Source organism: Cydia strobilella, chromosome Z (genome assembly GCF_947568885.1).
Source record: "Cydia strobilella chromosome Z, ilCydStro3.1, whole genome shotgun sequence".
Lineage (NCBI taxonomy): Eukaryota > Metazoa > Arthropoda > Insecta > Lepidoptera > Tortricidae > Cydia > Cydia strobilella.
The window spans coordinates 41,835,554-42,828,833 of NC_086068.1; the positions used below are offsets into that span (position 1 = coordinate 41,835,554).

At 38.7% G+C, this 993,280-nt stretch overlaps 11 protein-coding genes, 2 long non-coding RNA genes and 1 pseudogene across 25 annotated transcripts; 7 read left to right on the top strand and 7 right to left on the bottom strand.

Annotated features, from left to right (window-relative positions):
- Positions 1–569: 569 nt before the first annotated feature.
- LOC134754021 (mitochondrial DNA helicase) lies at positions 570–64,515 on the top strand. The gene is made up of 9 exons (XM_063690082.1): positions 570–903; positions 987–1,487; positions 1,613–1,760; positions 9,928–10,084; positions 10,254–10,403; positions 10,485–10,673; positions 40,145–40,330; positions 49,242–49,328; positions 63,328–64,515. The coding sequence occupies exons 1-9, from the start codon at positions 642–644 to the stop codon at positions 63,613–63,615; spliced, it is 1,968 nt and encodes a 655-aa protein (XP_063546152.1). The 5' UTR covers positions 570–641; the 3' UTR covers positions 63,616–64,515.
- Positions 64,516–97,832: 33,317 nt separating this feature from the next.
- Positions 97,833–103,378, bottom strand: LOC134755132 (uncharacterized). Its single transcript, XM_063691611.1, has one exon. The coding sequence runs from the start codon at positions 103,255–103,257 to the stop codon at positions 101,152–101,154; it is 2,106 nt and encodes a 701-aa protein (XP_063547681.1). The 5' UTR covers positions 103,258–103,378; the 3' UTR covers positions 97,833–101,151.
- Positions 103,379–112,462: 9,084 nt separating this feature from the next.
- On the top strand, positions 112,463–118,030 carry LOC134753930 (protein cereblon-like). 2 transcript variants are annotated; one of them, XM_063689907.1, is made up of 4 exons: positions 112,463–112,861; positions 113,016–113,218; positions 113,290–113,464; positions 117,906–117,961. In XM_063689907.1, the coding sequence occupies exons 1-4, from the start codon at positions 112,729–112,731 to the stop codon at positions 117,944–117,946; spliced, it is 552 nt and encodes a 183-aa protein (XP_063545977.1). In that variant the 5' UTR covers positions 112,463–112,728; the 3' UTR covers positions 117,947–117,961. The 2 variants fall into 2 exon arrangements, with proteins under 2 accessions (XP_063545977.1, XP_063545976.1); XM_063689906.1 differs by having other exon boundaries at positions 112,466–112,861; positions 117,900–118,030.
- Positions 118,031–136,904: 18,874 nt separating this feature from the next.
- LOC134755244 (serine/arginine-rich splicing factor 4-like) lies at positions 136,905–175,917 on the bottom strand. 2 transcript variants are annotated; one of them, XM_063691762.1, is made up of 3 exons: positions 175,739–175,917; positions 141,328–141,699; positions 136,905–139,020 (listed from the first exon to the last, which is right to left on the bottom strand). In XM_063691762.1, the coding sequence occupies exons 1-3, from the start codon at positions 175,764–175,766 to the stop codon at positions 138,191–138,193; spliced, it is 1,230 nt and encodes a 409-aa protein (XP_063547832.1). In that variant the 5' UTR covers positions 175,767–175,917; the 3' UTR covers positions 136,905–138,190. The 2 variants fall into 2 exon arrangements, with proteins under 2 accessions (XP_063547832.1, XP_063547830.1); XM_063691760.1 differs by having other exon boundaries at positions 136,905–139,016; positions 141,324–141,699; positions 175,739–175,916.
- Positions 175,918–178,806: 2,889 nt separating this feature from the next.
- On the bottom strand, positions 178,807–350,993 carry LOC134754810 (GTPase-activating protein). The gene is made up of 16 exons (XM_063691188.1): positions 350,464–350,993; positions 322,440–322,560; positions 267,020–267,827; positions 255,844–255,956; positions 254,652–254,844; positions 254,231–254,379; positions 253,818–254,034; positions 253,109–253,312; positions 241,239–241,382; positions 240,486–240,580; positions 234,189–234,299; positions 230,033–230,169; positions 216,608–216,749; positions 208,457–208,647; positions 191,593–191,725; positions 178,807–182,849 (listed from the first exon to the last, which is right to left on the bottom strand). The coding sequence occupies exons 1-16, from the start codon at positions 350,546–350,548 to the stop codon at positions 181,358–181,360; spliced, it is 4,335 nt and encodes a 1,444-aa protein (XP_063547258.1). The 5' UTR covers positions 350,549–350,993; the 3' UTR covers positions 178,807–181,357.
- LOC134754980 (uncharacterized) lies at positions 238,760–782,490 on the top strand. The gene is made up of 2 exons (XR_010128997.1): positions 238,760–238,907; positions 782,279–782,490. It is a non-coding gene; the product is annotated as an uncharacterized LOC134754980 (long non-coding RNA).
- On the top strand, positions 352,923–356,647 carry LOC134753836 (probable histone-lysine N-methyltransferase set-23). Its single transcript, XM_063689777.1, has 2 exons — positions 352,923–353,974; positions 356,429–356,647. The coding sequence occupies exon 1, from the start codon at positions 353,120–353,122 to the stop codon at positions 353,924–353,926; it is 807 nt and encodes a 268-aa protein (XP_063545847.1). The 5' UTR covers positions 352,923–353,119; the 3' UTR covers positions 353,927–353,974; positions 356,429–356,647.
- Positions 412,853–581,889, top strand: LOC134754824 (inter alpha-trypsin inhibitor, heavy chain 4-like). 6 transcript variants are annotated; one of them, XM_063691244.1, is made up of 21 exons: positions 412,853–413,010; positions 456,301–456,411; positions 465,488–465,765; positions 470,681–470,791; positions 470,961–471,214; positions 486,039–486,142; positions 488,515–488,640; positions 517,778–517,978; positions 518,425–518,599; positions 518,918–519,103; positions 519,831–519,974; positions 520,139–520,305; positions 526,368–526,514; positions 537,982–538,158; positions 540,219–540,306; positions 551,047–551,067; positions 554,479–554,553; positions 557,998–558,105; positions 572,452–572,744; positions 575,762–575,913; positions 581,826–581,889. In XM_063691244.1, the coding sequence occupies exons 2-21, from the start codon at positions 456,307–456,309 to the stop codon at positions 581,881–581,883; spliced, it is 2,970 nt and encodes a 989-aa protein (XP_063547314.1). In that variant the 5' UTR covers positions 412,853–413,010; positions 456,301–456,306; the 3' UTR covers positions 581,884–581,889. The 6 variants fall into 6 exon arrangements, with proteins under 6 accessions (XP_063547314.1, XP_063547317.1, XP_063547316.1 ...); XM_063691247.1 differs by lacking the exon at positions 557,998–558,105 and adding an exon at positions 569,498–569,581; XM_063691246.1 differs by having other exon boundaries at positions 551,047–551,061.
- On the bottom strand, positions 491,957–494,364 carry LOC134754889 (uncharacterized; annotated as a pseudogene).
- On the top strand, positions 602,903–606,743 carry LOC134754096 (transmembrane protein 256 homolog). Its single transcript, XM_063690170.1, has 3 exons — positions 602,903–603,101; positions 603,245–603,520; positions 603,604–606,743. Exons 1-3 carry the CDS (start codon positions 603,030–603,032, stop codon positions 603,745–603,747), a joined length of 492 nt encoding a protein of 163 aa, XP_063546240.1. The 5' UTR covers positions 602,903–603,029; the 3' UTR covers positions 603,748–606,743.
- On the bottom strand, positions 621,799–796,945 carry LOC134754804 (E3 ubiquitin-protein ligase TRIP12). Of its 6 annotated transcripts, none has more exons than XM_063691179.1 (38): positions 796,615–796,945; positions 726,434–726,731; positions 711,504–712,354; positions 711,262–711,375; positions 710,977–711,068; positions 700,872–700,970; positions 695,985–696,090; positions 690,349–690,422; positions 688,585–688,681; positions 687,894–688,151; positions 686,008–686,198; positions 683,420–683,608; positions 682,927–683,075; positions 681,993–682,128; positions 681,415–681,579; positions 669,103–669,277; positions 667,575–667,796; positions 665,993–666,171; positions 664,466–664,678; positions 661,990–662,116; positions 661,531–661,651; positions 661,008–661,192; positions 660,390–660,561; positions 653,298–653,496; positions 642,815–643,017; positions 642,019–642,208; positions 641,548–641,645; positions 640,569–640,706; positions 639,943–640,067; positions 639,483–639,635; positions 636,420–636,724; positions 636,207–636,298; positions 631,169–631,874; positions 630,569–630,757; positions 628,377–628,545; positions 623,137–623,253; positions 622,820–622,999; positions 621,799–622,736 (listed from the first exon to the last, which is right to left on the bottom strand). In XM_063691179.1, the coding sequence occupies exons 2-38, from the start codon at positions 726,493–726,495 to the stop codon at positions 622,540–622,542; spliced, it is 7,038 nt and encodes a 2,345-aa protein (XP_063547249.1). In that variant the 5' UTR covers positions 726,496–726,731; positions 796,615–796,945; the 3' UTR covers positions 621,799–622,539. The 6 variants fall into 6 exon arrangements, with proteins under 6 accessions (XP_063547249.1, XP_063547248.1, XP_063547250.1 ...); XM_063691178.1 differs by having other exon boundaries at positions 711,504–712,357; XM_063691180.1 differs by having other exon boundaries at positions 661,567–661,651; positions 711,504–712,369.
- Positions 796,946–811,349: 14,404 nt separating this feature from the next.
- LOC134753901 (zinc finger protein ZFP2-like) lies at positions 811,350–828,792 on the bottom strand. Its single transcript, XM_063689864.1, has 4 exons — positions 827,835–828,792; positions 816,176–816,373; positions 815,424–815,527; positions 811,350–812,576 (listed from the first exon to the last, which is right to left on the bottom strand). Exons 1-4 carry the CDS (start codon positions 828,703–828,705, stop codon positions 812,103–812,105), a joined length of 1,647 nt encoding a protein of 548 aa, XP_063545934.1. The 5' UTR covers positions 828,706–828,792; the 3' UTR covers positions 811,350–812,102.
- Positions 828,793–850,151: 21,359 nt separating this feature from the next.
- LOC134753820 (uncharacterized) lies at positions 850,152–851,978 on the bottom strand. Its single transcript, XR_010128841.1, has 3 exons — positions 851,509–851,978; positions 850,984–851,099; positions 850,152–850,575 (listed from the first exon to the last, which is right to left on the bottom strand). It is a non-coding gene; the product is annotated as an uncharacterized LOC134753820 (long non-coding RNA).
- A 47,956-nt stretch (positions 851,979–899,934) lies between these two features.
- Positions 899,935–982,546, top strand: LOC134754968 (coiled-coil domain-containing protein 39). The gene is made up of 24 exons (XM_063691463.1): positions 899,935–900,099; positions 900,292–900,400; positions 917,465–917,612; positions 918,431–918,588; positions 919,131–919,250; positions 919,492–919,593; positions 919,919–920,110; positions 920,783–920,908; positions 922,334–922,423; positions 929,191–929,317; positions 932,243–932,331; positions 932,428–932,525; positions 933,748–933,877; positions 944,505–944,699; positions 945,374–945,513; positions 961,567–961,642; positions 964,399–964,558; positions 965,660–965,825; positions 967,636–967,783; positions 969,626–969,801; positions 974,971–975,014; positions 976,168–976,286; positions 976,631–976,655; positions 982,379–982,546. Exons 1-24 carry the CDS (start codon positions 899,972–899,974, stop codon positions 982,486–982,488), a joined length of 2,976 nt encoding a protein of 991 aa, XP_063547533.1. The 5' UTR covers positions 899,935–899,971; the 3' UTR covers positions 982,489–982,546.
- The last annotated feature ends 10,734 nt before the right edge of the window (positions 982,547–993,280 follow it).

A 993,280-nucleotide genomic window follows, 5' to 3' on the forward strand; every position in this document is an offset into this window, starting at 1 on the left:
TCGGAGGTCAGCCATTTTTAAACTTCTTCTTAATTTAGCTGCATAACAATCATGTTAGGGATACCAGATGAAAATATCATAATTTTATGGGTAATTTTGACCTCGAAGTTTTTTCGTACTTCTAATTCCAAAAAATAAATAAACAAATGTTGTAAAGATTAAATGTGGTGTACATTAATTGGTGTGATTGCGATTTGTGATTTCTTTAAATTAAAACCCATAATACATTTTATTTTACGTTTTATTTACTAAACATGTTTAGTTTTGTACCACCTGCGCGAATTATAAGAGGTATTTCATTGTTTATACGCATAAAAAGAACGACCCATTGACATTTTGTTTAACAATTTTTTAATACCGTCAAACAAGCTAACTTTGCCTCCAGGGTAATCGCCCCAACGTGATATCAAATATTGGGGTTATTTTTACCAATATGGTATCCCCACGTTTATGACGTCATCTATGTCTATCCCTTACGGGAGCACGCGTATAGCTGGTCTATGTAATGCTAGGTCTATGATATAAACAAAGAAGTTTGGTTAGGTGGTTAGGTTATGTTTTCATTTCATGTTTAGAATGTTTTGATCAATGCGATTTATTCGTTTTACAAAGTAAATCTTTACTAGTAGTTAAACTTTAAAATGTTGAATTCTCGTAGGATAATAAATTACTGTTATTCAAAATCCATATTAAATGCCATTAATAATTCTCATGGAAAACGTAAATTTCATAGTGTCGAGTTAAATGATATTCCCAAGATAACCGTGACAGATATTCGAAAGTTATTGAGGCAAAAAGGGTTTCCTGTACAAGACGGCTTCACGTCTCTAATAACTAAATGTACAGTATGTGCCGGGCAGAGTACGTGTGGCGAGAGTAAAGTATACATTAACAAGACCACTGGTATGTGTGTAGCAAGTCGGTTCTTTCACAGATATTTTAAATGTTACGTGTTTCATATTCGTAAATGGATGTTACCCTTTTAGGATATTTTTTATGCCCCGCGTGCAACGTGCACGGCAACTGGAGCGTGCTCGAGAAGCACGTGCGGAAGTGTAAGACGGCCCAGGCCACGCGGGAGCACATTGACCGGTGCCTGCAACAGAATGCTCGTTTCCAGGAGGATTGGCTACAACGCGTTAGTAAAACGACGTCTTTAGCTGACCTGACCGTACCACAACTAGAGGACTTATCCAACTTGTTTGAATTTACTACATGTTTAACAAACTGCAATGCCGGCAAGGTTTTGTCAAACATCAGAGTGTCCGATGACCGGACTACACTGTATTTTCCTTTAAAAAACTCTATGGACAATGTTGTGGGTTATCGTAAAATGCAGGCGGGCAAGGAGGAGGAAGATGAAATTCATGGCTTAGCTTCTGCTGGCCTGTTCTGGTGCAGACCTACTAAAGTGAGCCGCGGTGATCAAGCAGTAATAGTTACTAGCATTAATGACATCTTGCATTTATCTGCTCAAAAGGTGCCAGGTAAGTACAAATGTATTGCATATGCATGTACCTCTGATAAGTCATGCTATTTCCTTGTTTTTATCAGTCAACTGCTAAATACAACTGCAATATACAATATTGTATGTGATGCTTTTTACACACAGGCACACATATATGGTTGAACAGCGGTAGCCTGCCTCCAACATTGCTTCCAGCCCTTGAAGGCTACCAAAAGCTGTGTCTTTGGGGAGATTGGGAGAACATGCGGGACATTGCTACCAAGTTAGGTGAAGACAGGTGCTGTTTTGTAAGGTTAGTCTCATCTCTAACAATAAAGGTCTCCAAGTTCTTAAAAAACAAATTGGGCTAGCTTAATAGTTAATGCTAGAGTACTTTTGAGATACTAAAGGTTAGATAATGTTTCTTAAAATCAAGTATCCCATATCTAGTAGTTACTTATTAATTACCAGAGCCCGGAATTATTGTGGCAATTTTGAACTGTCACAGGGAGTTCTCATTTATTGCCTTCCTATACACAAATATTGATACAATAAATAATAATAATAATTAAGCCTCTTTATTTCCTTAATAATAATTTGATTTACAATTATATTGTGATTAAAATTAAAATTAATAAATAACATAAATAATAATAATATTTTTATCAAGGACCTCTTTATAGAGTAAAGGCCTCCTCCATTTTTCTCCACATAGATCTGTCATTCGCTTTGTCTGTCCAATTATTTCCTGCTGCTTTTAAAATCTCATCGAGCCATCTCTCCGCAGGTCTGCCTCTGGGTCTCTTGCCTGCAGGTCCCTTCCATGAAGTTATCTGTTTGGCCCACCTGTCCTCATTCATACGGGCAATATGACCGGCCCACTTCCATTTTAATCTTTTGCTGTGCTCTAGAGCATCAATCAACTTAGTTGTTTTTCTTATGTCTGTGCTTCTCTTTCTGTGTCTCAATTTTAGATTCAGAATGCTCCGTTCCATGGCTCTTTGGGTTGTTAATATTTTGTTTCTGGTTTGTCTGTTAAAAATCCAAGTTTGGGATGCATAGGTAAGTGAAGGTAAGATGCAAGAATCTAATATCTTTTTCTTTAATTTAATAGAAGTATTTGACTTAAGAATTTCTTTAAAGCTCCAAAATTTATTCCAAGCCAGGTTTACACGTCTCATTAGCTCATCATGTTGTCTTGTTTTTTTAAATGACACTTGTTTGCCAAGATATGTATACTCTTGGACATATTCTAATAAGGCACTGTTAATGTGTATTGGTGATTTTTTACTGTTTGTCATAATTTTTGTTTTAGTTGTATTTAGTTCTAGGCCAATTTCATTACTGACATAATTAATTTCCTTTATCATAGACTCTAATTGCGTTGCATTTTCTGAAAAGAGTATGATGTCATCGGCGAATCTTAGATTACTTAGGAATTGGCCATTGATGCTTATGCCTTTGTTTTTCCATTTCAATGTCTTCATGATGTTTTGTAGGACGGTAATAAAAATTCTGGGAGAGAGGGGGTCACCTTGACGAACGCCTCTACATATATTAATTTCAGTGCCGGTTTTGTCTAGTATTACTCTACTTGTGCTTTTCTTATAAATGTCTTGTATGAGCTCTATAGTTTCAGTTGGAATACTACAATCCTGTAAGGCTCTCCACATGCTGATATGGGATATAGAGTCAAATGCCTTTGCATAGTCGATAAACGCCAAGTAGAGCGGGCGTTTCATTTCTTCGTATTTTTCTATGATCAGCTCTAAGGAGTGGATGTGGTCTATAGTTGAATATGTGCTTCTAAATCCCGCTTGCTCTACTGGCTGGTGCTCTTCGGTGTAATTCGCAAGGCGTTTCTCGAGGCAAGAAGCAAACAACTTGTAGAGATTCGATTGTAAACTGATTGGTCGATAGTTGCTTATGTCAGTAGGGTTTCCTTTTTTGTACAACAGCACAATATCTGATTTAGCCCATTCAGTGGGAATTTTTCTGTCGTCTAAAATTTTATTGAACAGGGTAGTTAAGGGTTGTACTAGGAGAGTTTTGCCCGTTAAAATGGCTTCATTCGGTATGCCGTCTGGACCACTGCTTTTTTCTTTCTTTAGAGACTTTATCCTAGAAAAAATTTCTTCGGAAGAGAACCTTTGTATTGTCGTATATTTTTCCTCTAAAGGCAAAGCCTCTATGCTCGTCGATGTTTTGCAAGCGTAGAGATCCTTATAAAATTCAGTGGCCGCCTCTATTATTCCCGATCTAGAGAATGTTTCCTTCGTAGAGGTCTTTTTCAAGGAAGGGATCCATTTCTTAGACATATTTAGCTCTTTTAAACCTTTTTTCATACTTCCTGATTTCTTTAGATGTTTTTCAATTGTTGTCAGTCTGTAGTCTTGATATTCTTTTCTTATAATTTTGTGAATGTTTTTATATAAATAACTTTTCTCATTTTTTTCTTCTATTGTCAAATGTTTTTTATTTGTCAACTCGTGTCTTCTTTTTATGAGGTTTTTTGTTGTGCCTGAGATAATGTAGTTCCGTTTTTTATAGGTCTTGTTATTACATCCGAACTTTAAACTTTCATCGATTGCCTGCTTAATTTTTGCGTAATAAGTCTCTACATTGTCATTTTCTTCCAGTTTTGTATTTGAAATATAAAATTTTAAAACTTCAATATATTTTTCTTGCTCGTCTATAGTTTTTAGTGACAACTTGTTACTTCTATATGTCGCTCTAGATTTTTTAGTGTTGGTTAGCAATAGAGTACTTCTTACAAGTCGGTGGTCACTTGGGAACGATAGATTGCTTATAACTTCAATATTGGTCACTTTGTTTTTTATATTTGTCAGTATATAATCTATCTGACTTTTCTTTTTCTTTGGGGAAAGCCACGTCCATATGTTCTTGCTTTTCTTTTTGAATAGACTGTTGATAACAAAAAAATTATTTTCCCAGCAGAACTGGACTAGACTTTTACCTCTTTTATCTCTTTTTCCGAAGCATGTGTTTCCCAATATTCTGTCCTCACCTTTCATTTTTTGACCAACTCTGGCATTAAAATCGCCCATTACTATAAGGTTTTCACTGCAATGTTTAAGAGATTCCTGTATTTGGTCATAGAATTCTTTTATTTCCTGTTCGGTTGCGTTAGAAGTTGGCGCATGTACCTGGACGATGGATAGATTTGTATTCTCAAGTTTCAGGTTTATTATGCAGATTCGTTCATTGATTGCAGTGAAACTATCTATGCAATTTTTTAGGTGTTTTTTTATAAGGAAGCCTACACCATATTGGCCTTTAGTCTCGCCAAAGTAGCAGAATATATGGTCTTCACTTTCTTCTATATTATAACCGGTACGTCTGATTTCCGATAGACCAATGATGTCATATTTAATCTGTGATATCGATTGCTTGAACTCTAGTAGCCTTTCTTCCGATAGTAATGACCGAGCATTGTATGTGCATATGTATATTGGGTGGAGTGGAGGGTTTTGGTCTGTGGCCCCCGCGGTGACCGGCCGTGATGGGGGACATTGTTGGTTGATTTTTTTATTTTTATTAAATGTGCTTTTGTTGTATAGTGGAGGAGGCGCTGATTGCTATATTATATTGTCATCATTGTCTGTGTCTCCTCCGGTTTTTGACGACTCGGGCCTTTGGAATGTTAAGTATTGCTTAATATTTCGGTTATCTGTGCTCGGTTTGTTTTTCTTTAACGCCTGGCGGTTTAGGTTCTTGTTTACGGAGGACGGTGATGTATCTAGCGATCGTTTCTTAGTCTTACCGGTTCCAGCAGGTGACTTTTTATTACTAGGAGTATTTCTATCGGGTATAATTATTAGCTTATTATATTTAATTATAGCTTTGTTGCCCTTGTCTAGCTCTTTCTGTAAGTCTTCCTGCAGCGACTTTCGTTCTTTTAATACCTTAGGAGGGAAATCTTCCTTAATGTAACACCTAGATCCTTGAAGCTTTGATTTATTCTTAAGGATTCTGATTTTCGTTCCTAAAGTCGTGAAACCTATTATTATCGGTCTAGGTTTATCGCCTTTTTTCCCCAGCCGCCTGATGTGTTGTATGTCGCTTTTGCAGCATTCCACTTTTAAGTCCTCGTTTATTATTTTTAAAGCCACGTCTTCTAGGTCAAAATAGGACCTCTCTGTCTCTTTAATACCAAAGAAAACAAGATTTCGGACTCTAACGTCTCGTTCCAGCTGGTCCATCCTCTTTTCTTGAGCATCTTGGGTTTGCTTAATTTCTTCGAGCTCTTGCTTGTACGCCGACACCTTATTATCGAGAGAGTCTATTTTTGAGCATAGTTTTGTGTCGATCTGTTTTAGTTGCTCGCCGAGCTCGTTAATAGATTTCAAGAGTTGATCCATGTCAGTTTTGAAATTTACGCCCTCTAGTGGTGAGTAGCGATACTACGAGAGGATGTAGTGATAAATCTGATGGTTCAATATAGCGCTCGACGCTCGTTAAGAATCACTGGCGGTGCCCGCTAGATGGCGCTGAAATTACTTATTAACTGCGGTAGATTTTTATTGCAATTTTATTTATTGTTTTCGTTTTAAAGATCTGTCTTCACTAAATAGTTAATAGCACTTTATTTATTTTATTTAATTCGCTAGGTATGATGAATCACAATGCACTTGTTTATGTATTTGAGTTCCTTTGTTCCTTATTATTTGTAGAATGCTCCTTAGCTACCGTCACTATTTACGTTCCTCTGTATTATTTTAGCTGCTACATTTTGAGTTCTGCACTTTATAAAGTTCACTTTAGAAAATGTTTACAATGTTTTCAACCACTTTTCAATCACTATTGTTCACTTTGACTATTTTTAAAATGCAAATATACGAGGAGCCGATGTTTACTCTAGCCAGCGCCACCTATATTTTTTTAACACAAATTGATACAATATAGAACACAAAATATTAAATAGTTATAATATGTTAATGGATATTTGGCTGTCAAAGGAGTAATTTAAGCAGATAATATGGAAAAAACATGACTACTTATTTATATTATAAAGAAACTAATGGAATATTTAGCACTAAAACAGACTTTGAAAAAGAAATTGAAAAAAATATGGAACTGTAGTAATTAAATGTCAAACATGTGCAGAAAATTTTATTAACCAAATAAAAAGGCATACCATCAGATCCACAGCGCAGGCTTTGTCACATTACAATAAGCTCATCCACCTCAGGTTTTGTCAAAACAGAACTCAAAACTATTAATATCAAACTAATATATATGTATATACCTAGTCGGCTCATAAGTTCTGTCACTGGCCTTTAAAATTTAAATTTGGAACTCCTAAAACAAAAACCGTTCTGCATTTGAATTTCGAATCTTTTTAAATATTTGAGTAGTATAATTTTGCAATTTTCTGTTTTCTTCAACATGGAGTGGACGCTTAAAGATAGCCGTACCGCAATAATTGCACTATATCGTTGTGGTCAATCGCCGACTAAAATTTTTAAGCTACTTGAAAATTTAAAATTCTCTCTAAGATTTGTGTATCGTACCATAGAAAGATACAGTGAGGTCTCTAGTTTAAATGACAAGAAAAGAAGCGGTCGTCCGCGTACAGCTAGGACTCCAGCGGTTGTACAAGCAATTAGGGCATGCATTGCCAGAAATCCCGCTAGGAAACAAAAAGTTATGGCCCTCCAGATGGGTTTGAGCAAAAACACGGTGAAAAGAGTGCTTAATCAAGACCTGAGACTTCGTGCTTATAAACGAAAAACTGGCCATCTTCTCAATGGTCGGCTTAAAGCTTTAAGGCTTAAAAGATCTAAAGCTTTATTGAAGAAGTACGCTAAAAATAAGCACCGTTGTATACTGTTTTCGGACGAGAAAATTTTTGACATAGAAGAAAACTGTAATAAACAAAATGATAGAGTGTACGCTCGCAATAGTAAAGAAGCGTCTAATAGCATTCCCCGTATTCAAAGAGGTCATCACCCTTCATCTGTGATGGTTTGGCTGGGAGTTTCTTATGCGGGCGTCACTAGTATGCATTTTTGTGAGAAAGGAGTAAAAACTAGTGCCAAAGTGTACCAAGACACGGTGTTGACTAATATTGTGAAACCACTATCCCATACGATGTTTCTAAACCAGCATTTTGTTTTCCAGCAGGACTCTGCTCCAGCCCATAAGGCAAAGTCTACACAAGCCTGGCTCGCCTCCAATAAAATCGACTTTATACGGCATGAAGATTGGCCCTCCTCTAGCCCAGATCTTAATCCTTTAGACTATAAAATATGGCAGTATTTAGAGGAAAAGGTGTGCTCAAAACCTCATGCAAATCTAGACTCGCTGAAAAAATCTCTTGCTACGGCAGTGGCCAATATCGACATGAAAGTGGTGCGTGAATCCATTGACGACTGGCCACGAAGACTTCAAGCCTGTGTAGATAATTATGGCGGTCATTTTGAATAAATGTTATACATTTAGATTCTCTAGTTTATAAGCTTTCAAACGCTGTACAAATTATACGGAATAAACTTAAACTTTTGATTTTATTTGATACTATGTATATGACAGAACTTATGAGCCGACTAGGTATATTAATGTCAAACTATTAAGTTTTAATTGTTTTTATTGCACATCTCTATTTATATATTTATTGCATTTTCAACTACTTAAAAGTCATCTGGATGAGATCGCTCTTTAGCGATAAAGCCGCTTGTTATTTACCTGCTTTATGGTTGCCAAACATGGACATACACAAAACAATACAACTTAGAATCATAAGAACTCAAAGAGCAATGGAGAGAAGTATTCTAAAGACAAGGAAGATACAAAAAATTAACAGCATAAAAATTAGGCAAAAGACCATAGTAGTCGATGCTCTCACGCAAGCTTTATCCCTAAAATGGCGCCGGGCTGACCAAAGAGGGGTTCACCACTAAGTAAAGGAAAATAAATTTAAATTTCCAAATTTATGCAAACTAAACTTAGTGTAAATAAATGGCTATTTTATTTATTTATTCTACATTGTCACAGAATAAATAATAGTACTAAATAAATAAGAAGTCCCTAATGACAATTCAAACTGCCACGAGAATTTCGCAGTCTGTTAATTACTGGGATATTCTTTTTATAGGTAAGTATTCATAATTATAATTAACACACTGATTAATGATAATGAAGGTTGTTGCTCCAACTTCAGTGAGTTAATGGTAATATAATATCTTAATCAGGGCTTGGAAATCGTTTTATTTTTCAAAATCCGGTTTCGTTCATTTACCCAGGAACGAAAGGGATTTCGTTTCCGTTTGCGATTACCGGTTAAAGAACTGTTCTATTGAGATAACTGTTTATGCCAAATTCGTTCGCCTTCCGTTTTTGTGGAACTAAATTAACCGGTTAAATTTTAAATATCGTAGCGAGAAGTATTGTTGTCTCCTTCACGTATTACAACGAATTTAACCGTAAGCTGAGAGTAACCGGTATTATATCGTCCCCGCGATCCATAAAATTTCCTTCCCTCTTCTTACCGGTTAGGAGAGAACGATTTTTTTAGTTCGCGTTCCATCAATTAACCGGTTTTTAATAATGAACGAAATAATGTAACGGTTGTGGAACGATATTAATAGGTATTTCAATACCGGTTCTGAGCCCTGATCTTAATCATAAAAGTAAAAATCGGCACTACTTTGTGAAAAAAAACTCGTATCTTGTTCTGTCAATCAAAAGAAAAATGTGGTTCTTATCTACCTATATGTATGGGATGCATTCAGAGTTACTGCCTTTTAACTTTAAGTAGTAGTGTGAGATACGAGATTTTTCAAAGTAGTGCCGAAATCTATCTTGCAGGGGTCGTAACCGGTAATTTTTGGAATATCTTTCTTAAATACTTAACATTTTTCTATTTTTTTTAATAGGTGTTTATTAGCCTCAATCTATTAAGTTAAACATTGAATGAACTAAAAAAGTCACGATTTACGTTTAACCGAAATCATTTACCGGTTAATTGTATGAAGGAAATACCGGTATCCGACCCCTAGTACCTATCTTGTATAAAACCAAGTTTTTAACCACATAGAATAGAACTGCTTATTAGAGTTATTAGTAAAACGGTTCACTAAATTTTACCAGATTGATATGACCCAAGAAGTTCAACAATAATTCACAATGGTTACATTACATAATATTTTGCTTGCATCTAACTCGTACATCCTTGTTACTATTGTTGCCGTAGGAACTCTAATTAATCATATCAACTGTACATGGCTCTGTATGCATTATATGATTCGTCTATATAGTATGCCATATTTGTTTGTTGTGGTATTGTATGCAAGTATACAATACAAATACTCTTTATTGCACACCTCAATAAAAAAAAAACAGAAACACAAGCAGAGGTAAACAACAGGCGGTCTTATCGCTGAAAAGCGATCTCTTCCAGACAACCTTTGGGTAGCGGAAATTAATAAATATCCACAATAAGAGTATGTTTGAGCCAGGCCGACAGACGGGCTCGTGACCGCGTCGGAGGCGGCGCGGGCGCAACTGTCGCTGCGCGCGCTGGTGGCTGACGCCAAACCCGCAGCGCACCGCGCCATCACCACCTTCGCCGCGCTCCGGGACGATGTCTATGCCGAGCTCTCCAACATCGACAAGGTGTATTTGTTTTATCCCATTTCTTTCACCAAACCGTTGTCGTATTAATGTAGATATTATATTGTAACATTATTTTCAACAAACTCCAAAATGTAAAATGTGTACAACCCAATACTTGTTGAGCAGAGTCAGAAGAGTCAAGTTCATTAACGTTAGTGTTTGCACCCAGGTGCGGGGTGTGAAGTGGCGGCGATTTCCGGCGCTGACGCGGCTGCTGGGCGGGCACAGGCGCGGCGAGCTCACCGTGCTCACCGGCCCCACGGGCTGCGGCAAGACCACGCTCTGCGCGGAGATGTCGCTCGATCTCGCGCAGCAGGGGGTAACTACACATCATTCTCGTAAAGCTTTTATAGGGTTCCGCGATATAAACTCACTCGCTCTCTTACTTACCTACCTACAGGTGACAACATTGTGGGGCAGCTTCGAGATCCGCAACTCGCGGCTGGCGCGCACCATGCTGCAGCAGTTCGCGGGCGTGCCGCTTGAGCACAACCTCGACCGCTTCACCGCCTTCGCTGACGACTTCCAGAAACTGCCCATTTACTACCTGGCCTTCCACGGCCAGCAGCCCATCAAGGTTGTTATGGAGGTATGTGTTTAGTTAGTGGCAATAAAAATAGAGTGCATATTTAATTGTACAGGCGAATGAGCATAGGATAGACCAAAGATTTCAAAAGTAAAGACAGGCCCGTTCATATACTACCTACCTAATGTCCGCGCGCGAATTCTGTGCACGGTTGAGGAATGTTAGGAATGTTGGGCTTCATGACAGAGTGATGGTGACTGGTGTCATTTTATTTTTGTACGTACGGGCGCGGCGCACACCCCCCACTTCCTCGACCTCCGAATGCACGGAATTTGCACGCGGACAGTACCTGTATTACCTATATTATTAATCAACTTTTATTCAATATTTTTTGTAAATAACTGACATGTAATATTAATATTATACAATAAATTATTATGATTATAATTCCACTCGAAAATGTGTGCACCAACGAACATGTGCAAACGCGATTTGTGCACCAACGAACTGGCCCACTCCGTAGTGCCCTCTTATTAAATATATTACTAAGTAATATATAAGTCATGGGAATAGACGCGCAAAGACTAATGCAGATGACGTTGCTATCGTTAAAAAAAATCTATAAATACGCCAAATCCAAAAAAACTAGGTACAGACTTTTGTTAGGTTCCTGACAGTTGGAAGCAGTTCACCACCACCTTGAGACTGAAAAACCGGCACTCTTATTTCTCTCGGAGACGCAGATAAGATGTCCGGCCGACGTGGCGTACCTTTGCTACCCAGGGTACTCTCTGGAGTACAATTTTAAGCCCCGGGCTGGCGTGTGCGTATATGCCTGCGACGACATTTGCTGTCGGCGTCTCCGAAGCTTTGAAGACCCTTACTTCTCCATGGGTACTGGTGGATACAAGCATAGAGAAGATTCTCTATGCCTGTGTTTACCGGTCGCACAGCGGAGATCGGGAGACGACCAGGCTCACAGAGTATCTAAGTGAGGCGGCGGAGGCCGCTTAACACAAATACCCAACTGCCCAACTAGTGTTGCTGGGGGATTTTAATGCCCACCAGCCCACCACCAAGAGTGGCTATTCCCATACCAAATTACCAACACACTGACCATGCTGGGAGAGAGATGCGAAAACTCGCTCTGGCATTAAACCTTACTCAGCTGGTCCAAGGAGCGACGAGGGTTCCAGATGTTGACGGCCAAACAGCTAATTGCCTGGACCTTCTGGTGACTACCGACCCGGATCACTACGCAGTGTCAGTGTCGTCCCCTTTAGGTAGCTCTGACCACTGTCAAGTGAAATCTGGGTCGGTATATTCCCCACCCGACCTCAGCCCCACAGTCACTAGGCGGATACGGCGACATAAGTCGGCAGACTGGGATGGGTTGCGCTCGTTTTTGGCATCCTATCCTTGGCGGCCCTTGTGCTTCTCTTCGGGTGATCCCTCAGCATGTGCGGATGCTATAACAGATGTGCTGCGCCAGGGTATGGAATACTTTATTCCTTTTTCCGATGCAAGCACATCTCGTAAAGCACAGCCCTGGTTTGGAGCTGAGTGTCGACGTGCTGAAGCACTGAAACACGAGGCCTTCCTTGCCTGGGCTGATGCTCGAAACCAAAAAGCTAGTGACATACCAGATAAGAAGAGAGCCTATAATAGGGCAACCAAGTTCAGTAAAAAGGCTCTACGGAAAGCTTGATTTGATTTGACCACATACGCCAGACTGGGAAAAAACTCGCTGCGCACCCTACAGGTAGTAAAGCGTTTTGGACCCGCCCCTCACTACCACCACATCTGAAACCGGACGGGTTAGACCTGTACCGCTGGCTATATTTTGACCCCTAGGTTATAAAAATATTAAAGTCAATTCTGTTTTCGCTTATGAATACTTTGTTAAGATGTAAATCTTACATTTTGTTTTGTGTCATATATATAATTTGCTTTTCTAGTAATTTGTTAATTTGTGGTAATTATTTTTTATTTTGAATTAAAATAACAAAATTTTCGTTCCCTTTTATGAAACCCCAAAGTAATATACAAAAAACACAATGACAAAAAAAAGAAAAAAAAAAACAAAAAAATCTTTAGGGATGTATCTCCTAAACCAGTGCATGGTAGCGAAAAATAATCAAATTTTCGGTCCCCTTAAGAAGCCCTTAATTAAGATTTAAAAACGTAAAAAAGAAAAAGAAAAAAATCTATATAGGGCTGTATCTCCTAAACCGTGCGTCGTAGCGCAAAAATAATCAACTTTTCGGTCCCCTTTACGTAACCATTCATTTATACAAAAAAACGTAAAAAAACGCAAAAAAAAACAAAAAAACATTTTTTTTATAGGGCTGGATCTCCTAAACCATGCGTCGTAGAGCAAATATAATAAAATTTTCGTTCCCCTTTATGAAACCCCAAAGTAATATACAAAAAACACAATGAAAAAAAGAAAAAATAATAACAATAAAAAAAACTTTATAGGGCTGTATCTCCTAAACCGTCGTAGCGCAAAAATAATCAACTTTTCGGTCCCCTTTTTGTAACAACCATTAATTTATATTTAAAAAAAAACGCATAAAAAACAAAAAAATCTTTATAGGGCTGTATCTCCTAAACCGTGCGTCGTAGCGCAAAAATAATCAAATTTTCTTTCCTCTTTATTCAACCCTTAATTTATATTTAAAAAAAAACGCAAAAAAAAACATTACATATAAATTATTACAATGGGCAATTCCTGTTCTTTAATGAGAAGTAACAATACTAGGTGTACCGTTTACCTGAGGTTGTTGATAGGTGATGAATGCGTTTGCGTTAAGTGTCATTTTGTATGGGATTTTGAGTTTCCAATTGAAATTTTCACTAGGTTTCCTGTTTTAAATTAGTACTAAATGTTGTATCAGTTTTTGTCCAAAATGGATTTAGGTAAATTTTGCGAGCTTTCACTAAACTGCTGTAACTCGGAAACTTAGAATCCACAAAGGGGACTTTACTAAATTATGACACATATTAAAGCCTGACCAGTAATATATGATCATTGTCAAGAGGGCGCTGTTCATTCTCATGTATAGGGTGACAGTTCAGTATAGTATGAAAAAATTAGTTCCAGTGAAATTCCGCAACATGGCGCGTGATCATATATTCCTGGTCAGGCTTTACTTAGATTTTTTTTATATTGATAAAAATAATGTTATCCGTTGGAGACGTCCTGAAACGAAAGCGTTCAATTCATCTTATGTTGTGGGGGCTTGGCTAACGATAATCGCAAGCCATAATTTTGTAACATACTAATATACCAGGTGGGGCCTGTAACTCGATCAAAATAATTAAAACATAATATTCTACTCATCAAATGGCATCGATGGCACTTTTTTTTATAACTCAAATATCTAGGTATTATAAAGTCTTGTATTTAATGTACATCATCATCATTGTAATTTATGTTGCTTGCCACGCTTAAACATAACAAAAATCACAATATATTGCGTCTTAAAATAAACTTAAAAAGTTTACTAAAAATCGAAAAAAAGTAATTTTTAAGTCGCTGATGTAACATTCTCAATCAAAAGGTAGGTACCACTTTGTCGTTTACCATAAAGACGAAATTTGATTATATCTTTATACAAATAACCTGTCAGAGTCATCGACAAAGTGGTACCTTTTGATTAGGGACGTCACAAATGTTGGTCAGTATGAGGAGTGCAGCCTACAGTTTATTTTTAATTATATTTACATACTAGTAGGTATGTAAATATAATTATATTTACATACCTACTACGGTAAGATTGATAAGACAATGTAATTATGCCTCCGAATGAAATAAATACACTGTATCGCAAAACTAAGTGGCGAGACAGCTCATAATGCCATCCCTTTCACTCTTGGTTGATCTTATTAAGGGTAAAGGAGTTAGATAGTATTAAGATCTCAGTCGCCAGCTGATATTGCGGCAAGTATAATAAGCACCCCACCCGCGTAGGTACCCTTCCCCGCGCACGCCCTTCTTGCTCAATTGAGTTTTATTTTGCCAGATAGTAAAAAAACCGTGGATCAAAATGACCCAAATTATGAATGATGTCTCAATGTGGCATTATAATATTGTAGACGTAAACTAAATGATATGAATTTTTTTTTGTGGCAGATACAGGGTGTTAATTAGAAAAAAATTTTTTTTAAATAAAAGCGGTGGATGAATTTGACACAGATTTGTTTGAATAACCTATAACAATGTTCTGTAAAGTACAACACTTCACTTACCGACTCTAATATTATTTTAGGCGTTTTAGGATCAATATTAGGTATTTATTAAATGCCATTATACCCGTGGATGAAAATGACACAAAATGCGTGTGTACGTCGGAAGCCACTTTGCCTTTACAGGGAAACAAAGAATTTCGTCTCTAATATTTTTTTTACAGAATGCTGATTGAAAAAAGAAATACCTAAATTTCTACCTAAGCAAATACCTAGGATGACACAAAATATTATTTTTAGGTTTAGTATATGGTCTGGAAACTATATATAAAAAATAAGCAACATTAATATTCTTATAACCTCAGAAGTTATTGGTACAGGTCTACTTGCCCGCACTGCTGAAGAGAAAGCGAATTTATTTGCTTTTATCTTCGCTGAATCTTCACGTCTAGATGTAACTGGCGCCAAACCTCCTAGTCCACTAATTGGCGAGACTTCTATGGCGGACATACGCATACGTCAGACGGAGGTTCGCAAAGTGCTGCAAAACCTGGACGTGAACAAAGCAAGTGGTCCTGACGGAATTTCAGCCATAGTTCTTAAAACCTGTGCACCTGAGCTATGTCCCATATTGACGCGCCTCTTCCGCCTCTCTATGGCTACCGGCCAGGTTCCGAAGTCTTGGAAGCTTGATAATGTGCAACCAGTGCCGAAAAAAGGTAGCCGAGCTGACCCTGCCCACTATAGACCGATTTCGGTCACGTCCATACTCTGTAAGAGGGTTACTGATGCATTACCGAATTTTTTTTGCCAAATTTTCATATCCCAACTTCCCAAACAATCTTTCCCAAAAATTTAAAACCAGTTGGGTTTTTTAAATTTTCCAACTTGACATAATCCAACCTTTTTTTTTTTTTTTTTTTTTTTTTTTTTTTTTTTTTTTTTTTGACGACCCAGGGGGAATCCTTTATGCGGTCATCGGTCGCTGCAATCTGGGTCCCGTGCTTGTTGCGGGTGATTTTAATGCCAAGTCTGTCACATGGGGATCACCAGCAACGGATGCACGTGGGCGGGAACTAGAGGAATGGGCGGTTGCGGCGTTGTCGACGTAACATTTGTTAATGCTGCCTTGGCCCGTCGTATTCAGGGTTGGGAGGTGCTTGAGAGCGTAGAGTCCCTATCCGACCATCGTTACATACAGTTCAGGGTCTCCGCACTCCCAGGTACTCCGAGCGGCCCAATTAGTCAGTCCCTGCGAGGTGACGGCCCAAGATGGGCGCTAAAACGCCTAGACAGAGAGGCATTGGTTCTTGCTGCTGAGGTCCAAGCATGGAACCCGATTCCCGTGGATCCAATAGATGTAGAGGAGGTGGCGAAATGGTTCGGCGAAGCCATGACGAAGATCTGTGATGCAGCGATGCCCCGAGCCAAGCCTCTTCCTCCTAAACGTCAGGTCTACTGGTGGTCTCCGGAGCTCGCACAACTCCGAGAGTCATGCGTTGCGGCGAGGCGTCTTTATAGTCATCAGCGAAGGCGTAGGCTCCGAGATCCTGCCCGGGAGACAGAATTATATGCAACATATAGAGAGCGTGCAAAAAGCCTGAAGATTGCTATAAAGCAGGCAAAGGAGGACTCATATCGGGAAATGCTCGGAACGTTAAATAATGATCCTTGGGGGCGACCATACAGGATGGTCCGAAACAGACTTCGCCCTTGGGCTCCCCCCCTAACGCGAAGTCTTGAGCCGGATCTACTGCGGAATGTGGTGGAAGCGCTGTTCCCGGCCTGCGATAACTTCGTACCGCCAGTAATGGCAACCCCCGCAGAAATTGAAGGTGACGAGGAGGGGATACCTGACGTGTCTGGCGATGAACTTGGTGCAGCTGTGCTAAGACTCAAGTCAAAAAATAAAGCTCCTGGGCCTGACGGCATACCGGGTTGCGCCTGGGTCTTGGCCAGCAACGCTCTGGAGTCACGAATGCTGCAAATGTTCACAGCTTGCTTTCATCAAGCCAGGTTTCCACGGCAGTGGAAGACAGGCAAGCTGGTCCTCATAAAAAAGGAAGGCCGACCGGCAGACTCTCCATCTGCCTACCGCCCAATAGTGCTACTTGATGAGATTGCGAAGCTCCTTGAGCGCATAATAGCCAGCCGTCTTACCAAGCACCTCGCCCGTGTCGGGCCTGATGTGGCAGACTGCCAGTTTGGTTTCCGCAGCGGCCGTTCAACAGTCGACGCCATTCAGCGTGTTAAGGCCCTCGCTGACGAGGCGGTTTCCCGAGGCGAAATCGTCTTGGCAGTGTCCCTGGACATTGCCAACGCCTTTAACTCCTTGCCTTGGGGCTGTGTTAAGGAGGCCCTGCGGTACCACCAGGTACCAGAATACCTAAGGCGAACAATTGACGCCTACCTGTCGGACAGGTTCGTCACTTACCCGGGTCGGGAAGAGTGGGCAGGATACTCGATGTCTTGCGGTGTTCCACAGGGGTCGGTTCTAGGGCCACTCCTGTGGAATATCGGGTATGATTGGGTACTGCGAGGCGCAAACCTGCGAGGCATAAACCTCACCTGTTACGCCGACGACACTTTGGTGACAACTCGCGGGAAAACCTTTAGGGAGGCCGCCATACTGGCAACGGCAGGAGTCGCTCACGTCGTCGGTCGGATCCGGCGATTGGGGTTAAAGGTGGCCCTACAAAAATCGGAAGCTTTATGCTTCCACGGGCCCCGCAACGCGCCACCGCCGGATGCGCATATAGTGGTAGGTGGAACCCGGATCGGCATCGAGTCCACGATGAAATACCTTGGCCTCACACTCGATAGCCGGTGGAATTTCCGCCCCCACTTCCAGCGCCTGACGCCGAAGTTGCTGGGAGCAGCTGGCGCTCTAGGGCGTATACTCCCAAACACGGGGGGGCCCAAAGCGTCATGTCGACGGCTGTACATGGGTGTCGTTAAATCCATGGCCCTGTACGGAGCCCCAATCTGGGCTGACGTTTTAAAAAGGAAGGAGGTAGCCCTACTTAGGGCACCTCAAAGGGCAATAGCAACGAGAGTGATAAGAGGGTACCGCACGATCTCTTTTGAGGCAGCATGTGTTTTGGCAGGGTCTTTACCGTGGGACCTAGATGCGAGAGCCCTCGCAGCGGCTTACCGTTGGCGTAAGGAGGCGCATCATAATGGAGACTCGCTAGCTCCGAGAGAAATTCTAGGACGACGAGACGCAATCCACCTAGAAATGGTGGAGGTTTGGGAACAGAGGCTGGCGCATCCCAGCGCAGGCCGTCTGACCATCGAAGCGGTTCACCCGGTTCTCAAAAAGTGGCTAGACCGGACCCATGGCGTGATGAGTTTTCGACTGACTCAGATCCTCTCGGGACATGGATGTTTCGGGAGGTATCTAAAGGATCTGGCCAGGAGAGAAATGACCGCAGTATGCCACCACTGCGACTGCCCGGAGGACACTGCCCAGCACACACTGGAAGTATGCCCAGCCTGGGAGGAGGAGCGCCGCACTTTAACAGCTGTGGTGGGCCATGACCTCTCGCTGCCCACCGTGGTCCGAAACATGGTGGAATATGAGAGGTCGTGGCAGGCTGTGCTGGACTTCTGCGAGGCGGTCATGGTGCAGAAGGAGATGGCAGAGCGCGGCAGGGAAAACGATCCAGCTTCCCAGCCAATGCGCCGAAAGCGCGTGGGGCGGCGGCGGCTGGCATATGACCGCCGACTTCCCCCTTAAGGGTCCCTGTGGGCGACAGGCTCGGGGACGTCTGTCGCCTACACAAGGGTCCCTGGGATGGCGAGCACGCTGATAAAAAGGCGCGCTACTAGGGAGGTAGGGGGAATAAAAAATAAAAAAATCCCTCCAGAGTTGGGTCCGGACAGCCGCTGGCGAGGCTGCGGAAGAGTGCTCCAGTGTTCCTGTGGCCTCGCCTTATAGCCCTGAGGCGGTCAAGAGGGGTTTTTAGTGGGTAAACCGTGGGTCCCATGAGCCTATACGGGAGTCCCACATAACCATCCCAGGCCCGTCCCCGCGCCTGGGTGGTATGCGAAAAGCATTTTCCCCTCTAAAAAAAAAAAAAAAAAAAAAAAAAAAAAAAAAAAAAAAAAAAAAAAAAAAAAAAAAAAAAGGGGGGAATCCTTTATGGATCCCACTGGCCCGGGAGAAGCCTAGTGGGTATGTCCGAGTCCCACGGACTAAACCGCCTGGGGTGTTCCGCCGCGCGCTTTGTAGACGAGGTTTCGGGTCTTATGACGAGGGCAGCCTGCCTCCAGTCCTCTGGGCGAGGCCTATGCAGGCCTCTGACCAGCTGGGGCTCGTGTGACTGTCCTGCCCCCGGAAAGTGAGTTTCAGCTAAGAGCTCCAAAGTCTCCATCTCACTAGCAGTGAAGGAGCCATCATGCCTCCTGAGAAGGCCTACTTGATTACTTCTAGCTTTGGAGAGTATCCTGTGAAGTCTCGCTCCTTGAGGCGTATTTTCAATTTCCTCGCAGAACCTCCTCCATGACGCTCTCTTAGCTTTCCTAATCTCTTTACTGTATTCGTTTAGGGCTTTCCGATAGACCTCCCACTCCTGTGTCCTCTTTGCCCTATTGAATAACTTGCGTGTTTTGTCCCTGAGCCTCCTGAGGTTGGAGTTCCACCATGGGACCACACGTTTGGTTGATTTGAACTTGGGAGCACAGTTTTCTTCAAAGGCACTTACAATGCCATTTGAGACCACCTCCACCGCAAGTTCTAAACTCGGTTGTAGACCTCCGACACCCCGTCGGCGTTGCTCTTGCGAACCCATTCTTTGCGGCTGCTCTAGCAGCTTACTTCGTTGAAGGCTCCTCGGAACACTCGAGGGCCTTCCAGCTCGAACCTGTTCATGCGGGTGATGGAACTCCCGACCCATCACCCGCTGGGTCCCGTTAAGGCGGCATTATCCTTGATGCGAAGGCTCTTCGCCGTCTACCTGGTCTCCTTCGGCGCTGAGGGAGCGAGTTCGCGTCGTCCTCGCGCGATCGCTCTGCCGCTTCCTTTTGCGTTAGAACAGTGACGCTAAAGGAAGCCACTGCCGCCCATGCCTCCTCACAGCTGATCATACGGCGTATTAGCGCCGGCAGTGAGAGGTCTCCTCCCATATATTTCATATAGCACTTCTCGTGCTTCTTCCCGCCACTTGCGAACTTCTTGAGGGGCGGGCCAGTTTTCCTCCCTCCTTGCTGCCAGCACCCGCCAATAGACCGCGGACTGAACCTTGGCTTCAAGGTCCCAAGGCGGGCTTCCGGCTAGCAGGCCGGCTGCTGCGTGCGAGTTATCGCGATACGCTCTGGCCACCCTAAGAGCTATGGCCCGCTGCGGCCGACGCAATAGGGCCGCACTTCGAGTTCCCAGGGTGCCCGCCCATATTGGTGCCCCGTAAAGCGCCATTGAGCGCACCACGCTCATATAGAGCCGCCTGGAGGCTCCTCCTGGTCCGCCCAGATTTGGGAGGATCCGCCCAAGCGCTCCGGCTGCAGAAAGCAATTTCGGAGCCAAACGCTTGAAATGTTCCTCGAACTTCCATCTACTGTCGAGTACGAGTCCTAGGTACTTCATCGTCGACCCGACGGCGATGGAAATTCCTCCCACGGTAATTCGGGCTCCCACCGGTGGTTTGTTCCGAGGCCCGTGGAAGACCAGAACCTCGGATTTGTGCAGTGCGACCTCCAGACCTAGCGCCCGAATCCTGTGCACCACGTTTGCAACCCCCTTTTTTTTTTTTTTTTTTGACCCAGGGGAAATCCGTTATGGATCCCACCCGGCCCGGGAGAAGCCGAGTGGGTATGTCCGACTCACACGGACTAAAACCCCTGGGGTGTTCCACCGCTCGCTTTTGGACGGGGTTTCGGGAACGCGGCTGCCAACTTCCGATACCCCGTCAGCGTTGCCTCTTGGGACCCATTCTGTGGTGGCTGCTCATGCAGCGTCCTCCGCTGAAGGCGCCTCGGAACACTGGAGGGCCCTCCAGCTCAGAACCTCTTCAGGCGGGTGATGGAACTCCCGAAATCCATCACCCTCAGGTTCCCGTTAAGGCGGCAGCAGTAGCGGCAGCACTCTGGCTGCGAAGGCTCTTCGCCGCCTTCCTATCCTCCTGCGGCGCTGAGGAAGCGAATTGGCGTCGTCCTCGCGCATTCTTTCAGCAGCCTCCTTTCGCGTCATCACTGCGACACTGAAGTTGGCTACTGCCACCCACGCCTCCTCACTGTCAGCCATTTGGTGAATTAGTGCTGGAAGTGAGAGGTCTCCTCCCATAGCCGTGGACAGGACAGCGCGAGGCTCCGCCCAAGCAGGGCACTCTTCGCGCGTGTGCTGGGCCGTGTCCACGGCTCTCCCGTCACAATGCTGACACTCTGTGGTTGGCTCCCGTCCTACCCTCTCACACAGGTACCAGCCGAAGCAACCGTGCCCCGTCAGCAGCTGTGTGAGGTGGAAGGAGGGTGTGCCGTGTTTACGTTCGACCCATTTTTTCAGAACGGGCCGAACAGCAGTAACTAGATCCCGGCTAGCACCCGGGATTTCAAGTCGCTCCGTCCATTTATGGTAGAGGACGTCGTGCGCCTCCTCCCTCCATTTTCGGACCTCCTGAGGTCCAGGCCAGTTTTCTTCTGCTCTTGCTCGCATAACCCTCCAGTATACGCTGGATTGGACCTCAGCTTCGAGGTCCCAGGGCGGGCTCCCAGCCAGAAGACAGGCTGCTACGTGTGAAACGGTGCGGTACGCTCTAGCTGCCCTGAGAGCTATGGCCCGCTGCGGCCGCCGTAGTAGGGCCGCGTTTCGGGCTCTCAGGGTATCCGCCCATATCGGAGCCCCGTAAAGCGCCATAGAGCGGACCACACCTATGTAGAGCCGCCTGCATACTCCTCTTGGCCCACCCAGATTCGGGAGGATCCGCCCGAGCGCTCCAACGGCAGCCATCAGCTTTGGAGCCAATCGCCGAAAGTGTTCTTCGAACTTCCACCTTTTTTTTTTTTTTTTTTGTCGGAGTGGGAATGCACTTACGCACGGTGTGTGGGACTCGCCGCTCCTTTTCCCTCTCTTGGCGAGAGGGGGGGAGAACTGGCCCTACCCACTAAACCCACTCCGGCGTTTCAACCTCTTGGCCGTTCGTGAGGGCGCAGTGGGATCGATAACATTCCACCACGGCGCCCTCCGGCATCCCCGGCTTGTCGCCAGAGTACCCTCACAATGGAGGGGGGATCAGAAACGCTTGGTCCCCCCCAGACGTACAATGCGGGTTCGACACCCGCTGGCCCTCCTAGGGCTCGAGGCGAGCATATGCTCTCAGCCTTCGACCCTGCCGCCTGCGTCGGAGAGGAAGCGCGTCAGCAGCCGCTTCTCGCTCCCTCTCCGCCTCCTCCTTCTGTGACATGACCTCCTCGCAGAAGGAGGCCACCGCTTCCCATTTCCTCTCGCTACACAGCATCGCCGCTATTATGATGTGTAGCGAGAGGTCCGCCACCCCCGTCGCTGCCCTGAGGGCAGCTCTTTCCACGGCCCAGCGACTGCACACCTCCAGAGTGTGCTGGGCCGTGTCGTCCACCGCGCCACATTCATGGCACTGAGGCCCCGGCTCTCTCTGTATCTTGTGCAGGTAGTGTCCGAAACAGCCGTGTCCGGACACCACCTGCGTCACCCTAAATGTCAGGGCCCCCTTCCTTCTCCCTACCCACATGAAGGGTTTCGCTCTTGGCATTGCCGCGTCACAAACGCGAGTAAGAGCTGCGCCAAGATTTTCGGCTTCGTGATCTACCTGTTCTGTCACTGGGCCGGCAGGGGCTCCCCACGATTCAACAATTGCTGCCTCCTTTGCAAGTTGCCGGTCTAGTTTCCTAGTCACCCATTTCGGACCGTCTCCTGTTCTAGGTTGGGTTTGTCTGTTCGGTGTGGCTGTGGGAGTGGAGAGGTCAAACCGGATATACCGGTGATCGGACAGCGACTCCACGTCTGTTTCTACCCTCCAGTTTAGAATAGAGCGAGCAAGGGCATTGGATGCGAATGTGATATCTACGATTGATTCACCCTGCTGCCTCACGCACGTACTTTCCGCACCGGTATTGATGACATTTAGTCCAAGAGATACTGCCCACTCTTCTAGAACGTCCCCCCGAACGTTTGTAATAGGAGAACCCCATGCTGCAGATTTAGCATTAAAATCCCCAGCGACGATGACAGGGGTGGGGTTCACCTGACCAACTAGAGCTCCAATTTCAGCAAGCATTGTTTCAAAATAAACCAAGGTTTTATTTGGCGAGGAGTATACGCCGATTATGACTACACCTCCTACTACGGCAAGCACGAAACCACGACCCTTCACAGTATTTTCAAAGGGCGGAGATCCCGCTACAGTGGGGGCTACAATGGCCACTGTTTCATCAAGGTCAGAGACCCAGTCATCTCGATTAGGAACGAAATACGGCTCCGAAACGATAGCCACCCCTATACGCCACTCTGCCATGGTTTGGACCATAAGATCTTGGGCCCTGGCGCAGTGGTTGATATTCGCCTGTAGACACGAAAGCGCCATATTATTGTTCGGTGTCCATTGATTCCTCTGTAGCTAGTTGCTGGGAAGATGGGGCGGCTACCGGGCCAGGTCCTGTCTTCTTTCCTTCCCTTGTGGCAGGACGTGCCTTGCCACTTTGACAACCTTTGGCACCAATACGGTGCCCTGCCGGTTTACTAGTAGCCGTGCATATAACACACTTCGCTTCAGCGGTGCATTCTCGGGCTTTGTGGCCTGCAATACCGCAGTTATAGCACAGGGAGCTGCGATCTACACCTCTATCGCACTTTGCCCCAACGTGGCCTGTTTCCAGGCACTTATAGCAGCGCAACGGCTTTGTTTCTAGCAATACCACTCGCGCAGAGACCCAACCCACTCTGAGCCGGCCGGATTCTAGAATTTTCTTAGCGGCTGCAACTGGGCAGCTGAGCCATAGTGATCCTGAACCGGTTCGCCCTTGTGAGATTGTACCTGATTTTATGGCATCCACTAGACAGCAACCTTGCAACCCCTGCTGTGGCTATATAGGCGGCCTCCCTGTAGGTCCTGCCGCAGGCCGAGACGAGGGTGTCATCAGCGTAGCAGGTAATGCTGACCCCCCGTAGAGTGGTCCCGCGTAGGACCCAGTCGTAACACTCGTAACCGATGTTCCACAGGAGCGGGCCCAGCACCGAGCCCTGTGAAACACCACACGCCATCTCCCGCCTCCCCCAGCCATCCTTAGTTGGGAATACCACAACGCGCCCGGCATAGTAATCCGCCACTGTTTTTTGCAGATAATAGGGCACGTTGTGATATTTGAGTGCCGCTTTTATTGTCTCCCAGGGAAGGGTTTTGAATGCGTTGGAAATGTCCAGTGACACGGACATCACAACCCCACTTTGAGAGACCTCCTCCTCGGCAAAATCACTTACGCGGGCAATCGCGTCCAGTGTCGAGCGCTGCGGGCGGAAGCCATATTGGCAGTCGCTCAGACCCGGCTGCATGCTCCTGACGAGACGAGTTGCAATTATGCGCTCAAAAAGTATGCTCATCTCGTCGAGCAGCACTATGGTGCGGTAGGCCGACGGCTGATCAGGTGGGCGTCCGTCCTTCCGAAGGAGCACCAGCTTGCCCATTTTCCACCTATCGGGGAACCGCCCCTGAGTCAGGCACGCGGTGAAAAGGTCTCTGACTCTTTCCTCCATCTCGCTGAGTGCGACTGCCAAGGCACGCCCAGGTATGCCGTCTGGCCCGGGGACTGTCTTTTTGGAGCGGAGTTTCAAGACAGCAGCGCTCATTTCGACCTCTGTGACTGGTGGAACATCCCTTATCATTTCTGGTGGTCTTGTGGTGGACGCCATGGCCGGCGGTACAAACTCGCCCCTTTCTGGACAGAGCACCGACGACTCGCTCCAGGAGATCTGGCTGGAGACTGCTGGTTAGTGGGGGCGCCCAGGGTCGGAACTTTTGTCTTACGGCCCGATACGGCCTGCCCCATGGATCCCTGTTGAGCGTTTCCAACCATTCTTCCCACGCAGCCTCTTTGGCCTGCGCGATAGCAGTCTGCAGTGTTTTACGAGCGGCCCTATACCCTTCGTAAAGAGCATCTTCCTCTCCTTGGATTCGGATGCGCCTTCTTCTGCTTCGCGTGTAGCGACGGCGCGCAGTCACGCAAGCGTTCCGCAGTTAGTGGAGTTCCGGTCGCCACCAATACACTCGTCGCATCGGCGAGAAAGGTTTAGCCCTCGGCATCGCTGCGTCGCACACGCGGATCATTGCAGCGCCGAGTCGTTCGGCCTCATGCTCGACTCTTACTTCCGCTGGACCAATACTGTGCCCCCAAGACTCGACTATGGCCACTTCTTTTGCAAGCTGTCTGTCCAGCTTCGTTACCTTCCACCTTGGGCTGTCCCCTGCAGCGGGTCGGTTTCCCATTGTGGCAGCAGGAAGCGTTACAACATCGAAACGGATATATCGGTGGTCCGATGCCGTCTCTGCATCAACCACCACCCTCCAGTTTTGAGCACGGCGTGTCAATGCGTTTGACGCAAAAGTTATGTCTACTATGGACTCGCCTTGTGGCCTCACGCACGTGCTTTCCGACCCGGTGTTGAGGACAGCCAGTCCTAATGATATCGCCCACTCTTCCAGAACTTCCCCTTTGACGTCTGTCGCTGGACATCCCCACGCTGTGGATTTGGCGTTAAAATCTCCGGCGACCAGCACAGGGATGGGAGATATTTGTCCGACCAGAGCGCCGACATCCGAAATCACCTGCTCGAACTCAAGGAGCGTGAGACTAGGTGGGAAATACACGCCAATGAAAGCGATGCCACCTATAACAGCAAGCACGAACCCCCTCCCTCTCACAACATTCTCAAGGGTTCCAGTTGCAGCGGGTGCTATGATGGCTACTGTTTCGTTGCGGTCCGAGGCCCAGTCGTCCCGGTTGGGGATAAAGTAGGGCTCCGAGACCACAGCCACACCTATTTGCCATTCCGCCATAGCTTGCACCAAAAGGTCCTGGGCCATGACACAGTGGTTAGTATTCACCTGCAGACACTTAAGAGCCATTTTATTTTGTGGTGTCCATGCGTTCCGCCTCGTCCCGTTGAGATTGGTTGCTGGGCCGATCAGCAGGTTGTATCTGGGAAGATCCACTTTCGGCCGTTGTTTTACCTACTTTTTTGCCCTTTTGGGGCTTTCCACCACGGCAACCTTTGCTACCCAGCGAGTGTGTCGCTGGATTTCCAGCAGCCTTACAGACAACACAATACGGATCAGCAGCAGAGCATTCTCTAGCTTTGTGTCCGGGTTGTCCGCAGCGGTAACAGATGCTACTGCGGTCTATACCCCTGTCACATTTCGCACCCACGTGTCCTTCTTCGAGGCAACGGTAGCATCTTAGTGGCCTAGCTTCCAGTAGCACCACCCGCGCCGATACCCATCCCACTTTGAGACGGCCCACTTCAACCACTTTCTTAGCTGCTACTACCGGACATCTTAGCCAGAGCGACCCATATCCACTCTGATTACGAGAGATGACGCCGGACTTGATTGCGCCAACGGCACAGCCGCCCTCCGCAGCCAGTGCGGCTACTACCTCCTCAGCGGTTGCAGAGTCGTCCAGTTCAGTAACGCGAACTTCCGCGCATTTAACGGGTCGCTGAACATGCACATCGGTGCCGAGAACCTCCCTGAGTTTTGCGGCCAGATCATCGGCTGCCTTCTCTGCGTTTACTGTTTCCGGAGGAATTTCGAATATTCGAGCTCGGCCGTCGGCTTCGTTCACAATTGGCTATAGGTTCGATTCCAAGCTCTGCAGAAAGGCACTAAGAGAAAATTATGCTTTTGTGTTTACTTCATGGGTGCTTCATGGGTCATGGGGGGCGGCAGGGACCCAATGGCCCGGGGCGCCAAATTTTTAAATACGCCTCTGGTCTTTACCGTAGTACTTAGATGCGAGAGCCCTCGCAGCGGCTTACCGTTGGCGTAAGGAGGCGCATCACAATGGAGACTCACCAGCACCAAGAGAAATTTTAGGACGACGAGACGCAATCCGACTAGAAATGGTGGAGGTTTGGGAACAGAGGCTGGCGCATCCCAGCGCAGGCCGTCTGACCATCGAAGCGGTTCACCCGGTTCTTAAAAAGTGGCTAGACCGGACCGGACACATGGCGTGATGACTTTTCGACTGACTCAGATCCTCTCGGGACATGGATGTTTCGGGAGGTATATATCTTAAGGACAGAGCCAGGAGAGAAATGACCGCAGTATGCCACCACTGCGACTGCCCGGAGGACACTGCCCAGCACACACTGGAAGTATGCCCAGCCTGGAAGGAGGAGCGCCGCACTTTAACTGCTGTGGTGGGCTGTGACCTCTCGCTGCCCACCGTGGTCCGAAACATGGTGGACTGTGATAGGTCGTGGAAGGCTGTGCTGGACTTCTGCGAGGCGGTCATGGTGCAGAAGAAGATGGCAGAGCGAGGCAGGGAAAATGATCCAGCTTCCCAGTCAGAGCACCGAAAGCGAGTGGGGCGGCGGCGGCTGGCATATGACCGCCGACTTCCGTACAGGCTCGTTGACGTCTGTAGCCTACACAAGGGTCCCTGGGATATGATGGCGCGCTACTAGGGAGGTAGGGGGAATAAAAAATTCCCTCCAGAGTTGGGTCCAGAGTCCGGACAGCCGCTGGCGAGGCTGCGGAAGAGTGCTTCAGTGTTCCTGTGGCCTCGCCTTATAGCCCTTAGGCGGCCAAGAGGGGTTTTTAGTGAGTAAACCGTGGGTCCCATGAGCCTATACGGGAGTCCCACATAACCATCCCAGGCCCGTCCCCGCGCCTGGGTGGTCCCAGGCGCGGGGACCATACCAATGCATACCAATACATACCATACCAATGCGAAAAGCATTTTCCCCTCGTTCGTGCGTTCGACCATTGCCTCCCTGAGCGCCTGAATTTGGGCTCCACTAGCTCGTGAATTGGGTATGTAGCTTTCAACAACCGTAGTGTCATCTGCATATCCGAACGTACCTGGCTGCAGCAGGTCGTTTATGTGGCGCAGGAAAAGGGTCGCTGAAAGCACGGACCCTTGAGGGACTCCGTCATTGATTGCAACCCGACCCGACAACCCGAATCGATCGATCCCTCAAAAAGTCTCTTACCCGGTCACAAAGACTAGTGGCATAAAGTATAACTTATACTAGAGCGGTACTGTCATAGTAAATTTTGTAACCCCAGTAAATTCACTGCCATCTGTCGACACACTTTAAAACTAAAAATGAAGATTTATAAAAATACGATAAAATGTATTTAAATATGGATAAATGATTTTTTTTATTTGCATTAATTATTTTTATGATTTTAGACCGATAGTGGGACCATATTTTTGACCTTAAAGTTATGATAATTCTAAAGAAGGAAAAGTGATGCTTATATGGCAGGGGACATGTTTTTAAGCATATTTGTAATTTAAGACGAAAAGTTAGAACGAGCGTTAGGTATAAATTAAGTATTTATATATTTTGATTGATGCTTTTTGAATATTGAATTAAAGTGCAAAGTTTAAGCTTCATCGTTTAAATTATGTATGACTCTTGAAACTGTTACATTTTTAGAAAAAAATTTAACGTGCTTCTTTGTCAAACTAAAATTAGCTTATTATTTTGTCGATATTGAATTAAAGTTTTAAAAATCCACAATAATATCTCTAAATTCTTAAGTTAATAGACAAAGCCGAAAAATTAGAAAAATAGGATTGCTGCTTAAATTTTAATATGCGTTTTTTGTCCTGTACGGTCCAATATTGAATTAAAGTCTATAAAGATAAGTTTCATACTATAAAATAATATATGCAACCATATTATGAAAAGTAAGAAATTTCTGTGTGTAGCTTCCATTCTTATAGCCAAATCTATTTAAAAAGGCGCGAAATTCATACATACGCCGCGCTGGTCCGTCAAGGTGCCGGCGCGGCACGCGGGAGCCTATCGTAGCATTCGTATCTATCTATACCTATAGGTACCTCGCCCGGTCGCCCCACCCCCCGCTCAGCTTCGTAAGCGCTGCTTGACTTTTCTTGTCATTCATTAGTTTGTTTACCGTGCACATAAATTAGATGCCGATATTACGTGAAATTAATGTAATTATGACTTCAAAATGAGTACAAAATGTTTGTTATGTGGACTGATTATTTGTAGTTACTTAGAGGTCCGAGAGCTGGTAGACATTTTGGAGTAGGTCCTTGAGGCAAGCTGAAAATTTGCCTGATACTTCTCCTATCATACCCTAACTCAGCACTGGAGGTCTGGCTGCAGGGTAGCGGGGCTAAATCAACCCTTATATTTTTTAAGATTTTTTAGGGCTCCAAAAAAGTTCGTGAGGCAATCTGTAATTTTTACAGGTTGAAGTTAAGTATCTAAATAGTCACAAAAAAATAAGCCTGAACATTTGGTCGGGTCTTTGACCTTGCCAGAAGATCTAAAAAGTAACGTATGGCACTTACTCGTACGTAAAATTAAGTTTGTCTACTATAGTAATTGTATGCATTACAAAGTTATTTTTGTAGTACAGTAAATTAAAGACTACTAGGTAGGATGTACAGTCAGCAATACTATTCGCTTAGCACCGTTGCATACAAACTTCTTTACAGGGGTGGTATCTTTTCTCTGCAGCTGACTGTACAATGTGACTGTAACTATGACGATGGTGTATATTTATGATGTATGTTATTTATTGTGTTTTTTGTATGTTACTTAAGGGCTTCTGTTAAGGGAACGAAAATTTGATTATTTTTGCGCTACAACGCACGGTTTAGGAGATACAGCCCTGTAAATATTTTTTTGTTTTTTTTTTCTATTTGTTTTTTTTTTAATGTTTATTAAGGGTCCACTGCAGGCGAACGAAAATGTTTATTATTTTGCGCTACGGCACACGGTTAAGGAGATACAGAATTATAAAGATTTTTTGTGTTTTTTTTTTAATATATTAATTAAGGGTTTCTTAGTGGAACGAAAATTTGATTATTTTTGCGCTCCGTCGCACGGTTTAGGAGATACAGCCCTCTAAAAAAAATTTGTTTTTTTTTTCTTTTTTTTTTTAATGTTAATTAATTTGAACGAAAATTTTATTATTTTACGCTACGACGCTATTATTAAATTGTTAGATTTTGAAATTTTTATATTAAATATATCTACTTATATATAAAGTTGAAGTTTGGTTATTGAATTTTATATTATATAAATATACAAAAAAAGAAATATAGGGCTGTATCTCCTAACCCGTCCGTCGTAGCGCAAAAATAATAAAATTTTCGTTCCCCTTTAAAAACACTTTTAATATACAAAAAACACAATGAAACACAATAAGAAAAAAAACTACACGGCTGTATCTCCTAAGCCGAGCGTCGTAATATTAAAAAAAAAACAAACAAAAATACCAAAAAAATCTTTATAAGGCTGTATCTCTGAACCGTGGGTCGTAGAGTAAAATAATAAAATTTTCGTTCAACTTAAAAGAAAAAAAAGAACAGAAAATTTTTTTTTAGAGGGCTGTATCTCCTAAACCGTGCGTTGTAGCGCAAAAATAATCTAATTTTCGTTCCCCTTTGAGAAACCCCTAAGTAACATACAGAAAACACAATGAAAAACTAAAAAGAAAAACAAAGAAAAAATCTTTATAGGGTTGTATCTCCTAAACCGTGCGACGGAGCGCAAAAATAATCAAATTTTCGTTCCACTAAGAAACCCTTGTAATATATTTAAAAAAAACAGAAAATCTTTATAAGGCTGTATCTCCTAAACCGTGCATCGTAGCGCAAAATAATAAAATTTTCGTTCCATTGCAGTGGACCCTTAGTTAACATTAAAAAGAAAGAAAGAAAAAAAAACAGAAATAGTACATTTCGATGCTAGTGCGGAAAGTATGTCATACTTTACATACTTTCGAAGAATGACATTTCCGCACGTGTATCGAACGACGTTGTTTAATACCGTTGCGAAAAAATAAGAAAAACAACAAGTAAGGAATTCGAAACTTTTATATTATTAATTCTGTGACATTATTGACATTAGACTTATATTGACCGGGATATAGACCGTGATTACCTTTTGTATTATTTGTGAGCTCCCGATATTTCAAAACCACCGTGAATCATTCAAAACTCTAATTATTGACATTGACATTATGAAGAGGTGTTTTTATAGCTTTTATTCGACTAGAATGGATTTTGTTATTCTTATTGAACCCACTTCATACAACATTATACACATTGTATTGTTTTACTAATATAAAATATGTCTGAATCCTCCTCTTTGGCTCTGCAATCATTCTTGCCGGGAATCAAAAGAGTTGACAAAGCAGCTCTCTCTCTATTAGGTGCGCCCATCTTCCCCGAGGGTGTTCGTGCCGCCCTTCGAACTAAAAAGGATGCTCTTGTGGCAGCTCGGAACCACTTGACCAATCTTTCATCTCACGTGTCTTTGACACTACTACGTCATTGCTTCGCCACGCCCCGGATGACCTACATCTTAAGGACATCTCCCTCATGGCTATTCCCTGAAACAGCAAAAGAAATAGATCAAGAGTTGAAGTCGACCCTACAACTCATTCTAAACGTCGATCTAACCGACATACAGTGGATCCAGGCGACCCTTCCCATACGATATGGCGGCCTTGGAATTCGTCGCGTCGAAGACATAGTACTCATTGCCTTTTTAGCATCTGTGAATGGAACTGTGGATCTTGTCACTCGAATATTAGCTCTTAATGGTGGCAACTCCCCGGTTCCATTTATCTCAGAAGCCATGGCAAAGAGGTCCACATCTACGCCGGGCGACGCACGGCCTGACGACCCCGCCGTACAAAGACAATGGGACGACATCTGGAGCAGAGGTGTGTATAACTCGTTGATTTCTGTCGCCTCGGGTGTCGATCTCGCGCGCCTTAAAGCTCTTGCACAGCCAGAGTCAGGGGCCTGGATGCATGCACTGCCCTCACCCCAGCTTGGTACATTGCTAGATAACGACTCCTTAAGAATAGCAGTGGCACTCCGATTGGGGACCAGTGTGTGCGAGGCTCATCGCTGCAGATGCGGAGCAATGGTAGAAGCCAACGGACACCATGGTTTGAGCTGCCAAAGGTGCGCGGGGCGATTTCCTAGGCACCAATCCATCAACGAGTTAATACGAAGGGCAATGGTGTCGGCTAGCGTGCCATGCATATTGGAGCCCCCTGGCTTGAGCCGTACGGACGGGAAAAGGCCGGACGGACTGACCTTGATTCCATGGCGGAGGGGGCGTTGTCTCTTGTGGGACGCGACTTGTGTAAGCACCTTTGCCGCGTCCCACCTGAGGCAAACCTCACGGTGTGCTGGCTCGGCGGCGGAATCCGCCGCTAAGCTAAAGCACACCAAATACTCCGCCCTGGAATCAAGCTATGACTTCGTGCCGGTGGCAATAGAAACCGCGGGGCCCTGGGGCTCTGAGGCTCGGCGTCTGATTGGTGAACTGGGGAGGCGTCTACGGGAGAGGGGCTGCGACCCCCGCTCTGGATCGTACCTGGTTCAACAGATCTCAATTGCAGTGCAGCGAGGGAATGCTGCAGGCATCATGGGGACTTTTGAGCCGGGTACGATGCAGGGTGGAGGCGCATATTAGACCTTTAGTTTATTAGTTTTAGATTATTAGTTTTAATTATTGTTTGTAAATGGATTATAATGGTATAGTATTTTCGTTAATAATAGGTGTGCAGACAGAATACAATACTACGGATTTATGTAAAAATGTCTTTCGAATTCTCAGATAATAATTTTTATTGTAATCGAGACAAAAATTATTAAATAAAAAATGGCGCCCATTTTTTTACAATTTCATATCAATTAGCTTATATAAAATATTGTACTATTATTACCTAAATATCGTTATTAACGATTATTTCAATACTCAATACTCAGTAATCAACATAAAAACCTACTGTTAAAGTAAGAATACGAAAAATATACATATTTCATATTTTATTACTTACCTCTTCATCATTATAACACGTCTATTTTTTTATATATTGAATATTGAAAAACCGTTCTTAATAAGTTGTCTGAATAGAACGGAACCTGTCAAAGGAGAGGCGTTTTTTATTTCTGCTTTAAATTTCCAAAGGCAACATTCGATATTGTTTTTATAAATGTACGATACACAAATAATCGTAATTAACGATATTTGGGTAATAATAGTACAATGTTTTATATGTACAATTGTCTTATAGAACATGCATTTAAAAAAAATCTTTCATTGAAGTGGGTTCAATAATAATAACACCCAGCTAAAAAAACACCTCTTCATAATGTCAATGTCAATGATGTCACAGAATTAATAATATAAAAGTTTCGAATTCCTTACTTGTTGTTTTTCTTATTTTTTCGCAACTGTATTGAAAAACGTCGTTCGATACACGTGCGGAAATGTCTAATAATGACATACTTTCCGCACTAGCATCGAAATGTCCTATTACAGAGCTGTATCTCGTAAACCGTGCGTTGTAGCGCAAAACTAATCTAATTTTCGTTCCCCTTTGAGAAACCCGTAAGTAACATTCAAAAAACATAACGAACAACAAAGAAAAAAACAAAAAAATAAAAAATCTTTATAGGGTTGTATCTCCTAAACCGTGCGTTGTAGCGCAAAAATAATCTAATTTTCGTTCCCCTTTGAAAAGCCCCTAAGTAACATACAAAACACACAATGAAAAACTAAAAAGAAAACAAACAAAGAAAAAAATGTTTATAGGGTTGTATCTCCTAAACCGTGCGTCGGAGCGAAGAGCAAAAATAATTAAATTTTCGTTCCACTTTAAGAAACCCTTATTAATATTTAAAAGATACAACCCTATAAAGAGACCTACAACCCTATAAGCCAGGGTCGGCAGCAGACGGAGCCCAAATTGCCAAGTGCCGCAAATATGCATTTCTAAAAACTAATTATATTTTTGCGGCACTTGCGATTGAAACTTTCGGTCCTTGGTCGTCAGACACCAGAAAACTAGTAAAAGAAATTTCTACCAAACTAGTCTGGGTGTCTGGCGACCTACGAGCTGGCGCATTTTTTGCGCAGAAGCTCAGCCTCACTGTGCAGAGGGGCAACGCGGCCAGTGTCCTGGGAACAATGCCTCAGGCTAATTTAGGTTTAGATTTAGTTTAAACACTGTTTAAATGTGCATAATAATATATTGCAAGACCCTATAAAGATGTATTAATTTTTTGTTTTCCATTGTATTTTTTGAATGTTACTTACGGGTTTCTCAAACGAGAACGAAAATTAGATTATTTTTGCGCTTCAACGCACGGTTTAGGAGAGACAGCCCTGTAAAGATATTTTTCTGTTTTTTTTTTGTTTTTTTTTTTAATGTTAACTAAGGGTCCACTGCAATGGAACGAAAATTTTATTATTTTGCGCTTAGGAGATACAGCCTTATAAAGATTTTTTTTTAAATATAAATAAAGGGTTTCTTAAAGTGGAATGAAATTTTGATTATTTTTGCGCTACGACGCACGGTTTAGGAGTTACAGCCGTGTAAATATTTTTTTCGTTTTTTTTTTGTTTTTTCTCATATTAAAAAAGGGTTTCTTAGAGGCAAAGAGGATATAATAAGATAAGAGTGGTACTGTCATAGTAAATTTTGTAACCGCTTTAAATTCACTGCCATCTATCGACATACTTTAAAACTAAAAATGAAGATTTATAAAAATACGTTAAAATGTATTTAAATATGGATAAATGATTTTTTTATTTGCATTAATTATTTTTATATGATTTTGACCCATGTTCTTTCACTGATATGCGTTAAAATTATAAATAACAAACGAAACCGTCAACGCCATGTATACGAGAGTAAGCCAAAACTAGTGGCGCCCTATGATCGAGAATCAAATTTTCGTGATTTTCGAGGCACGTTTTTTCCTTAGACTGTATCCATCTATTACGGAGTTATATCTATCTTTGTTAGAGGGGAACGAACATTTTACTTTTTTTGCGCTCCGACGCACGGTTTAGGAGATACAGCCCTATAAAAAGATTGTTTTCTTTGTTTTTTTCTTTTATGTTTTCATTGTGTTTTTTGTATGTTACTTAGGGGCTTCTGATAGGGGAACGAAAATTTGATTATTTTTGCGCTATAACGAACGGTTTAGGAGATACAGCCCTGTAAATATTTTTTTTGTTTTTTTTTCTTTGTTTTTTTTTTTAAATGTTTATTAAGGGTCGACTGCAGGCGGACGAAAATGTTATTATTTTGCGCTACGGCGCACGGTTTAGGAGATTAAGCCTTATACGGATTTTTTGTGTTTTTTTATACCTATATTAATTAAGGGTTTCTTAAAGTGGAACGAAAATTTGATTATTTTGCGCTCCGTCGCACGATTTAGGAGATTCAACCCTATAAAGATTTTTTCTTTGTTTTTATTGTGTTTTTTGTATGTTAATTAGAGGTTTCTCAAAGGGGAACGAAAACTAGATTATTTTTGCTCTACAACGCACGGTTTAGGAGATACAGCCCTCTAAAGATTTTTTTTTCCTTTTTTCTTTTTTTTTTATGTTAATTAAGGGTCCACTGCAGTTGAACGACAATTTTATTATTTTGCGCTACGACGCACGGTTCAGGAGATACAGCCTTATAAAGATTTTTTCGTTTTTTTTTTGTTTTTTTTTTGTTTTTTTTTTTTTAATATTAATTGAGGGTTTCTTAAAGTGGATCGAAAATTTGATGATTGTTTTTGTGCTACGACGCGCGGTTTAGGAGATACAGCCGTGTAAAGATTTTTTTTTCTTTTTGTGTTTCATTGTACGACCGGTCTGGCCTAGTGGGTGACCCTGCCTGTGAAGCCGATGGTCCTGGGTTCGAATTCCGGTAAGGGCATTTATTTGTGTGAAGATATTTGTTCCTGAGTCATGGGTGTTTTCTATGTATTTGTATATTATATATATCGTTGTCTGAGTACCCATAACACAAGCCTTCTTGAGCTTACTGTGGGACTGTCAATCTGTATAAGAATGTCCTATAATATTTATTTATTTATTGTGTTTTTTGTATATTGAAAGAGGGGAACGTAATTTTTTTTATTTTTGCGCTGCGACGGACGGTTTAGGAGATACAGCCCTATATATATTTTTTTGTTTATTGTTGTTTTTTTTGTATCTTATATAATATAAAATTCCATAACCAAAATTCAAATTTTTATATAAGTAGATATACTCAATATAAAAATTTCAAAATCTAACATAACTTTTAATAGAAATGTCCTCGTACATCATAAATATACACCATCCTCATAGTTACAATCACATTGTACAGTTAGCTGCAGAGAAAAGATACCACCCCTGTATAGGTTTGTATGCAAAGGTGCTAAGCGAATAGTATTGCTGACTGTAGATCATACCTAGTAGTCTTTAATTTACTACAAAAATAACTTTGTAATGCATACACTTTGTTTAGTAGACAAACATAATTTTGCGTGCAAAAATAACTGCGATGCATACGCTTTGTATAGTAGAGAAACTTAATTTTGTGTGCAAAGATAACTTTGTAATGCATACAATTTGTATAGTAAACAAACTTAATTTTGCGTGCAAGTAAGTGCCATACTTTTTAGATCGCCTGGCAAGGTTAAAGACACGACACGACCAAATGTTCTGGTTTATTATTTTTATGACTATTTAGATACTTAATTTTAACCTGTTAAAAATACAGATTGCTTTAGAACATTTTTTTGAATTTTGTGAAATATTATTTTGCACGCGTCTAGCAAGGTTAGGTTACCCGCTAGCCCGTTGATCTATATACCGTTGATCTACCTATATATCAATACCGTTTGATCGCTGCCTCGACGGCGCACAGCGCGGCGCGCGCAACCATGCCGCGCGTTTGTAATGTAACGTAAATATAAGCACGGAATGCATACGTATCAGTATTTAGTGACGCACAAATTTTATATTTCTAATCTTTTGTGTGGGAACTAAGATCATTGTCATGACCGTTTAATATTAACTCTACAAACTTTAATTCAATATTGGCTATACTGCTTAACCAGAAATCAATATCTAGAGAAGCACATTGTCTACGTTTCTAATTTTTTACAAGTATAATAAGCTGATCCATAATATCGTAATTTTGCAATATCAGCTACTCTAATTATTTATTTACTAAATAATTCATGATTTTAAGTTCATCAGAAAGCACATGTTCCAGATTTCTAAAAACCGAATATTGTGTATAAATTAAAGTGGTATTGAATATGTTAAAGTTTTTTGTAACTTTAATTCTATATTTACAAAGTTATTAGCAGAAATTAAAATATTTCAATATATCCGAACGCTCACCCTAAAAATTTCTAACTTTTTACGAAAGTCTTATTTAACATGCTAACAATGACATATCGAAAAAGAAAAAACTTTAATATTATCAATGCCCATTTTTGTTCCACCGCTGGTCTATTTTGACCCATGTTCTTTCATTGATATGCGTTAAAATTGTTAAATAACAAGTGAAACCGTCAGCGCCATCTATACGACAGTAGGCCAAAGCTAGTAGCGCCCTCTGAATGAGAATCAAATTTTCTTGATTTTCGAGGCACGTTTTTTTCTTAGACTGTATCCATCTATTACGGAGTTATATCTATCTTTGCTAGTGGGTAGAACGAAGAACGGCAGCTTGCTAATAAGGCCCTCGTGCCAAACCCTGTCGAAGGCCTTCGATACATCTAGAGAGACAACTAAAGCCTTTCCATTCTTCTCGATGGCCTGACTCCAGATGTGCGTGGTATACGCTAAAAGATCTCCAGTAGACTGGCCTCGGCGGAACCCATACTGCCGGTCACTGAGCAGGTCATTCGCTTCTAGGTATGCCAGGAGTCAGTACACGTTCCATACTCTTACAGACGGATCCCTTTATTTTGCCGAATTTTTTTTGACCAAATTTCATTTCCCAACCAAACTTTACCAACTGCACGTTTGTCAACTCAATCTTTCCCATATAATTATTTCGCAACCATTTCATTTCCCAACCCCATAGTTGGGAAATGAAAATGACGTACTAGGTTGGGTTAGGTTAGGTTGGATTATGTTTGGGGTGCAATCAATGACGGAGTCCCTCAAGGGTCCGTGCTTTCAGCGACCCTTTTCCTGCGCCACATAAACGACCTGCTGCAGCCAGGTACGTTCGGATATGCAGATGACACTACGGTTGTTGAAAGCTACATACCCAATTCACGAGCTAGTGGAGCCCAAATTCAGGCGCTCAGGGAGGCAATGGTCGAACGCACGAACGAGGGGAAAATGCTTTTCGCATAGACACAATTCATTATTTTTTTATAATGTAGCCTATATATATCTTGATCCACAAATTATAAATGTATAATAGACCTAGCGCTTTCATTATGAAAGTAAGTAAGTTTAGTTTTGTATAATTATGTTTAAGCTAGTTATAAGAAAAATTGCTACACCCCACCGGGGTCCATGTGAAACTTTACATAATTTGTAACATCTATGTACATACCATGGTTTGCAATAAAGATTTACTTACTTACTTACCACCCAGGCGCGGGGACGGGCCTGGGATGGTTATGTGGGACTCCCGTATAGGCTCATGGGACCCACGGTTTACTCACTAAAAACCCCTCTTGGCCGCCTCAGGGCTATAAGGCGAGGCCACAGGAACACTGAAGCACTCTTCCGCAGCCTCGCCAGCGGCTGTCCGGACTCTGGACCCAACTCTGGAGGGAATTTTTTATTCCCCCTACCTCCCTAGTAGCGCGCCATCATATCGGCGTGCTCGCCATCCCAGGGACCCTTGTGTAGGCTACAGACGTCCCCGAGCCTGTACGGAAGGGTCTAAGGGGGAAGTCGGCGGTCATATGCCAGCCGCCGCCGCCCCACGCGCTTTCGGTGCTCTGACTGGGAAGCTGGATCATTTTCCCTGCCTCGCTCTGCCATCTTCTTCTGCACCATGACCGCCTCGCAGAAGTCCAGCACAGCCTTCCGCGACCTATCACAGTCCACCATGTTTCGGACCACGGTGGGCAGCGAGAGGTCACGGCCCACCACAGCAGTTAAAGTGCGGCGCTCCTCCTTCCAGGCTGGGCATACTTCCAGTGTGTGCTGGGCAGTGTACTCCGGGCAGTCGCAGTGGTGGCATACTGCGGTCATTTCTCTCCTGGCTCTGTCCTTAAGATATATACCTCCCGAAACATCCATGTCCCGAGAGGACCTGAGTCAGTCGAAAAGTCATCACGCCATGTGTCCGGTCCGGTCTAGCCACTTTTTAAGAACCGGGTGAACCGCTTCGATGGTCAGACGGCCTGCGCTGGGATGCGCCAGCCTCTGTTCCCAAACCTCCACCATTTCTAGTCGGATTGCGTCTCGTCGTCCTAAAATTTCTCTTGGTGCTGGTGAGTCTCCATTGTGATGCGCCTCCTTACGCCAACGGTAAGCCGCTGCGAGGGCTCTCGCATCTAGGTACTACGGTAAAGACCAGAGGCGTATTTAAAAATTTGGCGCCCCGGGCCATTGGGTCCCTGCCGCCCCCCATGACCCATGAAGCACCCATGAAGTAAACACAAAAGCATAATTTTCTCTTAGTGCCTTTCTGCAGAGCTTGGAATCGAACCTATAGCCAATTGTGAACGAGGCCGACGGCCGAGCTCGAATATTCGAAATTCCTCCGGAAACAGTAAACGCAGAGAAGGCAGCCGATGATCTGGCCGCAAAACTCAGGGAGGTTCTCGGCACCGATGTGCATGTTCAGCGACCCGTTAAATGCTTCCGATTTTTGTGGGGCCACCTTTAGCCCCAATCGCCGGATTTTACACCTAGGCAGCTGCTCGACCTTTACCAAGCACAAGTCCGATCGTGTGTAGAATACTGTTCTCATCTGTGGGATGGCTCTGCAAAGTACCAGCTTGAGGCGCTCGAGTCAGTTGAGAGGAGGGCCAAGGAAATCATCAATGACAGCAATCTGACGAATGCTCGACTCCAAAGTCTGGAGCATCATCGCAAGGTTGCCAGTCTGTCGATCTTTTATAGGATACATTTCAGAGAGTGTGCCGAGGAACTGCACAACCTTATTCCTCCGTCCCATTTTTACCATCGGACTACAAGACAAACGGCACTCCGGCATCGCTTCATGCTAGGAACTCCAAAAATACGCACGAAGCGTTTTGCTTCCACATTTCTCATGCGAACTGCCAAAGAGTGGAATGCCCTGCCCGAGTCTTGTGTTTCCGCATGAGAACTATATGTATTTAATCTGTGGTTTGGTTAACCTAATTTTTTGGTGTTTATTTCTTAGGCAGTGGAGCACGCGCGCTATATGCACGACATCAGCCACGTGGTGGTGGACAACGTGCAGTTCATGCTGGGCCTGGGCGAGCCTGAGGGCGACCGCTACGCGCGCCAGGACGCCGTCGTGGCCGCCTTTCGCACCTTCGCCACCGCGCGACACACGCACGTCACGCTCGTTATGCATCCCAGAAAGGTGACACAGCTTTTTTTTCTTTCTCTCTCATTCATCTGATCTCTCATCACCGCCTAAGGAAATATTGCGTAAGATAGTGAAGACGATACTACGGTCATTAATGTCATTATTTGTACAGGGCGTTTTATTTCCACTATTTCCAGGGGTCGATTGCATAACAACTTGTAACTAATAATATTAGCGGAAGTCTCTTTCCAATTCCTTTGATTAGAAAGAGACTCGCTAATATTATTAGTTACAAGTTGTTATGCAATCGGCCCCTGGAATAGGAGCAATGATTTAAAATATAGACCCTTTACCTAAAGTTTTCAATCAATAAAAATAAAAATAGGGTTACTGTTATTTTCTAACAAAATTAATCGAGTCAGCAATGTACAGCAGCCACACTCGGCAACCATTAACTCACGATCGTGTCTAGTCGGAATACTTCGTTGAACGTGAGACTAACGCGAAACGTGGGGAAGTACTTTTATCTTACGGAAAACCGCAGTCAAATAGCACTAGACATGACTAGACCCTACGCATAGTGTTGTGTTCCTGCCGGTGAGTAAGGTTGCCAGAGCTCAACGAGGGCGCGGGGTGTTAGGGTCGGCAACGCGCATGTCTCTGGAGTTGCGGCCGTCCATATATAGGCTACGGTGACAGCTTACCACCAGGCGGGCCGTATGCTTGTTTGTCACCGACGTAGTATTAAAAAACCGGCCAAGTGCGAGTCGGACTCGCGTTCCAAGGGTTCCGTACATAACACAATTTATCGAATGTATTTTTTATGTGAAATGTCTTTATCAAACCCATAGGGGTCGGATCAAAAACTAACTAATTAAGTCCGACTCACGCTTGACTGCACATTTCTAATAGGTTTTCCGGTGATCTATAGGTAAATATCTATTTTGTGTATTTTTTTCAAAATTTTTGACCCAGTAGCTTCGGAGATAAAGGTCATTTTTTGCCTATTTTCTTGAATAACTTCCAAATTATTAATCTTACAATTATAAAAAAAATATATTTGAGATTCTCACAATGAGCTCTTTCATTTGATATGTAACACGATATAGTTTGACAAACTTTATTTTTTAATTTTCTCATTTACCCCCAAACGTGGCCACCGTGGGTAAAACACAAAAAGGACAAAAAAAAAGTACCTCTGTCGTACCAGTCTCGAACCCGAATCCTCTTGCACGTATTTCCACGAACATACCGCAACGCCATTGCAGCATACTTACACTGCATGAAATTGTCTACTACAAGCATCACGGAAAAACTGTTTGCATGTGTGAGTAATAGTAGGAAATAGCATGACAGAAACACTCTGTCGACATTAAAGGTGGTTTTTGCACAATGAAGTATTCAATGTTTATTATAATAGTTCAATATTTATGTAAAGAGTGCGCTAAACATAATTTTAAGTATACATATACCAACACTATTACACAAAAAATAAAACCTGAAAATTTGCGAGTGACGCCATCTAGCGGGGTTTAAGCTTTGGGTAACTCACTACTGAGGTGAAAAATTATGTGTGCAACACGAGAGCAAAGTTATTTTACATCTCGTGTTTTTGAGTCTCTAGCTACGCTCAAGATTCTACCTTAAAATCACTCGCTTCGCTCGTGATTCAATTATAGAATATTTCGCTTTCTCGGGACTCAAAATAAACACGCGCAAGAAAAACCAACTTTCCTCTCTTGTTGCACAAATAACTATTGTTTACGTTACATGCCCATCTTTGGGTCACAAACTTACATATGTGTACCAAATTTCAACTTAATTGGTCCAGTAGTTTCGGAGAAAATGGGCTGTGACAGACGGACAGACAGACAGACGGACGCACGAGTGATCCTATAAGGGTTCCGTTTTTTCCTTTTGAGTTACGGAACCCTAAAAAATGTTAGTAAAAAGGATGCTCAAGTTCTCCAAAGATTGTAGGTATTTACACATAATATTGGTAAGAATGGAACTATTAAACAATAAAATTACCACAGACTTTTATGTAAATCTGTAGAAAATAACTATGTATAATACAAATATTTAATATCAATAATCGGTAATTTTTGCTTTCAGAGGTACATAAGTAGTTTACTACCTCATTAAGACTGCGTCGAGCAAAATCAGCGAAAAAGGCAGTACCCGTTTAGTCGCTAGCGTTCACATCTCTTAATAAAAAAATATATATAATAAATGTAATTTTTTACCCAAAGAGTGTGTTTACAACGAATCACTCTTGAAAATCTTAAATCTTTACAATACAATAAATACACCTATGCAAATTTGTACCTAAAATGAGATGAACGAATGTCAGCGTTTAATAAACCTTGTATAAAAAAATCTATGCTAAAGTTATAAAATCGTGTGATTTAGAAAGCCAAATAACTGGACTACAATCAATCAGTCTTTTCCTATTTTTCCTCTTAAGGGTCTCCAGCATGCTCGGTTTTCCATACCAACGTAGTTCCGCTCTCATTTTAAAAAGACTAGCTAGATTGCTCTGAAACATTGTAAGTACTTACAATTATTATTATTCTCTTTATTTATCTTTCATCTTAGGCTAGATTTTATAATATGGATATAAAAGTAAAATACAAAAACACTTACAAAACATTACAAAAAATATATAAACACATAAAAAACCTAACCTAGGGTACCGCCGGCAGCGGGGCAAGGCCCAAGCTGCCGGTGGTCAGGGCCGCAGAGAGAGGAACCGGCGGACTATCCGCGCCGTGTCCAAGATCACCGCCTTCTGCATCTGACCCTTGATCCAACCACCCAGCGAGAGTCTCTCTAGGTGTTGGTCGAGACTCTTCGCAATGAGACCGTTCGCTGACACGACTATAGGAACAATGATCGTCGAGTCAACATTCCACATGGCGGTTATCTCGTGAGCCAAGTCTAGGTACTTGCTGGACTTGTCCTTCTCGGCCTTCACGAGATTCTCATCATGGGGGATGGTGACGTCGACGAGCACAGCCCGGCGCTGCGTTCGATCTATCAGCACGATGTCAGGCTTATTGGCTACAATAGTCCTGTCAGTGATGATAGACCAATCCCAATAGAGCGTGGCACGACCATTCTCGAGAACTGGCACAGGTAAATACTTGTAGTACGGTACTTCGCGGTCCACAAGGCCATATAGAAGAGCAAGCTGCTGGTGAATAATCCTGGCTACGAGATTATGTCTGTGCAAGTACTCGCCGTTAGCAAGATGAGAACAATCGGAAATGATATGCCTGAGTGACTCTCCGGGACGGCGGCATGCCCGACAAATGTCGACCGTACCGTCCTTCAGGATATATTTCCGATAGTTGTTCGTCATCATAACTTCGTCCGCAATTGCACAGGCAAAACCCTCTGTTTCTCCGAAGAGGTCCCCGAATCGTAACCAGTTCACCGACGCGAGCAGGTCTACATCGGGTCCCGTGAGGGCCTTGTAGAACCGCCCGTGTAGCTGCTTATCCTTCCATACCGCCTTGCGATCCGCAGTACTTTGTACCACAGGTTTGTGCCAGTTCTCGTTTGCCAAGGAGAGCGGCGTGAGTTTCCTGTCTACTGCCACCACGTCACAATGTATCCCACACTCGTTGTTAAGGAAATAATTCCTGAGATTGCACACCTCGCGGTTGTGGAGATCTTTGGCGTTAAGGAAGCCTCGACCTCCACATTTCCGTGAGATGTACAATCTCATAACTGACGAGCGTGGGTGTAGCATACGGTGTGTGGTGAGCATTAGACGGACCCTCCGATCCAGGGCGTCCAGCTCGGTCTGAGTCCACCTTAGTATGCCAAAGGAGTATATGAGTATGGGCATTACCCAGGCGTTGAAGGTGCGCACTTTGTTGCCTCCTGACAAAAGACTGTTAAGGACTTTTGTGAGCCGACTGAAAAAGCGATCCTTCACCGACCGTCTAATACCCTCTCCCTCAATACCCAACGACTGTGACATACCAAGGTATTTATAGGTTTCTGATTCAGAGATAGATCTGAAAGACATTGTCTCAGAAAGTTGTAAATTTGTTGAATTTACAACCTCCCCCTGCTGTACATGCATAACCGCACACTTATCGACACCAAACTCCATTCTGATGGCGGTACTGAAAGCTTCTGTTGTTTTCAATAGCACCATCAAGTCTTGGTTATTTGGCGCAAATAGCTTGAGGTCATCCATGTACAGAAGGTGAGAAATGACTTCACCCTCTCTCCGAAGCCGGCAACCTGACCCTGAATCCTTCAGCAGGGTGCTGAGAGGATTCAGAGCTAGACAGAACCACAGGGGACTCAGACTGTCACCCTGAAATATTCCTCGCTCGATCCTTATAGAGTCCTGCGGGCCAGGGCGGTCATCTCCACCTCCTGGTTGACGAAGGACTGTGATCCACTGCCTCATACACGCACTTAGGAAGGATACTAAAGCTGGATCAAGTTTATACAGCTCTAATACCCTTCTCAGCCATGAGTGAGGCACCGAATCATAGGCCTTCTTATAGTCAATCCAGGCGGCCGAGAGGGCCCCCCTGTTCCGCCGAACTTGCTGGCATATGGTCATGTCTATGAGAAGGAGCTCTTTAGTACCACGGGACCCAACCCTACATCCATTTTGAGCGGAGGCCAAAATGTTGTTAGCGACAATGTGCGCGTTAATTTTTGCTCTCAAAATGGACGTAAGGAGCTTGTAGAGTGTAGGCAAGCACGTTATGGGTCTGTAGTTCTTCGCTTCCGTGGTACTACCGGACTTGTGGAGCAGGAAGGTTACACCAGTTGTTAGGGAAGGTGGGAGGGAACCGAGCTCTAGGGCTTGTTGGAACTGCGTTGCCAACCGTTCGTGCGAGCATCGAAACCATTTTAGCCAGAAGTTGTGCAATCCGTCCGGTCCAGGACTTTTCCAGTTCTGGGTCGTACGGACAGCACAACTTACGTCATCGGGGCTGATGGTAACTGCCCCCATAGGTCCGATGTTCTCGCACTCACGTTCGACAACGTTTATCCAATCGCCCTCCGTGTGTTCAACGGGCACCGACCAAATGTTACGCCAGAAATCAGTCATGGCAGTAACATCCGGCAGCCGCACGTCGGACACACGAGGATCGGTTTCCTCCCACCTTCGGTATACCTTCCTTTGGTCACTTTGAAAAAGACGATTCTGCTGGAATCGATCCACACGCTCTCTGTAGCGGCGAATACGGTTTGCCCATGCATAGACTTTCTGCTTTAGAAAGTCGATGCGCTCTGTGACATTGGCCATGTAGTCGCGGGGCCTGACATCCGTCCCCGCGAACGCCTGGTTCACAAAGCGCATTACTCGGGGGCGATTGTTGCCCCCCCTGAAGCAGATCAGCTTTGCAATGAGAGTCCTAAACGAGCTGATACGTCGCTCGATCCGCGCTTGCCATGCAGGGACACCTCCGGCGGTCCTAGGTGCACGTTCAGCGTCCGGAAACTTGACTCGAGCAACACGGCACGCCGCGATGGCTGCGCAGTACATGATCGAGTGCGTATCTTCTAAATCTTTACTAGTCCGTAAATGTGGCTCTAGTAAAGCGTTTAGGGCTCCCACTAGCGCTAGATTGCGTCTATTCATAGGCAGACGTGGTAATCGTGGCCTAGAGTTGGTTGTGGCACGATACTGCGTAATCGCCTCTTCCAAAGTCCTCCTCAATTGCTCATTAGCAGAAGTACTCACACTCGCACAGTCCCCATCGTCGGTATTGAAATCAACCCGCGGCACCCCCGGTGCCAGGTCGCGTGCGGGCACCGGATCCGGCGACGTGGCGGGCAGATCTCGCACCGAAGTAGGGTCCGCGCGAGCAGAGAGAGCCTCCTGGCGAAGCTGATCAAGTGTCGCGTCATCCAACCGCTTTAACCGTTGAATGACGCGCACCTGATCCGATAGTCGCTGCTCCGATACGGTGATGGTAGGTTCAAGAGCCTGAAACAGAGGCAGTATCCTTGAACGATACGCGGACAGTCGGGTTCCCCCCATTGTAGCCCCATAGTAGGCGCGCATGACGTTCTCATTCATCGATTGAGTCCATCGCATGCGACGCACTACACCACCGGCAGCGGGAGCCGTGGGCGGGGCAGGATGTCCCGCAGGCCCCAAGCGTGCCGGCAGCGGTGGCCGCCCTCGTCGCGCAGGTGGTCGTGGCGGCGGCGGCCCGCTCTCGTCGCTGGATCCGTCTGTGTCAGGCGCCGTTGCAAACTCGTCGCCTGACGACGATGTGGACGAGGCGGGCGGGGGTGGTGGTCGTGCGCTTGATGTTACCGCTTTAGTTCGACTCCTTGTTATCATTTCCAATTTTGTAGTTTTGCCGGTGAAGTATGACAAATGTCAACACGGTTGTAATGCGACTGCGACCCATGGTCGCGGTGTCTACAATGAAAAATATCAATTGTCCGCATGGTGTAGTAATAACTCGGTTCACACATGAGTATTTATCACCATTTTAGGGCAAAAACCACATTTAAAATATATTTTATCAAAAGAAATGTAAAAGGACGTCTGTCAGTGTCAGCGGATGTTTTTATTATTATTATTCTCTTTATTTATCTCCTCCAGTTTTATCCAGTTTTCTCTGTCTTTTGCTTGGTTTATCCACTCTTTTCCAGCTGTAGCTAATGATGTCATCGCTCCATCGCTTAGTAGGTCGTGCTTGTCGTCTTTTTCCACTGGGACCTTTCCATCTAGTTATTTCTGCTGTCCATCGCTTATCGTTGTAGCGTGCTACATGGCCAGCCCATCGCCATTTTAAACGTAGACAGTAGTGTAGGGCGTCAATTAATTTTGTCTTCTTCCGTATGGATTCGCTTCTTATTTTGTGAATTTTCCTTATTTTTAATAGGCTTCTCTCCATCGCTTTCTGGCAGTTCACTAGTTTTGTTTTTATTCTGTTGTTGTAGGTCAACGTTTGACAGCCATACGTAAGGGTCGGTAGAATACATGTATCCATTACTGTTTTTTTAGGTGGAGCGGATAGTTTATTTCTTTCAGGGACCAATATTTTTTCCAGCTCATCTTTATTCGGCGTTCTACCTCTTCTTTTTGGTTATCTTTTTCGAAGGATATTTCTTTTCCTAATATATGTATTTATTTACGTATTCTAGTGTCTCCCCTTCGAGTTTTGTTATATATGCGGAGCTGTTGGTCATTAGCTTTGTTTTGTCTTTGTTCATCGAAAGTCCTACTTTTTTGCTTTGGTCACTTAGTTGATTTATAATTTTTTCCAGATTTTTGCTGCTTTCTGCGAAGAGGACTATGTAAGTACTTACAATAGGATAAGGTATATCTATAGGTATGTCTGTAATTAGTGTATGTCCACTACCGCTCTTAACTATTTAGGCACTCATAATTTTTTCCATACAATTGTATACAAAATCGACTTTTAGAATTCGCAGTCGGGTAACAGTTTTTTGTGCAGTTTACTTTTTTAATTTAACAGACATATCGAGCTTCAAAATGATGTGCAGAATATGTGTACATTGCCTATTTACCAAATGGCAAGCGTAAAAAAAAACATAAATCGTTTTCCAGTACAAAATCGTTTTTAGGGTTCCGTACCCAAAGGGTAAAAACGGGACCCTATTACTAAGACTCCGCTGTCCCTCTGACCACGGGGACAACGCCGTCCTGGAAACGTCGGAGGTAAATTTAAAACTTATTTTACGCGATTAACCCGTATAATGCCATGTCCCGTATACGTCACAGACAATTTGAACTTTAATTTATAATTTCAAGGTTATTAATTAAACCCTAAAAATGTAGTATGAGTTCTGGTTAATTTCGCCAGAACATTTTTTTTTCATTTCTTTTTTTTTGGTTTTTTGTATGTAGTGGGTGTCAACTTTCTCTTGTCAATCGTTGCCATGGTTACGTTCCCCTGGGTCTCTCTTAAAAACCGGGTTCTATGGTATTTAAATTCACAAAACATGATTTTATTTGGTAGTTATAAACCCTTTCCATAATGGGCCACCTACTAAACATGTTAGTAGAACGTGATACAATACTTCTTTTAACAAACTATGCTAATATTGTCCCCTGGCTGACGGAACAGAATAACGACAAGAAATAGTTGATGTACAGTCAGCTGCACAGAAAAGGTACCCCACGTCCATACTAATTTACAGAATATTGTATGCAGGGGTTGTACATAAAAGTAAATGTTTTTTATTGGTAAAACTATCACTTAAAATAAATTGGTTATGTAGGGTAGAGCTAAGGAGAACACTCTTTGTGTATGAAAAAGTGTCCGTCAAAAAACCTTAAACAGGTGGCGCCACAATACCTAGAATATTTGATTAAAAAAAATTAAATCATTGACAGCGCACTTCACTCCGTCAATAACCACTACGTTCTTAGCTACTCTGAAGAGATTTAGAACTGTTATTTTATAGCTGACAGCTGGACACATTTGCAACTGTTCTCCCGTAGGAACTGTTATTTTATAGCTGACAGCTGGACACATTTGCAACTGTTCTCCCATAGGAACTGTTATTTTATAGCTGACAGCTGGACACATTTGCAACTGTTCTCCCATAAGAGAGTTTTCTCCTTACCTCTACTCTCCATAGAATTGGTACTTTGTTTTTGTATAACCTAGTTTTTGCAAAGTGTTACTTGTCGCTTTTTGATATTTGTCAAATCAAATATTGATTACTAGCCATAGTGGCAACATCGCCATCAAAAAGGTGTTTTGCACTAAATAACAATAATATAATGTTTTTTTTTGGTAAGCACTGAAAATAGGCAAATTCCAGAAAAGTTTATAGGACATTTTAGTTTTTACATATGACCAGGAATACAGTGTTAAAATGTTCCGGGTTCCTCGTGAGCGCGTTGTACTAGAACTAGTATTGTAAATAATGTTGTTTTATTGTGTTAACCACTACAATATAATACCTCTATTTTAATGTACTTTGCCTACAGGAACGGGAATCGGATGATCTTTCTACTAGTTCAATATTTGGTAGCGCCAAGGCGTCTCAAGAGGCAGACAATGTTCTTATTATTCAGGTAGGTATAGAATAGAGGGCACGTGTCCCCTGTCTAAATATCAATAGGTTAATTACCCAGCGGTCGCAGCATGGTTCCATTTTTATCGCTTGTCACTATGCCCGTCACTTTCGCACTTACATACTTGTTAGAACGTGACAGGCATGGTGACAGGCGATAAAAATGCTACCATGCTCAGCCCGCTGGACACAGGGCAGGGAAGTTCCCAGTTCCCAGCCACCACCAGGGGGCACAAGTAGCAAGTAGCACAATATTACATATTCATTTCTCATGCTCTATAAGTGTTTATCAGCTATGAAGCGAGTTGAAAGTGATATGTTTATGCCCTAGGGTTTTTACCTTCCAGGAACGTTATTTTGGTTCTAGTTGGTTCTAAATATATTTGTTGTATAGTTTCCATTCTATTTAAGAGTCCTTATTCCTACAAACGAGAGTATTTTGCAAAATGCATCCTTTTTCATTCAACATTACAACGTAACTATTAGTATTTATTCAAAACCTGTTAACGTTCTTAAATAATCATTTCCTAAACTAGCGGCTGAAATAGTTAAAGTTTTAATTTTCTCTTTTTAAACCTAAAATAAATGAGTTTTCTTGGGAGTATTTTTCAAAATTTGCAATGAGAAGTGTCGTTTCGGTTGCCAATTTTGCAGTAAACAAGAATCATTTGATACATGAATGATTACAATTCAATTCACCATATCTTGTACGAGGGGCTGAAATGATTAAAAATCAGATTCATTTTAAAAAATTGATAAAATACCTTCCGAGCTTTCTTAATTTTTTCGGTGAAAACAGGGTCGCATTATATTTTTTTATCGCAAATTGTACTTATATTTTGCCCTCAAAATAATACTATAGCAAATTCTAACTTCATGTGAACCCATAAAAAAAATCATAACTATAGGATCTATTTTGCTTTTTTTGTAAATATAAATATTTTTAAAAGACGTATAAATCACGCTGCATCGACGCTGCGCGCTCAGTCTCCGCCGAGCGCGCTTAGGGGACGGACTAGTGCTCGATCGTCAGGCGTTCGTTGCGTTCGTAACCAGCGAGCCAGTTCCGAGAAGTGGTGTATACTGCGATTAGAAAATCTTGATCCTTAGGTGATCATAGGTACATTTTATACCACAAATATTAATTTTTTTCGCTTAGGTGATTCGGGTCTGTTCAGGGTGCCTAGCCAAGATGCTAACCGTTTAGGTACCTATAGTGAAAATGAAAATATTTTATTTCATTAATAAAATGTTACATTACAAGGTAGTAGGTTGGGACTTCCTTTTAAGTATATTATACCTGTATCAGGAAGCCCCGCTCCTCCGTAGCAACAAGTAGTATTTAGTTTAACAAAAGCAGAATAGTTTACATTAAAACCAAATCTGTAGCTGGCCTCTGAATGGGTAGTAGAAACGGGTTCCATATGTCTTTCCCTTTCCAGATGACCAAGGTGCCTAGCCAAAATGCCAACCGTTTAGGTACCTATAATATAATTTAATTTAAAACCAAATCTGTAGCTGGCCTCTAAAATGGGTAGTAGAAACGCGTTCCTTATGTCTTTCGCTTTCCAGATGACCAGGGTGCCTAGACAAGATGCCAGTCGTTCGTTCGTTCCGAAGCGAACAATAGCGTAATCTCTCTCTATCACTCTTCCATATTAGTGCGACTAAGACAGTTACGTTTCGTTTGCTACGGAGCGTAAAAGGTTGGCATCTTGGCTAGGCACCCTGGTCATTTGGAAAGCGAAAGACATACTAGCGGAAGCCGCTCGACCCCAATTTCAAAGGAATACCGCAAATCGATGTACAGGTTAGCCGTTTGGTACACGCATACTAGAGGTCGAAACAAAATTTTTGACCCGCAGTTCCTAAAAAAAATTTGCTGGGGGGGTGGTAAAACATTTTTTTTGTATAGAAAAAAATATTCCAAAATCTATCGAGTGTGGTATCATACGAAAGGGCTTTTTAAGGCGATTCTAAAAATATATCACAATATATAAAATAATGTTTTACCCCCCCCAAGCGAAAATTTTTGTTTTGGCCTCTAGTATGTGTGTGCCAAACGGCTAACCTGTACATCGATTTGCGGTATTTTTATACGAACGGGTTAGACTATACGGAACGCGTTTCTATTACCCATTTCAGAGGCCAGCTACAGATTTGGTTTTAATGTAAACTATAGGTACCTAAACGGTTGGCATCTTGGCTAGGCACCCTGGTCATCTCTGGGTACAAGTATGTATATTTTCTTAACATAATAAACTGAATTTACTACTACCATGCATATAAAATGAAATAAAAGAGTGGTTATAACATTAAATAGTTATTTGTGCAACAAGAGAGGAAAGTTGGTTTTTCTTGCGAGTGTTTATTTTGAGACCCGAGAAAGCGAAAGATTCTATAATTGAATCACGAGCGAAGCGAATCTTGGTTTCTTCTATTGTAATTCTAAGGTAGAATCTTGAGCGTAGCGAGGGACTTAAAAACACGAGATGTAAAATAACTTTGCTCTCGTGTTGCACACATAATTTTTCACCTCAGAAGTAAGAACATATTAAAGGTTAAAATGTATTTCGAATTACACAGAATAAACAGAAAAAAAAAAAGTTTTATAATATGTACGATACGATAAGACACGATACGATACGATACGATACGATACGATACGAGACCGAGGTCCGGTCTCGTATCGTATCGTACATATACCGGACCGGACCGTGCCGTACCGTACCATACCATAAAAAAAATGTAATAAAAGTATGAAGTTCATGGCCTTCACTAAATTCGCACTTTCCTCACTCCAGGGAGTAACGAAAGTAGGCTTGTTCGAGCTGCTGAGGTGAAAAATAATGTTACTTGCTATTGAAATCGACAACAATCAAGATTATTCTTCTCTGCGTTCAAAACGCGTTATAGTTGGCGGCGCTCGCGTACCGCGCCTCAACGCCATCTATTGAGTGTTATTTCGTGAAATCGGTGAACGCTCCAGGGAATAAGGGCTCTTAATTTCTGATTCCATAAATAACGATCCTTTTACCTGAATTGTTAATTGAAATTACCCTCAAGAAATACTATACAAAATACAAGTATACAAGGTGTCACAAAAATAGTGGGTATTCGTTTAAGGGCATACTATCGGTATCGTATTCTGATTAGGAAAAATGAGACGAAACATGTGTTTGACGCGAAAATTTTATTTTTTCTATGGGGCAGGTTGTCGAAGTCGGCCAACCCTCCATATGGACTCCTTAACCAGATCCCCATTATTTTTGTTACACCTTGTATATACTTAGTCATATTTTGTGAAATATACATGTTTTGTTTGTGTAGTGTCTTGGGTGAAAAGCACCCATTCTGATTCCCTATATAAATAGGTATCTCGTTAGAAAGGTGCCTTTCATTCCTTGGTTAACATAGGTCTAGTATATTTGCTATAAATTCTACGCGTGCGCCCGTGAGGGACAGAACATACGCAATGCAACAAAATTAAAAACACGTTTTAATATTCCTGACAACATACCAAAAACAACCTACGTAATTTGGTCGGGTTATTTGTTACCCACCATAAACCATACTAAATTTACGGTGGGGAATAAAAAATGTGAGACTGTGACAAGGACAAACAATAATAACGCTTTCTCTGCTACTCCTACTGAAAGTTCCATAAGAGCATCTCGTTCGGTCATCTCCCGGGTCTACCATTTCATCTCTATACTACCTATATTGTACCTCTATGTTGGTTGACAATCTACTATTTATTTTTCCCCTCACTAGCTCGGAAAGTTGACGTTTATCCTTCAATACAAGCGGGGAAAAACGCGTTTTATCCTCTAGTGGGGAAAGTAATTTGACCTTGGATGGAGCGTGTTTAAGTAGCTTGACAGATAACAAAACGTAAAACGCTCATGATAATGGTTCGTTCGATATTAATTATCATTAAATAAAGGGCTTGAGAATCTAATAAAAAATACCAAATTTAGCTTTATTTAATGATTTTAAGTCATAAACCTTAAAATTCCATAAGAAACGTTTGTTTTTTTATAATGATGTTAAATATAATTCTGAACGCACAATTTGAGTAGATGCAATTTCAAAACGCATCGTTGACATTTCATACATCAGAAATGTCAACATTGTCAACAATTCTTTTACTTAAAACCTTTTCTCACCGACTCGCGTAAAAATACACAACTTCCAGAGTTTTCTGTTATAATATCGTAAAGAAATGAGTGATTTCAGTGATGAAGATGATCTAACGCCTGTGGATGTTGCACTTTCCTCGCTATAGTGAGGTGAAAAGTTTTGTGTTACACACGGGCGCAAATGTATTTTACTTTTCGTGTGTTGAAACACTCGCTACGCTCAGGATTCTATTTTAGAACCACTCGCTTCGCTCGTGGTTCACCTATAGAATCCTTTCGCTTGCTCGTGTTTCAATTCTACACTCGCGGGTAAAATACAACTTTGCACCCTTGTATAACAAATAACTATTTTCAGCTATTGAGCTGAGCTGAGCTGATAGTGTGGCTAATAGTAAACACACCATCTGGTATGTTACAACTAAATTAAATACATATATGTAAATTTATTTAAATTTCTAGGTAAATCGGAGGCATCGATTACGCGGCTTACGAGAGGAGGTACACCTCCTGGGGTTTTATGCAAACCAAAAATAAAAAAGAAGATGCAATTAGACGATTTTGACCTATGTGTGATACGTAAGAAAATACATGCATTTTATACGGCAAAAAAGAAGTACCGACTATAAAAAAAGTGTAGAGACCTAATAAATGGGTTTTGATTTTGATTACGGCGAATAAAAGTAGATGTAAGTCAAACGAGTTGCCAATCCACATTGTTAAGACTATAATGAACTGTTGCCATATAAATGAGAACTAGAGACCCGTTGCGGCGTTTAGAAGTTCTAAAAGTTAGGTTGCCTGTCCACTGGAGCGGTAAGCGGGGAAAAAGTCCAGCAATAGAATTTCATTAAAATTACAGAGCGGAGATTTAATGCCATTCAATCGGTGGTTTTTTTCCTCGCTCATCGCTCCGCCACCTCGCTCCGCTCCTGTGGACACGCAGCCTAAGACTGAACGCTTAATGAAATAAAAAAAACTCAAGAGCAATAAAAATGGGTACATAAAGTATCCTATCAAAACATTACATGTAAAAATATTCATAAAATGTTCATTCATTCAGGCATTCATGTGCTGTTGTTGATGTGTAGTAGTTGTTGGTGCTGTTGTTGGTGCAGTAGTTTTGTTTTCTAAAGGGAAAAAGTAATGAAGTTGTACTTTTGGTAGAAATAAAAGATCCGCATGCGAGCACTTCATTCCCGCAGCTCGGCCTTCGGCCTTCGCTGGGTTTCTGCGCGTTGTTTTCTAGTCTTGCCATTTGGCTCTGATGCCTAAAATTTCATAGGGCTAATGTATAATTTTATATTTTCAACACACTTGCTCAAAACGACGTTTTTATTCCACCGATTTTAGGCTCATAATCCTTGATATTATAACACTCGTGCTTTTTAGGGTTCCGTACCCAAAGGGTAAGAACGGGACCCTATTACTAAGACTCCGCTGTCCGTCTGTCCGTCTATCCGTCTGTCTGTCACCGGGCTGTATCTCATGAACCGTGATAGCTAGACAGTTGAAATTTTCTCAGATGATTTATGATAAACAGAGGATATTTCTGTTGCCGCTATAACAACAAATACTAAGAAGTACGGAACCCTCGGTGCGCGAGTTCATGAGACTGAAGTTTACAAACATTCCGTGACATTCCGTGTCTGGGCTATAACAACGCAAATCGAAGTTCAAATTGCGGGCATCTTTTTCTGTCACTCTAATTACGCCTTCATTGGAGTAAAAGAGAAAAACGAGGTTTTCACGGTAGACCCTCTGACCTAATAATAGACATAGTATATACACACGGAGTAGGAGGAGATGGCAAGTGGGCGTTCCCGTCTATCCGACAGTTAGTAGCGACCGACTCACTTTATGCACAGACTATGCTCAGTTGTTGTGTAAACTTCATACTCGAATGACATTCACGTCGTACGTACGCTCGTCTAACAAAAATTGATAATTAAATTTAAAATGCCGTATTGTGCAGTATTAAGCTGCAGAAATCACAGCGGTTTAAAAAATCTTTCACGTGGAGGTATTTCCTATCACCGGTGGTTATTTATTTAAATATAATCCGACAAATACGAAAAATCTGTTTATATTGCATTATTTACGAATGTTCGTTAAGTAAATCTATATTTTATCAGTTAGAACTTAGAGTTCACAATCCTTTGTCACTATTCTTTACGTTTATCTGGAATATTCGCTATCCTAAATGTCAAATAACTTCGCTACTCAGATGCTGCGCAATGTCGATATTTATATCGATAAAGTTAAAGTTACGATATTTCAAGTTTGATGTTTGGTTCGGTAATAAATTATTATTTTAGACACGTTTCTAATTATTATTTGGGATAATCAATGTCTTAGTAAATATGGCAGCTCTGGTCATCAAGCACTAAGTTAAGTCGGGGTCATTTCATGGCAACCTTTCAAACCTTCGTATTCCTTTACATACGTTTTTGTTTTTTACACCCATCATATTCTCATCGTTAATATAATTAGACTAGGTACTTAATGCACTTATGCGTACAATGCATGCAATGTGCCATGAATAAACGTTTTATATTTTCTATTTCTTTATTATTAATTATTGTAGGTTACCACAAGATGCCGATATTAAAAACAAATGGATCAATGCTACTGGGCAAGAAAATTAGTTTCCGCAAAAATATAGCACCATTTGCTAGGAGCATTTCTTAGAGAAAGATTTCTGGGGATAAAATTGCCATAGATCTCATCTAGCGTCCACACGCCTAAAACTTATTTATTATCGGATTAACAATTATTATTATTCAATTAAACGTAAAACTAAAACTTAGTTACTAATTTAGTAATTATTAGTGACATTCGGGCTCACTAAATTAATTAAAAGTGTTCCGTACCACGCAAACTAGCGTCAAATATTGGAATATTGCCGCCCCCCTTCCTGATTTGATAGGTCACAATCTTACAATCAAATCAAGTGGGATCGATGAGCCAGTTTCATGTATGCTTTCACACCATACAATTAATTTGACAATTTAATCAGGTTGTCCCGTCTAGATTGGCCTTAAATGCTGCTACAAGTAAATATATTGTTAAAGACGAATACTTACCTATGTAAGTAATTGCAGATTTGTGATTACAAAATAACAGCAATACCGAGTTAATAGACATTTAAAGAACTATGATTTTATCTGTTTGACTTTAAGATATATTTAATATTCACATTAACAACCTAGTTGGTCAATTAATAAGAAACAAATTTCTAGTTAGATATTTGTTGTACTTTACTACATATTATTTTTCATACAATCACGATTATCACTACCTATATTATAATCATAAATAAAGTATTATCTAAATGTGTTAAAACATACGGTAATGAAATATCAATACCTAACTGAACACACAAATATCGATAAAACACTCCGATTACACTGTCCCCTCCCTATATCGTCGAATGGAAAGAAGTTCCAACGGTTAGCTACTCGCAGGCGTGTAGAGATCTCGAAAACACCAGTGTAACGTGACCGTGAGATCCGTAACAAACCATGCGTAATTAGACCTTACTTATACTGGTTTTTTAGCCCTTTTCTCGCCTGTAATTTTAAAATTATATAAAATAACGCCATCTGGTGTTGAGTAGTTGTATTAGGTGAACGTTGAGCGAGCTTTAGTGAGATGAATGAGATAATGAAAGAGTCGTATGTCATATAGCTTTGACATTATATTTTAAACCGTCACTCATGTAGCCTACAGTTGATATTCGTTCGAGAAATGTCCACCGGTAATAACCTTTTGGTATGGAAAGTTGCTACGAATCAGAGCAATTTTGTAAGTGTGTGACGTATTTTAACGTGGCTATGAATGTGTGAGTTTAGCGACACTGGTTTTCATACTAAATAGGAGTCATTTCACATCCACTAGTTTATTAATTCGTGTATATACACGTAGTTATAGACATGAAACCGAGCGACCAGGGGTAAGAGAAATACATATTCATGTTTCGTGTATGGCAGCATAATCGTTTTTCTCTTTCACTCTTATAAATTTCGGTATTTCGCCATCGCCTCCTTGCTATGATGCCATAACCCGACCATGACAAAATGCCCGGTCGGTGATAAAGACAAAGCATGGCACTATTTTCTCTTTCCTCTTATAGGAATCGCAATAAGACTATCTTTCTCTATCAAAGAGTGTCAGGCCCTTGGACCTAATTTAGTTTTTTTTTATATTTACTTTTTTGAAAGTCTGTACAACGTCTGGACCGCGACCTTGGTACCGTCAAAATATCTCTTTCTCGCTCTCAGCATACGGCGGCCCACCTTAAGCGCCTAACACATTACCGCACCGCACCAAGGTCATTGTGCGATGCACCTAAAGCGCGAGAGAGAAGGCGCGCAAGGTGGTCACCGTACGTACGTTAAGGACGCAGCTTTAAGTTAGAGCGAGAGAGAAATATTATAGCCGTATTTAACAGACTATCGTAAAAGCCGTTAGAGATCTCGCCGCGGCCTTGGTGCGGTGCGGCGCACGTATCGATAGTGTGTACCATGGTCACCGTACGTACGTTAAGGACGCAGCTATAAGTTAGAGCGAGAAAGAGATATTTTGACCGCATCAATACGGCTTTTCGAGATATTCTCTTTCGTCTCTCACTTATGGGCGTGGCGCACCAAGATCGCGGTGCGGTAGTCTGTTACGGCTTTTACACACGATCGCACATATGCCGCACCGCACCAAGGTCGCGGACCGATGCGGAAAATTGGCTGACCTTAAAGATCCGACATCATTTAACATCCTCAAAAGAACAATTCTCGCCGTACGTGCTTTTTGAAATAAATATAGATGCTTTTCCCCACCGTTTTGTATGGTTTATGGTGGCCTGGTAGGCTACAAATTCTGTCCCTCACAGGCGCACGCGGTAGGCCACTAAACTTCTATAGAATCCTACCTTCTATGTGCCAAAGCAACAATAAAATAAACATGTGTCATCTTGATGAGTACGATGTGGATGACACATGTCTGACATGTTTGTCAAACATAATTTTTAGTACTTTTAAATTCGCTATCGCTATCGCTAAATTAGATGATATTTGTATTAAATTACTTTTGGAACGAGATTCAAAACGACGAGGTACATCTCCGACTTTAGTGAACATTTCTGGGTAATTTTTTACAAATTTACATGATTCTATGATATAGATACAAGGTAAGGTTTTGACTGCGTCAGATGGGGAAACATGCTGAGCATGCTCTCTGAGATGGGTGTCCCCGCACATTTAGCACATCTCATAGAAAACCTATACGCCGAAAGTACTGCCAGAGTCCGCATCGAGAATGCACTGTCAGCTCAGTTCAAGCCGGAAAGAGGAGTGAGACAGGGCTGTATATTGTCTCCTAAGCTCTTCAATATCTACGGTGAATACATAGTACGCAAGGCCATCGAGAACTGGGACGGCGGCATATCGATTGGTGGGAAGACGATATGCAACCTACGCTATGCTGACGACACAACGCTCTTGGCTTCCGATGAGGAGGAGATGAGTCGATTGTTCAGACGAATAGAAGCCGAAAGCATCAAATTAGGACTTCACGTCAACCATGCTAAGACCAAGCTGATGTTTGTGTATCGGAAAATACCTCCTCAACGAAGCTTAGAACTAAAAGATCTCGACTGTGTCAGCACCTTCACCTACCTCGGCTCACTTATATCTAGCGATGGTAGCTGTGACGGGGAAATTATCCGGAGGATTCATATAGCGAAGGGAGCTATGGCGCGGCTAGATAAGATTTGGAAGGATCGTAGTATATTAAGACAGACGAAGATTAGACTTGTGCGTTCTCTCGTTTTCCCAATATTTCTGTATGGTATGGAGACATGGACCATCCGAGCCAATTTGACCAAGCGTATCAACGCGTTTGAGATGTGGTGTTGGCGCCGGCTTTTACGAATACCGTGGACGGCAATACGTACCAATCAGTCCATACTGGAAGAGTTGCGCATAAAACGCCGGCTGTCAACGATATGCCAGGACCAAATGCTTACTTACTTCGGACACCTCTTACTTCGGACACCTCTCACGTCGTTCTCCGGATAGCCTGGAAAGAGTAATAATGACGGGCAAAGTTGAAGGCACGAGACCTCAGGGCACTCCTCCCACTAGATGGTGTGCTCAAATTACGGCACCTATGCAACTAAAACTGCACGAGGCCATGCGCTTGGCGAGGAACAGAACCCTATGGAGGAACCTGGTCTTCAGCAGAAGGACATGATGTCACGATCCTCAGTATTGAGGGACCGACTGAAGAAGAAGAAGAAGGTTAGAATACCAAGGTTTTTAAAATGTGGTTTGCAGCTTTCTGGGTGTTTAGTGTTTGAAAGTATACGGATAAATTTTTTTTTGTAAAATGAATTAATCGGCTGCGTCAGTGCTGTTGCCCCATAATATCACGGCATAGCTAAGCCACGCGTGCGCGAAAGCGTAGTACGCCGATAAGGTGGTCTGTAGGTCGATGGTCCTTTTTAGCTGTCCTAGTGCATAATTAAATTGGCTGTATTTTGTTTTTATTTTTTGTACGTGATCTTTCCAATTTATATGGGTGTCGATAGTGATGCCGAAAAGTGGGAACGTGGGGACGCATTCTAGTTCCATGCCGTCGAAGGAAAAATTCATGTCTAATTCGATTTTTTGACGGGGCCTAAATTGCATTATTTTTGCCTTGGTAAAATTTATTTCTAAATTGTGGTCGTTCATCCACCTCACAATGTTTGTAAGAATTTGATGTAATTTGTCATTGAGGTTTATATTATTTTTACATGACAGTAGTAAGGAGAAATCGTCTGCAAACATGACACAAGTTTCGGAGAAAGATCTTGGGAGGTCATTTATGTAAATAATAAAAAGCACGCATCTAATAACGCTTCCCTGAGGGATTGAGTCTAACACGGGTTGGACATCAGATCTAACGATGTTAATTTCTCTCGAGCTTTCGTTCGTATACTCAATATCAACGCATTGCTTTCTATTGTTTAAATAAGATTGGAACCATTTGTGTGTTATACCGCGCACTCCGATACCGTATAATTTGTCTAGAAGTATGTTAAATTTGACTTTTTCATAAGCTTTTGTCATGTCAAACAGTATTCCAATTGCGTACTCTTTCCTGTCTAAAATATTCAAAATCTCGTTTATGTATTTATAGGCTGCTAAGGTAGTTGACCGTTTCTTTCGGAAACCGAGTTGTGAATCGGTAAATATGTTATATTTTTTACAAAAAGAATACAATCGCTTACACATTCTTTTTTTTTTTAATTGAAATTACGGGCAACAAAGCTATCGGGCGGTAGTTGTTTGGGTCGGTTTTATGGTTCTTTTTATGGATGGGTTTTATTACAGCTTGTTTTAATTAAAACAAAAAGAATTTTCGAAACATGGAGCCCAAACTTGGTATGTTTCGAAAATTCTTGTTTTAATTTTTAAAAAAATGGCCGAAATGTAATGATGTGATATATTTTTAGAATCGCCTCAAAAAGCCCTTTCCTATGATATTACACACGATAGGTGTTGGTTTTTTTTGTATGGAAATGTTTTACCACTCCCCCCCCCCCCCCCCGTGAATTTTTTTTAGGAACTGCAGGTCAAAAACTTTGTTTTGACCTCTAGTATGTGTGTGCCAAACGGCTAACCTGTACATCGATTTGCGGTTTTTCTTTATAATTGGGGTCGAGCGGCTTCCGCTATACGGCAAATGTCACCATGAACACTTTAAAGAAGACTAAATTATCAACAAAGTATGTTGAAGTGAGAAAGCAAGACACCGAATAGTTTGTAAGATGCAGGTGTTCAAAAATTACCATAACAATTTTTTTACGTTTTTTAAGTTTTGTCAATGTGGTCAACTATGTGAATTAACCCATTTTACGTCACAACTCCACAAACGTTATTAAAGTACACATCATTCGCAACAGAAAGAGACCAATTTGGTCTATTAGGACCTGATAGTTCTTTAGATACAGCTGTTCCAAGTTGCTGAGGTGAGTGAACAAATTAATATAAGGGTTTGTAAAATGAAATGCGACATAAGAAATAAGTATTATAATTTACAAAAAACCGGCCAAGTGTGAGTTGGACTCGCGCACGAAGGGTTCGACTTCGAGTCCGACTCACACTTGGCCGGTTTTGTGTAAATTATACTTATTTCTTATGTCGCATTTCATTTTACAAACCCTTATTTTATTTTGTTTACTCACCTTAGCAACTTGGAACATATAGATGGTCACGTTTTGTTGTTAATTTAATCTTCTTTAAAGTGTTCATAGTGACATTTGCCGTAATATAAGTGCTTGTTGGTAAAAATTGGCAGAAACTAAAAAAAAGTGTAAAAAAATATATATTGGAAATTTTGCAACTTTTTGAACAACTGTATCTTACAAACTATTCGGTTTATCGCCTTCTCATTTTAACATACTTTGTTAAGAATTTAGTCTTCTTTAAAGTGTTCATAGTGAAAATTGTCAGAAACTTAAAAAAGTCAGAAAATTTAGAGGTTTTTCAAAAAATTGACAATGATCCGCTGGGTTTCCAAGGTCGAAAACTCGGATTTGCCATAACCACTTCATCACATAGAACAAAAAAAAACAGAACTGCCCGATTTCATGCAAGGCAAAATGTACCATTTCAATGGATCACTAATCGTGTTTGGGATTTTTAGAATTGTCTCGATGAATATTAGTTGCCTGTGGAAAAAAAGTACAGTCAGCGATAAAAGCTTGTACCAAAAATGAAATTTTTGCCAAAAACTTATTTTACGTTTACGTTTTTAACTTACGAAGTTTCAGCTCAACTGAATAATGGAAAGTGGGGTTTATTAAGCTTGCAATATTTAACCCGAACAAACATATTAAAAATAATGCTATACGAAAGGTCGGCGTGTACGGAATAAGCTTCTTACCATGAATTTATTTGTAAAAACGACGTCGCTCGTCGTTGAAACCGGACTTGACGAACGAATTTTATGTGAAATTTCATCGTTAAAAGCGGTCAGTCGTTATAAGCGGAGTCGTATAATAAACGGTTGTACTTTCATAGTAGCTTGTACTAAAACCAAACATGTGATGTGCCTTTACTTACGTCGCTATAACCGTTTGGTTGTTATATGCGAAGTCGTACTAACCGGACTCCACTTTTAAATTGTGATGGCGAGCGTACGATTCACAAATGTCCAAAAGGATATTCAAACCACCAACCGATGGGCTCAGCAACACCATATCATCTGCGTAACTTGTATTATTAAAACAGACCCTGTCAATATGGCATCCGACATGTGTGTTGCTGAATTCACCGATTAAGGGCCACTTGCACCATTCACTAACCCGGGGTTAACCGGTTAAACCTGGAGTTACTATGGTTACCAGTACAATTTTACACTGGGTTAACTGGTTTACACTGGATTGGTGCAAGTGGCGCTGTGGTTTACATAAAGATTAAATAATTTGGGAGAGGTAAGCCCCCCTTAGCCCCCCCCCCTCACCCCGCCTCACACCGCACTGCAGTCCATATTCGTCCGAGAATACATCGCCCCAACGGACGCTATTCCTTTGGAAACTCCATCCTGTCCAGCTTTAAGTCATAATTTACGTGGTCAAAAGCCTTCAAGAGATCCAAAAAGCACGTATAGATAGGAGTTTTTCTGCGAGTATAGTACTTGACAGCCTGCTTTAGACAATTTATTGCGCTCTCAGTTGAGTTGACAGACCGGCACGGAAGCCGAACTGGCCATCATGTGCAAGCACTTGTCCAGTCGCAAATTGAGCAGGCTGTCAAGCACCCTAGCCACAATGGTTGCCATCTCTGGCAATAGGTCAAATATGTATGTGTTTTTCAGGACAAACGTTTAACAACAGTGCGCGGCAAAAAATACCTCCAAGTCGCAAAAAATCGGTACAGCGGCGACCTTGGCATCGTACCGTTGGAGTTCGACAAGGACGCGCTCAGCTACCAGGCCAAGAAGAAGAGCAAGGCTAAGTCGGACGAGCCCGACGCACTGCTCCAGCAGTGCTTCGACGAGTTAGCGGTGGAGCCGCGAGGCGGAGCGGCCCGCCCCCGCTCCGCTCGCCCTCGGCCCGGCGATTCCTACTTGAGCGACATTCTTAACCTCAATAGGACACGATAGCGATCTGACTGTGGGGTCGTCTAGGTGCCAGTGCCAGGTGACGAGGCAATCATAATCACATGCGTGCATTGCGCGAAGAGTTAAATTATTCCTGAATGAATTCTTCATTCTTATGTAGTCACATTCATTTTATCAAATTATAAATGTACCTAAGTATATCGATAATCAAAATAATTAACGATGGCACGGATGGCACATGAACCATGAACTAAGTAATAGGCTTTTTTTATATGTGAGCGAAGTGTGCGTTTCGTTATCGGTCTTGTAGGTTTACAGTTCTATGATATAAAACTATAAGTGTCATTTACTCCACACCACGTAATACAGTATAAAAACACACACCACACACACACAATTTTTTTTGCCGAATTTGACCAAAAGTCATGATAACATTTTTTGCTCCTTATTACCTCAGAAATGCGTGGTTAAAATCTGTCGGGTTACTCGAGCCCACGATGTATGTATAGGTAGCTTATACGGTAAATTATCAAGATGAAGGTAAAAGATTGAGTGTAAAGGGGTACACCTACACCAGTAAAAATTGTGAATCTTTTAAAATACAAGTTTTATTGACAAAATATAATGATGCTTAAAATAATCTAAATGTTATTAAGTCCTTATTCCTATAAACGAGCGTATTTTGCAAAATGCCTCCTTTTTCATTCAACATTACGACGTAACTATTAGTATTTATCAAAGATAGATATAACTCCGTAATAGATGGATACAGTCTAAGGAAAAACCGTGCCTCGAAAATCAAGAAAATTTGATTTTCGTTCAGAGGGCGCTACTAGTTTTGGCCTACAGTCGTATAGATGGCGTTGACGGTTTCGTTTGTTATTTAACAATTTTAACGCATATCAGTGAAAAAACATGGGTCAAAATCATAAAAATAATTAATGCAAATAAAAAAAATCATTTATCTATATTTAAATACATTCTATCGTATTTTTATAAATCTTCATTTTTAGTTTTAAAGTGTGTCGACAGATGGCAGTGAATTTACTGGGGTTACAAAATTTACTATGACAGTACTGTATTTATTCAAAAACTGTTAACGTTCTTAAATAATCATTTCCTAAACTAGCGGCTGATATAGTAAAAGTTTTCATTTTCTCTTTTTAAACCTAAAATAAATGAGTTTTCTTGGGAGTATTTTTCAAAATTTGCAGTGAGAAGTGTCGTTTCGGTTGCCAATTTTGCAGTAAACAAGAATCATTTGGTACATGAATGAATACAATTCAATTCACCATATCTTGTACGAGGGGCTGAAATGATTGAAAATCAAAGATTCATTTAAAAAGATTGATAAAATACCTTCCGAGTTTTCTGCATTTTTTCGGTGAAAACAGGGTCGCATAATATTTTTTTTCTACTCGTCGAGTATAATCTGTGTATTACAATTTAACATGCAACACTACAACCTTACTCTTTTCAACGTTGGATAGTCTATGGCACTTCCGACTCGAGCAAAAGAATTTTATCGATACGGTTTAGTCAATTATAAAAATTTTGAAAATAGAACTTCATACATTTCGACGGAGAACTCCGTCTCCGTTTGATTCGCCGGCGGAAAATAATTGTGGTCGAAAGTAACTGTGGCTATGAGTGAAGAATGCGCTTTAAGTGCCTACTAACCTGCTGTGTTATAGTGGACTTTCATTAAGTCCCTGGTGTGAAGCAAAAAAGTCTCTTTTTGTGCGGCGGGTCATTGTGCAACACAAACATTTTCAATCACGAACAAGTTCGCATCACAAACACTTTTGAAACTGGATCGGATACTTTATCGCGACGCGACGTCAACGCATATAATTATTATAACTACTGGCGAGACGTTATCAGTGGCGAATAATCGGTTTAGTACTGGAGTGCAGTGCAGAAACAATCAGGTATTTTTTTTGTGCTAACGTGCGGGTGGATTTACAACTTATGCTGCGCCAAAAACCCGCCGTTATCACTGCAAGTACGGCAACCTATCTACTGGAGGCGTATTTCGGCACGTTGTACAACTACTGTGGTGGTCCCGTGGAGACAACGGCCGGTGATATTGCTTAAAGACGCTAGCGTTCGGGGTTCAAATCTTCGTGGCGGTGATGTTGTATATTTCATTTAATTTTTTAAATAACCTTTTTTTTTTGTTCAATTTATGTGGCTTATGGTTTTTTTTTTTTTGCAAAAGTGTATTTATGTTTTTTTTGTAATGTACAATGTCATTGGAAGATTGTGTAACGAATTATGACAGGGATTCTTGGTTTTTATTGTAAACAATTTTAAATCTCGGACGACAGGTTTTTTTTTTCTCCTTTTTCTCTTCTTTCTTTTTAATTAGGTTTGTTGTAATCTTGTGACATCTCTGTTATTGTACATGTATTTGTGTTTATTTTAAGAATTCACTTTGACATGCGTTTAATATTTACTTGTGTAATTGAACATACCAATTTTAATAATTTGTCTTTTTTTGAGATATTTTGTGTTTGATAGTTTCGACTTTTTAATTTTTATTTATTGCAGTCGTTTTTAACTAGTCTGACATTATTATTATAATTTTGTGTTCATTTTTTTTTTTTAAATTAAAATTTGTATTATTTTCTTGATTAGAAATATAGAAGAATTATTTCAATACATTCCATGTAATCAAGTTAAATAATTGCATCCGTTTTAGTGACTTTTTGAATAGGTTTAAATTCATGTAGTAGTCGTTTTTGCTTGCCTTTGTTTGGGATTTTTATTATTGTTTTAAAATATTGTATATGGATTTAATGCAGGCTCCCATCCGTGTGCGGTGTCCCCATTGCTCTAATTCTCCGCGCACTTTTACCGCCCATGGGCTGAAAGTGCATATTGGGCACTTACACAAAGATGTTCCCCGAACGGCGCTCTCCCCCTCCCCCTCAGTTGCGGTGCAGCAGCAGCAGCGCGTGCTTTCGGATGACAGTGGTAGTACCTCGGGTTTTGATGACCTGGCTACTTTTAGGAAGTCGGTGCGGGTGTTGCGTCACATCCCTAGAGGAGCTCGGAACCTTGCTGCGGGCAAGTTGTGCAATGTGATCGAGAGATGCATCGATACCAATGGTACGTCAGAGTGGTTCGAGTTACTATCCTTTGCCTATTCCGCATTGAAAGCGCCAGAAGCAGCCGGTCCGGGTAACCTGACCACAAAAGTGAAACATAACATCGCATCAGTGGGGGTCATCGATACTTTAGGTGTCGAGGCCGAGTCGGGGTCTTTGAGGCCGCACTCGGTCCTGAGAACTATAGTCGAAAGTTTTTGAGGGCGATCTCAGGGGTGCTGTCAGGGTTTTGATGTCGGACGATACTGTGGCACCGTCAAGCCCTGAAACCCTTGCCAACTTGCAGTTAAAGCACCCTGTCCCATCCCGGCCGTTGTTGTTCCCACCAGAACCAGACAGATCCTGCCCAGCTCTCACAGTCAGGCCGGAGGAGGTTGCGCAGGCTTTAGGTTCCTTTAACAGTGCTTCGGCAGCAGGCTTAGACGGTATTCGCCCATCGCATCTGAAGGAGCTCACTTCAGGTTCTGCTGGCGATAATGGGCTTCGGTTGCTGGAGTGCTTGACCAGACTATGTAACTTCCTCCTTGGTGGTCAGTTAAACCCCTTGGTCTGTCCTTATGTATACGGTGCATCCTTATGCGCGCTGTCGAAAAAGGATGGTGGTTTTAGCCTGTTTTTAGGCCTATAGCTGTCGGCAGCGTGTTCCGCCGTTTGACTGCCAAGCTCGGTTGTTACGCTGTGAGAGAGGAAATGGCTTCCTATTTGCAACCGTGCCAACTGGGATTTGGCACCAAACTGGGTTGTGAGGCTGCCATCCACGCCGTTCGAGCCTTCGCGCTCGACCCAAATAACGCGGATTGCATTATAATTAAGCTTGATATTAAGAATGCCTTCAACTCTTTGGAACGCGACACTCTTCTTACAGAGGTTCTGGAGAGAGCTCCAGCTCTCTACCCTTTCTTGTACCAGTCCTATTCGTCTCCTTCCAAACTCTTTTTTAACGGTTCGCTTATTCCATCCCAGGTCGGTGCTCAGCAGGGGGATCCGCTTGGTCCCCTTATCTTCAGCCTGGCTATTCAAAAGGCCATATCTAGATCTCGATCCCCATTAAATGTGTGGTACCTCGACGACGGCACTCTGGGGGGTAGGCCAGAGGAGGTTGAACAGGACCTGCTTGCGCTACTTCCACTTTTTCGGGAGCTGGAGCTCGAAGTCAACTTTAGTAAATGTGAGTTTTTTCCTTGTAGCGCCAGCTCTCAACCTTCCTTCTCTTTGTTTTGTTCCTTACTCCCCGGCCTCAAGGAGTTATCTACCCAGAATTTTGATCTTTTGGGTTCTCCCGTGTTTCCCGTAGCTATACCTGAAGCATTCATGGTGAGAGAGCAGCTTCTTAGGTCCGCTGGTGAGAGGCTGAAAAAGCTCTCGGCTCATGTGGCACTTACTTTGTTAAGGTCCTGCTTTGCCGTTCCCAAGGTGACATACTTTCTGCGTACTGTACCTGCCTGGCTGCACCCAGGCCACATGGACTCGTTTGACCTGGTATTGAAAGAATGTGCTGAGGGTGTACTGAATGTCTCGTTGAATCCGGACCAGTGGGACTTGGCTTCGTTGCCTATACGGAGTGGCGGACTTGGCATACGGCGCGTGCGGGATGTGTGTCTTCCGGCCTTCCTGGCATCGGCGGCGGAGGTCGTGGACCTTGTCACTAAGATTTTATCCTTAGATGGTGGCAAGGCGGTAATACCTTTTGCTTCCGATGCGTTGTCGGCCTGGGAGGCTCTCAACCCGGGTGCGTCAGTGCCTGAACAGACGTTTCGTCAGCGCTCGTGGGACGAGGTCAATATTAAGCGTCTGTTTGGCTGTCTTTTAGATCAAGCTTCTGGTGCGGATAGGGCCAGGCTGAACGCGGCTTCGGCGCCGGAATCTGGGGCTTGGTTGCACGCCCTTCCCTCCCCGAACTTAGGCACCCTGCTCGACAATGACTCGTTGCGGGTGGCCGTTGCTCTTCGTCTGGGCTGCGATGTTTGTCAACCACATCTATGCATCTGCGGGTCCATGGTGGAGAGCAGCGGGCACCATGCTTTGAGCTGTTGCCAGTGCGCGGGGAGGTTCCCACGGCACCACGCCTTGAATGACATTGTTCGAAGGGCGCTGGTGTCAGCCAATGTCCCGTGTGTGCTGGAGCCGCCGGGTCATAGTCGGTCAGATGCGAAGAGGCCGGACGGATTGACTCTGGTGCCGTGGGAGAAAGGTAAGTGCCTTTTGTGGGACGCCACCTGCGTCAGCACATTCGCCGCCTCGCACCTTGGCCGCACCGTGCGGTCGGCAGGAGCAGCCGCTGAGCAGGCGGCGTCCCTAAAGAGGGACAAGTACTCGGGGCTAACAAACTACTTGTTCGTTCCCCTTGCTGTGGAGACGTCTGGGTGTTGGTGCGCGGAGGCGAAAACTTTTCTCGGGGAGCTGGGGCGTCGCCTGCGGGAGAGGGGTCTCGACCCCCGCTCCGGGTCGTTCCTGGCGCAGAGGTTGTCCATCGCCGTTCAACGCGGAAACGCAGCAAGCGTGATGGGCACCTTTGCGTCGGGAGCGATGCGGGGTGGGTTGTTCGACTAGTTTTTTTAAGGGTTAGTTTAGGTTTAGTATTAGTTAAGTATAATTGTGGTTGTTTTTAAGTATTGAATGTTGTAAAACTATGTTTTCACTTGTTTAGTATAGTACTTAGACCTAAGTTTTAGTTTTATTATAAGTACATTATTTTTTTTGTCACGATAATGTTTTGCAATAAAGTTCTTTTAGCAGGTATCGAAATGAAATGAATTGAAATAAAATGAAATTAATTGGAATTAAATTAAATGAATTGGAACAAATGTATTAGTAATTAGTTAAATTATTAAAATTGTCATTTATTTTCGATCATGAAATTCATGAATCTAGTATTAACTCTGGATTGGTCATGAGGGGTGGGGCGAAATGACCGAACGGGATAGTCTTATGTATCTTTCAGTAGTAGTGACAGAGAGCAATATATTACTTTTTGTCTTTGTCATAGTTTCGCTTTTCCACCGCTGCCACAACCGAAATTGTGGCAAACAAATAAGTACGCGACATGTCATGCTTGTTTAATTATTGTTGTTTTCTATGAAATTGTGCTTTCTCTTATAAAACATAGTTATGGTTAGCGTTTTGAATTGATAAAATAATGGTGAATTGTTCTGTAATCGGCTGTAATAGCCGCTCTGAGCAAAAATATGAGAACATAACCTTTCACACGTAAGTACGGTATTTTACACCTTCCTCTTAACGCAATATGTGAGAATAACATCGTAAAATCACGTTACACTCAAAGCAATGTAGAATCAAACGATTTCAATAAAAATATCACAATTATTTACGCAAATTAACAAAACATTATTTGTAAAATTATCCGCCCAAATTACGTAGGTTGTTTGTGGTAATATGTCAGCTACTCAGACGAGTCTGAGGTCAGCCATTTTTAATCTTCTTCTTCTGAAAATATCATAATTTTATGGGTAATTTTGACCTCGAAGTTTTTTCGTATTTCTAATAAAAATTAAAACAAATGTGAAGATTGAATGTGGTGTACATTAATTGGTGTGAAAAATGTGATTGTGATTTGTGATTTCATAAAATTAAAGCTCATAATACATTTTATTTTACGTTTTATTTACTAAACATGTTTAGTTTTGTACCACCTGCGCGAATTATAGGAGGTATTTCATTGTTCATACGCCTAAAAAGAACGGCCCATTGACATTTTATTCAACAATTTTAATACCGTCAATCTTTGCCTCCAGGGTAATCGCCCCAACGTGATATCAAATATTGGGGTAATTTTTACCAATATGGTATCCCCACGTTTATGACGTCATCTATGTCTATCCCTTACGGGCGCACGCGGTAGGCCGCATCTATTGTAATGCTAGGTCTATGATTTCGATAAAATGTTTCTTGTTTAAGAGCGTTCTTACAAGAAAAGTCGAAATAATGTAAAATTGATGATATTCCCGACAACATTTAAGATTTTACGCTCATTATTAGAAATAAAGAGTACTTGTTCCAGTAAGAGCGTCTTCTTATCTTTAGGAATATCGTTGTACATTGTAGAAAAAGGACTAATTAAATTAGTAATGTTTTTTTTCCTGATGGTCGTTTACGAAAAACCACGTGAAGCACTGAATTGTAAGCTCTTATTTGTAAATTTTGAGAAGTTTACTCTGAAATAAAACTATGAAAACGGATTATATCGCGTATATTGAATTTATAATACATCCCGACGTTTCGAACCCTTTACAGCGTTCGTGGTCAACGGGTGACTGAGGAAAAATTACAAAGTGCAAAAATACCCACATACTAAAATAATGAACAATCATAGACTACAAACTTTAAGGCTGGTTGTACATGCAAAAACGGTTCATAAGGCTAGTTATACACTACAATTATTTTCAAGTAAAGATATATATTTATACGCGATAAAAACTACGCCGGCTCCAACCCTACACCACGGACCCGAGAAGATTTAATTCCCTCCTAAATTGTAGGAGGGTATCCCAATATGGGACCGGCAACAAACTCGGCGGGACACATCTTTTCAAAACATATTATACTCAGAATGTCCAGCATCATCCAACACTAAGGTCTCACAGTCTATGTCTCGCTTGCTCCTTTATCAGATGGACTACAGGATCCCAAGCTGGTGGTAGAGAAAAGCCATCTTCCCTATTAAAGTTTGGATATTTCTGAATCTCAATGGCCTCGCGCAGCATTCTGGGTATGTAACGCTTCTCCTTGGCAAGAACCAGAGGCTTATCAAACTTGATTGAGTGATTGGCTTTATCCATGACATGCTCACAGACTGCAGACCTAGGTCGACGGTGCTTGACATCAGCTATGTGTTCCTTCACCCGAGTGGAAATGCTCCGTTTCGTCTGCCCAACATATGATGGCCACACTCACAGTCCAGCCTGTACACTCCTGCAATCTGTAGAGGGGTATTGCATTTTACAGGCCTCAGGAATTGTGACATCTTCTTCATTGGCTTGAAATATGTTTTTATAGAAGCACGCTTCAAGATGTGGCTGATCCTGTCCGTGACCCCCCTGACAAAAGGCAGAATAGCAGGCCTGCGCTCGACTGTGGGGATCTTAATGTGGGACCTCTGGTTGACCCGCGGTATCCTGAGCTCGTTTGCCTGGAGCGCGCGCCTGGCATGCTGGAGCTCCGCGGCCAGATGCTGGTCATCACATATCCTCTGGGCTCTCTGAAACAAAGATTTGCCTACTGTAACAAGTTGACTGGGATGGTGATGCGATTTGCCATTTAAGTACCTATCAGTATGAGTAGGTTTCCTATACACAGTGCAGTTGACTGATGATGAGATCATGGTCAGTTTTGACGTTCAGTCGCTATTCACAAGCCTACCGGTACAAGACTGCATTGAAATTGTCAAGAAGAGGTTATGTGAGCAGAACATGTCAGAGGAATATGCTAAGTTGTTGGAACATTGCCTTACATCTGGCTACTTGCTATGGAAGGGTGAATTCTACCTTCAAGTCGACGGCGTGGCCATGGGGTCCCCGGTGTCATCTGTAGTAGTCGCTGACATCTTTATGGAGGACTTCGAGGAGAGGGCACTCTCATTGGCTCCTGTGCGACCGAAGATATTTAAAAGATACGTAGATGACACTTTTACTATACTTCCAAAAAATAGTGTTTTAACTTTCTTGGATCACCTAAATTCCATCCATAGCAAAATAAAATTTACTATGGAGTTGGAAAAAGACTGTTCTCTCCCCTTCTTAGATGTATTGGTAAAAAGGAATCCTGATAACACCCTAGGTCGCACTGTGTATAGGAAACCTACTCATACTGATAGGTACTTAAATGGCAAATCGCATCACCATCCCAGTCAACTTGTTACAGTAGGCAAATCTTTGTTTCAGAGAGCCCAGAGGATATGTGATGACCAGCATCTGGCCGCGGAGCTCCAGCATGCCAGGCGCGCGCTCCAGGCAAACGAGCTCAGGATACCGCGGGTCAACCAGAGGTCCCACATTAAGATCCCCACAGTCGAGCGCAGGCCTGCCATTCTGCCTTTTGTCAGGGGGGTCACGGACAGGATCAGCCACATCTTGAAGCGTGCTTCTATAAAAACATATTTCAAGCCAATGAAGAAGATGTCACAATTCCTGAGGCCTGTAAAATGCAATACCCCTCTACAGATTGCAGGAGTGTACAGGCTGGACTGTGAGTGTGGCCTATCATATGTTGGGCAGACGAAACGGAGCATTTCCACTCGGGTGAAGGAACACATAGCTGATGTCAAGCACCGTCGACCTAGGTCTGCAGTCTGTGAGCATGTCATGGATAAAGCCAATCACTCAATCAAGTTTGATAAGCCTCTGGTTCTTGCCAAGGAGAAGCGTTACATACCCAGAATGCTGCGCGAGGCCATTGAGATTAAGAAATATCCAAACTTTAATAGGGAAGATGGCTTTTCTCTACCACCAGCTTGGGATCCTGTAGTCCATCTGATAAAGGAGCAAGCGAGACATAGACTGTGAGACCTTAGTGTTGGATGATGCTGGACATTCTGAGTATAATATGTTTTGAAAAGATGTGTCCCGCCGAGTTTGTTGCCGGTCCCATATTGGGATACCCTCCTACAATTTAGGAGGGAATTAAATCTTCTCGGGTCCGTGGTGTAGGGTTGGAGCCGGCGTAGTTTTTATCGCGTATAAATATATATCTTTACTTGAAAATAATTGTACTGTATAACTAGCCTTATGAACCGTTTTTGCATGTACAACCAGCCTTAAAGTTTGTAGTCTATGATTGTTCATTATTTTAGTATGTGGGTATTTTTGCACTTTGTAATTTTTCCTCAGTCACCCGTTGACCACGAACGCTGTAAAGGGTTCGAAACGTCGGGATGTATTATAAATTCAATATACGCGATATAATCCGTTTTCATAGTTTTATTTCATGAGTAACTATCGCGGTAACCGAAGACAATATTAAGTTTACTCTGCTGAAGTTGGATATTTTGTATTACTAATATCCTGTACTTTAGGAATATCGAACGATATTCTTCCTACATGCTTCTGAGAAAGAGAAAATCAATGTAAAACGAATTGAATTTTCTCTTCGAAACAAGTGTAAATTCCTGCGAAAATCTACTTAGTATCGAAGTCATTTTTATACACGAGCAATCTACAACGTTTGCTTATACTGTTGGTATACATTTGTGTTTATCAACTTCTACTTTAATTTTTTGGCATTTTTTTGAAAACTACTATATAACCGATGACGCGCGCTCGCGATCACAGTACCGCGGCAGAGCTTGAAGAGGTCGGACCTGTGTCGGTCGGCTCCGCACGTTTTCGACGGTGACGACGAGGTTTTTTATCGTTGTGTGCGGCAGGCGCCGTGTAAAACGCTATACTGTGTGCGTGTAAACTGCGACTGAGAAACTTTGATCCGAGTACTGTATTTGTTTTTATAGTATTATAATAGTCAGTATAGTAACATAACAAACTTCCGAACAGCATTAAAAATATTTGAAATGACCAGACATTTCATAGGTAGTAAATTTAAAAAAACCAGCCAAGTGCGAGTCGGACTCGCGCACAAAGGGTTCCGTACTATTACGCACAAAACGGTAAATAAATCACGTTTGTTGTATCGGAGCCCCACTTAAATATCTATTTTATTCCGTACCCAAAGGGTAAAAACGGGACCCTATTACTAAGACTCCGCCGTCTGTCTGTCTGTCTGTCCGTCTGTCACCAGGCTGTATCTCATGAACCGTGATACCTAGACAGTTGAAGTTTTCATAGATGATGTATTTCTGTTGCCGCTATAACAACAAATACTAAAAACAGAATTAAATGTGGTATTTCCTATAAAAAGGGACCTTTTTTGTCGATGGCGCTTACGCCATTATAAACGATGCTCCGATATAACTAAGACTGAACTTGTATAAGTTTTGAGTATGTATTACTCATCCTCCTTATGAACCCTGGCAGTACCTAGTGGAACTTAGGTTTGGTGCAACATAGGCGCACACTGTTTTGGTCATTCGACTTGTCTTGATGAGCAATTTGGGAGAGCAGTACTCATGATAGAGCTGATGCTGAACCCTCGCAGTACCTAGTGGAACTTAGGTTTGGTGCAACATAGGCACACGCTGTTTTAGTCATCCGACTCGTCTTGATGAGCACTTAGGAGAGCAGTACCCATGATAGAGCTGATGCTGAACACTGGCAGTACCTAGTGGATCTAAGGTTTGGTGCAACATAGGCACACGCTGTTTTAGTCATCCGACTCGTCTTGATGAGCACTTAGGAGAGCAGTACCCATGATAGAGCTGATGCTGAACCCTGGCAGTACCTAGTGGAACTAAGGTTTGGTTGACATATCAGTCAAATTTGACAGATTGACAGTTTTTGTCATTTGCAGTGAAAAATCTTTTTGGGATATAATTTAGCACCAAGTGACATTGTCAAGTGTAGAATTATACAATCTGTCAAAGTTGACATTTTGTGACATTTTGACATTTTTGGATCCCAAATCGAAACGGTTTGTCCGATTTTGATAGGACCTTCAACATTAGTCATGGGATGGAAAATGTAGTTTGACACATCTGTCAAAATTGACAGGTTTTGTAATTTTTAGTGAAAATTAACATGTTTTGTTAAAGTTTGGTACTAAAGTGGCATAGTTTAGTGTTGTTTGACATATCAGTCAAATTTGACAGATTGACAGTTTTTGTCATTTTCAGTGAAAATTATCTTTTTGGGATATAATTTCAAACCATGTTAATTTTCACGAAAAAGATAAAAACTGTCAAACTGTCAATTTTGACAGTTTTGACAGATGTGTCAAACTACATTTTCCATCCCATGACTAATGTTGAAGGTCCTATCAAAATCGGACAAGCCGTTTCGATTTGGGATCCAAAACTGTCAAAAGGTCACAAACTGTCAATTTTGACAGATTGTATAAATCTACACTTAACAATGTGCTAAATTCTATCCCAAAAAGATAATTTTCACTGAAAATGACGAAAACTGTCAATCTGTCAAATTTGACTGATATGTCAAACAACACTAAACAAAACATTAACTTCAATGGCCTGCCTGTGAAGCCGATGGTCCTGGGTTCGAATCCCGGTAAGGGCATTTATTTGTGTGATGAGCACAGATATTTGTTCCTGAGTCATGGATGTTTTCTATATATTTAAGTATTTATATATTATATATATCGTTGTCTGAGTACCCATAACACAAGCCTCCTTGGGCTTACCGTGGGTCTTAGTCAATCTGTGTAAGAATGTCCTATAATATTTATTATTATTATTTGTATCTCCGTTATAAACTCTCGGGTTTTCAGGCCCGGTCATTTATAAGGCGTGCGTGGGGATATAGATCCAACACGTAGAGGCCGTTTGGAGAGTTTTGATGTCATGTAGAACGCCTGCTGGAACCCATTCACGGGTACATAAATAGATACCCGTAAACCGGTTTCAGCAGGCATTGGGAGCTATTATAGAAAAGTGGAAAGAGTCCTGGTCTATGGCTTAAATTTGGGTGGAATATAATACTGGGCTATTGCTAAGAGTTCCGGACACCTGCCATAACATAGTGCTATACAGTGCTATCGAGGCAGGTGGTGACTTGCCACTCGCAAGATGGGCACCTGATGCGCCATCGTAAAGACGGCCAGGCGCAACACCGGCGTGAGCGGCTCAGGGGTGTCGAGAGGTGTGCTGCGCTTTCTCCGAAGTTACTCGCGGCGTTATGCCCTTTAACACTTCCACCCCTGGAGCATATAGCTCTTACGACTCCCCTCTGGACGGCCAATGAAGGCAAGTCAGAGCTGAGAGTCCTGCGGGTCCCCTTGGGGTCCACTCCGACCGATGAAGACACGCCGGAGACGGAGACCCTGACCGACTCTCTGGAGCACTCGGGTCCGTGGGGTCGTCACTCCCCAACAGCTCGCCACAAGCTGCCCTTATTATTATTATTATCCTCGGATTTCACGGGCCTATAAATCCCGGTCTTTTGATAGGCTTGCGCGGGGATATAGATCCAACACGTAGAGGCCCCTTGGAGAGCTTTAATGTCATGTAAAACGCCTGCTGGAACCCGTTCACAGGCGCAACAATAGACACCCATGAACCGGTCGCAGCAGGCATTGGGACTATTGCAGAAAAAGTGAACAGTATACCGGTCTATGGATTGAAGTTTGGGTGGACAATGAGACTGGGCTATTGTAAAGAACTCCGGACACCTGCCATAACAATGTTAATACACGTTATCGAGGCAGGTGGTGACTTGCCGCTGACTAGATGGGCCCCTGAAACTGCCATCGTGAAGACGACCAGGAGCAACACCGGTGTGAGCGGCTCAGGGGTGTCGAGAGGTGTGCGCCGCTTTCTACCCAGTGACTGTTAACAGCCACTGTGCCAACTCGCGTCTTATGCATCTTTCACTTCCACCCCTGGAGCATATAGCTCTTACGACTCCCCTCTGGACGGCCAATGAAGGCAAGCCAGAGCTGAGAGTCCTGCGGGTCCCCTTGGGGTCCACTCCGACCGACGAAGACACGCCGGAGACGGAGACCCTGACCGACTCTCTGGAGCACTTTATTATTACTATTATTATTATTAATGGCCATTAACGTCTCAAAAATTTAATTCTAATTAACTTTAATGCAATTGGTGCGTAATGCAATTGGTTAATGGCGGAACTAATGGTTAATGCAATTGATCAATGGTTAATTAAAATTAGGGGTGCAGGGCTGGTAGACCTCCTTGTGGTGCACCCTGGGAGGGGGAGGATAGCCGCTCAGTTGCGCGTTTGCTATTCTCCCTCTGCAAACTACCAGTCACAGTCGTGGCAATGGCAGTCGAGTTTTCTCCTGCGCTGGCTTTAATGCCGTGTTTGTGTGCTCCAATGATCCTCAGGGCTATGCCGGACAGGGCCTCCCAAACCGGACAGGCCTGAGGAGAGGGGTCCCGATGTGCGGCTCCGCGTGTCCCTCTGAAACCAGCAGAGGGCACAGTGCGAGACGCCAGGTCCCACTGGGACGGAGTCGGTGCTCGGAAACGAGCAGCCGTGGGTTGGCGCAGACCGCCCGGTGCGGCGTTGTGGCTTCGGCCACCGTCGGGCAACCCGTAACCCGCACTGAGCGGACCGGGGACCTGCCTCACTGAGAGGAAGGTCACGTGGAGTTAACCACTATAAAAAATCCCCAATCCCAAGGTGTGACTGGCGTGCCGATGGGATGCGTGGCTGGGGGAGCCCAGTCACGAACGTCAGAAGGGGGGGCATACCCCCTAAAAATAGCAAATCATGAGTGGCCAGAAATGGGAAAAACTACCCCAGGAGGTTCCAATCCTCTGTGTCACCACAGAACGGGCAAGTGCCCGCGCTGTGGTGACATGCCGCCCACCGTATTCTGGGGGGGCACACCACTCTAGGACGACAACCAACGACCATGGCAAATGTTTAATGGACACCGATGCATGCGGATTACTGTTAAGGTTGCGCGGAGGAGGGGACGAAGAAGGTGCGAAGAAGGCTGGCACGCCACCATCTCCAAACCCCCCACCGGTGGAGTTCCGCCCTGTCCGGGACAACCGAGGGCGCTTTATAAGCCATGTCGTCCCCGATGGCGAGGCCGGAGAGGAGCAGGCACCAGTGGCGCCGCAAGAATACGTGCGGACCCCCACACCAATCCCCACGAGGGTGTTCTGTGGGAGGAGGGCCCGTGCCGCGGAGGCCATCCTCTCATCACCTGGGAGGGAGGAGTTTTTCTCCCCCACAAGGGTGGACAGCAGTGACTTGCCCAGTGGAGGAGAATTCCTCTCCCCCCGAGAGTCGGACGCCGAAGTCGATGATTCCGAGGGCGCTGCGGAGACAAGCGCCCCGAAGATGCAGTTTGTTGCGTCACCAGTTCGAGAGTGTCGGGTGTCGTTGGAGCGCCTCGACATATTAAATGCTACAGCGCCAGTCACTCGGCTATCTGATTCCGAGTCTTCGGTTTCTAGCATACGTACTGTGCCCTCGACGGAAAACCTTAGAGACAAATTTTGGAAGAAGCCGGAGAAAAGGCCTGCAGAAGAGCTCGCATCCAGCTCAGAAAGTGACATCGGAGCGCTAAGCGAAGGCGCGATCTCAAACTACCGCAAAATTTTGAAACCAACCCCAAAACGGGGCAGAGGCCGGCCGCCCACATCAGGCAATTACGTGGGCTTTGGAAAGTTCCAGGCTGCGATAAGCGAAGAAAAAGCGCACGAAAGGCAGATACAGGCAGAGAAAAACCTGGTTGCCCTTAACGCATCGGCGGAAGCAGCGGCTCGGAAAAGAGCCGAGCGTCTAATGAGTCGAGATCTTCCCGCTGGCAGCCAGTTTGGGGAGCAGACATTGGCTGCAATAGATAAAAAAGTGCAGGATGCCCTTAGTGCCATCATATACGTGACTAATACTTCGGGCCACTTGAAAGGCACTCACCAACAAAAACTCAAAGCCTCGGTGGAGGCTATTGGCGGGGCTTTCGCTCAGGTAAGATCTCGCACTGCCACGGAAGAGGTTGCCCGCCTAGAGGTAGCAAATGCCCAGCTTTCATGGCAGCTGGCAGAATTGCGCAAACAAGTGGACGAGATGCGAAACCAGCCTGCAGCGGTGGCTGAGGCCGACATTCGGCGAATTATGGAGGAAGTATCGCGCTCCACCCGCGATCAATTTAACAATTTGCTAGACGCCCGTCTTGAGGGCCTTGAGAGTCGGCTTCTGCCAGAACCTAGGCTGCGCCCTGCGTTAGCAGCCGACAAAAAAGCAGCGGAAGCTGTTCGTGCCGCACCGGATGAGGTAGGTCCTAGTACCTCGAACACGCAATCCCAGGTATCAGCAACACTAACGGCGGTCACTGGTCCTGCCCCTACCGACGGGAAGGCAAAAACAAACAAAAACGGCAAGAAAGGTAAGAAGGGCAAGCGTCCCAGTATGGCAGCGCAGGAAGCAGCCGCGGCTACACAGACACCTGCGGCACCCACCGTTCAACCGGATCCGGTGCCCGCTAAACAAAATTGGAGTACCATAGGGGGCAAGAAAAGTAAAAAGCCGACAGCACAGGCGGCAAATCGGTCCAGGGTACCCAGTAAGACGGCCCCGCGGAAAATTAAACTTAAGCCTCCCCGCACTGCCGCCATTACCCTGACGCTGAAACCGGAGGCAATGGAGAAAGGTGCAAAATATGATGCAGTCCTGGTCAAGGCCAAGGCTAATATCAAGCTGGAGGATTTCGGCATCTCCCAACTGCACTTCAAAATCACGGCAACAGGCGCTCGAATGCTAGAGATTCCCCCTAAAACCGAAAACGCCGTAAAGGCGGCAGATGACCTGGCCGCCAAACTCAGAGAAGTTCTTGGCACAGACGTGCAGGTTCAGCGGCCCGTCAAATGCGCGGAAATTCGAGTTACCGGACTGGACGACTCCGCAACCACCGAAGAGGTAATCGCAGCGTTGGCTGCAGAGGGGGACTGCGCCGTTGATACAATTAAGGCAGGCGTTATGTCACGTAGCCAAAATGGAAATGGATCACTCTGGCTAAGCTGTCCGGTAGCAGCAGCCAAGAAAGTGGTAGACGTAGGCCGTCTCAAAGTAGGATGGGTTTCAGCACGGGTGGTGCTACTGGAAGCCAGGCCTCTAAGGTGCTACCGTTGCCTGGAGGAAGGACACGTAGGCGCAAAATGTGACAGGGGCATAGACCGCAGTAGCATTTGTTTCCGCTGCGGAAAACCCGGACACAAGATTCGAGAATGCTCTGCTGCTGAAGCGCACTGCGCTGTCTGTGAGGCTGCTGGAAAACCGGCGACACACTCGCTAGGCAGCAAAGGTTGCTGTGGCGGGAAGCCCCAAAAGGGCAAAAAAGTAGGTAGAGGAACGACAGAAAATGGATCTTCTCGATCACAACCTCCTGATCGGTCCAACAACCAATCCCAAGCGGACGAGGCGGAACAGATGGACACCGGACAATAATAATATGGCTCTCAAGTGTCTGCAGGTGAACATCAACCATTGTGTCATGGCCCAAGACCTCTTGATGCAAACCATGGCAGAGTGGGATATAGGAGTAGCTATGGTCTCGGAGCCTTATTTTATTCCCAATCGGGACGACTGGGTCTCAGACCACGACAAATCAGTGGCCATCATAACATCCGCTACATCTGGATCCTTTGAGAACATCGTGAGGGGGAGAGGGTTCGTGCTTGCCGTCATAAGTGGCATTGCTTTCATCAGCGTGTACTTCCCACCCAGTCTCACGCTCGCTGAGTTCGAGCAGGTGATCTCACATGTCGGCGCTCTGGTCGGACAGATATCCCCTATACCTGTGCTGGTCGCCGGAGATTTTAACGCGAAATCCACGGCATGGGGATGTCGAGCAACAGACGTCAAAGGGGAAGTTCTCGAAGAGTGGGCTATATCACTAGGACTGGCTGTCCTCAACACCGGGTCGGAAAGCACGTGCGTGCGGCCACAAGGCGAGTCCATAGTGGACATAACTTTTGCATCAAACGCCATGGCACGCCGTGCTCAAAACTGGAAGGTGGTGGTGGATGCAGAGACGGCATCGGACCACCGATATATCCGGTTCGACGTCTCGACACATCCTGCCGCTGGGAGGGGAAACCGACCCGCTGCAGGGGACAGCCCAAGATGGTTAGTGTCAAAAATGGATAGAGAGCTTGCAAAAGAGGCGGCCATTGTCGAGTCCTGGAATGCCAGCACTGGCCTGGCGGAGGCAGCGCAGGTAGAACGAGAGGCCGAACATCTTAGCGCCGCATTGACTCGCGTATGTGACGCAGCAATGCCCAGGGCCAAACCCTTCAGTCCAAAGCGTCGTGTGTACTGGTGGCGACCAGAACTCCGCCAACTGCGGAACACTTGCGTGGCCGCGCGTCGCCAGTACACCAGGTACAGAAGAAGGCGGATCCGAAACCCAGCCGAGGAAGATGCTCTGTACGACACCTACAGGGCCACTCGTACAAACCTAAAGACGGCAATCGCACAGGCCAAGGAGGCAGCTTGGCAGGAGTGGCTAGATATGCTCAATAGGGATCCGTGGGGCAGGCCGTATCGAGCTGTAAGGCAAAAGCTCCGATCTTGGGCACCCCCATTAACAAGCAGCCTCCAACCAGAGCTCTTAAACCGAGTCGTGGGCGCTCTCTTCCCTGAAAGAGGTGAATTCGTGCCACCAGTTATGGCGCCGACCATGAGACCACGCCAAATGGTGACGGAAGTACCGCCGGTGACAGAGGTCGAAATGAGTGTGGCAGTCGTCAAGCTCCGCTCAAAAAAGACAGCCCCCGGGCCCGACGGCATACCTGGGCGTGCCTTGGCAGTCGCACTCAGTGAGCTGGAGGAAAGCGTCCGAGAGTTATTCACCTCGTGCTTGACTCAGGGGCGGTTCCCTGATAGGTGGAAAACAGGCAAGCTGGTGCTCCTCCGGAAGGAGGGACGCCCACCTGATCAGCCTTCGGCCTACCGCCCCATAGTGCTGCTCGACGAGACGAGCAAGCTCTTTGAGCGGATAATCGCGTCTCGTCTAGTCAGAAGCATGCAGCCGGGCTTGAGCGAATGCCAATATGGCTTTCGCCCGCAGCGCTCGACACTGGACGCGATTGCCCGCGTAAGGGAATTAGCAGAGGAGGAAGTCTCTCAGGGTGGGGTTGTGATGTCCGTATCACTGGACATCTCCAACGCATTTAACACTCTGCCCTGGGAGACAATAAAGGCGGCACTCAAATACCACAACGTGCCCGAATATTTACAAAGAATTGTAGCGGACTACTTTGCCGGACGCGTTGTGGTATTTCCAACAAAAGACGGCTGGGGGAGGCGGGAAATGACATGCGGTGTTCCACAGGGCTCGGTGCTAGGGCCGCTCCTGTGGAACATCGGTTATGACTGGGTACTACGCGGGCCCACATTGCGGGGAATCAGCGTTACGTGCTATGCTGACGACACCCTCGTGTCGGCCCGTGGCAGGACCCACAGAGAGGCCGCCTACATAGCCACAGCAGGAGTGGCATATGTGGTACATAGGATCCGTGCGCTGGGCCTAGAAGTGGCTCTACACAAATCCGAGGTCATCGTGTTCCATGGGCCTCGAAATAAACCACCAGAAGGGGCACATATCACTGTGGCAGGAACTTCCATCGCCGTCGGGTCAACGATGAAGTACCTGGGACTCGTTCTCGACGGCAGATGGAAGTTCGAGGAGCACTTCAAGAGCCTTTCTCCAAAACTGCTAGCTGCAGCCGGAGCGCTTGGGCGAATTCTGCCAAATCTGGGCGGTCCAGGAGGAGCCTGCAGGCGGCTTTATATGAGCGTGGTGCGCTCAATGGCGCTATACGGGGCGCCAATATGGGCGGACACCCTGAGAACTCGAAGTGCGGCCCTATTGCGCCGGCCGCAGCGGGCCATAGCTCTCAGGGTGGCTAGAGCATACCGCGATAACTCGCATGTAGCAGCCTGCCTGCTGGCTGGGAGCCCGCCCTGGGACCTTGAAGCCGGCGTTCAGGCCACGGTCTATTGGCGGGTGCTGGCAGCTAGGAGGAATGAAAACTGGCCCGCCCCCCAAGAAGTTCAACACTGGCGGGAAGAAGCACGAGATGTGCTCTTCGAAAAATGGTCGGAACGTCTGGAGATCCCGGGAGCTAGCCGGGACCTGGTGGCCGCTGTTCGGCCCGTTCTAAAAGAATGGGTGGAACGAAAGCACGGCACACCCTCCTTCCATCTCACACAGCTCCTGACGGGGCACGGCTGCTTCGGCTGGTACCTGTGTGAGAGGGTTGGAAGAGAGCCGACGACAGCGTGCCACCATTGTGACGGAGGAGCCGTGGACACGGCCCAACACACGCGCGAGGAGTGCCCTGCGTGGGCGGAGCCTCGCGCTGTCCTGTCCATGGCTGTAGGAAGAGACCTCTCACTGCCGGCGCTGATACGCCGTATGATCGGCAGTGAAGAGGCATGGGCGGCAGTGGCCACCTTTAGCGTCACCGTCCTGACGCAAAAGGAGGCCGCTGAACGAATGCGCGAGGACGACGCCAACTCGCTCCCTCAGCGCCGAAGGAGGCCAGGCAGGCGGCGAAGAGCCTTCGCAGCCCGAATGCTGCCACCCTAACAGAAACTGCGTGACAGAATCTGCGAGTGACAGAACCTGCGAGTGATGGGTCGGGAGCCCCATCACTCGCCTGAAGAGGTTTCCGAGCTGGAAGGCCCTCAAGTGTTCCGAGGTGCCTTCAGCGGAGTAGGCTGCTGGAGCAGCCCCAAATTGATGGGCCCGCAAGGGCAACGCCGGCGGGGTCTCGGAGGTCTGCAAAGTTGTTCCCGTAACCCCGCCCAAAAGCGAGCGTCGGAACACCCCAGGGGTTTTAGTCCGTGCGAGTCGGACATACCCACTCGGCCTCTCCCGGGCCGGGTGGGATCCCTAACGGATTTCCCCTGGGTAAAAAAAAAAAAAAAAAAAAAAAAAAAAAAAAAAAAAAAAAAAAAAAAAAAAAAAAAAAAAAAAAAAAAAAAAAAAAAAAAAAAAAAATGGTTAATTAAAATTAACAATTACGGCCAACACTGCTACATATAGCTAAAATAGTTTCGCTACCCAAGCTGTCCGTCCGGTTACCCTATACCTGTACCAAATGTAATGACGAAACATGTAAACAAGCGAGTATAATTTCTTTCTAGTATAAAATAATTCTTTTATAATACAAAAGTAAGTACATTTGCACTGGATTTAGTATTTTCGTACCAAATAACAATAGTTAGGATTTTAAAATTTAAGTACAGTTAGTGTCGTTATAATTGTTTTCAGTATGCTTCACGAATGATCAAGATTGTTTAATCTATCATTGTAGTGCGAGCGAACGGGAACACGTGGTAGAAGGGATCGGAATACTGAGCTCGCACAGCCCGCCGCAGCGCGTAAAATACCTAAACCTAAACTCGCTCAACGCCGAAATGTAATAGCGCTCTTAAGGAGACTCGATTCAATGCAAATTAGCCTACTTAAACACGCTGCTACGTCGCATCTGTTTTGTGATTGGATGGCCAACTAAAACATTTTATTTTATGTTGTAGTAGAAATAATTGCTTCATAAGTCAGAAACGCGCATATGACACCCTTCATATAGCAACTTAGCAACATCCATACCCTACGAAAACCGCTTAGCGTTGCTTGTTAGTCTCCATAGGCTACGGTGGCCAAAATCGAGAAAAAAAACTGTCTTAAAATTGAATTTAGCGCGGAGCAGGTACCAGGGCCTCATGAGTTACGAGGAGGTGTCGTTGACCAACCCGCCGGGGGCGTCGGACCCGGCGGCCGGCGCGCGTACGAGTATGAAGGTATCGCGGGCTGCGGCAGCACGCGTATCTTAGCTGTACACTTTTGGTTTCGGTTTGGTTTGGTGGTATGATTCTACTAGTTGAAAGTATTATTTTTTTGTCTCGTAGAAAAAGTATTGTATACAATAGTGATATAATCAAGCTTTTCAATCTCGTACCTTAGTTAAGCAACTCAGCAAGCTTCGTTGCTTAAACACGGTACTCGACTGAAAAGCTCTCTATTATATCAGGATTGTATAAAATACTATTTTATCGCAAATTGTACTTATATTTTGCCCTCAAAATAATATTATAGCAAAATAACTTTATGTGAACCCATAAAAAAAATCATAACTATAGGACCTATTTTGCCGTAAATTTAAATATTTTTAAGACGTATAAATCACGCTGCACGGACGCTAAGCGCTCAGCTCAGTCTCCGCCGGGCGCGCTTCGTCAGGCGTTTGTTGCGTTCGTAACCAGCGAGCTAGTTCCGAGAAGTGGTGTATACTGCGATTAGAAAATCTTGATCCTTAGGTGATCAATGTAATCATAGGTACATTTTATAGCACAAATATTAAATTTTTTCGCCTAGGTGATCGGGTCTGTTCAGGGTGCCTAGCCAAAATGCCAACCGTTTAGGTACCTATAGTTTACATTAAAACCAAATCTGTAGCTGGCCTCTAAAATGGGTAGTAGAAACGCCATACAGTGGCCAGCTATAGATTTGGTTTTAACGTAAACTGTAGGTACTAAACCCGAGTGCCTAGCCAAAATTCCAGTCGTTCGTTCCGAAGCGAACAATAGCATAGCGTAATCTCTCTCTATCACTCTTCCATATTAGTGCGACAGAGACAATTACGTTTCGTTTGCTATGGAGCGTAAACGGTTGGCATCTTGGCTAGGCACCCTGGTCATTTGGAAACCGAAAGACATACGGAACACGTTTCTATTACCCGTTTCAGAGGCCAGCTGCAGATTTGGTTTTAATGTAAACTATAAGTACCTAAACGGTTAGCATCTTGGCTAGGCACCCTGGTCATCTCTGGGTACAAGTATGTATATTTTCTTAACATAATAAACTGAAATTACTACTACCATGCATATAAAACAAAATAAAAGAGTGGCTATAACAATAAAATTAATGTTACTTGCTATTGAAATCGACAACGATCAAGATTATTCTTCTCTACGTTCAAAACGCGTTAGTTGCCGGCGCTCGCGTACCGCGCGTCAACGCCATCTATTGAGTGTTATTTCGTGAAATCGATGAACGCTCCAGGGAATAAGGCCTCTTAATAGACAGCAAATCTTTTATTTTTAATCTGAACGATATGCTTTGCTTAGCAGTTAGCTGCTATGCCCATGCATTTTTCTAAATGATCTTTGCATTGCAGTCCCTAGAGAGCATTACGTACCACCGCCCGCCGCCCGCGCTGATAGCGGACAATTGGTAAAACTTATAGCTAAGAAAGCTCCACCGATGCCCAGTTGGGGCTTGTTGTTACTATCAACTCGCAAACAAAAATATCATTCAATTTCAATATCTAAAACAGATCAGGTACCGTAAACTTTTAACATTGCCAAACATTGCTGAGGGCCTTCCGCGAACCACGTTCGACGTGTTGCCTCCCTGACACACTTACGTACGAATTTACAAGTGCGACAGAGAGGCAACACGTCGAATTTGGTTCGCGGTAGGACCTCTGTTTTGTGACCGATTTCCGTTCACTGCCGTTTACGTCGAGAGTGTGGTAATGTTAAACGGCGAATATGTATCTTCTTCTTCTTCTTTTAAAATTATGGCTTCAGCCCAGTGGGACTATTTCGCCAGTATCAAGGTATTGAGAGGTTGTACAAGACAGTGTACGGTGATTTGTTAGCTCTTGTAAATCGATAGCTAGACTTTACAAGAAGCACGTGGACTACCGGCCGTTGACTCCAAGATGGTGGTTAAACGCGCTTCAAAATTAATTCTCCATTCACTGCACACTACCACATTAGTTTACTGTATAATAAGCTATCGATATTACACTTTAAACATTATTAATAAGCAAAAAACAAAGTAATTAATCACGATGCTAACTATCAAGATGGCGCTCGAACCGGAAGTCCAGGCGAATATGTATAAAACCAGTACCCGTACCATGAACCATGAGCCACTGACAGTGTCAAAACCAACGTACTAACGTCTACGTAGTTTACTTTCTATACATCTCGCTCGCACTAATATGTCAGTACGAGCGAGATGCATAGAAAGTAAGTTACGTTCACGCTAGCGTAGCGTTTATGTCAGTGCCGAACTGATGGTAGCCGTACAGTGCAGAAGCACTTTATTATACTTTATCAACACTCGCGCTTCCGCTACCGCAACGCTTGCCGAGCCCAGGGACCGGACAACCCTTTCCGCGATAAAACCCTTTCAATGGGCGACACTTAAACACGGCTAACACATTGAAAGACTTTCTCTTTTGAACTGCAAGCCCATTCATACCCTTACCTTTGACCTTTGACTAACCCTTACCGAAAAGCTAACCAAAAATAAGGTTACCCTTATCTTTAAGCGCTTTTTATAAAGGTTTCTGTTGTAGTTTGTAACCTCTTTTGTGCAGACAAATCTTTTAAGGTTTCTATTTTCTATTTATTTGATATATTTAAATTTGCCTAGTTACCTTACTTCCAATAAAAACACTCATGTCATTAACATCTCTTTTAACTCTACTTTCACAAATTACTAATTTTTACAACACGTTATCAGCACGAATGCTATAATTTATTATGAAAAGTTTAGTGTAAAGTATATTTCCGTAAAATATTGAGTTATAGTGGTTGTGTGATGAAAATATAAGAATCGCAAAAAATGACACACGAATCGGGAGATGCTTCGAGTGTTTGTAATTCCCATTCAAGCTCATCTATTCCATCGTTTTGCCTGAGGAGCAAAGATGGATACCCTACATGGAAATTTAAGATGCGCAGTTACCTATTGCACGAGGATCTGTGGGAGACAATCGGTGGCTACCCTGAAGGTGACACGACCCCTGCCTCTACAAAGGTACGAAAAGATTCGAAAGCCCTGGCAAAGATATGTTTGACAGTAGATGGTGCGGCAATCATTCACGTTAGAAGTGCGAAAACCGCAGCCGAAGCATGGAAATCTTTGCAGAAAGCTTTTGAGGATAAGGGAATGGGACGAAGACTTGCTTTAGAGCGAAAATTGTACAGGTTGAGTCTGTCGGATTTTTCGAATATGGAACTTTACGTAAACGCAGTTATGTCAACCGCACAGGATCTAGCGGATATAGATGTAGTCTTAGAGGATAAGTCTATTGCTGCAATACTTTTGGGAGGTCTCACTCCAAAATACGAACCTCTTACTATGGCTTTAGAAAACTGTAATGTCGATGTGACTACAGACTTAGTTAAGACAAAACTGCTGAATGAAATGTCCAAGGATGCGGCTACATCACCAGAATCCATTTTTCATGCGAAGAGGAAGCTGAAGTCAAAGAAGAAGGATATAGTTTGTTACGAGTGCAAGATGCCTGGTCATAAGCGACCAGACTGTCCAATGAGAAGCAAGAAGGAGAAAGTAAATTCGGTAACTGTTAATAATACTACATTTACAGCTCTCAATACTTCTGGCAGCTCAAGTAAGGACATGTTTTATGTAGATTCGGGCTGTACTAAACACGACTTCTAGACGAGATTGGTTTCAGAATCTTACGATACAGAATCAAGGTACCGTTACTATCGCAAACGGAGAACAGATTAAGTGCTGCGGAATTGGAAATATTTCAATACACACACCCGAAAACGTGGTCAACAAGATTAGTGATGTTGATTTTGTACCAGATTTAAAAGCTAATTTGTTGTCTGTGTACAAAACTGTTGAGAAGGGTTTTATATGTGTTTTTGATATAAATGGATGTAACTTTTATAAATCTGATAATTTTCGTTTTACAGGTGAATCTGTTGCTCATGCCTCGCCCTGTGGTGGACTGTACGTTTTAGACGGTACTGTCAATGTTCCCCAGAATGTGGCAGATAAATATATGACACAGGATGTGCACTCTGACTGTCAGGATAGTTATAAACTTTGGCATTTACGGCTTGGACATCTGTGTCGCATAGGCATGAACCAACTGAAGAATCACGAGGTAGGCGTAAAGTATTCAGTAGTAGATAAAAATAGTTGCATCGCTTGTGTGGAAGGTAAACAAGCGAGGAAACCTTTCAAAAAGGTAGCGTTTAATAGGGCTACATCCCCATTAGAGCTGATCCATATGGATCTCCTGGGACCGGTGTCTACAACCTCTTTTCAAGGAAATAGGTATATGTTAACAATAGTAGACGATTATACGCGAAAGGTGTTTGCTTATTTCATTTCTTCCAAAACAGAGGTAAAAAATAAATTCTGTCTATTTCAAACTTTTGTTGAAAATCAATTAGACAAGAAAATAAAAGCGATTAGGACAGACGGAGGTAAGGAGTTCGTTAATAAGGAGTTTGTTGATTATCTTGCTTCTAAAGGTATCGAGCATCAAACGACGACGCCTTACAGCCCTCAACAAGTTGGAGTCGCGGAACGCACACATCGTTCGGTTACAGAGAAGGCGCGGACGTTGCTAGCTGAAAGCTCACTGTCGAAAGCATTCTGGGAAGACGCATTCCAAGTTGCCATGTACCTAAAGAATAGGTCTCCTCATCGAGCCTTAGGTGGACAAATTCCTTATGACAGGTGGTATGGTCGTAGAGGTGATCTTAGTCACCTGAAAGTGTTTGGATCTAGAGCACTGGTCCATATACCCTCGTGTCACAGAAGGAAGTTAGATGTCAAGGCACAGGAAGCGATTTTCGTCGGTTATTCAGAAAATCCAGGTACTTATTTATTTAGGGATCCTGCTAACACTCGAAAAATGTTTATGTCCAGAGATGCAACCTTTTTTGAGAATTGTTTTACAGAACTGAAGCAGAGATCACCAGAGCCTGAGGTACAGTCAGATTCTATTTTATTGTTTGAAGATAAAAGAGAGGACGAGTCTGAAACGTGTCAAGATTGTCAATTTTATGACTGTGACGACAGCAACAACGACCCTGCGCCACCGCCTTCACCGATAAATCTAGATAGTGTCGAAGATTTAGTATCTATGGAGGAGCGGGAGCCCTTCAGTGAACCAAGGCTACCTAGTGCGGATGAAGAGCCAGCAATTGTGGAAGAGGAATCTCATCCTGAGCCGAGATACCCCTCAAGAGATCGGAAACCACCAGATTTCCTAACTTACAATGTGTCAACGGTTGATTCTAGCGAACCTATGACATATTATGAAGCTACTCATGCCGACGATGCAGATAAGTGGGAGCATGCTATGGCTGATGAGTATAGTTCACTGAAAAAACTCCACACATGGGATCTAGTCGATAAGCCTAATAAAAAGGTCATACCATGTAAATGGGTTTACAAGATTAAAAAGGATGCGTACGGTAATGTAACGAAGTATAAAGCGAGACTCGTCGTAAAAGGTTTTCATCAAGTCGAAGGAGTAGACTACGATGAGACGTTTGCACCAGTGATTCGCCATTCTTCCCTCCGCACTTTATTTGCTTTAGCTGCAGAGATGGGGTTAAGAATGAAACACTTGGACGTTGATACCGCGTTCCTAAACGGAGATTTAGAAGAAGTTTTCATGAAGCAACCTCTTGGTTTCATCGAAAAAGGAAAAGAAAACAAGGTTTGTTTGCTAAAGAAATCCCTTTACGGCCTTAAACAGGCACCGCGAGCATGGAACAAAAAGTTAAACGAAACGCTTTTAAAAATAGGTTTTACAGGAACTCCTTCCGAGCCTTGCGTATATACGAAACTTTTTGGTAAGGAACTCGTAATATTGGGCATATTTGTCGATGACATAATAGTCTTCTTTAAATCTTATTCGACGTTTGACATTGTCAAAAGCGATTTGTCGAAATATTTTTCACTGAAAGATCTCGGAATATTAAAATGTTATTTAGGATTACAAATTGAATGCAATTCCGAGTGTATTAAAATAAACCAGCGTAATTATATTCTCTCTATATTGGAAAAGTTTAACATGAAGGATTGTAAGACCGTGGATACTCCTCTAGTTAAAAAGAATATGGAAAGAAGACCTAATGGTCAAGAAGGTGAGTCTTATCCGATTCAATACACACACCCGAAAACGTGGTCAACAAGATTAGTGATGTTGATTTTGTACCAGATTTAAAAGCTAATTTGTTGTCTGTGTACAAAACTGTTGAGAAGGGTTTTATATGTGTTTTTGATATAAATGGATGTAACTTTTATAAATCTGATAATTTTCGTTTTACAGGTGAATCTGTTGCTCATGCCTCGCCCTGTGGTAGACTGTACGTTTTAGACGGTACTGTCAATGTTCCCCAGAATGTGGCAGATAATTATATGACACAGGATGTGCACTCTGACTGTCAGGATAGTTATAAACTTTGGCATTTACGGCTTGGACATCTGTGTCGCATAGGCATGAACCAACTGAAGAATCACGAGGTAGGCGTAAAGTATTCAGTAGTAGATAAAAATAGTTGCATCGCTTGTGTGGAAGGTAAACAAGCGAGGAAACCTTTCAAAAAGGTAGCGTTTAATAGGGCTACATCCCCATTAGAGCTGATCCATATGGATCTCCTGGGACCGGTGTCTACAACCTCTTTTCAAGGAAATAGGTATATGTTAACAATAGTAGACGATTATACACGAAAGGTGTTTGCTTATTTCATTTCTTCCAAAACAGAGGTAAAAAATAAATTCTGTCTATTTCAAACTTTTGTTGAAAATCAATTAGACAAGAAAATAAAAGCGATTAGGACAGACGGAGGTAAGGAGTTCGTTAATAAGGAGTTTGTTGATTATCTTGCTTCTAAAGGTATCGAGCATCAAACGACGACGCCTTACAGCCCTCAACAAGTTGGAGTCGCGGAACGCACACATCGTTCGGTTACAGAGAAGGCGCGGACGTTGCTAGCTGAAAGCTCACTGTCGAAAGCATTCTGGGAAGACGCATTCCAAGTTGCCATGTACCTAAAGAATAGGTCTCCTCATCGAGCCTTAGGTGGACAAATTCCTTATGACAGGTGGTATGGTCGTAGAGGTGATCTTAGTCACCTGAAAGTGTTTGGATCTAGAGCACTGGTCCATATACCCTCGTGTCACAGAAGGAAGTTAGATGACAAGGCACAGGAAGCGATTTTCGTCGGTTATTCAGAAAATCCAGGTACTTATTTATTTAGGGATCCTGCTAACACTCGAAAAATGTTTATGTCCAGAGATGCAACCTTTTTTGAGAATTGTTTTACAGAGCTGAAGCAGAGATCACCAGAGCCTGAGGTACAGTCAGATTCTATTTTATTGTTTGAAGATAAAAGAGAGGACGAGTCTGAAACGTGTCAAGATTGTCAATTTTATGACTGTGACGACAGCAACAACGACCCTGCGCCACCGCCTTCACCGATAAATCTAGATAGTGTCGAAGATTTAGTATCTATGGAGGAGCGGGAGCCCTTCAGTGAACCAAGGCTACCTAGTGCGGATGAAGAGCCAGCAATTGTGGAAGAGGAATCTCATCCTGAGCCGAGATACCCCTCAAGAGATCGGAAACCACCAGATTTCCTAACTTACAATGTGTCAACGGTTGATTCTAGCGAACCTATGACATATTATGAAGCTACTCATGCCGACGATGCAGATAAGTGGGAGCATGCTATGGCTGATGAGTATAGTTCACTGAAAAAACTCCACACATGGGATCTAGTCGATAAGCCTAATAAAAAGGTCATACCATGTAAATGGGTTTACAAGATTAAAAAGGATGCGTACGGTAATGTAACGAAGTATAAAGCGAGACTCGTCGTAAAAGGTTTTCATCAAGTCGAAGGAGTAGACTACGATGAGACGTTTGCACCAGTGATTCGCCATTCTTCCCTCCGCACTTTATTTGCTTTAGCTGCAGAGATGGGGTTAAGAATGAAACACTTGGACGTTGATACCGCGTTCCTAAACGGAGATTTAGAAGAAGTTTTCATGAAGCAACCTCTTGGTTTCATCGAAAAAGGAAAAGAAAACAAGGTTTGTTTGCTAAAGAAATCCCTTTACGGCCTTAAACAGGCACCGCGAGGCAAGGCTACCTAGTGCGGATGAAGAGCCAGCAATTGTGGAAGAGGAATCTCATCCTGAGCCGAGATACCCCTCAAGAGATCGGAAACCACCAGATTTCCTAACTTACAATGTGTCAACGGTTGATTCTAGCGAACCTATGACATATTATGAAGCTACTCATGCCGATGATGCAGATAAGTGGGAGCATGCTACGGCTGATGAGTATAGTTCACTGAAAAAACTCCACACATGGGATCTAGTCGATAAGCCTAATAAAAAGGTCATACCATGTAAATGGGTTTACAAGATTAAAAAGGATGCGTACGGTAATGTAACGAAGTATAAAGCGAGACTCGTCGTAAAAGGTTTTCATCAAGTCGAAGGAGTAGACTACGATGAGACGTTTGCACCAGTGATTCGCCATTCTTCCCTCCGCACTTTATTTGCTTTAGCTGCAGAGATGGGGTTAAGAATGAAACACTTGGACGTTGATACCGCGTTCCTAAACGGAGATTTAGAAGAAGAAGTTTTCATGAAGCAACCTCTTGGTTTCATCGAAAAAGGAAAAGAAAACAAGGTTTGTTTGCTGAAGAAATCCCTTTACGGCCTTAAACAGGCACCGCGAGCATGGAACAAAAATTAAACGAAACGCTTTTAAAAATAGATTTTACAGGAACTCCTTCCGAGCCTTGCGTATATACGAAACTTTTTGGTAAGGAACTCGTAATATTGGGCATATTTGTCGATGACATAATAGTCTTCTTTAAATCTTATTCGACGTTTGACATTGTCAAAAGCGATTTGTCGAAATATTTTTCACTGAAAGATCTCGGAATATTAAAATGTTATTTAGGATTACAAATTGAATGCAATTCCGAGTGTATTAAAATAAACCAGCGTAATTATATTCTCTCTATATTGGAAAAGTTTAACATGAAGGATTGTAAGACCGTGGATACTCCTCTAGTTAAAAAAGAATATGGAAAGAAGACCTAATGGTCAAGAAGGTGAGTCTTATCCGTATCAGAACTTAATAGGATGCCTTATGTATCTGACGGTAAACTCACGACCCGATATCGCTTACGCTACGAGCTATTTAAGTCAGTTTAATACGTGTTTTACTAAGGAACACTGGAATGCTGCGAAAAGGGTTCTGCAGTACCTGAAGGGTACTTTAAACTATTCCTTGGTTTACAGGAAGACCGGAGAACCTTTAAAAGGCTTTAGTGACGCGGATTGGGCAAATTGTCCGATTGACAGAAGGTCGTACACCGGATACACCTTCAATTTAAGTGGAGGTCCAGTATCCTGGGAGTCCAAGAAGCAGCCTACAGTGGCTTTATCTTCAGCCGAATCGGAATTTATGGCACTAGCGTCTGCTACGAAGGAAGCATGCTACTTACGTCGGTTTATCTATGAGATAACAGGTAAATTGCATATAGTTAACTTAGCTTCTGACAGTCAGAGTGCCATCAACCTCGTTCGAAATCCTGTACACCACAACAGGACGAAGCATATAGATACCAGGTTTTACTTTAATAGGGAAAAGGTATCTAATAATGTTGTAAAAATAGAATATATTAAAAGTAGTGATATGCCTGCCGATGTACTTACGAAGCCACTAGGACCTATAGTACATAAACGGTGTATACTTAACTTAGGATTAGAAACTTAAGTTTTTTTTTTTGTGTTTTGTGTTTGTCTGGCACAACTTCGATTAAGGGCGGAATGTCCAAGGATGCGGCTACATCACCAGAATCCATTTTTCATGCGAAGAGGAAGCTGAAGTCAAAGAAGAAGGATATAGTTTGTTACGAGTGCAAGATGCCTGGTCATAAGCGACCAGACTGTCCAATGAGAAGCAAGAAGGAGAAAGTAAATTCGGTAACTGTTAATAATACTACATTTACAGCTCTCAATACTTCTGGCAGCTCAAGTAAGGACATGTTTTATGTTGTAAAAATTAGTAATTTGTGAAAGTAGAGTTAAAAGAGATGTTTTGTGTTTGTCTGGCACAACTTCGATTAAGGGCGGCTGTTGTAGTTTGTAACCTCTTTTGTGCAGACAAATCTTTTAAGGTTTCTATTTTCTATTTATTTGATATATTTAAATTTGCCTAGTTACCTTACTTCCAATAAAAACACTCATGTCATTAACATTCTTTTAACTCTACTTTCACAAATTACTAATTTTTACAACAGTTTCCCTTTGCGTGAAAGAGACAGGATTAGTATATATCTACGGTAGTGTATGAAAAGGAAAGAAAATACGTGCCTTAGTCAAAGAACGCCGCCATCGCCGCCGACGATCGCTCGGATTCGAAGTAATGTGTGCTTTATGAACAAGGTAGACGACTTAAATTAGCACGCTTATATGCTAAAAGGGAAGCCCTTTATAAGGCTAACCCTTATAAGCAATATGCAAGGTGTTGGTGAGCGGATGATAAGGGTTTTGTAAGGGTATTTGGGCTACCGATTACTCAAATGTGGTAGCTTTATATAAGGGTTTTTAAAACCAAAACAAAGGGTTTCGTCTGGCAAAGGGTATGGTGAGTTAAGACTTATGCAATACCCTTATAAAACCCCGATAAGGGATAGCGGGCCGGTCCCTGGCCGAGCCATCTTGCTTGCTGTTGCTAGTGGTAGTGTTGCTACAGTAGATATTTGTCATTTGCAAAGATTACCCCGTTTTCGAAGTTATCCCGTAATCCCAATGCAGCTTACCTATTTCAATAGCGTTATGTCATATGGTATTTTACTGTGGGGTGGTGCTTCAGAGATAAATACCATTTTTAATACAGTTGCTCAAAAAGTGCTACTTTTCGTGGCTGTTTAGCGTGCGGAAAGTTGGTTTTCGCGAACTAGTGCTTTTTACTTTTCCAATATTTTTAAATTTATACTTGTTCCAATTCATGACTACTTATTGATGAGTGTTTATATTAGTTTCCTTTAAACGTCGTAATCTACATAAAAACCTACTGTTAATGTAAGAATACGAAAAATACGCATACTCGTATTTCATATTTTATTACTTACCTCTTCATCATTATAAGTATTATAACACGTTTATTTTTTAATGTTGAAAAACCGTTCTTAATAAGTTGTCTGAATGGAACGGAACGCCTGTCAAAGAAGAGGCGTATTTTCTTACTGCAAGAATGTTTTAAGTTTCGATATAGTTTTTATAAATATACGATACACAAATAATCGTAAATAATGATATTTAGGTAATAATAGTACAATGTTTTAATATTTACATGCATGCATTTGAAAAAAAAAACTTTCATTGAAGTGGGTTCAATAATAATAACAAAATCTATTCTAGTCGAATAAAAGCTAGAAAAACACCTCTTCATAATGTCAATGTCAATGATGTCACAGAATTAATAATATAAAAAATTTCGAATTCCATTTCTTAATACTTGTTGCTTTTCTTATTTTTTTGCAACTGTATTAAAAAACGTCGTTCGATACACGTGCGGATATGTCATTCTTCACTCGTCCCGAGTCTTGCCACGCCTACGGCTCGTGGCAAGATATCTCGGTACTCGTGGTGTAATGACATACTTTCCGCACTAGCATCGAAATGTACCATTTTGTTCTGCAGGAGAGGGCTATTCGAGCAATATATAAAATGAACCACAGACTCTTCTTCTTCTTCTTCTTCTTTTAAAATTATGGCTTCAGCCCAGTGGGACTATTTCGCCAGTATCAAGGTATTAAGAGGTTTAAAAACGACAAAAATTGTACGGTTGTACAAGACAGTGTACGGTGATTTGTTAGCTCTTGTAAATCGATAGCTAGACTTTACAAGAAGCACGTGGACTACCGGCCGTTGACTCCAAGATGGTGGTTAAACGCGCTTCAAAATTAATTCTCCATTCACTGCACACTACCACATTAGTTTACTGTATAATAAGCTATCGATATTACACTTTAAACAATATTAATGAGCAAAAAACAAAGTAATTAATCACGATGTTAACTATCAAGATGGCGCTCGAACCGGAAGTCCCACAGAGACTCACTTAGAGATAAATTTAAGGAAATTGACATAATGACAGTGCACTGTCAATATATTTATGAGAATATTCTGTATGTACATAAAAACATTGCCAGTTTTAAGAAAAACTGTGACATACATAAGATAGCTATATATATATATATATATATATATATATATATATATATATATATATATATATACTAGAAATAAGCATAAGCTTGCAGTACCCTTCACTCGGCTCCATAAAATAAAAAAATCATTCAAGGGTAATTGTGTAAGATTTTATAATAAACTTCCAAACATCATCACTGAATTATCTGTTAATAAATTAAAAAAATATGTAAAACGTAAACTTATCTCTAAAGCCTATTATAGCACACAAGACTACATGAATGATGAAACACCGTGGGATTGTGATTGAAAATAATTAATTATTTATTATTATGTTAATAATGATGAAATTGATAATTCAATGAATTCCTATATAATGGTAAGGTCAATGAGGGCATTTCCGTCTTTGGCCGGTCATAACTATGATGATATTTACTTTTTAATAAACCTGATCACTGTAATAGATTAAGCATTTCTTTAACTATATGAAGGTACTCATATTAAAATGCTAGTAACGTTGGTTATTTAAAAATGTTTTTTTACTTAAAACGTGTCAGTTGACGGATTTTCCCTACGGTTTGGGACTATTCCGTCAACCAACGATTTTTCTTGTATCGTGACGTATTACAAACATATCCTTCAAGTGAACAAATACCGCTATACTCTTAATCGAAACTAAACCTTAGCGAACTCAATATAAGCTTTTTTTTCGATTGTATTGCAAAGTATATTTTTTTGGGGCAATTCCGGCCTATTTTTACGATCAGGAGTAGTAAACCTTTTAAAACAGATTCGCAAACCCTAGGGAAAATCCGTCAACTACATGTTTTTAATAACTACTGTTTTTGTGCTCACCAGTTGGTGCCACTGTTGAGTAAGGTCTGAAGTACAGTGTCCAAGTAATTATGGGCGCGACAATATTTTTAATTACTTACAAATCATTAAATAATTTCACGGTTTAGATTCACTTGTTTTAGTCACTCGCGCGACATGTTTCGGAGAGCCTAGGTCTCCTAATTATTTAATGTTAGTATGTCTCACAATAGTTTAAATTCGATTACTTACAAATCATATTTAATACATACAATAACACTATATCTTAATAACTTTCTCCTTCGAAACTGACATGATTGTTGAACCGTTACTCATATTTACGATATAATCCGGTATATTATAAAAAGTCCACAAAATAATGATAATCGTATATGGAATAATCAACACATGCTAAGATGTATACAGTCATACCAGATGTGTATGTAGACATGCATGAAAATAGCTGTGTTAAGCAAACCCACAAATTTGAATTATTTTTATTATTTTACAAATCTACAATACCTAACTTGTTCGGATTAAAAGATTTTCATCAATTTTTTGGGCAAAACTCCTGACTCCCATTATATACAAATAATAGTTTTACGATTTCCTTAAGAAAAACTCGTAACTCCATATTTTCTGGGTTCAGATTACATTTTTTATTAAATAAATGTGAACAATCATTAGCAAAAAAAAATTATATTTTGTGCTATAAAGTTTAAATAAATACATAAATAAATCTGACTGCTTCATTTGAGTTAACATTTTGTAAAAAAACACTAAGCGTCTGCATAAAAAAAATCGACAATGAAGTTTTTTGTGCCTCCTGCAAAATTTGTTCAGGTTCAGTTACGAGGTTTGCGACTTTAGCCGACGATATTAACATTAAATTGAGACTTAAACTCGGTATTTAGTTTCATAGTTATTATTTATGTTTAAATCAAATCAAAAAGGTTGGCAATATATGAAATGGGGAAATTCCGGCACATGACGATTTTGGCCGTTTCGCAATTGACGGATTTGTCTGCTCGATCATTTTGTTAATACGAATATTTAACCACCCATAGTTTCTCACAAACAGCTTATAATTGAAAATTGATAAAACTACCAGCAAGCATGCATATCGAACTATATAATAAACCTACTTACTAAGCCGTAACTTACATTATCTCATCGCACCGTCATGAAACACAGCAGCATACTACACTCGCGTTCGAGCTCGGAGCGCAACTAAACTTTGAAAGCGGTTTTTTTTCCATTCACTGGCTAGACAGCGCCAACTGTTTTGGACTGCGGGTATTAAATTTTCTCGCTGTTTTACCGATCGAGTCAGTAAGTGTGTACTGTTGTTTGTATAGCCGCAAACGCCGTTTGACGGAAATGCCCCGTTGACAGAAATGACCGCATTGACCTTAATCTGTATTTTTTGACATTTAGATTTTTATTCTAGAAAGTTTCTAGACTAGTATTTTTTTATACAATTTTGGTGTTTGACGATCCTTTTGTGAAATTCTTATTAAGTTTGACATATCTATAACAATTCAATGTTTTTAAGAATAATAATATTTATTTAAGCCTTTTATTTACCTTAAATATTCTTTTTTTATTTTATTATATTAAGGACCCCTGTCGGGTATAGGCCTCCATTTCTTTCCACCTTTCTCGGTCTTTTGCCTTGATTAGCCAATTTTCTCCAGCTGAGGCTATGATGTCCTTGGACCACCTTGTTATAGGTTTTCCCACCTTCCTTTTGCCATGGGGTCCTGGCCACTTTGTGACTTTGTTGGTCCATCTGTCATCTGTCAATCTTCCTGTGTGGCCGGCCCATCTCCATTTCGGTTTCAGCACAAACTCGAGTGCATCTATGATGTTTGTTTCAACAAACAAGAATAGTAGTAACTGCATCAATAAATAGCTCTGATATTTAGATTAAGGTAATATTTAAAACTTGACAATTTAAAAGTGCTTGTTGCTAGGCCTTTTTAAATAAAGAACATTTTGAGTTTGAATGATCAGAATATAGTGGAAAAAACTATCCAGATGTTGGAAATTTATCTATAATCTTTTTAGTACTTGTTATATTATATAAAGTTAGACATTCAGACAATGTAGGTACTGTATGCAAGTAAACTAACTCCCTAATAATTAGGTACCTATCCATAATGAACTAAATGTAGTCAGCTGCAGAGAGCTATCTCGGCAGCTAACTGTACACGACACTTAAAGTACGGCCATAGATAAGATGGACACATAGTCATCGGCTAAGGGAATTTCATTATATTTTAAATCCTGATTTGGATACTTTGGATACTTAAGACTAATTCAAATAATGTATTTACTTAAACAGTCAAATAGCTCTTACCTATGCTATATTGTGACCCAATACAATTATGTATGATTTATTCGGTTTATTCCACTCAATATTTATGAGAAAATGTCACTTTTTATGCAATTTACTTTACTAAATGGCCCATTTACATTGCTCTTTAGTGGACTACCTAAATTCATATAAAATCTAAGTTAAATGTATCTAAGGACTTTCATTGGTTTTCTATAAATGATATCAATTAATTCAAGTTTAGTTTACTAATTATGCAAGGGCATTTCTATTGATTTAATACTTTTATAAAATTTACTTATTATTATAAAATTTAAGTGGGACCTTAATGCGTTTTGTTAAATTATGTTAATATCACTAACACCTTATAGAACAAAGTCCCCCGCGCGTTCGCGATAAACTCAAAAACGACTAAACAAATTTTTATGCGGTTTTCACCTATCCATAGAGTAATTCTTGAGGAAGGATTAAGTGTATAATTTATTAACCCCTGCGAAGCCGGGGTGGGTCGCAAGTATAAATGTGTTGTGTATATTCAGATTTTTAACATATAAATAGATTAAAGGTAATTTATGATTTTATTATATGGGTTATTTATTGTAAACTAGGTAACATTGCCATCTCCTATTTTTATAAATGAGGCGGACAAATTAAGCAATATGAAGTAATCACTTTATATGGATAAAATATGTAAACAAGGTTATCATTCATTTAAACTACGTTAGATTCATTTGTGCGATTTTGTTTTCGTTTACATTTTGGACATGGCATATTTGCATTGAAACATTTGATATGAAAGACACTTGAGCACTCATCACAACGATATGTGGTGCTTGTTTCAAATGGATACAATACTTTAGGATCTAGGCAAACTTCACATATAAACCCTTTCTGGCTACAAAACCAACAATCTAGCACATGAGTCTTTGCAAAGTTGACAACTTTCTCTAATTGCAATAACAAGGATCCACTTGGTATCTGGACTAGGTCTGATATAGTGTATAAGTGCACATGATCATATAGATATTCCCTTGGCCAAACTCGCTTCTGCAATTCTTCAATAACAGGTTCTCTACATGAGAATATGTATGCTCTTAGGAAGTTAAGTTGTATTCTTAATTGTTGTAACTGTGCCATATCAGACACCCCAGAATATATTTTTGGATTAAGCTTTTTCATATGGATCCAGGGATGATGCTGGAACTCTAATAAGAACAGAGCTGATTTCTTGGAGACTGGGTATCTCTTGAAGTCCCAGTTGTGTATCACCCGAGCCGGAATTATAAACAAGTTGGCATCCATGCAATTGGAACAATAATATTCCCCAGTATACGCACACACTTTAGCTTTGGATATGGTGCTGCCCAACAAGTCTTGACAACCCTTGCACTGATAATTTTGATGATCCAGACCGTGTTCCCGGGAGAGGCTCCCCAGCTGCTGAATCATCTTCTGAAGTTCCGTGACGGTAAATGAGCCTGTTACTGAATTGGACACAATTTCAAAGCCCAACCCTTGGAGCATAGGGTCCTCAGGTGTAGCAGCTTCTGACTTCAACTCGACAACTTCTGGTTCATCTGTATTTAACTTTAACTCCTTATGGATATCTATCATGATATCTCGCAAATTAGGAGTATTGACACATTTTTCTGTCACATTATTTGTGGTATCCAGCAGAGATGACAAACTTTTTAATTCTGGTGTTTTTATGAGACTGCTGCCATGTGAGGAGTTGGAATTAATAGAACAATTCATTTCATCATTTCTATCAGTATACCATCCTTTACCACACAAAGAGTTTCCAGTAATTACAACATCATTAGCCGCATCCAGTGGATCAGCATCTGTATTTTCTTGGAGACTATTGTTAAGAACATCTTGGTTCTGACTTGTAGATGGCTGATTTAATGATAAAGCATTACTTTCATTGTCATCAATAGTCACAGGATTTTTATCATTTAAGTCATCCTTTCTTTCTGGTTCAATTTGAGGTTGTGTTCCCATGATGGTAATGTTATTAGATACAGAGAGGATAAAATCTAATGCTTCGTCTTCGTTTAGAGCAAGTCTGCCCAAACCAGTTATTCCAACTCCAGATATGTGGGTTGGAGTAGCCACATCTTTAGGCTTCACCTCTTCATCACACATGGTGCTGGCCACGTCGAGGCCTGCACTGATGGGTGCCGCTCGCATTGTCGGCACCCACAGACCTGCCAGCATCAGCACTGGCTCAGGCCAGTGATTAAGTAAACTTGAATTAGTAGGCAAATTAAACTGAATGCATGTCTCTAATCCTTCTATGAGTTTTTGGGCAACTTCTAAAATTTCGGAGTCACACACAAAGGCAGACTTATTATAGAAAGGTCTAACAGCAGATATGTTTTTCAGAAGAGTTGCCATGTAAGAGGATAGAAGACATTCATTGAGGGCAATTCGCAGCCAAGCCCTGCATTGTCCAATCTCAGTGTTGATCTGCAGCAGTGACGAGATCTCGTCGATATTCTGGCGATGAGAAAGCACGAGTACTAGTGGCCAAAAGTTCGGCTGCGGTCTGAGGTCTGGGTCACCTGACAGTACATTTTTCGCCTTTCGTAGAAATGTGTCCTTCAAACCATGTAGAAATACTGCTTCAAGAGCCGTACACAGTGTGTTGGTAGAATCCGTCGACCCAAGAACGCTGTGGAAGTTTTCTTCAAACTGATTATTGTATTGTATGTCTTTTACGCATTCAGATAAGTTATTTATTAGAGATTCTTTCAAAATCGAATCACGACTACGGATGGTGAAACTGGACGCTACATTCTTGAAAAAGGACATGACTAATTATTATAAATTACACGGCTTGTAGTACTTTTTAAAATTAATTTGCAAATATGTAATGCCACAAAGGATTTTATCAGTAAACAACGAATGGGTATCGTATCATTCGTATCGTACATCACTCATCACTGACATCACTGTAGAAGTGTAGAGTAGATTGTAGAATCAACTACAGAAACGTCTTTTTTTTTAACAATTATGGGACAGAAACGTCATTTAGTCAATTTTTTTTTTCTTCTTGTTATGACTTTTGTTAGGTTAGCCAATGTCAGGTTGTGGAGGAATTAAAAGTTAGGGAAACTAGGAATTAGGAAATACGGATAAGACGAAAATTTGGAAAGGATTGGATTTACTGTAATATATATAATTATATTGTATACTATATTTTTATCATTCTTTTCTAAAAATACTGATATAATTTTATAAATATCATAGGAGTTACTAAATAACAAGCAAATTATGGATATAGGAAATGGGATGCGTAATGATTCAAGGCTGGAAAGGAAATCAGACCGATCATAAAGAGGGCATGCAAAGAAAATATGGTTCAGATCCCCATAGTCTCCACAAGAACAATGAGGATCCGGCTTTTTATTTATTACGTGTAAATGCTCCGGGGAACAAACATGCCCCAGGCGCATTCGACACAAAATAGAAGTTACAGTTTTCGAAAAAGATATTTTGCTAAACCATGGTTTCCTTGGAATTGACGGCTGAATATGCCTATAATGTCCACCTTTTGAGGTTTCCTTATTCCAAATCCCATTCCAATCCTCATACAAAAAAATTTTTGACAAATTTATTAAGTCAAGACAATAATTCTGGTATGGCACAATATCTCCCACGTGAATAGCCTCATTCGCCAATTGGTCAGCTCTTTCATTCCCAGGAATGCCCACGTGGCTTGGTACCCAAGCCAGCACGACAGCACAACTCTTCTGTGAACATTTATACAAAAGATTCCTAATATTAAAGATAACTGGAGACTGTTTATGAGACTTAAATGGGAACCTCGTTATGGCTTCTAAAGCACTACGAGTCTAAAAAAATTATGGTTTTAGGTATCTTCAACATAAGTATATATTCTATAGCTTTAAGTAAACCATAACATTCACCAGTGTAGACGGGTGTTTCAGGTGGCAGTTTGATAAGTTATAATCCTTTGTATTGTGAATGGAAAATACCAACACCAACGCAACTCCTATCGCCATGTTTGGAGGCATCTGTGTATAAACAGTGCCAATTAGCCCATTCAATATTAAGAAGATTAATAAATTCCATTTTGGATTAATATCGTTTTTAGATAACCCTATGTTAAATCTAATATCTGGCTCTGTAATGAGACTGTTGTAGTCGTGTTGATATAAAGGAAGAATCGCACTTCTGTAAGTGGGTGCTTCTAAACTTTGATATTTTTTATAACTTTTAACAAGACAAGGAGAATCCTTATGAGCCCAATAATTACAGGATCCGACCAGTTCAGCTAATTGCTTTACTTTTGAAATTAGTGGATGAGAATCCAGTTGCAGCATTCTATTTGTAAGGAACTTATTAGACTCGATTTCATTGCACCTGTAACCAATCTTAAAGCCTTGGACTGAATAGAATCAACTTTTTTTTGATCGATTTCCAGGGTGTAAAAGGAAAGTGCCATAATCTAAAACACTTCTAATCAAAGCGTTGTATAGCAATCTCATAGTAAAAGGGTGAGCCCCCCACCAGACTCCTGTCAGACATCTTAAAATGTTCAGATTCCGTTCACATCTTAATGCAATATTTTCAAAATGAGGAAGTCCAGTAAGTTTACGGTCCAATATAACTCCCAAAAATTTTACATTATCTTTAATTACTAATGGACTACCATTATAATTTATGTTAACAGGTGGAATTTTTTGCTTCCGTGAAAAAACTACAACAGAACTTTTAGACGGCGAAAGATCTAATTCATTATTATTCAACCAATTATTTAAGGCACTCAAACATCATGATAATACATTACTAATTTACTAATGTTTTCTAAAGATCGCCCAGAAACATATGAGAGCAAATCATCGGCATATTGAAGAACATTTACCTGCCCTTCAACAGAAAGTTCCAAATCATAAGTGTAAATGTTGTATAGTAAAGGACTCAAGACAGATCCTTGTGGTCCTTCCAAACTGTTCTTTGAATGACTTCATTTCCAGATTCCAGACTGGTCTAGTGGATAGTGATAAAATTAATCAAAAAGTAAGTTGAATTAACTTATTTTTTAAGATTGAAATGTTGACGTTGTCGTACGCAGCATTTATATCTAGAAAGGCAGCAACTAAAAAGTCATTTCTAAAGAAACTTATTCTGATATCTGTGGTAAAAATGCTTAAACTGTCAAGAGTAGTTTATTATGTTCTATAAACCAACGTAGTGACTTCCGGTTCGAGCGCCGTCTTGATAGTTAGCATCGTGATTAATTACTTTGTTTTTTGCTTATTAATATTGTTTAAAGTGTAATATCGATAGCTTATTATACAGTAAACTAATGTGGTAGTGTGCAGTGAATGGAGAATTAATTTTGAAGCGCGTTTAACCACCATCTTGGAGTCAACGGCCGGTTGTCCACGTGCTTCTTGTAAAGTCTAGCTATCGATTTACAAGAGCTAACAAATCACCGTACACTGTCTTGTACAACCGTACAATTTTTGTCGTTTGTAAACCTCTCAATACCTTGATACTGGCGAAATAGTCCCACTGGGCTGAAGCCATAATTTTAAAAGAAGAAGAAGAAACCAACGTAGTGATTATATGCTCTTTGTATAAACCATTCCAATCGGATTTCAGTAATCAGTAATTTATTGCTTTCATAGGTACAATAAGGTCTTACATTAAAATGGTGATCTCGCTATGAACCCTGTAAGGGCACTGCTTTTAGGCACTGATTTTAACTAAGTGTTCGGCAACTTTAGACAGTACAGTTGATAAAGCTATCGGTCTATACGATGTGGGATCTGAATTGGGTTTATTCGGCTCCTGTATTAAAATTAATGTTTGAGTCCTCCATTCTTTAGAACCAGAGCCTGTTATCATAACATTGTTAATCAAAGAAAGGAAGTAACAAAGACTGTTATCGTCAAATTTTGACAAGAAAGAGTAAGGAATCCCGTCTTCACCGGGTGCAGAGTCTTTAGCTGACGAAAGTACTCCTTTCAGTTCAAAAAGTGAAAAGGGGGAATTTAAAACATCTTCAGCATTATTATTAGATAACATGAGTGGTCTGAGAATCATAGGATGCTCTGGGACGTAAGGTGGACCCAAACGATCCATGACTTGTTCTGCTAAAAGTGGAGATATTTTACTCTGTGTGTCTTTAAATGCCGATCTAAGCCGTCTAATGTTTTTTACAAAACCTATGCCAAACTTTTTTTTTCTAAGTAATTCTTTAGTGGATTTAGCAACTTCTAAGTAGTTATCAAAGTTATTATCAGTCATTTCTTGACAATACCTTTTCTCTGCCTCCTTTTATTGTTTAACCGCAAGAGTGCAATCTGAATCCCACCAAGGTGGAGATGGAATGAATTCTGGACCACTACTTTTCAAAGGAAAGGTTTCATTAGCAGTTGTAGCAAATGTGACAAATGTCTAATATATTCAAATGGCTTATTTCTGGCAAATTATTAATTTACTCTATACTGATGCCATCTATGACTGATGGCATTCTGACATGCCTTTGAGGTTTCTCAAACACAGGAAAGGCAATGAGAATAGGAAAATGGTCGCTACCATAAGTGGAAACTGCAGTTACCAAGATAGAGATGAAGCAAGATCTGGAGTACAAATGGACAGGTCTATTGCACATGGATTTCGAGCAAGTCTAGTTGGAGATCCAGTATTTAATATGCATAAATTACGTGAGCTAATTAGTTCCAACAACTTTTCTCCATAATATAAAGTTTGAGCAGAGCCCCAGAACTCATGGTGAGCATTAAAATCCCCTAAGCATTCAAATGGTTTAGGCAGGACCTTAAAAAGTTGTTCAATTTCTTTAAAAATATTATTATTAGGTTTATTATAATATAATGATACAAAACAAATACTATTTACAACCACTGCTATAACAGATAATTCGTCACTATGTACAGGTAGTGTGATAAAATCATATGTTAATGAGTTTTTGACAAGTATGGCCACTCCACCATACCCATCAGGTCTGTCTTCTCTCAGACAGACATATCCTGATATTTTAAACACTGAATCCTTTCTCAACCATGTCTCTTGAAGACAGATTAAAAAGGGGTCATGTTTATTAATAACATGTTTTAAATCTTGTTTTCTATGGATTAGACTGCGAATGTTCCACTGAACCACTAAGGCTCTCTGATCCATTATTGTTGTTATTTAGTTGGTATAAACTGTATAAAGCATTAATAACTGCTGCAATGTTGGACGGTGATACTGTGTTAGATTGGGACATTAAATAATAAGAGCTTTTACTATAGCATCAATACTAGGTGTTTCTTCTTGGTTTCTATTAAAAACAGGTTTTTCCCTATGAATAACTGGTTGTCTTACTATTTCTGAATGAGCATTCCTATCATACCCTTTGCCTAACTTTACAGGACAGGTTTAAGAAAAACAGTTTTTTTATAGGATTGGTTTTTCAACACTGGTATTATATCCTGATTATTTGGTGAATCATGCTGTTTTTGTGAGGAAGATGACAATTGTGTTGCAAGCAAGGCCTCCGCATATGAGACCCTAGACAGGCGGGTGAATTTTGGAAGCTTCCATGTAAGAGATGCAACTTTTGCTCATAGTTTCTTTAATTTTATTTTATTTATTTATTTTATAAATACGTTTACACGACTTTACAGTAAACCAATACGTCATGAAACTAACACATAACAACATAGAATCATTACACTAAGTATTACATTACATTTCACACACGGATAACAAACATTACGTTACACTCGAGGGCCTAGCGTCCATCACCTCACAGAACCTCAAGCATTCGTTTCTCACAGCCACCCATCGCCATGCAATCAGATCGCCTTCCGGTGCTGACGCCAAGAGCGCATTAAGTAGAGAGAGAGCGCGCGGCAGTGGCGAGTTTCTTCGCAACACAGTTCGCGCAGCCGGCACAGCTAAAAGAACGCGTCTCCGCGGCCTGAGATTTATTCTGGAGACATCTGGAACAAACAGTCGCACGAGGCGGCTCACAAGTTCCGGACAATCTGACTCTCCGCGCAGTGTTCGACACGCAGTAGATAGCAAACTAAAGGTCCGTCTGACTTCTAATGAATTGTATCCAAGGGTTCCCAAGAGATACTTGGTTGGATACAGGAACGGGTAGTACCCATAAATCTTCTTGTACAAAAACCTTAGGAAAGCTTTTTGCACTTTCTCCAGCAGTAACGCGTAAGTTGATTCATACGGTAACCATGCGATCGACGAAGCCTCTAACTTGCTTCTCACCAAGGCGTTATAAACTAGCTTAATAGCCAGTTACGGATTACAAAGCCCAGTCTTCGAAAGCAGTCGGTCGCAAGTGACACTATGTGCTCGTGGAATGTGAGACGAGTATCGAAGACCACGCCTAGATCCTTAACAGAAAACACGATTTATAGGCTCTGATCCCAAAAAGTACTGCGCAAGTACTGGAGCGCGCGAACGGCTGAAGGTACAGACACTGCACTTGGCTGGGTTGAAAAGAAGTTTGTTCTCCATACTCCACCGAAAGACCAAGTTGATGTCCGCCTGCAATGATTCACAGTCGGTTTCTTGCTCCACCCCGTAAACTAACTTCAAATCGTCAGCGTAAAGGAGGCATTGACATGACTTTAGAACAGACTGGAGGTCATTAATCATTATTCCAAACAGGAATGGTCCTAGTATGGAGCCTTGACTGACGCCCGATCGAGTATGATAAGGAGCCGAGACAAAGCAACCATGCCGGACAAATTGCAGTCGATCACGTAGATAACTTGCAAAGAATTTCAGCAATCCAGTAGAAAAGCCAATGCAGCTTAATTTTTGCAGCAAAACATCGTTATCCACGCGATCGAAAGCCTTCCTAAAATCGAGATACAGTACATCAACCTGGATACCTCTATCAAGGTGTTCCGAAATGCTATCGACCAAAATCAGGAGATTTGTGTTTACCGTTTAATAGCTCTTTGTCGGTTAAATTCTAAACATTTTTTGCTAGTGGCTTGATGTGAACCTTTACACAAGCAACACTGATAGTCATCCTCCTCTACATCACAAGATTCACCAGAGTGACCTTGTCCACACTTGAAACACCTTGGTGTTGAGCGGCACTGATTTTTAACATGTCCATAACGGCAACATAGGAAACACTGAACCGTTGGATATATATATAGTTCTACTGGCAAGGCCATGTAGCACATGTACACCCGGGTTGGTAATACTTGCCCATCAAAAGTAAGTATAACGGTACCAGTATTCACAAATTGAGTAGTGTTATTGACAACAATTTTCCTTTTAATTCTTCTTATTTTCATAATTGGCCCACAGCCAATTGGCAAGTTAATAGAAGTGTGTACTTCATCATCAGTCAAGTCAAGTGGTACACCTTTAATCACTCCCATGCGTGTGACATTGAATGTTGAGATGAAAGCATTGTATTTGTTTTTTCCTAAGCTGTCATTACTTAAAAAATTGTTAGCATCAGTGAATGTAGCAAATGCAATGCCGACTCTATTTCTGCCTAATTGCCTATTCTCTTTAAGACTGCCGTTCACAACACCTTGGATGTTATTTTGTCGCATAAATCGACCAAACGTTATGGGATGGAGAGTTGTGCCATCACAGCTGGCTTCTCTTTGAACATGTACAACAAAAGGTGCAATGTCAGACTGTTGGTAGCGGTCAGGACCAACAGGCACATGAGTAGGTGGGGTCGAGATATTATGAGTAATTGTATTTTCAGAATTCGAGTTTACAATGGGATTTGGTTTTTCTGTTAGCTGTGGTTGAATGGAATTCTCTTTTAATTTTGCTTCAGCAACGCTAACACAATCTGTATTTTTATTCTTGCTTGACCCAGATTTGCGTTTTCTTTTATTACAATTAGTACACATTCGTGAAAGAATTTTTCTTTTTAAAGTTACGTCCGCAGAATTTGATACTGACGCATCAGTATCCATCGAAGATTCTATCGCAGAAATGAGAATATCCATTGATGTTTTTGACCCTGAGGGAATCGTTCCCGCATGGTCAGGGGGCTGACCATCCCCCATAAAAATTTACATATGTTAGCAACACTGTTTGTAAGGATCATTAATATCATTATTTATTAATAGCTTATATTTTGATCATTTTTACTTTTACGATTAGCTTAAAAAAGAGTATCAGTTGACCCTTACTTGTCACTGGTTCCCGCCATCTTGAATTGTTATTAAAAGGTGGGTACACTGTGACAAGGGGCAGTTCGTGGACAGACGAGTTACAGTGTAGACGTTTTGGAATATTTATTGTAAATTGGTTGTTATTATGTTGGTAGCGAACCAATAAAGTTTAAATATTGGTAAAAGTATTAGTATTCATCATCAACCCGGTGGTACCCTTACAATCAGAAGCTGGATCCAACAAAAATCGATAAGATTTTGTTTTGCCACGCCCCACGACGGTAGGTTTTCTTTCCGTTTGTATCAGTGAGTAAAACATTATTTACCGGAAAGTAGCACTTACCGATCAATATATACACCTAACTACTAAATAAAATTAAAAACTAAAACTAAATCTACAAATATATACACTAAATACAGACTCCAATCCTTTTGAAATACAATCTCAAAAGTTTAATTACAAAAACCGCGTCCGCCGCGCCCGAAATTTCCCGCCCTTTTTTTTTTTTTTCAAGTCGTTTATTTCATATGAGGCATTCATTTATGTGCGTTCAAGACGTTCAAGATAAGATAAGACTTATGGATGGTATAGAAAGGAAGCCAATCTCTTATGGCAGAATTCTTGCAAGTGACTGCTTTCAGCTTTAAATAATAGTTCCTAATCTTTCCGGTGGCGCTAGTTAGGCTCTGGGACATGAGTATAACATGAACCATATAAGGCAACAAATAACCCGACCAAATTACGTAGGTTGTTTTTGGTAGTATTTCGGTGTATGGTGGCGCCGCCTAATTACTGTTTTTTGATGGACACTTCATACATAGAGATTTGGCTCTCCATGATAAGACTCGTAAAATTTGCATAAAGACCATCAGACCGCACCAGGGTCATTGTGCGACGCTCTTATAAATTTCGGTATTTCGCCATCGCCTCCTACCTATGCTGCCATAACACGACCATGAAAAAAAAACCCGGCCGGTGATAAGGACAAAGCATGGCACTATTTTCTCTTTCCTCTTATAGGAATCGCGATTAGACTATTAACTATTTTCTCTATCAAAGAGTGTCAGGCCCTTGGGTCATACTCATACACAATGTATGACGTTTATCTGACATGGCTATTTTTACGTTACGTATAAATTTGACGTTCCCCTCCCCCGCAGACTTTTTTGTACAGAAAATTACAGACGTGGCGTCTCCATTTGGTTATATCCTCCTAGACCACAGTCTACTACCACGAAAATCAAAATTTCGTTTCCTGCCTCTCTATCGCTCGATTCGCTCGAATATGCAAGTGATAAAAAAGCAATAAGAAATTTCATTTTCAATTTTTACAGTAGGCCCTCTGAACTCACATGGTTTGTTATTGCATTGTGTAGTACATCACTTTCGTTTCACATATTAAGGAAAGAGATGCAAATAGAGTGTTAGCAACATTGTTTGTAAGGATCATTATTTATTAATAGCTTATATTTTGATCATTTTTACTTTTACGATTAGCTTAAAAAAGAGTATCAGTTGACCCTTACTTGTCACTGGTTCCCGCCATCTTGAATTGTTATTAAAAGGTGGGTACACTGTGACAAGGGGCAGTTCGTGTACAGACGAGTTACAGTGTAGGCGTCTTGGAATATTTATTGTAAATTGGTTGTTATTATGTTGGTAACGAAAGAATAAAGTTAAAATATTGGTACAAGTATTAGTTTTCATCATCAACCCGGTGGTAACCTAACAAGAGTAATAAAAATGTCCAGAACACTAGATGTGAAAGAGCCTTTATAAGTTTGACACTGACGTTAGTCACATTAGTGACGTTTCAACCATGTTTCAATACTTTCAATGACACGATCCTGTCGATCCTTGCTTTCATGCATGGAGACTAATACTTTCATGCTTTGCTTTGGTGTTATTATTATTTTGCACGTTTTACCAACAATAATATTGTGATATTTAAATATTTTATTATATATATACCGTCATTGAAATTTGAATTGTCAAACAGAAAAAATATCAGTAATGTTATGTATATTTTGTAGCCTATATCGAGAAGTTGCTTATATCATTATCAATTAAAACTACTTTAGTTTTTTTGTAAGTTCAGCCGGTAATACGAAAGGCGTTATTATGTTCTTTTTATATAAAAAAATTCTAAACCCAGAAATGGTAAAGTTCACATATTCAATTATAATTATTTATGGGTCCCAAATGATGTTAACTCTTGCCGAACAACCTGCAATATCTGAGGAGACAAGACAAGGTCGGTCGACATATCTTTGGTCATATTATATATAAAATATAACCGATATGAATTTATATTTGAATGATATATTTCAATACACTAAATGTGCAAAATTGTATATAGTTGTTACTTGTTGATTGTTGGTGTATAAATCCAATGACTTGTGTAACAGAGCTCCTGCTATGCCGCAAGTGTGGAAGTGACGTGGCCGACTCTTATTACTTATTTAATCAGCAAAGTCCCGGAGCTCGTAAAAGTGAATGGAGAAAATTGTTTGGCAAAAGCAATGTAACTGTGCAAACATTAGTAAATCCATTTGGTGTTCAGTTTGAGATTGTTACTACAGAAAAGGCCAGATGCCACAATATAGGCAATGTAAGTTACCAATATGTTTATATTAGTGAAAATATTACATTGAATGCAATTTAAAACATAATATATTTTAGGCACAAGGTGCTGACTCATGGTTCCCTGGTTACTCATGGCGGATCTGCACATGTCCCCACTGCGGGGCACATATTGGCTGGACGTTCGAGAACTCTTCATTAGGGGTGATGGACAAGTCTATTCCGGCTAACACGTTTCATGGATTAATATTGAGTAACATCTTGGGAGAGAATTGTAAGTATTTAATGGTTTCCTTCTCAGTCACAGTCACTCACTCACTACTTGTTTTAGATAGTTCTTTTATCTTGATAGTAAAAAGATAATTATCCATATTTTAAGTAAGGTCAATGTGGGGAAGAATAATATTTTGGTGTATTCCCATTTGTCCCCGCTACATGTATGGCGGCAGTTACGTGGGGAGGGGACAAATAGAAATATACCAAAATTTTTGGTTGGGAAGACTGTCATAGGGCAAGAATTGTTGTATTTGTGTTGCTCAGATATAGTAAAGAAGGGCTCTGCTCCTTATGCTATACCAACCTTCTGGGGTTATTCCTACTAGTTACCACCAACTGGTAACACAGTGGTAACTACTGGGAATTTTTTTCCCACCCTTTACCACTAGTAACTACTGGGATTTTTTTTTCCCAGTAGTTATCACCAAACCCCACCCCACCCCACACCCCAGCAGGGGGTAACAGAAAATGAAGAAGAGAAGAGTTATCACCAAAATACTGTAGGGTGTTTTTAGGGTTCTGTACCCAAAGGGTAAAAGCGGGACCCTATTACTAAGACTCCGCTGTCCGTCCGTCTATCTGTCACCAAGTCCGACTCACACTTGTCCGGTTTTATTTTGGTCACCTGCAATAATTTACGGGGTGAATATGTAGGTCATACTGAACAGCTTTTACTATGGAACCAATACCGAAATCGCGAAAAAAATAATTGACCCGCATACAAATATCAACATCATACCAGATAAAATGTATGATATATGAAGAGGACGGCTGTTTCTCCATACACTGAAAAAAATAATTAGCCGAACTCGTTGAGGTATTAAGAAAATAACTGAACTTTGAAGAAATGAATTTTGATCAATATCTTACAACTGATTTTGTTGTAACAAACCGACCTGTTGGCTGGTGTAACACATAGTTCGCAAGTCCCAATTTTTGGACAAGTAGTAACAAAATGTTACTACTTGTCCAAAAATTGGGCATGTTATGTTAAAAATTTCCTGGAGAGACAAAGTTTCAAACATTGAAGTTCTGAATAGAATGAACAAAAAACTTGAACTTTTGACCACCGTAAAGACAAGGAAAACCTCATATTTTGGACATATCTATAGACACGACAAGTATAACATAATTCGTAACATCTTGGAATGGAAAATCGACGGCAAAAGGAGCAGAGGAAGGAGAAAGCTAACCTGGATAGACAACATTAAAAGCTGGTCCAATATTAATGACACTGCCAGTTTGTCTAGACTGGCACAGGATAGAACCAAGTTCCGTAAGATGGTCGCCGACATCCGCTGAGGATATGGCACAGCATAAAAAAAAAAAGTAACAAAATATTTTGTTACTGTTATGCAATCATTAATTTTAGTGTACAAACATAGTCCCCATTTCCCTCTCTGGATATTGACATTATGGAAAAGATTTTTGCATAATTGGATGTATGTATATTAACCATTTGACTTTTTTCGATTGATTATGGTAAAAATTAGGAGCGAAAAAAAGATTTCATACAATTTTTTTGAATGCTCCTCTTATAATAATTAAAAATTCTAACAATATCAAACGTAGGGGTGGTGCTGTGTCAAAATATTTTCAAATTGTGTCATTATTTTGAGGACTACATTTGTATGAAAAGTCGATTTCGCGCGGGTCCTCCACTTTCGTCTTAATAAATTATTATAAATTTATCTGTGTTTAATTTCAGTAAACTGCCTTGAAAGTGATTAAAAATACTGAAACATAAAGTGTTTAATAATTACCTATACCTATATATTAAACCGGTTCACTCACGTTTATAGTCGATGATTGCTCGACATGTCTTGGCCGTTTCGCTACCGTCACGTGGATGGAAGGTGAAAAATTGATTCACTATTAATTATTTTTATATAATAGTTCTTGTAGTAACGAAACGGCCAAGCCACATAATTTGACTAAGGTGTAGAGTTTGTGAAGTTAGGGCTTGTAGAGTTAGAAGCTTGGCTCTACAAGAGATCTGATAACTATTTGACAGTGCAAGCCTTATGGTTTCGGCTTGGCAACAGGCAACATTTTACATGAAAATGTTTTTGGTGGGATTTTACTTCTTTTTGTAAGTTGCTTATGACAATCTTCCATCTCCTAATTTAAAGGGTTGAGGGTAGTTTACTATAAAAAATCCTGAAATACGTATACTGGGGACATCTTTTACACAATCTGCTTTTTACTGATTCCCCATACAAACTTAAACCCCCTTTTTCCCCCCTAACGCTCGTTTCCACCCCCTTACGGGGTGATTTTGGGGTTGAATATGCTGGCACGGAATAGAACACGCGGCTATTTTTTGGCGCCAGTGACCTCCGCCCGCGTCTCTCGCTGCCCCCGCGCCTATTTTTCGGTCTCGTGTAAACACGTCGCTGCCAGTCGCTAGCACTAGCACGCCTCCGTGCCGTAAAGTAAATAAGGGTGTAATTAGACTGGCGCAAAACTATAGTCATACTTGTTATGAACAAAATGCTGCACTTGATGATAAAAGCAAGCCGCTTTGCACAGTGATAGTAGGGACCAAACTGAGTGATTTGACCCGCAGCAGCGCAAGTTTCACCCCTTAGGAACAGAGATGGCGCCACTTCTTTAAAAAATATTTCAAAAAATTCTACAAGCAAAACCAATGAACCGATTTACATATTTAATATCTCAAATGAAAACTCCTTATATACATTACTTTTGAAAAAATACTCAGAATATATATACAGAATACTTTCGACAAAAAACGGCATCTTAAGTTTTTTTTTAACTCTATTTATAGTTTTTACTTGATTTCTCAAAAAAAATGTATGAAATATGAATAGTTTAATGCATGTATATATTACTGAATAAATAAATAAACCCGAAGAGGACATTTATGTTTTTTAGGGTTCCGTACCGAAAGGGTAAGAACGGGACCCTATTACTAAGACTCCGCTGTCCGTCTGTCCGTCCGTCCGTCTGTCTGTCACCAGGCTGTATCTCATGAACCGTGATAGCTAGACAGTTGAAATTTTCACAGATGTATTTTTGTTGCCGCTATAACAACAAATACTAAAAACAGAATAATATAAATATTTAAATGGGGCTCCCATACAACAAACGTGATTTTTTTTGCTGCTTTTTTCCGTAATGGTACGGAACCCTTCGTGTGCGAGTCCGACTCGCACTTGGCCGGTTTTTGTTTACAAATGTAGTCACTAAATAAAAATCATTTCTAATTTTAGATTTGTTATATTTTTTTGTAATTCAGCACCAGGAAAAAACTTTATTCAGTTTCTATTTATTTATTTATTAAAATAAATTGGGTGATTTCTTTTCATATGACACATTTAATACTAATATTTTTTAAAGAAGTGGCGCCATCTCTGTTCCTAAGGGGTGAAACTTGCGCTGCTGCGGGTGAAATCACTCAGTTTGGTCCCTACTAGCACTGTGCAAAGCGGCTTGCTTTTATCATGAAGTGCAGCATCCGGGCAAAAAATGGCCATAACAAGTATGACTACTAGCACTGTCGGCTGTGGCGCTGGCGGCGTGCTAATGACTGGTACTGAAAAGGCACCGTGTAAACGACTAGTGTAGGTTTGCTGGTCACTGTTAGGCAGCTGAAAATAGTCATTGTCTAAACGGTCTGAGATGTGCTGTGCGGTAGACACTATAGCGCCGTAATTTAGGTGGCTGAAAATAGTCTTCGTCTAAACTGACCTTTAGATTGATATATAGATATAGGCTTAGATAAGGAAACGATATAATTTGAAGTTAAAATGTCGCATCTACAGCTCTTAGAAAAGAAAGTGATTCACTGTGACCCACTCTCCCCTAATTAAGGTTTATCTTAAGGGGCCCACTGACTATCAGTCCGCCGGACGATATAGGCCGGTCAGTTAGAACAAAAATTTGACAGTTCCGAACAACTGACAGGCCGATATCGTCCGGCGGACTGATAGTCAGTGGGCCCCTTAAGATTAAGTACAAATATTTTATAGTGTATGTTTACCCAGAAATAAATGGCTTTTTTATTTTATTTTATAGAAAAAAAATTGAAAAATGATTGATGTAAACATGATTTTTCAGCTTTATTTTCTTTCTTTATGAAAGTGGCAAATAAGATAAGATAAGATAAAATTTATTTCATTGAAAAATATCCAAAAATAAGAACAATCGTAATACGCTTAAATAGTTACTTAAATACTATAAATGTACAATCATGGTTTAGAAAGGTAAACATAAAAATGTAAGATCTTGTAAGCAAAAATTGTAACTGGCTCTAACATATTTTACATCAATACCTAAACTAAGTAACGTAATAAATCTAATAAACTATAAAACTTAAAAGTAATAAATCTATCTACTTACAAATCATTTTTATAAGTAGATAGATTTATTACTTTTATTCATTTGAGTTACTTAATTGTTTCTTTTTTTAGTTACAGATTCCCTGATAATGATGCCAAATATTTATAAAATGCAATGACTAAATGAGCAATAAATTTGAAATACCCTAATAACCTTTGTGAGTATAGATAGGTATACCAAAACCATTAAATTTAAATAGGTAATCAATTTATGATGTTGCACTGTTGCACTAATTATATCAAAATTTCTTACTGTTTGAATGAGCATCTGTTTGAGTAAATATAAATTTTATTATAAAATATGTGTTTTTGTTATAATATCAAATTAAGGAGAGTCAGCTGTTATACAAGAAGGACGCAAGTAGAAATGTTATTTGATCTATCTATTCTATAGTTAATCAATTTCTTAACGTAGGGCACTGACACTTGATCTGATCTGAGCTCAATGAATTTGGTGATAGAAGTGGTGCTACTCTAGTGTGGCATACATAATTGAGTCTTTATATGTTTTCAGACAAACAAATTAATAAAGTTTTCAAACCTGTGTGACATGATATAGGTGTACTAAAGAGTACACGTAGATGTGTGACATGATACATCTAGGTGTACTTAAAAATTGAGAAAAACCGCGTTTCGGGCCCTTTGCGGTGTCGGGGGCGACGCAGAGGGAGGAGGGGTGGGGAGAGTTGATGAAAATTAACTTTGGTCCATAACGTACATATCTCAATTTTTTTTTTGTTTGATAGCTGGCTTCACTGTGGTGAATTTTAGGTATATTTCATTAAAATCCGTCTAGCCGTTTTGAAAATTATACTGCACGTCGTCAAACGAGTGTGGTTATTTTGTTATTTTAAGGTTATACAAGTACTTATAGCTTGAATACCGTCCAACTTGTATAAAAACACAGAAAGCCTTTTTTGTTTCAAATTTAATGAGGATTAATTCTGTCCTTGACACTTTTTTGATATCTATTAGTTTTCGTGAGAATGTCAAAAAACCACCAACGGGGACACATTTCGCGGAACATACATGATTGTCCAAGAGAAGCTGCTCCCTAGAAGTGACCACGACCCTTAGTGATGAGGAAACCTATGCAAGGAGGTGGGGGAGGGCACTGCACTGATACTTGATCTGATCTGAGCTCAATGAATTTGGTGATAGAAGTGGTGCTAGTCTAGTGTGGCATACATACAGTACAGTCTAGATTTACCCCAGTAGACCTTTAATTTATATTCATTTGAAATTTTATGTGCCCCATTTTTGGCGTGTTCAAACTTTATTTGAACACGCCAAAACGGTTATACCGTTATTCTTTTGTACATGAACGTATACTTTTAGTTTCACTAAACTTAAAGTATACCTTTATGTGTATTGCTACAGTACAGATACAGGGTACCTTGATTGTTTTTTTTACTATAGGTACTTTTTTTTGCATTAAATCAAGGGTAAACAAGAAGAAAACAATCTCGCACAGAATGCCGAAGACTGGGCAAAGTGGAGAAGATAGATATATTATTTATATGGCCATATTAAGATACACTGTCGGAAATATGGCCATTTTCTCAAGTTTTCAAAAACGAATCACAAGATTTATTCCATTCCTTCGAGATTTTTTTCGTGCCTATAATAAGTTGCCTAAATAAATACGATATTAAATAAATACTGACTTGTAACTAACTGTTATACAGTGCGTTATATCTGGCGTCAAACCTTAACGTGGCCATATTCGACACAGGTACTTACCTTACTTTCCCATCGTCACCAATATTATTACTTCGTATAGAACCATCACAGACAACATGTATTTTGCTCCATGCGTTGATGCTGGGCGGCAGCAACTCGTTTTGACAGATTTTTCTCACTCGCCGACGCTCTTAGCATTCGCTTGTGAATCAGCAAAACGCGATAATGCCGTGTTGCGCCTTAAAAACGTGTAAAAATCAATCCACTGTTAAGAAAAAAGATAGTGGCGTAACGTATCATCCGTAAGAGTAAACAAAATATGATGGCTCCTCCCTCTACACGATGGCCTAGCGCGGGGCCAGGGAGATGGCCATGCGATGGTTGATGGCTCCTTTAGCTCCTTCTACACGATGGCCCAGAGTAGGCAAGTCCAAGGGACGCATTGGTGCGTTAGAGGGAGCAAGTGATATTGCTATCTCATTCCACCGCATAGCTGCGTCCCTTGGACTGGCCTACGCTGGGCCATTGTGTAGAGGAACCATGAAACGCAACTACACGAATCCATGTCCCAGAAATAAAGCCTTCTTTTAGAAATATGGCTCAGAAGTTTACAAGATTCCACACAATTTTTTTCGTGGTTGGGTAGATAATGTATAATGCATTCCAATTATTGGTTAAACAAATTGTACAAGTATTTTTTCCGAGTCATCTGAGAATTAAAATTTTATTACATGATTTAGTATACCTTGTGACTCTTGAGACATATTTCTAGAAGAAGGCTTCGTTTTAGGGACATGGTGGGTTCGTATACCTTTTTTGTGTGGAACTTAATAAGCTTTTGTTTCGCCATATACAGTATTCACACTAAACCCAAATATTCGTTTAGAAAAAGAAAAAAACAATTATCACACAAAACCCATAGATTCTGAGAAAAAAACAAAAAAGTGTATACTTTTGCATATGCCGTCTGATCCCCCTGGGTCCCCGAAGCTTAAATTTTAAGACACGCAAAATGGGATCCCAGAAAGTGTCGAATTTGATTACTGTCACTATTGTTTGGACCCAATTTAAGACCTAACATCTGTTTTGCAATCACATTATTTGGCCCTAAACATTTTTCCTCCGTTAATTTTAGTAAATTTGTATTACATAGCTCTCGTGTACCAATAATGGATCTACTGATGTCTTTGTCTATTATTTGGAAATCCGCTCAATAGTTTAGGCGCTAGAAGAAAAAATACCTATGATTTAATATTCGGCGTCCTATCCAGGCGACTGTATTGATTTTTCTTTAATTAAACAAGTGTAAACAGGTTGTGAAGGGCAAGAAGAATCTACCGATACGTCATTTTAAAAAGTCCGTCTAGTATCCTAAGCTACAGGATGTACTGAATCATTAGTACTTAAACCCATAACCCTACTTTCTGGTTAAGTCGTAGTCGAGTAAAATATTAATATTGGGGTCATGTACAAACGTATAGACAAAAGTGGAATTCATATTCCTCTAGTTTTCTATTAAGAGAATGTCCCATACAGAGGGCGGAATTGCTCATGGCAAAAATCAAACGTTAATAGAGTTGGAACGTAGAATTTTATCGACTTTTTTAGCTATCGATAAGTTCAGTCACCTTAAAAAATTCCGGAAATGTGGATTATTAATTTTTAATACAGTTGCTCAAAAAGTGCTACTTTTCGTGGCTATTTAGCGTGCGGAAAGTTGGTTTTCGCAAACTAGTGCTTATAACTTTTCCAATTTTTTTAAATTTATACTTGTTCCAATTCATGACTACTTACTGATGAGTGTTTATATTAGTTTCCTTTAAACGTCGTAATAAACATAAAAACCTACTGTTAATGTAAGAATACGAAAAATATGCATATTTCGTATTTTATTACTTACCTCTTCATCATTATAAGTATTATAACAAGTTTATTTTTATTGTTGAAAAACCGTTCTTAATAAGTTGTCTGAATGGAACGGAACGCCTGTCAAAGAAGAGGCGTATTTTCTTACTGCAAGAATGTTTTAAGTTTCCAAAGGCAACATTCGATATTGTTTTTATAAATATACGATACACAAATAATCGTAAATAACGATATTTAGGTAATAATAGTACAATGTTTATATTTACAATTGTTTCTGTCTTATAGAACATGCATTTGAAAAAAAAAACTCATTGAAGTGGGTTCAATCATAATAACAAAATCTATTCTAGTCTAATAAAAGCGAGATAAATGCTAGAAAAACACCTCTTCATAATGTCAATGATGTCACAGAACCCCCGTTTTTCACTGTCTTTAAGGTTGATTTCCGTCATAAAAACTATCCTATGTCCTTTCCCGGGACTCGAATCTATCTCTATGCCAAATTTCAACTAAAACGGTTTAGCGGTTTAAGCGTGAAGAGGTAACAGGCAGACAGACAGAGTTTCGCATTTATAATATAACTAGTTTTTGCCCGCGACTTCGTCTGCGTGGAATTAGTAATTTGGGTACCTTAATTCTTAAACAAATCTGCTTTTTAATCCACCCTTTTTTCACCCCCAAATTGGTCCACACTATACAGTTCCACCCCATTTTTTACACCCTTAAGGGATGATTTCGGGGATAAAGGTTATTCTTTATCCTTTTCCACAGCTCAAACTATACCCATACCAAGTTTCATCTAAATCGGTTCAGGGGTTATTGATTCCCCATACAAATTTCCACCCCCTTGAGGGGTGAGCTCTGGGATAAAAAGTATCCTATATCCTTCCCCGGGACTCAAACTATCTGTATACCAAATTTCAACTAAATCGGTTCAGCGGTTTAAGCGTGAAGAGGTAACACACAGACAGACAGACAGACAGACAGACTTTCGCATTTATAATATTAGTATGGATAATAACTCAGTGAACGTCACAAAGTCAACGTTATCAGATTTAAACTTTTAAGGTGGATCTCCTTGTGCGAATTTCATACAATTTTATTGGCAGTTTTTCTCTTAATACGTACATTTTGTGCACTTTAAACCTTGATGTTTTGGTAGTCCATATCCATTTATCTATGCGTAATTACGAATAATGACCAGTTATTCAATAATATTATTGAAAAATCCATTTGAAAATTGAGAAGATTTTGCTCTAACGCTTGTTTGTGTGAGTGATCTTTACACTATCCATGTAAAACAAGATGGCGAGGTTAGGTTTAATCATAACCAACAAGATGTCGCTTTAACACAGGTGACCTAACTCAGTAGTGTCTAATTAGCTCGACAGGTGGCAATATCGTAAGGGTATCTAATTCACAAAACATAGTGTACCCGGTTTAGCTTAAAAACCAAAACCGGTAAAATTTGATCCCTTGATTCGTACATGTAACACCTAATCGGAGGTCAAGCCAGATTTGGTTTTCTAAAGGGTCTCCAGAAATCTTCGTTAATTACCACTACCAGTTCAAAACTTGGATTGGTAGGTAATAATTTTGCAATGATTTCATATTAAAATTATTATTTATAAATTATTAGTGCTTCATCATTGATTTACCAAAATGATAAGATTATAACATTTAAGTTTAATACATTATCATTAAGCCCGTCACCGTCAGTGTGAAGGGTACTTGTTATGCCATAGATAACCCTTGCGTTTTTCTGCATTCGTTTTTTCAAACTACCGCTCGCTTTATTTCCCGTTCACCGTTAATTTAACTATTGTGCGGAAGAGTTGTTGTGGTTGTGATTTACTCGCTGGATTTATTTATACGGAAGCCTTAGCCTATAATACTGCTTAAAATTCATTTTACTTTTTAGGTAAGTAATAAATGTCAATTCATTAAATGTCAGTGTGAACATCAAAAGCCTTGTGTTACCTATATTGTTGCCTTCATATCAGGCGACTTGTGAGAATATTAGGAGCCCTTCGGACTTCGGAGGTCAACTTGTGCCAAGCGTTAGTTCATACCCAGAATGTCGTTATGGGGAAAACTAACGGAGGAGAGTATAAAACACATCGGTGGTCCGATGGAAAAAGAAAACGGCGTCAAGTTCAAGCTGCCTTACAACACCATTATGGCACCAATTCGTATGTATTTCACTGTCAATATCAAATCGTACTAATACTCAGGCTCTTTAATTTTGTAATGCTGCTTTTTAGGGTTCCGTACCCAAAGGGTAAAAACGGGACCCTATTACTAAGACTCCGCTGTCCGTCTGTCCGTCCGTCTGTCCGTCTGTCTGTCACCAGGCTGTATCTCATGAACCGTGATAGCTAGACAGTTGAAATTTTCACAGATGATGTATTTCTGTTGCCTCTATAACAACAAATACTAAAAACAGAATAATATAAATATTTAAATGGGGCTACCATACAACAAACGTGATTTTTTTGCTGTTTTTTCCGTAATCGTACGGAACCCTTCTTGCGCGAGCCCGACTCGCACTTGGCCGATTTTTTTAACCATTCATAATATTTGTTGTCCTTGCGGCCATGATTATTATCCACACAAATGGTATGTAATAACAACACTGGAGTAATAAGGATAGACATATGCAAAAACAATAATGTAAGAGTGAGATAGCGCCTTATGATGTCGTTGTTTCAATAACCAATAACCAAGTCCTTACAGTAGCAGTACTAAGTACTATTTCATATTGCAGGCCGAGTAGAAATTAATTAACAATTAATAATTAACTATGATGATTTCAGAAGATAGACTTTTACCTGAAGCGTCAAATGCCCATAAGGTGATAAATAATGGTTCAACTAGTGCTGAGTAAGTAAATTGGTACCTGTTGGTGACGTTCGTAATAATAGGTATGTATTTTGTATTATTTTATTCTGGACCTGGTAGGGGAGAGTGGGGGAATTGGGAACACTTCAAACGCTCTAAAAATATATAAAAGCCGAATTTACTTTTATGCTAACCGTTAGTGTGGTTGTCGGTTTATCTAATTTTACCAAAATAAGTTAATGTTATCCTACTAAATTTGGGCGAAAACAAAAACCTTGCCGTTCCTTTTTACCCGAAACCATATGGGGTAGTCGGAAACAGTCCGCGGGGGAAATGGAAACACTGACAGATTTTCAATTTAGTTTCACTTTTCAAGGAACTTTTTTTTATCTCACGGGACATGCGTATAACAATGTACAAAGAAAAACATATTGTATTTTCAATCAGTATGTAGTAGGAATCATTGAGAATGCAAGGGATAATTGGGAACGCTCTCGTTTCCTTAGTTTCTAAATTAAATAAAAATTATAACAAATGTTGAAAATATTTTGTTCGATTAATTGTGACCACATGTGCGTAGCTTCTGAATCTTACAGTCACTTAGGCACATAAAAGCCTCTTCGTGTTAAACATACTCAAGATATAAAATGGCATAAAATGAACTTCCAGAACGATTTTCACCCATAATAGCACAATCGGATTAGGACTAACCTCGAAATCTCTTGGACAGTCATGAAATTTAGTACATATGTTAATTAAAGGTCTCTTTTTCATGTCCACACTATTTGACATTTTAGGGACCTCGAGAAATCACAGCCATCTTAGAAAATGTGTACCATCCTGGAGAAATTTGCGTTTTATTCTAAATATACGTTATCTATGAATAGATGGTGTAAAGCAACATTAAAGCTTATTAAATTCTACACAAAAAAGTCCTAGATATCTTTGCGGAAAAAATACATATTGTAATAGAAAATAATTGCTGAATCCAGATTTAGCGCTTACACCCTTTCAGGAGTTTATGAGTAGGGTTATGAGTTTAAATACTGATAATCAATACACCCTGTAGCTCAGGATACTGGGCGGATTTTTTTAAATGACGAATCGGTAGATTCCTCTTGCCTTTCACAACCTGTTTACACTTGTTTTATTAAAGAAAAAATAATACAGCCGACTTGAGAGAATGCTGAAAGTAAAATCATATTTTCTTAATGACGTCACACAAAATTCTAGGTTTTTTTCCCCTCTCCCTCCTTGTCACATTTGGCAAACCCCTCCCCACTGGTGTGACATCACATTTTTTCAACAAAATCGGCAAATCGAATTAAGTATTATTAATATTTTATCAAAATATTTTTGACAAAAGATGTGTTAGCAATTTTAAAACCAAAACTGATTAGTAGACCCCGTTATCTTGTGGCACTGACATGATGGCGTTTACAGATTTTGGAAAATACATACAGGTTGAGAGAAAAAGGTAATTTTTGACAAACTTTTTTTGGTGCCAATCGATCCCATTCCTATCCAGGATCAAAACTTTCTATGGGACCAAAAAAAAATAAACGGCTAGAAAAGCCACAAGCCGAGGAAAACTTTTCCCATACAATTTGTATGAAAATAACTTTTATTTTTCACATTTTATTTTTTATGCCAATCGATTCCATTCCTAGCCACTATCAATAGTTTCCTAGGGGTAAACTTACGGTAATGTATTAAAAAGCCACAAATTAAATAAAACTTTTTTCACACATTTACTATGGAGAAAACGTGAAATTTTATTCACAGTTTTCTATCTCGCCCATCAGTCCTACAGTAATGTCTTCATTCAGTATTATGGTCCTTAAACGTAACAGGACTGATTGGCGAACCCGATTGTGTGAGATCAAAAAAATTCATTAAGATTGAGCATATACTTTTTGCATTATATAAACCTCGATATTGAGATAGTCGATAAAAAAACATTCACGCTCTACTAAAAACAAATGTCAGTGCGACAAGATAACGGGGTCTACTGATTAGAAAAGAAAATTAAAAGAATAAAAACGATTATCGTTCCAAAAACTTGTTATTTAACTGTACTGTACAAGTTAAAGTGACTCCTCTCCCCCTTGTCACAACATGTCACATTTTCTTCTTTTCCCCCTCCCCCTTAAACGTGTGATGTAATTAACGTATGACCCCTAAAAGAATATCCCCTGAAAGGGTATATATTTTCTATAACAAGATGTATTTTTTCCGTAAGCCAAGCAATAAGAAGGTATAGAGGGAAATGCTAGGAATACAATTTTTGACTAAGTAACTTTGTTTGGACTAGTTAGGAGATGAACATATCAAAAGTCCCCATCCGTAACCCTGGTGCCGGGGGGGAGAGGGTGGTTTGGAGGTTATGTTTTTCGGTTTTTCACATATCTTGGACACCTTGCGTCTTAGCGACATGACTACTTAAACAAAACGAAAGCTGATTAAATTAGCTACAAGTTTAATTCAGTCATTTTTTTTGATATCGTGAATAGTCTTCGCTTCGAGATATTCTCTATTGAAAGTTTATTTGGGGCTCTAAATTTTATCTTGATATCTACATCAATGAAGCTACTAGGCCATGTTTGGTATCGTTTTCGTATTAATCGGGAGTGCCAAATTCATTTATGGTATCACATTCACACCATTCCGAAGTAAAAACATATAAACTTTAAACAAATTCCTTTTTTTTTAACTCCTCTTCACAAACCGCTAAATCGGTTTAGTTGAAATTTGTAGAGATGTTTTAAGTCCCGAGACAGGACACAAGAAAGTTTTTATCTTAAAAATCATACTTTGAAGGTGTGAAATTTGGTGTGAGGGAAATTCAGCTTCTTCGCCGAAGTTGAATTCCTGAGGTTAATACTGTTTAAGTTAAAATGTATTTTAATAAATTAATTAATTAATTTAAAATTAAATAAATAACTACCTAAACATAGAGTATAAAAATTAAACTAACCTAAAACATAAAACCCAATCATAAAAAAAATGCCCCGTCCAACAGGTCGGCCTGCGGCATGGACCCCATTACGCCGGCGGCGTTACCTCTCTGTACCGCTAGGACGATACGCTGAGAGAGGTACGCACCGGCCTTACGGTCCCCTGTGGAATCGACCAGCCGTGCCGACAAAGCTCTCATAAATGACTTCATGTCGGATGACCAAGGACCCAGAGTCTCTATTGCGAGCGCCGCAAACTCATAGTCGTTAACTAAGGTCGAGTATTTGCGGCGCTTGAGAATCTGGGCCTGGTCAGCCGCAGCGCCAGCCTGGATGCGGGTCGCCCCGATGTGGGACTGTGCAAGGGTGTCAATGCACGTCGCGTCCCACACCAGGGCTCTTCCTAATTTCCACGGCACCAACGTGGCTCCGTCGGGACGCTTGCCGTCGTCTCTAGCCATGCCCACTGGTTCTAAAACTGCAGGCACAGAGACGGTGGCAAGCTCGCGACGGACCAAATCGTTGATAGTGCCATGGCGATACATGCCGCCGGCGCTTTTTGCGCAAGAGAGGCCATGACGGCCCAGCTGGTCCACACCTTTGCCGCAGGCACACGTGTGGGAAACACAAATTCTGGACCCAAGCCTCAAGCCTATTGCTATCCTTAAGCTACTTGGGTCGAGAACCGTGCCTATTGCCTTGGAAGGGAGAGCCTGTAACCAGTGGCCCGACTCGGGGGCCGAAACCGCCAGAATGCGAGCGCGTTCAAAGTCGTCTGGGCTATTTTCTACAACTGAGGCATGGACTACCTCTAGACGAGGGGAGTCCCACGCCCGTTGAATGTGCTTGGCGTCTGGGATGTCCGCACTCGGGCACGACTGGCACCATGCTTCTCTGGCCTCCTTGAGGCTCGCTACCTGATCATCGAGTATCTGTGGAAGGTTTAGAATGACACCGATGAGAGACAGCGAGCCGTACACGGAAGACAGAAAAGCAGGTAAGGCCGAGCTGGCCGAAGTGCGAACTCCGAGCCCCCCAAACCTAATTGGGAAAACCGCCTGGGTCCATGATCTAGAATCAAACTGTATATTTAAAATTTTCGATAGCGTTGTCTGAAGAGAGGAGTCAATGGATGAAAGAATTGAGGGAAATTTCCAAACTGGGCAGCTACGTAGCACATACATGAATTTTGGGGTAAATAGACAGAAACGGATGATGAAGAGAGCCATATGCGGGTTTATTTTGAAAAGTAACTCTGATGTAGTGTGAAATAAATTTAGCTTACAGTTGATAACAGGTGCAATAGCTTCGCCAAAGATTGGTGAGCCTAAAAGAGTGAGATCTGATTTTGATTGAACTGAAATATTTGGTAAAACTTCATTAAAAATTTTCAAAATGTCAGCTTTCTTGTCAGAAGGAAGGTGTTCAGGGAAAAATATTTCACATTTGGTATAATTTAGTGAGAGTCCGATTTCTGTAAACTTTTCTATAATACATAATATATCTTCTAAAACCGTTACAGCGTCTCCTCCAAGAGATCCGTCGTCTAGATACCATATGTTGAATTTTGAATTTAAACTTGATATGATGGGGTGGATGACTAGACTAAAAATGGCTGGCCCAAGCGGGTCCCCTTGTTGGCAGCCCATGCACGATGAAATGATGTTATCTCCAAATAGCAATTTTGTCGGTGCTCCGTAACATTGCCAAATGTATTTGTAGATGTCTGGCAGTTCTTTTTTTACCGCTGCCAGCAATGCACCGCGATCGACCGAATTAAAAGCGTTTTTTACATCTATTTTTACAAAAATTTCGAAATCCGGACCACTTAAAAACGTGCGTGCAGCGTGAACCGCCCGCCTCACATCCCCCTTTTACACCAAATCCCAGCTGCTTGGGCTTGAAGAGATGCGTCAGTTTATCATTAAATTTCTTACAACACAGCTTTGAAGCTAAACGCCTGAACGTGCATCCCACAGCAATCGGGCGAATACCACCATCCTTTTTTGCGAGAGCTACTAGGTTGGCGCCGTACAAAAGTGGGGCTATCTCGGCGTGCACGAGTCCTGAAAGCATTAGATTGATAAGTCCTGTTATTTCCTTTACCAGGGCAGAACTCGTGTCACCTAAAGGTGTAGTGGTTAGGTCCTTAAGGTGCTGGGGAGATAATCCGTCCATCCCGCCGGCAGATCCGTTGGGAAATGACAATATTGCCGACTGTACTACGTCCTCTGACACGACAACTGTGGGATCGTCGGCGGCGGGTGGATCTGGAAGGCTCGAGGAGGCAGCGGGGACTGGGTGTTTTTCCCTCAGGGCGGCGTAAGTCTCGGGAGAGTGCGTAGCTAAGTCGTCGCACGAGAAAAGAAGCCGGGCAGCTCCCCCCACGTCTCCATCCGAAAGTTTATTTTCGATGGACCTAACTTTAAAGGCTAGTGAACTCGCAGGAGTGCGAGTGTTAATGTTACGACCTTGCGAGATGATAGGCGAGTCGGAAATAGAAAACGTATTACTTTTTATTTGAGAGGTGAGTGACGATTTCTTGGATCTATCTGCATGCAAAACTTTGTAAGGAAACGTGAGTAGACGCTCCCATGACTGAAATGAATTTTCAGCAACAACCTTAGCTACGCACTCGGTGAGGCTTCGTGCAACAGTAATGCGTGCACCACGAGGTATCCTTTTTATGACTGGGTTGTTGGTCTTCAAAAGCCCTAATTTATTGGCGAGAGATGATGCATCTGTAGGTGACGTTGATACTGTTGCTGTAGGGCCCCTAGCAAAGTCTGATGGTACGGGTTGAGACGCGCTGGGCAGCGGGGTGTCGACAACCATACGGGTGCCATGTCGGCGACCCGTATGGATGGCAAGCCCCCGCTGTCCTTTGTATTGTTTGTTATCAACACAAATGGGGCAATACAGCAAATCCGACGCCTTAATGCATGGTTGTGAAGACATTTAAAATCTCGGGATATAAAATAAAAACTACTTAATTCTAAACTTATAAATTTACATACAAACACAAGCGGTGAATTATAAAATAGGTAGGTCATAAAAACACAACAACATTTCACCAAAAATTCGACACATGGCACATTTCTTTCATATTCATTATTCAGGATAATTTTATTTATTTAGTGTTTATTTTTCCATCAAGTAAGTAGGTACTTGAGCGGTAACTGAGTTTGCTTCGGAGTAGCGAAATCAATGGCAGTGGCAGATAACTAGAGGCTCCAGGTAGCAAAGCAGGATCGCGGCCGGCTCTCCGCTGCCACGCTCTTGCCGCCATGGCCGGCGTCGCCCGCGCCCGGTGCACGGAACCTGAACCGACCCATTATCACGCTGCACGGAGCAACGTCTGCTACGCTGCTGCTGCGTCCCGGTCCCGGGCTTGAAGCCGTCCTCGCTTAGATCACCACTCCTAACGCCACTCGTCGCTACTCATACGTGGATACAATTAATCGACGGCTTTTCAGGAGATTTTGAAATCTTTTCGAACACTGAAATCTTAAAATTTACGCAAGAAAATTTTTGTCAACCAAAATTTTTTAAGTTTAGGTTTGAAGTCATGATTGGTATCATTTTCAACTAAATCAAACATTTAGACCATCCCAAATATTATTTAAATTGGTTCAGCGGTTATTGATCCCCCACATATACTATTATATTTATATTTTATATTTTTTAGTATGTAATGTTTGACGATCATGATAAGAAGATAAGCATAATTTTGACATTGATGCAAATTTATAGTGTAATTTTTATCCTTAAATAAATAAATCTGAATCTAAATCATACCATCTGCCACCCCACTTTTCACACCCTCAAAAGTTGATTTTGGTTATTAAAACTATCCTATGTAATCCTATTCTATCCTATGTACTGTCCCGAGACTCAAACTATCTCTATACCAAATTTCAACGAAATCGGTTCAGCGGTTTAAGTGTGAAGAGGAGTTAAAAAAAAGTATTTTTTTAAATTTAGTTTTTACTTAGGAATGGTGTCAATGTTGATACCATAAATGAACCGGCACTAGGGTTACGGGCGGGGACTTTTGATACGTTTACCTCCTAACTAGTCCAAACATAGTTTTACATGTCAAACACAGTATTTCATATTTACAACTATTTATATCTAAGTTACAATACCAAATTTCAGGACTGTTCTAGAGATTTCGAGGTTAGTCATATTCCGATTGTGCTATAATCGAAGTGATAATTATATTTTTTTGGAAGCGTCAATTTTGAGTTTGCTAATTTTTAACCGCCTTATAGTCATACTTGTTATGGCCATTTTTTGCCCGGATGCTGCACTTCATGATAAAAGCAAGCCGCTTTGCACAGTGCTAGTAGGGACCAAACTGAGTGATTTGACCCGCAGCAGCGCAAGTTTCACCCCTTAGAAACAGAGATGGCGCCACTTCTTTAAAAATATTTCAAAAAATTCTACAAGCTAAACCAATGAACCGATTAAAATGTTTAATATCTCAAATGAAAGCTCATTATATACATTACTTTCAAAAAAATACTCAAAGAATATATACTGATTACTTTCGACAAAAAACGGCATCTTAAGTTTTTTTTTTACTCGATTGATATTTTTTACTTGGTTTCTCAAAAAAAATGTATGAAACATGAATAGCTTAATGCATGTATATATAACTGAATAAATAACAAGTATTATAAAAAAAACCCGACACCGATACCTCTCATACTTCACGAAATATAAAAGTTTGAATGTGAGTGTAAATTTCTTCAAAATATATTTCAAAAAATTCTACAAGCTTAACTATTTGACTGATTTCAATGTTTAATATCTCAAATAAAAGCTCATTATATACATTACTTATAAAAAAATACTCATAAAACATATACTGAACCCTTTTGGCAAAAAACGGCATCTTAAGTTTTTTTTCTTACTCGATTGATAGTTTTTACTTGATTTCTTAAAAAAATATATTATGGAACATGAATAGTTTAATAAATATATATATAGTACTGAGTATATAAAAGTATTACAAAAAAACCCGACACCGATACCTTTCATTCTTCACGAAATATTTAAGTTCAATTATGCACGTTCTTACAAATAAATCCTTTAAAAGAAATCTTCAACCGCAGTAAGTGCACTGATTTGAATATGAAATGTGTCATATGAAAATAAATCACCCAATTTATTTTAATAAATAAAAAATTTATAAATAAAAACTGAATAAAGTTTTTTCCTGGTGGTGAATTACAAAAAATATATAACAAATCTAAAATTAGGAATTATTTTTATTTAAAGTGACTACATTTGTAAACAAAAAACTTAAATGTCCTCTTCAGGTTCATATTAAATTTCATATTTATTTATTGCAACCATGGTTTTATAGGTATTACAAATTCTTGGCAGTTCCACATGGACCCCGTGGGGGCATAGCAATATTACATGCATACTTAGGATCTAATCTTAAATCTATGTGTATAATATAAAAGTAGGTCAATTTAGTAGTTTTTATACATATAAGCCGAATTGAATCAGATAATTGTCAGATAATTGTCAGTGTATTAAATACAAAAATAAACGGGCAACTAATTATTATTAGGTGATGTCAAATTATATGGTTCACCGGTAGATGTAAAACTGAAAAAGAAAAGTCGTTTTGAAGTACTCGTACCATTCCAATACTACAAAATCACTGATCATACATGAACTGGTTGCTGTAGATTACTGTTGAATTATTTACCATTAAACCTATAATTTTGTGCCAGACCTATAATTAGTGGTCAGCATGCAAAATAACCCTGGATTGAAAATTACATTAACCAACTTTTGATTTGTACAGCCACATTTGCATGATTTACACTGGGCTGTGCATGGCCAGCTGACGCGACGACACCCACAATGCATAGTTTCGCAGCCAGATTTGCAGCCACAATGGTCCAAGAGGCTTAATTGAGACCAAATCGCTGTAACTGCCGACCATTCCGGAGTCCAACTCTCTTTTTCCTCAGTCCATCCAACAAGAAGATGGACTATTCATATTCCATACAATTTTTTTGAGAAATCAAGTAAAAACTATCACTCGAGTAAAAAAACAAACTTAAAATTCCCGTTTTTTTCAAAAGTATTGAGTATATATTTTCTGAGTATTTTTTTAAAAGTAATGTATATAATGCGCTTTCATTTGAGATATTAAACATTTAAATCGGTTCATTGGTTTAGCTTGTAGAATTTTTTGAAATATTTTTTAAAGAAGTGGCGCCATCTCTGTTCCTAAGGGGTGAAACTGCCGCTGCTGCGGGTCAAATCGCTCAGTTTGGTCCCTACTATCACTGTGCAGAGCGGCTTGCTTTTATCATGAAGTGCAGCATTTTGTTCATAACAAGTATGACTATTAAAAAAAGGAGGTTCTCAGTTTGACCCGCATGTTTGTATGTATGTATGTTTGTTCGCTATTACCTCGCGTTTGGCTGACCGATTTTGATGTGGTTTTCAGAAAAGTGTTTGTTACATTCTGGGGAAAGTTATAAGGGGCCCAGGACCAAGGACTATCAGTCCGCCGGACGATATCGGCCTGTCAGTTGTTCGGAACTGTCAAATTTTTGTTCTAACTGACAGGCCTATATCGTCCGGCGGACTGATAGTCAGTGGGCCCCTTTAGTATAGGTACACATGGATGGTTCGAAAAAACAATTGGATACCCGGTATGTGGCGCTGCTATCGGTAATATCGGTATATCGTAAAATTTGATTTGCTGAAACCGATTTGGATGAAAGTGTATTTAGATGGACATTCCGAGTAAAATGGCTGTAACATACGGATGCTTTTAGGGTTCCGTAGTCAACTAGGAACCCTTACGCAGCGTACTACTTAGGCGAGCAACACGCAAACGCGAAGCGCACACAAATAAAAAAAAAACTCCATTTTTTCCATACATTTACTATGGAGAAAACGTGAAATTTTACTCACAGTTTTCTATATCGCCACTCAGTCCTGTTAATACTGTATGAAGACATTACTGTAGGACTGATAGATACTGTAGGATAGATAAAAAACTGTGAATAAAATTTCACTATTTCTCCATAGTAAATGTTTTAGTATTTGTGGCTTTTTAGTACATTACCGTAAGTTGACCCTAGGACACTATTGATACTGGATAGGATTTAGCTGGGATCCTACATTCGATATCGGATCGAACAATGTGAAAACGCTCATAAGCTCAACATTAGTTTTTATCAAGTCATAGAAAACCTGCAGTTATTGCAATATCTTCACTTTTGCAGTTGTAATGTATTGGTGTGAATTGCGATAGATAAGGAATGCGTTCGCGTTCACGGTCTTCACGGAGTCTCTAACGTAAACCTCAAGTGTCAACTCATCGTAATTACGACTATAGGTATGAGTAATTAAATTACGGCGAGACGGAAAAAAATGTCCAAATTAGAAACAGTTAAAATTTTGATATGAAAATTTAGCTAATTTATGTTATTTTTTAGTTTATTTTTAATGTTTGAATTTGTGGTACTTAGTTGTAGACAAACTAACATTTACCAAAAGTTTTAATCTGTCAACCGGCTGAAACTACTTGGTCTGCTTAGTCATACATAACATAAAATAATAATACTCGTATATGTTCTTACAGGCGTGCCTACTGCCTAGCGGTGCAGTTACAATGTTTATCAAGTATGAAAGAGCGAATTCCTCCTATACAAGTTATTAACTTAATTTTGGATTTTTGAACTTGTGATGTACAGTCCCCATCAGATATATCGGCGCGCCCTAGGTGCTCAAAAATATCTGAACACGCACTCTAACGCCTTGACAATAGAGGCGTGTTCAGATTTTTGTGAGAGTCTCGGCCGCTCCGATATATCTGATGGCGACTATACATACCTATTATTTTTTGGTAATAAATATTTTTGAAATTTTTAAATGTTTTTTCATTTCGTTCTTTAGGTACCAGGCGGAAAAGGTATGGTATTGTGTTCCAAAAAATAGCTAAAGCTTGCATTAGGTACTTTCCCGTAAAACATGAATATTTTCGTTCTGCATTGAAATTCAACTTTTTGTCCATGAAACGAATAACGAAATTAAGTAGATCGATAAAAATACCTATTGAATGCGATATCTCTCAGCGCAAGTTTTTGAGCAAGTTCTAAAATAAATAAATAGGTATTGAAAACCTGATTCTTACAAGTCTGGACTTTCTTGGGCTCATTCTACTTAGAATCTCGTCAATTAAAAAAAAATGTCCCAAAATGTCCGTTCCATTACGTCACGTTTTAGTCTGTAAGTAAATTATGTTACTTTTACAAGTGGAAACTACAATTTCCATACGAATGTGGCTTTCTATTAGAAAAGGGTTCTTATGCTTCATGTGTAATAAGGACTTTTTAACAGAATTTCAGATGGAAAGGACCTTCAAAATATTTATCAGCACGGTTTTTACTCACTATTATTTTTAGCCGCCTTTTGAAATACGTCTCACGATAGTTTAAGTGCGGAAAGGACCTTATTGCACTTGAAGCATCAGGACCCTTTTGTAAAGCCACATATTTTTGGAACATTTTTTAAATAACAGGGTTGAATATGCTAGTGATTCAGAGCTGGAAGAACCCAAAAAGATAAGTTGTGATGCTCTTATTTTTTTTTTTGAAAAAGCTCTTTTGGCAATTTTACTGACGCATATATGCTCTTTTGCGGCGTGAAAAAACGCATTTTAGAAAGTATACTTATTATTCACTTATACGTAACCTTTGAAATTTTATAATTTGGAATGTAGGTAGCTGGAATCAGACCAAGCAAACGCCTAGGTACGTAAACGCACGCTACGAGCTACCTTCCGTGACCATAGACAATCCGCCCATTCTGGTGCTAAATTCAGTTCGTCTGGATGCGCCTTTACCATAAATTAATCTTGCTGAAAAATTCATCTCCTACACCGCGCCATCTAGTTTACACTGTTGTCCCTTGTCAGCTAATGAGAGTAATAAGAAAAGCCATCTTCTGAACTAGCGACCTCTAGTCTATTTTGGCGTAATGGTCACAAGACTGACACTGCGGAATGACAGTAGTTATGGTAGTGTGCGTAAATGCAAGAAATTGCAATATTTTGCAGTTTTTACCGGTTTTTGATGAAATGAGACACTGTTCAGTGGAAACATATGTCGATTTAGACGTAATATTTTTTATTGTTTGTGCGTATATCAACACATCTTTGAAAATCGTTTGGGTTTTGAGAGAAATAGTGATAATCCACAATTTGTGCACAATCACGCCATCTTTTGGTGGCTAGTCGGCAGGACATCCCTAGACATCCACCTTAAATATTTCAACATTTTGCGAAACTAAAAAAAAAAAACATTCTGGGAATTCACCTTTCTGTTCCTAAAAGGATTTTATTGACCATAGTGGCGATACAAAAATTTACCAGACTTAGTAAATGTTTTACCTTTCGGACAAACAATTTGTCAGTGTCTTCTCCCTATTTCCTACTTTGTAAGTTCTAATCCAACTACGATATGCGAAAATGCTACTTCGTCACACAAGGTCGGAAAATTTAGTATGGGACCAACCACGAAATCGCGAAAAAAAAATTAACCCTCCCATAGAAAATGGACCAGCGATTCGTGATTTCGGGGTTGGTCCCATAATAAAAGTTGCTCAGTATAATCCCAAATCCTCCCTGGCAACGGGAATGCACTTAGTTTTTGGCCACCCTGTATAAAAATATAAAATTCACAGGTCAAAAAAAAGCCAGATTTATTATCTCTTAAAATATAATTGTTAGATGTTACAAAAACAAAACAAGACCAAAATCTACTAATAAATGTGACATTTTCAACCAAAAGGTACCATATTGTCGCTTGTCAATAAGGTTGATTTCAAATTGAAGCTGTATGGAAATAGCGCCTTATTGACAACCGACAATAAGTACCCTTTTGATTGAAAATGGCACAAATGTACACTACCGCTCAAAAGTATTTAGGCACCCGCAATTTTCACCATACAATTGTATACAAAAATTATTTTCAAAATCATACTGTTCGATCGCAGGCAAATGACTGTCTTACATGTTGGATCGAATTTTTATTCAGGTAAATATATTGAGCCTCAAATTGTTGCCAAAGATTTAAAATTTCGAGTTTACTTTATGCAACGATTTAAAAAACCCTTATGTACTAGTTCATACAAAATAAAACGATTTTGTACTGGAAAACGATTTATGGATTTCTTTACGCTTTCCATTTGGTAAATAGGCAATGTACACGAATATTCTGCACATCATTCTGAAGCTCGATATGTCTGTTAAATTAAAAAAAGTAAACTGCACAAAAAACTGTTACCCGACTGCGACTTAGCGGTATAATTCTGAAAGTCGATTTTGTATACAATTGTATGGAAAAATTACGAGTGCCTAAATAGTTATGAGAGGTAGTGTATGTGTCATTGTGTAAAATGACCATCAACAAAATGGTAAAAGCTATTGCGCCGCACTATTTACTTATTAAAAATGTACGAGCGGTCAGATATTTTAATCACATAGGTATACATACTAACATACTTATATTTGTCTTATCATATTTACTGTACAAATACATATCAAGACGCCCTAATGTACTTATTATAACAATCGATTGCAATCCCATGTTATTTAGAGAAATAAAATCAACTCGAAATATATATCAGTGGCAGCCATGCACTCCACCAGCGTTATTCCTAAAATAGGTACGGCAATTTGCCTTCTGATCAATCAATCACACGGTAACACGGTATACGGCACGGCAGCAGTTCCATTGCCGTATGCCGTTACTCGTTGCCGCACTTTTGTCTGTAAGGCAATATTTATAAGATTGTCTCATTAAGCACGCAAGCAGGAGGAACACTGCATAGCAATGACCGCCGCCTAGGGCCGCCCCTGTCAACATCTAATTAACATAGGACAAAAACAATTGGTTTCTTACTTACACAATACACATGACACTATCTTTTTAAAATTCCTAAGTCTTAGCAATAATGAAAACTAAAAAATCATGAACTAGCAAACCTTTGATGCAAGGTTTGCGCAGTGCTCGCCGGCGTAGGAGTAAAGTTTATTCCTACTGGTGTTTCACTCGAATTGCCGTTCGATGCTTTTCCTTGAATAGCAGCAATTTCTTTCTGCAGTTTGGTATTGAGGACTTGTTTATTGACAAAGTTACGGCTGACTCCCCGACCGCGCCCGCGCCCGCGTCCGCGTCCGCGGCCCCGAGAGCGGGTCGAGCGCGCGCTGGCGTTTGACCGGTTCGATCTATTAGACTGGGTTGATCGGTTGGACCCCACAGAGTAGACGCTCCCGGGCCCGCGCCTCTGTTTATATCCACCTAGTTGATTATTCAGCTGAACGAGGCTCTGTTTATTTAAGTAATTAGGATTGCCAACGCTATTACGTCGACGTCGCTTTGCTAGATCATTAGCCACGCTGACAGTTAACTGAGATGCCGAGGTGAAGGAATTGTTCCTAGACCGAGAATTACTCCGAGACAGTGAGTTATTCCTTGATAATGAATTATTTCGCGATCTAGATCTAGACCTGGACCGAGTAAATGTTTGAGATCGAATGATATTATCCTGAAATAGCAAACTTTGCGTTTTCTTATTATGTTGTTCTTTTAGTATTTGATCAGATCTCAATCCCACCGAAGTGTATTTGTTGCGTGTGGTCAGGCCCCGGCCGCGCTTGGCGATGCCTCTCTTGGCGACGGCGAGCGGGCGGCGCGCGCGGGCCGAGAGCGCGCCGCGTGACACGCCGAGCCGGCTGCGTACGTCGCCGTGCACATTGGAAGTAGAACTGGTACGGCTAACACGATTTTGACCTCTTCCTGCAAAATGATTAATAGATTGTTACCCAAGATTGGCAAGAGACTCGGGTGTAGTACCGAGACATTATGGCGATCGAAAAAGAGAGCGCCACTAGTTAGGTGACATGCGTGTTTTCGCTCGAGTTTTACACTCATTTTCAGGGTACCGTACCCAAAGGGTAAAAAGGGGACCCTATTACTAAGACTCCGCTGTCCGTCTGTCTGTCTGTCACTAGGCTGTATCTCATGAACCGTGATAGCTAGACAGTTGGAATTTTCACAGATGATGTATTTCTGTTGCCGCTATAACAACAAATACTAAAAAGTACGGAACCCTCGGTGCGCGAGTCCGACTCGCACTTTGCCGGTTTTTTATTTCAACTATGAATAAAGTAAAACATACAGTTGTGTATGTGTATGTTTGAAATAATTGTTATACCTTTTCATACAAAAAAATGATTTTTGTGCAAAAAATTAAAATGTTATGTAATTTTTTGTGACATTTTTGGCTGTTACAGTCATAGTGTGCCGATTTACGCTAAATAAAAAATTTGATGATATTGCCCATTTATTCTTCATTCTGGAAACATCATTTCCATTTTTACATCATTACATTTTTTTGTAGTAAGAAAATAATTTATAGCGCGTGGCGGTGACGATTTTCATACAAATGGAACTATGGCCAAAGTTAATGATTAAAAATGTTTACAAGAACACTGAATTTGGCGTTTTTAAAGTATGATTATAATGTTTTTCATGCATTTATGCCCTTTTTTGGTGCAAATTTATTGTTTTTATTTTTCTTACATACAAACTTTCATCCGCCCATTTCACCCCCTTAAGGGTTCATTTTATAAAATATTATTTTATCATAAACTTAAACCGGTCGTATTTAATTGATGTTGAAAATTTCAGCTTCATATCTTCAGTGGTTTAGATTGTATGATGTCCGGGAGTAAGCAGAGTAAGGTAGAGTTTAGTTAGATATTCTAATGTATGGGATATTATGAAATAAAAATGTCTTTAACTCAAACACATGTAGATCCTTAACTACTGAAAATTTTAAGCTGAAAGTTTAAGCATCGATTATTTATAATAAATAAATTTGTACCAAAAAAGGGTAAAAATGCATGAAACAAGCATTAAAACATTATAATCATACGTTAAAAACGCCAAATTCAGTGTTTTTGTAAACATTTTTAATCTTTGACTTTGGCCATGGTTCCATTTGTATGAAAATTATTATTTAGTGCAAATCGCCACACTGTGATTGTAATAGCCAAAGTTTTTAGTTTAAGTTTATTTTTACTTTAGTATTATCATTCAATTTAGTTTGTAATTTGTTTATTGTTTAAGTATCTTTTAGTTTTTATATTCTTACTGTAATTTATTTTAGTTAAATAAATGTTTTTCCATCACCACAACCCATACTAATATTATAAATGCGAAAGTGTGTCTGTCTGTTACCTCTTAACCCTTAAACCGCTGAACCGATTTAGTTGAAATTTGGTATAGAGATAGTTATAGTTATAGTCCCGGGGAAGGACATAGGGTAGTTTTTATCCCAGAAATCATCCTTTATGGGGCTGAAAAAGGGGGTAGAAGTTTATATGGGAAATCGATAAAAAGCAGATCGGATAAAAGACCCACCTACCGACCCAAATTACTAACTCCACGCAGACGAAGTTGCGGGCAAAACCTAGTAAAGAATAAAAGCGCCCAATAAAATAAAAAAATCTCTTTATGCTTGTTTGTAAACCAGGGAGAAAGAAACAAAGCTCGAATGTGACAACTGCCACTCGGACCAATTATAGTTTTGAAAACACAAGTCCCTAATAAAGATAAAATATTTTAAAAAACTTTGATTTGGAGGTCTAATGAAAGGGATGGTTTTATATAGGAGATATGTTTTTCCAGGAAATGATTTCTAGGTTTATATCTAAGTCTAGACTTTTGTCAGGGTATTTTTTTTTCTATGGCAACCCTATCCGAAATTAGGTATATATTTGACAACTACCGTTCGAATTCAGTTCGAAACAAAGACCCCACATGGCCCACATCTAACTATATGACCGATAATTTCATCCTAAGGCTAATGATTTAACTCGAAATAGAAAGGTCTGCATTTACCATCGATATTTTTGAATTTTACGAACCTAAAATACCTTTTGAATGTCTATATATTAAACAGAGTGGGACCTCTAAATTCGACAAAATATCTTTTTTCCGATTCCGAAAGTAGCGTATTTTGCCAGCGGTCTACTCTCACTCAGTTGTTGAATGGTTAAATTTAGAGAATATAAAATATGGAGGACCATAAAAACATACCTCTAAATCTGCCTATTCTGCTTTGTAATGGTACATTTTGAGTTTCTAATCCTGCTCTCCCTCGCGGCGTCAATCCTCTCTGCTGTGAGCGCGAGCGAGACGCTGATCTAGCCCGGGAAGTGGAGCGCAGCTGCTGGCGAGATCGGGACTGCGACCGTCCGCGGCCGCGGCCTCGGCCCCGGCCGCGAGGGCGCACCTGCGACCGCGAGCGGGATCTAGCCCGCACACCCGCGGCCTCGGGGGTCTCCGCGCGAGTCTCCGATCGCCTCCGCCTGACCGCACCGCGGCCGACCCCGCTTCCGCGTCCTCGCCCGCGCATGTTCGTGCCACCTCTCGCGCGACCACGCGACCTACCAGCTCGTATAATGTCATCTGTAAACAATACACATTACATGGTTTTAAATATGTACACAATAAGTGCATATATAACATTGAGCAAGCAAGTCCATTATATTTCAGTTAGCAATATCCTTGTTCACCAAGTTATGCACATTTTTTATCACATTTCTAAGCAATAGAAACTAGTGATGTACCGACTAGTGTTTTGGCCGACTAGCCGACTAATCGGCGCTCAGGTCTCGGCTAGTCGGCCGACTAGTCGGCTAGTCGGCCGAATCCGTAATCATTACTTTCTCTATAAAGTTTACATAGGGATTTTCACTGCAATAACTTTGTCTTATTATGTAACACTAAACTCTCGCGTTTTGTACACATATTTAATGATATTGACGGGTCTACCGCGATAAAAATTCACTATTTTCTAGCTGGTCCAACACAGCAAAAACCATTTGTGACGCGATATTTATCAAATTACTAATTGAAAGATGGTTCCTGCCGATGTAAAGACTTAACGACTGGTCGTGTGGAATAACAATTCAACTATTTATTACCATCCCCAGTGACCATAGGCTGTAGAAGCATTGTGCTCCGCCATTACTCATAACAGTAATAATTCCTCTGCGGCTTGAGTGATATAGAATTTCCTTATGAGATCCGCGTTTTGTAAGGTTGGTAGGTCCTGCCTAGCAGCTTAATTAAAGACACCTAAAGTAATAGAAATAAAATTACCTAAAATTCATATTACCTACTTTCGTAAATGCAACCAAATACAAAATATGATACGGTCTGCGACGACATTGCGATAATAATAATTGTGTATGTACAAAACATTTCGTACGCAACCCAAATAGATATTTATCATTTGATATTCGCTGTTTATATCGTTAATGTCCTGATTTTTCTGTAATTAAGAATAGGCCGACTAATCGGCCATTTTGGCCGACTAGTCGCCGACTACAAATGTAGCCGATTAGTCGGCTTTCCCGACTAGTCGGTACATCCCTAATATAAACCTACATTTTAATAAAAATAGAAAATAGCGTAAGAGCAATAGGGATGTTGACATGAATCGCGAATATATAAAATGTTCTGTTTTTACCATAGCAGGGAATATTAGAATGCTGAAAATCATATTTTGTAAGTGTAATTCCAATGTATTCTCTGTAACCTTTATTTTGTAGTGTGCAATAACGTATTTTATTATTATTATTCTCTTTATTTATTCTTCTTCTTAGGTTAGTTTTTATAATATGGATATAAAAGTAAAATACAAAAACACTTACAAAACAATACAAAATACATATAAACACATTATAAAAACCTAATTGTTACGAATCGTTCGAAAATATACCCAGTTTCGATCCTGTATTCGTTAGGATAAATAGCGAATATTTGTATTAAAAATTAACTTCACAGTTTTATATTATATAATTTATTTTAACGTCTCAATATGTTCACATAATTAATTTAATTCATATTGCATGTTTTTTAACTAAAACATTCAATGATATTATAATTTAAGTCTCAATGTTCTGATTTTAATATGGCAATTTTGTATTCAAGACTTTGACAGTTAGGGCTTTCAAAAACTCACCATTCATTCTCTCGATTCCTAACGACAATTTCACTTTGCCACTTTTTGTACTTCTTCGTAGTTTAGAAAGTAAACCAGAATTTAAAACTACAGTCCACTCTTATTTCACCACCTAAACAACACCTGAGACCAGCGAAGATTTTACATGGTCCTTACGAAGCCTCTGAATTGCGAGAAGGCAAGATTGTGGCATCGAGTCGAGCTCCGCCTATTCAACGGACCTTCTCCAGTGAAGCCGTGAGTCATCTAGGTTGGCGCAGGGCACATCCAGCTACGTGCAAGTTCCAGAGCTGACACTCATCGAGTCCCAGCAGTCAGGATCGACGAGTGAACAAAGCCGTGACGGACACACGGAGCGTCCCATTGCAGCGGGAATCCAGCCGTAACCACCAGACAGTTACGGAATCCAGCCCATCCAGCACCAACCAGACCAGTCCAGGAGCATCCAGTGTGGATCAACATCAATCAACATTCAGATTCAGATCCAGAAGCAGTCAGCACAGAAAGAAGAAGCACGAGAAAGTGAGATCGTTCTATTTCCTTTCAATCCACATTTCCTTTGTTTTGTAGCTGCACCATCAATACATTTCAACCATATCCATATAAGTAATTCATATTCATTACTTTTCCATCTAGTGCAGAAAGTAAATTCATTGATTTCATTGCCATCATTTGATCAGTAGCAAGTAGATATTCACTAGATCACTAGTATTCATTAGCGGCATTTATAACTGTAGGCAAACATAACCTCTTTGTCGCGACAGACGCGAATTTATAACACCCAAGACGAATTTCCTTGCGGCAACACCTAACAGCGCCCTCTAGGTGGAATTGTGGTAAGTTAATCCGCTGTGAAGGTTAAAGCAGTAAAAGACAATATGGCGCGTGTGAATGAGCAAGGCGCGCGAGTTCTCGAAAGTGATATAAAGTGAGGAAGTCTACAGCTGTCCAGAATCATCTAAAGCTAAGTATTTTATCTGCTTAGTGGCTCGCAGTGGTGGTATGGTTTCTCTATACGATTATCTCCTTATTTGTTTCGGCTTGCCACGGTCTCCGCCGTGGAAGCAATAAGTTTGTGTGAGTACAACTTGCTACGGTCTCCGCCGTGGAAGTTGTGTGGAGCCCATCTTAGGTAAGGCGGACTAGGTAATTTATAGATTATGTAGGAGAAGGGTGGCTTCGGCTGCTGACGTCTCCTTTATCAATATGTAAGAGTGACCACAACGGTGGCCGACTCTAGGAGTTCTGTGGCCTTGGCTGCTAGGTTCTCCTTTATCCTGTGCAGGAGTGCAGAGATGACTACGGTCGCTTGGTATTCCATTATCAGCACGTATTATGCATGTACTAAGCATTCTATAACTTTTACACCCATAGTAACATTATATTTGTTGCCGCCTTTCCCCTTTTTACGGTCTCATTTATATACCGTAGGCGGCTAGGGGAGAGGCGGCCACAATGGTGGAGATGCTGGGATGCAGCAGATAAAGAACCAAGGCTTATATTATACATATAAAGAATGCAAAGCATACATCTTCACTATAGGCATACATTTACAATCGAAAATTATAGATGGCGCTACGAGTAGCGAAAGTTTTATATTTGATGTATACGTTTTAAGGTATTTTCTTACGATGTCTGGTTAGGCATTAATTTGGGCTCGATTAAATAAAGAGGCTGGCATTAATACTTACTAATTGAAGATAATTTGAGTAAAAAAGGTCATGTTTTTATTCGCGTAACCGGCAGAAAATAGACATTGTACGGACTGCCAACATGAAGAAATTGCATTATGGTGAACGGAAATGGCAGAAAGACGTTTCTATTAAAGATGTATTTATTTTCCAATTAGAAAGGAGAAGCTAACTAGCAAGAAGAATATACAGAGATAAAAATAAAATTTACTGAAGCATTTGTCTGTATTTATCAATTATGATACTTATTATTTTTATATTAAGTGATACTATTGAGTAATAGTACCTTAGAGTTACCAACATAATCGCAAGAATAGACTAGGCTAGACACCTAGGAAAGGCCCGAAGTCAGCGACAGGTGTTGCCACTTCAGGAAGACTACCCAAGAAGTCGGCGGAAATACATGGATCATCGGGACTATCAAGATAACTAAAGAAAAGGAAAAAATTTAGTTACTAAGTGGATTCGACTTTGAAAAGTTATGCGATAATTAATTACCAATTAGACGGTTAGGTAGTTACGTTGTAGCAAACTATACCTAGTGATAAAGAGGTAATATATTTAAGTTTATGAATTTAAGATAAATTGATTGTTTAATATTTTTAAAAGATTAGCACATTCAAAAGGAGTATGATAAGAAGGTAAAAAAGAATCATAATGACTAATTGGTATCTTATAAGAAATATACGCGTAGTAAATGAGAGTTTGTATACTCTTTATTTGCTTCGTGTATCATATTATACCTTTTATCTGGTTCCAAGAAATAGAGTCTATCATCATTTACAAGGAATTAGCTTAGAAAACGTGAGAATTTTCAACAAGAGTTCGAGATTCGTTCCGTATTTGATAAAAATTTAGGGAGAAGTTGAGTCGACTTTGGCAACATTGACTGCTGAACCTGACACTTTACTCGCTTCGCCATTTTAAATTGTTGGTGGCCGGTCCTGATACAGTCGCAAGCTTCCCCAAGAAGGCTCAAAAGTTAAAGGTAATTATTGAGAATATTGTAATAAAAGGGGCTCCGACAACGGGGCAAGCGTGTATATATGTAGGATCTTCAAAAATGTGTACATTTACGTTCATAGGTACAGGGAATTCGCCGCCGCCAACCATACCGGACAAGACAACCTCGGATTTGACAAAAACCCCTGATTATACAAAGTTACTCGGACTAGACTATCTCGGTAAGTTTTTAAACATTTTCTTTGTAGTGATAGTACCTTATTCTAAAATATAGGTACAGGATCATCATTTACACCGGCGTGGTCGAGGACAACCATGCGGTGGCCATGATTATTTTAAGGTTAAAACAAAGAAAAGTATTAAATTTAATGAAGTTTCTTTCGTTATTGTGTGAATTACGGGTCTATTTCATCCTTTTATTGAATTGTTTTAACTTTCTAGAAATTTACGAGATGAAATAAGCTTATACGGTATGGTAATAAAGTTCAGTCGTAGAAACTTCTAGAACATGGCGGATCTTAATATTTTCACATGTTACAGGACCTTTTAGAACATTCTCACGGGTTCTAAGATAGATAGTTCGGTATTTTTCCATTTCATTATACTCTTATTGGAAATTCAAAATACAGTTAACTTTCCTTCTAATTGATCTTATGAGTTCATAAGTAAAGTTTTATTTGAGGTTATTTTGAATAATCACAGATATGGAAAGATTTAGTACCTGTCATTTGAACTAAAATTACTTGAGGGAATTTATACCCAATTTATTTTACATAAATTAGCTACGAAAGGCCAGGTTATGTTATATTATATCATTCATAACAATTGTGCTGTGTATAGATATAAGCTGACACTTTCTTTGCAGGTATTATAATTATAATTATGTGTTCCTGGATTTATTGAATAAGTGTTTCTTTCAAGTGTTCAAATACCAATAAATAATCAAACAAGTGAAGCAAATAAAATAATAATAATTATTTCAAGAGTTCAAGTGGTAGCTAACGTTAACGGTAGATCTTGTATTGTGGTAACAGTGTACAAACGTCATAGTCACTTACTGATTTTAACAAGGCCTCAGGCTTGGCCTGGTGGAACCTATAAATGATATAAAAAAAAGATAGGTCGCCGAGCACATTCATATGTCAGTATGTATGTTATGTTGTTAATCACTTTTATTTTGTCTTCTTTCATGGTAATTTTGAAGGAAACTTTTATTCGATTAAGTCAATGATTTTAATTAGATAAAATAAATTGGATTCAACTTTATCTCTTTAAGTTTCAAATTTGAAAGGCTTGTAAGGGTCTTTAGTTGAACCTTGATTTCAATATTTGATTTTATTAAAATAAATAATGAATGAAATTACTAAAAAATTAATAAAACTAAATTATTATAAAATAAAATTATTGAGTTGATATCATTAAAATTTTAGATTAAAGGAATTTAGGTTATATAGGTTTGTCTCTGTACTTTACAGGCTTAGACAAGACTAAAGCTTAAACAAAACATCAAAATGGACGACATTCTTTTAAGAAGGCTTAGGCTCATTAACGACAAACTCACTACGGACTTAGAAATAATTCCTGATATAGTAAATTCAGAAAACTTAATGCAGGCTCAAATTGCATACAGTAAATTGGAAGCGTCTCTGAAAAGGCTTGGCAGCGACCTGATAGAATATTTCAGACTAGCTTCGACTCCCGCGTCCGATGAAATCTGCTTAATAAGTGAAGTACAACTTCAAGCCGAGGAGACTTTAGCGGAGCTTAAGGTGAAGATCGACCAAGTGACTTCGACGAACAAACCTTCCGAGAAACTAACAGAACCGAACTCCTCGTGCCGACTTCCTAAACTTCAACTGCCGGTGTACAGCGGGGACGTACTAGCCTGGTGTGAATTCTGGGACGTCTTCAGAAGCAACATCGATTCAAGGAACCTGCCTGAAGTGGACAAGCTATCATATCTTAAGACTTCAGTGGCAGGAGATGCCAAGAAAGCCATTGACGGACTGTCAACTACTAATGCCAACTATGATATCGCAGTTTCGATATTGAAAGAGCGGTTTGGCAAGACGTCTCATTTAATAGATGCACACTATGCTGCACTATATAAGGTTAAGATGGCAAAAGGCTCCGCTGAAGATTGCAGGAAGACATTCAACGAAATTGAGAAGCATCTTAAAATTTTAGAGTCGTTAGGTGAAGATATTAACCACAATCATCTACGATTCATGCTATTGGAGAAATTTCCTTCGGAACTAGTATACGAAATAAAACTAAAAGTTAATGATGAATCTATACAGGAACTCAGAGGCCAGTTAGATAGAATTATCACCGCTAAGGAGGATTCAGAAAGGATCTCGGGCAGGAAACGCCCTCATGAAACGGAAGATAGTACCGTTGGAACTCTTCATATAAACGCAAAACGTGCGAAATACGCAAACCAACCCCAACCACAACACAGTAACCAGAAGAAACAAAACCAACAAGGAGGCTTTGATAGAAGATCGGTGCAGATCAAGAAGTTTATTGGTTTTAAGAAACAGAATAAAGGGAACAGACCGAACCAAACTCAAACTTCAAATAAAGGTCAATCCGAACCTCAGCCAGGCCCCTCTGGAGAGAAGAAAGAATGGGTATGCGTCTTTTGCAAAGGGAATCACTTTAATGACAAATGCACTGAAGCTACTACCTTGGTAGAAAGAAAGAGACGACTAGGAAAACGATGCTTCCTATGTTTTAAGTTAAATCACTTTATGAAAGATTGCAAGATCGGTCGTAAGTGTACCGTTTGCCACGGTGAAGTACTGCATAACCGAGCTTTATGTCCTTTAAATTTTCAGAAGGAAGGCCCGGTGAAGAAACAGTTGTGACTGTCCTAGAAGAGGGTATTACAACGCTCCAAACAGCAATAGTTTATGCAAACCCCTTAGATGATAAAAATAAACAATATAAATATAGACTTCTTTTAGATCCCGGTTCTCAACGCTCCTATGTCACGTTTCAAACGGCCAAAGAATTGAAGCTTCCCGTCGAAGAAGAAAGTCATTTAGTAGTGTTCACCTTTGGTGATGATCCTCCTAAAGAAATACACAGCCCTATAGTCACTCTACAGTTGCTGTCAAGAACAAATAAGAAGATAGTTATACGGGTTAACTGCGTAGAACGTATTTCAAGAGGGTACATACCTAATGTCAAGATGAAGGACTTACCGGAGACATATGTACTAGCGGATGACGGTTCGTTAAGCGGACCAGTACAGATTCTGGTCGGAAACGAGTACTATTGTAACATAACCTATGAGAAGAAAGTACAATTGGACAGTAACCTGTTTCTGATCGACTCTGCCCTTGGTTGGATAATAAGTGGTAGAACAGAATCACAACTTAGTGACGAACCGTACGTAGTGACTTACACTCAGACTTGCATTGAAACGAAGCTTCATCAACCAGACCCACCTCTTTGTGATGCTGACATAAAGAGCCTTTGGGAACTAGAATGTATAGGTATCAGTGATTCCCCAAGAGCAACTAGAGAAGAAGAAGCGATCAAGTATTTCAACGATACTACAGTTAACCTAAATAATCGTTACACGGTAAGCTGGCCTTGGATAACTTATCCACCTGACTTACCTAACAATTTTGGAATGGCCTTTGGTCGCTTATCAAGCTTATTGAAGCGTATGGATCAAGACACGTTACTAGCGTATAGCGATACTTTTAAACAACAATTAGATAAAGGTATAATAGAAATAGTACCTACTTCAAGAATGTCAATGGGTAACCTCGTGCATTACTTACCTTTCCACGGAGTACATCATCGAGGGAAACCTATGAGGATAGTTTATGATGCTAGCTCTAAGAGTAGCAAGGATACGAAAAGTCTGAACGAATGTTTGTACAGAGGACCACTCATGTTAGAAGACCTCACTGGCTTACTTATAAAATTTAGAACCCATCAAATAGGTTTAACCTCAGATATTGAGAAAGCTTTTTTACAGATGGCGTTGCATGAAAAGGATCGTGATGTTACCAGATTCTTGTGGCTCAAAGATACCTCTAAACCGGTATCTCAGGACAACCTACTATACCTTAGATTTTGTAGAGTACCATTCGGCGTCATTTCTTCACCGTTTTTACTTAATGCAACTATCAAACACCACCTGTCCAAAGCGGAAGACCAACAAGTCAAACAGAAAGCGAAGTGTCGGAGCACTTACCACCCGGCCACAAAGAACCATGGCCCATCTGGAAGGCGATAAACAGGCTCAGGTCTCAGGTTGGCCGTTGTAAGCAGAGCATGGCTGAATGGGGACTGCTTCGTGGCCACTCTACCCAATGTGGTTGCGACACAGCACCGCAAACTATGGTGCACCTGCTGGACTGCCCCGCGTGCCCGCACTCCTGCTCTGAATCCGATCTGAGAGACGCCACGGTCCGGGCTGTCAGCACCGCTGCTTTCTGGGCATCCACTGTTTAGGGGAACCTCGACACGAGAGAAGAAGAAGAACAGAAAGCGAATGACATATATGTAGATAACTTTGTATCGGGTTCCAACACTACGGATGAAGCGATGGAGCTCTACAGAAACCTAAAAGGGTCTTTTCAAGATATTTCAATGTCACTCAGGGATTGGAGTTCGAATTCTAAGGAATTCATGAAGAAGGTTTCTGATACATATAAAAAAGATAAAGTAAAGGTACTTGGGTTAGAATGGGACATCAAAAGGGATACTCTTCAGTTGAAGCCTAACTTGCAAGAGGAAGCGGTAACAAAAAGAGGAGTACTGAAGACTATCGCATCAATCTACGATCCATGTGGTTATGCTGCACCCTATACCCTAGCGTCTAAACTTTTTCTACAAAGACTTTGGAAGGCTGGAGTATTATGGGACTCACCGTTATCAAGCGAACTAACGGAAGAATGGAACATAATCCGACAGAATTTGAAAGCCATTGGAGAAGTGTCGGTGGACAGATGCTACATAAAGACACCAATGGAAAGGAACTACCAACTACACTGTTTCACAGATGCCTCTCTACAGGCTTATGCAGCATCAGTTTTTTTAGTTTGCGGTTCAAAGAGAAGTTTCATTATGGGAAAATCCCGTCTGATACCGGTAAAAGACCAGGAGAGTCTCAAGATACCCCGTCTGGAACTTTTAGGAGTACTGATTGGCAGTAGGCTAATAAAGTTCGTTCTTAAGTTTCTTCAGCAGAAGATAGTAAGGCAAGTCTTGTGGACCGACAGCCAGATTGTTGTAGAATGGTGCAAATCTGATAAACTGTTGCCACCCTTCGTTGCCAGGCGGGTAGAAGAGATCAGAAAGAATAAAGATCTGGAGATCAGATACCTTTCAACAGACCTGAATCCAGCAGACGTAGGCACCAGACCCACCTGTTCAAGAGAGGACAGAGAGAAATGGCTGACTGGTCCACAATTTATAGTAGAAGATCCTAAGACGTGGCCAACTACAACTAGCAGTGGACCAACCAGTTCTCTCTTGATTGGGGAGGGTCTTGGAATCCAAGAAGAAGAACCGATGGAAACAGTTGATCCAGACATACCCGATGTTAGTCTGATGGAAACGAGACATAGTGCAACCGCAAAAGAAGTAACCGCACAAGAAAATGATCAGACGCCAGATGATAAGTTTCTAAGGTTGAAAGAAATTCAAGCTGAATACTTTCCTCTAGAGGTAGAAGGAAAAGTAACTAGTTTAAGTTTGAATTTAGGCGTATTTAAAGACATAGATGACTTACTAAGATGTAAAGGTCGTATGAAACATGCAGACTGGTCATTTGATAAACGCTACCCTATACTTATACCGAAAAATTCAGACTTCACCAACGAAACTATAATGAAGATTCATCGAGAAAATATGCATGTTGGCGTGAGTCACACGTTAAGCAAGATAAGGGAAACTTACTGGATACCACAAGGAAGAAGCAAAGTTCAAAATATTTTGAGGAAATGTCCTGAATGTGAGAAACATGACGGAGGGCCATATAAACTACCGGAAACTCCTGCTTTACCGAAAGAGAGGGTTAATTATAGTTCTCCATTTACATACGTTGGCACAGACTACCTGGGACCACTTCTAGTTAACAATGGGAATGGCAGTTGCAAAAGGTGGATTAGCCTCTACACATGTTTAGCTGTAAGAGCCATTCATCTAGAAGTTGTAAAGGACCTAACGGCGGAAGAAGGTTTAATGGCCTTACGTAGAATGATCTCAACAAGAGGAGTACCTTCCTTGATAACGTCTGATAACGCGGCTCACTATAAGTTACTCTCAGAGATTCTTCAGATCCCATACTGCTTAGATAAGGAGATAAGATGGAAATTTATACCACAGTTAGCACCATGGCATGGAGGTTTCTACGAAAGATTGGTCGGTTTAGTTAAGAACTGTATGAAGAAAACTTTACAGAAACATCTATTGAACGACAGCCAGCTCGTTACAGCGGTAAAAGAAATTGAAGCAGTTCTGAACACAAGACCATTAACATACGTGGATTCAGAGCCTGATCATGTACTAAAACCATCAGACTTCCTTACCATGGGAAAGTGTATTACTATGGAAACGTCGAATAAGGATCCTACGTCACAAGGGACGGTGACTAAAGATAACCTAATTAAAGGTTGGAAGAAAGCACAGATAATTCTACGAGAGTTTAAAGAGATGTTTGAGAACAGGTACCTCCTAAATTTGAGAGAAAGATATTCCCACCACCCTAAAGAACCTAGGGTGACTTCAAAGTTAGAACCGAAGATAGGTCAAATCGTGCAGATTAAAGGTGACACGAGGAATAGGATCAACTGGAAAGTTGGGAAAATAGTATCTTTAAGGGAAAGCGCCGATGGATTATGTAGGGTTGCCACGGTACGAGTAGGAGATACCGAATACACAAGATCTATCACGCATCTCTACCCTTTAGAGATCGAAGAGGGAGAAGAACACTGTAAACAAACATCACCTTATAACGAAAACGCAGAAGAACCTCTGCAGCTTCCTGACCTTCCACCTCCATCTTGCGGGAACGTTGACGTCCAAGACGTTGCTGAGTCTCCTTCTGAACAAAGATTCACTCCAGTAACAGCTAGAGATGATCCAGAAGAAGAAGTTCTACCCTATGCCTCGCCAGTAGAGGAAAGGAGTTCCTTCAAACAAGTAGTAGAGTCTACATCTAGTAAGTTAAACGAGCCTAAGCCTAAGTCTATGTCCGAACCAGAACCACTCGCGGTCGTCGACCCCGAGTATTACGACCACACTGATCCCGAGCTACACCACTTGGAGGAAATTGCGCCAGAAGGACAAGAAGACGAATCAAGACCTAAAAGAGCCGCAGCTCTTCGGGCCCTTGAAAAGATTAAAGAATGGACCAGCAATCTAGTCGCTGTGCTTCTGCCTGAGGCGGGGAGTGTCGCGACAGACGCGAATTTATAACACCCAAGACGAATTTCCTTGCGGCAACACCTAACAGCGCCCTCTAGGTGGAATTGTGGTAAGTTAATCCGCTGTGAAGGTTAAAGCAGTAAAAGACAATATGGCGCGTGTGAATGAGCAAGGCGCGCGAGTTCTCGAAAGTGATATAAAGTGAGGAAGTCTACAGCTGTCCAGAATCATCTAAAGCTAAGTATTTTATCTGCTTAGTGGCTCGCAGTGGTGGTATGGTTTCTCTATACGATTATCTCCTTATTTGTTTCGGCTTGCCACGGTCTCCGCCGTGGAAGCAATAAGTTTGTGTGAGTACAACTTGCTACGGTCTCCGCCGTGGAAGTTGTGTGGAGCCCATCTTAGGTAAGGCGGACTAGGTAATTTATAGATTATGTAGGAGAAGGGTGGCTTCGGCTGCTGACGTCTCCTTTATCAATATGTAAGAGTGACCACAACGGTGGCCGACTCTAGGAGTTCTGTGGCCTTGGCTGCTAGGTTCTCCTTTATCCTGTGCAGGAGTGCAGAGATGACTACGGTCGCTTGGTATTCCATTATCAGCACGTATTATGCATGTACTAAGCATTCTATAACTTTTACACCCATAGTAACATTATATTTGTTGCCGCCTTTCCCCTTTTTACGGTCTCATTTATATACCGTAGGCGGCTAGGGGAGAGGCGGCCACACTCTTAGCACATTTCGTAGCAATAAATAAGATTTCATTTCACAATTACACTTTTAACTTGATACCTAACTGTTAGTTGATCACAATATTCATTAATTTATCAATTCACTAGCCTATTTTCTATTTAAACATCACATTCGCACGTAAATACATTAATCAGTCAATTTTTATAGCAAACTGCAGTGTGCCGGGAGCGCGTAAACAAGGTAATTAAGCCATTGCATCATTTTATTGCACCTGAGATCCATAGTGCATAAAAGTTAAGCGCCTGGGAATTTCGCATAGCAAATTTTATTAAAGACAATTTATTTCATTTAAATTTAATTTTGAGTAGGGTCATACATAGTTTACCTTAGTTCACAATGTCTTCGGAACAAGATTTAAAGAAACTTAATTACAAGCGTGGGGCTATCAAAGGCAAACTAACTGCATTTCAAAAGTTCGTTTCGAATTTGGCAGCCGAGGCCCAATTAAGTGAATTGCAGCTTGCAGAATTACAGCTACGGTTTGATAAGATAGTGCCCTCATACGATGAATTCGATGCATTACAGACGGACATCGAGATGTTGTCTGCGGTTATAAGCGGAGATGATATCGGAGAAGAGCGGGCGCTTTTCGAAGATGTCTACTACACGAGCATGTCGTCGGCGCAAGTGCTAATTCAGAAGCATACGAGGCGTAATTCTGCCGTCAATGAGTTAGAGGTAAGCTCTGCAAATACCGTTGTCAGGGCGCACAATGCCAACTTTATCAATTTACCAAAAATCAATTTACCTCGATTTGAGGGTGGATATCAAGACTGGTTAGCTTTTCGAGACACATATCTTTCATTAATTCATAATAATGATTCAATCAACACGATAAATAAATTTCACTACTTGCGTGCGTCTCTGAAAGGCAGTGCGGCACTTATTATTCAGAGTTTAGATCTCACATGTGACAATTATTCAATTGCATGGCAATTACTTTCGGAAAGGTATGATAATCAAAAGTTATTAGTAACCAATCATGTAAACGCATTATTCAACGTTGAGCCGATACATAAAGAGTCGAGCCAGGCTCTGAGAAATATTTTAGATGTCACAACAAAAAACCTACGAGCTCTGCATTCATTAGGTCAACCGACAGATAACTGGGACACATTAATTGTTCACATGATGTCTTGTAAACTAGACTCCGTAACCACAAGAGAGTGGGAAGAGCGTCGCAATGCGGAGTCTACTGTTCCAACTCTGGAATTTTTCAAGACATTTTTATTGCAGAGGGCTGACTTTTTAGAAAGTCTTGAGGAAATTAAATCCAATAAGCAGAAAAATGATTCATCATCATCCTTATCACATACGCAGTCAAAATCTAAGAGTTTTGTTGCCAGTACATCATTTGATGCCGACCGTAGGCCGTCGTACTCGAACGTATGCCCAATGTGTAAAAATAAGCATCATTTATACAGTTGCCATTCATTTAGGAGGCTACCAGTTGAGGTACGGCTCAGCAAGGCGAAGTCGTTTAAAGTTTGTCTGAACTGCCTTTGCCACGGACATTCAGAATTTCAGTGTCGGTTATCGCATTGTAAATATTGTAATAAAAAACATCACACACTCATTCACACAGAGCCAACACAGGGAACAGAGCCAAAGTCAGATGTTCCAAGCAATATTGCAGTGGTTGCTGATCAGTCAGTGTCAGCCTGTAGCCCTCAATCTAAGCGAAAGCTTTTATCCACAGCTATTGTGAAGGTAGTTGACAGCAAGGGAGAACTGCAAACGGCGCGTGTTTTCTTAGACAATGGAAGCACTATAAATTTCATCACAACCGATTTGTGTAATAAACTCAAGCTGCGCACCTTTCCTGCCTTTTCCAATGTGACTGGTATAATGAATCACACATCTAGTACGTCGCAGGAATGTGTCATTCAGATTCATTCATTCGATGGAGAATACAAGGCGGACGTTAGTTGCTCCGTCACTCCAATTATCACTTCACATATTCCGTATACATATATACCCGTTCAAGATATTCAATTGCCGTCAGGGATTCAATTAGCCGATCCAAAATTTAATGAGCCGTCATCTATTGACATTTTAGTAGGGGCCGAGACATTTTGGGATGTGCTAGGTGTGAGGAAAATCGAGTTAGGTACAAATCAGCCCACTCTTCGGGAAACAAAGTTGGGATGGCTAGTGTGTGGATCAATCCTTCAGCCTAAGGTAAACGTACCACAGACATGCATGTTCACACATGAACTGCCCTTAGTTGACATCTCAAGATTTTGGGAGTTAGACTCGATTACACCTAGGCACAAGCTCACGTCAGAAGAAAACGCATGTGAGGAGCATTTTCAAAAAACTACAACACGTGATGCTGACGGTAGATTCATAGTGTCCATGCCGTTGAAGGAGTCGCCTGAGGTTCTGGGGGACTCATATCAGCGTGCCTTGGCTACATTTCTGTCAGTGGAACGTCGCTTGGAACGCAATCCAACCTTGAAAAATCTTTATGTAGACTTTTTAGAGGAATACGAAAATTTGGGTCACATGAGCAAGAGCATAGGTAATGAACGCGAAGTGTCGTGTTTTTTGCCCCACCACGGAGTGCTTAGGGACTCTACCACGACAAAATTAAGGGTCGTATTCAATGGATCCTCCCCCACAACCTCAGGCAAGTCGTTCAACGACATTCAAAGGGTAGGGCCAACTATTCAAGACGATCTGCAGTCTATACTCATGCGCTTTCGTCAACATGAGTATGTAGTGACCGCTGATGTCGAAAAAATGTACCGGCAGATACTAATCGAAGACTCACAGCGGTCTCTTCAGAAGATACTGTGGCGGTCGCATCCTTCACAGCCAATCGCGATATACACATTAAATACAGTGACATATGGCACAGCTAGTGCACCATATCTTGCAACCAGGTGTCTTACTCAGTTAGGGTACAATTCAAATGACGTAAAAGTCAAACATGCAATTTGTCACGATTTTTATGTTGATGACTTTTTATCAGGCAGAGACACGGTTGAAGAAACTATTGCATTATGCCATAATGTTACACGTGAGTTAGAGTCAGCAAAGTTTCATTTGCGCAAGTGGCATTCAAATAATAAAGACATCTTACTTGCAGTTAATCAAGATATCAGTAGTTCCGACACTGTCGATCTTAGCATTGAAGAGTCATCCAAGACTCTTGGTTTGAACTGGTCATGTTTCCAAGATAGATTGACTTTCTCCATCAACGTTAATAATACACAAAATAAAGTTAATAAAAGGTCAATTTTATCCACGATTTCACAGGTGTTCGATCCACTAGGGCTGGTCGCTCCATGCATAGTAGAAGCAAAAATCATTATGCAGCAACTGTGGATTAGCAAATGTTCATGGGATGGGGAAATTCCTGATTCAATTAAAAATGCGTGGGTCCATTTTGCTCATACACTGCCATACTTGAACAATTTGTCAATCCCGAGATGTATTAAATTACTAAATCCTACCGAAGTCTCACTTCATATTTTCACAGACGCCAGTGAAAAGGCATATGGTGCATGCATTTATGTACGTAGTGTAGGTAATGACGGGATAGTCAGTGTCCGTCTCTTAGCATCCAAAAGTAAAATAGCACCAATTAAGCCACAGGCTACAATACCGCGCTTAGAATTAAGTGGAGCTTTGCTTGGTGCAAAGCTTTATACAAAGGTATCTTCATCACTCACTCTAGACATAGATCACTGCGTGTTTTGGTCTGATTCCACAATTACATTAGGGTGGATTGCTGCAAACCCGCTCAATCTAAGGACGTTCGTGCGTCACAGGGTAAGCGAGATTCAGGAGCGTACAGCTGGTTGTCAGTGGCGTTATGTACCGTCGAAAGAAAATCCTGCAGATTTAGTTTCCCGTGGTCTCAGCGCTGATCAGTTAGGTGAAACTTCTATGTGGTGGTCAGGCCCACAATTCATACAATCAGATCAGACACAGTGGCCAATCAATCCAAACAGGAGATCCGACGTTGATCTGCCCGAAACGGTAGAGCGATCTCTTGTTATCAATGAACAACCTGAAAACGTATTTAGTCAGTTAATAAAAGACTCATCCAGTTACACAAAGCTCAAGCGCATCATGGCATACGTTTTTAGATTCGTTAACAATAGTCGCAACAAAGCAGCCAAACAGGCTGGCTATATTACATACAAAGAGCTTGAGTACTCTTCTAACTTTCTTTTGCGTAGGGCTCAAGAAGACTCTTTTCCTACCGAGATTGAGTTGTTAACTTCAAAGAAACCGTTACCTCGGAAATGTAATCTTCGGTCTCTTTCTCCGTTTCTCGGCGATGACAAGCTCATTCGTGTGGGGGGAAGACTGAGCAACTCCAGCTACGATTACGATCTTAAGCATCCAGTGTTGCTCAGTTCCAAGCATCACCTATGCAGACTGATATTCAGGTTCTATCACCTCACGTTCTTACATGCAGGGCCTCAACTTCTTCTTGCTACCGTTAGACATAAGTATTGGGCTATCCGTGGCAGAGATCTGGCAAAGAGTACAGTATATAAATGCGTCAAATGCACGCGATTCAATGGCAAAACAATACAGCCCGTAATGGGTAACTTACCTAGAGAACGTGTTGAGCTAGAGTATCCTTTCCTTGAGACTGGTGTTGATTACGCTGGTCCGGTCATGATATCCAACCGAAAAGGCAGAGGTAGTGTACTTGTAAAGGCATATATTTGTGCGTTTGTGTGCCTTGCAACAAAAGCAGTGCACCTCGAACTTGTTTCAGATCTAACAAAAGAAGCTTACATTGCAGCCTTGCGCCGATTCATTGCTCGCCGGGGTAAGCCGCAAACAATATGCTCTGATAATGCCACGACTTTTCAAGGTACTTGTAACGAATTCGCAAGAATTCTGAATGCATCGTCGTCATCAGAGGTCGCCGAAGGTATCAAGTTTTCTTTTATACCGGCTTATGCGCCACACTTTGGCGGTTTATGGGAATCTGCCATAAAATCGATTAAACATCACCTCCGCCGTGTACTTGATCAAACACACATGACATACGAAGAAATGTCTACACTGCTGATTCAAATTGAGGCAATTCTAAACTCAAGGCCGCTGACTCCAATGTCAGACGACCCAAATGACCTTTGTCCCATTACTCCTTCCCACTTCCTTATAGGGCGATCCACAAATTTCGTGCCACACCCACAGATTACTGCCTCCAGGATTTCATCGCTTCAACGTTGGAACCGCATCGAGCTGCTCAAACAGCAATTTTGGCACCGTTTTTCCAACGAGTACATCCTCTGGCTGCAACAGAAGACAAAATGGCACTCATCCGCAGGAGAACTTCAGGAAGGCGTTCTGGTTGTCGTCAAAGACAGAACTCTGCCTCCCCTTCTCTGGCACCTCGGTCGAGTAGTCGGAGTTATTCATGGCAGCGACGGTGTCGCGCGCGTCGCAGACATAAAGACGAAGAGAGGGGTCATCCGACGAGCTTTCAACAACATCTGCCCTCTCCCTATCGACCAATAATTGAAGCTCTCACACTTCAAAGCCGGGAGCATGTTACGAATCGTTCGAAAATATACCCAGTTTCGATCCTGTATTCGTTAGGATAAATAGCGAATATTTGTATTAAAAATTAACTTCACAGTTTTATATTATATAATTTATTTTAACGTCTCAATATGTTCACATAATTAATTTAATTCATATTGCATGTTTTTTAACTAAAACATTCAATGATATTATAATTTAAGTCTCAATGTTCTGATTTTAATATGGCAATTTTGTATTCAAGACTTTGACAGTTAGGGCTTTCAAAAACTCACCATTCATTCTCTCGATTCCTAACGACAATTTCACTTTGCCACTTTTTGTACTTCTTCGTAGTTTAGAAAGTAAACCAGAATTTAAAACTACAGTCCACTCTTATTTCACCACCTAAACAACACCTGAGACCAGCGAAGATTTTACACTAATCTAGGGTGCCGCCAGCAGCGGGGCAGGGCCCAAGCCGCCGGTGGTTAGGGCCGCAGAGAGAGGAACCGGCGGACTATCCGCGCCGTGTCCAAGATCACCGCCTTCTGCATCTGACCCTTGATCCAACCACCTACTAGCGAGAGTCTCTCTAGGTGTTGGTCGAGACTCTTCGCTATGAGACCGTTCGCTGAAACGACTATTGGCACAATGATCGTCGAATCAACATCCCACATGGCGGTTATCTCGTGAGCCAAGTCTAGGTACTTACTGGACTTGTCCTTCTCGGCTTTCACGAGATTCTCATCATGGGGGATGGTGATGTCAACGAGCACGGCCCGGCGCTGCGATCGATCTATTATCACAATGTCAGGCTTATTGGCTACAATAGTCCTGTCAGTGATGATAGATCGATCCCAATAGAGCGTGGCACGACCATTCTCGAGAACTGGCACAGGTAAATACTTGTAGTACGGTACTTCGCGGTCCACAAGGCCATATAGAAGAGCAAGCTGCTGGTGAATAATCCTGGCTACGAGATTATGTCTGTGCAAGTACTCGCCGTTAGCAAGATGAGAACAACCGGAAATGATATGCCTGAGTGACTCTCCGGGACGGCGGCATGCCCGACAAATGTCGACCGTACCGTCCTTCAGGATATATTTCCGATAGTTGTTCGTCATCATAACTTCGTCCGCAATTGCACAGGCAAAACCCTCGGTTTCTCCGAAGAGGTCCCCGAATCGTAACCAGTTCACCGACGCGAGCAGGTCTACATCGGGTCCCGTGAGGGCCTTGTAGAACCGCCCGTGTAGCTGCTTATCCTTCCATACCGCCTTGCGGTCCGCAGTACTTTGTACCACAGGTTTGTGCCAGTTCTCGTTTGCCAAGGAGAGCGGCGTGAGTTTCCTGTCTACTGCCACCACGTCACAATGTATCCCACACTCGTTGTTAAGGAAATAATTCCTGAGATTGCACACTTCGCGGTTGTGGAGATCTTTGGCGTTTAGAAAGCCTCGGCCTCTACACTTCCGTGGGATGTACAATCTCATAACTGACGAGCGTGGGTGTAACATACGGTGTGTGGTGAGCAGTAGCCGGACCCTCCGATCCAGGGCATCCAGCTCGGTCTGAGTCCACCTTAGTATGCCAAAGGAGTATATGAGTAGGGGCATTACCCAGGCGTTGAAGGCGCGCACTTTGTTGCCTCCTGACAAAAGACTGTTAAGGACTTTTGTGAGCCGACTGAAAAAGCGCTCCTTCACCGTCCGTCTAATACCCTCATCCTCAATACCCAACGACTGTGACATACCAAGGTATTTATAGGTTTCTGATTCAGAGATAGATCTGAAAGACATAGTCTCAGAAAGTTGTAAATTTGTTGAACTTACAACCTTCCCCCGCTGTACATGCATAACCACACACTTATCGACACCAAACTCCATTCTGATGGCGGTACTGAAAACTTCTGTGGTTTTCAGTAGCACCATCAAGTCTTGGTTACTTGGCGCAAATAGTTTGAGGTCATCCATGTACAGAAGGTGAGAAATGACTTCACCCCTCTCTCCGAAGCCGGCAACCTAACCCTGAATCCTTCAGCAGGGTGCTGAGGGGATTCAGAGCTAGGCTCAGACTGTCACCCTGAAATATTCCTCGCTCGAACCTTATAAAGTCCTGCGGACCAGGGCGGTCATCCCCACCGCCTGGTTGACAAAGGACTGTGATCCACTGCCTCATACATGCACTTAAAGCTGCATCAAGTTTATACAGTTCCAATACCCTTCTCAGCCATGAGTGAGGCACCGAATCAAAGGCCTTCTTATAGTCAATCCAGGCGGCCGAGAGGGCCCCCCCCCGTTCGGCCGAACTTGTTGGCATATGATCATGTCTATGAGGAGGAGCTCTTTAGTACCACGGGACCCAACCCTACATCCATTTTGAGCGGAGGCCAAAATATTGTTTGCGACAATATGCGCGTTGATTTTTGCTCTCAAAATGGATGTAAGGAGCTTGTAGAGTGTAGGCAAGCATGTGATGGGTCTGTAGTTCTTCGCTTCCGTGGTACTACCGGAAGAAGGAAGGTGACACCAGTTGTTAAGGAAGGTGGGAGAGAACCAAGCTCGAGTGTTGAAATTGTGCTGCCAAACAGGAGTGCGAGCATCGGAACCATTTTAGCCAGAAGTTGTGCAATCCATCTGGCCCAGGACTTTTCCAGTTCTGGGCCGTGCGGATTGCACAACTTATGTCATCGGGGCTGATGGTGACTGCCCCCATAGGTTCGATGGACTCGCACTCATGCTCAACAACACTCATCCATCTCCCCCCGGTGTGTCCGACAGGCACCGACCAGATGCTACGCCAGAAGTCAGTCATGACAGTAGCATCCGGCAGCCGCACGTCGGACACACGAGGATCGGTTTCCTCCCACTTTTGGTACACCTTCCTTTGGTCACTCTGGAAAAGACGATTCTGCTGGAATCGATCCACACGCTCTCTGTAGCGGCGAATACGGTTTGCCCATGCATAGACTTTCTGCTTTAGAAAGTCTACGCGTTCTGTAACATTGGCCATGTAGTCGCGGGGCCTGATATCCGTCCCCGCGAACGCCTGGTTCACAAAGCGCATTACTCGGGGGCGATTGTTGACCCCCCTAAAGCAGATCAGCTTTGCAATGAGAGTCTTAAACGAGCTGATACGTCGCTCGATCCGCGCTTGCCATGCAGGGACACCTCCGGCGGTCCTAGGTGCACGTTCAGCGTCCGGGAACTTGACTCGAGCAACACGGCACGCCGCGATGGCTCCGCAGTACATGATCGAGTGCGTATCTTCTAAATCTTTACTAGTCCGCAGATATGGCTCTAGCAAAGCGTTCAGGGCTCCCATTATCGCTAGATTGCGTCTATTCATAGGCAAACGTGGTAATCGTCGGGTGCGGAGCGATACTACGTAATTGCCTCCTCCAGAGTCCTCCTCAGTTGCTCATTGGCTGTACTACTGACACTCTACTCGTCGGCACTGAGATCCACCCGCGGCGCCCCCGGTGCCTGGTCGGGTGCCGGCATACAGAAAATAATTTAAGAGAAACTAGAAAAACACGTTTGAAGTTGACAGCGTAATTTTTTTTTTGCTACATATAATAATAATTATTATTATTATTCCTTTATTTATTTTCAGTCTTGGGCTAGGCTTTTTACAATATGAGTATAAAAGTAAAATATAAAAACACAAAACATTACAAAAAAATATATAAACACATTATAAAAAACTTAACCTAGGGTGTCGCCAGTAGCGGGGCAGGGCCCAAGCTGCCGGTGGTCAGGGCCGCAGAGAGAGGAACCGGCGGACTATCCGCGCCGTGTCCAAGATCACCGCCTTCTGCATCTGACCCTTGATCCAACCACCTAGCGAGAGTCTCTCAAGTTGTTGGTCGAGACTCCTCGCTATGAGACCGTTCGCTGAAACGACTATCGGGACAATGATCGTCGAATCAACATCCCACATGGCGGTTATCTCGTGAGCCAAGTCTAGGTACTTACTGGACTTGTCCTTCTCGGCTTTCACGAGATTCTCATCATGGGGGATGGTGATATCGACGAGCACAGCTCGGCGTTGCGATCGATCTATTATCACAATGTCAGGCTTATTGGCTACAATAGTCCTGTCAGTGATGATAGATCGATCCCAATAGAGCGTGACACGACCATTCTGGAGAACTGGCATAGGTAAATACTTACTATTATTACTAATAATAATTATTATTATTATGCGTAATAAATAAATTAAAAATAATTTTAAAGTATTTAAAATAATGCCAAGCATCACGTGACTGCAAACGCAAATCGGAGCGCGTGACGTCACGTTGTGAGAAACACGCACAGACAAGTTGTCAAACCTGGTGGTGAGGACCACCAGGTCAGTGCCAAAGGTGGCACTGACAGCAGTTTGTTTATCATATCGTTACGTCATCAAGATCAGGGGACAGCTTGGTGCGTTTTTGCGCGAAATTTAAACACTGAACTTAGCTGCTGCTGGTAGTGGTCACCGTCTTCGATCAAGCGCCAATCTTTCACTCGCAATTCCATCCAATATGACGCGCACATACAAAAAAAAAGTCCGATAGAATTCATATCTATTTATTTATATTATATGTTGAGTATTTATTTATTTTTATTTCGGGTACATATTTATTTATGTATATATGGATTATTTTATTATTATATTTCTATTTATGTTTATTTGTAGCAATGTGTATTCAAAACTTGATGGTACACTGTTGTTTTTTATTCGTCGTTACTTTTTGTTAAACTTATTTCCTCAAAGGTTAACCGGAAGAGCTCCCATACAGGGATAAGTTCGCCTTGTTGTATTTAATTTACTCTGCGACTGTGTTTTTCGTGTTGTTATTTTTTATGTACAATAAAGTATATACATACTAAAAAGGAAAGATCTTTCGTGTCCAATAGACGCAAAATCTACGGAGTCCCTCAAGGGAGTGTTCTACGGCCCCTTTTATTTCTAATCTATATTAATGATCTCCCTAAACATGTAAAATATCCAATGGTCTTATTCGCTGATGATAGCACTGTAATTATTGAATGTGATAATGATAATAATTATGCAATATTATTGAATGGCTTGCTTATAATAATTTATTAATCAATATCAACAAAACAAAAATTATGCACTTTTATCAACGGAAAATTCTTCTTCCAATTAAATGTGAATACCTAGGAACTGAGATAGAAACTGTGAACTCAACTAAATTCTTAGGTATTAAAATAGACAGTCAATTAACCTGGAAGCCGCATACCGAAGAAGTTTGTAGAAAACTAAATATATTATCATATGCACTATCTAGACTTGCAAAGATAGTCAGTAGGGATGCGGTTATGGCTGCGTATCATGGTTATGTTATGTCTACTTTGAGGTATGGAATTATCTTTTGGGGCAACTCTACTAACAGAGAATTAGTCTTTAAAGCCCAAAAAAGATGCATAAGAGCAATATGTGGCTTAAAAACACTCGATAGCTACGCCCCACATTTCAAAAGATTAAAAGTGCTTACTCTACCTTCGCTCTTTATTTATGAAATTGCTGTCTTTGTTAAAACAAATCCTACACTTTTTAAAAAAGCAACGCATTTACGAAATAAAAGAGTAAAAATCGATTTACATACAGAAGCAGCTAATACTGCCCTTAAACTAAAGAGTGTGATTTGTTTGGGAAGCAAAATTTATAATAAACTACCTGACACAATCTATACATATAATAAAGCGGAAGAGGGTCGAAAGTCTGTACATGGAAGATATTCGAAAAAAAATTGGCTGGGGATGCTTAGAATCGATAACAGAACACGTTCCAACAGTTTTTAGAATTTTTGTCTGTCTGTTTATCTGTTTGTCTGTTTATTTGACCGCGCATCAAATGAAAACGGCTGAACGGATTTTAATGCAAACTTTATTAATCTGTCGAAAAAAACCACGGCCAGGTTATAGGCTATAGAAATTTTACCCCTCAGGGGGTTAAAGAAGGGATGGAAGTTTGTATGGGGTTCAAGATTTATTTTAAGCTAGCAATTTGAAACTTCGTAAAAAGATATATCATTGAAATACATTTCAGCGTTTTTGAAAATTCATCCCCTAAGGAGGTGAAAAAGAGGTTGAAAGTTTGTATGGAGATCAAAATTTTTTTTCGAGTGCGTTACTTGAAACTTTGTATATGGGCATATTATTATAATACAGGAAAAGTGATTTCAGCGTTATCAAGAATTCGTCCACTAACGGGGTTAAAAGGGGGTTGAAAGTGAATCCATTACAAATGCTTTGAAAGTTCTTAGAAAGGTATAATAGACGATTACAAAAAAACTAATTTCGACGTTTTTGGAAATATAACGCCTCAGGGGGTTGAAAAGGGGATGAAAGTTTGTCTTGGGGTGCAAATTTTATTTTAAGCTTGGAACTCATATAGTCCCATGGCTGTGGAATGTGCAATATTAGAGCCAATATCCATTGGAGAGATTTATCGACTAATAAAGCAAATTAAGCCAAAAGCCACAAAGGATGTTTATGAGGTGCCTACTAGGATCTTACGGGAGCTCCCTCCATCGTTTATAGATATTTTATGTTACAGTATAAATTTATGTCTGAAAAACGGGTCTTATCCCGACGTTTTGAAAAAGATCAAAGTTGTACCTATATATAAGGGAAAAGGAGTAAAAACTGAACTGAAGAACTATCGGCCTATATCAATAATACCAGTGTTGTCTAAGATTTTTGAGCTGGGTCTTGCAAATAGGCTTATTAATCATCTGACAAGTAAGGGTATATTGGCAAAGGAACAATATGCTTATCAGCCAAAAAAATCCACAGTAGATGCTACCAGACAACTCATAAAAACTATTACTGGAAAGCAAGAGTTGGGATGCAAAGTTGCATTAGTGCTATGTGACTTATCGAAAGCATTCGACCATTACGGCATTCGGAGGACTTTCCTGAAAGTATTCGAATCCTTTCTAAAGAACAGGCAACAATTATGTGAAGTCGATGTTAATGGCTATAAGGGGAGATCCAACTATCAATAGCTTGATTCCATTTCTGTTCCTCAAGGTTCAGTAATAGGTAATTATTTATTTATTACATTAGTTAATGACTTGTCAGCGTGTACGTCGCATGGTCAACTAATTGCATATGCGGATGATAGTGCTTTTGTTGTTTGGGGCACTAGTTTCACAGAACTGCAATCTAAAGTAAATTGCCTGCTACGGGATGTAAAGCAATGGTTCACTATCAATGGTATGAAGTTTAACCTGGAAAAAAACAATGTAATCCAGATCAACCTTAGGGGTTTGCCACCTCAAGCACTGAATATTGTGTTGGATAATGTTGAAGTACCTTTAGTAAACAAGGCAAAATACCTAGGCTTCACCTTAGACTCTGCGTTAAAGTGGGATACCCATATAGATGAGCTTTGTAAGAGGTTAGGCAAAGCGTGTTTCGCAATTTCGAGACTTACAAAAATGCTGGATGAGCAATGTGTCAGAAATGCATACTATGCTTACTTTCAATCAATTGTAACGTACGGTATTGATATGTGGGGACAAGCAGCAGACAGGCAAAGGGTGTTTATGATTCAAAAAAAGGTAATCAGGATTATAGCTGGGGTGCCCTGGGATACACCTGCCCGTAGCCTATTTCGGAAGTTAAAGATCATGACTGTTCCAGGTCTGTACATATTAGAAGTGGCAAAAGTAGTTCATAAACATCTAAGTGAATTTAGAATGCGTGGTCCTAACTACCGAAATGGAAATAATCTCCTCCCTAACCGACACAGACTAAAAAAGTCTGAACAATGTGTGTGGTACATAGGTCCTAGAATCTATAATCGTTTGCCAAATAATTTGAAGTCAGCTGAATTATCAGACAATATGTTTATAAGTAAGCTTAAAGAATATTTAATAGATAAGGCGTTCTACTCATTAGATGAACTTATGAATAAAAACAATGTTATGTGATTATTATTAAAATGGGATACTGATTATTGTTAATATAAAATAGACACAAGATGTAAATATTTATAATAAAATTGACATGTAACTCTTGTTATGAATAAAGAAACTGAAACTGAACTTGAAACTTTGCAAAACGGTATTATATTAAAAAGCAAGAAAATTACTTTCAACGTTTTTAAAAATTTATCCCCCAAGGTGGTGAAAAAGGGGTTAAAAACTTTATCTTGATAACTATATCATTTAAGCTACTAGGCCAAGTTAGGTATCGTTTTTGTATAAATCGGGTATGCCGAATTCATTTATGATATCAAAATGACACCATTCCGGAGTGAAAACACAAAAAATATGAAAAAATAATACTTTTTTTAAATTCCTCTTCACGCTTAAACCGCTGAACCAATTTAGTTTAAATTTGGTATAGAGATAGTTTGAGTCCTAGGGAAGAGCATAGGAAAGTTGTAATCTCAAACATCATCCTTTAAGGGTATGAAAAGGGAGGTGAAAATTCGTATGAGATTCAATAACCGCTGAATCGATTTAGATAAAATTTGGTATAGAGTCCCATAGAAGAACATAGGGTAGTTTTTATCCAAAAAAACTACCTTAAAACTGAAAAGGAAGGTGTAATATTGTAGGGGGAATCAATAACCGCCTGATCTGATTTACATGAAATCTACGTATACGTCTTTTGAATTAGTAGGAAATGATACTTAACGACTTAGAACCTAATCTTAAACATCCCCACCCCCCTACATCATTCAAAATATTTTGACACAATTAGTTGTGTATCAAACACAGCTATGTCCCGTGTACGTTTGTGTTTTTGGAATTTTTAATTACTTATTATAAAAGTTAGAAGCATTAAAAAATTTGCCTGAAATCAGTTTTTTAACCGACTTCAAGATTTCAAAGGAGGAGGTTCTCAATTCGGTTGTTTTTTTTTTGTTTTTTAATGTTTGTTACTCCATAACTCCGTCATTTCTGGACCGATTTGGAAAATTCTTTTTAATACAGTTGCTCAAAAAGTGCTACTTTTCGTGGCTGTTTAGCGTGCGGAAAGTTGGTTTTCGCGAACTAGTGCTTTTTACTTTTCCAATTTTTTTAAATTTATACTTGTTCCAATTCATGACTACTTATTGATGAGTATTTATATTAGTTTCCTTTAAACGTCGTAATCAACATAAAAACCTACTGTTAATGTAAGAATATGAAAAATATGCATATTTCATATTTTATTACTTACCTCTTCATCATTATAAGTATTATAACACGATTATTTTTAATGTTGAAAAACCGTTCTTAATAAGTTGTCTGAATGGAACGGAACGCCTGTCAAATAAGAGGCGTATTTTCTTACTGCAAGAATGTTTTAAGTTTCCAAAGGCAACATTCGATATTGTTTTTATAAATATACGATACACAAATAATCGTAAATAATGATATTTAGGTAATAATAGTACAATGTTTTAATATTTACAATTGTTTCTGTCTTATAGAACATGCATTTGAAAAAAAAAACTTTCATTGAAGTGGGTTCAATAATAATAACAAAATCTATTCTAGTCGAATAAAAGCTAGAAAAACACCTCTTCATAATGTCAATGTCAATGATGTCACAGAGAAATATAAAAATAAAAAGTTTCGAATTCCATTCCTTATAATACTTGTTGCTTTTCTTATTTTTTCGCAACTGTATTAAAAAACGTCGTTCGATACACATGCGGATATGTCATTATTCACTCGTCCCGAGTCTTGCCACTTGCCTACGGCTTGTGGCAAGATATCTCGGTACTCGTGTAATGACATACTTTCCGCACTAGCATCGAAATGTACTATTTTTTGATTGTAAGTATATACATACAGATTGGTCCCGTTTTTGTCAAAAAGCAGTTCTGATGATGGGATCCATGAGGAATCGAGGGAACTCCTCAAATGTTAATGTATGTATAAACTCTTTATTGTACAAAGACATAGAACACAAATATGGCACAGAAATAGGCAGTACAAAGGCGAACTTATCCCTTTAAGGGATTTCTTCCAGTTAACCTTTGAGTAGATGAGAATTGATGAAGAACGGTAGACAAATATAGCACTGCGTACAATAGACTAGAGGAAAGTCAATAAATTTATAAAAGAGGGCGAAAATAAATAAAATAAGATAAAAATTTGAAGTAACAGTATAACAAATATATATAATACCTACGTTTTATAAAATAAATATACATCCATAGTCACAAACAGTTAATTCTGGTCCGATAGCCACAGTTTCCTTAACTGCCCCTTAAGCGATGCAACGGACCGCGATTTCCTTAAGGAGGGAGACAACTCATTCCAAAGCTGAACCGCTCGTACCGCAAAAGATTTACCATATGCACTAGATTTGTGATGAGGTGTTGCCAGTGCAAGATTTGCACTCGATCGAAGGCGATGGCCACTACCATCTGCCATAAATTTGAATTTTTGTGAGAGATAGACAGGAGAAGAAGGAATAAAAAGAACATTAAAAAGAAGAGAAAGAATATGCAGATCCCTGCGACGGCGGATGGGAAGCCATTTAAGTTGATTACGAAATAGGGAAACATGATCGTATTTCCTTAGACCGAATACAAATCTTATGCACATATTCTGCAGACGTTCAAGCTTGTCAAGCAGTTCCTGTCTCAGATCGAGAAACGCAATATCGGCGTAATCGAGAAGCGGAAGTAGAAGAGACTGAGCCAACATAATTTTCGTCGGAAGCGGGAGGAAATTCTGCAGGCGCCTCAGGGAATGGAGAGAAGCAAAAATCTTTCGGCTGATTTCAGAGACATGAGGATCCCATGAGAGCGTCTGGTCCATAGTAATACCAAGGTTCTTGACAGTAGAAGAGAAAGGAATAGGAGTTCCGTCGAACATAATATCTGGCAAGACCTGGTAAGACATCTTGGAGATGGAGTAAGGACTACCAATGATTATCGCCTGCGACTTTGTGGTGTTAATTTTCAGCCCGAAGGATGATGCCCACACACGGATTGATTCCAAGTCGGAGTTAATTTGGCTAACAAGAGAACTGATGTCATCAAGGTTGGACGCTGAATATAGCTGTAAATCGTCTGCATAAAGGTGGTATGACGAATGCAAATTTTTGGTTATGCTATCAATAAAAATAGAAAAGAGTAGAGGAGATAGTACACCTCCTTGTGGGACACCGGCCGAAAGTTGAGTCCATTCGGAGACCTTGTCATCAACCCGAACTCGCTGCCGTCTCCCAAAGAGGTAACTACGGAACCAGGACAGAGATGTAGAAGAAACATTAAGTCTATTAAGAAATGCGAGAAGTATATCAAAGTCCACAGTGTTAAAAGCGCTACTGAAGTCCAAAAGAACCAAGATAGTGACCTTTTTACTCTCAATATTGTAACGAATGTCGTCGGTGACCTTAACCAAAGCAGTGACTGTGCTATGCCCGGGGCGAAAACCTGATTGTAGAGGATTAAAAAGGTTATGTCGGTTTAGATGTGAGGTAAGGCGTCGATTAACAAAGTGTTCAATAACCTTGGAGAGAATAGAAAGAATAGAAATAGGACGAAATTCAGAGACAGAAGAAGGATACATATCAATGTTACAATCAATGTTATACAAATGTTAAAGGCATACATATAGTGATTTTAGTATTGTCATCAATAAATCAAGCACTTACATTTAAAAAAGTGACATTTGATGAAGTGGAATTGCTGATGATGATCAGAATGGACCCGGACCGAACTCTGACCCAAACTTGGCCCCGCACAGCCGGACTCGGACCCGGAAATGCTACTAGAAAAGTAGGTTAGGTTGGTGGGTGGGTTTTGAACTGCGATTCTCACAGAACAGAACTGCTATCAGAAAAGTAGGTTAGGTTAGGTTAGAGCTGTGACCCTTACAGAAAAGAAATGCTATCAGAAAAGTAGGTTAGGTTAGAACTGCGACCCTTACAAAAACGAAATGCTACTAGAAAAGTGGGTTGTTTTACCTCCTTTTCTACATAATTAGGCAAAATATGCTGTCTTTTTCATTTCATTATCTGGAATCTAAGAGTGCACCATCAACAATAAGTGAACTTTCAGCGGCATCCCCCATTGAAGTCGGTTTTTTTTTCTTAAAAATTATCGCTCCTAATTTTTACAATAATCAAAAAAATCTAAAAAAGTCAAACGTAGAAAACGTAGCATTTAGCTATGGTAAATATACTTCAAATTATGTACCTAAAAATATTTTCATAATGATAGTCTGACTGCGTTTGTATGGAGAAGCGGCCGTGCCCTTTCCTCTTAATAATGGCCACGAAGGTGGGTACTTTAAAAAAAAAATCTTTTTCTATGTCGTTTGCGGAGTAATTGTTAAACGATTTGGGACTTATACGCTTTACCATGCCTTCCCGAAAAAAATCTAATCTTTCGAGAAAGTCTCGCAACGCATGTGGCGCCAGAGAAGCCGTGTTCATCCCGCGCATCCCCCTCATCCCGAGCAACTTCCCGTTCCGCTTCAAGCGCCTACAGGTCCCCGTGAGTGTCTGCTTCGCCATGACCATCAACAAGTCGTAGGGGCAGACGCTGCGCGCCGCCGGCGTCATGCTTAGACTGATTTGACTGGAGGAACGATTTGGATGATATTTGCCATGGACATGATTTGGATAGGTACGTAAAAATACAAAAATGGTACTGTATCGTTCGATATACACCTACTACTTCTATGTCGTTTAAATCACGTCAAAATTTTGAATAAGGGCAAAAAAATATTGATTTTGGAGTGTAGTTTTATTTAGTGGTACCTAATTTTAAAATATTTTATCTGGACTACAGTCCTCTAGCGTATTCATCTGTCAACTTTACTTCAAGTCGCGCCTCCAGGGGAGAGGGAGATAAATTAGGGGTGAATTAGCCGCTTACTGACACAGACCGAATTCCACGCAGGCGAGGCGAAGCCGCGGGCACGGCTAGTTAGAAATAAGGATACAATTGAATTCAAACGAGCATTGATGACATTCTTAAGGGGCTACCTGAAGTTTTCATCGATTTTTGACAAGTTTTGAATCGTATCTCCTACTTTTGCACTACATATAGAATTATAAGACAAGTGGCTATCGGTTCTTCAATCTTTTATCTCCATTTTTGTCTAACGGATTGTGAAAAAAATTAATACTTATTTATTTATGATTGTTTTAAACATTGTCTAAAAAAACACTTTTTTCGTATCTCGATTGCTGTGAAAGATCTTACTTATACGAAATCTACATATTTGGGTTCGTCTTAGACGTCTCTAAAAATGTGTCTAAGGTTTTAATTTTAAACTAATTAACACAAAAGTTATGGCCAGAAAACCAGTTTTTTGGCCTAAAATTGTTCAACTTTGATGCCAAATATTTCGAAAACAATGAACTTTGAAATAAATATGGGATACTATATTGCTAAAATCCGTTGCTGTTAATATGATAAGCTACAAAAAACATTAGAAAACTAAGGGATTCAAATCGAAGGTCATTGGGGCATGGGATCCCCTTAACAGATAAATGCTACTATTGTCTCGGCTTATTTGAATATTTAATTTCTATTTTATTTTTTTCATTATTTGACTTTGACATTGCGACATTTGTATTCTTAGTTTTACTATATAAATTTTAATTGTTTGACATCCGGGTATTTAATATTATAAAACTAGTCTTCTTAATAGTAACTGTTGTCATTAATTCTTTGATACTGATTTCTGTTCAGATTATTTTTACACAATCTTTTTAATTTAGACTTAAGACTAACTGTTATTTGCATGCCTGTAATGTTGGTCAAATATAGAGACACCACTTATTGTAAGATTACCTATATTTGCAAATAAAACATTTTAAATTTGAATTTACATACATACATAAACTAATTAAAGTAGATTTTTTATAAAAAAATAATGAATAAAAATTTTTTTTTTGCAATAATTACGTGTCTATCCATAAAATGAAAACAGTTCAAAAAAAATGTCAACATTCCTATTAAGCCATAAAGCTTGCTAAGGTAGATACTGAATCTGAAAAGCTAATTACAACTAATTTAACTATTGTATAAAATAGTACACTTTTTATTCCTCCATGACACTTTTCTAATCTGCTTCCTTATGGCTACTATGGGCAGCACTGTTTTATTTATATATGTTGTATTTTGTATTTTTATATGTGTATGTTGTATGTTTACAAATTTATTTTATTTTAATTTGTATTGTAGTGTATGAGAGGACAAGGATTGTTTACCTATACTTAAATTGCTGTTGGCCTGTCTGTTGTTATTGAGGTGTAGAAAGTGTATTTCTATTGTACTGTACATACATACTTGTTCTATGATTCAATGCGATTCGGCGATACCTTTGAAACTGCTAGAAAAAATACTATTTAAGTGTAGGTATATAATACTATTTATAAAATATACAACACCAATAAAATAAAATTTAGGTCATTTTCCCTGAGTGGCATCCAAAACCCCGATCATCACTGATATCGATAAATAAATGTTTCTATAAATACCCCGGTTTTTTTAAGATTAGAATTAGTGGTAATATTATATTCAAGGACCATAATTTTATATGTCCAATGCAGGCTTCGTGAGGTGAACACAAACTCACAATCTGCTACAGGCTTTGTCACAAAACAATATAGCAGTAAAATTTGCAACAGGCTTAGTGAACTTACTCACTCTAAAAGTATACATTAAAAAACCCTTCAAATAAAAAACACCCTCTAGCTTGCCACCAGCAGGCAGTGTGCCCAGCAGGCTGGCTGTATTTCCCCATTGAATGACAATGCTAATTCTCTGGGCAAAATACTGTCACCCGTGGCATCCACCAAACGCGACGTCAACTCCGAAGCGCCGGACGCTGGGCCCCCATGGCCCTAACGTTTCAACCACAAAAGGCTCAAATATGTAGCCACTGCCGAGCGAGCTGTACTTGCGCCGTTTGCCGATTGGGTTGGGGTATAGCAAAATTTGGTGTTATATTGCAAAAAAAAATATGACTGAAATTTTCTGTCCCAAGAGCGGCCCTCCCTTTGCTATTCTCTAACCGCCGATTGTTTATTTACTTATTTAATCTTTATTGCACAAAAGAAAAAACCTTACAGTACAAAAGGCGGACTTAATGCCATAAGGCATTGTTAGTGGTATAGTTAACACTATCTCTACTGAGCTCGTTCACTTACCTGTACTAACAATGGCATTCTGTTAAACAAAGCCATTATTTCTTTTGTGTGAGCGCGTGGCCTTTGTGTTTGGGCGCGTGGCCATTGTGTGTGAGCCTCAGGCACAAAGGCCAGCACGCGCTCACACAAAAGAAATAATGGCTTTTGTTTAACAGAATGCCATTGTTAGTATAAGTGAACGAGCTCAGTAGAGATAGCGTTAACTATAATTAACTTTTTCTTCCTACAATATCTAACATTGCGGTTCAATAATATGTAAACAACACTATAATTCAGTGCATAGTTACTCAGATTAAATTTTGGAAAAAAAAAGTTACCACTGCTTTTGAGGTTATAAAATTTCTAATCTGAGAAAAAACGGACTATAACACTAGCTAGATTGTTGCACAGCTAGCACAACCTTTTGTTATGCCGAAAAAAAAACTGATTTTTTGCAGACTTCTTTATGATGTTGGCCCAATGAATAATCCAAGTTTGTGACCTCGAGCGCCAAACGCAACTTTGTAAAAAATCTAAGAAATGGCGAAAATATCGTTTTTTTTACATTTGATTTGGTGATAAGGACTAGTTTTTGATAGTACCTTGCAAGAAGTTTTTAAAATAGACGAAATTTGCTACAATACGGGACAAGAATTGTCTCTGTAACTGTATACCTATCTAACAGTTTCCGAGAGCCTTTCAAAATGTATTTATTTTTCGAATTTAAATTGGTTAGGGCTAAGGCACGTGCAGTGAGTCTCAGGCGATGGTCTAATTCAAACTATGCCATATTTCTTCCTGCTCTCAGCAACTAGGGCGAGTTATATATAATTTTCATGTAATTTAGGGAATACAGGGACGCTACGCTAAAAAACTGTCGACTACACAAGGCTGGTTTTTGTAAAAATAGTGTAACATACTGTTGAAAACCATAAATTGTTACACATCTCCTAATATAGCAGTTATATTTCGTTTATACGTAAACATTCTTCATTAAATGAGTTTTATAACAATCTGAAAACAGATCCGATGCAACGATGAATTTTAGAACTTACCTAATGACATATTTGTAGAGTCCGCCATGGTACAAAGCTTGTGGAGCACGTGTTAAATAAACAACACTCGTCTTAAACAATTGTGGATACTAACTTGATACTAACTTCATAAAATTTAGTGCACTTCACAGTTTAAGACCCAATAAAGTAGCAACCATCGAGCATTACAGAGGGTCTACTGTGGGGTCTACCGCGAACCACGTTCGACGTGTTGCCTCTCTGTCACACTTACGTAGGAATTTACAAGTGCGACAGAGAGGGAACACCTCGAACGTGGTTCGCGGTATGCCCTCGGGTTAATTTTATGTACGTGAGCCACCTAAGGGCGCACCAGAGAGCGGATCAGCTACATGCTAATAACGCGAATTAGAAATTGCCTACTCCAGAGCACACAGTCGCTGTGGCCGAAATCGGTCAGGAGAGCATCATCATCATTTTTTGGTATTTTTAGTAAACATCAAGTATATATTTTTTTAAATATATGTGGCATGGAGACTATATAAAGGAGCCAAATCTCTATGTATGAAAAGTGTCCATCAAAAAACAGTAATTAGGCGCCGCCACCGCGCCACCATACACCGAAATACTACCAAAAACAACCTACGTAATTTGGTCGGGTTATTTGTTGCCTTATATGGTTCATGTTATACTCATGTCCCAGAGCCTTACTAACGCCACCGGAGAGATTAGGAACTATTATTTAAAGCTGAAAGCGGTCACTTTTGCAACAATTCTGCCATAAGTGATTGGCATCCTTTCTATACCATCCATAATATGTGGCTATGGCTATCGCTGTTAAGGCATCCAAGAAATTTGCCTAAATGACGTCAGTCGTCGCGTCGTGCTTGCACACACATATGGTAGGTAATGGTTGTAACAGACTAGTGTACCATACCGCGATCTTGGGCCGGTCTGAGGCCTGTTCGATCGTCTGTCTGTCAAGGACGCAGCTATAAGTGAGAGCAAGAAAGAGATATGCTGACCGGACCAAGGTCGCAGTCCGGTACGCCCGTCTGTTAAGGGATCCAAGAAATTTGCCTAAATGACGTCAGTCGTCGTGCTTGCACACACATATGGTAAGGGCCCTCCACACTCATGTGCGAATCACGGCGCGAAGCCGCGAACGCGAGTGTGGAGGGCCCTGTAGATAAAGATTGTAACAGACTAGTGTACCATACCGCGATCTTGGGCCGGTCTGAGGCCTATTCGATCGTCTGTCTGTCAAGGACGCAGCTATAAGTGAGAGCGAGAAAGAGATATGCTGACCGGACCAAGGTCGCAGTCCGGTACGCCCGTCTGTTACAATTCTAAAAGTGCGGTGCAGCGCACGCTTCGCGCCGCGATTCGCGCACGAGTGTGGAGGGAACTTAGGGTATGCACGCACGAGCAACTTGGTCAGGCCAGGCGCCAGGCGATTTATTTGTCTCTTTTCGACAAATAAATCGCCTTGCGACTAAGTCGCTCGTGATGCGCGCACGTGACTTTTGTGTCCGCAACTATTTTATCTCACATCAAGCCTATGGGTAAGTATGAAAGTGCGTGACGCGACAAGCGGGAGACTTTCCGAGGGCCTACCGCGAACCACGTGCGACGTGTTGCCTCTCTGTCGCACTTGTATACGAATTTACAAGTGCAACAGAGAGGCAACACGTCGAACGTGGTTCGCGGTAGACCCTCTGGCCGCTGGCAACTTTTTAGTAACCCGTGCCCGCACTTGCATTGAAACCAATAGGGAAGGAGACAGTTGCGTCGCGGGCTTGTCTCCGAACCCGCGGACAAAAGAGGTCTCCCAGGAGTCGCGTCGCTACGTGTGCGCACTTCCATACTAACCCATAAGGTCCCTCCAGACTATGAGCGTGAGGCGCGACTTCGCAGAGAGAACATGTTGCGACGTTGACGTATGACTCCACACTCGCAAATTTCACGGCGATTTCGGCGTTTGGTTTGCGACAAGATGGCGGAAAAGCATCAGCTGATCGAGTTTAACTGCTAGTTATCTGGTATCATACGTGATTTAGCTATTTTTCCATTTTGTTTCGTTGTAAAATATAGCCGCTTTATATAAGACCTTTATATAAAGCGGCTATTAGCGAACTAGACTCCACACTCACGTTCGCGGTTTCGCGCAATGATTCGCGCATGAGTGTGGAGGGCCCTATAGACTTGATGTGAGAGACAAAATAGTCGCTGAGACTAAAGTTGCTCGTGCGCGCATACCCTTATCGATCGTGTGTAAAATCCGTAACAGAATACCGCACCGCACCGCGACCCTGGTGCCGTGCGACCGTATCGCCGTACGTGCGTTAAGGACGCAGCTATAAAGGCCAAGTAAGAGCGAGAAAGCGATATCTTTTTCTTTTCAGTTCCGTTCCATGAAAAACATGGAAATATGGGACACCTGGCAACACTGGCGCACGTGTGCGGCAGTTTGTAAGGTAGGATCGCACCGTTTTGACGGTTCGGTGCGATAATGCAGATAATTGGACTCCCTTTCGGTTATTTCGAGGGGGGGGGGGGGGTTTAGAAAAATATGACATGTTGTGACAAGGGGCAGGGGAGTCACAAACAGACTAAAGTTCTGTCACCAGAGTGCAGCTAGTAAATTTAGATTTTCTTGTTTGGATTTGTGGTAGTGGAATGAGGGCTAACGCGTATGAATTCGCCGCTAGGGGCGCTAGTGTAGATGGTGGTCTTTTCCATACTTCGAAATGTCAAATGTCACTTGTCACTTCAATGACGTTGTTCTTTAGTCTTTTGGACCACCATCAACAGAAGCGCCAACTGGTGAGCAAAAAAACGATAGCCCTCATTGGGCCACCTATGCAGTTTCGCGATTCGCGTAATATTCCCTATTGTAGACGATAGATCAGTGGTTCCTAACCTTTTTAGTACTGTGACCCCTTCGACTAACTAGGGAACTCGATTTTACCCCTCCTCCATAATCATTAATATTTTTTCTTATAGATAGGTACCCCCGTAAAATGCCAAATGATAGTATATAAGCGCCTATAATCTTCCTGATTTATTTGTGGTTTTAGTTATATGACTGTATTAAAAAAATATGGATATGACGTTAAGTGGAGTTTTTATTTAACATAATGAAAATAGGTGTAATAAATAACATAATATATTTTTGTGAAATATTAATTTTGTACATTACTTTATTTCTTTATAGTTAAATCAAAGTATACCTCCATAAACAGAGGACTACAAGGCACATAACATACAAATGAGTTTCATTTTTAAAACGAAAACCTTGTTTCATAAACCAAGTGTAATCGTTCAACAGAACAGACTATCATCAATATTCTTTAAAATAAGTTGCTACTAATAAAAACTACTGTGCATTTTTCAATAGGTAATATTTGACATTAATAATCTATCAATTGACCGTCATAATAGTTACGTACAATACAACACGGAAACCTAACAAGTGAATTCGAAAAGTCAGTCAATAGTTAGAATGGCGTACTCCTATCTCGGATCACAAGGCCGTACTGTTAGGCATAATGTAAGGCCAGACTTACACGAGTTTAGAATAGTTTACATTGCAATGCATGTTTTCAATACATGTACATTATGTCATTACGTTATATATTAAGCCACATCAATCCTTAAGTACACAGGCGAATAGTAAAGCAAAACATGAAATAGTATTGCTTGAAACAATTGACAAGATCACAATGCGATTGTGAGTTGATAAGATCTCTATTCCGCTACATACGAATGCCATAACCATAACTGAACACAGCACTCTACAGTCGACACTCTACCCCCCCGACAACAGCGTAACAGTCTTTCATTGCCTACTCAAATACTCGTATCTAGACATGTGTAAGTTATGCTCGTAATATCACAAATGAGATATCTCTCGAACGCGTAATATGCCATTACGTATCACACGGAAAAATCAACCATTACTTCATGTATCACTCATCACGTGAGCCGAACGCCCCGCGCCGAAGCGCGCGTAATGGTTTCAATTCCAGATAAATTCAATAGATTGACGCGCCGATATGAATGGTCAGTTCAACTCTATAAACAGTGCGCGTAATGTATAATGCCAATTGCAATAGTGTCATCACAGTTGGTTGTTTGCCAAGCCATGTTTTGTTATCTCGCTCGCACTCGCACTCAGTGATCGCGCGCTCTCGCTCTGCGATTCTTTCGGCTATCTTCGGAAGACTTCGGGTCGGGCCGCTCGGCCGATTGCGTTTAAGTTGTCGCAAATTTCACTAATATTCTTACGAATATGATTTTCTGCATCTGCAATAAATTTAAAACTCTAATGCGTCCGCGTAGAGCTTATAATGTTTTCTTATAGTACGAGAAGGATGCGGCTAAATCAAGTAATTTGTTTGAGATTTTGAATGTGACGAAAACAAAACCGTTTTTTAATATTGTTATGAAATGTTTGGTTGACTTTCGTGGTTCGCGGCAAACTAAGTACGAGTTACTTGTTTATCCTTTAATTTAATTGTGAATTAGTGCGTACCGTACCGAGACCGACTTAAGAAATTAGATTTGTGTATATATAGACTGTTTGAACTAAATTATAAATATACTTAAATGAAATTGTAAATAATAGTAAAATAATTATAGAAGTTTGCCAGTCCTAACTAAGCCTGGAGTTCCATTTTATTTTGGTAAAGTATGAAGGGAAATCAATTTCAATGCAGGTATGGTATATGTACCTGCAAAACTTACATACATAATTAATTACATACCTGTATCAGTGTCATATCAATTTTATGTAAATAATAATAAATTATGCATATTTTATGATTTATAAGAATTAACAAAAAATCTTTCACATAGCGGTGACAAAACGCAACGCGTAATAAATTAAATAAATCGATCGGCGATACGGATTACGGATAGGTACGAGACGCGCTAGTCACTAGAGTGCTGTAATGCGCTGCGTAATGTAGGAGATGCTGTAATTTGACCATCACGCGCGCGCCGGAGCGCTGTTTCACGTTCGGGTCATGTTTCGAGTGATGAGTGATGTGATATCTCAGTGTACTATTACGTTTTCGAAAAAGTGATGTGATATAGCATTACTTTTTGGAGCACTGTTTCGCGCATGTCTACTCGTATCCGAGCTCTGCACCAAGTGGGGTTTACTTGTGGCATTTCTACATATTTTATTTTAATGCATTCGTTGGCAAATAATTCAAATAAAAATACGTACATTTGAAGTAATGTGATTATAACATATAACATTCAATATTTCTAATTCAAGACTAATATGTTACAAATTACAAGCGATAAAGACGCTATACGTTAACAACATTAAGATTTCCACTTATTATTGTGCTACAGGAATGAGAGTTGAATGCGCCGGCGCCGGCGACGTCATACAACACTTGGCACCTTTTGAGTATTAATGCTATCATTTAGACTTAACCATACCAGTATTCTTTCAGAAAACTACATACTAGAGGAGGCACACGCTTCAGGTCGACGAAAAGGAGTTCCAAAAATATCATAGAAATAAATACATCTCTAGCCTACCATTAACTTTACTTTACAATAGAACCGTATCGATCGCATCCTTTATCACGAGGAGCGACAGTGCGCACGCGGAGAGCAGTACAGAAGCCGCGCGCGCGGGGCCTAGAGCCGGATGTCACTGGTGGCGGCGGCCAGCAGCGAGCCGTGCGCATGCGCGGCGGGGTGCCACGCGGCGTCGGGGAAATCCAGCGCCTCGCCCGCGCCCTCCGTCGGCGCCGCTGGCGCGCCCGCCGCCGCAGGCACCACACTCGCGGGCGTCTCGTGTGTCGCTCCGCTCGGGACCGGCAGCTCTGCTTCGTCGCTACGGACGAACGTGCGGCACTGCACGTCATCTTGAGCACCGTACCGGTGCAGACTAAGAAACTTGAGATTTGCCACTATTGATGAGTTTATCGGTCTCGTTGGAAGATTGACAGTAGTGGCGGAGCGCTCGATGCGTTTCGTGCGCGTCTCGGAGGGCGCAAGCTCTAGTGATTGCCCGCGCCCGTACAGCCGTGACTGTCCGAATCGCGGCGTCAGGCGACCGAACAGGTTATCCTCCTTTCGCGAAGATTTGTTTGTACTTTGTATATCTTCCGGCGGTTTCGACTTTTTCTTCAGGAAAAAAGGCGTCAGACGCTCCGCGAACGGTCGAGAGGAATTAGATCCGGCATCATGAACGTTCGAGGTGGAACTTGACGTTTTTAGTGGTTTCATGGGATTCGATTGGGGTTTTATAGGGTTAGACTTTCGCTGAATACTAATTCTAGAAAAAATTCCATAATCTTCTCTCTCTTTCCGATCTGGTTCTTCTGTACTCATTTCAGTGGAATCGTTACCGGACTCGTCCTCGCATACCTTGAGCACGCAGTAGGCCTCCCTTTGAAGTTCGTCAAGCAAGCTGTCGTCATTAGACAGCGTGTCCAGTTTACTGGCGGGCCGCGGCTCTGCGGGCTCGGAGTCGGGGTCGGGCAGGCTGCCGGCGGGCGCGCGCTCCGGCTTGGGGTGCAGCCGCGCGCGCTGCGTCGCGTGCCCCCGCGGAGGAACGGCAGGCGGCGCCTCCTCGCCCGCAGGTGAGGTCGCATGGCTCATGAAATTCGCCATCAACTCGTACTCTTTGCAGCGATAGGACGGATCGGTGTCCTGCCGCTTCGGCGAGTTGGCGTCGGACTTGGGCCTCCGCTCGGGCGGCTTCAACTCGACGTCGACGTACTCGCTGTGCGGCGGCCAATCGGCGGCGTGGGACGCGAGCGTGGCGCGCGAGGGCGAGAGTCGCGCAGGTTTGGGCGGTCGCGCAGGTTTACCGGTCGAGTTGTCGCTGTCCTCGGAGGGCTCCTGTTTGAGGCAAGACATAGTTAAATAGCCGCTTCCCGTGGACTTGTTGGACTTGCCGGAAGAGCGCTCGTCGATTTGCCGCGACAGCTTGAGCGACTCTGTGCTGGAGGCAACGTCGAGCGAGCCGTGGAGCGGCGCTGGCGGCGCGGCGGCGTCGGGGGCCGGCTCGCTGCGCCACGTGCGCCAGAGGAAGGCGCCGCCTTCGCTGCCGCCCATGCCCGACATACCCGACCCGGCGCCCGCAAGGTGAAGGTAATTGTCGTCACCGATGGGTGCTTGCCTACAAAATTTATACATGAGTAAATAATAAAAAATAAAACCGACCTGGGGGTCGGTAAAAGGTCGTTTTTATTTACTTAATGCTATGGACAGACGTTACTAAACAATTAATGTTAAACTATAGTCTGTCAAACACACAGAGGAGTTTGGTTCTGACCGCGGCCGGGGTCGGTTGTGTTCCGGGGGCCCTTTACAATGGCATTCGCAATTGCATCTTGTCGCCAGATGTTGACCGGACCGTGATAGTTTTTACCGACGCGAGCATCTAGATATGCAGTTTACGTTTCTCTAGAATATCTGCTTATCTCGAAAAACGTGGGTTGGTTGTATGTGAAAGTGAAACAGTGAGTGGCAATGTTAACAGTGCAATTTACCGGTGAGATTTTTCCATTTCACGTCTTTTAAATAACGGTCCGTTCTTAACAGTGTTTGTAGGTACAAATACATTAGGTATTGTTGGGGTTAAGTTAGTTTAAAAGCAAACGACTTATTAGGCTACAAATTGTACGCTTGAGCCTTCCTCGGGAGTCGCCCTGTTGATGGGTGGGGGCCGCATGGGGGTCCGCTCGGTGGTTTTTAGGGATCCGTGCCCAAGGGGTGGAAGCGGGGCCCTGTTGCTGGGACTCCGCTGTCCGTCTGTCCGTCTGTCTGTCGCCGGCCTGTGTCTCGTGAACCGTGATGGCTGGACGGTTGAAGTTTTCACGGATGATGTGTTTCTGTTGCCGCTGCAACAACAAATACTAAAAAGTGCGGAGCCCTCGGTGGGCGGGTCCGGCTCGCACTTGTCCGGTGTTTTGAGTTTATCCTGAACGTGCAGGCCGACGGACGCGGGGGAGGGGGCTCAACGAACATAGAACTTAACGAAACCATCGTATTATTACTGACTGCGAGTGGTCAACGTTACGCTTCAAAATTCCTTTTGCATTGTCTACACGATTTCCTGCATGTGCAGTCAGTGCTACAACATGTGCAGTGACAAAAAAAGGGTATCGCCACTTCACTACGCGGAATTAGAGGACTCTACCACGCAAAATTAATAGCTATGCAATTCAAGTAAGGTGCTATTTGTGTGTTTTTTTGTGGTGCTATTTGTGTATGAATTGTTTAAATGAGTTTTGTTTAAGTGACAACGTGCCGTCCTCTTGTGCTCGAAGTATGGGCATTTTGGTAGACATAGTTTTTTATAATATAGGAGGCAAGCGAGCGGGGAGAATCGCATGATTGGGAATTGGTGTCAAAACGGCAAAACAATAAACAAGAGGATAAAATGCTACCTAGGACATCCTAAGACGCCCAAAACCTCATCTCTTCGAAGCCGCATAAAATATAGCTACAGAGCTCCATCCCGGCATCCCTCTGAGTGATGCGACGACAAAGGCGAATTCATCAAAGCAGCAAGAGAAATATATCAACTGGACGATACCGACAGCGAATCAGACGAACAAGAACCAACACCTCGAATCGACGAGCAAACGGCATCTCAAGATGATATTGGCCTCGCTTGGCACAAGATGTTACGAAGACCGAAACGAAAACGATGAGAAGCATATCACCAACGCTCTCCCTCGACGACATAACCTACCCCACCTACCTTCCAATATTAGCTTAAGGCTGCATAGCCGGCTGATTATTTATTTTATTTTATTTTATTTATTAGGAAAACTTACAGCTGAAGTAACACGTTAGGTAATAACATAGAAGCAGTGAGCCAATTACAAGTTTCCACAGATAGACAACAGACAGATAGATGTTATAACTATCCATTTCCCATCCCAGAGCGTGTCACTCCCCATAAAATTACGTCCCCTGGTATGCCGGCTAGTCTGGAGCAGGCATGTTCCTGGCTGGGTGTGGCGTCTCTTGTCTTGAACTATAGTCTGTCAAACACACAAACAACTTTGTCAGTAGAAAAAGCGAAATTCCAATTTTCTATGGGACAATAACCCTACGCGCCTACATTTTTTATTATTATTAAGACTTTATTTCGGACATCAATGATCCATAAATGATTTAGTTACAATAGTACTTATCACTATGTTCGTATTGACAACACAAAAAAGCGCTGGTGGCCTAGCGGTAAGAGCGTGCGACTTGCAATCCGAAGGTCGCAGGTTCAAACCCTGGCTCGTACCAATGAGTTTGCAATCCGAAGGTCGCAGTTTCAAACCCTGGCTCGTACCAATGAGTTTTTTGGAACTTATGTACGAAATATCATTTGATATTTACCAGTCGCTTTTCGGTGAAGGAAAACATCGTGAGGAAACCGGACTAATCCCAACAAGGCATAGTTTTTCCCCCCTGGGTTGGAAGGTCAGATGGCAGTCGCTTTCGTAAAAACTAGTGCCTACGCCAATTCTTGGGATTAGTTGCCAAGCGGACCCCAGGCTCCCATGAGCCGTGGCAAAATGCCGGGACAACGCGAGGAAGATGATGAGTATTGACAACACAATTTATATTGAAGTATATACATTATTTACATTAAAAATTGCATACCAGTCACATCCATCCGGTAGAATGGGACATGCATTGAGGCCCAATACTTACAGAAGCCTCTCTCCAATTTCGGTTAGAAAACTGTTGGAGCTGTTACTCAGTCGGTGCATCTGAGATGCTGTGCGTTTTCTCATAATGGCGTAGAAATCATCCATTCGTGCCTCCACAAACATCCCAGATGCACTGCAAAACCGCGGCAGCCCCAACAGCATTCTATACCCATTATTAAATTGGACGCGCAGGGCGCCGTAAGTCCGCTTCGTATATTTGATCCACAGGCTGCACGTACAGAACGTTTGGCAGTATGACTTAAATAGCGTTCGTTTCACCTCAGCCGTACTACGTGCAAACCTGCGGATCAACATATTCGTCCTTACTGCCTTTTAAATTTGCCACTTTTTCCTACAGACGGAAATGGCTTGAGAGATTATAGTTAAACTTACGAGGTGATATTTCTGGATCAAGATATGGCGGTTTAAAAAAATAAAAATTCCAGTTGGCTATCAAAGCTATATGAAGATTTATAAATATGAAGCCGTTTAGACAGGGCAATCGTACGGGGTGCGAGGGGCGAGGGGTGGGTCGCGCGCACCCGAGTTGCATACATTCGCCATTGTTAGTAGCTCGGTACACGTCAATGTCGTCGGTCCACTGTATACTTTTTACACTGTGCTATTACCAAGGCTGCTGTTGCAAAGTGTGGCTTCGAGAAAATTCGCCACCCACCGTATAGTCACGACCTGGCCCCTAGTAACTACTATTTGTTTTCGAAACTTAAGGCAGACTTAAGGTGGTTCTTCTTGCCCGAATTTCGTACTAACTATCTTGGTATCGTAATTCCTATTATATAGTTTTCTTTCACCTGAATCTGTAATGTTTGGGTAGTAGATATATTTCTGTTTGCGCCAACACAAAAAAAATCAAGAAATTGATTAATATTATTAAGAAAAACCTTTTGAAAATTTGTAAAATTTCGCCCCATTGCTTGTTTGTGTGAGTGATGCTTATAGTATAAATAAAATAGGTGTAATTCTAAAATGGCGACTTCATTTGACAAGAATGACAAGAACTAATTTTTAATTTGTCTAAAGTGTATGGCACTTTAAAACACACACAGGTTACCTGTGTATTTTGTTTTATCTTTGCGTGTGAAGCTTTTCTTTGCACAAAGCGTGTTATACTCTTTTAGGGTCTACTTTCTGATACAATTTCAGTCCCAGATTTTTAACATAAGTTATATAAATATGTCGGAGCGTGACTCCAGAAGGACACATTGCAGCGTTACATTTCAGTTTTAGACGCCTGTATACAATCGATTAGCAAAGTTTTGCTATGTACAAAGATAGATATAACTCCGTAATAGATGGATACAGTCTAAGGAAAAAACGTGCCTCGAAAATCAAGAAAATTTGAATCTCGTTCAGAGGGCGCTACTAGTTTTGGCCTACAGTCGTATAGATGGCGTTGACGGTTTCGTTTATTATTTAACAATTTTAACGCATATCAGTGAAAGAACATGGGCCAAAATCATAAAAATAATTAATGCAAATAAAAAAAATCATTTATCTATATTTAAATACATTCTATCGTATTTTTATAAATCTTCATTTTTAGTTTTAAAGTGTGTCGACAGATGGCAGTGAATTTACTGGGGTTACAAAATTAACTATGACAGTACCGCTCTAGTATAAGTTACTCTATGCTATGTATTACTTGGTTGATAATGTAATTTATCGAGTTATGTAGAGAGTAACGCCATCTATTGGCATTCTTGTTGAAATAAGATTAATTAGGTACAGGCTTCGGAACGTCAAGTGGTTTAGCTTGCGTGAAGTTAGGTACGAGTTGGCAGTTTTGTTGGTAACTGGTCAAGTAAGTTGGCCTACATTCACTTTGGTGGGAGCGATTAGGCTCCGCCGCTCCGCGGCATTCATTCCAGGATTCTCGATCGGACCGTGCTAGATATCGGACGTTAGCCAACCTCGTGCCTAAATTCACCGCGTTCCTGAAGGCTTATACCTGAAGGATTATTCTGAAAGCTTAGATTCCAACATTATTTAATCATTTAGCTAAGTGTTTTATCCCGAGTGTTAATTTGATTTCTCATGAGTCATTAGAGGCATACATCGATGTACTGCGCCCACTACCGCCATATAGACGCACACCCCCCATGTCCACGACATTAGAGCGTGGGATTATTAAGAGCATCATGTATTGCTTGCACAGCCACGTGGAAGCGTGGTGTATGTCCGGGTTGTATTCGGGGACATACATGCCTAATCTGGACACGTGGTAATGGTAAGCTCACGTGTCTGACCTACATTGAAAGTGTGGTGCAGCCTGAGTAGAGACAACTTACAGACGCCATCACGCGTGTGTTTCAACGCCTGAAGGAGCTTAACAGCCAGCTTTGAAAAACCACATCGTGCATCTCGCCATCTGCCGCAGCAACGGCAACTGCAAGGCAGAAAACATCGGCCTTCGTGCTTGGACCTTTGAGTTGGACGTGTGCATCATGCCTACTTTATTAAGCTGGTGAGCAGTTCCCATTTCGTTGGGTTTATTTTGAGAAGTTTTACTTCTGTTGAGGACTCATGTTCAGCTGATGTTAAAACTAAAGTAAAAAGCGATCATGTGATTTTAATCAATAATGTTCAATTTTAGTCGGTTAGTAGATGAAAAATATACTGACACCGATTTGAATTTAAAATACCCGCATTATCGAAATAGAAAAATGCCTGAGCAACAGGTACAGGTTGCCATGAGTTGGATATTAATGACGCTGATAGTACTAGTGATTCTGAGTAACATTATTGTAACGCTTGTTTTTATTATTTCCTTTTTTTTGGGATTAACTGTTAACATGTTATTTTGCTTTCTACGGACTGAAAGCTTGTACTTTCGAAGGACTGAGAGTACGCCCGACGGACTGGGCACTACTTAACTGTTTTGCTTTCGATGGACTGAAAGCAGCCCGACGGACTGGGCACTACTATTTTGCTTTCGATGGGCTGAAGGCAGCCCGATGGACTGGGCACTCACTTACTGTTTTGCTTTCGATGGACTGAAGGCAGCCCGATGGACTGGGCACTACTGTTGTTTTGCTTTCGATGGACTGAAGGCAGCCCGATGGACTGGGCACTAGTCTACTGTTTTGCTTTCGATGGACTGAAGGCAGCCCGATGGACTGGGTACTCACTTACTGTTTTGCTTTCAATGAACTGAAGGCACGCCCGATGGACTGGACACTCACTACTGTGTGGCACACTCGATGGACTGGGCATTGTCTAATAATGCATCAGAAGTTCCGGAGCATGTAAGAGGTGCAAGTGGTCTGCTTTTTATGTGCAGTATACTCTTTGCGAGGAGTAGCACTTACGCGGCTGAGATGGTTAACTTCTGATGAGTTGTTAGATTCCAGCAAGCCGATGGACTGGCGCATCATATGTAGAGTCATATGTAGAGTCATATGTAGTCATATGTAGAGTCATATGTAGAGACATATGTAGAGACATATGTAGAGTCATATGTAGAGTCATATGTAGAGTCATAGCTTGATTTTCTTTGATGACAAATGAGACCGAAATTGTGGGTCAGGAATGACCGAGCGACTGAAATACTCTGCTGTGTGTTTTGTTTCAGAATCAAATGCATACACCCACACACGAGGACGTGTGTACCGCAGGATGGCCGTGTCGGAGCGTGACTCCAGAAGGACACATTGCAGCGTTACATTTCAGTTTTAGACGCCTGTATACAATCGATTAGCAAAGTTTTGCTATGTATTACTTGTTTGATAATGTAATTTATCGAGTTATGTAGAGAGTAACGCCATCTATTGGCATTCTTGTTGAAATAAGATTAGGTACAGGCTTCGGAACGTCAAGTGGTTTAGCTTGCGTGAAGTTAGGTACGAGTTGGCAGTTTTGTTGGTAACTGGTCAAGTAAGTTGGCCTACATTCACTTTGGTGGGAGCGATTAGGCTCCGCCGCTCCGCGGCATTCATTCCAGGATTCTCGATCGGACCGTGCTAGATATCGGACGTTAGCCAACCTCGTGCCTAAACTCACCGCGTTCCTGAAGGATTATTCTGAAAGCTTAGATTCCAACATTATTTAATCATTTAGCTAAGTGTTTTATCCCGAGTGGTAATTTGATTTCTCATGAGTCATTAGAGGCATACATCGATGTACTGCGCCCACTACCGCCACCGCTATAGGCCACCACACGCCCCCAATTATCCACGACAAATATATCATACAATATATTGAAAAACCTATATATTAAAGGCTACAAATATAATGACCACCAAAAAACATTTTGGTACCCTAAATAAAAAAAACTAAAATTCTGAAACTAGACTAAAAGTCTAAAATTACAAAAGTACCAGCTGTTTTAGTGCCAAAATGACAAGCCCCTCCCGCTCAATACCCCGTACACCGCAGTCACCGCACCGTGTACGGGGCCGAGCTCGCCCGACTCGATCTTCAATTCAGTCACGCGCGACCCTTACAGAAAATAAATGCTAATAGAAAAGTGGGTTAGGGCAAGTTAGAACTGCAATCCTCACATTCCTCACAGAACCGAACTGCTACTAGAAAAGAGGGTTAGGTTAGGTTAGAACTGCGACCCTTACAGAAAAGAAATGCTACTAGAAAAGTAGTAGTAGTAGTTATTGACTATTTTTGAGTTAAAAATGATTAGTTTGGATTGGTGTCATTTTCTTTAATAGGATAGTAAAATGTAGAAAATTTGGTAATCATTTCACATTAAAATCGAGTACTAATTTTGGTGATCATTTATTATTTTTGGCGGTAAAAATGTTTTTTTTTTAAATGTTAAATTGTACTATATCTGGTGATCAATCAAGGGATCTTGGGGAAGTTTCCGCGTCACCACGCTCTCAATGACATCGCAAGGAGGGCCTTAATATCCGCCAACATCCCCTGTGTCCTGGAGCCTCCGGGCCTCTGCCGCGTCGATGGCAAAAGGCCGGACGGCTTGGCTTCGGTGCCGTGGCAGAGGGGTAAGTGCCTGCTGTGGGACGCCACGTGCGTTAGCACTTTCGCGGCCTCACACCTCAGCCGAACTGTTCGGTCGGCTGGTGCCGCGGCAGATTTTGCCGCGGTCAAAAAGCGGGATAAGTACGCGAACCTAGCAGGTAAATTATTATTTTGTACCCCCGGCGTTTGAGATTACTGGGTGCTGGGGGTCAGAGTCTATTGCCTTATTAGGGAAGTGGGACGTCGCATTACGGAGAAGGGGTCTGACGCCCGCGTGGGTTCGTACCTGGTGCAAAGGTTGTCCATCGCAATTCAACGTGGTAACGCGGCTAATATGATGGGCACCTTTGCGCCAGGGACAACTCGGGGGGGGGACTTTTTGACTAGGCTTAAGTTTAGTCTTAAGTTATTATTAAACGGCCGCTTTCTATCACCGCACCGCTCGCCATCGGCAGGGTGTTCATCCTCACACCCTAGCACCTAAATGGTCGCGTACTGTGCGGTTTAAGAGGAATTTCCTCCCGCGTACGCTTCGGCTGTGGAATGAGCTCCCTGCCGAGGTTTTCCCGAGGGGCTACAGTATGGGGTTCTTCAAAAAAGGAGTGTACAGGTTTTTAAAGGGTCGGCAACGCGTGTGTAATATCTCCGGTGTTGCAGGCGTCCATAGGCTACGGTAACTGCTTACCATCAGGCGGGCCGTATGCTTGATTGCCACCGACGTGGTATAAAAAAAATTTAATTGTTTTATTTTTGTATTGACATTTATTGAAAAAAGTTTTTTTATTCGACTGTAAGAATGCTTTTGTATGAAATGAGTTAATGTGGTTAATTTTTGCAATGTAAATCAACGTTGAACGTAGTTTATAGTGCTGAATAATATATAATATACAATATCATTCAAGTTCAAGGGAAAATTCGTAACTGTAAGTTTAATACTCATGTAACCAATATTTGTTGTATTGTGATTTTTTCGCAAATGTATTACCGTTTTGACCGTTATGTACAATCACGTAAATATTTCCACCGACTGGCCGCGCCGCAGCGCATTGTCAATGTGCCTATACATTATGTATGGCAGAAGCGATGGAGTCCCTCCGGAGCCGGTCGCGTCCGCGAGGAGCCGACCGGCTTGCGGCAGTTGCGGCCGTACAAATGTGAATGCGCACCGACCGCCCGTACGGTGGGAATCGTACGTTAAGAGTAGAATACCTATAGAATGAGTAAAGTTTGTTGCGTGCGTTTGCTTACTTGCTGCCGTATTTGGTCTCGCGCGCGAGCGAGCGGTGGTAGACACGGTGACGGTGCTCCAGGTCGAACATGGCCTCCTGCAGCTCCCGCAGCGTGGCCGCCTCCGCTTCGCGCTCTTCCGACGGTGGCCCTTCTGTTCATTACAAATTGTAGAAGAGCCGGCAGTAAAGTTTCGAATCAACTTGATACCGCGATGAAATGCACAATGGTCATTTAACCCATCTGATACTGCAATAATAGTTATGGCATCAGTTAGAAATTTACTGGTAGATACCGAAACGCGAAATCTGCCAGTATGTTTCTTGCCGGAAGTGCTTGGCAGACGCTCTCAAAGGTGACCATCGGGACCCCTAAATAAACTCATCTGATACCAACATGAAACCAATTCCAGTCGGTAGGTATGAACCTTCACTTCAGGAATATATAAGTCTGCCAAGGCTTTTTCTGCCGAAACACCTTGACATACGAGATTATGTAAGCAACATCCGTGGAACCCGTATTTTGGAATTGTACAGATTACAGACATTTTAATTATTGTAGGCTTATTAATTTATTACGTAATGCTTATATTTGTATATTTTTATGTCATTAATAACATATAGGTATATTTCAAATTTATTAATATACACAATATAATTTGGGCATTAATTTAATACCTGCTTACGGCTTTGTACTTCTTTGTTTGCCTTATTAAGGTGCTAACAAATTAGCTACCGATATCTTTACAGATGATAGTACTCGGCTCCTGAAGTATATGTAAGTATGAAACATTATAGGTTTATGATGTTATTTGGAGAAACTTGGAAAACAAACAGTTAAATACATGATGATTATTTTTTCGATAGAATTATTATTTATTTATTTTGTTCGGTAAATAAAAACAAAAAAATTATATGAGAACATTTCTTAATTTCTATTTAAAGTTAATTGTTTGAGTGTAAAGTACCATTTCGTAAAATATTTGTAGCTAATTTGTTAGCACCTTATATATAAATAATAAAATAATTTCAAATTACAATATCCTTTAGTTACCAAAATGAACAAAATCTATCTATATATATATTACGCGAGGCCGATTTTTGTTCATCCCATCAGATCTACAGTTATGGTCCGATTTTGATAAATGATATGTCATTAGATTCGTCTCATGCTACAGATGAATCAATTTTTTTTTTACGTAGACGTATCTGCATGTTAAAAAATTGATTTTAGTATGGGTTAGCACATTGTTACTGGTGAATTCTCAATGCAACTTGAGACTCCGGTGCTGTTAAAAAGATGTAATCGTCTTACGGTAGATGTCGCTTTACGCCACCCCAAAGGCGTGTATACATAAGGGAAGGAATGGAAAGATTTGCAAGGTTCTGGTAGGCTTCCGTAGCTCAATTGGTTAAGAGCAACGCACGGATTGCGGAGGTTGCGGGTTCAAATCCTGCCGGAAGTGTAACTTTTTCCATTTTTTCCTTTAATATAAAATTATAAATCTATGTTAGTGATAAAAATAAAATAAAATAAAAACAAACAAAACAAATATATAAGCTACTTAAATTAAAAACGGCGTGGTGCGGCCTGCGGCGGCGCGTGCAGCCGCACCCAGCGCGCGCACAAAGGCGAGTCCCAGCGCTGCGCCAGCACGTTTAGAATACTGTTTGGGCTGTGGCGAAGACGGTTGATTAATGACGCACACCGTTTTCTAACTATTGCGTCGAAACTATCAGTGTGCGCCTCGGCAAACATAGTTATAGCGGCAACATAAATACATCATCTGTGAAAATTCAACTGTCTAGCTATCACGGTTCGTGAGATACAGCCTGGTGACAGACAGACGGACAGCGGAGTCTTAGTAATAGGGTCCCGTTATTACCCTTTGGGTACGGAACCCTAAAAAGGATTATGCTGCCATACATGAAACTGTCTTTCTCATGAATATGTCTTTCTCTTACCCCTGGTCGCTCGGTTTCATGTCTATAACTACGTGTATATACTATGTCTATTATTAGGTCAGAGGGTCTACCGCGAAAACAGAAATTCGCAAATTGCGGGGATCTTTCTCTTTTACTCCAATGAAGGCGTAATTAGAGTGACAGAGAAAGATGCCCGCAATTTGAACTTCGATTTTCGCGGTATAGCCACGGAATGTCACGGAATGTTTGTAAAATGTTTGTAAACTTCAGTCTCATGAATAATAGGAAAAAGAGAATTAAATATGAATTATACTCTAGCCCTATGAAATTTTAGGCATGAGAGCCAAATGACAAGAAGGCATCCTATCCACGAAATCTTGATTTACCGTATCATATCGCGGTCGCGTATCATGATTTTTAGTTTAGAAAGATGCGAAAAGATAGACAATAATTATGTCTTTTTTGCATCAAAACTAACGATCACAAAACATGCTGGTAGGTGCTACGCGACCGAAATATAATACGCTAAAATTATACAAACGTGTCGCCATTTTATAAGAAACTAGCTTTTGCCCGCGACTTCGTCTGCGTGGAATTAGTAATTTGGGTATCTTAATTCTTAAACAAATCTGCTTTTTAATCCATCCTTTTTTCACCCTCAAATTGGTCCACACTATACATTTCCACCCCATTTTTTACACCCTTAAGGGATGATTTCGGGGATAAAAGTTATTTTATATCATTTCCCACAGCTCAAACCATCCCCATACCAAGTTTCATCTAAATCGGTTGAGCGGTTATTGATTCCCCATACAAATTTCCACCCCATCAAATAGATAGTGACAGCCAGTGATTCATCTGAAGACGTCACATTTCCTGATTTCATTAAGAGTTCAGTCTTAGGCTGCCTGTCCACAGGAACGGAGCGAGGTGGCGGAGCGATGAGCGAGGAAAAATCTCCGCTCTGAAATTTTAATGAAATTCTATTGCTGGATTTTTTCCCCGCTTACCGCTCCGCTCCAGTGGACAGGCAACCTAACTTTTAGAACCATACTCTAGCGGCGTGTTGACGCCGCAACGGGTCTCTAGTTATTATTATTACATATTTATTGTAAACGGGTGCAAAAGACAGGATTTTCAACGTCAAGGACGATTTTTATCAATAATCCAAATGTAAATATTTTACATAATTTGTGAGTCCCTTGTTTGTTTTTAATTGTGCACTTGTAAAATTAATTTTTAACCGCTAACTCAGAGAAAATAAAATAAAAAACTACAAATTGTCTCGATATTTTTTAAACGGGGTCGATATACAAAAAAAAGGGGCGAATGGAATTATTCAGTTTTAGTTGTCGTAGACATCGAATTTGGTTATTATGATGTTGATAGAACCCAGGACCATGGTATAGTATCTCTGAAGAGGAGTAATGTAATGCTGATGATAATGCCATCTTTGGGTTATGCTGGACATATATTCCTCAGCCGTGGTGCCCTGCTGAGCTAAAAAGCGGTATCTTAATTGAAGATTGCATGCAAATAAGTACCTTAAATTTGAATCATAACGTTCCATTTCCAGTTCATTCGTTTTTGAGATACCGCCTTTTAGCATAAGGAGGGCTGAGTGTGGCTAGATATCATTCTTGTGTGTAGATAGTAGAAAACAAAATATACCAAAACAAATATTTAAGCAGGTAACTTAATCGTATTTAATTAAATCTAGAAGAATATATTTTAATAAAAAATGTTTTGATAGTGTTACTAACCTTACGTTGCAAATGAACTAGAAAACAAATTAAATTTAAAATGTAAAAGTAGTTTTTTTTAATATGTATTGCAAACACCGTACGATGACAGACTGACGTATTTTGACGAATAAAAAACCAAATGACGTTTGGTTTAACGGGAAATTTTGAAATTATTTATAAGTTGTTTTTTAATATAAATTCCGTTTAAACATATTTTTGATCAGATTTATGTTAAGATATTAACTAACAGCGTTTCTATATATCACAACCAACCTTGTGTTGTGTTGAGTTGTGCTCTTACTTATTCAACCAAACCAACGCAGGCAAGATGAAAAGCAATGGCAGCCGGGCCGCGCCGAATCTGTGTACCTTCTTGTATGTACATCGGTACAAGGACAAGGTAAGTAAATTTTCGAGTATATAATATATATACACCTCCTGAACATTTATTACATAGATACAGTATGTAATAGACTACGGTCTATATTATGTAAAATTATTAGTTTAGAAAATATAGTTAATAATAAAATATTACGAATGTTATACCATGCACTGGCTGACGCTGTTATTGGATACGGGTTAATAGCTTATGGACGCACCTTCAAAACTTATTTGGATAAAATATTAAACTTACAACTACGATTGATAAAAAATATAATAGACAAAAAAAACTAGAGCAAACTGTAGTAACGATTACACGATCTTATTTAAGAAATTGAACATCCTGCCAGTGCATGATAAAGTTAAGTACTTAATAGCAACTGATCAATTTAAAAAGGGTTAAGGTTTAAGCGTCGAGGGGGTTAAAACGTCGTAAATACGTGGAACCAACCGCTAGTAACTACTATGGTAAAAGGACGCGCAAGTATATCACACCGCGAATAATGAACAATTTATCAATAGAAGACGAGTGTGCTAGTAAAAACATCTTTAAATCAAAAATTAAGAAGTTGCTATTGGGTACAACGCATGACTAAATATATAAGATAGGTAAATATTGTATATAAATAAATATCCTTTATTGCACCAAAATCATACATTTTACATACATGTAAAACTACAAATAAATTCTTAAAGAATAACAACAACATATATACCTACAACTTACACTTTGTTAATGTAATATAAAAGTATTAACCTTAGTAATATAAGTTAATCATTAAATTTAGATTAAGGTACTAACATTGAAAATGAGTGCACCATTTCGCCGTTAAACGCAAGTTTGGCGAAACTTGTATAAGTTTAAAATGTGTTATACTTTTTTGAAAAAAAAAAAAAAAAAAAAATTATTATTTCATCTTTATCAAAAGCTTTGATAGAGGCTTCGGGCAAAGCATATTTATGAAATGTTGGCGATGGAACATGGAACATTTTAACATTTCAAATAACAACCGTTGAACTAGCACCATTCTTAGTGCCCGTAAGGCCCGTCATACACGTTGCTCTGGTTATCATAATTAGGATACTATTTTCCGTGCCTAGGTCTTAATCTGATAAATCAACTACACCCTGCCAAAATTAGAAAGACCTACATCTAATGATAGATTCCAACCACAATACGTTACCTTTGTCGACATTTTACATGAATTATATCCTGATCCACTGATTTCTTGTTACCTAACATTAAATGTGACAATAGCACACCCTTAAAATGCATGCTCAACACTTGTCCAGGAGTCGTAGCACGGTACGCTTATCACCATGCCTGTCACGTTCTAACAAGTATGCGAGTGCGAAAGTGACGGACTTAGTGATAGGGGAAACCATGCTGCGCGGGCTGTTTCGCTATAAAATAACCTTTTTATACTTTTGATAACATCTTAACTGTAAATATATTTTCAGGTATTAAAAAGCTTCCAGAATAAAGTTGCGACACGGCAGGTATCGTGCTTTTCTTCGATAAGTTTTTCGATTTTGTCAATGGCAATTTCAGTAAACCTAAATAAAAACTTTTATAAAAAAAAGATAAACCGGCTTCAAAAACGTATGAAATAAAATATTATCCTTTTTAGGGTTCCGTGTTTAAGTATATGCGTTACCAACTGATATGTTTGAAGTCGGTGCCAAGCCAAATTTTAAACCATATATTCATAGTAATTTTGGTGCAATTCGATAAGGATGCGGCTATATAAGTATGTACGTTGGATTACGTAACGCAGCGTACTACGTAGGCGAACAACACGCGAATGCGAAGCGGCGCGGCACGGCGCCTTAATTAATCCTTTGATACCTATATAGAAGTGTCCTACGTGGGCGATCACGTTGCGAACGCGAACGCCTTGGGCCGGCCGCACCGTGCCGCGTCGCTTCGCTTCGCGTTCGCGAGTGTTCGCCTATGTAAGACGCAGCGTTACACGACGACAATAAACGAACTTTCTGTAGGTATTTAAGAACACACCTCAGAACAGAACACACGGTTGAACCTTCTTGGCGCAGTTCGTACCATGCTTGTCGGCACGTTAGTGTAAATCTAATACGTTTTGTCGTCGTATTTTTTTAAAGAGCATTTCTTACTAATTCTTGAACAGTCATAGCACGCAAGTGTGGGATTGGGACTGAGTTATTTTCTGTCGCTTATCCAGAGGACTACATTTCAAAATATAAAACAATTCAAGGAACCTTCATGCAAAATTTTAGCTAAAGCAGTTCAGTTGTATGAAAAGGTAACAAAGAGGCAGACATAATTACTTTCACGTTTATAATATTTGTACAGTTGTAATGGGATTTATAGACATAAAGCCGATTATTTTTAAATGGTATTGTTACTACTTGGAGTACTTGGCTTGGCACCGACTTCAAACATATCAGTTGGTAACGCATATACTTAAACACGGAACCCTAAAAAGGATAATGTTTTATTTCATCCTTTTTGAAGTCGGTTTATCTTTTTTTTATAAAAGTTTTTATTTTTCCATTTTTAGTTTTAAGACATTGTTAAGAGCGTGACGCATGAATGAAAAACATTATCATGTTTAACTGTAAATTCGTAAACTTTATTAAATAATCAGAATTTTCCTCGAGTCCGTCTGGGAAATCATTCCTGTCACTAAATCCATTTTCCGCCCCGCCACTGACCCAATCCCTCAAACCCCCCAATCACTCAACCTCACAGCACATCAACCCCTGATCACTAAACCCCTCGACCCTAAACCACCAACCCTTCATCCGCCATTCCCCGACGCCTAACCCCAGACCCCTTAACTCCTAACCCTAACCCCCAATCCCTTAACTCCCAACCCCTCAGTCCCCGACCCATCAACTCGCCTCCCCTCAACCCCCAACCTCAAACCCCCCAAACACTAATACCCTCTACCTTCACCTCTCAGTCTCTTTGGTTGATTCCAACACTACCTACATAAAAAAATCATAATACACATACGAGGGAAGTTATCAGTAGCCTTAACACGAGTTTGACATTGATATATTCGCTATCGTGTGCGTAACTTACTGTTTATGCATCTCGCTCGTACTGGCATATTAGTGTACAAAGTAAGTTACGAAGAATATTTAGTGTCAAACTCGTGGTTGGGCTACAGTTGCACTACATCAAATTGGCGGTTTTTGGGAGGAAATGCTTGAGTTACTTTAGAAAAGACCGAAATCACCATACTCGTGCCTTTAAAAATTGAGGAGTTCCCTCAATTCCTCACGGATTCCATCATCAGATTAAAACCAAAAATATTACGAAAACACCTTGGAGAGGTAACTTTTTTCAAACAGAAAAAGAATAACTCAAATCGGATCATGGGTACCGGGGTAATCACTGAAATCATTATCACCAAAACAATCATCATCATCAGCTCCACTTCATCAAATTGGTGGTTTTCGAGAGAAAATGCTCAAGTTGTTTAAGAAAACGACCAAATCACCATACATGTGCCTTTAAAAATTGAGGAGTTCCCTCAATTCCTCATGGATCCCATCATCAGAACAGCACCAGATTAATGTGGGACCACCTTGGAGGTAGTTCCTTTCAAACAAAAAAAGAATTGTTCAAGTCGGACCACGGGTCTCGGAGTAATCGCCGAACATCCTACATTAAAAAAATCATCATCACTATCTTCAAAACAATCATCATCATCAGGTCCACTTCATCACATTGGTCGTTTTCGAGAGAAAATGCTCAAGTTGCTTATGAAAACACCCAAATCACCATACATGTGCCTTTAAAAATTGAGGAGTTCCCTCAATTCCTCAGGGATCCCATCATCAGATCAGAACCAGATTAATATGGGACCAACTTGGAAGTAGCTCCTTTCGAACAAAAAAAGAATTACTCAAATCGGACCACGGGTCTCGGAATAATCGGTGAACATACATAAAAAAAAAAAATAGCCACAACCGAATACAGAACCTCCTCCTTCTATGAAATTGAAGTCGGTTAAAAAGGAAAAATCTACCTATGCGCTGTAACACCCAGATCACCGCACCACAAATTGTGGATAAAAAGCTTGAATGTTCTCAAAACTATGAGATATGCGACAAAAATGGATCTAAATTAAATCAAAAAAAGTTGGATCAAACTATTGAAGCTTTCCAAGTTATTTTTGGATCAAGAAGAAGAAATGAATAGGTTGCCTCTGATTACTATTTAAAACATAGTCAGGAAATAAATTGTTACATAAATTAATTTTTAACAAGCAGAAACGTCTGCGATCGATGCTATTAAGCTTAGAATAAATTTAAAATTACTGCCTTGGGTGAGACTTGAACTCACGGCCTCTGGATCCAGAGGCCGTGAGTTCAAGTCTCACCCAAGGCAGAATTTTTCCACTTTTAAAATTGTTACATACTTGCTGTTAAGATATTTTCACGGAAGTGCGCTTAAAGCGTCGCTGTATTTGCATTTGTCTTAGTTACTTGGAATGGAACGTATGTAAATAAGTAGGTACTTATAAATAATATATTGTACTTGATTCAACATAAGTTTTCATTTATTTATGCTGAAAAACTGATTTATGTAGTTTTCTAAGCATATACAATGGAAATTGGTACGACAAAGATTACTACATAAATCAGTTTCCAATATTAAAATTGTTACATGTAGGTAAAGAACCCATAAGTATGTGTGTGTGTGCGTACATGTGTGCGTGTTTACTGCATATACAGTCTCATTAGTTGAGAGCAGGACCGCTAGGGGCAGCACTAGTAGAGACGTGAACGTAAAATGTCCGAGTTTCTTATCTAATAGAGTAATAACATATACTAATCTATGCCCAGGACCATCGGCTTTGCAGGCAGTAGGCCAGACCGGTCGTCAATAGATTAGTTATCTCAATTTGTAGTGTTATAAAACAACACCCTGAATGTTAAGCTACGTAATTTTTGCGTCAACGTCATGAAATGTCCCGTAGGGGAAAGGGGGGCATGACGGGCACTTAATATTTCAAGTCCAACAAAACTGAAAATGCTATTCTTTTTAAGTTTTTGTTATTTTTATTTTTATCTTTGGTAATCAGTCTTTCATAATCAACACTTACTAGGAACTCTAGTTAGATAATTAAATTTAAAACAAAAAATGGCCAAAGGTGCCTTCTCTTCATCTTGCCCCCTAGGTAGGGTATTATGAGGTACAAGGTGGAGTGATAAGAATGATTCATAGAAATAGTATCTATAGTGCCTAAACAAAACTTAAATTTTTGGCTATTGCAACCGTCGTCTGATTGAACTGTTTTTATTTTTATTTCTTAAGTCGTCTGAGGGACAGAAATGTTTTTGCAGCTAACATATGTTAGCCCACAGAAATAAATATACCATAGAAGACGTAAATGCATCTACTTCGCGTGTCAGAACCCCGACCAAGCGTCGAGGTTGACCGTCGCTCTTTACAGTCCACGCGCGCGTCATCGTCAGTTGTTGCAGCCGGACGTTCGTGAAAACTTAAAAAATGCTTCGTTGCATGATAATTAACTGCAACAGCCCAAAAATTGCGAGCAAAGGCAAATTATATTATGCGTAAATTTTGTATGAAAAAGTCGGCACGCCCGGTTTCAATACAAATCGTGGTAGTGCACTGCCTTATGGGAATATAGTTCAGATCCGGAAACCGCTTTCAACTTTTAGTATGTTGCTGGGCATGATACTGGATCTCCAAAACTGCGGGGAGACATCGGCGCCGGCCATCTACTTCAGCAGAATGTCGTCATCAAAATGACTCCCGCCTCGTTGCGAATATTGCACCTTGCACCCAAACTATGCATTGCACATACACGTGTGGGGTATTAAACGAAAGCCAATAAAATCTATATATATATTACGCGAGGCCGATTTTTGTTCATCCCATCAGATCTACAGTTATGGTTCGATTTTAATAAATTATACCTATATGTCATTAGATTCGTCTCATGCTACAGATTTGCAATAAGCTCTTAGTTTTTTGATTTTTCCCCGAAAAAGTACTAAAAAGTTAATTTGAAAAAATTTACCACGTGACCTTTGTTCTGACTTGAGATTGAATTGAACTCAAACCTATATCCAATGTATGTAAGGTATCCAATCCATTCAAATATTTGTTTTGAGACTGCAACATTGTTATGTTTTTATTTGCGTTATAAAATATATATACATGAACTTTTTTCATAAAAAGTGTTTTTTCTTTGTTTGTAACTCTTAAAATATACATTGTTTTTATAAATAATGTATTAACGAATCATAATATATTTAATAACCTTTCGTCTGATGTAGCACACGTGTATATATGACTCATGGTATAGTTATAATTTAGATTTTGCAAATTTCGGCAGCGGTCACATGTATGACGCCATTATTTGTCAATCAGGCACTATAGAGATTGTCTCCCAGCAGTTTTATGATCCTTTTTATATTGCTAATAACATACTAGAAGCTTATGCGGATTATCCTAAAAATGACCAATTTCGATTTTTTTTACTTTAATGCATTTGTTCTAGCAAATACCTACATTTTGAAGCATAATTTTCACATTTTTGGTCTGATTTTGATTATTTTGATATCAGTGTATGGCTTGAGACATCAGCTTTAATTTTGTAGTACATTGTTTTAACGTCCGACTTTTGGTTTGGTTGAAAAACCCAAATAATCGATTTGTTTTTCATCATTTTGATTTATTTTTAAATGTCTCTTAAACTATTGCATATTTTGGTACATAGTGTATTAGTAAAATATATAATATTTTATTGCCTTTCGTTTAATACCCCACACGTGTATGTGCAATGCATAGTTTGGGTGCAAGGTGCAATATTCGGAACGAGGCGGGAGTCATTTTGATGACGTCATTCCGCTGAAGTAGATGGCCGGCGCCGCTGTCTCCCGGCAGTTTTGGAGACCCTGTACCATGCCCAACAGCATACTAAAATTTGGTAGCGGTTTCCAGATCTGAACTATCTCTTCGACCGTTTCCCATAAGGCATAGTATGATAGTACTGTGGTATTTGCGTCATCTAGCGTATATATTAAATCTGTGCATGTACCCCATCTTCCCTTCTATAACAGCATCCACCGCTTTTTTCATGGCCTCCTCTAACCACTCTCCTCTATTTTACTTTCTTTTATACTTTTTCACCATTCTACAAGAGAAGAAATAAAAACATTCAAATCCGCAATTCTTCATAACTTTAAAACTACGGCTGGCAAGATGTACCCCATGTGTCTAATGAATTTCGAAAGTTTTTTGTAAAAAAAATCATTCCGTATTGAAACCAAACAAGTCCTTAGCTATTGGCGTGATTGCTGGGCCATAGGAATAAATTAACACTATATTTGTGCTGGTGATATTAAGGCAACAAACACAAACCAAGTAAAACACAAAAGTAACAAGGAATATGGCAAAAACAGCTTTTTTGCAAATAAATAATTAACGACACCATTTGTCTAGCCGGGCACTGTGCGAACTAATTGACATGATGGCGACGCATCGTCATGCACTAACGGGATTCTGGTTGGTCAGTCGTGTCGCCATATAAAGCCGCTACCCAGTGTTACTCGCTAGTTGCCACACCGTCTTACTTGCCACTCCGTCTTGCCTCTCTCTCCCCTACATAAGATAGTGATTAGATACACCAAAGAGGTGAAAAAATACGGCTCAAGCATAAAATAAACCACTAAAAATAATTTTATGTCGCATTACAAGCCTGATACTAATACCCCCTTATTCATAAAACTTTACGAGCCTGAATTAGTTAAATTATGTTTTATCCTTTTCTTATAAATACAAGTCAAAATGACAGACAAAGACAAACTATTCATATAGCTAATTCAGTATGAAATATTTTGCGAAGAGCATGCCAAGAGAGTATCAATATATAAATCATATTATTTAATTTACTTTAACTTAATTTATTATAAATATATGTCATTAATAACATAAAAATATACAAATATAAGCATAGAGTAATAAATTAATAAGCCTGCAGTAATAGGGTATTTGACAACATTAAAAATATATAACGAATTGCTGTCATCCTGAAAGATAATAAACTGATAAAGTATATTTCACTATATTTAAATGTAAATTATGTTTATTTTTTGGAAAATAAACGAAAGAAAATTTAATATTTTTTGAAATTTCATCAGGGACGTGAACGCTCTGTGATTGGTCAACGCTCGGATGACGTCACACGCGTGTAAAAATTCTTGATTGCCTTGAGTGTTTTAACTGTTTTATTTGTATTTAGTTAATTTTAGTTATTGTTCCACAGTTTTCTGATATAAATATTCCGATTTATCCGTATATCTAGTAGCACAATATTCATAAGAATCTCAAAATGGAGCCGAAATATGTGAAAGCTGATAGCGCAACCTACCAGACAGACGCATTAACGGTTGCACTTTTCTTTAAAGATAATCCGGATTACTGTGCTGCGGAACTTAGAAATGTAAAAATAGCTGTGTGAGTATACGTAGAAATTGTTTATTTACGAACATTTCGATTTCGATGATACGATACGACGACGATATATATATAGAATACGATGACGAGAATAATATCTCCATACTGCACTTTAGTTTGAAAGAAAAAGTATGCTACTAACTACTAATGCTGAAAGAGCTATGTTATGAGGTTACGTAGTAATACATTAAATACCTAGATCTTGTTTCGTTAAATAACAAAATCCGCTGCTTTAATTACCATATTTATTTACAGTTAAATATTACTTACATCGAAGTGGTCTTCACACATAAAAACATTTGTATGCGCTAAAATGCTCTTTGGGTCTCGGATTTTTTATTTCATTTCATTTCATTTCATTTCATTTATTTGCACACATGGACAACATATTAAGTATTTACACCAATTTTTGTGAACATATATGTATGTTCCCCTGGAAGGGTGTAGCAACATAAGTACTTAATACTAAAAACTTAAAACTAAAATAATTAACTTACAATAAAATTAATTGTTTTAACATTAGTATTTATATGTATATTATATGCTTTGTATTACTAGGGCCACTTATCATTCAAGAACTCTGTTATATCGTAATACACTTTGTTCACTAGCATGTTTTTTAATTTATTTACAAACGAAACGTATTTCTCTTCTGATTTTATATCATTTGGTAAGTGGTTATAAATTTGGATGGATGTATAGTGCGGGCCTTTTTTGAACATTTCCATTTTTGGTTCGGGTAGGACTAAGTTTTGGTTACGACGAGGGTTTGTATCGTATCTAAACAAATGCATGTTTTTACGCACAAATTTTGCTGATTCCAGTATATATATAGAAGGGACGGTTAATATTTTAAGTTCTGTAAAATATTGTTTGCAGCTATTTGGTTTCTTGATATTCGCGATTGTACGAACGCATTTTTTTTGCATGATAAGAGCATCAGATGCATCTACACTGTGTCCCCAAAGCAAAATGCCGTAACTTAATATGGAATAGGCGTACCCATAGTATGCTGTAAGTGCACATTGTTGATCCGTGTTTGTTTTAAGAATGCCTAACGCGAACACAAATGACGCTAATTTGCTCTTGATCCGTGCAATGTGTTGTTTCCAATCTAGATGGGTATCTATACTTATGCCTAGTAGCGTGAATTCGGAGACTTCCTCAATATTAAGGTTTCGTGTTATAACATTTATGTTGATAGGACGTTTTTGATGCGGTCTAAATTGGATTGCTTTGGTTTTTTTAGGATTTATATCTAGGTTGTGGTCATGTAACCAGCTGACTATATTATTATATGTTACGGTGATTAAATCGTAAGCAACATCACTTGTGGGGCATTTAAACAGGAGCGAAACATCGTCAGCGAACATAATGCACGTGTGTTCCGTTACTCTAGGCAGATTATTGATGTAAATTAGGAAGAGTACGCATCCGAGCACACTTCCTTGAGGAATTGAGTTGTTAACGCATCGAAGGGAAGATTTATATGTTTGCAGCTGATGTGAGTGACTATTGTAATGCTCTATTTGTACATATTGCTTCCTGTTCTCTAAGTAAGATTTTAACCAAGCAAGAGCTGGGCCACGGATTCCAATGTCGTTTAATTTTTTAATTAAGATTGAATGTAACACTTTATCATATGCTTTCGTCATATCTAATAACAACCCAACTCCGTAGGTTTTATCTCTAATGTGTTCGAGAATGGTTTGTATGTAGTTATATACAGCTAGCGTAGTAGAGTTGTTCTTCCTGAAGCCAAACTGATTTTTACTTAGGAGTTGATATTTTTCAAGAAAGTTGTATATGCGGTTAGTTACACATTTCTCGAAAATTTTCGAAATTGTGGGGAGTAGGGCTATAGGTCTGTACTGGCTAACATCGTCTTTTTTGCCCGATTTTTTATAAAGAGGTCTAATTTTAGCGACTTTGAGTTGTTCTGGGAAACAACATTGTTCTAATGATTGATTGATTAATTTTGTTATAGGAATGGTAAGTTTATCCACGCACGTTTTGATTAATACGGCGGGGATTTCATCGGGGCCACTACTGAATTTGTTTTGCATTTTATTAATAATTTTACGTATTTCTTGTTCTGTGACTGGGTATAGGTACATGGAGTTATTTGCTGAGGTTAGGCCCGTACGGCCAACCATGTTACGGTTTTGAGGTTGCTCACTTATCGATGCAAAATAATTGTTAAACTGGTTGGCTATCTGTTGCGGACAACTTATTTCGGTATTTGAGACTTTCAGTTTAATATTTGTCGTTTGGGTTTTTGCAGTATGCTTTATAGTCGTACTTGAACATTGCGGCACTATACACCATTTATATACCATTTTACAGTGAAATAATCAATTCAATGCACATAAACCATAAGATTTACTAAGGTCATTGACTGAGTTTACTCGCGTGTGACGTCACACGTGTCACGTGATTAGCCCCTTTGCAAAAACAGCGTTTAAGGCGCGTTCAAAATAAATAAACTTTAACATTGTTTTTTTATATTTAATACAGGAAATTTCACGGAAATATCAATGTAGTGTAATTATTAAGTCATAAACAATAAATTAAAACCATTTTCAAAAATTAGTCAAATAGCCTATTGAAATGGGGCTGTGCCGCGAAAACAAATCTTCATTCTCTCCAAATTGCCCAAAACAAAATAATAAAACTATTGTTGAATTACGACTACTTAACCCCGACTAATACAGTTTATTTCAAATCTAAACTAATGAGCCTCAAACAACTATACACTTATAATACTATATTACTAATTAAAAAAATCCTTAATAAAACCATGCACTGTCAAACTGCTTTCAAAACAAATGAGGAGAGCGGCAAGAGAAACCTGCGTAGCGCAAATAAGTTATCCCTACCATTTATACGAACAAAAAATTTTGGCACAAAAAACGTAACATATCAGGGAGCGCGCATGTACAATGATTTACCACCAAATATTAAGAATGCACCGACTTTCAACATTTTCAAAAACAAACTAAAAACATTTATTTTAGATAATATTTCAGCCATCTAAATCCGGCCCTGACAAACGGCAACACGTTATCGCCTTAAGCCGGGAACAAAAGAATCTATGCCTACCCGCCACCAAATGTTTTAGAATCGCACACTTGGGAATATAAAAACACCACAAGAAGTTATTATCTGTTAATTAGCTTATTTATGTCAGTTTTTATTGTTTTGCTCATTTTGTTATTACTGTCCCTCTAAAAAACATAATATGTATTTTGCATTACTGTTAACGCTCAGTAGCCAACATAATTTTTGCATGTATTACTATCTCATTAAGTGAAATGTAATATTTCTTTTGAGACAAATAAAAAAAAAAATATCTTTAACCCGAAATGTCTGTAATATGTACAATTCCAAAGTACGGGTACCACGGATGTTGCTTACATAACCCCGTATGTCAAGGTGTTTCGGCAGAAAAAGCCTTGGCAGACTTATATATTCCTGAAGTGAAGGTTCATACCTACCGACTGGAATTGGTTTCATGCTGGTATCAGATGGGTTTATTTAGGGGTCCCGATGGTCACCTTTGAGAGCGTCTGCCAAGCACTTCCGGCAAGAAACATACTGACAGATTTTGCTTTTCTGTATCTACCAGTAAATTTCTAACTGATGCCATAACTATTATTGCAGTATCAGATGGGTTAAATGACCCCCCTTTTTCGCACCGGAAGTGGCTATCTTTTTTGTACTTTCGGCAGGTTCCGCCGTGGCAGACTATCAAATTCGGACTTAGCATCACTTTTATAGGAAACCATTGTGCATCTCATCGCGGTATCAAGTTGGTTCGAAACTTTACTGCCGGCTCTCCAACCAAAACACAATATCTTTTATAATACATGTCACTGTAAACGCACCAAGTACGGTAAATCCTACGAGGTAATCCTCTTACGGTAGATGTCGCTAGGCGCCCCCCTAAGGCACATATAAGGGATGTGGTGGAAATATTCGCTGTCAACGGGTAAGTCTCCGTAGGTCAGTCGGTAAAGCGGCGGGCTGTTTTTCCAGTCGCGAGTTCTAGTCTCGCCCGAGCCAGTGAGTTATTCCACTTCCGTTATTTGTAAGCATTGTGGTATCGTTTGCAGACGTTTCTGCTTAATACAATATTAATTTAGATAGACTCGAGTATCATAAACTACTCGTCCATCTATTAGTCACTTTCTAGCCTCTTCAACAATGTAAGTAGTATTAACGTACATATTTTTATTACTTAAATGTTACATTTCTAAACTTCCAAAACATTTTAAGTGGCACATACTCCATATAAACTATACCATGTAAACTATAAGAGAGGTATAATATAAGGTGTCGTGGAGTACCTTGTAACGCGAGCGCGCGCGAGTCGATTGGCGCGGCGTACGCCACGAGTAGCGCGTGCAGGCGCTGCAGGTCGCGCGCGGGGTCAAGCCGCAGCGCTAGCGCCGCCGGCCCGCGAAGCGTCTCGCGCTCGCCCGCCTCCGTGGCCTCGCACCCGCCGCACCCCTCCGCCTCCGCCTCGCGCCGACCGCAGCTGAGGAACACAACAGATGAACAGGGGTGTCAATGATGTTTGTCAGGTCAGAGGTCAGTAATGTATTTAGCACACTAAACTATGCCTTCTTATCACGTAAATACGTACGAAAAGCCTAGAGAAGGAATTCCCTAACCTTTAGCTAGCGACAGAATGATACCTAAATTGAATTGAATTCTTGAAGTGATGTTGCATCACTCTAAGGTACTTATTGGTGTTTATTATAGCCATAGATATCTATAGATCCGGTGTCATCGTCAGTTAGTATCGGGACCGATGTTGCCGCAGCTAAACATGTGTGCATTTCAACTACATTTACAATATTGTACGCATAAGGCCTACTCACACATAGACAGTGTACTTACACGTGCGATCTTGCGCTCTGGTTGGTACACACACGCGCTAGATTGATTGTAATTAGTAATTACACAGTAAAAATGTCATCCTAATCTTCTGAGAGTGTGTTTGTACCTTCTTAAGTTAAAAAGTCATATCTCCATACGATATTTTTAACACAAGACAAGACAAGACAGGAGACGCCACACCCAGCCAGGAAAATGCCTGCTCCGGACTAGCCGGCATACCAGGGGACGTAATTTTATGGGGAGTGACACGCTCTGGGATGGGAAAGGGATAGTTATAATCAGCCGGCTATGCAGCCTTAAGCCAATATTGGAAAGTAGGTGGGGTAGGTTATGTCGTCGAGGGAGAACGTTGGTGATATGCTTCTCGTTGTTTCCGTTTCGGTCTTCATAATATCTTGTGTCAAGCAGGGTAGATGTCATCTTGAGATGACGTTTGTTCGTCGATTCGGGGTGTTGGTTCTTCTTCGTCTGATTCGTTGTCGGTTTCATCTTGTTGATATATTTCTCTTGCTGGTTTAATGAATTTGCCTTTGTCGTCTGCCATGTTGGGCCAATCAGAGGGGTGCCTAGCTGCCTGGTGTAATACTCCATGTCTTGTGTCAGCGAGTTTTCCTACGTGTAGATTGGTCTGCTAACTTTAAGTTTACTAGCTCTATATTTATATGCAACTTCTAAGAGGTGCGGTTTTGGGCGTCTTAGGATGTGTCCTAGGTAGCACATTCGGAGGCATTTTATCCTTTTTGTTATCGTTTTGCCGTTTAATATATCGCGGACCTTACCGGGTTTCGGCGTTGTTACTGACTTATTTATCATGTCTCTTAAGATTATTCGTTCGTATCGTCTGAGTTTAGATCTATTAGCTTTGGTTAAGGCCGCACATTTGAGCCAGTATGTGATGGTGGGTTCGATCACCATTTTATATAGCAGACGTGTAATCTGCTATTGCATACGAGATTCTTTGATGATGTTTGTGAGGATCTTGGCGTTTCGGACAGCCTGCTTGCATCGCTATTTCTACATAGAGTAGACGTGATGTAAGTTCCTAGATATCTGATTTCTTTCACTGGGGGTATTGGTGCGTTGTGGCATTTTGCTTTCGAAGCCATTTAGACAGGCATTCAAACTACTCATTCGTCCATTCATTCACTCAATAGAGATGGGCAAGACCAAAAAATGTTATATCGATAAATTACTATGAACGAATGAATGATATTGGATTATTTTTCAACGTAGGTACGCTCCTTACATAGTTTAAATAAATATATACTGTGTACCTTACGATATATTCAGACTTCCGTTTTTAGGGTTCTGTGCCAACATAGACATAGAACATTTTTATTCAACATCACATGAAATGGCAGAGTTAACAGATAGCGTAGTACATTTTTTACAGATAAACCTTAAATTTAGACTTAAAAAACTAAGAAATTGAGTCCAACAAGATTCTTTAATTTACTAAGCCACCACCGCACCAATCTTTAAAAGACCGTATGTTAAGTAAGCGAAATAGGCAATCGAGTTCGCTGGTCGTAGACTTTCACAGATGGCGCCAGTACTGTCACTCTAATTACGCCCTAATTGGAGTAAAAGAGAATGAGTCCGCAAAACTTCGGAGTTCGCGGTACGCCCTCAGGTTTCCCAGTCACTCAGTTTTTTTTTTTATTTTATGCCACTGGCAAGAGTGGCAAGCTCATGATGAATTTGTATTGAATAACGTATTAAGAACAACGTTTCTATTTTAAATCTCAGTTTCAATATCGATACGATACGATTAAGAACATCGACTGAGTCCCAGCTCTAGCGCTTACTTCACTGCTAATATTTTGACATACTACTTCAATATTGAGACTAATGTCATAATTCACATGTTCATTGTCCATTGCGTGTTAGCTTTGAAAGCACCAATGAAGAAAGTACACACAACAAGCAATGGATGACTTTCGAATGTCCGGCAATGGACAACGTATTTTATATTCTTTGCCGTTTTTATTACACAAATAGATTGTTATTAATTAGTCTTACCTGTGATAAGTAACTCCATAATTATTTAAATTTACAGTGGTACTGCGATTTTAGCACGTAATTACGGCGCAAACCGGCATTTTGCTTTCGTGTTTACACCGCAACGGCTGTCATCAAAATGACAATGCAATCGTGCTTTGTGATCATTTTGATCAGAAAATAGAGTCACGCGCCCAGCTGTCATACCACCTCCTTATATTCATATTTCTATGATTATAAGGAGGTGGTATTCGCATATTCATTAGGTACCGTCAAATGGGGTGAATAGGGACGGCGGGGGGAATAGGGACAAGATCCGGAAATGACATTTACCTGATAATTGAAAAAAAAAAGTGTCAGAAGAGAGTAGATAGTGTCAGAGGTATAATTTAAAGATCTTTATGTTTTTTCACTTATTATTTGCCAGTGAAACAAATTAGTATAATTTTTATCGTTGTATTTTGATAACGATTTAGCGTTAATTTAAACAAGATCTAGTTTCTGGATCACAGGTTATTATTTGATATTTTATCGCTCAGCGTTTTTATAGAACGTATTTTGTTTTACATTAATACATACATACATACATATAATCACGCCTATTTCCCGGAGGGGTAGGCAGTGACCACGGATTTCCACTTGCTACGATCCTGACATACCTCTTTCGCTTCCTTCACTTTCATAACATTCCCCATACACGCTTGCCGGTTTAGGGTGCTCTTGACCTGGCCTTTCTTCAGGATTTTCCGATCTGATCAGAGAAAGTCCGCCGAGGTCTGCCCCTTCCAACTCCCGTTTCTACCTCTCCCTTATACACTCTCTTTGTTAGCCTTCATTCACTCATTCTTTCCACGTGTCCAAACCATCTCAACATACCTTTCTCAATTTTTGTCACTACATCTTCGCTCAGTCCACACTTTTCCCTTATCACACTGTTCCTAATTCTAGCTTGTAATCTCACACCACACACACTTCTCAACGCTCTCATTTCCACTGCATTCACTTGGCTCTGATGCCTTTTCTGCCATACCCAACATTCGCTACCATACATAAGCGTAGGCACCAGCATCCCTCTATGCACAGCCAACCGTGCCTTTTAAGACACCTTCTGGCTGCTCATAAAAGAGTTAAGGAGAGTGAATGCTAGAATTCACGCGATTTCCAGCATTCACTCTCCTTTCAATATCTTTATCATGCTTACCGTCCCTAGTGAACAAGGTTCCCAGATACACAAACTCTTTCACTTGTTCTACTCATTCTCTTTCTTATTAATACAGTCTCTTGATTGTCAATTTAATCAGTGAACTGAAGTCAAGGAAATAGCAGGTTCATATATTATTTCATAATTATGTTCATAAATTATTAAACATAAACATGCTATTTTCTTCATAGAATATCCAGCCAGCTGCCACCATGCACGATTACGATTGCGTATTTTATGATTTTTTGTGTGATGCTATGCTGGTGACACGCATAAGGGTCATCATCTCTCTTCTTCTTCCTGCCCTTATCCCACGTTATGTGGGGTCGGCACAACATGTTTTTCTCTTCCATTCTCCTCTATCTTTCGTCACCTCAGCACTCACTCCTTTCTTTCTCATATCCTCTTTCACACAATCCATCCATCGCTTTTTGGGTCTACCATACGCTCTCCGTCCATCAACATTCATCCCTAATATTCTTTTGCCTATATGGCATTCATCCCTCCTCATCATATGCCCATACCACGCTAACCTACTACTTCTTATCTTCTCCGTTACTGGTGCTACTTTCAAACTTCCCCTAATATACTCATTCTTAATCCGATCCTTTCTCGTCACTCCACACATCCATCTCAACATTCTCATTTCCGCTGCGTGCACTCTTCTTTCATCCGTCACTTTCGTCGCCCAGTATTCTGATCCATACATTACAACAGGTCTCACGATCGTCCTGTAAATTTTCCCCTTAAGTTTAAGAGGCATTCGTGGATCGCAAGTTGTTCCAGAGACCTGTCGCCATTTCATCCATCCCGCATTTATTCTATTTTTCACGTCACGGTCGATGCGTCCGTCACTTTGGATCAATGACCCAAGGTACCGGAAGTCGGAGCAGACTGGTAGGGGTACACCATCTAAGGCAATATGGGAAAAACTGGATAGACCACCGAAATCGCAGAACATGGGCTCCGTTTTGGTTTTGCTTATTTTCAGTCCCACACTTTCCAGCTTTTCTTGCCATTTTACCAGCCTGCTCTGGACCTCAAGTGCATTATCTCCGACAAGAACAATGTCATCGGCAAACAGCATACACCAGGGTGCCTCCTCCTGTATGTTCGATGTCAGAGCATCCATAACCAGGAGGAACAAATATGGACTTAAAGCCGATCCCTGGTGTAAACCTACCGCCACATTGAACTTGTCGGTTACTCCAGCTTCAGACCTGACGTGAGTACTGGCTCTATCATACATCGCCTGAACAAGCCGCATATACTTCTCTGGCATTCCTTTCTCTCTCATAGACCACCACAGAACCTTACGGGGGACTCTATCGTATGCCTTTTCCAGGTCCACGAACACCATGTGCAAGTTCTTTTGCGCCAGTCTGTATTTTTCGCACAGTTGGCGAGGTGCAAATATGGCGTCCGTAGCTCCCCGGCCCGGCATAAACCCAAATTGGTTCTGTGTTACCTCACTTTCTTCTCTCATTCGTCTCGCTACCACTTTTTCCCATATCTTCATACTATGTGACATGAGCTTTATTCCTCGATAGTTGCAATCCTGTACATCACCCTTATTCTTAAAAACGGGCACCAGTGAACTGTTGCACCATTCATCAGGGATTGCCTCTTCTTGCAACAACTTATTAAAGAATAAAGTCAGCCACTTCCATTCATCCGCTTTCAGAAACTTCCATACTTCCACAGGTATACCATCTGGCCCAACCGCTTTCCCATTCTTCATACCTTGCACTGCCATTTTTACTTCTTCTATAGTGATCTCTTTCACCATACCAATGTTATTTCTAGCATTTTCTAGCACTCCAATCATTCTCTTCGTTCATAAGTTTACTAAAGTAGTTCTTCCAGCGTTCTTGTATGCTCTTGTTATCCGTCAAAATCTTTCCTGCTTCGTCTCTCATACATTTCATATGATTTATATCTCTTGCATTCCTCTCTCTCTCTCTCTTGCTATTCTGTAAAGGTCTTTTCGGCCTTGTGGGCTCTCAAGGAAATCGTACAATTTATCTTGTACCTTGGCCCTTGCTATTGCAACTGCTTTTTTAGCCTTCTTCTTACTTATTAGATAAGCTGACCTCTTGATTTCTTTCTCTCTATCGTTACCCTATTCCACACTTTTCCATTCTTTAAAAGCATTCTTCTTTTCTTTCAGAATCATTCGCACATCTTCATTCCACCACCATGTATTCCTATCAATCTTGCCTTTCCCTTTTGTTTCCCCAAAAACATCCCTCGCCACACTTCTTACACATACTGCCATTTCATTCCAGCAATCATTCACTCTCATCTCTGAAATATCACCCATTCCTACCATCTTATCGACTATTCTTTTTCTAAATTCTTCAGCTAACTCCCTGTCACTCAATCTATACCATTTCGTTCTAGGTGGGGGCTTCGAGTTCTTTTGCAAAAGTTGTACTTTAAGATTTAAGTCTAGAATCAGTAACCTATGCTGGGAAACTAGGCTCTCACTGGGTACTATTTTGCAGTCCTTAGCCAAATGTATTTTACTCCTTCTTAGGAGAAAGTAATCAATTTGGGTAGAGTGTTGACCACTACGGTATGTGATAAGGTGTTGTTCTTTCTTTTGATAGTAGGTGTTCACTATGGCTAAGTCAAAGGCTAAGGCTGCTTCCAGTAGAGCTTCACCCTCTTGATTTCTGACTCCGTAACCACGGCCCCCATGCACTCTTTCATATCCGTCATTCATTCTTCCCACATGTCCATTAAAATCTCCTCCAATGTATATCTCCTCACATTCTGGTATTCCCATAATTTCCACATCCAAATCCTCCCAGAATTTCTCTTTCAAACTATCATCACATCCAGTCTGCGGTGCATATACACTAATTACATTTAAAATCAAGTTTTCTATCAAAAATTTCACGATAATTATTCTATCATTCACTCTCTTTACATCCATCACCTTGTTCTTAAGCTCCTTATCTAACACTACCCCCACCCCATTTCTTTTCCCATCACTGCCGCAATAGTAAAACTTATAACCCGCCCCAATTTCTCTTGCTTTCCGTCCCTTCCACTTCGTCTCCTGCAGACATGCCACGTTTATTCGTCTCCTTTCCAAAACATCCGCTAACTCTATTCCTCTTCCAGTCATCGTATCTATATTCCAACTTCCAATCCTCAGTCTTATTCCCCGGACTAGCTTCTTACACTGCCCCCGTCCCTGGTGCAGCAACCCTCGTCCATTTCTCACAGCCGCCGGGTGCTGCGCCTGCGCGTCGCCTGCGGGGTACGCCCTAGCACTATCGCATATTCTATTATCTGTCGCACTCATGTTGTATACGATTTGGCATATCTTTTTACGATCGGCCGCCTGCCTGACATCAACCCTCCTTGGGAATCCCTAGTTGACTTAGGTGACTGTCCTTTTACTCCTTTAGTCGCCTTTTACGACATCCATGGATAAGCACGGAGTGGGCTATTCTTAAGCCGGCAACCACACGGCGTACATAAGGGTCATCATATGATACTTATATATGATTTGATTTCTTTATCACTATCACACAATATACAATTTCACTAAAAATTACACATGATAAATTCTTAATCATTTATATGGTGATTATCAGCTCACAATATATATTTCAATCAAAATTATAAAAGCAGCTTAAAGCTTCGTCATAAGCTAAAAACAATTTATACTTATAGGAACTTAAATCACCAAGGGTCATCATTAAGCTATCAACAAAGAAGAAGAAGTCAAAACAAAGTAAACATTAATATTCAATAAAACTCTTTTATGAAAAATTACGTATCTCATAAAAAGTTTCTCAAACGACTACTAAATGTTCCGTTCGGTATAGGGCTCGTCTATCAAATATTTGGGACATTTGGGTAGTCGCTCGCAGTATGTAGGTATGAAGACTCTGAAGATACACGGGTTTTCCCCTGCAAGTGCTATGCGACTATATTGCATTGCATAAAACCGTCTACTATAAGACAGTTTTAATTGTCATGTATTTTTAAGTGACAGTGTTACGGCATGGTTAAGGTTAAGGCCAATCAGAGCGACTAATTTTAAAATAGACCTAGTATTTCGGGTCGGTGAAATTGACCAATCATAATCTTGGTCGAAGAAAACTCATACCTAAATTTTGACTTTGCAATTGGTCCGCTGGTGAGCATGTGTATTCTAATTTTGTAGCCTTTTATAAGCTGATATTTTCTTTGAAGTTAGTCATCCATGTTTATTATCAATCGCTGACTTCAATAACATTCATTAATTCACTATTTTTTTTGCAATTAGTGCTCTGTGTAATTATTGACCCAGATTGAACTTTCCTCGCGATACCTAGATATAGTATAGGATCAAAATGTAAGGTGAGTCAGGCGAGGCGACGGCGACACGTACCACGTCCACTCGGTGTCGGCGTAGTAGCCCTTGTGCGGCGGCGAGACGGGCGAGTGCCGGCACAGCGCCGTGAGCAGCCGCACCCACTCGGCGCGCTCCACGCAGTTGCTCGCCTGCACGAACAGCACGCGCTCGAGGTGCACTGCACATGCACAAACCATACGATTATGTCATTCAAGTACCTACAATGAGTTCACAATTATTGATTGGATCACTCATTAAAGGCACGAGTCAAAAAGGGAAAGCGTCATCGGCGCCTTTCTCGGATAGGAACGACGTTATTCGTGACCGTTCGCCGTCATACATCGGTTTTACTAGATAATGACAATTCTGTACGTAACACTATCTATTCTGGGTTCTACCTATTTGAAGCAATGTATTTATAGGATTAAAGTTCACTAAATATCAATTTTTGCGCTCGTGCCGGATGGGCATCATGGCCCATCTAATATAAATAAGCGGTATCGCTGACTAACAGGACTAAATAAAAATAATAATTGTGTGGGTTTAGTAAACCACGATGCAAGTGAAACTTTTTTCAGATTGTAGGTATTTTTTCGAAAAATTATATATTTTAGTGAATATTATATAGAAAACGTTTTAAAGAGTGGAATGAAAATAACAAAAACATAATAGCAAAATAAGTATTTACATTGCTTTTAATAAGATAATAAGAGCAGGTAAGTACCTAGTAGGTTGAATCCACCGCTTGCAGCTTCTGACTCTATATCCATTTTCATTGCAATAGGTAGGTACCACATTAGAATTTCGGGTAATATCGCCACGTCGCGCTCTGTAGCTCCGTACAAAATTTGCTCCAGAAATTCTTCAAAATTAATAGTCATACTTGTTATGGCCATTTTTTGCCCGGATGCTGCACTTTATGATAAAAGCAAGCCGCTTTTCACAGTGATAGTAGGGACCAAACTAAGCGATTTGACCCGCAGCAGCGCAAGTTTCACCCCTTAGGAACAGAAATGGCGCCACTTCTTTTTAAAATAACTCAAAAAATTCTACAAGCTAAACCAATGAACCGATTCAAATATTTAATATCTCAAATGAAAGCTCATTATATACATTACTTTTAACAAAATACTCAAAAAATATATACTGAATACTTTCGACAAAAAAGGCATCTTAAGTTTTTTTTTTACTCGATTGATAGTTTTTACTTGATTTCTCAAAAAAAATGTAAGGAACATGAATAGTTTAATGCATGTATATATTACTGAATAAATAACAAATATTATTTAAAAAAAACCGACACGGATACCTCTCATACTTCACGAAATATGAAAGTTTGAATGTGAGTGTAAATATTTTTTTACTCGATTGATCGTTTTTACATTTCTTAAAAAAAATATATATATATATATATATACCTATATATATATATTAAACTGAGTAGGTATATAAAAAGTATTACAAAAAAAACAGACAACGATACCTTTCATTCTTCACGAAATATTTGTTCAATTATGCACGCTCTTACAAATTAAATTATTTAAAAGAAATCTTCAACCGCAGTAAGTGCACTGATTTTAATATGACATGTGTTATATGAAAAGAAATCACCCAATTTATTTTAATAAATAAAAAATAGATAAATAAAAACGAAATAAAGTGTTTTCCTGGTGCTGAATTACAAAACAATATAACAAACCTAAAGTAGAAATTATTTTTATTTAAAGTGACTACATTTGTATACAAAAAGCATAAATGTCCTCTTCGGATAAATTCCAATACTACAAAATCACTGATCATACATGAATTATTTTTGTACCTGTAGATTACTGTTGAATTATTTTTGTGCCTAGTTGATTACCATTAAACATATAATTTTGTGCCAGACCTATAATCAGTGGTCAGCATACTCAGCATGCAAAATAACCCTGGATTGAAAATTACATTAACTTAATTTTGATTTGTAAAGCCACATTTGCATGATTTACACTGGGCTGTGCATGGTAAGCTGACGCAACGACACCCACAACGCATAGTTTCGCAGCCAGATTTGCAGCCACAATGGTCCAAGAGGCTTAATTGCGACCAAATCGCTGTAACTGTCGACCATTCTGGCGTCCAACTTTCTTTTTCCTTAGTCCATCCCCAAGGCGATGGACATGGTATGGAAAATTCTGGTTTCAGAGCGTTTCCCCATATATGGCCCGCTCGAAGTGCATGTTTATAGAGAGCAACTGATGTAGGTGGCAGGGTTGCCAGGTTCCAATTTCTCGGCCAAATCAGATTTGTTCCCTGAGCGAAGCCCTCCATTGGCTGACAACGAAGGTGGACAAATTTGGTTTTCGTACTGGAAGAATTCGTGCAAAGGTGGCCGTACAAATCAAAAGTAAGTTAATGTAATTTTCAATCCAGGGTTAATTTGCATGCTGACCACTGATTATAGGTCTGGCACAAAATTATAGGTTTAATGGTAATCAACTAGGCACAAAAATAATTCAACAGTAATCTACAGGCACAAAAATAATTCATGTATGATCAGTGATTTTGTAGTATTGGAATGGTAAGAGTACTTCAAAACGACTTTTCTTTTATACATTCATTTCTACATCTACCGGTGAACCCGAAGAGGACATTTAAGTTTTTTGTTTACAAATATAGTCACTTCAAGTGGCATACGTCATTTTTGAGTTGAAAGAATTTCGATTTTATTTGAATTAATCAAATTCCACATTTAAATGACGTTCATTGTCCGCAAGGCAGTTCCTGCCACTTCAAGGGCTAAATAAAAATAATTTCTAATTTTAGATTTGTTATATTTTTTTGTAATTCAGCACCAGGAAAAAAACTTTATTCGGTTTTTATTAATTTATTTTTTATTTATTAAAATAAATTAGGTGATTTCTTTTCATATGACACATTTCATATTAAAATCAGTGCACTTACTGCGGTTGAAGATTTCTTCTAAATAAATTTATTTGTAAGAGCGTGCATAATTGAACTTAAATATTTCGTGAAGAATGAAAGGTGTCTATGTCGGTTTTTTTTATAATACTTGTTATTTATTCAGTAATATATACATGCATTAAACTATTTATGTTCCTTACATTTTTTTTGAGAAATCAAGTAAAAACTATCCATCGAGTAAAAAAAAAAACTTAAGATGCCGTTTTTTGTCGAAAGTATTCAGTATATATTTTTTGAGTCTTTTTTTTAAAGTAATGTATATAATGAGCTTTCATTTGAGATATTAAATATTTAAATCGGTTTATTGGTTTAGCTTGTAGAATTTTTTGAAATATTTTTTAAAGAAGTGGCGCCATCTCTGTTACTAAGGGGTGAAACTGCCGCTGCTGCGGGTCAAATCGCTCAGTTTGGTCCCTACTATCACTGTGCAAAGCGGCTTGCTTTTATCATGAAGTGCAGCATTTTGTTCATAACAAGTATGACTATAAAATATGAGTAATGATGTCATGATTCAGGTCCATCGTCTTGTAACTGAAGAATTTCAGGCATAGCTCTTATCTCTTGTATAAGGTAAGGTACCTCCATAGATGTGCTCTAGTCCTCTTCCTCCCACGTGCTTTTAGCGGAATCTAATCTTACTATTTTCTACAGAATGTCATCGGACATGGTTCTCGTGAACAAAATTAAATTGCCTTGAGGACTATAAATATACTATTGGGATGCTAATTTCCCTATTTACATCATTCTCGTGTTTAAGAGCCCGTTATCGATTTTAGTCGTAAAAATGTAAAATAGATAGATTTAGTCACTGAAATTGTACACCTTTTGATACGTAATAGAAATAACAAGTACTGGTTTCTCTTAGCACGTCTTCTCATCTTGCAGTTTTACAGATAATTTTTTTGGAAAACAGACTCAATAAATTAGTAATGATTTTTGTTCTGATGGACGTTTAGGTAAACACGCGCGTAAAGCACTGATTTTGTCGCTCTTATTTGTAAATTTCGTAAAGTTTGGACGGCTAAAAATGGTAATTTTGTATTACACATGTAATGGCGCGCCTAGCCGAGTAGCCGCGCATTACAACATCATGCAACGGCCACGTGACAGACAGCGGAGCTACCTATCGAGCCGCGGCCACCGATCGAGTGCCAGCCCACTCGCCCCACCCGCCGCGCGCCGAGCCGAGCGTATAAAAGCGACGTGACCCCATCACACACATATACTGTACTCCACCTTTTAAGGGGCCCACTGACTATCAGTCCGCCGGACGATATCGGCCTGTCAGTTAGAACAAAAATTTGACAGTTCCGAACAACTGACAGGCCGATATCGTCCGGCGGACTGATAGTCAGTGGGCCCCTTTACAGACTACATTTTTATTATTATGGCTTTGACTTTTAAATGAAAGTTAGACGAAATCAATTTTCTCCAGAAATTACTTCAAAACAAGTGACAATTTCTCTAAAAATCTACTTAATTTCAACGTAATTTTGATACTTATTTTTCTAGCACGAACGATTTCTTGTAAGTGATTGACAAAATAAAAACATCGACAGTCCTGTTATCGATAAGTACCACTTCAACGTCATAGAGGTAATACAAAGACAAATAATAGTTAGTAATAACAAAACTATCAATTTAAATATATTTTACATACTTCAGAAAACAATTTAGAAATACTTTCGTAACTTTCTTTCTTCGTGTCACTGAATTAATTCTCCCATAATTCACTCCATGATACACACACACACCGAAATTGTCTTTCAAATTGATATATATATATATATATATTCTCTCTTCTCGGGACGTTTTTCTGGGGGGCATTTTTTCGTATTCAGTCTTGTGTTAACAATATATTTGCCTTGCAATGTCAATAAAAGTCACATCACATTGAATGTCAATAATTATTTACTTTTTTAATGGATTTTAACGTATAAAAAGTACGTATAAAAAGTATGAATATAAAAAGTTTGATGAACGTTTTACGTTGGTATTATAATATGTAGTGGAATTAAATGAAATGTATTACGATTTTGCCTCTTTATCATCACTTCGATGAATTGGATGACATGTGAATATTTTTAAATAGCTATACTGCATGTTTTCCTCACAGACTTATAATGAAGTACATGCCGCAAGTACAGTGATTTGTACCGTACCTACGTCAGCGAACATGCCCAACTATGAACAAATAAAACGCGACTTCAGTAGAATGTTTTTGTAGTAGACACAGAACATTGACTTGATAAACTTCCCCTGCCTCTTGATAAACTTCCCCTGCCTTAAATATTTTTGTAACACTTTTTTTATAAAATCCTTTTTTAAACATACAGATACGTCTGCTTGCGATATTCCAAATTTTATACTACAATCAAGATAAACAAAAAAGACAATACACCCTGAAAGTTTCATGTAGGCTGCTCTATAATAAAGAACTATTCATTGCAAATTATAAAAATAAATTGGATCAAAAGTGTACAGATTACGTTCAATATTTGTACAAGATCGGTGGCACGCGGCGTCTAGGTAGCCGATATAAGTCTGTGGTTGTATGTACGTCTTGTCGTTGAACTAGTATGTACTTATCGATAACAGGATTGTCGATATTTTTATTGTGGCAAGCACTAAGCAAATGTTGTTCCTGCTAGAAAAATATCTAGGTGTAGTTCTTATACATCAATTTGTATAATTTACCACCATAATTTTTTGATGAATTTTTAAAAACTGCCCCTTTTCTTCATATATTACCGGTGACGCACGCTCGCGACGTCATTATTAAAAGGCTAGATGAGACGACGTACTAATAGAAACCAATACTTGCTTTAAAATTAATAGAGAAAAAAAAAGCTTATAATATCTCTGTTTACGACATTTACTTTTGTGTGACAGTAAACAACAGCTGTTGCCAGGTAGGTTATAAAGTTTAATATTCTAGATAAACATCAAAAATAATGACAAAAGACTATAAACTATAACTACTAGAATTAAAGTTGAATTTTACTAACGTACAGTCACCTGCATTAATTTGTTACACAACGAAGGCCGCAAATATATCTTATTTGTAGAGCCATAAGAGCGTGTCACATATTTTTGCGGCCTTCGAAGAGTAACATATTATTGCAGGTGACTGTACGTATCTATGTATTTTGACTGATTCTATTTGAATTTGACAGAAGCCCACTTAAAATTGTGTATGAAATTACAAGCAAATATCAGCCTTAATGAATGAAGTATTGGATCCGTGATGTTGGACAACAAAAAGTCTTATGCTTATTTTAAAAACTGAACTGATGAATGAACTCTAAGTACTAGGAATAAAGTAGAATTTTGCTAATGCTGTAATGATGTAATCTAAAGACAGCCCAAAAAATTTGGGACGATAGAATAAATAGCACAATCGGATTAGCACTAACCTCAAAATCCCTTCCAAAGATATGAAATTTGGTACACCCCAGGCCAAAAGTATGGAAACAACGTTCTTTTCTTTAATATCTCATGTTTCTATCTTTGTTGTATATATTTGTAAACTAAGACATTAGGCAAACCCAAAAGATTAAAAATACACGCTTAATATCAAAACATCCTAAAATATTCTCAAAAAGCTAAAAAAATTAACTTTACATAATTATCACCCTCACCCTTCACTTATCAATTGTCCCCCTCTAATTACATGACAAAATGTTGAATTGGCAACTATCACATCCAGAGTAATTTACTTTTAAAATGTTCTATTATTATTTTTACCAAATTGTCAATAAGTAGTATAAAATCCATCGCTTAAAAGATCACATTTTTCTATTGAAATGCAAGCTTGTTTCCATACTTTTGGCCTGGGGTGTATGTATGTTAATTAAAGGTCTCTTTTTCATGTCCACACTATTTGACATTTAGGGACCTCGAGGAATCTTGGAAAATGTGTACCATCCTGGAGAATTTTGCGTTTTACTCTAAATCTACGTTCTCTGTGTAAGGCAACATTAAAGCTTATTAAATTCTTCACAAAAAAGTCCTAGATATCTTTGCGGAAAAAATACATCTTGTTATAGAAAATAATTGCTGAATCCAGATTTAGCGCTTATACCCTTTCAGGGGATATTCTCTTAATAGGAAACATGTAGGAATATGAATTCCACTTTTGTCTATACATTTATACCCCAATATCAACATTTCACTCGACTGCGACTTAAACAGAAAGTAGGGTTATGGATTTAAATACTGATAAGTAGTACATCCTGTAGCTTAGGATACTGAACGGATTTTTAAAAATGACATACCGGTAGATTCCTCTTGCCCTTCACAACCTGTTTACACTTGTTTTATTAAAGAAAAATCAATACAGCCGCCTTAAGAGGACGCCGAATATTAAATCATATTCTTACTTCTAGCGCCTAAACTATTGAGTGGATTTTAATAAAATAGACCAGATAATAGATTAGATAGTAGATCCATAATTGGTACACAAGTGCTATGCAATACAAATTTAGTATAATAAACGGAGGAAAAAATGTTTAGGCTAAAAAATGTGATAGCAAAAACAGATTTTAGGGTCTTAAATGGGGTTTAAAGAATAGTGACAGTAATGAAATTTGACACCTACAATTTCAGGGATCCCTGTTTGCGTGTCATAAAATTGGAGCTTCGGGGACCACGGGGATCAAACGCCATCTTGAAAAGTATGTCTTTTTTGGTTTTTCTGTTTTTCTCGGAATATCTGGGTTTAATGTGAATACTGTGTATGGCGAAACAAAAGCTTATTAAGATGTAAATTTTGATAATGGCGCCCGCTAATGAAAGAAGGGAGGGGGGGGATTGTTTTTTATTCTTACTATAGCAATATGGGTACCAAATGAAAGCTAGTGAAAAGACCATTTCAAAAATATCTGTAACCAGTCTGGTTTTTGTTTCTTTTAATAATAGTTACAGTTTAATGTAACAGAATATTATACTTTTTTTCAACTTGATGTACTTTTCTTATTTTTGGTTATATCTGGTTAATTGTTTATTAACATTATATAGAGGATATTCACAGTCACTTTGTTTATATTTTGGAATGATCCATTCAGTCATTTTCAATTTAGAGCAGTTCAAGGTCAACTGTGGATTGTGAAATTTTTGAACGTTTTCTAATAATTTGTTAGACGAAGTAGTGAAAATCTTACGTATGTTATGTATTTGTGATCTACTCACAAAGCATTTTCATTTGATACCCCACATGGTTAAAAAAAAGTAAAAAACTGTACTGCCGACTTTTTGACGTCACAGCAACTACCCCCACCACTTTCGCGCTTGTCATCTCATATATTTGTGTTCAGGACATCACACTGAATGCATTGATACCAAATATGTCCATGTCTGCGACGCCATGAGCGAAAATCGATTTCCAGAAGACTTCTAGACCAAAAACCGCCGCACTATTTTAAAGTCGTAAACATTTTTCCTCCAATTATTTTAGTAAATTTGTATTGCATAGCACTCGTTTACCAATTATGGATCTACTGATATCTATTTTATTGAAAGCCACTCAATAGTTTAGGCGCTAGAAGTAAAAATATTATTAAATATTCAGCGCCCTCTCAAGGTGGCTGTATTGATTTTTCTTTGATAAAACAAGTGTAAACAGGTTGTGAAGGGCAAGAGGAATCTACCGATATGTCATATTAAAAAATCCGTCCCGTATCCTGAGCTACAGGGTGTACTGATCAGTGTTGGCCGAACGTTAATGCCATTTACCATTAAAAATTTACCATTGAAAAGGTTAATGGCCATTAACCATTGACGGAAAATGAATTAGTAATGGCCATTAACATCAATGGCCATTAATATAAATTTATTTCAAACCATTGACAATTAAAACGAACTAATGGTTAATGGCTTCACAAACCATTAACAATTAAATCAATTTTTTTCCTCCTTATGAACCCTGGCAGTACCTAATGGAACTTAGGTTTGGTGCAGCATAGGCACGCGCTGTTTTGTTCATCCGACTGGTCTTGATGAGCACTTAGGAGAGCAGTATACCCTTTGATAGAGCTGATGCTGAACCCTGGCAGTACCTAGTGGATCTAAGGTTTGGTGCAACATAGGCTCACGCTGTTTTAGTCATCCGACAGGTTTGGTTGACAGTTTTTGTCATTTTCAGTGAAAATTATCTTTTTGGGATAGAATTTAGCACCAAGTATCATTGTTAAGTGTAGATTTATACTATCTGTCAAAAGTGACATTTTGTGACATTTTTGACAGTTTTGGATCCCAGATCTAAACGGCTTGTCCAATTTTGATAGGACCTTCAACATTAGTCATGGGATGGAAAATGTAGTTTGACACATCTGTCAAAATTGACAGTTTGACAGTTTTTATCATTCTTAGTGAACATTAACATGTTTTGTTAAAGTTTGGTACTAAGTGACATAGTTTAGTGTTGTTTGACATATCAGTCAAATTTGACAGATTGACAGTTTTTGTCATTTTCAGTGAAAATTATCTTTTTGGGATAGAATTTAGCACCCAGTGACATTGTTAAGTGTAGATTTATACTATCTGTCAATATTGACAGTTTGTGACATTTTGACAGTTTTGGATCCCAAATCGAAACGACATCCGATTTTGATAGGACCTTCAACATTAGTCATGAGATGGAAAATGTAGTTTGACACATCTGTCAAAACTGTCAAAAATGACAGTTTTTCTTTTTTAGTGAAAATTAACATGGTTTGTTTGCTAAATTATATCCCAAAAAGATAATTTTTTACTAAAAATTACCAAACTGTCAAACTGTCAATTGTGACAGTTTTGACAGATGTGTCAAACTACATTTTCCATCCCATGACTAATGTTGAAGGTCCTATCAAAATTGGACAAGCCGTTTCGATCTGGGATCCAAAACTGTCAAAAATGTCACAAAATGTCAATTTTGACAGATAGTATAAATCTATACTTAACAATGTTACTTGGTGCTAAATTCTATTCTATCTCAAAAAGATAATTTTCACTGAAACTGTCAATCTGTCAAATTTGACTGATATGTCAACCAAACCTTAGTTCCACTAGGTAAACCAGGGTTCAGCATCACCTCTATCATGGGTACTGCTCTCCGAAGTGCTCATCATGACGATTCAAATGACCAAAACCGCGTATGTCTATGTTGCACCAAACCTGAATTCCACTAGGTAGTAGGTACTGCTACTACTGCCAGGGTTCAGTCAGGGTCATTTTGCTGTCTCATTTTAAAATATCACGAATTTAATTTTATTAAACGTTAATGCAATTGAGAGTAATTCTAATTAATTTTTTGAAACTTTAATGGCCATTAACGTCTCAAAAATTTAATTCGAATTAACTTTAATGCAATTGGTGCGTAACGCAATTGGTTAATGGCGGAACTAATGGTTAATGCAATTGATCAATGGTTAATTAAAATTAACAATTACGGCCAACACTGGTACTGATTATCAGTATTTAAACCCATAATCCTTCTTTCAGTTCAAGTCGCAGTCGAGTAAAATGTTGATATTGGGGTATAACGTGTACAAATGTATAGACAAAAGTGGAATTCATATTCCTACAAGTTTCCTATTAAGAGAATATCCCCTGAAAGGGTATAAGCGCTAAATATGGATTCAGCAATTATTTTATATAACAAGATGTATTTTTTTGTGTAGAATTTAATAAGCTTTAATGTTGCCTCACACCATATTTTCACAGAGAATAAATCGCAAATTTCTCCAGGATGGTACACATTTTCCAAGATGGCTGCGATTCCTCGAGGTCCCCAAATGTCAAATGGTGTGGACATGAAAAAGAGACCTTTAATTAACATACATACCAAATTTCATAACTTTGGAAGAGATTTCGAAGTTAGTGCTAATCCGATTGTGCTAAAAACTTTAACTTTAAAAACAAGAAACGACAACTAATTTAATGTAATGTACACTCAATATGGTTCATTATGGTATTTCTGGTTTATGCAATATGGTGCCCGTAGCGCAAAGAATATACCAACATTGAAATTGCACTACACTGATACTAAGAATTCTTAAAAGAAAACCAAGTCGTTTTTCTAATGAAACAATTTATAGGTATTTATAGCCAAGTGTTAGCACCAAAGCAACTATACATCTGGCAAGTATGTAAGTATGTATTGGTAGACATATATACTCAAAACTGGAATTCAAGACCATAAAATCTACGACAGATACGTCACTGTCAAAAGTGTCAAAGTCACTTATGTCACTGTCAAGTAAACATTTCAGGTTTCGCCAAACTTTTTGCAATATGCTTCTTTATATTGGCTTCATCACTATTGATAAATTTTAAATGTTATTGTATGAGAAGTTTCATAGTTCACTGCCGAGTGACCTTGGCCAGTCCGTCGACTGTGGTTGGTGAAACCGGCCCTTACTCGAATAAAAAGTTAATCGATTAATGCCCATCTCTGCTACGTAACTTCGGATCATTATTTTTCTCTATTTTTCCATATAATATATCTTTGTATATCGACCCGCCCCGGCTTTGCACGGGTTACGCAAGACCTTAACAAATTATAGCCTAAACCTACCTCAAGAATCACTCTATTGATAGGTGAAAACCGCATCAAACTCCGCTCAGAAGTTTTCGAGTTTATCGCGAACATACATGTGTATGTGGTTTGTACCAGGGATGTAACGGATGTGGTTTTATCGGAACCGAAAGTGGAACCAGATGTTTTAAATTTAGTTTATCGGAACCAGAAACGGAATCGGATCCGAAAACGGAACTAGAACCGGAACCTGAGTCAGCCAAAAAATAGCCAGTTACGAAAATGCATGTTTAATTAAGCTTCTTTTAAATGTTATATTATGGGAAAATTGTTTATCTTAAATCCGATCACTCTCTAACATTGTGTCACATATATTGTAACTAGCCCTAGCACAGGTCCCGGTCTTTCTGGGCTGTTAGTGTTAATGCACACTATGTCTTTAAACGCTAGTTTAAATCAAAATTTATAATTAGAAATAGTGAAAAGTTTGCTGTACATATTTAATGAAAAAAATAAAAATATAAACTTTTTTTGTTGCCAATCGATCCCATTCCTATCCAGGATCAAAAGGTTGTATGGGACCAAAAAAAATAAACGGATAGAAAAGCCACAAATCGAAGAAAACATTTCCCATACAATTTGTATTAAAATTAACTTTTATTTTTCCCCGTCTATTTTTTTATGCCAATCGATTCCATTCCTATCCAGTATCAATAGTTTCCTACGGATCAACTTACGGTAATATCCTGAAAAGCCACAAATTAAAAAAAAACTTTTTCCATATATTTACTATGGAGAAAACGTGAAATTTTATTTTCCCCTCACTAGCTCGGAAAGTTGTCTTTTATCCTTCAATACAAGCGGGGAAAAACGCGTTTTATCCACTAGTGGGGAAAGTAATTTGACCTTGGATGGAGCGTGTTTAAGTAGCTTGACAGATAACAAAACGTAAATCGTTTATGATAATGATTCGTTCGATATTAATTTTCATTTAATAAATGGTTTGAGAATCTAATAAAAATTACTAAATTTAGCTTTATTTAATGATTTTAAGTCATAAACCTCAAAATTCCATAAGAAACGTTTGTTTTTTTTATAATGATGTTAAATATAATTCTGAACGCACAAGTTGAGTCGATGCAATTTCAAAACGCATCGTTGACATTTCATACGTCAGAAATGTCAACATTGTCAACAATTTTTTTACAAAAAATCTTTTCTCACCGACTCGCGTAAAAATACACAACTTCCAGAGTTTTCTGTTATAATATCGTAAAGAAATGAGTGATTCCAGTGATAAAGATGATCTAACGCCTGTGGATGTTGCATTTTCCTCGCTATAGTGAGGTGAAAAGTTTTGTGTTATACACGGGCGCAAATGTATTTTACTTCTCGTGTGTTGAAACACTCGCTACGCTCAGGATTCTATTTTAGAACCACTCGCTTCGCTCGTGGTTCACCTATAGAATCCTTTTGCTTGCTCGCGTTTCAATTCTACACTCGCGGGTAAAATACAACTTTGCACCCTTGTATAACAAATAACTATTACAGTATTCTATCTCGCCAATCAGTCCCGTTACATTTAAGGACCAGAATACTATATGAAGACATTAATGTAAGACTATATATATATAGCACCGTGTGAAGCTGCTTTTTAGGGTTCCGTACCCAAAAGGTAAAAACGGGACCCTATTACTAAGACTCCACTGTCCGTTTGTCTGTCACCAGGCTGTATCTCATGGACCTTGATAGCTAGGCAGTTGAAATTTTCACAGATGATGTATTTCTGTTGCCGCTATAACAACAAATACTAAAAAGTACGGAACCCTCGGTGGGCGAGTCCGACTCGCACTTGTCCGGTTTTTATTTTCCTCTTTCCGTTTAAATCGCTGACCACGAGCCATGAGAAAACTATGGTATACAAGGATGCCGGTAGATTTCAGTGAAAACAAATAGGTGTTTGTGGGGTATGTAGGTACCTATTTGGAAAATGTTGCTGGCGCCGAGAGGCGCGCCAGCGGTGGGGCAGTCGACGGGCGCCACGGCCAGCACGCCCGCCAGCGGCAGGCGGTGCGCCGCAGCCTTCGCGCCGCACCGCGACCACGTCAGCTCGCCGCTGCAAACACAACACCATGATGTACTAGTAGATTGTGTCACAAGGGAGCAAAATGACATATTTACGGCGAGGGCGTACAATTGAATCCTAAACGAAGCGAAGGATTCTATAATAGAATCCTGAGCGTAGCGAGGGATTCTAACATAGAATCCTGAGCGTATTAGCACAATGTCAAAACTTCAGCGTAGGAAAATGTTAATTAAAAATTGGAATTGTCTCAACTGACTCCACAAGACAGGCCTAGCCTAGTGTGGAGATCATAGGTTAATAAATCAATGTAAAATTTTTTGGTAAATAAACTATTTTTTTTTTTTTTTTTTTATAACGCCCAAGGTGAAAATAATTTTGCTACCATGTGACACATACTGCTTTTCACATCGCTATGAGGAAATTACATACTAACATTAGGTTTCAAAACATTATTATTTTAAGCAAAGATCGATACAGACAAAGTGCTAAAAATATGTGTACACGACCTTAGTATAGGTACATACTTCTGGCACTTTGTCCGTATCGATATTTTCAGACGTGACTGTAGTGACAAATTAAAAGTACCTACAGCTCATAATTATGTACCTAATATCTTTTCAAAAACAGCAGCAAACAACTAAAATGATACAATGAAAATCAAGTACATTATTTTTGTAGATTTTTCTGATAACAAATTAGCTCTTACCCCTTTGAACCAAATCTTCGGAAGAACACTATGAAGACTGATATCACTTATATTTATTATTATTAGTGTCGTTACCGGGATGCTGCTTAAAACATCTGACACAGATGAAAAGGCCTATTATTATTGATTTAAACTAAGTATTTACAAATTTATACAGAATACAGAACCGCATAATGCTTTGTGAAATATTTGTAAAAAAATTTTTAAATATAAACTTTTTAAATTGCATAGACAAGTATGGCTGCGTTTAAGGAGACCTAAAATGTCAAAATGAAAATTAAATTATTAAACTAAAGTTTTTTTACGTTTCTTTGTAAATATTACGCTAATTAATTAATTTACTTAATTTAAATATGATATTAATTAATTTAAAATACGTTAATTACATAATTACATTTTTTGTTTACAATTACAACAAAATATTATTTAAGTTAGAAAAAATGTATGCACGTAATCGATTATAAAGAAATTGTAATCGATTATCTGCATACTAATTTCATATGTCTTTGTGTCAATATTTCACACTGGCAACAAAATGTCCTTGAACAGAAAAGTGCCACTTTGATCCCTCCTAGCAGGGAAGAAAAGTTCCCTTTTCGAATAGGTGATGTGAAAAATATTATACAATACATGCACGAAGCACTTGCACTTGCCAACCGTGACCAGGGTTGCATAACATTGTCAAACTTGTAATACGATACTCGCAAACAAATACTTCATAATGGGTAGACGCTCCGACTGTAAACAGTCTGTCAAGCGCTTGCTCCTTATTTGTTCACAATTAAACTTAACTTCTCTGCGCCTTTACTGACAGTAGTGGCAAATAATCTATCATATTTTTCAGATACATTTTCATATTATTTTTTGGTAATTTTTCAAAAACGGCTCTAGCGATTTCGATGAAATTTACAATACTGGGGCGTATGAAAACGACAATTCGATCAAACTAGGGTACATTTTTAAAATAATTAGTTTGCCTGAGTTTTCGCTGTAGCCCGGTGGGTATTAAATTGTAAAGTAAAGGTTCGATTTCATTTTTAAGCCAAAGGCTAACGAGAGCGAAAAATCGATTTATCTAGGTTTTATTGTTCGTAAGATTCGCTTTTGAGTGTTTTCAAATAAAATCAATATTTATAAAAAAACATTAAGAGGCCAGAGAGAGGAAAACATAAACAAGAAGAGGTGTCGATTTTAGTCGCAAAAATGTAAAATTGATAGATTTAGTCTGTGAAATTGTACACCTTTTGTTACCTAATTGAAATAACAAGTACTGGTTTCTATTAGCACGTCTTCTTATCTTGCCTTTTATCAGATAATTTTTTTGAAAACAGACACTAAATTAGTAATGTTTTTTTTTCTGATGGACGTTTAGGTAAACGCGCGTAAAGCACTGATTTTGTCGCTCTTATTTGTAAATTTCGTAAAGTTTGGACTGCTAAAAATGGTAAATTTGTATTACACGTATTCTGTACTTGACGTTTATCAGACTACATTTTTATTATTATGACTTTGAAGTAGTGTAACCTTAACCTTAATGAGATTACATTTTTGTTATATGACTTAAAGTCCGAGGAAATGAAAGTTAAACGAATTCAATTTTCTCCAGAAATTACTTCAAAACAAGTGACAATTTCTCTGAAAATGACAGAAAATCGACTTAATTTCAACGTAATTTTAATACTTAAACAATCTACAACATTTGCTGAAACTATTCTTATACATCAATTTGTATAATTTACCACCATAATTTTTTGATGAATTTTTAAAAACTGCCTCTTCTCATATATTACCGGTCACGCACGCTCGCGACCTCATTATTAAAAGGCAAGATGAGAAGACGTGCTAATAGAAACCAATACTTGTTATTTAGATATTACGTAACAAAACGTGTATAATTTCAACGACTAAATCTATCAATTTTAAATTTTTGCTTCAAAATCGACACCGGCCTCTTAATTGGTGTGTGTGAAGTCCCCAATCTGCATTGTGCTAACGTGGCTGCCTATGTTGCCATGCCACGTGCAGCGGAACGTAAGTATATACGGGATGGCTAAAAAATAAGTGCATTCCCGTTGCCAGGGAGGTTTGGGATTATACTGAGCAACTTTTACTATGGCCCAAACACGAAATCGCGAAAAAAAAATTACAGACAGCCAATTTTTCTCCCCTCACTAGCTCGGAAAGCCGTCTTTTATCCTTTAAAACAAGCGGGGAATAACGCATTTTATCCACTAGTGGGGAAAGTAATAATAATAAATAAAAAACCTTGGATGGAGCGTGTTTAAGTAGCTTTTGACAGATAACAAAACGTAAAACGCTCATAATAATGGTTCGTTCGATCCATAAGAAACACTTGTTTTTTTTTTTAAATGATGTTGAATGTAAATTTGAACGCACAAGTTGAGTCGATGCAATTTCAAAACGCATCGTCAGAAATGTCTACAAAAATTTTCTCACCGACTCCGACACGTAAAAATACACAACTTCCAGTTTTCTGTTATAATATCGTATTATCGTAAAAAAAATGAGTGATTCCAGTGATGAAGATGATCTATCGCCTGTGGATGTTGCACTTTCCTAAAGTGAGTTGCTATAGTGAGGGGAAAAGTTTTGTGTTGCAGAAGGGTGCAAATGTATTTTACTTCTCGTGTTAAAACACTTGCTACGCTCAGAATTCTATAGTTGAACCACTCGCTTCGCTCGTGGTTCAACTATAGAATACTTTCTCTTGCTCGTGTTTCAATTTCGCACTCGCGGGTAAAATACAACTTTGCACCCTTGTATAACAAATAACTATTATTTATTGTATATTATGTCTTTCCCATCACGGAACAGGGGTGATCCGGACCTTTGGGAGGCGTGCGCGGAGCCGAAGCCAACACGTAGAAGCCCTTTCGAACGGATGCTGTCCTTGGTCGTGTCATGGGACGCATGCAGAGACAGCACCCGCCAGGATGTAAAGAATATTGGAAGTTGATGGAATCTAAAATGAAGTAGGCTATTGGGTGAAAGCGATGGACTAAGTACTGGCTATGGGATAAAAAACCGGACTCCTGCCTAATATTATTATTTATGTATTATTATTATAACTTACAAATGTAAAGGCGAAGTAAATCAGTCATATGAAGCTCGAGGCTGTTGGGCTTAGCCACAGAGGACGGACAGACATGAGCAACTGCTTTATACAGGCCTCGATCATGGCGATGCTTACCATAGATTTTTTGCATGAGTTGATAGGCAGCGCTGTGCTTGTGTGAGTGTAATTTATCGGCACGATAGTATGAAGTATAGCTCGATAGTAGGTCTGACAGCTGATTCGGACGTCGTTGAGTGAATTGGGTACCTGGTGAGGCGGAAGTGGCGCCGCTTGGCGTGCGCCTGCGCCGCGCGCGCCCAGCGCCGCCGCGGCGACCCCACGCCGCCGCGCACGCCCTCCGACCGCTTGATCATCGTCCTACGAACACAAACCCGCAACGCTGTAGCAAGCCCGCAAACGAACACAAACTCACACAACACATTTCACCTCTACGTTTACACAATATAACACAACACCTCTATCTACGCCAGTACACCACTCACCCCGGTCCCAGAACCTTAGGTACAAATTCAATGTTTAAATGGTTATTTTTGGGTCCATTCAAGATTTGTATAAGTACTATAAGTATTTATTTCGGAACACTAGTGTGTGTATCGTAGATACACAAATAAATATTTACGATTATAGGATCAACAGGGAATATTAAAACCATAGGTTTATAAAGGAAATTAATACACCGATGTCACGAACTGCAGTAAAATTAAAGCAAAGGAAAGTGAAATACTTCTTGGAATTGTAAGGTTAGCTGGGGCAAATGCACCTACGTAAAAATACAAGTAGAGAGTACGAGCTAGCGACTCTTCTCGCGAGGGAATGTATACCCACTGCAGCGCCCCCCTATTGAGCGCGGAAAGAGCATCCCTAGTGTTTCTGTCCCAATCCTCTACTTAAGCGCGACACCTCCCCCCCCCCTCTACCTCATCTTCCGTTTTAGTTCAAAAAATACCTACACTTCGCTTTACTTAATTACTGGCTTGTCCAAACTGAAATTTTAAGCTACCCAGAAAAAAAAACCTGACTCGATGATCATTTAGGGTTCCGTAGCCAAATGCCAAAAAACGGAACCCTTATAGATTCGTCATGTCTTCTGTTTGTCTATCTGTCCGTCCGTATGTCACAGCCACTTTTCTCTGAAACTATAAGAACTATACTGTTGAAACTTTGTAAGTAGATGTATTCTGTGAACCGCATTAAGATTTTCACACAAAAATAAAAAAAAAAAACAAAAAAGGGCTCCCCATACTTGGAACTGAAAATCTTTTTTTTTTTTCATCAAACCCATACGTGTGTGGGGTATCTATGGATAGGTCTTCGAAAATGATATTGAGGTTTCTAATATCATTTTTTTCTAAACGAATAGTTTGGGCGAGACACTCCCAAAGTGGTAAAATGTGTCCCCCCCCCCCTGTAACTTCTAAAATAAGAGAATGATAAAACTGAAAAAAAAAATATGATGTACATTTCCATGCAAACTTCTACCGAAAATTGGTTTGAACGAGATCTGGTAAGTAGTTTTTTTTAATACGTCATAAATCGTAAACCGCAATTTACTATTCACTCACGTTTCGCATAAAAAATACATTGTTAAAATTATGTAATGTACGGAACCCTCGGTGCGCGAGTCCGACTCGCACTTGGCCGGTTTTTTATTTCAAATTTTCCTGACCAAAAATGCTTACATTATACCTATATAACATATCACATTCCGGTGCCCATGACCGGCGACGGAATAAAAATAGTCATCGCTCTCCATAGAAAAATGCCTTCCAAAAATGACCCCAGCCACACTGATTCTGACAGCTATCCCTTCTCTATTAATATGTTTAGCTCGAAAAAGTTTAATATATCCAGCTTTTAATTATATCTAATAAATAATTACCCGCTTTAAAAAAAGTTGTGATTGGTCAATATAAGTTTTGATTGGCTATAATAAAAATCCTAGCCGCAAAACCTCTTGCGCGGCGTTACAATATTTTGGCGTTGTCAAACCGTACAAGGATGATACTAACCAAGAGGGAACCAATTCCTATAATTATTATTTTGACGCGTATTTAGTGTTAAGATTACGCATGTCTAAACATTATATTATGAGTATATCGGTACATTCAAAAGTTGAAATATAATATTAATGAGTAGTAAGTATTTTGGAACAGTGTCAGTACATACCTACAGACTTTTATAAAATGCCGGTGGTCAACGTTTATCAATTTTATTTAATAGTACATTACTTCAGAGGCCGTGAAGTATCAGGGGTTGCCGGCCGAATAGAATAGACGGCAAAACGTAGTGAGGCCGTATAGTTATGAGGCCGGCAACCCCTTTTTACGCCGAGGTATGTATAGTGCTTTTCTCCAACATTCAATGAAGTAATAATACAAACATGATGATGATGATGATTGTTTCATGTAGTAATGTGATAGGTTATTCACGGTTGAGGAGATACCCTATAAAGTTTTTTTTTGTTTTTTTGGTTTTGATTTTAATATAAATTAAGGGTCTAGGAGATACAGTCCTATAAAGATTTCTTTTTGCGTTTTTAGGGTTCCGTACCCAAAGGGTAAAAACGGGACCCTATTACTAAGACTCTGCTGTCCGTCTGTCTGTCTGTCACCAGGCTGTATCTCATGAACCGTGATAGCTAGACAGTTGACATTTTCACAGATAATGTATTTCTGTTGCCGCTATAACAACAAATACTAAAAAGTACGGAACCCTCGGTGCTCGAGTCCGACTCGCACTTGGCCGGTTTTTTTTTTAAATATAAAGTAGGGTTGCTTACGGGGGAACGAAAATTTGATTATTTTTGAGCTACGACTGAAAAAAAAAATTCAGTTGTTTAGCCTGTTCGCATGAACACAGACGCCATGTTTACATTAAAATAAAATAAAACCGGCCAAGTGCGAGTCGGACTCGCGTTCCAAGGGTTCCGTACATTACACAATTGAAACAATGTATTTTTTATGTGAAATGTCTTTAAAAAACCCATAGGGCTCGGGTCAAAAACTAAGTAATTAAGTCCGACTCACGCTTGACTGCACATTTCTAATAGGTTTTCCGGTGATCTATAGGTAAAGATCTATTTTGTATATTTTTTTTCAAAATTTTTGATCCAGTAGTTTCGGAGATAAAGGGGGGAATGGTCATTTTTTAACCGACTTCAAGATTTCAAAGGAGGAGGTTCTCAATTCGGTTGTATGTTTTTTTTGTTTTTGGTTTTTTTTTTCTTTTTTTAATGTGTTACTCCATAACTCCGTTATTTCTGGACCGATTTTGAAAATTCTTTTTTTGATTATAAGTATATACATACAGCTTGGTCCCGTTTTTGTCAAAAAGCAATTCTGATGATGAGATCCATGAGGAATCGAGGGAACTCCTCAAATGTGAAAGGCATACATATAGTGACTTTTGTATTTTTATCAACAAATCCAGCATTTCCATTTTAAAAAGTGACATTTGATGAAGTGGAACTGCTGATGATGAACAGAATGGAACTCTTTAGTGACGCATAGTTTACGTTTGGCGATTTGTCCTCTTCTTTATGTTTGTTAAGCAACTTAAGTTTTTAAGACATATTTTTGTCAAGCTCGAGTTCTGATGATGAGACCCACGAGGAACCGAGGGAACTCATCAAGTGTGAAAGGCATACATATAGTGATTTTTGTATTTTCATCAACAAATCCAGCATTTACATTAAAAAAAGTGACATTTGATGAAGTGGAACTGCTGATGATGATCAGAATGGAACTCTTTAATGACGCATAGTTTACGTTTGGCGATTTGTCCTCTTCTTTATGTTTGTTAAGCAACTTAAGTTTTTAAGACATATTTTTGAACTGCGATTCTCACAGAACAGACCTACATAACTAGATAGTCTAATTTATATATGCAGTTATAGACAAATGTAATTTTTGTATTACGGGGGTGGCTTAGTGCACTGCTAAAACTCCCAGGTTAAATAAAGAATAAAAAAAAAAGGTTAGGTTAGGTTAGAGCTGTGACCGTTACAGAAACGAAATGCTATCAGAAAAGTAGGTTAGGTTAGGTTAGAACTGCGACCCTTACAGAAACGAAATGCTACTAGAAAAGTGGGTGGTTTTACCTCCTTTTCAATATGATTAGGCAAAAAATGCCGTCTTTTTCATTTCATTGTCTAGAATCTAAGAGTGCACCATCAAAAATAAGTGAACTTTCAGCGGCATACCCCATTGAAGTCGTTTTTTTTTTCTTAAAAATTATTGCCTATTTTCTTGAATAACTTCTAAACTATTTATCTTATAATTATACAAAAAATATATTTGAGATTCTCACAATGAGCTCTTTAATTTCATATGTAACACGATATAGTTTGACAAACTTTATTTTTTAATTTTCTTATTTACCCCCCAAAAGTGGCCCCAGTGTTTAAAACTAATATGTTTACGTTACATGTCCATCTTTGGGTCACAAACTTACATATGTGTACCAAATTTCAACTAAATTGGTTCAGTAGTTTCGGAGAAAATAGGATGTGACGGACAGACAGACAGACGCACGAGTGATCCTATAAGGGTTCCGTTTTTTCTTTTTGAGGTACGGAACCCTAAAAATAAATTTCTTCCCGGCCTAGGCCTTCAATTTCATATGAAATTCCTTTACAGTTCTCTCGAGTTGCTTCGCCCGAAACGTGATACTTTGAAGCCTGTGTGTGACGCACATAAGGACGATATTTTATTGCATGTTTGAGAAAAACACTTTTACAGTACATATGGTGCTACTTTCTCGCACTAGTGCGTCAAATAGCACTTTTCGTGCATATGTCGAAAGTTTAAAGGGCCGTATTTAATGTAAAACGTTGTACGATACACGTGCGAATAGGTAATTCGCAACTCGTGTCGATTTAAAATACTCCCTGCGGTCGTGTTTTAATTTATCGCCACTCGTTTCGAATTTCCTCTTTTCTGCACTTGTATCGTAAATAACTACTAGGTAGGTACCTAGGTACGAGTAGCGATAAAATGATATACAAAATCGTCACTAATCCGTGGCACCTGGGGCCGATTGCACAACAGCTTGTAACTACCTAATAATATTAGCGGAATTCTCTTTTTAATACAGTTGCTCAAAAAGTGCTACTTTACGTAGCTATTTAGCGTGCGGAAAGTTGGTTTATGCGAACTAGTGCTTTTCACTTATCCAATTTTTTTAAATTTATACTTGTTCCAATTCATAATTACTTATTGAAGAGTGTTAATTTCCTTTAAACGTCGTAATCTACACAAAAACCTACTGTTAATGTAAGAATACGAAAAATATACATATTTCATATTTTATTACTTACCTCTTCATCATTATAACTCGTTTATTTTTTAATATTGAATATCGAAAAACTGTTCCTAATAAGTTGTCTGAATGGAACGGAATAGCTATGGAAGGTAGAGGTCGGAATAGTTGCCGACGCCTGTCAAAGAAGAGGCTTTTTTCTTACTGCAAGCATGTTTTAAGTCTCCAAATACAACATTCGATATTGTTTTTTAATGTGGGACCACCTTGGAGGTAGTTCCTTTCGAACAAAAAAAGAATTACTCAAATCGGACCACGGGTCTCGGAGTAATCGGTGAACATACATAATAAAAAAATGGCCACAACCGAATACAGAAGTTCCTCCTTCTATGAAATTGAAGTCGGTTAAAAATATAATAATAATAATAATAAAATACTTTATTGTGCACTACAAAGAAAAATACATGTTACAAACAATGACAGGACATAAGTGAGTAGGTAACAACAGGCGGACTTATCGCTAAAAAGCGATCTCTTCCAGACAACCTTCAGATAGCGATTCACTGGCTAGAAATAAGTTAATGGGCAGTGCAAAATAACAAAGGTGTAAAGTTTACAAATCAAATAACTAAGTATAATTAATAACAAACAATGAAAAATAAACTACATAAACTACATATATTATTTAAGCAACAATAATACACTACATAAACCTACACAAAATACATAAATACATAATATAGTATTTTCAAATCGTATATAATTTTAAGATGAACAGTTTAGAAGTTATTCAAGAAAATAGGCAAAAAATGACCATTCTCCCCCCTTATCTCCGAAGCTACTGGGTGAAATTAAAAAAAAAAAAAAAAACACAAAATAGATCTTTACCTATAGATTACAGGAAAACCTATTAGAAATGTGCAGTCAAGCGTAAGTCGGACTTACTTACTTATTTTTGTTCCGACCCCTACGGGATTTTTAAAGACATTTCACATAAAAAATATGTTGTTTAAATTGTCTAATGTACGGAACCCTTGGAACGCGAGTCCGACTCGCACTTGGTCGGTTTTTTAATACCAAAAAGCGTTTATTGTATCTAGTAATGTATGTAATGAATATTGTGAATCATACCCATATCTGTTCCGCGTGAGGCACAAACAAAGAAACATGTAGTTAGAAGGATTGTAGATAGTGTGTAGTAAGGAAGGATGGTATAAAGTGAAGTTAGAAGGGTTGTGTACGATGTGTAGGGTAGTGGGGGGTGCTGGGAGCCGCGTTACTTACCCCTCCTTAAGCAGCACCGGCGACTCCTGGACGCTGCTGCTCTGCGTGTCTGAGCTCGTGGAGATTATCTCCAAGAATTGTTTTATTGCTTGCACCTGCCGGGGAAACCTGCCTTTCAACAATCGTTCGGTAGTGTTTTTGTAAATAAACGAAACCACGTGGCTCAATCAACAGGCCGAAGATATTACCATCATTACAAAGATATCAAACAAAACATAGTAAATTATTACAGCAAGTCACTTGGTTGTGTTCTTCAGTCTCCATCAGTTAATAAAACAAATATTAAACGCAACGTTATCGCGATGCCACTATTATATTGTAGCAGTACCACATCAGAACGAGATTTTACGTAAATTTTTGTTTAAACTTTGTTTTGTGCTTCATTTTACTAGCTGGACTAGCTACTAAAATGAAGCACAAAACTTTCGCATAACGTTTAAGAAACATTAATATATTTTGCAGGGGACTTAATGATATATTAAGGGACCTTTCTGTAAATCTAACAAGGATGCAAATCGAGTTAGACCAACATAAGTCTGCAACGATTTTGATAGCGCACGCAGTGCAAGTGATAACACTTAAACGTCAAACTTCTATGAAATTATAAGGTATAAATAACACTTGCACTGCAGGTGCTATCAAAATCGTTGCAAACGTATCTTGGTTTAACTCTATGAGTTTTGCGGTTGATATCGATTGGAGTACAAAACACCTCTAGTTATTATAATATGTGAAATGCAAAAGTGTGTGTACGTGTCTAGGTGTGCAGAAGCTTCGATAGAGCTCGGCCATGTACTCCTCCTTGCAGACCTGCTGCGCCGAGCGGCTGCTGACCAGGTTGCCCAGCGACTGGATCGTCTTCGAGATCAGCGTCAGCGTCCGGTTCGTTTGCGGGTCCTGCCGTAGACCACCACCACTTATATTAAGCGCGTTCAACTCATTTAAGCACGCGTTGTGACATATTGTACGTGTTAATATCGCTCAACTTCAAGGACGTCAGGGAAGTTTATGACAGTTTATTTTATTTGTGGCTTTCCATACCTTTCTACAGTCAGCAGCAGAAGTTGCTAAGTGGGCGAGGTGTTTTAATTTAAATGATCTTGACGTGACTTTATTGTTAGAGAATAAGAGCGTGTCAAGGTAATTTTGAACACCTCGCGCGCTTAGCAAATTCTGCTGCTGACTGTACCAGAATTTCTGTCGGAATTCAGAAACCCCTCGTATGCGGCCTGTCAAATTTGATCATTGATAAAGTGACCTTGACATTTAAAAACAATAGATTTAAATTCACACCCACGGATCCGTGTCTATGCATACGAGGGGTTAAAAGAACTCACTTAAGGAGGAGGTTTAACATGAAGCATAGGAACCCTTCTGTGATGGAAAGCCACATTTTATCTTAAAGGGTGGCAACTCTCGCGCGCGCTCGGAGCGTACGTTCCGTAGCCGACTGTATAGATTAATTACCCAAAAAAAAATTCCCCAATAGCTTTTGTTCCATTCGCGTTTTTCCCCATTCTGCTTTTTAACCAGGCGTTTATTTTATCAGTAGTTAATTTAATCACACGCGTATGTCCCAGTCGCTTTTTTCCCCAAAGAGTAATATTTCCGAGAACATTTCCATCACTACTTAACTAGACGGGGGCTCCTATTTCTGGGCGGTTTGCCCTTCGGGCATCTGAAGCTACCTAACGAACCTAACCTAACCTACCTATCTGTCGACTTAGTGTGACTATCGTGAAAACATTTCTCTGTGGGGAAAAAAGCGACTGGGATTTACGCGTGTGATTAAATTAACTACTGAATAATTTTTAAGAAAAAAAAACTGACTTCAATGGGGGATGCCGCTGAAAGTTCACTTATTGTTGATGGTGCACTCTTAGATTCCAGACAATTAAATGAAAAAAACGGCATCTTTTGCCTAATAATGTAGAAAAGGAGGTAAAACCACCTACTTTTCTAGTAGCATTTCGTTTCTGTAAGGGTCGCAGTTCTAACCTAACCTAACCTACTTTTCTAATAGCATTTCGTTTCTGTAAGGGTCACAGCTCTAACCTAACCTACTTTTCTGATAGCAGTTCTGTTTTGTAAGAATCGCAGTTCAAAACCCAACCACCCACCTAACCCACTTTTCTAGTAGCATTTCCGGGTCCGGATCAGAGTCCGGGTCCGTGTCCGGCTGTCCGGGTCCAAGTTTGGGTCAGAGTTCTGTCCGGGTCCGGGTCCGAGTTTAGGTCTGGGTCCATAAGGAAGAGAACAAATCGCCAAACGTAAACTATGTGTCATTGAAGAGTTCCATTCTGATAATTATCAGCAGTTTCCATTTCATCAAATGTCACTTTTTTTAATGTAAATGCTGGATTTGTTGATGAAAATACAAAAATCACTATATGTATGCCTTTCACACTTGAGGAGTTCCCTCGGTTCCTCGTGGGTCTCATCATCAGAACTCGAGCTTGACAAAAATATGTCTTAAAAACTTAAGTTGCTTAACAAACATAAAGAAGAGGACAAATCGCCAAACGTAAACTATGCGTCATTAAAGAGTTCCATTCTGATCATCATCAGCAGTTCCACTTCATCAAATGTCACTTTTTAAAATGGAAATGCTGGATTTGTTGATAAAAATACAAAAAATCACTATATGTATGCCTTTCACATTTGAGGAGTTCCCTCGGTTCCTCATGGATCCCATCATCAGAACTCGAGCTTGACAAAAATGTTTCTTGAAAACCTAACTTGCTTAACAAACATAACGGAGATGACAAATCGCCAAACGTGAACTATGCGTCCTTGAAGAGTTCCGTTCTGATCATCACCAGCAGTTCCACTTCATCAAATGTCACTTTTTAAAATGGAAGTGCTGGATTTGTTTATAAAAATACAAAAATCACTATATGTATGCATTTCACATTTGAGGAGTTCCCTCGATTCCTCATGGATCCCATCATCAGAACTCGAGCTTGACAAAAATGTTTCTTGATAACCTAACTTGCTTAACAAACATAACGAAGAGGACAAATCGCCAAACGTGAACTATGCGTCATTGAAGAGTTCCGTTCTGATCATCATCAGCAGTTCCACTTCATCAAATGTCACTTTTTTAAATGTAAGTGCTTGATTTGTTGATGAAAATACTAAAATCACTATATGTATGCCTTTAACATTTGAGGAGTTCCCTCGATTCCTCATGGATCCCATCATCAGAACTGCTTTTTACGGGACCAATCTGTATCTATATACTTACAATCAAAAAAAGAATTTTCAAAATCGGTCCAGAAATGACGGAGTTATGGAGTAACACATAAAAAAAAAAACAAAAAAAACATGCAACCGAATTGAGAACCTCCTCCTTTTAAATTTTGAAGTCGGTTAAAAAATAAACGCCTGGTTAAAAAGCAGAATGGGGAAAAACGCGAATGGAACAATAACTATTGTGAAAAAAAATGGGTAATTAATCTAACAAGTCATTTGGGTACGTCAAAAACCTTTTTTATTGATGGTGCTAATTTCCTTTTTATTATTAAAATAAACAGTATAATATGATTATTACGTAATGATAGTACTACTGTCCGCGCGCGAATTCCGTGCACGGATGAGGAATGTTAGGAATGTTGGGCGTCATGTCATGACCGAGTGGTGTGATTTTGTCGATATTACGTTATCAATAAAATGCAACGTATTGCCGCCGCGCGCAAACTTAATTAGGTACATAATTATGAAAATTATGTTTTGATAAAATAAAAATAAAAACACGTAAATTCTATATAATTTGTATAATGAAGTGAAAATAAATGAAATATATTAAAGCACATTTAGAAACGGGTCTCGCGAATTTATTTTGGATTTTTTTTTTCGGATGTGTGCGCGGATGTTGTGAGTGTTGTGTGTCGGACTATTGACAATAATGAACTTTTATGTGTAGTGGGTGGTTTGAAAATGTGATGTCTACCTCAAACTTTAAATGCACTTTTCGTGGGATAGTCACACAAATCTCTGTTTTGACATTTTGCTGGGACGTCAGTTAGCCGCGACCATGACCAGTGAAACCTGTGTCTAAACTACGGTAAATAAAGGTAACAAAATGAATTCGCGATAGACCCGTTACAAATGTGATTTAATATGTGTTCAAACCGCGAAAGTTTTAAATGTTAAATGAAATATATATTTGCAAATAAATCTGGGAGCGATAGCTTGCACTCCGTGGTCCATAATGGTCAAGCAGATGGCATCGCATTCTCACGCCAATAAGGGCCCGACAAAAGATATTAGACAAAACAAAAAAACGAAGGTAATAAATAACACATTTAAAAAAATCACCATACGTGCCTTTAAAAATTAAGGAGTTCCCTCAATTCCTCAGGGATCCCATCATCAGATCAGAACCAGATTAATATGGGACCAACTTGGAAGTAAGTCTTTTCGAACAAAAAAAGAATTACTCAAATCGGACCACGGGTCTCGGAGTAATCTCGAACATACATAGTAAAATAAAAAATAGTCAAAACCGAATACAGAACCTCCTCCTTCTATGAAATTGAAGTCGGTTAAAAATGATTGCTAATGGCGTATTGCTTCACAATACGACGATTATGTCAATAGCACAAACGTGCAGACGGTGCGTAACAGTAAATTCTACAGTCTACAATTTAAATTAGGGTACAATCTAGATTTGGGCTAGTGTAGCTACAAGCAAATTTACACTAGTAGACTGAATTGACAAGACGTGAATGACCCGATAAACTTGCATTGTTATCGTTGCCAACACTGGTTCCGGGCGAGTGCGGGGTGTGGTGCGACGTACGGGCGCGGCGCACACCCTCCCACTTCCTCGACCTCCGAATCAGGGACCGGACAACCCTTTCAATGGGCGTCCCTTAAACACGGCTAACACATTGAAAGCCTTTTGATCTGCAAGCGCATTCATACCCCTACCCCCCCCCCCCCCCCTAACCTTTGACTAACCCTTATCGAAAAGCTAACCAAAAATAAGGCTAGCCCTTAATAAGGGTTACCCTTATCTTTAAGCGCTTTTTCTAAAGGTTTCCCTTTGCGTGAAAGAGACAGAATTAGTATATATCTACGCTAGTGTATGAAAAGGAAAGAAAATACGTGCCTAGTCAAAGAACGCCGCCGTCGCCGCCGACGATCGCTCGGATTCGAAGTAATGTGTGCTTTATGAACGAGGTAGACGACTTAAATTAGCACGCTTATATGCTAAAAGGGAAGCCCTTTATAAGGCTAACCCTTATAAGCAATATGCATCAAGGTGTTGGTGAGCAGATGATAAGGGTTTTGTAAGGGTATTTGGGCTACCGATTACACAAATGTGTGTACACAAATATAAGGGTTTTTAAAAGCAAAATGAAGGGTTTCGTCTGGCAAAGGGTATGGTGAGTTAAGCCTTATAAAACCCAGATAAGGGATAGCGGGCCGGTCCCTGCTCCGAATGCACGGATTTGGCGCGCGGACAGTACTTGGTAGGTGTTGATTTAAGTAATAGTCCTGGCGGTTCACCCCGAAACTCAGTAAAATGCTGGAAGTAGTATTAATTCTATGAAAATCGGCACGATTGATCCTGTCGATATAAATCCATTTGACCTGATGCACCAACAAATAAAATAAAAAGGAGAGGTTATGACGTCATCTTTTTTTTTGTATGGCATTTTTTGTTCATAAACCTATTGTGTGTAGTATTATATGAAAGGGCATTATGAGCCGGTTCTAAAAATATATCACATCATTACATTTCAGTCACGTGTTTTAAATTAAAATAAAAATAATTTTCAGAACATACTAAGTTCGGGCTCCTTCAGATACGATATGGCAGATTTTTTTTGTACAATATACCACAAATGATACGTGATAACTTCATATCTAACCCCAAGAAAGCAATTTTGAAAATAATTTCATTAAGATTTTTATTTTTCAATAATACAAAAACACTGTTCTACTTCAGTACCTATTTTACGAGACTTATGGAACTACTGCAGATACGGTACATACTAATCATAAAATTATACTGGACCGCGAGCCTAGCGCAAATTTCGTTAGTCATCGCCTCCCGGGCGAAAACTCGTATAGCGGTTAACGGCTATGTATGATGAACCCTCGTGAATGTCAGCTGCCGCTCCGTTGGTGGGTTGAGGAGAGGCAGCCACCGAAACTCAACTCAACGGCAAAATAAACAGGAAAGACAGACAGATAACATAACTCTTTCAGACTTTAATGATTTTAAGGAGGAGATGAGAAATTTAATTAAATTTAATTTAATACGGGCTGTCAGCACAAAGATATCTCAGACTTGAAAGACACTGTCAAAGACATGACATTCAACCAGCAATATAGAAGCTTCTTTGCATGATTTACACCTGGAAAATCAAGAGCTGAGAAAACAGATTACTGAACTTGAAAACCATATAAAGGAAGACAGGGAGCACATAGCATTATTGGAAGAAAAATTGGACGAAATGCAATGTATGAGCCGGAAAAGCAGCTTTGAAATAAAAAATGTCCCAAGGAAGGAAAATGAGAGCAAGCAGGACTTAGTTGAAATTGTCACTACCTTTTCGGAAACCATTGATTGCAAGGTCACCAAAAGTGATATAAATGATATTTACAGAGTTCGTTACAAAAATCCCGCTCAGAAAAATGCACCTATTGTAGTTGAAACCAACTCCACCTTCTTGAAAAACGATTTCCTTAAAATGGCAAAGTCATATAATGTAAGGAATAAATCCAAACTCTGTGCTAAGCATTTAGGACTTAAAACTCAGGAAGACACACCTATATTTCTCTCTGAAAACCTTACCTCGAAGGCAGCGCGCCTGCATTTCATGGCTCGTGACTTATCCAGGTCCAAGAACTATAAATATTGCTGGACGTCGTACGGTAAAGTGTATGTCCGGAAGAGCGATCAATCGCCAATCATCCTGATAAAACACGAGGATCAAGTACATCACTTACTGACTGTCTAAACATGGTACGTTCTAAATGCCGGGACTTATGGAAGGAGCACTTCGACGAGAGGTCTCTGAACAAAGGAATATGGTACAGAACAATTCAACCTAATCTGTGTCAAGTGCCATGGTTTAGAGGATCTGGTATGAGTAGGTTAGATATCATAATAGCCCTCAGACTTCGATCGGGACACATTCCACTTAATAGCTTTGCTTTCTTGATGCGCAAGAGTGATACTCAAAACTGTACGGAATGTGGGACGAGAGAAGATGCTACTCACATTATGATGGAATGTATCCGGAACGAAACAGAAAGGCAAGCTTTTGTAATTAAACATAAAATTAATATATTGAATGTGGGTACATGTAATGATATCTTAGCACACCCTTTGTCAAAAACAGCTAAAGATTTATATAAATTAGTCAATTTAGGAATTAAGCGAAGGTAAATTTGTGATTTTGATTTGTAACAATGGGGGTGCCATCATCAAATATGATAAAACCCCTTTATTAAATAGATTAAAAAAAAAAAAAAAGTACATCACTTACTACAAGGAGATTGACAATTAGTGAACATCATCATTCTTTTATTTCTTGTGTACTTAAATTGCAGCATGTTACTATGTCTATTGCTCTTAATTCTAGTATTGAACTTGTACATATTGTTAACACAGCACACACAAACAGCACTCACCTCTACACATAAATATACACGCTATGATCGCGGCTCTATTTTATTACCTTCAACTACAAAACAAAGTAAAATTGCATTACACATTCCACATCACCAACGTATATATAGGAAAAATATAATAAGTATTATCCATTGTTTTGGGTTTGTATCTCACCTCATTTCTTTTTATACATTACGCATAAAAAACATACCAAATACAGAGTTAATAACGAAGTGCTTTTACCACACCACATATTCCCATGGCTGATACACTACAAACAATCAATGAAATTGATAGACTAGAGATAGCTCACTTTTTTGAATGTGACACGTTGAACCTAAGTATATAACTATTTAAATGTTAAAAGTAATGATTTTACGTTAATTACTCAAAACATAAGGAGTATATATTGTAACTTTGATAGCTTTATACTGTCATTATCATGTCTTAAGTTTGAAACAGATGTAATAGTTTTAACAGAATGTAGGCTTGACTCGAATAAACTCATCCCCCAATTGCCAAACTATAACATGTACTCTTCCACATATCAACTTAATCAGAATGATGGGGTAGTTGTATATGTAAAAAATGCTCTTCGGCACAAAGTAAAAGAGGTTAGATTATTACATGCATCTTGTTTGCAGGTAGAAGTATTGAATAATTTAATTTTATGTATATACAGATCCCCGTCTAACACAAATGCTGACCCCTTTAAACTTTCATTAAATACTCATTTAAATACTATCAAATCCAATAGGAAAAACATCATAATTACTGGGGATATTAATATAAACGTAAAACTTAAGACTGATGAACGTCTGCAAGAGCGTAATAATAGACTCCAGTATTTGGATATGCTTTCTTTACATGGAATTTTGGCTGCACATACCTTGCCCACTAGGGAAGAAAACTGCCTCGATCACATAATGCTAAAGATAGTTAGATCCAAATTTTAAGCCACTGAGGCGTATTGAAAACGACTACTACTGACCATTATACTGTGTTGTTATGTATTTCTAAAATGAAAAATAATGTCAGTTTAAAAAAGACAAAAACTGTGGTAGATTTTGATGCAGCTCTTGAGGAATTAAAACATAAAAATCTTGAAAATCTCCTGTACAACAACGATCCTGATATAGTTATAGATAGTCTAATATTTGAGTTAACATCGGTGCTAAATAAACATACTACAATCAATACGATACCTAAAAAGTACAGAATTATAAAACCCTGGATTACACCAGGAATCTTACGCTGTATACGTAATAGGGATAATATGCAAAAGCAGTTAAAAAGTGATCCTTTCAACGAAATACTAAAAATAACATATAAAAGATATAGAAATAATTGTAATAAATTATTTAAAAAACTAAAACGTAATTACCAAAGAGAGTTATTAAGTAAATCTTCTAAAAATAATAAACTACTGCGGAAAAATATAAAAAATATTACATACTCTAATAAAAATAATAGCACCAATTCTGAACTCCTACATCTTAAATCAACACCTGCTGCTTCTGCAAACTATATCAATCGCTATTTCTCCAATATACGAAAGCAACTAGCGACAAATATTAAACCTGATAAAAACGTACAACAAACATACGCGCAAAGATAAGCGACCTTTGCACATTGTATAAAATTGTCAATGCTACACTAGACACGACTTTATTAACTCATATTCCCTTTAAACTACAAACCAGGTCCAGCCGCAAGCAACATTTATTCAGTGTACCCCCAACTACAAATAATGTATCACAACATAGCCCGATACCGCGAATGTGCGCTCTCTACAACGAAATAAACAAAGATCTCGACATTTTCCACTGTAGCCTTGTTACATTTAAGCAAAGAGTTAAATCTGTCTTACAATAATTAGTTAAGTTGATGAGTACATTTGAATGTTGTGCACGGTTGTTATCGATGTACAAATTTACCACGATAACCATGTGATTCTTGTTTTTTTTTCTATTGTGATTTGTATGTTGTTACTGTGCCTAAAATTAATAAAATAAAATAAAATACCTTCTAAACCTTCGTTCTCAGCCAAACTCCTTTATACTGTCCCATACTGACCATCATGAAGTTCAATCAATGATATCGAGCCTTAAGAATAATAGTGCACCAGGCTGGGATAATATCTCCAACAAATTTCTAAAGCTTGCAAAGCCAGTGGTGACTCCTATAATTACGCATTTAGTAAATATTTGTTTTGACAAAGGAGTTTTTCCAGCTCCACTAAACAATCAATCATTACACCAGTTTATAAAAACGGAGACAGAGACGATGTTAATAATTACAGACCTATACCAGACTGTTCTGCCAGCAATTTCCAAAATATTAGAGAAGTTACTGAATACCAGATTATTCAAGTACTTAAGTTGTCAACTTATTATCCCCATCTCAATACGGATTCAGAACTGAAAAATCTACTGAAGATGCTGTATCTGCACTAACTTCACTAATAGTTGAACATCTTGACAATGGATCCAAATGTATGTCTGTGTATTTAGATATCAAAAAGGCCTTTGACACCGTCTCTGTCCCCATACTGTTACACAAGTTGGAAAGGATGGGGATAAGAGATATTCCGCTTCGTCTTCTCCGGGACTACTTAACAGATAGGAAACAGAGGGTGAAACTGGGTGACTGCAGTTGTACCAGTAAATATGAGGACGTGACGTACGGAGTACCTCAAGGCTCTGTGCTTGGCCCAACGCTATTCCTAATTTATATTAACGACTTGTGCGACTTAAAGATCCCCCACGCAGATATATTTTCGTATGCTGACGACACCGCCATCGTCTTCACTGGTGCTTCATGGAAAGATGTTCAGAAATTCGCGGAGACTGGACTTGTGACTATTAATGAATGGCTTAATAACAATATTCTTACGTTAAATACCACCAAAACAAATTATATATGCCACAGTATATACAGTTATACACAACCTGTTAATAGTTTCGACATTAAAATACATAGCTGCTGCAACAATGTACTAAACTGCTCCCAGCGAACCTGTCCCACCATACTAAAAGTTGATAGCACCAAATATCTGGGTGTCTTTGTGGATCGGGGACTCTTGGTACCAACATCTCGAATATGTTATATTACGACTACGAAAGCTTAATTGGATTTTTAAAAATTTAAGACATGCGGTGCCAAGAGCTGTCCCGGATTCCCATGGCCACAGTAGAGACATTTTAAAAGAAATCTACACATCGTTGGTTCAGCCCGTGTTAACCTATTGTTTGCCTGTTTGGGGTGGTGCTGCCAAGACTCGCTTTATAGACGTAGAGAGAGCTCAGCGTAGTCTTCTCAAAATTATGTACTTTAAGAAGATGTGGTTCTCAACTGACAAGTTATATCAATTGTGTAAGTTGCTTACTGTCAGAAAATTATATATACTAACCTCTGTTCTAAGAAAGCACAAAACAACTACTTTTGATTGCAACATTTTGACAAGACGGAGGGAAGATATTGCTATGCACCTACCTAAAACCAACACCACTTTTGCTAGTAGACAGTATAATAAGCGTTCATCGCACCTATATAATACTTTAAACAAATCACTAGATATATACCCAAAGCTACAATATGATGTAAAAAATGAAATAACAAATTGGTTGGAAGATAAAAACTACGATCAGGTGGAAGACTTACTAGGATATGTAGCCTAGCCTAGCCACACACACACACACACACACAATTAATAAAGAAACAGTTTTAAGAATAGAATAATACTAAATAATTGTAATTTAGATATGGAAGAGCGGTGCCTCCTAGCACAGGTTATTTTGTAAATAACTTAAAAGACAAGACACCAGCCACTGTAATATGTGTAAAGTTTTTGAATGCAATAAACAATTTTGAATTTTTATTTATTTATTGAAACGCGTAACACGGTCTTTCCACCGCGATACAATCAGCTGACGATTTGTTTTATTAACAATAGCATCTAAACTATCATCTGACAAAGTATCAAACGGGAGGCGATGACGCCGATGACTGAAAAGAATTTTCTTTTTTACATGTTCATGTGACCAGCTGACGGTCTTTCCACAGCGATACAATCGGCTGAAGATTTTGTTTATTCACAATAGCATCTAAACTACCATCTGACAAAGTATTAAGCGGGAGATGACAAAAATTTTTTAATAGACTTTATTTGCTGCCATTTCTCAACTCACCAACGGAGCGGCAGCTGACGTTCACGAGGGTTCATCATACATACCCGTTAACCACTATACGAGTTTTCGCCCGGAAGGCGATTGGTCATGGAAATCTGTTCCTGGCCCGCGGTCTATACGTAATAACCATATAATCCTTTAACTGCGCATTTTCATCAGTTGGTTGGTTGGGTGGTTGGTTGTTTAGTTTTTCACACACTATCAAGTTTGGGCTTTTTTAGATACGATATACCTAACTGATTTTTTTGTACAATATACCACAAATGATACGTAGTATTTTCATATTTAACCCCAAGAAAGCAACTCTTGAAAATAATTTCATTTAGTTTTTTTTTATATTTCTTATGTGTATAATTTTTCAATATTGTAAAAAATTAAAAAAAAAAAACTAAATGAAATTATTTTCAAAAATACCTTCTTGGGATTAAATATGAGAATATTATTTGTGGTATATTTTACAAAAAATAATTCAACGGTATCGTATCTGAAAGAGCCCAAACTTGGTATGTTTTGAAAATTATCGTTATTTTAATTTAAAACACGTGACTGAAATGTAATGATGTGATATGTTTTTAGAATCGGCTCAGATTGCCCTTTCATTTAATACCACACACAAACAAAAAAATTTTTTACATACAAAAAAAAAGTCATAACTCCTCTCCTTTTTATTTAGTTTTTTGGTGCTTCGGGTCAAACTGATTTATATGGACTAAAAGATCAATCGTGCCGATTGTCATAGCTTTAACACCATTTGCAACGTTTTTTGGCGAACCGCTATCACTATAACGTATGAGACTTGCAATTTGTTCGGTGGTAAGGTCGAAGAGCCTCGGGCCGAGTATGGCGGGCGCGAAGAAGCGCAGGAAGATGAACCCGGAGACGACCGAGTAGCGCACCTCCGCGTTGTGCGGGAAGTGCCGCGCGGCGCTCTGCCGCAGCGCGTCGAACAGTCGGCACATCACCGCCGGGCACATCGCGTACGACGACGTTATCGAGTCGAACACCTGATACAATCGTAAATACTAATATATTTGGGGTGGGGAGCTGGGGACAACCTTACAAATACAGACCTAGCGCCGAACTAAGCAAATTACTACGGATGCTATGGACGTTACCTACGTTAGACGATTACAAACGTACTTTATATAAATCATTTACTAAATCAATAACATTAACTTATGACTGTTATAAATTTGTTTATAATATAACTACCACCATGTCCATTACACAGTTATCATTTTAATACCCCATAGTTTTGGACTAGATCTCACTGTATTGTTTATGAACTGAGGACATTAAATAAGGGTTTCGTAAGCGTGTGATAAACATCTAAAGTAATTGGGAGACAATGAGGGCAGGTTTTTCTTACTGCTTATTACTATGCATACGATGTTGCGTCTTCTCTCTGCGGCTCTAGAGGAGCTAAAGTTGCGTCAATTGAAATTGTATTATTTGTGAAGTTAGAAGTATCAGATAAGAAAATGTAAGCGGCTCATTAAACGTCCCTACCCTCTGTACATAGTGATTGAGGTTGGCGAGGTTGGGCTGCACGGCGGCAGCGGGCTTGACGCGCGCGGGGTCGATTTCGCAGGGCCGCCGGTCGGCCAGCACGGCGGCCAGCGTCGGCCGCAGCACCGAGCGCAGGTACGCGGCGCCGCTCAGCCGCATGGCTTCATCCATCATCTTGGACACCAGCGTGTTGCCACGGAATATCGTCGTCGCGTCCCTGCACACACGCAACAATAACCCCGTAACGAGGGCCACGGAACGCACCCTTCGAGCGTACACGTTCAGTGGCCGCACTAATAATATAAGAAAGAAGGATTGTTCAACCACTTCCTGGTTCGGTTGGTTGGTAGCTTACAATGTATCCATAATATGTTCTTTGTTATGTATGGGGAACATATATGAATATAACTCACGTAAGCACAGATATCTCCGCGTCGGCGAGTTCCCGAACGACGGGCACGATGAGGTCGTGGTGCGTGAACAGCCGCACCAGCGGCTGCGCCGCGTCCGTCTTACTCGCCACGATCTCCCCCAAGATGTACACCGCCGACGTGGTGATGGGCTGTCAATAAACATTTAGCCATGTAATAACAACTTCCCCAGTTTCCTTCCCGTGAAAGCTTTTTGTCGTAGGTGAAGGTAATCGTCATAGGATACTGTCAGCCTCGTTTCTGGCAGCATGCCTGATTCGGCTCCTAGTAGTCAACTAACTAAACCCTTCTACCCTGTGAAGGGGATGCAACAGGAAACTCGGCGCTTTCGGTATACGGCTTGTTTCCAGGTGAGTATCAGTCGGTAGTAGCGCGGGTGGGTAGGGTAGGGTAGGGTACCAACCTTCTGTGTGACACTCATAAGGAAGAGCTCCTCGAGGCGGCGGTAGTGGTGTATGGGGAAGACGTGGTCGACTGTGTACTGGAGCAGCAGGCGCAGCGAGCCGAGCGCGGCGCCGCCCGCCGCCGACAGGCGCGTGCCCGGCGGCGTGGCGCCGCGCGACGCCGCGCCGCCCGCGCGCGCGCTCAGGAAGAACCTGCATAGGTACAACACAAGTTTACACGCCGCTATAAACCTTTTACATACGGCAATCATGTACGTACCTCATGTACCGATCATGCCAACTGATGTCAACGACTCATTTCCAAACATTGTTTATTAGAATGCTACGCAAACCTTAGTCCTTTTTTTTGGTATTAATATTTCATTGTATTCAAAATAATTTTTCTTGCTGCTTTGGGAGTATTTTTTGGCAGTTATGTATTTTTCCATTTGGTATTCTTCTTATTCACATTGCCATTCAATGCCATTTAATGCCATTGTTGACATTCAATGCCATTCAACATCTGTTGTCAGAGTATTTCTTGCCGGTAAAATAAATTAGTACCACTACACAAAAACCGCAACGTGGCGAAGGCCAAATAAAGTGTTGTCAGGTTTTACAAGTTTTTATTTACACTTATGCCGGTGCCTGTAATCCAACCGAGCAAGTCAATTAGACCCACTTTCCCTTTGCTGATTGAGCTGAAGTGTAGCGTACCTAACGACTAACTTCTGTGGCCTTAAGAACTTTGTAATGAAACTAATGAAACACCTCAACCCCGTTAAGTCTGGACTGGACTCGTACAATCACCTTGATGACGACCACAGATCAAATCACAGAAAATTGTCATTTAAACGTAATGGCCAATTTTACGATATTTGTGTCACTTTTTGTCGTTTAATATTTGAAGAACTTTTTTTAAACTTCTTGAATATTGGTGGTTTTAACTGTGGGGACTTATTATATGACGTAATCTGATTACAGGTATTGGTAAGGTATTTTGGAGGTTATATTGGTTAGGTTGCAAATGCAAATGTCGTGTCTTACAGGGACCTAAAGAGCCTGGCCGAGGATCGAGAAAACTGGCGCATACTCCACCGACAAGAGCGATGCTCTTAAATTATGATGATGATGATTGGTTAGGTATGATTGGTATATTTTGGGTTGGGGGATAGTGTATATAAGGGATAGTGTGTCGTGTCGTGTAGTTACCAAGCCCTCGGCGCGGGCGCCGGCTGCCGCAGCTGCAGCCGCACCTCGCCCAGGAACACCGGGGTGGCCGCGTCGTGCCACACGGACACGCGCGCCTCACTCGCCACGCCCGCCTGCCATATGAACACTATCAACATCTCGTATATTGCCTATCCTATCCTATCCCTTCACTCAAATTAAACATTAAACATTCAACTGTGTAAAACTTGGTAGTGTTTTTGTGTACAGGGGTATTCCACGAGAATGTCGCACACATGCATATATTCTCAAAATGCTGAAATAGCGATATTTGGTCTGCTATATTAGCAGACCTCATGACCAGAGTTGGCTAACAAATTGGCAGTATATTCGCGAGCTTTACGCAGTTGATGAGGTAGCTACCATACAAGGCAAATGCATAACGTAAGCGACGTTCTAGTGGAATGCTCCTACAGCGCACCATGAGAGTGATAGAACGGAATTTATAAACGTTGGGTTCTTCTATTTCATTGTCTTCCGGGTTATGAATGTTGCTCGACCGCCACATGACACCTCGACTACGAGGGCTGCTCCGAAAGTTGTTAGCTACTCCGGCTCTACTGATGCGATTGCAATATTATTTATACCATTGTGAGGGATCAGTCAGTATCAGTACTTATTTTATTTATTAAGTACAACCACATCGTATGTATTACATATGATGCATTACAATAGTGTACAAGTACTTCACCTGATACAATACGACAATTATAGAGTACATAGCGTTGTCTAAGTATAATATTGGGAACGAGATCTTAAACTATGGAACGTAAAAAACATTACATTTTTAAAACAATTAATTAATGTACACGGTGTTTCCTGCAACAGGAACAATAAATTAAACTGGAGGCTGTACGCCTCAAACTGACCAACATTTGTTCAGCAACTTTTTAAAATTATGAAATTTTTAGATTCTATCTTTTTCATACTAATTAAATATTATTTTCAATGTACGCTGCCATCTGTGTGTTTGACGTTGCTTGTCACCCTTTAAACATAACAAATTTTGCAATACATTGCGTCCTAGAATAAACTTTAAAGTGTAATGAAAATCAAAACACTAGTTATTTTTAAAAGTTGCTGAACAAATGTTGGTTGGTTGGTTGGTGGTCCGCGCGGCAAGAAGATGTTGATACAATTCCTCGTCAGTCTGCCTGTGACCACGAACCTAACTTCACGTTCGAAACGTCAGGCCATAAATAAACGTAAGTTTGTACGCGATTAAGTCCCGCGTTAGTTTTAAAATTATTAAATGTTGGTCAGGCTCCCATTTGCCGTGGCAAAATGGCGGGATAACGCGAGGAAGATGATGATTTACAATTTTACGACAATCCTTAATAGTCCGGTGGGCGGGTGCATGAAACCCTACCTGATAAAAAAATAGAAAACGCCTACTGTGTGGGGGTAGCTGACTTTTAGTAGCTTCAACTGCTCTTGGTCGGCCGCGGCTTGGCTTATCCTGCCAAATTTTGTGCAAATTGCAAAAAATTCATCAAAAAAACCTCATCGAAAAATATAGGTAGAATGAACCTTGTATGTCAGGATGGCTGCCGACGACCGACGACCGGTCTGGCCTAGTGGGTAGTGACCCTGCCTGCGAAGCCAATGGTCCTGGATTCGAATCCCGGTAAGGGCATTTATTTGTGTGATAAGCACAGATAATTGTTCCTGAGTCATGGTTGTTTTCTATGTAGGGTAAGACCTCCAGTGAATGAACACTTAAGCAATTATCCAAGTTTGAAAAATCATTTCTCAGCATTCATTAATAATTTGAATAATTAATTGTAATTTAATCATTCCTCATTTAATAATTAAAAAAGTAATTTCTGCGATTTTTTTACTTTCATAGTTTTTGAGTTATAACATTATTTATCAAAAAATACCCAAAAACCTAATGAATGAACACCGCAAAATCCAGTGAATGAACATAATTTCGATCTTTTTAATCAGCATTAAAAATACATTTTTAACACAAAACCTGTTTACCTAAATAAATTGAAAAAAAAAACCGTTTCCAGCTCTATTCTAGTAGGTATAGCGAAAGCGTTCATATCTTTTTATCCCCTCTATTTGATATTAAATATATAAGAATGTAATAATATCATGGTTATTCACCATTAACACAGAAATCTGTTACATATTAATAAGAAAAAGAGAATCAATATTTAAAACAAGAAACAACGTGCATATTTTGATGAAAAAAGGACAGGCTCAGCAAATAATGCTTAAAATAATAGACTTTTAATCCGTTGTTCGTGGTTACATTGTTCATACATAGAATTAGTAGAAACCCAATGAATGAACAAGCCAAATTTTGTACTGTTCATACATAGGCATGAAAAATCTAGTAAATGGACTATGTAAAATCTAGAAATTTGGTTTGTTCCAATACTGGCTGAATGAATCAGAATCGTTTTCTATGCAGAATCACAAAAAACAAACTCAATACCATTTCGTTTACATATACATTTAGAAAAAAAAAAATGTAGACGACACCAGTGAATGAACACACCGTTCATTTACTGGTTTCAGAACATTTGATAAGCCAGTAATGGAACTCTAAAAAATAAAGACTTAAGCGCATAATACGCTGACAAAGTGTGCATTTATAGAAGGTTTAACTCTTAATCTATCCAAATAACTAAACTTTGTACAGGTAAACATTAAATAAGCACTTCATATGTTGCTCCAAACGTACACTGTTCTTATCTGGGATCAAATTTTTCCATACAAAACTTCAAAACCAGAAACACGTAAACTTCAAACGCCAGTCACATTCAAACTGGTTGAAAATAAATTTATCACGGGTTGCCATTGCATAGGAAATAAAGTTGTTTATAAGAAAAAAAAATACGACAAGTAATTGCTATATTTCTTATTTTAGACAAAAAACGTGAATTTGTTCATTCACTGGGGGGTGTTCATTCACTGGTGGGATTACCCTATTTAAGTATTTATATATTATATATATCGTTGTCTGAGTACCCATAATACAAGCCTCCTTGGGCTTACCGTGAGACTTAGTCAATCTGTGTACCTAAGAATGTCCTAAAATATTATTTATTTATTATACAAAAATATGTTGCAAGTATATATTTATTTCCCTCGAAGTAGGGAATTTGTAACATCATCCTTACACTTGGTTATTAATAATTTGGAAGATTTGATTTTGTAGAAAAAGCTTTATGTTTCTTTTAGGGATCTAATGCATTTCTGTACTTTGTGAAATATGATTTCAATAAATAAGCTGATACGTTTTTACTATTTTTTTATTTAACAACTGTGCATAAAATAATAAAAATCATTGTGTTGCTTTAGGAAACCACGATGCAAGTGAAACTTTTTTTCGTATTGTAAGCATTTAACTGAAATTTACCGAAATTTAAATCTAAAACGAACATTACACAAAATAAAAATAAGAAAAAAAAACTAAATAAATAATTAATCTTATTTGATTAAAAAACATTAATTTTTAGAATAAAATAATGAAAAATGTTAAAATATATATTTTTTATAATTGTACAAGGAACTTCAAATAAGCGTATTCATTTTAGAATGTAAGTTCATGTCCCATTTGGAGGAAAAAATATTCACTACACTGGCAATATTTATAAGAAATGGCGGCTGACGAAAATTTGGATTTTTGTATTCATCATAATCATAATCATACTATTTATTAATAATTTAAATTACATGTCACATTTTATACAGTGTATAAAGATTATATTTAAGTATGAATTTTCGCTACATAATGTAGGTTGTATTTTATATCTTACATCTACCTAAGTTCCTAATTTAAAAAGGCGCCAAATATTATGACCACCAAAAAATACTCTGGTACCCTAAATAAAGAAATCGCTTTTACCAAAATAAAATACTTAACACCAGAAAAATAAAATCTAAAATTACAAAACAACCACCTGTTTAAATCACGACTGCACTTCAAATTGTATTCAAACACCAAAAATCATAAATGACCACCAAATATAATTTATGATCACCAAATCTTGAAGAGCAAATTAATGCGATATTTTCACTTAAATAAACCACTATGATTACCAAAAAATGTATACATATTACCAAATAAAGTAAAATGATGCCAAAATTACTAGCCCCTACCGCTCAATCCCCCGTACACAGCACCCCGCACGCGCCGCGCTCGTCTGACCCAATCCTCAATTCAGTTACGCGCCACCCTTACAGAAAAGAAATGCTACTAGAGAAGTGGGTAAGGTTAGGTTAGAACTGCGACCCTTACAGTAACGAAGTGCTACAAGAAAAGTGGGTTAGGTAAGGTTAAAACTGCGATCCTCACAGAACCGAACTGCTATCAGATAAGTGGGTTAGGTTAGAACTGCGACCGCACGCGCCGCGCTCGCCTGACCCAATCCTCAATTCAGTCACGCGCCACGCTTACATAAAAGAAATGCTACTAGAGAAGTGGATAAGGTTAGGTTGGAACTTACAATATATTCGAATGTAGATTAGGCTAAGTCTGAGAGTAGATTTTGTAATTTCTTTGTTTTTTAAATAAACAGTTTAAAATAAAAATATTTAAAAACTGCGATCGTCACAGAAACGAAGTGCTACAAGAAAAGTGGGTTAGGTTAGGTTAGGTTAGAACTGCGACCCTTACACAAACGAAATGCTACTATATAATTGGGTTATGTTAGGTTAGAACTGCTTCCCTCACAGAAACGAGATGCTACAAAAATGTGGGTTAGGTTAGAACTGCGACCCTTACAGGAACGAAGTGCTACAAGAAAAGTGGGTTAGGTTAGGTTAGAACTGCGACCCTTACAGAAACGAAATGCTTTTATAAAAGTGGGTTAGGTTAGGTTAGAACTCACTGCGGGAGTTTGAGGCGTACCTGGAGAGGCTCGGACGGGCGGTAGCTGGCGCGGCTCCCTCCCCCATAATGGTCCTGGGGGATTTTAATGCCAAATGCGTGGCATGGGGCTCCCCGAGGACCGATCCCAGAGGAGCGGCACTCCTGGACTGGTTAGCCGGGCTCGGACTTGAAGTAATTAACCGGGGCGCAGCCAACACCTGCGTGCGCCACCAGGGGGGGTCAATTATTGACGTCACATTGGCTTCCCCAGCTGCAGCAATGCGCATAGCAGACTGGCGAGTCCTGGAAGATACGGAGACCCTCTCTGACCACTTGTATATCAGAATGAGGGTCTCTAGAGCCCGGCAAAACCTACAGCCCAGACAGGCAAGGAGAGCGGGAAGACGGCCGAGATGGAGCCTGGCCTCCCTGGACCGTGATGCGGCCAGAGAGGCAGCATTGGTGGAGGCAAGGTGGGGGCGGCAAATACCAGAGGATACCAATGTGGACAACATGGCCCTCGGCTTCCGAGACTCCCTCACGAGGACGTGCGATGCCTCAATGAGGAGAGTGGGGCCACCCCAGAGGAAAAAGGCCACTTACTGGTGGTGTCCGGAAGTTGCCGCTCTCCGACTTACCAGCAATGCAGCACGACGGCAATATACGCGCTGCCGAAGAAGGAGGCATACACAGGAGGAGCTGGACGCATGCCATGCAGAGCTGAATGAGGCCAAAAAGGCCTTGAATCTCGCCATTGCCAAGGCAAAGGACGTGGCGCACACGGCCTTCCTGGCCTCGCTAGACGAGGACCCATGGGGGCGGCCCTACAAACTTGTGAGGAAAAAGCTTCGCCGGACCGCTCCCATGGATGCAATAGAAATGGGGACCCTGCAAAATATACTAGAGGGACTGTTTCCTCCAGCCCCGCAATTCAACCCCCCTGCAATGGTGGTCCCCAGGGAAGAGGAGCCAGTGGAACCGGAGGAGGTGCCCCTAGTGACGGAGGTCGAAATGGCCTATGTGGCCCACAGGATAAGGGCCTGCAGAAAAGCCCCTGGTCCGGACGGGGTTCACGGGAGAGTAATACCCATAGCAATGGAGTACCTCGGAGACGGCCTCAAGTCCATCTTTGACCAGTGCTTAAAGGTTGGGCAGTTCCCAAAGTGCTGGAAGGAGGGAATTGTGTGCCTTCTCCGGAAGGAGGCTAGGCCGGCGGACTCCCCATCTGGGTGGAGACCATTAGTGTTGCTGGATGAATCTGGGAAGATGCTCGAACGCATAGTTGCTTCCCGGATCAACCGGCACCTAAACCAGTTGGGTCCAAACCTTTCGGATCGCAAATTCGGATTCCGAAATGGCAGGTCGACAATGGACGCATTGGGGGCACTTCGGGCCTTTTGCGAGGATGCCAAAAAGAAGGGGGAGGGAGCCATTGCGGTGTCCTTGGACATCGCCAATGCATTTGGTACCCTCCCGTATTCGGTGATACGGGAGGCCCTTAAGTACCACGAAGTGCCCCTATATCTGAGGCGGATCGTTGACCACTATCTGTCGGACAGGGTGGTGGTCTGCGACACTCCAAATGGATGGGTGGAGAGACGGATGGCCTGCGGCGTTCGTCAGGGGTCGGTGCTCGGATCCCTGTTATGGAATATCGGATTCGACTGGGCCATCCGTGCAGAGCTTCTCCCCCGGATGGCCCTCATGTGTTATGCTGATGACACAATGGTTGCCGTTCGGGGCGAGGAGCTTAGGGAGGCATGGCGGAGGGCGGAAGTGGCGGCAGAGCTCGTCATACTTAGAATTCGCCTCTTAGGGCTGAATGTCTCCCTCCCGAAGACTGAGGCGATAGTCTTCCGGGGGAGAGGTTGGAAGATGCCTGAGGGTGCCTCCCTAAGAATAGGAGAGGATGAGGTTAGGGTGAGGCCCCATATAAAATACCTGGGCCTCACGATCGACGCGAAGTTAAATTTCGGGGAGCATTTCCGCCAAATCGCCCCCCGAATAGTGACGGCAGCCTCAGAGTTGGGTCGGCTGCTGCCAAACGTGGGAGGGCCCTCTCACCCTTGCCGGCGGCTCTATGCGGGAGTGGCACGATCAAAGGCCCTTTACGGGGCCCCGATCTGGGCCGATAAATTGAACGGGGAAAACAAAGCCCTACTGCGGAGGCCCCAACGTGTGATAGCCATACGCGTATGTAGGGCTTATATCACCACGGGATGGGCGGCAGCGTGCGTGTTGGCGGGCACCCCACCTTGGGAGTTGGATGCTGGGGTGCTCGCCGATGCGCATAGGCGGAGAATCAGGAGCAGGGAAACGGGTAATTTCCCTGCTCCTGACGAAGTCAGAAATGACCGAACAATTGCGGTGAGAAGGCTCCGTGAAAAATGGAAGGAGGACCTGGAGAACTCTCCCTATGGAACCCGCACCATAGGGGCGGTTCTCCCGTACCTAGACGGACGGCTTGACCGAACGCACGGCAGGCTGGGGTATAGACTGGTGCAGGTGTTGACCGGACACGGGTGCTTCGGTCACTACCTGCACAGGATAGGTCGTGAGCCTGCCACAGCCTGCCACCAGTGTGGTGAGACGGACGACACGGCCCAGCACACTTTGGAGGTGTGCAATCGCTGGGCCGTGGAGCGTAGGGCGATGGAGATAGTTATTGGGACGAATGATCTCTCGCTGCACAACGTAGTCGCGGCCATGTTGAGCGGCGAGAGATGTTGGGACGCGGTGGTCTCCTTTTGCGACACAGTCATGTTGCAAAAGGAGACCGAGGAGATGGAACGGGAGGAAGACCCGAACGCTCTTCCGATCCGAAGAAGGCGCATGGGAAGGAGGCGCAGGCGGTTTACCGCTGTAAACCGCGCCATACCCCAGTAGGGCAGCGGATAGGGGACCCGCATAATATTGCTCTACACGAGAGGGGGGAGGGTTAGTTATGCGTTTGCTGACTCTCCCCGAACCGGGCCAGGACTGCCGGGGGGGTGCCGTGGTCGACATGCTCGCGACCCCATTGCACCCCCCTCAACGGCATAGACGGAAACGCCGCAGGGGATGTTAGTGGGTATTCTCCTCCTCTTCCTCTGGCTAGCAGAGGAAGTTATGGGAGGAGCGAGTCCCACATACCACCCCCCAATGGGCTTCCCCAGCCCGGGGGTGAGATGCGTAAATGCATTTACCCCTGCGTCAAAAAAAAAAAAAAAAAAGAGGTTAGAACTGCGACCCTTACAGCAGGGTTTCTTAAAGTGGGGTCCACGGACCCCTTAGGGGTTCGTAGCATGTTTATCAGAGGTCCGCAGTAAGTCAAATACCTACTGTAAACATACTTATTAGGATATGTTGTAGCATAGAGTAACTTATACTAGAGCGGTACTGTCATAGTAAATTTTGTAACCCCAGTAAATTCACTGCCATCTGTCGACACAATTCAAAACTAAAAATGAAGATTTATAAAAATACGATAAAATGTATTTAAATATAGATAAATGATTTTTTTTATTTGCATTAATTATTTTTATGATTTTGACCCATATTCTTTCACTGATATGGCGTTAAAATTATTAAATAACAAACGAAACCGTCAACGCCATCTATACGACTGTAGGCCAAAACTAGTAGCGCCCTCTGAACGAGAATCAAATTTTCTTGATTTTCGAGGCACGTTTTTTCCTTAGACTGTATCCATCTATTACGGAGTTATATCTATCTTTGGTTGTAGTAAACCTAACGAGACCTAAGTGTAATGAAACTTATAATAAAAGTAAATTTAAAATATAAATAAGGGTTTTTATTATTTTTCTAAAATATAATTTAACCGGGATCCGTGGAATTGTTTAAATTGTGAAAATGGTCAGTGACTGCAAAAAGTTTAAGAAACCCTGCCTTACAGAAACGAAATGCTACTAGAAAAAAGTGACGGAAGTGGATTAATTAATTTAATGGAATAACAAGATGATAAATATTTGCACATTTTTAACCGACAAAGTTTAGCTTTAATAGGATAGCAAAATTAAAAAAATTTGGTTATAATTTCACATTAAAATGGAGGTCTAATTTTGGTAATCATTTACTATTTTTGAGTTTACAATGATTAGTTTATAGTCATTTGCTTTAATAGGATAACAAGATAAAAAAAATTGGTTATAATTTCACATTAAAATGGAGATCTAAGTTTGGTGATCGTTTACAATTTTTGGGTTAAAAATGATTATTTTGGTGTTATTTGTTTTATAAGGATAAAAATATGGTACAAATTTGGGAATAATTTCTCATTAAATAGGAGTTCTTATTTTGGTGATCATTCATTATTTTTGGTGGTAAAAACGAATTTTTTGGTGTTAAACTTATCTGTCATTTAAAAAAACTCTTTATGGTCGTAGAACGCTTGCTCGATTAACCATTTCTTTAATTTGTTTTTAAATACTGCTACGCTTTTAGCAACTACTAGTGAGTCCGGAAGACGATTGTAACAATAATTTACGATTACGTAAAAATATCACATTAAACTCGATACTAACGCGTGAAATGTAATATCAGGCGGTTTGTTTTTATGATTTGATGCGTTGACACCCATTCACTGCACAATTGCCTTTCCTGTGTTTTTGATTTTTAAACGGGAGGTGTACACAAACCGATTTGACCTTAAGTACTGCGAGAACCGTTCGAATACGATGATACGAGTGCGACGTGACGTCGCACTTGAAATGGCTTCACTAGGGATGTACGGACTAGGCATCGCCTTATAAATCTATGGTTAAAAGCAATGAAGAAACCATATTTTCAATATTGAAATAAAAAATATTTTTTTACAGATGTGGTCGAACTGCAAAAACTGCCAGGCTAAGGTGAGGCCGACCAAGATATACGTCAACAGGTTTAATTTAGCTATTATAATCCGTTTTTTATTTCATTCTATTTTTCGGTGAGGTAAATTGTAGCTGCCACGTGGTACCATAAATTCGGTGAGACACAGGAACCTGCCAACACAGGATTTGGCCGACCACTTTTTTTTTACTGTCCTCAAAGGCAGCTATCCTGACATACGTTTCATTCTATTTTTCGATGAGGTATTTTTTGATGAATTTATGTACCACTTTTTTCCATTTGCACAAAATTTGTCAGGATAAGCCACGTCCGCCCAGTAGGCATTTTAATTTTTTTTATCAGGTAGGGTTTCATGCAGCCGGCCACCGGACTATAATAATAATAATTTACTACAGTAAACTCACTCGGTCAGATGGCAGTCGCTTTCGTAAAAACTAGTGCCTACGCCAATTCTTGGGGTTAGTTGCCAAGCGGACCCCAGGCTCCCATGGAGCCGTGGCAAAATGCCGGGACAACGCGAGGAAGATGATGATGACAGTAAACTATTACTCTAAACTAAATATTATTATTGATAAATTGATAATGATAAGACTGTTGCATCTCGAGCGTAATCGTACCACGGGGGCGACTTATCGAAGTGGTGTCTATAAATTTTTAGAGAACGTTTTTTTTTTTACTTCGACGTGCCTAAGCAACAGTCATTATGATCAGTAATTGAGACTCCATATGAGTTATCATTTTATAAACAGTATTCATTTAAAAAATATTAGGTTTTTTTTGGGTGCTGCTAATTGTGAATCTCGACCGTTTTTATGTATACATCGTTTTGATTGAGTAAACATAATTATGAATTAAGTGTCAACAAGTCACTTCATCAAACGATAAATTTCAGATATTTAAAAAATGTGCTTTAACTTGGCTTTAACATATAAAAATATTTATCAATTATATATTGGAAATAGCAGACTACCAGACAAAACTAGTGCCTACGTCAATTCTTAGGATTAGTTGTCAAGCGGACCCCAGGCTCCCATGAGCCGTGGCAGAATGCCGGGATAACGCGAGGAAGATGATGATATAGGAAATAGCAGAAGGAACCAAATAATTAGTCCCGAGTAAATTTAAGTTATATTTTCGAAGATATAAGATATTAAATATGAAATTAATTTATTAGTGACAAAAATTGCCATTTTTTCTAAGCAATTTCTAACTCCATACAAAACAGTTTTCAGTAAAAAATATGTAAAAAAACTATTCCCATTCGTTTAAAAAAATAGGCTGTGACAGACGGACAGACAGACAGACAGACGCACGAGTGATCCTATAAGGGTTCCGTTTTTTCCTTTTGAGGTACGGAACCTTAAAAAAATTCATGACCAGAATTAGCATTGAAATATCCCTAACAATGGTGTAAATATTATTGTCATCGCATGAGTAGAGCCGGAGCAGCTAACAATTTTTGGGCCAGCCCTCGTATGTCCCACAAAATTTACCCACCGATTGCGAGCCATCCTTGTCTTTCGGGTCCGCCTCCAAAACGAGATCGAAGCAGAATATTTCATCAAATTGAGGATTAACTGTTTTCTTTTTGGGTTTAGTGCGTCTTTCGACTCTTCGTCCGTTCGAATAAAGTATGGTGACGAGAGCGAAGGGATCGCACTGTCCGTTTTTCGTGGTGAGCTCTGAGCATTCGAGCACCCGCAGGCGGATGGTGTCGGGCCCTTGGCGCGCGGCGCAGTGCCGCTCAGGATCCGACCAGTAGTCGGCGGCGGTCGGCGAGGGCGACGTGTCCGACTCGGACATGGCGTGCATAGGCGGCTTGGCCCGCACCGCCCACTGCGCCCGGTCCTTCAGGCTCTCCGAACGCGAGAGCGACATGGCGGGTTCAGTCGCAACGGTGCTCAGGAGCTTTTTGCTAGTCGAACTCGAACACGAGCCGAACCGCATGCTCTCCTTACAGTACTCCGAAAGCCTCCCGAGATTCTTTCCTTTGTTCGCTTTGGACGGGCAGTTATCCGCGCCAGGGTCGGGGTCCGGCGGCTTAGGCTCCATGCGCAGCCGCTTTCTCGAGTCCTCCAGCGAGAGCTCGATGTAGGCCTTGCCCTGCACCTCCGAGTCCGCGTCCACGGGCCGCAGCGCGAACCAGTGGTCCTTGTTGTTGTACCGGTGCAAGTCTTCCCTTTTGATGGCCACTTTTCCGAGCACTCTGTCCTGTTTGAGGTGCTTATCCCGATCGAACACGTATATGGAAAGGTATCGAAATCTACGTGGCACTTCGAACTGGAACTCCTCGCCGAAAAACGGACTGAAACAACAACATTCGTATGTTATAGGTACTCGGAGGCAGTAACCATAGACTTCTCTGCTTTAGCAGCAATAAAATAATCTACTTAAGAATAAACACACTTGTAATAATGTATCCGGTATCTCGATAAAACATACACAGTCGCCAGTCTAAATAGTTGCTACATAATCATAACAATCGCAATAGCAACAAAATTAATAATGACAAGTTATTCAAGAAATCGCATAGGTAGTGTCCAGGAAAGCAAGGTCAATTAACGATTACCTTGTTAGAAAATTAGACAACAATAAACACGAAATGTTTATACATTGCTGATGCCGATTTAGTCGGTGCTTCGCGCTATGACTCATCAATATTTAGAATTCGCTCAAATTACAACTCGAGTGCAAGAAGTAATACATGACTCGCCTCGGCATTTAAACACAGCCAATAAAACAGAGCAAGGTAAACCTTAAATTTATTACCCTACATACTCAACACGCAGTTGCAATAAACGAAATGAAATTTTGGATTAGATTAGTGTCTTTACAGTGGGTATTATAATCGCGTTGCGTTTTTGGATATGCCGAAAGTGAATACATACTACAAATTAAGCTAATATATCGCCGGTATTCGGTATTGAACATATGTATTTTAAGTTGAAAAGCCATTCGACTCTTCGATCCAAGGAATCATATTGGAATCATAAGATGACGCATATTTATTCATTAATCATTACGCTAGAATGTAAGAAAAAAATAAAGTGTACTAGGTAACAGTGTTGGGCATTCAAGAATAAAATCATTATTTGAATAAGAATCCGTAAGAATAAAATCATGTCGATTTTATTCCTTTCGGGAATAATTCGTGTGTGAAAAAATTTAATAAGAATAAGTTATTCTTAATCAAATAAATATAATCATGATTTTTTATTCTTAATAATATTCCTAGAATAAAAGTGTAGTCTAGGTACCCACGTACCTATAACGTTGTTAATTCAATAAATTAATCGTGCTATGCTCTCAGACTTCGGTATGAACTGCGCTTCGCTGAATTAAAAATGGTATACTATGTACTGGTTGAATCCAAGTATCGTTACAGTATTAAATTTTGGGGCAACAGTTATAAGTACATGTAATATCCAGGCTGCATTTGTTGTGCAAAAAAGAGCCATCCGCATTATTGCCAGAATTCCACAACCAACATCTTGTAAACCCTACTTTATTCAATTCAAAATTCTAACCATTCCTTGTTAGTATATATGAGTAGTTCTGACAGATTTGGTGAAAAATATCAAGGATTTCGAAACACAAGAACAGAAGGAGAGACGAGGATTCCTCCTAGATTTGCCACAGCCTATTATGAGCAAACTAACAGTGGTCAAACAATCCGCAAATCATCAAGTGATTAGACAGTTCAATCAGCTACCCATTGACATGATGTCAATCTACAATAGTTTTCAGTTTAAAAAGAAGTTAAATGCTTTCTTGTTGAAAAAATTTTACTACTAAAATTTATATGTAAATTAATTTCAAACTTCAAACACAATGTAAATTGTTTATGAATAAATTATGACTATTATGACTATAGGTATTACGTATACATATAAGTCACTAGGTAGAGTTAACAGTAGTCTCTTGTTTAATTTATACCTATTTTTATGTAATAAAATCTTACAAATTGATTGTTACGTAGTTTTGGTACCGGTGTTATTTTTAATTTGATAACCAATTCATTAGGTACATTTTATCTGATCTGATCTGATCAGATGGTGGATAGCGGACGTCTTTAATGGCTACTATGTATACCTAAAGTTACAAATAAAAATACATGTTTTTAAGGTACCTATGATGACTATTGACTCGATATGGTGTATTCCTATTTGTCCTCGCCGGGCACAGATGGGAATAAGCGCTTCATATAAATCATTCCCATATGTCTCTGCCTCGTGTACCACGGCGGCCACGTGGGGCGGGGACAAATGGTAATACACTCTCGATTTTTTTCTGTTTTCGAATTATAGGTATGTTCGGTAGTTTCAGTGTCCGAGTTGCTACCAACTTGAAATAAGAGTTGAATAAACTTGAATTGAATAGACTTTACAAAGTAAGAATTATGGTGTTAAAAAATACTTCTGATATTTAAAATTTGCATTTATTATCAGACGGGAAGATACCTAACACAGGAACAGTATCAAAATCGTTTAATACACCGCCTTCCGCACGTGTTTAGCAAGTTCTTACAAAGAATTCACCTAGCCACGACTTAATCCTATTGTTATTGGTATTGACGGTCGATATTACTGAAAAAGAGAAATTCTTAAAAAGAGAAGTGGAGCTTGCTATTTTAAGTCAAAAAAACGATAAATCCCCTGGCGATGACAATATTACTAATGAGTTATTAAAGGCAGCCCCTTAACAGTATTATTGATCCGCTCACTAACCTTTTTAATGAAATCTTAAAAAAATGAAAAAATACCAACACGTCCATTGTGTGTACAATCACACTCTTACATAAAAAGGGAGATAAAAGCGACATAAATAACTACAGACCTTATAAGCTAAGTGTTTTCGAAATTAATTTTAGGATGAGTTACAAAAGTTTTAGATGTGAACCAACCAAGAGAGCAAGCTGGATTCCGAAAAAACTTCTCCACAATAGACCATATCTCAGTCATCAAACAAATTGTTGAAAAATGTCATGAATACAGAAGACAATATTACGTGGCATTTGTAGATTACAATAAGGCGTTTGACTCACTTAAGCATAAGAAGATATGGGAAGCACTTAAGGAACAAGGAGTCCCGGAAAAATACATTAGGATTATAAAAGAAATATACTCAAAAAGCACAGTAAAGATTAAATTAGAGAGAATAGGTGAAGAATTTAATATAGGAAAAGGAGTCAGACAGGGTGATCCTTTGTCGCCAAAGATATTTATAGCAGTCCTCGAAAGTGTGTTTAGACGGATGAACTGGGAGAGCTATGGTCTCAATATTAATGGAAGAAAACTTAACCATCTACGTTTTGCAGACGATCTGATTCTGTTAACAGATAATCCCAAAGAACTCCAGTACATGCTGGAAGAACTAGACACACAAAGCAAACTGGTCGACCCCAATTTCAAAGGAATACCGCAAATCGATGTACAGGTTAGCCGTTTGGCACACACATACTAGAGGCCAAAACGAAATTTTTGACCCGCAGTTCCTAAAAAAATTTCGCTGCGGGGGGAGTGGTAAAACATTTTTTTTTTTGTATGGAATTTTTTTTTTTTTTAAACCTATCGAGTGTGGTATCATACGAAAGGGCTATTTGAGGCGATTCTAAAAATAAACCACATCATTACATTTCGGGCATTTAAAAAAAAATTAAAACAAAGAATTTTCGAAACATACCAAGTTTGGGCTCCTCCAGACACGATATGGCTGTTTTTTTTGTACAATATACCACAAATGATACGTGATATCCTTATGTCTGACCCCGAGAAAGCAATTTTGAAAATAATATCATTAGCATTTTTTTTAAAATTTTCTATTTTACAAAGTGACACAGTTCTACTTCAATACCTATTTCACGAGACTTATGGAACTATACTGCAGATACGGTACATATTAATCATAAAATGATACGTAATATACATATATCCAACGGGAAATACCTCTTTAACTGCGCCTTTTCATCAGTTGGTATAATTTGTTTAGTTATTGACACAAAATATCAAGGTTGTATCCTCCAACTACGATATACCTTACTGATTTTTTTTGTACAATATACCACAAATGATACGTAATATCTTGATATCTAACCCCAAGATAGCAATTTTGAAAATAATATCATTAACAATTTTTTTTTTTCAATTTTACAAAGTGACACAGTTCTACTTCAATAACTATTTCACTAGACTTATGGAACTGTACTGCAGATACGGTACATATTAATCATAAAATGATACGTAATATCCATATATCGAACGGGAAATACCTTTTTAACCCTTTAACTGCGCCTTTTCATCGGTTGGTATAGTTTGTTTTGTTTTTGACACAAAATATCAAGATTGTATCCTTCAGATACGATATATGTACCATATACCATAAATAATACGTAATATCTTGATATCTAACCCCAAGACAGCAATTTTGAAAATAATTTCTTTAAGATTTTTTTTTTAATATTTTTTTATGTGTATAATTTTTCAATATTACAATATTGAGAAATTTAAAAAAAAAAACTAAATGAAATTATTTTCAAAATTGCTTTCTTGGGGTTAGATAATAAGATATTACGTATCATTTGTGGTATATTGTACAAAGAAAAATCGATAGGGTATATCGTATCTGAAGGATACAATCTTGATATTTTGTGTCAAAAACTAAACAAACTATACCAACTGATGAAAGGCGCAGTTAAAGGGTTAGAGGTATTTCCCGTTCGATATATGGATATTACATATCATTTTATGATTAATATGTACCGTATCTGCAGTATAGTTCCATAAGTCTCGTGAAATAGGCATTGAAGTAGAATTGTGTCACTTTGTAAAATTGAGAAATTAAAAAAAAAATGTTAATGATATTATTTTCAAGCGCAACGAAATTTTTTTAGGAACTGCGGGTCAAAAATTTTGTTTTGGCCTCTAGTATGTGTGTGCCAAACGGCTAACCTGTACATCGATTTGCGGTATTTTATACGAACGGGTTAGACTAACAGAAGTGGCGGTGGACCGGTCACATCATCAGAGAAGGGCTAGAAAAGTGCACAAAAGACCTTATAGAGTGGTACCCAAGGGGGCGCAAAAGGAAGAGAGGAAAGCCTACTCGTAGATGGTCGGATGACTTTAAAAGGATAGGCGGAGTGGACTGGACCAGGAAAGCAAGAGACCGCAATACCTGGAAGGACTTGGAAGAGGCCTATGTCGGAGGACAAGCTGAAACATTCTCGGTGCCAGTAACTAGGACCAACCTCGGTTTGCAGTCTCCCATGGTACGAGTTTGCGCTGCTTACAATGCCTTTATAATGGAAAGGGGTTACATCGACATTTTTCATGACCGCTTACCCGCATTCAAAAATAAAATAATAGGCAAAAAATAATAATACTATAATTAAATATAATTAAATTAAATATAATTAATTAGTATAATTTTAGATTTTAGATTTAATTGTATAGTTTTAGGTTAAGTGTGATCTCACTGCGATGCTTTTAGTTAATGTTATGTACTCCATAATTGTCATATATATCAGTATTTATTACCTTTTAAAATGTTGTTAGTGTAAGTTATAATATGTATGATGTGATTGTTCTTTAATAAATAAATAAATAAAAAGTCGTCGATGGGAACTAGAAAATAGTAAATAGTAATATATATATATATATAATTTTAGAGAAAAATAAGGTATATTTTTAAGTAGATTGTTACAAAACTTCAGAAATAAAGGCTATTTTTATTTTTATTTTATTTTATTAATACTACTGCAATTGGGTAGGTAAAGTTTTTTGAAGATAGGCAAATTATGTTTTTATCCGATAGTATTCGTCATAACGATCACGGAAATGCAGCTCTTTTATTTTTATTTCGTATTATTTATTAAATATATTTTTTTAAGTGCCCGAGATGACGTTTGTGAAATTTAATAGCAGATCAGGCACTAATGCCTGTGTACGTGATTTAATTGATGAGATAGAAAAAAAAACGAAGTCAACTGTCAGTGTCACTTAGCTGTCATTGCCGAAAAATAACAGACATAACGGCCCAACCCTTTCTGTTACCTTGCGATTTAGTGTTATCATATGGTTATCATTGATATTTTTGACGACCTCAGCACGACCCAAGGACTTCTGATTTCCCACGACATCTGCGAGTATTTGGACAAAGATTGAATCTACTTTCGACAACTTGGCACTGCTTATTGGACAACGTTTTCTTCCCTTACGACGACCCGACCCCTGCGCTGACCCTTGGACTGAGTTTTGCAAGAAGGATGAGCGAGTTTATGCAAGCAGATTCTACAAACTTGCCCCACATGGACCTAGTTATGATTTTAAATTATTATCATAACAGTGATAAGCACAATGCCGCCGAAATTAGAGGGCCCTCCTGTACGTATCCGTGAAATACATACATTAAACATTTTGTTATTAACATTTTTCGGCAATGACAGCTAAGTGACACTGACAGTTGACATCGTTTTTTTTTCTATCTCATCAATTAAATCACGTGCACAGGCATTAGTGCCTGATCTGCTATTAAATTTCACAAACGTCATCTCGGTCACTTAAAAAAATATATTTAATAAATAAAACGAAATAAAAATAAAAGAGCTGCATTTCCGTGATCGTTATGACGAATACTATCGGATAAAAACATAATTTGCCTATCTTCAAAAAACTTTACCTACCCAATTGTTGTATTGGTCTAAACCTGAAAAAGATAAAAAATCACTTAGCAATTGTAAGGGTAAAGTATTAGTACTACCAAGGCTCAATTTCGAACAATCAGCAGTGACCCATTGCGCTTCAGATATATTAAAATCCGCTTAGCGTTGCTTGTTAGTCTCCATAGGCTACGGTGGCCAAAATCGAGAAAAAAACTGTCTTAAAATTGAATGTAGCAAGCACCAGGTACCAGGGCCTCATGAGTTATTAGGAGGTGTCGTTTATCAACCCGCCGGGGGCGCGGGGCCCGGCCGCCGGGGTGCGTACGAGTATGGAGGTATCGCGGGCTGCGGTAGCTCGCGGCGGCGTATCTTAGCATTATTTTTTTGTCTCGTAGAAAAAGTATTGTATAATTTGTATACAATAGTGATATAATCAAGCTTTTAAATCTCGTACCTTACTTGTACTCGCCTGAAAAGCTCTCTATTATATCACAATTGAATAAAATACTATACTATAACGCACTTAACAATGTGCGGAATCTTTTCATTTTTATTGTTAAATACACTTGGTTTTTGCTTTACTGAAAATAGTAGGAATTATCTGTGTATTTCTTAAGTATTCGGTCAATTTTCTTCGTTGTTCTTTCGTTACAAATTCAATTAAAAAATGTATGTTTCATTATGTTTATGATGGCCCCCTTCGTGATCCTCTTCCTGGGGATACGTATGATGCTTGCAAGTATAAAAACTTTGCCCTTTTCACAAGTTTTCAACACATTTTCATCAATGATCAAAACTAAGTAATTAAGTCCGACTCACGCTTGACTGCACATTTCTAATAGGTTTTCCTGTCATCTATACGTAAAGAACAATTTTTTGTATTTATTTTCAAAATTTTAAGCCCAGTAGTTTCGGAGATAAAGGGGGGGAATGGTAATTTTTTTGGCTATTTTCTTAAATTTATTGAAACCATAAACATAACAAAATTAATTCTAAACTTACAATAAAAAGTAACCTAAAATTAAAACTACCTACAAAACTAAAACCTAAAAAAGAAATAAAATATAACAAAGGTGACCTAGCCCAATATACATATATTAATATTATTATGTGGAAGGGTTCCCATAAGGCTGGCTGCGTTCCCCCTTTGGATGGCTATGCCGATCCGTTGGGCGAGGAACGCGCCAGCCCTACGGTCCCCGGTGACCTTAAAGATATTTCTAGATAGCTGACGAAATAATTTGTGAGCGCTTGGGCACCACGGTCCCAATGTTACGACTGCAAATGCCGCAAATATATGCCGGTCAGTGAGAGCTATATATTTGCGACATTTTGCCGCCTCAGCCGCTGCGGCCGCCCGCTCTCAATGATGTTGAACATAGGTGGGACGGTGCCAGGGTTTCAACACACGTTGAGTCCCAAATAAGGGGCCGTCCCACACTCCAGGGCACAAGGATCATTAATAATTAATTCATTTCATCAATAATAATTTGAGATATTAGGCACTACAATAAACTAAAATAACATTTGCTAAGTAAAATGATTACGCTAAGTTAAAAACATGGAAAATAGTTATCGCCTTCACAATATGCTAATAAATAATGATGTCGTTAATAAAATCAAAGTTCAAATCGTTTCACTAATTTATTACTTATTACTCAGATCATATTCATTATCGTTCGTTAATTAGCATTAATGAGGTTACCGTAAAGGGTTAATCCCAGAGTAAGTGTTTAAGTGGGGGTTCAATGAGCTATAAAACGAAGATTTACTCAAAAAATAATTAGTTTCTTGAAAACAACGCTTTGATAATATTCCTATTATACTGTCATGGAAAAGTTTGTAAAGTTTGATTTCTAGAGTACATTTTTACTGTTTAGGGTATTTTGTTACTAACATAGTTATTAAGAACACCGCAATTAATCGTTTGTATCAACAAGTATAAAATATATTTTTTTAAATTCAATAATTGTATGTAAATGTTTGTATTTAAATATAATTTTTAGCTATTTTCTTGTACAAAACTGTTTTTATCTTTATCAAAATGTCAAAAATATGTCGTATTTACACTAAATTATCATTTATATAACATTAAACTATTGAAAATAAAAAAATAAAACACTAAGAAAAATGTTGTTTTTTTACCGACTTTTGACAGGACTATAAAAAAAAACGGGCACCTACCAAAATAAGCTGTTTACTATTTTCTACTGTTTTTAAGTAGGAGAATAATATTCTAAAGGTTAGAAAGCGGGATCGGTAATGGTTTTCTTATAATAAGATACCTATTTTTCAGTTCCATACAAAAAAAACAGATTTTATTTTTTCTGCTTTAATAAAGCCTTATTTTGAAAAATTATATATGACATTTTTTATTCCTTACATCATTTTCAACCGAAAAGCATTTTTTAAAATAGGGTTTTAAAAAAATAATGCGAATGTCCATTTTTTTGTCATTTCGATCCACTGTGCGACGCATGGTTTAGGAGATACAGCCATATAAAGATATATATTTTTTTCTTTTTTTATTTTCATTGTGTTCTTTGTATATTACTATATGGTTTCATAAAAGGGAACGAAAATTTTATTATTTTTGCGCTACGACGCATGGTTTAGGAGATACAGCCCTATAAAGATTTTTTATTCTTTTTTGATTTTCATTGTGTTCTTTGTATATTACTTTGAAGTTTTATAAAGGGTAACGAAAATTTTATTATTTTTGCGCTACGACTCATGGTTTAGGACAGGGTTCACCAAATGGCGGACCGCGGTCCGCATCCGGACCACCGACCTATTAATTTTTTTTGCTTATTTAATAAACTCAAGGAGAAACGGACCGCGCCACCGGAGAGATTAGGAACTATTATTTAAAGCTTAACGCGGTCACTTTTACAACAATTCTGCCATAAGAGATTGCGATCCTTTCTATACCATCCATAGGTGTGGGAATGTGCTCGCGCAGGGCCCGCGCATCCGGCGCCAGACCGGTATTTATAAACCGGAGGCGGAACCAGCGCGCGCAGGGAACCCCAGCCAATACATGCGCTCGTATTATTAACCACATACAGCACCTAACTGTACAAGGTTTGCCTACGGTTTCTATGACGTTGAATATATCAAATTGTAAAACATTTTTTTTTTATAAACACGAAATCCCTATATGGCACATAGTACAAATGCTGCTACTATAGTAGCTTTATACGGGAGGACGGTCCTTACTTTAATGCAGTCATTTACTTATGTCATTAATTTAGTTACTTTATTAAATTCATGTTTGACCTGACCAAATTTCGTTCAAGTGGCCAAAGGCTCGATAAGGTATGATATTTTGAATGATACTGGCAAATGAATTTAGCTACACCTATCGGGTGCGGCAGGAGGCATGCGGCGGGCTAGCGCACTTAAGACGGCCGGAGATGCCGGCGCACGCGAGTGCGATGATCATTTTACGCGCTGCTATGTTCCGGGACCAATTTATCACTTAAAAGCTTCCGCTTCGAGCAGCACGACTGAGTTGATTTTTTTAAAACGTTACTAAGACGGGAGCGATTTGTAGTTCGAATATAAGAAACTTTATGAGATATATTTGTATTAGAAACTAAAATATCTATGTCAGCAGTAGTCAGCACCCAAAGTAAGAAAACGCACGAATATAGGTACGTTAATCGTTAGTTAAGTTCTCGAGTCTCCTTAACAAGTCTGTTTGACAAATGTGTCTTAGTCTCTTGTAAGAGGCTCAGCAAAGTCCGATTCAGATTCTGTGAACTAGCACATGCCTGTACCTAAATAATTTTATTTTAATTGGTCATACCAATTAGGTCGTTTTGTGTTCCATGGACCAGCCAAAATGTATGAAACAGTCAAATTTTTTTTCGCGATTTCGGGGTTGGTCCCATAGTAAAAGTTGCTCAGTGTAATCCCAACCCCCCCTGGCAACGGGAATGCACATATTTTTTAGCCACCGTGTATATGGTCGACCTTCACCGATACGTCTGAGTGTCTGACGGATGAAACGTATATTTTAATAAAGAAAATATGTTCCTGAACATAAATAAATGGGGTTGCCTAAAGAAATATGGTCAAAAAATTTCTTCATCACATCACCGACTTGTCTGACGAACGAAATAAGTTCCTATGGAAAGTATACAATTGCCTATATTTTTCCGTTCACCATTATGTGGTTGCAGCATCGCAGTGTTTAACCAGGTGAGTTTATATCGATAATTCTACTCATCTGTCTGACGATTGAATTATATATCAAAATGATGGTAATTTTATTGCGAATACAGTGGTAGTATAGTGTTGCCTACGAAAAACCGGTCACAAATAAGGGTTGCCAGGCTTTTAAATAAAATAAGAAGGGAAGACTAGCGTTAACTCAAAAACGGCTTAACTGATCACGATTGTTTTAACTTTATCGAATGTGTTTATGCTCAATTTGTGATATATTTATTTTTTTGGACCGATGGTTCAAAAGTTCGGAGAAACCCTTTTATTTTCTTTCTTAATAATTATTTCCGAAATCATTCACTTTATCAAAAAATGTTGTTTAAAGACCCCTATTTATTTTGAAAGACCTATCCAACGACAGCGACACCCCACACCACTATAGGGCTGAAACGATAAAAAAATTGTCACCCACATTTTGTTTCTTTCTAAGCGATTATTTCCTAAAATATTCACTTCTTAAAAAACCCGTATTCATTTTAAAAGCCCTATTCAACGACATGTTACACCATAGGGTTGAAGCGAAAAAAAAAAAGATAGTCACATATTTTTTTTCATACCCATGTTGTGGGATGTCGTCTTTTAAAATGAATAGGGAGTTTAAACAGACATTTTTTGATAAAGTTAATATTTTCGGAAATAATCGCTTAGAAAGAAACAAATGGACTTATTTTCATTTCAAACCTATAGTGCTGGATATTGTTGGATAGGTCTTTTAAAATGAATAGGGGTTTTCAAAAATCGATTGTTGATAAAGTCAATATTTTCGGAAATAATCGCTTCGAAAGAAACAAAATGTGTGTAAGTAACATTTTTTTTACATGTAGTTTCAACCCTATAGTGTAAGCTGTCGTTGTATAGGTCTTTCAAAATAAATAGGGGTCTTTAAACAACATTTTTTGATAAATCATTTCGGAAATAATTTAGAAAAAAAGGCTTTTTCCTTTTAACTTTTTAACCATCGATCCAAAAAATATGAACAAAATTATGAAAATAATGCTTAATACATTCAAATAAAATTGAAACAAACTTGATCAGTTAAGCCGTTTATGATTTATCGCTAAAAGTCTTCCCCAAAGATCTCCCTTCTTATTTTATTTTAAAGCCTGGCAACCCTTATTTGTGACCGGATTTTCGCAGGCAACCTATACCACTGTAGTTGTAATAAAATTACCATCATTTTGAATATTTTGATACATAATTCAAGCGTCAGACAGATGAGTGCAATTATCGATGTAAACTCACCTGTTTAAACACGGCAACCACATAATAGTGACCCGAAAAATATAGGCAACCTAATTGATTCATGTTTTACGTACAAGTTGTATACTTTCCATTGGAACTTATTTCGTTCGTCGACAAGTCGGTGAAATTTAAATATAGGTATTTATTTTTTATTTTTCAAAGATTAATTAAAAATAGCCTTGACCATATTTCTGTAGGCAACCCTATTTATTTATGTTTAGGAACATATTTTCTTTCATAAATATAAGTTTCATCCATCAGACGTATCGGTGATGGTCGGGGAGCCCAAGAGGGGATTTTTGGAGTCACTCGAGCGCGTCAGATTAAGATATGGGGGATACCTTGCATCCTGTTGAGTACCTACACCAAGAATACGTCCTTGACACCGAGCAGGGAGTCAAGGGCAGCCCGTCAGAATAGTAAAAAAAATCGCGACCTTGACTTACTCGAGCGCGTTCTATTTTTATTTTATTTTGAATAGTGGAGTCAATATAAAGTTTAAGTTACATTAAATGCACACTCAAATTGTTCTACATGGGTGAATTCTATATCATATTGAATACCCGTCTGTAAGGTAACAACTTGATATCAGTTCCCGGTTTTGAGATATAAAACTTTTTTTTTAAATCTTTTATACTACTTAAACAATAATTCCCACATAAGATATTTTTCGTAGAATGGGTTATGAAGCTTATACGACTACACGGTCAGAATCAGAATATCTCTCGGCAATAATGTAAATTATAGATTTATTGAAACAAATTATTATTTTGTAAGTTTTTCATGACCGAGGGAATCCCACACCGCGAGAAAAGTTTACTATGGTGGTTAACAGTAGTTGTTTCGATCATGTTTAAAAATCTCCCGAGTCACTTTTATATTTGTAGAATAGCAGCAAGATTTTGGAAACAAACAGCAAATAATGTTCTGCACAATTAATGGACATTTCTAGTTTTTTGCCAGTAACTGCACAAGTTATGGAAGAATAACATATTCATTTTTCTCTCGATAATTAAATCAATTACCAGCATAAAAAATTAAAAAAGTATGCGGTATTTCCAGGCATTCACAGAGGCCAATTCGAACTTTATTTAAGATGTCAATAATATATCATTTTATTATCATTCGCCCGACCGTCTCGCTTGCACTAAAACATATTTCAACTAGTACGAGCGAAACGCACACGCAAATTTAAAAAATTACATCTCTTATAAAAAAGTTCGAATTAGCCTCAAGGTATATTAGGAAAGTATACCTTATGGCTTATGGCATTGCGTTAAGGTTCAATAGTTCAATGCAGTGTCTGTCTTTATATGAAAAACGATAGCTGTCAAATTTTTATATCTATTCAGAAAACGTTTAGAATACTGGATGCTATGTCAGATATAAATAGACCCTTGAAGTCTTACAACTTATGATGCTTGATCTGAATCTTACTGGTTAGTAAGGACCGTCCACTTAGTTATACTTCGAATAGCCGTCCGGACAAATTATAAAGCTAATTTCGAATTTTAAATTTTGACAATTCACGAGAAGAGTAACGTAACGTCAAACGATATGTTTGTCCCTTTTCAACGGTCTTGTCTTCCGATGCTTTTAGTAGTGGGAGCTGTGAGAGTGAAAAGACGCAAATGTCAGCAATTCCTACCGCTTGGTATTTGTCAGCGAGCGCATCGCGACATGAAACCAGTATGAGCGTGGCGCTCGATTACGTATAATTGTAAGGAAACTTGGGATCAAGTTATATTAGTCTAAGGTGTAACAGTTGAGAATAAGACGTGCTCTGAATATACAGTGTGGAAAAATTTTATGGGCCCTGGAGGGAAAGTGCCTTAAAACCTTAAGTTAGCTCATTTTATTTTTAAAAAGAGACAAAACTGGATTAAAAGATTTTTGAAATCAGCTTGTCTCGCCCGGGAATCGAACCGACTAAAAATTCCAAACAATAAACACTCCCTATTTTATTCTACTAGTCGATACAGTTAATGTTAATAATAACATTTCTCCAGGAACATTAGGTCTTACACTCGTCTGTCGTACAAAATTTCCATAAAATCGAATATTTAGTACTCAAGAATATTTTTAGACAAGCAAAATAAAAAAAAAAATTAAAAACCTTTGAATGCAGTTTAGTCTCTTTCTAAAAATAAAAGAATGTCTCCTTTAAGTATCATGAGCTAACTTAAGGTTAATAATTTAAGCCAAATTAACTTATCATTAATTTGGCTTAAATTTTTAAATTATTACGAACTAAAATAATTTAATATAATATTGTTAATTAACTAAAATTTCATTATTGCGTCATTTCATCTCATAACCCTACTACCCATTGAATTGAATGACCTTTTTCACGTTTTCTGCAGCAATGCAGTCGACTGCAGCAATATTGAAGCGCGATATTGCTGCCGACTGCTACGTAAATGTCAAAATCAAATTTCCTTTCTGGATTTTGACGTTTATTTAAAATAAATAATCAATGGGGATCATCGATTTTGGGCCCGGAGGACAAACCATCGCGTATATTATGGTACACTACACAGACGGTTACAGTAATTATAAACGCATTTTATTACGGAAAAATATATAATATTGGGTGTTAATAAAACGGGAATGTATATACAATAAAAATACATTATATCTATTATTCATTTCCGTAAATCACACCATCATCTTTATTAGAATTAGAATAGCATAGCATAACGCTCAATTTCGCACAAACCGGCGTGAGGTTTTCACTAAGGAGTTTTAAATTCTCTTTGCACTAAACTTTATGGTGGGTGTAATGTACTGTATTTAACTCAGTATATCATACGATGTAATGTATTTCCAACGATTCGCCAACACAAACATCACGCGGTACGTCCGGCTCTGCTCACGGTATAATATCGACCAGGGACCCGCCCGGTATCCCCTTCGAGGGTTTTTAGCGGGGTTTTTCGTAAGGCTTTGCTAACCAAAGCCGTTGCTCCTTAAAACCCGTTCATTTGGGTTTTTAAGCGCTTTAAATAAGGCTAAGCACTATTACTTTACCACTACCCGATACATTTTCGAAGCGCTATAAAAAGCCTTTGCGAAAGGGTATTTGAAGGGGTTTTTGTAAGGCTGCTGAATTTACACTATCATTCAAATAGTAATACGGGTACTCAGCTTACTAAAGGCTAACCGGTATATTTTTAAGCGCTTAAAATTATAGCGCTATTGAAGGGGTTTTTCAACGATTAAGCGACTTTTCTCCTTATCCTTAAGTAAATATGAGCAATATTTCGAAATTATGTATTTTATACGATAAGATGTTTAGTTAAGTATTATGAGTAGTTATAATGAGGTTTGTCGCCGGCCTCTAAAGGGCAGATTTTGAATTAAGTTTAGTTGCTGACTCGCTTTCAAGGTGTTACTTTTGCGAAAAGTTTTTAAGCGCTTAAAATAGATAGTTTGAGTAAACTACTTGTCTTACACGATATTGGTTCGTTATTGGCATAAAATATTATTCAATTAATTAAAGGCATCTATAACCGTCATATACGTTAAGGTAGTTACAACAATTTCCTCGTACGACATCGTAACTTTTAAGCGGTTTTTTGTAACATCACTGTTGAGTTTGCAGCTTATACAGGATGACTTCTGGGTAGCAAACTAAAACTCTTTTTTTACATGTGTTAGTTATCAATATTATTTTACATAATAACACTGTCATATAATAGTATTTGCTCAAATTAATTAGATTCCTTTTTCATATTTAAAAGAATATAGAAGTCAGACTGCAGTAATCAAATCGTATACAGTGTATTTCTATATTAATCAAATACAATACATGTATCATTACTGGTCGTAAATAATAATAATTAACGGCCAAAATCATTACATTAGTTTTAAATCAAACTTGTATTAAAATCAAATGAAGGGGTAAATTCAGCAGTCTTATAAAAACTCCTTCAAAAAGCCTTTCGGAACGGCTTTTTTTAAGCGCTTCATAAATGCATCTGATAGTCGTTAGGTAACTGCTTAGCTGTATTAAAACCGCTTGTTTTAAGCGCTTAACTTGATTGGATTGGATATTGGATAGGGTTACCCTTACGAAAGTAGCGGTATCCCGGTAACGGCGGTGACGGTAACCTCTTCATACGGCTAAGCAAGCTAAACGGGGTATCATTTCGAAAGGTAAGCAAGTTGTTTGGGCTATTCAATGAACGGCTAAGCCGATCAACGGTTATTTTCTGGGAAGGGGTGGTCGGGTCCCTGATATCGACTGACTCTAACTGTCAGTGACGTCACCATGACATAAGCGCTCGAAGCGTCAATACACTACATCCCTTCCTTTGTTTATTTTTCGAGAACTAAGTTAATCATAACAATACATAATTACATACCCAACTTTCTATGAATGCGCTGGTACCATTGCCTTGGGTGGACATCTCCATGACTCCGAGATCTATGACTTACCCCACCTGGGACTTTTGTAATCTTCAATTTCTCTACTGTATTGTCGATAGCTCCTGTAAGTCTGATAACTGAATCCCTTTTCCTTTCCCCCTTTTTCCGTAAAGTCTAAGTGCTTATACTTAATCCCCTTGTTTTTATAATCGTCAAAACCGTTCCTAAAATGTTCGTGATATGGATAGTGGACTACATCATCGGGTAATGCCTAACAAAACAATCCGTATCACTCAGTCTGTGATAATTAACTTATTTAGGTACTGACTTTATTATCTGTATTAATTATGAAATGATTTCATGAAGTATGAACTGCTCCAAGAGTTAGTAGTTTCCCTCTAGAAACCTCTCATCTAAGTCACTGCATGAGCTAATGAGCTTATCACTTGGGAGTGGTCTGTGTGGAAATACTATGATGCAAGGCCTTTAATTTTTCTTCGTCTAGTTGTCCAAAACAGTTCTACCAAATAAAACTGTGGCCCCAATTCTTTATATTTGATTAGCTAGATAATAAGAGCTGAACAATCATTACAGTATTAATGACATTCTTCAATTTTGGTGACAATGACGGTTCATTTTTTTTGTCTATAACCCATGACGATTGAATGCTGACATGATGATCATGTTTTGGTTTATCTCTGGTCCGTTTGTTATTTATTTACATTTCCTATTGTTAAATTTAATTTTTCTACACCTTGTGTAGCTTTCCACGACCCGGAAGTGATTTAACGAATCCTATTTGAGTACTCGATAATGGCTCACTATCTTACCTCATTCTTTTGCTTATTTTCAACTTTCAATACTGTACAAGTGTACTTACAGGTTACAATGCCACTTAAGCTATAAGCTACACTGCCAACCTAAACCAAGTTGTTCTTACATACAATGCATTATTATTAATACAATATACAGAACTCCAACCAACTTTGATCTGACAAGGTAGGGGTAGGTAGGGGTACAGTATAATTACAAAATTCAAAAGTTCATTTTTTCAAGTGGGCCTCAAGACTTGGAAGTTTTTTATAAGAAAGGCAAGCAGGCAAGGTCACTCTTATACTTCTGTGTGAGTAAAAGAGGCCTTCATCATATCAGCCCTTTATCGCCCACTGCTGAGCATAGGCCTCTCTTCCAGGACTCCATTTACGCTAGCCACTTCTAGTTTTTATTCTCCTTTTTCTAACTGCATGTTTGAACTTCTGACACAATTAACAGTCTTACAGAAGCGAATGACAAATCATCCGAATAAAAAGATCTAATTATGCTTACACTAATAATATGAGATATTATAACCACATTACAAGATACACAGTACCCACAGTGCAGTGGAATAACCTTGCTACTTTCATCTTTATACTGAATACAGAACGGAGCTACGGAGCTGTATCTTTTCTTTCAGTGCTACGGATTAGCTATTTAAAATTCAAATTCCTTGTCTCCCAGAAAATCAAGAACCCATATGTGATTGTTTGTAGCACATCTCTTTTTTTTTAATACATAGAATTAATAATTAATTGACAACCATCAGTATCACACATCAATCTAACATTGATTCTGGTGAAATTCATGTTTACCTTTTTTATTTTGAAACGTGATTGTTTAGTTACATACGCTTTGTGCACGTACATTTTCTGTTTACTTTATTATGTGCAACATTTATACAAATTCATGAAGATAAGCTTCCTATGCAATTTGTGCTGAGTCAGTGATACAGCATGTTATACATTAAATATTGAACCAACATTAGTTTTATTTATATTATCACTTTCAGAAGGTCAATGATAATTGCTAGCTTGTGCAATTTTCTGTGTATGTTCAAATAACATGTATACCTACATTTTAGACCAATAAAAACTTATCTTATAATATTTATTTATTGTAATCTTATATTTTATACACAAGATGCTTAATAAATCGGTTTTCAAATGTATGATTTCCGTCCATTAACTACGAGTTATATACATAGTATATATAGACCTGCATATGTGTTTATGTGGATATATATATATATATCTACAATACAACGCAACGTCCATCAATCGAGAGCAAATTCGTTAGATACTTGTGGTAATGTGAAACCAGGCAGTTGCTTATTCATTACCCATATTACATACCTATATATGATAATGACTGCACTGTTCGCTATGTTCTTGAACATGCATATAAATATATTGTACATGGTATCGTGTGGTATCGTTCACCACTAAAATGGACTTCATGTTTTCTCTAGAATTCTTTATTTTCCCGCATGTAGTCTAGTATGCGCGTGCAGACGGTTAAAACTACGAACTACATACATACATAAGCTAGCTGCATAGCTTAATTATTTAGTTTTTATTTTATTTATTAGTTGTATTATTTTTATGGATATCTACTTAAATTTAAACATATATTCACATTTTCAACCTTTGACATACCAACTCGTAGGTAGCTAACAATATGCCTATGGAAGATATCGGACGTAGGTTTACTAATAAAACATTCAATGTTTATTATTTCATATTTATTTTTATAGTAGCCGTGTGACATGTGACGTTTGGTCTGAAGTCACAATGTTATTTTAATATCACTGGTACTTATTTACAAGTATCCATTTATGTACCGTAGTTGTGTAATGAAACGTTCACAATTTAGTTTTTTTGCTATACACTGTATTCAAAAGTTGACCGAAGCGTTAGCGAAGGTCTCCGTTTTAACTTGAGCCAAATGCTTTCGTTTCTCCTCTACAGGTCACAATTTTCGAGCGATTATCATGAAATTTTGTGACCAGATTAAATATATTTTTTCCGATCCAGGTTTTGGTAATTTTCCAAACTGCGTAGATTGGCATTAAATAACTAGTGCCAATAGCGTCCATGGCGCTTAAGACCCTTGTGAGTTCACTATGATAATGACAATGACTCAACGAACCAAGTGTTTTACACAAAGCCACTAGTAGCTAATTATAGTGATTATTATGAATTTGCTAAATAATCACGACTTCAAGCAGACACCTTCATCCCTTCCTTTTCAAATGAATGCAGTGTCCATGTAAAGTTCTGCGAATTTCGTTTAAATCTTCGAAGCTTATTAGCTATGTAATATAAACGTCACGAATGACCAGTAAGTGTTTTCCTGCAACCATTTTTTTTATATAATTATTGGATGTCGCTGACTAGCAGCCAAGTTAAAGTATTTGCAATTGATATCCACTAGATTATGGAATAAGCTTACTTAACTCATTGTTTAATTAATTTATATCTTTATATCGGCAATACTCCTTTTTTTATTACGTATTACTGTATTAGGTAGCTGTTTGATTAGCTAACCTCATTTAACACTTTAAACTCTCGCGTTTTGTACACATAATTAATGTTTATACCGGGTCTAACGCGATTAAATTTCATTATTTTACCTTTTTTTCGACGTTTCAACTAGGTTACACTAGCTGTGGTCACGGACGACTGACGTCCCAGCAAATGTCAATTGAGATTTGAAATATTGGTAAACAACACTAAACTACCCGACATTAGTTTATATAAATGTTCGGGGTAGACAAATAAATTTTACCTCACCTCATTTATTTAAAAATTTAACCAAAAGTATACTGACTAGATTGTAGACTATCCAGTTTTTTTTTATCAGTATAACTGGGTCATGCCAGTACCTCAAAATCAAATCTATAAATTAGCCAGATACATTTTACTTTATTTGCGTTCGCTGATAATTTATTATATCTGCACAGTTCACTTATTATTGTTTTTTTAAATATATATATATATATAAATAATTTCGTTTGGATTATAACTTTACCCCGCTCTTGAGGTCTTCAAGCGATTTCTCGCGTCATATTAGAAACGCTTTATCGGATGACCCATACCCATTGGGTATACCCATTTATTTTAATACAACGTGTGACCTTGCTGTCAATTGTATGACGATATCATACAACATCGATGTATTTAACAATAGGCCGTACGATGCCGATTTAATGAACCTGTCGATTGACATCAATTTTGCTATACACAGCATGACTATTTAGTCCTGGCTTTAAAACCTGGTGTTTTCAGTCTATATTTATATTATTTACGGAGCAGACAAAAGATATGCCTATTTGCATTGACCGATTTAGTAATCAGATTTTAATATACACGTGACAATTTAATGTCTAGGTTCGGGAACCTGCTAGGGTACTAAGCACCTATGTCAATTTAATGAACAAATCAATTCATCTGTATTAACCGATTTTGTAATCAGATTTGTTATTTCCGTGACAATTTAATGCCCAGGTACGGGAACCTGCTATCTCAATTTAATGGCCAGATCAGTTTATCTGTTCTAACTGATTTTGTTGTCAGATTTGTTATTTACGTGACAATATAATGTCCAGGTACGGTAACCCGCTATCTTAATTTAATGGCCAGATCAATCTATCTGTCTTAACTGATTTTGTTATCAGATTTGTTATTTACGTAAATGGATATTATAAAATATCAGACTATTTAGAAGACGTTAACCCTTGGAGTTAATAAGTATGTGCATAGTGTAACATAGATAATGTTATTTAATATTTAATTTTTAAGTAAATACAATTGTTTGACGTCATAAAGAGATTGTAAAATCCTATTATGAAAATATACGATATGATATGATATGATGATATGACGTGACAATTTAATGTCAGGTCTGGTAACCCGCTATGTTAATTTCATGACCAGATCAAATTATCTGTCGTGACTGATTTTGTAATCAGATTGGTTATTAACGTGACAATTTAATGTCCAGGTTCGGTAACCCGCCATGTCAATTTCATGACCAGATCAAATTATCTGTCGTTACTGATTTTGTAATCAGATTGGTTATTAACGTGACAATTTAATGTCCAGGTTCGGTAACCCGCCATGTCAATTTCATGACCAGATCAAATTATCTGTCGTAACTGATTTTATCGTAACTGTTATTTGCGTGACAATTTAATGTCCAGATTCGGTAATCTGTTAGCTACAGCTGTTACATGTCAATCTAATGACCAGATAAATCTATCTGCTATGTTTTCATAAATCGGTTTCATTATGCCATCCATAATGTCACGTGTGACAATTTAATGTCCAGATTCGGTAATCTGCTGTTTCAAAATAATCAAGTCACTTGGGCTCCTGATTGGGACTCCCCTTACATATTCACATTACTCGTAGCAAAGTAAATATTTTCTTCCTCTCACTACAATAATGTTTAAATAAACCAACTATGTATTGCATTTGCATCACACAATTGCGTTCTGATGGAACTAAGTTGCAATAATAAAGCTCCGGTGTGAACATGTCAACCATGAATGTAGTGTCATTGTACCTACCTACCTACGTTTAAAATTGGAAGTCAACATGCAATTATTTGCAGTGTTGATGCCTGGCAGGCTATAAGCTTTAAACAGTGCTGTTAACACTGGCTGCCTCCGAGATGATTTTTTTATTTGTAGGTAGATCTAATTGTTGTTAGTCGCACATTCAACTTTAAAGCCTACAATTATAATTGTAACGTTCAACGCTTCAAAGATCATATTGCTAGATGGCGTTGCCGAATGGAAATATTGTTTTCTTTGTGTTTTAGAAGTGAGTGTGAAAGGTGTACCACCACTGACCATTGCGTACTCTCACTTATCACTTGTTTGAAACAGTGGATTCGATTTGAAACCAATTTTTTGCACACTGACAAAACTTGATAATTAATCGAGATCGACTAACCTGTCATCCCTTTCCTCTTTTCTTGTTTTCCTCGTCGCCACATGTCATGTACTGTATTTACCTCAGTATATCATACGATGTAATGTATTTCCAACGATTCGCCAACACAAACATCACGCGGTACGTCCGGCTCTGCTCACGGTATAATATCGACTGACTCTAACTGTCAGTGACGTCACCATGACGTGAGCGCTCGAAGCGTCAATACACTACAGTGGGTAGAAAAGTCTGTATTCTAATTTGACACTAACTGCCACTGTCTGTCATTGCCATATCATAGTCATAGCCTCATAGCTGACGTGACATATATGCCGCAAAGTATGCATTGCGCGTTTTATAGGAGCTTTGCCTGAGGTGTGTTAAGTAAGCGCGCAATCAAAATTAAATATGCGTAAAAAATCGCAACGCGTACCGATGAAACTGGGTAAGTTAGTCATGGGAGAATTAACAGTCGACCGCATCGCTAACTCTCAGCTGTTCAAGCGGACCGATCGTCTGCCGCGAACATTGAAGTGAGACGGAGATTTGGAAGTCGATCAAACATTCTCTACTCTACAGTGAATCAGTACCCGTCAGTTAGTGTCTGCGTGGGTAATTTAAATAGCTTGGACGTCGTAATAATTATGGTTGTATTCCATACAATATTACATATACGTGAGAGATTTTTTTGTTGTTACACTAACATGAGTAAGAGATTTATGAAGGTAAAACAAAAGTCGAGTGTCCATTTTCTCTAAGCAACATAAAAAATTTAGAAACAAAAATGGTTAATAGTAATTAAAAGGATTAATTTACGTTTGAGATTTTTTTGTAGAATATAGTAAATATACAGAGCTTAACTTAATAAACATGTAATTTTTATGTACACATTAGTTGTTATTTTGTATATATTGGGGGCAGGGTTCTGTCAAGCTCGAAGAAAATATAAATACTTAATGAGTATATGCTTGAGAACAGCATATTAGAAAATCTCTAGTGTGAGAATTGATGTGCTGGTTTATTTTTCTATTTTAGTAATAATTAGGATTTATAAAAAAAAATTGACATTTTGTAGATTTTTTTCAAAATATATTATTTGTAACATAGGTAATCACATCTCAAAAAATCTCTGATGTGAGAATTAATGTAGATTTCTCATACATCTTGAACTGTACTGACCGGCCTAGAATGGAATAATGCAAGAATAACTATAGGTAAATAAAAAAATCTGCCGATTTGAGCAAGCAGAAGTGTCAAAAATCGTTTATGAAGTTTAGTGCTCCCAGCTCTTTTTCCCTTTCACTTTTTCGCTATCTCTGGGTCCTATTTGTAAATTAAGCTTTTATATAGATTTTATCTAGGTTAAGTATAACTTACGGGTGTAAAATTTTATTGTTATTTATATTTTTAGTTGTTGCATTTTTTCCCTTTCTTTAGCCCTCCGTTGTCATTATTTTCATAATACGCTTTTAACGATATAACTAAACAATGTTAATAACAGGGGAGCCCAAGATGCTACATGTGAAGTAACACGAGCTTAAGAGGCCGTAGTCGATTTTGGAGCAAAAATGTAAAATTGATAGATTTAGTCGTTGAAATTATACACGTTTTGTTACGTAATATCTAAATAACAAGTATTGATTTCTATTAGCACGTCTTCTCATCTTGCCTTTTAATAATGAGGTCGCGAGCGTGCGTCACCGGTAATGCATGAAGAGAAGGGGCAGTTTTTAAAAATTCATCAAAAAATCATGGTGGTAAATTATACAAATTGAAGTATAAGAATAGTTTCAGCAAATGTTGTAGATTGTTTTAAGTATCAAAATTACGTTGAAATTAAGTCGATTTTGAGAGAAATTGTTACTTGTTTTGAAGTAATTTCTGGAGAAAATTGATTTCGTCTAACTTTCATTTACACTACTTCAAAGTCATAATAATAAAAATGTAGTGTGATAAACGTCAAGTACAGGATATGCGTAATACAAAATTACCATGTTTAGCAGTCCAAACATTACAAAATTTACAAATAAGAGCGACAAAATCAGTGCTTTACGCGCGTTTACCTAAACGTCCATCAGAAAAGCAAACATTACTCATTTAGTGAGTCTGTTTTCTAAAAATTGATATGATAAAAGGTAAGATAAGAAGACGTGCTAATAGAAACCAGTACTTGTTATTTGAATTAGGTAACAAAAGGTGTAAAATTTCACGGACTAAATCTATCAATTTTACATTTTTGCGACTAAAATCGACACCGGCCTCTTAAAAAAATTCGTTGTTAACCAACATTTATTTAGAAATCTTCAAACCGTGATATCTCGTGAACCTCTTGGTCGATTTTGATCTACTTATCTGCATTCTGCTCAGTTTTTAAGGTACAAAAAAGTTTACAAATAAAATAAATAATGACAGGAATTTTTAAAATTATCTTGAAAAATGAAAAAAAAAATTTTTTTTTGAAATCGTCAGAATAAGGATACTGCTCCACATTATCGTCAGATATCGTTTTACATAACCGGGACATCAATCTGAATCTGTCTGTATAATAATCTGACACGTAGTTGAGTCATTCTATGTAAGCAATGTATGGGAAAATGAAACTAATTAAGAGGCCGTAGTCGATTTTGGAGCAAAAATGGAAAATTGATAGATTTAGTCTTTGAAATTATACACGTTTTGTTACGTAATATCTAAATAACAAGTATTGGATTCTATTAGCACGTCTTCTCATCTTGCCTTTTAATAATGAGGTCGCGAGCGTGCGTCACCGGTAATATATGAAGAGAAGGGGCAGTTTTTAAAAATTCATCAAAAAATTATGGTGGTAAATTATACAAATTGATATACATATAAGAATAGTTTTAGCAAATGTTGTAGATTGTTTAAGTATCGAAATTACGTTGAAATTAAGTCGATTTTCAGAGAAATTGTCACTTGTTTTGAAGTAATTTCTGGAGAAAATTGAATTCGTTTAACTTTCATTTCCTCGAACTCCAAGTCATATAACAAAAATGTAATCTGATAAAGGTCAAGTACAGGATATGTGTAATACAAATTTACAAATTTATAGCAGTCCAAACTTTACGAAATTTACAAATAAGAGCGACAAAATCAGTGCTTCACGCGCGTTTACCTAAACGTCCATCAGAAAAAAATCATTACTAATTTAGTGAGTCTGTTTTCAAAAAATTGATCTGATAAAAGGCAAGATAAGAAGACGTGCTAATAGAAACCAGTACTTGTTATTTCAATTAGGTAACAAAAGGTGTACAATTTCCCCGACTAAATCTATCAATTTTACATTTTTGCGACTAAAATCGACACCGGCCTCTTAATAAAGTTTTCAAACCTGTGTGACATGATACATCTACGCTCGACTCCCCCCCACCTTGAAATGTGTCCCCGTTGGTGGTTTTTTGACATTCACACGAAAACTATAATAGATATCAAAAAAGTGTCAAGGACAGAATTAATCCTCATTAAATTTTGAACAAAAAAGGTCGTGTTTTTTACAAGTTGGACGGTATTCATGGCATTCATGCTATAAGTACTCGTATAATCTTAAAATAACAAAATAACCATACTCGTTTGACGACGTGCATTATATTTTCAAAACGGCTGGACCGATTTTAATGAAATATACCTAAAAATCACCGCAGTGAAGCCAGCTATCAAACAAAAAAAAAACACATTAAAATCGGTTCATCTGTTTCGGCGCTACGAGGTCACAGGTAGACACACAAATACCAAAGACATAATTTAGGGAAATTAGCTGAAATTACGGCATAATTAATGGACGACATTTTTCAATTGGGAATATTGAGGCATGTAAGTTATGGACCAAAGTTATTTTTATTCAACCCTCCCCACCCCTCCCCCCTCTGCAATCACCCTCGACACCGGCCAGAAACGCGGTTTTTCTCAATGTTTAAGGAAACCGTTCAACCGTTCAAGATACAGATAAAGTGTGTATAGGAACTAAGTGATCCCTAATAAATTTGCTATCAATCTCTTATACATACTATAGTGCTATCACTTATAGTTTTTGTGCAATCTGTCACCAAAAATGCAAATTTTTTAGAATTTAACGTTTTTTTCTTTTTTAAGATAACTTTTCTCCAAAAAAAACTTACGATATATTATGCCAGCAAATAATGCAACAATTAGGCCAAGCAAGAAGAACGTATAGAGGGAAATGCAAGGAACACAATTTTGAACTTCGTAGCTTTGTTTGGACTAGTTAGGAGATGAACATATCAAAAGTCCCCGGCCGTAACCCTGGTGCTGGGGGGGAGAAGGGGGTTTGATGGTTCCATTTTTCGATTATATATCGGAAACTATGCGTTTGAGCCACTTGGCCACTTATACAAAATGAAAAGAGATTTAATTTGTTAAAGTTTTATTCAGTAAGTTTTTCGATATCTTGTAAAGTTTTTGAGATATCCGCTCTTGAAGGTTTATTTAGGGCTGTCATTTTTATCTTGATTATCCACATCAGTAAAACTGCTAGGCCGGGTTTGGTAACGTTTTCGTATAAATCGGGGGTGCTGAATTCATTTATGGTATCAACAATACACCTTTCCGAAGTAAAAACATATTTAGTATTATGCCTTATGGGAAACGGTCGAAGAGATAGTTCAGATCCGGAAACCGCTACCAAATTTTAGTATGCTGCTGGGCATGGTACTGGGTCTCCAAAACTGCCGGAAGACAGCGGCGCCGGCCATCTACTTCAGCGGAATGACGTCATCAAAATGACTCCCGCCTCGTTGCGAATACTGCATTTTGCACCCAAACTATGCATTGCACATACACGTGTGGGGTATTATACGAAAGCCAATAAAATATTATATATTTCACTAATACACTATGTACCAAAATATACAATAGTTTAAGAGAAATTTATAAATAAATCAAAATGATGAAAAAAAAAATACGATTATTTGGGTTTTTCAACCAAACCAAAAGTCGGACGTTAGAGAAATGTACTACAAAATTAAAGCTGATGTCTCAAGCCATACACTGATATCAAAATAATCAAAATCAGACCAAAAATGTGAAAATTATGCATCAAAATGTAGGTATTTGCTAGAACTTATTGTACTTATTGTAATTTGACCATCTTTGTACCATATTCTATGAAATAAACATTTGTATTTGTATTTGTATTTGAACAAATGCATGAAAGTTAAAAAAATCGAAAGTGGTCATTTTCAGGATAATCCGCATAAGCTTCTAGTATGTTATTAGCAATATTAAAAGGATCATAAAACTGCTGGGAGACAATCTCTATAGTGCCTGAGTGACAAATAATGGCGTCATACATGTGACCGCTGCCGAAATTTGCAAAATCTAAATTATAACTATACCATGAGTCATACATACACGTGTGCTATATCAAACGAAAGGTTTTTAAATAAGTATATTATGATTCGTTAATACATTATTTATAAAAAAAATGTATATTTATGGAGCTACAAACAAAGAAAAACCACTTTTTTGAGAAAAGTTTGTGTATATATTTTTTATAGCTCAACTAAAAATGTTATAACAATGTTGCGTCTAATATAAAAGAAACCAGTTATTGAACTATACGTCACAGATAAAAAATTTAATTTCAGATAAAAACTGTGGAAGTTGTACCAAAAAAACTAAAGCGCGCCAACAATTGGGTAGGTAAAGTTTTTGAAGATAGGCAAATTATATTTTTATCCGATAGTATTCGTCATAACGATCACGGAAATGCAGCTCTTTTATTTTTATTTCGTATTATTTATTAAATATATATTTTTAAGTGACCGAGATGACGTTTGTGAAATTTAACAGCAGATCGCACTAATGCCTGTGCACGTGATTTAATTGATGAGATAGAAAAAAAAAACGATGACAACTGTCAGTGTCAGTGTCACTTAGCCTTAGCTGTCATTGCCGAAAAAATAAAAATAACGGCCCAACCTTTCTGTTACCTTGCGTTTTGCGATTTAGTGTTATCATTGAGATTTTTGACGACCTCAGCACGACCCAAGGACTTCTGATTCACCACGACATCTGCGAGTATTTGGACAAAGATTGAATCTACTTTCGACAACTTGGCACTGCTTATTGGACAACGTTTTCTTCCCTTACGACGACCCGACCCCTGCGCTGACCCTTGGACTGATAAATTAGTAAATTAAGATCACAGACACCATGGAACCAGAATCTGAAAACGCACGAATGGATCTACAATATTACAGGGATGAACTTCAGTGTTTTGTGCCGTCGTGTAAGAAGCGCAGACGAGACTTTACCACGCAACTTATATGTATGTGAGGACCATATCAATGTAAGTATTGTTTATAATAATCTACATATGTGGTATTTTCTATAAAAAGGGACCTTATTGTCGATGGCGCTTACGCCATTATAAACGAAGCTCCGATATAAATACAATGCCGCGCGACGCTGTGCGGCGTAAGCGCCATCGACAATAAGGTCCCTTTTCATAGAAAATGTCCCATATTAAGATTGTAGTCTTTAATGTAGGTCCTTTTTGGCTACAAAGTTGCCGTGTTCTTTCGTTAACATCATTATTCTTCATTTGTCAAATATTACATATTTTTTACTCATTGCTACTGTAGGTATTACTGTCTAAAATCATAACCCTCTAGCTGCAGTTTAAGGAATGCTGTTTAAAAACTTAAAATCACTTTAAACAAGTTCTTTAAGGCTTGTGTAATTAATTTACTCACAACCACCTTGGATCATTTTGTGTTAGTGACAGTATTGATCTTAAGGTTAATAAGTAAACATTTTTAAATGTTATTGAACAAAAGTTTTATCGTTTCAGGAAACTGCTTGCAACTGTTACTTCGAAAGAGACACCTTCCAAAGCCGAGGTAATACAAACCAAAGTGATCGCCAGCTTGCGGGTACACATGGAACATGTCATACGGCGGTTGAGGGAATCCGCATTCTTGGAACCTCACTCGACTGTAAACCATAATCATGTCAAGTATGTAGATGAAGCCGTTTTGATAGCATGTGCTCTAGTAAACTTGCAAAGCAGTATAATAAAAATCAAATAATTTTTGTCTCGTTTTATTATATAAATCCACAAATATATCCTTTTATCATAAACAAACACTTATCAAATAAATCATATAATAAGTATTACACATCCTACACGAAGATCGACCTAGCCCCAAACTAAGAAAAGTTTGTAAGTACAGTCGCCATCAGATATATCAGACCGGCTAAAGTTCTCACAAATATCTGAGCACATCTTTATTGCAAGGCGTGAGGGTATGTGTTCAGATATTTTTGAGCACATCGGCCGCTCCGATATATCTTATGACGACTGTACTAAGGGTACTAGGAGACGATATACAACATACCAATATAAAAATTTGTGAAAATTTTTGTGTTTCACTCAGGGGCAAAATTTGTTTAATCCTCGTGATTTGAAACCCTTGCAACGCTCAAAATTCCACTTTAAACAACAACTTTGCCCCCTTGTAAAACAAATAACGATTGCTCAACACACAAATACCAGGGGCCCATTTTTCGAACGGTAAGGTACATACCTGCGTCAAACAAGGGCCATTTTAATACAAATCTAAATATTTTGTAGAAATGAAGAACAAGAATAAAACGTAGGTTCACTTAATATTCACTTTATTAAACGTCTGAAAAAGTAATTCACTGTGACCCACTCTCCCCTAATTAGAGATTTAGGTATCACTACACGACAATGATATGAAGTTTGAAAAAAAAAATACATTCTGAGATTCAGGCATTTAGGCACTAGGTATTCCTTTATAAGATCTAGGAATTTTGGTAAATGGGTAAAATTAAATAAACATTTATAGCGCCCCGGCTTCGCACGGGTTACACAAAACCTTAATGTGGGCTGTACACACTCGTTCTCGGCCTGTCTCGGGGTGTCTCGATAAACGATTCTGTGTGCCTTTGGGCACTTATTATAAGACTTTATTTACCAGCTGATGCAGGGCAATCCTCACTATCAAATGATGCATCATTGACATTATTATTTTTTTCGTCTAAGTGAACGGTCACAATATAATTTTTTTTTTCTTAATTTGGTCTCCGGTACAACTTTAGCCCGAAGAATACATTCTGTGTTGCTTCTTTTTATTTCGACATAGCCTACATTATTTTCCACATATCCGTTCCTTGATGCCCTAAAACAATAAAAAATGAATGAAGTTTAGGTTTAAGGTGTATATGTAGACTAAACATTGCAGGTAAAATATAAATACCAAAATGTTTAATGTATGTATTTCACTGATACGTACAGGAGGGCTTTCGCTCCTCTAATTTCGGCGGCATTGTGCTTATCACTGTTATGATAATAATTTAAAATCATAACTAGGTCCATGTGGGGCAAGTTTGTACAATCTGCTCGCATAAACTTGCTCATCCTTCTTGCAAAACTTAGTCCAGGGTCTGCGCAAGGGTCGGGTCGTCGTGAAGGCAAGAAAACGTCCAATATGCAGTGCCAAGTTGTCGAAAGTAGATTTAATCTTTGTTCAAATACTCGCAGATGTCGTGGGGAATCAGAAGTCCGTGGCTCGTGCTGAGGTCGTCGAAAATCTCAATGATAACCATATGATAACACTAAATCGCATCAGAATATGCTTTAGTTATTATTCTGAGGTTATTTTTCGGCAATGACAGCTAAGTGACACTGACAGTTGACTTGACATCGTTTTTTTTTTCTATCTATTCTAGAATTATTATTATTTTTTCTATCTCATCAATTAAATCACGTGCACAGGCATTGCAGTGCCTGATCTGCTATTAAATTTCACAAACGTCATCTCGGTCACTTAAAAAAATATATTTAATAAATAATACGAAATAAAAATGAAAGAGCTGCATTTCCGTGATCGTTATGACGAATACTATCGGATAAAAATATAATTTGCCTATCTTAAAAAAACTTTACCTACCCAATTCTACCTTAATGCGCACATATGCAAAGAATAGTCCTAATTATGGGGTATTAAATGAAAGAACATTACATAAAATACATGAAAACGACATTTTGGAGTGGAATCATAATTTATAAAATGAATTTGAAAAAAAAAATTACAAAAAAAATAAAAATTACAGAAGCAAGTACAAAATAGGTGTTGAAGTCCCTGACTTCTAAGCTAGGTAAAAAAACCTGTAACAGAAGTCAGTGTCGTCTCCCAGACAATAGAAATAGGCAGAATTTGCTGTCTACGTGTGATGTATTGTTTACATGGAACTACTGAACTGATTTTGATAAATGAGGCGTCAAATTCATTCGCTTTTGTAGCCCAGGTACACAAAACTTAAATTTTAACCGACTTTCAAAGGAGGAGATTAGGTACGAAAAGAAACCGTTGTTTTGCTTATTTATCAAACAAATTCAATTTATAAATTATAATTCCACTCCAAAATATCGTTTTCATGTGTTTTATGTAATGTTCTTTCCTTTAATACCCGATAATTAGGACTATTCTTTGCATAATATGAGCGCATTAAGATAGAATTGTTGGCGTGCTTTAGTTTTTTTGTACAACTTCCACAGTTTTTGTCGGAAATTAAAAATTTAAGCTGTGACGTATAGTTGAATAACTGGTTTCTTTTATATTAGACACAACATTATTATAACGTTTTTAGTTGAAGTATAAACTATACCTAGTCGGCTCATAAGTTCTGTCATATACATAGTATCAAATAAAATCAAAAGTTTAAGTTTATTCCGTATAATTTGTACAGCGTTTGAAAGCTTATAAACTAGAGAATCTAAATGTATAACATTTATTCAAAATGACCGCCATAATTATCTACACAGGCTTGAAGTCTTCGTGGCCAGTCGTCAATGGATTCACGCACCACTTTCATGTCGATATTGGCCACTGCCGTAGCAAGAGATTTTTTCAGCGAGTCTAGATTTGCATGAGGTTTTGAGCACACCTTTTCCTCTTAATACTGCCATATTTTATAGTCTAAAGGATTAAGATCTGGGCTAGAGGAGGGCCAATCTTCATGCCGTATAAAGTCGATTTTATTGGAGGCGAGCCAGGCTTGTGTAGACTTTGCCTTATGGGCTGGAGCAGAGTCCTGCTGGAAAACCCAATGCTGGTTTAGAAACATCGTATGGGATAGTGGTTTCACAATATTAGTCAACACCGTGTCTTGGTACACTTTGGCACTAGTTTTTACTCCTTTCTCACAAAAATGCATACTAGTGACGCCCGCATAAGAAACTCCCAGCCAAACCATCACAGATGAAGGGTGATGACCTCTTTGAATACGGGGAATGCTATTAGACGCTTCTTTACTATTGCGAGCGTACACTCTATCATTTTGTTTATTACAGTTTTCTTCTATGTCAAAAATTTTCTCGTCCGAAAACAGTATACAACGGTGCTTATTTTTAGCGTACTTCTTCAATAAAGCTTTAGATCTTTTAAGCCTTAAAGCTTTAAGCCGACCATTGAGAAGATGGCCAGTTTTTCGTTTATAAGCACGAAGTCTCAGGTCTTGATTAAGAACTCTTTTCACCGTGTTTTTGCTCAAACCCATCTGGAGGGCCATAACTTTTTGTTTCCTAGCGGGATTTCTGGCAATGCGTGCCCTAATTGCTTGTACAACCGCTGGAGTCCTAGCTGTACGCGGACGACCGCTTCTTTTCTTGTCATTTAAACTAGAGACCTCACTGTATCTTTCTATGGTACGATACACAAATCTTAGAGAGAATTTTAAATTTTCAAGTAGCTTAAAAATTTTAGTCGGCGAGTGACCACAACGATATAGTGCAATTATTGCGGTACGGCTATCTTTAAGCGTCCACTCCATGTTGAAGAAAACAGAAAATTGCAAAATTATACTACTCAAATATTTAATAAAGATTCGAAATTCAAATGCAGAACGGTTTTTGTTTTAGGAGTTCCAAATTTAAATTTTAAAGGCCAGTGACAGAACTTATGAGCCGACTAGGTATATACACGAACTTTTCTTAAAAAAGTGGTTTTTCTTTGTTTGTAGCTCCTAAAATATACATTGTTTTTATAAATAATGTATTAACGAATCATAATATATTTAATAACCTTTCGTTTGATATAGCACATGTGTATGTATGACTCATGGTATAGTTATAATTTAGATTTTGCAAATTTCGGCAGCGATCACATGTATGACGCCATTATTTGTCACTCAGGCACTATAGAGATTGTCTCCCAGCAGTTTTATGATCCTTTTTATATTGCTAATAACATACTAGAAGCTTATGCGGATTATCCTGAAAATGACCAATTTCGATTTTTTTAACTTTCATGCATTTGTTCTAGCAAATACCTACATTTTGATGCATAATTTTCACATGTTTGGTCTGATTTTGATTATTTTGATATCAGTGTATGGCTTGAGACATCAGCTTTAATTTTGTAGTACATTGCTTTAACGCCCGACTTTTGGTTTGGTTGAAAAACCCAAATAATAGTTTTTTTTTATCATTTTGATTTATTTATAAATTTCTCTTAAACTATTGTATATTTTGGGACATAGTGTATTAGTGAAATATATAATATTTTATTGACTTTCGTTTAATACCCCACACGTGTATGTGCAATGCATAGTTTGGGTGCAAAATGCAATATTCGCAACGAGGCGGGAGTCATTTTGATGACGTCATTCCGCTAAAGTAGATGGCCGGCGCCGCTGTCTCCCGGCAGTTTTGGAGACCCAGTACCATGCCCAACAGCATACTAAAATTTGGTGACGGTTTCCGGATCTGAACTATATTCCCATAAGGCAGTGCACTAATAAACTTTAAACAAATAACTTTTTTTAACTCCTCTTCACGCTTAAACCGCTGAACCGATTTAGTTGAAATTTGGTAAATAGGTGTTTAAGTCCCGAGACAGGATATAATATAGTTTTTATCTCAAAAATCATACTTTGAAGGTGTGAAATTTAGTGTGAGGGGAATTCAGCTTCTTCGCCGAAGTTGAATTCCTGAGGCTAATACTGTTTAAATTTAGGTCTGAAGTCATGTTTGGTATCATTATCAACTAAATCAAACATGTAGACCATCCCAAATATTATTTAAATAGGTTCTGCGGTTATTGATTCCCCATACAAATTTCCACCCCACTTTTCACACCCTTAAAAGATGATTTTGGTTATAAAAACTATCCTATGTACTGTCCCGGGACTCAAACCATCTCTGTACCAAATTTCAACGAAATCGGTTCGGCGGTTTAAGCGTAAAGAGGAGTTTTATAAAAAATCATTTTTTTTTTTAATTTTGTTTTTACTTAGGAATGGTGTCATTGTTGATACCATAAATGAATTCAGCACCCCCGATTTATACGAAAACGATCCCAAACCCGGCCTAGCAGCTTCACCGATGTAGATAATCAAGATAGAAATGAGAGCCCTAAATAAACCTTGAAGAGCGGATATCTCAATAACTATACAAGATATCGAAAAACTTGACTGAATAAAACTTGTAACAAATTAAATCTCTTTTCATTTTGTATAAGTGGCCAAGTCGCTTAGACGCATAGTTTCCGAGATATAATCGAAAAACCGAAAAATGGAACCTTCAAACTCCCCTCTCCCCCCAGCACTAGGGTTATGGCCAGGGACTTTTGATATGTTCATCTCCTAAACTAGTCCAAACAAAACTACGAAGTTAAAATTGTGTTCCTTGCATTTCCCTCTATACCTTTTTTTGGGAATTTATTTCCTGGCCTAAATGTACCGCCAGCTTAGTAAGCGGCGTGGCGTGGCACAGCGTTGCTGATAAGGTATCGTATCGCAAGACAAAGAACCTATTAACGCGACGAGACGTGACATTTCCTTCGATATCATTACCAGAGTGTCCTGCCGACTCCAATCGTGGGTCACAGAGGCCACTAATCAATTATCGCGCTTCCGTTACTACAGTACATACCTCTTCCTATCAATCCATTCCAACTTGTCTTATTTGTAAGGACCGGATTAAATATACATTGTAACATGAATAAATGAACACCTACTTGCTGGGGATTTTACTTTTAAAATAAGGATGAGGTGAGGTGTGAGGTAACCGCAACGTCCGCTGTTACAAAACGATATGGAAACATGTGGATGTGAAGCTAAGGTTTCCGGTCTCTTCTATAAGGTTGCAGTATGTCGAACAAAGGTATACTAGTCATACATATTTATTTTGGCTAAGAGGGGGCGTAAAGCCAGGAATATAGAAGGGAACAAAAGATATGGCGCGTCGCGCGAAACTTAAGACGCATCGCGCGGGTTTGACGTTTCTAAAATAAAAGAGGAAGACTGCTGGATCACTGCTGATGCAGGATAACGATATAGGTATAATCGAAATTAAAATAAAATTAGATACGTTTTCGCGATTGTTTTTATAGAGCCAACTTTAACCTAGTAAGGTTTTGGTTGGAGTCTGCCATCGCAAATATAATCTAGTAGTTCAGTGTAAATATTTTCATGGCATTTGCCCTTGTATGTTGCGGGACAGAAATCCTAGGATTAGACCTTATAGTTATAGTTATTTACAGGATACCAGAGAACACTAAAGCCCACATAGGATTATTCTTTCACAAACTTGACAAACTGCTTTTTCAGCTAACTACTAAATTTAAAAAGAAAAAAATTGTTTTATGTGGTGACTGGAATATTGATATTTTAAAGGAAACATCGTTTGCAAAAGATCTTAAAGATACCCTATTAAGTTACGGCTTTGAGCTTCATATAAACACACCGACTAGACTTAGTGCTTGTCTCGATCAGATAGCATCAAACATTAAACAAGTAGAAGCATTTACTCGTAGTCTCTATTTATCTGACCATGACACTGCGCAATTTCTGACTTTCAATGTAAAGAAAACTAAGTCATTTATAACCTGGTTTGAGTACAAAAGAGATTATAGCAGTGACAATATACGTAAGTTTAGGGAGAGCCTTGCGGCTCTATCATTTTCAGAGGTGTTAAACGAAGATGACGCACAGAACTCTTTTACAATATTCTACGATTTGGTGTGCCTCTTTTTTAATCTTTGCTTCCCGTTAATAAAAGTGCGAGTGAGCAACCGACGTAAAAAATTAAAATGGCTTACTAAAGGGATAAAGAAATCATGTAATGTTAAACGTAAGTTATATATGATGTGTAGGCACCAAAAAAATAACAATAAACATAACAAAACTCATTTTAAGCGGTACAGCCGCACTTTAAAAAAATGTATACATAAATCTCAGCAGCTGCGCAGTAATCAGTACATACAATCAAACAAAAATAAGTGCAAAGCGACTTGGAATTTGATTAATAGCAGTAGCTCTTGCAGTGACCATGACAATGATATAAATTCTTTGACTTACAATAATATGACATGCAATAACCCCCAGGACATCTGTAATATTTTTAATGACTTTTTTATAGATATAGTTAAAAAGCATGTTTCATTTAATGGGCCACATTATAAAATTTATTGCAGTAACAATCATGCTAAATCTATGTTTCTACGGCCTGTTGATGACCAAGAAGTGCTTAAACTGATTATGTCGTTGAAAAACAGTAAGTCATGTGGCTATGACGACATATCAACCATTTTACTTAAAAGTAATGCTGTACATTTATGCCGTCCCATGGCGCACTTAATTAACCTCTCATTTGTTCAAGGTATTTTTCCTAAACAATTAAAAATGTCAATTGTTAAGCCGCTACTCAAGAAAGGCGACCGAAAAGACCCGAATAATTATAGGCCTATTACTTTGGTCCCCGTTATTTCAAAGATTATGGAGAAGGCTATGTTTGTGAGACTAACTGATTACTTAACTTTGTATAATATTCTATCACCAGACCAATTTGGTTTTCGAAAGGAGCGGTCAACTGAACTGGCCTGCTTCGAATTTATCAAGGACATATCAGAGGCTACTAATGACAAATTACCAGTGACATGTATATTTCTTGACATGAGCAAAGCTTTTGACTGTGTAAATCACTCGAAACTCCTTTCCAAGCTTGAATGCCTTGGTATCAGAGGTAATGTTCTAGATTGGATGAAAAGTTACCTGACCAACCGAACACAGTGCACGGAAATTGCGAGAATGGTCACAGAAGGGAACAATCGTTTAAAGAGAAAGTTTAGATCTCAGTGTCGTGTCAATGAGACAGGGGTGCCACAAGGAAGTAATTTAGGCCCTTTGTTGTTCTTATTATACATAAATGATCTTCCACAATCAACATCGCAAAGGTGTATAATTTTTGCCGATGATACTACCTTAATAGTAAAAGGAACTGACGTGACTACTTATGAATCGGACATAAATAAAGCATTAGCAGATGTTAATACATGGATAGAATGTAATGACCTAAATATTAATGTTAATAAAACTCTGTTTACACAATTTCATCATCATAATTCGAATTTAACTGTGAATCTAACTATTAATCTTAATAATACTTCAATTGTAGAATCTCATAGTGCCAAATTCTTAGGCATAATTATTGATGAACATTTAAACTGGAAACATCATATCGACGCAGTGTGTTCTAAACTAGCGCGATTTGTTTTTGCCCTGAGAAATCTTAAAAATACAATTTCCACTCGGGCCGCGTTAGCAGCTTACCATGGATATGTGTCATCTACCCTTAATTACGGCCTGCTACTGTGGGGTAATTCTGTTGAGGTCCAGAGGGCATTCATGGTCCAGAAATATTGTATACGAGCATTGGGTGGCGTTAAATACGATGACACGTGCAGACCTCTTTTCCAAAAGTTTCACATTCTCCCCCTAGCCTGTATGTACATTTTAAAAGTATGTATTTTTACAATAAACCACCCGGAGTACTTTATAAAGCGCGAGGAAATGTTCGCAAGACAACTCCGGGCTCAGTACCAACATTTACTATACCAGCCAGCCTGTACCTCTGATATATATAGGAGAAATGCTTTTAATATGTGTGTTGTAATATACAATAACCTCCCTATAGAGCTGAGAATGTTGAAAGGGAACGTATTTAAAATAAAATTAACTGAATGGCTACATGAACATTGCTTTTATAGTGTTAAGGATTATTTAAAATTTAAAACGTAATATTTAAAATGACAGTTTTTTTATTTGACATATGTAATTTATTTTATTTTATTTTACTTTTGACTAATGTACCATAATTCTCTCATTTTTTTTTTATTTAATTTAATTGACATTGTTTTATTATGATAGTGTTTTAATGATTGCATGTTAGTAATTAATAAATGTACCTTATTGTACCATTATGTAAATATTTTGCATGTTGATGTTGTGTCGACTGAATACTGTGTCCAACTATTTTATAAGATCTGATTGTTACGTATTCAAGCAAATAAATATTCTATTCTATTCTAAAAACGTTTAACTATAAATGTACTCAATACAACAAAATAATACAGATAATACATCAACTCAAATAGGTTGATTTAATCGATTCGTATTCTATGCGTAATCTAGTATTATTTTGATAATCAGTAGTTGTGATGAACTGATCAAATCACAACTACTGATGACTGAGTGAACTTTGTGTTTTAGAAGTGTTAGTGGCGGGTCGGGTCGGGGGTGGAGTGAGACGTCACGCGCGGGATCACGGAGGAAGGAAACGCATCCGGGACGTGGGACGCCGCCGCCCCTCACTCGCCGCGGTGCGCCCGCGCCCCGCGCCCACCGTCCGCGCGTCACCGACTCACCGGCGCTCTGCACGACCAACCTCTCCAGTCCCTCTACTGATATTCTCTAACCAACTATCTTAAATCTACAGGGACGCCAATATAACCAATGTATCACATCAATAAACGCTTTCAAAAACATGTAAATTGGAACTGCTAGTTAGTCTAAAGGGACACAGAACGTGCAATCTTTATTTACTTCTTTAAGGTAGATACAGATTTTATAATGTCAAAATTGACAAATAGGACAGCTTAACTATTTTTCCCCTCACTAGCTCGGAAAGCCGTCTTTTATTCTTTAAAACAAGCGGGTAAAAACGTATTTTATCCGGAAACGGAACGGAAATAACGGATATTATATCGGAAAGTAATTTGACCTTGGGGCGTGTTTAACTTTTGACAGAATAACAAAACGTAAAACGCTCATAATCGTTCGATATTAAGAATTTAATAAAAAATACCAAATTTAGCTATGTTGAATGATTTTAAGTCATAAATCTTAAAATTCCATAAGAAATATTTGTTTTTTTTTTTTTTTATAATGATGTTGAATATAATTCTGAACGCACAAGTTGAGTCGATGCAATTTCAAAACGCATCGTCAGAAATGTCAACATTGTCAACAAAAAAATTAACATAATGTTATAAGTACAGTACCGGCCAATAATATATCACCTCTATGTTATTACAGTTTAATTTTGTTTTTATATTTGTGAGTGAGTTCCACCTCACTGCTTTAGGTAGTCTAGTAGTATTCCTTTGCACGGGCGATGAGAAAAATTGGTCTCATGTAATGGTTTTTTCTTAGAGGTTTTTTTGTAATATGAATAGAATAGAATATATTTTATTTGTAGTAATTGTACATCGTCATATTCAAAAATTATTTACAATTAGAAGAACAATACAATTATAAAATTAATAATACATTTAGGCACATAAATATTAATAAATCACACTCAGTCACAGTCACATACGCACACACACGAACACGCACACACAATCACTCAAAACACACACGTACACATGTTATGCAAGCCATATCTAGTTTGTATAAAATGCTTTTTTACTCCCTTTTTTTTGTGTTTCCACTTAGTTATTTCATGTTAATTGTACTTTTGTGGACGTCTGTTATTGGCTATGTTTTCTGTTCACTATGCTTTGTATTACTTTTTGTATTGCTGTTGATGCCCCCAAAAAAAAAAATTGAAATGTCATGAAACAATTACATTATAGTAGTTTATGCAACTGATACATAATGAGAGGCCTTAAAAGTCTTAAAACACAAGTGTGGTTTTATGAAACGAGCGAAGAAGATGTTAATACAATTCCTCGCCAGTCTGCCTGTGACCACGAACGTCGCGATATTCCTTGACCGCACACATCACTTATTATCCATTAAATCATAATTCTAAATTCTATGTATTAATAATTTTTATGAAAAAAAAAACCGACTTCAATGGGGGATGCCGCTGAAAGCATTCTTAAATTCCAGACAATGAAATGAAAAAGACAGCATCTTTTGCCTAATTATGTAGAAAAGGAGGTAAACCGACCCACTTTTCTAGTGTAAGGGTCGCAGTTCTAACCTAACCTAACCTACTTTTCTGGTAGCATTTCGTTTCTGTAAGGGTCACAGCTATAACCTAACCTAACCTACTTTTCTGATAGCAGTTCTGTTCTGTGAGAATCGCAGTACAAAAGCTACCCACCCACCTAACCCACTTTTCTAGTAGCATTTCCGGGTCCGGGTCTGGGTCCGGATCCAAGTCCGGCTCCGTGTCCGGCTGTCCGGGTCCAGGTTTGGGTCAGTTCGGTCCGGGTCCGGGTCCGAGTTGGAGTCCATGTTCAGACCCGGGTCCGGGTCCGAGTCCGGGTCCAAGTTTGGGTTGGGGTCCATAAGGAAGAGAACAAATCGCCAAACGTGAACCATTCTGATCATCATCAGCAGTTCCACTTCATCAAATGTCACTTTTTTAAATGTAAATGCTGGATTTGTTGATGAAAATACAAAAATTACTTAATGTATGCCTTTCACATTTGAGGAGTTCCCTCGGTTCCTCGTGGGTCTCATCATCAGAACTCGAGCTTGATAAAAATATGACTTAAAAACTAAAGTTGCTTAACAAACATAAAGAAGTGGACAAATCGCCAAACGTAAACTATGCGTCATTAAAGAGTTCCATTCTGATCATCATCAGCAGTTCCGCTTCATCAAATGTCACTTTTTAAAATGGATTTGTTGATAAAAATACAAAAATCGCTATATGTATGCCTTTCACATTTGAGGAGTTCCCTCGATTCCTCATGGATCCCATCATCAGAACTCGAGCTTGACAAAAATGTTTCCTGAAAACCTAACTTGCTTAACAAACAACGAAGAGGACAAATCGCCAAACGTGAACTATGCGTCATTGAAGAGTTCCGTTCTGATCATCATCAGCAGTTCCACTTCATCAAATGTCACTTTTTTAAATGTAAGTGCTTGATTTGTTGATGAAAATACTAAAAACACTATATGTATGCCTTTAACATTTGAGGAGTTCCCTCGATTCCTCATGGATCCCATTATCAGAACTGCTTTTTAACAAAAACGGGACCAATCTGTATGTATATACTTACAATCAAAAAAAGAATTGTCAAAATCGGTCCAGAAATGACGGAGTTATGGAGTAACAAACATAAAAAAAAACAACCGAATTGAGAACCTCCTTTGAAATCTTGAAGTCGGTTTAAAACAACGCCTTCAAGTAATATAAGTATAAGTAAAATAAACCGATTGAATTCTTATCAGCTAGCGGCATATGAGAGGGAGTGATTCTTCTTAAGCAATGTATTGTACAATTTGGGCTAAAACTAATAGTTTTTTACTTCAAAATATTTATCAGTACGGTTTTTACTCACTATTATTTTTAGTCGCTTTTGGCGACATGTTTCGGATTCTTTGGGAATCCATCCTCAGGCACGAAAGAAAGAATCCGAAACATGTCGCCAAAAGCGACTAAAAATAATAGTGAGTAAAAACCGTACTGATAAATATTTTGAAATATGTCTCACGATAGTTTAAGTGCGAGTTTTTTACTTATAATATTCTCCTAAACAACTGTACAGGTCCAGACCGCGCGAGGCTTTTGGCGGTCGGAGCCCGGGAAGCGGGTTACTGGCTACATGCCCATCCTTCGCCTAATACTGGTACTTTCTTGGATCCGGCCTCCCTTAGACTGGCGACTGGTTTGCGACTCGGGGTTTCGGTGTGTACGCCACACATATGCTCTTGTGGCACGGACGTGGACCGACTGGGACACCATGGATTATCTTGTCAAAAAAGTGCCGGCCGTTTTTCAAGACATGCGTCGCTTAATGACATAATCCGTCGGTCTCTTGCCACCATCAATGTACCCGCTCTTCTTGAGCCGACTGGCATTATCAGAGATGATGGCAAGAGGCCCGATGGGATGTCCTTGGTTCCTTGGAGCTTGGGACGGATGTTGGTGTGGGATGCTACCTGCGTAGACACACTGGCACCGTCCCACCTCCAACGGACTAATGTAAAAGCGGGCGGAGCGGCGGAAAGCGCCGAAATTTTAAAACGTAATAAATATAAGAGCCTCGGTAGAGAGTATCATTTCGTTCCATTTGGAGTTGAAACTCTAGGTCCATGGGGTCCCAGCGCGCATAAGTTGTTTGCAGAAATCGCGAAGCGTCTGGTTGACGTAACTGGTGACCGAAGAGCTGGCGGCTTTCTCGCACAACGTATCAGCATTGCGATACAGCGGGGAAATGCCGCCAGCATCCTTGGTACAATGCCTCAAGGGCCTATTTTAGATTTAAGCTAGTTATTAATTTCGTTTACGTAGTACCACTGTATATATCTTGTATGTAAATAAATTTGTAATAATAGTTTTTTTTAAATTATAATTGAAGTTTTATTATTTTTAATTTTACTCTGGCCCAAGATAACGTGATCACAAGGAGAAACCTAGGACCTAAACCGACGTAGCCACGCGCAGGGATCGGATACCGGTATTTTTTATATGTGAGTAAAATACGACTTGTAAATGAATAATATAGGATAGGTATAATAACTTAATTTCCCTAGTAACTTGGATTAAGGCGTTACCTGGTCCCAATGACCTATGATCCGATCTGTAACTCTCCATTTTCTCATGATCTCCGTGGTTTATCGTATTAAAAATGACGGACTTTAACAAAACAGAACTCCAAAATCCTTGAAGTTTGCTAGACATAGTGGACTGCTATGGCTTCCTTTTAACGGTTTTCTTGTCGTACAAGCACCAGGCATACTGAGACGTATCTTCTTTCTCGTTTTCTCATTGCTGAGGAACGCGATCACATGTAATTTGTCTCCATTTCGCGCGGTCATAAGCCGTGTGGACTGCACAGTGCAGACTACCGCAAGCCGACCTGTTCATTGCGTTCGACCTTCTCACACATGCTCCAACTCGAGCACGTTTACCATCGGCCTAAATACATGTGTTTCTCCACATCATACATTGAAAACCGCGTGAAATGTCCGAGGAATCTAAGGGCTCGGCCATGGCATGTTGCAAGAGTGGCGATATTGAGCTCTCGGGTTTTTTCTTCTAGCTGTCCAAGGTAAGCACCAGTCATCGTCAACACCACGCATCTCAAAAGCAACCTTTGCCACTTCACACTTTTTGAGACTTCACGTTTCGGTACCATATTGGAATATTGAAAAGACGAGAGCACGCACGCAAGCGCACTTCAGATGGCGCTGCTGTCATAGTAAACATAGGCTCCTCGTTAATTATTTATTTAATATTCGAAAAAGTGCACAATATATATTAAAATGGCAGTAAACAATAAAAATAGTGGCTAAATATGCAGTGACAATGTTATCCGCGACTGGAAACGTCGAAAATTAAGGCAGGTGTCCGGACTTCTTTGTAATAGCCCAGTCTTTTTTCCACCCAAACTTAAACCATAGACCAGTACTCTGTCCATATTCTCTACAATAGCTTCCAATGCCTGCTGAAACCGGTTCACGGGTATCTATTGATGTACCCGTAAATGGGTTCCAGCAGGCGTTCTACATGACATCAAATCTCTTCAAACGGCCTCTACGTGTTGGATCTATATCCCCACGCACGCCTTATAAATGACCGGGCTCGAAAGACCCGAGAGTTTTAAAACGGAGATACACATAATTATATGCTCCAGGGGTGGAAGTGAAAGATGCATAAGACGCGAGTTGGCACAGTGGCTGTTAACATCAGACACTGGGTAGAAAGCGGCGCACACCTCTCGACACCCCTGAGCCGCTCACACCGGTGTTGCTCCTGGTCGTCTTCACGACGGCAGTTTCAGGGGCCCATCTAGTAAGCGGCAAGTCACCACCTGCCTCAATAACGTGTGTTAGCATTGTTAAGGCAGGTGTCCGGACTTCTTTTCAATAGCCCAGTCTCATTATCCACCCAAACTTCAATCCATAGACCGGTGTACTGTTCACTTTTTCTACAATAGTCCCAATGCCTGCTGCGACCGGTTCATGGGTGTCTATTGTTGCACCTGTGAACGGGTTCCAGCAGGCGTTCTACATGACATTAAAGCTCTCCAAGGGGCCTCTACGTGTTGGATCTATATCCCCACGCAAGCCTATCAAAAGACCGGGATTTATAGGCCCGTGAAATCCGAGATACAAATAATAATAATGACTTAAAATTATTAAATAAAGCTAAATTTGGTATTTTTTATTACATTCTCAAACCATTTATTTAATGATAATTAATATCGAACGAACCATTATTATGAGCGTTTTACGTTTTGTTATCTGTCAAGCTACTTAAACACGCTCCATCCAAGGTCAAATTACTTTCCCCACTAGTGGATAAAATGCGTTTTTCCCCGCTTGTTTTAAAGGATAATAGACGGCTTTCCGAGCTAGTGAGGGGAAAATATCTTTATCGCACATTGTACACGAAACTTTTGCTAATAGAGTTACTTTAAAAACAACAAAACAAATATTTATTTTTACTTACAAACTAATGTCGTCAAATGGCGGCAAAGAAAACTTTTTTCACGCATGTCACGCATGAGTAGTTTATTTTATTTTTTATTCAGAGACAAACTAGAGTGGGGGTCGATTGCCATATCGTTCGATACCAAGGGCCTGACACTTTTTGATGGAGAAAGATAGTCTTATTGCGATTCCTGTAAGAGGAAAGAGAAAATAGTGCCATGCTTTGTCCTTATCACCGACCGGGTGGCATCATAGGTAGGAGGCGATGGCGAAATACCGAAATTTATAAGTGAAAGAGAAAAAATCCTATTCTGCCCAAATTTCATGTGAATATTCTTTCTTTTACCCCTGGTCGCTCGGTGGCGCGTCTATAACTACTTGTATATACTCGTATACTATGTATGTCTATGTTCGATACCAACTAACAAGCGAGATTTGTCAAAATTGTACGCAATTGACATTTCATTTCGAATAAAACGTCATCTGGACTGATATATTATTAGAATAGAGGTCAAATCAAATTTCTTTTCATCATACTCGCTCGTGGGTCACTATCAAATTGACCTTATCGTTAAACGACCATTTCAGCTAGATGACATAAAATTTAAATACACAGTCAGCATATAGTCAATTCAGCTGCGACGACATGAAAGTAGAATACTCAGTCAGCAAAAAGACAGTTTAGCTGGATGGCTAAGAATTAGAATGAATAAGTAGCCAAAGGTCTGAAAATATAAATAGTCCATATGATTAGAATATCTAATGAGCCGAAAGTGAAATTAGTTAATTGACATAAACACAGAACGAATTAATAGCAAAACGTCATGAAATAAAAACATAAATAAAATGTGTTTGTTAGTCGCGCATAAACTCGAGAACCGCTGGCCCGATTTAGCTAATTTTGGCATTGAAATGTTTGTATTAGACCACAGAAGGTTTATAGGCAGTGTAAAAACACGGAAAGCTTGTAAGGAATATTAGCAATAAAAACATTACACAATCCAGACTTTTTGCTTCTTGACTGTTTAGCGTTCATGTCTGTTTAGTAATTAAGACGTTCTAAGATACAAACGTGTTGCTACAGGACCATTTAGCATTTGTGTCTATTAAGAAATAAAGACATTCAAAGATAAAGATGTTTGCTACTAGATCATTTTAAATTGTTACGTTCTAAGATCCAGACGTTTTGCCAAAGAGGCATTTAGCATTCATGTCTATTAGGCCAGGAAATAAATGCCCAAAAAAAGGTATAGAGGTAAATGCTTGGAACACAATTTTTGACTTCGTAGCTTTGTTTGGACTAGTTAGGAGGTGAACATATCAAAAGTCCCCGGCCGTAACCATGGTGCTGGAGGGGAGAGGGGGGTTTGAAGGTTCCGATTTTTGGTTTTTCGATTATATCTCGGAAACTATGCGTCTGAGCGACTTGGCCACTTATACAAAATGAAAAGAGATTTAATTTGTTACAAGTTTTATTGAGTCAAGTTTTTCGATATCTTGTATAGTTTTTGAGATATCCGCTCTTGAAGGTTTATTTAGGGTATCAACATTGACACCTAAGTAAGTAAGTAAAAACTAAAATTAAAAAAAAAAAGTTTTTTTATAAAACTCCTCTTTACGCTTAAACCGCCAAACCAATTTCGTTGAAATTTGGTATAGAGATGGTTTGAGTCCCAGGACAGTACATAGGATAGTTTTTATAACTAAAATCATCTTTTAAGGGTCTGAAAAGTGGGGTGGAAATTTGTATGGGAAATCAATAACCGCTGAACTTATTTAAATTATATTTGGGATGGTCTATATGTTTGATTTAGTTGATAATGATACCAAACATGACTTCAAACCTAAATTTAAACAGTATTATTACCCTTAGGAATTCAACTTCGGCGAAGAAGCTGAATTCCCCTCACACCAAATTTCACACCTTCAAAGTATGATTTTTGAGATAAAAACTATAATATATCCTGTCTCGAGACTTAAAACATCGATTTACCAAATTTCAACTAAATCGGTTCAGCGGTTTAAGCGTGAAGAGGAGTTTAAAAAAAGATATTTGTTTAAAGTTTATAGGTTTTTTCTTCGGAAAGGTGTCAATGTTGATACCATAAATGAATTCAGCACCCCCGATTTATACGAAAACGTTACCAAACCCGGCCTAGCAGCTTTACTGATGTAGATAATCAAGATAAAAATGAGAGCCCTAAATAAACCTTCAAGAGCGGATATCTCAAAAACTATACAAGATATCAAAAAAAATTACCTAATAAAACTTGTAACAAATTAAATCACTTTTCATTTTGTTTAAGTGGCCATGTCGCTCAGACCCATAGTTTCCGAGATATAATCGAAAAACCGAAAAATTTAACCTTCAAAACCCCCTCTCCCCCTCAGCACCAGGGTTACGGTCGGGGACTTTTGATATGTTCATCTCCTAACTAGTCCAAACAAAGCTACGAAGTTAAAAATTGTGTTCCTAGTATTTCCCTCTATACCTTCTTATTGCTTGGCCGATATGTAGTTACAAAGACATAACACAATCCAGACATTTCAGCTATATTGTTATTTAGCGACAAGGTAAATTTGATAGTTACCCCTCGCTCGTAAATGTGGAATTGCACGCAGGCTTAGAGGGAACTATAGAAAAATAGTTTTTCCTAGGGAGTTATGAAGTTTATAGTATTATAATTAACAATTTTTGTCTTTATATTTCATTTTGTATCGCAAGTGTGATGAAAAACATTGTGTGTAACTTGGGGCGTAATAATATTGCAAACTCGAGTCTCAAGCCGTCTCGATTTAACTATACTCTCGTTTGCAATATTTAACTTACGCCCCAAGTTGCACAATGTACTATAGTTTTTTCAGAGATGTTCGAAATTTGAATGAAATAATATTATCGAAATCGATGTTATTATTTATAGCTGGTCAAGCAAATCTTGTCAGTGAATAGGAACAAAAAAAAATGTACTCATCCTTTTCTTATGGGTGCTAGTACTAGTGTGAGACAAAGATAGTATGATTCTCTCTGTCTATGTTTGAAATGAGACAGTCCCTTGACAAACTATAGCAATAATAACATTTTCACACATAAAAAATTTGCTGTAACAAAACAGTTTATCTTAATGTTGGCCATTATTTACGGATTTTGAAGGCATCATAGAGGGTTTATGATATGTGTGTTGATAAAACTTTTTAATCATTAAAAAGCTGATAAAGCAACCGTTAGATATAGTCCTGGCGGTTCACCCCAAAATTCAGTAAAATGCTGCAAGTGGTGTTAAAGCTATGAACTTCGGCACGATTGATCTTTAGTCCATATAAATCAATTTGACCCGAAGCACCAAAAAAAAGGAGAGGAGTTATGACGTCATCTTTTTTTTAATGCAAAAAATTGTTCAGAAACCTATCGTGTGTAGTATTATATGAAAGGGCATTCTGACCAGGTTCTAAAAATATATGACATCATTACATTTCAGTCACGTGATTGAAATTAAAATATTTTTCAAAGCATACCAAGTTCGGGCTCCTTCAGATACGATATGGCAGATTTTTTTATACAATATACCACAAATGATACGTGATAACCTCATATCTAACCCCAAGAAAGCAATTTTGAAAATAATTTCATTAGGTTTTTTTTTTTAATTTTTCAATATTACAAAGTAACACAGTACCTATTTTACGAGACTTATGGAACTACTGCAGGAACGGTACATATTAATCATAAAATATACGTAACAACCGTATAATCCTTTAACTGCGCGTTTTCATCAGTTGGTATAGTATGTTTAGTTTTTCACACAAAATATCAAGTCTGTGCTCCTTCAGATACGATATACCTAACTGATATTTTTGTACAATATATCACAAATGATACGTAGTATTTTCATATTTAACCCCAAGAAAGCAATTTTAAAAATAATTTCATTTAGTATTTTTATGTGTATAATTTTTCAAGTTTGAAAATTAAAAAAAAAAAAGATTAAATGAAATTATTTTCAAAAATACTTTCTTGGGATTAAATATGAGGATATTACGTATTATTTGTGGTATATTTTACAAAAAAGAATTCAACGGTATCGTATCTGAAGGAGCCCAAACTTGGTATGTTTTGAAAATTATTTTTATTATAATTTTAAACACTGACTGAAATGTAATGATGTGATATAATTTTAGAACCGGCTCAGAATGCCCTTTCATTTAATACCACACACGATAGGTTTCTGAACAAAAATATATTTTTTCCATACAAAAAAAAGGTGACCTCATAACTCCTCTCCTTTTTATTTTATTTAATTTTTTGGTGCTTCGGGTCAAATTGTTTTATATGGACTAATGATCAATCGTGCCGATTTTCATAGCTTTGAGAGCCCGGTAACGATTTTGGAGCAAAAATGTAAAATTGATAGATTTAGTCGTTGAAATTATACACGTTTTGTTACGTAATATCTAAATAATAAGTATTGGTTTCTACGTCTTCTAGCGTGCGTCACCGGTAATATATGAAGAGATGGGGCAGTTTTTAAAAATTCATCAAAAATTTTGGTGGTAAATTATACAAATTGATGTATACGAACAGTTTCAGCCAATGTTGTTGATTGTTTAAGTATCAAAATTACGTTGAAATTAAATCAATTTTCAGAGAAATTGTCACTTGATTTGAAGTAATTTCTGGAGAAAATTGATTTCGTCTAACTTTCATTTACACTACTTAAAGTAATAAAGATCAGATATTAAAGAAGTTTAATATGTCAGAATGTAAAACAGCAAATACTCCAATGGACGCAAATCTGAAGAGTAAGAAGGAGAATGTTACATCCTGTCAAAATCGCTACCAACAGCTTATAGGAAGCTTAATGTATCTAGCGGTCTTAACACAACCTGACAGCTTGTTCTGTGTCGTATCTATAGTCTATCTATACATACATATACTGTAGGTCTAGTCCGTCTAAGCTAACTTTGCACCAACATGAATAGTCATATCTTAGTCAATGTAATAACTGTAATAATGAAGAACAGTGGATTTATGCAAAAGGAGTTCTAAGATATTTAAAGAAAACTAAAAATGTAGGTTTAGGATATTGTAAAAATGAGAATGTCAATATTCAGGGCTTTGTAGATTCAGATTGGTGTAGTGATTTTTTTTTTTTTTACTAGCCCATTATGGTGTCCCACTGCTGGGCAAAGGCCTCTCTCCTTGTCTTCCACGACTCCCGATATAGTGCCTCCTCCGGCCAGTTGTTGAGAAAGGTGTTTAGGTCGTCCCGCCATCTCCGTCTGGGCCTGCCGGGTCCGCGCCCCTCTTCTGGCATCCATTTGGTGGCTATGCTAGCCCATCTGTCTGGACGCATGCGGCAGACGTGACCGGCCCAGTCCCATTTGAGCCTAGCAGTCTTCTCACCGACGTCAGCAATGCGGGTTTTTGCGCGCAGCGTGGTGTTCCGGATACGATCCGTCCTCTTCACACCTAAAATGCTGCGCTCAATAGCCCGTTGGCATACCTTCAACTTGGACTCCTGACTCTCTGTGAGTGACCATGTTTGAGCACCGTAGGTTAGGACGGGCAGTGATATTAATGATAGAAAATCATACACAGGGTTTTGTTTTACAATGTCCGGATCGGTCATATCTTGGAGCTGTTGTAAACAAAAATGTTTATCGCTTTCAAGTACTAAAGCTGAAACTTAGGTTTCAAACGGTTGTAATTTTATTTCCAAGCAAGATGACGACAGCTTTCTAACCGCAGTTAAAAGTCCTATTATTAAATTATATATTCCAATATAGCTTTTACGTCATGCGACGTTACACCGGTGAACAGAAGAGATCACTAAAATTTAATCTTTTCCAAATGGCAAGAAATTTTTTAACATCCTCCATGCTTGCTACCCTAAGGTTGTCTGGAAGAGATCGCTTACAGCGATAAGACCGCCTGTTGCTACCTTTATTTACTTTGTAAATATGTTATTGACTTTTCTTTGTGGTGCAATAAAGTGTATTTACTTTACTTATTTACTTACTTGCTTTCGATACACTTAACATCTCGAAGTTTCGTGCATTTCATAATATAAATAAACTAGAGACCCGTTGCGGCGTCAAAACGCCGCTAGAATATGGTTCTAAAAGTTAGGTTGCCTGTCCACTGGAGCGGAGCGGTAAGCGGGGAAAAAATCCAGCAATAGAATTTCATTAAAATTACACAGCGGAGATTTTATGCCATTCAATCGGTAGATTTTTTCCTCGCTCATCGCTCCGCCACCTCGCTCCGCTCCTGTGGACAGGCAGCCTAAGACTGAACGCTTAATGAAATAAATAAAAAACTCAAGAGCAATAAAAATGGGTACATAAAGTATCCTATCAAAACATTACAAGTTGTACTTTTGGTAGAAAGAAAAGATCCGCATGCGAGCACTTCATTCCCGCAGCTCGGCCTTCGGCCTTCGCTGGGTTTCTGCGCGTTGTTTTCTTGTCTTGTCAATTGGCTCTCATGCCTAAAATTTCATAGGGCTAATGTATAATTTTATATTTTCAACACACTTGCTCAAAACGACGTTTTTATTCCACCGATTTTTGGCTCATAATCCTAGATATTATAACACTTGTGCTTAGGGTTCCGTACCCAAAGGGTAAAAACGGGACCCTATTACTAAGACTCCGCTGTCCGTCTGTCCGTCTATCCGTCTGTCTGTCACCGGGCTGTATTTCATGAACCGTGATAGCTAGACAGTTAAAATTTTCGCAGATGGTGTATTTCTGTTGCCGCTATAACAACAAATACTAAAAAGTACGGAACCCTCGGTGCGCGAGTTCATGAGACTGAAGTTTACAAACATTTTACAAACATTCCGTGACATTCCGTGTCTGGGCTATAACAACGAAAATCGCATCTGGCATCTTTCTCTGTCACTCTAATTACACCTTCATTGGAGTAAAAGAGAAAGATCCCCGCAATTTGCGAATTTCGGTTTTCGCGGTAGACCATAATAGACATAGTATATACACGTAATTATAGACATGAAACCGAGCCACCAGGGGTAAGAGAAAGACATATTCATGTATTGACAGTTTCGTGTATGGCAGCATAATCCTTTTTCTCTTTCACTATTATAAATTTCGGTATTACGCCATCGCCTCCTTGCTATGATGCCATAACCCGACCATGACAAAATGCCCGGTCGCCAATAAAGACAAAGCATGGCACTATTTTCTCTTTCCTCTTATATGAATCGCAATAAGAGTATCTTTCTCTATCAAAGAGGGTCAGGACCTTGGACCTAATTTAGTTTTTTTTTAATTTACTTTTCTGAAAGTCTGTACAACGACTGGACCGCGACCTTGGTACCGTCAAAATATCTCTTTCTCGCTCTCAGCATACGGCGGCCCACCTTAAGCGCCTAACACATTACCGCACCGCACCAAGGTCATTGTGCGATGCACCTAAAGCGCGAGAAAGAGATAGTGCGCAAGGTGGTCACCGTACCTACTTTACGGACTACGGACGCAGCTTTAAGTTAGAGCCAGAAAGAAATATTATAGCCGTATTTAACAGACTATCGTAAAAGCCGTTAGAGACTACCACACCTCACCGCGGCCTTGGTGCGGTGCGGCGCACGTATCGATAGTGTGCAAGGTGGTCACCGTACGTACGTTAAGGACGCAGCTATAAGTTAGAGCGAGAAAGAAATATTATAGCCGTATTTAACAGACTATCGTAAAAGCCGTTAGAGACTACCACACCTCACCGCGGCCTTGGTGCGGTGCGGCGCACGTATCGATAGTGTGCACCGTGGTCACCGTACGTACGTTAAGGACGCAGCTATAAGTTAGAGCAAGAAAGAGATATTTTGACCGCACCACTACGGGTTGTCGAGATATTCTTTTTCTCGCTCTCACTTATGGGTGTGGCGCACCAAGATCGCGGTGCGGTGCGGTAGTCTGTTACGACTTTTACACACGATCGCACATATGCCGCTCCGCACCAAGGTCGCGGACCGATGCGGAAAATTGGCTGAACGTTTACCTTAAAGATCCGACATCATTTAACATCCTCATAAGAACAATTCTCGCCGTACGTGCTTTTTGAAATAAATATAAAACTTGGCTTTTTCATACATTTTGGCTGATCAGATGTCGACGTTTTCTATGGAAAAGCCAAAAAAAAATTCGCGATATTAGGGTTGGTCCCATAATAAAAGTAGCTCAGTTTAGCGAGTAGAATCGAACCCTGAATTTAAAGCCCCATGGTCAGAAACGTACTGTAGAATCCTACCTTCTATGTGCCAAAGCAACAATAAAATAAACATGTGTCACCGATGTGGATGACACATGTCTGACATCTTTGTCAAACACAATAATAAAATTTTATGTTGTTTTAATATAATTTTTAGTGTGGTGTATGCATGTTACAGTCTCAAAACAAATATTTGAATGGATTGGATACCTTACTACATACATTGGATACAGGTTCGAGTTCAATTCAATCTCAAGTCAGAACAAAGGTCACGTGGTACATTTTTTCAAATTAACTTTTTAGTACTTTATCGGGAAAAAATCAAAAAACGAAGAGCTTATTGCAAATCTGTAGCATGAGACGAATCCAATGACATATAATTTATTAAAATCGAACCATAACTGTAGATCTGATAGCCATAACAGCCGTCAATGGTCGGTCGTTTATATTTTTTTGCCGTTTTTAAAGATAATAATGGTACGGCACCCTACGTGCGCGAGTCCGACTCGCACTTGGCCGGTTTTTTACATTTAGTCAATATGCTATAGTGACACGGAACCTTATGATCACGAGTCCAATTCGCACTTGACCGTTCTCCACATTTTAAATAGGTATGCGAAAAAAGTTTGCATATATCAACATTTTTAAAATGAAAACAACCTGGCAATTTAGAGTATTGACATAATAGTCCCCTTAAAAGTTGACACAATATGTTTACTGTTATTCATTGTCAAACAAATTGTAAAATCATTTTTGTATTTTCGTACATGTTTTAAGTGTTGCGGATATCATGTTGCCCTTAAAAATAATATTTCATCATGCTGAACAACTTACTACAGGTTTGAGTGCAATTCATGATTATTATTATTTGGTCATCTTGACATCTTGAGTCAAAATTGGGAACGTGACATGTCACGTGGTTAAACTCACATAGTAACTTAACATTTTCAAATTAATTTTTCTGTACTTTTTCAGAAAAAAATTAAAAATCCAGGAGTTTTATGCAACTCTCCAGCATGAGACGAATCTAATGACATATCATTTATCAAAATCGGACCATAACTGTAGATCTGATGGGATGAACAACAATCGGCCTCGCGTAATATATATATATATATATATAGATAATTTTGTACGTTGTCTCTTGAACAGAGGTCTCAAAGCAGCAGACCTCTAGGAACAAGTGACCCAACCATGGTCCAACCATGAGAAAGATTGTTGTAATAGAATTTGCGCCCGCCTCCGCATGCCCGTCATATTTATCGTGAAAAATTGGGGTACATATGCGGCTTAAGTGAAACGAACTATAAAGAAACATAGTATATAGATTCGTACAAAAGTTAGGATAGCTAAAGTAACCGAAGATTTGCGTTATTAATTTCTGGGCCAAGTCGAAAAACATACAATTTCCTTCGTATAAAAAGTCGCATTTTGTAATAGACGATGAGCAAAGTAAGTCCTGTGCTGTTCTCTCGACTATTCATGGGCTCAAATCAAGAGTGTATTTAAAGAGAAGGATAAAACAGCCAAAATGGTGGATCGCTTACTGCCGATCAAATATTTAATTTGCCAACCAAATCAATTTAGAGCAGCTCATTATGACATTAATTTCGAACTGATTTTGAAATACTTGCTAACCTTAAGTTGCTGATCAAATACACATTTTGGCTGACCAAATATATATTTTTGTTCATCAAAATAGGAATATTTTGCAGATCGATTAAATAACGCCCTATGTATATTTACTTAAGAGTTCTTTCCATTGTGGAGGTGCGGAAGATCTCCTCCTGGTCTAGCGACAGCACGCAGTAGATGTCCCGGTGGCACGCTGCGCCATGGCTACGCGCCGGCAAGTTCTTGGCTTCACCTGCGCACAAACAAAGCGTGTCTTATAAGATATAATTGCCGTACGTCAGTAGTTAGGAGTACACTTGTAGGAACTAATCAACATCCAGGCTACGAAACCACTCCCTGGCTATCAACTTACATTTAATAACATAGCAGTTAAACAGTCACTTGCTGATGGTACAGTCCTTATTGCTGATTACTCATGTATGATATGAGTCAAGCGTTCGCTTCGGCGTATTACCTCTAAGTAGGTGATTGTACGGTAGACATTAAATGCAGTCACTCCGTGGCACAGAAAACCACCTATAGAAGCCTAATATTGGCCATTTTGTTCGCGACGGAAATCACCAAATAGTGAAGCGGGGGACGGGTGCTTACGGCGTTGTGATTGGTCGTTCCAAACGACACGTGTAAGCGTAGGGATGGGACATGTTCATTACAGGCAGTGGTAAAACAATATAATAATTCATTAAGTAGGTACTTTATAAACGTATCTAAAAAAATTACGTAGCATATTAATGATATAAGATTCTAAACGTAAAGTACCTAAAAATATCCCAGAAAATATGTATGAAATTTAATACTCGGTGGGGGTGGTCTGTGCTCCGTGGTTACAGACGGATCTTAATTTATAAGATTAAGGTCATAAAAATATGTTTCACCAAAAGAATTCAGAAAAATTTCATTTTTGGTACAAGCTTTTATTGCTGGCTGTGCAGTGCGCTAACAGTGCGCTAGTCTCTTAGAAACTGTACCGCGTTTCGTTAGAACTACCAAGTTGATGTTGATTTGTGATTAAAATTAAGTTGTTCGAATTTACCTCTATAATAAAATTATAAGCAGTGTTTTCTTGAGTTTTGATATTGATAGTTAACATTCCGAATGCTTATTTCATGAACTGCTAGCGTACACTTAAACTGTGAAGTTAATACATCGAGGTACTGCGCCCTCCGCTTTTGGCCGTCCCGCCGTCATCAGAAGTGGGATACCGAATCCCATGTATTGCTTACACAACCACATGGGAGCGCGGTTTAATTCCGGTTTGTTTTCGGGAACATACATGCGTTAATCTAGACACGTGGTAATGGTAAGCTCACGTGTCTAACCTTCATTGAGAGGTGAGTGCAGTTTATTATGTTATTTGGTGTGAATTATGATTGAGTTGAGGCAGTCGAGCAGAGCGGTCGTGACGTGACGTCATCTCTGCCTGGGATCGCAAAGTTTCTTTGTAATTGATTTTTATAATCCATTTAAATCGATTGATCTTTAGTTATTTTGATGTGATATCCATACTGTTAATGAAAGCCAACTATGGGCTATCACGTGTTATTATTTCATCGCCCGATTGTGAATCTACCCTCCAATTTTTATTTTCATGAAAATACAAGGGCACCGGTAAAAAATGATCCTGCCGATTCGCCAATGCATAAAATTATGACATTCTTGTTCTGTAACGTTTTGTAGTTAATAAATTGTAACAAATTATTGCCCGTAATGCCGTGATAGATCACAAATAGTGTAGATTATGAAAACATGAGCTACGCGTTTGAAAAATGAAAATGAAAAATGATTTATTGGGTACACAACAGGTTTTAACTAGGATCGAAACAAGAACCTTCTTTTAAGTAAAAAGATACTTGTGCCAGAAGGCTCCGCTCTTCCATTAAGTACAAGGTTTACCAAAATTATCTTAAACCTTGTACTATGTGCGTTTGAATTAATGTTACAGTGGTGCAGCCTGAGCCGAGACAACTTACAGACGCCATGACGCGTGTGTTACAACGCATGAAGCAGCTGTGCAGTATCTTCTGTGCTGGAGCATTGGAAATAAAAGGACAGGTTTAGTTCCAATTGCTTATTGGTGAATTTTATTTTGAGTTTAATGGCTAAGCATAACAGTCGACCTTAACTAATTAGCTGTCGCTTCGCGAATTAGTATTTTTTTAGAAAACAGTTTCACTCATTTTGGAATGCGTGTTTGTTAATAAACGCATTAATTGAAGTTTGAATTTTAATCTGACATTTAAAGTCCCGTATTCATTGGTAACTTGTCTGTTTCCGCTACTAGATCATTTCACAAACCTTGGAGTTTAACATGCATACACGATAAACCTGATACCGTGCTAATGATGATTTCAGTAACAGCCAGCTAAGAAAGGCCACATCGTGTATTTCGCTACCTGCCGCAGCCACGGCAACTGCAAGGCGGAAAGCATCTGCCTTCGTGCTTGGACCTTTGAGTTGGACGTGTGCATCATGCCTAATTTATTAAGCTGGTGAGCAGTTCCCATTTCGTTGGGTTTATTTTGAGAAGTTTTTCTTCTGTTCAGAACTTATGTTCGCCTGTTGTTAAAGCTAAAGTAAAAAGTGATCTTATGTGATTTTGATCAGTAATGTTCAGTTTCAGTCTGTAATTGGGTCAAAAATATACTGACACAGATTTGACTTTAAAATACCCGCATAATCAGATTATAACCTACGCCTGAGCAACAGGTACAGGTTCCCTTTGAGTTGGATATTAATGAAGCTGATAGTGCTAGTGATTCTGAGTAACATGATAGTAACGCTTGATTTTATTTCCTGTTTGGGATTCACTGATAACATTTTGTTTTGCTTTCGACGGAGTGAAAGCTTGTACTTTCGATGGACTGAGAGTACGCTCGATGGACTAGGCATTGTCTAGTAACTGCATCAGAAGTTCCGGAGCATGTAAGAGGTGCACGTGGTCTGCTTTTTATGTGCAGTATACTCTTTGCGAGAAGTAGCACTTACGCGGCTGAGATGGTTAACTTCTGATGAGTTGTTAGATTCTAGCAAGCCGATCGACTGACGCATCATCCGTATGTAGAGTCATATGTAGAGTCATGTGTAGAGTCATGTGTAGAGTCATGTGTAGAGTCATGTGTAGTGTCATGTGTAGAGTCATGTGTAGTCATGTGTAGAGTCATGTGTAACGTAAGACCATATATTGAGGTTGATGTAGGCTTGGAGGAAATCAGGGAAAACGCCGCAGAGTGAAGTTTAAAGGACTCTTTAACATCATAGAGGAACTTAAAGGTGACCGTTATGTTTTAAAGGCTAAATTCAAATCGCGCCTACAAGTACAATCATGATAGGCTAAGAGAAATGTTCGAGGAATAAGCGCCCATTAACATCAGTGATTCTGAAATATCTGAAACTGGTGGAATCTCAGTAAAAAAGCCATTGTCAGGGCTAAATACGATTTCGTCGGCAGAATTGGCGACAAGCTAGCGGGCTATCCCTCTGGGAGTCGCGCGTTCTGGTCGCTCGCCAAAGCTGCCGAGGGAAATTTTTGTCAGTCGTCTTTACCACCTCTGCGAAAAGCTGATGGTGATCTGGCCCACAGTGCAAAAGAGAAAGCCGATCTTCTGGGTACTCTTTTTGCCTCGAACTCGACCTTGAACGACGACGGTAGCGCCGTGCCGCCCACCATCCCGCGGTGTGCATACTCCATGCCCGAAATCTCATTCACGCAGAGGGATATTCGGCGGGAGTTGCTATCCCTAAACGTTCATAAGTCGAGCGGGCCAGACGGCATTCCAGCACTTGTGCTTAAGCAGTGTGCTCCTGAGTTATGTTCCGTGTTGGCGCGTCTTTTCACACTCTCTAGCAACAAACGGCATGTTCCATCTTCGTGGAAGACGGCCCTTGTGCACCCTGTGCCTAAAATGGGCGACAGATCGGACCCATCGAATTACAGGCCTATCGCTATTACCTCCCTTCTCTCTAAGGTCATGGAGCGTATAATCAACGCAAAGCTCCTGAGATACCTAGAAGAACACGACCTGATCAGCGACCGTCAGTATGGTTTTCGCCACGGTCGCTCGACTGGTGATCTTCTAGTGTATCTCACTCACCGCTGGGCTTCGGCCATTGAGAGTCAAGGTGAGGCATTGGCAGTTAGCCTAGATATAGCGAAGGCGTTCGATCGGGTCTGGCATCGGGGTCTCCTGTCGAAGTTACCATCTTATGGATTGCCGGAGGGACTATGCAAATGGATCGCTAGCTTTTTGTCTGGTAGACGCATACGAGCCGTAGTAGACGGAGGCTGCTCATTGGATTGCATGCTATTGAGCATGGACATTAACGCTGGCGTTCCGCAAGGCTCTGTGCTATCCCCAACGCTGTTTTTGCTGCACATCAATGACATGTTGTCTATCGACGACATTCATTGCTATGCAGACGACAGTACTGGGGATGCCTATTACGCAGGCCGTGCCAACATCCCTCGTTCCGTGGTGCTAGAGAGTCGTGAAAAGCTTGTGTCGGATATTGAGGGCACTCTATCCAGAGTTTCGGTGTGGGGCCGGGACAATTTAGTGCGATTCAACCCCACCAAGACACAAGTTTGCGCGTTTACCGCTAAGAAAACCCCATTTACTGTGGTCCCACAGTTCGAAGGCACAGCCCTTACCATGTCAGGGAGTATTGGGATCCTCGGTGTCGATATCTCCAGTGACGTCCAATTCCGTAGCCACCTGGAAGGGAAGGCTGATCTGGCATCCAAAAAACTCGGTGTGCTCAATAAAGCACGGCGATACTTTACTCCGGGGCAAAGACTGCTGCTATATAAATCGCAAGTCAGACCCCATATGGAGTACTGCTGTCACCTTTGGGCAGGAGCACCTGGATGCCAGCTTGGACCCTTCGACTCAGTCCAAAGGCGCGCTGTACGAATCGTCGACGATCCCAAACTCACAAGCGGTATCGAACCTTTAAGTCTAAGGAGAGACTTCGCCTCCTTGTGTGTGTTCTACCGCTTGTACAATGGGCTGTGCTCTGAAGAATTGTTTGACATGATGCCAACGGCCGCTTTCTATCACCGCACCGCTCGCCATCGGCAGGGTGTTCATCCTCACACCCTAGCACCTAAATGGTCGCGTACTGTGCGGTTTAAGAGGAATTTCCTCCCGCGTACGCTTCGGCTGTGGAATGAGCTCCCTGCCGGGGTTTTCCCGAGGGGCTACAGTATGGGGTTCTTCAAAAAAGGAGTGTACAGGTTTTTAAAGGGTCGGCAACGCGCGTGTAATATCTCCGGTGTTGCAGGCGTTCATAGGCTACGGTAACTGCTTACCATCAGGCGGGCCGTATGCTTGATTGCCACCGACGTGGTATAAAAAAAAAAATCTGAATAATAACTTTACTATGTTGGTAAGTGTCTTCTTGAGTCGCAGTCACGAAAATCACAGGGATGATTTTGTGTATCACATAAAACCACAGGGATGGTTATATGTGGAGTAACCACAGGGTTGTATGGGCTACAGGGATAGCCGGACAAAAGAGACACTATTCCAATATTTTGAATATTGTAAAAAAAGAGGACTTGTTTTGATGCGTGCTTGTGCTCAAACTATGTCTCTTGTTTCACAGCATACTGTAACATTTATTTTCACTACTTGGTCTAACAAATTATTAGAAAACGTTCAAAAATTTCACAATCCAGTTGACTTTGAACTGCTCTATATTGAAAATGACAGAATGGATTATTCCAAAATTTATACTAAATGACTGTAAATATCAAAAAATAAGAAAAATATGTCAAGGTGAAAAACAGTATAATTTTCTGTTACATTAAACTGCAACCATTATAAAAACAAACAAAAAAACCCGACAGTCCAAAGCAATCCCCCCACCCTTATTTTCATTTGCGGGCACCATTTTCAAAATTTATATAGCCTATATATTCAATTCAATAATCATTTATTTCATAGATAGTAACATAATGGCTCATCATCTTATTATCTACGTTAGTATTCTTATATCTAAGGTATTTACATTTACATGTTCGTGGTGCAGCACGCTAGCCGGTGTACCGCAAGGCGGCGTGTTGTCTCCTCTCCTGTTCTCAATATTTATTAATAAAATTACTAGCGATATTTCCTCATCATACCACCTGTAAGCCGACGACCTCCAAATTTACTCCCAGTTTGCAATTAATGATCTCTCTCAAACTATTAGCTCCACGAACCGGGACTTGGAATGCATCTCCAGTTGGAGTAAACGCTATGGACTGAAAGTGAATCCGGCTAAAACGCAGGCAATAATTTTAGGTAGTCCTCAACTCATTTCTCGGATTGACTTCCACAGTTTGCCAGCCATAGTGTTTGATGGCGTCCAGGTTCCTTATTCGAGTAAAGTAAAGAATCTCGGTATTCTAATAGATTGCACACTTACGTGAATATTGCAGGTTAGTGAGATCAGCAGGAAATTGTTTGCTTCTTTGGGGTCACTTCGTAGAGTTCGTAAATTTTTGCCGCTTGCCACCAAAATTGCGCTTGCACAATCTCTTCTTCTTCCCATATTAGATTACGCCGATATCTGTTACCTGGATATTACGGAGGACCAGCTAAACAAACTTGAACGACTACAAAATGTTTGTATTCATATATGGCCTGCGCAAATTTGACCATGTCGCGGAATTTAGAGCCAAGATCAAGTGGTTGCCAATTCGTCTTCGTCGCAACTCGCACATTCTCACCCTTCTTTATAATATTCTCTTCAACCCCACTACCCTCCCTTACCTGAAAAAACGTTTTAATTATCACACTTCTACGCGGTGTGCGGAGAAGCATCTCCTTGCTCCTCCTCCTTCTTCTTCTAAATTTTATGTTAACTCCTTCACTTTTCGGGCTGTTCGATTGTGGAATGCTTTGCCGTTGGATATAAAATGCGCCAATTTAAAAATTAAAATTTTTATTTTACCCGTATTTAAAAATCTTTTAAAATCTCACTACCTCCTACTGCCTTAGCTTGCCTTTATTTATATATGTATGTATGTATAGATTTATATTTATAAAAAAAATATTAAATAAAAAAAATTACATAAAATTTTAACAAATAATTTTTCTCTTGCTATTATGTATGTATGTATTTTATATATTTATTGTATCTCTCTTTTATATTCATGCTTAATTATGTGTAGGGTTTGCAATATCCGTCAATTTTCAGATCCGGATATTTCGGATATTAATATTTTACGGATCCGGATATCCGGATATTTCGGATAATACGGATATGTATAAAAAAGTAGCGTTCTACAAGTCAAGTCAAGTGAAATCGGTGTAGATGACAAAAATTAAACATTTATTCGTAATTAACAATTAAATAATAACAATCAGTATTCATAGAAAAAAATATTTTAGAATGCTATTATGTAGCATATCAAGCACGTGTTATTTATTTTAACAGAAGATGGGGAACCGACACGATAACACAAAAAAGTCAATGATAACAACACGACACGCACAAGCACTAATTACGTTCCAGGTAGACGACCCACAGGCGTTCTACTACCTAGTCAAATCATTTTCTTTTTTAAAACCGTCAAGATTTGCTAACATTAAATTTATATGAAAAATTACATCGTGACGTCACGGTCAACTAACCTACTTTTTATACTTCAATCCAATTGATTAAATAGAAATTGTGTTTAAAAATAACTGCTATCTATGTTTTTCTAATAATTATCTGGTGCTTTATTTTATGCATGGTGTGAAATAATTTATTTTATATACAGTGTAATACCCAATTACTTTAAAACATACTAATATTTACCCTTATTCCAGTCAGATGGTATCCAGGTAGCTAGTTTTAAGTGTTACTAGTACTACTGTTACGTTTAAGCGATATTTGTATTTATTAGGGAATGCAAAACCGGACAAAATTCAAAACCGGTTATTAACCGAAAAACATGACACAAAACCGGTTAACAGTTTAAAACCGGTCTTACGAAAAACATTGTAAAACATTATTTCTGAATATTTTTTCAGCGCTGTAGGGTTCTAACTTCCTCTACAGCCTCTACACTATCGGCGATGATATTGATGAGGAATTAACCCTTAAATGCATAGTGATGTATGTATGTACACAACAAAAAACATATAATTTTATGCATAATTAGGTAAACTCTATTTGGTCCTGTATAATTATTTTGATCGTAAATTAATACACTTTCCTTCGTTTTATTGAAATTTGCGCAGTATTTAAGTTTAAAAAAATTACATTTCTTTTAACACGAAATGGCGGAAAATTGGGAAAGTTTAATGATTTTTAATATGTAATTTAGGCGGTTTTTTCGGGGTTTGTAATTATTTATATTTAAAATCTTTATTATAGGTATATTACAAATAGTATAAATTTCTAATGGTAGTAAGATTTTTTATATCTTTTACCAATAATTGTATAAATTTACATAAATTATTATTTACCCTATGTAAATTCTAATACTGGTTAAGCAGTGAAAATCGATGTTTTAATTTATATTTTTATTTTTCCTATAATCAGTAAACAATTATGTAAGACATATATTAATTTCAGGCAAAAAGAAAAAATCATGCATTTAAGGGTTAAGTATTCAATTTCGATATGTGCACATAATGATAAGATCCAAAAATTAAAAAAAAATTGGTGGTAGGTAAATTGGGTAGTTGACTAGGTAACAGTTTTGTAGTTTTTTTTTTTAAGTTGGTCTAGTTATTTATTTCCCTCACTACTTGCACTGTCGTATCACAATCACAAACCAACGATACTGCTGCACATGCGTGACTCACCGTGAGTCTTAAGGGGCCCACTGACTATCAGTCCGCCGGACGATATCGGCCTGTCAGTTGTTCGGAACTGTCAAATGTTTGTTCTAACTGACCGGCCTATATCGTCCGGCGGACTGATAGTCAGTGGGCCCCTTTACATCACATTTACAAGAAAAGTACGCCAATGGCCATTTATTTGAGAGATATCTGGTCTGGCTAGTCTGATCTTAATATCTTAATAATTATATTGTAGAACAAATGCTTATATCTTCTGTTAAAGATAGTATCCCAGTCTTTTTTAAATATGTTTAGGGGACTGAAAATGAACAACTTCTAGTACTTTGGATAAACATAAATACTATGAATTTGACGCCATATATCACCAGGTCCAGCGCGGATAAATTAAATAACGGTAGGCTACAAAATTGTTCTGCGTTAAATTTTTGGAATGTTTCACTTAACATCAATACACCGTACTGACTTACAGTAGTTACAGTCTGCACGAGGCGATTGGCATACTTAGGTACCTCTATGTTATCATTATCTCGCTATGAACTTAAGTTAATTTGTTATAAATGTGTAACTAATCTAAATCCCATCGATAAATTACGTTTTCGCTCATTATTCTGTTTTTGAGTGAAAATGAATGCTGTTTAGAGTTTTGAATTATTCACGGTTAGTTTCACTAGACTTATATTGACCGGGATATAGACCGTGATTACCTTTTGTATTATTTATGAGCTCCCGATATTTCGAATGCATCATGTTCACGGATGACTGAAGATAGCGGGTGGGTGTCAAACTTGTGTAGACCGCTCTCGGTCTACCCTCATTCTTGCGCGTCGGCTGCGTTCACTTTCAACGTTACCATCGGTCGCATTCACACTTGTTGGTCTGGTCGCGTTCACACTCGTTGGTCTGTCCAAGCATACTACACTCACAGTGTCACTAGGCGTGTTTGATTCGGATATCACTGGTTTTTTACAAAAACAAATCACAGGATTCCACATATTTGACAGTTTAAACCCATCTTCACGATTGTAATTTTTGTATTTGTGAATTTCAACGGCTTCTCTTACCAATCTTGGTATATAGTGGCGTTCTGTTGAAATGACCTTGGAACTATGCAACTTGATCCAGTGATTTGTACCCGACTCAAGGAGATGCTGAGCAATAGCTGACATGCGAACGTCATTGTTCTTGTATACCAAGATTGGTAAGAGAAGCCGTTGAAATTCACAAATACAAATGCGTCAAAATATCGGGAGCTCATAAATAATACAAAAGGTAATCAGTAATCACGGTCTATAATAATTATACCGGTCAATATAAGTCTAGTAAATGCTGTTTGTTTCTTCACGGAATTCCCGGATATTACGTTTACTTTACAAGTATTCTAACTACTGTCAGGATTTGTCATGGAGATAAGACACATAAATAAGACACATAAAAAATAATGAGGATAGCATTAACAATTTCATATTAACCGGTTGTTGGCTTCAAAAACCGGTTTTTAACCGAGCATAAAATGTCTCGGTAATGGAAAAAAAAACAAAAAAGTGACGGGGTGGCGCATCCATGCACAGTGGCTAAGGTCGGATTCGAACCGGCGCTATTCTTTAGCTAACCGGGCTAACGTCGCTCATTCATGATGATGATGAACCTCTAGGCCACCTCGTCACTGTGTAACAGGTTCAAATTTCGAGGCTATATGTGAGCAGCAGCAGAACCATAGTGGGACTAGGCGTTGTGTGAAATTTGCGGCGAGTCCGACTCGATGTAGATAATCAAGATAAAAATGAGAGCCCTACATAAACCTTCAAGAGCGGATATCTCAAAAACTATACAAGATATCGAAACTGAATGACATATCAACACACAGCCCAAACTGCTGGTTCTAGAGATTCCAAATTTGGCATGTAGGTTTCCTATAAGGTCTAGGGGGGCACTAAGAAAGGACTTTTCAAAATTCACCCCCCAAGAGAAAGAAAATAGGAAAAAATGTTTATGCGGCAGTAACAACTGCTTGAGCCTAATGCCTTCTGACAAATATTAACATGTTTTGTGTGTTAAAAATGATGCTGCTGTAACTATTGAAAAACAGGTTCGATGTTTTTAATAATTCTTTGAAAATAAGCCCCTTATTTTATTGTATACGAAGATGAAGTAAAGCTTTTTGCACTTATATCGGGAATCCAACTATCTAATCTTAATATACATATATAAAAGAAGAAACTTACTGACTGCCCACACACACACACACACAGCCCAAACCGCTGGTTTTAGAGATTCCAAATTTGGAACGTAGGTTTCTTATAAGGTCTAGGGGTGCACTAAGAAAGGATTTTTCAAAATTCACCCCCCAAGGGGGTGAAATGGGGGTCCAAAGTTTGTATGGGGAAACAAGATAGTTAGAGTTTTTTATTCGAAACTTTACAGGAGTATTCCTAACGATAAATGAATAAACACATGTTTCAGGTTTTTTGAAAATTCAACCCCTAAAAGGGGGAAATGTGGCAACAAAGTCTGAAATTCAACATGGCTATTATTTCTATGGTTTATCGGGTCGCTGATTACGAAAACAATAACGATTTTAAAATCCAACGTGGGACGTGAAAAACCATCTCCCCTGTTGGGGTGCAAAGGGGTTGTCTAACTACTACTATGAGTGTCGTTTTTATGGTTTTTTGGGACGTTAAGTACGAAAATGGCATCGATTTTGAAATTTAATAATGTGGTCATGAAAATTCTTGAAAGTACTCGTATTTGTGCCAAATTGCAATTCAAACGGTCCAGTAGATTCGGAGCAAATCGGTTGTAACAGATGGACTGACAGACAGCCACACGTGATCCTATAAGGGTTCTATTTTTGCTTTTGAGGTATGGAATAGACCCGCGTTATCCTAATAGATTTTTAAATTTGTATCTTCTAGGCGAGTGCGGGCGGCGCGCAGGACGGACGGGGCGGGAGGAGCAAGTAATCGGAGAGCTTCCTGTATCCGTAATGAGTACATTCAAGGTGCTGAAAGAAGGTAAAATTCTGAGTAAAATGCAATAAAACGTAAGTACCTACATATATATATATATGTATATTCTACCTACGAACCATAAACCATAAAAACCATCTTTTGTAAGTCGTCATAAAACCATATTTTCGTAGATCTCCTTCCCCTGCCTCCCCCGCACCCTATACATTAGACAAAACGACATGTCATAGATTCTTAAATCATGCGGGCGAAGCCGCGGGCAAAAGCTATCTCAAATTAAAAATGGTTAAGTTATACACATTTCAGGTTATCACTGTACTCGTATATTTCCGTTCCGTTATTAGCTAGTCGACGACACTTAACGTGAAATTAACGTAGGTAGAAGATATAATATAAGATTACAAAAGTACCTCTTCTAAATGACACATCACACCTTGTTACAATAAAATTATGTATTGTTCAATTCTAAACCCAGAAAATATTAAAAACATTTATATCAATAGTCTTGTACAATGACCTAGTAAAGTAGTAAATAACGGTGAGCAAAATAAATAGTTGAGGCTGTAGTAGTCTGAGAATACAACGTGAGTGTGCCAGGATCTTATGTCGTCGGACAGATAGCGCGCGGGCGCGCGCGGCGGACGGAGGCGGGTCGCGCCCCGGAAGGCGTACTGCACCCTTATCGCGCCAGACACACTTCGCGTTATCACGGATTTATGCGTTCGCGCCACCACTGAGTGCCAATCGTCTTGTTATTGCTAATTGTATGATATCTTAACAACAACTATGCCATTTAAAAAGAGCTCCAAAAAGCCTGAAATATTGCAACAGCTTTCAGTAATAAATATATAATATAAAAATGTTTATTTTAAATTTTTAAATAATTTAGTTAAATAGTTTAGTTTAAATAATTTCATGGCCATAATTAGCATTAAAATATCCCTCGCAATAGTATAAATAATATTGTAATAGCATGAGTAGGTACGGAGCAACTAAAACTTTCGTGGCAACCCTCGTATGTAATTCTAAAAACCAAACTCTAAACAAGTCTAAACCGAGTCTGATCCGTGGTTACTACACGTGAACAAGCCTACCTCTACGGTTATAGTATAGTTTAGCGGCTAACATTGGCTCGATAGAACTTCAAATCAGTCACAACAAACAATACAAGTCCGTTTTGTTGATCTTAAAATAAAATATGAAAAATATCTCATCTTAAAACTTTCCAGATTTGTAAACAGTGGGTCCATAGATACACAGTCATGGTCTGGGCCTATTTGGAACTAGGACAATCATTAAGCTTTGACTTGGAACCATGTCTCAGACAAAAGAAGAGTGCGAAGAGTCTCGACCAACACCTTGCTACGTGGCTGGATCAAGGTCCAGATGCAGAAGGCGGTAGTTTTGGACACGGCGCGGATACACTGTCGGTTCCTCTCACTGCGGCCCTGACCATCGGCAGCTTGGGCCTCGCGACACCCTAGGTTAGGTTTTCTTAAATATGTATGTTTATATGTACTTTGTATTATTTTTGTGTCTTTTTGTATTTTACTTTTATATCCATACTAGCTGTTGCCCGCGACTTCGTACGCGTGGATTTGTATGTTGGTGGTTATATATTCTACATGAGCATAGAACATTATGCAGCAAAAGATATTAGTAGGGACGGTTAATCATTTGTTAATAATTATAAAACGCATGAAATTTGTCTTTCACAAACTACTAAGTTTCAGGCCCCTAACTGAAAAAAATTGTTCTCGATATAATCCCTCTCAACCCTCTTAAAGATTTTCAAGTCCACTATTAAAAAAAATCCCTTAACGTTGAAATAACTTTTTTTATTTTATTTTGTATAGAGTGCCTTTCTAAGAAGTTTCAAAGCATTTGTAATGGATTCAAACTTTCAACCCCTTTTTAACCCTTTTAGGAGATGAATATTTAAAAACGCTTAAATTACTTTTCTTGTATTCTAACTATATGCCAGAAGATTCAAGTCCAGCACACAAAAAAATGTTTGATCTCCATACAAACTTTCATCCCCTTTTTAACCCCTTTAGGGGATGAATTTTCAAATACGTTGAAATTAGTTTTCTTGTGTTTCAAATATCTTTTTAAGATTTTTCAAATTCATAGCTTAAAATAAAACTTGAACCCTATACAAATTTTCATCCACTTAAGAGGTTCATTTTCTCCAAATCGCTTCTTATCTCTTGTACACATTATAAATATAAAGTGGTTGTTCAACTTTCTACCTGTTGTAGTTTCGGCTCTGCGTTGATGAGTCAGTCAGTCATGAGTCAGGAGACGTGCATTTCACTATTATAAATACCTAACCTAACCTAAGAAGACAAATAAATAAAGGAAATAATAATAATAAAATGCTTTTCTCAAACATGCTATGTAATATTAATATTACGTTCTTTATATTTGGTAGACATGTGTAAGTTATGCTCGTAATATCACAAATGAGATATCTCTCGAACGCGTAATATGCCATTACGTATCACACGGAAAAACCAACCATTACTTCATGTATCACTCATCACGCGAGCCGAACGCCCCGCGCCGAAGCGCGCGTAATGGTTTCAATTCCAGATAAATTCAATAGATTGACGCGCCGATATGAATGGTCAGTTCAACTCTATAAACAGTGCGCGTAATGTATAATGCCAATTGCAATAGTGTCATCACAGTTGGTTGTTTGCCAAGCCATGTTTTGTTATCTCGCTCGCACTCGCACTCAGTGATCGCGCGCTCTCGCTCTGCGATTCTTTCGGCTATCTTCGGAAGACTTCGGGTCGGGCCGCTCGGCCGATTGCGTTTAAGTTGTCGCAAATTTCACTAATATTCTTACGAATATGATTTTCTGCATCTGCAATAAATTTAAAACTCTAATGCGTCCGCGTAGAGCTTATAATGTTTTCTTATAGTACGAGAAGGATGCGGCTAAATCAAGTAATTTGTTTGAGATTTTGAATGTGACGAAAACAAAACCGTTTTTTAATATTGTTATGAAATGTTTGGTTGACTTTCGTGGTTCGCGGCAAACTAAGTACGAGTTACTTGTTTATCCTTTAATTTAATTGTGAATTAGTGCGTACCGTACCGAGACCGACTTAAGAAATTAGATTTGTGTATATATAGACTGTTTGAACTAAATTATAAATATACTTAAATGAAATTGTAAATAATAGTAAAATAATTATAGAAGTTTGCCAGTCCTAACTAAGCCTGGAGTTCCATTTTATTTTGGTAAAGTATGAAGGGAAATCAATTTCAATGCAGGTATGGTATATGTACCTGCAAAACTTACATACATAATTAATTACATACCTGTATCAGTGTCATATCAATTTTATGCAAATAATAATAAATTATGCATATTTTATGATTTATAAGAATTAACAAAAAATCTTTCACATAGCGGTGACAAAACGCAACGCGTAATAAATTAAATAAATCGATCGGCGATACGGATTACGGATAGGTACGAGACGCGCTAGTCACTAGAGTGCTGTAATGCGCTGCGTAATGTAGGAGATGCTGTAATTTGACCATCACGCGCGCGCCGGAGCGCTGTTTCACGTTCGGGTCATGTTTCGAGTGATGAGTGATGTGATATCTCAGTGTACTATTACGTTTTCGAAAAAGTGATGTGATATAGCATTACTTTTTGGAGCACTGTTTCGCGCATGTCTAATATTTGGCTGGGAAGTATCACGACTCCGGCGCGGCTAGACGAGGGGCCTGTAATGAAATTTCATACAAAGTTGCAGGCCTAGGCCGGGAAGTGGCTCTTTTTTAATTTCCATTTCACATATATTTGAGACACAGCATCATGGCATTCAGCCAAAAAAAAAATTATAACCAATATTTGCTTATGGTTCGGAATGAGATTCTGCCAATACCCCTAAAAAAAAACAATAAACGATTATTAATATATTTTGCAGTTTTATTTGTATCGAATTTACAAAAAATATATAAATAAAACATTATTAAGGCGCGGTGTATAGTAAAATGCGCTATTTTGAAGCAATATTTACAGACTTTTACAAGGATTTCTAGCATTATTTTCTAGTATGTATAACTTCAGACTCTGAACTAGTTATTTGCTTGTCAGAAACACGATGGCTCATGATTTCCTCGATAGAATTCTCTTTTGAAAATATGCTTAAAATTGACTTTGTTCCCTTATTTTAGAAGTACTACGAGGAAAATTAATATGAGACTTACTTCATTCGATAGCTTTTAAGTAAATCTAAGTTTTTGCTTGACCTCTCATTTATACGTAAATTTTTTCATTCATAATTACAATATAATACTAAACATCACCCTGCGCAGCAACCACGCGGCAACACCGTGCGTCGATTCCTCACGCCAGTACGCCCGTGACCACTGTCAGCGTCGGACCTGTACTAGTTTAGCGGACGTTGGTGGTTGGCGGCAAAATGGGTAATCACAGCATTAAAAAAAACTAAACACAAAAGGGCACGGCTACGTGAACTGAGAGAGCATATTTCGGTCACATTTACGAAGCAAAAACTAAAATTTCAACGAAATAATTCTTAAATACGCTGACATTTCAGACATTCGTCTGTCATATTATAATTTTTAGACAAGTTGGGCATCGAATGTACTGAGGGCCTACCATAGAGTATATTGAATAGTGGGCCTACCGCGAACTACGTTCGACGTGTTGCCTGCCTGTCACACTTACGTACGAATTTACGAGTGCGACAGAGGCAACACGTCAAACGTGGTTCGCAGTAGGCCCTCTAAAATGATAATGATATTAGTTGCTTTTATTACGATTTGAATAAAGTTTTGTTCTAGTTTAGAATTCAGAAAGATTGTCATCTTGAAGACAATGGGACATTTTGTAATTATACTCAAACGGGAACAGAATCGAATAATGGCGATAGGTAAAGTATAATTACGAAGTATCGAAACAATGTACAGTCAGCTGCAGAGAAAAGGTACCACCCCTGCATACAAATTTCTATGCAGGGGTGGTACCTCGTCTCTGCAGCTGACCGTACAAGTTAAGTACTTTAATTTAGAAACAGAGGGCCTACCGCGAACCACTTTCGACGTGTTGCCTCCCTTTCACACTGACGTACGTATTCATGAGTGCGACAGAGAGGCAACAAGTTAAACGTAGTTCGTTCGCGGTAGGCCCTCAGATTTTATGATTCACGTGAATAAGTTGGGTATTTATTTTTCCAGTGTTATTCAGAAATCCGGAAATTATTTTCACAATTCCGGATAATATTTTTCTGTTTCCGGATTTTTCATAACAATATCATTGTTGGTGTTTTCAAGTAGGTGTAGCTAGTAGGTTTGTAAAATTTATGGAAATAATAGGGTAGTTGACAATTTTTTTTAATGGTATTAGTCGATCAGGTTTGTACTGAGGATCAAATGTCCCTAAAGGGACCCTTTGTCTTAAAGCAATACAAAACTCACAAGTCACAAATGATGGTCAAAGTCTGGCATTTTTACAACGCTCTAACACATCGTGACGTCACTGTGTCACTTTGCTTAGAAGCCGTTTCGATGAATGGAAAACAAGGAAATTGCGATTTTGTCGGTGAAATGTTGCGTTTATGTATATTGTTGCTATACAATATATTTTTTAAATAAAATGTAAGTAATCGAATGGTACCGTTATTTTTTTCCTGTGTGAAATTAAAAAAAAAGTTTTGTATTTTTTTTTATTCCCGTATATTTTTTAATTTTCCAATTTATTGTGATAAATTGCTCATTTTCTATCTATTCAACTAGATTTAGTTGTAAAATTCAACATGTGTCAACTACCCTATTTATATTGGAACACCTTCAGCTTTAGCACATGCAGGAGATATACCGGATTAAAATATTATTGATGGATGAGTATCATTTAGGTGCAGCTTGTAGGTATCAACAATTGACCGATCACATATCAATATTTTTTTCATACTTAACGTCGTTTAACTAGAGGAAAACCGAAAAATAAAGTTTTTTTAGGTTGAGACTAGATCTACCTACCTAATTTAATTATTACAATTTTAGAGCATTACAAGGCGATAACCAAGATGAAACAAATATCCACTACTTACAATTATATTTGGATATTTGGAATTATATGTGGATATTTGTTTATTTCTGCTCTTTATTATTCACAAAATTGTGAAAGTTTAAATCAGTGTATTTCTGCTCTTTCGAATAGGCTGTTCTTTGCAGTGAGCAAAATTCGTTAGTGAACTGATTTGAAAACAGCTCGATTAGTATATTTTAGTTATTTCTATAGCATAATGACCAAGCCTTGGATTTTTATCATATGGTAAGACGAAAGAAATATTCGATATTAAAACTAAAATTTAGCTCATATTCATAACCATACTCACTCGTGTTCTTAAGCTCGGCGTGCCCTTCACTTGGCTCCATAAAATTAAAAACCGACCAAGTGCGAGTCGGACTCGCGTTCCAATACACAATTTTTAACAATATATTTTTTTATGTGAAACCTAAATTACTGTAAAAACCCATAGGCATCGGATCAAAACTAAGTAAATAAGTCCGACTGACGCGTGACTGCACATTTCTAATAGGTTTTCCTGTCATCTACACCTACAGGTAAAGAACTATTTTGTGTATTTTTTTTTATGTAGACCCAGTAGTTTCAGAGATAAAGGGGTGGAGGGGGGGGGGGAACTTCTTAACTGTTTATCCTAAAATTATAAAAAAAATTTAGATTCTCACAATAAGCTCTTTTTTTTGATATGTAACACGATATAGTTTGAAAACTTAATTTTTTAATTTTCTCATTTACCAAAAGTGGCCCCTATGTTTAAAATTCATTTGTTCACGTTACATGTGTCTTTGGGTCACAAATTTACATATGTGTACCACACTTTAACTTTGGTCTAGTAGTTTCAGAGAAAATAGATTGTGGCAGACGGACATTTTATAATAAAATTCCAAACCATAACTTTGATTAACTGTGATTAGAAATGATTGATTATTTGTTTTACTGCGGCATACTCTAGTATTGTATACATAGGTACAATTTATTTACCTACCATTTTAAATTTCATTAAATAGTCATGAAAATACGAATATGCCTATAATCAATTTAAAGTTCAATTAAATTTTTAACTTCAATTTTATTTATTACGTCAATGTATATAATGTATGTATCTTATTAAATATATTAAATTTCCGGAAAAAAATCCGTAACTAACAAATCAGAATATCCAGAATACGGATGGCGTCAGAATAAGGACGTAGCCGTGTTGCGCGGGAATCGTGCGGCGCGGCGCGCGGGGCGCCCGCCTGCCTATTCTACCACTACGTCTGCTTCACCCCCTCGAAAACCTAAAACTTGACTATAAGAGCGCCTTAACAAATTCCAATAATATTTAATTACAAATTTACCTACAAATACAGATTTAAAATATAGTTGGTCAAACCAGTTTGTCAGTAAATAAGAACAAAAAACTATACTCATCCTTTTCTTTTGGGTGCTAGTACCAGTGTAAGACAAAGATAGTATGATTATCTCTGTCTATGTTTGAAATGAGACAGTCCTTTGACAAACATATTTCATTTAAATATTAGCGGTAAAAATGTCTACTCAAACACGCGTTGGTGGTTTTTTAATCGTTTTGGAGGTAAAGTTGAACATTTTTCATTGTGTATCTGTAATTATATTTTATTGGATTTATTGTGCGTTGTTTATTGTGTTATTTAATATGAGTTCCGACGAAAATATTAAATGAATACCTGTTAATTATACTCCATGTTTAAGGCAACGATGTATGTGAAGCATAATATCAACATAAAAAACGATGTAATCTTAGTTATGTGGCTAAAACTACAGTCAGAGGATACAAGGCGAAAAATCAAAGATACATAAATATACCTTTGAACATTTGTGTAATAAATTGATTAACTACATGTGTAAAATATACGACACGTGTGATAAAGATAGGTACAAGTGGTAGTTATATTTTGTGCCTAGTTTACTTTTAGTTTCTTTAGAATTAAAACTTTGATTTCGTGGAGATTTCTTTATTTATTTCATTGCATGTTTGAGAAAAGCACTATACATACATCGGCGTGAAAAGGGGTTGTCGGCCTCATAACTATCCGGCCGAACGTAGTGAGGCCGTATATATGCATTCGGCCGGCAACCCCTTACTTCCCGGCCTCTGTAGTAATGTACTATTATTGCATACTACAAAAAATCTACTTACATAAGTAACAACAGCCGGACTTATCACTTAACAGAGATCTCTTCTAAACAACCTTCAGATAGTAAAATGGCGAACATAGTCAACTTAACAGGTAGTGCACAATTAAAATAAATTAATACAAATAAAATAAAATACATAATACACTACAAACAATTAAAAATAGTAAATTTCAATGCTAGTGCGGAAAGTATGTCATTACTCCACGAATAGAACCGTTTTTCCCCCGAAGGGTAAAAAACGGATATTTAGGTTCCTGCCTAGAGATGGGTAGGGGTGAGTAAATACTGAATATTTACTCGGTAGTTACTCAAAGCATACAGTAAATACTCGTATTTACTCATTTTGGTGAGTAAAAACGATTATTAACAAAATATAAATAAAATGGTGAGATTTAAGTACAAAATTGGTTTTTATTTAATTGTGTTAACGTGTATTAATGATATTTATGTTATAAGAAGCTTATTACGCTTAGTTTTTTGGGAAAATCAGTGAGAGGTAATTTGGAATTTAACGGATATAGACGTGATAAAGCATAGTTAATAATTTTGTTTTAAATAAGAAGGTACATAATTACTTTCAAAGTTACTAATTACTTACGTTCTAGATAAGTGCATGTTGCAAGCTGATTCACATATTATACAGTTTTTAACCAGTTGTTTATTAAAATAAAACTGCCACGAAAATACTTTACAATATTATAGCTCTTATCAGATAGCGCGGCGATTGTTGCATAGTATCATAGAGTAACTTATACTAGAGCGGTACTGTCATAGTAAATTTTGTAACCACAGTAAATTCACTGCCATCTATCGACACACTTTAAAACTAAAAATAAAGATTTGTAAAAAATACGATAAAATGTATTTAAATATGGATAAATGATTTTTTTTATTTGCATTAATTATTTTTATGATTTTGACCCATGTTCTTTCACTGATATGCGTTAAAATTGTTAAATAACAAACGAAACCGTCAACGCCATCTATACGACAGTAGGCCAAAGCTAGTAGCGCCCTCTGAGCGAGAATCAAATTTTCTTGATTTTCGAGGCACGTTTTTTTCTTAGACTGTATCCATCTATTACGGAGTTATATCTATCTTTGATAGTATGTATAGTTGTTCTTACGGCTAACTCTTTGTCTATTGTAAGTAAAACCGCACGTGCTACTACCTGCAAAAAAGGTTCGGTCAATTCTAATAGGGTATTTGACTACTAGTCAAATCAGTTTCTTTTTTCGAACTGTCAAAACGATTTTGCTACTATGGAATTTGTATGAAACACTAGCATGTGACGTCACAATCAAATTACCTACTCTTTATAGTTTTATACGAGCTTTAAAATAGAAATTGTGTCTAAAAATAACTGCTGTCTACGTTTCTCTATTAACCTTCTGGTGCTTTATTTCATGCATGGTGTAAAATAATTAATTTTAAATACAGTCAAATACCCTATTGGCTTATCAATATTCGGGAATCTAAAATATTAAACCGGAACTTTTCATTGGGCATATAATAATATAATTTTGCTGTGTATTAATATTTTAGCGCCAATAATTTATATTAGCCTCAAATATATAGCCGTTTTCTTTTTAAAATGTGGTCTCCTCCTCCTCCTTGCATCGGTTTCCTCATCACTGAGGGTCGTAGTCACTTCTACATAGTAACTTCTAGCTTCTCTTGGACAATTTGCCGCCAACTCATTCTGTCTGTTGTCGAGTGTTGGGCACCGTGGAGCGTTACATCAAGGGCTGAGCGAATTTGGCTTGTCCACCGCATTGGGCTCCTGCGTCTCGGCTTATCGCCTTCGATTTTACCAGTGATTACCAGCTTTTCCAGGTTATCACTGTCTTTCCTGGCAATGTGGCCAAAATTCATAAAAATACAACTCATATTGATTAATTTAAGGCTCCGTTTTTGTTGCCAATTTATTAATTTTAATACCCATTTTTATTTTTTTAAACTACCCAAATTCGATTAATTACTTGACCGGTTAAATACGTGCCAGTTACAATGGAAAACCATTAATTACGTCCCACGTTTAGGGGGAGGGAGGGGGTCTAGAAAATGTGACATGTTGTGACATGGGGGAGAGGAGTTACAAACTTTGTGACGTCACTTTAACTTCACTTGTAGTCGAAAATTGTTTTGATTGTATTCGCGATACAACTAAATAAGCTAGCTTTTGAAACGATATGTCTTATCGGTTTCGTGTCATAAAATTTCTAATATTCCTATTATTTAAATTATTTTTATTGAAATAACTATATTTAATTCAATGTGCTAATTTTGTTGAAAACAAAATTGTCAAATATGTGAAGTCACACGAGGGATTGCCAAATGTGAAATCACGAAATTCGTGTGATGTAATTTATGGATGACCCCCTAGGCCAACGCTCAAAAACCAGTGTAAGTGCGCTCTCCGATATACATATATTTTATATCGGATAACGCGCCTTTGTTACGCATCCCGTTGACACATTTTAGACAGGTTCTGTAGCGTTCGACTCGCCGAAACTCAGTAACCGTAGAGGGACCCCGCACAGCCTCGCAAGATATTTTGAATCTTATTGCATGTTCCATAGAAATTGTAATTCAATAACCGGTTAAATTGACCGAATCGTTTTTTATTGGGTGAATAGCACGTGCGGTTTTCCTTACAATAGACAATGAGTTAGCCGCAAGGGCCAGCTTGAAAATTAACGACTATACGTAGTATAGCCATGTAGTATACGCGGTCAAAGTTAGCGATTCTTTTTTTGCAGGTAGAAGCATGTGCAGTTTTACTTACAATAGACAAAGAGTTAACCGAAAGGGCCAGCCTGAAAACTAACGACTATAATTAAATCATATTTTAACCACACTAAACACATAGTTACGGTATAGGGCAAATATGGGTATTTTAGGTAAACATTCGGTGGGTTTTTACTAACTACCCATCTAGTTGCGGTCAACTGCTGCTTAGAAAGCGTCGTTCCACGCTGGGTTCCACTCTCCCATTAAAATAAGTGACTGGGGACTGGAAATACTGGAATAGAATCCACAGGTCCGCCTTTTAGAGAACGTCTAATAGACTTGTTGCTAGAACATAATCTTAGCATATTAAACAGCATCTTTAAGAAAAATAAAAATAATAAGTGGACTTGGGTCTCCCCGGAAGGAAAGTACAAAGACGAAATAGATTACATAATAAGCAGCCACCCAAAATTATTCACAGACACATCAGTTATATCCAGATTCAACTTCAACACCAATCATCGCATGGTTTGAGCATCACTATGGATCTCACCACCTAAAGTATGTAGAAAACACATTATCCACTCTAGCGTAAGTCACAACACTGAATTACATCTCTGCGACATCTGACTCACTAACTTCACTATACAAAGAGATATCACATGACGACATAGTAGATGTCAAAAACTGCTATGACAAACTACACCACCAGCTTAAATACCATAGGAAAGTGAACATCCTAAAACAAAAATACACTTTAAGTGACTCAACATTGCAGCTTATAAGCGAAAGAAAAGACCTCTTTAAAACAGGAATGAAGAAACAACATATTAAGCAAATAACAGACTTAAGTAAGAAAATCAGAGAAAGCATTAGAAAAGATAGAAAAATCAAGAGACTACAAACACTAGAAAAACACATTATATCAACAGGAGGAACTAAAAAAGCTCTTAAAGAACTGCGTGAGGCAAATGCTTGGGTACCAAATTTGAAGAAAAAACACACCAACATCACAAACCGGAAAGACATCAATAAGCTGGCTACAGAATTCTGCCAAGACTTATACTCAAACCAAGATATTCCAGTACAAAGAATGGGTGGTACTCTAACAATTAACTCAGAATCTGAACTAAAATCTGAACCGGAAATACTACCATGTGAGATAAGAAAAGCAATACTAAGCCAAGAATCGGACAAAGCCCCAGGTCCTGACAAAATCCCAAATGAGACATTGAAAGGAACCCTCGAAGAAATAGCTCCAATACTAACAAAAATATTTAACCAAGTTTTAATGACAGGTGTCATTTCAGAACAGGGACCGGACAACCCTTTCCGCGATAAAACCCTTTCAATGGGTGACACTTAAACACGGCTAACACATTGAAAGACTTTCCCTTTTGAACTGCAAGCCTATTCATACCCTTACCTTTGACTAACCCTTACCGAAAAGCTAACCAAAAATAAGGCTAGCTCTTAATAAGGGTTACCCTTATCTTTAAGCGCTTTTTATAAAGGTTTCCCTTTGCGTGAAAGAGACAGGATTAGTATATATCTAAGGTAGTGTATGAAAAGGAAAGAAAATACGTGCCTAGTCAAAAAACGCCGCCGTCGCCGCCGACGATCGCTCGGATTCGAAGTAATGTGTGCTTTATGAACAAGGTAGACGACTTAAATTAGCACGCTTATATGCTAAAAGGGAAGCCCTTTATAAGGCTAACCCTTATAAGCAATATGCAAGGTGTTGGTGAGCGGATGATAAGGGTTTTGTAAGGGTATTTGGGCTACCGATTACTCAAATGTAGTAGCTTTATATAAGGGTTTTTAAAACCAAAACAAAGGGTTTCGTCTGGCAATGGGTATGGTGAGTTAAGCCTTATGCAATACCCTTATAAAACCCCGATAAGGGATAGCGGGCCGGTCCCTGTTCCAGAACAATGGGAAACATCACACATAACTCTCATACATAAAAAAAGGTCCAAAGGAAGAGATTGGAAACTATAGGCCAATAAGCTTAATGTCTAACATATATAAAGTTTTCTCCAAGATCATACTCGACCGTGTCAGTACTATATTGGATGAAAACCAACCAATGGAACAAGCTGGCTTTAGAAAGAACTTTGCTACAGTGGACCATATACACACAGTTAAACAAATCATAGAAAAATACAATGAATACAACAAGCCTTTGTATATGGCCTTCATTGATATATATACTATACTAAGGCATTTGATAGTATTAGCCATGAAGTCATATGGGAAAGCTTGGGCATACAAGGAATACCTACAACTTACATAAATATTCTCAAGAACATATATGCCAAAAGCAAAGCCAAAATTAAACTGGAAACTTAAGGAGAACCATTCAAAATAGAACGAGGAGTCAGACAAGGGGACCCCCTGTCTCCCAAGCTATTCTCAGCCGTGCTTGAAAACATCTTCCGAAAGTTGAATTGGGAACAATATGGTCTTAACATTAATGGAAGAAAGCTAAACCAGCTCAGATTTGCGGATGACGTTGTCTTACTTGAGGAAAATGCAAACAACTTGAAGAAAATGATACAAGAACTAAATAATGAAAGTGAGAAAACTGGGCTATCCATGAACATAAACAAAACCAAACTATTGACAAACTCTGACATCCATGAAATTAAGGTATACGATCAACCACTCGAATATATAGAAGAATATGTATATTTAGGACAGATAATCTCCCATAAAGATATGACAACCAAGGAAATTAAAAGAGGGATAGCTAATAGTTGGAAGAAGTACTGGTCACTGAAAGAGGTGATGAAATGCACTGACCTCAGTAATAGCACCAAAAAGAAAGTTTTTAACACCTGCATTTTGCCCTGCCTCACCTATGGCTGCGAAACTTGGTCACTCTCAAAACATCATAGAGAAAAGCTCGAGCATTGTCAAAGAGCAATGGAGAGAAGCATGCTGGGAATCAAACAACAAGACAGACACAGAAATACAACTATAAGAGCAAAAACGGGCATAACAGATGTACTCTCAAAGATAGATCAACTGAAATGGAGGTGGACTGGGCATATGCTAAGGAACAGACATGAAAAATGGAGTAAGATAGTAACACATTGGTATCCTAGAGACGGTAAAAGGAATAGAGGAAAACAGTACAAGAGGTGGGAAGACGAACTCAAACTGACGGCTGGTCCAAACTGGAGAAGAGTAGCGAAAGAGAAAACTACCAAAGAAAGGAAGAAAAATCTGAGTTCAGGATAAAGGGCTTATATAGATAGATAGATGATATGTTGTCTTAAATGTTTACATTACATATAGAATTACGATTTTTTGTATTAAGTCAGGCCTTGCCAGTATGTTTAATTGCTCATATAGGCCTCTACCTATATGTACCTCTACAGTAATCGTTATTGGCTATTGCAAAGAGTGTCATGAAAAAACCATAAGCCCAATTCATAATTCTTGTCTAGTCAGAGCATTTTCTTAGGTTCTTCCATATGTAGAAAAATATGGTTTAGGTAAAAATTCAACACCATATATGGAAGTCACTCACGAAGTAGCCATGCACTTTTGCAGCTGTGTGTACAAGTGATATCATAATATATTTTTTAACCAAACTTTTTTACACTTTGTCCACCTATAAAGTATTGTTTTCCTCTGGAATAGAAACTGACAAATTCTTGTTGTGTTTGTTAATTGCACAATATATGGGGAAATGAATATCAATATAATATGTCAATACCAAATGTAAATTGTTATATTGTTTTGGGATCACTTCGATCTTGCAAATCAGCTAAATGCGTTTTTTATTTTTATGTCGTGTACCTGAATTTATATTTTTATTTTCCATTTGATATGTTTCTAAAATTCAAATTATTCATGGATTGGTACTCTGTAAGTACTATATTATAATTGTTTTTATTTTTATTATTTATTAATTTTGACATTGTATGATTTGTTATTTGAATAATTTGACATGACTAAGATATTGTGATAGACCTATATACCATTGCATATTGACTTCTCCTAAACATAAGAATACTTATAAATTGTAATTGAATTATTTTCTTTGTATCCGACGATCGCTATAGGACAAGTAATTGCTTAATTGTATTCTCTTACATTAACAACGAACATTGTATTGGGAAATAAATAAACTAAACTAAACTATGTAGTCAAATTTGAGAAAAGAAAACCTTGTGTATTATTTTAATGTTTCAAATCTGTTTGCATTGTCTTCTTTGTAATTGCATAATCAATATATTTGGATACTTTTAGTGTCATGGAAAGGAGATGATGGATAGTGAGATCCTAGCAGATAGTGCTCTATAAACTTAATGCAGTTTTAGTGTCATGGGAAGGAGATGATGGATAGTGAGATTTCCTAGCAGATGTGAACTCTATAAACTTGGCAGTTTTAGTGTCATGGAAAGGAGATGATGGATAGTGAGTTCCTAGCAGATAGTGAACTCTATAAACTTAATGCAGTTTTAGTGTCATGGGAAGATGATGTATAGTGAGTTCCTAGCAGATAGTGAACTCTATAAACTTAATGCAGTTTTAGTGTCATGAAAAGGAGATAATGGATAGTGAGTTCTTAGCAGATAGTGAACTCTATAAACTTAATGCAGTTTTAGTGTCATGGAAAGGAGATGATGGATAGTGAGTACCTAGCAGATAGTGAACTGAAACTTATTGCAGTTTTAATGTCATGGACAGGAGATGATGGATAGTGAGTTCCTAGCAGATGTGAACTCTATAAATTTAATGCAGTTTTTAATCTGTTGACAATTCGTGTTCAAATTTGAAGCATAGAGTACTTATAAGTATTGATCTTAAACAGAACAACTCATTTAATGCCCCGAGTTCTAGTAGCTGACAATAAACTAGCGTAGGCCTAAGCTTGGCGTAAAGGTAGTGAAGGGAAATAATCTCGATTTTGGTGATTCATGCCTTGATTAGTTACTTACATCGAGCCCTTTTTACTAACTCTGAAATACTGGTTTATACATAACATGAAACATAAATTAAAAGCTTTGTCGTTAACCGTGTGCACGTTTGACATAGAAACCAACAAATACATGCCGTCTCTAAACATGATATTCATTGTATGTAAGTCAAGACCAATTCATTCATAAACTGCGCGAACTGTCAAACCACCAATTGCAAACAAAGAAAATGCGTGTAATTAAATTACTGCGACAGTGTCATCTCCTAGGCCAGCAGTAATTATCGCATACCTATTTAAATGATTCCTTTGATATAATATTCATTCATGTAGGGCACTAGAAACAGTTTCCTGATACCACCTGTTCGCTATGATGACAACAACATCGGGAGAGTTCGATTTAAACACAGCATGAGGAGGAAAACATTTAAAATAACATTTTCCGTCTTTAATTATAACAAACATACGGTGAAATTTACTTACCGATCTTTATTTTTAATCGTTCTTCGACTCGCACTTTACGCATATCGTCCGCCATGTTAAATCCATTACTGTTTATCTCTTTCATCCGCTGTTATCTCTTTCGGAACGAGCCTGAGCCTGTCCCGCCACTTCCGGAGTGTCGTAATGTTCTGTTCAAGTCTTTCTTCGGACGTATTTACTGAGCACTTGAAATCCATTCGTACAAAAACACTAGGTTAGTCTCATTTATCCACATTTTCCAACAAGGTTTATCATCAGTATCATCACACACGCACAGATGGATGTTGCCGCTTGCATTGCGCATGTGCGCAACTAATGCATTATTTTATCAATGAATGCAGTTTAAAGTTTAACTAATAAATGTACATTGTTGAAGATAATTATTATGCGTAGAACGCGAATCTAATTGGGCTTTGCTTTAGTTAATCTGAACACTTCTTCATAGTACTTCAAAATAAAGTTTACTAAATTATTGAATGAACAAAAATTATGAATGGATAATTACGTCACGTCACTACAAAGCGCCTGCGCGGATGTGTACTAATACTAATCGAGTAATCGTTACAAAGCGTGGCCAAAGTTTCTTTATTGCCAGTAGCAAAAAAGTTTATTTACTATAGTTGGTCAAGCAAGTTTTGTCAGTAGAAAAGGGCGCGATTAATTTTCCTGGAACAGTCTTGTCTTCACAGTCTTGCCAGAGTATAATGAAAAGGGATATGACCATAGACAGATATGACACTGACGTTGCACTGACGTGATCATGAATCTAGTATAACGTATGGATGGTATAGAAAGGATGCCAATCTCTTATGGCAGAATTGTTGCAAAAGTGACCGCTTTCAGCTTTAAATAATAGTTCCTAATCTCTCCGGTGGCGCTAGTTAGGCTCTGGGACATGAACCATATAAGGCAACAAATAACCCGACCAAATTACGTTGGTTGTTTTTGGTAGTATTTCGGTGTAAGGTGGCGCCGCCTAATTACTGTTTTTTGATGGACACTTTTCGTACATAGAGATTTGGCTCCTATGATAACATCATGATCGGTCATGAGGGGTGGGGCGAAATGACCTAACGGGATAGTCTTATGTATCTTTCAGTAGTAGTGACAGAGAACAATATATTACTTTTTGTCTTTGTCATAGTTTCACTTTTCCACCGCTGCCACAACCGAAATTGTGGCAAACAAATAAGTACGTGACATGTCATGCTTGTTCGTTACTTGTTTAATTATTGTTGTTTTCTATGAAATTGTGCTTTCTCTTATAAAACATAGTGATGGTTAGCGTTTTGAATTGATAAAATAATGGTGAATTGATCTGTAATCGGCTGTAATAGCCGCTCTGAGCAAAAATATGAGAACATAACCTTTCACACGTAAGTACGGTATTTTACACCGGTCTTCCTCTTAACGCAATATGTGAGAATAACATCGTAAAATTACGTTACACTCAAAGCAATATAGAATCAAACGATTTCAATAAAAATATCACAATTATTTACACAAATTAACAAAACATTATTTGTAAAATTATCCGCCCAAATTACGTAGGTTGTTTGTGGTAATATGTCAGCTACTCAGACGAGTCTGGGGTCAGCCGTTTTTAATCTTCTTCTTAATTTAGCTGCATAACAATCATGTTAGGGATACCAGATGAAAATATCATAATTTTATGGGTAATTTTGACCTCGAAGTTTTTTCGTATTTCTAATTCCAAAAAATAAAATAAACAAATGTTGTGAATATTAAATGTGGTGTACATTAATTGGTGTGAATAATGTGATTGTGATTTGTGGTTTCATAAAATTAAAACTCATAATACATTTTATTTTAGATAGATAGATAGATAGTGTTTATTCGTGGCAAAAAAGAGGAAAAACGTACATAGGAAACACAACATAAATAGTATAAGCCACAAAATGGTCCCGACTCAGCATGGTGCTAGCCTGGCTGGGCTAGCGCTGATCTTCCGTCGGGGCCATTTTACGTTTTATTTACTAAACATGTTTAGTTTTGTACCACCTGCGCGAATTATAGGAGGTATTTCATTGTTCATATGCCTAAAAAGAACGGCCCATTGACATTTTATTCAACAATTTTAACACCGTCAAACTTTGCCTCCAGGGTAATCGCCCCAACGTGATATCAAATATTGGGGTAATTTTTACCAATATGATATCCCCACGTTTATGACGTCATCTATGTCTATCCCTTACGGGCGCACGCGGTAGGCCGCATCTATTGTAATGCTAGGTCTATGGCCGATACAGAGCAGGTAAAAATGTCGACTGTCAGATGAAGTAAGATGGATACACTGAGAGAATGAGACGGCAATATCCGCCATTAGTATTATAGTTTTTTCCATACATTTCGTATTTTTGTTCCTAGTTGCGCTAGGCGGCAGCTCTTGCCACTTGCCAGGTAGTGACGGTAGTTACCGGTGATTATATGCTCTTTGCTTTGGTCTTAGGTTAGGTTTGTGAATGATGTGTTTATTTATTTTACGAGTACATGATATTCAACTGTTAAGTGTTATTTATATTTTTAATCTTAGATAGATAGAGAGATTTATTATTCAAAAGTTATACAGTTTCCTGCAAAACTGTTTTCACAGTTTGTTTATACATGTCTATTTAGCAAATATATATTGGTAGAAATGAATGACGAATATATGCACTCTGATAGCAATATAATATATGTCGATGAAAACATACCAGGGCCTTTTGAGGACAGTGTTGAATACAATAATATAGTATGTAATTTTAATTCACGGTTAATAAATTACTGCAAATGCTATTTAATATGTACAACAGGATCCTGCCAATGCTTGATGAAATCAGGAGATGCTAATTATCAAATGGAAGGATATACATTAAACTTCCAAAAAGATATTGGTGACTTATCTTATCCAATTATAGAATGCAACAGTTTATGTACTTGTTCGCAGAGCTGTGGAAACCGTGTGGTTCAGAAAGGACCTATTAATTGTTTAGAAGTAAAAACATGTGGAAACATATCCAAGGGTAAAGGACTCTTCACTACCCAGTTCATTCCTAGAGGTACTTTTATATGTGAATATGCTGGTGAGATTATAACTCCTGAACAAGCTAAGAAGCGGCATAAATTAAATGACACACTCAAAAAAATGAACTATATATTTTGCCTCAATGAATATTGCGATGGAACACAATTGCAGATGATAGTAGATCCAAGTGAGGTTGGCAATATTGGTCGCTACATTAACCATAGTTGCGATCCTAACTGTCTAATTGTACCTGTCAGAGTTAATAATCCTTTACCCAAATTGGCTATATTCTCTCAAGTAGATATACATCCTGGTTCTGAAATAACATATAATTATGGTTCAAACAGTTTTGTTAATTCACAAGAAGTAGAAAATAGGAAAAAATGTTTATGCGACAGTAACAACTGCTTGGGCCTAATGCCTTCTGACAAATATTAACATGTTTTGTGTGTTAAAAATGATGCTGCTGTAACTATTGAAAAACAGGTTCGATGTTTTTAATAATTCTTTGAAAATAAACCCCTTATTTTATTGTATATGAAGATGAAGTAAAGCTTTTTGCACTTATATCGGGAATCCAACTATCACACACACACACACACAGCCCAAACCACTGGTTTTAGAGATTCCAAATTAGGAACGTAGGTTTCTTATAAGGTCTAGGGGTGCACTAAGAAAGGATTTTTCAAAATTCACCCTCCAAGGGGGTGAAATGGGGGTCCAAAGTTTGTATGGGGAAACAAGATTAGTTAGACTAATTTAATCGAAACTTCACAGGAGTATTCCTAACGATAAATGAATAAACATGTGTTTCAGGTTTTTGAAAATTCAAAACCTAAAAGGGGTAAATGTGGTGAAAAAGTTTCTATGGTTTATCAGGTCGCTGATTACGAAAACAACATCGATTTTAAAATCCAGTGTGGCGGACGTGAAAAACCATCTCCCCTGTTGGGGTGCAAATGGTGCAATGGGGTTGATATGTCTAAATATCATTATGGGTGTCGTTCTAATGGTTTTTTTGGGACGTGAATTATGAAAATGGCATCTATATTGAAATTTAATAATGTGGTCATGAAAATTCTTGAAATTTCTACCTTTTACATTAAATGTACACTACATACAGTACACTTACTAGTATATATTTACTTCATCAAAAGCAAACAGAATACGCCATCAGTACTTTTAGTATGTTGGTTGAGACACCTTTACCTATAAGTATACTAAATTTCGGGGGGGTTAGATCAAGGCGTGACGTAACAATGTTTTTTTTATTTATTAAATAATATACATACATACATAATCACGCCTATTTCCCGAAGGGGTAGGCGGAGACCACGGATTTCCACTTGCTACGATCCTGACATCCTGACATACCTCTTTTGCATAACATTCCTCATACACGCTCGCTCATTTCTTAAATTTTATAATTATACTTTGCTGAACATTATTGTGAATTTTAGGTAAAAACCGGCCAAGTGCGAGTCGGACTCGCGCACCGAGGGTTCCGTACTTTTTAGTATTTGTTGTTATAGCGGCAACAGAAATACATCATCTGTAAAAATTTCAACTGTATAGCTATCACAGTTCATGAGATACAGCCTGGTGACAGACAGACGGACATCGGATAGGGTCCCGTTTTTACCCTTTGGGTACGGGAACCCTAAAAATGGTTACTTGTGTGTTACGTAACTTTTAGGTAGGGGGCGGGGAGGTACACGAAAACGTTACGGCGCGTTACAGGGGGGTGGAGGAGTCGAAATGTTCGAAAATTGCGTTACGTAATATTTGAACGCCCCCTAACTGAATTAATTTAATTATTTTTATTTTTTAATTGTTGTCATTTCTCTTTTTTATTTATAATTGATTAATTCATGTTTATATAATTTTGGAAACTTCTACTTTTTTTTTGATTAGGTATTATTAATATTTTTTTATTGGTGGCTATGATGTTCGTTTTTGTAATATTTTTTGTGTGCATGTGCCTAGCTTTAAGATTTCAAACACAATGTAATATTGTTCTTGAATAAAAAATGATGATGATGATGATGATGATGATGAATCACGCGGGCGAAGCCGCGGGAAAAAGCTAGTGATCTATATAATATATTGTTTCATTTGACATATGCGTAGCTATTTGGTAGGAAGTAATTGGGGCCCATTGGCTCCTTTCAGGAATAGAAGGAACCTGTAAAATACAATCCAAGCACAAGGCTGCTAGGCTACTTGGTAACATTCTAAGGTGATAACATCTGGAAACTTCTATCAGATGTGCTTTTGAGTAGTTAAGCAGAAAAAACCGGCCAAGTGCGAGTCGGACTCGCGTTCTAAGGGTACATAACACAATTTAAGCAATGTATTTTTTATGTGAAACGTGAGTGAAATGTCTAAAAAACCAGTAGGGGTCGGATCAAAAACTAAGTAGTTAAGTCCGACTCACGCTTGACTGCACATTTCTAATAGATTTTAGACCCAGTAGTTTCGGAGATAAAGGGGGAATTGTATTTTTTTGCCTATTTTCTTGAATAACTTATATAATAAACTGTTTATCCTAAAAAAAAATAAAAAAAATTGCACGATATAGTTTAAAAAACTTTTTTTTTTAATTTTGTCATTAACCCCCAGAAGTGGCCCCCATGTTTAAAATTAATATGTTACATGTTCGTCTTTGGGTCACAAACTTACATATGTATACCAAATTTCAACTTAATTGGTCCAGCAGTTTCGGAGAATAGGCTGTGATAGACGGACAGACAGACGCACGAGTGATCCTATAAGGGTTTCGTTTTTTTTTTTCCTTTTGAGGTACGGAACCCTAAAAAGAAAACAAGCTATGATCCAAATTACTGTTATTTTGATTTATTTGTTGCTCAAATCAAACAATAATGTATGGTACTAAGATTCCATTAACTTATGAGTTATGAGCCACTTTATTGTCCACAGAATAACAAAACTCATAGGGGAAGTTACATGTGTTGCCAAACGGGAGGCCACGTCAACTAAATGTGCTGTCGGTGCCCATTGAAGATTACTCCTCCATCAGACTCCCCATCTACTAAGCTGGAATTTAATTAACACGTGGTTAATAATTAAAAAAGGTATATCATAAAATTACTATTAACTTAAATTATATATATAATTAAAATTAAATAACTTTTTGTTTAATCCTTTGACCGCTAAAGACGTCAACAGAGGAGTGCGGCTTCAGCTCCTGTATCAACCTTGGTGCACTCCGTCAAGGTTCACGGTTCACGTCACGATGACTACACCGCCGCGCCGCGCACGTTACACGTGGCGTTTAACCTTTTGTTTATATAAATCGTACCAAGGAGTCGGTGAAATAGTCTCAAATTAAGCTGGATAGGCTTGGCCAATTATATTTACTAGACGATATTGAAAGCATCATAAATTCCCTAAAATAAAATAAAATGTAAAACCTCCTTACATCAGATATGGCGTAAAAATACCCTCCGATCATACCCTAATGTCATGATTTTGTAGTAATTATATCAAAAAGTGCAAGCAAATATAAATTTTACTTGGCAACATTCTTAAAACATCTGAATTTAATATTAGGGTGATGGGTAATGTTTAATGACTTACCTGGCAACACTAAGCGGGAGTTAAAGAGACGGTGGTTCAGACCCGGCCACTTGGCTTGGATTGGGGAAGTCAAGGAGACAACATCTTGATGGTAACGGGTAAGCAAAGTTAAAGAGATACCTCCATTTTATAACACGAGCGATCAAAGAGATATGTCTTATAATATTTCAGAAGTGTTACCGTACCACTAACCCACAATACGATTTTTAAATTCGATCGGTAGAATGAAAACGTAAGTTGTCTAATAATTTTTCAATAGTACGTTACGTACCTACCAAATAGATTGATGTTATTAACCTTGAGTGATTTATGTGTTTCGAAGGCAGTTTCGTAGCTGTAAGAACCTTTGACTTTTGTTACATTGTTGCTTTGTAGTGGTGTTTTAAATTACCAAGATATTTTAATGCTAAAAAAAATATATGAGGTATTTTTATTATCCATGAGTGGTAGTCGTATCATCCATCAGTAACAAAGTAAAATTTTATATCAATTCATTGTAAAAGTATTGAATTTAGTTTGGTTTGTTTTATTTTAATGAAGGTAGGTTGTAATTATAAGGAAGAAGGTTTTTCAAAAACGGTAAAATAGTTATACGTTTTAGTTATACTACGTGTTTTTTGCAAAAGTATTTGGAATATAACCATAATTGTCGATATCATTTGAACGGTAAAAATTATTTTAGTCTGATACTATTACGACACTTACCTACAATTAAATAATAATAATTTTTAGAGTTTGTGTCCAGCAACTTTTGGAGAGAATTGGACTTTGATGTTCTAGATTAAAACCTACTTTAAAAAAAAAGCCATATGTAAAGGAATAATATGATACTAAATAATCGTTATAATTTAAATGAGTACCATAGTGTTGTGTAATGCATAATATGATCCACCCTAGACTGCATCGGCACTTACAATCAGGTGAGATTACGGTCAAATGCTTGCCTTTTTGTAATAAAAAAAAAAAAATGTGCATTTAGGAAATAAATGTGACATTAGTAAGATAACAATAGCACAGGGGTTCTGATACTTTTGATCGACGTTAATATGAGCTTGTGTCATTTGTATGACGTGGAGGCGTCATTTGTGTGACATGGAGGTGTCACTTGTATGATGCGTTGGCATTATTTATATGACGTGGAGGTTTCATTTGTATGACGTGGAGGCGTCATTTGTATGACATGGAGGTGTCACTTGTATGATGCGTCGGCATTATGTATATGCCCGTGCGGCCCGGCGGAGCCCGCGCTCGAAGTCACTGTCGCCATGTGGTAAGTATGGGACTCGGAGGAGAATAGAAACACACGTGCTTGCTCGTGAGCGTCTATAATGTAACTAACTCAACGTACATCGACAACTTATATCTATATCTTATATTACTACGCACACCTCAGGTGTAGTATTAAGGGGAATCCTTTTTTAGGGTTCCGTACCCAAAGGGTAAAAACGGGACCCTATTACTAAGACTCCGCTGTCCGTCTGTCCGTCCGTCTGTCCGTCTGTCCGTCCGTCTGTCTGTCTGTCACTAGGCTGTATCTCATGAATCGTAATAGCTAGACAGTTGAAATTTTCACAGATGATGTATTTCTGTTGCCGGTATAACAACAAATACTAAAAACAGAATAATATAAATATTTAAATGGGGTCCCATACAACAAACGTGATTTTTTTGCTGTTTTAGTCCGTAATGGTACGGAACCCTTCGTGCGCGAGTTCGACTCGCACTTGGCGGGTTTTTTATGTATAAATAACATTTCCAGACGATTCTGATGGGGGAAACAAGGGCCAGGTGACATATAACGTTATAGGTAGTCATCGCCTGAAGTTTTTGTTTCCGCAATAATGCCTACCTAATGTTGTAATAAACAATTTAATAGCCTACTAAGTGTCCCACGACTGCTGGGCAAATGCCTCTCCCCTTGATTTCCACGACTCCCGATTTGGTGTTTCCTCCGGCCAGTTGTTCAGGAAGCTGTCCAGGTCATCCCGCCATCTCCGTTTGGGCCTGCCCCGTCCACGCCCCTCTACCGGCATCCACTTGGTTGCTAAGCTAGTCCACCTCTCCGGATGCATGCGGTAGACGTGACCGGCCCAGTCCCATTTGAGCCTAGCGGTTTTCTCGCCTACGTCAGCGATGCCTGTTTTTGAGCGCAGCGTGGTGTATACCTGATAAAGTCATAAATATTAGCAAAGGCCCGCGTCAATTTCGTTAACTGCTATGTGGACCTTGGCTGCTAAAAGGTTGCCGACCCCTGCTCTATACGATAAACTGAAAGTTTTTAGTATAAAGAAAACTGTATAGTGGATTGGCGAAACAGGCTTTAGGTTATTTTTCGCTCATGTCGTCGCAAATATGGACATATTTGGTATCAGTGCATTCAGTGTGATGTCCTAAACACAAATTGTTAGCCGAGTTCGGAACGCGCCCCTAACTGACAGGCCGGTTGTCATGAGCGCGAGCTGTCAAGATGGCTTGGCGCCGGATCCACGGAAGCGTCGGTCTAGCATTGTTGTGTATCGAGTTAAAATAAATCGTTTACTCAAGACCTAGTGCGTTTTGCTGTTAATAATTCAGAAGTGAGATATGAAACATGCATGCTCACAAAATATTTCCATCAAATAAATTGATTCGCGTACGAAATCGTAATATTGGAAGTAGCATCAAAGTACGCACTAAATGGACGCGTACGTATTTTGGTAAAATGCACTAAGTTTTGGGTCGCAAAGTGTTTTGAAATATGTATTGTACAAATGCCTATTTAACAAAGAAGTAAAATGTTAGAAATCATACGATTTCGAAAAAGTACGTAAGTAATATTACCGCCTGCCGGTAAGTTATGCGCTCGAGGCGAGTCAACAACTCGATCACGATTGCCAGTGGTAAATGAAACATTATTAGTATTTAAAAAACTATTTGGAAATGGTTTCTGCCAATCCTGAATGCAGGTATGTCGAATTGCTAAACCGACAACGTTTTGTGTGAGTAAAAGTGCGTAATACCACTTATAGCCTAACACGTAAAATGATATTGGAATTTGATCTTTAATGTATGGACATTATGTCCTATAAACAAATACATAACATGAATGTGCATTATATATATCATTTGGTATGGTATTGACTGCTTTGGTGTGTTATTTGTATGGAACTTATACTTTATTATTGGATAACTGTATCCACAACATGCATTGTTATTGTAATACCACACTAGGCTTAGTGTGGCTGTGGTGTGCTTGTGTTTAATTTCCAGAGCAGAAATGATCACTTCAACTCCGAGAATTGCATTTGATGGTACAACTAATCTGAAGTTACCGTTGGGCAAGACAAATTTATAGATTGTATATTGTATGGCCTAACATGGCCCATATGAAACAAAGTTACAATACAACAAAGTGGTTTGCTTATGATAGCTAAGCAGGTAATAAATACTGTGAGATACTTAAATTGAAAGGTGTAAGTATATTTGAATATGTTGTAGTGAATGGTTACCTGAACCTTTCCAAGTGTGGTATTGGATTATGCACATAGTCTAGTTTGTGCCATTGAGAAAGTATATAAGCAATAAAAATAGGACATGATATGCTTGGACCCATGGGACATGACACATGACTTTTATTTCAAGTCATGAAACCAGTCTTGGCATCTTCAATCTTAAAATTCTTAAATATTGTGTACAATAAATGTACTTGGTGTCTTGAAAAAATGCTGAATTCAATATTAATCATGATTGAGACAAGCAATCATTTGTATTGAGTGAATTTTTAGTTACCATTTAGGTAATATAAGGTGTAATATTGCTAATATTCACCGGGGTCATATAAGATCATTCAGCTTTATGCCTATCAATGGGAAAAAGTATTGGAATAATATTTAAATTAATTTCAAATGATATTTAGTACATTCTCTTTATGGTAAGAAATGAGTAATGAATTATTATTAAGTACTTTTTAAGCAGAGTTTGGTAGCTTCTGTAGCACAGTGATTTTGCTGGTGTACCAACTGGTGTCTTTACCCTAGATTGAATGGTTAACTGTAATACTGTCATGATCTCATCTGAGTTTTAACTGATCTCTTGATTGGTATTTCTTAGTGACTAAATTAGTCATTTTATTAAATTGTCATTTATTTAAATGACTGGTATGACGGGATTGGTGTACCCACCTGATGGTAAAGTGTGTTAAGTGGTCTTAAATATACTTACTCTTTATATGGTTTTTGAGTTGTGTGTCTGTGTGTGTTTACATTATGTTCACAGATACTTATTATGATGTAACATTGGCTTGTGCAACTAATACAAATATGATGGTAATAGCTGGTTGGTTCACAAAGAAAAAGTAAAGACAGATTAGGTTTCAAATGAAATTTACAAGCTGAAAAGAATAATGAGATACCACATAAGATTTTATTCATGTACAATAATTGCAACGGGGTATGTAAAATTGTGGAGATGAACTGAACATTATGTTCACAGATAGTAAATGTGATGGAATATTGACCTGCACAACTAATACAAGTGTGATGCTAATATATCCTATAGTTGGTTGGTTGACACGAGAGGAAGTAAAAGGACAAAATTGACCACTACCGGGTCGGGTGTTGTAAACACATCTCAAATGACTTTTACTAGCAGCGAGAAATGATGATATGCATAAGGGTTTTATTATAGTATTGGCTTATGCAACACAAGCATGGTGTTGGCTGGTGGGTTATTGTTTAAAGTTCACACAAGATAAACTAAGGGCAAAATTGAACACTACTTGTTAGAAGTTTGTAACATGTCAAATATGTTTGACTAATAGATAATAATGGTGAGATGTATACCTAAGGGTTTTAAGTCCTGAGCAATTGAATCAGGTGAGTGTTCGTTAGTCTGATTTTGACAAACAATTTACAAATCATGGTGATGTCTATTACTCTCACTGAAGTACAACCTTTACCTGAATTATGAGTAAGGGAGGTTAATGTTAATAATGTTTGGGAGTAATGAATGATGGTAATAAAACTGCAATGTTTTACATCATGGGTAGTATACACCACCAACAAAAAAAAAAATATCTGCGATTCGTAAATTTCTTCAGAAAATATAAAAATAAGAGTGTGTTTCCTAAGTGTTCTAGCCCTGAGATTATGTGGCTAGAGTAACTGAGTTTAGGATTGACATGTTAGTGCAGTAAAATAATTAAATTGAAGTATGAATTAATGTTTTTGTACTTTGGGAGTTTCTTAAAATATGTTTATTTGGAAAGATGAGTAATAATTATATAATGGAACATGATTGAGTGGTATGCAACAACATAAAGCTGCATAAAGCCATCGGTGTTACGTGGTTGCATGAACCAATTTACTGCCCTTAATATGTTTTCAGAGGGACATATGCAAGAGTGTCATGTGTTCGGCGTATTGCTGCTAGCGAGAAATGCTGACACGGCTGATGCGGCATAATGTGAAATGAGGCTACTCGGTGGCCTGAGCTCGAAGACATGATTGCGGTTGGCAATGAGATGAGTTGAACAGTAAGCCGTCAGCTTCAGACTCGCAAGAGGGTAAGCCTGTTTTCACACGCCTCTGGGCGGTGATGCCTGTTGTCATGACGCTCCTTGCGGTGACGTATGTTTTCACACGCCGTTGGGCGGTGATGCCTGTGGTCACGACGCTCCATGCGGTGACGTATGTTTTCACACGACGTTGGGCGGTGACGCCTGTTGTCACGACGCTCCTTGCGGTGACGTATGTTTTCACACGCCGTTGGGCGGTGATGCCTGTGGTCACGACGCTCCATGCGGTGACGTATGTTTTCACACGACGTTGGGCGGTGACGCCTGGTTCAATGACGCCTATGTGCAATGATGCTTGTTTTCACGACGCCTGTGTGCGGTGATGCCTGTAGTCACGACGCTTCTTGCGGTGACGCCTGGTTCAATGACGCCTATGTGCAATGATGCTTGTTTTCACGACGCCTGTGTGCGGTGATGCCTGTAGTCACGACGCTTCTTGCGGTGACGCCTGGTTCAATGACGCCCATGTGCGATGATGCTTGTTATCACGACGCCTGTGTGCGGTGATGCCTGTAGTCACGACGCTTCTTGCGGTGACGCCTGGTTCAATGACGCCTATGTGCGGTAATGTTCGTTTTCACGATACCCATGTGCAATGATGTCTGTTTTCACGACGCCTGTGTGCGGTGATGTTTGTTTTCACGACGCCTGTGTGCGGTGATGCCTGTAGTCACGACGCCTCTTGCGGTGACGCCTGTGTGCGATAATGCTTGTTTTCACGACGCCTGTGTGCGGTGATGCCTGTAGTCACGACGCCTCTTGCGGTGACGCCTGTGTGCGATAATGCTTGTTTTCACGACGCCTGTGTGCGGTGATGTTTGTTTTCACGACGCCTGTGTGCGGTGATGCCTGTAGTCACGACGCTTCTTGCGGTGACGCCTGGTTCAATGACGCCTGTGTGCGATGATGCTTGTTTTCACGACGCCTGTGTGCGGTGATGCCTGTAGTCACGACGCCTCTTGCGGTGACGCCTGTGTGCGATAATGCTTGTTTTCACGACGCCTGTGTGCGGTGATGTTTGTTTTCACGACGCCTGTGTGCGGTGATGCCTGTAGTCACGACGCCTCTTGCGGTGACGCCTGTGTGCGATAATGCTTGTTTTCACGACGCCTGTGTGCGGTGATGTTTGTTTTCACGACGCTACATGCGGTGATGCCTGTTTTCACGACGCTTTATGCGGTGATGCCTGTTTTCACGACGCTTTATGCGGTGATGCCTGTTTTCACGACGCTTTATGCGGTGATGCCTGTTCTCACGACGCTACTGCGCTTTCGGGCGGAAATGTTCAGTGTCTACTCTGCGTGCAAGACTTGAGAGACGTGGACAACGGTGCTTTCCGCACTGGTTGACGAAGTGACCAGGGAATGCTGCCATGGTGCGGTGATAATGTCTGCGAACTCCCTCACGCCTATGGCTAGGCTTGAGATGAACATCGAGGAATGGTAACAAAGTTGATGCTGGTAAGGCAAAATATAATATAAAGTACAAGCAAGGTTAGATGACCTATAATCATGTTTGAGTAATAATTAGCAAGGCTTAATGACTTAATTTGAGTTTTGATGAATACAACATTGATATTATTAGAAATCAGATCACTGTGGTCTTTTTATGATATATGAAATGTTTAAATGTTATGCAGCCTGTTTAGAAGGTGCAAATGTCGAAATTGTAATACCTAATGTTTTACCTTGTAGGTTGGACTACGAAAGACACAGTTTGTTTTGAAGGCATAGTGTTCCTTGTTGTACAACGGAACGTTTAGATCATTAATATGTATTACAGAGTTGGAGAGGCTGTGATGCCAGGTTTTTATCATGTGCTGTATTGGAGGCGGCCATGGACGTGGAGCTGTGCGCTTGTTGTTCGGCCGAGGCCCAGCGAGCCGAGCGAGCAACGTCTCTTGTGCTGGTACTGCGTGGAGCACGCATCATCTACAACACTGACATCAGATGTGAGCCCGTTCCTTTTTCTCGTTAATAAAGCAGTGTGGTGCATACCTATTCTGTTTTGCGATCAGTTGATCACGCAAGTCGTGCATCATTTTAAAAGGATCTAAATTTAATAATGATATGATAAATTTGATTTAGTACCTGACATTTATTATTCAAAGTCTTGAAGTTGACTAAGGGAAGTTTCTAAAAGTATGTAAACTGTAAAAGTAAATTATAGAAGTCTGTTTTTATCGTGATAAAAGAGATAATATTATAGGTTATTACTTATTAGAGACTTTAATAGTTGATGTATAAAGTTAGTGGAAAGGCTTTTGAAACAAAAACGGTTTGTACGGGCTACGCATTCAGATTGTTTGATTGGTTCACAGAGCTAGTGAGCTAACTACCGCTGCTGAGCTGAGCTGTGAAGTGTGGTGGTGAAGTTCCGCGCGGCACGGGTGGAAGACACCTTCGAGGGCGAAGGTTATTTGGTCAGATGGCCGACTGTTAGCCGAGTTCGGAACGCGCCCCTAACTGACAGGCCGGTTGTCATGAGCGCGAGCTGTCAAGATGGCTTGGCGCCGGATCCACGGAAGCGTCGGTCTAGCATTGTTGTGTATCGAGTTAAAATAAATCGTTTACTCAAGACCTAGTGCGTTTTGCTGTTAATAAAATATATGAGATGACAAGCGCGAAAGTGGTGGGGGTAGTTGCTGTGACGTCAAAAAGTCGGCAGTACAAAGTTTTTTACTTAATTTTTTTAATCATACCATGTGGGGTATCAAATGAAAGGGCTTTGTGAGTAGATCACAAATATAATTTTTTTAGTCTGGTTGTTTTAATATTAGTTGCAGTTTAATGTAACAGAAAATTATACTTTTTTCAACTTGATGTAGTTTTCTTATTTCTGGGTATATCTGGTTAATTATTTTTTAACGTTATATAGAGGATATTCACAGTCACTTGGTATATATATAATGATCCATTCAGTCATTTTCAATTTAGAGCAGTTCAAAGTCAACTGTGTTGTGAAATTTTTATTTTATTTATTTATTTTAAACTTTATTGCACAAGAACAAGTACAAAAGGCGGAATTAATGCCTTGAGGCATTCTCTACCAGTCAACCACTGGGCCAAACAAAAATTAGTTAAGGTGGGTGCAGTGCGATGCGAAAAAAAATGTTCTAAATATAAAGTCTAATACTAACGCCAATATACAAACTAGTAATATTTATATACTATAATACCTTTATAAACTACATAAATAAACAATATAAATGCATATACAAATTTATTTTATAATATACATAAATATATTTTTGCATGTGCGGGGAAGGGGGGGGGGGGGGGGGTGTCCCACTAGACAGTATCCAGCAGGTGCTTGTAGAGCATTCGTTTGAAAGTCAGCTTGTTTGGGGCTTGTCTAATCGTTAGAGAGAGCGAATTCCAAAGACGGATTGCTTGAACAGCGAAAGAAGACGTGAGAAAACCGTTATGGTGAGGGAGAACAGAGAGTTTAAGAGAACGGGCAGCGCGCAGCTCGCAGCCTGGGCAGGGGGTAATAAAGCTGAAGTTACATTTGAGATATTCTGAGTGGGGGGCTCGAATAGGATAGAGAAGAGTGAGGAGAGTATTCGAAAGGATCGGCGCTGACGTATGGGAAGCCACTTGAGCTGGTGACGGTAGCTGGATATATGATCACACTTTCGAATTCCAAAAATGAACCGTATTCCATTGTTTACCTGTCGATCGAGTTTGTTGAGAGAATTTTGATCCATGTTAGTTGTGCACACATCAGCATAATCAATGAGCGGGAGGATGAGTGCTTGAACGAGCAATTTCTTTGTAAATTTTTGAACGTTTTCTAATAATTTGTTAGACGAAGTAATGAAAATGTTACAGTATGTTATATATTTGTGATCTACTCAAATAAATACATAAATACAAAGATATGAGATGACAAGCGCGAAAGTGGTGGGGGTAGTTGCTGTGACGTCAAAAAGTCGGCTGTACAGTTTTTTGCTTTTTTTTTATTCATCCCATGTGGGATGTGGGGTATCAAACCCTTTCATTTGATACCCCACATGGGATGAATAAAAAAAAAGTCATCATTCGCTTGCCCTTGTCCCATTCACTTGGGGTCGGCGCAGCATGTCTTTTTTTGTCTTTTTTGTCAGCATGAATAAAAAAAAAGTAAAAAACTGTACTGCCGACTTTTTGACGTCACAGCAACTACCCCCACCACTTTCGCGCTTGTCATCTCATATCTTTGTATTCAGGACATCACACTGAATGCACTGATACCAAATATGTTCATATTTGCGACAACATGAGCAAAAATCGATTTCCAGAAGACTTCTAGACCAAAAACCACCTTACTAGTAGTAATGAGGCCGTCACTCCTTATTTTAACTATTTCTGATCTTATAATATTCTTTTAAGTATACATATTTAAGCAAGATTTTTTTACTGCTGTCATAAAAATACTGAGAGATGTTAGAATCTGCTGCTATGCAACTTTTATTAACACAGTCTTATATTAACCATACAACTGCGACGAAAACTTGACGTCGCTGTTAAATGACATGCCTCTCTATGATCATTCGTTAAAGAACTACAAAAGCGATTAATTTTGAAATTGTGAGTGTAAACAGTCGAAGGAGAAGTAGGCTTTATTATAAAAGTATAACTGAAGCCTATTGTAACTCTGTTGCTGGTATGTTCAGCCTCTTTACACTTATAATTGGCAAATCAAATTGGCAGTAAATAAGCACAAAAAAAACTATACTCATTCTTTTTATATTGGGTGTTAGTACTAGTGTAAGACAAAGATAGTATGATTCTCTCCGTCTATGTTTGAAATGAGACAGTCCTTTGACAAACTATATATGTCAAATGTACCTATTCTTTCGTTTTTTGATGAAATACATATATCCATAATACATATAAACACGTCAGTCATTAAGAGGCCGGTGTCGATTTTAGTCGCAAAAATGTAAAATTGATAGTTTTACTCGGTGAAATTGTACACCTTTTGTTACCTAATTGAAATAACAAGTACTGGTTTCTATTAGCACGTCTTGCCTTTTATCAGATCAACTTTTTGAAAACAGACTCACTAAATTAGTAATGATTTTTTTCCTGATGGACGTTTAGGTAAACACGCGTAAAGCACTGATTTTGTCGCTCTTATTTGTAAATTTCGTACAGTTTGGACTGCTAAAAATGGTAGATTTGTATTACACATATTCTGTACTGACCTTTATCAGATTACATTTTTAACCGACTTCAATTTCATAGAAGGAGGAGGTTCTGTATTTGGTTGTGGCTATTTTTTTTTATTTTTTTTTTTATGTATGTTCCCCGATTATTCCGAGACCCGTGGACCGATTTGAGTCATTATTTTTTTGTTCGAAAGGAGCTACTTCCAAGTTGGTCCCATATTAATCTGGTTCTGATCTGATGATGGGATCCCTGAGGAATTGAGGGAACTCCTCAATTTTTAAAGGCACATGTATGGTGATTTGGGTATTTTCATAAGCAACTTGAGCATTTTCTCTCGAAAACGACCAATTTGATGAAGTGGACTTGATGATGATGATTGTTTTGAAGGTAGTGATGATGATTTTTTTAATGTAGGATGTTCAGCGATTACTCCGAGACCCGTTGTCCGACTTGAACAATTCTTTTTTTGTTTGAGAGGAACTACCTCCAAGGTGGTTCCACATTAATCTGGTGCTGTTCTGATGATGGGATCCATGAGGAATTGAGGGAACTCCTCAATTTTTAAAGGCACATGTATGGTGATTTGGTCGTTTTCTTAAGCAACTTGATCATTTTTTCTCGAAAACCACCAATTTGATGAAGTGGAGCTGATGATGATGATTGTTTTGATGATAATGATTTTAGCGATTACTCCGGCACCCATGATCCGATTTGAGTTATTCTTTTTCTGTTTGAAAGAAGTTACCTCTCCAAAGGGTTTTCGTAATATTTTTGGTTTTGATCTGATGATGGAATCCGTGAGGAATTGAGGGAACTCCTTAATTTTTAAAGGCACGTGTATGGTAATTTCGGTGTTTTCTAAAGTAACTCAAGCATTTCCTCACCAAAACCACCAATTTGATGTAGTGCAACTGTACCCTAACCACGAGTTTGGCACTAAATATTCTTCGTAACTTACTTTGTACACTAATACGCCAGTACGAGCGAGATGCATAAACAGTAAGTTACGCACACGATAGCGAATATATCAATGTCAAACTCGTGGTAAGGCTACTGATAACTTCCCTCGTATGTGTATTATGATTTTTGATGTAGGTAGTGTTGGAAACAACCAAAGAGACTGAGAGGTGAAGGTAGGGGGTATTAGTGTTTGGGGGGTTTGAGGTTGGGGGTTGAGGGGAGGTGAGTTGATGGGTCGGAGACTGAGGGGTTGGGAGTGGGATTGGGGGTTAGGGTTAGGAGTTAAGGGGTCTGGGGTTAGGGGTCGGGGAATGGCGGTTGAAGGGTTGGTGGTTTAGGGTTGAGGGGTTCAGTGATCAGGGGTTGATGTGCTGTGAGGTTGAGTGATCGGGGGGTTTGAGGGATTGGGTCAGTGGCGGGGCGGAGAATGGATTTACTGACAGGAATGATTTCCCAGACGGACTCGAGGAAAATTCTGATTATTTAATAAAGTTTACGAATTTACAGATAAACATGATTATGTTTTTCATTCATGCGTCACGCTTTTAATAATGTCTTAAAACTAAAAATGGAAAAATAAAAACATAAAAAAAAAGATAAACCGACTTTAAAAAGGATGAAATTAAATATTATCCTTTTTAGGGTTCCGTGTTTAAGTATATGCGTTACCAACTGATATGTTTGAAGTCGGTGCCAAGCCAAATTTTAAACCAGGGATTTTGGTGCAATTCGATAAAGATGTGGCTATATAAGTATGTACGTTGGATTACCTAATGCAGCGTACTACGTAGGCGAACAACACGCGAATGCGAAGCGGCGCGGCGCCTTAATTAATCCTTTGATACCTATATAGAAGTGTCCTACGTGGGCGATCTCGTTGCGAACGCGAACGCATTGGGCCGGCCGCGCCGCGCCGCGTCGTGACCCCATCACACACATATACTGTACTCCACCTTTTAAGGGGCCCACTGACTATCCGAACAACTGACAGGCCGATATCGTCCGGCGGACTGATAGTCAGTGGGCCCCTTTACAGACTACATTTTTATTATTATGGCTTTGACTTTTAAATGAAAGTTAGACGAAATCAATTTTCTCCAGAAATTACTTCAAAACAAGTGACAATTTCTCTGAAAATCGACTTAATTTCAACGTAATTTTGATACTTAAACAATCTACAACATTTGCTGAAACTATTCTTATACATCAATTTGTATAATTTACCGCCATAATTTTTTGATGAATTTTTAAAAACTGCGCCTTCTCTTCATATATTACCGGTGACGCTCGCTCGCGACCTCATTATTAAAAGGCAAGATGAGAAGACGTGCTAATAGAAACCAATACTTGTTATTTAGATATTACGTAACAAAACGTGTATAATTTCAACGACTAAATCTATCAATTTTACATTTTTGCTCCAAAATCGACATCGGCCTCTTAAAGTCGTGTTATAATAAAACCACAGAATAAATAATAGTACTACCGTACAGAAAGGAAACTTCCTACAAAACCGAAGTTTGACAGCGGTTCAGGGTCGAATTATGCTGTCCCTTTCTAATATATGGCACTATCCCTTTCGGCTAATAATGGTTGTCAAAATGCGTCATTATTTTATCTATGGTCGTGCACGCAAAGGGACGTCAAGTAATTGCTCTGAGCAATGCTGAGCCGAACGGAGCCGAGTTTGCCCGAAGCGAGGAGTTTCGCACCCCTGATAAAACTACGTTTTCTTTAGAAAAATATAATTATTCACAGCATATAGAATAAACAAGGTAAAACATAACATAAACATAATTTCGAATTTAAACTGTTGTGAGACATACCAACATTAAATCATTTTACGGTTTAGACTCACAACACACAACAACATGTCGCGCGAGTGACTAAAACAAGTGAGTCTAAACCGTAAAATGATTTAATGTTTAATATAAACATAATTTATTCAAAAATACGTGGCATGCTTACATTCATACAAACAAAGACAAAATAGTGACGTTTTACATGTGCCTAAATTAGGGTACCCTGTGTTCAGGCATCAGGCGAGAAATATGGCAAACATTGTTAATGGAAATTAATTTTCACTTACACAATACACAGCAATAATACCATAATTTAGCAACTTAATACATACATCAACATACTATAATAATGGAATACTTATCATATTTATCCTATTATAACTATAGTCATATCGCTTAAAACAAAGATAGATATAACTCCGTACCTAATAGATGGATGCAGTCTAAGGAAAAAACGTGCCTCGAAAATCCACGAAAATTTGATTCTCGTTCAGATGGCGCCACTACCTTTGGCCTACTCTAGTATAGATGGCGTTGACGGTTTCGTTTGTTATTTAACAATTTTAATGTGTAAGAAAAACTCCAGCTTACATAACAACAATATATTTCTTGATCACAATATTCCATTGCAGTTCAACATCCAATCACCTCTCTTCACAATCGTCCACCCTTCACCTCTGCCCGTAACCGAATGCCCGTTAACCACCATGCCAGTCGCATTTTATCTCCTCTTTAAACTCCCTTCCATTTACAAATGTTAACAATCAATAACTTTACTTTTAAATTTAATTAATTATAGATTGACAATGATTATTCAACTCTTTATTTCATGAAATCTTTTCCGAATAATTAGTAATTTTAAAGAATCTTACACTCGCCCATCCTGACATTGTGCATGTCCTCATGCACAGTCATACTAATCACGTTTATCATCTAATCTTACACTCGGCATGTTAAATCATCGGGCATTCAGAAAGAAAATTATAAATACTTCATTACTCATGTAATACAATTGCTTTGTCTATCTATATATACATATTTTCTTGTTATCTATTGAATTAATTTATATATTCATATAATTATTTCAAATCGAATAATATACATATATCCATCTAAATACATAGTTTTTTTAAATATAAATCCGACATCACATTCCTTTTTTTTTTTATTGTATCAAACATAGTTTTTTTCATCATCACTTCACATACTTCATCATACTTAACATATTCTATTACATATTCTATTTCTAACTGTTTTTTTTTACTCATTTTAGGTGTAGCACATTATTTCTCATGTTTTTTCATTCAGTTTTTTTTTTAATGTGCTATTTACATATCACTCTCTTGACACAAACGTGTCTCACACCATTTTTATTCAGTTCCGTTTTTTGACTCATTTTAACTGTAGCACATAATTTCTCGTTTTGTTTTTCATTCAGTTTTTTTTTTATGTGCTACTTATCAGTCTCATATAACTAATCACAATACTGGAGCCCCCTTCATGTCTCCAATACTGCCTCATATAAACTAATCACAATACTGGAGCCCCTTTCATGTCTCCAATACTGCCTCATATAACTAATTACAATACTGGAGCTCCCTTCACGTCTCCAATACTGCCTCGTATAACTAATCACAATACTGGAGCCCCCTTCATGTCTCCAATACTGCCTCATATAACTCAAAGCTTCAATAGTTAAATAACTCAAAGATTCAGTTACCTGTTCAACAATTCAAATATTCAATATCTCAGATTTAAGAATTCAATAACTCAAAGATTCAATAATTCACTCAAAGATTCAATAATTCAATTACTAGGTTCAATATTTCAATAACTTGTGATGGGGTCACGTTCGCCGGGGCGGGCGCGGCCTCATACACCTCCCTTGTTCCAGACGGGAGCAAGGGTTTCCTAGTTAGCTCAGAGGAGAGAGAGGGTGCAGAGTGAGACAAAGAAACACAGGTTTAATGCTGTAGTATAGATCGGCGGGCTTTTATGCCGGTTTATTATAAATCAAGATTGCTTAGGTCTAGGTATCCTAAGCTAGGTACGACGCGGGGGTGATTCTAATTATCGCAACAGTGTGGCGCGGACCCTAAGCTACTCGCGGATTCGGGAACGGTATCCCCTAAGAGTGAAGGGGATGGCGAGACGGGAAGGATATGCGAATCGGGGGGGAGCGCCTAGGGTGCCTACGCGTCTAAAACACGCCGGCTCTGACCAGGGCGATAGGGAGTATCAAGGGTGCCTACGCGTCTAAAACACGCCGGCTCGGACCAAGATACAGGGTAGGACAGGATACGTAATCCAGGTGCCTACGCGTCTGAAAACACGCCGGCTCTGACTGGGCTACGGGAATCAGGAAGGGTCGGAGGGGAACCGGGTGCCTACGCGTCTGAAAACACGCCGGCTCGACCGGGAGATCAGCTGTCCTCACTGCGGAAGGCGGTGAGCCCAACTGACGCTGTTGTATGGGCGCGCGCCGCTTTTATACGCTCGGCCCGGCGCGCGACGGGTGGGGCGAGTGGGCTGGCACTCGATCGGTTGCCGCGCCTCGATAGGTAGCTCCGCTGTCTGTCACGTGGCGGCGGCGTGGTGTTGTAATGCGCGGCTAGGCGCGCCATTACAGTCCCGTCACCCGTCTGGAGATTTTTACCTATGGGGAAAAATCACCGTTAGAATATGCTGGCTGAAAGACGATACCATTTTTTTTTTTTCTTTTTTTTTTTAATTCTTATTATTATTATTTTTTATTTACTGGATGCTATTATGTTTATCTCTCATTTTTGTATTTATTCTAAGTATTCGTCTTCCTATTTGCAACACGTTTATTTATTTTGAGCCTACGTTCTCTGTTTGACCCGCGTCTTGTTTTTTTTTAAAGTTATTTATTGTAATTATATTCCCACAATATTGTTGTTCACTTGACTTAATGTTACCAATTCACGTTCACTGTTATGTACTTACTTGGTCTGTAACCTATTCTTTCTATGTGCTTGTATTATTCTATTCTATTTATTCACCATGTCGCGGGTTTATTTATGTTTATATTAAGTATCTATTGCGGTTTACTGGTCACACTTTTGATTGCACGGTAATTATTCTTCATTTTATTACTTTACTTTATTTAAACAATAGGTTTTTTTTTATACACATTTTTTTTGATGCTTCTACGGTACTTAAATCTGCTGACGGTTTTTTTTTTACTACACTATTTGTTTTTCTTATTACGGTACTTTAATATAATCACTGTTATATTTTTATATTATTTCACTTCACAATTATTATTTTTTATTTAGTCTTCTTTTCCCCCGTTTTTTCTTTTGCTGTGACGTTCGTAGGGCGGGTGCGCCTGCCGCGTTCGCGGCCTTCTCGCATGGCCGTGTTGTTGGCCGCCGTTCCTCTTTCTGCCCGCCCTGCGCGTCCTTTTCTTGTTTCCGTCCTCCGTGTCTGGTCTCGAGGACGGTGCCGGTGCCAGGGGGCTGGCGATCTGTAACTTACTTTTTGTTATCCCTCCGATATCTATTTTTCTTTTATTAAATTTACGTTTATGTTCCATTTCTGAAGTCGGTTCGTGTCCGCGCTGCGTGGTTTGTGTTTTTCGAATTTTCTTCTTCCGGTTGTATTTTATCGCTGGACTCTGTGTGTGTTGTGTAAGGTTCGCTTTTGCTCGGCGGTGCGGGACTCGATTTGTTGTATATTTACCTTTTTCGGATATCTGGTCAATGTTCCTGGTATGTGGTAAATCTACCTGTGGTAGCGGGTACGCATCCTTTTCGGATATCTGGTTATTCTCACGGTAATCTACACGGAATCGGTACTGACCTGACGGTTTTTCCACTGTTACGACGGGGAAACTATGTGGGCTGTGTGACCTCTCGATCACGCCCTGTTGAAGTATGTCACTCACGTGTTTGTCGGTTACTTCTTGCTGCTTCGGATTTCGTGGATAATATCTTTGTTTTACGGGTTCTGTTTGCTTTAGTTTTATTCTGTGTTGTACCTTTGTGAGCGGTGTGGTTGGCTGCTGTTGACTGGATTCGGCGGTTATGCTATTCTGGTTTTCTTCTGGAGTGTCTACTTTTTGCTTGTCCTCTCCGTTTTTCGGATTTTTTCTCTGGGTATTCTTGTCATCACGGTCGACTGAGTCTTGGCTGTCTCCTGGCCATTTTATAGACATTCCAAGTCGTTTCAGGACGTCCATTCCTATTATAATGTCCGTCGCTGACGGCAGCACCCTCAACCAGTGTCTGATCGTTACCTCTTTGATTACTATGTCGACCAACAGGTTGTTGTGGGTTTGTGTCCTGGTCCCATTCGCTAGTATTACTTCTCTTGTTTTTAGCTTATTCTGGTACGCGATGTTCTTACATTCATTATATACTTGCTGGTTGATGTACGAGTTGGTGGATCCTGTGTCTATTACGCCTCGGTATTTTCTTCCCATTATGTGCAAATCGGTGTATATGCGGTTGTCGCTCGCCTGTGGGCTGTCGGCTGCTCCTAGCTTTTCCTGCCCTATCCAGGTTGCTTTCTTGCAGCAGGTCCTGCTCAGCACTCCCAGTTTTCCACACTGGCTACAAAATACTTGGCGCCTGCCTCTGCAGGCGTCTGCGTTATGTCCCGGTTTCCCACAGGACCAGCAGCTGGTCTTGGGGTCATACTTCGGATGCACTGTGTGTCTCGTACTCTCTCTCGGTTCGGGTTTCGGTCTCTGGTTGTTGTGGCGTCGGTCGTCCCTACCTTGGGTCGTTTGTTCGCTGCTTGCTTGTTCGTCCTCCCTCCATTTGTTATTGTCGCTGGCGTCTCGCCACGCTCCTGACGACGTCGTTGCACCGTACGTGGGTGTCCTTATATTTTCATACTCGGTTCCTAATTTCAATAGTTTTGGTAAGGTCTTATAGTCTTGCCTTTTGATGTATAGCTTGTAGCTATGTAACATATTCTCGTGGATGCGGTGTAATTTCGCTGCTTCGTCGAGACTTCCGTACCTGCGCATCAGCGTCAGAATGTCTGTGACGTAGTCGGTAAACCTCTCCTGGGCTCCTTGCTTTCTAGTGACAATTTTGGCTATGAGATCCTCTTCATAATTTACCGGGAAGTAGTACAGCTTAAATGTTTGCAGGAATTGATTCCAATCGGTCCATGAATCTACGTAATTTCTGTACCAGAGCAGTGCCCTACCTTTTAAGATGCGTGGTAATGCTGCTAATATATCCTCCTTCTTAATCTTGCTCGCCATAATGAGTTCCTCCAACCTTTCTATGAACTCGACGGCGTCGTCTGTGGTCTCAAATGACAGGTTCCACTCTTTTATTAGCTTTGTTATTACCTTTGCATTGTTTTCCGCCATTTTATCGGCTTCTTCCTCTTTCAGGATCTCCACCAAGCCCTTGCGTATCTCCTCTACTGTTAAGTCTTCAGTAGGAACGCCACGTGCCGTGGCTTCTTGTATTAATTCGGGTTTTTTCAGTCGGTATATCCAACTTGTAGGCATTTCTAATACCTACCGGTAAGCAGCGGTTGTACGGTGCACGGTTGTCCGTGCGGGTTTTTTTTTTTACTTTATTACTTGGATGGAGCGTCGGGGCTCCTGTTGTACCTTCGCGGGAGCTAGATATGGTCTACGGGTGGGCGGGATGCGACAGTCCCAGTTGTCTCGGTGCGGTGATGCTGCGTGTAGCGGCTGTACGGAATATATAAGTACACGGTGCGGTATATGTAAAATATTTATTTATTTATTTATTCTGTCCTCTCTCGAGCAATGGTTCCTTCCAGGATACCGTATGGACTCCTACGTGAGTTTTTTCGTTGGGCGCCAGATGTGATGGGGTCACGTTCGCCGGGGCGGGCGCGGCCTCATACACCTCCCTTGTTCCAGACGGGAGCAAGGGTTTCCTAGTTAGCTCAGAGGAGAGAGAGGGTGCAGAGTGAGACAAAGAAACACAGGTTTAATGCTGTAGTATAGATCGGCGGGCTTTTATGCCGGTTTATTATAAATCAAGATTGCTTAGGTCTAGGTATCCTAAGCTAGGTACGACGCGGGGGTGATTCTAATTATCGCAACAGTGTGGCGCGGACCCTAAGCTACTCGCGGATTCGGGAACGGTATCCCCTAAGAGTGAAGGGGATGGCGAGACGGGAAGGATATGCGAATCGGGGGGGAGCGCCTAGGGTGCCTACGCGTCTAAAACACGCCGGCTCTGACCAGGGCGATAGGGAGTATCAAGGGTGCCTACGCGTCTAAAACACGCCGGCTCGGACCAAGATACAGGGTAGGACAGGATACGTAATCCAGGTGCCTACGCGTCTGAAAACACGCCGGCTCTGACTGGGCTACGGGAATCAGGAAGGGTCGGAGGGGAACCGGGTGCCTACGCGTCTGAAAACACGCCGGCTCGACCGGGAGATCAGCTGTCCTCACTGCGGAAGGCGGTGAGCCCAACTGACGCTGTTGTATGGGCGCGCGCCGCTTTTATACGCTCGGCCCGGCGCGCGACGGGTGGGGCGAGTGGGCTGGCACTCGATCGGTTGCCGCGCCTCGATAGGTAGCTCCGCTGTCTGTCACGTGGCGGCGGCGTGGTGTTGTAATGCGCGGCTAGGCGCGCCATTACAAACTCAAATAATTCTATAACAAATTATTCAATAACTCAATAACCCAACGATTCAGTTATTCCATAACTCAGATTCAATAACTCAATAACTCAAAAGTTCAATATTTCAATTACTCAAATAATTCAATAACTCAGACTCAATAATCCCATAACTTAAAGATTCAACAATTCAATAGCTCAAAGATTCAATAATTCAGTAACTCAAAGATTCAATAATTCAATAACCCAAAGGTTCAAATATTTCAATAACTCAAATAATGCAATAACTCAAAGATTCAATAATTCAATAACTCAAATAAGTCAGTAACTCAAATAATTCTAACCCAAATGATTATATAACTCAAAGACTCAATAATTCAAGAACTCAAAGAATTAAGAATTCATTAATTCAATGGTTCAAATATTTTTTAACTCAAATAATTCAATAACTCAAATAATACAATAATTAAAGAAGTTAACAATCCAAATAAGGCAATAAACCAAAGATTCGATAATTCAATAACTCAACTAATTTAGTAACACAAATAGTTCTATGACTCAAATAATTAATTAACTCAAAGATTCAATAATTCAATAACCCAAAGGTTCAAATATTTCAATAACTCAAATAATGCAATAGCTCAAAGATTCAATAATTCAATAACTCAAATAATTCAGTAACTCAAATAATTCTAACTCAATTAATTATATAACTCGAAGATTCGATAATTCAAGAACTCAAAGATTTAAGAATTAATTAATTCAAAAGTTCAAATATTTCCTTAACTCAAATATTTCAATAACTCAAATAATACAATAATCAAATATTTCAATAACTCAAATAATGCAATAACTCAAATATTCAATAACTCAAATAATTCAGTAACTCAAATAAATCTAACTCAAATAATTATATAACTCAAAGATTTACGAATTCATTAATTCAAAGGTTCAAATATTTCCGTAAGTCAAATAATTCAATAACTCAAATAATACAATAATCAAATAATTTAACAATCCAAATAATGCAATAACCCAAAGATTCGATAATTCAATAACTCAAATAATTTAGTAACACAAATAGTTCTATAACTCAAATAATTAATTAACTCAAAGATTCAATAATTCAAGAACTGAAATAATTCAATAAGTCTAAATAATTTAATAACTCAAATAATTTAAGAATTCAATAACTCAGATTCAATAGTTAAATAACTCAAATAATTCAATAATTTAAAGAAAATAATTCAATAACAAAGATTCAATAATTCAATGACGCAAGGATTCAATAATTCAATAATTAAAAGATTCAATTAATCAGTAACAAAAATTACATTATTCAATAACTCAGATTCAATAATTCAGTAACTTAAAGATTCAATAATTCAACAACTCAAAGGTTCAAAAATTCAATAACTCAAAGATTTATTAACTCAAATGTTCAATAATTCAATAACTGAAATAATTCAAATAATTCAATGACTTTTAATTCCATAACTCAAATGATTCAATAACAAAGATTCAATAATTCAATAACTCAGATCCAATTAGTCAACAACTCAAGGATTCAATCATTCTTTAAGTCAAAGATTTAAGAATTCAATAACTCAATACATCAATTATTCAATAACAAAGATTCAGTAACTCAGTTTCAATAATTCAATAACTCAAAGGTTCAAATATTTTAACAACCCAAATAATTCAATAACTCAAATAATTTAATAATCAAATAACTCAAATAATGCAATAATTCAAAGATTTAATAATTCAATAACTCAAATAATTCAGTAACTCAAAACTCAATTAATTAATTAACTCAAATATTAAATAACTCAAAGATTTAATAACTTAAACGTTCAATAATTCAATAACTGAAATAATTCAATAAGTCAAATAATTCAATAATTCAAAGGTAAAATAATTCAATAACTCAAAGATTCAATAATTCAATAACGCAAAGATTCAATTATTCAATAACTAAAAGATTCATTTATTCAATAACAAAAATTCAATTATTCAATAATTCAGTAACTAAAAGATTCAATAATTCAATAACTCAAATGTTCAAATATTTCAATAAGTCAAATAATTCAATGACTCAAATAATTCAATAACAAAGATTCAATAACTCAAATCCAATTATTCAACAACTCAAAGATTCAATTATTCAGTAACTCAAAGATTTAAGAATATAATAACACAAAGATTCAATAACGGTTCAATATTTACATAACGCAAATAATTCCATAACTCAAATAATTCAATAACTCAAAGGTTCAAATTTTTCGTAACTCAAATAATACAATAACCAAATAATTTAATAACTCAAATAATGCATTAACCCAAAGATTCAATAATTCAATAACTCAAATAAGTCAGTAACCCAAATAATTCTATAACTCAATTAATTCATTAACTCGAAGATTCAATAATCAAATAATAATAACTCAAAAGTTCAATAATTCAATAACTGAAATGTTTCAATAAGTCAAATAATTCAAAGATTAAATAATTCACAATAATTCAATAACGCAAAAATGCAATAATTTAAAAACTAAAAGATTCCATTATTCAGTAGCAAAAATTCAATTATTCAATAATTCAGTAACTAAAAGATTCAATACCTAACTCAAAGGTTCAAATATTTCAATAAGTCAAATAATTCAATGACTCAAATAATTCCATAACTCAAATAATTGAATAACAAAGATTCAATAATTCAGATCCAATTATTCAACAACTCAAAGATTCAATTATTCAATAACTCAAAGATTTAAGAATTCAATAATTCAAAGATTCCATAATTCAATAAAGGTTCAATATTTCAATAACACATATAATTACATAACTCAAATAATTCAATAACTCGAAGATTCAATAATTCAAAGTCATTAATTCAATAAATTCAAAGATTAAATTATTCAATACCTCAAAGATTAAAGAATTCAATAACTCAGATTCAATAACTCAAAGGTTCAATAGTTTAATAACTCAAATAATTCAATAATTCAAATAATTTAATAACTCAAATAATTTAATAACTCAAATAATTCAAGAACTCAAATAATTCAATAACTCGAATAATTGGGTAGTTGTTTTTTTTAACAGGGCTTGTAATTTTTATTATTGCTATAATTTTTTTTAATTTTCCAATTTATTGTGACAAATTCCTTATTTTCTATTTATTCAGTAACTCAAATAATTCAATAATACTGAATACTCGATACTAGATACTCGATACTCGACACTAGACACTAGACACTCGACACTCGATGCTCGATACTCGATACTCGATAATCGATACTCGATACTCTATACTCTATGCTCTAAACTCTATACTCGATACTCGATCAATAAATCAATAAACGTTTAAATCAAATAAACAAATAAATGTGGTATTTTCTATAAAAAGGGACCCCATTGTCGATGATTGAGATGAAGTCTCAGTTTTAAAGCAACTCACGGTATCCATCACATATTACCATATCAAATCATTCATCTCACGTTTTAATAATATTATGATACTAAAAGTGGGTGACCTTCTTGGACTCGACTCTTTAACACATAAAGAGTTGATCGTAACTCTGCTGTGTCTGCTCAGTCTGCTGCTGCTGCGGCTTCCTCGGTTGCGATTCCGCCTGTTCGGGGACTAGCGGCGATGGCGACTTTGGCTTAGACGTCCTTGTCCATCATCAGATTTCGATTTTCGGCCTGGATGTCTTTTCCTCATGGTCCATAGTCTGGAACTCGAAAACAACACCAGCAATGGAAGAGTTCTACACCTTTGGATTTTCAATAGTAGACAAATATACCTATATTTTTCTTGTTAAGCTAAATCCAACTGTTTTACTTATTTAGTTAATTTTACGTTACTGCTTTGAATTCCGGGGTAGCATACGAGACGTTTAAAACAGATTTAAAATCCAAAACAGATCCGAATCCCATTCCATCCATCCATTTTTAAAACGAGAAAATTTTAGAATATCAGGTACGGATCAGGTACGGATCCAGTATCGGTACAGACCCGACTTCGGGAACGCGAGATAGATCCGATATTCGAAACGGGATCCAGAACACAAAACGGGTCCGTAACTACAATAAAAGTATCATTCCTACTTTTTAAAGTTTGAGTAGGTTATAATTTCGAAACCAAAACAATTAAAACCCGGTATATAATATTGATAAGTAATATATATAAATATGGTAAAAGTAGTAACCAGATAAGCGGTACATACATTGGACAAAATAATTCAATCTGCTCCTGTAAATAATAATATAGGTATTCGAACTATTTTGTCAAAATAAAAGGGTTTTCTAAAGGTTTCACGCTAGCCGCGATGTAATGAATGCACCAATAATATTATAGATAGGCATTACAACAAACACTAAATAAACCTGACTTGGTCTTGTAAAGAAAACTTGCATTATAATACCTTCGAGTGAACAACTAGGCCTTACGAAATGGGTTTACCCAATTATTTTGTTCTTGATAAAATTAACGGTGCTTTTGTTTCTAACCGACCGTTAAAAACTGACAGGAAATATAACGACATAAGAAATTTTAACTAAACAGCAACCAATAAAGGGATTACTAAAATATATCTATAATACTTTCACACCACAGTTACTATAAACCAAATAATATAAAATTTTCATAGAAAGTAATTTAATTTGTTCTAAGAGCACTGTTACTTGGACTACAACGAACTAATTGGGCAATTAATCTTTATCTCGACCAATTTTTATATTAATATCATACTGACATTCCGGAATACAATACTGACTTGTAGGTACTTACCACTTCTGACTTGTAAGAAAAACTCCAGCTTTCATAACAACAATATATTTCTTGATCACAATATTCCATTGCAGTTCAACATCCAATCACCTCTCTTCACAATCGTCCACCCTTCACCTCTGCCCGTAACCGAATGCCCGTTAACCACCATGCCAGTCGCATTTTATCTCCTCTTTAAACTCCCTTCCATTTACAAATGTTAACAATCAATAACTTTACTTTTAAATTTAATTAATTATAGATTGACAATGATTATTCAACTCTTTATTTCATGAAATCTTTTCCGAATAATTAGTAATTTTAAAGAATCTTACAAATGCATATCAGTGAAAGAGCATGGGTCAAAATAATATAAAAATAATTAATGCAAATATTGCAAAAAAAATAATCATTTATCCATATATAAATACATTTTTTGATATTTTTAGTTTTAATCGTGTGTCGATAGATGGCAGTGAATTTACTGTGGCTACAAAATTTACTATGACAGTACCGCTCTATCCTATCATATCCTCTTTGCTTAAAATCAAAGAGTATAGTAATATATGTATAGTAACTTAAAATAATCATTTCACAACTAATAGTAGTTTCTCTGTGTCTTCGTACGTCAAATTTTGCAGAGCTTTTCGGAGCTTTTCCTTACACTTGGTATAGCTGAGTGTATATAAATCTAAGCTCGCGTTAAGCCTGTTGTATAGAAAAGGATCTAGAGCAATGAAGAATCTCATAGAAAAAGCATATCTCCTATGAATATTTTGTGGGCAAACAATATCTTTGCGTCTCTGCGTCTCTTGTTAGTATATTCAGTGTTGTATGGGGTTGCGGCAGCATGCTGTTTTAAAATAATGCTTAAAATAAATAATTGTCTAACAGTGAGTACCCCGAAGGTCTTGTAAAGAAGGTTAGAGGGGAAGAGGAACGGACGGAAAGTAGCTACCTGGGCTCTTTCTAGGTTAAGAAGAGTAGTTTTAGAAGTTTTACATCTCTCTGGGCTCTTTCTAGGTTAAGAAGAGTAGTTTTAGAAGTTTTACAGCTCTCTGGGCTCTTTCTAGGTTAAGAAGAGTAGTTTTAGCTAGCCCGCCAAAGAGATACAGTATAAAATCACCGACTGACATATTAGCACAATCGTATTATGTTGTGACAATGTGCAGTTCCCAACTACCCCTCCCTTTCCAAAATCATAACTCACGTCGATCGTTCGGGAACGCTCGGCAGAATCTTTATGGTCATTTCGGGCGTGATTGTGAACAGCGTCGTAGACGTTCACAGGTACAGCCAAATAACGCGGGAAACGCAAACAGGGAGTAAGCAACGATATCCACCGTCAGCTTCCTCTCGCAGTAGTCAAAGAAGGTGGCAAAATAATTAGTTATAAGGCAAATAATAAACCGTGTTTACAAGTCAGGCCAGAAAATAAATGCCCAAAAAAAGGTATGGAGGGAAATGCTTGGAACACAATTTTTGACTTCGTAGCTCTGTTTGGACTAGTTTGGAGGTGAACATATCAAAAGTCCCCGGCCATAACCCTGGTGCTGGGGGGGAGAGGGGGGGTTTGTAGGTTCCATTTTTCGGTTTTTCGATTATATCTCGGAAACTATGCGTCTGACCGACTTGGCCAATTATACAAAATGAAAAGAGATTTCATTTGTTACAAGTTTTATTCAATCAAGTTTTTCGATATCTTGTATAGTTTTTGAGATATCCGCTCTTGAAGGTTTATTTAGGGCTCTCATTTTTATCTTGATTATCTACATCAGTAAAGCTACTAGGCCGGGTTTGGGATCGTTTTCGTATAAATCGGGGGTGCTGAATTCATTTATGGTATCAACATTGACACCATTCCTAAGTAAAACCAAAATTTAAAAAAATGATTTTTTATAAAACTCCTCTTTACGCTTAAACCGCTGAACCGATTTCGTTGGAATTTGGTATAGAGATGGTTTGACTCCCGGGACAGTACATAGGATAGTTTTTATAACCAAAATTATCTTTCAAGGGTGTGAAAAGTGGGGTGGATTTTGTATGGGGAATCAATAACCGCTGAACCTATTTAAATAACTAGAGACCCGTTGCGGCGTCAACACGCCGCTAGAGTATGGTTCTAAAAGTTAGGTTGCCTGTCCACTGGAGCGGAGCGGTAATGAAGGAAAAAATCCAGCAATAGAATTTCATTAAAATTTCAGAGCGGAGATTTTTCCTCGCTCATCGCTCCGCCACCTCGCTCCGCTCCTGTGGACAGGCAGCCTAAGACTGAACGCTTAATGAAATCAGGAAATGTGACGTCTTCAGATGAATCACTGGCTGTCACTATCTATTTGATGCTGACTATACCCACAGAATATGAAATCTTATACATAATTATCCATACTATATACTATATAACTATCTATATATATATTACGCGAGGCCGATTTTTGTTCATCCCATCAGATCTACAGTTATGGTTCGATTTTAATAAATTATATGTCATTAGATTCGTCTTATGCTACAGATTTGCAATAAGCTCTTAGTTTTTTGATTTTTTCCCGAAAAAGTACTAAAAAGTTAATTTGAAAAAATGTACCACGTGACCTTTGTTCTGACTTGAGATTGAATTGAACTCAAACCTATGTCCAATGTATGTAAGGTATCCAATCCATTCAAATATTTGTTTTGAGACTGTAACATGCATACACCACACTAAAAATTATATTAAAACACCATAAAATTTTATTATTGTGTTTGACAACATGTCAGACATGTGTCATCCACATCAAAGAGCATATTTATAATCACTACGTTCTAATCCACATCGTACTCATCAAAATGACACATGTTTATTTTATTGTTGCTTTGGCACATAGAAGGTAGGATCCTATAGAAGTAGCGTACCGCGTGCTCTCGTGAGGGACAGAATTTGTAGCCCACCAGGCCACCATAAACCATACAAATCGGTGGGGAAAAGCATCTATATATTTACTTCAAAAAGCACGTACGGCGAGGTTTGTTCTTATGAGGATGTTAAATGATGTCGGATCTTTAAGGTAAACGGTCAGCCAATGGGGTTGGCAACTGTCAAAGGTTTGCAGAGATGGCGCCATCATAGCTTGCCTCTTTTTCTATAAGATTTGGCTTAAAGGGCTGGCATCCAGGGCATTAAAAAAACAAAAATTTGACACAATTCTAGGGATTGACAGTATGGATGGTATAGAAAGGATCGCAATCTCTTATGGCAGAATTGTTGCAAGTGACCAGCTTTCAGCTGTAAATAATAGTTCCAAATCTCTCCGGTGGCGCTAGGTAGGCTCTGAGACCAAAGAGTATTGTAATGAGACTCTATGACATGAACCATAGAGGTATAATAATGTAGAGATGAAATGGGGGAGGGCCAGCAAATAACCCGACCAAATTACGTAGGTTGTTTCTGGTATGTTGTCAGGAATGTTAAAACGTGTTTTTAATTGTGTCGCATTGCGTATGTTCTGTCCCTCACGGTCGCACGGGTGCACATCTATATAAAATAATTGGTGTATGGTCTAGGTACTTCAGTGTATGGTGGCGCCGCCTATTTACTGTTTTTTTACGGTCACTTTTTGATACACGAAGATTCATTTCCTTACCTCTACCTTCCATAATTGACAGGGCAAGCTATGCTGGCGCCCTCTATTAATTATTTCGACCGGCCAACCCCATTTTCCGCATCGGTCCGCGCCCTTGGTGCAGTGTGGCGTATGTGCGATCGTGTGTAAAATCCGTAACAGACTACCGCACCGCACCGCAATCTTGGTGCGCCACACCCATAAGTGAGAGCGAGAAAGATAATATCTCGAAAAGCCGTATTGGTGCGGTCAAAATATCTCTTTCTCGCTCTAACTTATAGCTGCGTCCTTAACGTATGTACAGTGACAACCTTGCGCACTATCGATACGTGCGCCGCACCGCACCGAGGCTGCGATGAGGTGTGATAGTCTCTAACGGCTTTTACGATAGTATGTTAAATACGGCTATAATATTTCTTTCTCGCTCTAACTTATAGCTGCGTCCTTAACGTACGTACGGTGACCACCTAGCGCACTATCGATACGTGCGCCGCATCGCACCAAGGTCGCGGTGAGGTGTGGTAGTCTCTAACGGCTTTTAAGATAGTCTGTTAAATACGGCTAACACATTACCGCACCGCACCAAGGTCATTGTGTGACGCACCCATAAGTAAGAGCGAGAAAGCAATATCTCTTTCTCGCTCTTACTTATAGGTGCATCGTACAATGACCCGTGCGGTGCGGTAATGTGTTAGGCGCCTAAGGTGGAATGCCGTACGCCGAGAGCGAGAAAGAGATATTTTGACGGTACCAAGGTCGCGGTCCAGTCGTACATACTTTCAAAAAAGTAAATTAAAAAAAAAACTAAATTGGGTTTAAGGGCCTGACACTCTTTGATAGAGAAAGATAGTCTTATTGCGATTCCTATAAGAGGAAAGAGAAAATAGTGCCATGCTTTATCTTTATCACCGACCGGGCATTTTTTCATGGTCGGGTTTGCTATGATGGCATAACCCGACCATGAAAAAATGCCGAATGAAATGGAGGCGATGGCGAAATACCGAAATTTATAAGAGTGAAAGAGAAAAACCGGCCAAGTGCGAGTCGGACTCGCCCACCGAGGGTTCCGTACTTTTTAGTATTTGTTGTTATAGCGGCAACATAAATACATCATCTGTGAAAATTCAACTGTCTAGCTATCACGGTTCGTGAGATACAGCCTGGTGACAGACAGACGGACAGCGGAGTCTTAGTAATAGGGTCCCGTTATTACCCTTTGGGTACGGAACCCTAAAAAGGATTATGCTGCCATACATGAAACTGTCAATACATGAATATGTCTTTCTCTTACCCCTGGTCGCTCGGTTTCATGTCTATAATGACGTGTATATACTAAGTCTATTATTAGGTCAGAGGGTCTACCGCGAAAACCGAAATTCGCAAATTGCGGGGATCTTTCTCTTTTACTCCAATGAAGGCGTAATTAGAGTGACAGAGAACGATGCCCGCAATTTGAACTTCGATTTTCGCGGTATAGCCCAGACACGGAATGTCACGGAATGTTTGTAAAATGTTTGTAAACTAGTCTCATGAAACTAAACTAAACAACGGCCTACCACAGGGATCCACACTGGCACCACTGCTGTTTAATTTTTACACCCATGACCTTCCAGAAACAGCGTCCAGAAAATTTGTCTATGCTGACGATATTGCTTTAACTTACCAGCACAGCACTTTCAAGTCGTCGGAAGCGCAACTCACCACAGATTTGCAATTGCTTAACTTGTACTTTAAAAGGTGGAGATTGGTACCAAATGCTAGCAAGACAGAGATTTCCACATTCCACCTAAATAACAGACTGGCCTCATACACCCCCTCAGTAAACTTTGACGGTAAAACCCTTGTATACAACCCACAGCCAAAATATCTCGGCGTAACCTTAGACCGCTCTCTTACATATTGCTCCCACCTCTGTAAGTTGAGCAAAAAACTAGGAACCCGTAATAATATCCTACACAACCTGACTGGAACTACTTGGGGAGCCAGCGCTGACGTGCTTCGTACGACGGGACTCAGCCTAGTTTACTCTGCTGGCGAATATTGCGCACCCGTATGGCTCAATAGTGCGCACGTAGAGAAAGTCGATATCCAGCTGCGAAAAATCATGCGGTGCATAACTGGTACCATACAGTCCACTCCGACACAATGGCTGCCTGCTCTGAGCCACATTGCTCCGCCTCACCTTAGGAGACAACAAGCCCTGCTAAAGGAAGCAAACAAAATTGCTGCAGATCCAAAGCTGCCCGTCTTCTCGGAATTTTTCTGTCCGCCTAGGCTACGCTTAAAATCCCGACATCCACCATACAATACGGCACAGGAACTTAAAGAGAGCAGTTTTAACATTAAAGATAAATGGAGAGAGGACTGGATTGCTAACTTGCCCAGGGCATCCCATGCCAGCTACGATCCCACCCACAAACCGCAAGGTTTTTCGGCCCCGAGACGGGAATGGTGCCAACTAAATAGACTCCGCACTGAAAGCGGGCGATCCGGAGAATTTATGTTTAAGTGTGGGTGGCGAGATACACCGAAGTGCGACTGTGGAGCACCTGTACAGTCCATTTACCACATAGTCCGCGAGTGCCCAAAAAGGAAGTACACAGGAGATCCTCTGGACTTACTTAAGCTAAGCGACGACGCAGCCCATTGGGTGAAGAACCTAACTATTAATTTGTAAATCTGTAAAGCGACCATGAATTGTAATATGCCATACGACTAAATAAATAAGTCTCATGAATAATAGGAAAAAGAGAATTAAATATAAATTATACTCTGTCAACTCGTGTTAACAGGCGCAATCTATGGGACACTATCTACACTATTGAATCTTCGTGCTAGGGCACGTAGTTCAAGAATAGGCCCATAGGTGGCGCCTTAATCAATATCTAGTTTTAAGCTTAGCCATATTAAAATTATACTCTCTTTACGAATTAGACACCATTGAAGAGACACGCCTTTTCCTCTCCACCAATTCATACTCCTTCCACGTGCCAACATTTTGGTGACCCCTAAAGAAGATACTTCCAAGCGAATACGCACGGAGCAGAAGCTGGGCGAGGCGAGCCTAGCAACAACGAGACGGGAAAATCGAGCGGTAAAAGATAGACCGCCTTTGTGTTCCCGCATCGCCACGTGGGGGACCGGAGCATTCTTGCCGGCGGAGAAGGAAATCTGGGTGCTACAATCGACAGATCTTCATATATGCGCAGAGATTGCAACCGAAATCCATTGGAAAATCACCAATTCATCAAACTACGAGTCGTGGCGAGCGAACACGCCACGAGGTCACTTGCAGAGGTCAAGCTCCAAAGAAGGGTTGAGAAGAGAAGAAGACGGCTAAGGCTAGGTTTCTATTATCAAGTAAGTGGCTGGCAATTAATTTAACGGGCTAAATTATTCGAAAATCCTTCAACTTTCGCATTTTTATAACCTAACTGTACACGTGTTATACCTATATCATACCATAATTTGCATTTAATACAATTTAAATATGCCTTCATCGAGTTCAGACAGTGATGCACACAGTGACACAGTTGTTGAGGATGTAAAATTAAAAAATTTAATTAAAAAACGAGGAGTAGTTAAGGGGAAGGTAACCTTATTTAAAAAATATTTGTCGAAACTTACATCTGCCTCATTAACTGCTGATCAGATAATCGAATTAGAGTTACGTACAACTAGAATAACAGGTGTTTTCAAAGAGTTTGTAATTATTCAAGATAGAATTGAGACTTTAAGTGAAACTCTCGAGGAGCATTTAAAGGAAAGAGAGACCTTTGAGAATACTTATTTTGAATGTGTATCTTTAAGCAAAGGTTATTTAGCGCAGGCATCTAGTACAGGAGCCTCCACATCCCCCGAAGGCAACGTTCGCGAGGTCAGCGAGCCACGTGAGCATGATTCTATTAAATACCCAGATATTAAATTACCGTCCTATAATGGACAGGTTACGGACTGGATTGAGTTTCGAGACACTTTTGACGCACTCGTAAATCAAACCAGTCTAAAACCTATTCAAAAATTTAAATACCTAAAGGGTTGCTTAACAGATAGCGCACTTGAGGTTATCAGCTCATTGGAATTTGCCGAGGAAAGCCACGCCATAGCGTGGCAATTACTGTGCGAAAGATATAACAGCCCTAAGACACTCGTTTACAGCCATTTAAGAGCTCTGTTTAATATTGACAACTTACCTAATACAGCCACTGCCCTTAGATCATTAAATGATAACATTTCCAAGCATTTGCGCATACTTAAATCAGTAAATGTCCCAACCAACGACTGGGATTTGCTAATTGTTTTTTTCCTCAGTTCCAAACTCGATAAAAAATTGCAAACCAAGTGGGAGGAAAAAATTAATTCCCGTGAATTGCCTACGTTACAGGACTTCAAGTCGTTCTTGCGGACCCAAGCCGACCTCAGGGAGGCCGTGAGTCAACCCGAGGCCCCGAAGGGCGCGGCCCACGAGCCCCCGTCGCGGAAGGCGATGGTAATCACGCACCCTCCGTCCCATACCAACAGTAAGGTAACATTTAAAAATAGTACCTACCGTAACCAATGTCCGAACTGTAAGGAGGCGCATTTTATTAACCAATGCCCGAAGTTTTTGGCTCTGAATGCAACTACACGCATTCGTGTGGTAAAAAGATTAGGTCTTTGCTCGAATTGCTTAGGATCTAATCATATTGTTCCAAACTGCCGCGCGAGTAACTGCAGAACATGTAAAGGTAAGCACCATACGCTTTTACACATTACACATACCGACACAACCGAGTCTAACCAACGACAATCGACACTTCATACTCCTTCACTGACGCCGACTTCCGTAGATACGCAGTCGATCAATTTAATTACTAACCAGCGACAATTGAACTCTGGTGGAAATCCGCGCGATGGGAATCCATCCTCAGTTACACAAAATAAAGGTGTAATTTTGTCTACCGCCCGCGTAAAGGTACTAAATAAAGATAACCAACCAATTATTTTGCGCGCGTTGCTAGACAATGGTTCGCAATCGAACTTTTTAACCGAAAGTGCATACGATAAATTAAAATTACCAAAACAACAATTACATACAGAGATTATAGGATTTAACGAACAAATAACGAGAGTAAATCAATCATGCAACTTAATCATTCGATCAACCGATGATTCATTCTCAAAGAATTTGTCTTGTTTTATTGTATCTACAATAAGTAATTTACCTACACACTCGATTACCGCTCGACAGTTAAATATACCTACGCGATACCGTTTGGCGGATGAATTATTTTACGAAGGTGGAGAAGTCGATCTGCTAATAGGAGCTGAGCATTTTTATCAGCTACTTTGTACCGAGAGGCATTCTTTAGGTAATGGCCGACCAATTCTTCAAAATACCCAACTAGGTTACATAGTATCCGGCCCGTACTCCTGCCCGTACACAGCCAACGTGTCGCAGAGGGTGAGATGTAACTTTACTCTAACTCAGGCGCTTCAGACCCTTTGGAATTCAGACAGCGAACATTCTATACCGGCCGTACCAGATGATGAAAACGTTCAGTGCGAGAAGGTATTCAATGAGCACTCCAGAACGTCTGATGGTAACTTCGTGGTGTCTATCCCCTTTAAGGAGCCGCCTACCGATCTGGGTCAGTCGCGATCTGTAGTTTACAAACGATTTAAAACATTAGAATCCAAGTTTTTTCGAAATCCCGAATATAAGGAAAAATATGTTCAATTTATGAAAGATTTTGAAAATGCAGGACATATGGTTCAGACAAAAAATACTGAACACTGCAATTACCTACCTCATCATGCTGTGTTAACCCCCCATAAGCCCACGACACCCCTAAGAGTCGTAATGGACTGTTCATTTCAAACTAACAATGGTAAATCACTAAATAGTATTCAATACAAAGGTACAATAAACCAAGACGACTTAGTCAACATATTGCTAAGGTTCCGAAAAAATAAATATGTAATAAGTGCAGATATCGAACGTATGTACCGAATGATTTATATCAACCCCGACCAACGACATTTACAGTGTATTCTATGGCGCGAAAATCCTACAGAACCTTTACGTACATACACACTTACAACCCTTAGTTTCGGTTTGAAGAGCGCACCCCATATAGCTACTCGGTGCCTACAGCAGCTGGCGCACGAGTGTCAGGAGAGGTATCCAGAGGCAGCGGCCGCGATACGTGACAGCTTCTACATGGACGACCTGCTCCACGGAGGCGACGACGAACGGAAGCTCGAAGAAACAGCTGTGCATCTCCAGCACATCCTGCAAGGAGCGAATTTTCACCTACGAAAATGGAAATCAAATTCGGCCAACATATTAAAAACTGTAAGTAATACCGATCCCACGCACACAAACACGACACCTATCTCACTCGCACACGATACGCATAAGGTGTTAGGGCTCGCGTGGTGTAGTACAAGTGACAATTTAATGTACCAATTTAAAGACGAACCAGTATCAAAGCCATTAACCAAACGAAAGATTTTATCCCTAGCCTCAGCTATTTTTGACCCCCTAGGGCTTCTAAACCCGACCCTAATTATTGCGCAATTCATTATTAAAAAGTTGTGGGACAATAAATATCAATGGGATCAAGGTTTACCTACAGATGTTATAAGTGAATGGGAAACCTTTTATAAAAGGTTGTTTACGCTCAATTCACTACAAATACCTAGGAACGCGCTTATCAGCGGTTACATAACGTTAGAATTGCACGGATTCTCGGATAGTTCATTGACCGCATACGGTTGCGCTATCTATATACGCACTATAGATATGCACGGCCATATTTTAACACGATTACTATGCTCGAAGGCAAGAGTTGCGCGTAAGGAAACTATACCTAAACTTGAACTTAGGGCGATGTTGCTACTTGCACAGTTATTTAAAAAGGTAAACAATGCCTTAAAGTGTAATTTTACAAAGGTACATCTATGGTCGGACTCAAATGTAGCTCTGGCTTGGGCAAAATCACAACAACCAAATAATCTCAATTGTTTTGTAAAAAATCGAGTAATCGAAATTCAAGGTTTAACCGACATCAACGATTGGCATTGGATTTCGTCAAATGACAATCCTGCGGATCTTTTGACGAGGGGCATACAGGCAGATAAACTAGTTGACTGCGCCCTCTGGTGGGAAGGACCTTCGTGGTTACGTAAACACAATGACGAATGGCCTTCCAATCGTACCCCTACCGCGTTATTGTCAGATACCGAACTGGCAGAGACTCGTTGCAATATCACTACGAGTGTACAGTCAGACCCATTAATGGACAATTTATTTCAAAGATGGTCAGATGTAAACAAGCTTATCAATTGTGTTTCATTCATTTTTAGGTTCGCGAATAATAGCTTAAACCGAAACAAAAAACTTACCGGTCCATTCTCTGTGAACGAATTAGAATTAGCATTAAATAAATTAATCGAAATTTCACAAGTCGAAATGTTTCCAACCGAGTATAATTTACTACAAAATAAAAAACCGTTACCAAAATCATCTAACTTATTGTCGTTAAATCCATTTATGGAAAACAAGCTAATTAGAGTAGGTGGCCGTTTGGGTCTGTCTGCTTACGACCATAATAAAAAACACCCAATAATTCTTTCACATAAACACATACTAACCAAGCTCATCATGAGCGACTACCACGTGAGACTGCTGCATGCCGGACCTCAACTGTTGCTGTCATCGGTTCGAGAACGATTTTGGCCGATAAACGGTAAGAGTCTTGCAAATAAAATAGTAGATAAATGCGTAACCTGCTTCAGAGCCAAACCAAGGTCACAGATTCCCATTATGGGCAACTTGCCACCGACGCGGGTTACACCTGCGCTTCCCTTTGTGTTCACGACGTTGGATTACGGTGGTCCGTACACGGTCAGGGACAGGAGGGGACGTGGATACAAAACCTATAAATGTTACATAGCTATTTTTACATGTATGACAACGAAGGCAGTTCACATAGAATTAATTTCAGGGTTACATACCTCAGCATTTCTTTCGGCCTTTAGACGATTTATTGGTCGACGAGGTGTTCCAAAGGAACTCCTGTCGGATAACGCTACAACCTTCCATGGTGCGTAACGAATTAACAGAACTTTACGATTTTTTGAATGAGCAATCTAACGACCTGATAACCTTTTGTGCGAAGGAAAGAATTCAATGGAAATTCCTTCCACCCTATACTCCCCATATGGGGGGGCTCCATGAGTCTGCTATTAAACGATGTAAATTTCACTTAAAGAGGATTCTAGGTCAGGCTCTTTTAACCTATGAGGATTTTTTATCTATACTTGTACAAGTTGAAGGGATTTTGAACAGTCGTCCTTTATGCCCTATTCCAAATTCAAATACGGACGAAATTACATGTCTCACGCCAGCCCACTTCTTGATTGGTAGGACACCTAATTCATTGCCCGACTACGACTACAAAGATGTACCTATAAACCGACTCACCTTGTATCAACAATTACAGCAGCTGCAACAGAACTTCTGGACCTGTTGGTCAAGAGACTACATAGGACTGTTACAGGAGCGTACAAAATGGAGAAGTTCCAAGGGTCCAGCTCTTCGCGCGGGAGCCGTGGTGCTGGTGCGAGAGGAACGTCTGCCGCCCTGCCTGTGGAGGATGGGGCGCATCATCAGCTGCTGCCAAGGTCGTGACGGGGTCGCAAGGGTGGCCGAGATACAAACAACAAGAGGAATCATTAAGCGATCCTTTAATAATATTTGCCCGCTACCGATCGACGCTATAGACATATAACTAAATTATTCTATACGTATACCTACCTAGTTAAGTAGTTATTTAAGTTTAGCACATACCTAATGTTACTTAAGTTCCTAATTGTTTATTAAAACTTGCTTGCGAGTTCTTTTCATTGACCTTAACCTAAGTAGTAAAACAAAATGTTTGGTACCTACTTGCTAACAATTCCTAAGTTTAATAATATTATTACGTAGTTCTTGTGATATAACCCATATTGCCTATAGTATAAAGAGCAATAAGTACCAAACAGTTTGTGTTGTGCTTCTTCCAACAAAACATGATTATCCTATCGGTCATAGTTACCTACATTCCTATACATAAGAGATGATCATGTGTTGAAAAAGGTATAACAGCAAATCTGTTATGCCAGACAGAGATGACAATCTTTCTGTATGACACGACAGGTTTGTTATAATTAAGCACCTCCTTTGCCCGGGAGCATGTCAACTCGTGTTAACAGGCGCAATCTATGGGACACTATCTACACTATTGAATCTTCGTGCTAGGGCACGTAGTTCAAGAATAGGCCCATAGGTGGCGCCTTAATCAATATCTAGTTTTAAGCTTAGCCATATTAAAATTATACTTTCTTTACGAATTAGACACCATTGAAGAGACACGCCTTTTCCTCTCCACCAATTCATAATCCTTCCACGTGCCAACATACTCTATGAAAATTTTAGGCATGAGAGCCAAATGACAAAAAGGCATCCTATCCACGAAATCTTGATTTACCGTATCATATCGCGATCGCGTATCATGATTTTTAGTTTAGAAAGATGCGAAAAGATAGACAATAATTATGTCTTTTTTGCATCAAAACAAACGATCACAAAACATGCTGGTAGGTGCTACGCCACCGAAATATAATACGCTAAAATTATACAAACGTGTCGCCATTTTATAACTAGCTTTTGCCCGCGACTTCGTCTGCGTGGAATTAGTAATGTAGGTATCTTAATTCTTAAACAAATCTGCTTTTTAATCCATCCTTTTTTCACCCCCAAATTGGTCCACACTATACATTTCCACCCCATTTTTTACACCCTTAAGGGATGATTTCGGGGATAAAAGTTATTTTATATCATTTCCCACAGCTCAAACCATCCCCATATCAAGTTTCATCTAAATCGGTTGAGCGGTTATTGATTCCCCATACAAATTTCCACCCCCCTTTTTACCCCCTTGAGGGGTGACTTCTGGGATAAAATGTATCCTATGTCCTTCTCCGGGACTCAAACTATCTGTATACCAAATTTCAACTAAATCGGTTTAGCGGTTTAAGCGTGAAGAGGTAACACACAGACAGACAGACAGACTTTCGCATTTATAATATTAGTATGGATAATTATGTATAAGATTTCATATTCTGTGGGTATAGTCAGCATCAAATAGATAGTGACAGCCAGTGATTCATCTGAAGACGTCACATTTCCTGATTTCATTAAGTCCAGTCTTAGGCTGCCTGTCCACAGGAACGGAGCGAGGTGGCGCTGGCGGAGCGATGAGCGAGGAAAAATCTCCGCTCTGAAATTTTAATGAAATTCTATTGCTGGATTTTTTCCCCGCTTACAGCTCCGCTCCAGTGGACAGGCAACCTAACTTTTAGAACCATACTCTAGCGGCGTGTTGACGCCGCAACTGGTCTCTAGTATTACTATATTATGGAGAGCAATCACTTATCCCCTACATACAAACACTTTTTAATAATATTATAAAGACCTACACATTTCCTAAACAAATGTGTCATTCAAATATAATACTGCTGCATAAAAAGGGAGACAAGGCTGATATAGGTAACTACCGCCCTATCAGCCTTGTATCCCATCTCTACAAAACTTTTATAAAAATCATAGAGAACCGCATCTCAGGACAGCTCGATCTCCATCAACCCCCCGAGCAAGCTGGATTCCGCCCCGGCTTGTCTACCACTGACCATCTGCATGCACTAAATCAAGTGATCGAAAAATGCACAGAGCACAATCTCCCCCTTTACCTCGCCTTCATCGACTACTCGAAGGCATTCGATAGTATATCGCATCATTCCATATTTGAAGCTCTACAACACCAAGAAATAGCACCGAACTACATAAAACTTTTAAAAACCATCTACTCCAACAGCACAGCCGCCATAAAACTTCAGTTTTCTGGCCCGTCCTTCGATGTACAAAGAGGAGTTAAACAGGGAGATCCGCTATCGCCGAAGCTCTTCACCAGCACTTTAGAGCACGTGTTCCAAAAACTTGCGCCGCTTTGGGGAGAGAGGGGCTTGATTGTCGGGGAAAGGAGGCTGACCAACCTTCGCTTCGCCGACGACATAGTCTTGTTTTCCTCAACTTCATCCGAGTTAAGTCACATGCTAGAAGACCTTAGCAACGCAAGCCTCGAGGTTGGACTGAAGATGAATATGTCAAAAACCAAGGTCATGACTAACAGCACAAAACGTAGGATTGAGATAAACGGAGAACACATCGCATATGTCCAAGAATACCTTTATCTTGGCCAAATAGTCTCTTTCCAGGCGCGACAGGACAAAGAAGTCCAAAGACGCACCGAAAACGCCTGGAAGAGCTATTGGTCAATGAAACACCTGATGAAGGGAGACCTACCTCTGTCACTCAAGCGTAGGCTTATGGACTTGTGCGTACTTCCAGTTCTCACCTACGGTGCTCAGACCTGGTCCTTGACGGAAGCTCAGAAGTCCAAACTCGGGGTTTGCCAGAGAGCTATGGAGCGCAGCATATTAGGTGTAAAATTAAGAGATCGAGTCCGAAACACCACGCTACGCTCTAAGACTCAAATAATAGACGTAGCTCGGAAAGCGGCCAAGTTGAAATGGGACTGGGCTGGTCATGTCTGCCGAATGCCGGATGACTTGTGGGCCAAGTTAACCACAGAGTGGGAGCCCCACGAGTCTAACCGGGGATCCGGCAGACCTCGTCGGCGATGGCGGGATAACTTAGACTCCTTCTTGACAAGCTGGCCGGATATAGCATTAAACAGAGACGAGTGGAAAAAGAGGGGGGAGGCCTTTGCCCAGCAGTGGGACACAGTGGGCTCTGAATAATAACTATATTATTATTATATATTTTACTATATCCATACTAATATTATAAATGCGAAAGTCTGTCTGTCTGTCTGTGTGTTCCCTCTTCACGCTTAAATCGCTGAATCGATTTAGATGAAATTTGGTATACAGATAGTTTGAGTCCCGGGGAAGGACATAGGATACTTTTATCCCAGAATTCACCCCTCAAGGGGGTGAAAAGGGGGGTGGAAATTTGTATGGGGAATCAATAACCGCTCAACCGATTTAGATGAAACTTGGTATGGGGATGGTTTGAGCTGTGGGAAATGATATAAAAATCATGATACGCGACCGCAATATGATACGGTAAATCAAGATTTCGTGGATAAGATGGCTTCTTGTCATTTGGCTCTCATGCCTAAAATTTCATAGGGCTAGAGTATAATTCATATTTAATTCTCTTTTTCCTATTATTCATGAGACTGAAGTTTACAAACATTCCGTGACATTCCGTGTCTGGGCTATACCGCGAAAATCGAAGTTCAAACTGCGGGCATCTTTCTCTGTCACTCTAATTACGCCTTCATTGGAGTAAAAGAGAAAGATCCCCGCAATTTGCGAATTTCGGTTTTCGCGGTAGACCCTCTGACCTAATAATAGACATAGTATATACACGTAGTTATAGACATGAAACCGAGCGACCAGGGGTAAGAGAAAGACATATTCATGAGAAAGACAGTTTCATGTATGGCAGCATAATCCGTTTTAGGGTTCCGTACCCAAAGGGTAATAACGGGACCCTATTACTTCGTCTGCAACATAAACATAAGCTATGCAGATGATATGGTGCTGTTGAGTCCATCGGTAGGCGGACTGAGAACCCTTATTAATAAGTGTGAGTCATATGCTTTAAAACATAATTTAAAATATAATGTGTCGAAAAGCGAATACATGGTTTTCAAGGCGGGAACCAAGTGCCCATCTCATGTCCCACCCATTTGCTTGAATGGCGAGCAGCTTAAGAGGGTTAACTCGTTTAAATACCTCGGGCACTTGGTCACCGACGACTTGCGCGACGATGCGGATATCGAGAGGGAGCGAAGGGCTCTGGCTATCAGAGCCAACATGATAGCTCGCAGGTTCAGTCGGTGTACAGCGCAAGTTAAAATTAAGTTATTCCGTGCGTTACATCACTGTATACCTGCAGCTTATGGTCGAGATACACGCAGCGCTCGCTCAATACATTGCGGGTTCAATATAATGACGCTTTCAGGGTGCTGTTGCGGCTGCCGCGGCATTGCAGCGCGTCTGGCATGTTCGCTGACGCACACGTCGACGGTTTCCATGCGACGCTGCGCAAGCGCTGCGCCGCGACGCTCCGCAGAGTCCGCGACAGCCGCCACAGCCTCCTGAGCGTAGTAGCGGGGAGGTGGGACAGTGGCCTAATCAGGCACTGGTCCTCGCTTCACTTAGGTTTAGGTACTAATATAGTTATTTAAGTATTTTTTTTAAGTATTTTTTTTGGTACTAACAAACTATGGACACTTATTCGTCTGAAATAAATGCATTTTATTTTTATTTTATTTATTACTAAGACTCCGCTGTCCGTCTGTCTGTCACCAGGCTGTATCTCACGAACCGTGATAGCTAGACAGTTGAATTTTCACAGATGATGTATTTATGTTGCCGCTATAACAACAAATACTAAAAAGTACGGAACCCTCGGTGGGCGAGTCCGACTCGCACTTGGCCGGTTTTTTTTCTTTCACTCTTATAAATTTCGGTATTTCGCCATCGCCTCCATTTCATTCGGCATTTTTTCATGGTTATGCCATCATAGCAAACCCGACCATGAAAAAATGCCCGGTCGGTGATAAAGATAAAGCATGGCACTATTTTCTCTTATAGGAATCGCAATAAGACTATCTTTCTCTATCAAAGAGTGTCTGGCCCTTGAACCTAATTTAGTTTTTTTTTAATTTACTTTTTTGAAAGTATGTACAACGACTGGACCGCGACCTTGGTACCGTCAAAATATCTCTTTCTCGCTCTCTGCGTACGGCAGCCCACCTTAAGCGCCTAACACATTACCGCACCGCACTGGTCATTATGCGATGCACCTATAAGTAAGAGCGAGAAAGAGATATTGCATTCTAACCGTAGCCGCTTTATAGCCGTATTTAACAGACTATCTTAAAAGCCGTTAGAGACTACCACACCTCACCGCGACCTTGGTGCGATGCGGAGCACGTATCGATAATGCGCAAGGTGGTCACCGTACGCAGCTATAAGTTAGAGCGAGAAAGAAATATTATAGCCGTATTTAACAGACTATCGTAAAAGCCGTTAGAGACTACCACAACTCACCGCAGTCTTAATGGTGCGGTGCGGCGCACGTATCGATAGTGTGCAAGGTTGTCACTGTACATACCTTAAGGACGCAGCTATATGTTAGAGCGAGAAAGAGATATTTTGACCGCACCAATACGGCTTTTCGAGATATTCTCTTTCTCGCTCTCACTTATGGGTGTGGCGCACCAAGATCGCGGTGCGGTGCGGTAGTCTGTTACGGATTTTACACACGATCGCACATACGCCGCACTGCACCAAGGGCGCGGACCGATGCGGAAAATGGGGTTGGCCGGTCGAAATAATTAACAGAGGGCGCCAGCATAGCTTGCCCTGTCAATCCCTAGAATTGTGTGAATTTTTTGTTTTTTTAATGCCCTGGATGCCAGCCCTTTAAGCCAAATCTTATAGAAAAAGGGGCAAGCTATGATGGCGCCATCTCTGCAAACCTTTGACAGTTGCCAACCCCATTGGCTGACCGTTTACCTTAAAGATCCGACATCATTTAACATCCTCATAAGAACAAACCTTGCTTGCGTGCTTTTTGAAGTAAATATAGATGCTTTTCCCCACCGACTTGTATGGTTTATGGTGGGCTGGTGGGCTACAAATTCTGTCCCTCACGGGCGCACGCGGTACGCCACTTCTATAGGATCCTACCTTCTATGGGCCAAAGCAACAATAAAATAAACATGTGTCATTTTGATAAGTACGATGTGGATGACACATGTCTGACATGTTGTCAAACACAATAATAAAATTTTATGGTGTTTTAATATAATTTTTAGTGTGGTGTATGCATGTTACAGTCTCAAAACAAATATTTGAATGGATTGGATACCTTACATACATTGAGTTCAATTCAATCTCAAGTCAGAACAAAGGTCACGTGGTACATTTTTTCAAATTAACTTTGTAGTACTTTTTCGGGAAAAAATCAAAAAACTAAGAGCTTATTGCAAATCTGTAGCATGAGACGAATCTAATGACATATCATTTATCAAAATCGGACCATAACTGTAGATCTGATGGGATGAACAAAAATCGGCCTCGCGTAATATATATATATAGATAGATATTTGGGATGGTCTACAATTCTACATGTTTGATTTAGTTGATAATGATACCAAACATAACTTCAAACCTAAATTTAAACAGTTTTAACCTCAGGAATTCAACTTCGGTGAAGAAGCTGAATTCCCCTCACACCAAATTTCACACCTTCAAAGTTTGATTTTTGAGATAAAAACTATATTATATCCTGTCCCGGGACTTAAAACACCTATTTACCAAATTTCAACTAAATCGGTTCAGCGGTTTAAGCGTGAAGAGGAGTAAAAAAAAAGTTATTTGTTTAAAGTTTATATGTTTTTTCTTCGGAAAGGTGTCAATGTTGATACCATAAATCAGGGGTCGGCAACCGGCGGCCCGCGAGCCTCTCATTTTTATCTTGATTATCTACATCAGTAAAGCTGCTAGGCCGGGTTTGGTAACGTTTTCGTATAAATCGGGGGTGCTGAATTCATTTATCGTATCAACATTGACACCTTTCCGAAGTAAAAACTTATAAACTTTAAACAAATAACTTTTTTTTTACTCCTCTTCACGCTTAAACCGCTGAACCGATTTAGTTGAAATTTGGTAAATAGGTGTTTTAAGTCCCGAGACAGAATATGATATAGTTTTTATCTCAAAAATCATACTTTGAAGGTGTGAAATTTGGTGTGAGGGGAATTCAGCTTCTTCGCCGAAGTTGAATTCCTGAAGTTAATACTGTTTAAATTTAGGTTTGAAGTCATGTTTGGTATCATTATCAACTAAATCAAACATGTAGACCATCCCAAATATAATTTAAATAGGTTCAGCGGTTGTTGATTCCCCATACAAATTTCCACCCCACTTTTCACACCCTTAAAAGATGATTTTGGTTATAAAAACTATCCTATGTACTGTCCCGGGACTCAAACCATCTGGATACCAAATTTCATTATAAAAAATCATTTTTTTAAATTTTGTTTTTACTTAGGAATGGTGTCAATGTTGATACCATAAATGAATTCAGCACCCCCGATTTATACGAAAACGATCCCAAACCCGGCCTAGCAGCTTCACTGATGTAGATAATCAAGATAAAAATGAAAGCCCTAAATAAACCTTCAAGAGCGGATATCTCAAAAAGTATACAAGATATCGAAAAACTTGATTGAATAAAACTTGTAAGAAATTAAATCTCTTTTCATGTTGTATAAGTGGCCAAGTCGCTCAGACGCATAGTTTCCGAGATATAATTGAAAAACCGAAAAATGGAACCTTCAAACCCCTCTCTCCCCCCAGCACCAGGGTTATGGCCGGGGACTTTTGATATGTTCATCTCCTAACTAGTCCAAACAAAGCTACGAAGTTAAAAGTTGTGTTCCTTGCATTTCCCTCTATAACTTTTTTTGGGCATTTATTTCCTGGCCTAACTCAGGACTTAGCGGATAAACTCAAGGGTTATCGTAAGGTGGCGACGTCACAGTGCAATATTCAATGCACTACCGCTCAGCGACAAGTGTTTACAGCTACCGAAGTTTTAACTGTATTAATATCAATTGATAGGTTTACCTGGAAATTTGAATTTATAGTAGCACCGAGTTTAATTGCACCTGTTATATTAGGATGCGATTTTATTAACAGAACAAAACTAGTCCCATATATATTTTATGGCTACGTGATATTTCAGTTTATGCCGCATTATAAAATTCCATTGTTAAAAAATTAAGAGCTACAAGGTTTAGTACAATTTAACTGCATTCAAATCGATGACGAAATTAAAAGGAAAATAGAAGATTTATTAGAAAAACATATGGAAGTCGTAACGGAAAAATTAGGTAAATCTAACATCTTGAACTAGAGATAAAACTCACTGATAATGATCCGGTTCGCTCACGATTTCACTCCTTGTCGCCGCCGAAAGCCGCTGAAATGGAGGCACATATTAATCAACTTCTTGATAAAGGTATTATTGAAAAATCGTGCTCACTGTATGCGTCACCAGCATTTTTAATCGACAAAGCCAGCGGCGGCAAACGACTTTGCTGCTATTACAGGGCGGTAAATAAAAATATTGTATACGATAGTTATCCTATGCCATCGATCGAATCAGTTTTTCAGTATTTAGCCGGAGCTAGGTATTTTTCAATAATCGACCTAAACAGCTCATTTCATCAGATACCGTTAAGCGACGAATCTAAACCGGTCACAGCGTTTATATCCCCTTTTGGGCTATTTCAGTACAAATATGTCTCCTTTGGGCTTTGTGTAAGTCCGCAGTCTTTAAATAGGGTAGTCGATATGATATTTGGGGATATAAAATACAAATATGTAATACCATTTGTGGACGATATTTGTGTTTTTTCCAAAGACAAAGAATCGCATGTTCAACACCTAGACGAGGTGTTTAATAGACTTGGTAAAGCAGGGTTAACGGTCAACCCAAATAAATTAAAACTAAAGAGTCGGTGCAGTTTTTATTAGGGTATAATATTAGTTATTCCGGTTTAGCCGTCGATCCCGATAAAACAAAGTGTCGTTGTTAACTATCCGGAACCGAAAAACTTAAAACAGCTGAAAACATTTTTGGGGATGACTAGCTTCTATGCTAAATTTATTCCTCGATATTTGGAACTTGCCGAACCGTTAAATTTGTTAAAAAAAAAAGACGCCAAGTACGTCTGGGGGCCTAAACAGGTTGAAGCATTCGCACGCTTAAAACAGCAATTAGCCTCATGCATGAAGTTTATATTTGAACGAAATATGTTTTATTCGGATGTTTGTTACCGTTATATCATGTTACAAATGCATTTCCGTTTTTAAATTATTACTTAAAATTATAAATAAAAACTACAAAAATTTGCCCGCGAAAAGCTAGTGAGCGAAACGCTCGAAACGCCACGTGACGTCACGCGTTCGACAGATTAGTGTCATTAGTAGCAAACGTCAGTTGGGCCGCCCAACGTGTGACGTCATCACGCTCTGTCGAATTCGCGCCAAAAATTATGAGCGTTTCAACCGCTCAAATATTTTCAACATTTTAAATATTTTTTAATAAAATAATGTTAAGGTTTACAAAAGTATTTTTATCATTTCCGGTATTCCAACGATATAAATTATGAATCCAAAAATAAAAATAAATTCATGCATGGAGCTAATTGATTTCACCGAACCTTCTAAGGTTTCCTGACTTTGCTAAAAAAAATATTCTTCAAAGTGATGCATCTGGAACAGCTCTTGGAGCTGTGCTCTGTGCTTCAGCAGGAGGTGGATGGGGCCCTGGCGCCAGTGTGTTACGCGAGTCGTACGCTGTCGAGCGCCGAACGCCGCCAAACGGTCTACGAACTAGAGTGTGCCGCCGCCGTATTCGGGGTCACTAAATTTAAACAATATTTAGAGGTCACGCCTTTCGAACTTCAAACCGACAATGCTGCGTTATCCTGGCTTTTTGAACACCCTAAACAGATTGGGAAATTGGGGAGATGGATACTTCTGCTGTCCAGATTTAAATTCAATATTAAACATATGAGTATTAAGGGCAGTTGTAATAACGTAGCCGATTGAGCCGTATGTACGAAGGAACGGAGGAAGTCAATTGTTCCGCGCTTCAGGAATATCCCGTTATATACTAATGATTCACTTATAAGACACCAAGTAAATGACAAATTTTGCAATGACATTATTATACAAATCAACGGCGGGACTAGAGTTCCACAATATAAAATTAAAAACGAAGTATTGTGCCGGCAAATAAGGAAAACAAATAAATGGCGAAATAGTATTACCTATTCATTTAAAAAAAAAAATTGAACTATTACCATGATCAAGATATATCTGGTCATCTAGGGATTACAAAAATTTTAAATAGAATAGCCAGTGTTTTTTTGGTGAAAGAACTTGTATAAGGAAATTAAAGAGTACGTAGTCGTAAGGTCGTGTTTACCTTGTCAAACGTCAAAACCATTAAATAAGAAACCGGTTGGTTTGATGTCATCAACGGTACCTACCGAAACGTGGGAAAGGGTTTACATATTTTGGTTATTTTGGACGGTTACTCAAAGTGGGTTCAGTTGTTTGCAGTACGGGCAGCGACCGCCGCTAACATCGTACGCGCGCTGTCGAGGGTCGTGTGGGCGAACTACGGACCGCCGCGAACTATCTTATCTGATAACTACACATTTCACAGCCGACGTATTTAAACAAATGTGCCAAGTTTGGGGAATTAATGATGTTAAAATATCTCCGTATTACCCATAGGCAAATGCAGTAGAACCGACATAGCTCGCAGAATTGCAAACCTTAAGTGGCAGTGGGCGGGGCACATTGCTCGCAGAACTGATGGCCGGTGGGGCAGGAAGGTTCTGGAGTGGCGTCCGCGTACCGGAAGACGAACTGCTGGTAGGCCTCCAACGAGATGGAGCGACGACCTGGTGAAGGTCGCGGGAATTCGGTGGATGCGAGCGGCACAGGATCGGTCGGAGTGGCGAGCCCTGGGGGAGGCCTATGTCCAGCAGTGGACGTCTATCGGCTGACATGATGATGATGATGATGATGAAATGCAGTGGAACGCGTGAACCGAAATTTGAGTGTAATGTTGAATATTTATTGTAGAAAAACGAAATCTGTATGGGACGAATCGCTACCTAATTTCCAGCTTGCTCTCAATACAGCAGTACATGAAAGTTCAAATCGTACACCAACAGCTATCTTTCTCGGGCGGGAAATTAGAATTTCTTTAGAAAATAAGTGGGAATTAGATAAAATAATTTCTGAAGGTAACTCGACTCATAACCACGAACAAAGTATAGTGGCTCGGAAGTTAAACACTGCACATAAGAGAGGAGTATTATTATAATAATCGTCGGAGACCTAATATTTTTAACGTAGGGCAACAAGTACTCGCGAAATGTTTTCCGCTTACAAACGCTGATCGAGGAGTATACGCCGCCTTTTGCCCGCGGTGGTCAGGACCATATGCAATTGAGAAAATTACAAATGCTCAAGCCACGATAACTAAGCCTAATTCAAATAATGTTGTGTAAGGTTTTATTATATTCAGAAAGGAATTAAACACTAATTAGCAGGTACACTGACTATTCTGGTGACGTCATGTTCGATGGCGGCAAACGGGTCGGCGCACACTCGCACAGGGGCATTCTTGGCCGGGCGACGAAACCGAACGCGCGTCTTATAGTAAAAATTGTGGAAGTACCTAATCTTAATCGTTGAGTTGTTGGTTTTCAGTTTGTTATTTTAAATAACGGTTTTGAAATATAATTACTTTTATACTACAAAGTGTTGGTTATTTCCGAGGTTGTTTACAAGTCAGCCAGTCGGATAACGAAATTCCGTAAGTACTCGCTCACATGTATTTATAACAAATATTATATGAGGAGCCCTTGTTCAATAAGGTGCTAGGGAGATTTGGATACGAGGGTATAGTTAGATTGGCTAGTATAGTGTTAATTATTTATATGTGATAGATACTCAGATTTCTAGAATAAAACACATTTCGATAAATTACGGGGTAATTTGAGAAATCGCTGGTTCGCGTACATTTTTCGTCAATGACTACGATCACGTGGTGCGACCAGTTTTAATGTGATAACCACGTGTTTTATAAAAACAACATTTTTGACTGCCACGTGGTAGCTTGTAGTTTGTCATGCGCGGGTGATACCGCTGACTGGGTTTTTTTTTTATTTATATCTTTTTTTTCTTTTCTTGACGTGACAAAATCCTATATATATATAATAAATGTAAAAAGTTTAAACGGTTGAAAGATTAAAATGTTAAAAGTTAAAATGGTTGAAATGTTAAAAGGTTAAAAAAGTTGAAAGGTTAAAAGTTTCAAAAGGTTAAAGGGGCTAAATTTTCATTAGTTTTGCGCTAGGACGCACCGTTTTCGAGAATATAAAAAAAGAAATCTAAGTTCTAGTCTCCTAAAAATTACTTCCAACCTCCTCGAGCTGAAGTACTAATGCTACTATGTACGAGTTTCAGATAATGAATGGAGAAAATGAGAAACGCCGGAGCTTAGTGACTCCAGGGCGTGAGCGCTCCCGATCGAGGCGTAGTGGTACAAAAACATTGTTCCAGAATTTAACCCGTCCGAAAAAAATCAAAGGATCGATGTGTGGTTAAAGAAAGTCAACGAGTGTGCTAAAGTTTACGGCTGGGATGAGAAGACGGTTATACATTTTGCTATGCAGAAACTGACAGGGTTAGCTAAGACTTGGTTTGAGAGCCTTAATACAATCCTATTTTCATGGGATGAATGCCAGACTAAATTGACTAACGCGTTTCCGTCAGAGCAAAACTACGGCCAATTATTAGAAGACATGTCGAAACGTAGGAGTAAGTACCAAGAATACATCGAGATTTACTTTTACGAAAAATTAGCGTTGCTTAACTAATGCGAAATTACGGGTAGGCGGGCAGTCGACTGCCTTATTCACGGTATAGGGGACAGGAGTATGCGATCCAGTGCGTTAGCTTTACGATGTGAGGAACCCGATCAGCCGCTAAAATTCTTGTTAAGCAATAATAAAGAATCATCCGTAAATGTTTCGTTGCCTAAGGATGTAAGTGATGATAAAACGTCTAGTAAAGCCGGCGCGACAGTAAATCCTAACATATTTTGTTATAATTGCAAGGAGGAAGGGCATATTTATTCTCGCTGTCCTAAGCCTTTAGTTAAATGTAGTACGTGCCAAAAGGTGGGCCATAAATCAGAGATGTGTAAGCTAAAGTCAAACTCTGGTTCGACAAAGGCTGACACCAAAGTACAAATCTAACCCATCCGACAAATTTAGAAAATCAGTAAGTTAATGGTGAGGCCTTTGTCGACCTAGGAAGTGAAGCCACTCTTATACGGGAATCCAGTTTCTCTCATCTTGGGCTTTCTCATGATTGCGTTCCTATTACGATGATAGCGTTCGGTGATAAGCTGGTGCAGTCTTTAGGATCGGCGGAGTTGTCAATAACAATTGATGGCGTGTCCGCCACAGTTATGTGTAGGCAAAGAGGATATAAATAATAGGATAGGGCGGTGCTGTCATAGTGAGTTTTGTAACCACAGTGAATTCACTGCCATCTATCGACACACTTTGAAACTAAAAATGAAGATTTTTAAAAGCACGATAGGTTGTATTTAAATATGGATAAATGATTTTTATTTATTTTTGCATTAATGATTTTATTATTTTGACTCATGTTCTTTCACTGATATGCGTTAGAATTCTTAAATAACAAACGAAACCGTCAACGCCCTCTATACGAAGGTGGGCCGGGGGTAGTGGCGCCATCTGGTCGAAATCGGGTTGTCGAGGTTTTCGAGGCACGTTTTTTTCCTTAGACTGTATCCATCTATTACGGAGTTATATCTATCTTTGGTGCAGGGTAGTTAATGATAGTATTCTCGAGAAGTCGATACTCATAGGTCAGACTTACTCTGAGCAGCCCCATATCGTGGTTTACAAAGATGCAAATAAGTTGCAATTTTTACACATAGGTACAGAGCTTCCTAAGTTACAAGAGCGTGTTGATGAGAAGTTAGAGAGAGTAAGGATTGTAGCACGTACCAGGATATATGGGGTAGCTAGCATAAGAGCCGCCACTGGGGCAGAGGTTAGTGGCAACGTTGTGTTAAATACTAAAGTGGTAAGGAAACCTCCAGATCAGTATGTAGTTTTGGCGGGGTTTATGAGGTGAAGCAGGGTAACCTTTTTGTAATGGTTATACCTTGTGCTTCGTCTTGTTACATACAAAAAACTTTGTATTTGCGCGAGCAGAACGTGTAGAGGCGGTGTATATTAGGCTGTCGGATATATGTACAACAGTATGTCTGTACCAAAATGAAATAACTGAAGAAAAAAACCGCGTCATCACCGTTTGATGAGAAACAACTCCGCATAGGTAAAAATGTTACCGAAGGTTGACTGGTAGAGAATGCCTTGTAGCATTAAGTCCGCCTTTTGTACATTTGTATTTTCTTTTGTGCAATAAAGATTAAATAAACAAATAAATAAAAACAAGCTCGTTAAACTTCTCAACCGTTACGGAGATTGTTTTGCTTCTGATTTAGCCAGCCTAGGTTGCACTAATACGACCGAAATGAATATAGAGTTAAATAGTGAGCGACCGGTCGTATATAGACCCTATAGATTGTCACATCATGAACGTGAGAAGGTTCGTGTGATGATAGATGATATGTTGCAAGCCGGTATAATCAGAGGGTCCGTATCTAATTACGCTAGTCCTGAAATATGTAATAAGGGCATTGCAGGACATTTTCGACACTTTCCGAGTGCCTGATCGAGTCATAAGTAACCGTGGGTCATGCTTCACTTCCCATGCGTTCAGAAGGTTTTGTGTAGACAGAGGCATCAAACATGTACTGAACGCAGTGGCCAGCCCGAGAGCAAATGGCCAAGTCAATCGATACAATAGAACGATCCTCGACTCGCTGACAGCTCAGGGCCTTGGAACGGATGAGAGAGAATGGGACAGGGAACTAGGGTAAATTCAGTGGGGACTAAACAATACGGCATAGAAGACGATCGGTAGGGCACCAGTTGAAGCTATGTTCGGGGTTGAAATGACAAGCGAATATAACCCTGTGTTAAATGAAGTTGCAGATAAGGATAAAAATAAATGGCCCCTAACGTCTATTCGTAGCGAGGTTAAGTGAGGTGACGCCATTGCTCTTAGTTTTTTAAAAAATAAATATCAACTTCCGGATTCTACTGCACAATGTTTCGACGTGGTCCTTTAAAGAGAGAGTTTCATCGTTTATAATACCCAAATACTTAGTTTTTGTAGTAATAGCCATTTCGGGTGCATCGGTTTGTTTCGGAGTTTGTGCAATGGTGGGCATATAGCTTGTGATTATTTGTGTCGTGGTTAGTTTTGCGCATATAAGGTATAAATAGAGGTATTTATTTATTATGTTGACATCTTATTATGTACTTGCCATTTTGTTTACACATGTTCGGACCAGAGTATCAGTTCTGTGGAATGGAGTTACTGGAAAGACCCTACCCAAGTTTTGTAACTGCAGTAGGGCCATGGAATTCTGCATGTATGGAAAATCGTTACCCTAACCGAACCGGCCCGGCCGGTAATGCGCTAGAGACGCAGCGCAGCGCCGAGGCGAGACCCTGCACATAGTGTTGGGCATTCAAGAATAAAATCATTATTTGAATAAAAATTCTTCGGAATAAAATCGAGTTGATTTTATTCCCGTCAAAATTATTCCGCTAATTTTGGCCGGGACTAATTCGTATGTGACAAAATTGAATGGGAATAACTTATTCTTATTCAAATAAATGTAATCATGATTTTTTATTCCAAATAATATTCCTGGAATAAAAATGTGGTCTGGGTCTGGGTACCGTATAGGCGTTACGTATAGATAGAGGTAAATAATTGTAGTTTCTTTCTTGTCTAATTTATACCTATTTGTATGCAATATAATCTTACAAATTGACTGTCACAAGTCTTGGTACCCGTATTGCTTTTAATGTGATAACTAAATCATCAGGTACAATTCAGCTGATCTGATCGAATGGTTGGTAGCGAAACTCTTCAAATGGCTGATTGTACCTAAACGAAAGTAACAAATAAAAATACATGTTTCTAAAGGTATGATGAGTAATGGCTCGATGTGGTGTATTCCTATTTCTCCCCGCCGGGCGCATATGTGAATAGGCGCTTCATATAAATCATTCCCATATGTCCCCGCCTCATGTATCGCGGCGGCCACGTGGGGTAGGAACAAATGGGGAATCTCACTCTTGATTTTATTGTTTTCGAATTATGTTTAGTAGTTTTACTGTCCGAATTACTAACGAGACTTATGGTGTTTTTTTAAAAGTTCTTTTGATATTTAAAATTTGCATTTATTATCAGACGGAAAGATAACAGGAACAGTATTAAAATCGTTCGACACCCGGGTGCCGCAGTGCTAACAAAGAATTCACCAGCCACGACTTAATCCTATTGTTATTGCCAAATTGCTAATGAGTAAGCAATGACGGTCACACGTGGAAATTAACACGTCAAATAATACAATACAACTCATGCTGCGACTTTCGGTAAATCTAACGATAAGCGTAGGACTCTTTTCTTACCTGCTCTAATTTACTATCTCATTCACTTTCCGTGGGTGTGAAAGAGATAGCATACTTAAGAGTAATAATATGTAAAATCCTAGCAAAAATTCAGTTACTTGTCTCGTCGATCGATACTTATAATGTATATATGATATCTATACATATTATGTATACCGTATATATATATAACCATGGATGAATTAAGTGGTGATTCTGTGATTTCAGTGGACAGTGGTGATGAACAAAATACTACGCGACCGGATGTTGCAGTTTCCGTTAGCACAAACTCTGAAACCAGTGCCGTATTAGACATACTACTTAATATGATGTTCTTTGAGCTCCATTCAAACAGTTCAAATGGAAAAAATGTAATTGCTATATGCAAAAAATGTACACCAAACAAAAACAATAAAGTAAAAGGAACCAGCCGTTCAACTTCTAACTTCCTTAGTCATCTGAGAAGAAAGCATGGCTCCAGTGTGATTGAAGAGTATCGTCAGTATTTACAGCATAGAAAACAACAAAAGCGCACCAATAATGACAAAACTTTGGTGTGGTGAATTATTTTTTATGTTGCAGTTAATGTATATAAATATTTAATACACATTTTTCATGTTAAACTAATACTTATACTTTCAAATAATCGCATTAAATCATTGCAAATACTTTTATTATGATATTAGGTATGATATTTTTGCTTTTGTATGTACATAGTATAAAAAAATATTTTGTATATTTTATGTGATTTTTCGTCATACATACCTACTTGTATTGTATAGTTTCTCGTATGCATACATACCCCGACTATAATGTTTTAAGTTTGATTACAACTAAACCCATATAACTCATATTACTTGCATTTTTATTCCACTATCCATATCTTTATTATATAGATACCTGCAATGGTTGCAAGCAATTACAAATAAGTCAAATACATAGAGGTACTAATTTCATTGTAAATTACTTACTAAAAAGCCGCATTAACCAGTCACTAACCTCTTTATAACTAAACAAATTAGCCCAAACTACTATACTTTCCACAAAATTCTGGGTCCATTACGTTTAGTCATTATAGTTCCCTTGTTCACTTTATAGCTTTATCACACAGCTACAAAGTAAGAATTATGAAGTTTCTATAAAGTCTCTGATAGGAATTTAAAATTTCCATTTGTTGTGAGACGGAAAGATAGGTAAAAAAGAAACAATATCAAAATCGTTTGAAACACCGCCTGCCGCACGCACGTGTTTATTGGCAAGTGCTAACAAAGAATTTAACAGGTATGTAAGACTTAAGCCTATTGTTATTGCCAATGAGCAATGGCGGTCTTAAGTGCAAACACGCCAAATAATACTATACAATTCATGCAGCGACTTTCTACACATCTAGCGATAAGCGCCGCAGGTTCTTTTTTTTAATCTGTCATTTACTATCTCTTTCACTGTCCGTAGGTGTGACAGAGTTAGCATATGTAAGACCTTAAGGTTGATAGGAGTAATAAACAAAATAAATAATACGCAAAGGATAATACATTGAACCATCACAGAATTTCGCTGTTTACTTTCTATGTAGCTTCATCATCAAATTATCATCAACGTTTCAAAGGCACCAAAAAAATGTTCCTATACATATTAACATAAAATCTTTTTACGCTAAAAAAATTCAAATCTATCCCACCATTGAAAAGAGGGGTGAAATTCATTTTACAAACTATAACCAATTGTACTCAAAAGTTAATCCAATTCAGAATAACATTTTAATTGAATAAAACTTTATTTGGGATAATCCTACGTCGGGGTCCGCTTTTTATTCCTCATTTAAGATAAAAGTTACATGATTTAGTCCCGTTCATTTTATTCGGGACTAACCAGTGCAAGAATTATTTTATTTCAAATCGATTGGAATAAGAATAACATTTCTGTTTTTATTCTTATTCTTATTCAAGTTAATTTTTGCACTGTGCACAACAATGTTGATACCTATAAACATCGAACCCGAGCGGGCCGATCCAGCGATAATATAAGTTCTCTGGTGGGCAGCGGAGCCGCGAGTTGCGTGGCGGCCGACGGCGACTGTACACGTAGGCGGCATTCGGCAGCATCTACCTTCGGCTAGCGAGGAACGTGCCAGAATTTGACGGCCAATTGGACCAATCATCTCGTTGAGAGTAAACAAACCGGTGCGTATGACTTTATGTAATGTTGGCCTCTTGCATGCCGTGCCGGTAGCGAATCTAACTATCCTATCCTAGAATGTTTTTTCATGTAGTTACCTCATCTTTGTTTTAGATATATTTTGACTTAAATGTAGGTATGACGCTCGGTATTTATATACTCCCATTAGGTATTTCTTATTATTTACTGCGTAAAAATAAATCTCAAATCAAAAATAAGTATCAATAATGGTACTGAAATTAAACTCCTTAGCCGTACCTATGACTTACTTGACTATTTACCTATTTATTTTCTTTTAAGTTCAAGATTGGATTGTTTTGTTGTTTATCAGGGTTTAAATGTTATGGATGAGGGTATTATGCATGTATATATTAGTAAAACACTTTGTAGCCCAAACGGCTATGGTAATGTGAAATCAATCGGACTTAGAAATAGGTACGTATATAACAATACATGGCAAAACAATATCTTCTTTAGGTGCCGTGCCGTCTGCTATTGCAGTTTGGCAATCATCATAACAATCTGTATCTTCGACACAGCAACTCTGAAAATCGACCGAGTGCTTTTTTGGAACCATTGGCGCAGATTTCTAAGCCACGATATTCTTCTTCCACCGAAACTTCTTTTACCATGGATCTTCCGTTGTATATCAACTGTAACTCGTACATTTGACTTTTCAAAACAATATAAATACTTAGTAAGTACTTATATTGTTTTAATAAGTACTTAACCTATTACTAAAGTAGAGTAAGTATTATTTTAATTATATTTTTTTTTATTAATCGACAGTGTATACGCATACATTTATGATTTCTAGACGTGAGCTTGATATATATTGTTTTGAACATGGACGCGAAACGCCAGCTCGTTGTTAATGTATACAAGCAAAAATTCCGACGATGCGAGATATTTAAGAAGCTAAAATATTTAGATATTAATGTAAGGTTCATATCTCGGAACATTAAGCGATTTAAAGAAAACAGGATCTTCAAGAATCAAGCCCAAACCTGGGCCGTAAACTGCATCTAATATTACAAGCGGAACTCCTTGTCTAATTCCACTTATTAGAAAAGGAGTTTCGGTTGTAATATTAGTTGTAGTTTATTATGCAACACGGCCCTGGTCGAAAACCAGGTTCGTGTCAAAAATATAATTAAAAGGCGGAAACTAGCCCAAGGCACCCCAAGGTGCAAGTAAACTCGCTAAAGATATGAAAATATTCCGACGATCAATGAGTCGTATGTTACGACATGGCCTACAAAAAACGAAACAGTCATGGATGAACAGAAAAAATCTAGTGAAAAAATGCAGGGACTTGGTAACTTGGCATGAGAGCGATGAAATTATTTTTTCCGACAAAAAGATGTTTAAATTGCAAGATAGCCACGCCACAATCAATAAAATGACCGTGTTTACGGTGCTTCATTGGGGAATATTCCAGTACTTAGACAAATTAGCCGTACAGCGGTTTCAAAGTGCGTCAGCCGTCATCGTATCGGGTGCCATATCACCTAGGGGCAAACTACCACTGCTGTCCATGGATCGGGGAGTAAAAATTAACCAACTGGTGTCGTTATGGAATACATGCTCAGCAGGATTGGGAGCACACAGGGAATGAATTTAAATGGGAAGTAATTAAATGATCAGCCATTTTTAAAACTGATCTGCAAAAAAAATGCCATTAAATCATTTGGGCAGCATACAAATATGTTACCGGCAATAAATAAAAATCGAGCTGCAACTCCTGTTCAGCAAATAATTCACAAACGTTCAACATTATAAACCAATATCCATCTGCTTAGTAAATAGTTGAGCTGCAAAATTATTATTTGGTCAGCAAGATTTAAAAATTGGTTGGCAGTTTAATTGAGACGTATGCATATTAAACAAATGGTAATCTGATATAATAAGATTGGTTGCGTTTGATTTGAAAAATCGGCAGGGTTGCAGGCGGAGCGGAATCGTGTGCGTGCATTTCATTCGATGATTATTAGCAGTCACATTGCGGTGTTCTAACGTATTTGTTGGTGATATTTATCCGTTTTGGTACTTTGAGAGTATTATAGGTGTAAAATGGAAGATATTAGCTACTAGAAAAGTGGGTTAGGTTAGAACTGCGACCTTCACAGAGAACAACTGCTACTAGAAAAGTGGGTTAGGTTAGGTTAGAAACTTAGAACTGCGACATTCACAGAAACAAACTGCTAGGTACTAGAAAAGTGGGTTAGGTTAGGTTAGAACTGCGCCCGGGGGGGGGGTACCGTGGTTGACATGCTCGCGACCCCATTGCACCCCCCTCAACGGCATAGACGGAAACGCCGCAGGGGATGTTAGTGGGTATTCTCCTCCTCTTCCTCTGGCTAGCAGAGGAAGTTACGGGAGGAGCGAGTCCCACATACCACCCCCCAATGGGCTTCCCCAGCCCGGGGGTGAGATGCGTAAATGCATTTACCGCTGCGTCAAAAAAAAAGGTTAGAACTGCGCCCCCCGACTAATTGCAGCATCGGCCGCACTGAAGAGGCTGATGCCGAACATCGGGGGGCCGGAGGTTGCGAGCCGCCGTCTGTATATGGGGGTGGTGCGATCGATGGCCCTGTACGGGGCGCCGATCTGGGCGGGGAATCTGGTGGCCCGAAATGTCGCCCTGCTGAGGAAGGCTCAGAGGGCGATGGCCATTGGCCATCAACGTCGTACGCGGGTACCGCACCACCTTATACGATGCGGCGTGCCTATTAGACGGAACGCCTCCTTGGGATCTGGAGGCGGAGGCCCAAGCGTCTTTGTACGAGTGGCGCAGGGACCTCCGGTTCCAGGAGTACCATCCTGCGCCCAGGGAAGTTGAGGCGCAGAGGCTCCTCGTCCGGCAGTCCATCGTCCTCCAATGGGAGGAAGAACTAGCTGGGCGCGAGGGAGGACACAGGACTGTCGAGGCGGTCCGGCCGGTCCTACAAGACTGGCTGGAGAGAGAGCGGGGCTCGCTAACCTTCCGGTTGGTGCAGGTACTCACGGGTCATGGCTGCTTCGGGAGCTACCTGCACCGGTTCGCAAGACGGGAGGTGACGACCGAGTGTCACCAGTGCAGCTGCGGCGAGGACACGGCGCAGCATACCCTGGAGGAATGCCCAGCCTGGGCGGGGCAGCGCCGTGACCTCATGGCAGTGGTGGGGGACGACCTCTCCTTGCCGGACGTAGTTAGGCTATGGTCGCCGACGAGAGGTCGTTTAAAGCGGTCCTCTCCTTCTGCGAGGATGTAATGTCGCATGTGGTAGTGGCGGGCGGCGGCGGCGTGGTCACGGTTGCGTACTTAAGAGAACCCGTGGCCACGCCCCATTGGCGGCGCGCAGGCATACCGTTGGTTTTTTAGTGGGTAGTGGCGCCTTTTGCCGAGTCCCACATAACCCGCACTTTCTCCCCCGAGGGTGTGGGTATGCATAAAGCATTTTTCCAACGAAAAAAAAAGGTTACAACTGCGACCTTTATAGAAACCAACTGCTGCTAGAAAAGTGGGTTAGGTTAGAACTAATTTTTGCGGATCAGTTAAATTGTAATGCAAAATGAAATAATCCGCTTACCCACTGATTGCTTAACAAAATTTTATTAATGGAGAATCGCTTACTGCCGATTAAATAATTAATTTGCCAACCAAATCAATTTAGAGCAGCTCATTATGATTTTATTGCAAACTGATATTGAAATACTTGCTAACCTTAAGTTGCTGATCAAATACACATTTTGGCTGACAAAATATATATTTTTGTTCATCAAAATACGAGTAGGAATATTTTGCAGATCGATTAAATAACACCGAATTTAAATTCATTCAAGCATCGGTTGGTCAACATATGGGACTGTGGGACGATATAACAGATGAGGTAGTGCGTGCCGCGTGCAACTCATTCTATGGTAGATTGCGTGAGGTTAAAGGAGAGCGATTGGAGCTAATGAATTAGTTTTGTAAATATAGAGTATGCTTAAAATAAAAACAAGTTTAATATTGAAATTTACAGGGTTTTTTTTACAAAAAATTATGGCTATTTTAAACTAGGACACTTAATCTGCCCATTCGCCCAATGTAGAGTTGTTTGTTACGGAGCTATTTAATTGAATATTTGACGCCTGACGATAGCCTATGTACTCTAAAGCGTCAACAACGCGAGTACGGAAGTCGGAAAGTGAAGAGAAACGATCCACTTTAAGTACCCACTGTTCTATTCAATTCGCAGTGCGCTAACGACGTCCGTTCTGGTCATAGTGATGGTCATCAAGCTCCCATTCCGATTATTGGATTGGATTGGATTGGGAGCTACCTACAGTACAGTGAATATTTAAGTGATGCCGATAAATAGTGAGCGTCAGGATGGCGGGTGGACCTCGGCGATTTCAACGAAATATTTATAAACATATTGTACCTTCAGTGTACCTCAGTGTACCTTTAATAAAAACCAATGTACCTCTCCCTAAAACGAGATATTTAACAAAAAAGTTCCACCTGCCATTCTGACGTCAGGATAGCGGGTGGACGGCACTAAAAGTATGCAGTTATATTGTACATTTAGTGTACCTGTGTAAACTTTCATTAGAAATCAGTATATCTATCCCTAAAACGAGCTAGGCTCAAAACAAGGTCCACCCGCCATCCTGACGTCAGGTTGGCGGGTGGACCTATGAAATCTTGCATTATTTCACGGGAAATGTATGTGTGTATCTTCAGTGTACCTCCGTAAACTTTTATTAGAAATCGGTATATCTATCCGTAAAACGAGATATTTAACAAAAAAGGTTCACCCGCCATCCTGACGTTAGGCTGGCGGGTGGACCTATGAAATCTTGCATTATTTCACGCCAAATGTATGTATTTGTAGTGTACCTTCAGTTTACCTCCGTAAACTTTTATTGGAAATCGTTATATCTATCCCTAAAACGAGCTAGGCTCAAAACAAGAGACGTGGCACGAAGGGCATTTCTCAGAGGTGGCGTTTTTACGTGTACGGAGACATGAATACGTGAATTTATTGCTTAATAAATCTGAATTAAATCATACAAATCCATCAGCATCTGATACACCTGGGCAACTAGTAAAACATTCCATGTAGTATATAGGTATATATTAAAAGAAAATAAATGTTAAACGATAAAATTGACGAACAGTGGGTATGTCCCACACCCAGATTTGTTGAAACAAAAAATCATAACTTAAGACGGGAATTATATTTTAAATTTTAATATTGGTTCACGTATTCTACATTAGTCTATTATTTATATTACTTGACTGAAAATAATTTACGTATTAATATTATCAAATAAATCCAATTATTCGACTTGTCCCGGGCCAACACGTCATTTCACTGGAATTTATAATCCTTGTCGGCAAATCACAAAGGAATATACCAGGAACGCCGTGCCGCGTGCGCAGGAAGCAGGTAGCTTTAGTCGCGCCACGTTTACTGGCGAGACCGGACGTCGGCGTCGGCTCCCGGTCTGCCTGCGGATTTCGTAAAGGTGTGTTCTGCATTCGGTGGGTTTGGTTACGTGATTTTTTGAATTCGGTGAAGCAATTAATTGTTTAAGTGCTTGTGCTGTTTTAGGTTTAAGGCGCTAGTCGCTACTATTGGCCGTAAACTCTTACTTTCTAGAGTATATATCTGCTTAACGGTTCGACAAAAAAAAATTATGAAAAAAATATATATTAATCTACATTTTATGTACAACATTCCTAACGTTTGACTTTTACCCTGTGACTTATAGTTTCTCCATAAAAGGAGCATTACGACAGGCCGTTTTGCGACTAACTTTGCTTACATCTCCTAAACGGTTTATTCGATTAAAGTTATTTTTAAACTAAAATAAATGTTTTAACAGGCACTACAAATGCAACGTTTCATAATGTTAAAAAATAATATTTTTTTAAAGAAATCGAATATTATTCAACATTTCGTGCGTATGTAGCTCGAAAAAAGCGTGGCCGGCAGTCGTGTGCTAGCTTTGAGACGAGGAGGCTGTGTGGCTCGTCGCTCCGTGCCTTCCTTGTACTCTGTATGCTTGTGCTGAGCCCAAGTGCAATATAATTGGAGTTATTGTGGCCAAAGACTAAATAACTGCAGAAAGTTGATTTGGTTCTGACGCACTTTAGCGCGCTTCACACGGTGTTTCGCAGCCTAATATTATGAAAATAATGACAATATTTCCACTTATGTTTGAGAAAGCTTCATTTGAAATATAAAAATAAAAGTTTTCTAACATGCGCGAACATTTTGCCATTTTTACGTTTTTAATAAAGTACGATTCCTAACAAAACAATAATTAATTGATTAATTTACGTTGTATATGTAGGAGAGACTTCGCCTCCTTGTGTGTGTTCTACCGCTTGTACAATGGGCTGTGCTCTGAAGAATTGTTTGACATGATGCCAACGGCCGCTTTTTATCACCGCACCGCTCGCCATCGGCAGGGTGTTCATCCTCACACCCTAGCACCTAAATGGTCGCGTACTGTGCGGTTTAAGAGGAATTTCCTCCCGCGTACGCTTCGGCTGTGGAATGAGCTCCCTGCCGAGGTTTTCCCGAGGGGCTACAGTATGGGGTTCTTCAAAAAAGGAGTGTACAGGTTTTTAAAGGGTCGGCAACGCGCGTGTAATATCTCCGGTGGTGCAGGCGTCCATAGGCCGACCCGGAGGAACCTCTTCTCGTCTTCCCCCCCGTTACCGATGGCGTGTTGGAGTGGGCCAAGGAACGGCTCAGGGCCATGCGCAAAGCGCCGGGACCGGACGGAGTGCCGGGAAAAGTACTTTTCCTGGCACTCAAGCACCTCGGGAACCGTCTCAGATCCCTCCTGAACGACTGCCTCGAGGAGGGGCGCTTCCCGGGATGCTGGAAGGAAGGGCGACTGTGCCTACTGAGGAAGGAGGGGCGCCCACCAGACTCCCCCGCTGGCTACCGCCCCATCGTGCTGCTGGATGAGGTCGGGAAGCTCTTCGAGAGAATCCTGGCCTCCCGTATACAGCGGCACCTAGTGGAAACGGGCCCGAACTTGCATGACAGCCAGTTCGGGTTCCGTAGGGGGCGATCTACTATAGACGCGGTGGGCGCGCTGAGGGATTTCGGGGTGCTTGCGGCAGGCCAGGGGGAGGGAGTGGTGGCAGTGTCACTGGACATCGCCAACGCGTTCGGTTCCCTCCCCTATAAGGTCATTGGGGAGGTACTCCGTTACCATGGCGTGCCTCATTACCTGAGGCGCGTTGTACAGCATTACCTGACGGGGCGGGTAGTGCTCTTTGAGCAGAGGGGTGTCCGGGGCGCGAGGGCCATGGCGTGCGGGGTCCCACAGGGGTCTGTCCTGGGCCCCCTCCTGTGGAACCTCGGTTACGACTGGGTGGTCCGGGAGGTGCAACTTCCACGCACGGTCACCGTGTGTTATGCGGACGACACACTGGTGGCCGTGCGGGGAAAGGAGCTGGAAGAGGTGCTCAGGAGGGCAGCGGTGGCGACCGAGCTCACGGTGCACCGCATAGGACTCCGGGGGCTTCGGGTCGCACTGCCCAAGACCGAGGCCGTTGTCTTCGGGCGAACGAGGGCATGGGGGCAGCTGCCGGTGGGCACTGCAGTGAGGGTGGGGGGCGAAGATGTCCAGGTCAAGCCCCACATCAAGTACTTGGGACTTGTCCTGGACAGAAGATGGTCCTTTAAGGAGCACTTCACGAGAATGGCTCCTCGTCTCGTGGGTGCTGCCTCGGCTCTGGGCCGCCTACTACCCAACCTAGCGGGGCCGAATGCCCCATGCAGACGGCTGTATGCGGGGGTCGTCCGGAGTATGGCGCTCTACGGAGCCCCAATCTGGGCCGGACGACTCACGGAGGCCACGGAGGCGCTGCTTCGCCGGCCGCAGAGGGTGGTGGCCCAGAGGATGGTAAGGGGGTACCGCACCACCTCTCACGCAGCGACATGCCTCCTTGCCGGCACCCGCCTTGGGAGCTGGATGCGGGGGTGCTGGCCGAAAGATACTGGCAGAGGGTTGAGGCCAGGAGGCGCGTGGAGCCCATGGATGCGGAGGAGGAGGAGAGGTTGGCCCGAGCAGCCGCAGAGTGCCTGAAAGAAAGGTGGAGGGATGCCTTGGAGGATGGCCGTTATGGAACCCGAACCATAGAGGCTATCCTCCCAGTAATGGATGAGTGGGTAGGGAGAAGGAAGGGGGCCCTGACATTTAGGGTGACGCAGGTGGTGTCCGGACACGGCTGTTTTGGACACTACCTGCACAAGATACAGAGAGAGCCGGGGCCTCAGTGCCATGAATGTGGCGCGGTGGACGACACGGCCCAGCACAGTCTGGAGGTGTGCAGTCGCTGGGCCGTGGAAAGAGCTGCTCTCAGGGCAGCGACGGGGGTGGCGGACCTCTCGCTACACAGCATAATAGCGGCGATGCTGTGTAGCGAGAGGAAATGGGAAGCGGTGGCCTCCTTCTGCGAGGAGGTCATGTCACAGAAGGAGTAGGCGGAGAGGGAGCGAGCGGCTGCTGACGCGCTTCCTCTCCGACGCAGGCGGCAGGGTCGAAGGCTGAGAGCATATGCTCGCCTCGAGCCCTAGGAGGGCCAGCGGGTGTCGAACCCGCATTGTACGTCTGGGGGGACCAAGCGTTTCTGATCCCCCCTCCATTGTGAGGGTACTCTGGCGACAAGCCGGGGATGCCGGAGGGCGTCGTGGTGGAATGTTATCGATCCCAGTGCGCCCTCACGAACGGCCAAGAGGGTGAAACGCCGGAGTGGGTTTAGTGGGTAGGGCCAATTCTCCCCCCCTCTCGCCAAGAGAGGGAAAAGGAGCGGCGAGTCCCACACACCGTGCGTAAGTGCATTCCCACTCCGACAAAAAATAAAAAGGCGTCCATAGGATACGGTAACTGCTTACCATCAGGCGGGCCGTATGCTTGATTGCCACCGACGTGAAATAAAAAAATATATAGATATTTATTAATTTATTATTAAGTTTAATTTTTTTTAATTGTGTTGGGAGATTGGGTAATCTCCCATTGATTGGTGGTGGTTGATGATGAAAACGAACAATGACAAGTAAGAGTCAATTGATATTCTTTTATAAGCTAATCATAAATGAAAGTAGGCATAATCCAAATATAATATAATATTATAAATTGATTAAGCCGTTTAGTAAAAAGACCAAAACGGCCTGTCGTATTTTTTTTGGCGAAACTATAAATTAAGGCGAAAGGAAAAAATCAAACGTACTACTTACCACCGCAACGATAATCCGAGTACCTATGCTATAGCGCAATAGTTAGTCCGTATTTTACAAATGTTTTGTTGTTCAGATACGAATAGACCTTGCATTTCGTGGAGGTGGTAAATTATTATAATGGTAAATAACACCTCTTTAACTCAGAAACTATATACTTACTTACTGTTACGGTTTAGAGCGTATTTCTTCTAAATGGGTAAACAAAAAAAATATGAAAAAAATGAATCTTTATTTGTTGTTCAACAATTATAACATTTAATATTTTTCTTCAAATTTATAGTTTCACCGTAATAAAAATAATACAACGGGCAAAATAATACTAATAGGTAGGTAACAATTCCCAAAATTTTATATGTAGGTAGACTAGGTACTTAGTTTTATAAGTTAAATATTAAATGGCATTATTTATATTTATTTATCACGGATAAAAAAAAACATAAAACAAACACACTGTACGCCTCAATTTAGTACTTACCAAGCTCTTGCTATAAATCTTAATCTGTCGAATTGACTTAGGTATTTATTTGTAAGAAACAGATAAAACACAAATTAACTAATTGAGGCTTGTAAAGTATAATGCATAACTTGCATAAGGGAATATATTTTTATTATAATTTACGACCTCCACTAAACGCATGATCTACTCATACTCAAACGACAAAATATCTGCAAAAGATACACAAATACGAGTATGGCGCAAACCGCGCGCCTCTGGGCTGTAGCTTATTCTTTGAACCTCGTTGTGGTAAATTCACGTACGATCGCAGTGAGCGGGGTGCGGGTACAGAGACGCTGAGACGCTCAAGGACACATCAACGACTATCGTCTTAATAGTGCGTAAGCCACCCCCAGAGGTATGTCATTTGGATATTAGAAACTCTTTTTCATACTATGATTATTATTTCTGTAATTATCTAATAGCGATTGAATTCAGTGGGTGTGATTACCGAGGATTCGGTGGAGTTTTTGACCACCGAAATCAAAAAATAGTCCACCGTTGTCAATCTTTATTATAAAATGTTCGTTGTTTTTGTACTTTACAGTTTATAATGATAATTTCTACTGTATATGTTAACGTATGCTACTAGCATGTGCATATTGTGCATGTCCAAATAAATACATATAATTTTGATTGCTAAGCTGATGCACCATTCATTGTATTATTATTTACAGTACAATCTGCAATCCCATATGAGCATGAGTACAAAAAGCAGAAAGTAAATAATAAAAATATTTTAGTGCTAAAATAATATAGTTTTATTACAATCTTACTAATATTGATTTCAGTGAGAGAGTTTTATTTCAGTGTTTTGAAAAACTTAAATATCTCGCTAACCCTTACGTCTATAAGGAGGCCTTCACGACCAATATTTTATAAATTTAAGCCTAATTGTTCATTTTAACATCATGTGTCCATAAAGTAAAAAAAAAATGTCACCGAAGTCACGCACCGAACGTCACCTCTGAGAAATGACTGATTACCTTTTTTTTGAAAGAGCTTATTAAAATTTTAGTAATATTCTTGTTTAAGAAAATTTTAATTTTTAGGGTTCCGTAGTCCGTACCCAAAGGGTAAAAACGGGACCCTATTACTAAGACTGTTCGAATTAAACGTAAAATTAAACTCCGTCTGCCTGTCTGTCCGTCTGTCACCAGGCTGTATCTCATGAAGCGTGATAGTTAGAGAGTTGAAATTTTCACAGATGATGTATTTTCTGTTGCCGCTATAACAACAAATACTAAAAACAGAATAAAATAAATGTTTAAGTGGGGCTCCAATACAACAAACGTGATTCTTTGCCGTTCCTTTGCGTAATAGTACGGAACCCTTCGTGCGCGAGCCCGACTCGCACTTGGCCGGTTTTTAATTTTGACACATAGGTATACATAGTAGAGAATCACATAACTAAAGAACTATGACAGGTCAAAACGTCATGCAAATTCTGCTGATCACTGTAAGATGAAGATGACCAAATTGTATAAAGTAATGATTTTCGGTTTATAATTTAAATATTATATTGTTAGTGAGCAATAAAGAATATTTGTATTATTATATATCATCAATCTATCTATCTATATATATATTACGCGAGGCCGATTTTTGTTCATCCCATCAGATCTACAGTTATGGTTCGATTTTAATAAATTATATGTCATTAGATTCGTCTCATGCTACAGATTTGCAATAAACTCTTAGTTTTTTGATTTTTTCCCGAAAAGTACTAAAAAGTTAATTTGAAAAAATGTACCACGTGACCTTTGTTCTGACTTGAGATTGAATTGAACTCAAACCTATATCCAATGTATGTAAGGTATCCAATCCATTCAAATATTTGTTTTGAGACTGTAACATGCATACACCACACTAAAAATTATATTCTTCTTCTTCTTTTAAAATTATGGCTTCAGCCCAGTGGGACTATTTCGCCAGTGTCAAGGTATTAAGAGGTTTAAAAACGACAAAAATTGTACGGTTGTACAAGACAGTGTACGGTGATTTGTTAACTCTTGTAAATCGATAGTTAGACTTTACAAGAAGCACGTGGACTACCGGCCGTTGACTCCAAGATGATGGTTAAACGCGCTTCAAAATTAATTCTCCATTCACTGCACACTACCACATTAGTTTACTGTATAATAAGCTATCGATATTACACTTTAAACAATATTAATGAGCAAAAAACAAAGTAATTAATCACGATGCTAACTATCAAGATGGCGCTCGAACCGGAAGAAAAAAATTATATTAAAACACCATAAAATTTTATTATTGTGTTTGACAACATGTCAGACATGTGTCATCCACATCGTACTCATCAAAATGACACATGGGTATTTTATTGTTGCTTTGGCACATAGAAGGTAGGATCCTATAGAAGTAGCATACCGCGTGCGCCCGTGAGGGACAGAATTTGTAGCCCACCAGGCCACCATAAACCATACAAATCGGTGGGGAAAAGCATCTATATTTACTTCAAAAAGCACGTACGGCGAGGTTTGTTCTTATGAGGATGTTAAATGATGTCGGATCTTTAAGGTAAACGGTCAGCCAATGGGGTTGGCAACTGTCAAAGGTTTGCAGAGATGGCGCCATCATAGCTTGCCCCTTTTTCTATGAGATTTGGCTTAAAGGGCTGGCATCCAGGGAATTAAAAAAACAAAAATTTGACTCAATTGTAGGGATTGACAGGGCAAGCTATGCTGGCGCCCTCTGCTAATTATGTCGACCGGCTAACCCCATTTTCCGCATCGGTCCGCGCCCTTGGTGCGATGCGGCGTATGTGCGATCGTATGTAAAAGCCGTAACAGACTACCGCACCGCACCGCGATCTTGGTGCGCCACACCCATAAGTGAGAGCGAGAAAGAGAATATCTCGTAAAGCCGTATTGGTGCGGTCAAAATATCTCTTTCTCGCTCTAACTTATAGCTGCGTCCTTAACCGTACGGTGACCACCTTGCGCACTATCGATACGTGCCCCGCATCGCACCAAGGTCGCGGTGAGGTGTGGTAGTCTCTAACGGCTTTTAAGATAGTCTGTTAAATACGGCTATAAAGCGGCTAACACATTACCGCACCGCACCAAGGTCATTGTGTGACGCACCCATAAGTAAGAGCGAGAAAGCAATATCTCTTTCTCGCTCTTACTTATAGGTGCATCGCACAATGACCAGTGCGGTGCGGTAATGTGTTAGGCGCTTAAGGTGGGCTGCCGTACGCAGAGAGCGAGAAAGAGATATTTTGACGGTACCAAGGTCGCGGTCCAGTCGTTGTACATACTTTCAAGAGAGTAAATTTAAAAAAAACTAAATTAGGTTCAAGGGCCTGACACTCTTTGGTAGAGAAAGATAGTCCTATTGCGATTCCTATAAGAGGAAAGAGAAAATAGTGCCATGCTTTATCTTTATCACCGACCGGGCATTTTTTCATGGTCGGGTTTGCTATGATGGCATAACCCGACCATGAAAAAATGCCGAATGAAATGGAGGCGATGGCGAAATACCGAAATTTATAAGAGTGAAAGAGAAAAAACCGGCCAAGTGCGAGTCCGACTCGCCCACCGAGGATTCCGTACTTTTTAGTATTTGTTGTTATAGCGGCAACATAAATACATCATCTGTGAAAATTCAACTGGTTCGTGAGATACAGCCTGGTGACAGACAGACGGACAGCGGAGTCTTAGTAATAGGGTCCCGTTATTACCCTTTGGGTACGGAACCCTAAAAAGGATTATGCTGCCATACATGAAACTGTCAATACATGAATATGTCTTTCTCTTACCCCTGGTCGCTCGGTTTCATGTCTATAACTACGTGTATATACTATGTCTATTATTAGGTCAGAGGGTCTACCGCGAAAACCGAAATTCGCAAATTGCGGGGATCTTTCTCTTTTACTCCAATGAAGGCGTAATTAGAGTGACAGAGAAAGATTCCCGCAATTTGAACTTCGATTTTCGCGGTATAGCCCAGACACGGAATGTCACGGCATGTTTGTAAAATGTTTGTAAACTTCAGTCTCATTAATAATAGGAAAAAGAGAATTAAATATAAATTATACTCTAGCCCTATGAAATTTTAGGCATGAGAGCCAAATGACAAGAAGCCATCTTATCCACGAAATCTTGATTTACCGTATCATATCGCGGTCGCGTATCATGATTTTTAGTTTAGCAAGATGCGAAAAGATCTCACTTGACAGTTCTCACAACTTGGGCTCCTTGGTATCACGCGAATTTCTGAACTCCAAAAACTTTAACGTGTGTCATATTAACGCCCAAAGCATCCCTTCTCACTTTACAGACCTGTTTGACACATTTCAGACTGACTTTGTCCACGCGGTACTTGTTTCGGAGAGTTGGCTGAAGCCTAGCCTTGACTCAACTTCTTATCCCCTGCCCGGCTTTGTTCTAATTAGAAACGATCGCACGGGTAAGGGTGGTGGTGGTGTTGTCATTTACCTCAGAAGTAACATTCCGTACAAAATCATAAATGTTTCGCCTTCTCTTTACTCTGGTTCTGCGGAATGGTTGTTTCTTGAGGTGAATGTCAAAGGAGTCAAGGCGATACTGGGTGTAGTCTATTGTCCCCCTACGATCGATTACTTTTCCGACCTAGAGAGAGTTCTAGAGTCTATAGGCTCGGACTATTTACGCACATCACATCATTATGGGTGACCTTAACACTGATCTCTGTAAGGACACTCCAAAAAGCCGTAAATTAAATTTCTTAATTAATTCTGTTAATTTCTCTTTTTTGCCCTTAAACCCTACTCACCATACGGCTTCCTCTGACACTTGGCTGGATGTTATTTTCACTTCTTCCCCTAGTAATGTCATAAATCATGGTCAGTTTCTTGCACCCGGTTTCTCCCACCACGACTTAGTTTTCGCTTCTTACAATATCAAGCCGGGCAAGTGTAAACCTGCCATAATATACATGCGTAGCTTCGCTAAAGTTGACACTGACGCTTTGCTCCGCGACGCAGCCGCAATTGACTGGTCCCCTGTGATGACAGCTGCTAATACAGAAACCAAATTGTCTCTTTTTAATGAAGCAATATTAAAAACCTTTGACAAGCATGCACCGTTACACAGGGTTCGGGTCAGGCGGGCTCCTGCGCCGTGGATTACAGAGGGTGTGCGCATAGCCATGCGTAAAAGAGACCGTGCCTTCAGACGTTTTAAGCGTGACTGCTCTGATGAAAACTGGACGCTCTTTAAAACCGCCCGCAACAGGTGCAACCAGATGGTGCGTTCAGCGAAGCGGCGGTTTATTCATCAAAATGTAACCTCATCTTCCATGGCTAATGTTTGGAAGTTTCTGAAGTCTCTAGGTTTGGGCAAACCTGTAAGTCAATTTGATAGTACCTCTTTCTCCCTTTTTGACCTTAACAAGCATTTCTCGTCTGCCCTCTCCGTTGATGACAATGTCAAAATTAACACCCTTTTTGAAGTTTTGGCCCTACCTTCGATTGGCGCGGTCTCTTTATCTTTCTCACTCACTACCCAATCAGAGGTTAAGGCTATCATTAAGTCAATTCAATCCAAGGCAGTTGGTTGTGATGATATCGGTCGGTATATGATAGTATCTGTCCTTGACTGCGTGCTTCCTATACTGACTGATATCATCAACTTCTCGCTTTCTAACGGCGAATTTCCATCTCTCTGGCGCAGGGCGTTCGTCATACCTCTACCAAAAATCAATAACCCCTCTTTAGTAAGTCATTTCCGGCCCATTTCCATACTCCCGTTTCTGTCGAAGATCGCTGAAGCGGTGGCTCACAAGCAGCTGTCTAGGTTTATTTTCTCAAACAAACTTCTGAGCCCCTTTCAGTCAGGTTTTCGGCCGGGACATAGCACCTGTACTGCGCTGCTTAAGGTGACTGAGGACATCAGACGTGGCATGGAGAATCAAATGGTCACTGTACTTATCCTTGTAGATTTTTCAAACGCATTTAACACTGTTGACCATCAGATTCTCCTTGCCCTTCTTGAGCACCTCAATGTGTCGCCTGGTGCACGAAATTGGTTCTCGGCTTATCTTTGCGGACGTCAGCAAGCGGTACGAGTTGATCGCGCTTTGTCGGAATGGTGTGACCTAGCCACTGGCGTGCCTCAAGGAGGTATCCTTTCACCACTACTGTTCTCCATATTTATTAATTTTATTACTCCTGACCTTCGCTGCTCGTACCATCTTTACGCCGACGACCTGCAACTCTATGACCATTGTAGCGTTACTGACCTAGCTGCTACTGTTGACAAATTAAATCTAGACCTCTTACATATCCAGCGATGGTCTGAGAAGTTCGGTCTGTTTGTTAATCCGTCTAAGTGTCAGGCCATTGTCATAGGTAGCGAACGCCAGCTCGCGAAAATAGATTCTACACCCCCCGTATATTTTAATGGCACTCCGATTCCTTACAGCCAGAGTGTAAAAGACCTAGGCGTCTATTTAGACAGCACCCTGAGTTGGAAGATACAGGTAGCTGAAATTTGCCGAAAAGTCACTGGATCTCTACATGCCCTTAACAGACTTAAACACTTTTTACCCGTTAAAACAAAAATATTATTAGCACAGACATTAATCCTACCCATAATTGACTACGGTGATGTGTGTTATCCAGACTTAAATGAAGAGCTCTTGAACAAGTTAGATCGTTTACTAAATAACTGCATTCGTTTCATTTTCTGTCTTCGTAAATACGACCATGTCTCCTCTTTCCGCTCTAAACTCGGCTGGTTTCCTATACGTGTTCGTCGAAATATTCGCATGCTTTGCACCCTCTTTTCTGTTATTAATGATCCCCAATCTCCCGAATATCTCAAATCTTTCTTCAACTACTATGGTGTTTCTTCTCTAATGTTCGTCAACTTCGCCCTACTGGCAACCTTTCTTTGTCCATACCATCTCACCGAACAGGTTTCATGTCCTATTCTTTCTCTATTCAGGCAGCTCGCCTTTGGAATAGTCTCCCTGTTAAAATTAGACAGTGTCCGAATAGATTTGCATTTAAAAAATCCTTACGTGAGTACTTTGCTGGCAGAACGATGAATTCTTAGTGTTTCTGTTTTGTAAGTTTCATCTGATATCTTATGTATTTGTATGTATGTATATTGTATGTATTTATATGAATATTATATATACAGATATATGTATGTATGTCTATGCCTATCCATTATTTAACTATACTTGTATATATGTAATCACTATGTTGCACCGCCTACAAATTATCTGCTTTGCCCGAAGGTTGACTGGTAGAGAATGCCTCATAGCATTAAGTCCGCCTTTTGTACGATTGTATTTTCTTTTGTGCAATAAAGATTAAATAAATAAATAAAAGATAGACAATAATTATGTCTTTTTTGCATCAAAACTAACGATCACAAAACATGCTGGTAGGTGCTACGCGACCGAAATATAATACGCTAAAATTATACAAACATGTCGCCATTTTATAAGAAACTAGCTTTTTAATTAGTAATTTGGGTATCTTAATTCTTTAACAAATCTGCTTTTTAATCCATCCTTTTTTCACCCCCAAATTGGTCCACACTATACATTTCCACCCCACACTTAAGGGATGATTTCGGGGATAAAAGTTATTTTATATCATTTTCCACAGCTCAAACCATCCCCATACCAAGTTTCATCTAAATCGGTTGAGCGGTCATTGATTCCCCATACAAATTTCCACCCCCCTTTTCACCCCCTTGAGGGGTGACTTCTGGGATAAAATGTATCCTATGTCCTTCCCCGGGACTCAAACTATCTGTATACCACATTTCAACTAAATCGGTTTAGCGGTTTAAGCGTGAAGAGGTAAAACACAGACAGACAGACTTTCGCATTTATAATATTAGTATGGATAATTATGTATAAGATTTCATATTTTGTGGGTATAGTCAGCATCAAATAGATAGTGACAGCCAGTGATTCATCTGAAGACGTCACAATTCCTGATTTCATTAAGCGTTCAGTCTTAGGCTGCCTGTCCACAGGAGCGGAGCGAGGTGGCGGAGCGATGAGCGAGGAAAAATCTCCGCTCTGAAATTTTAATGAAATTCTATTGCTGGATTTTTTTCCCGCTTACCGCTCCGCTCCAGTGGACAGGCAACCTAACTTTTAGAACCATACTCTAGCGGCGTGTTGACGCCGCAACGGGTCTCTAGTTATTCCTAATGTTTCCATTATATTTAAAATTTATCGTAAATTATTGTCGCAGACGTGAGCCACTATGTATACTTATGTTATCTTATATTTTTCCTGTAATATTTATGCTAATGTTATTATTGTGTAAAAATTTCGTAATTTTTGGTTGGTAAACTTCGGAGATTATGGTATTTTTTTTACATTTTCCTTCATAAGTCAATTTTTATCTACTATCAGGGTGTGTCACTGCGCAGTTTAGGTATATTTGGCCGGCGCACCGCCCGAGAAGGTGTATGGCAGTGGTCTGCCGCTCGGCTCGCACGATAGTCGTGTCACGTGGCGCTCGCGCAAAATTGTAAATACGCAATGGCTTCGGAACCTAAATCGCGATCTAATCTGTATAAAAGATAATGTTCTGTTTACGGATGTCTGAATAAACGGAAGAACAAGGAAGCAGAAATAACATTTTTTTTAAATTCCGGACTATATTGACCGACATCTTTTCAAAGGAATAAGTACTTCTAGGGATCCCTTATAGGGATAAGTCCGCCTTTGTACATTGTATATATTTTTGTTCTTTTATTGGGTTCTTTAATCTGTCTTATGTACAATAAAGTGTTTACATACATACTACATACATACATACTTCTGTGGCATACCTACTTCCGTGAGAATCAGACATACTATCTCCGGCTAAAAATTTTAGGTTTACAGAATCAACGTTTGTAATTCCTACATATTTATCTTAAAAATAATAAATCAGTAGGTATAGGTACAAAAACTTGTCAAGTGACAACCCCGTGCCGACACTCGCAGCTCGGTCATAAAACTGCGGCGCACAAAGAAGATTCCCGGTTCGTGCGCGGTTATAAGTTTCAATTTTGCTTGCAGGCGGCGAGTGTAGGTATAATTTTATACCTAAATCTGGCTTTTGTGAAGGAGTGAATTTTCTGTACGGTAGTACAATTAGTTATTCTGTGCTACTATGAAAAATTTTTTTTAAATTATTTTGTAATATTCAGTTTGAGCTCTTTCAAATGATATCCCACTCGACCTAGCAACTAGACTTAAAAATTTGTCCCCCTTTTTATATTGGGCAGTTTCCATAATTTATTAAAAAATAATAAAAAATTACACTTTCAATGTCTTTGGGTTATAGTCTAGAGGCAGATTAAACAAAATTCGTCTCCTTCACGATTTTCGTAGACATCTCTTCTAAATACCTACAACTGGTATGGATATGTTCCTTCTGATCTCCAGAATACGAATTGACCGGTTGTGGTTTATGGAGGGGGGGACGGGTGCTACAAAAGGGGGGCAAAGATGGCGACCGACTGTCATCGAAATCATCACTTTAGTCGTTTACAAAATATTTGAGAAAATATGGTTTTTTTACCGTGGACGTTTGCATAAGTACTGATAAAACATGCTTATAACTCAATAAATTATAACTTTACCGCAATGAATGTTATTACAAAATATACGGGAAATTTTATGAGCTTTCCAAAAACATAAGTTCTATTTGTATATAATACTATATAACCAAGTAATGATGAATTTTGTTCAGCATGGGTCACTGCGCATCGTCATATGAATGGCGGCTGACCGTCGTCGTATTTTTATTATTTCTCGGATTCTATTTTACGGATCAAATCGTGATAGGTATGATTTGAAAGCATTTTAAATGTACTGTAATGGATTCTTTGAAGTCTGAGATGAAAAATTTACTGTTTGATTATTTTTAAAGAAAATTTAAAATTTTACTCAAAAGGTTCCGTTAACTACCAAAATAATTTGAGAAACAGATTATTTAACGTGAATAATACCTAATAGAAATCAGATTTTTTTATTAGCTTTCTAAAAATATAGATTTAGTTACCAAATAACTAATAGTATATATATATATATATCAATGTCCATTTTGTCAAGCAAGTACAAACGGCGCGGCGGCGGTAGACCAGCAGCATACTATTGTTAGGTATTGTTTGAAAGTACATTTATTTATAATGTTCCTAAATGAGAGGCTATCGTTGTTATCATCGCGAATCATCTAATATCGATGAACAATGTGGTTTAATAATTAATTTTCGATAAGTTATGCTTCCAAAAATAGTCAAGTTCTAAGTACATAACTTCGTTAAGTTCGTAGCTTCATGATTGCATGACGACTGCACATGAAGTAGTGAATATCTATGTCGCTATTTGACTCACATCCACATGTACCTAAAACGTTTTCGAACCCACTCCGTAGTTAATAACAATAATAACTTAAAATCACCTTCAAGATCTGGGGCTTGTGGCGTTTTAAAGTGAGATTAGTCGCCGCATGTTCCCTCGCCTATAGAATAGTCTATAATTTGTTGGTATTAAACTCAATTTAGGGAGTTCGTTACATTAAAAATAGACAGGCAACAAATATAAAAACCTTTAATATATGTCATCTCTACAATTCACATATTCACATACTTACAATTCAAAAAATCACATAAGCACAATCAAGCTTTATATAAGACCTAGTAAGAATTACTAGGTTTTATGGGCCACAATGGGTCTATACTTAGTCCATATAATTATAGGGAATTTACTCCACCTATATAACGTGGTAACCATTAATAATAGAAAAAGGTTCACATTGAAACATACAATCGTTAATTTGGTATTGAAAAGAGTATTACTATCCGAGAAAAATATTGATAAAATAAAATAAAAAACATGAATCCACATAGCACTCGACCATTAAAAACAAACTGAAAAAAGAAGCAAACTGTAGGTAGATTCGTAGGGATGCCAAACGATCGATGATGTCTCAAGCTTGCTTCTTACTAGCGCATTATAGACAAGCCTGATCGCAACAGGATCGTTAAATTGACGAAGGTTGCGTACAACGAAGCCCAGTCTTCGAAAGCAGTCGCTAGCAAGCGTCGAGATATGCTCGTGGAAAGTAAGCCGCGTATCGAAGACCACACCCAGATCTTTAATAGAGCACACGCGGTTTATAGGCTCAAACCCCAGCACATATTGTGTATGCAACGGCATATGAGCACGGCTGAAAGTGCAGACGCAACATTTAGCCGGGTTGAACAGCAACTTGTTTTCGGTGCTCCAGAGAAAAACCGAGTCGATGTCCCTTTGTAACGACTCACAGTCAGTACTTTGCTCCACTCCATATACCAACTTAAGGTCATCTGCATATAGGAGACACTGAGCCGATTGAAAGACTGACCTGAGGTCGTTTATCATGATCCCAAATAAGAAAGGACCTAATATGGAGCCTTGACTGACCCCAGACCGGGTATGATAAGGGGCCGAGACGAAGCATCCATGCTTGACATACTGCTGCCGATCGCGTAGATAACTAGCGAAGAATGACAACAATGCGGGAGAAAAGCCAATACGATCCAGTTTCCGCCAACAACACATTGTTATCCACGCGATCGAAAGCCTTACTGAAATCAAAATAAAGGACATCGACTTGGATACCTCTATCCAGGTGCTCAGATATGCTACCAGTCAAAATTAATAGGTTGGTGTTAACTGAGCGACTATGTCTGAATCCATGTTGTGCGTCACATAAAAATGGCTTTACCTGTGCGCATAGAGTTCGGAGGACTATTGACTCAAAGAGCTTGGCCAGAGTGGAAAGGACGGCAATGGGCCTATAGTTTTCCACGATTGTGGCGTCATTTGCCTTTGGTATAGGTCTCACCCTCGAGAGTTTCCAGCGAAGAGGGTATGACCCAGTACAAAGTGCCAAATTAAAGATGAAGTGTAAAGGGACTTTAAGGTAATCCATACATCCCTTTACAACGTACGCTGGCAAGTTGTCCAGGCCTACCGCACACTTGGATTTAAGACGCTTTATCCCAGATACAACCTGTTCCATCGATACTGCATCTATATGGATGCAGTTGGCACTACGGTTAACATACTCAGTTCCCCGTACGTTAGGATCCAGAAGCGGGGTGTCAGGCAAAAATACCCCAGAGAAATAGCTCGCAAACGCATCAGCTACCTCAGCTCCAGTAAACAGCTTTCTATCTAACTACACACTACTAGCGAACCCTCCCGTCGACTTCAGGCTGTCCAAGTGCTGCCAAAACGCCCTCGGATTATCCTTTACCTTGGTCTGAATTCTACCGATGTAGTCGTCGTAGGCAGAGGCTATTCGTCCTTTCAACTCAGACCTCAATTTTGCGAACACGTTATAAGACTCTTCCATTCCTATATAAGACTATACCTATGCATTACTCGTCTTTGAAATTATGTTGTTTGAAACAAGTATCTTTTCCTGAAAGTGACACACTCCAACAATGCACATTTGACTATGCTAAACAACATAATTTCGAAGACGAGTAATGCATAGGTATAGTTTGATCCATTTCTGTGGTTGCTGTTGGTAATTGACCCTTACAGTAATACTAATCTATGATTGACCCGTTGTAGTAATTTTGAATGGTCGTGTTCCATGTGTGGATTTGTTTTTTTTTTACTTATATCAATATTTTACTAGTACTAGTATGTGAATATGTGAATTGTAGAGATGACATATATTAAAGGTTTTTATATTTGTTGCCTGTCTATTTTTAATGTAACGTACTCCCTAAATTGAGTTTAATACCAACAAATTATAGACTATTTTATAGGCGAGGGAACATGCGGCGACTAATCTCACTTTAAAACGCCACAAGCCCCAGATCTTGAAGGTGATTTTAAGTTATTATTGTTATTAACTACGGAGTGGGTTCGAAAACGTTTTAGGTACATGTAGATGTGAGTCAAATAGCGACATAGATATTCACTACTTCATGTGCAGTCGTCATGCAATCATGAAGCTACGAACTTAACGAAGTTATGTACTTAGAACTTGACTATTTTTGGAAGCATAACTTATCGAAGATTAATTATTAAACCACATTGTTCATCGATATTAGATGATTCGCGATGATAAAAACGATAGCCTCTCATTTAGGAACATTATAAATAAATGTACTTTCAAACAATACCTAACAATAGTATGCTGCTGGTCTACCGCCGCCGCGCTGTTTGCACTTGCTTGACAAAATGGGCATTGATTTTTATATATATATATTATATACAAATAGAACTTATGTTTTTGGAAAGCTCATAAAATTTCCCGTATATTTTGTAATAACATTCATTGCGGTAAAGTTATAATTTATTTAGTTATAAGCATGTTTTATCAGTACTTATGCAAACGTCCACGGTAAAAAACCATATTTTTTCAAATATTTTGTAAACGACTAAAGTGATGACTACGGTTATTTAGAAACAATTATAATACGTTTAATTGTCTTTCAAATGACATCTCACACGACCCGATCGGTCTTATAGGGCTCGATATGTGAACAGATTTCGATGACAGTCGGCCGCCATCTTTGCCCCCCTTTTGTAGCACCCGTCCCCCCCTCCATAAACCACAACCGGTCAATTCGTATTCTGGAGACAATTAGGATAACATCCATACCAGTTGTAGTTATTTAGAAGAGATGTCGACGACTTTTCTCCAAACAGGCCGGTTTCCTCCAGTCTATTAGCGTTCTTCATGACTATTCCAAATTTCAAATCGATAGCTTAAGTATAGTTCTCGAGGTATTTAGCAATGTGACAGGCAGACAGACAGACAGACGGACAGAGTCGCACCATAAGGGTTCCTTTTAAAAGACACTCACTAAAACTCCAAATTAGTTTACAATAGATTATTTATTTTGAGTTTTCTATAATTAAAACAATACAAATCTCTTATCCAACAACTTGCGTTTTTCTCTCTGTCTTCTTAATCTCCTGTCAATGTCATTATTGTCCAAAACCGCGGCAAACCATCTGTCACTTGTCAGATATTTTTAAAAATAAAACAAAGACCGTGTGAGATATCCTCAACATCTAACATTCGGCCATCCTGACAACCTAGGAGTTTGTCCTCAAACTCAATCTAGGATTTAACTTTTCACAACCTTCTTGTCCAATGTACCACACGACTCTTATTACATTTCAATATTAACTTATTTTAACAGTTTTACTTATATCAGATTAGTCTAAAGTCTCGTAAAGAATTTGTTTCATTAGCCTTAATTACATTACGTGACATGTCGACCTTTACCACACTAGTCTCTAATGCGACAAATATTCACCTGATGTGACATTTCACTCCGCACCACATTAGGCTCTATTTGCGGCCGTGAGAACCTACCCACTCAGTCCATAACATTCAAAATAATAGCCTGAAGGGACATTTCACTCCGTACCACATTAGTCTCTACTTGCGGCCGTGTGAACCTACCCACTCAGTCTTAAACATTAAGAATATTCACCCGATGTGACATTCCACTCCGTACCACATCAGTCTCTAATGCGGCTGTGCGAACCTACCCACTCGGTCTAGAACATTATTAATATTCACCTGATGTGACATTCCACTACGCACCGCATTAGTCTCTACTTGCGGCCATGGGAACCTACTCACTCAGTCCATAACATTCAAAATAACAGCCTGATGTGACATTTCACTCCGTACCACATTAGTCTCTACTTGCGGCCGTGTGAACCTACCCACTCAGTCTTAAACATTAAGAATATTCACCCGATGTGACATTCCACTCCGTACCACATTAGCCTCCAATGCGGCCGTGCGAACCTACCCACTCGGTCTAGAACATTATTAACATTCACCTGATGTGACATTCCACTCCGTACCATATTAGTCTCTACTTGCGGCCGTGTGAACCTACCCACTCAGTCTATACCTAACATCAACAATTATAGCCTGATGTGACATTTCACTCCGTACCACATTCGTCTCTACTTGCGGCCGTGTGAACCTACCCACTCAGTCTTGAATATTAAGAATATTCACCCGATGTGACATTCCACTCCGTACCACATTAGCCTCCAATGCGGCCGTGCGAACCTACCCACTCGGTCTAGAACATTATCAACATTCACCTGATGTGACATTCCACTCCGTACCATATTAGTCTCTACTTGTGGCCGTGTGAACCTACCCACTCAGTCTATACCTAACATCAAAAATTAAAGCCTGATGTGACATTTCACTCCGTACCACATTAGTCTCTACTTGCGGCCGTGTGAACCTACCCACTCAGTCTTGAATATTCAGAATATTCACCCGATGTGACATTCCACTCCGTACCACATTAGCCTCCAATGCGGCCGTGTGAACCTACCCACTCGGTCTAGAACATTATCAACATTCACCTGATGTGACATTCCACTCCGTACCATATTAGTGTCTACTTGTGGCCGTGTGAACCTACCCACTCAGTCTATACCTAACATCAATAATTATAGCCTGATGTGACATTTCACTCCGTACCACATTAGTCTCTACTTGCGGCCGTGTGAACCTACCCACTCAGTCTTGAATATTAAGAATATTCACCCGATGTGACATTCCACTCCGTACCACATTAGCCTCCAATGCGGCCGTGTGAACCTACCCACTCGGTCTAAAACATTATTAACATTCACCTGATGTGACATTCCACTCCGTACCATATTAGTCTCTACTTGCGGCCGTGCGAACCTAGCCACTCAGTCTATAACATTAAAAATATGCACCTGAGGTGACATTTCACTCCGCACCACACTAGGGTCGGGTGAACCTGGTCACTCAGTCTAAACATTAACAATATTCACCTGAGGTGACATTTCACTCCGCACCACACTAGGGCCGGATGAACCTGGTCACTCAGTCTAAAACATTAACAGTATTCACCTGAGAAGGCATTTTGCTCTGCACCACACCAGTCACCAGTGTGGCTGGGTGAACCTGCTCATTTGTTTAGTATACTTATCCATATTTGCAACAAATAACAATCTCAGCGGCAAAAAGGCAACATTATAACCTTTAGTATTCATCTAAAGGCAGTAAGTATTATCATAATTAAATATATGTTCACATATATAAACATGACTTTCATAAACAACAATCATTTTCTTCGACTTTCATTTTTCCTTACTATTTACATCACGTTACTTAGGTGGAATAGCTTCTTTCTCAACCAAATAATTCTATTATACTAACTATTCTCTTTTCGCTATCTGTTACTTTGTTTCAGATATCCTAATACCATAATATCGTACATTTCATAATATTTCATGTAAAAGTCAATCATATTTTTATTAATCTACCGAACCTGAATCATCAACATATCATATCAATCATCTCAATCTTGTACTATTCACATGCATGACTGTATACAATTATTAACCTAGACATTTTTTTTTCTGAGATGTCACAAGCGTTTAGTAGTGTTAAAGAAGAAACACCATACATGTATCATTAAATAACGGATTAACCTATACATAAAAAAAAACTGAAAATAGGCATAGTTTAGGTAGACCACATAATGACGCCAGCAATGATGGGCAATGCTCTGGCCACAACAGTATATAGTGATCAGACCATCTGCAACATTGAACATAGGGCTGCACTGCACTCGAGCAAGCGTCATAATCAGTTATCAGTTCGACCTCATGATGAAAAGCCTTCGCCCAATAAGGTCAGCAAGCAGCACTTCAGAACTTCTACGCCTCGTGCGCCTTCTAAATCGCATCAGGAGATTTGCGACGTAGCTAAGTTGGTCCTCAGCGACTCCACTGACCCCGATAACTGTGCACTGCTTAGGCCTGCAGACTCGCACCGCCACACAGGCGCACACACTCGCACCGCCGCTTAGACGTATAGCCTAACACTTCCGCTCAAGTATGCAGACTCGCACCTCCGCTCAAGTGCGCAGACTCGCACCGCCGCTCAAGTGCGCAGACTCTTGCCAGTACATTCTGCAATCATAATTCAGGGCAATAACTATATTCGTCATGTTAAAGCATGTTTTGATTCAACATTTCAAATTACGGTTCAACTATTCGCGACTCAGTAACATTTTCCTAATAATTTATCAAAATAATATTCGATCAGAAGGATTAAATATGACCTTGCGGAGAAGACCTGTGCCCAGCACTGGGACATCATCTGTTATTAATGATGATGAAGGCTTCAATTACATCAACAATATCAACATGCACTAAGATGTACACTTACAAAACAAGTCAAATACTCTATCGAGATTCTTGATTAGGTAACTCTATCCCTCATATTATAAAAATTTTTGGCAAATATTTCATTTTTGGTTCAAGCTTTTATCGCTGACTGTACTTTTCTTTTCACAGACAACTAATACTTAGACAATTCCAATAATCCCAAACAGGGTTTGGTTTGCAAATTAGGTTGCCTTGTTTTATCACCGAGTTCCTATGGACACCTCCTGTCTCTATCATCAGATCAGCTGGATGGTACCATAATATTGCATTGTCACGCAACTTACTTATGTGTGCCAATTTTTAGCTTCATCGGAAACCAGAAAGTGGGTCAAATTTAGCTTGCAAGATTTGACCCGTGCAAACATACATAGTTGTATAGATACATTGCAAGTAACTAAAAATAAAAAACTTGTAAAAAAAGTTTTATAAGCATTCAGTAATATCAATAAAACATGTGATCAAAATATTGACCTAAGGTGTAGGTCCAATACTGTAACCTGTGCTATAGTTTTTGTACCACGTGTTTACGAAGCGTTACACTATCAACCTTCATACTATTTCTGGCACATAACATTCTAAATTCCCTTTTATTAGTTTTAATTTTGAGTTTAATACAAAATTTTGATCAGTAAATATCAACATTTTCTTACATAGTTTTCTAAGTCTATATTTTATATTGTGATGTGATCCAAATAGTAAATCCATTAAGAACATACATGACCTCTTGTAACCAGTCCACCTCTAAATATCCTTGTTCCTGGTTCCTACCTTTAATTTACAAGACCCTGTTGAGTGAGGCTCCATCTATCTCTCCCCTCACACTGGCACCAACATGCTCAAACCCGGACCGAGACCAGAGACCAGCCCTATGCCACTGCGCAGCCCGTTCTTGACAACTAGTACCTGCTCCTCTACCTAACACCACTAATCCGGCCCCTCCTCCAATGTTCCTGTTCTTAATTAAGATTTTTTAAAATTCTAATGGATTGTAGTAGACCTTACCCAAATTACGGAATAATTGCTCGGTCTAATATCATATTATGATTTTTTAATAATATAATTAATTAATATAAAGTTTTTCTGGAAGTCCGTTCGTTTAGCCAGGGGTAACACCCAGAATACTGAGCTAAAGTCAATAAAAGACAAGAATGGAAGATTAGTGAATGAGGAAGAATGCATCTTAGAAAGATGGAAAGAGTATTTTGAAAGTTTGTTTGATAAAGAGGAAGCAAGCAAGGAGGCTTGAATGAAAGCATTGAAAACGTGTCGGAGAACGAAGATAGTATTAACATGGATGAAATTGTGAAAGCATTGAAAGGAATGAAATCAGGGAAGGCTGCAGGGTATGATAGAGTTTCTGTCGAGATGCTGAAAGCTGGACAAGGCATTGTAGCAAGTCAGTTGTACCGCCTTTTCAATATGTGCTTCAGAACCGGTCAAGTGCCCAGGGACTGGTGCAAGGCCGTCATTGTACCTCTTTACAAAGGAAAGGGATCACAACTGGATTGCAAAAACTACAGAGGCATTAGCTTACTCAGCGTCGTCGGCAAATTGTATGCAAAGATATTGATTGAAAGAGTAGTGAAAGAAACCGATGAGAAAGTATGGGATGCACAAGCGGGATTCCGAAAGGGTATGGTATGTACGGATCAAGTCTTTTCCTTGCGATGCATAGCCGAAAAGTATTTGGCCAAAGGTCAGAAGGTCTATTGCGCTTTCGTGGATTTGGAAAAGGCTTATGACAGAGTGGTGAGGAATGAACTCGAGTCGGTACTGTCGGTGTATGGATTGAGCGGCCGTCTCATTCAGGCACTGAAATCGCTCTATGAGGATTCCAGTGCTTGTGTGAGAGTAAACGGGTCGTATACTGAGTGGTTTAGCATCGAAAAGGGTGTTAGGCAGGGATGTGTAGCGTCACCGTGGCTGTTTAATCTGTTCATGTTTGCATGTTTGCATGATTTGAGAAATGATGAATGTGGGCTGAAAATGAGTGGGTTACCCGTCAATTGTCTTCTTTACGCTGATGACCTGGTATTGCTAGCGTCATCGGGTGAAGAGTTGCAGGAGATGGTAACTAGAATGCATGGATCTTTTGAAAGGAAAGGAATGAAAATAAATGTAAGTAAGACGAAAGTTATGGTATTTGAAAAGGAGGAATATATGACAAACTGTGAAATTTTGATTGGTCAAGAAAGAGTAGAACAAGTGAAAGAGTTTGTGTATCTGGGAACATTATTCACTAGGGACGGTAAGCATGATAAAGATATTGAAAGGAGAGTGAGTGCTGGAAATCGCGTGAATGGGGCACTTAACGCTTTTATGAGCAGCCAGAAGGTGTCGCAAAAGGCACGGTTGGCTGTGCATAGAGGGGTGCTGGTGCCTACACTTATGTATGGTAGCGAAAGTTGGGTATGGCAGAAGAGGCATCAGAGCCAAGTGAATGCAGTGGAAATGAGAGCGTTGAGAAGTGTATGTGGGGTGAGATCACAAGATAGAATTAGGAACAGTGTGATAAGGGAAAAGTGTGGACTGAGCGAAGATGTAGTGACAAAAATTGAGAAAGGTATGTTGAGATGGTTTGGACACGTGGAAAGAATGAGTGAAAGGAGGCTAACAAAGAGAGTGTATAAGGGAGAGGTAGAAACGGGAGTTGGAAGGGGCAGACCTCGGCGGACTTTCTCTGACCAGATCGGGGAAATCCTGAAGAAAGGCCAGGTCAAGAGCACCCTAAACCGGCGAGCGTGTATGAGGAATGTTATGAAAGTGAAGGAAGCGAAAGAGGTATGTCAGGATCGTAGCAAGTGGAAATCCGTGGTCTCTGCCTACCCCTCCGGGAAATAGGTGTGATTATATGTATGTATGTATGTATGTATGTATGTATGTATGTATGTATTGTTTACCTTTTAACCAACTATTTTATCTAACCCTCGACTTTTGATCAAAAACTCAACCTCAAAATTTACTCCCTTCTTAAATAACTATAAATCGCCCATTTACCATCCTCATATACTAATCTGTCTTTTTTTTGTATTGTATTGTAGTTCGGGCGATTTTCCGCAACTCGACGACTGGCGCCTATTTTGCATGACATGGGAGTGGGCTAGTCCTGCCAGCCCAGCACCTCGAGGAAACCTATCAAACCTTTGATGTTGAGTAGGACCTCGGGGAGGTCTCTCGGGGATTTGAGATGTTTTGCCCTGTATGGGGCCACTTCGCTGCACTCCAGCACCACGTGAGAGGCTGTTTCTTCTGTCTCCATGCATCTGTCTTATTTTATTTCTCTTGTATGCCAGCATCCTACGCTTTTCATAACACCTCTATACACAACACTTAACCCAGTGATAACTCACACATATATCTCATACAGTTACACGATCCACGATTTCAACTGAAGTCTCACAAATTGGTCTCAACCTTAAGTGTCTGACACTGAAGTGTGAGCCAATACTGACTTATGGCAGTACTGTTGGAGAACTTCAAATAGCATACTATCTTGCATCTTTATTGCAAACCGAATAGTAAAGGCTTGGAACAAATTACCCTCTGAAGTTGTGAACTCTACAAGTGTGAATCAATTTAAAAATAGACTAGACAAACTATCAAAACTGTGAAATCATGCTAAGTGAACTATGATTTAGACGTACCAGCATCAGCTGCCTGTCTAAAACAAAATAATAATAATATCCTTCACCTGATTAGATAAGTATACCCTTAAGCCAACAGCCAACAAACAAAGAACTTGTGTAGAGAATACTTAACTTTTGTCATAGTAGCAAATGCAGTATCCACTTGGTAACTTTTGACATAATAGTTAGCTGCAGTCATCTCTCACCGCAGATTTTCTTTTGCCAATGCTCTTTGCTTTCGCTGAAGAAAAAAATCCTTGTGCACAATTGGGTGAAGATTCCCATCAAGCAGCTGCAGTGATCATTTTTTTTTCATTCAATCTTATATGGCTGATTATATTTCATAAACCTTTTATATATGGCCATATAGCACATTGCAATAATTCATTATAATTCTTCAACAATTAGGCCTTTGTGGATATCCAAACACCCAAACTATCATCATCTGTGCATGTAGTTCTCAATCTCGTTACTTTTCATCTTAGAATAGTTAAAATATTTATCAACATGAAGCAATCTTTTATTATACACATTTCTTTTCATGTTTTAAAGGTTAGCATAACCTTGTCACTAAGGTTGTCATTGTTGTTGAGTTGTTGACATGCGTATATGCCATCATAGCTAAGAATGTAGGCTGTAAAATGTTTGCATATGTGCAATACTCAATATTCAAGATTTTGCACTAAAGCATTCAGTTTGCTCAGTCAGTAGGTTTCGCTTTTATATCATTTGTTCTTTGACATTTAAGGCCCATTCTTCAACGTTCTTGCCACTTCTGATAAAAGACACTCACTAAAACTCCAAATTAGTTTACAATAGATTATTTATTTTGAGTTTTCTATAATTAAAACAATACAAATCTCTTATCCAACAACTTGCGTTTTTCTCTCTGTCTTCTTAATCCCCTGTCAATGTCAAACAAAGACCGTTTGAGATATCCTCAACATCTAACACTTTTGTACCTTTTTGGTACGGAACCCTTAAAAACACCACACGCGCATGGATCTTTTCGTCGCTCAAACATAGACATAGTGTCTTCAAAGTTACCTATCCACAATCAGTTACATGTTACATTAAATAATAAAAATATACACAAAAAGTATCAAAATGTTTAAGGAAAACCAAACGAAGATAATAACTATACTATTGGCCCGTATACAGGCAATGTATTTATAAATAAACAAATGAAGCGGCAAGACGGACCCCGGAGAGAGGTAGCATACGGATGAGACACGAGACGATTAGGATGCGTTCAGGAAAGATTGGCCTGACCTAGGCCGTCGATAAGTAGAGAACTACACGCCACAAGGAGCGGCCGCAATGTCTCACTAGCACTAGGTGGTACAATATAACTCGTATGGGGAAACACTTGACGCCTCATCTAAGTTTTCAGACTTATTATACTTAATTTGATCTGGTGGACATAAAACATTTAGGTCGTGTTATTATGGGTGCATACAACCTACTCAAACATATGTCCCATGTCCCATAGTTCTTAATTTGCTGACATAAGAGCTATGGGACATATTTTTTAGTACGATGAGTGCACCCATATTTTTACACTTGACTGTACCTATTATCAAAATCCTCGAGATTTTCTTAAATTCTCCTTATACAAACAAATAGTAGATTGTAAGTACAACAAGAGCATAAAGCGATCCATTTTTATCCGACGCAATTTATTGGTTTGAGCGCAGCGAGGACCAATATACTCCAGGATAAATTAAACTTTTTGATACTTTTGTGGATAGGTAACTTTGAAGACACTATGTTTGAGCGACGAAAAGATCCATGCGCGTGTAGTGTTTTTTTATAAGATAAGTAAAGTATACAGAGTGTCTCACGTCTGCAACAATATAATGAAAACTTTAGCAATAAATGATACATAATAATACAAATAATCTTTATTGCTCACTAATAACAATATAATATTTAAATTATAAATCGAAAATCATTACTTTATACAATTTCATCTTACAGTGATCAGCAGAATTTGCATGACGTTATGACATGTCATAGTTCTTTAGTTATATGATTCTCCACTCTGTATACCTATGTCTCGAAATTAAAAACCGGCCAAGTGCGAGTCGGGCTCGCGCACGAAGGGTTCCGTACTATTACTAAAAAAAAAAGGCAAAGAATCACGTTTGTTGTATTGGAGCCCCAATTAAATATTTATTTTATTCTGTTTTTAGTATTTGTTGTTATAGCGGCAACAAAAATACATCATCTGTGAAAGTTTCAACTCTCTAACTATCACGGTTCATGAGATACAGACAGACAGACAGCAGAGTCTTAGTAATAGTCCCGTTTTTACCCTTCGGGTACGGACTACGGAACCCTAAAAATTACAATTTTCTCAAACAAGAATATTAATCAAAATTTAATTTCAGTTAGGATGAGGGTAACGCGTGCATCGGTGTCTTTTTGGACCTGGCCAAGGCGTTCGATTCAGTTTCGATACCAATTTTGCTCAGGAAGCTTGAACTGTCGGGTATTCGAGGTACGGCACTCCTATAGTTTAAAAGCTATCTAACAAACCGTAGCCAATGCTTAAAGTTGGGCGCCCTGGTCAGCTCTCAAAGAAATATTCCTTACGGGGTCCCACAGGGAAGCATTCTCGGACCAACGCTATTTTTGATTTACATCAATGATTTAACAGACCTTTCCATAGGCGCCGAAATTATCTGTTATGCGGACGACACTGCCCTAATCTTTCACGAATCGTCCTGGGAAAAAATGTTTTGCAGCTACCGAGAGGGGGCTTGCTTTAGTAACTATCTGGCTTGCAAATAATTTACTTACTTTAAATATCTCAAAAACCAAATACCTTTGTTTTCACAAGACTGCAGCTTCATCTCCCAGCCACCGCCCTGAAATTAAATTAGTGACAGACCCTTCTAGTGGCCCGGGGAGTAAGGATAACAATAGTGTCAATAACTGCCGCACAATAAAATATTTAGGCATTACCCTTGATGAAAAACTTAATTTTAAAGCCCATACAAATTCTGTGTCCGCTAGAGTTAGAAAATTAATATATATTATGAAACTACTCAGAAACGCTGCCGGCAAAGATATACTTAAACTAGTATACACAGCCATTTGCCAACCAGTGGTCGCGTATTGTATCACAATTTGGGGAGGAGCTGCCAGCTCCAACCTCATAACCTTAGAAAGAGCTCAACGTTTTATCTTAAAAGTAATGCTCAGAAAGCCTCGGCTATTCCCTACTGCTTCTCTGTATAAAGAATGGAAGGTATTGTCAGTTCGGCAACTTATGTTTCAAAGATTTCTCTCATGATACATCGTAACACCATTGCTTCCCAAAAGTATGCGTACCTGCTAAGCAGAAGCAAAGATAGATATAACTCCGTAATAGATAGATACAGTCTAAGGAAAAACCGTGCCTCGAAAATCAAGAAAATTTGATTCTCGTTCAGAGGGCGCTACTAGTTTTGGCCTACAGTCGTATAGATGGCGTTGACGGTTTCGTTTATTATTTAACAATTTTAACGCATATCAGTGAAAGAACATGGGTCAAAATCATAAAAATAATTAATGCAAATAAAAAAAATCATTTATCTATATTTAAATACAGTCTATCGTATTTTTAGAAATCTTCATTTTTAGTTTTAAAGTGTGTCGACAGATGGCAGTGAATTTACTGGGGTTACAAAATTTACTATGACAGTACCGCTCTAGTATAAGTTACTCTATGGCAGAAGAGTGTACAACATTCCAGTTCCGAGCACGAATACAATTTTTGCAAAACGTTTACCCAGTCATCTCCACCCATACATATACAATGTGGTTACAAAATATTGTGACATTAAGAACGCATCCCTATCCGAAGCCAAGAGAAAACTTTTCAACTGGTTAAATAGCCAGAACTACCATGAAACTGAGCAAATAATGAAACGAGTTGTCTAAATTATAGACCATAATAATCCTTCAGGCTCGCTCGTGCTCGTACAGGCACTGAATGACATCAGACACAATCACTAGGTACATCATACTCACACACACACATGACACACATCATGATTGTCTGGTACGCTCTTGAAATTGTCAATAAAGATAAAGATTCTTTATTTGCAAGAATACTTAATTCTAAAATACAGATGTTGTTTTGTTAAAATATGGTGTACAGTATTCAGTCGCATAACGACATGCAAATTTTCAAAAAAAAAAATGTTATCTAATAGTATAATTAATAGATTAAAATTCCAATATTAAAATTCATAATAAGTAATTGATTGATTAATTAATAATAAGAACACTTAACTTAAATAAATACATTTTTCAACCATTAATTCTTAGGTACTACTGCAAATTACATTCCAAATATTCCTTAACGCTATAGAAACAGTGCTCTAACAGAAAACTATTTAGTTTTTTCTTGTATTCCATAGCGTTTAGTTGTTTTATACTGCTGGGTAAATTGTTGTATAGAACTATGCACATATTGTACGCATTCCTCTTATATATATCCAAGTTGCACCGGGGTTGATAAAGTAGATTTTGGTATTGAGTTCTCTGGCTTGAGAAGAATTCAGATCTCATTTTAAACAAATCTGGACGGTTTTTTACAAGTAAACATGCTTTTTTAATATACATGCATGGCAGCGGTAATATTTTTAATTTCTGAAATAGTGGTCGGCAGCTATCAGTTACCCAGGCTCTCATTATTGCACGGACACATTTTTTTTGCAATAGAAATGCTCTTTCGACATCTACCGAATTTCCCCACAGTAATAGCCCATAATTTAGCACTGACGATACCACGCCGTGATAGGCTGTGACAGCTGCCTCAAAGTTGACAGTATATCTTAATTTTCTTAATGCAAAGACGAACCTATCTAATCTACTACACACCGCATTTACATGTTCTTTCCAGTTTAGATGCTGGTCAATGAATAATCCTAAAAATTTAATATTTTCACATTTTGATATAGATAAATTATTGTAATTGATATTTAATTGAATTGGAATACTATTATATGAGTAGAATTGAATAAAAAATGTCTTTGCCATATTGATATTTATTATTATTAATACAAATACAATATAATAATTGTTAGTTAGTAAGTAATGTTAGTATTAGTTTTGCATGTATCTCATTTCATTTCATTCAATGTAAGAATTGTAAGATAAGAGACTTACTTTAGTTTAGACTTTTAGAGGATACCCCTAAATTTGTTATGTAGTAAATCGGTAGAGCGGTCACCACGATACAGGCCTAGCCTAGTGTGCTGTGGGACCACTGAGCCTGTTGTGAAATTTTAAATTCTTTCTTTTAATAAACAACTTTTTATTATTAAAAAAAAAAAAATTGAGCCCTAAATATTTATATTTATTTATTTATATATTTATTGCTTTCACATTGGTAAATGAAGAGCGGATATCTCAAAAACTATACAAGATATCGAAAAACTTGACTGAATAAAACTTGTAACAAATTAAATCTCTTTTCATTTTGTATAAGTGGCCAAGTCGCTCAGACGCTTAGTTTCCGAGATATAATCGAAAAACCGAAAAATGGAACCTTCAAACCCCCGTCTCCCCCCCAGCACCAGGGTTATGGCCGGGGACTTTTGATATGTTCATCTCCTAACTAGGCCAAACAAAGCTACGAAGTTAAAAATTGTGTTCCTTGCATTTCCCTCTATACCTGTTTTTGGGCATTTATTTCCTGGCCTAGTAAGTTTGTGCCCGACTCGTTTTAAAGTCTATAGGTATTAATTAGGGCTTCCAAATACCGGACCTTTCGCAATACCGGTATTAATACCCGGAATCCCGGGTTTTTTTTGAAAAAATAGGAACCAAGTAAATTTGAAGTAAAAATATAAATTTTTTATCAAATTATTTTTTATTTTGCATGCGTGTTACAATATATAGTATTTTTAACAATGATATCACTTAATAATAAGCCTCTTTTTCTCTCTATTGACTAGTTTCTGCACTTGCAGCTCAGTCGAATACAGAAACATTTTTAGTATAAAAGGTTCAATGATTTTCTAACAAATAAAGTAGCACTTACAGTGCATTGTATAAAAGACAACATCTTCTAAACATTCGCTAAACCATTGTACTAAAATTTACTTAAAATATAATAATTTAATTGGTTTAAGTTAATTTTTAAGGTTTTCAAAATTAAATACCGGTATTGAAATCTACCATAAAAAAGCGGTATCCCGGGATCCCGAAATACCGGGATCCCGGTATTGGAAGCCCTATTATTAATTATACATTCAAAAGCTAAAAACAGATCACTTTACAGTTACAACAGACTACTGTGATTTGTGAAGGAGGATAATGCAAACCAAATAAGCAACACATTATTTCACGTCTCTAAGTATGAATAAAAAAACATCGTTTATGTTTATGTGCAAAGCAAGTAGCCAGGGGTATTTCCCAGCAAGAACGAAACGCTGTTGTTTGTTTTCTACGACTCGACTTCGGTACTCGGAACTCGCGCGAGCGTGATACTCGTAACTCGTAACATGTCATCATGTTATCGATAATGTTTATATAGTTATTGTAATAATTATCTCATTTTGACCTCTGTTCTGAGAATATGTATCGTATTTATCCTCTATGGAACGAACCTACATATTTTTACAAGTGTGGTCGCTAAATGTAATTGGGTAAACTACCTGTTATAGAACTTTGACAAACACACTCACTTCGGCACACGATATGACTTTTGTATTCATCAGAAAAATGATAAGCATGACCCGTGCATGAACCCTCGTCCAACGAAATAAATAACTGTAAGTTCGTACTTGTATTTGTTGGTGCAGTGGCGTCTATTTAATAGAAAGATTTGGTTTATTTGTTATATTGCACACCTACGTCACAGTATTACAATATTCCCTACAGTAGCGCGACGAATGTATTTACGCAGGGCAACGGAGGGGAACTCTCGGGGAGGCGGGCGGCGCGGGCCGCGTACCGCAAACACAAACACGCTTAGTTTGTGGTACCGAGCGCGAAGGGCAGACGCGGGCGTGTTTTTACTTCAATTATCATCACTACATAATTATACATATTCTCTAATGGTTCACAAACTGTTCTGTGTACGGATGTAATTCGACATCGAAATTCTAGAAGAATTTAAAGTTTCATAGATTTCCCCGCGACGTGAGGTAGGTTTTTTTCATTAGTGTACTTATAAGTTGGAACTAAATACCAAAGCACCATCTAGTAATTACCTACTTACTAAGTATTATGTAATTATTCGTATTAACTAAGTTAAGGGCTACTTGCACTCGATCGTGAGCGTGACGAGAAAAACCTCATGAAGTTTTATCAAAATGATGTAGTAGGAGGTACAATCAGCATTATTTACCTACCTATTAGGTAAGTAGGTACACCCCAGGCCAAAAGTATGGAAACAACGTTGTTTTCTTTAATATCTCATGTTTCTATCTTTGTTGTATATATTTGTAAACTAAGACTTACATTAGGCAAACCAAAAGATTAAACATACACGCTTAATATCAAAACTAAAATATTGTCAAAAAACTAAAAAAATAAAGTAGGAAAAAGTTACATAATTATACCTACCCTTTAATTACATGACAAAGTGTTGAATTGGCAACTATCACAGTCAGAGTAATTTACTTTTAAAATGTTCTATTATTATTTTTTCCCCTCACTAGCTCGGAAAGCCGTCTTTTATCCTTTAAAACAAGCGGGGAAAAACGCATTTTATCCACTAGTGGGGAAAGTAATTTGACCTTGGATGGAGCTTGGTTAAATAGCTTTTGACAGATAACAAAACGTAAAACGCTCATAATAATGGTTCGTTCGATATTAATTATCATGAAATAAATGGTTTGAGAATTTAATAAAACATACCAAATTTAGCTTTATTTAATGATTTTAAGTCATAAACCTTAAATTCCATAAGAAACATGTTTTTTTAAATGATGTTGAATGTATTCTGAACGCACAAGTTGAGTCGATGCAATTTCAAAACGCATCGTCAGAAATGTCAACATTGTCACAAAATTATTCTCATCGACTCCGACACGTAAAAATACACAACTTCCAGAGTTTTTTGTTATAATATCGTATTATCGTAAAAAAATGAGTGATTCCATGAAGATGATCTAACGCCTGTGGATGTTGCACTTTCCTCGCTATAGTGAGGGGAAAAGTTTTGTGTTACACACGGTGCAAATGCATTTTACTTCTCGTGTGTTAAAATACAACTTTGCACCCTTGTATAACAAATAACTATTTCCCCTCACTAGCTCGGAAAGCCGTCTTTTATCCTTTAAAACAAGCGGGGAAAAACGCATTTTATCCACTAGTGGGGAAAGTAATTTGACCTTGGATGGAGCGTGTTTAAGTAGCTTGACAGATAACAAAACGTAAAACGCTCATAATAATGGTTCGTTCGATATTAATTATCATTAAATAAATGGTTTGAGAATTTAATAAAAATACCTGATTTAGCTTTATTTAATGATTTTAAGTCATAAACCTTAAAATTCCATAATAAACGTTTGTTTTTTAATAATTATGTTAAATTCCATAATAAACGTTTGTTTTTTAATAATTATGTTAAATAATTCTGAACGCACAAGTTAAGTCGATGCAATTTCAAAACGCATCATTGACATTTCATACGTCAGAAATGTCAACATTGTCAACAAAAATTTTACTTAAAAACTTCTCACGTAAAATTACAGAATTTCCGAGTTTTTTGTTAAAATATCGTAAAAAATGAGTGATTCCAGTTGATGAAGATGATCTAACGCCTGTGGATGTTGCACTTTCCTCGCTATAGTGAGGGGAAAAGTTTTGTGTTACACACGGGTGCAAATGTATTTTACTTCTCGTGTGTTAAAACACTCGCGGGTATAATACAACTTTGCACCCTTGTATAACAAATAACTATTGTTTAACAAATTAGGGTCTTTGGCGAAAAAATCATTATGTTAAGGAGAACCAACAGCTATACACTTACAATAAACAACAAGTTTTTAAGGAAGACATTGCTATATAATCATACGTCGCACTACAGCGGGCATTTTGCGGGCATGTCATTTCGTAAGTGACATGCTACCTACCTTCCAAACTACTAAAAAGAGCTATTTTGAAAAAAAAATGCCGTTTTTTCATTTTTTTATTTTTCAGATTTGTGAGTAGGTAAACGGTACGGTCTACAGATGTCATTCTTTGCTTAAATTAATGCTAATTACATTTGCTACAAGGTCCTTTTATGATTGTACCCGTAAAAAAGGTGTTTTCCCTGATTTCGGGGTCGAAAATTGATTGATATACCGGACTAAATTGCCCCTTTTTTTGCAGAGCTGTATCTCGATAAGTATTGAACATACAGAGTTGATTCTGCAAGTCTTAAATTGTAGCAATTTTAGTTAACTTTAGTTAGTTCATAGACCTTTTTGATAAAAAATGCATAGTTTAGGACTTATATTGAGAATACCAAAAAAGTACGAAAATTTTGCTGTTTTTCGAGTGGTGCAAAGTTAGCACAAGTCTTTCGAAGCTGCAAACTTAGATTTACGATTCTGGTATAAATATTTAAAAATCAGAACTAGCCGTTAGCTTGCGAATTTAACGTTCGATATGACAGGCCTATAACTCCTATAAACCCCCAAAATGTTTTCACCGAATGGCGCACGTATTGTCCACATCCACAACTCCACAAGTGCAACGTGCGTTTGTTTCCATCTTCGGTCAAACCATTTCCTTCAATAAAGTAGGTTAGGTAGGTAGTAATGTATAATAGTTATTTTCACATCACCTATTGGAAAAGGTGCTTTTTCTTCCCCGCTAGGAGGGATCAAAGTAGCACTTTTCTTCCCTGCTAGGGGGGATCAAAGTAGCACTTTTCTGTTCTAGGATATGATTTTTTTTCTTTTTTGTATACAATATTTTTAAGTTAAAATAATATTTTGGAACATAACAATTTCCTCATAGGTAATGTGAAAAACAGTATGTGTCACATGGTAGCAAAATTATTTCCACCTTGGGCGTTAACACTTGAATCCCTCACTACGCTCAGGATTCAATATACGCCCTCGCCGTAAATATGTCATTTTGCTCCCTTGTGACACAATCTACTATTGTTTTACAAGGGGGCAAAGCTGTTGTTTAACCGCTCGTGCTAATATTGCGAGCAAGCGAAAGATTCCAAAATTGAACCACGAGCGTAGCGAGTGGTTCGAAAAATGGAATATTGAGCGTTGTGAGAATTTCAAAGCAAGAGGGTTAAACAAATTTTGCCCCCGAGTGAAACACAAAAATTTTCACCACACCAATCCGAAGAAAATATTAACTGTTAGATATCAAACAAAATTAAACCAAATCAAATCCAAATGAACGTCATTAAATATTTATCATTCAAAATCATCATTTAAAAGTCCATTTTACCATAAGGAAACAACTCAAAATTTGCATCTGTGTATTTTGCTCCACATGTGGATAAAATGCAACTTTCTCTAGTTTTTCAACAATACCAGCTGGAGTGGTGAAATAGTACATTTCTTTCCGCACGTGTATCGAACGACGTTTTTTTAATACAGTTGCGAAAAAATAAGAAAAGCAACAAATAAGGAATAGAATTCGAAGCATTTCTCTTCTTCTTCTTTTAAAATTATGGCTTCAGCCCAGTGGGACTATTTCGCCAGTATCAAGGTATTAAGAGGTTTAAAAACGACAAAAATTGTACGGTTGTACAAGACAGTGTACGGTGATTTGTTAGCTCTTGTAAATCGATAGCTAGACTTTACAAGAAGCACGTGGACTACCGGCCGTTGACCCCAAGATGGTGGTTAAACGCGCTTCAAAATTAATTCTCCATTCACTGCACACTACCACATTAGTTTACTGTATAATAATCCATCGATATTACACTTTAAACAATATTAATGAGCAAAAAACAAAGTAATTAATCACGATGCTAACTATCAAGATGGCGCTCGAACCGGAAAAGTCCTCGAAGCATTTATATTATTAATTCTGTGACATCATTGACACTGACATTATGAAGAGGTGTTTTTCTAGCTTTTTTTCGACTAGAATAAATTTTGCTATTTTGTTATTATTGAACCCACTTCAATGAGTTTTTTTTTCAAATGCATGTTCTAATAACACAGAAACAATTGTAAATATTAAAACATTGTACTAATATTACCTAAATATCGTTAATTGGCGCCCCGTAGAGCGCCATTGAGCGCACCACACTCAAATATAGCCTCCTGCAGGCTCCTCCTGGTCCGCCTTGATTAGGGAGGATCCGTCCAAGGGCTCCAGCTGCAGCCAGCAATTTTGGAGCCAGGCGCTGGAAGTGCTCCTCAAACTTCCACCTGCCGTCGAGAACGAGTCCCAGGTACTTCATCGTCGACCCGGCGGCGATGGAAGTTCCTCCCACAGTTATCTGTGTCCCATCCGGTGGTTTGTTTCGAGGCCCGTGGAAAACCAGAACCTCGGATTTATGCAGGGCCACTTCTAAGCCTACAGCACGGATTCTGTGGACCACCAGTGCCACCCCTGCTGTGGCTAGGTAAGCGGCCTCCCTGTGGGTCCTGCCACGGGCCGACACGAGTCCCCTAGACCCATATAGTGGGAAGATTTGCTGACTATGGATGAGGTCTTGGTGGCTCAGTTGGCAGAGCGCTGGAGTATCTATCCAGAGGCCGTGAGTTCAAGTCTCACCCAAGGCAGTAATGTTTCCACTTTTAAATTTATTCTAAGCTTAATAGCATCGATCGCAGACGTTTCTGCTTGTAAAAAAATAATTTAGAATGGGTAGCACATCGTTACTGGTGAATTTCCAATATGACTTGGAACTCCGGTGGCCGTTTAAGAAGATTAACACTCTTACGGTAGATGTCGCTAGGGTCCCCTAGACCCATATAGTGGGAAGATTTGCTGACTATGGATGAGGTCTTGGTGGCTCAGTTGGCAGAGCGCTGGAGTATCTATCCAGAGGCCGTGAGTTCAAGTCTCACCCAAAGCAGTAATTTTTCCACTTTTAAATTTACATCTACGTTATGTTTGTTTTTACTTAACAACTCCATTCGGCTCTCCGTCCCAACTTATCTGAGTTTTGTTCATTGTATTTATTTATCATAATTGCCTCTTACTTTTTAATTTTTTACTTTTTCGTTGTAAAACTCCCTAAATAGTCAATGGCATCCCAGTCATTTTGCCAACATCATTAGTTGGTATTTAAATAAAATTTAAAATTAAATAACAATTAAATGAATAAAATAAACAATTTTTATTTTATATGTTATTTTATTTTCATGAATATAGTGCTAAACAACTTTAAAAACCCATTTAATATCGTACAAACGTTTAACTTTGGCTGTATAAGATTCTGCCTTTGCTCATTTACGCAAGTGTAAGGTTTAAAATATATATTTTTCGTGTATTCCTTTTGGTTCCCGCGTTATGAAATCGAGTAAATACAATTTTGATAAAAAACGATTCTTTCGAACGAAACGAAAATTAGAACAATTACCAATTGTTCCAGGCGGGGAAATAAAGAATTTTTCAATTTTGTTTTCACCCAGTTGCTCGTGGGACGGGGACGCAGAGGAGCACACCACTTTTCTGCTCTAGAGCAGAAACGTATCACTTTCTGCGCACTTTTTGGAACAACAACGACCCACTTTCAGAGCATGAAATATGAAAATAACTACCTATATTTTGTTTCAGACGAGGATGGTACGGTGGACCTTGCTGGTGGCAGCGCTGTGCGCGGCGCGCGTTACGGCCCTGCCCGCCAGCACGCACGACCCTCTAGTCGTGACCCGAGATGGAGATGAGGTAACTTCGTTCGTCGCAACATTACCCAAAAAAAACATGAAAATTGATGTGTTATCTGTATTCTTCAATTTAGGAATATTACAATGCACTTATGAATGTCAAAAATATCCCCAAGTATCAAAAAATATATGAAAAATTCGTGAAAGTAGAGCTCAATAAAGACATTCAATGATAACTATAGCGAACATGATCAGTTTAAAGCCGTTTTTGAGTTATTGCAAAAAGTCTTCCCTTCTTAGTAAAAAGACGTAAGTACAAAGCCCTGCGAAGGTACTCCTTTATGCTTGTTATGTACCTACATGATACTCACTAATCTTCTATTCAATGCAGGTGTGATGTACGGGTAACTACGCGCGGACACAGATTAATAAATAGTTACTACGTAACAGATACATCATTCCCATACTAAAGCGAAAATACCTACGCTATAATAGCCTACAAAATCTTAATAATAATACCTGCTGCTCAGGACGAGAAGAAATGTACCATAAGTACGCGCACAAAGAGTCGAGACTGCCTTGCTCGCCGTGCGAGTCACGTGCCAACGCGTCATCGTAAAGAATGCGCTAGGGTTGTACTGTTACTTATGTTATTATTGTAATAAAACGAATGTTGCGAATAAACCATATTTTTTATTAGTCAATCAAATATAAAAACAACCTGACTCAAAAAACTCCTTAATTTACGATTTACCTACTTATCTTCAAAGAAATAAATGGTGACAAAATTCATAAAGATAGATTTAAAACACTACTCACCTTTCTTCGTCTCTCGGAAATGAAAAGACGACAAATTTTCCATTGTTTTTTGACTTTTACACCCATCTACTGCACAATAATTACGTGGTTTCGGCATTTCGAAGCGTAGGCGCGGGAAACGTGCGGTGCGAGCGCTCAGGCGGGCGTTCGACGGCCCTCTGTCGGTTGTATCATCGACGATATGCCGAGCGGTAGGCATATAGCGCGTGGCCTTGAGCGAGTGAAGAAGGCCTGGCGCGGAACCCTACACTGAGCATGGTCCGACGTGCTCTTGGCAGTCTTGGCCGGTTTTTAATATACGTATTAATGGCCAAATCATAACATTCGCTGACGATACAGCCTTCGTTATCCAGGATAATACTTGGTCTAAGTTGGCAAAGACCGCTAAATAGTCCACTCCCTTATGAGAATATAGTTCAGATCCGGAAACCGGTTTCCACTTTTAGTACTGGTATGTTGTTGGGCATGGTATTAGATCTCCAAAACTGCCGGGAGACAGCGGGGTCGGCCATCTACTTCAGCAGAATAACGTCATCAAAATGACTCCCGCTTCGTTGCGAATATTGCATATTGCACCCAAACTAAGCATTGCACATACACGTGTGGGATATTAAATGAAAGTAGATTAAATAATAATATAATATATATAATAAAATAATATATTTAATTCATACACTATGTACCAAAATATACAACAGTTGAAGAGCAATTTACAAAGAAATCCAAATGATGCAAAAAAATATTCGATTATTTGGGTTTTGCAAGCAAACCAAAAGTCGGACCTTAAAGCAATGTACTACAATAAGATAACGTCTCAAGCCTTACATTGATACCATAAAAATCAAAATCTGACCAAAATTGTGGAAATTATGCATCATAATGTAGGTATTCGCCAGAACAAATGGCTCGAAGTTTAAAAATCCAAAATAGTCATTCTCAGGATAATCCGCTTAAGCTTCTAATATGTTATTAACGATATAAATAGGATCATAAAACTGCCGGGAGACAATCTCTATAGTGCCTGAGTGACAAATAATGGCGTCATACAAGTGATCATCATCAGCTGTATAAAACACTGTAAATACCAGCTTTATGCCGATAATTTGCATTTTTTTTTTATCTTTTCACCCCAATGAGACTGCCACGTCAATCGAGAAGGTCAACGACGATTTAAAACGATTGTCAGAATGGTCCTCCACAAACTGTCTAGTGCTAAATCCATCAAAATCAAAATTTATGGTTCTTGGGTCTATAAATCAGACTAAGACTATTATTGGTAAGCGCCCAAGTATCATTGTTAATGACGTGACAGTTGATCGTGTCGACGAGGCCCGAAATCTTGGACTACTGTTTGACACGAATTTACGTTTTGAAAATTACTTGATAGAAACTGTTCGGAACTGTCTTATCGCCTAAAAGTATTATACAATTTCCGGAATCTTCTCAGTGTCAAACTTCAAATGAGACTCTGTGAGGCCCTGGTCTTATCCAAACTTAATTATTGCCTCACTGCTTACGGTCCATGTCTTCTTGCTCGTTCACAGCGTCTCATTCAAAGAGTGCAAAATGCGTGCGCTTTTTCCCCGCTTGTTTTAAAGGATAAAAGACGGCTTTCCGAGCTAGTGAGGGGAAATAGTTATTTGTTATACAAGGGTGCAAAGTTGTATTTTACCCGCGAGTGTGGAATTGAAACACGAGCACGCGAAAGGATTCTATAGTTGAACCACGAGCGAAGCGAGTGGTTCTAAAATAGAATCCTGAGCGTAGCAAGTGTTTCAACACACGAGAAGTAAAATACATTTGCACCCGTGTGTAACACAAAACTTTTCCTGTCACTATAGCGAGGAAAGTGCAACATCCACAGGCGTTAGATCATCTTCATCACTGGAATCACTTATTTTGTACGATATTATAACAGAAAACACTGGAAATTCTGATTTTTGCGTGAGTCGGTGAGAATGGTTTTTAAGTAAAAAATTTGTTGACAAATGACAATGTTGACATTTCTGTTCTGACCTGACGTATGAAATGTCAACGATGCGTTTTGAAATTGCATCGACTCAACTTGTGCGTTCAGAATTATATTTAACATCATTATAAAAAATCTAACGTTTCTTATGGAATTTTAAGGTTTATGACTTAAAATTATTAAATAAAGCTAATTTTGGTATTTTTTATTAGATTCTCAAACCATTTATTTAATGATAATTAATATCGAACGAACCATTATTATGAGCGTTTTACGTTTTGTTATCTGTCAAGCTACTTAAACACGCTCCATTCAAGGTCAAATTACTTTCCCCACTAGTGGATAAAATGCGTTTTTCCCCGCTTGTTTTAAAGGATAAAAGACGGTTTTCCGAGCTAGTGAGGGGAAAAAGTTTTTATCTATCTATCTATCACTGCCGAAATATGCATAATCAAAATTATAACTATACCATGAGTCATACATGCACGTGTGCTACATCAAATGAAAGGTTATTAAATGTATTATGATTCGTTAATAAATTTTTTACAAAAACAATGCATTGTTTTAAAACTACAATCAAAAAAATGCCACTTTATATCTATTTTATAGTTCAACTAATAACGTTATAACAATGTCGCGTATTATATTAAAGAAACCAGTTATTCAACTTTACGTCACAGGTTAAATTTTAAATTTCTGACGAAGCCTGTAGAAGTTGTATAAAAAAACTAAAGCGCGCCAACAATTCTACTTAAATTGCGCTCATATTATGCAAATAATAGTGCTAATTATCGGGTATTAAACAAGTATTAAATGAAAGAACGACACATAAAATACAAGAAAACGACCTTTCTAACTGGAATCATATTTTATAAATTGAGTTTTCTTGATAATCAAGCAAAGCAACGGTTTTTTTGAATGTCGGTTAAATTGTAGCTTTTGTTACCTGGGCTACAAAGACGAACAGATTGACACCTCAATTACCAAAATCAATTCAGTATTTTCGTGTAAACAATATACATGCGTACGTAGACAGCAGTCCCTGTCCCATAATCTTATTATCATGCCCTGGCAGTGTTATTACTACAAATATTAGAGAAATGTAAAGTTACATACCAGTACGAATACATCATTTCTCTGACGTTGAAAGTTGAAACCCTGATGCAGGGCTTAGCGTGACGCCTCTATAAGGAGTCAACAAAATGCCTTACCGAGGCTTAGGGCCACTTGCAACATTCACTAACCCGAGGTTAACCGGTTAAACCTGGAGTTACCATGGTTACCAGTACACTTTGACACTAGGTTAACGGTTTAACCGGTGAACCCCGGGTTAGTGGGATGGTGCAAGTGGCGCTTATACATATAGACCGCGGGCTAGGAACAGATTTCCATCACCAATCGCCTCTCGGGCGAAAACTCGTGTAGTGGTTAACGGCTATGTATGATGAACACGCGTGAACGTCACCTGCCGCTCCGTTGGTGGGTTGAGGAATGGCAGCAAATAAAGTCTATAAAAAAAATTAGTCATCGCCTCCCGCTTGATACTTTGTCAGATGATAGTTTATGTGCTATTGTGAATAAACAAAATCTTCAGCTGATTGTATCGCTGTGGAAAGACCGTCAGCTGGTCACATGAACATGTAAAAAAAAATCTTTTCAGTCATCTGCGTCATCGCTTCCCGTTTGATACTTTGTCAGTTGATAGTTTAGATACTATTGTTAATAAAACAAATCGTCAGCCGGTTGTATCGCGGTGGAAAGACCGTGTTTCGCGTTTCGATGGCTGCCATTCCTCAACCCACCAACGGAGCGGCAGCTGACATTTACGAGGGTTCATCATACATAGCCGTTAACCGCTATACGAGTTTTCGCCCGGGAGGCGATGACTGACGAAATTTGCGCCTGGCTCGCGGTCCAATAATATAAGAGCATTTTATGTAGGCTACTCGTAGCAAATCACTTTAACCCCAGCAGGGTAAAAAACATAATAAAACACTTAATTTAAAAGCTTATAATAGTTATTAGTTGTGTGTTTTGTTACAAGGAGGCAAAGTTGTTGTTTAACCCTTCGTGCTATTATTAGTACCCCAGCAAGCGAAAGATTCTAAAATTGAACCACGAGCGTAACGAGTGATTCGAAAAGTGGAATCTTGAGTTTTGCAAGGGTTTCAAGGCTGCGCTAATAAGGCTGGCAGCATTTTCCCTCGGAATTTTGTTCCGCTGAAATAGAGGTCAGCCCTCTGGTCACCCGAAGCCAACGTAACGCATTTTGTTAACTTCTTATAGACGCGACGCCCGCTAGGCCCCTACAGCCTCAGGGTTTCAACGTTAGACAAATGATGTACCTACTATTTACTACGTTTTATTTCTCTTAGCGCCACTTGCACCATCCTACTAACCCGGGGTTAACCGGTTTTTTTTACGTAAAGTAATGCATTTAGGCATTCCGCCTAGCCGGGGAACTAGGACGGATATGTCGGACTTGTGGCCAAGGGGCCAAATACCGACTAAACCACGGTATGCCCGTCTCGCAGCAATGGGGGCGGTGAACACGGGATCGCAGAGCATTCCACCGCGAACACCGCCTGCTGCCGACAGCCGAAGCTGTCCCCTTCTTAGACCCGAAGGCCCTGGAGCCGAAGCTCCCTCTCTCGAAGGTAGTGTGCAGGGCGACACCACACACTGGTCCCTCATGACAACCTCCACGCCGGGAGGAGATGGAAAAACCCCGGGTTCCACCCCCTGAGGTTGCCTTAGCGATTTTTTATAGAGGTGGTCATCCTCGTGGCCACCACGCCGGCGCCGGCCAGCAGTGGCAACCCCCCCGGCCGTCATCATAGGCCCTCTGCCTAGACAGTTACGGGGACCGCAGTTTTATACAGGTCAGCGGCATTCCTGTGCCCTCACGCGCCCGAAGGCCCCATCCGCGACCGCAGTCGCCCAGCCCAAAGGCCCCCCTCCAGCACGCACTCAGGTGAACTCATTGAGAGGACAACCTGTGCGGAACGGAACCTCCTTACCCCCCCGTGACAGGACATTAGAACCACATGGGGTGCAACCCGATACACTCCGCACTACCACACTTGCGCTTAGTTTTTCGGCCGTAGAGTACGCATGACCGGTGTGGAAGAACTCTGCACACACAGGTCAGGTAGACACTGCTCTCAACGAAACCTGCCGACTGATCACTGGGTGTCTTAAACCTACCAAACGCGATCATCTCTACCAAATGAGCGGAATCGCTCCTCCTCACATACGTAGAGACGTGGCAACCGCTGTAGAACGCGCAAAACAACTGTGTGATTCCCGACACCCACTACATTCACATACTCCTATAACCGGCAGGCTAAAGTCACGCAGGAGTTTCGTCACCAATCCAGCCCTCGAGCACCAAACGCCACAAGAGGCCCGTCTTACAGCATGGAAATCGCAGCTCAATGAAGACTCTCTAAACATAACACCTAAAGAGCACTTACCCCCTGGCGCAAGAGAAAAATGGGTGACCTGGAAGTCTTTAAATAGATTAAGATCAGGAGTGGGTCGATCCAAACCTTCTGAAATGGGGAATCAACCCGGGACAAAGTGATGTACTATGCGAATGTGGCGACCTACAAACAACGCAACATATGATGCAGTGTTTCGTGCACGTGCACTACAGAAGACCTGATAAGAGCTACCCCCCGAGGGTTAGAGGTGGCAAGATATTGGCAAAATATTATTTAGTTTTGATCCCTTCACACGATAAGAAGAAGAAGGACATTGGCAGCACCGGTAAGCAATTACCTGCAAACCAAGAGATTACTTACCGTTGCCCCCGGGGTGCACCGTCCGAGAGCCCTTCTCTTTCCCCCGGAACAGCTGATCAAGAGGAATGAGAAGGGACTCGGCACTCTAGGTTTCCTGTCCGTAGCACCCCTAACCTGTTAAACTTGGAGTTACCATGGTTACCAGTACAATTTGACACTGGGTTAACGGTTTAACCGGTTAACCCCGGGTTAGTGGGATGATGCAAGTGGCGCTTAGAATGTGCGGAAAAAGAGAGATATAAAATGTATGGTATGTAACTATGTATTTAATCCCTTATACTCGTAGATATTCTAACTCTTCTTTTTCCGCATCTGCACAGCACAGACGTCTTTATTATTTGTATATAGTGTTTAGATTTCAAACAGTCCCCTTACGGCTTATCCTCTGTCAATTGTTTAGTGAAACCGCAAGTGCTACTTACTAGCATAAAAAAATAGTAGGGCCGTTTTAACCGGTTATTCAATTACCACTCTATGGAGATTGCAATAAGGTTTGAAATGAACTAATGGGAAAACATATTCCATAGCTGTGTGGTCTTTGCGGTTACTGAGTGCCGGCAAATTGAACGCTACAGAACCAGTCTAAAATGTGTCATCGATATGCGTAACAAAGGCGCGTTATCGGAGAGCGCACTTACACTGGTTTTTTTAGCGTTGGACTAGCCCTCGCTCGGGTGCCATTTAAAATTATGCACGAACCAGGTAAGGGACAGGGACGGATTGCGATTAAAACATTATTAAAATTATTACTTAATTATTATAATATTAAAATAAACCAATATTAATTAAATTTAGCTGCTTCCGCAATTTAAATACTACCTGAAACGATGTGCTCAATATAATTACGTGGGTGTAAACAACTACTATGACAACAAATATTAAAAATCATACGCTTTACAATAATAGATGCCAATTTGTTATTTAGTTGCCAAACTATCATTTCAAGATCCCAATTATTATTTTTCTGTTGAATTTGATGCCAGTTTTTTGTTTACGAGTCTCTAATGTTTCCCATACAGTTTTTAGTCATAATGTATTGTTTGTCCACATCTTCGTTAGTCATAATTTGGTTTTTCTCAGAAACGCGTAACTTTTCAGGATTGCCATAAAACAAACCTAACCTGACCTATAGGATAACCTGAGGAAAATCCTGAAAAGTTAACGGTTCCAGAATTATGACTAATGATAATATGACAATCATTACATTATGTCAAACAAAGGGACCCCATTGTTTAACTACGTGAAACTAATACTGAACTGATTTAGATAAATGAGGTGTCAATCTGTTCGACTTTGTAGCCCAGGTAATAAAAGCTAAACTACAATTTAACCGAATTCAAAGAAGGAGATTAAGTACGAAAAGAAACCGTTGTTTTGCTTGTTTATCAAGAAAATTCAATTTATAAAATATGATTCGTCAGAAATGTCGTTTTTAGGGTTCCGTACCCAAAGGGAAAAATGGGACCCTATTACTAAGACTCCGCTGTCTGTCTGTCTGTCCGTCTGTCACCAGTTTCATGAACCGTGATAGCTAGACATTTAAAATGTTCACAGATGATGTATTTTTGTTGCCGCTATAACAACAAATACTAAAGCAGAATAAAATAAATATATAAGTGGGGCTCCGCTCCCATACAACAAACGTGATTTTTTTGCCGTTTTTTGCGTAATGTTACGGAACTCTTAGTGCGCGAGTCCGACTCGCACTTGGCTAGTTTTTTTAGGGTTCCGTACCCAAAGGGTAAAAACGGGACCCTATTACTAAGACTCCGCTGTCCGTTTGTAGAAAACGTAATTTTGTTGCCGTTTTTTGCTTAATGGTACGGAACCCGAGAACGGAACGAGAGTCCGACTCGCACTTGGGCGGTTCTTATGTATTTTATGTATTGTTCTTTCATTTTATATTCGATAATTAGCACTATTATTTGCATAATATGAACGCATTTAAGTAGAATTGTTGCATGTTGGCGCGCGCTTTAGTTTTTTTGTACAACTTCTACAGTTTTCTACAGAAATTTAAAATTTAACCTGTGACGTAAAGTTGAATAACTGGTTTCTTTAATACCTATATAATACGCAACATTGTTATAACGTTATTAGTTGAGCTATAAAATAGATATACACGTACTTTTTAAAAAAAAAGTGTCATTTCTTTGATTGTAGCTTTTAAACTATACATTGTTTTTGTAAATATTAATGTATTAACGAATTATAATACATTTTAATATTTTTAATAACCTTTCGTTAGATGTAGCACACGTGTATGTATGACTCATGGTATAGTTATAATTTAGATTTTGCAAATTTCGGTAGTGGTCACATGTATGACGCCATTATTTGTCACTCAGGCACTATAGAGATTTTCTCCCGGCAGTTTTTTGATCCTATTTATATCGCTAATAATAACATACTACAAGCTTAAGCAGATTATCCTGAGAATGACTATTTTGGTTTCCTTAAACTTTGAGGCATTTGTTCTGGCGAATATCTACATTTTGATGCATAATTTCCACAATTTTGGTCAGATTCTGTTTACCACTTAGCAGAGCACAAGCCCGACGCCGGCGCCGACGCCGACGTCAACGCCGACGCCGACGCCGACGTCAACGCCGACGCCGACGCCGACGTCAACGCCGACGCCGACGACGAGCGGCCCGCCGCCGCCGCTGAAGGTGACGGAGATGGACGTGCGCTCCGAGGTGTCGATGCGCTACGCACGCACGGCCGTGGTGACGCGCGTGCGCAACCCCTCGGACGGCGGCCAGGAGGCCGTCTTCAGGGTGCTCATACCGGAGACCGCCTTCATTAGCGGATTCCAAATGTAATTTTGACTCATTCCTATATTTATAGTTTCATAGATATATACTCAGTCAGGTCATAAGTTGTGTCACAAAGATTTTTACCGATAAAAAAGATAGGTACAGATCCCTTATTATTCATATGGGTTGAAAGTTTATTTAATGCTCAATGCTCAATGCTCAATTACTTACAATATAATTAAACGTAATTTGCTGTCTCAGTTTTGCATAATTCTACGTACTATTCAGAAAAAAGTTATAAATAACATGCAAAAAATACGTGGCCTGTTCAAGGTGATCTTGATCCCTATTTATTTATTTACCTTTTCTCAAAAATGGACGGAAAAGTCGACGTTGCCGGTTAAAAAGTAGGTCCCGAAGTGCGTAGTTTATGGTCAGTCAAAAAATTAAAAAGTTAAAAACATTGCAGTCTCGATTTCAGGACTGCAATGTTGCATACAAATTCCATTATTTGTCGAGTTCCAAACTTTTTAAAAGTTGAAGTGGCCATATCAAATGAAGGCTAGGTCCATTAAACAGCCAAACAGATGATCAGTACTTATTATTATAATGTTGGTACCGCGACTATTTAGGTGTCTCAAATAGGTTGGCGTACTTTCAGCAGAAAAATACACTTCTATTTTTAATTAAAAAAATAAAACGGCGGCAAAGCAAATCTTTTTTACTTTTTTCTGTGAAAATATATACATAAGAACGTTGCTTCTGTAAAATATTTCTATTATATTTGTATTTATTGCGCCATTTTTGAGAAAAGCACTATATATGACTCGGCTGGAAGGCTACTTGCTGGCTTCGGATTCAATTAAACGGACTCCCAAGGTCGTCCGTTTAAAACTAATCCTCAGCCAGCAAGTAGCTACTTCCGAGCCTCGACAATAATGTACTATTTTTACATGGTTGTATCTTACATATAACAAAAGCTGGGTCTTATATGTATAATTTATGTGTAATGGACTCCGAAAATTGCAAGTGTTCATGTTTTACCAAACCTACTCGTTGGATGGCAGTGAAGTACAATACAATACAATAATTTATTAATAAAATTTCAATTTTACACGTCATAATAATTACAATACATTACTATTCTAAATTACATTATTTTTCATATACATACATATAATTATTAAAATTACAATGCATTATTATAAATTCGGTACACTATTGCTAACCTAATGTATCGTGCAGGCTGCAGCACTCATGTGCTATTCCTATCAGAAGAATAAAATTCATTCAACGGATAAAAGACGGCAGAGACTAGGTATTTTTTAAGTTTGAGTACGAATGAGTTATTGCTATTCGCAGGTTTTATGTCTTCAGAGACTCGGTTATAGATTTTAGGGTCGATTGTGTGCAGACATTTTTTAGATTTAGCTAGCCGTGTGCGGGGCGGACGAAGTTCGTGGCGCTGCCTAAAGTTGTATTTGGGTTCCGCAGCATTAGACTGGAACTAAACTAGGATATAAAGGCAGGGTAGTGTGGCCGCTCATGCTCGTATGCGCAAGCACGTTCGTCGTGATTAATCCAAAATGTGTTAAAACTGTCGATTTGTGTGCTCTAAACCCTCGCCGCAGCCACTACTGCATCAGCTCGCCGTTGGAGAATGTCGGTACCGACCAGCTGTTCGACATGCAGACACGGGGTGAGTTGGCTTTTGATTGATTCGCTTTCACTGGCATCGTTAAATTTCTCTCCAAATACAATTTCCCTATATCTTGAGGGCGATTGTACATTTGGTTTGACACCGGCGACTACACGAATTGCGTGCTTCTGTCATTTGAAGACTCTCGCGATCCGCGGCGTCACCCCATAGGTCTATTCCATACGTTAATAAGGAGTGAAAATAGCCAAAGTAAGCCTTTTTGACGTTGTCGGGGTGCAGACTTTGGCGCAACCTTGTGAGCGCGAAGCAAGCGGCAGCAAGGCGGTCACAGGAGAGTCTATATGTGGTCCCCATGTTAGGCCGGAGTCGAATGTAAGGCCTAAATATTTTACGTGGTCAACTTGCGGCTTGCGGCACTAGCAATCCATTACATGTGATGTTAAGGGTGTGCTCTCTAGTTCCCCTTTGGGCGAAATGGACAATATTTTATTATGCAACACGGGCAACACGGCCCTGGTTGTCAGCTGCAGCAATTACTCAGCCGTCGTCAGCAAAAAGGACAAACTCAGCTTCATTAGATGCTTCTGAGAAGTCATTCATAAAAATGAGAAACAGGTTATTTCCCATTGTGGAGCCTTGGGGTACAATTTCCTACGTCGAGCACTTCTGATCGTTCTCCCTTGACTTGACCGGCGTTAGATTGTTTACGTCCCTGGAGAAAAGAGGCGATCATGTGATGTAGTTTACCTGTTACACCATAATGGTCCAACTTCGCTAGAAGGAGCGGGTGATGCACGAGTTCGAGTTCGAAGGCAGAGAAAGGTCACAGAGTATAGCCGCAACCTGTCGTTTTGCCTCTAGGTGACTTATGACCTTTAGATGAACGTCTCGCGCGGCAACGGCATGGATGGTAGAACGTCCTGGCTGGTAGTGGTAAGCATATTGTTGTTTATTCAATAGGTTGTTTTTATTAAAGTTTAAAGCGTGTTGCTGAAAAGTACCCTAAGTTTGAAGGGTATTAGCTGAAGTACAGACTTGTTGGAAAACTAAATGCTGGTGATAAAATAACGTTCTAATAAAGTAGGTTCATATAAATAAACAATTGTACAGTCCGTTAACTCTTAGAATGACCTTCGGATTTTAGAAAGATACATCGGGTATCGGCGGTAACACGCGAAGGTGATACTGCTGTTCTGCTTTCTTATTAACTCACAAAAAGTTTTAAACTTACCGCAAAAAGTTAAGGATACCTATTGTCTCAATGTAAAATAAGCCCTAATTTAATGACATTATGCTTAATGTTCAGTTGATAACTATATTGCGATTTGACTTTTTGTCATAATCTAAATAAAATACTCGTAGAATCAGAATTTGAAATTCGTCCGGAGGTAATTTGAAAACAGAACGTCACATCGTCATTTACTACTTCTGTGTATAGAGTTGTTAATACCAGTCACATATTGCAATTCACACGGTAAAATTATACAATTTTTCAAATTCGGGAGATCTTTGAATCTATTCTGGAAATCATATACCATCCTCCAGATTTAACACAGTCCTTTTTCGGTCTCTTTTTCTTTGGCGTTTCAAAGGGCTTGGATGGAGGCTTTTGGTCGGCTTCGCTTAATATTTTTCTTAATGTATTTTTTGAAATTCCTGTTACTTCTATCACGCGGTCTTGAATTTTATTAAAATAATTACAATTATCACTTTTCTTAAAAATTTCCGATTCTTTTCAAAAATATTTATATACTTTATATATGATTTTTCGTGATTGACCATTTACAGAAATACCCTTTTTGAGATGAGTCCCCATTAAAATATTCACCTACTAGTTATGTTGGTATTAACTACTCTATATAGTTTAAGGCTGAAAAGACGACTGCATTCTTTGGGTGTTGGATTGCAACTAAATCAGTACGACAAGACACTGTCATGTTCTATTACTTACGCGATTACGTCCGATTATACCCGAAAAACGAATGTCATTCTGAGAGTTAACGGACTGTACCTATTTTATTAATGTGTCTGATTTTTACTCCCATTTGTGAAGTATAATTTTCCACAATCCAGCCGCGTATTTTCGTCTAACGACAATCCCAAAGTAAACAAGTAGTAAAGAAAGTCGCTATCTAAATTTTTAACTAGTTATATTACGTTTTGATCAGTATAAAACAAGCTATCAATCACAAGTAAGACATGATTGCCAGCTTTCAATCAAGCTTGCAATCATCTTACTTTTTTTATTGAAGGCTTTGTGTTACATATTATCAGTCAAAACCTTTGTGACAGAACTTACGACCTGACTAAGTACTCAAGGGCTATGAGAACGGGACACTTGATAAGGATATTTCTTGACCTGACCGAAAGTGACACGTTTTTATTGTTTTTCAGTGTACTTACCAATACAATACGAGTAAGTACCCAAAGTAAAAATATTCGTCGTCGAAAAAATGTTGATCAAGTATAATTTTTTGGACATACCTACACAGATATTCGTTGCTAGTTTAGGGCTGGTTTCCATTCCCAAATGAAGTGTTTTTTCTTTGGTACCTATTCAAAATGAATGTTACACAATACGGATAACTATATATTATATAAATATCGGATAATGAGGCCTTACCTATATTTCTTTTAATTTGCATCTTAGTCTTGCATAAACTTCCGTTTCTGTTCGCTAGTGTACAAGTATTTGTAAGTTACTTTAATGCAGTAAGTTTGTATGTAGGGGACGGTTTTTGGTCAAGAAGTCTTCTAGAAATCGATTTTCTCTCATGTTGTCGCAGACATGGATATATATATCAGTACATTCAGTGTGATGTCGTGAACATAACAAAAAATTATACTGATATTCAACTTGATGTACTTTTTTATATTTTTGGTTATATCTGGTTAATTACTTTTTAACATTATATATATAGGGGATATTCACAGTCACTTGGTATGTATTTTGGAATGATCCATTCATTTTCAATTTAGAGCAGTTCAAAGTCAAGTGTGGTTTGCGAAAGTTTTGAACGTTTTCTAGTAATTTGTTAGACGACGTAGTGAAACTGTTACAGTTTGTTATATATTTGTGATCTACTCACAAAGCCCTTTCATTTGGTACCCCACACGATATGATTAAAAGAAAAAAGTTAAAAACTTTGTACTGCCGACTCATCTCATATCTTTGTGTTAAGGACATCACACTGAATGCAGTGATACCAAATATATCCATGTCTGCGACGACATGAGCGAATAGTAACCTAAAGCCTGTTCCGCCAAACCACTAATGAGCGTGACCAACACTTAAAAATATTCTTATTATTTTCCAGGACCTTGGACGGAATAACGTACAAAGCTTATGTAAAAGAAAAAGAAGAAGCCAAAGGGATATATGATCAAGCAGTCTCTCAAGGAATAAGTGCCGGTCATGTTGCGGCCAAGTAAGTTCTTGACAATTTGTATAAATTATTTACGAAGAAATGTTTATAACCCGCTACTTCGTACAAGTCTTCACACAGATCTACAGACTTCGTCACCAAATGATAAAATCCGGAACAACAAATTAATTTGATAAAAATAGAAGAATTTACATGTAATTTGACATTTCAGAGCTCGAGACTCCAACGAGTTCATGGTGAATGTAAACGTGGGACCAAACAGCATGGGCATCTTCAACCTGACGTATGAGGAGCTGCTGGGGCGGCGGAACGGCGTGTACAATCACGACATTAACATGCTGCCCGGCGCGCCCGTGCCCAAGCTCACGGTGACCGTGCACGTGCGCGAGGCGCAGCCCATCACCGCGCTACGCGTGCCCGAGGTGCGCACCGGCAACGAGATCGACCCCACCGAGACCGACCCTAGTGAGTGCACTAGCATCTATTGTATACCTTCTAATTGTAACCTTGTGTTTTGTATGTACCTTGTCATATCCGACGACTGCGACCACGATTACTTCATTCAATAAGCACGCACAGGTAAATGGCAACCGGACTTACTGTCCATTTAGGTTGTCCCTCTGGTTCAAGAGAACAACCTAAAGGGTTAGTAAGTCCGGTTGTATCCATTTGCGGTGGATATATGCCATAGAAGTGGCTGGACCAGTGCTTATGTCGGGCTTTATCAAAAGAAACCAGCTACATTTCAGCTCAGTCGACGACGACGTGAGAATTGTAATTATTGGTGGTATAAGTACCATCGTACCGCTCTTAAGCTAGACTTTTGAGCTAAGCGGCTCTGTCGCAACGGGCGCAGCGTCAGAGCCGCTGCGTCAGTGTCGCAGCGGTAACTGACGCAGATTCGCTAACGGACGTCGCGACTCCGGCCACAGTCACAGTTGTTTTTCCATACGGTGCTGACGTGTTTATATATAACTAGCGGCCCGCCCCGGCTTCGCACGGGTGTAATGCTGATATAAACATATAAACCTTCCCCTTGAATCACTCTATCTATTAAACAAACCGCATCAAAATCCGTTTACATAGGGAGAAAGGGATAGACAGACAGCAGGAAGCGACTTTGTTTTATACTATGTAGTCAAGATGAACCGACCAATTATACAAATATTATTAAAAGAAGACGAGGATGAGGAGGAGGAGGACCTTAAGGTTGACTTCCGAGCAAAGCGGCTCTGGCGTCACTAACGCAGCGACAGAGCGATAGTACCTAGTATGCAGTATGGAAATGCATGAACTTACTACCGAGCGCAGCGACAGTGTTTCCGCAAGCACTGTCGCGCAGTTTGACCCGCAGTTCCTAAAAAAATTTCCCTACGATATGATACGTGATATCCTCATATCTAAACCCCAAGAAAGTAATTTTGAAAATTATTTCATTATGTTTTTATTTTTTTTAGCACAATCGGATTAAGTCTAAACTTGAAATCCTTCCAAAGTTATGAACTTTGGTATGTATGTTAATTAAAGGTCTCTTTTTCATGTCCACACTATTTGACATTTGGGGACCACGAGGAATCGCAGCAAATGTGTACCATCCTGGAGAAATTTGCATTTTACTCTACATCTCTTTTGTTTTTACATATTGTTCTACATACCTATTGTTTTTAGTATTATTTTTACATAACTGCAAGTTTTCTGGCACTATTCATTAACACACCTTTAATTGTTATTAACGATTGAAATCGATAATTCATATAGATATTAGATACTTTCAAATCAAATGCTTTAATGTTTAGGTTTACATAAATTTAATTAAGGAAACTGTAAGTCTACAATATTACTAACTAACCTTGTACCTAATGTTACATATACGAGACTGTTTGTTTCTTAATAAATAAAATTAAAAATTAAAATTAAATATACGTCCTCTATGAAAAAATGGTGTAAGGCAACATTAAAACTTATTAAATTCTACACAAAAAAGTCCTAGATATCTTTGCGGAAAAAATACATCTTGTTATAGAAAATAATAGCTGAATCCAGATTTAGCGCTTATACCCTTTCAGGGGATATTCTCTTAATATGAAACTTGGAGGAATATGAATTCCACTTTTGTCTATACATTTGTACACGTTCTACCCCAAAATCAACATTTTACTCGACTGCGACTTAAACAGAAAGTAGGGTTATGGGTTTAAATACTGAAAATCAGTACACCTTGTGGGTCAGGATACTAGACGGATTTTTTAAAATGACATATCGGTAGATTCCTCTTGCCCTTCACAACCTGTTTACACTTGTTTTATTAAAGAAAAATCAATACAGCCGCCTTGAGAGGACGTCGAATAGTAAATCATATTTTTACTTCTAGAGCCTAAACTATTGAGTGAATTTCAATAAAATAGACACCAGTAGATCCATAATTGGTACACGAATGCTATGCAATACAAATTTACTAAAATAAATGGAGGAAAAATGTTTAGGACTTAAAAATGTGACTACAAAAACAGATTTTCGGTCTTAAATGGGGTTTAAACAATAGCGACAGTAATGAAATTTGACATCTTAAATTTCAGGGATCCCTGTTTGCGTGTTATAAAATTGGAGCTTTGTGGACCACGGGGATCAAACGCCATCTTGAAAAGTATAAGTTTTTTTTTGTTTTTCTGTTTTTCTCGGAATATCTGGGTTTAATGTGAATATGGCGAAACAAAAGCTTATTAAGTTCTACATAAAAAAGGTATAAAACACCATGTCCCTAAAACGGAGCTTTCTTCTAGAAATATGGCTCAGAAGTCAAAAGGTTATACTTAATCATCTACAAAAATTTTATTTTAAGACGGGTCAGAAAAAAAAATACTTGTATAATTTTTTTACCAATTTTTGGAACACAAAAACATTATCTACCCAACCACGAATAAAAAAAAATGTGTGGAAACTTGTAAGCTTCCCTTGTAACTTGTAAGCCCTATTTCTAGAAAAAGGCTTCGTTTTTGGGACATGGTGTTGCATAACTTTTTAGTGTGGATAAGCTTTCGTTTCGCCATACACAGTATTCACATTAAACCCAGATATTCCGAGAAAAACAGAAAAACCAAAAAAGACTTATACTTTTCAAGATGGCGTTTGATCCCCGCGGTCCTCGAAGCTCCAATTTTATGACACGCAAACAGGGATCCCTGAAATTCTAGGTGTCAAATGTCATTACTGTCACTATTGTTTAAACCCCATTTAAGACCTAAAATCTGTTTTTACAGTGACATTTTTAAGTCCTAAACATTTTTCATCCATTTATTTTAGTAAATTTGTATTGCATAGCACTCGTGTACCAATTATGGATCTACTGATGTCTATTTTATTGAAATCCACTCAATAGTTTAAGCGCTAGAAGTAAACATATGATTTAATATTCGGCGTCCTCTCAAGGCGTCTGTATTGATTTTTGTTTAATAAAACAAGTGTAAACAGGTTGTGAAGGGCAAGAGGAATCTACCGATATGTCATTTTAAAAAATCCGTCCAGTATCCAGTACCTACAGGATGTACTGATTTTCGGTATTTAAACCCATAACCCTACTTTCTGTTTAAGTCGCAGTCGAGTAAAATGTTGGTATTGGGGTAGAATGTGTACAAATGTATAGACAAAAGTGGAATTCCTATTCCTCCAAGTTTTATATTAAGAGAATATCCCCTGAAAGGGTATAAGCGCTAAAATCTGGATTTAGCTATTATTTTCTATAACAACATGTATTTTTCCGCAAAGATATCTAGGACTGTTTTGTGTAGAATTTAATAAGCTTTAATGTTGCCTTACACCATATTTTCATAGAGAACGTATATTTAGAGTAAAACGCAAATTTCTCCAGGATGGTACACATTTTCCAAGATGGCTGTGATTCCTCGAGGTCCCCAAATGTCAAATAGTGTGGACATGAAAAAGAGACCTTTAATTAACATACCTACCAAATTTCATAACTTTGGAAGGATTTCGAGGTTAGACTTAATCTGATTGTGCTATTTTTCAATTTTACAAAGTGACAGTTCTATTTCAATACCTATTTTACGAGACTTATGGAACTGTACTGCAGATACGGTACATATTAATCATAAAATGATACGTAATATCCATATATCCAACGGGAAATACCTCTTTAACCCTTTAACTGCGCCTTTTCATCAGTTGGTATTAGAGCAGGCTCGAATGAGATGTTCGTTGGCAAAAATTGCGGACCGCAGTTTGACTTCTGATCCTTGTAGTGGGGTTCCTACGCTCCTAGAAACCCGATGTTGCCGGGCTGAAAAGTGATACCGTTACCCCACTAGCCCTTTGAATTTTCCCCTTACAATTCTCATACATTCGCTATCGAAAAATCCCACCGTTTGCACAAATCGGACTAATTTGCTTGAGTCTAGCTCTTAGCCTAATTGAACTACCTAATGTATATTAGTATTAATTTAAAGAACGTTTATTTACCTTTACATTAACGTATTTTGTGATTACAATAAATAGTATTCTTATGAGTTTAAGATGTTTGAAAAAATAAGAAAATAATTGTTGGACGGGTCGCGCCATTTAATTATCGTAAGAATGGTTTGAAAATGGTCAGATAATACTTAATAATACTTATCCACTTACTGATCAGGGTACCTTAACAACAATGTGTGTTTAATGCTCGTTTAATAACTAAAACCAGAAAATAATGTAAATCTGTTGCTGTACCAGTTAAAATCGCGCACTATAGTTCTAATATGAGTTGGGTAGTGGAATATATTTATGCCAAGTGAATTAAGCCATTTTGCCATTTATCACTTTTATTAGGTTTTGCTGTGGTTCAAGATAATTAAAAACTACATTTAAAAATGCTAAAAAATGTTTCTTTTATGCAGATTTCTTAAGGAAGAATGTGCTTTTGCTGCACACATGAGCAAACATGCATAATCTAGGCCCTTAAAACTTGTATTTGCAATTTTTTTAACAGACTAAACCAAATACTACTTATAGCTGGGGAGGCGACGATGCTAAATGTGTAGTAAACTCGAGCGTCGTAGACCTATTGGAATCGAAAGATTAGATGATGGGAAGAAAAAAAATGTTATATAATATTTTCTGGTTTAGCGAGCAGGAAAGCGCCTACAGATTTTTTTAAATGTAAAAAAAACCACCATGTGAAGTTACTCGAGCGCGTCAGATATAGGTAGTGTCAGTCGCGCAATATGTCTCTGATAACAAGGGTATGTTAATCTGCCGGTTAACATGGTCATACGGAAGGGTAGAAAATCGTCAGATATTCAAAGGGGTTGTTAAATGGACCCTACAAAAGTGTCTATTTCAATAATCTGACGATTTCAGCTAGCAGTAAGCAAATGGCAGAGTCACAGAGTTGCAAAACCGCCATATTGAAATACTCTAGCGTGTCAGATTATTATACAGACAGGTTCAGATTGATGTCCCATTTATGAAAAACCTTAATCTGACGATAATGTGGAGCAGTATCCTTATTCTGACGATTTGAAATTAAAAAAAATATTTTTATTTTTCAAGATAATTTTAAAAATTCCTGTCGTATGTATTTATTTTATTTGTAAACTTTTTTTGTACCTCAAAACTGAGCAGAATGCCGCTAAGTAGATCAAAATCGACCAAGGGTGCTGCGTTTTAGGCTGTGAGGTTCAAATTAAAACAAGGAATCTTACTTATTAACAATTTATTTCTACCTTAAAACGTCGCGAGCCTACGAAAACGTCGAAGGGTCAAAGTCCGATAAGCCGTCTGATTCCTACTCCCGGTTGACGAAAGTAGTTGCTCCCACACGCTAGTACTTCCCTGGACCCGCTGTGTTGCTGTGAGCGACCTTCTTCAGGGTGAGCGTGCGCGTGTCATCGTCGGCCTTCTAGCCGTGTTTTAGCACCCTGGAATTATTTTACCTCGTCTTAGTAAATGACCCACGAAACGGCTCCGTCGACTGTGACCGGCTTGAAGAAGAAATGCAGAAGCGGAAGAGAAAGTACTGCGTGATAGTGGTAAGAATGCCTTGGTGATGTTATAATGTCACAGTCAGACGGAGCTTACAAAATAAGCAGTTAAGCACTTTAGATTTTTATTTAGATTTAGAAAATAAACAAATTACAATTTAAATCTTGCTTTAAATTAAGATAGAAACATTAAAACTAGCACTTAAGGTTCGCAAGAAAGATTAAGCACCTAAACTAGATGTGTGCGCCGCGCCGGCGCGCCGCCGCCGCCGGGCTTTTTTGCCACGCCGCCGCCGCCGATAAATGATCGGCGTGACCTTGAGTCTTGTTAATTAGCTATTCCATGTTGGTATTTGAATTACAATATGATTTTTTTGTCAGATATACGTCAATTATTAATCCAATAAAACAGAAGAGCCAGTTGCACAAACTGTTTGACACACCGATAAAAGTAACTTAGTAATCCTCAGTATTCAGCGTCAAGAAAGATGAGATAGCGATAGGTATATGAAGTAGGTTCTTGTTAATTGTGAATTCACATTGCCTCACATATGAAGGCAGAATCCTCAGTCATGACAAGACGTACGAGTTACGAGCAACGAAAACACAGGGCTCATGTACCATGGGACCTCAAGGTGGAATAGAAAAGGAAACTAACTGGCTAATATTGCGACGATCATCCTTGCTTAATTGCTTGCGTCTCAAATTTTATTTGTCCAAGAAAAATCTGAAAATGTTGATGTGCGAATAATCTCGAGACCCAGTGTCCTAAAAACAGAAAGAGAGAGTCAGAGTGACAACATTGTAGATTCGCTTGCCCTACGGAAATGTGCAAGCTGTAAATGGATAAAGCAACATTTTCTTGACACTCCTTGCTATGGTTACAGTCACCTGGGTCACTGGGGCTTTCAATTAACCAAACATTGTTGTAGTAGTTATAAACTTATAAGCCCTTTCCATAATATGATAATAATATTACCTGGTACAAAAGTTCTTGTAACAAACTGTGCTACTATAGTCGCCTGCCTAACGGGAATAACAACAGCAAATACATCAAAATGGCGGCTCTTCTGAAGAAAATTGAAGATAAAAGTTCTAGAGGGGTGTTAAGATCAACCGTTCCAAGAAAAAAGTAATGGTAGTAGACAGGGCAAATATTCTCCCAGTAGTCCCAGTTACCGAAGCACTCGGCGATTACCAAAAAGCGAGCTGGTTTGTATATCTTGGGTTGATAACCAGTGCCGGTGGTTGCACCGCCGAGATACGCCGCAGAGCTGGCATGGCTAAGAGTGATATGAACCTCGACAAGATCTGGAAGAGCAGAGGTATTCGGCGTGCAAATAAAGTGCGCTTGCGTGCTCTCGTCTTTTCAATATTCCAGTATGGTACCGAAACGCTGAGTCTCAAAAAGTGTGAAGTGGCAAAGGTTGGTGCTTTTGAGATGTGGTGTTGACGTAGACTGCTGCTTATACCTTGGACAGCTAGAAGAAAAACCCCCCAAACTCTGAGAGCTCAATATCGCCACTCACCTCTTCACAACATGCCATGGGCGAGCCCTTAGATTCCTCGGACATATCATGCGGTTTTCATGATGTGGAGAAACACATGTATTCAGGCCGATGGCAAACGTGCTCGAGTTGGAGCATGTGTGAGAAGCTAGAACGCAATGAAGAGGTCGGTTTGCGGCAGTTTGCACCGTGCAGTCCACACGGCTTATGACCGTGCGAAATGGAGACAAATTACATGTGATCGCGATCCTCAGCAATGAGAGAACGAGAAAAAAGATACGTCTCAGTAAGCCTGGTGCTTGTATGACAAGAAAACCGTTAAAAGGAAGCCATGGCATTGGCAGTCCGCTATGTCTAGCAAATTTCAAGCATTTTGGAGATCTGTTTTGTTAAAGTCCGTCATTCTTAATACGATAAACCATAGAAATCATGAGAAAATGGAGAGTTACAGATCGGATCGTAGGTCATTGGGACTTTGGGACCAGGTAACCCCTTAATATACCTGCCCATGCGATGATACGACACCACAAACTATCGACCATCTACTCAAACACTGTCCCAAATATTTATACTTCCGCAGTGACCACGAGTTTCTCTGCGAACTGCATAAAATTGACCCGTATGATGTATCTAAAATAATAGAAAAAGAAACGTTCGAAAATTTCATCACAAAAATAATAAACACACTAAAGAAATTTAATAATACATATATATATATATATGTATGTATTTAATTAATATTTTATATTCAGTAATCAATATTTATGTAAATGTAAAACAGAAACAAAGTAATAAGAGTTGTAGGCTGCCCGTACTGAAAGCGAGGACCTACAACTTTCAACATAGATGAAAAAAAAAACCTGGATTGATCAAATTTTCAAGAAAAACAACAAATTAATGATTTTTCTTAAGAAACCTAAAAGTCAAGGTCACGCAGATTTCACGCCGAAAATATGCCGCCGCCGCCGATCATTTTTTAATCGGCGCACACACGTCTAACCTAAACTACACTAAGGAAGTTCAAAATCAAACAAAGAAAAGATCGTTACAACCTAACGGAAAATAACCGTTGAGCACAATTCAAATTCAACTACTCCCTTAAGTACTTTTAAATGTTCAACACTTACCCAAAGGGGTTGCACTGACTCTAATATCAATACATGTACTAAACGAGTACAGAAACTCAGGCAATTACTAAGCCCTTTTTAAAATTTAAATTCGTATCGCCCCGAGTGCTGCGACATGCACGGACGCTGCGAGAGAGCGACGTGCGTCTACCTTGAGCCTCAGAAACGAATGATCATTGATCAATGATCGATCGGCCGGACGGATCGCGGCGCGGCCCCAGACAGCGCGGGGGAAGTGCGGCAGGAGGCGCGGAACCGGTCGGTACAGATTCGCGCCGCTTGTATAGGCAGCCACAAAAATAACGAGTTGCGATTACGAATTAGCACTTATACATGTAAATACCTTTATCCCTAGATTATTGTAGGAATTAAGTAAATATGAGGTAAGTGTTAAAAATATCATACTTGCAAAATAATGTAACATATTAATTTAAACCCCGACAATTACGTATCTAAGGATCGCAGAAATAATTACATATGATTAACCTAGGTTACGTAACATTTATGTTACAGTACCCCGGCACGCCATGAAGGATTTTATTACTCTTTAGGAATAAAATCCGTGAAACTTGTGAAAGAAACACAATATTAATACCAAATAACACTCTTTATTGTCCCATAATAACCTACAACTAGACAGGGTGGAATAAAGTACTATATTTAATCAGTGATTGATTCTCTTATTAAATGCAACATACAAGCAACCTCAACTTATTATAACATAATCTACACAGTTACTTTATTATTAATAATTGATATGCAAGGCGAAAAGACGACATTAGCTAATTAATACCTATAATGAGGGTAATCAATACTTAATCTGAATCTGACACTTCTGTACAACTCGACGGCTGGTTAGCGAAAGAGGGCTCCGTTGACCGCGTCAGGGTATTTATTGACGATGATGTGACGTCACCGGAACTGGTCTTGACGCCGAGCGCTCGAACTGGCTGTGTTGCTGCTTGAATAAAACTCGGCGACTACACTTGGTACTCGTAACTACACTAACATTATTCATCTTTTATACATCACGCTTACACTACCACGTTAGCAACTGCCTTATAGGCCCAATTCCAACGCTCGATTTCAGAAAGATTATAAGGGTTTCCCGTTGCAAGAACTGGAGACCATACAAAAACCACTACCTAAAGATGTTAAAGCGCAACATAACTATTCCCGACTTTAAATTTGAAGTGTGACCAACAGGTAACAATAACAACTAAATATAATAACAGAATATACTATACTACTTTATCTTTACCCGCTAAATCCTGCAAAACGTAAACCAGAGGTGACTTTTTCCCAACGATCTTAGCCTTTATAAATTTAGGAGCCAGCTTCTTTGTGAATTGCTTGCCCTTGTCACTCTGGAAATAGGCGCGCTTCATAACTATATCCCCCACAGAAAATTCCACAGGTTTGCGTCTAAGATTGTAGTGCGAAGTACTTCTTAAGAAGTCTTGTATGGGTATTAATTAATTTATGAGGGACATGTTACTTATTTTTACGCGACTATGATTTTTGTATGACATTCGATTTAAAGTTAGTTTATCTGAAATTCTACGTGAATCATGTTTTATTTATTAGTTAATTTTTATTCTTTTATTTTTGACATGTTTCCAGTAACTTAGTTAATATTTTAGTAATACATATTTTAATTTTTAAGTTTGTATTTTAATTTTAATAGATCTTTATGTTTCAAAGCTTTTATGAGCCATGTTGCTTGAATTAAATGAATACAATACAATACTTCTTTCAAGAGCGTACCACAGTTTCTTTTGCACGTCGTCGAAAATAGCGGAAAGGCAACCCAAGTTCTCGGCGTAGATATCGCGTGGTAGGAACATCACCTCGTTTCCGATATCGTTGTCCGTATAATGTGTCCCACAAGGTACCAACTCGCGACCATGCACTAGAAACGATGGTGCATACTTTGAAACCTCATTGACGATGACGGCGCTATTTATGGCAAATTGAACCCTGGGAATAAACACGTTCCAGGACCTATGGTCATCCTCAACAAAAGTGGAAATACAAGTAATAATCGTACGATTGTAACGTTCCACCAAATTAACTTGTGGACTATATCTCGGAGTGAAAAAAAAAACGTTTGGGACATTATAATATTTGAAAAATTTATCAATAACCTTCCCCGCAAATTGTGGCCCATTGTCCATTAGGACCGTTTGTGGTACCCCGTGCACTAGAAAAACGGAATCTTCCAAGATTTGTACAATCACCTCCGCAGTGGCCTGTTTAAGTGGGAAAATTAAACAATATTTCGAAAAACAACACGTGACAACTAAAATGTAGTTATTTCTTTTCCTCGTAGTTGGTAACGGGCCCATCAGGTCAATGAAGATCATCTGGAATGGTCGTGAGCACTGTTTTGGCCTACCCATCACCCCCAAAGTTTGGTGATTCTGAGCCTTATATGCCAGACATTTGTCGCACGATCCGACGAACTGAACAACGTCCTGATACATACGGGGCCAATAGTATCGTAAACAATATAAGTTTTAAAAATGTCCATGTGCCCTGCTGAAGGTTCGGAGTGATTATCGGAAATGGTTGTCTGTCGTAGCTCCATAGGAACAACCAACTTCCACGAAAATTCCGACGTAAGTACATGCTTATTTTTAGACAAACGGTATAAGGAATCGTCTTTAATCATGAAATTTGGAAAATCAATCGGGTTATGAAGGCAACCGTTAAAAATGTTAGTGTACCAAGTATCCCTTGAGGTCAGATGAGAATTCGAAGTACTAATGGCACCAACAGGTGCACGAGATAGCGCATCTGGAATGACGTTATCCACACCCTTGTGGTGTTTGAGAACAAAGTTAGATGCCGAGAGACGAACACCCCAACGAGCCAATCTACCGATCGGGTTGTTAATAGACAAGAACCACTTAAGTGCACTGTGATCAGTATAAACCGTAAACGGCTGTCCATTTTCCACGTAGCATCGCCAATACTCTAGCGCAGTCACTACAGCTAAAGCCTCGCGTTCGGTTATACTGTAGTTCTTTTCAGCAGCGGTCAAGGCCTTCAACATGTACGCGATCGGGTGCTCCTTACCCTGGATAGTCTGGGTCAGCATGGCACCTATATCCCGTAATTGCTAGCATCACAATGTACTTCGAACGGTTTAGAATAATCCGGAGAACAAAGCACCGGAGCAGAAACAAGTCGCTCCTTGAGTTCCTTGAACGCAGAGTCTACCTCCGTGGTCCATTCAAACGGTGGAGAGCCCTTTTTTGTAGACGTAAGCCGGTTTAGAGGACCAGCAATTGTACTGAAATTAGGGACAAACCGCCTGTACCACGTAGCAGTTCCAAGAAACCTCTTGACTTCCTCGTGACTAGTTGGAGTGGGATAATTTAAAATAGCCTCGACTTTTTCTGGATCCGTACGCAAGCCAGAGCCGTCAACCACATAACCAAGATATCTAAGCAGGCTGTTAAAGAAACGACACTTTTCTAAGTTAACCGTTAAGTTTGCTCTCTTTAACTTATCCAAAACGCGTAAGAGTAAGTTACATGACTATTGAAATCCTCGGAAACGACGATTATGTCGTCCATGTAGGCGAACACTTTAAGATCGCCCCAAGGGGTTCACGAGATATCACAGTTTGAAGATTTATAAATAAATGTTGGTTAACAACGAATTTTTCTAAGCTCGAGTTACTTCAAATGTAGCATCTTGGGCTCCCCTGTTATTAACATTGTTTAATTATATTGTTAAAAGCATATTATTAAAATAATGACAACGGAGGGCTATATGGGGAAAGGAAAGAAAAATTGCAACAACTAAAAATTTAAATAACAATAAAATTTTACACCCGTAAGTTATACTTAACCTTTTTTTTAGAACGTTGGGGAAATGCGTTTATGCATGCTACCTGGCCCGAGGGAGCCAGGAGCGATGACGGAATAACCAGTGGTATAGGAATAACCGTCTAAAACCACCAACGAATGCCGACTCCGCCTTGTAGAGGAGCGCCGTAGGATCACTATCAGCATTCGACTGCGTACAAGTTATATATTAATAACGCTCTTTTATAGATTTTATCTAAGTTATACGTAACCTGTAGTTAGTTAGTAGCATACTTTTTCTTTCAAACTAAAGTGCAGTATGGAGATATTATTCTCGTCATCGTATTCTATATATATAAGGTATATATATGGTCGTCGTATTCGTATCATCGAAATCGAAATGTTCTTAAAATAAACAATTTCTACGTATACTCACACAGCTGTTTTTACATTTCTAAGTTCCGCAGCACAGTAATCCGGATTATCTTTAAAGAAAAGTGCAACCATTAATGCGTCTGTCTGGTAGGTTGCGCTATCAGCTTTCACATATTTCGGCTCCATTTTGAGATTCTTATGAATATTTTGCTACTAAATATACGGATAAATCGGAATATATCAGAAAACTGGAACAATAACTAAAATTAACTAAATACAAATAAAACAGTTAAAACACTCAAGGCAATCAAGAATTTTTACCCGCGTGTGACGTCATCCGAGCGTTGACCAATCACAGAGCGTTCACGTCCCTGATGAAATTTCAAAAAATATTAAATTTTCTTTCGTTTATTTTCCAAAAAATAAACATAATTTACATTCAAATATAGTGAAATATACTTTATTAGTTTATTATCTTTCAGGATGACAGCAATTCGTTATATATTTTAAATGTTGTCAAATACCCTATTGGTCGGACTGGCGGGCACGGGCGCGCCCGACCGCCTGCGCAGTGCGCGGCCCGGCCGGCCCGCCCGCTGCGCCGCCCGCGGCCGGGGCGAGCGAGGGCCGGCCGGCAGTACGAGAATGACAGATGAAACACACAATACTGTTTTAACTATTAAAATTTGATTAATATGAAAGTTTCTTTTTTTTCTCGCAAGAGTGTTGAAAAACGTCGTATTAAACGCGTGTGCATTGGTCATTACACACATCGGCTTTCTTATTGCGCGCTCGCTTACAGCTCGCGCGCACAATATCGCCTCGTGTGTAATGACCAACTTAGCACACTTGTATCATAATGTACTATTATGTCAGGATGCTAGTAGGTATAAGTGCCTTCACCTTTTCATTATTACGTTGGGTAGGCTGTAGGCTTCGCTCCATACTGTAATAATAGTAACGAAACTAACGAAGCAAAACATCATAATCCTCCTCTTCTTTTAATAATATTTGTTTAATTGGTCGGTTCATCTTTATATATCAACACGTCAGCACCGTATGGAAAAGCAACTGTGACTGTCGTCGGAGTCGCGGCGGTCGGAAACGAATCTGCGTCAATTACCGCTGCGACACTGACGCAGCGGTTCTAACGCTGTGGCCGTTGCGACAGAGCCGCTTAGCTAGAAAGTAGCTCTATCAGCACGATACGTCGCTAAGTCAGACAATTCTAGACTAAGCATTCAGTTTTCTCTACAGATTTTTAAATAATCGCTATATAATTTGCGCGGGCTTGGCTGGCACGTTGTCGCATGTCAATGTTTTATAATAATGCATATGTTTAATTAGTACCTATATAGGTATCAAAATAAGTAAAATAGAGTTTTGAATGATTCACGGTTAGTTTCACTACTTATATTGACCGGGATATAGACCGTGATTACCTTTTGTATTATTTGTGAGCTCCCGATATTTCGACGCAGTTACATGCATCATGTTCACGGGTGACTGAAGATAGCGGGTGGGCGTCAAAGTTGTGTAGACAGCGCTCTGTCTACCCTCATTCTTGCGCGTCGGCTGCGTTCACTTTCAACGTTACCAACGGTCGCATTCACACTTGTTGGTCCGGTCGCGTTCACACTCGTTGGTCTGTCCAAACACACTACACTCACGGTGTCACTACGCCTGTTTGATTCGGATATCACTGGTTTTTTACACAAACAAATCACAGGATTCCACACATTTGACAGTTTAAACCCATCTTCACGATTGAAATTTTTGTATTTGTGAATTTCAACGGCTTCTCTAACCAATCTTGGTATATAGTGGCGTTCTGTCGAAATGACCTTGGGACTATGCAACTCGATCCAGTTATTTGTACCCGACTCAAGGAGATGCTGAGCAATAGCTGACTTGCGAACGTCATTGTTCTTGACCGCAGCAATGTGTTCTTTAATTTTGCAGGCAATAGTGCGTTTAGTCTGCCCAATGTACGAACTACCACAGCTGCACTCAACTTTGTATACACCAGGTTTTTCCAGGGGAAAATTGTCTTTAGGCGACCGCAGAAATTGTGCAATTTTCCTGTGCGGGGTGAAGATAGTTTTTACAGAGTAGTTATTTAGTATTTTTGATATCTTGTCGGAATCGTACGTGAAGGACTCTCGCCATTTTATTGAGATCGTACAGGACGTTAGGATTGAACCTGATGAAGTGATGGTCAGTTTTGACGTAGAGTCATTGTTCACTAACGTACCTGTAATTGATAGCATTGAGGTAGTAAGAAACAAGATCCAGGAGAACGGCATGCCAATAGAATACGGCGGGTGGGTGCCGCTTTCTTCAGTCACCCGTGAACATGATGCATGTAACTGCGTCGAAATATCGGGAGCTCACAAATAATACAAAAGGTAATCACGGTCTATATCCCGGTCAATATAAGTCTAAGTAAAATAGCACAAAAAAAATAAGATTATTTTGCTCGAGCCTAGGTAACGCGATAGCGGTTATCGAGAGGTCGGAGGACAAGCGCGAGGCCACCATCACGTTCAAGCCGGACCTTGAGGAGCAAAAGAGACTCATGCAAGTCTATGAGGTTAGTATTCGTGTCTCATGCAAGTCTAGGCCAAGCAATAAGAAGGTATAGAGGGAAATGCTGGTAACACAATTTTTAACTTCGTAGCTTTGTTTGGACTAGTTAGGAGACGAACATATAAAAAGTCCCCGGCCGTAACCCTGGTGCTGGGGGGGGAGAGGGGGGTTTGAAGGTTCCATTTTTCGGTTTTTCGATTATGTCTCGGAAACTATGCGTCTGAGCGACTTGGCCACTTATAAAAAATGAAAAGAGATTTTATTAGTTACAAGTTTTATTCAGTCAAGTTTTTCGATATCTTGTATAGTTTTTGAGATATCCGCTCTTAAAGGTTTATTTAGGGCTCTCACTAGCTTTTGATATGTTCACCTCCTAACTAGTCCAAACAAAGCTACGAAGTCAAAAATTGTGTTCCAAGCATTTCCCTCTATACTTTTTTCTGGGCATTTATTTCCTGACCTAGGCTATGAGGTTGGTATTCGTGAGCCGTGACACATATTATATTACTTTTAACATTCAATTAGTTGCAATATGCATCAATTATTATTCCTTGCCGCTAGAATACACAGGGGCACATTGCACATCACTTGTTGAATAGTTTAATAGTTATTTGTGCAACAAGAGAGGAAAGTTGGTTTTTCTTGCGAGTGTTTATTTTGAGTCCCGAGAAAGCGAAAGATTCTAAGGTAGAATCTTGAGCGTAGCGAGGGACTCAAAAACACGAGATGTAAAATAACTGCTCTCGTGTTGCACACATAATTTTTCACCTCAGAGTGAGAACATATTAAAGGTTAAAATGTATTTCGAATTACACAGAATAAACAGAAAAAAATATAATACCATACCATACCAAACCGGGAACACCCAATAATTCCGAAATATGTTTTTCCGAATTTCATAAGCAGGATTTTCATAATCCCGATTTATATAAGTCCGAAATATCAAAATTACGATTTTTAAAAACACGATGGAAGAAAATCACGAATGTGCTATTTCCGAAAATTTTAAATCCGATTGTCATTTTACCGAAAGCTTAAAGTTCCGATTTAACACATTTCCGAAAAAATGTTTTCCCGAATTCTTAAATTCCGAAAAACCATTGTCCGATCGGAAATAAGATAATTCGGAATTCAGAAATTCGGTCTTTTGTAAGGTCGGAAATATGAAATTCGTGATATTCAAATGAAGACACGTTTCGTTTGAGTAATTCGGTATTCAGACGAACTCTTGCCAGAAGTGGGTTAGGTAAGTTAGGTTAGGTTGGAACTGTGACCCCCAAGTAAACGAACTGTTGCCAGAAGTGGGTTAGGTTAGGTTTGAACTGCGACCCCCAAGAAAACTAACTGTTGTCAGAAGTGGGTTAGGTTAGGTTAGAACTGCGACCCCCAAGAAAACGAACTGTTACCAGAAAATTGGATTAGGTTAGATTAGAACTGCGACCCTCAAGAAAACGAACTTTAACAATATATTCGGAATATCGTTATTCGGAAATTTAAAAATTGGGATATTTAAAATAGGAATAACGTCAAATCGGAATTATAAAATTCGGAATAATGGCAATTCGGAATTCGTGATTTCAAAAATCGTAAATGTAAAATTCGGCGTTTTTCACTGTCGGAATGAGGGCTATCGTTGTTTTGCTCACCAGTTGGCGCCTCTGTTGATGGTGGTCCAAAAGACTAAAGAACAACTGAAGTGACAAGTGACATTTCGAACTATGGAAAAGACCACCATCTACACTAGCGCCCCTAGCGGCGAATTCATACGCGTTAGCCCTCATTGTTATAATCGGAATTATGCGGTTCGGAATTTAAAATTTCGGAATAATGACAATTCGGAATTCGTGATTTCAAAAATCGTAATTGTCAAATTCTGTGCTGGTCACCATCGGAAATGTTATAATCGGAATTATGTGGTTCGGAATTTACAAAATTCGGCTTTTTGGCTTTTCGGAAATATAAGTCTTCGTGATTTTCATCATTCGTAATTACGACAGTCGGAGTTTTAATAGGTCGAGCATTTAAAAATCGGAATAATAAAATTAGGTATTCTGAAATTCGGCATAACGTATTTCGGAATTATGTAGTGTACCCACCATACCATACCGTACCGTACCGTACCGCACCGTACCGCACCGTACCGCACCGTACCGCACCGTATAAAAAAATGTAATAAAAGTATGAAGTGGCAGTTCAGGGCCTTCAGTAAATTAAAAAGCTACTTTGTTTTACTCCCTGGAGTGAGGAAAGTCGCACTTTCCTCACTCCAGGGAGTGACGAAAGTAGGCTTGTTCGAGCTGCTGAGGTGAAAAATTAATTAATTCAATTTGACTTTTAAATATAACATTGCTTACATTACCCATTATTTTCATTTAGGAGAAAAGCAAGGAATCCCAACAATCTTCAAGGTGGTATCATACTGAGAAGACCCAACCGAAGGGGGTGCTCGGACAATTCGTAGTGCAGTACGATGTGGAACGTCCAAAGAATGGTGAAATTCTTGTAAGTATTCAAAATCTGTTATTGGGGTTCTTACATCAACGTGCACATTGAGATTAGGAGACGTTAGGAGAATTTCGGGTAATATCGTCACGCCACGCTCTGTAGCTCCGAGCACAGTTTGCTTGTAGCTGAAAATTTTCAGGCATAATCCTTATCTCTTGTATAAGCAGGTACCGCCATGTGCTCTAGTTCCTCCCACGTGCCTTTAGCGGAATCAAATCGCACAATTTTCTGCGGAATGACATCTTATTCTTATTAAGTTAGATATATTACACTTTTTAAAACTAAACACAACTGTAAATATTTTTTCGTAAGTTAAGGAAATAAAGGCTTTATTATTATTATTTTGTATCTCCTTGTGGATTTCACGGGCCTATAAATCCCGGTCTTTTGATAGGCTTGCGTGGGGATATTGATACAACACGTAGAGGCCCCTTGGAGAGCTTTAATGTCATGTAGGACGCCTGCTGGAACCCGTTCACAGGTGCAACAATAGACACCCATGAACCGGTCGCAGCAGGCATTGGGACTATTGTAGAAAAAGTGAGCAGTATACCGGTCTATGGATTGAAGTTTGGGTGGACAATGAGACTGGGCTATTGTAAAGACGTCCGGACACCTGCCATAACAATGTTTTCACAAGTTATCGAGGCAGGTGGTGACTTGCCGCCGACTAGATGGGCCCCTGAAACTGCCGTCGTAAAGACGACCAGGAGCAACACCGGTGTGATTATTATTTGTATCTCCGTTACAAACTCTCGGGTTTTCAGGCCCGGTCATTTATAAGGCGTGCGTGGGGATATAGATCCAACACGTAGAGGCCGTTTGGAGAGTTTTGATGTCATGTAGAACGCCTGCTGGAACCCATTCACGGGTACATAAATAGATACCCGTAAACCGGTTTCAGCAGGCATTGGGAGCTATTATAGAAAAGTGGAAAGAGTCCTGGTCTATGGCTTAAATTTAGGTGGAATATAATACTGGGCTATTGCTAAGAGTTCCGGACACCTGCCATAACATTGTGCTATACAGTGCTATCGAGGCAGGCGGTGACTCGCCACTCGCAAGATGGGCACCTGATGCGCCATCGTAAAGACGGCCAGACGCAACACCGGCGTGGGCGGCTCAGGGGTGTCGAGAGGTGTGCTGCGCTTTCTCCGAAGTTACTCGCGGCGTTATGCCCTTTAACACTTCCACCCCTGGAGCATATAGCTCTTACGACTCCCCTCTGGACGGCCAATACAAATACAAATACAAATACAAATAATTTATTGAAAAAAGTATTGTACAGAGGTTCATCTTAAAGACTAAGAGTTGTTAGTAGAGGAAAGTGGTTTACGAATGCCTGAACTAGGAGTTCCTGTGTTTCAGGCAGCGAAGGACAAAATTAATCAATTTTTAATTATTCACTTAATTATAAATTAATAGTAGTACTTACACAATAGAAGTCTTATCGCCTTAACAAAATGGGTCTTAAGTATTAAATTTCAAAGTACACAATCATGTTACGACTATTAGTAGGTTCTCTGTATCATCGTACGTCATATTTTGAAGGACGCGTCGTAGAGTATTCTTACAACAAGCATAGCTAAGTGGGTATAGGTCTAGTTAATTCATTTAACCTGTTGTACAAAAATGGGCCCAAGAAGACAAAAAATCTAGATGAAAATACGTGTTTCCTTTGAACGGTTTGAATACCTATTATATCTTTGCGCCTTTTGTTTCTGTATTCAGGGTTGAAAGGAATTCTGGCGTGCTGCTTTAGTGTTGTGCTTAATATATATAATTGACGAACAGTTAGTACTTCCCATGATTTATAAAGGAGGTCAGTAGGGTATAAAAATGGGCGGGAAGTAGCTACCTTTAGTACCGCTCTCTGGGCTCTTTCTAGGGTTAGTAGGGTAGTTTTAGCTGTGCCACCCCAGGAACAAATGCAGTAGGTTAGTATTGATTGACATAGTGCAAAGTATACTTGCTTAATTAAATTTAGATCAGCAATCGAACGAAGTTTTTTGAATACAAATATTAACTTTCGGACTCTATTGCATAATGATTCAATGTGATTTTTGAAAGTGAGGGTTTCGTCAATCAAGACTCCCAAATACTTAATTTTGTCTGTAATAGCTAGAGATGGGCATGAACAGGGATTATTCGATTTTTCCTTACAGGATCTGTTTTCCGCATGGAAAAACTTATTAAATTCGTTTTGTCAGAGTTCAGTGTTAGTAGATGACGTTTTAGCCAGTCAGTTACAACATTAAATCCGCGTTGTGCGAACTCGTAGACCTCGTTTGTTAACTTTGCGGAAAAAAGTAGGGCAGTGTCATCTGCGTAGGAAATGATTTTGCCACTATCTATTTTTAGATTGCATAGGTCATTAATATAAATTAAAAATAAGGTCGAGGCCAGGACACTTCCTTGTGGCAAGCCAAAAGATGTGTTATCTAAGTCGGAACTGATAATGTTATCTATTTTAACGCATTGAGTTCGTCCGTCTAGGTAGCTCGCGATTAATTTGTGTTGTGTGCCTCTAATGCCTAGTGATTCAAGCTTGTGCAGTAAAATGGAAGTAGAAACGGTGTCAAAAGCTTTTGCGAGGTCCAGGAAGATTCCAATTGTCTTGTTTCCCTTGTCTAGTTCCTGAACTAAATAGTCAGTCAATTCGTGTACAGCATCTGCGGTTGATAACTTGGACCTAAAACCGAACTGCGTCTTTGCCAAGAAGGCATTTTTCTCCAGATATTGAACAAGTCTATTATTAATAATTTTTTCCAGGATTTTAGATGTCGCTGGTAAAAGAGAAATCGGTCTATAATTTGTTACTTGTATTTTGCTACCAGATTTATAGACAGGGATTACAACGGCTTTTTTCAGACATTTTGGAAATATTCCTTCAGAGATGCACTTTTGAAATATGTGTGTCAGTGGTGGAACCAAGATGTGTCTGAATGTCTTTATTATTTTGTTCGATATCCCATCCCAACCAGCCGCGGAATCGTCTTTTAGGCTCATGATAATTCTTTCCACCTCAGCTTCATCCGTATTTAATAGCACAAATGATTTGGATGAATTATTTGTATCGGAAAGTATTCTTGAAGGGAATGCAGACGGCTCGCCCTGGACTTTTTCTGCCAGGGTTTTGCCTATGTTAACGAAAAATTCATTTGTGCTATTTGCCGCCAACAATTCGGACGGACCTACTTGCAACAAACTTGCAGATGACTCCCGTTGTTTTGCCGTGAATGTTACGTTTTTAAGGTATTTCCAAACTAATTTACTGTTTTTTCCAGCAATTTCCAGCTGTTTTTTGTCGTAGTTTGTTTTTACGTTTTTCAGTAAGTTGGTACAAAAGTTACGATATCTTTTATACGACAATTGCAATATAAGATTGTCTGGATTTGCTTTAGCTTTCAAGTGGAGTTTATCCCTGTGTCTCATTGATCGAAGAAGTCCCGGGGTAATCCATGGTTTTATGTTAAAATTCTTGCGATTTAGACGTGTCTTATTGGTGTTAAGAAATATTGCTTGTTGGACATTTTTAATCCAGTACAGCATACTATTTTCTGCATCAGCAGAATAATAAACGGGGCCAAAGTCAATGTTGCATAAATCATCTCCAAGTTTGTTTATATTTAATTTAGACACAAATTGCGTGCGAGTGCATGTATTACGTGATTTACGATAGAGGGTTAGTAGGGCAGCTCTGTGGTCGGTCACTGTAGAGTTAGTAATAAGTGCTAATGCCGAAAAATTAGATTTTACCATAATATGATCTAAGCATGACCCGCTTTGGTGCGTAGGAAGCGTGTGCGCTGGGAGTAAGCCATGGAAAGAACATAGGTTAAGGTAGCTCTGGGCTGTCAAAGTCGATTCGCTGCTATCAGATAGAATGTTGATATTAATATCTCCTATCAATACAATATTTTTAAAGGATGTTAATTTACTTAAGTTTTCATCCAGAGACTCGATAAAATTACCGATATTTCTAAATGAAGGCGGTCTATACAAGGCTAGTATTGCAGTGTCTGATCCGATTTTTATTAAAAGCCGATTGCAATCTTGTATTTGGGGTTCCTCAACGGTGATGTTTAAATTATTTTTTACAAAAACTACTACCCCGTCATTTTGGTTATAATTAAACTTAGTGCAATACGAAATGTACCCTGGCATAATTGGTAGATTGGTATGGGTACCAAGCCAACATTCTGTCAAGACAATTATGTCACAAGTTATATCCAGTCTTTGTTGAAATACAATAAAATTGTCAAAATTTTTGGAAATACTTGGTATGTTTTGTGTTAAGATCGATAATGGATTTCGGCTGGGACGAATGTGTTTTTTGCAGGTTTCGACGTCGCATGCTTTAGACTCTGATACAGAGAAACTATCTAGGTCAGAGAATATGCTATTATTCATAGGTAGTTAAACGAATGAATCAAAAAGTGCTATATAAATATGTGAAAAGTTAGCGCTCCTAGGCGCCTTCATAATCTATGGAGTTTATGTACCTTTTTTCGGCCATTTGTCTAGCTGGGCATTCGGGGTCGCCTGTTTGATGGTTACATGGTTTCTTGTAGTGCGAGCATGTTGCACACTTTGGTGCTTCGTCCTTTTTTGCGCATTCCTTGAATGAGTGACCCGCTTCGCCGCAGTGTCCGCAGATGTTAGACTCCATTTTGCAGGTCTTCGCTGCATGATTGTAGAGCTGACATTTGAAACAGCGCGTAACCAAGGTGAAACCCTTACAGGGCACGATGACCAGTTCACAAAAACTCTGTCGTTCGTAATTAAGGCCTTGCGTATCAATCCAGAAACCTCAATTATATAATTACATGTGTCGGCGTCCTTTTTTCCGGATTTGTGACTTAGCTTAGTAGATGCCATAAATTTTTCGAGCGACCAATCTTGTAATTTATCGGCTAAGTTTTGTTGGTAAATACACTTCAGGACTTCAGGTTCCTGCATGTCCGCGGGAACTCCGATGACTACAATTCTGGGCTTGCGTTTTTGGGGCTCGTCAACGGTGAGTCCAGAGGTCGTAAGCTGCGCTGATTGCTTGAGTTTTATGACGTCTTCTTTTGAGTCAGTGCTGATCACAACACCGCCGTTTTTGATCTTGCGCAACCCTCTCACGTGCAGCTTCATCTCGTCGGGCCGGATAATCTTTTGAACGAGGGATTTTGTCTCCTCACTCGATTTCAACTTGTCGACCGGGTAAATTGCGACTGAACTGATGTTAGACGGTTGAACGTACCTCGTTCCATTTTTCTTAAGGGCTTCGGCAAACGAAACAGGTCCCGAAGCAGGGCGGTTGGATTCCTCAATCGATTCCTTTAGTTCTTGGATGCGTTGTACGAGGTCCATTTTTTCCTGGTGAGCTTGGCGGGACTGGTATGCTTGGATTGCGTGGTTTTTTAGGGATTGATATTCAATAGCCATTTGTGAGGCTAAGTGGCTCACGCTGCGACACATGTTGTTAATTCTGATCTTCTGGTCAGTGTTAAGTTTACCTTCTGCAGATGTAGCGCATACGTCTTGCAGGTTCAGTTCAATCTTTTTCAGCCAGGTTTGGATGTCACTTGTGGGAATTACCTTCGGGGGCTCTTCTTCCTGTTGCATGTTTGCGGGCGCGGGCCCGGGCGGGCTGGGCTGCGGTGTGGGCGTTGAGGGCGGGCTGCGGCGTGTTAGTCCACTCCGGTTAAATGGACTGTTCACCAACGACATTTTTCGATTACACTTGATTACTCCACTTAGACATTATACTATAGCCGTAGGTCGCGATAGATGACTAATGACCCAGATAATGCACGAATGTAAATGCAGACAATTACGAATTATGCACGCGAATAATTAATTATTTTAATAAACACGTCCGATCTCATTGACGCCTATTGCTGTAATGAAGGCAAGCCAGAGCTGAGAGTCCTGCGGGTCCCCTTGGGGTCCACTCCGACCGACGAAGACACGCCAGAGAAGGAGACCCTGACCGACTCTCTGGAGCACTCGGGTCCGTGGGGTCGTCACTCCCCAACAGCTCGCCACAAGCTGCCCTGCGGGCTGATTATTATTATTATTATTTACTGCCATCCCATCCTCGTCGCCAGTGTTAGTTTTTCTACTCATCGAGTATAATCTGTGTATTACGACTTCATATGCAACACTACAACCTTACTCTTTTCAACGTTGGATAGTCTATGGCACTTCCGACTTAAGCATAAGAATTTTATCGATACGGTTTAGTCAATTATAAAAATTTTGAAAATAGAACTTCATACATTTCAGTAAAATATTTCTTGTTTAAGGAGACTCGATTTAATGCAAATTAGCCTACTTAAACACGCTGCTGCGTCGCATCTGCTTTGTGATTGGTTGGCCAACAATTGCTTCATAAGTCATAAACGCGCATGTGACACCCTTCATATAGCAACATCCATATCCTACGAAAACCGCTTAGCGTTGCTTGTTAGTCTCCATAGGCTACGGTGGCCAAAATCGAGAAAAAAACTGTCTTAAAATTGAAATTAGCGCGGAGCAGGTACCAGGGCCTCGTGAGTTACGAGGAGGTGTCCTTGACCAACCCGCCGGGGGTGCCGGGCCCGGCGGCCGGGGCGCGTACGAGTATGATATGAAGGTATCGCGGGCCGCGGCAGCTCGCGTATCTTAGCTGTATACTTTTGGTTTGTTTACCTAAGTATATCATTCTACTAGTTGAAAGTATTATTTTTTTGTCTCGTAGAAAAAGTATTGTATACAATAGTGATATAATTAAGCTTTTCAATCTCGTACCTTAACTTAAGCAACTCCGCAAGCTTCGTTGCTTAAACACGGTACTCGACTAAAAAGCTCTCTATTATATCATGATTGTATAAAATACTATTGGAGGTTAGGAGGCAGAAAGATAAACGAACGTGCTCGCTCATAGAAGTCCTGTAATCAACTGATCGGTCGGCCGTTGGACGCAGCCAACGGTACTTAGCCTATGCGTACATCTATATACTTATAGCTATAACACATACAAAACAAAAGGGATGCAACACGAATATTTGCCAAATACATCGAAGTGTGGTGCTGGCATTAAATTACAATACTCTTTGGTCTCAGAGCCTACCTATCGCCACCGGAGAGATTAGGAAGTATTATTTAAAGCTGAAAGCGGTCACTTTTGCAACAATTCTGCCATAAGAGATTGGCATCCTTTCTATACTTACCATCCATAATTCACAGTACAATAGAATCTAAGATGCGAATGTTCTTTCACATTCATAATATCGAATATTCTAGATAACCATAAAGAATAATGACAAAAGACTACCTACGTCCCACAACAAAAAAGGAATAATTGAGGGCGCCACTTCCTACGAAAGTGTCACTTTTTTGACGTAAAATGCTCAAACATGGAAACAATTTAGTATGGAATTCTTTTAGTTCCATTTTAAAGTGAAACTTATTCTATCGCTACAAACTTTTTGGGCTGTCTTTAGCATGTCGCGTGATGCATTACAGCAGGGGTCGGCAACCTTTTAGCAGCCAAGGGCCACATAGCGGTTAGCAAAATTGCAGCGGGCCCGCACACTTAATAATTCGTGAATTTATTAGACAAAATGTACTACATTGTCGTTTGTCGAAAAGGACTATTTTTAATATACATTTTTAATATTTTTATTCAGTGCCGAAATTCAGAGCGCGTTCGAAGCGCGCTCTTACATGCAGGGCGCCTGCGGCGTCCCTCACAGTTATTCAGCGCCCTTCGCGCGCTCTCATATACAGGGCGCCTGCGGCGCCCCTCACACTTAAAGGTCGGGCGAAACCCCACATTCAGCGCTCTTACATTGCGATAGGCAGACACTCATATTGGCACGTCTGTGCATATTGAGTGATCAGCACACAAAACAGCATTGAGTGTGTGCACATTTAATGTAGATCTTGTGATTCTTGTGATAATGGGTCCCAACTCCAAAAAAATTATATTGAAATGAAAGACTTTTCTTTTTCACTCGATCACTTTAGTGACGTAGGACTGATGTAACCCGGAGGCTCGAGGGCCGCAAGCGAGCGGTTCGCGGGCCGCCGGTTGCCGACCCCTGCATTACAGCATTAGTAAAATTCTACTTTATTCCTAGTAAGTACTAGGAATAAAGTAGAGTTCATAGTCTTTAAAATAAGCATAAGACTTTTTGTTTTCGAACATCACGGATCCAATACTTCATTAAGGTGGTTCGACTAGGTTACCCAAAGCTTAAACCCCGCTAGATGGCGTCACTTTCGCAAATTTTCAGGTTTTATTTTTTTGTGGAATAGTGTTGGTATCTGTATACTTAAAACTATGTTTAGCGCACTCTTTACATAAATATTGAACTATTATAATAAACATTGAATACTTCATTAGTGCAAAAAACACTTTTAAAGTCGACAGAGTGTTTCTGTCATGCTATTTCCTACTATTACTCACACATGCAAACAGTGTTTCCGCGATGCTTGTAGTAGACAATTTCATGCAGTGTAAGTATGCTGCAATGGCGTTGCGGTATGTTCGTAGAAATACGTGCAAGAGGATTCGATTCGAGACTGGTACGTCAGGGGTACTTTTTTTTGTCCTTTTTGTGTTATCTTTTGTTTCTTATACCTTTTATTCTTCGAATTCTTGTCCGATTCCGATATAACCGAAATATATTTCAGTGATATCGGAAACGGCTCTAACGATTTCGATGAAATTTGCTGTAAGGGGTTCGATCTAGCTAGGTCTTATCTCTGGGAAAACGAGCATTTTTGAGTTTTTACTTATGTTTTCTTTTTCTCCCAGATATTCAGTATTATTAATAAATTAGTTTATAACGTTTTATTAAAATATGTGACGTTTTGAACTAAAAGGTACCACATTGTCGGTCGTCGATTAGGTTGATTTCATTTTGAAGCTTTATGGAAATATGACAACAATAAGTAGGTACCCGAATGGTTGAAAACGCCACATATATTGAAAACCTGACTTTCACAAATCTCACCTTTTTGGGTTCTTCCAACTCAGAAAGGATGGAGAATACTGACGATTCTTAGTAGCACTAGCCCAAGGAAGTCCAGGTTTGTAAGTGTCAGGTATCAGTTTTTTTTAAAGCGCTAAATATAGTTCTACAAGTAAAGCAATCCCTTACTGCCCAGCCTCTATAGTATTTTTCAAACTGGAAGGGTACGATGATAGATTTCATCTCCATACAATTTATAACCTAATAATGCCAAATGTTGCAAAATTATATTGAATTGAGATCTATCATCGTACCCTTGCAGTTTGAAATAGTTATTTACGATACAAGTGCGGAAAAGAGAAAATTCGAAACGAGTGGCGACAGATTAAAACACGACCGCAGAGAGTGTTTTAAATCGACACGAGTTGCGAATTACCTATTCGCACGTGTATCGTACAACGTTTTACAGTACATATGGCCCTTTAAACTTTCGACATATGCATGAAAAGTGCTCTTTACGCACTAGGGCGAGAAAGTTGCACCATATGTACTGTAAAATACTTTTTAGTACATATGGTGCTACATATACGTTACCGCCCTAGTGCGGTAATTAGTACAATACGTGCATATGTCGAAAATGTAAAGGGCCATAATTATGTACTGTAAAACGTTGTACAATACACGTGCGAAAAGGTAATTCGCAACTCGTGTCGATTAAAACACTTCCTTCGGTCGTGTTTCAATTTATCGCCACTCGTTGCCAATTTCCTACTTTTCGCACTTGTATCGTAATGTACTAATAATAAAGTAGTAATTGTAAAATAAAATTAAAACTTTTTTTATATATTTTTTTTGGATTCAAGTAGGTACAGTGAGTAACAGTAGAACAACATTGCATGGCCTTCTAATTATAACTATTATAGAAAACGGGATATTTATCATGTTTATTTATATTATTTATTTCTCGATATTTTGGCCGGTCTTGCAATACCAGTCGTTGTGGAGATCCCTGGGGAGGCCTATGTCCAGCAGTGGATGTCTTGTTGGTGTAGATGGATTCACACAACAAATGAAATAACATTTTTTCATATTTGTTATCCGTAGTTGTCCCTGTACCTGAAAGAAAAATAATATCATGATAGCACAAAATCTCTAATGTTATAGGAAGAAAGATGATGCAACAATATGGATTCTAATAAAGTTATCATTTACTTACCTAGTAATAATTGTGTTTTTCATTCATAGACAAAATTCCATAATTTTCATCCCCAGGAAATGTTTTATTTTACTTTATTGCAGTGAGGATGTCCTGTTTTTTTCTGGCTAATGAAGGAAAATATTTTATTTCCAAGAATGCCTCTTCATTTTGCACAATACCTAAAAAAACCTAGAGTTAGTGACACATTGACTATTCGGCAATCAAAACAGTAATAATTACATTATATAGGTATTGTTCACTGCTTATATTTATTACGGAAGAAGTGAGAATTATTTTCTAAAAAGATCGGCACGAGAAAATTACAATGTACAATGAAGGAATGAAACTGTACCTTACGAAACTTCACCATCATGAATTCCGCTTCAATTGAGTCTGAATTTTTCCGGATTTTCGCGGACCAGAACACCGATGATTTTTGTAACTTGATTTAGACGTTGCTATCATTTTCAATTTATACAAACAAATTGATAAGTCACAATAAACATGACTGAACATGACCCTATGTGTCAGTGTCAACACTGTCAAATAAAAATGCACTAAACATGACGGCACTGCAAATCCTGCCAGGTCGGCCAGGCAACGTCGCCAACGTCATAGAGTGGCAACGCCGCACGCAACGCAACGTATTTGTACACGACATTTGTGACACACACATACGTAAAATTGATGAAAAAATTACGTTGATTTATGTATGATTTCTGTATGAAACAAAGTTTTTCTATTAATTTAGCGCAAACGAATATTCGAAAGTAGATAAATGAGCAAATATTTGTGTAGTAATAGTGTGTAGTGCCTTAATTAAAGCAGATTGAATTTTGTATGAAAATCGAACCACCTGTAATTTCATACACAATTTTAAGGACATATTATCCTTAAATACGGTTACCTGAGGGAAATTAGCTAAAATTACGGCATAATTAATGGAAGACTTTTTTTTAATTGGGATATGTACGTAATGTACGTTATGGACCGAACTTATTTTTCATTAACCCTCCCCAGCCTTCCCCCTCTGCGTCACCCCCGCAAAGGGCCCGAAACGCGGTTTTTCTCAATTTTTAAGAAAACCGTTCAAGATACAGAAAAAGTGTATAGGAACGAAGTGATCCTTTATAAATTTGGTATTAATCTTTTATACACGGTATAGTGCTATCACTTCTAGTTTTTGTGCAATCTGTCACCAAAGATGCAAATTTTTAGCATTTAACGTTTTTTTCTTTTTACACGGTTTTTTTAAACGTTTTTTAAAGATAACTGTTCTTAAAAAAAAAACGATATCGCTCAATTTTGTTTTATTTAAGTAAAAAGTTACTATGTTCTTTAAAACGAAGTATTATTTATTATTAAACTCCTTCATTTGGCGACGCTGTGCCATTTTGAAAATACATCCTCTTTAAACATTTTTAAGCTAACCGAACATTGACTGTGTATGAAACGGATCCTGGCCGAATTTTATACAGCACAACCCGAGGGTACCCACGATTTTTGCCTACCACACCCATGAAAAGTTATAACAGCGAAAGAGATTGAAATAGTAGATTTTTGCTTTTAGCGACAGTAACTCTACGAATGAGAAACGTGAACATTTCAAAAGTGGGTACTTAGGTACGTGCGTCTATGGACTGTGGTTACTCTTTTATGCATGGTGTCTGTGTGTCTACAGTTACTTTTGGTATTCATTGATAAAACGTGGCTAAGCAGCACCACATACGAGCTGTTTTTTTAGGGTTCCGTAGTCAGCCAACCCTTATAGTTTCGCGATCGTTAGTGCTAGAAACCTGTTATTTGGCATAGATATGTAGATCAATAATGCTCACAAAGTGGTAAAATAAAAATCACAAAAAGTAGGGTACCTCCCCCACACTTAAAGTAGGCGTTTTTTTTTCTTTTGAACCCAATGGTGTGGGGTGTCGTTGGATAAGTCTTTCGAAAATAATAAGGGTCTTCAACAACCATTTATTGAAGTAATTTTTTTCGGAAGTAATCGCACCGAAAGAAAAAAATTCCATACTAAATTGTTTCCATGTTTGAGCATTTTACGTCAAAAAAGTGACACTTTCGTAGGAAGTGGCGCCCTCAATTATTCCTTTTTTGTTGTGGGACGTAGGACGTACCACATTATTACAAATTTACAATCTACAAATCAAGGTGGTCAAGGTTGTAAACCTTAAAATGCTGTGGGTTCGAGTCCCACGTTGGTCAGAGTTGTGATCATCGTTGATTTTTTCATTGTGATTGACATCTGTATATGCAATTTGTAGATAAAAATCGTAGATGCAATTTCGACATAATTTCCTTTACTGTAAAGTCCAAATTATTGTAATGGGCGAGGGCTCATAATCTCTTTCGACGTAAGAAAAATATGGCCAATCATCCCTTTAGTTTAGATAGCGTTGTGTTTGTAGTAGTGTGCGTATTGGTGACATAGGTTTCCGTACTAATCCAGGCTCATGCAGGCCGCTTCCTGTCAGGGCGCGGCGCGCTCCTTCTTTATAGTTAGTTAGTTAGTTTTGCTGGGCATTATCCGCAAAATTCTCCTTCTTTATTCCGTGATAATAAGTAAGGTTGGCAAACATTTATTTAGTAAGCATTGGGGTAATTGTAGTTTATGCAACTGATACATAATGAGAGGCCTTAAAACACAAGTGTGGTTTTATGAAATGAGTGTCAGCGAGTTTTATAATTGAATCACACGAGTGTTTTAAGGCCTAATTATGTACAGTTGCATATACTACTTTATCTACACACATATCATAAGTACTCTAAGATGGGTTCAGAAGCCGTAGAGAAATGACCTGCATTGCTACTAGTGCTACCGCTACCTGTAAAATGTCTAAAGACTATAGATATTAAAATAATGCAATAAAAAATTTATTTGAACAAATACAGAAACAAACTACTCATATTTTCAACTAAAATGTAAATTACAAACAATTTTTCACAATTCTACTTTCTTAACAGCAAAAAAGTCAAAAAACCAACAAACAATGATAACAGTAATGGCGGAAATTCGATCCTCCTTCAAGACGAATGTTTTTTTTTTTAAATTATAGACAAACGAACTAGTTTTTTGCGCGGTGCGCGGGGCCCGAGGGCCCCGCGGTCATCGTGTTGTTGTTGTTGTTGTTCTTGTTGTTTATGGTGCTGTTGTTGATGTGTAGTTGTTGTTGGTGCAGTTGTTTTTAGTGCTGTTGTTTTTGGTGCTGTAGTTGTTGAGGTGTTGTGGTTGGTGCTGTTGTTGGTGCTGTTGTTTGTGCTGTTGTTTGTGCTGTTGTTGTTGTGTTGTTGTTGTTGCTATTGTTGGTGCAGTAGTTTTGTTTTCCAATGGAAAAAGTAATGACTACTGGGTACTTTTGGTAGAAAGAAAAGATCCGCATGCGAGCACTTCATACCCGAAGCTCGGCCTTCGGCCTCGCGTGCTTGGAAAATCGTAAGGGATGCTTCGGGCCTTCGGCCCTACGCGGAGCTCGGCCTTCGGCCTTCGCTTATTAAAACACTTGCATGGATGGTTTTGCTTTGGGCGGTAAGCGGGAAGTTGGAGCTTAAACACGACCCAATAGTAAAAATGTCTTGACAGGCTCACGTCGGGCCTACGGCCTTCGGCCTTCGGCCCGCCGTTTCGCTCGTCTAACACATTTTCACTATTGGGTCGTGTTTAAGCTCCAACTTCCCCCTCTCGTGTGACGCTTCGGGCCTTCGGCCCTACGCGGAGCTCGGCCTTCGGCCTTCGCAGGCCTTCGCTTATTAAGACACTTGGGGAGGGTTGGTTCTGCTTTGGGCGATAAGCGGGAAGTTGCAGCTTAAACACGACCCAATAGTAAAAATGTCTTGACAAGCTCACGTCGGGCCTACGGCCTTCGGCCCGCCGTTTCGCTTGTCTAAGACATTTTTACTATTGGGTCGTGTTTAAGCTCCAACTTCCCCCTCTCGTGTGACGCTTCGGGCCTTCGGCCCTACGCGGAGCTCGGCCTTCGGCCTTCGCTAGCCTCGACGCTTCGCCGTCGGGCCTTCGGCCCGCCGGCTTCGCTTATCAACACAGTTGACTTGGTAGAACGCTTGGAAATGGGTCTGAGAAATTCTCTTCATGTCGAACTTTTGCCAACATATCCACATGGAATTGGCGTACCAAGTTTACGAATTTCCCAGGACAGCCAGTTTTCATTAATATAACCCAGAGAGCATCTCGTGACACCCTATCGAAGGCTTTTTCTAAGTCAACAAAGTACATAAACAGAGGCCGATGTTGTTTTACAACAAAGATTTCATCAATCGTACCTCTTCTTGGGCGGAAGCCGCATTGAGTTTCTGGGAGCAATGTCTCTGCAAGGAGGGCTAAACGTTTGTTGATAATATGAGCCAAAACTTTTCCAGCACTAGAAAGGAGGGAGATGCCCCTGTAGGAGCTACAGTTAGAAATATCACCTTTGCCTTTGTACAACTTGCAAATGGAGGCATCTTTCCAATCCTGTGGGATAGCTTCGTACTCCCAAATCTTCTTGACGAGATCGAACAGTCTGCCTTTAATGTTAGGTCCGCCGTATTTGTAAATCTCTGACTGTAAGCTGTCTAGCCCTTGCGTTATCGAGTTCTTTAATCTATTAATTGCTGCCGTGAATTCATCAAACGATGGAGGATCAGCAAGATATTCTACGACGGGCAAATCTTCAAGTTCTTCTATGTATGGCAAGTCAGTGGTCTGGGTTTGAGGATTGAGAACCTCTTTAAAATGTTCTGCCCAGCGCGCGAGAACATCGCACTGCTCAGTTAACCGAGAGCTTGGCATTGCATTTCCCGACTCCATGACGCCCAAGGACCCCATTCCACAAACTATGTTCGGCGCCAACACGAGCATTGAAGTCGCCGAGCAGAATGATTTTATCGGCGGAAGGTATTTTTCCAAGAGCACCACGAAGTTCCTGATAAAATTTAATCTTCTCTTCATCTGGAGATGGCAATGTTGGCGCGTAAATACTAATCAGATGGATGTACCTGTTAGACGTCAGTTGAAGCCGAAGTGCGATAATTATGTCGCTGATGCCCTTTGGCAGTTCCAACAGGGACCTTGCCAATCGATTACGTATGGCAAACCCAACGCCATTTGCTGCCCGTTCTCCATGTGGTTTTCCGCTCCAGTAATACGTGTAGCCACCAAGCCGCTCACATAGCTCCCCTGAGCCATTCAATTCAATTCAATTCAATATATTCTTTATTCAAATAGACCTAGCAACAAGCACTTTTAAATTGACAAGTTTTAAATATTACCTTAATCTAAATATCAGAGCAATTTATTGATGCAGTTATTATTATTCTTAAAAACATTGAATTATTATATAGGTAGATATGTCAAACTTAATAATAAGAATTCACAAAAGGATCGTCAAACACCAAAATTGTATAAAAAATACTAGTCTAGAAACTTTCTAGAATAAAAATCTAAATGTCAAAAAATACGGATTACCTAATATTAGGTATTCATTGAATTATCAATTTCATCATTATTAACACAATAATAATAATTAATTATTTTCAATCACAATCCCACGGTGTTTCATCATTTATGTAGTCTTGTGTGCTATAATAGGCTTTAGAGATAAGTTTACGTTTTACATATTTTTAAAATTTTAAGTTTATTATAAAATCTTACACAGTTACCCATGAATGATTTTTTAATTTTATGGAGCCGAGTGAAGGGTACTGCAAGCTTATGCTTATTTCTAGTATTAATGTATTGTATGTCACAGTTTTTCTTAAAACTGGCAATGTTTTTATGTACATACAGAATATTCTCATAAATATATTGACAGTGCACTGTCATTATGTCAATTTCCTTAAATTTATCTCTAAGTGAGTCTCTATGGTTCATTTTATATATTGCTCGAATAGCCCTCTTCTGCAGAACAAAAATGGTATTTATCTCTGAATCACCACCCCACAGTAAAATACCATATGATATAACGCTATGGAAGTAACTAAAATATACTAATCGAGCTGTTTTCACATCAGTTAACTGACGGATTTTGCTCACTGTAAAAGCTGCAGAACTCAGTCTATTCGAAAGAGTATCAATATGGGAACCCCATTGGAGTTTAGAATCTAAAGTTATACCAAGAAAAACTGTACTATTAACCAATTCCAATTCCTCGTCCAATGACACTTGTTTGCACAAGCCTTACGTTACTACTAGTGACAAACTTAATACATTTAGTCTTTTCTATTGAGATGTGTTTCACTTATAGCAGCGATGTCTATGTTATATTTATCCAGCTCCCTTGCAATGAGCCCAGTTTTCCTCTCGGGGCATAGATTACGATCATCATCCAAAAGAGTTCTAACGTACCAGGTGCTTATAATGAGATGTTTTTGAGTCTTGTGTAGGATTTTCTTTCGACCGCATTGATTGGTGAACAGGTGACCGCGGTTTGCCACCTGTGCAGATGTGAGACACCATTCGCTTCGTTTCTAAATACGCTAGCGAAATTGCACCATTTTCAATTGCTTCTCTGATAAAATGGTAGCGAACATCAACATGCTTAGTCTGCTGATGTTGCACTGGGTTTTGTGCAATTGCCATAGCGGATTGGCTGTCCGTATGTATTGTTATGGGCGACTCCTCCTTTCCCATAATTTCTGTAAGGAACCTCTTAAGGAATATGGCTTCTTTGGCAGCTTCGGATAGGCTCAAATATTCAGCCTCAGCTGTTGACAAAGCTATACTCCTTTGTTTGGTACTCTGCCATGAAATGGCTCCCTTTGTCATCATGAAGACATTTCCGGAATATGATTTTCTGTCAACAAGGTTTCCACCATGATCAGCATCGGCAAATCCTTGTATATATTCGTATGTCTCCTTTGAATACTATAGTCCCATGCTTTTCGTACCTTTAAGATACCTCAGTATTCTCTTTGTAGCAGTCCAGTGAACTTCCTCATAGCAGTTACAAAACTGACTCATAAAGTTTACTGAGTGCGCTATGTCAGGTCTAGAACACACAGCTATATACATCAGTGATCCTATCAGCTCTCTGTAGGGTATACTTTCATCAGGTGTATATGGCTCTTGTGGTTTCTGAAAACGTTGGCCTGGAACTCCTGGAGTACTAACTGGCTTGCAGTTCTCCATTTTAAACCTGCGAAGAACTTGGTCAATGTATTCTTCTTGATCGATTTGAATACTTCGGTTTTCTTGTTTAATGCGCATTCCAAGAAACAGTTCGGTCTTTCCTAAATCCTTTATCTCAAATTTTGCCTTCAGGCCATTTTTAACCTGTTTCATCTCAATCTCATTGTTATATAGTATCAAAATATCATCTACATATACAGCTAGGATTATCGTGTCCTTTTCTGTTTTTCTCATATAAACACACGATTCATTCTTACATCGTTTGAAGTTAAGGCTCTCCAGCTCAGCGTGTAACTTCAAATTCCAAGATCGTGGTGCTTGCTTAAGTCCATATAGGGATTTCTGGATAAGACACACGTAGTCTTCCTTCCCTTCCTCTTCAAAATGTGGAGGTTGACGCATGAAGACTCTCTCAATAAGACTTCCATTAAGAAACGCGGTTTTTACGTCCATGTGATCAATCTGTAGACCGAGATTAGCTGCTAAAGCTAGGAGAAGTCTCATTGAACTGTGTCGCACTACCGGTAAGAAAGTCTCGTCGTAATCTATGCCTTTTCTCTGGCTAAAGCCGCGTGCAACCAAGCGTGCTTTGTAACGAGTTTTATTCCCCGCTTCCTTTTTGATTCTAAATATCCATTTGAAATCAATAACGTTGCTTGCTTGTTCAGGCTTTACTAGAATCCACGTTTCGTTTGTCTTCAGTGCGTCTAGCTCATCCTTAATCGCATCTCTCCATTGTTGAGCATCCTTTCTGGATAATGCCTCTTGCACTGTGAGCGGATCATCCACCTCTGATGTCGCTTGGTAGGTTACATAATCAGGTAACTGAACAGGTTTTTTGTCTCTGAGTGGATATCTCCTTTCTTCCACTAAAGGTTCATCTGGTGTATCTCTATTGTCTTCAGCTGGTAAAAATTCTACTGGTATATCTCTATTTTCTTCATCTGGTCTATCTTCAGACGAAACCCAGTTTTCTTCACCATCAGATATTTCAGTATGAGCATCATGATCTCCATCATTTGACTCCAGGTGCTGAACATTTTGCTGTAGAGTTCCCCGTTGCTGAACATTATCTATTTGCTGTGGAGTTACTGATTGCGGTACATGATCTTCAAGGTTAATTATAACGTGCTGCTTCTTCTCATTATCATGAGCCCTTGTGCCTCCTTCATATTTTTGGTTTTCGAAAAATACTACATCTCGGGCTCTATGCAGCTCTCCGTTTGAAGGATCTATCAGCCTGTACCCTTTTGACTCTTCGCAATATCCTACAAATACCAGCTCTTTACTCTTCGGATCCCACTTGGTTCTCTTTTGATCTGGTATGTGCATGTATGCCTTGCATCCGAAGACTTTGAGATGACTTAAATCTGTCTTTCGTCCAGTCCACATCTCTTCTGGTGTCATCTGCTTTACCGCTATGGTGGGACTTCTATTTTTTTAAGTATACAGCGGTGTTGACTGCTTCGGCCCAAAAACTGACGGGAAGTCCTGCTTCTTGTAACATTGCTCGGCTCTTATCAGCAATTGTGCGATTTGCACGTTCGGCTACACCATTTTGTTCAGGCGTGTATGTAATGGTGAGCTGATGCCTTATGCCATGTTCTTTTAGATAGGCACTCTTCTGTTTACGTATTCAGTTCCATTGTCAGTTCTTATTACTTTCACCTTTTTTCCTGTTTGCCTCTCAGCTACATTTATAAACTCTTTTATTTTTTCAAACGCTTCACTTTTGGTTCAAGAAAATATACGAAGGTTTTTCGCGAGTAGTCATCGATAAAAGTTATATAGTACCTATGACCCCCAATAGACTTACCACTCATTGGCCCGCTAATATCCGAATGAATTAGCTCGAGGAGCTCTCCAGCTCTCGTAGCATGGTTACGTTTAAATGGATGCCTAGTTTGCTTGCCCATCAAGCAGGCTACGCAGTCTATTTTTGAGTTAGTAATGCTTGAAAAACTCACCCCTGTTGACATTTTGTCTCTCAATAAGGTCAGGTTACGTACACTCAAGTCTGCCATCCGTTTATGCCAAAGCTCCACCTCGTTTCCAATTGTAGACGCCAGTGCAACTGCCTGTGAGGAACATGTTAGTTTATAAATGCCCCTATCATGCTCTCCGGTTACACATGGGTTCCCTTTTATAGAACATTCATCAGCATTATAAATTTCGCAACCTTTTTTATTAAAAACCACAACCTTAGTTTTAGTATTTACCATATTGCTCACACTAAGTAAATTTGAAGACAAGTCTGGTACATACATCACATTGCTTATACTAATATCAAGTGAATCATCCTCTACAATACCAAAACCTTCTCCAAAAACCTTACCTGCATTCGCGCAACTCACTTCTACCTTTTTCTCAAAGTTCACAAACTTATCCATCCAGTCCTTCCTGAAACTCATATGTTCTGACGCCCCTGAATCTATTATCCACTTGTCTTGATAAGTCTTCTCTCGATCCACACTGGTTAGTGCCGTCGCCATATGATTCCTCTTCGATTGACGTGGATTGTGTGGACAGTCACAAGCTTTATGCGGTCCCTCGCAAATGAAGCATTTTACAGTCCTCTTCTCTTTGAACTCTTTGTTTCTCTGAACAAATTTCTTATGAGTGTTATGATGCTTTGATGTAGTGAGCGCCGAGCTCGAAGTATGTCTACTACTTGGGCCTGCACTCATTCTGTTATCATCCAGTTGCAGCAGTTTTGTTTTAACATAGTCCGAAGTTAAGGATATGTTCGCGCTCTCCAGCGCCAACCTTATAGGCGCATATTCCTCTGGTAGGCCTTGTAGCATGAGTGCTGCTAGTAATTCATCATCGATTTCTTTATCTAAGCCTGCTAGTTGGTTGCTAACTTGCATCAGTTCAGTTATATATTCAGTTATTGAATTAAACATATTCAGTTTTAGGCTCACTAGCCTTGACAACAATCTACACCTGTTGTTGATACCTTTGTCTTCGTAAGCTACTTTAAGATTATTCCACGTCTCATACGCCGTAGTAGCTTTAGGTACGTGCACCTTGCACTGACTCTCGATCAGTAAACAGATTTTGGTTCGCGCTCTCTGATCGTTTTTCTTTGCGGTAGCATCTGTTGTGTCAGCAACTTTCTCTATGTACTACCACAAATCATCGTGCACCAATACGCACTCCATATCAAACTTCCAGGTATTCCAGTTACTGTTGACATTCGATCGCCAGCGAGTGCGCGTCTGTGTGTAACCGTGAGCTGTCTTTTTTGGTGAAAAATGTCAAAATCCACCATAGAATCTTTAGAAAAAGTAATTAAGAAGTACTTACTACCGATTAATGAAAAAATGGGATGTGTACTTGTAGATTTAAAAAGGCTAGAGGATAAAATAAATGAGTTAGAAAACGTTCAACGTATATGCACGAAATGCAGTGATGTAGCTGCACGCAACAATCACCCTAACGGATCGATCGCGCCGAAGACGCAAGAAAAAAATCCTGTGACTGTAGCCGCGACCAAGTTCAAGCCGCCGGCCGTTACTGCTCGAGCCGAGCACTACCCGCTTCTAACGAACCACGGCGCTACCCGCGCTACTCATTACCCACCGCGAACAAAGTTGTTCAACAAACAGCCTCTAAGGACTTGGCTTCGTCTTCGAAATTGCCAAAATGCAGCACTCATGATACTCCTAAAGACAGGGACGATTCTACCTCAACCCCTATCTCCGGTACACAGGACTCACCTAAACCGCAAACTGACAATGCTACTTACAACACTGACCTAATAGAACAAGCGGTAAATGAACAATGGCAAGAAGTGACACAAGGGCCGTATGCAAAAAAAACCGCGCCGCAAAGCTGTAACTGGAACTGGACCGGTTGATAGTGGTGACTTAAAAACTACTCAGCGTGCAAAAAAAATTCACGCATGCTTTTTTGAATCTGACACGACTTCTGACGCAATAAAGTCCTATATCCTAAAAAAGTGCGGTGTCACTGACTGCACAGTTGACAAGCTAATGCTAAAGCACAATTACTACGCATCCTTTGTGATAACGGTGCCTGGAAGCAGTTTCGACCTTCTTATGCAAAGTGATAATTGGCCACCGCTAACGGAGGTTCGCGAGTGGTTTCGGCACGGCGCCGGGCATGCGATCGGTGCGCCCCGCGACCACCGACGACACTCCACCGCCGAGGCCGCCGCCGCCGCCGCTGACGCCGCTTCCGCCGCCGCCGCCGCCGATTCTCAACAATAACAAGTCAAGCACGAAACAGGTCACGATTCTCCACCAAAATGTAAATAGACTTGAACACAAAACTTATAAGCTAGAGTGCGAATTACAACTCTGTGATCGTGTTGACGTACTGTGTCTAACGGAGCATTGGCTAACATTAGCTAAAATATCCTCTGTGAGCATACTGAACTACAGTCTTCGGGCCCAGTACTGCAGACCTTCGCGCATAGGAGGCGGGGCATGCATCTACGTCGAGTCTGGCATCACGACCATCGAGCGACGTGAAGTATCCGAGATCTCAGTGGAGAAGCAGTTTGAGGTGTGTGCAGTTGAGTGTATAGGTATGGACCTAATTGTGGTGTGTATATATCGACCTCCGAACGGTGACATTGACTTATTATTCTCCAAATTATATCAGTTATTTAATCTAAATATATAAATTAATAATAAAGTTGTAATAGTTGGCGATTTAAATATAGATTTACTTATCAAAAATAATAATACTAAATCATTATGTAACATCTTAAAACAATTTGGATTTAAGCAACACATTAAACAACCAACTAGAATAACGACATCAACAGTAACCTGTATTGACCACATATACACTAACCTACCTAAAACTGACATTAAAAGTACTAACTGTTATCAAATGAATGTATCTGACCACTTGAGTACGAGCATTGTAGTTAATATGTGTAAAAATAATTTAAATACACGCTATATAGCTAAGCGTATTTTTCCAAAGGAGAAAATAAATGGTTTTAAACAAAGCTTAATCTTTTATGAATGGGACGCCTTGTTAGCAAAAAACTTATGTCCTAGTAAACAATGTGAGTCTGTTTTAAATGTTATCAAACACACTTTTGATCTACACTTCCCAGTGAGGAAATGTCCCGTAAAAAATAGGTCCAGTGTGTGGGCCAATGACACTTTGCGACAATTACGTAACCAAATTCGTCTTTGTAAACAAAGTTTATCTATGGGTAATGTCGATATGTTTTCGCACTTGCTAGGACTAGAGTCCCGTTACTCACTAGAACTAAGTATATAAATAAACAAATAGCATTATGTGACGACATGTGTAGGGGTGTGTGGCGTATTATAGCATCCGAGACGTGCAATAACAACAAACGCGGGAGCGGAGCGCTAGACGTACTCGTGAGCAGGTCGGAGGGCGACTGCGCTGAGGCGCGTGCGACCGCTACCGCGCAAGCGCTAAACCGGTATTACACTACTGCTATTACTGCTAATGCCCACAATCCCAAACCGTGTCCTAGGGATGCGCTCGCTTACCTAGAAAAATACTTACCGGCCGAGCTCTTGAAATTTCAATTTAGACCTTTTACGCTCGACGAAATTGTTCAGACATTAAAGCAAATAAAATATAAACCATCAAAAGATAGCAACGATATGACCACTAACATACTCGGATATCTCCCACCTACCGTAGTATCTTTGCTACTGAAATTGTTTAACGATTGCGTCGCCGCAGGAGTGTATCCGGATCCTCTCAAAATTATTAAAATTCAACTTATCTACAAGGGAAAAGGCGACATGCATATTCTGAAGAACTTTAGGCCTGTCGCGCTGATACCGATCGTCTCAAAAGTCTTCGAGAAATTACTAAGTAAGCGAATAATGAATCACCTTGTAGATAATAACATCCTCGATATACACCAGTACGCGTACCAATCGGGACGGTCGACGGTGAGCGCGGCGCGCGACTTAAAGGCGCGGGTGCTCGCCCACCTCGACGGCGGGCGGCAGGTGGCGGCCGTCTTCTGTGATCTGTCGCGCGTCTTCGAGATGGTGGATCACCAGCTCCTCCTACAAAAAATGTGGTGCTATGGGGTGGGGGGTAACTTTCACAAATTAATTGCGTCATTCTTAAAAAACCGAGTGCAGCGCACCCACGTCCTGAACTCTAAGTCCAGTCTGGATCCCACAGGCGAGTGTGCCGTGCCCCAGGGATCCACGATTGGTAATTACTTATTCTTGTTGCTTATCAATGATATCACGGCTGCTAGCTCCGATGCTGAATATGTAACTTACGCGGACGACACTTGCATAATAGTAAACGATAGTAGTATTGAGAATCTTACGCTGAACTGACTCATGTTATGACCCAGATATCAAAGTGGTTCCGTGCTAACGGCATGCTGTTAAATGTAGAGAAAACCAACTTGATTCATTTCCAACTTCGAAAGTCCCAGACAGAGTTAAAAATAAGTATTGATAACACCCCAATACCCCAAGTTGACCAAACCAAATACTTAGGCTTCATTATCGATTCTGGTCTAACATGGTCAGCTCACATAGACATTATGTGCGACAAGTTATCTTTAACAGCCTTTGCACTATCGAGACTGGCCCTGACACTTTCAGACGAAAATATGAAAAAAGTATACTACGGGTATTTTCACTCGATATTGATTTATGGTGTCGACCTCTGGGGGACAGCGGCTGATCGTGAGCGAGTGTTCAAGCTTCAAAAACGAGCAATACGAATAATCGCGGGGAAACCTTACGACCACTCGGCACTTCCATTATTCATTAAGTATAAAATCCTAACATTACCTAGTGTCTACATTTTAGAAGCGTGTAAGTATGTTAGAAATAACATCAGCTCGTATAAAACCCGTGAGCAGCAGTCAGGCAGAAGTACGCGCGGGGGAAATCTGCTTTTGATCCCGCCCCATACTACTGCTAAAGCCAAGAAATCCGTCTATGTCTTAGGAGTCAAGCTATTCAACGCGTTACCTGCCGACATCAGAAATGCCCCTAGTGACGTCACATTTGCTAATAAAATTAAAAAAATGTTATTAGAGATGACCTGCTACACCGTCGACGAATTTTTCGATAAAGTATCATCGATCCACACACACAATATAAATAAGTAAAGTACATGTGTACACTAGATATTATAGATGTGATGTTTATGTTTACCATTATTTTGTTGTAAAATTCTATTAATTCTATTATGATTGACATTTGTATTGTGCGGATAATTTACATTTAGTTAAATGTAATCAAATATTATGTACCTAATCTTGACGTGTAAACAATTACCTTTATCAATAAATTATGTTACCTTGCAATTTCTCTATGCTCGGGAGCCCCGGTCCCGCATTCGACATGGTGGTACTCATTGTGTGGAAGTTGTCTCATAGGCACCAACTAAGGCTCGTGCACACCATACCCTTACCCCACCATCAGTACCTCATCGCCGCAGGACTTCTCAGAAAGCTCATAATCCATGAAATGTTGCCGGAGTCATCTGCGCGTGAATATATTTAAGTGGACGAGCAGTTGCGCAGGTGCAGATCCACTCTCTCGCCTTTGACCCCCTGTTGCCAATGGATCGGGTGACCGATGCGACTGACTAGGGATGTAAGGTGCAGTGATTGGCCGCGTGTCACTGGTAGTATCCTGACGCACGCTCTCTGAAGGCACACCACGAGTACCTTACCTTGCCTCACCGCTGTAGTTGCCGGTTGCGTTTGCCTATCGACGTTGCCTGCCTCCTACACCGACGAGGTCTTCATGTGCTAATGCGGGGGATCACCCGACTTAAAGCTATGTCCGCCAAAGGAGTTCATAACACCCCCCGCTTAAAGCTATGTCCGCCAAAGGCGTTCATAACACCCCCCACTAGGTTTCGCCCACGGGTCGACGTGGCTTACTAGGGTGTGGCCGCTGCACACACAACAGCTACTTGGAGCCACTAGTGGAGAGATTATAGAGAGTTGCAGACCAGGCAGCAACTGCCACCTGCAAGCAGGCCGACCGACAGTCCTGTAAAGGTACTACTGCTAACTACCCCAATACACCCCAACTACCACAGATAAGAAAGTTCTCATAGTAAAATTGGTTGTAATAATGCTGGTCATTTCCTACGGTTTCTGAACGCATTTTAGAGCACTAACGATATGTGCGTAGATAAGCAAGGTTACACCATTGCTTACTAATTAAATATAAGACATAATCATCGAAGTCATGGAACTCAAAAAAACTGTCGAGAACAGTCAAAAGTGGACACCAACCAAAGTGGAAAGTAACAGAAAGAAGAAAAAACTGCGTAGCAAGGGTACAATAACAAAAAATTATTTAATATATGGAACACCGACGGAAACGAGTCAAAATGAGTGCGAAGATATCACTCCAACTAAGGGATCTTTCGTTGTCAATGAAGAATCAGTTCACCCACTCAGGAAAAGGACTGAACAAGCTATTAAGACAGACAGTAGTACTCCTCATTCATCCATAGATTACGCAAGCGATACGACAAATCAAGATCGCTCTGAAGGAAAAGCACCTAATAACAAAAATAAAATTTGCATGTTAAGCTCGAATAACCGTAATAACATACTGTCAATTGCTGGCCACTACTTAGACGACGATTAACAGATATGTCACTACCTTACTCCTAATGCTAACGTTAAAACACTTTTAAAAGATTTAGGAAACAAGTTGGTCGATTACACCATGAACGACTTTTGTTTGATCTTCATTGGGGAGGAAGATTTTATCCATTCGCAGGATTACGCCAGCGTAGTTCGATTTATAAACAATACGCTTCAGGAATGTACGCATACAAATATTATACTATGTTCTCCAATTTTTAAGTGTAACAACTATGCAGCCATTTTTAACCAAAGAATAGAAAGATTTAATCATTTATTGTTCATTGATGTAGAAAAAAATGTGTATGCGTACCTTCTTGACTGCAACAAAAATTTGACTTATGATTACTGTATGTTTAAAAATAAATGTGGTCGCATAAACAATAATGGAATAAGAACTATTTTCGGAGATGTTTCTAGCCTCCTGAAGTATGTAATTGAAGGAAGTAAGTGTTCCTTTCGTGACCAACTTAAGCAAAGATAATACCGAAAGAATTTTTGATAATAAGTGTAGCAATAATGTTAAGAATAGCCGTCTGACGAAGATAAATCAAAGCATGACTTATAAATTAATTCACCAAAATATACAAGGCTTTTCACATAAGAAACTAGAAGTTGAATTATGTATGGACAGATTTCAACATGATTTTGTTTGTTTGACTGAGCACTGGCAGAATCCTTTTAAAATTTTGACGTTAAATTATAAAAAAATATTCTCTGGGAAGTTCGTTTTGCCGACAGATCTCTACTCATGGTGGCTCACTTATATTAGTTCGAAATACTATTAAATTTAGGCAGCGTAGTGATATAGTTAAAATGTCGGTAGAGCGAATAATAGAATTGTCTTGTGTGGAACTGGATGAATTCATAATAGTGAGCGTGTACAGGCCACCGAATGACCAAAATTTTAGTACTTTTGAATCTGTTATGGATGATGTATTGACAAAAATTAGTAAGGCAAATAAACATATAGTAATATGTGGTGATTTTAATGTAAACATTTTATACGACAATGCATTGACATGTAAACTTTTAAATTTATTTAATTCATTTAATCTTGAGAATGTTTTTCGAGAGTATGTCAAAATGTACTCAAAAACATATAAAAAAGTATGTAGGGCGGCGAAATCTAATTATATTAAAAATAAAATTAAAGTATCTCAAGACAAAATAAAAACAACTTGGGACATTATTAGACAAGAAACGGGAAAGACAAAACCGCCTCATAAAGATATTGTCCTTAATTCGTCCAATGGATTAATCTGTACAAACTTAGAGGTAGCTCAAGCATTTGAAACATTCTTCACAAATATTCCAATCGCAACAACTAAATCGTTCAACTCCTCTCCTTGTAGGGCTATCACCATGTTAAATGCTCATGTAGCTAAGTGTGGGAATAAATTTAAATTTGAATACATTGATTCTAAGGCTATTATAAAAACATTTAAACAAATAAAAGTTAAATCTACAGAAGATTTGTGGGGGATGTCTGTGAAAGCCTGCACTGCTATTATAGTTACTATTGCACCTTATTTAAGTTCGATATTTAATAAATGTATAGATAAAGGCACGTTTCCTGACCTGATGAAAGAAAGCAGAGTGATACCTGGTGACGATACAAAGCTGGTGACGCCAAAGATGCCGGTAACTTTAGACCTATCTCTATTTTGCCTGTACTCAGCAAAATTTTCGAGAAAGTTATGCTAACACAACTTCTTAGTCATTTCAATAGAAATAAATTGTTTCATAAACAGCAGTACGGTTTTACTAAGGGTCGATCCACTACGGATGCTGGCGTAAGTTTAATTAAACATATCTTTGAGGCATGGGAAGGGAAAAAAGACGCTATTGGCATTTTCTGTGACTTAACAAAAGCCTTCGACTGTGTGAATCATGAGACACTGCTATCAAAATTAAATTACTACGGGGTTGAAGGACAGGCTCTAGAATTAATAAAGTCATACCTGGTGGGTAGAAGTCATAAAGTAACCGTAAATGGAATTATGTCTAAGGGGTCTCAGGTTAAGATCGGTGTCCCACAAGGATCGATATTAGGCCCCCTTTTATTTCTCATTTACGTGAATGACCTTCCATTTATGGCGGAGCAGTTTTCTAAAATTGTCTTATTTGCTGATGACACGTCACTTATATTTCATGTCAATAGAGATTCCGATGACATTGCCAGTATAAATCATGCTCTAGAACAAGTACATGAATGGTTTACTGCTAATAACTTAGTTTTAAATGCAAAAAAAACTAAATGTGTACACTTTAAGCTACCTAACGTCAAACAATGCATACAAGGATTGTCCGTTAATAACGAGGTATTAGATATTACCCAAAAAACAATTTTTTTAGGAATAACGATAGATTCTAGTTCACAATGGGGTCCTCACATTGTGGCACTGTCAAAAAGATTGAGCTCAGCTGTATATGCAGTAAAGAAAATTAGGGAGCTAACCGATGAAGATACTGCAAAGATGGTCTACTTTTGTTATTTTCATAGCTTAATGTGTTACGGGCTATTACTTTGGGGCAGAGCTGCTGATGTTGAGACTATTTTTATCTTACAAAAACGAGCAATACGTTCGATTTATGGCTTAAAAAGCCGTCAGTCTGTATGGGAATTGTTTAAAACAATAAATATTATGACATTGCCTAGTCAATTTATATATGACAACATAATGTATGTGAGAAAGAATCTTTTACAGTTTCGGAAAAAAAGTGATGTACACAATTTTAATACTAGGAATAAGAATAATTTATTAGATATAAGAACTAGGCTAAGCAAAGTACAAAAATCATTTTTGGGGCTCTGTACACGTTGCTACAATAAGATACCCGATCACATTGTGAATATGACAGAAAACAAGTTCAAAACTATAATAAAAGATACTTTAATAAAGAAAGGCTATTACAGAGTAGACGATTATTTAACAGACAAACACGTATGGTCGGATACCTTACCTGTACAGCTAAGCGTGGCATAAAAGTTATAATTTTATAGACCTATATATTATCTAATTTTAATAGACCTATATATTCAATGTCAACTATTTTTAATTATTCTCTACAATTTTTTTTTTTTTTACTTTCAAAAAGTGTTCTGTATGAATCTATTTTGAATAAAAATATTATGATTATGATTTAAAAAAATGAGTGAGTGTTTACTTTGAAGTATCCATTTGAATTATTTAATTTCTAAAATGCTGAGTTTCTTATAGGTGAACGATGGTTACTTCGTGCATTTCTTCGCGCCGGAGTCGTTGCCGCCCCTGACCAAGCTGGTAGTGTTCGTGCTGGACACATCGGGCTCCATGTCCGACCGCAAGATCGTGCAGCTGCGGGAGGCCATGCAGGCCATCCTGTCCGAGCTGCACCCGGGCGACTACTTCAGCATCGTGGAGTTCAGCTCCAGCGTCAAGGTACAACGTGGGCCGGCGCCGGCCTGTGCGGCAGTACTTTTTGTACTGAGGTTGACTGAAACAGTATAACACGTTCGTGCGTTTCCGTGAAAATACGATGGTTAAGGATTCTTCACTACATCTGTATTTACTTGAAATTGACAAGCTTCAATCCTTACTTGGCACAATACACCGGCATTTTGAACTTACCATCATCGCCGTTGCTAACCGAACTGTCAATAGACTGTCAGTCTGCTGCCCCGGGGTGAGGTAATTCCATCCAAGGCGGGGTGGAGCGCGTTTCTTCTGTATGATAATACTAAGTATACTGTTTCTTAATCTGTGGCGTTGTGTATGATGTGCGATGATCCTCATGGATGATAATAAACCGTATAGGCTGGTCTTACACTGCACACTAGCCCTAAAATGGTATAATCACTTTGAGACACGAGATATTTTGATGGCAGGTCCACGAACTAAAAGAAGCCGACGAGCCGGCCGCGTCGCCGCCGAACGACTTCTACTACACCAACTGGAACAGTGAGAACAGCCGCAAGGTGACCTTGCTGCCGCCCTCCAGCGCCACCAAGGAGAACATCGACAAGGCCAAGGTCATCGTGAGCAGGCTGGTCGCGGTCGGAGGTCGGTCACACCCTACTAATAAATATATACCCCCGCAAACACCCCCAGTCTTTCCTCTGGACATTAACGATTAGAATACACTTTGCTAAGGCTTTCATCATACAGTTTTTAAGAAGTAAGAAGGTTTGAAGCTTTAAACATGTGTTTAAGGGTCCAGCAAAAAAAATTGGTAAAGTCCATTATTGTGATAACCACTACTACAGGAAACACGCATAACGGTAACTCAAACTAGCAAAGTATTGGCCCACCCAAATGATATATTGCACTGATATCGGAACCGAAACATGTGGTTATAGATCGAACGTGTTACTTGCACAGGCACAAACATAGCCAGCGCCCTCGATGTTGCCATCGACATCGTCCGCAAAGGCGTGAGCAAGCCGGGACTCGCGGGGGAGACGGGGGCCACGGGCCACACGGGCCACACGGCCGCTAAGGACGCTCCTGCCACGGAAACAACAGTGGTGGCGGCCACCACGGAGCAAACCCAACAAGACGATGACGGTGAGACCAACAGCAAGGTTTCACTACGTCCGTGTGTCAAGATAATATAGTCATAACGTATCGCCACTAGAGTTCAACTCACGCACATAACAACTTATCATGTAATGACAGTGAGATTTTGAAATACCTAAGTGTATCGATGAACAGTCAATAGCAAGATGGACCAAATAGTTCCTTTAAGGTTTCTTGTATTGTATTGTAGTTCGGGCGATTTTCCGCAACTCGACGACTGGCGCCTATTTTGCGTGACATGGGGGGGTAGGCTAGTCCTGCCAGCCCAGCTCCTCGAGGAATCCTATCAAACCTTTGATGTTGAGTAGGACCTCGGGGATCCGAGATGTTTTGCCCTGTATGGGGCCGCTCCGCTGCATTCCAGCACCGCGTGAGAGGCTGTTTCTTCTGTCTCCATGCATCCTCTGCATAGGGGACTCTCTGTGACACCTGTTATAAAAATATGTTTGTCAAATAGTCTATGACCTGTTATGACACTGGTTACCATCTATATTTAAATACATTATCGTATTTTTATAAATCTTCATTTTTAGTTTTAAAGTGTGTCGACAGATGGCAGTGAATTTACTGGGGTTACAAAATTTACTATGACAGTACCGCTCTAGTATAAGTTACTCTATGCCTATACTATAACAGATTAAATGTATAAAATCTTAGAATAATGACGTAGTTAATAGCTGAAACGGTATAAAACGGTGTTAATAATTGTTTTCAGATAAACAGGAGCTGGAGTCAATCATAGTGTTCCTGACGGACGGCGAACCGACGGTGGGCGAGACCGACCCCAAGCGCATCATCAACCGCCTCTCTGAGAAGAACTCGGGACCGCGCAAGGCCTCCATTTTCTGCCTGGCTTTTGGTGCGTTACTCTACACGTAACATAACTAGACAAATTACGTGCGCGCTCGTCCGCACGTGCACTCTAACAAGCATGCAAATGCACATACACACATGTCACATGTCACATCTTAGGCAATATAAACCGAAGAAGTATCGATGAACTGTTTGTCTCTGTGTGCGCAGGCGAGGACGCCGACCGGTCGTTCCTGCGTAAGCTGTCCCTGCGCAACGACGGCTTCATGCGGCACATATACGAGGCGGCCGACGCGGCGCTGCAGCTGCGCGACTTCTACAAGCAGATCTCCTCGCCGCTGCTGGATGACGTCACCTTCATCTACCCGCCCGACCAGGTCTCAACACTCTCAACACCAACACAGTCCAACACCAACCACCAACATAACACTTGTTTAACAACTTAATCTCACTCTTACTAACTTTTTTATTAATAACTACCAGCTTTTATTTTTATTTGTCCTTTTGTCTGTATGTAATCAAATATTGCAATCTATATTAGACCCACTTGCCGTTATTCGATTGAGCTGAAACTTCACACACCGGTCTACTAAAGTTGGGTGACAATCACAATGCAATATTATGGTACCATCGAACTGGTCTGGTGATGGGGATCGGAGGTGGCCATACTAACTCTGTCATAAAACAACGCAACCTCCTGGTGGGTGTTTGGGTTGTTATTAGTTGACTGTGGAAAGAAAAGCCTGTATCAAAAATGTTTTTTTTTTTAATAGTACTTACATTTCGATGCTAGTGTGGCAAGTATGTCATTACTTACATTACGGAAATAGCGCCTTATTGACAACCGACAATAAGTACCCTTTTGGATGAAAATGGCACATATTAGCTAGTCTTCTAATCAATGGAATTGGAATAGTACAATTCGATGCTAGTGCGGAAAGTATGTCATTACTTCACGAGTACCGAGATATCTCGAGCACTCGAGATAGCAAGCCCCGGGACGAGTGAAGAATGACATTTCTGCACGTGTATCGAACGACGTTTTTTAATACAGTTGCGAAAAAATAAGAAAAACAACAAGTAAGGAATAAAAACAATATCGAATGTTGCCTTTGGAAACTTAAAACATGCTTGCAGTAAGAAAAAACGCCTCTTCTTTGACAGGCGCTTCGGCAGCTATTCCTACCTCTACCTTCCATAGCTATTTCGTTCCATTCAGACAACTTATTAAGAACGGTTTTTCAATATTCAATATTAAAAAATAAACGTGTTATAATGATGAAGAGGTAAATAATAAAATATGAAATAAATGATAATATGATGATGTATATTTGTCGTATTCTTACATTAACAGTAGGTTTTTATGTTGATTACGACGTTTAAAGGAAACTAATATTAACACTCATCAATAAGTAGTCATTACTTGGAGTAGGTATAAATTAAAAAAAATTGGAAAAGTGAAAAGCACTAGTTCGCGAAAACTAACTTTCCGCATGCTAAACAGCTACGAAAAGTAGCACTTTTTGAGCAACTGTATTAAAAATTGTTTTTAATAATACTAGTATGTTTTTTTTTTTTAGTAATTAAAACTTAAATATATCATTACAAGTTTTGCCTAATGAAATAGATAAGCAACAAGCCAAAAATCAGTTTTTGATAGTATAAATATAAAATTAACTTAATTTTAACACAGTGGCCTTTGTGAAATCATTCAGGGAGCACGTAAATATATCTAACCCCATCGCAACTTTATTGACAGTGCGAATAGCCCTCGTTAGGAGGTTCTTTCAGCAGTCTTGTGCGAGCAACGGGTACGGCCAGCAGTGGCGGCCGGGGGCGACGTCACACGTGCCGGTCCGGCACGTTCAGCGCCAGGGCGTGCACCCCGGGGTTACACAACTCTCCTCTTATCACTCTAACTACATATAAAGCAAGGGCAAGTTCCCGCCTCACCTCTAGCTTGTTATGCCCTACCATTCCTAGGACGATGAGTGTGGGATACAGCAAGGGATATCCAGGGTATACTTACGCCATAGAGTTTTACGTAAAGGAGCCTAACATATTTATTTTGAGTGTGTTTTCCGGCAACTGCGGCTTTCCACCGATGTCGTAAAGATGGTTCATTGGCCTATGTGCACGACTAAACGAAATTACCGTTCACTTGGTTTCGTTGAAGTATACTTATTGTCTACACTCCATTGGACAACATTGTCAATGTCCCCCTGCAATTTACGACAATCCGAGATATCCTTATCCACTCGGACCAGTTTTAAGTCGTCAGCAAATAGGAGGCAGGTAGAATCCGTCACTACGTCAGGAAGATCATTGATCATTAAATCACGCTCATTAATAGTATAAATATCACTCCAATCAATGGACCCTAATACAATGCCGGAACGGACCCCCCGCTCAACAAAATCGAGTTGTCTCCCATCACAATTTGGTACTTTATTTCCCTGAATGAAATCGCAATAGGCTGCAAAATAGTCATAGTAATGATTTATTAATGCTAGTATTAAAGCCTGACCAGGAATATAATATGATCATTGTCAAGAGGGCGCTATTATTCTCATTTATATGGCAACAGTTCAGTACAGTCTGAACAATGTGGAATTGTGGATTGGCAACTCGTTTGACTTACATACTTTTATTCACCGTAACACACCGTAATCAAAATCAGAACCCATTTATTTGGTGTTCACACTTTTTTTATAGTCTTCTTTTTTGCCGTATGAAATTCATGTATTTTCTTACGTATCGCACACAGGTCAATGTCGTCTAATTGCATTTTATTTTTTATTTTTCGTTTGCTTTTCTTTGGCAGCATAAAACCTCAGGAGATACAATCTTCTCTCGTAATCCACGGAATCGATGCCTCCGATTTACCTACAAATTTATATAAATTTACATTTATATTTAATTTAGTCGTAACATCTTATCAGCTCAGCTCTATAGCTGAAAAATTATTTCGTCTATCATTTGGGCATTTTTGTCATTTATTATTTAATATTCAACACTTAAGCATTATTCAAGTAAACCGCCACAAAGACACTGACAACAGTGACAACCTATCATTAAAATTATTGCTAGTGTAAGAAATTAGTTCCAATGAAATTCCGCAACATGGCGCATGATCATATATTTCTGGTCAGGCTTTACATTAAAATATATTAAAAACCCAAAACAATAATGTTTCATTTGTACTTAACAGAGAGTTTCGACTAAATTAAACATAGTCATATATATATTGAATCTCATCTGACCGGGGTGGAATGTGTAACATGGTGCGATAACCTTCCCTTATAAATTAAACATAGTCATATATTTATATATTGAAACTCATCTGACCGGGGTGGAATGTGTAACATGGTGCGATAACCTTCCCTTATAAATTAAACATAGTCATATATTTATATATTGAAACTCATCTGACCGGGGTGGAATGTGTAACATGGTGCGATAACCTTCCCTTATAAATTAAACATAGTCATATATTTATATATTGAATCTCATCTGACCGGGGTGGAATGTGTAACATGGTGCGATAACCTTCCCTTATAAATTAAACATAGTCATATATTTATATATTGAATCTCATCTGACCAGGGTGGAATGTGTAACATGGTGCGATAACCTTCCCTTATAAATTAAACATAGTCATATATTTATATATTGAATCTCATCTGACCGGGGTGGAATGTGTAACATGGTGCGATAACCTTCCCTTATAAATTAAACATAGTCATATATTTATATATTGAATCTCATCTGACCGGGTGGAATGTGTAACATGGTGCGATAACCTTCCCTTATAAATTAAACATAGTCATATATTTATATATTGAATCTCATCTGACCGGGGTGGAATGTGTAACATGGTGCGATAACCTTCCCTTATAAATTAAACATAGTCATATATTTATATATTGAATCTCATCTGACCGGGGTGGAATGTGTAACATGGTGCGATAACCTTCCCTTATAAATTAAACATAGTCATATATTTATATATTGAATCTCATCTGACCGGGGTGGAATGTGTAACATGGTGCGATAACCTTCCCTTATAAATTAAACATAGTCATATATTTATATATTGAATCTCATCTGACCGGGGTGGAATGTGTAACATGGTGCGATAACCTTCCCTTATAAATTAAACATAGTCATATATTTATATATTGAATCTCATCTGACCGGGTGGAATGTGTAACATGGTGCGATAACCTTCCCTTATAAATTAAACATAGTCATATATTTATATATTGAATCTCATCTGACCGGGGTGGAATGTGTAACATGGTGCGATAACCTTCCCTTATAAATTAAACATAGTCATATATTTATATATTGAATCTCATCTGACCGGGGTGGAATGTGTAACATGGTGCGATAACCTTCCCTTATAAATTAAACATAGTCATATATTTATATATTGAATCTCATCTGACCGGGGTGGAATGTGTAACATGGTGCGATAACATTCCCTTATAAATTAAACATAGTCATATATTTATATATTGAATCTCATCTGACCGGGGTGGAATGTGTAACATGGTGCAATAACCTTCCCTTATAAATTAAACATAGTCATATATTTATATATTGAATCTCATCTGACCGGGGTGGAATGTGTAACATGGTGCGATAACCTTCCCTTATAAATTAAACATAGTCATATATTTATATATTGAATCTCATCTGACCGGGGTGGAATGTGTAACATGGTGCGATAACCTTCCCTTATAAATTAAACATAGTCATATATTTATATATTGAATCTCATCTGACCGGGGTGGAATGTGTAACATGGTGCGATAACCTTCCCTTATAAATTGGATAAGGATATTGGAGGCCATGTTATATACAGGATGTATATACTTAGTCAGGTCATAAGTTGTGTGACGAAGATTTTTACTGATAAAAAAGTTATATTAGTTACAGATCCTTTATTATTCATACATATGGGTTGAAAGCTTATTTAATGCTCAATTTCTTACAATATAATTTAACGCAATTTACTGGGTCAGTTTTGCATAACTCTATGTATTCAGAACAAAAGTTATAGAAAAATATGCAAATAATACGCAGCCTGTTCAAGGTGACATATTTATTTTTCTTTTTTTCATTGTTGAATCTTGCATAAAATAAAAGCTGGGTTTTTTATCTTTCTTTAGATATATAATTAATGTGTATCGTAATTGGGACTGCGTAAATTGCAACTGTTCATGTTTTACCAAATATACCAAACCAAACCTAATCGTTGGATGGCAGTGAAAAATAAGCGTGTTGCAGAAAAGTACCCTAAGTTTGAAGTACAGACTTGTTGGAGAACTAAATGCTGGTGATAAAATAACGTTCTAATAAAGTAGGTTCATATAAATAAACAATTGTCTGTGTTTGACGACCGGTCTGGCCTAGTGGGCAGTGACCCTGCCTGCGAAGCCGATGGTCCTGGGTTCGAATGCCGGTAAGGGCATTTAGTTGTCTGAGTACCCATAACACAAGCCTCCTCTGGCTTACCGTGGGACTTAGTCAATCTGTGTAAGAATGTTCTATAATATTTATTTATTTAATTGTATCTATTTTATTAATGTGTCTGATTTTTACTCCCATTTGTGAAGTATAATTTTCCACAATCCAGCCGCGTATTTTCGTCTAACGCCAATCCAAGTAAACAGGTAGGTAGTAAAGAAAGTCGCGATCTAAATTTTTTAATAATTATATTACATTTTGATCAGTATAAAACAAGCTTTCTAATTATGTCTTGCTTTTTAGGGTTCCGTACCCAAAGGGTAAAAACGGGACCCTATTAGGAAGACTCCGCTGTCTGTCTGTCCGTCTGTCACCAGGCTGTATCTCATGAACCGTAATAGCAGTTGAAATGTTCACAGATGATGTATTTCTGTTGCCGCTATAACAACAAATACTAAAAACGGCCAAGTGAGAGTCGGACTCGCGCACCGAGGGTTCCGTACTTTTTAGTATTTGTTGTTATAGCGGCAACAGAAATACATCATCTGTGAAAATTTCAACTGTCTAGCTACCACGGTTCATGAGATACAGCCTGGTGACAGACGGACAGACAGACGGACAGACGGACAGCGGAGTCTTAGTAATAGGGTCCCGTTTTTACCCTTTGGGTACGGAACCCTAAAAACAGAATAAAATTTTAGGAAACTGTGGGGTCTATAATTCTGATTACCCTATATTGTAACAACTTATTAATATAAGAGGTTGTTTGTTTCTAAATAAAGAAAAAAAATGTAAGTATGGCTCCCATACAACAAACGTGATTTTTTTGCCGTTTTTGCGTAATGGTACGGAACCCTTCGTGCGCGAGTCCGACTCGCACTTGGCCGGTTTTTTTATTGAAGGCTGAATTACATTTTACCAGTCAAGACCTTTGTGACCGAACTTACGTGTTGTAAACGTGCAGATCGCAGAGGGTTCTCTGACGAAGCACAAGTTCCGCACGTACTACGCGGGCTCGGAGGTGGTGGTGGCGGGGCGCGTTGCGCCCGGCGCCGCCGAGCTGTCGCCGCGGGTCGAGGGCTTCTGCGGCGTCGAGGACGGCGTGGGCAAGGTACTGACTGCCACTTAATGCCTTACATATCTCTTTTAACCTTTTTACACATGTGTAATAGTTATTTGTTTTACATAGGGGCAAAGTTGTTGTTTAACCGCTCTTGCTAATATTGATACCAGAGTAACCCGAGAAAGCCAAAAGTGAAATCTTGAGCGTTGCCAGGGTTTCAACAGACGAGGGTTAAACAGATTTTGCCACCGATAAAAACACAAAATTGTTCACCACACCAAGGGGAGGAAAATACTACTTAACTATAAAAACAAACAAAATCAAATCTAAATGAACGTTATGAAATATTTATCATTCAAAACAATCATTTAAATGTCAATTCTACCAGCCAACATAAAGAAACAACTCAAAATTTGCATTTGATTACTTTGCCACTCTTGTGGATAACATGCAACTTTTTCATCAGTTTTTGAACAATCAAGAGCCATTTTTTTCTTCATCATAATAGTTGTACAGCATAACTTAATATAAACATAATACTTTATACCTATATACTAAGTCACTGCAAAACTTCAAACAAATTAAAAACAATAATAGGTGAACTAATAATGGGCATTTCTCAGAGTTGGCGTTTTTACGTGTACGGGGGCATAAACACGTGAATTTAGTGCTTAAAAAATTTGAATTAAATCATACAAATCCATCAGCATCTGATACACCTGGGCAACTAGTAAAACATTCCATGTAGTATATATATTAAAAGAAAATAAATGTTAAACGCTAAAATTGACGAACAGTGGGTATGTCCCACACCCAGATTTGTTGAAACAAAAAATCATAACTAAGAGGCCGGTGTCGATTTTAGTCGCAAAAATGTAAAATTGATAGATTTAGTCGGTGAAATTGTACACCTTTTGTTACCTAATTGAAATAACAAGTACTGGTTTCTATTAGCACGTCTTCTTATCTTACCTTTTATCAGATCAATTTTTTGAAAACAGACTCACTAAATTAGTAATGTTGGCTTTTCTGATGGACGTTTAGGTAAACGCGCGTAAAGCACTGATTTTGTCGCTCTTATTTGTAAATTTCGTAAAGTTTGGACGGCTAAACATGGTAATTTTGTATTACACATATCCTGTACTTAACGTTTATCAGACTACATTTTTATTATTATGACTTTGAAGTAGTGTAAATGAAAGTTAGACGAAATCAATTTTCTCCAGAAATTACTTCAAAACAAGTGACAATTTCTCTGAAAATCGACTTAATTTCAACAAAATTTTCATACTTAAACAATCTACTACATTTGCTGAAACTATTCTTATACATCAATTTGTATAATTTACCACCATAAATTTTTGATGAATTTTTAAAAACTACCCCTTCTTTTCATAAAATACCGGTGACGCACGCTCGCGACCTGGTTATTAAAAGGCAAGATGAGAAGACGTGCTAATAGAAACCAATACTTGTTATTTAGATATTACGTAACAAAACGTGTATAATTTCAACGACTAAATCTATCAATTTAAAATTTTTGCTCCAAAATCGACTACGGCCCCTTGACGGGAATTATATTTTAATTTTTAATGTTTGTTTACGTATTCTACAATAGTCTATTATTTATATTATTTGATTCAAAATAATTTAGGTATTTCACTGGAATTTATAAACCTTGTCGGCATATCAGATTCAGATTCAGATTATTATTTATTTGCGTTACGTACATGTACAAGCAAATACAATTATACAGTATATACAATAGGCTATTTTACTAATTTTTGAAAATGGTTTTAATTTATTGTTTATGACTTAATAATTACACTACATTGATATTTCCGTGAAATTTCCTGTATTAAATAAAAAAAAACAATGTTAAAGTTTATTTATTTTGAACGCGCCTTAAACGCTGTTTTTGCAAAGGGGCTAATCACGTGACACGTGTGACGTCACGCGCAAGTAAACTCAGTTAATGACCTTAGTTAATCTTATGGTTTATGTGCATTGAATTAATTATTTCACTGTAAAATGGTATATAAATGGTGTATAGTGCCGCAATGTTTAAGTACGCCTATAAAAAATCCAGACAAATCATTTGTTTCCATTTCAACGAATCCCAAAAAAAGAAAAATGTGTTTAAAACTAGCGCGAAGAGACCCAAAGAGCATTTTAGCGCATATAAATGTTTTTATGTGTGAAGACTACTTCGATGTAAGTAATATTTAACTGTAAATAAATATGGTAATTAAAGCAGCGGATATTGTTATTTAACGAAACAAGATCTAGGTATTTAATGTATTACTACATAACCTCATAATATAGCTCTTTCAGCATTAGTAGGTAGTTAGTAGCATAGTAGTTTTTCTTTCAAACTAAAGTGCAGTATGGAGATATTATTCTCGTCATCGTATTCTATATATATATATATATATATCGTCGTCGTATTCGTATCATCGAAATCGAAATGTTCTTAAAATAAACAATTTCTACGTATACTCACACAGCTGTTTTTACATTTCTAAGTTACGCAGCACAGTAATCCGGATTATCTTTAAAGAAAAGTGCAACCATTAATGCGTCTGTCTGGTAGGTTGCGCTATCAGCTTTCACATATTTCGGCTCCATTTTGAGATTCTTATGAATATTTTGCTACTAGATATACGGATAAATCGGAATATATCAGAAAACTGTGGAACAATAACTAAAATTAACTAAATACAAATAAAACAGTTAAAACACTCAAGGCAATCAAGAATGTTTACCCGCGTGTGACGTCATCCGAGCGTTGACCAATCACAGAGCGTTCACGTCCCTGATGAAATTTCAAAAAATATTAAATTTTCTTTCGTTTATTTTCCAAAAAATAAACATAATTTACATTCAAATATAGTGAAATATACTTTATTAGTTTATTATCTTTCAGGATGACAGCAATTCGTTATATATTTTTAATGTTGTCAAATACCCTATTATTTACATGAATACTTAATCTAGCTAAAAAATATAGTGCATATAATAATGTCGGGTGGTATATGAATGTCAAATATTGTTATTATGTAAATATAAAAAAAAGAATACAATATATTCCTACAATCATTTTAATCAAGTGCGTTGGCAAAATATTCGTCAATTGTGTCAATATTAATAAAATAATCTTTCACAAAGGTATATAGCGTGCGCAGGTAGCTTGTAGCTTAGCTTCAATCGCGCCACGTTTACTGCCGAGCGCACACGTCGGCTCCCGGTCTGCCTGCGGATTTCGTAAAGGTGTGTTCGGCATTCGGTAGGTTTGGTTACGTGATTTTTGGAATTTGGTGAAGCGTTTAAGTGCTTGTGCTTTTTTCGGTTAAATAGTGCGTAAGCCATCCTCAGAGGTATGTCATTTGTGTTAGGATTTCATAGTCACAATTAATTATTAAAATATGTATTTTAAATTTCTGTATATTTTGATAAACAGTGTTAAGACTGTTTATTAAAATATATTCATTTTATAAATAACGGAAGTGAGTATTTGACATTTCGAGCTGGCTCCCGATTGGTCGCACCATTTTAAGTCGTAAGTTCGTAACGCTTCCGGTGAGGCAAGATGGCGGCAACTGGCACTATGATTGGGAGGCAGAACGAGGGAGGCTACCAAAGAGCATATAATCAACGAACGAGTGCAGATCGAGTTGTCATATTGTACTAGCCAAACGTTATGATTTGAGGTTAAGTTACTTGATTATGTCGGAGTGTACGTGAATACAAAGCTTGCTGGATCATCGGATTGTTTCATTGAACTGACCTTAACATGTCAGAAGGCGGGATTAGTCAAGGCTCTCGAATAACCTTGGTGAAAAAACTTGCGCCCTTGAAGTTAAGTACTTAACCGCAAATTATTGGTCTTTCTAATTTGATACATATGCACATTTTTTTTTTCTTTTTCCTCTTTTTTCGTCTTTCTTGGTGATAATTTGAAGTTTGTAGTTATTTCACTATCATAAGTTTGATCTAAAACAAAAATGGTTTAAGCGCTTTGGTCGAAACAATTTTTTTTTTAGATGGCAGATCTCAAATTGCATTAGGGTATGCCCAATATAGTGTTAACAGTAGTTTACAGTGAGTTTACAAATTTTACAAAAGTTTTAAATTAAAAGAGGCTATAATATAAATAATGATTTCCTGTTGTTTACATTTGATATCATTTGTAAGAGTTTATGAATTTACAAATGACGAAGAAAGGTGAAACTTTCAGTAAGTAAGGTTGCGTGTAAGGAATTATGGTAATCCCAATCGTGTTTATGCGTTTACAAAGACTACTATCATATTAGTAACAGTTAACAAAAGGTTTACAAGTTATTATGAGTAATTAGTATTGTCAATTAGCTATTAATCATATATATGCGACTCAGTATATTTTTAGACACATTCATAAACGAAAAAGAGACGAGTCGTATGAAGAGCATGACAGCTGCACCCCTGAGCGCCAAAGAGCAGGAAGTTGTTGGAAAACGGCCCATGCAGCAGAGTTGTGATAGTCAGGAGTAACCCCGCTTCCACGGCCTTAGCAAGGGGCTCGCGCCACTGGACATCAGGCCATGTAAGCCCACTTTTACCTATGTACCAATTATAAGAAAATTTGCTTATATCTTCCGAAATAATAGACAAGACGATTTAATGTTTATTGATTTATTAATCGAGTCTCGAGTCTGGAGTCTTGGATATCAAGTCTCGAGTCTGGAGTATCGAGTCTTAAGTCTGGAGTCTGGAGTCTTGAGTATGGAGTCTCGAGTATGGAGTTTCGAGTCTGGAGTCTCGAGTCGAGCGTCTAGCGTCGAGCATCGAGCGTCGGGCATAGAGCATAGAGCGTCGAGCATTTGGCATAGAGCATCCGGCATTGAGCATCCGGCATTGAGCATCCGGCATCGAGCATCCGGCATCGAGCATCTGATCTGGCATCGAGCGTCGAGTATCGAGAATTTAGTATCGAGTATTGAGCTATTGAATTATTTGTCATTGAATTATTTGAGTCATTGAATTATTTGAGTCATTGTATTATTTGAGTCATGGCATTATTTGAGTCATGGAATGATTTGTCATGGAATTATTTGAGTCATTGTATTATTAGTCATTTAATTATTTGAGTCATTGAATTATTTGAGGTATTGAATTATTCGAGTTATTGAATTATTTGAGTAATAATAAAATAAAATATACAGTATTATATAATATTTGAGTCATTGAATTATTTGAATTATTGAATTAGTTGTTATTGAATTATTTGAGTTATGAATTATTTGAGTCCTTGAATTATTTGAGTAATTGTATTATTTGTGTAATTGTATTATTTGAGTAATTGAATTATTTGGGTCATTGAATCATTTCAGTCATTGAATTATTTCAGTCATCGAATCATTTCAGTCATTTAATTATTTCAGTTATTGAGTTGTTTGAGTCGTTGAATTATTTGAGTCGTTGAATTATTTAGTCATTGAATTATTTGAGTCGTTGAATTATTTGAGTCATCGAATTATTCAATAATTATTGAATCATTTGTTATTGAATCATTTGAGTTATTTGTCTGCGCTTATAGACATACGTAGTAGGGGCTTGATAGCCAGGATTTGCGCTGATGTGGATGGCAGGTTGTTGAAATGATTAGTTCGGGATCTTTTACTTAATTAACTTTATCTATAAAAATGAGCAAACAAAAAAAAGGAACAGGCTCGTAAGTTGTTCGAAGAGAAATCAAATTGTGAGTTGTCATCCTCTGTCTTCATTGGTGCGCGCAGGGATGACGAGCCGCTACACCATTGGCTGTCGATCACGACATATCTGATGCATGCCTCTCATTGGCTGCTGGGGGCATGACGCGATGACATGCGTGTGACGTCATGGTACTCGTGGTAGAGGTGCATCGCAGCCGGGGATAAGCACGCGGGTCGCTAGGCGCGGGCCGGGCTGAAGGTCACGGGCCGCCGCCGGTTTTTATGCGCTTTAGGTATTGCCGTAACATAAGCTCCCGACCTTGGAAGAGTCCACTTCCAATGTGAAGATGAGACAGTAAAGTTAGTCATCATGCGTAGGTAGCGGGCAGATTTTCGAAAAAGCTCGGCGTACAGTGCCGCGGGATGTGCGGATATCGGCTACTCGGGAGACGCCGTCTTTGCCCGGGTAAGTCTTGGTGATTCGCCCTAAGCTCCATTTGAGGGTCGGAGCATGGTCCTCCTTGATTAGGACGAGGGTATCCACCTTTAGGTCGTCCAAATTTTGCGTCCACTTTGTCCTGACCAGCAGCTCGGATATGAACTCCTTCGACCACCTGGCCCAGAAATGTTGTCGCATTTGTTCCACTCGCTGGTATCGTGACAGACGGTGCACGGGAGCGTCGTTGAGGTCAGCGCACGCAGGGGCTGTCAGCGGACGTCCAGCAAGGAAATGAGCAGGGGTTAAAGGGGTGTAGTCTTGCGGGTCTGAGGACAAAGGACTCAAAGGCCTGGAATTCAGAATGGCTTCGCATTCCGTCAAAATATTGCTAAAGTGCTCGTAAGTTAGCTTGACATCACCTATCACACGTCGCAAGTGATGCTTGCAACTCTTAACACCAGCCTCGACCAGACCGGCAAAATGACTAAGCATAAGGAGGCGTCATGATAAATTCAATTTTTTGTGACATTGCGTACTCTTTTGTTTCGCTCGAACATGATTTTAAAAACTTTGAAAAATCATTCATAAGACCTACAAAGTTCCGTCCGTTGTCCGAAAATATTTTTGAAGGTTTACCATGACGCGAAATGAACCTTTTCGACGCCAGTAGGTAAGCATCTGAAGAGACTGTAATGCTGTAATAATGATATAATAATAATAATAATTGATTTCATCCATTTATATTTCCGAAATGTACATATGTAAATCTTGACATGTAATTTATATTACCAATAAAGTATGAGTATGAGTATGAGAGATCGGAACCAACTCTAAGTGAACTGCGCGCGTAGCAAAGCATATAAATATACATAAATACGCCTTGACAGTTGTGGCTCCCCGACCTTTGCGGTTTAAAATGTAGAATGGACCTCCATAGTCCACAGCGCAATTGACAAACGCGAACCCTGGTTCTAATCGCTCAGATGGTAAATTACCCATAATAGGAGTTAACGTTTTACCCTTAAAACGAACGCGAACAACGCAGCTGTGAACCACTCCTAGCAAGATTCCTACCGCTTACGGGCCGCCAGGCCTCGCGAAGCGAGAATAATATATGCTGCGGTCCCGCGTGCAATAATCTTTTATGTTCATATCGGAACAATAAAATAGTAAAATGGTGCTTACTAGAAAGTAATATCGGGTGTTTCTTTTCGTAATCAAACCTAGAAGAATTCGTAAGCCGACTCTAATTAGGTTATTATTGTCAATGAACAAATTTAATTTGGCTAAGAAACCCTTTGCGATACATTTGTTCTTTATCGATGCGTTGTGAACATCCGATAATGACTCCAATTGCGATAAGCGCGAGAGTAATATCTCAGATTCCTTCAGTTCATCTACAATTCTACAGTGAGCGCGCCGGTTCGACGTGCATCCTTATTGCGCGAGTTATGAATGAAGCGAATTACGTACGCGGCTGCGCGCTGCATTCGGTTGAACTGAGAAAACCTGTCAAATGTAAATAGTTTATTATTGTTATTGTCGTTGCATACCAGACTAGTCATCGGATTCGTTTTACGTTCGGGTATCTGGGACTCGTCTGGCAACAATGACGGATTTACAGTCTGAGCATTATAATTAATGTCATGAAGGAAGTCAGGGCCGCTCCACCAGAGACTGGATGTGCGAAGTGCGTCCAACTGTACTCCCCTAGAAACCAAATCGGCCGGGTTGCACTTGCCGCTAACATGATGCCACGAATGTTCTTTCGTTAGTTCTCGGATTTCTGCAACCCTATTTTGAACGAAAGGTTTTATTAAATTAGGCTGCATTTGGAGCCAACTTAGTGCGATAGTTGAATCGGTATGAAATATTACTCGGTTGAATTTCGCGCGGAACTATTATATTATTTTTTAATTTAGCGCCCAATAAGCACGCGGACAGCTCCAGTCCAGTCGAGGCGTACTCAAAGGAGGCGAAATTGGGCACACTTTTTTCGAACATAGCAACCGGACGGTAACAGCTGATTTATCATCAATCGTTCGCAAATAGGCGCAAGTGCCATAAGCTAATTGGCTTGCGTCTGAAAATATATGCAAATCTATACATATAGGGTCTTTGCACATAACATGACGTGGTATGCGAATGTTAGGTAAAATAGCCAGGTTGCTTACGAAGCGGTGCCAGGCTTGCGTGACGTCATCGGGCACAGCTGCGTCCCAATCTACCTTTAATAAAAACAGCCGTTGTAATAAACATTTGGCGATAATTATCATTGGACTTAATAATCCGAGCGGATCGAAAACCTGTGATGCCGTGGATAATATTATGCGTTTCGTGACAGGTTTAGGATTTGGCTCGTGTCGCGAGAGTAAGGGACCTATCCAGCGTAACCCCGAGATATTTAGGACATTGGTTGTATCTAAGCTTTTCACCATTGAAATATACAGCTGGTTGATAGTTTGCCAATTGGTTGCTTAGGTGGAAGCATGATACCTCGGTCTTGCTTATACTAGGGATTAGGCGCCAACACCTGAAATATTCTGCTAGCCTCTTTTTGGAAGGTTTTCTATTTTAAAGGTCGTGGGTATTTTTTTAATTTAATTTAAGCCATTTAATTCCTTAATAATTATACACATATTTATATTTTATTATTAGATTCAAAGTATAATAATTGTAATACATTAATAAATAAAATTAAATATTATCAAATTATTTAACATGCATGTTTAAGTCGGTAGCGATTTTATACAATATTTTTAATTATTTTTATTATTAAGGACCTCTTGACGAGTAAAGTCGTGGGTATATAAATTGAAAAGTACAGGTGCCAGGACCGACTCCTGTGGAAGGCCGTTGTTGAGTTTCCTCCTTTTGATATTGTCTTCGGTTACCGCGATAGTTACTCATGAAATAAACCTCCTCCTTTTGCTTTTGCAGTCTCCCAGAAAGACCTCGAATTCTCGCTCGCTCAGCATGCTAGTAATTAGGTCCGCCACCTCTCTGCCTGGGATTACGGAGCGCACTTTGTAAATAAGGCCTTGCTTCCACACTGTGTCGTATGACTCGTATGCAGCAGTAAGGTCTATAAAAACTGCTGTAGACTTGAGCGCGTTCTGGAAACCTGCTTCGATGTGGGTTGTAAGGGCAAGGACTTGGTCTGTGCAGCTTCTTCCGGTTCGGAAACCAGCCTGTTCTGGAGGAGTGATGGCGTCTATGTATGGTTCGATTCTGACCATTAGAACTCGTTCTAAGAGCTTAAATATGCAGCTGAGAAGGGCAATTGGTCGGTAGCTCTCCGGATGATTATCGGGTTTCCCTGGTTTTAAGACTGCGACCACTTTCGATATCTTGAACTCCTTTGGAAGCCTATTGTGCTGAAGGATATACTTGAACAGAGCACTTAGCCAGCTCATAGCAACGGGGCCCATGTGCAGTATAAACTCATTGTAGATATTATCAGGGCCAGCTGCTTTGTTGGTCTTTAGAGTTTTAACGGCATTCATTATCTCTGTGATCTCGAAGGGCCTGGATAAATGCTGATTCCTTGGCGAGCGCTGCTTTAGTGCCTTGAGGTCCTTTTTAATTTTCTTGGTAAAGACTTTGTCGCGTTTAGCTCTAGCACTTCCACCATGCGATCGGCAATGTCATCCGGTTTTGCTTCCGTTGGTGTTGTTTGCCAACAGATCGAATTAAGTATTATTAATAATTTATCAGAATATTTTTGACAACAGAAATATTTATAATTTTATTACCACCAATATTTTTTAAATTTAAGCCTAATTGTTTATTTTAACATCATATGTCCATAAAGTAAAAAAAATGGGCACCGAAGTCACGCACCGAACGTCACCTCTGAGAAATGCCCTGATATTACGAGTACAATTAGGCATCAACTATTTCTAGGTAGCTTACCACACTAACCGTCAATTGCACCATCCACTAACCCGGGGTTAACCGATTTAACCTGGAGTTACCATTGTTACCAGTACAATTTGACACTGGGTTAACGGTTTAACGGGTTAACCCCGGGTTAGTGGGATCGGATGGTGCAAGTGGCGCTAAGATACTACAAGCAGATTCAAGAAGACTGTTGATAGACGTGCATCCATCCTCTCACAAAACCTTTATGAACTGGTGTGGTGAAAAATAAACTGTGTCTGTAATTATTTATGACATAACCCATTTACCTATTTATAAACATTACAATCAGTATCGTCGGTGCAACGTAAGAAGTGATATTGATAATATGATTTCATATTTTACAGTTATGAGATGTATAATTGTATATGTACCTAAGACCATAAGACGTCCCGATTAACTGATAGCATTACCGTATATATCTATATATATGTCGCAGACATTTTGTACAAACGGCGCCGCCATAGTATAAACGGCAAGCGGTTTGCAAATTGCCGAAGGCAATTTGTAAAAAGTCGGCATTACGTAAAATACCAACGGCATTAACGGCCGCGGCATTTTGATCGAATTAGTTCTTTAATTTACCACGCGTGGCGCTGCACATCAACACTATGAAAAACGCTGGGGTGTCCGTGAAATCTGGAGTTCGTCGGACTGTTTCTTTTCAAAAAACATTTACTTCACAACTTAACTCTTGGGCGGTTTGCCCTTCGGGCATTTGAAGCCACCTAACGAATCTAACCTACCTACCTATTGATTTAGTGTGACGTCCGTGAATACATCTAACCTACTTACCTACCTACGCTTTTTTCCCCAAAGTGTAATGTTTTCACGGACGTCACACTAAATCAATGGATAGGTAGGTTAGGTTTGTTAGGTAGGTGGCTTCAGATGCCCGAAGGGTAAACCGCCCAGAAATAGGAGCCCCGCATCTAGTTAATTAAGTTTTGAGGTTTAAGTTTTTTTAAGCCATGGTCACCCTAGCAAAACCCCAACGTTTGACGTTGACACTATTAAGCGCAATTTGCAAACCGCTTCGCGTTTATAACATGACGGCGCCGTTAGTAAACGGCGGAATTCTTACAAAATGCCTGCGACATATACAATATCATAACTTCTGTCAAATAGCAATTCTTACGTTGCGCTGACTATAGTGCAGTAACACTATAGTATCTATATACTTACTTAACCCGTTAATCATAAAAATACGCTTCTGTTCAATATTGTCTCTTTTAACAAATACATACAACTGTAAATGTGACTGACAAATGATAGCAGCTTTTTTTATTTGACAGGCGTTTATTAGTAAGGGTCGGTTGCACCGAACAGTCTGTCACCATTAAAGCGTTTGTATTGGGTGGAATTGTATAGGAAGTTTGATAGTTCACTGCTGAGTAGTGGTGAGTGACGTTGATCAGTCCACCTAATGTGGTTGGTGCAAATGGTGTTATAATGTTTTTGTCAGAGACGCTACACGGTGTTCCCCCGCGTGCCGGTAGCGCGCGCCCGCGACCAGTACCTGCCGCTGGAGCGGCTGTGGGTGAGCCTCACCATCCGGCAGCTGCTGGACCGCAAAGACGCCGCCGACGGCCAGCCAGCCGGCGGCGGCCCCGAGGCCAAGGCCAAGGAACTGGCGCTCAAGGTACCTGCTGCTATAATATTAACACGAGGGCCACTTAACGATCGTTGCCGTATTGAATAACACATTGGTCGGAAGCCTTGTCGTAGATGATTAATTGAAAACGTGTCAATGCACATTTTTAAGACAATTATTAGTACCTAAAGACCGCGCACAAGATCAGAGAGATCGGTGGCTAATAATTAAGAATAAGATAGAGATAGAGAGATCTTTAATAGGGATGATGACACATGTTGAATTTAATAACAAAATCTAGTAACATAGATAGCAAATGAGCAATTAATCACAATAAATAATATATGGAAATAATACAAAAATACAGGACTTGAAAGTTTTATAATTTAAGTAATTTTTTAACCTTCAAAAAGGCAAAAACTAAGGGTACCATTCGATTCCTTACATTTTATCCAAAAAAAATATTGTATAGCAACATACATAAACGCAATATTTCACCGACAAAAACGCAATATTATTTTGTCCATACATTCAAAATGGGCTCTCAGTGAACTTGACTTCACGTTCACTTATCGTTTTGTTAGAAGCGTTTCGCGAGTGAAGTACGACTGTCGGGGTTTGACTATTATTTCTGACTTTTGTATTGCTTTAATGCAATGGGTCCCATATAGACATTTGATCTTAAATATAAACCTGATCGATTGATACCATTACTAAAAATTTGTCATCTAACCTATTGCATCCAAGTACACTTTTACATTACATGGTAACATTTAGGGACATAGACCCTGGTAGAGTATCGCAAAATATTCTTTATACTGAAACAAAACGAATATAAGCTTCATACATGTGAAAAACATAACATGATAACATAACTTAAAATATATTAAGAGTAGATCTGTAACAATTAGGAACAATTTAACAATTAACGTTTTAAACAAAGCTTGAACTTAAGTAATATAAAGGTCGCACGTCGCACCAAACAGTAGGAACAGCAAGCTATATATACACCGTGTTTTAAACAAAGCTTGAACTTAAGTAATATAAAGGTCGCACGTCGCACCAAACAGTAGGAACAGCAAGCTATATATACACCGTGTTTTAAACAAAGCTTGAACTTAAGTCATATAAAGGTCGCACGTCGCACCAAACAGTAGGAACAGCAAGCTATATATACACCGTGTTTTAAACAAAGCTTGAACTTAAGTCATATAAAGGTCGCACGTCGCACCAAACAGTAGGAACAGCAAGCTATATATACACCGTGTTTTAAACAAAGCTTGAACTTAAGTCGTATAAAGGTCGCACGTCGCACCAAACAGTAGGAACAGCAAGCTATATATACACCGTGTTTTATACAAAGCTTGAACTTAAGTCATATAAAGGTCGCACGTCGCACCAAACAGTAGGAACAGCAAGCTATATATACACCGTGTTTTAAACAAAGCTTGAACTTAAGTCATATAAAGGTCGCACGTCGCACCAAACAGTAGGAACAGCAAGCTATATATACACCGTGTTTTAAACAAAGCTTGAACTTAAGTCATATAAAGGTCGCACGTCGCACCAAACAGTAGGAACAGCAAGCTATATATACACCGTGTTTTATACAAAGCTTGAACTTAAGTCATATAAAGGTCGCACGTCGCACCAAACAGTAGGAACAGCAAGCTATATATACACCGTGTTTTAAACAAAGCTTGAACTTAAGTCGTATAAAGGTCGCACGTCGCACCAAACAGTAGGAACAGCAAGCTATATATACTATATATTAATAGATTAAAATGCCTAGCCCAGGATAATCAGCCGATGTGGCCAAAATTACGAATAAGCAAAAGATAGGATAAGAGGCTCATCATCAAAGACGTGAGAAGCAAGCATAGGCTTGTTATAATTCCTCGGAGCCGACTATATACAATTATACAATACACATTAATACCAGATAATCATCAATCAATAACCATTTTATACCTATTGCGTATTTTGAAGGAGGAGCTACTCAAGGTATAAAATATTGATCAAGACAAAAATATGTGATTATGAAACTTTATTCTCGCCGTTATTATACATACATATATATATGTATGTATGTTTACGTTTGATTAAAGTACGAGGTGGTGACCCCGCTGACCTCTCTCGTCGTAGTGAAGCCGAACGCAACCAACGCCGTCGACACTCAGTCAGTGGATGAACCCAGTGAGTACCTACTCTGTTCTCACTAACTAAAACATACCTAGGTACATCAAACACTTGGAGAATGGGGTTGGCCGGTCGATGTGTTTAGCAGATGGCGCCAGCATAGCTTGCCTTGTCAATCCCTAGAATTGTGTCAAATTTTTGTTTTTTTAATGCCCTGGACAAAAGGGCAAGCAGCTATGATGGCGCCATTGGCGCCATCTGCAAATATTTGACAGTTGCCAACCCCATTAGTATGCACATAGAGTAACTTATACTAGAGCGGTACTGTCATAGTAAATTTTGTAACCCCAGTAAATTCACTGCCATCTGTCGACACACTTTAAAACTAAAAATGAAGATTTATAAAAATACGATAGAATGTATTTAAATATGGATAAATGTTTTTTTTTATTTGCATTAATTATTTTTATGATTTTGACCCATGTTCTCTCACTGATATGCGTTAAAATTGTTAAATAACAAACGAAACCGTCAACGCCATCTATACGACTAGGCCAAAACTAGTAGCGCCCTCTGAACGAGAATCAAATTTTCTTGATTTTCGAGGCACGTTTTTTCCTTAGACTGTATCCATCTATTACGGAGTTATATCTATCTTTGATATGCATAAGTAACGGATGTAAAGCAAGATTTTATTTGGCCTTCGCCATGTTGCGGATTGCAGTGGTAGGTACTATTTATTTTTCTAGCGAGAAGTACTAGCCCCGATCCATATGTTCTCGTCTAGCCAGAGCATATTTATTCTAAGGTTTGTACTAAAACTAGGGTTTTCATTATTATAAATGTAGTTTAATTTAATATGGAAATATTCTACAATAACAAAATTAAATACAAGAAATACCAATTGTACGAAGCGAAAAAAAAACTATTTGTTTTTCTAATTTTTACATGTAGGAATTTAAGAGTAACACATATAGAAAGGGCTATTAGCGGGTAGAGCTACACGGCTATGCTAATGTAGTAAAAAGTCGACTTTCGACTAAAAACTGGAGGCCATGCATGCAGAAGTGCCATACTCGTAGACAGAAAAGAGGACAATAAAGGGGCAATATGATTTGGACAACGTTTTTAGGGTTCCGTACCCAAAGGGTAAAAACGGGACCCTATTACTAAGACTCCGCTGTCCGTCTGTCACCAGGCTGTATCTCATGAACCGTGATAGCTAGACAGTTGAAATTTTTACAGATGATAAATTTCTGTTGCCGCTATAACAACAAATACTAAAAACAGAATAAAATTTTAGGAAACTGTGGGGTCTATAATTCTGATTACCCTATATTGTAACAACTTATTAATATAAGAGACTGTTTGTTTCTAAATAAAGAAAAAAAATGTAAGTATGGCTCCCATACAACAAACGTGATTTTTTTGCCGTTTTTGCGTAATGGTACGGAACCCTTCGTGCGCGAGTCCGACTCGCACTTGGCCGGTTTTTTTATTGAAGGCTGAATTACATTTTACCAGTCAAGACCTTTGTGACCGAACTTACGTGTTGTAAACGTGCAGATCGCAGAGGGTTCTCTGACGAAGCACAAGTTCCGCACGTACTACGCGGGCTCGGAGGTGGTAACAACAAATACTAAAAAGTACGGAACCCTCGGTGTGCGAGTCCGACTCAGACTCTCAGCTTTAAATAATAGTTCCTAATCTCTCCGGTGGCGCTAGTTAGGGTCTGGGACATGAGTATAACATGAACCATATAAGGCAACAAATAACCCGACCAAATTACGTAGGTTGTTTTTGGTAGTATTTCGGTGTATGGTGGCGCCGCCTAATTACTGTTTTTTGATGGACACTTTTCATACATAGAGATTTGGCTCCTTTATATAGTCTCCATGGTTTAGAGTATTCATGCACTAAATGGGAAGTAACCAATGGATCCATGGTTACTCGAGGAGGGTCGGGATACCCCTTATCCAGGACTAAATACTTCATGTAATCAGGATTGAACTTCACTTCAGGTAAGTTCGTTTAATCCTATCATTATATTCGTATTTAGTCCATTTTAACAGTGTAGATGTTTATAGAAGATAATTAAATAATTTATAAATATAAATGTCTCAAAATCTACCCAAAAACAAGCACTTGTATTTTTGGCATGAATTTGTATATCTATATATTATCTATCATGGAAACCTATACCTATCTCTATATTCCATCAAAAAATTAAAATTAAGGCAAAATAAAACAAGTTGCTATGAGAAATGTCAACATTGGCTTTTGAGTTTCCTGGCAAAAAGTAGAGAAATTTTAAAAAATTCTCCCACCAATTACATGAGAATTATCAATAATAAAATTAGGGTTTGAACTTCTCCTTATTCCTACAAACGAGCGTATTTTGCAAAATGCTTCCTTTTTCATTCAACATTACGACGTAACTATTATAGACCTGTACCAATAACTTCTGAGGTTATAAGAATATTAATGTTGCTTATTTTTTATATGTAGTTTCCAGACCATATACTAAACCTAAAAATAATATTTTGTGCCATCCTAGGTATTTGCTTAAGTAGAAATTTTGGTATTTCTTTTTTCAATCAGCATTCTGTGAAAAAAATATTAGAGACGAAATTCTTTGTTTCCCTGTAAAGGCAAAGTGGCTTCCGACGTACACACGCATTTTGTGTCATTTTCACCAACGGGTATAATGGCATTTAATAAATACCTAATATTGATCCTAAAACGCCTAAAATAATATTAGAGTCGGTAAGTGAAGTGTTGTACTTTACAGAACATTGTTATATGTTATTCAAACAAATCTGTGTCAAATTCATCCACCGCTTTTATTTAAAAAAAAAAATTTTTCTAATTAACAACCTGTATCTGCCACAAAAAAAAAACATATTATTAAGTTTACGTCTACAATATTATAATACCACATTGAGACATCATTCATAATTTGGGTCATTTTGATCCACGGTTTTTTTACTATCTGGCAAAATAAAACTCAATTGAGCAAGAAGGGCGTGCGCGGGGAAGGGTACCTACGCGGGTGGGGTGCTTATTATACTTGCCGCAATATCAGCTGGCGACTGAGATCTTAATACTATCTATCTCCTTTACCCTTGTTAATACCAACCAAGAGTGAAAGAGATGGCATTATGAGCTGTCTCGCCACTTAGTTTTGCGATACAGTGTATTTATTTCATTCGGAGGCATAATTACATTGTCTTATCAATCTTACCGTAGTAGGTATGTAAATATAATTAAAAATAAACTGTAGGCTGCACTCCTCATACTGACCAACATTTGTGACGTTCCTAATCAAAAGGTACCACTTTGTCGATGACTCTGACAGGTTATTTGTATAAAGATATAATCAAATTTCGTCTTTATGGTAAACGACAAAGTGGTACCTACCTTTTGATTGAGAATGTTACATCAGCGACTTAAAAATTACTTTTTTTCGATTTTTAGTAAACTTTTTAAGTTTACTTTAAGGCGCAATATATTGTGATTTTTGTTATGTTTAAGCGTGGCAAGCAACATAAATTACAATGATGATGATGTACATTAAATACAAAACTTTATAATACCTACATATTTGAAAGTTATTGAAAAAAAGTGCCATCATTTGATGAGTAGAATATTATGTATTAATTATTTTGGTCGAGTTACAGGCCCCACCTGGTATAGTATGTTACAAAATTATGTCTTGCGATTATCGTTAGCCAAGCCCCCACAACATAACATGAATTGAACGCTTTCGTTTCAGGACGTCTCCAACGGATAACATTATTTTTATCAATATAAAAAAAATCTAAGTAAAGCCTGACCAGGAATATATGATCACGCGCCATGTTGCGGAATTTCACTGGAACTCATTTTTTCATACTATACTGAACTGTCACCCTATACATGAGAATGAACAGCGCCCTCTTGACAATGATCATATATTACTGGTCAGGCTTTAATACGTGTCATAATTTAGTAGATCCCCTTTGTAGATTCTAAGTTTCCGAGTTACAGCAGTTTAGTGAAAGCTCGCAAAATTTACCTAAATCCATTTTGGACAAAAACTGATACAACATTTAGTACTAATTTAAAACAGGAAACCTAGTGAAAATTTCAAGTGGAAACTCAAAATCCCATACAAAATGACACTTAACGCAAACGCATTCATCACCTATCAACAACCTCAGGTAAACGGTACACCTAGTATTGTTACTTCTCATTAAAGAACAGGAATTGCCCATTGTAATCATTTATATGTAACTTTTTTTGCGTTTTTTTTAATAAATTTAAATTAAGGGTTGAATAAAGAGGAAAGAATATTTGATTATTTTTGCGCTACGACGCACGGTTTAGGAGATACAGCCCTATAAAGATTTTTTTTTTGTTTTGTTTTGCGTTTTTTTTTTAAATATAAATTAATGGTTGTTACAAAAAGGGGACCGAAAAGTTGATTATTTTTGCACTACGACGCACGGTTTAGGAGATACAGCCCTATAAAGTTTTTTTTATTTTTTTCATTGTGTGTTTTGTATATTACTTTGGGGTTTCATAAAGGGGAACGAAAATTTTATTATTTTTGCGCTACGACGCATGGTTTAGGAGATCCAGCCCTATAAAAAAAATCTGTTTTTTTGTTTTTTTTTGCGTTTTTTTGCGTTTTTTTTTGTATAAATGAATGGTTACATAAAGGGGACCGAAAAGTTGATTATTTTTGCGCTACGACGCACGGTTTAGGAGATACAGCCCTATATAGATTTTTTTTTTCTTTTTTACGTTTTTAAATCTTAATTAAGGGCTTCTTAAGGGGAACGAAAATTTGATTATTTTTCGCTACCATGGACGGTTTAGGAGATACATCCCTAGTTTTTTTTTCTTTTTTTGTCATTGTGTTTTTTGTATATTACTTTGGGGTTTTATAAAAGGGAACGAAAATTTTATTATTTTTGCACTACGATGCACGGTTTAGGAGATACAGCCCTAAAATAATTTTTTTCCTCTTTTTTTTGCGTTTTTAAATCTTAATTAGGGGCTTCTTAAAGGGGAACGGATATTGATTATTTTTGCGCTACGATGCACGGTTTAGGAGATACAGCCCTATAAAGTTTTTTTGTTATTATTTTTTTCATTTTTTTTCTTATGTTTTTGTAAATTATTTTGGGGCTTCATAAAGGGGAACGAAAATTTTATTGTTTTTGCGCTACCACGCACGGTTTAGAAGATATAGCTCTATAAAGTTATTTTTCCTGGTTTTTTTTTTTGTTTTTTTAAGTATTAATTAGGGGTTTCTTAAAGGGGTTTCTTTGATTATTTTTGTGCTACGATGCACGGTGTAGGAGATACAGCCCTATAAAGTTTTTTCGTTATTTTTTTTCATTTTTTTCATTGTGTTTTTTGTATATTACTTTTTATTATTTTATTATTTTTCCGCTACGACGCATGGTTTAAGAGATACAGCCCTATATATATTTTTTTTTTAATGCGTTTTTTTAAATATAAATTATGGGTTGCATAAAGGGGAACGAAAATTTTATTATTTTTGCGCTACCACGCACGGTTTAGGAGATATTATATCTATATACATATATATAATAATATATCTGTATAATAATATATATAGCTATAATAGCTCTATAAAGTTTTTTTTCCTGGTTTTTTTTTAAGTTTTAATTAAGGGTTTCTTAAAGGGGAACGAAAATTTGATTATTTTTGTGCTACCACGCACGGTTTAGGAGATATAGCTCTATAAAGATTTTTTCCTGGTTTTTTGTTTTTTTTTTTAAGTATTAATTAAGGGTTTCTTAAAGGGGAATGAAAAAATGATTATTTTTGCGCTACGATGCACGGTTTAGGAGATGCAACCCTATAAAGATTTTTTTGTTTTTTTTTTGTTTGTGTTTTTTGTATATTACTTTGGGGTTCCATAAAGGGGAATAAAAATTTCATTATTTTTGCGCTACGACGACGGTTTAGGAGATACAGCCCTATAAAGTTTTTTTTGTTTTTTTTTTATTGCGTTTTTTTTTAAATATAAATTAATGGTTACATAAACGGGACCGAAACGTTTGTTTATTTTTGCGCTACGACGCACGGTTTAGGAGATACAGCCCTATAAAGATTTTTTCCTCTTTTTCTTTTTTGCGTTTTTAAATCTTAATTAGGGGCTTCTTAAAGGGGAGCGGAAATGTGATTATTTTTGCGCTACGATGCACGATTTAGGAGATACAGCCCTATAAAGATTTTTTTCTTTTTTTTTCATTGTATTTTTCATGTATTACTTTAGGGTTACATAAAGGGGAACGAAAATTTTATTATTTTTGCGCTACGACGCATGGTTTAGGAGATACAGCCCTATATTTTTTGCTCTCTATGTGCTCGAAAAGTGCGTTTCCTACGGAGCCATATCGTGCGGAAAGTACTACTTTTCCGCACTAGTGCTTTTTGTTTTCATTTTTTTTTACAGTACATATGGTGCTACTTTCTCGCACTAGTGCGGAAAAGAGCACTTTTCGTGCATATGTCGAAAGTTTAAAGGGCCATATGTACTGTAAAACGTACGATACACGTGCGAATAGGTAATTCGCAACTCGTGTCGATTTAAAACACTCCTTTTAATAATTAAACTTATTTGCCATGATATGTTTTTTTATTTACTCGCACAATGCATAGTAAAACATTGTATGATACACGTGCGTAAAGATGATTTCCGCACTTGTTGCATAAATAGCTATTTTTTTATCAAAGTAGAATTTTATCAAAGAATGAAAGAAAGTCACGGTATTAATAACCAAATTTTACTTTAGTGGTACCTTTTCCCTATCACTGTCACAAATGTATGTGGCGTTCAAGTAAACGCGATATTTTTAAGCTTTCCCTACGCAATGTTGCCAGCTCGCTCGCAAATCAAACATGTACTTACAGTTCTTTTGCATAATGGTGACATTGTACAATATCTATAAGTTTTAAATAGGTAAAAGATAATTCGACGCATTCTTTGCTTGCTTGTAGTAGTATAACTTCTTTGAATAAGTTGCGTTAATTTGGCGCACAGGCGAAGTAAACATGCGTTGCGTACGGCAAGGTCACGCCGCGGCCCCACCCTGCACGGCCTCCGTTGCCCATTCAGACCGCCCGCTAGCTTCGTTTGAACGCAAATAATATTTTTGTAATATTTGTTTATGCAGTGGATGCAAGTGACACAAATTCATATATCTTATTTATCCCGCATTTCAAATTAATAAGATGTAAACTCTAATATCTTTAATATTCTTTTGTAACGGTGACAGCCTGTTACAACAAAATCATCAAATATCTTATGAAGCTATGCCTTAATAAGACCCAAAATCATTTAATGGACCTATTTAAACGATTAAATTCAACCTAAGTAATTTTTTTTAACTCTAAATTTTTTTTGTGTTATTTAGAATATTATGACATAGTATCAGATTGCATTGGACGTAATTGACACAAACTATGTTTTCACACTAAAAACACTATCCTAAATGCAACACAGTTACATTTTTTCTCTCGAATATTTTTTTCTCCAAAATAATTCAAAATAAAAAATAATTACCACAAATTAACAAATTACTAGTAAAGCAAATTATATATATGACACAAAACAAAATGTAAGATTTACATCATAACAAAGTATTCATAAGCGAAAACAGAATTGACTTTAATATTTTTATAATAATATAATCGTAAATAATCATTTCCGAAACTAGCGACTGAAATAGTTAATGTTTTCATTTTCTCTTTTTAAACCTAAAATAAATGAGTTTTCTTGGGAGTATTTTTCAACATTTGCAGTGAGAAGTGTCGTTTCGGTTGTCAATTTTGCAGTAAACAAGAATCATTTGGTACATGAATGATTACAATTCAATTCACCATATCTTGTACGAGGGGCTGAAATGATTGAAAATCAAAGATTCATTTAAAAAATTTGATAAAATACCTTCCGAGTTTTCTTAATTTTTTCGGTGAAAACAGGGTCGCATTATATTTTTTTATCGCAAATTGTACTTATATCTTGCCCTCAAAATAATATTATAGCAAACTTTATGTAAACCCATAAAAAAAAACATACCTATAGGACCTATTTTGCCGTAAATTTAAATATTTTTAAAAGACGTATGCACCGACACCCTGCGCGGCCAGTCTCCGCCGAGCGCGCTTAGGGGACGGACCCGTGCTCGATCGTCAGGTGTTCGTTGCGCTCGTAACCAGCGAGCCAGTTCCGAGAAGTGGTGTATACTGCGATTAGAAAATCTTGATCCTTAGGTGATCATAGGTACATTTTATACCACAAATATTAAATTTTTTCGCTTAGGTGATTCGGGTCTGTTCAGGGTGCCTAGCCAACCGTTTAGGTACCTATAGTTTACATTAAAACCAAATCTGTAGCTGGCCTCTGTAGAAAAGGTGCCAACCGTTTAGGTACCTATAGTCTACATTAAAACCAAATCTGTAGCTTGACGGGTCTAAAGCACTCAAAGCTCTTTATACAAGGGGTAGACTCTGGTTGGAGCAAAAAGCTTTGGAAACTTAGCAAACGGCAACTCCAAATAATAACGGGGGTGTTTACTGGCCATTACGGGGTCAAGGGAATCCTGGCCAAGATGGGGCACGCTGACAACACCGATTGTCGTATGTGTGGCGAAGAGGAAGAGACAATAGAACACCTTATCTGTGAATGTCACGCCCTCGCCAGACAAAGAATGAAGGACTTTGGAACAGGCTACCTGGTACCAAAGGAATTCAAAAAGCTACCCATAAGGTCCATCATCCGGCATATGGAGATGGTGGGGAAGGCTCTTGAGTAGCGGACGGATCTTTCCTAGGGGGTAACTGCACAAAAGATCCCTATGGGTCGAAGTGTATCCGTAAGGGCCCCCGAAACTATAAGATAAGATAAGATAAATCTGTAGCTGGCCTCTGAATGGGTAGTCGAAACGCGTTCCGTATGTGTTTCGCTTTGCAGATGACCAGGGTGCCTAGCCAAGATGCTAACCGTTTACGCTCCGTAGCGAACAAAACACAACCGTCTCTGTCGCACTAATATGGAAGAGTGATAGAGAGAGATTACCCTATCGTTCGCTACGGAACCAATGGTTGGCATCTTGGCATCTGGCTTTCAGTGGCCAGCTACGCCAGCTACGGATTTGGTTTTAAGTGGTTTTAACGTAAACTGTAGGTACTAAACCTGAGTGCCTAGCCAAGATGCCAGTCGTTCGTTCCGAAGCGAACAATAGCGTAATCTCTCTCTATCACCCTTCCATATTAGTGCGACAGAGACAGTTACGTTTCGTTTGCTACGGAGCGTAAACGGTTGGCATCTTGGCTAGGCACCCTGGTTATTTGGAAAGCGAAAGACACACGGAACGCGTTTCTATTACCCATTTCAGAGTCCAGCTACAGATTTGGTTTTAATGTAAACTAAACGGTTGGCATCTTGGCTAGGCACCCTGGTCATCTCTGGGTACATACAAGTATGTATATTTTCTTAACATAATAAACTGAATTCACTACTACCATGCATATATAATGAAATAAAGGAGTGGCTATAACAATAAAAATAATGTTACTTGCTATTGAAATCGACAACGATCAAGATTATTCTTCTCTGCGTTCAAAACGCGTTATAGTTGCCGGCGCTCGCGTACCGCGCGTCAACGCCATCTATTGAGTGTTAAATCGATGAACGCTCCAGGGAATAAGAGATTTACTTACTGCGTTCTAAGTTTTTACACATAAAGATAAGAGTTTTGATGTAAAGATAATCCATATCTAACAAAGAGTAGCAGACAGTAACAGAGTAGTTATCTGGAGCATCCCTTTATAAAAGATTATGTTCACTGGTGAGACCTGCCCATATATTATGATCTTTATCTTAATCAATGTGAGACATCATAATTACAATATGTAAAGAAAATATGTAATAATGTACCTATATTGCGGTATATAAATTTAAAGCCTCCATAAAAGAAAGAAGACATGAGTATTGTTACTATTTATCTACCCTTTATTTTCTTGTTGCTTGTCTAAGACACATCAGACAAGGTTTTAAGAGATTATGATGCTATAGTTTACTCTAGACCAACTCCACTACACCGGGGCTAGTACCCTATTCTTTTACGACTGACGTTGAAAAGAAAGCCATTGAATGTCACCGATGTAATTAAAAAAAACCGGCCAAGAGTGAGTCGGACTCGCGCACTAAGGGTTCCGTACCATTACGCAAAAAAACGGGGAAAAATCACGTTTGGCCCCCGGAGCCCCACTTAAATATTTATTTTATTGTGTTTTTAGTATTTGTTGTTATAGCGGCAACAGAAATACATCATCTGTAAAAACTTCAACTGTCTAGCTACCACGGTTCTTGAGATACAGCCTGGTGACAGACGGACAGACAGACATGCGGTCAAACGGACGGACAGCGGAGTCCCGTTTTTACCCTTTAGGTACGGAACCCTAAAAAGGAAGACTTTTCGCAATTATAAACAGTATTACGAGTACTTACCACAAAAATTCCAAATAATATTTTATACAATCGTGATATAATAGAGAGCTTTTCAGTCGAGTACCGTGTTTAAGCATATTCTCTTTGCTAGAATGCAAGTAACGAAAGATCAATTTGGGATGCGCCGTATGTTCACTTTTTATATCCGACCGGCGAAGGGCTACTGATACTCGAATAACTTCTACTCATGCTCGAACTCTACAACATTTTACAAATAATTGTAACAAAATACACATGGATTATAATGTTTGTTGTTGTTCCAGATCGGCCGAATTACGGTGGGCGTGAGTATAGTATAAGTGATAGTACATAGTTACTAGTGATGTGTTGCGTGCGTGCGTGTGTGGTGTCGGGTGGTGGACGGTGTAGACCGCGGGCCAGGAACAGGTTTCCATGACCAATCGCCTCCCGGGCGAAAACTCGTATAGTGGTTAACGGCTATGTATGATGAACCCTCGTGAACGTGAGCTGCCGCTCCGTAGGTGGGTTGAGGAATGGCAGCAAATAAAGTCTATAAAAAAAAATTGTCATCGCCTCCCGCTTGATACTTTGTCAGATGATAGTTTAGATGCTATTGTTAATAAACAAAATCGTCAGCCGATTGTATCGCTGTGGAAAGACCGTCAGCTGGTCACATGAACATGTAAAAAAGAAAATTCTTTTCAGTCATCGGCGTCATCGCCTCCCGTTTGATACTTAGTCAGATGGTAGTTTAGATGCTATCTATACATATAATAAAGCGGAAGAGGGTCGAAGTCTATACATGGAAGACATTCAAAAAAAATTGGCTGGGGATACTTTTAGAATCGATTACAGAACACGTTCCAACAGTTTTTAGAAGTTTTGTCTGTTTGTCTGTTTAACTGTTTGTCTGTTTTTTTGACCGCGCATCAATTGAAAACGGCTGAACGGATTTTGATGCAAACTTTACTAATCTGTTGAAAAAATCCACGGCCAGGTTATAGGCTATAAAAATTTGAGAAACTTCACCCCTAACTTAAAAAGAGAATGAAAGTTTGTATGGGGTTCAAGATTTACTTTAAGCTAGCAATTTGAAACTTCGCAAACTTTTTTTAATAATTCATCCCCTGAGGAGGTGAAAAAGAGGTTGAAAGTTTGTATGGAGATCAATTCGAGTGCGTTACTTGAAACTTTGTATGTGGGCATATTATTATAATACAGGAAAAGTGATTTCAGCGTTTTCAAGAATTCGTCCCCTAACGGGGTTAAAAGGGAGTTAAAAGTTTGAATCCATTACAAATGCTTTGAAACTTCTTAGAAAGGTATAATAGACGATTACAAAAAAGTAATTTCGACGTTTTTGGAAATTTTCCCCTCAGGGGGTTGAAAATGGGATAAAAGTTTGTCTTGGGGTGCAAATTTTATTTTAACTTGACACTGCAAAGAGGTATTATATTCAAAAGCAAGATTTTTTTTTAGCATTTTTAAAAATTCATCCCCCAAGGTGGTGAAAAAGGGGTTAAAATTTTATCTTGATAACTATATAATTTAAGCTGCTAGGCCAAGTTCCGTATTCATTTATGATATCAAAAAGTGCCGAATTCATTTATGATATCAAAATGACACCATTCCGGAGTGAAAACACAAAAAATATGAAGAAAAAAAACTTTTTTAAATTCCTCTTCACGCTTAAACCGCTGAACCAATTCAGTTTAAATTTGGTATAGAGATAGTTTGAGTCCCGTAAAAGAACATAGGGTAGTTTTTATCCCAAAAAATTACCTTAAAACTGAAAAGGAAGGTGTAATATTGTAGGGGGAATCAATAACCGCCTGAACTGATTTACAAGAAATCTACGTATACGTCTTTTGATTTCGTTGAAAATGATACTAAACAACTTAGAACCTAATTTTAAACATCCCCACCCCCCTACATCAAAAATCTGGGTAGCTCCACTTCTTAAATATATCTTAGGAACACCAGGATTAATTCTCCCAAAGGAAATCTTTTATTCAGAGAACGCCGTAATCGACATTTTTATCGCTTGAGCACACTTGACTAATTGAGTTAGGTTGCACCTGAATCTTATAGCGCTACTTAGGAAGGAGGTGCAAGCTTTTTCTTCAAATATGTCCTACGGCTATCGAGTACCCTGCCAAACTAACAGATGGCGCTGAAATTAAAACGTTGTGACATGATAAGCCACTGAGGAAGGATTTTGCCAAATTAACTCTAAGTTTAGAAGAGGGGGTACGGATATCAACAAATTTAATTTTTGAATTGAACAATAAATTAATTTCCACACATTGCACAGTGCCATCTTTTTGGGAACAGAGTAAACATTAAGTGTTCAAGTATTCATAGTTACGTAGTGGTAAAATCAACACGCATATCAACACGCGTTTAATTGCATATTATTTAAAATTATTAATTTTCTCCATCATGAATTATACCTAATCGTAATTATATCGCATCCATATTCATACGTATCGCCTCCTTTAAGCACTTAAGACGAAAGTGGAGGACCCGCGCGAAATCGCCTTTTCGTACAACTGTAGTCCTCATTTTCCTCTCTTGATATTAACATTATTCAAAATATTTTGACACAATTAGTTGTGTATCAACCACAGCTATGTACCGTGTACGTTTGTGTTTTTGGAATTTTTAATTACTTATTATAAAAGTTAAAAGCATTAAAAAAATTGCATGAAATCTGTTTTTCGCTCCTAATTTTTACAATAATCAAAAAATGTTAAAAAGTCAAACGTAGAAAACGTAGCGTTTAGCTATGGTAAATATACATCAAATTATGCACCTAAAATATTTTCATAATGATAGAGGAAAATGGAGACTGAGTTTGTATGGAGAAGCGGCCGTACCCTTTCCTCTTAATAATGGCCACGAAGGCGGGTACATTGAAAAAAATGTTTCTATGTCGTTTGCGGACTAAATGTCAAAAGATTTGGGACTTATACGCGTTACCATGCTTTTCCGAAATAAATCGAATCTTTCGCGAAAGTCTCGCAACGCATTGAGGCTACAAGGGGCACGGTCTCAGGAGTCTGAGAAAGACCACGGTGAGAGACTCAGTGGCGCTCTAGCCAGGCAGGTCGCTTCGCTTTCGGATGAAACGGCAACCCAGCGCGCGTGGCGCCGGAGAAGCCGTGTTCATCCCGCGCATCCCCCTCATTTTGGACCGATTTGGATAATATTTGCCATGGACATGATTTGGATAGGTACAGTCAAGGACGTAAAAATACAAAAATGGTACTGTATCGTTCGATATACACGATGTCGTTTAAATCACGTCAAGGGTGTAGTTTTATTTAGTGGTACCTAATTGTAAAATATTTTATCTGGACGACTACAGTCCTCTAGCGTATCAATCTGTCAACTTGACTTCAAGTTCCGCCTCCAGGGGAGAGGGAGATAAATTAGGGGTGAATTAGCCGCTTACTGACACACCAAATTCCACGCAGGCGAAGCCGCGGGCACAGCTAGTTGTTAATAAAACAAAACGTCAGCCGGTTGTATCGCGGTGGAAAGACCGTGTTACGCGTTCCGGTGGCTGCCATTCCTCAACCCACCAACGGAGCGGCAGCTGACGTTCACGAGGGTTCATCATACATAGCCGTTAACCGCTATACGAGTTTTCGCCCGGGAGGCGATGACTGACGAAATTTGCGCCTGGCTCGCGGTACAGTGGTTGTGACGTGGGGTGGGGCTTGTTTCAGCGGTGGCCGCGCACAGCTTCGCGAGCTACCCCTCCTCGCTGCTGGTGGGGCATGCGAGGCCGGCTCTCCACAGCCGTAAGTATCAGTCAGTACCCTAACATCGCTTGTAGACATCGATCCGCTTCTTGTAAACATTATAATTATTTATTTGCCAGTGGCATCTTGATCATAAACTAGGTATACTGGAGGCCTTTTTGTTAAAATAACGAGCTGTATAAAACAAAAGTGGAACATTCGTTGCTATTTTATTATAAAATCATCGTATACAAGATTCTTATTCTTACTGTTCTGTACCATTACTGAAATAGGCCTTGGGTGTATGGTGTATCATCAGCACAGACTATACATTGAACTAGATTTAGCAAGCACCTCAAACTAATTACTACAAATTATGAATGACGTCATTACCAGGGCTGTTGATGAATGAAATACTACATTTTAGATTACACATCGCTCATTGCACTTAAAACGCATTCAACAATAACGCGTCCAGGCGGTGCTTATTAGTGCATTGTATACACAAAAAAATGGCTTTCCGAAGTACGAGCATTTGCTGCGTCTAGTTAAATATATGGTCTGTGATCATTGGGTTGTATCGGCGTTTGTTTTGCGTAATCATTGAAATAACGACTAGTCTATGCCATTCGGATCTTGAACGAATTATCGCTCAACTATGGGGTTGTCAACTGTCAAAGGTTTGCATAGATGGCGCCATCATAGCTTGCCCCTGCCTCTATGAGATTTGACTTAAAGAGGCATCCAGGGCATTAAAAAACAAAAATTTGACACAACTCTAGGGATTGACATGGCAAGCTATGCTGGCGCCATCTGCTAAATATTTCGACCGGCCAACCCCATTCAAACTGTTCAAAATCTTGTAACTGTTTTTATTTACATTTTTTAAATATTCGAATGGAATAGATATACCTATATAAATATCGTATTGTTTACATGATTCATTATAACTAACTTGTTACACATTACATTTCGTGCATGCAATATAGCTGGGGTGGCGGCGATGCTAAATGTGTAGTTACTCGAGCGTCATAGAGACCTTATTGGAATCGAAAGATTAGATTAGATGATAGGAAGGAAAAAAGGTTATATAATATTTACTTTTTTAGCGAGCAGAAAAGCATCTACAGATTTTTAAAACAGTGAAAAAAAAAACTCTATGTGGAGTTACTCGAGCGCGTCAGATATTGGTAGTGTCAGTCGCGCAACATGTTTCTGATAACAAGGGTATTTTAATCTGCCGATTTACATGGTCCGGGTGGTTATACGGAAGGGTAAAAAATTGGGAAAAAAAATAATTTACTCGAGCGCGTCACATATTCAAAGGGGTTGTTAAATGGACCCTACAAAAGAGTTTATTTCAATAATCTGACGATTTCAGCGATCCGTAAGTAAATGGCAGAGTCACAAAGTTGCGAAAAAATTCCGCCTTCTTGAAATACTCGAGCGTGGCAGTTTAATATACAGACTGGTTCAGATTGTCCCATGTCCCAGTTATGTGAAACCTTAATCTGACGATAATGTGGAGCAGTATCCTTATTCAGACGATTTACAAAAAAAATGTCCACAAGTTTAAAATTCCTGTCATTAATATATATTTTTTGTGCCTAAAAAACTGCGTCGAATGCCGCCAAGTAGACCAAAATCGACCAACGGGTTCAAGAGATATCACAGTTAGAAGATTTCTGAATAAATGTTGGTTAACATCGATTTTTTTAAGCTCGAGTTATTTCAAATTTAGCTACTTGGGCTCCCCTATTATTAACAATTGTTTAATTATTACGTTAAAAACGCATTATTAAAATAATGGCAATGGAGGGCTATGTGAAGACGGTGTGAGAGAGAAAGAAAGAAAAAAAAATTGCAACAACTAATAATACAAATAACAATTAAATTTTACACCCGTAAGTTATATTTAACCTAGATAATATCTATGTGACTTAAATTTACAAACAGGAGTCAATAGCGAAAAAGTTAAAGGGGAAAAAAAACGCGCACGGGGGGTTCCGTACATGAAACGTGAGTGAAAGGTAAATTGCGGTTTACGATTTATGACGTATTAAAAAAATTACTTACTAGATCTATGATGATGATGATCTTAGATGATGTACATGATAATGTACATCATATATATTTTTTTAGTTTTAGCATTCTCTTATTTTAGAAGTTACAGGGGACACACACACACACATTTTAGCATTTTGGAAGTGTCTCTCGCGCAAACTATTCAGTTTAGAAAAAAATGATATTAGAAACTTCAATATCATTTTTAAAGACCTATCCATAGATACCCCACACGTATGGGTTTGATGGAAAAAATTGAGTTTCAGTTCGAAGTATGGGGAACCCCCAAAATGTATTGGTTTTTTTTTCTATTTTTGTGTGAAAATTTTAATGCGGTTCACAGAATACATCTACTTACCAAGTTTCAAGTTCTTATAGTTTCGGAAAAAAGTGGTTGTGACATACGGACGGACAGACAGACAGACAGACATGACGAATCCATAAGGGTTCTGTTTTTTGCTATTTAGCTACGGAACCCTAAAAGGAGCTGGGCGCACTAAACTTCATAAACGATTTTTGACACTCCGGCTTGCGCAAATCGGCATTTTTTTTTATTTAGCTATTCTTGCATTATTCCCTTTTAAATAAAATAAAAATCGAACGCGCTCGAATAAGTCGTTGCAATTTTTTTTGTAACTTTGTGACCGCTCGCCACTCGCATACGGATCTCTAAAATCGTCAAATCATTGAAATGGGCACTATTTAACAAGTAATTAATCCACCATATCTTAATCTGACGCGCTCGAGTATTTCAAGGTGGCGATTTTTTTTTTACTATTCTGACGGGCTGTCCTGGACTCCAGGCTCGGTTTCAAGGACGCATACTTGGTGGTGGTACAGGATGCAAGGTAGCCCTTGGGTATTCCCCCTATCTTAATCTGACGCGCTCGAGTGACTCCAAAAATTCTCCAAAACATGTGTTGAAATACCTACATGTGTCAAATAACTGCAACACAAAACACAAAAACAATTTTAAAAGGTTCAAATAAAAACATTAACACGCTCAAGAGTTAAAGTATCATTAGTAAAATAATGTGAGCTGCTGCAGAGCTGCTTGTTAGCCACTAGAGAACGTCATGTAATTGCTTTCTTAGAATTAATTCCGTGTATACAATTATACATTATGCAAAGTAAATTAATTCTCCCAGTTTTCCCAACAAGAAGTATAAGCGCATTTCTACCAATAATTGGTATCGTTTGACCTAAAACAGCTTCAGAGAAATTTCGAGCCAACTTTGGTCAATGCGCCAGATTAATGGCGGGACACGATGGTAAAAGCGCTCGTCTCTTTATGTCCCTGAGCTTGGCCAGAGTTGGCCCAACGCGTACATCGGACTTGGTGAAGACATAGCCGGATAACTGTTCTACCAGCTGAGGTGTAATGTGTGTGAAGCGTGATGTGCCTAACCGTGCTTACTGGCCGCTTGTTTTGTTCTAAAGAGGCTTTCTTTGGCGCGCCTCTGCCTGTCGCGCACGACATCGTATCCGCCGACTATGACGTTGACGGCGCGGAGGACGACGGTCTCGGCGATGCCGACGAACATCGAGGTATGTTCGAAAGTGATCTCTAGTAATAAGGATATCTTTGTTGGACCAGGTAAAAAACTGTGATGCGGAAGTGGTACAAAATATGGACGGCGCCATACGTTTGTTTAGTGGCAACTGTATTGTCAAATATTAATATATGCTTGGCACCAACCAACCACTAACATAGTCATCTAGTTCAGCTGTCTAAATTGCGACATCAATATTTTGCACTACTTTACGCGCCTTGGTATTCTTTATGGATACATTGGTCCTTCTGTAAGTACCTACAATTGAATGAATGAATGAATGAATGAATTAAAAATATTTATTTCGATTACGAGATGAACTCATACTGATTTATTAGTAGACTTACGTTCCTAATGTTAGTACCTAAACCTAATTACAATTGAAAGTTGCCAAGGTCTTATCAGAAATTCAGAACCCATTTAGGTAAACAGTAGTATTAATAGAAATGAAAAGACTTTAGTGCAAATAACGTTGATGTCATTAACTTTGATTGCTAAAATTATCTATTTATTTTTTTAATTATCGGAATTCAACAAAAATATCGGTATTTATCTTTCGAGTAATAAATACGTACTACAACTATTGGAGAGCTCACTAATATATAGTTTACACGTCATGCACCTTTCTTATGGTGTCTACATGTATACGTACATTATTGACTTGTAAGAAAGCGCTATCTTGTGCTTATTTATTCTCTTTGAAACAAAACAACCCAGTACTTAAGATATACTCGTAGTTTGAGATGTCGTTAAACAAGTAAATAGCTACTCTACAAGTCTGCAGTAAATTTTAATGTAGGTATAATCGACAGCATGGTACGCAGCACGTGAATGAAACCCTTCATCCTTTTTGAAAGACATACTTCTTTCATTCGCATACACATTCATTTATTTTAATATTCTTTCCCATTCCCAAATGCCCTGACATACATATATTGAAACGGAAATAGTGTTAATTGTTACCTCGCTTTCCTATTAACTCAGTCCCTTGCTCTTCCAAGTTCAACCCTCACCAACTCTATAATGTTGTATGTTGTTAAATTAATCGGGCATTTTTCAATGTTTATTTTATCGTCATTGCGTATAAGTGAACATCGTACTTTACGTCAGTTTTAGAGCTACGTTTACGTATTATCTCTGTGTTAGAAAAAAAACTAGTTTCAAACCCTTTTCGACCCCTAAATCATCTTATATAATACACAGTTCCGTGGCATTATTTTATCTAATGACATTTACTCAGCGCATTTACTACTACTACCGTAAATGTGAATATACTTTATAGCACAATCGGATTAAGTCTAACCTCGAAATCCTTCTAAAGATATGAAATTTGGTATGTATGTTAATTAAAGGTCTCTTTTTCATGTCCACGCTATTTGACATTTGGGGACCTCGAGGAATCGCAGCCATCTTGGAAAATGTGTACCATCCTGGAGAAATATGCGTTTTACTCTAAATATACGTTCTCTATGAAAATATGGTGTAAGGCAACATTAAAGCTTATTAAATTCTACACAAAAAAGTCCTAGATATCCTTGCGGAAAAAATACATCTTGTTATAGAAAATAATAGCTGAATCCATATTTAGCGCTTATACCCTTTCAGGAGATATTCTCTTAATATGAAACTTGGAGGAATATGAATTCCACTTTTGTCTATACATTTGTACACGTTCTACCCCAATATCAACATTTTATGGAAATATTGTTTTCTTTGTTTTTTAGAAGTGAGTGTGAAAGGTGTACCACCAGTGCGTACTCTCACTTATCACTTGTTTGAAACAGTGGATTCGATTTTAAACCAATTTTTTGCACACTGACAAAACTTGATAATTAATCGAGATCGACTAACCTGTCTTCCCTTTCCTCTTTTCTTGTTTTCCTCGTCGTCACATGTAATGTACTGTATTTACCTCAGTATATCATGCGATGTAATGTATTTCCAACGATTCGCCAACACAAACATCACGCGGTACGTCCGGCTCTGCTCACGGTATAATATCGACTGAGCCTAACTGTCAGTGACGTCACCATGACGTAAGCGCTCGAAGCGTCAATACACTACACTTTCTATCCCCATCCTTATGTATTGGATGAATAATAGCTCGTTTGAGGGCATCAGGGAATATTCCTAGTGTGAAGCAGACTGAACTGAGATGCCCGATAATGGGACCAACTCTGTTTTTGCCAATTTTATAAATACACAAATACAAATAATTTATTGAAAAAAGTATTGTACAGAGGTTCATCTTAAAGACTAAGAGTTGTTAGTAGAGGAAAGTGGTTTACGAATGCCTGAACTAGGAGTTCCTGTGTTTCAGGCAGCGAAGGACAAAATTAATCAATTTTTAATTATTCACTTAATTATAAATTAATAGTAGTACTTACACAATAGAAGTCTTATCGCCTTAACAAAATGGGTCTTAAGTATTAAATTTCAAAGTACACAATCATGTTACGACTATTAGTAGGTTCTCTGTATCATCGTACGTCATATTTTGAAGGGCGCGTCGTAGAGTATTCTTACAACAAGCATAGCTAAGTGGGTATAGGTCTAGTTTTACATTTAACCTGTTGTACAAAAATGGGCCCAAGAAGACAAAAAATCTAGATGAAAATACGTGTTTCCTTTGAGCGGTTTGAATACCTATTATATCTTTGCGCCTTTTGTTTCTGTATTCAGGGTTGAAAGGAATTCTGGCGTGCTGCTTTAGTGTTGTGCTTAATATATATAATTGACGAACAGTTAGTACTTCCCATGATTTATAAAGGAGGTCAGTAGGGTATAAAAATGGGCGGAAAGTAGCTACCTTTAGTACCGCTCTCTGGGCTCTTTCTAGGGTTAGTAGGCTAGTTTTACCTGTGCCACCCCAGGAACAAATGCAGTAGGTTAGTATTGATTGACATAGTGCAAAGTATACTTGCTTAATTAAATTTAGATCAGCAATCGAACGAAGTTTTTTGAATACAAATATTAACTTTCGGACTCTATTGCATAATGATTCAATGTGATTTTTGAAAATGAGGGTTTCGTCAATCAAGACTCCCAAATACTTAATTTTGTCAGTAATAGCTAGAGATGGGCATGAACAGGGATTATTCGATTTTTCCTTACAGTTATGTGCGTAAAGTTTGAGGTTATGTGCGACCGGATCTGTTTTCCGCATGGAAAAACTTATTAAATTCGTTTTGTCAGAGTTCAGTGTTAGTAGATGACGTTTTAGCCAGTCGGTTACAACATTAAATCCGCGTTGTGCGAACTCGTAGACCTCGTTTGTTGACTTTGCGGAAAAAAGTAGGGCAGTGTGTCTGCGTAGGAAATGATTTTGCCACTATCTATTTTTAGATTGCATAGGTCATTAATATAAATTAAAAATAAGGTCGAGGCCAGGACACTTCCTTGTGGCAAGCCAAAAGATGTGTTATCTAAGTCGGAACTGATAATGTTATCTATTTTAACGCATTGAGTTCGTCCGTCTAGGTAGCTCGCGATTAATTTGTGTTGTGTGCCTCTAATGCCTAGTGATTCAAGCTTGTGCAGTAAAATGGAAGTAGAAACGGTGTCAAAGGCTTTTGTGAGGTCCAGGAAGATTCCAATTGTCTTGTTTCCCTTGTCTAGTTCCTGAACTAAATAGTCAGTCAATTCGTGTACAGCATCTGCGGTTGATAACTTGGACCTAAAACCGAACTGCGTCTTTGCCTTGAAGGCATTTTTCTCCAGATATTGAACAAGTCTATTATTAATATTTTTTTCCAGGATTTTAGATGTCGCTGGTAAAAGAGAAATCGGTCTATAATTTGTTACTTGTATTTTGCTACCAGATTTATAGACAGGGATTACAACGGCTTTTTTCAGACATTTTGGAAATATTCCTTCAGAGATGCACTTTTAAAATATGTGTGTCAGTGGTGGAACCAAGATGTGTCTGAATGTCTTTATTATTTTGTTCGATATCCCATCCCAACCAGCCGCGGAATCGTCTTTTAGGCTCATGATAATTCTTTCCACCTCTAAATATATTCAGTATGTTGTCCCAGCCCGCCGCAGACTTAGGCTTTATGTCTAGAAGCAATGATTAAATTTCCTTTAGATCCGGTTCAATTACACCGATCGAGGACACGTGTGAATGTAAGGAGCTCAGGTAAGTACTTAGATTAGAATTTACATTTCCTGGAGGTAGAATTTGCTCTGCCAATTGTTGGCCAACATTGGCAAAGTGCTTGTTGATTAAGTTTGCAGATAGGTAGAGGGTGTCAGATAAGTTTAAGAGTTCATCGTTATTACATTTCGTTTTATTTAGATTTGTAATAGTTTTTATTGAATTCCATAAGTTTTTATTGTTGTTTTTAGCGTTATTGTGAAGGTCCCTTTCATATTTTTGTTTTAATTTTAAGGTTATTACAGTAGTTCCTATAACGTCGATAAATTATTTGTTGTACTTCATTAGTGGGGTCACATCGCAGATTTTTGTGTAATTTGTTTCTATGGTGAATACATTTTAGTACGCCCAGTGTAATCCACGGTTTCAATTTTTGTTTATTACAAGGAATCTTGATTGTTTTTGTATTGGAATCGATAGCATATTGAATGAGTTGGATTAATTTATTTGTAAGTTGGTTAGGGTCTTTAATTTTAAGCAACTCGTCAAGGTTATTCGTTTTAAACAAGGAAAGCGCAGCAGAATAGTCAGTGATTGTTTTTGTGACAATTTTCGATGTATTTTTTGATTTAGAATAAATATTAAGCAGAGTCATAAAGTGGTCAGTTACTGTCGTTTCTAATACGGTTGTCATGGAAAAAAATAAATTGGGGTTTAAGTTTGTTATAATATGGTCGAGACAACTGTTGATTCGGGTATTAAGTTTATGAGCGGGCAACAGTCCGTGGGAAGCCAACATGTTTAGATAGCAATCGGTCGAATTATTCTGTTTTAGAATATTAATATTTATGTCACCTGTGATCACAACATTATTACCCAAATGGTTGTTTTTTAAATGTAAATCTAATGAAGAAATAAAGTTACTTGTGTTAGCCGTTGACGGTGAGCGATAAATACATAAAATTGTGACACATGAAAGGGAAATCTGGAGACATGACGCGTCCGCTAATATAACCTCTCCAACCTGGTGTCGGTTTGAGTTATTTATGTAAACAACAACTCCATCGTTTTGTGTTATTTGCTTGGTAGTGCTGTAACAGGAAAAAATTTTGTTTTATAGGGAGCGGCCTATCCTTTATCAGTCGACACTCCGTGAGAACTAAAATGTCGGGTTGTTGTTGTAATGAGGTTAAATTAATGTCTAAATCGTCAATATTTTTATAAATGCTTCTAATATTTTGCGTAACACGCAATACAAATTTACTACAATAAATGGAGGAAAAATATCTAGGACTTAAAAATGTAACTGCAAAAACAGATTTTAGGTCTTAAATGGGGTTTAAACAATAGTGACAGTAATGAAATTTGACACCTACAATTTCACGGATCCCTGTTTGCGTGTCATAAAATTGGAGCTTCGAGGACCACGGGGATCAAACGCCATCTTGAAACGTATAAGTCTTTTTTGGTTTTTCTCGGAATATATATCTGGGTTTAATGTGAATACTGTGTATGGCGAAACGAAAGCTTATTAAATTCCACACTCTTTTATTATTATTTCTCTTTATTTTATTTTTTTCTTAAGTTAGTATTTTTATAATATGTATATAAAAGTAAAATATAAAACACTTACAAAACAATACAAAATACATATAAACACATTATAAAAAACCTAACTTAGGGTGCCGCCAGAAGCGAGGCAGGGCCCAAGCTGCCGGTGGTCAGGGCTGCAGAGAGAGGAACCGCCGGACTATCCGCGCCGTGTCCAAGATCACCGCCTTCTGCATCTGACCCTTGATCCAACCACCTAGCGAGAGTCTCTCAAGGTGTTGGTCGAGACTCTTCGCTATGAGACCGTTCGCCGAAACGACTATCGGGACAATGATCGTCGAATCAACATCCCACATGGCGGTTATCTCGTGAGCCAAGTCTAGGTACTTACTGGACTTGTCCTTCTCGGCTTTCACAAGATTCTCATCATGGGGGATGGTGATGTCGACGAGCACGGCCCGGCGTTGCGATCGATCTATTATCACAATGTCAGGCTTATTGGCTACAATAGTCCTGTCAGTGATGATAGATCGATCTCAATAGAGCGTGGCACGACCATTCTCGAGAACTGGCACAGGTAAATACTTGTAGTACGGTACTTCACGGTCCACAAGGCCGTATAGAAGAGCAAGTTGCTGGTGAATAATAATAATAATTATTATTATTTGTATCTCATATAAACTCACGGGTATATACATCCCGGTCATTTGATAGGCGTGCGTGGGGATACAGATCCAACACGTAGAGGCCCTTTGGAGAAGTTTGCTGTTATATAATACACCTGCTAGAACCCATTCACGGGTACAAATAGATACCTGTAAATCGGTTCCAACACTTCCAACAGGCGTAGAGGCTATTATAAACACAGTGGAAAAGAGTGCCGGTTATGGTGTTGAAGTTTGGCTGGTCAAAAGATTGGGCTATTGCTGAGAGGTCCGGACACCTGCCATAACAATGTCTGTACACGTTATCGAGGCAGGCGGTGACTCGCCGCTGACTAGATGGGCCCCTGAAACTGCCGTCGTGATGACGACCAGGAGCAACACCGGTGTGAGCGGCTCAGGGGTGTCGAGAGGTGTGCGCCGCTTTCTACCCAGTGGCTGTTAGCAGCCACTGTGCCAACTCGCGTCTTATGCATCTTTCACTTCCACCCCTGGAGCATATAGCTCTAGCGACTCCTCTCTGGACAGCCAATGAAGGCAAGCCGGAGCTGAGAGTCCTGCGGGTCCCCTTGGGGTCCACTCCGACCGACAAAGACACGCCGGAGACGGAGACCCTGGCCGACTCTCGGGAGCACTCGGGTCCGTGGGGTCGTTACTCCCCAACAGCTCGCCACAAGCTGCCCTGCGAGCATAATTATTATTATTATTAAAGCCTTTATTATACGAACTGTTGACATTTTATGTAACAATTATTAATATTTATTGTATGTTTCTTCCATATGCATATTCGTAAGGTCTTTTTGACCTAGGCCTCTTCCGAATCGCCTTTTTCTATTATATTTAAGTATTTGTCCAACATTTTTTTTCCATTTTTGTCTGTCTGTTGCCATTTCTTTCCAGTTTTTTCCTATTGTTTCTATTAGGTCTTTTTCCCATCTTGTTTTTGGTTTGCCTTTTTTTCTCTTACCAATCTTTGGATTACAATTTGTTGCTGTTTTTGTCCATCTGTTATTTTTGATCCTCGCTATGTGCCCTGCCCAATTGTATTTTTGTTTTCAGTATATGTATCGCCGCATCTATAAATTTTGTTCTTCTTCTAATCTCTGTGTTTCTAACTCTGTTTGATAACTTTATGTTAAGGACACTTCTCTCCATTGACCGTTGACATACTTGAATTCGTTTGATGATATCTCCTGTGAGTGACCATGTTTGACTACCATACGTGAGACAGGGTAGAATGCATAAGTCAAAGGCTAGTTTTTTTAGTTTCATTGGTATTTTCTTCTTGAATATATATTTCATAGACCAGTACTTCTTCCATGTCTGTCCAATTCTTCTTGTTATTTCCTTGTATGTGCAGTCTGTGAATGATACCTGTTTTCCAAGATATATATACTCGTCAACGTATTCCAATGATGTACTCTCTATTTGTATAGTAACTTTTTTTGAGTTGGTCATAACTTTCGTTTTTTCCTCATTCATTTCTAAACCAACTTGTTGGCTTTGTGAATTTAGTCCCCTCAGAAGTATACTGAGCTCCGTTGCACTGTGGGCTAATATTACCAGGTCATCAGCAAATCGGAGATTTGATAAATATTGGTTGTTTATCTTGATGCCTTTTCGTCTTTCTTCCCAGTTTAGTTTTTTGAATATTTCTTCTAAGACCGCTATGAACAATTTTGGTGACATTAGGTCTCCCTGTCTTACCCCTCTGTTGATCTGGATCTGTCTTCCTATTTTATCTGTTTTTACTCTGGCTGTACTTTTTTCATAGATCTTTTTTATGACCTGTATGTAGACTTCTGGAATGTCTTGATTTTCTAGTGCCTGCCATATGGATGTATGAGTAATCGAGTCGAAAGCTTTTTTAAAGTCGACAAATCCTATATAAAGCGGTATCTGGAACTCTGTGTTTTTCAATTATTTGACTTAGGGTCTGAAGGTGGTCTGTTGTGGAAAAACCCTTCATAATTCCACACTCATCGAACATCAAACATTTATTCAGCAAATAGGCCACAGGGGCACTTTTACATGTCAATTTTTACACACAATAAAATTAACCCAAAATTACATAAAACAATTACATAAATATAAATGTCAAATTACACAAAAAAAACTCTCCACAGTCTCCAAGACTTGAATTGTTATATAATTAATAAAAAGACAAGATATTAAATCAGACAGACAAGAACCGAATGAAGTGCCTCACGTTAATGCCACTCAAAAGTAAAGTTATATAGGTAAAATGAAGCCCGTGTAAACTTACTTAACCCTTAAATGCATGATTTTTTTCTTTTTGCCTGAAATTAATATATGTCTTACATAATTGTTTACTGATTCTAGGAAAAATAAAAATATAAATTAAAACATCGATTTTCACTGCTTAACCAGTATTAGAATTTACATAGGGTAAATAATAATTTATGTAAATTTATACAATTATTGGTAAAAGATATAAAAAATCTTACTACCATTAGAAATTTATACTATATGTAATATACCTATAATAAAGATTTTAAATATAAATAATTACAAACCCCGAAAAAACCGCCTAAATTACATATTAAAAATCATTAAATTTTCCCAATTTTCCGCCATTTCGTGTTAAAAGAAATGTAATTTTTTTAAACTTAAATACTGCGCAAATTTCAATAAAACGACGGAAAGTGTATTAATTTACGATCAAAATAATATACAGGACCAAATAGACTTTACCTAATTATGCATAAAATTATATGTTTTTTGTTGTGTACATACATACATCACTATGCATTTAAGGGTTAAACAGACCGGTCTCCACAAACAGCACCCGTTCACGAGTATGACGCGTATCTCAGCCATCGTCTCCCTCAACCTTCATTCGGGAAAGTGGCGACCCGATCAACGACGCCACCGTAAGCAAAGACTTTTAAGCGAGCATGACATGTTCAAGTTGCCGGGCTGTATTAATATATATAAAGTAAATTAATTCAGTGAGATACAACATTTGTGGTCGTATGTTACATTAAAGACGGCATAGCGCCACATAATCACAACATAATTCGTAAGAAGGTATGCCTACCTATAAATAACTAAATTACAAATTTAAATTGACATAGAGATGTAAAGGTCTGTACCTCTCAGAATCATTAAAAATATAGGTATTATTACATATAAAATAAATTTAAAACAAAATAAAATCTTAGAGGTGTATAAGGTCTCTAAGTGTCCAAAACTAAAATTAACTAAAACAATACAATCAAGCGAGAGCATGATGGTCTCTTGAGTCACTAAAAAGTTATACAACACCATGTCCCAAAAACGAAGCCTTTTTTCTATAAATAGGGCTTACAAGTTACAAGGGAAGCTTACAAGTTACCACACAATTTTTTTTCGTGGTAGGGTAGATAATGTTATTGTGATCCAAAAATTAGTAAAAAAAATATACAAGTATTTTTTTCTGACCCGTCTTAAAATATATTTTTTGTAGGAGATGATTAAGTGTAACCTTTTGACTTCTGAGCCATATTTCTAGAAGAATGCTCTGTTTTAGGGACATGGTGTTTTATACCTTTTTTGTGTAGAACTTAATAAGCTTTTGTTTCACCATACACAGTATTCACATTAAACCCAGATATTCCGAGAAAAACAGAAAAACCAAAAAAGACTTATACTTTTCAAGATGTCGTTTGATCCCCGTGGTCCCCGAAGCTCCAATTTTATAACACGCAAACAAGGATCCCTGAAATTGTAGGTGTCAAATTTCATTACTGTCACTATTGCTTAAACTGAGGTCTGGGGAGACCTAAAATCTGTTTTTGCAGTCACATTTTTAAGTCCTAAACATTTTTCCTCCATTTATTTTAGTAAATATGTATTGCATAGCACTCGTGTACTAATTATGGATCTACTGATGTCTATTTTATTGAAATTTACTCAATAGTTTAGGCGCTAGAAGTAAAAATATGATTTACTATTCGACGTCCTCTCAAGGCGGCTGTATTGATTTTTCTTTAATAAAACAAGTGTAAACAGGTTGTGGAGGTCAAGAGGAATCTACCGATATGTCATTTAAAAAAATCCGTCCAGTATCCTGAGCTACAGGGTGTACTGATTTTCAGTATTTAAACCCATGACCCTACTTTCTGTTTAAGTCGCAGTCGAGTAAAATGTTGATATTGGGCTAGAACGTGTAGACAAAAGTGGAATTCTGTATTTTTTCCGCAAAGATATCTAGGACTTTTTTGTGTATAATTTAATAAGCTTTAATGTTGCCTTACACCATATTTTCATAGAGAACGTATATTTAGAGTAAAACGCAAATTTCTCCAGGATGGTACACATTTTCCAAGATGGCTGCGATTCCTCGAGGTCCCCAAATGTCAAATAGTGTGGACATGAAAAAGAGACCTTTAATTAACATACATACCAAATTTTATATCTTTGGAAGGATTTCGAGGTTAGACTTAATCCGATTGTGCTATTAATAAAGTGGATTAAGTTCTTACTTTAAAAGGATTTAACTTCTTAACAACTGTAAATAATGTATTGACGTAACGCTTCCGGTCCGGAAGTAATTTTTCGGCGTATTATATGTTTTGGATGGAATAAAATCTAAAAACTGTCGTCTTACACACAGATAGCGTTTTATACGAAATGGTTTTCGATTGAGCCCACTTTACACATTTCGAAATGTTGTAAATTATGAGTACATTTTTGTAGACGTTGTAGGCTAGTTTTGGTACCGTTAATTAACCCATTAAAGGGGCGATAGATTCATTCATGATACATCTCCCTGAACTGGTTTATAAATAACTTTTTTGCGGTATCGTTATTGGCCCGGAGAAGATGGTCATAACTCATAACTATAACTCTGTTGTTTGCTCGCGTCATCATTTCATGCATTGAGTGAAGACTACACAATTGCGTTGTACGACTGCCTGTATACGCTAGCATGTGCATAAGCTTAAAAAGTTTGTAAGCATGATATTGTTTTAATTATTAAAATTAACGATAAGCCACACTAGTAAAACGCACGCTCGGATTTCTTGTACCCTGATAATAGTAATTGTAATTGGTAAATGTGTAAATTTCAGGAACGTCACCATTGATGGCATATAGTGGCTATAGTTATTCCCGCCGTCGGTTCCACCAGGGTTATTCAGGTTTATCGTCGTCAGGTAGGCTTGCCAAAGATATTTAAGAGACAAGCTCATGTTGCATAGTCTGTTACTTGTAAGTAATTACTTATTTACTTCCATACATATCTAACTAGAGCATTATTAAATATTTAACGAGTGTACATCAGTGCACAGCTCATTCTACATGAGCCGTGTACACTCGGACAAAGTGCCAAAATATATACCTACACACAACCACAAAACACATTTGTTTATGTACAAATATATTTTTTTACATATGAAAAACAGAAAATAAGCATACATTCATTTCGAAAACTCGATGACAGGTTAAGATGCCACTCTTTTGAGAATCACTCATAGAACACATTGTAGTTACGCAAAAGTGTAACCACTCATCATATTAACTTAAGGTAAACTTATTGTGCGGAATGGGGTCGCTAGAAGGGGAGGTTGGAGGCGACTATTAAGCTCAAGAAACCAGATGGATAATCATGTGAAACTCACAAATAAATAAATAAATAAATAAATAATCACCAGCAATGAGTTATCGTCATCGCACTAACGTCCAGGACCTCGTATAGGTATGTTGTATGTTTACATATCGCTTTCCAGTATCAGTAAAGACATCAGCTCATTCAATAGGTTCATAAGCATGGTGAGTTTGACGACATGACCCTAACACATGAACCTAAATGTATGGGCATGGGCAATATGTCGTGTACACATTTTTTGACACTTTGTCCGTACGACGACAACGACTTGTCCTTGACTGTACGTTTCAAGCCGATTCCATTATAATGAACATTTTATTACTTTCAGTTTGGCCTTTGTATATTACTAATATTACAGGAAAATTTATAAAGTCAATCGGGAAATGATCTTATAATAAAAATTAAAATAATTCTTGGGGCTCGATTTTGACTCGTTATTTACTCGGTTTTTCTTTGTTCATTTGGGATCTGGTTTCGCCGATGATATTTGTTGAGACTACTTAATAATTCCTCAATCACCGAAATTCTTTCGTATCCTTCAGTAGCACTCATCTCTTATAAACTCACAGGTATATACATCCAAGTCATTTGATTGGCGTACGTGGGGATACAGATCAGATCCAACACGTAGAGCCCCTTTGGAGAAGTTTGCTGTTATGTAATGCACCTGCTAGAACCCATTCACGGGACACGGGTACAAATATATACCCATAAATCGGTCCTTATTATTATATCGTATTATCCTTCCTGTATTGACAGTCGAGAAAAAATTACCGGACAAGTGCGAGTCGGACTCGCCCACCGAGGGTTCCGTACTTTTAGTATTTGTTGTTATAGCGGCAACAGAAATACATTATCTGTGATAATTTCAACTGTCTAGCCATCACAGTTCTTGAGATACAGCCTGGTGACAAACGGACAGACAGACAGACAGACAGACGGACGGACAGCAGAGTCTTGGTAATATGGGTAAAACAGGTACCCCGTTTTACCCCTTGGGTACGGAACCCTAAACACCGTCCAGCCAGCCGTTTGGGCTGTAGGGCGTGCCAAAGAAATGGACATACATACATACGCTCGAAAAACATTACCCTCCTTCTGACGCAGTCGGGTAAAAAATAGTGCCTACGGCATATCTTAGGATTCGTATTAGGTTGCTACCTAATACCTAGGGTCCTTTAGGTTCTTCAGTCATCTAAAAGAGAAAAATAAACAGTTTTTCGTTGTTAGAAAAAACATCAATCTTAAGATTCTTAACCGCGTAGGGCTAGGGGACAACTTGTTGTACCACTGCTGGGCAAAGGCCTTCCTCCTCCCTTTCCACGTATCCCGGTTTGACCCGTCTCCCACCAGTTCCTGTCAAAGGCGTCGAGGTCATCTCGCCAACGCCGTCAAGGTTTGCCGCGAACTCGGGTTCGATTTTGTGGGGTCCAAATGGTGGTTGATTTAGCCCAGAATTCATCTGGAATACGGCAAACGTGTCCCGCGCAGTCCCACTTCAGATTGGCGGCTGTTTCAGCCACGTCAGTCATTTGGGTTTTCGAGCGTAGTATAGGTTTTCTGATGCGATCGGTCAAGTTGAGGGTGGATTTCTGAACTTTTGCCAAGAACCAAGTCTCCAAGGACCAAGATCTGTGCTCCGTAGGTCAAGATTGGAAGAATACACATGTCCATGAGCTTTGGTTTTAGAGAAATAGACTGTCGTGCCTGGAAAAGTATATGTATGTATATGTATTCTTGGACATATGACGTTTCTTCTCCATCCACTACCACTTTTCTTTTTCGGCTGTTAGTCATAATAATAATAAATAAATCTTTATTGTTCAAAACATACATGGTAGGACATATGAAGTTGGAGCCCTGGAGACTGCGTTAGTTTACACTGTGTTGCAGCCCCAGTGGTTGCCCGTATTACATAATCAGTTAGAATTAGAAAGAACAATTAGACTTAACTTGTAACATAAAAAGTATTGACAAAATAACTCTTTTATATAGTCATGAGCTTGGTCTTTGACATGTTCATCATTAATACTACCTAAGTACCTAATAAATACGCACACTAAATAAAAAGGTATTAGGACATTTAGGACTAAGTCTTAATTCAATCAATCTCTAGTAACATGCTGTCGATTTAATTAATTAATTTACTGTCTACTTGAAAAGTTAAATTATAACATATTTTTATTCTGAACATTATAATAACTTGTAATAATATAGTATATGACTTTTATGTTAATATATACTCTCCTGCCGCCCACAGATCAAAACTTGCTAACACAAAATTCAATCCAATATTGCTTTTTCAAAATAATGGTTAAAAATATGATAGAATAGAAGGCCCCTGGGCGGCCAGAGATATATAATATTTATTTATTTCATGTTCCGTAAACCTTGAAAGTTAATGAAGATGTGTTTAAGGTCCTGCTGGAGTAGCTCTGAGCGCGCCAGGAGCCGCGTACTTCCCCGCCGCTCAGTCAATTGGGTTCCCGGCGCCCCCCAGACCCGGTGCGCCCGCACCCGCGGCGCCCGCGCCACCGGCAACCACCAGGGTGCCCGCCGCGGACCACAATAAGACGGCTGCCAGCCCCCTGCAACCCTACCACTTGGAGCAATTCGGCTGGACGCAGCCCTTGCTCGATGCCAACTCGGACGCGCTCATTTTACAAGTGAACGGGACCACATTTAACCTTAAACTTACTAAGGATAATAATGTACGTTTATTTACAAGTAGGCCGAGCACATGATTGGCGCGACAGTATCTCGCGGCGAGATAGACTACCCGTCTTTTATTATGACGTGACTGTATGAATTAAAGGGGGACGGGTAGTCTATGTCGCGGCGAGATACTCTCGCGCCAATCATGCTAGCCCGGCTGTTGTTTTTAGGGTTCTGTACCCAAAGGGTAAAAACGGGACCCTATTACTAAGATTCCGCTGTCTGTCTGTCCGACTGCCACCAGGCTGTATCTCATGACCCGTGATAACTAAACAGTTGAAATTTACACAGATCATGTATTTCTGTTGCCGCTATAACAACAAATACTAAAAACAGAATAAAATAAATATTTAAGAGGGGCTCCCATACAACAAACGTGATTTTTTGCCATGTTTTGCGTAATGGTATGGTACGGAACCCTTCGTGCGCGACTCCGACTCGCACTTGGCCGGTTTTTTTTATCTCGGTAAGTATTTTTTTCAAATACAAATTCAAAATTCAAATCCAAATTTCGTTTATTTTTTAACAAGGTTCTTAAGTCCCCTCCATACTCGTGCGCGAATCGCGGCGCGAAGCCGCGAACAACGCGAGTGTGGAGTCGATTTCGCAGATCTACGACGCCCGCTCCACACTCGCGTTCGCGGTTTCGCGATGCGATTCGCGCACGAGTGTGGAGCGATCTTTAGGTGTCAAATCCTCCTTTTAAGTATGACACTTGTGTTAGGAGGTATTCGCTCTTTCATACAAATTGGTAGTAAATAAGAACAAAAAAAAGTATACTTTCTTTTGGGTTCTAGTACAACCAAAGTAGAGACCAAAGGAGAGTAGAGTAGTAAGACAAAGATAGTATGAGACTCTCTGTCTATGTTTGAAATGAGACAGTCCTTTGACAAACTATAACAGACAATACAGACATTACAGTTGATTCTGGTTTTAAATTGTAGCAATTTTAGTTAATTTTAGTTTTTTCAATAGACCTTTTTAATAAAAAATGCATAGTTTAGGACTTATATTGAGAATACCAAAAAAGATACGAAAATTTTGCTGTTTTTCGAGTGGTGCAAAGTTAGCACAGGTCTTTCGAAGCTAAAAACTTGATTAACGATGCTGGTAGCTGGTAGTGATCCTCACAACATATTAAAACATCGGAACTAGCCGTTAGCTTGCGAATTTAATGTTCGATATGAATAGAAGAATAGAATAGAATAGAATTTATTCAGGACGCTTTTAAACAACAAAATTTTGTACAAAAACATGTCACAAAAACGCTTTTAAACGTCACTGAAAAGGTTTCCACTCAGCTTGGTGTCAAGGTACCTTTTGAATATCTTAACGCTGGTCTTCCGTGGAAGCCCTTTCAAAAAACGCGACATAGCTATATAAGTGAGATTAAGCAAGTTCGTATATCTAACTATTTAATCCTAATAAGAGATAAAATAATCTGAGATCAGGCATTAAACATAAGTATTCTCATAAAATCTAATCATAATTAGCAACGTTATTACTCGTACAGCTACCTTTACTACGCTCTGAACAAACTATCACACCGCACCGTCGTTGAGAACAACAAAAACAATTTTAAAAACATAAAAAAACCGGCCATGTGCGAGTCGGACTCGCGCACGAAGGGTTCCGTACCATTACGGAAAAAACCGAAGAAAAACAATTGAATAAATAAACTTGAGTAATTGCGGGTCCTTACTTTGCAATTGACCCATTTAGCAATAACTATTACCTATCCTTCCCAGTTTAAGTTGTTTCAGTATTTGTCGCTATTTTTTTTTAATTACGTACGAAACTGTTACTAATGGTAGGGGAGCACAAAAGGGGATTTTTGTAGTTACTGTTTGGGTTGTGTTGGTGCCGTTGGTGGGCAGTTAAAATAATCGTTAAAGTAGATTGTGGATTTAGTTAGTTTGGTCCACGTTGATGCTATAATTGTGCTAATACTTAATCTGATAATTATTTGTACGTATTTTCTTAATCTGATTAACAGTTACAAGATTTTCACATTGTAACCGTCAGATTTAGAAAATTCATACGTAGGTAAAGCCTGACCAGGAATATATGATCATTGTCAAGAGGGCGCTATTATTCTCATATATATAGTAACAGTTTAGTATAGTTTGAACAATGTGGATTGGCAACTCGTTTTTTTGACTTACATACCTACTTTTATTCACCGTAATCAACATCAGAATCCAAATATTCGGTGCTTACATTTTTTTATTGTCGGTTCTTCTTTTTTACTGTATAAAAGTCATGCATTTTCTTACGCATCACACATAGGTCAAAATTACCTTACTTTGGTTCTGGTATATAGTCAATGAACAAGATTGATCGTCTCCAAAGCACAGAGTAAATATTCTTCAAACACTCATTTTTGTTACTGTATTTCCTCGCTTGTATAACATAACCCTACAATAACCAAGTCGTAATAACCAGACTATAATGACATTTTGATTTGTTTACCTGTCAGCTCTGATGTTAAATTGGAAATGTTTCGTATCGAAATAGTTTAATTTCCCGAACGGTTCTTTTCCAGCAGTTTACTATTTACATTATTTACAATGTTTTGCTCTTGATTATGTATAGTTTGGGACATTTTTTGTCATTTATTATTTAATATTCAACACTTAAGTATTATTCAAGTAAACCGCCACAAGACACTGACGACAGTGACAACCTATTATTAAAATTATTACCAGTGTAAAAAATCAGTTCCAATAAAATTCCGCAACATGGCGCATGATCATATATTACTGGTCAGGCTTTAACTACAAAAAATCCCTCTTGGGCTCTCCTACCATAAGAAATTCTCAACATGCGAGTTTAATCTAAAAAATGAGCATATAATTTGAGCACGACCACAATTACGTGGAATTACTAGCACTTGATCTTACAGCACTGCCGACTGACCCATATAAAAAACACCTTCTGTTCATTTGACCATATAATATAATGCTCGCTCTTACGTGACGTATATGTATTATAATGGGCCACTGTTGTACAGGCGCCCGCGGAGGCGAACGACGCGGCGTGCGCGCGCGCCGCGGACGGCGGCGCCGGCATCTGCGTCTACCTCACGCGCTGCGACTCGGCGCGCAACATCACGCAGCAGATCTACCAGGACATCCACTGCGCGGTGCATGCTTCCAACCAAGGGTAACAATGAACCGTGTATCTCATATTTTATTAATTACTCCTGCATGTAAATTATAATATCGCGGAGAGTAAATAAAAGGGTGTAAAGCCAGTATAATACCTACAAACCTACATAGTGCTAAAGTCAAAATTATATGTAACATTTCTGTTTGTTAGAATGAGACAAATAGGCCCGACTGCTTCCACATACTACGAATACATGTGAAACCTTTCCTAAATAGTAGTTAATGTACATGGAGTCAGGACGAGCACTGCATTTCGCTTGTATGCTTTTCGGCATTGTAAACACTTTTAGCGCCCCAGTATCTAATAGCTAAGTTGCAATTTTCTCAACGTTATGTCAGATGTGCTAGTCGTCTTGCTTGTCCTCGGCACAATACATCTGCATTTCGTGGCAGTTTCAAGTACTCTGCCACGAAATGCTGGAACAATATACCGCCACCTATACGCAATTCAGTATCTGTTAATTCATTTAAAATTAAGTACAAAAAGCGAATCCTGAATTTGCAAAAAATGTAATAAAATTAAGTGCCGATGCTACATCTCCTATGGTATATTAATATTGTTGTTTTTAGGGTTCCGTACCCAAAGAGTAAAAACGGGACCCTATTACTAAGACTCCGCTGTCCGTCTGTCCGTCCGTCTGTCCGTCTGTCTGTCTGTCACCAGGCTGTATCTCATGAACCGTGATAGCTAGACAGCTGAAACTTTCACAGATGATGTATTTCTGTTGCCGCTATAACAACAAATACTAAAAACAGAACAATACAAATATTTAAATGGGGCTCCCATACAACAAACGTGATTTTTTGCTGTTTTTTAGGGTTCCGTACCCAAAGGGTAAAAACGGAACCCTATTACTAAGACTCCGCTGTCCGTATGTCCGTTTGTCACCAGGCTGTATCTCATGAACCGTAATAGCTAGACAGTTGAAATGTTCACAGATTATGTATTTCTGTTGCCCCTATAACGACAAATACTAACAACAGAATAATATAAATATTTAAATGGGGCTCCTATACAACAAACGTGATTTTTTTTGCTGGTTTTTTCCGTAATGGTACGGAACCCTTAGTGCGCGAGTCCGACTCGCACTTGGCCGGTTTTTTCCGTAATGGTACGGAACCCTTCGTGCGCGAGTCCGACTCGCACTTGGCCGGTTTTTTCCGTAATGGTACGGAACCCTTCGTGCGCGAGTCCGACTCGCACTTGGCCGGTTTTTTCATGTTTTTAAAATTGTTTTTGTTGTTCTCAACGACGGTGCGGTGTGATAGTTTGTTCAGAGCGTAGTAAAGGTAGCTGTACGAGTAATAACGTTGCTAATTATGATTAGATTTTATGAGAATACTTATGTTTAATGCCTGATCGCAGATTATTTTATCTCTTATTAGGATTAAATAGTTAGATATACGAACTTGCTTAATCTCATTTATATAGCTATGTCGCGTTTTTTGAAAGGGCTTCCACGGAAGACCAGCGTTAAGATATTCAAAAGGTACCTTGACACCAAGCTGAGTGGAAACCTTTTCAGTGACGTTTAAAACCGTTTTTGTGACATGTTTTTGTACAAAATTTTGTTGTTTAAAAGCGTCCTGAATAAATTCTATTCTATTCTATTCTTCTATTCATATCGAACATTAAATTCGCAAGCTAACGGCTAGTTCCGATGTTTTAATATGTTGTGAGGATCACTACCAGCTACCAGCATCGTTAATCAAGTTTTCAGCTTCGAAAGACCTGTGCTAACTTTGCACCACTCGAAAAACAGCAAAATTTTTGTATCTTTTTTGGTATTCTCAATATATAAGTCCTAAACTATGCATTTTTTATTAAAAAGGTCTATTGAACAAACTAAAATTAACTAAAATTGCTACAATTTAAAACCAGAATCAACTCTGTAATGTCTGTAGTGTCTGTTATAGTTTGTCAAAGGACTGTCTCATTTCAAACATAGACAGAGAGTCTCATACTATCTTTGTCTTACACTAGTACTAGAACCCAAAAGAAAAGGATGAGTATACTTTTTTTTGTTCTTATTTACTACCAATTTGGTTTTACCAACTATAGTTTAGTTTTAATATTGTCAAACCTATTTTTAATTTTTCACCTTTGTATGAAAGAGCGAATACCTCCTAACACAAGTGTCATACTTAAGACGATAGTCGCTGATGTGTCCTTGAGCGTCTCAGCGTCTCTGCACCCGCACCCCGCTCACTGCGATCGTACGTTAATTTACCACAACGAGGTTCAAAGAATAAGCTACAGCCCAGAGGCGCGCGGTTGGCGCTGTACTCGTATTTGTGTATCTTTTGCAGATATTTTGTCGTTTGAGTATGAGTAGATCATGCGTTTAGTGGAGGTCGTAAATTATAATAAAAATATATTCCCTTATCCATTATATACTTTACAAGCCTCAATTAGTTAATAAGTGTTTTATCTGTTTCTTACAAATAAATAATATACCAATATAATAAGTCAATTCGACAGATTAAGATTTATAGCTAGAGCTTGGTATGTACTAAATTGAGGCGTACGGCGTACAGTGTTTATTTTATAGTCATTTTTTTATCCGTAATAAATAAATATAAATAATGCCATTTAATAGATAACTTATAAAATTAAGTACCTACTACCTAGTCTACCTACATATAAAATTTTGGGAATTGTTACCTACCTATTAGTGTTAAACTAGTATTATTTTTCGAAGTTCGAAGATTTCTCAAACATTACGTGGAAATATCATCATTATATTACAAGCGCGCCACAACGAAATCAGCGCTCTGCAGTTTTTTATTTTTTGGCCACAATAACTCCGATATAGTGGTTAACGGCTATGTATGATGAACCCTCGTAGACGTCAGCTGCCGCTCCGTTGGTGGGTTGAGGAATGGCAGCCAGTGAAACACGCAAAAAAATATTGTCATCGCCTCCCGCTTGATACTTTGTCAGATGATAGTTTAGATGCTAATGTGAATAAAAAAAATGGTCAGCCGGTTGTATCTCGGTGGACCGTCAGCTGGTCACATGAACATGCGAAAAAAAATATTTTCAGTCATCGCATCCCATTTCATTATACTTTGTCAGATGGTAGTTTATTTAGAATTTAGATGATATTGTTAATTAAAAAAAAATCGTCGCCCGGTTGTATCGCGGTGGAAAGACCGTCAGCTGTTAAAACATTATTGTTAGTTTAAAAATAATATTAATTGATTTAGCCGTTAAGTAGAAATAACCAAAGTTAGCCGCAAAATGGCCCGTTGTATTATTTTTATTACGGTGAAACTAAAAATTTTAAGAAAAAAATTAAATGTTATAATTGTTGAACAATAAATAAAGATTCATATATATTTTCATCATATTTTTTTGTTTACCCATTTAGAAGAAATACTCTAGATCGTAACAGTAAGTAAGTATATAGTTTCTAAATTACCTATAAAGAGGTATTATTTACCATTATAATAATTTACCGCCTCCACGAAATGCAAGGTCTATTCGTATCTGAACAAGAAAACATTTGTAAAATATGAACTATTGCGTTATAGCATAGGTACTCATATTATCGTTGCGGTGGTAAGTAGTACGTTTTAGTTTTTCCTTTCGCCTTAATTTATAGTTCGCCAAAAAAAATACGACAGGCCATTTTGGTATTTTTACTAAACGGCTTAATCAATTGTAAGGGTTATTTATAAATAGTTTATATTTGGATTATGCCTACTTTCATTTATGATTAGCTTATAAAAGAATATCAATTGACTCTTACTTGTCACTGTTCTTTTTCATCATCAACCACCACCAATCAATGGGAGATTATACCAATCTCCCAACACAATTAAAAATAAATAAATAAATATCTATATACAACGTAAATCGATAGCCTATATAAATCAATTAATTATTGTTTTGTTAGGAATCGAACTTTATTAAAAACGTAAAAATGGCAATATGTCCGCGCATGTTAGAAAACTTTTATTTTCATATTTCAAATGAAGCTTTCTCAAACATAAGTGGAAACATTGTCATTATTTTCGTAATAATAGGCTGCGAAACACCGTGTTAAGCGCGCTAAAGCGCGTCAGAACCAAATCAACTTTCTGCAGTTATTTAGTCTTTGGCCACAATAATTCCAATTTTATTGCACTTGGGCTCAGCACAAGCATACAGAGTACAAGGAAGGCACGGAGCGACGAGCGACACAGCCTCCTCGTCCCAAAGCTAGCACACGACTGTCGGGTGTCGGCCACGCTTTTTTCGAGCTATATACGCACGAAATGTTGAATAATATCCGATTTCTTCAAAAAAATATTATTTTTTAACATTATGAAACGTTGCATTTGTAGTGGCTGTTAAAACATTTATTTTAGTTTAAAAATAACTTTAATCGAACAAACCGTTTAGGAGATATAAGCAAAGTTAGTCGCAAAACGGCCTGTCGTAATGTTCCTTTTATGGATAAACTATAAGTCACAGGGAAAAAGTCAAACGTTAGGGATGTTGTACAAAAAATGTAGATTAATATATATTTTTCATAAGTTTTTATTACACCGTTAAGCAGATATATACTCTAGAAAGTAAGAGTTTACGGCCAACAATAGCGACTAGCGCCTTAAAAGGAGGATTTGACACCTAAAGATCGCTCCACACTCGTGCGCGAATCGCATCGCGAAGCCGAAGCCGCGAACGCGTGTGGAGCGGGCGTCGTAGATCTGCGAAATCGACTCCACACTCGCGTTGTTCGCGGCTTCGCGCCGCGATTCGCGCACGAGTATGGAGGGGACTTAAGAAGAACCTTGTTAAAAATAGACGAAATTTGTATTTGAAAAAAATACTTACCGAGATAAAAAAACCGGCCAGGTGCGAGTCGGACTCGCGCACGAAGGGTTCCGTACCATTACGGAAGAAAACAACAAAAAAATCACGTTTGTTGTATGGGAGCCCCATTTAAATATTTATATTATTCTGTTTTTAGTATTTGTTGTTATAGCGGCAACAGAAATACACTATCTGTGAAAATTTCAACTGTGTAGCTATCACGGTTCATGAGATACAGCCTGGTGACAGACGGACAGACGGACAGACAGACGGACAGCGGAGTCTTAGTAATAGGGTCCCGTTTTTACCCTTTGGGTACGGAACCCTAAAAATGGGCAATTCTGTCCAGTATAGTGAAATACCAAAGAAGGTAAGTACGAATATTTTGCGGTTTTTCGAGTGGTGCAAAGTTAGCACAGGTCTTTCGAAGCTGCATAATTGGGTTTACGATGCTGGTAGTGATCCTCACAACATATTAAAAAATCTACCTACTACTAAAACTAGCCGTTAGCTAGCGAATTAAGCTATTTTTTGTGTTAAATGTGACGGGCCTAAAAGTAACAGAGATTTTTAAGAGATTGCTAAGTTTTATGAATAACAGAGTTAGGGTCTGTTGCACTGCACCAAACCGTCAGTCACCGTTATACCGTTCGTTAAATTTTATTATATGGGAAGTTTCAAAATTTACTGTTGATTGACGTTGATAGGCACATCAATCATGGTTGGTGCAACTGGCCCTTAATGTATAAATGTATCAGGGGCGTAGCTAGAGGATACGGCGCCCGGGCAGTCACCAAATTTGCGCCCCCTGACGACTGACAAAAGTTTCCCTGCTGCTGCCTTTTACCCATTTTGGTCCCCCCCCCCCTCCCCGTGGATGGCGCCCGGGGCACTTGCCCCCTCTGCCCCCCCCCCCCCCCCTAGTTACGCCACTGAAATGTATAATGTCCTTTAATGATTATACATATTACGTACGAGGTCGCTATTTTATGCTTATTTATGATCAGCCAGCCAACAATGTTTAAAACGAACGAAGTAACTTCAAAGGTGAACAACATGCCTATTGTCTTGTTGTTTAACATGCACTTCGGTTTGGTTTCCAGGTACGCAGGCGTGTGCTGCCCTACCGCGGGCTTGGTCATGCGGAGCCCGGCGCCTTGAGGTAGCACCCAGCCCCCACCCAGCTGCCAACATTCAGAACAATCTTGTTCGAAACACTTACATATTATACTGTAAACATAATTAGGGCTGCCATCCGTCCGGGTTTCCCCGGATTTGTCCTAGTTTGGAGGCCGTCCGGGGGGTTTTCAAAAAGTGCCTTTGAATGTGAGGAAACACTGTGTACAAAGTAGGTAAAACCGTATAAATAATACAAAGCGCAATCAATGCACTAGCTTCATTCAGCGTAAGTAGCGTAATACGACAAAATAGCATCTAGCCCAAGAAAAGTACGCTCGGCTAGTATGGCGCAATGGAAATTAGTAATAGCTGAACTTTTCGGTGCAAGGGACAGATAATACATCTAGTGATAACGTCGACACATAATCCAAATAAATATCTCATTTAGATATTTAAATAAAATGTAAAAATTTAAAAATTCAGAAAATTGAAAAAAAAAACTAATAACCTAATAACTTTTTTATTTATTTATACTCGAGTAATATTTGATTTATAACATCAAATAACATTGAGCATGTATCACACAAAAAATAATAATGTATCCTACATTTAAAGTAAAGTAACCTAGGGTTTTTATTGAATTCAGTATGTTCCCGTCCGCAAAAATCGTAATAGGCTATTTTTTTTTTCATTCTTTTCTAATTATAATAAGTACAAGCGTTGCAATTTAATCGTAGGTACACTAAATAATAACGTATGGTGGGTTTAATGGGGTTGTGCATTATTTGCCTATTTAAAAATGATAATAGATCAATATCATTTGGGATTTTAAAATAAAATCGCCTTGTAATTTTTCCATTTTGACATTGTGTACGTTTAATAAAGTGGTTAGTTAATATGATTCAGAATATCTGCCAAGTTAAACCAGTTTGACAGCACTGGCTTCCCTCGAATGCGGCTGACCCTGACTGACCCTGAATATGATGCGTAATACAAAAAACCATAAAAACTTTAAATTTGCCGCGCACGATCCAGCGAGCTAACGCGATTGGTCGTTGCAGCGGGGCGACGGAACGATGAAACTTCCATCGCCCATCTTAATCTGGTCAACTTAACAGAAGATGATTGAATAACTGATTGGCAGAATTTCACATAATAAAAATAAAAATAGTTTACGGTTACCGCGATAGTTACTCATGAAATAAAACTATGAAAACGGGTGACACCCGTTGACCACGAACGCTGTAAAGAGTTCGAAACGTCGGGATGTATTATAAATTCAATATACGCGATATAATCCGTTTTCATAGTTTTATTTCAAAAATAGTTTAGTTAAGATTACAAGCTATCTACTTATAAGAAAGAGACAATAATTATTAGTTTATTTGTGAAAAATTGATTCTCTCTTATTATTTAATGCAAATAACGCATTGTGTGAATTAAAAAAAATAATAAATGAAAAATAAAGCGATTATTTTTTAATAATATTATTTTCTGACACGTCCGGGGAAAAAATGCTATTTACGCCAAATGTCCGGGTTTTTTTAAAGTCTTTGTTCGGGTTCGGCTAATTAAGAGATGGCAGCCCTAAACATAATCGAAATGTTGTGAAAATGTGATTTTAATGTTTAAGTCCAGACACTGCTCATAATAGGCATGATGACAGATTTTGAAAAACTGTCCTATAATGTTAAGAATCATAAATTATTTATCATTAATAACATATTTCTGCATTTAATAAAGGTTTAGTAGGAAAAAGCTACATTTTACTTTTTAGATTTAAAATTTGCTCCTAAACGCTTGTGAGTGTCATAGCGTCCCTAGTGACGTCAAGTTCATATAAAGAAAACGCACGTTCTATAGGCGTTCCTTAGCTTATTAAATAATTTGTTTATTTCGTATTATAAAATATGAACACTATACACTACACACTATACACTATACACTACACACTACACTACTACTACTACTACTACTATATAAAATATACACTGGTAGTATAAATGTTGTGCGGTTTCTCAGTGTAATAATACATCAATAACAACTATTAAAATATTTGTGAATGTTCCACACAATAAAACAACACGAAACACGTAGCTTAAACTTGCAAGACGAGACAATGGCCGTATTGCCTAAGACTCATCTTTATATTTGCGAAGATCATTTCGATGTGAGTATTTAATTAATTTTTTAGTTTCTATACCTAACAGTATCTATCTTATTTGAGGCGTAACTTTAATATAAAAGTTGCATGAGAGTAAGTTTTTGAGGTTAGGTTTCAAATTACAACAGTGTTGTCTTTAATAGATAGGTAATGACAAATTCTAATATTAACCTATGGAATACACATAAAAAGTGATTTTACAGGATTTGGATTTAGTTAATTACTTAAATTAGTATGATTTTTATATAATTATAAATATTGTTTATTGTACTTACAAGGAACTTTTGACATTTCTAAATTCTGCTGAACAAAAGTCTCCGTTTGATTGTAAAAACTCTCCAAGCATCATCACATCGATTCTAGGCAAATTAGCAATGTTTGCCTCAGTAAATCTTTGTTCCATGATTCAAGTTATTATTATTGGTTAATATTCGGTTTAAACTACTCAAATTGAATCCGTGAATTGTAAATAAAATAGCATGAGAACCATAGGAGAACTAGTACTTTCAGTACTTTGGATATTTGTTTACATGAACGTGACGTCATTCGCTCTGATTGGTGTTCACCGAATCATGTCGGACTTGCGTATTTTGTAATTTTATTTTAACAAAACATTTACCAATCTCACAAAATATAAAAAATAGATGCGTCTTTCGTATTCTACGACTAAAGTTTCATTAAATAAATATAATATTTTAGTGACTTTTAATTACTGCCATCATGCCTATTATAATAGAACTTATAATGCTATTGACGAAGTAGATACGATTACTTATAAACTATGTTGTTTAGAAAAAAACCGGCCAAGTGCGAGTCGGACTCGCGCACGAAGGGTTCCGTGCCATTACGGAAAAAAACAGCAAAAAAATCACGTTTGTTGTATGGGAGCCCAATTCAAATATTTATATTATTCTGTTTTTAATATTTGTTGTTATAGCGGCAACAAAAATACATCATCTGTGAAAATTTCAACTGTCTAGCTATCACGGTTCATGAGATACAGCCTGGTGACAGACAGACAGACGGACAGACGGACGGACAGCGAAGTCTTAGTAATAGGGTCCCGTTTTTACCCTTTGGGTACGGAACCCTAAAAAGGAACAGTTCCATAAATGGATAATCAAGTTGGTAGACCATATTTTTTTTCTAATTTTACATAATCTATTTTTTACTTCTTCTTCGGTAACTTAACGTAAATGAGAGCATGCCGTTTTTGGTAGCCGCAGTGCGATTATAAAAAAAATAAAGAGTGATATTGGTATCGCATTTATTACTATTGTTTTATTTTCCGTCTTCCTCTAGCCATATGTATAAGTTTTCCAGCGAACTTTCGAACGTGGTTGTATACAAGGTGTAACTGTGTAGTGTAAAAAACATAGTGGGCATATTGGGTATCGTGTTCTGACAAGACAAGACAAGAGACCCCACACCCAGCCAGGAACATGCCTGCTCCGGACTAGCCAGCATACCGAGGGACGACGTTGGTGATATGCTTCGCGTCGTATCCGTTTTGGTCTTCGTATGATATATTGTATCAAGCAAAGCCGATATCATTTAGAGATGCCGTTTGCTCGTCGATTAGAGGTGTTGGTTCTTCTTCGTCTGATTCGCTGTAGCTTTCGTCTAGTTCATATATTTCTCTTGCTGATTTGATGAATTCACCTTTGTCGTCTGCCGTATTGAGCCATTTAGAGGGATGGCTGGTGTAATACTCCATGTCCTGTGTCAGCGAGTCTTCCCACGTGTAGATTGGTCTGCCAACTTTAAGTTTACTGGCTTTATATATTTATAGTCAGTGGCGGATTTAGACATTTGCCGCCAGTAGCAATGCAGATTTTGCCGCCCTTATCTACCTCGCTTATCGCTTTTTAAAGTACTTTACAATCAGAGGCGTTTAATTTTATAGAACAACACACCATTAGCCATATTGAAATACATATAACGGTGACGTCACTATTCTAGATACATATTTATATGGGATGTTTTTGTCACTCAATGAAGATGCGACCTCATGATTTTAATTGCCTGATTTCATCGGCGACTCTAGATTCTAGTGTAGGTTTACCCCCTCGGGCGGCAATTTCAAATTTTCGGCAAGTTTTCAATATTAAAAATAGCGGCCGCCGCAAGCGCGGTTGTCGGAGAGCGTTCATTTCGAGGCATCTTGCCGCACGAGGGGGTATCTCACATACCGCTAGGTTTTGGCCATTGAGAATCAAGGTGAGGCATTGGCAGTCAGGCTGAACATAGCTAAAGCGTTCGGTCGGGTCTGGCGTCGAGGTCTGCTCGAGAGACTATGCTATGCAAATGGATCGCTAGGTTTTTGTCCGTTAGACGCATACGATACGAGTCGTAGTAGACGAAAGCTGCTCCGATAGTATAGCCATTAATGCTGGTGTTCCGCAAGGTTCTGTGTTGTCCCCAACGCTGTTATATGTATATTGGCGCATATCCATGACGATCTTTACGATACAGGATGTGCCAATATCCCTCGTTTTGGGTTCTGGAAAGGCGTGAGAAGCTTGTATATGATATCGAGAGCAGAACTCGAGAGCAGAGCACTATCCAGAGTTTCGGCGCGGGTTGGGAATAATTTATGCCTACCGTGCCTTTTGCGACACCTTCTGGCTGCTCATAAAAGCATTAAGTGCCCCATTCACGCGATTTCCAGCACTCACTCTCCTTTCAATATCTTTATCATGCTTACCGTCCCTAGTGAATAATGTTCCCAGATACACAAACTCTTTCACTTCTACTCTTTCTTGACCAATCAAAATTTCACAATTTGTCATATATTCCTCGTTTTCAACTACCATAACTTTCGTCTTACTTACATTTATTTTCATTCCTTTCCTTTCAAAAGATCCATGCATTCTAGTTACCATCTCCTGCAACTCTTCACCCGATGACGCTAGCAATACCAGGTACTCATTCTCAGCCCACATTCATCAATTCTCAAATCATGCAAACTACTGTCCATGAACAGATTAAACAGCCACGGTGACGCTACACATCCCTGCCTAACACCCTTTTCGATGCTAAACCACTCAGTGTACGACCCGTTTACCCTCACACAAGCACTGGAATCCTCATAGAGCGATTTCAGTGCCTGAATGAGACGGCCGCTCAATCTATACACCGACAGTACCGACTAAAGTTCATTCCTTACCACTCTGTCATAAGCCTTTTCCAAATCCACGAAAGCGCAATAGACCTTCTGGCCTTTGGCCAAATACTTTTCGGCTATGCATCGCAAGGAAAAGACTTGATCCGTACATCCCATACCCTTTCGGAATCCCGCTTGTGCATCCCATACATTCTCATCGGTTTCTTTCACTACTCTTTCAATCAATATCTTTGCATACAATTTGCCGACGACGCTGAGTAAGCTAATGCCTCTGTAGTTTTTGCAATCCAGTTGTGATCCCTTTCCTTTGTAAAGAGGTACAATGACGGCCTTACACCAGTCCCTGGGCACTTGACCGGTTCTGAAGCACATATTGAAAAGGCGGTACAACTGACTTGCTACAATGCCTTGTCCAGCTTTCAGCATCTCGACAGAAACTCTATCATACCCTGCAGCCTTCCCTGATTTCATTCCTTTCAACGCTTTCACAATTTCATCCATGCTAATACTATCTTCGTTCTCCGACACGTTTTCAATGCTTTCATTCAACTCCGAAAATGACGTGCTTGCCTCCTCTTTATCAAACAAACTTTCAAAATACTCTTTCCATCTTTCTAAGATGCATTCTTCCTCATTCACTAATCTTCCATTCTTGTCTTTTATTGACTTTAGCTCAGAATTCTGGGTGTTACCCCTGGCTAAACGAACGGACTTTCAGAAAAACTTTATATTTGTTTGGAAATCTTGAGAGAGCCTTTCTTCCATTTTATCTTTTTGTTCGTCTTTCTTTCTGTCTACTAATTCCTTTACTAACACTTTCATTCTTCTATAATCCTTTTTCGCCTCACTGACTTCATCAAATGAAGCCGTGTGATTTCTTTGGTTAGCTCTTGTGGTTAACCAATCCAACCACAACTTTTTCTTCTTACACACTGCTTCTTGCACTTCTTTATCCCACCAAACATTCTTCTCCTTTTTTTCTTTGTGCGTCTTCCTTACTCCACATACTTCACTTGCCACACTTACTACTTTATTTTTAAAACTATTCCACAATTGTTCAGTCTCACTTATCTCATCCATACCATTGAATTCGGTTTTTAATCTACTCCTATACTCATCATTTACTCCTTCTTCTTGCAAATTCTCCACTTTTATTCTTTTTAAATCGACAGTAACTGTACGGGGTCGTTGTCTCCATCCTTTAAACAAGCCACTTAATCGGCACATTACCAGGAAGTGGTCAGAATGGATACCCGACCCTCGATACACCCTGGAGTCGATAACATTCTTCCTAATTCTTTCATCCACTATCACAAAGTCAATCATACTTTTCCTAACATTCTCCGCCTCTCGAGTGTATAAGTGTATCCTTTTGTGGTCAAACATCGTGTTTGTTACACAAAGGTTCCACTCTTGGCAAATTTCTAACACGCTTCTCCCATTATCATTCACTCTCTCGTCACCAGGAACCTTTTCAAATCCGTCCCTTTTTATTCCTACCCAGCCATTGAAGTCACCTAACAAAACTAATCTTTCATTACTCTTACATACTTTCAAAACCTCTCTTAGTTCATCCCAAAATATCTGCCTTTCATCCCGAACGCGCTGTGAGATACTCGCACCCCGGTCTACTGGAGCGTAAACTCCTACCAAAAATATGCGCATCATTCCCACTTTCAGTCTAATCCACATCAGTCTGGAATTCACACATTCAAATTCTCTCACACACTCAGCCATTCTTGCGGAAAGTACAACACCAACTCCCTGACAGGCGCGATCCGAACTAGGTACCCCAGACCAATACGCCGTGTAGGTTCCATCCATAACACACAAAATATCAATTTTTCTCTCATCCATCATCTGCAAAAGTTGCAAAACCTCATTTAACTTCTCTTCCATTCCTCCTCCAACATTCAGCGTAGCAAAGCGGCTCTCCGCGAGCCGCTTGTCACCCTCGCGAGAAACGAGACGTGACGAGTGGCGTACCACGTCGCCGCCATTCGGATGACTATTATCATTTTGAATCTCCATTGCGTTCCCACGAGTAAAAGGGATTTAAATGTCCACAACAGCAGACCCTGTACTGAAGCAAGGCGGTTCACCACTGTGTCCTGTGACCGCCAACACAGACACCCTCCGTTCAACACCAGTACTACCCTCTGGCTATGCATCCCTCGGCTCGGGTCGGCTAACACCTTGGATTTGGGGGTTTTATATTGGAATTTTCCTTCTCCTAGACGGGTTGCAGCACAAAATGCTAACGAGGCCCATCTCCTCGGGTTCTATTTTGGAGTTTTCCTTCTCCTAGACGGGTTGCAGCACAAAGCTAACGAGGCCCATCTCCCCGGGTTATATTTTGGAGTTTTCCTTCTCCTAGACGGGTTGCAGCACAATGCTAACGAGGCCCATCTCCCCGTTGTAAATGATAAATAATAATAATTATAGTTTGGCCCAGAACTGTCTCTCATTTTAATTGATGAGTACAGTCAAGGGCATAAATATATATACATTCCCAAAGTCTCAAAAATATGTGTACGCTCAGACAATAAAGTCGTGTTCACATATTTTTGAGCCATTTGTCTGGATCAATATTTTTGCCTTCGACTGTACCTATAGTTTTCTTTGTTCTTACTTACTGACAGATTGTGTTTGCCAGACTATAGTATAATACTAAAAACCGGTCAAGTGCGGGTCGGACGCGCGCACCAAAGGTTCCGTACTTATTAGTATTTGTTGTTATAGCGGCAACAGAAATACATCATCTGTGAAAATTTCAACTGTCTAGCTATCACGGTTCATGAGGTACAGCCTGGTGACAGACAGACGGACAGCGAAGTCTTAGTAATAGTGTCCCGTTTTACCCTTTGGGTACGGAACCCTAATAAAAAAGACATTAATGATCATTGATGAATGTTCCTTTTATTAATATTGTTGGTTTACCTATCTCAAAAAACTCAACTTTTTATTTCAGATTTCCAAAGGACGAGGAATAGGGGATATTACTGCGATGTTTTGCCACCAGCTAGCTTTTTTTAGTGCACCGTAGAGTAACTTATTCATAAGGTTTTTGACAAGTTTTCAGGGGACCTACCGGAAAACTCGAATCCGTAATTTCGTTATCTAGCTGCCTCTTTATCGCTCGCTAGAGTGACAGAGATGTTAGATAACGAAAGTTCGATTTTCTTGTTTCGCGATAGACCCTCAGATTGTGGTAGTGGCGCCACCTACACCGAGTTTCGCGTAATATTCCCTATTATTAAATAGAATAATATATTACACGAACGTTTTTTTTTTTTTTTTTTCATTTTCTATTTGGTACATGACTAGAAACTATACTTAGTCTTTTAGCATTAGAAAAAACGGTAAACCATTTCCACGTGTCTTTTTATTGACAAGTATTTTTTATAAATATAGCAATATTTTACTTATGAAAGCAAAAGTGTGACTTATTTTCAAAGTGTTTTTCGATAAAACGACACGTTAAGATCGCTCGCCTTCTTTCTAATGATAAAAAAAAACGAGAGGTATAGTTAGACGGTTCTGAGTGGTAGACTGCAAATGAGATGAAAGCTATATTAGGTACATGCATATCAGGCGGCTCTTTGATTCCAAGGATTGCATAATTTTTATATTTTTTATGATTTTAAGAATATGAAAATTATAAAAAGTATAAAAGTTATGCAATCCTTGTATTCAACGAGCCGCCTGCTACAGATTTCTTGAAATTGCCGCATTTTTTCAGATTCAACTTTTATTAGCCAGATTATTATCAATTTGCCAATTTCGTGATTATTCTTTTACACGGCACATAAACTTATGCATAATTTATCGATATAAAAAGTCGACACAGTTACATCCCTAGCAAATTATCAAACTTATGACACCGTACGTAAATGAGAAATAACAAGCATATATGCATCTCTTTTCGGCACATTATCTAATTCGTAAGGAAGTAAAGGACGGGTATACATATTTTCGAAGCATTTTTGCCCGGCTTCTATGCTTTAGTTATTATTACGAAAAAAAATTTTTTTTATTTAATAATAGGGAATATTACGCGAAACTCGGTGTGGGTGGCGCCACTACCACAATCTGAGGGTCTATCGCGAAACAAGAAAATCGAACTTTCGTTATCTAACATCTCTGTCACTCTGGCGTATTCGAGCGATAAAGAGGCAGCTAGATAACGAAATTTCGGATTCGAGTTTTCCGGTAGGTCCCCTGAAAACTTGTCAAAAACCTGTTAAAGGTACAGTATGAATAAGTTACTCTACGGTGCACTAAAAAAGCTAGTGCTGCACTCTGGTGGCACAACATTGCAGTAATATCCCCTATTCCTCGTCCTTTGGAAATCTAAAATAAAAAGTTGAGTTTTGTGAGATAGGTAAACCAACAATATTAATAAAAGGAACATTCATCAATGATCATTAATGTCTTTTTTATTAGGGTTCCGTACCCAAAGGGTAAAAACGGTACCCTATTACTAATACTTCGCTGTCCGTCTGTCCGTCTGTCTGAAATTTGAACAGTTGAAATTTTCACAGATGATGTATTTCTGTTGCCGCTATAACAACAAATACTAAAAAGTACGGAACCCTTGGTGCGCGCGTCCGACCCGCACTTTACCGGTTGTTAGTATTATACTATAGTCTGGCAAACACAATCTGTCAGTAAGTAAGAACAAAGAAAACTATAGGTACAGTCGAAGGCAAAAATATCGATCCAGACAAATGGCTCAAAAATATGTGAACACGATTTTATTGTCTGAGCGTACACATATTTTTGAGACTTTGGGAATGTATATATATTTATGCCCTTGACTGTACTCATCAATTAAAATGAGACAGTCCTGGGCCAAACTATAAGAAAGCTGTAAACGTCGATAGGTTATTGATCTGAGGTCGATACATCCCTATGCCAAAAATATAACCTTTCATCAAAGATAGATATAACTCCGTAATAGATGGATACAGTCTAAGGAAAAAAACGTGCCTCGAAAATCACGAAAATTTGATTCTCGATCAGATGGCGCCACTAGTTTTGGCCTACACTCGTATAGAGGGCGTTGACTGTTTCGTTTGTTATTTATAATTTTAACGCATACCAGTGAAAGAACATGGGTCAAAATCATATAAAAATAATTAATGCAAATAAAAAAATCATTTATCCATATTTAAATACATTTTGTCGTATTTTTATAAATATTTATTTTTAGTTTTAAAGTGTGTCGACAGATGGCAGTGAATTTACTGGGGTTACAAAATTTACTATGACAGTACCGCTCTAGTATAAGTTACTCTATGCTTTCATATTTAGCAGAAAAGTTCGAAAATATATGCATAAATCTATACAGACTTGAATGCAACAAGTCTAACAACGAGACTACATAAAACATTACCATTTAACCCACAGCTGCTAAATCGTAGAAGAAAACATAATGTTGCCCCCATATCAACTACAAAATCTGTATTTGCTAAGAGACAGTTTGGAGCGCAATCTGCATATGTGTACAATAAAATAAACAAAATACTAAATATATACAATTTACAACTATATAAATGTAAAAAAATATTAACCGAGTGGCTTAAAATACTTAACTACGAGGAGACAGAGGCTCTGATATATTAAATAAAGTTGACATTAACTTAAAGTCTAAAGTAGCTACTTATCAGTATTAATATAATAAGTCTAAGAAAATATGACATTTTACTTTACAGTAGCTATTGTATAAGAAAATAAAATACCTATTGTGTAAGAAAAGTACGATACATAGTTCTATGCTTTACAGTACCTATATATAAGAAGTGGTGATTAGTACATCACCTCACCACCTGCACTCACACGATCTCATACACCTACACACACCCATACACACACACACACACACACACGCACGCACGCACGCACACGCACGCACGCACGCACGCACACACACACACACACACACACACACACACACACACACACACACACACACACACACACACACATTTAATGTAGATTAAATTACTTAAAAGGAAGTCCCAACCTACTACCTTGTAATGTAACATTTTATTAATGAAATAAAATATTTTCATTTTCATTTTTCATGCAAGTAATAATTACATAAACAACATATCGATTTCAATGTTTAGGGTCAGGTCCTATAAATTAATTTCTTCAAAATTGAACAAAACTCACCGATTACAGGTTATCGGTTCGTGCGTATTTTCTTTTCTTCCTATATGCGATTTACAGCCCTCGATCACACAAGACATTCTCACAAAGGGAACTTCAAACCATTACAAATAAAAACTCAGCACGTTTTCCAACAATCTTTCAGGAATAGCAAAAATATAATTAAAATAAACCAAGATGACCGCTGAAACATCCCGAAATATTTCAACTAAAATAATACGACTATGTCAAGTTGTTACAGTTGACACCTACCTGTGAAATAACGAACATATATTTTATTTGGCTGGATTATATGGATTATATTGAACCACATAGAACCATTTGTCATTTTCCTCAGTTCATCCGACAATACTGAAAAAAACGAAAGAACTTGCGGATTGTTGTCTCACTCACTCATAGACAAAAAGTGAATACGCTACCTTTTACCAAGCTTTTATTTTTGCCCGACTTCTATGCTTCTGTGTTAGCAGAATATGGGGCGCAGGAAGGTTATGCCTCATGGCAGTGGCGGAGACAAATCAAACCATCTACTATTTCTTTATGCACAATTATATTGGAATATTCATTTGATATATTATTATTATTTAAATTATTGATTAAATGGACGACACAAAAACTTACATCTAGGCGGCTTTGCTAGGATCAGAAAGAGAGAGCAACTCTATGGTCACCCAGCTTTTTATACCAAGGGAGCATAGACAAAACATGAAAAAGTATATTTTTCTAACACTCCTCCTTATATGCTCCTGTAATAAAAAGCTCTGTGATATAACTGCATACATGTTAACAAAAAAAAGGAAGAAGCAAAATTACAAATGTGAATGAATGCACTAACATTCTATACATTTCAATTTTAGACCCTTTACAAAACATGTATGTTTTTCAATACACAAAGGCTTAGTTAATATATCAGCAACCATTTTATCTGTAGGTAAATACATAACATTAATTTTCTTATCCTGTATCAGCTGTTTAACATAATGGTATCGCAAATCAATATGTTTAGTTCTCTTATGTGAATATTCTTTGGCTAATAACAATTTCTGAGCACTCTGATTGTCATTATATACGGTAACATTAAAATGTTTGTCAATTATTTCTGACAAGAAATTCTTAACAAAGCATATATCTTTACATACATCACTTATGGCAATATACTCAGATTCACATGTTGATAGGGCTGTACATCTCTGCTTTTTAGCCTCCCAATTAATCACATTTTCACCAATTTTTACAACATAGCCGGTATAAGATCTGCGATCCGACAAGTCATTTGCCCAATCACTATCGGCATAAGCTACAATATCTAAATTATTACTTCTTTGAAAACAAAGACCATAATTTATGGTTCCAGCTAAATACCTAAGTACCCGTTTAGCGACACGCCAATGACTCTGGTCGAAACATGTACTATACTGACTCAGCTGACTGCAAGCGTAAGATATATCCGGGCGGGTACACACTGATAAGTACATAAGTGACCCCAAAAGCTGTCTGTATTTATATTTTTCATCCTCTAAACATGGCTTGTCAGATTTATCTAGCTTGCAGTTTACTGGCAATGGAGTAGATACAGGTTTACAATTACTCATATAAAATTTAGCTAAAATGTGCCTTATGTAGTCTGACTGATCTAATACAGTAGTATTATTTGTTACAGTTACTTTCATACCAAGACAATTTTTCAATTTTCCTAAATGTCGAATTTCAAAATTATTCTTTAAAAGTGCAAGCAACTTATCAATACAGCCGTTATGAAAGACATAAAAATCATCCACATATAATGCTAAGATAATATATTCCTCTTTGGTTTTCTTAACATAAACACAAGGCTCACATTTACTTTGTATATAGCCATTTTCACTTAACACTTTATGAATCTTTACATTCCACATACGACTTGCTTGCTTCAAGCCATATATGCTTTTTTTTTAATAAACATACTTTATTATTATTTTTATCAGTTTTGAAACCAGCCGGTTGCTCCATATAGATCGTTTCATCAAGATTACCGTTCAAAAAAGCGGTTGTGACGTCTATATGATCCATATGTAGTGCCAGCTGATTTGAAATGCTAAACAAAAGTCTGAGGGTTTGATGTCTTACTACTGGTGAATAGATATCTGAAAAATCTTTACCCTCCTTTTGACTATAACCACAGGCAACTAATCGAGCTTTGTATCTAACAAGATTACCTGCAGAATCTAATTTTCTTTTAAAAACCCACTTATTTTTAACTACATTTTGATTCATAGGCCTGTCTACCAGTTCCCATACATTATTTCTTACCATCGAATCAAGTTCGATTCTCATAGCTGTAAGCCACTCATGTTTTTCAGGGGAACTGATAGCCTCGGTGTATGTTTGTGGTTCATCTTGATAACTATCAGTGACATATAGCGACAACAGTTCAAAATCATTAAGTCTCTCTGGGAAAATACCTCTTGTACTACGAACGGGGCGAGACGTCGACGCATCGGCAGCAACCGGTGAAGTCGACTCTCCTCCTCGAAATGAGGGGTCTGGCAGCGAGGATGGAGTCCCTGAGTGCAGGTTCACATCACCCTCATCACCACCATCATCATCGAGTGATAGGTACTGATCAGAGAGCGGAGATTGCGCAATTGGCGTCACTTCCGCATCTGAAACATTTATAGAGCTTTTGTTAGACTTATCACTAATATCACAGTTCTCATTAACACTAGTATCACAGTTATCACTTAAAATATTATTGCAGCAAGTATTATTCTCATTCTCTCTATTATCATTAATATTCATGTGATTAATAAAATTATCAAAAAGAATAAAATTTGCTCCTTTCGCCCCAGCATTTGCACGCGATAGATTATTTCCTATAAATTTGTCCTCAAGGAACACAACACTTCTAGAATAAATAACCCTTTTTGGATTAACGGGATCTATTAGGCGATAGCCCTTGCATGTTTCACCATATCCTACAAAAATATGCTGTTTTGCTTTAGCATCTAGCTTACGTCTCTTCTGATTAGGGACATGAGAGTATGCTACACAGCCAAAAACGCGTAGATGACTGAGGTCTAACCTATCAGACCCAGTCCATTCGCATTCAGGAATTCTACCTGACAATCCGCTGGTAGGCGACCTATTTTTTTAAATAAATGGCCGTCATAACAGCCTCGCCCCAGTAGCGATCAGGTAATTGAGATTCCTGTAACATAGCTCGAGCTTTTTCAAAAATCGTACGATTTGCTCTCTCGCTGACACCATTTTGAGAAGGAGAATAAGGACAAGTAGTTTGGTGAATTATGCCTTCCTTTTTAAGGTAATCGGACAAAGTTTTATTGCAATATTCAGTACCCTGGTCAGTACGTAATACTTTAATACGCAGTCCAGTTTGTTTTTCAACTAATGTTTTAAAATTAACAAAATGAGAACTCACCTCAGACTTGTTCTTCAGTAGATAGCCAAAGGTACGTCTTGACTTGTCGTCGGTGAATGTCAGCAAATACCGAGCTCCGCCCCAGCTGGGTACATGAACCGGTCCGGCGATGTCACTATGCACCAGGTCCAAAAGGTTAGCAGCACGCCCCGCACTTGACCGCGGAAACGATGTTTCACACATCTTCCCGGTAAGGCAGGCGATGCACTGTGCACCAGTGCAGTCTTCAGGCTGAAATACGACACTACACTTATCCCCTCCACCTAGTAATGACATACCTTGTTTGTTCAAATGACCTAAACGCTTATGCATAATAGAGTAAGGCACAGCATCAGCAGCATTGGCACTCATGGATCCTTGCCTATGCAGGGACATAGAGTTACCTAATTGGGGGTCAGGTCGAGTTTGCTCATCCACTTTCAACTTATAAAGCCCATTTTGCTTATTAATTGTTAAAACCTTATTGCCTGTGATTTGACAAGAGCTATAGACATTGCAATAATCGTTTGAGAACACTACAACATAACCGGATTTAGTAATTTCACTAACAGACATTAAATTAATTGCTAAATTAGGTACATATAGCACATTATTTAGAGTCAATTCAGGAGAAATTAAAGTCTTACCAATCACTTCACTATTTAGATGCTGTCCATTGGCTATAGTGATCACACATTTCTTGTCTTTGACATCATGAAGTAGAGACAAGTCACCGGACATGTGAGCCGAAGCTCCGCTGTCGAGCACATATTCCTTGGAATGTGTCGCTGAGTAAGCACAAGCGAACATAGTGTGTTCCTGTCCAGTTTTCTTTGCTTCTTCTCGCTTCTTCTTAAAGCAGCGGTTTGCGGAGTGGCCTTTTTTCTGACAGTAAGTACATATGTTATTGTTGATTTTCTTCTTCCTGTTAGCCATAAACGCTAAGTTGTCTGTTGTGTTACATTGGCTTCGTCTGTGGTCTTCTTGAAGTAGTCTGGTCCGGACCACCTCACTTGTCAAGGCGACGCTGAGGTTAGCAGTTTCAAGGCTGGACACTAGTACATTGAACTCCTCCGGTAAGCCGGACAAAAGAATTTCTGCAGTTTCTGCATCATCGATGACCTTGCCAATATGAGCTAGCTGCGTAACGAGCTTAAGGACACCTTCGATGTATTCCGACATGCTCGCAAAGTGACCATATTCAATTCGGTGTAGTTTTCGTAATAAAAGTACTCGCCTATACAGTCCTTTGTCTTCGAATGTATCGGACAACGATTTCCATGCTTCCTTAGCGGTCTTCGCATCTCGCACGATTTGGTACAGGTGTGGTTCACATGACAAGCAAATTTTTGCTAAAGCCCGTCCGTCCTTTGTAGTATCCGTATCTGTGCCATCGACGCAGCCCCATAAACCATCGAGCGTGAGCACCATTTTCACAGCAAATTTCCAATTAATCCAGTTGTCCAAGCCTTTTAATTTCTCTAAGCTGGACATGGAGGTTATGTTGCACGTGCTTTGTGTCGTCCCTTGTTGCGCCATTGCGGTAACTCGGGTAATATGGAAAATTATCTCAACGCCTTTTAAATAGCTTTTCTACAGCTTTTATGCCTGGGCCCAGAACCTGTTAGCAGAATATGGGGCGCAGGAAGGTTATGCCTCATGGCAGTGGCGGAGACAAATCAAACCATCTACTATTTCTTTATGCACAATTATATTGGAATATTCATTTGATATATTATTATTATTTAAATTATTGATTAAATGGACGACACAAAAACTTACATCTAGGCGGCTTTGCTAGGATCAGAAAGAGAGAGCAACTCTATGGTCACCATAGACCTAGCATTACATAGACCAGCTATACGCGTGCGCCCGTAAGGGATAGACATAGATGACGTCATAAACGTGGGGATACCATATTGGTAAAAATTACCCCAATATTTGATATCACGTTGGGGCGATTACCCTGGAGGCAAAGTTAGCTTGTTTGACGGTATTAAAAAATTGTTAAATAAAATGTCAATGGGCCGTTCTTTTTAGGCGTATAAACAATGAAATACCTCCTATAATTCGCGCAGGTGGTACAAAACTAAACATGTTTAGTAAATAAAACGTAAAATAAAATGTATTATGGGTTTTAATTTAAAGAAATCACAAATCGCAATCACACCAATTAATGTGCACCACATTTAATCTTCACAACATTTGTTTATTTATTTTTTGGAAATAGAAGTACGAAAAAACTTCGAGGTCAAAATTACCCATAAAATTATGATATTTTAATCTGGTATCCCTAACATGATTGTTATGCAGCTAAATTACGAAGAAGTTTAAAAATGGCTGATCTCAGACTCCTACCTACCTACGTAATTTGGGCGGATAATTTTACAAATAATGTTTTGTTAATTTGCGTAAATAATTGTGATATTTTTATTGAAATCGTTTGATTCTACATTGCTTTGAGTGTAACGTAATTTTACGATGTTATTCTCACACATTGCGTTAAGAGGAAGGTGTAAAATACCGTACTTACGTGTGAAAGGTTATGATCTCATATTTTTGCTCAGAGCGGCTATTACAGCCGATTACAGAACAATTCACCAGTATTTTATCAAAGTTCAAGCATTCAAAACGCTAACCATCACTATATTTCATAAGAGAAAGCACAATTTCATACAAAACAACGATAATTAAACAAGCAACGAACAAACATGACATGTCACGTACTTATTTGTTTGCCACAACCTCGGTTGTGGCAGCGGTGGAAAAGTGAAACTATGACAAGGACAAACAATAACAGCGCTTTCTCTGCTACTCCTACTGAAAGATACATAAGACTATCCCGTTCGGTCATTTTCCCCCACTCCTCATGACCGATCCAGTTATACTAGATTCATGATGGTCACCCAGCTTTTTATACCAAGGGAGCATAGACAAAACATGAAAAAGTATATTTTTCTAACATTCTGTCATTATTCTAGTCATTATTCTGAGAGTAGGATAGTCCGAGTGAAATAGCCATGGAGCGTCGACGGCGACAACGGCAACATTTACGCCACTTACTAAAAATTGCTGCAAAAATAGCTCTGGATGAGCTAATTGAAATTGTAGAGAGTGAAATAAATAGGAAAAAAAGCTTTGGGTCAGACCCTGGGTGGCAAGAAGATCAGAGCTTGGGTGTTCGGTTCAAGTTTTAGAGGAAATTGATAATTTAAGAGGTGCCATTTGCCATACATAAACATTTAGCAAACCACGCCACTTGCAAAACAACTCCTGCTCTTTGCACTGCACTGCCCTCGCGTTCACACGAGTCCAGCCACAAGATAGACGAGCGAGAAAGACAGTACTGTTCTGTCTCAGCGTGTGCGTTCAAATAAGGGCTAACGCGCTCAGAATAATGACTAAAGCAAAGAAGCCGGGCAAAAATAAAAGCTTGGTAAAAGATATCGTATTCACAACACGTTATTACTTTTTGTCTATGAGTGAGTGAGACAACAATCCGCAAGTTCTTTCGTTTTTTTTCAGTATTGTCATAAGATAAACGGAGGGAAATGTCAAATGGTCCTATGTGGTTCTATAATATAATCCAGCCAAATAAAATATATGTTCGTTATTTCACAGGTAGGTGTCAACTGTAACAACTTGACATATATAGTCGTATTATTTTAGTTGAAATATTTCGGGATGTTTCAGCGGTCATCTTGGTTTATTTTAATTATATTTTTGCTATTCCTGAAAGATTGTTGGAAAACGTGCTGAGTTTTTATTTGTAATGGTTTGAAGTTCCCTTTGTGATAATGTCTTGTGTGATCGAGGGCTGTAAATCGCATACAGGAAGAAAAGAAAATACGCACGAACCGATAACCTTTAATCGGTGAGTTTTGTTCAATTTTGAAGAAATTTATTTATAGGACCTGACCCTAAACATAGAAATCGATATGTTGTTTATGTAATTATTACTTGCATTCAAGTCTATATAGATTTTTGCATATATTTTCGAACTTTTCTGCTAAGTATGAAAGGTTATATTTTTAGCATAGTGATGTATCGACCTCAGATCAATAACCTATCGACATTTACAGCTTTCTTATAGTTTGGCCCAGGACTGTCTCATTTTAATTGATGAGTACAGTCAAGGGCATAAATATATATACATTCCCAAAGTCTCAAAAATATGTGTACGCTCAGACAATAAAATCGTGTTCACATATTTTTAAGCCATTTGTCTGGATCGATATTTTTGCCTTCGACTGTACCTATAGTTTTCTTTGTTCTTACTTACTGACAGATTGTGTTTGCCAGACTATAGTTTAATACTAAAAACCGGTCAAGTGCGGGTCGGACACGCGCACCAAGGGGACCGTACTTTTTAGTATTTGTTGTTATAGCGGCAACAGAAATACATCATCTGTGAAAATTTCAACTGTCTAGCTATCACGGTTCATGAGATACAGCCTGGTGACAGACCGACGGACAGCGAAGTATTAGCAATAGGGTCCCGTTTTTACCCTTTGGGTACGGAACCCTAATAAAAAAGACATTAATGATCATTGATGAATGTTCCTTTTATTAATATTGTTGGTCACAAAACTCAACTTTTTATTTCAGATTTTCAAAGGACGAGGAATAGGGGATATCACTGCAATGTTCTGCCACCAGAGTGCAGCACTAGCTTTTTTAGTGCACCGTAGAGTAACTTATTCATACTGTACCTTTAACAAGTTTTTGACAAGTTTTCAGTGGACCTACCGGAAAACTCGAATCCGAAATTTGGTTATCTAGCTGCCTCTTTATCGCTCGAATACGCAAGAGTGACAGAGATGTTAGATAACGAAAGTTCGATTTTCTTGTTTCGCGATAGACCCTCAGATTGTGATAGTGGCGCCACCTACGCCGAGTTTCGCGTAATATTCCCTATTATTAAATAAAAAAAAATATTACACGAACGTTTTTTTTATTATTTCCTTTTTGGTACAGTCAGCTGCAGAGAAAAGGTACCCCACGTCCATACTAATTTACAGAACTTTGTATGCAGGAGGGGTTCCTTTTCTCTGCAGCTGACTGTACATGACTAGAAACTATACTTAGTCTTTTAGCATTAGAGAAAACGGTAAACCATTTCCACGTGTCTTTTTATTGACAAGTTTTTTTATAAATATAACAATATTTTACTTATGAAAGCAAAAGTATGTAAATGATCGTATATTATATTTGTTGTGACTTATTTTCAAAGTGTTTTTCGATAAAACGACACGTTAAGATCGCTCGCCTTCTTTCTAATGATAAAAAAACGAGAGGTATAGTTAGACGGTTCTGAGTGGTAGACTGCAAATGAGATAAAAGCTATATTAGGTACATGCATTAATCCTCATATCAGGCAGCTCTTTGATTCCAAGGATTGCATAATTTTTATACTTTTTAATGATTTTTAGAATATGAAAATTATAAAAAGTGTAAAAGTTATGCAATCCTTGTATTCCACGCATTTCATTTAATTTCATTTCAACGAGCCACCTGCTACAGATTTCTTGAAATTGCCGCGTTTTTACAGGTTCAACTTTCATTAGCCAGACTATTATCAATTTGCCAATTTCGTGATTATTATTTTACACGGCACATAAACTTATGCATAATTTATCGATATAAAAAGTCGACACAGTTACATCCCTAGCAAATTATCAAACTTATGACACCGTACGTAAATGAGAAATAACAAGCATATATGCATCTCTTTTCGGCACATAATCTAATTCGTAAGGTAGTAAAGTACGGGTATACATATTTGCGAAGCATTTTTGCCCGACTTCTATGCTTTAGTCATTATTCTGAGCTAACGCGTATGAATTCGCCGCTAGGGGCGCTAGTGTAGATGGTGGTCTTTTCCATAGTTCGAAATGTCACTTGTCACTTCAATGACTGACAGCTGTTCTTTAGTCTTTTGGACCACCATCAACAGAGGCGCCAACTGGGGAGCAAAAAAACGATAGCCCTCATTGTAGCAGTACTGTTCTGCCCTCCTGTGAAATGGATATTAGAAAGGCTTACCCAACTAATTACCCCAGTATTGTATATACTATCAATACTATGTCTATGCCCCAGTAGTAGTAATATTATTCTGAAGTAGTAATGGTAGTAATGAAAAAAAATGTCAAGTTGACATTGACAGTCCAAATTTTACCTCAGTAGTGGAGTAGTGTAGTCAGTATACGTTTTTATTGATCCGACCACGTAGTGGTTATACTCTTTGGATCCAACTTCAGAGAATTTACGTCAATACCCATTCTTTATTTTTTTATAATATCAGTTGTAAATAAACAAAAGGTATGGTAAATTTGATGGATACTTTGATGATTAATACGGTGACGGACGGAGCTATGACTTTCTTGCGCCATATCGTAAGTTGCCAATCCATTCATTATCGAATGATAAGGCAAAATAATATTATCTAGTCGAACCCGTTTGACGTAAATGATTTGCATGTTCAATTTATTCTGTATTTGGGTAATCAGTTCACCTTGTTTTCCATTTGGATTTTCAGGGCGTGTTCAAGTCCAAGACTGTAGAGGCTCCCCCAGTAACTATTATAGTAAAGATGCCTCTCTGGGAGTTGGCGCAAGAAGCTGGGCCGTTCGTGCGGCTCGCCGGCCTGAGCGGAGCTTCCGCCGTAGTACTGGGAGCTATGGGTGCCCATCGCACTTTCCCAGAAACCGATACCAAAGAAGATCTGAGGAAAATATTTGATACTGCTAATCGGTTCCATTTCCTGCACACTTTGGCACTGATGACAGTGCCACTCTGCAAAAGACCTTTCATTGTAAGTTTTAAAGCTCATAATGTATGCTATTCAGAAGTGATGTTATTAAGAATGTGTGTAAATATGTTTTATTGTTATTACAGGCTGGAGCATTCTTCATGGCAGGGATGGGGTTGTTCTGTGGAACCTGTTACTACCATGCATTCACTGGAGACCGCAGTTTACGTAAACTCACACCAATAGGGGGATCATGCCTCATACTTGGCTGGATAGCAATGGTATTTTAAGAATAATGGAATGTATTAGGATTTTATCACTTCATTTATATAAGTGTCAATTATATGATAAATGTCATTAGTAGGTATGGATATTTTATTAGAAAACTGTATGCATGTTTATTAGGGATTTCTAGACCAAAACCATTTTAACTATGTTATGAGCTTAGCAATACAGTAGAGTCCGGTTAGTACGACTTCGCATATAACAGCTAACTGGTAATAGCAACGTAAGTATAAGCACAAGTTTGGTTCTAGTATGAGCTACTATGAAAGTATAACCGTTTATTATGACCACTTATAACGACCGACCACTTTTAACGATGGAAATTGACACAAAATCTATCTGTCAAGTCCAGTTACAACGACGAGCGACATAGTATTAACAAATAAATTGAAGAATCTTACTCCGTCCCGCCCACGCAACTCCTCTCCCCCCTTTGCCTATACGCAGCAATATTATTTATTTATTTCCAAAAACATGTCCGGCTCACAGCGGAGGCCAATACACAATACATTTTATACACAACACAAGACAAGACAAGTAAACAAACACAACAAAACAAACAATTCATCATAAATATAAACTGAAACATAATAATACTGATAATTAAACATAATAAAACAACATTTTATATTCGGGCATATCTCCCACCTAGTACTATGCCTTATGGGAAACGGTCGAAGAGATAGTTTAGATCCGGGAACCGCTACCAAATTTTAGTATGTTGTTGGGCATGGTACTGGGTCTCCAAAACTGCCGGGAGACAGCGGCGCCGGCCATCTACTTCAGCGGAATGACGTCTAGCTATAGCTGTTAGCAAAATGAAACTGCACTTTATCCGAAAGCAAGCCGCTTTGCCCAGTGATACTAGGGACCAGTCTGAATGATTTCATCCGAGGAAACACAAATTTCATCCACTACAATTCAAGATGGCGGACCTTTTCCAAAATGGCGGCTGCAAAATTAAAAAAAGTTGTAGACACAAAACGGGTGCACCGATTTTAGTGATTGATATATCAATCAATTCGTATTGACTTGACGCCTGTAATCGGAAAAAATATACCATTTAAGAAATTAAAGATGGCGGCCGAATATTAAGAAATTTATGTTTCTTTTTTAATTTTTTTCCTTCTACTGAAAATAACAACTAAATGTTCTATAGTATGGTCACATATTCTTTCATTTAAATGAAACCTGATAATATTAGCTACAAAATAAAATAAAAAACTTGACAATCCGTTGAGCAGTTTTTTAACTATACGCATTACAAAAAGCGCATAACTCCCGTCCGAAACGGCCCCCTCGCGTCAAAACTGACAACTTTGATTTTATTTCTTTATATTTAAAGGTAAAAAAAGAAAATAATACATATTTACTTTATTTATTGAGCTATAAATAAATGTATTGCCGCTTATTATTTGTGACGTTCCACGGAAAAAGGAACCTTATGGAGGCTGGCGCTTACGTCGCATAGCACCGCGATAGTATTGGAGCGGCGTTAATAGCGCCAACCGCCATAAGGTACCTTTACCCGTGGGACGTCACATTTACTCTTCTTTATCATCTTTTCCGATGTGGGTGAACTGTAAAAAAAAGAAAATTCATATGAAATCAGAACAAAATATACCTACCTAATATAATTAAATTGAATATATAGAAATGAACTACGCCAAACTGTCCCGTCCCTCCATTACTATTTCAATGTGTGTAGTATTGAAATAGTAATGGAGGGGCGGGACAGATTGGCATAGTTTTTCTATAAGTACATTTCGTTTTTGCAGTTGCCTTTGCATGTGCTGCATTCTGCATTGCACTGTGCAGGGTAGACCCATCCTCCGACACGTGCAGCGCATTGGTTCGTAACCTTTTTTACAGCCGCAATGGTCCAGGTTTGATAATTGAAAAAATTGACAGAAGCAAATACAAAATAGGTGTTGAAGTCCCTGACTTCTGAGCTAAGTAAAAAACCTGTTACAGAAGTCAGTGTCCTTTCCCAGACAATAGAAATAGGCAGAATTTGCTGTCTACGTGTGATGTACTATTTACATGGAACTACTGAACTAATTTTGATGAATGAGGCGTCAATTCATTCGCCTTTGTAGCCCAGGTGCACAAAACTTAAATTTTAACCGACTTTCAAAGGAGGAGATTAGGTACGAAAAGAAACCGTTGTTTTACTTATTTATCAAACAAATTCAATTTATAAATTATAATTCCACTCCAAAATATCGTTTTCATGTGTTTTATGTAATGTTCTTTCATTTAATACCGGATAATTCGGACTATTCTTTGCATAATATGAGCGCATTAAGGTAGAATTGTTGGCGCGCTTTAGTTTTTTTTGTACAACTTCCACAGTTTTTGTCCGAAATTAAAAATTTAAGCTGTGACGTATAGTTGAATAACTGGTTTCTTTTATATTAGACGTAAAATTGTTATAACGTTTTTAGTTGAGCTATAAAATATATATACACGAACTTTTCTCAAAAAAGTGGTTTTTCTTTGTTTGTAGCTCCTAAAATATACATTGTTTTTATAAACAATGTATTAACGAATCATAATATATTTAATAACCTTTCGTTTGATATAGCAGACGTGTATGTAGTTATAATTTAGATTTTGCAAATTTCTGTAGTGGTCACATGTATGACGCCATTATTTGTCACTCAGGCACTATAGAGATTGTCTCCCAGCAGTTTTATGATCCTTTTTATATTGCTAATAACATACTAGAAGCTTATGCGGATTATCCTGAAAATGACCAATTTCGATTTTTTTAACTTTAATGCATTTGTTCTAGCAAATGACTACATTTTGATGCATAATTTTCACATTTTTGGTCTGATTTTGATTACTTTGATATCAGTGTATGGCTTGAGATCATTATCAATTTAATTTTGTAGTACATTGCTTTAACGTCCGACTTTTGGTTTGGTTGAAAAACCCAAATAATCGTTTTTTTTTTTTTTTCATTATTTTGATTTATTTTTAAATTTCTCTTAAACTGTTGTATATTTTGGTACATAGTGTATTAGTGAAATATATAATATTTTATTGGCTTTCGTTTAGTACCCCACACGTGTATGTGCAATGCATAGTTTGGGTGCAATATGCAGTATTCGCACCGAGGCGGGAGTCATTTTGATGACGTCATTCCGCTGAAGTAGATGGCCGGCGCCGCTGTCTCCCGGCAGTTTTGGAGACCCAGTACCATGCCCAGCAACATACTAAAAGTTGAAAGCGGTTTCCGGATCTGAACTATATTCCCATAAGGCTGTGCACTAACCCGCCTTAGTCTAGGGACGTGTGACAAAAACATTTAAATATTGGGATATTTTTGAGCACAAAAGACACAACTTGTCATTAAAAAGGTCAGCATCCTGGACCGAGCCAACTAAACCGTTTAGAAGTTCGAGGGCTCTCGACGTGGGCGCTCGGCGCGCGTACTGCGTGCGCGTCACGGGGACTGCGAAAAGCGCGTGCCGGCGTCGAGCGCCCGCGCGCACATAGTCGTTGGGGACGAACCGCTGTATGCTGTATTTTTGGTCGTTTGGATCCCATACGATGCAGTTCAATTCCAGCCGGCTACGGACAAAAGCATTGTACAAGACTAAAGCAATCCTAGTGTCTCGGAACTGGGAAGCAGTCCGCATGATAAAACCTAGGTTTTTATTAGCCTTTTTACACATGTCAACAATGTGATCATGGAAAGTCAGACCTTTGTCAATAGTGACCCCTAAATCCCGTATACTATTAACACGCTCAAGGGAAACGCCTTGTAGACAATATGGGAATTTCCAGGCGTTTTGGAGCGGGAAAAGGAAATGGCTTTGCACTTAGACACATTTAACTGCAACCGATTGGTCACACTCCATTCGGCTACTTTGTTAATAGATTCCTGAAGTAGTCTGCAGTCTCGAACATCAGCCACTGGCTGCAGGAGTTTAAGGTCGTCAGCAAATACCAGGCATCTAGAATTGCTAATAACAGAAGGAAGATCGTTAATCATAGTCAAAAACAGAGTAGGTCCTAGATTACTACCTTGACTCACACCCGAGCGAGTAAAGTAGTCTTTTGATCTAAATCCTCCTTGCTGGAAATAATGCCTCCGATCTTTGAGATAGTTGGAAAAAAACTTAAGCAAATTTGAAATAGTCATGTGACTTTTCATAATCTTGCAAGCTAAATTAAACCCACTTCCCATTATTTAATTGAGCTTAAACTTCACAGACAATTTTGTAAGTTGGGTGACAATGCAATGTTTTGGACTGTCACCCACTTCTGATGATTGACACAGGAGGTGGCCATAGGAACTGTGTGATAAAATAATGCAACCTAATTGTGTTTGTGTTTGTTAGAATTGTCTCTATAAGTTGCGTGTTGAAACAAAAGTACACAGTCAGCGATAAAGGCTTGTAATAAAATTGAAAATTTTGGCCAAAAACGTATTTATTCTTTGATTGCCGATGTACGATTGGCATCTTTATCACAGAAAAACTAATAGTACTACCGTACAGAAAATTCACTCCTTAACAAAAGCCAGATTTAGGTACAAAATTATACCTATACTCGCCGCGCCGCCTGCAAGCAAAATTGAAACTTATAACCACGCACGAACCGTGAATCTTCTTTGCGCGCCGCAGTTTTATGACCGAGCTGCGAGTATCGGCACGGGGTTGTCACTTGACAAGTTTTTGCACCTATACCTACTGATTTATTATTTTTAAGATAAATATGTAGGAATTACAAACGTTGATTCTGTAAACATATTTTTTTTATCCGAAGATGGTATGTCTGATTCCCACGGAAGTATAGGTATGCCACAGAAGTACTTATTCCTTTGAAAATATAGTCCGGAATTTAAATAATTTTTAAGAAAAAAAAACCGACTTCAATAGGGGATGCCGTTGAAAGGTTACTTATTGTTGATGGTGCACTCCAGACAATGAAATGAAAAAGACAGCATCTTTTGCCTAACTAAAATGAGGTAAAACCACCCACGTTTCTAGTAGCATTTCGTTTCTGTAAGGGCCATAGTTCTAACCTAACCTAACCCAATGTTCTGATAGCATTTCGTTTCTGTAAGGGTCACAGTTCTAACCTAACCTAACCCACTTTTCTGATAGCAGTTCGGTTCTGTGAGGATCGCAGTTCAAAAAAATTTGTTGATGAAAATACAAAAATCACTATATGTATGTCTTTCTCATTTGAGGAGTTCCCTCGATTCCTCATGGATCCCATCATCAGAACTCGAGCTTGACAAAAATGTGTCTTGAAAACCTAACTTGCTTACCAATCATAACGAAGAGGACAAATCGCCAAACGTGAACTATGCGTCGTTAAAGAGTTCCATTCTGATATTTCTGATCATCATCAGCAGCTGCACTTCATCAAATGTCACTTTTTTAAATGGAAATGCTGGATTTGTTGATGAAAATACAAAAATCACTATATGTATGCCTTTCACATTTGAGGAGTTCCCTCGATTCCTCATGGATCCCATCATCAGAACTCGAGCTTGACAAAAATGTGTCTTGAAAACCTAACTTGCTTACCAATCATAACGAAGAGGACAAATCGCCAAACGTGAACTATGCGTCTTTGAAGAGTTCCGTTCTGATCATCATCAGCAGTTCCACTTCATCAAATGTCACTTTTTTTAAATGTAAATGCTTGATTTGTTGATGAAAATACTAAAATCACTATATGTATGCCTTTAACATTTGAGGAGTTCCCTCGATTCCTCATGGATCCCATCATCAGAACTGCGTTTTGACCAAAACGGGACCAATCTGTATGTATATACATACAATCAAAAAAAGAATTTTCAAAATCGGTCCAGAAATGACGGAGTTATGGAATAACAAACATAAAAAAAAAAACATACAACCGAATTGATAACCTCCTCCTTTTGAAATCTTGAAGTCGGTTAAAAATAGTACATTTCGATGCTAGTGCGGCGGACGACGTTTTTTAATACAGTTGCGGATATGTCCATTCTTCACTCGTCCCGAGTCTTGCCACTGGCCTACGGCTCGTGGCAAGATATCTCGGTACTCGTGCAGTAATGACATATCCGCACGTGTATCGAACGACGTTTTTTAATACAGTTGCGAAAAAATAAGAAAAGCAACATTAAGGAATGGAATTCGAAACTTTTTATATTATTAATTCTGTGACATCATTGACATTGACATTATGAAGAGGTGTTTTTCTAGCTTTTATTCGACTAGAATAGATTTTGTTATTATTATTGAACCCACTTCAATAAAAGTTTTTTTTTTAATGCATGTTCTAAAAGACAGAAACAATAGTAAATATTAAAACATTGTACTATTATTACCTAAATATCGTTATTTACGATTATTTGTGTATCGTATATTTATAAAAGCAATATCGAATGTTGCCTTTGGAAACTTAAAACATTCTTGCAGTAAGAAAATACGCCTCTTCTTTGACAGGCGTTCCGTTCCATTCAGACAACTTATTAAGAACGGTTTTTCAACATTAAAAAATAAACGTGTTATAATATTTATAATGATGAAGAGTTAAGTAATAAAATATGAAATATTATTTTTCGTATTCTTACATTAACAGTAGGTTTTTATGTTGATTACGACGTTTAAAGGAAACTAATATAAACACTCATCAATAAGTAGTCATGAATTGGAAAAAGTATAAATTTAAAAAAATTGGTAAAGTAAAAAGCACTAGTTCGCGAAAACTAACTTTCCGCACGCTAAACAGCCACGAAAAGTAGCACTTTTTGAGCAACTGTATTAAAAATGTTATTTTTGCTTCCTTGTTCTTCCGTTTATTCAGACATCCGTAAACAGAACAATATCTAAAGATTTAGATTTCGAAGGCATTATGTATTTTCTATTTTGCGCGAGTCAATCGGCAGCCCATTGCCATACTCCTGCCCGGGAGGCGCGCCGGCCAAATCTACCTAAACTGCGAAGTGACCACCCCCCTCTTCATTAGATCCCCAAGAATTATGACTTTTTTATTTCACGGGATTTGAGTAATTTGCGGGTGATGAGTGAGTACGCGTAAAAAGTGGCTTCTTCCAAACACACAAGTCTCTCCATTTAAGACAAAGTCGTAATGCTAACGTAAATATAAATATTTCAATTGTAATGTTTTTGTATTCTTTTGTGTTCGCATAAGTAATAATCAATACAAAATGATGTAATTATTTTGATTAAAAATATATATTAAAATTGGCAGTTCGTTTAGTACGACGTCCGGTTATTACGACGTAATATCAGCGGTTCCTTGGGCGTCGTTATAACCAGACTCTACTGTATATCTTATTTGAACCCTGTCTCTGTAACCTGTATGCATGTTTATCTTCCAGTTTACTTGTTAGAGTCAAATAACTCATGTAGCGGATAATTTGTTTACTGGTTAAATAAGATAGTGTTAATTTTACATTTATGTACATATTTTTTGCTTACTATATTCCATCACTTCGTAGATTCACAAAATGTTTTCATCTGAAAACAAATGAATCATCATCTGAAATGAATGAATTTCATCTGAATGTGGCTGCTGTATCTACAGCAGCCACATTGTCTTCATCTGATTGTATTTTTAAATATTTAAGAGAAGGTCTGCTCAGACCAGACTCAGTAATCATTTCCACTTGTAACACAATACAACACTTTGCTGTCTTCAAATAGAGGCAACATAATTGTTATAAAAGTAAAAGTAGGTTCAAATATATTGTTAATCGTCTACAAGAAAATTGGTATTTTTTATTTTTACATTATATTTTTAATAATTTATAATTAAGTGTGGGACAGAAAGGTCAGTGAAAGATTCCCATATATGTTGGGTTGCATATTTTGCACACCATGAAATAACTAATGTTTAAATGTTTTCCCGAGTAATAGGTAAAATGTTAAATAATAGTCTGTAAAACGTTAAAAACATTTTACTTTGATAATTGTAGTATTTGTAGTTCGTTTCTGAACGCAACCTATTGAAAGAATCCTCTAAAAGAATCCTGTAGAATCTGCCTGTCATTCTGTCTCCGCTTTTTTCAATGTACACGAAATAATGTGTTTCATATAAAATAAATAAGTATTCAAGTATTAAAAACCTGATTTATTATTTAAAAAACCTCTCATGGTAGCAGAGGTCCGTGGTTCTTCACGAGTAAAACAAGTACAACAGTAATACGATTTCTCTGTGACAAATGTGGCAGTTTTGAGAGAAGCTAAAATAAAGAAAAACGATGGAGATACCAATTACGGCAGCGGAATTAGCCAACATTCAACGCCGGAGGACGCCGAATCGTTCCCGATATGGAAATTTCAAGTCGAAATCCTATTTAAAAGCTACGGTTTGTACGAAATTGTGTGCGCATCGACAAACGCCGTCGAAAGTGCCGGTTCGTCCCAACAAAGCCTGAAAGATGCGCAAGCTCAACGCATTATTATGCAAACTATTGATAAAAAACACTTAACCTTAATTATGACATGTGAAAGTGCCTACCACATGTATAAGAAACTATGTTTCCTATTCGAAAAATCTGATGAACAACAAAGGTGCAAATTAATGCAGAATTTCTTTCAATGCCATTATAAAAAGGGCACTTCAATGACAGAACACTTGGGTAATTTAGAAAATCTGTCATTTAAACTACGAGGGCTCGGTGAAAAAATCGAAGAAAAAATGATTATCTCAAAAATCATATCAAGTTTACCTATCGAATATAACAACTTAATAACTGCGTGGGAAAGCACTTCTTTTGCCGATAAAACTCTAGAAAATCTACAAGGCAGAATACTGAGTGAAGAAAAGAGACTGACAAAAGCGAGCTTGATTTGTCTTCATCCGAAAAAGTGGCTTTCAAAGCATTTAAAAACAAAACTAAGGCGTGTAAAATCTGTAAAAAAACAAATCATCTAGAAAAAGACTGTTTTTACAAAAAGAAATGCAGCATCTGTAAAAAAACAAATCACGAAGAAAAAGACTGTTTCTTAAAGAAAAATAAGACTAAGGAAAAGGTAGCATTTCTAACAACATTTAATAAAACAAGGAACCTTGACGTCGAAGAGTTCGTTGTTGATTCAGGTTGTACTTCACACATGACCAAAAACAAAAATATGTTATTATTATTTTATTATTTAAGCTTTGTTTGTTCTACAGTCAATTTCTTTCTTGTTTTTGTGTTTTTACTTTGGCTTTGTTTTGGGGCTGACTGCAGATCCCAACTGCTGGGTAAAAGCCTCCTCACTTTTTCTCCAGTCATCCCTGTCTTGGGCTTTTTGGAGCCAGTCTTTTCCTGCGACGGAGGAGATATCGTCTATCCATTTCTTTTTGGGCCTTCCTGAGCGCCTCCGTCCTACAGGTCCAGTCCACTTTGTTGCTTCCAGTGTCCATCTTTTGTCCCGATATCTGGATACATGACCTGCCCATTGCCATTTTAGATGAAGAGTTTGTTGAAGAGCGTCTGTAAGTTTGGTCTTTTGACGTATTATTTCGCTTCTAATTTTCTGTATTTTTCTTATATTTAATAGACTTCTCTCCATCGATCTTTGACAGGTCGTTATAGCTTTACGCACTTTATTTGTGTATGTCCAAGTTTGGCTTCCGTAAGTTAGACTTGGCAGGATACAGGTGTCCATAACGATTTTCTTGTGGGCTATGCTGTATTCGCCTTTCAGGATTTCTTTCTGGGACCAAAACTTTTTCCAGGCTGTGTTTATGCGTCTGTCCACTTCTTCCTCGTTGTTAGATGGGCTAAAGGATATGTGTTTTCCCAAGTAAATGTATTCATTAACATAATCAATTTCAGTCCCTGCCACATTTATTGATCTTCTTCGACTGTTGGTCATAGCTTTTGTCTTAGATGTGTTCATGTGCAGTCCTACTTTCTTGCTCTCCTTGTCAAGGGTATTCATCATGTCTTCTAGTTGGGTCGCAGATTCTGCAAAGATTATAATATCATCTGCAAAGCGTAGATGGGTCAGACGTTTATCCAGTATACTAATTCCTTTATTCTTCCACTGCATGTTCTTAAAAACTTCTTCTAGCACTGCTATAAACAATTTCGGCGAGAGTGGATCTCCTTGTCGGACCCCTTTGCCTATAGCTATCTCCTCTCCTTTCCTTTCCATTTTTACTCGGCTTACACTTTGGCTATAGATGTTTATTAGGATGTTTATGTATGTTTTGTTGATTTTACATGTTTTCAGAGCTCGCCAGATAGAGCTATGTGTAATGCTATCGAAGGCTTTCGAGTAGTCTATAAAGGCTATATAAAGGGGGTAGTTACATTCTATGTACTTTGCTATTACTTGATCTAAGGTATGGATATGGTCTATAGTTGAATATCCCGATCTGAATCCCGCTTGTTCAATTGGTTGGTGCGCATCTATAGTTGGCGTTAGTCGGGTCTGTAGTATGGATGTGAAGAGTTTATAGACACTGGACAGGAGACTGATTGGGCGATAGTTGCCAACATCTAGTGGATTGCCCTTTTTGTACAGTAGGATGATATCAGAGCTGCACCACTGTTTGGGAACAGTTTCTTGTTCTAGGACCATGTTATATAATTGAGCAAGGTAAGGTACTAGTAGTGGGGCTCCAAAATATGTTATTCGAGATTAAAAAAGAAGAAACCAGCATCCAAATTGCTAAAAAAAATGAGAAGATAATATCTACTGGAAAAGGTGTAATTAATTCGGAGAATGTAAACCTGACAGAAGTACTATATGTTCCTGAACTACCAGAAAACCTGATCTCTGTAAATGAAATCACCGAAAAAGATGGACAAGTATTGTTCACTAAAAACAAAGTAATAATTTCTAAAAACAATGAAGAAGTGTTAACCGGTGAGAAAAATAAAAATGGCCTGTACTTCATAAAACTGCAAATTAAAAAAGAAGAGACATCTTTATTAACACATAAAAATGATACAGCATTAAACTGGCATATAAAACTTGGTCATGCGGGCAAAGAAACAATGGAAAAAATGCTAGACAAAGTAGATGGCATAAATATAACTAAAGTTAGATCAACTCATCAACTGTGAAGTTTGCCTAGAAGCCAAACAAACCCGTTTATCATTTAATACCCAGAGAAAAAGAGCTGAAAGAAAATTGGAAATTATACATACAGACATATGTGGTCCCATAACACCCAACACCTGGGATGGAAAGAAATATATACTCACTGTGATGGATGACTATAGCCATTTTGCAAAAATATACCTGCTGAAAAGTAAAAATGAAGCGTTTGAATACCTGAAAGAATATTTACAAGAAGCGGAAAGAACCCACAGCGAGAAAGTAAAAATGATAAGATGTGATAATGGTGGAGAATACACTTCTAATAACATAAAAGAATGGTGCAAACAAAAGGGAATATTACTGGATTACACAATCCCATATTCACCTCAAGTTAATGGGAAGAGTGAAAGATTAAACCGTACAATTCTGGAAAAAGTAAGAGCTTTGCTGTATGAGAATAACGTACCTAAATATCTATGGGGTCAAGCGACAAGAACCGCGACATATATAATCAACAGACTACCTACAGATGGAAAAGAGGTTACACCCTCAGAGCTATGGACTGGTAAAAGACCGGATCTGAAGAATCTGAGCTACTTCGGAAGTCAAGCTCACAGTAAAATACTTGGAAACCTGAGTAAATTAGACAAAAGATCTGAGAAATTCCTTATGGTCGGATATTCCCCTACTGGATACCGTCTTAGGGATGAAGAAAAGCGACGTATCGTAGAGCGAAGAGATGTAATTTTCTCAAATCTAATACAAAGATCTTTCCAACCTAAAAATATAAAACAACAACCTGTGGTAGAACTGGAAGTAATAAACCAGAACAGAAGAGAAGAAGAAAGAAACGAAGAAAACCCAAGACAAGAAGAAAGAAAAGAAACTCTAAACCAAGATAGAAGAGAAGAAGAAAGAAACGAAGAAAACCTAATACAAGAAGAAAGAAAAGAAACTCTAAATCAAGAAAGAAGAGAAGAAATGCCAAACAAAGAAGAATGAAGCAAAACTCAAAACCTCCAGAAAAGAGAAGAAACCATTGACGAAGAAGAAACACCTGAAACAATTCGAAGGTCTGGAAGAATAAGAAAACAGCCAGCAAAACTAAACAACTATTTCACTTACCTTACCTACAGCGAAGCCACAACCGGTTCTGAAAAAGAAGAATGGATAAAAGCCATCAACTCTGAAAAACAATCATTGAAAGACAACAGAGTATGGGAACTTGTTGATAGAGCTGAAGCTGGAACAAGAAAAATCTTGAGCAATAGATGGGTCCTGAAACAGAAAAGTGATGGAAAGTACAAAGCTCGATTGGTGGTGAGAGGATGTGAACAAAAACCTGGCATTGACTATGGAGAAACTTTCAGTCCTGTGATTAATAACAGTTCTATCAGAACTATGCTAGCTATTGCTGCAAATAAGCAATACCATATCATGAAACTGGATATAAAAACTGCTTTCCTCTACGGAGAGATAACTGAAGATCACATGCAGATACCGATATGAAAAAGAAGGAAAAATATGTAAACTGAAAAGAAGCCTATATGGACTAAAACAATCTCCTCTGAAGTGGAACCAAAAGTTCTCAATGACCCTAAAGAAGAAGGGATTATGCCCACTTAACACAGATCACTGTATTTTCAAAACAGAAAATGGAGATGTTATCCTTGGAATATATGTAGACGACGGATTGCTGATAGGAGAAAATAAAGAAGAGATGCTCTCATTGTTGAAGAAACTTGAAGAAGACTTTGAAATGACTTTTGTAGAAGGTCCTACTTCCTTTCTAGGAATGGAGATAGTTAGAACAGAAAAACAAATAAGAATTGGACAAGAAGAATATGCCAAAAGCATAGTGGAAAAATTTAAGATGAAAAACTCTAAACCATGTCCGACACCATTAGTAAAAGATCTGAAGGAAAAAGACAAAGAAGATACAGAAGATGTGAGATTTCCCTACCGTGAAGCTATAGGTTCTTTAATGTACCTAAGTAGCAAGACTCGACTGGATCTGGCATTCTCGGTTAATATTGAAAGTCGTAACATGGAAAAACCTACCAACACTGATGTGAAAAACGTAAAGAGAACCCTAAGATACATACAAGGAAGTAAGAATATAGATATCGGCTATGACACAAACTCAGACCTTACCAAATCGCCTACAGCGACTCCGACTTTGCTGGAGACCTGGAATCAAGAAGAAGCACTACTGGATACATTATTATGTACTGCGGAGGTCCCTTGCAATGGTGTGCAAGGAAACAACCTATAGTCGCACTCTCAAGCTGCAAAGCTGAATATATAGCTGCTGCAGAATGCAGTAAAGAAGTGCTGTATCTAAAAAACTTAATAGAAGAAATGTTACAAATAAAAGTGCATGTGAATTTTAAAGTGGACAATCAAAGTGCTATAAAACTGATAGAGAATGGAGTGTTGAACAGACGCTCTAAACATATAGATGTTCGTTATAAATTCATTCATGAAAATGTTGTAAGAGGTAATTTATGTGTAGAGTATGTACCTACTTCATATAACTGTGCTGACATTCTAACCAAGCCATTAGAGCCTGTTAAGTTTAAAAATGTTTGTGAACTAATCTACAATTAAGGGGGAATGTTAAATAATAGTCTGTAAAACGTTAAAAACATTTTACTTTGATAATTGTAGTATTTGTAGTTCGTTTCTGAACGCAACCTATTGAAAGAATCCTCTGAAAGAATCCTGTAGAATCTGCCTGTCATTCTGTCTCCGCTTTTTTTAATGTACACGAAATAATGTGTTTCATATAAAATAAATAAGTATTCAAGTATTAAAAACCTCTGATTTATTATTTAAAAAACCTCTCATAAAAAAGTAAAAAACTGCAATTAGAATCTCAATAATCCTGAATATCAATGGTCTCGTCTCTAACAATCATGCCCTATTATAAAGGTACAGTAATTCCTTGTCACTGATTAAAACTCACGATTTTTACACATTATTTCCTTAAACGGAACTTAGGCTACGTCTTACGTAGGCGAACAACTCGCGAACGCGAAGCGAGGCGGCGGCCAAGCGAATTTTTTTATTTTTATTTTATTTATTTGGCTCACAAAACAAGTTACAGACAATTTCAGAAATTAATACAATATTAGCATACAGTTCAGATCTAGACTATAACTCTAAGCATGTGTGCACAGAAGGATTAGAAGATTTAGTTACAATTTATTGCTAGGGAGGTGAGATGCCATTTCTACACAAGATTATGGACAGAAAAGTAAAATAAACAGTAGCAAGATCCAGTTTACAGAGTTGCGTGCGCTAGTAATTAATCTACCTAAGTCTAAAACTAAATTATACTAAATTAACCGCGAATGCGAAGCTGCGCGACGCGGCGAGGAAGAAACAAACCGTTGATACGTATGGAAGTGTCCTATGGTCGAGGAGCCCAAGAGGGGATTTGTGGAGTCACTCGAGCGCGTCAGATTAAGATATAGGGGATACCTTGCATCCTGTTGAGTACCTCCACTAAGTATGCGTCCTTGACACCGAACAGCGAGTCCAGGACAGCCCGTCAGAATAGTAAAAAAATCGCCAAAAAAATAAACGTGTTATAATACTTATAATGATGAAGAGGTAAGTAATAAAATATTAAATATGCATATTTTTCGTATTCTTACATTAACAGTAGGTTTTTATGTTGATTACGACGTTTAAAGGAAACTAATATTAACACTCATCAATAAGTAGTCATGAATTGGAACAAGTAAACATTTAAAAAAATTGGAAAAGTAAAAAGCACTAGTTCGCGAAAACCAACTTTCCGCACGCTAAACAGCCACGAAAAGTAGCACTTTTTGAGCAACTGTATTAAAAATAGTTATTTACGATACAAGTGCGGAAAAGAGGAAATTCGAAACGAGTGGCGATAAAGTAAAACACGACCGCAGGGAGTGTCTTAAATCGACACGAGTTGCGAATTACCTTTTCGCACGTGTATCGTACAACGTTTTACAGTACATATGGCCCTTTAAACTTTCGACATATGCACGAAAAGGGCTCATTCCCGCACTAGTGCGAAAAAGTAGCACCATATGTACTGTAAAGAATATTTGAGTGTATAAAGCATTGGGAAATATCTTGTATAAAAATGGTGAATAATAGTGGTCCAAGAAGAAATCCTTGGGGCACTCCTGAAGGGATTTCCACCCACGATGATGAGAATCCGTGCGGAGGAGGAGAACAATCGAAAGAGGTCTCCTCTTATACCTACTGATAAAAGTTTTTGTAATAGCAGATTATGGTCGATGCGATCGAACGCCTTGCTGTAATCTGTGTATACAGCATCGACTTGATCTCCACTAACCAAGCTGCGTGACAGGTAATCATTAAATAAAATAAGGTTGGAATCCGTAGATCTTTGTTTAAGAAAACCATGTTGATAGGGACAGAATACATGTTTAAGAGAGGCATACACCTGGTTGTAAACCACGCGCTCAAGTAATTTGGATACAAGACACAACTTAGATATCGGGCGGTAATTCACAACATTACTCCTATTTCCTTTTTTATGAATGGGTGTAACAAATGCAGATTTCCTTAATCGTGGCATGACTCCCTCTGAAAGTGATCTATTAAAAAGTATAGCTAGTGGTTGCGAGATGCTTTCAGAGCAATTGACAAGGAAAACAGCTGGAAGATGATCAGGCCCGGTAGATTTGCTAAGACAAAGAGTAAGAACTATTATATAATCTGTGGCTAAGGTCGAGACTTTTAAGAAGTTTCATGATTTGGTCAGGCTGGACTTCGATGGATGCAATATCAGCAATAACAGAAGTTGCAGGCCCATCAAGCGGGTAAGAACCAGGTGAAGCATTATTAGTTAAGAAAGTAGAGTGAAAGTAGTCGCTAAATAAGTTGCTAATGCCTACACCAGTGTCCGAGGTAAAGCCAGAGTAAGACATTGAAGGAGGAAAAGAAGAACCCTTATTATTGTTTTTCAGAAAAGACCAGAAATAACGCGGATTGGTTTTTAGCGAGTCTTCAACTTGGCTTATGTATTTGGAGTAGCACTCTTGTTCGAGTAACTTGACCCTATCTTTAAGTAATTCAAAGGTGTACTTGTCTGAAAGGTTTTTGTAAGTCTTAATAGTAGTTTATGTGACTGCTACATAATGAAAGGCACTAAAACTCGAGTGTGGGTTTATGAAACGAACGTAGTGAGTTTCATAATAGAATCACACGAGTGTTTTAATGCCTAATTATGTACAGTTACATACACTGCTTTATCTACACACATATTATAAACTTTCTATGATATATTCACTTACCTCATATTACAGCCGACATTGGGGCATAGTTGCTCTCTGGCGGAATTCGCGGATATGAGGTGGCGTCTCCGAAATATTTTTATCGCACATTTTACACGAAACTTTTACTAGTTACTTTCAAAATAACAAAACAAATTATTTTTTACCTACAAACTAATTCAAAGATAAACGGCACGTCAAATGGCGGCAAAGAAAACTTTTTTCACGCATGTCATGCATCCGTAGTTTTTTTTTTATTCAGAGAAACTAGAGTGGGGGTCGATTGCCATATCTATGGATGGCATAAAAAGGATGCCAATCTCTTATGGCAGAATGAGGGCTATCGTTTTTTTGCTCACCAGTTGGCGCCTCTGTTGATGGTGGTCCAAAAGACTAAAGAACAGCTGTCAGTCATTGAAGTGACAAGTGACATTTGTCATTTCAAACTATGGAAAAGACCACCATCTACACTAGCGCCCCTAGCGGCGAATTCATACGCGTTAGCCCTCATTGTTGCAAAAGTGACCGCTTTCAGCTTTAAATAATAGTTCCTAATTTCTCCGGTGGCGCTAGTTAGGCTCTGGGACATGAGTATAACATGAACCATGTAAGGCAACAAATAACCCGACCAAATTACGTAGGTTGTTTTTGGTAGTATTTCGGTGTATGGTGGCGCCGCCTAATTACTGTTTTTTGATGGACACTTTTCATACATAGATATGCCAACTAACAAGCGAGATTTGTCAAATTTGTATGCAATTGACATTTCATTTCGAATAAAACGTCATCTTGACTGATATTAGAATAGAGGTCAAATCAAATTTCTTTATTTTTCAGAGATGTTCGAAATTTTAATAAAATAATATTATCGAAATCGATGTTATTATCTCAGAATAATAGCTTTAGTTATTATTTAGTAATAATAACATTTTCACAGATAAAAAATTTGCTGTAACAAAACAGTTTATTTTAATGTTGGCCATTATTTACGGATTTTGAAGGCATCATAGAGGGTTTATGATATGTGTGTAGATAAACTTCTTAAAATACTTGTACTTCTCCTTTATTGCCCGTATAAGCCCGCGACTAAACCAATGTGGATAGTTAGCATTATTACCATTTTTTAGGGACGTACTTATCTCGCAAACCATATATAATTTTGTAAAAACAATTCTCTTCGACGTCGCCTGAGCCTAAAACCGCAGGCCAGTCGCAGGCCCGCAAATCTGTTAATTGAGGTATAGTCAGTGCGACAAAATGCAAATATGGTACGTTTAGCGGTAGTGAGTAGTTGGAGATCCACAAAATACAAAAGTTATGCATAGTGCTTCATGTTACGGGTCCTCAGGAACTAGTGGGTCGATACAGGGTGATATTACGTTACAGTCAAGGGCATAAATATATATACATTTCCAAAGTTTCAAAAATATGTGTACGCTCTTACACCTTGGACAATAAAGACGTCTTCACATACTTTTGAGCCATTTGTCTCGATTGATATTTTTGCCTTCGACTGTACTTATACAAAAAGTAAGGTTTTTCATTAATTTGTGATTTTATTTACTTTCTTTAGTTCCTAAACTAACCGCGGGAGCGCGGGAAGAATTTCTATCTCCCTCTCGCGCACCCGCACGCCTCTCTTACAGCTCATTCCGTTTAGTAAATAGTAATAATACATGACCTATTTCCTAAATATGCAAAACAGTAAAATTGCGGGTTGAGACAGCATAAATAAGACACCTGATTGATTCAATATGTTTACATGCTTTTATTGAAATCGTTACATATTCAAATTTTGCACTTTTACTCTTTAATGAAACTTAAATGATAATGAAAACATACACCGTTTGGTAATAAATGCTATTTTAACTTTTGATTCTTGAAGGATAAATCCAGAGGTCCTTCAAACATAATAGAGCTTATTATATTTATAAGTATGATATAACAGACAGTGCGGCGGTGGCGGTAGGCGCCGCGGTCTCCGGCGAGGATGGCGCGGTGGCCGGCGGCGCTGCGAGGTCGCGCCGCTGCCGCGACACGTCACACGCATTCCGACAACTCGTCTCATCAAGAGTTGTCTCGCAGAATCACGTCACACACTTCCATATACTACTATGTCGAGAGTCGTTAGTCTCTCTATAGTGTCGATAAAGAAATATACAAAGCTATCACATTACTTTAACACAGAATATAGTATAATTATATCAATTGTAAAAAAAGAATTCAAAGAAAACAAAATGATAATAATAAATGTCCGCACAGCACTTTTAGTGTCTGTAACGAAAGGTAAATATAAATCACTCTGATTGCACAAAAGCTGTATGCCCTGAACCGGATTGTGCGCGTGACGCGTGACGCGACGCACACACCGTACCAATTAGTGGTGCAAACAGTAACACGCGAGCCACCAGCCTGCTGAGCGTGGAGGCCTGGAGGGCTATCGGATATCAGGCGAAACGTATACGTCGAGAGCGGAGGCGGACGTTTAGGACAAGTGGAAGGAGTGCTGGCCCTCGGAGGCGGCCAGCCGCAGCTTGGCGCGCATCACCTCGGCGTCGCTGTAGTCGGGCAGCTTCAGGTAGTTGACACACGTCATCACCGACGGCAGGTACTCGTCCGGGTCCAGCGACGACTCCAGTGATTTGCGTACCACCGTCAGAGGCGGATTCAGAGCCTTGAAACCTGCACACACATACATTGGTTACATACCGCTTATCCAACTATTAATTAAATAGACAAAAGATTGCGAGTGGTACGCAGCTTACCTCCAGTGGGAAGACGGGGGCTGCCCGTGACGAATTGCAGGAATAGGCGCTGCTCGTCGCGGCTGTAGGAGGCGAGGATGTCGATGAGCATGCGGATGGCGCGCGACTCGGCCGTGTAGCCGTGGTCAGGCCGGATGCACTCGGCCAGCATGCGCGGTTCCCACCGCACCTCGCGACCGCCTGACACAATAACAACACCATCATTTTAATCTTTCATTCGTTCATGGTATGGTTCCCAGTCCCACGGCCCAATAACAATATCGGGACTATTATTATTATAGGTATCTAAATTATAGGTATCTAAGGATGTATCTTACCTGACGGGCTTCCGCAGAACACTTGTTCCAGCTCTTCTGGATAGAATATTTTGAGATTACATAACGGGAATACTGATTCGAATCCTTCTTTGAATGCTTCCAGTTGACGAATCACGCCTGTAGCACAAATTTTTAATGTTATTAGTTTACTATGTACTATCAGATAAAGTTAGTTATAAGAACTGTATCGTTTATAATAAATACATATAAAACCTGGTCTAACTGTTGTATTCTAACATATATGACTCATGGTATAGTAATAATTTAGATTTTGCAAATTTCGGCAGCGGTCACATGTATGACGCCATTATTTGTCACTCAGGCACTATAGAGATTGTCTCCCAGCAGTTTTATGATCCTTTTAATATTGCTAATAACATACTAGAAGCTTATGCAGATTATCCTGAAAATGACCAATTTCGATTTTTTTAACTTTAATGCATTTGTTCTAGCAAATACCTACATTTTGATGCATAATTTTCACATTTTTGGTCTTATTTTGATTATTTTGATATCAGTGTATGGCTTGGGACATTAGCTTCAATTTTGTAGTAAGTACATTGCTTTAACGCCCGACTTTTGGTTTGGTTAAAAAACCCAAATAATCGTTTTTTTTTCTTCATTATATTGATTTATTTTTAAATTTCTCATAAACTATTGTATATTTTGGTACATAGTGATTAGTGAAATTATATAAAATTTTATTGGCTTTCGTTTAATACCCCATACGTGTATGTGCATGTGCAATGCATAGTTTGGGTGCAAAATGCAATATTCGCAACGAGGCGGGAGTCATTTTGATGACGTCATTCCGCTGAAGTAGATGGCCGGCGCCGCTGTCTCCCGGCAGTTTTGGAGACCCAGTACCATGCCCAACAACATATTGAAATTTGATAGCCGTTTCCGGATCTGAACTATCTCTTCGACCGTTTCCCATAAGGCATAGTACTAATACACTTTGATGGTGAAAGGTTATCGTATGAAATTCAATATATTATGATATAGCCACTTATGCAATTATAACAATCAAACAAACATAGGACCTTGTTACCCTTGTTAGTTTTATAACCACAACATAGAACCATGTAATATCGGGATTTTTGGACTATTAGTTGATGATATTAAGATCCTGGTTTCAGGAACATAATCTAAAGACACGTAGAATAACGTACTAATCATAACCCATATTGTGGAAAAAAGGTAACATAGAACCTTATAATATTGGGGCAGCGATTTGTCGTAAGGGGTCATCCATTAATTACATCACACGTTTAGGGAGGGGGTCAAGAAAATGTGACATGTTGTGACATGGGGGAGGGGTCACAAACTTTGTGACGTCACTAACTTATTTAAATTATTTTATTAGCTGTACAGTTACATAACAAGTTTTTGGAACGATATTCGTTTTTAATCGTTTAATGTTTTTTCCTAATCTGTTTTGGGTTATAAAATGACTAATATTTCTTTTAATCGAATTTAAACTATCGTGAGACATATTAACTTAACTTTATTGGAGACCTAGGCTCTCCGAAAAATGTCGCGCGGGTGACTAAAAACACGTGAGTGAAAGCGCTATGTTACTTAAGTTAATATTTCTTTTGTCAAAAATATTTTGATAAAATATTAATAATACTTAATTCGATTTGCCGATTTCATTGAAAAAATGCGACATCACACCAGGGGGAGGGGTCAAAAAACCTCGAAATTCGTGTGACGTAATTAATGGATGAACCCTAAGTAACATACCATATTCTCTAAAAAGCCACCACGCACAGATTCAAATTTTTTTTCTCAAAAATGGACGGCAAAGTCGACGTTGCCGGTTAAAAAGTAGGTCGCGAAGTGCGTAGTTTATGGTCAGTCAAAAAATTAAAAAGTTAAAAACATTGCATTCTCGATTTCGGGACTGCAATGTTGCATACAAATTCCATTATTTGTCGAGTTCCAAACTTTTTAAAAGTTGAAGTGGCCATATCAAATGAAGGCATAGGTCCATGAAACAGCCAAACAGATGATCAGTACTTATTATTATAATGTTGGTACCGCGACTATTTAGGTGTCTCAAATAGGTTGGCGTATTTTCAGCAGTAAAATACACTTCTATTTTTAATTAAAAAAATAAAAAGGCGGTAAAGCAAATCTTTTCACTTTTTTCTGTGAAAATATATACATAAGAACGTTGCTTCTGTAAAATATTTCTATTATATTTGTATTTATTGCGCCATTTTTGAGAAAAGCACTATACATATATGACTCGGCTGGAAGGCTACTTGCTGGCTTCGGATTCAATTAAACGGACTCCCAAGTTCGTCCGTTTAAAACGAATCCTCGGCCAGCAAGTAGCTACTTCCGAGCCTCGACCACGGAGTAGGATGGAGATGGCAAGTGGGCGTTCCCGTCTATCCGACAGTTAGTAGCGACCGACTCACTTTATGCACAGACTATGCTCAGTTGTTGTGTAAACTTCATGCTCGAATGACATTCACGTCGTACGTACGCTCGTCTAACAAAAATTGATAATTAAATTTAAAATGCCGTATTGTGCAGTATTAAGCTGCAGAAATCACAGCGGTTTAAAAAATCTTTCACGTGGTGGTATTTCCTATCACCGGTGGTTATTTATTTAAATATAATCCGATAAATACGAAAAATCTGTTTATTTTGCATTATTTACGAATGTTCGTTAAGTAAATCTATATTTTATCAGTTAGAACTTAGAGTTCACAATCCTTTGTCACTTTTCTTTACGTTTATCTGGAATATTCGCTATCCTAAATGTCAAATAACTTCGCTACTCAGATGCTGCGCAATGTCGATATTTATATCGATAAAGTTAAAGTTACGATATTTCAAGTTTGATGTTTGGTTCGGTAATAAATTATTGTTTTAGACACGTTTCTAATTATTATTTGGGATAATCAATGTCTTAGTAAATATGGCAGCTCTGGTCATCAAGCACTAAGTTAAGTCGGGGTCATTTCATGGCAACCTTTCAAACCTTCGTATTCCTTTACATACGTTTTTGTTTTTTACACCCATCATATTTTCATCGTTAATATAATTAGACTAGGTACTTATTTTATTTTATTTTTATTTTCTTTATTGGGGAAAAAAACAGATACAGACCAATAAGATTTACAGACAAAGTTAAAACAGTACATATAGCCTACATCCTAAGACAATTCCCACTAGGAGGTTCGACAGTAGTTTTAGGATAGCATTGTGATCGGAACTAAATACACAGACATACACTATATACTTAAACTTAACAATAACGACATTTAACACTTCTAAAGTATACTTAATGCACTTATGCGTACAATGCATGCAATGTGCCATGAATAAACGTTTTATATTTTCTATTTCTTTATTATTAATTATTGTAGGTTACCACAAGATGCCGATATTAAAAATAAATGGATCAATGCTACTGGGCAAGAAAATTAGTTTCCTCAAAAATATAGCACCATTTGCTAGGAGCATTTCTTAGAGAAAGATTTCTGGGGATAAAATTGCCATACATCGCATCTAGCGACCACACGCCTAAAACTTAGTTACTAATTTAGTAATTATTAGTGACATTCGGGCTCACTAAATTAATAAAGTGTTCCGTACCACGCAAACTAGCGTCAAATATTGGAATTTTGCCGCCCCCCTTCCTGATTTGATAGGTCACAATCTAACAATCAAATCAAGTGGGATCGATGAGCCAGTTTCATGTATGCTTTCACACCATACAATTAATTTGACAATTTAATCAGGTTGTCCCGTCTAAATTGGCCTTAAATGCTGCTACAAGTAAATATATTGTTAAAGACGAATACTTACCTATGTAAGTAATTGCAGATTTGTGATTACAAAATAACAGCAATACTGAGTTAATCGACCTTTAAAGAACTATGATTTTATCTGTTTGACTTTAAGATATATTTAATGTTCACATTAACAACCTAGTTGGCAATTAATAAGAAACAAATTTCTAGTTAGATATTTGTTGTACTGTACTACATATTATTTTTCGCACAATCACGATTATCACTACCTATATTATAATCATAAATAAAGTATCATCTAAATGTGTTAAAACATACGGTAATGAAATATCAATACCTAACTGAACACACAAATATCGATAAAACACTCCGATTACACTGTCCCCTCCCTATATCGTCGAATGGAAAGAAGTTCCAACGGTTAGCTACTCGCAGGCGTGTAGAGATCTCGAAAACACCAGTGTAACGTGACCGTGAGATCCGTAACAAACCATGCGTAATTAGACCTTACTTATACTGGTTTTTTAGCCGTTTTCTCGCCTGTAATAAGTAAGTGATTTTAAAACTATATAAAATAACGCCATCTGGTGTTTAGTTGTATTAGGTGAACGTTGAGCGAGCTTTTGTGAGATTAATGAGATAATGAAAGAGTCGTATGTCATATAGCTTTGACATTATATTTTAAACCGTCACTGATGTAGCCTACAGTTGATATTCGTTCGAGAAATGTCCACCGGTAATAACCTTTTGGTATGGAAAGTTGCTACGAATCAGAGCAATTTTGTAAGTGTGTGACGTATTTTAACGTGGCTATGAATGTGTGAGTTTAGCGACACTGGTTTTCATACTAAATAGGAGTCATTTCACATCCACTAGTTTATTAATTCGTGGCCTCGACAATAATGTACTATTTTTTTACTAAAAGAAATGATTAAACTATGCCCAGATGTTTCGCTTTACAATCATGTTCATGCGTAACTGCGTGCTATCGTTTTGTTCGCACACCGTAAATTTTCTTGTAGTATTTGTACGAAATTGTTATTGCAACTCGGGAGAATTGAGTAAATTTTGTCTAAACCATATGCTTTACGTCGAGCTCCCAGGACAAAATGTGTACCTTATTATTATTAAAGCACTAATTAAACACGTGTTTTTTTAAATAAAAAAGTAATACAAAAAAAACACGGCGTAGTAAAGTTGTATTTATAATAAAGGATACAGTCCTTATCAGCAGGCTTTAACATTTGCTGTAGATCTTTTAGTAATGAACTGTTAACTGCTAGTCTGTTTAAACTTACAGAGTGTGGAAATGTGGAATTCTTATGTAAAATGAAGTGTGTTTATAGCGGTGGTCTAAGACTTCGTCGGGGTCAAGTCTGTGAAGGGTTCCTTGGCGTAGTCTGGGGATGGGCGACAGCGTACGTTCGTGTGTACATAGAGTAGTGTTGTGCGTAGTGTAGTGCGTACCTTCATAGAGCAACCAGTGCGTGACGAGCGTGATGTAGTCGTGGAGGTTGTGCGCGGTGACGGGCAGGTCGCGGCCGCCGCGCCGCAGCTCCGTGCAGCCGTCGCCCGGCAGGATGAAGTCCAGCCCCAGCTCCTCAATCGGGCACCCGTCCAACTCCAAACTGCTGATCTGTGACGACATCAATCACTATACTACTGATCTGATGCTCAATACAATACGTGTGCAATATCATGTAACACGTTATATTTAAGCTTCACTGTATAACATCAAGAACACACAATTCGTAGGCCAGGGAATGAATGCCCAAAAAAAGTTATAGAGGGAAATGCTTGGAACACAATTTTTAACTTCGTAGCTTTGTTTGGACTAGTTAGGAGGTGAACATGTCCCCGGTCGTAACCCTGGTGCTGGGGGGGACAGGGGGGTTTGAAGGTTTAATTTTTCGGTTTTTCGATTATATCTCGGAAACTATGCGTCAGAGCTTATACAAAATGAAAAGAGATTTAATTTGTTACAAGTTTTATTGTCAAGTTTTTCTATATCTTGTATAGTTTTTGAGATATCCGCTCTTGAAGGTTTATATAGGGCTCTCATTTTTATCTTGATTATCTACATCAGTGAAGCTGCTAGGCCGGGTTTGGTAACGTTTTCGTATAAATCGGGGGTGCTGAATTCATTTATGGTATCAACATTTACACCATTCCTAAGTAAAAGCAAAATTTAAAAAGATGTTTTTTTTAAACTCCTCTTTACTCTTAAACCGCTGAACCGATTTCGTTAAAATTTGGTATAGAGATGGTTTGAGGCCCGGGACAGTACATAGGATAGTTTTTATAACCAAAATCATCTTTTAAGGGTGTGAAAAGTGGGGTGGAAATTTGTATGGGGAATCAATAACCGCTGAACCTATTTAAATAATATTTGGGATGGTCTACATGTTTGATTTAGTTGAAAATGATACAAAACATGACTTCAAACCTAAATTTAAACAGTATTGACCTCAGGAATTCAACTTCGGCGAAGAAGCTGAATTCCCCTCACACCAAATTTCACACCTTCAAAGCATGATTTTTGAGATAAAAACTATACTATGTCCTGTCTCGGGACTTAAAACATCTATTTACTAAATTTTAACTAAATCGGTTCAGCGGTTTAAGCCTGAAAAGAAGTTAAAAAAGTTATTTGTTAAAAGTTTATATGTTTTTATTTCGGAAAGGTGTCAATGTTGATACCATAAATGAATTCAGCACCCCCGATTTATACGAAAACGTTACCAAACCCGGCCTAGCAGCTTCACTGATGTAGATAATCAAGATAAAAATGAGAGCCCTAAATAAACCTTTAAGAGCGGATGTCTCAAAAACTATACAAGATATCAAAAAACGACCCAATAAAACTTGTAACAAATTAAATCACATAATTTTTTATAAGTGGCCATGTCGCTCAGACGCATAGTTTCAGAGATATAATCGAAAAACCGAAAAATTTAACCTTCAAACCCCCCCCACCAGGGTTACGGTCGGGGACTTTTGATATGTTCATCTCCTAACTAGTCCAAACAAAGCTACGAAGTCAGAAATTGTGTTCCTAGCATTTCCCTCTATACCTTCTTATTGCTTGGCCTATCGAATGCCAAAAACAATAGAATCTACGAATAACGAAGTGAAGTGTTTGCGATTTGTTCAATCTTACCCGCGGAGCTTACCTTGTACATGCCTAATATACCTATATAATGCGAAGTCGCGAAAGGAGTAGAGCAGAAAATGTAAAGAGACAAAATGAGAACTATAGGGTATCTGACTACTAGTCAAATCAATTTCTTTTTTTGAAATGTGAAATGATTTGCTACTATGGAATTTATATGAAACAATAGCATGTGACGTCATGATCAAATTAATTACCTACTCCTTATAGTTTTATACGGGTTTTAAAATAGAAATTGTGTCTAATAATAACTACGTAGGTAGACTTCTCCATCAAATCAATCTTCTGGTGCTTTATTTCATGCATGGTGTAAAATAATTTATTTTAAATACAGTCAAATGCCCTATTTGATTTGTATAAAGTCAGCATGTTCATCCATCACATATGGTATGGTATAGATGGACCCTACATTTGTTTGTTTTATCTCAAAAGGTTATTGTATATATTATTGATATGTAGGTATTAAGATGAGTGTGTGTTGTGTTACCAAGTGTTGTTTATGTTCGGGCGTGTGCGAGTCGTCCTCGTTGACGAGCGTGGCGCGCTCGGCCACGCGGCGCAGGCGGCACAGCGAGCGCCACAGCTCGGGCGCCACGTGCCGCACGTCGCTCAGGCTCAGCCACCGCTCCTCGCCCACCACCCAACGGTACATCGACACCGACAGAGGGATATCCACCTGGACCATGGCACAACACTCCACTTAGTACACTCCTCAGGACCATTTTGTGATTAAGGGCCGGTTGCAACAACCAGAGTTGACGGACTGACTAATGTTACTCAGCAGTCAGCTATGAGACCTCCCTTACAATCAAATTTAGCGAACCCTTTAACGGTGAGAGGCGGTTTGGTGCAACCGTCCCTTAAATAGCTGAAATTACATTTAGACCCACACTTGAACGCAAGAGACAAAATGATCAAGTTGGAAGAATCTCTTTGGCTCTCTCACATTAAAAGTTACAGGTAATATAAGGGTTTAATTGTTACTTCAATACACAATTTTGGGGAATAGTAAACGAAGTGACAAAAAATAACGGTAAATAGAATAAATAAGAGAGGATCTTAAAATAAATTAGCTCAAACAACTTACCATTCGTGAATCCATTACAGCTTTAGCCATGAATTTGCCCAGAAAGCGGAATTTGGCCTTGACGCGGGAGAGATGCGATGCGCGCGCATTCCGGCCGATGGCCTGAGGGAAGAGGCCGCACGGCCACGACACGAAGGTCGCGTCGGGCGCCGGCGACGGGATCGACGTCTCCTTCTCCAGCTCCGAGGGCTCCGCCGACCGCTCCTCGTTCAAGCTGAGGGCGTCGCGCACGGACGACGCCAGGCGCGCCGCCACTTCGGCGGACGACCGGTCGGTCACCATAGGCGGTTGACTCTTCACTATTTCACCGCCGAAAGAGTGCGGTTTCTGCTTAAAGTTTTCGCTCCCGTGCCAGAGGTCAAGATCAGCGCGCTGGAGCTCTTGTGAGACGAGCGCGTAGAATTCGAGAGTCGGGCCGAGTCCGGTGCCCACTTCGTTTTCGTATTGAATTTCAAGCAGCGCTTTGGAGTGTGCGAACTCGTGCATAACGTGTTCGGCTTGGCGTAAAACATTCTGCCGTTGCACGGTGCGCTTGCGGCGGTCGAGACGCGGCGCCACGCGCTCCGTGTCGGCGCCCGCGCCGCCCGCCGCCGCCGCGCCGCCGCGCTCGCCGCCCGCTTCGATTAGCCTCTGCAGTGCGCGGTCGCGGTCGAATGACAACACGTAGAACAATAAGTGACGACATTCGAACGGAAATATGAATGGGCTGAAATAACAACAATAACATCTTACGTAGGATCATACCTTCGTCTAAAATGTATAAAATTATAATTATAAAACTTGAAATCCATGCATATCTGTGAAAGCCTGTCTGATGTAGAGCCTGACTAAGTTTAATTTGACCTTCGCCATGTTGCGGATTTTCAGTGGTACGAGTGGTGGTTTTTACCCTTTGGGTACGGAACCCTAAAAAGTAATCGATACGTTCCCTTATACATGATATTGCCGATTTTTAGAATCAATTTTCATATTTTTAGCGTTTGTGCATAATATGTAACAAATGTTTAATGTGCATTTTAGACTTATGTTCGTTTTTAGGGTTCCGTCCGTCCGTCTGCGTGTCACATTGCTAAATATCTCGAGAACTACTTAAGCTATCGATTTGAAACCAAAAATTATAAAATTTTTACACAATAATAACAATATCATAAATATTACAGGAAAAATAATCACACCTCTATCTTGAATACTTTTTATATTATTTATCAAAAACATCTTGTAACTTAATTTGCAATTCAAGCCCCTTTGCGGGTGTTTATTATTCTCACAGAAAACCGCCTATAGAAGCCTAAACTTGGCCATTTTGTTCGCGACACAAATCACCAACATCTGAGGTGCGGGGGGCGGGTGCGGGGGACGGGTGCACACGGCGTTGTGATTGGTCGTTCCAAACGACACGTGTAACCGTAGGGATGGGACATGTTCATTACAGGCAAGTGGTACTGGTACCAGTTGTACCTTAATTTATAATATTAAAACAATATACTCTTTCATTAAGTAGGTACTTTATAAATGTATCTAAAAAAAATACTTTTCATTTCTCATGCTCTTTAGAGGGTCATTGTTGTTCTAAAAGGTGTGCAGAAAATGATACGTGTCTGCACTAGAGCATTTTACGTTCGAAGTACGATTTTTTTTTAATTGTACGATAAGCAATTGAAATTTAAGTTTAAATGGATTTGTTATACAATTTCCATTCTGATATTTGACTCTCCATTCCATAAATAAAGATACTTTTGCCTAAATTGTTAATTGAAAGTACCCTCACGAAATACTATAAAAATGTATATTTAGTCATGTTTTAAAAAAAAACACATGCATTTTACTTTTCTCATATTCGAAATGAAAAGTAGAGTGTTTAACTCGGGTAAATGCATCATTTCTGCCTCGGACCATTGGCGCTCTCACTGCGTTCGAGCGCCAAAATACCTCGCCAGTAATGAGTGCCTTTCATCCCTGGTTAACAATTTACTATAGCATATTAATGATATAAGATTCTAAACGTAAAGTACCTAATAAGGGTCCCAGAAAATAAGTATGAAATTGAATACTCGGTGTTGCATACATTTTGTGGTGAAATATACATTCATGAGATTTACACAGTAACTCCAACTTCCGTACTTTTTAGTATTTGTTGTTATAGCGACAACAGAAATACATCATCTGTGAAAATGTCAACTGTCTTACTATCACGGTTCATGACGTACAGCCTGGTGACAGATGGACAAACAGTGGAGTCTTAGTAATAGGGTCTCGTTTTTACCCTTTGGGTACGGAACCTTAAAAACTAAACTACGTACCTACTAAGATAAATAAACTACCAGCTAAATAAAACTACAGATTCTACATATTAATTATTATCAATAAAAAAGAATCCCGGTTTTCTTTTATATTTTTTAAAATGGTACAATACGGTACGAACGAAAGCACGAAGTTTCCGCAACTGACGAAACCATCACCGTCACATCCCTAGTCGTTAACGTGAAAGGGATAGCACATTGCATTTTCATGTTGACGAAAAGGGACGGGCATACTTCGTTGCTGCTCAGTACAACCATATTGACCAGTATTAAATGAACCCCGCGGACAAGAAACAATTTTCAACAAAATAATAAATTTCACAATTAACTGTGGAATGTTATTCCATTCGTTTTGTATTTGGAAGTCTTAGATGACTTGCCACACCATTTTACTCTGCAATATAAATTATTAGCGAACGAATTCAAATATTTACGATTTATTTTCGTACAGACGTGCACACTGCTAATAGGTCGTATTCTTAGGCGCAACGCAACTGATCGGAGCGGCGCGCGAGCAATCCTATATAAGACCTATACACCATACGGGCGGTGACCGCGAGTCATACTATAAGCTCAGTCTATAGGGGGTGGTCTGTGATTTTACTTGAAATATCTATGAGATTACACTAAAGCCTAGTTCATATAGAATTGGCACAATTAGTTGTAGATTGTTTGTTTCTAGCGAGAAAAAAAAATACAATTACAATTCAATCACCGTCAAAGCATTTATGGTGAAAATATTATTTTGCTGGCTTTATGCATTTTAAAGTTTTCGACCATGGAAATTGAGAAAAAGAGATTGAACGTGCACAAATACCTCACAAATTCTCATTAGTCCGGGACGAAGATATCAAAGTCGCTTAAGATGCTAAAAACTAGTGATTGTAGGGTCATACAACGTTGCAAGGAGACTCTATCCGCCAACAGGAAGATACAACCTAATCGGAGGTCTGGCACAAGTAATAATATTTTGGAAAAAAGTCCTAAGGTCAGTCAAACAAAATCCAGGACTGCCTGATTACGATTTATCATGAAAATTCATAGAATCTCGTAGTACTGTAAAGGCCGAGACGCAGGAGCCCAATGCGGTGGACAGACCAAATCCGCTCAGCCCTTGATGTAACGCTCCACGGTGCCCTACACTCGGCGACAGACAGAAAGAGGTGGAGGCAAATTGTCCAAGAGAGGCTGTTCTCTAGAAGTGACCACGACCCTCAGTGATGAGGAAACCGATGCAAGGAGGAGGGAGGAGTACTGTAAAGATGATTCGCCTCAGAGGTGGCTATTAAGAGCTATCAAGCAATTAAACATTCAAATTGGACCGTTAAATAGAACCGACAAGCTAAAACACGAGCTAGACTATTGTGCGACCGAGTTTTGACAAAATTCGAAGGTTACTTGTTGTTGGACGACGAGACGTATGTAAAACTCGATTTTAATCAACTACTCGGTTCGAAGTTTTATTCAATATTTTATTCAGTATATTCAATATATTTTATTTTCAGACCATGTCCATTATATGGCCGTAGAGGAAATGTTCCCGAAAAATATAAGTTCGTAAAACTTGACAAGTTCGCAAAGAAATATATGATATGGCAAGGAATTGGAAGTTGCGGCCTTAAGACGAAAAGTTTTATTACATCATTAACAATGAAGTCGGACTTTTATATTAAAGAGTGCTTAGAGAAATGAGTTTTGTCATTTATTAGAAACGATAACAGTCCCGTGAAATTTTGGCCTAATTTAGCCAGCTGCCACTACTCAAAAAAAAGTTTTGGCGTGGTATACTTATAATCAGGTTGATTACATACCCCGCGAGATGAATCCTCCGAATTGTCCCCAATATCGATCTATAGAAAACTACTCAGAAAGCAGTCATAAAAAAAAAACATGATTAGTCAAATTGTCCAGGATATCAATTCGTTGCGATCTACATGGGATCAACACACCAAGAATGTCGCCAAAGGTGTTGTGCAGAATATGATGGGGTCCATTACGAAAAAAGTTCGTAATTATTTACATAACAGAGATTTATTTATTTATTTATACATATTTAAAAGCTAAATACTATTACTATTTAAAATTCACCATTCATAACTTTGTTATATCGTTTGCTTAAAAAATATCAATTTTCTAGTGCGTACCAATTCTATATGAACTATGCTTTAAAACCACCTTCTTTAAAATAAAATAAAAATTGTTGAAATCGGTTCACATGGTAAAGAATTATCCCAGACAAACCAACATACATACAGAGGTCGCGCAAATTAGTTAGCCAATTTGCCGATAGATGGGGCTATACACAATTACGCTTATTACTTATGATTCTGGTCAAAAGTCTTTCGTGATTATAGTTACATGAGAAAATTTAAAGTTTCTACGGAACCCTCGGTGCGCGAGTTAAACAAACTCTCACTTGACCGGTTTTTTTTATATCGAGTGAAAGTCAAAAACTCAGGATTCGAATCGATACAGTCCCTCGAGCAAGGGCTCAAGATTGCTAATAAAATGTATGGCAGCCGTTTTGATCCAAAAAAGCGCTACGAGTTTTAAAAAAATTCGTTTTCTGAAACTACTGCACCTTAAAATTGATTGTTGACATGACCGGGACTTACATTTTATTTGACTATACATAAGACATGACGTACGCACATTACTGCCAAATGTAAGCCGTACGTACTGGCACTATCTCAGGGATAAATATCATTTTGTCAGCCTTTACGAAAGTCAATACTTACCACGCATATGCAATCTTTTTCAACCAGGGCGGAAGGTTTCCGGTCATTATAACTAAGGGGTCTTGAAGTTGTCTGTTGGCTTTGGCAGCAAGCTAAAAAGAGAAACATTACATGAAATTTATACTCAATAATAATCATATGTTGCTAGTTTAACTCATACCAAGGAAAAGGAAGATAATGTCAGGTGATAATGAATGAGCCGCGCGTTTATACCTTGGCATTTATGAAGTCAGCATTAGGCACTAGCGGACGGTGGTCGGGCAGGCAGGCGGCGCGGTACAGCGACGGCCAGTGGCGCGACAACGCGTGCAGCGCGCGCAGCAGCGCCAGCGCCGGCAGCGCCGCGTCCTTCACCTCGCGCTCGCCGCCGCTGCCGCCACCGCCGCCGCCACCGCCTCCGCCACCGCCACCGCCGCCGCCGCCGCCGCCGCCGCCGCCGCCGCCGCCGCCACCACCCGCCAGCAGCGGCGACCGCAGGATCATCACTAGTGGCGACTCGCGTGCTGGCACTACTCCATCTACATTTTAATACATTATCAATTTCGTCTGCATGGCTTTAGCAGCAAAACTATTTTTTTTTTAAATACTTAGGTAGATCGATCTATTATCGCTACAATGTATGTATTATTACAATCTGAATAAAGCCAATGTAATGTAACATGTCTAATTTTGAGACAATTCTTGTGGTGTTGTTATTTTTTTACATCGAATAATTGGCGAAATTTACAAATTTCGTTATCTAGTTACCGTTGTTGCTTAAGGCGACGGGAGAGTGGGTAAATTTTCAGATTCTGTCAATATACCCATTTCACATACAAGCGCACTTCACGCACACTACCTCACTTTACAGGGACAGGTCAGTGACCCCATCATGTTTTTTTAAGATAGCACTTAGTTTAGTATTAACCACTGGCCTTTTTTGAGGAATAGAAACTCTAAAGACGTTCCATTGACCGAAGAAAGAGAAACAATACATTTAATCTTGCTTTCCTTGCCTGTTCATGTCATGAAGGTCATTTGATTGTTGACTGTTTTCTGCTTAATATTGCTTTGTCGAGATACGCGTTTTGTAAAATAATACCGAATAAAACCAGATGTCATAAGTCAGATGTCAGATTGTATTTAGTACTTTATACGGTTTTTCATAAGGCTCAAAATTAATTCAATGGGAATTCAAATAAATAGGCAGGGCGGAAATTTAATTTTGGCGAATAAAAATAAAACAACAAAAATATATAAGTGGAAACAGTGTTGGCTAATTTACCTGATATATGTATTTTCTGATTTATTTTTATGTGGTATATTCGCTGTTTGTTTCGTTGTTAAATTAATAAAATAAAAATAAAAAATATGATACCGGTGTTATTTCAGTGCTGAATAACTTAGATCGTATAGATGATGTAGTTGTTGATATTAGTTACGGCGGTGGCAGCAGCAATGAAACCGCGCAGCATAGAACGTGAGGTGTGTTGGGATAAGTGCATATATAAGATGGAATTTAATCGGTGATCAGGAACCAATTTTTCGAATTTGGTATCGAGGGTGATCATATAAATAGGCATTCCTATTTAAAGTTGTTACTTGTATTTTAGATTTTAAAACTTTTGTCCGATTTGTTGTGACTGTAGTCAAGGTTGTAAGTATCAATTGAAAACCTTAATCAAACGGACCAAAAATATTGGGGTCACTTTTTTCGCAGTAAAAATTAAAAAAGCTCGTGACTGAGTAGAAATAATATAAAAATTCCTAATTAATAACACGATTTTTTTGGTAAAATAGAAATGCCCAAAAGTAGCTCTAATACAATTAAGTTTTTTTTATTATACCTAATTTTTTAGGTTGAAATTAAATTATAAAGACTTATGACCATTAAGCTGTCAATTTGTCATTGGCATTAAATTCCCCGCAAAAGCGACGGCACTTGACGTACACCTACTTCCCTAACATTTTACGCAATTACTGCTTATCACAGATACAGACAGATAAGTTTTGCTATAGGTATAAAAACAAAAAACAAAGAGGTGGCCTATCACATATACTTTTAAAAACTATTTTTCCAAAGGCAATGTTTGGCGGGAGAATAATCATTTAGTAGTAGTAGTAAATCACTTTATTGTACAAAACAAAAATTGTTAACATGAAATTCATTTATTTTTAAATTTGTCTATTTTTAACCGACTTCAAGATTTCAAAAGGAGGAGGTTATCAATTCGGTTGTATGTTTTTTTTTATGTTTGTTCTCCATAACTCCGTCATTTCTGGACCGATTTTGAAAATTATTTTTTTGATTGTAAGTATATACATACAGATTGGTCCCGTTATTGTCAAAACGCAGTTCTGATGATGAGATCCACGAGGAATCGAGGGAACTCCTCAAATGTTAAAGGCATACATATAGTGATTTTAGTATTTTCATCAACAAATCAAGCATTTACATTTCAAAAAGTGACATTTGATGAACTGGAACTGCTGATGATGATCAGATCTATGGCAGGTGGTCTATGACAGATTAATCGGTCTTTGCCGTTGAACCTACGGTGCGTATATATCGATAATTGGTGTCCAAAAGGTTAAGCAAGTGGAGTGTCTAATATTTGCTGGCAGGTCATTAACTAAGACGAGAAAAAGGAGATCGAGGACCCAGGTTACTACCTTGACCAATTCCTGATAGTACTGGGTACAGATTAGACCTACATTGGCCATACTGCAATAAATAGGCAACATCGACTTGTTTACTATCATCTAGCTATTAGCAATTATGGTTGTTGTGTTTATAAGATTAAATGTGGTGGAACGCTTTGCTAAGAATCCATGCTGCTCATCACAAAACCAGCCTTTGAGATGCCGATTTATCTGCGAGCAGAGGATACTTTCAAATATTTTTCTGAATATAGATAACACCGCAATTGGCCTGATATTGACCAATAACAACTTTTTTTAGCAGCAGGAAATTGTTTATTGGATATAATTAAAAGCTGGTGGGACATATGAACAGAGAACGGATAGCTGTCAGTGTCAGTGTGTCTGTGGTCATTTTTGAAAGGCATTTTTCTATGGAGAGCGATGTGTATAAATATATTCCGTCGCTGAGTATATGTAGTATAACTGAGTGCGTGGTATCGCATATGAGACTTGTCGGAGACTCTTGTTAGAAATAGAGTGTAGCAGTATCAGGTACAATGGCCAGCCCTCTCAACTAGCCGTTACACGTCTGTATTTCGTGTGACGAGTGGGTCAGGCAATACAATAAATAATATAGAAAGTTGTGTAGCTTACCGTTCCACAGAACGTCCGGCTTGCGACGGGACGAGAGCTTGGTGGGCTGGCCCTTGCCCTTGCGCGAGGCGGCGGTGTCGACGCGCGGCGGCTCGCTGCCCTCCACCGCGCGGTAGTAGATCGTGTGCGTTTGCACCCAGATGCCCGCATTCGCTACATTACATTTTGTTTTATTATATTAGTGTGGGCGGTTCCTCGAGCGAAATATCGTAAGCGCGACGAGTGATTACAACACTTTATTTATTGCTAATGTAATGATTAGTTTACATTTATAAGAAGTATACTAAGATAAGTTAAATTATGTTGCCGGAATATTGAAATTAGTTTACTAAAATAGTAAGCAACAAAAGGTCTAACTTTTTTTACTGAGGAGTTTGATCGCAAATCTGTGCACTAGGGCTGGCAACCCTAGAGTAGAGTCGCCTGAGAAAGAGACGTGGCGATCAATAAAGACACTCACCGAGCGGAGTTTCTGTGTCTGTGTCGGCGTCCGTGTGTTCGCCGAACTGCCGCACGGCCTGGTACACCGTCATGTTGTAGGGCAGCACCGCGTCGCCGATCAGGAACTCCAGCTTGTGGTCGGTGCTGGGAAACATATCTCATGTAATACAATACCAGAGGACAATCGTGCACAAACCGTATGCTTCATGAGTACAAATCGGCATTACTTTGATTTAAAAAATACTCGTACCTATCTTATTTTGTTAATCCAAAGAAAATTATGGTATCTAATCTATGTATGGGATGCATACAGAGTTACTGCCTTTCAACTTTGAGTAGCAGTGTGAGAGATTGTGACGAGATTTTTTCATAGTAGTGCCGTGCAAGTTACGAAGTTTCCAAAAAGTTGGAAAAGATTTCAAAAATTTCGCAAAACGTGGAGAATTTTTCGTTCGCACCATTTTGTGGGTAAGACTGCGTATCTACATAGTCCGATGCTTTCGATTTTCAAAAGAAAAATGTTTGGTATAGTTTTATTTTTAGTGTTTATAACTGTCAGTAATGTAATGAGATGAGATATAATGGATAATGTAAAGTGTTAAAAGAGCAAAGAGTATATAGTGCAGTGCGTAGGTAGGTATGTACTCAGTGGGCTGGTGTATGGGAGGCGTGGCGAGCGAGTCCTCCACGTCGTCCTCGGAGCCAGCGTCGTCGTCCGACTGCGCGGCCGCCGTCGAGCCGTCGCGCGACCGCGCGCTCGCGTAGCCGCGCTGTGCTAGATATCTGACAAACAACAAATAATAACCATATTAAACTGAAACCTATTTTGCCACTGCAGCCACAGCCTAATCTAGCTATGGCGATATTAAGCCAGGGGCAAGAATAGGGATGTTTAATTACTACACACACCTAATAGGCCAGGAAATAAATGCCCAAAAAAAGGTATAGACGGAAATGCTTGGAACACAATTTTTGACCTTGTAGCTTTGTTTGGACTAGTTAGGAGGTGAACATATCAAAAGACCCGGTCCCTTTACTTCGGAAAGGTGTCAATGTTGATACCATAAATGAATTCAGCACCCCTGATTTACACGAAAACGATCCCAAACCCGGCCTAGTAGCTTTACTGATGTAGATAATCAAGATAAAAATGAGAGCCCTAAATAAACCTTCAAGAGCGGATATCTCAAAAACTATACAAGATATCAAAAAAATAGACCTAATAAAACTTGTAACATATTAAATCACTTTTCATTTTGTATAAGTGGCCATGTCGCTCAGACCCATAGTTTCCGAGATATAATCGAAAAACGGAAAAATTTAACCTTTAAACCCCCCTCTCCCCCTTTAGCACCAGGGTTGCGGTCGGGGACTTTTGATATGTTCATCTCCTAACTAGTCCAAACAAAGCTACGAAGTTAAAAACTGTGTTCCTAGTATTTCCCTCTATACCTTCTTATTGCTTGGCCTATAATACGGTGACATAATAAACGATTGTGGTAAAGTAAATGACAAATTACAAATGTTTGCAAAAATACGGCCATGAAATCTATATTTAAAACAGTTAAAGTTGGTTATACATACGAAGAATTTAACAGTGCAGTTGAATACCAGTGAATCTTACCTTTCTATCGCTTGAACTAAGGCAAGCGGATCTATCCGTACGACACCGCCTTTCCATTGCTTGAGATTAGTACAACTTGGGTGGCGTTTGAGATCACACTGCAATAAAACAAAAATGAAACTTGTATCAAAAAATAACTATCAAAACATTTTCGCTTGACCATATTATTCGATAATTATTATCTATCTATGTAGTCATATAAAATACAAATAATATGTAGTTCAGAAATTGGGAACTAGCAAAATCTAGGCAATATTATTTAACCGGTTGTGCATAAAACTCTGCGTCAACTGTCGAATCCAAATGATGCGCCTAGCTCAGACGCAAAAGCAATACCTATAGCCGCCGAGTGTGCTTTATAACTGGGGTTAACTAATCAGGTATTGAGAGATGATTGATTAGCTGTAGCTCAAAGAGGACATATTCGGATGACAATATGTATAAGATTAGGTGTTGTTTGTGCGCACTCACCATGAGCTGATGCGTGTTGAAGAACTTGAGCGCGGAGGTGGCGGGGCGCGCGGGCAAGTCGTGCACGCGCACGGGGAACTGCTCCAGGTGGGACACGCACGCGTTCACCTTGGCCACCAGCGCGGCCAGCGCGCCGCCACCACCACCACCACCGCCCAGGAGCGCGCCGCTCTCCGACCACTCGCTGATGCTGAAATATAACCTAACTATGTACTTAGTCTTATTGGCGTTATTCATAAACGAGTTACTGGCTTGAATTAGCTATTAATCGTTTGTCTTTATCTGTCATTTTGACTTGTGTATTAGTAAGAAAGGGATAAAACATAGTTTAACTAAATCAGGCCCGTAAAGTATTATGAATAAGGGGGTATGTATGTACTGTCTAATTACATTGTTCATTTCCTAATTTTTGTTCACACTCTTATTTTTTCTTTTGGTTAAAGATTATCCGAATGGATATTTAAACTTTAAAGTATAAAAATTTTAATGGTAAAGTAAACAATTTGGTGCCGGTTAAGTCAATCGGCACCATTTTTGACTTAGTAGGTTTTTAATGTCAACGTTTTTCACTGACATAGTGACCGTGAATTAATATACTCTAGCCGCACACGAATTAAAACTTGAACTTCAAAACACAAATGCTATTTCTGATAATAAAAAAAGAAAGATTGTAAATGCAATGGAATGGAAGATGAGGATTGTTTTTTAGAATATCCATTATCTCTTATCCATTTCTATTAAAATGAATTGTTTATAATATATGTCAATATTGTATGTGGTTGGTTAATCGTCTTACTCGGACACCAGCGGCATGTCGGCGAACACGTGCAGGAAGAGGCGCAGGCGCTCCTCGCAGGCGGCCACCTGGTCGGCGTCGCGGCCCTCGCCCTCGCCCTCGCAGTCGCCGTCGCGGTCGCAGTCGCGCGCGCCCGCCACCGTGGCGTCGTCCAGCCCCGTCAGGAACTGCAGCAGGGCGCCCAGTACGCCGGAGTGGTTCACCTGGACAACCAACAGATTATGTTTAAGTCCTCAATCTCGTCGCGCTGTCAACTACCTATCTAAGGTAAACCAGGCCCAGGTAACCAGCCAGAGGTGCCAGCGCTGATAATACTCCAATTGTCTTGGGTAATTCAGCATTGAAAGACGTTACAATCTTCAAATACCTGGGTAGCCAAATCCGAAGCGATAATCGCCTTGCCTCAGAGATTCCATCACGCATAGCCAAAGCTGCAGCCACATTTAGAAAATTAAACCAACGTGTTTGGAAGTCGCACGATCTAAAACACCAAACAACGCTTTCTGAATACAAGGCCATGGTGCTTCCAATACTTACGTACGCTTCAGAGTCTTGGTGCCTGTACAAGGGAGCCATCAGAAAGCTTGACACTTTCCACATGCGTTGTTTACGCAGCATACTTAGAATTAAGTGGCAAGATCGTGTGACTAACACGGAGGTATTACGTCTAGCCAATGTGTCCGGTATGGAGGCCATTCTAATGAAAAGCCAACTGAGATGGAGTGGCCACGTCTGTCGCATGGATGACTGTAGACTCCCTAAATCCGTTTTCTATTCGGAACTCAAGGATGGGAAATATAGCCACGGGGGGCAGTTTCTGCGATATAAAGACGTTCTGAAGCGCCATCTCAAAGCTTGCGACATCCCATCTGAGCGTTGGGAGGAGCTTGCGGTTAAGAGACCGAAATGGCGCAATAAGGTAAGAGAAGGTGTAGCTACTTTCGAAGAAGCTCCCCAACAAACACATTAGCCATAACAACAACTCATTTAGTCCTGAGTGACATAGTAGTTTTATAAGACCCATAATAATAGTTTTAGGTGATACTATGGAAATAAACGGTCTTATATTAATACACTGGCGCTAGTAAGGTGATATAATAGACATATGATTGCATAATGCAGCTAAAGGCTGTAATAAGGTGGTATTAGCTGCCTCTTTATATATTATGGTTACCACTTTAAGTAGATTTTAACGCTGAAGGTTCTTTTGGGGTGCCCATTATAACTTACTCGCGCTATAGCTCTATAATCGTGTTATGTTTACCTTTTAGTGCTTAATGCCGCCTACAGTGTTACAACAACTATAAAAATACTCTTAAGCCATTTAAGAGTGGCAACAGTAATTCTTATAGCTCTTAGTAATATAGTGATACAACCGACATAATTTTCCCTGTTAAATCACGTAGTTTTTTAGTGCTAGAAGTGCTATAACAGCAGTATGGAACCGTAGCTCTTCAAGAGTGTTTGTGCGAACATTATTACAGCTTAAAGTTATTTTTAAGTATTTCAGGTATAAGATACTTCTCTCTATAACCTTTAATGGTTTATCGTGATACATTGTTGTTTAAAGTTGAATGCCACATCAAATATAGCCTTAATAATTATTTACGCCATGTTGTTTACAAACAAACACAAAAATGCTTGAAATATCTAGTAATAAAGCAGTAATTGTTAAGGTCATTTTGTTCTCATATTACAATATCTAGTATGTTTAGCATAATCATTCACAAAACTAAAGATTATAAATAACTTAGTTACAAAAACTAAACTAGGCTAGTAGTTTTAGTATACAAAATTTATCAAAACATGTATATTTACAAGGCGCTTGAAAATTGAGATGTAAAATGCCATATATATAGGTAATGACAGAAAAGTAATAACCGCAATAGAATTTCAGTTGAATTCTCTAATACGTGTCGTGAAACTTTGCTGTGTACTCACCAGGTACCTAATAATAATTCCAATAAACCATCAAGCTGTTGCCATTATAAACAATCTGTCTGACTACGTCACGCAACACTATGAGCGATTATTGGAAATTGTATTAAATATTTTGACATTTTAAAACTACAAACGATTGTTTTCACTACTGCAGCGTTCTTGTAACACTGGAAGTGATACAAGATAACATATCACAAGGTTATTAGAACTATAAGTAAAAATACTGCTACTTTAACCCTTTATTATCACTTCCGGCAAGAATAATCCCTATTGTAGCACTATTATATCACTAGTTTATCACTATTGCACATAAAATGAACCACTGTAGAGCTTCAAGCACTGACGTCGGTGCCTAATTCCGACTATAAGAGAGTTATAGCGTGCTATATCGCTAAATTTTAGGCCGCACTATCGCTATCAGTGTTTAATCGAAATAATAGTCAGCTTTTATCGCTAAAATGTTACTTGGGTCGACTTGAACACCTGGACCAAAAGCGGATTCAACGGAAGTCTCGACCTAAGCCGTCCTACGCATACACTTCTAACGAACAAGGGCAGCTTTATTGTGCGCAGTGCGACCGAATATTTAAAACAAAGTTCGGTTTTGCGAGCCATATACGTGCTCATCAGAGAAAATTGCAAAGGTCGCCGTTGTCGGACACGATATGGAGGGCTATATATATATAAGGTAAAACTAAATAGACGCCCTACTTTTTATAAGTGTAATTATATCTAAATTAATATTGTAGACTAACTCAATAAATGTAGGAAATAAATAATAAATATTAATTAATAAATATTATAGGACATTCTTACACAGATTGACTAAGTCCCACAGTAAGCTCAAGAAGGCTTGTGTTGTGGGTACTTAGACAACGATATATATAATATACAAATACATAAATACATATAAAACACCCAAGACTCAGAAACAAATATCTGTGCTCATCACACAAATAAATGCCCTTACCGGGATTCGAACCCAGGACCATCGGCTTCACAGGCAGGGTCACTACCCACTAGGCCAGACCGGTCGTCAAAGGAAAATAATAACAGAACACATAAATTACACATACATTTACATTTATATAACTCACTACTAACTATTAACTCAAATTAGGTGTCATAAGATTCAAGCTTAATCAGTATTAAGGTTAAAGCAAATTTTAATCTTATTCATCTTAGCGCCACTTGCACCATTCCACTTTTATTTATCGTATGGCAATTATATTTTACACTTTCATTTATTAGCTAGCTTATAATCTAAATCTACATTTGTCCAAGTAGGTGATGGCTGCACTCGTTACGGTTTTAAAATTTTCCACTGGGCCATCGTACTTTGTCAGTGGGCACTCCAAAACGATATGCCGAACAGTTTGCTTTGGGCATCCGCATTCGCAGCACTCCTGATCACTCCATCCCCATTTTTTTCGGAGGTACGCACAGTGGCCGATTTCTGTTCTCAGATGGTTAAGCATGCACCAGGCACGGCGTGAATCATTGAACCCAGGCGCGTGGCTCCGTGGGTTTAGCTTAGAGATCAGATGGGACGTCTGCCTGTGACCATTCTTCGGACCAGGCTTCGTTCAGGTTCCACTGAGAGCATGGTTGGTGGGTAAGGAAAGCCGGTGGGTTTCTGGACTTCAACCTTGTACATCTGAACGTAGCCAAGTCTCTGTTGAGAGGCAGTTCCGGTCGTTCATGGGCTTTGTTAACTTCTCTGAGCAGATGGTGTTTGCGACGGAGGTGGGGGAGGGGCAATGCCGCTTAGAGCTGGGAGCCAATGCACAGGGGTGGGCTTCATGCATCCCGTGATGAGACGTATCGTAGCATTTAGCTGCGTTTCAATGACGCTTGTGTGGGCACTGTTGAGCCAGGCGGGGGCGCAGTATTCCGCTGTAGAGTATACAAGCGCCAAGGCCGATGTTCGCAGGCAGCTGGCAGAGGCTCCCCATGTTGTTCCCGTTAGTTTTTGCAGAATGCCATTCCTGGTTCTCAGTTTTGCTGCGGTATTATTAAGGTGTGAGCTGTAAGTTAAACTTCGGTCCAGAGTGACACCCAGGTATTTGGGAGACGGGTTGTGGTTGAGCAAGGAGCCCCTGAATGGGATGCTGAGTTTCTTGGTAGCTAGTCGGTTATTTAGATGGAAGCAACACACTTCAGTTTTCGAGGCGTTAGGACATAGGCGCCAGCGGGTAAAGTACTCGCCCATAACGGCTAGGTCATATTCTAAGCGGTGTTCAGTGGTACTTATATTGCGATCCTGCACGACTAGAGCTAAGTCGTCAGCGTAAGTGAGTTTCCTCGATTGTCTCTGGCATGTCGTAGGTGTACAAATTGAAAAGAGTGGGAGCCAGGACTGATCCCTGAGGTAGCCCATTATTCAACACCCTAGTACTGCTGGATTCATTCCCAAGGAGGACGCGGAATGGCCTGTTGGTAAGAGCATCCTCGATGATCCTATATATTTTTATACATGGGACCACCTTGAGGAGCTTAGAGGAGGCCTTGCCGCCACACGGTGTCGTAGGCAGCTGTCAGATCTATGAATGCAGTTGACGACTTAAGGTTCTCATTGAAGCCTTTTTCCAAGTGGGTCGTGAGCGCAAGGACTTGATCACTACAGCTGCGGCCTGAGCGAAATCCTGCTTGTTCCTGTGGGATATATTTGTCGATGGTCGGAGCAATGCGATCGAGCAGTACCCGCTCCAGGAGTTTGTACAGCACACTGAGAAGTGCGATTGGGCGGTAGCTGTCTGCTCGGTCGGTCGGTTTAGCAGGCTTAATTACTGCAGTTATCTTCGCCAGTTTCATGGAGGGCGGAATTTTCCCAGAGTTGATGATGGCTGTGAAAAACTTTGCAAGCCACTTTTGCACGCGAGGTCCACAATGCTTAATAAACTCTGGGAAGATGTTGTCTTCTCCGCAGGCCTTCCCGCATTTGATGCACTTGATACTGGACTCGTATTTCATCAGCAGTCACCGAGCGACTGAATTGAGGGTCTGGGGCAGACTGTGACTTCAGCAGTTTCAGCTCCTTCTTCCTTTTTAAATGAGTATTTCGCCGCTATCGGAAAATCTTTAGCTGAAAACTTTTTAACAAACAATTCCAATATTTCTTACAATTCTAATCAACCGGTAAACCCCTTACTATCTCCTTTTGTATTATTAGACACTGATCCCAGGGAAGGTTACACGACTTTAATGAGTTTGAAATCAAATAGTGCCCCGGGTTGGGATAACATATCTGCAACTTTTTTAAAAATGGCTAGTCCAATAGTTGTTCCTATTATAACTCACCTTATCAATATCTGCTTTAAGACCGGCACCTTTCCAAACGCACTTAAAAAGGCAATTATTACGCCAGTGTACAAAAGTGGAAACAGAGATGATACATCCAACTACAGGCCAATTTCTGTTTTACCAGCTATCTCTAAAATATTAGAAAAACTACTCAATAACCGCATTCTTAATTACCTCACAAACTTCAAAATACTATCAGACAATCAATATGGCTTTAGAAAAGGACTATCTACTGAAGATGCAGTAACAGCTCTCACATCTCTGATCGTAGACAAAATAGATAAAAAAAAAAATGCTTAACAGTATTTTTAGATTTAAAAAAAGCATTCGATACTGTTTCCATTCCTACCTTAGTCTCAGTTTTAGAAAATATAGGTATAAGAGACGTCCCACTACAACTTTTTAAAGACTATCTGCAAAACCGTACGCAAAAAGTAAAAATAGGAACCTACATAAGCGAAGAATCAGAAATATCTTTTGGTGTGCCACAGGGGAGCGTCCTTGGCCCAACCCTATTTTTAATATATATAAACCAGCTTTGTAATATGCACATTAATAGAGGACACCTTTTTTACCTATGCCGATGATACTGCCATTGTCTTCACTGGAGACACTTGGGAAGACGTGAAACACTCTGCAGAACTAGGTTTATCAGAAGTTGCTTGCTGGCTCCACTCTCGTCTCCTTACATTAAACGCAACAAAAACAAACTACATTTGCTTCACAAACTACAATAGTTCACAACCTGGCTCCATTTATAACATAAAAATTCATACATGTAATAACAATATACAAAACTGTGCATGCTCTGTTATAAATAAAGTTGAAAGCGTTAAGTATTTAGGGATATTAGTCGACCAACGCCTAACATGGCACTTGCAAATAGAGCTGCTCATGAGCCGTGTCAGGAAGCTTATATGGGTCTTTAAAAATTTAAGACATATCGCTACTTCACAACTTCTTAAACAAATATATTTAACCTTAGTTCAATCAATAATTAGTTACTGCATACCGGTATGGGGAGGCGCTACTAAAACCAAATTTTTAGAGCTCGAAAGAGCCCAGAGATCATTATTAAAAGTTATGCATTTTAAACCATTTAGATTTCCAACTGTAGACCTATTTAAGCTTTCTGATGTACTAACTGTAAGAAAACTCTACATATTATTTGCAACCTTAAAAATACACAAATCTAAACCATATACACCTACCACACGAAATCCAAGGAGAAACGGTAACATAATTCCAACCACTTCAATAAATACCACATACGCTAGTAGACAATTTGTCTATAAATCCGGCAAATTATACAATGTCATACATAAGCACTTAAATATATATCACTTACCATTTTATAAATGTAAAAAAATTATAACAGACTGGCTTAAATGTAAGAGTTATTATGATACAGAAAACTTAATTCAAAATGTTTTAGGAACCTAAACACCACACACACATTACATTCACGCGCGCCGCGGCGCGCGTGCGCACACACACACACACACACACACGCGCGCGCGCGCGCGCGCGCACTCATATGGACTTGCAAGTCCATCTTCTCATTAGGTTAAATTAAGCTATAAGTAATCATTTATTATATACAACACATAGTTCATGATCAGCTGGCTTCGTCAAGTGCTTACAACAATAAATCAGCTACAGGCTTCGTCACCTACTAACAAATGATATAATCCGCAACAGGCTTTGTCAATCTTAAACACTAAATTAAACTAGGCCAAGTCCCCACTTCGGACCGTAGCCGGTTCAAAAGTCCCCATGATACTGGCAGCGTTGCCCCGTTGAAATGCCTTGGACTGTGCTTTCCTATTTCAACTGGCGTGCTCGGTTTAGGGATGTTATGAGGGCGTGGCCGACATTGCTGTCCGCAGTGCTGGTGTATTCTTGCCACAGGGGTCTCGGTGTCAGAGTTCCAGCACGGTATGTATTGCTTGCGATATCCACGTGGAATGTATTTTTTTGCCGTCGAGATTATTAATTTTAAAAATCTCTCGTAATTTTCTACTAGGGGCGGTATCCATCTAATTGAGTCATCCAATACCTGGGTGTAACTTCCCCAGTCGGCTTTGTGGAAATTCCAGCGTGGCACAGGGAATGACTGGATTATTGGTATCTTAACACCGACGTCCAGAAGGACTGGGCGATGTTGGGTATGTGGGAAATCCTGCAGTACAGTTCTATTTACTGGTATGGGGCGCCGGTTGCAGTCAAGGGAAACAAAGGCTAGGCCGGGGTTATATTCTCGGCCCCAGCGAGCAGATTTAAAGGTGCCTTTATCCTTGTTCCCGAACACCAGAAAGTAGTTACACTCATCTGCCCAATCCACAATGGCCTCACCATTACTATCATTACCTTTATAACCCCAGGAGGTGTGATGGCTATTAAAATCTCCTACTACGATGGAAGGGTGTCCGAAGTTTGGAAGTGCAGGTTGGGGCCACGGACTATTCGGTGGTTTGTAAATATTGCATATCTTCGTATCTCCCACTTGTACTATTGTAATTGCGGTATTCACATCGTTTCTTCTTTCTTTCGGAATTTCGGGGAGCACTTCCGCCAACTTGCTCCCCGAATTACGGCGGCAGCTTCAGCGGTGAGCAGGCTGCTGCCCAATGTAGGAGGGCCGAATCTCGCGTGCCGCCGCTTGTACGCGGGGGTGGCCCGAAGCATGGCCCTATATGGGGCGCCGATTTGGGCCGACAGGCTCAATGCAGAAAATAGGGCTCGACTCCGGGCCCCGCAAAGAGTGGTGGCCATTCGGGTGGTGCGGGGCTACCGCACGGTGGCGTGGGCGGCGGCATGCATAGCGGGCACAATGCCCTGGGAGCTGGACGCACAGGTGCTCGCAGAAGCGCACAGAGAGCGGGTAAGGCGCAGGGCCCTGAATGAGTTCCCCGCTCCCGAAGAGCTAAGAGAGGAGCGCCGCCAAGCGCAAATGAGGATGAGGGACCGATGGAAAAACGACCTGGAGGACTCCCTCTATGGAGTTCGCACTATAGGGGCACTCCTCCCGTCGTTCGACCAATGGCTGGAGAGGGGGCATGGCAAGATCGGGTTTAGGCTGACGCAGGTAATGACCGGACATGGATGCTTCGGTCATTACCTGCATATAATCAGGAGGGAAGCCAGCACGGTCTGCCACGAGTGCGGTGACCCGGATGACACTGCCCAACACACCCTAGAGGTGTGCAGTCGCTGGGCGCAGGAACGCCGCACCCTGATCGGTGCCATCGGAGTGGATGATCTCTCGCTCCACAGCGTTGAGGCGGCCATGCTGAGGAGCGAGAGACTGGGAGGCGGTGGCCCCCTTCTGCGAAAGCGTCATTTCTCAGAAGGAGGCCTTGGAGCGGGAGCGCGAAGAAAGAGCTGATGCGCTCCCGATCCGGCGCAGACGTAGAGGTAGGAGACGGGCACATTTTGCTGCCCGTCAATACCCCTAGTGGAGTCCGTGGGTAAGGGGCCCACAATGGAAGACTCCACACGTCTGGAGGAGGGATTGTAGCGCATTCCAATCCTTCCCTCCTTCGGCGCGGAAGCCTCTGGGTGAACCAAGGCAGCCGGGGGACGTCGTGGTAGAACGTTTGCGACCCCATGGCGCCCCCATAAACGGCAGTGCAGAGAATCGCCGCAGGGGATGTTAGTGGGTATTCTCCTCCCCTCCCTCTGACTAACAGAGGGAGCAGGAGGAGCGAGTTCCACATACCACCCCCCCTTATGGGCTTCCCTGGCCCGAGGGTGAGATGCGTAGGCATTTACCCCTGCGAAAAAAAAAAAAGGGCCTCGCTATCCGAATGGATATATATAGTATGGTTGCCGTAGTTGCTTTGCAGATTGATTGACGCACATTCAATAATGGCGTATACCTCTGCCTGGAATATAGAGCAAAAACGCCCTAGGTTTAAGCTGATGCTTTTCCTGGGCTCTTCACCATATACTCACATCGTTTATAGAGTTGCATATAATTGTAGCCGATGGTAGAAGGTTGTCACGTATGTATATAGCCGTACCGTATTTAGCGTGGTAGCGTATGTAGCACATAGCATGTGGAAGCCAGGGATAGTACCATCCCACTAACTCGGGGTTAAGCGGTTAAACCTTTAAACTAGTGTCAAATTGTACTGGTAAACATGGTAACTCCACGTTAAACCGGTTAACACCGGGTTAGTAAATGGTGTAAGTGAGAAGTAGAGAAATTAACAACCGGAGTCTCCTTGTCTGTAATTTTCTGTACAAAACAGTCTGCTGATTTTTGCGGGAGGGGCATGTCAAATGTATGGCTATTTGTACATGACGTACAAATAGCCATGTCAGATAAACGTCAGTCCATACAATGAGTATGACCATTGGGCGAGGTTTCCGACATAGGGGTAAGCTCTTTAAGGCGACTCCGGTTGTTAAATTCTCTAAGTTATTAGTATGTAATACGTTTTATCATACCTGCCAAACAACTTAATTGCTAAATATTTATCAGTACGGTTTTTACTCACTATTATTTTTAGTCGCTTTTGGCATACGCAGCGTAAAGAACATGGACACCAGGAACTCAGCGGTGGCAGAGCATGCGAACGATATAGGCGCGTCCCATTTCATTCGTTTCGATAAAGCGAGATTACTGGTACAAGAGAAATGTTTTGTGCCGCGTAAGATTCGCGAGGCGATTGAAATTGCACGCCGCCCTAATTTCAATCGGGACGGAGGCTGGATGTTGCCACCTGCATGGAAGCCTATAATACCTAGGGTCAAGCGGCAAGTGTGTTGTGACGATCGCGGGGACATAGTGAGTGCAGTGTGCTTGACTTCGTTCGATACAGCCGCCCTACCAGACCTTCACTTGACGACTCCATCTGCGGACTGCCCCGCGCCCCCCGCCCCCGCCCCATCAGCGCGTGCGAAACGAGCGACGAGGCGGGCGGCGCGGGCAGTGCACGACGTACAACCGCCGCGGACACTCGTGCCTGAGGATGGATTCCCAAAGAATCCGAAACATGTCGCCAAAAGCGACTAAAAATAATAGTGAGTAAAAACCGTACTGATAAATATTTTGAAATATGTCTCACGATAGTTTAAGTGAACTTAATTGCTATTAAGTAAGATAAACTCATGTATGGATTGAGCACTCTAAGGTATTACTGGGTACTGGTATGGTATTAGTTGCGTGCACGTCCGGTACGTGTAATGACGGGGTTATAATATAACCTTGGAGCGGCGTGCGTATGCGTACCTCGAAGGGCGATACGTCGTGCTGCATGAGCGTGTCGCGCAGCTGCTCGAGCGCGGCGCGGCGCTGCGGAGAGGGCGCGTGCGGCAGCGCGCCGGCCAGCACGGCCAGCTGGTCCAGCGCGCCGCCGCCGCCGCCCAGCGCACCCCACTCGCGCACCAGCCGCGCTGCCGTCCACTGGATCCACTCGCGGACTTTCTCTCTGAACAAACGATAGCGAATATGTCACACAGTCACACCACATGAAACTCTTGATTGAACAACAACTGAGCACGCGATGTCGCGTAACTCAGTGCAGAGAAAGCTTGCTTGTCTGTAGTAAAGTTATCTTTCTTTCAAGAAACGTACAGTATGTGTCGTAAAAAATCGTCACTTAGGGCGAAAAAATTAGTTTGAGTCTAGTTTAACGGGCAATTTGGGATATCACAGTTATGGAAACCCTAAAGCCCATTTAAGAAGGTAATGTAATGTGAAAGTTTTTTAAGCTTATGTAAGAATTAATTATGACGTAGGTAGTATGTGGATAGTAGTAAATGGGCAATCGCGTCGCAAAATTTCTTATTAATGTACAATATCGTAGTCAAACTACAAATACTGAAATCTGAATTGAAGAAAATAGCTTAAAACAGTTTGAAGGTATTGAATAAATAATATGTAGGTATTAAATAAATAAAAATCGGCAAAGCGCGAGTCGGATTCGCGCACCGAGGGTTCCGTACTTTTTAGTATTTGTAAAAATAATTTTGTATAGCGGCAACAGAAATACATTATCTGTGAAAATGTCAACTGTTTAGCTATCACGGTTCATGAGATACAGCCTGGTGACAGACAGACAGACGGACAGCGGAGTCTTAGTAATAGGGTCCCGTTTTACCCTTTGGGTACGGAACCCTAATAAAAAAGACATTAATGATCATTGATGAATGTTCCTTTTTTTATTAATATTGTTGGTTTACCTATCTCACAAAACTCAACTTTTTATTTCAGATTTCCAAAGGACGAGGAATAGGGGATATTACTGCAATGTTTTGCCACCAGAGTGCAGGACTAGCTTTTTTTAGTGCACCGTAGAGTAACTCATTCATAAGGTTTTTGACAAGATTTCAGGGGACCTACCGGAAAACTCGAATCCGGAACTTGAACAGTTGTAAAGGATAAGGAAATCAATTGCCGTAAGCAGACAACACTAAAAATAATAGATGGAAATGTGTTTGTCAAGTTTTAAAGAATATATCCAAAAAATATAACAAATTGTCATTATTTTAATATGTTAAAAGATGAACGTGTATGCAAAGCAATGAGGATATAATAAGATAGAGCGGTACTGTCATAGTAAATTTTGTAACCACTGTAAATTCACTGCCATCTATCGACACACTTTAAAACTAAAAATGAAGATTTATAAAAATACGTTAAAATGTATTTTAAATATGGATAAATGATTTTTTTAATTTCATTAATTATTTTTATATGATTTTGACCCATGTTCTTTCACTGGTATGCGTTAAAATTATAAATAACAAACGAAACAGTCAACGCCCTCTATACGAGACTAGGCCAAAACTAGTGGCGCCATCTGATCGAGGGTATATCTATCTTTGATGCAAAGTAATGCAGAAACAAGTGTTAAATACAAACTAATCGCCCAAATATGGCGTTAACTCTATAACAATATTTACAATTTCAGAACCTATCACCAAATTATAGCAGTTGAAATTTACATAACAACTATTGCTGAAATAATCACAATTTTTTTACAGAAAACTTCACTGAAATCGGTCATTATGTTTTTTATATGACATGTATTTTAGATAATAACTAACCCATGGCATTGCGTTAAACAAGGAGTAGAAAAATGGTTGTTCTAATAGGGTATGGACGGTATAGAAAGGACGACAATCTCTTATGGCAGAACTGTTGCAAAAGTGACCAGCTTTCAGCTGTAAATAATAGTTCCTAATCTCTCCGGTGGCTCTAGGTAGGTTTTGGGACCAAAGAGTATTTTAATATATAGGAGACTCTTATGACATGAACCATAGAGGTATAATAATGTAGAGATGAAATGGCGGAGGGGCAACAAATAACCCGACCATATTACGTAGGTTGTTTTTGGTCATAGACATAGTATAATAGTTATAGACATGAAACCGAGCGACCAGGGGTAAGAGAAAGACATATTCATGTATTGACAGGTTAATGTATGGCAGCATAATCCTTTTTCTCTTTCACTCTTATAAATTTCGGTATTTCGCCATCGCCTCCTACCTATGCTGCCATAACCCGACCATGAAAAAAAAAACCCGGTCGGTGATAAGGACAAAGCATGGCACTATTTTCTCTTTCCTCTTATAGGAATCGCAATAAGACAATCTTTCTCTATCAAAGAGTGTCATGCCCTTGTTTTTGGTATGTTGCACTGTGGGATGAAATTCGGCTCTCATTGACATAGAAACCGAAATCGTTATTTTTATGTTTTTTTTTCATTGAAATAGGTTAAGCATTATTATGGTAACTTATGAATTTTAGACGATTAGGAATGAAAACTGTCGAGTTACGATTCTTTTTCAAAAAAAAAATGTATGGAGCAGGAACAAGAAATCATTATTACTCAAGAACTGCAAACCGAACCGTAATATCCTCGCAGATGGTAATACTATGAATTATTTGTGATTTTTGGCATACTACGTATATCCGTCACGGGTGCGTTTAAAAAAAAACATTAATTGTTTCTATGGAAAAAACACAAAAACCAGTCAACATTTTAAGGATTTTTTGAATGAAATGGGTTTAGCTCAGTATGTTTATGCCAACTTATAAGTTTCAGACGATTTGAGTTGATAATAGTTATGATTTTTTTTCAAAAAAAATGTATGGAGCCGTAACAAAAAAACCGGCCAAGTGCGAGTCGGACTCGCGCACGAAGGGTTCCGTACCATTACGCAAAAAACTGCTATAAAATCACGTTTGTTGTATGGGAGCCACACTTAATTTTTTTTTCTGTTTTCAGTATTTGTTGTTATAGCGGCAACAGAAATACATCATCTGTGAAAATTTCAACTGTCTAGCTATATATAGCAACGGTTCATGAGATACAGCCTGGTGACAGACGGACAGCGGAGTCTTAGTAATAGGGTCCCGTTTTTACCCTTTGGGTACGGAACCCTAAAAACTAAATATCTCAAGAACCGCAACAAATATGGTAATATCCTTGCAGATAGTTATGCTACGAATTATTTGTGTTTTTTTCGTGACGGGTGCGTTTAAAAAACAAATCATTAAATGCTTATATGGAAAAAACACAAAAACCAAAGTCAACATTATAAGGATTTTATGAATGAAATGGGTTTAGCTCTGTATGTTTATGCTAACTTATAAGTTTCAGACGATTTGAGTTGAAAATATAAGTATTGTTTATTTTTAAATAAATGTATGGAGCAGGAACAAAAAATCAAGATATCTCTAAAACCACAACCAAAACGGTAATATCCTTTCAGATGGTTATATAATGAATTATTTTTGATTTTTTTGCATACTACATATATCCGTCAGCGTCACGGATGCGATTTTTTTCTAAATCGTTTATTGTTTCTATGGAAAAAACAAAAACCAGTCAAATTTTAAGGGTTGTTTTTGATTGAAATGGGTTTTAATGGATCAATACTGGATTGTTATGCTAACTCGTGAATTTCAGGCGATTAGGCATGAATTTAGTAGTTACAAAAAATATATATGTAGTATGCTAAAAAATCAAAAATAATTTATTATATAACCATCTGATAGGATATTACCGTTTTGGTTGTGGTTTTATAGTTAGATATCTTGATTTTTTGTTCCTGCTTTATACATTTATTTTGAAAAAAAAAAAAAAAAACAACTACTATTTTCAACTTAAATCGTCTGAAACTTTTGGGTAGCATAGACACATACTGGGCAAAACCCATTTCAATCAAAAGTAACTTAAAATATTGACTTTGGTTTTTGTGTTTTTTCTTTAGAAACAATTGATTTTAAAAAAACCGCACCCGTCATGGATATATGTAGTATGCCAAAAAATCACAAATAATTCATAGTATTACCATCTGCGAGGATATTACGGTTCGTTTTGTGGTTCTTGAGTAATAATGATTTCTTGTTCCTGCTCCATTCCTTTTTTTTTTGGAAATATATCGTAACTCGACAGTTTTCATTCCTAATCGTCTAACATTTATAAGTTACCATAACAATGCTGGGCTAAACCTATTCTAAACCTATTATCAAAAAACATAAAAATAACGATTTCGGTTTCTATGTCAATGAGAGCCGAATTTCGTCCCACAGTGTGTTGTCGGGAATGTTAAGTGTTTCTAATTTTGTCGCATTGCGTATGTTCTGTCCCTCACGGTCGCACATCTATATAAAATACTAGGTGTACGGTCAAGGTACTTCGGTGTATGGTGGCGCCGCCTATTTACAGTTTTTTGATGGACACTTTTCATATATAGAGATTTTCCTCCTTTTACTTCTACACTCCATATAACAGGGGATAGTTATTACTGCAATGTTCTGCCACCAGAGTGCAGCACTAGCCTTTTTAGTAAACTTACACATACTGTACCTTTAACATGTTTTTGACAAGTTTTCAGAGATAATAAAATATGACATTGATGCATCAAGGCAGTTTGTTTACAGAGGACCTACCGGGAAACGCGAATCCGAAATTTCGCTATCTGCCTCTTTATCGCTCGAATATGCAAGAGATATTAGATAACAAAATTTCGATTTTCTTGTTTCGCGATAGACCCTCAGATCAGATTGTGGTAGTGGCGCCCCCTACGCAGAGTTTCGCGTAATATTCCCTATTTGAAGGCAACTTACATATTTATAACATAAGAACATTGCATGTTAAATAAAAACTAGTAAAAACAACACAAAACAAAATACTTCAACAAGCAATGTCATAACAACACAAAACAATATATAATCAAATCTGCCTGTGAAGCCGATGGTCCTGGGTTCAAGTCCCGGTAAGGGCATTTATTTGTGTGATGAGCACAGATATTTGTTCCTAAGTCATGGTTGTTTTCTATGTATTTAAGTATCTATATATTATATATATATCGTTGTCTGAGTACCCACAACACAAGCCTTCTTGAGCTTACCGTGGGGCTTAGTCAATTTGTGTAAAAAATGTCCTATAATATTTATTTATTTATTTATGTAATGCATGGCAAAAGCCAGTGTAGTATTAAAATTGTTCGCTTAGCAACAATGATAAATTAATTTGATAGGTAACATATTCAGTTTCCTTGTTTTCTTGAATAAATCGTAATGCAATAGACTTCATAGCTAGATTAGTAGCAACACGCCCCGTTTGACCGTTTGACCGTTAGACGTTCATGAAAGCTTGTAACTTGTATCATGAGCAATTGAGCAGGGGTTTTCTTTCTTTCTCTATAAAGGAACTTCCACTTGTTTTACAAGTCACAAATTTTCATGAAATAGGCCACTGTTAGTTTTCATCTCGCATAATGCATTTCATACTAAGGTAAAATAGTAATACACAATCCGCTTGGCAGCTGATTTACATATTTTTTGAGAGTTGATTACTATGCATAAGTCATTATTACATATATATTTTCGCTAATGCATACAAATACCAAGAACTTTCTCAACATGACACAAAACAATACGAAATACATATAAACATATACAGGGTGGCCAAAAAATATGTGCATTCCCGTTGCCAGGGAGATTTTAGGATTATACTGAGCAACTTTTACTATGGGACCCACCACGAAATCGCGAAAAAAAAAATTACCCCATATTTTTTGGCCACTGTATATACAGCGGGACAGGGCCCAAGCTGCCGGTGGTCAGGGCCGCAGAGAGGAACCGACGTACTATACGCGCCGCGTCCAAGATTACCGCCTTCTACATCTGACCCTAGATCCAGTCACCTAGCGAGTCTCTCTAGGTGTTGGTAGAGAATTCGCTACCAAATCCGTTCGCTGACACGACTATCGCATGAATGATCGAATCAACATCCCACATGGCAGTTATGTCGTGAACGAGCCAAAATCTCGGTACTTATTATTACGTGATGTGAATGCTGCTAAAGCGAATATTTATTTTTTGAAATAAAAAAACTTGTATAAAGCTCGCTGAGCTGCGGGTTAAGTATGGCTGGTCTTCACATTGGGGTCTGTTTACACATTGATTAGTGTTTATTGCGAGTTCATACTTTTGCTACTTGCGTTTAGTGGCAAATGTATGAACTGACAATAAACACTAATCAATGTGTAAACAGATCCCAATGTGAAGACCAGCCATACTTATCCCGCACCAACACTTATCCGTATCAAAGAGAATATATAGGATAGAGCTGGGGTACTGTCATAGTAAATTATGTAGTCACAGTAAACTTACTGCCATCTATCGACACATTGTAAAACTAAAAATAAAAACATCAAAAAATGTGTTTATATATATGGATAAATGATTTTTTTATTTGTATTTATTATTTTTACATGAATTTAACCCATGTTCTTTTACTGACATGTGTTAAAATTGTTAAATAACAAACGAAACCGTCAACGCCATCTAAACGAGAATAGGCCATTGGTGGTAGCGCCATCTGTGCTAGAATAAAATTTTCTTAATTTACGAGGCACGTTTTTTCCTTAGACTGTATTCATCTTATACAGAGTTTCATAGGTCTTTGTCCGTATTGACCTCAACACAAAATCAAGCCAAACATTGACTTCACATCCAGGAAGTGAAGTTACACACTTGAAACAAATGATTGGAAACAAAACAGTGGATTTTCCTAAGAGCGAGAGCGAGAGCGACTTATGAGTGAGCAACGCATTGCATTCAACGGTACATTGATCGTCATTGTGTGCGAATGCTGGCCTTAAGCACAGGTTGCTTCACGAAAGGTGAAACGAAACTCATTGTATGAGTGACACCTGTATCGGTATACAGTGAAAGCTACTATTTTATTGGTTGATGTGATACACAGATAGATATTTTTATTCAGTCATTCAATCCATTGGTATTGGTGCCAGCTGTTGTGAATCCACCAGTAATATATTATAATAAAATAGAATAAGTTACTTGTTCTGATGAGTGAGGTTAGCGGAGGAGTGCGGCGAGACGAGCAGGCCGGTGTCCTTGTGCGAGTGCGGCGTGCGGCCCCAGCGCGAGGGGTTTAGCGACGACAGGAACGACGACGTCTTCGATGCGCCCACGCGGCTCGTAGAGCGCGACGACGCTGCCGCGGTAGAGCCTGGATTAACAGTATTAACACAACTCAATCTAAGCGGGTCGGGGTCGGGTCTATAAATATAACATTTAAGAGACATTAGGTATTTGCTTGCCATTGTAGCTAACATGTTGCACCAATCCGTTAATATTCTTAAGGTAAAATTTAAACATTTTTCATGTTATATCCTAAAAGCAGTGAATCGGCGACTTCAACTTTCGGTGCTGACGTCATTTCCATGGGCCACGAGGGGTCACGGTGGCGACCGTCCCGATTTCTCAAGTATGTTATGCGAGCTTCATAGGCCTCTATACCTGCGTCTAAATTGAGCATGAAGATCTAGACTAGAATGTCCAGTGAGCCTAAATTTGGATTGTGCTAGCCTAGCAGCATATTTTATGTTGAAGAGTAGGTAGTGTAGTCAAGTGGAGGGCGGTAATAGTATGAATAGTGAGTGAGTCGGTTCGTACTGTGAGCGGGCGCAGTGTGGTGTGGATGATGATGCAGCTGGTGCGAGTGGTGCGGCGGCGCGGCGTGCGAGCTGTGCGCGGCGGCGTCGTCGCGGCGGCGGGCGTGCCGCGCGGGCGCGCCGCCCGACCGCTTCACCGCGCGCTTGCGCTTCAGCATCTCGGCCAGCTGCAGCGGGCTCGCAGACCTGCACAGTGCACGACAATACATTTTCTATATCTAGTACACCGGCTATTTTCGCTACTTATTTGTTACGCGTTGCTATCATAGTGGCATCGACTTCATCTAAACAAACATCATCTCAATGTCTCGCTTAGTCTCCCTTTCGTCGGGATTAAAAAAATTGAAGTCCAATATTAGCGGTATTATTGTCAAATGCATGCAATTACGTAGACACACATGCAATTTCATGCGTATCGAGATTTTTTTGCGTGGTTATCATCAATCAGGTTCCCAATCCCGATGGCTATCCTAAATAAAAATAATATACATAGAGGGATGCAAAAGTGTGTAGCTATCAATCACCTGTCGAATATTGTCGAGAAGGGCAACACAACTGACCTGTGCGTTGCGGCAGGCGCTTGCGGCTGCGCGGCGGACGCTGCGGTCCCGGGCTCGGGCCCGCTGCCCTCGATGCCAAGGGGCGCTGCCAAATATATAAGTAATTAAATTAACACGTTAAGACTCATTTTGAACAACATCATTAGACGCAAGTGATTTATACGGATGATTAACGCGCCTATATTACGCCGATGCGGATCTGCACGTCGGTCCAGTGTGTGAACGAGACAACGTATAAGACCGCCACAGGTGAACGAAGTAGTGTATTTGCCGTGTAACGTAACTCAGCATAACTATAAAACTACCCATTTCATTTATTTTTCTAAACATTATAACGACTGCCAACAGTTCGGTACAGGGGCTGCTGGAAATATTACCAAATAAGAAAACGTAATGGATTTAGTGTAAAAAAGTAACACTTACGCATGGAAGAATTGATGAATGACCCGGAAGCAGAGAAGGCCATCGACAGATTGTGGCCGAGAGACGTGTTGGAGGACGAGGCCGGCGGGGACGAGCCGGCACTGGAGCGCGCGCTCGCCGCCGGGGACTGTACCAACAACCTCCGTTATCATATCATATCATACACAATACAATACAATACAATACAATCAATAAACAGGCATCAGCCTTTTCACATTCAACTGATGGCTCTTGTTCGTAGCCGAAAAGTAATTATAGTGGGTATTTTTCACATAGCTTGGGTACCGTGACAGCTGTCAATGCCATTCAATTTATTTGAATATATATATTGAGATGACAGCTGTCACCGTCCCAAAAGCTATGTGAAAAAAACTATAATAGGCATGATGACAGATTTTGAAAAACTGTCCTATAATGTTAAGAATCATAAATTATTTACTATTAATAACATATTTCTGCATTTAATAAAGGTTTAGTAGGAAAAAAACTACATTTTAGTTTTTAGATTTTAAAATCGCTCCAAAACGCTTGTACGTGTCATGGCGTCCCTAGTGACGTTAAGTTCATATAAACCAAAGATAGATATAACTCCGTAATAGATGGATACAGTCTAAGGAAAAAACGTGCCTCTAAAATCACGAAAATTTTATTCTCGATCAGATGGCGCCACCACATTTGGCCTACTCTCGTATAGAGGGCGTTGACGGTTTCGTGTGTTATTTAACAATTTTAACGCATACCAGTGAAAGGACTTAGGTCAAATCATATAAAAATAATTAATGCAAATAAAAAAACCATTTATCCATATATAAATACATTTTATCGTATTTTATAAATCTTCATTTTTAGTTTTAAAAGGTGTGGATAGATGGCAGTGAGTTTACTGTGGTTACAAAATTTACTATGACAGTACCGCTCTATCCTCTTTGATATAAACAAAACGTACGTTCTAGGCGTTCCTTAGAAGCTTATTAAATAATTTGTTTATTTCGTATTATTAAATATGAATACCAAAGTGTTTAAATGTTGTGCAGTTCCTCAGTGTAATAATACATCAATTACAACTCCTAATAAGTTATTTATGCTTGTTACACACAATAAAACAACACGAAACAATTAGCTACACTTGCAAGGCGAGACAACGGCCGTATTGCCTAAGACTCATCTTTATTTTTGCGAAGATCATTTCGATGTATTTAATTTATTTTTCAGTTACTATACCTAACAGTATTTATCTTGTTTGAGGCGTAACTTTAATATAAAAATTGCATGAGAGTAGGTTTTTGAGGTTAGGTTTCAAATTGCACCAGTGTTGTATTTAATAGACAATGCCAAATTCTAATATTAACCTGCTATGGAATACACATGAAAAGCGATTTTACAGGATTTGGATTTAGTTAATTACTTAAATTAGTATGATTTTTATATAATTATAAATATTACAACTTACAAGGAACTTTTGACATTTCTAAATTCTGCTGAACAAAAGTATCCGTTTGATTGTAAAAACTCTCCAAGCATCATCACATCGATTCTAGGCAAATTAGCAATGTTTGGTTTGCCTCAGTAAATCTTTGTTCCATGATTCAAGTTATTATTATTAGTTAATATTCGGTGTAAACTACTAAAATTGAATCCGTGAATCGTAAATAAAATAGCAGGAGAAACATAGGAGAACTAGTACTTTCAGTACTTTGGATATTTGTTTACATGAACGTGACGTCATTCGCTCTGATTGGTGTTCACCGAATCATGGCGGACTTGCGTATTTTGTAATTTTATTTTAACAAAACATTTACCAATCTCGCTAAATATAAAAAAATAAATGCGTTTTTCGTATTCTACGACTAAAGTTTCATTAAATAAATATAATATTTTAGTGACTTTTAATTACTGTCATCGTGCCTTTTCTGGAAGCACAACTACATCAGGTTGTCAAATTTGATGCATAATTTTTTCTTCAACAACAACCCATCTACAAACATTGTTAGATAATTCGTATTAATTTGTTAGGCATTCCTTGGGCCTGATATTGCAACTGGGCGAGCATATATATATATATATATATATATATATATATATATTTATACCACGTCGGTGGCAATCAAGCATACGGCCCGCCTGATGGTAAGCAGTCACCGTAGCCTATGGACGCCTGCAACACCAGAAATATTACACGCGCGTTGCCGACCCTTTAAAAACCTGTACACTCCTTTTTTGAAGAACCCCATATTGTAGCCCCTCGGGAAAAACCGACCTTATGCCGAGATGTTAGAGACATTCTCTTAAATAAATTACGAGCCGTCGAAGGTTTTGGTGTCCGTGTTGAAGTTTCCGAACAGCGTCAAATTGCATCACATTGTAGACAACAGCATTTCTATAGAACTTGACGCTGTGGGCAGAGATCAGCGTACTCCAGGAGTTAGGCGAGGATAAATCTATGTAAAACCCTTGAGAAATAGTAAATAAGGTTCACCTTAAGCTTGGGCTGGCGGGCCTGGTTGGGCGCATTAGATGGGGGTGTGCGTTCTGCCAGCTGCGCCACCTGGTGTAGCACGCCCTCGCGGCGGAACTGCGCGCCCATCTCCTCAGGCAGCCGCTGCATCAGGATCTCGGCCAGCTGCAGCGACCCCACCACGATGCGCAGGTCCGTCGACGCCATCATACCCGCGATGTGCGATGATATCACCTATACAATACGAAACAGTATTTATTCGAAAGTAGAAAATGTGTTAAGTCAATAAGTCAGTTCATAATTATTTCGCAGCAGTATAATATGGTACCTATAATCAAAAGTATTGCAACAGTCTAGGATCACTAGTAGTAACAACTCAAAACGCTTATTCGATATGGTTTAACAGACGGCGACCAAATTTTACCACCTAATAGTTAAGACGCATTTCCACCACCACCAAATTTTACCAGTCTGTTTTTTTATTCCGTAGACTAAAATGACGTTTAATGTGTATGAAATGACATTTCTTAGTACCACATGAACTGTCATTTTAGTCTACGGAATAAATTAAAACCGGCCAAGTGCGAGTCGGACTCGCGCACGAAGGGTTCCGTATCATTACGGAAAAAAACAGCAAAAAAAATCACGTTTGTTGTATGGGAGCCCCATTTAAATATTTATATTATTCTGTTTTTAGTATTTATTGTTATAGCGGCAACAGAAATACATCATCTGTGATCATCAAATTTCAACTGTCTAGCTATCACGGTTCATGAGATACAGCCTGGTGAGACAGACAGACGGACAGACGGACTGACAGATAGACAGCGGAGTCTTAGTAATAGGGTTCCGTTTTTACCCTTTGGGAACCCTAAAAAACAGATTATAATAAAAGTTTGACGCATTTCCACATTAGGTAAAAAAGCTTCCCGCTGCTATAGGTAGCTGCTGCTGGTTTAGAAAGACATTGTGAATAATACCAAAGAGGATATAATAGGATAGAGCGGTACTGTCATAGTAAATTTTGTAACCACAGTAAATTCACTGCCATCTATCGACACACTTTAAAACTAAAAATGAAGATTTATAAACACATGACAAAATGTATTTAAATATGGATAAATGATTTTTTTATTTGCATTAATTATTTTTATGATTTTCAGCCATGTTCTTTCACTGATTTGCGTTAAAATTGTTAAATAACAAACGAAACCGCCAACGCCCTCTATACGGGAGTAGGCCAAAGGTAGTGGCGCCATCTGATCGAGAATCAAATTTTCGAGATTTTTCGAGGCACGTTTTTTCCTTAGACCGTATTCATCTATTACGGAGTTATATTTATCTTTGATAATACTCTTATCTGAACATAAGTGACGGCGTCCAAACACGGTAGATTTAGTTTGACATGGGTCCGTTGCAATGATACATAGACAGAGAACCATACTATCTTTTTCTGACGCTAATATTATAATCCCACAAAAATGATAAATATATTTAATTCAAGTGCCGTGCAGCTGACAACATTGGTCTGGCTGTGTTTGAACCGACCTGCATCTTGAGCACTTGTCGGAGCAGCGTTGCGTCAGCGTAGTAGACGCAGCGCAGGATGGCCTTGAGCGCCTGCGAGCGCACGGCGGGCCCCGCCGAGCTCCAATACACCTCGTGTAGCACCGCCAGCAGCGCGCGCGCCAGCCCCGAGTTGCAGCGCACCATGGCGATGCGAGGATCTACAATACGCACATACATGTTATGTACGAGTCACTATTCAAAAACAAACAAACAAACAAACAAACAAACAAACTACTGTACTCACTTCCTGATTAACGCTATTTTCGCGTGTTGCTCTTTCTCGATACGATATATATATACAAACAACTACGTGCTCTGCTTTGGTGTGCGTCATTCAGGGACCGGACAACCCTTTCCGCGATAAAACCCTTTCAATGGGCGTCCCTTAAACACGGCTAACACATTGAAAGACTTTCCCTTTTGATCTGCAAGCCCATTCATACCCCTACCTTTGACTAACCCTTATCGGAAAGCTAACAAGGGTTACCCTTATCTTTAAGCGCTTTTTATAAAGGTTTCCCTTTGCGTGAAAGAGACAGGATTAGTATATATCTATGCTAGTGTATGAAAAGGAAAGAAAATACGTGCCTAGTCAAAGAACGCCGCCGACGATCGTTCGGATTCAAAGTAATGTGTGCTTTATGAACAAGGTAGACGACTTAAATTAGCACGCTTATATGCTAAAAGGGAAGCCCTTTATAAGGCTAACCGTTATAAGCAATATGCAAGGTGTTGGTGAGCGGATGATAAGGGTTCTGTAAGGGTATTTGGGCTACCGATTACACAAATACAAGGGTTTTTAAAAGCAAAATGAAGGGTTTCGTCTGGCAAAGGGTATGGTGAGTTAAGCCTTATGCAATACCCTTATAAAACCCGGATAAGGGATAGCGGGCCGGTCCCTGGCGTCATTCGTCCACAAACTTCGCGACTGCATCAGAAGTGAAGAAGTCGGACAAAATAAAACAATATAGGTTAATATGTATACTATTGTGGATAAAAGTTCCTTTGTCAGAATGGCTGGCACTCGAAAACATGTTGACTTCTGTCATCTGATATGTTCATAGAATATTATAGTCTCTCCCGAACCAAAGATTCTCGAACTGTCAGTATTGCTGCATCGGGTATGTGGATAAGTATACCTAGAATTTTTTCCAGCTAAAATGAGGGATTAACAAAATTAAATATCGACATAAATGTTATCGATAAACAAAGCAAGACAAAAATATATAAAAAAAGAAAATTATCTCTCTCACCGAAATGTTACACGAATAGAATGTATAAAATCGAGGTATAATTTTCCACTGTATATATTACCTGCATATAAAAACTAAAACTTCTATTTGAAATAGGTACCCTAAAGTAATAAAAGCCATATTTTAAATAAAATAGGCTACTACTGTTTTGCGGTAGCTATCATATTTAACAATGTTAGGACGTGTCCATAACAGTTGTGGATATTTCATGTAGAGAAATAGTTGTAGGTATTACACTAGTACTAGCACCCAAAAGAAAAGGATGTTTGAGCCAATTTGGTTTGAGCAAGTACATGTATAAGTGTTACCTGGCGCAGCATTGGCGGGGTTGGCCTGGTCGGGCTGCGCGGGCGCGGGCGCCACGCGCTGCACGGGGCGCGCCGTGCCGGTGTGGTCGTTGAGCTGCTGCATGGCCGTCAGGTCCACGGTGTACGAGCGGCCCAAGGTCGTCAGGCACACCTCCTCCTCGCCAGCCGTCGCGCCCGCTTCCAGCGCGCGCGACTCAGCCCAAGAGTACGATCGCCATAAACCTGATTGCCGATCAAACTGTTATATAATACAACTTTGATCGAATTAAACATTGCATTTTGTTCTAGTTTCCCTTTTTACCTCATAAAAACAAGGTTAATCTTTCAAACCACACCTCATACCACTACGTGTAAAATCCAATTGTTTATAACTATACGCCGCACCGCACTACATCGGGCATTTTGCGGGCAAGTCATTTGGTAAGGTTCACAAATCAATTTTCGAGTTGTCAGAATAAAGTATTTGTACTTAGTATTTGGTATCTCGTATTTGTAATGTGCAAATCCAAATACCTTAGCAACTAAGGCTGTACGTTAGTTAGGTATCTATTGATTTATATCCCTTTAATTTTAAATAAAAATAAGACCGAATAATACAAAGTACATAGTATATATTTGATTTAACAACTTACTTATTATGCGGATATATTAATATTTTTTCCAAACTTATGGCAGTCAATGATTTTCGTCGGCTTGAAAATATCCATTTCAAATGGGAGAACGTTCTCTCAACATCGACTGAAGTTATTGGCAAGTATTTGCATTGCTCAAAATGCTGGAGTGTGTTTTTATTAACATTATTTGTAGTCTCAACCTCTTCGTCCTGAATTAGTTTATTTATCATTTTAAGTGTCTCATACCCAGGATTAGACTTTAAGACACTTAGTAATTTAAGATATACTACTTGTTTTCCCTTAGGGTGCAGACGTACTTTTGACAATTTGTAGTCTCAATATTTAGTATTGAGTCTTATGTTTATTTAAAATTGAAGGGATATTAACAAATAGATACCTAACTAATGTACAGCCTTAGTTGCTAAGGTATTTGGATTTGCACATTACAAATACTAGGTACCAAATACTAAGTACACATATTTTATTCTAACAACTCGAAAATTGATTTGTGAACCTTACCAAATGACTTGCCCGCAAAATGCCCGCTGTAGTGCGACGTATGTTTATAACAGTTTATACACTATACAAAATAGTCGATTACGAGGTTACACTACTTATTAGGTAATACGATACTGTAGTGTAGGTTAAAGTTGTAAATTCTCATTGTATTTTAATAATAGTACACAGACAGTACCAGAGGAGCTATCCGTTCTTCCCTCTTCTTGGACGTAACCAGATGATGGCCGCTTTGTGCAGGGGGCTAGACTAGAATAGCTTAGTTTTACCCGATGAATAATCATTAATCATGCCAAGTTGCCTCGCCCCTTCGAGTGTCTAAGTATATATAACATAAAAATATTTGGGTAGCAGGGAATGTGTGTCGTAGTGAGTATGTGAACAGCATAATATGATACCTCTGTCGTCGCGCCACTGCCAGTGCGCGGCGCGCTCGGTGGGCGCGGACCAGGGCCGGTCGAGGTGCTGGTCGACGGCGAAGATGCCGTCGGTGGGCAGGCGCGGCATCAGCTCACCGATCAGGCACGTGATCTCGTACAGCTCCTGCGGCGAGCGCGGCAGCAGCTCCACTTGCTGCCCGACATAAAACTACGTTCAGGGGCCCGTTTCTCAAAACCTTGTAACTTGTAATACAAGCGGATGTCACTTTTTGACAGCTTTTGTTAGAAAGGGACTTCCACTTGTATTACAAGCTATAAGCTTTTGATAAACGGGCCCCAGGACGGTGTTACGGTTCAAAACAAGGAATATGCGTACTTTACAATAATCTACCATATTGCAAGTTGTAATCAAGTAAAGGGACAACTACGTAACATTGTCCGAATCGAACAAAATCGTCACGATATTGGTTTAGCCAGTTTCGTTACTTTTGGATCAATTTTAATTATGTTCAACCGCTAAAACCGAGTTGCTCTAGAGAAATTATACTAGAAAGTAGGTAGTTGTTATAAATACAAAAAATAAAATTGTAACGGACCATAACAAAAGCTAAAACATGCACTAAGCCGTATTTATATGAAACCCACGATAGAAGAAAATCACGACTGCGCTATTTCTACGGGTGCCTGTCGTATCGCATCATGTTAAGTAAATTCGGCATTCTAAAATTCGCCATAAAATGTTTTGGAAATATGTAGAGTACAGAAAAATAGGTTTAGCATTGTATTGTCTTCGGTTACCGCGATAGTTACTCATGAAATAAAACTATGAAAACGGATTATATCACGTATATTGAATTTATAATACATCCCGACGTTTCGAACCCTTTACAGCGTTCGTGGTCAACGGGTGACTGAGGAAAAATTACAAAGTGCAAAAATACCCACATACTAAAATAATGAACAATCATAGACTACAAACTTTAAGGCTGGTTGTACATGCAAAATCGGTTCATAAGGCTAGTTATACACTACAATTATTTTCAAGTAAAGATATATATATATATACGCGATAAAAACTACGCCGGCTCCAACCCTACACCACGGACCCGAGAAGATTTAATTCCCTCCTAAATTGTAGAAGGGTATCCCAATATGGGACCGGCAACAAACTCGGCGGGACACATCTTTTCAAAACATCAGAATGTCCAGCATCATCCAACACTAAGGTCTCACAGTCTATGTCTCGCTTGCTCCTTTATCAGATGGACTACAGGATCCCAAGCTGGTGGTAGAGAAAAGCCATCTTCCCTATTAAAGTTTGGATATTTCTTAATCTCAATGGCCTCGCGCAGCATTCTGGGTATGTAACGCTTCTCCTTGGCAAGAACCAGAGGCTTATCAAACTTGATTGAGTGATTGGCTTTATCCATGACATGCTCACAGACTGCAGACCTACGTCGACGGTGCTGACATCAGCTATGTGTTCCTTCACCCGAGTGGAAATGCTCCGTTTCGTCTGCCCGACATATGATAGGCCACACTCACAGTCCAGCCTGTACACTCCTGCAATCTGTAGAGGGGTATTGCATTTTACAGGCCTCAGGAATTGTGACATCTTCTTCATTGGCTTGAAATATGTTTTATAGAAGCACGCTTCAAGATGTGGCTGATCCTGTCCGTGACCCCCCTGACAAAAGGCAGAATGGCAGGCCTGCGCTCGACTGTGGGGATCTTAATGATGGACCTCTGGTTGACCCGCGGTATCCTGAGCTCGTTTGCCTGGAGTTTGCGAATATACGCGATATAATCCGTTTTCATAGTTTTATTTCAGGTTTAGCATTGGTTAGAACTGCAACCCCCCAAAAAAAGGAATTGCTTACAAAAAAGTAGGTTTAGGTTAGGTTAGAACTGCTACCCCTCGCAGAAACGAACTGCTTACAGAAAAGTAGGTTTGGGTTAAGTTAGAACTGCATCCCCGCAGAAATAAAAATTGCTTTTAGAAAAGGAGGTTTAGGTTAGGTTTGAACTGCGACCCCCACAGAAAGTAATATAAGTTTAGATTTGGTTATAACTGCAACCTCCCTTAGAAATTTACTGTTTACAGAAAAGTAGGTTTAGGTTAGGTTAGAACTGCAACCCAACCCAAGAAAAAAACCGATCTTATAACGGGTGTTTCCTGTAACAGGAGCATTAAATTAAACTGGAGGCTGTACTCCTCAAACTGACCAACATTTGTTCAGCAACTTTTAAAAATAACGTGTTTTGATTTTCATTACACTTTAAAGTTTATTCTAAGACGCAATGTATTGCAAAATATGTTATGTTTAAAGGGTGACAAGCAACGTCAAACACACAGATGGCAGCGTACATTGAAAATAATATTTAATTAGTATGAAAAAGGTATAATCTAAAAATTTCATAATTTTAAAAAGTTGCTGAACAAATTTTGGTCAGTTTGAGGCGTACAGCCTCCAGTTTAATTTATTGCTCCTGTTACAGGAAACACCCGGTATAAGTAGGATTAGGTTAGGTGCAACCAACCTCCCACAGAAAGAAACTGCTTACAGAAACGTACTGTCAATCTCTTATATTATAGCGGAAGCCGCTCGACCCCAATTACAGAGAAATACCGCAAATCGATGTACAGGTTAGCCGTTTGGCACACGCATACTAGAGGTCAAAACAATTTTTTTGACCCGCAGTTCCTAAAAAAAATTCCCGGGGGAGCGATAAAACATTTTTTTTTTGTATGAAAAAAAATTATTCCAAAACCTATCTTGTGTGGTATCATACGAAAGGGCTTTTTAAGGCGATTCTAAACATATATCACATCATTACATTTCGGCCATATTTTTTAATTAAAACAAAAAGAATTTTCGAAACATACCAAGTTTGGGCTCCTCCAGATACGATATGGCTGATTTTTTTTGTACAATATACCACAAATGATACGTGATATCCCCATATCCAACCCCAAGAAAGCAATTTTGAAAATAATATATGTGTCATTTTTCGCTGTTTGTTTCCCATTATCAATAAATAAAAATAAAAAATAAATATCATTAACATTTTTTGTAAACCTGTGTTGTGTACAATAAAGTGATTACTACTACTACTATTTTTTTTTTTTTTTCAATTTTACAAACTGACACAGTTCTACTTCAATACCTATTTTACGAGACTTATGGAACTGTACTGCAGATACGGTACATATTAATCATAAAATGATACGTAATATCAAAGATAGATATAGATCCGTAATAGATGGATACAGTCCAAGGAAAAAACGGTGCCTCGAAAATCACGAAAATTTGATTCCCGATCAGATGGCGCCACTACCTTTGTCCTACTTTCGTTTAGAGGGCGTTGACAGTTTCGTTTGTTATTTAACAATTTTAACGCATATCAATGAAATAAATGGGTCAAAATCATACAAAAATAATTAATGCAAGTAAAAAAAAAAATCATTTACCTATATTTAAATATATTTTATCGTACTTTTATAAATCAACATTTTTAGTTTTAAAGTGTGTCGATAGATGGCAGTGAATTTACTGTGGTTACAAAATTTACTATGCCCTCTATCCTCTATACCGCTCTATCCTATTATATCCTCTTTGGTAATATCCATATATCGAACGGGAAATACCTCTTTAACCCTTTAACTGCACCTTAACTTTTACTTCATCAGTTGCTATAGTTTGTTTAGTTTTTGACACAAAATATCAAGGTTGTATCCTTCAGATACGATATACCTTATCGATTTTTCTTTGTACAAATTAATTTTCATACAAAAAAAATAATGGTTTATCACTGTCCGAGGGGAATTTTTTTTTAGGAACTGCGGGTCAAAAAAATTGTTTTGACCTCTAGTATGCGCGTGCCAAACGGCTAACCTGTACATCGATTTGCGGTTTTTTAATTCGAACGGGTTACACTATTACGTAAAATAAAAAAAAATAAAAGGCATTTCTGCTTATTTGAAGCTCTGGTGGCCTAGCGGTAAGAGCGTGCGACTTGCAATCTGAAGGTCGCAGGTTCAAATGAGTTTTTCGGAACTTATGTACGAAATATCATTTGATATTTACCAGTCGCTTTTCGGTAAAGGAAAACATCGTGAGGAAAACGGACTAATCCCAACAAGGCCTAGTTTCCCCTCTGGGTTGGAAGGTCAGATGGCAGTTGCTTTCGTAAAAACTAGTGCCTACGCCAATTCTTGGGATTAGTTGCCAAGCGGACCCCAGGCTCCCATGAGCCGTGGCAAAATGCCAGGACAACGCGAGGAAGATGAATTTCTGCTTATTTTAACGACCAAGGTACAGTCGCCATCAGATATATCGGAGCGGCCGAGGTGCTCAAAAATATCTGAACACGCACTTTAACGCCTTGACAATAGAGGCGTGTTCAGATATTTGTGAGCACCTCGGCCGCTCCGATATATCTGATGGCGACTGTACCTTTATGTATTAACAATACATGCGGAATAAGTTTATTCGGAATCTTAAAAATTGAGATATATAAAATAGGAATCAAATCAAATCGGAACTCATAATTTCGCAATAATGGCAATTCGGAATTCGTGATCTAAAAAATCGTAAATGTTAAATTCGGTGTTTGTCACTGTAGTACAATCGGATTAAGTCTAACCTCGAAATCCTTCCAAAGATATGAAATTTGGCATGTATATTAATTAAAGGTCTCTTTTTCATGTACACACTATTTCACATTTGGGGACCTCGAGGAATCGCAGCCATCTTGGAAAATGTGTACCATCCTGGAAAAAATTGCGTTTTAATCTAAATCTACGTTCTCTGTGAAAATATGGTGCATGGCAACATTAAAGCTTATTAAATTGTACACATAAAAATCCTAGATATCTTTGCGGAAAAAATACATCTTGTTATAGAAAATAATAGCTAAATCCAGATTTAGTGCTTATACCCTTTCAGTGGATATTTTCTTAATAGGAAACTTGTAGGAATATGAATTCCACTTTTGTCTATACATTTGTACACGTTATACCCCAATATCAACATTTTACTCGACTGCGACTTAAACAGAAAGTAGGGTTATGGGTTTAAATACTGATAAACAGTACATTCTGTAGCTCAGGATACTGGACGGACACAACCTGTTTACACTTGTTTTATTAAAGAAAAATCAATACAGCCGCCTTGAGAGGATGCCGAATATTATTAAATCATATTTTTACTTCTAGCGCCTAAACTATTAAGTAGATTTCAATGAAATAGACATCAGTAGATCCATAATTGGTACACGAGTGTTATGCAATACAAATTTACTAAAGTAAATGCAGGAAAAATATTTAGGACTTAAAATGTAACTGCAAAAAACAGATTTTAGGTCTTAAATGGGGTTTAAACAATATCGACAGTAACGAAATTTGACACCTACAATTTCAGGGACCCCTGTTTGCGTGTCATAAAATTGGAGCGTCGGGGATCACTTACACCATATTTTCACAGAGAACGTAGATTTAGAGTAAAACGCAAATTTCTCCAGGATGGTACACATTTTCCAAGATGGCTGCGATTCCTCGAGGTCCCTAAATGTGAAATAGTGTGGACATGAAAAAGAGGCTTTAATTAACATACATACCAAATTTCATATCTTTGGAAGGATTTTGAGGTTAAACTTAATCCGATTGTACTACTGTAGGAATTGTTATATTCGGAATGATGTGGTTCGGAATTTAAAAAAAAATCGTCCTTTTTGCTATTCGGAAATATGAATCTTCATGATTTTCTTCGTCCGCAATTACAACAATCAGAATTTTGAAGGGTCGAGCATTTAACAATCGATATAATGACCACCAAAAAATACACTGGTACCCTAAATAAAGAAATCACTTTCACCAACAAAAACAACTAAACACCAAAAAAATAAGGTCTAAAATTACAAAACTACCACCTGTTTAAATCACGACTGCACTTCAAATTGTATTCAAACACCAAAAATCATGAATGGTCACCAAATATAATTAATGATCACCAAATCTTGAAGATCAAATTAATGCGATATTTTCACTTAAATAAACCACTATGATTACCAAAAAATGTATACATATTACCAAATAAAGTAAAATGATGCCAAAATTACTAGCCCCTCCCGCTCAATCCCCCGTACACCGCACCGCACGCGCTGCGCTCACCTGACCCAATCCTCAATTCAGTCACGCGCCACTCTTGCAGAAAAGAAATGCTACTAGAGAAGTGGGTAAGGTTAGGTTAAAACAGCGATCGTCACAGAAACGAAATGCTACCAGATAAGTAGGTTAGGTTTGGTTAGAACTGCAGCCCTTACAGTCACGAAGTTCTACAAGAAAAGTGGGTTAGGTAAGGTTAGAACTGCGATCCTCACAGAATCTAACTGCTACCAGATAAGTGGGTTAGGTTAGAACTGCGACCGCACGCGCCGCGCTCGCCTGACCCAATCCTTAAGACGATTCTCGCTGATTTGGCCTTGAGCGTCTCAGCGTCTCTGTACCCGCACCCCGCTCACTGCGATCGTACGTGAATTTCGTCTCGGTGCGGCGACTGCGGCGGAACGAGGTTCAAAGAATAACCTACAGCCCAGAGGCGCGCGGCATTTGGCGCTATACCTCGTATTTGTGTATCTTTTGCAGATATTTTGTTGTTTGAGTATGAGTAGATCATGCGTGTAGTGGGAGGTCGTAAATTATAATAAAAATATATTCCCTTATGCATTATACTTTACAAGCCTCAGTTAGTTAATTTGTGTTTTATCTGTTTCTTACAAATAAATACCTAAGTCAAATCGACGGATTAAGATTTATAGCTAAAGCTTGATATGTACTAAATTGAGGCGTACAGTGCGTTTATTTTATACAGTTTTTTTTATCCGTAATAAATAAATATAAATAATGCCATTAATAGTTAACTTATAAAATTAAAGTACCTACTAGCTTCATATACTACTACAAATTTGTTATTTTTCGAAGTTCGAAGTTTTCTCAATCATTACGTGGGAATATCATCATTATTAGGGTTCCGTACCTCAAAAGGAAAAAACTGAACCCTTATAGGATCACTCGTGCGTCTGTCTGTCTGTCTGTCCGTCTGTCACAGCCTATTTTCTCGGAAACGACTGAACCAATTAAGTTGAAATTTGGTGTATATATGTAAGTTTGTGACCCAAAGACGGACATGTAACGTAAACAAATTAATTTTAAACACGGGGGCCACTTTTGGGGGGTAAAAGAGAAAATAAAAAAAAAGTTTTTCAAACTATATCGTGTTACATATCAAATGAAAGAGCTCATTGTGAGAATCTCAAATGTATATTTTTTATAATTTTAGGATAAACAGTCAATTCAATTAAATTAAATATATTCTTTATTCAAATAGGCCTAGCAACAAGCACTTTTAAATTGTTTAGAAGTTATTCACGAAAATAGGCAAAAAATGAGCATTTTATCTCCCTTTATCTCCGAAACTACTGGGTATAAAATTTTGAAAAAAATCCACATAATAGATCTTTACCTATAGATCACAGGAAAACTTATTAGAAATGAGCAGTCAAGCGTGAGTCGGACTTAATAATTTACTTTTTGATCCAACCCCTACGGGTTTATTAAAGACATTTCACGCAAGTTTCACATAAAAAATTAATTGTTTAATTTGAGTAATGTACGGAACCCTTGGAACGCGACTCCGACTCGCACTTGGCCGGTTTTTATTACAAGCGCGCCACAACCAAATCAGCGCTTTGCAGTCATTTATTTTTTTAGTGGTTAACATTATAATATGTCGGTTAGAAAACATTTATTTATTTATTTCAAATGAAGTTTTCTCAAACATACGTATATTATAGTATAATATATACGGATATTATCATTACATTCATTGTAATAGACCGCAAAATACCGTGTTGCGCTCGCTAATGCGCGTCGCAACCAAATCAGCGCTCTGCAGTTATTTATTCTTTGGCCACAATAACTCCGATATTATAGCACTTTGCTTGTGCATAAGCGAACATAGTGCAAGGAAGGCACGGAGCGACGAGCGACACAGCCTCCTCGTCTCAAAGCTGGCACACGACTGCCGGCCACGCCATTTTCAGGCTGCATACGCATGAAATGTGGAAAAACGTTCGATTTCTTAAGAAAATATTTTTTGATTAAGAAAAGCTATGTTGCGTTTGTAGAACCTGTTAAAACATTTTTGTTAGTTTAAAAATAATTTTAATCGATTAAGCCGTTTAGAAGTTATAAGCAAAGTTAGCCGCAAAACGGCCTGTCGTGTTATTTTTTTTTCGGTGAAACTACAAATTTCAGGAAAAAAGTCAAATGTTGCGATTGTTGTCCATAGAGTGAAGATGCATATATATTTTTTTCATAATTTTTGGTTGACTCATTTAGAAGTTATAAGCTCTAAAAAGTAACAGTTTTTGGCCAAAAACTGCGCGAAGCGCCTTAATTCAGTCACGCGCCACGCTTACATAAAATAAATGCTACTAGAGAAGTGGATAAGGTTAGGTTAGAACTGCGATCGTCACAGAAACGAAATGCTACCAGATAAGTGGGTTAGGTTAGGTTAGAACTGCGACCCTTACAGAAACGAAATGCTACTAGAAACAAGTGACGAAGAGGATTAATTAATTTAATGGAATAACTAGATGATAAATATTTGCACATTTTTAACCGACTTCAAGTAATTTGCTTTAATAGGATTTTTTTAATTTAGCAAAATTAAAAAAATTGGTTATAATTTCACATTAAAATTGAGGTCTAATTTTGGTAATCATTTACTATTTTTTGGTTTACAACGATTAGTTTGGAGTCATTTGCTTTAATAGGATAACAAGATTAAAAAATTTGGTTATAATTTCACATTAAAATGGAGTTCTAAGTTTGGTGATCGATTACAATTTTTGGGTTAAAAATGATTATTTTGGTGTTATTTGTATTAAAAGGATAAAAATATGGTACAAATTTTGGAATCATTTCTCATTAAATAGGAGTTCTTATTTTGGTGATCATTCATTATTTTTGGTGGTAAAAACGAATTTTTTGGTGTTAAATTTTACTAAATCTGGTGATCTGTTAAATACATGGCATTCTAAAATTCGGCATAAAATATTTCTGAATTATGTAGTGTACCCATCTGGTTCGATTTAAATAACAAAAGAAGTGAAAAGATCTCTAGGTTCATGCGCTTCCGCTTTGTATTTTAATGTATTTATATCTACATAATATGTCGACATGTCTCTTTTATGTGTAATATTGCTCAGAATATTTGAAAAGATGTATGATATGTAAATACTATTGTGCATTTTCTGATGTCTCCTGCACCCATTGTCCGCGTTACAAAAACAGCGGCGCACATAAGCATACAATGAATCTCAATTCAACATCTGACGCAAGTAGATCGTTAATCTTTTGATCTGGTGAATCACTTTGGAATATTTTATAATATATGAAATCAGAATTCGATTTTTCTCGAATGAAAGTTTTTTTATGCAATGGGAACGACACGTGTGTCAATAATCTGAACGGTGGTAGGTACCAATAATATTGACTAGAAATTTAACAAGACAAGTGATTTTAATAATAGTTTATATCGGTCGCAGTTATGAGAACTGTGATGGTTGAATTAAAGAGGTATTGTATAAATAAAGGCAACTAAAATGAACCACAAGATCTTGGAATATGTTCTAGTTACAAATAGTAATTCTCTGCAACACAGCTAGCACCTCACAAGGTGGACAACAGTCACCATGCCACACGTGAATCAATAATATATCTGTACATACAAAGAATAGACAACGTATTTGTAAAATGCCGATGGTTATATATATACAGGGTGGAAAGACACGACGATCTTTCTCGCAAAGGGGGGTTAGTTTAAGTGATGGAGAATCGATTCGTAATGTTTAGATTTTTGTTACGAACAATTAGTAAAAATATTAAAATTAATTAATCTTCTTCTTAGTGACAACCCTACTACTATTACTACGTACTATCTACCTACATGTAAGTGTAATGTGACACTTATGTTTACAATAATATTTACATTGTGATAAAGAGGTGGGTAGGAAATGTCGAGCTGCCTGCCTCGAACTAGCCCTTGTATTTTGCTCGAAATACCGCAGCACTCGCTCTTCAAGCCTTGGTGCAATGTGAATTACACCTCCTCTCCGTTGGTCGTTTTGGCCCGTTAGTGGTACTATTAGCTGATTATTTGCCACGCGATCAAGGGCCCGTAAAATTGACATACGGCTAGTTGGGTGTGGTGGAGGATATCTTTGTCTGTAGCGTCGTAACGTCTCGGCGGCATTATAATTACACTCCCTGTATAACATAAGCACATTTAGGTAATCGCGGGCTCCCAAGGGCATTTTGAAAATAGGTTTTTTTCGCGTAATTTGCAATTTATTTGGGTCACGGTTTTATCACGGATAAAGGTGACAGTCCATTTCTAACCGCAGCTGCATTACTGCTCCGACCCTACTGCAGCGGCCTGAACGCGTCGGTGTTATTGTCAATTTCCATAGTAAAATGAATGACTATATCGACTGCACGTATGGTGATTTTAACGTTTTCCCGACCGCAGCTGCACTACTGCTCCGACACGTCGGTTGTCAATTTCCATAGTAAAATTAATGACAAGGCCGACTGCACGTGGCATGGCCATTTTTGCGTATTTAGTGTATTATTGCAACTGCGGCTGCAGACCGCACGTCAAATCTGTCACCTGCACTGAAATGTCTTTGTGTCACAGATATTAGTAGTTCTAAGCAAAGAGGATATAACCATATATGTTACTGAACCTAATGAGGGTTGTCACTTGCAGTATTTTGCATTAAAAGTTAACTGCCTATAACTTCAAAACGGTTACGAATATGAGCCGAGTTTCTTTAGAGGAAATACAGTCCTAAATCCAAACATCCCCCTTTTGCGGAAAGGATCGTCGTGCCTTTCCACCCTGTATATATATATATATGCCCCTTCAATAGGAGTAGTTAAAATTAATGAAATAAAATAGCCATTTATTTCGAGCTTAATTTCAAATTATACAGTTCTTGTTAGGTTTGACGACCGGTCTGGCCTAGTGGGTAGTGACCCTGCCTGTGAAGCCGATGGTTCTGGGTTCGAATCCCGGTAAGGGCATTTATTTGTGTGATGAGCACAGATATTTGCTCCTGAGTCATGGGTGTTTTCTATGTATTTAAGTATTTATATATTATATATATCGTTGTCTGAGTGCCCATAACACAAGCCTCCTTGGGCTTACCGTGGGACTTAGTCAATCTGTGTAAGAATGTCCTATAATATTTATTTATTTATTTATTATTTATGTATTTATATATTTGTCAAAATAATAGTCAAACATATTACATTAAAGTTCATTTGATGTTAGAGTTGACATCGGCATAGGCCTCCCCTAAGACCTTCCATTCCTCTCTGTTGGTTGCTCTTCTTGTCCATGTCCATGTTAGTCCAGCGAAAGCTCTTATGTCATCTTCCCATCTGCGGTAAGGCCTGCCCAAGGCTCGTAACCGGTTTTTTCTTTATACAAAGATACCGGTATTATTACGTTCTTTGGTTTGTTATTTAATTTTTAATGACACAATCTAATAATACGAAGTTGTTACCTAAATACACGCAATTTCAGTCCTACATAAAGAGCATAAAATAATTAAAAAGAATGGGCTATTTCGGCCTGCCTCTTTTCCTTTTCCCGTCTTTGGGGTACCGGGATGTTACAATTTTTGACCATTTCTGTCCTGGTTCTCTCAGCATGTGTCCAGTCCATTTCCATTTAAGGTTATCTATTGCATAGGATACATCCATTAAATTTTGTGTTTTTTCTTAAGGCCGTTCCATAGGTTTGCCGCTGTCACTGTCACATTTCGCAAGAAAGAACGGGGGGAAAGATCATGCGCGCCAAGTGTCTCTTTTGATCGATTTTTATTTATTTTAAAAACAATACCTTACAATATCGAAATTCAAAAGGTATGAAATTACTATTTAAGTTAAGATTGTTTTTTTTTTTTTGTTTATAGTATCACATAATAAATAAGGAACCTAAGGAAACCAACCTAAGGAGTTGAGGGAACTCCTCAAATGTGAAAGGCATACATATAGTGGTTTTTGTATTTTCATCAACAAATCCAGCATTTCCTCCTTGACCTGTGCCGAAATATTACCAACTACCAGATAAAAATTCAAAAAGAGTTGTAGAATAATGTTAATCTTACGTGTCAGCTACTTTATATAAAAATAAACTGTCATAGGTTGATTCGACGTTGAGGCGACAGTTAGATATAGTAGGAGTGTTACGTTACCTCCTGGTGCAGCGCCGAGCCGGTGAGCAGACACAGCAGCGTGTCGGCGATGGAGCGCTGGTGTAGCGCGAGCGCGAGCTGCGGACACGCGGCGCACATCACCCACAGCAGCCGCAGCACCGTGATGAACGTGTTGCCCGAGATCAGCGCCGGCACCACTACCAGCTGCGTACACACACACACATTCTCATCACATGCGGGTTTCACATTGACGCAGCGCGGCTCCCTCCCTCCGCACGCCACTACGATATTATATGTCATTTAGAGAGCCGACAGGCGGGCTCGCATCCGAAGTGAAAACCGCTCAACCCCTAGTGTTCATCAGATTCTACTCGGTAAGGTAAAATACGACGAAGGGCTTAATACGAGATGCGAAGTATAATATCTAGGTTAAGTCGCCCTCCAAGTTCTACGTCAATGGCCCAACCGTATATTGTCAATGACAACTCTAGAGCCTACCGACTGCACATTAACATCCCAGTTTATTAGCTCCTATCCCCATCGGGCCAACATAGCTTCATGCAGTGAAAGGCAAAACATACTCGTATACTTAAAAAGGAACACACAAGTCAACTCACAAGTTGTTGCAGGTTGGTGAGCAGGTCCGGCGTGGCGATCTCCTGCAGGCGCGTCGGGTCCTGCTGGAAGCTGTCCACCAGCCGCGAGAACGCGAGGCAGACGCATTCCACTGATTTCTTGTCTTGTTGGGTTAATCTTTTGCCGAACGATACCACAACATTAACTAATTATAATCAACGTTTTTGAAATCACTTTTAAAGATAGATATAACTCCGTAATAGATGGATACAGTCTAAGGAAAAAACGTGCCTCGAAAATCAAGAAAATTTGATTCTCGTTCAGAGGGCGCTACTAGCTTTGGCCTACTGTCGTATAGATGGCGTTGACGGTTTCGTTTGTTATTTAACAATTTTAACGCATATCAGCGAAAGAACATGAAATCATAAAAATAATTAATGCAAATAAAAAAAATCATTTATCCATATTTAAATACATTTTATCGTATTTTTATAAATATTTATTTTTAGTTTTAAAGTGTGTCGACAGAAGGCAGTGAATTTACTGTGGTTAAAAAAATTACTATGACAGTACTGCTCTAGTATAAGTTACTCTATGCTATAAGTATACCATATAAGGGCTGAGGCTGTTGGTAAGAGGGTATTATGGTCGGCAACGGCCTAGTTGAAAGCTTGGCTGCGTAAAGCTAATTTGTATTATGATAAGTATAAATGTAGGTAATTTATCAATTTTAGTCCCACAACTTAGCTACATTCTACTAGAAAATCACCACGCAACTTCTATATCAACCGCCTGAGAAAAGTGGTAGCTTAACCTACACACTGGACCAAAACGAGACTTCTTTGACTGACAGTGAGTCTAAGTAAATGGTTTACACTTCTGCGTTAATCATAAGAACGATACATTAAAACAAGAAAAATAAATGCATTTTAAAAGGCTAAGACGGAATATAAACGACGTTATCAGTTAACTCACCTGTTAGCAAGCAACTGCAGCGAATCCCTGACGAGATGGAATTCATCGGGGGTAAGATTCTGGCAGCAATTGGCCGTTATGGAGAGCGCAGCTCGTTGGGCGTTGATAGAGAAGAAGTCCAGGTACGTCAGGCACGCCGAAACTCCGCGCTTCAAAAATTACATGATATTCAATTTCATTTATTAGATGATTTGGAACCTGTTTTCCAGTAGGATATGAAGCAAGCAAGCAGTGTAAAATAATAAATTACAAGCTAATACTATTAGTGATTTTGTATGTAAAATAACTAATGGTTTGTATTCAAGTAATTAATTTGTATTTTATTATTCAAAAGGTCCCGGATCTCTGTTCACGTCAGTACGCACGCGCTCAAGCTGCTGGCGCCGCTATGGTAATCGATAAGGTAAACGCCTGACGCAACATAGAGAAAAAGTGTACCGGTGTATGTAATATAACGTGTTAAAGTTGACGTATAATTCAGAAAGTAGTTTACCGCCTGCAGGATGGCCTTGGAGTGTCGGCGGGAGAGCATGTCCAGCGCGGTGAGGCTCTGCTCGGCCACGTCCATGCAGGTGATGGCTTGCAGCTTGTCCAGGAAGGTGGGCACGGCCAGCGCCACGGCGCCGCTACTGCGCGGTAGGGCCTCAAGCATGTACGTGAGCGCGCGACACGCGTGGTTCATCTGTAACAACAAGTGTAAGTCTATGCTACTGTGTACTAGGGCAACCCTCTCAACGTTGTTGTTCTAGTCTAGTATCAACACATACGTGTTCGAACCATTAACATTAACCCCTCACAGTGCCCCAAGCCCCAACCCAAACAAGCAGGCAACAACTGTCTACTTTTAGGACCATCTAGAGCCTTTAACAATTTAACCAATATTTTTGATAACAATGAAACGAACATTTTAGTGACACGCACGGCATGGATTTTTTTTTGTTTTTTGAGAAAGAGAAATATATATATATATATATATATAATTTTGGGGTTTTCGAATTACAAAACGGCAATATATTTGCCGCTATCGGCCAAGGGCATGAAGCATGAAGTGACAACAAGTGACCGTTATGTCAGCTCGCTGGGGGAAGGGAAGTGCAGGAAGTACCCATATTACAAGCTTTGCATAGTTTGGGGCTAGATCGATCCGTGTACAATTGTCCCCAAATAGTTATTTATTCTCTATTCATTTCTTATCTTAGGCTAGGTTATTTATAATATTTTTAGTTATTTATTATTATTTGTACCTATTGTGTATTATTTCCAAGTCGGTATCGTAATGCGAGCAAAAAAGAGGGTAGGTTATTAGCATGTAATAGTTTAAAGCATTGAATGCATGGCATTGTTCTAAATATAAATCAATAATAATAATAGCCCAACCAAGCTACATAGCCTCATTTATTAAACATCAGACGTTTCACGGATAGGGGCAAATACATATATTGCTTTCTTTATTTCTTTAAACTATTAAATAACCGTTTCTTTAAACTTTATATCGCCGAACTTACCTCTGAAACACGAGTGTTACGACTATCAGGTAAATCCAGCAAAGAATATTTTATTAACAAAGAATTTTGTTTAAATGTAGGCATTATCAAAATATTTAAGATCTGGCCAAAGAATTAACATTTTACAAGACATGGAATAACTTTTAACGGCTCTTCTTTTTTTGTTGAATAATACATTCTCCAATACTTACTTACTTACTTAATGGCGCAGCGACTCAAAATGAGTCTTGGCCTCCGACACGAGTATACGGCAGTCGTCTCGATCCTGTGCCATCTCCCGCCAGTTATCGGCATGGAGAGCGCTCAAATCTACTCCAACAGCATCGCCCCAGCGATACCTGGGACGTCCGATCGGCCTCCGCCCCACCCACCTGGCGTCCCAAGAACGCCCTTTTAACGCCGCGATCCTCCTCCATTCTCAAAATTCTCCAATGCGAACTTAAATTTATATTAACTAATAACGCGTTCATTGAGAAAAAATAAAATGTCTGACGCCTATGACGGCAAATATCTTGCCGTTACCAGGCCTATGGAACTCTCCACGCGAGCTCGGATTTTAAACTTACGACTCTCTCCGCCGGCGGTACTAAATCTAATAGCCAGTTAGTTGCCACACGCGCTCACGCACGCACGTCACCGCGCGCTCTAATATGCCAATGTAGAAACGAAAAAAATGTCATCAACAAAAAAATAGCACAGCTTGTAGTGTGGGTGGATGCAGGAATACCAAGCGAGCGGAGGAAGTACTTACTGCTATTTAAATATATTATGTCCTGGGTATATCAAATCATTACATAAAAGTAAAACAATTCTAAATGAATGATTAAAATACATAATTTAAGATACAGATTTTATTTTATTTCACTCCGCTGTTTAAGTAGGTACCAAAGATAGACTCCGTAATAGTTGGATACAGTCTAAGGAAAAAACATGCCTCGAAAATCAAGAAAATTTGATTTTTGATCATATGGCGCCACTACCTTTGGCCTACTCTCGGATAGATGGCATTGACGGTTTCCTTTGTTATTTAACAATTTTAACGCATATCAGTGAAAGAACATGGGTCAAAACCATATAAAAATAATTAATACAAATAAAAAAAAACATTTATCCATATATAAAATACATTTTGTGATATTTTTATACATGTTCATTTTTAGTTTTAATCGTGTGTAGATGGCAGTGAATTTACTGTGGCTACAAAATTTACTATGACAGTATCGCTCTATCTTATTATATCCTCTTTGGTAGGTACTTATTCGGAAAATCATTTCTAAGTGTCGGCAACCCTAGCGTTATGCAGGTGCGCGCGGTGCGGGGAGCGGCGCGTTGAAGGTCACTCCATTGTATTTTTGCGTAGGTATCAAAACGGTAGGTATTTGCGTTTTCTTTGAGAGATAAGTATGTGTTCGTAATAACTATTATATAATCTGTGACGTTACCCACTAAGCGCCACTTGCACCATTCCACTAACCCGGGGATAAACGGTTAAACCGTTAACCCAGTGTCAAATTGTACTGGTAACCATGGTTACTCCAGGTTTAACCGGTATTTAGAGTAGGATGTCACGACGTACCATGTCGAAGTTGTGTTCGGCAGCGAGCAGGTTGACGAGCGCAGGCACGACCTGGCGCACGGGGAAGCCGGCGAGCGTGTCCTCGTTGCCCATGACCAGCAGCTGGCACATCTCGATCACGGCCTGCAGCTGCTGGCCCTCGTCGCCGGTCGCCTGCAGCCCTGCGAGCAGCTGCGCCGCCTTTGATGCCGCTGCGCACGATAACAACATATCTATTAGTAAACGATGGCCAAACAGAACAGTTAGCAGCAGATCAAAGTCAAAGTCAATATAATCTTTATTCAAATAGGCCTAGCAACAAGCACTTTTAAATTGTCAAATTTTAAATATTACCTTAATCTAAATATCAGAGCAATTTATTGATGCAGTTATTATTATTCTTAAAAACATTGAATTATTATAGATATGTCAAACTTCATATCATTTGAAGGTTGGTAAGACGAAAGTGCTGTTGAAGCATTCATAAAACTTAACGTGCAGTAGCAGTAGGTACAGAAAAAAGAGTTTTATAAAAGTCGCAGCGCTTTTTTGGATCACAATACGGCTGCCATACATTTAATTAGCAATCTTGAGGCCTTTCTCGCGGGACTGTATCGATTCGAATCCTGAGTTTTTGACTTTCGCTCGATAGAAGAAAAATCACGAACATACAATAAAATTTATTTAATGTAATTGTTTCATGACATTTAATTTTTTTTTTATATTTATAAATGTATTATAAATTTTATAATTGTATTGTTCTTCTAATAATAAAAAACTAAAAGATACTTAAACAATAAACAAATTACAAACTAAATAATAATACTAAATTATACTAAAGTAAAAATAAACTTAAAAATACTTACATAAAATGACTTTCTAAATTTTGCCCCCTAGGCAAGGTGCCCATCACGCAGGCGGCATTCCCGCGCTGGATTGCTATGGCCAATCTTTGCGCGAGAAAGCCGCCCGCGCGAGGGTCACCTGTGGCCTCCCTCAGGCGTTTGCTAAGCGCTTTGTGGAGCCCCCGTGCCCATACATACAATATGCTTTTTTTTGTACAATAAAGTGATTTACTACTACTACATACAATTTGTAACAAATTATGCACAAACGCTACAAAATATGAAAATTGCTTCTAAAAATTAGCAATATCATGTTTGAGGGAACGTATCGATTACTTGTTTTATTTCCCTAAACGTACAAAAAATTAAAGTTAAAAAACATGACATCCGCCCGGAAGGGGACGCACTTCCATAGCGCTTACGCTCAGTGAGAGTGAGAGAAGAACACGAACTTACTGGGCCTTAAGATGATCGATTGCTCTCTTGAAGGAAAATAATTCTTAGCGTACCTATATATTTTTCACCTCAGCAGCTCGAACAAGCCTACTTTCGTCGCTCCCTGGAGTGAGGAAAGTGCGACTTTCCTCACTCCAGGGAGTGAAACAATGTAGCTTTTTAATTTAGTGAAGGCCATGAACTTCATACTACGGTACGGTACGGTCCGGTCCGGTCCGGTCCGGTCCGGTCCGGTCCGGTCCGGTCCGGTCCGGTCTCGTCTCGTATCGTATCGTATCGTATCTTATCGTATCGTACATATTATAATACTTTTTTTTTCTGTTTATTCTGTGTAATTCGAAATACATTTTAACCTTTAATATGTTCTCACTACTGAGGTGAAAAATTATGTGTGCAACACGAGAGCAAAGTTATTTTACATCTCGTGTTTTTGAGTCCCTCGCTCGCTTCGCTCGTGACTCAATTATAGAATCTTTCGCTTTCTCGGGACTCAAAATACACTCGCAAGAAAAACCAACTTTCCTCTCTTGTTGCACAAATAACTATTGGTTAGGCGCTCTTTACAAATGATTTGTAATAGCAATGATTACCTAAATTAAACCTTACCTGAATTAGCGGTGACAGTCCTATGCAAGAGATGTTGCATGCGCGGCCCTAGCGCGCCGAGCAGATGCGGCGGCAGGCCGCGCGCCTCCAGCAGCGCCTGCAGGCGGCCCACTTCGCCCTCCTCGGAGGAGGACTCCTCGGCTGCCGCGGCCGCCGCTGCCGCGGCCGCCGCCGCCGCCGCCGCCGCGCCGCCGCTCGCCCCCGGCGCCCCACCGCCGCCGACACCGCCGCTCGCACATTCTTCAGCTGAACACGACGCTGCGTGACATTGTTACCAGATCGATCATGTCACTAAGGCCTCAAAGCACGAGCGCTTTTTCAACGCGCGTAAAAAAAGCGCTTGAATTCGTCCGCACGCTAAATTCGATTTAACGACCAACGCTTAAAGTCGAAAATCCAACGCTTGATAAAATAGCGCGACCGGCATCGTGTGAATACACATGTATCCATTTGTGTCATTCAAACGCTTTTTTAACGCGCGTTTTAAAAACGCTCGTGCGAAGCTTTGCGAGAGTCACTGTTATACTGGCTACTGCCTAACTTTCATAAATCTTGTGTTGATCAAATCAATATATTTTGTTACAAAATTTTGCTATTCAATCGGATTTTACACATGCACTCATTGTTCTTCACTAAAAAACGAACGACATATGAAACTTGGTAAAGTAAACAACTAGACTATTTGGTTTACCTTTGCTTTTAGGTTTAGCATCCTCCGATGCGTTATTAGGCATCGAAGCCGCTGAAGCAGATGGCGGCGGCGTATTCGATGTGGATGCGGCGGCACCCTGGATAGAAGACAACACGTCATTTACACATTCCTAAGGACACTTTTTACAACAACAGTAGGCCTCGCCGCGAGATAGACTACCCGTCTTTTACTAACTGTATGAATTAAAGGGGGACGGGTAGTCTATCTCGTGGCGAGATACTGTCGCGGCAATTATGTGCTAGCCCGGCTGTGTAAGTTTTCATCGACGAAAATGTTACTTAATGTTAATATGAAAATGATAATCTTAATACCACAATAATAATAAAATACTTGTTTAAGTTGACACTCGTGTTCAGAATTGAACTAACTGAAGCGCGCGGATGTTTTATGCGTTAAACGCAGCGTTGAACGCATGCGATCACGAAATGTATGAAAAATGACAATGCGTTTGTCGCTGCGTTCACCGCGTAATAGTACATTACTACAGAGGCCGTGAAGTTAAGGGGTTGCCGGCCGAATAGAATAGACGGCCGAACGCAGTGAGGCCGGATAGTTATGAGGCCGGCAACCCCTTTTCACGCCGAGGTATGTATAGTGCTTTTCTCAAACATGCAATTAAATAATATTACAAACATGATGATGATAATGATGATTGTTTCATGTCGTAATGTGATAGGTTATTCAGTGCGTGGAGTATCGAAGAGGAACAAAAATTTGATTATTTTTGCGCTACGACGCACGGTTTAGGAGATACAGCCCTATAATGATTTAAAATTCTTTTTAGGGTTCAGTATCCAGAGGGTAAAAACGGGACCCTTTTGCTAAGACTCCTGTCCGTCTGTCTGTCTGTCCGCTGTCTGTCAGCAGGCTGTATCTCATGAACCGTGATAGCTAGGCAGTTAAAATTTTCACAGATGATGTATTTATGTTGCTGCCATAACAACAGATACTAAAAAGTACGGAACCCTCGGTGGGCGAGTCCGACTCGCACTTGCCCGGTTTTTTGATTTTCATTGTGCTTTTTGTATATTACGTTGGGGTTTCATAAAGAGGAACAAAAATTTTACTATTTTTGCGCTACGACGCACGGTTTAGGAGATATAGTCCTATAGTTTTTTTTTTTGCGTGTTATTTTAAATATAAATTAAGGGTTACGGGGGAACGAAAATTTGAATATTTTTGCGCTACGACTGAAAAAAATCTGCTGTTTACCCTGTTCGCATGAACACAGACGCCATGTTTATTTACATTAAAATTTAAAAAATAAATACTTTCCGGCCTACGCCTTCAATTTCGTATGAAATTCCTTTACAGTTCTCTCGAGTTGCTCCGCCCGAAACGTGATACTTTGAAGCCTGTTATGACGCACATAAGGACGATATTTCATTGCATGTTTGAGAAAAACAATATATGGTCCTCCGATTATCTGATTTAAAATGGCATTATTACTACATTCCGTTGATATTACTACATTACGCTGCGTTGATTGCATGAAACAATCGCGCGCTTTAATATTCCAGAACATTTGTCTCCTTTAAACAAAATCGTTATTTATTTCATGATTTGCCACTTTACTGATACTCTACTGTGGACTTCGTTTAAATGTGAAACATGTAAAATAAAGTGTTTGTGTGCCGCACCGCACCGCAGGGCAAGGGGGTAGGGGGGGGGGCGTTGTGTCCGTCTCGGCGACGTGTTGAGGCCGGACTGGCTGGCTGGTGGTCGGTGACGGACAAAGCTTACCGTGGTTAAGGGTTGCGGGTGGGAGCGGCTCGACGCACCACCGGTACTCGCGCAGGAACCCAGACTGCTTTTCCCTGTTAGCAAATATTAAAACATTTAATAGGGTTATTTAATGCCATTATTTTAACTTATTTACTTCCAGTCAACTCTAAAGTAAATAAGCTAAATTTTGAAATAAAACTATGAAAAACGGATTATATCGCGTATATTGCGTATAGAAGCTCTGGTTCTTGCCAGGGAGAAGCGGTAGTCCATCTGATAAAGTAGCAAGCGAGACATAGACTGTAAGACCTTTGTGTTGTATGACATTCTGAGTATAATATGTTTTGAAAAGATGTGTCCCGCCGAGTTTGTTGCCGGTCCCATATTGGGATACCCTCCTACAATTAAGGAGGGAATTAAATCTTCTCGGGTCCGAGGTGTAGGTTTGGGGGTGTGTGTGGTAGGTATATATCAGGGCAGCTTGTGGCGAGCTGTTGGGGCGTAACGACCCCACGGACCCGAGTGCTCCCGAGAGTCGCTCAGGGTCTCCGTCTCCGGCGTGTCTTCGTCGGTCGGAGTGGACCCCAAGGGGACCCGCAGGACTCTCAGCTCTGGCTTGCCTTCATTGGCTGTCCAGAGAGGAGTCGCTAGAGCTATATGCTCCAGGGGTGGAAGTGAAAGATGCATAAGACGCGAGTTGGCACAGTGGCTGGTAAGGCCCTCATGGGACCCGATGTAGACCTGCTCGCGTCGGTGAACTGGTTACGATTAGGGGACCTCTTCGGAGAAACCGAGGGTTTTGCCTGTGCGATTGCGGACGAAGTTATGATGACGAACAACTATCGGAAATATATCCTGAAGGACGGTACGGTCGACATTTGTCGGGCATGCCGCCGTCCCGGAGAGTCACTCAGGCATATCATTTCCGGTTGTTCTCATCTTGCTAACGGCGAGTACTTGCACATACATAATCTCGTAGCCAGGATTATTCACCAGCAGCTTGCTCTTCTATACGGCCTTGTGGACCGCGAAGTACCGTACTACAAGTATTTACCTGTGCCAGTTCTCGAGAATGGTCGTGCCACGCTCTATTGGGATCGATCTATCATCACTGACAGGACTATTGTAGCCAATAAGCCTGACATTGTGATAATAGATCGATCGCAGCGCCGGGCCGTGCTCGTCGATATCACCATCCCCCATGATGAGAATCTCGTGAAAGCCGAGAAGGACAAGTCCAGTAAGTACCTAGACTTGGCTCACGAGATAACCGCCATGTGGGATGTTGATTCGACGATCATTGTCCCGATAGTCGTTTCAGCGAACGGTCTCATAGCGAAGAGTCTCGACCAACACCTTGAGAGACTCTCGCTAGGTGGTTGGATCAAGGGTCAGATGCAGAAGGCGGTGATCTTGGACACGGCGCGGATAGTCCGCCGGTTCCTCTCTCTGCGGCCCTGACCACCGGCAGCTTGGGCCCTACCCCGCTGCCGGCGGCACCCTAGGTTAGGTTTTTTATAATGTGTTTATATATTTTTTGTAAGTGTTTTTGTATTTTACTTTTATATGCATGTTATAAAACCCTAACCTAAGACTCAAAATAAATAAAGGAAAAAATAATAATAATAAAATGCTTTATTGTGCACACTACATGAAAAAAGATACAGACATTGAGAAAAGATATAAATTGGTAGGTAACAACAGGCGGACTTATCGCTAAACAGCGATCTCTTCCAGACAACCTTCAGATAGAGAGATGGCGAACGAAACGGTAGTTATCGGGTGGTGCAAAATAAAGAAAACAATAAAAATATAATATAATACATATACTACACATATGTAAATGAAGCATTGTTAACTTCATTCATCTTTCCTCAGTATGGACTTAATCTGTGGCAGTCAATGACACATTGACAGTTGACAGGTTAAACGTCAGACGGTGTTCGTAAAAAGTGCATTGTAACATAAGTTTCCACTTCGCTCCAGGGATAATCTTTTTATCATCCTTAAGACTAGACAGTCCCTATACCAATGTTCTCTACTTGGGCTTGAAGTTGTTCTTGCTTGGATCCCTAGTCATAGTGAAATTGATGGTAATGAGCATGCAGATGCCTGTGCTAAACAGGCGATTGAAATTGGTTGCTCTTCCTCTTACTCCAAGTGCTATATGCAGGACCTCCGCAACTCTGCTAAAGCAGATCTTGTCAGACAGTGGACTGAAGAGTGGGAGATAACTAGCAAATCCACTGGCAATCGCTATTATAGGATCCAACCGAATATTCTTGTCAGACCTTGGTTTTTCAAATACCATAAGATTCACAAGTCAGTTACCTCCTCTATTATTCGTCTTCGACTTGGCCACAATACTTCCCCTGCTTGGCTAGCCAAAATCCATATTCTAGATCATTCATTATGTGAATGCGGCCTGGAGGAAGGCGCCCTTGATCACATCTTCTTCAACTGTCCAAATACTCATGCCAGTTTTTATGATTTTCTTCCTGACTATATTCAACGTCCTATTAACATAAACCATATTCTTACTTTGGTTAACACTACCTTTGTTTATGTCCTTGCTAAGTTTATGAAAGATTTTAATATCAAGCTTTAGCTCCTTTTAAAAGTTTTTACCTGTTTGTTTACCTAAACTTTCCTGTAATGTTCCTTTAAAAAAAAAAAAAAACCTGATCCTGGCAGTTGGCGCATTGCTTTCTATAGTTTCTATTGGTTTTTCTGGACGCCCATTTATTCTATTTTTATTCCTATAGTAGTTTAGATTCTTCAACCGATCAAGCATCTACACGGACTGGATCAAGTTCTGATACTGAAATTCTGCTCCTACAACCTTGATGCTGGCAAAATTGTCCCAATGGACAGATGCCATAAGAACCAAAAACTGAACTGAACTGATCCCATATAAGATTAACAATTATTGAATAGAAAATTAGAAATAAATACTTGGTGGAATAATAGCTTTAATGTTGTTTCTCTTTTCAGGTAAGTACCTTAGATATTTAGTTAAGTTAGATTGTTAAGCTAGAAATAAGTAACTGTTAATAAAAAAAACTATTCTCTTTTCAGAGCAACACATTTTTGGTTTTATTTCGCCTCCATTGTGTGTAACGCACATTATAAAACAACATTCTCAGCTATTTATTGGCAAAGATGGAGAAATTGAGATTTGAGTTTGAAGTAAAAGCAAGTAGTGACGACCCGAAGTCTAATATCATTTGCGTAAACTCTATAACGGATATTGGCAAGAATGTCTTTGTTATCCCTGAGCAATATCAACCAGTAAAGCTACATGAAGCGATTATAGCGACAGAAACCTTCAAAAAAGTGAAAAATACATTGCGAAGAAGACATGACAAGAGGCAGGTGTGGATATCACTGACATCTGATATAACTAAATGTTACACAGATGAGGATGGTAACATGCAGTTTAAGGGATACTTATTAGAAGAAATTGCATCGACAACCCAGGAACAGACTCCAGCGGCTGGAATATCCGAAGAGGCATTATCAAGGATTCTTGAAAGTTTTGCTGAAATTAAAAGTGACAAGGCTAAAACTAGTAGCATGAAGAATTTAAAGGAGAAGTTTGTTATAGAAAAATTCACAAGAAAGATGTCAAATGTACTGCAGTGGATTATGACTTTTGAAGCTGAATGTTATAGTTAAATTAGACTACATGTATTATACAAACATACAAATGTAGTATACAAATATACATATATATATAAATGACAAAGGAAGCCATAATAACGACAAATAAATTAAAGGACAACAGGATCATTATGAAATAGACAAATAATGATCTTTTAATAGGTTTTTAAAAATGGGGAGTGATTTAGCACGTCTAATATTAATGGGCAGATTATTCCAGAGCCGGACAGCACGAAAACTGAAAGAGTTGATGTAAAATTTTGAACAAGAGGGAGGGGGAACAAGAAGCAGATTTTGAGAGCATCTAAGTGAGGAAAGATATTTAAACCGGGCTTTAAGATAGGAAGGAGTATTGGGGTGAAATAGAGTGGCATACAGAAGAGAAAGAATATGTGTGTTGCGTCGGAATCGGATGGGCAGCCACTTAAGCTGCGAACGAAATATAATATAATATACATCTTTACTTGAAAATAGTTGTATTGTATAACTAGCCTTATGAACCGATTTTGCATGTAGCCTTAAAGTTTATAGTTTATGGTTCATTATTTTTTGTATGTGGATATTTAGGCACTTTGTAGTTTTTCCTCAATCACCCGTTGGCCACGAACGCTGTAAAGGGTTCGAAACGTCGGGATTGTATTATAAATAAATAAATATTATAGGACATTCTTACACAGATTGACTAAGTCCCACGGTAAGCCCAAAATGCACGATAAGTAAATAAACTCAATATACGCGATCCGTTTTCATAGTTTTATTTGATGAGTACCTAACTATCGCGGTAATCGAAGACAATAGTAAGCTTAATTTTGATATATCATCACACGCGATAACTTTATAAAAGCGTATCACAAGCAGTGGTACATAACAGTCGAGCTAATTTAAACATTCAGACGTACTCTATGAGTAACCACAGTTGAAAAAATATCAGGTGAACTTGTTTCCTCCACCAGCTCAAGCCCAAAAGTTAACTAGCTATATTATTAGCTCTATTAAATCATACCGATCAATTCATGATAGCTATCTCTCGTTGTAGTTCATCAAATTACATCCTGAAAATATCATGGCCAGATAGAATAACTAACGAAAGAGTAGTAGTAGTAGTAGTAGTAGTAGTAGTAGTAGTAGTAGTAGTAGTAGTACACGACGCGCATAATATTTTATAACTTAGAGTCATTTAACATGTAATATATAAAGAGAAACGTAGGAGTCGAGGAAAGAGAGGTCTGCGCATGCGCGAAGCGCAGACGCGCGCGCCGGTGAGGCGCGGGGGACGAGGTCTTTAAATATGGAGGGAATAAAAGGCGGTGCGCCGGCCATAGCAAGCCATTATTTAGGGTAAAGAGCATAGGGCCGGGAAATTGTCCGGCCGACTCTAATTTCTATGTTAAAAAAAAAAAAAATAGCAAGCCATTACGAATCGAGCAGCCGAGCAATCAACACCTCTCCAAAGAAAAAAAAGAAGACCTCTCCGACCTCGACCCTCCTGCATCTGATATAAGAAGGGCTCCAGTTGTTTTACTCCATCCTCTGCCGCCTATGCCACACCCTATACAGTCCACACCCCTACGATAGATCTCAAGATAGAAGCTTAGGGCCTAACACTCACAGTAGTAGTAGTAAACACTTTACTGCACAAAACAAGAGTGCAAGAGTGCTGCAGTTAGTAAATAAAGAGGCCAAGGTGTTAATGATAGCCAAAAAACGCAAGCTACAGTACTTTGGTCATATCATGCGAAACGAGAAATATGAACTCCTTCAACTCATTATCCAAGGTAAAAAAGATCATCCGGACGAAGACGTAACTCAAGGCTCAACGATCTCCGAACATGGTTCAAACAGAGCACACGTTCATTATTACGGGCAGCTGCGTTTAAAGATCGTATAGCTCTCATGATTGCCGACCTCCGGTAGGAGATGGCACTGGAAGCAGAAGAAGAAATTCACATCAGCCGTTCAGCCATCACATAATGATCTAACAATGGTCGTACCTCGCTTGTCTCGTCGCGTGGACGCCGGCTGCGGCTGTGGCATGTCGCGAGCCCGCGCCCGCCTGCTGCCCTCCGCGCTGCCGCCCGCGCCCTCGCTTCCCGGCACCTAACAAAATACAAGGTTCAATTACGCCCCATACAATAGGGTATTTGACAACATTAAAAATATATAACGAATTGCTGTCATCCTGAAAGATAATAAACTAATAAAGTATATTTCACTATATTTGAATGTAAATTATGTTTAGTTTTTGGAATATAAACGAAAGAAAATTTAATATTTTTTCAAATTTCATCAGGGACGTGAACGCTCTGCGATTGGTCAACGCTCGGATGACGTCACACGCGCGTAAAATTTCTTGATTGCCTTGAGTGTTTTAACTGTTTCATTTGTATTTAGTTATTGTTCCACAGTTTTCTGACATATTCCGATTTATCTGTATATCTAGTAGCACAATATTCATAAGAATCTCAAAATGGAGCCGAAATATGTGAAAGCTGATAGCGGCAACCTACCAGACATAGACGCATTAATGGTAGCACTTTTCTTTAAAGATAATCCGGATTACTATGCTGCGGAACTTAGAAATGTAAAAACAGCTATGTGAGTATACGTAGAAATTGTTTATTTACGAACATTTCGATTTCGATGATACGAATACGACGACGATATATATATAGAATACGATGACGAGAATAGTATCTCCATACTGCACTTTAGTTTGAAAGAAAAAGTATGCTACTAACTACCTACTAATGCTGAAAGAGCTATGTTTTGAGGTTATGTAGTAATACATTAAATACCTAGATCTTGTTTCGTTAAATACAACAAAATCCGCTGCTTTAACTACCATATTTATTTACAGTTAAATATTCTCTCTCTCTATCGTCTCTTCGCGCTAGTTTTAACCACATTTTTCTTTTTTTGGGATTAGTTGGAACAGAAACAAACAATTTATCTGGATTTTTTATAGTTACCATTTATATACCATTTTACAGTGAAATAATCAATTCAATGCACATAAACCATAAGATGTACTAAGGTCATTGACTGAGTTTACTCGCGTGTGACGTCACACGTGTCACGTGATTAGCCCCTTTGCAAAAACAGCGTTTAAGGCGCGTTCAAAATAAATAAACTTTAACATTGATTTTTTATATTTAATACAGGAAATTTCAAGGAAATATCAATGTAGTGTAATTATTAAGTCATAAACAATCAATTAAAACCATTTTCAAAAATTAGTCAAGTAGCCTATACATACAACATTATTAGGGTTCCGTACCCAAAGAGTAAAAAAGGGGACCCTGTTACTAACACTCCACGGTGACGGTCCGTCTGTCTGTCACCAGGCTGTATCTCATAAACAGTGATAGCTAGACAGTTGAAATTTTCACAAATGATGTATTTTTTGTTGCCGCTATAACAACAAATACTAAAAAGTACGGAACCCTCGGTGGGCGAGTCCGACTCACACTTCCTTCGGTTTTCTTAAAGGTTCGTTAACAAACGGATCTGCTTAGTACAGTGAGCATCAATAGTAGCGGATGTAATAAGGTGCCAAAATTATCTGCCACCCTGGAATATATTTCCAAATGGAGATAAGATAAATCTCTACAGTTTGCGTTCAAGAGTATCTGTCTAACGGTTCTATTTACAGAGACATATCTTTTTTTGTTATGCTTTGAGAGAATGGTACATATGTACATTTGATTTGGACGCGTAGTCGGATCCGCTACTTTTGATGTTGACTGTCCCTACATGTTACGAGTAATATATTCTGAAAAGTTACGTACCAACATTGTCTGTTAACAAATATGCGCATCATAATTACAGTGCAGTATAGAATCTTACAAATGTTGATTGCGTATGTATATGAGATATACCTACTTACTTAAACCGACACCACAACTGTGCATTCAAATTCGTACATTGTAAGTGTGACGTCAATAATGAATGACACGGAAAAAGATGCTGTCTTGTATAAATTGAACGACACGTTATTCTATTAACCATTTTAAAAGGGTCCTTATTTACCTTTTAAATACCTACATGTTATAGTTATGAAATAATTGCAAGTACCTACAGGCTGGCCCAAAAATACGTTGACAACAATTTGTATTGCGGCATATTGTTAATAATTTTAACAAATGTTTGCCTTTGTGTGTCAAAGCTAAAGGATATTATTTTAAAGATAATAAATACGTTTATTTTACTGCCTACGAAGCGGGTGGTCCGGGGTTCGAATCCTGGCGAGGGCATTTATTTCTGTGCTTTTCACAAACATTTGTTCCTGAGTAATGGATGTTTGTTTTCTATGTAACTACATAAGTATTTATATAAAACTATCTTCTTCTTCCTCGCGTTATCCCGGCATTTTGCCACGGCTCATGGGAGCCTGGGCTCTGCTTGACAACTAACCCAAGAATTGACGTAGGCACTAGTTTTTACGAAAGCGCCTGCCACTGACCTTCCAACCCGGAGGGGAAACTAGGCCTTTTTGGGATTATTCCGGTTTCCTCACGATGTCTTCCTTCACCGAAAGCAACTACAAGCAACTGGTAAACATCAACTGATATTTCGTACATTAGTTCCAAAAAACTCATTGGTACGAGCCAGGGTTTGAACCCGCGACCTCCGGATTGAAAGTGGCACGCTCTTAACGCTAGGCCACCAGCGCTTTATTTACATATTACATATAGTATATACATATATCGACGTCAAGTAGCCACAACACAACACAACACAACACACGCCTTATTGAGCTTATTGTGGGACGAGGTCGATCCGTGTACAATTGTCCTATAATGTTTATTTTTAACCGACTTCGAGATTTCAAAAGGAGGAGGTTATCAATTCGGTTGTTGTTGTTTTTTTTTTTTTTTTTTTTTTTTAATGTTTGTTACTCCATAACTCCGTCATTTCTGGACCGATTTTGAAAATTCTTTTTTTGATTGTAAGTATTGTAAGTACAGATTGGTCCCGTTTTTGTCAAAAAGCAGTTGTGATGATGGGATCCATGAGGAATCGAGGGAACTCCTCAAATGTTAAAGGCATACATATAGTGATTTTAGTATCTTCACCAACAAATCAAGCACTTACATTTAAAAAAGTGACATTTGATGAAGTGGAACTGCTGATGATGATCAGAACGGAACTCTTCAATTGTATATACTTACAATCAAAAAAAGAATTTTCAAAATCGGTCCAGAAATGACGGAGTTATGGAGTAACAAACATTAAAAAACAAAAAAAAACATACAACCGAATTGAGAACCTCCTCCTTTGAAATCTTACAAAAATCACTATATGTATGCCTTTCACATTTGAGGAGTTCCCTCGATTCCTCATGGATCCCATCATCAGAACTCGAGCTTGACAATAATGTTTCTTGAAAACCTAACTTGCTTAACAAACATAACGAAGAGGACAAATCGCCAAACGTGAACTATGCGTCATTGAAGAGTTCCGTTCTGATCATCATCAGCAGTTCCACTTCATCAAATGTCACTTTTTTAAATGTAGGTGCTTGATTTATTGATGAAAATATTTAAATCACTATATGTAAGCCTTTAACATTTGAGGAGTTCCCTCGATTCCTCATGGATCCCATCATCAGAACTGCGTTTTGACAAAAACGGGACCAATCTGTATGTATATACTTACAATCAAAAAAATAATTTTCAAAATCGGTCCAGAAATGACGGAGTTATGGAGTAACAAACATTAAAAAAAAAAAAAACAACCGAATTGATAACCTCCTCCTTTTGAAATCTTGAAGTCGGTTAAAAAGTGACATTTGATGAAGTGGAACTGCTGATGATGATTAGAACGGAACTCTTCAATGACGCATAGTTCACGTTTGGCGATTTGTCCTCTTCGTTATGTTTGTTAAGCAAGTTAGGTTTTCAAGAAACATTTTTGTCAAGCTCGAGTTCTGATGATGAGACCCATGAGGAACCGAGGGAACTCCTCAAATGTGAAATACATACATATTGTGATTTTTGTATTTTCATCAACAAATCCAGCATTTACATTTAAAAAAGTGACATTTGATTAAGTGGAACTGCTGATGATGATCAGAATGGAACTCTTCAATGACACGTTCACGTTTGGCGATTTGTTCTCTTCCTTATGGACCCAGACCCAAACTTGGACCCGGACTCGGACCCGGACCCGGGTCTGGACATGGACCCCAATTCGGATCCGGACCCGGACCGAACTCTGACCCAAACTTGGACCCGGACAGCCGGACACAGACCCGGACTCGGATCCGGACCCAGACCCGGACCCGGAAATGCTACTAGAAAAGTGGGTTAGGTTAGGTTAGAACTGTGACCCTTACAGAAACGAAATGCTATCAGAAAAGTAGGTTAGGTTAGAACTGCGACCCTTACAAAAACGAAATGCTACTAGAAAAGTGGGTGGTTTTACCTCCTTTTCTACATTATTAGGCAATATTATAATAATTAGGCAATTAGGCAAAATTAGTTAAAAGATGGATCAGGATAATTACGCAAAACATGCTGTCTATTTCATTTCATTGTCTGGAATCTAAGAGTGCACCATCAACAATAAGTAAACTTTCAGCGGCATCCCCCATTGAAGTCGGTTTTATTTTCTTAAAAATTATTATATTTTAGTTAAATAATTATAGTTTTGTAAAAGACGTGTATGTAAGAAAAATATTCCTAAAAAATATTTGTTAACGTATTTTTGGGCCACCTGTATAATGCACACATTTAAATATTCTATATTTATCTTATTTTTAAGAACTCCAATGTTTCTAGTAACAGCGATTTCGTGTTAATATTTCATACTTTTATAAACATTTCAAAATGATATTGGCGTACAAATTGTATAAAATGTACATAAGAGCAATTGACCTGTCTCTTGGCAGATGTGTCCTGGCTGTGATGCTGAGATGTGTTGCTCCTCTTCGTCAGACACGCACCCAGGGTAGCGCCCGTTGCAGCTGCGATGCTCTGCCGAACATTACAACATGTCAATAGCGAAACAAGCTTCATACAATACATTAGTAATGTATTGTATTGTGTACCGTACAATGTAGTAGGAGACCGACCGTCTCGTCCGCGCTCGCCGTTCTATATCGCCACTTTTGACGTGAAAAACACGCAAAGGAAACCAACGCGATCACACCAATAACACAGACCGAAATAACATTCATATATATACAACGTTATGTCTATCACCCTTGAAATTGTTCTCTTTCACACAATTATTCAGTCAGTCATTTTGTTTTAAAGACACTTAGTTATTATAGTTAAAGTGCGAGGGACATATGCTGTATTTCCACGATAAACGATCTTACTACACTGGAAAATTTAAATTTACAGTCGGCTAACACACAATCATTATTTTTAAATCTGATTCATTGTAATTATATTTAAGAAACTAGTGTGGGTATTTTAACAATTAACTGAAACAGCTGTCAATTTACAATAAATTGCCTCCAACCACCATTCAAAATAAAATTAGCTCAATGCGTTTTTTTATTTTATTTTGGTAATCATAATTTATATCGTTTGAACACCGAAAACAATAAAAATACTTTTGTAAACCTTCACATTATTTTATTAAAAAATATTTAAAATGTTGAAAATTTTTGAGCGGTTGAAACGCTCATAATTTTTTGCGCGAATTCGACAGAGCGTTATGACGTCACACGTTTGCGTCTAACCGGTCCAACTGACGTTTGCTACTAATAGTACTAATGTTCTTCGAGCATTTTCGCAATTTCACATTTATTGTCCATTTAATATGTTTTAAATTGCACGGATGAACTTAACAACCACTTTAAGTTTTGTCTTGTGCCAAAGTGTAGTCACAAAGTATAAATTATATTGTTTTATAAGATATCATAAGATATTGTGGGCATAGGCGATATGGGTAGCGGCCAAGTAGCGGCGCAAACTTTAGAAATGGTTTGTCCTAGTCTGATTGTCAAGTATATAGTTGACAATATGTTATTTGCATTGAACCTTAAATCTGAATGTCGGTTATTGTTATACTTAATCTACTCATAGTAGGAAATCAATATACTGCTTCTCTTCACATGATAAGATGTGTGGGTACATAATATTCTTTCACATTATTAGGTATACTTACCTAAAACCTCATAGGTACTTACTTTTACAGAGCTCTTTCTAATCCTAAAATACCTAACAAGTGCAGTGAACCCTAGATCCTAATGTTTTATGTTGATTTAAACTATGATTTTCACTAATAAATTTAAGAAAGAAACGAGATTTTTGTACTTGAGAGGCTAAATAATAAAGTAAGTGCACATGATTAAGTCCCATTTCAGTCCTAAAATTATGACAAAAAGTTTTAAAAAAGTACCAACTATTGAGGTCTGGTAGAAAGGACAGATTTTTGTCTGTTCTGGGTATGTTTTTGTTTGTGCAATAAAGATTAACAGTTATTTAATAATTTCAGGTCCGAGTGGATACAGAAATTATGAGAGAACAGGACCAAAAATTGAAATTTGACCGCTAGTATAAAAGAAATGTGAGGTGTGAGAATGTGAATGTACACCATAATACTATAAACACTGTAAGGATTGATGGTTGTGCATTAAAAAAACATGCAGGATGTTATAATAAAACAATTGATTATATTATACATTTCTTTTATTTATGATAGGTAGATATGCTAACTATGCTTGATGAGTTGTTCTGACTACTAAAAAATTTGAATATGAAATATTAGGTTTAAATTTTCAATGGGTCAACCTATTGACACAAATATGAATAAAAATTACATTCATGATACTCATAAATTTTCTAGGGTCATAATATTAGCATGTTTTTGCAGTTTTTAGGAAAAAAAAACACTTTTGATGCAAGCTTTTATCGCCGACTGTACTTCTTCCTTAGAGTTGTGCCGTTCCCGGTAACATTACCCATTTTGTATGGAAAATGTTACCAAGCGAGAAATTTCCCCATACAAAATGGGGAATGTTACCGGGCTTGGCACAACTCTATTCTTCCTACAGGTAAGTAATACTCAACAAGAACATTCTTACAACCCCACACACAGGTTACATAGATTTATCACAGAGTTCCTATGGCCACCTCCTGTCTCCATCATTAGATCAGTTCGTTGGTACCATAATATTGCATTGTCACCCAACTTACATATGCAAGCAAAACACTGATTTAAACTTTCACGATTTTTACTCATTATTATTTATCTCCACGGGAAACGAAACGTCGGAGGTAAATTTAAAACTATTTTACGCGATTAAGTCCCGTGGAGATAAATAATAATATGCAAGCAAATTTTCAGCTTCATCGGAAACTGGGAATAAGGTCAAATTTAACTTGCAAGATTTGACCCGTAGAAACATTAGTTACATACATACATTGCAAGTTAAATAAAAGCTTGTAAAAGACAGAAGTATTGCCTCTGCCTTTGCAACTCTTGCAAACTTATAGTCTTACTCTTTGTTGGACGTTATGAATGTATGGATCATATGGTATATTTACACATAGCTCCTTTTATGTCGTAGACATCATGTAAGCATCAATACTGCCGATGGTCCGAATTCTCCCTAATTGTATTTGTGGTGTTGTTTTCTTTGAGGAACAATATGTACTTTCACGTGATTTTCACTTCAAAAGGGTTAAATTCCAGAATTCCACCGAATTATACACTCGGTGTATCTTTTATAATAATAAAATTATTGTCAAGTGTCATACATAACCTAAACAGGCGCGCAGCGCTGTTTGGTTTGACACTCTTGGCGCCCGTTTAAATACTTATTTTGTGTTTATGTTTCTTCATTTCATATTATTTTTAGGTAAATCGTGATACAAACGTATGAGAGATAACCATTTTCAATCGCTGAATCGCGACTAAAATACATTTTAATAATACCACATTTCTCAAAATCGGTGCGTCGCAGAACAAAACAACTAATGCCGAAACGCGTGACGTCACGTGACGTTTCGACCAATGGCGTTGCGTTTCGCTCACTAGCTTTTCGCGGGCAAATTTTTGAACTTTTGATTTATTATTTTAAGCAATTAAATTATAATTTAATAACGGAAATGCATTTGTAACATGATATAACGGTAACAAATATCCAAATAAAAAATATTTGGTTCAAATATAAACTTCATGCATGAGGCTAATTGGTACTATTCGACGTAACAACAAATCATTATAATACACGGTGGCTAAAAAATAACTCCATTCCCGTTGCCAGGGAGGTTTTGGGATTATACTGAGCAACTTTTACTATGGGACCAACCAGAAATCACGAAAATAAATTTGGCTGTTTCATACTTTTTGGCTGGTCCATTTTCTATGGGAGGATTAATTTTTTTTTCGCGATTTAGGGGTTGGTCCCAAATACTTGGTTTTGTTTGTTTGCTTGAGGCTCTAAATGATGTGCCGCCCATGAGAAACTAAGTATTCGGTCAAAAATCAACAACAAAGTCCGAATGATGGACTACTAGTACAAAACGAAGATCGTCTTATGGACAAAAAATATTTTTTTCTGGATAACATGGGTTTAGATGTAAAGCTTTGATTGTAAATAATAGGCAAGATACTAAATCACAATTATAGTACACAATTGTATTTTTTTTTTTGTAGTTTGTTTACTACTGATAAGGAAATTCAATTCTAATTAAAATTTCATATGCGAAAAATTCACAATAAAACAAATAATATGAGAATTACACTTACGGTAAGGTACCTATTTCCTTTGAACTTAAACGATAAATTATCAATTCAGCAGTACATATTACTTATATCATTCATATCATATAATCTATTGAATGCCAACCATGGTATTACAAGGTGTTTACATATAATAATAACATTATAGAGTACAGCATGGACCCTGCTAGGGCGAGACAAATCTTAAAATATAACAACCTAGAGAATAAGTTATAATTTACAATTTGTACAATTTACGCTTTATATTTTCCGATCCGTCCTTCATATATTCTTCGAGTGTGTAAAAAGCTTTACATATCAAATATTGTTTTAGTTTTGTAACAAAAGTCGTGTATGATTCAGCTACTATATGACAAGTTATTGTAGACTCTCATCGACATGGAATGTGGTCCGTTCGAGATAATTTTAAGTTTGGCTATTTCAATTTGCACCAGTTTGTTCCTTGGCCTCAAGTCATGGTTTCCTTTACAAAGGTCTTTAGTTTGGATATAGAGATAGATGTGTTTCCGCACGAATTTGCATGACTAGAGAATGTACAAGGACGTCAGCGTTAGTATTTTAAGCTTAATAAAATGGGATCTGCATGACTCGTCCACATATATATTGCTTAAAATGCTAATGCAGCTTTTTTGAATTAAGAATAAGTCAGGGGTATTAGTACTGTCGCCCCATAAAATGATGCCGTACTGTAGCCACGCTTGGGTAAATGCATGATATGCGGAAGTTGCTGTAGCTAGGTCCGAGGTTTTTTTAATTTCCTTCAGGGCGTAAGTAAATTGGGATAACTTTGAGGATATCTTATCTATATGGTTTTTCCAATTTAAATGCTGATCCATTTGAATACCGAGCAGAGAGCATGTTTTAAACAACCTCCAGTTTGGTATCGATATAGAATGTTTCGGTTTCTAACGCTGTTCTTTGGTGAAGCCTGAACTCGATTAAGTTCGTTTTTGATAAATTTATGCATAGGTTTTGTTCGCTAGGGTTAAGGCCACGAGGTATGTTGTTAGTCGAATGTGCTCCAACTGACGCAAAGTACGTATTAAAAGTGTTCGCTACAGTAACAGGGTCGTTAGTTAAAACGGCATTAATTGAGAGGTTCATTTGGTGTCGAATTTGCGATTTTACCTTTTTTGTTTTCTCAGATATAATCTTCCACGTAGTTTTTACTTTATTATACGAAATAATTATTCTTCTTATGTTTTCTAGTTTTTTAGATGCATAAACAGCCCTTTTCAGTGTTTTTTCATACATTTTAAAATGTTTTATGAGAATAGGTTTTTTTGTTTTCGTAAGTTAATATTCTAAGGACTTTTAGCGATGATAAATACATTGATGAAATAACACAAACAAAATTAATCACAAGACCATTTTTATACAAAAACACACGATTGCAATTTAAGATGCATTAATTTGATTCAATTTTGAGTATGAATAGCGGGCGCCGATTTAACTTTTTTTCTGTTTACGACAGCCAACATGCCAATGATAGTTCCATTCAGCCAAATAATTTAAATCACATTTAGTTAAAGATTGTGTTAAATAACATTTCATTTACATAATAACAAATAAATATTTGTTATATCTCATGTAATAACTCTTAATAGAATTATACAGGATGTTTCTTTATTAGGTGGGTTTTGTAGGATACCGCGCTGATCTACGAGAATGATCTTAAGAGACCTTCCCTAACTTTTTAATTACGAGAAACATTTACAAATTTTATTAAAATCATACATGGTGTGAGGAAAACGTTAATTATGACGAAATGTTTTTATCTCAGCAGCTCGAACAATGGTGCTTTTATGCTTAAAAACAGTGAGAAAAAACGATTTTGCCCACGCTCATGATTCTAAATTGAGATAAAGCATTAAAGTGCGGACTCTTAATAGCATCATACAAGGTGTTTTTAATGGGTGGGTCTTGTAGCCACAACTAAGTATGTATTACCAAAGAGGATATAATAAGATAGAGCGGTACTGTCATAGTAAATTTTGTAACCACTGTAAATTCACTGCCATCTATCGATATACTTTAAAACTAAAAATGAAGATTTATAAAAATACGATAAAATGTATTTAAATATGGATAAATATTTTTTAAATTTGCATTAATTATTTTTATATGATTTTGACCCATGTTCTTTCACTGGTATGCGTTAAAGTTATAAATAACAAACGAAACCGTCAACGCCCTCTATACGAGCGTAGGCCAAAGCTAGTGGCGCCCTCTGATCGAGAATCAAATTTTCTTGATTTTCGAGGCACGTTTTTTCCTTAGACTGTATCCATCTATTACGGAGTACGGTATTACCAATTTGAAGCACCTTGACATTTTTCTGTTTGGCGGTTTGGCCCTATGGTAGATAATGTAACTTTTGTAGGTACCTTCTTTGATGTGCAATAAAGTTTAAAATAAATAAATAAGGGGAATTAATTAAATGATCAGCCATTTTTAAAACTGATCTGCAAAAAAATAGCCATTAAATCATTTGGGCAGCATACAAATATGTTGCCGGCAATAAATCAAAATCGAGCTGCAACTCTTGTTCAGCAAATAATTCACAAACGGTCAACATTATAACCAATATCCATCTGCTTAATAAATAGTTGAGCTGCAAAATTATTATTTGGTCAGCAAGATTTAAAAATTGGTTGGCAGTTTAAATGAGACGTATGCATATTAAACAAATGGTAATCTGATATAATAAGATGGGTTGCGTTTGATTTGAAAAATCGGCAGGGTTGCAGGCGGAGCGGAATCGTGTGCGTGCATTTCATTCGATGATTATTAGCAGTCACATTGCGGTGTTCTAACGTATTTGTTGGTGATATTTTTCCGTTTTGGTACTTTGAGAGTATTATAGGTGTAAAATGGAAGATATTAGCTACTAGAAAAGTGGGTTAGGTTAGGTTAGAACTGCGCCATTCACAGAAACAAACTGCTATTAGAAAAGTGGGTTAGGTTAGGTTAGAACTGCGACCTTTACAGAAACCAACTGCTACTAGAAAAGTGGCTTAGGTTAGAACTATTTTTTGCGGAACAGTTAAGTTGTAATTTAAAATGAAATAATCCGCTTACCCACTGACTGCTTAACAAAATTTGATTAATGGCGGATCACTTACTGCCGATCAAATAATTAAGAGCGTTCTTACAAGAAAAGTCGAAATAATGTAAAATTGATGATATTCCCGACAAGATTTAAGATTTTACGCTGATTATTAGAAATAAAGAGTACTTGTTCCAGTAAGAGCGTCTTCTTATCTTTAGGAATATCGTTGTACATTTTAGAAAAAGGACTAATTAAATTAGTAATGATTTTTTTTCTGATGGTCGTTTACGAAAAACCGCGTGAAGCACTGAATTGTGAGCTCTTATTTGTAAATTTTGAGAAGTTTACTCTGCTAAAGTTGGATATTTTGTATTATTAATATCCTGTACTTTAGGAATATCGAACGATATTCTTCCTACATGCTTTTAAGAAAGAGAAAATCAATGTTAAACGAATTGAATTTTCTCTTCGAAACAAGTGTAAATTCCTACGAAAATCTACTTAGTATCGAAGTCATTTTTATACACGAGCAATCTACAACGTTTGCTTATACTGTTGGTATACATTTGTGTTTATCAAATTCTACTTTAATTTTTTGGCAATTTTTTGAGCAGAGCTTGAAGAGGTCGGACCTGAGTCGGTCGGCTCCGCACGTTTTCGACGGCGACCGAGGTTTTTTATCGTTGTGTGTGGCAGGCGCCGTGTAAAACGCTATACTGTGTGCGTGTAAACTGCGACTGAGAAACTTTGATCCGAGTAACATAACAAACTTCCGAACAACAATAAAAATATTTGAAATTACCTGACATTTTATAGGTAGTAAATAAAATAAAAAACAGCCAAGTGCGAGTCTGACTCGCGCACAAAGGGTTCCGTACTACGCACAAAACGGTAAATAAATCACGTTTGTTGTATGGGAGCACCACTTAAATATCTATTTAATTCTGTTTTTAGGGTTCCGTACCCAAAGGGTAAAAACGGGACCCTATTACTAGGACTCCGCTGTCTGTCTGTCCGTCTGTCAACAGGCTGTATCTCATGAACCGTGATAGCTAGACAGTTGAAAGTTTCACAGATGTATTTCTGTTGCCGCTACAACAAATACTAAAAACAGAATAAAATGTGGTATTTCCTATAAAAAGGGACCTTATTGTCGATGGCGTTTACGCCATTATAAACGATGCTCCGATATAACTAAGACTGAACTTGTATAAGTTTTGAGTATGTATTACTCATCCTCCTTATGAACCCTGGCAGTACCTAAAGGAAATTAGGTTTGGTGCAACATAGGCGCACACTGTTTTGATCATTCGACTCGTCTTGATGAGCAACTTGGGAGAGCAGTACTCATGATAGAGCTGATGCTGAACCGTGGCAGTACCTAGTGGAACTTAGGATTGGTGCAACATAGGCACACGCTGTTTTAGTCATCCGACTCGTCTTGATGAGCACTTAGGAGAGCAGTACCCATGATAGAGCTGATGCTGAACCCTGGCAGTACCTAGTGGATCTAAGGTTTGGTGCAACATAGGCACACGCTGTTTTAGTCATCCGAATCGTCTTTTTTTTTTGAATTTGACAGATTGACAGTTTTTGTTATTTTCAGTGAAAATTATCTTTTTGGGATATAATTTAGCACCAAGTGACATTGTTAAGTGTAAATTTATACAATCTGTCAAAATTGTCATTTTGCGACATTTTGATATTTTTGGATCCCAAATCGAAACGTTTTGTCCGATTTTGATAGGACCTTCAACATTAGTCATGGGATGGAAAATGTAGTTTGACACATCTGTCAAAACTGTCAAAATTGACAGTTTGACAGTTTTTGTCATTTTTAGTGAAAATTAACATGTTTTGTTAAAGTTTGGTACTAAGTGACATAGTTTAGTGTTGTTTGACATATCAGTCAAGTTTGACAGATTGATAGTTTTTGTCATTTTCAGTGAAAATTATCTTTTTGGGATATAATTTAGCAAACAAACCATGTTAATTTTCACTAATAAAGACTAAAACTGTCAATCTGTCAAATTTGACTGATATGTCAAACAACACTAAACAAAACTTTAACTTCAATGGCCATTAACGTCTCAAAAATTTAATTCGAATTAACTTTAATGCAATTGGTGCGTAATGCAATGGTTAATGGCGGAACTAATGGTTAATAACATTTATTTACATACAAGATATATACAGTGGTACTACGTAAACGAAATTAATAACTAGCTTAAATCTAAAATAGGCCCTTGAGGCATTGTACCAAGGATGCTGGCGGTTAATGCAATTGATCAATGGTTAATTAAAATTAACAATTACGGCCAACACTGCTACATATAGCTAAAATAGTTTCGCTACCCAAGCGGTACGGTTACCCTGTACCTGTACCAAATGTAATGACGAAACATGTAAACAAGCGAGTATAAAATTTCTTTCTAGTATAAAATAATTCTCTTATAATACAAAAGTAAGTACATTTGCACTGGATTTAGTATTTTCGTACCAAATAACAATAATTAGGATTTTAAATTTTAAGTACAGTTAGTGTCGTTATAATTGTTTTCAGTATGCTTCACGAAGGATCAAGATTATTTAATCCATCATTGTAGTGCGAGCGAGAGGGAAAACGTGGTAGAAGGGAGCGGTATACTGAGCTCGCACAGCCCACCGCAGCGCGTAAAATACCTAAACTCGCTCAACGCCGAAATGTAATAGCGCTCTTAATTTGCCAACCAAATCAATTTAGAGCAGCTCATTATGACATTAATTGCGAACTGATTTTGATTTACTTGCTAACCTTAAGTTGCTGATCAAATACACATTTTGGCTGACCAAATAAATATTTTTGTTCATCAAAATAGGAATATAAATAACACCCATAAAGAAGTCACCTGTATAAAAAAATATTCGCATAAACGAATCAACATAGCAATCAAAATATGCTTGATTGACAATGACAATGTAATTATTCAACGCGTCACATCACTAGCGCCCGGCAGATATTTTTGTTTGACGCCCACGCGACTTTGAACGGACCAATCACGTCACGGGACGCGATCAGCTCGTCCCCCGCACCCCTGCATTTTTGGCAGCATCGGTTTCATGAAATAATTACTCTAAGCTACGTCCGTGGTCTTGTGAACCGTATATTGTTCTCGTTACATGACTTGTAGTAAGCCGCATCACACGCCCAGTTTTAGTTGTAGGTAACTATAAAAGAAAACACTTACCCTTCGGGCGTTAGTCTGCCGTAGATACGGTAGATCGCGGGGAACAATAAGAAGCTTGCTATTAGAGCTGCGTGTTTTTGATGTACTTGCTTCTGTGGATCAAATCAAAAGGGTTTTTCATAAATTTGGACACCAAACAATAATGTGAAATCTTGATTTGTTTTCGCTTAACTATACTGGACACTTGGACAGAACAAAAAAGTTATTATACAAAAAATATTTGTCGTTGTGGTTAAATTTCTGGCATGATATTTACACAAATATTGTAGAATATAATAAAATCACCTTGAAATTCAGCTGGGAGTGGAGGTGTCTGAGGTCGTTCACGAGTGTCTGTAGCGCTCTTTCGCTCAGTTACTTTGCACAACGTAACTGTGCTGGAAGCCCTTGGTGGTGGCGCTACAATCAAATTACATGTATGTAAATGTGTTGGTTCGCTACCCATAATTAACAAAGAAAATAATTTATATCACGAACAAAATTTCATGATAACATTAATAAAAAACAGGTGAGTTGAGCATAATTACCTAGTTGATCGGTTGGGCGAGGATAAGTATGTCTCAAGGAATATCGGCTGGCTGGCTTCCTTAACAAGGATCCCTCTCTATCAGTGTATTTCGATTCCTCAGCAGCCTCCGTAAACTGATTGCCAGTCTTAGTCCGTTTAGAGATCAGAACATCACTGCTCTTCTTACTCGATGAAGACCTCTTCCTTTTCTTTCCTTTGTTGCGGCTCGCTTTTGGACTATAAACGGAATAATCAGAGTCTAGTATATCAGTAACAGTGGAAGAGCTAAATGGGGAATATGCAAAGTCTCTCTCGTCTAATGGCAACAAACCACTGTCTGGATTATTTACAGGGGCCTGGGCATCGGTGGAATACCCAGTAGAATTGTGATTCAATGGGATTTGAGTCACCGATACTGGTTTCAAACTGTAGGGCGCCTGAGCACAAACACTCTCGCTCGGCTTCACGCTAGTCCGTGAGCGAGTACAATGTGCGATACACTCTTCAGAAGCACTGTTACTTAATCCAGAGTGGGTCTTCTGCTTCTTCCTCTCATGTGAAGACGGTCTGACACGTTTGTTATGGCCGCTGGTGGATGGCTTGCCGGTGTCCTCTCCGGCTCTCAAGTCGGATGTGTTGTATCGTGTCTCGTATATGTCGGTTCCGTACGACCAACGCTCACTGATGGAATAGTCAGACCTCGGAAGAGCGCTAACTAGCCGGGAGCTCCGGCGCAGCTCGCCGCGGACCTGGGAGTCGGCGTGGGAGGCGCGGCCCGACGAGTGTCGGCTAGGAGGACGCGGCAGGGGCGACGTCACGCTGCGTCTCTGGGCCCGACGCTCTAGACGCAACGACCGACCGCCCACCACCCTGCTTTGAGAAGACCTGAACATGTAACGCATGTATCATTTATTATGGAATATACATATCCCTATTTCTAGTGCAATTTAAGTTTATTTGTCCTTACCAATATTATAATTGCAAAGCAACATTGTATGTCTGTTACCTCTTCACACTTAAACCGCTAAACCGATTTAGATGAAATTTGGTATTGAGATAATTTGAGGCCCGGGTAAGAATATAGGATAGTTTTTGTCAATCATTGTGATCATTATCATTCCACGCAGACGAAGTTAAGGGCAAAAACTAGTTTGTAGTAAAAAATAAACATTTAATCAATACATTTGTCTTTTGGTATCAAAATTTGGTGATTCAATACAGCACTAATATGACATAGAATTAACACTAATAGCTAATTCCATCTTGCACCAAACCGTCTGTCACCGTTAAAGCGTTCGCTAAATTTGATTGTATAGGAATTTTCATAGTACTCGGTTGAGTGATGTTGATCAGTCTGTTAAGTATGGTTGGTGCAACTGGCCCTAAAGCAAGGAGATTATGTTGCATACGTTGAAAACGTCCGATGTTTTGTCAATAAAAATATTTTATGAGAATAAAATGTTAGGTTTGCCAACGAGCCATGGAGCGTAGCATATTAGGTGTCTAATTGGTGGATCGAGTCCGGAACACCACGCTGCGCTCCAAAACCCAAATCGTCGATGTAGCTCGGAAGGCGGCCAAGCTAAAATGGGACTGGGCTGGTCACGTCTGTCGAATGCCGAATGAGCTGTGGGGCAAAATCGCCACAGAGTGGGAGCCCGAAAACTCAAATCGGGGACATGGCAGACCCCGCCGGCGATGGCGGGATGAACTAGACTCCTTTTTGAAGGAGTGGCCAGACACAGCACTGGACAGAGATCTGTGGAGGAACTGGGGGGAGACCTTTGCCCAGCAGTGGGACACGTAAGGCTTCAAAAATTAAATTTTATTATTATTATATTTGTATCTCCTTCTGGATTGCACGGGCCTATAAATCCCGGTCTTTTGATAGGCTTGCGTGGGGATATAGATCCAACACGTAGAGGCCCCTTGGAGAGCTTTAATGTCATGTAGAATATTATTGTTATTACATAACAGCAAACTTCTCCAAAGGGACTCTACGTGTTGGATCTGTATCCCCACGCACGCATATCAAATGACCGGGATGTATATACCCGTGAGTTTATATGAGATACAAATAATAATAATAATAAGCCCGCAGGGCAGCTTGTGGCGAGCTGTTGGGGAGTGACGACCCCACGGACCCGAGTGCTCCAGAGAGTCGGTCAGGGTCTCCGTCTCCGGCGTGTCTTCGTCGGTCGGAGTGGACCCCAAGGGGACCCGCAGGACTCTCAGCTCTGGCTTGCCTTTATTGGCCGTCCAGAGGGGAGTCGTAAGAGCTATATGCTCCAGGGGTGGAAGTGAAAGATGCATAAGACGCGAGTTGGCACAGTGGCTGTTAACAGTCACTGGGTAGAAAGCGGCGCACACCTCTCGACACCCCTGAGCCGCTCACACCGGTGTTGCTCCTGGTCGTCTTCACGACGGCAGTTTCAGGGGCCCATCTAGTCAGCGGCAAGTCACCTGCCTCGATAACGTGTTTTAACATTGTTATGGCAGGTGTCCGGACTTCTTTACAATAGCCCAGTCTCATTGTCCACCCAAACTTCAATCCATAGACCGGTATACTGTTCACTTTTTCTGCAATAGTCCCAATGCCTGCTGCGACCGGTTCATGGGTGTCTATTGTTGCGCCTGTGAACAGGTTCCAGCAGGCGTTCTACATGACATTAAAGCTCTCCAAGGGGCCTCTACGTGTTGGATCTATATCCCCACGCAAGCCTATCAAAAGACCGGGATTTATAGGCCCGTGATATCCAAGGAGATACAAATAATAATAATAAAATTTATTTGCCTAATATTCTGGCGGGAACAAACTTTTGTTTTTGTCGTTTTTTAATCCGATTTAACACTTGGCAAAAAATTAAGGAGATTTTGTGGTTCTCAAAGTTTTCTTGGTATAGGATATAAGACCAGATCCTACAGTGTTACCTCTTGTATGTCTTAAAATATTAGAGTAGGTATGTGGGAATCGGAATGCAGGAATATGTCTTAGTGTACAGTGAGGTGCGACATACAATACGGATTTCGCCGTGGTCGAGGCGCGGGAGACCTTCTTGTTTACCTCACTCACCGATGAGCCACCGCCATAGAGAGCAAGGGAGGGGCACTGGCTGTTAGCCTGGATATCGCAAAGGCCTTCGATAGGGTTTGGCATAAGGCACTTCTTTCCAAACTTCCCTCGTACGGGCTTCCTAAGGGGTTGTGCACATGGGTCTCCAGCTTTCTATCTGGGCGTAGCATTTCAGTCGTCACTGACGGAATATGCTCGGATTATAAGCCCATAAACGCTGGAGTACCCCAAGGATCTGTACTATCGCCTACCCTGTTCCTTCTGCATATCAATGATATGCTATCAACTAACAATATTCATTGCTATGCAGACGACAGCACTGGCGATAGCTGTTATACAGGTCGTGCAAACGCCCCCCCTGAGCAGGTGTCGGAGTGCAGGATGCGACTTGTGTCTGAGATCGAGACGTCCCTTGAACAGGTCTCCGAATGGGGTAGACGTAACCTCGTCCAGTTCAACCCCAGTAAGACACAAGTCTGCGCGCTCTCCGCCAAAAAAAACCCATTTGTCACGGCGCCAAAGTTTCAGGGCATTCCCCTTACCACTGCTAAAAGTATCGGAATACTTGGTGTCGACATTACGAACGAAGTCCAGTTTCGTAGTCATCTGGAACAAAAAGCCAAACTGGCCTCCAAAAAGCTTGGGGTGCTTAACAGAGCAAAACAGTACTTCACACCGGGTCACCGACTTTTGTTATATAAAGCGCAGGTTCGACCCCATATGGAGTACTGTTCTCATCTCTGGTCTGGCGCTCCACAATACCAGCTCCTTCCCCTTGACTCCATCCAACGGCGGGCAGTTCGTATTGTCGGCAATCCCGAACTTACTGACGGCTTAGAACCTCTTAGTCTTCGGCGAGACGTTGGCTCTCTTTGCATGTTCTACCGTCTGTACAATTAGCTATAGCGGTTAGCAAAATGAAACTCCACTTAATGCAGAAAGCAAGCCGCTTTGCCCAGTGATACTAGGGACCAATCTGAATGATTTCATCCGAGGAAACACAAATTTCATCCACTAGAATTCAAGATGGCGGCTGCAAAATTTAAAAAAATTGTAGACACAAAACGGGTGCACCGATTTTAGTGATTGATATATCAATCAATTCGTATTGACACCTGTAATCGGAAAAAAAATACCATTTAAGAAATTAAAGATGGCGGCCGAATATTAAGAAAATTATGTTTTTTTTTCTTCATTTTTTTCCTGCTACTGAAAATAACAACTAAATGTTCTTTAGTATGGTCACATATTCTTTCATTTAAATGAAATCTGATAATATTAGCTACAAAATTAAATAAAAAACTTGACAATCCGTTGAGTAGTTTTTTAACTATACGCATTACAAAAAGCGCGTAACTCCCGTCCTAAACGGGCCCCTCGCGTCAAAACTGACAACTTTGATGATATTTCTTTATATTTAAAGGTAAAAAAGAAAATAATACATATTTACTTTATTTATTGAGCTATAAATAAATGTATTGCCGCTTATTATTTGTGACGTTCCACGGAGAAAGGAACCTTATGGAGGCTGGCGCTTACGTCGCATAGCACCGCGATAGTATTGGAGCGGCGTTAATAATAGCTTAAGCGCCAACCGCCATAAGGTACCTTTACCCGTGGGACGTCACATTTACTCCTCTTTATCATCTTCGTCCGATGTGGTTGAACTGTAAAAAAAAGGCAATTCATATGATATCTTAACAAAATATACCTACCGAATATAATTAAATTGAATATATAGAAATGAACTACGCCAAACTGTCCCTCCATTACTATTTCAATGTGTGTAGTATTGAGGTTTCATGAAGTACCTGAATAGTATATAGCATTAATTCAGGATATGTATACCAATGTCACCACCCAGATAGTAATCCATCTGGAACCTGTGAAAAGTTTGAAATAAGCAACGGAGTCCATCATGGGTCAATATTAAGCCCGTTATTATTTAACGTCACCATAGATTACCTAACAAGGGCTCACCAAAAACCAGTGCCATGGAACATATTATATGCTGATGACGTCGCCCTAATATCAGATAATGTCGAAGACCTCCAAAATCAACTAAACATTTGGACTAAATCATTAGAGGAAAATGGTTTGAGTAAGCCGTAAGAAAACAGAACACATGTCATGTTTGTTTGACGGTACAACAGATCCCAACTCAATCAAGCTCTACATAAATGATGTCCCACTGCCTACAGTGAAAGAATTTAAATACTTAGTCGATAATCAGCAACGATGGTAAAATTGATAGAGACGTAAAGCGAGGTTTAGACTAGCAAGAACTTGCATGCAATTTTCATTACATTGCGGTATCTGGTAAACATGTTGAATGCAGTTTACCTTAGTAGTCAGCAATGTAACGTAAATTGCATGCAAGTTCTTGCTAGTCTAAACCTCGCTTAACTCATAGAACCACAGTAGGCTGGATGAAGTGGAGGCAGTTGACCGGTGTTGTGTGATAACAGAATGCCTTTAAAAATAAAGGGTAAATTATATAAAACTGCAGTACGACCCGCCATACTTTATGGAACCGAATGCTGGGCATCAACAAAACAACACGTTCAAAAACTGCATACAACAGATATGCGCATACTTCGCTGGTCAGCTGGAGTCACCCGGAGGGATAGGATCCGTAACGAATACGTGAGAGGCAGTTTTAAAATCGCTCCTATTGAAGAAAAGCTGAAGGAAAAGCGACTACGCTGGTACGGTCACGTAATCAGGCGGTCTTTAGATCACATGGCACGAGTGGCATTGGATCTACCAACGACGAAACGGGGCCGTGGAAGACGCCCTGCTACTTGGCTGACAACGGTCCAAACTGACCTGAAAAACACAAATATTGACGCCGGAACAGCACATAATCGTCCTGTGTGGAGAAAGAGGACAAGGAGAGCCGACCCCAGATAATGGGAAAAGGCTTAGGTAGAAGAAAAAGAAGAAGAATGTGTGTAGTATTGAAATAGTAATGGAGGGACGGGACAGTTTGGCGTAGTTTATCTATAAGTACCTTTCGTTTTTGCAGTTGCCTTTGCATATGCCATATGCTGCATTCTGCATTGCACTGTGCAGGGTAGACCCACCCTCCGACACGTGCAGCACATTGTTTCGCAACCTTTTTTACAGCCGCAATGGTCCAGGTATGATAATTCAAGCCATATCTCCCTGGCTTCAGACCATTGCGGTTCCCAACTGTCATTAGATGACTTCCAACCCCAAGAGGATGGCAATGTCACAGAGGCATATGCGAAAGAGGTTGCGAAACATGCAGCGCAGCGCGTCGGAGGGTGGGTCTACCCTGCACAGTGCAATGCAGAATGCAGCACATCAGCACATGCAAAGGCAACTGCAAAAATGAAAGGTACTTATAGATAAACTACGCCAAACTGTCCCGCCCCTCTATTACTATTTCAATACTACACACACTGAAATAGTAATGGAGGGGCGGGACAGTTTGGCGTAGTTCATTTCTATATATTCAATTTAATTAGATTACGTAGGTATATTTTGTTCTGATTTCATATGAATTTTCTTTTTTTTTTACATCGGACCAAGATGATAAAGAGGAGTAAATGTGACGTCCCACGGGTAAAGGTACCTTATGGCGGTTGGCGCTTAAGCTATTATTAACGCCGCTCCAATACTATCGCGGTGCTATGCGACGTAAGCGCCAGCCTCCATAAGGTTCCTTTTTCCGTGGAACGTTACAAATAATAAGCGGCAATACATTTATTTATAGCTCAATAAAGTAAATATGTATTATTTTCTTTTTTTACCTTTAAATATAAAGAAATATCATCAAAGTTGTCAGTTTTGACGCGAGGGGGCCGTTTCGGACGGGGGTTACGCGCTTTTTGAAATGCGTATAGTTAAAAAACTACTCAACGGATTGTCAAGTTTTTTATTTTATTTTGTAGCTAATATTATCAGGTTTCATTTAAATGAAAGAATATGCGACCATACCATAGACCATTTAGTTGTTATTTTCAGTAGAAGGAAAAAAAAGAGGAAAAAGAAACATAATTTTCTTAATGTTCGGCCGCCATCTTTAATTTCTTTAATGGTATTTTTTTTCCGATTACAGGTGTCAATACGAATTGATTGATATATCAATCACTAAAATCGGTGCACCCGTTTTGTGTCTACAATTTTTTTAAATTTTGCAGCCGCCATTTTGGAAAAGGTCCGCCATCTTGAATTCTAGTGGATGACATTTGTGTTTCCTCGGATGTAATCATTCAGATTGGTCCCTAGTATTACTGGGCAAAGCGGCTTGCCTTCTGCATCAAGTGCAGCTTTCGATGCAAATATCGCCGTAACCGCTAGTACTAAATGGGGAATGTTCCGAAGAACTTTTTGATCTGGTGCCATCGTCTCGTTTCTATCACCGCACCTCCCGCCAAAGGAGCAAAGCTCATCCTCACTTCTTAGACACATGGCACACCATGAATAAGCGGGCATCTCGCTCGTTTCTTCCCAGAACGTGCAGAATGTGGAATGAGTTGCCTCCTGAGGTATTTCCTTTGTGCTACGACATGGGATTCTTCAAGAAGCGGGTATTTAGGGTTCTCAAGGGTCGGCAATGCTTAAGTGGCTCCTGTGATGTTGCTTACGTCCATGGGCAACGATGACTGCTTCCCATCAGGCGGCTCGTCTGCTCGTTTGCTGACTATCACATATAAAAAAATTTTTAAGAAAAAAAAACCGACTTCAATGGGGGATGCCGCTGAAAGTTTACTTATTATTGATGGTGCACTCTTAGATTCCAGACAATGAAATAGACAGCATATTTTGCGTAATTATCCTAATCCATCTTTTGACTAATTTTGCCTAATTGCCTAATTATTATAATATTGCCTAATAATGTAGAACAGGAGGTAAAACCACCCACTTTTCTAGTAGCATTTCGTTTTTGTAAGGGTCGCAGTTCTAACCTAACCTACTTTTCTGATAGAATTTCGTTTCTGTAAGGGTCACAGTTCTAACCTAACCCACTTTTCTAGTAACATTTCCGGGTCCGGGTCTGGGTCCGGATCCGAGTCTGGGTCCGAATCCGAGTCTGGGTCCGTGTCCGGCTGTCCGGGTCCAAGTTTGGGTCAGAGTTCGGTCCGGGTCCGGATCCGAGTTGGGGTCCATGTCCAGACCCGGGTCCGGGTCCGAGTCCGGGTCCAAGTTTGGGTCTGGGTCCATAAGGAAGAGAACAAATCGCCAAACGTGAACTATGTGTCATTAAAGTTACATTCTGATCATCATCAGCAGTTCCACTTAATCAAATGTCACTTTTTTAAATGTAAATGCTGGATTTGTTGATGAAAATACAAAAATCACAATATGTATGCATTTCACATTTGAGGAGTTCCCTCGGTTCCTCATGGGTCTCATCATCAGAACTCGAGCTTGACAAAAATATGCCTTAAAAACTTAAGTTGCTTAACAAACATAAAGAAGAGGACAAATCGCCAAACGTAAACTATGCGTCATTAAAGAGTTCCATTCTGATGATCATCAGCAGTTCCACTTCATCAAATGTCACTTTTTAAAATGGAAATGCTGGATTTGTTGATAAAAATACAAAAATTACTATATGTATGCCTTTCACATTTGAGGAGTTCCCTCGATTCCTCATGGATCCCATCATCAGAACTCGAGCTTGACAAAAACGTTTCTTGAAAACCTAACTTGCTTAACAAACATAACGAAGAGGACAAATCGCCAAACGTGAACTATGCGTCATTGAAGAGTTCCGTTCTGATCATCATCAGCAGTTCCACTTCATCAAATGTCACTTTTTTAAATGTAAGTGCTTGATTTGTTAATAAAAATACTAAAATCACTATATGTAAGCCTTTAACATTTGAGGAGTTCCCTCGATTCCTCATGGATCCCATCATCAGAACTGCGTTTCGACAAAAACGGGACCAATCTGTATGTATATACTTACAATAAAAAAAAAATATAAAAATCGGTCCAGAAATGACGGAGTTATGGAGTAACAAACATTAAAAAAAAACCGAATTGATAACCTCCTTTTGAAATCATGAAGTCGGTTAAAAATAGTAGAAATTAAATGAGGGCGCCACTTTCTACGTAACTGTCACATTTTTGACGTAATAATGGCAATGGCATGGCAACAATTTAGTATGGGATATTTTTACATAAGTAGTTCCTTTTTATTTAATTTTTTAACCGACTTCAAGATTTCAAAAGGAGGAGGTTCTCAATTCGGTTGTATGTTTTTTTTTGTTTTTTTTTTTTAATGTTCGTTACTCCATAACTCCGTCATTACTGGACCGATTTTGAAAATTCTTTTTTTGATTGTAAGTACATACATACAGATTGGTCCCGTTTTTGTCAAAACGCAGTTCTGATGATGGGATCCATGAGGAATCGAGGGAACTCCTCAAATGTCAAAGGTATACATATAGTGATTTTAGTATTTTCATCAAGAAATCAAGCATTTACATTTAAAAATGTGACATTTGATGAAGTGGAACTGCTGATGATGATCAGAACGGAACTCTTCAATGACGCATAGTTCACGTTTGGCGATTTGTCCTCTTCGTTATGTTTGTTAAGCAAGTTAGGTTTTCAAAACACATTTTTGTCAAGCTCGAGTTCTGATGATGGGATCCATGAGGAATCGAGGGAACTCCTCAAATGTGAAAGGCATACATATAGTGATTTTTGTATTTTCATCAACAAATCCAGCATTTCCATTTAAAAAAGTGACATTTGATGAATTGGAACTGCTGATGATGATCAGAACAAAACTCTTCAATGACGCATAGTTCACGTTTGGCGATTTGTCCTCTTCGTTATGTTTGTTAAGCAACTTAAGTTTTCAAGACACATTTTTGTCAAGCTCGAGTTCTGATGATGGGATCCACGAGGAACTGAGGGAACTCCTCAAATGTGAAAGGCATACATATAGTGATTTTTGTATTTTTATCAACAAATCCAGCATTTACATTAAAAAAAGTGACATTTGATGAAGTGGAACTGCTGATGATGATCAGAATGGAACTCTTCAGTGACACATAGTTCACGTTTGGCGATTTGTTCTCTTCGTTATCGATCCAGACACAAACTTGGACCCGGGCTTGAACCCGGATCCCAACTCGGACCCGGACACAGACCGAACTTGGGCCCAAACTTAGACCCGGACAGCCAGACATGGACATTCAACCGCGATTCTCACAGAACAAAACTATCAGAAAAGTAGGTTAGGTTAGGTTAGAACTGTGACCCTTACAGAAACGAAATGCTATCAGAAAAGTGGGTTAGGTTAGGTTAGAACTGTGACCCTAGAACCGAAATGCTACTAGAAAAGTGGGTGGTTTTACCTCCTTTTCTACATAATTAGGCAAAAGATGCTGTCTTTTTCAATCCATCGTCTGGAATCTCTCGTGCACCATCAACAATAAGTAATCTTTCAACGGCATCCCCCATTGAAGTCGGTTTTTTTTCTTAAAAATTATATTTCTACTATTTTGCCATCTTAGTTAGACTAGGCGTCTTTGACCAGCTCTAAGGGCGAGCAGTGCGCGCTTGCACCTCCTAAACGAATTCCTTACGGAATTACGTTATAGCGAGAGAGACTGGTGTTGCCATCTATGAACAAGTTCTCCTATTTTATGTCGCACTATATTAATGAATTTGTTTTTAATAAATAAATACCAGGGGACATCTAACACGACACAGATCAACGCAAAATGTTCGTTTTTTTAAATTATGCAATAAAGTTTAAAATAAATAAATAAATACAAAAAATAAATAACCCATGACTTCGGAACAAATGGATGGATGGTGGATTAATTACTGGTTAAATAGTGGCCTTTTCAATAATTTGACGATTTTAGCGATCCTTAAGCGAGTGGCAGGGTCACAAAATTGAAAAAAAAAATCGCGACCTTGACTTACTCGAGCGCGCTCGATTTTCATTTTATTTTAAAGGGAATAAAGCAAGAATAAATAAATTTAAAAAATCTGCCGATTTGAGCAAGCAGGAGTGTCAGAAATCGTTTATGAAGTAGTGCACCCAGCTCTTTTTCCCTTTAACTTTTTCGCTATCGCTGACTCCTATTTGTAAATTAAGCTCTTTTATAAATTTTATCTAGGTTACGTATAACTTACGGGTGTAAAATATAATTGTGATTTATATTTTTAGTTGTTGCAATAAGAGCGGATATCTCAAAACTATACAAGATATCATAAAACTCAACCTAATAAAACTTGTAACAAATTAAATCACTTTTATTTTGTATAAGTGGCCATGTCGCTCAGACGCATAGTGTCCGAGATATAATCGAAACACCGAAAAATTTAACCTTCAAACCCCCCTCTCCTCTCAGCACCAGGGTTACGGCCGGGGACTTTTGATATCTTCATCTCCTAACTAGTCCAAACACAGCTACGAAGTCAAAAATTGTGTTCCTAGCATTTCCCTCTATACCTTCTTATTGCTTGGCCTATATTGATATTTGATATATACACTTTTGTAGGGTCCATTTAACAACCCCTTTGAATATCTGACGCGCTCGAGTAAATTATTTTTTTACAAATTTTCCACCCTGCCTATGTAAACCGGCAGATTAACACACCCTTGTGATCAGAGACATGTTGCGCGACTGACACTACCAATAACTGACGCGCTCGAGTAACTACACATGGTGTTTTTTTTTTACATTTAAAAAAATCTGTAGACGCTTTCCTGCTCGCTAAAAAAGAAAATATTATGTAACATTTTTTAGTGTTCCGTGCAAAACTTTGTTTTGTCAAACGGAACACTTATGGGATCACTTCGGTCTTGCAAATCAGTTAAATGCGTTTTTTCTTTCTATCATCTAATCTTTCGATTCCAATAGTTTCTACGACGCTCGAGTTACTACACATTTAGCATCGCCGCCTCCACTGCTATAATAAAACACCTTTAAGTGGAGTAAATAGACCCAACAGCAATGGAAGTAAGTAATGTGACTGTGTGTGTATGTTTTTTTACAAAGTGATGTATAATTTGAATGATATTTTGGAAAAAAGCCTGGTTTCAAGTATACGTGATACGTTCCTATTTAAATACTGAAATGAATGGAGTAGTTAGCTATAGAATCGATATTAACATGAAACTTCAGGTCAGACATCCTCATCATGCCTTTAAATTATTAAAAATGTTATTAAACAAAAAATAAAAACAAACACATACATTAATTATTTTATGGGATCAATAATAGATAATATTTATAAATAAAACTAATAGGGAAGTACATAAATTTATCTTGTACTTAAGCACTCACGTCTGCTGAGGAAACCACAATGTTAGAAAGAAATAATATAAAATTAGGTAGTTTTATATGTTATCTAATTAAGTAAGTAAGGCCGTACGGGCGTAAGTCGCGGTAGGTCAGGTCAGGTGGTAGCGCGAGTTCGTGTCTCATCCGAGGAAGAGACTTTTAAAATGTTTCCTTTATTTCAAACAATGAGGTAGGTACCTAGTTTTCAATATCCATATTACATGCAGCTGCAGGGATGAGTTTGTCATATATTTGACATGGGAAGGCGTGTACAGTAAGCGTCAAAAGTAACGTATCAGACTATGCGTCAAAAGTAACGTAACATTCTCTAACAGCTTAAAATAACAAAAATAGATATGTCTGTATATGTAGAACAATTAGACTGTGTCACATAAGTACTTTTGAATAGGAAGTGTTGAGATATATGTCTCTTTCGAAAAGTATTCGAGGGTGGCAGATACTTTTGGTGGGTTATTTCATTAATTACTTTTGATGCTGATATACAGTGTAGGTGTGATGAACTTGCCATCATTCTATTTAATCAAAGTCCGGTTTCTGACAGAGCATTTTTCCCAATTCATCTCTAATCATTGCAGTGCCCTTATTATGTCACTATTGTTATTGAATATATAGAGTTGTCACAAATGTAACATGGTTAACTTTATGCTTTGTTTAAAAATGACTTTAAAGTTGGGAAATTTGTTGATAATATCTTATGGCGTTTGCACTTATGAGAATGAATATGACTTGAAGTTTAATGTTAATATCGGCTCCATAACGGCTTACTGTGCTATATTATATGCTACAGAAAGTTGTAAACCTGCTCATAAAGAAACAAGCCCCTTGATCAAGACAAGAATACAAAACACTTCTTCTTCTATGTAGGCTAGGTATAGTACTCTGTCCCATAGACCGTTTACAACATGTCCTAATATGAATATCATTAAGAGTTGTTATCTTAACAACCATTATACTTTTACTATTTAAGTGTAAATTGAATGTTGACTGGAACATCCATTCAATGCTCACATACAATTTATAACAAAGTTTGGATTTCATACCTAATTATCCTTTTATGACTACAATTATGAAATGAGTTCTGATAATTAATTATCATCTCGATTCCTAACGACTATTCACTTTGCCACCTTTTGTATTTTTTGTAATTTGGAAAGTAAACCAGCGTTAATACTACAGTCCACTCTTATTTCACCACCTAAACAACACCTGAGACCAGTGAAAATTTTACATTAGCTCTATCATTGTTAACAATGATAGAGCTAATGGAGTTGCTAATAGTTAGATATGATGAAGTAATTAAATTCCTAATGAAAATCTTTATAATAAAAAGTAATTAGAGTTGATGTGATAATTTCATAGAAGCTTGATGTTTAAATTAAAATAACACTTACACAGTCTGGGCTATCAAAATCGCTGCCAACTTAGTGTGGTCCAACTCTAGTCATTAATGAATTTAAGCTTCAGATTTGATTTTTATTCTTTCACTTTGCTAAATGTGAAATAACATCTATTTGGTAATATTTTACTAGATTGATCTAAATATTTATTTGATAATAATATCATTCAATATATTTTATTAGGGTTTCAACCCAAAGGGTAAAAACAGGACCCTATTACTAAGACTCGGCTGTCCGTCCATCTGTCTGTCTGTCACCAGGCTGTATCACATGAATCGTGATAGCTAGACAGTCGAAATTTTCACAGGTGATGTTTTTCTGTTGCCGCTTTAACAACAAATACTAAAAACAGGATAAAATAAATATTTAAGTGGGACTCCCATACAACAAACGTGATTTATTTGCCTTTTTTGCGTAATGGTATGGAACCCTTCGTGCTCGGGCCGAATCGCACTTGGCCGGTCTTTATTGTAAAGAAAACAGTGAAGTTAACATCAGTATACTGATTTGCTTTGATACCTATATTAGCAATAGTGAATTAAAATAATGCAGAGAATAAGAACACATACAGTCCCATTCTGATGTTGCTTTGATACCTATTAAGCTTTTCCTTGCCCAGTTTTATGAAAATTATGTATACAGAAGCAATTTTTACATAAATTTATAAGCAGACATCTGTACAAAAAACGCAAACTGATTTGCAAGACCAAAGTGATCCCATAAGTGTTCCGTTTTTCAAAACAGTTTTGCACGGAACACTAAAAATGGGCATTATTATAGACTAGGCATATTGAAGGCTCTTAATATTGATTATGTATAGTGACTGAAGTAGAGACCTCCACTTCACACCACTCTACACCACACACCCACAGGAAGCACCAAGTCGGGTAAGCCTTTCCTAACAAAGGAAAGACCCGTTGAAAGCAAGCAGGAGAGCCGTAGGCCTGGCTCGCAGTGCCAGTGCCCCGTGTCATTGGCCCTTATACATTTATCTAAGGTGCAGTGTAGCCACTGAATTAAATCTATAAACCTTAAGAAGACAGAGTGATTACCCTCAATATTTGGTTTGGAACACACTATTAATAACTACCTCAGACTTTAGTGCATATTTGGGTAAAAGGCATAATTATTATGGTTTGTGTTGGACGAGTATTGGTATGTTGTTTACCTTGTGGACTCTCTCGAGAGTGCAGAGTGTGACGACGACGGTGAGATGTGTTGCTCGGCCATAGACGACGCTGGGGAAACTCGCGGCTGCTGTTCTGGGCCTGCGCAGGCCGCCCGCGCGCGCTACCTGCCCGGCACCATACCCGAGCGAGCGCTACTCCGCTGCTTCCGCATCCACTAATGTGCCTTCAGCAGATACCGACGCGACCGTTTCTAGCACCATAAACGCGTACTACCACACCTTACGACGCGGTCCGAACCACGCTGACTCACACTCAATGATACTCTCACACAATAATCTGAAACAAAGATAATACACACTCAGCAAGCCTAACAATGCAACGTTACATAAACATTTCAACTATGCCACTGAGCCCACCTACAGCATCCACTCAGTGTCCAATCGTCACTGCACAATAACAAAAAGGGCGAGTACTACAACTAAACACCACAAAATGTAGATTAGTGAAACCTACACGTTTCGTTGAAATTATTGTAATAATGGATGACACATCAAGGACGGCTACGCTACACTTTCCGAGATATTTTTCCAATACATTCCACACAGCTGGCTCGCTGTCAAACGGCAGTGTTGCTATTTAAGGCAACAAAATCTACTAAAACAGTGAGGGATATTGATTTTTCGAGAAATGTTTACCGTTACATTACGGAACTGTTAACAAAAAAAGTGGTTTTTTTTTTTCAAAGAATTATTTAATGATAGTATTATGATATTATATGGTTCTGTTTTTTTAATATCTAGATCTATAGTTGGTCAAACTAAATTGTCAGTAAATAAGAACAAAAAAAACTATACTCATCCTTTTCTTTTGGGTGCTAGTATTAGTGTAAGACAAAGATAGTATGATTCTCTCTGTCTATGTTTGAAATGAGACAGTCCTTTGACAAACTATATTTGTACTTGCATAATTAAGAGTTCGATCAGACTCCGCCATGGCGCTACTGCAGCTTGTACGAAAAGCTATTGTTAATAGATTAAATTAATTGTAAGAACATTGTATTGCTGTTTTCTATGGAGCGACATGTTCACCTCGGTGACAAGCTCTTAAATAAAGAGAAAAAAAAAAAAAAAAAAATTCGATAAAAATAAACATCGTATTGACACCTTGTGTTGCGTTTTATAGATATGGATGGTATAGAAAGATGATTCTCTTAAAAATAGCCTTGACCATATTTCTTTAGGCAACCCTATTTATTTCTGTTCAGGAACATATTTTCTTTCATAAAATATAAGTTTCATCCGTCAGACGTATCGGTGAAGGTCGACCATATCATATATAACGTATTTCCTACTAAAAGTATCCGCTCGTTGGGTGCCCAGAATGTTAACTGACGACCAAAAGGAGATTCGATACAAGATGTCATTAAGCAATTTTGAAAAATTTCAAGTTGACCCTGAAAGTTTTTTGTGACGATTTGTTCGCAAGCAGATTCTACAAACTTGCCCCACATGGACCTAGTTATGATTTTAAATTATTATCATAACAGCGATAAGCACAATGCCGCCGAAATTAGAGGAGCGAAGGCCCTCCTGTACGTATCCGTGAAATACATACATTAAACATTTTGTTATTAACATTTTTCGGCAATGACAGCTAAGTGACACTGACAGTTGACATCGGTTTTTTTTCTATCTCATCAATTAAATCACGTGCAAAGGCATTAGTGCCTGATCTGCTATTAAATTTCACAAACGTCATCTCGGTCACTTAAAAAAATATATTTAATAAATAATACGAAATAAAAATAAAAGAGCTGCATTTCCGTGATCGTTATGACGAATACTATCGGTCAAAAATATAATTTGCCTATCTTCAAAAAACTTTACCTACCCAGAGGTGTGCGTTGCGTTGCAGATCCTTTAAAAACCTAATACACTCCTTTTTTTTAAAACTCCATACTAAAATCAAACGAGACTCTCAAGAAAACTAACATAAACTAAATACTAAAAAACTTCATATTGTATGTTTTTTTTATACCACGTCGGTGGCAAACAAGTATATACGTATTTGTATTTTTAATAAATGTTCAAGACCTACAAGACATTGTAAATTGTCAGCGTTTTCTGTCTGTCAGCGGATATAGTATGAATTTGATGAGCCCTTATCTGTTTAAAGTTAAACAAAAGCCTTCGGCCAGTTCGGCGGCATATTATTACTATAGTTGGTCAAGCAAATCTTGTCAGTAGACAAGGGCGCAAAATTCAAATTTTCTATGGGACGATGACCCTTCGCGCCTACATTTTTTAAATTTGCCGCCTTTTTATACTGACAAGATTTGCTTGACCAACTATATTATTTTATTAGTTACAGAAAAACAGGGCATAATAGTACATTATGATACAAGTGTGCTAAGTTGATATTGTGCTCGCGAGCTTTAAGCGAGCGCGTAATATGAAAGCCGATGTGTGTAATGACCAATGCACACGCGTTTCATACGACGTTCTTCAACACACTTGCGAGGAAAAAACACTTATAAATTAGGAGCGCTTCAAATACCTCTCTTCTTTAAGATGCTCCCAGAATTATCTGCTTGCCCAAGTTTCTTTTTCTTCTAAATTCTATAACGATTATTTTACCTTCCAAACGATTCGGTTGTGGAATGCTCTGCCGTCGGAGCTAAGACGAGCTAAATCACTCCCCATTTTTAAGGCTCAGCTCAAAATCCACTATCTGTCCCTTCCTCAAACTCGTTAATAGGGTATTTGACAACATTAAAAATATATAACGAATTGCTGTCATCCTGAAAGATAATAAACTAATAAAGTATATTTCACTATATTTGAATGTAAATTATGTTTAGTTTTTGGAAAATAAACGAAAGAAAATTTAATATTTTTTGAAATTTCATCAGGGACGTGAACGCTCTGTGATTGGTCAACGCTCGGATGACGTCACAGGCGGGTAAACATTCTTGATTGCCTTGAGTGTTTTAACAGTTTTATTTGTATTTAGTTAATTTTAGTTATTGTTCCACAGTTTTCTGATATATTCCGATTTATCCGTATATCTAGTAGCACAATATTCATAAGAATCTCAAAATGGAGCCGAAATATGTGAAAGCTGATAGCGGCAACCTACCAGACATAGACGCATTAATGGTTGCACTTTTCTTTAAAGATAATCCGGATTACTATGCTGCGGAACTTAGAAATGTAAAAACAGCTGTGTGAGTATACGTAGAAATTGTTTATTTACGAACATTTCGATTTCGATGATACGAATACGACGACGATATATATATAGAATACGATGACGAGAATAGTATCTCCATACTGCACTTTAGTTTGAAAGAAAAAGTATGCTACTAACTACCTACTAATGCTGAAAGAGCTATGTTATGAGGTTATGTAGTAATACATGAAATACCTAAATACAACAAAATCCGCTGCTTTAACTACCATATTTATTTACTGTTAAATATTACTTACATCGAAGTGGTCTTCACACATAAAAAACATTTGTATGCGCTAAAATGCTCTTTGTGTCTCTTCGCGCTAGTTTTAACCACATTTTTCTTTTTTTGGGATTCGTTGGAACGGAAACAAACAATTTATCTGGATTTTTTATAGTCGTACTTGAACATTGCGGCACTATACACCATTTATATACCATTTGACAGTGAAATAATCAATTCAATGCACATAAACCATAAGATTTACTAAGGTCATTGACTGAGTTTACTCGCGTGTGACGTCACACGTGTCACGTGATTAGCCCCTTTGCAAAAACAGCGTTTAAGGCGCGTTCAAAATAAATAAACTTTTACATTGTTTTTTTATATTTAATACAGGAAATTTCACAGAAATATCAATGTAGTGTAATTATTAAGTCATAAACAATCAATTAAAACCATTTTCAAAAATTAGTCAAATAGCCTATTATTGATTCTGTCTGTCTGTCTGTATTGTGTGATATGTTTATGTATGTATGTATGATATATATGTCGAAAACGCCTGGAAGAGCTACTGGTCCATGAAAGAGCTGATGAAGGGTAGCCTTCCACTGTCACTGAAGCGAAAACTCGTCGACATGTGTATCCTGCCCATCCTAACCTACAGTGCTCAAACATGGTCACTCACAGAGAGTCAGAAGTCCAAGTTGAAGGTATGCCAACGGGCTATTGAGCGCAGCATTTTAGGTGTGAAGAGGACCGATCGTATCCGGAACACCACGGTGCGCGCAAAAACCCGCATTGCTGACGTCGGTGAGAAGACTGCTAGGTTCAAATGGGACTGGGCCGGTCACGTCTGCCGCATGCATCCAGACAGATGGGCTAGCATAGCCACCAAATGGATGCCAGAAGAGGGGCGCGGACCCGGCAGGCCCAGACGGAGATGGCGGGACGACCTAGACACCTTTCTCAACAACTGGCCGGAGGAGGCACTATATCGGGAGTCGTGGAAGACAAGGGGAGAGGCCTTTGCCCAGCAGTGGGACACCATAATGGGCTAGTAAAATATATATAATTTGGTCATCGTCGTATTAATTGTGCGTTGCAGTGCTTTGAGGTCGGATTTGGTCCAGTTTATTATTACACCGAAAGAGTATGTGAGAACGGGTATGGCAAATGTATTTATGGCTTTAACAGTATTACGGGAATAAAGTTGTGATTTGAGAATTGCGTTTAACCTGTGCTGGAACTGTTGTATTAGTTTTTGTTTTGTCTCTTTGTATTGTATTTGGCGTAATTGGTTGTATCCTAAATATTTGTAAGTCTCTTGTTCGTCAAGTGGTTCAATCAACTCTCCTGATCCTAGTGTGTAATTGTGTTGGTATATTTGTCCATCTTTAACAGAGTTGATTTTGCATTTGTCTATTCCGAATTCCATTCTAATGTCATTACTAAATCTTTCTGTCATGTCAGTCAGTTGATAAAGGTCAGTCTCATTGTCAGCATACAGTTTGATGTCGTCCATGTAAAGTAAATGGTTAATGTCTATCAATGTCTGTGTAATGTAAGTGGTATCCTGCTGTTGTTGAATTTAAGGTTTTGGAGAGTGGGTTCAAAGCTAAACAAAACCAAAGAGGGCTGAGGGAATCACCCTGGAATATACCTCTTTGTATTTTAATAAATTCACTTAGGTTAACTGGAAGAGATCCCTGAAAGGGATAAGTTCGCCTTTGTACAAATGATGCGTTTTTCTCTTGTTTTATGTTTCTTTTTGGACAATAAAGAGTTTTACTACTACTACTACTATAATCCGTTTTCATAGTTTCATTTCATGAGTAACTATCGCGGTAACCGAAGACAACATTATAACTGACGTATTTAATTTGATAATTATTAACGCTGTATCCGTGTAATGGGCGAATAGGCCGAATACCGAATAGTTTCCGAATATTCGTGGCATCTCTAATTGTTATGACATACAAAATTTGAAATACATTTAACTAATTCAATTGGCCAAATACATATTTTTAATACAATAACGCCTAGTTATTTGACAAAGTCAAGATAGTTGCGACGACGAGCGAAGCAAGGGGCAGCGTGTTAGGTTGACTGCGACCAAACAGCGCCCGAACAAAACTAAAATACTGCATAAAAAGTTTATGCATAGTACGATGTTAAATTACAAAAATAAACCTTTTATGTTTTGTATTAGACTTACGAAGTCATTCTGTCACCTAAAACGTTGCGTTTTAAAAAGTATATTCCAACCAACCAACTTCAGCCGGGCTAGCACATGATTGGCCTTTTAAAATGTTTTTTTTTTTTCAAAAACCTATCGTGTGTTAAAAAAGATACTACATCATTACATTTCAGCCATTTTTTTATTAAAACATAAAGAATTTTCAAAATATACCAAGTTTGGACTCCTCCAGATACGATGTGGCAGATTTTTTTTGTACAATATAACACAAATGATACGTGATATCTTCATATCCAACCCCAAGAAAGCAATTTTGAAAATAAAATCATTAACAAATTTTTTTAATTTTTCTATTTTACAGTGTCACAGTCCTACTTCAAAACCTATTTAACGAGACTTGTGGAACTGTAGGTACTGCAGAAGTGCAGATACGGTACATATTAATCATAAAATGATACGTAATATCCATATATCCAACGAGAAATACCTCTTTAACCCTTTAACTGCGCCTTTTCATCAGTTGGTATAGTTTGTTTGTTTTGACACAAAATATCAAGGTTGTATCCTTCAGATACGATATACCTTACCGATTTTTCTTTGTACAACATACCACAAATGATACGTAATATCTTTATATCTAACCCCAAGAAAGCAATTTTAAAAATAATTTCATTTAGTTTTTTTTTTTTTTTTCAATATTGTAATATTGAAAAATTATACACATGAACAATAAATTAAATTATTTTCAAAATTGCTTTGATGTTCGGGACCCTAATCACTGTGAGACCACTACTAGTAGTAATTAAAACTGTGGTAATATTAGTACATTATTGTCGAGGCTCGGAAGTAGCTACTTGCTGGCTGAGGATTCGTTTTAAACGGACGACCTTGGGAGTCCGTTTTATTTAATAAGCAAGTAGCCTTCCAGCCGAGTCATATATAGTGCTTTTCTCAAAAATGGCGCAAAAAATACAATTATAATATAAATATTTTACAGAAGCAACGTTCTTATGTATATATTTTCACAGACAAAAGTAAAAACATTTGCTTTGCCGCCGTTTTATTTTTTTAATTAAAAATAGAAGTGTATTTTTCTGCTGAAAGTACGCCAACCTATTTGAGACACCTAAATAGTCGCGGTACCAACATTATAATAAATAAGTACTGATCATCTGTTTGGCTGTTTAATGTACCTATGCCTTCATTTGATATGGCCGCTTCAACTTTTAAAAAGTTTGGAACTCGACAAATAATGGAATTTGTATGCAACATTGCAGTCCTGAAATCGAGACTGCAATGTTTTTAACTTTTTAATTTTTTGACTGACCATAAACTACGCACTTCGCGACCTACTTTTTAACCGGCAACGTCGAGTTTGCGTCCATTTTTGAGAAAAATATTTTGCTTAACAAGTCGTAAAACTAGTAAGATTGGTTGATGTCGTACCGTGTGCTCACTCAAGGTTTACAGAACACTGTTCAGTCACACCCAGAAGCATAAGCACGGTACTGTCCCCTACCAAGCAGTTGGATTAATGCGTTCCTAATTACCTGATAAAAATAAATAAATAAATAAGCCGTTTATTCACAATAAGTTTAGGTTACATTTGTAGGTTTGAATTTACCTTAATTTACTAAGTAGTGAACCCCTCTTTGGGTGAAGGCCTCCTCCAACTCAATCCATTTGCTTCTGTTTGAAGCTATTGCCATCCATTGCTTTCCCACAGCCTGGAATAGGTCGTCAGCCCAACGCTGCTGCGGCCCTCTCCATTTTGTTGTTTCTATGGTCACCTTTTGTCAGTATAGCGTGATATGTGGCCAGCCCAGCGCCATTTTAGGGATAAAGCTTGTGAGAGAGCATCGACTACTCTGGTCTTTTGCCAAATTTTTTTACTGTAAATTTTATGTATCTTCCTTATTTTAAGGATACTTCTCTCCATTTCTCTTTGAGTTCTTATGATTCTAAGTTGTATTGTTTTTGTGTATGTCCATGTTTGGCACTTGGCAGCCATAAAAAGCAGGCATGGCAAGAGACAGGTGTCCAAGACAATTTTCTTCATAGTATGTAGACTGTAGTTGCCCTTCAGAACCTCCTTTAGTGACCAGAAACGTCGCCATGTTATGTTTCTTCTTCTTAACGCACCTTATTCATATTACCATTTCTTTAATATGCATAGGTACGTCTCAATTTTTTTGCAGATTAGTTTTAAAAACGGCCGATCCTTTAATTACTTCCCGTTTAAAAATATCTTAAAGATATGAGGGTTTGCAATATCCGTCCGATTTTCTTATTCGGATAATTCGAATAATACAATTTGTATTATCCGAATATTTCGGATAATTATAAATGAAACCAAAATATTTATTCCAAGTAATATAATTCGTAAATCTAGCGCTAAAATAAGCGTGGAGTTGATAACGGCGGAGATGCTAGAGTGCTAAAATGCGAAGTTTCAATTTTTTTGCGTAAATCAGCAGAACTATGGAAAAAAATACCACCTAGGGCTATAGAACTATTAAGGGTGCTACTAGAACTCTCATAAAACGGTGAGGCTAGTTTCAGAGATACCTAATGGGATGCTTTGAAATCGCGTTATCAGGCGGAGACTCATGCAGAGTAAAAATGACCCGAATGCAATTTTTGCATTTCGTTGTTGCGGATTATTAGTTTTAGACAAAGTCTCTGTTTTTTTTCATAGTTATTTTTGCTTTCATTGCTAGAACCGCAGCACTGGATTATACCTGTTGAAATAGGTGATGAAAAGGAAATGGAAGTAGGCATAAAACATCCATATTCTATTTTTTGATTTTGCCAAAGCATAATTATGTCAGAGAGACACTGTCTAATTTTGCAGTGCTTTAAAGTGCAAGACAACTTTTTAAAAATGATAATTGTTGCCACCAAAGTAAGCAGGATGAGTGTAAAAAGCTCGTGGAGAACAACAGCCGAATTTGAACTAGTCACTGGTCTGAAACAAGGAGCCGCTCTTTCGCCAATGCTGATCAACTTGGCACTCGAATACATCGTCCGAAAATTGTTTATGTGTGATGGGTGTGTAGAGTTGAACGGCAAACATAAGATCATTGGATTTTGCTGATGACTTGGGGCTATAGGCTCAAAACAAAAGCGACCTGGAGGCCATGGCTAGGATCATAGAGTACGAAGGAGAGAAGATTGGTCTCAGAATCAACCACCAGAAGCGATAACGGAGGCCATGGCTATAGGATCATAGTAGTGGCAGTGGCGCAGAATAGGACAGAATGGCGTTCTCTTGTTTCAGAGGCCAATATCCTTTCTGGGTCACTGATCCGGTGGAGTAAGTAAGTATTGCTTTGATTGTTAGCATTTCATGGCTACTGGATTGGTAAAGACTGAATGTACGAGTAGACAAATGAACACGAGGTGAGGCACTAGATGTATTTCCAACTAGGCACCAGTGAATTCAGATAATTATAAACCCTCCTTACCTGTTAAGTACGGTTTTAAAGATAACAGTAATATGTTAGATTCAGATTCAGATCATTTATTTGCGTAAAGTATAGGTACATGCATGTTTAGCTGTTATAGTAATCATTTAAAATTGGTTGGGGTAACGTCTTTGTATGAAAACAATAGTTAAAAACGTTATTTCTGTGTTATCTAAAATATCCGCTTATTCGAATATTCTGAGTTGTATTATTCGAATATTTTCGGATATTATTATTGGCGGATATTAAAATATTATTCGTAACCGAATATTCGGATTGCAAATCCTAGGCATCGGCAAACATTCAAGAAAAGTTAAGGTCACCTTCTCCGAAAATAAAAATAAATAACTGAAAATGCGGGACCCGACAAAAATGTACAAAAACAGCTGTTTTGGCATATAGCACAATCGGATTAAGTCTCACCTCGAAATCCTTCCGAAGATATCAAATGTCGTATGTATGTTAATTAAAGGTCTCTTTTTTATGTCCACACTATTTGACATTTGGGGACCTCGAGGAATCGCAGCTATCTTGGAAAATGTGTACCATCCTGGAGAAATTAGCGTTTTACTCTAAATATACGTTCTCTATGAAAATATGGTGTAAGGCAACATTAAAGCTTAATAAATTCTACACGAATAAGTCCTAGATATCTTTGCGGAAATAGTACATTTCGATGCTAGTGCGGAAAGTATTGTTATTGTATATATGTTGTATACAAGTTGCAAGGGAAGCTTACAAGTTTCCACACATTTTTTTTTCGTGGATGGGTAGATAATGTTTTTGTGTTCCAAAAATAAGTAAAAAAAATATACAAGTATTTTTTTCTGATTATTATTTACAACGACGGGACTTAATCGCGTAAAATAAGTATTAAACCCACCTCCGACGTTTCGAGGACGGCGTTGTCCCGGTGGTCTCGGAGAAGACTGGCTAAAGTTGACATCAACATCTTCTATTTAGGCGCGCGAGTTTTTCGAACTACCCGCACTTAGTCTTGTTTATTAACTTGAACGTTTTGCGCACTAGGGATGTTACCGGGTCGACACACAACACTCACAATATTCGATTTTTCAACTTTCGGTATATTTTTTTCTGGCCCGTCTTAAAATAAAATTTTAGTAGATGATTAAGTATAACCTTTTGACTTCTGAGCCATACTTCTAGAAGAAAGCTCCGTTTTAGCATAGAGTAACTTATACTAGAGCGGTACTGTCATAGTAAATTTTGTAACCCCAGTAAATTCACTGCCATCTGTCGACGCACTTTAAAACTAAAAATAAATATTTATAAAATACGATAAAATGTATTTAAATATGGATAAATGATTTTTTTATTTGCATTAATTATTTTTATATGATTTTGACCCATGTTCTTTCACTGGTATGCGTTAAAATTATAAATAACAAACGAAACAGTCAACGCCCTCTATACGAGAGTAGGCCAAAACTAGTGGCGCCATCTGATCGAGAATCAAATTTTCGTGATTTTCGAGGCACGTTTTTTCCTTAGACTGTATCCATCTATTACGGAGTTATATCTTTGGTTTTAGGGACATGGTGTTTTATAACTTTTAAGTGTGAAATTTAATAAGTTTTCGTTTCGCCATACACAGTATTCACATTAAACCCAGATATTCCGAGAAAAAAAGAAAAACCAAAAAAGACATACTTTTCAAGATGGCGTTTGATCCCCGTGGTCCCCGAAGCTCCAATTTTATGACACGCAAACAGGGATCCCTGAAATTGTAGGTGTCAAATTTCATTACTGTCACTATTGTTTAAACCCCATTTAAGACCTAAAATCTGTTTTTGTAGTCACATTTTTAAGTTTTACACATTTTTCCTCCATTTATTTTAGTACATTTGTATTGCATAGCACTCGTGTACCAATTATGGATCTACTGATGTCTATTTTATTGAAATCCACTCAATAGTTACGGCGCTAGAAGTAAAAATATGATTTAAAATATGATTCGGCGTCCTCTCAAGGCGGCTGTATTAATTTTTCTTTTATAAAACAGGTGTAATCAACTAATCAGGTTGTGAAGGGCAAGAGGAATCTACCGATATGTCATTTTAAAAAATCCGTCCAGTATCCTGAGCTACAGGGTGTACTGATTTTCAGTATTTAAACCCATAACCCACTTTCTGTTTAAGTCGCAGTCGAGTAAAATGTTGATATTGGAGTAGAACGTGTACAAATGTATATAGAAAAGTGGAATTCATATTCCCCCAAGTTTCATATTAAGAGATTATCCCCTGAAAGGGTATAAGCGCTAAATCTGGATTCAGCTATTATTTTCTATAACAAGATGTATTTTTTCCGCAAAGTTATCTAGGACTTTTTTGTGTAGAATTTAATGTTGCCTTACACCATATTTTCATAGAGAACGTATATTTAGAGTAAAACGCAAATTTGTCCAGGACGGTACACATTTTCCAAGATGGCTGCGATTCCTCGAGGTCCCCAAATGTCAAATAGTGTGGACATGAAAAAGAGAACTTTAATTAACATACATACCAAATTTCATATCTTTGGAAGGATTTCGAGGTGAGACTTAATCCGATTGTGCTAATAATGGGATTTATGGGGGACTAATCATATGTCACTTAAAATGGAAATTTATGGCAAGGTAACTATTATTTCGAGAACACCAATGGTCCAAAGGACGAGCATGTGAAATATGTAGAGCATACGAAGTTTCATAAAGAAGTTTTCCTAAGGAAGATACAATTTTAACTTAAAAAAATGACAACATTTGCGTTTTCTACACCGATGGCTTTAAAGTACCACAACTTCCGTTAAAAATCTCGCATTTGAGTAAACTTTATCTTGTATTTAACGTTGTTACATACATTATTAAAATACATGAAAATTTATAAAAAATTACCATGTTGTTTTTATTTAATACGACATTGAGTTTTGTCCGGATTTCATTCCGCTTACGTTAGTATATTAGGCATGAACAACATCAAGTCTTTCCAGTAGGAAAGGGCAGGCAGGTCAATAAGTGATAATTATTGCAGCACTGTCGTTGTAACGAGTCGATTTGTTTGATAGCATATCAACAGCATATTACTTTCAGTGTGGTGAATTCTTATACAAGTCTAGATGTTTAGTACATGCAAATCAACATTGCTCAAAATCCGCGCACAATGGTGACACAAATTCATATGTATGTATGACAGAACTGAATAAATGCCAATAATTCAAAATCACCGAATCACTGGTTATCCATTCATAGGAGTTTGCTTTATACTCATATCAATAGCGTCGACACACATGTTCCGTCAAATTTATATCATCGTAGTGTGCTAGTAAAAAAAATACACTCAATAGTCAAGTAAACGTGTGGGCCCGCCGGCGCGCCTCCGACGCCGACAAATTAGTGGAAGCCGCTCGACCCCAATTACAAAGAAAAACCGCAAATCGATGTAAGCCGTTTGGTTTGGCACACGCATACTAGAGGTCAAAACAAAAATTTTGACCCGCAGTTCCTAAAAAAAATTCCCTGGGGGAGTGGTAAAACATTTTTTTTTGTATGGAAAATATTTTTTTTTTCAAAACCTATCGTGTGTGGTGTCATACGAAAGGGCTTTTTGAGGCGATCCTAAAAATATATCAGATCATTACATTTCGGCCATTTTTTTAAATTAAAACAAAAATAATTTTCGAAACATACCAAGTTTGGGCTCCTCCAGATACGATATGGATGATTTTTTTTGTACAATATACCACAAATGATACGTGATATCCTCATGTCTAACCCCAAGAAAGCAATTTTAAAAATAATTACATTAAGTATTTATTTTTTATTTTTTTATTTTACAAAGTGACACAGTTCTACTTCAATACCTATTTCACGAGACTTATGGAACTATATAATACTGCAGCTGCGGAGCGAAGAGCGAACCTGCTGCCGCCAGACCGAGGCGTACGGCGTACACAACAAAAACAACTCGAGCCGGAGTTGGTGATTTGCGATTTTAAAATGACCTTCCTTGACTCCGGCCGTTTTATCTACTCCCTCCCTTCCGATTCCGACCCATTAATTTAATATCAAAAGTATTATCATTTGTATATTTGACTATATTTTTCATATACAACTACGAGTATCTTTATATAAGCATAGCTTAGTATATAACCTATTGTGTAGTGTATTATAATCAAATTCATTCAGGAAACGAGACTGATCTTAACACACAGGTAACACTTTTAAAACAAACTTCTCGATAAAAAAAATTAAGTGTATTTCGGGTCTTGGGGACTTACTTTCCTCCACACAATATAGGTATTATTAATTGGCGGATTGAAAAATAATAACAAATAAATAGGTATGTATTGTAATACTAGTTCTGCTTACTCACTAGTTGACAAAGACGGCCAACAACGGCGGCCAAGGCAATGAGCACTTGAGCAGCAAAGCCGATTATGGTAGTAGGTACTAGTAGTTCGTCGCGCCATTATTTGTAGAAAATTGCTAGGATTGTTATAAGTACTTATTGATTTTAAAGAACTAAAACAATATCGCAGGTAATATCTTTTGTTGAAGCAATTTTATTGTGTACCCAAGGCTTATTGAGCTTACTGTGGGACCTAGTCAATTTGCTCGATAATATTTATTTATTCATTGTTTTATTAGTATTAATTTATACAAGCAAGGCAGAACCTGTTACAAAAAGTAACAGCTTTATGTTAAGCATTTTAACTTATAAAAATACAAGTTGTAAAGTATTCGTTTAGACTTTAGGGGGATTTGAATATTAAGGGTGAAGTTTCAGGGTGCATTGTGGTGCCCCCCGCCCCCGCTCCCGCTGCGACTTCGCCTCAAGGCCGCGGGTCGGGTCGACAACCCGGTTGTGGTGCAGCGTGCAGAGTGCAGCGGCCACGTGCGAAACGAAACCAGCTTGCCTTGCCTCGGCTCGGCTACATCCAAATACAACACGACTGCCTAGAAGCACTCTCGCGCGATGGCCTAACTAACCTAACGGATTTGACTACGAGTTTAGACAACACACACTATATAATAAATGACCAGACATAAACTTAAACACAATAATTTTTAAGAAAAAAAAACCGACTTCAATGGGGGATGCAGCTGAAAGCACTTATTGTTGATGGTGCACTCTTAGATTCCAGACAATGAAATGAAAAAGACAGCATCTTTTGCCTAATAATGTAGAAAAGGAGGTAAAACCACCCACTTTTCTAGTAGCATTTCGTTTCTGTAGGGGTCGCAGTTCTAACCTAACCTACTTTTCTGATAGCATTTCGATTCTGTAAGGGTCACAGCTCTAACCTAACCTACTTTTCTGATAGCAGTTCTGTTCTGTGAGAATCGCAGTTCAAAACCCAACCACCCACCTAACCCACTTTTCTAGTAGCATTTCCGGGTCCGCATCAGAGTCGGGGTCCGTGTCCGGCTGTCCGGGTCCAAGTTTGGGTCAGAGTTCGGTCCGGGTCCGGGTCCGGGTCCGAGTTGGGGTCCATGTTCAGACCCGGGTCCGGGTCCGAGTCCGGGTCCAAGTTTAGGTCTGGGTCCATAAGGAAGAGAACAAATCGCCAAACGTGAACTATGTGTCATTGAAGAGTTCCATTCTGATCATTATCAGCAGTTTCCATTTCATCAAATGTCACTTTTTTAAATGTAAATGCTGGATTTGTTGATAAAAAAACAAAAATCACTATATGTATGCCTTTCACATTTGAGGAGTTCCCTCGGTTCCTCGTGGGTATCATCATCAGAACTCGAGCTTGACAAAAATATGTCTTAAAAACTTAAGTTGCTTAACAAACATAAAGAAGAGGACAAATCGCCAAACGTAAACTATGCGTCATTAGTATTAGTAGTTCCATTCTGATTATCATCAGCAGTTCCACTTCATCAAATGTCACTTTTTAAAATGGAAGTGCTGATTTTTTTTATAAAATTACAAAAATCACTATATGTATGCCTTTCACATTTGAGGAGTTCCCTCGATTCCTCATGGATACCATCATCAGAACTCGAGCTTGACAAAAATGTTTCTTGAAAACCTAACTTGCTTAACAAACATAACAAAGAGGACAAATCGCCAAACGTGAACTATGCGTCATTGAAGAGTTCCGTTCTGATCATCATCAGCAGTTCCACTTCATCAAATGTCACTTTTTAAAATGGAAGTGGTGGATTTGTTTATAAAAATACAAAAATCACTATATGTATGCCTTTCACATTTGAGGAGTTCCCTCGATTCCTCATGGATCCCATCATCAGAACTCGAGCTTGACAAAAATGTTTCTTGAAAACCTAACTTGCTTAACAAACATAACGAAGAGGACAAATCGCCAAACGTGAACTATGCATCATTGAAGAGTTCCGTTCTGATCATCATCAGCAGTTCCACTTCATCAAATATCACTTTTTTAAATGTAAGTGCTTGATTTGTTGATGAAAATACTAAATCACTATATGTATGCCTTTAACATTTGAGGAGTTCCCTCGATTCCTCATGGATCCCATCATCAGAACTGCTTTTTGACGAAAACGGGACCAATCTGTATGTATATATTTACAATCAAAAAAAGAATTTTCAAAATCGGTCCAGAAATGACGGAGTTATGGAGTAACAAACATTAAAAAAAAAAAAAAAAAAAAACAACCGAATTGAGAACCTCCTCCTTTGAAATCTTGAAGTCGGTTAAAAATAATAGTTATTTGTTGTACAAAGGAGACAGTTGTTGTTTGACCTCTCGTGCTAATATTGATATCCGAGCAAGTGAATGATTCCAAAATTGAACCACGAGCGTAGAGTGGTTCGAAAAGTGGAACCTTGAGCGTTGCGAGGGTTTCAAGGCACAAGGGTTAAACAAATTTTGCCACCGAGTGAAACACAAAATTTTTCACCACACCTACGCAAGGAAAACTGTAAAATATCAAACAAGATCAAACCAAATCAATTCAAAATGAATGTTATTAAATATTTATCATTCAAAATCATTAAAAAATATTTTATTTCAACAAATACAGAAATTTTAATAAATAATAGCATGACAGTGTGTACAGTGTGTGACTAGGCTCATCATTTAAAAAACACTTCTATTCTACCAGCCCATGGGCATGAGCCCACATAGGATACTTTTATCCCAGAATTCACCCCTCAAGGGGGTGGAAATTTGTATGGGGAATCAATAACCGCTGAACCGATTTAGATGAAACTTGGTATGTGGATAGTTTGAGCTGTGGGAAAGGATATAGAATAACTTTTATCCACGAAATCATCCCTTAAGGGTGTAAAAAATGGGGTGGAAATGTATAGTGTGGACCAACTTGGGGGTAAAAAAAGGATGGATTAAAAAGCAGATAAGAATTAAGGTACCCAAATTACTAATTCCACGCAGACGAAGTCGCGGGCAAAACTTAGTAATATTATAAATGCGAAAGGCTGTCTGTCTGTGTGTTACCTCTTCACGCTTAAACCGCTAAACCGATTTAGTTGAAATTTGGTATACAGATAGTTTGAGTCCCGGGGAAGGACATAGGATACATTTTATCCCAGAAGTCACCCCTCAAGGGGGTGGAAATTTGTATGGGGAATCAATAACCGCTCAACCGATTTAGATGAAACTTGGTATGGGGATGGTTTGAGCTGTGGGAAATGATATAAAATAACTTTTATCCCCGAAATCATCCCTTAAGGGTGTAAAAAATGGGGTGGAAATGTATAGTGTGGACCAATTTGGGGGTGAAAAAGGGATGGATTAAAAAGCAGATTTGTTTAAGAATTAAGATACCCAAATTACTAATTCCACGCAGACGAAGTCGCGGGCAAAAGCTAGTTTCTTATAAAATGGCGACACGTTTGTATAATTTTAGCGTATTATATTTCGGTCGCGTAGCACCTACCAGCATGTTTTGTGATCGTTAGTTTTGATGCAAAAAAGACAATTATTGTCTATCTTTTCGCATCTTTCTAAACTAAAAATCATGATACGCGACCGCGATATGATACGGTAAATCAAGATTTCGTGGATAGGATGCCTTCTTGTCATTTGGCTCTCATGCCTAAAATTTCATAGGGCTAGAGTATAATTCATATTTAATTCTCTTTTTCCTATTATTCATGAGACTGAAGTTTACAAACATTTTACAAACATTCCGTGACATTCCGTGTCTGGGCTATACCGCGAAAATCGAAGTTCAAATTGCGGGCATCTTTCTCTGTCACTCTAATTACGCCTTCATTGGAGTAAAAGAGAAAGATGCCGCAATTTGCGAATTTCGGTTTTCGCGGTAGACCCTCTGACCTAATAATAGACATAGTATATACACGTAGTTATAGACATGAAACTGAGCGACCAGGGGTAAGAGAAAGACATATTCATGAGAAAGACAGTTTCATGTATGGCAGCATAATCCTTTTTAGGGTTCCGTACCCAAAGGGTAATAACGGGACCCTATTACTAAGACTCCGCTGTCCGTCTGTCTGTCACCAGGCTGTATCTCACGAACCGTGTTAGCTAGACAGTTGAATTTTCACAGATGATGTATTTATGTTGCCGCTATAACATAACAACAAATACTAAAAAGTACGGAACCCTCGGTGGGCGACACCGACTCGCACTTGGCCGGTTTTTTCTCTTTCACTCTTATAAATTTCGGTATTTCGCCATCGCCTCCATTTCATTCGGCAATTTTTCATGGTCGGGTTATGCCATCATAGCAAATTCGACCATGAAAAAATGCCCGGTCGGTGATAAAGATAAAGCATGGCACTATTTTCTCTTTCCTCTTATAGGAATCGCAATAAGACTATCTTTCTCTATCAAAGAGTGTCAGGCCCTTGAACCTAATTTAGTTTTTTTTTTTTATTTACTTTTTTGAAAGTATGTACAACGACTGGACCGCGACCTTGGTACCGTCAAAATATCTCTTTCTCGCTCTCTGCGTACGGCAGCCCACCTTAAGCGCCTAACACATTACCGCACCGCACTGGTCATTGTGCGATGCACCTATAAGTAAGAGCGAGAAAGAGATATTGCTTTCTCGCTATCTTAAAAGCCGTTAGAGACTACCACACCTCACCGCGACCTTGGTGCGATGCGGCGCACGTATCGATAGTGCGCAAGGTGGTCACCGTACGTACGTTAAGGACGGAGCTATAAGTTAGAGCGAGAAAGAAATATTATAGCCGTATTTAACAGACTATCGTAAAAGCCGTTAGAGACTACCACAACTCACCGCAGCCTTGGTGCGGTGCGGCGCACGTATCGATAGTGTGCAAGGTTGTCACTGTACATACGTTAAGGACGCAGCTATAAGTTAGAGCGAGAAAGAGATATTTTGACCGCACCAATACGGCTTTTCGAGATATTCTCTTTCTCGCTCTCACTTATGGGTGTGGCGCACCAAGATCACGGTGCGGTGCGGTAGTCTGTTACGGCTTTTACATACGATCGCACATACGCCGCACTGCACCAAGGGCGCGGACCGATGCGGAAAATGGGGTTGGCCGGTCGAAATAATTAACAGAGGGCGCCAGCATAGCTTGCCCTGTCAATCCCTAGAATTGTGTCAAATTTTTGTTTTTTTAATACCCTGGATGCCAGCCCTTTAAGCCAAATCTTATAGAAAAAGGGGCAAGCTATGATGGCGCCATCTCTGCAAACCTTTGACAGTTGCCAACCCCATTAGCTGACCGTTTACCTTAAAGATCCGACATCATTTAACATCCTCATAAGAACAAACCTCGCCGTACGTGCTTTTTGAAGTAAATATAGATGCTTTTCCCCACCGATTTGTATGGTTTATGGTGGGCTGGTGGGCTCCAAATTCTGTCCCTCACGGGCACACGCGGTACGCCACTTCTATAGGATCCTACCTTCTATGGGCCAAAGCAACAATAAAACAAACATGTGTCATTTTTAACCGACTTCAATTTCATAGAAGGAGGAGGTTCTGTATTCGGTTGTGGCTATTTTTTTTTTTATGTATGTTCACCGATTATTCAGAGACCTGTGGTCCGATTTGAGTAATTCTTTGTTTGTTCGAGAGGCGCTACTTCCAAGTTGGTCCCATATTAATCTGGTTCTGATCTGATGATGGGATCCCTGAGGAATTGAGGGAACTCCTCAATTTTTAAAGGCACATGTATGGTGATTTGGGTGTTTTCATAAGCAACTTGAGCATTTTCTCTCGAAAACGACCACTTTGATGAAGTGGACCTGATGATGATGATTGTTTTGAAGATAGTGATGATGATTTTTTTAATGTAGGATGTTCAGCGATTACTCCAAGACCCGTGGTCCGACTTGAACAATTCTTTTTTTGTTTGAAAGGAACTACCTCCAAGGTGGTCCCACATTAATCTGGTGCTGTTCTGATGATGGGATCCATGAGGAATTGAGGGAACTCCTCAATTTTTAAAGGCACATGTATGGTGATTTGGTCGTTTTCTTAAGCAACTTGAGCATTTTTTCTCGAAAACCACCAATTGGATGAAGTGAAGCTGATGATGATGATTGTTACGCACACGATAGCGAATATATCAATGTCAAACTCGTGGTAAGGCTACTGATAACTTCCCTCGTATGTGTATTATGATTTTTGATGTAGGTAGTGTTGGAAACAACCAAAGAGACTGAGAGGTGAAGGTAGAGGGTATTAGTGTTTGGGGGGTTTGAGGTTGGGGGTTGAGGGGACGTGAGTTGATGGGTCGGGGACTGAGGGGTTGGGAGTTAAGGGATTGGGGGTTAGGGTTAGGAGTTAAGGGGTCGGGGAATGGCGGTTGAAGGGTTGGTGGTTTAGGGTCGAGGGGTTCAGTGATCAGGGGTTGATGTGCTGTGAGGTTGAGTGATCGGGGGGTTTGAGGGATTAGGTCAGTGGCGGGGCAGAGAATGGATTTAGTGACAGGAATGATTTCCTAGACGGACTCGAGGAAAATTCTGATTATTTAATAAAGTTTACGAATTTACAGTTAAACATGATTATGTTTTTTATTCATGCGTCACGCTCTTAACAATGTCTTAAAACTAAAAATGGAAAAATAAAAACTTTTATAAAAAAAAGATAAACCGACTTCAAAAAGGATGAAATAAAATATTATCCTTTTTAGGGTTCCGTGTTTAAGTATATGCGTTACCAACTAATATGTTTGAAGTCGGTGCCAAGCCAAGTACTCCAAGTAGAAACAATACCAGTCAAAAATTATCAGCTTTATGTCTATAAATCCCATTACAACTGTACAAATATTATAAACGTGAAAGCAATTATGTCTGCCTCTTTGTTACCTTTTCATGGCTAAACAACTGAACCGCTTTAGCTGAAATTTTACATGAAGGTTCCTTGAATTGTTTTATATTTTGAAATGTAGTCCTCTGGATAAGCGACAGAAAATAACTCAGTCCCAATCCCACACTTGCGTGCTATGACTGTTCAAGAATTAGTTAGAAATGCTCTTTAGATTAATTTAGGCGCCGTGCCGCGCCGCTTCGCATTCGCGTGTTGTTCGCCTACGTAGTACGCTGCGTTAGGTAATCCAACGTACATCCAACGTACATACTTATATAGCCGCATCTTTATCGAATTGCACCAAAATCACTATGAATATATGGTTTAAAATTTGGCTTGGCAGCGACTTCAAACATATCAGTTGGTAACGCATATACTTAAACACGGAACCCTAAAAAGGATAATATTTTATTTCATCCTTTTTGAAGTCGGTTTATCTTTTTTTTATAAAAGTTTTTATGATGAGTACGATGTGGATGACACATGTCTGACATGTTGTCAAACACAATAATAAAATTTTATGGTGTTTTAATATAATTTTTAATGTGGCGTATGCATGTTACAGTCTCAAAACAAATAATTGAATTGATTGGATACCTTACATACATTGGATATAGGTTTGAGTTCAATTCAATCTCGTCAGAACAAAGGTCACGTGGTACATTTTTTCAAATTAACTTTTTAGTACTTTTTCGGGAAAAAATCAAAAAACTAAGAGCTTATTGCAAATCTGTAGCATGAGACGAATCTAATGACATATCATTTATCAAAATCGGACCATAACTGTAGATCTGATGGGATGAACAAAAATCGGTCTCGCGTAAAATAGGTATATTGGTAGAAGAGCCGGCAGTAAAGTTTCGAACCAACGTGATACCGCGATGAGATGCACAATGGTTTCCCATAAAAGTGATGCTAAGTCCGAATTTGATAGTCTGCCACGGCGGAACTGGCCGAAAGTACAAAAAAGATAGCCACTTCCGGTGCGAAAAAGGGGGGTCATTTAACCCATCTGATACTGCAATAATAGCTATGGCATCAGTTAGAAATTTACTGGTAGATACAGAAAAGCGAAATCTGCCAGTATGATTCCTGCCGGAAGTGCTTGGCATACGCTCTCAAAGGTGACCATCGGGACCCCTAAATTAACCCATCTGATACCAGCATGAAACCAATTCCAGTCGGTAGATATGAACCTTCTATTCAGGAATATATAAGTCTGCCAGGGCGTTTTCAGCCGAAACACCTTGACATACGAGATTTTGTGGCGCAACATCCGTGGTACCCGTATTTCGGAATTGTACATATTACGGACATTTCAAATACTGCAGGCTTATTAATTTATTACTCTATGCTTATATTTGTATATTATTACGTTATTAATAACATATATTTATAATAAATTAAGTTAAAATAAATTAAATAATGTGATTAATATGATTGATAGTCATTGAATTAGCTATATGAATCGTTTGTCTTTGTCTGTCATTTTGACTTATGTATTTGTAAGAAAAGGAGAAAACATAATTTAACTAATTAAGGCTCGTAAAGTTTTACGAATAAGGGGGTATTAGTATTCATAACTAAATCAGGCTTGAAATGCGACATAAAATGACTTTTGGTGGTTTCTTTTACGCTTGAGGCGTTTTTTCACCTATTTGGTGTGTCTAATCACTATCTTATGTAGGGGAGAGAGCGGCAAGACGAGTAAGACGGGGTAGCGGCTTTATATGGCGACACGACTGACCAACCATCAGAATCCCGTTAGTGCATGACGATGCGTCGCCATCATGGCAATCAGTTCGCACAGTAACCGGCTAGACAAATGGTGTCGTTAATTATTTATTTGCAACAAAACTGTTTTTGCCATATTCCTTGTTATTTCTAGGGTTCCGTACCCAAAGGGTAAAAACGGGACCCTATAACTAAGACTCCGCTGTCTGTCTGTCTGTCTGTCCGTCTGTCTGTCCGTCTGTCACCAGCCTGTATCTCATCAACCGTGATAGCTAGACAGATGACATTTTCACAGATGATGTATTTCTGTTGCCGCTATAACAACAAACTATAACTAATTGTTTATAACACCTGTATTCATTACCTGTAATGCACAATTGATGCATAAATGATTCTAAAAACATAATAAAATAAATATTTAAGTGGGGTTCCCATACAACAAACATGACTTTTTGCCGTTTTTTGCGTAATGGTATTATGGTACGGAACGCGACTCGCACTTGGCCGGTTTTTGTGTTTTATTTGGTTTGCGTTTGTTTCCTTATTATCACCAGCACATATATACTGTTAATTTATTCCTATGGCCCGGCAATCACGCCAACAGCTAAGGACTTGTTTGGTTTCAAGTACGGTTTTTTTTTTTACTTTCGAATTTCATTAGGCACATGGGGTAAGATAGGGTTGACGGCCGTAGTTTTAAAGTGATAAACTGATGAAGAATTGCGGATTTGAATTTATTTATTCTTCTCTTGTAGAACGGTGAAAAAGTATAAAAGAAAGTCAAATAGAGGAGAGTGGTTAGAGGCCAAGAAAAAAGCGGTGGATGCTGTTATAAAGGGAAGATGGGGTACATGTTAGCTGTAAACACATTTTCTGTCTCTCAGACGACTTAAGAAATAAAAAAAGTAAAACAGTTCGTGAGAAGGTATTAGACGATGGACCCAATATCCAAAAATTGAAGTTTTGTTTAGGCCATAAATATAATATTTCTATGAATCATTCTTATCTTGTCCGGGAGGGGTTCCCCATCTTACCATACCTGGGGGGCAAGATGGAGAGTAGGCACTTTTGGCCATTTTAATTTATTTTTAATTTAATTATCTAACTAGAGAGTTCCTAGTAAGTGTTGATTATGAAAGACTGATTACCAAAGATAATAATAAAAATAACAAAAACTTAAAAAGAATAGCATTTTTAGTTTTATTGGACTTGAAACATTAAGTATACCGTCATTCCCACCTCTCCCCTACATTTCTTGACGTTGACGCAAAAATGACGTAGTTTAACATTCAGGGTGTTGTTTTATAACACTACAAATTGAGATAACTAATCTATTGACGACCGATCTGGCCTACTTACTGCCTGCAAAGCCGATGGTCTTGGGTTCGAATTCCGATAAGGGCATATATTTGTGTGATGAAAACATATATTTATTCCTGAGTCATGGTTGTTATCTATGTATTTAAGTATATATTTATCTATATAAGTATGTATGTATATCCTCGCCTAGTACCCATAATACTCCCAATATTTATAAATAACAACAGAAATACATCATCTGTGAAAATTTCAACTGTCTAGCTATCACGGTTCATGAGATACAGCCTGGTGATAGACGGAACGGACGGACAGACGGACAGCGGAGTCTTAGTAATAGGGTCCCTTCTTTACCCTTTGGGTACGGAACCCTAAAAATGATGTAAAATATTTGGATTATTGGTAAAAATCGTCCTTGACGTTGAAAATCCTGTCTTTTCACACCCGTTTACAATAAGTATGTAATAATAATAATTTTGTTTATTTTGGTAAATAAAGGATATTGTAATTTAAAATTATTTTATTATTTATATATAAGGTGCTAACAAATTAGCTACAGAAATTTTACGAGATGGTACTTTACATTAGAAGAATGAACTTTTAACAGAAATTAAGAAATTTTCTCATAATTTTTATTTTATTTACCGAACAAAATAAATAAACTATAATTATATCTAAAAAATAATCATCATGTATTTAACTGCTTGTTTGTCTTAAATGTCATTGTCAACGTGTCATTTGATTTATCAACGTGAAGTGGCCAGTTACGTTTTATATTTAAAAGAAGTTTTAGAATCTGTTCAATGGGTCTCATTTAATTATCTCATTAACAGTTTTTTTACAAAGCAAATTTGTTTTCCAATTTTCTCAAAATAACATCATAAAACCTATAATGTTTCATACTTACATATACTTCAGGAGCCAAGTACTATCAACTGTAAAGATATCGGTAGCTAATTTGTTAGCACCTTTATAAGGCAAACAAAGAAGTACAAAGCCGTAAGCAGGTATTAAATTAATGCCCAAATTATATTGTGTATATTAATAAATTTGAAATATATGTTATTAATAACGTAATAATATACAAATATAAGCATAGAGTAATAAATTAATAAGCCTGCAGTATTTGAAATGTCCGTAATATGTACAATTCCGAAATACGGGTACCACGGATGTTGCGCCACAAAATCTCGTATGTCAAGGTGTTTCGGCTGAAAACGCACTGGCAGACTTATATATTCCTGAATAGAAGGTTCATATCTACCGACTGGAATTGGTTTCATGCTGGTATCAGATGGGTTAGTTTAGGGGTCCCTATGGTCACCTTTGAGAGCGTATGCCAAGCACTTCCGGCAGGAATCATACTGGCAGATTTCGCTTTTCTGTATCTACCAGTAAATTTCTAACTGATGCCATAGCTATTATTGCAGTATCAGATGGGTTAAATGACCCCCCCTTTTTCGCACCGGAAGTGGCTATCTTTTTTGTACTTTCGGCCAGTTCCGCCGTGGCAGACTATCAAATTCGGACTTAGCATCACTTTTATGGGAAACCATTGTGCATCTCATCGCGGTATCACGTTGGTTCGAAACTTTACTGCCGGCTCTCCAACCATATATATAGATAGATGTAATGGAATCTAAGGTAACTAATTTAACCATCTTCCCGGTTTCCGATGAAGCTGAAAATTTGCATATGCATGTAAGTCGGGTGACAATGCAATATTATGGTACCATCGAGCTGATCTGATGATGAAGACAGGAGGTGGTCATAGGAACTCTGAACTAACTATGTAATGGAATCTAAGGTAACTAATTTAACCATCTTCCCGATTTCCGATGAAGCTGAAAATTTCCATACGCATGTAAGTCGGGTGACAATGCAATATTATGGTATCATCAAGCTGATCTGATGATGAAGACACGAGGTGGTCATAGGAACTCTGTGATAAAATAACGCAACCTAAGCTGTACAGTTAAACTGCACAGGTAAGAACGAACGTCTGTGGCATTCGACTGTGCAGTTTTCTACGACTGCACAGTTGACCTGCGCAAATATGAAAATAGATATTTTTTTCCTGTAGGCTCTTGAACTGTACATGTAAAACTGAGCGTGTGTGGCGTTCGCCTGCGCAGCTCGCAGGCCTCAGTTGATCGCGGAGATCGTAGATCGCGGGTAGATTGCGATCGCATAAAAATGTCTCGTAAGCGGAATGTAACGCTAGTTGTGTTAATTGAACTTTATAAATTAGAGCCCTGCCTCTGGCGTATTAAGTGCAGAATACCACGATAGAAATAAAATAAAACCGGCCAAGAGCATGTCGGGCCATGCTCAGTGAAGGGTTCCGTAGTTACCCTACCATCACAATAGGCTAAACTGGAGCTATTAGTATAGAAGATTGTTAACGAAGGGATGAAATTTGGCTTGGTGCCTTTTACCCGATTTAAACAATGTACTTTGCATAACGAATACGAGGAAACCAAAAACACGGCAAATTTGCATAAACAGTACTTAATTATTTTAATTAAAGTAAAAGATGGCCATGATTTTTTCCTTAGAACTTATTTTCAATCGGAGACTGCGGTTATTTCCGAAAATAATAACTTTATCAAAAAGACGTTAATAGTGCTGCGTCAATATCAAGCATAGCTGACGACGTGACGACGGTGCCATGGCTAATACAAAATACATAACTGAGACTACTGAGAGTTTGTGCAGGTTTACCGCTGCCGTGTGTGTGCTGCACCCAGGTAGGGTTTACCTGTGCAATTTAACTAGGTAAATCTGCGCAGGCGTACCCTAGCGTGTATGCCCAGCTTAATTGTGTTTGGGGTTTTTGTTTTTACAATTGTCTCGATAAGTAAGTACAGTCAGCGATAAAAGCTTGTACCAAAAATAAAATTTTTGCCAAAAACTTATTTTATTTTGCTTAAAATTTAGTTTTTTCTTAGCAAGTGTGATGAAAAACATTGTGTGTAACTCTAGTGGTAAGAATATTGCAAACTCGAGTCTTGCGGCTGTCGTACATCTAAAGACTTAGTTTGCATAATTTCACTAACCCCCCTCGTTGCACTATATACTATAAAAGGCGATTAAATTAATCAAATTCAATATTTTGAAACTTAAACTAACAAATTAAATTATAAATGCAGTTTATTTAAAGCAAAATTAATTTACACCTGTTTGATTCGTATGAATAAGTGACATCATTACTGCCTCGGGAGTAATAGCTTTTTTTTTTCAATCCATAACTCCTGCGGGAACAATACATAGGTTTTTGTCCTTCAGTACACCTACATGAAATATTTTTCCAGCAAGTGTGATGAAATATACAGGATGGCTAAAAAATAAGTCATTCCCGTTGTCAGGGAGGTTTTGGGATTATACTGAGCAACTTTTACTATGAGACCAACCGCGAAATCGCAAGGAAATTTTTGGCTGTTTCATACATTTTGCCTGGTCCATTTTCTATGGGAGGGTCAAATTTATTTTCCCGATTTTGTGGTTGGTCCCATAGTAAAAGTTGCTCAGTATAATCCCAAAACCTCCCTGGCAACGGCCAACGGGAATGCACTTATATTTTAGCCACCCTGTATGTATATCTATGACCTACTGTGGGCTACTGACTATTCAATAAGTAACTAATCGTTCTTTCAGTGACAATATTATCTCGAACATATTTAATCGAAATACATACTATTACAATATAACACGTTTGTGAAATACTAACGTAACGTAAGATTAAAGAATGTGACCAGAAATGCTTATTGAAAAATTAAGTTATTCATGCTGTGTACAGTAAATTAATTAAGAAAAATTTACATATTGGGTCTGTTAAAATGAATCCGCAATATTTTTGACGGGGTGCAATACACCAGTGGAGTGAGTCAACGACCGGCCTAGTGGAGTACGCTCGCCCCCGCTCGGAACCGGGACGACTTTGGAACCCTAGTGGTTCAACGACCCTTTGTCGACCCCTCGGTGCAGCCCCTGGCTAAATTGTAAACGCATCAACTAGTTAATCGAAATTTTGTAATTCCCTTGGAACTTAAAATCTCTGTCACACATGGACTTAAACTCCATAAGCCAATACCTAACACTGTATGTACAATCAGCGTTTAATGGATAGTGACGGCTAATGTAGAAAAAATAAAAAGGTAGGTACCCAATACCCATCCCTATTTCTATGGTAACAAAGGCGTGTTACGATATATTTGGCCACGTTGTTCGTCATTATCTCACTATCTATTTGATGCTGAATCTACATAAACCTACTCTATTCCATGTAAAAAAGTATATAAAAAAACAAAAATATGTAAATGACTCGATTTTGTAGCACTACAAAAAGATTGTGTTAGATATTTTTGCACTTTTCTTAGTGTAAGATATTATTGCCGGTGACTTTTCCTGATGATGTATGTACGTACCTCACTGGCAGAATGACCGAGTCAATTGCTTTTTTATTGTTAACATTCTTTAGGTCCATTGGGCATTAGCATAGAAATATGAATATTGGCTATTAACAGAATTAGGCCCAGTTGCACCAACTGCATTTGACAGACTGATCCACATCAGCAGTGAACTATGAAAATTCTCATACAATAAAATTTAGCGAACTTTTTTACGGTGACCGACGGTTTGGTGCAACCGACCCTTACTGCTGCTAAATAAAGGGAAGTCATTTAATGATCAACCGTTTTAAAAAATGATTTGCAAAAAAATTGCCATTAAATAATTTTGACAGCATACAAAAATTTTGCTGGCAATAAATAAAAATCGAGCTACAACTCTTGTTCAGCAAACAATTCACAAACGGTCAACATTATAACCAATATCGATCTGGTTTTGTTTTAATTTATCTGCTTAATAAATAGTAGACCTGCAAAAATAATTATTGGTAGAAAAATCAGTTTAATTGAGAGGTATGCATATTAAAGGAATGGTAATCTGGTATAATAAAGTGGGTTACAATTGATTAGAATAATCGGCAGAGTTGCAGGCGGAGCGAAATCAGTCCACGTGACACGAGCACCCAATCGTGTGCGCGCATTCGATGATGACTTGTTTGACACCAACTGCTACTAGAAAAGTGGGTTAGGTTAGGTTAGAACTGAGACCTTCACAAAAACCAACTGCTACTAGAAAAGTAGGTTTGGTTAGAACAGCGCCCTTCAATGAAACCGACTGCTCTAGAAAAGTAGGTTAGGTTAGAACTGCGACCTTCAGAGAAACCAACTGCTACTAGAAAACAAAGTTAGCGGGCAGTAATTAAGTTTTTTGAAGAACAAGATGAAAGGGAAGTAATCAAATGAAGGCCAATTATAATTTTTTTGTCTAAAAAATCAGCTGATCAGCAAAGGGTAGGTAAGGTTGGTTAGACATTTGCTGATCAACTGATTTTTCTGCTAACCAATTTTCGCGGATCAGTTAAATTTTAATCCAAAATGAAATAATTCGATTACCTACTGATTGCTTAACAAAATCTGATTAATGGTGGATCGCTTACTGCCGCTCAAATAATTAATTTGCCAACCAAATCAATTTAAAGCAGCTCAGTATGACATTAATTGCGAACTGGTTTAGTTGCTAACTTTAAGTTGCTGACCAAGTATCCATTTTTGCTGATCAAATATATATTTTTGTTCATCAAAATAGAAATATTTTGCAGATCGATTAAACGACACCCCTAAATAAATAACTTCGTTTATATTAAAATAGTACCGTAATAATGGTATTGATAAAATGTGTAGAAAATAAGAAGAATACTATATTCAAACATTTACAAAAAACTTCTTATAAAGCTGAGAATCGAGCCCGCTCAAATTTGAAAAAAGCGGAAATAATTTTATTGCGGAAATTGATAGACTAAACTCTAGACTGTAAAGGAACAGATGAATTGATAGACTAGACTCTAGACTGTAAGGAACAGATGAATTGATAGACTAGACTCTAGACTGTAAGGAACAGATGAATTGATAGACTAGACTCTAGACTGTAAGGAACAGATGAATTGATAGACTAGACTCTAGACTGTAAGGAACAGATGAATTGATAGACTAGACTCTAGACTGTAAGGAATAGATGAATTAATAGACTAGACTCTAGACTGTAAGGAACAGATGAATTGACAGACTAGAGTTTAGACTCTAAGGAACAGATGAATTTTAATTAAATGGAGCTTGGCAATTTTAACATCATTTCGCGAAAACTACAAAGCTTTAGTTTGTTTTTAGGGTTGCGTAGCCAAAATAGAAAAAAATGGAACCCTTAAAGTTTAGGCTTGTCTGTCTGTCCTTCCCTTACTCCTTCCGCCTGTCCGTATGTCACAGCCATTTTACTCTAAAACTAGCCCATCAAGCAAGACTCGCAAGGCAATTCTTCTACTAAAAAAAGTTTTGAGATGTAATGTGATACCAAGTCGGTTATTTTAGTCAGTGCCAGGGGGTGGTAAAACCGTATCAATATTATGAAATAAAACTACGGACGGATTATATCGCGTATATTGAATTTATAATACATTCCGACATCTCCTACGTTTCGAACCCTTTACAGCGTTCGTGGTCAACGGGTGACTGAGGAAAAACTACAAAGTGCAAAAATACCCACATACAAAAAATAATGAACCATAAACTATAAACTTTAAGGCTGGTTGTACATGCAAAATCGGTTCATAAGGCTAGTTATACAATACAACTATTTTCTCATTGTAGGTAGTCCTTCTTTTCGGGTACTAGATACTTTTTTTTTGTACGTCAGGTAGCACTTTTCTCAAAGCTCATACTCATACCCGTCCCACAATATACTCGTACTCATACCTAATATACAATACTCATGACCATATCAAACTATACTTGTATTCATACAATACTCATACCCAAGTCCCCATCCCACACCTATACCATATTCATATCCTTACCACACTCATAGCCATACCATACTCATACTATACACATCTTATACTCACATGACTCACATCGTATATCTTAGACCTTTACTTGTGTAATTATCAAAATTATTTCTTTACCTACAATTTGTTGGAACCGCAAAAGTAACTATGTAACAGCATAATTTTATATGGGACTACAAACTTACTTATGCAGTTCCTAAATATTTAAAACGTGAATGATATTGCAATATTTTTAGGTTTTTTATGGCTTGTTACGGCTAAAAATACGTTAATGTTTAAAATTTGAAACTTGTGGGTTAGCTAGAAGTACCTTAAAATTTAGATAATCGGTGAGGACGGTGAGTGAGTGAGTGAGTAGGTGTGTCAGTGACAAAAGTAAGGAACTTTGACGCGCAATAATTCTTAAACTACAAGTTCAAATTGAATCTTCTTGGGAACATATGTAAGCCATATCATGCCCTTAGAGCTCGTTCCCACTATGTCGGATGTCAGGACGATTTTTAATCGGGTGTCGGCGCCTCTGTTCACACTAGTCGGCTGTCGGCCACGACCGCAGCTGGTGCCATTTTAACGACAGTTCAAACGAGGCCCCACAGCCACACGCGATGCGACGCGCGGGAGCCACAGGGGGTGCGGCGCGGGCGGGGTCGGTCGCTACGACACCCGATTAAAAATCGGCCCGACATCCGTCATGATCATCATGAAATTAATTAATTTTTATATTTGAGTGGATTAAATGAAAGGTAAATTGCGGTTTACGATTTATGGCGCATTAAAAAAAACCGGCCAAGCGAGTCTGACTCGCTCACCGAGGGTTCCGTACTTTTTAGAATTTGTTGTTATAGCGGCAACAGAAATACATCATCTGTGAAAATTTCAACTGTCTAGGTTTCACGGTTCATGAGATACAGCCTGGTGACAGACAGACAGACGGACAGCGGAGTCTTAGTAATGGGGTCCCGTTTTTACCCTTTGAGTACGAAACCCTAAAAACTACTTACTAGATCTCGTTCAAACCAATTTTCGATGGAAGTTGGCATGGTAATGTACATCATATATTTTTTTTAGTTTTATCATTCTCTTATTTTAGAAGTTACAGGGGGGGAGGGGGACACACATTTTACCACTTTGGAAGTGTCTCTCGCGCAAACTATTCAGTTAAAAAAAAAAAATATTAGAAACCTCAATATCATTTTTGAAGACCTATCCTCGTATCTATGTATAAACCCCACACGTATGGGTTTGATGAAACATTTTTTTTTGAGTTTCAGTTCTAAGTATGGGGAACCCCCAAAATTTATTGTTTTTTTTCTATTTTTGTGTGGAAATCTTAATGCGGTTCAAAGAATACATCAGCTTACTAAGTTTCAACAGTATGGTTCTTATAGTTTCGGAAAAAAGTGGCTGTGACATACGGACTGACAGACAGACAGACAGACATGACGAATCCATAAGGGTTCCGTTTTTGGCCATTTGGCTACGGAACCCTAAAAAGTGGAAAAAAAATCATTGTAAGCAATACGAACGTGTGGCATATCATTCGATAGGTCTTTAAAATACAACTGTAAGCTTTCTAAAGAGGTTTTTTGAAAGAGAACATAGTTTCATAATTACTTTTCCTGAAAATTGTTTGGAACATGATCGGTTTCATTAAAATGAAGCGAAGGTACGCCCATGGCTTCTTCATATCGTATAAAGGTACAGAACCCTCCATTATGCGTGGCCCGACACGCACTAGGCCGGTTATTTGGACTACTTATTTATTTTTATGTTACTTGAAGATATTTTCTACAAGTATATTATGAAACTCGATAATATAATATTTGATATATTGATTAACTTGCCTCTATTAATAAAATAGGAAGTTAGCTGTGATTTGGCATTAAGTATTATTCAATACTTCATATGAACTAATTATAACTGTGAGGCGTGGCGTCAATTGATACAACTTGTTAGTTGAAAATATGATATATGTGAAATATGATCCTTAACCTACGGAATATATAGAATAGAATATATAGACTCTCAAGACAGATTATGTGAAGGTGTGTGTAACAGTGTGTATATACACTACAGTGCACACCACATAACTCAAGTCGTTAATATTATTTTCATGTCTCATGTTCTGAAAGTGGGTCGTTGTTGTTTTAAAAAGTGCGCAGAAAGTGATACGTTTCTGCTCTAGTTCAGAAAAGTGTTGTACTCCTCTTCGTCCCCGTCCCACGAGCAACTGGGTGGAAACAAAATTGAAAAATAGTGTCTTTATTTCCCCGCCTGGAACAATTGGTAATTGTTCTAATATTACTAATCCCGCATTGAAACGATTTTTATCAAAAATGATGTAAATTGTTTAAATAAATTATTCTTGATTTCTTTTGTTGAATTGTATTTACTCGATATCATAAGGCGGGAGCCAAAAGGAATACACCAAAAATATTTTTTTAAACCATACACTTGCGTAAATGAGCAAAGGCAGTATCTTATACAGCTAAAGTTAAACGTTTTTACGATATTAAATGGGTTTTTAAAGTTATTTAGCACTACATATATTCGTGAAAATAAAATAAAATATAAGATAAAAGTTGCTTATTTTATTCACTAAATTTTTAATTAATATTTAAATTTCTTTAAATACTTTTATTTTGTTGGCTAAATGACTGGGATGCCATTGACTGTTGGGAGTTTTAGAACGAAAAAGTAAAAAATTAAAAAGTAAGAGGCAATCCCGCTGATTTTGATACTAGATTAACCAAATCATTTTAAAATTACTGCAGTTTGTTTAAAAATGTGTGTTTTCGTAAATATTGCAATCTAAATATTTATCGCTAGGGGTTATTTATCTTCACACATGAAAAGTCTCCGATTGCAAGTAAGTCCTTAGGAAAAAATCATGGCCGCAGGTCTATTAGGTACTTTAGTTACTGATTTTGCAAAATTGCCTTGTCTTGTTTTGTTTCCTTGCATTCGATATGAAAAGTAGAGTGTTTAACTCGAGTGAAAGGCACCATTTGCATCTCGGACTATTGGCGCTCTCACTGCGTTCGACTGCCTTTCAACTCTTGGTTAACAATCTACTATTTCACATCACCTTTTCGGAAACTGGATTTTTCTTCCCTGCTAGGAGGGATCAAAGTGGCACTTTTCTGTTCAAGGACATTTTGTTGCCAGTATGAAATATTGACACAAAGACATATGAAACTAGTATGCATATAATCGATTACAATCTCTTTATAATCGATTACGTGCATACAATTTTTCTAACTTAAATAATATTTTGTTGTAATTGTAAACAATTAATGTAATTAGCGTATTTTAAATTAATTAATAGCATATTTAAATTAAGTAAATTAATTAATTAGCGTAATATTTACAAAGAAACGTAAAAAACATTAGTTTAATAATTTTATTTTTATTTTGACATTTTGGGCCTCCTTAAACGCAGCCATACTTGTCTATGCAATTTAAAAAGTTTAAAAAAGTAAAAGTTTTTAAAGTTTTGTACAAATATTTCACAAAGCATAATTATGCGGTTCTTTATTGTGTATAAATTTGTAAATACTTAGTTTAAATCAATAACTTTATAATAATAAATATAAGTGATATCAGTCTTCATAGTGTTCTTCCGAAGATTTGGTTCAAAGGGGTAAGAGCTAATTTGTTACCAGAAAAATCTACAAAAATAATGTACTTGATTTTCATTGTATCATTTTAGGTGTTTGCTGCTGTCTTTGTAAAGTTATTAGGTACATAATTATGAGCGAGGTCACAGAACAGTCACGTCTGAAAATATCGATACGGACAAAGTGCCAGTGCTAAGGTCGTGTATACATATTTTTGACACTTTGTCCGTATCGATCTTTGCTTAAAATAATAATGTTTTGAACCCTAATATGTACCTAGGTATATGTGTGTAATCTCCTCATAGGTGATGTGAAAAGCAGTATGTGTCACATGGTAGCAAAATTATTTTCACCTTGGGCGTAAACACTTGAATCCCTCACTACGCTTAGGATCCTATGTTAGAATGGTTCGCTTCGTTTAGGATTCAATTGTACGCCTTCGCTGTAAATATGTCATTTTGCTCCCTTGTGACACAATCTACTATTTTACATCACCTATTCGGAAAAGGGCTTTTCTTCCCCGTTAAGAGGGATCAAAGTGGCACTTTTCTTCCCTGCTATGGGGGATCAGTGGTACTTTTCTGTTCTGTTCTAGGACATGTTTTTTTTTCTTTCTTCTATACAATTTTTTGGAACATAACAATTTCCTCACAGGTGATGTGAAAAACAGTATGTGTCACATGGTAGCAAAATTATTTTCACCTTGGGCGTTAACACTTGAATCCCTCATTACGCTGGATTCTATTTTAGAATCCCTCGCTACGCTCAGGACTCAATTATAGAATCCTTCGCTTCATTCAGGATTCAATGTACGCCCTCGCCGTAAATATGTCATTTTGCTCCCTTGTGACACAATCTACTATTTCACATCACCTATTCGAAAAGGGAACTTTTCTTCCCTCCTAGGAGGGATCAAAGTGTCACTTTTCTGTTCAAGGACATGTTGTTGCCAGTATGAAATATTGACACATAGGCATATGAAATTAGTATGCATATAATCGATTACAATTTCTTTATAATCGATTACGTGCATACAATTTCATAATTCATAATTCTTTATTGCAACCATGGTACAGTATAGATGTAAATTATAATATACAATGTCTCACATGGACCCTGTAAGGGCACAGCATATCAATAGCTTACTCATAACATTTTATTATTATATTTTTTATTGTATTGTATGTAGCAAATTATTAATTTATCTAAAAAAAATACCAGGTCATAAAACAATTATTCTAATTACACATGAGATCATTAATAAATGTATTATAATAAATAAATTATTGTACAATATTCATATTATAAAATTGTTTGGTTATAAATTTAGGTATGTATGACATAGTAATTTAAGTAAGTATGTCATTGTTTTAATAAATTACTTAGAAGGTGTCTGTAACATTATCATTAAAAAAGTCGTTTAAGTCTTAGCAAGTAGCATTTATTTATTAGAAAGTCTTTCAACATTTTATTAAATTGTTTCTCATTTGCTTGAGCTTTAATGTCGTTTTTAAGGTGGTTATATATTTTAACTGGCATGACGTTTGGACTTGTACTATGGAGTTTGAGTTTAGAAGTTGACTGAAATCATGTTTATACCTTGTTTCGAAGCGTCGGGGCTGGTCTACTAACTTTGTAAATAGTTCCGAATGTTTTCTTACGAATTTACAGGTTTCAAAAATATACATCGAAGTTAGGGTCAGAATTTCGTAGTTAATGAAATGTGGTCTACAGCTCGCTGGACTCCTAATATTCGCGAGGATGCGTATGCATTTCTTCTGAAGTAAAAATAAATCATTTACGTCTGTGCTATTTCCCCAAAGGATAATACCGTACTTGAGCCAAGAGTAGGCATAAGCATAATAGGCTATTTTTGCCGATTGTAGACTAGTCGTTTTTTTTAATTCTCTCAGGGCATATATGAACTTAAGCATTTTATTCTTGATTTTCGTAACATGTGCTTTCCAGTTTACGCCTGTATCGATATCAAACCCTAGAAGGGTAAAGGTTTCTACACATTCCAGTTTGTGGCCGTTAAACGAATAATCAATTTCTAAAGCGCGCTTTTGTACTGGTTTAAATTGCATGATTTTTGTTTTGTTTAAATTTATTTCCAGATTGTGGTCATTGAGCCAGCTTACCACTTTATTCATTGTGTAATTTAGGTCGGTGTCCAAGGTGTCGTTATTTAAACATGATGTAAGGATTGAGACGTCATCCGCAAATAACAAGCATGATTTGTCTATGACTTTAGGAAGTTCATTTATATAAATTATAAATAACAAACAACTAATTACACTTCCCTGCGGTATAGAGTTATTAATGATTTGTTCGTCTGATTTTTCATTAGTTATTTGACCCGTATTATGATCGTGGTATTGGATTTCAACGTATTGCTTACGATTTTTTAGGTAGGAAGCAAGCCATTTATGTGTTATACCTCTCACTCCTATGTCGTATAATTTATTCAATAGAAGATTACATTGTACGCGGTCGTAGGCTTTAGACATGTCTAGGAGGATTCCAACTGCATATTCTTTGTTATTTAGGGTATTAAGCACCTCCTGTATAAATTTGTAAGTAGCGAGGTCAGTGGATCGGTTCTTACGAAAGCCGTTCTGTTTTTCTGACTTAAATAATATTTTGTTGTAATTGTAAACAATAAATGTAATTAGCGTATTTTAAATTAATTAATAGCATATTTAAATTAAGTAAATTAATTAATTAGCGTAATATTTACAAAGAAACGTAAAAAACATTAGTTTCATAATTTAATTTTTATTTTGACATTTTAGGTCTCCTTAAACACAGCCATACTTGTCTATGCAATTTAAAAAGTTTTGTACAAATATTTCACAAAGCATAATTATGCGGTTCTGTATTGTGTATAAATTTGTAAATACTTAATAACTTTATAATAATAAATATAAGTGATATCATTATTTAGTCTTCAAAGTGGTCTTCCGAAGATTTGGTTCAAAGGGGTAAGAGCTAATTTGTTACCAGAAAAATCTACAAAAATAATGTACTTGATTTTCATTGTTTCATTTTAGGTGTTTGCTGATGTCTTTTAAAAGATATTAGGTTCATAATTATGAGCTGTAGGTACTTTTAAATTGTTAGTACAGTCACGTCTGAAAATATCGATACGGACAAAGTGCCAGAAGTATGTACCTATACTAAGGTCGTGTATACATATTTTTTTGCACTTTGTGCGTATCGATCTTTGCTTAAAATAATAATGTTTTGAAACCTAATATATGTATGTAATTTCCTCATAGGTGATGTGAAAAGCAGTATGTGTCACATGGTAGCAAAATTATTTTCACCTTGGGCGTTAACACTTGAATCCCTCACTACGCTCAGGATTCAATTGTACGCCCTCGCCGTAAATATGTCATTTTGCTCCCTTGTGACACAATCTACTATTTTTGTTTTCCAATTCAAATTCAATCCATGGACTCAATTACTTTAAAATCATATTAGATTACAAAATAAAATACACAATTACTTAAGAGGCCGGTGTCGATTTTAGTCGCAAAAATGTAACATTGATAGATTTAGTCGGTGAAATTGTACACCTTTTGTTACCTAATTGAAATAACAAGTACTGGTTTCTATTAGCGCATCTTCTTATCTTACCTTTTATCAGATCAATTTTTTGAAAACAGACTCACTAAATTAGTAATGTTTGCTTTTCTGATGGACGTTTAGGTAAACGGGCGTAAAGCACTGATTTTGTCGCTCTTATTTGTAAATTTCGTAAAGTTTGGACGGCTAAACATGGTAATTTTGTATTACACGTATCCTGTACTTGAGGTTTATCAGACTACATTTTTATTATTATGACTTTGAAGTAGTGTAAATGAAAGTTAGACGAAATCAATTTTCTCCAGAAATTACTTCAAAACAAGTGACAATTTCTCTGAAAATCGACTTAACTTCAACGTAATTTTGATACTTAAACAATCTACAACATTTGTTGAAACTATTCTTATACATCAATTTGTATAATATACCACCATAAATTTTTGATGAATTTTTAAAAACTGTCCCTTCTTTTCATATATTACCGGTGACGCACGCTTGCGACCTCATTATTAAAAGGCAAGATGAGAAGACGTGCTAATAGAAACCAATACTTGTTATTTAGATATTACGTAACAAAACGTGTATAATTTCAACGACTAAATCTATCAATTTAAAATTTTTGCTCCAAAATCGACTACGGCCTCTTAAACGCTTAATTCAGCCGCTGCTCAGTCACTCGCTGCTTCAAATTTTCATTAAGACAAAGAAACTATATATTCTATGCCGAGTCATATACCTTACTGCATCAAGATACGGTACACCAAAGGTCAGCAAAGTGCCGCTGTAAGTACGTTTTCCAATTTTCCAAAAGTTAATTCTTTTGACGCCCGCTTTCTGTTTAAGCCGAGTAGAGAGAGAAAGCTATGGTGTTATGTTATAACGGCACCGCCACGGATGCAAAGGTTTCGTGACGGCAGGTCGTGCTCGTGCTGCTTGCATTATATAATATAATATAATATAAACTACTATTTTATCTAAAGTACTAGGAAATACTATATATATTGGGGAAGCCGATGCTCCTCTTCCTTGAGTGTCTCAAGGCGGGACATCGACTTAATACCGATTTTTAAAGTCGAGAAAAGAAAAACTTTAAACATACTAATATATAGGTAATATCATATAATATCTAACAACTATATACAAAAACAAGAAAATTATTAGCCATGAATAAAGCTCAGCAACAGAAAGCAGATGTTAGTAGACTTTACTTACCAATAGATAGAGGTGGTAGAGGATTAATGAATATGGAATATGTATACAAAACACAAATAATTAAATACAAACAATATTTACGAAACTAAATTGACCACTTAATAAAGGCAATAGTAACACATGATAGAAACCGGGACAAATGCTCAATCGAAAAGGATGCGATAGAATTCTGTACAGAGATGGAAATAGCAGGGGATAGGAACTGGACCGATGAAGAAATCAAATCAGCTATAGTTAAGAAGAATATTAATATATGGAAGAGCAAGCCTCTTCACGGCCAATTCCTTAAATCAGTGCTAGAAAAGACAAACATAGACACCGAGTACTCATTCAGATGGCTCAAGAAGCAACCGATATCTCCTACACTAGAAGCATCCATATTTGCCATTCAAGATCAAGCTGTAATTACTGATCAAATCGAGAGAGACATACTCAAAAAAGATGTGGATGGTAGGTGCCGGCTTTGTCTTGCGAAAGATGAAACCGTTCAACATATAGTTTCAGGATGCGAGAGACTGGCTGGCACTTACTATACCAGAAGGCACAACAACATTGTTCAATATGTACACTGGTCACTAGCAAGAAAGCACAAATTCAATGTCAATAACCTTTGGTGGAAAGAAACATTAACGCAACCACAGGTAATAGAAAACGATACTGCAAAGCTAATGTGAGAGATACCGGTTCAAACAGACGTAACAGTAGCTCACAATAGACCAGATATTATATACATAAATAAAATACAAAAGCACATATACTTAATAGATATTATTGTTCCATCAGACTACAACATAGGACCAAAAGAGGTGGAAAAACTGAGCAAATATCACCTACTAAGAACAGAAGTAACGAGATTATGGAAAATGCCTGCCACAGTTATCCCGATAGTAATAGGAGCCACCGGTATTGGTAGCCAAAAACTTACACAGATATATAGACAAACTAGATGCACAAATAAACATACACATTTTACAAAAGCAAGCAGCCATCCATACAACTACTATTTTATCTAAAGTACTAGGAAATACTATATATATTGGGGAAGCCGATGCTCCTCTTCCGTGAGTGTTTCAAGGCGGGACATCGACTTGACACCGACTTTTAAAGTCGAGAAAAGAAAAACTTTAAACATATGAATATAATATAATAGGCCGCGGCCGCCTTCGCCACGACACCAGATCTATACAAAAAATCACATCAATGTAAGCTTACATATGTCCATTGAGATCAAACTGTTCTAAAACGGAGTTGTCACCTAAGTAGTCAAAACGAGGCGAAATTGTAAACGATAAATATAAATAGTGTTGGTGGAAATAGTCCAAATTGAACGAAATTCATCAAAATATACACGATATAAAAGACCTCTTTGTAAATTCTTGTTGAAAGTTTGTGAAGACTTTTAAGTATTTGTTATTATAGCGGCAACAAAAATACATCTACCTATAGATATCACGGTTCATGAGATACAGCCTCGTGACAGACGGACAGCGGAGTCTTAGTATTAGGGATCCGTTTTTACCCTTTGGGTACGGAACCCTAAAAACAAGCAAATTAGGTTTAAGATTCTTTATTCTCACTAAGAATTTGACAATTCACTTACATGAGAACTTAAAACTACACAAATACATTTATTTTGCATGAAATTAGCGAAAGAACTAATAACATAGAGGGTATTTAAACATACAGTAAAATAAAATCGGCCGACTTTTAACAAAACAAGGTGATTAGTGGTTAACATTTCGTCTACTTGAGATGTACACAAAACGTTTTGTAGTTGACAATAAGCTAAGGCCCAGTTTAACTTATTTCCGAGATTAGTAATAACTGTGCGTCAGCGGGGATCATCCCTGTACTGGTTAGTATAATGGGTAAGTAGACCGTAGGTGTCGCGAATGTCGGGACTGGTTTTTAGTTGCTATGAGTTTATTAAATATTCAACTATCGATCTTATTACCTAGTTATGTTAGGGTCTTTTTTTGTAATGGTCATGTACATATTTTATTTATCGTATGAACGGTACAATGCAGTGCAGCAAGTACGCTAACTTACAGATACTGGAAGTGGCAATGTTTTTATGTATTATTACAATTATATTATAGTTTTATTACAGTTATTGTTTTTATTTTATTTATTAGGTGTTCAATTTTATAACTCTAAGCGTTCTTGGTAATGTGATATGTAGATTATATACACAATGATATATTACAAAGGTGCTATTTAGGTATATACAGACAAGATTAAATTTTAAATGGTCAATTTTTTTTGGTAATGTTATTTTTAATTTACGTAAATTATATAGGTATGCGAATTTTTATTTTATTTTATACAGCTGCTGTTTATGATTGACATTTACTTTCCGAATATTTAAATTTATTCTATGGCGAATCATTGCTTACGTGTTTTTTCAATTGTTTTTTAAAGCTGTACATAGACTTGATTTCTTTTATATTTTTTGGCAGTTTATTATACAGCTGAGCGCCTTCATATAGTATACATTTTTGTCCGAATTTTGTTCTGGTTTGCCGTAGAATTAGGTCATTGGCATTTCTGAGTTTCATTTTTTGTCTAGTATTCTTTTGCGAAAAACCTATTTGAGTGTGTATATTTTTATTGATTATTTTTCGTACTAATAAACATGTATTGTATGTATATGTCTGTTTGATATTAAGTATCCGAGTTTCTTTGTATATTTTTGTTGTTGGTGTTAAATAGTCATAATGAAATAATGCTTTTATTAATTTGTTTTGGGCTACTTGTAGTAACTGTAGATTCGTTATGGCTGCCGAGCCCCAGACTTCAATCAAATAATCAATATGTGGCTTAATGAGGGAGTTGTAAATCATATAACGCGTTATTTTGGGCAGAAAACGTGCAATTCCCCGTGTGGCTGCTGTCAAGGAAACTATTCGGTTTCTTACTTTTTCAATGTGTGGTTTCCAACTTAAGCTTTTGTCTAAAATTAGGCCAAGATATTTCTCTTTGTCTACTTGTTCAATTATTTGGTTATTTATTGTAAGCGGATCAAATTCATCAATTTTCTTGTTTTTTGCTAAGAATATAATATAGTTAGTCTTTGTAGTGTTAATGGTAAGTAAATTACTCTGAAACCACGCATTGAGAAGATCCAGGTCACTTTGTGCTTTCGTTATAACATTGTTTATAGTGTCTCCAAAGTAAAATAAGGCAGTATCGTCAGCGTAGAGTGTTATATCTCCCGTCAGACCTATCTCTTTAATACCATTGATATAGACCAGAAACAAAAGAGGCCCTAGAATTGAGCCTTGCGGCACGCCACAATTTATTTGTTTAGGGGTACTCGTGTGATCTTCTATTTTAACAACCTGATAACGATTTGATAGGTATGACTTAATAATATTGTACGCCGGCCCATCAATGGCTATGTTAGTTAGTTTATTTAGAATGATGTCATGACTAATCGTATCAAAGGCTTTTTTCAAATCTATAAACACTCCGAGTACTATTTTCCGTTGATCAATATGAACTTTAATATTCGTTATAAGATCTATCGTAGCTGACAACGTATTAGATTGTTTTCTGAAACCATATTGTTTTTCGTATAGAAAGTTTATAGAATTTAAGTAGTTTATTAGGCGATTATAAATTATTTTCTCAAAAATTTTGGAAATAGTTGGTAGTACCGAGATGGGTCTATAGTTGCTTGGATCACTCCTATTTCCTGATTTATATATGGGAGTTACCTTTGCTAATTTAAGACTATCTGGAAACATTCCCGCTTCAAGGCACTTGTTAATACATGACACAATCTCATCAACAATTATATCCCTTACACATAATATACATTTGGTGTTAATGCCATCTAACCCAGAGCTCGTGTTTAATTTTAAGTTATTTATCACATTATTTACTTCATCACTCGTTGTTGGAGTCAACACAGAAAGGTTGTAGCTTGCTTCCATAGGTTGAGTAGGGTGGTCGGTCTCTCGAACAAAGTCTACATTAGGAATTTCTGCAGCCAGCTTTGATCCAATTGTTGAGAAAAAGTTATTGAAGCATTCACATATATCATTTGGGTCTGTAATCATCAGGTTATCATTTATCAATTTAGCGGGTGGAATATCTATCCTCAGTTTGTTAATCGCTAGGCTATTTATTAGAGTCCACATTTTTCCAGAGTTATTTTTACATTCCATGAACTTCTTGTAGTAGTACTCTTTCTTAGTTTGCTGTATTTTTGTTGCTACTTCATTTCTTTTCTTTCTGAATTGCTCTTCCATTTCCTTATTCGTTGGGTTTTGTTTAAGTTTCTTCCATAATTGGTTTCTTGCATTTATTTCTTGAATAATTTCTTTATTTATCCAGTCCTGTTTCGGTAAGTTAAGGGTCTTGACTTTAGTAGTTTTACTTTGCCGGATGCTTGCTAGTAGTTTGTTTTCCAATAGGGTATAATCATGGAGTTCATTTTTGCTTTCAGTGTCTGCAACTGTCTTGTATAATATTTTGTAATTTATCGCTTCATATTTAACTTTTTGATGAAGATTAGGTTTATACTTTTTTAACTCAAAATATATTTGCTTATGGTCTGATAAGGCTGAATCAATAATAGCTAAATGAAAATCATTTTCGTTCAGGTTAGTACAGACATGATCCAGTATTGTTTTGCATTCGGGTGTTTCTCGTGTACAAAAGGATTTGTCTATTTTGTTTTTAATTTTATACTTGTTCTCTTTTAGCATCATTTTATAATCCATAACTTTCTTTTCTTTGCTGAGTAAGTTTAGATTAAAATCCCCGAATAGTATTGCCCTTTTACTTCTTTGTAGCTGCAGTGACAGAGTTTCATGGAAGTCATTGATATTTGAGTGATTCGTCCTATAGATAGCGCCAATGTCCACAGAAAATTTATCGATATGTATCCATAGGTAGTGATTTTCATTTAGGGTTTTTTCTTCGATAATGTTATGTTTAAGGTTATTGTGCGCAAAGATGGAAACTCCGCCACCTCGCATGTGAGTCCTAAAGTTATAATAATGGGTGTAGCCAGGTAGTTGATATCTCTTCGCCTCGTCTTCGGACTTAAGCCACGTCTCTGTCAGTATTACGATGTGAATTATATCTTGAAATGTTTGCACAATACATTTAAGTTCATCGAACTTCCCAGGCGTTACTATACTTCGCATGTTGCAGTAAAAGAATTTGAGTGCACCTTTGTTGGTTATTATATTTTCATAACAAGTAGCTAGTTGATAAGTTGCGTTGTTAACAGTAATTACTTCGGGGTTGTTAGTGTTGGGTTCCACGCATTGGAGTTTTTTGGGGGTATTTGCACAATTTTAAGTACTCCCTTGACGTATTTAATTCCCAAATCTGATTCTCCGCACGCTACTCGCTGATTTAACAAGTTACCGTCACAATATTTTTGAATACACATTTTTATTGCCGACTGTACTTTATCCTATCCTTTGCATGTCTACCAAGTACTTCTCGAGATCTTTCAAATGAGCCAAACTCGACGTGTTCACGTTTTTCCATCGAGGAGCTCCACTGGCTACCTTGCGACTGCATCATCAGATCACCTCCATGTTAGCATATTATTGCATTGTCATCGGAAATACGGACGTATATCAGATTATATAGGTATATATATATTTATAATTCTTCTGCATTACTTGACATTGTTTCAAAATTACTTAAATGATATTGAAAATATGTATAAAATATCAAGAAAATCGGCTTTTTTAAATTCTTATAAAAAAGTATCAACCTACGAAAAAAATACAATTGTGTACTATAATTGTATCTTGCCTATTAATTTTAATCAAAGTTTTACATCTAAACCCATGTCGTTTTGCTAACACAACAAAGATTATTTATACTTTCCATGTAATTAATAGTGTGTCACAAACAAGTAAAACCTTTACTTTTAAAGGAAGTCCTCATATCAAGCATTCGTTGATACTGTTGATAGACTCAATTTTAAAATGTTTTACAATATATCACGACTTTCATGCTTTTCAAGTGTTTCTATTACCAAAAGAATATAATGTACTATTATTTAAGTCGTCCTTAAATAATTTATTTGAATTAAAAACCGGCCAGGTGCGAGTCGGACTCGCCCACCGAGGGTTCCGTACAAATTAAACAATTTTTTTTTACAAATTTAGATTTTAGATTTTTCTCTGTATTTGTAAAGCTTGAACACACCAAAACGTCGGCACAATAAAATTACAAATATATAGAAAATAAAGCCTCCTGGAGCGGAATATATATTATATAGTTGAAAATATTATAGTTTATCATGCTAATATACTACTTTCATTTCAGGCTCAGGATTTGACATATCATTGACTTTGTGATGACCAGGACACGGGCACTTTGCACAACATGATTACCGTATGTTTTAGTAGTCCAAACCGGAGTTATTTGCGGATTAGTTGATAATATAACTTTAACAGGTGTCTTTATCACATATTCCTTGATATGGACCCAGTCCACTGCCATCCGCCTTAATTTAGAACCATCTCCGGCTCGTTTGCTCGTTTGCTATCACATAAAAAAAAAGTACCCTTTTGGCATTGTGAGCATGTCTATCGTGTTAATACCCCTTCGTCACTGTTATAGTGTAGTGACAACACGATGAATGCTACCAAAATAGTAACTGGCGGCTGTGACTTCTTTAAAATAGGTTTAGGTCATTTTCACAAATATTACTTACATATTGGTCAATGTCCCTTATGCGAATTAATTAACGGCGACGCTTGATATAATCACAAATAGCTTGCTGAATCAATAAATAATGGGGATACTTAGCATTATTTTTATCTTGCAATCTTCTGGAATGTATAGCGACTCATACAAGTCAAAGGTTTTATTCTGTGTTATTGTTTGAAGTTTGTAGTTCTATAGAATCCATCGTCTAACACTAAACACGCTCAAATACGTTAAAAATGATCAAACGTTTTTATACCCTACATTTCGCATAAAAATTTCATTTAGCACAACTATTTTGTAGGCAGATAAGCTCTTGCTGGCTCTTAATCTAACTTGACTTCACTTTTTGTGCATAAATTTGAGATATTTCTACCTTTTTTGCAAACATAAGAAAATATAGGTTTCGGTTTTTATATAAGAACGCTGTATGTTCTTAGTTTCTTTTTTTTCTCATTTTAATCTCGTGTTTTTCTGCTTTCTGGTTATCTTTCCATTCATTAACGTCTCCGCAACATTTCAAAAACACAAAAACTAATCGATTCTTGATATATTAATATTTTCACAAGTTTCTATAGTCTAAATCGAATTTTCCAAGGCTTTTTGTGCAAAATGATTTTGCTCCGTCATTGTTTAAGGGGCTACCTGAGGTTTTCATCGATTTTTGACAAGTTTTGAATCGTATCTCCTACTTTTGCACTACATATAGAATTATAAGACAAGCGGCTATCGGTTCTTCAATCTATTATCTCCAATTTTGTCTAGCGGTTTGTGAAAAAAATTAATACTTATTTATTTATGTTTTTTTAAACATTGTCTAAAAAACACTTTTTTCGTATCTCGATTGCTGTGAAAGATCTTACTTATACGAAATCTACATATTTGGGTTCGTCTTAGACGTCTCTAAAAATTGATGCCAAATATTTCGAAAACAACGAACTTTGAAGTAAATATGGGATACTATATTGCTAAAATCCGTTGCTGTTAATATGATAAGCTACAAAAAACATTAGAAAACTAAGGGATTCAAATCGAAGGTCATTGGGGCATGGGATCCCCTTAAAGCTCGTTATCATGAAAACAAATTATATAATTGACAACTATTGGGGTATCATATGTTCCTCATGCTATAGCGATTTTAATATAAGTAAACAAAACCACCCGTGACAAAAATTATGAGCAAAAATATGTGCCCACGTTTTGGCGTGTTCAAGCTTTAGTGTAGAACGATATTACTAATACTATAACGATATTATCAATTTTGATTCCCTTAAGAGTGTCGAAATATGCGCTTTTTGCGGCATAAACGGCCGTATCTTTTTTACGTTAATTTAGGAGTTTGATTTTTTCACAGCTTCAAGGGACCGTAGATGTGAGTATATGGTTTAAATTTCAACTCGATACCTCTACTCAACGTGTTCCCGAGATAAAGGGTCTTGACAGACGGACGGACGGACAACAAACTGATCCTATAAGGGTTCCGTTTTTCCTTGAGGTACGGAACGCTGAAAATAAAAAATGATCTAAAAAACCTACAGATCGACCTAGCAGCACCTATGTCAAGTGTAATTATTTTTCTTCGACGGCATCTTCAAAAATTGCTAGGACTGTCTATCAAATTAAATTAATTAAAAAAAAGTCTGACTTGGTTCAGAGTAGAAAATAACTGAGTCGAGTGTAATTGCATGCGGCAATCTCAAAATACAGCACCTACTCGCACCGGGTACCGGGTGTAGCTGTAGATGTAAAGTGTGCCAACCAAGTGAACGAGTCCAAGTCTACGCTCGTCTACGCATGTCGCATACGCAACACGCAACACGCGCAACTAGCCCCACGATATTGTAAATTGTAACACCTCACTATTCGCCTATATGTCGGATAAACTACCTATAGGTATAGTAAAAGCCAAAGGAAAAAAAAAACATGCTGACTTTGTCAAAAACAGGTATCAATTCGATAAAATATTAAATTGTAAATGGACATTAATAATCTAACCTCGATAATTTACACTATCGTTTAAAAAAAACCGGCCAAGTGCGAGTCGGACTCGCGCACCGAGGGTTCCGTACTTTTTAGTAATTGTTGTTATAGCGGCAACAGAAATACATCATCTGTGCAAATTTCAACTGTCTAACTATCACGGTTCATCATGAGATACAGCCTGGTGACAGACAGACGGACAGACGGGCAGTGGACTCTTAGTAATAGGGTCCCGTTTTTACCCTTTGGGTACGGAACCCTAGAAATAACAATAACATATTTAGTGTAGAACTTGTGTTGTTTGTGCTAAAATAATGCAGAGCATAGCGTAATATTATAGTGGCCGAGGTGGAGCCAAGGCAATACTCGCAATTCTACTACCGAGTACGATACCTATACAGTTTATAAGAGATATTCACAAAATGCTTGAGCGTCAACACTTAAGAGAAAAGGGGACGACGGACGACCGGTTCTCCATACAAACGTGGAATATTTTTCTAAAATTAGATGATTATTATGCCTCTTAGTTTGATTTTTTTTTTCGATATTTGATTATTTCGATATTTGAGTTTGTGCGGAAAGAGAAGCGTCGTGGCAGAAATAGAAACTAACATTATCAATTTTATATGGCAATCAATGTATATTTTTATATGTTATATTTTTATTTACAAAAACTGCAAGTTTTATGTATAAAATATTATCAAAACAGGATAAATCCGTACATAAAACCACAAGGGAAATTATATTTAATATTGTTCAGTTTTGTCAGCGGGAAGAAAACGGCTAAAAGCCGACTATATCCACTTACAAAAAGTCACACAACGTGCTTCGGCTATGACGGGTATTTATGTAGTATTTAATATGAAATAATTACCTATTTAATAGTCCCCTGAAGTAATTAGTCTCCGGTACACAATCGGTAAAGATATTCATCAAAAATATATTAATTTACGTAAATAAAGAAGGTCATTCGTGATCTTAATATAACTGACAGATAGTTTTGATACTTTACCATTTTAGTCATATTTAATATTTGTATAATTTATTTTCAGGACTGAGTAAAAGTACCTACGGTATCTCGAATAAAATACGATTTTACTAGTTTGTATGCAATAATTTGTAATCCACATGTCAGATTCAAGCACATCCAGTTTAGATGAAGACAGTTCGATGAATGTCTCGTCTGGTTATTCTGAAGCTAACTCAATCATAAGTTACGTTGAATATTTAGATTCAGAGCGCCTACCGCGAACACCGAAGTTCCCGAATTGCGGGCATCTATCTCTTTTACTCCAATCAAGGCGTAATTAGAGTGACATAGAAAGATGCCTGCAATTTGTAACTGACTGACAAACTTGATGTTACTATGGACCAAGTTTGTTTGAATACTGCTGATCACGTTAAATTTCTGGGAGTTTACATTGACTCTAATCTAAATTAGAAGCGAGAGCTTGAGGCTATAGTAAATTCAATCCATTCTGCTTGTTATGCCCTTAGAAGCCTCAGAGATGTTTTAGAACTAGATCAACTCAAAATTGTTTATTATGCCCTGGTAGAGTCAAGAATGCGGTATAGCATAAGGTTTTGGGGAAATAGCTTTTTATATAATATAATCATTAAATACGCGCGTCTATGAATTCGGATTTTCTGACCACAAAGGCACTCTTCTACATACAGAGATTACGGATAATAATAATAAAAAGGATTTTAAGGCCTGGAAAATATATAAGCGGTTGTTTAATACGGATAATATATCAAAATTCAAGTCAGAGCTACAAAAAATAGATTGGAACCAAAAACTACATCCAGATAATGACGTTATCGTAAATTATCACATCTTCGAAAGTACATTAAAGGAAACCTTAAACAAATGCATTCCAAAAAAATTAACCACAATAAAATCAAACAATAAAAGAAAATGGCTTTCTAAAGGAATCAAATTATCATGCAAGCACAAAAGAATCTTAAAAACTTTAGTTACTTATACAAAAAATCCAATTCTTACAAAACACTACAAGCAAAATGCAAAATACTAAAACGCGCCATTTTACAATCCAAAAGGAATCAATATATAACATCATTATTAAACTCCGAGAACGTATCTATAGCTATGTGGAAAATAATTAAGGAACGCACAAACAAAGTCACCAAACGACCACAACACAACATTGAACTAGCGATCCATACTAATCTTACGTCTGACCCGACACAAGTAGCAAACGCGTTCAATGCATTCTTTGCATCCGTCGGGCGAGTCACCGGAGGGGAGGAGCCGCGCGGGCGTCCGGGTCCACGCACACTCAACACCATGTACTTGCGACCGGTCGAGCCGTACGAAATAAAGGCGATCATACGAAACTTGAAAAATTAAAGTAGTTACGGCATTGACGAATTACCGCCTAAATTAATTAAGAGCTGTGCTGATGAATTAACCTTACCGTATTATTTGCTTGTAAATCAGTCGTTTTCTGATGGAATATTCCCAGAGAGTTGTGCCGTTCCCGGTAACATTCCCCATTTTGTATGGGGAAATTTCTCGCTCGGTAACATTCCCCATTTTGTATGCAACGGCACAACTTTATATCCCAGATCAACTAAAAACTTCTATTATTAAGCCGATTCATAAAAAAGGTGCTAAGTCAGATCCCAACAATTACAGGCCTATTGCTCTACTACCGACTTCGTCAAAGATCTTCGAACTAGCTATGTGCACACGCCTGAACTCATTCTGCGAAAAATACTCCATTTTTAATGAAAGCCAGAACGGTTTCCGACAAAACCGCTCAACTGTACTGGCCACCTATAAATATATACAAGAAGCGCTAAATATTATAAATGATAGAAAATACGCGGTCGGTATTTTATTAGATATGACGAAAGCCTACGATCGAGTACAATATAAAATTCTCCTAGACAAGCTACACGAAATAGGTATAAGAGGTACAGCGCATAAATGGTTCACTTCGTACTTAGAGAACCGTAAACAATACGTCGAGATACAATACCTAGACCACAAAACTGGAATGATCGACAATATTAAATCGGACTTCCAATCAGTCAAGCATTCCATTCCCCAAGGATCGTGTATCGGATGCTTATTATTTTTAATATATATAAACAATCTTCCTAGTAATCTGGATGAATCTTCCTAGTAATCTGGATGACCTATGTGTACTCTTCGCGGACGATATTTAGATTTTGACGTCTTGTCAGAACGACGAAAATTTACAAAATATCATAACTAATACACTGACAAAACTGACAGACTGGTTGACTGACCATAATTTGGATATAAATTTTTCAAAAACCAAAATTATGCAATTTAGACCATACCAAAAAGACGCGTTGGATATAAATCACTCATTTAACGGACAAACAATAGAATGTGTAGATACATTCACCCTCCTTGGTTTAAATATTGATACGCACATTAATTGGAAATCACATATCCAAAAATTAGCCAGTAAACTTTCGACATTCTTATATGCTCTAAGAGAATTAAAACGATCAACGAACTTCGAATGCGCTCTAGCGGCTTACTATGCATACGCCTTTTCGTGGCTTAATTACGGGATAATCCTTTGGGGAAACAGTACAGATATAGAAGAAATATTCATATTACAAAAAAAATGCATACGAACACTAGCTAATATTACGGTACCAGACAGTTGTAGACCCTATTTTGTTCAATATAAAATCCTGACATTAACATCAATCTACATATTCGAGATTTGTAAGTTCGTTAGGAAATATCCTCATTTTATTCCAAAATTTGCCGACCGTCCTCGACAAGCACAACCTGGCACCACCCGAACGTTCAGAACTACACCTACACAAAACAAGCCCAAAAATGATGGCCATTAAAATATATAACAAACTCGGCGACGATATTAAACTTCAGACATCAGATAAACAACAAACTGTTGAAGAACTTATTAGTTAACAAATGCTACTATAAATTGAATGATTTCTTGGAAGATAAAAATGATCACGAATGTTACCAGTTTTAATTGAATTTAATGTTAAGGTTGATCACAAATGGTATTATTTTTAATCGAATTTAATGTTAATTATTAGTTTTAATTATTACTCACATTATTATTTTTATTCCATTTATTTTTTACCAATTCTTATTAAACATTGCATGACATACAAATTCTTAATCTTGACATTCTTGACATAACTATTAAATAAACAAATATTATACATATACCCTACATTTTCAATGTTAAATTTAATTGTTAATAATATCTCCAAGACGTTAATAAATTTGTTGCAATATAATTTTAAATTATAATGTCATAACCATTGTCATAAGACCTAGTTTATATAATGATTACATTAATACTTATACCTAGTATACTTTAGATTTAAGACTATTGCTGTGCCCTACCAGGGTCCATATGAAACCCACTATGTACCTATATGTACCACCAAATGTAAACCATGGATGCAATAAATAAATTATGAATTATGAACGGAGCCTTGATTGCCCGGAGCAATGGTACACATTCCTTCTTTTGGTTTATGTAGAGAGTATTTTGAAAAATTGGGTATTCTCACGGGTCCCAGCTTGTACGTCCTTATTCTTCTTACCCAGTTTGTTTAAAATATTGCGAAAGATTGTACTGACGAAGAACAGGAGTCTCGCCTAGTCACAAGGACGAAAAACATAAAGGGTAGCTTCCTTCCGAAACTTAGGTAGCCAAACATTGCGCAAGATACCAGGCAGTCACTCTATTTAATAAGCTCCCTACTGACCTACAAGCCATTACGGATTGGTTTTTATTTAAGCGTAGGTTGAAGTCGTTCTTATTGACTAGATGCTCCTATAGTATTGATGAAATATTTGATAAGTCGCTAATTTAAGGTATTTATAATTGTTATTTAGTATTAGTATAAATCCTCCTTCCTTCCTTTTGCAAAGGTTGTCCATCGCTGTTCAACGTGGCAACGCGGCGAGCGTGATGGACTCCTTTGCATCTGGAAGGGGCGCAGGACGCATTTTGTGAATAGTTTTTGTGTTTGTTAGGTTCTAGTTTAGGTTAAGATTTTTGTAATGTTTTATTTTGTATGACATGTGTGTTATAAATTGTATTTCACTTTCGGCTCATTGTAGGTAATATCGCTTATAGTTTATATATGAAATAAACCCCAAATTATCGTTTATGAATAAATGTGTTTATTATTATATTTGTATCTCCTCGGATTACACGGGCCTATAAATCCCGGTCTTCACATTTTTAAGTCCTAAACATTTTTCCTCCATTTATTTTAGTAAATTTGTATTGCATAGCACTCGTGTACCAATTATGGATCTACTGATGTCTAGAAGTAAAATAATGATTTACTATTCGACGTCCTCTCAAGGCGGCTGTATTGATTTTTCTTTAATAAAACAAGTGTAAACAGGTTGTGAGGGGCAAGAGGAATCTACCGATATGTCATTTTTAAAAACCCGTCCAGTATCCTGACCTACAGGCTGAACTGATTTTCAGTATTTAAACCCATAACCCTACTTTCTGTTTAAGTCGCAGTCGAGTAAAATGTTGATATTGGGGTAGAACGTGTACAAATGTATAGACAAAAGTGGAATTCATATTTCTCCAAGTTTCATATTAAGAGAATATCCCCTGAAAGGGCATAAGCGCTCAATCTGGATTCAGCTATTATTTTCTATAACAAGATGTATTTTTTCCGCAAAGATATCTAGGCCTTTTTGGTGTAGAATTTAATAAGCTTTCATGTTGCCTTACACCATATTTTCATAGAGAACGTATATTTAGAGTAAAACGCAAATTTCTCCAGGATGGTACACATTTTCCAAGATGGCTGCGATTCTCGAGGTCCCCAAATGTCAAATAGTGTGGACATGAAAAAGAGACCTTTAATTAACATACATACCAAATTTCATAACTTTGGAAGGATTTCGAGGTTAGATTTAATCCGATTGTGCTATTAACAATTCCTAAAAAAGAAACTGATTTGACTAGTAGGAGAATACCCTATTAGAAGTCAGGTTCACGAAAATGACTAATGATTTCGTTAAAATATCGACATCGGGTCATTAGCTAACAAGTTTTATGAAAAGTATAATATTTGATATATTATAATTATAAAGTTTTTATCGCCTACTATTTTTTTTTTATTAATTTTCTTAAGATCGTTATGTAGGTACAACGAATTAAAACAATTTGGACGAGCCGAAATTCAATTATGTAGGTAACTAGGTAGCGTTGTTTACCTATTAATAAAAAAATAATACCACAACATTGCACTGTCACAGATTCAATTCAAGAGGCTCGTTTTGTTGACTGAAATGTAGGTAGGTGTAGGTAATTAAAAAGCTGATTCGAAAAATAAACACTGATAAGGGCCACCCGCCACCCCATACTAGTGCCTCCCGAGCGTCGGCGTCGGCGTCTTGTCAACGCTATGCTATGGTTGCTGTTCGAGGCAACGTTGGCGCAACTGCGCCGTGACGTCATTTTCCATAGCGCTAACTCTAGTAAGACGCCGACGGACGCTCAAACAAAACACGCTAGTGTGGGGTGGCAGTGGCACTAAAGGTTTCAGTCCGGTTCCGATTTAGGCAATCAGCAGAAGCAGTGAGCAGATAGCCAATTAGCACATACTTTGATGGTGCACTCATAGATACCTAGAATTAAGCTGGGTTAAAAATCGGATGCATCCGTGGAAAATAGTGGAAAGGGATATAAGCTATGATCTTAAAACACTATACGTATAGAAGAAAAAAATGGAAAAGTTACTTCCGGCAGGATTTGAACCCGCAACCTCCGCAATCCGTGCGTTGCTCTTAACCAATTGAGCTACGGAAGCCCACCAGTTCCTCTACCATCAGTTGCCAGAGTAAATTTCACTTACTTGAAGTGAATAAACGCGCCGTACGTCACATATTTACGTCGGTTTACGTATTATGTACCCAACTTCACTCCACTGCAAACGATGCTGTCCCTTTCTAAGTATACTAAAAAACAGAGCAAGAATTATATCGGAGTATTGTACAGCGCCTCTAGGTGTCACCTAAAGAACTAAATATCAAACGTATGAGTAAACGGTAAATTACCTATCGAAATCCTTAGCAAACTACCAGTTTTGACATTGCCATATTTACTCACGTCTATGCGGTCAACGTAATTTACTTTCTTGTATATATGTATGTGTTTATTGTTAATTTAATATTAATAATATTATTTAAGCTATCATATAATGTTTATAATTCTCTGAATTCAAAATTCTGGGCTAAATCATCAGTGGCGTGCCTAGAGTTTTGGAGTAAGGCAAGCCGAAAGATTATGTTTTCGTAATAACTGTCCAATCTTCACTGTTTGTACTCAAATGAATTTCCTAGCGTATCGAGGCGAGCTAATCATAGCGCACAGGGCATACTCATACTACTACTAGATATAATTTTACAAACATATCAGGGCCTACCGCGAACACCTAAGTTTGCAAGTTGCAGGCATTTTTCTCTGTCACACTAATTATTTACGCCTTAATTGAAGTAAAACAACAATCCCTTGTGTTTTGTAAACGGCCATACAGAATTTTCTCTTATGCGACTGACTTATCTGAGAATACAAAAGTCGTTGTTGATTTTGGCGCGGAAATGATATCCCGTTTTTCTACAAAGTTTAACGATTTTACCTTGCCTTCGTTGAGTAATACGTGGACACATCCCTTCCCTTCACAAGAAACGACTTCATCCATAGTTAATGTAGCCACTTTCATAAGTTTTACAATCAAATTAGAGGACAAATTGTAAGTACAAACGCGTAACTGAACTAGGCCACATCGACTAAATAATAATATACTTGAAGTTGATTATTAAACACGAACTATGCAGCTAACTTCATACCAAATAAAATTGCTATAGTTTGTCAAACATGAATCTAGATTCATGCTCATTTCAAACATATTAGACAGAGAGAATCATACTATCTTTGTCTTTCACTGGTACTAGCACCCAAAAGAAAAGGATGAGTATAGTTTTTTTGTTCTTATTTACTGCGAATTTGGTTTAACCAACTATTGCCGGTAAATAAGGCCCCATAAGCACGAGTTTTTTCAACGCGCGTTAAAAAAGCGTTTGAATGACAAATGGATAACCATGTATGTATTTACACGAAGGCGGTTTTTAAGCGCGGCGCTTTTTAGGGTTCCGTAGCCAAATGGCAAAAAACGGAACCCTTATGGATTCGTCATGTCTGTCTATCTGTCCGTCCGTATGTCACAGCCACTTTTTTCCAAAACTATAAAAACTATAATGTTAAAACTTGGTAAGTAGATGTATGTTGTGAACTGCATTAAGATTTTCACACAAAAATAGAAAAAAAAATATTAGAACTGAAACTCAAATTTTTTTTTCATCAAACCCATACGTGTGGGGTATCTATGGATAGGTCTTTAAAAAATGATATTGAGGTTTCTAATATAATATCTTACTAAACTGAATAGTTTGTGCGAGAGACACTTCCAAAGTGGTAAAATGTGTCGGCCCCCTGTAACTTCTAAAATAAGAGAATGACAAAACTAAAAAAAATATATGATGTACATTACCATGCAAACTTCGACCAAAAATTGGTTTGAACGAGATCTAGTAAGTAGTTTTTTTTTAATACGTCGCAAATCGTAAACCGCAATTTACCTTTCACTCACGTTTCACATAAAAAATACATTGTTTAAATTGTGTAATGGACGGAACCCTCGGTGCGCGAGTCCGACTCGCACTTGGCCGGTTTTTATCGAGCACTGTTCGATTTTCGGCGTTGAGCGTTGGCCGTAAATTGAATTGAGCATACGGAACTCCGTGTATCTGTTCTCACAAGCGTTATAAAAGCGCCGGCGCTGCTGTCAGATGGCTGTCGAGTGTCAATCTTTGGTGTCAATCGTCATGGCTCTGCCGAGACGCGTTTGAATACATAACGCATATCGTACCATTCGTAACAAATAACTATGTGGGAGCTCGATCCCGAATTATTCATTCAAGAAGTCGAGTCCCGACCATTTTTACCGGAATACGCAAATAAACTACTTAAAAAATTAAGCGTGTTTTTATTACTACACTTCCACAAGGCAGGGACTGCAGGGAGTACGACTCACAAGTGATTTTTAAGCGTTCATATGAACACAAATATCAGAAACGGTAAAAAGCTCCAACGTCGGGTTTTAACGCGACGCTTTTTAAGCTCTCGTGCGAATGGGGCCTAATCTAATATGTGTTCAAAACGCGAGTTTTAAATGTTATATATATTTATATATTTATATATATATATATATATGCCTATGCACCTCTTGCTAAACCATAGTGTTGTTTTGATTACACATGATTTTCTGTATCAGAAACTGTATGTGTGAACTGGGTAATGACAAGCAGATTAGATCCACGCAAAAGCAAACAAAAATGGTACTACTATGATAATCTAAATTATCAAATCTCAAATAGTTTTATTTATATACTTATATATGAAGTTAGTATGAGATGTAGTTATTACTGTTAGTTGTACATACTTACCAAATATGCTACAAACCTATTAAACAAAAAATACCACTTCATTTTATTATTATTTATTACAACCTTGGAAATATTGTTGCATTCCAGAAGGTACATCATTTTTCTAGCAAGTGTTCACAAAGTTAAATATCTAGCATAATCTACCTCTATGACTATATAACATTTTTAGAATTTCCAGAGTTGCCTGTGGCCTGTTTTATTTACAAATTGCATTGATATGTAGTTCGAAGCGGTTAAGTACCTAAAGATTACTCAGGTTTAGGTTTTTTCGTGTATTTTAGGTGTCGTGATAAAACTACAATGATTAACTAAGCATTTAAATGATAATTTAATAACGGAAATGCATTTGTAACATGATAAAACGGTAATAAACATCCGAATAAAAATATTTCGTTCAAATATTGTTGTTTCCAAGTTGACAGAAAATGTCACATCGAAAACGCACGTATTTTTCGATGACATCTGTCACGTTTATTCGCGTAAACGGCGTAAAGTATTTACCTAGAATAATTCTGGCTCAGTTTTCGTTATATAGTTAGAAAGAGAACGTTTTAGGTGTGAAGTTAGGCATGTATCGAAAACTCACGTTAAAACGTTTGTGACTCGTGGTGCCAGTTGATTTTTTTAGTTTTTTACGTGACCGGTAGAGGCACTGTACAATTATTCCATGCATTTTCCTTAACTTTCTCACTTTCGACTGTCATTTACGGAACTCATGGTAGCCGTACAGAACTTTGCAAATCTTTCCATTCCTTCCCTTATGTATACACGCCTTTGGGGTGGCGTAAAGGCTAGCGTTTTAAAAGCTAAAAGGGAAGGAATGGAAAGATTTGCAAGGTTCTGGTAGGCTTCCGTAGCTCATTTGGTTAAGAGCAACGCACGGATTGCGGAGGCTGCGGGTTCAAATCCTGCCGGAAGTGTAACTTTTTCCATTTTTTCCTTTAATATAAAATTTGAAGTATCGCTCGCAGACGTATCTGCATGTTAAAAACTGACTATACGTATGGTTTAATACCATTGTGCGCCTAGAAAGGGGACTGGTATATGCACAAATTTAATTTGGTTACAGAAATGTGCCACACATCCTCTTGCTTTTAAAACATAGTGCTGAGAATATTATTTTTATTTTTAATTATTAAAAGTTAAAGGGAGAATAGTTTAATTATGAAAAATTATAACCGACTTAAGTTTAAAAACATGTAAGTCGACTGGAAGTGTATGTGTTAGTAATACATACTCATTACAAAGTGACAGCATACATGTAATGGAAACTAGATGATTGAGTTGAGCTTGATTGGATAGTTCAATATAGGTATATTACATAGACATCGAGGCGGCGCTGGCCCGGCAGCCGCGGCCGCGGCAGAGCGGCAGGGCCGGGCGGGCGCGCGGGCCGCGGCCGCCGGTACCGTGCCGCTGCCGACGGATCGATACAGATGCGAGCCTGCCCGATGCCCTACACTCTTGTACCCTAAGCTTGCCAATGTATCGTAACATATTTAGACCCCCGCACCGCCTGCACCTCTTTGTGGGAACCGTTGTTCAACGGATCCACGTTCTAAATCTATGGACCTCGATAAATTGGGTACACGTCCGATAAACACATGTCTGACGCTGATTCAAACGTTTTCAATGTTGTATTCAATACTAGTGAATTTAGTAATGAAAGGAACGCACTAAGTCAAATATATTTGTTTTGCGTTATTTTAAATAGATACACTATTTGTACAGTAGTAATTTGTATAATAGTATACAAATTATAAATTGAAATAGATGTCATATACGAAAGAACTGAATTTCTAAAGCTTACTTAAATAATAAACCCATCCAAAACATTACGTATGTAAACATTGTAAACAGATGCAAGTCTCGCAACGCAATTCTTCTACTACAAAAAAGTTTTGAGATTTAATGTGAAATCAAGTCGGTTATTTTAGTCAGTGCCAGGGGGTGTTATAACCATATCAATATTAAGGGACCCACTGACTATCAGTCCGCCGGACGATATCGGCCTGTCAGTTAGAGCAAAAAAATTGACAGTTCCGAAGAACTGACAGGCCGATATCGTCCGGCGGACTGATAGTCAGTGGGCCCCTTTAGATATCTTTAATTTTTATCGCACGGCTGCATAATGATAACTCGTAAGCGAATATCATCGTCAACTATTAAAAATAATTCTAGTTGAACATAACGCTAGCGCTAACCACATGCAGTTTGAGCATTTTGATAAGCTAAAAACTGCTTATTTTTTAAATTTAAAACTTGTGGGTCTGCTAGAAGTACATTAAAATTACGATGACAGAGTATGTCAGTGACAAAACTAAGGAACTTTGCCGTGCAATAATTCTTAAACTAGAAGTTCAAATTGAATGTTCTTGGGAATATATCTAAGCCATATGTTGCCCTATATGACACTGAAAATTCGGGGTTTTAGCTTTAGCCAGCACAAAATTAAAGGACGTCGAAAATGGCCTGAATAGCTTCGAGAAAAGGATGGTACGACCGTGTCTCTTTGTTTTGCTCGACTTGGCGGGATCATGCGGTGCAGACGCCTGCAACTCATTTCTAAACACATTTTCCTATAACGCGATACTAAGTAGGTATTTATTTCGATTCATTGGATAAGGCCAAGTGCTTGTCGGTAGACATGCGCGAAACAGTGCTCCAAAAAGTAATGCTATATCACATCACTTTTTCGAAAACGTAATAGTACACTGAGATATCACATCACTCATCACTCGAAACATGACCCGAACGTGAAACAGCGCTCCGGCGCGGCGCGCGCGTGATGGTCAAATTACAGCATCTCCTACATTACGCAGCGCATTACAGCACTCTAGTGACTAGCGCGTCTCGTACCTATCCGTAATCCGTATCGCCGATCGATTTATTTAATTTATTACGCGTTGCGTTTTGTCACCGCTATGTGAAAGATTTTTTGTTAATTCTTATAAATCATAAAATATGCATAATTTATTATTATTTGCATAAAATTGATATGACACTGATACAGGTATGTAATTAATTATGTATGTAAGTTTTGCAGGTAGATATACCATACCTGCATTCAAATTGATTTCCCTTCATACTTTACCAAAATAAAATGGAACTCCAGGCTTAGTTAGGACTGGCAAACTTCTATAATTATTTTACTATTATTTACAATTTCATTTAAGTATATTTATAATTTAGTTCAAACAGTCTATAAATACACAAATCTAATTTCTACACTTAGTCTCGGTACGGTACGCACTAATTCACAATTAAATTAAAGGATAAACAAGTAACTCGTACTTAGTTTGCCGCGAACCGCGAAAGTCAACCAAACATTTCATAACAATATTAAAAAACGGTTTTGTTTTCGTCACATTCAAAATCTCAAACAAATTACTTGATTTAGCCGCATCCTTCTCGTACTATAAGAAAACATTATAAGCTCTACGCGGACGCACTAGAGTTTTAAATTTATTGCAGATGCAGAAAATCATATTTGTAAGAATATTAGTGAAATTTGCGACTACTTAAACGCAATCGGCCGAGCGGCCCGACCCGAAGTCTTCCGAAGATAGCCGAAAGAATCACAGAGCGAGAGCGCGCGATCACTGAGTGCGAGTGCGAGCGAGATAACAAAGCATGGCTTGGCAAACAACCAACTGTGATGACACTATTGCAATTGGCATTATACATTACGCGCACTGTGTATAGAGTTGAACTGACCATTCATATCCGTGAACGCGCAAGAATGAGGGTAGACAGAGCGCTGTCTACACAACTTTGACACCCACCCGCTATCTTCAGTCACCCGTGAACATGATGCATGTAACTGCGTCGAAATATCGGGAGCTCACAAATAATACAAAAGGTAATCACGGTCTATATCCCGGTCAATATAAGTCTAGTAAAACTAACCGTGAATCATTCAAAACTCTAATACCTCAGGAGGCAACTCATTCCACATTCTGCACGTTCTGGGAAAAAACGAGCGAGATGCCCGCTTATTCTTGGTGTGCCATGTATCTAAGAAGTGAGGATGAGTTTTGCTCCTTTGGCGGGAGGTGTGGTGATAGAAACGAGACGATGGCACCAGATCAAAACGTTCCTCGGAACATTCCCCATTGTACAGACGAACATGCAAAGAGAGCCAACGTCTCTCCGAAGACTAAAGAGGCTCTAAGCCGTCAGTAAGTTCGGGATCGCCGACAATACGAACTGCCCGCCGTTGGATGGAGTCAAGGGGAAGGAGCTGGTATTGTGGAGCGCCAGACCAGAGATGAGAACTGTACTCCATATGAGGTCGAACCTGCACTTTATATAACAAAAGTCGGTGACCCGGTGTGAAATACTGTTTGGCTCTGTTAAGCACCCCAAGCTTTTTGGAGGCCAGTTTGGCTTTTTGTTCCAGATGACTACGAAACTGGACTTCGTTCGTAATGTCGACACCAAGTACCGCGATACTTTTAGCGGGGGTAAGGGGAATGCCCTGAAACTTTGGCGCCGTGACAAATGGGGTTTTTTTGGCGGAAAACTCGCAGACTTGTGTCTTACTAGGGTTGAACTGGACGAGGTTACGTTCTACCCCATTCGGAGACCCATTCAAGGGACGTCTCGATCTCAGACACAAGTCGCATCCTGCACTCCGACACCTGCTCAGGGGGGGCGTTTGCACGACCTGTTTAACAGCTATCACCAGTGCTGTCATCCGCATAGCAATGAATATTGTTGGTAAATAACATATCATTGATATGCAGAAGGAACAGGGTAGGCGATATTGTATTGGGAACAAAAAAAAATGTTTCCTTAGCTTGCAGGGTTGGCGCGGTCACTTTTAAGCATTCCAGCTACATGTATACCCAGTGAAAGGGCGTTTTCTGTAGCTGGGATGGTTTTGACTGCTAAGCGATCGCGCTTAAATCCGGCAAAGGTGAACAAAATATTTTTTATTCACGATAATTACAACCACTGTAGCTGTACTGTAAACAATTTTGAGTCAGTGGTTGGAGATAAGAAATAAAGGTTTATTCCTAGCATAGTTATGTTTTTTTTTAAATTATTCCTCCTAAAAAATGTCCTCAAGCCGGCGACGCCGCGCCGCGCCGGGTTCAAAACCCAGCGCGCCGCCGCCGGGTTTTTTAGCTGCGGCGTGGATCTCTAATTCGGTATATTTACGCGATACATAATTTCGCTTCTTCTGTTTTTTGCAGTCAAATGACAATAACATTGAACGTTCCCAGGAAAATATCAAATCAGCTCGATGGAGAAGTGTCCACTGACCACTACCCAGACCTAGTCATCACAACAAGAGCAGTGGACGCTACCCGAGCTTGTGCCGCCGAGCGCTATAAGCTAGCGTATTTTCCACACTCTCAACACCGCCCAGTATTAGTTGTCATAGTTCTGAAAGTACCAACACTATTAACGCCGCTATTCCATAAGAAAAGGATTCCAACTCCACAGGAGCTGCGGCGACCCGGTCTTGGTACTAGAAACTCACATCGAAACTGGTTTCCAGAGTAAAAAATAAGTCCGCAGCAGTTTTTGTTGACCTAACAGCTGCGTACAACACTACTTATATGGCGTCAGGGTCTTCTCTGGGAGTCTACTAAAGATAGTGCCTTGCATTAAGATTAACAGGCTCTTAGAAAACACTTAGCAACAGACCATTTATGGTCCACTTAGGCGAGACCGCAGCTCCGTCAGAGTACCTACTTAATAACGGGTTTCTCCAGGGATCAGTACTGGCCCCGCTCTTGTTTAACTTGTATATTCACGATCTGCTTAAGTATGCTGATGACTGGCCAACAAGGAGCTGAGAGTAAACTTTAGGGGCAATCTTCTCCGCCACAACTTCCTTCCTAAATATCTGTGCAGGACACAACCAGACAGTTTGATAAAGCATAATTATATGATCACTGGTCGTATGGCAAGAAAGCGTAGGGATGAACTTGTGGCCACAGTCATGTCGGGCAAATAGGTATAGAATAACGTTGGAGACTAAAACCACATTCCAGGCCTGTATTACATACACCGGGCCTAAGCAAGATGAACGCCTACGAGAGCATTGGTGAATCGTGAATCGTATATAAAACTGTAAAATCGAAAAAACCAGTTTTATCAGCTAAAACCTAGTTTTAGGAATTGGCTATAAACCCGGGTTTTCCGGGTTTTTTCGATTTCGGTAAAACCGGGTTTGTGACCCCTACATAATTATAAGTAAATAAGTATTACGCAATTACAATCGGATCTCTTTTTGTGACGACGCTAAGGCTGATTATCTGCATAAAATATTTACATGCTTAAGTTTTTGATGAATATTAAGTACAAAATGTTTTTTTCAGCCAAAGCAAGAATTATATAAATCAGTAAAAGGTCGGTGATTTCATTTAAAACCCTTTTACTACCTTTTTATAAATAAATAAATAATAAATATTATAGGACATTCTTACACAGATTGACTAAGTCCCACAGTAAGCTCAAGAAGGCTTGTGTTGTGGGTACTTAGACAACGATATATATAATATACAAATACATAAATACATAGAAAACACCCAAGACTCAGGAACAAAAAATAAAATAAAAAAATAAATTTTAAATTGTTAAAATGTAATATGTTCAATTGAATGGTATATTTTCCTATAACTTTTCTTCGTAAATTGTATTTTTACGAAATACAAACTCAATCGTTGCCGTAACTTTTTACTTTAAATAGCATCTTTAGGAATTGAGCCTTTTTAAAATTGAAACATTTCATAATAAAGCGTAACATAACTGTAACTTAATTTTTAAGGTCTTATAAATGCTCTGAAACATGTTGAAATGAACTAGGTTTTATTAAATATATAAGTATTACTATATACAATGTCTAATATGACACAAACAATGATATATGCTATTAGAGTTTACAAAATAAGTCAGCGAAGGTGTCATGCGCTGACGAAGAAATCTTTAAACGCGTTTTACCACAATTCTCGTTTTTCGTCTTGTTCCCGTTTATCACTAAGCGAGCGATTTCTTGCGTAATTATTTATTTTATTTATTATTATTGGGGCGTTGTGGGCCTTTGAGTGTCACGTCGACCAAACAGTGATCTATTGTGACGGCCCTTTAAAGCTCATTACTAATGCCCGTTGAATCCAGAAAATTCCAGATTCTTTGGGCCGTAATGTTCTGTACCTCATAGGGTTGCAGTACGTGCCGCCCTAAGTAGGTACTTCTTTTTGACATTAGTGGTCCACAGGAACAGAGAATGTGCATTGCAGTCTCCTCTGACTCCTGGCAGAACCTGCATGTCGGATCTTGTATCTTTCCTATTTGAAACATGTGTTTGTTCAACTTGCAGTGTCCAGTCAGTATTCTAGTCACCGCGCAGGTTTTGTGTCTTTTGAGCCCTAGAAGCTCCTTAGCAACTTTGCTGTTGAACCCTTTGATTAGAGCTTTCGAGTGTTTTTGTCCTTTGACGAACTTCCACCAATCGATTGCTCTCGTTTTTTCTAAGTTGCTGAGCAGAGAATATGCATCCCGTTTTGTGGTTCCACAGAACGGTTCTGGGCCGACCAGGGTTGTGTCTGCGCCCTTTCTAGCAAGTTCGTCCGCTTCTTCGTTTCCGTTAATGTCGGAGTGCCCTGGTACCCATCTAAGTATGACTTTGTTGGAGTTAGCCAGTGCATTTAGGTTTTTTTTACAGTTCTGGACTATTATTATTTACCATCGGACCGTTGTCTGAAGATTCGTACACCTTATTGCAAAGAAATAAGGTACACCGATGGACAGATGAGAGTATTACTGTGTACCTGTGTACAGTGTGTACTAGCGTATACGTGTAAGTATCTGTGTTAAACACTTACACGATTTGCGACTGATTCCATTGTTTATTTAAATTTCTTAATAGCGAAAAAAAAAAATACTATAGTTAAACCAAGAAAAGTCTGCAGATATTTTGACAGCACACGCAGTGCAGGTGTTATTTTTTAAACGTCAAACTTATATGAAATTATGACGTATAAATAACACTGGCACTGCGTGTGTTGTCAAAATCTCTGCAGACTTTTCTTGGTCTAACTCTACCTACAATACAAGCTTTTATTTAGGTTCGCCTGTTCCGGGTTCGTAATAAAATACCGTAAATAAACTGACGCACTCCCACTTCCTGGTTTCCGATTGAGCTGAAGTTTAGCATAACTATACCTCCGTAACTTCGGTAACAAAATGGACCATTGGGGTAAACAATGTATTGAAATAGAAAAACATCTTTTGCTCTCCATGTAAAGGCCGTTCCACCGGTTTGCCGCTGTCACGAAAAATCTCCTTATATGATCCTGTTTTTCTAAGAGGCGTTGATATTCGTAGACGTGGAAAAAATATATGTAGTTCTTGACTATATTATCTTTAATATCATAGCTTCCGATACACGAATTATGACACTTCGCTCGATACAATTAATTCCCAAAGTAACCTCTAACTTGGACTTTTAATCCAACTTTACTCGGTTATTTATTATGTGATACTATAAATAAAAAAGGAAGAAAAAACAATCTTAACTTAAATAGTAATTTCATAGCTTTCGAATTTCGATATTGTAGGGTAACGTTTTTAAAATAAATAAAAATCGACAAAATTCGATCAAAATTGACACTTGGCGCGCATGATCTTTCCCGTTCTTTCTTGCGAAATGTGACAGAGATAGCGGCAAACAAATGGAACGGCCTTAAGGTAAAACGGATGGTACTGGAACCGGGCGCGTTTGAAAGAAAAGTAATTCTATTATTCTATCTTTCTCTGTCTGTGATCTAGTCTGAACTCTAGCTGTGATGTGACATTGACAACACCTTCGGAAGCGTTTAGTTTAATGGTTTATAAAAACGCACCCATTTTCAGTGCTGCCAACAAATCAGTTAATGTGTGTGAGGCGCCTAATGGGCTCTTCAGACCTTGCCAACATTCGCATATTTATTTATTTCGATACTTTGCCGGCTAAGTAAGTCCAACAAATTCAATCAGTTAAACAAATGACGCAGTGTATTTCGAAACTTTATGCAAATCTATATGTATATATATTACGCGAGGCCGATTTTTGTTCATCCCATCAGATCTACAGTTATGGTCCGATTTTGATAAATGATATGTCATTAGATTCGTCTCATGCTGGAGAGTTGCATAAAACTCCTGGATTTGTTATTTTTTTTGTGAAAAAGTACTGAAAAATTAATTTGAAAAAGTTAAGTTAATTTGTGAGTTTGGACCACGTGACATGTGATCCCTATTTTGACTCAAGATGTCAAGATGACCAAATAATGATAAACATGAATTGCACTCAAACCTGTAGTAAGTTGTTCAGCATGATGAAATATTATTTTAGAGGGCAACATAATATCCACAACACTTAAAACATGTACGAAAATACAAAAATGATTTTACAGTTTGTTGACAATGAATGACAGTAAACATATTGTGTCAACATGGTGTCAACTTTTAAGGGGACTATTATGTCAATACTCCAAATTGCCAGGTTGTTTTCATTTTAAAAATGTTGATATATGCAAACTTTTTTCGCATACCTATTTAAAATGTGGAGAACGGTCAAGTGCGAGTTGGACTCGTGATCGAAAGGTTCCGTGTCACTACATATGCATATTGACTAAATGTAAAAAACCGGCCAAGTGCGAGTCGGACTAGGTAGGTAGTACTAGGTAGGTAGGTAGGGTGCCGTACCATTATTATATTTAAAAACGGCAAAAAAATCTAAACGACCGACCATTGACGGCTGTTCTACAGTTATCAGAGCCAAATGGCACGACAAGAAAACAACGCGCAGAAACCCAGCGAAGGCCGAAGGCCGAGCTGCGGGAATGAAGTGCTTGCATGCCATGCGGATCTTTTATTTCTACCAAAAGTACAACTTCATTACTTTTTCCCTTTAGAAAACAAAACTACTGCACCAACAACAGCACCAACAACTACTACACATCAACAACAGCACATGAATTCCTGAATGAATGAACATTTTATGAATCTTTTTACATGTAATGTTTTGATAGGATACTTTATGTACCCATTTTTATTGCTCTTGAGTTTTTTTATTTCATTAAGCGTTCAGTCTTAGGCTGCCTGTCCACAGGAGCGGAGCGAGGTGGCGGAGCTATGAGCGAGGAAAAAATCCACCGATTGAATGGCATTAAATCTCCGCTCTGTAATTTTAATGAAATTCTATTGCTGGACTTTTTCCCCGCTTACCGCTCCGCTCCAGTGGACAGGCAACCTAACTTTTAGAACCATACTCTAGCGGCGTTTTGACGCCGCAACGGGTCTCTAGTAATATTTATTCGAAATGTGTAGAAGCTATAAATTATAATTAGGTGCAACTAATATAATCAAAGCCTGTTTGAACAATTAGTGGTACTGAAGACATCATTAAAGCCTGCAAACATTTAAGGTTTTATTTAAGTTCCTTTACCTTACATTTTCACCTTTACAGAGTAAGGTATTTTATTTGAAAAAGCATTTTGAAAATACCTATTTTGCATTTTGAATTTCAAATACCTTTTAGTGAAACTATTTTGTATTTTTATTTGAAATAGGTAAAATATCACAGTATTTGCATTTTTTATTTAAATCTCCGGCTCCGTCGACTCAGGTTAAGAAGGACATACTCTCCGAAATATTACCCTTCCCTTAATAATAGATATAAACAGTATACCTACCATATGATTGAATAAGATACATACCTAGTCGGCTCATAAGTTCTGTCATATACATAGTATCAAATAAAATCAAAAGTTTAAGTTTATTCCGTATAATTTGTACAGCGTTTGAAAGCTTATAAACTAGAGAATCTAAATGTATAACATTTATTCAAAATGACCGCCATAATTATCTACACAGGCTTGAAGTCTTCGTGGCCAGTCGTCAATGGATTCACGCACCACTTTCATGTCGATATTGGCCACTGCCGTAGCAAGAGATTTTTTCAGCGAGTCTAGATTTGCATGAGGTTTTGAGCACACCTTTTCCTCTAAATACTGCCATATTTTATAGTCTAAAGGATTAAGATCTGGGCTAGAGGAGGGCCAATCTTCATGCCGTATAAAGTCGATTTTATTGGAGGCGAGCCAGGCTTGTGTAGACTTTGCCTTATGGGCTGGAGCAGAGTCCTGCTGGAAAACCCAATGCTGGTTTAGAAACATCGTATGGGATAGTGGTTTCACAATATTAGTCAACACCGTGTCTTGGTACACTTTGGCACTAGTTTTTACTCCTTTCTCACAAAAATGCATACTAGTGACGCCCGCATAAGAAACTCCCAGCCAAACCATCACAGATGAAGGGTGATGACCTCTTTGAATACGGGGAATGCTATTAGACGCTTCTTTACTATTGCGAGCGTAAACTCTATCATTTTGTTTATTACAGTTTTCTTCTATGTCAAAAATTTTCTCGTCCGAAAACAGTATACAACGGTGCTTATTTTTAGCGTACTTCTTCAATAAAGCTTTAGATCTTTTAAGCCTTAAAGCTTTAAGCCGACCATTGAGAAGATGGCCAGTTTTTCGTTTATAAGCACGAAGTCTCAGGTCTTGATTAAGCACTCTTTTCACCGTGTTTTTGCTCAAACCCATCTGGAGGGCCATAACTTTTTGTTTCCTAGCGGGATTTCTGGCAATGCGTGCCCTAATTGCTTGTACAACCGCTGGAGTCCTAGCTGTCCGCGGACGACCGCTTCTTTTCTTGTCATTTAAACTAGAGACCTCACTGTATCTTTCTATGGTACGATACACAAATCTTAAAGAATTTTGAATTTTCAAGTAGCTTAAAAATTTTAGTCGGCGAGTGACCACAACGATATAGTGCAATTATTGCGGTACGGCTATCTTTAAGCGTCCACTCCATGTTGAAGAAAACAGAAAATTGCAAAATTATACTACTCAAATATTTAGTAAAGATTCGAAATTCAAATGCAGAACGGTTTTGGTTTTAGGATTTCCAAATTTAAATTTTAAAGGCCAGTGACAGAACTTATGAGCCGACTAGGTATATGTTGCCACAGTAAGTATTTTTATATTTTTCAAATATGTCTTTTGTGGGTTTTAAGTTTAGGTCCTTTTTCTTTTATTATCTTTATAACTGGACTTTTTTCTAATATAAATTTAGTATCTACAACTGTTTTCTGAACATAATACCTACAACAGCAATATTAGAATAGTTTCTTTGTTATGATATTTTATGGTTTCAGTGTAAAAACAAACTCATTGTTTTAGCAAACTGTTAATATGATTCCCTTAATTCCCTAACAGTATAGATATCAACAGATTATTTTTTTAAATGAAACTGTTATTTTTCTTGTATTTTATTATGTTTAGCATAAAAATCTTTTAAGAAATGTTTAAGGATAAATAGGCACTGAATGCAAAACCAGCACTGCTGTATATACCTATATGCTGCTATTGCTTAAACTTAGTTTGGGCATTGGGGTGACAATCCTCCTTTCGGGCATTCTCGGCTCGGTTCGGCTCAGCATTGCTCTGAGCAATTAGTAGGGTTGGCACAACTGGTCGTCCCTTTGCGTGCATGGCCACAGATAAGATAATGACTTGAATTTTGACAACCCTAAATAGCCGAAAGGGATAGTGCCATACATGTGAAAGGGACAGCATGATTTGTCCCTGATTCACTGTTAGTAAACTTCAGTTTTGTAGGAAGTGTCCTTTCTGTGCAGTAGTAGGTACTATTAGTTATTGTATGGTTTGGGAAAAGAGTACTACCATAACAGAGTTATCAAAGATTTTCCCTTTGCAGAAGAACTAAATCCTGATACCTAGGTATACCTATTTAGTTTTTACTAATATGTTACAGGACCTATTTGCCAAGAAACAAAACTGCAAGTACCAAGGAGAGTTATAAAAAAATCTTACCAATTACTGAATTCAGCATAAAAATATACCTACAGAAACAAAATAGGCGCATCTACTACAAGCTGAGAGGAGAGGAATAGCACCATTAAGAAATATAAACCGTAATCACTGCAGAGTAGCATGCAAGACGGGCGTCTATTTGTATTAAAATTCTACTGGCGCATAGGCTCCTCCAGTTGCATGAATAAACAAGAATGGCGCATAATACCTTGCGTAGGTTGTCCTCGACAACAAATAAATAATACGTGGAAATATTTCGACACTGAGTTGCATCATCTTACCATAAACTTTTTAACACACGTTTTCTTTAATAACTTAACAATGTTTAATAACAGTTTACTTACCGTTTTAATGTGTCCCCCGGATACAGAAGCAGCGATCTATTGGCCTCGCCTGTTGGCCTAATTTAAACACATCGCATGTACCATAAATAAGACGTAATAAATCGCAAAACGCAGTCCATATATCATTTGTGACAAATTCTCAGACTCATCTACTTTTACTTTACACCAATTTCGAAGTAAATTACATAATCACTGTTAAGAAATGGTCACTACCGGGATGTAATGAACGACACTATTTAATTTAGATCCATACTGATTTTATAAGGTCGATCGAGAACAAAAACAGCTGGTATCTCATGTTTTTTCTCTCTACAAGTGCCAGCCACAGCATCGCAATGGTACGACAGCAAATGCATTATTTTTCTACTATTTCGCATTTTCTACTACCAACATAGCAGGTCCAATGATTACTTGTGGCAACATTCACAGTTCGACAAAGGCTTACCTTGGAGGATATAACTAAATGGAGACGCCTTGTCTGTAATTTTCTGTAAAAAACAGTACATATGTGAAGCTCGCTCCAGACTACGCGGCGCGAAGCCGCGAACGCGAGTATGGAGTCGATTTCGCTCTTAGAGCATTTATTCCTCCGAGATTTTGCTGATTAGCGAACTAGACTCCACACTCACGTTCGCGGCTTCGCGCCGCAATTCGTGCACGATTGGGCCCTTGACTATTTTGGTTTAGCGGCGTTCAGGGCTCGGAAACCGGTCTCAATGCTCAAACCGTTATCGCTCATTCGCCTGGGAACGAAAAAGATTTCGTTTCCGTTTGCGGTTACCGGTTAAAGAACAGTTCTTAACGGTTTACACCAATTAGTTCTCATTTCGTTCTTGAGTTCTTATTTCGTTCGAAATAAACCGGTTAAATTGAGAATGTCGCAGCAAGTTAAAACGATTTTATTATTTGTAACCGGCAGTCCGGCAGAATATCAATGCTTTCCTCGAAAAAGCGAAGCGTTTTGCTGAGTAGGAATCCTTTTGCTGTGACGAATACAGCGTGCTGCACCGAATGTTGTATTTTTGTGTTCAATATTTCTTACTTCTTTTAATTATTGTATGTTTGTTAGTATTTTCCTGTTTATTAACAAATAGTTTTTTTAAATACTTTGGGGGCGCAGATTTCAAAAAATTATGACTATTTTGAATTCATTTTAGTTTGCCGACCGCGATTAAGTACCTACTATACCTAAATACATAATGAGAACTAGTGCTTGTACACATGTAGTGTTTATACATACTAGTCATACTACATATATATATATATATATATATATATATATATATATATATATATATATATATATATAATATGTAATTATAATAAAATAACTTTTTTATAGCAGTTTAAATAATTATATTAATTATACAAAGAAATATTATTAATAATTTTTAATATTTATTGAAAACCAACAAATTTAGTATTCAGTTTCAGTGACTGACTTAGTGACTGACTCATCAACGCAGAGGCGAAACCACAAAAGCTAGAAAGTTGAAATTTGCACAACAGGTTACATTTATATTGTGTACTAGAAATAAGAAGGGATTTTAAGAAATTCAACCCTTAATTGGGTTAAAAAGGGGATGAAAGTTTGTATGGGGTTCAATTTTTATTTTAAGCTAGGAATTTGAAGCTTCGGGTAAAGATATATTATTAAAATACAAGAAAAATAATTTCAGCGATTTTGAAAATTCATCCCGTAAAGTGGTGAAAAAGGGGTTGAAAGTTTGTATGGAGATAAAAAAAAACTCAAGTGCGGGATTTGAATCTTTGTATATGGTATGGGCATATTATTAGAATATAGGAAAAGTAATTTCAGCGTTTTTTAAAATTCATCTCGGAAGAGGGTTAAAAAGGGGTTGAAAGTTTGAATCCATTACAAATGCTTCGAAACTTCTTGGAAAGGCATAATAGCCGATTACAAAAAAGGGATTTCGGCGTTTTTGGAAATTCAATCCCTAAGGGAAGGGTTAAAGAGGGGATAAAAGTTTGTCTTGGAGTTCAAATTTTATTTTAAGCTAGGAACTTGAAACTTTGGAAAAAGGTATTATATTAAGGAAACAAGAAAACTAATTTCAGTGTTTTAATAAATTCATCCCCCAAGGTGGTGAAAAAGGGGTTGAAATTTTGTATGGAAATCAAATATTTTTGTTGGTGCGGGACTTAAATCTTTGTACAATGGCATATTAGTAGAATACAAGAAAAGTAATTTCAGCGATTTTGAAAATTCATCCCCTAAGGTGGTGAAATAGGGGTTGAAAATTGGTATGTAGGTCAAAAAAATTTCAAGTGCTGGACTTGAAACTTTGTATATGGGCATAATATTACAATACAGGAAAAGTAATTTCAGCGCTTTTTAAATTCATCCCCTATCCGGGTTAAAAAGGGGTTGAAAGTTTGTATAGGGTTCCAATTTTATTTAAGCTAGGAATTTAAAACTGCGCAAAAAAGTATTTTATTAAAAAAGAAGAAAACTAATTTCAACGTTTTTAAAAATGCAGCCACAAGGTGGTGAAAACGGGGTTGAAAGTTTGTATGGAGATCAAATATTTTTTGGAGTGCGGGACTTGAATCTTTGCATAATGGCATATTATTAGAATACAAGACAAGCAATTTTAGATATTTTTTAAATTCATCCCTTAAAAGGGTTAAAAGGGGTTGAAAGTTTGTATAGGGTTCCAATGTTATTTTAAGCTAGGAATTTTGAAACTTCGTAAAAAGTATTTCATTAAAAGAGAAGAAAACTGATTTCAACGTTTTTGAAAATTCATCCCTTAAGGTGGTGCAAAGGGGTTAAAAATTTGAATGAAGGTCAAACATTTTTTTGAGTGCCGGGACTTGAATATTTGTATAAACTCCTGTTATTAGAATACAAGAAAAGTGATTTCAGCGTTTTTAGGGTTCCGTACACAAAAGGTAAAAACGGGACCCTTTTACTAAGACTGTCTGTCTGTCTGTCCGTCTGTCACTAGGCTGTATCTCATGAACCGTGATAGACAGTTGAAATTATCACAGATGATATATTTCTGTTGCCGCTATAACAACAAATACTAAAAACAGAATAAAATAAATATTTAAGTGAGGCTCCCATACAACGTGATATTTTTGTCATTTTTTGCGTAATGGTACGGAACCCCTCATGCGCGAGTCCGACTCGCACTTGGCCGGTTTTTAAAAATTCATCCCCTAAAGGGGTCAAAAAGGGGTTGAAAGTTTTTAGAGGTCCTAATTTTATTTTAAGCCAGGTACTTGAAACTTCGTAGGAAGATATTTAATGAAAAGAGAAGATAACTAATTTCAGAATTTTTGAAAATTCATTCCCCAGGGTGGTAAAAAATGGGTTGAAAATATGTATGGAGATCAAACCTTTTTTTGAGTGCACACTTCAATCTTTGTATAAAGGCATATAACTCGCAGCAAAATGATATTCTGGCGCTGTATCTGTCACCCCGAGCAATAACATCCTAAAACACTGGACGGCCGTGCACCTGAACGAAAATGGAAAATAATAAGTATGTACTTATTTAAGGTATAATTTAACAAAGGATCTATAGGTATTTATAGCTTCCGCATCATTGTATTGTATTGTATTTTTAAGTTTTATGTTACCTTATTTTATTTTATTTTATTGTACGAGTTTAAAACTTGAAATTAACAATTATTATTATTATTATTTGTATCTCCTCGGATTTCACGGGCCTATGCATCCCGGTCTTTTGATAGGCTTGCGTGGGGATATAGATCCAACACGTAGAGGCCCCTTGGAGAGCTTTAATGTCATGTAGAACGCCTGCTGGAACCCGTTCACAGGCGCAACAATAGACACCCATGAACCGGTCGCAGCAGGCATTGGGACTATCGTAGAAAAAGTGAACAGTATACCGGTCTATGGATTGAAGTTTGGGTGGACAATGAGACTGGGCTATTATAAAGAAGTCCGGACACATGCCATAACAATGTTAAAACACGTTATCGAGGCAGGCGGTGACTTGCCGCTGACTAGATGGGCCCCTGAAACTGCCGTCGTGAAGACGACCAGGAGCAACACCGGTGTGAGCGGCTCTGGGGTGTCGAGAGGTGTGCGCTGCTTTCTACCCAGTGACTGTCAGCAGCCACTGTGCCAACTCGCGTCTTATGCATCTTTCACTTCCACCCCTGGAGCATATAGCTCTTACGACTCCCCTCTGGAGAGGTGTGCGCCGCCTCGGGTCCGTGGGGTCGTCACTCCCCAACAGCTCGCCACAAGCTGCCCTGTTATTATTATTATTATTATTTATGGTTCTTGGTTTTTCTCGGCATTCCATGAAATACCGGTGTAATGAGATGCACGGGCCGAAGCCAAGTGCATTTCATAATAAAATTATTCACTACATGGATTTTGGCTGTTTTCGGCTCGGTTATAGTTTGATCCTGGTGGTGGTAAGGTAACTGAAGTAGAAGGGAGTTGCAAATCGTTCTGAAGAAATTTTCTGACTATGCGGCATGTGTTTAAATTAACTGCTTTTTGCATAAGTAAATATGAAGATGGTGATATCGATAGGGTTTTTATTGAGGTGTGTAGTTGTTGTGGGATGACACCTGTAGTAGACAAAACAATGGGTACTATGGTAACGTTGGTTAACTTCCACATTCTACCTATTTCATCTTTCAAATCTGTGTATTTGGTAAGTTTTTCAGCTATTGTATTTTGTATGTTGTGAGTGTTCGGGATTGCTATGTCAATTAAAAGGGCTGTTTTGTTTGTTTTGTCTACTACAGTGATATCTGGCCTATTGTAGTGTGTGGTTCGGTCTGTTAAGATAGCTCTGTCAAAATACATCTTGTAAGCGTGGTTTTCTAAGACATTGTCAGGGGTGTATTTGTAGTAAGGAACGGCTGGTTGGGTTATCAAGTTATATTTTATCGCAAGTTTCTGGTGGACTATGTTGGCTACCTGGTCGTGTCTGTACTTATAATCGGTTTGTACTATTGCTCTGCATGCTCCGGTAATATGTTGTATAGTTTCTCCTGGACTATTGCACTTCCTGCATGAATCTATGACTCTATTTTTCATAATGAATTTTTGATAGTTACGGGTCTCCATTACTTGGTCCTGTATAGCCATTATAAACCCCTCGGTTTCTGGGAAGAGCTCGCCACGATTCAGCCATGCGTTCGACGCCACTTTGTCGACATTAGGTTGGCTTAAATCATGGTAGTGTCTTCCATGTAGGGATTTCGCGCTCCATGCGGCTATTTTTGTTTTATTATCAGTAATTTCTTCGGATTTTTGGGTAGTTTTTTCTTTTAAGTTTAAAGGTGTAAATTTCTGGTCATTCTGTTCTATGGCATTGTGTATTGAGGAAGAATTCGATTTTTGATGAAAATATGCTCTCATTGCTGTAATCTGTTTGTTGTGGAGATTCGTAACATCAATAATTCCCCTGCCACCCTCCTTTCTAGGCAGGGTTAGTCGTTGTATGCAAGATCTGGGGTGGTGTTTCCTAAATTTAGTCATGGTGGTATTTATAGTACGCTGAAAGTTTTTCAGTTCTGATTTGCTCCATCTAATTATGCCAAACGAATAAGTTAGGATGGGTACTGCATAAGTATTTATTGCTTTGATGGTATTTCGTGAATTTAGTTGGGTTTTGAGTATAGAGTTAAGTCGGTGTTTGAATTGTACTTTTAGTTTGCTTTTTGTTTCATTGTGGTGGATCAGTTGTGATTGCAAGTAACCTAAGTATTTGTAGCCAGTTTTATCATCTAACGGATCTATTGTTTCTCCTGTTTCTAATGTATAGGTATGCCTATAATTTCTTCCTGCTTTAACACTGTTTTAGAAGGGATATTTCCTGACAGATTAAAAATTTCAGTCATTAAGCCGATATATAAAAAAGATGACAAATCAAATCCTAGTAATTATCGACCTATTTCTCTTCTGCCCGCGTCCTCAAAGGTGTTTAAAACAGCAATGTGTAAACGCCTTTACTCATTCTGTGAAAAATACGATGTATTTGACGACTGTCAGAACGGCTTTCGTAAGTACCGATCCACTGACCTCGCTACTTACAAATTTATACTGGAGGTGCTTAATACCCTAAATAACAAAGAATATGCAGTTGGAATCTTCCTAGACATGTCTAAAGCCTACGACCGCGTACAATGTAATCTACTATTGAATAAATTATACGACATAGGAGTGAGAGGTATAACACATAAATGGCTTGCTTCCTACCTAAAAAATCGTAAGCAATACGTTGAAATCCAATACCACGATCATAATACGGGTCAAATAACTAATGAAAAATCAGACGAACAAATCATTAATCACTCTATACCGCAGGGAAGTGTAATTAGTTGTTTGTTATTTATAATTTATATAAATGAACTTCCTAAAGTCATAGACAAATCATGCGTGTTATTTGCGGATGATGTCTCAATCCTTACATTATGTTTAAATAACGACACCTTGGACACCGACCTAAATGACACAATGAATAAAGTGGTAAGCTGGCTCAATGACCACAATCTGGAAATAAATTTAAACAAAACAAAAATCATGCAATTTAAACCAGTACAAAAGCGCGCTTTAGAAATTGATTATTCGTTTAACGGCCACAAACTGGAATGTTTAGAAACCTTCACCCTTCTAGGGTTTGATATCGATACAGGCGTAAACTGGAAAGCACATGTAATGAAATAATTTTTAAGAAAAAAAACCCGACTTCAATGGGGGATGCCGTTGAAAGTTCACTTATTGTTGATGGTGCACTCTTAGATTCCAGACAATGAAATGAAAAAGACAGCATCTTTTGCCTAATAATGTAGAAAAGGAGGTAAAACCACCCACTTTTCTAGTAGCATTTCGTTTCTGTAAGGGTCGCAGTTCTAACCTAGCCTACTTTTCCGATAGCAGTTCTGTTCTGTGAGAATCGCAGTTCAAAACCCAACCACCCACCTAACCCACTTTTCTAGTAGCATTTCCGGGTCCGGGTCTGGGTCCGGATCAGAGTCCGGGTCCGTATCCGGCTGTCCGGGTCCAAGTTTGGGTCAGAGTTCGGTCCGGGTCCGGGTCCGAGTTGGGGTCCATGTTCAGACCCGGATCCGGGTCCGAGTCCGGGTCCAAGTTTAGGTCTGGGTCCATAAGGAAGAGAACAAATCGCCAAACGTGAACTATGTGTCATTGAAGAGTTCCGTTCTGATCATCATCAGCAGTTCCACTTCATCAAATGTCACTTTTTAAAATGGAAATGCTGGATTTGTTGATAAAAATACAAAAATCGCTATATGTATGCCTTTCACATTTGAGGAGTTCCCTCGATTCCTCATGGATCCCATCATCAGAACTCGAGCTTGACAAAAATGTTTCTTGAAAACCTAACTTGCTTAACAAACATAACGAAGAGGACAAATCGCCAAACCTGAACTATGCGTCATTGAAGAGTTCCGTTCTGATCATCATCAGCAGTTCCACTTCATCAAATGTCACTTTTTAAAATGGAAGTGCTGGATTTGTTTATAAAAATACAAAAATCACTATATGTATGCCTTTCATATTTGAGGAGTTCCCTCGATTCCTCATGGATCCCATCATCAGAACTCGAGCATGACAAAAATGTTTCTTGAAAAGCTAACTTGCTTAACAAACATAACGAAGAGGACAAATCGCCAAACGTGAACTATGCGTCATTGAAGAGTTCCGTTCTGATCATCATCAGCAGTTCCACTTCATCAAATGTCACTTTTTTAAATGTAAGTGCTTGATTTGTTGATGAAAATACTAAAATCACTATATGTATGCCTTTAACATTTGAGGAGTTCCCTCGATTCCTCATGGATCCCATCATCAGAACTGCTTTTTGACAAAAACGGGACCAATCTGTATGTATATACTTACAATCAAAAAAAGAATTTTCAAAATCGGTCCAGAAATGACGGAGTTATGGAGTAACAAACATTTAAAAAAAAAAAAAGCAAAAAAAAAAAAACACAACCGAATTGAGAACCTCCTCCTTTGAAATCTTGAAGTCGGTTAAAAAAAAGAATAAAATGCTTAAGTTCATATATGCCCTGAGAGAATTAAAAAAAACGATTAGTCTACAATCGGCAAAAATAGCCTATTATACTTATGCCTACTCTCAGCTCAAGTACGGTATTATCCTTTGGGGAAATAGCACAGACGTAAATGATTTATTTTTATTTCAGAAGAAATGCATACGCATCCTCGCGAATATTAGGAGTCCAGCGAGCTGTAGACCACATTTCATTAACTACGAAATTCTGACCTTAAACTTCGATGTATATTTTTGAAACCTGTAAATTCGTAAGAAAACATTCGGAACTATTTACAAAGTTAGTAGACCAGCCCCGACGCTTCGAAACACGGTATAAACATGATTTAGCTTTGCCGTCAACTTCTAAACTCAAACTCCATAGTACAAGTTTAGTCCAAACGTCATCGTCATGGCAGTTAAAATATATAACCACCTTAAAAACGACATTAAAGCTCAAGCAAATGAGAAACAATTTAATAAAATGTTGAAAGACTTTCTAATAAATAAATGCTACTACGACTTAAAAGACTTTTTTAATGATAATGTTACAGACACCTTCTAAGTAATTTATTTTTTTAAGAAAATTAGGCATTTATTTACATACATATACAGTGGTACTACGTAAACGAAATTAATAACTAGCTTAAATCTAAAATAGGCCCTTGAGGCATTTTACCAAGGATGCTGGCGGCATTTCCCCGCTGTGTCGCAATGCTGATACGTTGTGCGAGAAAGCCGCCAGCTCTTCGGTCACCAGTTACGTCAACCAGACGCTTCGCGATTTCTGCAAACAACTTATGCGCGCTGGGACCCCATGGACCTAGAGTTTCAACTCCAAATGGAACGAAAAAAATTAAAATTAAAACAAGTAATTTATTAAAACAATGACATACTTACTTAAATTACTATGACATACATACCTAAATTTATAACAAAACAATTTTATAATATGAATATTGTACAATCATTTATTTATTATGATACATTTATTAATGATCTCATGTGTAATTAGAATAATTGTTTTATGACCTGATATTTTTTTAGATAAATTAATAATTTGCTACATACAATACAATAAAAAATATAATAATAATATGTTATGAGTAAGCTATTGATATGCTGTGCCCTTACAGGGTCCATGTGAGACATTGTATATTATAATTTACATCTATACTGTACCATGGTTGCAATAAAGAATTATTATTATTTGTCTGTCTTTCCATATCACGGGACCATGGGGTCCCGGACCTTTGGGAGGCATGCGTGGGGCCGAAGCCAACAGCGCAGAGGCCCTTTAAGACAATTTATTCTAAAAGCAAGGGATACACGTGGCGGATATCATCCCCGAACGCACAATGTGATACATCCGGAGATGGTCCCCGCCAGGTGCAAATACTATTGCAGTGCAGCACTTTCATGGGCTATGGGAGAGACTAGCGGACACCTGCCGTGACAATCAGTCTCAAAATTGTTAAAGACAGGTGGTGACTCGCCAACTCATTTAGTGTGCCCTACAACGGCCGCACGCACAGTGCGACAATAGAGCAACACTTCAGAGCGGCTGTGAGGTTGTCGAGACCCAGGTAGCATTTATACGTCATTATAACGTCAGCGCCATCATTATGACGTAATAATGCCGTAATTATGACGTCGCTGACGTCACTTTGCTACCTGGGGAGGTGAGTCTGCGGTAGCCAGTTCCCGGTAATCCGTTCAGCAGGCCGCCGGCGTTATGTCATTTTACACTTCAAACCTGGAGCATAGGTCCCGCTCTTGCGACTCCACTCTGGCCGGCCAGTCAAGGCAAGCACAGAGGCGAGGGCCAGATGAAAGGGCCCTCTGGAATAGGGGTCCGCGATGTCGCCACGTGTTCGTAGTTTGTGAAAGACAAATTTCATGCATTGTATAATTATTAACCAATGATTAACCGTCCCTACTGATAACTTTTGCTGCATAATATTCTATGCTCATGTAAAAGACTTATATAACTACCAACATACAAATCCACGCATACGAAGTCGCGGGCAACAGCTAGTTTTATACAAATATATGATGAATATTGCAATAAAATACTGTGAATTATATATTACTAAAAAACCTCTAGTAAAAAAATGAAGTGAACAATATAAAAAAAAACTACTAGACTACCTAAAGCAGAGGTGGAAGTCACTCACAAATATAAAAAAAAGTTATGCTGTAAAAACATGGAGGTGATATGTTATTGGCCTATTGGCCAGTACTGTATTTAAAACTTTGTGAATCCATTTTAAATGTAACACTACACACCAACAGTCAAAAGTCGCACGCCTAAAAAGTATAAAAAATAAACAATTCAGTCAGCAAGCAACAGCACTGGTCAAGTTAACATCGAGAATTCGGAGAATTGTAGGCGGCTGAGATTAACCGTTATTATATCGTTCCTCGAAAATAAAAATAAATCGTTCTCTCAACTAACCGGTAAGAAGAGAGAACTAATTTTTAAAGTTCGCGTTCCATCAATTAACCGGTTCATTAATGAACGAAATAAAATATTTGTTTAGGAACGATATTAAGAGGCCGGTGTCGATTTTAGTTGCAAAAATGTAAAATTGATAGATTTAGTCGGTGAAATTGTACCTATACACCTTTTGTTACCTAATTGAAATAACAAGTACTGGTTTCTATTAGCACGTCTTCTTATCTTACCTTTTATTAGATCAATTTTTTGAAAACTCTCACTAAATTAGTAATGTTTGCTTTTCTGATGGACGTTTAGGTAATCGCTCTTATTTGTAAATTTCGTAAAGTTTGGACGGTTAAACATGGTAATTTTGTATTACACATATCCTGTACTAGACGTTTATTAGGCTACATTTTTATTATTATGACTGAAGTAGTGTAAATGAAAGTTGGACGAAATCAATTTTCTCCAGATATTACTTCAAAACAAGTGACAATTTCATAAACAATCTACAACATTTGCTGAAACTATTCTTATACATCAATTTGTATAATTTACCACCATAAATTTTTGATGAATTTATAAAAACTGCCCCTTATTTTCATATACTCCGGTGACGCACGCTCGCGACCTCATTATTAAAAGACAAGATGAGAAGACGTGCTAATAGAAACCTATACTTGTTATTTAGATATTACGTAACAAAACGTGTATAATTTCAACGACTAAATCTATCAATTTAAAATTTTTGCTCCAAAATCGACTACGGCCTCTTAACCGATATTTCAACTAGTATTAAATAGTTATTTGTGCAACAAGAGAGGAAAGTTGGTTTTTCTTGCGAGTGTTTATATTGAGTCCCGAGAAAGCGAAAGATTCTATAATTGAATCACGAGCGAAGCGAGTGATTCTAAGGTAGAATCTTGAGCGTAGCGAGGGACTCAAAAACAAGAGATGTAAAATAACTTTGCTCTCGTGTTGCACACATACTTTTTCACCTCAGTAGTGAGAACATATTAAAGGTTAAAATGTATTTCGAATTACACAGAATAAACAGAAAAAAAAAGTATTATAATATGTACGATACGATAAGATACGATACGATACGATACGATACGATACGAGACGAGACGAGACGAGACGACACGAGACCGGACCGGACCGGACCGGACCGGACCGTACCGTAAAAAAAATGTAATAAAAGTATGAAGTTCATGGCCTTCACTAAATTAAAAAGCTACATTGTTTCACTCCCTGGAGTGAGGAAAGTCGCACTTTCCTCACTCCAGGGAGTGACGAAAGTAGGCTTGTTCGAGCTGCTGAGGTGAAAAATAATATGCAAGATAAACTGTATTTGACATATACCTATATACCCACACTTTATTTTGCCCAGGGTTTTATACGTGAATTATAACAGTAATATTAATAAAGTCTTGTTTTCGTAAATCCAAAATAATTTTAATAAAATAAACATATTCCAAGCATACATATTGACATAATTACATGCATTAATTGTGGAATCTGGAATTTAGTTTGAATAACGAATTAGAATAACAAATGCACCCGAATACCTATTACAATTTGTTTCTAAAAAAACACGATTATAGTTGGAAATAAATACTTTTAATAAATAGATATTCATCATTAATGTAATTACTTAAATTCACAATCAAACAGGTCTTGGCCATCAGCGGCCGTTGTCAAACTCAAAAATGTGCAGATAAAAATAAAAATAATTGATAATGGGCGTAACACACCATCGCACCGCACCAAGGTCATTGTGCGACGCGTCCATAAGTAAGAGCGAGAAAGAGATATCGCTTTCTCGCTCTTACTTATGGACGCGTCGCACAATGACCTTGGTGCAGTGCGTTGGTGTGTTAAGACCTTAAAAGAAACAACGGGAACAACACAATTGAAAAAGTAGTCGATAAAGCAGTCAAACACCGATAGATTATTAATATGTTGTAACATGACATCACTATTTTTTTTATTTTTTTTCTTCATAGACAATTTACGCACACACTTGCATTTCATTTTGGTCGCAGTCTTAGAATAATAACTAAAGCATAGAAGCCGGGCAAAAATAAGAGCTTGGTAAAAAGTATCGTATTCACAACACGCTATTACTTTTTGTCCATGAGTGAGTGAGACAACAATCCGCAAGTTCTTTCGTTATTTTCAGTATTGTCATAAGATGAACTAAGGAAAATGTCAAATGGTGGTTTTTGGTGGTCTTTTAATCCAGCCAAATAAAAATATATGTTCGTTATTTGACAGTTAGGTGTCAACTGTAACAACTTGACATAGTCGTATTATTTTAGTTGAAATTTTTCGCGGAATATCAGCGGTCATCGTGCTTTATTTTAATTACGAGTATATTGTTGCTATTCCTGAAAGATTGCTGGAAAACGTGCTGAGTTTTTATTTGTAATGGTTTGAAGTTCCCTATGTGATAATGTTTTGTGTGATCGAGGGCTGTAAAACGCATACAGGAAGAAAAGAAAATACGCACGAACCGGTAACCTTTAATCGGTGAGTTTTGTTCAATTTTGAAGAAATTAATTTATAGGACCTGACTCTAAACATTGAAATAAACATGTTGTTTATGTAATTATTACTTGCATTCAAGTCTGTATAAATTTTTGCATATAGGTATTTTCGAAATTTTCTGCTAACTATAAAAGGTTATATTTTTGGCATAGTGATGTACTGTGTATTTATCGACCTTAGATCAATAACCTATCGACATTTACAGCTTTCTTATAGTTTGGCCTAGGACTCTCATTATAATTGATGAGTACAGTCAAGGGCATAAATATATATACATTCCTAAAGTCTCGAAAATATGTGTACGCTCTTACACCTTAGACAATAAAGTCGTGTTCACATATTTTTGCCTTCGACTGTATCCAAGTTTTCTTTGTTCTTACTTACTGACAGATTGTGTTGCCAGACTATAGTATAATACTAAAAACCGGTCAAGTGCGGACCAAGGGTACCGTACTTTTTAGTATTTGTTGTTATAGCGGCAACAGAAATACATCATCTGTGAAAATTTCAACTGTCTAACTATCACGGTTCATGAGATGCAGCCTGGTGACAGACGGACGGACAGCGAAGTCTTAGTAATGGGGTCCCGTTTTTACCCTTTGGGTACGGAACCCTAATAAAAAAAAAACATTAATGATCATTGATGAATGTTCCTTTTATTAATATTGTTGGTTTACCTATCTCAAAAAACTCAACTTTTTATTTCAGATTTCCAAAGGACGAGGAATAGGGGATATTACTGCAATGTTCTGCCACCAGAGTGCAGCACTAGCCTTTTTTAGTAAACCGTAGAGTAACTTACTTATACATACTGTATGACTGTATCTTTAACAGGTTTTTGACAAGTTTTAAGAGGACCTACCGGAAAACTCGAAACCGACATTTCGTTATCTGCCTCTTTATCGCTCGAATACGTAATATGTTAGATAACGAAAGTTCGATTTTCTTGTTTCGCGATAGACCCTCGGATTGTGGTAGTGGCGCCACCTACGCCGAGTTTCGCGTAATATTCCCTATTATTAAATTAAAAATATATATTATACGAACGTTTTTTTTTCATTTCCTATTTGGTACATGACTAGAAACTATACTTAGTTTTTTAGCATTAGATAAAAAGGTAAACCATTTGCACGTGTCTTTTTATTGACAAGTTTTTTTTATAAATATAGCAATATTTTACTTATGAAAGCAAAAGTATGTAAATATTATATTTGTTGTGACTTATTTTCAAAAGTGTTTTTCGATAAAACGACACCTTAAGATCGCTCGCCTTCTTTCTAATGATAAGAAAACGAGAGGTATAGTTAGACGGTTCTGAGTGGTAGACTGCAAATGAGATAAAAGCTATATTAGGTACATGCATAAATCCTCATATCAGGCGGCTCTTTGATTACGAGGATTGCATATTTTTTATACTTTAAGTATAAAAGTTATGGAATCCTTGTATTCAACGAGCCGCCTGCTACAGATTTCTTGAAATTGCCGCGTTTTTTCAGGTTCATGTTTCATTAGCCAGACTATTACCATTTTGCCAATTCCGTGATTATTTTTTTACACGGCACGTAAACTCATGCATATTTATTTAGTCGTATAGCGCAGGTATATAATATATAGGCAAACAATTAAAATAACAATAAAATAATTATAAAATCAGATGTCAACATTCAGTGTCTTTAGCCATGCAGCTGCATGTGTTGTAAGATGTAGCAGGTCTTCCGGTGGTCCAGAGTATGAGAGTATGAACTCATGCATAATTTATCGATATAAAAAGTCGACACAGTTACATCCCTAGTAAATTATCAAACTTATGACACCGTACGTAAATGAGAAATGACAAGCATATATGCATATCTTTTCGGCACATTATCTAATTCGTAAGGAAGTAAAGGACGGGTATACATATTTGCGAAGCATTTTTGCTTCTATGCTTTAGTTATTATTCTGAGGTCGCAGTTTTAAAGCCTGACAGTTGTTCTTTGTCATCCAAGTCTGTGGCCTCATCACGTCATCACTCATCATAGCAGCCGTCAGCGGCCGCTTGAATGTACAAAAACGTAAGGTTAGCTAACTGGAAAATACGAAAAGCTCTGGAGCACCGAGCAGCAGAGGAGATTATATCTTGGAATATACTGTTATAAAAGCAAATAATTTACGCAATCACATATTATTCCTAAGTTCAATACTTACAATGACACTTGACATCATTGCGGTTTTGGTCGCACTTTTGATATTTGACAGAAAATCGGATTGGATTGAGCAACAATAGCAGATTGATTACGGTAGGTTGGGTACCCTGTTGCCTGTTAGAAGCATTTTATGCAATATGCGTCCGACATGTCCTTTATGACATATATTAAATCTGTGATGACGGCTGCTCGGTGATCACGTGGTGCTTTCCATAGAGAACGAAGCGGCGGAAGCTCCGGCCCGGCCCCGGCCCGGTCTAGCGTGAGTCATCCTTACAAGAATAAGTTAAATCCTTTATACATAGAAAACTCCCCTACTTCATATTTCTCTTGCTGGACTCCATTATAATCGTCTTCTTTAGACAAACATAAGTTTTTGAAAGTTTCTGATGGTGAAGGAATATTTTTGTCTATTACAGGACTAATGGATTCAACTAACATTATATTGTCCTCATCAGTTACCTGTTTCGTACAATTTTTAATATTATCATTGAATGCTTCAGCTATTAGAGTGAAATTATCAGTTTCTGTATCTTCTAAAGAAAGCTTCGCCCCCGTCCGTACTAATTCTGCGTTTGCTTCCGAAACTTGGTGGTATTTCATATTATCACAACTTTCTTTTGGAGACCCTGAAGGGGATGACGATGGTTCAGGATGTTTTCTTTTCAATTTTTCTACTAGGTCACCACTCTGTCGTACTACCGTGCCCGGTGGCTGGGCTTGGCACTTATGAGTTCTCTGGGATACCTAAAAACATTAATTTATAAATTAATTTGCAACCAAAGTAAAGGTCCGATGGCGTGGCGTGCCCATAGATGTAGGTAAAAAACCGGCCAAGTGCGAGTTGGACTCGCGTTCCAAGGGTTCCGTACATTACACAATTTTTTATGTGAAACGTGAGTGAACTCTGGATTACGCATCGCTACATCTTTCCTAACAAAAAATTCTGCCATTTTTCGAAGGGAAGACGAGGTAGCAGCATATAAAGATACTAACTACAAATGCATCTTTTCCTCTCGTTACTACGCACCCATACTAAAACAATACTACAACACTACCTAAGTTAAATTAGCACACTAATGCAGTAAAAACGATATGCGGACACAATTTCAACCTATCGGTGTAGGCGTAATCGAACCGATTAATAAGACTTCCAAGTGTCTGGATATTATCGTATCGATATAATTTTCTAGACGTCATAGACAGCGCCACTTGGTACTCGAGGAATAGTTTAACAAATATAACTTACTGGATATCAAAATTACAGATATTGAAACTCAATTATTTATTGAAATAATTGTTTCTATAAACAAAAAAAAGGTGGATCTAAAAAGGGTACCTAAACTAACTGGGTGGAAAAGTCGAAACATGAACATCGAAAGTCGAAAATTTCGAGTAACTACTCGTATCCCTTATAAAGGCTTAGGGTTCATCTATTAATTACGTCACACGAAAACCCAAAACAGATTAGGAAAGAAAATTAAACGATTAATAACGATTACCGTTCCAAAAACTTGTTATTTAACTGTACAGCGAATAAAATAATTTAAATAAGTTAATGTGACGTCACAAAGTTTGTGACTCCCCCCTCCCTCTTGTCACAACATGTCACATTTTCTTGACCCCCTCTCCCCCCCTAAACGTGTGATGTAATTAATGGATGACCCCTTATTACACTTATGCAGGATAGCCTTCGGACGCATATTTGGGGGATGCTCATAAAACTGCAAAATATATATTTCAAATAAATATGGATGATGAATGAATGAATGATCATATGTTGAATTTTATAACAAAATCTAGTAAAATAGATAGCAAATGAGCAATTTATCACAATAATGTGTGTATTAAAATAATATATGGAAATGATAAAAAAATGCAGGATCTATGTTTCAAAATTTAAAGTTTTTTCTAACTTCCAATAAAGGAATAAAGTAAAGATACCATTCGATTCCTTGCATTTTATCCAAAAAAAAAGATTGACATTCACGAGGGTTCATCATACATAGCCGTTAACCGCTATACGTGTTTTCGCCCGGGAGGCGATGACTGACGAAATTTGCGCCTGGCTCGCGGTCTATCACGTTCACATATCGTGTTGTAAGGAGCGTTACTCGAGAGTAAAGTACTACTGTCGGACTTTAAATTATGAATTTTGTATTGCTTTAATGCACATGGTTCCATTTAGACATTTGATCCCAAAAACAAACCTGATCGATAAATATCATTAATAAAAATTTGTCATCTAGCCTACTATGTTCACTTAGAAATTTTCCAGATTTTTAGTAAATCGTATCGATATGTATTCATTGTATCGACCATACCCTCATCTCTACTTTAAAGTCTGCGGTGACATATCAAATAAACCCTGCAACCTGCAAATATAATTTTAAACTCTCTTTTAATTGCAATCAAGCCTCGTTTAGAGTGACGATTTTTCCGTAACTTTGTTTATTTAAATAAAAAAAATGCTAATATTATTATCGACTCTATTTCAAATACCTTAAGATTATTTCTTACAAAGCATGAAGACCAAGTTTCGTGGGGAGTGACGTTTTTTTCCACGTTCGAATTGTAAATCGATTGAAAAATGGATTCATTTGACGTGTGATGAAAAATATTATTATAAAAATTATATTAGACCAATAACAATAACTAAAATTACTTACAAATGGAATGATATACCATCTTTTTCTATGCTTGAAGTGGTTGATCGTTTATTACATGTGCTCACAGCACATGCGGGCATTTTAAGTTACCAGTGATCTCTTGCGAAGCGATTGTGGAAACGAGCAATAATCGATTGTGACATTGTATTTACGTGACTTTTTGCACAGTCGTGCAAGTTTTTTTGGCAGAGGGGTAAGTTATTGAAACCGGCTCCAGTGAGTGAAATGTCTTTTAAAAACTTTAGAGGTCGGATCAAAAACTAAGTATGTATTAAGTCCGACTCACACTTGACTGCACATTTCTAATAGGTTTTCCTGTGAACTATAGATAAAGAACTATTTTGTGTATTTTTTTCACAATTTTAGACCCAGAAGTTTTGGAGATAATGGGGCTACAGGGGTAGGGATGGTAGTTTTTGGCTATTTTCTTAAATAACTTCTAAACTATTTATTTTTAAATTACAAAAAAATATATTTGGGATTCTCACAACGCGCTCTTTCATTTGATATGTAACACGATATAGTTTTTAATTTTCCCATTTAGCCCCCAAAAGTGCCCCCCATGTTTAAAATTCATTTGTTTACGTTACACGTCCGTCTTTGGGTTACAAACTTACATATGCGTACCATTTTTCAACTTAATTGGTCCATTCGTTTCGGAGAAAATAGGCAGTGACAGACGGACAGACGCACAAGACACACAGAGGTACGGAACCCTAAAAACGGTCATTGGGCGTGCCGTGGTCAAAAAATGTTTAGGAATTACACAGACGGGCTGCATCCCAGACCAGATATCAGGTGATCCCATCCCACTCCCAGATCTGCTTGTATGGAAACTATGCAGTCAGTAACGTATGCAGTACGATGGGACTTGTACCTCAAATGCAGCCCGTCGCGTCGGTGTCAAAAATTAGTCGATACATACTTTATAGCGAAAACTTTTGTCACAGGCTGTGCACTTGTATGGCATAACACCTGTGTGAATGCGTCGATGGACGAGGTAGGACACTCGTTGCCGAAAACATTTACCTGCAATCCAACAATCGGGATTTTTAAATAAAATAAATATTCATTTATTTCGGAATATAAATTTCCATAATACATATATTAGTAGCTTATTACTAAAATGTTTAACCTATGTTAGTGATAGAGTGATACTAAAGTTGGTCAAACCAATTTGGCAGTCAGTAACAAGTAACAACCAGGAAAATTATATCCATCCCATTCTTTTGGGTGCTAGTACTAGTGTAAGACAAAGATAGTATGATTCTCTCTGTCTATGTTTGAAATGAGACAGTCCTTTGACAAACTATATATAATATATATATATATTTTATAACAACTTCCATTCATAGGAAATAGTAAATTGAGTAAATGCGAGGAAGATAACAAAAACGTTTATTTATTTATTTTTGGGGCGTACAGTGTACAAAAGGCTACGCACTATTACATCATTGTTATCATTGTTGTGCAGCAGGTGTGCTGTAAGTGGCAATGGCACATTTATTGGGATGTGAACGTTTTACACCACTACACCACACTCTCAACGGAGGGCCTACCGCGAAAAACGAAAATCGAAATTTCGCAGGCAGACACTTTCTTTTTTCGCGGTTGAGCCTCAGACAGCTTTTCATAATAGTCGTACAGAAGAGGGGACTTGAACGTTTTGTTACGCACCACATGTCTCGCAAGAGAAAGGCTTCTCGCCGGTGTGGATCCGCTGATGGTTGTGCAGAGTGGAGAGTTCCTTGAAAGCGCGACCACAGTAACCGCACGTGTGCGGCTTCTCGTCGTTGTGGTACAGCAGGTGTTTATGGTAGGACTGTTGGAACGTGAATGTCTTGTTGCACTGCGAGCAGGAGTATGGCGTTTCACCTGAAAATGGAAATTGATTAGTTCAGAAGCTTTCATCGCACTGATCATCCTGTGGCAAATCGTAAACATTTTTCTACTGATGGGACCTCGGGGTCTTAAGGACACTGGACATTCTGGTCCTACAATTAATTCAAAAATAATAGATCTGCCTCTAACTCCCACTGCTAGTTTAATAAGCAAACCTAAGTCCAACTGCACTAGAAATAACAGCGTGTGGAAAAACGTGGCAGGCCCAGGATTACGTATATGTATAATCGTCAATAACTAACATGCGGTTAAATAAAAAGGAACTATTAAATAGGTTATAGGCAAACATCTAGGTCATGTATTGTAATACAATGCTCGATTCGATACGTAGAATATGATTCTACGTTTTCGGAGGTGTAATTAAGCGACTGTACTGTCTTTAGTGTAGGTAGTATCAGTTTCTAATAAACGGAATTCCTAAACCATCAGCATTCAGTTGACCTTGGAGAGTTCCTGTTTCTACGTCTAGTACGTAGTTCGCCCTGAACTGAAACCAGTAGGCACCAAAATACATGCTAGGTGGCGTTGCTACGTGTCGTAAAAAACCCTGAATACAAGACATCAGGCGGACCGTATGCTTGTTTGCCACCGCCGTAGTATAAAAAAAAATACTGTCGATCACATTAAAATCATAATCGTTAAGTAAAATAATCTGTCAATCTAATGAAATTTTGCGTTTTTAATCATTTTTGAAGTAGTGCAAGCCGTTCGCATTATCGTTCGCATAAAAAAAACGCAAATCGATGTACAGGGTAGCCGTTTGGCACACACCCATACTAGAGGTCAAAACAAAATTTTTGACCGGCAGTTCCTAAAAAAATTACCCTTAGGAGGGAGTGCTAAAACATTTTTTTTTGTATGGTTTTTTTTTTTTTTTCAAAAACCTATCGTGTCTGTCTGTCCGTCCGTCCGTCTAGTTTGCTAATCAGCGAAATCGACTCCACACTCGCGTTCGCGGCTTCGCGCCGCGTAGTCTGGAGCGAACTTTACGTATCATTGTAAGGCTCCTCCAGATTATGTGCGTGAATCGCGGCGCGACTTCGCGGAGAGAACATGTCGCGACGTTGACGTATAACTCCACACTCGCAAACTTCACGGCGATTTCGCAGTTTGGTTCTCGCCAATATGGCTGAAAAGCATCAGCTGATCGAGCTTAACTGCTAGTTATCTATGGCATCATACGTGATTTAGCTATTTTTCCATTTTGTTTTGTTGTAAAACCGTAAAATATAGCCGCTTTATATAATATAATTATTATTTATCTTGCCACATATGAGTCAAAATAGTGTATAATGTGGAGTCTTGCCAGGTCGCGCTTCGCGCCTCTTTTGACGCGGGCTAATAAACCGACAAAAACGGAGAACTAGGCGCGAAGGCGTGAACAATCTGCGAAATCGACGCCACACTTATGTTCGCGGCTTCGCGCCGTGATTCGCGCATGAGTGTGGAGGGCCCTTTATGATTAATATGTACCGTATCTGCAGTACAGTTCCATAAGTCTCGTTAAATAGGTATTGAAGTAGAACTGTGTTACTTTGTAAAATTGAAAGAAAAAATGTTAATGATATTATTTTTAAAATTGCTTTCTTGGGGTTGGATATGAAGATATCACGTATAATGTGTGGTATATTGTACAAAAAAAAACTGCCACATCGTATCTGGAGGAGTCCAAACTTGGTATGTTTTGAAAATTCTTTTTGTTTTAATTTAAAAAAAATGGCTGAAGTGTAATGATGTGGTATATTTTTAGAATCGCTTCAAACAGCCCTTTCGTATGATACCACACACAATAGGTTTAAAAAAAAACCATACAAAAAAATTAATGTTTCAGCACTCGCCTCCTAAGGAAAATTGTTTTAGGAACTGTGGGCCAAAATTTTGGTTTTGACCTCTAGTATTTCTTTAAATTGAGGTCGAACGGTTTTAATAACAAAACTTCCGTGAGACATAGACATATTAAATATATTAATAACGGGTCACTCACGTGTTTTAAGTCGAAAACGCTCGACATGTTTCACTCCGTACCGAAAAGCGTCATCAGGAGCTTGCGTCGACGGTGACGGACCGGCGCAGACTGCGGGCCGCAGCCCTCCGCGCCCGATGACTCGGCGCGGGCGCCGTTGGCGGCAGGGGGGGCGAGAAACTACCCTCGTTGACGGCATTATTGTCAAATGATGGGTTGCACACAACACTCACTACGTCATTCGCTAATGGTTCGTCCACACTGTCCACCGATGTAGTACCCAACAACAGTTTTCCAGCTCGGAGGCACTGACCAACCACAATCACGGTTAAAATTCGGATGACGACCAATTTCGATAGCCTCCCGTACTTTTCGCTGAATCACAAACTTTTCTTTCGCCAGCACAGTTACCTTATCGAAACGTATATAGTGAGTCTTTATGGAATGGAATAGAATCTTTATGGAATGGTTTGAAGAAAATGCTTTAAATAGCGGGCCTGTTAGACCTAGATATTGGTGGCGGTATGTTGATGACGTCTTCGCTATTGTCTCGAAAAACAGCCTAAGGGATCTCACGGAGCACCTCAATACCAGGCATCACAAGATCCAGTTCACAGTGGAGGAAGAAAACGAAGGAAAGCTGCCGTTTCTGGATGTCTTGGTTATGCGTAAACCTTGTGGGCGGATACAAACCACAGTGTATCGTAAACCAACACATACAGATCGATATCTGAGGGCAGATTCGCACCATCATCCGTGCCACTTATCTTCTGTGCCCAGAACACTGTTTAATCGGGCCTTGAACCTCTGTGATCCACAGTACTTGGACCATGAGCTGGGTCACGTGAGGCGGGTATTGGAATGCAATGGCTATAACTGGAGGCAGAGTTATCGTGTTGCGAACGCATCAGCGCGTCCCCGTTTAACTACGGCAGAGAGATTGCCCCTATACCTACCTTACATTAAGGGCGTGACGGATAAAATCGGACACTTATTACGCCGGAGATACTGCATTAAGACGATTTTCCGTCCTCATATGAAGCTAGGACAGGTGCTGCGTTCGCCAAAGGATAGGGAGCCTTTGAACAGTCCGGGTGTATACATGATTCCTTGCTCCTGTGGGAAAAACTACATACGAGAGACGGGCCGAAACATTTCCACCAGATTGTCCGAGCACATACGTAGTATGAAGAACAGGGATAGCCGGGGTTCTGCGGTGACGGAACACGTATTGGATTCGGATTCGACTCACTATATACGTTTCGATAAGGTAACTGTGCTGGCGAAAGAAAAGTTTGTGATTCAGCGAAAAGTACGGGAGGCTATCGAAATTGGTCGTCATCCGAATTTTAACCGTGATTGTGGTTGGTCAGTGCCTCCGAGCTGGAAAACTGTTTTGGGTACTACGTCGGTGGATAGTGTGGACGAACCATTAGCGAATGACGTAGTGAGTGTTGTGTGCAACCCATCATTTGACAATAATGCCGTAAACGAGGGTAGTTTCTCGCCCCCCCTGCCGCCAACGGCGCCCGCGCCGAGTCATCGGGCGCGGAGGGCTGCGGCCCGCAGTCTGCGCCGGTCCGTCACCGTCGACGCAAGCTCCTGATGACGCTCCTCGGTACGGAGTGAAACATGTCGAGCGTTTTCGACTTAAAACACGTGAGTGACCCGTTATTAATATATTTAATATGAGGTCGAACGGCTTCCACTAAAGTAGGTAGTTGGTAGCTTATGACAGATAACAAAACGTGAAACGCTCATAATAATGGTTTGATCGATATTAATTATCATTAAATAAATGGTTTGAGAATTTAATAAAAAGTACCAAATTTAGCTTTGTTTAATGATTTCAGTCATAAACCTTAAAATTCCATAAGAAATATTTGTTTTTTTAATGATGTTGAATGTAATTCTGAACGCACAAAGTCGATGCAATTTCAAAACGCATCGTCAGAAATGTCAACATTGTCAACAAAAATTTTCCCCCATTCACACTCCTACTGTCTCCTACATGGTAGTCCGCCTCGCCGTCCGCCTCATTATGTAGGATTGTGAATGTGGTCGCGGACTACATGGCGTCCTACAAAACCCAGGTAGGATGCCTTTTGGATCCTACAAGCCCCGCCCACCGCTTGCAGTCCGCCGCGCAGGATTGTCTGTGGTATTACGTTCTGCGTAGCAGGACTGTCATGTAGCGAATTGGACTGTGAACACATATTATCTATACCTATATATATTACGCGAGGCCGATTTTTGTACATCCCATCAGATCTACAGTTATGGTCCGATTTTGATAAATGATATGTCATTAGATTCGTCTCATGCTGGAGAGTTGCATAAAACTCCTGGGTTTTTAATTTTTTTCTGAAAAAGTTCTGAAAAATTAATTTGAAAAAGGTAAGTTAATTTGTGTTTGACCACGTGACATGTCACGTTCCCTATTTTGACTCTAGATGTCAAGATGACCAAATAATAATAAACATGAATTGCACTCAAATCTGTAGTAAGTTGTTCAGCATGGTGAAATATTATTTTTGAGGGCTACATAATATCCGCAACACTTAAAGCATGTACGAAAATACAAAAATGATTTTACAGTTTGTTGACAATGAATGACAGTATATTGTGTCAACTTTTAAGGGCACTATTATGTCAATACTCTAAATTGCTAGGTTGTTTTCATTTTAAAAATGTTGATATATGCAAACTTTTTTCGCATACCTATTTAAAATGTGGAGAACGGTCAAGTGCGAGTTGGACTCGTGATCGAAAGGTTCCGTGTCACTACATATGCATATTGACTAAATGTAAAAAATCGGCCAAGTGCGAGTCGGACTCGCGCACGTGGGGTGCCGTACCATTATTATCTTTAAAAACCATTGAGGGCTGTTATGGCTATCAGATCTACGATCTACAGTTATGGTTCGATTTTAATAAATTATATGTCGTTGGATTCGTCTCATGCTACAGATTTGCAATAAGCTCTTAGTTTTTTGATTTTTTCCCGATAAAGTACTAAAAAGTTAATTTGAAAAAATGTATCACGTGACCTTTGTTATGACTTGAGATTGAATTGAACTCGAACCTGTATCCAATGTATGTAAGATATCCAGTATCCAATCCATTCAAATATTTGTTTTGAGACTGTAACATGCAATGACATGCATACACCACACAAAAAAATATATTAAAACAACATAAAATTTTATTATTGTGTTTGACAAACATGTCAGACATGTGTCATCCACATCGTACTCATCAAGATGACACATAATTATTTTATTGTTGCTTTGGCACATAGAAGGTAGGATGCTAAAGAAGTTTAGTCCCTTTGGAAAACAAAACTACTGCACCAACAACAGCACCAACAACTACTACACATCAACAACAGCACATGAATGCCTGAATGAATGAACATTTTATGAATCTTTTTACATGTAATGTTTTGATAGGATACTTTATGTACCCATTTTTATTGCTCTCGAGTTTTTTAGGGTTCCGTACCCAAAGGGTAAAAACGTCTGTCCGTCCGTCTGTCCGTCTGTCTGTCACCAGGCTGTATCTCATGAACCGTGATAGCTATACAGTTGAAATTTTCAGAGATGATGTATTTCTGTTGCCGCTATAACAACAAATACTAAAATTCCACTGATTGAATGACATAAAATCTCCGCTCTGTAATTTTAATGAAATTCTATTGCTCGATTTTTTCCCCGCTTACCGCTCCGCTCCAGTGGACAGGCAACCTAACTTTTAGAACCATACTCTAGCGGCGTTTTGACGCCGCAACGGGCCTCTAGTGTTATATAATAGTTCTCCGTGAATGTTAATGCAGGACTGCAGTCCGCCATTTTGTTTATAATGAGAAGCACGGGCTTAGCAGATTTTATTGAAATATAAAATCACCAAAATAGCTGTTTTTTTTTAGAAATAGCACATAACGGAATTGCAAGAGAACCGACACGAGGGTCTACCGCGAAAACCGAAAAGCGTAATTTCTTTATCTGCCTAGATATTCTAGTAGGTATATAGCGAAATTTCGATTTTCGTCTTTCGTGGTAAGTCCTCTGGTAGACCCTGTAGGACTGCAATGTAGGAAGTGTGTGAGCTATAATCCTGCGCCGCAGTCCTGCGAGGCGTACTGCATTGTAGGAGTGTGAATAGGGGGCTTTACATAATGTTATACCATAGACATAGTATATATACTATACAAGTAGTTATAGACGCGCGCCACCGAGCCACCGGTGGTAAGTGAAAGAATATTCATATAAAATTTGGGCAGCATAAGATTTTTGCTCTTTCACTCTTATAAATTTCGGTATTTCGCCGTCACCTCCTACCTATGATGCCACCCAGTTGGTGATAAGGACAAAGCATGGCACTATTTTCTTTTTCCTCTTACAGGAATCGCAGTAAGACTATCTTTCTCTATCAAATAGTGTCAGGCCCTTGTGTTATACTATGTTGATGATTGATGATTTGATTGATGTTTACAAATATAGTTGGTCAAACTAAATTGTCAGTAAATAAGAAGAAAAAAACTATACTCATCCTTTTCTTTTGGGTGCTAGTAGATAAAGTAAAAGAGTAAGATAAAGGTAGTATGATTATCTCTGTCTATGTTTGAAATGAGACAGTCCTTTGACATACTATAGACTTATTTTCTTATGAACTGTTTTTTTGCATGTTGCACTTTCCTCGCTATAGTGAGGTGAAAAGTTTTGTTACACACGGGAAGTAAAATACATTTGCATTTTACTTCCCGTGTGTTGAAACACTGGCTACGCTTCGGATTCTATTTTAGAACTCTTTCAATTATAGAATCCTTTCGCTTGCTCGTGTTTCAGCTCCACACTCGCGGGTAAATTACAACTTTGCACCCTTGTATAACAAATAACTATAAAAAAAACACACACACACCATGCAAGAAAGAAAGCACGAGAAAAATATTAGAAAAACGTAGACAGCAGTTATTTTCTGACACAATTTGTGTTTAATAAATTGGAAAGAACTTAAAAGGTAACTTGACCGTGACGTCACTTGTTCTGTTTTCATATAAATTCCAGTGTCGCTGATTGTTTTGACACTTTTGACAGCTCGAAAAAAGAAACTGATTTTAATAGCCAGGAAAGTACCCTATTTTGGTTGATCCCATGTGAGTATTATATTCTTTGGATCCCATAATAAATAAATTAAATAATGTTTAACCTATGCCTTACAGACTGCTAGGGATTAAAAACATCTTGTAAGTACTTTAACCTACTTTTTAACCTTTCGCTGAGATTTAGCATAGAGTAACTTATACTAGAGCGGTACTGTCATAGTAAATTTTGTAACCCCAGTAAATTCACTGCCATCTGTCGACACACTTTAAAACTAAAAATGAAGATTTATAAAAATACGATTGAATGTATTTAAATATAGATAAATGATTTTTTTTATTTGCATTAATTATTGTTATGATTTTGACCCATGTTCTTTCACTGATATGCGTTAAAATTGTTAAATAACAAACGAAACCGTCAACGCCATCTATACGACTGTAGGCCAAAACTAGTAGCGCCCTCTTTCTTTGGATTTAGTAAACGTATTAAATCGGGTCACTCACGTTTAGTCTAAATTGGCTCAAGTGCGTGAGTGATATAATATGTCTGAGTTTAACGAAACTGTATTTAAACGGTGAATGTAGGTACTACTACTACTACTACATTATTCTGAGACTACTACTATTACTACTAGCATAGAGTAACTTATACTAGAGCGGTACTGTCATAGTAAATTTTGTAACCCCAGTAAATTCACTGCCATCTGTCGACACACTTTAAAACTAAAAATAAATATTTATAAAGATACGATAAAATGTATTTAAATATGGATAAATGGTTTTTTTATTTGCATTAATTATTTTTATATGATTTTGACCCATGTTCTTTCACTGGTATGCGTTAAAATTATAAATAACAAACGAAACAGTCAACGCCCTCTATACGAGTGTAGGCCAAAACTAGTGGCGCCATCTGATCGAGAATCAAATTTTCGTGATTTTCGAGGCACGTTTTTTCCTTAGACTGTATCCATCTATTACGGAGTTATATCTATCTTTGCTACTAGGTAGGGTGTTACTAGATACTAAAATTCGATTCTGACCTACCGGTCGGTATTTTGACAGGTCTGGCCGACTCTGGCCTAGTGGGTAGTGACCCTGCCTATGAAGCCGATGGTCCTGGCTTCGGATCCCGGTAAGGGCATTTATTTGTGTAATGAGCACGAATAACAATATATAGGTATATATAAATTTATCATTACCTCAGATCCATGCACATTTTTGTTTAATTTATGAATAGCATGTTAGATTGTGTTATTCTTATTATGTAAAGTAAACCCTGAATCGCACAATAAAGATTTAGTTAATTAAAGTTCTTTAGCCCCCCATTCACACTCCTATATGGAAGTCCGCCTCGTATTCCGCCTCATTATGTAGGATTGTGAATGTGGTCGCAGGACTACATGGCGTCCTACAAAACCCAGGTAGGATGCCTATTGGGTCCTACAAGCCCCGCCCACCGCTGCAGTCCGCCGCGCAGGATTGTCTGTGGGTTGACGTCCTACATAGCAGTAGCTGCAAAGTAGCGAATAGGGGATATTACTGCAATGTTCTGCCACCAGAGTGCAGGACTAGTCTTTTTAGTAAACCATAGAGTAACTTATACATACAGTACATTTAACAGGTTTTTGGCAAGTTTTCAGAGATAATAAAATATGACATTGATGCATCAAGGCGGTTTGCTTACAGGGGACATACCTGGAAACGCGAATCCGAAAATTCGCTATCTGCCTCTTTATCGCTCGAATATGCAAGAGTGACAGAGATGTTAGATAAAGAAATTTACAGTACATATGGTGCTACTTTTTTGCACTAGTGCGTCAAATAGCACTTTTCGTGCATACGTCGAAAGTTTAAAGGGCCATATGTACTGTAAAACGTTGTACGATACACGTGCGAATAGGTAATTCGCAACTCGTGTCGATTTAAAACACTCCCTGCGGTCGTGTTTTAATTTATCGCCACTCGTTTCGAATTTCCTCTTTTCCGCACTTGTATCGTAAATAACTATTTTAATACTAGTTGCTCAAAAAGTGCTACTTTTCGTGGCTGTTTAGCGTGCGGAAAGTTAGTTTTCGCGAACTAGTGCTTTTTACTTTTCAATTTTTTTTAAATTTTAAGTTGTTCCAATTCATGACTACTTATTGATGAGTGTTAATATTAGTTTCCTTTAAACGTCGTAATCAACATAAAAACCTACTGTTAATGTAAGAATACGAAAAATATGCATATTTCATATTTTATTACTTACCTCTTCATGATTATAAGTATTATAACACGTTTATTATTTAATGTTGAAAAACCGTTCTTAATAAGTTGTCTGAATGGAACGGAACGCCTGTCAAAGAAGAGGCGTATTTTCTTACTGTAAGAATGTTTTAAGTTTCCAAAGGCAACATTCGATATTGTTTTTATAAATATACGATACACAAATAATCGTAAATAACGATATTTAGGTAATAATAGTATAATGTTTTAATATTTACAATTGTTTCTGTCTTATTATAGAACATGCATTTGGAAAAAAAACTTTCATTGAAGTGGGTTCAATAATAATAACAAAATCTATTCTAGTCAAATAAAAGCTAGAAAAACACCTCTTCATAATGTCAATGTCAATGATGTCAGTGTCACAGAATTAATAATATAAAAGTTTCTAATTCCATTCTTTACTTGTTGCTTTTCTTATTTTTTCGCATCTGTATTAAAAAACGTCTATCGATACACGTGCGGATATGTCATTCTTCACTCGTCCCGAGTCTTGCCACTCGCCTACGGCTCGTGGCAAGATATCTCGGTACTCGTGAAGTAATGACGTACTTTCCGCACTAGCATCGAAATGTACTATTTTCGTAAAATCGTCATGGCATGGATACCGTTTTCTAGGTTAATTGGAGACCGGATTTGTGACATAAGTACGCTATCAGCAGGAATGACATGTATTATTATTCTTCGACCGATCTCTTCCAATGTTCATATTAGGATTAGGATTAGGTACATTTCTGTGCACTACTGTCCATAGTAATCAACTAATCATGCATTATTAGATGATAATGTTTCGAATGATAAAGTACCTCTATCTACTTTTTGTCTAAGTAATTACTTTTAATAACCTCGGGGTGTATATCTCGGTACTCGTAAAGTAATGACATACTTTCCGCACTAGCATCGAAATGTACTATTTCTTGTTTCACGATAGACCCTCAGATTGAGGTAGTGGCCCCTACGCAGAGTTTCGCGTAATATTCCCTGTGAATGTTAATGCAGGACTGCAGTCCGCCACTTGTTTACAATGAAAAACACGAGCTTAGCAGATTTTATTGAAATATATAAAGGAATTCGATGTGTATGTGATCAAAAATTACCAAAATCGCAATTTCTTTTTTAGAAATAGCACATACCGGAATTGCAAGACCACCGACACGAGGGTCTACCGCGAAAAACGAAAAGCGTAATTTCTTTTTCATTTCTCATGCTCTGAAAGAGGGTCATTGTTGTTCTAAAAGGTGTGCAGAAAATGATACGTGTCTGCACTAGAGCATTTTACGTTCGAAGTACGATTTTTTTAACTTTTTTACGATAAGCAATTGAAATTTGAGTTTAAATGGATTTGTTAAGTATACAATTTCAATTCTGATATTTGACTCTCCATTCCATAAACAACGATTTTTTTGCCTGAATTGTTAATTGAAAGTGCCCTCATGAAATACTATAAAAATGTATACTTAGTCATGTTTTAAAAAAAACACATGCATTTTACTTTCCTCGTATTCGAAATGAAAAGCAGAGTGTTTAACTCGGGTGAAAGGCATCATTTCTGCCTCGGACAATAGTCCGCGTCCAATAGGCGCTCTCACTGCGTTCGAACACCAAAATACCTTGGCGGAAATGAGTGCCTTTCATCCCTTGGCTAACAATCTACTATATCTGCCTCTCTATCACTAGATATTCTTGTTTATCGCAAGAGCTATAGGGAGGCAGATATTAGCGAAATTTCGATTTTCGTCTTTCGTGGTAGGTCCTCTGGTAGGTAGGACTGCAATGTAGGAAGTGTGTGAGCTATATCCTACTCCGCAGTCCTGCGAGGCGGACTGCAAGGTAGGAGTGTGAATGAGGGGCTTAACAAAGTTATGCATATAAAGCCCGCTCCAGACATTTCACTGATTAGCGAACTAGACTCCACACTCGCGTTCGCGGCTTCGCGCCGCGATTTGCGCAAGAGTGTGGAGGGCCCTTAAGCAAGTAAATAAAGTCAAGAAAAATAATGAGTAACTTGCAATACAACTACCACAGTACATGATTACATATCTTACATTCTCGCATGTTAGTATAAATTACCTCGCAAACGAACACCAATTAATTTTAACCTGTGTGAAGACGCTTATGCTTCTTCAGGAAATATTTTGTTGTAAAACATTTTCGACAAACATCACACTGCCATTGTTTATTGTCATTCCTCTCGTAATTGCTGGGTTTATCGTTTGCAGGAAAATGTCGATTGCCGGAGCCAGCTTCGCTTGCTGAGTCGGGTTGCGCGCCGCTGGTATCGGATTGAAATCCGTAATGTGCTACTCGCAAGTGAACCATGAGGGATCCCCTCATCTTAAAGTTTTTTGGACATAAATGACATTGGTATCTTGAAATGCTGTGATTAGAATTATCATCTATATTGTGTATAAGGCATCGATGCATTCTCAGAATTATTTCGTCCACGAATTCGACACCGCAAATATCACAGGTTGTATTGACTTCCAACTGCGACTTTTCCTTCTTAATAGATGATACCTTTAGAGTCGCCTCTTGAACTCCACCTTCAGCTGGTTCGCGTGATGGGTCTAATAATACTGGCGCCGTATTTACTGGCATTACTGGCAACTTTGGACATATCTTGACGAATTTCACGGGTGCATTTGCCGTAGATGTTGCTGGTTTATTTTTAGCCGTTGGCGTTCTGGATTTCTTCCTATTAGTAGAGGGGACTGGAATGTTTGCATTTGATTTACAGGTTTCCGTAAATTCATTATTTTTCTCGCTAAAATCTCTTGTATTAATTAACTTTACATGAGTGAACAAATGGATAGTCAACTTGTCTAGTCCACATACCTCTTCTTGACAAACGGGACATACAATTTTGTTAGTAGACACGTGTATTAACCGGTCCCTAAGTAATAGCACCGACTCGAAAACACCACTTTGCAAACATATCGGACAGGGCAATGATGCAGCATCTGCACTCATAGTCCAGATAATTGCTGATTTATTCGTTTTATTGTTCAGGAGCGGCAGTATGCCGCGTTAGACAGCGCGAAACTAAACTTCTAATGAGTTATTTTGGGAAAACAGCGCACATATTCTTTTGGCCGCATTTCAAGTTTGGTAATTGCATATAATAAATTTATGCGTGACGCTTTATATCAGAACAGCAAAGTTATATTTTCGAGTGTAAAAATTAAACGATAGGTAATTCTAAAATTGTTATTAAATTATCTCATTTATTTTGTCTAGGTACTCAATCATGAACAGAGGGCGTACCGCGATCTACGAAAATCGAAATTTGTCTCTGTATCGACTGTATCGCTCTTACACATTGGGACATTTTCGATGTTCATCACGGTAGGATAGGCACCATAGAAATATGAATATAAGGTAGGCCCGTCGTCAAATGTATACGCCGCCGACACGAGTCTAGACGCTACTTTGACAAAGCATCCAATCACGTCAACGATCTCATAAGTCATGCCTCGAAACGAAATACACTCCTGAGCTTCCGCCCAGGAAACGTGTGCGTCGTTCGAGGCATGTCCTATTGATTCAGACGATCGAACAACGATGGACCAAATAAGAGAGGCAGGAATTGACAAAGGCGGGTTTGTGGCGAATGGTAGGAATATTTCCGCTATTCCCTACAAACCTAACCTGCGCAGACCTAGTCTTTATGGGTGTACCGCAGGGATCAATATTGGGGCCGTTCCTGTTCCTAATCTACATTAATGACCTGCCTTGAGCCATACCTTGTAAAGACCCACCATGTATAGTATTGTTTGCAGACGATACCTCACTTATTTTCAAAGGCAAACGACAGCAACAAGCTTACAATGATGTAAACGATGCTATTTCAGAACATAGAGTAACTTATACTAGAGCGGTACTGTCATAGTAAATTTTGTAACCACAGTAAATTCACTGCCATCTATCGGCACACTTTAAAACTAAAAATGAAGATTTATAAAAATACGATAAAATGTATTTATATATACCTTGGTATAACTTTAGATTCTAAACTCCAGTGGGGTCCCCATATTGATACTCTTTCGAATAGACTGAGTTCTGCAGCTTTTGCAGTGAGCAAAATCCCACGGAGACTGTATAAAGGAGCCAAATCTCTATGTATGAAAAGTGTCCATCAAAAAACAGTAATTAGGCGGCGCCACCATACACCGAAATACTACCAAAAACAACCTACGTAATTTGGTCGGGTTATTTGTTGCCTTATATGGTTCATGTTATACTCATGTCCCAGAGCCTAACTAGCGCCACCGGAGAGATTAGGGACTATTATTTAAAGCTTAACGCGGTCACTTTTACAACAATTCTGCTATAAGAGATTGCGATCCTTTCTATACCATCCATACAAAATCCGTCAGTTAACTGATGTGAAAACAGCTCGATTAGTATATTTTAGTTACTTCCATAGCGTTATGTCATATGGTATTTTACTGTGGGGTGGTGCTTCAGAGATAAATACCATATTTGTTCTGCAGAAGAGGGCTATTCGAGCAATATATAAAATGAACCATAGAGACTCACTTAGAGATAAATTTAAGGAAGTTGACATAATGACAGTGCACTGTCACTGTCAATATATTTATCATAGAATATTCTGTACCTACTCAGAATTATGGATGGTATAGAAAAGGATGCCAATCTCTTATGGCAGAATTGTTGCAAAAGTGACCGCTTTCTGCTTTAAATAATAGTTCCTAATCTCTCCGGTGGCGCTAGTTAGGGTCTGGGACATGAGTATAACACGAACCAACAAATAACCCGACCAATTTACGTAGGTTGTTTTTGGTAGTATTTCGGTGTATGGTGGCGCCGCCTAATTACTGTTTTTTGATGAACACTTTTCATACATAGAGATTTGGCTCCTTTATATAGTCTCCATGACGGAATAATAACTAAAGCATAGAAGCCGGGCAAAAATAAGAGCTTGGTAAAAAGTATCGTATTCACAACACGCTATTACTATTTGTCCATGAGTGAGTGAGACAACAATCCGCAAGTTCTTTCGTTATTTTCAGTATTGTCATAAGATGAACTGAGGAAAATGTCAAATGGTGGTTTTTGGTGGTCTTTTAATCCAGCCAAATAAAAATACATGTTCGATATTTGAGCGAGCCTTTCCGCTGTCGTCGGTCCGCCGCGCCGTGCCTCGCTCCGCCGCTTCGCGCTCGCTGCTTGGAAACAAGACACAACGAGTCCGATGAAGATGCTGCAGGCTCCTGGTTCCTGATAATCAAACTGTCCTTCTCAGGGCAATATTAAAACTGCCCTTTTCAGTGGCAAACTAAACTGCTCTTGTCAGAGCAACTTCATGTTTCTCTGCTTAACCGCGGAGTATGTCAATCGCACTGTTCTTATTATTATTAGAACAGTGTCACTAAAAGTAAACTAGGCACAAAATATAACTACCACCTGTACCTATATTGAAAAGATGATAAATAAAATTTACATTAATTGTATAAAACAAAATTAAGACTACTTATAAAATAAAACGATTAAAACTAAACCTACCTAAAAAAATAAAAATCCCTATAACAAACCCTGACCTCTTGGCAAAGTGCCCATCACGCAGGCAGCATTCCCGCGCTGTATCGCGATAGCAAGCCTTTGCGCGAGAAAGCTGCCCGCGCGAGGGTCCCCCGTTGCCTCCCTCAACCGCTTTCCGAGCTCCTTGTGGAGCCCCCGTGCACCCCTGCCCCATGGACCGAGTGTCTCGACACCAAAAGCTACGAATTCGTAGTTGGCGCCGAGACAGCCATATTTATTTGCTTTAAAGTGTCACTGTTTCTCAGCCTCAGCACACGGTGTCAATCGATGTATATATATGTATATCTTCATTTATGTAGTGTGTTCCCACAATCGCATACAGGAAGAAAAGAAAATACGCACGAACCGGTAACCTTTAATCGGCGAGTTTTGTTCAATTTTGAAGAAATTAATTTATAGGACAGGACCCTAAACATTGAAATCGATGTGTTGTTTATGTAATTATTACTTGCATTCAAGTCTGTGTAGATTTTTGCATATATTTTCGAAATTTTCTGCTAACTATAAAAGGTTATATTTTTGGCATAGTGATGCACTGTGTATTTATCGACCTCAGATCAATAACCTATCGACATTTACAGCTTTCTTATAGTTTGGCCCAGGACTGTCTCATTTTAATTGATGAGTACAGTCAAGGGCATAAATATATATACATTCCCAAAGTCTCAAAAATATGTGTACGCTCTTACACCTTAGACAATAAAGTCGTGTTCACATATTTTTGAGCCATTTGTTTGGATCGATATTTTTGCCTTCGACTGTACCCATAGTTTTGTTTGTTCTTACTTACTGACAGATTCTGTTTGCCAGACTATAGTATAATACTAAAAACCGGTCAAGTGCGGACCAAGGATACCGTACTTTTTAGTATTTGTTATAGCGGCAACAGAAATACATCATCTGTGAAAATTTCAACTGTCTAGCTATCACGGTTCATGAGATGCAGCCTGGTGACAGACAGACGGACAGACGGACAGCGAAGTCTTAGTAATGGGGTCCCGTTTTTACCCTTTGGGTACGGAACCCTAATAAAAAAAAAACATTAATGATCATTGATGAATGTTCCTTTTATTAATATTGTTGGTTTACCTATCTCACAAAACTCAACTTTTTATTTCAGATTTCCAAAGGACGAGGAATAGGGGATATTACTGCAATGTTCTACCACCAGAGTGTAGCACTAGCCTTTTTTAGTAAACCGTAGAGTAACTTATACATACTGTACCTTTAACAGGTTTTTGACAAGTTTTCAGAGGACCTACCGGAAAACTCGAATCCGAAATTTCGTTATCTGCCTCTTTATCGCTCGAATACGCAAGAGTGACAGAGATGTTAGATAACGAAAGTTCGATTTTCTTGTTTCGCGATAGACCCTCAGATTGTGGTAGTGGCGCCACCTACGCCGAGTTTCGTATATTCCCTATTATTAAATTAAAAAAATATATTACACGAACGTTTTTTTTTTCATTTCATATTTAGTACATGACTAGAAACTATACTTAGTTTTTTAGCATTAGAAAAAAAGGTAAACCATTTGCACGTGTCTTTTTATTGACAAGTTTTTTTTATAAATATAGCAATATTTTACTTACGAAAGCAAAAGTATGTAAATATTATATTTGTTGTGACTTATTTCCAAAAGTGTTTTTCGATAAAACGACACCTTAAGATCGCTCGCCTTCTTTCTAATGATAAGAAAACGAGAGGTACGGTTCTGAGTGGTAGACTGCAAATGAGATAAAAGCTATATTAGGTACATGCATAAATCCTCATATCAGGTTATTATTGTTATTCAGGTTATTATATTAGGTACATGCATAAATCCTCATATCAGGCGGCTCTTTGATTACAAGGATTGCATAATTTTTATACTTTAAGTAAATTCTTGTATTCAACGAGCCGCCTGCTACAGATTTCTTGAAATTGCCGCGTTTTTTCAGGTTCAACTTTCATTAGCCAGACTATTATCAATTTGCCAATTCCGTGATTTTTTTTCCCCTCACTAGCTCGGAAAGCCGTCTATTATCCTTTAAAACAAGCGGGGAAAAACGCATTTTATCCACTAGTGGGGAAAGTAATTTGACCTTGGATGGAGCGTGTTTAAGTAGCTTGACAGATAACAAAATGTAAAACGCTCATAATAATGGTTGGTTCGATATTAATTATCATTCAACAAATGGTTTGAGAATCTAATAAAAAATACCAAATTTAGCTTTATTTAATAATTTTAAGTCATAAACCTTAAAATTCCATAAGAAACGTTAGATTTTTTGTAATGATGTTAAATATAATTCTGAACGCACAAGTTGAGTCGATGCAATTTCAAAACGCATCGTTGACATTTCATACGTCAGAACAGAAATGTCAACATTGTCAACAAAATTTTTACTGTTCTTCTCACCGACTCACGTAAAAATCAGAATTTCTAGTGTTTTCTGTTATAATATCGTAAAAAAATTAGTGATTCCAGTGATGAAGATGATCTAACGCCTGTGGATGTTGCACTTTCCTCGCTATAGTGAGGGGAAAAGTTTTGTGTTACACACGGGTGCAAATGTATTTTACTTCTCGTGTGTTGAAACACTCGCTACGCTCAGGATTCTATTTTAGAACCTTTTCACCTATAGAATCCTTTCGCTTGCTCATGTTTCAATTCCACACTCGCGGGTAAAATACAACTTTGCACCCTTGTATAACAAATAACTATTACACGGCACATAAACTTATGCATAATTTATCGATATAAAAAGTCGACACAGTTACATCCCTAGCAAATTATCAAACTTATGACACCGTGTAAATGAGAAATAACAAGCATATATGACTTATTTTCTTCATACTATATATTAGGTAGGTATTAAAATGTTACTATAATTCACCTATAAGGGATCTCATACTACTAAACTAAATAAGGAATGGAACTGCGTAAGATAAAAAGGGATAATAAGACTGCCTCATTGTAGAAAGATGGTGATTGTTATTATTACTGTTTGAATAAAGAATAACAATACAAAACAATATTTAAATAAGTTAATTAAATAATACTGTGGATACAGAAAACAATTGTCAACACGTCAAAACTTTAGCCTGAATAGCTGGGAATAACTCCCGACGCTAATTATACTTCAGAATACAAGTTTAAAATACCACAAGATTCGTATTAAATCAGTTGAGGTTTAGGCCTTAATCTGAGTAAGTACGACTCTAAGGTTAACAGTTTGTGATGGGGTCACGTTCGCCGGGGCGGGCGCGGCCTCATACACCTCCCTTGTTCCAGACGGGAGCAAGGGTTTCCTAATTAGCTCAGAGGAGAGAGAGGGTGCAGAGTGAGACAAGGAAACACAGGTTTAATGCTGTAATACAAATCGGCGGGCTTTTATGCCGGTTTATTATAAATTAAGATTCCTTAGGTCTAGGTATCCTAAACTAGGTACGACGCGGGGTGGCTTCTACTTATCGCAACGGTACGGCGCGGACCCTAAGCTACTCGCGGATTCGGGAACGGTATCCCCTAAGAGTGAAGGGGATGGCGAGACGGGAAGGATATGCGAATCGGGGGGGAGCGCCTAGGGTGCCTACGCGTCTAAAACACGCCGGCTCTGACCAGGGCGATAGGGAGTATCAAGGGTGCCTACGCGTCTAAAACACGCCGGCTCTGACCAAGATACAGGGTAGGACAGGTTACGTAATCCAGGTGCCTACGCGTCTGAAAACACGCCGGCTCTGACTGGGCTACGGGAATCAGGAAGGGTCGGAGGGGAACCGGGTGCCTACGCGTCTGAAAACACGCCGGCTCGACCGGGTGATCAGCTGTCCTCACTGCAGAAGGCGGTGAGCCCAACTGACCCTGTTGTCAGTCAGTAGTATCATCTCGATACCCTTTTGGGAGGGTGTGAGGGGTCTCTTCAACATCCCTGTTGCGGAGACTGAATCTATTTCGCGCCCCATCTTCGTGGGGCGGTCTTCCGTCGTCGATTTGTGGACGACTGTGCGATCCGGTTGTTAGCCAGCTTTATCGCTACCGGCCGTTATCCAACCCCGCAACCCCTAGCCTGGTGATACCGTTTGAGCGGGGCCAGGTTTCGGGGCCGCAGTGAAGGCGACCGGCAGCTTAGGCTGGCGTGTGCATCGTGCCTGTGTAGGCGTCATCCGAGTGTGTGTTGTGTTGTTGTGTCGTCGACGTCTTCTTCTTCTTCTTCTTCATTGTTGTCGTCGTCGTTGTGTAGGAGGGCTCGGGGGAGATGCCGAGCCCCGTGTAGGTCCGGTGGTCGTGTGTAGTGTGGCGCGATCCCTCGTAGATGGTCGTGGCTGCAGTTGTCCGCGCGGTCATACATGACCCGCGCGAGACGCTCGATGAACTCGTCCAGGCTGCGCCACTTCAGGTACTCGGCGATGGCTGCGTTGCTTACGAATCGGGTTGCTGCGACGATGGTCCGTGGCGAGAGTGTCTCCTGGCTCCTCATCTTCTGCTTGTTGGTCCTGGAACAGAAAGAATACCAGGCTGGTGTAGCGTAGGTTAGTCGAGAGCGGACGTAAGCTTTGTACAGACCGACTTTGGTCCGTACAGGGAGCTTGCTGCAGAAAACCGGGCGGAGGTTCATTCGAGCGGTTTTCGCTCGTCTGATTGTCTCCGCCGTGTGTTTCTGCATGTTGAGCCGCCTGTCTATGGTCACCCCCAGATATTTCACTGTGGGTGACCACGTGAGCGGCTGTCCTAAAAGAGAAGGAGGTGCGGGCAAGTCTCGCGCTTGCCCTGTGATGAGCGCTTGCGTTTTGCCCACATTGACTGATAGCCTCCATTTGGAGAGCCAGTCAGGAAGGGCGTCGAGCGTCGGCTGGATCTTGGAGACTGCATGCGGCATCTGAAAAGATGAAGCATAGTAAGCGGCGTCGTCAGCAAAGAGGGCTAGTTGCGCTTGTCCTACGACTGGTATGTCGTCGGTGTAGCGCGCATAGCACGAGGGCGATAGGCAGCTGCCCTGGGGGACTCCTGCCTGTATTGGGCGGTCCTGCGACACCGTGCCTTCCACTTGTACGTGGAAGCGTCGGTCTGCTAGGAATGATGCGATGATTCTCACGATGCGGCGGGGTGCTGTGGACAGAGAAAGTTTGTATATTAGACCTTCGTGCCAGACTCGGTCAAAAGCTTTCTCCATGTCTAGGAGGACAGCGACTGTGTACTCCTTTTTGTTGAGCGCCATGCCCATGTGGTGTAGGACACGGGTGAGCTGCAACGTGGTGGAGTGTTGGGACCTGAAACCAAATTGCTCCGGCCTGGGTTGGATGTGTGGCGAGAGGTGCCGGAGCAGCAACCTCTCGAATACCTTTGATAAGTTGCATAGCAACGTGATAGGCCGGTAGCTCTCCGGCTTTCTTCTGTCCTTCCCGGGTTTGGGAAGGACGATGACCCGTCCCGTCTTCCAGACGGTGGGAAAGTGCCCCGACCGCAAGATCCCGTTGAACAGGCGCGCCACTGCCGCTAAGGTGTTTAGCGGCAATTGGCGGAGCGCCATGTTCGGGATCTCGTCGGGGCCCGGTGCCTTCTTCGGATTGCAGTGGTGCCTGATAGTCGCCTTGACCTGTGAAGGAGAAAAGTAGATTGGATCATCGTGTGACCCTGTTGTATGGGCGCGCGCCGCTTTTATACGCTCGGCTCGGCGCGCGGCGGGTGGGGCTAGTGGGCTGGCACTCGATCGAGTCGATCGGTGGCCGCGGCTCGATAGGTAGCTTCGCTGTCCGTCACGTGGCCGCGGCGTGGTGTTGTGATGCGCGGCTGTGCGCGCCATTACAAGTTTCTATTTAATTTGGATTCTAAATAGGTTTCATTATGAATAGGGCATTTTCTAAGTTATCCAAGTTTCTAAAATGTTAGGTAATTTAAATCTCTAATTCCTAGCACTTCAGATTCTCATTATGCCGAATTCTGAGTAGGACAGAAAATTACATATTAGAATCTTAGTATGTGTAATTCCGAGTACGACCGATTCGATGTTGATCGGATTCTGTTATAAAAAAAATTAAAAAATTATCCACAAAATATGTACCATTATGCCAAAATAGATACTTGTCCATTGAACATTTCCTTCATACCCTGTCGACAGAGCCCCGCTGTGCGGGGCTCCTATTTCTCGGCGGTTTGCCCTTCGGGCATCTAAAGCAACCTAACTAACCTAACCTACCTACCTATTGATTTAGTGTGCCGTTATTCATCATTAAAAGATTCTGTTCAATTTCTTAATCGAATCGTTGCTAATCGGATGAGATAAGAAACTGCATTAGTCCTAATCCAACTCGTTACCAATCTGACGTAGTACTGTCATGTCACGGGACCCCTTTATTCGAATCTGTCCTACTCAGAAATTGGTTTAAAGAAAAAGTGACTTCCATATCATAAGTCGTATGTCGAAACTGCTTTATTCAGAAACATACCTATAGCAAATCAGACCTCAACAGAGTCGTACTTACTTAGATTCTGGCCTAAAACCCAACTGCCTTAATACGAATCTGTCCTGGCCCACCTAAATATTGGCAACACATGAATCACATGATGAATAGTCTAAAAGATCTCGTATAATTTAATAGCAGTGAAAGTATTTGATAAACAACATTATTCATAAAACAATACTTCTATTATTTCTAAACAACCACATTTTCAATAATCAATTTATTTAATTTTACGCAAGTTTATAAATAATCAGATTAAGGTACTTATCTCTGTCCGTGGCGCTGGTAGCACAACAAGTGACCGCTCGTCGGCGAGCATCACCCTTTTATACCCGGTTCAGGTAAGTGGCCTGACCTGACCGACCCGTTTTCTTCGCCTACCGATATTATTACTGTACTTTAAATGTTTGAGTGAAATGTACCTTAAAATGTTACAATTATTAGATGTAATAATGGCAAATCCAACATATGCATCTCTTTTCGGCACATTATCTAATTCGTAAGGAAGTAAAACGTAACTTTATCAAAAAAATATTTTTTCTACTCGTCGAGTATAATCTGTGTATTACAACTTAACATGCAACACTACAACCTTACTCTTTTCAACGTTGGATAGTCTATGGCACTTCCGACTCAAGCATAAGAATTTTATCGATACGGTTTAGTCAATTATAAAAATTTTGAAAATAGAACTTCATACATTTCGATAAAATGTTTCTATTTTTTATTATTTCTTATTGTACAATAGTATATGGTCATTTTATTAAACACTAAGTATAAAAAAATCAAAAATACAAACTAAATTAAAAACTAAAATTAAAAACTAAATATTGTCTTCGGTTACCGCGATAGTTACTCATGAAATAAAACTATGAAAACGGATTATATCGCGTATATTGAATTTATAATACATCCCGACGTTTCGAACCCTTTACAGCGTTCGTGGTCAACGGGTGACTGAGGAAAAATTACAAAGTGCAAAAATACCCACATACTAAAATAATGAACAATCATAGACTACAAACTTTAAGGCTGGTTGTACATGCAAAATCGGTTCATAAGGCTAGTTATACACTACAATTATTTTCAAGTAAAGATATATATATACGCGATAAAAACTACGCCGGCTCCAACCCTACACCACGGACCCGAGAAGATTTAACGCAGTTTTTTATGTCGATTTTTTCTAAAAAAGCGGGAAATTTCCAAAAATGGCTGCACCTTAGAACGTAAGTGAATTTTGGTACGAAAAGGCAGTAACGGATAACGGTGTACGCTACATGTGCATTTATTTTAGACATGCGATCGGAAACTTCGTTAAGGTTTTTAATTTTGTTCTCTAAAAAATCTGAAAATGATTCGTCTAACACAGGTGCCCCTAAGAGGTGAAGTGAGCTTTTCTCTGTTATTTGAATAGTAGGAGCGAGACGACGGAATTGTGATATAACGAAATCTTTGTCAGTACATGTATCGGAAAAGAAAAGTTCGCATTTAGAAGAGTTCAGTTCTAGTCCGATATCGCGGAATTCTTCAATTAAAACGCGAAGATCCTCTAGAACTTCGCTTACACCTCCTAGGGTGCCGTCGTCTAAATACCACAAATTAAATTTAGATTTTAATTTTACAATTATTGGGTGAATTGCTAAACTGAAAAGCGCTGGGCCAAGCGGGTCGCCCTGTTGGCAGCCTACGGCTGAGGAGAGATGATTTTCTTCAAAAAGTAATTGGGAAGCGTTGCTGTAACATTGCCAAATAAAGTTATAAATTTGTGGTACTTTTATGCGTGTTTGTTCTAAGAGGGCAACTCTGTCGACACTGTTAAAAGCATTTTTGACGTCCACCTTCAGCAGGACCTTACCAGAGGTTTGCATTATATGAGTTCTGAGTGCATGGACCGCGGCCTCACAGCCCCCCTTTGAACCGAAACCCAATTGAGTAGGCTGGAAGTATTCGCTTAGACGGGATACAGAAGCGCAGCCGATTTTAGCTACAAGACGGCGATAGGTTGTACCCACAGCAATTGGCCTGATACCACCATCCTTTTTCAAAAGCGCACATAGGTTGGCGCCGTACAGTGTGCTCGTAACTCCTGTATGTATTTTTCCCGCTAACATAAGGTTGCTTAGGTCTGCCAGTGACTTGAGGAGCAGCTCGCCGTCGTTGCCTGAACTATATGCGAGGAGGTCCTTGAGGTGTTGTGGAGCCAACCCATCCAGCCCACTGGCTGAGCCGCTCTGGAAGGACATTATAGCTTTAAGGACCCCATCGGTAGAGGTAGTGAGGGGAGATGTTGATGAATCTGGTGGATTGGCGAGGTTTTGGATTGTTGGTGGCGATGGGTGCTTGGTTTTTAAAGCTGAAAGAGTTTCCTGGTTATTAGGAGCAAAACAGTCGGTCGAAAAAAGTAGACGAGCAGCTCCTCTGATGTCACCTTCCCCTACTTTGTTTTCAATATTTTTGTATAAAGATGTGTTATGTTTTGGAGCTATTCTGTGGAGATCTTCGAGGCGATGTGGATGTTGACAGTTATGTTTTATTTTAGCCGTAAGAGATGTAGTTTTGTTCTTGTCGGTTATATGTAGGGTCCGATAGGGGAAGGTGAGTAGTTGCTCCCAGGCCTGATAAGAGTTTTCGGACACAACATTTTGTAACAAAGAAGTAAGTTTTTGTGTAACCGATACTCTTGCACCTCTCGGGACTCGTTTGATTATACGAATACTATGTTTTAGGCGGCTTAAGGTTTCTGAAATATCGTTTGTAACTGGGTGGTCTACCGTATCTATTGAAATTGGATGGTCAGTATTCAGACTGTCTGCGGTATCTGAGGATTTATGTTTTTTGCCCAAGTGTACTCTAAGGCCATGTTGGTTCTTAAAATATGTGGGTTTGGAGCACAGAGAACACTGCGGCTTTTGAGGGAAGTCGTTGTTGACGGTGGTCGAAGATGCATTGCCGCCTGGAAGTGACATCCCTTGATAACTATGTAAACCTTACAAGTAAAGTAAAAAACCAAAATTAATAGCATAAAAACACAGCACGATTGTATAAACTATGTAGTCCTGGAGATAAACAAAGCTGACAGTGAAGGTGGCAGAAGCTGTCAGCAAGCAAAGACAGTCGGAGTCGGCGCATGGCGAGCTTTCGGGCGGAGCATGTGCAGTACCAAGCAGTACGATACGTTGCCTAGCAACGCAGCGTCTTAGCGTCCTTGTTTGTTGTCATTATTGACTCATTTAAAAACATGAAGAAAAAATTGCAGTTTTTCCAAAATATGGTCTTCTGAACTTTGCCCACATGCGTGCAAATTACAAAATCACCGATCATACATGAACTGGTTGCTGTAGATTACTGTTGAATTATTTTTGTGCCTAGCTGATTACCATTGAACCTATAATTTTGTGCCAAACCTATAATCAGTGGTCAGCAACTCAACATGCAAAATAACCCTGGATTGAAAATTACATTAACTTAATTTTGATTTGTACAGCCACCTTTGCATGATTTACATTGGGCTGTGCATGGTAAGCTGACGCGACGACAGTCGACACCCACAACGCATAGTTTCGCAGACAGATTTGGAGCCACAATGGTCCAAGAGGCTTAATTGCGACCAAATCGCTGTAACTGCCGACAATAATTCTGCAGTGAAACTCTCTTTTTCCTTAGTCCATCCCTAAGAAGATGTACATAGTATGGAAACTTCTGGTTCCAGAGTAGCGTTTCCCCATATATGGCCCGCTTGGTAAGCTGCTCGAAGTGCATGTTTATAGAGAGCAGCTGATGTAGGTGGCAGGCTTGACACAAGCTTGTTTTTTGAAATTGTAACTATAGCAATACAACTAGTTTTTTGCGCGGTGCGCGGGGCCCGAGGGCCCCGCGGTCATCGTGTTGTTGTTGTTGTTGTTGTTGTTTTGTTGTTGGTCTTGTTGTTGTTGTTGGTCTTGTTGTTTTGGTGCTGTAGTTGTTGTTATTGGTGCTGTAGTTGTTGAGGTGTTGTTGTTGGTGCTGTTGTTGATGTGTTGTTGTTGTTGGTGCTGTTGTTGATGTGTAGTTGTTGTTGTTGCTGTTGTTGGTGCAGTAGTTTTGTTTTCCAATGGAAAAAGTAATAAAGTTGTACTTTTGGTAGAAAGAAAAGATCCGCATGCGAGCACTTCATACCCGCAGCTCGGCCTTCGGCCTCGCGTGCTTGGGAATTCGTAGGGGACGCTTCGGGCCTTCGGCCCTACGCGGAGCTCGGCCTTCGGCCTTCGCTGGGTTTCGAAGCTCAGCGTCGGGCCTTAAAACACTTGGGGAGGGTTGGTTCTGCTTTGGGCGGTAAGCGGGAAGTTGGAGCTTAAACACGACCCAATAGTAAAAATGTCTTGACAAGCTCACGTCGGGCCTACGGCCTTCGGCCTTCGGCCCGCCGTTTCGCTCGTCTAAGACATTTTCACTATTGGGTCGTGTTTAAGCTCCAACTTCCCCCTCTCGTGTGACGCTTCGGGCCTTCGGCCCTACGCGGAGCTCGGCCTTCGGCCTTCGCAAGCCTTGACGCTGCGCCGTCGGGCCTTCGGCCCGCCGGCTTCGCTTATTAAGACACTTGGGGAGGGTTGGTTCTGCTTTGGGCGGTAAGCGGGAAGTTGGAGCTTAAACACGACCCAATAGTAAAAATGTCTTGACAAGCTCACGTCGGGCCTACGGCCTTCGGCCTTCGGCCCGCCGTTTCGCTCGTCTAAGACATTTTCACTATTGGGTCGTGTTTAAGCTCCAACTTCCCCCTCTCGTGTGACGCTTCGGGCCTTCGGCCCTACGCGGAGCTCGGCCTTCGGCCTTCGCGAGCCTTGACGCTCCGCCGTCGGGCCTTCGGCCCGCCGGCTTCGCTTATTAAGACACTTGGGGAGGGTTGGTTCTGCTTTGGGCGGTAAGCGGGAAGTTGGAGCTTAAACACGACCCAATAGTAAAAATGTCTTGACAAGCTCACGTCGGGCCTACGGCCTTCGGCCTTCGGCCCGCCGTTTCGCTCGTCTAAGACATTTTCACTATTGGGTCGTGTTTAAGCTCCAACTTCCCCCTCTCGTGTGACGCTTCGGGCCTTCGGCCCTACGCGGAGCTCGGCCTTCGGCCTTCGCGAGCCTTGACGCTCCGCCGTCGGGCCTTCGGCCCGCCGGCTTCGCTTATTAAGACACTTGGGGAGGGTTGGTTCTGCTTTGGGCGGTAAGCGGGAAGTTGGAGCTTAAACACGACCCAATAGTAAAAATGTCTTGACAAGCTCACGTCGGGCCTACGGCCTTCGGCCTTCGGCCCGCCGTTTCGCTCGTCTAAGACATTTTCACTATTGGGTCGTGTTTAAGCTCCAACTTCCCCCTCTCGTGTGACGCTTCGGGCCTTCGGCCCTACGCGGAGCTCGGCCTTCGGCCTTCGCAAGCCTTGACGCTGCGCCGTCGGGCCTTCGGCCCGCCGGCTTCGCTTATTAAGACACTTGGGGAGGGTTGGTTCTGCTTTGGGCGGTAAGCGGGAAGTTGGAGCTTAAACACGACCCAATAGTAAAAATGTCTTGACAAGCTCACGTCGGGCCTACGGCCTTCGGCCTTCGGCCCGCCGTTTCGCTCGACTAAGACATTTTCACTATTGGGTCGTGTTTAAGCTCCAACTTCCCCCTCTCGTGTGACGCTTCGGGCCTTCGGCCCTACGCGGAGCTCGGCCTTCGGCCTTCGCTAGCCTCGACGCTTCGCCGTCGGGCCTTCGGCCCGCCGGCTTCGCTTATCGAGACAGTTGACTTGGTAGAACGCTTGGGAGCGCTGCATTCACGCAGCTCGGCCTTCGGCCTCGCTTTAAATTACTTGGAGTTGGCACGCTTGGGAGTCGGGGTGAAGGCTCCGGGCCTTCGGCCCTCCGCCGGGGTCGGCCTTCGGCCTCCCGGCCCGAAGCTCGCCCTTCGGGCTCGCTTAACACACTTTTTGTATAGGATTTTGCTTTGTTCGTCCTTAACGCAGCTCGGCCTTCGGCCTCGCCCAAAATTACTGGGGGTTGGGGGTGCCTGGCCGTTCGGGGTGAAGCTCCGGGCCTGACGGCCCGTCGCGGGGTCGGCCTTCGGCCTCCCGGCCTGAAGCTCGCCCTTCGGGCTCGCTTGACCTACTCGAAAATTTGACTTTGCCCCTGTCCGCCGCCATTTTGGATTTTTCCAAAAAATTTTTTCGACATACTAATCTCGGGCCCCGAGGCTCGCCGCATGCCAAATCTCAGCGCGCTCGGACCAACTTGAAAAAAAAAAAAAAAAAAAGTCGGCCATTTTGAAAATTTTTAAATGCAGTCGTACTTCTCTCGGGGCCCTCTATGACATTTGGTCGAGCACCCCCCACCTATCTAGCACCGTTTAAAAGTTCCCATACAAAAAAAAAGTGGCCATTTTTTCCGCCATTTTGAATTTTTTCAAAATTTTTTTTTTCCATACCAATCTAGGGGACCCCGAGATTCCGTGACCGAAATTTCAGCGCGCTAGGACCATTTTGAAAATTGGCCGCCATTTTGAATCCGCCATTTTGAAAAAAAAATGGTGGCTTCAAAAACTGCCCAGGGTCCTCTATGACATTTGGTCGAGCACCCCCCCACTAAGTCTTACCGTTTAGCCGGGCCGTCCAACATTTTTGTCGTCTTCCACTTGTCCAAAAAATCCATATTTTTCTGGACCTACAAATTCCGCCCTCTATACAAAACTTCTTTTGGTTTTCTCCTAACCCTTGCAGTTTCCAAATAAAACGTATACATTAGAAATGAGTGGGGATGTAGCTATATATATTATTAAAACTAGTTTTTTGCGCGGTGCGCGGGGCCCGAGGGCCCCGCGGTCATCGTGTTGTTGTTGTTTGTGCTGTTGTTTTTGGTGTTGTTGTTTTGGTGCTGTTGTTTTTTGGTGCTGTTGTTTTGGTGCTGTTGTTGTTGGTGCTGTTGTTGTTGTTGTTGTGGTGTTGTTGTTGTTGGTGCTGTTGTTGATGTGGTGTTGTTGTTGGTGCTGTTGTTTGTGCTGTTGTTGATGTGGTGTTGTTGTTTGGGCTGTAGTTGATGTGGTGTTGTTGTTTGTGCTGTTGTTGATGTGGTGTTGTTGTTGGTGCTGTTGTTTGTGCTGTAGTTTTGTTTTCTAAAGGGAAAAAGTAATGAAGATGTACTTTTGGTAGAAAGAAAAGATCCGTATGCGAGCACTTCATTCCTGCAGCTCAACTTTCGGCCTTCGCTGGGTTTTTGTATGCTGTTTTTGTATCGTCGTTCCACTCTGTAGTAAACTTTCGTTTTATTTTTGTATCTTGAAACCTTCGCAACGCTCAGAATTCCATTTACTCTGTAGTAAACTTTCGTTTTACTTTTGACTCTTGAAACCTTCGCAACGCTCAGGTTTCCATTTACTTATTTTATTTATTTATTTAAATTTTATTGCATATAAAATTATGAGTATTACAAATGGCGGACTTAATGCCATAAGGAATTACTTTTGTTTTATCATTAAATTGTGTCTTGAAACTCATTATTCTCAGGACTCCACTTGAAAACCACTCGTTGCGCGTGGTATCATTTTAGAGTTTCTCGTTTGCTTTAGTATAAATATTAGCGTGAAAATTTAAGCATATAACAACTCTTATAAATTTAAGCATATAACAACTCTTATAAATTAATCAATAAGGCCTCGTGGTGATGTTGATATATACGTTGATTTTTTTTTTATACACGTTTGGTACATTTATGCGGTTGTTAATAGCTGAAATAAAATCTCAAGAAATGTTCATGTACAGTCAGTAGTAGAAGTTGTGAAGCGGGCGAGGTGTTGAAAATTACTTTGACACGCTCTTATTGTCTTAACAATAAAGTCGCGTCAAGCTCATTTTTTTGAAATACTAATATGCTCGCTTAGCAATTATTGCTGCTGACTGTACTTATAATTTAAAAATTGAAATTTAGTACTTACTATTTTTATCATAATCTCGGGACCATGGGATCCGGTACATTTGGTAGGCGTGCGTGGGGCCGATGTTAACACGTAGATGCCTCTTGTAAAGAGACAATTCACTTTGTGATGTGACACTAACTGACGATTATCCCTGTATACGTTATAGTAATGCACGCAAGGACAAGCCCCGGTTAATGTAAGACTATTGCAAGAGAAAGGGACAAAAAGAATTGAGCTATAAAATGCTAATGGACTGGTAACTGAGACTATGGAAGAGATTATGGTATTTGCTCTGACCATATGTTAAAAATACGAAAAATTGAACAGGTGGTGACTCGTCAACACATGATATGGCTGTAAACAGCCACTGTGCCAACTTTTATCTTAGGCATAATTCTCTTCCACCCTGCGAGTATATAGCTCTGACACTCCACTCTGGACAGTTGGTTAAGGCAAGCCAGGGATGAGAGTCGTGCGGTCCCAGCTCAGTGTTCACTCGAGCCAGCTAATGAAGACAACCTGGAGAGAGGGGCTTGACCGAGCTTATTATTATTATTATTATTAGGAGCCTATATTGTCCCACTGTTGGGCAAAGGTATTTCTCATATTTTTTCACGTATTCCTATCCTCGGAAGTTTCCCACCCGTGTCTGTTAAAGGAGTCAAACTCGTCCCGTCATCTCCGTCAAGGTCTACCCCGTGACACCTTATAATTTGTGGGACCCTATGGGTGGCTGTTTTGACCGACAGGTTATCTGGCATATTGTATACGTGTCCTGTCTAGTCTATTAATTATCTTTATAATATTTCCAAGGGTATGAACAATAATAAGTATAAAATTATTCGTTGAAAGTAGGTTGACGCCTGATTAAATTTTAAGAGCAAATAGCACGCGAACTACATTCGTAGATAGAACAGGAGTTAAAAACAAAACAATCAAGATATACTTAATTGATCATGGGCAACTTTTGAATGTAGTTTTTTGTATTTTCCAATTATTTAGTTTGTTTGATATATTAGTATATTCACGCTACTGACATTTAAAGCTTAAAGAGTGTTAATTAATTGTGTTGTTTCATTTATTTGTATTCATAAAATGTTCATAATGGTTTTTTTGTGCACATTACAATTAAGTTCATCACAGACGGGACGATAATATATTGGTCGATATCGGTAGATACCTACATTGTGAGAGAGATGAAATATACCGATCGATACGTCGCAAGATATATTAAGGTATTTACAGAAGTTTTGCAATAAGATATCGGCAGATACCAAAATATATATATGTACCTTCGTGTGTGGGTTCTGTCAAATAGTACGTAAAAGATATCGGCAGATGCTGTGTCTGTCGGTATTTGCCGATATATTATCGCTCCGTTTATGATGGACTTAATTTTTAATCGTAACTCTTAAGCTATGTTTAAGTTAGGTATACAAGTTTTATAATGATTTGTAGTAGGATGATTTTCCACCTATCAAATAAGAAGCAAATACACATTGGACTAAGATATTGGATTGGTAGGATACCAACTTTACTTACTTTAAAATAATAGGTGAGTAGTAATTTAGAGCGCGTCATACTGTATATTGTAGAATTTTAATGTAGGTACTGATTAAAATATGTGGTATTTTTTATAAAAAGGGACCTTATTGTCGATGGCGCTTACGCCATTATAAACGTTGCTCCGATATAAACACAATGTCGCGCGACGCTATGCGACGTAAGCGCCATCAACAATAAAGTCCCTTTTTATAGAAAATACCACACATAAACATAGTGACCTTTTAACAGTTATCTTAATAATTTTTAAATTATTAACCGCGGTGCAATAGACGCATGTTGTAAATTTAAATAACAGCGCCATCTATATGATTTTGTATGTACTTACTCAAAACCTACATGGCTTGTAAATAATAGATATTATAATCAATAATACGCATTCAATAAGGCACATAGTTCCCCAATATCGCTCATAGGTGGCGCTGTCATCAAAATTTATAGGTAATTTTTGGCAATTCATCTGTCCAATGTGCATTGCGTCTCACTTTCTCATTAGGCAACATGTGAGACGCAAATACATATTGGATAGATGGAATACCACCCTTAAATATGTACTTTTTAACATCAACACTTAATAATTAATCATTTGGTGGACTTGAAACTTTTGTAATGCAGTCTATGAATTTTGTTTCAACAGTGTTGATGCTGGTATACACATACCGGTACGAGTATATAGAATTATACTTATTTTAATAAAACACGTGTCTTTTATTTAGTTATAATTTATATATTAATTTAAGGTGTAGCCACAAGATACATAACAGGAGATAAAGATGTGAAGTTTGTCATAGCAGCCCAGCAAAGTTTATATTTTTGATTCCAACGATGTTGCTCCTTGCCGATTGTACTGAAAAGAAATACATATTTGTATTAAAGAAGCAAATGAAATATAACATACGAGACGTTAATAAAGGAATAAATGAGCGTCATAAAATTGAATATTATTTCATATAGCATGGAGGAAGCGTGTTGTGCTTCGAAATTTAAGGCTTGGAGACTGTTGGCTTGACTCGCTCGTGTGAGTCGTGTAGCGGGGAGCCTATCGTGAACCACGTTCGACGTGTTGTCTCCCTGTCACACTTACGTACGAATTTACAAGTGCGACAGAAAGGCATCACATCGAACGTGGTTCGCGGTAAGCCCTCTGATATTGATCGTCACACATTCATCGGTGCCATTGGCGAATTACAATACTATCTAAGACCAAAGTGGAAGACTCGCTCGAAATTGCCTTTTCATACAAATGTAGTTCTTATTTTCCTTTCTGGATATTAATATATTATTGACAATAATTTGTTGTAGGTATATCAATGACAGTTATAAAAAAAAAAAAAAAAAAAGTTTTATTTCGGGCAAAAAGTACGATGTCGTTTATCGTTTGTTTAGTTTCAGTTATGATCATTTAAAATTTTGTATGAAACTTGTTTTTCGCTTATAATGTTTACAATAAACTAAATGTATACTTAGTATACATTGAAATATATAAAAATATTTTTCATAATGTCAATATCCAAACAGGAAAATGGAGACTACGTTTGTATGGTGAAACGGCTGTCCCTTTTTCTCTTAATGTGTCACGGTCGATGTTAGCATCGAGTATGTGTTCCGTTTTCCGTGCTCTGCAGTTTAAACGTTGCAATTTTGAAAGTGATCATGTTGCTTGCTATAATGTTAATGATTAAGAGTGCGTTTCCATTATATCGTAACGATGGATAGGCGTGCGTTATGGTTTGTATATTTAAAAACCGGCCAAGTGCGAGTCGGACTCGCGCACCGAGGGTTCCGTACTTTTTAGTATTTTTGTTGTTATAGCGGCAAACAGAAATACATCATCTGTGAAAATTTCAACTGTTTAGCTATCACGGTTCATGAGATGTAGCTTGGTGATAGACAGACAGTCCCGTTTTTACCCTTTGGGTACGGAACCCTAACAATGGAGGTATACTTATATATAAATATAGAACGGTATGATTACTGTCGTTAAGACATAATGGGAACGCACTCTTAGTATTTTGTTCATCTTTACCGTTCGTCCGGATCGTGGATTACCGGGTCGCCTGCAACTCGTTGACGGTTACTCTTTCACCTGAAAATAGTTTAATGTTGTTTATTTTTACAAAATACATATTTTTTATGGATAAAATTCAAATTTCTTGTCAGTTTTTGAAATATATAGAGAGTATTTACAAATTGGGGTGGTGAAGAAGTATTGAATGTACATTTGTTAGATGTAGCATACTCCCATCTTAAATACCATAACGCATTTACAATATCTTTAATGTTGTAAGTGTCTAATTGTGTATGGGTGATAGATGGGTAAGTAATTGCTTGCATTCAATCGATTTGTCTGTCTGTTTGTTTGTCTCTAATATTAGAAAAAAAATCTTACCATTTTTTGTGTTCGTAGATTGACAGCTCGACTGTAGTCATTTGAAATGTTGATACGATGTTACACATTCCCGAAGTATTCTGACAAAAATATTATATTAGAGTTAGACCAAGAAAAGTGCAGAGATTTTGATAGCACACGCAGTGTCACGTGTTGATTATACGCCATAATTTCATAGAAGTTTGATGTTTAAAATAATACCTGCATTTTTTCTTTTATCAATAATAATAATATAATTTATAATATTACAATTAAATGAAAAATGCAATTGTCAAATTGATATTATTAAAAATTGTTTTGACAAAAATTAAGTTTAAAAGAGAATTCGTTTTGGAAATTGATTAATGTTAGAAATTTCTTTCACATTATATGGCAATGAAATGAGTCCGATTTTCTCAATAAGGGGCCCACTGACTATCAGTCCGCCGGACGATATTGGCCTGTCAGTTAGAACAAAAATTTGACAGTTCCGAACAATGGACAGGCCGATATCGTCCGGCGGATTGATAGTCAGTGGGCCCCTATGTATCAGTTTACCTTTTGGTGTAAGTTGACATTGTTGACAGTAGTTTGTAGGTAGTAGTGACTCGGTGTCTCGGCTGCAGCCGGTGGCGGCGAATATCATTTGGTATCCTCTCTGCTTGTCGATCGTTTGTTTGTGGATGAAGACAGTACTGTAGTGTCGAGGTCGCAGTGAAGGAGACTGGTAGCTTCACCGTCGTGTGTGGCGTATTGTTGAATTCTGTTTGAGTAGATTTTGCCGCTGCTGATGTAGGAGACGTGTCCAGTGGTGTGTGGTGTGATGTGGTGATGGCCGGCATTGTCCTCCCTTCTCTTTCGTGGCGCTGCACAATGAACTGCAGGTCGCGCCATTTCAATGTTTTGATAAGGTCTGCGTTGCTTGCTCATATATGGCTGCAGATGATATTGATGGAGTTGTTTATTCATGTGCAGCTTTATCTGAAAACTAATTATAATATATATATATATATGTATGTATGTGATATTTTAATGTTTATCTTTGACTTTTTTAGTTCGGATAAGAGTGTTGGCTGTAACTAATGTGTTGAAGAAGAAAATTGACAGATTGACACTGAGAAAATCAATTGTTAAATCAGTGATATTGAGATTGATATAGTTTGTTTGTTCTCTCTAATTGATTTATTGTTTTTGTGTCCTTTATTATTGATGAAATGTGAAAAGAAATATTACACACCCGACACCCGAGACGTATTTTTCTGCCCGAGCCGCAGGCGAGGGTAGGTAAATTAGTCGAGGGTTAAATTGGTACTACAACATTTAACAACATAAATATAACTGACGATGTGGAGAAAATATTTGAGGTTTAGACATAAAACGAAATTAATGGCTATACCGTTGATCGTAGGTGGCAGTATTGCAGGTTGGTTGTTTGATTGCAGCTTTTTGATGTCAGTTTCTTGCTCGAATAGTTACTGCAGTTGTTTGTGTAGGTATTGCATGTTGATTCATCTGAAAGCAATTATTATTATTATTATTTGTTAATAATAATATAATGAAACTTATTTAATATGGAGAAGTTATATACAAAAATATTTTTACAATAATTATGATTGCAGTTAAGTCAAATTACTTAAAATTTAAAGAAAGAATGCCTACAAAAGGAGATTAAGTTAAGGATGTTGAACTGAACGAATAAAAATTTGACAGGTCCGAATACCTGACAGACAATATCGTTTGGTGGACTGGTAATCAGTGGGCCTCTTTAAATTGAAAAATGATAAAGATGATTTTACATGTAATTGTGCAATGTTAAGCTTGTTTTATAGTTAGATTAGGTGTATTGTTTAACTGAATAGGGTGAATGAATTTACTATTTTCGTTGTATAAGCTATTAAAAATATATAGGTACAGTACATACCAGTTGTGCGGTCTTCTTTTCGTGTCGTGGTTCCATTTTTATTTTCATACGATTGATGCCCAGTAGGCAGCGGTGTTGACAGCCCTGGCTGTCGCGTCTCTCAGATCCAGTTCCGAGCAGTGATGTGGGCATGCGGGGCACGCCAGTAAAATAGATGTGCCATGATTTGCGTTGCTGTGTCGCAGATACACTGAGTCGAGGAGTTATGGCCATGTTTTGCTTACATCGACCAACTTGGGACTTAAGCCTGTTTAGGGATTTCCAAATTGGCCAAGGTTCTTTATGGCCAGGCGGTAGTTGTTTCAAAGCCTGCACGTACACTTCCGGTGGGGGGCACCGAGTCTGCTACAGCAAGCGGCGCACATCGGGTGACTCACCCTGCAGGCGGCTTGGCTGGCTGCAATTGTTCCGTGACATTTTGATTGCAGACCAGGGTGGAGGTTGTACCGATTATATCTTTTCGTTTGATGGGTATTCTGTAAATATATGTGATATTCTGTAAATATTTTCCTTAGGCGAGTTATTAAATTAAATAGAATAGAATAGAATAGAATAGAAAAATAGACCACACAGATATTTACGATAAATAGGTATTTAATTACTTACGTAGATTTGTTAGATAGGTAGACAGGTAGGTATTTATTATATCTGTGAAAAGAAAGTTGTAAAATACTATAGAACGACTGTTTGTTTTGGTTTAACATTTCCTATACGGTAGGATAATGTTATTAACAGGCGGCATCCATCGAGAAGGATACAAACAGTCTTGTTTAAGGGATCATGGCAACTGTTAGCTACTCCTTAAACCATTCGCCAGATTAACCATAAAGGTTAAAATAGACGTATATCCAATGCAATTCGCAACCGGTTGCAAACTTTATATTGCCTTGGAGTTACGTCCGCCCATCTAACTACTGCTAACTACTTTATCTATGTATTTACTGTATATATTAAAGTGAATCAAATTATGAAATGAACAATATAACAGCATACATCTAATTAATTATTTATATGCATGCACAATGTACTATTTTTCTAATTATGATGACAAAAATAAAAGTGTAGTTGTGAAATATGTAGGTATAGCAGTATATGATATTTCTATTTTTTGTATTTAGGTTGGAAAATGAAACATTACGCCCGAAATGTATTCATTCAAATTAATCGAAGATTGAATTGGTATTTTTGTAAGTTTCAATGGTAAGTGCAGTTTAAATTTTAATTATATTATATTATTATTATATACGAATGCACATGCAGCTTTAAATAGTTGATACATGCATATCAATGTCCTGCATTTGTGTTTTGTCCATTCGTAAAATGTTTGTCGAGTCTGTTTTTAAAGGAGTTTACTGAAGGCGCACTGACTACGGATGAAATTATTGATGAAAGTTTGAGAATGTTTGTATGTTTTTATCAAAATGAAATACGTATGATAACTATACCTTATCTATCTTCTTGGACATCTTTTCTGGAAAATAAATTGCAATTTATTTAATATTTGAATAATATTATTAGTAATCATGAATAGAATATATTTTTTTTTTTTAAATACCTTCGTTTTTGAAATTACATCCAGTGTGTTTCTGCACCAGTTTGTTTTTTCTAATACCTATTTATTGAGTAATTCCTGTAACATATTAATAGATTAAGGTGTATAATTATACATTATAAGTGTATGTGTGAGATTTTCTTTCTGGTCGATGACTCGGCTTGTAGGTAGATGTGAAATGATGAAATTTTTCTGAAAATAAAACAAAGCATATGAGTAATTTTATACAGTGTCGACTGATTATTTTAGTTCTACCTATTTACCATCGGTAGTAAATAGGAAGTTAACGGGCAGCAACCGCGGGAAGGAAATAATCAGACTTGTTCCAGAGTTCTCAGCAATTGCACGCTCCCTCTGAAACCATTCACCTAAGAGAATAAGAGCCAATGCAACTCGCGACCGGTCGCAAATTTTTTATTGATTTGGCCCTATTTCCGCCCAACTAACTACGTGTGGATCGTAAATGTTACTGTACAGTGTATATGGAATTAACAATATATACATTATATACAACAAAAATGTCATGTCTAAGTATATGTTTGTAAATGAAATGTTGTGATGAGACCGAGAAAGTATTGCGCGAGTATACGTAAAATTATCATAGTTGACCAATTGCTGTGTAAGAAGAATACAGAAAACGAATTTATGAAACTATACAGTTCAAAATATATCAATAAATCGAAACATTACAAGTCAAGAGTCACTTAAACAGGATTTGACGATTGGATCTAATCAGATTGGTATTGTTAAATATTATTCAGCATTGAAACGGTGAAGTCGGTCGCTATATCAATTGAAATGAAAACGGCTATCGCCTTCCTAAGGGATAACACAGCATAGCTGCGTTATTTCTTAGGATGGTGGATGATCGTGTCAAGTGCATTAATCAAGCCATGTATCGAGGACCGTGCACACGTGTGGCTCTCGGCGAAGGAACGAAACGACAGTACTGAGTGTGACTGCGATCGACGTACTGCGACTGGTGACTTCGGGCGAGAGACTCGCAAGGGTAACTGATGACACGATGTTCAACACACAGGTCGACAGAGCGGTGCGAGTGAATCGTCTCGACCGCTGCTCGGTCCCTCTTCGAACCAGTATCCAGAGGTTCCTGTGTACAGTGAAGGGTAGAGTTTGTTATCTACACCCGATACCCACCCTCTCACCTACTGTCGTTGATTGCTTCCATTGACATTGTTGAATACAAAGAATGTGTAGCGAATTGAGAATTGACTGTTATAAATAGCTGGCCTAAATTGTTTATTCATGGTCAAATTCAATCCCTTAAATTTATTTATACATTTATTTTTGTATGTATATATTTATTTCGTATTTATTAATTTTGATAGTTTTATACCATTTTTTTTTAGAACTCGTATTTTTTTTTATACAGCTATTTCAGTTACTTTAATTTTACTTTAAAATTCATACATACGTATATAATATAGTAATTTGGTTGGTAATGTAATGTTCAAATTACCCATGTAGTAAGTACGTATTTATTTTGTTTTCGGTTAGTACAATTTGGTTAAACAATTTTTATATTAAATATAGTTTTAAAAAACGTATGCGCATCGCAGTTTTGTGTGTTTTATAACATGGTTTTTATACGGTTTATTGTAATGTGTATATGTCGGTTGTATGTTATATTACAATATTAGCATAGATTTTGCATATAGTTTTATATACAAACGTCTAAAATCGCGTTGTAAAATTTTAAAAAGTATAAACGATTTGAAATATTTACTAATAGGCGTTGGTATTTAAAATTGTTTGGCAAAGTCTACTATATTAAAGCTATTTTCACTATTTGTAGCAAAATTTACATGTAGTTATAAAACTTTGGACAAAGTTTAATATCACCACATATCACACTGAGGGTACACTACAGTAATGCATTTAGGATGCTGATGGGGCTGCCGTGTTACTGCAGTGCTTCAGATATGTTCACGGAATTCAGGATAGACGGTTTTCATGCCATTATATGTAAACGTGCAGCATCTCTGATGCGACGCGTGTGCGTCAGTCCCAACAGCCTTCTATGTGTATTGCTTGTTCTAGCACCACTGGATGAAATTACATGTCCGGTAATAGCGGGCAATGAGATTGCGCAGTTAGAATAGGTAATTATTTTTTTATTTTTTGTTTTACCCTTAAGTAATACTAACTTTAGTCCTATTGTTTTATTTTGTGTTGTTATTTGTTAAAAAACAATTTTATTGATACCTAATGTGTCTGAAATAAAGTTTATCATTCCATTACATTTCATTATGGTCAAATTATGTTGACTACCGATTTACATAAGTAGGTATATAAAATTGTGATATAAAAGTTAAAATGGAGTTACTAATACATATGTTTATTAATAAACATTAGTTTACATGTATCATGACACTTTCATTATCCAATATACTTAATCGAGTTGTTATAATTAACCAATATTTGATCAAGAAGATATTAAGAACTGTTTTTATACATTTTTTTATTATTATTAGTTTTGCAATCTTTTTTCAATGGTATTTCGGTGGTATAAATTTTAAGTATTGAACGTTTACCAATATTATATAATATATTTTTTTAGTATAGGTAGATCTTCTACTAAGAAGAAGGTACATTTATGTATGTGTTGTATAGATCGAACAATTATATGTGTACAGATAATTCTTATTCGCTTGTAGCTCAAAATGCTTCAAGTTGTAACTTACATCGGTATTTTTTTAGGTATGCATAACATTATAATTTGACATGTCGTTGTATATTGTTATATGTAATGATACTGTATTATCATTGGTCAAATAATAAGTCAACTATTTAGCCAAGAATAAATTTAAGAGGTATAATTTACATATGCTAATTATTTTTAAAAGAAATCACACGAGTGCAATGAATCATAGGTATACGAATTCATTAAAAACAGTACTTAAAAATGGTGAAAACCCTATACACTTGGATAAATATATTTGAAATTTTGATAAAACGAAACAAAATTTATTTGAACTATCAATCCTGTTATTATATTACTTATATATAAATTTTATTTATTGTTAACAATATTTTTAAAACGATGTACGAATGATGAGTCAATTGAACCACAAATCGACTAATTAATAATAAGTATTAAGCAAGTATTGATAAATTTATGTCACATGTAATATTTTGTATTGTCGTTTATTTCTTTATTAGTTGTATTTTGTGTGTAGTGTGTGTATGTATAATTAAGTGATATTACTATATTTTGTTAACGTAAATGATAAATTAATGTTACGTACGTTACCAAATTAGAAAAACTCAAATAATGTCAAGTTACAGGATTAGTTTTATATCGATTTCTAATTAATGTAATTTCCATAGTACGTAGTTTTCTTTTTACGTAATAATGTAATTGCTTTTTTTTTGTCTTTTTTTATGGGTTTTATTTTGTTTTTGTTTTTTTCTTGTTTATTTTTTTTATTCATTTTATATATATGTATATGTTTTTTTTGTTTTCTTTTTTTATTCTTTTTTTTTTAATATTATGGAAATACATTTACAAACAGTGTTAAAATAATAAAAAGTTAATAACAATTAGGTATCATGATAAATTATGTGTTATTAAAAAATGCCATTAACATCTGACTTTTTTATGATCTTCTCTTTCATCTTCAATTTTTGCCTCGAACAGTACTTAGTGCAAGTTATAATAATGAGATCCTTTAAAAAAAACAGTCGTTAATAAAAATGTGACTTGTTGGTCCTTTATAGAATCTTCGTCAATTTATAGAGGGTTTCTGGATTAGTATATTTCTTGTTGTTGATGTGCACAGTATTCATTTTGTTTTAAAGTTTCTTGTGTAAATAAAGCATAGAGTTTGTTTTGCACGTCTATTATTCCATAAATTCACGACGGCTGTTGCTTTCATTTTGTAAACTATTCTGTGTTTAAAACTTATGAAGTAAAATCAGTTCAAACGTCTGCTTCAAGTGGGACATTCTATAGGATCACGTGTGTTAGTTACGATACGTCACGGCGTCAGTACTCCTTCCACCAGTTTTGCACTTTCTCAATATGCAGAGAATCTTAGTTGAAGAATGGGTTTCAGTTTCACATATGAAAATGGCCAATAATTATAAATTTTCTTGTGTAAATAAAGCACTGAGTTTGTTTTACACGTCTATTGTTCATTAAATTTATGATGGCTGTTGCCTTCATTTTGTAAACTTTTCTGTGTTAAAACTTATGGAGTGAAATCAGTTCAAACGTCTGCTTTATGTGGGATATTCCATAAGATCACGTGTGTTAGTTACGATGGGCGTCAGTTCTCCTTCCACCAGTTTCGCACTTTTTCAATGTGCAGAGAATCTTGTATGATTTATTGATTAATTTTTGATGTATAATCGAAGAATGGGTTTCAGTTTCACAGATGAAAATGGCAAATTGTACTTAGGATAATGACATACATAAGACAAACTATGTGCAAAAGGCAAATCTTGACATTTAATTTGAGGTTTAATTAAAGTAAATAATTTCGTAACGTTAGATTTTTCAGTTAATGTGTTTGTGTACTACATTCATTGTCTGAATTGTGTTGTTCAATCTGATGTCGCAAATTATTACATGTGAGAAATGATGTTTATTTTAATAATATTTTTGGTAAACCGTGAGTAGACTGTCAATTATTGATATTTATTAAAGATTTTGCCGGTTTTTTGTATAGAAATGTTTAAAATCGCGGAATTAAATTTAAAATGGAACAAACCATTTTAAATAATTACTAATAAACATTTTTATACAAAATATCTGACGCAAAATTTATTGGATAAAGTTATATTAACTATTAACTAAATATAATATATGATTGTATATAGCGCAAGTGACTTTATCATTGTTATTTTATTATAATAGTATGGCATTATCAACCTATTGTTTTGTTTAAAAATGTCTAAAATTGCGACGATTAGACTAATAGATGTTGGTATTTAAAAAAATTTAGTAAACTTTACTAAGTATGTGTTGGAAAGTTGTTGAATCTTGTGTTCATCAATTGGGGTACAAATGACCTTTTTTATGTTAAATTTTGCTAATTGACATGACTTATATACGAATACCTAAAATCGCGATACAAAATTTAAATGGATTCAATAATTTAAATATTTATTAATAAGTATTCATATACAAGGCTTTAATGCAAAGATTTTATTTAGTTATTTAATAAGTTTTAGCCAAATATATTATGATTCAATTGACAATTGACTATAGATTTACATCAATAAGAATGTCTTAAATCGCGATGTAATTTTTTTAATATTTACTAAAAGACATTCTTATTCAAATATATCTTGCAGTTAATATACTATTTTGTGAAAGTCAATAAAGTTAAAGTTATATTGACTATTATTATGGTCAATTGTGGTACAAATGACCCTTTCGTGTTAAATTATGCAAATTGACATGACTTGTATACGAATACCTAAAATCGCGATACAAAACTTAAATGGATTCAATAATTTAAATATTTATTAATAGATATTCATATACAAGGCTTTAATGCAAAATTTTCATTTAGTCATTTAATAAATTTTAGCCAAATTTATTATGATTCAATTAAATTGACTACATATTTACTTCAATAAGAATGTCTAAAATCGCGATGTAAATTTTTTAATATTTACTAAAAGACATTCTTATTCAAATATATCTTGCAGTTAATATACTATTTTGTGAAAGTCTATAAAGTTAATATTGACTATTGTTATGGTCAATTGTGGTACAAATGACCCTTTCGTGTCAAATTATGCAAATTGACATGACTTGTATACGAATACCTAAAATCGCGATACAAAATTTAAATGGATTCAATAATTTAAATATTTATTAATAGATATTCATATACAAGTATTTAATACAAAATTTTCATGTAGTCAATTTTAGGCCAAATTTACTACGATTAAATTGAATTGACTACAGATTTACTTCAATAGGAATGTCTTAAATCGCGATGTAAAATTTTTCATATTTACTAAAAGGCATTCTTATTCAAATATATCTTGCAAAGTCAATATAATATTATGTATTTTAGGAAAGTCTATAAAATTAAAGTTATATTAACTTTTGTTATGGTCAATTGTGGTACAAATGATTCTTTCGTGTTAAATTATGCAAATTAACATGACTTGTATACGAATACCTAAAATCGCGATACAAAACTTAAATGGATTCAATAATTTAAATATTTATTAATAGATATTCATATACAAGGCTTTAATGCAAAATTTTCATTTAGTTATTTAATAAATTTTAGCCAAATTTATTATGATTCAACTAAATTGACTACATATTTACTTCAATAAGAATGTCTAAAATCGCGATGTAAATATTTTAATATTTACTAAAAGACATTCTTATTCAAATATATCTTGCAGTTAATATACTATTTTGTGAAAGTCTATACAGTTAAAGTTATATTGACTATTGTTATGGTCAATTGTGGTACAAATGATCCTTTCGTGTTAAATTATGCAAATTGACATGACTTGTATACGAATACCTAAAATCGCGATACAAAATTTAAATGGATTAAATAATTTAAATATTTATTAATAGATATTCATATACAAGTATTTAATACAAAATTTTCATGTAGTCAATTATAGGCCAAATTTACTACGATTAAATTGAATTGACTACAGATTTACTTCAGTAGGAATGTCTTAAATCGCGATGTAAAATTTCAAATATTTACTAAAAGACATTCTTATTCAAATATATCTTGCAGTCAACATAATATTTTGTATTTTATGAAAGTCTATAATGTTAAAAGTTATTATATTGACTATTGCTATAGTCAATTGTGATACATATGACCCTTTCGTGTTAAATTATGCAAATTGACATGACTTGTATACGAATACCTAAAATCGCGATACAAAATTTAAATGGATTTAATAATTTAAATATTTATTAATAGATATTCATATACAAGAATGTTTTATGCAAAATTTACATGTAGTCGTGTAATAATTTTTGGCTAGATTTACTATAATTAAATTGAATTGACCACAGAATTACTTCAACAGGAATGTCTTAAATCGCGATGCAAAATTTAAAATGGATAAAATAATTTCAAATATTTACTAAAAGACATTCTTATTGAAATACATTTTACAAAGTTTCAATATTATTAGTATTTTAATTTTGTTGGTACGTTACTGAAATATTATTTAAAATTATCTATATTCAAATTAGTTTTGTAGTAAGTATGTAGTATATATATATATTTTGTTTTTGGTATTTTATTAATATTTCAAATATATTTATTGAACAATGATTTTTATTATGTATGTCGTTTAAGGAATCATACGTTACTCATCGCATGTTTGGTTTTTTTTTTTTTTTCAAAAAATAATTATCATATGAGTGTATTACAATTCTTTTATTCGTTCTTAGCTAAATAGTGGAATTAAAACAATTTAATGCAAAGATGATAGTATCATTGCTTATGAAGGTATATAATGATATGTAAAATTAAAATGTAATTCATTCTTAAGAAAAAGGCTCGTGTAAATTGCAATTTATGCAATATGAGTGGGTATGCGTTTAAGAAAATACATAACTTTTTTTCAAATGGTTTGTAGAAAATTAGTTCTTAATACCGGGTTCGATAATAGTTAGATATATACGTACAGTTGTGTCTGTCAGATATATTCGATAGATGTGTTTGGTGAATAAATCAATCAATGTATGAGGAGAAATAGGTACAGATGTTTCTGCGGACAAACACATATGTGCCCAAGTCTCGCTACACGTTGTTAGATTTGTCCGTCGATCACATCCGTTAGATAGATCTGGCGGATATAGTGTCTGCACGTGGATCTCTAGTTATTATTATAGATATTAGTTACTTATGACGAAGTAATTAAGCCTATTGGATATTGGGTGTGTTAATCCACATACAAACTAATGTTTAAAAATAAGCAATAATAATTTAACAATATTAGGCGTGAGTATGTAATACATTAGGTATTCATAAAATTGTTTAGTAACAAATAAGAAAACATAATAAAACAATAAGGTTAATTTTAGTATTACTTAAGGAAAACATTTTTTTATCTATCTTAACTGCACAATCTAGATTGCCCGCTGTCACCGGATATATATCGATTTTAGAGTAAAAAAAAAATAAAAAAAATAAAAACTGCACAAAAAGAGTGTGACTTATGAAATGGCATAAAAACTTATTAGGAAGGGATATACGTGCAAATGTGTCAGTTGGATGTGTGTAGCATATGTGTCTGGTGAATTAATCTGTTAATGTATGTCTGGCGGATCCCGCTATATATTAACAGATTTATTTACCCAACACATATGCTAGACCAATCTGACCGACATATTTGTATGTATATTATATCCATAACCTATGGTAGCAAAATTAATGAATACGGACGAAACATTATACATACTTGTCTAAATACATAAATAAATGTAAAGGATCGTAATAGACCATGAATAAACAATTGAAGCTGAGATTACTTTAACCCCCTCCTATCTCGACCTCTTCTTCCACCCTCCACCTCCTCCTTCCTCCTCGGGCCGCAAACTGGACGCACGCGACCGGCGGCACGACGAGTGGCTAATTAGGACCATTCATACATTTGTACAAAACCGAATGTATGAATGGTCCCGATTTGCCGCTCGCCGCGCTGCTGGTCGCGTGCGTCCAGTTTGCGGCCCCAACACAGTCAATTCTCAATTCGCTACAGATTCCTTGTTTACAACAGTGTCAATGGAAACAATCAACGACAATAGGTGTACCACCCTAAAGCAATGAAAACGGATCACTTTGTATGAAAATTTTCACACAAAGTAATCCATTATCATTGCTCACGAGTGTAGATAACGAACTCACCTTTCGCTGTACACGGAAACCTCTGTTGCTGGCTCGAAGAGGGACCGAATAGCGGTCGAGTCGGTTCGCTCGCGCCGCCCTGTCGACTTGTGTGTCAAACACCACGCCACCAGCCACCGTCGCGAGTCTCTCGTCCGAAATCACCAGCCGCGGTAACGTCGGCCGCAATCACATTCAGTACTGCCATTTCGCTCCTGTTGCCGAAAGCGCACTCGAGTGCACCTCCCTCGATCCATTGCTCGATTTTTACACTTGACAGATTGCCATTTCCTTTTCAATTGAAATAGCGGTATGACTTGACCGAGTCAATGCTGATTAATATAAAACGAATACTATATCTGCAGATCACAACCTGCAGATCACTGAATAATTGACATCGAGCCAAGTAATGTTAAATTTAATGTTATATTATCGCCATATGGATTCATAAAAACATTTTAAGATTATTATTACATAGCAATTGACAACCGATAATTATTACAGACTCACATCAATAACTTTCTTTGTCTCATGACGCGTGTTGTAAGAGTTAATTTGTTTATAAAAAAATGCGCAGCAATAGCCATGTCCTCCATGATTTACAGTTATAATAAAATATAATTTACAGTACTCTTAATATTTACACTACTCACATAATTCAGGCGATGGCGAACAGTTACGATGCTTGTTTGAAGGAGGCACATTTCAATTTCATGTTTATAACAATTGCGGATATACGATGTTATTGGCCATAAATCTGTTATTTGACACCCTAACGACGGAAGTTAAAATTTTGATGTCATCTCGGTTTTGAACGCGACCTAGAGCTACGTATAGCTGACCGTGACTAAAGACATCGGATCTCAAGTCAACACCTACGCGATTGATGGTCTGACCCTGCGATTTGTGAATCGACATTGCGTAACACACCTGTAACGGAAACTGAGTCCTCATCATCTCGATCGGGCTCCGGCGATCGATCGGGGCTTTGAACTGAATACGCGGTATTAAGTAGTCCTGATGTTGATTTGGTTTGCGGACTGTGATGAGGCGAGGTGATGTTACCGCCACTATGATGACTTTGGTCCCGTTGACCAAGCCATCCGCGAAACTGAGATTACGAGTGATCATGCAAACGGAACCGACTTTTAATACTAAATCGTACTCTGGAACACCATTAGGTTGAATCCTACACAATGCTTCTGGACCGAAGAATAACTCATCGGAGCCTTCACTGACGACCCTGTCAACGCCGAAGAAATGCATTGGCTCATTCAGTAACCGACCCATCACACGTTCATTGATCTCTTTCACGCCAGCGTTATGGGTGCAAAGGATCGCTCTGCCTGCACATAAGTCAGGGTCATTTAAATCGTCAATTGGGAACGCGAAATCTATAAGGTCTCTCAAAGTCGTTACGTGTGAAATCATGGAAAGGTCTATTAAATTTTGGACGCCACGTCCTACTGTAACTCTTTCCGTTGGCAGCTGATTTGAACCCAGTTTGAATAGAAAATCGGCAAATTCGGGATCGTTCGTCTGACGCTGGGATGCCGTCAGAGTGAAAGTTTTTAATTGTTCCCAAAGCGGTGATGATTTTACTGAACTGTTAATTACTTCTGAATCTGATCGAGCGTTCGGTACCACCGGTGGAATCTGACGGAAATCACCGGCGAATATTATTACTTTGCCGCCAAAAATTTTCTCCGAGTCCATGAGATCTCGAAGCGATCTGTCCAACATGTGAATTAAATATTTGTGTGCCATAGGGGCCTCGTCGTAGATGATGACGTCAGATTTCCGAATGAGTTCCCCGCGTTGAGATCTTTTAGTGACGCTCCAATGACCCAAATCGTCCACCAATTCGATGGGCAATTTGAACATGCTGTGTGCCGTCATGCCGCTGGGGTAGTTTTGGGCAGCGATGCCCGAGCTAGCCGTACACAAAACTACACCGTTTAAATCGCCGCGCACGTGTGAAGTTATCAAATTTAATAGCAACGTTTTCCCGGTACCCGCCGGACCATCAACAAAGATTGCGTTGTCACTATTTTCGCGGTGTTCAGTATTTGTGACGAGTTCGTGTACGTAATCGTACACGGCTCGCTGACCAACTGACAATTTCGGCAGCCATACCTCTACGAATCCAACCAATTCGGCTCGATCGTATTCGGTATACTCTCGACCCAACTCTGTGGTGTCGTCGATCGCTTCCGGTAATCCCATATCGCTCAAGCGGCTGCCGTGCTTGCGCAATAATCTCCCGATGAGTACGAGACTTTTCTCGTGGGCCCTATCAATTTGATCGCTAGGAAATCGTCTAATGAAATCCTCGCTCAGTTGGTCCTTGAATTGATCCCATAATGACGCGACTGGGATTCCGTTTACAGCTAACATTACAAAAAAGTGGCGTAAACGCGGCGCGGTCATGAAAGTTTGTGCCTCCTGCATCGATCTGCGGTACTCTGAATCGTCATCAGCCAAACCAACTGCTCGGGCAGCTTCTTGGAATGTGGAGCATCCGTCGCCCCCAAGTCTGATGAGGTCATCAAAACTACGACACGGATACACGGACAAGAGTACGCGTAGATAAAACTGCTCGCCGCGATTCGGAGCGACCCAAAACATTCGAGATACACACTCTCCCCTTTGTCTACGCGTTATGAATTTACCATTTGTCATTTCCATTATTTTAGTTGTTGTTCTTTTTGGTCTCGACGCGTGCACGATATATTGTTCATAAAACTCCATATATGTCAGGTTGTCAAACTTGTCCTCTATATTGTTGTCATTGTTATTATCGTTGTCTGTATGTCTGTCGACTGGTCTCGCAAAATATGTAAGCAGATCGGAGCCTGCTGTTTGCGCAACATCTGCTACATTTGTACGTTGCGGATTGAAGTATACCGCTTGTTGATGCGGTAAGTGAATAGCAAGTTGTTTAACTGTGGGGGAGTGGCCAACGATATGAAAAGCAAACACTCTCCACGCCGCGTCGCACGAGCCGATATACCTTTTGGACACGTAAATTTCAATTTCATTATTTCTATCCTCCTCTGGAATCAACGCAACGCGAGTAGCGTCCTGGCCCTTTGTCATATATTTATAGAGATACTTTATCATAGCGCGGGCCGAGCACGCTTCTAAATTTATGTGGCAATCGTATTTGAGGAGCAGGGCGGAATTGTAAGGGACGACCCATAGATCATTTACTACGACGTCTCTGTTGCGGAATTTAATTGTCGCTTCGTTTTTACTATCGCGGCGAAATTGAGTGAATCCTTTGTCGTCGCAGTACGTGACTGGAGTTTCTTTTTTAGGAAAATATCGTGTGCATTTCTTAGATTCACTGTCCCAGCATTGCAGATCGGTACGATTATTTTCTCCACATGGACCGTGTATCATGTGTTTTAGAACGGCCTCGCGGAGTTTGCCCCCAGCCTCCGCGGGACTGGGTATGTCGGCTCGAATAAAAGTGTCAATATCGACAGCATGCACGGGACCGCCGCCCTCTACTCTGAATGCGATATGAGCATGGGGAAGACCCCTCTTTTGGAACTCGATTACGTGCAAAATGTATACAATTTTACCAAACCACTTGCCAGACTTAAGGTCTTTCATGAGTTGTGCAAGTTTTTTTTGAAAAACTCGTGCGCATACGGTCGGTGAGGGGTTTTGGCCTGGAGGTGTGGATTGTTGTATTTCCGGCCATTTGGGATTGCATGTCATCGTAAGAAAGAACGATGCCGAGCCATATTTGTTTAATAATGCAATCGCGTCTAAATATTGCTTCTTCATGTACCTCTCACTGCCTGTAAATGAGCAGGGCAAATAAATACGACCCGGTACGACACCGCCCTCGCCATATATTGTTTCGTCATTTAATGACTCTACCACTTCGTCAAGCTGGGCGACTCTCAATGCCCCAGCGTTTAGATTTCGCGAAGTTTGTAGGTCATGGAAATATTTCAATCTTTCTTCTGAAATTCTACAGAACATGTCAACAATCCATTCTTCCGAGAGTCGTGATAACTGTGAAAACCGCGGTTCCGAAAGTACAAGACAACGGACGTACTCGCATTGCGTTAATTTTTCTTTATTGAATTTATCCATCTTTCCAATTTTCCACCCCAGTTCACCGTAGGGGTATAATAGCGGATACTGGAAAGTCTCATAGTAATCTACTTTTAAAATATCGACTTGATGAGCCGTGCGTGCGCCAATGGCCCAAATGGCCATTTTTTTGGGATAATAACGTTCATTACTGTGACTAATTATGGCGGCGACTTCGTTACCTATTGGCAAATCACCCAAAATGTTACCGTCTCGTGGGCGCGACGCGGTAGTGTCGAACACTAAGTGGGCTTGTTCTGTTGTTTCAAGACTTAAACGTTTGAAACATTCAATATATGGATTTGATTGGTGCAGAAAGTGAGTTATGCATCTAACAATATCTCTATCGAGACCTCGTCCAGTGGCGATTCTTTCACGCTCGCTGGGGTCTTCAATGTACAGACCAATAGGATTGGTCGTCTCATTATAGCCCAAATCGAATACTCTATGATAAATGCGGCCTTGAACTTTGACAAAAGCAATACCCGAATCTGGGTTTTGGAAACCATATGTGGTTCCCAGAGCGCTGAAGGCAAACAAATGATTAAAAGCGCGCGAATGTTTAATAAAATCTGGATTTTTATAAAAATCTTCAGTGAGCGGGTGGAATTGTGTTGTTTTGTATTTCCCATTACCGCCACAGCACCATTTTCTTTCATCAGGGTTAACGCCTTTCTCTTCTTCGAAGAGAGGCGCAGTACAATTGGGACATGTATAAATGTCAGAAGCAAACAAAGATTGCTTCTTCAAAGAATGGGGAACTATAGTTTTTAATTCGTCATCGCTTAATTGACCAATGAGCTTCCCGGCTCCGCGTAAGTTGTGATCGACGTTTCGAGTATTTTCTTCATAGCGTCGTACCGCGGCCCGGTTAACTTCGGGATTCTGTTGCGAATATCGGTTTACAGCGGCTCTGTTTATTTCAGGGTTTGCTTGCGAGTTTCGGATTACTGCGGCGATTTTATCTACACGGTTTTGCTGGTAATGTTTTTTTACGGCATCCCTAAGCACTTGCGGATTGTTTTGCGCGTATTTTTTTTTTGTTATTTGTTGCGCGCGGTTCCCTCCCCGTTTTTTGGGTCGTCCGCGCGGTTTTTTGGTCTGAATTTTGTTGTCTATTGTTGGAATATCACGTAAAGGTGCCAAAACAACCGTAGGTTTTAAATACGACAATTTTAGATCTGAAGAAAATTGCGCGATATCATTTGCTGACCATTCCGATATAGGTAACGGGTTCACAACGACAACCGGTTCCAACGTGGTTAATTTTGGATCCAAAGTGTGGTCTTTGTTAATGACCTCGATCAATTTTGAAGCCGAAAGTCTTTCGATCAACACGATCGGTTCGCGACGGCGACGTGGTGAATTTACTGTCGTGTAAGATTCCAATCGGATCTTGTTGATCTCATACGTACCCCGCTCTTCACAAGCACGGGTACATTCGAATTCAGTCGGAGGTGATGGCAAGAGCGTGAATAAAAGTTTGGCGAGAGCTTTGATGCTCGAACATTGAAAGAAACGCGCGTACCCGGTAGCGTAGTTGGACACGTTAAACTCATCAACCCCGTGGCTGTTAAAATAAAAGTATTTATTATTGGCGCGCCAAAACGATGTCGTGTATCCGAGCCCCGTAAATAAATATGAATCGATCGCGTCCGAATGATCAGCGTGGTCGAAAATTCGGGTAATTATATCTTCAATGTTAACCACGGATTCATCGTTTGAGAAATTTGGATAGGTTGCGTTTATTATCCAAACAATAGACATTTTAGCCGTGTAGTTCCCTATCCTTGCTTCGCCTGAATTATCGAGAATCTCTATTGGACGCAAATACGCGGGGAGATTATGACCGGGGGGGCGAATACAGAGATAGAGATCATCTCCAGAATGTAATATCAAGTCAATATCATCGCGACTCAGCTCCCCGCGCTTTTTTAAAGATGAATACAGACAAGCAATCGAGGACATGGCTGTACACTGCGCATTGTTACCTTTAAAGCGCTGAAGATCGCCCTGATGCGACGATCCTAAAATATATAATTTAATATAGGCGCAGTGTCCATTATCACCATGTTCTTTTAAATTTATTGATTCAATGCATGCAAAGTTAGAATATATTTATCATACAACGATTAAGCTTTGGAAAAGCACTAATGGCAAATCGTAATGTAAAAACCTATTTAGGGTAATATAAATTTCATAGTGTGGTTAATTCGTTTATTTCATTTTTGTAAAAATCGTAAAGTTAAAAGATACAAAAGCTAATTTTATGTTAAATCTTTACCTACAGACGAGATTTTTTTTTCAAGTACTTGAAATTCTAAAAAAAACGTGATGTAGCTACCTACTTGTATTTGGATAGTTAAATCTCAAGTCCTATTTGTTTAAAGAATGTTTGTTTAGTTTGTAACATTAAATTAAAAATTATTTAGTTTAATTTGTACGATTTTTTTATATTTTTTGGACCCATGGCACAGGGCGGACCGCTATGCATGTTTCTATGTGTGAACGGCATGTCTGTACACGCGTCGTGCGTCATAGTGTAAGTTCCTTTAAAAATAGTACTGAGCGGCCGGCAAATGGCCGTCAACCTGCTGTCGCGGGGCGAGGTAATTCGAGTCGGGGCGAGGCGGTGCGTGGCCGTTCTGTATGATAATACTATTACTTATTCTGTGCCCATGGTTCAAAAGTTAAAAGGAATTTTTTTTCTTTCTTTTAAAACGATCATTTGCGAAAATAAAATGTTTATCAAAAATGGTTCTTAAAGACATATTTATTTTGAAAGACCTATTCAATGACACCCCACACTATAGGATTGAAGCGAAAAAAAAAAATTCATTCCAACTTATCGTATAGAGGAGCTAACCTTAAAAGAATTATTTTTTTCTAGTGGCGTAATCAAATATTTATGTCAATTTTCTAGCACTAAAGATCACGAAGTAAAGTCGAAAACGGATGGACGGACGGACATGACGAAACTTTAAGAGTTCCTTAGTTGACTATAGAACCTTAAAAATAATATGATTAACATTTACATAACATTTTAAAGTTTATTGAGCCACTATACCCAGCTATTTTTTCCGAGCCACTGTTTCCTGCCCTACCCTAACACTATAAGTTTTTAGAATGGGCTATGTAAATATCCAATATGTAACACAAAATAAACGGTCATTTTATAAAGTCAAATTAGGTATTTTATAAAGTTTTATAGGTAAATACGCAAAACTTCGATACGGTATATGTATATGGGTGATGGTGAAAGTTTTTGGAATGAGTCATTTAAAGATCATATAATAATAATAAAAAAATCTATCAAATCAAGTCAGATTATGCATAATAAAGTTATGCGCAACAATGCGCCGTAACACTCCGGAGAGTTGCAAGCAATTATAATTCTATATGCTTTGGGGACCGCTTATTATCGTTGCCAGGTTATATATTCATTTGTGGTATTAAAAAAAGGTGACACTGACGCCTTTTTCTAAAGTAGAATTTAAAATAATTCTCATGAAAAGTCATATTAATTCTTAGATTATACCAATAAACCTAAAGTGCTTAAATTTCTATATATACTTTAAAGTTTTCAAATAAAATGGACAAATATATCGACGGAAAAGTACAGACGGGCATAATTAAATTGTAATTAGACGTAATCGAAATGACATAGACGTATTTCTAAAAGATATTAATCGGTTATTTATTATATTTTTTATCAATTAGGCGCATAGTAAACAAAAAAACCGGACAAGTGCGAAGGTTCCGTATTTTTTAGTATTAGTATTTGTTTATACAGCGGCAATAGAAATACATCACGTTTAATGAGATACAGCTTGGTGACAGACAGACATACGGACAGAAGTGTCTTAGTAATAGGGTCCCGTTTTTACCCTTTGGGTACGGAACCCTAAAAAGTATATATAATAAGGCATGTGACGTTGACATTTAAAGTTAACTATATATTTGCCACAATTTTTATACTATTCCAAAAAATTTAAGTTTGACCCTCGCATATAGATTGCAATACATAAGCAAATACACAAAGGTTGTTCATAATTAAAAATATTAGAATGACGTTATAATTAAATGTAATCAAACATTAATAAATATTATTATTTTAGTTAATATAGTATAGATAGGAAGAATTTCTTCTCATCTATATATTATAAAACAAAATCGCTTCCTGCTCCTGCTGTATGTCTGTGCTTAAATCTTTAAAACTACGCAACGGATTTTGATACGATTTTTTTTATCTTTTGGATAACAATGGCGGATAAAGTCCAACGCCGGCAACTCCAAAAATAGATTAATACGTCACACACCACAGAGCAACATAGACCTACATGCATTCGCATAGAGTTCAATTTCAGTTTTGATACTTCGGCGGTGTGGCGTCCGAATGACAGCTTTTGTGTTTGACACGGCATCGAGAAGGTTAATAGATAGTGATTCAAAAGGAAGGTTTATATGCATAATAAGTACATTGGCTTTGCACCCGTGTGAAGTCGGGGCGGGTCGCTAGTATATTATAATACCTATAATAAATATACTTTTTTGGATATTGTTATTAATTACCTATTAAGAAACATAATTGCATTAAAATATCCTTTATCGCGTTTTATTTTAATATTTCATAATGTAAAAAACATTTAGCTTAGAAAAATTAAGATATTTCACATTATTTTATATATCAGTAAAATAATGTCATCTAATAATATATCGCCGTAAGATTTTGCAAAACTATGACTATATGTATTAAAAATCGGAAAAGTGCGAGCCGGATTCGCTCACCGAGGGTTCTGTACCTTTTAGTGTTTTTTTGTTGTTATAGCGACAACATAAATGCATTATCTGTGAAAATTTCAATTGTCTATCACAATTCATGAGATACAGCTTGGCAACAGACAGACAGACAGAGGAGTCTTAGTAATAACTCTAATAAATAAATAAACCGGCCAAGTGCGAGTCGGACTCGCCCACCGAGGGTTGCGTATTTTTTTAGTATTTTTGTTGTTATAGTGGCAACATAAATACATCATCTGTAAAAAAATTCAACTGTCTAGCTATCACAGTTCATTAGATACAGCCTGGTGACAGACAGAAGGACAGCGGAGACTTAGTAATAGGGTCCCGTTTTTACCCTTTGAGTACGGAACCCTAAAAAGGAACATAGATAACATGTTGAAATTGTTATTTACTAATAAAATGTTTTAATAGAATGTTCATTTTAGTTGTGAAATAAAATAAATTGCAGCGGATAGTTAGGTTATGTGTAGTATCCATTTACCTATATATCAGAGTTATACGCACGTGAGACTCGTCAAAACAAATACTTATAAAATATTAACAATGGTATACAAAACGGTACCTACCTGTTTGTTTCTTTGCATAATAATTATTTATGTAAAAAATACGTATATAGAAGCCGGCCGGTTTGAATGATAGCCGAATTGGCTTATGTTTCTGCTTGTACCTATTATATACGAAAAATCACACCAAAACTTTGTTAAGAACACACACTGCACCATCATATACATATTTAACACTTAGAATAAGATTTTTATAGCAAAACACGTGTCACCATATGGACGTTCATCACTATGAAAGTTTACTCTTCCTGCCACGAAGCGGGAAGCGGTGGCGCGACGGTCGCGTGGCCGCGACCGCGCTTGCAACTCGAGCGAGGATGTTTGTCCCGCGTAATTTGATTTAGTCGACGGTTGTACCTACTATAGATTCTTATATTAAAAGTGTCGCTAATTATTTAGTTGGCTTAAATAGAATGATGATGAAGTATGCGCTATATTTTTGAGAAAGAAAAAACTCACCTGAAGCCACGCAACGAAATTCATCAAATGACCGCTGTTGGCCTGAAAAAAGATTAAAAGAAAATTAAATTTCATTAAGGGAATCGTATTCGTATATCGTCGCTATACTTACTCAACCTCATATCTGCAACAATCATTTGATGGAAATGTCGTTTTTCTTTCATTCGGAATACGGGTGTTTTTGTCATAAAATGAGTGTTGCAGATACGAGGTTGAGTAAGTATAGCGACGATATGAGATAACTAAAGAGTTAAAGACCATTGATGATTATGTTTCAACACAAAAGGGATTAATTAGTATCTAAATAAAGAGGGCTTGGGTTGAGGATATTAATTATTACTTAGTTACATATATGTGCCATTTTCAACTAAAAGGGTACTTATTGTCGCTTGTCAAAAGGCGCTATTTTCAAGTAGCTTCAATTAGAAATCAACCTTATCGACAAGCGACAATGTGGTACCTTTTGGTTGAAAACGTCACATATAGACACGACACCTTTGAATCCCGCATAAATAAGTATACAGGTTATCTTATACGAAATTTTGTTTGACCGAATTAGTCATCAAGCTGTTAGTAATAATTTACATAAATATAATAATGTATATACAATTCTATCAGAAACTAACCTGAATCATCAGACATAAGCGAGGTTCGTGACGCGATTCTCTTAGATCTTCTGCTGGCAGTTGTAGAATCTCCTTGACGTTTCATCTGAAAATGTCCAAACTTACTATAGTATCTATATTATAATATATACATGAAAATGGAAAATTAAAATGTTTTCAAATTTAACTAACATTTGATAGGAATATATAAATAACAAATAGGTACCTTACCTATGTCAAGAATGTAAGCCTTGTTTAATATCAGTTAATCATATTAAACAAAAGGTATGTATCAAGTACCTATAATTATAACATTCTAAATCGCAAATGTTCTTTAAAAACCGGACAAGTGCGAGTCGGACTCGCGCACAGAGGGTTCCGTACTTTTTAGTATTTGTTGTTATAACGGCAACAAAAATACATCATCTGTGAAAATTTCAACTGTCTAGCTATCACGGTTCATGAGATACAGCCTTGTGACAAACAGACAGACGGACAGACGGACAGCGGAGTCTTAGTAATAGGGTCCCATTTTTGCCCTTTGGATACGGAACCCTAAAAAGGACATAATGAAATCGAGTTTTGAATTATAATGAAACAAAAGATGGTTCCAGAATCCAGATTCAAAATTACAAAAATAACTATGAAATTAAAGAGGATATAGGTATTTGCCCATTTTGTATCAAACACAGGACAATCTTATGACAATTGCATTGTAATAAAGGTACAAAAAAATGATACAAAAATACGTTTCATATAATATAGGTATAGGTATATTACCCATCTACAAATATGGGGCATTTTCTATGAAAAGGAACCTTATTGTCGATGGCACTTACGCCGCACAGCGTCCCGCGGCACTGTATTTATATCACAGAGCATCGTTTATAATGGCGTAAGCGTCATCGACAATAAGGTCCCTTTTTATAGAAAATACCACATATATTTAATGATACGTATACTTATTGAAATAATAAAAGTTTTACACATACCTTGACAACGAAATAGCAGCTTGGCTTAACTTTCTGAAACAGTAACAGTACTTATATAATACAAATTTGTAAATAATCTTTCTTTTTGGTTTTTACTTACTCGAAAACAAAATGGCGGTGTCGTCTAAGCGTCTCCTGTTTTTTACAAGTACTAACAATTTAATAGTTTTTACCAGTTTTACTAACCTATTTCAATTTGCACCATGTAATTAGTATCAAATAATGCTTAAGTAGTTTAAAAGTAGGTATTTATAATTGAAAGAGTTAAATATCAATGATATAAAATCGACAGTCTTTTGTTTTTTCACAATTATTACCTTGAAATATGAAATGAATTTGTAGTCAAAATTCGATTGAATCAATGTAAACTAACACTTAAATTAGATACTTTAATATGATAAGAACGTTTTTTTAGTAATTCCTTAACGTTTTTACCATTTTAATACATAAATAATTAATTTTAAAATAAAAGCAAGCTTACCTGTACGACAACACGGCGGGAAATGAAGAATGGACGTTATAGTTTTAGTTTTTGAAACAACTTAGACGCCGGGACTTGGGTTAAAGGAAACAGCCTAGGAATAAAGCTGGCCATAAACGATCAAACATGATAAAATAATGGCATTATGTGTTGTGTTTTTTTTTTATTAGGGTTCCGTACCCAAAGAGTAAATACGGGACCCTATTACTAAAACTCCGCTGTCCGTCTATCCGTCTGTCCGTCTGACCGTTTGTCACCAGGCTGTATCTCATGAACCGTGATAGCTAGACAGTTGAAATTTTCACAGATAATGTATTTCTGTTTCCGCTATAACAACAAAAAATACTAAAAACAGAATAATATAAATATTTAAATGGGGCTCCCATACAACAATCGTGATTTTTTTGCTGTTTTCTTCCGTAATGGTACGGAACCCTTTGTGCGTGAGTCCGACTCGCACTTGGCCGGTTTTTATGAATATATTTTTGTTATTCTATCATGACACAACTGTCTTGTTAGTAAAAAAGGCGGCAAATTTTAGAAATAAAGACACGAAGCGTTTGACTTCCCATAAAACATTTAAATTTTGCGCCTTTTACTACTGATAAGTATATGTGTTACGCTATGTTTCAGAATATATACTTGTTCAAGTAAATCTTTTCAGTAAAAAAAGGCGGCAAATTTAAAAAATGTAGATGCGAAGGGTTATCGTCCCATGGAAAATTTGAATTTCGCGCCTTTTCTACTGACAAAATTTGCTGAACTAACTATATTAATAAATATTTCGTAAATTAAACCAGCAGAAATACTCCATTAAATTGGTAATTTGGAAAAAATAAACATAAATTTACCATACATATTACCATACATAAAAATTAAAAAAAAAAAAATCTCCATTCCTTATATATCTTGTCATTAGATCAAAACTAAATTAACGTGAGTAACGACTATTTTGGAGGTAACCGATTAACGTAATTACTTTGGAGGTTAATCCTTAAAAATTAAAAAAGAATGACTTAAATCGGGCCATCAATCTTAGGATAGTAGGGGAACATACTACTCTAGACGGAGATCTCCGTCCAGTATTCTGTCCGGCTATTTTAACGCTAATCGAAAAACAGTTTATATTTAAATAAAAATAAAGTTACTTTTCACCTGCGAATTTTGTCAGGTGCAGAAAAAAGTCAGTAATAACAAATTTGGAGTGGCCCACACGAGTGGAGAGCGGGAGACAAGGACAACAAACAATTGGCCGCAGATATCCATTCTGTGTAGACGGCAGGTAAAAAAATCACATCCGAATACAAAATTTCCTCCTTCTTGAAAATATACTTGGTTAAACGTATTAAGAACACATTTTAACAATATATATTAAAAACATCCTATGACATAATTTGGTTGGTTTTTAACAGTATACTATTTGATAATGAATAGAAAGCCTTAAATTTTTCGATGGTGTTACTGCTTGAAAAATAATTGGAATTATTTATTATATCATTTAAAAAATACATTAAATTTATTATTGGTATAGTTTATTATTTATGTTAGAACTTTGATTTTAAAATAATGCTTTATTATATATAATTATTAAAAATACAAACAGTTGAATCAATTCAATTATAAATTCTACTGGCAACACTGATGACATGCCAGTCTTGGTGATGGTTATTCCGAACCTAACCTCAAAATAATTAAGCCAGTCTTGTTTACGTAGAAATGTAAAAAATTCTCCTATTTTTATAGTAAAATAATGAATGATTTCTTTGTTGTAAGTATTACAATACATATTACTTTATTTAAATGTTTTTTCATTCAGTTTTTGTATGTTGAAACTATAACAAAACATTATATAAAAATTAACCTAACCTAACTATACTGTCCTTTACAATAAAATATTTTTATCTTTTCAGATTAAATACACCAGTTATTTACTTACTTCTGTGGTGCGACGACCCGAAATGGATTTTCAATACCAAATACCGCCATCCTTTTTTGTCCAAAGCCGTTTGTCGACAGTGGTGATTTCACTAAGGTAGAAACCAAAAAATTGAAGATCTGCTATTCAAGTCCAACGTCATCCAGACTCCGATGGCTCGGACACGTAATCCAGATGGATGACGATCGCGCACTCAGGAGAGTGTGCTCTGGAATCCCAAATGGCCGAAGACAAATAGACCATTGGTCTATCTTTATCAGGAACTATTTTAAACAACTAACCAACCAACCAGTTATAAATTATGTGTGTGTTTATAAGTGCGTATAAATATATTTAAAAGTTTGCTATGTTACTTATATATATGAGGACTAAGTGGACATAATTGCTCAACAATGCCAAAGTCGGTTATTCAATGGTTAGCGTAAGCATCAATAACATCAGTTTCACTGATGACATGGTGTTGTTATGTCAATTGATTAGTGCTTTGGATATTTGAAAAGTATGTAAGTGTGCTTGTTTTTTAAGCCGCGTGTTGGTACTGTAGGGAGAGTACCCGCCCTCCACTTGTAAATCAGTGAACTCAAACATGTGTCAGAGTTAAAATACTTGGGCCATTGTGTACTATTACTACGTACCTCTCGGATGGCGTGAATATGAAAAGGGAAAGACATTCAATGTTTGTGAGTTGTAATATGCTTGCCCGTTAGTTTGCACAGTGTACAAAAGAAATCAAGATAACATTATTTAAAACCTACTGCTAAAACTTCTACACATGCAGCCTATGGGGTAAGATACACACAGTGTACTCTTAATGCTTTAGTATCCTAAATGCATTATTGTATTGTAGAGTACAATACAATAATGCATTTAGGATACTGTTGGGTTTGCCGTGTTTCTGGAGTGCATCAGGTATATTCACAAAGTCTCGAACTGATGACTTTTAAGCTTTTGAGCGGTAGCTCTAACAGTTTGCTATGTATGCTGACCACCGGATGCTGTTGCATGTATAGCGATAGTGTTTGGAATGTGGCAGTCCTTTATGTTAAATAATTAAATTAATTTTATTATATTACTAACAAATAATATGGGTTTATTATGTGTACAATAAATGATTAATTAATTGAATGAAAATTAAAAAAATCATGCAAGTAAGTTATTGTTTGTATAACTTTCTTAAGTCAAAGTAAAAATTGTTAAGCTGGCGGGGTGTTCAAAATTACCTTGACATACTGTTTTACTATTGATTTTGGGTAGGTACTTACACTAACAATATTGATTGCTATGGTAATAAAATATATGCTTGATAAGCATGATTGGTATGACTGACATTTGTGTAACATTACTGTATATGAGAAAATTGTATTATTATAAATAAATGTTTTTGCATAAGTCAAAATTTGTTGTTTTAATTTGTTTTGTGATATATGTTTAGGAATCCATATCTCAAAAGTAATAAACATAACCCTTATAGGATCATTTTGTTATTTGTCCATCTTCCTGCCCATCCGTTTGTCAAAAAACTTGTATGGAACACTCGGCGGTCAAGTCAGCACTTGCATTTGTCTGGTTTTTAATATAAAATAGATCAATAGTAATATATCTTCCTAAACTCCAACTACTTGCTAGTTAAATTCTGTTCATTTTGCTTTAAGATTAAACAAACTTTACTGCAATAATACATAAAAATATATTCAAAATTTCATCGAACTTCTCTTTCTCTCTTTAGCTCTTTTCTACCCTTCGGGTGTAGGCCTCCTTCATTTTGCACCATTCATCAAGGTTCTGTGCGATCTGGAGGCACTTCTTCCTCGCAGTCTCATCGATCTTAATAACTATTATAGGTAGAATCGTGGGCATTGGGACGATATATATACATATATATATCCATATACTAATATTATAAATGCGAAAATGTGTCTATCTGCTTGTTATTACCTCTTCACGCTGAAACCGCTGAAGCGATTTAGATGAAATTTGGTATGGTGATATTAAAGATAGTTATAGTCCCGGAGAAGGACATAGGGTAGTTTTTATCGCAGAAATCGTCCTTTAAGGGGGTGAAAAGGAGGGTGAAAGTTGTATGGGGAAGGGGAATCGATAAAAAGGAGATTGGATAAAAAAATATCTACCTACCCAAATTACTAACTCCACGCAAACGAAGTCGCGGGCAAAAGCTAGTTTATCAATAAATGTGAAATGTGTAAGTTAAAATTTCGAAAAAGTAAATAGAATAGTTATTAGGTATCCTAGAAATCAACCCTAAAGGATTTTTTTTTTTCGTTATATGACCACCAAGCGGGATTGATATTCTCACCCTTATTACCCAGGCAATAGAATCTGTTAAGAAATATGGGCTAAATAAGTAAATTACTAAAGGGCAAATGTGGTGTCCTTATGTTCCATGTGCATAAGGATTCTTCTCTGATGGAAAGCTACAAATGTTCCAAACCGTCGTTCTAGACTAACAAATCTGCGACCTAACCCATGTTTCTGGAAGCAGTCTGTTTCTATAAGGGTCGCAGTTTCAACCTAACCTAACCCATTATTCTGGTAGCAACTCGATTATGTAAGTGTCACAGCTCTATTAGCCTAACCTAACCCACTTTTCTGATAGCAATTCGTTTGTGCAAGGATCGCAGTTTAAACCTAACCTAACTCACTTTTTTGGCAGAAGTTAGTTTTTCTGTGAGTGTTGTTGTTGGTACAGTAGTTTTGTTTTCCAATGAAAAAAGTAATAAAGTTGTACTTTTGGTAGAAAGAAAAGATCCGCATGCGAGCACTTCATACCCGCAGCTCGGCCTTCGGCCTCGCGTGCTTGGTAAATCGTAAGGGACGCTTCGGGCCTTCGGCCCTACGCGGAGCTCGGCCTTCGGCCTTCGCTGGGTTTCGAAGCTCAGCGTCGGGCCTTCGGCCCGCCGCTTCGCTTATTAAAACACTTGGGGAGGGTTGGTTTTGCTTTGGGCGGTAAGCGGGAAGTTGGAGCTTAAACACGACCCAATAGTAAAAATGTCTTGACAAGCTCACGTCGGGCCTACGGCCTTCGGCCTTCGGCCCGCCGTTTCGCTCGTCTAAGACATTTTCACTATTGGGTCGTGTTTAAGCTCCAACTTCCCCCTCTCGTGTGACGCTTCGGGCCTTCGGCCCTACGCGGAGCTCGGCCTTCGGCCTTCGCAATCCTTGACGCTCCGCCGTCGGGCCTTCGGCCCGCCGGCTTCGCTTATTAAGACGCTTGGGGAGAGTCGGTTCTCCTTTGGGCGGTAAGCGGGAAGTTGAAGCTTAAACACGACCCAATAGTAAAAATGTCTTGACAAGCTCACGTCGGGCCTACGGCCTTCGGCCTTCGGCCCGCCGTTTCGCTCGTCTAAGACATTTTCACTATTGGGTCGTGTTTAAGCTCCAACTTCCCCCTCTCGTGTGACGCTTCGGGCCTTCGGCCCTACGCGGAGCTCGGCCTTCGGCCTTCGCTAGCCTCGACGCTTCGCCGTCGGGCCTTCGGCCCGCCGGCTTCGCTTATCAAGACAGTCGACTTGGTAGAACGCTTGGGAGCACTGCATTCACGCAGCTCGGCCTTCGGCCTCGCTTTAAATTACTTGGGGTTGGCACGCTTGGGGGTCGGGGTGAAGGCTCCGGGCCTTCGGCCCTCCGCCGGGGTCGGCCTTCGGCCTCCCGGCCCGAAGCTCGCCCTTCGGGCTCGCTTAACACACTTTTTGTATAGGATTTTGCTTTGTTCGTCCTTAACGCAGCTCGGCCTTCGGCCTCGCCCAAAATTACTGGGGGTCGGGGGTGCCTGGCCGTTCGGGGTGAAGCTCCGGGCCTGACGGCCCGTCGCGGGGTCGGCCTTCGGCCTCCCGGCCTGAAGCTCGCCCTTCGGGCTCGCTTAACCTACTCGAAAATTTTACTTTGCCCGTGTCCGCCGCCATTTTGGATTTTTCCAAAAAATTTTTTCGACATACTAATCTCGGGCCCCCAGGCTCGCCGCATGCCAAATCTCAGCGCGCTCGGACCAACTTGAAAAAAAAAAAAAAAAAAAGTCGGCCATTTTGAAAATTTTTAAATGCAGTCGTACTTCTCTCGGGGCCCTCTATGACATTTGGTCGAGCACCCCCCACCTATCTAGCACCGTTTAAAAGTTACCATACAAAAAAAAAGTGGCCATTTTTTCCGCCATTTTGGATTTTTTCAAAAAATTTTTTTTCCATACCAATCTAGGGGACCCCGAGATTCCGTGACCGAAATTTCAGCGCGCTAGGACCATTTTGAAAATTGGCCGCCATTTTGAATCCGCCATTTTGAAAAAAAAATGGCGGCTTCAAAAACTGCCCAGGGTCCTCTATGACATTTGGTCGAGCACCCCCCACCTAGCTCTCACCGTTTGGCCGGGCCGTCCGACATTTTTTGACCCAGGAGCCGAATCCAAAAATCCATATTTTTCTGGACCTACATTTTTTGAACCCTATACAATACTTTTTTTTTTTTCGGTGTAACCCTTCTAGTTTCCAAATAAAACGTATACATTAGAAATGAGTGGGGATGTAGTAAGTAAATAATGCTTTATTATATATAATTATTAAAAATACAAACAGTTGAATCAATTCAATTATAAATTCTACTGGCAACACTGATGACATGCCAGTCTTGGTGATGGTTATTCCGAACCTAACCTCAAAATAATTAAGCCAGTCTTGTTTACGTAGAAATGTAAAAAATTCTCCTATTTTTATAGTAAAATAATGAATGATTTCTTTGTTGTAAGTATTACAATACATATTACTTTATTTAAATGTTTTTTCATTCAGTTTTTGTATGTTGAAACTATAACAAAACATTATATAAAAATTAACCTAACCTAACTATACTGTCCTTTACAATAAAATATTTTTATCTTTTCAGATTAAATACACCAGTTATTTACTTACTTCTGTGGTGCGACGACCCGAAATGGATTTTCAATACCAAATACCGCCATCCTTTTTTGTCCAAAGCCGTTTGTCGACAGTGGTGATTTCACTAAGGTAGAAACCAAAAAATTGAAGATCTGCTATTCAAGTCCAACGTCATCCAGACTCCGATGGCTCGGACACGTAATCCAGATGGATGACGATCGCGCACTCAGGAGAGTGTGCTCTGGAATCCCAAATGGCCGAAGACAAATAGACCATTGGTCTATCTTTATCAGGAACTATTTTAAACAACTAACCAACCAACCAGTTATAAATTATGTGTGTGTTTATAAGTGCGTATAAATATATTTAAAAGTTTGCTATGTTACTTATATATATGAGGACTAAGTGGACATAATTGCTCAACAATGCCAAAGTCGGTTATTCAATGGTTAGCGTAAGCATCAATAACATCAGTTTCACTGATGACATGGTGTTGTTATGTCAATTGATTAGTGCTTTGGATATTTGAAAAGTATGTAAGTGTGCTTGTTTTTTAAGCCGCGTGTTGGTACTGTAGGGAGAGTACCCGCCCTCCACTTGTAAATCAGTGAACTCAAACATGTGTCAGAGTTAAAATACTTGGGCCATTGTGTACTATTACTACGTACCTCTCGGATGGCGTGAATATGAAAAGGGAAAGACATTCAATGTTTGTGAGTTGTAATATGCTTGCCCGTTAGTTTGCACAGTGTACAAAAGAAATCAAGATAACATTATTTAAAACCTACTGCTAAAACTTCTACACATGCAGCCTATGGGGTAAGATACACACAGTGTACTCTTAATGCTTTAGTATCCTAAATGCATTATTGTATTGTAGAGTACAATACAATAATGCATTTAGGATACTGTTGGGTTTGCCGTGTTTCTGGAGTGCATCAGGTATATTCACAAAGTCTCGAACTGATGACTTTTAAGCTTTTGAGCGGTAGCTCTAACAGTTTGCTATGTATGCTGACCACCGGATGCTGTTGCATGTATAGCGATAGTGTTTGGAATGTGGCAGTCCTTTATGTTAAATAATTAAATTAATTTTATTATATTACTAACAAATAATATGGGTTTATTATGTGTACAATAAATGATTAATTAATTGAATGAAAATTAAAAAAATCATGCAAGTAAGTTATTGTTTGTATAACTTTCTTAAGTCAAAGTAAAAATTGTTAAGCTGGCGGGGTGTTCAAAATTACCTTGACATACTGTTTTACTATTGATTTTGGGTAGGTACTTACACTAACAATATTGATTGCTATGGTAATAAAATATATGCTTGATAAGCATGATTGGTATGACTGACATTTGTGTAACATTACTGTATATGAGAAAATTGTATTATTATAAATAAATGTTTTTGCATAAGTCAAAATTTGTTGTTTTAATTTGTTTTGTGATATATGTTTAGGAATCCATATCTCAAAAGTAATAAACATAACCCTTATAGGATCATTTTGTTATTTGTCCATCTTCCTGCCCATCCGTTTGTCAAAAAACTTGTATGGAACACTCGGCGGTCAAGTCAGCACTTGCATTTGTCTGGTTTTTAATATAAAATAGATCAATAGTAATATATCTTCCTAAACTCCAACTACTTGCTAGTTAAATTCTGTTCATTTTGCTTTAAGATTAAACAAACTTTACTGCAATAATACATAAAAATATATTCAAAATTTCATCGAACTTCTCTTTCTCTCTTTAGCTCTTTTCTACCCTTCGGGTGTAGGCCTCCTTCATTTTGCACCATTCATCAAGGTTCTGTGCGATCTGGAGGCACTTCTTCCTCGCAGTCTCATCGATCTTAATAACTATTATAGGTAGAATCGTGGGCATTGGGACGATATATATACATATATATATCCATATACTAATATTATAAATGCGAAAATGTGTCTATCTGCTTGTTATTACCTCTTCACGCTGAAACCGCTGAAGCGATTTAGATGAAATTTGGTATGGTGATATTAAAGATAGTTATAGTCCCGGAGAAGGACATAGGGTAGTTTTTATCGCAGAAATCGTCCTTTAAGGGGGTGAAAAGGAGGGTGAAAGTTGTATGGGGAAGGGGAATCGATAAAAAGGAGATTGGATAAAAAAATATCTACCTACCCAAATTACTAACTCCACGCAAACGAAGTCGCGGGCAAAAGCTAGTTTATCAATAAATGTGAAATGTGTAAGTTAAAATTTCGAAAAAGTAAATAGAATAGTTATTAGGTATCCTAGAAATCAACCCTAAAGGATTTTTTTTTTTCGTTATATGACCACCAAGCGGGATTGATATTCTCACCCTTATTACCCAGGCAATAGAATCTGTTAAGAAATATGGGCTAAATAAGTAAATTACTAAAGGGCAAATGTGGTGTCCTTATGTTCCATGTGCATAAGGATTCTTCTCTGATGGAAAGCTACAAATGTTCCAAACCGTCGTTCTAGACTAACAAATCTGCGACCTAACCCATGTTTCTGGAAGCAGTCTGTTTCTATAAGGGTCGCAGTTTCAACCTAACCTAACCCATTATTCTGGTAGCAACTCGATTATGTAAGTGTCACAGCTCTATTAGCCTAACCTAACCCACTTTTCTGATAGCAATTCGTTTGTGCAAGGATCGCAGTTTAAACCTAACCTAACTCACTTTTTTGGCAGAAGTTAGTTTTTCTGTGAGTGTTGTTGTTGGTACAGTAGTTTTGTTTTCCAATGAAAAAAGTAATAAAGTTGTACTTTTGGTAGAAAGAAAAGATCCGCATGCGAGCACTTCATACCCGCAGCTCGGCCTTCGGCCTCGCGTGCTTGGTAAATCGTAAGGGACGCTTCGGGCCTTCGGCCCTACGCGGAGCTCGGCCTTCGGCCTTCGCTGGGTTTCGAAGCTCAGCGTCGGGCCTTCGGCCCGCCGCTTCGCTTATTAAAACACTTGGGGAGGGTTGGTTTTGCTTTGGGCGGTAAGCGGGAAGTTGGAGCTTAAACACGACCCAATAGTAAAAATGTCTTGACAAGCTCACGTCGGGCCTACGGCCTTCGGCCTTCGGCCCGCCGTTTCGCTCGTCTAAGACATTTTCACTATTGGGTCGTGTTTAAGCTCCAACTTCCCCCTCTCGTGTGACGCTTCGGGCCTTCGGCCCTACGCGGAGCTCGGCCTTCGGCCTTCGCAATCCTTGACGCTCCGCCGTCGGGCCTTCGGCCCGCCGGCTTCGCTTATTAAGACGCTTGGGGAGAGTCGGTTCTCCTTTGGGCGGTAAGCGGGAAGTTGAAGCTTAAACACGACCCAATAGTAAAAATGTCTTGACAAGCTCACGTCGGGCCTACGGCCTTCGGCCTTCGGCCCGCCGTTTCGCTCGTCTAAGACATTTTCACTATTGGGTCGTGTTTAAGCTCCAACTTCCCCCTCTCGTGTGACGCTTCGGGCCTTCGGCCCTACGCGGAGCTCGGCCTTCGGCCTTCGCTAGCCTCGACGCTTCGCCGTCGGGCCTTCGGCCCGCCGGCTTCGCTTATCAAGACAGTCGACTTGGTAGAACGCTTGGGAGCACTGCATTCACGCAGCTCGGCCTTCGGCCTCGCTTTAAATTACTTGGGGTTGGCACGCTTGGGGGTCGGGGTGAAGGCTCCGGGCCTTCGGCCCTCCGCCGGGGTCGGCCTTCGGCCTCCCGGCCCGAAGCTCGCCCTTCGGGCTCGCTTAACACACTTTTTGTATAGGATTTTGCTTTGTTCGTCCTTAACGCAGCTCGGCCTTCGGCCTCGCCCAAAATTACTGGGGGTCGGGGGTGCCTGGCCGTTCGGGGTGAAGCTCCGGGCCTGACGGCCCGTCGCGGGGTCGGCCTTCGGCCTCCCGGCCTGAAGCTCGCCCTTCGGGCTCGCTTAACCTACTCGAAAATTTTACTTTGCCCGTGTCCGCCGCCATTTTGGATTTTTCCAAAAAATTTTTTCGACATACTAATCTCGGGCCCCCAGGCTCGCCGCATGCCAAATCTCAGCGCGCTCGGACCAACTTGAAAAAAAAAAAAAAAAAAAGTCGGCCATTTTGAAAATTTTTAAATGCAGTCGTACTTCTCTCGGGGCCCTCTATGACATTTGGTCGAGCACCCCCCACCTATCTAGCACCGTTTAAAAGTTACCATACAAAAAAAAAGTGGCCATTTTTTCCGCCATTTTGGATTTTTTCAAAAAATTTTTTTTCCATACCAATCTAGGGGACCCCGAGATTCCGTGACCGAAATTTCAGCGCGCTAGGACCATTTTGAAAATTGGCCGCCATTTTGAATCCGCCATTTTGAAAAAAAAATGGCGGCTTCAAAAACTGCCCAGGGTCCTCTATGACATTTGGTCGAGCACCCCCCACCTAGCTCTCACCGTTTGGCCGGGCCGTCCGACATTTTTTGACCCAGGAGCCGAATCCAAAAATCCATATTTTTCTGGACCTACATTTTTTGAACCCTATACAATACTTTTTTTTTTTTCGGTGTAACCCTTCTAGTTTCCAAATAAAACGTATACATTAGAAATGAGTGGGGATGTAGTAAGTAAATAATGCTTTATTATATATAATTATTAAAAATACAAACAGTTGAATCAATTCAATTATAAATTCTACTGGCAACACTGATGACATGCCAGTCTTGGTGATGGTTATTCCGAACCTAACCTCAAAATAATTAAGCCAGTCTTGTTTACGTAGAAATGTAAAAAATTCTCCTATTTTTATAGTAAAATAATGAATGATTTCTTTGTTGTAAGTATTACAATACATATTACTTTATTTAAATGTTTTTTCATTCAGTTTTTGTATGTTGAAACTATAACAAAACATTATATAAAAATTAACCTAACCTAACTATACTGTCCTTTACAATAAAATATTTTTATCTTTTCAGATTAAATACACCAGTTATTTACTTACTTCTGTGGTGCGACGACCCGAAATGGATTTTCAATACCAAATACCGCCATCCTTTTTTGTCCAAAGCCGTTTGTCGACAGTGGTGATTTCACTAAGGTAGAAACCAAAAAATTGAAGATCTGCTATTCAAGTCCAACGTCATCCAGACTCCGATGGCTCGGACACGTAATCCAGATGGATGACGATCGCGCACTCAGGAGAGTGTGCTCTGGAATCCCAAATGGCCGAAGACAAATAGACCATTGGTCTATCTTTATCAGGAACTATTTTAAACAACTAACCAACCAACCAGTTATAAATTATGTGTGTGTTTATAAGTGCGTATAAATATATTTAAAAGTTTGCTATGTTACTTATATATATGAGGACTAAGTGGACATAATTGCTCAACAATGCCAAAGTCGGTTATTCAATGGTTAGCGTAAGCATCAATAACATCAGTTTCACTGATGACATGGTGTTGTTATGTCAATTGATTAGTGCTTTGGATATTTGAAAAGTATGTAAGTGTGCTTGTTTTTTAAGCCGCGTGTTGGTACTGTAGGGAGAGTACCCGCCCTCCACTTGTAAATCAGTGAACTCAAACATGTGTCAGAGTTAAAATACTTGGGCCATTGTGTACTATTACTACGTACCTCTCGGATGGCGTGAATATGAAAAGGGAAAGACATTCAATGTTTGTGAGTTGTAATATGCTTGCCCGTTAGTTTGCACAGTGTACAAAAGAAATCAAGATAACATTATTTAAAACCTACTGCTAAAACTTCTACACATGCAGCCTATGGGGTAAGATACACACAGTGTACTCTTAATGCTTTAGTATCCTAAATGCATTATTGTATTGTAGAGTACAATACAATAATGCATTTAGGATACTGTTGGGTTTGCCGTGTTTCTGGAGTGCATCAGGTATATTCACAAAGTCTCGAACTGATGACTTTTAAGCTTTTGAGCGGTAGCTCTAACAGTTTGCTATGTATGCTGACCACCGGATGCTGTTGCATGTATAGCGATAGTGTTTGGAATGTGGCAGTCCTTTATGTTAAATAATTAAATTAATTTTATTATATTACTAACAAATAATATGGGTTTATTATGTGTACAATAAATGATTAATTAATTGAATGAAAATTAAAAAAATCATGCAAGTAAGTTATTGTTTGTATAACTTTCTTAAGTCAAAGTAAAAATTGTTAAGCTGGCGGGGTGTTCAAAATTACCTTGACATACTGTTTTACTATTGATTTTGGGTAGGTACTTACACTAACAATATTGATTGCTATGGTAATAAAATATATGCTTGATAAGCATGATTGGTATGACTGACATTTGTGTAACATTACTGTATATGAGAAAATTGTATTATTATAAATAAATGTTTTTGCATAAGTCAAAATTTGTTGTTTTAATTTGTTTTGTGATATATGTTTAGGAATCCATATCTCAAAAGTAATAAACATAACCCTTATAGGATCATTTTGTTATTTGTCCATCTTCCTGCCCATCCGTTTGTCAAAAAACTTGTATGGAACACTCGGCGGTCAAGTCAGCACTTGCATTTGTCTGGTTTTTAATATAAAATAGATCAATAGTAATATATCTTCCTAAACTCCAACTACTTGCTAGTTAAATTCTGTTCATTTTGCTTTAAGATTAAACAAACTTTACTGCAATAATACATAAAAATATATTCAAAATTTCATCGAACTTCTCTTTCTCTCTTTAGCTCTTTTCTACCCTTCGGGTGTAGGCCTCCTTCATTTTGCACCATTCATCAAGGTTCTGTGCGATCTGGAGGCACTTCTTCCTCGCAGTCTCATCGATCTTAATAACTATTATAGGTAGAATCGTGGGCATTGGGACGATATATATACATATATATATCCATATACTAATATTATAAATGCGAAAATGTGTCTATCTGCTTGTTATTACCTCTTCACGCTGAAACCGCTGAAGCGATTTAGATGAAATTTGGTATGGTGATATTAAAGATAGTTATAGTCCCGGAGAAGGACATAGGGTAGTTTTTATCGCAGAAATCGTCCTTTAAGGGGGTGAAAAGGAGGGTGAAAGTTGTATGGGGAAGGGGAATCGATAAAAAGGAGATTGGATAAAAAAATATCTACCTACCCAAATTACTAACTCCACGCAAACGAAGTCGCGGGCAAAAGCTAGTTTATCAATAAATGTGAAATGTGTAAGTTAAAATTTCGAAAAAGTAAATAGAATAGTTATTAGGTATCCTAGAAATCAACCCTAAAGGATTTTTTTTTTTCGTTATATGACCACCAAGCGGGATTGATATTCTCACCCTTATTACCCAGGCAATAGAATCTGTTAAGAAATATGGGCTAAATAAGTAAATTACTAAAGGGCAAATGTGGTGTCCTTATGTTCCATGTGCATAAGGATTCTTCTCTGATGGAAAGCTACAAATGTTCCAAACCGTCGTTCTAGACTAACAAATCTGCGACCTAACCCATGTTTCTGGAAGCAGTCTGTTTCTATAAGGGTCGCAGTTTCAACCTAACCTAACCCATTATTCTGGTAGCAACTCGATTATGTAAGTGTCACAGCTCTATTAGCCTAACCTAACCCACTTTTCTGATAGCAATTCGTTTGTGCAAGGATCGCAGTTTAAACCTAACCTAACTCACTTTTTTGGCAGAAGTTAGTTTTTCTGTGAGTGTTGTTGTTGGTACAGTAGTTTTGTTTTCCAATGAAAAAAGTAATAAAGTTGTACTTTTGGTAGAAAGAAAAGATCCGCATGCGAGCACTTCATACCCGCAGCTCGGCCTTCGGCCTCGCGTGCTTGGTAAATCGTAAGGGACGCTTCGGGCCTTCGGCCCTACGCGGAGCTCGGCCTTCGGCCTTCGCTGGGTTTCGAAGCTCAGCGTCGGGCCTTCGGCCCGCCGCTTCGCTTATTAAAACACTTGGGGAGGGTTGGTTTTGCTTTGGGCGGTAAGCGGGAAGTTGGAGCTTAAACACGACCCAATAGTAAAAATGTCTTGACAAGCTCACGTCGGGCCTACGGCCTTCGGCCTTCGGCCCGCCGTTTCGCTCGTCTAAGACATTTTCACTATTGGGTCGTGTTTAAGCTCCAACTTCCCCCTCTCGTGTGACGCTTCGGGCCTTCGGCCCTACGCGGAGCTCGGCCTTCGGCCTTCGCAATCCTTGACGCTCCGCCGTCGGGCCTTCGGCCCGCCGGCTTCGCTTATTAAGACGCTTGGGGAGAGTCGGTTCTCCTTTGGGCGGTAAGCGGGAAGTTGAAGCTTAAACACGACCCAATAGTAAAAATGTCTTGACAAGCTCACGTCGGGCCTACGGCCTTCGGCCTTCGGCCCGCCGTTTCGCTCGTCTAAGACATTTTCACTATTGGGTCGTGTTTAAGCTCCAACTTCCCCCTCTCGTGTGACGCTTCGGGCCTTCGGCCCTACGCGGAGCTCGGCCTTCGGCCTTCGCTAGCCTCGACGCTTCGCCGTCGGGCCTTCGGCCCGCCGGCTTCGCTTATCAAGACAGTCGACTTGGTAGAACGCTTGGGAGCACTGCATTCACGCAGCTCGGCCTTCGGCCTCGCTTTAAATTACTTGGGGTTGGCACGCTTGGGGGTCGGGGTGAAGGCTCCGGGCCTTCGGCCCTCCGCCGGGGTCGGCCTTCGGCCTCCCGGCCCGAAGCTCGCCCTTCGGGCTCGCTTAACACACTTTTTGTATAGGATTTTGCTTTGTTCGTCCTTAACGCAGCTCGGCCTTCGGCCTCGCCCAAAATTACTGGGGGTCGGGGGTGCCTGGCCGTTCGGGGTGAAGCTCCGGGCCTGACGGCCCGTCGCGGGGTCGGCCTTCGGCCTCCCGGCCTGAAGCTCGCCCTTCGGGCTCGCTTAACCTACTCGAAAATTTTACTTTGCCCGTGTCCGCCGCCATTTTGGATTTTTCCAAAAAATTTTTTCGACATACTAATCTCGGGCCCCCAGGCTCGCCGCATGCCAAATCTCAGCGCGCTCGGACCAACTTGAAAAAAAAAAAAAAAAAAAGTCGGCCATTTTGAAAATTTTTAAATGCAGTCGTACTTCTCTCGGGGCCCTCTATGACATTTGGTCGAGCACCCCCCACCTATCTAGCACCGTTTAAAAGTTACCATACAAAAAAAAAGTGGCCATTTTTTCCGCCATTTTGGATTTTTTCAAAAAATTTTTTTTCCATACCAATCTAGGGGACCCCGAGATTCCGTGACCGAAATTTCAGCGCGCTAGGACCATTTTGAAAATTGGCCGCCATTTTGAATCCGCCATTTTGAAAAAAAAATGGCGGCTTCAAAAACTGCCCAGGGTCCTCTATGACATTTGGTCGAGCACCCCCCACCTAGCTCTCACCGTTTGGCCGGGCCGTCCGACATTTTTTGACCCAGGAGCCGAATCCAAAAATCCATATTTTTCTGGACCTACATTTTTTGAACCCTATACAATACTTTTTTTTTTTTCGGTGTAACCCTTCTAGTTTCCAAATAAAACGTATACATTAGAAATGAGTGGGGATGTAGTAAGTAAATAATGCTTTATTATATATAATTATTAAAAATACAAACAGTTGAATCAATTCAATTATAAATTCTACTGGCAACACTGATGACATGCCAGTCTTGGTGATGGTTATTCCGAACCTAACCTCAAAATAATTAAGCCAGTCTTGTTTACGTAGAAATGTAAAAAATTCTCCTATTTTTATAGTAAAATAATGAATGATTTCTTTGTTGTAAGTATTACAATACATATTACTTTATTTAAATGTTTTTTCATTCAGTTTTTGTATGTTGAAACTATAACAAAACATTATATAAAAATTAACCTAACCTAACTATACTGTCCTTTACAATAAAATATTTTTATCTTTTCAGATTAAATACACCAGTTATTTACTTACTTCTGTGGTGCGACGACCCGAAATGGATTTTCAATACCAAATACCGCCATCCTTTTTTGTCCAAAGCCGTTTGTCGACAGTGGTGATTTCACTAAGGTAGAAACCAAAAAATTGAAGATCTGCTATTCAAGTCCAACGTCATCCAGACTCCGATGGCTCGGACACGTAATCCAGATGGATGACGATCGCGCACTCAGGAGAGTGTGCTCTGGAATCCCAAATGGCCGAAGACAAATAGACCATTGGTCTATCTTTATCAGGAACTATTTTAAACAACTAACCAACCAACCAGTTATAAATTATGTGTGTGTTTATAAGTGCGTATAAATATATTTAAAAGTTTGCTATGTTACTTATATATATGAGGACTAAGTGGACATAATTGCTCAACAATGCCAAAGTCGGTTATTCAATGGTTAGCGTAAGCATCAATAACATCAGTTTCACTGATGACATGGTGTTGTTATGTCAATTGATTAGTGCTTTGGATATTTGAAAAGTATGTAAGTGTGCTTGTTTTTTAAGCCGCGTGTTGGTACTGTAGGGAGAGTACCCGCCCTCCACTTGTAAATCAGTGAACTCAAACATGTGTCAGAGTTAAAATACTTGGGCCATTGTGTACTATTACTACGTACCTCTCGGATGGCGTGAATATGAAAAGGGAAAGACATTCAATGTTTGTGAGTTGTAATATGCTTGCCCGTTAGTTTGCACAGTGTACAAAAGAAATCAAGATAACATTATTTAAAACCTACTGCTAAAACTTCTACACATGCAGCCTATGGGGTAAGATACACACAGTGTACTCTTAATGCTTTAGTATCCTAAATGCATTATTGTATTGTAGAGTACAATACAATAATGCATTTAGGATACTGTTGGGTTTGCCGTGTTTCTGGAGTGCATCAGGTATATTCACAAAGTCTCGAACTGATGACTTTTAAGCTTTTGAGCGGTAGCTCTAACAGTTTGCTATGTATGCTGACCACCGGATGCTGTTGCATGTATAGCGATAGTGTTTGGAATGTGGCAGTCCTTTATGTTAAATAATTAAATTAATTTTATTATATTACTAACAAATAATATGGGTTTATTATGTGTACAATAAATGATTAATTAATTGAATGAAAATTAAAAAAATCATGCAAGTAAGTTATTGTTTGTATAACTTTCTTAAGTCAAAGTAAAAATTGTTAAGCTGGCGGGGTGTTCAAAATTACCTTGACATACTGTTTTACTATTGATTTTGGGTAGGTACTTACACTAACAATATTGATTGCTATGGTAATAAAATATATGCTTGATAAGCATGATTGGTATGACTGACATTTGTGTAACATTACTGTATATGAGAAAATTGTATTATTATAAATAAATGTTTTTGCATAAGTCAAAATTTGTTGTTTTAATTTGTTTTGTGATATATGTTTAGGAATCCATATCTCAAAAGTAATAAACATAACCCTTATAGGATCATTTTGTTATTTGTCCATCTTCCTGCCCATCCGTTTGTCAAAAAACTTGTATGGAACACTCGGCGGTCAAGTCAGCACTTGCATTTGTCTGGTTTTTAATATAAAATAGATCAATAGTAATATATCTTCCTAAACTCCAACTACTTGCTAGTTAAATTCTGTTCATTTTGCTTTAAGATTAAACAAACTTTACTGCAATAATACATAAAAATATATTCAAAATTTCATCGAACTTCTCTTTCTCTCTTTAGCTCTTTTCTACCCTTCGGGTGTAGGCCTCCTTCATTTTGCACCATTCATCAAGGTTCTGTGCGATCTGGAGGCACTTCTTCCTCGCAGTCTCATCGATCTTAATAACTATTATAGGTAGAATCGTGGGCATTGGGACGATATATATACATATATATATCCATATACTAATATTATAAATGCGAAAATGTGTCTATCTGCTTGTTATTACCTCTTCACGCTGAAACCGCTGAAGCGATTTAGATGAAATTTGGTATGGTGATATTAAAGATAGTTATAGTCCCGGAGAAGGACATAGGGTAGTTTTTATCGCAGAAATCGTCCTTTAAGGGGGTGAAAAGGAGGGTGAAAGTTGTATGGGGAAGGGGAATCGATAAAAAGGAGATTGGATAAAAAAATATCTACCTACCCAAATTACTAACTCCACGCAAACGAAGTCGCGGGCAAAAGCTAGTTTATCAATAAATGTGAAATGTGTAAGTTAAAATTTCGAAAAAGTAAATAGAATAGTTATTAGGTATCCTAGAAATCAACCCTAAAGGATTTTTTTTTTTCGTTATATGACCACCAAGCGGGATTGATATTCTCACCCTTATTACCCAGGCAATAGAATCTGTTAAGAAATATGGGCTAAATAAGTAAATTACTAAAGGGCAAATGTGGTGTCCTTATGTTCCATGTGCATAAGGATTCTTCTCTGATGGAAAGCTACAAATGTTCCAAACCGTCGTTCTAGACTAACAAATCTGCGACCTAACCCATGTTTCTGGAAGCAGTCTGTTTCTATAAGGGTCGCAGTTTCAACCTAACCTAACCCATTATTCTGGTAGCAACTCGATTATGTAAGTGTCACAGCTCTATTAGCCTAACCTAACCCACTTTTCTGATAGCAATTCGTTTGTGCAAGGATCGCAGTTTAAACCTAACCTAACTCACTTTTTTGGCAGAAGTTAGTTTTTCTGTGAGTGTTGTTGTTGGTACAGTAGTTTTGTTTTCCAATGAAAAAAGTAATAAAGTTGTACTTTTGGTAGAAAGAAAAGATCCGCATGCGAGCACTTCATACCCGCAGCTCGGCCTTCGGCCTCGCGTGCTTGGTAAATCGTAAGGGACGCTTCGGGCCTTCGGCCCTACGCGGAGCTCGGCCTTCGGCCTTCGCTGGGTTTCGAAGCTCAGCGTCGGGCCTTCGGCCCGCCGCTTCGCTTATTAAAACACTTGGGGAGGGTTGGTTTTGCTTTGGGCGGTAAGCGGGAAGTTGGAGCTTAAACACGACCCAATAGTAAAAATGTCTTGACAAGCTCACGTCGGGCCTACGGCCTTCGGCCTTCGGCCCGCCGTTTCGCTCGTCTAAGACATTTTCACTATTGGGTCGTGTTTAAGCTCCAACTTCCCCCTCTCGTGTGACGCTTCGGGCCTTCGGCCCTACGCGGAGCTCGGCCTTCGGCCTTCGCAATCCTTGACGCTCCGCCGTCGGGCCTTCGGCCCGCCGGCTTCGCTTATTAAGACGCTTGGGGAGAGTCGGTTCTCCTTTGGGCGGTAAGCGGGAAGTTGAAGCTTAAACACGACCCAATAGTAAAAATGTCTTGACAAGCTCACGTCGGGCCTACGGCCTTCGGCCTTCGGCCCGCCGTTTCGCTCGTCTAAGACATTTTCACTATTGGGTCGTGTTTAAGCTCCAACTTCCCCCTCTCGTGTGACGCTTCGGGCCTTCGGCCCTACGCGGAGCTCGGCCTTCGGCCTTCGCTAGCCTCGACGCTTCGCCGTCGGGCCTTCGGCCCGCCGGCTTCGCTTATCAAGACAGTCGACTTGGTAGAACGCTTGGGAGCACTGCATTCACGCAGCTCGGCCTTCGGCCTCGCTTTAAATTACTTGGGGTTGGCACGCTTGGGGGTCGGGGTGAAGGCTCCGGGCCTTCGGCCCTCCGCCGGGGTCGGCCTTCGGCCTCCCGGCCCGAAGCTCGCCCTTCGGGCTCGCTTAACACACTTTTTGTATAGGATTTTGCTTTGTTCGTCCTTAACGCAGCTCGGCCTTCGGCCTCGCCCAAAATTACTGGGGGTCGGGGGTGCCTGGCCGTTCGGGGTGAAGCTCCGGGCCTGACGGCCCGTCGCGGGGTCGGCCTTCGGCCTCCCGGCCTGAAGCTCGCCCTTCGGGCTCGCTTAACCTACTCGAAAATTTTACTTTGCCCGTGTCCGCCGCCATTTTGGATTTTTCCAAAAAATTTTTTCGACATACTAATCTCGGGCCCCCAGGCTCGCCGCATGCCAAATCTCAGCGCGCTCGGACCAACTTGAAAAAAAAAAAAAAAAAAAGTCGGCCATTTTGAAAATTTTTAAATGCAGTCGTACTTCTCTCGGGGCCCTCTATGACATTTGGTCGAGCACCCCCCACCTATCTAGCACCGTTTAAAAGTTACCATACAAAAAAAAAGTGGCCATTTTTTCCGCCATTTTGGATTTTTTCAAAAAATTTTTTTTCCATACCAATCTAGGGGACCCCGAGATTCCGTGACCGAAATTTCAGCGCGCTAGGACCATTTTGAAAATTGGCCGCCATTTTGAATCCGCCATTTTGAAAAAAAAATGGCGGCTTCAAAAACTGCCCAGGGTCCTCTATGACATTTGGTCGAGCACCCCCCACCTAGCTCTCACCGTTTGGCCGGGCCGTCCGACATTTTTTGACCCAGGAGCCGAATCCAAAAATCCATATTTTTCTGGACCTACATTTTTTGAACCCTATACAATACTTTTTTTTTTTTCGGTGTAACCCTTCTAGTTTCCAAATAAAACGTATACATTAGAAATGAGTGGGGATGTAGCTATATATATTATTAATAACACAAATCTAGGGTTACTTTATACTAAAATTAAAATATGTAGGTACACACCTAACAACTGACAAAATCAAAAACATAAAAGTTGACGTACTCCTATTTTCCCGTCTTTTTATAGTGGCCAGAGAAAGGCAGCTTGATCTGAACGAATTCTTCCAGTACGAAAACCAAATTTGTCCACCTTTGTTGTCAGTCAATGGAGGGCTTCGTTCAGGGAACAAATCTCTCGGCCAATTTCAAAGCAGATGATTTGGCCGAGAAATTGGAACCTGCCTACCCTGCCACCTACATCATGCACTTCGAGCAGCTTACCAAGCGGGCCATATATGGGGAAACGCTCTGAAACCAGAAGTTTCCATACCATGTCCATCTTCTTGGGGATGGACTAAGGAAAAAGAGAGTTGGACTCCAGAATGGTCGGCAGTTGCAGCGATTTGGTCGCAATTAAGCCTCTTGGACCATTGTGGCTGTAAATCTGGCTGCGAAACTATGCGTTGTGGGTGTCATCGCGTCAGCTTACCATGTGGGCTGTACATGGTAAGCTGACGCGCTGAGTGTAAATCATGCAAAGGTGGCTGTACAAATCAAAAGTAAGTTGATGTAGTTCTCAATCCAGGGTTATTTTGCATGCTGACCACTGATTATAGGTCTGGCACAAAATTATAGGTTTAATGGTAATCAGCTAGGCACAAATATAATTCAACAGTAATCTACAGCAACCAGTTCATGTATGATCGGTGATTTTGTAGTATTGAAATGGTACGAGTGCTTCAAAACGACTTTTCTTTTTCAGTTCTACATCTACCGAAGAGGACATTTAAGTTTTTTGTTTACAAATGTAGTCACTAAATAAAAATAATCTCTATTTTGTTATATTTTTTTAAAATTCAGCACCAGGAAAAAACTTTATTCAGTTTTTATTTATTTATTTTTTATTTATTAAAATAAATTGGGTGATTTCTTTTCATATGACACATTTCATATTAAAATCAGTGCACTTACTGCGGTTGAAGATTTCTTTTAAATAAATTTATTTGTAAGAGCGTGCATAATTGAACTTAAATATTTCGTGAAGAATAAAAGGTATCGGTGTCGGTTTTTTTTATAATACTTGTTATTTATTCAGTAATTTAAACAAGTATTAAACTATTCATGTTCCATACTTTTTTTAAGAAATCAAGTAAAAACTATCAATCGAGTAAGAAAAAAAAACTTAAGATGCCTTTTTTGCCATAAGTATTCAGTATATGTTTTTTGAGTATTTTTTATAAGTAATGTATATAATGAGCTTTTATTTTAGATATTAAACATTGAAATCGGTCAAATAGTTTAGCTTATAGAATTTTTTGAAATATATATTGAAGAAATTTACACTCACATTCAAACTTTCATATTTCGTAAAGGATGAGAGGTATCGGTGTCAAGTTTTTTGTATAATACTTGTTGTTTATTCAGTAATATGCACATGTATTAAACTATTCATGTTCCATACATTTTTTTTGTGAAATCAAGTAAAAACTATCAATCGAGTAAAAAAAAAACTTAAGATGCCGTTTTTTGTCAAAAGTATTCAGTATATATTTTGTGAGTATTTTTTAAAAAGTAACGTATATAATAAGCTTTCATTTGAGATATTAAACGTTTAAATCGGTTCATTGGTTTAGCTTGTAGAAGTTTTTGAAATATTTTTTAAAGAAGTGGCGCCATCTCTGTTCCTAAGGGGTGAAACTTGCGCTGCTGCGGGTCAAATCACTCAAGTTTGGTCCCTTCTATCATTGTGCAAAACGGCTTGCTTTTATCATGAAGTGCAGCATCCGGGCAAAAAATGGCCATAACAAGTACTACTCTCAGAATAATGACTAAAGCAAAGAAGCCGGGCAAAAATAAAAGCTTGGTAAAAGATATCGTATTCACAACACGTTATTACTTTTTGTCTATGAGTGAGTGAGACAACAATCCGCAAGTTCTTTCGTTTTTTTCAGTATTGTCATAAGATGAACTGAGGGAAATGTCAAATGGTCCTATGTGGTTCTATAATATAATCCAGCCAAATAAAATATATGTTCGTTATTTCACAGGTAGGTGTCAACTGTAACAACTTGACATAGTCGTATTATTTTAGTTGAAATATTTCGGGATGTTTCAGCGGTCATCTTGGTTTATTTTAATTATATTGTTGCTATTCCTGAAAGATTGTTGGAAAACGTGCTGAGTTTTTATTTGTAATGGTTTGAAGTTCCCTTTGTGATAATGTCTTGTGTGATCGAGGGCTGTAAATCGCATACAGGAAGAAAAGAAAATACGCATGAACCGATAACCTTTAATCGGTGAGTTTTGTTCAATTTTGAAGAAATTAATTTATAGGACCTGACCCTAAACATAGAAATCGATATGTTGTTTATGTAATTATTACTTGCATTCAAGTCTATATAGATTTTTGCATATATTTTCGAACTTTTCTGCTAAGTATGAAAGGTTATATTTTTAGCATAGTGATGTATCGACCTCGGATCAATAACCTATCGACATTTACAGCTTTCTTATAGTTTGGCCCAGGACTGTCTTATTTTAATTGATGAGTACAGTCAAGGGCATACATATATATACATTCCCAAAGTCTCAAAAATATGTGTACGCTCAGACAATAAAATCGTGTTCACATATTTTTAAGCCATTTGTCTGGATCGATATTTTTGTCTTCGACTGTACCTATAGTTTTCTTTGTTCTTACTTACTGACAGATTGTGTTTGCCAGACTATAGTTTAATACTAAAAACCGGTCAAGTGCGGGTCGGACGCGCGCACTAAGGGGACCGTACTTTTTAGTATTTGTTGTTATAGCGGCAACAGAAATACATCATCTGTGAAAATTTCAACATAGCTAGTATCACGGTTCATAAGATACAGCCTGGTGACAGACAGACGGACAGCGAAGTATTAGTAATAGGGTGCCGTTTTTACCCTTTGGGTACGGAACCCTAATAAAAAATACATTAATGATCATTGATGAATGTTCCTTTTATTAATATTGTTGGTCACAAAACTCAACTTTTTATTTCAGATTTCCAAAGGACGAGGAATAGGGGATATTACTGCAATGTTCTGCCACCAGAGTGCAGCACTAGCTTTTTTAGTGCACCGTAGAGTAACTTATTCATACTGTACTTTAACAGGTTTTTGACAAGTTTTCAGGGGACCTACCGGAAAACTCGAATCCGAAATTTCGTTATCTAGCTGCCTCTTTATCGCTCGAATACGCAAGAGTGACAGAGATGTTGGATAACGAAAGTTCGATTTTCTTGTTTCGCGATAGACCCTCAGATTGTGATAGTGGCGCCACCTACGCCGAGTTTCGCGTAATATTCCCTATTATTAAATAAAAAATATATATTACACGCACGTTTTTTTTTTCATTTCCTATTTGGTACAGTCAGCTGCAGAGAAAAGGTACCCCACGTCCATACTAATTTATAGAACTTTGTATGCAGGGGGGGTGCCTTTTCTCTGCAGCTGACTGTACATGACTAGAAACTATACTTAGTCTTTTAGCATTAGAAAAAACGGTAAACCATTTCAACGTGTCTTTTTATTGACAAGTTTTTTTTATAAATATAGCAATATTTTACTTATGAAAGCAAAAGTATGTAAATGATCGTATATTATATTTGTTGTGACTTATTTTCAAAGTATTTTTCGATAAAACGACACGTTAAGATCGCTCGCCTTCTTTCTAATGATAAAAAAACGAGAGGTATAGTTAGACGGTTCTGAGTGGTAGACTGCAAATGAGATAAAAGCTATATTAGGTACATGCATTAATCCTCATATCAGGCGGCTCTTTGATTCCAAGGATTGCATAATTTTTATACTTTTTAATGATTTTTTGAATATGAAAATTATAAAAAGTATAAAAGTTATGCAATCCTTGTATTCCACGCATTTCATTTCATTTCATTTCAACGAGCCGCCTGCTACAGATTTCTTGAAATTGCCGCGTTTTTTCAGGTTCAACTTTCATTAGCCAGACTATTATCAATTTGCCAATTTCGTGATTATTCTTTTACATGGCACATAAACTTATGCATAATTTATCGATAAAAAAAGTCGACACAGTCACATCCCTAGCAAATTATCAAACTTATGACACCGTACGTAAATGAGAAATAACAAGCATATATGCATTTCTTTTCGGCACATTATCTAATTCGTAAGGAAGTAAAGTACGGGTATACATATTTGCGAAGCATTTTTGCCCGACTTCTATGCTTTAGTCATTATTCTGAGGTCGTCGCAAAGTTCGAAATGTCAAATGTCACTTGTCACTTCTATGACTGACAGCTGTTCTTTAGTCTTTTGGACCACCATCAACAGAAGCGTCAACTGGTGAGCGAAAAACCATTGGCCCTCATTCGCCTTCTATACATTTACTATGAATAGTAAATTCGATTCGACGCGCCGCGGCTCTTCCTCAATAGACGCAGTTTCATAGTAAATGTATAGAAGGCGAATTATTGCGATTCGCCTCGGCGAGCCTATTGGACGCCAGCCTTTACACGCGTTTTTAAAACGGTTCCTGAACGCAACTATACTGCTGGTTGTTGTTTGTTTGTCAAACGTCAATGTCATATTTGTTTTTAAATACACACACACTATGGCGGTTTACTCCTATGCTATTTATTGTGAGAAGATGTTTGGTTGTCGTGGTATTACGAAGCAATCAATATCGATCTAACTATTGCCATATTTTTTAGAAACGAATTTATTTAGTTTACTCCTTTAGTGATTTTCTAGTCTTGACAATGGCGGAGCAACAGAAAGCGCCGCGCTACATGACTCAACTATTGGATGCACTTGGTTGGAATCAAGGAACAAGAATTCCTCTAGCAAATCCTGATAACCAACATCTAGAAACCCTCTTAATTGATAGGTGAGAAAATAGGAGTTGATTGGTTGAGTTGAATGATTTACGCATACGATTACAGGCTTATTGTTTGGCTATTTGTTTACGCATACGATTACAGGCTTATTGTTTGGCTATTTGTTTACGCATATGATTACAGGCTTATTGTTTGGCTATTTGTTTGGAGGAGTTACACAAATCATGTTGTATTTGTTGCAGACAAAGTGAGATACAGAGGCTGAAGGAAGCTCTTACGCTTCAGAATCAAAAAACCAGTGATCTTAATAACTACAAGCAACATGTGCATACTGAGTATCAGGAAAATACAGTTAGTATTAAATTATTTAAGATTATAACAAAATCAAATTTGAGAAAATGGGGTGGTTAAATTTTGTATGAAAGAAGAACGAAAACAAATTGGTACCAGAAAATAGAAAAAACGCATGGAACAAGCAATAGCACATTATGTTCATGCTTTTAAAATGCCAAATTCAGTGTATTTTTTAAACATTTTAAATCTTTGGCTTTGACCATTAGTTCCATTTCTATGTAAATCGTCACCGCAATGCGCAATTTTTTTTTTTTTTTTTGACAAAGGTATGAATTGTTATTGTTTATTTATTACATTTATAAGCATAACAGTTGAACCAAATCGCTTACAAAGTAGCTATTACAAACTACGGTAGCATTTACAAAAACAAATACACACATTGAAACACAATTAATTATTTACAGAAATATTACATACATATAGGGTTATTAAATAAATAAAATTAATTACATTAAAATCATCATTATTATCATTAATTATTTACATATATCATCATTATAACAAAATACTCAGGAATACTGAGAGCTCTCTACCAAAACTACCAACACTATCCGCGAATATGTCGAAGACATTAAGAGCCTCTAGTGCCCGAGCCGTGGGCGAATTAGCGGCGCGGCGGGTGCGCGCGGGGCAACCCGCGAAGAGGCGCGCCGGGCGCCGCGCGGGCAGCGCGCTCAGGCCCGGGGGACAGGGACGCCACACTGGGACGAACAGGCCGAGTCTCTCCAGTACACTCGGATTATTTACTGTGTTGTTTATTACACCATAGTAGTGCATTAACAACAACAGTTTCCGCCTTAGCTCCAGTGTGTGAAGCCCCACCATACCCGAGACGAAAAGCGAGGGATACAGGAGAGGGTAATATCCATACTGCCTCTTGTACAGGTGTCGGGCGCATCGTCTTTGGACTCTCTCCACCATTAACTGGTATTTTTCCTCGCTGGGGTCCCACGCTATGGCTCCAAACTCCAACTTATTGCGGACGTAAATAAAATAAAATAAATAAAAATAGCCTTTATTTCTACTATTACTACCTTACAATAGCTTAACTTACAATTTAATTATGTAGTTACTTTATACTTAAACAATATATACTTTATACTTTTTTTCGGTCTACCCGCGCTTTTAGCTGCACTTGTGTTTTTCGTTACTGGTGTTATAAAAAGCGTACAATAATCGGGAATTAGTTTGTTTTAACTTAAAAGCCGTGACTTTCGTTAAATTGAATATTGAATTTCATGTAAAAGTGTTATCTACAACAGAAATTGTGTTTCTGTGGACTTATTTGATCAGATAAAAGTGAACTTCATAACCTTACAAAATAAACCCAAAAATGGCGTCTTGCATGCAGTGTACAAATCAATTACCTAAACCGGACAGTCAAAACCCAAAAATAGTATGTGGCGGATGCGATAGGTTGATATGTGTTAAGTGTAGTGGATTGCTTGTGACGGAATTAAGGGTAATCGCTCTTCAATCGCCGACATTGAAATATTTATGCCCTGACTGTGTCCTTGGAATACGTCAACTACCGGCTTTACGAAAGCAGGTAGATCAGCTGAAACAAGAAATTGAGGTTCTAAAAAAGAATCAAGGGCAACAGATTGGCTTAGAAAACATAATTAGTGAGTTGGAGGACCGTAATAGACGAAGTGCTAACGTCATTATGTTTGGCGTTCCGGAGATATCGTCGACCGGAGACCCCCCCATTGAAGCGCGAAAAAAACATGACCATGGGCTTGTGCAAGATATTTTGGAGGATTTACCTGAAACTGAAGCGCCCCTGGCTACCGTCAGGCTGGGCAAACCTCAGTCTGGTGACAAGCCACGCCCCCTCAAGGTGATTTTTGCGAACAGGTCCGCAGCGGTTAAGGTTCTAAAGAACAGAAACAACCTTCGGAACAAAAGTATTTCAGTGAAAAACGATTTAACCCCATACCAACGTGAGTACCTTAAGAATCTTCGCACTGAACTCGAAAACAGGATTGAGGCAGGTGAGTCTGACCTTATTATTAAATATTTGAATGGCAAACCTACCATTGTTAAAGCTCATCAAGGTAATCAGACGGGAAAAAACTAGGCAATGGTTTTATACAGTTACCTCTTTTCTACACGAACCTGGCATCCATAATGGCTAAACGAGACCTATTCTTATTAGAGATAGACAAATTGCAACCAGCTTTTATCATTATTACGGAAACACATTTGAAACCGTCAATCCACAGCAGCCTAATAAACATTCAAGGATATAATTTATTTCGACATGACAGGAGTACTGGGGAGGAGTAGTGATATACGTAGCAGATAAACACAATAATATCCCGATTCTTTCAGCATTACACTCAGAGTACAACAATGATAGGATTAAACGAACTTACCTGAAGTGAAGTTCAATCCTGATTATATGAAGTATTTAGTCCTGGATAATTTTAACAGTGTAGTAGTCTCGATCGCTGGCCAATCTGACGCGAATTTAGAGTCGCCGAGATGAAAGAAAAAATTACCAACTGTCACGATGACATTCATATAGTTTAGAGTATTTATGCACTAAATGGGAAGTAACCATGGATTCAAGGTTACTTGAGGAGGGTGGGGATACCCCTTATCCAGGACTAAATACTTCATATAATCAGGATTGAACTTCACTTCAGGTAAGTTCGTTTAATCCTATCATTATATTCGTATTTAGTCCTGGATAATTTTAACAGTGTAGATGTTTAGAGAAGATAATTAAATAATTTGTAAAAATAAATGTCTCAAAAATCTACCCAAAAACAAGCACTTGTATTTTTGGCAAGAATATGTATATCTATATATTATCTATCATGGAAACCTATACCTATCTCTATATTTCATAAAAAAATTAAAATTAAGGCAAAATAAACAAGTCGCTATGAGAAATCTCAAAATATCAAAATCGGCTTTTGAGTTTCCTGGCAAAAAGCAGAGAAATTTAAAAAAATTCTCCGACCAATTACATGAGAATTACCAATAATAAAATTAGGTTTTGAACTTATACTACTTTAATGGGTAAATACTCTGAGAATCAGAGATTTACTTACTGCGTTCAAAGTTTTGAACATGTAAAGATAAGAGTTTTGAGTTATGATGTAAAGATAATTCATATCAAACAAGAGCAGCAGACAGTAACAGAGTAGTTATCTGGAGCATCCCTTTATGCTTAAAACATTATGTTCACTGGTGAGACCTACCCATATACTATGATCTTTATCTTGACCAATGTGAGACATCATAATTAGAAAATGTAAAGAAAATATGTAATAATGTACTTATATTGCGGTATATAAATATAAAGCCTCCATAAAAGAAAGAAGACATGAGAACTGTCAAAGATAAAGATAAAAGATATTTATTCGTTACTATTTATCTACCCTTTATTTTCTTGTTGCTTGTCTAAGACACATCAGACAAGGTTTTAAGACATTATGATGTTATAGTTTTCTCTTATATTATATTTGTTTATTCCAATAAATACATATTTCATTTCATTTATTTATTCATAAACAATAATAAATTGAGTCTAGACAGTCATATTTTCGGGGCATTACCCAGTAAAGGAAAAACGTGGCGTGGCAGTCTTTATTATTAATTTCTCTTCTCTAAAGATTTTAAAGAGTATTGCTGTTTTAAATAAACATAAAAATAAAAGGAACTGTATTATTTGTTGAAACATGAAATATCTAAGACTGTAATTTTACTTTCAAAATCTCAAGTTGATTTATTATTTGTAACATACACCCTTAAGAAGACACTCATTGCTTCACATTCACGCAATTAAGCGTAATAGATTGTATCATGTCCATATTTTAAAGTCTGAATACCACTCTTCTTTTCCCAGACCTGGTGTATCTTGGGAGATTAGGACATGCTCGGAGTTGTTTAAACAACTTTCAACAATAGTACTAATAAATGTACATGGTGATTAAACATTAGATAGTTTATGTTGGAAGGGATTTAAGCACCCTTATTTAAAAAGTTGTTAAGTAACCACTTAACTAAGCTAAGTAAGTAATAGTCACTTACTATGCTATAAGGGGTAATATAAATAATACATCCTACACTTAAAATATTCTAAATTGCTTCCCTATCTAAAACAAGCTTCACGTTGTCTTTTAATATATTTTATTTAATGTCTATATACATCTAGGAATATAAAAAGGTGATGCTGTTAGAGATAAAGAATCATATCTTTCAATTATTTGTTCTAGTATTTCTCAACCACTACCTACTGAATCTGACAAAAGATTCTAAATGAGTTAGTAAGTAAGCAATTTGAACCGAAACAACCTATAATTTGGTTCAGATAATATAAATTCTTATTATATTGAAAATGTGTGAAATTACCACCACATATGTATGTGGATCGGTCTGTGGCGTTTCCTGCATAATTCCATAATAAAAACCATGAATCAATTACAACATAAGCATTAGCCTTGAGAATCCGAAATACAATGAAAAACAGAAAATGACTATTCTCATTACATCATAATTATGAGTTATTATGAACAGAAAGTTTGTCTCAAATGCTCTGTTAAATGCCACAAATAACTTCATAGATCAGTTTGGACAGTCTTACTGCTAAAAGGTCTTTCCAACTTCTGTTTTATCTATACTGAACATATTCATACAGAAAGTATATAAAAAACGATATAAATGAAATGCAACAATATGATCTGTTGTGAATTTTATTGTATTTGTGAAATTATTTCAATTCACTACTGATTATATAAATATAATCGATTAATTATATCATTACAAATAAAATAAAAATATATAGGAATTGCTCATTATGGCATAAAGCATATTTTTCTTTTTGGAATCCAATTCTTTTTTCCATTTCAGCTCTATTATCGATAATTGTCTTCATCAGGTCCATCATCATCATCATCCCCCAACCGTTTAAAGTAATTTTACAGTACCAAGAGGTATCAAACATTCGAACACTTTGGATAAGAATCTTTCTAGTACATACCTAACTAATAATGTTGTTTTATTTAATGTCTTAGGCTTAAAGTTAGTAGACCCTTCAAAACCAAACAATACCAGGTAACGGGGACACTAATGTTTAAATGTTGGGAAATGTGATATGACTATTGCATAATACCTATAAACCTACATTATTATCTACCTACCTACCTACTTATATAACCTACCTACCTATTTAATATTACTTACATATCCATTAAATTTCTATTTCCTTATCACAAATGTATCGAAATCTGAGCTCGTGCTAAATTGAACCCTACCATCTTGTGAAAGGGTTCCAAGCAATTGTAGGAAAAATGTTGCCACAATTTGCCTTGCCTTTATAAAAGGCCCAAAAGTTTGGTAAATAATTTTAATAAATGAGAGTTTGGAGCTTTGGACTTGCTCAGAATTTATAATTTATTGATATTAGACATCCATCCAATGGCTGACTGATTAAAATTTTCTATGTATAGTCTTTGGTATTGTAAGTACCCTTGTTCACCTACAGTTTTGTATTTTATACAACTTACTGTTCATTATCTGTAATTTGAAGGAGGAATAAACTCTTGATTTAATTCAATATATAATTCATATTTCTGGAGGAAATGGTATTGTTTGATTATTTTCACCAAAGGCAATTGGGCTTTGAGAACTTAAAAATTTTAATGCACAACTGACTGGGCTATCCGGGAAAAACTAAGAATTACTCAATAAAACATAAATTGTTCATAAAGCGACATGTGCGTTATATGGCGCGCGAAAAAGATATGGATGTCATCGTGACAGTTGGTAATTTTTTCTTTCATCTCGGCGACTCTAAATTCGCGTCAGATTGGCCAGCGATCGAGACTACTACACTGTTAAAATTATCCAGGACTAAATACGAATATAATCAGAGTAATGTTGAAGCACTTTGGGTAAATGTTACATATGGTAGCTTTAAGTTATTACTTGCGGGTGTTTACCGCCCCACGCACTATGCTTTTGAGGAAAGCGATAAACCTTATTCGAAACAATTAAAAAAGCTACGACGACTTGTAAAGGAGCGCTTCTCATAGTAGGAGACTTTAATCTACCGGACATCAGTTGGCCATTATGTAAATTTGACGGTTACAATGTTTTACATGAAAAGTTCGTAGAAATCTTAGTCGATACTAATCTTGAACAGCTTGTGACGGAGCCTACGCGAAAAAGAAACAATGAAGAATCACTTTTGGATTTATTTCTTTGCAATGAAGAAAGCCTTTGCAGCAATGTAGTTCATCATCCGCCGATTGGTAAGAGTGACCATATGGTTTTGCTAACCACATTACAATTCCAGATCAACCATTCTCAGAGCATGCCAATGAAACAGCAACGTAAAGACTTTTTCAAAGCTGACTTTGATAAGATAAATTCGTTACTAACAGAATCAAATTTTAATATCAGGGATTGTTCTAATTGTCAATCTGCTTGGGCTCAACTCAAAAACAGAATTAACGATATCATAACAGAGGTAGTACCTTCAAAACGAAAGCTTAAAAAGTCGAATATTAATAAACCATGGATTGGACAAGACATTATAAAGTTGACTAACCAGAAAGTGATGAAATGGAAATTATACCAACTTGACAAATCTGAAGAAAATTACAGGAATTACAGGAAATTAAACAATCAAATTGTTGACAAAGTGAGAAAAGCAAGGGTGGAATTTGAAAGGAATGTTGTGTTAAGCAGCCCTAAGCGCTTTTACAGCTATATAAGACAAAGCCTAACATCAAAGGTTTCAGTACCTCCGTCATTACGCGACGAGAGCGCAAACGTCATCGCGAATGATAGTAAAGAAGTAGCAAACATTTTCGCAAACCAGTTCAGGAAATCATTTGTTATGGAACCAGATACTGTACCAATACCCGCAGTGAGTACTACAAGAGTGCTGAAATCTTTAGAAGAAATTGAATTCACCCCTGCGGCGGTGGAAAAAGTGATAAACACCTTTAAAGACGAAACAGCTATGGGGCCAGACGGTATACCGGCAATATTCTTGAAGAAATGTAGTCATGTATTAGGTGAACAGCTGTCACATATAATGTCATTGTCTTTTACGTCGGGTACATTGCCTAATGATTGGAAGGAAGCCACCGTTACCCCCATATACAAAAAAGGCGACAAACTGACTGCAGCGAATTACAGACCAATAAGTCTAACGTGCATTGCCTGTAAAGTAATGGAAAAAATTATCGCTAAATGTATTAGACAATTTTTATCTGAAGAGCAAATCATAATTGAAGAACAACACGGTTTTATTCCTAGACGGTCAACGGTTACTAATGATAGGATTAAACGAACTTACCTGAAGTGAAGTTCAATCCTGATTATATGAAGTATTTAGTCCTGGATAATTTTAACAGTGTAGTAGTCTCGATCGCTGGCCAATCTGACGCGAATTTAGAGTCGCCGAGATGAAAGAAAAAATTACCAACTGTCACGATGACATTCATATAGTTTAGAGTATTCATGCACTAAATGGGAAGTAACCATGGATTCATGGTTACTCGAGGAGGGTGGGGATACCCCTTATCCAGGACTAAATACTTCATATAATCAGGATTGAACTTCACTTCAGGTAAGTTCGTTTAATCCTATCATTATATTCGTATTTAGTCCTGGATAATTTTAACAGTGTAGATGTTTAGAGAAGATAATAAAATTAAATAATTTGTAAAAATAAATGTCTCAAAAATCTACCCAAAAACAAGCACTTGTATTTTTGGCAAGAATATGTATATCTATATATTTTCTATCATGGAAAGCTATACCTATCTCTATATTCCATAAAAAAATTAAAATTAAGGCTAAATAAACAAGTCGCTATGAGAAATCTCAAAATATCAAAATCGGCTTTTGAGTTTCCTGGCAAAAAGCAGAGAAATTTTAAAAAATTCTCCGACCAATTACATGAGAATTACCAATAATAAAATTAGGTTTTGAACTTATACTACTTTAATGGGTAAATACTCTGAGAATCAGAGATTTATTTACTGCGTTCAAAGTTTTGAACATGTAAAGATGAGAGTTTTGAGTTTTGATGTAAAGATAATTCATATCTAACAAGAGCAGCAGACAGTAACAGAGTAGTTATCTGGAGCATCCCTTTATGCTTAAAACATTATGTTCACTGGTGAGACCTACCCATATACTATGATCTTTATCTTGACCAATGTGAGACATCATAATTAGAAAATGTAAAGAAAATATGTAATAATGTACCTATATTGCGGTATATAAATATAAAGCCTCCATAAAAGAAAGAAGACATGAGAACTGTCAAAGATAAAGATAAAAGATATTTATTCGTTACTATTTATCTACCCTTTATTTTCTTGTTGCTTGTCTAAGACACATCAGACAAGGTTTTAAGACATTATGATGCTATAGTTTTCTCTTATATTATATTTGTTTATTCCAATAAATACATATTTCATTTCATTTATTTATTCATAAACAATAATAAATTGAGTCTAGACAGTCATATTTTCGGGGCATCACCCAGTAAAGGAAAAACGTGGCGTGGCAGTCTTTATTATTAATTTTTCTTCTCTAAAGATTTTAAAGAGTATTACTGTTTTAAATAAACATAAAAATAAAAGGAACTGTATTATTTGTTGAAACATGAAATATCTAAGACTGTAATTTTACTTTCAAAATCTCAAGTTGATTTATTATTTGTAACATACACCCTTAAGAAGACACTCATTGCTTCACATTCACGCAATTAAGCGTAATAGATTGTATCATGTCCATATTTTAAAGTCTGAATACCACTCTTCTTTTCCCAGACCTGGTGTATCTTGGGAGATTAGGACATGCTCGGAGTTGTTTAAACAACTTTCAACAATAGTACTAATAAATGTACATGGTGATTAAACATTAGATAGTTTATGTTGGAAGGGATTTAAGCACCCTTATTTAAAAAGTTGTTAAGTAACCACTTAACTAAGCTAAGTAAGTAATAGTCACTTACTATGCTATAAGGGGTAATATAAATAATACATCCTACACTTAAAATATTCTAAATTGCTTCCCTATCTAAAACAAGTTTCACATTGTCTTTTAATATATTTTATTTAATGTCTATATACATCTAGGAATATAAAAAGGTGATGCTGTTAGAGATAAAGAATCATATCTTTCAATTATTTGTTCTAGTATTTCTCAACCACTACCTACTGAATCTGACAAAAGATTCTAAATGAGTTAGTAAGTAAGCAATTTGAACCGAAACAACCTATAATTTGGTTCAGATAATATAAATTCTTATTATATTGAAAATGTGTGAAATTACCACCACATATGTATGTGGATCGGTCTGTGGCGTTTCCTGCATAATTCCATAATAAAAACCATGAATCAATTACAACATAAGCATTAGCCTTGAGAATCCGAAATACAATGAAAAACAGAAAATGACTATTCTCATTACATATCATAATTATGAGTTATTATGAACAGAAAGTTTGTCTCAAATGCTCTGTTAAATGCCACAAATAACTTCATAGATCAGTTTGGACAGTCTTACTGCTAAAAGGTCTTTCCAACTTCTGTTTGATCTATACTGAACATATTCATACAGAAAGTATATAAAAAACGATATAAATGAAATGCAACAATATGATCTGTTGTGAATTTTATTGTATTTGTGAAATTATTTCAATTCACTACTGATTATATAAATATAATTGATCAATTATATCATTACAAATAAAATAAAAATATATAGGAATTGCTCATTATGGCATAAAGCATATTTTTCTTTTTGGAATCCAATTCTTTTTTCCATCTCAGCTCTATTATCGATAATTGTCTTCATCAGGTCCATCATCATCAACATCCCCCAACCGTTTAAAGTAATTTTACAGTACCAAGAGGTATCAAACATTCGAACACTTTGGATAAGAATCTTTCTAGTACATACCTAACTAATAATGTTGTTTTATTTAATGTCTTAGGCTTAAAGTTAGTAGACCCTTCAAAACCAAACAATACCAGGTAACGGGGACACTAATGTTTAAATGTTGGGAAATGTGATATGACTATTGCATAATACCTATAAACCTACATTATTATCTACCTACCTACCTACTTATATAACCTACCTACCTATTTAATATTACTTACATATCCATTAAATTTCTATTTCCTTATCACAAATGTATCGAAATCTGAGCTCGTGCTAAATTGAACCCTACCATTTTGTGAAAGGGTTCCAAGCAATTGTAGGAAAAATGTTGCCACAATTTGCCTTGCCTTTATAAAAGGCCCAAAAGTTTGGTAAATAATTTAAATAAATGAGAGTTTGGAGCTTTGGACTTGCTCAGAATTTATAATTTATTGATATTAGACATCCATCCAATGGCTGACTGATTAAAATTTTCTATGTATAGTCTTTGGTATTGTAAGTACCCTTGTTCACCTACAGTTTTGTATTTTATACAACTTACTGTTCATTATCTGTAATTTGAAGTAGGAATAAACTCTTGATTTAATTCAATATATAATTCATATTTCTGAAGGAAATGGAAATTATGTCATGTTCGATTATTTTCATCAAAGGCAATTGGGCTTTGAGAACCTAAAAATTTTAATGCACAACTGACTGGGCTATCCGGGAACATATCAAGAATAAGAATAAGAAATATTATCATAATTTGTTGTGATATTTATATTTCTTGTGAGAGTGGCTAAAATAAATTAGTATTTATATTTATAATTGAATTGAATTGAGTAACCCTTAAAGGGTTATTTTTCCTATGATATTAGAAGGAATGTATTAGTCAACATGTATGGCAATTTACCAAACTGCCTGCAAAAGGAAAAAAATTCCGTTCTAACAATATGATATTATGAAATTTATGAAACAAGCTTAAGCTATAGGAAGCTTGTAAGAAGTGTTAATGAAAATAGTATATGCCATGAACCCCCAGATTTGATCTTCATAATAAGGCAGCTGTCTGGATCTTGTCCTTATAAAGGCTGATAGCATTCTTTTGCATATTAGTATAATATGAGTAGGTATGAATACTATGAAGTGCACTACTGAGTCACTTATTTATTTACTGACTGCCTCTCTTCTGGATAAGGCTACAGAATTTTTGATTAGCAAAGGAATAATAAAAATGACATGCCACAAAAGGGTTCAGCATATATTATAAGTGTTTGGTACAGACCTTAATCCAAATATTTTATTCCAGCAGCTTCCAGAATAATGTTATTATTTGTAAACAATAAGTCAGCACTTAATTAGCATACAATACTAGAATAAGCTAGTTGATATTTATGTACATGACACAGGACCCCGTCCATGACTGTGACAAGATGCGCTAAATTTGATCCAGATATTTGGGTTTCTTGTTAGGTCAATCCATTTTATTATTGAATATTCGGTTCTCTTACTTGTCCCACGGACGAAGGGCTTCTTGCTATGCAATGAGCATAGTAATTGAAGTCATTTTAAAAAGATCTGACCCTCGTTCCACGAACGAGGCACAATGTCGCCACGCGACATGTGGATATTTTTAAGCCAACATCTCCCAGAATGTCCCACGGACAAAGATAACATAACACCATGTCGCCACGCGACATATGGGTATTTTCAAGTCAACCCTTAAACAATGTCCCACAAAGACATAGACAAACTCGTCACACGAGAATGTATAAGAACTAGATACAAAATTGTATAGGTATTTTATAATAAAGGGAGGATAAGTACATAAACTATCGTATCACACCTCCAAGTTTCCCCACGGGAACACTTTTAGCACCTTATAGTAGCAAGAATTTGGAAAATGAAGACTGCTTCAATTATCTCCTGATGATAATGTACTTACGTTCCGATATTTTATAACTTTCACTTTCCATGTGCACTTTGCACCGCATATCGTCTTTTTAGGTATAACTGCATTGATTATTACGGGAAAACTAAGAATTACTCAATAAAACATAAATTGTTCATAAAGCGACATGTGCGTTCTATGGCGCGCGAAAAAGATATGAATGTCATCGTGACAGTTGGTAATTTTTTCTTTCATCTCGGCGACTCTAAATTCGCGTCAGATTGGCCAGCGATCGAGACTACTACACTGTTAAAATTATCCAGGACTAAATACGAATATAATCTACTGATTTGTCTCGATTACTGGACTAAGAACTGGAACGAACACCTCCCAACGGACGTGGTTTACTTAGATTACGAGAAAGCCTTCGACCGGGTACCTATAAAAAGGCTCATTAGTAAGCTGGAGCATTACGGGATCCGTGGAAGACTTCTGAACTGGATTCAAGACTTCTTAACTGCAAGAAAAATGAAAATCAGAGTAGGGGAGGAGCTGTCTGAAGCCATTGAGGTTCTTAGTGGTGTCCCACAAGGATCTGTCCTCGGTCCAATCCTTTTTGGGATTTTTGTCACCGATCTTAAGTCCATTGTCAAATCTAAACTGTCACTGTTTGCCGATGACACAAAAATAATGGGGAACCCTCTCATCTCGCATAATATCATTCAGGAAGACTTAAATCGAATTAGCGGGTGGACACAGGACTGGCTCATGTCACTTAATTCGAATAAATGTACCATTCTTCATATTGGGCCCACAAATCCTCAGCTTGCATATACCATGGGTACGCAGGTCCTAGAAGAAGTGAACTCACAAAGAGACCTTGGAGTCACTATAACAAGCAACCTGAAGTGGGATAAGCACATTCTGGAAATAACAAAAAGAGCCAACTCACTAGTATACCTTATACGGAAGACCTTCAAGACAATTGATAAAGCACTGTTTCTAAAACTATATAAGACGTACATAAGGCCTCTTCTGGAATATGCTTACCAAATTTGGAGTCCATACTTTCAGAAGGATATAACTTTACTTGAAAAGGTGCAACGCAGGTCAACTAAGATGGTATATGGATTACGTAATAAGCCATATGACCAAAGGCTTGCCAATCTTGGCTTGACAACCCTGGAGCGAAGAAGACAGCGTGGTGACCTCATTGAAACATTCAAGATCATACACGATCATTATGACTTACCTGAACTAAAGGACCTGTTTGTTATGAGCGAGAATAATCGTCTAAGAGGCCACAGCTTAAAGATTATTCGAGTTCCCAGCACAAGCAATCCTAGGAAGCACTTTCTATCAAACCGCGTCGTACGCGAGTGGAATAAATTACCAGAAGCAGTGATATGTGCTCCTTCAGTGAACACCTTTAAAAACAGACTTGACAAACACTTAAAACAACTAACAAAATGAACACTAATAGACCTAATAGTAAAAAAAAAACAAGTGCAGTGATATACACGCATCAGCTTTCAGCTGCTAGTGTATTAAACAATATAATAATAATAATTAATTACTTATATTATATGATTGTTCTTCAACAATTACATATTAGTAATAGTAGTCGCCTCTGTGGCGTAGGCCTCCCCCATGCGTTTCCACTTTTCTCTGTCGCGGGCCTTTTGCATCCAGTTGTCGCCAACTATTTGTTGAAATGTATCCCTCCATCTTTTCCTCGGATGTCCAGGATTTCTATTTCCATCATACGGAAACCATTCTGTCAGCCGTTTGGTCCACCTATTATCTTCCATCCTACATATGTGGCCTGCCCATTGCCACTTAAGCCGCCGAGCTTTTATCTTTGCATCCTCTACTTTGGTAACTTTCCTTATTTTGTCATTTCTTACTCTGTCTGATAGTTTTAGTCCGAGCATGCTCCTTTCCATTTTTCTTTGGCAAACATTAAACTTTTCTTCGTCCGCCTTTTTCAAAGACCATGTTTGACAACCGTATGTTAAGCACGGTAGTATTGCCATTTCGAATACCTTTTTCTTTATTCCAATATTAATAGAGCCGTTTTTCATAATTTCTTTATGTCCCCAATACTTTTTACATGATGTAGATATTCTTCTTTGTATTTCTTTTTCTGTGCTATCTTCAAACAACACTATTTGTCCGAGGTATATGTACTCTTTCACATATTAAATTTTTTCGTTCTCTATAGTAATATCTTCAGGTTTTCTATTAGTTAAAATCTTTGTCTTAGATTATTCATTGTTAGTCCAGCTTTCTTGCTCTCCATTGCTAACTCGGTGATCATACTTTCCAGAGCTGATGGACTGTCTGCAAATACCACAATGTCATCCGCGAAACGTAGGTGGCTTAGTAGTTCGCCGTCGACTTTTACTCCTTTCGCTTCCCAGTCTAGACGTCTGAAGATAGATTCGAACACAGCTGAAAAGATTTTTGGGGACAAAGGGTCTCCCTGTCTCACTCCTTTTTGTATAGGGAATTCCTTACCTTCCCGCTCTAATCGTACTTTGACGTTACACTTTGTATATAAATTTGTTATTATGTTAATGTATTTCTGGTTCACTCGTTGTTGCGCTAACGATTTCCATATGGCTTCCTCGCTATTAATTATTTATTGGGTATTTTTCCTCGCTGGGGTCCCACGCTATGGCTCCAAACTCCAACTTACTGCGGACGTAAGCATTGTACAACAATATCGCCACCCTGATGTTTTTAAACTTCGCGGATACCCTCATTATGAACCCGAGCGTTTTCGTAGCAGCTTTACACATCTGTGTTATATGTGTACGAAAGTTGAGCTCCACATTCAGTTTGAGTCCCAAATCAGATATTTCACTGACTCTTCCAAGCGGAACGTCCCGGAAATGGTATGCAGCGTACACTGATGAACGAGCCCTAGTAAAAGTGATGGTTTTACACTTAGATGCATTAAATTGCAAGTTGTTAGCATCACTCCAATCTGCAACAGCCCCAATATCTCTCTGCAGCCTGGCACAGTCATCCCGTTCACCAATCTGCATGAAGAGCTTGAGATCACCTGCAAATAACAGGCACCTAGAGTTTCTGACGACCTTCGGTAGATCGTTGATCATCAGTAGAAACAGAGTCGGTCCCAACGTGCTGCCCTGACTAACACCTGATCGGGTGTAATATGGCTGGGACTGATATCCGGACACTGCTACGTACTGACTACGACCGCGTAGGTAATCTGCAAAAAAATGTATCAGCCTAGGCGTGAATCCGAACCCAGCCAACTTCTGTAGCAAAACGTCGTTGTCAACCAAATCGAACGCTTTTTTGAAATCAAAGTAGGCCGCGTCAACCTGGGAGCGGTGATCCATGGCTGTAGTCACATAATCTACAAAACAGATGTGATTAGTTGTGGTTGATCTACCAGTCCTGAAACCATGTTGAGCGTCATCAAGTTGAGCGGCCGTTTGATTGTTGATTCTATTGTTGACAACGGTTTCGAAGACCTTGCCAAAAACTGACAGAATAGCAATGGGCCGATAGTTAGTCACATCGGAACCGACACTGCTCTTGGGTACAGGTGTTACTCTGGTGATTTTCCAGCAAGAAGGATAGGTAGAGTGCTGCAGTGCCAGATTGAATATGTAGAGAAGCGGTTGCTCCAAAACACTAATACAATCGCGGACCAAGAAGGGAGGCACACCGTCTGGGCCCGAGGCAGACCGTGCCCTAAGAACCCTGAACCATAACTCGCTCAATGTTTTCGAGATATCGTCCATATGCAACTTTGATTAACATTTTGACATGTCCCCTGTAGTATTTATAGAGTTCCCTGTTGAACACTTCCCGTTTGTTTGTATTTTTTTAGGTGAAAGTGTTTGCTATGAATATACCTGATAATTTCGGGTGTATACCACGGAGGATAGATATACCGCCCGGACCTCTTTCTTGGCATTTTATTAGGAACACAGCTAGATATACATTCTTTTAATTTTGTATAGAAAACTTCGGTCGCCAATTCAACGTTACGTGCCTCTAAGACCTCGCCCCAATCGATACGAGCTAGTGACACGTACAACGACTCTAAATCGGCTTTACGAAAATCCCACACCGGCGGCACGGGGAGACCACTCAGCGAAGGCGAGGGTGTTGCTGTCAACGGTACGCCTCGCGGCAACACTAGCGCTATTTCGAGAGGCGGGTGGTAGGCGTCCGGCGGCACCAGTGGCTTTATGTCATCGGACACTGTCAGGCGATCAGAATCCAGCCCACTCAATACCAGGTCCAACAGTCCACCGCGGTGATTATGAATTGTGTTGTGTTGGTGGAATTGGCAAAAAGCTAAAAAAGTCTCGAAATGGTTTCGAACCTTTGAACGAATGAATGACTATTTTAATGTGATACTTCCCAGAATATAGAATAAATGGGCTAAATTGACCAATTTTTTATAAAGTGAAAATCGCCACACTGTCTCTGTAAAGGCCAAAATTGTCACAAAATATTTAATGTTATTTTCATTTTTTGTCCAAAATCATTTTTTTTTTGTATGAAAAAGTCAAACGAATATTTCAAAAAAATTAATTCCCCGTCCCTAAATAATAAGAAATAGTTGCTAAGAGCAGACAGAAATTTAGTACAGCCTGCACCGGGAGCCTACCCTTCCCCCCCGTATTTTGGGGGGCATGCACGGTACGACCTCGTGGCTACCGGGCCAAATGAGCTTTTTTTGACCTAAGATACAATCATTCCAAGCGGCATCGCCTGAGACAAAAGTGCGTACCTCTCCATACATTTTTGCACTTACCCCAGTACAAAAAACTAATCTAAAGAAATATATTCCAACCTTTTTCCTTTTTTTATCGTTGTTATTTTTGCATATTTTTATTACTGCACATTTCGTCATTGTTGACAACTTCACCTTTAGGCGTTCCAAACAAGACTAAACAAAAAGTACCGCATGATTTGTTTCCGCGGTACTTTTGCGGGGCTATTTTTTTCGGCTGATTGAGTATCGAGTTCTTTATTCTATATCTGTGCTTACTGGGTCTAAATTAATCTTCTACATAAAATCTTAGCAAATGCCGAAACAATTTTTTTATAGTTTGATTTAACTCTATGCTAAACAACATTGATTACTCTATTGAAGAGATTAATTACTATTAAGATTTTATTTATATTTAAAGAGACTGTACTTATTTATTCTAGCTTTGTAAGTTAATGCTGAGGTGTTTATTCTATATCCATATTAAAATTTCAGCGCCTGCTATTTGGTCACAAGCAGCAGCTGGAGCAAGAGGTGAAGCTCCGCCAACTGTCCTGCAATGATTCCGACAGCCTTGACAGAGATATTACTGCAACCAACAAGCAGAGCAAGGACATCTCTGAGCGCGTTGATAAATACCAAGGTCTCAGATTATCATCTTAGGACTCTATTTGACAGTTGTGTGAAAAACGAAGGCCAAGTACGAGTCGGACACGCGCACGAAGGGTTCCGTACCATTACGCAAAAAACGGCAAAAAAATCACGTTTATTTTATTACATTTATTTTATTTTGATTTTAGTATTTCTTGTTATAGTGGCAACAGAAATACATCATCTGTGAAAATTTCAACTGTCTAGCTATCACGGTTCATGAGATAGAGCCTGGTGACGGACAGACAGACAGACAACAGTCTTAGTATAAGGGTCCCGTTTTTACCCTTTGGGTACGGAACCCTAAAAACTGAACGTACAGTAAGCTGCAGAGATATTTGACCCCCTCTGCAAACATTTTTTTTTGCAGGTTGGGAGGGGGGGGGGGGTTCATTATCTCTGCAGCTGAAGTTTTATTGTGTAGCATAGTGGTAATCCCGGGTTTTGCTACACATCATCATCATCATGGGCTGGATGGGATGAACAGGAATAGTGATCGATATCCTGCTTGTTTTTGCATCTCCTTGCCTTGATTTAATTTTGAACTTTAAAGATTGGCCTTACAAAACTAGGACGTAATTATTAAAAATAAAATTGTCATTCAGTAATATGCAAGATTTTTTTTATTTACATAAATAAGTGTTGTAACGTCAGTGTCACATCAGTATCATCTACTTAACATAATTTTTTTTTGATTATAGCTTATATTGCATATCAACAAGCATTCTAGTATATACCTCACATATACCTGCAATGTATATGAGTGGTGCTACTATCCTTTTTAGTTAATAGTAAAATGTTGGTTTACAGCTAGCATAGCACGCCTTCTCAAGAAAGCGGATTCTCTGAAGAGCGAAGTTTGTGGGGAGCGCGGGGCACTGCAGGAATGGCGAGCGCAATTGGAACGCAACTCCGGAGACATCAGTGCTATTGAACAATTCACCAAGCAAGATGTTTCCAAAGCAAAAGTATTTACGCATCATAAATGGGCAACTAATTAATAAAGGCCCCCCTTTTTCTGAAAGATAATAACCTTCTCAAATTTCAATTATACCAGCATGTAAATTTGGCCTATAACAAATTTGCCGACTAAAGCATAAGGCGCCATTAATTTGTTACGTAAGACGATTTTTGCCAGAATTGGACCCCCTCCCTCCCTATCTAAGAAAAAATAAGAATAGGCCGACCCATACCTCCTGTTTGATATTTGTTGTGAAATTAGGGCCTGTAGAGTTAGAAGCTTGGCTCTACAAAAGATCTGATAACTTTTTGACAGTGCGAGCTTTATGGTTTCGTCTTGGCAACATTTTACATGAAATGTTTTTGGTGGGATAATCTTTACTTACGTAAGAATTATCAAGACTTCCTCCCACTCCCCCGTAACAAAAAATAAGACACTGTCGATCAATGGCCCCTAACTGTCTGCCCCTAATTTGATACTAAACATTAGTCCTTTAATTAATTTAATTTATAAGTTATATTATTGACTTCAATTTTAATTTGATTTCAGGCCTTGCAAACTAAGGCACAAAAGTTAAAAGTAGAACATGACCATATGCTAGATCGGCTGAACCAGCTTGTGTCAAATCTCAGTGCTGAAGAGAGGGCGTGTGAGCGAATATCTGTTCAGGTAATTACGTGTTTTTATCTCCTAGGCTTGAAGTCAATCTTGATCTTAATTTCTTAAAAAAATATGTGTAAGTCTTCAGATTTTCTTATGTTATAATCTGGTTATATTTGTATGAAATAAGTTTCAAATTTCTTAATATGGCGTCAATTATATATCTACGAAGCTAAAATTATTTAGTGTAGACCTATGTAAGCACCATACGTTACATCATAATTTCACGTAACATTGTCTTTTTTTTCAGGTGATGGAAGGTATGGAGCAAAGGAGGCAAATGATGGTCATGTGGACATCTGCTGTTGAAAATTTAAGGCAACGGGACACGGATATTAGACACATCAAAGAGGTAGGGGTAGGTCCTGTTCCTGTAGCTTGTCTGCCCATTTCAAAACGAGTTTTAAGTGATTGTGTTGTATATGATAGCAAGTAATTTTATTGGCTTCCTTAACCAGTAGTTTCTTATAACCTGAAAGACTTTATGTTTGAAAGATCAGCAAACTGGTTTGTACTTGGATTGGTGGTTGGGTCAGCCTTAATTCCATTGTATTTTTGCTATCTTTTGTAGGTAGTTGGCCTTCTGAGGAGTCTTTATTATAAAATCTGTCTGCAAGTTTTACGTTGTTGTTGTTAAGCTTTGGGTAGCTAGGTAGTCTAAATATTTACTTTTCAAGGATTACGAAGTGTTAGAAGTGGAGGCGAACAACATAGCGGACAAATGTCGCGAGCAGCAGAGTTTCTGCGACCAACAGGCCAGCAATAACGCGGAGGCGGCGCGGATCAACATGGGCCAGGCGCAGCAGCTCTCCAACCTGCGGCTGGCGTACCAGCAGCTGCTGGACCTGAACGCGACTCTGCACAGCAGCGTGAGTCCCTAGCCGCATTTCTAACACCTTCACTCTTCTAGCTGAGCTGACCATTGGTGTACCCTATGTCTTTACAATATGGTTTAGGAATTGTCAGTTAAGAGAATGGATTATGGTACGTGCTCTTAGAAGATTACGAAGTTTAAGGAAGACCTTACACTATCGGTTTCCAACCTAGGGTTAATATACCCCTGTAAAGGTAAAACAGCTATTTTATGCAGGTAATAGAGTTGGTACCAGAAATGAATTTGTCAAACACAAAATTATTTATTTAATAAGGGTACAATTTTTATTTAAAACAGTACATAAACAGTTGCTTTGTTTGAAACGAATAAATTTCAGATAGGTGCGGGTAAAATCAGTCACTTTGTTAGTTTTATGACCTATTTAGGTTACGGGAGTAACAAAGTGAAAGTTAAATCTATCACCGGCTTGATAGGTTACATTAATTGAATTACCCAAATAAAGAGATACACGCGTGGTGAACAAACGCAGCCCTAAAATTTATTTCTATCCTGCATAGGTAAATACTTCTTCGAACAAATTCATAGGTCTGCACAAAAACTGAGAGTTTCCCACGTATGTACTCGTAGAGTGCGGTGCGAGCAGCAGTGATACTCGTATTGATTGAATAATAAACGTATGCCGATGCCGGTTGGTCTCCCTCTCCAGGCCCATTGCTCGCAGCGCGAGCTGCACAACATGCGCAAGACGCTCGAGAAACTGCACATGGAGAACCGGCGCATCATGGAACAACAACATCGCAAAGGCGTCGCCCTCAAGGAGATTGTCAACAAGGTGCGTTTGCTCATTACAAGCTTTCATTTAACTTGCCCTGTTAGTTATTTTGTTATTGTGGGTCAAATCTTGGACGCAAAATTTGACCCACTTTACGATTTTCGATTGAGCTGAAATTTTGCATACATATATAAATCGGATGACAATGCAATATTATGATGACATGGAACTGATCTGATGATTGAGACAGGAGGTGGCCATGGGAACTCTGTGATAAAATAACGAAACTGATTGTGTTTGGGGGTTGTTAGAATTGTCTTGATAAGTTATTGCCTGTGAAAAGAAAAGTACAGTCAGGTATAAAAACTTTTACCAAAAATGAAAATTTTGCCAAAAACTTATTTTCCTTTTGAACCACACATTTCACACGCTCTGCATTGTTCAAGAATAAAGCTTGAACTCGCCAAAATTTGGGCACATACAATTACAAATAAATAGAAAACAAAGTTCTACTGGAGCGAAATATATATTGAATATAGTTCAAAATATTATAGTTTATCGTGCTAATATGTATATTAGAATTTCTATTCTGCCTCAGGATATGACATGTCACAGACTTTTTGATGACCAGGACACTGGCACCTTGCACGACATGATTGCCATATGTTTAAGTAGTCCAAGCCAGGGTTATTTGCGGATTAGTTGATAATATAACTTTAACAGGTGTCTTTTTCATATATGGGGCATTTTCTATGAATTGGGACCTTATTGTCGATGGCGCTTACGCCGCACAGCGTCGCGGAGCATCGTTTATAATGGCGTAAGCGCCATCGACAATAAGGTCCCTTTTTATAGAAAATACCACATATTCCTTGATATGGACCCAGTCCATTGCCATCAGCCTTAATTTAGAACCATCCCCCAAAAGTACCCGTTTGGAATTGTCAGCATGACTATCGTGTTAATACCCCTTCGTCACTGTTATAGTGTAGTGCAAACACGACGAATGCTACCAAAATAGTAACTGGCGGCTGTGACTTCTTTAAAATAGGTTTGTCATTTTCACAAAAGTTTCTTGTATATATTTCTATGGTCAATGTCCCTTATGCGAATCAATTAACGGCGACGCTGGATACAATCACAAGTAGCTTGCTGAACCAATAAGTAATGGGGATACTTAGCATTATTTTATCTTGCAATCTTCTGGAATGGTTTAGCAACTCATACAAGTCAAAGTTTTAATTCTTTGGTATTGTTTGAAGTTTCCATTTCTATAGAATCCATCGTCTAACACATGCATACATTTAAGATATTTATAACTTTTTTGCAACATAATAAAAGATAGGTTTCGGTCTTTTTGTACGAACTGTATGTTTCTCATTTAAGGCTATCTATTTATTCAAAAGTAACAATGTTGTTCAGACCAGATAAATCACAATTATAAATTAAGTTAACTTTAACTTAACTAAAACGATATCTTTCCAGATTAAAGAGCTTAAGGCGAAATTAACCGAATCAACGGACAAAACTAAAACTTCTGAACAACGTGCGAAGGAACTTGAAGCCATTTTGCAGGTAAGTTTATAATTATTTGAGAATGATCTTAACGTAATCTACATTTCAAATATGTTTTTTTTTGCAATAAATGTGAGTGTACAGTCAAGGGCATAAATATATATACATTCCCGAAGTTTCAAAAATATGTGTACGCTCTTACACCTTAGACAATAAAGTTGTGTTCACATATTTTTGAGCCATTTGTCTAGATCGATATTTTTGCCTTCGACTGTACCTACAGAATACAGAATACAGAATACCGATTTTTATTGGTAAAATAAAAGTACATTTTATGAGTCAAAATAAAATACAAATTTTGCAAGTAATAATTATAGTTTATTAAAAGCAAACATTAATAATGTTCGTTTTACACAGCAGTGTTGGGTCAGTGATCTTCGGTTAAGGTTATACACATAAACTCATCTATTGCGTGTTCTATATTAATAAGGAATAATTTAAGTTTTTTTTTAATGCAGTGATGCAGTCATTTTTCGAGTCCTTTAATGTAGACGGGAGTGAATTGTAGTTTTGGTCCAATTACACAATTATTACACAATAACTAGACTTATATTGACCGGGATATAGACCGTGATTACCTTTTGTATTATTTATGAGTTCCCGATATTTCGACGCAGTTACATGCATCATGTTCACGGGTGACTGAAGATATACAGAGGGAGTAGCGATGGGCAGTCCGGTGGCTCCAGTAGTGGCTAACATTTGGATGGAACACTTTGAACACTTTGAGCACCTAGCCCTTTCTGCGCCCCCAGTTCCCGTTAAAATTTGGAAGAGGTACGTGGATGATGTGCTGCATAATTAAGGGTGGTAAACAGGAAGCTGAGCTGATGCTAGGACACCTTAATAGCATGCACCGATCCATGTCGTTTACATTGGAAATGGAACAAGAAAGGAGTATTGCGTTTCTTGATGTTAGACTGAATGTTACAGGTTGTGGCATGCTGGGACACTCAGTCTATCTATAGGAAACCGACTCACACGGACCGCTATTTACATGCGAGCTCGCACTATCATCCCAGACAGTTATACTCGGTTGTGGCATCACTGACTAATCGAGCCCACGCTCTGTGTGACTCGCTACATCTAAACCAGGAGTTGAACCATGTTCAGAGAGTCCTGAGGATGAATGGCTACATAGTTAACATTGACAAACGGGACACAAAAACCAAGCGCCTCACTCATCGCGTTGAAAGACAGCCAGCGTTTATGCCGTACGTCAAGGGAGTGACAGACAAGATATCAAAAATACTAAATAACTACTCTGTGAAAACTATCTTCACCCCGCACAGGAAAATTGCACAATTTCTGCGGTCGCCTAAAGACAATTTTCCCCTGAAAAAAACCTGGTGTATACAAAGTTGAGTGCAGCTGGGGTAGTTCGTACATTGGGCAGACTGTTATTTCTCGAAAAAGGGAGCCGAAAACGGAGACAAATTAAACACCGGCCGATCACATTGACAATTATATTCGACTACCTTCGGCGGGTGCGCAGCGCGCCGTCATATCTTAGATTACCCACTAACATCCCTCCACCATTATTTCTAAAGTTACAACTTAAAATTACAATAGCCTAAAAGAATTGTTTATAGTCAACAATATTCCTTAACCGTTTCTCAGTAGGCTCAGTTGCCTCCGGTTCAACCGGAGGCACAGTCATGTCGCCAGTATTATTCCCGGGGCCAGCATCCTCATACTCCAAAGAGTGGTCACCATCTGTCTCTTGCTCGACTTGGTCTGGCTGGTCCTCTAATCTACCAGCATCTGGTAATTGATCAGTTGGAGGTGCTGCTGTCTGTATCATCTCTGTGCCCGCTGGATGCTCATTTAAGATGAGGGATACTTGAGTCCTCCGCCACTGAGTCGGCTGCCGATGAAGGCTGTGACAATTGTGCTACCTCGGTCACTCTTGGCTGGACCGACGCCGGAGCCGCCACTGCACTGTAGTCCGACACACGTTCCTCCTCCCCCTTATATTTCAAAATTTGATTAGTGTGCTTTTTCACACTTCGGTTAAGGTTCACTAATTGTACTATATACACTGAAGATCCAAGTTTTTTTAATATTTGACCCCTAGCTAATTGTTTATTTCGGTTAATATAAACTTGCACTAACACTTGCTCACCGACTGCAAAATTCACTTTGCGTGAACCACGGTATTGTTCACTCTGTTGACATTGTTTTTCTTTGACGAGTACGTTGAGTGGTGCGCTGGATGATGCAACTCTTTGTGGTGCTATTAAATCCAACCTACTTCTTAATTTCCGCCCAAATAATAATTCAGAAGGGGATCTGTCTGTGGTGCTGTGTTTGGAATTCCTGTAATGGAATAAAAATTCTTGTATTTTACATTTAAATCTTTCCCGCTGCTTCCCGACATTATTATCGCCTTAATAGCCCGCTTTATTATCTTAACGTAACTTTCGGCTTGCCCGTTACTAGCCGCGTTATAACTAGGTGATGTAATATGTTGTATTCCATTACGAGTGCAAAACTCCTTAAATGCTTTGGACGTAAAATAGGACCCGTTATCACTACAAATAACATTAAATATTCCAAATCTTGCCATCATTTCGCATAGCCGTTCTATAATTACTCGAGTACTATAATTATTAGACACCTCGAAACATTCCACCCATTTTGAGAACGCGTCTACGATAACTAAGAAAGTTCTATTGTTGATGAGCCCCAATAAGTCAACGTGTACCCGATACCAGCTGTGCGGCGGGAACGGCCACGGCGTGAGCGGCGCCCGCCCGGGACGCGACCCAGTCCTCGATATCCTGTGACAGACGCAGCCACCAAAACCTATCGCGGGCTTGCGCTTTCATTTTATGGACACCTAAATGCCCCTTATGTAACTCTTCAACTATTTTTGACCGCATAGATTGGGGTATAACTAGTTTATGACCTTTCAGAATGAGGTCGTTTTCGACAGCTAACTCACTTCGATTATCATAGTATGGTTTTAGCAATACATCTTGAATTTTATTAGGCCACTCATTTAAAATAAAATGGATCACCTTTTGAAGTGTGCCGTCCAATTGCGTACCTATTTTTATCTCATTTAATGATAAAAAACTGTCGCCCTCATAAACAAAGTTTAAGTTTACATAATTACCGTTGGTGGCTACGTCGTCTATTATGTGCAAAACCGGTTCCTCGCGCGGCGCTCGGCTCAAGAAATCGGCTGAGTTACGCGAATTTGACACATATTCAATTTTATAGTTATATACGCTGATAATAATATTGCGTATCTTTGTAGTCTGTTCGCCGAAACTTCAGGTATACCTTTCTCAGGATTAAATATAGACAAAAGTGGCTTGTGGTCCGTCCTTAAAGTAAATGGAATATTCCGCCCATATAAGTATTGATGATACTTGCGGATTCCGAACAAGATAGCACTTGCCTCTTTTTCTATCTGGCTATACCTTTTTTCGGCAGCAGACAAGGATCGCGAAGCATAAGAAACCGGTTTTTCTACCCCTTCCACTATTAACGATAAAATAGCACCAAGGCCGTAAGGCGATGCATCTACTGTCAAAAATAAATCGGCATCCGGATTAAAATGTGCTAAATTTTTATCCGATGATAATTCTTTTTTTATCTTGTTAACTGCATCGGAATGTTCCTGTTTCCAAATCCAAGGTACATTTTTTTGCAACAATTCGTGAAGCGGACTAAGAATACTAGAAGCATTTTCCACAAAATGCCTATAATAGTTGACGAGCCCTAAAAATGATTTTAGCTCAGACACATTACAGGGGCTTTTAGCTTCCAATATTGCCTTCACTTTTTCTGGTGACTTATGAATACCGTGCTTATCTATAATGTACCCTAAATACGACACCGAGTTTTGGAAAAAGGAACATTTTCTTTTTGTAACACCAGGCCGGCCTCTTCTAGTCTGCGAAACACCTTATTTACATGTTCACTTTTGTTTTTCCCCGTTACTCGGATGTCGTCCAAATAAACAAGAACCCCATCCTAAACCCGCCAACAAGGTTTCCATGGTTCTTTGAAAAATGGCCGGCGCCGACGCTAAGCCAAACACTAGGCGCGTATACATGAATAGTCCCTTGTGAGTATTTATAGTAGTTAACAATTGTGAATCTTCTGATAAGACCTGGTTGTAGGCGCTCGACAAGTCAAGTTTTGAAAATTGTTCGCCCCCATTAAGTTTAGCAAATAGTTTATCTACGCGAGGCAGGGGGTATTTTTCTACTAGTAAATGTTTATTAAGTGAGACTGAATAATCCGCACATAATCTTAACGACTTATCATGTTTTATTACTGGCACAATAATGGACTTGCATACTCTGAATAATTTATAGGAACTAAAATGCCTAGCCCCGTTAATCTATTTAGTTCCCGTTCTACTTGCTCTCTTAGAGCGAAAGGTAATGGGCGTGCCCTACAAAAAATAGGTTTTGTGTTCGAATTTTATTTCCAGTTCAACTTTTGTATTTTTGCAACAACCTAAATTATTTGAAAACAGTTTGGGATACTTTGAAGTCAATTCATCGTATTTGCAAAAATTTACCTGACAAAGCTCCAAATTAAATTTGGAAATCAAAACTCTGCCTAAAAGCAAGGGCCCTTCGTCCCGTGCCACATGAACCGTGTCATTAGTCACAGATTTATACCTAAAGGGTAGGTTCAACGTGCCTAATGTATCGATGGGCCCACCGTTATAGCATTGTAGGTGCTTATCAGCCGGTTGCAGCGGGAAATTATAGAATAACGACTTATAAGTACTTTCGGGTATCATCGTTACCGGAGAACCCGTGTCCAACTCAAAAGTTACAGTATTTTCATTTACTACGACAGATTCCTTCATGGGTTCACCTCGAACTGAGCGAATATTACATACAACACGCTTACCGGTTACATCGTGGTCATCATCAGCGCCGCACTCGACGTAGTACTGTCGAGATACTCCTTTTGAACACATTCGTTTTAAATGTCCTTTAACGCAGCAACGTTTACAAACGTGATGTTTAAAACGACACGAATCCTGCTGATGCCCTGTGTAGCCACAAACTCCGCATGCGGCGCCGCTGGTGCCGGCGCCCTCTCCGGCTGGGGCGCGCGCGGCCGCGCTCGGCCCGTGCTGCCCGCGCGGAGGCCCGCCGCCGCTACGCGCCGGTGCCGCCGACATCTTCAGCACTTGCAGAGGAACGTGCTCGGCCTCCGTTGCCGCGCCCGCTGTGGCGCTTCGACCTTGCTGTGATCCTATTCGCGCGCTCCTCATGCCTTCTGCAATTTCTAATGCTTTTTGTAATGTGACGTCCGCCATTTTTGTCGTAAATAGCTTGTCCCGCTCGGGCCCGTGCGCCATGCCGAGCACGAACCGATCCCGCAGCAGGTCACCGAATGAATCCGCGCTGAACTCGCAATGCGCAGCCAGGCCACGCACGCGAGCTGCCCACTCCGCCATGGACTCGTTCGCATTTTGAACTGCACTGTGAAACTTGTACCGTTCCGCAAATCCACACTTTTTACTTGTACTTGCAAAATGTTCATCGAACAGTTTTACCACGTCCGCGTAGCTTAAGTTCGTGACTATTTTCGGTAAAGCGAGATCCCGCGCTAATTTATATGTTGCTTCCGTTAAACAACTTAGCAAAATAACACGCGTAACCGATAAATATTTTCGTCGTCGCCACTGTTATTTCTCGAAAAGGGAGCCGAAAACGGAGACAAATTAAACACCGGCCGATCACATTGACAATTATATTCGACTACCTTCGGCGGGTACGCAGCGCGCCGTCTTATCTTAGATTACCCACTAACACAGACCAAACGCACTATTGCCTGCAGAATTAAAGAACACATTGCTGCGGTCAAGAACAATGATGTTCGCAAGTCAGCTATTGCTCAGCATCTCCTTGAGTCGGGTACAAATCACTGGATCGAGTTGCATATTTCCAAGGTCATTTCGACAGAACGCCACTATATACCAAGATTGGTAAGAGAAGCCGTTGAAATTCACAAATACAAAAATTTCAATCGTGAAGATTGGTTTAAACTGTCAAATGTGTGGAATCCTGTAATTTGTTTGTGTAAAAAACCAGTGATATCCGAATCTAACACGCGTAGTGACACCGTGAGTGTAGTGTGCTTGGACAGACCAACGAGTGTGAACGCGACCAGACCAACAAGTGTGAATGCGACCGATGGTAACGTTGAAAGCGAACGCAGCCGACGCGCAAGAATGAGGGTAGATCGAGCGCTGTCTACACAACTTTGACACCCACCCGCTATCTTCAGTCACCCGTGAACATGATGCATGTAACTGCGTCGAAATATCGGGAACTCATAAATAATACAAAAGGTAATCACGGTCTATATCCCGGTCAATATAAGTCTAGTGAAACTAACCGTGAATCATTCAAAACTCTATTACACAATAATTTTTACATGGCTTAGTAAGGCCGCAAAAGCCTTAAATGATTCCCAAAAAAACGACTTTGAAGTTTTAGATTTAAACTGAATTTTTTATCGTCATTGCTGACCCTATAACGTGGGCAAAGTAGGTGTTAATTTATCATCCACTGTGTAACATTGTTTAACTCCACCCAGAAACTATTTAGTTCTCGCTTTTCTCGCACCAACACTTATTTTTAGTTTATCGTGAATATATATTACTAGTTTCCTAATCAACTAAATGAGCTACACTTTATAGAACATCCCACTTCTCTCGTAAGTTCAGTATGCACTACTATTCCTAGATATGATTGAGGTTATTCCGTAATCCGCTGTAGGAGGAAGAGCGCTACGCCAGTAATCTGACGTTGAACCAGCAGCGCGCGATGCACTGCTCTTTCGTCGAGCAGCAGAAACTCCTGGCGCTCAAGAATGAGGAAAAACTTTTTAATATGCACCTTAAAGGTAGGTATCGTTTTATTTCCTCACAGGAACCAAACTTACTCGTTCAATTCAATACCATTAGTAGGAGATCACAGATCACCTTATGAATGTTGGAGGAGAAAATGTTTTGTTGTGTATTCTGCCCTGATTCTGCCAGGCCAGATTCTGGCAGTGTAACAGCCATTGGAAAATCAGTATACATATGTTTGGAAATTATTGCGCAGCGTGGTGTTTCCTATGCGATCTGTTAATTGAACACCTAAAATGCAGCGCTCCATAGTAGCACAATCGTATTAAGTCTCACCTCGAAATCCTTCCAAAGATATGAAATTTGGTATGTATGTTAATTAAACGTCTCTATTTCATGTCCACACTATTTGACATTTGGGGACCTCGAGGAATCGCAGCCATCTTGGAAAATGTGTACCATCCTGGATAAATTTGCGTTTTACTCTAAATATACGTTCTCTATGAAAATATGGTGTAAGGCAACATTAAAGCTTATTAAATTCTACACAAAAAAGTCCTAGATAACTGCGGAAAAAATACATCTTGTTATAGAAAATAATAGCTGAATCCAGATTTAGCGCTTATACCCTTTCAGGGGATATTCTCTTAATATGAAACTTGGAGGAATATGAATTCTACTTTTGTCTATACATTTGTACACGTTCTACTCCAATATCAACATTTTACTCGACTGCGACCTAAACAGAAAGTAGGGTTATGGGTTTAAATACTGAAAATCAGTACACCCTGTAGCTCAGGATACTGGACGGATTTTTTTAAAATGACATATCGGTAGATTCCTCTTGCCCTACACAACCTGTTTACACCAGACCTGTTTTATTAAAGAAAAATTAATACAGCCGCCTTGAATAGCCGCCGAATAGTAAATCATATTTTTACTTCTAGCGCCTAAACTATTGAGTGGATTTCAATAAAATAGACATCAGTAGATCCATATATATAGTCCTCCTCATTGGTTTCGATGACGGCGACCTCAGCAATTATGGATTACGCCTATTATGGGCTCGAATGTGGCTGTCCAGGCCGAACTTGGTCTTAAAGACTCTATTGCAGGTGCTACAATAGAGTTGGCCAGACGCGTTATACGTATACGCGTACGAGGGCTTCGGTCTTTCTTTACGTTGTTGGCGTTTGACATCTAAGGTAGATCCATAAGTGGTACACGAGTGCTATGCAATACAAATTTACTAAAATAAATGGAGGCAAAATGTGTAAAACTTAAAAATGTGACTACATAAATAGATTTTAGGTCTTAAATGGGGTTTAAACAGTAGTGACAGTAATGAAATTTGACACCTACAATTTCAGGGATCCCTGTTTGCGTGTCATAAAATTGGAGCTTCGGGGACCACGGGGATCAAACGCCATCTTGAAAAGTATGTCTTTTTTGGTTTTTCTTTTTTTCTCGGAATATCTGCGTTTAATGTAAATACTGTGTATGGCGAAACGAAAGCTTATTAAATTCCACACTAAAAAGTTATACAACACCATGTCCCAAAACGAAGCCTTTTTCTAGAAATAGGGCTCAGAAGTCAAAAGGTTGTACTTATCATCTCCTACAAATTTTTTATTTTAAGACGGATCAGAAAAAAATACTTGTATAATTTTTTTACCAATTTTTGGAACACAAAAACATTATCTACCCAACCACGAAAAATAAAATGTGTGGAAACTTGTAAGCTTCTTCTTCGCCCTATTTCTAGAAAAAGGCTTCCTTTTTGGGACATGGTGTTGTATAACTTTTTAGTGTGGAATTTAATAAGCTTTCGTTTCGCCATACACAGTATTCACATTAAACCCAGATATTCCGAGAAAAAAAGAAAAACCAAAAAAGACTTATACTTTTCAAGATGGCGTTTGATCCCCGTGGTCCCCGAAGCTCCAATTTTATGACACGCAAACAGGGATCCCTGAAATTGTAGGTGTAAAATTTCATTACTGTCACTATTGTTTAAACCCCATTTAAGACCTTAAATCTATTTTTGTAGTCACATTTTTAAGTTTTACACATTTTGCCTCCATTTATTTTAGTAATTTTGTATTGCATAGCACTCGTGTACCACTTATGGTTTTACTGATGTCTATTTTATTGAAATCCACTCAATAGTTTAGGCGCTAGAAGTAAAAATATGATTTACTATTCGGCGGCTATTCAAGGCGGTTGTATTAATTTTTCTTTAATAAAACAGGTGTAAACAGGTTGTGTAGGGCAAGAGGAATCTACCGATATGTCATTTAAAAAAATCCGTCCAGTATCCTGAGCTACTACAGGGTGGACTGATTTTCAGTATTTAAACCCATAACCCTACTTTCTGTTTAAGTCGCCGTCGAGTAAAATGTTGATATTGGAGTAGAACGTGTACAAATGTATAGACAAAAGTGGAATTCATATTCCTCCAAGTTTCATATTAAGAGAATATCCCCTGAAAGGGTATAAGCGCTAAATCTGGATTCAGCTATTATTTTCTATAACAAGATGTATTTTTTCCGCAAAGTTATCTAGGACTTTTTTGTGTAGAATTTAATAAGCTTTAATGTTGCCTTACACCATATTTTCATAGAGAACGTATATTTAGAGTAAAACGCAAATTTCTCCAGGATGGTACACATTTTCCAAGATGGCTGCGATTCCTCGAGGTCCCCAAATGTCAAATAGTGTGGACATGAAAAAAGAGACCTTTAATTAACATGCATACCAAATTTCATATCTTTGGAAGGATTTCGAGGTGAGACTTAATCCGATTGTGCTATAGCGCGTTGGCAAACCTTTACTTTGGACTTTTATTCTTTTATTCTGAAAGTCGCTTTGTAAATTTTTTTGAACACGATGCCTAAACTGGAGTCTTTTAGAACCGACGGTTGCGGCGGAAAATCTTTCTCTTTTAAAACTCTTTCTATCTTTCTACATTGTTTCAGCTTCAAAAGCCATCGTCAGTAAATTGGAAAAGAAACAAGCCGAAGTCCTCAGAAACCTCCAGAGTGTGAAGGAGTCACTTTACAATATCGTCAGTATCTTGTTATAAACTTGTCGATATGAGACCCGTTTGAATTCGTATAAGATGTGAGTACGAGTATTGATACGATGATGTGGATTGTTTCAGTGTTACCAAGTGGAGACGATCGGCTCGCAAGTGTCGCACATGGAAGGCGCGCAGTCGGAGCGCGAGGTGTCGGCCGAGTTACTGGCGCGCGAGAACAGGTCAGATGAGCACGGCTAAATGGTTGCTTTTGGTGTTGTGTAGCGCGTTACATCTCATTTTGAGTTAATAGCCTTGATTCTATCGAATTTGAAATTAGTTGTAACTTGCATTTTGCGCATTTTGTTGCCTTGTCTTTGTATTGTGTGCAGATAATCCACCTACTTCATATAGACCTCATAGGTCCCTTGCCAGTATCTCAAGGATTTAAATACTGCCTCAGTTGATGGACACTTTTCATACATAGAGATTTGGCTCCTTTATATAGTCTCTATGAATTTGTATTTTAAATAATTGTTTTGCATGCGCTTTCGCTCCTTCTCCTTCTATTTTATATAGATGTGTATGGTGCCTAAACTGTTACTCTAATAAATCGGTGTGTACAAAGTTTGGTGCCTAATTATTACCACATCTACACTGGTGACCCCGACGTGATTTGAACACGCAACCTTCTAATTAATATATAAATATAATTATGTTATTAATAACGTAATAATGTACAAATATAAGCATAGAGTAATAAATTAATAAGCCTGCAGTATTTGAAATGTCCGTAATATGTACAATTCAAAAATACGGGTACCACGGATGTTGCGCCACATAATCTCGTATGTTGACACACACCTTGGTGTTTCGGCAGAAAAAGCCTTGGCAGACTTCCTGAAGTGAAGGTTCATGCCTACCGACTGGAATTGGTTTCATGCTGGTATCAGATGGGTTAATTTAGGGGTCCCGATGGTCACCTTTGAGAGCGTATGCCAAGCAAGCACTTCCGGCAGGAATCATACTGGCAGATCTCGCTTTTCTGGATCGACCAGTAAATTTCTAACTGATGCCATAGCTATTATTGCAGTATCAGATGGGTTAAATGACCCCCCCCCCCCCTTTTTCGCACCGGAAGTGGCTATCTTTTTTGTACTTTCGGCAAGTTCCGCCGTGGCAGACTATCAAATTCGGACTGAGCATTACTTTTATGGGAAACCATTGTGCATTTCATCGCGGTATCAAGTTGGTTCGAAACTTTACTGCCGGCTCTTCTACCAACAGAACAACGTAGAGAAATAGAAGTATGAAGTCGCAGTTCATGGCCTTCACTAAATTAAAAAGCTACTTTGTTTCACTCCCTGGAGTGAGGAAAGTCGCACTTTCCTCACTCCAGGGAGTGACGAAAGTAGGCTTGTTCGAGCTGCTGCGGTGAAAAAGTAATGATTGCAATTGTTTTAGGCTGTTAGAAGTGCGCGCGCGGCACGCGGCCCGGGCAGCGCTGCTGGAGCGGCACTCGGCCAAGTTGCAGGACGACATGCGCCGCCTCGCGCGGGACCTCGAACATTTCGTCACCACCCACGTCGCGCTGGTCTGTACCTAAATCAGTCTGAAATTTCGCAATCTGCTAATTTATAATTTTTAAGAAACAAAAAACCGACTTCAATGGGGGATGCCGCTGAAAGTTTACTTATTGTTGATGGTGCACTCTTAGATTCCAGACAATGAAATGAAATAGACAGCATATTTTGCATTATTATCCTGATCCATCTTTTGACTAATTTTGCCTAATTGCCTAATTATTATAATATTGCCTAATAATGTAGAAAAGGAGGTAAAACTACCCACTTTTCTAGTAGCATTTCGTTTTTGTAAGGGTCGCAGTTCTAACCTAACCTAACCTAACCTACTTTTGTGATAGCATTTCGTTTCTGTAAGGGTCACAGTTCTAACCTAACCTAACCCACTTTTCTAGTAGCATTTCCGGGTCCGGGTCTGGGTCCGGATCCGAGTCCGGGTCCGTGTCCGGCTGTCCGGGTCCAAGTTTGGGTCAGAGTTCGGTCCGGGTCCGGATCCGAGTTGGTGTCCATGTCCAGACCCGGGTCCGGGTCCGAGTCCGGGTCCAAGTTTGGGTCTGGGTCCATAAGGAAGAGAACAAATCGCCAAACGTGAACTATGTGTCATTGAAGAGTTCCATTCTGATCATCATCAGCAGTTCCACTTAATCAAATGTCACTTTTTTAAATGTAAATGCTGGATTTGTTGATGAAAATACAAAAATCCCAATATGTATGCATTTCACATTTGAGGAGTTCCCTCGGTTCCTCATGGGTCTCATCATCAGAACTCGAGCTTGACAAAAATATGCCTTAAAAACTTAAGTGGCTTAACAAACATAAAGAAGAGGACAAATCGCCAAACGTAAACTATGCGTCATTAAAGAGTTCCATTCTGATCATCATCAGCAGTTCCACTTCATCAAATGTCACTTTTTAAAATGGAAATGCTGGATTTGTTGATAAAAATACAAAAATCACTATATTTATGCCTTTCACATTTGAGGAGTTCCCTCGATTCCTCATGGATCCCATCATCAGAACTCGAGCTTGACAAAAATGTTTCTTGAAAACCTAACTTGCTTAACAAACATAACGAAGAGGACAAATCGCCAAACGTGAACTATGCGTCATTGAAGAGTTCCATTCTGATCATCATCAGCAGTTCCACTTCATCAAATGTCACTTTTTTAAATGTAAGTGTTTGATTTGTTGATGAAAATACTAAAATCACTATATGTAAGCCTTTAACATTTGAGGAGTTCCCTCGATTCCTCATGGATCCCATCATCAGAACTGCGTTTTGACAAAAACGGGACCAATCTGTATGTATATACTTACAATCAAAAAAAGAATTTTCAAAATCGGTCCAGATATGACGGAGTTATGGAGTAACAAACATTAAAAAAAAAAAAACAACCGAATTGATAACCTCCTCCTTTTGAAATCTTGAAGTCGGTTAAAAATGAAGTCCGTTAAGATTTACAAATAATTATTATCAAAATTTTATTTTTGTCACTACCGTGAAATACTAGTTGTTTATGCAACTGATACATAATGAGAGGCGTTAAAATAAAAGTGTGGTTTTATGAAACGAGACACGAGTGTTTTAAGGCCTGATTATGTACAGTTGCATACACTACTTTATCTACACACATAAGTACCCTAAGATGGGTTCAGTAACCGTAGTGAAATGACCTGCATTGCTACTAGTGCTACCTGTAAAATATTAACTATAGACTATTGATATTAAAAATAAATTTGAACAAATACAAAAACAAATACTCATATTTTCAATTAAAATGTAAATTACAAACAACTTTTCACAATTATACTTTCGTAACAGCAAAATACCAACAAACAAATGACAACAGTAATGGCGGCAATTCGATCCTCAAGACAAGTTTTTTTTATTATAGACAAACGAATGAAGTTGTAATTGAAAGGCGGTTCTTTACGGAAAGTAATATTAAGGCTTTTAGACAAACTTTGATGGCTATTTATTGGTATGACATGGGCATAATTCGTTTTTTGAATAAATTTACCGACATACCGAGAAACGCCGAAAATAAAATGGATAACAAAAGGCGTCAAAGTGGCTAGTAAAATGAAACGGGTGCTTTGTAACGTAGATAAGCTATTGCAGCTAGAGGGCGCTGTTACCGTTAGCAGTCAAATTTAAACAGCTCTGCATGTTTAAATTGTTTTATTATTTACTTTCATGCATTTGTTCTAGCAAATACCTACATTTTGATGCATAATTTTCACAGTTTTGGTCTGATTTTGATTATTTTGATATCAGTGTATGGCTTGAGACATCAGCTTTAATTTTGTAGTACATTGCTTTAACGTCCGACTTTTGGTTTGGTTGAAAAACCCAAATAATCGAATTTTTTTTTCATCATTTTTGATTTATTTATAAATTTCTCTTAAACTATTATATATTTTGGGTACACAGTGTATTAGTGAAATATATAATATTTTATTGGCTTTCGTTTAATACCCCACACGTGTATGTGCAATCCATAGTTCGGGTGCGAAATGCAATATTCGCAACAAGGCGGGAGTCATTTTGATGACGTCATTCCGCTGAAGTAGATGGCTGTCTCCCGGCAGTTTTGGAGGCCCAGTACCATGCCCAACAGCATAATAAAATTTGGTAGCGGTTTCCGGATCTGAACTATCTCTTCGACCGTTTCCCATAAGGCATAGTACTATTTAGTATTGTTAGATGCATGGAAAACAAAACATCTTATGGGTATGACGAGATCCCAATAACAGTTATTAAAAGATAGTAACCGCAGCTCTACTCGCACCGGCACCGCATATCAAGACAACTCTCCTACGCAGGACAACACGTCGGCCACGAACTACACGGAAATAGCCACCCAAACGGACGGATCATTAGACGATTTTAGTTATATAATAGATACCCAGTGCCTTCCTACACCATGTTCAAGCAGAGAGGGCCTACCAAAAACTCCCACGTCCAACAAAGATTGTTTTCGTACCTAATAAGGACAAAGATTATACATTCCAAATTTTTCATCAAAATGTTCAAGGCCTCAAATCAAAAATCGATCAACTTGAATTAATAACGCAAAAAAATTGTTACAATGTGTTGTGCTTTTCAGAAACTTTTATGAAAGGCAATGAACCGAACGTGCTGCAATTGGACGGTTATAAATTAGCTTCACATTTTTGTCGGAAGCGTAAATCTAGGGGTGGAGTATGCATATATGTCGAAAATTCATTGTCATATAAAGTAGTTCACTGGATTTCTGATATGTCACTTGAAACACACTTCGAAGTCTGTGGTGTCTTAATTTCCGAATTACAATTAACTATAATTAGTATGTATAGAACCCCTGATAGTGATTTAGATGTATTTATACAAAATTTAGAATTGCTCGTATACAAATTAACATTACGTTCAAGGAATGCGGCTAAAAAAATAGTGATTGTAGGTGATTTTAATATTGATGTATTAAAAAATGACAGAGCTTCTAAATTGTTTAAAACAACATTAAAAAAATATAACTTAAAGCTGACTATTGAAACCCCTACCAGAATATACAAACAATCTCGTACTTGTATCGACAACATCGTAACGAATTTTAATACCTACGTTTCGGAAGTTTTAAACTTAGGCATAGCGGACCATACAGGTCAGCTAATAAAATTAAAAACTAATTTAAGTTTTTCCGAAAAATACTGGGTTATTTGGAGAAGAAACACATATTCAAACTTAATCATTTTCTTAAAATACATGCAACAGATTAGTTTCTCGAACGTTTTAGAGTGTACTGATGCAAATTTGGCGTACAATATATTTTTAGAGAAGTTTTCGCTACTTTTCAACCTCTGTATTCCGTTGGAGCGAAAAAAAGTTACCTTTAAACGAAAACAGAATTGGAAAACAAAAGGTATAAAAAAATCGTGCCGAAAAAACGGTACATGCATATTAAATATCTTCAAAGAAAAAATATAAACATATCATGTCGAATCCAGTACCAAAACTATGCAAAAATATTAAAAAAAGTCATTCGTAATTCAAAAATTTTGGCTAGCAATAGGTTTATGAATAACAGCTCAAATAAAACGAAGGCCACTTGGGCGTTAATTAAACAGCACACATCCAATACAAACACCATTAAACCTATGATTGATAGCATTGATCTGAACGGGCAAGCTACTCAAGATCCATTGGAAATAGTGAGAGCATTTAATACATTTTTAATAGACCAAAATATCAGCGACACAACAGCATTAAATTGGAAACCAATAAGCTCATCGCTTTGCCACAGCATATTTCTTTCCCCTGTTAGCAAACCTAAGCTAAAAAAGATAGTAAATTCATTAAAAAACAAAACAAGCTCAGGCCACGACAACATACCGTTACCAGTCATAAAAGCTTGTTTTGAATATATCGCGGAACCTTGTTCATATAATAAACTTAATTCTAGAATCGGGAATCTTCCCGGATGATTTGAAAAAATCTTTGATATTACCATTGCACAAAAAAGGAAATAAAAATATAATCAGTAATTACAGACCCATTGCGTTATTGCCTTCTTTTTCCAAAATTGTTGAGAAAGTTATTTACAGCCGAGTTGTACATTTTGTCACTGCGAACAACCTTATAAACAGCAACCAATTTGGATTTCAGCAAGGTAAATCCACTTCATTGGCAATATTTAAAACATTTGAGTATATTTGGGATGCAGTTAATAACAAAAAACCCTGCGTTAGCCTCTTCCTCGATATGAGCAAGGCGTTTGACTGCGTGGTGCCATCCATCTTACTATCACAGCTAGAACACTTAGGTATCCGCGGAATTGCCTTAAAATTATTTGAAAGCTACTTTACCAACAGGAAACAAGCGACGGTTATCAATAGTTATAATGAAGATACAAAAACTGTTGAAAAAGTCCAATCAGAATATAAAGCTGTAAATCTGGGCGTTCCTCAAGGCAGTATTTTAGGGCCTCTTTTATTCCTTATCTATGTCAATGAATTACCAAATATTATCGAGGAATTATGTGTAATGTTTGCCGACGATGCAACAATTTTATTTTCTGGTGAAACAATAGATGATACTTTTTGCACAAATATTAGTAACACTGTAAAGAAAGTCGTCAGTTGGTTAAAATCAATAAACTTAAAAGTAAATTTAACAAAAACTAAACTTATGCAGTTCAGGAATTATAAACAAATCCCGACAAATTTGAATGTGATGGAGTCAGGCACTTTGCTGGAGGAAGTAGACAATATAAGTTTTTTAGGTTTATCAATAGATCCTCAATTAACCTGGAAACATCATATAGAGAAGATCTATAGCAAAATTTCCAGTCAATGTTACGCATTATCTATATTATCCGAAACGTGTTCTGAAGATGTTGTTATTAGTGCGTACTACGCAAACATATATTCTCTATTGACGTACGGTGTCATATACTGGGGTAATTCCGTAGACGTGCAGTCCACATTCATTTTGCAAAAGAGGTGCTTAAGAACTATCTATCGTATGAACTACAGACAATCATTGAGAAATATTTTCAAGGACAAAGGTTTTCTAACTTTAACTGGCATATATATATACGAACTCTGTAAATTTATTAAGAGCAACAAGAATTATTTCACAACATTAGCTTCCCTCCGCGACAACCTTCGCTCTCAATATAAGTATAATTTAAAACTACCTCTAGTCAATAATAAAACTTACGATAAAAGCACATATATTACTGCCATTCGCGTCTTTAATCAGCTTCCAGATGAATTGAAAATGTTAGATGGCATAGAATTTATGCGTAGTTTAAAAAAATGGCTTATTAAGAATGAATTCTATTCACTAAAGGATTTCTTTGAATTATATTCTTTATGATACTGTGTCCCCTGTACTGATAGCTATGCTATGTACGTGTATAATAGTTAAGTGTTTCTTAGTTTTAATTTAGTTTTAAGTGTCCATTGTATACCCGAATTGGGTTACCGTTGAAACTCACATGTATCACACCACATAACACCTCTGTAACACGGTTGTACAATAAAGAAATATCTTATCTTATCTTATCTTATCTTATCTAGTACAGCGGCCAGAGGGCCTAATACACCATTTGATGTGACTGGACAGTATACTACCGACAAGTGGTATCGTTGTGTTCGGTAGAGTCTACTGAGTACGAAATAACAACTTGTCACTTTCTAAGAGTGCGGGGGGATAACTGTGACGTCACAAAATCGGGAGTACAACATTTTTAACTTTTTTCGTTTAACATACCATGTGGGGTACCAAATGAAAGGGCTTTGTGAGTAGATTACAAATATATAACATAATAGTCTAACATTTGTATTTTGAATTTATTTATTGCGTATGGTAATACAGGTTACAATAGCAGGTACAATATTGCATATTACAACATAGTTTCACTGAACACTACCTTTACAGGTGTACACGCTTGTATATACTTATTACTCTATTAATAAACACTAATTATAAAATGTCAAAATAAATTAATATTAAGAATACCGTTAAATAATAAAAAAATATAATAATTATGTGGGTTCAATGTCCATGTAGTATAATATAATTATATACCTAATAGTATTAAGCAAACGCGGATCGGACCGCGCGAACTCGCCAACTATTACATAAACCAAAGAGGTTTACAAAAGTGGCATGCTGGCAAAAGTTGTATGAATATTTAAAGTGAATAAATAAATTAAATAAATAAATAAATGTATTCTCTTAAACTATAAAAACATTTGTTTATAAGCCAATCCTGAACTTCAGTTCACTCACAAGTTCACTTTTAAATTGTTTGATGTCTAATATCTTAAAATTATCGGGCAATTTATTATAAATGTCAATGCACACCATGAAGCAATTTCTGGAGGATAACTTCAGTCTTCCATAGGGCTTATATAGCTTGTGTTCATATTGACTTCTTACCATTCTAGAAGACATTGCCTGAACCTGTTTAAACATATTTATGTGCTTATAAACAAATAAACATGTCTCTAAGATGTACAGACTATATAAAGTTAAAACGCGATATTTAATGAAATAAGGACGACACGAGTCTTCTTGTTTAAGGCCAAATAAGGCTCTTACCTGTTCGCTTTTGAAAAATCTTCCTTATCAACGGAGTTACCCCATATAATAATTCCGTATCGTAAAGCAGAGTCTATGTACCCATTGTATGACATAATTGCCGCTTGCAAAGATACAACCTGACGAACCTTTCTAAGAGCAAAGACAAATTTGTTTATTTTGGAGCATAGGTTTTCTAAATGAGCCTTCCAATCACAGTAATTATCCAAGGTTATTCCCAAAAACTTAATTTGCGACACTTCTTCGATAGATGCTCCATCATAATTTACATCCAATTGAAAAGTATTACTACGAAACGTACAAAATTGCATAAATTTTGTTTTAGAAACATTTACTTGTAATAGTCACTAGTTGGTCTAACAAATTATTTGAAAACGCTCAAAAATTTCACAATCCAGAGTTGACTTTGAACTGCTCTAGATTGAAAATGGCTGAATGGATTAGTTTAAATATTATACAGTATGACTGGGAATATCCTCTATATCATGTCTAAAAATAATTAACCAGGTATATCCAAAAATAAGAAAAGTACATCAAGTTGAATAACACTATAATTTTCTGTTGTACTATACCAAAATAAATACATACATTAGACCCGAAAATTATACTGATATACAACTTCATGTACTTTTCTTATTTTTGGATATATCTGTTTAATTTTTTTTTAAATATAATATGGAGGATATTTACAGTCATTGTATATAAATTTTGGACTAATCCATTCACCCATTTTCAATTTAGAGCAGTTCAAAATCAACTCAGGATTGTTAAATTTTTGAGCGTTTTCTAATAGTTTGTTAGACTAAGTAGTGAAAATGTTAGACTATGTTATATATTTGTAATCTACTCACAAAGCCCTTTCATTTGGTACCCCACATGGTATGTTTAAAAGAAAAAGTTAAAAACTTTGTACTGCCGATTTTGTGACGTCACAGTTATCCCCCCCCCCCCCCCACACTCTTAGAAAGTGACAAGTTGTTATTTCGTAATCAGTAGACTCTACCGAACACAACGATACCACTTGTCGGTAGTATACTGTCCAGTCACATCGAATGGTGTATTAGGCCCTCTGGCCGCTGTACTAAGATGCAATGACATACTCATGGGCCCACTTACGTACCTATTCAATAAATGCTTCGATCATGGCGTGTTTCCAGATCAACTGAAAGTTGCCAGAGTCTTGCCAGTTCATAAGAAAGGTAGTAAAACAGACCCAAAAAATTATCGGCCGATATCCCTTCTACCAACTTTATCAAAAAAATTTGAAAAGCTAATTAATTCCCGCCTCTTGAAACATTTGAAAGAAAACGCTGTTATCAACCCTAGACAGTTTGGGTTTCAGAAAAATAGGTCCACCACAGACGCGGTCGATTGCTTTGTGGATGACGTTATATCAAAACTTCACAACACAAAAAGAGTTGCAGGCCTTTTCCTCGATCTCAGCTCCGCATTTGATACGGTGGACCATGAGATCCTTACAAAAAAATTGAGTTCAACGGTGTAAGGGGTAATGTTGCTAGACTGCTAAATAGTTATCTCAAAAACCGTAAGCAATTTGTAGATAAAAAACCTTGACAACGACCTCGAGAGTGCGGTTAGATCTCATTATGTTAGCGTTAAGAGGGGCATCCCGCAAGGTTCGATTTTGGGGCCTCTGCTGTTCATTTTGTTTACAAATGACCTAGTTGACTATATAGATAAAACAATACCTGATTTCCAATTAACTTTGTTTGCTGATGACACTAGTGGAATTATATCTGCCGATAGTATGAATGACCTTAGCAAACTAATACAGGAGGCGTTTGCGGCATTCCAGTACTGGTTCAATGTAAATAATTTGAGTCTAAACACTAGAAAAACAAATGTAATGCTTTTCAAAAACAACACAAAAAAAACTGACAAGCTAGAAGTAATCATAGATGGAATACCAATAGATATTGTAGATGTTGTTAAATTTCTTGGTATTCGTATTGATGCTGAACTAAACTGGAAACCGGAGTTAGAGATTGTAGAAAACACAATCCTATCAGCCTGCTACGCGTTTAGAAGCCTAAGGGAGGAACTCTCGATTGAACAGCTAAAAGTAGTGTACTATGCGCTAGTGGAGTCCAGGCTAAGGTACAGCATCAAACTTTGGGGAAACAGCCTCAAATACAATATAAATAGAGCCATGGTAGTACAAAAAAGAGCAATCCGAACAATAATGCGCATACCACAATGGGCATCTTGCCGTGATCACTTCTCAAGGTTAGGTATCTTGACAGCTCCTTCGTTATACGTGCTCGTTTTGTTAACTGACTTTGTGAAAAACATTGCTAATTTTGAGTCTTCTGCGGAGCAGGAGTTGCGCTTTCAAACACGAACAAAAAACATAAAGCACTTCTTCTGTCCTAAACAACAAGTAGCAAGGCATGGTGTAAGATACCAAGCTATTCGAATTTTTAATCAGCTACCTACAAATCTAAAGGTGATTACAGATTATAAAAAATTTAATAAGCAATTGAAGATATTTTTATTGAGGGGGTGCTTTTACAGTATTGACGAAATATTTGCAATTTAACTGTTTTTACAAAATTATCTTATGTAACTTTACACATTAATGATGACATTTTTATTACCTACTTTGTATTTTTTTTCGTTTTTTGTTTTAAGTGTATTTTTGGAATTTTATTTATTGACATGTCCCGCTATTATTTATGTGCATGTATTAGTTTGTAAGATTATTCTAACACTATATCATATTGTTATAGAAATAAATAAATGAATGAATGACTGAAGTCCCATGACAGATCAGATAGATCTGATGTCGTGCGGTTTATATTAAAAAAAACATACTGAGTTGACGTTTCGTATCGACAACTGTTTTAATATCTATGGATACTAGAATAAAGACCCACTTGAGTTTCGACAGCTGTTCCAAATTTAAACTCATAACCTTACAAAAATCTATAATGTAACAACATTAAAGTACAGATTTTACCTACTACCACAGATAAGAAAGTTCTCATAGTAAAATTGGTTGTAATAATGCTGGTCATTTCCTAAGGTTTCTGAACGCATTTTAGAGCACTAACGATATGTGCGTAGATAAAAATGTTTTACCTCATTCTTTCAGCTTATTTTCGTTGCGATTTTATACCTGCTATGAAGTAATTGAATTTTCACCTCTGCAGCTCGAAAAAGCCTACATTCGTCATTCCAGGGAGGAGCTTTTTAATTTAGTGAAGGCCATGAACTGCCACTTCATTTTTTTCTGTATTATTCCGTGTAATTCGAAATACATTTTAACCTTTAATATGTTCTCACTACTGAGGTGAAAAATTATGTGTGCAACACGAGAGCATTTTACATCTCGTGTTTTTGAGTCCCGAGAAAGCGAAAGATTCTAACTTAGAATCACTCTCTTCGCTCGTGATTCAATTATAGAATCTTTCGCTTTCTCGGGACTCAAAATAAACACTCGCAAGAAAAACCAACTTTCCTCTCTTGTTGCACAAATAACTATTTTCTATAGGAAACCAGTTAAACGATATGTTTTTATGTTTCAGCAAAGCCGTCTGCGCACATCATTGTTGAACGTAGAAGGCGGCGAGAAAGACTTGCGTGCGTCGCGCGTCGAGTGGCGTCGCGAACGCGTCGAAGAAGCGCTCACGCGGCTGCGAGTCGAGCACGCGTCTCGCGCACTCGCTAGCCTCGACGACCGCGCGTACAACGCCGACACGCAGCGACTGCGGCTCGATGCTGTGAGTTCTCTTTGTTGCGGCCCTTGTTGGAGGTGGGTGTGGCGCGCGTTTGACTTCTCCCACGCTGGCTGGCTAGCCTCGACGCGACGTCCGCGCTTGCAACGCCGACACGCAATGGCCGCGGCACGACGCGGTGCATTCTCTTTGTTACTAGCTCTTTGTTGTGGATCTTGTTGGGCCAGTGGGAAGTGCGTGAGGCACGTCGAGGTGGTGCTGACGCGGCTCTGGCGCACTCACTAGCCTGGACGAATGCGCGTGCAACGCAGATATGCGCGTCCGTTCTCATTGCGACTAATTGTTCTTTGTCGTGGGCCTTGGTGGGTATTATTGAATTTATTGACAGTGGTCATGTCGTGCTTCGCTAACGCGGCTGCGAGTCGCGCACGCATCTTTTTTTAAGCGGCAAAAATTGACGTGATTCGACGCCATCAGAGCGCTTGCGGATATTCCTTTTTTTATGGAAAATTACAGCGGTAGGAAGAAAGTTGCGCGTTGGAGAAAGCGCTGCTTTCTCGTTTTGTGAGTACGACATTGCTGAGTGGCGACCATATGCCTCACATCTTTATCTGCTTGTTTTGTATACTTCCTCTTTTATATTCCTGTTATGTACTTATTTATGTAATGTAATGATGTGTTGCCTGAATAAATATAAACGCTTTCTTTTTTTGTGTCAGGCGATGAACGAACGCTTGGTGGAAATCATGGCGCGTCGCGACATGTTCAGCGTGCAGGTGCGTGCGCTCACGGAGGACTGTGGGAAGCTGCGCGGCGTGATCAAAGAGCGAGAGAACCGCATAGACCAGCTCAAGAAGAGGTGAGGCAGGAGCTTGTTGTAGACGAGTGTGGTGGAGACACGTCGCGACATGTTCAGCGTGCAGGCGCGCTCACGGAGGACTGCGGGGGAGAACCGCATAAACCAGCCTAAGAAGAGGCGAGGCGGTATGTTGTTGTAGACTATTATTATTTCACATAAAGGACTATGTAATGACCTAGACTATACAACAAATTAGTATGAATATACTTACTAATACTTACAGCTTCGTATTAAGTATCAAAATAAAATATTTTTTTAAGTAATACAAATATTTCAATAATTTTAATTTATTTGCGTATGGAACAGAAGATTTGTTTTTAACATTACATAGAAAAAAGCAAAAAAGATATTTTGATAGATATTTTCGAACAAAAAAAAACAAAAAGTTACGGTTAGATTAGATGATCGGACACTCATAGGCGTCGTGATTTTCACCGATAGCTTATAACGTATGCGGAGACAAAGTTTTGAACATGTAAAAAGTAAACAAAAAATTAAACTGGAATTATATCCAACTGCCAATTTAAAGTCTATATATCTGTCAATTAATACGGTAAGTTTCATGGGCATTGTATTCTTTCTCTTGAAATTGTGGTCAATCTATAAGAACGCCATCGCGAAACTGAATGTAATTTCTCCAGTACTATTTCCCTATGGCCGAAAGCTAAGATAGTGGAACATTTTGTAGAAGCGGGTTAGAGGTGAAGGTATGTTTATAATATTTTTACATCCTTTTTGTTTAAAAAAAAACTACTACTAGAAAGTCTGGTTCAGGTAAACATTCCAGCATTAGCTAGTTTCCTGGGAGAGAGCGGTTAAAGACCATGTCGGCCCGCTGAGTCACAAAATCTTACAGAGAGGTCATGAGTCATACCGACAAAAATTTACAAAAAAGTCTGGTTCAGGTAAACTTTCCAGCATTAGCTAGTTTCCTGGGAGAGAGCGGTTAAAGACCATGTCGGCCCGCTGAGTCACAAAATCTTACAGAGAGGTCATGAGTCATACCGACAAAAATTTACAAAAACAGCTGTTTTTGCGTAATGGCACCTATGGTGGACTAATTATTTGTCACTTAAAATGGAAATTTATGGCAAGGTAAAGCCTGACCAGGAATATATGATCATTGTCAAGAGGGCGCTATTATTCTCATTTATATGGCAACAGTTCAGTATAGTCTGAACAATGTGGATTGGCAACTCGTGTGACTTACATCTACTTTTATTTATTTATTTTCTAACGTATCACACATAGGTCAAAATCGTCTAATTGCATCTTCTTTTCTATTTTTGGTTTGCATAAAACCTCAGGAGGTACAACCTTCTCTCGTAATTCGCGTAATACACTCGGGAGCAAAAAAATCGACTCGTCACATTTTTTAGTTTTTTTTTCAATTTTTCTAAAAACGTTGAATATTTCAGTGAAATAGTAGATTGTGTCACAAGGGAGCAAAATTACATATTTACGGCGAGGGCGTACAATTGAATCCTAAACGAAGCGAGGGATTCTAACATAGAATCTTGAGCGTAGTGAGGGATTCAAGTGTTAACGCCCAAGGTGAAAATAATTTTGCTACCATGTGACACATACTGCTTTTCACATCACCTATGAGGAAATTACATACATATATTCAAAACATTATTATTTTAAGCAAATAAATATAAATAATAAATAAAGTTCTTTATTTAAGACCATCGGGGATCATTGGGTTAGTAATTACCTTAAATTTAAATAATCTTATCTAAGTGTTAGAACTATATACATAACTATCCTTAATAACTATAACTATACTATAACTATACATTTATTTATCAAGCAGCAGTTATTCAGATACAGGCAATCAATTCTGTCTGCTAACATTCTCAGAATGCTGTTGGAGCTGGCCCTCACTCTGCGCACAAGGGATGTAGCTCGCTTGCGCATATACATGGTGGTGTAGAAGCAGTCTACTCGCGCCTCCGCGAACATCCCCGATGCACTACAGAATTTGGGCAGCCCTATCAGCACTCTGAAAGCGTTGTTATATTGAAGCAAAGATCGATACGGACAAAGTGCTAAAAATATGTATACACGTGTTAGTATAGGCATAGAGTAACTTATACTAGAGCGGTACTGTCATAGTAAATTTTGTAACCCCAGTAAATTTACTGCCATCTGTCGACACACTTTAAACCTAAAATTGAAGATTTGTAAAAATACGATAAAATGTATTTAAATATAGACAAATGATTTTTTTTATTTGCATTAATTATTTTGATGATTTTGACCCATGTTCTTTCACTGATATGCGTTAAAATTGTTAAATAACAAACGAAACCGTCAACGCCATCTATACGACTGTAGGCCAAAACTAGTAGCGCCCTCTGAACGAGAATCAAATTTTCTTGATTTTCGAGGCACGTTTTTTCCTTAGACTGTATCCATCTATTACGGAGTTATATCTATCTTTGGTATAGGTACATACTTCTGGCACATTGTCCGTATCGATATTTTCAGCTCATAATTATGTACCTAATATCTTTTCAGACAGCAGCAAACATCTAAAATTATACAATGAAAATCAAGTACATTATTTTTGTAGATTTTTCTGGTAACAAATTAGCTCTTACCCCTTTGAACCAAATCTTTGGAAGAACACTATGAAGACTGATATCACTTATATTTATTATTATAAAGTTATTGATTTAAACTAAGTATTTACAAATTTATACTCAATACAGAACCGCTTAATTATGCTTTGTGAAATATTTGTACAAAACTTTTTAAATATAAACTTTTTAAATTGCATAGACAAGTATGGCTGCGTTTAAGGAGACCTAAAATGTCAAAACAAAAATTAAATTATTAAACTAATGTTTTTTTACGTTTCTTTGTAAATATTACGCTAATTAATTAATTTAAAATACGCTAATTACATTTATTGTTTACAATTACAACAAAATATTATTTAAGTTAGAATAATTGTATGCACGTAATCGATTATAAAGAAAATGTAATCGATTATATGCATACTAATTTCATATGTCTTTGTGTCAATATTTCATACTGGCAACAAAATGTCCTTGAACAGAAAAGTGCCACTTTGATCCCTCCTAGCAGGGAAGAAAAGTTCCCTTTTCGAATAGGTGATGTGAAAATGAAATTGCAGTATTATTGTTACCCCAAAAAGGCCTGCCACAGGGCCCAAACTGACAGGGAGGCACCGGGACGCTCGTATGGATTTCGTAACCACTTACAAAAATTGGACGTACGAACAATGGAGCCGCGTACTCTTCAGCGATGAGTGCAGGGTGTGTCTCCATGGCAGTAACAGAAGAAGACGGGTGTACCGAAGACCTGGAGAACGATTTGCGCAGTGCTGCATCTCCGAGACGGTCGCCTACGGAGGGGGATCCGTCATGATGTGGGCGGGGATATCCATGGAGGGGAGGACCGAGCTGGTTTTCATTCCTGGTGGGGGCCGCGGAGGTGGTTTGAACGCAGATCGTTACATCACAGATATCCTGCAAGGTCATGTCGTCCCCTATGCAGGATTTTATGAGGAGGGGTTCCATCTCTTGCAAGATAACGCCCCTTGTCATACCGCACGAGTCACGCGGGCATACCTTGCTGAGGTTGGCATCCCCACCCTTGCATGGCCACCTCTGAGTCCGGACTTGAACCCCATCGATCACTTGTGGGATTATCTAAAAAGGAAGGTTCGAGCCCGGGATCCCGCTCCTGACACGATTTTGGCCCTGAAAGAGGCTTTGGTCGAGGAATGGGAAGCTTGTCCACAGGATACCATCAGGAAGCTGATAAGATCCATGAAGAACCGGATTGCATGCGTCAAGAAGGCCCGGGGCGGAAATACAAAATATTAAACAGGAAAAATTAAATGGTTTTCTCTCTACGAAATTGCATTCCCATTTTCAGGAATTTAATTGAACGTGATTTTACCTCATTTTGCTAAAATCGCTCAGATTTCAGTATCTGAAATAATACTTCAGGAATTTTGTGTTTTTTAAAAAGGTAAATTTAGCAGCTTTTTAATGGTACTATTACTTTAAGATCATGCGAATTAGTTTCGGAGATATTTCGTTTTTAAATCCAACACAGATTTGAGTCGATTTTTTTGCTCCTAAGTGTAGATGTCTCCGATTTACCTAGAAATTTATATAAATTTACATATATGTTTTAAATTTAGTCGTAACAGACCAGATGGTGTGACTACTATTAGCCACTAGACGTGTGCGCCGATTAAAAAATGATCGGCGGCGGCGTTTGCCAAAAAATTGGCGGCGGCGGCGTATTTTCGGTGTGAAATCGGCGTGACCTTGACTTTCAGGTTTCGTAAGAAAAATCGTTAATTTGTTGTTTTTCTTGAAAGTTTGACCAATCCAGGTTGCTGGCCAGTGATTCCAGTGAACTAAGTATAGTTTTGAATAGGCTGTGAGTAAAATAGGATTTGTAAATGAATAATATAGGATAGGTATTATAGGTTGTCGGGCCGCCGATAATGAATAAAATGCGTAAAACTTTGGCTGTACAGTATATATTACACTTTATTTACACAATCACACAAGAAAACTCACAGAATATTTACAAACAACAAGCTATTTACACATAAAAATACAAAACGAAACATTTGTCGCTCATTGACAGGAGGAAATTTCTACATATAAACAAAAGACGCGCGCTGGCAGCGGCATCCGTACCGGCCAGGCTGCCAGCACGCGTGCAGCATAGAGGTTGGTGGTTCCGTCGCCTACATTCCCCACCCTAGTGCTGGCTCAGCACTCAAAACCATACCATACGGCCATGTGCACACTTAAGCTGTCTGCCGCTGGGAACATTCACTACAAATGGCTACAATAATCTCACGTTGGACTCTGGACTCTGTGGTCTGCAGTATCGTGCAGCGAGTGTGGAGTCCAAGGACAATGGGTATGGGCACTCTAGCCAAGACTGTGCCCCATACCAATAATATGGGGCTTATCAGGAGGAACACGTTTCCGCGTTATGTGCGACACGGTCAGGCTCAACGTGAGCGAGTCACTTGCCACTTTGTGTGCTCTCCAGCTTTGGGGAGAACGAGCAGGGAACGACTCATCAGATGAACATAAACATGTTTCGAAAGGCCTATAAAAATCACATTTGTGGCCCAGCAGCATCGCGTCGCTAGACAATTGGTTCGCAAGAATCGCAAGCTCTCCAATGTGAGAATTTTTGTTACATTTTACATTTGCTTGCTCCGCCGAATTTAACTCGCTTAATATACAAACCACTACACACCTTAATACACTTTACACCTGCGTCACTCACAATAGTCACAGTCGTGTTACACTCTTGTTCACCACCAAAACATTTGTACGCGCAGCCAACATGCGTGAACGTCATGAGTGAACACGCAGATCGCTGCGGGTGCCGAGCTCGCGACTAAACATTGATGCCGTAGACGCGTAGTGGTTAATAAGTGAACGAGTATGTGCAGTCATCGGTGCTACTATCAGCGTCAGTTTCAGTAACGTCGCTCCGTCAGGCTCTGTATTCATTTTGTTGCAAACAAAGGCGGATACTGAACATTTCGTAGCGATCACTTGTATTGCATCTGTATCCGCGGAAACTATTGACGGCTGGTTATCAATTTGCTCCTCGCCAGCTGGAGTGTCAAAAGCAACCGACAACTGGTGCAGTCTGGCCGAATAATCACAGTCGTGGCCAGACTGATTCTTGTAGGCGGTCGAAACGGTAAGCGCACTCAAGCGCTCAGGAGTGGTGCTAGATGTATCAACCGCAGACGACGTTTGATGCAGTCCAGCCGTGTAAACACAATCGTGGCTAGACTGTAAATCGTAGGTCTGTGTTGAGGCGGTAGGCAAAACGTTGCCCGTGCAGCTCAGAAGCGAAGCATCAGCGTCAGCGGCAGGAGAGTCGGTGGCAGGAGAGTCGGCGCCAATAATGTTACACGCATTCAATAACGACACATCAGTGCCGGCGGCGAGAGGGACGGCAGCAGCCGCCGATTGGCGCAGCCCGACCGTTTTGTTACCAGTATCGTGGTCTGACTGCTCCTTCAGTTGTTCCCGCTGCGGCTGATCGAGCCATCTTTGGCTTGTAGAGCGCGCGCGTGACTTGAGTGGACTGTATTTCACATTTAGTTCAGCTAAATCGACCTCTAGCTGTTTGTCAATAAGCGCTATTTGTATTCTTGCCTTTTCCTTAGCCGCCTCCAATTGCAGCTGTCTTCGTTTGGTTAGTACAGATGATGCTTTAGAATTACTCATACAGTGAGGTGGTAAAGGCGGCGGAGTAACGTCGCTCGCACGATGAGACGACGGCAGTCGTTCCGCCCGACCGATAATGATAACTTCAAAAGTCATATCTTAAATATGTGCCTGCGACTGCAGTGTAGACGTTGATGTACTATATACTGCACCTTATTTGTTCTTTACGCGTAGCACATTGTGTATTCACCATAGCAGCATACGTGGTTCTAACCCGGTTCGAAGTGACCACTTTATAGGTTGTCGGGCCGCCGATAATGAATAAAATGCGTAAAACTTTGGCTGTACACTTTACACTTTATTTACACAATCACAAGAAAACTCACAGAATATTTACAAACAACAAGCTATTTACACATAAAAATACAAAACGAAACATTTGTCGCTCATTGACAGGAGGAAATTTCTACATATAAACAAAAGACGCGCGCTGGCAGCGGCATCCGTACCGGCCAGGCTGCCAGCACGCGTGCAGCATAGAGGTTGGTGGTTCCGTCGCCTACAGGTATAATAACTTGATTTTCCTAGTAACTTGGATTAAGGGGTTACCTGGTCCCAATGACCTACGATCCGATCTGTAACTCCATTTTCTCATGATTTCCGTGGTTTATCGTATTGACGGACTTTAACAAAACAGACTCCAAAATCCTTGAAATTTGTTAGATATAGTGGGCTGCTATGGCTTCCTTTTAACGGTTTTCTTGTCGTACAAGCACCAGGCTTACTGAGACGTATCTTCTTTCTCGTTTTCTCATTGCTGAGGATCGCGATCACATGTAATTTGTCTCCATTTCGCGCGGTCATAAGCCGTGTGGACTGCACGGTGCAGACTGCCGCAAGCCGACCTCTTCATTGCGTTCGACCTTCTCACACATGCTCCAACTCGAGCACGTTTGTTTCTCCATATCATACGTTAAAAACTGCATGATATGTCCGAGGAATCTAAGGGCTCGCCCATGGCATGTTGTGAAGAGGTGAGTGGCGATATTGAGCTCTCAGAGTTTGGGGTTTTCTTTTCTAGCTGTCCAAGGTATAAGCAGCAGTCTTCGTCAACACCACATCTCAAAAGCACCATCCTTTGCCACTTCCCACTTTTTGAGACTCCACGTTTCGGTACCATATTGGAATATTGAAAAGACGAGAGCACGCAAGCGCACTTTATTTGCACGTCGAATACCTCTGTTCTTCCAAATCTTTTCGAGGTTAGCCATAGCACTCTTAGCCATGCCAGCTCTGCGGCATATCTCGGCGGTGCAACCATCGGCAGTTCGGCACTGGTTATCAACCCAAGATATACAAACTAGCTCGCTTTTTGGTAATCGCCGAGTGCTTTGGTAACTGGGAGAATATTTGCCCTGTCTACTACCATTACTTTTTTCTTGGAACGGTTGAACTCTAGAACTTTTATCTTCAATTTTCTTTAGAAGAGCCGCCATTTTGATGTATTTGCTGTTGTTATTCCCGTCAGGCAGGCGACAATAGTAGCACAGTTTGTTACAAGAACTTTTGTACCAAGTCATATTATATTATCATTCATTCTTGTTATGGCCCATTATGGAAAGGCGTATACGCTTATAACTAGTAACTACTACAAAAATGTTTGGTTAATTGAAAGCCCCAGTGACCCAGGTGACTGTAACCATAGCAACGAGTGATAAGAAAGTGTTGCTTCACCTATTTATAGCTTGCACATTTCCGTAGGGCATGCGAATCTACAGTGTTGTCACTCTGTCTCTCTCTTTCTCTTGATTTTTTTTCGAGAGTATTCGCACATCATTATTTCCAGATTTTTGCTGGACTTAAATACAGTTTAAGGCGCAAGCAAATAAGCAAGGATGGGTCGCAATATTAGCCAGTTAGTTTTCCTTTTCTATTCCACCTTGAGGTCCCATGGTACATGTCTACATGAGCCCTGTGTTTTCGTTGCTCGAAACTCGTAAGTCTTGTCATTCTGCCTTCGTATGTGAGACAATGTGAATTCACAATTAAGAAGAAAAAATCCTACTTCATATACCTATCGCTATCTCATCTTTCTTGACGCTGAATACTGAGGATTACTCAGTTACTTTAATCGGTGTGTGAAACAGTTTGTGCAACTGGCTCTTCTGATTTATTTAATTAATAATTGACGTATATCTGATCCATATTGTAATTCAAATACCAACTTGGAATAGCTAATTAACAACACTCAAGGTCACGCCGATTTCACGCCGATCATTTATCGGCGGCGGCGGCGCGCCGGCGCGGCGCACACGTCTAAGCCACACCATCGGCTCAGCTCAGCTCAATAGTTGAAAAAATATTTCGTCTATTCTATCATGTTACTCCACTCCATTCTGGGAAGAGGACTACATCCAAGATTGGATCACCAAAAGGCCACCATGATGATGATGATGGTCATGTTACTGGGTAGGTGTATATTCCGTAACCTTACATAGGTTCTGCTACATTGTCAATTAACAAGATTGATCATCTCCAAAGCCCATAGTAAATATTTTTCACAGACGATGTATTTCTGTTGCTGCTATAACAACAAATACTAAAAAGTACGGAACCCTCGGTGGGCGAGTCCGACTCGCACTTGGCCGGTTTTTTAATAACGCTTCGTTCGTTAAATAAAAGCTTGTAAAAATGAAACGAATACGCTAAGCCCGCGTTTGATCAACAACAATACGAAATTTTTAATTAAAAAAATACCAATACGAAATTTAAGTGTAAAAAATATACAAAAAGTTGTCCCAGCACATACCATTACTGGGGATCGAACCGCGGACCTTCCATTCCAAAGCGAATGTTTGCAAACTACGCCATGATAGCTCTTAGCTAAGCTGACGAAATTTGGCTACTTATTCTCTAGTAAAAACTACATATCTAAATAAACTGAAATAAATGTCATATACTAAGAAAAAATGACGAAGGCCTCCAGTGCCCCAGGCTGGAATCGAACCAGCGTCCTCTGCTATCGCGGCAGGTGCCTGTGCCATTCGGCCACTGGGCCACAGCGGCATAGGTCGAAATTTTTTCCAAGTATATGCACTTGTTACTGAAGGCTAAGGCGCCCCCTGGCCATCCCTAAGGTGAACAGTATGGTTCGACCTTCTAACTGAATCATCCATGTGATTTCGAGCTAGCGAGAGAGATGGCGCTGCCAATCAATACTGTTAGAAGTATTAGAACAAATTAAATTATTTACAGAAAATTCTTTAATTTGTTTTTATTTGCACAGGCATGCACAGGCACCTGCCGCGATAGCAGAGGACGCTGGTTCGATTCCAGCCTGGGGCACTGGAGGCCTTAGTCATTTTTTCTTAGTATATGACATTTATTTCAGTTTATAATTAATATAGTAGTGTTTTTACTTAAAATAAAAACAAATTAAAGTATTTTCTGTAAATAATTTCATTTGTTCTAATACTTCTAACAGTACATATCTAAATGCCGCCTAAACCAGTCATACAAATTTTCTGCTTTTTTTGCCATTTACATTTAGTGTAAACATGTCTCAAAAAGAAAAAAAAACTTATGATATCGACTATTTGTTTAGGCGCGAGCTAACATGACTCCGTCATGAAAATTTCCAAAAACCGGATCGACATAAAAAATAAACTATTTAATCATAGAATCTGATTACAAAATTCCACGAGAATCGGTTGAGAATTGTGACCTGTAGAGGCGAACATCCGGACATACGAAAGTAAAGTGCCCGAGTCACAACGTAAACACACACAGCTTACAGTTACTATTTTGGTGGCATTGATCATATTGTTGTCACTGCGCTATAACAGTGACGAAGGGGTAATTTTACGAAATGTATGGGCAAGACGGCAAAATTTATAATTTTGTTTTACTGCTGCTGTGTTATACGTGTAGGTGAGTACATTATAATACACTAGTCTCCCCCCCACCTTCGGCTTAACCCCTCCCCCTTTGAAAAGTGTCCCATTTTACAGATTTTCTCAATTTTCAGGAAAACGATGCAAGATACGATAAAATGGTCAGACTAAATTATTTATTAATAAATTTCCTACAAATAAGTACTTACATTCATTCTGATACGAGTTATAGTTTTCATGCTATGGTGCGCCAAAGTTAATTAAAAATCGGCCATTAACTAAAATGAAACGTTTAGTGCTCGGAAAATAATAATGTTTAAAATATAACCCAAGAAATGCGTTTAAATACTATATACTTATTATCTAAAGCACATCAGTGTCGTCACCATTATCTTCTAGACTTCTAGAGGTTTGTTGAAGCAACTAAGGCCCTGACAATATTTGCAAATGGTGGAGCCACGCAGCTTTGACACATCCACATCTCTTTCCGCAGCCTTTCTTGCAGCTACATGTTACTATTTTTAATATCGACTGTGGCTGGTGACTCCTTCCTTCCTCGCATTAATTGAACTTATTGGAAAGTACGCATTGAATGCTGACGAGCTGCAGCTGAAGAAGGTAGTTACTTTGAAATATCACCGTATTGTTCGTCAGACCAACGTATTTGATGAAGTGGACGTATCGTAATTCGTCAAGACAAATACGTTTGTCTGACGAACAATACGGTGATATTGCAAAGTTATCACCTTCTTCAGCTGCAACTCGTCAGCACTCAATGCTTACTTTCCATTAAGGTGGTTCGACTAGGTTACCCAAAGCTTAAACCCCGCTAGATGGCGTCACTTTCGCAAATTTTCAGGTTTTATTTTTTTGTGGAATAGTGTTGGTATCTGTATACTTAAAAGTATGTTTAGCGCACTCTTTAAATAAATATTGAACTATTATAATAAACATTGAATACTTCATTGTGCAAAAACCACCTTTAATGTCGACAGAGTGTTTCTGTCATGCTATTTCCTACTATTACTCACACATGCAAACAGTGTTTCCGTGATGCTTGTAGTAGACAATTTCATGCAGTGTAAGTATGCTGCAATAGCGTTGCGGTATGTTCGTGGAAATACGTGCAAGAGGATTCGGGTTCGAGACTGGTACGACAGGGGTACTTTTTTTTTGTTCTTTTTGTGTTATCTTATCTTTCTTATACCTTTTCTTCTTCGAATTCTTGTTTGATTCCGATATAACCGAAATATATTTCAGTGATATTATACTCTCCCTTTAAACTTTCGAAATATGCACGAAAAGTGCTATTTACGCACTAGGGCGAGAAAGTTGCACCATATGTACTGTAAAATACTTTTCCCCTCACTAGCTCGGAAAGCCGTCTTTTATCCTTTAAAACAAGCGGGGAAAAACACATTTTATCCACTAGTGGGGAAAGTAATTTGACCTTGAATGGAGCATGTTTAAATAGCTTGACAGATAACAAAACGTAAAACGCATATAATAATGGTTCGTTCGATATTAATTATCATTAAATAAATGGTTTGAGAATCTAATAAAAAATACCAAATTTAGCTTTATTTAATAATTTTAAGTCATAAACCTTAAAATTCCATAAGAAACGTTAGATTTTTTTTTTAATGATGTTAATGCACAAGTTGAGTCGATGCAATTTCAAAACGCATCGTTGACATTTCATACGTCAGAACAGAAATGTCAACATTGTCAACAATTTTTTTACTTGAAACCACTTCTCACCGACTCACGTAAAAATCAGAATTTCCAGTGTTTTCTGTTATAATATCGTACAAAAATAAGTGATTTCAGTGATGAAGATGATCTACTGTGAATGTTGCACTTTCCTCGCTATAGTGAGGGGAAAAGTTTTGTGTTACACACGGGTGCAAATGTATTTTACTTCTTGTGTGTTGAAACACTCGCTACGCTCAGGATTCTATTTTAGAACCACTCGCTTCGCTCGTGGTTCAACTATAGAATCCTTTCGCTTGCTCCTGTTTCAATTCCACACTCGCTGGTAAAATACAACTTTGCACCCTTGTATAACAAATAACTATTTTAGTACATATGGTGCAAATACGTGCATATGTCGAAAATGTAAAGGGCCATAATTATGTACTGTAAAACGTTGTACAATAATAAAGTAGTAATTGTAAAATAAAATTAAAACTTTTTTATATTTTTATTTTTTTTGGATTCAAGTACAGTGAGTAACAACATTGCATGGCCTTCTAATTATAACTATTATAGAAAACGGGATATTTATCATGTTTATTTATATTATTTATTTCTTGATATTTTGGCCGGTCTTGCAAGACCGGTCGTTGTGGAGATCCCTGGGGAGGCCTATGTCCAGCAGTGGATGTCTTGTTGGTGTAGATGGATTCACACAACAAATGAAATAACATTTTTTCATATTTGATATCTGTAGTTGTCCCTGTACCTGAAAGAGAAATAATATCATGATAGCACAATATCTCTAATGTTATAGGAAGAAAGATGATGCAACAATATGGATTCTAATAAAGTTATCACTTACTTACCTGGTAGTAATAATTGTGTTTTTCATTCATATACAAAATTCCATCATTTTCAACCCCAGGAAAGTTTCTATTTTATTGCAGTGAGGATGTCCTGATTTTTTCTGGCTAATGAAGGAAAACATTTTATTTCCAAGAATGCCTTCATTTGGCACAATACCTAAAAGAAACCTAGAGTTAGTGACACATTGACTATTTATTCGGCAACCAAAACAGTAATAATTACATTATATAGGTATTGTTCACTGCTTATTATCGTACCATTACGGAAGAAGAGAATTATTTTCTAAAAAGATCGGCACGAGAAAATTACAATGTACAATGAAGGAGTGAAACTGTACCTTACGAAACTTCACCATCATGAATCATCATCACCGCTTCAATAGAGTGAATTTTCCTGGATTTTCGCGGACCAGAATACCGATTATTTTTGTAACTTGATTTAGACGTTGCTATCATTTTCCATTTACACAAACAAATTGATAAGTCACAATAAACATGACCCTATGTGTCAGTGTCAACACTGTAAACAAAAAATGCACTAAACATGACGGCACTGCAAATCCTGCCAGGTCGGCCAGGCAACGTCGCCAACGTCATATAGCGGCAACGCCGCACGCAACGTATTTGTACACGACATTTGTGACACACACATACGTAAAATTGATGAAAAAATTACGTTGATTTATGTATGATTTCTGTATGAAACAAAGTTTTTCTATTAATTTAGCGCAAACGAATATTCGAAAGTAGATAAATGAGCAAATATTTGTGTAGTAATAGTGTGTAGTGCCTTAATTAAAGCAGATTTAATTTTGTATGAAAATCGAACCACCTTAAGTTCAATTATGGCGAGGAAACGCATTGAACCTAGAAAACTAGGGCTCGAAAAGAATGATAACTTTATGTCACCATTATATGATGATGATGATGATGTTCATGAGTCACCAGCACCACAGTCGATACTAAAAATAGTATCATGTAGCTGAAAGAAAGGCTGCGGAAAAAGATGTGGATGTGCCAAAGCTGCGTGGCTCCACGATCTGCAAATATTGTCAGGGCCTTAGTTGCTTCAACAAAACTCTAGAAGTCTAGAAAATAATGGTGACGACACTGATCTGCTTTAGATAATAAGCATAATGTATTTTATCTACGCACATATCGTTAGTGCTCTAAAATGCGTTCAGAAAGCGTAGGAAATGACCAGCATTATTACAACTGTGGTAGTAGGTAAAATCTGTACTTTAATCTTATTACATTATAGATTATTTAAGATTATGAGTATATAATCTAGTCTATAAATATTTTACAGGTAGCATGAGTAGCAATGCAGGACATTTCCCTACGGCTTCTTAACCCATTTTAGAGTACTCATGATGTAGTGTGTAGATAAAGTAGTGCATGCAACTGTACACGCTGACGCTCGTTTCATAAAACCACGCTTGTATTTTAAGGCCTCTCATTATGTATCAGTTGCACAAACTACTATAAATGCATTTCTTGTGTTACATTTTAAACATTATTGTTTCCTGAGTATTCAATGTCTCATTTATGTTAATGGCAGATTTTAAGGGGATCCCATGCCCCAATGACCTTCGATTTGAATCCCTTAGTTTTCTAATGTTTTTTGTAGCTTATCATATAAACAGCAACGGATTTTAGCAATATAGTATCCCATATTTACTTCAAAGTTCATTGTTTTCGAAATATTTGGCATCAAAGTTGAACAATTTTAGGTCAAAAAACTGGTTTTCTGGCCATAACTTTTGCGTTAATTAGTTTAAAATTAAAACCTTAGACAAATTTTTAGAGACGTCTAAGACGAACCCAAATATGTAGATTTCGTATAAGTAAGATCTTTCACAGCAATCGAGATACGAAAAAAGTGTTTGTTTAGACAATGCTTAAAACAATCATAAATAAATAAGTATTAATTTTTTTCACAATCCGGTAGACAAAAATGGAGATAAAAGATTGAAGAACCGATAGCCGCTTGTCTTATAATTCTATATGTAGTGCAAAAGTAGGAGATACGATTCAAATCTTGTCAAAAATCGATGAAAACCTCAGGTAGCCCCTTAAGTAAACTTTGGCGCACCATAGCTTGAAAACCATAACTCGTATCAAAATGAATGTAAGTACTTATTTGTAGGAAATTTATCAATAAATAATTCAGTCTTTAACCATTTTATCTTAGCTTGTATCGTTTTCCTGAAAATTAAGAAAATCTGTAAAATGGGACATTTTTCAAGGGGGGGAGGGGTGAAGCCGGAGGTGGGGGGGGGGGCGGGAGAGTGGTGCATTATAAGTTTCTCACCTACAGGTATAACACAGCAGCAGTAAAAGAAAATTATAAATTTTGCCGCGAAACAATCTAGAATGAATGTATTAGGTATTAACATGATAGAAATGCTGACACTGTCCAAACGGTACTTTTCGTGGATGGCTCTAAATTAAGGAGGGTGCCAAAACATTGGTCCACATCAACGAATATTTGACAAATAAATCTGTTGAAGTTAACAACTAATCTGCAAATAACTAGCTTGGACTGCTTAAACATACTGTAATCATGTCGTGCAAAGCAAAGTGTCTAGTGTCATCACAAACTCTGTGGAATGTCAAATCCTGAGTCTGGAATGAAATTCGGGTATATTATTATGATAAACTATAATTTTTGCAACTATTTCCAATATATGTATATTTCGCTCATTTCTTTTCATTTGAAATTTAAAGTGCCCCAATTTTGGCGTGTTTAACCTTTATAATGTGAGAAATATTCTTTTTTTTTTAATTTATTTATTGAGATACAAACTTTCTTAAAATAAAATAGATATCTTGAAATAAAGTCTTAAAATAGAGGACCCGCAGGATCGAGCAAACTGGAGAAAGGCAAGTAGGATAGCGGACCCTGGCAAAGGCGGGATAACGCTAGGTAGAAGAGGAAACAGTCTTAAAATAGACATATGAAATATTAATGAAATCAGCATATTAATTTTATTGTAATAGTTGATATATTGTGTGTATTTTTGAATTGTATAGATTGCTATAAGTTCTAACGCTGAGTAGCCTATTCTATTGCATATAACCTATAATATTGAAATGGATACCCCCTTGTGTAATGAGGGCTATCGCGCTTATTTTCGCCGCTAGCGGCGCTAGTGTAGATGGAGGTCTAAAAGTGCCAACTAAACTATATGCAAAATTGAACAGGTTGAAAAAAAGGCAAATTTAGACGTTAAAATACCTTTGGTAAATACAACGTATAGATTTTATAAAAATAATCATAGAAGAATTTTGAGATCTGTTTTTCTATACCACCATCAACAGTGGCGCCAACTGGTGAGCAGAAAAACGCTAGCCCTCATTGCCTCCTGATTAGTTCTCGTTTATTTACAGATACGACATTTTTATTGGTTCACTGGGCAAGGATGACTCTGGGCAACAGTTGTCTGTGACCTTCTTCAAAATAAAGGTAAGCACTAAACGTGGTAACGTAGTATTTTTAACCGACTTCAATTTCATAGAAGGAGGAGGTTCTGTATTCGGTTGTGACATTTTTTTTATTTTTATGTATGTTCACCGATTACTCCGAGACCCGTGGTCCGATTTGAGTAATTATTTTTTTGTTCGAAAGGAGCTACTTCCAAGTTGGTCCCATATTAATCTGGTTCTGATCTGATGATGGGATCCCTGAGGAATTAAGGGAACTCCTCAATTTTTAAAGGCACATGTATGGTGATTTGGGTGTTTTCATAAGCAACTTGAGCATTTTCTCTCGAAAACGACCAATTTGATGAAGTGGACCTGATGATGATGATTGGTTTGATGATAGTGATAATGATTTTTTTAATGTAGGATGTTCAGCGATTACTCCGACACCCGTGGTCCGACTTGAACAATTGTTTTTTCGTTTGAAAGGAACTACCTCCAAGGTGGTCCCACATTAATCTGGTGCTGTTCTGATGATGGGATCCATGAGGAATTGAGGGAACTCCTCAATTTTTGAATTTTTGGTGATTTGGGTGTTTTCTTAAGCAACTCGAGCATTTTCTCTCGAAAATCACCAATTTGATGAAGTGGAGCTGATGATGATGATTGTTTTGATGATACTGATTTCAGCGATTACTCCGGCACCCATGATCCGATTTGAGTAATTCTTTTTCTGTTTGAAAGAAGTTACATCCAAGGTGTTTTCGTAACATTTTTTGTTTTGATCTGATGATGGAATCCGTGAGGAATTGAGGGAACTCCTCAATTTTTAAAGGCATGTGTATGGTGATTTCAGTGTTTTCTAAAGTAACTCAAGCATTTCCTCCCAAAAACCACCAATTTGATGTAGTGCAACTGTAGCCTAACCACGAGTTTGACACTAAATATTCGCTAGCGTCTTCGTAACTTTGTACACTAATATTCCAGTACGAGTGAGATGCATAAACAGTAAGTTACGCACACGATAGCGAATATATCAATGTCAATCTCGTGGTAAGGCTACTGATGATGAAGACTACGGACGAAATGTGGAACTTCCCTCGTATGTGTATTATGATTTTTGATGTAGGTAGTGTTGGAAACAACCAAAGAGACTGAGAAGTGAGGGGTAGGTGTGAGAGGTGAAGGTAGCGGGTATTTGTATTTGGGGGGTTTGGGGGTTGAGGGGAGTCGAGTTGATGGGTCGGGGACTGAGGGGTTGGGAGTTAAGGGATTGTGGGTAAGGGTTAGGAGTTAAGGGGTCTGGGGTTGGTGGTTTAGGGTCGAGGGGTTCAGTGATCAGGGGTTGATGTGCTGTGAGGTTGAGTGATCGGGGGGTTTGAGGGATTGGGACAGTGGCGGGGCGGAGAATAGATTTAGTGACAGGAATGATTTCCCAGACGGACTAGGGGAAAATTCTGATTATTTAATAAAGTTTACGAATTTAGAGTTAAACATGATTATGTTTTTCATTCATGCGTCACGCTCTTAACAATGTCAAAACTAAAAATGGAAAAATAAAAACTTTTATAAAAAAAAAAGATAAACCGACTTCAAAAAGGATGAAATAAAATATGATCCTTTATAGGGTTCCTTGTTTAAGTATATGCGTTACCAACTGATATGTTTGAAGTCGGTGCCAAGCCAAGTAGTAACAATACCAGTCAAAAATAATGAGCTTTATGTATATAAATCCCATTACAACTGTACAAATATTATAAACGTGAAAGTAATTCTGTCTGCCTCTTTGTTACCTTTTCGTGGCTAAATAACTGAACCGCTTTAGCTGAAATTTGTCATGAAGGTTCCTTGAATTGTTTTATATTTTGAAATGTAGTCCTCTGGATAAGCGACAGAAAATAACTCAGCCCCAATCTCACACTTGCGTGCTATGGACTGTTCCAGAATTAGTAAGAAATGCTCTTTAAAAAATACGATGACAAATAAACGCATTAGATTTACACTTTATTTAAGATTTACACTAATGTGCCGACAAGCATGGTACGAACTGCGCCAAGAAGGTTCAACCGTGTGTCCTGTTCTGAGGTGTGTTCTTAAATACCTACAGAAAGTTCGTTTATTGTCGTCGTGTAACGCTGCGTCTTACATAGGCAAACAGTCGCGAACGCGAAGCGAAGCGAAGCGACACGGCGCGGCGCGGCCGGCCCAAGGCGTTCGCGTTCGCAAAGAGATCGCCCACGTAGGACACTTCTATAGGTGGTCAAAGGATTAATTACGGCGCCGTGCCGCGCCGCTTAGCGTTCGCGTGTTGTTCACCTACGTAGTACGCTGCGTTAGGCAATCCAACGTACATACTTATATAGCCGCAGCCTTTATCGAATTGCACCAAAATCACTATGAATATATGGTTCAAAATTTGGCTTGGCACCGACTTCAAACATATCAGTTGGTAACGCATATACTTAAACATAGAACCCTAAAAAGGATCATATATTTTTTCATTCTTTTTGAAGTCGGTTTATCTTTTTTTTATAAAAGTTTTTATATACTTGTGTACTGTACGAGTAAACTATTCATGTGAAAAGTTGTATTCTTATGTGCAACACGAGACCAATATTACTGTGCATCACGTGCTTTCCCATTCCCATTTAGGCCTTGTATACTAATTAATTAGTGTTTATTCCGAGTTCATATATTTGCCACTAATAAGTAGCAAATGTATGAACTCGCACTAAACACTAATCAATGTGTAAACAGGCCCTTAGAATGTCTTCCTTGAGTTATTCCTGTCGGGTTCAGTTCGCAGCGGAGCGAGCGGAACTGCGCGAGCGCGGAGCGGCGCTTGACGCGGACATCAGGCGGCAGGAGCGCGACATATCCGCGCTGGAGGCAACGCTGCGCGTCGTGTACGCCGCGCACACACACTTCCTGCACCGCGTCTCGCCGCTCGCGCGCGATAGTCAGTAATTCAGTACTGTCACACTAGTAGTTACTGTCGTGTCGACATCGGGCGGCAGGAGCACGACATATCCGCGCTGGAGGCCACGCTGCGCGTCGTGTACGCCGCGCACACACACTTCCTGCACCGCGTCTCGCCGCTCGCGCGCGATAGTCAGTAATTCAGTACTGTCGCACTAGTAGTTACTGTCGTGTCGACATCGGGCGGCAGGAGCACGACATATCCGCGCTGGAGGCCATGCTGCGCGTCGTGTACGCCGCGCACACACACTTCCTGCACCGTGTCTCGCCGCTCGCGCGCGATAGTCAGTAATTCAGTACTGTCGCACTAGTAGTTACTGTCGTGTCGACATCGGGCGGCAGAAGCGCGACATATCCGCGCTGGAGGCCATGCTGCGCGTCATGTACGCCGCGCACACACACTTCCTGCACCGCGTCTCGCCGCTCGCGTGCGATAGGCAGTAATTCAGTACTGTCGCACTAGTTAGTTTTGCTGGGCATTTTCCGCAACTCGACATCCAATGTGCCTATTTTGCGTGAAACGAGGTAGCGCTACTCTAACCACCCCAGCTCCTCTATTGTCGCACTAGTAGTTACTGTCGTGTCGACATCGGGCGGCAGAAGCGCGACATATCCGCGGTGGAGGCCACGCTGCGCGTTTATCAAACATATCTATACGTGCATTTTAACAACTTTATCTGATATTTCTGATGACGACTGTACCAAAACCACATGTAAGGTAGGACCAAGCTAATTGTGGCATTTGCAATTACAAAGTGTGACAATGTCTTCATAGTAAATATGACGTTTATACTGGCACTCACCACAAATTGATCGCCTTATGTAAGAGAAGTTCTACGTGCCATCTGTGGCACCTGGCTCAATTACTTTTTTAGTATGAGTTACGGTTATACGAATCATTAACTTTTTCAATTTACCGAGAAACTGCCAGTTTTCTGAACGTTTTTGACACACCTATGCTACAGATTCTACATTGCCTATGAACTTTTGTCTCTCTTTACCACACCCCTAGAAAAATTTAATATAAAATATTTATATAAGGTCAATTGCCAGCGTACCTAAAGTTATATTTGTTACACAGCACCAGAAATCCAAGAGCTGGAGGAGGTCACGAAGAAGTACTACCAGGTGCGCGACGAGCTGAAACACTTGTACAATGAGACCGCGTCCACGGAGCTGCGCGTGCAAGACGCGAGCGCGCGCGCCACCGCGCTGCACGACAAGTGCAAGCAGCTGGAGCAACGGCAGTGAGTTATCCTCACTGACTGTGACTACACACTGCATACTGCACACTTCACATTACAATTACACAGGCACCGCATTATGAAGCTTTTACTAGTTTTTGGCAAACATTTCATTTTTGGTACAAGTTTTTATCGCTGACTGTACTTTTCTTGCAACTAATACTTATCAAGATAATTCTAAAAACCCCAAACAACTAGTTTGCGTTGTTTTATCAGTTTATCACAGCACAGAGTTCGCATGGCCACCTCCTCCCCATGGTCTCCGTACTCGTAATCAGATCAGCTCCATGTCATCATAATGTCATGCACTTTACATATGTATGTACCTATATGCAAAAGTTCAGCTCAGTCGCAAAGCGGGAAGTGGGTCAAATGTTGCTTCCAAGATTTGGAACATAGATACTAACTAAGTAACATACCTTCATACATACTAACAGGGTAAGTTAAATAAAAGCTTCTAATAGAGCACGAGATCACCACACATATTTAGGTACAATTTTACTCTTAAAATGCTACGATTTGAGCAGCAGAACAAATTTTTATTCTACAACATTTTATACTATACTAGCCCAGAAACGACACGAAACGCTATCTGTCTCTGTCGTACTAATATGGAAGAGTGATAGAGAGACAATAGCGTTCCTTTTTTGCACACGATTATCATCCTGGATATGCTCCCATGTACCTACACCCCTAAAGCTTAAGTATTGCAAATATATTTAATTTACACGAGTACTGATCGCTGGTCGTAATTGTGGGCGCAACTGAAATGAGCGGTTTTGCTATTATACTAAATGTGTACGGGAGCGCTTAGTTATGTGTGGTGACCTCGATTATCTTACGAGTATTTGCTCCGCGTAGTAGTTGGGTGGTCGGATCTACCGCGAAAATCGATATTTCCATTTTTGATTTTCGCAGTAGACATTTAGGATTTAATCGTCAAAATGCCTAGTCACAAGGACATAGCCGACGCAATAGGAGTTACGCTCTCATTTTAAGGGGATCCCATGCCCCAATGACCTTCGATCTGAATCCCTTAGTTTTCTTATGTTTTTTGTAGCTTATCATATTAACAGCAACAGTTTCAAGCAGTATAGTATCCCATATTTACTTCGAAGTTCATTGTTTTCGAGATATTTGGCATCAAAGTTGAATAATTTTTGGTCATAAAACTGGTTTTCTGGCCATAACTTTTGTGTTAATCAGTTTAAAATTAAAACCTTAGACAAATTTTTAGAGACGTCAAAGACGAACCCAAATATGTAGATTTCGTATATGTAAGATCTTTCACAGCAATCGAGATACGAAAAAAGTGTTTTTTTAGACAGTGTTTAAAAAAATCTTAAATAAATAAGTATTAATTTCTTTCAAAATCCGGTAGACAAAAATGGAGATAAAAGATTGAAGAACCGACAGCCGTTTGTCTTATTATTCTATATGTAGAGCAAAAGTAGGAGATACGATTCAAAACTTGTCAAAAATCGATGAAAACCTCGGGTAGCCCCTTAAAACGACTTGCTGAAACAACATAAAACTTGGCATGAACATTAAAGTAACATAGATCTATGGCTGGTATAGTTTTTGTTGTATTTATGACGGTATCTTATGACCCTTAAGACAGTGCAAGAAAGTTGTGCGAGTGAGCGGGTGCTACGCGAGAGCAAGTGTTTTATGTAGAGGTATAGAGCTTCAATAGCACCCATTTGCGATTTTAAATTCTTGAAACTTATACTATGAGAAACGAGCACCTTTAAAAATAATTCTAATTTAAACCTAGTCTTTTTTTAGTATTTATAATAATGATGTTCATTAGGGCCGAGTGTGAGAATGAATTGGACAACTTGAAGGATAGAATGTGTAAGCATGAAGGGCGCTTACAGAACGCACTGGATGTAGTCAAGAATAACGCTAAGCGCGCGAACAAGATTTTTGACAACCTCGACGACTGGCGCTTATTCCAAGTGGGTTTTTATCTTACACTGGTTTTATAATAACAAATTCTAATTTTTAGCTAAATTAAAGTTTGTATTACTTGTACTTATATTTATATTTCGTGCTGAACAGAAATTTTAATAGATACAATTACAGTTTTACCATGGTTCATTCTTGCTGCAACCGTCGACAATGTTAATAAACAACGGGTAAGGCAACAAATGCCCAAAAAAGTTAGAGGGAAATGCTTGGAACACCATTTTTGACTTTGTAACTTTGTTTGACTAGTTAGGTGAACATATCAAAAGTCCCCGGCCGTAGCCCTTGAGAGGGGTTTGTAAGTACTCACTATGTGTACGTAATGGTGCATATTTGTATTTCATGATTAATACTTAATGTCAAATGCTTAATGTTCGCTGATGATTTGAAACTGTGTCTGGATATAAAATGTCTAGCGGACTGCGAATTTTTACAGCATGACATCGATGCAGTTGTCAAATGGAGTGTGGAAAATATACTTGTCTTTAATACTTCTAAGTGCAAAGTGATTACTTTTACTAGAGCAAAACATCCTCAATAATACCGAGCAGCAGAGAGTACATTTTTGGAGTTGCAGGTGTACATAGGCTACGGAGACTGCTTAACATCAGACGGGCCGTACGCTTGTTTGCCACCGACATAGTATAAAAAAAACGAGACCTTGGACTGACTATAGACACTCTACTCGACTTTCGACAACACATGACCATGACGTGCAAAAAATCATGTAAAGCTCTAGGTTTTATTATGAGAATCGCCTCCCAATTTGTAAGCAACAGAATTGCCCTGACCCTGACACTGTATTATGCATACGTTCGGAGCCGATTGGAGTACGCTGCCGTCGTGTGGGATCCGCACGAGGCGAAGTACACGATCATGCTTGAGCGAGTTCAACGTAAATTTGCCAGATACATAAACGGACGCATGGATACTATCCGTATATCTTCCCGCTTTGTCCTGAGAATGGTCGGCCTTGAGACCCTGAAGTTCAGACGCAAACTACTTTTAGTTGTCCATTACCATTCCCTGGTCCATGGCGGGATGTAAAATGAACTTATTTCATGTTTCCCGTGTAAGTGACTTGGTTTTGTACTGTAGACTTATATGTGTGAAATAAACGCCATTGAAATATACGTTGACATGGCATGGTGAGAAATTGAAAGATTCAGTGGTCGTAAAACTTCAGATTTCACGCTCAACACTGAAATTGCTTTAATATTTGAAGGAAAATAGATAAAATAGTACCGTAATATAAGTATACATATTATTGAAGGGAATTTAATGCTGTACAACTTTTATGCCGGCATTTATTTTTTGGGTGCATGGTTGAAGAGTTACCCGGTCAAACAGAGCAAAAAATGTGAAGCAAAAATAATTTTCCAAAATTACAGACTCAAGAGCGGATATCTCGAAACCTATACAAGATATTGAAAAACTTGACTGAATAAAACTTTTAAGTAGCAAATGTAATCAGCTTTCATTTTGCTAGATATGGTTAAGTAAAAAACCGAAAAATGGGACCTTCAAACAATCCCCTCCCTCCGGCTCAAGGGCTACGGCCGGGAACTTTTGATATGTTCACCTAACTAGTTCAAGGAAAATTACGAAGTCAAAAATTGTGTTCCAAGCATTTCCTATAGATAAGTGTGTTGCTGTTATAACCTTACTTAAAATTGGATCCTTTATTTAGAGCTGTTGGACCCAATTTAAACTATGGGTATTAGTCACGATATTCGCAATAATGAATGTGTTTCAAATATGGTACAAGTACCTACTAGGTACTATAACACAAAATATAGAATTGGAAGTTGGATGGTCCGTATTTTGTACAGTTAGCTCTCTGGATCCGCGACTACTCGGAGGCGGCGAGCGGCGCGCTGGAGGCGCTTGCGGAAACGTGTATGGGCGCGGCGGCCGTGTACTCACACTTGGCTGCGCTGGTGGCCTCCTCGGACCTGAAGCGCTATGTGACGCGCCACCAGCGCCGGCTGCATCTCCTCGTGGAACGGTACCACAGTAGACGTTACTAGCCGCACTCGTGCTTCGATAAATTGTCCATCCTAAACGAAGGTCTAACTGGAAACCGGTTCAGGTTATCGTATGGTTTAACTGTCAACGATGTAAAATTTAAATGCAAACGATGTTAAATTTAAGATGGAGAAAACACGTACTGCATGTCCTTGAGTTAGTCAAAGGCGCCTAGCCTTTCAAAGATTGCACTTAATCGAGAATTAGGGACGGGTACCGGGCACCGCCGTGGCCGGGTGGCCGTAGCCGCGAAACCTGAAAACGTCGGTTCGTTTCCGGCTTCGGCCACTGGACTCTGGAAGGCTTTGTTACTTTATCTTTAGTATATCATATCAATTTCAGTTTATAATTTGTATACTAGTGTAACTATTTAAAAACATAGATCAAAATATTTAATGAAGTAATTATATTTTTATTTCACATGCTCTGAAAGAGGGTCAATGTTGTTCTAAAAACTGTGCCGAAAGTGATACGTTTCTGCACTAGAGGATTTTACTTTCCAAGTCCGGTATTTTTCATTTTTTACGATAACCAATTGAAATTCGGTTTTAAATGGATTTGTTATACAATTTCCATTCTTATATTTAACTCCCCATTCCACAAATAACCATACTTTTACCTAAATGGTTAATTGAAAGTACCCTGAAATGCTATAAAAATTATACACTTAGAAAAGTAAAAAAAAACACGTATTTTACTTTCCTCGTATTCGCAATACCGTCTTTGCCATAAGGGCACACGGGGCCCGTGCCCAGGGCCCCTTTCCTCAGGGGGCCCCGATCCTCAGGGGGCCGCGAAGGGCAGACAGTAACAGTGAGCAACCGAGTCGGCAGGGTCGGGTCGGTGGTTAAATTAATTCGCTTTCTCTACATTCCAAAAGGGCCCCAAATGCTTGAGTGCCCAAGGGCCCCAGCATAGTTTGACGGCCCTGCGTATTCGAAATGAAAAGTAGTGTTTAACTCGGGTGAAAGGCATCTTTTTAGCCTCAGGCTATTGGCGCTCTCGCTGCGTATGAGCGCCAAACTACCTCGACAGAAATGAGTGCCTTTCATCCCTTGCTTAACAATCTACTACCTATTTCACTTCTCATGCTCGTAAAGTTCGACTTTAAGTCGTGCGTAGACGACATAAAGTTGATTATTATGTTCTAGAGCATAAAGTAGAATCATCTATTACGACCTTTATTGACTGAGCAATAAAGTCCAAAATCTGCCATACAAACTGCCAGCCCTGCCGGCGCACCCCCGACCGGCGTGACACGCGCTCCCGACCGGCCCGAGTGCAATTTTCTTTAGTCTTGAATAGTAATAGCCTTTTCACTTCTCATGCTCTTAAAGTTCGACTATGTCGTGCGTAGACGACGTAAAGTTGCTTATTATGTTCTAGAGCATAAAGTAAAATCATCTATTACGACCCTTATTGACTTAGCAATAAAGTTCAAAATCTGCCATACAAACTGCCTGCCCTGTCGGGGCGCCCCCGACCGGCGCGCTCCCGACCGGCGCGCTCCCTATAGGCGCGCTCCCGACCGGCGTGCCCCGCGCCCCCGACACAACCTATAGTCGACACGACACTATTTGACATTTGGGGACCTCGAGGAATCGCAGCCATCTAGGAAAATGTAGGATGGTACCATCCTGGAGAAATTTGCGTTTTACTCTAAATATACGTTCTTTATAAAAATATGGTGTAAGGCAACATTAAAGCTTATTAAATTCTACACAAAAAAGTCCAGATATCTTTGCGGAAAAAATACATCTTGTTATAGAAAATAATAGCTGAATCCAGATTTAGCGCTTATACCCTTTCAGGGGATATTCTCTTAACATGAAACCTGGAGGAATATGAATTCCACTTTTGTCTATACATTTGTACACGTTCTACCCCAAAATCAACATTTTACTCGACTGCGACTTAAACAGAAAGTAGGGTTATGGGTTTAAATACTGAAAATTAGTACACCTTGTAGGTCAGGATACTGGACGGATTTTTAAAAATGACATATCGGTAGATTCCTCTTGCCCTTCACAACCTGTTTACACTTGTTTTATTAAAGAAAAATCAATACAGCCGCCTTGAGAGGACGCCGAATATTAAATCATATTGTTTCTAGCGCCTAAACTATTGAGTGGATTTCATTAAAATAGACATCAGTAGATCCATAATTGGTACACGAGTGCTATGCAATACAAATTTATTAAAATAAATAGAGGAAAAATGTTTAGGACTTAAAAATGTGACTGCAATAACAGATTTTAGGTCTTAAATGGGGTTTAAACAATAATGACAGTAATGAAATTTGACACCTACGATTTCAGGGATCCCTGTTTGCGTATCATAAAATTGGAGCTTCGGGGACCACGGGGATCAAACGCCATCTTGAAAAGTATAAGTCTTTTTTGGTTTTTCTCGGAATATCTGGGTTTAATGTGAACACTGTGTATGGCGAAACGAAAGCTTATTAAATTTCACACTAAAAAGTTATACAAAACCATGTCCCAAAAACGAAGCCTTTCTAGAAATAGGGCTTACAAGTTAGAAGGGAAGCTTACAAGTTTCCACACATTTTTTTTTCGTGGTTGAGTAGATAATGTTTTTGTGTTCCAAAAATTGGTAATAAAAATTATACAAGTATTTTTTTTGACCCGTCATATAATAACATTTTAGTAGGAGATGATTAAGTATAACCTTTTGACTTTTGAGCCATATTTCTAGAAGAAAGCTCCGTTTTAGGGACATGGTGTTTTATACCTTTTTTGTGTAGAACTTAATAAGCCTTTGTTTCGCCATACACAGTATTCACATTAAACCCAGATATTCCGACAAAAACAGAAAAACCAAAAAGACATACTTTTCAAGATGGCGTTTGATCCCCGTGGTCCCCGAAGCTCCAATTTTATGATTGTTTAAACCCCATTTAAGACCTAAAATCTGTTTTCGCAGTCACATTTTTAAGTCCTAAACATTTTTCCTCCATTTATTTTAGTCAATTTGTATTGCATAGCACTCGTGTACCAATTATGGATATACTGATGTCTATTTCATTGAAATCCACTCAATAGTTTAGGCGCTAGAAGTAAAAATATGATTTAATATTCGGCGTTCTCTCAGAGCGGCTGTATTGATTTTTCTTTAATAAAACAAGTGTAAGCAGGTTGTGAAGGCCAAGAGGAATCTACCGATATGTCATTTTCAAAAATCCGTCCAGTATCCTGAGCTTGGGTCTATCAGGGTGTACTGATTTTCAGTATTTAAACCCATAACCCTACTTTCTGTTTAAGTCGCAGTCGAGTAAAATGTTGATATTGGGGTAGAACGTGTACAAATGTATAGACAAAAGTGGAATTCATATTCCTCCAAGTTTCATATTAAGAGAATATCCGCTGAAAGGGTATAAGCGCTAAATCTGGATTCAGCTATTATTTTCTATAACAAGATGTATTTTTTCCGCAAAGTTATCTAGGACTTTTTTGTGTAGAATTTAATAAGGTTTAATGTTGCCTTACACCATATTTTCATAGAGAACGTATATTTAGAGTAAAACGCAAATTTCTCCAGGATGGTACACATTTTCCAAGATGGCTGTGATTCCTCGAGGTCCCCAAATGTCGAATAGTGTGGACATGAAAAAGAGACCTTTAATTAACATACATACCAAATTTCATAACTTTGGAAGGATTTCGAGGTTAGACTTAATTCGATTGTGCTACTAGTACACTTTACTTTAGTCTTGAATAAATACAGTAAAATAACCTAAAATATTGGATTGGATATTTTTGTATAATTTACTCACACTTGAAGTGAAAAGCAGTGTATAATAGGCATAAATGTTTATTTTTATCCTCGACTATATTGGTCCTCGCTGCGCTCGAACCAATAAATTGCCTCGGATAAAAATGGATTGCTTTATGCCCTTGTTATACAATCTACTATTTCACTTCTCATGCTCGTAAAGTTCGACTTTAAGTCGTGCGTAGACGACATAAAGTTGCTTATTATGTTCTTGACTTAGCAATAAAGTCCAATATCTGCTACTGCCATACAAACTGCCAGCCCTGAAGGCGCGCGCCCGACCGGCGCTGTCCCGCCCGGCGTGCTCCGCGCCCCGGACCGGCCCAAGTACAATTTTCTTTTGTCTTGAATAAATACGGTACGGTAAAATAACCTAAAATATTGGATATTTTTGTATATTTTACAATCGAAGTGAAAAGCAGTGGCATAAATAAATGAACTGCGCTCGAACCAATAAATTGACTCGGATAAAAAATGGATCGCTTTATGCCCTTGTTGTACAATCTACCTATACTATTTTTCATGTTTTTTTACAATTATACTAAATTACAATTTTATACATATTATTATGTATGTATTTAATTGCATGTCGCGTGTGCGGAAAGGGCCTACCCCAGTTGTTCCCATTCTTTCCTATTCTGCGCTGTTCTCCACCAGTATCTGTCGAAGTTCCTTAGATCATCTTTCCATCTTTTATCTGGTCTTTTTTGTTTTCTCGGTGTGCCTATTAGTGACTTTTCTGTGACAAGTTTAGTCCTAAAATATTAAATTTAGTCATAAAATTACCTTAAATATTGGATATTTTTTAACCGCCGTCAAAAAAAGGAGTTTCTCAGTTTGTTAATCGAAGTGAAAAGCCGAGTGTATAACTCAGGCATAAATGTCCATTTTTATCCACTATATTCGTCCTCACTGCGCTCGGACCGACCTTGTTGTACAATCTACCTATTTATTTATTTAAACTTTGCACAATACATAAAGAGTACAAATGGCGGACTTAATGCCAGAAGGCATTCTCTACCAGTCAACAATCTACTAGGTATTGTTCCCTGTTTCCTAGTTGATGTAAAGTTTGATTTACGCTGTTAATCTTCTTTTAAATGTAACATAACCAACAATATTTTATTTACGAATACTTATTGTTTCAACATTATGTCTTGCATCCAAACCAATGATGACTAACCCTTCACCCATGACTAACTCTTTACCAGGCTAAGGGATATATATTTCCCACATACGGCACTTCAAACATGTGTTCTATTTTCGATGAGTAATACTGACATTCGAGTGTCATTTTTAAAATGTCAGCCTGGTAAAGCGTTAATAAATTTGTTAAATGGGTTTTGTTTTGTGACAGTTTGCAAGCTGATTCGCATATTGGAGTACCCGGTGACGATGAAGGTAATGGACATATGCTTTCAATATACAGGGTGATCAATCCAAATGGGTCAGTATGGAGAAGTCAGAAACTATGAGAGATAGCGAAATCTGTTCTTAGGAACCATGGCGTCGATTTTAGATTTAATAATAATGACAAACAAACATTTTTTAAACTCTCATACATAACCGGGAAACGAACCTGGTCAATATTCTTTATGTAATCGCGTGTACTGTCCGCGCGTCAACTCCGTGCATTCGGAGGTCGAGGAAGTGGGGGGTGTGCGCCGCGCCCGTACGTACAAAATGACACCACTCTGTCATGACGCCCAACATTCCTAACATTCCTCAGCCGCGCACGGAATTCGCGCGCGGACAGTAGTATTTGTTTGTATAATTGATCCTGAAATTTGTAAAAACTAGTGCCCACGTCAATTATTGGGATTGGTTGCCAAGCGGACCCCAGGCTCCCATGAGCCGAGGCAAAATGCCGGGACAACGCGAGGAAAATTATAATGGCATTCATTTTTTTCTAATTTTTATTCAAATTTCAGGATCAATTATACAAACAAATACTCACGCGATTACAATAAAGAATATTGACCAGGTTCGATTCCCGGTGATGTATGAAAATTTAAGAAAAAGTTTGAATGTCATTATTATTAAATCTAAAATCGACACCATGGTTCCTAAGAACAGATTTCGCTATCTCTCATAGTTTCTGACTTCTCCCTACTGACCCATTTGGATTGATCACCCTGTATATATTATTTATGTATATATCGTCGTAAATTTGTAATGTATTGGATATTTCCAAAATTTGATGTCCTCCAAATTTGTGGAAAATGTAGTCGATAATTTATATTTCGCTCTTATATTAACATACAGCTACACAGCACATTGCTGAGTAGGCAGGTATGGGCCTCTTTATAATAAAATTACCCTACTGTCCTCGATCTTGTGCTAACCACATCCACTGCTAACTTGCTCAACAGTGAACTACCGCCAAATAAGTAGTCTTTTATTAATCCTCCTAGTAGTCCTAGTTGTCCCCTGTAAGACGTTGGTGTCCTGTTGCGTAGTGCGCTCTGTACAGCGGCACATTATTATGGGAAGATAGCGACATTTTTATAGGACGTTGCTGACCAAAACACAAGAAAATTAATTTTGTCCCCAGAGTCAGTGTTTTCTTCGTCGGTGTCATCGATGCGGAGCGGGATGAGTATTACGAGCGGCACCACCAAGCGAATGGCCGCGTTCCGCAAGACCCTTGCCACCAAGGTTCAGGAGCCCACCGTAAGTTCCACTCCTAACGCCTCTGCCACGAAACGGACCCTCCGAGCGTGGCCGACCGCGGCCGACCGCCAGCGCCAGACATTGGCTTAAACAATTGTATGGCAGTCGGCGCTCATCGTCTTACACGCTCGGAGGGTCGGAGGCCTGGCCCTCGGGTAACAGTGGCGACACACACGTCACGGTTGCGGTACTGGCCCATGTTACCTTTTGAGCATTATTAGTCATATCCGAAAAAATACTGTATGTTCGTATCGTAATAATCGTAATGTGTTAATGCTATGTTACAATTTTACTATATATTATTTAACATGATTAACATAATTTTAATTTTCGGTTGATTGCAGTTGGTCGAAAACCTTCCAGAATCAGGTACTTTATTAATAAATAAAGATAATTGTAAAGTTATTAAGGCAGAATCCATCTAAGGCACACACGAAGCAGAATGCCAGATTGTTTGGCGTCACCATGTTAAATGTTAATCGACCGATAGCCGGGGTCAGATAACTAAGCAACAGGTATCTTGTATGTAAATAAAGCGTATTTTTAGAAAAAAAAAAGCAACAGGTTGTAGTAGTAGTAATCACTTTACAGTGTGTAAATCTAATACGGGCGATAAATTAAATCAGATACAGAATTTATTCGTCTAATCATTAATTAAGAAGTTTTTTTAATTTACGCTTAATTATGACCCCGTACTTATATTTTTTTAAATTTACCGAGCAGCAATGTACTGCAAACATTAAGAAACATAAGATGTCATGACATTACAAGATACGAGCTTTTTAATAGTAACTGCCAACAAGCATTGACAGTTACTTTAAAACGCTCGTATCTCGAAACTTGTGTGGTGTATTACATTGCGGGCCGAGTTATTTTGTATGGATAAAATTTTAATTGCAATTCTAAGTAAAAGTTATTTAATTACATTTCTTTGTCCTATACTAACCACCGTTAAGAGATTCGCCCGTATTAGATTTACACACTGTATAGCACAATCGGATTAGGACTCACCTCGAAATCTCTGGAGCAGTCCTGAAATTTGGTACGTATGTTAATAAAAGGTCTCTTTTTCATGTCCTCACTATTTGTCATTTGGGGACCTCGAGGAACCGCCGCCAGGCCGCCATCTTGGAAAATGTATAGTATCTTAGAGAAATTTGCATTTTACTCGGAATGTAAGATCTGAATACAATATGATGTAAGACAACATTAAAGCCGATTAAATTCTACACAAAAAAGTCTTGAAATTTTTGCGGAAAAAATACATGTTCTTGGAGAAAATACTTGGAGAAAATCTAATCCAGATTTAGCGCCTACACTTCTTAATAGGAAACTTGGAGGAATATGAATCCCACTTTTGTCTATTCATTTGTACACGATCTACCCCAATATCAACATTTTACTCGACTGCGACTTAACCAGAAAGTAGGGTTATGGGTTTCGGTACTGATAATGCAATACACCCTGCGAGTTGTACGTGCGAACTGCAACTCTTACCGTGGTATTTCACTTCTCTCAGTTCCTGGAAAAGTCTTTGCCAGAGTTCTCTTAAACCGCCTTGTGAAGCTTTCTGAAGAGATTCTGCCGGAAACACAGTTTGGCTTCCGTCCTAATAGGGGTACCTGTGAAGCCATCTTCTCATTGCGTCAACTGCAGGAAAAAAGCAGTGAACAGGGACAAAGTCTTTACTTTTGTTGACCTTGAGAAGGCGTTCGACAGTGTCCCCCGTGAAGCTCTGTGGATGCTGCTAATCGGAGCCGCAGCTGCGGCATTTGGTAAGCTTGATGCAAGGGTCTTTCGCTCACATGACTTGACATTGGCGACAAAGATCTCCATATATATGGCTGTTGTGCTTCCTAACATCTTGTACTCTTCTGAAACGTGGACCGTATACCGTCGTCACATCCGCACACTAGACCGATTCCACCTACAATGTCTTCGCAAAATCTTAAAGATCAGCTGGTCCGATCGCGTTCGGAACACCGAAGTTTTGCGAAGAGCCAAAGTGGGTGGGATCGAAGTTTATATTATGCGACGACAACTTCGTTGGGGCGGCCACGTTTCAAGGATGGCAGAGGGTCGGGTGGCTAGGCGCATCTTTTACTCGGAGCTGGAGGAGGGCGAGCGAAAGCACGGCGGACAACTTCTCAGTTATAAAGATGTGCTTAAGCGCCACATGAAGAGCTGCAACATTGACCCGCTTCTGTGGGAGAAGCAGGCAGCGGACCGCCCTGTATGGAGATCTTTCGTCTCGAAGCAAACTAATGACTGAATCCCGTCGACTTGTGGAACTTGATATCAGACGGGATGAGCTGAAGGCCCGCCCACCAGCGGCTATTACGTATAATTACGTCAATGGTGTGCTTTCCTGCCCGTCATGTGCACGGGTCTTCCCAAATAAAATCGGCTACGCGAGCCACATGCGAGCACATGAACGTATACAGCAACGGAGCTGTAACAGTCGCCGTGGCCGAAACCGGCCGGAAGAGTAAATATATATATACACCCTGTAGCCTAGGATAGTGGACAGATTTTTAAAATAGCGTATTGGTAGATTGCTCTTGCCCTTTACAACCTGTTTACACTTGTTTCGTTAAATAAAATCAATACAGCCGCCTTGAGGGGACGCCGACTAAAATATGAAATCATACTTTTCTTATAGCGCCTTGTAGAATTTAATCGGCTTTTCAATCCGTCTAAATACTGAATATCTACAACGGTAAGTCAGCTAACCACTGTTTTTAGTTTCGAAGTACCTATATAAAAAGAATATCGAAGTTAGGTATTTAAGGCGCTTCGCGCAGTTTTTGGCCAAAAACTGTTACTTTCTAGGGCCTATATCTTCTAAATGGGTCAACAAAAAATTATGAAAAAAATATATATGCATCTTCACTTTATGCACAACAATTGTAACATTTGACTTTTTCCTGAAATTTGTAGTGTCACCGAAATAATAATAATAAGACAGGCCGTTTTGCGGCTAACTTTGCATATCTACTAAACGGCTTAACCGATTAAAATTATTTTCAACCTAACAAAAATGTTTAAAATAAATTTGTAGAACCTGTTAATTCTACAAATACAACATAGCTTTTGTTAATCAATAAATATATTTTTTAAAGAAATCGAACGTTTTTCCACATTTCATGCGTATGCAGCCTGAAAATGGCGTGGCCGGCAGTCGTGTGCCAGCTTTGAGACGAGGAGGCTGTGTCGCTCGTCGCTCCGTGCCTTCCTTGGACTATGTTCGCTTGTGCATAGCCCAAGTGCTATAATATCGGAGTTATTGTGGCCAAAGAATAAATTACTGCAGAGCGCTGACTTGGTTGTTCCGCGCATTAGCAAGTGCAACACGGTGTTTCGCGGTCTATTATTACGAATGTAATGATAATATCCGTGTATATTATACTATAATGTACTTATGTTTGAGAAAACTTATTTGAAATAAATAAATAAAATCTAACAGACATATTAAAATGTCATTCAAGTTTTACGTTTTGAATAATGTTCCATTCCATCTCGAAACAATAAATAATTGATTTAACATAAGCTACCTATTACCTATAACGTTGTATGTCATTAGTACCTGTTAAAACATTTTGTTTTTGTAGTTTTTTAATTCTAATCGATTAAGAAATAGCAAAACGGCTTATCGTATTTTTATTTACGGAAAAACTTACTATTAAGCCCGTCATAGACGGAGCGATAATCCAGAGGCACGGCCGTATCATCCTTTTCTCAAAGCCACTCAGGCCGTTTTCAACGTCCTGTAATTTTATTTAAAGATAATAAGTGTATCAGACTATTATATGACTATATTTTAGTACTTCAGTGTCTAAGTTCACTACAAAAAAATCATGAACATAACGTATTGTTTCACGGAAACTTGAGTCATTCAAAAGTTTGTCATCGGAAATTGAATTACTTATACTCAGCATTTTTATAGGAAAGCTATCAGGTTATTTAGAATCATTTCAAGGCTTATTAAGTCTTCTTAAAATTGAGTACAGAAAAAAACATGTTATCGCTTTAGATTTTTTTATAAAAAATCGTTTTTTACTTAAAAATCAGTAATTATTTCATTGGGTCAACTTGGTGTATTTTTAATTATTATAACAGCACATAACTAAAGTATAATAATAAATTTCTTCGTTTTGTTATCTTCATAAAATAGAAAGAATCGTTGCAAATGCTTTGGTAGAAACAGTTATTTTTGAATAGTAGATTGTTAACCAAGGGATGAAAGGCACTCATTTCTGCCGAGGTGTCTTGGCGCTCGAACGCAGTGAGAGCGCCAATAGTCCGAGGCAGAAATGATGCCTTTCACCCGAGTTAAACACTCTACTCTTCATTTCGAATACGAGGAAAGTAAAATGCATGTTTTTTCAAAAACATGACGAATAATACATTTTTATAGTATTTATTGAGGGAACTTTCAATTAAAAATTCAGGCAAAAGTATCGTTATTTATGGAATGGAGAGTCAAGTATCACAATGGAAATTGTATAACAAATCCATTTAAACTCAAATTTCAATTGCTTATCGTAAAAAAATTAAAAATATCGTACTTCGAACGTAAAATGCTCTAGTGCAGACACGTATCATTTTCTGCGCACCTTTTAGAACAACAATGACCCTCTTTCAGAGCATGAGAAATGAAAAATAACATGTCACTGTGCCGTCGACCCGTCGTATGAGTCGTATCTGCAAAATGTCAGAGCAATTCAGGGCACCTTTTGGTTACGTGTCAATTGAAAAAAAAAAAGTGAATCTTCATTTATTGTTCAACAATTGTAACATTTAACTTTTTTCCTGATATTTATAGTTTCGCCGTAATAAAAATAATAAAACGGGCCATTTTGCGGCTAACTGGTTATTTTTACTAAACGGCTAAATCAATTAAAATTATTTTTAAACTAACAATAATGTTTTAATAGCTATCGGTCTTTCCACCACGATACAACCGGCCGACGATTTGTTTAATTAACAAATTCATCTAAACTACCATCTGGCAAAGTATAAAATGGGATGCGATGACTGAAAAGATTTTTTTTACATGTTCATGTGACCAGCTGACGGTCCACCAGGATACAACCGGCTGACCATTTTTTTATTCACAATAGCACCTAAACTATCATCTGACAATACTTTGTACTTTCTACAAGCGGGAGGCGATGACCATTTTTTTTGCGTGTTTCGGTGGCTGCCATTCCTCAACCTATCAACGGAGCGGCAGCTGACGTCCACAGGGGTCATCATACATAGCCGTTAACCACTAAAAAAAAACTGCAAAGCGCTGATTTGGTTGTGGCGCGCTTGTAATTATTAATGATGATATTCCCACGTAATATTTGAGAAAACTTCGAACTTCGAAAAATAACACAGTTGTAGTATATGTAGGTAGTAGGTACCTTAATTTTATAAGTTAACTATTAATGGCATTATTTATAATTATTTATTACGGATAAAAAAACTGTATAAAATAAACGCACTGTACGCCTCAATTTAGTACATACCAAGCTTTAGCTATAAATCTTAATCTGTCGATTTGACTTAGGTATTTATTTGTAAGAAACAGATAAAACACAAATGTCACAAATTAACTAATTGAGGCTTGTAAAGTATAATGCATAAGAGAATATATTTCTATTATAATTTACGACCTCCACTAAACGCATGATATACTTAAACGACAAAATATCTGCAAAAGATACACAAATACAAGTATAGCGCCAAATGCCGCGCGCCTCTGGGCTGTAGCTTATTCTTTGAACCTCGTTGTGGTGCACCGCACACACAGAGACTATATTCACGTACGATCGCAGTGAGCGGGGTGCGGGTACAGAGACGCTGAGACGCTCAAGGACAAATCAGCGAGTATCGTCTTAAAGAGCGGTTTGTTTTTTAATAACTCCCAGTCCTCCGACGCATTAACATGTGTATGGAACTGTGGCATCGGAGCTCTCGAACGAATGAACCGTTTTATTGAGTGCGTTTTTTTTATCGGAAACCTTGTCAGTAGAGACGGTTAAGTTAGGATAGGTCAGGAAAGTTGCAGTGGGATTTTTTCACTTATAATTATTGTTGTGTAGTGTTGCGGTCGTCAGTGTCTCTGCGCGTGGTCACGCTGGGCCTGGAGCGGCCGTCGGTGTCGGGCGCTCCCTCAACCTCCGGCGTCCGACTTGGCAAGACATCACGATGAATATATAATACTACTTTTTTACTACTTTTATTTATACTTACTATTTTTTTAATTTGCCAATTAAACTCGAGTGCATTATGGTTAAATGCTTTTATTTTATTTCATAACTAGCGACCCGCCCCGGCTTCGCATGGGTAGTTCAACCAATTTACACAAAACCTTAACAAATTATACATAATATGTATAATTTGTAAAGGTTTTGTGTAAATTAGTTTATATTATAAACCTTCCTCTTGAATCACTATATTGAAAAAAAAAACCGCATCAAAATCCGTTGCCTAGTTTTAAAGATCCAAGCATACATAGGGACAGACATACATACATATTAAACATATTAATAACGGGTCACTCGCGTATTTTAAGTCGACAACGCTCGACCATTAGCGAATGACGTAGTGAGTGTTGTGTGCAACCCATCATTTGACAATAATGCCGTAAACGAGGGTAGTTTCTCGCCCCCCTGCCGCCACCGGCGCCTGCGCCGAGTCATCGGGCGCGGAGGGCTAAGGCCCGCAGTCTGCGCCGGTCCGTCACCGTCGACGCAAGGTCCTGATGACGCTACTCGGTACGGAGCAAAGAAGATATAATAAGATAGAGCGGTACTGTCATAGTAAACTTTGTAACCACAGTAAATTCACTGCCATCTATCGACACACTTTAAAACTAAAAATGAAGATTTATAAAAATACGATAAAATGTATTTTTAAATATGGATAAATGATTTTTTTTATTTGCATTAATTATTTTTATGATTTTGACCCATGTTTTTTCACTGATATGCGTTAAAATTGTTTAATAACCAACGAAACCGTCAACGCCCTCTATACGAGAGTAGGCGGTAAAACCAGTGGCGCCATCTGATCGAGAATCAAATTTTCGTGATTTTCGAGGCTTTTCCTTAAGGGGCCCACTGACTATCAGTCCGCCGGACGATATCGGCCTGTCAGTTAGAACAAAAATTTGACAGTTCCGAACAACTGACAGGCCGATATCGTCCGGCGGACTGATAGTCAGTGGGCCTCTTTAGACTGTATCCATCTATTACGTAGTTATATCTATCTTTGGTACGGAGTGAAACATGTCGAGCGTTTTCGACTTAAAATACGTGAGTGACCCGTTATTAATATGTCTGTGTCTCTCGGAAGTTTTGTTATTAAGACATACATACAGAGCGGAAAGCAACTTTTTTTAATACTATGTAGTGATGTTATGATATAAAGGGTGTCGTTTAGTACGTACGGTTCAAATGAAGGCCACTGATTGGACCAGGACCGATTCGAAAGTATAGTATAATTGAAATTCCTGTTTTACCTTACTCTAAACCTCGTGTTAAGGTTACCTTGTTACTCTAAGCGTCACTTGCACCATCCCACTAACCCGGGGTTAACCGCTTAACGGGTTAGTGGGATGGTGCAAGAGGCCCTTAGTCTAAATCGAGTGAGTTAGTTACCACTGGACAAAATTCTTTTCCCCTCACTAGCTCGGAAAGCCGTCTTTTATCCTTTAAAACAAGCGGGGAAAAACGCATTTTATCCACTAGTGGGGAAAGTAATTTGACCTTGGATGGAGCGTGTTTAAGTCACAGTCCTAAAATTTATGCTTATGTCATCCTAGTTCTGTGGTTTAAGTAGCTTTTGACAGATAACAAAACGTAAAACGCTCATAATAATGGTTCGTTCGATATTAATTATCATTAAATAAATGGTTTGAGAATTTAATAAAAAATACCAAATTTGGCTTTATTTAATGATTTTAAGTCATAAACCTTAAATTCCATAAGAAACATTTGTTTTTTAAATGATGTTGAATGTAATTCTGAACGCACAAGTTGAGTCGATGCAATTTCAAAACGCATTGTCAGAAATGTCAACATTGTCAACAAATTTTTTCTCACCGGCTCCGACACGTAAAAATGCACAACTTCCAGTAATATCGTATTATCGTTAAAAAAATAGCGATTCCAGTGACGAAGATGATCTAACGCCTGTGTATGTTGCACTTTCCTCGCTATAGTGAGGGGAAAAGTTTTGTGTTACACACGGGTGCAAATGTATTTTACTTCTCGTGTGTTGAAACACTCGCTACGCTCAGGATTCTATTTTAGAACCACTCGCTACGCTCGTGGTTCAACTATAGAATCATTTCGCTTGCTCGTGTATCAATTCCACACTCGCGGGTAAAATACAACTTTGCACCCTTGTATAACAAATAACTATTTCCCCTCACTAGCTCGGAAAGTTGTCTTTTATCCTTCAATACAAGCGGGGAATAACGCGTTTTATCCACTAGTGGGGAAAGTAATTTGACCTTGGATGGAGCGTGTTTAAGTAGCTTGACAGATAACAAAACGTAAATCGTTTATGATAATGATTCGTTCTATATTAATTATCATTAAATAAATGGTTTGAGAATCTAATGAAAAATACCAAATTTAGCTTTATTTAATGATTTTAAGTCATAAACCTTAAAATTCCATAAGAAACGTTTGTTTTTTTATAATGATGTTAAATATAATTCTGAACGCACAAGTTGAGTCGATGCAATTTCAAAACGCATCGTTGACATTTCATACGTCAGAAATGCCAACATTGTCAACAAATTTTTTACTAAAAAACTTTTCTCACCGACTCACGTAAAAATACACAACTTCCAGTTTTCTGTTATAATATCGTAAAGAAATGAGTGATTCCAGTGATGAAGATGATCTAACGCCTGTGGATGTTGCATTTTCCTCGCTATAGTGAGGTGAAAAGTTTTGTGTTATACACGGGCGCAAATGTATTTTACTTCTCGTGTGTTGAAACACTCGCTACGCTCAGGATTCTATTTTAGAACCACTCGCTTCGCTCGTGGTTCACCTATGGAATCCTTTCGCTTACTCGTGTTTCAATTCTACACTCGCGGGTAAAATACAACTTTGCACCCTTGTATAGCAAATAACTATTGCGCATTTCTTATTTATACGACTTGCGAATAAATCAATTAACGGTAAACCAAATTTGTACACTATCTCATTAATGCTATGCTGCTGATGATATGGTGGTACTTAGCCCTTCGATTTGCGCACTTAACAAGCTACTGGTCATATGTGAAAGATACGCAGAGGCACACGGCCTCAGGTACAATTCTAATAAGACTGAGTTACTGATATTCAAAGCCGGCACAAAAACATACAGCATAGTACCACCAGTCATGTTAGGGGGCGTTCAGTTGAAATTAGTAACACAGTTTAAGTACCTGGGGCATTGGGTCACTGCGTCTCAAAATGATGACGTGGACGTGGAGAGGGAGCGCAGGGCACTATCAGTGAGAAGCAACATGTTGATCCGCAGGTTTGCAAAATGCACAACAAGTGTTAAGTTAACCTTGTTCAGATCATATTGCCAAACTTTTTACACTTGCAGCCTGTGGATCAACTGCACGAAGAAAGCTTATAGTGCGCTGCGCGTCCTCTACAATAACGCGTTCAGGATGCTGATGGGGCTGCCGCGGTACTGCAGTGCTTCTGGGATGTTCGCGGAGGCACACACGGATGATTTCCATGCCATTATGCGCAAACGCGTCGCGTCCCTGATGCGCCGTGCGCGCGGCAGCACCAACGGGCTCCTGAGTGCGGTCGCAGGGGCATATGACAGCCCGATATTTGGCCACTGGGCGAAATCGCACGCGCCACGTGCAGATTTTAAAAAGTATTTTTTTTTTTTTTTTTATGTTTAGTTTAAGTTAGTTTTAAGTTTATTAACATTAATTTAATTGTTTTAATTTTAATTCAAATAATATGTAATTCTATGGATGTAATTAATCCGAAATAAAAGCTTTTTAATTTTTTTTAATTTTTAATTTTTTAATTAGCCAATTCCCATTCTATATCCGGATGTGATCTCCTTGATTCGTAATCAGCTATAACATTATCGCGGGATCTTATACAGATGCAAACACAAACAACTTTCTTTGTTCGCACCATTGCCAGAACTCTCTCGTAACCTGGGTAAGATGAGGGTATTGTATACCACCCATTCTGTTAATGTACGCTATCGCGGTAGTATTATCTAGTCGTAGGAGTATCTGGCAATTGAACGGACGGAGCGATGGCGGCCGGGAGGTAGAATCTAGGCATACCCATAGATTAGTATATGTTATTACTGTAAGGCATACCCACTAGTTAAAAAATAAAAATTTAAAAATAACTCCAAACTAAGTGCAGAGTGGTGACACCTACCGGCGTAACTACAAGTGTATACATATCTTCAGTTACTAATCTCTTCGGACGAGGCGCTTCGTATAATTATAATAGAACTTCACTTCAGGTAAGTTCGTTTAATCATTAAGTATACGACCTCCTTACGGTCTCCTTTCTCAAGCACTAACGACGACCGTGTATTGCGTACTGCCGCTGCCGCGCGCCGCGTCGCTCGCAGCGCGCGCGCTGAGAAAGCCGGTTGGGGGAGGTCTTGCGCTATCGTTGTAGGCGGGCACAGTGGTGTGTTTGGGTTTGGGTCACCCAACACTTGTAGCGCCACACAGCACGAACTCACTATGTCCACTACACTGTCACAACACTCACCGGCATTCTGCTGAGGAATCACAGGCTTCCATGCTGGCGGCACAGCCCAGCCGCTATCCCGATTGAAATTAGGGCGCCGCCCAATCTCGATCGCTTCAGGTATTTTACGTGGTACGTAGCATTTTTCTCGCGCATGTGACACTTGTCGCGCGAGTGACTAAAACAAGTGAGTCTAAACCGTAATAGTACATTACTACAGAGGCCGGGAAGTAAGGGGTTGCCGGCCGAATGCATATATACGGCCGAACGTAGTGAGGCCGGATAGTTATGAGGCCGACAACCCCTTTTCACGCCGATGTATGTATAGTGCTTTTCTCAAACATGCAATGAAATAAATAAAGAAATCTCCACGAAATCAAAGTTTTAATTCTAAACTAACTAAAAGTAAACTAGGCACAAAATATAACTAGCACCGGTACCTATCTTTATCACACGTGTCGTATATTTTACACATGTAGTTAATCAATTTATTACACAAATGTTCAAAGGTATATTTATGTATCTTTGATTTTTCGCCTTGCATCCTTCTGACTGTAGTTTTAGCCACATAACTAAGATTACATCGTTTTTTAAATTGATATTATGCTTCACATACATCGTTGCCTTAAACATGGAGTATAATTAACAGGTATTCATTTAATATTTTCGTCGGAACTCATATTAAATAACACAATAAACAACGCACAATAAATCCAATAAAATAGAATTACAGATACACAATGAAAAGTGTTCAACTTTACCTCCAAAACGATTTAAAAAACACCAACGCGTGTTTGAGTAGACATTTTTACCGCTAATATTTAAATGAAATATAGTTTGTCAAAGGACTGTCTCATTTCAAACATAGACAGAGATAATCATACTATCTTTGTCTTACACTGGTACTAGCACCCAAAAGAAAAGGATGAGTATAGTTTTTTTGTTCTTATTTACTGGCAAACTGGTTTGACCAACTATATTTTAAATCTGTATTTGTAGGTAAATTTGCAATTCAATATTATTGGAATTTGTTAATAATGTTTTATTTATATATTTTTTGTAAATTCGATACAAATAAAACTGCAAAATATATTAATTATCGTTTATTGATTTTTTTAAGGGGTATTGGCAGAATGTCATTCGGAACCATAAGCAAATATTGGTTATAGTTTTTTTTTTGGCTGAATGCCATGATGCTGTGTCACAAATATATGTAAAATGGAAATTAAAAAAGAGCCACTTCCCGGCCTAGGCCTGCAACTATGTATGAAATTTCATTACAGGCCCCCCGTCTAGCCGCGCCGGAGTCGTGATACTTCCCAGCCTAATATAAAGAACGTAATATCAATATTACATAGCATGTTTGAGAAAAATGATTTAATGTTAGTATGTCTCACAACAGTTTAAATTCGATTATTATTGTTTTTTTCTTTTTCTCAACGAATATTTGGGTTTAGTGTGAATACTGTATATGGCGAAACAAAAGCTTATTAAATCCTGTACCTGTATTCGAAGCCTACAAACATAATGAGAGAAGCATTTCCGTTTCCCAATAGTATCAGACATAATTTGCCTACATTTTCCAGTATCCCTACCACCCCCTCCACTGCCAGCCTGGTGAGTCAGCCATCTTGGATGGAGCTGCTCGCCCCTTGCCTCATTAGCGTTTTGTTTCCCAAAGTGAACGGTCGTGGTCTAAGACGAGCCCGTCTTGTCCCACCGAGAATAAAGTCTTATTAAATTTTAGCCGTTCACAAGTTTCATAACGTATAGTATCATTAAAATTCTTTATTGAATTTTTAGTTCTGTTCAAATAATAGTATTTTTTGAATGAATAACGGTTATTGCCGTTCGATATTTGAAAAAGTAAAATTTTAACTATTACATTTCCGGTCTAACGTAATTTTAAGATTGTGAAGAAGATTTTTGTTTTAACGTGATTTGCTTGCAGCAACAATGAGTGGTCAAGGTAAGGACCCCGAGAGAAATAAGAATGATTCGGAAAGCTCGAGTTCGTCTTCAAGTTCGAGCAGTGATTCGTCTGCAAAGAAAAGACGTCGTCATAAAAGGCGGAATCAGTATTCAAACAACAAGGTGAAAAAACTGGCAAAGGAGGTAAGCGAGTTACGTAAATTGTTTTGCCGCCCTGGTAGCAGCACTCCAAACTACCCGCCAGCCGATAATTTAAATTTTATCGATCACAATGTTAGTGGCGATGTGTATGACGACGTGTTGGCTGATGCTAATGTTGGTAATGATATCGTTATCGAGCAACAAGTTGCTGCGAACGCCCCTGCCCAGTCAAAGTTTTCTATAAATTTAGAAACTAGCGTAAAAGCACCCGCTATTCCAAAAACGCCTGATAGTTATCTCGGAGCTTTGCAAAAATTAAACCGTTTTACTAATAAGACGTGGACCGATGTGCGTTATCTGGATGTTCAAAAACTATACACGCATTCTCCCGGTTTTGTGGAGTTAGAAACCAATGAGGAAGTGCTAGCTTATGATACATCTAAATCACTGTCACATACAGAGCGATCGTACGCTGCGCTTACTTTTGCGTTGTTAAAGCAAAAGGAAACTATTGAGAACAATGTTCGTGAATTCCTTGACTGGGCACAGGGCTATAGTGAATTGACGTTTACATCAATTAAAGAAAAACTAGAAGGACTTTTCGATACAGGTGAATTTCATAAGGTGTCCGTAGATACTTTACAACTTGTGAAGTTATTAAGAACAAGAAGAAATTACACTGCAACCAAAAAGAACTACTGACTATTCTCAAAATCCTGCAGCTGAGTCAGTGTCAAGATCTGTGCGACGCTTCACTATTAATTCAGAGCGACAACCGGACTGTGGTAGCATATCTAAGAAACGAAGGCGGCACTCGGTCGGACATGCTTATGACCATAACCTACAAAGTATACCGGTTTCTGGATATGTTTCGGATTCAGTTACGTATCTACCATCTTCCAGGGATATACAATGTCGAGGCCGACCACCTTTCAAGGCTCAAGGTACTCCCCGAGTGGCACCTGCTACCAAAAGCCACGTCACCAATCTTCCGCAAGTGGGGAACGCCTCAAATCGACCTATTTGCGTCCCGAACGGCGCATGTTGTAGCGACGTACTGTTCACTGGATCAGACCGACAATCAGGCGCTATTTTGCGATGCGCTGAGCCTGACGTGGAGTTTCAATCTAGCATGGGTCTTTCCACCCCCATGTTTGATACCCAAAATCCTACACCACCTAAATCAGGCCAAAGGAGTGTACATAATGGTAGTCCTCAGATGGGAGAGGGTTTTTTGGCGCGCGGATCTGAAGAGTCGAGCCATGGGCCCCCCACATACGATATGGAACCTGAAGGACGTGCTAGTCGATGTCGCAACCGGTCTTCCTCCGCCGAAAGTAGATCAAATGACGCTCGAGGTCTGGAAGTGTGGGGGTGGTCGAGGGACCTAGAAAGCTGGTTTACAGATCAAAAGTCCTTGCTTTTGTCGGGTTGGCGTCCTTCAACTATAAAAACATATTCAGTTGCTTGGAATAGATGGTGCCGCTGGGCTGAAGAAAATAATATCGATTATTTTGCACCTTCTGGATCACAGCTAGCCCGCTATATATCAGACTTGTTTCAAAAAGAGGGCCTTGCATACAGTACAATTTTAATGCATAAGTCAGTGGTGTCGTCGCTATGTAACGTTAATAGCGCGGAAGTACTAAGTTCGCACAAACTAGTTAAGCAAGTTCTGAAAGCTATAGCCCTGCAAAAGCCTAAAGATCCAAAACCACCCATATGGGATGTTTCAAATTTAGTGTCCTTTATGGCTTCTAGGCATGTCAAATCCGATAATTTTTTCGATGTGGCTAGACAGACGGCCACTTTGTTGTTGTTGTGCTCGGGTAGAAGGGTCCATGACCTTACACTCTTATCTATAGACCCCGAACACATGATTGAATCTGAAGACTGCATCACCTTCTGGCCTCGTTTCGGGTCTAAGACTGACTCCGCAGATCACAGACAGTCAGGATGGAAGCTTCTTAGTAACACACAGTGCGCTACCGTCAATCCAGTTTTTTGGATAAAAAGACTAATAGAGCTGTCACAAGAGAAACGTCTTGCTTGTAAGAGTCAAAATCTCTTTCTTACTGTACATAGTGCTCCAAAGGCCGCTTCACGGACTGTAATAGCCGGTTGGGTAATGAGTCTATTACGTGACGCCGGCATTAAGGCTACACCAGGTAGTGTTCGTGCGGCAGTAGCCTCCAAGAATTGGATAGAGAATTTTCCAATAGATAAAATTCTAGAACAAGGAAATTGGCGTTCAGGAGACACATTTAGATTGTTTTATCGTCGAGAAATAATTAAATCATCATCGTCACGTGACGAAAATGTTGTTAATTTAAGCAATTTGTTCAATTGTTTATGATCATAGCGAGGAAATCATTTATGTGTGAATAGCAATTTGTTGCCTATTTAATTACAATAATTAAATAAAAATAAATGAAATAAAACTATGAAAACGGATTATATCGCGTATATTGAATTTATAATACATCCCGACGTTTCGAACTCTTTACAGCGTTCGTGGTCAACGGGTGACCCGTACGGGTGACTATCGCGGTAACCGAAGACAATATTAAAAATAAATGTTCTATTGATTATACAATGGTTTAAATTATGTCATCCTACCACTAGTACCACTACCATAGAACCTGCAGTTTTATGTACCCATTGGTATATAATATTTAATTGTAATGGGTTTTGCAAACCAGTGTATTTCTAGCTAACTTTTCATCACATTAGCGTTTTACCTTCACTGCCAGGCGATAACAAACACGTCTCATTATGTTTGTAGGCTTCGAATACAGGTACAGGATTTAATAAAGGCGTTTTACCTTACAATAAAACGCTTATTAAATACTTACCTTATTCGAAGCCTACAAAATAAGTCCTGCCTGGCGCATACTGAGCCGCAATGAGGCAAGGGGCGAGCAGCTCCATCCAAGATGGCTGACTCACCAGGCTGGCAGTGGAGGGGGTGGTAGGTAAAATGTAGGCAAATTATGTCTGATACTATTGGGAAACGGAAATGCTTCTCTCATTATGTTTGTAGGCTTCGAATAAGGTAAGTATTTAATAAGCGTTTTATTGTAAGGTAAAACGCCTTTATTAAGTTCCACACAAAAAAGCTATACGAACCCACCATGTCCCTAAAACGAAGCCTTCTTCTAGAAATATATCTCAAGTCACAAGTTATACTAAATCATCTAATAAAATCTTAATTCTCAGATGACTCAGAAAAAATACTTGTAGATACAATTTGTTTAACCAATAATTGGAATGCAAATACATTATCTACCCAACCACGAACAAAATTGTGTGGAATCTAGTAAACTTCTGAGCCATATTTCTAAAAGAAGGCTTTATGTTTGGGACATGGATTCGTATATCTTTTTTGTGTGGACTGTTCGTTTCGCCATACACAGTATTCCCACTAAACCTAATATTCCGAGAAAAAGAAAAACCATTAAGACGTATATTTTTGAAGATGGCGTTTGATCCCCGGGGTCCCCGAAGCTCAAATCTTAACACATGCTAACAGCGATCCCAGGCATTGAAGGTGTCAAATTTTATTACTGTCACTAATGTCTAAACCCCATTTAAGACCTAAAATCTGTTTTTGCCCTCACATTATTTAGCCCTAGAAATTTCTGCCTCATTTATTTTACTAAATTTGTATTGCGTAGTACTGGTGTTCCAATTACCTACCTACTGATGTATTTCTTTTTGAAATCTGCTCAATAGTTTAGGCACCAGAAGGAAAAATATGGTTTCATATTCGGCGTCCTCTCAAGCGGCCGTATTGTTTTTTTCTTTAATGAAACAAATGTAAACAGATCGTGAACGTCAAGTACCGATACGTGATTTGAAGAAATCGATCGGGTATCTCGGGCTACAGAGTGTTGCTAGAGAATCATCAGTTATGAAATCCATTACCCTACTTTCTGGTTAAATCGCAGTCAAGTAAAATGTTGATATTGAGGTACATCGTGTACAAATGTATATACAAACTTGGAATTCCTATTCATCCGAGTTTCATATCAAGAGATTCTGTCCACTGGAAAAGTATAAGCGCTCAATCTGGATTCAGCAAGTATTTTCTACAAGAAGATTTAATTTTTCCGCAAAGGTATGTAAGAATTTTTTGTGTAGAATTTAATAGGCTTTAATGTTGCCTTGCACCAT

Excerpts from the sequence above, each read along its gene's own strand:
- LOC134754021 (XM_063690082.1), top strand. The coding sequence starts at position 642 with ATGTTGAATTCTCGTAGGATAATAAATTACTGTTATTCAAAATCCATA. Across the intron at positions 904-986 it reads ATACATTAACAAGACCACTG|GATATTTTTTATGCCCCGCG; the intron begins GTATGTGTGTAG and ends TTACCCTTTTAG. Across the intron at positions 1,761-9,927 it reads GACAGGTGCTGTTTTGTAAG|GCCGACAGACGGGCTCGTGA; the intron begins GTTAGTCTCATC and ends TGTTTGAGCCAG.
- LOC134755132 (XM_063691611.1), bottom strand. The coding sequence starts at position 103,257 with ATGTCCTTTTTCAAGAATGTAGCGTCCAGTTTCACCATCCGTAGTCGT.
- LOC134753930 (XM_063689906.1), top strand. The coding sequence starts at position 112,729 with ATGTTCTTTTTATATAAAAAAATTCTAAACCCAGAAATGGTAAAGTTC. Across the intron at positions 112,862-113,015 it reads ATCTGAGGAGACAAGACAAG|AGCTCCTGCTATGCCGCAAG; the intron begins GTCGGTCGACAT and ends CTTGTGTAACAG. Across the intron at positions 113,219-113,289 it reads GATGCCACAATATAGGCAAT|GCACAAGGTGCTGACTCATG; the intron begins GTAAGTTACCAA and ends AATATATTTTAG.
- LOC134755244 (XM_063691762.1), bottom strand. The coding sequence starts at position 175,766 with ATGGCGGACTCTACAAATATGTCATTAG. Across the intron at positions 141,700-175,738 it reads CTCTACAAATATGTCATTAG|ATGACATTATACGAGCTGGT; the intron begins GTAAGTTCTAAA and ends TATTGTTTACAG. Across the intron at positions 139,021-141,327 it reads CAGAATAGGCAGATTTAGAG|GAAGAGGTCAAAATCGTGTT; the intron begins GTATGTTTTTAT and ends ATCATTTTGCAG.
- LOC134754810 (XM_063691188.1), bottom strand. The coding sequence starts at position 350,548 with ATGAAAGAGATAAACAGTAATGGATTTAACATGGCGGACGATATGCGT. Across the intron at positions 240,581-241,238 it reads GCTTCTGCACACCTAGACAC|GTGCAAGCAATAAAACAATT; the intron begins GTACACACACTT and ends TTTCCCCGGCAG. Across the intron at positions 230,170-234,188 it reads CGCCACTTCCGCCTCACCAG|CGGCGAGCTGACGTGGTCGC; the intron begins GTACCCAATTCA and ends TTGTGTTTGCAG.
- LOC134753836 (XM_063689777.1), top strand. The coding sequence starts at position 353,120 with ATGAATGACGAATATATGCACTCTGATAGCAATATAATATATGTCGAT.
- LOC134754824 (XM_063691244.1), top strand. The coding sequence starts at position 456,307 with ATGGTACGGTGGACCTTGCTGGTGGCAGCGCTGTGCGCGGCGCGCGTT. Across the intron at positions 538,159-540,218 it reads CCAAGGAACTGGCGCTCAAG|TACGAGGTGGTGACCCCGCT; the intron begins GTACCTGCTGCT and ends GTTTGATTAAAG. Across the intron at positions 572,745-575,761 it reads AACTTACTAAGGATAATAAT|GCGCCCGCGGAGGCGAACGA; the intron begins GTACGTTTATTT and ends ACTGTTGTACAG.
- LOC134754096 (XM_063690170.1), top strand. The coding sequence starts at position 603,030 with ATGGTAAATTTGATGGATACTTTGATGATTAATACGGTGACGGACGGA. Across the intron at positions 603,102-603,244 it reads TGACTTTCTTGCGCCATATC|GGCGTGTTCAAGTCCAAGAC; the intron begins GTAAGTTGCCAA and ends TTGGATTTTCAG. Across the intron at positions 603,521-603,603 it reads TCTGCAAAAGACCTTTCATT|GCTGGAGCATTCTTCATGGC; the intron begins GTAAGTTTTAAA and ends TTGTTATTACAG.
- LOC134754804 (XM_063691175.1), bottom strand. The coding sequence starts at position 726,495 with ATGGCCGAGCAACACATCTCACCGTCGTCGTCACACTCTGCACTCTCG. Across the intron at positions 688,152-688,584 it reads TGCTAAACCTAAAAGCAAAG|CGTCGTGTTCAGCTGAAGAA; the intron begins GTAAACCAAATA and ends AATGTCACGCAG. Across the intron at positions 640,068-640,568 it reads CCCATACACCAGCCCACTGA|CACCGACCACAAGCTGGAGT; the intron begins GTACATACCTAC and ends TATGTTTCCCAG.
- LOC134753901 (XM_063689864.1), bottom strand. The coding sequence starts at position 828,705 with ATGAGTGCAGATGCTGCATCATTGCCCTGTCCGATATGTTTGCAAAGT. Across the intron at positions 815,528-816,175 it reads TTTCTCTTGCGAGACATGTG|GTAAATGTTTTCGGCAACGA; the intron begins GTGCGTAACAAA and ends GTTGGATTGCAG. Across the intron at positions 812,577-815,423 it reads ACAAAAGTTTTCGCTATAAA|GTATCCCAGAGAACTCATAA; the intron begins GTATGTATCGAC and ends TAATGTTTTTAG.
- LOC134754968 (XM_063691463.1), top strand. The coding sequence starts at position 899,972 with ATGGCGGAGCAACAGAAAGCGCCGCGCTACATGACTCAACTATTGGAT. Across the intron at positions 965,826-967,635 it reads AAGCAGCTGGAGCAACGGCA|GGCCGAGTGTGAGAATGAAT; the intron begins GTGAGTTATCCT and ends GATGTTCATTAG. Across the intron at positions 976,287-976,630 it reads CCAAGGTTCAGGAGCCCACC|TTGGTCGAAAACCTTCCAGA; the intron begins GTAAGTTCCACT and ends GGTTGATTGCAG.